Genomic DNA, 1,153,433 nt, shown 5'->3' with positions numbered 1-1,153,433 from the left:
CAGGGTCGCTGGATGGGGTGCAGCAGCTGTGCCGCTTTGGTAGGGATTCCTATTGGTCAGTCATGACCAACGTTGTAGTGACTGACCGATAGGGAACGTCTCGGTTACATATGGTAACCCTCGTTCCCTGAGGGAGGGAACGGAGACGTAGGTCCCGTCGCCACATCTGCTGCCGCCCACCGGGGCGGCCAGCTTTCTCAGGCTTGGCTCCTAAGCAAAAAAGTAGTGTGCAATCGCACCAGCTGCTTGTTAAATACCCGCACTGCGAGGCTGCACAGCTGTTGCAAATGATTGCACGCCAATGTGTATTGGCTTGTTTTAGTTTCACGCGAAGTAGATTGGCCTCTCTAGCGAGATTCCTATTGGTCAGTCATGACCCACGTCTCCGTTCCCTCCCTCAGGGAACGAGGGTTACCATATGTAACCGAGACGTTATTTAACATAATGAATGTGTTAGACTGTATTTTTTAGACTATGGAAATAAATAATTTTACCACCAGAAGCCCAACAAAAGCTAAATCATGCTTTTAGAGTAGCAAGCCGTGATGATGAAACACTTTATGAAAATGTTTGGCTTACCAGATAATATAATCAGTGGAAACATAGCTGTGAAGTAAGATATATATATATATATATATATATATATATATATATATATATATATATAATATACATATAATAGTACAAAATACGTTTTTATATGATTCCTCATGTGTATGTAGGTTTGTAAAGCATCTAGTAGATGGATACATTTAAAAGTATAATAATAATAAATATTCTTTAATATTATTTTCTATAATAATGAAATGAATTATATTTTGCCAAGATTACCTTTTGATTTTCTTGGTTTCTGTCCGTTTTCTGGCCAGATTATGTCACCGTCTTAAAAGTTATAATGGTTTGCAAAGAAGGGGCGGATCATTTATTTGAACACTCTTGACATCATGAAACTTGGATCACAAAGCTGCCATATCAAATGTACTCCATGAGAACATCGCGAGTCTACAGTAACAATGGTTAAAGAGGCTTTGTGGATGTTCCGTTCCGTTTCAAACTGGTTATATATTATACAGTAATGAAAAGGATTTCTATTTTTATCCATGCAGTTGCCTACGTCAAACTACAGTATCTCACAAAAGTGAGTACACCCCTCACATTTCAGCAAACATTTTAATATATCTTCTCAAGGGACAATACTATAAAAATGAATCTTGGATAGATTTTAGTGTAGTCAATTTGCTGCTTGTATAGCAGTATATTTACTGTCCCCTGAAAATAACTCAACATACAGCCATTATTGTCAAAATAGCTGGTGAACATGTCAAAACTGTGTCCAAAGTGTCAATATTTTGTGTGAGCACCATTGTTATTTAACACTGCCTTAATCCTCCAAGGCATGGCATTCACCAGAGCTGCACAGGTTGTTGCTGGGATCCTCTTCCACTCCTCCATAATGACATCACAGAGCTGCTGGATGTTAGACATATGGCACCTCTCCACCTTCCGCTTGAGGATGCCCCACAGGTGCTCAATAGGGTTCAGGTCTGGAGACATACTTGACCACTCCATCACCTTCAGCTTCCTCAGCAAGGCAGTTGTCATCTTGGCGGTGTGTTTGGGGTCGTTATCATGCTGTTCGACCCAGTTTCTGAAGGGATGGCATCATGTTCTGCTTCAGAATGTCACAGTACATGTTGGAATCCAAGTTTTCCTCAATGAAGCTCAGCTCCCCAGTACCAGCAGCACTCATGCAGCCCCAGACCATGATGCTACCACCAGCATGCTTGACTGTAGGAAAGACACAATTTTTTTGGTACTCCTTACCAGGGCATCACCACATATGCTGGACACCATCTGAGCCAAACAAGTTCATCTTAGTCTCATCAGACCACAGGACATGGTTCCAGTACTGCATACTCTTGGGCAGGTTCGCCAGCTTTCTTGTGAGCCAGCTTCAGAAGAGTCTTTCTTTCTGGGATGACGCCCATGCAAACCGACTTGTTGCGGTGTGTGGCGTATGGTCTGAGCACTGACAAACTGACCTTCCGCTTCTGCAACCTCTAAAGCAATGCTGGCAGCACTCATGCGTACGTTTTTTGAAGCCAGTTTCTGCACCTGACACACAACACGAGGACTCAACTTCTTTGATTGACCCTTTCGAGACTTGTTCCAAGTGGAACCCGTCTTGGAAAACCTCTGTATGACCCTGGCCTGTACTGTAACTCAGTTTCAGGGTGTTACCAATCTTCTTATAGCCTTGGTCAACTTAGTGGAGAGCAACGATTCTAATTCTCAAATCCTTAGAGAGTTCTTTGCCATGAGGTGCCATGTTGAACATCCAGTGGTCAGTATGAGAGAATTGTACTCAAACCACAAATTTTAACTGCTCTAATACAAGATACACAAATTTGTATGGTCCTGTCAAGCAGACAAAATCATGAAAATTATGAATAGGAAACGACATACAGCTATTATCACTTAGGGTGTACTCACTTTTGTTGCCAGTTATTTTGACAATAATGGCTGTATGAGGAGAGTAAAGTTTCATTTCTATATTATTGTCCCTTGAGAAGATATATTAAAATGCTTGCTGAAATGTGAGGGGTGTACTCACTTTCGTGAGATACTGTATGTGATTTACATGTATTCAGAACTTCTGCATCTGTGGTTGCACAAAATTAACCTTCTTGAATATTTGAATAGATAGCAGACAATGATTAAATAAACGGCTGACAATAGATAAGACTCCATCAGTGCTAATCAATAAAAGTTAACAGGAAGAATGCACCAAATTTTCAGCTGTAGATACTCAATACCAAACTGTTTGACAAAGATAAAGCTGCAAATACAGTATGTGTAATGATCCTGATTTAATGTGATTTAATTTCGAGCTCACCTTCATAGTGAAAACAGAACCATAATCTCCAGATCCACTGATTAACAAATGGTACTAGGGATGCACAGAAATTAAAATTCTTGGCCGAAACCGAAAATTCTGGATGCTCTTGGCCGAAAACCCAAACTGAAAATTCATCTTAAAAATTAGCATTTTTGTATAATTGTATTAATATTAGACTTTTTAATGAAATTCAATGAAATTCAGTAGTTTTAAACGTACTGCATTTAAAAAAATACAATCCAATAAAATAAAGTAACCACACTTTTAATGAAAGTAACACAATAAAATTGGACAGAAAATTCATTCATATTAAATATCGATATAGTTATAAAATTTTATGCAACAGAATCAGATTTAACAGATTTATTTTTTTACCAATTATTCAAACAATGCATAGTCATATAAAGCTAAAGCTATATGTATTATCAGAGCATGTGAGCTGAGCATAGCAAGGAGTGGATCATTCAACAAAAGGTACAGCATGGCTATACCACACCATGTAGGGCAATTGCAAACAGAAACAAGTATATTACTACACAGAAATTTCATGTTGGCACGTTGTTTGAGCGGACTTTGCTTTTCCAATGAGTATGAGCAGGTACATGAGTGGAGCGTTCGCAAGGGCCTTGAGTGAATGAGCAGAGCGTCACACCGCACATTGATTACGTCTAAAGGCCAATTTATACTTCTGCATCGAGTATACGTCATAGGCTACGTACATAGGCGACGCCGTCGTGCGCATTTATACTTCTGCGTTGTCTGCGTTGCTCTGCAGTTACAGCGCCGAAACACTAGTTGGCGGGGGAGGGTTTTAAAGGGTAACTAAACACTAAAACAACTTTTTTTAGTCAATGATCTGTAAGAATGGAGCTTCATAAATGCTGTTCTTTGATTTGAGTAAAACTTTTGACATTTGGGTTTAAAGTGTTTTAATTCTACAATATATGGAGTAAAAACGTCTGAGTGCTGCCCTCTTCAGGTTGAACGGTGGCTACTGCAGTTGAATTTTCCTATTGGAAGTCGTGGTCGTTTGGAACTCTGACGTCAGAGGGTACCAGCTAACCACGCCCTTGCCTAAAGAGAGATGCTTCTCAGGTGCACCCCCTAAATTTTTGAGGAGGTGCGCGTCAGGGTACGTTGAAGGGTACGGCGTATGGTACACGTCTGTGCGTATGCTACGCCGTACCAACTGCACACACCCGACTCAGAAGTATAAATTGGCCTTAAAGGCTGATTTATACTTCTGCGTCGGACCTACGCCGAAGCCTCTACGCTATAGACTACGCGTTGGTTTTCATTTATACTTCTGCGTTGTTGTCCACGTTGACGTGCAATTACACATGCAGAGGGAGCATGTGAAACCCGAGGAAGGGGTTCTAGCAGACCAATCACAGCGTTTGCGTCCGTGTAGAATTGACGCGTTGTTACATTTTTGAAGAGGTGCACGTCAGGGTACGCCGAAGGGTACGCCTGCTACACACAGCCTACAGCCCAATTTATACTTCTGTGTCGAACTCACGTCGTAGCTGCGTCGTAGGCTGTGTGTAGCACGCGTACCTTTTGGTGTACCCTGTCGTACCTACAGCGTGAGTTTGAAGCAGAAGTATAAATTGAGCTTAAAGCGAGAGTGAAACCTGAGCGCTCAACACTGAGGAGTGGGTGGGCATTTATTTATTATTTCGGTGCATCCGTAACATTTACAGAATAAATTCCTCAATGCACATCAAAAAAGAAATGTGACTTTGCAGTGGAACGGCATAACTGGACCAACCAGTCGCAGATCGATGTTGTTGCTCAGCATCTGAAATGCTGTTTTGGTCATTCTGAAATGCCTGAGCAAAGTGTGTTGTCAAAGTTTTTCTTTAAACTATCTCTCAGAACTGTATTATACGGCTGTGTTCCCAAACAAAGATAACAGGACCGTGCTTATTGCGTTTCGTCTGCACGCTCTGAGGAGTAATATATTATAGGTCTATAAGTTAAATTTGCAACATTGGATGGAAACATTGTGTGTCTGTATAAATACAGAAAACCACAGTGATACAAACAATGAAGAGTTATAGATTCGAGGACAGTAACTCAAGAAAGTATATAATTTACAGGAGACTTATGTAAATAAGTATAATCTTGTTTATTGTTTACATACCCTACATTTGGTTGGCCTCTGTGTAAATCACAAAATCATAATCCTGACTGATGATATTATTCTGACTGACAAGATTTTTTTTTTCTACTACAGTAAACTTTTCCTTGATCAACCCCAGTGGACTTTAGAGGTGCATAACTAAAGAAAGAAACCTTTTTTTTTGTGTGATTATTTATTGTAGTGTACGATAACCCTGTATATAGTACCATATAATATCACATTACCATGTAATCAAAAAATACATACAAAATGTTGTCACATGATGTGTAAATCACGTCAGATGTCTGTTTTCATGTCTGTCATTCCACAGTATGTTGTTGAACTGTATCATTCCATTGTACTGTATTGTGCTGACAACAAAGACAAATACAACTGTATCCCTGAGGTGACAACATTTCTTTTCATTTATCATTATGTTTGGGTGATGACTAATAAATTACCATGTAAATTTTATCAGACAGATTAACAAATTATCCAACCATCTGTTGATTGTTCTATGTAGGGTCTAGAGATGCGCGGATCGGCTATTATTTCATCCGCATCACAAAACTCATACGTTTTCCCCAACTCCGTCCGCCATCCATCCGCACCAACGTTTTTGACCAATTTTCCCGCCCGCCATCCACTGATACAAGGCGCTGCTGATGACAGCCGCGTGACTAGAAACCGCCCGCCACCCGCCCGAATTTAATTAAAATATTTTTTTTCGTAACATCATCCGCCCGATCCGCGGTTTATCCCGGCTATAACCGCCAACCGCGCATCTCTAGTAGGGTCACAGAGATGCTGAAGCCTATGCCAGTGTCTCGGGCCAAATTAACACATCATTGCAACACAAAATGTTTGATTAGTTTGATTATATAAAAAAAAAAAGTTCTGATAGTATGAGTACAAGCAACCTACTTTGTGTTAATCATTTTTTAGGAAAAAAAATACAATACAAGAAAATCATGTGACATTCAAAATTTCTATTATCAATAGGACAAAGATCATGCAAAATGCAGAAACACAAACCCTAAAACCATGTTCATGTGTGCACAAATTCTTTTGTTATCTCTCACGGTTTGATTTTAAGATAGTTTCTCAAATGCATTGTGAAGTTGCTGGGAAGTCCTCGTCTGATAAATTCTTCCTGGAGCTGAAACAGAAAATATCTCTTCTGTGAGATGTTTTTGAACTAAATATATTACAAAGATCTGTAAATAATAATAATAATAATTATTATTATTATTATTATTATTATTTCTGTCAGGACCACTATGTTCAAATACGATTGACAATTAGCATACAGTTTGGATTGGCGATATGGTTCTGTTCTGGCAAGAACTCCCTGCGCATCCATGCAGCCTAGCATGGATAAGAGCAGGGAGAGCAGCATTAACCCCCCTTAGGGTAAACAGAAAAGAACCAACATGAATGTTTTCCAGATATCATTAATTCAATATTTTAATGTACAACATAATTCGAGAATTCTGATTCAAAGGGTAATCAGAATGCCAAATCCTGACTGGACGAGAGGAGCTGGGGATGGAGGAGGGTAATTCGCTCCTGATAAAATGCGATAGCTGCTGATAATACTGAAGGAGCTTATATATGTATACAGTGATGGCATCATATTCCTATAGGTAGATGTGGATAAGCTGAGAGTAAGCTGATGCGATTTTGACTAACATGACATGCCAGAACTGATGCTACGCTTGATTATTTATTATGCTGTTGTTGTGAAGTTGTTCTAAAGTAATTTATTTATTTTGCAAGTTTTTTGTTTCTTTTTGTGCAACACAAACTAAAAGCATTTTGAGTGTTTTCAACTGTTTCTCACCTGTATAATCACAAACTCTTTAATCTGAGACTCTGACAGATTTTCCGCACTTGTAAGTTCCACTCTCAGTCCCGTCACTGATCAGTAAAAAATAACAAAAATAAAACACTGGTCAGTAGTGGATGAATACAAAACAATACAATCCAGTAATGTTGATGTATGTTGTAAAACACTCATTTTGGACTGAAAACAGCACATATTTCCACAAACATACCATATACATCTGAATTGATGGGTCAATATGATGATCATCATGTTCACCAGAAAGCAAATAGAAGAAAGAGCTAGCATTAGCATAAAAGTTTGTGAATTACACAAATAACAATGACATTAACATCAACAATTTATTGTGATAAATTTGCTTGTTTTTTTTTCCCTAATGCTTATTATTTTATTTCATTACAGAAGGTACATTTGCTTACCACTGTAACAGAAGAAAGGCAAACTGGCAAAGCAGCTCTCATCCGTCCACTGACCAAAGTATTTTAGAGACACAGCTGTGCAGTGTTGAGCTCCCTGCTGTCCTTGGACATTTGCACCATTATCTGGTTGTGCAACCTCACCTGGAGTATATGGCAGCCAATATGTGAAAGAAGAGCTGCTCTGATCTGACCACAGTCTGTTTCTGTGCAGACCAATCCACACATTATATCCATAATACAGAAAACGTGTAACATTCAGTATCTGTTGACGCTCTGTCTCATTGCTCACACTGGCCAGGTCAGTGTATTTCTCTCTGCAGTAGCTCTGAGCTCCAGTCCAGGTCCTTCCTTCATATACCACAACATACTTCTGAGAGGCGTTTTCTCTACCTAAGATTAAACAATTTGGTGGATGTAAATCAGTCAATATATTTGTTAGTTGTCAAATTTATAGCTACATAATAAAATACATTTTACCATCAAAAAACATTACTAATTTGCCTAATCAAAGAATGAAAAACAGTCTTTTCAGTTTCCTTTTTCTCTAAAGAATTTTGGGTTTAAATGTGGAAGAAAGATATTGAACACTTCAGGATCTTTCAGGAATGAAAATCAATTTTTTTGACAAATCTCAAAGCAAAATAAGTACACACACGCACGCACGCACGCACGCACGCACGCACGCACGCACACACACACACACACACACACACACACACACACACACACACACACACACACACACACACACACACACATTGTGTCTTACCATTGTAGCAAACAAATGTGTAATAACTTTCACATGATGAATCAAACCAGGTTCCATTATAATCCATGTAAACACACAGTTCATTCGCTCCATTGTTTGGTTCATGATACCAGTTCCTGAAATCTCTCTCTCCTTCCTGATAGAAATCATTGTTCTCCAATGACCATCTCCAGCTGTTCACATCATCATACAGTCCAATCCAGGCTGAACCATTGTAACTCCCATTAACTGTGTTAATCAGACTGTTCATTTCCTCCATGTTATCAATGGTGGCCAGATCAGTGTAATTCTCTCTGCAATATCTCTGAGCTTCAGTCCAGGTCTTAGACTCATTCACAAAGTGATACTCCCGGGATGATGCTAATGCTGGCAAGTTGGGGAAAAAGGGTAAGGATAAAAGTTAAAAAGTTAAGTGCATCATAGAGATTAGCCTATAAGGACATTTTGGATTTGGAATTAATGAACTTTTGTAAAATGTTTGTAGAAGAGGATCCACATATATAGTTTTTACATATTTTGGTAACTCTTTACAATCAAGTGGCATTAGTTATGTCATGTTTGCATTAACTGACATTTGTTAACATCAATGTATTGATCTTTGTTAACGTTAGTTACATATAGAACTATATGTAACTAACGTTAACATAGATCTATACATTAATGCTATGTCAGGTTCATTAAAAATATTTTTTTTTTAAATAAATGTTGAAATTAACATTAACTAAGATTAATAAATGCTTTTGAAGTATTTTTCATTGTTAGTTCATGTTAACTAATATAGTTGTTAACAAATGGAATCTTTTTGAAAAGTGTTACACATATTTTCAAAAAATATAAAAAATAAAAAACATCTGGCAATGTTTAATAACATTTCCAAATAATTTCTAAATCAATACAAGTCTGCCTGCCAGAGAGTGGTGTACACTTAAAAGTCAACCTTGTTCATTTCTTAACAGAGGTGCACGTAATACTCACCACTGTAGCAAATGAAAGATAATACAGTATTGCAGTTTTCATCTGTCCAGTTCCCAGAGTCTCCAAATGACACTGCAGTGCAGTATTCACTGTTTCCAGCATTATCTGGCTGTCCTGTCCCCCAGTTACTGAATGAAGAGTTGCTTTGATCTGACCAAGATCTGGTTCTGTATAATCCAATCCAAAAAGAGGAATAATATGGAAATAATGACTGGAGTTTGAGGTTTTCAGTCTCATTCTTGATACTGACGAGGTCTGTGTGATGTTCTCTGCAGTAATTCTGAGCTCCAGTCCAGTTTTTGTACTCGTAAACAAACACGTAACTTGTACTTGCATTCACTCTTCCTGTGGGGAATATATGTGAATGTGATATATCCATGGTATCATACATATATTGTTCTAAAAACTTTAAAAAATCAACAGGAGTTCTCACCATCATAGCAAACAAATGGAAGTGTATAATAACAAGAGATTTCACGCCATACTCCCCAATAATATGACATGTACACACACAGACTCTGTCCGTTTGAGTTTACCGGTTTCTGAACATACCAGCTTTTAAATCCTCCTTCTAAAGTTGCATTATCCAGAGACCATTTCCAGCTGTTCCTATCATCATAGAGACCAATCCAAGCTGAGCCATAGTAAGTCCTACGTACTGTTTTAAAGAGCCTGTTCATTTCCTCCATGTTATCAATGGTGGCCAGATCAGTGTAAGTCTCTCTGCAGTATCTCTGAGCTTCAGTCCAGGTCTTAGACTCATTCACAAAGTGATACTGATGGGTGCATGAAGATTGTGTACAGGTTCCTGTAAGTTTAAAATAAACAGAGAAATACATTTGATTATTTTCGACAATCACAAATATATCATGAAGCTATTCAAATGGTTTTATTGTGGAGTTTTTTCAAATGTAATTAAAAGATATATGTATATAGCCTATTATTTTAACTGGAAAAATTATGTAAAATATAATATAAATAATATGCATAAAAAAAATTAATATTCAGAGTAAATATATATGCATTGGCTTCTAATAACACTTTTTGTAATGTCTATTAAAAGTTTGGTCTGCGTAAAAAGAAGAGAAAAAAGAGAAAGAATAAACTCACTGTTGAAGCAGATGAAAGGCATGCTGAATAAACAGTTCTCATCAGTCCATCGGCCTAAATGGCTGAATGATACTGCAGTACATTGCTCATAAATCCACTGGCCATAATCATATTGACCATTATCTGGTTGCTGTGAAGAATACGGAATTTGTGGTCTCCAATCTTCATATTTGGTAATCTGACCGTTTGACCAAACCCTGTTTCTGTACAGGCCAATCCAGACTCCTCCACCTGCTGTCTCAAGGATCCTCTGGTTCTCTGTCTGATTTCTCACATTGGCGAGATCTGTGTAATGATCTCTGCAGTATCTACGAGCCTCTGACCAGGTTCTCCCATTACTGATTCTGGTGTAATTCTGTGCTGAATTTCCTCTACCTGAGATATGAACAATACAGCACATCCAGAATATATTTACAGAATTACTTACAGAAAAATCATCAACAAATAAAATAAAAATGAAACGTACTTACCATCATAGCAAACAAATGACAGAGGGTAGTCACATGACATATCATACCATTTGCCAACATAATCCATATAAACACACAGTTCGTTCCCACCATAGTTGTCCGGTTGATGATAGAAGTTCATGAAATCTCTCTCTCCATCCTGATAGAAATTATTGTTTTCCAATGACCATCTCCAGTTGTTCACATCATCATACTGTCCAATCCAGGCTGAACCATTGTAAGTCCCATTAACTGTGTTAATCAGACTGTTCATTTCCTCCATGTTATCAATGGTGGCCAGATCAGTGTAATTCTCTCTGCAGTATCTCTGAGCTTCAGTCCAGGTCTTAGACTCATTCACAAAATGATACTGACGAGAAGATACCAAATATGAAACTGTAGAGAAAATGTGAGATTTTAGCACTACATTTTTGACAGTATTGGCCATTAGGACAGACTTCTACTCACCACTGTAGCAAATGAAAGAGAATGCAGTATTGCAGTTTTCATCTGTCCAGCTCCCAGAGTCTCCAAATGACACTGCAGTGCAGTATTCACTGCTTCCAGCATTATCTGGCTGTCCTGTCCTCCAGTTACTGAATGAAGAGTTGCTCTGATCTGACCAAGATCTGGTTCTGTATAGTCCAATCCAAAAAGAGGAATAATACTGATATAAAGACTGAAGTTTGAGGTTTTCAGTCTCATTCCTGATACTGATGAGGTCTGTGTGATGTTCTCTGCAGTAACTCTGAGCTTCAGTCCAGTTTTTGTAAATGTAAACCCAAACATAACTAGCACTGGCATTCTGTCTTCCTAAAACATTTAAGTACATCAATGAGCATTAGTGAAAGCTGATTATTTCAGAATGATGAATCTTTATCACATTTTTCATTGTCCTACATATTAATGAAACTGCTCACCATCATAGCAGATAAAAGGATTTGTATTGGAGCAGCTTGTTGTATACCATATCCCACTATACATTAACACACACAGACTTTGTCCTCCATAAATGTTTGATCCTTGGTTATACCAGTTCCTGAAATCTTTCCCTCCTTCTTTGAAGAAATCACTGTCTTCTAGAGTCCAGTTCCAACTGTTCAGATCATCATAGAGTCCAATCCAGGCCAAATTAATGGAATCATCATTCACTGCATCCAATAACTGGACCGTCTGTTGTTCATTCTCAATGGTGGCCAGATCAGTGTATTTATCTTTACAGTATCTCTGAGCTTCTGCCCAAGTCTTGGATTCATTCACAAAGACATACTGAGGGACACTTAAGGTGAAGGTTATAAAACCTGTTAAAGACAAGTTTATTTTTCAAATGAGAAAACAAGGACCAAATGGGTCAGTCTACTCTATTCTGAATTGTGACTGTATTCTCTGACAGTGTACTCTAACTGTATTCTCAAAATGGTAAAAAAATAAATAAATAAATACTGCATTATCAGTGCCCAGACAAATGCTAAATCACACTCTTATACAAAAATGTCAATTTACGATTTTGATGATAAAATATTTTATGGAAATATTTGTCTTACCTGATAACAGAAGCAATGGAAACATAGCTGTGGAAACATATTAAGCACATGTAAAACCTGTGATAAATAAAACAATCAATCAAATCATTTGTTCTATTTTCACTATTTATTACTTTATTGTTTTAAATGTCGGGACGCCAGTTTACCTTTTGATTTGTAGCCTCTTATTTTGCCTTGCTCTTGCTACTTCTGTTTTAGATTACCTGACTGTCTTAATATTTATAGTGTTCCCTAAATATGGATGGATCACTTTTAGAAACTCACGTGACACAAAGAAACCTGTTGAGTCACATAGGTGTCATTATAAATGTACTTCCTTCCACATGTTGTTGTTACATGAAACTAGTGCTTTAACAACCATTGTTCCATCTTTCTGAACTTGTGAGTGCAGATGTCTTCATTGGTTTGTGGACATAATATAGTAAATGGATAATATATTTACAAAATCTGTGATTCACTGCAAGACTAAGCTATGGAAATATACACAGTGTCAAAGCGTTTCTCATTATCATTTTTAAACCATAAAGCATAAAAAATGTCTAAATAACTCAAGCCTAAATAATTTATTTCTGCAACTCATGTTTTGATCAAGGTGAAGAACGTGGGAAAAAAGTGCCTATGCCTGAATTCACAGCCTATTCATCAAACAGTAGAATGGACAACATACAACATTCACTTGACACACTTTGTCTATACTTAAAAGTTCAGTGATAGAACAAAAATAAACTAAAACAATGTGTAACAAAAACCAAACCGTCGTCCATGAAAGCTGTCCATCCCGCTTAATGGACTGGTTTTATGAAATGCATTCTAAGGTTACCGGGAAGACCTCACCTTAAAAATTAATTAAATAAATTCTTTCTGGAGATGAAATGTGATTTGTTGTCTGTTAGAAATTCTATCTTCAACTTCTTCTTTTTTTAAAGACACTGTGCAGTGTTGAGCTCCCTGCAGTCATGGGAGAGTTAAACCATTATCTGTTTGTGCAACATCACCTGAGTACTGTATATGGCAGTCAATATAACCAAAGAGCTGCTCTGTTCTGACCCCCGTCTGTATCTGTGCAGACCAATCCATACTTCATTACCATAATAATAACAATATCTGTTGACACTCACATTTCTCACACTACCCATGTCTGATCTCACTCATGATCCAGATGACTGATGTCATTCCATCTCAGTTCAAATTATTTGAATGTCACAGTATGGAAGAGCTCGAGGCTGATATGTGATCAGACTTTGGTGTAAATTAAATTAGACATTAGTGATAGCTGGACTGACTTTGCTTAATGTTTATCAAGTTTGAAACTCTGTCCGCGTATTTATTGAAAGTTTTTGTTTTACCTTTAACAATTTTCTGTATCTATATATAGTTATTAAGGGAATGGTTTATCTTAAGATACATTTTTTTTTATTAATATTATTTTACATTATGAACAGTGCTATATTTCATATGCTATCTTTTGCCTGTTTGTTGAAGTCCTGGTTGTGGAAAAAACAGTCTGAAAATAGCCAGGAACCATGCAAAAGAGTTAGGTCACACTAATAGGGCTTGGGCGTCGTGACGTCATCACTTTGCGTGGCCGCCATTTTGGCAGCTTCCTTTACTACTACTCGGACTACTGCGCACTGTTTGTAGACGTACTTCCCCTCAGTTCTGTGGCTTAATTTGATTTAAACTACGTTATTTCAACCATGGTAACCCGTTGCTGTATTGTGGGGTGTAACAGCGCAACACATAATCATCAAGGGAAAAAGATAAAAAATGGATTAACTTTCCACCGCTTTCCTGCTTGGAAGCGCACCCACGCAGTATCCCGGTGTCGATGAGAGTGTGTTCCCTGCATTTTCATTCTGGTACGTTAAAGAAGGTGTACGATTTTCTTTTTATACATTGTTTCTTTCCTTCAACCGCGACACCACATACATACACATGATGCGTGCGCACACAAACACAACACAAACATATCACAACATTATGGTTCTATATGTTTTCAACACTTCTGATAACCCGGAAAACTACACTTTTGAAACGCATAGTTAAAAGTACATGTGAATGGTTGTTAGTGTAAAGGGTTAAAAAAGTGTTCAAAGTTAGGCATAAGAGATAAAAAGGTAATTGAGTTAATACAGGTTATTGCACTACAATTTATCGCAAAAATAAACAATGTGGGAAAAATAGACACCCATATATTTTTTTTTATGAAAATGTGTACTAAATAGTTACGAAAAGAGCAATTTCATGGTATTGTACTTGTTACTATGGTGGGGCGATACTTATAGAGGTCACTAGATGGCGCTGAGCGCTGGGAGGAACTTAAAACCATTATGAGACAAGCGCTGCAGAATAAATACTGCAGTTGAGCTGAACAGAAGCTAAAGTTTTCGTCTCATTGTTTATACATACAGGTGGGTTAATGTTCCTCAAAATGGTATGCATGTATCTCAGTATAAGAGATAAGAGTGTTGTGAATCTGTAGGGAGTACGTGCAATGTTTAGAGTTGAGTAGTTTGCCGTAATGTCTGAAATAGTGATGTTCAGCTAACACTGCCATACTAAGCTAGCGAACCTGTTGCTACGAGTAACAAAGTAAACAATAGAAACGCGAATGGTCTCGTTTTATGTTAACTGATCTGGAAATGCATTTAGTGCTAATGTGTGTGTATAACACATAATGTTAAACGTTTTTCCTGTGTTTAAACAGTAGTTGACTTTAAAAGTGATGCAAATTTAGTCATTTGTGTAATATGATAGAACTAATGTTTATAACAAGAACAAATGAGAACAAGTAAAACATGTTGTTGTTCAACTGGTCAATATACAATTCATGTCAATTGAAGCACAATGAAAAGTATGGACATTAATATGTTTTATTTTACTGTGCTTCCGTTATTATTATTTCAAATATATTTTGGTCTTTTCTGAAGATATGGTGATACTGTGAAATACCTGAGGCTCCAAGCATTTTGTTTATTACCTCAAGGAGTCAAACATTATTTTTTTTCCTTTGTGGAAGCAGAATAAATACTGCAGTTGAGCTGAACAGAAGCTAAAGTTTTCGTCTCATTGTTTATACATACAGGATATAAAATCACACTCACCCCCCCCCCCCCCCCCCCAACACTCATCAGGCCAGGGGGGCAACAATTTTGGGGGCTCGTCCGGGATTAGCGCCTTTTCCTGATGGCAGCTAATCACCAATAAATGAACCTGACGTCAACTTCCTGGACCAACGTGCCACACCAGCGACTCCTGAGGTGAAGAGATGTCTGCTCTACAAGAACTGCGAAGGGGAATCCAGAGGCAGCTCCATCAGCTGATCAACTCCGCCAAGACAGATGTACTTCACAAGCTGGCAGCCTCCATCAAGGATGAGGTGAAGGAAGATCTACCAGGGGATGATGCAACGGAGGTGGAACTCTATGACTTCATCGTGGACTTTTTGAAAGGTGACGAGTTGGCAAGTCAAGAGGACCAAGGCATGACCCGCCTGCTAGTCTTCAACGACCTCATCACTGAACTGCAACAACCTCCAGCGGCTGCAGAAGAGCAACGTGAGTTACTGGCAGAGACTGAATCATTAGTGGCACCTTCAGTAGTGAATGTTAAGGCAGACAAATTATCAGTTGTAGCCAGCCAGGTAACTGATGTGATAAAGTTGACGGATGTTGCTGCTTTACTGCCTCGTAGAGAATTCAAGATACACAGTGGACAGATTTCTGACTCAGATTCTGATGTTAGCTATAGCTCACTGTGTAGGCAGATTGATGAAGGGATATCTGAGAATTTCACAGAGGCAGAAGTAATCCGTACTGTTCTAAAGATAATCAAGCCTGGTACTTTCAAAGACATGCTGATGACTAAAGATGGGTTAACTGTAGCTGAGCTTAAGCGGTTCCTCAGAGCACACTTACGAGACAAGAGTAGTGCAGAGTTATTTCAGGAGCTTAGCAATACCAAACAACAGGACAAAGAAAGCCCACAACAGTTCATGTACCGGTTAATGGGGCTTAAACAGAGAATATTGTTTGCCACTCAGCAAGGTAGCTCAGAGTTTCAATATGACGACAAACTTGTCCATGGGGTATTTCTTCACTCGCTGTATCAGGGTATAAGTGAGAAATATGCACATGTGAGGCGAGACCTTAAACCCCTCTTTACCAATCCAAGTGTAACTGATGATTTCATCTTAGAGATAATGACAAAGTCAGTTAGTGAAGAGGTTGAGAGACAGGCACGCCTAGGTCAGACACACAAAACCAAAACAGTCACAGTCAATGCCACGCAACAACGGGAGAGACAACATGCAGTCCAGCCTCCAGCTGAAGTTCAAGCCAGTGTTCTTCAAACTCAAGCTGAAGTCCAGGCGAACCGCACAGCTATACACGAACTGACAGCACATGTCTCAGCCTTAGCGAAAACTATAGAGAAGGCTCTCATCCCTACAGCCAGCACTCCAGTGCCGTCACAAGCCAACCCCATAAGTACGGTGCAGCCACCCAAGTCCGCCACAAGGGGGAAATGCAAGCCATGTTTAGCTCGAGGGACTGCAAGCTGCAACCACTGTTTCAGGTGTGGCCAGGAAGGGCACCGAGCTGTGGGCTGCCTGTCAAAGCCTAAGGCAGCGGGAAACGTGATGGGGTCACTGGGGAGGGACCACCAGTGACCAAACAAGAGCCGGAGTCCCCTGCTTCCGTAACCAGCCATGACTCCATGGCTCCCACTAATTGTCCATCACCATTGAAACACAGAGTAAGAAAAGGAAATCATTTAGCAAAGCTGATAGGCAGAAAGTGCTTGCTAACCTGTACTCTCAATGGTGTGCAGACTGACGCGCTACTAGATAGTGGAGCTCAGGTTACGATACTGGAAAAGTCCTGGCTAAAGAAACATTTACCCGACATTAAAATTCTGCCACTCACAGAACTACTACCAGATAATCCACTCAGAATCACAGCTGCTAATGGCACAGATGTACCTTTTGAAGGGTGGGCTGAAATATTGGTGGAAATTAAAAGTGCAAGACATGGTCAAGTAGCCATTAATGTACCCATGCTAGTCAGTCAGAGCTGTGTTAGTGGCCTGTTGCTAGGGTTCAATGTGATAGAGGAAATCATTTTAGAGAGCCTGGAAGAGCCAGGAAGTGTCAGTCTATGTGATTTGCTAGCAGAGGCATTAAAGCTCCATCGAGATACAGCTGAAACCATTGTCTCCGTAATTAGTGATACTCCAGCCAAAAAAAAAGCCTGCAAATGACACCATTAGAGTGGGGAAGAAAGGTCTTACAGTTCCAAGTGGCCAAATACATGAACTGAAGTGTCGTGTCAGATCATGGCCACAGGGAGGAACAATGCTTTTTGAACCCACCTTAGAATGTGTCTTACCGGAGGGTCTACAACTATTTCCTGCGTTAGTTGATGTGCCCTGTGGTGCCTCCAAAGCTGTGAAAATCTCCATCTGCAACTCCACCAAGCATGACATCTTTCTGCCACCAAGGACAGTCTTAGGCTGTATAGAAGAAATTGTTGACAGCAAACCAGTCAATCTGTGTTCCCCGGCTAAGCAGCCAGCAAAGCCGAAAACGATACATACATGTGTGTCGCACAGGTTAGCCCAAGCAGCTGTACCAGCAGCAGAACGGACAGCTCAGTAGAGTCTCACACACAAGAAAAGTGGCATCCCCCGGTCAAATTAGAACATCTTGATCAGCAACAGCAGGAGATTGTGCGCCAGATGCTTTTCGAGGAGTCTGATGTGTTTGTAAAAGGAGAAGGAGACATCGGTTGTATACCCGGCTTACAGCTGAAAATCAATGTGGTGGACAACAACCCTGTTCAAAGGTGCTATAACTCCATACCTAAGCCCTTATACAAGGAGGTGAAAGAGTATGTGCAGAATCTCCTAGACAGAGGCTGGATCCGCAAATCTGTGTCTTCATATTCGTCTCCAGTTGTTTGTGTCCGGAAGAAGGATCAGAGTCTGCGGCTGTGTGTAGACTTCAGAGGCCTGAACCAGAAGACCGTTCCAGATCGTCATCCATTGCCACGAATCCAAGACCTGCTTGACAGTTTGGGGGGCAACACATGGTTCTCCATCCTGGATCAAGGCAGCGCGTACCACCAAGGGTTCGTGAGCGAGGAATCCAGACACCTTACAGCCTTCAGTACACCCTGGGGGTTGTATGAATGGATAAGGATACCATTTGGCTTGACGAACGCACCTGCGGCTTTCCAGAGGTGTATTGAGGGTGTGTTGGAAGGTATTCGAGATGAATGCTGTGCTCCATACCTCGACGATGTGCTGTGTTACTCAATGTCCTTTGAGGATCACATACACCACCTCAGACAAGTTCTCAGTCGCATGAGAGAACACGGCATCAAACTAAGATCAACCAAGTGTGAGCTGTTTAAAAGAGAGGTTCGTTACCTTGGCCGATTGGTGTCCGGGGAAGGAGTCAAGATTGATCCACAGGATTTGGCAGCAGTGATAGCACTCAAAGAAAAAGAGCCTCGCACAGTTGGAGATGTTAAGTCCTTGCTGGGGTTTCTGGGGTACTACCGCTCCTTCATCCAAGACTTCTCTCGACTTGCTAAGCCACTGTTTGAACTGCTGCAGAAACCCACGGAAACAGACGGAAGTCACACCAAAAATCGGACGAATAAAAGTAAAGGCGGAGCTCAGAAAGCAGATACAGGACAACTCCCATCCAGAACCCCGATCACATGGAGAGCACAGCACAGGAATGTAGTAGCCAAGCTAGTTGACATGTTGACTAATCCACCTATTTTAGCTTACCCAAACTTCAACCTCCCATTTATACTGCACACTGATGCGTCCAATGAAGGATTAGGAGCAGTGCTATATCAGCGTCAGGACAACAAGTTGCGGGTCATTGGGTATGGTTCCAGAACTCTTACACCTGCCGAGAGAAATTACCACCTTCATTCCGGTAAACTTGAGTTCTTGGCTCTCAAGTGGGCCATTTGTGACAAGTTTCGTGATTACTTGTATTATGCCCCAACATTCACAGTTTTCACGGATAATAACCCTTTGACATATGTCCTTAGCACTGCCAGACTAAATGCGGTTGGACACAGATGGGTTGGTGAACTGGCCGACTTTCACTTCGATATTAAGTACAGGCCAGGGAAGATGAACACAGACGCAGATACACTGTCGAGGTATCCTGTGGAACTTCAGGACGGCATGAAAGACCACACGGAGACCATGTCACCTGAGGTTGTGTCTGCAGTATGGCAAGGCAGCAAAGCACTTCAAGAAAGTGACGTACCTTGGGTTGCAGCCTTGCAGCTGGAAGGTGGAAGTGCAGAGGTTGTCCCATCCGCAAGTATTTCCAGTGTTCCATCAGAAAACATCCGGGCAGCACAGCAAGAGGAATCTGCTATCTCAGAAGTTGTTTCCTTAAAACTTCAAAACTGGATTCCCAACAAAATGGAAAAAAGAAACATGAGGAAAGAGAAAAGGAGACTGCTGTATGAATGGAATAAGCTAGAAGTGGATGACGGAATTCTCTACAGGCGGACTGAACAACACAGGCAGCTCGTCCTCCCTGAGAAGTGGAAACCCATGGTGCTTAAGACCCTGCACAATGACATGGGCCATGTGGGTGCAGAGAAAGTATTTCATCTCGCCCGCGAGAGGTTTTATTGGCCAAATATGCAGCAGGATATAGAGGACTATGTAAACAAAAGATGCAGCTGCATTAAACAGAAACGCCCCAATCTTCCACAGAGAGCGCCCATGGGACACATATCCACAAGCAGTCCATTTGAGTTAGTGTGTATCGACCATCTCCACCTGGAGCAAAGTCAAGGCTATGAGTACATCCTGGTCCTAGTTGACCACTTCACACGCTTTGCTCAAGCATACCCAACAAGGAACAAATCGGGAAAAACAGCAGCCGATAAGATATTTCAAGACTTCATCCCTCGCTATGGTTATCCTGAGAAGCTCCACCATGATCAGGGGAAGGAGTTTGAGAACAGTTTGTTCAACAGGTTACAGCAGCTGGCTGGTATTGGTCATTCAAGAACCACACCGTACCACCCACAAGGTAATCCTGTGGAGAGATTGAACCGCACACTTCTGCAGATGATGCGTACCCTGGAAGAGGAAAAAAAGAGTCAGTGGAAAGATCACCTACCCCATGTCGTGCACGCCTACAACTGCACAAGGCATGAGGCCACCGGCTTTTCCCCATTCTTCCTCTTATATGGGCGACCTCCACGCTTACCTGTTGACTTACTGTTCCCACCAAAGACAGAGCCTGAGTCATCCGATCGACAGACATATGCACAGAAATGGGCAAAGAGGATGCGTTCTGCATATGAAATTGCTGCAAACAACAGTGAAAAATCTTCAGCCAAAGGCAAGAGTCAGTATGACAGAGCAGTCAGGGGTGTTGTTCTGCAGCCAGGCGACCGAGTGCTGGTAAAAAACCTGTCAGAGAGAGGCGGGCCTGGAAAGTTCCGGGCTTACTGGGAGCAGATAGTACACCGTGTTGTGGAGAGAGTTGATAATGGACCCGTTTACAAAGTGCAACCTGAGAAGGGACCCAAAACCCTGCGTGTGCTACACAGGAACCTACTCTTGCCGGTGAACGAACTGCCACTGGAGGAAACACTTCCTGCACCATGTCCAAAAGGAAAAACAAAGTTGAAAAAACAGAAACAAACCATTGCAGATACTCATGAAGAAAACACAGACAGCTCTGATGAGGAATACACTTACCAGCAGATCCCATGCTACAGGTTGGTGAGATCCCAACAGGCAGAGCATCATCAAGCAGTGCACCATCCTCAGACTGAGCAAAGGCTAAGGGCTGATGCTTGTGAATTTCACCCTATTGTCAGAGAGGACATAGACACCCAGGATCATGTTCAGAACACATCACACACACAGGACAGAGCTCTTGAGGATTTCACAGTGGAGGATGAACATCAAGTGGAGGAAGAGCAACAGGACAGGCCGCAAGTGGGCATAGCAGTGGAGGAGGATGAACACCAATTGGAGGTGGAGGCAGTCCGAAGATCCCAAAGGACAGCCAGGCCAAGAAAACTGTTCACCTATGGTACACTGGGACAGCCATCTTACCAGCAACAGAATGCAGGGGTAAACTCACTACTGCCAAGCTACCCTCTCCTAAGTCATCTCAATACTGTTCCTCTTCCGTACTTCACACATCCACACCCTTACTATTACTGCTTAACCCAAGCATATTGACATATCACAGACTCACGTACATGTTCAGACACACAGTCAAATGTCAGGAGACATTTAAAAAAAAAAACAGGGGAGAGTGTAAAGGGTTAAAAAAGTGTTCAAAGTTAGGCATAAGAGATAAAAAGGTAATTGAGTTAATACAGGTTATTGCACTACAATTTATCGCAAAAATAAACACCCATATATTTTTTTTTATGAAAATGTGTACTAAATAGTTACGAAAAGAGCAATTTCATGGTATTGTACTTGTTACTATGGTGGGGCGATACTTATAGAGGTCACTAGATGGCGCTGAGCGCCGGGAGGAACTTAAAACCATTATGAGACAAGCGCTGCAGAATAAATACTGCAGTTGAGCTGAACAGAAGCTAAAGTTTTCGTCTCATTGTTTATACATACAGGTGGGTTAATGTTCCTCAAAATGGTATGCATGTATCTCAGTATAAGAGATAAGAGTGTTGTGAATCTGTAGGGAGTACGTGCAATGTTTAGAGTTGAGTAGTTTGCCGTAATGTCTGAAATAGTGATGTTCAGCTAACACTGCATACTAAGCTAGCGAACCTGTTGCTACGAGTAACAAAGTAAACAATAGAAACGCGAATGGTCTCGTTTTATGTTAACTGATCTGGAAATGCATTTAGTGCTAATGTGTGTGTATAACACATAATGTTAAACGTTTTTCCTGTGTTTAAACTGTAGTTGACTTTAAAAGTGATGCAAATTTAGTCATTTGTGTAATATGATAGAACTAATGTTTATAACAAGAACAAATGAGAACAAGTAAAACATGTTGTTGTTCAACTGGTCAATATACAATTCATGTCAATTGAAGCACAATGAAAAGTATGGACATTAATATGTTTTATTTTACTGTGCTTCCGTTATTATTATTTCAAATATATTTTGGTCTTTTCTGAAGATATGGTGATACTGTGAAATACCTGAGGCTCCAAGCATTTTGTTTATTACCTCAAGGAGTCAAACATTATTTTTTTTCCTTTGTGGAAGCAGAATAAATACTGCAGTTGAGCTGAACAGAAGCTAAAGTTTTCGTCTCATTGTTTATACATACAGGATATAAAATCACACTCACCCCCCCCCAACACTCATCAGGCCAGGGGGGCAACATTAGCACTAACAGTTACTAAACTAGCAGCTAGATGGAGCGCACCTTTGTCCGGATTACTGCGTTCCCACTGTTCGTTATGATGATCTGCAGCTCCTGAACCCATCCATTAGTGAACTGAACATGCGACTCCAATTCCTTGTAGCTTCGGAACTGTTCAGAGGTGTAGGCGATCACACCACAAACAAGGTAGCTGAATATGTTGTTTATACAAAACTGCGGCGGCAAGTCCTCGTCGGTGCTCCACTCTTTATGTGAAATTTCATAAGGATCCAAACCGTTAATAATGGCGATTTTGTCCACATATCGGTCACTGGCTTCCCTAGATAACCTATCGCGGTAAATTGCACATCCTTTTAGGTGTTTTAACACATTTCTTTTCTTTCTCTCAACTCTGCTTCTCCTCGTTCGGCTTGCTGTATGTTTACATTCGTATAGCTGTCAAGATGGCCGCCACGTCCCAGAATGCAACGCGGCGCCCAAGCCCTATAAAAGAAAAGGTTTGTCATTATTTCCTTATTTTATTTGTGTGTGTTTTATGTTTGTGCATTTAATAATGAGGAACTGTATAGGAGCATCTACTAATGAGGAACTCCATAAAGGCTAAGGAGACTTCAAATAAATCATTATCTTTCATTCATTGTTCACACAGACTGACTGTGACCCAGGACTTGCATTTTGAAGGGCCTGAGCATGGTATGTGCGTGTCACTGGCCTTTAACAACCGCGGTAAAGGGTAATCCCCCAGACTCACAGACACATGAGGCTCAAAAACAGTTTACTCTTTTATTGCACAGTTACTAAAATTTACATAGAAGACTCACGGCAGCCCAACCATAAACATGCAGTCCTATCACAAGCATCCCCAACTGGTAGGCAGAACTAGATTAATAGGTGCAGGTAAATAAGTTATCTAGGTGAATACGCTATAAATATACGTGTCCACGGCACGTCACACAATGATACATTGTGATGTATCAATGATACACACAATGATACAAATACCGAAAGAGCACAGCAATTCATGATTAAACAGCACAGCAATTCATGATTAAACCCACACACAATGATCAGATTACACTACACATTATATTCAGTTCAGCTCACCCAACGTTCCTGTCCACTCTGCGTTTACAGCTGGGCCGACGAGTCACGCATCACAAATACAACACAAAGAAATAAGTCCGCTGGTCGGCTACCCGCAAGCCGACCAGAATTTAAAAAGAATAATCCAGAGGATGCCCTTCGATGTAGCCGGTAACTGCACCGTCGGCGCTGGGTAATCCGCAACAAGTCCAGATCAGGGGGGATCCTTCCCTGGAATGTACTTCGGAGGTTCAGTTGACACTGCTGTCAACGCTGCATCCGGCAGAGTTGATTAACGCTTCCAGCATTCTTCCCGATCACGTTGTTGCCGGCTGATTTAATCCTGCGCTGCAACGGACAACAAACATTCATGAGCCACCCGCCACTTCGTCTTCCCAGTCACTAACACAAAGCAAGTCAGGCTACATAAATATAACTTCCCTCAACAGGGTAGTTAGCTTGCAGTGATGGGGGGCTCTCCGCCGTTGTGCCACTTGCTGTCGCATCTCCCTCTCATAGCCCGCGCGCCCCCGGTCACCTCGTACGCTCATATGAAGGTTAATCAACCAATGTGGCGAACTCCTCCCTCTTCACAGATGCACATAATCATTGTCTATTACAACCCCATTCCTCTACAGGTGTCCATAGTCAGTCCAATAGACACAGCCACTCTAGAAGTCCATTAGCTCCATAAATGACAGCAGATAACACAGCAAAAACTGTACATACATAACATGCATACACGATGCGCACACAACAAACTGTCCATCCTCATTTCATTTCACATTGTCCATCCTCATTTCACAACAAACTGTCCATCCTTCATTTCTAAAAACAAAGGAATAGAAGACTTGGTAAAACTTTATAATAAGTGTTCATGATTAATCTTGTATCATCACCTGAATTAATCAATGTCAGAATAATCCTGTGCTATCTAGTAATGTTTATTTAAATCTGTAGTAGAGGCAAAGGCTGACCTTCAAATTGGGGATATCGTGGGACAGGTACAGCATGGAAGAGGGGGTTTTGGGCTCAGTTTAGCTCCTCCTAAATGGCACAAAGCAGGCCCAGCTCAAAGGAGGAAGCTGGTAGTCGAAGAGGTGCGAAAGCAGGAGGAGAGGATGAGATGTGTAAAGGCCATTTCCCAGGCCAAGCAGGGAGAGTGGATGAGATGGGAGAGTGTGGAACAACGCAAAATGGGCTGGCAAGACCTTTGGTCAATGGAAGAGAGTAGGATCAGTTTCCTTATTAGGTCAAAATATGATGTTCTCCCATCACCGCAGAACCTAACCCTCTGGGTAGGAGAGGATCCCTCTTGTCCTTTGTGTTCATCACCTGCCACATTAAGGCACATTTTGACAGGATGTAAGGTGGCTCTTAGCCAAGGTCGGTTTACTTGGCGCCATGAACAAGTTTGGCTTTATCATTGGAAGGCAAACGTAGTATGACCAATAAGTTGCCGCCTGTTCTAGCAAAACATTACACGCAGAAGACAATATTCCTCCGCCCAGCCGAGCAACCACCAAGAAAAGGTGCTAACACCAATTCTCGCCCAGGACAACTGGAAGCTGCTAGTGTTACGTTACGTGGTTGTGTTATGGCAGTGCTGGGGTTTTAGTGTTTGTTCTCTCTCTTTTTTTCCCTCTGATTGATTGATCGCACCTGCTGCCCGTTATACTTGAGACGCTACTCATTCAAAAGAGGCTTCGGAGGACATTCAAACTGAAGCTTGCCTTCCAGAGTGTTGTGACTGTCCCTCACTTGTTGGTTTACTTGCTGTTGTATTGTATAACTTTAAGACTGTTCTTATTGTTCACCAAGCTAGGGCTAATTGTAGCCTACTACCACTTTTATTGTTTTGTTCGTTGTTCCTACTTTATTCTTGAATACCAAATGGTCTGGAAGCTGTAGGGAGGTGGGTGCCTACTTTTATTTTTGTAATTCCTTTTCTCCTGTTTTTGGGTAGTTAGGGAGTTAGTGTAATTTTCTGTTGTTTATTTGTTTCCTTTTGGCAGATTAAGAAGTTTTACTCCCCAACTAGTCAGAGGGTACTTGTGTTTGTTATTTTGGCTTTACCCCCCTCCTGAGGTTTGCTTTGTTGTTCTTTTTGTTTTATTTTGTGAATTATAAATTTATATTTTGCTAATACATTTTTGAGCTGTAATTTGATGTGTCTGTCGTACAGAGCTGGGAACGGGCTCAGGCGCATTTATTTTCTCACATCAAACCAAACCTTATCTTTCTTTTCCTTTTCTTTCTTTTCTTTTCACTGTTTACCCCCTTAACCTAGACAACTTTACATCTGGTACGTAACACTAGGGACTGGAAGATGCTGGCTGATCTTGATCAATGGCTTATTTTTCCACCTGAGATTGCCACCACTAAAGGCAGGCATACACTGTGCGAATTTCATCCGATTTTGAGCCGAATTCTGACTCGTGCGACTCTTTTTCGGGTCGGGCCGATTTTCAGCTTTGTCGTGCGTTGTTTGTCGTGCAGTGTTCGTGCAGTATACAAGGGGAAACGAGAGGCGTTTAACCTCTCCCGATCGGCAATCGGATGGTCAGATGAATTTCTGGCATGTCAGAAATTTTGGTCGCTCCTCGTGACTATATCGCACAGTTGAAGCAGAGCTACGAACCGATTGCCCTAAACTCAGTGTTTTATCCCTCACTGCGCCTGCGCGAAAACAGATTTTAACCATTTCAATCTGCAGAAAAAAAAATACGAAAAGAGGGAACTCTTTAAGTTCTGTAGTTCAAACTAGCTACAAATTACTGTTGCTTACCTCCAGTTTTTCCAGTTATTAGGCCTACCGACGTCTTCCAAGCTGTGATGTAGCACCGTGCCTCTTTTATTAATTTGTTAAACAATGTTTTTGAAATAAACCTGTTTTTAATTTTCATTGATGACTAATTATTGCAGTGTTCAGACATATTATAGACTGTTAATATAATTATACTGTAAATATAATATAATTATGCCTATAATTCATTGTAGCCTAATGGATCTAAATGTTTTAGACAATTTTCAAAGAGGATCCTCATTGAAAATTGTCTAAAACATTTAGGTTGATTATAATGAATTATAGGCATATAATTGTATTATTATTATTCCTCGAGGAGTAAGCTTCTATGTAATATTTTTTTATCCTCACAGCGCATTGCGGCGATGTGCTGTGAAATTATTGCGTGGCAAATTAATTATAATAGCAGATCAATTTAATAATAAAATTAGCCTTCCCTAATACAATAATACTAATAATAATTTAATACATAAATTGGAAGTGCTAAATCATCTTGATATTGATAACTGATGCTTGTTTTGACAATATCTCTGGATACATGATATCATCTACCAACCCAGCACGGGGGTTTATCGCACATATTTCACACGTATAGTGTGAGCAGTCAAGTCGCAGCTCGACGTTCGGACCGTATAGTGTGAGCACATAAATCCTGAGCTTTGGCTTTATATCGCATGCGATCTTCTCGTTCAGTGTGAGTAGATACCTTGCTGAAATCACACAGACATCGCACAGTGTATGCCCGCCCCTTAACCTACGACCAGATATTGTTTTGTGGTCTGGATCAGGATGCATTGTTCAACTGATAGAGTTAACAGTGCCATGGGAGGATGCGGTAGATGAGGCATATGAGAGGAAGAAACTGCGGTATGCTCATCTGGCCACTGAAGCAGAACAGCGAGGATGGAGAGTCCAGGTTTATCCAGTGGAAGTGGGTTGTCGAGGTTTTGTGGCACACTCTACAACCCGGTTCCTCAGAGACGTCGGATTCAGTGGTCAAGAGTTGCGTCGCACAGTAAAGAACTTATCTGAAGCAGCAGAAAGGAGCAGCAACTGGCTGTGGTTGAGACGGAAAGATTCTAGCTGGCTGTGTACAGGCCGCCATGTTACGGTTTCGTAGAATTCTTGAAAACTTGAAGAGTCTGTTGGTTTATTTGTATAGGTTGTATAGTATTTACAGTCATTATTTTCCTGTGTATATTGCGTGAATGACGGGTGGTTGGGCAGATATTGTGTTTTGCGGTAGGTGGTATGCCATACGGAACCGTTGCCACTGAAACTGCATATTAACGCAACAGTGGGGCTCGACAGCCTTAGTCAAACGGGTTGGCGCGTATGGTTGGGTTGCGGAGAGATTGTGGTTAGGTCTCAGCAGCAGGAGGGATGTAGAGGTCAGTAAGCTGGGCTGAGTTGTGTGGGGGATGGAGGGGGTGACTCTGGGACGCCAGAGTCACTGTCGAGCCCTCTTGAGGTGTCGTGGGCTAGTGGACGAAACACTGAGGACGGAAGGTGCCCACTTGAAGACCATAGAGATGTCCCCTACTCTGCTCAATCCAGACGGTTGTCATGGGGTGACCGCACTGTGGTTGCAGCCATTGTGTGTGCTGACGCGTGTTAACACTACACTGTAAAAAAAATCCTAATTTTACAGAAAATAACGTCTCGGTTACGTATGTAACCCTCGTTCCCTGAGTAGGGAACAGAGACATTACGTCGGATGACGGAGAATGGGGGTTTCGCCTAGAAAGCCAATCATCTTCGTGTATTATAAAACGAGCCAATGGCGATGAAATGCCATGGGTCTGCTGAATTTACATAGCGTATCTCCGCCCCACCTCGTGGGTATAAAAGGAGGACGCCGGCAACATGCAGATAAGTCTTTGCTGAGGAGCCGAGACTGAACTCAGGCGTCTACCCAGCGGTACAGCGGAAGTGGCAGGGAGACGTAACGTCTCCGTTCCCTACTCAGGGAACGAGGGTTACATACGTAACCGAGACGTTCCCTTTCGTAGTCACTCCGAGTTACGTCGGATGACGGAGAATGGGGGTCCCCGTGTAATCACGCCACCTTCACAGCTGTCTTCCAGTGCCCTGCGAAATTCTGATCCCCCTGTCGTGATACTGGCACGGACGAAGGATTCCTACTTAGCACAGGAATACCAAGGTACACTGGGAAGCATATCTCAGAAGAAATATGCCGCAGCATGCCTACCCGTAGGGAGGACTTAAGAATACACATATGGCCGGAGGGCTACATATGGAGGAACACTGGAGTGACCAGCCTGTGGGGTGGCAACTTTCAACTCCAGGAGAGGCAAGGTGACTTGCCGAGGGAAAGACAGATGCTCAAGGAGGCTAACAGTGGAAATACACATGTGGGGGTTACTCAGGGGAGGAACCAAGCACACAGAGGCACCTAGCCGACGCACAGGCAATAGACACTGGCGCCAGTGTCAACAGTGCTGGAGGAACTCAGGGCTTCGGAGAGGAAGGCTCACCTGAGGAGAATATTGCACATATCCAGTCCGTAGAGTGGAATGGCGAGCAAGCGAAGACACCTGAGCGGGTCCAGTACTAGCTGGTTGAAGCGAGTACACGAGAGGACACAGGCTTCACTCGGAGATTCTAAAATCTGGCGAATGTGTTGGGTGTCGCCCAGCCTGCAGCTCTACAGATGTCTGCCAGCGAGGCGCCATGCGCTAGAGCCCAAGAGGAAGCCACAATCCGGGTGGAGTGGGCTGTCACACCAAGGGGGCACGGTCAGCCTTGCTGTTGGTAAGCCAAAGCAATGGCGTCCACTATCCAGTGAGACAACCTCTGCTTTGAGTGAGCCTTTCAACGGAAGGGAGTGGTGGGAACCTTGGGCACCTATCCAGGCCGGGGTCTCAGGATCATGTGAGACTGACCGGGCCCGAACTCCAGGCACGCTTCGTCAACGGAGAATGCGTGCAGGTCCCCTACCCTCTTGACAGAGGCCAAAGCAACGAGGGAACGAGAGGAGGGCGAGGAGGATTCAGTCTCCTCGCTCCTCTCAGGAACCTGACGATCAGGTCGTGCTTCCCCAGAGACTTACCTTGAACTGCTTCGTGATATGCGGCGATAGCGGCCACATACACCTTCAGGGTGGAGGGAGACAGCCTTCGCTCCAGCCCATCTTGCAGGAAGGAAAGCACGACACAGATCGAGCATCTCCTGGGGTCTTCTCGACGAGAAGAGCACCAGTTGCACAGAGGTTCCACTTCAACGCATAGACATGTCTCGTGGACAATGCTCTAGCGGAAGTGATGGTAGCCGCCACCGCAGGTGGCAGGGTACTCAAACCTGCTTCATCCCGTCCAGGAGCTACACGTGGAACCTCCAAAGATCGGGTCGAGGGTGCCATAGGGTGCCCCGTCTCTGAGAAAGGAGATCCTTCCTCAGAGGAATTGGCCAAGGAGGTGCTGTCGCGAGGAGTATCAGTTCGGAGAACCAGGTCCGGGTGGGCCAATACGGCGCAACCAGAATGACCTGGTCCTCGTCCTCCCTGATCTTGCACAAGGTCTGTGCGAGAAGGCTCACTGTGGGAAACGCATATTTGCGTAGGCCCCGCGGCCAGCTGTACGCCAGTGCATCCGTGCCGAGGGTGCCCTCGGTCAGGGAATAGAACAGGGCGCAATGGGTCGTGTCGTGAGAGGCAAACAGATCTATCTGTGCGTCCCCGAACTGGTCCCAAATCAGCTGAACCGACTGGGGATGGAGTCGCCATTCGCCGGAGATGGGCCGAAACCGTGACAGCTCGTCGGCTGCAAAGTTCCGATCTCCTGGAATGTAGTTAGCACGAAGGGACCTCAGGTGCTTCTGACTCCATAAGAGGAGGTGGCGTGCGAGTTGTGACATACGGCGGTTGCGTAGACCACCCTGACGGTTGATGTACGCTACAGTCGCGGTATTGTCTGAACGAACTAGTACGTGTTGACCCCTGAGCAACGTGAGAAAGCGGTGCAGGGCAAGGCTTCCTGCCAGCAACTCGAGGCAATTGACATGCAGAAGGCGCTGGGGTCCTGTCCAGGAGCCCGCGGCAGCATGTCCGTTGCACATGGCGCCCCAACCCGTGGAAGAGGCATCTGTGGAGACAACAACATGCCTGGAAACTCGTTCTAGGGGAACTCCGGCCCGTAGAAAACTGAGGTTCCTCCACGGAGTGAAGGTCTGACGGCAGGTCGGAGTCACTGGGACTCGGAACGTGCCATGATGTCATGCCCACCTCGGGACTCGATCGTGAAGCAACAGCTGAAGCCGTCTCATATGAAGCAATCCGAGCGGCGTTGCCGCGGCTGCAGATGCCATATGCCCCAGGGCCTCTGAAACAATTTCAGTGACCTTCAACGACCTTCCTGAAGACGCGAGGAGACAGGGCTAGCCCGAAGGGGAGAACCGCGTACTGGTATGCCTGCCCCTCGAAAGCAAACCGTAGGAACGGTCTGTGTCGAGGTAAAATGGAGACATGAAAGTAGGCATCCTTCAGGTCTATCGCTGCAAACCAATCCTGTGGCCGCACACATTCGAAAATGCGTTTGGCCGTGAGCATCTCGAACGGCAGCCTGTGAAGGGAGCGGTTCAAGACGCGCAGATCCAGGATCGGCCGTAACCCACCGGTCTTCTTGGGGACAATGAAGTACGGGCTGTAAAACCCTGACTTCATCTCGGCTGGAGGGACAGTCTCGATTGCACCCTTCGCCAGCTCTCTTGATAGGGGCATTGCCACCGACCATAGTGAAGCGAAGTCCCCTGAAGCAGGGAGGAGACCGTGCGAACTGAATCGCATAGCCGAGCCTGATAGTTCGGGCGACCCAGCGAGAAAGGCTGTGAAGCTCCAACCAAGCTGTCAGATACTGAACCAGCGGGGTCATACGAACCACAGGCGTCCCCCCGGAGGGGCAGCAAATCGGAGTGACTGGCCCAGCCGAGGGTGGCAAAGCGGCCCGGTGCGGGGGCGCGGTCATGCTCCGCGTCCTGACAGAGGAGACCAGGGAAGGACCAGCGTTCCACGGGGGTCTGCTCTGCCAGGGGTCTGGCGATAGAGGGGGACGAGAGTGGTGAGGTCCGGAGACGGCACACACTGTCTTCCGCACCCTCTGGGACAGAGGGGGACGGGAGTGGCGAGGCCCGGAGGCGGCACACACTGCGGTCCGAGAACTCTGTGACAGAGAGGGATGAGAGCGGCCGGGGGCGTTGCGCACTGTCAACCGGCTCTGTGTGCTCAGTGATGGGTGTATTGGTTCTTTCTTTGACCATAATAGGGTACTGCCCACCCGTGGGTGAGCAGCGGGAGAACAAAAGATTCTCCCCCGGCCCTCCGCCGGGGGAAGGAGGGGGCCTGCAACCACCTCCTGGGAAAAAACCGACACCATCACTGAGCAGCACGTCTCAGGAGCTTCGCTTAGCCTGGCGTTTAGCGGGGCGCGGGGCTGGAGAGGGTTGTGGCGCCTTCCTGCGGCCTCCTCCACGACGCGGCCCGGGTGAAGGCTGCTGCTGGGGCCGTGCGGGAGGGGAGTGAGCCACAGGAGGGCGCCCTCGGCGGCGAGCAGTCTGAGGTGTCTGTACCGACGGCTGGGTGGAGGCAGCAGCAGGCCGTCGGGGCAGAATATGTTTAATTGCCTCAGACTGCTTTTGTGCGGTTGAGAACTGCTGGGCAAGGTCCTCAACCGCTCCTCCGAAGAGGCCGGCCTGGGATATGGGGCCGTCGAGCAAACGGGTTCGCTCGGCGTCCCACATATCAGCCAGGTGCAGCCACAGGTGACGCTCCTGTACCACAGAGGTGGCCATCACCTGACCCAGGGAGCGTGAGGCCACTTTCGTCGCTCGGAGAGCGAGGTCAGTGGCGGCACGCAGCTCATTGAAGAGCCCTGGGTCAGTCCCCGCCTCGTGCATATCTCTGAGCAGCTGGGCCTGGTAGACCTGCAAGGTGCTCATCGCATGCAGAGCGGCAGCCGCCTGTCCTGCAGCTCTGTGAGATCTCGCCACTAGGGTGGACGAAAATCTACAGGTCTTGGACGGGTGCTTAGGATTACCACGAGATGAAGCACTCTGAGGATATAGTTGCTTGGCAACAGAGCGTTCAACCGGGGGAGTCCCAGTGTACCCATGGGCGGCCGCCCCATCGAGGGGAGGAAAGGCGGAGAAAGCTGACGAACGTACAGGGAGGGCTCAAGGGAGCCTTCCATGATTTCGTCAACTCCTCATCCACTTCCGGGAAGAATGGCATTGGGGTCGGCTGTGGCCGTGAGGCGGCATCCGCACCCAAAAACCAATCATCCAACCGCGAGAGCTCAGGGCAGGGCGGAGGGTTCCACTCAAGCCCGATGCTCGCGGCGGCCCGGGAGAGCATGGCCGTCATCTCGGGATCTGATACGGGCAACGCTGGAACTCCAGAAGGAGGCAACTCAGCCGCATCGTCACTTCCCTATGACTCTTGCCCGCCTTGTGATGCCGCGATCGAGTCTTCCTCTGGAGCGCCGAATGAAACACGCGGGGCATGAGAAGATGAACCCGGTAGAATCACCGCAGCACTCGCGGGTTGCAACACTGTAGAGGGGGGCGTGGTCCGAGGACGCATCGTCGGATTGTCCCACACCGTAACCCTCAAGTCACCCTGTCGACCAGCCAAAGTACAGCCTCTCGTGGAGGATGTAGATCGGGGTGTGGATGAGGGGACTCTCTCTCGAATGAGATCATTGAGTCTAGACCTTAGTGTTGCGATGGCCATGTTCCCACAGAAGGAACATGAGTCATCCACAAGCGCTGCTTTAGCATGTTCTAAGCCCAAACACGCAAAGCAGCGATTATGCCCATCAAAGGATGACAGGAAACGACCGCACCCAGAAGAACTCGGGCGAGACATCTTTAAAAAGACGTGCCACGTGCAGCTCTTTTAGGGAAAAACTCAGCGATGCTGAGGCAACCAGGGAGAAACACACAGACTGGCAGATCACTGCTCAGATCGCAGGCAATGTGAACTCGCTGGGTACTGCCGTCACACCAACACCGGAGAGTTCGCTCGTCTCGAAGAAGATGATGTCACAGGATTTGGCTTGTGGAGTGAAGAGAAGCTCTTGGCTCCGAAGCGAAAACATATCTGCATGTTGCCGGCGTCCTCCTTTTTATACCCACGAGGTGGGGCGGAGATACGCTATGCAAATTCCGCAGACCCATGGCATTTCATCGCCATTGGCTCGTTTTATAATACACGAAGATGATTGGCTTTCTAGGCGAAACCCCCATTCTCCGTCATCCGACGTAACTCGGAGTGACTACGAAAGGGAACTGTGATTTTTTTGATGATAATTTTCTTTCATTTTAAATTGTACTCAAAACACTGTAAAATTACAAATAATATCTGTAAAATAAAAATTCAGCTGTTATTTTAGGTATTGTGACATTAATGACATTTTACAGTAATTCACATTTTTTATACAGAAAATTGATTGTATTTTTCATACAGTATTTTTTCTGTTTTCTTAAATTACATAAAAATGTATGTAAAATTACAAATATAATCTGTAATTTAACAGTAACAAAACAGTTAAATGATAAAATGGTCAAATGACTGTCAGCTCCCCCAAAAACTGTAAAACATACTAAATTAAATAAACTGAAAAACACTGTTATTTTACAGGTATCTCCTGAATAATCACGATCATATACCTTCATTGTAAAAAAAAATCATAAAAAAATGGTCAAATGACTGCCAAACAAAAATCATAAAATTAAAGTAAAATATGCTAATTTAAATAAACCGAAAAAACACTGTTATTTCACAGGTATTTCATGCATTATTATGATCAAATACCTTCACTGTAAAAAAATCGTTTAAAAAAAAGGGTCAAATGACTGGCAGCTGCGGCTGCCAAACAAAAACCATAAAATTAATATCAGATGATCTCGATCATTAATTGATGATGTTGTACTCATCATATGAACATCTGATTCACTGATATGACAGTCAAATCTCTGAATATGATAGCTTAGATTACAGAGTATGTAGATGGAATTTAGCTTTATACAAAGTCTTTAATTATTGTCATAATTTTTCACATGACCCTTGGAATATTGTGGTATCAGTATTATAACAATCTGCATTTAAAATTATATATATATATATATATATATATATATATATATATACTATACAAAAAAGTGTTGTCTTTTTTTTAGTTGTATAGAGACATCAAGAATCAACATATGTATCTCAACAATGGTGACAACCAAAAAAGTTTTTTTTTCATTGTCACCATTGTTGTGATTCATACGCTGATTCTTGAGTGAGTGAGTCTATATGATCCTGTCAAATATTTTCTGTATAATGACTTCATAAAATCTGAGAATCACAGCACTGGAGAATGTTTTATAGAAGCTTTGTCATACAAAATGAATAACTAATATTTAATGACATAATCAGATATTATACTTCAGATGGTATCAATGGAGCCGCACTCTACATGATGACTATTCTCACTACAAAGTCACCAACATTATCTGATCTGAGTTTCTCTTAGACTCTAGAGTTGTGACGTTCGCGAACGAACCGATTCTTTTGAACGGCTCATAAACATGAACGATGGGAGCTGAGTCGCGGCTGGAGGGGAGCCGTTCTCGTTCTTTTTTCCTATGCGTGTTTCACACAGATGCACACAAATTAGCTCCTCAGTTATAGGGGAAGGGGCGCACCCAGCGCAGGGGTGCTACTGCTTAACATCATGATGATAGTAGTTGTGCACGCGCGCGAATCCTTTACGAGAGTACTCCAGTGGAAAAAAAACCCTACGTGCCTCTGTCATTGGGTAGGAGCGGAGCCAATGACTTGTGCACGCTGCCGTCAAGCTGGCTTCTTAAAACTGACTAAATATTTAAGAAGAGCCAAAAGAGCCGTTTTTTTTTAATCAAAATGTTCTTGTGTGATAACAATGTTCTTGTGCGGAAGTGTTAGTCTTTGTAGTAAAAGCTGTTTTGCACGGAATTCATTGCAGCCGGCTTTGTTTTTGATGTTTATTTGTGAGTAGGTATTGTATGAATAACATAAGTCAACATAGCTTTACACATAAACACACTTTGTACTAAAGGTAAATCCAAAATAGTGATGTCACTTTCTAAGCAGAGGGATGTTGTGTAACCCTATAGAATATAGTCCACACACGACAAATGAGGTAATAATCAATATTTCAGAATAATTCAAACTCAGATATTGGTGTGTGATATCTGAGTTTTAATTATTTGACTACAAATCTCACCTCATCATTCCTCCCAGTGATTATTTCCAGGATAAACTGAGATACCCCCAAGCTGGCTTCTTAAAACTGACTAAATATTTAAAAAGAGCCAAAAGAGACGTTCTATTGAACGGCTCTTTGAAAGGAACCGATCGCCAAGATCCGGATCACCTCAAAGAGCCATAAATCCGGTCACTATTAGACTCTTAACATAACAAATATTCATCAGAGACACACAGTTAATGCAGCCAAAGAAACATTAAAGTTCAACAATAAAAGTTCAAGAGCCCAACTAAAGCAAACACTGATCTCCATCATGGTGACATCAAACTTTATTCTTTTCAATAAAGCTTCAACTTCTAAACCTCTGTTAATTCTCAATAATAATGTTAGTATGAAAGAAATAAAGTCTGGGTTGTAATAACTGAAGATGCTTAGATCCTGAGAGATCTGGTAGTGTTTAATGTTCTGTTGGGGTTTACAGTGTTTCTGAATGGTGTGTTTCGTGTGTCACCATTGTGTTGAAGAGTAGAGCCTGAGCTTCAGTCCAGGATGAGCAAATAAACACTGACGAAATGCTGCATGTTTCTTTATTTAACTGACAGTAACTGTGTAGTTGCTGATGTAATTACGTATATAGTCAAAGCAAATCATGCATGTTATTAACTGTGTGTTTTTCAGTAAATAAATCAGAAAATAAATGTGAAGTAACTGTGTTTTAGCTGTGTGTTTCTGTTAAAAAGGATTAATGAAGATTTCTGTAAAAGTATTTTGCACTAAATTAAGATATTTTACATTAATTTTATGGTTTTTGTATGGCAGCCGTTGCTGACAGTCATTTGACAGTTTTTTTATGGGATTTTTTTACAATGAAGGTGTTTGATCGTAATAATTCAGGAAATAGTTGTAAAATAACAGTGTTTTTCTGTAAAAAAATTAAGGAAAATTTCCGGTCATTGACCGTTCCCTTTCAAGGGAACTCGAGCTGCGTTTGAGACGCGGTGGGAACGCTCTGCGTGATTACGTCGTGAAGCACGTGTAAAATCAGTCCAATGGAAGCCCACTACGACATTGGTGACGTCATAGACCAGGAAACTATAAAGCAACCCTGAAATCAGACCGCAATAGCTTCTGCACCTTCAGCAAGCGCTCTCTGTATATCTGTCCTTGTCTATTTATTGTTGTCTGTCAAGCCCCTTATATATATATATATATATATATATATATATATATATATATCACTATGGCGAGCAAGCAAAGTTATAAACCTTGTGTTGTGCCCTGCCCTCATTATATCACGGGTGGGGACACACATCCTATGTGTATTGCTTGTTTGGGAGTGGAGCATGCCCAGTCAGTCCTCGAGGGGGCTGACTGTGAGCATTGCTTGAGTTTGTCTATGAAAACTCTCCGCTCTCGCCGGGCGTTCTTTGAGGAGGACGGTTCGGTTCGCGCTCCCCGAGGTGCGGGTCCCGCTGCTGCCGAGGCACAGCGTCGAATTTCATCTTGGGGTTCGCAGATGGATCTAGTAGCGGGGTTTGAGACGGGCCCCGCCCTTTCTCAGCCCTTACCTACTGGATTCGGTGTCTTTGCCCGGGAAGGAGCCCGCTCTGCGGCTTCTCCTTCCCAGGCTGAGGCACCAATATTACGGCTATCCAGTTCTGAGGATCTGGATGTCGGTAGTATGGGGGATATTGAGTGTTCGCCAGCTCATACCCCTGCTGATGAGGAGCTTATGGAGGTTTTATCTCGTGCTGTTACTAAATTAAATATTCAGTGGCCAGCCGATGATTTCGATGTTGAATCTAGAAAAAGTCTTTTAGATGAACGTTATTTACCATCTAGATCACGACCTCCTCGTCGGGAACTCCCGTTTTTTCCCGATCTCCACGCCGAGGTTTCGAGATCGTGGATTAAACCGGCGTCTTTCAGAGTGCATAACCCACAAACTAAGAATTATAGTAAAGTTCAAGGGATTGATCATTATGGTTATTTGACTATGCCTCGTGCTGAAGACACACTAGCGAGCTATCTCTCCCCTGAGTCTTCTTCTTCTCTGAAAGCCCCGACGTTACCCACCAAACCATTAAAAAATACATCTTTGTTGGTGGGTAAAGCGTATTCGGCAGCAGGTCAGTCCGCAGCATGTTTGCACACTATGTCGATTCTCCAAGCGTACCAGGCTGACCTGCTGAGGGACATAGATGATAGTGAGGAAGTTAGTGCTGACGCAATTCGAGAATTGCGTCGCACGACAGATTTATCTCTCCGAACCACCAAGGAGACGGCCAAGTCTGTGGGCCGCTCTATGGCAGCCTTGGTGGCCACGGAACGCCATTTATGGTTAAATTTATCAGAAATAAAAGATAAAGATAGATCTGTTCTTCTGGACGCACCGCTGTCACCTACAAGTCTGTTCGGCGACGCTATAAATTGTGTCGTCGATAGGTTTCAAGAAAATAAGAAACAAGCGGCTGCGTTTCAGAGGTTTCTTCCTCGCCGGTCTATTGTCCCCGAGGCTGCTCGTAGTATAAAGTCTGAGCAGTCTCGTCCGTCTACGAGCTCCGCTCACAGAGTTCAACAAAAACAGAGCGTCGCCGCTCGGGCACCTCCTCAATCTACGGTTCCTGAGTGGCGCTCGCAGCCCAGACCTGTTAGGGGTAAACAAGATCTGAGGACTGTTATCTCTAGGAGAGCTTGGGCTAAGAAGAAGTCCTGACGCCAAGGCTATCAGGCTTCTGAGGGTGGTCCCCTCCAAGGAGGAACGGTTCCGAGGAACCACGGTAGTACTGACACGGTAGGTCTGTGGCAGGACCATCAATGTTCCTGGCACATAAATCGTTTAGAGTTGATGGCGGTATTCCGAGCACTCAAATATTTCCTGCCAGACCTGAGAGGCCATCACGTGTTGGTCCGCACAGACAACACTTCGGTGGTCTCCTATATCAACCATCAGGGGGGTCTGAGGTCACGTCACCTTTGCAAATTGGCCCATCAGATCCTCCTATGGGCCCAGGGGAAGTTACTGTCGCTCAAGGCGGCATATATTCCGGGGCGTCAGAATGTGGGAGCAGATATTCTGTCGAGACAGGGGCTGAGGCCCGGGGAGTGGACACTTCACCCAGAAGTGGTGGAGTTCCTGTGGGAAAAGTTCGGTCGTGCTCAGGTAGACCTTTTCGCATCATCAGATTCAACCCATTGTACCATGTGGTTCTCTCTAACGCACCCAGCTCCTCTCGGTCTGGATGCTATGGTGCAGGTGTGGCCGAGGCTGCACCTGTACGCCTTTCCCCCGATATCTTTGCTTCCGGGGGTTCTGGAGAGGGTTCGCCGAGAAGGGGCTCGCCTGCTACTAGTAGCCCCTTATTGGCCGACCCGAGTTTGGTTCTCGGACTTGGTGTCTCTTCTGGACGGCTCCCCCTTGGAGATCCCAATCAGGGTGGACCTCCTGTCTCAGGCCGGGGGCACGATATTTCATCCTCGGAGTTGTGGAAACTGTGGGCCTTGCCTCTGAGGGGGCCAGGCTCAGGGAGACGGGTCTTTCGACCGATGTTGTAGAAACCATTCTTCAATCCAGAGCTCCTTCCACGAGAAGGCTGTATGCGCTAAAATGGAAACTTTTCACCACGTGGTGTGTTGAACCTCAGTTAGATCCTGTTAACTGCCCTGTTGGTTCAGTTCTTGATTTTCTGCAAGACCGTTTCTCGGCCAGGTTATCTCCTTCCACCCTAAAGGTTTACGTGGCGGCTATATCTGCCTACCACACCCCTCTGGGGGGTACTTCTATTGGGAGAAACCCTCTAATTACTCGCTTTCTCCGTGGTACATTGAGGTTGAGACCTGCACTGCACTCTAGAGCACCGGCTTGGGACTTGGCCATTGTACTCGAGGGTCTGGCTTTAGCTCCCTTTGAGCCCATCGAGGAGGTTTCTCAAAAGTTCCTCACTCTAAAGACTTTATTTCTCCTTGCTATCTCATCTATCAAGAGAATTGGTGATTTACATGCTTTGTCGGTTGCTCCTTCATGTCTGGAATTTGCACCCGGTATGGTGAAGGCATTTCTCTACCCCAGGCCGGGTTATATTCCTAAGGTCCCACTGAATGTTGGGGGCCCAATAGTGCTGCAGGCCTTTTATCCTCCACCCTTTAATACCCCTGACCAGGAACAGCTTAACCTGTTATGTCCAGTCCGGGCTTTAGATGCCTACGTTCACAGAGCTGCCCTGTGGCGTAAATCTGAGCAACTATTTGTTTGTTTTGGGTCTTCAAGAGAGGATGCCCTGCATCTAAGCAGGTTATGAGTAAATGGATAGTCGAGGCTATTTCATTGGCTTATGAAGCGGCCGGACAGCCTTCACCTATGGCTGTGCGGGCCCATTCTACTCGGAGTATGGCGGCCTCTATGGCCTTAATTTCGGGAGTTTCCCTTCTTGATGTATGTAATGCGGCAGGATGGTCCTCTCCGCATACATTTGTCAGGTTTTATGACCTTGACCTCTCCACTCCTGGGGCGAGGTTGCTTGCTTCTTAGTGTGCGCAGGACCTCAAACAGAACGGGCATTTGTCATTATGGCGTAGTGGGTATAGGGTTCCCACCGCGTCTCAAACGCAGCTCGAGTTCTCTTGAAAGGGAACGTCTCAGGTTACGTATGTAACCCTGGTTCCCTGATAGGGAACGAGACGCTGCGTTTGCCTGCCATACTTCCTGCATGCCCTGATCGACTTGCTTCAGGTTTTTCAGAAGCTATTGCGGTCTGATTTCAGGGTTGCTTTATAGTTTCCTGGTCTATGACGTCACCTATGTCGTAGCGGGCTTCCATTGGACTGATTTTACACGTGCTTCACGACGTAATCACGCAGAGCGTTCCCACCGCGTCTCAAACGCAGCGTCTCGTTCCCTATCAGGGAACCAGGGTTACATACGTAACCTGAGACGTTTTTTTACGATTTTTTTTTACAGTGTAAACAGAAGGAGATTTACATCACCATATGGAAAGAAGCGTAAATGGATGGAGAAGCATAGGTTACTGTAAAGCTATGTCTTAGTTGGTGCTTATCTTGGCGAAAGCCGAGTACAAATCAGCATGAAGTTTTAACATCTACTCTCGTGTAATGGAAATCATTATGACAAAGCTGCATCTGTCAAAATTTAAAATTATGAAATATATAGGCTACATTATTTAAATTAATTTCTAAGTCAAAATATTTCTTATTCCTTTGTAGAGAGACTATTTGATTTAGTTTGCCCTTAAATGTCAATGGGGTCATAAAATGGAGAATCAAAATGTTCTTGATATTTACACATGAGGTTAATCTAAAATAAAAACATACTGCAAGTTTCAGAGCTCAAAACTAAGCCCACCCCCAGTTTAAAATATTAATAATTTTTTCCCCTTATTTTCCCAGAAATGGGCAGATTTGGAAATTGTGAATTTCACTCACTATTTTCCTCGACAACATGCTATATCGTCGTATGTAATCAATGTGATAATCTGTAATCTGAACACTTTATGTCTGTCCATCAATCACAAGATCCTGCTGTTGGATAAAGATGTCAAAGACCGTCCAACTCAGGTTTTGTTCTGTCAGTGGATGTAAAAACTGTACCTCCAGAAATATTGCATAGCCTTTCTAAAGATCTTAGCATTACAACCGTATGACTGAAGCTTATTTTAATGGGGTGCGACTGAAAGCTAAATGTTTGCTCTTCACATTTTACAAATAACTGTTTTGTGAATTATTCTCAACATGCTGCTGGTTTTTCAAAATATCTTTCTTGGAAAGATGTCACATTGCCAAGCATTTTGTCCTCAGAGTCAATGCAGGAAAGTACATTTAGTTTTAATCAGGTCTACACATAAAGATAAATAGATTAAACTCAAATATATACATATATAGGCCTATATATATATATATATATATATATATATATATATTCATAACATTTCAAGCCCTACTTAACAGTTCCCCTTCAGGGACTACCGCTGCGTGAAATCGCAGTGGGAACGCCCTCAGCGTGACGCGTCTGAAGCATGAATGAAATCAGTCAATGGAGAGAATGAGCGTACGGCGAGTGACGTCATCGACCAGGAAGCTATAAATATCCCCTGAGTACACAACACTCCAGCTTTTAGTTACTTCAGCAGCTCTGTGTGTGTCTGAATCTGTCGATTGTGTTTGTCTGTTTTGTCAGGAGTTTTCACTATATATATTTTATATAAAAAAACCAATATGAGCGAGCAGTATAAGAAGTGTGTTCCCCCCTGTACTCGGCACATCACGGGTGGGGATTCACACGAGCTAAGTGTGGCTTGTTTGGGAGTGCAGCAATGCCCTGTCGGCTCTCGAGGGAGTCGATTGTCAGCATTGCGAGCGTTTTCCCTTGAGAACTCTGCGCTCGCGGCGATCGCTCTTCGAGGAGAGTGATTTGCTGCGAGCTCCCCGAGGCTCGGGTCCCGCTTCTGTTGAGGCAGAGCGGCGGCGCTTTTCTTGGGGCTCGCAGATGGATCTCGCTGGCGACGTTGAGACGGGCTCCGCCCTATCTCAGCTATCTCCGACGAGATCTAGTGCCTCTCACCCGGCTCTGGAAGCACGCGCTGCGGCGGTTACTTCTGCCCGGGTGGAGGCACATGATGATGTTGAATTGAGATTTTCCAGTTCTGAGGAGCTGGATGTCGAAAGTTTATTATCAGAGAAAACTAGTTTATCACATTATACTGCAAATGAAGAAGGTTTGATGGATGTATTATCTCGGGCTGTTGAAAAGCTAAAAAAAAAAAAAAAAATAACAGTATCGAGTGGCCAGCTGATAGACAGGTTTCTAGAATTAAAAGCAATCTAGATGATAGATTTCTGTCTGCACGACCTCAACCTTCTAGCCGGTGCTTACCGTTCTTCCCAGATCTTCATGCTGAGGTTTCAAAGACCTGGGTTAGACCGGTTTCAAGCAGAATTTACACAAATCAGTCCAATGCTTATGGTAACATTGTTGGTGCTAAATCTGCTGGTTATGTGACGATACTGTAGGCGGAGGAGACGCTTGCGAGCTATCTCTCTCCTGCTTCATCGTCTTCACTTAAAGCACCGGCTCTTCCACCAAAAAATAAATAAATAAATATATATACCTCTGTGCTGGTGGGGAAGGCTTACTCGGTGGCTCGGCAGGCGGCTGCATGTTTGCATGCGATGACTTTTATGCAGGCTTTTCAGGCCGACCTGCTCAAAGGAAATCTGAGGGGGGTCCCCGCCGAGAGAGACTTGCGTTCACCTCCCTTAAGGGTGCCCTGTCTCTCCCGGCGCCCTCAGGGGCCCGTCCTACTAACCCTGCCGAAACAGGGCGTAGAAGGGTCTGGCGAGTGCTTTCCCGAGGGACGCTCGTCGCCTCTAAGGAGGGTTCTAGTCTGTTCAGACCAGTCGTTCCCTGCCGGTGCGCCGTTACAGGGCACTGTGTCTGTCACGCAGAATGTTCAACCAGAGCAAAGTCTTTCGTCGAGTTCGTCTTCAAAAAGAGCACAGCAGAAGCGGAGTGTCACGTCTCGTGCCCCCCTGCAGAGAAACTGGAGGGACGAGGCGGGGTGCTCTCCGGCGTTGTCGCCAGAAAGGCCGCGTCGAAAAAGTCCTGACGGGCTGAACGTCAGGACTCTGAGGGTGGTCCCCATCGGGAAAAACTTGAGTTCACCGCACAAAAACACGGTGCCCTGTCTTTCTCGATGCCCTCAGGGGTCTGTTCTACTAACCCTGCCTATACAGGGCGTAGAGAGACTCGGCGAGCGATTTCCCGAGGGACGCTCGCCCCCTCCAAGGAGGGTTGTGGAGTGCTCAGACCAGCTGTTTCCTGCCAGTATGTTACAGGGCGCTGTGTCTGTCACTCGGGATGTTCATCCGGAGGCCAGCCTCGAGAGGCTGGTTCCCTTAGTAGAGTTCCTGGCGGAATGGGTCCCCCACCCAGCAGGGAGTTAGGATACTACTTCATCGAAAAAAAAAAAAATCCTGACGTGCTGAACGTCAGGGTTCTGAGGGTGGTCCCTATCGTGAAAGACCTGAGTTCACTGCACAAGAACACGGTGCCCTGTCTTTTCCGATGCCCTCAGTGGTCTGCTCTACTAACCCTGCCTTCACAGGGCGTAGAGAGACTCGGCGAGCGATTTCCCGAGGGACGCTCGCCCCCTCCGAGGAGGGTTGTGGAGTGCCCAGACCAGCTGTTCCCTGCCAGTACGTTACAGGGCGCTGTGTCTGTCACTGGGGATGTTCAAATCAGATCCGAGGACTGGTTTGTCATGATAGATCTAAAGGACGTTTACTTCCATGTATCTATCCTCCCTCAACACAGGAAGTTCCTGAGGTTCGCTTTCGGGGGCGAAGCGTACCAATATCGGGTTCTTCCGTTCGGCCTAGCACTGTCACCCCGAACATTCACGAAGTGTACGGATGCTGCTATAGCCCCGCTGAGGTTACAGGGCATCCGCTTTCGGTACTATATAGACGATTGCTTGATTCTAGCTCAATCGGAACAACAGGCGGTTCGGCACCGAGATGTCGTTCTTGCTCATATCAAGTGACTGGGGCTGAGGCTCAACGCCAAAAAGAGTGTTCTTTCTCCATTACAGAGAACCACTTTTCTAGGTGTAGTGTGGGATTCAACGACGATGCAGGCACGATTGTCACCTGCTCGTATTGCTTTGATTCTCGCTGCAGTAGATCAGGTCAAGCTAGGCCAGTCATCCACTGTAAAACAGTTCCAGAGACTGCTAGGTCTCATGGCAGCTGCGTCTAACGTGATACCTCTTGGCCTCTTGCACATGAGACTGTTACAGTGGTGGCTCAGGACCAAGGGATTCTCCCCGAGGGGAATTCCGCTTCGCATGATCGTGAGTTTGCGACGGTGTCATCACGCCCTGATCATGTGGAAAGATCCTTGGTTTCTGTCCCAAGGCCCTGTGTTAGGAGCTCCTTGTCGTTGCGTTATGCTAATGACAGATGCCTCTCTCACGGGTGGGCTCAGGGTCTGTGGGAGGACCATCATCGTCTGTGGCACTTAAACTGCCTAGAGATGTTGGCGGTGTTTCAGGCTCTGAAACACTTCCTCCCAGACCTAAGGGGCCACCATGTTCTTGTCCAGACGGACAACACATCGGTGGTTTCTTATATCAACCATCAGGGGGGTTTGCGTTCTCGCCCGCTTTACAAACTGGCACGTCAGATCCTTCTATGGTCCCAGGGGAAAATTCTTTCTCTGAGAGCTTTTATCTCCCGGGGTATTTAAATCAGGGGGCAGACATCCTGTTAAGACAGGGGCCGAGGCCCGGGGAATGGAGTCTTCACCCCGAGGTGGTGGAACTCCTATGGAAACATTTCGGTCTTGCCGAGGTAGACCTATTTGCTTCTCGAGAAACATCACACTGCCCGCTGTGGTTCTCTCTCAGCCATCCAGCCCCGCTGGGGTTGGATGCGATGGTACATCCGTGGCCGAGGTCACGCTTGTACGCTTTTCCCCCGATCGCTCTGCTCCCAGGAGTTCTGGAGAGGGTTCGCCGGGACGGGCTCAGTCTCCTGCTAATAGCCCCGTTCTGGTCGGCCCGGGTATGGTTTGCGGACCTAGTGTCTCTCCTCAACGGCTCTCCCCTAGAGATACCGATCAGGAGAGATCTGCTCTCTCAGGCGAGTGGGTCGATCCTTCACCCCCGTCTAGAGCTATGGAGGCTGTGGGCTTGGCCTCTGAGGGGGCCCAGCTCATAGATTCTGGTCTCTCGGCTGAGGTCGTTGAGACCATCCTCCGATCCAGAGCTCCCTCCACGAGGAAGTTATATGCCGCGAGGTGGAAACTTTTCACCTCTTGGTGTGGAGAGCGCCAGCAGGACCCAGTTAACTGCCCGGTTGGTACAGTCCTGGATTTCCTGCAGGACCGTCTCTCCACAGGGTTATCCCACTCCACACTGAAGGTGTATGTGGCGGCCTTAGCTGCTTACCACACCCCTTCAAGTGGAGGTTCCCTCGGGAAACACCCGCTTATGTCTCGCTTCCTTCGTGTCACCTTGAGGCTGAGGCCTGCAGTTCGCACAAGGGTACCAGCTTGGGATCTGGCCGTCATCTTAGAAGGTCTCTCCCTTGCTCCTTTCGAGCCCATCGAGGAAGTTTCGGAAAAGTTTCTTCCTCTAAAGACTATCCTTCTTCTCGCTATCTCATCTCTAAAAAGAATTGGAGATATTCAAGCACTTTCGGTGGCTCCCTCGTGCCTGGAATTTGCTCCTGGTTGGTTAAGGCCTTTCTCTTTCCAAGACCAGGTTATGTTCCTAAGGTTCCAACTGTTTCAGTTAGACCTATAGTTCTGCAGGTTTTCTGTCCTCTGCCTTTTCTGACGTCAGACCAGGAGAAAATTAATTTGCTGTGCCCAGTTTGGGTTTTGATGCTTACGTCCACAGAGCTGCCCTGTGGAGGAGATCGGAACAAATGTTCGTCTGTTTGGGTCACCTAAGAAAGGGTGTCCTGCATCTAGAAAAAGGATGAGCAAGTGGGTGGTCGAGGCCATCCCACTTGCTTATGGTTCGGCCCATCAGCCTTCACTTTGGCTGTAAGGGCTCATTCCACCCGGAGTATGGCTGCTTCTACAGCTCTTCTTTCAGGAGCTTCTCTTCAGGACGTTTGTGATGCGGCAGGCTGGTCCTCACCGCACACTTTCGTTAGATTTTATTCCCTCGATCTTAGCTCCACTCCCGGGGCTCAGGTTCTCTCGTCGGTTTGTGTCTCCTAATGACACACGACGGGGATTTGGTCGTATGGGGATGTGGGTATTGCGTTCCCACTGCGATTTCACGCAGCGGTAGTCCCTGAAGGGGAACGTCCCGGGTTACGTATGTAACCCTAGTTCCCCGAAGGGACGGACGCTGCGTGTCCTGCCATACTCTCGGCATCCCCTTGGGTAGCTGCTTCAGTAACTTTTAAGCTGGAGTGTTGTGTACTCAGGGGATATTTATAGCTTCCTGGTCGATGACGTCACTCGCCGTACGCTCATTCTCTCCATTGACTGATTTCATTCATGCTTCAGACGCGTCACGCTGAGGGCGTTCCCACTGCGATTTCACGCAGCGTCCGTCCCTTCGGGGAACTAGGGTTACATACGTAACCCGGGACGTTTCAAGTGTATGCAACGCAAATATGTAAATTAAAAGTTGAACATGAGTGTATGCGTAAAGTAAAAGGAAAGAAAAAACGCAAATAACATAAACTAGCATTACAACTTGGTTAAAATTAAGTAAACCAAACATAAAATTTGACGTAGCCTATTTGTGAACTGCGTGATATGCAAATATTATATCCAACCAATGAGCAAAGCTGGAGCCATTTCGAAACGTGATGTGGAGAAAGCGAGAACTGTGTCAGGTAAGCTGTCTTTAAAAAAAAAAAACTAAATATAATATTAGAGTTTAGTGTTTAAACATTCAGAAACACTCCTTTATTGTGTTAGTAGGGTGTATTCCTAAACCGGAAGCACAGCACAAAGTTTTCTGAAGTTTGATGGTGAAGACGGAGACGGAAGTAATAGCTAAAGCTTAGCTTTATATTAACGAAATAAAACATTATATTTTGACTTTTTTGATATTCATTGACACTCATTGTGTTAGTGGTAGTGGTGGGCAGATCGAGGCTTTGTGAAACAGAAACAGTTGAATCAAATATGATATTGTGCCGAGGCTTCGAAACAATCCCACAATCCGGTGACCCCTAGTGGTCAGAACAGTGTAACTGCAACAAAAACCCAGGCCAAACATGCATAAAAACACCTTTTGCAATCTATTGCAAATTTTTAACTGAAAGTGAAATCTTTCAAATGCAATTATCTAATCATCTAATAAGATTATCATGTGTAAACGTGTTCTTTTATCAATTGTCAGGGTTTGTTTTGTTTGTCCTATGAATGGCTCAGCTAAACAGGCCAATAAGACTAGTAACTACCTTATTTAAATTATACTAATGTCTAATAAAATGTCTACAAATGTATAAAACTTATCAGAGATCAGGTAAAACCCACAGACACTTGTTCATTGGTTCTCAGTGACTCCTCATGATTCATGGGTTGACAGATCATCGCTCCCAGCGGTGAACTATGAAGGTATGTTTGGTGCAAAAGCAAAACGAAAAAAAAGAAAGTTTCTCATAATAATGAGATAATAAGTCATAATTATGAGAAACATTCTCGTAATAATGACTTAAGTATCTCATAATAATGAGAAACTTTCTCGAAATAATGACTTATTTTCTCGCACTTCTACGCATGCGCAAAGCAGTGGAGCAGAGGGAGTGCCACGCTAGCGACATCCGCTGGTCAAAGCCGTGTAAATGCATCACAGCAAACATGGCACGATCTGCAAACCAGTTGTTTTCATTAAAGTCAGTGTGAACTAAGTGCAATCTGTAGTATCATAAAATAACATCAATTAAAAATCATCAGTATCTTCCATACTTTTCCTTACCCACGAAAAAGTGTCAAAGTGGAAAGCAGAAGCAGGACGGTTACCATGTATCGAAGGACGCCTGCTTGTGCACACCGATGGTGTTACGTGAATTTACAAAACTATCAGATTAAAGTTGGATTATTACATTTATTCGTTAGGTTTAAGTGTAACAACTTCATAGGCGTAATTTGCGGGTGGGACGGGTGGAGCATGTCCCCACCACTTTTTGCCAGGGTGGATTGTGTCCCCACCACTTTTGAAACATCTCGCGGCACTGATGTACCAATACGAATAAATAAAACATCTCCAGTTAACTCTAGTAGAACATTCATTTCGTTTGTTTGTTAAATTAGAGGCGATCTGAAATGTGTTGAAATCAAGTGACCAAAGTGCTCGTTGCTTCTGCTATCAGTGGCGCGGATACAGTGTTCTGTTGTGACTCGCGCACAGTCTTCACGAATCATACGGACGCACGCTTCAATCCGTTGCAGAGAGACTCTTTATTCGTTACGGTGAAATCACAAAACATAATGCACAAAAAAACGTGTCCCTGCTTGATATACAACCACTAATAAACAATCGGTTTTAATGAGGGGGGGGGGGGGGGGGGGGGGGGGGAACTATACTTAGTGTGGATTAGAACCCAGAACCTCTGGCACGCTTGGCATAAGTTCTGCCACTGGACCATTGAAATACATAAAGATAATAGTCTGATCAGATCTCATTAAACGACAAATTCAACACAATGTACTATTGTATATTCCATACTATATACCATCCCCCTCCCACACACACTCACACACCTGTCCCACCCACTTTCTATAACAAAGTTACGCCACTGAACATCTTCATAAAATATATGGGTATATTTGTTAATATATCACGTATTTTGCGGATGCGTCTAGGATATTTGATGTGCAGGTTCATCTGAAGATATCAATACGATATCAATTAAGATGTTTATGACTTACAGAGCGTGCCATGTTTGCTGTGATGCATTTACACGGCTTTGACCAGCGGATGTCGCTAGCGTGGCACTCCCTTCTGCTCCACGGCTTTGCGCATGCGTAGAGGTGCGAGAAAATAAGTCATTATTTCGAGCAAGTTTCTCATTATTACGGGATGTTAAGTCATTATTACGAGAAAGTTTCTCATTATTACGAGATGCTAAGTCATTATTATGAGAAAGTTTCTTATTATTACGAGATGTTAAGTCATTATTATGAGGAAGTTTCTCATTATTATGAGCAGGGCCGGATTCAGCCAGCCCCACTAGGGGGTGCAGGAAGAATATCAGGGGGGGCAAGTCATTTAACGGAACATTTAAATTTGACAAATATAGTGATTTGATTTATATTGTGATATATATCGATATGGCCAGAAATGAAAAAATATATTGTGAAATGAAAAAATCCTACATCACCCAGCTCTAATCTATCAGCTCAAAGCTATCAGCTATCAGCATTTGATTTGTCTTATAGGTTTTATGTTGGATGCCCTTCCTGACACTACCCTCTGCATTTACCCGGGCTTGGGACCGGCACAAATAGGACACTGGCTTGTGCCCTGTTGAGGCTGCATTTATTTAGTTATTTATTTATTTATTCTGTCTGTCTGTCTTGTCTGTCCTTTCGTTTTTTATTTCAATCTTTTTTATTTTTTATTTTTTTTTATTTTTTTATTTCTTTAGCTCTGTACACAGCATGGCTTATATCAGTCATTATAGCATCAGTCGTCTGCTTTTCTGTGCAAAAGTCCTAACAAATGCGTCCATATCTAGACCTGTTGTTATGGCCTTCTTGTGAGCCAGAACAACTAAATTTCTTTTTCTCTCATGTAGCATAGTGCGGCGGAAGGGGGTAAGAACACGAGACAAAGTGGAGAAAGAGCCCTCGCATGATGCAGATAATATTCCAATCACAAGTGAGGTCACATACATGCGATGGAGCTGAGGAAAGGCATTCTTATACCCGTGTAGATATGTGCAAATGGTGGAGAGGTCTACAAACTCTACGTTCTCATCATCATTAGTCTTTTTGAATTATTTTTCCAACATAATTTTTGCGACAAGAATGTCATTGCAAAGTTTGTCACTGTCACAGTGTGTCTGCGTGCTCCGCTCTGCAGTGACTGACTGAGACGTGAAGCTCAGTAGGTTCACCACAAGCCGGAGAAGCGGCCACGCCCTCCCTATGTATCTACCAATCAGTAGCTACTTTGAATGAGGGATAGAGAGCAGAGAGCGCTCACTCTGACCATTTTTCTTGAAATATTTTTTAAATTTGGGATCTTTGCATGCCATCACGTTTGGGGGGGCAGTCACGGCATTTGGGGGGGCATTGCCCCTCCTTGCCCATGCCTATATCCGGCCCCGATTATGAGATGTTAAGTCATTATTACGAGAAAGTTTCTCATAATAATGAGATGTTAAGTCATTATTATGAGAAAATTTCTCATTATTATGAGATACTTAAGTCATTATTACGAGAACCTTTCTCATAATTATGACTTATCTCATTATTATGAGAAACTTTCTCAATTTAATGAGATACTAAGTCATAATTATGAGAAACTTTCACAATATAATGAGATACTAAGTCATAATTATGAGAAAGTTTCTCATTATTATGACTTAGATAATCTTTTTTTTACTTAACTATGGCGGAAACGGGCTTCCATACGTCTACGTTTATTCCATATGAATCAAGAAACCGGTTTGCACGCAAGTAACGTTATATTTATAAATGTGCATGCCTCCATTGAATGTATTGTTGAGTGCTTAAATGCATGGTGTTTGCACATTAATACTGCATGAAGTAAAAGTATTGAGTTTGCACTAATGCATATGCATTAAGTACATGCATTGAGTTTACACTCTGCTCCAAAAATAATATGTAATAAAAATTGATTTAGCTAGCCTAATGATTTTTTTTTATGTTGCTTCATACTGTTGTTCTCTCAATCTATCTTTCAAGTGAAAACAGTTGTGGTGAAACAATGGCAGAATAGGGTGCATCCTGTTAGATACATTTTTGGATGTAACAGTTTTTGTTAAAGGGGTCATATAATGGTACATGTACTTCTACAAGTTGATTGTACGGAAATGTGTGTTTGCAGTGCCTGTACACAACCATCATATAATGATAAAAATCCATCCAGTGTTTTTGTTTTAATCTCCTTATATGTTTTCCCAACCCAGGCTCATTGGAAATACGCTACTCTGCCTACATTTTTGCAAAACCTGAAATACGTACCTCCAGGTACGTTTCCCTGCACTTTTCGAGTGAAAAGTCCACTAGAGGCGCTAAGTGGTATAATTTTTTCTCCGTTCCAGATGGTTAAATAAAGGTTATAAAAACGACTCGGTTACTAACGTAACCTCGGTTCCCTGAGAGGAGGGAACGAGTATTGCGTATGTAGCCAACGCTATGGGAAAACTCCTTTTCTCGAGAATATTGAAGTCTTTATGTAAAACGCATTGCAGCTGCACAGCAGACAGCAATGAGCGAAGGAGCTCGGTCATTGGCTGTGCTGCGGCAACTTGCTCGAACCAATGACGGGGCGACACTGAATGCGCGACCAATGAGCGCGCCTCGCGCCCGCGCGCGTCAGAGCCCGCCAAGATGGGCATGACCAAGAGCTATATATTGGGCGCCCCGTCATGAGAGTTCTTTAGGTTAAAACGACTGAAGCAAACTAACCAAGCACAAGCACGGCAGCTTACGCAATACTCGTTCCCTCCTCTCCTCTTTCGAGAGGTCTCTCCTATTGCGTAAGTAGCTTACGCTATGGGAACACCATGCAAAATGCCGTGCGTGCTGAACTTCGCCTTATGATAGCCAGAGGCAGGTGCCTGAGCTAAAAAGCAAAGTTATCATCCAACCAGCCGGCAGAGGCGAGCTTTATAGGTGGGAAAAAAGTGAAGAGCGACTAGAAGGCGTTCAGTGTGACACAAGCACATACATAATCTAGATACGAACTCATAGTTCTACTAGCATCATGCTGATAGTACATTGGAATGCAATGTCGGGACCTGTAGGTTGTAAAACCTGATAAATGTGGACGGTGAGGCCCAGCCTGCCGTCGCACAAATATCCTCGATCGGTATCCCGCTCGAGCACGCCCAGGAAGAAGCCACACTCCTGGTGGAGTGTGCTTTGACTCCCCAGGGGCATTGAAGTCCCTTGGCTTCATAGGCAAGAGCTATAGCCTCAACTATCCAGTGAGAGATTCTCTGCTTTGAAACGGCGGAACCCTTCGTACGGCCTCCAAAGCATACAAACAGTTGTTCTGTCTGTCTGAATAGGGCAGAACGCTCCAAATACACTCTGAGAGCCCTAACGGGGCAGAGTAGGTTAGCGTCTGCTGGAGACGATAGCGCAGTTAGGCAGATAACCTGTGCTCTGAAGGGAGTGGTGGACCACCCTAAGGACCACCCTGCAGTCAATAGGTCCGAATTCCAAGCAGGCAGCGCTTGCCGAAAGCGCGTGCAGATCGCCCACTCTCTTGACCGAGGCGAGTGCAAGCAAGAGCGCAGTTTTAAGCGAGAGCTGCTTAAGGTGCACGGTTCGGAGTGGTTTGAACGGGGGCCCTTTAAGAGCGTCTAGGACAGTAGCTAGGTCCCAGATCGGCACTGAGGGGGGGCGTGTAGGGTTCATCCTCCTAGTGCCCCTTAGGAAACGAATAATTAGGTCGTTTCTTCCCAATGGACGTTCCATCACAGGGTCGTGTGACGCTGTGATGGCCGCCACATATACTTTGAGCGTGGAGGGGGAGCGGCCCGCCTCCAGAAGCCCTTGTAGAAAAGCGAGTACGTTCGTAATCTCGCATGTTTCAGGGTTCAGGCCCTCGGCGTTACGCCAGTCACTGAACACTTTCCATTTCTGGGCATATAAGCGTCTCGTGGAGGGCGCCCGCGCCTCAGCAATGGTTTTTAGCACTCCACTTGTGAGGTTCCTGGGAACCCGTTGAGGGGCCATGCATGAAGGGCCCACAGATCGGGGCGGGGATGAAATATCATCCCGCTGGCCTGACTGAGGAGGTCTGGCCTCAGTGGAATCGGCCGTGCTGCAGATTGCATTTGCATCAATTCTGGAAACCATGTTTGGTTCTTCCAGAGTGGGGCTATCAGGAGCACTGCGTTTTTCTCCTCTCTGACCCGACTGATGACCTGTGGCAGCATCGCGATCGGGGGAAAAGCATATAAGGGGCGGCTCGGCCAGCTCTGGGCGAGCGCGTCCGTGCTTTTCGTGAAGGAAAGAGAGCAGTGTGCATTCTCCTTGGAGACAAAGAGGTCGACCTCCGCCTCACCAAAGATTTTCCATAACCACTGAATCGTCAGCGGGTTGAGAGCCCATTCTCCTGGGAGAATCTTGTCTCTGGATTGCATGTCTGCCCCTTTGTTCAGCGTGCCTGGCACATGCGCTGCTCTCAGCGAGCGCAAATTGTGCTGGGACCATAAGATGAGTCTCCTGGCCATTGAATGCATGGAGCTCGACCTGAGTCCACCCTGGTGATTTATGTACGACACTACAGTCATGTTGTCCATTCGGACCAGGACGTGTTCGTTTTTTAGATGTGGAAGCAGGGCTCTGAGAGCCAAAGCGACCGCTTTCATCTCCTGACAGTTTATGTGTAGGCGCTTCTCCGGGTTTGACCAAAAGCCGGAGACAGGGCTGCCCTCGTAAAGGGCCCCCCAACCTATTTTGGAGGCATCTGTTGTGATCATCTTTCTCCTTGTGTTCACACCCAGGCTCACGCCTGACTGGTACCAGTCGGCGGCTTTCCAGTGCGTCAGGGCTTTTATACAGCCGTGGTTCGCTCTGATTAAAAGGTGGCCCGAACGCCACGCGTGAGCAGGGACGCGGCTCTTGAGCCAGCGTTGGAGAGGACGCATATGCAACAATCCTAGCTGGAGTACGGCCGATGCTGAGGCCATGAGACCCAGCATCCTCTGAAACCGCTTGACGGGGGCGTGCGCGCCCGCCCTGAATGATGTTGCAAGGCGCCGGATGGTGAGCGCGCGCTCTGATGAGAGACAAGCTGTCATTTGCATCGAGTCTAGAACTATTCCCAGGAAAGAAATCTTCTGGCTGGGAGATAGTATACTTTTTGCAAAATTAATTCTTAGACCCAGGCATTCTAGATGGCTGATAATCCAAGATCTGTGTGTTATTAACTGACTCTCTGATTGTGCTAGGACCAGCCAATCGTCGAGATAATTCAGTATTCGCACTCCCCTTCGTCTCAAGGGGGAAAGTGCTGCATCCATACATTTCGTGAATGTACAGGGAGCCAGGGACAGGCCAAACGGAAGTACTGTGTACTGGTAAGACTGTCCCTCGAAAGCGAATCTCAGAAAAGGCCTGTGATGAGTCGCTATTGGAATGTGAAAGTAAGCATCTTTCAGATCCACTGAGAGAAACCAATCTCCTGGGCGTACTTGCGCGAGGATATGTTTGGTTGTTAACATTCTGAACGAGCGAATCATTAGTGCTTTGTTCAGGTGTCTGAGATCTAGGATGGGGCGGAGACCGCCATCCTTTTTTGGGACGAGAAAATAGCGGCTGTAAAAACCTGCCCCGCTCATAGAGGGGGAAACAGTTTCCACAGCGCCCTTTTCTATTAATTTGCGCACCTCGGTGCGTAGAACATGCGAACACTCCTTTCTCACTTTCGTCTCGACCATAGTCGTAAAACGCGGTGGTCTGCGAGCGAACTGGAGCGAGTATCCGTGTTTTATTATATTCAACACCCATTTCGGCATATCTGCAATGTTTTCCCATGCCGCTGCGTGTACAGATATGGGCTGAAAACAGGCTAGGGGCGGGCCGCTGTGACGTAGGGACCCGGCCATCGAATTGCCTGAGCTCGTAACTCTCAGAGGCGCCGGCGCGCGCTGAGCAGCTGAGTGAATGGGCGCGTGTGTGATTACAACAGCGCGCGCTATGTCTGTAAGACTCGCAGCCTGAGCTGGGGTTGTGTTTGACACTGTAGGGACAGTGTTTATAAGTGGGGGTGCATAGACAGTGGTAGGCACATGCGTCACTTTTATAATGTTTCCTGCTTTTACTGGGGATGAATTCATAACTGTGTGAACAGTGCTTGTGTGTAGTGGTGCGTACATGACCGTAGGCACGTGGTCTACATTCATGGGGCGTGCAGCCTGAGCTGGGAATGAATTTGGCACTGTTTTGACAGTATCTGGGAATGCACACTTTGTGGACATGTGAACCCTTAGTATACAGGCAGAAAAAGACTCTTTTTGTGTTTTCTGTGTGTCGCCGTAAAAACGGCGTTTGTTTGCAGGTGAGCGAGCTCTGTGACTGGCCCATTGACTGCTGTATAGACATTTCCAGCCGCCTGTACGGGGACTGGGTCATGTTTGAGATTTTGCAGAGAGAGTGGTCCGGCTTTTGCGAGACACGCACTCTCTCTTCTCATTCCTGTGGCTAGGAAGGCTTTCGAGGCTCAGGGTTCAGCACGATCTTGGGCCGAGGACCCCGTCGCTCAGGAGGCGGCTTGCGGTTGTTGGAGCGCGGGCGGCGTCGAGGGTCAGTCTGAGGCGCGGGCTGAGAGGCGGTGGGGGCTGCTCTAGCCCGCTGCGGCTGTGGCGGCCTCTGTCTGCTCTGCTTTGAGCTGGAGCGTTTAGGCAGGAAATGGCGCATAGCTTGTGAAGCGTTCTGGGCCACAGTGAAGCGTTCGGCGAAACCTTTAACAGCCCGCTGGTGGAGATAGGCGCGTCGAGAAACGGGGCCTTATCAGCGTCTTTCATCTCCGTCAGAGTCAGCCACAAATGGCACTCGAGAACAGTCAAATTAGCCATGGCGCGGCCAATAGACTGGGCGGTGGCCTTCGTGGCTCGCAGGGCTATGTCAGTCGCGCTGCGTAGGTCCTTGAAGGCTTCGGGTTCGGGGCCAGACTCGTCCAGGGATTGGAGAAGCTTGGCTTGGAACACTTGAAATACCGCCATTGAGTGAAGCGCTGACGCTGCTTGGCCGGCGGCGGCGTAGGCGCGACCAGCGAGAGCCGAAGTAGTGCGGCAGGGCTTCGAGGGGTGGGAAGCCTTGGCTTTCCATCCGGTGGTGGAGGGCGGGCAGAGATGATTGGCCACGACCTCCTCGAGGGGCGGCGTTCCCTCGTAGCCTCTTTCCTTCGCGCCGTCCACAGAGGAGACTTGGTGAGTTCGTCGTGAACTTCCGGGAAGAAAGGAGAAGGCCTTTGCCGAGGGGCCTGCTGGCGCCCCTGCAGAAACCACTCGTCCAGTCGGCTTCGGGTTGGTTCTTCGGGAGAAGACCAATCGAGCCCGAGGTCTTCCACAGCCTTCGAGAGGATGCGGACAATCTCTGTATCCATAGAGGATCGCCCACTCGTGTTAGTTAGCGTCGACGGGGCGGGGTCGAAAGTGGAGCCCAGCCAGTCGTCAGATTTAGCGTCGATGGACAAAGAGTCATCTACTCCCCCATCGTCCTCGGACGCGCCGAAAGTCACAAGGCCCACCGCTCTGCTAGAGGGGTGTGGGTCCGGCTGAGTGAACTGAACCGGCGGTGGGGAAGACAAGGGCGGCGGTGAAGCACGCGGAGACTGGCTCGGCGTGACATCACTGAGCTCAGGTTCAGGAAGCCTCTGTGAGCGGCGCTTTTTCTTAACACGCGGCTCAAACAGAGGGGTGTCGGCGATGGGCTCGCTCGCGGTGAAAGCGGCGAAGCGAGCCCGCAGTGCGGAGAGACCCAGGTCGTCACATTCCGGGCATCCGCCCTTGGTCAAAGCAGCTTCTGCGTGGTCCCGGCCCAGGCAGCGAGCGCAGATGATGTGACGATCCCCGTCTGGAAGAAGGTCTCTGCACGCGCAGGAAGGCATTTGGAACAACGCCTCAGAAAATTTGCTCTTTTACAAATGTCGAGGGGCGAACAGATGTAAATACTTGCGTGTAGCGCGCCGGATGGCTCAGTAGGATGGCGTTCGAAGGCGGCTGAAGATGCCGACGTCCTTGTAGCAATCCCGCTGGTATGCTTTTCCACGGCGGCGAAGGCTTTCAATAATCCGGAGGATCCAGCGAAGAAGGTGTTCGCTGAAGGAGATTAAATCTAAAGAGCTCTCATGACGGGGCGCCCAATATATAGCTCTTGGCCACGCCCATCTTGGCGGGCTCTGACGCGCGCGGGCGCGAGGCGCGCTCATTTGTCGCGCATTCAGAGTCGCCCCGTCATTGCTTCGAGCAAGTTGCCGCAGCACAGCCAATGACCGAGCTCCTTCGCTCATTGCTGTCTGCTGTGCAGCTGCAATGCGTTTTACATAAAGACTTCAATATTCTCGAGAAAAAGAGTTTTTACTTACGCAATAGGAGAGACCTCTCGAAAGGGAACAATAATATGAGTAATGTACAGACTTCTCAGTAGCCCTATACACTCATTTTTATATAAATTAGGAATTTTTTCTACGCTTTTGAGGTGCCACACAGCCTAGTCGCATGGCAGTTTGTGATATGGTCACGTCATTTAATCTACTGGTTCGTGAGTAAACGTATTTAATCTAACGTTTATTTCGTTATTTTCGTGATATCAGCATTTTTATTTATTTATTTAGTTAATTTATTTGTTTACTAATGTAATGCACGATTCTTTCTGCCAGTCGGGCAGCTGTTTAATCGACATTTATTCACAATATCTTATCATGTTTAGGCTTATATATGTATTTATTTTAATATTATTATTTCGGTCTTATTGCCAAGGAAGCTGGACTGCTTTGCTGTTTATTGATAAAAAATAAAATAAAAAAGTATACACGACTACACGAATTTTATCAGTAGGAAATCACGTTGAAGAAGTCTCCTTCCGAACACATCGCGATATTTGGCATCAGTTCATGTGTGCCAGATGTTGGTAAGTAGCAAAATACACCGTCCTAATAATGTTTGATATAATGTCTTTTCTGATGGTCGAAATGAATCAGATTATCTCATGTTCAGTCACTGCATTATCTGTCATCTCCACGGAGGCTTTGCGTTTCATTGCTTTCTAATTCAAAACAAGGTGATTAAACACTATCTGTCACGTGACGTGCTATAGGCCTAGACCTTCTATCAGTTAATAATATTCAAATTAGGTTTAAAGTAAGTCAGTACAATTAGTTCCAAAGTGGTATTTGTAGTAGAATCACAGTAAAAACAACACTTACCTTGCTTTTACCACAGTAACCTTAGTTTTACTGTGATAGGTGTGGTACAAGGACAGTAACCACAGAACTTACCATGCTTTTACCACATTATTTGTAGTTTTAATGTGATATTTGTTGTAAATGCATATTAACCACAACATTTACCATGCTTTCACCACATTATTTGTAGTTTTAATGTGATATTTGTTCTAAATGCATATTAACCACAACACTTACCATGCTTTTACCACATTATTTGTAGTTTTAATGTGATATTTGTTGTAAATGCACAGTAACCACAACACTTACCATGCTTTTACCACAGTAACCTTAGTTTTACTGTGATAGGTGTGGTAAAAGGACAGTAACAAAACTGGCCGTGCTTTTACCTCAGTATTGGTAGTTTTAAAGTGATATTTGTTGTAAATGCATATTAATCACAACACTTATCATGCTTTTAATGGCAAATAATGTAACAAGAAATATTTGTAAGTTAAATCAGTAATTTTTCCATTAAATAATCCGATATATTTTACATAAAGATATTTTCTTTTCTCTTTTTTTCAGCTGAAAAGACCAAAAGGGCCTTTCGGACTCAGTCAGCTCATTATTGTTTGAGGAGAAGTAAATGGGAGACGAAAAGCTACAAAGGCAAATATTCGCAATGGTATGTATGTGTTGGTATTAACCCTAAATCAAACATTTTATCAAGCATTTGTTGTTTCTTAAACCTTTTCTTACAAAACCCAAAGCCCAATCAGTACAAACATAGTCTCAAAGTCTTAATAATTCACAAGATTTAACAAGTTGTCAAATTCGTACAATACTTGTACATAATAATGCAGCTTTTACTCCTAGTGCTGTCAATGGCTAGTGCCTCAATTCCTGTACATATTTATCTCCATATTTGTAAATCAGTTGCGCACCTTCTTGGAAAGTAGTCGGACGTCCCATACACTATCAGAAAAGTTTATATTAATTGCAATGTATTCATTAAAATTATTAGAATTTGGATCCTGTCTGTTGATGTTCCAATGATACATGATGTCTCTCCACAACTCATAAACTTCCTCTGTTTGCAAGAGTGGAAAAGCTAATTTGACTTGTCACATGACATCAGATACTCGATTATTTTGTCGTAATCAGATCAGTTACACTGCTGATAACTGTCCCGTTTGCATGTCAATCGTGTTATTTTTAAAAAAGTTTATATGATTATTGCTTGCTATTAAAGACATGCTTGTTTTCATAGAAATGACCACATATCAGTGAGCTTATTACATAAATGCATTTAACATTTAATTATGCAATACTCCTTGCAGAAAAATATCCCACAGTTATGGATAAACTCACAACATCATCATCAAGTCCTGTGCTGGGCACATTGGGCAACAAGTGTCCTCCAACGTATTCAATCCATGGACCAGTTCTCCTCATCTTCCCATGGGACACTGACATTCTTCAGTTGTCCGTGAAACATCTGTCTCCATGTCTTCCTTGGTCTTCCCTGTCTCCTGCATCCTCCTAGTGGTGTCCACTTCATAACTGTTTTTCTGTTGTGTAGTTTGGGCATGTGTAGGATGTGTCCAGCGAGGTGCTCCCTTTGCTCTGTCACAGTTTCTGAAAGTCTGCATGTGGAGTCCCACTCTTATGATCTCTGATATATGCAGAACCATTATTTAAAATAGTAATTTATCTTTTTCCATATTGTTAAGAATTTTGTTTTTCATCTTCATAAACTGTACTTGAGGTCTGCCTAATGCCTTTATCAAATAAGCGTCAGTGCTCTTCAGGAGTTTTGGTAAAGGACATATTCATTGACATCCATTAGTTCTAGTCATGCAGCGACTTCATGATGAAATAGTAAAATGTATATTTCTGCAAGTGTATATAGCCGGTGTTTGTCCGAACAATTGAAGATAGTGAGAGTGTCCAGGACAACCTTTTGAAACAAGCAATATTTATGGAGTTTTGTTTGGTGCTGAAAGAGTATTACAAAAAAGGACACACTTGACAACTGGACATTATTCTGTGAGTTTGTTACCTTTACATTTAGATGGACTTAATGTCTTACATGTAGCTTCATTAAACCTTTAATTACAGTGGTCACTATTTATCCACCATAACGACATCTATGTTATCATTGTATGACTACCTGGTTAATGTAATTGTAATACAGGCCTACCTTTGAATGTATTTTATAGAAGCATTTTCTTGCTGATATTTATAATAATTAACTATTTTAGATTTCCTTTCATTTAGTTACAATAAAAGTGACCAATAATCACAAGGATATAGAATTAAAGTTGAGAATGTAAAATGTTGTGCTTAAGTTTTCACCTATTTGTTCTTTAAAGGGAAGAAACAAATATATTTTCAGATAACAAAGTTGAATTTCAACTCGTGGTTTGTAAAAATATAACTTCATCAGCGATTTTTTAAAAGTAACTGTATGTGTCACCATAATAGATTGCCCATGTATCTGGATTTTATGTTTTGTTTACAATTAACTGATTTTTATTCTGTTGTGCAGTAGTTTTGGCACTACATTTGTCTTTAAACAGTTTGACATTAAATATTGGAATTTGCTTTAAAAATTGTGTGCATTCATTATGCTTTTGTTACATTTTGTTATATAATATACTTGATATACTATACATACACTGCAAATGTTAGAAGCACTTGAGTACATGCAATTATCTTTAATTTAAAAAAAAACTGCAAACTACCCTGCCATTGTGCCATTGCTTTCTCTTTCAAATGTATGCATCAGTCTAATCAAATAAGCAAATTTGTGTCATGATCATATGAATCCAACGTTTTTGGATGGTAACCACACAAAGGAGTCTTTTTGTTTTTTAAATGTGAGTTTTATAATTTAATTAGAATCAATACATATTTAACAGCCCAAATATTAAATATTTAAGGAATCTATCCCTGCAGCCGGAACCGGAAGAGATCTGTCATCATTTACCATAATTGGGCAAGTAAGTGAGACGCATCTGTTCAGCTGGGTTGTTATTGGCTGTGACTTTATCGCAGAACTCGCTGTGATTGGACTATCTTTTAACCGATATAAAACAGCGCTTCATGTTACAAAGTATGTTTTGGTGTTATTATTACGTTAGTTATACATTAAGGTAACTAGAAAGTGTCTCTATGTTGTGAGAAATTTCTCTTTTACCGAGATCCCAACCCTAACCCTAAGCATGTCTGCACATTTCAATGAACTACAGCACAATGTTTTCTGTTCCATTGATATAATGACAGAGATATGTGGGTAATGTAGTTTAAAACGTTTAGTAATGAAACAGTAAATGTTAAATAAATAATATCTTTAATGGGCAACTGGATATCTAAATTTGTTAATTGTGCAAACCTTTATGATATATATGAGGGATAGGTTGCAATTTGATATTTTACTGTGAGCACTTTTAAAATAACCTTTATGCCAGCTTGCCATATATGTCTGAAAACTGTGCCCAACATTATTTAGTAAACATAGCATAAGCAGTTGTCCTTCATATTGTCTCTTTGATACACTAACCGGACTTTGAGTTACAGCCATTTGAAATGTGCTTTCTTTTGCTCTTCTGGGGGCCATTGCTGGGCCCCTGAGGGTGGATGGGCAGTACAGTCTACACAGAATTTAGATATTGAACTATTACTATATCACAAGGATAATGCACCATTCAGTAAAACAACAAAACAGTGCCAAAATATCCTTTTCACCCCATCTGACTGCTGATTATTTGCCTGACATCAGTAATGTCTATGCTTTCATTTTAAATGCAGTAGTAGATGTACTAGAATGATCAAGATGGATCATCTTCAATTATACTTTTAAGTGTTTGTAGCAAGATAGCCCACTGCAGCCTCTTGTTATTCACACACCTTCTCTTTATTTCACTGAAAACTGGCATAAATGCAAATATGTGCAACTTTTGCTGCATTGTTGTCCCATATATCATTAACCACAACAAAATGTTTATGTCCTAAGTAAACTAATTATGGTAATTAATTATATTTAGTTGTTTTTAAATTATGAACTAAACTAAATAAATGAGAAATTCAAATTTCTCAAATAAAATTCTGTCCCAAACATCACTTTCAATACACAATATTCACCATACTTTATTACACAACACTTTATTTGAGGACACAACATAAAGTTGATAAAGTAGCATAAAGACAAATGAGATTCAAGATAAATAACAATGAGCCTTCAAAAATACATTAACATCAAATTAATCCATTCACAACTGCTGAAGCCACACAAATGAGTGCCAGAGAATCATATTCAGTCACCTATGATACAGAAAACAGATTTTATATTGTGTTGGAACAAAATAATTCCTTATCACAGCTAAACTGGTATCTTGCTCTTCCCTGTACGTCTCTATCGTGTTCGTTATCTTCTTCCTCATCTAAACAGTTTGTTGATTTGTGCACTACAGTAAAACTGATGAGCAGAAGATGTGATCACTGATGTGGTGTAGATCTTTCTCAGAGGAAGAAGTCTCAACATCTCATCGTCAGGCGTTCTCCAGTCCTGGTCTGAAAGTAAAACAAAAAACACAAACAATTCAAATTAAACTGTTTAATTGACAGTCAGGTCAGCTTATGCTCTGCGTTATTTAAAGCTACATTGTGTAAGATTTTCTCCCATATAGTGGTGAAATTGTATAAGACTACCAACTGAATATTACTTTCTAGCCCCTCCCATTCCGAGGGCGTTGTAACTCCTACTGTGGCCGTATTATTATGAGTAATCTCCCCCTCGCATTCGTCACGGTGTCACTTAGTAAAGGCGCAAAAGGCGAAGTTTGAATTTCCAGGTATGTCCCTCTTTGGCTAATGTATTTTCAGATGGAGGCGCAACATGGCTGCCACCATTCGAGCGACTCGCTCATATGTATTCTGAATGGCAGATTCTACACTTACGAGAGTACTTGATTAGTTGGTGAAAGTAATTACACATGAATGAGCACATATAATTTTGAAAGAACAAAGTGTTTTTTTTTTTGCCAAGAATCAACATAAAAAATGACACAGTGTAGCTTTATTTAAAGCAGTGATGGGCTACTCTGGCCCTCAGTGTCCACTGTCCTGCAGATTTAGCTCCAACCTCAAACCCTCCTGCCTATTGTCTACAAGTAAACCTGAAGACTTTGGTTAAAATTTTCAGATGTGCTCAATTAGGGTTGGAGGTAAACTCTCCACCTCAAAAAGGAGAACGCAAAAGGGCCAGAGTTGCCTGTTCCTTATTTAAATTTACAAAGCAGCAGTCAGTAGTACATTATATAATATACACATTGAAGTATTATTTCCCTTTCGAACGGTCACTTCGTATTGCGTAGCTATACGCAGTGGGGGAAACTCCTTTTCCTCGATTTACTGAAGCCTTTATGTAAAGCGCATTTGCAGCTGCACAGCTAGAACATGAGCGTCTGGCTCGCTCATAGGCTGCGCTGCGGCAACTGCACATCCAATGGCGCGGGCGCCTCTGACGTACGACCAATGAGAACACTCTGCGTCATACACGTCAGAGCCCGCCAAGGGGGCGTGACCTCAGTCTATAATAGCCCCCGAATTCGCCATTATAGCAGATTTTACTCCTTCAGCGACAAACTTCACGTCTCTGACCATTTATTGAGCCTTCGCCGTCGAACAAGCCTTCAGCCTGAGCCAGCTACAGTTCAGCAGACGACACATTTCACCGTGTTTCTCCTGACGCCGTCTCTCCTGTGGCTATCCGGCGATATCCTTTTCATTGCTCATTGTATATTGTGTATTATTTGTACGAGCGTTGTTCAAATGCCTCATGTTAAGACCTGCGCCACGTGCGGATGCAAGCTGCACGAGGCGGACAAACACGCTAGCTGCATTCCATGCCTGGGACTTCACCACGCGGAGAATGCACTGTCTGCCGGCGGATGTGCGGCCTGCGAGAGCATGCCTATCTCCGTGCTGCGAACTCGGCTAGCCCTCTCCCGTGACGGCGACGCCGCCTCTCCCGCGCTTCCTTTTCCGGCCCTACTTCAGCCAAGGAAGAAGAAGCGCCGCAGCCAACGGCAGCCGGAGAACATGGATGTTAGTGAACCTCGTCCCCGCGTGCCTCACTCTCTCCAACCCGTTCATCTCCGGTCCTGTTCGAGGGAGATCAGCGCCCCCCCCCACGTGGCGGGCCTTGTCTCCTTCGGCGGGCCTAGCGAGCACGACGACAGCCTGTCTATCGCTGCGTCTGAGGAAGAATGGCCGGGCTCTTTCGACCCCGTCATGGCTTCCCAGCCGACGCCCAACGCCTCAGCTACCAGGACTAACTCCGACGCGGAAATGCTTCGGATCCTGACGCAGGCCGTAGCGGACCTCGAGCTCGAGGGGGCCGCGCCCGCTGAACCCCCTCGAAGTCGGCTGGATGGCTGGTTTCTGCCAGGGCACCAACAGGCCCCTCGTCACAAGCCAGCGCCATTTTTTCCTGAGGTACACGAGGAGCTTACCAAGGCCTGGCGCACTCCTTATTCTACACGAGGCCCCGCAGTTTTCGCGACGCTCTCCTCCGTGGACGGAGCAGCGGAAAAAGGCTATGAGTCGTTGCCGCCCCTCGAAGAGGCGTTGGCCGCTCATCTCTGCCCGAACACAGCTGCTAGCTGGCGAACTAGAGCTGTGCATCCCAACAAGCCGTGCCGTAGCACTTCAGCCCTCGCCGGACGCGCGTATTCCGCCTCCGGTCAGGCTGCATCGGCCCTGCACACGATGGCCGTGCTGCAGGTTTACCAGGCCAAACTCCTCCGGTCTATGGATGAGGCTGGCCCGGACCCTGAGGCTTTTCGGGACCTTCGGAGCGCCACAGACCTGGCCCTGAGAGCTACTAAGGCCACAGCGCAGGCTATCGGGAGGAATATGGCGAGTTTGGTCGTGCTCGAGCGCCACCTCTGGCTTACCCTCACTGACATTAAGGACGCGGAGAGAACAAAGTTCCTCGACGCCCCAGTATCCAGCACCGGCCTCTTCGGCCCGGCAGTGAAGGGGTTCTCAGAAAGATACACCGAGGCACAGAAAGCGTCCCAGGCCATGCGTCACTTCCTGCCTAAGCGCTCTAGCTCGGCGTCAAGTGCTCACAAGCTAGCCCCGCCAACGCCTCGGCCAACAAAGCCCACGAAGCAGGCCTCTCAGCCCCGCCCTGCGGCTGATGCCCAGCGCCAGCCGAGAGCAACCAAGCGCTTCCCGCTTCCCCGACGCCAAGGCCCCAGACCAAGCGCCGCGCCTCACACAGCGCCGCCAAACTCGTCCTAGCATGCAGGGGAAAGAGAGAGGGCACGGGTCCCGCACTCGCCGGACCACCCTCGAAGAAGTCAACAAAACTTCCCACAGCCCCTTGTTCAGTTCAGGTGGCTGGGGATTTTATTACTGCAAACAGGCCCGCAACAGTAAGCGCGTTCTTGCAAACAAACGCCGTATTCACGGCGACCCATATAAAGCACAAAAAGAGTATGTTTCACAAACACAACACGTGGGTTCACAGTCCCCCTTCATCAGGCGGCCCCTCCCCCGTTATAATACTGCCTTCCCTACACGCAAATGCTTGTACAGTCAGTCCAATACTCAATGTGTGCACAAATCACAATATAAGGGTATCAGGTCCCCCTTCACTAGGCGGCCCCTCCCCTGTTGTAACACTGACTTCCCCACACGCGAATGCTTGTACAGTCAGTCCAATACTCAATGTATGCACAAATCACATGATAAGGGTATCCGGTCCCCCTACATTAGGCGACCAGCCCCAGTCAGTGTGTCAAGCTCTAGCCACACGTGTTCTAGCCTGGCAAGCTATCCCCGGTGTGTCGAGTTGGGTCATAAACACTATAAAGCGAGGTTACTCGCTCCAATTCGCTCACAGACCCCCGAAATTTCAGGCGGTTCTCGAGACTTCGGTGAGAAGCAACGTGGGTCACGTGCTTCGCACCGAAGTACAGAATCTATTAGCAAAAGGGGCGATAGAATTAGTCCCCCCCCCGCGCTGAAACACATGGGTTTTTACAGCCGCTATTTTCTGATTCCGAAAAAAGACGGCGGTCTCAGACCCATTCTAGATTTGAGACATTTGAACAAAGCTCTCATGAGACGGCCGTTCAAAATGTTAACTATCAAACATATCCTCGCGCAAGTGCGCACGGGGGATTGGTTTGTCACAATGGATCTGAAAGACGCTTACTTTCACATTCAGATAAACCCTCGTCACAGGCCATTCTTGAGATTCGCCTTCGAGGGCCAAGCTTATCAATACACCGTTCTGCCGTTCGGTCTATCGTTAGCACCCCGTACATTCACGAAGTGTGTGGATGCAGCGCTTTCTCCTTTGAGACATCAGGGAGTGCGTGTGTTAAATTATCTCGACGACTGGCTGGTGCTGGCACAGTCGAGAACCGAGCTATTAGCTCACAGGGATTTGATTCTCAGCCATCTAAAATGCCTGGGTTTCACAATCAATGTTTCAAAAAGCAAACTAACCCCCAGCCAGAGTGTGATCTTTCTGGGTACAGTTTTAGACTCGAGAGCGATGACAGCGCGACTCACACCAGAGCGTGCGCTCTCAGTGCGAGCGCTTACAGGCACTTTCAGAGCGCGCGAGCACGCGCCACTGAAGAAATTTCAGAAACTGCTTGGTCTCATGGCAGCAGCATCGCCAGTACTCCGCTTGGGATTACTGCGCATGCGCCCGCTGCAGCATTGGCTGAAACGACGTGTGCCAACTCACGCATGGCAGTCAGGCAACTTGCGCGTTATGGTAAATCACGGTTGTTTAAGAACCCTGATTCCCTGGCGAGCGCAGAACTGGTACCACGAGGGGGTGACAATGGGAACAATTTCCAGAAGGAAAATGGTTCTTACAGATGCGTCCAACCTGGGTTGGGGAGCGCTGCACGAGGGCATGCCTGCATCCGGCCTCTGGTCGAGCACGGAGCAGAGCTTACATATCAACTGTCTGGAGATGAAAGCAGTTGGATTGGCCCTGAAAGCATTTCTGTCGAACCTCAGGGGTCACCACGTTTTAGTCCGCACAGACAATATATCAGTGGTGGCCTACATAAATCGCCAGGGGGGCATCAGGTCAGGAAACCTGCATGCGATGGCGAGAGACCTCCTCTTATGGGCACAAACCAACCTGAGCTCTCTGAGAGCAGCGCATATACCGGGCATCCAGAATGTGGGGCGGATATGCTTTCACGGGGCAACACTCCCCTCGGCGAGTGGTCCCTGAACCCACAGACGGTCAGTCTGATATGGAAGGTGTTTGGCGAGAACGAAGTCGACCTGTTCGCCTCGAGAATCAACACCCACTGCAAATTGTTCTTCTCGAAGGACAGGGACGCGCTGGCCCATGTCTGGCCCAAACGTCCCCTTTATGCCTTTCCCCCCGTCTCGATGATTCCACAAGTCATCAAACGGGTCAGAGAGAGCGGGTGCCCAGTCCTTCTGGTGGCCCCTCTCTGGAAAACCAGACCGTGGTTCCCGGAACTGGTTCAGTTATCGGACACAATCCCATGGCCTGTCCCACTGAGGAAAGACCTCCTCACACAGGCGAACGGGACGTTGTGGCATCCGAGACCCGATTTATGGGCCCTCCATGTGTGGCCCCTCAACGGGCACCCAAAGACCTTCCTGAGAAGGTCTTAAGCACTATATCTGAAGCCAGGGCCCCGTCGACTCGGCGCCTTTACGCTTCGAAATGGTCAGGTTTTTCCAGCTGGTGCTCAAAAAATCAGGCTGACCCAGAGTCATGTGAGATATCTGTAGTTCTCTCATTCTTACAGGAGCTGCTGGATGCGGGTCGCTCCCCGTCCACGCTCAAAGTGTATGTGGCAGCCATAGCAGCACATCATGTTCTGGTGGCTGGCCAGTCACTAGGAAGAAACGACCTGGTCGTCAGATTCCTTAAAGGTGCTAGGAGAATGAACCCCTCCAGACCTCCATCTGTGCCATCTTGGGACCTCTCCACGGTCCTGGGGGCTCTGAAAGGTCCACCTTTCGAACCGCTCCAATCGGTTGATCTAAAACCCCTCTCGCTGAAGACCGCTCTCCTTATGGCTTTGGCATCTATCAAGCGAGTGGGAGATCTGCAGGCACTCTCTGTGAGCCCTGCATGTTTGGAGTGGGGTCCAGATGACTCCAGAGTTGTCCTCAAGCCCAGACATGGTTACGTTCCTAAAGTGCTCTCAACACCGTTCAGAGCACAGGTGGTGACGTTATCAGCCCTCCCTCCCTCTGCAGAGGATGGAGAGGTTAATCTTCTCTGCCCTGTCAGAGCGCTTAGAATCTATCTGGAGCGTTCTGCGTCTTTTAGACAATCAGAACAGCTTTTTGTCTGCTTTGGTGGTAGATCCAAGGGGGATCCAGTCACTAAGCAAAGACTGTCTAGATGGATAGTGGATGCTATTTCTATGGCTTATACCGCAGCGGGTCAAGTTTGCCCTATAGGCGTCAAGGCCCATTCAACCAGAGGTATGGCCTCGTCATGGGCTTGGTCATCTGGCATTCCCATTAGTGATATTTGTGATGCGGCCGGCTGGTCCTCGCCTTCCACATTTATGAGTTTTTATAATATGGAAGTGCCTTCCCTGCAGGCGAAGGTGCTTTCGGTATGATTAAGACCCGTTGGTGGCCGGTCTTGTCATATATTACTGTGCACAATCACATTCACATATATACATGAAACCCGCTGCTGGCCGGTTGTAGTTCATACATAAACCCGCTGTGGCTGGTTATATTTATATATATATAAACCCGCTTTTGGCCGGTTATATGACATATATAAAACCCGCTTTGGCCGGTTATATGACATATATAAATTCCATACATATATAAAACCCGCTTCGGCCGGTTATATTCCATAACAGATATCAACCCGCTTTAGCTGGTTAAGATTTCATATATAAACCCACTTGACTGGGTATATGTTCGTATACTAATAACCCCGACAGAGTCTGGGTTCATTGGTGTAGTATATTGGGTATTTCTACTGATGTATACTACTGAGACCTGACGGTGTCTGGTCTATTTTTACATAAATTATGCGGTTATGGCTTGTTCTGTACGCTCAGGGGTCCTGAGTTGCAGTGACAGCCAGTTACTCAGTGCGGCGTTTTGCATGGCGTCCCCACTGCGTATAGCTACGCAATACGAAGTGACCGTTCGAAAGGGAACTACTCGGTTACTCACGTAACCTCAGTTCCCTGAGTTAGGGAACGAGTATTGCGTAGCCAGCCGCACTATGGTAACATGGCAAGTTGTCGCTTCAGTCGTTAAACCTGCTATAATGGCGAATTCGGGGGCTATTATAGACTGAGGTCATGCCCCCTTGGCGGGCTCTGACGTGTATGACGCAGAGTGTTCTCATTGGTCGTACGTCAGAGGCGCCCGCGCCATTGGATGTGCAGTTGCCGCAGCGCAGCCTATGAGCGAGCCAGACGCTCATGTTCTAGCTGTGCAGCTGCAAATGCGCTTTACATAAAGGCTTCAGTAAATCGAGGAAAAGGAGTTTCCCCCACTGCGTATAGCTACGCAATACTCGTTCCCTAACTCAGGGAACTGAGGTTACGTGAGTAACCGAGTAGATATATATATATATAATATTGCAGCACATAATATAAGCTATGTACTGAAGAAAAACCCATATAAAAATCGAGTGATAATCTGTAAAATGTAAAATTGTCAAGATCAAATTATGTAATACACAGCATTGTTTAAATACAAGACATACCAATGTGTCATGAGTCTGGTAGTCTCCTGTCTCCCTCTTCTGGTCACACACACCCATTACCTCACGCACCTTCAGTACTCTCAGCTGTTTCTAGTTATACCCTCATTACACTCACTCCTTCACACCTGTTCTCTCTTCTCCCTGATTGTTTGTGCTATTTCCTGCTCTCCCTTTTCCCTGTTTCTTTGCCAGATTATTACATTCTCTACACATGCAAGAGACAACTTACTACCTGCTGCATCCATCCTGGCCGAGTCCTGTCCGAGTCTTGTTCGTGTTCTATCCGCCATCCAGCCTGGCTCAGGTCGGTCTTTATTTGTTCTCTATTAATCTCTGCTCTACACTCTGTCCAGCCCGCCTGCTGCAGACGATCGCCCAGAGCATTCATCTCTACTATCTGTAGTACGCTCATTCTCTCGAGGTGCAAAACAGGCCCGCAACAGTAAGCGCGTTCTTGCAAACAAACGCCGTATTCACGGCGACCCATATAAAGCACAAAAAGAGTATGTTTCACAAACACAACACGTGGGTTCACAGTCCCCCTTCATCAGGCGGCCCCTCCCCCGTTATAATACTGCCTTCCCTACACGCAAATGCTTGTACAGTCAGTCCAATACTCAATGTGTGCACAAATCACAATATAAGGGTATCAGGTCCCCCTTCACTAGGCGGCCCCTCCCCTGTTGTAACACTGACTTCCCCACACGCGAATGCTTGTACAGTCAGTCCAATACTCAATGTATGCACAAATCACATGATAAGGGTATCCGGTCCCCCTACATTAGGCGACCAGCCCCAGTCAGTGTGTCAAGCTCTAGCCACACGTGTTCTAGCCTGGCAAGCTATCCCCGGTGTGTCGAGTTGGGTCATAAACACTATAAAGCGAGGTTACTCGCTCCAATTCGCTCACAGACCCCCGAAATTTCAGGCGGTTCTCGAGACTTCGGTGAGAAGCAACGTGGGTCACGTGCTTCGCACCGAAGTACAGAATCTATTAGCAAAAGGGGCGATAGAATTAGTCCCCCCCCCCCGCGCTGAAACACATGGGTTTTTACAGACGCTATTTTCTGATTCCGAAAAAAGACGGCGGTCTCAGACCCATTCTAGATTTGAGACATTTGAACAAAGCTCTCATGAGACGGCCGTTCAAAATGTTAACTATCAAACATATCCTCGCGCAAGTGCGCACGGGGGATTGGTTTGTCACAATGGATCTGAAAGACGCTTACTTTCACATTCAGATAAACCCTCGTCACAGGCCATTCTTGAGATTCGCCTTCGAGGGCCAAGCTTATCAATACACCGTTCTGCCGTTCGGTCTATCGTTAGCACCCCGTACATTCACGAAGTGTGTGGATGCAGCGCTTTCTCCTTTGAGACATCAGGGAGTGCGTGTGTTAAATTATCTCGACGACTGGCTGGTGCTGGCACAGTCGAGAACCGAGCTATTAGCTCACAGGGATTTGATTCTCAGCCATCTAAAATGCCTGGGTTTCACAATCAATGTTTCAAAAAGCAAACTAACCCCCAGCCAGAGTGTGATCTTTCTGGGTACAGTTTTAGACTCGAGAGCGATGACAGCGCGACTCACACCAGAGCGTGCGCTCTCAGTGCGAGCGCTTACAGGCACTTTCAGAGCGCGCGAGCACGCGCCACTGAAGAAATTTCAGAAACTGCTTGGTCTCATGGCAGCAGCATCGCCAGTACTCCGCTTGGGATTACTGCGCATGCGCCCGCTGCAGCATTGGCTGAAACGACGTGTGCCAACTCACGCATGGCAGTCAGGCAACTTGCGCGTTATGGTAAATCACGGTTGTTTAAGAACCCTGATTCCCTGGCGAGCGCAGAACTGGTACCACGAGGGGGTGACAATGGGAACAATTTCCAGAAGGAAAATGGTTCTTACAGATGCGTCCAACCTGGGTTGGGGAGCGCTGCACGAGGGCATGCCTGCATCCGGCCTCTGGTCGAGCACGGAGCAGAGCTTACATATCAACTGTCTGGAGATGAAAGCAGTTGGATTGGCCCTGAAAGCATTTCTGTCGAACCTCAGGGGTCACCACGTTTTAGTCCGCACAGACAATATATCAGTGGTGGCCTACATAAATCGCCAGGGGGGCATCAGGTCAGGAAACCTGCATGCGATGGCGAGAGACCTCCTCTTATGGGCACAAACCAACCTGAGCTCTCTGAGAGCAGCGCATATACCGGGCATCCAGAATGTGGGCGCGGATATGCTTTCACGGGGCAACACTCCCCTCGGCGAGTGGTCCCTGAACCCACAGACGGTCAGTCTGATATGGAAGGTGTTTGGCGAGAACGAAGTCGACCTGTTCGCCTCGAGAATCAACACCCACTGCAAATTGTTCTTCTCGAAGGACAGGGACGCGCTGGCCCATGTCTGGCCCAAACGTCCCCTTTATGCCTTTCCCCCCGTCTCGATGATTCCACAAGTCATCAAACGGGTCAGAGAGAGCGGGTGCCCAGTCCTTCTGGTGGCCCCTCTCTGGAAAACCAGACCGTGGTTCCCGGAACTGGTTCAGTTATCGGACACAATCCCATGGCCTGTCCCACTGAGGAAAGACCTCCTCACACAGGCGAACGGGACGTTGTGGCATCCGAGACCCGATTTATGGGCCCTCCATGTGTGGCCCCTCAACGGGCACCCAAAGACCTTCCTGAGAAGGTCTTAAGCACTATATCTGAAGCCAGGGCCCCGTCGACTCGGCGCCTTTACGCTTCGAAATGGTCAGGTTTTTCCAGCTGGTGCTCAAAAAATCAGGCTGACCCAGAGTCATGTGAGATATCTGTAGTTCTCTCATTCTTACAGGAGCTGCTGGATGCGGGTCGCTCCCCGTCCACGCTCAAAGTGTATGTGGCAGCCATAGCAGCACATCATGTTCTGGTGGCTGGCCAGTCACTAGGAAGAAACGACCTGGTCGTCAGATTCCTTAAAGGTGCTAGGAGAATGAACCCCTCCAGACCTCCATCTGTGCCATCTTGGGACCTCTCCACGGTCCTGGGGGCTCTGAAAGGTCCACCTTTCGAACCGCTCCAATCGGTTGATCTAAAACCCCTCTCGCTGAAGACCGCTCTCCTTATGGCTTTGGCATCTATCATGCGAGTGGGAGATCTGCAGGCACTCTCTGTGAGCCCTGCATGTTTGGAGTGGGGTCCAGATGACTCCAGAGTTGTCCTCAAGCCCAGACATGGTTACGTTCCTAAAGTGCTCTCAACACCGTTCAGAGCACAGGTGGTGACGTTATCAGCCCTCCCTCCTTCTGCAGAGGATGGAGAGGTTAATCTTCTCTGCCCTGTCAGAGCGCTTAGAATCTATCTGGAGCGTTCTGCGTCTTTTAGACAATCAGAACAGCTTTTTGTCTGCTTTGGTGGTAGATCCAAGGGGGATCCAGTCACTAAGCAAAGACTGTCTAGATGGATAGTGGATGCTATTTCTATGGCTTATACCGCAGCGGGTCAAGTTTGCCCTATAGGCGTCAAGGCCCATTCAACCAGAGGTATGGCCTCGTCATGGGCTTGGTCATCTGGCATTCCCATTAGTGATATTTGTGATGCGGCCGGCTGGTCCTCGCCTTCCACATTTATGAGTTTTTATAATATGGAAGTGCCTTCCCTGCAGGCGAAGGTGCTTTCGGTATGATTAAGACCCGTTGGTGGCCGGTCTTGTCATATATTACTGTGCACAATCACATTCACATATATACATGAAACCCGCTGCTGGCCGGTTGTAGTTCATACATAAACCCGCTGTGGCTGGTTATATTTATATATATATAAACCCGCTTTTGGCCGGTTATATGACATATATAAAACCCGCTTTGGCCGGTTATATGACATATATAAATTCCATACATATATAAAACCCGCTTCGGCCGGTTATATTCCATAACAGATATCAACCCGCTTTAGCTGGTTAAGATTTCATATATAAACCCACTTGACTGGGTATATGTTCGTATACTAATAACCCCGACAGAGTCTGGGTTCATTGGTGTAGTATATTGGGTATTTCTACTGATGTATACTACTGAGACCTGACGGTGTCTGGTCTATTTTTACATAAATTATGCGGTTATGGCTTGTTCTGTACGCTCAGGGGTCCTGAGTTGCAGTGACAGCCAGTTACTCAGTGCGGCGTTTTGCATGGCGTCCCCACTGCGTATAGCTACGCAATACGAAGTGACCGTTCGAAAGGGAACTACTCGGTTACTCACGTAACCTCAGTTCCCTGAGTTAGGGAACGAGTATTGCGTAGCCAGCCGCACTATGGTAACATGGCAAGTTGTCGCTTCAGTCGTTAAACCTGCTATAATGGCGAATTCGGGGGCTATTATAGACTGAGGTCATGCCCCCTTGGCGGGCTCTGACGTGTATGACGCAGAGTGTTCTCATTGGTCGTACGTCAGAGGCGCCCGCGCCATTGGATGTGCAGTTGCCGCAGCGCAGCCTATGAGCGAGCCAGACGCTCATGTTCTAGCTGTGCAGCTGCAAATGCGCTTTACATAAAGGCTTCAGTAAATCGAGGAAAAGGAGTTTCCCCCACTGCGTATAGCTACGCAATACTCGTTCCCTAACTCAGGGAACTGAGGTTACGTGAGTAACCGAGTAGATATATATATATATAATATTGCAGCACATAATATAAGCTATGTACTGAAGAAAAACCCATATAAAAATCGAGTGATAATCTGTAAAATGTAAAATTGTCAAGATCAAATTATGTAATACACAGCATTGTTTAAATACAAGACATACCAATGTGTCATGAGTCTGGTAGTCTCCTGTCTCCCTCTTCTGGTCACACACACCCATTACCTCACGCACCTTCAGTACTCTCAGCTGTTTCTAGTTATACCCTCATTACACTCACTCCTTCACACCTGTTCTCTCTTCTCCCTGATTGTTTGTGCTATTTCCTGCTCTCCCTTTTCCCTGTTTCTTTGCCAGATTATTACATTCTCTACACATGCAAGAGACAACTTACTACCTGCTGCATCCATCCTGGCCGAGTCCTGTCCGAGTCTTGTTCGTGTTCTATCCGCCATCCAGCCTGGCTCAGGTCGGTCTTTATTTGTTCTCTATTAATCTCTGCTCTACACTCTGTCCAGCCCGCCTGCTGCAGACGATCGCCCAGAGCATTCATCTCTACTATCTGTAGTACGCTCATTCTCTCGAGGTGATCAGAGAACAGCGCCCGCCGGTTCCTGTTCACAGACTGTTTGCCGCTGTCTACTTTAAGGAGAGACTCTATTATTTTCGTTATTGGAGCGCCAGCATCTACGGCTACCTTTCTGTTGTTTATCTTGAAGGATTTTTCTGTTGGACTGAATTTATCTCTCGCTATTAAAGAGACTGTTATCTGCAAATCGCTTTTGGGTCTTACCTTTCCACATTACAGAATAATCTGGCCAAACATGGACCCAGCGAACACGAGCCCGATTCATACAGCCGTTGAACTGCAAGGAGCCATGCTTGGCAAACATGATGAGGAGATTAGCGCTGCACGTCACGCGGTTCAGACACTGACTGCCCAACTCACTGATCTGTCTCTACAGGTGCAGCAGCTCAGGTGGGATCCTCCGGTTCCTCCAAGGTCATCAGAAGCCCCAGAGCCCAGAGTAAATAACCCCCCATGTTATGCCGGTGAGCCCACTCAGTGTCGTTCGTTTCTCACGCAGTGTGAGGTTGTTTTCTCCCTTCAGCCGACTACTTACTCGAGGGAGCGAGCCCGGGTGGCTTACATCATCTCCCTCTTGACCGGACGCGCTCGTGAGTGGGGCACCGCCGCCTGGGAAGCTGAGGTAGAATTTACCACTTGTTTTGATTTATTCAAGGAAGAGATGATACGTGTGTTCGACCGTTCTGCTCATGGTGAGGAGGCGTCTCGCATCCTTTCATCTCTCCGCCAGGGAAGACGGACTGTTGTGGATTATTCTATTGAGTTCCGCACCCTGTCAGCCACCTGTGGATGGAATGAGCCAGCTCTTGTCGCACGTTTCTTAGAGGGGCTGAGTGCAAACGTCAAGGATGAGGTAATCGCCCGCGAACTCCCTACCCGTCTTAACCCTCTCATCGAGTTAGCCATCCGTGTAGAGAAGCGGTTTGATCTCCGCCGTCGCACCAGAGGATCGGATTCCTTCACTCAACCGGCTGTTTCGACTATCTCCGCTCATCTTTCCACCAACCCAGAGCCAGAACCTATGCAGCTTGGTGGTCTCCGCATTTCTGCCAAGGAAAGGGAACGCCGCGTCATCAATCGTCTTTGCATGTATTGCGGGGCGGCCAACCATTATGTTTCTACATGTCCGGTAAAAGCCAGCGCTTGCCAGTAGAGGAGGGATTACTGGCGAGCGCTACCTCTCTGATCTCTCCATCGAAGTCATGCACCATCATTCCTGTAATCCTGCACTGGTCTGACTCCTCCGTTTCTTGTAACGCTTTGATAGACTCTGGTGCTGAGGGGAACTTCCTTGACGAGACTTGGGCACTTAAACAAGGTATTCCTCTGAAGAGACGCGAGGAGGCCACTCCTCTTTTTGCCCTAGATGGTAGTTCCCTTCCTGAGGTTCATCTGCAGTCCATTCCCTTATCTCTCACTGTGTCAGGCAACCATCACGAGTCTCTTTCTTTTTTAATTTTTCACTCCCCTTATTCCCCAGTTGTACTAGGACACCCCTGGCTAGTTAAACACAACCCTCACATTGACTGGTCCAATAATAATATCCTCTCATGGAACCTGTCTTGTCATGTCGAATGTCTATTGTCTGCTAATCCTCCTGTTTCCCCCGTCTCTGTGTTTCAGGAGGAGCCGGGTGATTTGACTGGGGTTCCGGAGGAGTATCACGATTTGCGGGCGGTCTTCAGTCGTTCCAGGGCCACTTCTCTCCCTCCTCACCGTCCCTATGATTGCAGTATTGATCTTCTTCCCGATACCACGCCACCCCGCGGCAGGCTTTTTTCCTTGTCTGCTCCCGAGCGCGGCGCGCTAGAGAAATACCTTTCTGAGTCGCTTCGCGCTGGTACCATAGTTGCTTCCTCCTCCCCAGCCGGCGCAGGTTTTTTCTTTGTTAAAAAGAAAGACGGCTCTTTGCGCCCCTGTATTGACTATAGGGGTCTCAATGACATCACCGTTAAGAATCGCTATCCCTTGCCGCTGATGTCATCCGCCTTTGAGTTGTTGCAGGGGGCAAAGGTCTTCACTAAATTGGATCTGCGTAATGCATACCACCTTATTCGCATTAAACAGGGAGACGAATGGAAGACTGCGTTTAATACCCCGTTAGGTCACTTCGAATATCGGGTTCTTCCGTTCGGGCTGGTAAACGCTCCCGCTGTCTTCCAAGCCTTAATTAATGACGTCCTAAGAGATATGCTTAATGTCTTCGTCTTTGTGTATCTTGACGACATTTTGATCTTCTCCCCCTCTCTCCAGGTTCACGTACAACACGTACGCCGAGTCCTTCAGCGCCTTTTAGAGAATCGTCTTTTTGTGAAGGCGGAGAAATGTACCTTTCACGCTCGATCAGTCACCTTTCTCGGCTCCGTTATTTCGGCAGAGGGCATTGGTATGGATCCCACTAAGGTGCAGGCGGTCACCGATTGGCCAGTTCCTGATTCTCGTGTGGCGCTTCAGCGTTTTCTTGGCTTTGCGAATTTCTATCGCCGTTTCATACGTAACTTTAGTCAAGTAGCTGCGCCCCTTACTGCTCTCACTTCTGTCAAGTCGCGTTTTAAATGGTCAGAGTCTGCTCAAGAGGCTTTCGATCATTTAAAGTCACTATTTACATCCGCCCCCATTCTTGTGACACCAGAGATTACTAGACAATTTGTGGTCGAGGTCGATGCGTCTGAGGTAGGCGTCGGAGCCATTCTTTCCCAGCGCGTTGCTGCGGACGGCAAGATTCACCCTTGTGCTTTCTTTTCACACCGTCTCTCGCCCGCGGAACGCAACTATGATGTCGGTAATCGGGAACTACTCGCCATCCGTTTGGCTTTGGGAGAGTGGCGACAGTGGTTAGAGGGGTCCACCGTTCCATTTGTTGTCTGGACTGACCATAGAAACCTAGAATACATCCGCTCCGCTAAGCGTCTAAACGCCCGACAGGCGCGCTGGGCTTTGTTTTTTGGTCGTTTCGATTTCACGATTTCCTACCGCCCAGGTTCTAAGAACATAAAACCCGACTCTCTCTCTCGCCTCTTCGATTGCACAGACGTCCCCTCGACTCCCGAGGTGATCGTTTCGCCAAGTCGAGTTATTGGTGCTGCTATCTGGGGAATCGAGAGACTAGTTAAGCGCGCTCTGTCCCGCTCCGTCGCTCCGCGTAACGTTCCTAAGAATCTTCTTTTTGTGCCTGTTACTACTCGTATGGCAGTACTTCAGTGGGCTCACTCCTCTAAATTGACTGTCCACCCCGGCGTTAGGGGCACACTCTCTACCGTTCGTCAACGATTTTGGTGGCCCACTCTCGAACGAGATGCTCGACGCTTCATTGCCTCGTGCACCGTTTGCGCACAGACTAAGTCTAGTAATTCTCCACCAGCTGGTCTCCTTAGACCTCTTCCTATTCCGTCTCGTCCGTGGTATCATGTCGCTCTTGACTTTATTACTGGTCTTCCCTCGTCGGCCAATAATACCGTCATCCTGACCGTCGTGGATCGATTTTCTAAAGCCGCACACTTCATTCCTCTCGCTAAACTTCCCTCTGCCAAAGAAACAGCCCAGATAATGGTCACTCACGTGTTCAAGATTCACGGTCTCCCTTCAGACGTCGTTTCGGATAGGGGTCCTCAATTCACCTCTCAGTTCTGGAGGGAGTTTTGTCGTTTAATCGGTGCGTCCGTCAGCCTCTCTTCTGGTTTTCACCCCCAGACTAACGGTCAGGCTGAACGCACCAACCAGATCGTCGGTCGTCTTCTGCGTAGCTTAGTCTTCCGCAACCCCTCAACTTGGGCCGAGCAACTGCCCTGGGCCGAGTATGCCCATAATTCTCTGCCGACGTCCGCTACTGGCCTTTCTCCGTTCCACTGCTGCTTAGGGTATCAGCCTCCTCTGTTCTCCTCTCAGGACGCTGATTCTAATTTGCCGTCTGTAAAGGCTTTCATCCAACGTTGTAAGCGCACCTGGAGAAGGGTTAGATCAGCCCTCTGTCGTTCGAGGGTTCGCACTCAGAGAGCCGCAAACAAGCGTCGTGTCAGGAGCCCTAGATATATTTGTGGCCAGAGAGTGTGGCTTTCCACCCTCAATTTGCCTCTCCAGGCCACTTCCCGCAAGCTGGCTCCTCGTTTCATCGGACCTTATCAAATTTCTAAGGTCATCAGTCCTGTCGCCGTCAGATTGAAACTTCCCCCTAATCTTCGTCGTGTTCACCCCGTTTTTCATGTCTCTTGCATCAAACCAGTCGTGCGCGCCCCTCCTCGCACCCCCCCTCCTCTCCCGCTTCGTGTCGAAGGAGCCCCTATTTACACCGTTCGCAAGCTCCTTGATATGCGTCGTCGGGGTCGTGGACACCAATTCCTAGTGGACTGGGAGGGTATGGCCCTGAGGAGAGAAGCTGGATTCCTTCCCGGGACGTCCTGGACCGCTCGCTCATTGATGATTTCCTCCGTGCCCGCCAGGCCCCTCCCTTGGGAGCGCCAGGGGGCGCTCGTTGAGGGGGGGGTACTGTCATGAGTCTGGTAGTCTCCTGTCTCCCTCTTCTGGTCACACACACCCATTACCTCACGCACCTTCAGTACTCTCAGCTGTTTCTAGTTATACCCTCATTACACTCACTCCTTCACACCTGTTCTCTCTTCTCCCTGATTGTTTGTGCTATTTCCTGCTCTCCCTTTTCCCTGTTTCTTTGCCAGATTATTACATTCTCTACACATGCAAGAGACAACTTACTACCTGCTGCATCCATCCTGGCCGAGTCCTGTCCGAGTCTTGTTCGTGTTCTATCCGCCATCCAGCCTGGCTCAGGTCGGTCTTTATTTGTTCTCTATTAATCTCTGCTCTACACTCTGTCCAGCCCGCCTGCTGCAGACGATCGCCCAGAGCATTCATCTCTACTATCTGTAGTACGCTGATTCTCTCGAGGGGATCAGAGAACAGCGCCCGCCGGTTCCTGTTCACAGACTGTTTGCCGCTGTCTACTTTAAGGAGAGACTCTATTATTTTCGTTATTGGAACGCCAGCATCTACGGCTACCTTTCTGTTGTTTATCTTGAAGGATTTTTCTGTTGGACTGAATTTATCTCTTGCTATTAAAGAGACTGTTATCTGCAAATCGCTTTTGGGTCTTACCTTTCCACATTACACCAATGGACTTACGCACCTTTCTGATTTCTTTGGGCACCAGATGTTTCTTCCTCACCCGAAACAAAGGATTTATTAGATTAGCTTGCGTTGATATAAGGACTGGTCTTCCTTCTCTGCTGTAAAACAAGAAAGTCTCCACTTACTCTATGTGCAATTACTATTGTTCTTGAAACATACCAATTAACACAGTTATAATTAAGTTAATTTACCATACGATTCAGAGGAGAACATTTGATAAGTAAATACTGATTGAAATATTGTAGAAACTTTACCTGGGAAGGGCTGATCACGGCAAGATTTGCTGCGACTCACTAGTAGATCTTGTGAGGGTTGGTTCCTAAAAGAGCTGTTGAGTTTGATATTGTAGAGCTTTAAAAAAGATAATCCTGCAAAACAGAAAGGAAGGTCATTTTAATACATTACTTGCAAGTAGTCAGTTTATATATAACTGTAGGATTTAATTTATGTAAGGAGTGTTGCATAATTGTATATTAAAAGCATTTTTATGTAATAAGTTCACTGATATGTGAGCATTTCTATGAATAAAAGTATGTCTTTAATAGCATGCAATAATCATATAAACTTAAAAACGTGATTATGATAACATGATATAATATGTTACATGATAACATGTAAAAAAACAACAAAATGATTTACATGCAAACGGGACAGTTATCAGCAGTGTAACTGATCGGATTACAACAAAATAATCGAGTATCTGATGTCATGTGACAAGTCAAATTAGCTTTTCCACTCTTGCATACAGAGGAAGGTTATGAGTTGTGGAGAGACATCATGTATCATTGGAATATCAACAGACAGGATCCAAATTGTAATAATTTTAATGAATACAATGCAATTAGTATAAACTTTTTTGATAGTGTATGGGACGTCCGACTACTTTCCAAGAAGGCGCGGAACTGATTTACAAATATGGAGATAAATATGTACAGGAATTGAGGCACTAGCCATTGACAGTACTAGGAGTAAAAGCTGCATGATTATGTACAAGTATTGTACGAATTTGACAACTTGTTAAATCTTGTAAATTATTAAGACTTTGAGACTATGTTTGTACTGATTGGGCTTTGGGTTTTGTAAGAAGGTTTAAGAAACAACAAATGCTTGATAAAATGTTTGATTTAGGGTTAAAACCAACACATACATACCATTGCGAATATTTGCCTTTGTAGCTTTTCGTCTCCCATTTACTTCTCCTCAAACAATAATGAGCTGACTGAGTCCGAAAGGCCCTTTTGGTCTTTTCAGCTGAAAAAAAGAGAAAAGAAAATATCATTATATAAAATATATCGGATTATTTAATGGAAAAATTACTGATTTACCTTACAAATGTTTCTTGTTACATTATTAGGCATTAAAAGCATGATAAGTGTTCTGATTAATATGCATTTACAACAAATACCACTGTAAAACTACCAATACTGAGGTAAAAGCACGGACAGTTTTGTGGTTACTGTCCTTTTACCACACCTATCACAGTAAAACTAAGGTTACGGTGGTAAAAGTATGGTAAGTGTTGTGTTTACTGTGCATTTACAACAAATATCACATTAAAACTACAAATAATGTGGTAAAAGCATGGTAAGTGTTGTGGTTAATATGCATTTACAACAAATATCACATTAAAACTACAAATAATGTGGTAAAAGCATGGTAAGTGTTGTGGTTAATATGCATTTACAACAAAAATCACATTAAAACTACAAATAATGTGGTAAAAGTGTGGTAAGTGTTGTGGTTAATATGCATTTACAACAAATATCACATTAAAACTACAAATAATGTGGTAAAAGTATGGTAAGTGTTGTGGTTAATATGCATTTACAACAAATAACACATTAAAACTACAAATAATGTGGTAAAAGTATGGTAAGTGTTGTGGTTAATATGGATTTACAACAAATATCACATTAAAACTACAAATAATGTGGTAAAAGTATGGTAAGTGTTGTGGTTAATATGGATTTACAACAAATATCACATTAAAACTACAAATAATGTGGTAAAAGCATGGTAAGTTCTGTGGTTACTGTCCTTGTACCACACCTATCACAGTAAAACTAAGGTTACTGTGGTAAAAGCAAGGTAAGTGTTGTTTTTACTGTGATTCTACTACAATACCACTTTGGAACTAATTGTACTAACTTACTTTAAACCTAATTTGAATATTATTAACTAATAGAACGTCTAGGCCTGTAGCACGTCACGTGACAGATAGTGTTTAATCACCTTGTTTTGAATTAGAAAGCAATGAAACGCAAAGCCTCCGTGGAGATGACAGATAATGCAGTGACTGAACATGAGATAATCTGATTCATTTCGACCATCAGAAAAGACATTATATGACCGCGTGTCGTGGAAATACCTTATTCAGACATTAAAGAGGTTCAAATTCGGGCCCAAATTTGTAGAATGGATGCAGACACTATATTCATCTCCACAAGCGGCTGTTAGAGTCAATGGCTTCAGATCAGCAAGGTTTAAGCTGGAGCGCGGTTGTAGGCAGGGGTGTCCCCTGTCACCCCTCTTGTTTGCAATCAGCATTAAGCGATTGGCTCAACTCATCAGGGACAATGATGAAATTAAAGGGATTCTGACTGGCACAGAAGAACATAAAATATCATTATATGCGGATGATGTCTTATTGTATGTGACCGATCCTGTATCATCAATACCAAATTTGAAGGAAATGATCTCTGTTTATGGCTATTTTTCTGGCTATAAAATAAATGTTGATAAGACGGAGCCAATGGACGTCAATAGCAATATCCCAATGGAGGTTAAACAACAAAGCAGTTTTAGGTGGTCTAAAGAAGGCATTAAATATTTAGGCATTAGTATTCCCCTCGCACTGAATGATTTGTTTCACGCCAACTATGGTAAAACGCTGGATATAATTAAGAAAGACCTGGAGCGGTGGTCAGCATTGCCCCTCTCCTTCCTCGGTCGCATCGAAACCATTCGCATGAATCTGCTACCGAGATTATTGTATTTGTTCCAGATGTTACCAATAGTAGTACCAAAATCCACATTCACTGATTTGGACAAAATAATATCAAAATTCATATGGCAGAGCAAGCGCCCTCGTATAAAATATAAAACACTACAGAGAAGTAAGGGAGAAGGGGGGCTTAATCTTACAGTTCTAAAGTATTATTTCTGGGCAGCACAGTTAAAGCCTTTAATTTCTTGGATCCAAGGAGATTCTCAGACGAGGTGGCTTAGTATTGAACAAACAATGTGCTCTGAACCATTAAATGTATTGCCATTTTTAGATATCCCAATAAAAGAACTGCCGTTGTGGACTAGAACCACATTTAACATTTGGAACAAGGAACGAGTTGCATTTAAGTTGCCAAGAGGTTTGTCAATTTTGACAAGCATCGGACATATTAAGTCCTTCGCTCCCAATTCCTCTGACAAAAGTTTTTCAAAATGGGCTGAAGAACAGCGGCTTACGTTTTTACATCAGTTAATCAACAGGAACAACCTTATGTCATTTGAAGAGTTACATAGGCACTTTCATCTCAAGAAAAGAGATTTCTTTAGATACTTACAGTTGCGCTCTTTTTTGATTTCACATAAAGACTGGGGAAAAATACTAAACCCCACACCAATTGAGAACACTCTGATTCAATTCCAAAAAGGTGAAGGGGATAAGAAACTGATAACAAAGTTATATAAAGTCTTTTTGTCAATGAATATTAATGGGCCCACTCGGACAAAACAAAGATGGGAAGCAGAGACGGACAAAATTATTTCTGACGAAATGTGGGAGGGAGTGTGGACTGGGGCACATCGGGTTACAAGTTCAAACACGTGGCGGGAATATAAATGGAAAGTTATTAGTAGATATTTCAGGACCCCGGATGTTGTTGCTAAGATAGATCCCAAAATCCAAGTTTGTGCTGGAGAAACTGTGGGCCAGCAGTGCCTAATCATACACATATTTTTTGGTCATGCCCTATATTACAAAACTACTGGGACGAGGTGTACAAGGCTATAAACCAGATTTTTCAGGAGGCCATTCCGAAGGATGCAACAGTTGCATTACTTGGTATTATGCCAGCTAGTGTGCAAGGACGTGCTAAATCATATCTCTTAAATGTTCTGTTCACAGCAGCCTTGAAATGCATCACAATTAAGTGGATGCAAGTACAGCCTCCCTGTTACAACGTCTGGGTTCAAAAAGTACGGGAACTGTATCAAATGGAAAAGATAACATACTCATTACGACTTCAGAAATCTGTTTTTAGTCTACGATGGAGTCCAGCAGAAGTCTTATTCGTGTAACGGGCCAACACGTTAGGGTTCTGGTTTATGGGTCCCTACTCTACCACCAAAAGTGAATTTTGTTTTTGTTTTTGTGTGTGTATGGTGATGCTGAAACCACATGGAAATGCAAAATGTAATATTGAAATATATTATTTTTTTTCTTTTCAAGATTGTACACTAGTAACATATTTGATCATTATTGCTGATGCATGTAACTGCTCTGTCAAGAATTAATAAAAATGTAAGTTCAAAAAAAAAAAGAAAAGACATTATATCAAACATTATTAGGACAGTGTATTTTGCTACTTACCAACATTTGGCACACATGCTGATGCCAAATATCGCCATGTGTTCGGAAGGAGACTTCTTCAACGCGATTTCCTATTGATAAAATTCGCTTAGTCGTTTATACTTTTTTTTTTTTTAAATCAATAAACAGCAAAGCAGTCCAGCTTCCCTGGCAATAAGACCGAAATAATAACATTAAAAGAAATACATATATAAACATGATACGATATCGTGAATAAATGTCGATTAAACAGCTTTCTCTGCTCCAGCCCGACTGGCAGAAAGAATTGTGCATTACATTAGTAAAAAAATAAATAAAATAAATAAATAAAAATGCTGATATCACGAAAATAATGTAATAAACGTTTCAGTTATCACGAACCAGTAGATTAAATGACGTGACCATATCACAAACTGCCATGAGACTTGGCTGTGTGGCACCTCAAAAGCGTGGAAAAAATTGCTAATTTATATTAAAATGAGTGTATAGGGCTACTGAGAAGTCTGAACATTACTGGTATTGTCATTTTTATAACCTTTATTTAACCATCTGGAACGGAGAAAAAATGATACCACTTAGCGCCTCTAGTGGACTTTTCACTCGAAAAGTGCAGGGAAATGTACCTGGAGGTACGTATTTCAGGTTTTGCAAGAACGTAGGCAGAGTAACGTATTTCCAATGAGCCTGGGTTGTGTTTTCCCCTGCCTCAAATTGAGCCGTTCGATCTTGTGACGTCACTAGATCGGACACCCCTCCCACGATTGATAATTGACAGCAGTGTTTCAACACAGACCAGCCCTGAGCGAGCTGTCATCGTAGTCCGCCATTGTTGATAGATACAGTCGGCAACTAGTCATAGTCTGGGGCGTGGTCGGCGTGGGGAAAACACGTGAACGTCGTGTGTATTTGAATGACAAAAATGTCGTATTGCGAGTTATTGACGCCTGCCGACCGGCAACGGTACATTGCAAAATTAACTGCAATAGGTTATGATTGCCCTTATTTAATTAAAAACTTGTCAATTACCCAACCAAATGGCCGGAGGTGTCGTTTCCAGACATATTTTGTTATCTGGTTGAATCTCCAGGTATGACATCGTGGTAGCTGTAGCGGTAACATTAGCCTATAACTCAATCAACTTTCGTATATGTTGCATACTATAACTTCATAAAACCTTGTCACTTACCAATTATACGTATGCTTCACTCCAAACTATTAATCCTTTTGTAAAACGGTAATCAGTGGTGCGAAGTTGCCGAGGGACTGTGCTGACAGTTATCCACAGACTGCAGTCTGTATTGAGTGTAGACCGTAGCGATTGGCCTATCAAGCGAGCCTTCAGCTGATAACGCTAATGTGAATGAGACATCCCTTATGAAAAACAACTATAGAAATCTTATAGTATTTTAGGACTAAATATTATAGTAATCCTATAGGCATACTATAGTATTTTGGGACATACTATAGAACTAGAGGTATTACAGAACATCACAGAAGTATTGTACACTACTATTTATTGCTTGTAGCCATTTTGTCCTCCTTTCCGGTTCTGTGTGTTTATTAGGAAGGATGTAGAACTTCAATTCATAATTTGTTTGTTTATTGGCGGTACAGAAAATGACACAGCACCTCTTTGGCATGATTGTCGCGTGTATTTCAATGAGCGCCAAGGCAATGTTTTCCCCCATGGGCTAAATACACATCACGTGACAGGCGTTCCCGGGGGCGTTCCTAGACCAACCGTCTGTGCATATACCCTGGAGCAGAATGGCGTCTAAGCGATTGTGGTGTTCTGTTTTTGGGTGTAATGACGAACACAGCAATCATTTTGGTGTTCCTAAATACGAACCGCTGAAGACGTAGTGGCTGAGTTTTGTTTTCGAAGAGAATATTCCCCACGATCAACGTCAATGCTTTCATGTTTGCGCGAATCATTTCTGACAGTTGTAGGCTACCTAACACTGCATAGATAACGTTACACATCACTGACAAGCCTACATTTACCGAAAAAAAAAAATTTCATGACCATTAGCTGAAACATCAATCTGTCATCTCACTACTCTACCCTGCCAGTACATGCAAAGATAGATCAAAGTGACATTACGTTAACCAACCATTCAGAAACTTTCCTTTTCGAGCCTTACTTGTCGTACGACATCTTGTTCCTGGTCCGACTCTGGTTCAAATTGATACGGTTGCACAGATGTGTTCTCAGAGACTCCTGCTGCCATTCTTTCTCCAAAATATACCCTCAGCTGTTGTCAAGGCAACACTCCCACGTGTGTTGTGTAAAAACGCCCCACAGAACAGAGGGGCGGTGTGAGCAAAACTCATTATCATTTAAAGACACATGCACTTAAATGGCGTGCTGAAAACAGAGCGGTTTTTGACAAGGTAAAATGAGTGTTTTCTTACAATACTAATGAGAATTTTTAATTAAAGTATATTACAAACTTTTAATTTAGACCCTAAAGAATCATATTAACTTGTATAAAAATGGCATTATATGACCCCTTTAACATATTAATTGTTTTTGAGAAATTGGCTTTGCCAAAAAAAGTTGAACCTGGCATATTTTCTGCATTTTATTTGTCTGCTTTAAAGGCCCACTGAAGTGCCTTGAAACGCGCAGCTGTGTATGACGTGTGGACATAATTTCTATTGAAACATGAAGCTAAGGTGGGACATATTTGGCTCCTCCGTCTTTTCAAATAGCCAATAGCGTTTAGTTTCCTTCACAGACTGTGAGTAGTACTTGACAGCACCATGGAAATGAATCTGAGCGCTTATACGTTGAATTCAATAGTAACTTGAGTGTTTGAGCAACCGAACACACACCTCCAACGCATATTGCACAATGACGAGACAACGGTATAATGTCCGGTTTGTGAACATATCTTTCTTTTGAACCGTTTTTTTTTTTGAGAACCGGTCGAACCAGTTCACCAAATCGAACTGAATCGTTCAAAACAGAGTCAGCGCTGATCCAGTTTTCTAAAGTTACTCGCTTTCGGACGTGCCTGACACAGTCACTCCGACTCTAAATAAGCAATGTTCAGTATGTTACTCCTGTAACTCCGACAGTTAACTGATGGAACTGATGAGTTCGAGCAGCTGACACTGAGCATGCATTTACTGCCGAATGTACAGCCACAGTCGCTGGCCAGGTGGTATATACAGGTCCTTCTCAAAAAATTAGCATATTGTGATAAAGTTCATTATTTTCCATAATGTAATGATAAAAATTAAACTTTCATATATTTTAGATTCATTGCACACCAACTGAAATATTTCAGGTGTTTTATTGTTTTAATACTGATGATTTTGGCATACAGCTCATGAAAACCCAAAATTCCTGTCTCAAAAAATTAGCATATTTCATCCGACCAATAAAAGAAGTGTTTTTAATACAAAAAAAAAAGTCAACCTTCAAATAATTATGTTCAGTTATGCACACAATAGTCAATACTTGGTCGGGAATCCTTTTGCAGAAATGACTGCTTCAATGCGGCGTGGCATGGAGGCAATCAGCCTGTGGCACTGCTGAGGTGTTATGGAGGCCCAGGATGCTTCGATAGCGGCCTTAAGCTCATCCAGAGTGTTGGGTCTTGCGTCTCTCAACTTTCTCTTCACAATATCCCACAGATTCTCTATGGGGTTCAGGTCAGGAGAGTTGGCAGGCCAATTGAGCACAGTAATACCATGGTCAGTAAACCATTTACCAGTGGTTTTGGCACTGTGAGCAGGTGCCAGGTCGTGCTGAAAAATGAAATATTCATCTCCATAAAGCTTTCCAGCAGATGGAAGCATGAAGTGCTCCAAAATCTCCTGATAGCTATCTGCATTGACCCTGCCCTTGATAAAACACAGTGCACTAACACCAGCGGCTGACATGGCACCCCAGACCATCACTGACTGTGGGTACTTGACACTGGACTTCAGGCATTTTGGCATTTCCTTCTCCCCAGTCTTCCTCCAGACTCTGGCACCTTGATTTCCGAATGACATGCAAAACTGAGCAACAGTCCAGTGCTGCTTCTATGTAGCCCAGGTCAGGCGCTTCTGCCGCTGTTTCTGGTTCAAAAGTGGCTTGGCCTGGGGAATGCGGCACCTGTAGCCCATTTCCTGCACACGCCTGTGCACGGTGGCTCTGGATGTTTCTACTCCTGACTCAGTCCACTGCATCCGCAGGTCCCCCAAGGTCTGGAATCGGTCCTTCTCCACAATCTTCCTCAGGGTCCGGTCACCTCTTCTCGTTGTGCAGCGTTTTTTCCCACACTTTTTCCTTCCCACAGACTTCCCACTGAGGTGCCTTTATACAGCACTCTGGGAACAGCCTATTTGTTCAGAAATTTCTTTCTGTCTTACCCTCTTGCTTGAGGGTGTCAATGATGGCCTTCTGGACAGCAGTCAGGTCGGCAGTCTTACCCATGATTGCGGTTTTGAGTAATGAAACAGGCTGGGAGTTTTTAAAAGCCTCAGAAATCTTTTGCAGGTGTTTATAATTAATTAGTTGATTCAGATGATTAGGTTAATAGCTTGTTTAGAGACCCTTTTCATGATATGCTAATTTTTTGAGACAGGAATTTTGGGTTTTCATGAGCTGTATGCCAAAATCATCAGTATTAAAACAATAAAAGACCTGAAATATTTCAGTTGGTGTGCAATGAATCTAAAATATATGAAAGTTTAATTTTTATCATTACATTATGGAAAATAATGAACTTTATCACAATATGCTAATTTTTTGAGAAGGACCTGTATATCATAGGGGGCGGGACGCTTCAGCTTCTCATCACATCTTCTGTCCGATCAAATGCTCTCTAGAATCTGAAGTCCGCGCTGACGTCATAAAAGTCCATGAACCATTTTAGCGGGTCAGTAACTTTTTCTCATGGGGACATAAATTAAATTCAACATTTACAGGGGCTATAGTCTGTGATTTTCACGGTGATGCATCATTTTGAGATAAAATGCAATAAGGAAAACCATTTTAACTACAGCACATCTATCTTATTTTAAGCAGGAGATTTAAATAATCAAATAATAAATATGATATTATTACAGTATATATATTATTCTTATTATTCCAAACGACATTTCATTTACAGCAGACATTCATGCTCCCACAAAACTCGCTCCTTCACCGAGAAAAAAAATCGCCACCCGAATGCATGAGTTTTGTCACTGAAGTGCCATGCAAAACTATTTTTTTACAGACGTAATTTTAACAATTACCATCCAGGGCTATACAAAATGTTCAGAGCAGTATTTGTTCTATGGTAATTTTTTGATTTCCACCAACTTGAAAGTTGAGCTCCAAAGTAGGGATGCTATTGATTAATCAACGATCAATCAATTGATCGATTGATCAATTTATACTCTATGAGTGGGTTATTTCGACTAGCAATTATTGCATGGGAATGGATTATACCAGTACATAAGTTTTGGCATATGAGATCTGCTATGTTGCTGCTGTTACTGCGAAGTAAATACAATAATTTGTTCAGCATAGTCAAAATTAAAAACATAAAGTACAAGCTGTAGCACGAAAATGGTAGATTACCCGTAGCAGATCTCTGGGGCGGAGGAGGGATAGACAGAAATTTTCATAATCGCTTAGTAGGGTGATTGAAGGCTTGGGTACGAGACACATGTTCGTTTGTTTTTTCTTGAACAATGTCATGTACACGCATTTAAAAATGGCAACATTTATACATCATTGCAATATTACAGTAAGATCAGATGCATACTTGCATTACATGAAGAAGAATTAAAAAAATAACAATAAATAAATTAAACCAAAAGGCTAGGGTTTGTTTTTCAAATCATATTCTTCTATTATAGCAAAAAGTTGTTGTTGTTTTTTTGCATTTTTACTTTTTATAATTTTAAGGGCATTTGTATAGGAAATAAACTCATTGTGAAATCACTGTAAAAAGTAATACGCTATATCTACTCAATAAAATTGTGGCAACAGATTAAAAGCAATATTATTAATTAAATTTAACAAATTAGAATTGAGTAAGAATTAATCAAATTAATTCCTTAAAATTCAACCATTTAAAATGAGTAACACTTAAACAAAAATATCGAATAGCAGACAGACGTTAAAGATGAATTTAGAACTCTTTATTGTTTATTGCTGATAATAAGCTCATATCAAGCAGAATCACAGAAGGAAAGAGAAACACAAGAACTACAACTGACTTCAGCCACCACCTTAGATGAAATCAACTTAAAGGATATTAAATCTCTCTTATTACTAACCAGACTGACTTTATTTCTGTCATTTTCTTTTTGAGAATTAACATAAGTTTAGATGTTAATGGTTTATTGAAAATATTTGTTCACCATTATGGAGATGAGTGTTTCTTTGAGCAGTTGAGCAGTTTGACTCAGAGTGAACAAATAGCATTATTTTCAGTTGTTTCACTAGTTTGAACTATGCAGCAAGGCCCAGTGGATAACGGAACGCAAGCTCAAATGACATTCAGTGAGAAGTGTTTAAATTCGACACACATCTCTCTGTTACAAACCACAAAACTCGATGATTAAACTAGATTCAGATCAAATAGCCTCAACATTTCCAACAAGTCTGATGAGGAAACCAAGAGAAACACTGTACCATGAACGAAGTTAGAAGACTTTTAAATCCCCAATCACCACCCTTACAAGCATTTACCATGGATGTAGTGAAAGTAATGTATTACCATGGTTTAGACAGATATGTTTTATATTTTTATTTTATACCATGTTATTAATATAGTCATTTATATTGAAGGCTATTAGATTTATTAGGTGAATATGGGAATACAATATTTTTTTATAATATTAAGGCAGTTTCTTTGTGAAGGTGTTTGTAGTTTTTACCTGTGTTTTAGGCTACTGTTTTATTTATTTTTTAATAACATGGAGATTCTTAATATCATAATATAATTTGGTAGGGAGTAGCCAGCATGGCTTAACCTGTGGTTACCAAGTCAGTCTCAATGTCAGAATAATTGAATTTAAGCCTATAATAATTATAAATCATAAAATTCTTACCAATAGCTATAGAGCTTCTATAATTCATATAATGGACTGCATTTATATAGCGCTTTCACAGACCGAATGGCCACCAAAGCGCTTTACATATTTGCTTCACATTCACCCATTCATACACCGACGGCGGTGTCAGCCATGCAAGGCGCCACCCAGCTCGTCGGGAGCAGTTGGGGTTAGGTGTCTTGCTTATGGACACCTCGACACTTGGTCAGGTGGAACCGGGGATTGAACCACCAACCTTTCGGTTTGTAGACAACCTACATGAACCACTGAGCCACTGCTGCCCCTATATAATGTATAATATATAATGTATGCTATCGTGTTTCAAGTAAATAGCTACTGGTCTGACGAAGTACAGGATAAAGACCTGATGTGGTCCAGGGGAAGTAGGAATGAAGTTTAGATGAAGTCTGAGATTTGAAACGTATGCAACTAAGATGATAGAAGACTTTTATTTAATACTTTTTTGGGTAATAGACAAAATACAGTTTTATTAACTGATTTTTTTTGTATCAGACAAGACTTGCTGTTAACTGGCTTTGGGTATCAGACAAAACTGTATTGATTGTTTCGGATGCCAGACAAAACTTATGTCTTCTAACGGGATCTGGTAAAAAGACTGGATCCAATATCTCTGGTGTGGAGATTAAATCTAAAAGTGTCTTTAATTATTATTTTTTTTTTTTTAATGTTTGATTTACTATTTTTTTTTTTTATGTTAGCTGTGCATCTTTGTAAAAAGCTGTCATTTTGCGAAGAGAAGCATGGTCCAAATAATTCATATAGAATCATTAATTCCAAATCATTCATCATTCATTTACATATACAGTATACATTCATATACATCCTGCTCATTTTTTATCACTTTTGTTTACAGCTAGTGTGAGAACAAAAAAAGGGATTGACATCGGTTAATTGTTCATGCAGTTTTTAATCAAATATATGTAAAATGCTGTGCAAATGGGGTAGTTTGCGAGTCACACCTGTTATTAAATACGGTTGTATTGTGAATGTAGTCAAAAAGCAGTGTCACTTCAAATGTTTGAACTTTGCAGTATCAAAGTTGGCATGTGCAATCGGTCACAAGACACTCAAGAGCCAAAAGCATTTAATGTTGCTGAAGTCAAATATGTGGCGTAACCCTTGATGCTGATGCTTTGGTGTAGATTAAATGAGAGATTAATGACAGATAGGTGCCTAATATTTGATTATCCTGTTATGAAAAAGTGTAGGCTATTTAATTTTGAATCTGAATTCTTAGTTAGAAAATAGCTACAGTATGTGAAAAGCAGAAGAATTAGATCAAACTATTAAACTTGTGTAACAAAGTAAGAGGAAAAGTAAAAGTACACTGTGGCATACAATTGCCTCTAGGTTTTGGGACACTGATCAGTGTTGTATATTATGCTATTATGGGTGATTGCCCTCACCAGACACACTCTGTCAGTTCAAAACACATCTCTTTGACCTAGCATACACATAACACATTATAGACTTCTATAATTCAATGTTAGGCTGCATAGATTAGGTCAGCCAGCACAGGGAACACCTCCCATAAATCCAGATGTACGACAACGCAGTCCTGGAGTGTCAACTTGTCTCTGTGCCCTGTGAAGGCCTCCTTCGCTTCTCTTTACGTCTGTACAGATAAAACGTTGTTGGGATAATTCCGGTTTATACGCGGAAGCGATAAAAAATTCAGTATTATATATTTTTCAAGGCTTGTACCTTGGAACCTAGTTCATGGTTTGCGTTCTGGAGCCACCAGGCACTGTTTTGTGCAAATGAGCGTCCGGATCGGAAGTGAATCAATCAAAACTAACTTTATAGACAATAACTTTATTCTAGAGCTGCTGTAAAGCCAAAACAAACCCTGTTACTTTAATTTCCTATTATCACTATAAAGCTGCTTTGAAACAATATATGTATTGTTAAAAGCGCTATATAAATGAAGGTGACTTGACTTGACCATATTGAGCCATTGCTTTGTGTTGAGTAATGTTTGTTGAGTGTTTATTGAGTAATTTTTAGACATGTACAGCACTTTGGCCAACTTGTGTTGTTTTTAAATGTGCTTAACAAATAAATGTTGATTGATTGATTGATTGATTGAAAAAAAGTTGTCAGGATCACTGTTTTAATCATGTTTTCATTTAATCATGTTTTCAAAATCATCATCTTCCATAAATTATATTCAGATCAAAATATCACATTCATGTCAACAATATATAATGAGCAGTACATTGTACTGTACTGTGTTATAATTTTACACCTCTGACTGAAAATCAAGTATATTGTTAGTATTTTTATATAACCCCCTTCACTAATAGGTCCATTAAACAACGCATGCCAATGACATAACATTTTGGAAAAACAAAATCTGCATCATTCATTTGTAAAAGTCTTCATAGATTATAGTATAATTTCATGCTAGATTAGTATTGTATTGTATTGAGTATTGAGCCCACAACTGCATTTATTGGAAACGGCAAAGCACTGTCGTCCACTGTCAGGGATTGATTTTACGATAGTCTCTCAAATGCATGGTCACATTGTTGGGAAGTCCAAGTCTGATCAGCTCCTCTTGTAACTGAAAATATATGAGCTTTATGACAAACCTACCATGTGCTGATATATATTTCAGTCGTATTTTCATTAATTTATTACATTTTTAAAGTATTTATTGCTCTGTTGTAAGGTTATATGTGGTCAATTAATAATATATGTTATACAATGCTTATGTAAAAATCAATTTTAATTTATGTAGGTAAATGAATGGTTTGACTGTTGAGTTACTTACCTGTATAATCACCAGCTCTTCAATCTGAGACTCTGACAAATTTTCTAGACTTGTAACTTCTACTCGCATTCCCATCACTGATCAATAATAATAATAAAAAATAAGTCAGGTGTCATAATTTATACATTTATGTACTACAGTTTACAATTACTTTTTTTATTCGCTTTGGTGCTATTTTCACCAGGTGTACATTTTCAAAACTCTTAGTGTTAATATCACAACAGATCATCAAAAGTGCACTTTTGTCAAACATTTGATCGTGTTTTCAGTTGTGTTAATACAATACTCAAAATCACTAAGTATCCTTTTCACAAAACAAAATAACTGTTTCATCTATATAAATGTTTCATTCACAGTATAGCTGCCTTTCATATTGCCATTACTATCAAACATTTGATTTGCATCTCTCCTTGTTCAGTTTAATACATTTGTCTATTATTTAATCAAACTGATCTTAATCAATAAATCATTTGGTACACCTATAGACACAGAGATATAGTTTCTACTTTTTTTGCAATTTCTGATACAGATAACCAAATGTAATGAATTATTTTTACATTATATGTGATTTTTCTTAGATTATAACCACTATGTTTAAAGTATGTGTGGTCTGTGTGTCCTGGTAAACTCTACATTATTGGTATAAAATGTCTCTACAAAGATGGCGATATCCGAAATCTTTGTCCGTGTGGGGATATATACTGTAGGTCCCCATGAGGAAAACAGCTTATAAATCATACTAAGTGATGTTTGTTGAAAATGTCAAAATACAGAAAGTATTTTGACAGAGGCTATAACAATTAAAGGGCAGAGAGATTTACAATTTGTATTACATGCATACAACATAAAGCAGGATATACAACCCCAAATCAAGACAATTTGGGACATTGTGTAAAATGCAATAAAATCAATAATCTGTGATTTGTTAATTCTATTTAAACTTTTTTTAACTGACAAAAGTACAAAGAAAAGTTTTCCAAAGTTTTCACTGACCAACATAATTGTATTTTGTAAATATGAACAAATTTTGATTTTGATGGCTGCAACACCCCAAAAAAGTTGGGACAGAGACATGTTTACCACTGTGTCACTTCACCTTTCCTTTTAATTACACTTTTTAATCATTTGGGAGTTGAGGATACTAATTGTTGGAGTTTTGCTAGTGGAATATTTGCCCAATCTTGTCTGATACAAGACAGCCGCTCAACAGTCTGTGCTTCTCCATGTCAATGGTACCTTCACAATAGTGCAAGTTACTCATACCGTTTGCAATGATGCACCTCAATACCTGTACAGATGTTTGCTTTTGCACCTGTCGCTTGTGAAAGTCTGGTTGGTCCCTTTCGTCTTTGGGACTGAGAACTCGGTGTCCATTTTTTTCCAAAAACAAGCTGAAACATGGACTCATCGGACCACAGCACACATTTCCACTGTCTTCTAGACCATCTGAGATGAGCTCAGGCCCAGAGAACTCGCCGGCATCTCCACATAGAACTTATGTAAAGCTTTCTCCTTGCGTAATAGAGATTCAAGTGGCATTTCTTGATGCAGCGTCAGACTGTTTTCAGTGAAAACGGTTTTCCAAATTACTCCTGACTACATGTGGCTGTATTTAACGGATTAGCATGATGGTATCTTGTGCAATGCCATCTGAGGGCTCAAAGGTCACGCACATACAACAGAGGTCTACTGCCTTGCCCTACACAGACTGAGATTTATCTGAATTCTCTGATTCTTGTGACAATATTATGTATGGAAGATTATGAAAGACATAAATTCTTTGCAATCTTGCATTGAGAAATTTTATTTTTTTAATTGTTTGACAATTCTCTCATGATATTTGGCACAAAGTGATGAGCCATGACCCATCTTTGCTTAAAAAGACTGAGAAGCACTTTTACACCCAAACATGATACCCTCAACTATTACCAATTCACCTGCTCATTGTGGACTGTTTCAAAAGAGTTGGATAATCTAATTTGGATAATCTTTTCACTTTCATTTTGTCTCTGTGTGTTTTTTGGGGTGTGTTGCAGCCATCAAAATCAAAATTTGTTCATATTTACAAAATTCAATTATGTTGGTCAGTGAAAACATTGGAAAACTTTTCTTTGTACTTTTTTCAGTTAAAAAAAGTTTAAATAGAATTAAAAAATCACAGATTCTTGATTTTATTGCATTTTTAAAAATGTCCCAAACTTTCTTGATTTGGGGTTGTAGTACAAAGGATAGGAAACAGGCAATGACTGTATAACCATGATCAGAGATGCATCCTAAGAAGGGAGACGGATAGCATAAAATATAGTACATTACAGTATGTATGCCATGTAATACTGTAAACAGATTATCATGGTGACTGCCACATTACTGTTAGTCACCCTTCATCTGCAAAGGTCAACTACAGTATACAGTCATATGGCACAGTGACATTTACTGTATTCCCAGCAAACTCTTTTCTAGTACAAAACCTCATGGCTGTTTCATAACTTCATCACAGCTTTTGATAATACACTAAAGGGAGACTATTACAAACATTATGGATTCAATTACATAAGTTATGTAATGTAAGTGTATTTTCTAATGTGGCAACTCTAGCCTGTATTACTGTAATTATTTCAGCAACAAGGGCGAATTGAAACATGACTTTGCTGTTGAATTAATTGATTGTTAAAAGTACTAAACTGAAAAAATATCATACTGTTGTGTTTTGGTGATTAAACCAAATGTTCTCATTACATGTTACAAATAATCTTGTGTTTGAAACGATGTTTATTTGGATTGAAATGTGTTTAACTGTAATGAAAGCATGAGATCAGGTTTTGAAAGAATAGCTGTGTTACAAGTGTGATCAGTTTGGATTTTTGTACATGTACACCTTACTAGTGAAAATAGAACACTTTATTTCGATAGTCCACTTTATAGACATTCTACTAACTATAAGTAACTTTGCAGCTACATGTCAACTAACTGTCCTTAGAGGATTAGTAGACTGTCTGCTCAATATTTGCTAACACTTTATTTTGTTGGTCCCCCAACAGACATTCTACTGACTATAAGTAACTTGGCAACTACAAGTAAAATTTTTCTCCTAACCCGAACCCTAACACCGAACCCTAATCTAAAAGTCTACTGACAGACTACTACAGCCTACTAAAACTCTAATGAGAGTTAGTTGACATGTTGAAAAGTTACTTATAGTTAGTAAGTTAGTAGAATGTCTAAAGTGCACTATCAAAATAAAGTGTAACCAAAAACGGTAACAATTTACAATGTTTTAAGATTATTGATTAACAAATGGATCACATATCTACACAAACATACCATACTCATCTGAAATGGTGTGTTGATATGATGGTCATCAGGGTCACCGAAAAGCAAACAGAAAGCTTGCATTAGCAAAACTTTAGCATGTTACACTTTTGATACAATCTTTCTATATTTTACAGAATCCACATTTACATCCACATTTTCTTGTTTTCTGGTGTTATAGCCTGATTCTTTTATTTCTGTATAGAAGTTATATTTGCTCACCACTGTAACAGAAGAAAGGCAAATTGGCAAAGCAGCTCTCATCCGTCCACTGACCAAAGTATTTTAGAGACACAGCTGTGCAGTGTTGAGCTCCCTGCTGTCCTTGGACATTTGCACCATTATCTGGTTGTGAAACATCCCATGGAGTATATGGCAGCCAATATGTGAAAGAAGAGCTGCTCTGATCTGACCATAGTCTGTTTCTGTGCAGACCAATCCACATATTATATCCATAAAAATAACCATAATAATAATAATAATAGTAATGCACAATGCTCATTATCTGTTGACGCTCTGTCTCATTGCTCACACTGGCCAGGTCAGTGTATTTCTCTCTGCAGTAGCTCTGAGCTCCAGTCCAGGTCCTTCCTTCATATACCACAACATACTTCTGAGAGGCGTTTTCTCTACCTAAGATAAAAATATACATTTAAAATCAAGTCAGTTAATTTGTTAATTAGTCAAACATATTTTAAATGAATACCACACGTCTTACTACAATACTGACAGTAACATTTGTTGAGACTGACTTACTGATTAAAAAAGGAAACTAAATATGTATATATATAAAAAGAAATGTTCAATTGGTATGTCTTACCATCATAGCAGACAAATGTGTAATAATTTTCACATGATGAATCATACCAGTTTCCATTATGATCCATGTAAACACACAGTTCATTCCCAACATTGTTGTTTGGTTCATGATACCAGTTCCTGAAATCTCTCTCTCCTTCCTGATAGAAATTATTGTTTTCCAATGACCATCTCCAGCTGTTCACATCATCATACAGTCCAATCCAGGCTGAACCATTGTAACTCCCATTAACTGTGTTAATCAGACTGTTCATTTCCTCCATGTTATCAATGGTGGCCAGATCAGTGTAATTCTCTCTGCAGTATCTCTGCGCTTCAGTCCAGGTCTTAGACTCATTCACAAAGTGATACTGGTGGAATGATGCTAATGCTGACAAAGTAGGAAAATTGTAACAATACAAAACCAAAAATATTAGTCACACATTTAGAATTGATGTGTCCCTTTATTTTTTGATGTTCTAATATACTGTATCTTATTCTCATTTGTTATGTTGTTAAAAAAATAAATAAAGGTTGTCATTATTATTAGCTCCTCACCACTGTAGCAAATGAAAGATAATACAGTATTGCAGTTTTCATCTGTCCAGCTCCCAGAGTCTCCAAATGACACTGCAGTGCAGTATTCACTGCTTCCAGCATTATCCGGCTGACCTGTCATCCAGTTACTGAATGAAGAGTTGCTCTGATCTGACCAAGATCTGGTTCTGTACAGTCCAATCCAAATTGTGTAATAATTTGAAAGCAATGACTGAACCCTGTAGTTTTCAATCTCATTCCTGATACTGACGAGGTCTGTGTGATGTTCTCTGCAGTAACTTTGAGCTTCAGTCCAGGTTTTGTACTCGTAAACAAACACGTAACTTGCACTAGTATTCACTCTTCCTGTGGGGAAACATTTTAAATATGTGATGTGATCATGGAATCATCAATATTTTGTTCGAATTTCTTGTTAGAAAGTCAATCGGCAGTTCTCACAATCATAGCAAACAAAGGGAAGTCCATAGGAGCAAAATAATTCACTCCATGTTCCCCGATTTGACATGTACACACACAGACTATGTCCACCTGAGTTGACTGGTTGCTGGACATACCAGCTTTTAAATCCTCCCAATAATGTTGCATTATCCAGAGACCATTTCCAGCTGTTCAGATCATCATAGAGACCAATCCAAGCTGAGCCATAGTAAGTCCAACGTACTGTTTTAATGAGCCTCTTCATTTCCTCCATGTTATCAATGGTGGCCAGATCAGTGTATTTCTCTCTGCAGTATCTCTGAGCTTCAGTCCAGGTCTTAGACTCATTCACAAAGTGATACTCCCGGGACGATGCTAATGCTGTAAATACAGTAAACAAATGTTTCTAAAATAAAGTTTTTTTTTATGTATATGTTTTAAATGGTGGACTTTTAAGGAATTAATTTGATTAATTCTGACTCAGTTCTTTCTTTTTGAATTTAAAGGAGTAGTTCACTTTTTAAAAAACTTTTGCGGATAATTTACTCACCCGTTGAATGAACGAAATGACTCGAAAAAAGACTCGTTCAAAATTAACAAATCTTTTTTCGAGTCATTTCGTTCGTTGAATGAACGAAATGACTCCAAAAAAGGTTTGTTCATTTTGATGAACGAGTTTGAACAGGAGAGTCACGAACGTGCATCACAGAACAGAGCAAGGCGAGCATTTGTGCTTATAAAACTTAAACTTTTTTATTTATTTTTGAAATGACCAATCGTTTCACAAGATAAGACCCTTATGCATCGTCTGGTGTCATTTAAAGACATTTGAAGCTGCACTGAAACTGTATTTTGGACCTTGGACCGTTTGGTACCCAATGAAGTCCATTATATGGAGAAAAATCCTAGAATGTTTTCATCAAAACCCTTAATATCTTTTCGACTGAAGAAAGAACATGGACATCTTGGATGACATGGGGGTGAGTAAATTATCAGCGAAAGTTTTTTTTAAAAGTGAACTACTCCTTTAATTAATAATATTTTTGTAATATGTTGACACATTTTTGAGTAGATAGTGGCTAAATTTACAGTTAAACTAATTATTTTTCTGCCGAGATGTATACCAAATAGAATAGATTTCAATATGGATTATTAAAAAAAAACATCAATAACGTAAGGTTAGGTAATTTTGTATGAGCAATTTAAAAAAAAGCAACAACATACAAAGTCAAGTGTGTTGGTGGCAGGATGCTGTTTGGAGTTTGAAGAATAATAAAAAAAAAATCGCTGCTTTGACGCCCAACAGATGCTTTTTCTCTATTTGTTGTATTTGGTGATGTTTTGTTGTTTAATTATTTTTTTTTTTTTAATTATTAAAATGTTAAGGGTTTTCAGAGCTTTCAACAATAAGTTTCATATTATAATTTGAATCCACATATTTATAGGCCTGGTGCCTTTAGCCTAATTTAAAAATGTTGATCTTTCATGTTGGAGACACTGGTGCTAAAAATCTTTCTCGTTCTTGCCCAATAAAGGTATCCATCAAAGCGAGTGAACCTACTGCTGTAGCAGAAGAATTGCCTGCTGGAATCACAGACCTCGTCTGTCCATTGGCCTGAATACTGGAATGATACTGCAGTGCAGCGCTGATATCCATATTCATTTGCTTCATAATATCCATTATCTGGTTGTGCCTGTAACCCAGAAATTTGTGGCCTCCAGTTTTGATAACTGGTAATCTGATTGTTTGACCAATCCCTGTTTCTGTACAGGCCGATCCAGACTCCTCCACCTGCTGTCTCAAGGATCCTCTGGTTCTCAGTCTGATTTTTCACATTGGCGAGATCTGTGTAATGATCTCTGCAGTATCTACGAGCCTCTGACCAGGTTTTCCCGTCATAGATTCCAACGTAACTCTGTGTGGCATTCACTCTACCTGTGATTTAAAATGTACAACACATTTAATAGACGCACAGAAATACTCACAGAAAAAAAAATGTCCTTACCATCATAGCAAACGAATCGCAGTGTGTAGTCACATGATATATCAAACCATTTCCCATCATAACTCATGTAAACACACAGCTGGTTCCCCCCACTGTTGTCTGGTTCATGATACCAGTTTCTGAAATCTCTCTCTCCTTCCTGATAGAAATCATTGTTCCCTTTCGTTGTCACTCCGAGTTACGTCGGATGACGACGAATGGGGTTTCGCTTAGAACACCTATCATCTTCGAGTATTACAAAACGAGCCAATGGCAAAGAAATGCCATGGGTCTGCGGAATTTGCATGACGTAACTCCGCCCCACCTCGTGGGTATAAAAGGAGGACGCCAGCAACAGGCAGATATGTTTTCGCTTCGGAGCCAAGAGCATTTCTTCACTCCACAGTCATCTCTGACTTCGCTCTACGAGACGAGCTTCTCTCTCCGGTGTTGGTGTGACGGCGATCTGCAGCGAGCTCACAGTGCCTGCTGATCTGTGCAGTAATCTGCCAGTGTGTGTGTGTCTCCCTGTGCGCTTCAACATCGCGGAGTTTTTTCTCTCCTCTCATAAAAGAGCTCGCACGCGGCACGTCTTTTTAAAGACGGCTCGCCCGTGCATTTCTGGTTGCAGCGGACTGGTATCGGACTCTGATGGGCACGAGCGCTGTCTAGTGTGTTTGATCATGCTTGAACAGCGCTCGTGGGTGACTCATGTTCTCGCAAGGGAACGTGATCATCGCGTCATAAATAGGTCGAGACTCGGTGAACTCGCAAGAGTGAGAGTCCCCTCATCCACCCCCCGATCTCGGCGGGTGGCCAGGGTGACCTGAGGGTTACGGTCTGGAACAAGGCGCCGACTATGTGTCCGTGACCCCAGCCCCCCTCTTCAATGACGGTGCCCGCTAGTGAACTGCTGATTCCCGCGAGTCTACCCTCTGGTGGCCCGCGTGTTTCAGTTGAAGCTACAGAGGAAGATGCCATGTCTGTTGCAGCATCACTAGGTGGGCTTGAGTCTTCTGGAAGTGAGGGCTCGTCACAGCTGCCACCTTCCGGTGTGCATACGGCTGTGCCTGAGTCTGATCCGGAGATGACGGCCATGCTTTCCTGGGACGATTGGTTTTGGGTAAGGCCGCCGACCCTCGTCCGTGGCAAACCCCAATACCTCTCTTCCCGGACGTGCATGATGAGATCTCGAAGTCCTAGAAGACCCCCTTGTCTTCTCAGGACCGCTCGCTGATCTCATCCGCCTTTCCTCCCCTCGATGGGGCCGCTGCCCTTGGGTACACTGGGGTTCCCCCGGCTGAACGCTCTGTTGCGATGCTATGTGTCCTCAGAGTGCTTCTTCTCGGCGCAATCCTAAGCACCCGCCCGTGGCCTGTAGGTTTTCGTCTACGCTTGTGGCGAGATCCTATAGCGCCACGGGACTGGCAGCCGCCTCACTGCATGCCATGGTCATTCTGCTGGTCCACCTGACCCAGATGCTCATGGACCTGCACGAGGGCGGGACTGACCCAGGGCTCTTCCCTGAGCTGCGCGCCGCCACTGACCTTGCTCTCTGAGCGACGAAAGTGGCCGTACGCTCCCTGGGTCAGGTGATGCTCACCAGTCTGTGGCTGAACCTGTCTGATGTGCTGGATGTCGCGCGGACCCGTCTGTCCGACATTCCCATATCCCAGGTCGGCCTCTTCGGCGGTGCGGTTGAGGGCTTGCCCAACAGCTCTCAGCCGCCCATGAGCAGAGTGAGGTTGATTCTGTCCCGACGGCCCCGCCGTCCGCTCAGATCCCTCGTCTGCCCACCGCCGAAGGCGCCCTCCCGCGGCTCCCACCCCGCCCGTTCACGGGCCGGCTCTGGGGGCCGCGGGCGGACGCCACAGCCCTCTCCAGCCCCGCCCCCCGCTACACGCCGGGTTAAGCGGCGCTCGTGAGACGGGCACCTCGGCGATGGAGCAGACTGAGGTTGATTCTGTCCCGACGGCCCCGCCGTCCGCTCAGATCCCTCGGTCTGCCCACCGCCGAGGGCGCCCTCCCGCGGCTCCCACCCCGCCCGTTCACGGGCCGGCTCTGGGGGCCGCGGCCGGACGCCACAGTCCTCTCCAGCCCCGCACCCCGCTACACGCCGGGTTAAGCGGCGCTCTTGAGTTGGGCTCCTCAGAGATGGGACTCAGTTCTTTCCAGGAGTTGGTAGCAGGACCACTCCTTTCCCCGGGGAGGGCCGGGGAAGAATCCTTATTCTCCAAAGAGCTGATTCTCCCGTCTCTGAGCACAGAGTTCTCGGACGTCACAGAGCGCCGCCCACAAGCCGTGCTCTCCTCGTCCCCCTCTGTCCCAGAGGTGGTTGACATGGCGTGCCGTCCACGGACCGCTTCGCCCCTGTCCCCCTCTGTCGCCAGACCCCTGGCAGAGCAGGCCCCCGCGGGACGACCAGCCTGGTCCTCCCCTGGCCCCTCTGCCAGGGCGCGGTTGCTAACTGTGCCCCCACATCGGGCCGCTATGCCGTCCACGTCTGGGCCAGTTACTCCGCTTCGCTGCCCCTCCGGGGGGACGCCTGTGGTCGCATGATCCCGCTGGTTCAGTTCCTGGGAGCCTGGTTAGAGCTTCCCCGTCTGTCCCGCTGGGTCGCGCGGACCATCAGGCTCGGCTATGCGATTCAGTTCGCACGGTCTCCTCCCCACTTGGGGAGTCCGCTCCACTTTTGTTGGTGGCTATGCCCCCATCAGGAGAGCAGAGATTGCCACCCTGCTGGCGAAGGGCGCAATCGAGACTGTCCCTCCAGCCGAGATGAGGTCAGCCGGCTTCTCAGCCCCTACTTCATTGTCCCTAATAAAACCGGTGGGTTACGGCCAATCCTGGACTTGCGCGTGCTGAACCGCTCCCTTCACAGGATGCCGTTCAAGATGCTCAAACGCGTTTTCGAATGCATACGGCCTAGGATTGGTTTGCAGCGATCGACCTGAAGGACGCCTACTTCATGTCTCTATTCTCCTTGACACAGACCGTTCCTTCGGTTTTCTTTCAGGGGCAGGCATCCAGTACGCGGTTTTCCCTTTCGGGCTAGCCCTGTCTCCTCGCATCTTCACGAAGGTCGTCGAGGCTGCCCTTGTTCCCCTTCGGGAACACGGGGTTCGCATCCTGAGTTATATCGACGACTGGCTGATCATAGCTCACTCTCGAGTTCAGGTTGCGAACACAGGGACCTAGTGCTTCGGCACCTAGCTCGTCTGGGCCTTCGGGTCAACTGGGAGAAGAGCAAACTTTGCCCCGTGCAGAGGATCTCTTTTCTCGGTATGGATGCGCCATGTCCGCGCAGCTTACGAGCTAGCGCGCGCGCAGTCACTGCTGACTTGCCTGAAAGATAGAACAGTTCGAGGGCAAGAGTGCGGTTCCACTGAAACTTTTTCAGAGGCTCCTGGGCATATGGCTTCTGCAGCCGCGGCAACGCCGCTCGGATTGCTTCATATGAGACCGCTTCAGCTTTGGCTTCGCGACCGAGTCCCGAGGTGGGCATGGCAACACGGCACCCTCCGAGTAACAGTTACTCCGACCTGCCGTCAGACCTTCACCCCGTGGTCGAACCTCAGTTTTCTACGGGCCGGAGTGCCCCTGGAACGAGCTTCGCGGCATGTTGTTGTAACGACAGATGCCTCCTCCACGGGCTGGGGTGCCATGTGCAATGGACGTGCTGCCGCGGGCTCCTGGACAGGACCCCGTCGCCTCTGGCACACCAATTGCCTCGAGTTGCTGGCCGTACGTCTTGCTCTGCGCCGCTTCCGGGCCGTGCTCAAGAACCAACACGTACTAGTCCGTTCAGACAATACCGCCACTGTAGCGTACATCAACCATCAAGGTGGTCTACGCTCCCGCCGTATGTCGCAACTCGCCCGCCACCTCCTCATATGGAGTCAGAAGCATCTGAGGTCGCTTCATGCCATTTACATCCCTGGAGCCCTGAACTGTGCAGCCGACGAGCTCTCACGGCTTCAGCCCCTCCCGGGAGATTGGCGACTCCATCCCCAGTCGGTTCAGCTGATTTGGGACCAGTTCGGGGACGCACAGATAGATCTGTTTGCCTCTCACGACTCGACCCATTGCGCCCTGGGCTATTCCCTGACCGAGGGCACGCTCGGCACGGATGCACTGGCGCACAGCTAGCCGCGGGGCCGCAAATATGCGTTTCCCCCAGTGAGCCTTCTTGCGCAGACCCTGCGCAAGGTCAGGGAGGACGAGGAGCAGGTCATTGTGGTCGCGCCATACTGGCCCGCCCGGACCGGGTTCTCCGAACTAGTACTCCTCGCGACAGCACGTCCCTGGCCGATTCCCCTGAGGAAGGACCTCCTTTCTCAGGGACGGGGCACCCTATGGCACCCTCGTCCCGATCTTTGGAACCTCCACGTGTGGCTCCTGGACGGGACGAAGCAGGTTTGAGTACCCTTCCACCTACGGTGGCGGCTACCATCACTTCCGCTAGAGCGTCGTCCACGAGACACGTCTACGCGTTGAAGTGGAACCTCTTCGTCAACTGGTGCTCTTCTCTTCAAGAAGACCCCCGGAGATGTTCGATTAGTGTCGTGCTTTCCTTCCTTCAAGATAGGCTGGAGCGAAGGCTGTCTCCCTCCACCCTGAAAGTCTATGTTGCCGCTATTGCCGCACACCATGACCCAGTCGAAGGTAAGTCTGTTGGAAGGCACAACCTGATCATCAGGTTCCTGAGAGGAGCGAGGAGACTGAATCCTCCTCGTCCTCCTCTCGTTCCCTCTTGGGACCTCTCAGTGGTTCTAACTGCCCTGCGGAGTGCTCCCTTTGAGCCTTTGCAATCAGTGGAGCTTAAGTTCCTGTCTATGAAGACAGCGCTCCTGGTTGCATTGGCCTCCATCAAGAGGGTGGGGGACTTGCATGCATTCTCCGTTGACGAAGCGTGCCTGGAATTTGGGCCGGCTTACTCTCACGTGTTCCTGAGACCCCGGCCTGGATATGTGCCCAAGGTTCCTACCACTCCCTTCCGGGACCAGGTGGTGAACCTGCAAGCGCTGCCCCCGGAGGAGGCAGACCCAGCCTTGGCACTGCTCTGTCCAGTACGCGCCCTCCGCGCCTATGTAGACAGGACGCAGTGTTTCAGGACCTCAGACCAGCTCTTTGTCTGTTATGGTGGGAAGCTGAAGGGAAAGGCTCTCTCCAAGCAAAGGTTGTCTCACTGGATAGTGGACGCCATTGCCTTGGCATACCAGCAGCAAGGTCGACCGTGCCCCCTTGGTGTGACCGCCCACTCCACCCGGAGTGTGGCATCCTCTTGGGCTCTAGCGCATGGCGCCTCGCTAACAGACATCTGCAGAGCTGCAGGCTGGGCGACACCTAACACATTCGCCAGATTCTACAATCTCCGAGTGGAGCCAGTGTCCTCTCATGTACTCGCTTCAACCAGCTAGTACTGGACCCGCTCAGGTGTCTTCGCTTGCTCGCCATTCCACTCCACGGACTGGATACGTGCGATATTCTCCTCAGGTGAGCTTCCCCGAAAAGCCCTGAGTTCCTCCAGCACTCCTGACGTTGGCGCCAGTGTCTATTGCCTGTGCGTCGGCTAGGTGCCTCCCGTGTGCATGGTCCCTCCTCTGAGCGACCCCCACATGTGTATTTCCACTGTAAGCCTCTCTGAGCGTGTGTCTTTCCCTTGGCAAGCCACCTTGCCACCCCTGGGGTTGAAATATTCCACCTGCGGCTGGACACCCCAGTGTTCTCCATATGTCTCCTTCGGGTCATATGTGTATTCTCTAAGTCCCCCCCCTCTGGGTTGGCAGTAATTGCATATTTCCCCTAAACTTTGGGATATGCTCCCCAGTGTACCTTGGTATTCCTGTGCTAAATAGGAGTCCTTCGTCCGTGCCAGTCTCACGACAGGGATCTCAGATTTACGCAGGGCACTGGAAGACAGCTGAGAAGGTGGCGTGATTAGACTGGTAACCCCATTCGTCGTCATCCGACGTAACTCGGAGTGACAACGAAAGGGAACGTCTCGGTTACGTATGTAACCCTCGTTCCCTGAGTAGGGAACGGAGACGTTACGTCTGCCTGCCACTTTCCGCTGTACCGCGGGGATCGCCTGAGCTCAGTCTTGGCTCCTCAGCGAAGAAACATATCTGCCTGTTGCTGGCGTCCTCCTTTTATACCCACGAGGTGGGGCGGAGTTACGTCATGCAAATTCCGCAGACCCATGGCATTTCTTTGCCATTGGCTCGTTTTGTAATACTCGAAGTTGATAGGTGTTCTAAGCGAAACCCCATTCGTCGTCATCCGACGTAACGTCTCCGTTCCCTACTCAGGGAACGAGGGTTACATACGTAACCGAGACGTTTTCCAATGACCATCTCCAGCTGTTTACATCTTCATACTCTCCAATCCAGGCTGAACCATTGTAACTCCCACTAACTGTGTTAATCAGACTGTTCATTTCCTCCATGTTATCAATGGTGGCCAGATCAGTGTAATTCTCTCTGCAATATCTCTGAGCTTCAGTCCAGGTCTTAGACTCATTCACAAAGTGATACTCCCGGGATGATGCAAATGCTGTAAATACAGTAAACAAATGTTTCTAAAATAAAGTTTTTTTTTAATGTATATCCTAAATACTTGTGCTAAATTCAATATGGTACCTTTTTTCTCATTCAATTCAGCTTTTATGCTTATAAATTATATGATCAGCATTAAAAATTGAGTGAAAAAATGAATTGAAAATTAACATGAATTTTAGAATATCTAGTATTTGGGTTGTCTTTTTCTTTTGTCACAAATTTGCTTAGTTGATCAGTGACTTTTGAACCCAACTAAACATGTCTACTCTTTTTTGCAATCGATGTGACCAGACTGAGGCAGTATGTGATAGATTTAATGGATTATTCTCCAATATAGAAAAGATAATAAAGGATATTTCACCTAAAAAAAAAAAAAGAATATTTCTGTCATGATTTACTGACCCTCATGTCATTCCATCACATTCCTTCTCCTGCATGGAACACGAAAGAAGATGGTGCACTTACGTGTACTTGCAGTGTACTTACATAAGAAAGTACTGGGTAGTAACTACATGGGTTAAGATTAGGTTTAGGGGTAGGTGCGTACCTAGTTATTACTCAGTTATACTTATAAGTACATAGTACGTACATGGGGAACAGGACTGTAAAATAAATTGCTATCTTTTTTTCACATAACTGAAGTAATTGGGCACTAAAACTTTTTAGTTACCAATATTCTTCAAATATCTTCTTTTGTCTTCAGCAGAATAAAGAAATGCATACAGGTCTGGAATGACATGAGGGTGACAGATTATTCAGTTTTAGGAAAATTATCCCTTTAAGATCTACTCACCGGTGTAGCAAAAGAAAGGAAATACATAATTGCAGTTTTCATCTGTCCATTTCCCAGAGTCACTAAATGAGACTACAGTGCAGGATCCTGCCGTATCTGGTTGCCACAGGCTCCAGTAAGTAAATGAAGAGTTGCTCTGATCTGACCAAGATCTGGTTCTGTACAGTCCTATCCAAATAGAATAATAATAATAATTCCGAAATAAATACTGAATCTTCTGGTTTTCGATCTCATTCCTGATACTGATGAGGTCTGTGTGATGTTCTCTGCAGTAATTCTGAGCTTCAGTCCAGTTTTTGTACTGGTAAATGAAAACATAAGTATCACTGGCGTTTTCTCTTCCTGAAAGATATTAAAAATATCATATCAAGTTCAGAGAGGTTGGTTTGGTTGTTTTCAATTTTTGTTTACTGTCTTAGACATTCTATTGGAACAGCTTACCATCATAGCAGACAGTAGGATAAAGTGTATTGGAGCAGCTTGTTGTATACCATATCCCCATGTACATATACACACACAGACTTTGTCCTCCATAATTGTTTGGTCCTGCGTTATACCAGTTTCTGAAGTCTTTTTCTCCCTCCTTGAAGAAATCACTGTCTTCTAGAGTCCAGTTCCAACTGTTCAGATCATCATAGAGTCCAATCCAGGCCAAATCAATGGAATCGTCATTCACTGTATCCAATAACTGGAACGTCTGTTGTTCATTCTCAATGGAGGCCAGATCAGTGTATTTATCTTTACAGTATCTCTGAGCCTCTGCCCAAGTCTTGGATTCATTCACAAAGACATACTGAGGGACACACTGCATGAGGGCAAAGAAACCTGTTGAAAATACAAAAGGGAAGTTGAAATCACATGATACTATTTCAGTTTTTTCTGTGTTTAGACAATGTCAGATTCATAATGGGTGACTGCAGAAATTTCTACAATAGCATTGATAATTGACCTTTAATGAAGTAAACATTATACTGATAGGTGTCAAAAATGTACCATACTTATCTATAAGATATAGAGATAGGCTGAATAGTTACGCCACTGACTCTCATAATGTCCAGTACATAAAAAAAAACACATGAAAGGCCCAATACAGTGTATAGACAAATACAAAATTCAGAAAGCATCTTATCAAAGTATCCAGATATGAGGTCAAGTTTTTTATCTTTCCTTGACAGGAGATTTGTCTATAAATTTCAAATCACACATTTGCCTTATCTTATTTCATATAATTATAATACATGACAGCCATAACATGAAATATACATTTATTTCTATTTAATTATATCTTTTAGTTCACATGAATCTTCCATGCCATTTGTGTGCTAATGCACTGCTAAAGTTGATCAAATTAACTTTAAGATATACACATTTATAGAAAATATATAGTTTTATACAGTGCCTCACTCACCCGAATAAAGGTGTGTTGGATGAAAATACAATATAAACTGAAAACAATATAAACTGAATAATATAAATCGTACTCGGTTACTAACGTAACCTCGGTTCTCTCTAGAGAGGGAACGAGTACTGCGTAATATCTTACGCTATGGGGAAAACCTCTTTTCCACAAGATATTGAAGCCAAAAATTATCCTTAATTTTTTTATCAATGTAAAACGCTGTGCAGCAGCATGCAGACATGCAAGACAGCTTGCGTGCCTATTGGCTGACCTGCGGCAACAGCAGCAGCCTATCGAGGGCGGCCCTGCGTGACGCCATATCCAATGGGAGCGATTCGCGCCCATTTCGTCACGTCCCGCCAGAAAGGGCGTGGCCTCATCCTTTAAATATGCTCGACAGGCTGATACAAACTGGTTTTCATCGCCGAAGCGAACCAGAGCGTGTTGTAAGCACGGCAAGATACGCAGTACTCGTTCCCTCTCTAGAGAGAACCGAGGTTACGTTAGTAACCGAGTACGTTCTCTTACGAGAGTATCTCTCGTACTGCGTAATATCTTACGCTATGGGGAACACAATGTAGCACGCCGTGCGTACTGGGATCCGACAGTATTTCACGCAGACAGGGTGAACGTGTTCTATCGATCAGTGAGCGATGCACAAGCAAAACTCAGTATTCTGCGCCAGCGCAGCGGGGCAGATAGTACTGAATTCTAGACCGACAGCCGCTAGGCCTCTAAGACGGGAACCAGCCTTACAGATATCTTGCAAGGCCCAGCCTGCCGCCATACAGATCTTGCAAGGAAATCCCGCTAGACCACGCCCACAACGAGGCCACACCTCTCGTTGAGTGCGTTCTGACACCCAAAGGACACTGCAGGCCCTTAGAAGTGTAAGCCAGCGCTATGGCATCGACCATCCATCTGGATAGGCTCTGTTTTGATGCGGCCAGTCCCTTGGAGCGTCCGCCGAACAAAACGAAGGGCTGCTCGGTCTGTCTGAAGACAGACGAGCGGGACACATAAGCTCTCATTGCCCTTACAGGGCAAAGTAGACTCGCATCCTCCTCCTCATCATGAACCGGGAGGGCGCACAGGGAAATAACCTGGGCCCTGAACAGTGTGTTGAGGGATTTGGGCACGTACCCGTGCCTTGATTTGAGTATTACTTTTGAGTCATTAGGCCCAAACTCCATACATGAGCGCTTACTGAAAGCACTTGTAAGTCCCCTATGCGCTTCACTGAAGCGAGAGCCATAAGAAACACCGTTTTGAAAGACAGATGTTTCATGTCTGACAAATGGATTGGCTCGAATGGGGCACCTTTCATGGCTTCCAGAACCGTAGAAAGGTCCCACACCGGGACTGAAGGGGGTCTGGGAGGGTTCAGCCTCCGAGCTTCCCTGAGGAATTGCACGACCAGGTCGTTTTTCCCCAGTGACTGGCCAGACGTCGGTTTTGTAAACGCCGCTATGGCCGCCACATATACTTTGAGCGTGGATGGGGTTCTCCCCTTATCCAGCAGCTCATGAAGGAAGGAGAGTACTTCTGATGGGTGGTGATGGCGGATAAGACACATGCCTTTGGTTTGAGAGACCCGGGTTCGAATCCACTGTGAGACACCAATGTGTCCCTGAGCAAGACACTTAGCCCCTAGTTGCTCCAGAGGCGTGCGACCTCTGAAATATAGCAATTGTAAGTCGCTTTGGATAAAAGCGTCAGCTAAATGAATGAATAAATAAATAAATAAACTTCTGTAACCTCGCAGTCTACGGGCGAGAAAGCCCTGAGCTTGACACCAGGCAGAGAACACAGACCATTTCGAAGAATAGAACCGTCTAGTAGACGGGGCCCTATCCTGCGTGATCGTGTTTAACACTCCCTCCGGGAGGTTAGCGGGTACCCGTTGATGGCCCATGCATGTAGGGACCATAGATCCGGGCGAGGATGCCAAATCGAGCCTCCCTGAGAGAGGATGTCTTTCTTCAACGGTATAGGCCACGGGGCAGTGCTGGTCAGCTGCATCTGGACTGGGAACCAAGTCTGGTTTTTCCAGAGTGGAGCCACGAGCAGCACTGTGCATCTGTTTTCCCCTGATTCGTTCCAACACCTGAGGCAGGAGCGAGACGGGGGGAAAAGCATAGAGGGGGCAGCGGGGCCAGAGGTGGGCCAGCGCATCCCTGCTCTTGGAGAAAAAGTTCGGACAGTGAGCGTTTTCTTGGGACGCGAACAGGTCCACCTGCGCTCTGCCGAATGTCTCCCACAGCAGTCGGATCGTCTGCGGGTGCAGCGACCATTCTCCTGCTGGAACATTGTTTCTGGACAGTCTGTCTGGTCCCAGATTTCAGGTGACCAGGCACATGCGCTGCATTCAGTGAAAGCAGGTTGTGCTGAGCCCAGACCAGGAGGCGTTCCGTCAGCCTGTAAAGGTTTCGGGACCTGATGCCGCCCTGGTGATTTATGTATGCCACCACTGACATGTTGTCCGATCGGACCAAGACGTGGTGACCTTTTATCTGGGGACAGAAGCGCCGTAGCGCGTTGTCGACTGCCATCATTTCCAGACAGTTTATGTGTAGAAGCTTTTCCCGTTCTGACCACTGGCCAAAGAACGGTCTGCCCTCGAGCAGCACTCCCCATCCTGAGGTGGAGGCGTCCGTGGACACCACCTTCACACTCGAGGAAGTCCCCAGACTCACACCTGACTGATACCATTCAGTTATTTTCCAAGGTTCCAGAGCTGAGACATATTTTAGACCGACCTTGAGGCGAAACAGACCAGAGGTCCATGCCCGGGGTGGAACTTGCGCTCTCAACCACAACTGCAGTGGGCGCATGTGAAGCAGACCCAGCTGGAGTACCGAAGATTCTGAGGCCATGAGGCCCAGCATTTTCTGAAACCTTTTGGGCGGGACTATAGAGCCGCAGCAGAAGGATTTCGCAATGCGCTGAATGTCCAGTCCGCGCTCCGGCAACAGACATGCTGTCATGGACAGCGAGTCCAGCACCTTTCCCAGAAAAGAATTTTTCTGACTGGGAGACAGCGAACTCTTCGCCCAATTGACTGTGAGACCCAGATTCTCGAGATGCTCTAGTAATGTGGTCCTGTGTTCTATGAGCTCTGAGTGTGATCGAGCTAGAATCAGCCAATCGTCGAAGTAGTTCAAAACTCGCATGCCCTGAAATCACAGCGGGCAGCCTGGCCACTTCTCTATGACAGAAGGCAAGCGGGACGAACCCCGTGGGGTCTAGCATGTTTGTGTGGGAATGTGGGTGCGGGACAGCGGGCACACTCACTGCACTGAGAACACCGTCGGCCTGAGCTGACTGAATGTCTGCTGGTTTTGTTTTTACAGAAACCGTCGGACATGCATCGTGTAGTGTTTGTGGCACTGTGTCGTGGGCACATTCACAACATTTAATGCACAATAGACATGAGTCAATTTTATTCGTGCTAGCCCTGTACTGTGGCGGGCTGTGTCTGTGTGTGGGAATGGGCACTGAGATGTGGGCATTCTTACAACACTCATAAGACCATCGGCCGTGGCCGGAATACCAGAAAATACACTCTTTTGGGATTTATCTGGGTCGCCGTAAAAATGGCGTTTGTGTGCAGGCAAGCGGGCTTTGGTACCGGCTTGTTTACTGCAAAATACAATGGAACAGTCACATTGTTTGGAACTGAACGAGCGAGAAGTTTCGGTGGAGTCTGGCCGCGGCGAGACTTAAACACCGTCGTTTTCCTAGGAGGCTAGGAAGACTCTGAGCTGACTGTATGTGTGTTGGTTTCATTTTACAGAAACCGTGGTACATACAGTGTGTAGTGTTTTTGGGCCATGGGTTGTGGGCACATTCACTACATTTAATGCACAATTGACATGAGTTGATCTCATTTGTGCGAGCCCTGCACTGTGGCGGGCTGTGTTTGTGTGGAAATGAACACTGGGCTGTGGGCATTTTTATTACACTCATAACACCATCTGCTGTTGCCCGGAATACCAGAAAATACACTGCTTATATGATTTTTCTAGGTCGGCTTGGAAACGGCATTTGTGTGCGGTTTTGATGCTGGACCGTTTGCCTGACGACTCGCGGGCAGAAGTGGGGAGGTCCACAGAGCTCGCCCAATCCTCACTGTCCAATGCCAGGATATTCCAGCTGGCGTACTCTACAGATGCAGCTATCTCGTCGTCATAATGGCGGAGGTGGCGGCGCGCGGCGGCCGTTGTTCGTCAATGAGCGACTCGATTGAAGCTGGTGAAGATGGCGGGCGAACCGGCGAGCTTTAACGGGCTGGAGAAGGCTCTGGGACCCGCTGAGTATGGCGCTTTACGGCGTGGCACTACAGTGGGCGGGAGTGCAGACTCAGAGAAAAAATGCCAGGCGAGTCCTCAGAGTCACAATGGCAATAGCTCGCAATGATGGCAGCCGCCGTCAGCGAGCACGAGAGCTGCATAATCCTTACCCAGGCGGGAAACGCAGATGAAATGGCGGTCCCCGTCGCTGAGTGCGGCTCGGCACGAGCCACAGGAACGAAGCATCTTTAAAAAGACGCTGCTCTTTTAGATAAAGAGAGAGAGTGTGAGTCGCGACGGCAAAAACGCACTCTCAGCAGCCGGAAAGCGTAGCAGGTACGGCGACTGAAGGCGGCGAGGTGAAGGCCAGCAACTTCAGCTTCAAGGCTCGTCCCGCAGAAGGCTTGTTCTCGACGGCGCGGCTTCTCACTCTGGATCCAGCGATGCGTGAGCTTCGCTGAAGAGATGAAAATCAGTTTGTATTAGCCTATCGAGCTATATTTATAGGCCAAGGCCACGCCTATCCTGGCGGCACATGACGTAATGGGCGCGAAGCGCCCCCATTGGATATGGGGTCACGCAGGGCCTTTCTCGATAGGCTGCTGATGTTGCCTCAGGTCAGCCAATAGGCATGCGAGCCGTCTTGCCTATGTCTGCATGCTGCCGCAACGCGTTTTAGATTGATTCAAAATTAAGGATCATTTTTGGCTTCAATATCTCGTGGAAAAGAGGTTTTCCCCATAGCATAAGATATTACGCAGTACGAGAGATACTCTCGTTAGAGAACCAGCTGAGTGACATTTCCCTCCTCAAACTGAATCTTAAAGACAAATCAAACGTGCATATGTAACCTCGTATAACACTGGCTACTATAGTTAAAAGTAAAAAAAAAGGAAAGAAAAAGAGTGTTCTAGATGGAAAAGAGATTTACCTAATTACACATCGTGCTGCAGTGACTGACACATCTGTGCGCCAACAGTAGCGGCACATTCATAAAGCCAGGTCGCGGCTAACAAATTACAAAGAGAACAATTTCTTCCTTTCAATATAATCTTTTATCTGAATCAGAACAAAATTTTCGACTATTCACTTATCTGTTTCACCATTCCCTCCCTCCAGTTCTTTCCTGATGTTCCATACTTCTGATCATAGTGGCCCATACTGAACATCATTACTGGCCGTAGCACGTTAGTTACGTTCCGCGCTACACGTACAATACTTTTAATTTATAAAAATATATCTAAATATGTTCGTAACATTGTGAATTGAATGAAAGTTTCCTCTCCCCATTTCAGTTATGGATGACTTCTACATTGCCAAACGGCATAAATGTACAGTGAAATATCTTAGCTGATGCTCTGAGAAAATAAATGTGTCATCGGGTTTTTGATACACCGTCTGGTGCACCTGGACATATCATCAGTGATGTAACCTAGGATCACGGGGGGTTTCGGGTCTTTCAACAATCAGACCCCCTCCCCTAGGCGACCCAGCCGGGGTGATCAAGTCCCAGCTTATGTCCAGGTAGCGCTACTACCCTACACGCCATGCCTCTCCTCTCCTGATCCACAGCCACCTTGATGCTACTTCTGCAGCATCAGTGGCCAACTTGATGGCCCTTCGCTGACTCGCCCCTGTGATGCCAAGCATTTTGTAGGCCCTGCAAAGGGAATGGCCCACAAACCCTCGACATCCCACTTCGACAGGTTGGCATATTGCCCGCCACCCATTGCTCCGGCAACCCTCCACAAGCTGGGAATACTTTTTTCTTTCGTTGGCTTCCTCCATACGGTCCTCCCAAGGCACTGTTAACTCTAAGAAGATTACCTGCCAGATCAACTGCCAACTGCTTACTAGTCACACAACATTTTTTTTATTGTTTTATTTTATTATGTTCTTTATTAAGGCAGGAACGTTTAACCGCTTGAAAACAAGTTGAGCTACTGACAGCTTGTGGCAGTTTCGATTGTCACAGATATCTGAAAAATCTGACATGTCTCAAACAGAAGTCAAGCAATGGTAACAATGCAAATTATGCATTTGGAAGGTTTAAAAACACAAATGTGCAGGTTGTATTTTTATTAAAGCTTTCCAATTATATTATTCTTCCATTGTTTATTTGATTTGTGCAAATAATCCTTTTAGCAGCATGACAGCAACTCTCTTTGGAACTTACGTACTTGTAGGAACATGACTATATTAACTTGGCCTGAATAAAATTAGACTACCTTCTAAAAAAACATGTAAAGTATCACCATTATGGACTCTTATTTTTGATATTCTGTTTTGTTTCCCTTAGTTCCTGTATTCCTGCTCTGTTTAGTTTCGGTTTCCTTCATTTCTGATTATGTCCTTGTTTGTTCCTATGGTTATATATTATCTGCTCCTGTCTGGCATTATTTTTGCCTTGTATTTACTTCCTGTTATGTTCACTTCTTTGTCGGTCCTCTCAGATGTTTAATAAGTAAAATGACATGAAATGACATGTATAAGACAATGGGACTTTTTTTTCATTCAACAATCAATTTTTAGGTTTCAGGATTTTTAGTTTTACAGTTAGTTTTATTTAGTTTAACCAAAATTTTTATTAAGATGGTTCTCAACTATGTTATGAAAGATATAACAGAATTAATTTATACACCACCATTTTACTTTATGCAATATGTGAGTAAAATGGCCATACATGTGTTTTCCTATTCAATACCATGTATCTATAATTTGCATATTAATGTGTTCTTGGGGCAACATATAATGAAAAAAGAAGTGTAACAACGAGAGTAATAATTGGCATTGGCAACATTTTAATAATAATAATATCTAATATTTCATAGAAATATTTATGTATAATTTCTTTCCCTATTCACTTGTTGTGTCTCCCAAAATGCCTGATGAACATGATTTAAGTCCTGGTGTCCTCTGCAGTGGACATGTATGAAATCAATGCTCAGCACCAAATTAATAACAATCATTTTTAAAGACCAAGAAGTCCTGGGCCCGTATGTATAAAACTTCTAAGAAATTCTCTTAAGAATAGTCTTAAGCTTTGACTTAAGTGTCAAAAAATACTTAGTAAAAAGTAGGACTTCTCTAAGAGTAGGAGACTTTTATAAAGCAGCTAAAAGCAACTTTCAGTAAAGTATAAGACTGATTCTTAAGTGCTGACTGAAGTGGCACTTAAGTGCTGCAAACTAAGGACTACAATGTTGTTAACCCAAAATGGCCGCCCTTAATCACTAATTAAGCCAATAGTGAACCAGCAAGGGTGAGGTCACAGCAGCATGACACCAATCATTTAATGTAATTATAATAAAATAATTTAATTAAGACACTGAAACTTTAATATTTAAATGTATTTTTTTCAATTGCTTTGCATTGTGCCAAATTATCACAAATTAGTATTGAAGGAAAATTGACAGATTCACCCTTTATTCAAATAGTATTAAATATGTGTTAAATATTTTGTAAGCGTATTGTGTAGTTGTGCCTGGAGTCAATTGTTTATTTGTGATAACACAATGAAACATTCCAAATTGTACAGACATAATTTTTAGCCAGGCTGTCATACAAAGATATTATGAACACGTGAAACAACAACAAAGGACAATTAAATATGTTGCAGACAATGTATGAATTTTTTTCTCTTGTGAGCTTTTTAGTTTTTCTAAAACCTGTAGCTGTAGCTTGCCCTTTTTTGTCACTTAATGTTCAACAATATTATTGATCTCCTGCAAAGTCCCTTGTTTGCCTTTTTATCTATCCAATCGTTTTCTGATACTTTTAGTAGGTATAAAAGATCGGTATGCCTACTTACACACGTCTGAGTTTGAAGATGCTGGCGCCTATATTCCCCTGCATCCTACCCATCACCACCAGGATGGTCCCTTCCCATACTGTCCCTCCCGGGGGTCCTTCATCTGTCCATACCTCATACCTCCCGGGGGTCCTTCATCTGTCCATACCTGTGCCCCTGCCTTCATCCTCAGCCAGGAAATGCAGTTTCCGTACCCTCGGATCGCGAATTACGGACGCAACTGTATAGCACTTTATAACACAATACGTGCTTGCTGGGCTGATAATAAATGTATATACTTTGTCTACAGAAATAAAAGTGACTTGAAATAATTGTCTCAGATAAATACATTCTCTAAGTTTAGTGTATTGTTCTTCCCTCATATTTTAAAATATTGAAAAAATATAAATATAAAAATATTTTCCTCATAATTTGATGGTTTAAGCAAACTTGTAGGGTCATTTAAAAAAAAAAACTCTGCACATCACTTTTGGTCACCACTGTATATTTGGTGTGGTCAGTGTCATAATTGTGCAATTCAAGAGCCTGCTAACTGTGGACTGAAGGGCCCCGAGTCATCACAGGTGCACTGTTGCATTCCAGTCGCCAAAAAATATAATTATTACTTTAATTTCATTGCTATAAAATTTCTTAAAGGTAAGTTAAAAAAAAGAATACCTTGATGATTAAACTTTTTTAGCATTTGATCAACTCATTTAACTACAATACAACATATTTTCGTTGAAAAGCGCAATGCTGCGTCCTCTCTGCTGCCATCTTGTTACTCCTAACTAGGTTAGGAGACCTCTACAGCGCTCTTAAATAATTTAGGAGCTGAGACCAAGTCTTAACACTTAGGAACCTTCATGAATCACACTTATTCTTAAGTTTAGGAATAAGAGTAAAATTATGTAATTCTTAGAATTTTGACAGACTTGAGACTAAAATTTTACTCTGAGAAGCTTTATACATACGGGCCCTGGTGAAACCTCCAAAACGTTTGGTAGCCTATCTCTGAAAAGCCCTGAATGTGCTCTTTACAGGACATGGATATAATGAGCAACCATCCATTCAATGTAGTTTTGTTGGATGGAGAATGCTTACTGTTTCTCAGACTGTGCTTCTTTTTTGTGTGACTTTGCTTCTGTGATTAGCACAAGTTTAGCATGGGTCAAATATGCGCCTTCATTTTCACTTTAACGTTGACATTTTCGTCTTGATAGAGAATAATATCCATCTTTCCTATCTTACCGCATACCAAAAATGTTAAAATATTATAAACTACCCATATATCATATAGAAATATATTTACAAACTAAAACGGCAGAACTGCATTCGGTTTAACGAAACACAATGTAGGGAATCTGCGACTCTGAAACGCAACGTTCTAAACACGCCATATTTGTTTCAGCAGTGTGTTAATATGTGTTGTAGCAATTGCTAGCTGACATATATTATTCCACTTCTCTCACCTCTAAAGAAATGGTAATACATTTCTAAAAGTCTATCGCTAATTTAGCGTGTCTAGCAGATATTATCTGGAATGTACCGGCGCGGGGGGAGCAAGAAGGATCATAATAAAGCGGCTAAGGAGCAGAGCGACAGTAGCAAGTATGCGGAGCTGCTGGTGTTCGGCTACGCCTGCAAGCTGTTTCGGGACGATGAGAGGGCCAGCTACCACGAGCAGGGCAAACACCTTATCCCATGGATGGGGGACAAGAACATCATGATCGATAGGTCGGTTAAACAAACCTAATGGGAATCATTACTTAACCAACTTAATGTCTTCCAAAGGGACCTTGGATGTATTGTTATTTTGCAGCACAGGAGGAGCGGATGGCATTGTGTGATGTTTACATGGCCGAACGTGAATAAAAGGAACTTGACAATGACAGATCTAAGATAACTTGCTTGGATTGTGATTCTTTTTTGTAAGCTCAATGCAATGACAGAACTGTCAAATGGATCCAACAAGAACTTTAAACCAGCCTAAGATGGTTTGCTGGTCTTAGCTGGTTTAAGCTGGTCTTCCAGCATGGCCAAGATGGTCATTAGCTGGTCTTCTGGCCAAGCTGGTTCTCAGCTTGTCTCCCAGCCTGCCAGCTAAAAAAGTGCCCAGACGCCTTTAAAACCATCTGAGTGACCAGCTAACCAGCTTAGGCTGGTTTAAGATGTTGTTTTTTGTCTTCAGGGTTAGGGCAAATTTGAAATCTGAGGCAGAGTCCTTGCGCCCTCAATTATGAAATTTAAAATATAAAACACATTGACAAGCTACGTCTAAATGACTATATATTTAATCATTTGGTGGTTAGAATAATTGAATTAGAAACAAAATATGTTTTATAACAAAATAACTTTTGTAATGGTCATGTGAGGCCTCTGCTTCCTAACACTTAGTGAATTTGCTGTGGTCACATTTGTTGCATTTATAAATCACAGCAAATTTATGTTAGATAAGCCTGCTACTGTAAATTAGTCCGTGCATTAAGGTGGTTCTCACATATGATGTGATCTATGAATGGAATCCCATTATTTTAATTTTGTCTTTGTGCATAGATCCAAAGTCTAACGTTGTTCTTTTGCAGGAAGTACTTTTAACAAGTAGTCAGTCAAATATTGTGTTCTTTATCTGTTTTCTCTCTTCCTCAACACTTTTTCCAGTTCAGCTGCAGACCTTTAAAAAAAAAAACGTGAAAATTGGTAATGAGCCAGGAGTGTGTTGAAACGCAGCGGGTTGCATTGAGCCACCTTAATCTGCATGGATCTGTTTCTTGTTTCCAATGTGTATGTGTGTGTCTCTCTATCACGTAATGCAGAACTTATTTCCCCAGCAATTAAGGCTAAGGGGTCCCTCCAGGCCCCGATTGCCACCTCATCGCCCACTTCTCTCTTTTGCCGAAGAAACTGGAACTGAGAAGTGGAATACAGGAGCGAGCGCAGGAAAATTTCCTCCATATGGGTTCTTACGGATAGGTATTTATGTGCTCGGGCTTGTGTGGATGTACTTCTTTTGCAGTAAATGTAGGAATGATGATGGCAGTTGCCTCAATAAGTCTCAGTTGTCTGACAAGGGTACAAGTTGGAATGGTTTGTTGAACCATGTAAGGTAAGAAGAGAGTTGTTGTTTTGCGTTTTATTTTTTATTTATTCGCCTGTTGCGTCTTTTTATGGTTTTAGTGGAGAATTAGATGGATTTAATAAGTTTATCATGCAAGTGCACTCATCTGTTGAGCTGTATACCCTCTGGAGTGCATCATATAGGCCGTCTGCCTTTTGCTGCCCAGGCATCTCCTCATGCAAACCTTGTAAGCAAAGTAGAATTTTGAAAGAAAACCATATGTGAATATACAAACAAGAGGCTTTACTTTTAGGGTTCTCCAGTGTGGTGAGTATTTGTTGTATGTAATCCAATGTTAATTTCCTCTCACCTTTAACCACATGATTCGTATTGCAGGTACGATGGCCGTGGTCATTTACATGATCTTTCGGAATATGACGCAGGCTCGTGGAATCACGACTACCAGCTGTCTGAGGAGGAGGCCAGGATAGAGGCTCTGTGTGATGAGGAGAGGTACCTGGCCATGCACACCGATCTACTGGAAGAGGAGGCCAGGCAAGGTAAATGCACAGCGATCTATGATCTCAGTCAATTTTTATATATAATTCAAACCTGTGAAGTTCATGTCAGCTTGAGTGCAGTGTTGGTTTTTTTTACACAGCTTTATGCTTTAGTTTTATTTCTTTGTGTTTGTTTGTCAGTTTTACCTCTGACTCAGGGGCAACTGGTTTAGGATGCATTGGGGCATTGTTTACTGTGTAAACAATTTTTTTTAATTTAAACTAAAAAAAAAACATTTCCTAAAGCATTTTTAAAAAAGATTTTCATAATCATTTTAAGCTTTCTTCAAAAATATTTTTGTCAATAGTATTTTTAAATTTTGATTTATAAATCATTTATTTAACATCGTGATGCATGTTACTTTTAGTTTGTTTTGTTAATTTACATTTTTTAAATCATTATTTCAAGAAAACATGTTTCATTAAGCAAATACTATACTTATAAGAGATTCAGAAATATTTTTTATTTACTCTACCTTTTAAAACTTTGATGTCGGTAAGATTTTTTTTAAATCAAATATTACAATTTAGTGAATATAGTGACATATTACAATTTAAAATAACAGTTTTCTATTTGACTATATTTTAAAATGTAATTTATTCCTGGTGGTGGCACAGCACGATTTTCAGCATCATTACTCCAGTCTTCAGTGTCACATGATCCTTCAGAAATCATTATAATATGCTGATTTGCTGCTAAAGAAACATTTCTTTAGTACACTGTTCTACTATCTTTTTTTCGTTATAGATAAAATGCTATTTATTATGTTTTTTTGATGTGCTGAATTCAATAATGAAAATAAAAACATCTGATTGGCTACTGTTTCCAAAATATTCAAGTTTTTACATTTTACGCCTATGTATATTGTGTTATGATACTATAGTACCTGTCCTGTTTATGCAACACTTTAAAAATAAGCAAAAGGGTTATTTAAATTAATTTAATTATGAAACAAAAGGCAAAAAACTCTTATGTACTAGGCTTCCTGCTGTTAGTTGGTGTTACCGTTGTTAGACAGTGTTCAACCTCACATCGATTACATCACTTGCCCATCGCGGCACCGTCCCTCCCCACTGTCGTTTAGATTTTTTACTGCAATGCAAATAATTTAGTTCAGTTAGAGAACAAGCACAACAATTAAAAACTAAACGTATCTGCTCAATTCAGCATGAGCCTGTGCACAGATCAGCAGCAAGAGTCAGATATAATTTATCAGCATGGTGTATGCCGGGCATATTTGTTTTGTCAATAAAAGTTCTATGTATAATATAAGCACGTTTCGTTTGTCATTGTACTGTTTTGTTGTGCTTTTCATTAAGAAGAATGATGAACCCACCATTCAAGCAATTACAGCTAATCTGGAAACAAAAGTGAAATGCGCACAGCCACATGGGCATTTATAAGCGATTAAAAAGTGAGGTGGAAAAGAGAGAAATGGAACAAGCTGTGGACCAGTGTTATCAATGTTAAAAAAACAGCTGTTCCTAATATTTTTGTGTAAACCATTTTAACAGTGTAAACCATTTTTTTATGTTTAAAACAACAGTTTTGTTTTTGACAGGTATACATATTTTTATTCAGCCAGGATGCATTATATTTTTCAAAAGTGAGAATAAAGATTTCCGTTTCAAATGAATGCTGTACTTTTGAACTTTGTATTCATCAAAGGATCATGAAGTCCTGAATTGTATCAGGGTTTAAACAAAAAACATTAAGCAGCACAACTGTTTTCAACATTGATAATAAGAAATGTTTCTTGAGCAGCAAATTAGTGTATTAGTATGATTTCTGAAGGATCATGTGACATTGAAGACTGAAGTAATGATGTTGAAAATTCAGCCACCGCATGATTAAATTACATGTTAAAATATACTAAAATAGAAAACCTTTATTGTAATAATATTTCATGATATTGCGGTTTTAACTGTATTTTTGATCAAATAAATGCAGCCTTGGTGGCCATGAGAGACTTCTTTCAAAAACATAAAAAAATCGTATTGACCTCAAACTTTTGTATGGTAGTGTATATATAATTATTTTATAAATACAATAAAAATGTACTCTCATCCTTATAACGTGATGGCAAAAAAAAAAAAACCTAATCAGTTAGAAAAATACTGACAATCATTTTCACTAGCCGCTTCAGACCTTTGGACCCCACTTTTCCCTATTAAATGCATTTTTTGTACTATTTTATTAACTCATAAACTATTTTCTCTGTTACCTCTACATGTTCTGAAACCACAACATAGTTTATCTTTTTCTTGTCCCCGTGAGGTTTTTCATTGGGATGCATATATAAAAGAAAGTAGAAAAGCATGAAGAGACCATTTTATAGCAGCACTTTTTTTAAAAGAAAAAAAACAAAACAACCGATGACCTTTTCAGTTGGAAATAATTAATCTAGCTTGTTTCGTCTAAGTGGACAACCAGTGCTCTTCAGTAAATCATACTTTTCATGATTATCAACTTGTGCAGTCAGACTATAAGTGCATTTTCCCCTAATATATTTTTGATTGTATTATGTTTCAAGAACAGTGAAAGGTACATGGCTAGGATTGGTTGTGTGAAGAGCGTTAAACTGACAGGGTTTGTTTTTTAGAATGAATAAAATAAGTTTTGTTGCAGAATGTGAAAGTGTTCTTGTTGGGTTATACTAGGTCACCAGACTGGCTCCTGGTTTTGTTTTATGTGTTTGTTAAAGCTTGTTCTGGAATGTTTATGTTCCAAAATCGTTGTTCAAAATCAAGCTTGACTACACCCAGCATTTAAACTGTTAATACAATGAAGTGCATTAATGTTACACCTAGGGTTGGCTCGATACCAAAATTCTTCGCTTCGGTACGAAGCCAATCTTCTTGTTACAGATACTAAATCGATACCATAGGTAACAAATAACCAGCCTCAAAAGAGAACTGAATTGAAAATAAGAACATTGTATGACACACTTCAGTAACAAATGTAATGCTTGTTTTCAAGCATAAATATAAGAACAACATAATAGCACTTCTCATTGGTCCATAGTAAAACATGATACAATTAAAATAGTATTTGTTATTATTGAAGTACTATTATTGAATTATACAAAATGTGCAATCTTCCTACAAAAAGTAGCACATTGGATATAGAACAAGTGGCAGACCTATTAGTTTGCATATAGCTACACTCCAAGACTTGATGCACAGATCTGTATTGACGTACAGTAACAGACTTTTTCCTGTCTGTTGCTATTATCACTGTCAATCATCACAGTTTCTGATTCAAACCGCATTTAAATAAGGCTGTCATTTCAGAAACTTTGCAATGGGCAGTTAGCAGCATGATACATGCATATTGTATACAAAAAGCAAGCAAAGAGGGCTCCCACTACAATCACAGAATTTCATCGCTGCTAAACTCCTGTTTTAATCAATGAAGCTGACAGCACTGCACAATGAATCTCTTATTTACATTGTGTTTTTTTATATAATAAAATGATTCACAAACGCACTGAACTCCATGAACTCACTCTAGACAAATATACAACGTTTTTAGCTGTGATGAGCAGCTTCTGACTAAATACATACCTCTGATTGCCCAATACGTTCACTTGCTTAAAGGGGTGGTTGATTGCGATTTCACTTTTTTCATTTTAAATAGTGTGTAATGTTGCTGGTGGTGCATGAACAGTATGTGCAACGTTCCGGCGCTGAAAGTTCAACGTAAGCAGAGATATCGTCTTTTAAAAAATTAGGAAGTTTAATGTCTACAAAAACGACTCGAATGGGACTACAACGAGATATTCCCGGGTTTTATACGTAACTAACCCATAACCAACCCTCCCTCCGAAAAATAGAATAAAGTGGGCATGGCCATATTTCTGCTGCTTTGTCGAAGAGGAAGAGTTATAGTGGAGAGCAGTAGACATGCCGTCGAAAGTGTGTTATTTTCACCCAGCTGTCAGGTCTTCTGTGTTCGGGCTTCCTACGGACGCTGTAGTTCGTCAACAATAGCTACAATTTATGTTTGATTATGTTCCTGAAAATTACAATCGTAATTTAGCTCTCTGTGCTAAAAAATAGCATTTTATGGAAAACAGCTTCCAGAATCTCCACAAATTCAATGCCGGATTCAAAAACAAACTGTTACTAAAGCATGAAACAGTTCCAACTTTAAAACCAGAGGCAGCAGTTGTTGGGCCACAGCCAGTAAGTAAGACTTAATCATTTTAAATGTATTTGCATGTATAATTTTAGACGTAACGCTTTAGTTTTTATCAAGGACGTAAACAAATGCCAGTGCTGGCTTTAGTAGCCACTTAGTTATGCTATTTCGTGTCTAAATGACAAACACGTACAAACATTTTGGACCTGAATTTGTAGTTATGTACTAATTTTGTAAATGTATTTTACATGTATACTTTATGACTTAGTTTTCGACAAAACAATAACTTTAAAAAACGGTATTACTCAGTAATTTATTCAGTTATATTAAACATTTAATCAGGAGAAAACCGTATCTCAAAAGCTAACAAGCAGCAGTAGCATTTTCAAGTAACAGCATATCGAAATTCTTATATAATAATAGTAGAATAGAATAATAATAATGATTCAAAAATGTACCATTCAGAAACGTTTTGTAAGAGCCGTGTTTGGGGAGGTTCTGCTTGACTCTTCATTGCCGCTTTCTGGGTCGATTCTGGCTCAAGCTGATACGCAGTATTGACACCATTATTTACATTTGACCGGAGCACATGCAGCTTTCGCCTGTAAAGGTAATGGGTGTGAAGTTTCCGCCACGCAGTTTAGCCAATTACAACACAACGGCCCAACTAACCAATTTGAGCCCATTGCCTGTTTCTGAGGGAGTGGTTTCATAGAATCAGGAAGTCAACCGGTCGTTAAAATGACAGAGGAGAAAGCGGCTTACAACAAAGGTGAAATTTATGAAAAAAAAGGCTTCAAAGAACAACCCATGAAGACATGTTATATTGCACCCCATAAACACAGTCATGCAAAGAAAAAAACAGTCAACCACCCCTTTAACAGGTATGTCTGTAATTGGCTACAATGCTCAATGCTGCAGACTGTGCTCTTCACAGAATGTTTGCACAAATACACATGGAAGAATTAACATTATAGTGATATTCTCGAATTTTATATCATCATCACAATTATCATGAAGATTGAGATTTATTTGTTTGATCCATCTTTTTTCTTTGTCAGATTTGCCGGTTTCTCATCAGTTTGGATAACACTGTCACATAACGATGAATTTCGTAACATCAGCGTATCAAGTACCAAAATGAGCAAAGTCATGATATATTACCATTTGAAATATAATAGTATGGCAAGCCGTTTTAGCTTAAATTGTACCCAGCCTTACTCATCGTAATTGCATTTTTACTGGTAAGCATTTAATTAGAGAGCTTTACAATTCAATTCTTACTGGTAGCAATTACAATTAGAGAGCTCTTTAATGCAATTATTACTTGTAAAAACTGATTTAGAGAGCTCTCTAATTCAGTTATTACTAGTAAGAATGCAATTGCAGAGCTCTTTAATTCAATTAGAGAGCTCTTTAATGCAATTCTTACTAGTAGGAATTCAATTAGAGAGCTCTACAATTCAATACTTACTAGTAGCAATTACAATTAGAGAGCTCTCTAATTCAATTCTTACTAGTAAAAATACAATTAGAGAGCTCTCTAATTCAATTATTACTAGTAAGAATTACAATTGCAGAGCTCTCTAATTCAATTTTTACTAGTAACAATTACAATTAGAGAGCTTTACAAATTAATTTTTACTAGTCATATGTCTCCATTGACTTCCATTCGTTTTTAATTACGGAGCTCTCTAATTGAATTCTTACCAGTAAGAATTGCAATTAGAGAGCTCTACAATTGAATTGTTACTAGTAAGAATTACAATTAGAGAGCTCTACAATTGAATTGTTACTAGTAAGAATTAAATTAGAGAGCTCTCTAATCCAATTATGACTAGTAACAATTACAATTAGAGAGCTCTCTAATTCAGTTCTTACTATTACCAATTACAATTAGAGAGCTCTCGAATTGAATTTAAGAGCTCTGCAATTGCATTCTTACTAGTAAGAATTGGATTAGACAGCTCTCTGATGCAATTGTTACTAGTAAGAATTCCAATTAGAGAGCTCTCTAATTCAGTTGTTAATAGTAAGAATGCAATTGCAGAGCTCTTTAATTCAATTACAGAGCCCTGCAATTATACAAATCTTTAATTTGTTTTTTTACTAGTAACAATTCAATTAGAGAGCTCTGTAATTGCATTCTTGCCAATAATAATTGAATTAGAGAGCTCTCTAATTGTAATTGTTACTAGTCATAATTGGATTAGAGAGCTCTACAACAATTCAATTGTAGAGCTCTCTAATCCAATTATGACTAGTAACAATTACAATTAGAGAGCTCTGTAATTAAAAATGAATAGAAGTCAATGGAGACATATGACTAGTAAAAATTAATTTGTAGAGCTCTCTAATTGTAATTGCTACTTGTAAGAATTGAATTGTAGAGCTCTCTAATTGAATTCTTACTAGTAAAAATGCAATTATGACAAGTAAGGCTGGGTACAATTTAAGCTAAAACGGCTTGCCATATAATAGGCCTATAGGCTACTGATATTTTTTCAGTACCGGTAGCCCATACTGTGCAACCCTAGTAACACCTGACCTGATTATCACAGAACTGCTTAAAGGGACATTGTGTAGGAATTTCTCCCATCCAGCGGTGAAATTGTATTTTGCATTCAAACGAATAGTGTTATCCAGCGCCTCGCTTTTTCAAATGCGTGTTGCATCTACGGTAGTTGTTATGTACCAAAAAGCTATGACAGGATTAGGGCTGGACAATAATTCAATATCAATATATATCGCGATATTTTTTTTTCAATAACGGTGATATGATTTTTAAACACATTTTCGATATTTCGATATACAGCATTTGTCACTGACTGACGTTAGGCGCGCAGCCGTCAGAAAGAGCAGAACACAAATGGCTACTTTCGTGATGATGTTCACCACAGACACGCGGACGCAGCCAGTGCTCAGCACTAGTAGGCTGATCTCCAACGTGGCAAGTTTCAGCTACAGAATGAGCGCCCCTGACCGCAATACAAATGTTACTTAACAAGCTTCCACAAGTGAGGAGAAAGCAGACGAAATAGTTGATAAGAGAGGAAAGACTAATTCAGTGGTATAAATTCAGTGGTGTTTCAGCTGAGATCTCTAAACTTCAGGTTTCAGCGCGCTGCAAAATGAGACTGAGACTGGTGTCGACTCGCAGCGGGAACGCATCAAATCTGTTCCACCCGATAGAAGCAGCACAAACAACACTTTAACCGGCACCAACAAACGAGACTTTTTTGCGTTAATTTGGAGCATGTGGGGTAGGCTTGGGCGGTATCCAAATTTTGATACCGTCAAACCTCCTCCCTATTTTACCGGGGTATACGGTATTACCGTGACTAATTAAAAATTATGACATAAGGCTCAGACAGCGTCACCAAACTGTTGGCTTGTGTCTACACCGTTCAGAAACTGAATACCAGATCGGGCATAAAAACACACAAAAAAAATCAAGGCCAACCCGTGCACGTTGTGTCTGATCCCGGCTGACGGCATTAAATGTAATATGAGCCGTAGCCCTATTTAGACTAGACTATTTTTAATACGTGGGCCGTTATAATATAGTGGCGCCAAATAATTGTTTAACCCAGGTGCTGAGGGGGTGGTAGATATAAATACTATTTATAAATGAGCAAAAATGGGACAATTAAAAATATTTAATTATTTTAATTATGACAATTGTATTCATTTTATTAATTCATTTAAATTAAATTAACAAGCAACAAGAAAGAAGTGCATTTGTAAATCCGGTGACACGCGTCCATTGATTTTTATTAATACAACTTTTCTGTCAGTGCTGCAAAGAATAAGTTGACGATCGCCATCTCCTAGTGAACGCGCATATATAGAGAGAAATGCAAATCATGGATTGCATAATCAGAAGGTATAGGTATTTTCTTTTCGTTTTGAATTGTTTCGTTTAAAGAAATTGACGATTGATATCTCCGTAGTGAACGCGCCTATAGAGAGAAATGCACATCATAAATCCGAGAGTCGGCTGCCTATATTTCTTTTCCTTTTGAATTGTTTCGTTTAAAGAAATTGATGAATCGCCATCTCCATAGTGAACGAAAGAGAGAAATGCACATCATGGATTACATAATCAGAGAGTAGGCTAGCCTATTTCTTTTCGTTTGGAATAGTTTCGTTTAATTTGATGATCGCCATTTCCGTATGAACGCGCATAGAGAGAAATGCACATCATGGATTAAATAATCAGCGAGGGGCCTATTTCTTTTCGTTTTGAATTGTTTCGTTTAATGAAATTTCAAGCTTTATTTAGATATCTGTCATGTCTGTGAGACATACACTGAGGTTCGGTTAATTTATGATGAGATTTCAATGCAAGTGACAGCGGCGCGCCAGCGCACGATCATGTCATGATTATGTTGTCTGCTATATTTGATTCTTATTTATTATTGGTTGATAAAAAAAAAATATTAAAATTAGGATACAATTTATACAAAACGAAATTCACTTTAAAGAAAGGCCTTTTACAAAATGAAACTTAATTAAGTGGTCAATGTCTGACTCCCGATGCATCCCATCTTACTAGTGCTCTTCAGTTTTCATTATCAACGTAAAAAAAAATAACATTATAATATTTTAACAAATATAAACTAATGCGCTTATTTAATGAACTCGGGGCAAAATGCATCCTCGCAGCAGTGAGTGGGTGGTTGTTTCGGAGATGCGACATTAGGTTAGAGGTGTTTCCATCTCTCACCTTTTTTATTGCAACATTTACAAATTGCCTCGTCAGTATTTACCGCCTCTCCCTTCTCTCTCTCTCTTTCTCCTCCACACTGTCACTTGATGACAACTACATAAGCATTTTTAGGCATTGAATAAATTATATTTATTTATTATATGTAATGACGGTATTGAAACTGATACCGTTGCTATTTTAAGACCCCGCGGTATACGATATTACCGAAATACCGCCCAACCCTAATGTGGGGATGCTGAGTGACCTCAGAATGACCAATACATAAGATTTTAATATAGAAACCATAGATAGAAACCGAAACTTCACGCAGTGATTGACAGGACGGGAGGGGGCGGGATGTGATCGGCTCGGAATGTTTTTTCAATTTGCACATTGAATTTTGCTACATTCATTGCGGGACATTTAATGAAAATGCAATCGCAGGTGTCTAACTGTGAGTGTAATGCAATTAAGAAAAATAACATTTAAATGATCATTTTGCTATAGTTTTTGCTTGAAAATGCTAAACATATTTAATCGTATCTGTAATACATTTTAATTTTGCAACTTATAAAGCGTTAAAATATGTATTCAATTTACATATTAAAACTAGTGTTTGAAATGGCAAATGTAAATTAGATTATTGAATTTTAATTTGACACCAAACGTTGCACAAATGTAATGGCAAATGTAAATTTAAAACCAGAAATGCATTGCCATTTTACATATTGCATTGTCATTTTGCATATTACATTTCAAATTGAATATTGCTACCCAAATGCTTTCAAAGTCTTGTAGCAGGTATTGAGAAGAGAATATTATTGTTATGATGGGTTATTTCATTGGTTCATGTAGTTTGTTATGGTGCAGTACCAAAAGACTGCAGCAGGTTTCATAGACTTGGCCAATTCATTTTTCAAAAGATTGTAGAGACAGACATCTGTTGTGGGCGTTCTTGGCAGGTTTTCTGAGGATTTTATAAAATTTGGCCATATCGTCCAGCCCTAGACAGGATGTCTTCTAATAGCACTTCGTCAAGTTTTCCTTCGGGTGAACAGGTTTGTTATTTCAAAAAAACTGCAACTTGACACAACCGACAAAAGAATGTTACAGTATGAATAATGACAGTGCAATGCAGCCTTTTAAACTTGCCGGGTCAGTGACAAGCGCCTCTCACTGCGATTATCTATAAAGATTAGTGGTCGACCGATATGGGTTTTTTGATTGCCGATGCTGATATCTTAGAGAGCAGGGTGGCCGATGGCCGGTATAAAGCCGATATTTATATATATATATATATATATATATATATATATATATATATATATACACACACACACTCACTCTAGATTTATATAAATCAATATTTAATAAATTTGATAAATTTAATACATATTTAAATATCTTTAAAATAAACATGCTTAGGCCCTATATTAGATGGCAACTTCTTGAATCTGCAATCCTATTACAGAATTTTTCACAAATAAAGTAATTGTTTAAAAATATATGAATATGTGAATAAAAAGGAAGTAAAAACTAACAGGGCACTCAGTAATCTGGTAATTAATCAGTAATCACTGATAATCATATTTTTTCGAATAAAGACTTTTTTTTTACTTTTATTTTTGAAAAGGTAACGCTAATTTTACATACAGCAGACAGTGAAAACGACATGAATATGACACAGTGGGCCACTGGATATAGCACAGCATATTTTGAAATGAAGGATTTAAAGTGTTTCGATCGCGTCTCCTGTGAAGCTGATCTTATGTTCGCATTCACTCACTGCGCACGGACCGTCACTCGCAGGAACACGTTTATACAGGCTACAAATGCACACTTCACAAGATATCACAGCTGGATTCGATTAAATCTGCAAGGTTTGTGAAAATAAATGTTTATTAGATATTCAGAGATTTGTTTAAATTATGTAGATGTGCATTTGCTGAATGTTGACAGTAAATGAGAAAGTATTTTAGGCTGATTGTTTGCCTTTTCGGTTACAAATAATATAAAAGCAAACGTATAACTTTTTCAAATACCATTTACTTTCTTTGACAAGTTCTGTAGCCACCGGTTCTGTCTAACAAAATATTAGATCTGACTGACAGAGATCGTAAACTAATGAAGACGGAGAATGTGAGTGAGCGCTGTGTTCTCTTCTCAGGTGCTGGTGTTCTCAGCGCCGCCCGTCAAAATAAAAGTCCGTAGCGCCGCCAAAATAAAAGTCCCGCTTCCAACACATCGGCCAATCAGAAAAACGTATCGGCCGATGCCGATATTTAAAAAAAGCCAAATATCGGCCGATATATCGGCCGTGGCGATATATCGGTCGACCACTAATAAAGATAATAAATTCTTCGTTTACGAGGATAAGTCAGATAATTGGCAGAGGTATTTGTACACCATTGAGGACATTTTATGAATAAAAATATTGATTTTAGATAACAAAATACCTAAACAACTACACATTGTCCCTTTAAATCATCAAATATGTGTTATAAGCAATAATCTATAGGCTACAATGCTTTGGATGTACTGAAATATCATCCAGAAAATGTTATAACACTATGTATGTGTATGTAAGCTATTTTCTAAGCGCTTTTCCAAGTCACTTTTTAAAGCCGGAACGATCTGTTTTTTTATCACTTCTGTTGGAATGTTTATAAACATTTTCAGAATGTTGTTTCGTAACTAGTTAGTCTTCAGGCTATGCTGAGAAATCAAGTGGAGCTAATATTATAGCACATTATAATAATTTGATATGCACAAGGTATAAGATATATCACAAGGTTAAAAAGTGATGTTCCTTAGCTCAATTCACAGTTTAACCATCTTTAAACAGAGGTGCGCAGTAAGTGGGAGTGAATTATGGTGTTTGCCCTTCGGGGGAGACCTAACCTCATTAAACTTTTATCAATCTGTCTACATTAACATCCTGTAAACTGTAATAAAGAATTTTGATTGTTTAATATTAGACTGTCCTTTTGCTCAATTGCAGTTTTAGTAGTTGTGATTCTGTAGTGAGATCGTTAAAGATGAGAACAAACTGTGGCTTTTTGGATGTGCAGATTGATATGAATACATGTTTCTTTGTAGACTCAGGTCAGTTTGAGGTAAACTGTTTCGGTGAGTGTATGTGCTATACATTAAATGTAGCAACAGAGTTGCTTTGCCACTGTCATCAGCACAGGCCTTGTTTTCTTTAAACTTTGCACGAGAATCAATACAGTTTCTGTGCTGCATTTGCAGTATAAAGTTGGCTATATATCAGTTTTTCTCAACTAGAGGCCTGGGGACCCTCCTACCAGAATGTTTTAGATGTCTTACTAATTAAATCACCTGAATCAACTGATCAGCTTCTTTGTGTGTTGAGGGAACTTAACACGGACCAAAGACATAAAACAAACCAAAAGCGGTACATGGTGTCACAAGATGCGACCCTAAAAATGACAGTGTTTTTTCTCGTCATAGTCGTGATGATGCATCAGAACCGTGTCTATTGCAGCAGCCCTTCATTTGTGTGTGTGACAGAGGAATTCCTGTCTGAGCACATATCTGTAGTTTACAAATAAGCCTGAAGGACTTGAGCTGGATCAGATGCGTTTAATTAGGGTTGAAGCTAAACTCTGTTGGCCAGTTCCCTTCAGAAACTGAGTATTTCACCCCTGATCTACATGTAAAAAAGACAAGTCTGAGGGTATATTTACATGACAACGATGTACTAAAAATGGAAAAGTTTTCCTTTACATTTTTCTTGTACAGACAACAACTTTGTAAAAATGATTCCCGTTCATATGGATCAGCAAAAACATCTAAAAATGATGTATTATGCATGCCTGGGCAGTAGTTGGCGATGTCACTTTGTAAAGAAACGCTACGTGCCTATAGACTGAAAATGTAATACGCATGCATGTGACGACTTCGTTTTCACAAATTCACATTTTTGAAGTTTACAAAAGACAATAACAGTATTGTTTTAAAAACTTGCACTTTGAAACCAGTTTTCAAAAGTTTGCGTTTTCAGGCCCCCAAAACACTGTTGTTTTGTAAAATTATTCAGTTTTCCAGTTGAAAAAAGTCACAAGTGTAGTGTAAACGGCCCCTAAATATTATAGTGATGACATATTTTGAATAATGAACATTATAAATTTAATAGAATGGTGCAGCAAAATTAAAGAACTCATAATGCAAGTAAGTGAAAGTTTATTGCTAATTTTCTTAAAATTTTTTAATTATTTAAGTGCTTTTATTTTCTTATTTTATTCTAATTAAATCTATTCTTTATTCTATTCATCAAAAAATCCTGAAAAAAATGATCATGGTTTTCACAAAAATATTAAGTAGCACAACGGTTTTCATCATTGATAATAAATGTTTCTTGAGCAAAAAAGTTGCTTATTAGAATGATTTCTGAAAAATCATGTGACATTGAAAATGAAGTAATGGCTGCTGAAAATTTAGCATTGCCATCACATGAAATAAATTACATATTATTTTTATAGAAAACTGTTGGTTTCTAAGCTAGGTGAGCATAAAAGGCTCGTCAAATAATGATTTGTTGGATCAGTGTTTTAGCCCATTAGAATGTTAAAATTGAGGCAATGTGAATCACCTGTAAAATTTTGAAGAACATTCCAATTAATTCAGTAGTTGAGTTTTGTTCATGAGAATCTTTTGTTGTGTTTGCAGAGGAGGAGTACAAAAGGCTGAGCGAAGCTTTGGCCGATGAAGGCACCTACAGCGCAGTGGCCTTCCGTTACAGTGCGGACTACTACGACCCCTCCCAGCCCACTGAGGAAGAGGAGGCCAACAGAGAAGCAGGTGGGATCTGTACAAGTCAAGAAACCACACAACTTCAAAAACCACATACGTACTTTGAACTGCTGCTTGAGTCTCCCTGAGGATATTCGGTTTCTGTGACAAGTTTCTGTTCTTCTCAGACATACTTTAGCCTACGAACTTCAAAATGCTAAGGGATGAAATGAGGCCATTTCCCTTAGGTCAAATAAGTATGGTTTTTGAGCCTCAAGGCACTGAAAAGCTCAAAGTTTTTTAAAGAGAATGAGCGTGGCAAGCAATGGATATGCAGAGACTGTTAATGACCAGCAAGGTCCAGCGGTTCAGCACTGAAGAGTTTTAGCAAAAAACATCACACTCGATGGCTTATTGCTTTATAAACACTGAAGGCTAGAATTAGTTTGAGTCCTCAAAGCTCGCCTCGAGCAGAAATTCCGTGACAAATGAGATTCTAAAACAAACAGTAATCAACCTCAATGCTTTCGTAATCCTCATTCACACTTGCTTGCAACAGTACTCTGTAGAGAACAAAACACTTGGCCTATTGGCGCACAGTCCTTATCCATGCTCACGCACATGCACACACACGCACATGCACACACGCACACGCACACACGCACACACACACACACACACACACACACACACACACACACACACACACACACACACAGTCACGCTCGAATATACTGGCAGCTGTTTGCGCATAAAGGCTGATTTATACTTCTGCGTCGGACCTACGCTCTACACTACGCTTTGGTTTTCATTTATAATTCTGCGTCGTTCTCTGCATTGACACGCAATTACGCATGCAGAGGTAACATGTGAAACCCGAGGGAGGGGTTCTAGCTGACCAATCGCTGGGCTTGCGTCCGCATAATTGTCGCGTTGTTACATTTTTGGAAAGGTGCACGTCAGGGTACACTGAAGGGTACGCGCGCTACACACAGCCTACAGCGTGAGTTTGACGCAGAAGTATAAATTGGGCTTGACTGTTCTACTCTATTTGTTTATTTTTTTTAAACTGCAGACTTAATATTTATCCGTCTCTTGTCATGATTTGGAGACAATGAGCATATGAACCGTTTTGCCGTGCTGCTTATACAGGTCCTTCTCAAAAAATTAGCATATTGTGATAAAGTTCATTATTTTCCATAATGTAATGATAAAAATTAAACTTTCATATATTTTAGATTCATTGCACACCAACTGAAATATTTCAGGTGTTTTATTGTTTTAATACTGATGATTTTGGCATACAGCTCATGAAAACCCAAAATTCCTGTCTCAAAAAATTAGCATATTTCATCCGACCAATAAAAGAAGTGTTTTTAATACAAAAAAAAAAGTCAACCTTCAAATAATTATGTTCAGTTATGCACACAATAGTCAATACTTGGTCGGGAATCCTTTTGCAGAAATGACTGCTTCAATGCGGCGTGGCATGGAGGCAATCAGCCTGTGGCACTGCTGAGGTGTTATGGAGGCCCAGGATGCTTCGATAGCGGCCTTAAGCTCATCCAGAGTGTTGGGTCTTGCGTCTCTCAACTTTCTCTTCACAATATCCCACAGATTCTCTATGGGGTTCAGGTCAGGAGAGTTGGCAGGCCAATTGAGCACAGTAATACCATGGTCAGTAAACCATTTACCAGTGGTTTTGGCACTGTGAGCAGGTGCCAGGTCGTGCTGAAAAATGAAATATTCATCTCCATAAAGCTTTCCAGCAGATGGAAGCATGAAGTGCTCCAAAATCTCCTGATAGCTATCTGCATTGACCCTGCCCTTGATAAAACACAGTGCACTAACACCAGCGGCTGACATGGCACCCCAGACCATCACTGACTGTGGGTACTTGACACTGGACTTCAGGCATTTTGGCATTTCCTTCTCCCCAGTCTTCCTCCAGACTCTGGCACCTTGATTTCCGAATGACATGCAAAACTGAGCAACAGTCCAGTGCTGCTTCTATGTAGCCCAGGTCAGGCGCTTCTGCCGCTGTTTCTGGTTCAAAAGTGGCTTGGCCTGGGGAATGCGGCACCTGTAGCCCATTTCCTGCACACGCCTGTGCACGGTGGCTCTGGATGTTTCTACTCCTGACTCAGTCCACTGCATCCGCAGGTCCCCCAAGGTCTGGAATCGGTCCTTCTCCACAATCTTCCTCAGGGTCCGGTCACCTCTTCTCGTTGTGCAGCGTTTTTTCCCACACTTTTTCCTTCCCACAGACTTCCCACTGAGGTGCCTTTATACAGCACTCTGGGAACAGCCTATTTGTTCAGAAATTTCTTTCTGTCTTACCCTCTTGCTTGAGGGTGTCAATGATGGCCTTCTGGACAGCAGTCAGGTCGGCAGTCTTACCCATGATTGCGGTTTTGAGTAATGAAACAGGCTGGGAGTTTTTAAAAGCCTCAGAAATCTTTTGCAGGTGTTTATAATTAATTAGTTGATTCAGATGATTAGGTTAATAGCTTGTTTAGAGACCCTTTTCATGATATGCTAATTTTTTGAGACAGGAATTTTGGGTTTTCATGAGCTGTATGCCAAAATCATCAGTATTAAAACAATAAAAGACCTGAAATATTTCAGTTGGTGTGCAATGAATCTAAAATATATGAAAGTTTAATTTTTATCATTACATTATGGAAAATAATGAACTTTATCACAATATGCTAATTTTTTGAGAAGGACCTGTATTTATCACGCAGTAAAATCCCATGCCCAAAACCAGTCGTCTGTGGATGAGAGTCTGAAACAAGGACTGATGGGACATTGTCCTGCTCTACTTCACAGACACTGAGTGAAATGAGAATTTTAGAATAAAGGGACACTTATTTACATGACACTTTATTCAACAGGAAGAACAGCTCGTTCCGTGCGTCATACATCATTACGCTATTTCAACGTCATTGCACGTGCAATCTTTTCAGTTTCAGTTTTCAATCCGATCAAATGTTCTCTCGATCGGATTACAAAAGGAATGGAATAAACCACTCCTTTCAATCTGATCGAAATTCCAATCCGATCGAGCTCAATCAGATTGATTAAGGTGTTTACATGAAGGTTTTTTAGTCCGATTGAGCCGTCAATCCGATTATAAGGGTCCATGTAAACGCAGCTACTGTGACTCTGATGAAGTCATCATTTTTGTAGGCGCTGAACTGGAATCCAGACAGCATTTTTCCCCCCTCATCAGAGTAAGATTGTTTTGCGATTATCAGCCTCAGACATCGCGGCCCACAGTCCTTTACTGTCTGGATATTGCCCTAAAAATTGGAAAGTACTTTTTCAATGTCGCAAGCTGTAATCTGATCGGCTGACTTTACACAACTTCCAAAAATAAGGGCCCACAGGATTTTTTTTTTTATCAGTTCACTTGGAAATAAAGTCATGTTTACAAGATACCAGTGCCTAGTTGCAAGAAATTCCTAAGTAAAAAAACGTATTTGTTATTGTAGTGGAATATTACTAGAGGAGTTCTTAGCTTAATAAAGTTTTGAACATCTAGGGTTTGGTTTAAAGACCAAGCCCCTGTAAAGATTTGCCAGTTTAATGGCGTCTTATATTAGAAAGATATTAAAATTTTTGTTTAAGGAATTTACAAGCAAGATAACTTGATATCCATGAGCAGAGCAGCATTTTTTGTTTTGTTTTGAGTTATATCTGTGAAATTTTCAGCTAGTTCTCCAGTGTTTTCTGTTCAAAGAAATGCCTTTGTTTTAATGGCAGTCTATAATTATGGTATGATCTAAACATAAAAACAAAATAAATTGTGGCCAGTCATTTACATGTTGTTCTGATGTTCTCATTGTGCAGGTGGCTTTTGGCCAAAATAATCTGCACTGTTTACCAGACCTTATGCTGTTTACTCAAAGATCTAGCTTTGTGAGACTATGTGAGATGCTTCAATTGCTGGGTTGTCTTTTGTAATCTACAACGTAAAAAAGTTAAGCCCACATGACAACTGACTATTTGTTGGATAGGTTTTGAAGGGCTGTTTGATTTGTTAATGTGCCACTTTTAACAACTTTATTTATCTCCCACAATATCGTTGGCTCTTGCACATTATTGCACCTGCAATGTATTTCCACCTCGAGCCTCCATTTCCTTTCACACTGAATTCAGCATACATTTTTTATTTGGTCTTTACCTGTCCTCGCCAATTCATGGAGGCCGAGGGTTGAAGAGTGCACGGAGGAAGCAGCGGTAAACAGATATGACGGGGCTTGTGGTTTCTCAGAAAGTTGGAGTAACTCAAAATGAAACTTAAAGAGCCTCCGGTTCTTTTAAAGTGCCCTTACTTAAAGAAGCTTAATAGTTACATCTGTGTTTTTTTCCTACGCCTCTTGCACCTCTGATTATTTTGTGCTGCTTCTGCCTTGCCGATCTGATTTTTTCTGTTCATTCTGTTTTTCCCTTACCTTTGCCCTTCTCTCAGATCAAGAGCAGACGGAGGAAGAGAGCGAGGAGCCGTTTGTGGCGCCCCCTGGCCTCCTCATCCCTCCAGATGTAGAGCTGGTAAACAGATTATGAACCATACCTATTTTGCAAAGTTTACTTGGGGATTCAACAATATTAAAATTCTGAAACCAATAAGATAGCCTTTAATAGATAATTGGCCTATGGCTTTTCTGTACTATTATATTATAGTATTATATTATAATATTACATATAGTTAGTAAATTATATATTTTTTACATTCAAATTGGGGAAGTATCCAATAAAATATATTAAACTAAAATAATTTATTTAATTTTTAATATAATTATTTAAAAAATAATTAAATAAGGATGATGCATGCAGATAAATTAAGTAAAATAAAACTCTCTAATATTTGCAGATAATCAACATGGAACCAATAAACAGTGGATAGCATAAGTGAACACACCCATGCTAAAGTTGACTAAAAAGTGGAATAGAAAATCATCTTTTGGAAATTGATCTTAATTCCTTTGGAATTAAAATAGCCCCACATCATCACACACCCTTCAAAATACCTAGAGATTGGCATGGGGTACTTTCCATAAGATCACCTCTCAATGCTAATCAAACCAGCTGTTAGACTAACTGAAATAAAACCCTGCCAATCTCTAGGTATGGTGAAAGGTATGTGATGATGTGGGGCTATTTTAATTCCAAAGGCCAAGGGAACTTTATCAGGATGCATAGTATCCTGGATCCATGAAATAACTGGCCTTTAAAAATAAAAATCTGCCTGCCTCTATGGGAATTTAACATAGGGGTGTCCTGACTTATGCACCCTGTATTTTAAGGAAGAACATTTATTTATTTACGATATATAATTCATTCACAGAGAAAATGTGGTGTCCTTAAAGATTGGATTTGTCCAATCTAAAATTAAGGCATTAAGATGAATTTCCAAAAGATGATTTTTTATTTATTTCTCTTTTTAGTCAAATTTAGCATGGGTGTATTAATTTATGCTAACCACTGTATTGTGCATTCCTACTTATAATCACCATTACCTACTTTGATTAAATATATACTTGATTTGGTTTTCTGTTGTTGGATTTCTGTTAACTTAAACCGAAAATGTGTAGCTTTATACTCGGCAAGAGGCCATTTATGACTATATAGCCAAAAAAGACTTTATTCTCTGTTATTTTCTATTCAGAAGATTGATTTGCAGATCTGATTTGATTTGAGCTATAGAGATCTTCCTTTGTATAACCTGTGCGCATGGTGGGATGCTAACGTCAATATGGGTTTTTATCACTGCAGGATCCCTTGTTTCAGAGCCACATACAATCACTGATTATTTATTTTTACAGTCCTTGTAGCTGAAAGAAAGTTGAACCAACCAAATTAATCTTCTCTAAAAGCTCAGGAGTCTCAATGCCCCTCCTTTATCCTCTTAAACCAATGATTAGTAAGCACTTTCCCACCAAGGCCTACTGGAAACATAGCAACATAAATACTTATCCATCCAGTGAGCCACTTGTTGTGAATACAACAACCCTAACCCCTTCTTTCTTTGTTGGTGGGAGTGATATTCGTCTCAAGGTTGCAATATAAGTGGAAGCCTTCAGTTTCTTAGGCTTGAAACCCCCAATTAGTTTCAAGTCTGTGAGGTTCTTTGACAGAACCTTGTGAATTATTAATCTTCAGCTGCTCTGATTACCTTGCTTATTGTACAGCACATAGCTTGAAGCAACAAAAGAATCCGATTTTGAAAACAAACGTTGGGTTGTTTATCTTCAAATTAGCAAGTCATTATTTGACTCTCTTGGTCTCTGGGGCTTTGAAAGCAATAGATTCTCTGTTTACCTGGACATTGGAGCCAAAGTACAGCCCTTTGAAAAGTTCTCATGCAATATTCATACTTCCCTCTAATGAAGGATGTGTGTCATTTTCACAAATGTGACACTATTGGAACCATTTGTCATTTAAAATATGGCATTGCCATAAATCAGTTCAGCACATGAATATGATTTTGTCTGCAGCTTGAAAGATTTGTGACTATTTTAAATCTGTGTGTGTAGCTGGAAATGAATTAATGACGTTCCTGGTTAGATTCATGAAGCGCCGGCCCACACTCACACATCAATTGTTTGTGTGTTGAACTGCAGTATCTAGAAAATCTTGCGCCTGAAGTCATTGATGATAAATGTTTTTTACCAGTTTTTTCCTATACAAATTTTCTAATTAATCTTTATTTATATATATTTTTTTATAATGGCATATATTCTCTTATAAGCTTTTTCAGAATTTCTGTCTTGTTTAACCCATTTCTTTGCCATTTATTTCAGCCTGCAACCACCAAGACGCATGCTATTATTGAGCGCACCGCCAACTTCGTATGCAAACAGGGGGCCCAATTTGAAATTGTGCTGAAGGCAAAGCAGTCTGGGAACTCCCAGTTTGATTTCCTGCGGTTCGACCACTACCTGAACCCTTACTACAAACACATTTTACGAACTATGAAGGAGGGGAGATACACACCGGCCTCAGAGGGCAAGCAGGACCAGCAACAAGGTAAGTTTTTCATGTATTACAGTTTATTAGGTTGTCCTTTGTTTTTAAGCATTGTTTGAAGTCAGCTAGAAATTCTGACCCCTTATATTGATACACATTGTCCTTTTTTCCCCACAATTCATTGGTTCATATCATTATAACCTTAGACCTTAGTCCTACCCATGCTGTCTAGCATATAAGGCAAGCCAACCCCATACTTTTGAACGGTATATATCACCATTATACAAATGAAATGGGTTGCGAATTCAGTTTGATATTGACTTAAATTAATTAATTTAATTGCTCTGGGTGCATTTCTCTCATTTTGTATATATAAAACAAATGTGCAAGAGTCAGTCATCATTAAAATAATGAACAGATCTGAACAAATGTGACATTTATGAAGTCAGTTAACAACCCAAACAATTGGTCCTTTTTAAAACAGAATCAAAGTCAGATGATTCTGATGATGATGATGGGGATGGAAACTACCTGCACCCAAGTTTGTTTGCATCCAAGAAGTGTTCTCGTCTGGAGGAAATAATCAAGGTATGACTTCAAACATACCATATGCTGCTTAGAAATATTAATACATGCTTTTGACATTTTCAGACTGATTATGTACCTTGGACCTTGTATCAAATATTGTAAAATGCGTGTTCATAACTAAATCAGCAATGACATGCAATTTAGCCCTTTGCTATGCACACTGTGCTTAAACACATTTATTTGCACTCAGTTAACCCAGTTAAATAGGTGGCTACCATTATTTTCTAATTTAATTGATAAGCGTTGAAAACCATACATTTCAAAATTAGTGTCAGATTGCTCTTAAGTTGTATTTTTTGGCAGAACTGGGCCTGATATGAAAGCATCTGATATCAAAGTGTTCCCTTTTCATATATTTGTTCAAATAAGGATAGCTCATCAGATGGTTATAGCTTTGAGTTCTTCATCTAATATTCTGTATGTTTAATCTGAGATGCGCCGTCATTTTTAGAGAGTGGCACAGAGAGACATTGGAGATAAAAGCTTGTAAAATGAACTAATGTTGTCTGCTTTGGTTTCCTAATAGAAGTCTTCAGCTCTTGGCTTGATTGTATAAGTTGGCTTTTCAATCATGAACTTTAACTTTTGCAATACTTGTCTAATTTATTTAAATGAGCTCACTCATGGTTATTACAGTCAAATACTGCCAGACTTGTCAGAAAATATAAAACTAAGTTTCTGCTGCTAAAGGAAGAGTGACTGTTGAACATTCATCTCAGGTCTTATGCTTGAGATCCCTCTGTGTGTCATGTTTTTCTGTGGCTTAGTCAACCTGTGTGTTCTGGTTCTTCCAGAATATAGGATTAATGCCACCCACATGTTATGGTGGATTGATAACTTAATAGCAGCTCAGGTAACTAGTCATGCATTTGTTTTCAACTAAAAAATTACGCAACACCGACACCTTATTAAACTAAAAACTGAAAACGTATGTGTTTTTGCCCTTCATTTACACGACAGGGGCCTGAAAACGCAAACATTTGAATATTGGATTGAAAGTGCAAGTTTTTGAAAACGGTACCGTTATTGTCTCTGTGTTATCTACAAAATTGCTAATTTGTGAAAACTTTAACGCCATGCGCATGCATATAACATGTTCAGTCTATAATAATGTTTCTCTAAAAAGTGGCATTGTCAACTACAGTCCTCGCAGTATAATACAGCGTTTTTGCAGATTCTGCATCAACGGCTCGTTTTGTCGTCTGTATGCGAAAAATGCAAAGGAAAAACTTTTCCGTTTTAGCACATCGTTAATCACGAATGCAGCATTATTACGTTTGCAGGGTATTTGAAAATAATCGATAATAAATAATAAATTGCACACATTGCTAAATATTGCTTACTGTAATTACATTTATGCAGTGTAATTACATTTATATGAAATTACAGTTATATTGATGTCACAATGTTATATAATGTAACTCACATTAAAAGTTATAACATCTACATTTATTAGGTTTATTATGTTTTTAATTAGTAAGAGATTTTTACAGCTGTAATGAAATTCCAGGACAGCTATAAATTCAGAAACAGACTTGCTGGAAAAATTATGGCATATGGTTTGTTTATAATTTTCACCTCATTTTAAATTATGCATCCAAGACTATCACAAATCATTTTCACAATTTCCACAAAACCTCATTTATGTTAGCCAGCTAAATGACTTCCTTGATGTATTTAAATCATCAGAGTTTGCACCAGGAATGTTCAATCCATCACAGCAAACCAGATGTTTAGTTTTTGTAAGGCATAAAAACATAAGATCAACAAACTTTTTGCCTTATAGCTTTACCTTATGTGTTAATACACATAATATGTGTTATAATTGTGTCCTTTCTCTTACATTTTTTAGTCTTTATGTTTGGAAATATTATAAATGGAGGCAATTTCGTACACACAGAGTTGAACCTTTTACCCAGAGAGCTAATTTATTGGAAGCTTGAAACATGAGCCTTTGAGGAATAAATTCTGCTCATTTGATGATTATACTAGAGCTCATACTTGTAAGATAGCACCTCTAGTGTTGATAAGTAGTACTGCAGATTCATCTGGATAAGCTCATGTTGAAGGAATAGTTCAGGCAAAAAATGAAAATTCTGCCATTGTTTACTCACCCTCCTGTTGTTTCTTAAAATATATATTTGTTATTCAGTGAGCAACAGACAAGCAAACCGGATTTGCTTGGATTTGCGGTGCAGACGTGTAGAGACTAGACAGAACATGTACTGGACTGGAAGACAAAAAAGCTGTCTGCATCTGTTGAACCGTACTTAACCGGATCTACTTAAAAGGTCATCTTCTTAGAGGACAGAAGGGATTCAAGTAAAGTGCGTGTTCAGCACTTTGTCTAAAAAGAAGTGGTCTCGCAGGGTAGGGAAAGGATCCGTTCATGCAGGACTGCAACAAGCAGAAGTGATGACAGCTTTCAAAAGTCTTTAAAGCATGGAGTGACATCCAGTGGCAGGAAGTACTGAGGAGAGACGAGTGCAGACTTGAAATCTTTGGTTAATATGGACGTCCCAGTATGCTAGACATCTTTTTCCTACATTGTTAGACTGGCTACCTTATACACAATTGGAGCGGTGTCTCACATGGACAAGGAAAATAATTAAATGCAGCCAAACTCTGCAAGAAATTTGAAAGGATCTGCCACAGAGCCACTTGAAATAACTACAAAACAATGTGCTCCAGTGAACTCCTTCCAACAAGAAAACCCAAAATACTGGATAGGTTTATAACCTGATTTGTTGACTTAACTCAATTGTATGGTTACACGCAAATAAATCTTTTCTGTTTTGTTTAAACAGCTTTACACATGTTTTTTTGGGTGGGAAATATATACATATTGAGGAAAGTAGTGCACAGCCCATTGACCATGTTTTCATGTGTCATAGCCTCTGCAGGTCATTGATCCAGATCACCCTTTGGCAGCGCTCGTTCGAAAAGCCAAACAGGAGAATAATGGTGCTGTAGCGATAGCGACCAAAGCAGAGGAAGAGCATCAGCCACCGGCAGTAGCAACACAGATGGAATACAGCTCCGACCGTGAGTATGATGCCACATCAGCATCTATATGGTTAAACAAAAGGAACAGCTTTTTAGAAGTTACAACAGCTTTGGGCTTCACAATTAATGACAGTAAATACAAAATCATGATATGCATTTATTATTATTATTGTTGTTAATAATAATAATAACTGGGGGTATAACAATATATCGTGTCACAATATATCGCAATACAAAAATGCAACAATAAGTACCGTGTATGGTGACAATCTGTATTGAGTATAGTTCACCCAAAATGAGAAAAAAGTTTTAGTATCAGTATTAGATTAAACTACTATATATAATGGTATATAATGTATAATAATGCAATGAGGGAATATATGTGGGTCCTGATAATGCCAAAATGTCTTGTTACCAGTAAAAAGTGGCCTATACATTATTTTAAATATATCTAGTCAGTGACAGAGTGCAAGCATATTCGTCTAAAATAATTCTGTATTTTCAGCTTCAGAATCTTGAATATTTTTAGTCTGATGTCATCATTTTACGGATGTCATCATTTTACTAAAGCACTATATTAAAATATTTATCTGCTTCATATACTGTTAGTGATTTTGGTTGTTCTACTGAAAGAACAGGTTTGTCTTTAAACACAGGGTGAAAATAAATGGGCTTGACATTTACAGTGTGCTTTGACTTACAATGCACCATAAAGCTTAACACAAACTGAAACTGCAGCATGATAGAGTTCTTTTAGTCTTTTTTGGAAGTGGTCGGTAGTACTTGGCATGACTCATTCTGATGAAAAAGACGTATTTCCTCTTGAGATGAGCCTTTAATGGAAATGGACTACAATGCCAGCTCTTTAAAGACTGTGGCAAATCATTAACATCTTGAATTATTTTTAGGATGATCGATTTTCAGGGCATCCTTGAGTGAACATGGCAATGAAGCTGACCTTCCAATGCGAGCAAAGTTCATTAAATTAAGTACTAAAGCAGGCAGACTGCCCTCCTTATCTTCAGACAGTTCTAATTCAACAACTTTACAACTTTAAAGGCAGTTTTTCTTTCACCACTTGAATTGATTCTCACTACATCCTCAGATTTTTGCAGCTGTTGAGCACCATAATGGATCACAGACATGTCCGTTGTGCTTGTGATTTCAATGGCAAAACAAAGGCACTCACATTAGTCTATAAGTCTGTCAGCAATAATGTCTGCTCCTAATGAGTGAGTTTTTAAGCAGTCTGATCCACAGATGCGTGCTTTCTGTTTGCGCTGCCAAAATGAGTGCACCTGATGGTCAAAAAGCAACTTTAGAAGCAAAGCAAAAATTAATCAGTGGTAATTTGGAATAATATTGGATTTGCTTGATAAGTTGATATTGCAGCACTTGCTTGCAGTGTAGTACCCGATATGTGGCAATCGAGCAACGTCAAAACTATGACTTACTATTATAATAATCAACAGGGCACTGACACAAAAAAGAGATTTGTGCAATTTGGATAAGTATTGCTCATAATAGGGAAAGGAATTTTTTTGTTGCATTTGCTTTTGTGTAAATCTATTAAAAAGCAAATAACTGTTTTGTTTATGCAGCTGCCAACAGGACAGATGTGAAGTTGAAGTCTTGATTTACTGATAAAACAGCAGTGAATTCATTAAATACTGTTCTCAGCTTGTTTTGAATGTGCTCCTCACTAAATAAGTATTTTAATGTAAGTTCTAATAATAAGTGTCTAAGTATTATTCATAGTTTTTAATTTTTATAGTATTATTTTAGTACTACTACATAGTATTGTAGTGTTTATTACCATTTTAATTTAGCTTTTATTTTTAGACTTTCATTTTTAGATTTTTAGTTTTAGTAATTTTGTTATGTGCTTTTGTCATTTTTATTAATATTAAATATTATTATTGATTCTTAATTATTAGTAATTGTATAATTTTTTATATGTACATCTATTTTTATTTTATATTATTTTAAGTAATTTTAGTACTTAAACTTTTCTAATTTTCACTCAAATCTAAGTAAATGTTTTCATGTCAGCTCTATTTCAATTAAAATGAAGTTTTAGTTTTAGTTATGGGGATAGTTAATTAATTCTGTCATCATTTACTCACCTTCAAATTGTTCCAAACCTGTATGAGTTTTTTTCTTCTGAACACAAAAGAAGATATTTTGAAGAATGTCAGTAGCCAAACAGTTGATGTACCCCATTGACTTCCATAGTATTTTGTTTCCCTACTATCCAAGTCAATGGGGCCCACCAACTGTTTAGTTACCCTTATTCTTCAAACCCCTTCTTTTGTGTTCAGCAGAAGAACGAATTTTATTACGGTTTGGAAGAACTTGAGGTTGAGTAAATAATGACCGAATATTCATTTTTGGGTGAACTATTCCTTTAACAGTAGCGACATTGAATCAGGCATAATTATGCTTACAATTACTTGTGTAATACTATTTGGTAAAATTAAGCTGCTGCTTGTCTTCGTAATTTGGCTGGGCAGTTCCAAATGTTGAACTGATTAAAGTTTTTGTCCACCAGAGTCTCATGGCGTTTAATCTTCCATTCGCTGTTAGCTAGTTCTCTTGCTTTAACTCTCAATGTTTTAAGGTACTGTGGGGAACGAGCAATTCGCTTTTTTATTTGAAATAGAGAATTTAGCGCTCAGCTGGTGAAACACTCAAGCTGGGACTGCTGATTTGTCTCAATTAGCTTGACTGAAAGAGCACCACTGGCTTCTTGAGGGAAGTGCCACAGGATTACAGTGCCCGAAGGCGCTTCAGTGGGCCAGTTTCTCAAAAGAAAAGCTACTTTGACTGCAAATGTGTATTTTCTAGGATTAACAGCATTACAAAGAGGTTCTGTAGGCTTAACCACAGTCATCCTATAATCTTTGTCCAAATGTGAGGGTTATTTTTCCAAGGCTTTGGCCTGTATCGGAGGTTTGCTGTGTATTTATCTTTGAGGGATGTTTGGCACTAAATTAGAAGTTTGTTTTAAGATTGTTCCCTTTCTTCTCAAATCAAGTTGGAATTAGTTCCCCTGCTTGGTCTGTTTTAAACTGGTTGCTACCAAGTTCCAACCATGTGGTACGAGAAAAAGGAGAAAACTTTTTTTAAAAAAGGATTCCTTTGGTTAACTGGTGGTGGGATGTCACAAGACTCATGGAAGTGCACTCTCAGTGGGATTGAGAGATGTGCACGGCTGGCTGACCTCAAGCCTCCTTGGGAATCCTTATTTACGGCCAGCGGCCATAGCTTAGGCAGACTTCAGATTTATTACGTTACGCACACCGTTCTGCTCGTTTGTCCCAGAATGCTCTGCTCATTGCCTGTGAGTCACCCTGGCGCCACATCACACGCCGTGCCAGCTTCTCCCTCCCTATTACCTCAGTCATCTCTCTTCTGCTGAAAAGAGCAGGCTATTCTGTCCATTTCACACCGCTACAATTACACTCTCATTTCACTAGGGTTCAGTTGACCTTGTTGTTCCAAATCCATTCAGCTCGCATGATTAATGCAGTTTATTAGGTATGTTGACAGTAGGGAGGTATGTTGAAGGTAGGGAAGACCTTTGAACTGCTCAGTTACTGGACTAAGCGTCTGCCAAAACTGCAATCCCAGCAAATTACTTTGTCTGATATATAATGAGTTATGATGTGTTGTAAAATGAGTCTTTTTAGTGTTCAGAGTACCTTTCTTTGTGGTTTCACTGTAATAACCATTGTCATTGTGTCGGTGGTTAGAACTTGTCAGGTGGAACTGCATAATTAGGTTAATATAGTATTGGTATAGAACACAGTACTGACATTATTTCCTATACAGCAAAGGAATTGTTTTATGTGGGTTGTGATCGTACAGTCGAATGACTCTTCTGAGTCAGTTCTTTGAAATGAATTAAACCACTCACCAATGAGTCACAGATGAACTCACTGGTCTAAAACGGATTACTTTCTCATCGAATCAGTTGACATTTTTTTTAATGCACTCGCTCACTGTAATAATGTTTATATACAGTACTGTTCAAAATGTTTGGAGTCTGTAAGATTATTTTTTGAAAGATGTGTCTTATTTTATTAACAATACAGTAAAAACAGTAACGTTGTTTCCTAGATGAATTTTTTTCAAATGTAATGCAAACGCAAAATGCAAAAAATGTATTCCTGTGATGGCAAAGCTGAATTTTCAGCATCATTTCCCCAGTCTTCAGTCTCACATGATCCTTCAGACATCTTTCTAATATGCTGATTTGGTGCTCAAGAAACATTTATTGCCATTATAAAAGTTGAAAACGGTTGATGTTTATTTGAATTCACTTGTTAAAATCAAGTGTCAGAATCGGTTTATTCTTTGCAAATCCCATCTCATCCCGTCAGGACGTGTCCGTTAACCTCAGTATTACACTACATGCTCAGTTCAAGTTTTTGGATTATTCTGGGTTACAGCCTCTCTGAGGTGACTTGTGAGATTCAGAAAAGAATTAATTCGAGAGAACTCACTCAGACTTATTTGCCAGAGTAAGCATAATTTTGTTTGCGTTTGAGACGTGTTCTCTCAGGCATTGAGGATTATGTGTTGATTCTTCAGGCTAATCTTCCTCAAATAGCGCTCGAGTTCAATCCAGCAGCAGATGCCCGACTCTGGATCTTCCACAGCTCTCTACCTCTTTATCTCCACAGGGAGACGTCATAAACGATTAGATCCCATCATTGAAAATTAAATCTGTTAAGTTTGAGATGGAGGAATGACCTAAGAGTTATGAGATGTGTGAATTCTGCTGTGGTTTAATGGGGCAGTGATGTCATTCAGTTATATGGTTGTGATGTACTCTGATGGAAATAGGCCTCTTAAAATTATTATATAATCATCTGTGTATTATTATTTGATTTAAATGCCAATATTTGATCAACGCGTGACTTCCAGTTCCAAACACAAGTTACAATAAAAACTAATTTAAATGTTTATATATGTTAGTGTATTTATGGAAATATTATTGTAAATATAATTTTATTTGATTAATTTTTGCAAGCTCAAATTAAGTTACGACGATTTTGACCAGCGAATTTTGTCCATCATTAGAACGGCCACATCTGAGGTAGTAAATGCATTGTGTTACGTTTTCATCAAATTACGGGTTATGAAGTTCACTGTAGCTATGTGGGCACTCAGTTTTTTCTGTCATTTTGACAAAATCTCATGTTATTAAAGATGAAGTGCTACGCACAGGCTAATTAAATGGCTAGTTCACCCAAAAAAAAGTTCTGTCATCATTTACTCACCCTCATATCTTTCCAAACCCCTAAAACTTTTGTTCAACTTCGGGAAACAAATAAAGATCTTTTTGGTGAAATCTGAGATTTAATATCCCTCCATTGACAGCCTACGCAATTACCACTTTCAAGTCCCAGAAAGGTAGTACAGACATCATTAAAGTAATCCATGTGACTCCAGTGGTTTAAACTCAATTTTATGAAGCAACACGAGTGCTTTGTTTGCACAAAAACATAATTTTCCATTTAAAAAAAAACATTTAATCTTTAACATCTCCAACAACATCTGCTCTCGTCAACATGTATGCGTCGTGTTGCTCTCGTGAACACACGTTAAACTGTTTTGCTGACAGTTTGAGGATCCACTGGAGATACTAGATTTAGTCACAAGTTTAGTTAAGTAAAGGGTAACCAATAGTGAGGATTTATAATAATAAAAATGATGAAATATGGACATACCAGGTTTCCACCCGACAGTGATGACATATATTCGATATGTATAGTTCATTTTTTTTACCGTACTGTGTGCCCATCAAGGGGTTTATTTTGCAATAATGACTGGCTGACTTTGCATCATCCCACTTACTAGAGTCTTGCATATAAATGGAGATGAAATATGTTTTATAGTATTGTTTTGTAATATTGATCTTAAAGTTGTTCCATTCAATTTTATAAGTCACATCTCAAATAAAATGTTGGAAATACACTTGCCACACACATCTCTCGCTCTCTCCTTCGTTCTCTTTTCTTCTCCAAGATTCTCGTTTGATGCTCTTTCTTTTTTCTTTACCTTGGTCTTTCTGCTATTTTCTGTTTGACTCTTGTGCTCCTTTCTCCCCACACTCCCATGCACGTTCAAACATTCACAGTCAGTCATGAAGTAAATGTAGTTGTGTCCATATTCCCAGCGCCCCTCTCCCCTTCCTGTTTCAGCTCACTTTGATGTGTGGCTGCAGTCAGACAGAATGCTAAACTCACCCAACTGAGCAGGACTCTTGGTCTCTTCTAGGTCCTGAACAGCCCTGACTTCAAGAGTACTCAGGAGAGGGCGTTGCTTTAATTCCTTTATCTTTAAAATGTCTTTATTGTTTCTTTTTTAGAGTTTCGTCATTGTCAGAGTGCTGCAGGTTCATGTCTATACCTTTATGAAGTTGAAACACTACATGTTTTACAGTTACTTATTCTCATGTTGTTCTAAACCTGTATGAGGGTGAGTAAATGATGACAAATTTTTGTTCTTTGGTGAACTAAACCTTTAAGCCTCTAAAAAATGTGCACATAGCAGATATGTTCTGTATTTGCCAATTAGCACCGATTTGGTTGCGGTGTTAACAGAGCTTGAACTCGCGGCTCTGTTTGCATTGCGTTCTTATTAAACTGCTTTGTTTAATGGTTCTTTTTTGCCACCGTAACAGTTGACTGAAGGAAAGGAGCAGCGCTTGACTGTAATTAGGCTTTATTAAGTGTTTTTCAAGAACTGTATGTCTTTACATGCTTGCCATCTCAACATGAGGACAGTCTGATCCTAATTATTTGTGGTAGAGCAGAACAAACGCATGCGATTTTTCTCTTCCGCTCGCTTTTTATCTTCTACTTGAAAAAGAAATTTAATTATGTGGACAGTGATCCAAACGTAGATTATTTTAATACTTAATTTGCATCAGCAGTTCCCCCCGTGTACTTTCCTTGCCGTGTAACCAAAGCAGAAATACTATTAATGACTAATGTTTAATGTAGGGCTCGACAAATATCACCAAAATGAAGCTCCATCTTTTGAAGCTCCCCCAAGGTTTGGGGACACTTATTTTATGTGCATCATATTTAAGAAGTGTGTGTGTGTGTGTGTCTGTGTGTGTGTGTCTGTGTGTGTCTCGATGTGTGTGTGTGTGTTTGTGTTTCTGCATTTCACACAGCTAATGTGACAGCCATGTACTATGGCTACTGTATGTTGCCTGATGGTACATATTGCCTCGCACCACCGCCACCTGGGATTGACGCCAGTGCCTATTACACCTCGTTGCCCCCTGCCATGATGTCAGCTCCTCCTGCATCTTGTCCTCCTCCTCCCCCTGGCACCACACCTTTGTTGGATCCTGTAGCTGTAATCCCATCAGCCCCTGCTGCAGGTCCAGTCACGGTGTCAGCTCCTGCGTCTGCTCCGCTCTCCCATTCTGCTCCTGCCGTCCCTCCAACTTCCAGGTAAGCATCTGTTTTTGCGTTCTGTAGAGATTGGATTGAAGTATTTCAAAAATCCTATATGTGTCTTTATTTTTCTTTTCATCCATCAGTTCTCGAACCCCTCAAACCACAGTCGCCCCGACGGTGGTGGCCGCTGCCACCCCTGTTGCAGCCATCATCCCCCCGCCTCCTGACATCCAACCTGTCATTGACAAGCTAGCCGAATATGTGGCCAGAAACGGGGTGAAATTTGAGACCAGCGTGCGTGCCAAGAATGACCCACGGTAAGCATTATGCTCCTGCTTGTTAAAGTCATCCCTACAGAATCGATGGTCTCACTGCTCCTATTAAATTACTGTAATATGTAATAACTATAAACTACTCTCTCTGTGTGTGTCTTCTTCACCCTAAAGGTTTGACTTTCTGCAGTCCTGGCACCAGTACAACTCCTATTACGAGTTTAAAAAGCACTACTTCATGCAGAAAGAAGGCCTGAGTGTGCAGGAGGTAGTTTAATCTTTCTATTTAATTTCCTTTTCTTTTTTTGCACGCTAGTTTTTATCTCTTTTAAATTCATTTCTAATTACATGTAAATGTATTTGTGTAGCAGATACAGGTACATTTATCACAGGAACAGCTCCTCGTCCTGTGTGAACGACCTCTCAGTGTGAACAGTGCCTTGTATATTTTGATACTAGCAAACTGTTTTGCATGTATATGCGATGCTAATAGCACAATATGACATATTTAGCGTCTCAATAACTACTCATTTGGTTTCAGAAATTGATGTTTACCAACATAAATAATCATGTTTCGTAACCTTCAAGGTTTTTAATACTTGGTGGCTCTTTCCAAGGCCACTTCTGTGGATTGCTTATTCACCCACGTATATTTCTGTTCATTAATTTTGCACATTTTCAGGGAGAGAGACTTGATTTGACATTTGCTGACTTACATACATCAGTGGAAATATAAAAAAAAAAACTTCAGAATGCAAAAATGCAGTACATGGATTTGAATGAAATGTATGAAATTTCAGAGAAATGTAGTGTTTTATCAACTGTTTCAAGACGGTAACTTTTGTGAGTGATGGTTTCTTGTGTACCAGTAGGATAAAACGATTGTAATATAGATGCAAAGCCCAAAATATAATTTTTCTAGAAAAACCCCAGCTTAATGCAGATGAATTATAAGTCAGTGCAGTAGATTAGCGCCTTATGGTGGTCCTCTTTAGTAGTGTAGAAACAGTGCGATACAGTACTATAATACAATTCAGTTTAATGGTTATTCAATAAGGCAGTTCAGGACAGTGTAAAGGGTGTACTATAAGGGCAAATTTTTTATTTTTTTTATTCTTTTAGCTGACGCTTTAATCCAAAGCGACTTACAATTGCTATATATGTCAGAGGTCGCACGCCTCTGGAGCAACTAGGGGTTAAGTGTCTTGCTCAGGGACACATTGGTGTCTCACAGTGGATTTGAACCCGGGTCTCTCACACCAAAGGCATGTGTCTTATCCACTGCGCCATCACCACCCCAATTAGTAAACAATAGAGGGTTTCATGCAGTCAATAAAGAAACAGTTTACTTTGATCCTTGCTCTAGTTTAACACAGTATACTGTGGAAGGAGACAGAGCAGCTGTTTTTCAGAGCTTTTTTTTTTTGATATATTAGAGGTTGCTAATAATTCGTTGAAAAGCATTCTTTTAGCTGAATCGGTTTCATTTGACTTGATTTTCTAGAATCATTGTCAATTATCATTAAACAATAGGTAAACCTCCTACAATAGGTTTACATGCATCCAATTCCAAGGTAAAAAAACCCACACCTTACCACGAGTCTACTCTGCTCTGATTGGTCAGACGGCCCTGTCTTTTGTGATTGGTCTAGTGCATGTTGGAAACAAAATTTCAGCTTCTGAGGTTTCCTCATCGCTTGATACACCTTGATACAAACAGTGGTGTCAGTTTTTCCGTGTCAATTCCAGCGCGAGTCCTCAGCCTTTTGAAGTGCATGCAAATTAGATTCACAGTATTGAAAACAGCGTCTTCCCGACAACACGAACCAAACTCTTCCAGGCCTCAGCTACAGCAACTGTGTTTGAGGACAGGTCAAAGTAGACGTCATTCGCAAAGACCCATGTAGATCATAGGCTGGCATTATGCAAATTTGTTACATTGTTATAAAGGTATGTAAGTGGAAGTAAGACTGGAATTGTAATTCAGCAGTTCAGAATTGATTCTTTGAATTGAAGACGACAATAACTTTTTTGTCATGTGCTTTGATCTGTAAAACTTTGCCGACATTTAACCTTCACAAACAGTTATATTACACACTGCATGAAAGGTAATATTCGAAAAAGCATAATGTGGCACTTTAAATTTAATGATTAGTTGTCCATTTTAACAAGAATTTAAATAAAAATACTTAAGAATGTATTAATATTTTCCAAATATTGCATAATGTTTTCAGAAAGTGTTTTACTATGAACGTTTAATTTAATAATATTTTTTACCGTTAATAATTGTTTAAAGCTAATAAAACTTAATAAGCTTAATCAGTTAAAAATTGAATTAATAATTTATTATTCATTAAAGCTAAAGTGTGTAGTTATTTCAATATTAAAATAGTCTCTCCTATCCCTGTATCCGTGTAATTTAACTTAATTTTCAAAAATGCTAGATAAACAATGATTAGTTGTCCATTTTAAAGTAGAATTTAAACAAAAAATACTTACGAATTTATTATAATTTTCCTCATAATTCATTACTTTTTATGTTTAATTATGTTTGTCCAGTAAAACATGAAGCTTAATCAGTTAACTTATTAACATTGAAGCACTCATTGATTTATCATTAAAACTATAATGTTAATCTCTCCTATCCCTGTTTCATGTGCAGAGACTACCAACTAAACTATACTCTCAATCAGTGGTATTATTTTGGGCCAGGAGTCCAGGACTATTTGTTTGATTTTTTTTTTTTTTTTTTTTTTTACCAAATTATTTTTGCAAATCCATTTGCTGCAGAAATTACACACTTCAGCTGTGTGTCTTCAGGTAAATCCAAGATTATTAGCGAATGTTCTCAGTCTGTGAACAGCAAATGACGCCAGTTTTGACTGCTGACGGCCAGATAATGACATCTTGACATGTTTACCAGTCAATTAGTTATTCATTTTTTGGGCATATTTTGTTTTCTCTTTTATTTGTTGTCATGTGTATTTTGCCTCTTAATGGTGTGTGCGATGCTGTAAATCCATTATGCCAAGACTACTTGTTGTTTTCCCTGTCATTACTGATAATTAACTCACTGGTCATTCTTAATGCATCGAGAGGCAAGATAGACTTAACTGTGCAGCTGCGCATTATTGAATATAAAGAATGTTCCAGTGAATTGAATTAGAATAAGAGGGTTTTTATGGATACATCTGCCTGTAAGTGCTCAGAGTGGCCTTTCTGTAATTCTCCCACGCATGGCACTGACTAATACAAATTTTGAAAGCAAGTGATGGACTGGCATAATGTGTATTGTAGAAGGATGGCGGGATTCTTCATGGTTTTGAATGGAAGGCATGCATGCTTTAAGCGATTGTTGACCTCTGGTCTCCATAAATGAATCTTAGGCCAATGTTCCCATTATTCGCTTTAAATTGATATTACGTTTGTGCTGTTTAACATTGAAGTGAAATAATTTCCAATATATCTCCTAAAAATAATAGTCTGTTTTCAGTTGTATTAATAGGGATTTGTTTACAGTTTGGTTCAGAAGCGCTTGTGCTCGGTAGCTCAAACAGTAGAGCATGACTGAGGTTTTGATTCCCAGGGAATGCATGGAACTACTGAAAAGTAGACCTTGAATCCAGTGTTAGTTGCTTTAGATAAAACAATCTGCCAAATGCATAAATGTAAGGAGCACAATCAAATGTTTTAAAGACCATAATGTTAATGTGTTCATCTGAATATTAGTTACATGTTACAAACTGGCACTGAGGTTGTGTAGTTTCTGCTCCATATGTGAGTAACATTAGTTTTGCTGTTTCACAGATCCAAAATATGCTGTTGTTATAATGTAAGCTATAAAAACAGGACAGTTTTGAGTGTCATTGTTTGTCTGGAGCTGGTGTGCTGCTGGTTACAATGAATGAACTCTTGCTTGCATATACTCTTGTGTACTGTATGTTCATTTTCTGTTCTTCCTTGTCATTCATCATCTTCGTTTTATTTTTCACAAAGCATTATTTTGCTTCACTTTAGCTATGATAAAGAGATATCCACTCTTGCATTGCGAGCTCTTGCATTGCGAGCCCTTGTATTTTGTTGGTGGAACAAAGAAGGGAGGGGTGTGTTTGTTTGGGTTGATTTCAGATATCAACAGTGTTTCTTAGAATACGCTTACTGTACCTCTAAGTATGTGCTAATCATCTGGCGATTTAAGGAATCATTTTATTGCAAAGGCGTCGTGCATGAATATTTATTAAGTTACTTAACTGGACTCCCATGGATGGTTGCCAAGCAACTTCTGCATGATCTAATTAATATTCGCTATACCCTGAATTCATTGGGCGTACATGCATAACAAGGTTATTTGTTTAGAAACAGCTAGATGAAGCTTGACACAATGGATGGAATGTAAGACGTACTTGCATATACTATATATTAGCAAACTTTTACATGCTGTCTGTTTATTAGGTGGAATGTAACAAAAACAGCCAATCACATTGTGGAAGTAATTTGCATAGTTTAAGGTGTTTTTATTCTGATGGTTTTATACAAATTCATTTTAAGTATTGATTTGTTTTCATATGTCACTCACAAGTTTACACACATTGAGTTGAGTCGGTAGCTGCTGATTTTCCACAGTGTGTGATCATGACTGAAGATCCTCCTTCCCTTAATGAGACCGTCGGCTGCGAGCTTTGGCTGCGTGTCTCTGTCGGTATGCGTTTAGGTCAGAAATGTGAGGATCAGGCTCTGATGTGTGGTTTTGTGTGTGATGCACTGCTTTCATCCAAGGCTAAACAGAGACTACGGGAGCTCAGATGAAATCAAATCCTTATTCGGCTGCCATGTCATAGTCATCTCTGCTAATTTGGACTGTTTGATACAATCTGTGTTTTTGCACTTTTCATTCTTGCTAGGGATTTAAATGGAACATGATCATTTAATATGATTAATTATTAAGTAACAGATTTTAAAAAATCACTATTAATCAAACCCCCTGATCCATACTTAAATTGTGATTATTTTATTTTTTTCCACCGTTGGTGCAATTAAAGCCTGATTTAATATGATTAATTAATCAGGGGTATGTAATTAATTAAATTTTTTTTAAATTAGATTGATAGCCCTTATTCTAACCAGGTTTCAAACCAGTTTTATTGGTTGCCTATTAGGGCTGCACGATATCCACGACATAGCGATATTTAGTTTTTCTCCGATATATATATATTGCGATATGAAAACAGTTTCACCAGATGGATAGCTGTAGGAGAGTTACAAATTACAAGCATAGATGAATACAAATGAAATAAACAGTGCTTCAGTTTATGTTTATGTCTATGTTTTTTAGGTAATTCTAACAGTATTTAGGTACAGAAATGATCAAATAATATAAGTTAATAATTCATTTAATAATATAAGTTAATAATATAAATTAATAGTAATATAAAGAAAATCAAATGTAAAATAAGACTGCATAGTCTTCACCGTATTACTTAAATTTAAATTAAATTTAAGCTACAGAAGTGATTTTAAGAGCCAAAGTACGGATCCAGTATAATGATACGCATCCATTTTCTTTCTCAATTGTTCACGTTTACGTAAGCCATAAGCGACTGTTTATTACGAGGATACTCGCCGAGATTTTGACACAGCTTTGCATGTGTGTGTCTAGTCAAGCACAAATAGATGGTAAAATAATGGAATTTGGTGTTCGCGTTCTGTCTGCATGGCTCTGTGCGCACAGAAAACAGCACGCGAGTTCTGAATTGAGTTCTCTTTCGCATTTTCTTTGACTTGAATGGTTTAAAATCGCTTGGATGTTTAAACTGATTGGACCTAAACACCGGCAAATGATAGACTTTCACTCTATGATGGTTAAACCTTGCTATTAATCCGTGAATCATGTGCGTTTCAAACCTGGTGCCTTGTCCGTATGGATCGCATATCAACTACGAATCCCTATATTCGACATCACGTTCTGGGATGTCACAATCGCAGATGTGCACATCGCGATATTGATGTTAAAACGATGTATGTTTAGCCGTAGGGGCTGTTTTACATATAGTTGGAAAAAATGTTTTATATTGTCTTGAATTGTTTCCTGTAGAGTTAGCATAGCTGGTACACTCTTAAATATGAGTATTCTTTTTGTGATCAGTTCTTAATAGAACAATTTTTTTCTTAGTGTGAACAATATTGTGAATAACAAACAGAAGTTTTTTTTTTCCACTATAAATAAACTTTTATGCAATGGAAAGTTTCCATGTATGCTAAAGGTTATTTATGCCCAAAATAAGCTTTTTTTTCAAGAGTGTACTAACACTGCGTCAGAAGACATTTTAGATCTACAGCCTACATCTTTCAAATATAGATTTAGGAGGTAATAAGAAATGAAAGAAAATGGGAGCTTATAACATTGAAGACAACAGAGGAAGAAAGTGTTTTGGTGGGAAAATTAGTTGAAATGTTCCATTGTCGCAATCAACTCAACAATGCCGTGTTCACAGCAGGATCTGTTGTTATTTGCTAGCCCTGCCTGTAATATCGTCTCCAGAGACAGAGCTAGGCTACGGCTTTAGCTAATTTCCTCACTTTTTCTTCACTTTTTGTATTGTAAGCTGTGCAATTTTTTTTTTATTCATTTTGAATATCTTCCACTCTTAATTGTACTTCCAGCTGGGTGGCAATCAATCCAGCTGCCGCATGTGCTGAACGCTTCCCAAACTCTTAAAGCTTTGGCTTTGCTTTGGGTGCATAAAATTCACCATGCATTCCCCAAATTTACTGGGTAGATCAAGTTATATACAGTGGCCCCATGAAGTATTTGGACTCTTTTGGATGCTAAAATGGATATTCACTCAAAAATGAAAGTTTTGTCATCATTTAATCACTCTCATGTCGTTCCAAACCAGTATGACCTATTTCTTCTTTGGAATACAGAATATTATGAAAAATGTCGTCTTTTTTTGTCCATGCAATCAAAGTAAATGTGGCTCAGTGTTGTTTGGACCCAAACATTCTTCAAAATCTCTCCTGTCATTCACAAAAAAAGTTTTATACAAGTTTTTAACAACAAATGGGTGAGTAAATGATGACAGTTTTCTTTTTTGGCTTAACTATCCCTTTAAATCACTCTTAAAATGATCAACTAAGTATTAACTCAAGTGGCATAAGCAAACAAATAGTGCTAGAGATCTTCTGAACTACACTTTTCTTTCTCTTGACTTGATATGTTTATTTATGTAATGTAATGGCAGCAAAATACAGTTTCATGCCTCTGTAATTTTTATGGACAGTACATTTTCTCAAATCGAGGCTCTCACTGCTCTTTAATTCAAGTCAGTTTGGAGGATTTTTATTTGCACGGTCAGGATAGAAATCCGGAGGTTCAGAGGAAGGACAGAGGAACCCCCAAGCCTGTGAATATCAATTTATTCTTGTAACATTTTTGTATGAGTACCTCAAGGACACCATCCCACAACCAATTGCTTTGAGCATCACACTACACGATGGTAGTTTATTTGGAAAGTCATATTTCACTAACACCCGATGCCTCATTAAAACCCTACCAAATGCCAGAAAGCCTTTTTTCTTCTTATGGGTGAATAAAAGTTTTATCATATAAAAAAAATGGCAGAGTAGCACAAAGAATTACAAACACAAAATTGTATCCAAACGCACGCAAAGGAGAACCACAATCTGATATGTAATCTTACATTTTTTGCATTACATAAAGTTCCTTTTTTCCTTCTCACTAATTCACGATCCTCAGAGGACGTTTGGCGTGATTCGCTAAGTTCAGATTTCTTCATCTCAGCAAAGTCTGACTGTTCTAAGTTAGCTATATTTAACCACATTTCACGTGTTTTTCCCTCTTCGTTTGTTTATTATATATATATATATATATATATATATATATATATATATATGAGGGAACTTGTGCTGTATAAAGCTTTTACAAGGCAGAATTGTGTCTGGAGACTCTCAGAGACTGCTGTGGATTGAATTTGAGAGGATAATGTATTATCCTGGATGGTTCAGGTGCTTTGAATTATTTTTAAGGTCAGGTAAGAAGTTTGACCTTAAAGCTGGAAGGTTCTGAAAGTCCCTATTCTTGTAATTGCGACCCAGTCTCGTATTTAAAACCGTCTGCTTTAGCCATCATCACAATTCTTGAAGTGTTCTCTTTGAAGAACATGTATTCTTGTTTAATAATGTCTTTTAAAACATGGTAATGGTTGTCTCAGGGTCCATTGTCCTTTTTTATTTCTCCTCATCAGACCTTTCTCAGACAAGATTTACATGTCAGTTCCATTAAAACAAGTCTATATGGCAGTAAACTGTGTCTGGTGAGTTCCAGATCAATGATAGCATAAAGTTGTTGTTTTTCTAGTATAATTTAATGGTTATTAAGTTAATTTGAATGAAATCGACTAAGTTTTGTTCTTGTGTGGAATTCTAGGAACCTTATGGCTCGTTTCCACTGAGCAGTACGGTACGGTACAGTATGGTTCGGTTCGGGTCGGGTCAGTAAACCATGATCCGGCTAGTGTTTCCACCGCCAACAGTACCCTACTTGATAAGCGTGGTGTTTGCCGGAAAGAAGCGGTCAACGTCATTTTCGCGCGAAGAAGAAAGCGACAAAGTAAACACCAATGGATGGCATACAGCAGATCTTGTCCTTGCTTCTCGGCATGTTTGTCACAAGAAGACAAGCGCCGACATTAGGCATTTCTCAATACCAAGTATGTAAAGTTCTCAGCAGAAGGACTCCTGAGGACGCGAGTCCGGTAATTCTCCAAATGGAACAGCGTATTCGTGAAAGCGTCACTCAGCTCGCTCTGCATGTACATTTTAGGCAACAATAAAACGAAATATGTTATAAAACACCACTCTGCCTCTTTTCGTTTTCATTTAAATAAATTTTAAACATTATAGGCACACAAATGTGGTTCAGGCAATGTATAGACCTGATGACATTATTCACAGCATGTTTAACGGTAGCCTATAACAAAACGAAATATAAAACACAACCCCGCATTTCGTTTAAATTAAAAAAAATATTAAACATATTCCAGGCAATATGTGCATTTGTACAAATGTTGCAATAAACAACATTACAGTGATAATCTTGTAATAAAAAATGACAAAACTCAACCCTATCTCTTTTTGTTAAATTTCAGTTTTATCAATAATAGCCATTATAAAAGTATAAGTAAAAGGTAACGTTACAAGAAGCTATGCAATAAGAAATAAAGCAAACAATTCAGTCAAACATACAAATTCAGCGCTAGTCTAACGTTAACGTTACAACGGAAAAGTTATAGCCTAAATATATGAAACTTCACTTAGCCCTCAGCCAAAACGATTGGCCAGGGAATGAATTATCGATTCACGAGACCAAAGAACACCCGTTAGATATACACAAGACGAATTACCACTACAGAGTCAGCGGCAAACGTCAGAACGACTAGCCGAGGAAAGGCTGTTCCAGGCGGGGAACATGAGCGCCGGGCGCCCGGTGATCGCCTGGAATGGATCAAATTATCATAAATCCTTATAAATAAACCGCAGATTTGAGCTTTAAACAACTACATTCTCGCCTCAAAAACTCTTAAAACCGCATTTCGTGAAAGAATAACCGTAGTATTATATTCCAACTGTATATTAAAAATGGCGCTTCTTATGTTGTCATTCCCCTTATAGCACGCGCAAGTGATGATACTCTGTCAACCAATCAGCGTTCTGCAGTGAGTCTAGCTCCACCCTTTAGTACCGTTCCACTGTGCTAGGTACCCCAACGGAAGGGTACCCAAAAAGTGGTACGGTACGGTTCGGCTTTTTGGTACCATTCACAACTTTTGACAGTGGAAACGCAAATAATTGCGTACCGTACCGAACTGTACCGTACCGTACCGCTCAGTGGAAACGAGCCATTAGTGGGATTTAAATTTTTGCTTGCTTTGGTGAGGTCCTTGTTAATATTTCCCTGTGTAATAATAAGGCGTTTGGCTGGTCCCTCAACTGCATAAATCATCGATAACGTTTTTGTTCTGCAGCCTTTGAGTTTCACCATGAGACATAAATGCTGCACCGCCAGCGGTTCCAACTCTGAGGTTTTGGCACGCTCTCATGTTTAAATAAAATGGTCGGCCTTTTAGCTGCTTTTAATGAGAAGTGGAAACATTTCCCTGCAGTTCCAGACCTCTGTGTAACTGAGCTTTAATTTGTTGCATGCAATAGCAAGGTCTGGTTTGATATTTTATTTGTGTCATAAAAGTGCGTATCTATGCCATCATCAAGTATATATATAAATCCATTTTATTTTCCTTTTCCCCAAAAACATGTTATTAAAAATTTGATCAAAATGTTCTTCTTTTTTCTCCACTACACTACATTTCCACCCTCTACTCTGAGCGACTATTTTATAAATTAGAAGGATTTCTGAACTACACAGAGTTTTCTTCTGCAACAGAGCATATCTTTTTCTCATTACACTGCTCTCTAGAGCAGGGGTTCCCAATTCCAGTCCTCGCACCCGCTCTGCACAGTTTGTATTGCTGCACCCCACATCGCATACTATCTGTCCTAAATAGTATTTGCAATTAGAATTAGTTTGTCCCAAATTGTAGTATGTTGAAAGTAGTATATGAGTATTCCAAAGATACCCAGTTGGAATCCGAAGTGAAAATCTATATTTCATGTTCTTTTTATTTATTTATTTGGTTATATTATTTATTTATAATATCCATGTAATCATGAACAAGAATAATGAACTGCCATTATCACAAAATAAACTTCAGTGTCTTACTAGACCGCTCCACTCAACCCTGTTGAGGTTTGACAGCACTACTCTTAACATATAATCGTTTTAAATACTTTTTTTTTTATAAATATACAAACGTTTTTAATTTTTCCGCTCTTCTCGCTTTCTCCCAGCTCTTGCCTCTACCAATATTTCATGTTTTTTTCTTAGACTTCGAAAATGAAAGCTCTACGTTTTTAGAAGTGTTTAGTTGATCTACCCTCTGGCATGGTTTCGGCATTCCCTTTCATATCCAGCAGACCGCTTTAAAAGCATGAAAAGTGAAAGACAGGAATTATCTTTGTTGTGGCTTTTGAGAGCCATAGTAAGGGTACATATTTCAAAATATCTACCCAATATATCATGCTGAATATTGCATTAATATAAAAATCTTTTTGAATTAGACTTTTTTTAAATTTAATCAAAAGAATATATTTTGAGGTTTAGGGGTGTTACTAAGACCTGGAGGAGTTTAAAAGGTGGTGGCTGTAATAATCTTTTCATGTTTCATTTTGGCGGATGATATGTGCTACTCATGTCAGTGACTTTGAGAAGTGCCTCTGAGCACCAGTATCTCAGCTACGACAGCAACGCTTAAAGGCTGTCTGCACATTTTTAGCAGCAAGCCATGTTACAGCCCCCTCTAGGGCACTTTTTCCACGGCTAAATCATTTTTGATCCTGAGTCCCTCTCTTTTTTATGTACTTCCACGGCTACTGCTTCCCTTTGGTTTTTGGTGACTTAAATTGGAGAGACAATACTTGAAGAAGTGAATAAAATCCACAGGCTCTTGAATACAGACTACAGACGTTATGAGGAGGAGGAGGAGACTGACCGCTCGTAGAAGGATGTCGTTCTTTTTTATTTCATTTTTTTATAAAAAGGAAGGTATTCCTTCAATGAAAAAGGCCAATTAACTTAGGAATATCCTGGTCTATTTGCTTAAGAATGCAAGTGGATTAGCTAGTCTATACTCATATATTGAATTATTTTAGCTAAATAATTTAATTTTAATATCATAGTTGTCAGATTTAATTGGTTATTTGGCATGTTTTATAATATTACAATATTACAATTTAAAATAACAGTTTTCTGTTTTAATGTATTTAAAATTGTAATTTATTCCTGTGATGACAAAGATGAATTTCTGGCAGCCATTACTCCAGTGTCACATGATCCTTAAGAAATCATTTTAGTATGCACACTATAAACCGTGCATATTAAATAGACAAACACTAACACGGTAGCATAAACGAGGGTCCCTACCTTCAAACGGCGTTCATGATTCGACTGGTCAAGACAGTTTTCCAAAGATGGCTCCTGCTTGTATATGCGAAGTGTACTGTCTTTATAAAGTATCTTCTTATTAAACTGTCTGTACACCTGCAAAGTTCTCAATGCTTTGGTCTGCAGGTAGGACCCTTGTTTATGCTACCGTGTTAGTGTGGGGCTATTTTGAGCCTGGTTAGTGGTATTAACTAGCGATTTTTATTTTTACTTATTCGATGCCCCATACACTAGCGTTATAAGCTAATCTGTGGTTAAACTAAAACTAACGTTAAAACTGGGTACATTCGATTATCATGAAAACGCATCTCAGAGAACAATCAACTCGGTACCCATGTGTTATTTAGCCCTAGGTTAATTTTTGGCCGGAATTGTCCTTTAAGGACCAACCGAGGTGCCTGGGTATCTGCTCTGTCAAACCCCCAAACTCCCGTATCCTATCTCATGCCTACTTTAAAAGCACAGTCTGTAATTACAGCATCTGGTTGGCCATTAGCGACGTTGTAAGAACAAACGAACAAACAGCAGCTCTTCCTGTTCACTTTTGTGGTGATTAAGCAGGCATATTTGAAAACACAAACCTCTGTTTTAAGCATATGAGCTGAGTCTTTGACTGCCTGCTTCATCAATTATAGATGATATGTGTAATTAGAGTCTCTCCGTCAATCCTAGCATTTTGTACGCAGTAACCTCGTTTATTATGTCTCTTTTATTTGTTAAATAAACGATCCAGTGTATTTAATCAAAGTCTTGGTGATTACAGTCTTACAGTATGAACATTCCATTATTTCAAAAGAAAGTTATTTCATCTCATCTCTCAGTTTGTGAAAAAATATAAATGGGTCACAATGAACAACTAGCTTTTTAAAAACTTTATACTTATGTAAATGCTTAAATACTTTTTTACAGCATTTGTTAATCTAGGTTAATGTTAATTCTTAAACACACTATTGTTCATTATTAATCATGTTTATTCATAAAACATTGTTGAATTTTAATTTATTCAACTTGTGCTTTACATTGATATTAAAATTGGTTGAAAATGCTATAAAAATAGTTTCTTGTTAGTTTCCTTATACACAATGAATTCACTAATGTTAACAAGTTGACCCTTATTAAAGTTTTTTTTTTGTATATTTTCATTTGTAGTTATTTTTATGAGGAAAGACATTGCTAAAATGCCTGTTAAAGTACACATTGTTTCTAGTTTATCCACAGTACCTTAAATATTATGTATTAACATGAGAGCAGTGAAAGGGCTAACCTTAGCTGTGCATATCCAGTCTTTCAACTTTGTTTTGACCATCCTTATACAACTGTAGTCACTTTATCAAACTTTAATAATTGCCTTAATCTCAATCAAACTTTTTATAAAAAAATCACCTGTCAAGTTTTGTGTAGTTAATTATGCTGATTTTACGGAAGTTTATTTTGTGGCTTAAATAAATTGCATATTACTCAGAGAATGACATGTTTGGCTTGTCAAAATGTGAAATTCATTGAGATTGAGAAATTCATTGACTTTGAGAAGTGCCTCTGAGCACCAGTATCTCAGCTACGACAGCAACGCTTAAAGGCTGTCTGCACATTTTTAGCAGCAGGCCATGTTACAGCCCCCTCTAGGGCACTTTTTCCACGGCTAAATCATTTTTGATCCTGAGTCCCTCTCTTTATTATGTACATCCAAGGCTACTGCCTTTGGTTTTTGGTGACTTAAATTGGAGTATAAAAATAAAAATATTTTATTTAAACCCATGGAAATGCTGATCTTTGGTGTAAATAATAGTGAAAATCACTTTTAAAACTGTTGTTCCATTAATTACCCCTAAGCAGATTTCGACTAGAAGGGTTTTAGCAAAAATATGAGCTTAACGAGCAAAGAAAGCCCGCTTAACAGGCCAGACTGCCTACAGTCTGGCCAGTACAGCTCCATTGAAAATGCATGTAGACATGTTTTTAGTTTGTTTTTACATACAAATTGAGATATATCTTTCTCTTCCTATCTATTTCTCATTCTCTCACTTATCTCTCACTCTCTTCAGTCACTAGCCATCCTTTTAACTGTCATCCTCAACATATCAACACCCATTAGTATAGCCTAATTAGCTCTGTGCTTGCAGCTCAGAAGCCATTGGTCTTGATTTGCGTCTGTTTTTCTTTGCTCGGTCTACAGTACTTCAGCTCACCTTTGAAGAGGTGAAACACCAGTCACCCTGCTTTCTTTGTTTGCTTCCTTTCATTGTGTTTTCCTCTGGGGAAATGAACCTGGAAATGCTCCTCTCCTCCCTCAACTCACCCTGCGGGCTCTTTTTATTCCAATTTGTTTTGTGTCCTTTTTTTATCCAGTGTTGTATTAGTGCCTTGCTGTGTCATGTCGGCAGTGGATTCGTCAGATAACCCAGCCGTCCTCGGGCCACTGCATTGATGGCTTTATTAGTGGAAATAATGAAACTGTTAACAAGACCTCCAGCAGCTCATTTAGACTGATTAACTAAAGGTAGAGGGGCAGCATCTCTAAAAGAGTCACCAGTTTCTTTAAAGCAGAATATTACTGTTGATGTTCTTCTCGGTCTCTTGCTTTGTTGTCTTCCTCTATCTGGAGAGCACTTTGGTTCTACTTTTGACTTTTCAAAGAAGAAACCTACTTTTGTTGTCTAAAAACTCTGTTTTTGTTTCACTTTCTGCATTCTCTGCCACCTGAACTTTTCGTGAATCTTTACAAGTTGTTACGAAAGCAGTTTTGCCACTGCTAAGAAAAAGTCTGTAAACATTGTACTTGCAGTAAGAAATTTTGGAGTTTTCTGTCTGTTTGATGGTAAAGTTCAGTTCAGTTTGCATGAAAGTTACTTTCTGAATTAGGATGTGAGAAACCGCACTGAGAAAGTCAGAGAAAGATGCGTCTTAGAAAACATTCTGGTTTAATTTACTCAATGATGCTCATCTCTGCAGAAAATGCCTTAGGTGAGCAGCTTATATTCTTTTCAAAGGCACATTTTCTTACAACATGTAACTTTTACTTTATTGGGAAAGTTAAACAATCAAATTGCATGTCATCCTTCAACTCATTTTTTTTTTTTTTGGTTCAGATTTTTTATTCAACATAGCATATGTAGGTTTCAGTCCTGTACCAAATAGACAAAAATATATATATCCCTTTTTTTATTCCTTCTCCTCCCAAGTTGTTACTTAGCAACTGAGCTAAACAGCTGTCGCTAGTTTTCATGGTGGAACTGTGTTGATGGCACAACCGCACCGCTGTTTGGAACCAATTAATACAATGTGATGTCAGGGGATTGGGGCGGAAATGTGAACTCGGAAATCTGAAATTATTCTGAGATTTAGTACGTTGTGTGACGAGAGGAATTTTGTTAGTGAATAGTCTAAATTTACAAGATCAACTTGAGAGTGTATTTAATTGTGTATATCATATTTTCTTAGAGATGATGTCGGAGTTATATTTCATATAGCATCAGAATCTCTTTGCAATTCTTCATGAGAGACACCTGCCATTTTACTCTGAATTACAGCATTTTACTCTTCCATAGGCACATTGCTCATCCGTGGTTTACTATTGTAGAGCTACTTCCACATGCCATGGTCCATCAGCATGCATTTCTTCTGCTGACTTTACCCATAAACCGAATTAAGGGATTATTGCCTTTTTATGAGAGAATGAAGACATTCAGTAGGGCACCATCTCTACAGGGGAGGACGTGTTTAAGAAAATCTAGGAAATGTCGCTCAGAGGGGGAGACTATACAACAGCCCTTGATTTGTTATTAATGTTCATTTGATATTAATTTGGTGATGTAAGTTGATAACAGAGGTATCTACCGAAGGATTCTCTGGAAACCTCGGCACACTGAAGTTTACGTTTTTCGAGCAGATCAAACAAGCGGAAACAAATACACTGCTCAGGAGAGTGCTTGTAATTCAGAGCAGTTTTTTCCTCTAGGTAGGAGTAGTGATGGGAATTTTAAGAAATTGAATGATTTTGCTTTCAATTCCACTTAACGTTAATGGCTCCACTAACAAATCTTTTTTTGCCTTTTGAAGAACCATGTCATAATTAATTCTGAATATATTGAACCACATATAGCCCCCTCCATTTTGTATACATGTATTTGTTGTTTTTGTTGTTGTTATTGTTGTTGTTCTTGTTGTTCTTGTTCTTCTTATTATTCTTCACCACATTGCTGCTTTATTATTATAATTATTATTATTATTAATAAATTGTATATTATTATGTATTAAAAATATTATCAGTAAGCTATGAGGTTTGAGGATCATTTGTTTTCATTTTATTATTAATTAGAAAGCAGTGAGAATTGAGGCTCATTTGTTTTCATTTTCTTGTTTTTGCAATGGATTCATTAAAAAGAATTGTCTTGAAAGAGTTATTTTGTGTAATGGAGATTTTTCTTTCTTTCTTTCTTTCTTAAATGTATCTGAATAAGGTTCTTGAAACTGGTTCTTGTTTCTCAGCACTAAGTTGGAGTACAGGCTACTCTGAAACATTCTCTCTTCCCACACCGTGTCTCTCTTTCCCACACAGTGTCTCTCTTCACTTTTTTATCGAGTGTCTGGTCACAGATCCAATCTCCCACTCTAATTCCTTCATCATGTCTTTCATCTGTGGGTGAGAGATTCTTAACTGGGTTTAATGTCCCCCTGACCCTTCATCTTACCCAGGGCTACAGTGAGGATCTACACAGACATGTCTTAATAGAGCTGTAAAATATTGAAAACTTCCATTAGGGACACTAAACTTTTAGAATCTCTCTCTTTTGTCCTCTCACAGTTTTTTTCTTGTTGCATAAAAAACCCTGCAGTGAGATTACATGGGATTATCACAGGATGTGATTCTCTTGATTATTTGTGTCAATACCTATTAGCGTACAGTAGTGTAGAATATTCATTTTTTACTCTTGCGCTGACTCAAACAAAAGAATAAAACACAAAGATTTGGGTCAGGATAAGGAAAACAACATCTCATTAGTGTGTGAACACTGTATCTCATTAAAGTGTGGAGTTTTTCACCATACCGCAGTGTGGAGTCCAGACTTCCATGTGTATTGAGGTGGAATTAGACATTTTGAGCATGCAGTCTGCTGGCAGATGGTTGATAAATGAGAGCATTAGGCTTGCATTGCTCTCACGCCACACAACTGTGAAGGAGCTTGTCGTGCTTTTCCTCTGCTGCAGAACGTTGCTGAGATTATACTCGTCCATCAGCGTTGCTTTTAGAGTGATTCTCAAACCCTGAATCTCATCCTAATAGAGCTCAGGCCAAAATCCATATAGCAAGTGGGAAATACTCTTCTTTCTTCTCTTCATTGTTTAAAGGTGACGCAGTGAAATTTCTATGGATACATCATAGTTGCAAAAATAATGATTGTTGAATTGCAGGAATGAATGTTAATTGACTGGAAGCAAGGCAGCAAAGAATGTAAAAGGGTAAGGAAGGAAAGACTAAAACTAAAGCAAGGAAGGTAAATAAAGCAGGAAGGAAGGAAGGAAAGTAAAGAAAGCTAAAAGGAAGAGAAAGAAAAAACACAAAGGACTTTTACATCAACATATTACACATATACCCTTTAAAGGATGAGATGGATTCTGTCTCAGACATTTTCTGTAGCCTGAACTCTTTCTATTTCCTCCTGTTCATCCCCATCTTCACCTGTGAAACGGTACGTTTAAGGAATTACTGGCTCAGAATTACCACATGTTCGTTACAAAGAAAGTCTGTCAAGCTTTTGTGAGAGTCTTTGTCTAAAAACTGAGAGCCCAGGATTTTCATCCTTGAGCTGTGTCTGCAAAATAAAGTAACTTTGTCTCTCTTCTTTGTCTCTCTTCCTGTTGTCCTGGATACACAGGGTTCGTTGCTTTACAACAGTAGGGGGGACAGCACAGCGGACTGCTCTTCTGACAAGCAGCAGAACGATGGCAAGCTCCTTAAAGGTAAGGCAGCTCTGCGCTCCATGATCGAGCCCCACACCACCTGACCTCAGAACATCCTTGTCATCCACATTGACATTTCAGAATGTCCTCATGCAGCTACGTTACAACACCAACCCATGTCTCTCCATCTTTTAACTACTCAGGCTAGGGCTGCACGATAATCGCAATATGCAGTACGTTTGATTGCTAGTAAATGCTTCTCCATCTGAAAGCCAGAAGGCGCTTACACACAGACACGCCAAATATGCCCCGCCGCTGAAGTACAATAAAGCACATCATTCCAGGAAATCCCTATCGGGCATCATCGATGTAGCTGAATAAACAGAAGATTGAAACACTTTGATTAAACATGACTAATAAACACATATACTGTCTTATACTATGTAAGAAGCAACATCATCTCACAGAAGGATGCTTAACTGTCATTATGAAGTGAGTTTGACGTAAAAGCATTTTATTAAATGTTGTCTTTTGTTGGACAAGGTTCACAAATGCTCCTCATGTTTGGAAATATTTTTGACCTGTTGCTTTTTCAAATGCACTTTATAAGTGACTCAAACTCGCAGTGCTTTCAGAAGGAGCAGCGTTTATCAGTGACAAGCTGCGCATAAAAACCAATCGCAGGCCTTGATTACATGTGATACTTGATTACACATGTAAAAACATGTGATTACATGTAAATTGCGATTTTTTTGTGCAGCCCTATCTAAGGCTGTTTCACTTGGCGTAAAAAAAAAATACTGACCCCTCTGTCACAACTGATGTTAATTTAGATGAGCTATTGGACTCTATGATCATGTCATGTGTTTGACTGTAATGACAGTAATTGTGCAGTAGAGAATTGTGCTTAGTGAGGAAGGTTAATGACATTTACTAAATAAAACGTGTCTATTATCACCCACTGCCCAGCGTCTTTTGCACCTATCTGCTTTGCCATAAAGTCAAAAGAAAACGACCTTTTGCCTCTGGAGAAGAATCGTGTTCGGCTGGACGACGACTCAGATGAGGACGGCATGAAGGGGGAGGTGCAAGAGGGAGTAGAGTTGGCTCTAGTAGGATTAGTTGAGGCCGCCAGAGAGCCACCTCAGCCTCCACTGGCTGAGGAGAAGAAACCGGGACTGTCCTTGGAAGAGCAAGAGGCCAAACAAGGTACATCAAGATTTTTACTTTTATTTTTGTTCACCCAAAAATTAACATTCTGTCGACACATGTTGATCCAAACTCAGTGGAACTCTGAAAGGTGAAATTTGAAAGGAAGGAAGATGGAACTTAAAACGGGAAGGGGGAAGGAATGTTGGAATGAACATAGAACGTAAAACAGGATGAGGGAGGGAATGTTGGAAGGAAGTAGGGATGGGACAATCACCGGTTTCACTATAAACCACGTAGGGCTGGACAATAATTCAATATCAATATATATCGCGATATTTTTTTTTTTCGATAACGGTGATATGATTTTTAAACACATTTTCGATATTTCAATATACATAGCAGCATTTTTCACTGACTGACGTTAGGCACGCAGCCGTCAGAAAGAGCAGAACACAATTGGCTACTTTCCTGATGACGTACACCACAGACACGCAGACACTGCTCAGAGCAGCGGATCTCCAACGCGGCAAGTTTCAGCCACAGAATGAGCGCCCCTGACCGCAATGCAAATGTGACTGAACGAGCTTCCACAAGTGAGGAGAAAGCAGACGAAATAGTTGATGAGAGGAAAGACTAATTCAGTGGTATAAATTCAGTGGTGTTTCGGTGTTTCAGCGTGCTGCAAAATGTGCCGGAGTGTGACTGCCGAGTCCGACTAGCAGCGGGAACACATCAGACGAGGATCAGGAGATAGACTGTGCCGATGCGCGCGTCCGCGGCCAGGAACGTCGCGTCCACACTCTAAAAATAGCTCAACGAAAGTTCTAATGAGCAGGTGCCTGTGAATGTCCTGACGCGCGCACACACACGCACACGACGCGCAGAATCCAGTTCTCTTTCTTTAGCGCTTGAATAATAACACACACATTTATGCCAAAATGTCCGTTTTGTCAATTGTATCCTCACAAGAACAGTCTAAATGAGTTAAATCAAATCTTAAATGAAAGTTAAGAGTAGCCTAAATGAGAAAATTAAATGCGTAAGATCCTCTCATCAGCGACAGATCTTAAAGGGACAGCAGCCAATTCTGTCTGTCAGTTAAGTTAACCAAAGAACAAAGGGGAACACAGCAAATTACTCACTGATCTTGTCTAAAGAGCGTGTGTAGCTTTAATAAGGATTAATCTATATTTCATTTATAATTTTTGCAGTTCAGACTATTTGATAACCTTATTCAATTTCTGTATATTTCAGTTTTATTTACACACAAAACATTATTGGTGAACACTTTTGACTTTATAAAATGATTATCTCAAGTCTTGAAAAAAGTAAGACATATTTTTGTTATACATAGTTTAGTAGCCTACTTTTATTTTTGGCAGAATTTATCATTATAATCAACTTCATTATTTCCTGGATTTTGTAACACCATAGTCCCTACATTTATGTAAATGCAGGAAATGGGATTTAAATCGGAAAAAAATTCCCCCATTTTGTGTACCAAATGTTGCACAAATGTTATGGCAAATGTAAATTTAAAAACAGAAATGCATTGCCATTTTACATATTACATTGTCATGTTGCATATTACATTTCAAACTGAATATTGCTACCCATATGCTTTCATAGTCTTGTAGCAGGTATTGAGAAGAGAATATTATTGTTATGATGGGTTATTTCATTGCTTCATGTAGTTTGTTATGGTGCAGTAGCGAAAGACTCCAGCAGATTTCATAGACTTGGCAAATTCATTTTTCAGAAGATTGTAGGAACAGACAACTGTTATGGGCGTTCTTGGCAGTTTTTCTGAGGCTTTTATATTGTTCATATCGGAATTATATCGTATCGACCGAAATTAAGAAATATATCGTGATATAAAATTTGGCCATATCGTCCAGCCCTAAAACCACGATACAATTTACTGACGGTTGGTATTGTCGTTTAAAATTTAATTATCATTAAAACCGTGTTTGATTATCGCGATTTTAATAACTCACTATAAATCCTGTCCAGCCAGCAACAGTCTGACGCAGGAGCGTAGTGCGCCATGTTGGTTTTTTTTTTTTATTCAAGAAGGAATGGCGGAAGGCAGTGACCGTGCTCGGGAGATTTTTCAGCCTTTTAAGAGGACCAAATCTGAGGTGTGGTCTTATTTTGGCTTTTACAAAAGTCCTGAGGGAAACTTAATCGAGGATGGTCACCCTGTCTGCAGAACATGCACAAAAAAAGTCGCTGCAATAGAGGGAAAAACTTCAAATCTGCCGAGTCGTCTTGTGTGACCATCACACACTGTTGTATAGCGAACACAAAAGTTGACTTTGACCTCAATACCAAAACTACGTCTGGGAAATAATTGTACAAAAAATGTTGTTTTGAGTTGAAATATTTTATCTCACTCACTTGAAATAAACGTGAAGCTTCTGCGAAGAAAGGTTTGCTGCAAGTGGCTTTGAGCCAAAGACGAACGAACAAGTTCAAACAAGACTATTAATAGTGACATTTAAGAGATAATAATGTATATTCATTGTACACTTATTGCACTGATTTTTTTTACCACATAATTACGGGGACATAGTGAACTGAGATTAATGTTTAAAATCTTACATGTTAAATCCATTTTGTACAGCTACAAATCTCGTCCAGACAAGATGATCACAACAATATTATCAAACTCTGTAAACAATAAATCAACTCTGATTTCATTTTCAATACAATCAAAAACAGAGAAGCAAGACGGCAAGTTGTATTTGGATGAAATGAGAAGCGCGTCCGTTGTGGTACATGGATGTGCGCTGTGTTATAATGCGTTGCTATAGACGACGGTCATTAGGACTCAGCATCAGTTCTTTTTGAACACTTTTATCTTGTTTTAACAAAACCATGATAATATTGATAATCACCATAATTTTGGTCACTATAATCGTGATATGACATTTTTATACCGTCCCATCTCTAGAAGGAAGATAGAACGTAAAACAGGAAGAGGGAAGGAATGTTGGAAGGAAGATAGAAAAGATAGAACGTAAACCGGGAAGAGGGAAGGAATGTTGGATGGAAGACAGAATGTAAAACAAGAAGAGGGAAGGAATGATGAAAATAAGATGGAAAATAAAACAGGAAGAGGGAAGGAATGTTTGAAGGGAGATAGAATGTAAAACGGGAAGAGGGAAGGAATGTTGGAAAGAAGATGGGAAAGAAAGAGAAAAAGGTAAGACAGGAGGAATTGAAAGGATGGATAAATGAAGGATGGGAAAAAGGTGGTTTGGATCAAGAAACTAAGATTTAAGGAAGGAAGAAAGAATGAAGGACAGGAAGAGGGAAAGAATGTTGGAAGGAAGAAATAATTAAGGACAGGAAGGATTAGGAAAAAAAGAACAGGAAAAAGAAAAAGAGAAAAATATCAAGGAAGAAAGACAGTAAGAGGGAAGCAAAGAGAAATTGAAGGAAGAAGAAACAGAACTAGAAGAGGGAAATAAGGAAAAAGGAACAAGGAAGGAAGAAATAACTAAGAATGAAGAAGGAAGAGATAGGAAGAAATTAAGAACAGGAAGAGGGAAGGAAGGAAAGGAATAAAGGCAGGCAGGCAGGAAGAAACAAGTAAGTAAAGAAAAAATAAGGGAGGATAGTATTTTAATATTATTTATATATTATTTTAGATTAATTATATATATCAATGTTGCTCTTCTTGCCATTTTTGAGCTTGAAAGTCTTCTTTCTCTTTCGTTATATGGAAAAGAGTGGCCAGAGTATATCTCAAAATGATTAAGTCAAAGGATTTTGGAAGAACATTAAATGAATTGTTATTTTTTTTAACTTTCCTTTTAATGACACTAGAGTCTGTTCTCAACCATTGTTCATCTTTTTAAATGCCTGGCATATTAGTATATTTTAGTTTTGAATGACTGTCTAGAGCGTTCAGAAATTAAGTTTCATAAGTCAGTGAAATACGCCCTTGTTTGCTGTTTTCAAGGCTGTTCTTTTATAATGTTGATAAAAATTGTTCAAACAGAAGAGATGAGTCAGTTTGTGGAGTATTACAAAAATAACTCATGCTGATTTCCTTCACTGTAATTGTTGCAGCCTAAATGTAATTTCTCAATGGCCAGAAGCTTAGAAGCCAAACATCTTTTACTGTAACAAGATAAGAAATATTGCCAAACAAACAGTAGTTTATCATGATCACATTCAGCCAAGAGTTGCCGGATTTCGCTACACTTCTAGGACTTCTTTGTTCTTTTGACCCTCAGAGACTTCACATAGTGAGATGATCTGATCGCTGTCACATCACCATGACTGGCAGCACATTAAATTATTTTGGCGAGGGCCAGGGCTGTAATGTAATAGATCTGTCCATATGGCCCATGCTCACCAGCGACAGTAACTGTCTCCCATAATTAAGAGGGAGAGTTTCACACATGTGAAACAAGCAGGACACCTTTCAATCAAAGATACCGACAGTGTCTTCACAGGAAACTAGACATGCAGGTGTGCATGGGAGACTGAAAATGTGGTTTGGGCTAAAAACAGAATACTTCTTGTGTTTTCAGTCAAGTCTCTAATGCTCACCAAAGCTGCTGCATTTATTTGATCAAAATGCTGTAAAAACAATAATATTGTGAAATATTATTACAGTTTTAAAAAACTACTTTCTATTTTCATATACATTCATATATATATATATATATATATATATATATATATATATATATATATATATATATATATATATACACACACATATACACACACATATACACATACATACATACATACATATATGTATGTGTGTGTATATATTTAAAATGTAATTTATTCATGTGATGGCAAATCTGAATTTTCTGTTGGCATTACACCAGTCCTCAGTGTCACATGATTTCATGTTTTTTTGTAGAAAACACAATACATTTCTTAAATGAATGGAAAGTTCGAAGGAACATCATTTATTTGAATTTGTATAATACACTAAGACTATACTGTCACTATTAATCAGTTAAATAAGTCCTTGCTTTATAGTTTTAAAATCTTATCAGCTCTTGAATGTTTTTAGTTTTCATGATAAAGTGCATTTAAAGGGATAGTTCGCTTACAGATAAAGTTCTGCATCATTTTTAATCACTCTGATGCCATTCCAAACCCATTCTTCCTTGTAACACAAAAGGACAAATTTTGAATAATGAACGGGCCACTGTTTTCAATATATAATGAATGTCAATAGAGATGTCTCCAATATGACTTAAAACACATCTGATTTGAAATTATGATATAATTTGAGACTCAAATGTAAGTTAGAATTCATAGACAATCTTCCCATTTGCCATCCATATCCATTTAAACAAGTTTGAGGTCTACAGCCCCAGTACTAATTTACTCTTATTAAATGGAAAAGGGTCGAGCCAGGATATTGTTCAATATTTTATGTTCTATGGAAGACAGAAAGTCAAAGGAGTTGGAACGACATGAAGGTGAGTAAATGATGACAGATGTTCATTTTTGTGTGAACTATTCCTTTAACAAGAGATACACATTTCGTTATAACATGTAGGCTTTGCATTGGTTTTCTTGTTCCTCATTAAAAATTAATTTGTTTAAACCTTATCAATGACACCGGACTGCACATGGCAGACTCTCCGTCCAAACACTGAGCAGTAATGCTCCTGGAACGCAGTGGTAATTACAGTAATAAGACCAGATGCCCAGAGGAAGTTTACTGCGTGGGGAAGTGAAATAAATGGCACTGCAGCAAAGAAGGCCTCGCTCAGTGGCAAACTAGCTTAGATTGCATGACTATCGACCCATCCGGAGGAACATAATCTGTATTGATGAGCTGTTAAAGAATCACAGACGCACAATTCAGCACGCACTCAGTCTGTTTTCATGTGTCCGTCTATTACCTTTAGTTTATTTACTGAATGGAGTGAGTTTGTGTGATCATCAGTTTGAGTTTTATTGGGTGGACTCTCTGCTGTCTCTTGCGGTTGTGTGTTGTGAAATCTGAGAGGCAACGTATTTACACCCCTTGTGTTTCCATCAGAGCTTACCTGTTTATGTTACAAATTGTAGTTTCAAAAGGTAGCCTTATTGGATTCTGTCAATGTTATTCGCAGCCTCAATTGCTCATTGACTTCTGAAATGTGTAGATGAGAAATTATGCGAGAAAAGGGGACATTTGCAGGAAAAAGCAGACAATTACTTGAGTTGTTGCTTTGAGAAATGGCACAAGTAAATTACAGGTGTTAAGTGCTGGGGATTGCATTGAAAATGCATGTGAAATGTTATTGCAGTCCTTTATCTAGGGATGAGCACAAGCACTCAGAAAAGATAGAATGATTAGTAATATAAAAACAAATAAACTACATGGGATGATTTGTTTGCAACTTTAATGCAACTCTTGTTATAAGAACTACTGTTACAAAAACTATGTACTAAGTGTGTGTGTGTGTGTGTGTGTGTGTGTGTGTGTGTGTGTGTGTGTGTGTGTGTGTGTGTGTGTGTGTGTGTGTGTGTGTGTGTGTGTGTGTGTGTGTGTGTGTATATAGAGTGAGAGAGAGACAGAATTAAAATATAATATATATTTTTTTTTACAGATTGAAATTTGTTATTTTTCACTGAAGTGTAGAGATCTGCCCTAGATCTCATGATTGAAGTGTCAGTGTCCAATTTGTGAACGTGTCATATAAGATCTTTTCAATGAATTTGTTGGTTCTGCTAACAAAATCGATTTAAATGATTCGTTCATAAATTGGTCTGATGTGGTTCTCACTGAATCAGCTAAAGACTTATATTGTACAATTAATGTGTACAATTCATTTTCTTTCCAGAACACATCTGGAATGGTTTAAGAGTCTCTGCTAGTCATTTCATTGTGGTTTGTCTCTAAGCTCCCTCATTAAGGAGAGGGCACAGTGCCGCGCATTAATAGAAGACTATGTTAAAACATAACAGGACGTCAAGGCTGCAAGATCGTTTCAGGGCGGTGCGAATAACTTGTGATTTTGAGCTTCACTGATTCCTCGTTAGTATAGTGGACGGTATCTCCGCTTGTCACGCGGAAGACCGGGGTTCGATTCCCCGACAGGGAGGCTTCTGGCAGTCATGGCCCAATGGTAACAGAGTTGGACTGGTGACCAAAAGGTTGCTGGTTCGATTCCAGTACCGGCAGGAATATGACTGAGGTGTCCTTGAGCAAGGCACCTAACCCCCAATCGCTCCCCGGGCACCACTCAAGGCTGACGCTGCTCCGGGTGTGTGTATCCACGTTTGCAGTGTGTGTGTGTTCACTACTCAGTACTCTGCTCCTAATGTGTGTGCACTTACTTGGATGGGTTAAATGCATAGGTCAAATTCCAAGTATGGGTTACGATACTTGGCCATCACGTGTCACTTTCACTTTCCACTTTCACTTTAAGGAACATCTCTCACAAATTTCGTTCCTAACTCCATCTCTCACTGCAACACATAGTATTATTTTCTCAGAATGACGTAATGAAGGAGATGCCTCTGTTCTCTCTCCAGTTGTGTTTGTTCCGGAGTTGTATGTGATTGTTTGTGGCAGGGGACCTATTTTTAGTGCGAATGCTGACAGGGCCCTCTACTTGTTCTTGTATAATATAATGACTTGTTTTTTTCCCCTATTTTTCTTTTGTTATCGCCGTTCCCATGAACAAAACTTGAAAAATTATACATGAGTACACTGCCTACCTGAACTAGCTAAATTGAGACACTGTCGACTATTATACAACCAGTATCCAGGAAGCCTTTAACACCTAAGCAGAGAGTGAATGTTTATCGTGTTAGATTCGAAACATTAAAATGTCACGAATCGTTATCTTGTAGTTTTTTAAGCTCTATGCAGTTTTTATGAGGCTTACAAAACCAGGTCACGAGTGACCTCATCTAGAAATACTTTGCGTTATTATTACGCCCCATGTCTAGGGGAATATAGGAAACTCTAAAGAATCGTAATAAATAAAATTGGGTTGTGGTAATGGAATCCCAACAACCAATCACTCCGGTCGATAATCAAACAAATACACAAATCTAAGCAGAAAAAGTAATGTTTATTAAGAAATAACAAGTGAAATAAAGAGCATCTCTTCAGGGTGCCCCAAAGGCCAAAATAACAAGAAAAACAAATATAAAAAGAAAAGAGGAGAAAATTAATAACCTAATCCAATCACAAAAGAAAATACATTTAGCTTACCTAACTCCTTGCCAAAAACAGAGCTCAAACAAATTTCAAAACAAACAAGGCAGGACACCCCTACGCTCCACACTTTTAGGTTGTTGTTTAGACACAGGGGAATGGTTTCAGATGTTACAAAAGGATGCACGTTCACTTAAACTAAGTAACATCACTGATACACACTCATTTGATCATCGGCCGGAGGAGGGATTCCCGAGCTCTCAACGCGAGTACGACCGAACCAACAATGAGCTCACAGACGAGTGCCAGCAGCGTCCTTATAAAGACCACGCCCTGACTGGACAACCAATGACTTTCGTACACCCCATCATTGGACAACCTATTAGAAATCAGACAAAACAAGGGAGAGAAGAGGAACACAGAGCAATAGAAAAACAATAGGCTACATAAACACAGGTCGTAACAGTTTGCTTGCTTACAGGCACGTAAGCTCGCTCGCATATGCTTTTAGTTTTAAGAGCATATGGTGTGTATCAAGACAGACAAATGTGTGTGTCTGACCTCTCTTCACTTTTTTCTTCCAGCCAAACTGAAGCTGGAGGACCGGTTAGCAGCAGCAGCGAGAGAGAAACTGGCCCAGGCCTCCAAAGAGTCAAAAGAGCGGCAGCTTCAGGCTGAGCGCAAGAGGAAAGCCGCCCTCTTCCTGCAGACCCTGCGAGGGCCGGAGGCTGAACTCAAGCGTACCGAGGAAACCGCTGCTGCGTCTGAGGTTTGTTTGTGTTTGTGTTTTTCAGCATTGCCCATCTACCTCCACATATACCTAGTCAGCCATGTGTTTTATTGGTATAAATTAATGTATTTAGGTTCATTTGGGGATGCTAAATAATATTTTTTGGATGCGAATAAAACTAGTTATCTTTTTTCAGAGCAATATGCACTGAATTTGTAGTATGTAGTTGGGACTAATTTCATTAACATTTAAATGGACATGTTGTAACTGACTTGTCTAACAAACCCCAAGAACACACGGTCTGTATAAGCAATCCTTTTAAAAATAGACTACTTAATCTATGAATCAAACAGTCAAATCCCATACTGAAAAATAGGTTTTACATGCACCTGTGCTTGCCTTGCATTGTAATTGTACATTTTACGTAAGCATTCACTTAATCACTGTTAGCCAGTGTAGGCATATTTATTACAAACTCAATATCATAAACAGAATTCCTCAAATAAAAGTTAACCATATTAAGTCAGCAAGTCAAGGTATTGTTGTTTGTTACCACGGCCACCTCTTGTTGTGTTTGAATGCGCTTCTTCTGCATAAAAATAATCTGTACACATGACAGGTGTCAAAATCGCAAGAAAAGCTTGATGTGTCCCAACACATTATTTAAAGGGTTAGTTCACTTAAAAATGAAAGAATTGTCAAACCCATAAGACTTTCGTTCATCTTCGAAACACAAATGAAGAGATTTTAAAAGAAATCTGAGATATTCCTGTCCTTCCATTGACACTCTACGCAACTACCTTTTTGACGCTTCAAAAAGTTCATAAAGAGATTTTAAAACAAATCCATCGACTCGAGTGGTTTAGTCCACTTATTCTCAAGAGACTCCACTTAAGAGGATGAGGAATATGAGGAACGGATTTAATTTATATGACGAACAGATATAAAAAAATATATTTTTGGGTGAACTAACCCTTTAAGGGGTATTCTATTTGTTAGGATATTGACATGGACTCTGTTGTTGTTCAGTGAGTTTCATTCATGTTTAAAAATTGTCCCTTTAAAATTGTATAAAATGGTATTGTCCCTCATAACTGGTAGTATAACAAGCGAATAAGCAAGCTTAATTGATATATGCCAGGATCATATATTGCCTACACAAAACTTTAACCAGTATTTTCGCATTTGTTAAAAATATAAAGCAAAACATGAATGTGCAGAAATAAAAACAAATGTAAATGACTAGTCCTTCCCATGTTGACTAGCAGCAGCAGTATCGTTTAGTCCTGCGTATTCCTAATGTGTAGAACATACTACATCCACCGTGTTGGCAGTGACCTTTTACTTTTAAACAACTGCTGTTTTACCATGAAGAACGAATTTCTTGCTACCTATAGTGCTTATGCTTGAAAAGACCCGCCTACTCATCGTTTTCGCTTTCATTGCATTGCTTGACATGCTTGCCCAGACAAAAATGTCTATGTTCTTGCTCTGCGCTTCAGAATCATGCACCGTGCCATCACGGTTGAAGATCTGAGTGTTTTTATTTCATCAGTCAGCAGCACATCAGGACTTCTGCTCAATAACGCTGCTCTGGTTTCCTCACGGTTTGTTTAGTCAAGTCCCCCTGTAAAGAAAAGCAACATAGTTTATTGATCCATCAATCTTGTCTTGAAGAAATGCTCGAAATGCACAAAGATTTCTGACAACCAGTTTTTCAGCATTCTACGGGGGTCAAATGTAACTTTGCATGTTGACAGAACAAATGATATTAAATTAGAAAGTATATATGTTGTTAATTCTGTCCCAGATGTATTTTTATGGACTTGAGGAAGGAGGAGTTCCTAATAAGTTGTGCAGACAAAGCTGGTGTCTCCCAGGAAAAGCGTCTTTTTGTATGCGTGTATCTCGTGTCTGTCCCATGTAAGCTTTGACTAAAATGATCAAAATGTCCTCTTTTTACTTCACCAATTATGTAACCTGCTTTTCAAAAATGTAGGGTCAGTAAGATCTTTTTGGAAAGAAATTATTTTTTTTAATTCAGCAAAGATGCATTAAATTGCTCAAAACCAGTTTATGTTAAAAATAACATTTTACAAATTACAAATAAATGCTGTTCTTTTGAACTTTCTGTTCATCAAAGAACCCTGAAAAAAGTATCACGGTTTCCACATTTCAACATGTGTTAATGAGACCTGTTAATTGAGCTCCAAATCAGCATATTAGAATGATTTCTAAAGGATCATTTGACAATAAAGACTGAAGAAATGATGCTGAAAATTCAGCTTTGCCATCACCGGAAAGAAATTACATTTTAAAAAGTATTAAAATAGAAAATTGTTATCTAAAATTGTACAAATATTTAATAATATTACTGTTTTTACTAAATGTTTTATCAAATAAATGCAACCCCTGTGAGCTAAAGAGACTTCATTCAAAAACATTAAAACAATCTTACAGTGTCCAAACTTTTAAACGGCAGTGTACACCAAAACACATTTCATTTAATAATATAAAAAATAGGTAAAGTTCACACAAAATAGAAAATTGTCATGTACTCAACTCATATGACTTCCTTTCTTCTGTTGACCATAAAAGAAGACATTTTAAAGCTTGATACAGCTCCAAAAGCACCATAACAAAACCATAAAACATGCTGGGACGAATAATGACTTATTACAAACGCATGAGTTGCACGGCCCAATGTTACGATACTTACATTATGATGCTTTTTTGGATCTTGATAGTTACCTAGTCTCTATTTGTAGTTTGAGCATCATGAACGTTTTTTTTTTTAAATATCTCTTTTTATGCTCCACGGAAGAAAGAAAGCCATATAGGTTTGTAGAGACATAATTGACAACATTTCAATTTTTGGGTGACACATTCCTTTAAGGACACAATTAGTTGGGACTTGACGCTGTGGCTGTGTTTCTCTATGGCTGAATATTGATTACGCTGTCTGCTTAGAGTGGTTTCTCAGCAGGTGTTTTTGAGTTCGTAACCATGATCTTCCTCCAACTCTCACTATAATGGCCAACACTGCCTGTGTGCAGGTCATATTTCCCCTGATCTTCTCCGCAGGCTGCAAACACAGTTTCTCCTCCAGAAAGTTTGTGCCGTTGTGTCCACGGAGAGAGAGCGAGAAAGGCAGTGGGAGGAGACACCGTTAGGTAAAGTGAGAGAGTAGGAGTGTGGTAAAGACTAATCTCGCCGATTGTCTCCACAGGCGTGCGGTTCAGCTCCACATTAATGAGGCCAATGAAGCGTGAAATCAAAAGAAGCAGCTGGTGGATGCAGGACTGCTTCCTCTGGGCTTTTACCTGAGTCTCTCGCTCACATATACACAACACTGCTCGTACGTTCCCTACATCTAATTCATTATGAATGTCCCTTCTTCTTCTTGGACACCCAATTACTTGAGCGAGACGCCTTATTTAGTTTCCGACTTATTACTTTACTTTACCCAAGGCCTGATTTAGATGCACCTTCGAATAGCTTACAGCAGTTCTGTCATTCACCCTCAGGAAAGAAACACAGACAGTCTGGCTACTCAGGCACAATGCAAGAAAGTGACGTGCTAAAAACTTTCTCTCACTTTTTTTTGTCCTAACCAGCTGTCCACAACATCTTTTGCCTGAATCTTTTTCCTGAATCTGTGAATCTATTTAGTTTTTTTGTTTGTTTGTTTAAACAAGAAAAAAACTCATGAAATGTGTTTTATATTTAGAAAAAAAAAATCTAATATAAGGTATCTTTTGAATAATTTAATTATGCCAGTTGTTGTTGTTGTGTTTTTGTTTGCTGTTTGAACATTTGGTCCAGAAAATCAGCTTTTAAAAAAGTGTGAACAAATCCTGTCACAAAATGACGAACAAATCCTTGATCGCTTTTTTTTTTTTTTTTTTGGTAGCCATTTATCACTGTGAAATCTCATCGGTCCAAACTCCTGCTCCTCACAACTGTACATTAAACATAAAATATCTTCTGATTGGACTGATTCTGTGGTTGTCATGTCAGTAGTAGCATTTAGTGTGAATAGACGAATTGCTTGTTGCTGGAAACTTTGCTTTGTTCTTGGTTCGGACAGGGTGTGATGTTGTTCCTGTCTAAATGCCTGAAGCCCTAGAGTCGTGTTGTGTTTATTATTGTATTGTTATTGTCATAAAGGCCTGATTTATGTGCATGCAGGCTTATTTGCCAGCCTGTAAATATGGATGTGTTCTACCTTTATCTGCTGACTAGACTCTGTTGAACTGACTTTATGCCTCCAAGGATTTTTGCTGCGTCTTCAATGCAAATCTGTGCAATTGGTCCATTGGTTCATGACTGCTTTATCATCCTCAGCATTCCCTCACCGTTATCTTGTTCCAAATCTTTTTTTTCGGTGACTCAGGAGTAGTAATGATTTCAGTCGATTTAAGCTTAATACCAGATGTGATCTCTGATGGAGCCAGTTGCCAGCATTGATCTTTGCTTCCTTTACCTTTTTGGTGATAAGTAGTGATGCACCGAGGTGAAGAGTCTTGGCAGAAACGGAAAATTCGAAAATGCTTGTTTTAAATTAGCATTTGTTTGGAAAACTAATCAAATTATTGTATATTCAATTGGACTGTCAATACAATAATTTTGTATTAAATTAATAAACTTTTTTTTTTATTAAATGTATTAATTCAATTAAATTCATTTAAAACATTAAAAATGCATTTAATATTTTACAAAGTAAAAAATCTAAAAACCTTTTGCCAATTTTGTTTCATTTTCATTAATCCATGTCACTGTTGAAAATAGGGTTTTTATTTTTATGAAACATCACAATGTGAACTGGAAGCAGCGTAAGTATAATGTTTCCTTAAGACTGATTAGTTTACTTGTTGCTCAGACATTCCATTGACTAATCAATCTTGAAAATAGGTATGTTATGCAAAATAGAAACAAGTTTTGTACAACCCTAATTCCGTTCCGGCTCTTTCCGCAGGTCACTTAGATGAGAAAACAGCACAATTGAGAGACTCCACAGAGCTTCCTCTGTGCTTGCAGCTCTCACCATCTAGATATACAGCCTTCTGTGATTTACTGATTGCTATGGCAACAAAAATCAAATCTAGCCAATTCAGCATGAATCAGGTCATGTTCCCTTGCTTTTACTAAGCCAAGGAGGTGCTACAATGTCTGTATATTCTTTTAATAGCTGCATTTACAGATAACTCCACAAAGTCTAGGGTGGTCAAACATTTTTGCGTTGTTGAACCAACAGTCGTCTCGTTTCATCCCAGCTGGCCGTGACTACAGCCCTGTTTGTTCAATAAGAGTTTTAGTTTTCGGTATCTTCTGTAGATAGTGTAGAGTGCTTCTGGCAGAACTCGTATTTGTAGCAGTTCATCTCTTGTTTGCTGGAGAACATGGTCGTGCCACAAGATCACAGAAAACAGAGAAAATAAAATAGCCTTGATCTGCACTGCTGTCGCAGGGCTTAGGAGGTGAGATTTAGTGTGACTGGCAGGAGCGCTTTAAAGTGGAAATAAGACCCTGCTTATTGTTTGATGTTTAGCTACAACCTTTCATCGCAGTAAATGCTGTTTGGCAGGTCTCTATCAGAAAATGCCAAGTTAAAACAGGAAATGTGGACAGTCATCTGTGCATCCATGTGGGACACCAAAGTGAAGCCTAGCAGAGTCTCTCTGCTTCCATCAGCAGCAACTTCCAGATTTCTGCAAAGGTTTTAGATCTTTTTAAAATTATTCAGCTCATTCTGTTTTATTATATATCATTTTTGTGTTATTAATTATTTGTATAATTTTTTAATATATGTTTTATTATTTTATCCAGTTTATTTCCCATTTTTATTTTATTATTATTATTATTATTATTATTATTATTTTAACTTTCTGTGTCCTTTCCCCTCATTACTAATATATGAGACAGAATTTTGAAATGAATTTTTTTTTATGTATGTAAATCAGAAAATGAGCAAGTATCATGCATAATGGAAACTAATATTAATTAGAATTAGTTAGCTAGATAAAATAATAAAGATAAATATTATAATCACATTTTTAATTATTCTTTTTAAATAATAATAAATGACTACTCATATTTTTTTATTACCTTTTAACTAATCAAGGAAGTCACTTTCCAAGACTTTTAATTGTTCTTTCTCACACAAACTCCTGTTAAGATTGGTTTTTGAATAATAGTTTATTAATAATTGAATAAGCTTCATCAGAAAGTAAGCAAGTATAATACATAATGGAAACTAAAATTGATTAGTTAGTTGCTGAGCATAAATAATGGACAAAGAACATCTCCCAAAGTGCAGTTTATATGTTTCTCAGTCTGTCCAAAGCTTTTGCAGGAATTAGTGAAAATATGTGTATCTGAATCGATAAAAGCTGATACAGGGATATGGTTGTCCAGTTTCAGCATTTTGTGCAATTGTTCTCATGTTTACTGCTCTTAATGATTGGAATTAAAGCAGCCAAAGACATTTATTAAATTAGGATGGGAGAGTGAGAGGGAATAAGATCAGGATATTCAAACATGCATTTAGTTTGTGAGTGCCTAAAGCTCAACATGCATTGTTTTGTTTTTTGCTGTGACCACCATAATGTTGTGATGAATGTCAATATTCATGTTTGTTCATGATTATTGTGTTATTTTGTTCAAGGCTTCAGACACGCTGTGATTTGAAACCGTTTTCTCCTGATGGCGTCGGTTTTGTCAAATAGTCTGCTGTGTTGTTTGCATTTGCTTGAGTGAAGTGATTGATCATATTTTAGCTTCTGTACAGCTGAATGAAAATGACAGACTACTTTTCAAAAAAGGAAAATTCAATATTCAGGAACATTTGTTGTTGTGTCTTTTCTTTTCCCATTTGAGGTTAGCCCCTATTCAAAGTGCTATTCTTTAACCACAGAATTCAGACATATAATGTTGTCTAGACAAGCATGATTAGAACTATTATAAAATAGTGGTTTATGCATAATTTAAAAACAGGGATCTGTTAATATTCTGTCCTTAAATTTAGCCAACAAGTTTCACTTTCTGCAGTTTGCTTTGGCCTTCAGTATTGTGCTATAGTTCTGTTAAAGATTTGTTTACTGTAGCTTATTTTTTATTTAATTTTGTCCCACGTGCCTAAAAAATAAATATAAACAATTACCCAGCCTAGCTAGGTGACAACAACGACACAAGCCTAAGTGCTTGATGAAACTGTCAATAAAGTTTGATTTTGTTTGTGCACTGACAGTTGCATCTCTCGCTTGTTTGCTTGTTTACCATTTGCTATATAGTGAATTCCATGTTGTGGCTGATGATATGCTAGGGAGAGAAGGCAGTTCTCAAGGAATACTATCTCAAGTGTCGTTAGTCCACTAAACATGTTTTTTGAAACAGACAACTAGAGTTTGAGACCCCTGTTGAGTCTGGAGGCTGCCTTAAAACACTGCCTTCATGAAAGAATTATGATATTAACTTTAGCAATTCTTTGTTCAAGATCTAAAATGAGACGAAAGACCGAACCTGTGAGTCAGCTTGCGTCTTTAGGAAGCATTGTAGAAAGAACATGGCAGCCCTCAGAAGAGGACTGGTAGAAAAAAAACTAGACAAAGAAGAGCGCCTGTGTCTGCATTGCTCAGCTGCTATTTGCAGTTTTACAGAAATGCACCTTCTGTGCAAAAGAAAAGCAGGTTTTTCCTGCGTTTCTGAGAGTTGTAGCCGGAGGGTTTGAAAATCAAAACAAAGTGAGCATGTCATGTACATCAAAAGAATCCGTTTGGAAATAAAACTCAAAATAGAGTTTTTATTATTTATTTATTTCTTAGTTATTGTATTTTATTCACTTCATTCCAATTTCTTATTTTAAATCTTGCTAATTTAACCCTCTGGTACTGTTCGGCCATTTTTTAAATTCTAGATTTTATTTAATTTTTTAAAATATTTTTACTCCATCTGAATGGTACAGAACTTGCCAACTTTTGTCCCACTTGCTATGTGAACACACAACATATTTTTCAATATTGTTTAGTACCATGAAGTGCCCTCAAAATACTAAATATGAAAGAAAAAATAGTTGCATACATGGTATTTGGTGGTTTATGAACGCGAAGCCGACAAGTGTAAGCCCCAAATCAACCGAACCATTGGATGTTATGCCATTATTTTTGTAATCCTGTTGCAACAGTTTCTGTGTATAGTAGTCCAAAAAGCAGTCCATTTGGGGTTTTCCCTTCAGACAAGAACAAAATACTCCAAATTAGCACTTTGGAAAAACTGCAAAATCAGTGCAGTGCTTTTCTATGCTTCATTGCCATTGAATGTTCTGCCAATAGCAGTGCATCTTCAGGAAGGAAACATATGGTTTGGAGTGAGCATCATCTGACCACTGTTCCAGTGTCAGACATTGGCATGTTTACTGGCAAAAAAAGCATCCAATCTAGAACAAGACAAAGATTTGTGCTTATGGATCTGTGTGTCACAATGAGAGGAGTATCAGGACAGCTTATCCTGTAGTTGCTCTATTTAGTGTCAGTGTGCAACCTCGCGCCTTTGTGCTCTTTTCCTTTACACAAATATTTTGTCCGCAGTATAATCCCCCTCTTAACACCCACAGCCATGCGTTAGCTTAGCATTGATTGATGGGCTCAGACAGATTACAGTTAAAGAGACCAATATCCCGACTAGAACCGACTACCGTTCATCGCGGCTCTCTGGTTTTCTTCTGAAGTGGGCAGTTGCTATAAGGCAAACTAGTTTAAATAGCTCTGATTGCTGTTGGACCCGTGGCTTAGTGGTCCGCATATGGACCCTTTTCAAAGACTGTGATGATGCATTTAAATTGTAAATCTAGCAAGTTTATTTATATAAAAATATATATTAGTACTGTCAAATCGATTAATCGCATCTAACATAAAAGTTTGTGTTTATATAATATATGTGTGTGTACACACACAGACAGGAGATTCACAGACAGTGCGCCTGTACCGCACTTAGTTCTCTTTTGTGTCTTGTCATGCTTGAATGCTTTAAAAGCATTTGCATGAATAAGAGCGTGATCATATAATGTAACGCTTGTTAAAAGATGATGAGAAAAAAATGGATGCTGCGTTTATTAAACTGTTTAATGCATTGAACTGAAAGAAAAATAAATCGCATACATTAACAGACCTAGTAATACTCTATCACTTTGGACATTAAATTTCAGAAAACAAGTTAAAGCTTCTGTGTGTGAGTTTTTTAAGGGTGTGACATCTTTCTCTCTACTGACCACTGTAATCAATCGCTCTATTTTCTAACTTTCTTGGAAAGTCAAATAAACTCAATGGATTTTTATTTTGCTATTGGAGCAAATGGTAACACAAAAATTATATTTGTTGTAGTTTCCATTCGGCACTATAGATGTTTACCCAAGTATGACGACTCCTGCTTCTGAGAACCCTGGAGATGTGAAATGGGTCTATTATTTGTGACGCGTCGAGCTTGTGAAGCCATGTTGTTTTGAGTTGGAAATTGAATAAAAAGAATAATAAAAGAGAATAATAATAATTCTAATTGTACTGCAGCAGCATTAGAAAAATAACTACACTTTTGTTTGTTTTATTGTGTGACGACTTTTTTGAGAAGTCAAAATTTAATATAGGCCGGCGACTAATAAAAAAAAACAGTGGCGGAACTAAAAACCTACTCTGAGATGGAGGGCCTTTTTTCAGTTAAGGCAAATATTTTACTGGAGCCATCCTTTTTCCTGCTCGTAGTCACAAGACAGAATTAAAAAGGGGAATGGAATCGATAGACCCTGAGGAACTGAGGCGATCTGAAACTGTTGAGGCTCTCTGCAACTGTGCCTGTGCTTGCTCTAATTAGTTTATACATAAATCCATGGCAAAGATTTAAGAGGCCACTATAACTTTTATCCTGACCTAAATGGAGTAAATTGGCTACGGATTAGCTCTCAGCAAAAAGAAGAATTTTTTTCGTGACTAAGACCTTGTTTTCACCAGTGGACCATTTGTCACAAATCCCAAATGTCATTCAAAAGAGAGAAACTTCTTTTTAAAGGGATAGTTTACCTATAACTGAAAAGCCTTTCATCATTTACATCCCCTTGTTAAACTTGTTCGACTCAGAAAAGGAGTTATACACTCTTAAAAATAAAAGTTCTTTATTGGCATCAATGATTCCATCAAGAACCTTGTACTGTATATTCATGGAACCTTTCCATTCCACAAAAGGCTTTTTATAGTGGAAAAGGTTAGATGAAAATGTTTTTTTATATATTTAAAAAATGGAAAACAAGGTTCTGTTTCTATAGAATGAAAGTGAATGTTGACCATTGCTGCTTTTCCATGTAAGATTCTTAATGAGTAGCAACTTAAATTTTTCCATATGTAGTTTATACAAAGACTTCAGAAGATGCAGAATATAGCACATGAGTCCCATGGACTACTTCTATGATAATTTTGTGTTACTATCTTTCTGCACCTTTGGTCCACATCCACTTCCAGTGTATGGGAAAAAGCAGCTCGGGCATTCTGCTAAATACCTCTCCACTGAAGAAAGGAAGTAAAGCGGCTCTTGGAATGACAATGAGAAAATGCTAATTTTTATAGTGTTTTTACTCACTTTTTCTCTTTCTCCCTTTCTTGTATGGTTCATTGGAGGGCTCAAATTGTGCATGTGCAGATGATGTCAAAGAGAGGTTGCGTCGGTCTCTGGTGTGCTGGCATTTTAACACTGAGCTCTTAAGACTCTGACAGCAATATCAGTGTGGCTGCGTCTGTGTTTGCATGTGTCAATGCTTTTGTTTATCTGGAAAACTATATATTTGCTATGCAGACTTCAAAATTTTCACCTACTGGCTCGCTGGACAGGAAAATTTAGATGTGTCTCAGGTCTTCACTCTGTATGTTTCTGAGAATTTTTCTGGGTGCTAAATAAACAAGTGGCATGTAATCATTAAAGCCATATTTTTCACCTTGAGTGTATTCGGATTAATTAGCAAATGTTCCAGCCTGCAGAAAATCTTTGTGCCAGCCGGTCTTTCTGCTGTCTTTCTTTGACGAATGCACCATAAATTGTTCATGGTGGACTGCCAAATCTCCAGCTACCCTGTTGTCATCAGTCTTAGATTGACTGCTTTATTGCTATGGCTTTTACTTTAATCCTGTTTCTTATTATTGACCTTTCATTATTAAATGGAACACACAGGGATAGAGGTGCTTACAGGATGTGGTATCTTTCCATCGTTTTTGAAGGAGAAGAACATCAGATGTGACAATATGACCACCTTGTTGACCTTCACTTTTGATTTAGTGTATTCGTTTTTCGGCCTTTACTTGCCGTTTGAGTTAACCACAAACTGACACTGTTTAAGAAAGAACAATACCCAGAAGCCACTGCAGATCTCACAACGGCTGAAATAGAAACCAGGCCAGTTCCCACCTCCCTTATTATGTGTTTCTTGTCTTTATTTTAAGATTCCAATTGGTTTTATTTTCAGCATTGCTGGCTTTTTCCTTTGAAGACCAGGTTGTGTGAGGGTTTTCAACTTGGTGCCCCCGGTGAAAAATAGAAAACAGAAGTCAACTTGGTGTCCGTGGTGAGATATAGAAAACTGAATTTTACAGCATTTATTAATCTACGTTAATGTTAATTTTTGGGGAAAAAATACTTTTTTTCCTTTAATTAATGTCCATAATGCATACCGTAACTAATATTAATTTATACTGCTTGAAATGTGCAAAACCAATCACCCTAGATTAATAATTTGTGAAATTATTCTTTCTTGTTAGTTTGGGATATCAAATGCATGATTTAATATTAAGAAATGTACTTAAGAAAACTTTACAGATTTTCTTGCATTTAAAATACCTTTATGGGTTCTCTGAACTAATATTTAGTATTTGTTATTAAAATATCTACTTTTTTTTAGTATTTGACTCTAATCTAATAAATTACACTATCGTGCAAAAGTTTGGGATTGTTAATTTTTATATATGTATGCATGCATATATATATATATATATATATATATATATATATATATATATATACATATATACATACGTGTGTGTGTGTGTGTGTGTGTGTTTTAAAGGAAGTCTTTTATGTTCACCAAGGCTGCATATATTTGATCATAAACACAGTTAAAGCAGTAATATTGTGAAATAATATTACAATTTAAGATAACTGATCACCTTAATATATTTTAAAATATAATGTATTCCTCTGAGCTTTAATGTGCTTTAACATGGTATATTTTTCAACACTGCTTTATAATGGCATACTTTACACTCTCCAAAGTAGAGCCCGACCGGTATGGATTTGGGGACCGATCCTGATAAAAAAAAGCCAGATAACGATATATCGGCCGATATTAATTGTGTATATTATAATACAGTAGCAATATTATGTATGTGTATTATAGTACAGTACCAGTCAAAAGTTTGGACACTTTTCTATTGGTGAGTACAAACTTTTGATGGGTACTGTATATAGAATACACAGTATAAACAGAATAAATATATAAATGTTTTGCCATGATCTCTCAAATGTGGTGATCAAACACTTGTGTGACAAAGATATGTAATGGAGGCAGGGGGAATGATAGAATGAGAATGATACATTTGAGCTGTAACCAAACTAGTTTGCATTGCATGTTATATTATATTCTAAATACTTTTGCATAATCTTCACTAACGACTTTGTCTTTTAATTTAGTCACATTATATAAAACATAACTTGTATCAATAAATATATCAAAAGTGTCACTGACAACCTTATTATCTTCTACTTTTAGTCCTAATTCCTCTAATCTCTACCAGTGGAGGAAGAACTCGGATCTTTTTACTAAAGTAAAATTAATAATATCATAATGAAAACGTTTTTAATTACATATGTACAGTACTTTTATACTATTTTAAATAAGTAGTAAGCAAAATGTACTAAACGTGAAACATAAAGTGTTATAATTATATAAATGATTGAAATATTCTTTGATGTTGTAACGTAGCGTTATAGTCAGAATGAGCTTTAACACAGTCGACACCGGACGCGGCCGCTTTCGCTCGCGTCGCAACAGCTGTTTACCGGAGACGCGTTACAAAGCAGAATGGGGCATCAGTTTACTGTCGGAGATTTGTCGCTCGCGCAACGCATTTTAATCAATGTTTCATCAACCAATTGCCTGGATTTAATAAATAAGAAGTAAATACAGCCGACAAAATAATCAGGACTTCTCAGCTGCGCGCTTGCAATAGTCACAAGCTCACACAATATGTGACAGAGGCTGGCTGCGGAGAAATCAATTCTGTGAATTACACCGCGCAAATCAAAAGTAATAGGCTACTACCCACCGAATGAAAAAGGGTTGGCTCTCAACAGAACATAATATTCATTTTATTTTATTTTTCGTGTTCACATTTATGAGGAAAAAACAATGTTACGGACGTGACTAGCTCTGAAAGCGGCACCAAAGTGCTTTAAAACTTTCACACAGGCCTCGAACAGAAAGCACAAAGCCTTTCATTAAAGTGAATTTCGTTTTGTATTAATTGTATCTTAATTTTAATCAATGTTTCATCAACCAATTGCCTGGATTTAATAAATAAGAAGTAAATATAGCGGACAATAGATAACTCGACACGGAGGCGCCGGCGCATGAACTGCAACTCGTCTCATAAATGAACCGAAAATCAGCGTATAGACCTTAGAAATATATCTATATTGAAATGTCTACTTTTAAACAGAACAATTCAAAACGAAAGACAGACTGCTCTCTGCTGTAATCCTTCTGAAATGTACATTTCTCTCTGCCGTGTTCACTGAAGATCGCGAGGCAGCGTCGTCAACTTTGCAGCGACACTGACTGAAAACACTTGTTTATTAATAAACAATTAAAATGTCTCCTTGCTATATTTGATGTATTCACAATCATTACTTTTGCCAGTTCTTTGTGACAGCTTTTAGGTGCTTTATTGGCAGCGCCACCCTTACATGAATCACCGCACCTGCATTTTTTTAAATATTCATTCATCGGCCATTATAAATGCCGATACCGATAGTTAGGAATGTGCCTAATATCGGCCGATAATATCAGCCCGCCGATATATCGGTCGGGCTCTACTCCAAAGTCATGTATAGCTGGACTTAAACAACAAACCACAGTTTGGTTTGCTTTTTACATCCATTTAGGAGTGTGTTTATGTCCAAATGCCCCCCAAAATCTGTTAATATCTTTAAATGATTTGATTCCACTAACTTGGCAAGCTTTGGCAATTCCAGTGAGTATTACATCCTCACAAGCGTTTTTAGATTAGCCCAGTACCTTGTAAACATGACTTTTTCATTTTTAGGCAAACTGGTTAAAAAAAAAAAAAAACTTGTGTGCTGTTACAGTTCTTGCCAAGTCAGCCAATCAGCAATCAGATTAGATCTTGCCAGTTTGATAAAGTGCTTTCCGTTTTTAAACCTGTATTTATCAGACAGTGAGTATATGGGCAGCAGACCTCGACACTAAGACTAAGGTCCTCCCTCATGTCACATTTGCACTCTCTTTCTTGTGTGAAAGTTTTAAGCTGGATGTGAGGCTGTCAGGACCTAGTTTGATGTTCCCTTTGTGTGTCTGTGTATTTGAGCATGTTCACACTCCCAGTTGCACACACTTCTGCCCCAGGGCTGTGGCGCTTCTCTTCCTCTGATGTGTGATTTACCATTTAATTGATTGGGCTCTTTGTATCTAAACTGTTCTTTAAAAAAAAAAAAAACGCTCTCGTGGGAGAGGTGTTTCCAACAGGTACTACTTCAACAAGACACTCAAGAGGAAACTCTCTTCTGATTAGTGACAAAAGCAGGGGTGCAGAGGTGAGACTCAGTGCTGTTGCACCTCTCTTTTGTCCGTGCAAAACGAGAATGCAAGGATTGAAGATGTGTCACTGAAGTGTGTAGTGTGTATCATGGCTGATATAAAGATTTCTGAAGCTGTTGGTGTAAACTCTTTGCTTAGTTGACAATCTGAACATTTCTAGGCCGTTCCTTAGTTAGTTGTTTTCATTTTCCCCTCCTATTCCAGCTTTATATGCAGAGAAATCAATAAGCCATTCATAGAGTGCATGCTTGTGATGCTTTCAAAACATAGCTTTGTTTGTTTGAGAATCCTGACAAGTCCAACACTGCAACAGGGAGTCAACCAATGGTGTGAGTTTGGGGAGGGGCTATTTGTTTGTTCTGACCAATGGCAGAAGAGGAGTGTTTCTTTCAAAAATGAAAATTGTCTTCATTTTCTCCCTCATATCGTTCCAAGCCTGTAGGACTTGTTTTAGTCTTTGGAACACATCCTCGATGGACTGAACAGGCCAAATGAACCAGAAAAGATTTCCACGTGAAAGAAGGCGGAGCCTCAGAGCACACCTACCTATTACGAAATCACCACGGATCTATAGTAGTACAAAGGTGTTTACCAGCCATAGCTAACTTTTCCGGAAAGCTGTTTCGACCTGCCAAAACTAACTCCAAATGAAGTTAGTTTTCGCCTGATTTTGTTCAAAATTACTTCACATCAGTTCGTTCTTCAATTTAGCTTGAAGTATATCGGGCCGGCCTTTAGACTGTAAAATACACACAAAGTAATTTGAAAATGTTTATCTTTGCAAGTATTCACATAAACAACACAGTCAATTATGTTTTACCTGAACAGTTGGGAAATCTGATAAATATATTGGATCCATTCATTAGGTTTCTGTAGTATTGTAATTATTTGTCCTATTGCTTGTAGTTTATTTGTCATTATTTTATTACTTACTGTTTATTTGCCTTTAATAAGCTTGAGCATTTTTCTTATACTAGTTAGGCTAGTATTAGTGTTTGCTGGTGTTGAGAATTGTGAAATTTCAATGTAGAATTTTGTCATCGTAACAATCTTTTATCCTGCAAAAATAGTTATATTGTGGGTATATAGTTATCATAAAAATTAAATTACTCATTTCAACCCCTCTTTGGACCTCACTGACTTTCATTGTATGGACAAAAACACATATTCAAACATATTTTTTGTGTTACACAGAAGACAGTCATACAGGTTTGGAACGACATGAATGAATAAATGAGGATAGCATTTTCATTATTGTAATAACCATCCTTTTTTGTGTTAGTTTGGTTTGTTTTAGAATGGCTGATAATTTTGTATTCATCCATATAATTTCACCAGGTGGAGTTTTTCCAACAAATCAGCTTTTCAACTATGTCATTGTTAAAATAGTTACCTTCATGATTGCCTGTCAATTAAATAATCAGTGCGTCTCTTTGTTGGAACCTTCCAGAATTTGGGTAAGAACTCCTTGTGTTGCCGTTACTCTACCAGGCAGCTTCTGACAGATGTCCATTCATCATATTGGCATATTGCAGAAAAACAAGCCAATTATTTGGACTTAAAAGCGGTATTTCTAACCCTCTGAAGATAAGAGCTCCTCCAGCATTGAAACATTCATAGATTGTTCATAATGACTAGCCAGTTTTTAGATTATTCATTGTTTGCTTGATTAATGTGAACACATCCGTCATTCACTGCACATCCACCAGTATTGATCAAAGACAGGACTGAATTCAGCCATTTGTTGAAAATTGTTGAAATGCAGCCATTTCCATTTAAAGCACAGATGTTCAGTATATCCATATTTGATGGGAATTAGTAACTTGTAATCAGTCACTCTTAAAACCTTATTATTAATATTTAGGATGAAGACTTGATATCATACAGTTACTGGTAAATAGTATGTGCGCCTTTCACATTTATCTGGATTTCTGCATAAATAGGAATTATATTAGACAAACACATTCTGTTACATATAACTCACAAGCAATGATATATATTTTTGTGTCTTTATTGAGCACACTTTACAGCACAGGGTGGAAAAGGTATTCAAACCATTAGATTTAATAACATGTTGATCCTCGTTTGAAAGCAACAACCTCCTTCAACTGTTACTTGCAATTGATGATGAAATGTGCAGAAACGTCAAGAGAAATTTTGCAATTGCTTTTTACTAATCCGTTTCAGTTCAGCAGTATTCTTTTAAAGGGGTCATGACATGAGAAACCAACTTTACCTTGATCTTTTGGTATATAAGAGGTCTTTGTACCATTAAAACTTCCTGCAAGTTCTCTTACGAGAGTATCTCTCGTACTGCGTAATATCTTACGCTATGAGGAAAACCTCTTTTCCACGAGATATTGAAGCCAAAAATTATCCTTTATTTTGAATTAATGTAAAACGCTGTGCAGCAGCATGCAGACATAGGCAAGACGGCTTGCGCGCCTATTGGCTGCCCTGCGGCAACAGCAGCAGCCTATCGAGAAAGGCTCTGCGTGACGGATATCCAATGGGGGCATTTCGCGCCCATTTCGTCACGTCCCGCCAGAAAGGGCGTGGTCTCGGCCTATAAACATAGCTAGATTAGGCTGGTACAACTGATTTTCATCTCTTCTGCGAAGCATCAACGCATTGCTGGATCCGGAGTGAGAAGCCTTTACTTTTTAGCGATCGGAGCCTTTGAGTCTGAAGTCGCAGGCATCGTCGCCTTTAGCCGCCGTACCTGCTACGCTTTCTGGCGTTATATCCTCTTCTTGTCAAGTTTGTGTGTGTGTTTGCCGCTGCGACACACATTTTTTCACTGTCTCTCTCCCTCTCCTAAAAGAGCTGCGTCTTTTTCAAGATGCATAGATCCTGCGGCTCGTGCCGAGCCACACTCAGTGAAGAGGATCGCCATGTCATCTGCGTTTCCTGCCTGGGTGAGGATCATGCGGCTCTCGCTCTCGTCGACGGCGGATGCCCTCACTGTGAGCTACTGCCGATGGTGACTCTGAGGACTCGCCTGGCATCATTCTCAGAGCCTGCACTTCAGACCGCTGTAGCGCCGTGCCGTAAAAGCGCCATGCCCTGCGCGGCCCCGAGCCTTCTCCTGCCCGCCAAAGCTCGCCGGTACGCCCGCCAGCTTCGCCGGCATCGCTCAAGTCCCTCACCGACGGACAGCGGCCGCCGTCTGCTGCCGCTTCCACCATTGAGGTCGACGAAACAGCCCAGAGCCTTCTCTAGCCCGTGATAGCTCGCCGGTTCGCCCGCCAGCTTCACCAGCTTCACTCGAGTCGCTTGCTGACGGACAACGGCCGCCGCGCACCGCCGTTTCCGCCGTTAATGACGACGAGATAGCTGCATCTGTAGAGAAGGCCAGCTGCTCTATTCTGGCGTTGGACAGTGAGGACTGGGCGAGCTCTGTGGACCTCCCCCCTCTGCCCGCGAGTCGTCAGGGAAACGGGCCAGCATCAAAACCGCTGCGCGGCTAGCTTTCTTTACGTTACAAGAAAGCTACCCCACCCCCCGTGGACATGCGTCACCGGCAAAATGAGGAAAGAGTGTGTTTTGGTCCCGCCGAGGCCGGACCAATCTCCATTTCTCAAACATTTCTCAGCTCCACTTAGTTTGAGCGGCTGAAAATGTCAATATTGCAGTAATGAGCCTGTTGTATAACACGCACGCCTGCAAACAAACGCCAACACACACAAACTGTGATGACGCTCTCTTATCTGCTCGAGCTATTTTAGGCTTTTGTCGTTTCCCCCTGTGGTTCAGTGGCGAAACCCAAAGCCTTCGCACGGGAGACCCGTGTTCGATTCCAGGTCTGGCAGCAGATAAAATTTAGTCTCGGCGCGGCCAGAATTGCACCGAAACTTTTCGCTCATTCAGTTCCAAACAATGTGACTGTTCCAGTGTATTTCGCAGTAAACAAGCCGACACCACAGCCCGCTTCCCTGCACACAAATGGCATTTTTACGGCGACCCAGATAAATCCCAAAAGAGTGTATTTTCTGGTATTCCGGCCACGGGCGATGGTGTTATGAGTGTTGTAAGAATGCCCATGTCTCAGTGCCCATTCCCACACACAGACGCAGCCCGCCACAGTTCAGGGCTAGCACAAATAAAATCGACTCATGTCGATTGTGCAAAAAATTTATTGAATGTGCCCACGACACAGTGCCCACAAACACTACACGATGCATGTCCCTCGTTTTCTATAAAAACGAAACCGACACACATTCGGTCAGCACAAGCCGGCGGTGTTCTCAGTGCAGTGAATGCGCCTGCCGTCCCGCGCCCACATTCCTTCACAGACACGCTCAACCCCACGGGGTTTGTCCCGCTCGCTCTCTCTCCACAACCTGTCATAGAGAATTAAAGCGCGACCAGGCTGCCCGTCGTGATCGGCGCGCCTCCCGCCTCGCACACTATAAACACAGTGTTTATGTCTCAGCACACCGAAGCTCTGCAGCCGCCGCTATGCCGCGGCCAGAGCCCGGATTTCATTCTACCCTTAGCTATTCACGCACATGCATGGGCAAAGCTTCTTGGGGTATCAGAATGGGTGTTGAACACTATAGAAGGGGGCAACTCGCTACAGTTCGCTCGACGTCCCTGCCGTTACACGGCGCGAGTCGAAAACCACGGTAAACAACGAAGTATCTCATCTACTTCGAGCCGAAATAGCGAAACTGCTGAGCAAAGGGGCCATAGAACCTTTATCTCAGGCTCAGAGCGAAGGGGGGCTATACAGCGGATATTTTCTGGTACCGAAAAAAGACGGGGGTCTCAGACCCATTCTAGATTTGCGACAGCTGAACAGAGTGCTTATGAAGCGCCAGTTCAGAATGCTGACAACCAGGAAAATCCTCACGCAAGTGCGCCAGGGAGACTGGTTTATGTCAATAGATCTGAAAAACGCCTATTTCCAAATACAAATAGCGTCACGTCACAGTCACGCTTCGAGGGCCAGGCATATCAATACATAGTCCTACCGTTCGGCCTATCCCTAGCACCCCTAACATTTACAAAGTGCATGGACGCACCCCTCGCACCCACTTTGGGGTGCACCCCTCGCACCCCAAAGTGCATGGACGCCCTCGCACCCCTGAGACTTCAGGGCATGCGAGTTTTGAACTGCTTGGACGATTGGCAGATTCTAGCTCGATCACATTCAGAGCTCATAGAACACAGGACCACATTACTCGAGCATCTCGAGAATCTGGGTCTCACAGTCAATTGGGCGAAGAGTTCGCTGTTTCCCAGCAAGAAAACCTCTTTTCTGGGAACAGTGCGGGACTCGCTGTCTATGACAGCACGCCTGTCGCCAGAGTGAGAACTGGACATTCAGCGCGCCGCAAAATCCTTTTGCCGCGGCTCTATAGTCCCGCTCAAAAGGTTTCAGAAAATGCTGGGCCTCATGGCCTCGGCATCTTCAGTACTCCAGCTGGGCCTGCTTTGCATACGCCCACTGCAGTTATGGCTGAAAGTGCGAGTTCCACCCCGGCCATGGACCTCTGGTCTGTTTCGCCTCAAGGTCGTCATGAAATGCGTTTCGGCTCTGGAACCTTGGAAAATAGCTGACTGACATCAGTCAGGCGTGAGTCTGGGGACTTCCTCGAGTGTGACGGTGGTGTCCACGGATGCCTCCACCTCGGGATGGGGAGCGCTGCTCGAGGGCAGACCGTTCTTCGGCCAGTGGTCAGAACGGGAAAAGCTCCTATTCATAAACTGTCTAGAAATGCTGGCAGTCGACAACACGCTATGGCGCTTTTGTGCCCAGATAAAAGGCCGCCACGTCTTAGTCCGGTCGGACAACATGTCAGTTGTGGCATACATAAATCACCAGGGTGGCGTCAGGTCCCGAAACCTTTACAGGCTGACGGAACGCCTCATGGTCTGGGCTCAGCACAACCTGCTTTCACTGAAAGCAGCGCATGTGCCTGGTCGCCTGAATCTGGGACCAGACCGTCTGTCCAGAAACAATGTCCCAGCAGGGGAATGATCGCTAAACCTGCAGATGATCCAACTGCTGGGGGAGACATTCGGCAGAGTGCAGGTGGACCTGTTCGCGTCCCAAGAAAGTGCTCACTGTCCGAACTTTTTCTCCAAGAGCAGGGATGAGCTGGCCCCCTTATGGCCCCGGTACCCCCTCTATGCTTTCCCCCCCGTCTTGCTCCAGCCTCAAGTGCTGGAACGAATCAGGGAAAACGGATGCCCAGTGCTACTCGTGGCTCCGCTCTGGACAAACCAGAATTGGTTCCCAGTCCTAATGCGGCGGACCAGCACTGCCCCGTGGCTGATACCGGTGAGGAGAGACCTCCTCTCTCAGGCAAAGGGCTCGATTTGGCATCCTCGCCGGGAATTATGGTCCCTACATGCATGGGCCATCAACGGGTACCCGCTAACCTCCCAGAGGGAGTGTTAAATACAATCACGCAGACTATAGCCCCGTCTACTAGAAGGCTCTATTCCTCAAAGTGGTCAGTGTTCTCTGCCTGTCAAGCTCAGGGCTTTTCACCCGCAGACTGCGGGGTTACGGAAGTGCTCTCCTTCCTTCAGGAGCTGCTGGATAAGGGCAGAACCCCATCCACGCTCAAAGTATACGTGGCGGCCATAGCGCCGTTTGCAAAACTGACGTCTGGCCAGTCACTGGGGAAAAACGACCTGGTCGTGCGATTCCTCAGGGGAGCTCGGAGGCTGAATCCTCCCAGACCTCCCTCAGTCCCTGTGTGGGACCTTTCTACAGTTGTGGAAGCCATGAAAGGTGCCCCATTCGAGCCAATCCATTTGTCAGACATGAAACATCTGTCTCTCAAAAACGGTATTCCTTATGGCTCTCGCTTCAGTGAAGCCCGTAGGGGACTTGGAAGCGCTTTCGGTAAGCGCGTCATGCATGGAGTGTGGGCCTAATGGCTCAAAAGTCATACTCAAACCAAGGCACGGGTACGTGCCCACATCCCCCAACACACCGTTCAGGGCCCAGGTTATTTCCCTGTGGGCCCTCCTGGTTCGTGATGAGGAGAAGGATGCGAGTCTCCTCTGCCCTGTCAGGGCAATGAGAGCTTATGTGTCCCGCTCGTCGGTCTTCAGACAGACTGAGCAGCTCTTCGTTTTGTTTGGTGGACGCTCCAAGGGACTGGCCGCATCAAAACAGAGCCTATCCAGATGGATAGTCGACGCCATAGCACAAGCTTACACTTCTAAGGGCCTGCAGTGTCCTTTGGGTGTCAGAGCGCACTCCACAAGAGGTGTGGCCTCATCATGGGCGTGGTATAGTGGGGTTACCGATATCTGTACGGCCGCGGGCTGTGCCTCGCCGTCTACATTTATAAGGTTTTACAACCTAGAGGTTCCCGCCTTACAAGCCAAGCTTCTGTCGGTATAGAATTCAATGCTATCTGCCCCGCTGTGCCGGCCCAGATGCTGAGTTTCGCTTGTGCATCGCTCACTGAGCGATAAAACAGCTCCATGGGTGTTGAGTAACCCGTACTATTACCCAGTTCAGGCTGAACACGTTCACCTTGTCTGCGTGAAACACTGTTAACATAACTAGCTCCTGTAGGATGCTATTTCTTGGGGAATGATGCTTTCAGCCTCTCTTCTACGACTTTCTGTGAGTCTAAGGTGATTATGCACTATATGAGCCCCGGGCTACTGCCCTTGGGACTTTGGTGTTGGATCCCAGTACGCATGGCTTTCGCATTGTGTTCCCCATAGCGTAAGATATTACGCAGTACGAGAGATACTCTCGTAAGAGAACGTACTCGGTTACTAACGTAACCTCGGTTCTCTCTAGAGAGGGAACGAGTACTGCGTATCTTGCCATGCATACACAGCTCTGGTTTGCTTCGGCGATGAAAACCAGTTGTACCAGCCTAATCAAGCTATGTTTATAGGGCGAGACCTTTCTGGCGGGACGTGACGAAATGAGCGTGAAATGCCCCCATTGGATTTCCGTCACGCAGAGCCTTTTACGATAGGCTGCTGCTGTTGCCGCAGGGCAGCAAATAGGCGCGCAAGCCGTCTTGCCTATGTCTGCATGCTGCTGCACAGCGTTTTACATTAATTCAACATTAAGGATAATTTTTGGCTTCAATATCTCTTGGAAAAGAGGTTTTGCCCATAGCGTAAGATATTACGCAGTACTCGTTCCCTCTCTAGAGAGAACCGAGGTTACGTTAGTAACCGAGTACGTTTCATAGCTTAAGACGTCCTCCACATTATAAACTATGGAATGATATTCCGGACATTATTCAAAAGGAATTGCAAATTGTATTTGCAATTGCGTTTTCAATTTGTGGACGCATAAAATGTGACATAATCCAAACGCAATTGCAAATCGCTCATTACGGTTTGCATTTTCGTTCAAGCGAACGCACACTGACTGCCAAATTTCAAATGGAAAAGCAAAGTCCGTATGCAACTGTGTTTCCCATATCTTACGAGTTTTGGCCCCGTCATATTTAAATAGCCATTTCAATTACCACGTCTACTTTTTCACTTTCTCAGTGTCGCGTATGTAGCCAGCCAAAACTCAAATGGAATACTAATTCCCTGAGTATTTCCATTTCCGATGCCTTTAAAACCTGTCAATCAGTGTCAAGGGTGGAATTATGCTATGGGGCGTGTTTGTGTTGGGAAGTGACGTCACTCACAGTCGACAGCCAAGAGGTGTTTTATCGAATACTAAATTATACATACAACCAAGGCAAATGTATTCATCTACAGTGTCTAATAAGAACGACTAAAAGGCTCAACACAGTTTAAAGGAACATTCCACCGTTTTTTGAAATTGGGGTTATTCACTGTATCCGCTACATGTAGACAGGGGGGCAAATGCATTTTTGTCTCAGTGCATGCATTGTCTTAGTCTGGCAATGTTCTGTTCAACATAGTTTTCTATGTCAAGTGGCTGCAAAGATAAAGTTGACGATGCAGACTTGCCATCTTCGCATGTGAACGCGCCTATAGAGAGAAATGCACACTTCATATGAATTAGCCTACATAAGCAGAGAGCAGCCAATTTCTTTTAGTTTTTAGTTTTCTTCAAGCTTTCTATAGATATACTTATCAGGTATGTGAGACAAGTATCTTATAGGCCTACGCTGAGTTTTGGTTCATTTATGAGACGCACTCCAGTTCACACGCCGGCGCCTCCGTGTCCTGATTATATTGTCTACTATATTTGCTTCTTATTTATTAATCCAGGCAAATTTGTTGATGAAACAGAAAAAGGGTGGGAAAAGGTCATAAATCACTCAATTTTAAAAGGTTTTTGTCCACAAGACTATAGTAATACTATAATTGCACCTAAGGGAACATAATAAAACCAAAAAATTAAAGGGGCCAAAACCATGTCATGTTATGTATTGTATAAAATGCTCTCTTTAAGGACACATTCAAGCATCTCAATCAGGTTGAGGTCAATAATCTTCTGTTTAAGGCTTTCCGTTTTACTCCTGTGCTTTGGGCTTCAGTTGGTGGTCAGATGACCTTACATTCTCTTACAATATGTTCTGATAAACTTGGGAATTCATTTTCCCATTGATGATAGCAAGCTGTTCAGACCGTAATGCATAAAAGCAGCCCAAATCCATGATGGCCCTTCCACTGCTGTGCTGTGCCTTTTTTCTCCCCAGTGTTGTTGTATTTTATTTTATTCTAACCAACTGAATTTGAGTCTAATCTGTCCACAGAATATTTTGCACAGTTAGCGGTGGAACATCCAGGTGCTGTTTTGCAAATTTGCGGGTGTTATTTTCGAAAGACAATTTGTCTTACCCAAGACCGGTCAACAACAAGGCTTTTGGAGACGCCTTTCAGCTTTATTTAGGTCAACAGTTCTCAATCTTAATTAGGGCTTCAGCTATCGATTCTTTTTGTAATCGATTAATCTAGCACTTAATCGATCGATTAATCGGATACAATTTTTTTGTGTGTTTTTAAACAACCAAAACAAATAATGCATAAAAAAAATGATGTGGCTGTAAAATGATCAAGCATTTGGCTTTTATTTCTCACAAAAAAACAGGTATTTATTCCAACTCCAACATTTGGCTCCAAAACTAAGCCTATTTATTGCAATTTTTACCCATTTAGTGTTACTACGTGCCAGTGCCAACAATTATATAACAATACAGTTAAGTCAACTTACTGTAAAACATGTATAACATGTAAAACTATGAAAACAAACTCCCCAAAAGTACGAGTGGATTTGGAGAAGCATGCTGGGGAGTTTCATTTTTTGTTTTGTCTGTAACTATTTGGCAGACATGACATACAAACAAGGTCTCGCAAAGACTACAATACAATATTTGTTCCTCCATCACGTCCCGGTGTATACAGTGAATGCATGCTGAAATTATTGTTGCGTGGCTACATAAAAGTTTAAGCATATGTGATGCATTGCCGCAATTGGTCTGACTGGCGCGTGAGAGAGACAAGGGTGCATGTGTGCGCGCGTGTGTGTGTGTGTGTGTGAGAGAAGGGGTTCTTTTTTTAGGCTATAGCCTACTCTCTTGCAATTGAACATGAATACGCTTACTACTTAAAAACATCAAAGCTAAACATCATATCTAGTCAAACCGCATCACGACATCGCTACAAATACAGTATGGGATTAAAATCAGCAAACATCAATGTATAGGCTTAGGCTGCTACGTTACCTTGTTTCAGCGACGCTTGGTGAAACAGCATGGAGATGCTGAATCATTGAAGTCGAACTGTTGTGGTATGCCAGGTCTACTTTGCAGTAGACACATTGCACCTTGTTGTCCTTTTTAAGTTTGTAAGTTTGACATCTTTACTCTCCGCCATCGCGCCAACTAAATTCAAAATGTATCACGCACTATGGTGTGATCCCTGCACGTATAGTGCGCGTCATAGGAATTTAACGAGAATTCGAGGCAGAGTTTTTGCCTCAAGGAATTTTTGTAACCGAGTTAATCGAGTAACTCGATGAATCGTTTCAGCCCTAATCTTAATGTTCGCAGCACTCTTTTGCCTGTGGTATGGTTCACATAATGCAGTGCTTTTAGTGATTATAAAACCCAAAATTCCCTTTTAAGGACTGGGTGACTGACCTCCGATATTGACTTATTAATTGAACTCAAGGTTAGCTGACTCTTGTGAAGTCATTTGTCTACTGTAGGTGTTCACATACGTTTTTCTCCCTGCAATGTGAACTGTGTTCACAAAAATGTTCCTGTTTGTTTGTGTTATTTGTTTAAGCAGACTGTGTTTGCCCATTATTATGACTTCAAAAATCCAGTTTAATCCAAAGGGTTCACATACTTTTCCATGCATCTCTATTATTAAAGACAGGATATGCTGCATCACTCAGATGATTGAATCGAAAATTGGGACCAGCTTGCATTGTTTGCACGGACTAAGGGAATTTACTCTGAACTGGTCTCTGTCAATTTTTTTTTTCCTATAATCCCTCAATTGCCATCCAACATGATCCAATAGCTTTACCGCTTCCTTTCAATTGCTTACTACTTCTCTCCCCTTCCAACTCATAAATCTTCAAATCATCAAATCATTCTCCCAGCAGCATTTACTTAGTTTTGCATTTTCACTGTCCAGTGGATGTCAAGCGATTTGGCAGGTACTCAACCGTGTGCACGGCGGCTTTCAGAATCTTTAAAATCCCTTCATCTTTAGCTGACTTCAATCAGAGATCCCATGAGTGGAAAGTGTCCTAATGCTCCGAACGAAATTAAAGCTTTCCCATGGTCCCTAAGACCACCACAACAATCCTTTTAGTGGATTCACAGGTTATAAACAATGTTAAAAATGCTTCAAAGATTTACTACCATGGTTTAGAGATCATGCATATCAAAATGCTGAATTTGTGTTTTAGAGGAAAAACGTTTTCCTTGTCGGCAAAGAAAATTCTGGAATTAAATATGAAGACCATTCTTTCATAATTACGAAGATAATAGCTTTTTAGACTCCCATTAGATGTGACATATTGTGTGCAGAGAGAAGTCGTAAATAAACTGTACTCCCCTTACCCTGAAGTGCCTTTGGAGCAATTGTCCTAAACTCCAAACTCACCAGCTGCTCCTTAGAAAATTTGGAAAACCAATAGCCTTTCATTTAGAAAAGATAAAAAGAACCATAAATAATGGTTCGTTCCAGGAAGCCCAAGCTAATTAGCGTAGTGCCGAGTGTCAGCTCAATGTCTTTGCCAGAGTCACTGTGCCTCAGTATCCGAGGAGTCCCGGGAGAGCGAAGTAAACTGTGGCGAAGATCAAAGAGACTCATTCTAGGTGTCATTATTTGTATGAAAAGGGATGTCTGAACTTTTGCTGGCTATAGGAGAGAAGGAGAGCGAGAGGTTGACTATCCTGAGTGTTGTGCCACTGCTCATGCATTTAAATGGCTCTCATAACACACGCCAAATCTGCCTTGTGCAGTCAGTCTTTGGGGAAAATCTGTATGATTGAGGTGATCATGTCAAAAGTTGAGGAAGATGGATCGACTGACTCTCCTCTGATGATGCTTGGAGACCTGGAGTGTATGCTTACTGTGAAAAATATATACAAGAAAATGGCTGCTGGCTGTGATTGCACTCTACCACCTGAAGCACTTCCTCCATGACTTTCCTCCCAGCTGTCAGTCCAAACACTTGCTATCCAGTAGAAATGGTTTTAAAGTGCTAAAAAAAAAACTACTGTGGTCAAAACTTCGGTTTCTGGCTATGTCTCTAAAGAATGTGAACTAAATGGCGTCAATTTACCCCACTTACGTTTGTTTTTATCTGCAAGTATGAGGAACAGATGGATTAAATATGCTTCTCACTGCAGACGGAGCAGATGATTTTAGCACCGGGTTTTAATGACTCTGTATATTTGCTCTTCTTTTTTTCTAGGTACCACCTCATTCCATTTACTTGTCACAACCCCTGAGAAGCTTCCATTATGCCCTCTGTTAGAATGTCTTATTCTCTCTCTCTCTCTCTCTCTCTCTCTCTCTCTCTCTCTCTCTCTCTCTCTCTCTCTCTCTCTCTCTCTCTCTCTCTCTCTCTCTCTCTCTCTCTCTCTCTCTCTCTCTCTCTCTCTCTCTCTCTCTCTACCTACACAAACACATATATATATATATATATATATATATATATATATATATTCAGTGTATATTTATATACTGTATGTATATAAATGAGTTTGTGATTTTGCACCATGTTTGTGTGTGAAGCACCTAAATAAAAACGTTTAAGAAAGAAATGAAAGGGAGAGACCTTGCCGTTTGCCTTGCCACTCAATCTTTCTTGCTCTCTCCCTTTCACTTGGACTTCTTAATTGAGTTCCAATAGCGGAACAGCAGCTGGTTTTCTTACTTTAGGGATTTAGATGGGCACTTTCTCCTTATTAACATGTGCAATGACTAAGCTCTCTAACTTTGCTGACCTGGCATTCTCAGCTCCTCTCCCTGAGTGTGTATTAGTGGTACTTAAGGTACCGCTTAATAAGGCATCGCTATCGCTCATACCTTGAGCTATGGATTTCAACAAACCCCTAACCCTAATTGTTAAACTTCTTAAGTCATCCTATGCAACTTGTCCTATGAATTTTGTGCTCAGATCATATGGCATGTTGTGCTATTATTTTTATAAGAAATTAGAAACATTTGACAATAAAAAAGTCGAAAAATTCGACACATTTGCATTGAAGGTGGCACCCAAGCCAGTAACCTATATCATAGAGACTTGGGGCTTTCCTCCTTTGCCCTAGTAACTGCATAACAATGCTCTATCAACCAGATTTTCTTCATAAAATGTAAAAATATACACATGCCTGATTACGTGGACTCTAGCAAGCTTGATATTTCAGAGAGCACATTGTCCCTATCTCTTGAAACCAGACATGAGAGACCGGGCTCTCGTGCCACGTTCCTCTTTGGGCATTATCTAGCCAAATGTCAACCCTTGAAATCAAACCCAATCCTGCGTCCCATTATGTAACTCCAGCTAGAGAGTTATCAAACTGAATACACTTTGTAATCTCCTGTCCACACCACCTACTTCAGCACCCTTTTGCCCTGAGCAGCGCTATCTTTTACATAAGAGAACAACACTATTTCGACATTAATTGGGGCACATTTAAAAATACTTTAGGATGATATTGCGTCCTGGTTCAGTGCTCCAGAGCTGTTTTTTATGACCTGTAGCCCTTTAAATTTTGAGCCTGACTTGACTGAGCACAGCACATGCTGTCGTCTCTCGTCTTTTCTGCCTTGATAAAATAGACTTTTTATTTCCTTGCGCGTGATGAACCGAGACCCGCAGATGTGGTTTCGACAGCTTGAGCTTCAATGTTGATTGATGAATTTCCATTTCTGATGTGAATCCAACAGTAGAAGAGATTTAACCAGGCAGACACATATTGAAGTGATTACGATTGAAGAGAATGGCCAATTATGTTTTTTCAGGCCCTTATTATACCGCAAAACACCCAGTATTTTTAATTAGTGCTATTTCTGGGGTGGAAGGAGTGAAGAGGAGCTATTAGATTTAGACACTGCTCTGAGGAGCCGTCCACATACATACTAACACTGCTTCCTTTCACATGGAGACATGCACTGATGGCGAAAACCTTTCTAAATTGGATATTGGCCCCGAGACCACTCAAAGCCAGTTGTGGCTCTATTGATTGGGGCAGATGCGCAAATTTAGAAAGCCAGTGGGACCACCTTTCATCTCATACGTGCCATATTTTGTCCATAGAAAGCAGCCTGATTGGATTTTGCTCATTAAAATGTCAGTTTTCTTTCATGTGCCCGTCTCGGTTGAGCTCCAGGTCTCGTGTGTTTAATCCCTCTTCCTTTATTGTGTCTCTACAGCCATTGGTGTCGACCCTTCCCATGAGCGGTATCCCTCAACATGCTTCTCGTATACCAGGCTTTGACTATCAGCCCCTGGAAAACGCACTATCGAGGAGCGCTAACATCCCTGCTTCACATGTGACCACCTCTTCTGCCTCGTCTTCCTCTCGTGGGCTTGAAAAGGACCGGGATAGGGATAGGGATCGAGAACGGGACAAGAGGAAGAAGAAACACAAGAGAAGGTCTCGGTCCAGGTCCCGTTCACGCTCCAGATCGAAATCCAAAACCAAGCACTCTTTGCCCAGTGCCTACCGCTCCTTCAGGAAATCCAGGTATACGCTCTAGAGTTGTAACATGTTTCCAGGAACGATTTAAACTGGTAAAAAGAGCTTGCTAATTGCTATGCCTCCGGCCACATTTACTGAAATGTAATTATGTTTTTAAACTGCCTTTTCCATCTTTTTATCCTTCCAAAAATGTGTTAATCTAAGTGGCCTTTTAAATTAAATGTAAAATGTGGTTTTAGGGCTTAAAAGTTGGAATAAATTATTGAAAATTTCACTTATTAAACTTAGAAATACAGTAAAAGGTATGTGAACCCTGGTGTTTACTGGGGGTTTCTGTATAAATTGGCCCTTAAATGTGATCTGATCTTGTCACAACTATAGACAAACACAATCTGCTTAAACAAATAAAACACAAACCATGAGACATTTTTATTGAACATACCAAAAATTAAAATTCTGGGATCATTTATCCTCATGTTGTTCCAACCCTGACTTTTTTTACTTCTGAACTCAAAAGAAGATATTTTGAATAAAACTTGTAACCAAGCTGTTTTGACTTCCATTTTATGGCCATAGAGAAATTTCTCAAAATATCTTCTTTTATGTGCATCAGAAGATAAAGTCAAACTGGTTTGGAACAATATGGGGATGTGTAAATATAGTTTTGCTAAATGTACATCATTTTAAATTTTTGGGTGAATAATCACTACATCTAGGGTCTCTGTGTTCACCAAACGATTCCTGTAATTGCAGATCAGATTTTCAGATAGGAATTCAAGAAGAATTTAGGAGGGATTTTGTCTAAAAACAAATGACCAGTGTATGTAGAAATCAAAGGTAAAGCAAAGGGTTCACATACTTTTTCCTGCATCTGTAAATAATAAAAACATGTGGGGAGAGTGGCTTGTCAAAAGTTTTGTGGCCCACCTCTAAACTTTTGTTCACCCCTCAGCCGCACAAATTTTTCGGCCTCTTTATTGGAAATCAAGACTGATTTGTCATTATCCAATGCTGAAGTTCAAGTAATTACAGTCCCCTCATCACGACCGTCCTGACATGCCATAATATAATTTCTGGAGATTAAATCATATCGGCCCTAGGATTTAAATCACTTAGACTGTGTAAAAAGCGTTCTGCCTCTTTTTCCTCGGTTATATTTCCATTCAAACTTGCCAAACAAGGGTAAAAGTGTTGCTATAACTCAGATCAACCTCCTAGGTGAAATAATTGGAAGGAGAAAAACCACTTCCTCTAATACCAGATAAGGAATGGCTTCTCTCTCTCTCTCTCTCTCTCTCTCTCTCTCTCTCTCTCTCTCTCTCTCTCTCTCTCTCTCTCTCTCTCTCGTGCTCTCTCTCGCTCTCGCTCGCTCTCTCTCTCTCTCTCTCTCTCTCTCTCTCTCTCTCTCTCTATATATATATATATATATATATATATATATTTGTAGAATAAATCTTGTGTCTGTGCAAGTGAGAGATTGAGATGGTTTTTGGCAGAAGGTCTTCTTAGACTACTAATCTAGTTTGGCTGAGCCCCTGTGGGTCTCTGTAGATATCGCCATGTTCTCCAGCTAAGAACTGTATGAAAAATCTTCCTATCCCTGATGGTTTTCTTATTCCTCTGTTATTGAACTGCAGTTCATCCGCTTACTTAATAGGCTATGCACCGTTGTGCAGACTGCAGCGTCTGCATTAAGATGGCAATCCCATCTTCTAATCCAGATTGTCCCACATCCGTGTTAATTTCTCATTGGGTATGGCTCCATCATGGCTTTCTAGTGTTGCCCTTTCCCATAGTAGCAAATTAGCTCTATGAAATATTAATAACCAATCATAACTTGTTATAATTTATTATGAATATGTGGGTCAGTTAATCGAATTAACTTGATGTAGCTACATTAACATTACAACCAATTACTCAGTTCATCCTGTGAACCCTCAATATTGGTTATTAATTAATAGAAATGTGCATTTCCGGGACATGGGACATGTCTTTCTTACTAAGTACTACTAAGAGCAAGTAGTCAAGATCGATATGATTAGTGACTCCAGATATGAGCTTGAGACACGGACAACTTTACATGTGATATGAACACTAGAGCTAAGGGCTAAGAGAGCTAAGATAGGGGCTGATCTTGTGATAAGTGATTTTTAAAGATGTCACACCCTCTGGAGGTCTGTGAGCCAATAAGAAGTTGTCCCTTTGGAGGGAGATTTTACGACCCTTTGTGTTCGAGCAGGACATTTGAATCCGTAATTTCATTGGGTGTTTAAGAAAAATAATCTTCAAGATTCTTATAATACCCATGTATCACAAAGTTAGCAAAATGTAATGTAAATTAACAAATGTAAATTAACAAATTAAAAACGAAGATTTGAGTTTATAGAGACCAAACATGCCACACATATGATTTTGGTTAACCATAGTATGCAAAGTCTGAAACATTAACCCATTAGAGAAAACATAAGCCAAAACAACATAAAGGAAAATCATGAGATGGGAAAATTAGATACATGTTTATACAGTACATTTCTCAATTGGTTATATATGTGTAAGAATATATAGGATTAACGGGGTTTATTTCTCCTGCTCAGTAAGAATTAAGTGAGTGTCACATCTCTCAGGAATTCCCTTTTTGGGGTCGTAAAAATTCTTATCAATGTAACAGGACACTGAGTTCTGCCAGTGGTGTTAGCTTCATTGTGATGTTAGTTTCGGGGGAAGTTACATAGACCTTGGTTGGGAGAGTGAGTTTGCCGGACTATTCATTAAATATAATGAATAATTTGTGTATGTGATTGGTCCAGACGCTACCATTAATCCTCAGATGACCTGAGATAATGAAAGCGTCTGTAGTGGCACTACACCTTGGTCCACACTCACCCTGTCTGTCATCTCCCTCCACAACTCCCTCCACAACCATGTCATTAGCAGGCCTGGACACGTACATTTCTCAAGCCAGACACGTGACCTTGTGGTTCTGACCTTGTTCCCTGATTGCTGTCAAGTGTTGGAGGGGCTTCAGACCACGAGTGTTTGTTTTACAGCAGGTCAGCTCGTGTTTGGACTGAGTCCTGGTCAAGTGTGTCTGTGTCTGTGAGCATCGCCACTTCAGCAAAGGAAATTACTATTGAATGTGTTCAGCCGTCACCTTTTGTACTCTTCACCAGTTATTGCCATTCTTTGTGAGCTTATTTTTAGCTTGAGAGGAATTAAATAAACTATTTGTCATGTCAGCATGAGAATATTGAGGTAAAAAGATAAAGTGCTTGTCAAGTTTTCAAATGCTTGGTAGCAGTTTTTTTAGAGCGTTTTAATGGTCTAGATCTGATTTTCTTTTGATTCACTTTAAGTAATAATTTCTTCAGTCAGTTCAGGTCAAAGCACTTAATGTACAGACTCAATTCAAAATTTGTTCTATAGATTGTGAAAATCACCCTTTGACTTTTGACTTGAATTTCTAGATTTTGTTTATTAATCTAATTGATAGTGATGGCATCATTGTAATATTTACATTCTTAATTGTAATTGGGTTTAAATTGTAATTCTCTTACATAGTATTTATTTTGTAATATTGCATTTGCAATACCATTCAAAAATTTGGGGTCAGTAAGATTGAAATAGAAACATTATTAATGTCTTTACTGTCACTTTTTACATTTTAATGCATCTTTGCTGAATTAAAATATGGCTTATTTTTGGCTTACCTCAAAACTTTTAAATAAATGTCTATATAAATCTGTGTATATAAAACTGCTCAGTTTTAATTATATTTATTTTACCATATGCAAATCAAGGCAAGAGAAAAGTAACATTAACTAGATTCTTTGTAATGTACATAAATGTTTTCTGAATGCAAGCAAAACAATTTCCTAGTAAGGTTACAGTAAAATGGCTGTTTTAATCACCATTTTATCTGGTGTGATTAAACCAGTGACTACAGCAATTTTGCATCAGTTTACCTTATTTAAGTGAAGTATCTAGCCTTTATTTCATCAATAATTATAACACTACAAAGAAACCAGAAAACCACTTATTTGGATAGCTTTATACGTGTAGTGCCTGTTGTGTCTGTTAAACCTGAGCCTGTTGTGTCTGTTTTTTGTATTGTAGCTGTTATTAATAACAAGCTCATATCTCAGTCGGTGACTCTGACACTGAACATGGACAATGAATTAGTAATACTGGGGCCAGAAGTAATTATAAATCTCCTGTTTTCAGACATCAAACATGGCCAGTGTTGTGCCTCTAATTTTTGTCGCGCTAATAATAACAGTGTCAGTGTTTAAGCTACTCACTCATTTTTATTTGCTTCCTCCTGACACCTGACATTTCTTGTTTCCAGCTGGCACATCAACACCAGAGACCAGGTTAACATTTATCCTTAATGAGTATATCTGTCCAGTGTAGCGGGAAAAGAAAAGAAAAAATAAATTCATCCTGGTCTCAATTGGGTCCAGGATTGTTTCCTCTTCATCAAATAATATCTTTGACACCCCTGCAGCAGATTATTAATAATTAAATTTAATGTCTGTTTTTCTTCTTCCTGTCTGTATATAATATATATTTTTTCTGTCTGTTCTTGATTCATTGCTTTTCTACTTTTCAGTATGTTCTTAGTTTCAAGTGTGTGTGTGTGCAGTGTGCACACAAGGTATTTATTTTAATTCACATTATCCTTCTGCGTGGGTCTATACATGTATGATTACATTTCAACCCACGCACACCTGTTAATAACGGCCCATCCATTTTGTTACAGAAATGTATTCGTCAACATTAGATTGAATTTTCCAAGGTTCACTGTTCACTGAGGCTCAGTTTGTACTGTTATTGAAGGTTAAAAGTATGATGTTCTGCAGTAAGTTAAAACACATAATTCTTATTAAAAATAAATTAAATTAGCGTTTTTAATATGCAACTCTTTTTCTTATCACTAGTTTTTAGTTGCAATATGCGGTTGTGATGTATTGTCAGTAGTCGAAAACGAGCTATACAAAACAGCACACTGTTTCATGAACCGTAAACAAAGCAGCATATAACCATGTTTGATTTGGTTCTTGTTCTAAACTTTGCAAACGCTACTTTTCTGCTTCTATCCTTCTGAGCGAATGTCCTGTACATGATATGCCTCAGTGCTGCCCTCTGACATCTTGTAGAGACTAGAAAAGCATTGTACTGCTCATCATGTGTCAAACCTCATCCATTTTCTTTAAGGTCTTAATGCACTACTTGCTGTCAGTGAAATATACTATAAATGTGCCACTTGCGTCTTCTTTGTAAGCTGTAAATTGTAACTACCGTCACTCTTGGCATTTAAGATTTGCCATTTTGAGATCTGTCTCAGACGGCTTGCACTGGATATTTGCCCAAATTGTCGTGGTCCACAGCATTTCTTCAGTGTCTTGCAGTGTTTACAGTGATTACTTCTTTGTATGTCTACTGTAAGTCTATAACTGTCAAAGATAAAAGTGTGATTTATCACCACACCTATTTCACACACTTATTTTTAAGAGCTCAACTACTTTTAGGCTACTTTTTAGGTTTTGAAGAGATAACGGAGGGCAGAACCATTATCATCTGTCACTTAACTTAACAGCATCGATGAGTCTAATGTGTGGGATGATTTCTTGAGCAGAAGTCAGTTCTAACTTGACCATGTTTTTTCTTTGCCTTCTCTTTCTTTCCTTCTAATCTCTCCTCCTCTCTCAGGTCTCAGTCTCGTTCCCCCGGCCGCAGAGACCGACGAGCTCGCTCTTCGGAGAGAAAGCGTGACGAGAGGGAGAAGGAAAGCTACGGTCCAAGCACCTTCCGCCTTGGCAGCAACCCAACGCTTGGCAGGAAGCGCTCTAGATCAAGGTGAGTCTGGCACTTACACCACATCAGACCTCAAAAGGATCACCGTTTTGTTTTTTTACCTGCTCTGCCACAAAAAAAGTTATTTAAGTAATGCATTTGTTTAATGTATTTTATCAACATTTAAGCAAATATATTTTTATTTGGAAGTTTGGGGATCTGTAAAAAAAAAATTGGAAGAAAATTGTACTTTTGTTCAGCAAAGATGCATTAAATTGATCAAAAAGTGACAGTAAAGACTTTTAAATTGTTACAAAAGATTTCTGTTCAAATAAATGTTCTTTTGAACTTTCTATTCATCAAAGAATGCTGAAAAAATTGTATTGTGAAAATATTAATCAGCACAAGTTTTCAACATTGATGATAAAAGTTTCCTGAACAGCATATCAGTATGATATATGATTATATTATATAGAATGATTTCTGAAGGGTCATATGACACTGAAGACTGATGTAATGATGCTGAAAATTCAGCATTGCTGTCACAGATACAAATAACATTTATAACATTAAAATAACATTAAAATATATTAAAATAGAAAACAATTATTGTAAACAGTAATCATATTTCACAATGTTCCATGTTTTACTGTATTTTTTGATCAAATAAATGCAGCCTTGGTGCGCATAAAAGACTTATTTGAAAAACATTACAAAATCCCACCAACTCCAGGTGTGAAATAATTTGTCTGTTTTATTATTATTGTTATTATTATTTTAATACACTGGCACATGCTGTGAATACAAAATCTAATGACAGCAGGAAGAACATGTGTTTGTATTAACAGCAGCTGTGATAAGGGCTTCTTTTAAGCGCTTTAGCTGTATATCATCACAAGGAAAAGTTTGGCTGATTGTCAGCATGCGTGCAGCTGTTCACAGTTGGTAAAAAGTGCTTTCCTGGTGTTTCCCCAGAGTCTGCACCAAGCGTGATCTTTTTCATTCGTGTAATCCTTATATTGAAGAGTCCTGTGAGACTACACTCCATGACACTGCTATCATCACCCTTCCCTCTCTCTCATTTCCTCAACTTCACCATTATTTTCTTACCGACACCTATAAGGCGCTAAAGCACTGCAGAAAGAGGTGGTCATGACGACTTCTCAGATCTCAACTGGCTTTTGTGTCACTGGTCTTTATCTGGGCGGCCCACTCTCTCCAGTACTTTTATAGCTTAGCTGAGATATTCTCCATATTCTGCTGCCGTGGAGGTTGCAGAAAAGCGAGGACAAGCTTTTTAAATATTCCCTTCAAAGGGATAAAAAAGCTCAGCATCTTTCATTACACCCTTGACCCTTTTTGAGCCAAGAGAGGAATTGAGGATGAGAGATAGATGGTTAGATCACTTGCAGGGTTTCAGTAATGTTTGGATTGTTAAAGTGATGATAGAAGCATCTTGGATGTAAAACCTCACTTTACCGTACATGCAAGCAGAGGACATTTGAGTCTCTGAGTGCCTGCCTTTGGCCCAGCAGCAGCTGCTGTTGTCTTGGAAATATAACATAACAGTTGGGGAACGGACGTATAATATAATTTATTTTCTTCATAGAATCATATATTGTTAGCAAAATATGTAAACCTTTCAAGGTAGACCAAGCACAAGCTCTGAGGTTAAGCAATAGTGACTGAGATTTTAACTGCAAAAAAGAAATGTATTTATAACCATGTTCCTTGTAAAGAACTGCACTACCAATGATTTTGAAGAGAGATTCATAAGATAGAAAAATCCTAATCCTATGCATTTAATATATCTGATTATTGTACTGTAAATATACATACATAAAGTACAATGATTCGATTAAAATAATAGAATATATATAATACCATCAATTATGATTGTCATTCGCCACTGTTTATGAAATGAGTAGTTTGTTCCTTCATAAAGATGTTAAGTTCACAGTATTGTACCTTTTGTCTTTTTTATGATTTTTATTTATGGCTTAGATTGTTTTCCAGGGTTTACTGAGGCTCATTTTGTATCGTTATTGCGTTATCATAACATTAAAAATAAGTATGATATGGCTGTTCCCTGAAATTAAATCAACACATAATTCTTAGTTAGAATTAGATTAAAATTGCATGAAATTAATATTTATAAAATATGTAATCAACATCTTAGAGCTGAATGGCTTTATGTCTTAAATAATTATTTTCAAACGTTTTGGAGAACATTAATGCAGAAAAATACTTCTAGAAGTCACTGTTGTACTCCATACTGCTCCCTTGTACAATAAACTAATAGATAATCTTAACCTTGCCAATCAGATACAGTAAGTGAGAGGTATTATGTGTTTTTGTCTATTTTAGATTAACTTAGATCCGTTTTCCTGTATTGATTCAATTAGTCACAATACAGTATTGTGGAATTCTTGGCACGTCTGCAGGAGTGCATTTTTAACCTCGTGTCCACTCTCCAAACAGATCTTGTCATTTTGCAACAGTGCCACAGATAATTAGAGGTCACAGTGCCCATTAACTAAAGTCTAGTGCTCCTTTAGAAATGTATTTTTCCCACTAAAGGACATACCCAGAGTATTCAAATGAAATATTCATAAAGGACAGCCTTGGAGATAAAGGCCTTGATTTGGACTTAGGTTGCTTTTTCTCTGGAGAGAGAGTATGTGCGGATGGCCTATTTGAGTCCCCTCGCTGATGCAGTGGTGGATCAGTAGGGGTCTCTGTAAAGGGACGTGTGGATGTTTCAAGACTCCACTTGTGCCACAGTGTTACCTGCTGTCACACAGTGACTCACTTCACTGCACCGTCCCCAGAGCCACAAGAAAAAAAGTTCTATTTTATGAACTTAAAGGAATAGCTCATGAAAAGTGACACTATTTTTTATTTATTTATTTATTGTTGTTTTAAATCCATATGACTTTCTGTCCTCTGTGGGGCATGAAAAAAATAAAGCGCCATAAAAGTAGTCCATATATCTTGTGTGCAATATTCCAAATCTTCTGAAGCCATATCTTTGTGTTAGAAAGGCAAGGCAAGGTTGTTTATATAGTACGTTTCATACACAGAGGTGTAACCAAACATAATGCAACATATTTAAATGTGCATGTTTTTGGTTGATCTATTACTTCAATATATCTCGTTTACAGATCGCCTCATGAAAAGAAGAAGAGGAAGAGTTCAAAGTCATCACACCGTTTTAAGGGTTCCTCTGTTTCGCCCTCGGCATCCCCTGACCGAAGCGGAGCCGTGGCCAGAGTCTCTGCAAGCCCCTCCCCTGCCACAAGCCCCGCCTCCAGCTTGGGGAGGTCCAGGTAAAGGGCACAATCAGTCCCTATAGTGAACAATCAGTCAGCATGAACCTCGCAAGAGAGTCACCCACTCTCTGAAGCTCAGTCTGCTTCAGTCAGAATCGTAGATTTCAACCATATTTTTTCCCACTTTGTTGCAATATTAATTTAAGCTTTGCCAGGAGCACTGTGTGTGAGACACAAAGACGGCCTGCACTGTAGCTTTTTGATTTGAAAGATATTATGGTTTTAGGTATGATTTGACAACTTGACTAATTGTTGAATGAAGCATGAAAGTCGCAGACACTCAAAATCAGGCATTATGACGTTTTAATTAAATGGTTTGACAGCATAATCTGTATGAATTGCGCAAGGAACGCCATAGATTTTCTACATTATGGATCGTTTTTGATTCAAAAACCGGGGATAACACACTGCACAGGGTTATTGGATACAGGAACTGCCTTTTTTTTTCCTCACAACTTCTCAAGTTTCATCAAAAAAGTTGCTTTAAACTCCCTCGGCCTTCAGTTATTTTTTGCTGCTGCTTTTACCTCCCTCTGTGCGTCTCTCTCTAAACTTTGTTTCATTTGTGCAGTTGTTGTGTCTCTTCCGGCGTTGGGTGAATATTTTATGACCTTCTTCTGGTCGCTCATTTTCAGCCTGAGATGTGTGTGGTGGTTACATACTCGCCAGTCTTCATGAATACTGTATTGGGGTGTTTTTCACAAACCTGGCCAATTGGCAAATCCCTGTCTTTCTGTCACCGTCTCACTGTCTCCTTCTTTTTTACTTTTGTTGTAGCGTTTTTGCTGGGTTACCAAAGAGGTCTATTAAACACTTACAAAAGAATTCTGAATGCAGATACGTTGTGGAATAAATATGCTCAAGCAAAATCGCTACGAACATCCAATATTGACTAAAAATGTATGAGTCAGCCTTTAGTCATTTCGGTCCTAATGATTTCTTTTCTTTTCTTTTCTGTGAATGCACACATGTATTTCTCTTCTGTGAAACACTTTGTAAACACTTTTTAAAAGGTGATATATAAATAAAGCTTTACTTTTGTTTGTTAAACAGGGATGGCTCTCAGGAGAAAGACAAGCAAGTGTCCTCCACTATTGTCTCTGCAGTACAAACAAAAATCACTCAGGTATGTCATTAAGAAATTATACATTTTCATATAACAACAACACTTTTGTGTAAACTAGGGCTTTTAACCCTTTTTTACGGTCATGTCAAAATGTCTTGTCAAGCTTTGCTTTTCTAGTGAAAAGTTAGTTATATTAATTTCTATGAATTTCAGTTCATTTTAATTCTAATTCCTTAAATTCACATTTGAATTGGAATTCTACATCAACATAGAATTATTTATATTTTATTTATTCACTCTTTCCTTTTCATGTGCCACTCTTTGACCACAAAACTTAAACTTTTTTATTGGTTTTTCTATTTAAAATTGGCCATAATTGACCATTGTGTCTCATCTTGCTGAGCACTTTTTCAGCATCTCGCCACATTGAAATTTAAAATAAATAAGATCTTTTTAAGAATGCGTCTCAACACCCTGGATTCTTTTTCCATTCCGCAGCATCTTGGGTTTTATTGTAAAACATTCATGTATTGTAACACATTCACGCCCTCTTGGACTGATATTTTTTGACTAAAAGTTTGATTGCAATTTGTACGTTAAGCAGTTTCGGGCTGAATTAATTTGTGGGGTTGTGGATTTAGAATAAACCTCTGACCAGAATGCTTGAGGAATATAAATACAGTGTTGCCTTGCAAACACTGTAATAAACTAAAAAAAAACTAAAAACTTTCGCTACCTCTCTCAGCGCCTAAAGGGAAAACAGACTGAAATTGTGTAGCAGAGCTGATGAAACCCTTAGACGCTTAGGTAAGGCTTTAATATATGTAATTTAAAGACAGATGCTCTCAGTGGTCTGTGTTTGCTGAGCCTTACGTGCTGAAACTGAGAAATACGTTGATTTGGTTGCATGACCCTGTCGCCAGGCGTGGGTATGTAGGTGTGTGTGAGTATGTGTAGTAAAGGGAGCTTGTGACTATCGCATGCTGATTCAATGCAGCCGTCAGTCTCTGCAGCTCTGTTGTGATCTCTGGCCTTGTGCAGTAAGGATGAAACGCAGTGTGCTTGCTTTCCTTCCCTTTGCTTATTGTTATAGAGAACAGATGAAAGGTAGGTACTGTATGCATTTAAGAAAAGTCAGTTGTGTCAAAGAGAAAAGGATGTGAGAAATGCACAAGAAGATAAACAAAGTGTACTGCGTTTCACTCGCAGCCATCTGATCCTCAACAAATAGAAGTCAGCTGCATAACTGTCTTTTTATTTTAGCCCTCTCTGCTCTAAAAATGTCTACAGTCTTGACATGGTTTCAGATCTTTTGGAAACCTGATTCACTTCCCTTTTCTCCCGGTATACGAAATCAATTCTGACACCTCAGAACTGGGGCAGGACTTCCAGGGGGCAACGTCTTGCAAAAACGAGTCGGCTCTTATTAAAACCAGCAACTGCTGCTCGAATCAATAGAAGCATGGTTCACCTTGACAAATAACTACCGGAAGGAACTTCTGCAGGCCTGTGCATGCTTACATTTCAGTTGCGCGAGGAAGTCCCTCCGTCCCCAGTTGCCCCCTGTAGCCCAGGCAATGAAAGCTCCGGGCCGCACAGACCACCCGTAGATTCTGTGGTAGGGAAGCAGGTTTCAGCTCAGCTCAGCTCAGTTTGATCCCTTGCCCGCAGCTCTACCTCACGCAACTATGATCGGATCCTCCAGAGGAGAGTGTTCCAGCTCTGACATGCACATGCTGACTATTGATAGAGGAAGAAGTGCTCTCATGAGGCGCTCCGGTGGAGACTGGCGGGGATTTTTACAACCGGCAAATGAAAAGCTGTAACATTAAAGGCTGGGGAAGTGTGTTCTCGATCTTAGCACAACTCCCCTGGGATTTTTACGAACCCTCTATGTGCCTGTCAGCCGAACAACAAGGGAGGATGGTTTATGGTTCTCCCTGAGGAACAGAATAGTCTCTTTTTCTTTTCTTGTGCTCTGTGCTGTCCTCCTCATCCTTAACATTGTGGTTCTTCTTTTCTTATTTGCCACTGATTAGCATGGGTGGCATGTTAAGGGTGGCAGGTGACTGATGGTTTGATCAGGAGGTGTTTATGGTTTGCAAAATGCACCATGGCAGGTTATTGAGTGCATTACTGTTGTTGTATGCAAGATAAAACACAGAAAAAGCCTTGTGTTTCCTAAGTACTGTGACTCTGGGCGGAAAAAGACATCTTGTACTAACTGATTGAGTCAGAATGTTGAAGTGTTTTCATTCCTTTATTGAATAGGACAGTATGCAGATCAGACAGGAAAGCATGGAGACCTCAAGCCAGAAGTCGAACTCAAATCAACCGGAGGCTCAGTTGCATTATATGTCGGAGTACTGCCCACAAGGGTATTGGCTCAGACAGACCATTGTTTAAAAAAAAAAAATTTGGAGTGAGTTCAGAGTGATATTGAGTGTGAGATTTCAAAATTGCTTTTAAATGGTCTGGGCCTGTGATTGAACTGCCACCTCTTTGAACTCGAAGTGGGGCAATTCTCTGAACTCTGAAAATGCAGGTACGAATGTGGGTTATCTCTTAAATTGCTTGGCGGTCTGGACCTAAATGGCTACATAGAAACCAACCAACTGCAAAAGCAGTTCTCAGTCCCAATTACTACTAGCTCTTGTTTGGTCGTTTAAAGTCAGAAAGCAACAACGCTAATGTTTCCATTGTGCGAGAGTTGAGTTCCATATTCTCAGATATCCTTACACTTCAGCCAGCTGTGGTCTCATAATGAGGTCTAATCATACAGAAGATATCCTCCTTTCATTGCCGTAATCTGCTCGGGTCAGCTGTAGGCTCAGAGAGCCTTTTATCCCAGCTTAGTCCTATCACTCTAAAGTACTGGATCAACACACTATGAGAGAGAGAGACATATTTTTACTGGTTCTTCTTTTTTTTTTAGCATGTACATGCGTTCGAGAGATGGTATATGGTTTTTGTTGTCATACATTACATTTCATACACAATATACATTTTGGGGTGCAATTACTGCTTGCATGCTTGTCTAAATCAGTATTAAGTAAAAATAAGAATTGGCTCCCTTTATAATTATGAGTTGGAATTTGAATGAAATTAGCCATGCAATACAGGAAGTTGGTTTGGAATTTGAATTGGAATGACCAGAAAAGGAATTTTGTCTATCTATCCATTCATCTATCCATCTTTATGTTTGTCTGTTTGTCTGTCTGTCTAAATGTAGATAGATAGATAGAAATTCCTTTTTTTGTCATTAATAATCGTTACCATTGACTTAACACATTCCATGTTTCAATGGCGACTACAAACCTTGTTTTCAAACACTGTCTTTTTAACCTTTTTCCCCAAAACTTTCAAAGCAAACAGGTTTTTTTTCCAAACAAACGTGTATCCTGACAGACTTTGCTTTTCTAGGAAAGAAAAAAAAGCATTTATATGAATTTCTTTGAATTTAAAGGACTTAAGTTTTTATTTGTACTTCCTTAAATTCAAATTGTAATTCTATATCTTGTCTGCTACCTTATTTCTTATTCAATAATTAAACTGGCAAATGAAAAGGCATTTTAAATAATATTCTGAATGGCACACTATCCTGCTGTGTGGTGCACGTCTCCAACCCAAACCCTGATTTAGTCCTTTTTGATCACAGTCGTCAGCCTCTGTACACTATTTAATGCGATCCAAGTAAATTTGTTTCTTTCACTCCCCCAAAATGACTTTCATAATTATTTCACCCTGTGAAGGACAACCCTTCTCTCCAGTGGCATGGTTGGTCCTTGCCTTTGGTGTTTGTGCTTTTCTTGACCACTTGTTTGTTTAATGATTAATTCTACAGGGGCTTTATTGGAAATTCAGGGTTAATAACTTTCCTTCGACTGGATGAGGGGGTGGAAGGCGGCGGTGCCTTTAATTCTGCAAACGTCAATGAGCAAACCTTGCTCCTATGACAACCGTGCAATTCAGCCATGTGTTTCGAAAAATTATTTGACTGATTTGATATATAATGACAAGTTATGCTGAAGTAAAGAACCTTGAAGTAAATGTATACTGGCAGAGAAAGGCATCATTGCCAGAAAAAAAACGATATGTATCTGTAGCTGTAGCATATTAACTGATATGTTCTTACTCGTAATATTACATTTTATAGGAATATTCCAGGTTCAGTACAGGTGAGCTCAATCTATGACATTTGTGGCATAATGTTGATTACCACAAAAATTTATTCCCACTTGTCTCTTTTCTTTAACACAAAAAAGACATATATTTGTCTTTTATATACATAAAGACATATATACAAGACATAATACAAGAATAATTTGCTTACTAACCTATTCTGTATTCCATTTTACAATTTCATTGTCATGTCACCTAAAACCCTAACAACCGTAAAAAATAAAAACTACTTTGCAGCTCAAGTAATAATGGTTCTAACAGAAGAATTAATGTAAGTGTCTTTATAAAATCATAAGCCTCACTTACATTATTGCATTTAAACGCTCTAGAAAAAGGCCCCATTCACTTCCATTTTCAAACAAGGTATATTTTTGTGGTAACCAACATTATTGAGCTTAACTTCTATTATTCTTTGATGCAAATTCCATTTGTATGAAATCACTGACACCAGTTAATGTGCATATTCATTAAGCAAATGTTTATTCAAGTGCCAAGCCGTGCCGTCTCTGGTGTCACATTCTCCCTATGGGCTCTTAGCATGCAAGCAGCCTTGGGTAAGGTAACCTGAGCCACATTGAATGAAGAGAGGCGTTTGAAGAGCAGGAATCCAGTTTGCCAATGGCCTTCTTTTCTGTAGAACGCTACTAGACATCCATATCCATATTTAGCACGTAGGATTCTCATACATACAAAGCCAATCTGAATTTCAAATTGCGCAAAGTTGTCTGCAAGCTTATGAATTCATGTTTCAGTTTTTTTGTCCTGTGTTTATGCTATGATTAGTTTCTCTCAAAAAGTCTCCCTTGCGAATAGTGAACGTTTCTCAATTTCTCCTTTCTTGTAGGACCTCATGGCAAAAGTGCGAGCAATGCTTGCTGCTTCCAAAGGCCTTCAGCCGAACTCCTCCTGAGAGAGTTCCACAACATCCAGGCAGGATCAGTCTACATCTCGCACGGCAGCAACAGCCTTCCGGGAGACTACTGGACTGCTGTTCGCCTGATAAGCTGCACAATGCTGGGCGCTTTTATCCCTTTATGTTTGCCTGGTTTGGACCTCGCGTTAGTTAGATGTTTTTATTTCGCCTCCAGATAAGCATTAGGCATGGAGATTATCATTGTTATGAAGGTGCAGGTGGAACCCAAGCAGGTGTAGAAAAACACAATACCAGCAGCAGATGGTGGAGCATCGGTCCTGCTGTGTGTTTTAGCTGTAAGGTAACAACAAGAAAGAAGTATTAAAGGTGTACTTCCTTGGATGCAACTAAAAACAAATTTAAATTGCGTTCTGATGACTGAGCTTTTTTCCTTTGTAATATTGTGTCTTGCAGAGGGACACAGTTATATCCTTCTGTGAAGGATAATACTGTTTATTTTCTCACCTATCTCCTTTTCTCCTCAGTCTGTCTGAGCTCTTTCTGATATGAAGTCGTCGGCTTTCTTGCCTTTTTTTTTTTTTTTATGTGGCCTTCGGTTTTTCATTTCTAAGTTTGTACAGGCCTCATTTTGAAGCTACTTTGTAAAACTGTCAATAAAGTATGAGTTATCCAACGCGAGTGTGATTGCCTTACTTTCCACAAGCGGCATCTCGTCATGTTCTCGACTTCGCGTCTTCCTCCGTTTGTTTTTCATTTCCTGCACCTGCAAGCTTTGGCCTTTCGACCGTCGGCGCATGCACTGCATCCTAACATGCACTCTGCATGATAATTAGACCCCATGTTCTGCTGAAGGGTCCATATGAGTGGCACTCCCCATGAATGAGAGAGCATGAGCGAATGGAGGGAATCATGGTCTATTTTAAGTTAGCCTTTAATCTTGTGGCGGTTCAGCCCGCAGAGGTGATGCGGCGAGTCTCATTTGGTCCTGCAGGAGAGCAAATTGCATTGCTAAGAGATCCCTGCCGCAGGTCTATCCCATCCAAACCCATATTTATGCTCACTCCCTAACTCTCTTGACCTGGAGAACTCGATGCTTTCCCATGTTCGGATTATGTTGAGTTTGATTCAAGTGTCATTTTCTTGGGAAAAGCACAGTGTTTTGTGCCAAAGAATAAATGTTCTTCATCTGGAGTGCATTTTATTGATCATCTGGGATTTCATTGTTCTCTCTGTCCTGTACGTTCAGCAAACCCTGCACAGTCTAATCAGGGCACTTCATTTACTCGTCATTTTTTATACAGAGTGTCTATTTACAATACTGAATTGCAAATAGTATCTGACACTATTATAAATGGCATCTAACTACTAAAAATACTGCTATTTTTTGTGTAAATAGAATCTATCGCTATTTTCACTTAAGACTAGTGTGAATGGCATAGCGTTAAGAAAAATGCTGCCATTTTCACCTAGTGTAAATAGTAGGGGAACTACTTTTACTGTGTGAATTGAATCTAGTTGCTATTTACACTTAGCATCTATTGCTATATGCACTTAGTCGAAATAGCCACTGTCTTTTTTATTTGCATTATATAATAAAATATTCCCTTTAATATTTATGCTTAATGTTACATAATTGCACAAATCATAATAATTGTAATGCCATGTGCTTTTGAAAAGGGCAGCTATGAACTACACTTAATAGATCCTGCATTTGTATTAATCTCTCATTTGTCTTCTCATTACACAGTTGTTTGGGTATATATGCAAAACAATCACTCACTACCAGTCAGAAGTTTGGAATAATTAAGAGGTTTGGCTTATTTATTACCATGAATTTTCAGCATTGTTACACGATCCTTCAGAAATCATTCTAACATCCTCCTGATTTGGTGCTCAAGAAACATTTTTATGTTTCAAATAAAGGCTGTTCTTTTGAACTTTCTATTCCTCAAAGAATAATAGGTTAAAAAAAATTGTGTAGAGCCTGTTATAATCCGTTCACTTTAAAACAGACCTGAATTCCTGTTGGCAGTTGTCCCTTCTAGTTTTTCATTTTTCTGTTTATCCCATTTTTATTCTTTTATCGAATTCACTTGCTCTTATCACTACATACTAAGTCTTGGAAATGAAAGACTTTGCTCGACTTCCCATTTCGTTTGTCGATGTTTGCTGAAGTACAATATTTCAGTGTAATGCGGTTATTCAGGGCAATTCCAGGCCAAGTCTTTATAGGCAATTAACTAATTATAATCTTAAAATGGAACCGTATTAGCTGGATCGAAAATGAAGATGCCATCTCCGGAGGCTTGCTTTTTGCCGTCCACATCGACCTGCTGTCATTGACCTGGTAGACAGAAGATGGGTCGAGTGTGAGGCTCCTTGCAGGCTGTGGCGTCTTTTTTTCTTTCTCGCCCGAGAGCCTCTGTTCATCATTAGACAGCAGCAATCTGCTCAGTCATTGCGATTAAACGCATATCTCATTGTTGGCCAAGGCTTCACTCATTCCATGCTCATAATGGCCGCAATATTACCTCCAAGAACTGGATTGCCTCGTATAACACTAAATAATGGATTTATATGTAATTAAATGCAACCCACAAACATCATTGATTTGATTCCCAAGGGCTGCATTCAAGTTTTCGCCCATTCACGCTGTCTGAGTTTTTGTGTATCACAAATAAAATGGCTGTGTGGTATCCAAGAAGTCACTCACAGAGCGGAATAAAGCGGTCGATAAGGTGATTTGTTAACTTTGAGATATAAGAATTACTGACTTTAATCTGGTCTAGGCTAGCCAGTGACAATGAAACGCTGGAAGGAACAGCCTTAGGTAGACAGAAAGTTTGTTGGTTTGTCAATTGATCTTGGTGTGACTTTTTGTGCATTCGAAGGAAAATTCATGCAAAACTTACCATCAAAATCAAAATGACCTTTGGTTGGGTTAAGAATGAATTTCCATAGCTTGTTTTGAAGTTTTATGTCCCACCACAGTGGAAACCCCGCTATAATGAAAGGAGCCGTGTGGCGACACGTTGGAAATCCAAGCTGGACCCAATTGAGTATGTAAAATTAAAAATCCAGAAGCATGTGTTTGATTCTCTTGATGTGGTTATTCAGCAGAGGGTTGTTGTGTTTTTCAAAGTTGTGGCCTGAACTTCTTTAGCAGCTTTGCTGAATTTCCCACAAGTGAAAAAAAGTCTCAGCCAGCTGTGATATATCCTGAATATTATCAAATAGAAAGGCCCTTATTGAAAGTGCAGAGAATATTTTCGGAGCTGAAAAGAATGCGCATGAAGAACCTAATCCTCAAAGGCATCGTTTTATGTGATGTAGGTGCCGTGTTACTGTTAAAACTAAAGACTTTATGTGGTAATAATAGATATGTTTTCTCTCCCTACTGTGTATGCCTTCCTACAAAAGTGGGAGGAGGAGTTTGTGATGCGCAGAGATGGAAGTTTCTCAATTTACTACTTTTATAACCCAAATCTAATGTTTGACATTAGAAAGAGTGGAATGGATGCAATAACATGACTGACCAAATCCCTGATATTCAGTGTTCTTTCCACTGTTAGTCTTCATCAGTGTCTTCTGTTGGTTATCATATTTAAGGTGTCCCGATTAGAGTGCTACAGACTGTCGTAAGTCTCACTCTAATCCTTCAAGTATCAATTCTATCCCACACAGCCTCAGGAAATGGGTTGCAATATCTCTCCTGTGGCGATACCATGTGATCACTCTAGCTACAGATGTGAGAGGTTTGTGAGATGATATCACCGGCTTCCAGTAAGGTTACAGTTTAATGCAGTTTTGTTCACACACATACACTCAAAAATGCTGAGTTGTGCCAACCCACGGTGGGGTCAAATATGGGTAAACCCAAACATTGGTTTAAATTTGTTTAATTGATTTGTCCATATTTGACCTAAACATGGGTTGAAACAACCCAGCATTTTTTTTTTGAGTATAGCCTACTTACTGAGTGAATAAAATATAACGTTATTTGTCTTCAGTTAAAAACAATTAACTTATTGTGTTAACATAGATGCATTAACTAATTAAAAATGACGCAGAAAGCCTATATAAATGTACAGTAGCCTACTTGATTTAAAGATCAATTGTTTCCTCAGTTTCAAGTGATGGTCTGAGAGACCTCTGTCACTTTGGGTAGGCCTATTATTAGTCATGATTATTGAAATTCATAATCAGTGTATTAAGCTTTCATTTATGAATGACAAATGTCAGAATTTACGAATAATTCTCATAATATATCTATCAACACCAATGCTGAGTATTTTCAACTGAAGTGAACCAAAGACACTCTCAAAAATGCAGTTTGAAACCTCCCTTGTTCGCTACTTGACAAATATGTTGTAACCAATTACATCGACGTGCGGGCGGGTATTATATCAACTCAATAGAAGCCAGGTTAACCCGGTAGGGAGAAAAATCAGGTAGGCTACATTTAGCAATATAGAGGTTGAATGATGTTATGATGGCTATGCCTTTCTCCACTGACGTTCGTTGTTCAAAGCGTTTCTAAGGATACTGATTTTTAGAAGGCGGGGCTAATTTATCGTTTAGCTACTAGTAGCTAAACACTAAATTAGCCCCCGCCTTCACTCAATCACATGAGCTCGGAATACCTGATGGTCAACTTTACTGTAAACTCTAATGGAAAGTAGAAATACTGGTTTAATTCAGCAATATATGTTTGAACCAGAAACCGATTTCATAATCCATGTTTATATCTATGCTATGCCAGCCGCAGCTGGAACCAACTTCCAGAAGAGATCAGATGTGCTCCTAATAGTCACATTGCTTATAGTATAATGAGCCACGCCCTCTGATTTCCACAGCCAGTAAGTTTGAACTGTTCTCTCTCAGTCAATGATGAACTGACTCAGACCAGATCATTTTCGCCAAGAAGTGCCTATGAATTGAAAGGGTATATATGGGGTTAGAATTGTTGCATTATTCCAAATAAATAGATTATGTTTCACATATAAATGTAAAGAGTTTCACAAAAATTAGTAAAATTCACAAATAAATAAAATGAGATTTGCAAATAAAAAATATTTACAAATGTTTTATTATCTCTGCCTGGCATTTATTTGTGAATAGCTTCTTGTGCATTTGTAAATCCCCTCACGCTGTGGATTTTGAAACACTTCTGGCGTCGATGTACGAAGAGAGTAGGCTAATAAAATTAAATGGTAGTTTTAATATAGTATGTAGGCTATATATAATATGTAATATTTAGTATGTATAAGTATTTTATCCATAACTTTTCTGTACATAGTATGCATAGTATAGTGTTTACAATGCGTCATTACAGTCTGTAAATATTTCTTAACACAATGCAATCACTAAGACTTCCTGTTAATAAAGTATCTGGTAAGAATCTATTCTATATTAACAATGCATTAAATCACATTACACATTAATGAACCACATAAATAAAAAAATTTAAGCGATGTCTCATGTCTCAAGTCAAGTGAATTACGGGTCATTGGACAGGCGTCATATCACAACTAACTTCCGGAAAAGGGGAAGTAACCAATGAAATTTGAGGTTATTAAAACAGTAAGTCCCACCCCTCGACTGCCAAAAATAAATGTGTTCGAGTGAGCAAACGCAGCAGGCGAGAGAAGATCAAGCGCGCGCAAGGGCTTGTATACATAGACAGTAAAAGAAATGGACACAGCGACCCCATTGATTTCAACGGAGAAGACTGAAGCCCGATTATTGCACTTCCTGTCTGATGGCTGAGCGACTGCGCAGGCTCAAACTGAGCTTGACGACAGTCTGAACGTTGTACATCTTCTAGTAGCTGTGTCATGACAAATCTGGATCACCTAATTCCTCAAAAATGTTGTTGAAATATTTTGTCCCGTTATTTTTATTGACTATCTATGGGCTTCTCCCTTGACTTTATGCCTCTATGTCCCCCCCGATTGCCTCATAGACAGTAAAAGATTGCCTGCGAGCTTCTCCTCCTGTCTATACGGTAATGTCTCTATTGTGCGACATAAAGTCGCGTGGTTATGACGCAATCGGTAGCCTGTTTTTAACAAAAACAGCTTCTACGGGGCTATAACGTAAGATACAAAGTAATGGAGCCTTTTATACATTGCTGTGTTTCTTTAGAAATAAATAATGGACAAATGAAGTCTTTGGACGCCTCAGATGTAAAGTTATTCGCTGTCAAAGTGACGCCAAAATGAATGGGAGTCAATGGAAAGCTAACAGCAGGTGAAGATCTGCTACAATGGCGGCTCCTGCGAGGCTTTAGTTTCCGGCTGATGGATTACCCCCTTGCTTGAGCTAGGGATCGTTTCGTTACGTCGCGATGCATTGTGGGAATCACGGTACAGAAGTAGATGTACTGTATAGTAGGCAGTACGTAATTACGTTGTTCGTTAGATAATATTAGGTTTAATTTAGGTTATTTTTAGGAAAATGGTTCAGTATTGCTGTATTGTGAACTGCTGTAATCAGTCTCACGATCGACAGGGCAAATGCCTTATAAGTGGTGGTCTTTTTGCTTTGCTTTGTAGTCAACTCCGTTAGCGCTAACGATAACTGATATTTTTATCACATGGTCAATAGATTTTCAGCTGCCAGAGTTAATAGCTTAAATGTTCAAATTAGTGGTGGGCCGTTATCGGCGTTAACGTGCTGCGTTAACGTGAGACTCTTATCGGGCGATAAAAAAATATCGCCGTTAATCTATTCACAAAGTTGGGTGGGGATCATAAAATAGCTTGTTCGAATATCGTTATATTTTCGCGCAAATCGTGCAGCAGGGTATTGTCCTGTCAGGGACACAAGGTGTATACTTTTACATGTTACGTTGATCGTTCCTCTCGTTACTTTACATGTTGTTAAATGAGTTTATTGCGCTGTAGCCTATCTTTTTTATGGGCATGAGAGATGCTCAATTTACAATTGAATCAGAGATGGGTCGATTCTGTTCAAAGACTTCATCAAACAAGTTGGCAGATCTGTCTAAATCGGTTCGCGAATCAGTTCAGTTCCTCACGCACAATCGTCTGAACTCTGAAGCGCGTTCAATCACACTCGACACGGAGTCGTAACAGGAAGATTTAAGAACATCAAGAGCTACAGTTTAGTCTAGTGAAAGCAAATCTGCAAATGCATCATATTTTTGCCAGCGATGAAGATCTTTATTAGTTGAACATCTTCGTAAGCTGTCTGTGAATGAATGATTCCACAGGACGATACATTCGATTTCATTTCATTCAGGTAATACATTTTACAACCAAACAGATTATTACGTCGCGATAGCACTACTAAAAAGTATGACATTATCCGTTGGACATATACATTAATTTATAGGCTACAAAATAAATAAGCTACCATTGTGTACAGTTTATGAAATGAACACCCACCATCCTGCGGTAATGTGTGTGTATTGAGCAGGGGCATAGTCACACGAATGGTTTACGTTGATTGAAACTAATTTGTTTAAAAAGGATGAGGCTATTGCCGGTAAAGGCAGGTTCACATAAAATCATTATGACATATGACATTATTTTTTGATCTAACGAGCATCTGGTTTGGCGATGCAAAAACGGACTGTAGCTACGTCGTGCTTATTGTTTTTTTCTTCTTCCAATTAGCCTAGGCTACTATGTTTAAAAAAAAAAACGACGAAAACATGTTACTTGTTCAATTAATAAACAGTTTGTTTTGGTGACAAATCGCTAAAGATGAAATTGGCCTCACTTTCTGTCATTGTAATTGTGCGTTTTATTTATTTATTTTGTTTTATAAAATTTTTTGACCGATATTCGACTTTTGCTCCTCTAATGTCGAATGACATTTTTGGCACAAATTCACATCCCTACGCGAGGCGAACTATTCTCAAAGACTTACTTTTAGTCATTATTTGGGTAGCACACATATTCTGAATTCCTTCGGCAGAATTCAAATGAGCCATTTTAATCTAGATTAATCTAGATTAATTCCAAGATTCCAGTGAGATTAATCTAGATTAAAAAAATTAATCTATGCCCACCTCTAGTTAAAATGCTTTATTATTACTAATAGCTTACATATTATTCTATTGCTGGAGCTCTGTAGTTTAATTGTTATTATTACATGGCTTGGTTGAATACTAATATTGAATGCGGTCTGTTATTTCTTGATAATAGACCACTGCCAAGTATAACACACCGTTGCCACGAAAAACAGAGCATTGCCATGGACACAGTTCTGTTCATTCTGGAGCAATACAATCGTTTTTAAATCAATAAACTCCTTTATTTATCAGGAGATCGGCCGGTTACGCTATTACCTTATTCCAAACCGGCCTACGCGTGACCTCTAAAATGGCCGCCGTTACCCACAATGCACCGTTCCATGACGTCTACGCCCGAGCTCTATTGCGTGCAGAGGAGATGTCATGCTCGCGAGTTCCCTTTTCCTTACGTGTAGATATGGTATCCTCTTGCGGAAGTCATTTACCACGCGCGCCAGCATTAGTTGTGCTCTCGGTTCTTTTAGGCATTGATTTTCTGTCATATTGATACATCAGTCTCTGCCTTTAGTACCATCTCAGTTTCTTTCTTAAGGCCAATTTAAACAGGCTCCCTGTAACCTGCTAAGTCAAGCCGGCTTGTCTTTTGTGATGTTAAGACAATGGTTTGTGGGGTCGAGGGAGAATAAAGTGAATATTTTATCAAAGCCATTGACTGAAATGTTTCAGTGGACATTTGCATGTCAAATACTCTGTGGGATCAAGGGGCTTGACTAGAGTATGAATCTTGGGAAATGTTTGACGGCTTTATTCTGATGCTTTATACCTCGACCTCACATTATATCAACTACTTTGGTTTGATGCGTCAATTAGAGAGTATTTGTAAAAATCCCAAATGAAGCCTTCATTCTTACACTTGGCATTGTGTTTGAGGGTCTGTCCCCATGGTCCTTCAACTCATAAAGTGTTGATTTAAGTGGGGAGGCTTCATAAATCCTTGTAAATCCATTCCTGGCGTTGAGACTTTACTCTAATTTTTATAAACACCTGAAGCATTGTTATTTTAGTCGCTGGATGAAGCTCTCCTCTAAGTCATCCATTACTTCTCTCCTCTGTCTTGTTTATAGAAGTGCTTTTACTTCTGTTTCTAGTCCCTGTCCAGAAAGCCTAATTTGTTTAGTGCTAATCTTGAAGAGGGAGATTTTGTTGAGAATTATAGACTTGTATATGAGTCTTATCACACAGCTCAAGGTCTCTGGCTGTAAAATGTCAACAGACCTACCCAGTTGGCTGAACTACCTCACATCCATTTAAAGGACAGCTTACCCAAAAATTTAATTCTGTCATTTACTCAGCCTAGGGTCAGAAATTAATGAGGTGTTGTTTGCCCCAAAAATGCCCAACAAATTCAAGCTAAGCTGCACAATTTTGCTAAATCTATTATGGCTGTCGCATTTGAAGTCGAATGTAGGCTACAAATGAATTTAAGGTTTGACCATTATAACCAGTCACACACGTTTATGTTGAGCTAATGAATGAATGGCATAAATATGACATGCGTTTCTGCACAAAAACATTTTATGTATTATATTAATCATCATTAATAATTACGGACCCCCTAAGGGGGCATGGTGGTGGAAAAAATATAAGATGAGATGGTAGAAGAAAAAATAATAATATAAGATGGGAGGAAAATAATAAGCCAATGCTTTTGCTTCTCTTGCAAATGTTTTGCGTTCCCCCAAGAAACTTTGCGTTCTCTCACAAATGTTTGCGTTTCGTTTCCCCAAGAAACTTTGCGCACTCAAAAACGTTTGTGTTCGCTCGCAAAACACTTGTGTTCTTTGTGAGTTGAATGCAAACATTTTGTGAGTGAACGCAAAGTTTCTCAGGGGAACGAAAGCAAAACATTTGTGAGAGAACGCAACGTATCTGGGGGGGAACGCAAAACATATGCGTGAGAATGCAGTTTCTCAGGGGAACGCAAAAACCATTGCCAAATAATAAAAAATTATTACTATATAAATTGTTTTATAAACTTTACAGTATATTATGCGATTGTACTGTAAATACATGTATGCCATCTTTGAGCTGAATTAAAAATAAAATCCATTAGGCTTGGTTTTCACTAAAACCAAGAAAATGACTTGGAAAATGACATTTTGCTTATACATGTGAGTGCTTTTTTAAGTGCTAAAATCATTAATGATGCACTGGTGTTGAACTGAATTAAACTTGTTTTGGATCCACATGAGAATGAGTTAATGATGGCAGTATTTCCATTTTGTTTTTAGGTGAACTGCCCCTTTAAACATGAGTGTCTGCAAAAGTGAAGGTTAATGATGGCTGGCACTGCCCACCTCACTAAATTGAGGACTCAATCAAATGCCCCCCTCCAAACTCCATGCTCGTGAATTTTCCTACCCAGTGTGCCCAGCATGCTGCTAAATGTCATTTTAACTTATGACCTTGCGGTAGAGGATCATGTAATGTGAGAGGGGAGGATGTGAGGCTCTAGACACCTGTGGAACAAGCCGCCTGGTCACCCAGGAAAAAATATAATTCCAATCACAGAAAAATCACTTTCAGTTTGCGCCTGTCTAATTACCCTCTTATTAATACAAACAAGTGCTTCCCTCTCCGGGGTGTGCAGATTCACAGGGAGGTGGAATATCTCACTTTTCTTTTGATTTAGTTGTTTCTGTCATTAACTTCCCACCGCGTCCTAAGAGGATGTTTTCAATCTTGTACTCCTTGTTTCTTGTGCAATGAGAGAAAAGAGCATTTAACAGGGTTCGATTACATTCTTGAGCTGCTTAGCTCGAATTTCACTCCCTCTTCAGCGCTGCATGTTCAGACAGATTGAACTCAGAGAGAGTGAACGAGTTCCTCAAGCTTTGTTGCACCTTCTTTCAAAGCCCTACAGGTAGATACTCACTAGAGTAGGTGACGCATGAGATTTCGTTGGCTCTTTTCATTCTCCGTTTAATAGAACTGACTGGATGAGAAAGACTTTTTAAAAGTAATATCACTCTCCATTTCTCACATGTCTCCCACTTTGGAGTATACAGTACAGTGCATGGATAAAGGGAAGCCCTGTTCCAAATGGCATACTTAATGTAAGGTTGTTGTCTCATGGTTTTCGGTAACATTCGGTCCTGATACCAAGTTCTGAGACTTGACTTGAACTTATCCTTGAAAGACTCAAGTTTTTAGCTCTTTAGAATAATTTCTATTAGGGATGCATCAAGATCACATTTCTTGCCAAAATTGATAAGCTGACAGTTGTTTTTATGTTGGCTGATAAATGACTGCTATTACAATTCTATTTTGTCCAAACAATTAATAAATAAAACACTAAAAACTAGAATCAATTGTTCTACAAGTAAATTTAGACCATAACATTATAATGTATAGTATGAAAAACGGATATTAACCCTTACCTCTCATTTACCATTTACCATTCTTTAGTAATCCGGGACGTAATTCACTACCCTCCTCCTCATTCATTTTTTTAGTTAGTTAGACATCAACCTTCTTAGTATTCCTCAATCAATTCATAATAACAATATAACAAGAAAAAAATTATAGAAGTATGCTTTTCCCTTCATTTTTGTAAAAATTGTGTAGGGTCGCTAACGACCCGAGGTGTGTAAGAGTGTAAGTATATTTTTTCTGCACAACAATAATCAAATCTTTGAGGACTGAATAAGTACAATTCACCTTTATTCCACATGTAGGCAATCTGATACACAAAGATGAAGTGACATTTCACTAATAGGGCCCTATCATACACCCGGCACCAGGCGCGACACAAGTGTTTTTTGCTAGTTTCAGCCCAACTCAGTTATCATGTCCTGTGCCACGTTGTTTAAATAGCAAATGTATTTGCACCCATGGGAGTGCTGGTCTGAAAATAAGGTGTGTTCAGGCGCATTGTTGGCGCGTTGCTATTTTGAGGCAACTGAAATAGACTGCGCCATTGACCAACAAAAACCTGGTCTAAAGTCAATGGTGCAGTATTTTGTTTGTTATTTAAAGGGCGTGTTAGTAATAAGTACCTACAGGTATAGGTGGATCCACAACGCGTGTACACTTTGCCTGTTACACACACAGGGCAGCAGCACACAAACATTCCAAATATGAAAAATTAAAGGATTACAATGTAAATTGTAAATAGGGAATCCGCCATGGCGCGCGTGCAACTGGCTTTTAAAGGGAATGGGAGATGAGACTCAAAATTGCACGTTACGCCTAAAACATTACTCATTAAGAGAATAGGGACAACCCTTTTAGACCATGCACCAGCAAAACTTGGAATGGCTCAGTGATGCCGATCAAGTACTGAATGCAATCAAATAATGGTGGGGAAGCTGTCAGCGATCAAAATAGTGATTTTGAAAATGATTGTTTTGGGATTATGTTTGAGATCTCGAATATGAGCCAGATGCTGAATGTACTGGGAAATGAGCTCTGCCGAGGACAGTGATGATGGTATAAAACTTTTGCTCAAACTGAACCCTTCCAAGCTCCAAAAGGTCACTAAAGACCGAATATGTAATGATGATTGGCGAAACATTCATGCATTTAATTCATTTTGAGATGAATATTTCTTAAGGGTTGTTAAAGGGACACTGTGGAAATCAGGAATAACCTTGTTATTAGTGATACCGGTGGCTTTTAAGTAAACTGCAACCAGCAACTATTGCTCGTGCAGAGTCACGTAACATACAGTACATTAGGCTGAACATGATTCAAGGCCCCAATATATACTCAAAGCAAAGTTCTTTTTCCTTATTTGCATAGGAGTTAAAAGAAGTTGGAAATGTCTTTGCAGCAATATACTGCTAACGAACATAACGTAACGAACGAATACCCTTACAGGCTGCTGAGGGCAAGATGAATGTCAATATGTGCTGAGCGCTTTCCTGTTAATAATAAAATAAATGCACAACAAAAATGACAGCAGTGAGAAAGCAGCAGTTTAGTAAGCATTATCCTGAATGTTGTATAAGCATTTGTTTCATGTGTCAGAGAAAAAAAAAAACACCAGAGTCCTTCATCAGTCTGCAGGCTTTCATAGACAACCTTGGAAGTACAGTAAGAATCACACTTATTTTGCACCAAAAATGATTATGCATTTAAGTGCAACGGTAACTTGAATGTAAAATTAGAGTAAATGAGCATTCACAATTAAATCTCCATTAATGAAGGATACCATGGAATTCTTCCCTGACACCAATATGGTGTCAATGCAGTACTCTACCATTCAAAAGTTTCGGGTCAGTAAGAAGTCTCATGCTCACCAAGGCTACAAATAAAGTAAAAAAACTTAATACTGTGAGATATAAAAAAATTTAAAGACACGTTTTCTATTTTAATATGTCATTTTTTTCTGAGATTGCAAAACTGAATTTCAGCATCATTACTCCAGTCGTCAGTGTCACATGATCCTTCAGAAATCATTCTAATATGCTAAGTTGCTGCTCAAGAAAGATTTCTTATTACCACTGTTGGAAATGTCTTTTGTATAAATGTCTTTACTGTTAGTTTTGATCAATTGAATGGGTTCTTGTTGAAAAAAGCCCCAAACTCTTGAACGGTATATCATGCATAATTTATGTAGGCCTACACTGTTTACAGGTTTTTTTTTAGTTTTCTAGTTTTTTTTTTTAAACCTTGTCAAAGAGTAATCAATTTCTCTCAAACTTGGGAGTCCAATTCAGATTTGATTTATTTTTTTTATTTTTTTGTAGGAGTGCTGACGAGGCTGGAGAAAAAAAGTGCATTGTGTGGTCTTTACAATATTAAAGTGCATAAATCATTATGTGACCATGATGAATATATCATTTCTTGATTTTGTATGATCAGCTACCTGTACTGTGATTTTGTGCATGTTATTTGCAAGTAGTTTCTGTAAGAATGTAAGAAGGGACATCATTACTGCGCAGAGGCAATCATGTCAAGCTCAAAAGGCACAAAACCTTCACAAAATACAAATGCTCTTGTTTTATTTCCCAAGACAAGGAGACTATTGCATTTTATATGAGCTCAGCTGGTCTGGGTTTTGTACGTGTAGTAAAAATGAAGTAAGAGAAACGTCGTTGCTTAGGTCATGTAGGTGAATCCTTGACATTTTAACCTCAAAGAGTCTGGTTCTGATTTTGCAGTTGAAGTCCTCTGTTTTCACAAAGTCCACTCACGTAGACCACTCTTTACAAATCTTCTGATGTTAAAAGACACCAAAGCTGCTTATGAAACAAAGAAAAACTAAAGTAAACCATTTGATCAGTGGGGCAAAGTGATCTCTCAAGCGAACTGTAGTTTTTGAGACGAGACGTGATTGCAACATGATTACAATGCGGCGAGGAGCATAATTTACCTGCAGAGCGTGCATGCCATTGTGTTTGTCCTGTGGCATACACCCACCCTTTATCAGGGAGAATAATGGCCTCATCAGTTCTCGTCTTTCTTGCCTCTGCACAAGCGTAAATGTGCCTTACTCTATGGGGTGGAGACCTGGGGAAGATGCAGTATCATTTCACTCAGAGAGAGGCATTTTGTTAGGGCATGTGATGAGGCATATTCGACGTCTCGAAATCATGCATCTCCCCCATGAGATTGCATTGAGCTCACCTTCGGGCGCTGCCACTATCAGAAATAGTTTCTTCTTATCTTCCTAACATAGGGAAGCGGATGCATCCATGTTCCAAACTGAATATAACAGCCTAATTGGCTTGCGCATATACGCGGAAGAACACTTAGATACATAATCATTTTTGGTGTGAGTAATGTTTCCCGTTATGTTTTTCCTTTCATTTTCTTTTTCTCTTACAACCTGTCAGCTTTCTCTCCTGTTTCCTCTCGGTATCCTTTTCTCACTCACACACAAATAAGCACAAATGCGCGGTCGGATTTCAGATGTTCTCAGCGTCCCTAGTGGACATCAGTGTCCATATGGCTGATCCATCATCTCCGTAGACGCCTGAGAGAAAGGAAACTGGAGTGGTCAGAATCCACTTCATTTAATTGCTCATTGTGTTTTGTTTCATAGTATTTGTGTGTTTATTCGAGTGGATATTCCCTCTATGACTCAGCTGGACTCGTGGCTTTTTGTTTGAAATGTCTTATTTATTTTTTATTTTAAAGCATCGGAAGAGGAGGACCGTAGGGGCTTAGTCTGATTACGTGTTAGGGGCCATATTTGATCATGCCTTTGCAGCTGTTTGCTAGCTGTTGAGAGAAAAGTGGCTTCAAAAGACTAACTTTTCAGTGGGGAATAACATAATGCAGGTTTCTGCCTCCTGTGGCTCTGTAAACAGACACTGCTAACTACTTTGATTTTTTTATACCCCACTTTTTGTGCTTGAGACCAAGACTATGTTAAATATGTCGAATTCTCCTCATATGCATAAATGCCACTTACTTATTTCAGTGTGGATTGGTGGAAATGAAATGGGATTTGTGAAGAAAAATTTAGCTATCTGCTCTGCAAAGACAGATCAACAGAAACCAGCCACATATAAGTGGATTACTTCGGTTGAATTTAATTCTGACATTAGTGAAGAAGAGACACTATCTGATCATATAATGTTCTGTCTGAAGCTATATGGTTTAATTTGGTCTAATTATGTTGTAGCGCTGAACCTTATGGGTGTCTGGAGAGTCTGAGATCTCAATGTAATATTGATCCTTTGACCTTATTGACTTGTACTTTGCATTAATATATAAGATAGACCAGTGGTTCTCAACCTTTTTGAACAAACGCCCCCCTAACCTCTTCACGATCCTCTTAACGCAAACATTTACAACACTGATACCTGAAGCCTTAGTTTGTGATCAAAAAACAGAAACAGAAGTTGCTTATTTTATTTAACATACATGTAAAAGCCTCAAGTTGAGAAATATTGTGCTTGGAAAAAAAGCAAAAACACATGGATTGTTTGAAAGGTATTGCAAATGTATGTATTTAGAAATTTAAACAAATTAATTTACCCATTTTAATTTTTACCAATTTACCAATGATTAACCAATCACGTGAACAATAAAGTAATTTTAAAAATGATTTGAGTTTCATTTTCTATTTCGGATAACAAAAAATAAAATTACTTTAAAATCGAAACGAAAAAAGGCCCTGTCCAAGTTCTGAACGCTCGCTAATCCTCTTTAACAAACTGTAGACATTATGTAAATAAGAGATTTATTAGTCAGCTTCATTGATTAATTTAACTTTGTGAGATTGTGATGAAAGAGTGAGTTTTAGTGATTATAAAAGGAAGAGCTCTTTGCGTGCTGTCTAGGCAACAATAATTGATATAATATATTCATAACTTAATAATATAAAAACATTTGTATTCTGCCTTTCAGCTGATAAAAATTCTTTGTTCTTTAGTCCCTTCCAGAAAACACCATTACATCACAATGTAATATAACATGTCTTTATTTTACATGACATTTAAATTCAACATCACTGAGCCCAAAGGCAGCAGGCATCATGCACATAACTATTTTTGAAACAGTTCTGACCAAGTCCAACTAAAATCCAACAAAATAAATAATGAACAAATAAATATAAACCAACATGAATTTACATCATTGACAGTCTTATATATTAAGAATATATTAAACCAAAAACGTTAATATTTTTTAATATGTGAATTAAAACAACCACAGAAGGCAACAAGTTGATAAATTCTGTTAAATTTAAAATTTAATTTACCGAATTATCGTTTTGTTTTCTGACAGGGAATACCTTGAACGAATCACCGCTCCACATTTTGATCGATAGCCGTCACAACCTACTAGTGACCGCGTTTACTCCTTTCATTTCAACCATTGGATAGGATTTTAAAAACGGCTGTTGTAGGCTATTTGTAGGCCTAGGCTACTTCTGAAAAAGCACTGTTAAATATAGGTGAAAAACTACGCCGCAAAAAGAATAAATAAAATGCTTTCTTAAAAAGGCAAAAGAACGCATCCACGTTTTCCTGAATTGGACACTGGGGTCTATATGACCCCAATCGACGTTTCCTTAGTAAAAAAAAATAGTTCCCTTCATCTCAGTGGAATAAGATTTGGTAACTTTTCCTACATTATCTATCTATACACACACACAAAAACTGGGCTTGATTCGGTGGTTCTATAGGTACGTAAAAAAATGTTTTACACTTCTGGTCTTCGGGGTCAATATGACCCCACATTGAAATGAATTGGAAAATCGAAAAAAATGTGTTTTTTATTTTTCATTTGTCAAAACAAATAAATAAATCCAGAATAAATCTGATAATTTCCATACCGCAATGAAGTCCTGGTACTAGAGCACAAATGCAATGTGGAACGAACATGATCACTTGCACACACACGTGTACGCGCACACAAACACACATAAACGTATGACTCCAATAGAAAGCATTTTTATTGAAATTGGCAAATAAAATCAATAATTCCTGCATAAATTTGAAAATTCTCACACATAAATGAAGGCCTGGTACTAGATCACTAATGCAATGTGGAATGAACATTAACACACACACATGTGTGCCCACACAGACACAAATACACACACAGATAGAGAGAGGTGTGACTGCAATAGAGAGCATCTTTATAGAAATTGGGAAATAAAATCAATAATTTCTGCATAAATCTAAACATTTTCACACACAAATGAAGGTATGATATGAGAGCACAAATGTAATATGGAAAGAACGTGACTGCACACGCATAACATACACACAGAGAGACACACAAACAAACAAACAAACAGGTGTGACAGCAAAAGAGAGCATTTTTATAGAAGTTGGGAAATAAAATCAATAATTCCAGCATGAATCTAAAAATGTTCACACATAAATGAAGGCCAGGCATTAGAGAAAAAAACAATGTGGAATAAGCATGATTACACACACACACACACACGCACGTGTGCACACACAAACACATGTGTTTATTCTTCACTCCTGTTCATATCCGCCTATAGCTGTATGTTTTTTGTTTTTATTTCCTTTTGAAAATTAATTTCTGATTCTAAAGTTAATCATTTTATACATTTCGATAATTGAAATAATATGAAACTGCAATCAAGTATTTTCTTTTAGTTGTAACTTGTGGCATTATTGCAAATTTATTTGGCATTACTGCAAAATTTATATAGCATTAATTGCAATAACAAGATACTTCAAAAGACCTCAAACAACAACAAAAATAATTCTAAACTTTGACAAAATACTGATTTAATGTATTTTAAGCGTTTAAATATATATTCATAACAAAAGCTGTTATAAGAGCAGTAAGTCACATCCAGAAAAATGAATGGATCTCTATGGGGCCTCTGCTGGAAGTAGATGGTAATTACACATAAAGGCTAAAAACATATTATCTACAAAAAAACATCTAACCAGCAGTTGGCAGAATTATGCATCTAACACCTAGACCAATATCCAGAAACAATTCCCATTTAAATTTGATCATCATTAATGTGTTTTTTTCATAAAAAATGTATATTTCATACGTATGCTAATGGTGTAGTGGAGGAATTCTGCAGTAAATAGGTAAAAAAGTACTTCATATCTCCCAACACACAGCATTAATGAATAGATTAGAAGTAAACAAAAAAAATGATATATTATTTGTATGAATAAAAATTTATATTTTTTTTACAATTACTCTATCAATTTTTGGGGTCATATAGACCCCAAAGCCCTGAATTGTAAACAGGAAATGAAGACCTTTTGAATGATTCTTAAAAACAAACAGACTGATGAAAATGCGGGACATTTTCTCAATATGCAACGTGCGGGACAAGGGGTGAAAATGCTGTGCGGTACAACGCAAAGCGGGACGGGTGGTCACCCAAGCTGCAATGAACAAATGTAATTTCCACCACATCTCAATATACCGCTGTTATTTAAAAAATAAAATAACTTATGCCACTCAAGAATTGTAACTAGTTTTACCAGTTTTTCCACAATGTAGGCTACAATAATTATACATTTGTCAATGAGATAAACTAACTGCCCTAAGGACCAAATGCTGAACTGCCTACACCTGTCACACTCTGAAATTTAATATTGGTTTGGGTAAGAGCTTATTAGAAAATAAATAACTTGAATTTTGGTATTAAGTAGAGCATGATCTCATAAATTGTGGATACATTTTTAAAGTGTGATGAGAACTTTTTAAATATTGTGTGTGGTGATGGAAATGACAGGGTGTTGTGGAAATGACAATGAATTAACGTGAATGTATAGAAATAGTAGAGATATTTATTAGAAAAATTCTTAAACTCATCACACTCATTAAACTCAATTCACAAAGTCATTAAACATAACCACACCTTTTTTTAAGTGTTGTGCTGAGTTTGATGTATAAAATTGATTTGTCTCGCAGATGAACGGTTACATTGCATTCTAAAATAAAAATTGATAAAAATGAAATCAATTAATATAAAAGTAATATAATTTAGAAATAAAAACAATATCATAATCCATCCATCCATCCATCTTCCGCTTATCCGGGTCGCGGGGGTAGCAGTCTAAGCAGAGACGCCCAGACTGCCCTCTCCCCATACACTTCCTCCAGCTCTTCCGGGGGAATACCAATGCGTTCCCAGGCCAGCCGGGAGACATAATCCCTTCAGCGTGTCCTAGGTCTTCCCCGGGGTCTTCCCCAGTGGGACGTTCCGGCCCTGGGAAGGCATCCAGGAGGCATCTGAAACAGGTACCCGAGCCACCCTCAGCTGTCTCCTCTCGATGTGGAGGAGCAGCGGCTGTACTCTGATCTCCTCTCGAGTAACCAAGCTCCTCACCCTATCTCTAAGGGATCGCCCCGCTACCCTGCGGAGAAAGCTCATTGTGGCCGCCTGTATCTGGGATCTTGTCCTTTCGTCATGACCCCACAGTTCATGACCATAGGTGAGAGTAGGAACGTAGATCGACTGGTGTTAATTTTGTTAAAAACTATGACAAAAAATGGTTGTTGACAACCTTTTTTTCCCTGACTAAGTCAAGACGATGAGAGAGGACACCCAAGTCATTAAACGATACCTGTGACTATATCAACACATGCAATATCGTTGATGAAAAATGTGTAAAAAAAATGTAACTTGACCAAAACCACTTGTTTTTGAGACAATACATTACTGTTTTTTACGAGCGTTCATGCTCGCGTGATTCTTAGACTATGGGCACTTTATTTGTTCTTTGGTCATATTTTTTAAAATACATATAATTTTGGACAAATTCCTCTTTCTTTGTCAAACTAACAATAAAACCACCATAAAAACTTTTTACTCCCTTTCTATTATGATTTTTTCATACTTTTCAACCTCCTTATAGGTGTAAAAATCACTGTTTTCTCATTGTCGCACACCCAGACTTTTTTACTTCAACAATGAAATACAGTTTAAAAATATGACCTATCTGGTAACTTTTAATGTAGCTACCTGAATTAAGCACTAGTAAAATAATTAAAATACATTATAGTATTTAATGTGAAACCACCATCAATATTACTTTTTATACAAAATATAGCTGTCATACAGTATTGGTGTCATTTCCACCACAACACTGTAATGTCCCTTTAAAAAGTTTGTGTGAAAGATTGTTTAGGTGGTTTCTATGGAAATTTTCAGTGACATCAGAGCACATGTTGGACATGGAGGGAATTTAAATTTTCATTAACAACAAATGCAGAAAAATCAAGGTAAATATTGCTTGATCATTTAATATATTTATTCTACGTCATTTCCAAACATGCTGTACCTTCAAGGGTGTTTTTAAAAAGTTAATATTTTGCATACATGAAATGCTACGTATTAATGCAAAGCTAATCAGTGAAGCTTTCTTCCATTTTTTCACAAAAAAATACAGAAATGTAATTTCCACCACACTGCCCTCTGTGGTGGAAATGACAGCATGTGTTGGAAATTACATTTATGGTTACAAAGTACAATTAACATGGATTGCGAGAGTAGATTTGTGTAATACTTTTTATATTATAATGTATTACAATACTTTTTATATTTATATTTATATTATGATATTATACATAGAGGGGTTTGAGTACCCGAATGATCCTAGGAGCTATGTTGTCTGGGGTTATATGCCCCTGCTAGGAATTCGTTAAGGCCATGGAGAAGGACTATCAGTTGGCCTCCAAGAGATGGCAAACTGTCCGGCGCCTCAGGAGGGGAAGCAGTGCCCTACCAACACTGTTTACAGTGGAGTTGGGCAGCTGGAGATATCGTCGGACGGTGGAAGGAATACTTTGGGGATCTCCTAAATCCAACCGACACGACTTCCATTGAGGAAGCAGGGGCCGAGGTCTTGGAGGTGGACTCGTCCATCACCCAAGCTGAAGACACAGAGGTAGTCAAGAAGCTCCTCGGTGGCAAGGCACCGGGGGTGGATGAGATGCGTCCTGAGTACCTCAAATCTCTAGATGTTGTGGGGCTGTCTTGGCTGACATGCCTCTGCAACATCATGTGATGGTTGGGGACAGTTCCTCTGGACCGGCAGACCGGGTTGGTGGTCCCTCTTTTCAAGAAGGGGGACAGGAGTGTGTGCTCCATCTACAAGGGCTCAGCCTCCCCGGGAAAGTCTATGCCAGGGTACTGGAGAGGAGAATTCGACCGATAGTATAATCTCGGATTCAGGAGGAACAGTGCGGTTTTTGTCCCAGTCGTGGAACACTGAAAAAGCTCTATACACTCTCCAGGGTGATGGAAGGTGCATGGGAGTCTGCTCAACCAATCCACATGTGCTTTGTGGATTTGGAGAAGGCATTCGACTGTGTCCCTCACGGCGTCCTGTGAGACGCTCTGGGAGTATGGGGTCCGGGGGCCTTTGCTAAGGGCTGTCCGGTCCCTGGGGCTGGAGGGTGTCCGGTTTGGAGACCACACAATTTCGGTCACATCAGACCAGGACCTTCACCACTGACCACTGGGACGGTTTGCAGCCGAGTGTGAAGCAGCTGGGATGAGAATCAGCACCTCCAGGTCTGAGGCCATGGTTCTCAGTTGGAAAAGAGTGGTTTGAAGGCTTCAGGTTGGTGGAGAGTTCCTGCCGCAAGTGGAGGAGTTCAAGTATCTTGGGGTCTTGTTTACGAGTGTGGGAAGGATGGAACGGGAGATTGACAGACGGATTGGTGCAGCTTCTGCAGTAACACGGTAGATGTAGCGATCTGTCGTGGTGAAGAAGGAGCTGAGCTGCAAGCTCTTGATACTGATCCGTGGGAGTTGGGTTGTGGAGAAGCCCCAGAGAGGCTTCACACCCGGACTGTGGCTGCCAATGCCCATAGTGAAGCACAGTGGTGGTTCAGTGATGGTTTGGACTGCAATATCATGGCATTCCCTACTGTGCTTGATGGTCGCCTCACTGCCAAAGACTTCCAGATCAGTCTGGAGGACTCTCTGTGCACTTATTGGTTTAAACGTTGTACTCTGAATGGGGTGCCATGAATCAGCACACAGCCAGACTTGTGACAGAATGGTTTGATGAACATGCAGGGACGGATTATGACTTGTAAATGCCCTGGTGCCAGTTATCTCCAAAGCCTATGTTGGAAGATACAGTAGCCTACAACTTGCTGAAATGTATCATGTTTCGTGTAATCACTCAATCAGTGCTTCAACTACGGAAATAGGTCAATAAAACAACTGGAGAAACAATATGTCACGTAACTTAACACTTACCTCAGTAAAGCCATTTAATGACCACAGCATAGCTAGAAAAATTAACTAGGCCTATAGAGAGGAGTATTTTTGCTAAATATATGTACTATATTACATTATAATTTGACTCATAGGCTATCATTAAAAAGATCATAACACTATTATTATAAAAACCGGATTATATTTGAGTTGTTAATTTTACCCTTCAATAATAATACCAACTCCCTGTATGTGCATTAGTGAGAGATTTTTCCTTGAGAAAAATTAACATGTAAATATATACGGTACCGGATATTTACCATTTTTTATGTAAACATTGTCACTTGTTGTTACTAAATTTAATGAAATTCTGTTTGGTCACCAAATGTTTTGAGAATCACAATACACTTATTGTGATGGAAGGTTTTTTTTTTACAACCCCCAATATTTTATAATCCTTTCTAATGATTTATATTCATAGGCTTCCTGCTGATCATGGGTTTGAGCTCTTATATTTCTGAACTCTCAAAGTTCAGATTAATGCATTTAACTTTAAAATCTAGAAACCTTTCTTGCCCCTGGATCTAGAAGAACTGAGGTCCACCCCTCATCTCACCAAGTCCACTATCTGATTGGACCAGTCGTTTTGAGTGCTGTGGCTACTAAAATTTGGTTTGACCAGTAAAAAAGAAGAGCCCTCATAGTCCAAGAGCCTTGTTTAAGAGGCCCTGGGCGCTAGCCCCATAGGCCCGGTCAGTAATCCATCCCTGTGAACATGAAAGTGAATCTGAACATCTCCCATGACCTGCACAGTCACCAGATTTAAATATTTTTCTTGCCACTTTTGGGTATTTTTGAGAAGCAAGTCAGAAAATGTTTTCCTCCACCAGCATCACAGTGACTTAGCCACTGTTCTGGAAGAGGCATGGCTCAAAATCCCTATGGCCACTGTGAAGGACTTGAATCTGTCATTCATAAATTGATGCTGTATTGGCAGCAAAAGGAGGCCCTACACCAAACTAATAAATTATTGTGGTCTAAAACAGTTTTAGTTTCATTGCCCAACCCCCTGTATGTCACAGGGACTCACCAAAGGTTATATGGTTATTCATAGTTTTTACTTGCAAAAACTAAAATTAGCTTGTGACCATGTTTATTAGTCATGTAAATGTATTTATTTTAATTAAGTTAAACCAAAAGTTATCAATTTGTTTTACTTTTTAGTTTTCATTAAAAGTAACATTAATTTTTTTTACAAAAAATAGTGCGTTTTAGTTGTTGTTTTTTACTCTTCTCTTTCACAGGAGAAAGAAATCGATGGGGTTGAAACGACATGAGGGTGAGTAAACGATGACAGAATTTCCATTCTTGGTTGAACAAATCCTTTAACAGCATTTCATTCCTGTCAGGAGAATACTCCAGCATACCAAAGAAAACCTCTCCCTGAGCATACATTGACTCTAACCTTCATTTTGTTATAATATTTCCTCTCAAGCCCGAGCCTTACTTTAAATAAATAAATAAATACTAAGGGTCAGGACTTTGTGTTGACTGGCAGGGCTAATCAGCACCGCTGCCTGTCTGCCAGTCAACCCTGTATCGAATTTGTAACAGCATAATCCTTTTTACGTTAATGCAAAGGATAACAGGGGAAAATAGCTGTGACATTGAAGCCAGACAGGCTATTGTTTTCACAGTATTACTGGCACCGAGTCGAGGTTTCATTCATAATGCTTTATTGTGTGACGACAGTTTTAAAATGTGCCCTCCTAGCGACAGTTAAAACGGATAGGGCAACGAGAAACATTTCAGGAGCTGTTCATAAGTTACGGAGGGGAACCAGTGAAGCAGAGTGAAACTGAAATTAATGTTCCCCTGCAGAGGGGCTGCCAAGGCCATATCAGCGCAGGAAGGGCCTGTCGTTTAACAGGCCTCGATGTCTTTAATTAGAATCTGCCCCTCAAATGTGGCCTGTATTTATGGCTAAACATACAGCCGGTCGATTTATGCATGAAATTTTGATCCAGACTTTCCTGTGGTGCGTTTGCATTCAGAGAGAAGTTTCTCTGGCATGTGCTGTGGACATTTTTGGAGGCATGTAGATGCGTGTGAACGGGTATTGAGTGCAGCTAAGAATTTACCACGAATGAACCTTAACACCTGTCTCACAGTCCGGACAAACGAAGCCTTTGAATACAAGTGTGATGCAGTGGCATGTATATGCATCATGCATGTTCTGATTTGCGTATTTAGCTTTTTAATGAATACTAATATTATTAGATTAATATATTTATCTTTTACTATAATTAATATTAATGGATTGTTATTTACATGTTTAGCTTTAAATTTAATGAATACTAATATTATTAGATGTATATTGTTCTATTTTATTTGTTTGTATTGTCTGTCTGACTCTGTTATCAGTGATACATTTATAATTAAATATTTATAATTGTATGTTAAAATTATAATATATATATATATATATATATATATATATATATATATATATATATATATATATTTATTCATTTATAAATAATTTAAAATAAGATGTTATATAATTAAAAAAAATTATCGGCAATGTGGATAAAACATGCAAAAAAGATGATGTAGCAACATTCTGCATTTTAAACATCATTTTAATTGTCTTTCATTGTTGCAGTTACCTCAGTATCTAACTTCCTGCTCTGGATGTTTTTTCTATAAGGTGTTTTGGCATTAACTGAGCCACTTTTGTTTTTTTCTCATTTCTAAAGGTTGGCACATTTTGATGGAATGGACTACAGTAGGCAGAGAAATTGATCTGATTTTCTTTCCTCACAAAAACAGTAGCTTTGAGATGCATTGGGACTCTGGGACTGACCATTGTTTAACGCTTTTTACAGAGTATAGCTTGTGAGTGGCTTTGCTGCCCCGCCATTCAGCAAAATAAACTCTACAGCCGTCTCTCTGCGCCCGACGTCCCACAAACCAGCCCCATTGTTCACTGCATTCTAAACCTGTACATCTCCCAAAAGGAAATTGCATTTTGCTATGTGGATGAAGCATGTGAAGCCACTTGTGACTTTTTTTAAACCAGGCTTAGATGGATCAGCTCTCTCTATAAAAAGACCAGCTAACAGCATATTACTCTCCAACACACATACACATGACTCATCTGAAGAGTCTGAAATGAAAATGTTTGCAAACTCTCAAACTTGTTGTTGTACTTTTATCTTACAGAAAGTCAGTTGTCAGTGGAAAAATATAATTCCATTAAGCCAAGTTTCATTCAGCATTCAACTCAAACAACAAAAGCTCTATCTTTTCATAGCTCTCTACTGTACAATTTTTCTGTTGTTGTTTGCTGGGTCTAATTAACGTAAGAGGGCTTGTTGTTTTGTGGATTGTCTTTGGCTTTGAAATCTAACCCTTATGTTTTTGTTAGACTGAATATAAGCCTTAACATGAATGTTTAGCACCCATCTAGCAGAATAACCACACATTAAATTAAGGTGGTTTCAATCTCTCTCTTTTTTTGGCTGCAATCCCCAGATACTTAGGAACTCTCTTTAGGCCTGTTAGCCTTTGAGAGAATCGCTGTCTTCTGTCTTACACACCACACTTGAACGCATTTTGGATCTTTGCTCCCTTAAGAGGAAAGAGTAAAGGATGCAGCGATTGGGCGTGAAGACTTTTCCTCAGTGCTCAAAGAACGGCCCAGTTTAAGTGCTCTATCGTGGGACTGATGCCTTGTGCTCTACTTCCCCAATGATTCAGGTACCCGAAGGCATGAGCAGACTTCAAGGCACGAATGAGACAAATGCCTATGCAAAATGTTGCAATTGTTACATCCCATTTAATCATCAATAAGATGCTATTTCAATATTGACATAATCATAAGACAACTAGCTTTCATTACCGGTGAAAAGAGTTGACGAAAAACTGCTTGAACTGCCTGCATGTGTATCAAAGCTGTAAAACTGTGAATGACATCCTGTACCTGTCTCCAAGGACCTGTGCATTATCCTCCTTCCCTTCCCCCTTGGAAATAAAAAGACATTTATTTAAAAATAATATCATAAAGAACTTCTCATGACACTCATATGTACATTATGCACATGTAATTGAAATATGGCATTTGCTGTCATCACCTTTTCCAGTGTTAAGCAATGGACTTTTCTGTTTTTTTATTTCTATTTTAATTGTTAACGCAATCAAAACATAATGGGCAGAATGTGAGTATTGGCATGAGCTTATTTGCCTCTTTCAGTCCTGAGAGAACAGGCTATTAAACTGGTCCTGAAAGAGAGTTGATGTGCCAGTAATGCATATCATTTTTGGTAAAGGATAGATGGATATTGGCCATAAGGGAAGAGAGTTGTAGTGATTATTTGTAGTAGTATTATTGGCAATTCTCAAGTCACTCGATGTACTTCATCCATGCATTTGATTAAGTTTTTAAATGATGGCTTAAGATTCAGATGACTGACATTATAGGTTCTGCAGGAATGCAATTAGCCATTGTCAACTGGCGTATATGCATGCTGTGGTTTGATTTCATACACTTATTTTCAGGCTCAGGCAAATGTTAGCATGTTTAAGCAGAGATTCACACATTGCATTTGAAAATGAATCCCATTTATTATAAAGCAAAAGGGTACCAAGTTATCAGCTTCTTTGAATTCTTTGGAGACATTATGACAATGACAAGTAATCAATCCTCTCTTTCACACTCGGTAATGATAGTCCTCAGTTGCATTGGATTTAAGCCAGATCCTCTCATCTGATCCAATTGATTTACCAGACTGCTTTAATTGTGGAGGTAGTTTTAAAATCAGAGAGCAAATAGCTTTTATATTACATCTTATTCTTTATTTTCTTTCTTGAATTTGATGGCTAAGCTTTCTGTTCTATTTCCACCTGTGCAATGAAATTTGTAGATTCCACAAGCTAAAAAGTCAATTCAGGAATTGGAAATATGCTCTTTTGTTGTAAATCAGATTTTTGTTTACATTGATTGTAGTTATGTGATGCAGTGAAATTAGTTTTTTTTTTGTGAGTGGTTAAATATGTTCAGGTGTTTACTACAGTAGTGATTATTACTCTGAGTGCTCCTCTCTCAAGTTGATGAATGTGAAGAGCAGCGAGGCTTTTCACTGTCAGATGAAGAGCACTACACTTTGAGGACCATCGAGCTGCATTTTTAAACCTGCACAATTAGACAATATGATTTCAATTGAGAAAATTTTGGTTGCTTTGCAGATCTATGATTTAGCAATGTTATTTCCTCTTCCCCACCCAGATTATCTCTTTGAGTTTTGATCATGTTTTTGTTCAGCATGGTCAAGTCACCATCATTTTTCTGTGCTTTTTCCGCTGCGTCACTGTTCCTTAATTTGATGTATAGCTGCTCTTGACAAAGCTGCCAGCATAATCCTATTCACCGACCACATGACCCATTCTCCAAATTGTTCATCATTAATTTGCTGGATATGGCTCAATGGCCCCTTGCCTTTGGGTGCAGATTAAAAGATATCCGTCCAAGAAAATGTCAGTAGATTCCCTTTTGATTAAGGTGGGTGGTTTTCATTCACTTCAGAAGAAGTGCTCCCTGTCCTTTGTGTATGATATTAATGGGTCAATTTGGCCCCCTCTTATTACATGACTGAAATATGAAATGCTTCATGGATCAGATTTTCTGCGTGTTTTTTTCTTGTTCTCCTCAAGTTTATTTATTTTTCTTTATTATATTTTTGGGTGGAATATATTTTGTATTTGCTCATCGTATCATCATATATTAATATACAGATTTATTATGTTTTCAAATACAATTTATATGAATACATAGATTCCATTCTTTATACATTCCATTACTATTATTCAAATTGTTTTGTCAAGATTGCGAAAACAATTATAACAATAATAACTTCCATATGTTTTAAGATATGGTTCTGATCTTCTGAATTAATCAGCGCTGCACATTTATCAATATGATGTGTCAAAGCTTCCGTTTCAGTTAGTACACATGTGGTTGGACTTAATTTGAAATGCTGCCATTATTTTAGCTCTGATTCAAAAAAAGCATTTCCCCATGTTTTAATTTACATTTTCATATTTGTGCAGGGGCAACATCAGAAGTGTGCGGCCGGGCAGAGTAACATTGCTCATATTCATCACAGTGATGTTTTAAAATGGACCACTTCTCAAGAAGGCTTTCATTATGAAACCATCATTAAATATGCCACTGAAGCCATCTGTTTGCATCCCATGGCGCTCTGATGAAAATGATCAAATTAGAGCTCAGCGAGTAACAATACTTGCATGTGTGACTCTAGTGGCTGTGCCAGACGCTAACCTTCTCTTTTTGAGTGTCACGGAAGCCTGTTTAAAGAGAGTAAATGATAAAAGAAATTAACTGGCAAAATGCATAAGTCAAAGGCAGCTGTCTTGTTAGGCATCTGGCACAAGAAAACCCACTGGACACTGAGTGAACATGTGATGTCACAATGAGAATTGGAAAGAAAACCGTGTTGCAAATGAGAAGTTTGGATAACCAATCTGGATGATTGATTCACAAACATTTTTTGTTTTTGTCAGACAGATTTCTTGTCATTCTGAAGTTGTATGATGACTTCTTTGGGATGGCATTACTTAATATCCCATCTTTGTACTCTTAAAATAACATATGGGAAGGAATGCCTCATCTAAAACTAGGCACCTGGCAAGGGAATATCTGTGTGCTCTCTCTTTTCATGTGGAAAATTACATGGCATCTCAAATGGTACAGTCAGAGTCTGAGGAAAGCGCTTTCCAAGCGTTGACAGATCTTCTGCTTCTCTTCATTTCACATTGGTGTTATCTCACTACACACAAAATCTGGGGTGGAACCGAGCACCACATGTGGCATGTTTAATTCAGGAAACCATGTTTCTGTATATGTGTGGTGGGTTAAAGAAATGTGACACTGGTTCTCATTTATTAATAATTGCATACAAGTTGCATACTTTTTATGTAACTTTAGAATTAGACATATTGTTGGGTCACTTAGTTATTTTTTTTTTTTACTGATTGGACAATTAAACTGAAAACCCTGGTTTTAGGAAACAATAATTTATTAGTATGGTGTAGAGCCTCCTTTTGGTGCCAATACAGCATACATTTGTCTTGGGAATGATAGATACAAGTCCTTAACAGTGGCCAGAAGGATTTTGAGCCATTCCTCTTCCAGAACAGTGGCCAGGTCACGGTGATGCTGGTGGAGGAAAACGTTTTCTGACTTGCTCCTCCTAAATACCACAATCTGGTGATTATGCAGGCCAAGATTTGCGCTGTTAGCACCATTGAAAACAACATTTGAAATTGAAACGAGCGACCAAAGGTTTGGCTATAGCACCCCGACAATGAATATTGACTCTGTCGAATAGTTTTGGTGGAAACAGTTGAGTCAAGGTGTGCATTTAATTCTGCAGTGAGTTGTGCAGCTGTGGTTTTATGTTTTTTGGATACAATCCAGGTTAGCACCCAGACATCTCTTTCAGACAGCTTCCTCTTGCATCAACAGTCTCTCCTGTTGGATGTGGTTCATATGCTGACTTTACCCTGGATACCATAGCTCTCGATACACCACAAAGACTTGCTGTCTTGGTAACATATGAGCCAGTGAGACACGCAACAACAATTTGTCCTCTTTTGAACTCTGATATGTCTCCCATTGAGTTGTGTGGATTGCAATGTTTTATGTACAGCTGTGCTAATGCTCTGCTAATTCAACCTTCTCACTCTGCTCTTATTGATGGAATGTAAAGTCAGTGAAGATTGGCCATATATAGTGGCTTAGTTTGCTGAAGATTTCAAATTACACTTTTCATGTTTTATGTTGCTGCCTTATGTTAAACTGCTTTAAAATACTTTTTCACATTAATCTATACTCCATACACCATAATGACAAAGCATAAAAAAGATTTGTGATAACTGCAAATTCATAAAAATAAAATAAAATAAAAACTGAAATAATTACATTGCATATGTATTCATTCCCTTCTCTGGAACAATTGAAAATTAGCTCAGGGAGCATTCCAATTTATAAAGTGGAGCTAACCTGTTGCAAATTCAATTGAATGGGTATGATTTGGAAAGGCACACATCTCTCAATAAAAGGTATAACAGCTGAAAATGCATATCAGAGCAAAGACCAAGCCATGAGGTCAAAGAACTGTCTGTAGAACTCTGGTTGAGCTCCATGATCATATATGGAGATGGGAGACATTTACAGAAGGACAAACATCACTGCAACACTCCACTGATCTGAGCTTTATGGCAGAGAGGCCAGACTCAACCCTCTCCTCAGTGAAGACGCATTAAAACCAAATTTGCAAAAAATCACCCCACAATGTACTTTTTTCAGTTTTTCCTTTAATATTTTTGCACAATTGTCACAGATCTGTTTTTTTGCTTTGCCATTACGGTGTGTGGAGTGTAGATTGATGTGAAAAAGTAAATTAAAGTAGTTTAACATAAGGCAGCAACATAATAAAACAATAAAACATAATAAAAAACCATCTGGTCGTTAGCAGGTCTTAAAATTAGGTAGATAAAACCTCAGATGAATAACAACACATGACATATTACACCATGTCATTATTTATTTACCAAAAACTAGGCCAAAATGGAAAAGCCAAGGGTGACAAAATAAGTACACCCTATAATCCAATTGCTTTTAAAGCCAATTTTAGTAGCAATAAGTTGACAGAATTGTTTTCTTTGACAGCATCAGTTTCTCGCATCGTTCTGGAGGAATTTTGGCCTGTTCTTCTTTACAACGTTGCTTCAGCTCATTGAGGTTTGGGTGCATTTGTTTATGTACAACACTTTTAAGGTCCTGCCGCATCATTTCAGTTGGGTTGAGGTCTGTACTTTGACTGGGCCAGTGCAAAGCCTTGGTTCTTTTCTTTTTCAGGCATTCTGTTGTAGATTTGCTGGTGTGCTTGGGATCATTGTCCTATTGCATGGCCCAATTTCGGCCAACCTATAGCTGTCGGACAGATGGCCACACATTTGACTCTAGAATACTTTGGTATACAAGAGGGATTTCATGGTTGACTCAATGACTGCAAGGTGCCCAGCAGGTCCTGTGGCTGCAAAACAAGCCAAAAATCATCAACCCCCCATCAGCATGATGGACAGATGGTATGAGGTGTTTGTGCTGATATGCTGTGTTTAGTTTTCACCTAACTTGGCACTGTGCATTATGGCCAAACACTTTGTCTCGTCTGTCCAAAGGACTTTGCTCCAGAAGTCTTGAGGTTTGTTCAGATGCAACTTTGCAAACCTAGGCCATGCTGCCATGTTCTTTTTATAGAGAAGAAACTTTCTCCTGGCAACTCTTCCAAACATGCTATACTTATACCATATTTTTTTAATTGTACTGCCATGAACATTAACATTTAACATGTTAACTGAGGCCTGTAGGGTCTGAGGTGTAGTTCTTGGGTGTTTTGAGATTTCTCTGAGCATTGCATGGTCTGACCTTAGGGTGAATTTGCTGGAACGTCCACTCCTGGGAAGATTGGCAACTGTCTTGATTGTTTTCCCCTTGTGAATAATCTTCTTTACTGTAGAATAATGGACTTCAAATTGTTTGGAAATGGGCGTATAACCTTTCTCAGATTGATGGCAGCAACAATTGCTTCTCTAAGATCATTGCTGATGTCTTTCCTCCTTGGCATTGTGTTAACAGTCACCTGAATGCTGTGTAGATATATAAAACCATAGAATTCAATAGGGTTTCCTTTTTTTCACATGACTGTGTATATACATTACTATGTACAAGTTAAAAACTATGTACAAGGTACTTATGTGCTCAGAAAAGTCCTATTGGTGTTTTATTCCACAACATTTCTACTTCGAAGGCTAGCAGTAGTGTTTTTTCCCCCCTATAAATGACTTTATGGTTTTATAAAAATAAAACGTATGGTTTTATTCTTCACTCTAAGTTTGAACTAGTCATTGAATCATGTTTTTTGTTTCCACACAGGTTTTTTGCACAAACATGATCACATCGGCATGCCAAACAGATTGTAGAACATGGGGGCTTGCTAAAGATGAGACAGAACCAAGGCCCTTTTCCCTTCGCCTGTTTTTTAATCACTAAGGAGACAGTGACTCAGTAATCAAGGGAAAAGCACCAAGCCCCTTTCCTGCAAAGATCCAGTGGCTAATTAATGGAGTACTTTGAAAGGGTTAGCTGTTAGCCCATAGGGATCCATAAATCAGAATTCCCTCCTGCACGCTTTCCTTATAGATCCAATGTCAGTGTGGATGCAAAGAGGCTGGCGCACCCTAAACTTGTCACTCATTCACATAGAACTAAGCATGAGATGCATCTGAGCCCAAACCCATTAGCAAAATGGTTTTAGGGAGAAAACGAACGACGCCTGGACACAAGGAAAAGAAAGCCCAGAGGAGCTGAGAAGACTCCCAAGAGGACAGTTATGCTCTCTCAGGCCTATATTACTCAGGGAAGGTCAGCAAAGTGTTTCTGACACCGAAGGGGAGGGGGGAGCGGGGGGTGAAAGAAACTGAAAAAGTCCAATGTACTGTACAGTGCTGGAGTGGTGGCCTCAGCAAGTCATGGAGGCAAGAGAGATAATCCAGTTAAAATGAGAAATGTGAATGTCAATGTCTCTCCATTTGTCTACATTAATCCATCGGTAGATCCATGTGCACTAATGGTTAAAGTGATTAGGATTGATATTTTTAAAGCTCCAGTAAAGCCACCAGATGCACTTGTGATATCGACAGAATGTTTTATCTCTTTGCTTAAACCTGTAACCCTTTTGAAACCCTTTAAAAATAGGAAGGGTCATGTGCTGGCTAAGCATAGGTGCATATTTCTCATACCTAGAGTGTTATCCACTGGGTGTTGAATGGGAAAGCTCACTAATCTGCCACGGTGACTGGCCTTTGTCTAGTTTCACACAAACCAGGGCATGGCATGTTGAGAGCATCCCAGTGAGGGATCTTTCAACCTTTCAACTCTGTATACCACCCACACTGAGACTCTGTTGCCCTTTTTCCCAATAAGAGAACTGGACCATTCCATGCACTTCCATCCGGGCTGTGCATAGAACTGAACTGAAAATGCATGTTAAATAACAATTAAACTCCTGAATTTGAAGTTCAATTTTGCAGTTCAGAATTGCACATTTCAATGAGAGGAAGTAGAATTAAAACTTAAAAAAAGAAAGAAAAATCGATCAAACCATAACTAGAAAAGCCAAATACAAACACTTTATATATATATATATATATATATATATATTTTTTTTTTTTTTTTTTTTTTTTTACAGAAATGAATGCTAAGATTGCATTACATTGATCAAAAGTGATGTAAAGACATTTACATTGTTACAAAAAAATTGTTTCAATTAAATGTTCTTTTGTTCTTTCTATTCTTGAAAAAAATCCTGAAAAAAATGTATCACAGTATCCACAAAAATATTATGCAGCACAACTTAAGCAACTTTAACACTAATAATAATTAGAAATGTTTCTTGACCATATACAAATTTGTTCTTGAACAAGGTTCATGTGACACTGAAGACTGTAAAGTGTTGCTGAAAATAATGGTTGCTGAAAATTCGTCTTTGTCATCACTACATTTAAATTATATTAAAATAAAGTTGTTAAAAGTATTTTTTAATTATTTGAAATTGAATAATATTACTGATTTTACTTTATTTTTGATCAAATAAATGCAGTCTTTGTGAGCATAATATACTCTTTTTTTTAACCTTAAAAAACCCAACGCCAAACTTTTGAACAGTAGTGTGAATGAATTTGGATGTTAGAATGTGTTCTCAAAATATATATGGTATATTTATTTGTGGGCAGGTTAAATGGTAACAGTCAGCATTATGTCAGTGGTAAAACTGGCTGGTTTTGAAAACCAGCACTCTTGGAATGGAAAGGGGGTAACTGAGAGCCATATGACATATTACCAAATTGTTATGTCCCCCAGGCAGAGCTCAGCCTTCTAAATTGCAGGGCTGTATGATGCCCTCTACTATAAGAATAAGCCTCACTGAATGAAAAATAGTGACATCATCGACGCACTTGAAGTTAAAATCTCCAACTTTGATGTGTGGCTGATGTCCCTAAATTGTGGGTGTCACTTCTGGCAAAGTGTGTGATTAGAAACCTGAGATGATTTGCAGAAATATCTGTCTCTTCTCTTGCTGGTTGTGGCTCTAAAAGAGCAGGATGGAGCGTGCCGTAAATCTGCCCCTCTCACTTACCAGGCCCTCCCTGGGACATAATCTTCTTTAGAGAAGTGCACTGCTAAACACCCTTCTTAAAAGGAAATAGGCAAATCATAAAAAAATGATTCTTGTAGTCACGTGACTTTCCAAGGTTGCCTGGGATGGATTTGAACACTGCTGGAATGAAATCATCTCTGTTTCACGCTACAAGTGTTCTACTAAAACATCTTTGTCTGTATTTCTTTCTGGCTCTCTCGCTTTTGTTGTCTTTAATTTATTCTCTTTCATTTCTGCTGGTGAAAGTTGACCGTTCACATTCTCATTCATCTATGATGGTTGATCAGCTCTGGACGTTTGATTTGAGATCTGCCATCCTTTTTTCGGGAAGCGTTCCGTTCCACATCCAGGTTTGTTTTTAAGCCAAACACCTGAGCTGTAAATGCCATATGACTAATGAGTCTTGAGTTGTAGAAAATGAAAATGCAGATAAATGGCACCACAACAACACACAATCCACAATCCCTTCACTGGCATTGTAAATTTATCATACAATTTTTTTATAAAGATTTCTTTTTTGTATCTTCTGTTTTTATTTATTTGTGCGTTACAAAGAATGAAACGGGTTTTGTTCTTTGACATTTAATATTACTTTATTAAAGTAATGCGGAGTGATGAGTAAGAAAGTAGTTTGTAGCTTCTAAATGGTTGTCACACTGAGGAGAGAAAAGGTCTTGAAAGAGCATCTTTCAGCCATCTGTTGCATTGCTTTTGACATTTAAGCGCAGATTAACTTCAAATATTGTGGTTTTACTCAGTCACTGTCCCTGAAACACACTCTTATGGTGCCATTGCTTAAAGGTTGATTTGTTCGGCGAAAGGTTTTGGGGACAGGGGAATGATTTGTAATTGTTAAAAGAAATTGTGTGTCAAAATGTCCAGAAACCCAATTCCCTACAGCTGGACACCACAATGTTCCATGTCCTGTGAATAAGTGGAATGTTTTTTTTATGGGTAGAGAGCTTTAATAGGGCATTTTAAACTAGAGCTTATCTGTGCTAAACTTGCTTTCATGGTGCTAGGCTGTTTCATTTAGTTGCCAGGGCATTGCTATGTGGTTTATTAATGGATTCTGAATGGTTGTTAGTGCATGGCTGTATATTTTGTAGGGTGTTTTGAGTGGTTGCAGGAAGTTGCTTCATAGCACAAGTCAAAAGAGCCAACCCTCAAGTCGCTTTGTTAATATACAAGTTTTTTGCTTATTTAATTTTCCGCCAGATGCTAAAAACCCTAAATCCAATTACTTATAAAAGTAATAGTACAGCTTTCTTCAATAAGCAACACGATTTGAGGTATTCATGTCTCTAGCAAAAACGCAGGGCGAGTTGCATGCCAATATTTTAAACTTGTAAAAACATTGTTCGACACTTTTATATTGGTGTAATTCATTTCGGAGCAATTTTCCAGATGTGCTTTTGGACGTAATGAGGAAACACTTGTATACTGAGTCTCCGAGTGGAGCCTAAAAAAGGCACTAGTGGCCTCTGTTTGTTTATACACACTTGTCACTAATATGGAAAGTTAGCCAGAAATATGACATCATGTTAAACACAGATGATTCCAGACCCAGCTGAGTGACCCACATTTCAAGCCAATGAATTTCACTCTAATACATGAGCCAGAATTTTGTTTTTATAATGAGAATATCTCAGTTTCTCTGCGCTGCCTGATATCTCTAAGCTCCCGCTCCCTGTAATTGTTTTGTTAAACTGCAACGGGAGACTGGCACAAGTCTCCCTTGAAGAAAACCATGAAATTCAGTGTCTACGACCTGGAGCTTTGATCACCCGGCCGTTCTACCATGTCTTCAAAGCCTCAGACTTGCGAAACCTCTCTCTGCAGGAGAGTTTCTGCTATTACAAGCTCATCAGCATATTTAGTCTGGACTGAAACATATCTTCATTTGTGCCTATTTGGGATTCTGCCACCATAGATAGTGTTGGTGCTTCACTGCTTCTAATGTTTCCAGACTTTGATAGGAAGCTCTTTGGTTCCCAGGAAACATTTGTATCTAAAGTCTGTTTTGTAGTTCAGACCCTCAGGGAATGAAATCAGACAGTTTATGCATGAAGTCATTCAGTTCAAATGGTACAGGCAAATTAAGTTGAAGTCTCTTGTTGTGGTGGTTGCTTTGTGAACACAATAATTTTGTCATGGCATGCGAGGTTAGCTCACTATTACTATTTAGCTGAATATTTTATGTGCTTTTATACATTTGCATAAAAAATTTTATACATCTATCTATCTTGACCACCACTTTGTTGGGAAAGCGGGATTTGGATCATACTAATCTCAGGAATTGCATAAGATGCAATCTGAGATTGAAATAGTTTGATACTGTTTTTTAATTGAGACTCCTGGGGTTAGCGGTAATTACTGTATCTATTCAACGGGAAAAAAGTACACACTGCTCTTTTATATTCGCTATTTTCAAACGAAGCGACAGACAACACTGGTCAGGCATCTTAATTTGTGCTCTGTTCTTTATGACTTTAACTGGAAAACTTCTAATTAATTAAAACTGTTGAACACTGAAGTTTTAATTAGGGTGTCCAGTATGTGGCAGTGATATAATAAATGTAGCTCCAGCCTCTGGTTCATTATTGAAAATAATTGTATCACTTCAAGAGCACTGTGACCAGACCCAGCCAGCCTGCCTTTCTAAATGTGTAAATCGCAGGACAAAAAAGAGGTGTTAGGATGGTAACAAACGGTCCATGATGCTTTGTCTGCAGAGTGGGACAAGCACCACACCAGCACAGTATAAGATGGGGGTCGGCACACTGCCAATGATCCTGTCACCCTCACACAGCACCGGGAATAAAATAATCCGTAAGCAAGTGACAGGGCCAGTGCTGTTTTAACGAGCTTAGAGCAACCTTACAGAAGCAGGTTGATGGCTAGCTAGCATATAAACGAAATGTAAACGGCAAGGAGGGAGAAGGTAATAATGGTTTGAATTAGTAGATGTTCCTTCCTTCTTCCAGACTCTTTGCCAAAACTGATATAATTAGCCACCCCCTCACCCATCTCCTCCCAGCGCCCACCTCCCCGCTTGCTTTTTCCTCGATTTTTATGCACCTTCTTCTGATTAATGTCACACTAAGGAGGCTAATATAGCAGCAATTAGTCGAGCCGCTAAAATGCTTTTAACCCCACAAGCTTTCTCAAAGCATTAGGCCTAATATTAGATTAGGTTAATTGGTGTGCTATTAATTATTATTAATTAATGCTGTTCGCTTTGTGGCCGCATTCTAACCCCCGGGCAATTATGTTCACTGTAAAAGGAATGTGTGCGAAGCGAATGCAAATGTATTTCGTCATGTATTTATGTCTCACTCACAGGCATCGCCCCGCTGATGAGTTCTGGTAATGATGTGACATCGGGCGGCTGAGATTGCGGCATGTGTTTCGGGATGTGTAATGGTGAATGGCGAGGACTTTACTATTAATTCCCAAGACGCATTGGTTTCCCACATTCCCTGTGGCGAGCCTGTTTGTTACATCTCAGGCTTGTAACACCCTCTTGCTTCTGTAGAGCCAGAGCACAGTTAGGCACCACACATTCGGTGCACATGCATACAAATCTCACAGTATACTGAAAATGGAAACAATCTGCTTATCCCATAAGAATCCTATGAGGAATTGTAGCGTGCGCCCAGAATGCGATTACACCTCCACTCGATGACTCTGGCTGAAGTGGCAGCTAAAGATATTACACTAGACTAGATGAGAAAAGGGCCTCTTGGTTGCTTTTCTTGATGTCCCTCGGTTTTAAATATTCAAAAGCATCACACAAGCAAAATATGGACATATCTGCACCCAATTTGCATGTCTGCGATCTCAAATCACTGCAGTCGGCTTATCAGATTTCAGTATGCAAGATTGCCTCCAAAATTGCCCTGCAGTTTAATCAGATAACCAGCCGTTTTGTTTCACAAGATTGTACTGGTCAACATTTTATGAGCCACAAGTCAAAAAAAAAATGTATATAATATATATATATTAAATACATTCAGATCGAAGAGTAACTCTCTTGAACGACCCTGAGAATAATTTGTAGTTCTATAGATTAATATGAGCCTCAGGTTTTCCTCAAAAAGTGGAACTGAATCTGTGGTCATAGCACATTGCCTCTCCATTCATCATACTTAATGTTCACAATTTAACAAATATGCCTGCAGTTTAAAATGATTAATTAGATTATTAATCAACTGCAATCAGTGAGAGCTTCATTTAGTGGATTGAATTAATCTTTCAAACAATTAGCTTTTCACACAATCAATGTAAAGCTTGCTTAATGCAGGTAATATAATTTTTAATATCCTATTTTTTATATTCAAGCTGATTTTTTGGGTCTGGAGCAGATAAAGTCTGCAATAAATTGGATGTGTTATTGTGTGAGTCTGAGTCATAATTGAACTTTTTCATAATTATTAGGAATCTTTACTTTTTTCAGTTAAAATTGCTATAATAATAGCTTATGTGTCAAGGAAATATAAAGATACAAGAATTGTTTGAGAGAAAATCACTTATATCAGAGGAAGACCTGGACATCAGACAGCTGCAGTCTTGATGTTGACTTAAAAATGACACATAAGAGGGGTCAAAGCTAGCAACTTGACCCCACGTGTCCTGTTCTTCCTCTAGCGCAGATCTGAACATTTCAGTATTGATTTTATGACTTCCATGTCGTTTGCCATTTAAAAAGCTACTTACAATACACTAACCAAACAGTCTCCCTGAGCCTCTGAGGTTAATTACATTGCTTAAATATAATTGTGATGGGTTTCTTTGAATATGTCACATGCCTTTCGGCAGTTGATGCAACAACAATAGCTTTGCTGGCCCTTCACTGCTATCATGCTAGGTATCCTTCCCGCTTTGAACAATTGATCCAGATGTAATGTGCTAGCCTCTAGGCCTGTTATCAGAGGTGAGCTACAGGGTGACATATGAAGGAGAATGAAAGAGGTCCAAGCAACCATAAATCAAGAGGCTGTGTGACACCCCCTCCCCCCATCATCTCTAAGCCGGTGTTGTGAAGACAAACGTGTCTGATCGAATCTACTTCAAGCCGACATGCTCAAGCCATTTTAATTTCCTGTTTTTGATTGAAATACACAATCTCATCAAGATAGAAGGAGCATGAAAAGGGCTCATAAATGACAGCGATTAAGGTAAAACGCTCTGTATCCAAAATGACTCGGTTAAACATTGAGGTGTGGTCTGTGTTTTGTTCTTTCTGAATTGTAATCAGTTTTATAGTTACTGTTGTACTGTAAAGAAAGAAATAAGTCACTAAATTTAAAGTACAAAAAATATATATTTTTAAAAACCTATAAAAACTAACCAACCTCAATCTCGTTGTGTCAGGTCTATTGTCATGAGGTATTATCTTCCTTTACTGCCAGTATGTCTTCTCTCGCTGTTCTCTCTCTTAGTAAAATTAGAAGTGTCACTAAACTGAAAAAAGCCTTGACAGGTTGATAACAATACTTACTTTCAAACTGCTATGTGTCCAAAAAAAATCAAATTGAAAGGACAAGACCGAGGGGTTTTAAGATAAGGTGTTTAAAAAAAAAACATCTCTGGACAAAATGTGAATGGCAGAAGAGATGTTATGCGGTTGAAAAAATGGCAATCCAACCACGGCATCTTGGGGGTTTTAGTCTCAAACTTTTTAATTTGAGTCCGATGTGAGTTTACAAAGTGGAGGAGACAGCATCATCTCTTAAAAAACGGCATTTCAGTTATTCCAAGTCAACAGGAATGTTCACAGCCTGTTTCAATGCTGTAATGTGGTTTTTTTCATGAATATTTTATCCATCAGCAATCGATTAGATTGTTAAAAGTGATATGTGACTTGTTTGGAGGGGAGAAGTTAAAGGAAAAGGGATTGGTGATGTCATCCAAACAGGAAAGTCGTTTCATTTGCAGTTTGCAAAAAAATTTAATGCATAGAAAAAAGGGTACTATTTATATAACCAGTTTTTGTAGAGATTTTTTTATTTTTCTTTCATTTAGACTTCCAAACATTATTGTTATATCTAGATAAAAGTACAGTCCTATTAATGTAGATATTTATGCTCTTTAAATGTGTTTAATAGAGGTTTTGGCAAGATGGTCTCCAGATAAGGGTCGGCTGAAGTTAAAAACAGAATTAGTTCAGTACTTCAAAACCTTAATCCTTTTAAAATCTTTTTTTCTAACCCCTTGACTTTATGCAGAACATGATGAAGTATCTCCCAGTAATATAATAAAGAAGCAATTTCTTTGAATATGTGACGCTTATCTTCTGAATTATATAAAATGATGCAGTTTTCTCATTTGTTTACTTTGGCAGAGTGGATATATTATTGATCAATGAGGTAGTTGAGCTGTCTGTAAGTTTTTATTGTGGTTGTTTTTTACTTTCATAGGGCAGTTTCGATTTATTTTCTATGCCACAAAACATCCCTTTGTCCTTGAGCTGTTTGCTTTAGCACTCAATTCTCTTTTGCTTGCTCCATCTCAACGCCCATTCGGCCACAGGAAGAGATTAATTAATACCCAGCTGACATTTCTGTTTGTTTGTTTGTGTTTTTTACACTGTAATCTTAACCTGTCCAACGGGAATGCCCATTAGGCCTCTACTGCAGCTACCGTTTTGGCTCTCTGCGCTTCAGGATGATAATGCTGTGCATGGAAACTATGAAGCGAACCAAGATGAGTTTCTGAAAATATATGCGATGTGCTGCATTCAAAGCTTATATTTAGAATTGTAGGATAGATCTACATCTAATATAAGATGGATTCTAGACTGTTTCCCCAGGAGCAACGGGATTTAGATTCAAATGAATATGGCTGCTTTGTCATTGATTTGTTGCCTGGAATTTCACATTGCAGCAGAAGAATCCACACGGTGTGTCCTCCTGTTTGATGTCCTCTTTTGCTATTCGGTCTTTATGTGCAACTGTTCAGTTCCTGTAAGCTTTTGCTGTTATCTATGCAACCTTTTTGTCTTACTAAAGAACACAGATTGAACATGGTCTCTCTCTTTCCCCTTCTCTCCTCAACCAAATCAAACTCCAGCAGTGCATAACATTAAGAAACTTTCAGAAAGGTCTCTGACTATGTATTTTAAGTCCTGGGTATTGCTTGCACCAAGAACTTAATCTTTGTTTGGAATAGAAAACAGTGTTACTCTTCTTCTGTATCTTTCACTGAAGAAGTCAGATGATTGACAAGTCTGTGTTTAACTTACACCTGATTTAAATAGGCTATAGTAACAGCAATGACTGTTTGTTTATCCAAGCTATTGTTTGCATTTGTGTTTGTTTAATTATTAGCATGGACAGCCGGCAAGCAGATGGAGCAATTGCTAGTCATCTGTTGCTGTGACATTTCTCCATCGCAAGGCCTAGCCCAGCTTGTCATGAACAAATATGAACCCTTCTCATTCATTATCTTAGATTTTTGTTCCTGAGAAAGTTTAAAATACTTTTTTTTTTTTTTTTGTAGACTGTACAGCACTATCTTTCTGTGCTATATAGTCTACAAAAAATAAAGTATTTTAAACTTTAAACTAAGATTTGACTGTGGGCTTTGAAGGAGCATATATTAGTTAAAAACACAGTTTTGACATCTTGGATTGTGAACGAACTGGCGCATCTGTTTTTGAACGAGGATATGCTGACTGACAGTGACTTAAGGAAAGGGGGCATGTTGTTGAGTCAATTCCACAAGAATAGTGTAAAAATGACTGCTGACTATACACTGTCAAATGATGAATGGACATTATTGACTCAAAATGCATTTATTAAAGCTATTGTTGCATTTTTCTTTAGCTTAAATTCTCATTCCAAGAACTTGACAAAATGGAGGATAGAGATTTGTTTATTTTTTGGATGAATCGTATGGGTCAATGATTCAATGACTCACTCATAAAGACAGCAGTTTGATTTGTTCAATGAATCACTGTTTTGAGTTAATCAGTGTTTTTGAACGAATCTGTTGACTAATTGTTCCGGTGACTCACTCATAAAGCAAGTCATTTGTCGGCACCTTTGGCGTAATGATGTAACCTACGGAAAGAGTTACTATTAGTTTGTCTGGAACATGCACATATATAATATATAAAGAGAGAGAGAGAGATCTGTAGACGTGCCATTTTAATAAATAGCTCTTTTGATTGTTAATGATTCAACATTCGGGTGAGTTCTTGTTGATCTGATGATTAAAATACTCACTATAATGCAGAAAGACAACTGAAAATAACAAACTGTTATGGTTAAAAGGGTAACACTTTAGAATACGGTTCCTTCGTTAATGAATAAATACACTGGAACAAATGAGTAACACAATATTAACAATCTAGTAACTACGATTAACTAACAAGAAATTCTGATTAACGAATTAGTAAGTAATAGCACACAGATGAAAGTGGTAGTTCACTATTAACTAATCAATAACTACTATTTTTGTAATGCTTCCCAGAGAACTACTGTAAGAATCATGGTAACTAACTAGTAATGACTGAAGTGTTACTACATACTTCTAAAGGAATTGCTAATTATTTTAAGCTTTTGAGGTTTTTGGTGAAGTTTTAAATAGTAATTCCCATAGAAGTATGTAGTAACACTTTAGTCATTGCTAGTTAGTTACCATGATCTTCACTTTAAAAATACAGATCCAAATAATTAGTAATTCCTTTAGAAGTATGTAGTAACACTTCAGTCATTACTAGTTAGTTACCATCTTACAGTAGTTACTTATGAAAAGCCAATCCTAAAGTGTAGAATCTTCTATGTTCCAGTCGTCACCGTGACTCTAGTGATTCAATCCCAGCCCAGAGGAATGCTGGAAAATTGGCCACAGGACAAGTAAGGTCCTGACAACTGCATTTAAAAATCCATTTCTTTAAAATTATTCAGTTGATAAATAGTTCTCTAGGAGAGAGCATATAGGCTAATTATTTCCCAAATCATAAAGCCTGTTTTATGCTTCTGCGTCGAATCGACGGCATAACCCCACAGACCCCTCTGCGTCGCCGCAAACCTCCGCCGTAGCTTGACGTGCACCTCCAAAAAATTGTAACTACGCGTCGAGGCGACACAGACCACAAGGGCTGTGATTGGTCAGATGCACCGCGATGCAACTCAACCTGACGCAGAACCATAAAACGGCCATTACGCCATAGGAGTGACGGCGTAGCTACGCCGTGGATTTGTTGCTGAAGCGTAATAAGGCCTTAAGTCTGCTATGCTATTACATATTGATAAACCTTGTGTATTAGTTTACAGTAGCAGTTAAAATGTTAATGTAGTGCCAGTCATTTGTCCTGCATTAGTTATTGATTAGTTTTGCATGAATTATGAAACTTTTTCAGTAGTTCTCTGAGAAGCATTAAAAAAATAGTAGTTATTGATTAGTTAATAGTGAACTACCACTTTCATCTGTGTGCTATTACTTACTAATTCGTTAATCAGAATTTATTGTTAGTTAATAGTAGTTACTAGGTTGTTAATATTGTGTTACTCATTTGTTCCCGTTCTTCATTAACGAAGGAACCGTATTCTAAAGTGTTACCGTTAAAATAATTAAAAGGTTCAAGTCACTGTTATGAATCAAAATAACCACCACAAAAAGCATGCAGCGATCCACTGTTCTCATTGTAATGGAACACATTTCGTTCAGTCTTCTGCAGATTTGAATGCTACAACAAAGTAGTTTTTCATTTGCATTTTCCTCTGTGCAAAGTGTACAACAATTATACAGTATTTAAGGCGTGAGATAGACATGTTGAATTGTAAGTACTTTAGATTAGTACAGTTGTGATGATCATGCTTTTGAAACGCTGATTGTCTTATGCCGTCTTTTGAAATTTAAATATAATGAGCTTGGGTGGAAAAAAAACAGCTTATATTTTAGAGGTACAGACTTTGCAGTCCAAGGAGTTTGCTTCTAGCAAAATTATAGTCTATTTAGGATATGTTTAATAAGCTGTCAATGTGCTCCTCTGAATGAACACTAGTGCAATCTGACCCTGTTGCTCTTTAAAGACAAGGGTGATCAAATGTATTCTCGCGCTTCTCAACAAACTTATTGGTTGATTATATTGATTGGTTGGCTGATTGATTGAATTATTGATAGATAGTATATCGATTGACTGATTTTGCATGTTTAGTCAGAGTAGCAATAGCTTTTTTGCATCAACATTCTTTGATATTAAATACTTTGAAGTATAAATTCAGATCTTTGCATTCAACTTGTCGCCATCCTCAACTCACATGTATAATGAATGTTGATTAGTTTCTTTTCTCATGACAGCAGGCTAAAAGGCTCTTGTAGAATTTTAATGATCCCTTTAAGCAGTGAAGAAAGTTGCAGCCCCTCTTTAAAAAGAGAACCTTTTCTAACCCATCCATTGGCATCATGAAAAGCAAAATGTAATTTATTACATACCTCAGAAAGATAATTAGGTATTCTACATTTAAATTGTGAAAAATCAGATACGTCCAATGTGTTTCTCTCTTTTTAAGCTATATAGATGCAGGGTGCCGTTAAGACGTTTCATTAAAGCTGATGTTAACAGAATTTAGTATGCTAAGTTAACTTTTTCCTTAAACTGTTGGCTCAGCAGTCTTTTCAAAACGTCAAGTCTAAAGCTGTAATCATTGGACACCTGCATAAAGGGAAGTTATTTATCTGACTTAGAACCCTTGATAATCTTCACATTGATGCCTCTGGATTTTTCTTGACAGATGTTTCATTTGTGGCTCAACCACACATTTGATTATCCACATGCGAATGAGAAGCTGTCACGCGCTTGACAGCAATCCTCTGGCCTCTCTCTTTCTCTCTCTCTCTCTCTCTCTCTCTCTCTCTCTCTCTCTCTCTCTCTCTCTCTCTCTCTCTCTCTCTCTCTCTCTCTCACTCTCTCTCTCACTCTCTCTCTCACTCTCTCTCTCTCTCTCTCTCTCTCTCTCTCTCAGTCCTCTTTCCCCACACGATCTCCATTAAGAATATTCCGCCTTCAAACCACTGTCTCCCTTTTTGCATCACGTCCCCACATGCCAGTCTCTGTTACATGGTGTTTTTCAGTCAACAGATTTGCTCCACCGCTCCTGTCCTTCATTACCTGAGGCCAGAGCCTAATATTTCATATGTCTTTGCATTACATTTCAGGGTTGTGTCCCTTGAAATGTGAATTAAGCTTAAAGCCATAACTCTGTAATGTGCAGGCTCGTGATTAAGTGATAAGAGCTCTTACGGTCTGTCAGGTGTGCCATTCCCTATGATGCATGTTTTACCCTCAGCTCCCTTTAGATTATTTACTCATGTAGAGATTTTTGTGCAGCACTGTTCTTTGTACGCTACAAAAACTTTTGAACTTTAAACACACACATATTGTGATATTTAGAGAAGGCGCAAAAGTATTTAAGAACTGAAAAGGATTAAAGGTCACACTTGCATTACAGTATTACTGACTGCTGATTGAGTACTGCTTGTATTTTATGTTTAACTATATTTCGTTTCAGATGTTAGTGTGTTGTAGAAGGTTACCAGGGTGTTTTTTTTTTTTTTTTTAAATGAATGGGCATTGCTAGGTGGTTGCTATAGCTACTGTATGTGCTTGCTTGTTAGGTTGTTGCTTATTGGCCCTTAAACATTATTTACAATGGGAACATTAGACACGGCTAATGTTGTTTATAAAATAGCTTGGGACAGGGATGTCTCCTAAGTTCAAGCTATTTGAGGGTGTTAAAGGGACAGTTCAAAATTAGAAAGCTCTCGAATTTCATCAATAATATCTTAATTTGTGTTCCGAAGATGAACAAAGGTATTAACGGTTTGGAACGACATGAGGGTGAGTAATTAATGACAGAATTTTCCATTTTGGGTGAACTATCCCTTTAAATGCTCTGAAGTATGAATTCTAATCTTTGGATTCAACTTGTATCTATCCTTGTGTATCATGAAAGTTGATTACTTTCTTTTCTCATGACAGCAGGCTTAAAAGGCTGTTGAAGAATTTGAATTCTCTCTCTCTCTCTCTCTCTCTCTCTCTCTCTCTCTCTCTCTCTCTCTCTCTCTCTCTCTCTCTCTCACACACACACACACACACACACACACACACACACAAACACACACACAAATATCTCAACATATCTTTGTTTAATACTTAATGTGTCTGGATTGTTTGTTGTCCACTAGCCAGATACAAGTGCAATTGTGGTTTCTTCAGATAAATGGTAACAGGACATCTGACTTACAAACTGACTGTAGATGTAGAGGTTCAATATATATAGGCTACATTCTTAAAACTGCCATGGGTCACGGGTAAAAATTAAATGATCAAATTAAATCGGTCACAATTTATTTGCATCCTAAAGCATTAAAATAACATGCTATTGTCAGCATAACTTAATGAAGTAATCTTTCGCATGGGTGACGTCAAACGTCTGCGAACCATACCTGTCTCTATCTTTTTTTTAAACCAAAGTGAGTTTTTGTTTAGGACTTTTTTTATTATTGACTTTTTTATGATCATTTTGATTCTATTTAAAAGTAAACTAGTAAAGTAACCAAAATAAAAACGCAAAGGTCTCAGGACGACACTGCCCCCGCATCCCTCCACCCCCAATCCGGGTAGTATACAAGTTCTCCGCGCTTCCCGTGCATCAGTCCGCTGCGTTCAGCGCCGAGAGCGCGGCACCTCTTTTCTGACAGAACACGCACAGATCTCAAAGGACTTCGGATTAGGACTGAAAGAAGGCATTTGACTTCTGGTCTTTTGGGAGGGAATGCTTACATGGCTTCTCTTTCAGGCAGCTTGGTAAATCGTAATGACCAATGTGAATGACATTTCGCTTGGAGACAGAGCTCCCTGAGGAAATGAACTGTCCTGTACTCTGTTGTATGTGATATGTGTTTCACGTGTTTGCGCACCACAGTGGGGTAGTTTGACTGACACGCGTTCCCACGGACCGTTAAATGCGCACGGGATCCGGATTTGGGAGATCTATACGGTGGATGCGGTGGAAAGAAAGACCGTTCTGTGATCACCGGGAGCGGGGACAATATGCAGTGTCTCAGAAAGTGGAATTCCGCCTGGACCATTTGGATTATTTACACAGAGATGATTCTTTTTCCAGTTCTTTGGTTTTTATCTCAAACTCTGGCGGCCCCATCTATAACAGCCGAGCAGATGGATATGGGGGTGGTAGGTGCTCTTTCAAGCCCGTCTTCCGATAATTATCGTTTAGGTGAAAGGCGTGAGAGAAAAACCTGTAGGCATTGATAATTACACGTATTAGACAGATCTTTGAAATCGAAAATGTATTCGCACTTACATTTGTACACGTCTGAATGGACACATTTTAGCTACTTCATTAATGTCTTCACAGAAGTCAAGTTTCACCCGCGCCGATTCAGCAGAACCAAATATTACGCGAGTCTTAAAGAACTAGTTCAGGCACAATCCTGTCATCGTTTACTCACCATCATTTTGTTCCAGAGCCAGACCTGTATGACTAGACCTGTATGACTTTCTGTCACAGGAGAATGACGGCCTCGGTCACCAGTCGCTTTAATTGCATTTTTCTTTCAATTGCATTTTTCTTTCCATACAATGGTGATTATGAGACTGTCCTTTTTCTTTGTTGTACCGCTGAAGAAAAGGTCACCCTGGTTTGGAATAATACGAGGGTGAGTAAATGATGACAGAATGGATTAACTATCTCTTTAAATATCGAGCCGCACTTGTGGGTTATTTTTACAGTCGTTACTCTATTATGTGAATTATGCGTATTGTAGTGCATGTTAGACAGTATTTTTTGTGTTTGTCTTCCTAGCCATAATCGACCTCTTCTTATCTACTTTTTTCCTCAAACACACTTTCATGCTGCGGGTGGTCTCAGAAATAATGTTGATGTGCCATTTTCACGCGCACTGATCTTTGGAGAGCGCGTGAACTGCACATTTGTTCGTTTGAAAGAGAAGTTGACTAAGAATTATAGAAATGTTCGCTTATTGGATACGATTTATTGGGTGATCCACTAATTTGGCCACTTCTCAATATGTTGAACAATTTATTTACACTTTTCCTACCTGCAATTCCTTCAGATATGCAACAATGTGGTAAGGACACTGAACGGAAAAAAGAGGGAGAACAATGTTGCTCACTCAGTTTAATAGTTTAGCATTCAATTTTTCCCTGAACCTTTTTTTATCCTTTTGTATCCACACATTCATTTATGAAACAGGGGCATTCACCTATTTTTTTGAGGATGAAAACCCCCCACTGTGTAGGCCTACTATATATAAAAAAAACTAACAACTAATTAATTCTGTGTATGATGGATTATTCTACTGGTACAGTTTTCATTTTGTGTGCAGAAAGATCTGGGTTCAGATCATAATTATATATGAAGGTGTTTTCTTTTTTTTTAATAAACCAAGCAAAATTGCAACTTCGAATGTGCAATTCAGTTTGACTGGCCTAATTTAGATATGTACATAGACAGGAACATTAATAGACATGCATAATAAACTACAAGTTATTATTTTAAAGTTTCTTAAATTCCTTTGGTTCAAAAGTCCCAGGGGGTCTGTATCCCTCCCTGCATGAGGTTGTGATCTGACAATCATATGTGTGTGCATGTTGCTTAAATATTACTATTGCAGCATCTTGCTTGGATATACATTACTGTTGCAACAGATGCTTGTAATTTAATTTAGCAAGAGTACTCCAATACTTGCTTGTTAAGTTGTTCTGTCGTATTGATTTTCTTTTCAAATGAATTGATTTTTCCAATCAATATCCTTTTATCTTTTATATCCAGTAACTTTTCAAGATGTTTTTGGCATGAACATAGTGTTCATAAAGATGCTGCTAAAAGTTTATACTACAAGAGGTTATTTAAATAAAGGCAAATTTGACCACAAGTGATCAATACCCTCTTGTAGTAGAAACTTTCAGCCTTGTCCAATAAGTTTTTAATTTAAACTTGCAAATGAATGGCAGTGAGTTTAAAGGCTCTGTAAGAGCCACCTTTTTAAATGACCCTCACAAATCTAATGTGACGCTACTGAGCAGTTGGTCTGTGCATATAATGAAGCTGTTGATGTCTGCCAGTGTGTGAGACTGCATGTCATCAAACCTCTGATCATTAAATGTGGCATTGACACCCCGCAAAGGATCTCTGATGGATTACAGCTCTCTGTGACAGCAGCTGATAATAACATGACACTTACAGAAACCCTTCTTCCAAATGACATCTCCTATCCCGCTCTTTCTTGCAGTGTCCATATGATGAAACCACAACCATAGCACTGTTGTTATTAACTTGGCAACCCAGACCATTCATGCTTGAATGAAGATTTAAGGAGTCATGTCCACCTCCAGGGAGGCTGGCTATGGCTCTGTGTGCTATTGGTACAGCAACACCTGACAGCGCAGACAATGCTTTTAGAGATCTAAAAGCCATGGGTGATGGCACAGATGGCAGAGTATTATTGTGTTGGGGTGGACGGGTGTTAAGGGAGGGCGTTGTGATGGAGCAGATGGGCGTGTGGCATGATGATTGGTTTTTAAGACTGTTGCTCTGACTGTACAGAATGGGTCAATAGTGACTGCAGACCCCATGTGACATAGTGGACCTCTGTCAGCATCCCTCCCTTTGAACATTGCATCTCTTGGATAAGGTGACCGGGAGGGGACATGTTCGGTTCACTTAGTTTTGTCGTGGCCACGAGATATTAAGTCGTGGGAACGTGATATGTCGTGACCACAAGATAATAATTCTTGGGAACATCATATTAACTTGTGGGAACGTGATAATAAGTCGTGGCCACGAGATCATTTTTTCGAGGTAACGATATCTTTATGCTGTGACCTCGTGGTCATAGGCATATCCATTTCTGATAATTCCAGGTTGCTATTGCCATGAGAAATAGAAGTCGTTCCCTCAACATATAAAGTCGTGGCTCTGAGAAAAATATGCCTTTCCCTCAACATAGGATCTTGAGGTCACAACTTTACATCGTGTGGTCACGACATAAAGATGTGGTTACTTCGACAAAATGTGGCCCACAACATTTTATTACGATCCCAAGAGTTGATATGTCGTGGCCACGACAAAACTAAGTGAACTGAACGTGTCCACTCCCGGTCACTGTACTTGGAACATAAACATAATTATAAAAAAACTGTATAATGTATATGTAAATGTCCAAGTCACATTTCATCATTTTGCATGAAGAAATTGTAATCTACTAGTAGGATCTTTTAGCATATTTTTGCATGGTAACACTATATTTAATCACACTTTATCTGTCAGTTCTCATTAGTGTCTGGTATCTGGTATTATCTGTATCACAGGTTGCACATTTTCTTTTTACTTATACAGGTTAAAACAGTATCGGTAAAGTAATCGTGTTTCAAAGAGTTTTTAGAATTTTTAGAATTAAACAAAATAAATATTTTTTTAAATAATTAAAGACACTACAACAAATTATACCATGTATAAATACTTCAGCATTCATATCTTACCGGTATTAATCTTAAATTTTTTTCTTCTTTACAGTAATGGGAATTGGAGTGTAATATGCTTAAAGGGTTAGTTCACCCAAAAATGAAAATTGTGTCATTAATGACTCACCCTCATGTCGTTCCAAGCCCGTAAGACCTCCGTTCATCTTCGGAACACAGTTTAAGATATTTTAGATTCAGTCCGAGAGCTTTTTGTCCCTCCATTGAAAATCTATGTATGGTATACTGTCCTTGTCCAGAAAGGCAATAAAGACATCATCAAAGTAGTCCATGTGACCTCAGTGGGTTAGTTATAATCTTTTGAAGCTTCGAAAATACATTTTGTTCCAAAAATAACAAAAACGACGACTTTATTCAGCATTGTATTCTCTTCCGGTTCTGTTGTCAATCCGCTTTCATGAGTCCGCTGACGTAAGACGAGCTGACGTGTTATGTGGTGCACCCGAGCTTTGTTTACAGTCTGAGGGAGACGCACGCTGTAAACAAAACAATCTTTGTAAACATGTCTAAGGATTTCGACACAGGGGAAGACTTGCATTTTTTTTTAACCAGACATATTTATTTGAACCCGAATACACGGACGCACCAGATAACACGTCAGCAGCGTCTTACGTCAGCAGCGTCACTGGCCTTGTGAACGCAGATTGACAACAGAACCGGAAGAGAATACAATGCTGAATAAAGTCATCGTTTTTGTTATTTTTGGAACAAAATGTATTTTCGATCCTTCAAAAAATTCTAACTAACCCACTGAGGTCACGTGGACTACTTTGATGATGTCTTTATTGCCTTTCTGGACAAGGACAGTATACCGTACATAGATTTTCAATGGAGGGACAAAAAGCTCTCGGACTGAATCTAAAATATCTTAAACTGTGTTCCGAAGATGAACGGAGGTCTTACGGGCTTGGAACGACATGAGGGTGAGTCATTAATGACATAATTTTCATTTTTGGGTGAACTAACCCTTTAAATCTCACATTATTAAAATAATGTCATTATTGTAAAAAAAAAAAAACTTTCATTGATTGATTAATTGATGATGAAATGTTCACCTCTTTGTGAGAATCACCAAAATAGGTAAAATCAGTTATGGCTCGTTTCCACCGAGCGGTACGGTACAGTACAGTACGATTCGGGATGGTAAACCCTGATCCGGCTTGCATTTCCACCGCCAACAGTACCCTTACTTGATAGGCGTGGTGTAGCCTATAGAGAGCCTAAGTCCCTCCCCTCCGCTTCCGGCTCATGGGACCTTATTTCGGAAAGAAATATGTACCATTCACAACTTTTGACAGTGGAAACGGAAATTATTGCGTGACGTACTGTACTGTACCATACCATACCATACCATACCGCTCGGTGGAAACGAGCCATTAGATTCTATGTGGTGTGCATGAAAAATTTCCCTTCTTTTTTATAAGTTTGTGTAACATGCTGCAAAGATGTTTTTCTTGCCTTTTTATTCCGCATTACAGGTTACATTTTGTTTTGAAATCCTCTGAGTCTAACCAAAGCCACTTAAAGGAAAGCCTGCAGGGTTAGAGAAAAAAGACTGTGGTACACAACGAAAGAGACCAGAGGCCTTTTTTTAATGGATGTCCATGGAGGACGGAAAACTGCTTATCATTTAATGAATCGACAGTCCATCAGCTAATTTTAAACATGTTTTGTCTTAAATATTTGTTTTGGATTGATCTATTTTTAGAGTTTACTCCAAAAAGAAAAAGGTTTTATAATAGAAATCTTGGACAATTGTGTGACAGGTATGATTCAGTTCACGACACTTCTCATTCATTTCTGTAGTATCCACCAACAGTGATTGACTGTCGCACAACTTTAAACAAAATTCAATGACATCAAGGCTGTAATATGATTGGCTGTCTAAGAAAACGTGATTTAAGTTAGTAAGTTAGCTTTTTCTTTTTTTTTTTTGCATTGGTAGAGCCATGGACCCTTATATCTCCCAATATTAAGATCGTCTCTGGTCAAACAATGACTCTGGTCAAACTACTGGTCTTTAACAAGAGCACCAGCTGGACCCGCCAACAGATGAACGTAGCAACCCTCACCCATACCATACTCTTTATAGTACACACCACATATTAGCTCACAAGCCCTGAGTGGAAGATCCTCAACTGAGCCAAAGAGAGCCAGCCACCTCTTCTGTCATGAGCCTGTCCATTATTCACAATGTCAATTTGACCAATGTGCTCACTCACTGGCTCTCACTTCTAATTACCCAGAAAGACTTAAGAATGAGTGGGGTTGTCCAGCGATTGACATCCAATGCAAGGTGGCTTAGAGCCAACACAGGCCCACAGCAGAGTAATCAAGAGAAAGGGATGAGTATGAAAGCACGGCCTTGGAGACTAAAAAGGGCAACAGCATTTAGAGAACTGGTAAACATTAAATCAATAGCATTTCTCTTGCTCATGTCTCTCTGGAATAATGTACTGTGGACTGATTAGCAGCTTCAGTAAATCCGGTGATTTTTCTGGATAAAATCTCCTATTAATTGTACCTGTCAGTTGGAATCAGCTCCCTTGTGCATTTCCGCAAGGAAAACGTAACTTTTCGGGCCCTTTAGTTTGGTTCATGTCCTACTTTTAGCTGTCGTTCTGGATTCTCATGACCTCAAGTCCATTCCAAGGCATCTGGAGTTTGGGATTTGGGACGAGGAGTTTATTTCAGGAACGAGTCTGTGGAGAGGTGGCAGAGGTGTTGATGAGAATAGATTTGGCACAGTGAGGCTGGAGAATAAGATGTGTAGAATTAAGGGGGGGCTATAGCCATATTATTGAACGTATATTAGGCTGCCTAATTCAATTTTCTCACAACCTGGAGGTGACGGTGCACAATACAGCAGGAAATCTAGTTAAAAGTTTGGGAGTAAAGAGTAGCAGCCCAACAACAACAACACTGATGTATCTTTGTACCGAGCTATCACACTGTTTTTGATTGTGTCCAGCCCAGAGTAGAGAAAAGCACCAGGGAGGAATAGAAAACGATGGAGGCTCATCACTCTCTTCACACTCCTATATTGTAACAAATTTGAAAGAAGCCCTGGATGCTGTCTCTAGATATATAGAGTGTCAGACGGACAGACCTTTAAGGTGCTGTTCCTCATTGGCACCCAGCGCGGCTCATCTCCCTGAGACAAATACCTTGCAGGGCTTGTGCTTCATCCTGACCCTGTAGCCTATCTAAATGACACGAGCAGCAATCTGGATGCAGGGTCAGGCACATGGTTAGTAATGAGATCTGTAATGAGATCCATCCCTGGTGGCAAACGTGTAATTCTAATGGCTTTGGTAAAAGCTTGTATACATTGTACTTTCTGACTCTGGCATCTGAACAGGGGGATAGCAAACATTTAAATTAAATCATATTTTGGGAAGGAAACAAAAAGGTACACTGGCAAAACATAGCTAGTCCTCTATGCACAGTAATGATGTGTTTTTGGTATGGGCCCTCTGAACATTACATGCCAGGGTAGTGATTATACTGAAAGCCTCAATGGATAACCCTCAAGAGGAAACAGTGCCCTGTAATAAGTTAAATGCATGCAATCAAAAGAGCGGGACCTTACGCCAGCAGCTAGCTCTCAGTAGTAACAGATCAAACTGTGTGGTAAAGGAAGTAAGAAGGACAAACTGTAGCTGCCCGCAATATTATTTGCTTTCCATTGGATCACACTGATTGCAGCACTTCAGGCTTAATGCTCCAGTCCAAGTCTCTAAAGAAAACCCCAAATCATCTCCATGTGCACCCTTGGTCTTATTTTAGGCAAGGGGTACCCTATCCTACCCAGGCAGGCTGAGATCAAGGGTGTCTATGCTATGGTTGTATAAACAACCAACTGGCTCTTATAATTTTGATGGTTTGTGTTGGGTTGGCGTGCTCTAAGCAGCTCAAAGTAACCCACGAATCTATCGAGAAACAGGCAACCATAAAGCACCGTAAAAAAACAGCAACAATAGAGCTTGTCTTAAATTGCTTGCAGAATTGTTTAAACAGTTGCTGTGAAGTTTGTAAGAGAGTTGTTTTTTTTCTTTATTTAGCTCAACAGCCATCCCCACTATAAAGACATCGGCAAAAGGCCAAATGATTTTAAAAAGCACCATGTAGATTTTGGTGACAACCCCAAGCCTCTACTAAGTCAGTTCATTTTTCCAGGTAGCACTCGGCAGGTGCTCCTGTGGTTTGTCTCTCATTTGCATTTTTTCAGTTCCTAACGAGATGACAGAGCAAACTCAGAGTAGGGTGGAAGAAAGGCCTTCTTGGATGCAAGTAGTGCAGGAGAAATCATTTTGCGAGAATAAAGGCTTTTGATGTGCGGGGAAAAAAAAGATTCAAGACACTGTAAAGTTTAAATGACACGGCTCCTTCCCTGTCTTGTGCCAGTGAAAATGGCAATGAGAAAGAAAGGTGTTTAAGCCAGTAGCAAGGCGGGTTTTTTTGGGATAGGTTTAGGACATAAAACTTGAAGGTTTAAAGAGATTCAAGATGCATGAGATAAGAGAGGCAGTGTAATCAGGTATTCTCTCTGTTTCACCAAAAATTGAAGACTTGCCACAGCATTTGAATTTTTCCAGTTAAAAAAAAGAAGAAATATCAGCATTGTTAGATTTAATAAATTAAGCTTTATTGAAATTACCTCATTAATACAAAGGTTTTCATGGAGAAACTGAGTTAGGGTGCCAGCACACCTTGATTTATTGATTTCAATGAGGATTGTGTTTCACCAGAACGTAGAGGAGAAACACGGGTTTCTGAAAAGTGACGCTCTCTCATGCAACCAAAAGTTGAGAAGTTTTGCTGCAACACAATCTAGTCTATTGCCATCCCTCATAGTAATTTATTTTATTAAGTGGAGTTGGTTTTTGTATATCAATTATATTTTTGGGGCTTTTGTCTGTTTGATAGGACAATTGAAGGAGAGACAAGAAGCGATAGGGAATGGGATCAGGAAAGGAACACGGTCAGAACTCAGACTAGTTTTTCAGCAGGCCTTTCCATCTGAGAGATTAGACTTAGTTAATTAGTTACCTAGATTTGGATAAATAACTACATTACACAGCATTTATTTTATATCAGTACTGACCATTTTGTGTCGGTGCCGGTGGTGTAGGAGTGAGGCTTGTGCCTTTGAGCAAGGCTCAAGGACGATTAATAAATGTACTGTACAGTTTTTTTAGGACAAAATCTAAGTAACCACTTTACTACTCAACCTTCATTTTTTGTACACAGCCATAAATTGAATGCATCTGTGTTGTGATCAAATGATCACCTTCAAATGTCATTTATTACAACCCTTTAGTTGAATTTACTTGGATCAAGTGAGTACAATTTAATAAAAGCATGGCCATAGTTGCGGAGAACCATTTGACATGGCATTTGATGTAAATCTAACATCTAATATATTTGAGTGCAGAGTGAAGGATTAAATTGCTATAGAGCACAACAGTGACTGACCACTTTTTAAGCGGCCTTGGTTCCGGAATGTTTTTTGTCACATTTATTTTCATGAAAAAAATAAATAAAAGAGATTTTCAACAAAGCGTTTTAAGCCATGAACTGAACAAACCCACTCCCAGATGAATCACAGGAGTTCAGATTTTGTTTTACAGAAAAATATTTGAAGTGTATTGGAAAACAATTAGATATACAATAGACAAGTAATTAGAGAGTATAGGTAGACTGACATATCATTCGCAATTCAAACAGTGTTGAAAACCAATGATATATCGTATGCTGCAGTAGGAGGAAATTCATTTTAATCCCAGAGGTCATGGTAGGTGTGTCTTGAAATGTTTATATATTATTGTTAAAAATAAAATGTTCTATAAAAAATGTAATGAGTCGCCTAATATTTGTGTTCTAGTGAGATATTAGTCTTAATTATAATTCTAATATAATTTACTCACCCTCGGGTTGTTCTAAATCCGCATGTCGCACTTTATTCTGTCTGTTTTTGTCCAGACAAGTCACACAACTCTTTATGTACAATAAAAGGCACCGGCAGTATCATGGCAGAAGTGAAAGTTGTGTTGAACATTGCATTTGTGATTTTCGTGGCACAATAACTCCAGGAGAAGTGTTTTTTGTCCCTTGGCTGACCTTTCCACAGCATTTGACATGGGGAACAGGGGACTGCTGTAGGGGTTTCTGCTGAAACTTTGTTGTATCTTAGTTCAATTATGAGTCACTTCCAGATGAGTCAGGACTGCATGCTGGCATCTTTGCTATTAAGACTGTGTATTGCATAACTTGCCCCAAGGAACCTGAAGACAGTAGTGTATATGTGAACTTTAGACTGGATGAGAACATCTTTACCATCATGACATTTTCAGGTTAACGATCACTACAAAGATGAGCTGAAAAGATATATTGAATGAATCCAGCATATGTTTAAAATATGGATGACGCCCACATCATCTTGCAACAGCTTGGCTATGATGGCACACATATGGTGGAGGTAGACAAAACAGAAATGATTCAGGAGACACACATCCATGCATGTCCCCACTAGCTAAGTCAGTTGTGTTATTTGTCATGAAATTTGCATGTCTCAAAAGGAATTCAATAATCCTTACAGAGTCCACCAAAGAGGTAGAATCATTATTGGATATTATTCAGTACCACTAGTAGCCAAGGAAGTAAATTATCACATTCTTCTGTTTGTTCAGGAGCCTCTTGTGGCTGTAATGAACTTTTTGGACTACTTGTTTGTCATGTTAATGTCTTAATGTCGCTAAACGAGGGCTTTTGGGCTTTTTCTTCAGAATTTTTTTTCTCACTTGGATTGCTACGAAGAGTAGTTGGGTCAATTGGTCTGTCGGAAGAGAAAAATAGCAGTTCTAAATGTGCTTTTATGATAATTTCTGTTCTTAGCATCTCATGGAGATGAGAATACAGAACACATAAAGCACTAAATAAAAATTACAGTTCAGAGCAGCCAAATTAGGGTGAATATCTTATCTCTCAACAGTGTTGGGGAGTAAAAGCACACTAAAAGACTTCTGTGTTGGTTGATGTACTTTTTTTCTGTTCTTAAAGTTTTCCCTCCATGTTGTTTTATGATATTATAAAGAATAGCCTAGTCTCCTGTTGCTTTGTGCATCAGTTTGTGTGAGATGTTGCGGTATTGTTGGTAGTTAGGAAGAGAATGATCTTGTAATTGACGCACCTCTTGAGTCTTGCAAACAAGGTTGAAATCTGCAACTAGTGTGCACACTATAAAAGCATTGCTAATGATCCATGATCAGGTGGTATTAGGTAAAGGGTGTTGTCTTTCAATAGAGTATCTGATTGGACAAAAAGCTGTATAGTTCAACATAAGTCATCAATATTTTTTCTCAATTTTACCTTTAAAAAAAAAAAGTATATATCTGCTATAAGTTACCGTAATTCCTCAAATGAAAACCGGTAGTCAATTAAACGCCGGGCCTCTGATAGTGGCCGGGGGCGGGGTCAACACAGCCAAATAAAGGCCAGTCTCAAATTAAGGCCGGGGAAAATTTATGTTAGTGTTGATAGGTAATCTTCTGTGCCTTTCATATATTGACATAACGTAACATACTCATTTTCCACAAGATATTTTCCTCTACATCTCATCATCAATGTTGGCCCACTCTGCATCAGCTTACCACTGAGCGGATGTACAGTGACGCGACATAACTGCCAGATTCAAACTGTGCTTTCACGCTGAGCTAAAGACGGACTTTCAGGCGCTTGTCATACCGTATATCACAACTATTCAGTGTTTTTAACCACATCATGTTTATTTTAGGTTTCAGGCATTTAAATACATATAATTTATAGAAAAACAATTCATTTATAGTTTGTAAAATACACAATGGTGTCTATGGAAGCAGCAATAACAATTCATTCAAATATATTTGCTGAGGTGTTTTATTCATATCAGATACATTGTGTAAGTAACTATAAAGTTTACTCTGTTCTTCTCCCAGTTCACCGGCCACTTACTTTCATGTATTTCGGGAGAAACTGATGAATTCGCGTGCTGTAATAAATCCAATAGACAGGAATCTCTGAACTGAAGCCCAAACAAACATCTCACGTTACAGATCAAGATCATTTATAACGTTAAAGGTGTTTAAACGACAAAACAAACTCTCTTACATGTATTTGAGAATCGGAATAGAAGATAGTTGATGACATGGTAAGCACGTTTGTTAATATTTAGAAATAAAAGTGCTACATCTGTCATACAGCGCTATTTTGGCTGTGGTGAATCACGTGCGTGCCAAGCAAACGCGTCACCATGGAAACAGGGCTAGCGGGGGGGATCGCGATGCCGTCTCAACAACATAGTGATGTCTGTCAGCCATCGCGATAGATGATTGCATCGTCTATCGGCCCAATCCTATTATTTATCAAAAAGATGGAATTAGAAATAAAGTCCTGCCTCTAATAAAAGCCTGCTTCAAATAAAAGCCGGTTACCTTCTGCAGTTCAGGTAAATAAAGGCCCCGGTTTTTATTTGAGGAATTACGGTAGTTTCGGATACAAGTTGCCTCAAAGTTAAGAAATGAAATGGAAAATAATGAAGGAATGGAAGCTACATACTTTCAGTGACCAAATTCCCTTTAAAGCAAGTCATTTCACTCGGCAGCCATCTTTGAAATGCCTCTTAGGCAGCTTTTTCAGTCATGCAAGTATAGCTCCTATATATTTCAATGGGGAAACATTAAATTATCCAAAGCTCACCAAGCTTATGATTAAATGTCATTTCTGAAATCTTCAATGAAATCTGACAACAACAGTCTCATAAATGTTGTTTCTAAATGCTCAAACAAGGATAAAAAACTGAATTTTTCAGGCTGGACCAGCCAGCTTATACTTTACCAACTTTACCAATTGGCAATTGGCTCTTTTATTTAGAAGGCGGGACTTATTTCGCCATATAGCACATTGCACTTATTCCCATTCATGGTAATATGAGTGCACTGTCTTTGTATATCTAAAGTCTTTGGTAAGAACTGAAGACAGGAGAACTTAGTGCCAATGCATTACTCATCTTACAGAAATCTATTGAGTAAACTGTAAGATATAAGAGAGAGTCTGTTGTATTGATACTTTGCAAAGGCAATATCAAAGCATGACAGAAGCTGTATGTATAGTCGATGCTTCAGTATCTATTTCTATATCTAATATCTATTTTCTCTGCCTCTTTTCATTTAGAAGGGTCAGAAATCTTCTGCAAGCGATGAGTGTAGTGCTCAGTGACAGTTTTATTGCTCTTTTAGCCCATTCGGTTTCACAGATAAGTATAAAAAAAGCCTTTAGTTTGTTGATAGTTATCCTTGTAAATATTGCAAGGTAACTCAATGCCACTACAGTATATGAAATATAAACTCAATCTAAAGACAGAGGAGACCGCAACACATGGGTCAGTTGACGCAAGGGCTGTAACCAGAAGGTTTTTAATAAGACAAATATGTTTTCTCTCCATAAGTGGTTTTGTAAGTTCAAAATCCTATTATATTGGATAGGAAGTTTATTTTTCAATAAACGGAATGAGTATTCAACAAACGGAAATTATTAAATAATTTTCATAAATGTCAGCTCAAATGTTTTTAAATGTAATAAATGTTTACATTTTGTTGAAATGCCAATAATAGTTTGTTTAATGACAGGTTCCATTGTATCAACTTACCACATATAGCATGACAACATGTCTCAAAGGTCAATGCGCATTTAATGAACTGAAACTTTTTTGTTTCATGGCCAATAATGCAATGTTCAATAGCTTTTCTTTTGTAGCTAAAACTTTATGATGAAAACCATGAAACCATGTTTCCGCTGTAAAACAATAATATGGTAATTATGACTTTATTTCTTATAATTGTGACCTTTTGTCTCATAATTGTAGCTTTATATCTTACAATGGCACTTTATTATCTCACAATTGTGATTTTAGATCTCACTTTTGTTACTATTTCTCACAACTGTAACATGATTTCTCTAAACTGTGACTATATCTTTCAAAATTGCGAATTTATTTCCCCAAATTGTAACTTTATTGCTTATATGTAACTTAATAGAATGAGACTTTGTTTTATAAAGGCAGGAACAGGTTTCCATAGGTATGTGCAGAAACTGTCTTTCAAAAATGCTAGCCTACTAGATACTAGGCCCTAAAAACAATCAAATATAATTTAGCCCTTTCTCGTGTTTTGTAGATGTTGACATTTAAACATTGTAACATCTTGAATTGTAAAGTCACAGACTCTTGTTTCAGTTTTCAATTTTTCATTACCCCACAGAACCTTTGGGGGCTCTTGCTAATTTCATAAACTGATTTTACTGTAGAGATGACCTTCTCTGGTCGGCAGTGTTGGGGAGTAACGGAATACATGTACCGGCGTTACGTATTCAGAATACAAATTATGAGTAACTGTATTCCGTTACAGTTACAATTTAAATAGTTGGTATTTAGAATACAGTTACATTGTTGAGATCAATGGATTACATGACGATACTTTTCTGTTTCATGAGTTTATTCACTCTCTAAATAAATTAAGGCAACTCCATGCATTTCCCAGAAGCCCCAATATGAAAACGAAAAAATGAGCGGTTTGCGTGATCAGTCACAATGGAGTTGGAAGAGGAGAAGTGGGAGCTAGAGGTAGAGAGGGAGCCGGGACAACAGAGCCAGGGCAAGAATGCGTTTCTATCATGGAAATTCAAACAGCATTTCACATTAAAGAAAGAGAAAGGAGAACAAATGTAACTGTTTATAAGTTATTAGTTTTTAATAGTTATTAAATATAAGGTTTTTTTTTATTAGCCAGGGGTAGTCGTCTGCTGTAGTTTTACTGGTCACCTTGCTATTTTATAGTTGTATCAGGTAGGCTACTAGCTACAGGGCTGTAACGATATGCGATATGAAACCGAAATCGCGACACTCAGATCCATGAACCTGTGTCGCGTGTGAGAAGGCAGAATCGCGACCCACTCCTTCCAACTCCCAGAGTTATCCTTCCCGTCCAGATCCAATGCTAACACATCTTTAAATTACTATTAGTATTATTTGAATTTAACATTAGGCTATAAAATACGTAGACCTACACCACAAAACTAGTTGCGGAATATTTATTGAAAATTTAGCAATTGCGTTGGACGTGACATTTGCAGTCAAAACTTGAAATATAAATTCTCTGAAAATGCATTAATACGAATATATCGAAACGTCTGTTTATATATCCATACTCCCTTAGTAAAGGAGTCCAGACATTAGAAAAAATCTGTCTACACATGCGTTTTGTATTTAATATGAGGGAAATAAACATGCGTGACACAAAAAATATTTAACCTTTAGGCCAAATATTTTTTAGTAGGCTACTTCAGTGAATTAGGCTACTGCGCAAAGCAAAAGTAATACCCACCGGATGAAGAAGGGTTGGCTCTCCACAGAACATAAAATATTCATTTTATTTTATTTTTCTTGTTAGCATTTATGAGGAAAAAACAATGTTACGGACGTGACCACTCTGAAAGCGGCACTAAGAGACTGCTTTAAAACTTTCACAGAGACATCAAACAGATGCACAAAGCCTTTCTTTAAAGTGAATTTCGATTTGTATTAATTGTATGTTAATTTTAATCAATGTTTCATCAACCAATTGGCTGGAATAAATAAATAAGTTGTAAATATAGCAGACAATAGATATCACGGCACGGAGGCGCCGGTGCGTGAACTGGGGCTAGTCTCATCGATGAACCGAAACTTAGCGTATAAGGTAGGCTATAGCCTACTTGCCTCACAGACATGTCTACTTTTAAACAGAACAATTCGAAACGAAAGAAAACAGACTGCTCTCTGTTTATGTAATCCGTATGAAATGTGCATTTCTCTCCGGCGCGTTCACTAGGGTGCTGCGAAGAACGCGAGTCAGCATAGTCAACTTCATCTTTGCAGCCGACACTAACATATTCAGTCATTAGGCTATTTTTCCCGGTTCTTTGTGACAGCTTTTAGGTGCTTTATTGGCAGCGCCACCTTTACATGTTACATGAACGCGTCACCACCTCATCACCGCACCGGTGACCGCAACATACATAGTCTTTGTTCTTCTATAGCAAATTATAATATATTGCACTTTCAGGGAGCCATGGGCCTAACACATTCAGCCAGTTGGAACAGAAAAACACACCAGAATAGGTCTGTTTAGCAAGCAGGATTTGATGGCCGCATTCCTACACAACATAATAAAATGCAATTCAATGTGGAAGTAATCCAAGTATTCAGAATACGTTAATCAGATTGAGTAACGTAACGGAATACGTTACAAATTACATTTTTGGGCATGTATTCTGTATTCTGTAACGAAATACGTTTTGAAAGTATCCTTCCCAACACTGCTGGTCGGTACTCATTTGGTTGACAAAAGCGACATTAGAGAACATGTTATTTTCCAGTGTGGCCTTCTCATCAATCACCTGTGTGCTTCTGTTCTGTACATTTATCTGCTTCAAAGTGAGCATCCACGGTTCTGCTTTGTTGAAATGCCCTGAAGCGAGGCCCAATGCTTACGTCACAGGACTCATGAGTCTGGCCCCAGAAAAGATAGGAATTATGAGCTAATTAGCCGTTTGTAGCTCAGGGCCCTGGGATGATTTGGAACATGAGAATGGATAGGAATCTGTCTTTTGTTGTGGCCTCTCTAATGATATAACGGACCTTCCCTGATTGCACAGGCTCATCCGAAAAAAGAAAAAAAAAACTCACCCCCTTCTCCTGCACGATATACAGAAGTAAAGGTGAATCTAATTTCATCTGGTTCAGAGCGTCCTGCAAAAATTGATTCACCGATTCTGACAAGGACACAAAAGCTTTTTTACACCTTTCTAACAGAGTCACTTTATTCAACAGTGTATGTTTGTTTGTTTTGGGATAGGGTGAGATATTATCACAAGAACGGAAATGCAGTCAATTGTTTACTTTCAGATTGTCTCTCAATTTCCACAAGACTAATTTGGCAGTGCGAATGTTTCATACAATTCTCCCAAAATATATTTCTGTGAGTTATTCAAGTAAAAGTAAAAGCTTCCTTGGTTGATAGAGTGTAAATAAGTAACAAAACATATCTTATTACAATGTGTATTCAGTATTCATCAAACTGTGACATTTGTCAGTCTAATGCAAAAGACACTGTGTACAAAGAAAGTTAAAGTTGACTGCAACTTTTAATATTTTCCTAGGCATTTGTTCATGTCTATGAATACACATATTCTCCTGTCAACACTGAGCCCCAGTTGCCACCATTCCTCAGGTCTGTCTCAGACGGAACACTTCCAGGCACTGTGTGTGTGAGTTAATCTCCATCACAATGATGTGTCTGACCCTGACAGCTGTTCTAGAAGTGCATCGGTGTTCCACCATAGATAGAACCCATCAAAAGGCTTTTTCGTAAAGTATAAGTCAAAAGATTGGCCACATTCTTTATTATTACCAAAAGTTATGAAATGTGATCTATCTATCCATAATCCATCTATCCATCTATCTATCTATCTATCTATCTATCTATCTATCTATCTATCTATCTATCTATCTATCTATCTATCTATCTATCTATCTATCTATCTATCTATCTATCTATCTATCCATCTATCTATCGGGGATAAAAATAATTCAGTAGAGGAAGGGATATTAATAAGACCAGAGATTTTATATAGTAGTTTTATTTTTATATTTTTTTTAGCAAAAGCAGATAACTCCAACAGTCATTTTTTGGCAAAAGCAGATAAATCCACATTTCAAGTTTCAGAGTTAGACAAAAATTGGTGACAAGTAATTTCTATGATATATAATAAAACACAGTTAATGTTTGTAACGTAATCTCCTCAGCTGACACAGACGTCTGGCAAACTTTATTGTTATGATTACACGCAATACACTGAACTTTTCTCTCACCACTATAACGTGCTGTTTTAGCAAGGTTCCGTGAAAAAGTTTCAGCTTTTGTTTTCTTTTGATGCCCCAAAGAAGATATTACAGGTTCATCAAGTTTGTAGAAATTGTCCATCCTTGAACGATTTTAAGTCAAGTCACCTTTATTTATATAGCGCTTTTTACAATGCAGATTGTTTCAAAGCAGCTTTACAGAGATAACAGGAAAATAATGTTGTAATAATATTGTTAAATATAAAATTAAATGTCCCCTACTAAGCAAGTCAAAAGCCAATGGCGACAAAGGCAAAGAAAGGCGAAAAAGGCAACAGTGGCAAGCAACCAAAACTCCATCAGGTGACAGAATGGAGAAAAAAACCTTGGGAGAAACCAGGCTCAGTCGGGGGGCCAGTTCTCCTCTGGCCAGCGAATGAACAGTGTATGATTATGATTCAGGCAGCATTACAGGTCAGAAGTCAGATTGGATCGGAGCATTATATTATGCAGTTCATCTGGTTGAAGATCGGAGTCATCACGCGCGTATGGGGACGAGTTTGTTGAGGATCAGTGCTGATGGCTGTCGTGTCGATGAGGCCTTCACAGGGGAGAGTCACAAGCTCTGCTGACACTTCAGGGATGCGTTGTGGTCGTGTCTAGGCACAGGTCCACCGTCTGATCTGGATACGGCCCAGATCCGGCTGGTTTTAGTCAGCTTTGATGAAACTCCTCTCAAGTAGCACGTCTTTTCGAAGTGACTAGCAGCCTTGTCACCTGACCTGATTACTGCATAATGATTCGCTAAAACTGACTTATCAGGTTGTTCACAAACAACAAGGGTCATTGTTGGTTTCTGCTGTAAAACAGGATCTCGCTATGCCTTGACCAGAGGAAAATACTGGCTTTTGTGACAAAACGTGTTTAGGGTTCAGAACGTGCTATATGTGGAGAATAACGCACGGCAGTCAGTTTTTTTTTTTAAAACATGCCGTTTGTCGGTTTCTGCAAATTAACTCTTCATATATATATATATATATATATATATATATATATATATATATATATACACAAATACAGTACTGTCAAAAGTGGTCTGTTGCCTTGGACCAGACGGGATAGCCTTCGTTGCCAGACATTTACATCGATAGACTGACGTTATAATTTATTTGCTTTTGGTGTAGGCTGTGGAGTGGGTAAAACAGTTTTTAATGGCAGGATAGCAGATACCGTTGACTCGCGCTAGCCTAGCACCGGCGAACTATGCAACTGGAAGGACTGGATGAAATTTTTTGAAAACTGTCTCCACTGATAAATAACACCCAGGCTAACTTGGAAATGAGGTCTGATGTCCAAAATCCTGAACCACCCCTTTAATGTAGCCTACTGTGAACTAACATGAACAAAAAATTAAACTAACATTAACAAAGATGAATAAATAAAGTTACAAATGTATTGTTCATTGTTAGTTCATGTTGGTTAATAGGCTACATTAACTAAAGTTAACTAATGAACCTTATTGTAAAGTGTTACCTAAATATATAATAACAAGCAATAAGTATTTGTTCAAATAAAGTATCAAAGTAATCATATGGGTTTTATTCAACGACGGTGTTAAAATACACCATGTAAAATAAATGATATAAACTAATATAAACATAATTTAAATGTACGTAAAAACAAATGTCCACAGAGAGCGCCAATGGCTTGGTTACACATAGGGATGATCAAATCCTTGTTTAGTATTTTCCAAACAAAATTTAATTGAAATGTCAACTTAATCTTTAAAATTTGGTCACTTCTGTACGATAGAAATGCAACAGCTGCTGTAATTTCTTGAACAAGAACATGTGCACGTCCAAACATGCAAACTCAGTGCAAGGGTTAAATTTTATTTTGAAATCGCGATGAACAACAATATATTTTATATATTTCATAATATTTCAGAAAGATATTTATATATTCTCCTGTGTTGGTGTACATTTACAAATGAGTTGCGCTACGAATCTACAATCTACAATCTACAATGCCCCCCCAGGAATTGTCATTGTCGACTGACAACGCTGAACAAGAATCCGGCCGTGTTCCAATTGTTCTCATCTCAGTTCCGCCGAGACAAAATAGACATGCCATTTCAAAAATCTTTCATTTATTGTCAGAAATATGTTTCAAAAGCATCACTTTCATCAAATTTTATGTGACATAATTTCCAGTAGGCAACTGACTGCAAACAGGCACATCAGGACACAAACCAGCAGGCTTATGTGCCGGGGCTGAGCCCTGGAGAGCCCCGGCCCAATTTAACCACTGATTGTAAATGGTTTGAAATAGATAGCATAGCCTTAGAAAACGGTGCAATAATGCGGTTCATGGATTCTTGTCTGTGGAATGCACAACTTCCGGTATTTTGCCGGTTACTGGACACAGGTAAATTGCAGTCGAGGATTTTTTTTAAATCGAGTACTCGACTTTAATCGAGGAATTTAGCCCTAAAGTACAAGCATAAATAAGAAAACAAAATTAGGGTAGTACAAGTAGGACAATGGGTGGACATAACATACACTATAGATAGACCAAATAACACATCAACATATAAGACAATCAAAACTAAATATACAGAAAATATACAGAAATTATATAAATACTATACACAGTGGGTAAAGTGCATATAGTAATATATTGCACATAGGGATAGCAGCATATGTGATTCAGTCTTTCTGTGTACATATATATTGACAGTCCAACAGCCAGCATATCTGTGTATTGTTAATGTGAGTTAAGTATTCTAATGGCCTGTGGGAAGAAGCCATTACTGGCAGTCATCGCATGATAGCATTTGCCAGAAGGCAGACCATGGGTGGGGTGGGTGGAGTCTCTGATTATTTTGGTGGCTCTGTTAAGGCCGCGAGACAGATGTAATTCCTGTATAATTGGGAGGGAGGTCCTGATGATTTTTTTCCTGCTGTCTATCGTGCCTCTATAAAAAGCTGAGCCCTCTTGACCAGTGATGTGGTATTAGTAGTCCATGACCATGACAAGTCCTCAGTTATATGCACTCCCAAGAACTTGGTACTTATCACTGACTCCACAGTGCTGCCATTGATTATGAGTGGGTTATGAACCGTATGCTTCCTCCTGAAGTCAACAGTGATCTATTTAGTCTTGTTGACGGTGAATTGTAGCTTATCAATTCTGGTAACTTCTTCTCTGTAGGCCGATTCATCATTGCTGATGAGGCCCACCACTGTTGTGTCATCTGCGAACGATGTAGTTCGAGTTGCATCTGGCGCAACAGTCGTGTATCATCAGGGTGAACAACAGTGGGCACAAGACACCGCCTTGGGGGACCCCTATGTTCAGGATGATGGTTTCAGAGGTTTTGTTCCCAACTTCTGGGGTCTATCAGTGAGAAAGTCCAATATCCAGCACAGTGGAGTGGTCACACCTGTGACTGGTCATATTGTTTTGGCTCATCAAATGTGTGTGTGTGTGTATATATATATATATATATATATATATATATATATATGTGTGTGTGTGTGTATATATAATTAATATTTTTGTACATTCTACACAAAGTTTTATATACCTTTTATATATATGCATTTTATATACACACCAAAATGCAGGTGGATTTCAACAGTGGTGTGGGTACCCAGTCACTTTTACTAGCCACTTTGGGGGGTTGAATTTTATATAATATACATTTTCAATTGTAGTCTTTTAAAAAGGTATCTGAAATAATATACTAAGTGCAATCTAGTGTTGTCAAAAATTTTGATTTTTCAATACATATTGATACTGAACTATCTGAAACTCTTCCGCAGGATACACAATTCCAGGGTTCTCGCTCTCTCTCTCATCTCTTTCATCTCTCCGACAGTGAGCCTAATATACGGTTGCCAAATTATGAGATAATACTAAAAATATTATATATATATATATATATAGAGAGAGAGAGAGAGAGAGAGAGAGAGATAGAGAGAGAGAGAGAGAGAGAGAGAGAGAGAGAGAAAGAGAGAGAGAGAGATTGATTCAAGCTCACAAAAAAAATGCAGCAAATTATGTCCAAACTTTTGATTGAAACTTTAACTGATAATAATACTCTATGCTCTTGTGTTTGAAGAGCTATTTTTCCTGCTTCAATTCTCTGGAGCTTTATTAAGAGTGTATTGGAGAGTCTGTCAGAAGGCACTGTGTGTCTGTATGACTTATTTGGCCATCGTGCTCTATGTGGAACATGTATTAAATAACGCAGTCTGTGCTGTTTCAGATATATTCATTCTCCCATTTGCGGGTTTTGGCTAACTGCCATTTCTGACTGGTTACCAAAAGGGATGCCACTTCAAGTGCTTATTTCAGGGCTCACTACGGCACTTAAATTTAACTACTCTAATCGAAAATTGTTCCTGGAGTCTGGTTTGTTTATTTTAAAACCAATAGCGGCTCTTCTTTACTGTTCTCCGCTTTCCATTGGGAAAACAAGCCGGAACGTGAGCGCACATGAAAAGTGACAAGCTGCTTTGATGTGGGATTTCATCATTCCATTCTGACTAAATATTTGATTGGAAACATGTTGTTTGAAACTCTATATGCGAGTGATGGAAATACCTTCTTGGTAAATTATGCCAACAGAAGCAGACGGATCAAATGCTGCTAACTTCAGCAGAGATTTTCACACAGAAACCTTGAAAAAACGTGAGGTGCCCAAGCTTTGTTGAACAACCCACTCACTCTCTCACTTATAAAAGAGGAATAGGAATTGAGAATATGTCAAGTGACAGAAGCAGGAAAGCGTGGCGAGGAATACCAAGGAAAATAGGCCTAGCTTATTTAAATGCGCCTAGCTTGTTCCGAATGGCAGCCGCACACTATTGAATATGAATTGATTTTCAAGTCTTTCAGCAAACGTGGTTTTGTAATGGCATAGTACTTGCTGTTCTCTTTGGGGTAAATTTCATTTTTTATTTTTTTGCAGTTTAAGCCTAAGGCTTTGAAACTCGTTCATCTGAAATACAATTGGCTCCAGTGACCCATCATTCACAGCTGTTGACAGAAGATTAGAGCCTAAAATTAACTTTTTGCCACACCTGGGTGAGTTAAGAAACTATACCTGCCATATATTGGTCTTATTCTGGCCATGAAACTGTCTTTGCATTATTCTAAAAATCTATATTTGTCTTATTTTTCATGTCACTCACAGCAAGATGAGTCACTTGCTGTCTCACAGTGAAACTGCACCTTGCACAAAAACATAGACAAAAAGAGACATCATGATTTTGTTTCTCATTTATTTTAAATATATATAAAACTTTTATGCATCCTAGATATTTTTGATTGAAAACTTTCCATTGGAGTGGAGAAAATTCAGTCTGTCAAAGGAATAAACTGAATAACAATTTACAGTGTCCTTGTTACACGTTACATGTAGTTACTATAGTAATTACTATAAATTGTGCATTAGTTATTATTCTATACTCCACTTAAATGCATAATTACACTGTAACACATTGAAATAAAGGGTTACACTTTATTTTAAGGTGTCATTGTTACAGTATAATTATATATTTAAGTACTGAGTAATATTAATTAACTACATACTTATTATGGGGTTAGGTTTAGCGTTTGGTTGAGGGTAAGTTGCATGTTCATGCATAATTTACTGTTATTACTATGGTAAGTACATGTAAAATATGTAACAAGGACTCTGTAAAATAAAGTGTTACCGAGATGTTCTTCTATATCGTTATGTAACTCTCTTAATTTGTTTCAAACAATTTATTACTTTGCAGTTACATAACATTTTTTTTTACTTGCATTTGGTGATTGGCAAATGTTAATTTTGGATGATTCTGCTTCCTCAGTTGTAGCCACTCTGTCCTGTAAAACACTTGTGATGTTTTTTTCTTATACCCCTATTGAGCTGTAAGGAGATGAAATTAACCTAGACCATTGGCCTGACACAGAAGGTGGCTGTTTGAAGGATCTGACATATTGATCCCCTTCAAGGGTTTAACGAATCTGCCGGCATGTGTTCACCATTGGTTTAAACTCAAATTTAATGAGTCTGACATCCATTAGCCTCTGCTCTGTAATGTTTCAGATGAAGACAGATTTGACAAATTCTCACTCTCTCTTTCTCTCTCTCTCTCACTCTCTTATTGTCTTTTTGTTCTCGCTTCTGTGCAACTCATAATGGTAGTCTCGCTCCAGAAAATGAGATGTCTGTTACCACTGAAAATTATTTTATATTGTCCTTTTTTCCCAAGCACAAATCATGGTTACATTTAAGGCACTTAAAATTGAAGTACACATGACCAAGCGGTACATTTTAAATAAATGACATTTTTCAAATGTATGACACCTTGTCTGTTTAAAGTTATATCCAATCTTTAAAATTTATCATGACAATGCAGCTTTGGTAAACCTGGTAACTTTCTCACAATATGTGCATAGACACCAGAAAGAGGTTTGACGCATCTGTATATTAGAAGCACTGTTTACATATACCCCTTTTCCACCAAAGCGTTTTGAGAGCCGGTTCGGAGCCGGTGCCTGCGCGCGAACCAGTTCTTTGTGTTTCGACAGCCAAAGAACCGGTTCTCGGCCAGGAAAACTGGTTCCAAAGCGGCACCAACTCTTTGCTGGACTAGAACCAGAGAACCGTTCTTTTACCACGTCATGCTTACGTCGGGGGCTGGGGGCGGGTTTAGATGTGTCCTAAACATCTTTTCTGACCGCAAAGCCAGGAGAAACATTTGCAGAAACACGATGTAGTCCGCCATTGTAATTGTTATGCTTGAAGTTGGCGCAAGCGTTTCTAGCTTTTTTAAAAAATTTTTTATTGAAAACATTATGTAAGCAACTAGAAAACAGTCACAAAATAGAACAAATAAACGGAGAGAAAAAAAGACAAGACAGTGTACATAACTAATCAGAAAAGATTACATATCAAAGGAAAAGATTAAAAGACTTACATATTTCAATTGTTTTTAAAGCCTTCTTGGTTCACGAGTTAGAGATAATCCCAAAGTAATGTTGTACTTGCAAGCGTTTCTAGCTGAGACGTAAAGCAACGTACACAGTGACGTTACGACGTCGTTCGCTGGGCGCTCTAGAAGTGGAAAAACAAACAGGTTCTGAGGAGGTTCGCAAGTTGAACCAACTCCGAACCAACTTTGAACCAGCACCAGTTCCGAACCCGTTCTTTTTTGGTGGAAAAGGGGTAATAGAGTAAAACTCCACCCTCAGGAATTGCAATGGTAGTAGCGTGTTACCTCATCTATCCAGAAAAGCTGTCCCACATAAAAATTAATGATTTAGACAACTTTACAGCTCAAATAATAATGGACTTTGCCTGAATAATTCATGAAAGTGCTTTAACAAAAATACAAGCTTCACATTTGGTCTTTTAAACCTTCCAGAATGCTGCCCTGGTTTACATCAATTGTAAGTGTATTTACTGATCATGATTTATGTATGTATTTATTTATTTATTTATATATTTTTTAAAACTTTGGTTACACTTTATTTTCGATAGTCCACTTTAGACATTCTACTAAGTAACCTTTCAGCTACATGTAAGCTAACTCATTAATTTGCAACTACATGTCAACTAACTCACATTAGAGTAGTAGACTGTTAGGTAAGGGTTTAGCATTAGTAGAGTAATTTGATGTTCTTTCTTGCAAAGATACTAGACAGTCTGTTGGGGGACCACCAAAATAAAGTGCTAGTTGCAAAGTTACTTATAGTTAGTAGAATATATGAAAAGGACAATGTAAATAGTGTTACCATTTATTATTTATTTATTTATTTATTAAATGCATACCTCTGTCTTTAGTGACCCCGGACATCATTCACTGCCCTCCTCCTCATACATTTTTTTAAAGTTAGACATCAACCATCATAGTATTTCTCAATCAATTAATTATAAACAATATATCTATAAAAAAATAATAAAATGATGAAAGAATGCCTGTTTTCCCATTCATTTTTTGTAAAAAAAAAAAAAAAAAAAAAACATTTACAGAGTCGCTAATGACCCGAGGTGTGTAACAGTATAAGTATATTTTTTCTAAGCAACAATAATTGAATCTTGGATGCAAACAATTGCAATTCACCTTTATTCCACAAGGTAGCAATGTCTGATACACAATGATGAAGTGATGTTTCACTCATAGTTACCTCAGGCAGAAAACAAAAGAGTAGGAAGTATCATCAGCAAAACTTGAAATGGCTCAGCGATTTATTGCAGAACAAGTACTGATCGCAATCAAATATTAGTGTCACTGTCAGTTGATGGTGGATCTGGTGAAGAAGCAGAAATTTTCAAGATGCTGAAAATTATAGTTTTGAGAAAATATTTGAGAGTTTGTGAATATTAGCCAGATCCTGAATGTACTGAGAAATGAGCTCTGATGTGGACAGTGATTATGGTATAAAACTTCTGCTCAAACTGAACCCTTCCAAAATATGCTTTACAAACAAAATATGCTTTATTTCATTCTTCTATAATCGTTACTCTAATATCAGGAGAGTTTTATATTATCGCGACAGGTAGAGATCCATCCGTGTTATAGATCCAGGTCGCTAAAGACCCGCATATGCATATTATTAATAATAATAAAATACGATATTTGCTATATTTTTTATTAATAATATATACTTAAAAATGTATTTGTTTGTTTGTTACAAATGCTATCAGTTCTGGTTAGCTCTATGTGTCAACATTTGTCTCAACCCGGTCACACTAAATTGTGTTTATCGTGCAATTTATACGTGAAAATTAGTTTTTACGTGCATATAGGATACGCATGGATAGGTTTTGTAGTGGTGTGGGGTGCGTGTGTATTATACATTTGGTGAGGATTAATGGTGTGGGGTGCATGTGTACTACACCCAATAAAGTGCGTATCAAATGCACGCAAAATATGCACGTAAAAACTCATTTTCGCGTATACAGTCATGGTCAGAATTAATGGCACCCCTGGTAAATATAAAAATAAATGAATAAATAAATAAATCTGCATCGTTTATCATTTTGGTCTTTCATTCAAAAAATTGCCAAAAATCTAACATTTCATTGAAGTAAAAGAATTGAAAGTGGGGGGGAAATCACATTATGAAATAAATGTTTTTCTCCAAAACACATTGCCCACAATTATTGGTACCCCTAGAATATTTTACGAGTAAAATATCTCTGAAGTATATTCCCATTAATGTTTACCTTTTTTTAGCACACCAGGGTGACTAGGAACATGAAACTGTCTAGCTATGACTTCTTGTTTCACAGGAGTTTAAATATGAGGAAACACAAAGGCCAAATTCCCTTATTCATCCATCACAATGATTAAAACCAAAGAATATATTTCTGATGTGCATTAAAGATTGTTGAGCATCACAAAATAGAAAGTGGCTGTAAGAGAATATAGCTAAAGAATTGAAAATCCCCATTTTGACCATCAGGGCAATAACTAAGAAGTTACAATCAACTAAAGACGTTTTGAATCTGCCAGGAAGAGGACGTGTGTCTATATTGCCTTAATGCATGGTGAGGAGGAGAGTTTGAGTGGCCAGAGACTCTTCAACGATCACAGATGGAGAATTGCAGAGATTACTTGAGTCTTGGGGTCAGAAAGCCTATTTAAAAAAAAAAATCAAACAACCCCTACATCACCACATGTTGTTTTGGAGGGTTTCAAGAAAAATCCTCCTCGCTCGTCCAAAAAAAAAAATCCAGCATATTCAGTTGTCAGAATGACTGGAACTTTAAACGGCACAGGGTTCTGTGGTCAGATTAAACTAAAAAAAAGAGCTTTTTGGCAGAAAACACGCTAGATGGGTTTGGTGCACACAAGGATAAAAATTACCCCATGTGTACAATTTAATGTACCGTTGGATCTTTAATGTTGTGGGCATATTTTTCTGCTGGAGGTCCTGGACTTCATGTTCAGATACATGGCATCGTGGATTCTATCAAATATCAACAGATAAAAAATCAAAACCTGACGGCTTCTGCTAGAAATCTTATAATGGGCCGTGGTTGGATCTTCCATCTGGACAACGATCCAAAACAAATATCAAAATCAACACAAAAATTTGTTACAGAGCACAAAATGAAGCTTCTGCCATGACCATCCCAGTTCCCTGACCTGATGAGTTGAGTGAACTGAAGAGGAGAAGCACCAACATGGATCTGGGAATCTACAGGATCTGGAGAGATTCTGTATGGAGGAATGGTCTCTGATCTCCTGTCATGTGTTCTCCAAACTCATCAGACATTATAGGAGAAAGTTTAGAGCTGTTATCTTAAAAAAAGGAGATTGCAAAAAGTATTTAATAAAAGGGTTCCAATAATTGTGGCCAACTTGTTTTGGAGAAAAACATTTATTTCATAATGTTATTACCCCTCTACTTTCAATTCTTTTACTTCAATGAAAGGTTCGATTTTTGGCAATTTTTTGAATGAAAGATCAAAAGGATAAACGATGCAGATTTATTTTTTACAGCCAGTTTTGATCATATTTACCATGGGTGCCATTAATTCTGACCATCACTGTAAATTGGACGAAAAACATAATGCGTGCCATAGAGGTGCATTTTCATGAGATCAGGCTGTTTGTCTCATTTGTATCTATTTCTTCCAAGTCAAAGTTAACACTTTAGTAAAACATAACTGTGATCTCTATTAACCCTCTTAAGCTTTGAAAGAGTCACATCTGAGAAATACTTTTTCTCTGGAAGTTGCTTTTTTATTTCAGCAATGAAGTGGAAGGATAGAGAAGTAGCATTCTGTCTACTCAAAGTACAGCCACGAGTGGAGTGTGAGTTTTTGGTTGTGGACAGATACGCCCTGGATCTTCAGCATTGTCAAACACAGGGAATTTAACATTGAAGCTACCAGAGTGCATTCAAATCATGTGCACGTATATGTGGGAGAGATGTGGGAGATGGAGAGGTTCCTGTCTTATTTTCTAATATATATTTCTCGTACTCTCACTCCTCTCTGTGCTGCATGTAAAATATATATGAAGCTAAATAAAAAAGTGCTCATATGGAAAGACATCAACAACAGTTGCACCCTTTTGAGCAAAAACTGTGAAATAAACAAGTGGAGACACACACTCATTTGCTCTCTGGGTACCGCAGGAGATTAAAGCAGAACTTTTTGATATGTATTATTACCACACATACTCCTCTGATCCAACACCTGTGCAATATTGATCAGCTTAAACCCCTCAAGCCCCACAGAAATCATGGCCCATTTAAGTGTGTGTGTGTGTGTGTGCGTGCGTGCGTGCGTGTGTGCGTGTATGTCTGTTTTGTCGCTTTCTCTAGGTGTGTCTGACCAAGGCACTAAACTGGCTGACGGTATGTCTGGCATGTAAATAGATAAATAATGTGTTAGAGATCGGATAATGAAGATATAATGTCTGCACATGGAGAAAGCTCTCATAGGACCAGATGAAATTTGCTAGCTTTTTTTTAAACATTTTCTGTAGTAGTTTTGTTCGAAATCTGTGGAATTCAGATGAATGGAATGTGTTAAATGAGGCTGAGAATATTACCGTTCCCTAATGGAAAACATAATATAATTAGCCAAATTATTTGACAAACAAATTTGCAAGGATCATTTAAAAAAGAGATGTATTTTGCTCTAAACATCTGGAAGAAGTCGCCTTTGTTTTGTTCTGTACTTATTTAGAAGACCGTAATTGCACCCGCCCCCCGCCCCCCATATAGCAGTGAAAACATGGATTGCGGAAAATTCCGTCAATGGCGTGGAAAGAGTTAAAACCTTTTGATCTAAATATGTTATGCTTAAATGCTTGAAATTAGTGCTTGAAATTAATGTTTTAAAGACCAACTTAAAGTTTCACCTGCATATGAATTTATTTACAAAACTAATATTTTTTATTTATTTTTATTTATACATTTTATAATAAGCATCATGTAATGTATTGGCCAATATCACCTAACCCTTACCCTTAGTGGCGTGTAAGCAGATTGTGCTAAAATGTACAAATGAGATCGTACAAATAAATGTTAGTGTATACACCAGTGTTGGGCATGTTACTTAAACAAAGTAATTAGTTATTACTAGTTACTTCTCACAAATAGTTTGATAGTTACATCATTCTAAAAGTAACTATTTACCAGGGAAAGTAATTATTGAGTTACTTTTTACTTTTTATTCATACACTCTTTGTGTGTGCAAATTAAAATTATAAAACTGTCATACAACTCACAACCGGTAGACATACTGTAGCCTACTTGAAGTATTTTATTCCTCACAAAAGTAAACAGTTTAACAAGAAGTGCTCTCAATATAATACTGAACAATGCTAGGTGTGTTTGCCGCACGTGTTCACAACTGGTCAAACAAAGATGTTTTCTGGGAACATTCCCTGCAGGTTATTTGTGAGATTTACATACGTCGCTGTCGGATGGAAACCTCATATTTAATTAAACACTGTCGTCGAAATTGGTATTTTGGCTTTATATAGCTATGGTCAGACACTTGCACGCGTCATTATAATATTAAAATTTTATGAAAATCATAAAGTAAGCCTACAAGGTTTTTGACCAGCGAATGACATTGTCTTTCACGGGAACAGCCGCATCTGAGGCAGTACGTGCATCGCATTACATTTTCAACAACGTACAGGATATATAATAAGTTTATTGTAGCTATATGAGAGCTCAATTTTCTTGTTGTTGAAATCTCACAATCAAAACTTCATGATACAAAACATGAAGCGCTATGCACAAACAGTATATTGCTTCAACTACACAGCAACGACTAAGACTATTCTCCGCTCTTCAAAAACAAAAACAAAAAAAGTTAGCCTTAATAAACAGTTTTTTTAAAGTAAAGAAAACACTGTACTTACGCAAACATCAATTCTTTATTTACCCTGCATTGCAAACAAGCAGATTCCAGAACTGCGCGTGGGCACGATATCATAAATGGAGGCGGGATGGAGTTATGAGGTTTGACTGACAGTTTGAGGAGCCAATAGTTTAGTCACAACCTCTTTTAAATGCTTTTTATTGGTTAAATATTTGTAAACGAAAAAACAAAACAAAAAACACATACAGATGTAAAGGATGACCAATAGCATTAATTTGATAAAACAATGACGAAATAGAGATACGAGGTGATATATTCTTATTTGTAGCATTTATTTTTACTTATTTTTTGGAATTTGATCATTTTATACCACACATCTGACAACCTGTCACGGCACACTAGTGTGCCACGGCACAGTGGTTGGGAAACATTGCACTAACATTTAAGACTTGACATGAGGATAAATAAATAATAACAGAACTTTTATTTTTGGGTGAACTATTCTTCCTAAAATTTTGGGAAGTGTTTCCTTGTCGCTGTCACATTAGCTTGTGCGTTTTATGTGGAAATAGTCAGAGACCGTAATAAAGAGGACACATGCCACTCAATGAAAAATGAATGGAACAAAGTGAAATGCACAACATGGTAGCCGTAGGAAAGAAAGACTGTCTTTTGATTAAAAAAACTAACCATCTTATTGGTAAAAGCATCACGGTGACCAACCTCAAAAATGATGGGCTGATGTTTCTTTGCCTGATATGAATTTAAGATGCTAAATTTTGAGTTCAGTGGGGTCCAATAGTCTGAGAGCCTTTTTTTCTAATTTAATTTAGTTTTATCAATTATATTTTCAGCATTACAATTTGAGTGGAAGGTTGAATTGAAAGATTGCATGAATATCAGAAAGGCACTGTCCCAAATGGCACACTTCATGTGCACTTGCAGTCTTGTGGAATTACAATTGCCATGCGTGCACATGTTCTTTAAGTCCACAAGACCGCAGAGTGTCCCATTTCAGGTTTCAGAAGGGTGTTTGCAAGCACCCTCTTTGCGCCCAGTATACGCCCTCGATACACACTTTTGGTGAGCCCACAAGCCTGTGAGCTCCAAAGCAGACTTCTACCCGACAGTCAAAGTGGCATTACGTCACGAAAGTGTGGACTCGGAGGAAGATCGCGAGAGCTTAGGGTTTCATTTGGGACAGGGCCAAAGTCTTAGCATTTGGTTTGTCCCAATTTCCTTTAATGAAAGAAGCATTTGAGCTGCATGAACTCCACAAGTTTGTGTAAAACCTGAAAGCACCATCATTTCTTCAAAATCCTTAAACTTTCCAAATTTATTTCCAGGTTTAAATTAGATTTTAAATCCCATATTTTCAAACCTCAGCTGTTTGGATGACTCTGAAATGTAAGCTTGGCGAACAGTTCAGGAGGTTTGTCCCTTTACCTTATTTCTGCCCCCTAGCCATGGTGGATGGATTGGACTGACATGCTTAAATGGATTTTGTCATAGTTAAACCAATTTTCAATATTCTATTATACTTGTATAAATTATGCTTGAAGTGGAAAAAATAAAGTGTCTTTACTTAGGATTTTCTTATACTGAACACTTAATTTCCTGTCATTTCTTGGAATATCTGAAAGCCAGGTTTTTACTAATATCTGTCATTATTAGTGTCACGGCGCGTAGGAAGGATGACGGAGATGAAAGTAGGAATAACACTTTCTTTAATATAGCAAACTCAGGAACAGGCAAACGGGTGAGTCAGCGTGTATAACACAAATCGGAAGACGACGAAGATGCAGATGACGGGTGGGATAGGGCGGGAAAAGTTATTTCATCACTGAAGTTGATCAGCCAGTCCTCTTGTTCCGTAGACTGGGTCCCCTGCTCCGCAGATGTCGTGGGCTCACACCCCTGGTCAGACTCCTGTTGGAGCTCCTCTTCCGGGGCGAGGGTCAGCTCTGTCCTCTGCGGCGGGTGGTAGCCCTCGTCTGCTGGGGGCTCGCACGGGATCTCCGCGGTCGAGGGTGGTAATCCGGGCTCTGGGTCTGACTGTGTTCTGGATCGGGCTGCGACACTCTCCAGACACCTGATGATGGCCTCCTTCCAGTTCAGGTTCGAGGTGTCTGGGAGGTCGATCGGATGGTGGAAGTTTGCCCCGATCCAGAACAGGGTCTTCAGGCTTTTGTCGTCGAGGGGGCTGGTGACTGCAAGGTAAAAGAAGTTTGTGGTGAAAGACAAAAAATCCTGGCTACTGAGCTAGGGCAATGTACTCAAAATCCATCTTAATTTTGGTCCGGTATTCTAACGCATTCTCATCCTTTGGCGTCATATGTGACACCATATGACAAAACGGCGAAATACTACGCACATGGCACCCTTTATCGTCAATATAACACGCACTGTGATGGGTAGGTTTAGGTGTGGGGTAGGGTCTGCGTCTCATATTCACGCTAAAGGATGCCAGTCAACTTTATGACGCCTTGGGTTCGCGTGTTATATTCACGCTAAAGGGTGCCATGTGCGTAGTATTTCGCCGTTTTGTCATATGGCGTCACATATGCCGCCAAAGGATGAGAACGGGCTCGGTATTCTGTCACGGCTCGTAGGAAGGATGACGGAGATGAAAGTAGGAATAACACTTTCTTTAATATAGCAAACTCAGGAACAGGCAAACGGGTGAGACAGCGTTTATAACACAAACAATACCGGACATTGAAGTGAAGACAGGCAGGAACTTAAATACACAGTGAAAATGATTACAAAATGACAGGCAGCTGTGAGGGAGGTGATCAGTGTCCATAGATACAGATTGGTGGCGGGAAACTCAGACGGGGAACACACGTGGCAAATCAAAACAAACAGAAAGTCCAAAGAAGCCTAATGGTGACAATTAGCAGAACACATTTTACACATAGAGAAAACCAGTTGTTTAGTCAAAAGTTATTTTTTTATCCATAGCTTTTGTTATGAAAAATATCAACCTACACATTTTTATAGCTCCAACATGCCACAGTTGTAATATAAATCTTTAGTGAATAATCTATCCCCCTAATATGATTATCTATTACAAATTCTCTAACAAATTAGTCCAAATTTTCCAAAAATAAATACAATTGAACGTGAAAAATTCTAGTAAAGGTGGTCATGAGTAGTTTAAAAAGCTTTCTAATATATGTTGGTGATGTTTTCCCCTCTTTTCATGAGTCCTTTTAGTGGCTGTTTTATATTATGTGAATTTCTCCATAATGTTTTACTGCATTCCCAATAGAATTCAAATGGGTTGCACATTTTATCATCAGTGATGCGAAAGTAACAGTTTGCACAAATCTTATCACACTTTTGAAGCGTGCTGGTGAACACGCCACCCGTGATTAGCTCGCCCACATGCAAAATTAAGCAATTGGGCTTCACTCAGTCATAATGCGCAGATCATTGATCCATTCAGTTCGTACAGTTTATAGAAGCTCCGAAACGCATGATGTATACAATTAATTAATATTCTGATTCTATGTTTCGGTGTGGGTGCTCAGAGTACAGGTGTGGTGCCGAATTCTGTCACCCACCGAATTCGGTGACCCTAGTAGGCGATGTATTGAGCTGATCCGACCTACTCCTAATCCCAATCCTAATCCTAACCCTACCGTCACTACAGTGCCTACTTGGGTCACAGAATTCGGCACTTCATCGGCACCATGTGAGTGGCAAGTTCTGGTACGCAACCGATTCAAATAGAGAAGTGCTTCCCTATTTGCTTCCCTGTAGCCCACTTCGAGCACTGATTATACTGTGCTCAAAAAGTGTCAAAATGTTGCCTCCCTCTCAGCTTGAGTTACAGAAAAGTCACTAAACCCAGAGGGGAGTGCCAAGCTTGTGTACACAGCAACTGTCATCCGAAGATGCTGTACAGATGTCTTGTTTTTCTATGTTATTGATGCATTGCTGTAAATGATTGCACAGTGATGCCAAAAAACTTTGTTTGAATTTGTAAAGGACAGCGTTATTCCATCCTTGACACGCTCAATTAATATATAAGCAACATGGCAGGTTGTTAGACAAAAGACCTGCATGCTGGTTGGTGGTCTATGTCTGAGAGATGATTGATCACCGGTCTTCTGATAGTGTATTAAAGCAGTTCTGTTCTGAAAGCTTGAAGTTGTTACTGTATTGATTTAGCTGGCCTGTTTGTTTGTGTTGCCATTGCGCTGCCACTCTGAATATGGATGGTCAGGGAACTGCAGACAGCTCAGCTTTATCTCCTGCTCTTCTTTTTTTCATGCACATCTTTCACTCACTCCATCTCCCTCTCCTAATATTTCAGCTTTGTCATTGCAGCTCATGAAATTCAGCACACATTTCTACAGCAAAGTTAATTTCTTAACCCATAAGTCTTTATCCTCTTTGTGTTTACGGTGTGCTCTTGAAGTGGATAAACCCTGCTTTTTTTCATATGCATTACTTTTTTTCTCTTTCACCCTTTCCCTTCTGCTTGTTTACAATCTCCCAATCCTCTCTTGGTAGCTTGGGCTGGGCATCGTGATTGATGGATGGCTGGGTTTCCATTCTCTGCTTCAGCTGTGATGATGCCCAAATCCTTACTGTCCTCTTACTCTTTCGATTATAAACTTCCGTCAGTCCCTGTGGGACAAGGTAATAGATAATCAAGTTTACCTGGATGGAGAACAACACCAGATCTTTCATCATGCGTTTTTGCAATTTAACTAAACTAAACTTGTGTGTGATTTATTTTACATTACTTTAACTTTTATTGTATTGCATTTATTTGATTATTTAAAATACAACTAAATTTATAATTTTTTGTCATTTATTTTTTTAATATAGTTGAACTATATAGTGAAGGAAAAAGTGTCCATTATAACTCCCTCAATGCTACTGTATGCTGTGCTTCAATAAGTGTCCAAGGATGCATCTCATGAAGAGAATGTCCAAATTGTGCAGAATGGCTTAGTTAAAGTGTGAACTTTTAAGAAATATATCAGTTAAACATTGGTCACCTCAACATTACCATAATTCTATTTGGTTGTCGTAATTTTACTGATTTAACTATAATTACAAAATGTGGAAAACAAAGTCCAAACTTTTGACTGGTGTTCTTACTTGCTTTTCAGCAGATACTTTCAATTCAAAGCGAGACTGAATATACTCATTGCAGAGCCGATCACTCCTGAAGTGGAGTGAGGTCAAGTGCCTGAGTCAATTGTGATTTAACAGGAAAGTGGTATCAGAAACTTTCCATCTCTTCAAACACCCCTGTGTGGAGTTGAACCTGTAACCTTTATATTAGCAGACCCATATCATTCACTATGAGGTTGGCGTCACCTCATCAAACCCTTACAAAAATGTTACCATGCCCAAAAACCATTATATTTGATACATTTTCCTGTTGGCAGCTGAAATAATTGTTTTTAACCAGATGGTGGTACAATATGTAGTTCTCTCTTGAGTAATGTTCAATTGGGATGGGGCCTTAGATTTCTGCTCTGTATTTTCAGTAAAGCCATGACTTAGTTTCAGGAGAGGAATGGAGGTGATATTTGGATGGCCTTACCAAGGATATATTCTCACTTTCTCGTTTTGAAATCCTACATAAATCTTATACAGGATGACAGTGGGCCAAGAAAAAAAATGGAGCTTTGGCACTCTGCCTTCTCTGCATTGAAAAGCAAATTCGGTTCTGTTAAAATTCCTGTATATTCCTAGATAAACATAATTTGCCTGTATATATTTTTATTAATTGCAAATTTTTAAGAGGATTTACACATCTAAAAAGGCCCACAGGAGAGTATTTATTTATATATTTATTTATTTAGAGGATTATATGGAGACCTTTCAAATTGAATATCTTTTTAGAGATAACTTTTACTTCAAAGCTTAATAAGAAACGTAATCCTAAACCGAACTTGAAGCTTTATATATTTAGCTGTATTTGCTTGTGTCTTGTATTATTGTTTAAGTGCACTAATGACTTAATAAAACTGTCTGTAATAGACAGTTTACTGTGCTTTCGGGTCATGACTTCAGTTCATATTTAAAGCACACAAGAATCTACATATTTTATATGTTTCTTTTATATTTTATTTATACACTACTGTACAAAAGATTGGGGTCAGTAAGACTTTTGGAAAATCATTTTAATACAAATGCTGTTCTTTTCCTCAAAGAATCCTGAAAAAAAAGGTATCATGGTTTCCAAAAAAATATCAAGCAGCACAACTGTTTACAGCATTGATGATAATATTAAGAAATCTTTCTTGAGCAGCAAATCAGCATATTAGAATGATTTCTGAAGGATCATGTGACACTGAAGACTTGAGTAACGGCTGCTGAAAAATCAGCTTTGCATCAGAAAAATAAATCACATTTTAAAATATACTCAGTTATATCAGTTATTTTTTGGGGTCACGACCCCAATGTTAAGAAACATGACCTGTGTCTATGTGGTGCTGGCAGATCTGCAGAAGTCACTGTGGTTGAAATTTTGTAGATTGAATATATCGCTCATCAGCCACTTTCCCTGACATTTAGCTCTGTAAACAAGCGTTATTCACTGCAGACATGATGACAAGCCTGACAGGGATGTCAGTGTCTGGGGAGATCCCGACTAATGACTCACTTCCTCTCAGAAGGAGAGATGAAGGGGCTTTGTCAAATGAGCCGGTTGACTGGACACAGCAGACTGGATTGAGCTGCTGTGTGTTTAGATGCTGCCTATCAGTTAGAGACAATGGCACTCTTCACCAAGAGACGCAGCTGACTGACCGCTGTGACTCTCCACGGAAGCCGTGCGAAGGACAAGGGAAATGTCCTGCCATTTGACTCTCCCGCTTGACCTTTCAGAGCTCCGTATGAAAGCACCCCCTGTGGTGACAGCTCTGACCAAATTTAATTATGGACATCACATGGTAATCTGGGTATTTTAATCAGATGCTATTTAATCAGAGGATGAATGGGCAAAATGGTGGTCAAAAACAGAGTTTATTTCAGTTTCCCTCTCTTTTTATCACTCAGTTGGCAAAGCATTGAAATAATGTGAATAGAGACAAAAAAAGGCACCAGTAATGGTGGTATTAAAAAAGAAAGAAAGATGAGAAAACTTCTGAATACAAGATGACTGAAAAGTTTTGCTATATGGTTCTTAGATTGTTCTGTATGGTTTCTAGGGCATTGCTAGGTAGTTGGTAGATTACAGATTAGAGTTGGTGGTTGCAAGGGCAGTTGTTAGGACATTCAGGGTGGTTGCTAAGGCAGTTCTAACCATTTGCTAAGATGTATAATTTTTTCACGAAGTCATAATATAATTAATTAATTAACTTCAGTGACGGGGGGGGGGGGTGAGGCCCGCATTTCAATAGCGCACGCTCTCTGTAGCATGTTCACATTAGCAGATAATGAGTAAACATTTTACAGTTTATTTGTTCACATTTCTTAAGTGTGTATCACCATAAATTAAGGAGTATTTTAGGTCTATTTTGCTGCTATGTGAAAAAATCCAGCAAAACGCGTTGGCGCGTTTGTCGACCCCAGAGGGTTAACTTTAGCGTAATAGGAAGGAACATAAATTGTGATTAAAAATATATGCAGACTCACAGCAAGACGCCGCTGCGGTGGTGGAGTCCATGCAAGAGGAGCAGCGTTTGGCACTGCGTTGCTTTTCAGCACGAGCTGTTTGGAGAACACCATTTCCACCTCCATTGCATTGAAGAAGCAATCCCGCGTAAAATGCAGGTTGCACACTCCAGCTCTAGACGGGAACTCAAGGTCAGGTTCCAGGCTAAGAGCATGCAACCACTGGCGCCTAATTTCCAAGTCTGCTGGAAAGCTATGCAGTCCAACAGTGCTGTTGCAACCAGCAACACTACACCTACGTCCTATCCTAACCACTGTGCTAAATACAGATAAAGCTAATGCTAAAAATCTATACTAACTTGATGCTATCCTAACTGATGCAGTACTATGCTACTAACTAACTAACTAGCCCCTCCTTGAACTGCCACCTTAACGTGGTGGAGGGGTTTGAGTACCCGAATGACCCTAGGAGCTATGTTGTCTGGGGCTATATGCCCCTTGTAGGGTCTCCCAAGGCAAACAGGTCCTAGGCGACGAGTCTGACTAAGAGCGGTTCAAACCCCCCTTATGATGGACAAACATTCAAGGACCGTGACGTCGCCCGGTATGGCGCAGCCGGGGCCCCACCCTGGAGCCAGGCCCGGGGTTGGGGCTCGTATGCGAGCGCCTGGTGGCCGGGCCTCTCCCCATGGGGTCCGGCCGGGCTCAGCCCGAAGGAGTGACGTGGGACCGCCTTCCCGTGGGCTCACCACCTGCAGGAAGAGACGTAAGGGGCCGGTGCAGAGAGGATCGGGTGGCAGTCAAGGCGGGGACCTCGACGACCCGATCCCTGGACACGGAAACTAGCCTTAGGGACGTGGAACATCACCTCGCTGGCGGGGAAGGAGCCTGAGATGGTGCGTGAGGTTGAGAGGTTCCGACTAGAGATAGTCGGGATCACCTCTACGCATGGCTTGGGCTCTGGAACCACCCTCCTTGAGAGAGGATGGACTCTTCACCACTCTGGAGTTGCCCATGGTGAGAGGCGGCGGGCTGGTGTGGGTTTGCTTATAGCCCCCCAGCTCAGCCGCCATGTGTTGGAGTTTACCCCGGTGAACGAGAGGGTCGTTTCCCTGCGCCTACGGGTCGGGGATAGGTCTCTCACTGTCGTGTGTGCCTACGGGCCAAACGGCAGTGCAGAGTACCCGGCCTTCTTGGGGTCTCTGGGAGGAGTGCTGGAAAGTGCTCCGACTGGGGACTCCGTCGTTCTACTGGGGGACTTCAACGCTCACGTGGGCAGCGACAGTGGCACCTGGAGGGGCGTGATTGGGAGGAACGGCCCCCCCGACCTGAACCCGAGCGGTGTTCAGTTATTGGACTTCTGTGCTAGTTACAGTTTGTCCATAATGAACACCATGTTCAAGCATAAGGGTGTCCACCAGTGCACGTGGCACCAGGACACCCTAGGTCGCAGGTCGATGATCGACTTTGTGGTCGTTTCATCTGACCTGCGGCCGTATGTCTTGGACACTCGGGTGAAGAGAGGAGCGGAGCTGTCAACTGATCACCACCTGGTGGTGAGTTGGATACGATGGCGGGGGAGGAGGCTGGACAGACTCGGCAGACCCAAGCGTACTGTAAGGGTTTGCTGGGAACGTTTGACCGAGTCTCCTGTCAGAGAGATCTTCAACTCCCACCTCCGGCAGAGCCACGACCGGATCCCGAGGGAGGCTGGAGATATTGAGTCTGAGTGGACCATGTTCTCCACCTCCATTGTCGAAGCGGCTGCTCGGAGCTGTGGCCGTAAGGTCTCCGGTGCCTGTCGAGGCGGCAATCCCCGAACCCGGTGGTGGACACCGGAAGTAAAGGATGCCGTCAAGCTGAAGAAGGAGTCTTATCGGGCCTGGTTGGCTTGTGGGACTCCTGAGGCAGCTGACAGGTACCGGCAGGCCAAGCGGACTGCAACCCGGGTGGTTGTGGAGGCAAAAACTCGGGCCTGGGAGGAGTTCGGTGAGGCCATGGAGAAGGACTATCGGCTGGCCTCGAAGAGATTCTGGCAAACTGTCCGGCGCCTCAGGAGAGGGAAACAATGCCCTACCAACGCTGTTTACAGTGGAGGTGGGCAGCTGTTGACCTCAACTGGGGATGTCGTCGGACGGTGGAAGGAATACTTCGAGGATCTCCTCAATCCCGCCGTCACGTCTTCTATTGAGGAAGCAGAGGCTGAGGGCTCAGAGGTGGACTCGTCCATCACCCTAGCTGAGGTCACCGAGGTAGTCAAGAAACTCCTCGGTGGCAAGGCACCGGGGGTGGATGAGATCCGCCCTGAGTACCTCAAGTCTCTGGATGTTGTGGGGCTGTCTTGGTTGACACGCCTCTGCAGCATCGCGTGGCAGTCGGGGACAGTGCCTCTGGGATGGGGTGGTGGTCCCTCTTTTTAAGAAGGGGGACCGGAGGGTGTGTTCCAACTACAGGGGGATCACACTTTTCAGCCTCCCTGGGAAAGTCTATGCCAGGGTACTGGAGAGGAGAATACGGCCGATAGTGGAACCTCGGATTCAGGAGGAACAGTGCGGTTTTCGTCCAGGCCGTGGAACACTGGACCAGCTCTATACTCTCTACAGGGTGCTGGAGGGTTCATGGGAGTTTGCCCAACCAGTCCACATGTGCTTTGTGGATTTGGAGAAGGCATTCGACTGTGTCCCTCGCGGCGGCCTGTGGAGGGTGCTCCGGGAGTATGGGGTCCGGGGTCCTTTGCTAAGGGCTGTCCGGTCCCTGTATGACCGAAGCAGGAGCTTGGTTCGCATTGCCGGTAGTAAGTCAGACTTCTTCCCGGTGCGAGTTGGACTCCAGCAGGGCTGCCCTTTGTCGCCGGTTCTGTTCATAGTTTTTATGGACAGAATTTCTAGGCGCAGCCAGGGGCCGGAGGGTGTCAGGTTTGGGGACCACACGATTTTGTCTCTGCTTTTTGCGGATGATGTTGTCATGTTGGCCCCTTCACACCAGGACCTTCAGCATGCACTGGGACGGTTTGCAGCCGAGTGTGAAGCGGCTGGGATGAAAATCAGCACCTCCAAATCCGAGGCCATGGTCCTCAGTCGGCAAAGGGTGGCTTGCTCACTTCAGGTTGGTGGAGAGATCCTTCCTCAAGTGGAGGAGTTTAAGTATCTTGGGGTTTTGTTCACGAGTGAGGGAAGGATGGAACGGGAGATTGACAGACGGATCGGTGCAGCTTCTGCAGTAATGCGGTCGATGTACCGGTCTGTTGTGGTGAAGAAGGAGCTGAGCCGTAAGGCAAAGCTCTCGATTTACCGGTCAATCTACGTTCCTACTCTCACCTATGGTCATGAGCTTTGGGTCATGACCGAAAGGACAAGATCCCGGATACAGGCGGCCGAAATTAGCTTTCTCCGCAGGGTGGCTGGCCGATCCCTTAGAGATAGGGTGAGAAGCTCGGTCACTCGGGAGGAGCTCAGAGTAGAGCCGCTGCTCCTCCACATCGAGAGGGGTCAGCTGAGGTGGCTCGGGCATCTGTTCCGGATGCCTCCTGGACGCCTTCCCGGGGAGGTGTTCCGGGCACGTCCCACTGGGAGGAGACCCCGGGGAAGACCTAGGACACGTTGGAGAGACTATGTCTCCCGGCTGGCCTGGGAACGCCTCGGTGTCCCCCCGGAAGAGCTGGAGGAAGTGTCCAGGGAGAGGGAAGTCTGGGCTTCTCTGCTCAGACTGCTGCCCCCGCGACCCGGCCCCGGATAAGCGGAGGAAGATGGATGGATGGATGGACTAACTGGGCTTCTAACAAAACGACTGTAACAACTATGCTAATTAACTACCTAGGCTAGGCACGAAATAATCTAAATAACTATATAAATGCTATGCTAACTAGATGATAATATATGCTATCCTGATCGTTTTCGATACTCGCAATTCCAACTCCTGATTCGCTACTGTGGTGTTGACGGAACAAGATGTTTTTATACCAGGGGCTGAGCCTATGCCAAGGGCGTGGTGATCTCGTACCAAGGGCGTGGTGAGCTGGTGCCTGCTTACGTCACGCGGGGAAACAACTTCAAATAGGAAAATTCAACTGCAGTAGCCACCGTTCAACCTGAAGAGGGCAGCACTCAGACATTTTTACTCTATATATTGTAGAATTAAAATACTTTAAAAAATGTACTCGAATCAATGAACAGCACTAATAAAGCCCCAGTCTTACAGATCATTAACTAAAAAAGGTTGTTTTTTGGGTTTAGTTACCCTTTAAGGGTGTGAATTTCAAACCAATTCGAGCCTGTTTCAGACCTTGACAATGTTAACGGACAAGAGGATCGTGCAGAACGGATTTCATGAACGGACTTTGCCAGCACGGATTTCACGTTTCAGAGTGGTATGTATTTTGTAATTTTTTTTTACATTATAGATACGATGTTATCCTCCATTTAATCGTGATATTTGTCGGAACTAAGGTAATACAAAGAGTAATCAGTAACAAAATCATGGTTAATTTTCCTAAGGAGAATGAACCAACTTAAAAAAGCGAAAGCTTAACAAAAGCAAGAGAAAACAAGCTGTTCTCCATCAAATCTGCAGCGCACAGATACATTTTGGGGTTATGTTGAAGATTTTATTATTTGGAAAACAAGTAATTTTGCTATATATTTGGACACAATTATTTCTTCTGTTTGTGACTTTGGATTTCCTCTGTGTATGTGAAAGACCTTGAATGGAATGTTGTTTGCTGCAGAAAATTCTATTCTGAGAAGTCACATGGTAAAAGACCTTTACCCAAAACTATCTATAGGGTGCGTTACCTTCTTTGGAAGAAGATGTATGTATATAACTCTGAACCAAAATATACTCGGGAGCGCGCTGGAAGGCCGGAGGGCCAGAGCGTTAGAGCGCCGTTCTATGGAACGGGACGGCGTTCGAAAATAAAGTCTAATTATTTCTGGCATCAAAGATCTCTGCGAAGTTATTTTTCGGAAAGATTGAAAACCACAACGGTTACAATGTTCAGGAATGGTGCTAAAACTATATTTTTTTAAAGTTTTAAGTTTTTCCGCCTTTATAAGGCCAAACAAAGGGGTTCTGGTGGGACAAAAGTGTCTCTTCGACATAGCAGCAACACTCTTCATCTTCTCTAGCACAGCTCAGCCAGGCCTTTTCCCCTACTTTTGCGTATTCCGTGGGCGCAGATTATTTAAATGAGTAACATTGCATCTTCATAAGATCCGGAAAAATCACGTTGTATTCCAAACGAGCCGTTCGTTGTAGTTCTTGAAAAGGAGATTATTTTAAATAAAATATCTCCCTTTGGAGTGGACTTTGAGCTTTGTAACCTTGCAGATCTTTTTTATGCTCTAACAGCAACATTACAAAATAGCTTAAAGCATCAATAAAGTTGAAAAAGTGGAAAAGCATAATAGGACCCCTCTAATTACTTGTATATTAGCTTAAAAATTAGTATGCATACTATTATGTCTTCATGTCACATAGTCCACATTTGCACAGCAGTAGAATACGGTTGTCAGTTCAGCATTTAAGTCTTTAATACAGTTACGTTCTAGAGTTCAGTTATATATGGGAGTGACAACCTCATTATACTCTAACTCACACCCATAAATTTTCAGCACTCAACCGCATTCTTGGAAAACCATGCTGTGTGAATGGAACCCAACTAGACAACTATTGTCTGTCACGTCATACAGTGCGAGTCCAAGCATCCTTGGTGTATACGATTTTCGTATTTCAGCCAAACACAATCGGAGTTATATTAAAAAATATCCTGGCTCTTCTAAGCTTTATAATGGGAGTGAATACTGCTGTTTTAAGCTACAAAAAGCACATACATCCATCATAAAAGTAATCCATACGGCTCCAGGGTGTTAATAAATAAAGGCCAATGGGTTTTTGTAAGAAAAATAACCATATTTAAAACTTTATAAATTAATCACTGTCTTCCGGCAATGGTCGTTCGTGCATTCACGAGTTAAGTTCAGAACCGATGTATGCCGTAGAAAGAAGAAAGTCATATACACCTAGGATGGCTTGAGGGTGAGCATATTTTGGAATAATTAAAATTTTTGGGAGAACTATTCCTTAATGATCAAATCTGACTGTGTGCGGTTTATAAATGAGGCCCCGGGAAAGCCGATTGCTATGGTGTTCTGGGTTGTTGCTAGGGCAGTGCTTGGCAGTTGTGGGTGGTTACTAGGACATTTGGATGCTGTTGTTAGGGCAGTCTGGGTGGTTACTAGGGCATTGCTAGGGTGTTACTATATTGCTTACTAGTCAAGTCTCCTATACAATCTTTTGCTATGTTTCCTTCCTACTGTCTGTATGGTGTAGAGTTTTTTTTGTTTGTTTTTTTTGTCTGCCAGACAAACATTGTGCTGGGTGGTTAAGGTGTTTCTAATGTTACTAATTTGATTACTAGCCCAAGTCAAAAATCTCTATGCTATTATTATCCCTAGAATAAAATTAAAAATTCCCTATTTGTGTCTCCTAGGCAAACATCTTAAAGTTGTGAGCCAACATTTTGACAAGACAATATAGTTGTACATCAGAAAATAATCAGCACCACTAATAAAATAAACATCCACTTTATTCAGCAATACTTTACAGCTCCCTCTTTCTTTCACTATCGTTTTCTCTCCATCTTAGTTCTATGTGTCCAGGCATAATGAATGCTGCTGATTATTGGAGCATGCTGATTTAAATGAAATGTACAGCTGTGAAGAAGCTAAAGTCAATGGGTCTCATTGACTAATAATTGCACACACAAGTGTTCTCACTTATGTGAGCAGAAAAAATATATATCATGCACAATTCTGCAAACAAGTCCGTATGTGCATAAATTTGATCTTAGCCTCATTCTAATGTTTATTATTATAGATGAGGGAGCTCATGCTCACACTAATTAGCATAATACATGCCCAAACTATCTGCTTTATAAGGGTGTTCACAACCTGTCCTCTGCAGGTACGAATGTGGAGAAAAGAGCTGAGCTGATCCACGGATGTGGGCGTCTTAACAATGATACCTCTTAAAAACACCAAATTTAAATCCAAATTCTAATGGAGCATTACATGGATTCTTTACAGAGACTAATATTTCAGTGAAGAAAATAAATTCAAGATTGCAGACGAGGTAAGAGAAATGTTGATTGTATTAAAATACTTTTTTCATTCAATACTGACAAGCAACAACAACAACAAAAAATATATATATTTTAAAATACTTGTTTATCCTAGGTAACTTCATGCTTGTTAGAAAACCATGTGGTTAGCTTAGCCACATAATAATTTTAAACTCTATTGAAATCAATTGTGAGCTGTTCAGGAGTGTGTCAAAAGACATATTTGGCCTATTTCTGTGTGAAATGTGCGCACAGGTTTTACGCACAGATATGAAGGAGAGGTATGGAGAGAATAAACCTTTTTTCTCTGTATTGTTGTTTTCAGTGTATCATGCACATTTGCATGTTGTCTGACAATATGGATTAGTGCAGCTGGGATTGGGTTTATGAAGGAATTAGAGACCGTTTTAAAATTTAACTGAAGTTACTTACACACTGCAGAGGTGAGATTTGGCAGCCCATGAGTTTGTGACTATAGTGAGAAGAACACCAGCATAGAGATATAGGGATTACAGCATGGCTCCTTTGCTCTGCCCTCTGCTTCTATTCTGCTACAAGTCAGTGTAACTTTAGAGGTTAAGTCCCATGGAAGTTCCACCTGTCCAGCTCTAGATCAGCCCCTGACCTGTGACATTTAGGAGGTTTAATCTGCAGATCCCCAGAAAGAGGATTGTTTTTTTATTTTCTATTTCCCCCCACCCCTTTGAACTCATGTTCTCTGCTGTGAGACATGAGTAGTGTGCAGGAAGAGTTGGTCCTAACTAAAAAAGAAACTGAATTAAAACATTTTCTAAATTAGGTTGCAACTGAATTGTTAAAAAGAAATAAGAAATAGTATTTTTTATAATTATTTTAAATGAATTAAAAATGTGCAACATTATTTATTATTTGTATTATTAATAATATTTGCCTGCATTATTTTTGCACTGAATGAAAAGACTCTCTAATGATATAAACAATTATTTTGTTTCTAAATAAAATCATTTAAATGTTGGTTGTGATAAACGTCTTGGTTGCGTATTCAGGGAACGGAGGACGTAGTCGACGGTCGACTGAATGGGGATCGCGCTAGAGAGCCTATCATCTTCAATTACTATTGAACGAGCCAATGGAATTTGGCGTGAGTGATTTGCATCACACACTCCGCCCCCGCGGCGCGGGTATAAATACGGAAGTGGATGCACGCACTAGTTGCTTTTCGCTGAGGAGCCGAGAGTAACCTGGGGTCAGCGGTGGTCCAGCGGTAGTGGCAAGGGGACTACGTCCTCCGTTCCCTCCTTCAGGGAACGGTGGGTTGCATACGCAACCAGGACGTTCCCTTTCAGTCGATAACGTCAGACGTAGTCGACGGTCGACTGAATGGGGATAACCTTTGAAAACGCCACTAACGCTGCCACATTCCAGTGCCTAAACCGAAGCCTCCTGATGCCCCCGCAAATTTAGGGCGGGGAAGGACAGGGCTTAGGCCATTAAAGTCACTGCTGTTCCTACAGGACCACTGGGAAAGCGTTACCCGTACATTGGAAGGAAGGGACGCTGCGGAAGCCACATCCAACCCAGAGGGAGGTAACGTGGAGAATACACATATGAACTGGGCGGAAACCGGGCAGTCTAACATATGGAATGTCACTGGGGTGGCTCCAGCCTAAGACGGGGGGAGACACACCGGACAGTGACGGCAGAGAGACTCTGCCGTGGGAAGACACTGGCTCGCCGGAGGGAGCCGTACCGTGGAAGAATACACATATGGGGTCACCGTAGGGACCGCAACATATGGACCCAGCCTAACACAGGTTCCACACTGCTTACTAGTGGTAGGCCTAACACCAGACGTTCCGCACGTCCGACGTCGGAGGGGTGTGGAAGAACTCAACAGGGTTCAATTTTAAGGGAACTCAACTGGAGTAGAAAGGCGCACGTATCCAGTCCATAGGAGGGGAATGGCGCAGCAAGCCGACACTTGAACCGGGCTCACGGTGAAACTGGCTTCATGAGAAGGGAGCCCACGGGAAGCAGCGGTTCAACTAGGTGTCGTCCAGCCCCCAACTCTAGAATCTGTTTAGCAAAGCATATCGTCAACGCCCAGGCGGAGCACTTTACACTCATCATAGAGGAGCTCAACACCTAAGTGGACATGTTGCATCTCAGATTTTTACCGAAATGAAGGCAAGCACTAAGTGCAACTTTGCATGGAAAGAGCCTTCCCTCTCTGCTGAGTTCCAACAGATATTTGTAGAGCTGGTCTGAGGTCTATGGCTTGCATTCTGTACACGTCCAAGCGAACGGACAGAGAAGCCAGGGCATGATCTGCCTCCTCCAGGGCAGCGCTTGCAGGCTCACCACCTGCTCCTATTACGGGAGAGGTAGGAACCTTGGGCACAATCCGAGCCGGGGTCTCAGCTTGTGAGAGTTAGCCGGCCCAGACTCCAGGCACAATACGTTGACCGAAAGCGAGCAAGTCCCTACCCTCTAGTAGAGACCACGCGAGCAGGAGAACTGATATAACAGAATTTTTAACTCACTGCCTGCAGTGGCTCAGGGGCGGTTTCTGCAGTGCAGTCGCACCAGGGACAAGGCCCAAGAGGATAAAGAGGGACGCAAGGATTTACAAGACCTTGCTCCTCAGGAACCTGACGATCAGAACGTGCTTCTGCACACTTCTGCAACACGATGACCATCGTTTAAACGCCGAGGCAACATCATTTTGAGGGTGAAGGAAAACAGCCTACTCCAACCCATTTTGCAGGAAAGAGAGCACTGAAATGATCGAAAGCTTTCAGGATCTCCTCTTGAGAGAAGACGCACTCAACGACTAGGTTCCACTTCTAAAGGCGTAAGCACGCTACCCATTTCTAGGGGGTGCTCGCAGAAGTGATGGTAACTATCACATGTCCCTGTGATAGCCACCTGAACCTCCGCGTTCAGATGTATGACCGCCCGGAATCTCCGGGGGAAGAACGCGGGTGCCATCATGCCCCGTCCCTGAAAGAGTTTTCAGGGGAAGTCAGGAAGGCTGTCGATGGGAACCAGGTCTAGTTGGGCCAATAAGGGGCAACTATGAAGACCTGTTCCTCTCCTGACTTGGCACGTAGGTGCAAGCGACGGGCACAAAAAGACAGGAGCATTGCTCAACACAACATGTGAAGATCACTGGGCTTCAGGAGCATTTTCTGCTCAGCACTTTAGTGTGATAAGTTCACTGAGCTTCAGGAGCATTCCTGCTCAACACCTGAGTGTGATAAACTCACTGAGCTTCAGGAGCATTTCTGCTCAACACTTGAGTAAGAAAGAACTTCACTGAGCACCAGGAGCATTTCTGCTCAGCACTGCGTGTGATGAATTCACTGAGCTACAGGAGCATTTCTGCTCAACACCTGAGTGTGACGAACTCACTGAGCTACAGGAGCATTGCTGCTCAACACCTGAGTGCGATGAACTTCACTGAGTTTCAGGAGCATTTCTGCACAACATGAAGTGTGATGATTTCACTGACTTGAGCAGGCGCAAGGCGACCATGAGTCACAGTCGCTTTTAGAAGGCTCACTGGGGTTAAACGCATTTCTGCGGGCCCCTGGTGCAGCTGAGACCCAGTGTTTGTCCAAGGGTAGTCCGCTCGGTTTGCACAAACACTGGCAGGAAGACGAAACCGGAGGGGCAACTGAGCGGCCCCTGAATGGTCATGACCCAGCTGGACCCAGGGGATGGAGTCTCCACTTGCCCTGGCTATAACTGTCGTGAGGCTCGACGGCGGCACGATTGAGTAAAGCGGGAAGAGTGGAACAAAGCGTCCTCAGAAGCTTCTGACTCCAAGGAGGAGGTGACGGGTGAGTTGTGACATGCAAGGGTAGCTTGCGCAACGGTCGCAATGTCTAACAACTCGAGGCACGAATGCCCGTCTAGTCGAGGGTCGCCCAGGCCCCCGTTAAAACACGCACTTTGTACATGGCCCCTCTGTTGAAGAGGGTTTGGCAGCAGACCGGGATGAACTATAGTCACACAGGGTGAGCTGCTCTGCCACGGTCACCTCGGGACTCGATCATGAAGCTAGCGCTGAAGCGGTCACATATGGAGGAAGCCAAAGGCTGCAACTACCATATACCCCAGGAGCCTCTGAAAGTTCTTTCAGTGGGACCCTTTCTCACTTCAACACCAGCTGAACACAATCTCATTGGAGAGACGTGTTAGACCGAGTCCATCTCCAAAACTGAAAAAGAGATACTCAGCCCGTGGGCGAGATTACTCTCTTCCAGTTGACCTGAAGACCCAACGGGCTCTGGAGCACTCGAGGGGAAGGACACTGTACTGATACTCCACCCTTACACGCAACACACAGGATGGCCTGCGGTGCGGAAGGTAGAGATCTGAAGGACATGTCTTTCAGGTCGGAGCTGCAGACCAATCTTGGGCCAAGATGGTCACGACCCACCACCTAGTAGCACGAAGAACGAGTCTACAACTGGCCTTCGTACCGGCTGGAGGAGCGGCTATATCAAATCCTTCGCCAGCAGGATAAGATAAGCACGCACAAGTCAGGAGCAATGCTCCACACTCGGTGTGATGAATATCACTGAATTTTCAGGAGCACGTCTGCTCAACAGCTAATGTGATGATTATCACTGACTTGAGCGGGGTAGCCGAGCCTGAGGTGGGGCAGCAAAGTAGAGATAGTGGTGTTAGTGTGCAGTGCAACACTTACCTGTTTCCACTAGCGGCAGGGGGACGTGAGAAGGCGGATGACCGGGTCCTCGAACGCCCCAAGCTGCCTGCTGGCGACCAATGGAAGCTGGGGGACGTAAGGCTATTACAGGGTCACACCCGCCAGACTGGTCCACTTGGGACTCAGGAATAGAAAATTTGCTCTTTTTCTGAATATGTGGGTACCGCTGACCCCGTTTTTATAGGGGCCAGCGGCGGAACAGACACACACATAACAAAAAACTCCAGCCGGCCCTCCAACCAGCCAGAGGGAGTGGATCGACGACCACTCAACGAGCAACTCCTCCATCCCTGAGAGCCCGTCCAGGTTCAGCGTTTTCTTTTGCGCTGATGCTTACCACCTGGCTTGGCAGCTCCTGGAGCAGGCTGGGCGCCCCTTCCGCGGCCGGCTCCACGCCGGAACCTGGGTGATGGCTGCTGCGGTGGTCCGGCGGGAGCTGAGGCAGCTTCGGGCGGACGACCTCGGCGACGAACAGGCGGAGGATCTGACCTCGGCGGGCGGGTGAAGCGTCCCTCCGAGGCAGGATGTGCCGGATGGCCTCCAAAGTTCTCCACAGCGTCGCCGAATAACCCAACCTGGGAAATGGGAGAATCCAGGAACCGAACCTTGTCCGCTTCTCTCATATCGGCCAGGTTGAGCCAGAGATGGCGCTCCTGGACCACAAGTGTGGACATCGCCGAACCGACCGCGCGAGCTGCAACCTTCGTCGCCCAGAGGGCGAGGTCAGTTGCAGTGCGGAGCTCAACCATGAGCTCACGGTCCGGACTACCCTCGTGCATGTTCATGAGTGCCTGGGCCTGGTGGACCTGGAGCAACGCCATGGCATGCAGAGAGGAAGCGGCTTGCCCACAAGCTTTGTAAGCTGTAAGGAACTCAGCTTTTTGGAAATATTAATAATCAATAATATCTTGTTATTATTAATTATAAATATTTGGGTCAGTTAATTGGATCAACTTGATGTGGCTGAATTAATATTACAATCAATTAATCAGTTCTTCCAACGAACTATTTTGATTATTTATTTATTCTAATAAAGGGTATCTTCCATGGCCACCGAAGAATAATTATTTCTTCGCCTGTACAGTACTTTGAGCCAGTAGCAAAAACCGTGATCGTAAAGTGACTTGTATTGCAAACAAAACAGAACCAAATACATATTATGTACAAGTTTTATTAACTAAATATAGATATTTATATGAATATAAATAAACTAAACAACATACACACATGAATACATAAATAGGTTAGTGATAGGATGAAATTGGAAACCGGAAGAGGGTCTATGAGAAGAACCATCAGAATTTCATTTTCACATTTCATTGAATTGAATACTTGCATTTGTAATGGGAACAATTCTTGAAGTTGTTGAAAATTGGAGTCGTTGATGGTTCCGGCAGTGTCAAGTGGAAGTTGGTTGAGCGTTCTCTTTCTCCAGGAACGCATGACTGGTTTGGTGAAGGCCTGGGACTCTGTTGAGGCCACGCCGAGCACCCAGGAGAAGTGAGGAAGTCGGAAGGATGGGTGATTGGAGTCGTTGTTGGTTGGAGTCTTTGTTGGTTGGAGTCTTTGTTCCAAAACTCCTGAGATTGTCCTTGGTTCTTTGTGAGAGAGTCTTCTCTCTTTTCCATGAGGCCGGATCTGGTTGGAATCGAGGCCTGCTGGGCCCTGGGGCCCCCGTGGAGGGGGAGGGGGCTCCCCAGTCTCACCAGAACAGTGTTGCGGCTGGATGAAAAAACTAAGAGAGGGCGGTCACTGTTGCCTGCCTCTGATATACCCTGAGAAAGAACCAACCCCTAAGGTTTGAATGGACCTATGAGTAAGGTGACATGTCCGAGAGGGGAAGCGGCTCTTAGTTGATTTATGGTCTTTGTCCCCAGCATGCTTAGACTGTTCTTTCAAGCTCAAATAGACATAACAAATTCACATTGCATTCTAAGAGAAGGTGATGTACATCAAAGTGTGTGTCATTAAATGAGGATTAATTTGCTAGGAAGCATGATACAGGTGAGGTTATATTGACCGTTGGGTGGTTGTTCAACCACATACACCCCAATCAAACATACCATGTTGTTATACCTAATAGTACACGAGACAGTAAATCATCACAGTTTCTGTGAGGCATGTTCCTTCATAGATCAGAGTAACACCGCAAAGTTTATTTAATTAAAGATGGTCTCTCTCTCTTAAGCATGTGGCGCATGTGACAAAGCCTTGCCCGTAAGAGCGGACGAGAACTTACAGGCTTTAGAGGGGTGACGAGGATCACCTCTCCAGGAAGCGGCCACCGTTGGGCTTAACTGCATCGCAACGGCCCGCTCCACCGGAGGGATAGCCTCGTAACCCTTCACCGCTCACCCATCAAGGGTAGTGAGGGGGGAGGAGTCACTCAGGCGGTTTCTGGCAGAGAAAGGTGCCATCCATGCCCTCGTAAGCTCCTCATGCACTTCAGGAAAGAAAGGAACCGGGGCGGTGGACTGAGAACCAGTACGGGCCGCCCCGATATACCAATCATCCAACCGAGACGGCTCGGGGCACGGTGGAGGGTTCCACACTAGCCCTACCGCCTCGGCGGTCTTTTTCAGCATAGCTGACATTTCTGGATCTGGCTCGGGCAACACTGGTCTCCCGGAGGGAGGCAGTGCAGCCGAGTCGTCATCTCCAGAGTTCAGCTCCCCCTCCGATGCTGCGATTGACATGTTATCCCCTGGAGGGGCCCCAAATGACACGGCTGGCCTGTCCATTACAGAGAGACCAGCGGGATCAATGGGGAGCTCCACCGGTTGCGGTGCGAAAGAGGAGTGAGGGACCCAAGGGGCCTGGCGGATTACCCCTCACTGTGATCCTCAGATCACCCAGCTTGGACGGCACCGCAGTCTTTCTCTGGGAAGGTAACCCAGAGGAAGAACAAGGGCGGGGCCCAGAGGTGGGGACTGCACCAACACTTTTGACGAAGGCGAGTCTAGATCTCAACACCGAGATTGCCATGTTCCTGCTGTGAGAACATGACTCATCAGACCGCACCCAGAAACGCACGGATGGAATGGCATCTTGAAAAAGACGCACTCACACCCGTGTTGCTCTTTTAGGAAATGGAACCGCCACCAGTGCCGGAGCACACAGGGAATGACCACGGCAAACACTGAATGGTCTTTCAACCAACAGTGAAGCACTCACTTCTCGCCCTCTAACCAACCGTCAACACACAAACAAACAATAGAAATTTGATGCTGTTAAAACAGCATTTGAGAGCTGAGAAGCTCGCGATCACCGCTGCACCACGCTGTAGAACACCAACACTGGAGAGGTTTTCCCGCAAGAACACCGACACACTCGCTCGTTGAATACAACAGCACTCTTCAGAGACATCAAAGACGAACGGCTCCGAAGCGAAAGGCAACTAGTGCGTGCATCCACTTCCGTATTTATACCCGCGCCGCGGGGGCGGAGTGTGTGATGCAAATCACGCACGCCAAATTCCATTGGCTCGTTCAATAGTAATCGAAGATGATAGGCTCTCTAGCGCGATCCTCATTCAGACGACCGTCGACTACGTCTGACGTTATCGACTGAAAGGGAACTTTAGTTAGTGAGAGAGAGAAGAATGTTAGGTCACACTTTAGATTAGGGTTCAATTATCACTTTTAACTAGCTAATAACTACAACTATATTTCTCCTTACTGCTTATTAATAGCTAGTAATGTAGTTGTTAAGTTTAGGTATTAATTAGGTAGGATTAAGGAATGTAGAATATGGTCATGTAGAACAAGGCATTAATATGTGCTTTATAAGTACTAATAAACAGCCATATGCATGCTAATAAGCAACTAGTTAATTGTGAGACTTGGACCCTAAACTAAAGTGTTTCTGAATGTTATGTGTTTTTATATAATATTTAATTAACTGTGTATATTGTAAAATGTAATATATTCATTTAATAAATAATTGGCTCTATTATTTTAATTGATATATAATATTTCTTTTCTTTTTTCTTTTCTTTTTTTTTTGCCGTGCAGCTGTATCTTTACAAATGGCTCAAGAAACACCGATTTGTTCGGTTGAGCAACACTCAACACTCACTATGTTTACAGATGATGCTGTTTGGCTGTGTGGCAGTTGTGACCTAATGGTAGAGAGTCAGATTTGTTACCCGAAGGTCGCAGGTTTGAGTCTCGGTAGCGGGAGGAAATCTACTGTAGGTGGGGGGAGTGAATGAAAAGCGCTCTCTGAGCGCTGACACCTAACCTCCAATCGCACCCTGGCACTGCAGCAAAAAATGGCTGCCCACTGCTCAGGGTGTGTGTTCAGTACTCACTGCTGTAATTGGGTGAAATGCAGAGCACAAATTCCGAATATGGGACACCATACTTGGATACACGTCACGTATCTGTTTGCATACTCTCTGAACAATATAGCTCAAATCAAGCCTGCAGCTTGTCTGTTGCTTCTGCTTCTTTTCAGAAATAAAACTTTGAGGCAATTTTTTTCTGAAAAGAAGCAGAAGAAATGGACATGCTGCCGCCTTTCCTGCATCTTTCAGAAATATCCAGCAACACAGACAGATTTTGAAATGCAGGCGGATGGCGGACAATGACTGACTGCTCTACAGATAAATGCTAAACCTTGGCTTCGAGGAAAACGAAGCAGTCGGCTTTAAAGACCATGGAGGAAAAATACATTTTGGGTTTTTTTGGTTTTTTTTCTACAAGCCAAATTTTTTTGTCACTTATCCTAATGCATTTCTGAAAGATGTCAAGAAAGGAATGAAGCAAAATATTTTTTCAGAAATGCCTCAAAGGTCAGGTTTTCTGAAAAACACAAGGTTGCGAATATTTTTTAAATATTTAATTATAAATTATCTCACAATTTCTTTGTAGTTAATGCTTTAGCACATTTATTTAAAAAAAACGTAATTATTAGGTTCAGCAATTTGTGTAGGTGACACTCATAACATAAATTTATGCAACTTTTTTATATTATTCAGAAACAAACTGACTTCACTTTTGTTAAAGTCCTGTAGTAGGACTGTAGCAGTCCTGTAGATTTTCCTTCATCATTTAATGATATGAGGTGCTCTGTGCCATTTGTGTACATGTGGAGGCAATCGGTTCCAATCATCTCTGATGGATCCTGTAAGTATTTATATCTGATGAGCTTATTGAATAAATGTTAATGCTGTTAAAAAATTTGAATATTAATAATATCCATAAATATATATAATTTACCCTATGCATTAAGGAGTTAACTTAAGCCAAAACATAATGCCAAAAAAATTGCTCTTCCTGTTCCAAGACTTTAACCACTCATTGAAATCTTTCCTTGTGAAAAGACCTTTCATTCATATTGCCATTGACTGACGTCTGGGACTATTAGCCTCTCGGCGGCACAATAGTCTGTTAACCTTTCTCGGTGTGGCATAATGATCCGTGACACCTCATAGGGGATGAGGAGGAACATAGAGAATTGACTGTAGAACGCTGGGGAGAATTCTCAGAGTTCGGCACAGTTAGGTCAGGGCTATAAATCTATGCAGTAAAAGTCTTCTGTGCAACCAAGAGACTGGAACTGGCTTTGATACACGAGCTGGGACTGTATTGGTGTGTGTACGCTCTTCAAAGCATAAAAAGCTGTGCTGGAGTTTATTTTCAGGTTTAGCCTATTCAGTTTATTGATTATCTGCTCATATTCTATGAAGGTTCATATTCTCACCGCCCTATGCTAAACAATTCATAGTGACTTTTGAATTTCATGTGAAGAGAAGCCTCACCTTTCCACTAGCTTTCCACTGGTTCATAGTAAGACAGATAACATGCTTGAGGATTCTAAGCACCGCTGAACACTGACCTTCACCATTGAACACATTTTCTCATCATCACCTCCGGACCGCCAGGGTTTGTCCGTCTTTTTCAGTAATGCACTTGATCAAAGCCAGCAAGCCTGGCTGAGTTTTTTGGAAAATGTGTCTCAGTAAAGCCTTCGACGTATCTGACATCTATTTAGTTCGACCCTAACCATTAAAGGTTGTGAGATGACAGGCTCTCTAAATTTGAGAGCTCTGTCAGAAAAGTGGCCTGGCTGAGACGGACAAATCTGACCCGTGTCATGTCCTGAAAACCCCAACCACCTTTTCTCTATAGGCTCCTGTTATGTGTCCAGTAAAGGCAAAAAAGATGAATTATAAACTATACAGAGAGAGAGACAAAGAAGTGTGGCAGTATGCAAACTTCTAATATCTATTTTGTCTTTGGTTGTTGGTTGAAGATTAGCATGAATGGCATATACACTGTTATCTTGGCTGTAATGTTGTGGGCAATTGTAACACTGTTTTATGAGATAAAACAGAGTGCACTCAAAAAATGAACGAGGAAGGTTGTGCACTTTACATTATATATTTATATTTAGTTTACTTATAATAATTGTGCTTTTTTAACTTTAAATGTATTTTTCTATTAAGGTCCACGTAATTATGCTTCAACTTAACAGTACAAAATCCTAACGCGTTGTCTAAACACAAACCATTCATGTTAAGTAAAAAATTCTTACATCCAGAGGGTGGCAGTATAGTGCGACGCCAACTGCCATGTTGCCCTAACTTAATTTGATTGTGTTCAATATGCTTAAATATATGTAAAATTGAAGTTTACTTAATCCATTTGTGTTGGATTACATGATTGATTTGTGTTGCATTAACTGAAACTGGGCGATGCTTGCTAGTTCCCAGCATGCTTTGCATATGGTTGAATGAAGAGAATAAATGTTCAAATTAAGCATTATTTTATGGTTGTTGTTTTTTTGAGAAAATGAGAGAAGGGGAAGACTTGATAGTGTGTAATTGTGTTTAATATTCAATTACATTTGAATTATTAGAACCATTTAAATTACAGTGGGTTACCATTGTGGAGAAGATTGGAGTGATTTAATTATTTTCTACTGCTTTGGTTGAAGGAGCATTTAAATGTTAGCATTTAAGATACTAATATGTGCTACTGCCAGCAAATAGCTAGCTATAGTCTATCAATTTAATTATGTGTCACTAAAATAAATGAAATATTAATGGATGAATGAATATATAAAATACCTTAATCATGTCAGGAAGCCTTTAAAAATTCACTTTTGAGACTACTTAAATTGGGTCAGTTAAAATGACTTAATTCCATGATGTTGAAGTTACATGAACAAATTATGTTTGTTTAAAATAACCCAGTTATGTGGAACCTGTTGACGAAGAAAAAAAAATTAAAGCCAACATATCATTTTTTTGAGTGTGAGATAAAAATTGTATGACTGAATTGATTTGAAAGGTTGAAATGTGATGAACATTATTTCATTGTGGTATATAGCTGAAGCTATTGAAGACTGAAGTTATTCTTTAATGGTTTTATTTGTAAGGATTACACCAATATGAACATTCTGGGTGACAAAATTCTATATATAATATGTTGCTTGAGTAAACTAAAAATAAAACATTGTCATGCAACCCTTATTATTAGTATGGCACATATGACAGCAGATAGATTTTGCCACCAGTCTCGCCCTATCTGATGATTTTAGCATGAAGATAATTATAATAACAATGCTGATGTGCGCTAACCCAAGTTAGTAATATTAGGATGCCCTCTTAACAGCAAGTTGTCCTTTTCTCTGGAACAGTGGACACTTGTACTTTGAGTTTTTAGATATCTGTGCTGCTGATAACAGCGAGCGATAGTCGGTGTGAGTAATCTGTGTTGGTACTTGATACTGTGTATATACAGTATGTTTGTTTGTGTGTGTGTGTATATAGGAGATATGAGATATTGAGTACGCACAGTGGCTCGTCGAGCATCAATATTTCAGCCAGCGGGAATAGAGATCACACAAAGAGAGTTAGCATCTTCTCCACACTTTTACACAGCTGGACAGTGTGTCAACACACAAATTGTGTCAGCTGGCAGTGAGGAGGGAAGCAGTCAGTGCAGCATAGCACCACATAGCTGAAGAGGACCGTGATTTATCAACCCACGTAATGAATGACAACTTGTAATAACAATTACAAGTTGTTGTTGTTGTTGTTTTGCTTTCTTTTGTGATTTATTAGAAATCATTTACAAAATCACATTCTGTAAAATGGGGTTTCTTGTCCAAATTTCTTATAATGTTAAAAATTGTTTTGGGATTGTGCATAAGTCCCTGTTTGCTCAAATTGCAGGTAACTTTGTATTTGACCTTTTATTTTATTTTATTTTTAAAATGTATATTTAGTATATAGTGTATCTATTTTATGTTATAATATTTTGCATAAAATTTAATATTTAGTCTGTAGTGTACCTATTTTAATTTATTAAAAAAATAATTTACTAAAATATAATCCTCAGTGGAGCTATTGTATTTTAATTTTTAATTTTAGATTTTATTTTATTAAAATATTATTGGGTCTAGACTGTACCTATTGTTTTTTTATTTATTTTTTTTAAAATATTGCTCTTATAATGGGATTTTCTTTTTCTATTCTGGAATTTATTTTTTTACACATAGTTAATTAGTCATTAATTATAATTACTCTCTTTTGCTGTTCCAAACCCGTATGATTTTCTTTCTTTTATTGAACTCAGAAGTATATATTTGTCAGACTTCACACTGTTTTTTTTTTTTTGTTTTGTTTTTTTACATGCAATTAAACAATTATTGTATAACTCTCTAGCTCCAATAAACTGTCTAAAATGGTCATATGGACCAGTTTTTGTGGCGCTTTTTTTTTTTGGCAGCAAGAACACTGTTGACAGCAAAGAAAAAATCACAGTGCAAAATTTCTTCAAAACATCTTTTGTGTTCCAGAAAAGAAAGTCAAACGGTTTGGAACGAAATATAAGTAATGAAATTGAATCTTTTTTTGGGGGGGGGAGAACTATTCCTTTAAGTCAGATCTTTTGGTTAGTGCTCCATGTTGTTGACCCACTCATCTGCTTATTTTATTCTTCTGACTCATACTTTGAAGTGATTCCTAATTCTTACTCACTAGCCTTGTTACAAGGAAGCGTGCTAGAGCTAGAGTGTGGAGCTTGACAAAGGTTAGCTTCAAGAAGTGAACTTTTCAAGTTCAACTCTTTTCAGATTCAAAGACAGAGCATGAATGCAATTTTGATGGTGTTTTTAGCTCTTGTACTTGATGTTCTAGTTCTTTTGCTTGTCAGTGTTATCATTTGACACACTGAGGTGAAGTGTTTAGTGTGTGCTCTCCTGTTCTGAAAGACCTTGGTCTGTCCACACACAGCACATCCTTATTCTTTTATTGGCACTTATAGGAAAAGCCCACATCATCAATGCCTTAAGTCAACCAGCTTTGACGTTTTAAATCGCTCTCTTTTGCTCTTATAATTAATGTAGCCATATTGCTGTTTTTCTAGACAATGAAGGTGGCATGATTAATCAAGCGTGATCCCCCTTTCAGAGATCATACATTTTAATGAACCTTATTACACTGGCGTTGTGTTTTAGCACAATACTATATGAAATTAAGTCCATACCCAAACAGTTTCCCCGCAGGCCTGAACTGATGTGCAGCTGGGACGCCTCCATGCTCTGCTGAGTTTGCTGCACTGGCACAAAACAACTTTACTAATGGAATCATTTGAATTGTGAGAAGATGGTCTCAGTTATTGATCTGACTGGCAAAACAACATTAAAATTCAACATAGTCTGGCATAATGCACAATAATGGAGAACAAAAAATCAGGCTTGAGTGTGTCAGAATCTTTTAATATCGCCCTGATTTTCAACTTAAATCGATGCTTGTTAATAGTCATTCAGCACAATTGCAATAGTCATCAATGTCAAGTAGATGAGCTGCAGAGTTGAGTCAACTTAAAGTGAGTGGGTGATTGTAAGAGATGGTAATTGTCTCTTTAGAATCTGTGGTAGTGATTTCATGAGGTTTGATCAACCACTCTTGACATTGAGGGGGATGTGTATCAAACACTAAACACTAAAAAACATCCCATCACAGAATTCATCAAATCCATTGCTAATATTTACTAATGTTTGTGCTGTTTCTAGCTCACCAAAAATGGCCACTGCCTGAGGGATGATGTCATTAATGAATGGATTTTTTTTTTTTGAGTTGAAGATTTATAAACGACTAACAGGATGGAAAGTGAAATTGAGGAAATGGGAAAATATATGGCGTGGTTACCAATGAAACGGAAAGCACCTGGGATATTTCTTAATTAATTGCCAGTTTTAGAAGTTGCACCTGAAGACATGACAAAAAGTGCAACATCTGTCATCTTAAATGTCTGCTAACTTAATTATGATATTGTGATGAAAGAAACAAACTGATAGGATTGCCATCTTTAGAAATCGCAAATTTAATATTTTAGCCAATTAAACCGCGTACATGTTCATGCCCTCATCACGTCATACTATACAAAATTGATGAGAAATTCATGAAAATGAACAACTGTAAAGTACCTGCTAGTTGTCAGAATTGTATAATTTTAAAAGCATCTACTAATTTTGACAGCGCTTTTAACAACACATGTTTTCTACTACAGGATTGGCTGAGTAAGTTTGGGTATCTCCCACCCCCTGATCCTGTGAATGGACAGCTACAGACCAAGGAAGCTCTGACAAGAGCCATCAAAGCCATGCAGAGGTTTGGAGGGCTGGAGGAAACTGGAGTGCTAGGTTAGTACATGCTTTTATTTTCATAATAAAACTCTGGACCACGTTGTCCTTGGTTGTTAACCTTGCATTTTTGGATGTTTAAAGAGATAAATATTTCTCAAATTTTTTTATAGTCTCATGTCCATATGGCTTACTGCAGCTGGCAGATTTTCTTTTGAAGTCTACAGGAATAAAATCGCATCGCCTTATCTATCTGCATGCTGCACATGTGTCTGGGTCTGTATTTATGCATGTATGTGTTTCCCTGCAGACCAAGCAACCTTGGGCTTAATGAAAACCCCTCGCTGCTCGCTGCCAGATGTGTCAGAGCCAGAGATGTCAGCAGGCAGAAGAAAGCGAGCACTAGCTCCTCAGAATAAGTGGAACAAAAGGCATCTTTCCTGGAGGTACATTCACCATATTTGGGTCTGAAACTGAGTGATTGCTGTCAGACAGCTGTACATGTCAGAGATGCATTCAATACATTTGAAAATCAAAACATAGAGGAATTGTAGCCTCTTTGATTGTAAGAGCTGATGGAAAGAGTCAGAATTAGTGATGCAACGAAATGAGAGTGAAAATTCTGGACACACTTGGCTAAAAAAATATTTGTGATTTTATTACAAGACAATATCAGGTTGCATTCTGATTTTATAGTTAGAAAATACTGGCATATATTGTGATTTTTCTGAATATTCTGATTTCCTGCTAAAAATATTAATTATATTCTGATTTTATAGCTAAAAAATATTGGCTTATTTTGATTTCTTAGCTAGAAAAATATTGGCTTATTTTCTGATTTTATAGCTAGGAAATATTTGGTTATATTCCAATTTTATGTCTTGAACATATTGGCTAATACTCTGATTGATATTCTGGTTTTCTATCTAAAAATATTGGGTTGTATTTTGGTTTTATAGCTAGATAATACTGGCTATGTAAGAAATCCCTCAACATGAGCTTTTCCAATTTCCATCACAGAAACTCTCCTCAACACCAGTCTTAAGGCTGTCTGTTTTGAAGAAATATTGACAATGTGAATGTGTGTGTGTGTGTGTGTGTGTGTGTGTGTGTGTGTGTGTGTGTGTGTGTGTGCGTGCGTGCGTGCGTGCGTGCGTGTGTGTGTGTGCGCGCGCATGTTGAGGTGTAATACTGGCTTTTGTTTACAGACACTTTTCTTGGGTTTCATACCATGTTCTTTCCTGTTTCTCATTACAGAAGTCCACTGTGATCTCATATTCTTTTGTTGTCAATCACAAAGGCTTACACTCAATCCACTCTTACCTACATACCTCTGTGACTACCTGTTATTTTTTATTTGGTAAAACATCAATGTTTAGGCATGTTTGTTAGTTGTACGTAGAGTTATTTTATGACCTACAAATTAGGTTTCCGTGCACATTCTCTGTGCTGGGAAATATATTGCCAATTGCCTTGCGATCAATATAGCATTTCAATGATAAATTTATCTTCTTCGTCATCCACACACAGATAAGAACATTTAAGAATTTATTCCGGATCAGCAGGATGTGTTTTTCCCATTTATCGTCATCCGAATGGCTTCATCAGTTGTAGGCTGTTAGTAATTTCCTTTCATTCCTGAGTTCCTATTAAAACAAAGTTGTCAAATAAAATAGCCAATAGACTTTAGAGTGAGTGCAGCAGTGTTAATGAACAATATTTTTGGCCCAGATTCCCAGAAGAGAATGCATTTTATAAGCAACACATTCTCACTCCCAACTCATCACATATTGACGCTTGGTCAAGCCTCGTCGGCATCACTTGTAACGCACAGGGTAGAGGTCTGCGGGTTCTATTCCGCACCCGCCGGCTCCATCTTAAAATTCACTCTCTGTTCTCTATGTAGGCTATACAAAAATTTTATTTGTTTTCGGCTTGTCAAGATACAAAATTCTTTTAACATTTTACTCTCAAGACAGTAGAAAAACATTTAAAAAAATACATTTAATTCAACACCTGTCACTCAAAGATATCAGCAAAATATGAATATGAATAAATGAAAAGCGTTGGCTTATAGCTATTGCGCAGTGAAAATCACTCTTTGAAACTGAACTATTTAACATCCATGCAAGAAAAGAATGTCCAGACGACAGTTACAGCGTCTCTCGTTCCAAAAACCGACAATGAAGGCTGAATCTGTCACTCATCGACCACCTGCCTGCTCTGTCTGTCTGAGGGCTGAATTATGCGTGTGCTGTGCGCACAGACGCATGCTAATAAAACTTATGACACAGAAAGCACTGGTTCATGCGCACAGCACATGCATAATACAGTCCTCAGAGCAGGCTGTACAGGTGGTCGATTAGAATGAGAAAAGCACGGATATGCTGTCAAAGGATAAAGGATAATTGCCCGGCCGCTCCCGTCCAAAGTACACAAGTTACTGACCGCTACCGTCTTTTTTTCGGAAATTGAATCCTGTGCCGCAAGAATTCTTATCGGGTCCCGCTGTTCCCGCGGGTGGAATGCAGACCTCTAGCACAGGGTACCCCTTTAGTGTAATTTTCCTCGATTGCTTTCATTGAAAGACCTTTGGCATCAATACACGGACGCAATGGGCATGGGAATTTCATTGTGATTAAATTATATATTGGAGTAAATCATAATTTATTTTGCATTCATTTTATTTAATTTTTTATTTACACAATTTGGACGTTTGAGCGTGTAACCCAACCCCTACCCCTAAACCTACCCATTTGTATATAATATAATATAAGTCACTTTGGATAAAAGCATCTTCTACCAAATGAATAAATCATATACAGAAGATCCACAGAAGAAAGAAATTCTTACAGATTTGGAATAACATAAGGGAAATTTTGAGAAACTAGATTTGAACTTATGCAGTGACATTTCCGACATTCTAGAGCTGTGTTGTGAACTCCAGATGGTCCGGATTAAATAACATCTGACCTCAAAGACATGCAGTTTAATAAATGTTTGGCTTTCTGACTCAGCAGGGTCATTTGAGAGAGTGACCAGTGGCGATTGCTTTAAGGATACACAGGAAGGGGTTCCCTTAAAAATTCCTCAGAAATGCAGCACTAATGTTTTTATCAATGAATGATAATATACAGCTATTTAGCTAAATAATATGTTCAGATATTTTTTAAAAATTTATCTGGGTACATTTCATTGGTTTAGCGAATAAAAGTGTGACATATTATACAACACTATCAAGTTGGCATTTGAAAAGAATTGAATGTGACGTGTATGACTCATAGTGCTTGAAACATCATACACTTCAGAAATACATATGGAGCTAGAAATCTGTTGTAACATTTAGCTTAGCATTTATAATCTTGTTTTTGACCTATTGACATTGGAAATTACTTCTAAGCACTTCTACGTCATTCCACTCACTGTTTAGTAGAGTGGAATGAGCTTTTTGGAGGCAACATTGTGTGTCTATTCAAATGTATTTTTCTTCTCAAATTTGGAGTTAAATAGAATTAAATGTGCATATACATTTTGCTGTTTGACCCCTTTGTTTCCTCAATTTCTTCATTATGTCTCCCTCAGCATTTGGATTATTTTTGTGTGACCTTAATTTCAGCTTGAACCTTCCTTCTCTGTGTTAATAAGTTTGGGCAGACTCAGTCGAGTGACCTTCCCAGACCCGCCAAGTGCTGGCTGGGGTGAAATGACTCCTATAACTGTGCCAGGAGAACTCTATTAGTTCTTGTAAAATGTATGTCAGGAGCTTTGCACCCCTGGTTCAGTTGTAGCGACAGAGGTGTGCCTGTACACCAGCTGAGAAGCCAGTCGGTATAATAAAGCCTGTAATGGCTTGTTTTAGGAGCAGTGATAAAAAGCCTTTCCAAGCCAATTGAAAAGAGCCATACAGAAAGAGACAGAAAGTCAGGGAGGGAGAAGTGACTATGATGGATTCTGAGTGATTATTGCACTGCACTATAATACAGGTTTGTTGGAGGAGAGATCTTTTAAAATGGGCATGTGCAAGGGAAGAATTGATAACACAGCAAATGTACAGACAGTAAAAAACAGAGCTTTTGATCAGCACAGGCTGCATTAAGATTCTTAAGGAATGCAACTCTTTCCGAAGTTATATTGCAAGAAAATGTTTTTTTCTGTAAAAATATCTAAACAACCTTACATATTAATTAACTTTATTAATTAACAAGAATTTAATTAGCACATTGCAAAATGTTGTTTTGTTATAAGCATGAACCTCAATTAGAGTACATTTTGTTCAATTTAAATTTGAAACAAGACAAAAAAATTGCAGATGTAGGGATGATAATCAAAACCATATAGATGTTTTGTTAGTTTTTGGCAGAGTATCTGGACAGAGGCATGAGCTGTACAGGCTCCGCCCTCTTTTGGGAGCAGCAGCTCATTTGCATTTAAAGAATCATGCACGAAAACAGCATGTTTTTCCTTCCATTCAAAAATGCATTTACAACATGGTATAATAAAATTATCTGTGAGGTATTTTGAGCTGAAACTTCACAGACACATTCTGGGTACACCTGAGGCATATTTTGTAAAAAGGGGCATAATAGGTCCCCTTTAAATATTTTTCGCTTACCGTAATGTCTACTTGCAACATAAGGATTTTAAAATTATTTTTCATGTTGTTTTTTACCAGAGTGACAATTCATAATGACTGTAGCATTGGGATAAACTTCAGAACCGAATCAATCAAGAAATAAATAATTATTTTGAGCAGACTCAATCAGACTAAATCAGTGGTTCTCAACTCCAGTCCTCGGGACCCACTGCTCTGCACATTTTGTATGTCTCTCTTATCTGACACACTCAGTTCAGATCAAGGAGTCTCTCCTAACGAGCTGGTGATCTGAATCAGGTGTGTTAAATAAGGAGACATAAAAAAATGTGCAGAGCAGTGGGTTCCGAGGACTGGAGTTGAGAACCACTGGACTAAATGATTCATTCCTAAATCTAACTGGTTTGTTCATGAAACAGAGTTCACTCAGTGATCTGTTCTCAGGAGTTCTAGGGTTTACAGCTCCATAGAAGGAAAGATTGTCAGTAAATAATGACTAATTTTATGATGTTTTCTAAGTCACTATAAATTCGATGGAGATTAAGATACCTTAAAACATCCTTTTGTTTCACAAAAGAAAGTCATTCAAAGCAAGATTTTTTTTTTCTGAAATTTTTCAACATTTTTGGATTTTATTTTTGAAACAACATGAGGGTGAGGAAATGATGTCAGAATTAAAAGAAATTGGGTGAACTGTCACTTTAAGGTTTTAACAGGCATCCAAACATGTTTAAAAAAGTTTCTTTGCACTAAGTATTACTCTTTTTTCTATTTTTCATTTAGTTTACTGGTTCAGACAGTTGGATAAATGATTGATCAGTTAGAACAAGGTTCAGAGGTCCAGCTGTCAACATATGTATTCAGAGCACATGGACCATCAGTGTCAAGTGGAGACGGCCCCTCATCATGACTCCATCACTCCACATTAGACCCTCACCATATTCTAGGGCCCCCGCCTCCTCGTTAACACTCTTATTAATTACCCAAATAGATTAGGAGTTATTGCTTTGAAGACAATGTGTTTTTTCCCCCCAGACTCACATTGTGTGTCTTTGGGGTTGATTTCCCAAGCTGATTAGTAGGGAGCAGAGTGAAATGGCTTTATGATAAGCATTTCTTTCCTCACCACCCTCCATTACTCCAATCACATTTCTATCTATCAAACCCTCAGACGGTCCTAATCCTTTCCATGCCGAATGAAAATGGGAACAACTCTCACAATTGCTCAATACGCTCCAGGCAATACCCAATGAGAGTGTGAAGGAGCTGTTGTGTGATTTCTGTATCATGGGCATCTATGTGTTCACTTGAGCATCTAGCCCAGATCCCCGGCTTACAATGAGGGCGGAGGATGTAAATCATCATGCTGTAGTTTAGCTAGATAATCCCACCCATGTCCAAAGGACTCAAATGACGGTAATCCGTCAGGGTTGGATTTCTTTTCATCCCTCATGGCGCATGCCTGTTTGATTGGAGAAAGTAACTAAAACCATATCACTGAATAGGCTGGGGGAATCTTTAAAGGGATAGTGCACTCAAAAGTCAAGATAATGTTATCAATTATTCACCCTCATGTCATATTTCAAAACCTGCATGACTTTCTTTTGTGAAAAACAAATTCTTTTTCAGTTATAATAAATGGAGTCCAGAACTTTCAAGCTTCAAAAAGGATGCAAAAGCATCATAAAAGTGGGCCAATATGATTCATACACTATATCAAGTCTTCTGAAGTGAGTTTTCAACAACTGCATTGTCATTGAGTCAGTGAGTTGATTTCAAGAACCAAATCAGTCTGATTTGTGAAAAACAATATTTCAGACTGGTTTTGTAAAATGGATCATTAGATGAATTGAAAATAATTAACTCAAAGGAATGATTAATTCATAAATTGGATAATGATACTTCTTTTTAAAAAATCGTGTGAATGCTCCATGGTGCATGTAAAGATTTTCAGTGAAAAATTTAATTTTTCTGTTTCAGAATTTTACAAAAGCTACACTCTCGAAAAGGTTCTGTATTGAATATGTTAAATATGAACGTATTATTCAATCATTTAAGAGATTTCTCCTTATATAGAATCATCTTGGCATTATGGATTCTTCAAAATTGAGTCAAGAAGCCTAGGTTCTATACAGAACCCCATTAACCTTTATTTCTAAGAGTGAATTTGAGGAATCATTCCTTTAAAACCCATCTGGCTGCTGACTGCTTAAAATGTACTGTTATTTTTTAGTATTATTTTTCTTTATTCATTTTCATAATAATTTCATAATGTATTTTGTGAAGTCAGAGTATGTTTGTACATGTGTACAAGATACTGAGATACTGCATATATTTTGCTTAGAGGTATGTGTGCAATGCAACGTTCACTGAGCAGAGTTCCACTAATGATGATACTTCAAATTCGTACAGTTTGTATGTTCTTTACAAGGAAAGGAATGTTTCAACTGATGCAAATGTACCACAATGTATACTCTGAGGAATAGTTTCTTAATGTGGAAAGTGGATTGTACCATGTGCAAGCATGAGGTAAATGTTCCATTTTAAACATAAGCAACATGTTTTCCTACCTTACAAGGAAATTGTAAGTCCCAGAGTGGTGTATATAAGCTCAATCTTACTGTACAACTTCAGAGAAACATAAAGGCATGAGGGGGTGAGAAGAAGGAGGAACAGAGATGAGTGGGTGAGGGAGGAGGAACACAGATAAACCATTTACAGCTGGCATGATGGGGTGAGAGGATAGAGAAATGGGGAACAGAGAAATCTGGAATGAAGACCTCTCATGTAGCCTTATTCTTCTATGCCTGTTTCTCTCTGTCTGATACATGTATAATGAATAAGAAATCTCTTGGCAAAATATCTGATGTAGCTTCCGTGATTCAACAATAATGGAGGGAAGCATGATTTTCAAATCTACACTGTGCATCACTCTCAGTCCCTAGTTGTGAGTGTGGAGGATTGATTTGATGTGTGATTATCACCCTACAGTAAATGTCCTGTCTGGACCACTGATCTGCAGGGGTTAGACCCGCTGTGAGAATTACAACAGAATAGAGGAAATGAGTTCTTTTGAACTTGCTCCTCCTGATTTCTATTTGCCATTTTCTCTCTTTTTATCCATTTCCCCTCTTGTCTGTCTAATCAGTCTTGTATCACATGGAGACAAAGAAGGGGGATTGTGACTGAAAATTAAACTTCAACATTTGAGTGTTTACATGCTGCTGGGATGGACAATCTTCCCAGAGGCACTTTGTCAGGCTTTCAGGTTAGCTGCCACTGCAAGTGCCTGTATAATAACCAGACGACATGGAGAAAAAAAAAACTCCCTTGATTATTCTCCAATTTTTGCCGGCTGTCTATTGAAACCCTGCCGAGGGCACATTATTGAGAAAATAGACAGAAAATGTAACTTGAAATTCATACTCCCTCCCCTAGAACCCTAAATTTCTATGTGACCATATTAGGCTATTGTATACTAACAGGGCAGACTGAATTTATTAAATATATAAAAATGAACAGACAAAAAGACACAAAATTATGTCAAAATGTCCGTTTTTGGTGAGTGTCCTCATAAGCAGTCTTAAATTATTTGAAAAGTCTAAAATGAACATCGCGTTCAACAGATCCGCATCAAGTCTTAAAGTGACAGCAGCCTAATATTCCTGCTGCAGTCTGTCTCATAAATGTTAATCAAACAACAAAAGACAAAGAGAAAATCACTCACTGCTCTTGACTGAATAACTTTTGTAGCTTTAAAAAGGATTAATCCATATTTCCAAATATGTATATAATATACTTTATATGCTGTTTTCAATACTATATATTTTTGCCTTTTCTATTTTATACATTTTGTTTTCTAATTTTATAGGCTACACCATAAACATGAGCACAAATTGTACTGTATTTCACCTTAAATTCCCTCTCAACCTTTGATTTGCATGTGAACTTAGGGGGTTAACAGCATATCTGGCACAAGTCAAGCAGAAGAGCATTGGGGTGAGATGAATTAATGTATACACAGTGTAGCACATCACAGAGAGAATGTTAGCACACAAAGAGGTCACTTAGCTCATTGTAAATTCAGCTGGGGGCAGCGTTGACCTTGGCACAGCACTATTGTGCACTCCTGTCTTTCCATTTGAACCAACCTGACTGTAAACTCATTGTAGAACCAGCCGTTACCACCTAAACTGCCATAGAACTTGACTGAATTTACATGTTGACCTTGAGCAACCGGTGCAAATACGTTACCAGCACCCAAAGAGCCCTAATAACTGCATTGGGAGAGTCAATGTTCTGCAAATGTAATATGCCTGAACCCGGTGCTTGTGCAGAAAGGATAATTGTATTCTGTGCAGAAGGCACTCTTCTTAGTGGGCACTTACACTTCGAAATTAATTTCTCATCGATCTGTGTCTGTACTTGGAAAGAGGGCTCAAATTGTCCTTGGAAGTGATTACCATGATTGTGGGGTGTAGTGGACCTCCAAATCACACTTACTTGTTTCCTAATTACCTTGAGTGAAACAGAAAAGAGGAAGACGGGAAGAAGATGTGTTGTAACTGTTGTGTATCCTAAATGTATTACCGTGGAAGTAATTCTGAGTTAGAAAGACCCGCGAGACAGGATTTTAGAGCTGCTTTTGACAGCCTGCTGCATGCCATGTCCTATTTATGCATTCAAAAGCGGTGTGGAATTTACCTTCTTGCACTGTCAGTGGTCCTACAAAGGGATTCTTGTCTATTTCAAGCCATAGTTTCAAACACATACTCATGTTTCTGCTCTCACAGGGTGAGGACATTTCCAAAGGAGTCAGTTTTGCTAGGTCGAGACACGGTGCGGGCGCTCATGTACTACGCACTGAAAGTGTGGAGTGACATCGCGCCACTCAACTTCCATGAGGTGGCGGGGAATGAGGCAGACATTCAGATTGACTTCACCAAAGCAGACCATAATGACGGATACCCTTTTGATGGACCCGGTGGCACAGTGGCCCATGCCTTCTTTCCTGGAGAAAGATTCACAGCTGGTGACACACACTTTGATGATGATGAAGCCTGGACCTTCAGGTCGCCAGGTAAGATGTCTTTTTATACACAACATTTTATGTATTTTTGTGTACTTGTATTTTATTTTTTATATATATAATGTCAAAGATGTGAAATGTACAGGTAGAGATTGTTTCTAAATCGATCTGACAAGCTAAAAAGACTGCTGTCCACTCCCCTGACTCTTTTTCTGTCTGGGACTGTCCCAGAAGCAGGTGTAATTTCTCAGGACAACTTTTTCAGTGATGTCCGTCAGGTAATAGAGACATTTTTTGTGCGGTATTCCAAAACGGGATGCCCAGGAGGCAAGGCCTGTCTGAAAGCAACAGATGCTGTTGTCTATCTCAGTTCCTCATTCTTCTCTCTTGAGCCATAACCTGGCTCGACTATCTCCAGGATGCACCTCCTCGCAAGCCAAAGGTGGACATGTTTGCCAAGAGGCTGCACTAACCACAAGGCTGATAATTAGCATGGGGGCAGGTGGGGTTCCCATTACACAAGCCTGCCCAGTGAATGAACTCTGATAGGATTGGTTCAAACGACCCTTTGCATCCCAACTCTGCTCTCTTCTGGCTATGGTCCATATGCTCATGGACAGCAGTGGAGTCTTCCCCAATTAGCCCCCAACACCATCAGACAAGCAGCTGTTTGCTTAGGCCTTTGGCAGGTGCGGATGTAATATGAGGGACTGAATGATGAGAGAGAGAACGAGAGAGAGAATTAGGGAGGGAAAAGTCCTACTTAAAAATCACAAGTCTTTCACCACCCACTTACACCGTCTCGACATACACAGCTGAGCACTTCATCTCTCAGTACTGCTGAAGACAAACCCTCCACCTCTTTGTGTGTGTTCAACTGACCCTTCACCATAACACGGCCATTTCCATGTTTTCGCTTCATTAGCTGTCCATCTAATGAGCACCTGCACCTGGACCTCCCGTATGGTCATCAATTATTCCTGACTTGTCATTATTCATTATGGGCCATTGTAACAGGCCCAAGATTTCTACATCAGTCAAAAATGTACTGATTTACTGTGTTATTTTGGGCTTTCCATCTGCCTTCTGAGACTATCTAATGAGCAAAATAAAAAAATGTAATATGCATACACCACTGTTCAAAAGTTTGGGGTCAGCAAGATTTTTTTTTAAATAAAAAATGCAGTACAAATTTTCAGCATCATTACTCCACTCTTCAGTGTCACATGATCCTTCAGAAATCATTATAATATGCTGATTTGGTGCTCAAGAAACATTTCTTATTATTATCAATGTCGAAAACAGTTGTGCTGCTTAATATTCTTGGGGAAAGATTTTTAATGAATAGAAAGTTCAAAATAACAACATTTAATTTGAAATATAAATATTTTGTAAAATTCTACATTTCTTTTTTAAAAATTCAATGCATCCTTGCTGAATAGAAGTATTGATTTCTATAAAAAAAAAAAGAATCTTACTGACCCCAAACTTTTGAACAGTATAACAGATAAACAGTGTTTAGGCACTTTTTCAGTATCGAGTATGTATTTTATGGGGTTTGATACCTTGACTAAATCTTCAGCTACATAGATGTGAAGAAAGTTTCAACCCAAAAAAACAAAAAGTTTTTTATGAAAAACATTGCCTACCGTACCTTTAAGAGTGACGAAACATGGAGTAATGCTAAAATAAAGACTTGGATGTTTTATTTCGAAGGTGAGGATGAACCTGTTATTAAGCAGTAAGCTGAACGGGAAAGAGTTTAGTAGTTTACAGTATGGGTGCTGCTAAAGGGTGTAAATAATTTATATGATCATGTTAGAAATGCATCCACAGATAAAAACTTGCACTCTGGTTTTGAATTCGGTGTTAAATTAAAGTGCTATTAATTTAAAGAACAGTATATATTATAAACTTTAATTCAAAATAAATGTAATTTAATTAAAATTACATCTTAAATCATTATGGAGTAGAAAGAAAAATTATCATTCTCACATTAAAACTTTAAAACGGTGATGGTGCAGTGGATAAGACACATGCCTTTGGTGTGAGAGACCCGGGTTCGAATCCACTGCGAGACACCAATGTGTCCCTGAGCAAGACACTTAACCCCTAGTTGCTCCAGAGGTGTGCGACCTCTGAAATATATAGCAATTGTAAGTTGCTTTGGATAAAAGCATTAGCTAAATGTAAAATGAATTTTTTCTAAAATAAAATCCTCACGTTTATAAAGAATATAAATCTTAGAGGCTCAGCAGATTGAATTCCTTAAAAAAAGACAAGCTTTATCATGCAAACAGAGGGTGAGGAAACATACTTCCCTTTTCCCCGTTTCTCTCTCCCTCCAGCTCAGTCTGGAGAACTGTAACCATATTGTTTTTGACATAACAAGAACTTTCTCTTTGAGGGAACAGCGGAAAGAAACAGGAAAGAGGAAGTTCTGCTATGTGTTCAGATTAATTAACTCTTAACAGAATTCAAAACGCTTCTCTTGAGATTTCGGGTATTGTCGTACTTGTTGCACAGCAGCGGAGGCGTCCCATGTTCCCATGGGTCAGAATAAGAGTGGAATCACTGGAGTGTCTCTCGCTGTTGTTATGACAGCGGGCAGATTGTTTTTATTAATTATGCCTTCATTGACTGTTCACTAATGCAGACTGATTATTGTGGCCCAAACAAAAGGCTCATTAAGCAGGTGGTTTTTTGATAAACTTTTCACAATTTGGCCCAAGCCTGTGAATCACTGTTGAATTTAATGTCTGTGTGTGTCCACATGTTTTTGTGTGTATGACAAAATGAGGCAGAAGACCTGGTCCATTATCGTCCTTTTTACCGAGCCGCCAGTCATTAGCAGTGACTATCGTTGATTTCCTTTCTGCGCACACACTGCGAAAGAGAGAGAGAGTGCTCTTTTACCTTCATGAAGAAGGTTATTTTAAGAAATCATCAACTTCCTGCCTATGCTTCAGTGACTTTAAAGGATTAGTTCAACCATAAGTGAAAATAATGTCATTATTTACTCACCCTCTTGTCCTTCAAAACCAGTATGAATGTCTTTTCCTGTATAACAGAAAAGGATACATGTATATCAACTGGCTAGGCAACTCCTTTACATGCAGTTGCAATTAAAGGGAACGCTTTAAAGCTTCAAACAGGACGTAGAAGCATTATAAAATAGTCTATATAACTCTTCAGCTATATTTCAAGTCTTCTGAAAACACATGACTACATTATTCATGAACGCATCTTTCAGACGTGTTTTGTGAACTACTGTAGATTAACTAATTCAAAAGAATAATTCAATCTTACTGATTTCTTCACAATTAAAAGTCAAGAATTTCATTGAATAATGATAGGGGTGAATTTAGGTTGATTGAGTTTTCCCACACAATAGAAAAAAGTGAAAGAAGAAAGAAATGTACTCTGTTACATACGTAACCTCGGTTCTCTCTAGAAGAGGGAACGAGTATCTTTTCTCGAGATATTGAACCCAAATATTATCTTTAATTTTGCATTTATTGTCAATGCAGTGCAGCAGCCAGCAGACCTAGAGCAAGCCATCTTGCGTGCTCATTGGCTGCCGTGCGGCAACTGCTGCAGCCTACCACTGAGCCTCGCGCGTGACGTCTACTATCCACTATCCATCTGGGATATCCACATACTAGCTTCCACTATCCATCTGAGCAGGCTCTGTTTTGAGGCGGCGAGACCCTTGGTGCGCCCACCAAACGAGACAAAGAGCTGTTCCGAACGCCTGAAAGAGGCGGAGCGCGTAATGTAAGCCCTCAGCGCCCTGACGGAGCAGAGGAGATTAACATCACCCTCACTATCGGATGCTGGCAGAGCCGAAAGAGAAATGACCTGCGCTCTGAAGGGGGTGCCCAACACTTTAGGGACATAATCATGTCTTGGCTTAAGACATGGTTATGGCTGTTGGCTGTTATTAAGGATGACTTTAGAGTCATTTGGGCCGAACTCAAGACACGCAGCGCTAACAGACAGCGCGTGTAAATCCCCCACACGTTTGACTGAAGACAGAGCTGTCAGGAAAACGGTTTTGAGCGAGAGGTACTTTAGGTCCACGGAGTGTAACGGTTTAAAGAGGAAAGCTTTCAAGGCCTCCAGGACCAATGAAAGATCCCATATGGGAACCGACGGGAGTCGCGGGGGATTCATCTGTCTGGCTCCTCTAAGGAAGCTGATGAAGAGCTTGTTTCTTCCTACTGACTGACCACGCGTCGACTCAGCGAACATTGCAACAGCCTCCAAATAAACTTTAAGCGTGGATGGGGACCTGCCCTTATCCAACAGCTCTTGAAGGAAGCCAAGCATCCACAGGACCCCACACGTTCGTGGGTCTAGATCTCTATCAGCACACCATTTGCAGAACACCGACCATTTAGACGTTTAAAGCCGCCTCGTAGAGGGAGCTCTGAATTGCGTAATCGTGTTCATCACTCCTTCTGGCAGGACAACGGGTATCCATTGATTAACCATACGTGCAGAGACCGGCGCTCTGGATGGGGATGCCAGATTGAGCCGCGGGCTTGAGAGTAGAGATTTCTCCTCACCGGGAATCGGCCAAGGGGCTGTGTGAGACAGCCGCATCAGCTCCGGGAACCAGATTTGATTCTCCCAGCGCGGGGCTATAAGGAGCACCGAGTGGCGCATTTCCCTGATCCACTTGATTACCTGTGGTAACAGAGAGACCGGAGGGAAACCATAAAGTGGGAGGCTGGGCCAGACTTGGGCCAGCGCATCCTCGTTCTTTGAAAAGAACCTCAGGCAATGAACGTTGTCTTTTGATGCAAACAGGTCAACTTTCGCTTTGCCGAAAAGGCTCCACAGTAACTGGACTGTCTGGGGCTGCAGGGACCATTCCCATGCGGGAAGGTAGTTCCTGGATAGTTTGTCTGGACCGTCGTTCAAGTGGCCTGGCACATGCGCAGCTCTCAGCGAGAGCAGGAGGTACTGAGACCATACAAGAATGCGTTCTTTCAGATGGCAGAGGCTTCTGGATCTGACACCGCCCTGACATTTTATGTAGGACACCACAGACATGTTGTCCGAGCGGAATAGCACATGGTGGGCCTGTATGAATGGGAGAAAGCGCTTGAGCGCGTTCTCGACCGTTATCATTTCCAGACAGTTTATGTGGAAGCGTCTCTCTTGGTCTGACCACAGGCCAAAGACCGGTCTGCCCTCGGTCTGCCATATTCCTAGAAAGGAAACTGACTGACTGGGCACTAATGATCTCTTGGTCCAGTTGACCGTGAGGCCCAAGCTTTCCAGATGACTGAGAAGCACTGTTCTGTGAGATAACAGTTCTATCTCTGACCGGGCTAAAATCAGCCAATCGTCCAAATAGTTCAGAATTCGCAGCCCTTTCACTCTCAAGGGGGCGAGAGCCGCATCCATGACCTTCGTAAATGTACAGGGTGCCAAAGACAGGTCGAACGGGAGGACAGTGTATTGATATACCTGGCCGTCGAAGGCGAATCTCAAGAATGGCCTGTAACGGGCAGTTATCTGAATCTAAAAGTAAGCATCTTTCAGATCAAGAAATATAAACCAGTCCCTCGGGCGAATTTGCACGAGGATTTGTCTGGTCGTGAGCATTTTGAACGGTCTTTTCATGAGAGCTTTGTTCAAATGTCTCAGATCTAAGATAGGTCTTAGAGCTCCGTCCTTCTTGGGTACGAGAAAATAGCGGCTGTAAAAGCCTTACTCGCTCAAAGAAGGAGGTACTGGTTCTATAGCCCCTTTGCATTGCAGTTTGGCCATTTCTGCGCGGAGTAGATGTGTTACTTCCACTTTCACTTTCGTCTCGGTCCGTGCTCGTAAGCGAGGGGGACAGCGAGCGAACTGTAGTGAATAGCCCTGTCTTATTGTGCTTAGCAACCACTCTGATATTCCTGGAATGGCTTCCCATGTTTTTACATGTATAGCTAGGGGCAGAATGATCTCCGAGTTCCGATCACCGCTCTTCGTGGGCTCGGGGAACTGAACCGGAGGTATGGGCGCAACGCGTGCGCCCTCGGCGCTCGGACACGGAGGCTCGCTGACAGCGGTAGCTGGCTGTTTCACATGTGCCGTCCCGATTGCTTTGAATGGGGAACGTTTTGTGATAGCTTTGTGATACGTGAGCGGCGCCCGGGGCAAAAGGTTTGTTAGTAAGTGTGAGCGCTCGTGAGCGGGCACGTAACTTACATTCATATGTGACGTCCCAATTGCTTTGAATGGGGAATGTTTTGTGATCACTTTGTGATGCGCGAGCGGCGCCTAGGGCGAGGTGTTTGTTAGTAAGCGTGAGCATTCGTGAGCGGGCACATAACTTAAATTCATAACCTGACCGATATGAGGCTGCTTTGGCCGTGCAACAGAGTGGGCAGATAGTAGGCGTGGGCACGTAGTTGTGGGCAAATTTTCCTACATTTAACTCTCAAGCGGCATTCGCCAGCTTTGAGAGAATGGGCTCTGTGAGAGCGAGAGACACGGGTATAGTGCTTGTGTGTAGGGGTGAACACTGAGATGTGGGCACCTTATCTACACTATGACACCATTGGCCTGAGCCGGATAACCAGACATTATACCCTTCTTTGTGATGGGCAAGCAGCGCCGGGCGTTTATTAGTAAGCGTGAGCGCTCGTAAGCGGGCACGTGACTTACATTCATAGCCGTGGGCAGAATAGCCTCCGGGTTCCGATCGCCACACTTCGTGGGCTCGGAAAACTGAACCGGAGGTATGGACGCGTGCAATACGGCAGCTCGCTGACAGCTATGGCTGGCTGTTTCACATTTGACGTCTGTGTTGCTTTGAACGGGGAACGTCTGAGATAACTTTGTGATACGCGAGCAGTGCCGGGCGTTTATAAGTAAGCGTGAGCGCTCGTAAGCGGGCACGTAACTTACATTCATAGCCATGGGCAGAATAGCCTCCGGGTTCCGATCGCCACGCTTAGTGGGCTCGGAAAACTGAACCGGAGGTATGGGCGCGGTGTGCACGCCCTCTGTGCTTAAATACGGCGTCTTGCTGAAAGCGAAGGCTGGCTGTTTCACATGTGACATCCCGGTTGCTTTGAACGGGGAGCGTTTTGAGAGAACTTTGTGATGCGCGAGCAGTGCTGGGCGTTACTAGTAAGCGTGAGCGCTCGTAAGCGGGCACATAACTTAAATTTCGTAACCTGACCGATATGTGGCTGTTTTGGCCGTGTGACAGAGGGGGCAGAGAGTAGGCGTGAGCACAGAGTTGTGGGCACATTTCCTACATCTAGCACTCGAGCGGCATTTGCCAGCTTTATGAGAGTGGGCTCTGTGAGTGTGACAGTGGTATTGTGCTTGCGTGTAGGAGTGAACACTGAGATGTGAGCACATTTTCTACACTTAGAGCACCACGGCGAGAGCCGGATTATCAGACGTTAAACTATTGAGATTTTGCAGGCGAGCGGCTTGCATTACCGGCTTGTTGGCTGCCGAATAGATCGCTGCAGTAGCCTTTTCTAAGGGGACTGACGGGGCGAGATGTATCAATGGTGGTCCGGCTGCGGCGGGACTCAACCGTTTTTTGAGAGATTTGTCTGGGTTGCCGTAGCAACGGCGGTTGTGTGCAGGCGAGCGGGTTGCATTACCGGCTCGTTGGCTGCCGAATACACCGCTGCAGTAACTTTTGTAGCCTTCCTGGATCAAGGAGGGGGCGGAGTGATGAGAACTCGACCACTCCCTGCTGTCCGATGCCAGGATGGAACAGCTGTCACCTGGGTCTATTCCTTCAGCATCGTCCCCTGAGGTGACAGCAGTGAGGGCCGAAGCCGGCAGCTGCGCATCTTTGAGGGGCGGAGAAGGAGAGAGAGAAGCTTGCGGGATGTACTCCAGCGAGCATTCCAGTGTGACCTCAGGCTCCGGTGGTCTCTGTGAACGGCGCTTCTTCTTGCACGGTTCAGAGGGCGGAGTGACAGCTTCCACGTTGAAGGCTTCGTGTCGAGCCCGCAGGGTCGACAACGGAAGCGCTTCACAGTGCACGCAGCCTCCGAATCAATGGCTGCGTGGTCTGGGCCCAGGCCGAGAGCGCAGATCACATGGCGGTCTCCGGGGCTGAATGGGGCTCTGCGCAAGCCACAGGAAATGCGAGGCATTTTTAGAAAAACGCCTCGCGCTCTTTTAGAAAGTGAGTGTCGCAGCGGCGAACAGTCACAGAAAGCAATAGCACTAAAAGGATACTCGTTCTGAAGGCTGAAGGCGGTGAAGACGACCGGCTTCCTCAGGCGCTTTCCTCTGCGTGCTGGTCGCTGGTTTCGACGGCGGACGGCTTCTCTCAGGGAGTCCAGCGATGCGGAGAGCTTCGCTGAAGGGGATGAAGTCAGTGATGCAGCTTCCGAGCCTGTCTTTTATACCGTTCTTTTATAGAGAACCTCTCGTAAGAGAACTTGTGCAGGTTTAGAAAGACATTAGGGTGAGTAATTGATGACAGATTTGAAATTTTCAGTGATCTATTCCATTAAAGCCATTCTGATCTGATAATCCTAAACACATGTATTTGTTTACTGAACAGAATGTACTTTAATACCCAGGCCTTCACTCAAACAAGCTTTTGAAATCCAGGGCCAAATTCTTAACATGCAAAGGCTACATTTCAGTCTTAAAATAGTTTACACTCATTTATTTCAGTCATCTGTGACAGACACCTTAAGCTTACTGCTTTAGGCTGCCATGCACCAGATGTTTCCAGTGTGCAAGGTCTTAATCAGATTGCTTCAGATCCATCTGTCATCTGCTGCATCTCCTCCTTTGGACCCTGATCGGCACAAAGTTCATCTGGATGAATCGCTAGCTTGTGCTAAACAAATCAGCCTCTAGCGATTAGAAACGAGGGTTGCTAACCAGACACAAGGCAAAACTCATCAGGCATGATTCTTTCCGGATGTGTTCTCTTAAAGGGACAGTGCACCCGATTTACAAAATTCTCGATTTACAATATCGATGTTTTAATGTTTAACTAGTCAACTTAAAAACATAACTGCAATATGATTCAAGTAACATTCTCTTTATTAACCATCTGGTTAAAAAAAAGTTCTGTTCCAAGTGCACCACACCTGAAGTGATCAAAACAAATGATTTATATGTTAAATATCTTTGTAAAAATAAAGAAAATGCATGAAATGTGAAGGCAAATATTGTATAAACGTATCTCAAACATATCCTATATACTCAGAAATAATATAAAATAAGAAAAATGCTAAATATTTCTTAGCCAAAAAGTCAAGGCAATTCAAATTCAAAATTAACACCACTAATAGTCTATTAAATGCTTTGTAAAAACAGAAAATAACAGCACCTTTCAGCCTGTCATCGTCATACAAACATGAAATATCAAAAATTTAGTAGTAGTTCTTTACATTCCATTTATTTATTTTTCTATTGTGTTTAAGTTTGGCCATGAAATTAAGAGAATGGACTATTGGGAATAATTTAATACTCATTCATGGAAAAATATATTAAAGTGCAAGTCAGTGATTCTGATAGTGTTTAGGCCAGCAGAGAAGGCCTTGCTGGCCCTGACGGCCCACCACTGTGTTTGGCAGACGTGTTTTGGCTGTTGCACTCGTGTCTCATGTCTTTTTCAGCATCTCACCCATTAAAAACGACATTCTAAAAACGCGGCGCTCAAATAAAAGAAAAATTCAACTTGCATCTAATAACTTCGCTTTCTTTTACCATTCCACTGCCCACGTCTTGTTTTTTTTCAATGCTTTTTCTTTCTAAACAGCTGCTTAAAACTAACGTCTTCTACGTTCATAGTAGAGCGTAATGGTAGTGCCACACAAGAGAGGTTAATCAGGTGCGCCATCATTTGGTCTGTCAACATGTCTAATTGTAACATTTGCTAAAAATTTTATTCAAACCCGCGATTTCTCGATTTAAAAATAAAAAAATTATAGCAAAACATTACATTCGAATGAATCAAAAAAATCTGCCTTCTAGTGTTAGTCCTACTAGTAGCACAATATAAAAAAGTCAGGAAAATGAATTTAAATTTCATTCGGATTATAAGGGGTGGTTTACTGTACGTTCACACCGCCTCTGACTTGAGCTTCCAAAGCTACCGGAAGTGATCCATTTTCAATGGAAGCTGGCTTCTCTCAGCTGCAAGGAGCATTAAATCCATCAGCGTCGCATTTTGGGCGTTTTGAGTGTCAATCAGAAAGTTGAAAGTAGCTCAACTTTATGGTAATGAGCTATGCCGCGGTTCAGCGGCAACACGCAGCAACCAATCGGAATATATACGTCCTTCGCGCTGGCTGATTCTGGAGAAACACACAATGTAAACTTTGGTTCCTACCAAAACATTAGTTCTGAGAAAATGGAGGAGAAGCTAATAATCGCCGTTGCTGGGTTTCCTATCATTTATGATATGACGTTGTTTGCTTATAGGAACCAGTTAAAAAAGAATGAGGGATGGGATAAAATAGCTGGGATATTTTACATTTTTGTTCTTAAAGTTGAACTTATTTTAACTTGAATGACGCTTTTTTTAAAACGCTGTGACATGCGCAAGACGCGACAGAAGACACGAAGCATGAGCACACAGTCTAGCGCGTTTACATAGTTAAATAGAAAAGCAGTGAAGTGGAATGCAAAAACACCAATCTCATGTGACATTTCATGTTGTGACACTTCTCTTCTCCCTGCTAAGTCTGAGCGACCAAAGCGTCAACAAGCTTCCCCGTACGTTTTGACAAGCGTCCTTAACAGGGTGGCCAGAGCTTCTTTGCCTCTCAAGTCGGCAGCGGTGTGAACGTACAGTTAAACTTTTCTCATCTGTTCGACAGGACAAGTAAACACTTGATCAAATTGAAAACCGAAACTGGAAAGTTATGTGCATGTGCAAGGACATAGAAATCTACCTACACTCATCATCTGTGAAGTGGTGTAGGACAACGTCCAACCAGGACTTTGCTTTGGACTCTCATCCATAGTCAATGCCTGTTTTTTGGCACGGGAAGGGGCGTTTTTATTGCTTGATGATGAATATATAAGCCGTAGCACAAAGCTTCATGTGCTCGTTGTCTCCTAATCAGGACCTGAAATAGATCAATATTAAGTCTGTTTTTAAAACAAAGAAAAAAAGCAATGGAAGGATGATGGTTAGTATGCACCAACAGCGGGCAACTATGTATATTCATATGCAGTGTGCACATTTCAAAAGATCAATTCTGATTTGAAGCTTGTGACATAAACATGCATTAACCCGATCACTTTATTTAGGCTTCATGTAACACTACGTTCGGAATGATTCCATTTCAATTGGAACAAAAGGTGTGCAAGTAAATGTAGCAAATGACAGAATTATTTTTACGTGTACTGTTGCTTTAAAACGTGTAGACATTTTGAGATGGTCACACTTTAAGATTATGCTTGCATTGTCCTGCTGGATTCTTTGGGTGACTTTCTTCACCAAGCGGAAATACGTCAGGTCCTGGTCTCTTTTGTTTTGCGTAATCTTTAAAGTGCATTATGCTAATGCCAAAAACCGGTACCCACACGACGGTGTCGAGCCCCAGTTTGTAATACACAGCTCCTTTTGAGTCGTAATCTTAATGAGCAAGTCAATGATTTAATCCTCGGTTTTGCACAGAGAAGCTTGACTAGCTGTGTTCTGCTTATACAAACCTGCAGCATAAGACAGCTGTCGCGCTTTTTGGCATTTTCACAGTTTGTAGAGCCCAGGGCTCTGCTCACCTTTCTCTCTGTCTGTCTATCTATAAAACTCTTCTTGTCTATTTGTCTCGCTCTCTATTCAAACTAATCCAATGACACTTTCCTGGCCCTGGTTGCAATTTTTGTTGCCATCTGTAGGGGCCATTTAACAGAAAAGTGTGAATGTTATTTTATGGCTGGCTGCATCGCGCAGATCTGTCTGTGTACTAAAGTGAGATAATGAAAAAGGTGACTAACGTTTAATGGCGCAGTCCTCCCTGTCAATCACAAGCTCATTGTGTTGAAAATGATAATGTGGGTGGACATCCTGAACTATTCCCAATTTAATCACCATGATTTCCAGGACATAATTGCACTGGATGTGTTCTTCCTAATGAAACAAGGTATTTAATGTTCAATAGGACAGAAATATCGCAAAAGAAATCTGTTTCTAGTTTCAGTTCTTTCTCCTAGATTGCATGGAAAGCACATAGCTGAGGTCTTGTGCTTCTCAGATCGTTCTCCTCATCTGTTTCTTAATAATGCCTCAAACTGTGCTCATATTTGCTTTGTCAGATATCTCATCAAATTCTTCAGAGACAAAATTATGTGAGATTTGCTAACCATATAGTTTTATAGATACATTTATTATAGATAATTGTTTTTTTATAATCACCTCACTACTGTTAAATGTATAAACATGAAGATAAATTTAAAACAATGGCCATCAATAAAATAAAATAATTTGTCCATTTTAATAATGTCCAAATTCTGTCAATTTTAAGTTAAAAATAATTAAATAAAATTTTTTAATTAAAAATGTAATTATAAAATATCTAACTAAAAAAATAACTATAACAATATCTATATTAGCTCCCACACAACACACAATATTGTTCTGTTTATTCTAAGTGCATACTGCAGTTTTGTCGTCTGCCGCTTTAAATGCTCAAGCTCTTAAAGTAGAATGGATTCTGATTGGCTGTCAATGTTTTGATTGTTCATCAGTTGGAAAAAAAATTGCTCTGAAAGTGATTCCAATGATATAGTTTCTCTGTGACTTTATTGTTATAGCTGTGGTGTGGACTCTGCTATTCTTTTATTTTTAAAATGATTTTAGAACAATATTTTCATCAATGTTGTGTCATGATGAATGAGGCAGAAGCAAAAGTGCAAGTAACTCGTTTAATGAGGAATAATCATGAACAGTCTCAAGTTCGTTTGGTGACGCAGGGACAAGATGGTCAGAGTCCAAGTGCAGGGTGTAGAAGTGACGAAGAGTGAGTAATCCAAACGGGAACAGGAAACGAGACCAAGACAGGAACAACCGCAACACAGCAAGGACGACTGGAACAGGACCAAACACGAACGAGACATCAAACAACGATCTGACAATGAGAGAAGAATGCGGTGAGTATTTATGGGAGAGCAGATAGGATGCAGCTGGAGAGGAGATTGATCAGCTGATCGCTGATCAAGTGGAACGAGCCGTCACGCCCACAAAACACACGCCCACACACATAACAACAACTACACGAGACAAGAAGGAACAATGAATTTACGAACCGTGACAGTACCCCCCCTCCTAGGAACGCCTCCCGGCGTTCCCAGACTCCCTTACCTGTCGATTGTAATCATCGATAAGAGAGTGATCCAAAATGTCTCTAGCAGGAACCCAACTTCTCTCCTCCGTAACCTTCCCAGTCCACCAAATACTGGAATCCGCGTCCCCTCCGTCTCGAGTCCAGAATACGATTAACCGAATATGTGGGTTCCCCTTCTACGAGTCGCGGCGGTGGGGGAACCGGGACTGGCGGATTAATATGAGAACGAAACATGGGTTTTATTTTTGACACATGAAAGACGGAATGTATCCTCCTGTAAACTGGAGGGAGTTTGAGGCGGACTGCCACCGGGCTAATAATCTTGGTGACAGTGAACGGGCCGATAAATTTGGGAGCAAGTTTATTAGAGACGGATCGGAGAGAAATGTTCTTGGTAGAAAGCCACACTTTTTGACCAACGACGTATGCGGGAGGCCTAGACCGGTGGCGATCGGCTTTGGCCTTGGTGCGTGCTCCCACTTGGAGTAGAGTCTCTCGGGCTCTAGTCCAAGTGTGATGACACCTCTGGACGAAGGCGTGAGCGGAGGGGACCGCGACTTCGGATTCCAGACTAGGGAATATAGGTGGCTGGTAACCTACACTACACTCAAACGGAGACAGGCCCGTAGATGACACTGGTAATGAATTGTGGGCGTACTCCACCATAGACAGTTGTTGGCTCCACGAGGAAGGATTCTTAGAGACCAAACATCGTAATGTTCTCTCTAAATCTTGGTTGGCTCTCTCAGTTTGACCATTGCTCTGGGGATAAAACCCAGAGGACAGACTGACAGTCGCCCCCAATAACTTACAAAATTCTCGCCAAAATCTTGACACAAACTGGGGTCCTCTGTCGGAGACCACGTCTGTCGGGAGGCCATGTAAGCGAAAGACGTGATCCACGACGGTCAACGCTGTCTCCTTGGCTGAGGGTAATTTGGGCAAGGGAATGAAATGGGCCGCCTTCGAGAACCGGTCCACCACGGTCAAAACTACCGTGTTCCCTCGAGAGGGTGGGAGGGCGGTTACAAAATCTAGCGCAATGTGGGACCAGGGTCTCGAAGGGACTGGCAGCGGTTGAAGTAACCCATCAGGAGGACGATTGGAAGTCTTACCAATGGCACAAACTGAGCAAGCCAAAACAAAATCGTGAACATCCTGAGCCATAAGTGGCCACCAGAATCGTTGCTTGACCAAAAACTTGGTTCGACTGACTCCTGGATGACAAGCCACGTTGGAACAATGCCCCCACTGAATGACGTCAGACCGTAATCCCTCCGGTACGAACAAACGGTTCGGTGGGCAACCGGGCGGAGGCGTTACCCCTTCTAAGGCCTTCCTGACCTTCGATTCGACCTCCCATACTAGAGTGGAGACAAACAGAGTCTCAGGTAAAATACACTCGGGAGTAGACGGGCGCTCGGAATGATCAAAAATGCGTGACAAAGAATCAGGTTTAACGTTTTTGGAACCTGGGCGGTACGAGAGAGTAAAGTCAAAACGTCCGAAAAAAAGTGCCCACCGAGTCTGCCTGGAGTTCAATCTTTTGGCAGTCTTAATGTATTCCAGATTCTTGTGATCGGTCCAAACGATAAAAGGTACCCCCGACCCTTCTAACCAGTGACGCCATTCCTCCAACGCTAACTTGACTGCCACCAACTCTCTATTACCAATGTCATAGTTGCGTTCGGCAGGAGATAAACGATGGGAAAAAAACGCGCATGGATGCATTCTGTCGTCTGTGGGAGAACGTTGGGAAATCACTGCACCTACCCCCACCTCTGACGCGTCGACCTCCACCACGAACTGACGTGAAGTATCAGGGGAAACGAGAATGGGGGCTGAAATAAACCGGCCTTTGAGTTTGGCAAACGCAGCTTCCGCTGCATCTGACCACCTGAACGTCGTTCTGGGGGAGGTCAAAGCGGTCAGAGGCGAGGCTAGTTGGCTGAAGTTGCGAATAAACCGCCGGTAAAAATTGGCAAACCCCAGAAACCTCAGTAGGGCCTTACGGGAATCTGGACTTGGCCAATCCACCACAGCCTTAACCTTCTCAGGATCCATACGTATACCCTCAGTCGACACAATGTATCCTAGGAAAGGAACAGACTGTGCATGAAAATCGCATTTCTCCGCCTTGACAAAAAGCCCATTCTCTAGCAACCTCTGAAGCACTCGCCGAACGTGCTGCACGTGTTCCTGGAGAGAAGACGAAAAAATCAATATGTCATCCAAGTAAACATAAATGAACTGATCAACCATATCTCGCAGCACGTCGTTGACGAGTGCCTGGAAGACTGCTGGGGAGTTGGACAGCCCGAACGGCATAACCAAACATTCAAAATGACCCCTGGGGGTGTTAAAAGCAGTCTTCCATTCATCCCCCTCCCTGATGCGGACCAAATGATAAGCGTTACGTAAGTCCAATTTAGTAAAGGCCGACGCTCCCTGCAACCTCTCGAAAGCTGAAGACATCAACGGCAAAAGATAAGTATTCTTTACCGTGATGTTGTTCAGCCCCCGATAGTCAATACAAGGTCGCAGGGATCCATCCTTCTTCTTTACAAAAAAGAACCCCGCCCCCGCCGGAGATGAGGAAGGACGGATGAACCCCGTTGCTAGAGAATCAGAAATATATTTCTCCATAGCCTCCCTCTCTGGTACAGAGAGCGAATAAAGTTTGCCTTTAGGCGGAGACTTACCTGACAGTAAATCTATGGCACAGTCATAGGGACGATGCGGAGGAAGAGAAGCTGCACGAGACTTACTGAACACTTCCTTCAGGTCTAGATACTCCGTGGGCACGTTAGATAAATCCATTGCCTCCTCCTGAAAGACAGAAACAGAAACAGACGAACAAGCAGACACAAGACAGGACTCATGACATTTACTGCTCCACTCCAATACTGCTCTCTGCTGCCAGTCTATTTTCGGATTGTGTTTGATTAGCCATGGGTGTCCAAGTACGATGGGTGCAAGAGGGGAGTCCAATACATAAAATGAAATAGTTTCCGAGTGATTGCCAGATGTAATAAGCGTGATGGGTCCGGTGATGAGAGAAATGGTGGGTAGATCTTGGCCGTTGAGTGCGTGGACTGCTATCTTGTGTGTGAGTGGAAAAATAGGAACTTGAAACCTCTGTGCAAACGAACGGTCCATAAAATTACCTTCGGCTCCCGAGTCCACCAGTGCTTGACAATTGTGATCGTGAGTAGACCAACTTAGTCTTCCCGGGAGGAGTGTAGATGTAGATGAGGTCTTCGCAGCGGAGATCCCACCCGACAGTAGCCTCATACTTACTGCCGGGCTGTGCCTTTTACTGGGCAGTTATAGGCGAAATGGCCCGAGGCTCCACAGTACAGACAAAGCCCTTGGGATCTCCGCCTTTCCTTCTCCTCCCGAGAAAGCCGAGCTCGCCCGACCTGCATGGGTTCGTGATCGTAGACGGGGCTGACCGCGTCCCCGCCGCTGGACCGCTGACTCTCGGCACCCTCTAGAGATCGGCTGGGCAGTCTCCACCGTTCCACTCTGGTCAGGCGTGCATCAACTCGGAGGGCCAGGTCCAACAAGGCATTCAATGAAGTGGGGAGGTCCAGGGCATAAATCTCCTTCTGGACGCGGTCAGCCAACCCATGCAGGAATACGTCCCACTGCGCCTCCTCGTTCAACCGACACTCAGCCGCCAGGGTTCTAAATTCGATAGAATATTCCGATACCGATTTCTCGCCCTGCTTGAGTTCGGTGAGCATGCAAGCTGCCTCCTTTCCGGCGATGGCTCTGTCGAACACCCTCTTCATTTCGGCGGCGAGTGTCTGGAACGAGGTGCAGCAGGGATCTTGGTTCTCCCACACCGCCGTCCCCCATAACGCTGCCTTCCCCGTGAGCAGCGTGAGCACAAAGGCTACCTTAGCCTGTTCGTTGACAAAGGTCCTGGGCTGCAATGAAAAATGCATAGAACACCGATTCAAAAATGCTCTGCAAAAATTAGGCTCACCAGCATAGGACTGTGGTATAGGCAGACGGGGCTCCGCCTGTGGAACGTTCTCCGGGGGTGTGGGGGAAACGGCTGGTGTGGGCGGCGCAGTGGGAGCTCGCAGAAGTTGTAGTTGCTGGGTGAGCTCGGACACCTGCGTCACCAAAGCTTGCACGGCCCGAGTAGTGTCGTTAAGACCTCTTTCCTGGTTGTCCATGCGTCTAATGCTGGTGTTGACAAAGTCCTCCAACGCCGACGAACTACTCGCTGCTTCATTTGACGGTCAGATCGTTCTGTCATGATGAATGAGGCAGAAGCAAAAGTGCAAGTAACTCGTTTAATGAGGAATAATCATGAACAGTCTCAAGTTCGTTTGGTGACGCAGGGACAAGATGGTCAGAGTCCAAGTGCAGGGTGTAGAAGTGACGAAGAGTGAGTAATCCAAACGGGAACAGGAAACGAGACAAAGACAGGAACAACCGCAACACAGCAAGGACGACTGGAACAGGACCAAACACGAACGAGACATCAAACAACAATCTGACAATGAGAGAAGAATGCGGTGAGTATTTATGGGAGAGCAGATAGGATGCAGCTGGAGAGAAGATTGATCAGCTGATCGCTGATCAAGTGGAACGAGCCGTCACGCCCACAAAACACACGCCCACACACATAACAACAACTACACGAGACAAGAAGGAACAATGAATTTACGAACCGTGACATGTTGTCCTTGGTGTACGTCCTTGGTGTAAACGGGCCTTTACTCATGTCTGTTTGTCTGACTGTCTGTCTATCTATCTATCTATCTATCTATCTATCTATCTATCTATCTATCTATCTATCTATCTGTCTGTCTGTCTGTCTGTCTGTCTATCTATCTATCTGTCCGTCTGTCTGGCATTCATTCATTAGAATTTCATCTATCTATCTATCTATCTATCTATCTATCTATCTATCTATCTATCTATCTATCTATCTATCTATTTATCTATCTATCTATCTATCTATCTATCTATCTATCTATCTATCTATCTATCTATCTATCTATCTATCTATCTATCTATCTATCTATCTGTCTATCTATCTATCTATCTATCTATCTATCTATCTATCTATCTATCTATCTATCTATCTGTCTATCTATCTATCTATCTATCTATCTATCTATCTATCTATCTATCTACTGTGTGTATATATATATATATATATATATATATATATATATATATATATATATATATATATATATATGTATCTAACTTTTCACCCTCTTGTGGCCCCCTGGTCATATCCGGACCCCATTTCAAATAAGCATTACTATCTTGAACTGGTTTGTTATTATGAAAAAAAGACTTTTATTTCTAACATTTCTATTTTATTGTGTCTTTTTTCTTTAGATTCCCATGGCATGGACCTTTTCGCAGTGGCGGTGCATGAGTTTGGCCATGCCATAGGGCTCGCACACACCTCTGCCATTGAGTCCATCATGCGCCCTTACTACCAGGGGCCAGTAGGCGATCCGCTCAAGTACAACCTCCCGTACGAAGACAAGGTCCGTGTCTGGCAGCTTTACGGTAAGAACGTCCACGCCTTGGTCACATCTGGTTTCTTTCTTTCCTCCCGTACCTCCTCCCTCTCCATCAGTTAACTGAAAACAGGCACTGTGGCAAGCTGTGTGAGCTGAGATCCTCAATCAAACACGGACACCCTGCTATCATCTCAGATGCCTTGGCATTGTTGAAGAAGCAAAAAGTGACAAGTTGCGACAACTCGAAGACGCAGTCTCTCTGCAAGACATACAGACAGATAGATGCTGTAATCTGTCAACAGTAAACACACAAGGATGACACAAAGAATGAGTTGTGCCTAGTGATAGCGCTGTTACATGCGCTGTCTGCATTGCTTTAGCGCCCTAGTATTTACTAAAAGAACTAGAGTCGGTTAACCCTGCAAATATGCCTGCAAAATCTTCATAATGCAATTTGCACTGTCATTTCTGTTCTTGTGGGCCCATCTGAGTGCTCGAATATAAATAATGCAGCCAGTGTTCATTTGTATATATAGTTTTCTGTTTTAGTCCTAATTAAAAAATTGTGTCTATTTAGTCATGTCATATTAATTTATTGTGGTCAATTTTATGAAAATGTATTTATAATAAAACATTATTACTATTATTGTATTCTATTATTTAATTATAATACATTCATATCAGAATAATATGAATATATTATATATTCAATATTTATTTTCATTTTATTCAAATGTTAATGTTATTATTATAGTCACCTTTAATCAATACAATTTCATAAAAATAAAATTGACTACAATAAATTATTTTATTCTAGTATATAATTAATATGTTTATAAATTATATATTAATATAATTATATATAAATTATTATTATTATTATTATTATTATTATATTCATTTATACATGTCATCATTAGATGTGTTCTTGAGAAAAACATGAGTGTAGTGTACTATTCATGTTGTTAATTCTTTATGCTTTAGTTATTTAATGTCCGTGTTCAGTAATTATAGGAGTGCATTTGCAACGTGACTTACACAATCAGACATAAAAAAGTTCAACAGTTATCTGCTTTTCCTCCATCCTCCCCATTCACATTATCTTGTTTTTAGCTGAAGTGCCCATTGTAATTGTAAAAACAAAGTGATTGGCAGTGCATGTCCCCTCTGCAGTCTGCCCTTTTCTGTGATCCCACCAGGCAAATAACAGGCCCTAAACGAGGGGCGCAGAGAGCAGAAGTGATTTGGTTTGTGTAGGGGCACTATTGATTTAATTACATGGCTGTGTTAATTCGGACTTACGAGCACAGGGATTAATTGGTCGTCACCATGATTTGGACCCTGCTAATCAACATGCAGAATTCCGCACAGCGCTGCAAACAAGCATGGTGGGAAGCAAAGAGACAGAGAAACATTGAAGGAGAGGGATGGAAAGATCAGGATTGGCTCAAGCACATCATGCCAGGAGCTCTGGAACTCGAGATGATGAACACTGGCCCAAGCGTTTAATAAATGCATGTGTAGGTTCTGCAGAATAATGAGAGTGTACATACCCCCGAGTTAAATCGGTCCTTAAACCAGTCCTTTTCCCCTATGAATTAACCTTCATGTTCTGTTGAGATTTACTATTTACTGTCTTTATTTTTGAGGCCCAGAGAGGACTGTGATGTAGGCTACTCATTAAAATAATAATGATAGTATTTTGTAATTAACTTCTCATTTTATATTCATCTTCTTTTCTCTTGAGAAAAAGAACCCAGTAATCTTAGCGTCTCTTTTTTGTGTATTTTAGAAAAGATTTCAATAATGCCTTTAAAAATGAACTGATTCTCCAAAGACCAAATTATCTGAGCTATGCTATCCACATCGATTTTTGGCTCAATACTATTAACAATTGATGTACAAAAAGTCTAATTTATGTCTTCTTTTTAAAACAAAAATCTGATACCGAGATTACTCATACTTTGTTTTTATAGAACATATATTTTTTAATGTATGTTCCTCTAATTAAGTTAAAACTCTAAATTATTGAAGCTTTAACTCTCTGTTGTAAGTTAATTGCTTGTTTGTGAGATCAATTTGACCCCAGTAAAAAAAAAAAAAAAAAACATTGTACAATGTGAATAAATCCAACTAGAAATATACAGTACTAACCTTTAATGGAGGACATTGTGTTTTTAAGGCAAAATCTAATTTATAATAAGTTCTCATATGATTATAAATCCCTTTAAGTATCAACCAGACAAAGTATTATATTGCATATATTTTTTAAACTATCAAAAGGGCCTTGGTGTCCCTAAGCAGAACATGAGGATTAAAAGTTAAAGAGATAGTGTACTTTTGAAATAAATACTATTTGATTTGGAACAAAGTTGGATTGAATGTGGACTTTCTTGGTTGTTAAACATTTTGCTCATTAGATTAGTTTCATTTTTACTTATGCATTATTACTTATAAATGTTCTATGTATGCAGTAGTTTTACATAACTCTAAGACTAGTTGTTATCTCTATCTTTGAGTGATTACTTAATGGGGTTTGTCAAAAAGTCAAGAATGCACTTAGTGTGTGTTCCTCTCAGATGCGTGGCATATTTATTCTTGTGCACAATTTTAACTCATCTTGTGTTTTGTCAGGTGTTCGGGACTCCGTATCACACACGCCGCAGACAGATGACCCCTCTCAAACAGCTGAACCTCCTGTCCTGCTTGACCTCCCCACAAACAGATCTATAATACCGTAAGTCAACAAGCACACATCCACAAAACCCACATTCCTCTGTTCAGCGTGTCTTGAGTATTTCGAATTGCAGGTAGTGGTCCATCATTTGGGAGGAGAGTATGTACCTAAAGAAAATGCCAAAATGACACAAATTATAGACTCAATTCCTGACTCCTAGTAAGCAAGAATTTAGTTTCTCAGAGAGAAGCCTGCACCTCTTTATTTTCCTCTCTCTCTATCTTCACGCTCGACATGTGAGACAGGTAGATTTAGTTTGACAAAGGTCAGTAATATATTCCTCTCAGAGAGTTCAGCTAATAAGCTGTGAATGAACATCTTTGTTAATAAAGTGTCAGGCAAGTTTCCGCTCACAAAAGCAGCTCTGTCACCATAATTGCTCCATCATTAGCATCCCAGCCACGTCAAAGTGCTAAGTCAGTCATTAGCCGAGGGGATAACCCATTCAGAGATTCTGTTGCCAGCAGGTGATAACATCTTCTTTAATTTGCCCAATCTGAAACCAAACACAAACACTAAAAGGACATTTGGGACTGGTTGGCCATAGCTAGCCAAAAATATTAATATACAGACTCGCAATAAAATGTGTAAGGGCTAGCATAAAATTTTTTTTTAAAAAGCACCAGTGGCTTGTGCTGATTCTAAACTAAAAATGAAAGGTGCTCTATGTGAAAAAAAAAAATTACTGTAATAAAGCATAAAATACCATAATTTGTTTGCAGAGATGTAGGAAGTTCAAATACTTGTTTCTCTGAAAACAGCCAGTGATTCTACTTTGAAATGTGCATTCTGTGCCGGAATATCTGTTTTGTTTTGGTCTGTGTGATCCCACCCACTTCCGGTTTACCCAATAGTATTTGGACACCCCGGGTTGGCAGTTGGCGGAAAACACAGCGATAGAAGCCAACAAACGAAATGGAACAGAGATCGCGAATTCTATCCGACCTAAAATGCCTTAGAAATAAAAACATTGCAAATAAATACATTAGTTGATTAACTTGTACTATAAGGCTCGTTGCTTTCCATTTTCAATTACGCTCGTCATCAATCTGGCAACACGTGTGAGCATTGAGTCGGAGGGGGCGGGGGGAAACTCAATCCAATATTTTGAAATTTGAAGTACGCCGTTTAACTGCTAGCTATCAATATTACATAGAGTACCTTTAAATGGTGGCGTAAGAAAGTAGTGTGTTTTAGAAAACCTAAATAATGTCTTCAGATAAATATAGGTACATGTGTTAGCTGTGGTATTTTGTTTTGTTGTGTTTTTACTGAATGCATGACAACTTTTCATTGACCATAAATGGAGAAAGATTCAGCTAGATTGTGTAGTTATGACATCTACCAGTAGGGGATAACTAGCTAAACCATGGTCAGAATTATTGGCGCCCTTTGTAAATATGTAATCAAAGAAGGCTGTGAAAATAAATCTGTATTATGTATTCTTTTGATCTTTCTTTAAAAAAAACATCACTGAAATCTAAACTTTCATTGAAATAAAACTAATTAATGTGTGTGTGGGGGGGGGGGGGTCACATTATGAAATAAAAGTTTTTCTCTAATAAACATTGGCCACAATTGTTGGTACCACTAGAAACTCTTCTGTGTAAAATATCTCTGAAGTATATTCTCTTCATATTTACAGTTTTTTTTTTTTACCAGAGTGACTAGGAACATGAAATTATCCAGTCATGACTTCCTGTTTCACAAGAGTATAAATATGAGGTAACACAAAAGCCAAATTCCCTTAATCATCTATCACAATTAGATCAAACCAAAGAATATAGTTATGATGTGCAGCAAAAAATTTGCTGAGCTACTCAAAATAGAAAGTGGCTATAAGAAAATAGCTATAGCAAATAGCTATAGCAATCAACAGGAAATGTTACAAATCTGCATAGAAGGGGACGCATGTGTGTATTGTCTTAATGCACAGCAAGGAGAATAGTTTGAGTGGCCAAAGACTGTTCAAGAATCACAGATGGAGAATTGCAGAAAATAGTTGAGTCTTCACCTTAAAAAAATATATCAAACAGCATCTACATCAGTTGTTTGGGAGGGTTTAAAAAAAAATCCTCTTCTCTCATCCAAAAACAAACTCCTGCTAAATCAGTTGTCAGACACTACTGGAACTTCAAACTGGACTGGGTTCTATGGTCAGATGAAACAAAAAAAGGCGCTTTTTGGCAGCAAACCCACGGGTCTGTTGCACACAAAAAAAGTACCCCATGTGTACGATTAAATATACTACTGGATCTTAATGTTTGTGTGTCTATTGTTTTGCTGGAGGTCCTGGACATCTTGTTCAGATACATTGCAATCATGGATTCTATCACATACCAACAGATAAAAAATCTAAACTCTCTCATTCGCTCTGGACAAGAGTGTTAGTTGGCTAATCAGTTTCTTACTCTCATGACGCATAACAAAACAGCTAAAAGTGTTCCTAATATGCTGGACCTTTTATTGAAAGTAGCCTAAAAGTATTGAAAGTATTTTTGTAATTCCACTAGCTGTCACTAGTGTCTCGGAACTACAAACTTCACCTTTAAAGGGGTGGTTGATTATGATTTCACTTTTCTAATTTTAGTTAGTGTGTAATGTTGCTGTTTGAGCATAAAAAACATCATCTAAGTTGCAATGCTCAAAGTTCAAAGCAAAGGGAAATATTTTATTTTATAAAACAAACAAACAGCTGGTAGGGACTACACCACATTCCTCCAAATTTACATAAACCCCACCGCTGGAACACGATTTATGGATTATCATGACAGAATATGCTAATCAATGACCAGAAGATAACTACACATAAGCTACTTAAATTCATCAACTAACCATTCAGAAATGTCCTGTTGCATTCTACAAGTTTTTACTTCTTCTAGAGTCTCCCCATCATTGTCTGACTCCGGTTTGAACATAAAAGACTGAAAGTTTTTGAAACTTGAAAGGACACAAGCTGTTGAAGCTGCTTTGAGCCGGGAGCAGCAGCTCATTTGCATTTAAAGGGACAGACACAAAAACGGTTAAAAACACCCTCAAAAAGTGACAATTTTAACATGCAATATAAAAATATTTGTGGGGTAATTTTAGCTAACACTTCACATACACACTCTGGGGACATCAAATACTTATTTTACCTATTGTGAATAGGGCATTATACCACCCCTTTAAACGGTACAGCGCATCGGCTTAGGACAGTTGCTTTACGTAATTTTTAAATTAAGAATTAAAAATAAGTATAATATTATACATATTAGTTGCCAAGTATAATTAAAAAAATAAGTAAATTAGTTGCCAAGTATAATTAAAAAAATAAGTAAATTATAATAAATAAAAATATTAAATATATAGTGTTATTATTAATTAGCTAGTCCACAACTGGCTTGGGACCGCACGACCCTGGTTGAAACATAAATACTTCTACTAGTGAAAGTCTTGTGCTCTACCTTCACACTCCTGGTAAAGTTTATCTATTTCTTTTTTCTGCGTATTTTCTCATAGACCTGACCGTGATGCCCCTGACCGATGCACTAGCCACTTTGATGCTGTTGCCCAGATTCGAGGGGAGGCCTTCTTTTTCAAAGGCAAGAACACCCAGAAGTCCAGAGTGAAATCAATAGATACTAGCAATTGACAATGTATGAGGTTCTACATCCTTTTGTGTGTATAAATTACAAAACAACGGTATAAAAAAAAATCTTAATCTGTATTTGTGTCTTGTTTTCTAATATTTTGACATTTTTAAAATAAAATTAATTGAATTGAATGCATAATTTCCTTAGATATTATGACTAAAATTTATATTAATATATTCCGACTTGTTGTCAGGCGACATATATTTTAAGTTTAATTTTCTTACCCCATTATTTATTGAAACAAGGAAGAAAAAGTTTGCCAGTGGGGTAAGAAGATATATTATGTGATGGTATAATATTATATTATCAAGATACACTTTTTTAATTTAATATATTTGAGTAAATATGGAGTAAATATTTGCTTCTTAAGTAAATGTATCTTGAAATATTGATAAAGAGAGTAATTATGAATTTTAAACTTCAAATCGGGTTTGTTTGGTACTATTGAATTTCTTGAACTGCTGTTAAATTGTTTTGTTTTCCTGTTTAGCCATTAATGTGCTGTCTGCATTTTGATACATCATCATTTGTGAATTGTGTTTGTTTGGCTGATTCTGCAAGCTGGGTACACTCCTACCCACTGCCCCCGGGCAGGCAGCAATTCCTCGCTTTATTTAACCGATGTCCCTCATACATCACGTGATAGCACATAATTACACCATAAGCTTACATAAACAGACAAATAATCACACATTCTTACTGTCAAACCTCTCGTCAGGGAAGTATTTTTGGCGTCTGACACGTGAAAAGCACCTGGTGTCGTTAAGGCCAGCTCAGATCCATCGCTTCTGGAGAGGTCTTCCTGCCAACCTGGACAGTGTGGATGCTGTATATGAGAGACCTGGAGACCATAAGATAGTGTTCTTTAAAGGTAAATGCCAGAATTCAACCTTTTATTAAATTTTGATATAACTTCTCCCTTAAATGCATCTTTTGCATATTTGTTATTACATTATGACTGGTTTGTATCACCTTAGGTATTAAACTTTGGCACATACAGTAACTCATTCTGAACTGTTATAGACATGCTACAGACATGAATGGTACCTGAAGTCATGCACATTATCTCAGATAGTTTTCAGATGACATTTAAAAACAAATACACATTTGGATGATCTAATATCAACCGGCAAACTCTTCCATAGTTTTTGAGCCCTCACAAACGCTCTCTCCTTTAGTTTTGTATCTAGTTCTTGGAACAGCCATTAGCTTGTTAAAAGAAGATCTAAGACATCTCTCTGATTCATAAGGTCTCAGGATCTCAGTTAAATATATATATAGGTGCCAAACCATTTAAAGCTTTATAAGTCAACAATAAAATCTTAAAATCAATCCTTAAATAAACAGGTAACCAAGAAGCTAAAACAGGTGTAATAATGTGAATAAGTATACAGCACATTGACTATATGAGAAATGATATCATATTACATTAAATAAGTTGTATTTAGTATTTGCTATGCTAGCTGTTTGTTTTAACTGAAATATATAGAAAAGAATAGATAGAAATAGCAACCACTCAAAACACCTTAGCCTTGTGGCGGTGTTTTGTGCAACACATTTCCTTCAGAAAATATCCAAATCTAGTTTCACACTGTGTTTGTTGCTTTCGTGCAGTATTTCAAAAAGATTGTGTAGCTAATTCCAGACATTTTAAGCAAAATGCTCCCTAGAGCATAAACACTCACTCTTACAAAAATTCTCTAAATGATTGGAATTTAAAGCTCTCGAGTTATGTAATGTAATTTTTGATCTGTTCACAATAAAGCGAACATTGTCCTTCAAAGATATAACGCAAGAGTGTTTTGAAGGTCAAAAGCACAGAGGTAAAAAGAACATATTAAATATTTAAAGCACTAAAATGCATTTCACAGCAGGTCTGTGTTTTCTTATCTGGTCTCCTGGTAAAGAAAGCCTTTACCATTTTCACACCTCACAAGAAGTTGTTCTCACTTCTTTAGGAGGGAAATATTGGGTGTTCAAGGACAATAACGTTGAAGAGGGCTACCCACGGTCTGTCGGTGACTTTGGGCTGCCCGTGGAAGGAGTTGATGCAGTATTTGTTTGGCTGCACAACGAGAAGACGTACTTCTTCAAGGACAACCGTTACTGGCGCTACGATGACCACCTGCGTCGCATGGACCTCGGCTACCCAAAAGACACGGCGCTGTGGAAAGGGATCCCACCCCAACTGGATGATGCCATGCGGTGGTCTGACAGTAAGCACTGTGAATCGTATTAGGTCTCTTGAATTATAAGCAGCTCTCCTGGATCTTATTTTTTAGGGCCACAAGAAATGAACCTTTTCCTTTCCCTGGTGAAAAAACAGACTTGAATTTCCATGCTAGTTTATCCCGGTTAGCTGTTTAACCAGGTAGGGAAGAGCATAGCTATACAAAATGTACTCCTAAAAGTTGACAAAATCAGCTTTTAGCAGATATAAATATTTTGATTGTAGTCAATTGAAATTGTTGATGTCTCCTTCTCTACACACATATGTCCAATAAAATGATGATAAAATCTGATAAAATTAGAACATCCCCTCCACATAAATAATAATTACTGCTTATAAATGCCTCAGACTAGCTTTTTTTCCGGGCTGTGACAAGCCTAAAACTGTTGTGTATCAAAAGAGAGAACTTCCGTATCAGTGTTATTTTTGTATTATTTCTATCTATATTTATTAATATTTTGTTATTTTAGTAGTTTCAACTTTCATTTTAATTTTAGTTTAAATTTTTTTTTTAGCTTTAATTTATTTTTGTTTCAGTTTTAGTCATTTTAGTACTTCAACTTGTTTTATTTATAATCATGTTATTTATAATATGTTTTATTTCTGTTAGTTGCCAAGACAACACTTTAAGCCTTCTTTTTCAACACATCTTTTTATGTTTAAGTTTTTCATCTTATATTTGTTTTTTATTTCAGCTTTATCTCAATGAACGAAAACTATTTTTAATAGTTTTAGATAACAATAACAACAATCGAAAACACAGGAAAGAATACTGAGCTTATCAAGAAAGTAAAAAGACAGTGTCTATTTGCACTAATTTAGCCATAGATGCTAAAATAGCAGTATTTTCTTTAGTGGCAGATACTATTTGCACCTCAGTGTATTGTATTAAATTATAAAACAGTATGCAATAATAACATATTCAACTATATTTATTTAAATCATAAATGGATGCTGCTTTATTGCGACATTACTTGTACTTGACATTACCTCCCCTACACCTACCCGTTAAACACTTTATTCCCATTATTGAAAACGCACTTTAATATGATATTTAATAAATAGTATATTTTATTAATTTTTATTTAAAATAAATGCTGCTCTCAGCTGATATGCGATGGGAAAAGGAAGAAGAATGAGTTCGGGAAAAGGCGGGTTCGAACTCGGGTCAGGCATGTCAAAAGCTAACGTCACTTCTGCCACAGATGTGTTTCTTTTATCATTTTGTCTAATCAAGACAATGATTTTGTCATCAATCAGACAATGGTGGGTGGAGCTAGTGTAAATAAGGCATTCTATTTAAACTTGGTGTAAACAGACATTCTGAAATAAACATTAAATCATAAACAAATCATTAAATTAACCACTTTCCTCCTAAAATTATCTTCCATCATATGCAATACATATCTAGTAGCATCTCAGAAAAAGACTCTTTAAAGCTTTATACATCATATAAAGGGACTGTGCACAGTTGTACAACCCCAGTCCGCCTTGGAAAAAATGGTTTTACTTGGATGGAGAGGCTGTTAGCCATGCAGGTGTTTTGATTGTGTGGTTGTCATAGCAGCAGTTTTGAGGTCTGTGTGAGCAGAATGGAGAAAGGGGCATAATGTCCTGTCATGCCTAATGCACAGCATTGTGTCTAATGCACAGTGAGCTCTTCATGGTGTCCATGGTGTGGGTGGTGATGGCGCGGTGGAAGACACATGCCTTTGGTGTGAGAGACCCGGGTTCGAATCCACTGTGAGACACCAATGTGTCCCTGAGCAAGACATTTAACCCCTAGTTGCTCCAGAGGTGTGCGACCTGTGAAATATAGCAATTGTAAGTCGCTTTGGATAAAAGCGTCAGCTAAATGAATAAATGTAAATGTCCTTAAGAATGAAGACCAGGCAGCTGCAATGTTGTGGTGGATCACAAGAAGTGTTAAATAAAAGCAAAGCTTCAAAGCAAAGATTCAATTGACCATACCAATGTCAGCAAATCCAAATATGCTAAAGGTTCGACATGTAGAAAACCTATTTCTGATAGGAAGGAAGTGCAGGCCATTCCCCCCTTTTCTTTTTCTTTTCGCAGAGTTTAGGATGGTCACATAGATGAGTATGATTTATCAGGATGCATTTTTCAGTGATATATTAGGACATGTGTGGTATTCCAACAAAGTAATTACATCCAGCACCTGTAATTAGCATTGAAGCATTTTGAACATTTTTCAAATGTCACCCACGAGTGAAACATACTATAATTTGTATGAATGTGAAGGTCACATTCAAATCTTGCTTAATGTTAGCCTATTAAGACATGCAGTTGAATGTTTTTTATTGGTCATTGTGTCATCGCTTGTTTTTTTTTCTTATCGTCTCACGGCAAACTTATAAAATGGCAATTTTGCACTGTTTTAGCCCCCTAAAATAAATCTTTGCAGTTTTGCATATTGCTAATTCCCTTACAAGCACAGTTTTAATCGTCTTTAGGATAACTATAACGATAAAAATAATTTGAAATACAAAAGAATATATAGCAGAGTCCACACCATGACCAGAATGATAACAGCACTGAGAAACTATGCTGTTGGAATCCCTTTCAGAATGATTTTTTTTCCAGCGGATGAACGATAAAAACATTGACAGCCAGTCAGAATCCATTCTGCTTAAAAGAGCTCAAAATTTAAAGAGGCAGATGACAAAACTTCAGCGCTCTTAGAAAAAACACCCTGGTGTGGACGCTAATATAGTAATCATTATAGTTATCTTTACAGTTATCTTTCTTAGGCCCCGTCCACACTACTGCGTTTTCGTTTAAAAACGGAGAATTAAAACGAAAACGATCTCCGTCCACACCAGCGTTTTACCTGCGTATTAGAATTGATCTCCGTCCACATTAAAACGACTGAAAACTCGGATCACGTGACCATTCTCCAACACTGTGCATGCGCGTGCTGGTGTAAACAGGAAACGGATGGACTATTCCTCAGATTTGATGAGGAAGCAAGTAACGTTAGCTACCTCTGCAAAGATTAGAAAATGTCGAAGACCAGAGATTTCTTTTCATGGACCGCCGCTGCACACGGGAATTGTCATAGATCGCTCGAATAATAGTTTGCCTCCGGCGCATGTAGGCAGTTATAGCATTGTAAAATGCAGAATTTGCTTGCACAACAGCTGCTAACAAAGACATCAAAGTCAGTAACGCTTGTAATTCGTTATCCATGTTGCACTCACTAACATCAGCTACGTAGTCCAGGATGTTTTTGTTTGTTTTCTTCCGGTGACGGGACATGTGATGGGTGGATGACGAATCAGGGAAGGATACGTCATGGGTGATGACACCCAATCATAGAGCCGAGCGTGACCTTCTACGTCATCGTTTCTAAACTCCTCCGTTTTGTCCCGTCTACACTAAAACGCCCTCCGGAGATTCAAAACGAAAAACGGAGCTGCAGCGTTTCTAAACTTCTCCGTTTTGGGTCTTCGTTTTTCCCGTTTTAGTGTGGACGGGAGGTGCAAACGTAGCAAAAGGTCTCCGTTTTTAAACGAAAACGCAGTAGTGTGGACGGGGCCTTAGTGTGAACGGACCTTTAGTTTCCACTTGATGCATCAGATCTTCTTCCCTGCTGTGGTGACTCTGTAGGCAGAATGAGGGGAAGAGAAGTTTTCTCATCAGGTGTTGATCTCTGAAGCTTTGCTAACCCCACAGGAAGAGCTTTGAACGAGGAGTGAGGGCAGGCCACACTAAAGTGTCAATCCCCGGCCTCCACGGGAGCGAGGAACTATTAAGCCTGTGGAGGTGCTGGCAACAGTGTCCTGTTCGAATAGAGAGCGCTGACGGCCCATTTCACCTGTAGAGTGAGACAGAGAGAGATAGTAAAGCTCTGGTTCAGATTGGACAAATTCAAGCATTAGGTTGAACCAGAGGAAAAGCTTTTCATCAAGAGGCAAAATATGGAGGTCTCCATTTGTGTTTCTAGACTCTATCTGGGCTGTTGTCTCATTTTATCTCATCCCCCAAAAAACATGATTTACTGTCAGATGAGTTATGTTAAAGAAATAGGTTTTATAAATATATCATTCTGTCATCATATACTCACTCTTTTATCATTCCAAACCCATATAAGACTTTCTTCTTTGGAACACAAATGGAGATATTTAGCAGAATATCTACGATGCTCTCTTCCATAAAATGAAAGTGGACGGGGACCAGGCACTGTCAAGCTCCCAAAAAGAAAAAAAGCACCATAAAAGTAATCTGTATGAGTCTGTGATCTGATGGCTTCATGTTAGTTTATAGTACACCTATAATAGGTGTTTATATTTTATTTTAGACTGGTTTGGGGCGTACCGCTATGGAGTAACCCAGTACCTCCGTGACTCGTCAAAGACATAAACTGAGAGAAGTAGCTCCGAAACATGAAATAGAGTTGACAAAAGCCATAGAGGGAAAAGTAAAAACCATAATGATCTGTATACTAGATTAAAGCAGGTCTGAAAAGAACCATTCTACGCATGAACCTGTATTTTATTTCCCTGTATTTTCTGCTCTTTCTGCCCAGGTGCATCATATTTCTTCAAGGGAAAGGAGTACTGGCGTGTGGCGGGCAGCGATATGGAGGTTGAAGCGGGTTATCCGCGTCCCATCGGGAAGGACTGGCTGGTGTGCACGGAAATGCAGTCGGACTCCCCGGAGATGCAGAACAACTCGAACACAAGGCTTCACGGGCAGCACCACGCAGACCATGCAGAAAATGGCTACGAGGTTTGCTCCTGCACTTCGGACTCCGCCTCCCCGCTGGGGACGCGACTGACCCTCTCGCCCGCCTGGGTGTTAGCGCCACTCTGGACGCTCGCTCTCGCTCTCCCTTCTGCTCTTCTCTGATAAGGGCAGAGCCACAGGCCTGTACTCAAAAAGACTCAAGGAGCAGAGCATGCAGCAACCTGTGGGTGAAGAGAGCAATGAGAGGCTCTGAAAAAGCCTTTCGCCAGCACCGGACTGATGGAATGGACTCAACACTTCAATCAAGAAAGGGATTGGATCACTTTTTCTTTTTCTTTTTTTTTTTTGGGTTGATGCTTTTTGTTGTCGTCTTTTTCTGGAAACTGGAAATTATTTTAATATTATTATTATTAACATCATCATTATTATTAGTGATGCTTTCTAGTGCTAGACTTCAGCACATCATTTATCTCACACCGTTTGTGCTACAGACATAGTCTAAATTATATCTTAAATGGTGCCGCTCATTGAGGTGTGCTATTAATTTATCATCAACTACAACTTCGCCTGGCAGACAATAAAGCAAGCGAAAAAATATCATACGAGCCATATTTAGGACCCAAAATATCAGAGACTTGGAATACATCCATATGAAATGCTACAAATTAGTCTAAACGCCCATCGTGGCAAAGTGTTTTGCACAGGCAAGCATCACTAACAATTGAAAAATGTAATTGGTAGTAGTATTCAAAACCTGAAAATTATCATTATCAGATTTATGTAATCATTTTGTTTCAGAATATCAAGAGATATAGTAACTAGCTTTCTGAGGCATATCCAGAGCCAGTAATAATAATGATCATGATGATAATGATAATAATGATAACGATTGTAGTAATATTGCTGATATCGGGATGGCGGAAATCTCACAAATAGGGCTTCCTGCTGGCTGCAGTTCAGAGGCATCATGGGATACCTTGAGTCACAACCTTAACCTTCCTTCGCTCCAAGTGCTTTAAGAATCCAGTAACTCGTTTTTATTAGCACTTTTTTTTCTAAAAGCGTAATCCTTTACTTGTTTTATGGGTTTCTAATTGTAACCGTCTCTTCTGTCTGATCCACCTATTCCCAGTGTCTTAGCATCTTTTTCTTATTATTCTGCCTTGTTCTAAGCAATTATATTTACTCTCATCTTCAGTACTGACTGTTTTAGTAATATACATCACATCACTCTAAAGCAATGACAGTTACTGGAGCAGTCAACTGTATTTTTGTAATAAACACCACTGATGTTTAGTTCAAAGTCGTGCATGATGCTGGATTCACAATGCCTGGATCACCACAGCTAGAAACATCTCACAGCTTTGTTTATATGGTTATTTTTGTCTTCTTACTGCCTTTCCAACAGTTTTCCCAGTCAGAAGGAGCTAAGGACATTGAGAAATACTTAGACTGGGAAGATGTTTGACTCATATCCTGGGCTGCTGAGAGTGCACTCTGATCATATATGGAAAGAAATGCTACTATATATAAATACATATATATTTAAGGTAAAAACTTATATGGCAGTTGCAAAAACAATGTACATTCTGAGCTGTCTTTTATAAGGTGAAATATTTTTGTAGAAAAATAAAGTATGAGCAAGCTCACGTGATGACTGCTGTATTTCATGACACAAAATGCGAGCTCCACGCGGCTATCTCCCTGCAGACATGACAGCTGCTGTCACACGACGGCAGAAACCGCATTCGCACCACATTCACCCCGCGATGCCAAAATAACATCAAACCACCAATCAGAATTTTCTTAGCGCTCAGAACTCTGTTGGTGTAATATTCCTGTTTGTTTGTGTGGAAACATAGTACGTGTATTCTGCTGTAACTTTGGTTATTCTGTGCCTGTCTTACTGTAAATCAAGGACAGCGCATATATTTCATATTGGATATGGAAGTAACCGTCGCCTTGGTAACGAGCCCACTCTATGGAAAAAGCTGTAGACTTTGTTTGCGTGTGCCTGAATGTGTGTGGGTGCCGAAACAAAGATGTTTTAAAAAGTGCTGAAAGCAAAACCAATGACTCTGAACGATGTGTCAGTTATCTTCCGGTGGCGATAACCGAAATACTTTGAGCGGTAGAATGTTTCATCAAAGACTGCAGTGCTGCTAATTACCGGCTGCCTAGAGACCGTTTGTGTCCGCAGGTACGCAGAGTGGACATGTTCCAGCTCAGGGACTGTGCGCGGGGATCCTTTGAAGAACACCCTGAAATTCAATAAGTTTGGCTTTAACTCTTTCTTTGAAGGTTATAAACTTGTTATAACCTTGTTATAACCAATGTAAATGGTTTACCGGGTTTATCATGTCAAAATTCAAAATGCAAAACTCAAAATTGAAATAAACTGGAGAAAGTGTGAGTTTGAATCGAATTGGACCCGCCCACAAGAAGTTGAATTGGAATTAGCGGAAGTAAAATTTACTGAATTGTACAAACATTTTCAACATTGCATGCATAATTCTTCATGCAAAATAAAGTGTTTTCGACAAGTTAATCTTTTAAATATGTCAATAACTAAATACAAATATCTGTCAGATAGGCTACTATCTAGCCTATCTATATATCATAGGCCTATCTAGGCTATCACTTTCAGATGTGATTTTTCTAACTATCTATCGTTTTAGGGTATCTATCCATCTGTCTGTCTGTTACTTCAGACAGGGTCTCTATATTCATCTGTCTGTCACTCTCAGATATGATATCCATCTATTGCTGTCAGATAGGGTGTCTATCTATCATTTTTGGGTATCCATCCATCTGTCTGTCTGTCGATTTCAGATATGGTATATCTATCTATCATTTTAGGGTATCTATCTATCCATCTGTCTGTCACTTTCAGATAGGATATCTATGTATATTTCTTTTTTAGGGTATCTATCTATCCATCTGTCTGTCTCTCTTTTTTAGATAGGGCAGGGGTAGGCAAGTTCGGTTCTAGAGAGCCTCTGTCCTGCAGAGTTTGGCTCCAACACTGAAAAAAACCTCACCTGCCTATAGTCTTAGTAATCCTGAAGATATTGATTAGCTTGTTCAGGTGTGTTTGATTAGGGTTGGACCAAAATTCTACAGGACAACGGCTCTCTAGGACCGAACTTGCCTACCCCTGAGATAGGGTATTTATACATCTAGTAAAACATAAATATCTCTGCCAAAGCAGAACTGGCCCACAATATGAGCAGTAAGAGTGTCACTGTTGCTGTAGGGCTTTGGATCGAGCCACAGCAGGGGAATCCACCACATGGTTCAGGCAGAACCAGTCCATTTCCTCTAGGGCTGTTGCAATTCACAAAGCCTTCGTATGCCAAGCCAAGTGCACACAGAGCCCCAGGGTCTGAGCTGGTATTGATAGCGGTGATAGAGAGTTTTAGGGTCGGTCATGAACACCCACCTGTATGTCTCTGTACCTAACTGACAGTTTCTGATAACCTTTTGGCTCTAACTCATATGAAGAGCAGCTCAGCTCAGTGGTTGTGTGAGTGATGCTTTGTTTGGCATGAGTTAAGCTCCTCTGCAGTTACATTTGATAAGATGACCGGCGACTCATGAACACTATGTGTTTACTGCTCAAAGGTCTTTCACTTTGATCTCCAGCATACATCTGCGACATCAGAACAGCAGCTTTGTCTGCAGGCTCAATCGACACACGATCGCAAAGTCACGATCACTAAAGACCTTTGACTAGAAACAAATTTGCCTGGTATATATCCAGAGGGGAGGGGAGGGGGGGGGGGGGGGTGAAAAGAACCAGTATAAAAGAGCCATTTGAAGGCATTTACCATCATGTAGCTACTGCAAGCACCTGCCTCTCTACTCCATACAGGGCAAGAGCCAAACGTATCAGATGCAAAACATGAAAGAATTTGAAGTAAGCTCGTTAAAATGGGTCACAATGCAGGACGCTAAGTGCTATCAGGCTCAGCTGGATCTTCCAAATGACTCTTCTTCCCCAGACCGATTCCAGCTGCCAAACTACGCTCGCTCCTGCATCAATAATGCTGTTGTCCTCGAGGCTCAGACACATTTCAAAGCCTGCAGCGTCCTCTTTTGGTAGAATTTGTAACATGTTCTAATAGTGTCATGAATGGTGTCCCACCACTATGACAGTGTAAAATAATAATAATAATGTTAATTTTCCATTCCTAATACTTTTAGTTCCAAATCAGCTTTTATAAAATAATAAATAAGCTTTTATCACAAAGTAGATATGGACTTTTGAAAAAAAATAACTTTTCCTCCAATCATGTTTTCATGTCAAAACTTGTCATGTTAGCATGTGAAAATGAACTGCATTTATTCATATTTTATATCTGGGGTCTCTGAGAATGTCTCTGTGACATTTTTCATGGAGGGTGATTGAACTGTGTTATCAAGTTTATTTTAAGTTCTCATAAGATTAGGGAAAACTTATCTATCTATTCTGATAGCCATTCTTCAAATATTTTGGGTCGGTAAGATTTTTAAAAAATGTTTTTGAAGTCTCAAGTCTGCATTTATTGGATCAAAAATACACTTTAAGCTTAAAGTTGTGAAATATTATTACAATTTAAAGTAACTTTTCTATTTTTAATATATTTTTATTTTTATTTGTTATTTATTCCTGTGATGGCAAAGCTGAATTTTCAGCAGCCATTACTCCAGCCTTCATTTGCTGCTCAGGAAACATTTATTTTTATTATTATCAATGCAATATTGAACATACTTGTGCGGAGTAATTTTCTTTATGTGAAAACTAAAATATATATTTTTTGATGAATAGAAATTTAAAAAAAACAGCATTTATTTGAAAATGTTTTTTGGTTTTTTTTTTTTACCAATGTTGAAGTCTTTACTGTCACTTTTGACCAATTGAATGTGTTCATGCTGAATAAAAGTATTAAATACTTTTCAAAAAATCTTACTGACCCCACATTTTTGAATAGTATAGTATGGTACTAAATGATTGGCATATATGGTATGTCCATGGTACTCCAGGGTGCTTCAAAGAATACATGCTATGTCAAAAACAAAATCACGGTATTAACATAGAACACATGTCCAAATACATGGTACATAATACATATTACTAGTGTTTCATTTTTTTCCATTAACAACACATGGTTAAAGTTCATGTTATATTGTATACCTGCTATGAGAAGTTTTAAGTTTTGATGAAGCAAAAGCTTATCCTTGACTATGTGCTCAGTTCCCTTATCTGCATTATATTTGCAGTGAAATCACGGCTTTCGTATGCTGCAGGCTGCAGCCAAATCATTGTAAGAAAGTATTTTCTTTCAACTGCTCAATTTCCGAGGCTATCTTCTTTCTGAAAATTTCAAAAACTATTCAATAAACAGGCTGTCTGAAATACCCAGACAGTTTGACCAAATTTCAGATTCAAATAGAAACACTTCCCTCCCCCTGGGATTTTTGTGAAGATCAAAGTGGACCCTCTTATGCATGAGTGGCCTTAAAAGTTCAGTTTGTGGTTTGGAATATGTATTGTATGATGATGATTCTAAATATGGGATTTTGTAGTTCAGTTGATTGCTCAATGAGAATATGATTTCAACAAGGTAAAAAATATTGTATCCGCCTGTTTTATTTATCTTGTTTTATGGATGTGTAAACTTTTACTGCATGGAAAACTTGACAAAATAATTTATTAGCTTATAAAATATTTTTACTTTGTTTTTAAAACGTTACATTAAAAAACTCTAAATAAAGCAAAAACTTTTTTCTTTTTTTTGCAAGATTTTTTAAAGACTGCTGGTCTGCACTTTGGGGGTTTTAATTGTTGGTTATTGCCATCATGGATTCAGACAACTGAGCTCAACCAATAATATTGTTATTCCAAACTACTCCACATGATGGCACCTGAAGCAGGCTACTCCATTCTACAGAATACCTTCCTGCACTTTGAAAAAATATGTTATTTTTTAATTTCTTTTAAAAGTTTTGAATCAAGTAGCCTACTAAATTAAGTATAAAATTTAGTCTTGCCCCTGACCCTTTTGTCTCAAAATGTATTGTGCCCTTTTCTGATAATTGGAATAATAATTATTATTATTATAAATATTATAATAGATAACACACTTACACACCCATGCCACTAACAATAATAATACAAACAAATATTATATAAAAAAAAATTGGACGGAGAAGTGGTAGGCGGAGTTTCCTTTGCAGCGCCAGCGCCTCATACGCATTTAACGGTTCTTGTACCCCCTAGCAGCAGTTCGCGCAAATCTCTTCAAACGAGCAGCAGGTAACGTTTAAGCTAATACGGAAAATTACATTTATCCTACCATCACCATGCTACTCTAAAAGTTGCTGCAGCATGCGAGTTAACTACAATAAAAGTATAACTCGATTTCAGACGCATTCTGAGTGACAATGTCATTCGTTTTTATTCTAAGGAATAAAAGTGCAAGGGGAAATAACGTTACATCTAACAGTTAGTTAGATTAAATCTTAAGTCCATGTCCAACTCTAAATTGTAAGGAACCTATATCTTTGATTTCATAGTAACGCTTTACAATAAGGTTAATTTGTTCATTAGCCCACTCATGTATGAACTAACCATGACTCCATGAGCAACACATTTGTTACATAGGCTATATCTTAGTTAATACTACAACTGTTAATTGTTTATTCATGTTATGTCACAGTCAGTGCATTAACTAATGATAACAAACAACTTTTGATTTGAATGTTTTAGCAAATGCTGAAATTAATATTAACTAAGATTAATAAATGCTGTAGAAGTGCAGTTCATTATTAGCTAATTTTAACTAATGGAACCTTATTGTGAAGTGTTATGATTCATGATAGCTAACACTGTCTTTCATACATATAATACATACATTAAATTTACAACATCAAAAAACTACAAATTAATTTTCCATAATTACCTTCTTGATTCTCACTGTTTTGTTTGGTAAAGTAAATAATATTTAGTAATATTATCATAATTTCCCTATTTTCATTTGATGTGTTATGCATTCTAATAATTGTATCAACATTTTTTCTTAGAATGCCAAGGAAAGAAAGAATAAAAACAAAAGAAAAATCAAGTAATACTTTTTTTATTTAGTGCCCTTTTTGGTCCCTCCGCCCTTGCCCCTGAGGAGGTCTGTGCAGGCCACTGAGCCTACCTGTAAATGATTAAAATTGATGTAGGCTATTATGTTGCAATAAATATATATTCTACTGTTTATTTTCTACTGTCTTGCAGTCTACTTGTATTAAATTATTACAAAACTCGACATTATTTCAAAAACATTTCAGCTCATTACTTCATGTGACGATATCAATTTGTGATGTGTTTATTTTTGTCACTATGACACCGCCGTGACAGCGCTTCCCTGACGTCAACACTGAGCCTGTGTGAAATGGTTGCGCGCATGCGCAACGCTGCAGACCTCGACTAAATTGAGGTCTTTGTTGAGATCAAAAAAGACAAATCTTGCTCGAGCTTTTCAGATATCTCAGGGATATTCCGTGAAACGACAACTGTGTTGTATACAATCGCAAAGCCTGATGAAATCCAGAACACGAACTCAAGGATGTTAGCATAGCTGACAACATCGGATGTAACGTAGCCTAACATAAACAAACACATCGCTGCCGTTTTAAGGTGGTATTTTTTTTAGCGCAGCTTGATTTTATTTATTTTTACAATTACGACAAGCGGTTTGCCGAAATGGGGAACTGTCATAATTTTAAGGAGTAGATCTCCTCTTCACCTCCATGATATCATGAAAGAGGAGAGGAGTATTTGTATGGAAAGGTTGCCGATGGCACGCAGAGGTGGGATTCAACTTTCCAGCTGCCTCGTCCAGACAGAGGAGAAGAGGGACGCAGATAGAGGATATTTGTGGGCCAGCTTTATTTCACATAAATAGTAAGGCTGTAAAATTTGAGATCAGGTGGGAGATGGAGACTGTCGGGAAATTCGAGTTCAGCAGGAAGGACCTTATAGGGCACGGTGCCTTCGCAGTGGTATTCAAAGGCAGGAATCGAGAGGTGAGAAAATATAATTTGAAAATGTTTACCAAATCATTTCTATTTGCATACATTGGTGTCATTGTGTGTTGATAAGAATTCGTTTTTTGTTTACCTGCTGGTCGCAGAACTGACATACCACCTTAAAGGCCTCGAGCACAACAGATGGAGGAGAGAATAAGAGATTAAATTCCCAGTTACGTTATTATAAAACAGAGAGATGTGGAATGCTTATATACCTTTGCATATATACCCAAGCTTTAAATGTGGCATTTCCGTTTTAATAAATTACAATTATTCAGAGAGATTGAAACAAAGCATCTGAGCACTCATGCCGACCGTAGACATGCACTGACATGTTACAATATATTTAACACAATATGAACTACAAGATGAATCTGTTTAACCACTTATATCCCTGACATTTTCAGAAGCATGATTGGGAAGTTGCAGTCAAATGCATAAATAAGAAGAATTTGGCCAAATCTCAGACTCTTCTGGGGAAAGAGATCAAGATATTGAAGGTATGTTTTTGTTGTTTTGGTCAGAACACAGAATCGAGCATTTGTGTACAAATTAATTTTTCTTTGTTTTCTCTAGGAATTGAAACATGAGAACATTGTTGCATTGCACGACTTCCAGGTAGGATGATTAGTACATAGAATTACACTGCATATGTCTAGATGAACAGTTTTCGATTTAACCATCTAGAGAAATTGGTTTTGTTAACTTTGCTAGTCCAAATGGTATTATTTACAAATATTTTAATAGTTATTATGGACTAAAAAAGTGTTCTAATGTATATTTTACCACCCCAGAGTGTGTATCATGACTTCCTTTGCATTGATTGGTTAAAAGCAGTCATGTGTTCTTCTGTTGACATGACATGTGCACTTGTTTTTAATGGCTCTGCTGCAGGGCATTGTGGGTATTGAAGTCTTAGTTACACACACACACATTTTAAATACCAGGAAGAGAAATAAAGTTATGTTTACTCACTCGATTTGGCATTTAGAGTCTATTGGCACTCAGTGAATGCTTTTCTTGCAATGGTGTGAGTGAAACCTGTGTAGCTAGACTGGTGAAATGATTTCATTGAAGTCTTGACACGTTTTTCAAACGCCTGAGTTCATGCTATTTGCTCTGACCTTGGGTCATCATGAGGTTAGGCGTGTGTAAGTTAAAGCCAGCCCAGTAGGATTATAAAAAACATGCAAATTGGACCTCTATTCAGTTGTAAATGCTTTGATTTGTCTCCTTTAATGCAGTCTCTGTTACTGACTTTTGAACTAATACGCATAGTAATGTGTTTGGCTGGATAATCCCCATGTTACTTAAAAATAGGATAACAAAGAATAATTTATAAGTTTTTTAGTTGATACATAAAAATATATATATATATTATTTATACAAATTATAATTTATAAAAGAAAATTATTACTTAAGCTTTAAAAAATATTTGTACCTATATTTTTATTTCATTGTTTTTATTTAAAGTATTTTCCCTTTGTTTTTGCAATTAATTGTTAACTTGAATTTTTAATGTCTAATGCGGATAATAATATCTAAAAAACTATTTAATATATGTCAGTTAATTACAAAAAAAACTGCTATGCTACCTCATTAAGGTGTCAAATACCATTTTACCTTGATTGAAGAATTTCCACATCCATGCGGTTTACGTAGTACTTTTTGATTAGTATTTACAGTTTACACTGAGGTTTGATGCTGCTTTTGTCTCCATTCATATCAGTTTTTTTAACGAAGGCTCACACTCTGGTGTTACTTTTAAGAGCTACAGCTCAAGTGTCTCAGCATATTTCAGCCACATGCTTCTCTGATTTGACCTCTTCTCACACCTCCTGGAAAGTCACACCACTTTCTTCTGTGGGGTTGACTGTCTGTGAAGTGAATGCCATTAAAGTTTGAGTTCGTCTCCTTGCACAACCTGGAGGGAAAAGTCTGTGACCTGCTTGGCTCTTTGCCACACATGACAAACTTGACATTGTTTGTGCTGAATGAACCTGGCAAGAGTTCATTTGGTCATCTCTCCCTCGCAAACACAGAAACAAGCTAAGTTTCAGCCAGAGTTTATTTTTAGTGCATCAGAGCCATTTGGTTTTTAATATCAAAGAGAAATATAACCATTGTCTTCCTACAGTTAAATGTGTGTAAATATAGGATCTTAAGTTAACAGGTTCAGTAGCATTTCAGGTCAGCTGTAGCGTTCAAAATATAATAGTTGCTGTTTTTAACAGGATGAGCAACAAAGCAGACATGTACTAAATTACAAATGTCCTCTCCAGAAGCAGTTAAGTAGGTTCCCTGCTGCATCTGTGGTTAAATTCAACATTAGTAGATCTCACGGGCATCCTGTGTTCATAAGCAAAGCTCACTTTATCACCCACATGAACATCAGTCATTTGGGCACCAAGCAGTCTGTGGGTTATGTTGGGTTTTCCCAGCTGAATCGCCAAGCTCGTTCAAGCGCTAGTTGTCATTAAACAGTGATGTTTGGCCTAGTTTCTGTCTGACTACACAGCCAACTGAGGGCTATCTTCATTGGCAGAAAGTAAAACATAGGAAACGCCAAGTCAGCAGCATACGCCAGTCACGGATCAGCCGATCTGGCTGATTGTTTGCAGGCAGACACCAGAATGGGGGAGGTCATATGTTGCTAAGTGATAAGGTCATTCTAAGTGGGCTACCCTGTATTTTTTCGAGAGGCCTCGGCCATGGGCTCAGGAAATAACAGGATTATGGTGCTGTAAAAGCTGACCTGATAGCACAAACAACCTGTCCTGTGGGACTGATGGCAATTGTCTGGATAATGTAATATTTAGTGCTTTGAATATTTCGGAGAAGCCTATCTGACATGGTTTTAAGAAAATATTATGCATTTCTTTAGTTTTGTCTGTTCATATGTACTGAGGACAGTTCTGTTTCAATAGCTAGTCTTATTCTGTGTGTTTAAATGTTGATCAGTGTTCTAAAGCCTATAGATTGGCATTGCTGCTTTGTTGTTGTCTGAATAAGGATTACCAGGTTTAAATGCTAGGCTAGTACTTAAAGGGATAGTTCACCCAAAAATAAAACAAATTCTGTTATTTACCTATATGACTGACTTCCTTCTGTGGAACATAAAAGAGAGAAATAATGTCTTAGTGTTTGTTTGTCCATACAATGAAAGAAAATTGTCACCTAAAATGTAACCTAAAACTAAAATTGTCCAAAATATCTTATTTTGTGATGATTCGCAGAAGAAAGAAATTGCATGACATAAATATGGTATCAGTTGATACAATATAAAATATGCTATGCATTTATATACTAGAAAAATGACAACTTCAGTAATTTCTAATATTGTGCACTCTCATTTCTTTTATTTTTACATTCAGATTGCATCTGCTGTCATCTAACGCTCAATCTAGTTAATCTTTAAAAGCAGTAACAATTTAATAACACATATGTAATCTTTTGCAAATCTCAGAAAGATTGTTATGCCTAATATTCATACTGTGCATTTTTATTGTGATGACTAGATTCATTTGCAGCATTTAAAGCTATTCATTTTAGTTTTGTATTGTTTTTGTTTTAATTTTTTTTCTTTCGATCTCAAATTTTAATACGGACTATTTGGGGGAATTAACCTTATTGGTATCAGCCAGAGTTTTTATATTAGTTAACATCCACTCAACTCAATAATCAACAGTATTAAGCTTTAACAGATAACTGGTGCTGTTCTATGGACAATATATTCTTGGGGATGGGCTCTTTTGTCTTTAACCAGTAAGAAACCCCCCGGAACACCCTAGCAACCACACAGCATGGACTAAATCCACTCAGAAACCAGAGCAACTGCGTAGTAACACTTAATCACACAACACCCTAGCATCGTTCTAAGCACCACTCACATTTCACAGCATCAGCACTATCAGTACTTTCTTGTGTCTTAGTGAGCTTCAATGGTGTGTGCTGTGGCTGTGTTGAATAGAAATCTGACACACCATCACACGGTTAGCACAGTGAAAATGCACAGTGTTAACAAAGCTTATGACCTTTGCCCTCCCCTGGCCTGTACTAGCCCATTATGACCCAGTGCAGAGAAAACACGCTCACGCCATATGTGGATTAGTATTAGAACAATACCGGTCCCGTAAACATGTTCTCACACGTCTATTAAAAGTCACCATACAAACAATGTTATGCACAAATGTTGAATATATATTTTAAAGTACATTAATTTGCTTTAATGGCCACCTGTCTGTCCCAGTGTTGAATCTCATTACTCATGTCTCTTTCTAGGAAACGGCTAGCTCTGTGTACCTAGTGATGGAGGTAAGTGGGCCTGTTTTTCCCAGTGTCTTTTGTTGTTCATCTTGTCTGTCTTGTACCTGGTAATGCCTGCAATTTGCCATGCCCTGGGGCCAATAGAAGACAGCTGCAGTTGTTAATAACACAACACCCGTAGATATATAAACCTGAGTTCATGGTGTTTTGTGGAACACAGTAAGGATTTGTAAAGTTTTTAAAATCACTATGAAATTCAACTTCCTGTAAAGGCCACGCTACCGAGTCAAGAGAAAAGCTCCTTAGAAAAGCAATGTGGCCACTGGGATACCCATCATTAGTAGACAAAGGGAAATAATGGCACATCTTTTCTGAGTGGCTTGTTTTAATATGCATCTGAATCGTCTCTCTCCATGCAATGATCTAAGACCCATTTACATGCAGGTTTTGTTATACAGCATTGTTGTGTGGTGCTGTTGTTCAAAGTGAAAAGATCAATGTTCTTTCTTTAACTGCAGTACTGCAATGGGGGAGACCTGGCTGACTACTTGCACTGTAAGTGGGACATTTCATTTATCATGCTTTGAACTCATTTTCAAAGGCACCAAGTGTTTTTTTTTTTGTAAATTGTGTGTTCATTCTTAAAGGGATGGTTCACGCAAAAATGAAAATTCTGTCATCATTTACTCACCCTCATGTCGTTGCAAACCCGTAAGACTTTCGTTCATCTTCGAAACACAAATGAAGATATTTTTGATGAAATCTGAGAGTTTTCTGTCCCTCCGTTGACAGCTATGCAACTACCACTTTGATGCTTCAAAAATTCCATAAAGACATTGTAAAATTAATCTATATGAATTGAGCGATTTAGTCCAAAATTTTCTGAAGAGACACAATCAGCTTTTATTCTTTAATTCACATATAAACATTCAACACACATCAGTTGTGGTAAACGGAAGCTCAAGCATGTTTAAGCATGTTCTCCTGTTACGCAACACGTTTGAGCTTCCGCAAGAACCAGTGTGGTTTGTTCTTGCGCGTCAAGCAGGTTCGGTTGAGCTTTTGTTTATGTTCACTGATCAATGTTTTAAATGTGAATAAAAGCCTTAATTAATTCTATTCATCATATAAAGCGATCGAGTCTCTTCGGAAAATTTGGACTAAACCACTTAATTCATTTGGATTCGTTTTACAATCTCTGTATAAGCTTTTTGAAACATCACAGGGGTAGTTGCGTAGCTGTCAACAGAGGGACAGAAAGCTCTAAGATCTCATCAAAAAGATCATTATTTGTGTTCCGAAGATGAATGAAAGTCTTGCAACGACATGGGGGTGAATATTTAATGACAGAATTTTCAATTTTGGGTGAACTATCCCTTTAATACATAATTATTTGTTTTAAGATTGCAAACTTGCTCAAAGAACATCTGCTGTTTTTGAGTAGAGAGGCAAGTCCTAGCTTTAAATGCTGAAATGATTTGCTTGCGTGATGAAACAAATTATATCGGTTCATTTCAAAAGCATGCAAAGCGGAACTCAGGAAGTTAGGCCAGAAGGGTTTAGGGTGTGTGTTTGTGTTTGTATGTTTTGTTTAAAGTGGGTCTGAGGAAGCTGTAACCGTTAACTGCAGGGTGTGCGTATATTTTCAGAGGAAGTAGTTGCTTTTAATAGAAATTTTTGTTCCTTATGGAATCTGACATTTCAGTTCAGATCAGACAGAGAGGTTGAGAAGAAATATATATGTGAATCACTACAGCATATTGCATTGCTCACAGTATATATGCAGTGTGTAGTAACTCATTTCAATTTATAGACAACAGCTTTCCAGTGCTGTCTTAGTTGATACGCATTACACTGTGGAAGGATTGCATATTGAATTTGCATGTAAAAAAGTTGTTATATGGACTCTATATAGTATGAAACAAGTGGAGTTAGGGCCGGGTGATATAACAGAAAGCATTATCTCAATATTTTTTCGCCTTTTGATGGTATGCTTTTTTATATTTGTTCTGAAATGTCTTAAATGGTGATGTATTTTTGTCAATGAGATTTGCAATGTTTATTGCAAGGCATACATTCATTAACAATCTATTTAAATATCAATTTAGGGCTCAGTAAATTTTTTTTAAAAGAATTTAATACTTTTAGTCAGCAAGAATGCATCAAATTATTAAACTGATCAAAAGTGACAGTAAAGTAATTTATAATGATGCAAAAGATTTCTTTATTTCAAATAAATTCTGTCATTTTGAACTTTCTACTCATCAAAAGAATCCATGAAATAGGTTTCACAGTTGCCACAAAAAAATTTAAGCAGCACAACGTTTTTCAAAATTGGTAATATTGAGGAGCAATTCAGCATATTAGAATGATTTCTGAAGGACTTGAAAACTGGAGTAAAAATTCCAAAAAATATAGAATTTATTTATTTATTTTAAATATAAGCCTATATAGATTATAAATATAAGCCTAACCATGTCCCTTTGGGGGCTCTGTAGAATGTGTTACTCATTTTCCATGCCTTTATGAATTCGGATTTAAGCTTCTAGCACCAGCAAAATCTTCACAAATTGATTGTATTGTCAATAGGAATCGCCTAGCCCTAATGAACTCCTCTTTACTCTGATGCTCTTTCAGCTAAGGGCACTTTAAGTGAAGACACCATCCGAGTATTCCTGCAGCAGATCACAGGAGCCATGAGGGTCCTTCAGGCCAAAGGGATCATCCACAGAGACCTGAAACCCCAGAACATCCTATTGTCCCATCCTGCAGGCCGAAAGTCCCACTCCAACAACACCTGCATCAAGATAGGTGAGTGTGTGTGTGCACGCCTGATTTTATTATTTATACATTCTCAGCTTTCAGCATTAGAAACTGATGTTTGCAGATTCAGCCTTGTTTGTTTGTTTGTGTTTTGCTTGAGGATTTCAATTAAGTCTACAAACTCTATTGCAAATTGAATTGCTTTAGCCCAGTGATAGAATTATGTTCAGTTATATGGAAATATGTTACTATAATAAATAAAACAATATACTGATTTCTAAAGCCACTCTTCACAGCCTGTTCTTTTATCTAAACCCTCGCCAGCACAGTTTCTAAGATCTTATTTTGGTCTCTTTAGCTGACTTTGGGTTTGCACGGTACCTCCAGAACAACATGATGGCCGCCACACTCTGTGGGTCCCCAATGTATATGGTATGAATTGTACATTTTCTTAATTTCAGACTTTGCACACATATGCGCATCACTGAGATTATAACTCTGAAATGCTGTTCACCAGGCACCTGAGGTTATCATGTCACAGAACTATGATGCCAAGGCTGACCTGTGGAGCATAGGGACCATTGTGTTTCAGTGCCTGACTGGAAAGGCTCCATTTCAGGTACTCACCATTCTGTGAGAAGATGCACTTTGAGTTAATTGTTTAGTTGTCGTTTTCAAGTTTGTGATATGATGCATCCATTCCATGATTTGGAAAATTACTTTTAATAAGCTTGTTTTGATTGTCTGTCCTTCAGGCCAGCAGTCCACAGGACCTCCGCTTGTTTTATGAGAAAAATAAAAGTCTTAGCCCAAAGTGAGTGCTTATCTTATTGAGTTTGATTGCCAGCGACACTTTTCAGATTAGTCTTGGAGTACATATTCTGCTAAACCTTGTGTAAAAGTCAATCTCTTTCCGTCTTTCTCTACAGCATTCCCAGAGAAACTTCCAGTCATCTCAGACACCTGCTGCTTGGCCTCTTGCAAAGGAACCATAAGGACCGGATGGACTTCGGTGAGTATCCTGAGTGTATTTGCCCACTAGTTTTGATGCACCGATGTTTGTTATTTATAAGTTTAGCTTTGGCCATGGTTCTGTTATTCACCATGCTGTCTTTTTGAGGTCTTTGTGAAATATTTCTGTTTTTATAGATGAATTCTTCAGACACCCCTTCTTGGAGGCCAGCTCCTCTATGAAGAAGTGTGAGTTATTACACTTTTAAACAATGTCTTTACTCTATTTTAATAGTCAGTTAAAGGAGATGCTTAACTTTCAGAACATGTTTAGAGTCCAATTAAATATTATTATTTATGAAATTAACCAAATCACTTTTTTCTTAACCTGATTCTTTTCAATAGATATTAAATTGACCAAATGTATCAAGTTAATAAATATGATTAATATATATTAAAAAATATTTATAATAATTATGACATAATTAATTGTAACTATTAAAACACCAGAATGGACAATAGAGTAAATAATAGGATAGCAAAACTGGGATCAAATGTTGGTTTGTAGTTATTCAAAAAACATTTTTCCCACATAAAATAAAGAAAGTTGATTTTTTTTTCTTGCAGTATTTTTACTTGCATGGTTTAATGACAGATACAGTCATCATTACAATTTGTGTAAAAATTGGGAAAGTGCAATTACATCATTAGTTGTCTTCCGAGTCAAAATGGTCCAAATGATGTTTGGGTGTATTTATTTATTGGGTTACAGGATTGCAAAATATGGGACACAACTAGATATTTTGTTTTCTCCCTATGGAGTATCCCTATACCACTCTACAGATAAAGCGTTGTGGAATTTTTCAGTTCGCGTACCTACCCAAAGTGATAAGATAAAATAAAATTCTGCATCAAAATTTATAAACAAGACAAGTAGTTTGTTTAGGCATGGTTTGTAAGGAATTACAAACCTGCGCACATATATTCAAACGCACATAACTATAGAGTCAATTCTTAATGCGCATGTGAACGCCATCAGCGTCTATCACAGGTTCACGTTTAAAGTCTGTTTAGAGAGAACGGTGTCGTCTTAGCGGTCCCTAATTTAATAACAAATGATCATTTAGACGGAAGTGAAACAATCAAAACTAACTTTAGCTGGAAAAAACATTTTTCAAGAACCACTATAAAACCAAACCAATTTCTGTTACCTTAAATTATATGTTTATCTCTGTAAAGCTGCTTTGAAACAATCTACATTGTTAAAAGCGCTATATAAATGAGGATGACTTGACTTGACTTGACTTTTTGGTCATTAAAATTAGTTAAATTGACTTTTTATTACAATTATTGTATTTATTCTTTTTTTATATGAATTGTATAGGAACTGATATGAACCGAATTTATATGATTGTAATTTTCGGGTACAGTTAATAAGGTTGAGAAGTGGGCAGCTTAAAGTCATCTGACTCTGTAGTGTGCTGTATTTATGGAAAATACCAGCCGTCTTCCAGGATATTAAGTGTCTGTGTGTATCTTTACAGCTGCTCCAGTGACCGTGACTTGCTTTCCCAATTCAGCCTCTGCAAGCTCATGCAGCAGTTCATCTACTTCACACCTGGCCTCTCCTCCTGTAAGTGTGTGTGTGTGTGTGTGTGTGTGCGTGTATGCATTTATTTCATTAGAATGATCAATGTCAGGTCATTGTGTCTGTTGGACTGATAAATGTTGACGTGTCAGGAGTTTGTCACAGAAATGAAGATAAATAAGCACAGCAAGCAGCTGCCTCGTTGAACAAAGACACACTTTCTTAACTTTTTATGGTGGCTTGTAACACTAATCCGTGATAGGAGCCACATGTTAATCAGCTCTGTATTTTGTGGCATTTTATGGGTCTCATGGTGTCAGAAGGCTGTATAGAGGTCAGTGCTTCAAAAGTTAAAACAGTATTGTGAAATATTACAATTTAAAATAACAGTTTTTTATTTTGTAATGTAATTTTTTCCCTTTATTTTTGTAGATTATTTTCTGGTCTTTGAATAGAAAGTTAATTTTGAATTTGAAATAGATTTTTTTTTGTAACAATGTAAAGGTTTTTATTGTCACTTTTTTATCAGTTTAAGTATCTATTTATTTATTTCAAAAGGAATCTTTCTGACCCTGAAAATCTATATGAATGTAATATTAATATTATATAGTGTAATATTAATATTTTTGTAAAAAATTGTCTTTCAAATAGCTTTATCAAGGCAGTAAAAAAAATATTTTTATTGTTACGAACTTTTAAGATCTAGGGGAGTAGAATGTAACACTCATATGTTAAATTACTGTTGGATGTGAGTGGGACAGAAACAGAAACAGCCATGGAGCATAGGAATAAGTGCCAAAAGTCATTGGTTTTTATTTACGAATGTTCAAACCCACTAGAATGCGATGCAGTCTGAACTATTTACAGTATATTTATTAAAGACGAATAAAGAAAAGAAACAGAAAAAATCAAATAACACAGAGAAAAGGAACCTGAGTGGCACCAAATTAGTGGTCGACCGATCTGGGTTTTTTGATGGCCGATGCCGATATCTTAGAGAGCAGGGTGGCCGATGGCCGATATAAAGCCGATATTTATATATATATATATATATATATATATACACACACACATATACATATATATATATATACACACACATATACATATATATATATATACATATATATATATATATATATATACATACACACACTTTATATTTATATAAATCAATATTTAATAAATTTGATAAATTTAATAAATATTTAAATATCTTTAAAATAAACATGCTTAGGCCCTATACTTTAGATGGCAACTTCTTGAATCTGCAATCCTATTAAAGAATTTTTCACAAATAAAGTAATTGTTTAAAAATATATGAATATGTGAATAAAAAGGAAGTAAACACTGTAACATGGCACTCAGTAATCTGGTAATTAATCAGTAATCACTGATAATCATATTTTTTCAAATAAAGACTTTTTTTTACTTTGACTTTTGACAAGGTAACGCTAATTTTACATACAGCACACAGTGAAAACGACATGAATATGACACAGTGGGCCACTGGATATAGCACAGCATATTTTAAAATGAAGGGATTAAAGTTTTTCGATCGCGTCTCCTCTGAAGCTGATCTTCTGTTCCCATTCACTCACTTCACACGGACCGTCACTCGCAGGAACACGTTTATACAGGCTACAAATGCACACTTCACAAGATATCACAGCTGGATTCGATTAAATCTGCAAGGTTTGTGAAATTAAATGTTTATTAGATATTCAGAGATTTGTTTAAATTATGTAGATGTGCATTTGCTGAATGTTGACGGTAAATGAGAAAGTATTTTAGGCTGGTTGTTTGCCTTTTAATAATATAAAAGCAAACGTATTACTTTTTCGCATACCATTTACTTTCTTTGACCAGTTCTGTCTAACAAACTATTAGATCTGACTGACAGAGATCGTAAACTAATGAAGACGGAGAATGTGAGTGAGCGCTGTGTGATCATCAGGCGCTGCCGTTCTCTTATCAAGTGCTGGTGTTCTCAGCACCGCCCGTCAAAATAAAAGTCTGCAGCGCCGTCAAAATAAAAGTCCCGCTTCCAACACATCTGCCAATCAGAAAAACGTATCGGCCGATGCTGATATTTTAAAAAAGCCAAATATCGGCCGATATATCGGCCATGGCGATATATCGGTCGACCACTACACCAAATCAAAGAACAATTAAAAACCCCAAAAAATTATTCCCTAAAGCCTAATTCCTAAGCCCTCTAACCTTGTGAGAGAGAGAGAGAGAGAGAGAGAGAGAGAGAGAGAGAGAGAGAAAACAGAAAAGAAGCACCATACGCATGTGGAATGTAACATTTATGATCTCTCTTATACTTTAAAAATAATGTAAACGTATTAGCAGAGCTGTTTATTACAAATTCAAGATACAAAGGATATTTATGGTGTAACATTTGTTCTCATCCTCTTATATATTTTGTAGCAATCCCTTGCAGAGATCCAGCAGGTCCGTGCAAAGGCGTTAGCCTCCCCTACCCAGGATTCTCCAGGATACCTGCTGAAGGACTCGGGAGGTGGCGGAGGTGGCAGCAGTAGCAAGAACTCTTCCTGTGACACTGATGATTTTGTCATGGTTCCAGCTCATTTCCCCAGTAAGCCTGCAAAAACTTGATTTCATTTCTTTCTCCTCACTCACAAGAAAATTGTGTCTGTCCTTGTTAAGTGGTAATGCTGGGTATTTATCATCTTTTATTTCCCCCTCTGTCTGTCTTTGTAGGTGAGCTTACCTGTGACATGCCGACAGGAAAGGTTATTCAGGACAGTCTGATGTATAGTGGGTAAGAGCTCAATTGAACTGTGATGCTCATGCAGCTGATGAAGGTTTGAATCCAGCTTGTAACATAATCCTTCAGAAATCATTCTAAAATGCTGATTTGGTGTTCAAGAATCATATTTTATTATTATCATCAATGTTGAAAAAAGTTGTGCTGCACTGTGATACTTTTTTCAGGAATCATTAATTAATAGAAAGTTCGAACAGCATTTATTTGAAATAGAAATCTTCTAAATATCTTTACTCGCCTTTTTTATCGATTTAATGCATCCTTGTTTAATAAAAGAATGAAAGGGGTCAAATGATGGTTCTAAAAAGAACATTATTTTTTGTGTATTTAGTTTAATCCAATGTGTTTACGCGGCTTTAGCTTAAAAAAGTAATTATTTTACACATACTGTACATAGTTGTTGCTCCTCTATGCCCCACCTTTCTGAAGTGCGTAGATTTTTACAATGCTCATCGTTCTGAAAATCCCGGTGTGCTCTGATTGGCCAGCCATCCAGTGTATTGTGATTGGCCCAAAAACCTTAAGCGTGTGACGGAAATGTCACGCCCGTTACCATATTTGGAACATCAGCTCCCAAACAATAATGACAGGTGATAATTTCAGCACTACCTTAACAATTCGAGCCCGAATCTGAACCGGAAAATGCAGATCACCATGCTGATCGATCAACTTTGCCAGCGCGACTGGACCAGATCGTATCAGATTGGTAAAGTTTTATTTCATTGGGTACATTATTACTGATTATAATGACTTATACTGTCTTTTTATGTGCCACGCTACGGGTGTGTATGTAAACCTAAAACTAACATAAAACTACAAGCAAGCGATACTCTATACTGCTAAAAACTCGCGTTTGAATAGTCAGTAGCAAATTCTTAAAAGATGAAAACACACTTACAGGCTGTGTGAGTCAGAAGTTCCAGAACGTACATGCAAATATGGAATTGCTTTTTAGAATCAGCTTTGTGCACAGCCGGCCTTGTACTCTGGCAGGTTCTGGAAACAGTCCTCCGAAAAGTGCGCAGCACACAGTAGAATATGTTGGTTGTACTGTTCTGGAACAGTGTTGTAAATAAAGCTTAAGCACTGTTTTCTAATTGTGTCCTCTTTTGGAAGGCCAAACAAAGTAGTCTGGCTTTCGCAATGAAAAACACAGCGTCTCCACGACATGGCGGCGCCGGTGGCAACAATAATACAGGGAGAATAAAAGTTCCGCCTTCTTTCTTTGCATATACATTTGGGTGGTGTTATGAAACTCTGCCCTCATACACTGACGTAGATTCGTGGGGGCGTGTTTGAACGAAGTGTTTTAGGAAGGCGTGGCTGAGCCTTAAAGGGTTAGTTCACCCAAAAATGAAAATGATGTCATTAATGACTCACCCTCATGTCGCTCCAAGCCCGTAAGACCTCCGTTCATCTTCGGAACACAGTTTAAGATATTTTAGATTTAGTCCGAGAGTTTTCTGTCCCTCCATTGAAAATCTATGTACGGTATACTGTCCTTGTCCAGAAAGGAAATAAAGACATCATCAAAGTACTCCATGTGACCTCAGGGGGTTAGTTAGAATTTTTTGAAGCATCGAAAATACATTTTGTTCCAAAAATAACAAAAACTACGACTTTATTCAGCATTGTATTGTCTTCCGGTTCGGTTGGGGATCCGCGTTCACGAGTCCGCAGTGACGCTGCTGACGTAAGACGCTGCTGACGTGTTATCTGGTGCATCCGTGTATTTGGGTTCAAATAAATATGTCTGGTTAAAAAAAAATGCTTTGCAATTTGCAATGACATGTTTGCAAAGATTGTTTTGTTTACAGCGTGCGTCTCCCTCAGACTGTAAACGAAGCTCGGGCGCACCAGATAACACGTCAGCATGTCTTACGTCAGCGGACTCATGAAAGCGGATTGACAACAGAACCGGAAGAGAATACAATGCTGAATAAAGTCGTCGTTTTTGTTATTTTTGGAACAAAATGTATTTTCGATGCTTCAATAAATTCTAACTAACCCACTGAGGTCACATGGACTACTTTGATGATGTCTTTATTGCCTTTCTGGACAAGGACAGTATACCGTACATAGATTTTCAATGGAGGGACAAAAAGCTCTCGGACTGAATCTAAAATATCTTAAACTGTGTTCCGAAGATGAACGGAGGTCTTACGGGCTTGGAACGACATGAGGGTGAGTCATTAATGACATCATTTTCATTTTTGGGTGAACTAACCCTTTAACTTTTACAAAAAAAAAAAATTTCCCTGCAGATCTTATACTTGCACTAACAGCTACATAACACACTAAAGGAAAAAGGAAAACATTAAATCGCATCATATGATCCCTTTAATTTCCCAAAAAATAAAAATGACACCCAACTTTTGAATGATAGTGTATAGTTAGTTGTACAGCTTGAATAATAAGATTTTCTGTTTGATGCGCTTAAATGGAGTTAAATTCTTTCACTAATTAACCACGCTTACGTATTCTAGAGTAATCGTCTGGAATGAATCTGCTCCTTATATTCTCCATCTCTGTCCTGCTTTAGGAGTTCACTTCTGGCATCTGGAGGTCAGTGCAGTCAAGTTAAGACCCCTCCACGCTCTCCCTCCTACAGCAGCTCTCCAGGACCCAGCGGGTATGAACACGGCAGGATGAACACAAAAAAAACAGAATGATTATTTCATGTCTGGGCATTTTGCATTTGTTTTTTGTAAGCTAGTGGGGTTGACTAGTCAAAATAATTATTTATATTTGTTTTTATATATTTCTTTTTTGTGGCGGTGCTTTAAATACTTAAATAATTGAAAAATAGTTTAAAAATGTTAATTTGTATGATGTTTTTACTATTTTGAATGGAAATAAATGGTTCATAATTTGTTAAATTAAGTATAGTAAGAGCTCTATGTAAGAACATATTTTTTGTAGTCTCCTCATTGAAGCATAAAATATTGATTTTACAAAAAATGTAAAAAAAAAAAAAAAAATTGTTTAAAAAAACAAGCATATCACAAGTTATAACAAATTATTGCAAAGAATTCATGCATTCACTAATTTATTAATTATATTGCTACTCTTCAAAGGAAAGTCAAAAAGTATTGTGATTGTGTGTTAATGAGTTCAAAGGGAAATTATATAAATAACATTTTTGTATTAATCAGTGTGTTGAAAGTATTAAGATTTAGAGACAACCCACCTGTACATATTGAAAATATATAGTTTTACACATCCCTACATGCAAGTTGCATGAGTATAAACCATATGCCATTTTCAAGTTTGCACATTTCTCCATGTAGCAGCCAAGACTTAATTTCCTCCTGCCTAGCTAAGTGTAATCATTTCACTGTTTGATTTCTGGGTCATTGAAGATTGGGGCCTTTGCCACGAGGGAAATGAGTCCTAGATTGGCCTGAAGATTGCATCTTTTATGGATGCAAGATCGTCGTGTTCTCCTTCATTATTAAACGCAGTCCATGAAACCCACAGCCGCACACAATAGGCATAGGCCATAGAACTCTTCCAGCCTCTCTCGCTGACTAATTTGTAGTTCCTATCCAGAAATGTCCTGTGAGATTTTAAATGATTTTATTTTATCGATGGGAGCTGGAGGATGTGCTGATGTCAGTGGTTTTATGTTTTACCATGTTTCTCTTACTCTCTCCCTTTCTATTCAATCACTCAATTTCTTTGGCTCTCCCTCTAAGATTTTATTTCCGCCTCATTCTCAGCAGGCCGAGTGAGTTTTCTGGGAGTAACTATGGCAACTATGGGCAGTCTCTACCCATTCCAGTCCCCACTCAGATTCACAACTACCAGCGCATGGAGCAAAACCTCCAGTTCCCAGGCCAAGAGGGCTCTCCACGGTGAGAATTTCCACATTTTGGAAATTATTTGTCTATAAAATGGAAATTAATTCATTACATATAATCATTTAGATGTATATTACTGGAAACACTTTTTTGTATGATAAATCTTTAGAGGTAATTCATACAAATGAAACGTTAAAATGACCAATGCAGCTATACATGAATTTCTTTGAATATCATTTTACTAAAATTTAAATGGTTTTGTACCTACGTTTTAATTTAAATTAGCCTAAGTTCGAATGGAATTTAAAGGCATTTATTCATTACTCCCTTCTTCTTTCTTTCTTTCTTGCTTTCTTGCTTTCATTCTTTCTTTCTTACACAGATCTGCATCGGTCCAGCGATGCGGTAGCGGGAGCTTTGTGGCCTGTGGAAGGACAGGGCCTTCTCCTCCTCAGCCTGGTTCTGCGCTCACTTCTCGCAGGCTGTCCACAGGAGGCACGAAACCCTTCCAGCTCTCTCCACAGGGTGAGTGCCACTTTCTTTGGCCCAAAACCTTAGTCATGTCACTGTAGCTAAAGATGATTTAGATGTGTTTCTGAACAAATTCTCTGGCTCACTCTCTCTCCCTCTGCTCTGCTTTTGTCTCAAAAGTGGGCACCATTCCTGAGTTGCCAGGCCAAATTTGCCCAGCGAGTACAGAAATGGTTCACAGGGGCTCTCGGGGTGGAGGTAAAATCTTTTTTCCTCTGTTTGCACTCTTCTGTTGTTTTTTAAAGGAACATCAGTTTTTCATAGTCCAGTTATTTTCCATTTTGTAAATGTTGCATGTCAAGATAGTTGGAAAACAATTGCTTTCAACTCTTCCCAGAATTTAAAAGTTTATCCATTAGTTTTTCTGTTTTTGGATTTTTGGATGACGACTCTTTCACTCTTCCCGGCTGTTTAGAAACCAAGTCTCGGCCACAACAGCAGGGTCTAGGCACGCGGCTCAACAGCGCCCCCTGTTTGCTGGAGGCGACTGGCGGGTGCAGGCAGAAGATCAGGAAGCAGCATTCAGATCCAGTGGTAGCTCCTCAGGGAAACATGATGCCCTTTAGGACCCTGCACTCCTCGCCCAGGCTCAGTGAACTTATGCAACGCAACCCCCTACCAACCATCCTAGGTTCTCCTTCCAGAGTAAGATCCCCTATTTCTGTTTGTGTGGCCATGAGCTCCCAGTTTTACACTCCTGTTCAAAAGTGTGAGATTGGTTCTATATTTTTTTTAATTTTTCGAAAGTCTGTCTGTACAGAGCCCCTAAAGGGACATGGTGAAGGAAAAAAATATGAGATGGAGGAAAAATAATTTGTCAGTACTTTTGCGTTCTCTTGCAAATGTTTTCATTACTTCGAAAATTCATTTCCTCGCAAAAACGTTTGCGTTCCGCCGAGAAACGTTTTGTCCACCACCATGTCCCTTTCGGGGCTCTGTTCTTATGCTCACCAAGGATGCACGTATTTGATCAAAAAACAGCAATATTGCCAAATATTATCAAAATTTGAAATAACTTTTTTCTCTTTAAATATATTTTAAAATGTAATTTATTCCTGTGATGGCAAAGCTGAATTTTCAGCATCACTACACCAGTCTTCAGTGTCACATGATCCTTCAGAAATCATTCTAATATGCTGATTTGGTGCTCATATTTTTTATTATTATCAATGTTGAAAAAAGTTATGCTGCTTAATATTTTTGTGGAAACCATGATACTTTTTTCCCAGAAATATTCGATCAAATAGAAAGTTCAAAAGGACAACATGTATTTGAAATTGAAATCTCTTTATTTTTTATTTTGATCAAAACAAATGTGCATCCTTGCTGAATAAATGTACTTATTTCTTAAAATAAACACAAAAAAAATATTCCTGACCCCAAACTTTTGAACTATGGTGCATGTATGTACTGTGTAATAAATGCAAACAAATAATGAAAAAATGGAAAAACTTTTTCCTTTCCAGGCCATGCCCCCATTTGAGTTTCCTAAGCCCCCGAGTTCCCCAAACATGGTCACGTTTCTTACCCACCAGGGCCTCAGACCAGCTCAGGGAGAGGCTAGTTTGTCACCTATCTACCAGCCTGAGGAGATAAAAGGCTTTGGGAGGTAAGAGAAGAAGAGTTGAGTAGATTTTAGCTCCATTCCGAATCCTAATAAGCGGCCTCGCTGTCTACATAAGCAGCATTGTAAACAAATAAGGAACTCTTAAGTTACTTAGACACTCTTCAAAAAGCTAGGCAGCTCTCCTTGTTTTGGAACAGAGCTATTATTTAGGTTGGAAACCTGGACTCAAGCTGTAATTGACAAACAAAGCCCCTGTCCTTCTACCATTCCTTACTGCTTTATTTTTCCTCTTATTTTGCTTTTTTATCATCTCTGCTTCTCGGGACAGGTCTCAGAGTGCTGGTCGCCTATCTGATGTGCTGCTTATGGCGGCATTTGGGGGTCAGCGAGGAGAAAGAAGCAGCATGGAGAATCTCAATTCTGACAGAGGCATAGACATCACAGGTGAGCTCCCTGACACATTCACAATGGTCTCCCCAATTTAACTATCACGGTAAATTACCTTTTAAAAAATTTGCATTATATGTACATGGGATAAATGACATTTTAAAATATATTAAAATAAAAACATATTTTAAATGTAATTTTTTCCTGTGATGTAAAGCTAAATTTTCAGCATCATTACTCCAGTCTTCGGTGTCACATGATCCTTCAGAAATCATACTAATAAAATCTAATGAAAGAAATCTTGACCCCAAACACGGTAGTGTTAATCTGTAAAATGATTTCTCTCATTGAAAGGGAACATCAGTATGTAACTGGTCTTCATCTTGTGGTAAAATGTTATTTTAAATGTCGAGTTATATGCAGTCTTCATTTAAAGGGTCACGAAACCCCCTCTTTCAGCTCAAGTCTAGCTCACAATATTTTTGAAAAATGCAACTTAAATGGGCGTGGATGGCTGTGAGAAGAAGGGAGGGAGTGGGTGTGGCACGGCAGGGGAGAGGGGGAACTGTCATCAGCCAGTGGCCCATGCATATCTAAAAATCAGCGGTAAAACGTGAGGAAATGCTAGATTTTTTTTATAGCGGGCAAAGTTAAAGTCTAATGAAATACACTGACACTTTATTATTGTCCTTACAAAATTAACTGAATGCCCTGCTATATATATTGGCCTACAGTAATCGTAATTCTATTTAAAACATATTAATGTACATGTCTAATTATAATGTCATTGTAAAGTATATATTTGTTTATATACACACTATAAATGCATTTATTTGAAAATAATAAATTTTCCGCTTAAAAAAAACTTTCCATGCATAGCCTATAGATCTTCGCGCCCCCTGAACCCCAATGACACATATTTAATCACACGAATTAAGCATACAATTGATGTATTATCAAACTATCTAAAATTTTAATAACGAGCGCTTATTTAACAAAAGGCAAGTAAAATGACCAGGGTTACATTTTAGACACACACATACCTCTGAAGGGATAGAAGAGTCCTCAGGACTTGGTACCGCATTACTCGCAAGATGTAACTTGCATTGGTCATTGTCAAGGCCAAAGTCCACCATTCTCCAATTCTCGAAGCTCTCTCGGTAAAATGTTTGCGGCACACGTACAGATTAGATGTGTCCGTGGTTGATGGCCAACCAACCGCCCGCCGCCCGGAGCCAGAGTCTAGCCCTGGCAGCATCGCGGGGAAATATATTCAACCCACTTTGACTTTTGCACCACGAAAATATACACTTGCGTCCCATGATTGTCTCTCTCCTTTACTATGCGATATCACAGTTTGACATGTCTGAAAGATCCACGTGGTGTCATGAATAATTAAGAGACCGTGTCTTCTCATAGGATATAAAAACTCAATCTCATTAATAATTATGAGAGAGCGTTGAGTCATCAACGCACTATACAGTGCTCTGCCACGTCACAGCCTGCGATGAAGATTTTAAACCCGGAAGATGAAAATAGCGGAAAAAACTAAAATGTAACCATTTTCACCCTACTATTAAATCTAACAGATGCTAACATTGTTTTCAATGGTGTTCAACACGCATACCTCTGTTAAAATCTCAGAAAATTTGGTTTAGGGTTTCATGACCCTTTAACACACTGTTGTTTTTCTGCTCACAGCGCCACCTGGTGGTGGAGGCATCGTGGTGGGCTCAGGTAGCCCTGCTCGAGTAGTGTTCACTGTAGGTTCTCCGCCAAGTGGGGGAACACCTCCTCAGAGTTCTCGCTCAAGGAAGTTCTCCGGTAAGTTTGTTTTTCCCCTCCAATTTTGACTTCTTCATGATTTGTCTAAATTTAAAATGGTTCCTTCAGGGTAGCACTGACCTGAGTGTCTCACACCAGGCTCTTCAAGCTCCATTAGTCCAGTAGGGTCCCTCACCAGCCGCTACCCACAAACGGGCCTTCTCATGGACGGCTACGAGGGGCCCTCCAGTCCCCGCTACGGTTTCTCTGACCCCATCTCAGCCAACCTAGAAGGAGCTGTGACTTTTGAAGCCCCTGAACTACCAGAGGAGACCCTAATGGAGGTAAGCACAAAATTGACTGCATTTTGTTTTGATAGTCATGCTAACTAATGTCGGCAAATGGGTGAACAACTTAAAACTATATGCCTGTCTGTCTGTTTTTTGCTCTAACAACTTTTCGTTGTTATTCTGTAACAATGACAAAATAAATAAACTGAACTAGTTTGAGTTTGAGTCTAACACCACACTTCTCTCTCCACTGCAGCAGGAACACACAGAGACGTTGCACAGGCTCCGGTTCATGCTGGACTTTGCTCGATGTATGGTGGATGTGGCAGAAGCACGGGGTGATGAGGCTCCCCAGGCCGACCCCTCTTCCACCAGCCTGCTCCAGCAACAAAGCCTGGTGGCCGACCAGATCAGCTCTTTGAGCCGAGAGTGGAGGTGAGAAGATGTACACCATGGCTAGTCTCTTACAACTGTGAATCTCTCTAGTAATGGATCACAATTGCATTTGTTCTATACATTTTGAGAGCAGAAGGGCAGTTCTTCTGTTCACAAACTGTGTGCCAGTGTGGGGTAATGTTGTTTAAAATCCTTTAATGTGAAAATCAACTAAAATAGCAATTAAAAGTTCTGCGTAGAGCGGTGTTAAAAATGTGTATATTTGTGTCGTGTCAGTTATGCTGAACAGTTGGTGCTTTACATGAAGACTGCAGAACTTCTGTCGTCTTCAATAAACACAGCCATGGAAGGAATCAAGCAGGGAAAACTCTACCCCTCTACCACCGTCAAACAAGGTCAGCAGTTTAGACACTTTCTTCTCACCACCATCATAGTATGCACAACAATGGCCATCCACTTTTTAAGCATAGTTCCTATTCATTTGCTCAGTAGGCATTAAAAATTCATTGACTATGTTTACATGAACCCTCATAATGTAAATCTAATGAGATTTAGGCAATATTGATTAAAGAAAATGAAAAAAACTGATGACTGTAAGTCAATGAATAGAAGTACAATATATTTACAATGTGCGATTTAAGTAAAACAATACATTTGATGTTTATAGCAAAATATTTAAATATGTATACAAGTCATTTAAGGGTGTCTAATTTATTTATTTAATTTTACATTATTATGATTTACTTAACTACAAATCTCCAGTTTGGAAAACCCTGGTGTAGGGAGACTGACTCATTCGCAATTCTTTATGGGATTAAGATACATTAAAGATACATTGTCAAATACTTGAGACTGTAGTTCTAATATCAAAGTAGATATTAATATTATATTATTATTAATAATTATATTATTATTATTAATATTATTGTCCATGCAGTGGAACTGAAGATGTTTACACATTGATGTTTTTCAGTGGTTAGGAGGTTGAATGACCTGTATAAGTCCAGTGTGATGTCCTGCCGCTCTCTGAGCGCTCAGCTGGAGCGATTCTTCTCCCGTAAACACAAACTCATGGACCACATCAACAGCATCACCGCAGAGAGGCTCCTCTTCAGCCACACTGTACAGATGGTAAGAAAGGTTCCAAAGGGTGGTTTTCACAGCCATGCCACAGAAGAACCACGTGATCCCCACAAAATGTTGTAGTGACGGTTCTTAAAAGAACCATTTTTACTAAATGTGAACAACATGTAAATCTAAAGCTCCTTTTTCCTCAATAAAGAACCTTATCTGCAATTGAAAGGTTCGATGGATGTTGAAGGTTCTTCAAGGAACCATACCAATAAAGAACCTTTATTTTTAAGAGCGTGGCCTTGAAAAATCAGGGAATTTGTAAATTGTGACATCAGGGTTCTAGAACATACTTTTTTTCCTAATTATACTCAGTAGAGCTGCATGATTAATTGTTAAAAGATTGCAATCTCAATTCAAACACCCGCACGATCTTATTCCTAAATGACAATGATTCGGGTATTAAAATGATCATATTATAATGATCATAGTGGAAACATTCAAATCCTGTTGGCGATGCCACTGACCCAGTGAGAGCAGCTGTCCTGTATAAGTATGAAACAGCTGCATAAACAGGCTCTTCAACCACATATTATCTTTTTTTTTTGTAAGACAATTAAAATAAAGATTGTATTACATTGTTACGACAGTAGGTGGCGACAAGTGACCATTGAAAAAGATTCGTCGAAAAGACTGATTTATCCAGTAATTAAAACAAGTGAAGTCTTAGAAAAAGTAATTGAATCATTCATTCAACCCAATTTAAAAAAGAAAAAAAAAATACATGGACTGCAACAATTAACATTGTGTCAGAACCTCTAGTAAACTACATGTTATTTTGTTTAGTTATATATTCAAAATCATGTGAGAATCGTGATCTCTGTTTGAAACACAAAAAACATGATTCTCATTTTATCCAGAATCGTGCAGATCTAATGCTGAGCTGTAAAATAGTTGTCGCCTTGTATATCACTGTTTCTTTTTTAAATGTGTTTTATGTTGTCAGCCTTTTTTCATTTCTAATGCCTTGTGAATTTTAGCTTATAGCTACTGTTTGTCGAGTGTATTTAAGAAGTTGTCTGGTCTTACAGGTGCAGGCGGCTGCTCTGGATGAGATGTTTCATCAGGGGGAAGCATCCATTCAGCGCTACTATAAGGCTTTGCTGCTCATGGAGGGTCTGTCTCTCCTCCTCACAGAACAGACCGACATCCTCAGTGTTAGCAAGTGTGAGTAAAACTACAGATAGACTTGTGTATTAACATTCAGGATATCTTAATAAGATCATTTGCATAACCAGTGTGATGTTTCCCTACAGGTAAGCAATGCATTGAGCGCCGTCTCACCGCCTTGCAGTCGGGTCTCTGTGTGTAAAGTCTCTCCAGCACGCTGCTGTTACACTATCAAGATTACCGTTGCCTCCCTGAGCACCTCTCGAAGTGCTGTGGGGGAGATAGTGGCCCTCTGATTGGACCAAGTTAACCTGATTGACAGCTGATGTCATAATGCTGGAAAATACACAAAAGTTGCTACTTTACATCATTACAGACACGGAAGGACACCAAAAAAACCTGTGTCTGTGGTCAAGATGAAACTCGTTTCCACAACGATTCTCTCACAGAAGTGGAGAACAAGATGGTTCTTGGTGCAACTTGTTGGCTCAAATGTCCATTTTATCAATGGGTTGTGCAATCTGAGTTTTTTTAGACAAGGTTTACCCACCCCAGAACATAGTTTCTTACATGTTCCTTAGTTTGTATTTCGTTTTCTGCTCATTCCCCACGCTAACTAGCGGAGACGTTATAAGAAAACACGTTTAAGATGATTATTAGCGATTTATTACTGCATTTAGGAGTGATTTGTGTGATTGAAGTTGAAGTAATTTCGGTTGGTTGGTTGGTTGCTTGAAATCCAAGTGTCCAGTTTCAGTTGTTCTAATCGCTAGATAAATGTTGCAGACCAGCAAAATGGTGATTTTTTTTTTTTGTGCACCATGTGAATGTTATTAGAGGCCCAAATTCTCCCTCACAGGGGAGATTAATCAGAAATTCAATGACCAAATTGCAAGCCATGCATAAAACAAATTATTTTGATTCTATCGTTTCACAGAAGGAAACTGTAAAAAGCCAGCAAAATCATTTGTAGCACTTTAGTGAATGTTTACCAAGTAAGAGCATGTCAACCCCTGTTTTCATCCTTTAAATGTCTTTAGAAATTAATATTGTATGTGTTGTTTGGACATCTCTTAAGTTATGACCTGTTCAGTTTCTTCTTCTTTTTTTGAAATGGCTAATGTTGTGTTTTTATTTTGTGTTTGGCAATCATTTGTCTGAATGTAGTTCGGCTTTTTAAGTTAATGTTGCATTAGGGCTTAAACCGAGAGCAACACAAAGTTCCTGCGCCATCACAGGGGATTTTAAGTGTTATTTAGTCAGAAATATTATGCCAAAAAAATCTTTATAGTTTAGATAATGGCGGTATTAACATTGACACGCTCAATATTAGGTTGGCATCAGAATTTTTAAGGAACTCTTGATTGTACCTCTTATTTGAATCATATGTGTGCCCTGGTGATCCTGTTCCAGCCTTTAATGCCCATTTTAGGTTTTTTTTCTGAGGACAGAATGTACTTCCCTTGGGTTGTGCATGCATAGATATAACTGTTGTTGATGTGAGCTGTGTATAATCTGACAATGGACAGGTCTTAAGATAGTAGTCTATTCTAGCTTGCTGCACTGTTTGAGGGCTCTTTAGCTAGGTAAGCAGAAGACGTTCAAAAATGAGCGGACCATTTGGTGTGAACACCACATATTTTCACATTAGAGTTATTTAGTCAGTGCTTTTTAGTCTTTTTTTCAGTTTTGCTGTATATGAACAGTGTGTTTGTGTTGAAAATATTTAAAACATTTTTAAAATGTGCCTTTACAAAAAAAAAGCAAAAACTGAAACACTGAAAAAATATTTTGCTCTGTTATTTCTTTTCTTTCATTTTGTACATTGTCAATGTTTTGATTGGTTAAATTGGACTGGGTTAAGATGCTGTGGGAAGGATTTAGTTTTGGTTCACTTTTATGTGTGTATGAATGTATTTGTGTTTAAATGTCGTACATACTAGTTCGAAAAAACTGAAGTGCGTCGTCATGATAGTGAGACATAAGCTATTGTTTCTGTTTCGAGTTCCAGAGGCCATCATAGTAAAAAAAAAAAATTTTCTTTAATACATACCACTTAAATTGCAATTTTTTCAGCTTTGTTAAAAGACAAACAGCTTTTTTTTTTTCTCTGTCTGAACAATTTGAGGATTATGCTGCATTAAGGTGTTTTCACCATGCAGTGTGTTTTTGTGTGCTTTTAAAACTGCATAAAATATGTTAACCTACATGGAAATTGGATGTATCGTGACATTTTAAATCACTATGTACAGCATGAAGTGTTTGTTTCTGGGGAGTGATCTCTGATTTAAGAGTCATTTTGTCATTGAACTGCACACTAAAACTTGCAATATGTGAGCTCACCAGTTCTGCATCACTACACTGTTGTCTTCTCCAGTAATTAATAATGTACATCTGTTTTACCTTGGTCTCTCAGTATCATGTGTAAATATGGATTGTAAATTATCGCTTTAAACTTGTACATTTAGCAATCGCATGGAGATTTGCTTTCCGTCACCCTCTCCCCACCAAAGATATGAACGTTCCCAATTGTGACTGTTGATAAACATTTACAGTTGTTATGTAAAAAGACCTGTACACACTCTTTCATGTCAAATGTAAGATGTAACTCTTTGCTTTAAACAGTACAGCACCAATAAAAGAGGTAAACTGAAATAAATATTTCCTTTGTTGTTTGTTGAACTGAGAACGGCCCTATTTTTTTTCCCAGGGACGGGTTTTGGGAGTGTGTGAATGTTTTCTGAGATCTGTAGTGTGATAAATATTTGAATTAATTTGTCAATTATATGATAATTAAAAGTTTATGTATTTAAGAATTTTACAATTATATTTTAATTTAAATGTATTGTTAATGTATGCATTAAATTGCATACATTTTAATTAAACTTTTACCTAAATTTTAAATTAGATTTGAAGTTTGAGTTATTAAATTAAATGTTTAACATTTCAAAGTTTATGTATTTAAGACATTTACAATTATATTTTAATTTATATTTATTTTTAAAGTATGTATTAAATTGCATACATTTAAATTAAAGTATTGCATATAAATTAGATCAATTTATTTTATTTATTAAATTATATTTTATACATTTTAAAAGTTTATGTATTTAAGAATTTAACACTTATTTTTTATTTATTATTTATGTTTAATGTATGCTAAATTGCATACATTTTAATTAAACTATTACATATAAGAAATATAAATTTGATTTTAGATGTATTATTTATTAATTTTGTTATTAAATGTAAATGCATACATTTTAATCAAACTATAAATATTGACTACATATAATGAGTACCTATAAATACACTTGAGGGGAATTTGGGAAACTTGGCTCCCCTCTAACTTTTTTAAAAACATGGCAACCCAATTTAGTTCACGCGATATTCGCCGAGATGTGAAAGTTCAGCCACTCCACGTGGGTGCATTCATCATGGTACAGGGGAAGTAAATAAGTTGTTGCAGTGAAGATAGATGATACTGCTGTCAGATATAATTTGATTAGATCAATAGCATTTAGTGTAAATCATGCCGATTTTGTACAAAAGATAATTGTGAGATCCTCACTGGAGAGTTTGTAATGACATGCTGAGGTCCTGTCGGATCATTCATATTGTATCACGTCATTTATCCCATTTCTCAAAATCAAAGGTACGTTTCGTAATGCGTTCTGCTATAAAGTAATTGATGGATGTTCTTTTAGTGTTCACCGTAAACTGAAATGCTCCTCAGGGTGGCCAGGTCCAATATTAAAATCCCGTGTATTTTGCATGTCCTGCAAGATGACTGAGGACTCGATCAAAGCTTTGAAAAGACCAGCAGACGATACGCTCGTTGAGACTGAACATGAAGACAAGAAGCTTAAAACAGACCAAGATGAGAAGAAATACCCCAAGAAAAAAGTGGCCCTGCTAATGGCATATTCAGGCAAAGGCTATTATGGGATGCAGGTGAGTTATGATATTGCAGCACAGTGATTTATAAATCGCTGTCAGTGTGGGGTGTTACTCTAAAAAAGGTAATTTATTACTAGCTACTAATTATATCTTCAACCAGAGTGATTAAATCACTGTACTAAATACTCTCTCTAAATCACATATCAACCTCGACTAGTTATACAATACAAGGATAGATGAAACTGCTTTATTAATTCATTCAAATAAATAATATAAAACTGTATAATTGTTCTTGAACTGACCCAAGTATTTAAATGGAGAAGTTACATTAAAAACACACATTTTACATATATTAGTCGTAAAATGTTGATATGTTAAATCCACCATTGTTTTAGAATTGTTCTATAGTCTATACATTATTTAATGGAATTAAATCACAAGTAGCTAATGTAATTAATTACTTAGTTATGAATTACACTCAACACTGATTGCTGTGCTGTCAGAGTATTAATATTTATCCTGTTCATCCAGAGAAATGCAAAGAACTCTCAGTTCCGAACCATTGAGGATGAGCTGGTCACTGCTCTTGTCAGAGCAGGATGTATTCCAGAGGGCCATGGAGATGACATGAAGAAGATGTCTTTCCAGCGGTGTGCGCGAACGGATAAGGTGGACACTTTAACCTGGTGCATTTTATTATTATTATTATAGTCAGGGTTGTTATAGTTATTGCTAAAAACTATAAAAACATTTATGTTACTTGAAATCAAGTAAATGTTAATTGACATTAAAAATGAATAAAAACAATAAAACTGATTTGATACCTTTGGAAGATTATTTTTACATAATCAACAAAAATAAAAATTCACTATAATTAACATAATAAAAATGAAGTGAAATAAAATAGATAATACTATATATAATATATAAATATATATGAAATAAATATATATACATATATATATATATGTATATTATTTTAAGTATAATTGCTGATTTCTTCTCATTGCATTGACAGGGTGTTTCTGCTGCGGGTCAAGTCGTGTCTCTGAAGGTGTGGATGATTGAAAACATCCTGGATAAAATCAACGCTCATCTGCCATCTCACATAAGAATTTTAGGTCTAACCTAGAGGTTTCTTTACATACAGTATTTCCTAGAAATCTGTATTATTTTAGTAGCATTTATTTACTACTATTATTGCATTTATATATTAATAATATTGTGCTTTTATTTTATATTTTCAGTTTTCATTTTCATTTTGCTTTAGTCAATGTGCTTTTGTCATTTCATTAGTTTATATATATTTCTATTTGTTTAATATGTTTTTATCTTAGTTTTAGCCATTTTAGTACTTATTTTATTTCTAATTTTCAATAATATTCTAATATTTATATTTGATTTGATTTGAGCTTTATTTTCAATAAACGAAAACCCTTTTTAATAGTTGTAGTTAACAATATCAATACTGAAAGAAATCTGTGCATAACATTTACATCTTCTCAAATTTGCAGGATACAAGAGAGTCACGGGCGGCTTCAATTCCAAAAACAACTGCGATGCCAGAACGTATTCCTACATGCTTCCTACTGTGTCTTTCTCCCCGAAGGACTATAACCAGGAGGACACGTCATTCCGTGTGAGTTCAGAGACCCTTCAGAAGGTCAACCATTTGTGTGGCCTGTACAAAGGCACCCACAACTTCCACAGTTTCACTTCGCAAAAAGGTCCTCGGGACCCCAGTGCCAAGCGCTACATCACCCACATGTCCTGCGGAGAGCCCTTTGTGAGACAGGAAGCTGAGTTTGCTGTCATCACAGTAAGAGGCCAGAGCTTCATGATGCACCAGATCCGGAAGATGATCGGCCTTGTGATCGCTGTAGTTAAAGGATATGTGGATGAAGGGGTGATCGAGAGGAGCTGGGGAGAGGAGAAAGTTGACATTCCCAAGGCTCCTGGGCTGGGGTTAGTGCTGGAGAGAGTGCACTTTGACCGCTACAACAAACGCTTTGGAGGAGATGGCATCCATGAGACACTGGAATGGACTGATGAAGAAGAAGCCGTCACTGCTTTTAAGGACAAGCACATTTATCCGAGCATCGTGGAGACTGAGCTCCTGGAGAAGTCCATGGTAAACTGGATGGCTACGCTATATATCCATGATTTTGAAGCCACGGCCACAGGAAGCCAAGAGCACAAAGTGGGTATTGTTGAGCTGGTGTGTATATATATATATATATATATATAGATAGATAGATAGATAGATTCATATAAATTTCCTCATAGTTGGGGCAGCTGGTAAGGAAGTGTTGCTCTGTCTCTACATTTCTCTCTGAGATCATTGAAAATTAGTATGGATTATAAACACTTTGTTTTTGTTTTTTTCAGGATGATGACGAAGATGGAAACGCATCTGACTGAATCACTGAGACGAAGACATTCTTTTTGTTAAATCTTTTATTTTGGTGTGCTAACATTCAGTTCCAAAGTTTGCACTGTAATGATAATTCTGAAATAAAACATTTTTTTTAAGGCTTGAAGTTTTGGTTTGTTGAACGTTGTTAAACATGTTTAATGTGTATTTGCAACAAAAAAAATCACAGTTCAGTTATTATTAGAACTTCTGTATTATTAGTAGATTGTAAAGGTTTCGTGCGTTTTGCTTTTGTGAATTAGAAACATTTGATACCTGACCACGTGTTTTCCTCTAGGGGGCGAATGGTGTCGAAATATTAAGGCTTTTTTCCTTTGCTGAAGACATTTGTTAACTAGAACGTGTCATCTTTTAAATTTAATGCATTCAAGAATTGGCCCTTGACAGACTTACTGAATAACAGAAAATTAAATAAAATGCCTTACTTTGTAATCACAACCCATTATGATTGGTCCAGCCTTTGATGTCACGTGACAAATTTGACTTGCATACTGCTTTCGTCAACAACGTTCGAGCGAAAAGTTCAAATTAATGTATAATTATTTGGAATTAGACGTTCGTAAATAATCGCTGTTTTACCAGTTTATTAGCTTTTTCATGGTAACACCAGCTGACCACTAGGGGCGACCTCACCCTTTGACAGGAACACGACGAAACTTAATGGAGCAACAATCATGGCGCCGTCCAGGGACAGCAACGTGAAAGAAGAAAGCAGCCAGGTTTCATATAAGAAAGCTATAAATACTAAAACGGAACGTATAATTCAAAACAGGAAACATGCTAACGACATATTCGACGTCATTGAATATTTACAGGTATGTGGTTCTTATTTCATTGAGTCTCTTGAATTCGACATGTTATGTTCAGTTCTATAAATTAATTGTGTTGATCAATAAACATCTTTTTTTTTCCTACTTGCAGTCCGAAAAGGAAAATGAAATCATTTTCGCCACTAATGCTTGCAGTAAGATTTTCTGTGAGTTGTTAGACAGAGGAGATCTCTATGTTGGTGAGCTGCCTAAAGAAGAGGACCTCATGCATGGTAAACTACTATTCGGTACTATTTACCTCACAGGGATAAAGTGAACGGACATCTGACTAGTTTACCAAGAGGAAATGGTGTGTGTGTGTGTGTGTACTTGGTTGGGTCTCTTTCCAGGTGATCGCAGTGCTGAAGAGAAGTACCATATATTTATGAGACACCGTTACAACAGTTGTGTGGAACTTCTGCTGGAAAATATAGGCCATGAAGCTTTCCGAGTGAAGGTGAGTGAGTTAATTCAAGTTGCATGATGATTTAGTTTTTAAACTTGGTCTTTTAATCAAGTTTTCATGTGCATATATATACATACACAGTAAATTGGATTAGAAACAAATGTGTAATACTACAACTACTGTGTAATACAAATGTCTATGAGATATGCAATAACTAACACACTAGTGTTATTTTAGTATTATTTATTTTTTAATAATATTTTAAATTAACTTTAATTTTTGTTTTCATTTTAAGTTTAGTTTCTTTTAGTAAATTATTGTTTTAGTGTTATTTTCTTTTGTTGTTGTTGTTATTATTGTTTCTATATTGCTTTAACTATTTTTATTTTTTGTTATTTTAGTACTTTAACCTTTAACTTTCTGTATCCTGTTCAAGTTTCTCATTTTTATATTATTTAAGCTCAATTTAATTTACCGTAAACAATTTTTTAATTGTTTTAGTTAACTATAGCAACACTGTAACAGTGTGATATTGATTTCCATTATTTTCATATTTTCAGGAGATGTCCCTCTGTGCCCTGATGAAGTTTGTTGCAGCGGAAGGCAAACACCCTCTCCAGAATTTGGACTGGTGTGAACACTACAACTTTCCCAGGGAGCTTATACTGGTCAGTTTAATTTATAACAACAACTGATATTGATGCGTGTTCCTCACTGACTCCATATGGGTATAAAGTGTCTCGCTCTCATGTTCACAGGCCCTGGTGAAGCATCTTCTCTCGGAGAAAGAGGACATGTCACTGCTCATCTCCAGGTTTCAAGAGTTTATGGAGAAGGATGATGTGCGCTACTACGTCATGAGTTCAGTACGAGATAACATAACCAGAGTAATGGGGAGAAACAAAAGGGTGAGTATGGTTTAGTTAACATAGGCAGGTTGTTTTTTTTCTATAATGGTTACGTATATTTTCATATTCTATGTTCATCAGTTAAACAGGCTTATTTTATAATCTAATCTGTTTTTAGGATGTGATTCCTGTATATCAGAATAATGTGTTCACACTTCTCTCAACCATCAACATACCCAGCCAAGCATCAGAAATGACAAATTTCCTTGTCAAACAAGAGAGTAAGTTTTTGTTTACACTGGTGAAAAGGTTTGGAACAAATAAGATTTTTTTGTTTTTTAAGAAATCTCTTATTCTCATCGAGGCTGCATTTATTTGATGAGAAATACAGTTAAAACAGGAATATTGTGAAATATTACAATTTAAAATAACTTAATTTTAAAATGAGATCTATTCCTGTGGTCATTATGTCACATGATACTTCTGAAATGCTGATTTGGTGATCAGGAAACATTTCCTTTTATTTTTTAATCAAATAAATTTAGCCTTGGTGAGCATAAGAGACTTATTTCAAAAACATTACAAATATGAATTATTCCAATCTTTTGACCACCAATGTACATTGTATTGTATCTACAAAAATGGTGTCTATGATTTTATAATCATAATTTTCTATGATTTTATAAGAAAAACATGAGGACTGGAAAGCAGCCAGATTAAAGGTAAACAACCTCATATTATGTAATTAAAAATGTCTGCATGTATATTTATTCGGTCCGAAGTTCCTTCTGGCATTATAAATATCTTAATTTTTCCTACAGGAGCATAAACGAGCTTTTGAGCAAATGTGGTTGGTTTTTCTCAAGTACAAGGTAAAACAACCATATTTCTATAGATTCTCATTACATACATGTTACATACATGTGTATAAAGACCTTTCCTGAGGTTTTTTGACCGTGTTGTGGGTTTCCTATAGTTACCTAGCAGCATGTACAAGAAGATCCTGGTCATCCTTCATGAATCTATACTGCCACAGATGGGTGATCCCACAATGATGATTGACTTTCTGAGCGCTGCCTATGACATTGGTGAGTTCAGGGTGCACCAGTGGATCAATGCTTTACTTTATTTGTGCTGTGATGGCATTTACATCCATTTTCATTCATTAAAAAATCCCTTTGATTTCTTTTGGATGGTCAGTATGTTTTTTTTCCTTCCTTTAGTGTTAATTGTTTTGTTTGCATTGGTGGTTTAGTGTAACCGACCCAATAACTCGTAGCTGTAAAGTTAATCATTATTTTACTCTTTTGAGAATATATTTGCAAATTCTTAATTGATTGTAATTAATTGCTTTTTATCACATTTATCTGTTTTTGTAATACACTAATCTGTCTGTGTTTGACTTAGGTGGAGCGATCAGTTTGTTGGCTCTGAACGGCTTGTTTGTCCTCATCCATGAACATAATTTGTAAGTATAAACCCATTTCAAAAGGCAGTTCTCTGATTTATATCCACACCTTAATATTTTTTTTTAAAAGGGCATATCTGTTTTTGTTGTGTAGGGATTACCCAGATTTTTATAAAAAGCTGTACAATCTGCTGGATCCCTCTATCTTTCATGTCAAGTACAGAGCACGTTTTTTCCATCTGGCAAACATTTTCCTGTCTTCAACGTAAGTTTAATCTTAATAATTTTATTTTGACTAAAGATCGATATAAGCAGTTTATCAGTGTCATGTTTTGATCTTAAATACAGTTGTAACCTGTATGTTCTGACCTCTCTGACAGACATCTGCCAGTCTACCTTGTGGCAGCGTTTGTGAAGCGTCTCGCTCGTCTGTCTCTCACAGCGCCACCTACAGCTCTCCTCATTCTTCTGCCATTCATCTGTAATCTCATTCGACGGCACCCCTCATGCAAAGTTCTCATCCACAAACCCAGTGCTGCAGAAGGTATCTCACTGATAGAATCTTCGGATTATGTATTTTTATTTCAAATATTTATTTATTTATTTAACATTGTTATTATTTGGCTATAAATAAACATACATATGTATTTATTTCATATTTATTTAAAAGATATACATGTTTTTTATTCATCATATATATATATATATATATATATATATATATATAATATACACACATACATTTTAAATGATTTTATTTGTATTATTTACTTTATATTTACTTTATTTCCCTTTATACTGTATATATTTATATTTATGTAGATTTGTATTTTTATGTTGTTTACATAATTGAATTTTTGTTTATTTAAATTATAAATATTTTATTAACATTTATTTGTGTAAAATATATACATATTTTGTATGTATTACTATATACAGGTCCTTCTCAAAAAATTAGCATATTGTGATAAAGTTCATTATTTTCCATAATGTAATGATACAAATTAAACCTTCATATATTTTAGATTCATTGCACACCAACTGAAATATTTCAGGTCTTTTCTTGTTTTAATACTGATGATTTTGGCATACAGCTCATGAAAACCCCAAAATCCTATCTCAAAAAATTAGCATATCATGAAAAGGGTCTCTAAACGAGCTATTAACCTAATCATCTGAATCAACTAATTAACTCTAAACACCTGCAAAAGATTCCTGAGGCTTTTAAAAACTCCCAGCCTGTTTCATTACTCAAAACCGCAATCATGGGTAAGACTGCCGACCTGACTGCTGTCCAGAAGGCCATCATTGACACCCTCAAGCAAGAGGGTAAGACACAGAAAGAAATTTCTGAACAAATAGGCTGTTCCCAGAGTGCTGTATCAAGGCACCTCAGTGGGAAGTCTGTGGAAAGGAAAAAGTGTGGCAAAAAACGCTGCACAACGAGAAGAGGTGACCGGACCCTGAGGAAGATTGTGGAGAAGGACCGATTCCAGACCTTGGGGGACCTGCGGAACCAGTGGACTGAGTCTGGAGTAGAAACATCCAGAGCCACCGTGTACAGGCGTGTGCAGGAAATGGGCTACAGGTGCCGCATTCCCCAGGTCAAGCCACTTTTGAACCAGAAACAGCGGCAGAAGCGCCTGACCTGGGCTACAGAGAAGCAGCACTGGACTGTTGCTCAGTGGTCCAAAGTACTTTTTTCAGATTAAAGCAAATTTTGCATGTCATTCGGAAATCAAGGTGCCAGAGTCTGGAGGAAGACTGGGGAGAAGGAAATGCCAAAATGCCTGAAGTCCAGTGTCAAGTACCCACAGTCAGTGATGGTCTGGGTTGCCATGTCAGCTGCTGGTGTTGGTCCACTGTGTTTTATCAAGGGCAGGGTCAATGCAGCTAGCTATCAGGAGATTTTGGAGCACTTCATGCTTCCATCTGCTGAAAAGCTTTATGGAGATTAAGATTTCATTTTTCAGCACGACCTGGCACCTGCTCACAGTGAAGAGAAGAGAAAGTTGAGAGACGCAAGACCCAACACTCTGGATGAGCTTAAGGCCGCTATCGAAGCATCCTGGGCCTCCATAACACCTCAGCAGTGCCACAGGCTGATTGCCTCCATGCCATGCCGCATTGAAGCAGTCATTTCTGCAAAAGGATTCCCGACCAAGTATTGAGTGCATAACTGAACATAATTATTTTAAGGTTGACTTTTTTTTGTATTAAAAACACTTATTTTATTGGTCGGATGAAATATGCTTATTTTTTGAGATAGGAATTTTGGGTTTTCATGAGCTGTATGCCAAAATCATCAGTATTAAAACAATAAAAGACCTGAAATATTTCAGTTGGTGTGCAATGAATCTAAAATATATTAAAGTTTAATTTTTATCATTACATTATGGAAAATAATGAACTATCACAATATGCTAATATTTTTAGAAGGACCTGTGTGTGTGTATATATATATATATATATATATATGTATATATATGTACACTTGTGTATATTATTTTGTTAATTTTGTGTATTTTGTTTTTATTACATTTATTTTATTTAAATTATATAAATATGTATTTAAATTATTTATCTATTTATTTCATTTTCTTTTTTCTATTTATTTTCTATTTATATATTTGTATTAAGAATAAATACATATTAATTGTATTTATTGATTTTTATTTATTAATATTTTAATTTATTTTGTTTTAATATATTTTTTCAATTTTGTTTAAATTATATTTTATTTTTTAATTTAATTAATTCATTTATTTTTTTATTCTTAATTATTTATTCAACCAATCCTCTTCATTTTAACCAAAATTTAAAAGGTGGTATACAGGAACAATTGTCATTTTTCTTTATCATAAATAATTGTTCTTTTCAATGATTTTAATTAGAGCCTTGCGATGACCCATATGTGATGGAAGAGAAAGATCCGGCTCAGTGTCATGCTCTGGAGAGCAGCCTGTGGGAGATCAAGGTAAGACCAAATCCAAGACTATTCATATTGCTACTTGTTTGGAGCTGTCCTTTTTTATTGACATTGACAGGTTCACCATCCACAAACTCAATTAACCTTTAAATATCTAAAAATATATGCATTAAAAAGGCAAATCTTTTTTTAGACATTACAGAGGCATTACCATCCAGATGTGGCCAAGGCCGCCATGATGATTAATGAGCCACTTTCTGAACAAGAGGAGGACATCAGTGTGCTGCTGGAGCTCTCTACTTTTGAGGTAATTAGCAACATTTTATCCATAAACTACTAGAAAATGATTTGTGAATATTGATAGTGATGTTTGCCCTGTGTTGTAAGTTTAAAATTGTTCAACTAATCATTATGCCCTCCACATTGTGTATGGCAGCTAATGGAGCGAGAACTCAAGGCTGAAAGGAAGACGATACCGCTGGAGTTTGACACAGCCACAGAGCTCCTGAAGAGCCCAAGAGAGGTGCTTGGAGTGCACTTTTCTCTAGAGTAGCCTCACGTATTTGCAGATTCTCTGTCCTTCTATGTGCTTTTCAAAATCTAATCTATGCATAAAAATATTTGTGCATCAACTATGGTAGTGCTTTCCCCAGTCTGTAGAAATAAACATTTTTACAAATAAGCATGTGTTGAATGTTTTTTGGGCTTTAGTGAGTATTGCACAGACAGAATCTCTTTGTAAAACAGCAGTGCACTTAAAGAGTGCTTGGTGGTTAATTATGTAAGTTTCACAATTCATAGATTAAACCATTAAAGTGTCCGTGAATCGGAAGTTGCAAACGACTTTTCTCCATTGTTGCGACGTATTTCCGAGAGAAACGGAATACTAAATGAGGCAAAATAGTGGGCGTGGCTTTTTTTCCAACTAGCACCTGATTTGATATAGAAAAGTAGGCGTTTCATTCAAACACACAGGCAGCCTGTCTACTGTCAGTTGGAGGGGCGTCGTTACGGATGTTAAGCAGACACCCAAACCGTCAAACCTACGTCTTCAGGGAAGGTCCTCCAATGCAGAGGGGAGGGGAAATTTCAGATTTTGATTAAAGATTAAGAAGCCAAACATTTTTTTTGTGTGGATTGACTTGCATGGATGGATTGTTCACCACAAAACGATCAATTTAGGCAAACAAAGTAAGTATGGTCAATTTTGAATTCATGGGGACTTTAACCCTTGCCGATTTCTTTAATTGTAATCATAGTTATCACAACAACCAAAATAGCATAGTACAATTTGTTACTACTTAAAAAAAAAAATATATATATAAATGTATACAGTATAAAGGGAAATATATAGTAAATAATACAAATAAAATCATTTAAAATGTATATATATATATATATATATATATATGAATAAATAAATGTATATACATTAAATAAATAGGGGAAGCCTTCTGTGTTGTTTTAATATTATAATTTTGCTCCAACCCGGTAGGTGTCGCTAATATGAATGCGTTCATTCAAGTTCGCCAAAAACACAGCAGTGGTAAATGAATCGCTTTTCTGTTGCTGTAGTTCTAAACTTAGCTGTCGTGTTAGGATTTTTCAGTACCGCTCTTGCAATAATGTCTGCTGAACGTCTCGCTAAAATCCCTGAGGTTGATTTAGATCCCAATGGTGTCTTCAAATACGTCCTTATTCGGGTTCACAGCAAAGATGATGATTCATATGTTGATATTGTGAGAGGATACGCGTGGGCCGAGTATCATGGTAGGAATACAGTCATATGTTTGAATGAATGACAGGAGAGACAGGAGGAGTGTGGACATTTATTAACAACACGTGCAATAGGTTGTGGATATGTCAGAAAATACATTTTAAAATAGTAATGCTGTAGTTGAACAATAGATGACAAATGACAATTATTTTGGCTCTGTGTTTAGGGAAAATATCGAATCGCTTAGTCTTGGTAAACTTTATGCCTCTTTTTTAAAAGAAATTTAAGATTAAAGTTTGTGTAAAATAATATGTGCTATTGACTTTCATTCCTGCTGTTGCAGAATAGAATAGCCTAGTGGTGTTCAACGAATCTTTTTAGTAAACTGTTTAAAAAGATTAGCGTCACTGGAATTAATCAAAATCTCCACCAGATTGTTAATCATTTTGACTTGTGATTGGTCTCCTTTTATATATATATATATATATATATATATATATATATATATATATATATATATATATATGTATGTGTGTGTGTATGCTTTTTTGTTGTAAAAACCTAAGTAAAATACAGAGGGAAAATAGTTAAATACATTTAAGACAGAAAAGGTCAAATCACAACGTTTGTATGCAAATAGACGTACCGGTATAAAAGGCTTTTATACGTCTATATATATATGAAGCACTTGAGTTAGTTAGTATAAATACAAAATAGTTTATTACCATATAATTTTAGACATGTTACAGTTTTTAGGAACTTTCCACTGCACATTTGATAGGAGGACGTGTCTTGCTACAAACCCTTCATAAGGTTGTATCTCCTTAAGCTGATATCTATGACCGTGTGGCTGGAGAACTGGAGAAAAGTGGAGGATTGGATTGTGAGTGTCTCGGAGGTGGAAGAATCAAACATGACAAAGACGCAAAAAAGATCCACGTCTACGGTTATTCCATGGTATGCATGATGTTCCTGCGTTTAATGTTGTACGCCTTGAAGGAAAGGATCCAATAATCAGTTCTTCCTCTTTTTTTTGTTTTTTGTTCCAGGGATTTGGAAAAGCAAACCATTCTGTTTCAACAGAGAAGATAAAAACCCATTACCCAGACTATGAGGTGACCTGGGCAGATGAAGGGTATTGAGTGGGTTACATTGGATCTATGACAGCTCAGTAGGAGGAGGACTCAATATTCTAGGACTACTGATGTGCCAAGGCTGAGAAAGAACAGAACTCTTTAAAATGTTTCTGATATGGGTGGGTGTGTCTGTGTGGATAAAACGCTTACTCCATTATTTTTGATTGGTTTTTAATTTCATGTGTAGATTAACACATGGCAACAAAGAGAGAAGAATGCACTTATGTTTATCGTCATTGGTCTTTATATTGGCAAATATAGGAAATGATGAAATAAAGCACAGAACAGGTTAGAGGGAAAGGTTAAGTACTTCATCCAAACCATGAAAAGTTAAATAGTGCAACAGTGGCATCCTGAAAAGATAATAAAGTGCTCTTAGAAATTCCCAATACTGTTTTTTTTTTTGTCATGTATTTAAGTTGAAAAAATGTGGGATATAACCTGCTATATCAAAGTAAGGCAAAAGTCTTATGGGAAATTACTGTGCTTAACTACAACATATAAAATCTTAATGATTTCTAAAGCAACATGGACCCTCAAACCTGATCCAGAGGTTGTAAACCTTGCCTCATAAACTTAATCCACTTCACATCCGTTTTGTCAGCATTTTTATTAGAAGATGCCATTAGGATATGCAATGACTTTCTTGACTAGAAATATTATGACATAATGCCATCCTGAGAATGTTAACATTCTGAATTTACAACATAAAAAAACAGCGTCATTAATTTCAGGTATGAATCAAAATCTTCTTGTATCAGTTCCATTTAAATTGTTTAGTGCAAATGAACAGAAATGGATTGCACAACAACATTTAATAAATCATTTATTTTTGCCTCTAGTACTGAATCTGCTGCCTCTTTTATTGCATTTATTTTATTTCTTGTTTCTTTGCTTATCTGTCAAGGTTTACTTACAGGCCGAGCCCTAGAAATGGTTTACAATTTGCTACAGTTAATAAGACCATTTTGGCTAAATAGTAACATTGTTAGGTAAAGTATCTGGTGTTGAGGCCAAAATAAACTGAGCTGTCTGAGGTGTCCTGCATATTTTCAGAAGAGCTAGGCAGCTTTAAAGGATGGTTCTGACACTCGTCTGAGGGGTTAAAATGTAAAGTCCAGGTATTATCTCTGTGGAATCAGGAAGGAGGGACACAGGTGAAGTTCAGAACTTCGTATGTGGCAGCAGCGCAGTGCTTTTGTTCACTGTATGCTGAAGAACAGCCCTTGTTCTGACTTCTGGTGTCAAAAGCAAAGATGGCTACATGTCACTGGATTCTCCTTGTGTGTCTCATGCTGAAAGTCTGTCAGAAGGGTGAGATCTGGTGTTTTGTTCCTTTCATTGTTGTGAACGTTTTTTGGTTGATTGCTTCGAGCATTGAATGCCATTTTGCTACATGCGTGTACTATTGAACTATTGTGTTCTTATTCCTATTTTAAATTTATTTGTATTTTTAGTGCTTTCGATTGTACATTTTGATGCCAATTTTCTAATGGTATTATTAATATTACTATAAGCTCCATTAAGTTAAATCAAATCCATATTAAACCTTAATTACTGTAAGTCTGTTTTCTTCTAAACTCGTCATAGCAGAAGCATGACTAGATGCTTGCTGTCAAAAAATATGATCAATAAGTTATGACAACTTAAGTTTTTACACTGCTTTAACTCATCAAAATAAGTTCAGAAAATTTTAACTTTTTTTATAAATTGTACAAGATTCAACTCATGTTTTAAGTTAGTTTAATGTAATTTAAGTTGAAATTACTTAAACATACCTCATTGCTTTTCTACATTGTATAAGAAATGTTGTCCTTGTAAATGCAATGCAGCCTCATATCTGACACTTGTGTATCAGAGACCTGACTGCGTACTGTGTGTGATTACTAAATAGACAGACCTTTGTGACGACTTGAAGATTTATAAATTCATGTGGTGTTTATTTCTTGACCCACATGAAGCCTATCAGACTAAAATGGGCTTTCAATCACTTAGAGTGTAATGTAAATTTCTGTTAGGTTAGATCTGTGCTTGATTAATATGCATTACTGTTCAAAAGTTTGGGATTAGTAAAACATTTGTATGTTTTTTTAAAAATGGGGGGGGGGGGGGGTCATTGAGATAAATACTTTTGTTTTCTCTTGTTCACAGAATCCTGAAAAACTGTATCATGGTTTCCTACAAAAATATTAAGTAGCACAACAGTTCATTGTTAAGAATAATAATACATGTTGGTTGAGCAGCAAATCAGTATTATAATGATTTCTGAAGGATCACGTGACATTAAGACTGGAGTAATGATGCTGTAAATTCAGCTTTGCCATTACCGGAATAAATTACATTTTCAAATAGAAAACTAATATACAATTGTAATCATATTTCACAATATTACTGTTTTTATTAAATTAAACATTTAAAAAAAATCATAGGCTACCCTTAAACCTGCCTCAAACTTTAAAACATTAGGCTAATATATGATTTCTGCACTTTAATAGCTTTTTCTTTATTAGAGCAGTATACACTTCCATCAAAAACTCTTATATTTTCCTAAGATTTGCCTCTTTATATTCAATCCTTTAAATCTCATTTATAATTTATTTAAAACTACGAAGAGTTGTTTCGTTTTGTAATTGCAAAACTAAATAATATATGATAATGTGTTCAATTTGAATTACATGTATTGCTTAAAGCTTTCATAATGTCTCTAATCGTACAGTAATAGATCTGTGATGTCCATGTTTTGGATTCTATTAACACAACTGCGAAAGGCCAGTCATGTGTCTTCATCATTACTCATATTCGGCAGCTGTCGCACTGGATCGAGAAGACTGCAGCGGCTCCCCAGAAGACAGATGTGATTTTGTTTGTGACTGTAAAGACTGTAGTGATGAGCAAGACTGTGGTACTTCTGTATATTCATATACCTTCTGGAATCCAGTTAATGTATTTATATATGTCCATTGTTTCTTGACATTCATGTTCTTATTTATTGGTTGAATACCAGGCTATCGAGGACCGGAGTTTGTGTGTGATTTTGAGCACGAGGGGAAGTGTGGATGGACTGAAAAGTCAGAAGGTGTGTACATGTGGGAGAGACAGCAGAGAGGAAACACTCTCCCTGACAGTGGGCCGTCCTCCGACTACACCACTGGCACTTCCACAGGTAGACTACATGACAATTCAGCTTAGGGTACTCTCCCGGTATTTTTTATAAAGCCTTTCCAAATCCAGTGAAACATTTACTTAAATTAAACTGAAGACATTATCTGAAGACACTTATCACCATTATGGTGAATATTTTTCAATTAAATTAAACAATAATTCATCAACATCTAAACCTCTGTTAATTCTCAATACCGTCTGTTGCCAAGGCCTGTGCTCGTCCAGCCAGGTGTAGAGCCCCTTGGAAGCACGTTAGACGCGGGTCTTTTCACGTGACCAGGCAGGTTTTTGAATACCAGTGGTTTCTGCCTTTTGATTTGTGATGTGGTGTTTGAACCCCTCCCCTTCCTTATGAAACTAAACATACCAAGTAATCTCTGCTAAACTTGATTAGTGCAATGAATCTTTCAGCTAAATAGTACAAACAACTAATGTTGTTTAGTAATGATAGCAGGTTTTTACAAAACATAAAAGAATAAGTAATGATCACTCGTAAGTTTAATTAGAAACAAAATCTGGGTTTACAGTGTAGAAGAAAAAAACATTAGCCTGGTTTCACAGACAGGGCTTAGACTAAGCCAGGATTAGGCCTTAGTACAATTAGGACATTTAAGTAACTCTTATAAACATGCCTTAGAAAAAAAAATATTACTGGTGTGCATCTTGAGACAAAACAATGGCACTGACATATAGGATATATCAGCTCAAACTGCTTTCAGTTAAAACAGTTCGAACTTGTCATTTTAGTGACTATGACTATGCCTTGTCTGTGAAACCGCCCAATAGATTATTAAATGCGGTAACAGTTGTATCCATTGTTACATCATGATACCTGATACATTAACTAATGTTAACCAATTGAATCTTATTGTAAAGTATTATCAAGGTTTCTCTTCATATAATGATTCTGTGTTTCTCAGGCTGGTTCATGGCAGTAACAGCTGTGACTTCAGATGCTCCGAGAACTGCTGTGCTTGTGTCCCCTACAATAAAACATTCCTCTCCTACTTGTCGCCTTCGGCTCCGATACCTCATCTGGGACTCAGGTTCACACATATACTATCACATTCAAATTTGCATTAAATATGGACTAATTAACCTGTAGGGTAGTATTAAATGAATCTAACCCTATAGGTGTTGCTTCAACACTTGTGAATTCAGTTTGTGTGTGTGTGTGTGTGTGTGTGTGTGTGTGTGTGTGTGTGTGTGTGTGTGTGTGTGTGTGTGTGTGTGTGTGTGTGTGTGTGTGTGTGTGTGTGTGTGTGTGTGTGTGTGTGTGTGTGTGTGTGTGTGTGTGTGTGTGTTAGGTTACACAGGGCTGGGTGACAACCCTCTGTGGGGGTCAGTGTTGCAAACTGACGGCGAGGAAGCTGTGGTTTGGAGGCCAGAGAGCACCAGTGTCCGAGGCTGGAGGGAGGCCACCATCTACCTGGGCCGTATCCCGGGCCCTTTCCATATCCAGCTTCATTCCAGACGCTTTGAAGGGAAGCAGGGAGATGTGTCCGTCGATCACATGGAATTTCTAGATTGTGCCCTGCCAGGTAAGAACAAACGGAAAAAGGTCTCACATATTATTTTGTACATTTACACAAGAAAAGCTGGAACAACCAGATTTTATTTTATTTTATTAAAGCAATAAGACCCAAGAAGCCTTAGTTTACACTGAATTTAGAACAGCTAAGGGGCATTTTAGGCATGACGCTGAGTTGAAATCCATATTCCTAAATAAGTATTTCCATTTTTAAATTTATGAGAGATTGTTTTCATTTGTCTGATGCATAAAATGCAGTTTCAAAGTGACAATTTATTTTCCCCAAATTATTATTTTTTATTAAAATGTATAGAATGTATAAAGGAAAATCTACAGTACTGTTTAGTTATTTTTTAAGAAAAAAATACTTTTATCCTGCAAGGATGCATTAAATTGATCAAAAGTGACAGTAAAGACATTTAAAATGTCACAAAAGATTTCTATTTCAAATAAATGCTGTTCTTAAAACTGTCTATAAAACCAACAAAAAAAAAGAAGATTATCATGGATTCCACAAAACTGTAATCAGCAAATCTGTTTTTTGTTCATATTACTATTTATATTACTGAATTTTTGATTAAATAAATGCAGCCTGGGTGAGCATAAGAGATTTTTTTTAATCGCATTTAAAATCTGCTTGCCTTAAAAGTCTACAATTGGGCATCCGCACTTTAGATGGATAACACCATCAGTGATAAGGATGTTTGGATTCTCTCTCTCTCTTTCAGTTCCCCCTGAAAATGGAACATGCATTCCTGGTTTTGTGAAGTGTAAGCGGGAGGGATGTGTGGAGGACTATAAAGTGTGTGACGGCACGGATGACTGTGGTGATGGAACGGATGAAGAGAGCTGTGGTGAGAGACCGTGAATCTAGTGAGAGAAATCAGTGATGTGTTGATGATGAGATATGTTAATTAATTTAGTATTCACTGCATTTGATTCTTGTGATAGATCGCCTACTGCTGGTCTGGAGTCATAATCACTGATAATGTTGCTATATTGGTGTGTACTTATTATGTACAGAGCAGAACATGAGCTGTGACTTTGAGGATGATCTTTGTGGATGGGACATAAGGACATTTTCATCCTTGAAATGGACAAGGACAAATCAGATGAATATATCACTTTTTGAGCCTCGAAAAGGACCTGGTAGAGACCACTCAACTAATACGATGACGGGTATGTGCGGGCCAGTCAGAGCAGGGTTATTATAGTTTCAAAATTTTCATTTATTATTATTTATTTATCTTAGTTTTTATATATATATATATAACGTCTAGGCACATTTCAATGTTTAATGTAGGTGGGTTAGAATGGTTTTATAATATACCATGTACACTACCGTTGAAAATAAATTAATATTTTTATTTAGCAAGGTTAAATTAAGATAAATTCAAATGTGACAGTAAAGACAATTATAATGTTAAAAAAGATTTCTGTTTCCAATAAATGCTTCTCTTTTGAACTTTATACTAATCAAATATATTTCTGTATCACAGTTTACACAAAATACTAAGCAGCAAAACTAGTTTCAAAATTGATAATAATAATAAATGTTTCTTGAGCAACAAATCAGCACATTAGAATGATTTCTGAAGGAATGATGCTGATCATGATTCAGCTTTGCCGTCACAGGAATACATTTTAAATCGTAATAATATTTTTTACAATATTTTACGGTATTTTTGATTAAATAAATGCAGTCTTGGTGAGCAATAAGTTAAACATCAGACATTAAAAAATATTACCATCCCCAAACTTTTGAACAGTAGTGTATCAATAACTTTACTTAATTTGTGACCATTTTTTTTTTTTTTTTTATAGTTTTAGAGTCATGAAAATGTATTTTAGTTAGTTTTTCCTAGTTGTGTTTATTGCTGTTTTTTTGTTAAAGATAACACTGACATGTGCATTGAAGTCTCAAAATAAGTCAATAAATAATTACTCTTCAGGACATTTCTTATATGTAACCAAGCCGGACATCCTGAAGATGGATTGGACGTCTTTTCAAAGCCCTCCCCTGGCACCAACCAATGACACACATCCTTGCCGGGTATGTATAGTACCATAATGCTTATTAAATGGTGCAGTAGCATGACAATAAAGGCACAACTTTAACTAAATCTACTCGTTTTTATCAGGATTGTAACCACATACGCAGGATTAGGGGACAACTCGGTGTCTATGGGCTTACACTTTACAACTATTGTTCATAATTACAGATGATAATGTACACACATCAGTTTGGCCGAGTGTCGGGCGGACTGTCTGTGTTGGTGGCCGGGACGGAGATTTATCCTGTGTGGGAACGTGGAGGTGCTCTTGGGGACTTGTGGGTAAAGGCTGAGGTGGAGTTTGTCGTCAATAGCACGTTCCAGGTACTTGAACTCATTGCTCCTCCGTCATCATCTGTTTTCTGCTTTTTTATCACTCTGCAGTCATAAATGCTGTCTAATGCATTGAACTTTCCCCAACCAGATACTATTTGTGGCTGCCATTCGAGACCATACTTATGGAGGGATCGCTATTGATGATATTGTGTTGTCCCCGGAGTGCATCTTATCCAACGGTACTCTCTGATTTTATGGCCGTCTACGTCGGTTATACACCACAACTCTGCGTTTGCCTACATATTTTTCTGTAAATGTATAAAACAATTCAATAGAGTGTCTTTCTGTTTCATTGCCTTTTATGCAGAATCAATGCCCACTCCAGTATTTCCAAAGCCTCCCGCTAAACCTTGCATAGAGGACAGTCTGAAAATCTGTGACTTTCAAAAGGACTGTCCTGCTGGAGAAGATGAAGCTCAGTGTGGTGAGTACCACCTATACAAATATGTGTGCATGTTAAGTATATTTGCATGATTGTTTTGGTGTATACAAGTGTACACATATACATTTTAATCTCACATTGAGGGTCTATGTTAATGTTGTGTACATAGGGGACTTCTCATATGAGATGGGAAGCACTGGCTGGACAGATACTAGTATAGGGAGCCAGGCCTGGGAGCTAAAAGTGTATAATGACACCTTCATTCAAGGTAAAAACAAAAAAAAATCTGTTTTAGCATGATGGAATTAAGAAAATGCTAGATAATTTAATGTAATTTGTGTATGTGTGTGTGTCATTAGAAGAGTTCCTGTTTGTGATTAGTGCTCCTGGGCAGCAGTTAAGTGAAGCTCAAACTCGTACCCCTCTCCTGGGTCCATCAGGTCCAGCGTGCACCCTCCAGTTCTCCTACAGTCTCAGCGGCAGTAACCCACACATAGGTACAACATCAGCTGTAATACACCTGTCTCTCCTCTGTTAGTTAGCGTGATATTAGACTATAGATTATCTTCCTCTCTCTGCAGGTCATCTGGCAGTGTATGTTGTAGACAGTGTGTTTGGGACTCATCATGTGCTGTGGGAGTTTGCTGGAAGGACCAATGAGACGGCAGGGACTTGGCTAAAGGAGGAAGTCTATGTTGGAGCAAGAGATAATCGCTTTCAGGTAGACTCTATCTATCATCTATATATCTGTCTGTATCTATCTATCTGTCTGGATCTATCTATTTATCTGTATCTATCTATCTGTCTGTATCTATCTTTCTGTTTATATCTATATTTCTGCATATTTCTATCTATTTATCTGTATATATCTATCTGTCTGTATCTATATATCTATCTGTATTTATATATCTATATATCTGTCTGTATCTATCTATCTATCTGTATTTCTGTCTCTCTGTATATATCTTATCATCTACCTCTCTGTTTTTGTCTATTTGTCTTTCTCAGTTCGAGTTCATGGCCCGTTCTGAGGAGCTCTCCCCAAGTAACCAGATTGCAGTGAAGGATGTGTACTTTGCTTCCTGTTCTCCTCTGTATATCCCCTCTGGTGGTGAGTGGATACAAATAATCAACATTATTTAGCATGCTTCATATTCATTGTCTCTAAATGATTTGGTTATTTTTTTAGTTCCATCTTTGCATCATTCTCTAATGTTTTTCCTATAACAGATGTATCATGTAATTTCGAGGTAAATTTGTGTGGGTGGTACCAGGACCAAACAGATAATTATGACTGGAGGCTTCATACTGGAATGGACCACACTATCCATGTTGGTCAGGAGACTTTTAATTTTGCTTAATTTTGAGTGAATTAAATTTGAATATTATGTTTATTTTATCATTATCCTACAAAGTTACAAACATCTTTCTTCACTTATCTCTCTCCTTCTCAGGTAGGAGTCTGGTGGTGGATATGTGGGACACTTCATTGCGTGGTCTTTCTGGACGTCTCCTCTCTATTAGACAGAATAGTAACAAAGAGCACTGTCTGTCCTTCTTCTACAAACTCTATGGGCAAAACACAGGTGGATTTGAACACCTTATTCCCAGCGTCATAAAATATGATTTTCTCAGCCATTGTGCTTGTGCTGAGAAACTGACTCAAACTTTACACTTCATTATAATTCATTTGTTTCATCATTCATCTTCTCTTTCCAAGGCACTCTCAGTGTAAAGCGGTTATTTGCTGATGGCTCAGAAGAGCTGTTGTGGATGCGCAGCGGTGCCCATGGTAACATGTGGCATGAGGGCCATTGCCCTGTGCCTCCTCAGCTCTCTGCTTTCCAGGTGCACACAAAAGTTGATTAGACGCCTAACTCGTAATTGTCATCAATAGCCCCAGCAAAACACATAATTACTCTGTAAATGGCCACATATATTGGCTTAGAAGATTTTTGTCGTATAAACTGGTTCTTGTAACTGTTTTATGACTGTGAAAAGGGATGTTTAACATTTTCAGTATAAAAATTCTCTAAGAATTCCTTTAATCTTCATTTAATTTTCTTGTCATTCATTCTTCTCGCTTATGTAGCTGGTGTTTGAGGCGACTCGCTCTGGTTTTGATGGTCAGCTGGCGTTAGATGATGTGGCGTTTGTGAGTGGACCATGTTCTTTGCCCACTATGTGCTCGTTTGAGAGTCAGACTTGTGGCTATACCAGTTCTGGAAAAGCCAGGTGGATACACCAGAGCTGGGCATTACACAAAACTGGACCCGAGACCGACCACAGCCTGGAAACAAAAAATGGTAAGGGAATTTGAAAATGAAAGAAAATTGGTGAGAAGTCTGAGCTAATTCGCTAAACTGATCCAGCTCAATATATTGCTTAACCTTGTTTAAGATATAGATTACTAGCTATGTTTTCTCTTTTATTTTAGCTGGATTGGTTTAAAGGAATGATATATGGTATGTTGTGACTAGGGTTCTACATGCTGGCCCACAGCGGTGTGGATGTCCTTCCCCAGGGCAGTGTGACCACCTTGACCTCACCTGTGCGGAGAGGTTTGACTCACACCGAATGTGTTCACTTCTGGTACCATACAGGAGGAGAAAATCCAGGTAAGAGAACATGATCTTATATTTGTGTTGTGTGTGCAAGCCTATTCATTTACAAGTAAATATGTATCCCCACACACACAGGCACGCTGAATGTCTATGTGAAGCCATCTGATGGAGACATGATACAGATATTCTCCGGCAGCGTCGGGCAGGGACATGCCTGGCGTCATGGCCAAGGGAACATCAACTGGCATGGGGACTGGCAGGTAAGTGATCTGCTGCCTTAGCCCATTTGGCAATGTAAATGATCTGCCAAGGTATCGCAATTACACCTGTTTTGTTAGCTTGTTATGCTTAATAAATGGTCTGGATGTGTGTAAAGATTTGATGCATCTTTGTGACTCAGCTGCAGTTTGAGGTGAAGGGTGAAGGAGGCTTATTGAGTTTTATTGCCATTGATGACATCACCCACTCGACCCACAGCTGCCCCACACCAGGTTTGAATTAAAACCAAAGTTTAAGTCAACATGGAATCAAAATTAACCCCATTTACTTTCACAAGCACCATCTCCACCTACTTTTCATCTATAACTTGTCATATATATATATATATATATATATTGCATAAAATATTGACAATATATATTCTACAATACAAAGTTTGGGGGCTGTAAAGTCTATTTTGCTCACCAAAGCCGCATTTATTTAATCAAAAATACAGTACAAACTGTAGTGTTGTGAAATAGTATTACAATTTAAAATAACTTTTTGTCCCAATTTAAGATTAGATTATTAAAATTTAAGGATGGATTATTTTATGAATAAAAAGTTCTAAAAGTTATTAAAAATGTCTTTATGGTCACTTTTGATCAATTTAATGTATTCTTGCTGAATAAAATGTTAATTTCTTTTAAAAAATATTCTCACTGGCCCAAAAAATTTTGAACAATAGTGTCTTTTTTTTATTATTAATAATAAATAAATAAATAAATAAATGTAATTGAAGACATATATTATTGTTCATTATAATTAATATTCTTTTTATGTTTACTTATGTTTACTTATTTATATGTTGTTGTTTGTTATTACAAGATCTATAAAATAGCTTTATGTTTGTGTGTGCATTTCAGATAGCGTCTGTGATTTCGAGAAAGGTTTCTGTGGTTGGTCCAACACTCAGAAGGCATCTGTAGACTGGTTAGACTGGGACCTGACCAGTGCGCAAGCTGAAATGTTTTACAGCACACCAGCATATGACCACACACTGTACACAGAAGAAGGTGATTTATGCGCTTTACGCTCATACTAAAAAGTGTTTGTTGCTAAGTAGAGAATGTGAATACTCATTGTCACTGGCACAGCCTCATTTATTTTGAGGAAGTGGATGTAATTTAGTCTCCTTTATAACTCCAGGACACTTCCTGGTCCTTCCTAACTCCCAACGGGACACCGCTACTCGGAATGCCTGGCTCCTGAGCCCTCACCTGGCACCAACCAAAGGAACTTGCCTGAGCTTTTGGGTTTATCAGCCAACCATATGTATGCCACACATCTATATCATCAAATGATCAGTTTCAGTTGTTTATTACCTCAGTTATTTAGTTTTTGATAAGCCTAAATTAGTGTCAGTGACATCAATAGTTTGGAGTCTGTATTATTTTTTTATCAAAATAAATTATACTTATACTTATTTCAAATAAATACTATTCTTTTGACTTTCTATTCATCAAAGAATCCTGAAAAAATGCATCACAGTCTCTACAAAAATATTAAGCAGCACAACTGTTATTAACATTGATAAAAATAAGAAATGTTTCTTGAGCACCAAAATCAGCATAGAATGATTTCTGAAGGATCGTGTGACCGACAAATTGAGGAATGGATGCTGACAATTCAGCTTCATCATCACTGGAATAAATGATTCCAATAAATTATTAATACATTTTAAACTTTATTAAAATAAAAAGAGTAATATTTCACAATATTACTGTTTTTACTATATTTTGGATCAGCCTTGGTTAGCAGAAGAGACTTCTTTCCAAAACATAAACGGCAGCATAGCTACTAAAATATCTATCAAAAAATCTTCCTGGCAATTATACACCTTATTTGATCCAAACTTTTCCTTAAAACTAGCATCCAGCTATTACATATCCTGTAAAACCAAGGATAATGCATAATGCATTATCTTGCAAACTTGCAAACATAATGCAAGTTGCATTGGATTAAAACAATTATAATTATAATTTGATAATGATTATTTATATTGCTTTCTTCTGAAGATGACAGCAAACTCATAGTATGGAGACTATCTGAAGAATCCAAACAAGAGTTACTGATGCTGCATGAGGGAGGAGGAAACTGGAAATACTTTAGTGTCAATATCACCTCAGAAACCGAGTACCAGGTGACCAAACCCTACTTTATTCAATGTTCTTATTGGTTCTGCATGAATTTGAGTTTGATTATGCTGATTGTGTGTGTGATTTAATGGGAGGCAGATTGTATTAGAGGGAATTAAAGGAGAGAAGGGTTTTCTAGCCCTGGATGACATACGGTACACGGTTGGGGTGAACTGTGCTGGGCAGAATACTGACCAAAGTAAGAGTTCTTCAAATTTGTTTTCAGATTCTTTATGTATTCTTGTTACCATTATACGTATAAGTATTTGTGAATTGGAAAGCGATAGGTGTGAAAACCTTATATAGTGATGCAGGAAAATCATGACATCTTTATATTTACAGCCTCATCATCTGACAACACAGGAACCATTGTGGCCTCTGTTGTATTCGTCATTCTGCTCTTACTGATTCTCACTGCCTTGTTTGTGTTCTACCTGAAGACTAAACATAATGCCAATGCCTCAGAGACCTCAAACAGATCTCATATAAGCTGCATTGGCTTTGGCAATGAACTGTATGATTCTGGAGATACTGTAAGTTACCTGGCTGTACATGTTCTTATTTTGCGTAAAAGCTTTAACCTTAAAGGGATTGTTCAGCAAACAAAACAAAAAATTCAGACATTATTTACTATGTAAGCCATTCTGAATTTTTTCCTTGCAGGTGTGAGTTTACATCTCGCAATTCTGAGAGAAGAAGTCAGAATTGCTCGATATAAACTTGCAATTGCGGGGAAAAAAGTCAGAATGGCTTACATAGTAAAAAAAAAATTGCTATTTTATATCCTGCAAATATGACTTTTTAGATGTTGTAAACTCGAATTGTGAGATAAACAAAAAAGGTCACAATTATATTATTTTTATTTCATGGCGGTAACAAGCTTCCATAATTTACTCACCCAATCCAAAGCTTTATGACTTAAAATCTGTTATAGAACACAAAAGAATACATTTTAAATGTGTTATGTTTCACACCCAGACACTATAATACGACTTGAATGCTTAAGAAGTTATATATGGATACTTTTATGGTGATTTTGCATAATTTTCTAAGCTTGAAAGCTCCAGTCCCCCATTCATTGTAATTGCACATAAAAGAACGACCAGTAGATTTTTCAAAATGTCACGTTTTGTATCCCACAGATTAAAGAAACCCATATGGGTTTACTGTAATCTCTAATAATCTAAACTGTGCGTAATATTAAAATCTATTTTTGTGTGTTTGCTGTTTACAGGAACGTCTGGAAGAGGTGCATTAGAATACAGGGCCGTAGGAGGTTATTGTGGTGACTGCGCCACCAACTGGCAGCCTTCAAGCAAAACGGTCGACATCACAGCAGAAGAACTGCTTGTGTCGCCATGGCAGGACTAGCCCGGTCATAACACATGCAAAACCACACTAAACATGTTAACACTGATGCTAACCAAAATCTATAAAAGACTATCTATAGGGGTAAAAAAAAAATCATAAGTCTGCTACTTACAATTACTTATTTTACTCAACTGGTAATAAAGTCTATATTCCATCACAGGATAAAAATTACATTATCCAAACAAGTAATCCAATTCAATGCAATTTAATATATGATATACAATAAACAGCCTTAAAGGTTGTGGTATTTGATGTCCATATATTGTTAAAGGTTTTTGTGGTTTAAGTGGTTTGGGTTCATCATGGCTATCATCACTGAGAAAGACCTAGCCTGTGGATGGTCTTGCACTTAATGGATTCTCTCTACTGCAGAATTAACTGAGATCCAAAAGAATGCACTCAATTATTCAGTATAATGCAGTTTTTGTTATGGTAAAAATTTAATTAAATTAACTATTTGAGGTCTCTTTCTGAATGATAAGAGGGGTTTTAAAATAAAGAGACAATTAAGTATAATTTTTTTTCATATTTCGTATATTGTATTACCATTCTGCATATTTGAACGTCAAATTAAATTGAGTATTTATTTAAAAAGTGTAATATGCAATTAATAGAAATATGATTAAACAGATTCTCTCAGACAAAGGATATCTTAATTTATTAATAGTGTTGAGATATTTCAATCTCTCTCTCTCTCTCTCTCTCTGTGTGTGTGTGTGTGTGTGTGTGTGTGTGTGTGTGTGTGTGTGTGTGTGTGTGTGTGTGTGTGTGTGTGTGTGTGTGTGTGTGTGTGTGTGTGTGTGTTAAAAAAGGTTTACAGTTCCTTTATCCATAAGGTATTATTAGACTGATTGTCTTTTGCTGTCTGTCTGATTGTCTATATGTTCTGTTTAAAAAACATGAAAATTGGTTACATGATTAACCAAAATTAAGTTTCAAGATTTTTGTAGCCTTCAGAAAAGCATAACAGTTGCTGTCAGCAAAATTTCCTGTAGTGTTTTACACACGTGTGAGGGCCACAAAATTGTATTTTCTCTCTCTCTCTCGGAATGACTTGTATGCGGATATGATGGCAGCTATGTTATATTTTCTTTTTCAATCTCGGCACTACTGAAACTGAATTACGAGGTATCTTGGCAACGACGAGGTCTCCACGGCAACATCATCCTCCTAGTCCTGATCCGTCTGTCGAAAAGCTCATAGGATATATTTCAAACAACAAAATCCTCACACTACGTCAACAGTAAACGATGAAAAGCTTTGCCGTGTCACAATTAAAACTCGGATTATCAAGTCAGTGATGGGGAGTAAAATGCCGCTGTTTATTTATTATTTTTGAAGCGCGAGACACGGGAAGTGACTCGGGGAGGGATAACAAACGAGCGCGTGAGTGAGATTCAGTGACCCTGTGGCTAAATTCCGTGCAACCCGCATTGCTGTGCAAAAACCTGTCAAATAATAGCGAATACTTGCACTTACCGGCAGGATGGACCCGGGTGTGCTCATATTCTTACTTTACGTCATGATAGCTCACGAGCTGGTGTGTGGACTGATGCAGTACAGGAGACAAGCAGCCAAGCCACATAAAAGCCTCACGTGGTCCTCCGGGTAAGATGTTTAAGTGTTGTTTTTTTACCTCGCACAATTACTAAAAAATGTTCCCCGCGTGAACCTAATCTGACCAAACCTTTTTAAGAGTTATTCCGTATGCCTTAAAATGTTTGGTTTTGTTACCACATATTACCTCTAAATAAATATGCCTAAACACGACTGAAGCTACTATAACCCTTAAATGCATGAATGTTTCGCCAATCATTATCACATATGGGTATTTAGCGACCCGGATCTATAACACGGATGGATCTTTACCCAGACCCCAGACAGCTATAGACCCTATACAATTTTCACAAAAAAAATTTTTTGAATGGGAAACCAGGCATTATTTTATAATTTTTTGTTTATAATGGAGAAATACTAAGAAGAAGGTGTCTAACTTTAAAAAATGAATGAGTAGGAGGGCATTGAATGATGTCCCTGGTCACCTGAGGTATGTGTTTAAGGGTTAATATTCATTTCACACTGTTGACTACCATAAAACTCAAAACAGCCCCTATTTAGACAGCAAATTAAATATGTGCATGTGTGTATGCCTTCATAACTGTCTGTGTTGTTCTTATTCTTACCCACAGTGCCCGTGTCTGTCATGAAACATGGCGAGTCAGTAGCCAGCCGGCCCGGTCAAGGAGACGAGACTCAAAGAAAACTGGGCGTATTGTCAGGAAAGCATGACATGAGAGCTGCTGTGTGTGAACATATGATCCATACATGTGATTCTTAATCATCCATCCTGCACTGTGATCACTCACTGAAGCTATGCTGGACCGCTCACTGACATTCATGATTATGTAGTAACTGCAGCTGTGATGCTCAATACAGTTCTCCTTCTCACTGTAATTCTGAATATCCTTTCTTAAAAGGATGGTTCACTCAAAAATGAAAATTCTCTCATCATATATAGGCCTACTCATGTATGACTTTTTTCAGATAAACACAAACGAAGATTTTTAAGAAAATAATCCTCTAGATGTGTCCATATAATGCCAGTGAATGGTTGCTGCTGGTTGACGCTTGCAAAACCACACCCAGCGATCGTGACGGGTAATAATACGACCCCAGTGGATGAGTCAATGTCTTGAATTGAAATTGAAATTAATATTTTAAACTCCTTTATCTATAAACTTTCGCTGAACTGCCCTAGACTTTTTCGTAAGTTCAGCTCGACTTAAATGTAAGTACATGGTGAAGTTTGCACGAGAAGTAACTCAAGAAGGTTCGCCAGTTCTTGTGCGAGCTTTACAACGCACTTATGTCATGTGTCACAATGTCCCTCTCATGAGCGCTCATTTGACAAAAGACCATGTAGAAGCAATGAATTATAGTAAAAAAGGTACTAATAGTTTTCTTCCACGCCTATTGTTTTGCTTCAGAAAACATTGAATCATCCATTTTTGGTTGGCCAGTTCCTTTAAGAATTGTTGTGTAATTTGAAAGCTGCTATTTTATTTCTTTAAACTGAGTATATTGCCTTGAGTTGTGGTAGCCGAAAGCAAGGTTCAGTCCCAACCTGAGGTGATCTGGGAGCTCTGAACAATCACAATCTGATATCACTGTGCACTTGAGCATGGATTTTTTAATCCCGGATCACTTTTGATCAAAACCATTTGGTAAATGATGTCAAAACAAGTTTGCAAATATAATTTGCATGTTTTTCCTGTATATTGTTTATTTAAAAAAAAAAAAGCTAATTCTGTTTTTAGATGTAACAAGTGTGTTAACCATTGTGTGAAGGACTTAAATTAAACATGCACTTCATGTTAGTAGTAATGTTTTTTTTTTTTTTTTTTCACATTTGAGGCATTCACCAAGTATCTTTTATACATTTTACCATTGTTCTTTTTAGATTTGTATCACCAGAAAGGTTTGAATTGGCTCTTTAATATGTTAAGCAAGTATAATTTTAGTTGTGCCTTTATTATTTTACTATGAGTGTGAACCACCCAGGAATACTGATGTGTCAGGAAACAGGTTACATTTAATTTTAAGGTTACATCATCAAGATTATCGTGCGCCACGTCATTATTGTTTTGTCATAAAACAATGTTGTTTTTTACTTGTAAATGTTCCAAAACATCACAATGCAGGATAAACAGGTTGCAACACATTTACATTTTTTTAACATTTTACCAGAAGTAGACTATGTAGACACCCAAACATGGAATTCAAATGTACTTGAATATATAAAACATTTAATTTAAAAAACACTGACATTAATAAAAATATGGAGCTCTTTAATATCTTCTGAGAAGCTTTTCACTTTTTTGGGACATGGCTGAAGGGATTTTCTCCCATTCTTACACAAGCTGGTATAGAAGCAAATCAGTAACAACAACAATAAACATTGATAATAATGGTAAATATATAAATACAAAATATACATAAACATACTATATCTAGTCATACATATATACAGAAACACATACAAACAGTTACATATACATACATAAAAAAATAATTATTTAATATTCCAATGATTACCCAATTATTAAAAGAAATTTCATATCTGATCTTTTACATAATGTAACACACTTCTAAACTCTGTAAGCCACATCTCAAATTTAGGTACAAACACTTTGTTCCACGTCAACAAAATTGCCTTCTTTGCTATTGTCATCTCATATTGTACCGTCTGGATTTGATTGAGACTATAGGTTTCCAAAAAAGGGACCCGGCCTAATATTGCAACAGGAGGATATAGTGGAAATCAGCCTGACAGTAAAAACAATGAATACCCTTGTTGAACTTGTATTTAATACACAAAGGTGATACAGAGTGATATATAGAATGTTACTTATATGAGAGTAGTGCAATCTATTCACAACTTTATTAAATCAGCTGAAAATTAGAGCTGATGGAGCAAGACCTATAGCCTACTTTGGAGGGCCTTGGCCCAGGTATCTTCTGAAATATTACAGATACCGGAGTTTCAACTAGCGTTACATTGTTTCACCTTTTTATTTATTTTCATAAACACCTTCTTTATGTTTATAGGTAACTTGTGGGAATAAGACTTGTGATTCCCTTTAGGGAATGAAAAGCCAAAACCATTAGAAGAGGTTGTGTACTACATAAGTGTATTTAGATATTAAATCAGCTTTAGTAATCATGTTTTTTACAGCAAGTGTCTGTTCATATCAAAGTAAAAAGCTTGGTTCCTCTGTGCCTTGATTGTGCTGATGTCTCTTTGCAGTGGAAAAAGGCCTCTCATTAAGGGTAGTGTGTAATTGTGTGTGCAGGAGAGCTGAGGTGAGAAAACGGTTGAGTAGATTGTATTTGTCACTGAAAATACTGGTCATGCAGACATGCACAAGTCTTCATTGCCTCAAGAGAAATCTACTATTGTATATTCAGCTTAACTATACTTATAAAATATCTTGTAATGCATCCCAGAAAAAAATAATAATTAATGAATGAAAAAAAAAAACAAGCAGCAGTATCGTAGCAATTACAGGTAAACAGGTTTAAATGCATTGGTGTGTAATGACTCGTTTTGTTTTGTCATCACAGAATCAAATCTAAGAATGGAAATCACGCCCATCTTATGATTCATCTCTAACACTACATAATATATTAATGAAGGGCTTCTTAAACTCAATGTTTCAGCACACAGGTCATCAGTCTTCATGTGAGGAGTGGAACGATAACATCATATACACTTGTCTGAGTAAGTTATGGTACTTTAATGAGCAGTACAATTTATCTTGGCTTTTATTATTCACTGTGTAATCAAAGAAAATATAATATTTTGATAATATATATATTTATATATATATATATATATATATATATTTGTAAATAAAAGATGATTAACAGTCTAAATGCTATCATTATATTAAATTGCATTGTAAAGAAAATAGTTAACTATTTCAGAGTATTTATTTATTTTTATCCATCTAAATCTACACAAATTTGTGGAATGAGTATTGACAAACAGTAGAATTGAAAGGTTTTTAGATTGAAATTTGTCCGAATTTATCATTAATTATAATTATAATTAATATTTATGATATTTTAATAAACATCTACATTGACAGCATAGTCGATGTTCTACTTGTTTTGCTTCTCCAGATACATTATTTACTATAAATCTGGTCCAGTATGTCTTGCGTATCTGACAGCTCTAGCCTCAACAAGGCTCTGCGGCAGCAGTATCTCAGTCTGCCTCAGGGACACTTCTGTCAGGTCACTTATGTCTGGATTGATGGCTCTGGGGAGGGTCTGCGCAGCAAGACTCGATCCATGAATTCGGAGCCACAGAGCATAGCTGGTAACAAAGTTTCACTTTCTTTGTTTTTATCCTCAACATCTTGTTAAATGCTGGTTTTTCTTGTCCTTTGGCAGATCTGCCCGAATGGAACTTTGATGGTTCCAGCACAGGTCAGTCTAAAGGAAGCAACAGCGACATGCTACTGATTCCCGTCTGCATGTTCAGGGACCCCTTCATTTTGGACCCAAACAAACTGGTCCTGTGTGAAGTGCTCAAGCACACCAGGGAACCTGCAGGTATGATTGGGAAACTGTACAAAAAAAATGTCAGTAAATAATGCTAGAAATAATGCTAAAGATTTACATATTGTAGTTTTTGATTAACTTACTGTTTTGAGCCACATTCAAAAGAAGCACAAGCAATACATCTAAGTGCAGCTTTTTTTTTATTAATTAATTTTTAAAGTATAGCAGGTTAACAAAATGCATTTTACACATTATATACATATATATACATATATATATATATATATATATATATATATATATATATATATATATATATATATATATATATATATATATATATATATATATATATATATATTCAGTCTCATTCACCGGCCTCACAGCATGCACTGGTGCATTAATAATGAATAATAATGAATATGACATAATGTGTCATTTCTTATTAAAAAAATGACACATTATTAAACCACAAAGTTTTTTCAAGTTTTATTACTTCTTGTTGATAAAAGGAATATATTTGGTTAATCGAAGTTTTTAGTTGTTAAAATTAGGGCAGATTTAAGTCATGGCAACTTAACATTTTAAGTTCATTTAAGTCATGTTCATGTTAAGTCAAGTTTAAGTCATGCAAACTGTTGCCTTGTTTGTAATTTAAGTTCTACAAGCACCATATTTTTAAAACGGATTTTAAAATTCGCTGAAAAATATTTTAAGATGTTAATGGGTTAGTTGCACACATCAGGATATATATGTAATGTTTCTTGTATATAATGTTTTATGTATAACATATATAAGAAACATTTCATGTATGTGTCACACCATAAAACTAAATAGTGAAAGAGTGAAAGATGATGCTATCTTCTGAAGTTGTTTAGAACTATAGATGATTTAAACCCTGGTACCTTCATGTGTTCTCTTAGAATCGAATCATCGTAACAGCTGTAACAAGGTCATGGAGAAGGTCAAAGATCTCCACCCTTGGTTTGGTATGGAGCAGGAATATACTCTACTAGGAGTGGATGGACACCCTTATGGCTGGCCCAGACTAGGCTACCCCAAACCACAAGGTGATTTGAATGTTATCATGAGTTGTTACATCCACAGTCTAGGTTAAGGGCGCAACATAAAACGTAATGATCATTTGTAACACCTTATAATGGTATTTGGTTTTAAAAGTGCTTTGGGGGATATTTTGAATACCACACTTACAACGTCCCTATAGCAGTGCAATTTTATTATCATTGAGATCATATTATATTTAATACGATTTTAATAAGATTTTATTTTTATATTCAATCAGAAAACACACTCTGCCTGTGACTCATTTTACTGTTCATGTTCAGGTTTGCTGACATTTCTTTAGAGAGTTTTTATGTGACTGATTTTGCAATAAAATGGCATCTGTGACAATCCTATATTTTTAAGAGGACCATTTTGTGTCTCTCTTCTGTCAGGTCCGTATTACTGCAGTGTTGGTGCTGACAGAGCCTTTGGCAGAGACATTGTGGATTGTCATTATAAAGCCTGTCTTTATGCTGGCATCAAAATCTGTGGCACTAACGCAGAGGTCATGCCCTCTCAGGTAACTACCATGAAGTTATTAGGTATTAGAGATACAGTAGACACTATTTATTTACAAAAACAAAACATCTATAGATCTCTATTATGTATATCTATGTACTGGATGGCCAGTGAGGATAGTTTACTCTCTCCGCAGTGGGAGTTCCAGGTGGGTCCATGTGAAGGAATTGAGATGGGAGATCATCTGTGGATGGCACGTTTCCTGCTACACAGGGTGTGTGAAGATTTCGGAGTGGTGGCCACCCTGGATCCAAAACCCATGACAGGAGACTGGAACGGAGCCGGTTGCCACATCAATGTGAGCACAATGCAAATGAGAGAAGAAGGAGGAATTGAGTATGTACTCACTTATGCATACACACATACACAATCATAAAAGTCAGAGAGACTAAAACAGAGAGTGTGAGTTGTGTTTCAGTGTTATTGCCATGTCATCTAACTTCCATCGTCCTCCTCTCATCAGGCACATTGAGAAAGCCATCGAGAAACTCAGTAAGCGACATGCAGAGCATATTCGAGTCTACGACCCACACGGTGGAGAAGATAACAAGCGTCGCCTCACAGGTCATCACGAGACCGCCAGCATCACTGATTTCTCAGCAGGTGTTGCTAACCGCGGGGCGAGTGTCCGTATCCCTCGTCAGGTGGGTCAGGATAAATGCGGTTACTTTGAGGACCGCCGTCCTGCCGCCAACTGTGACCCATATGCCGTGACCTGCGCAATGGCCAGCACATGCATGCTGGAAGAGGGCAAAGATGTTCAAGAACTGGAATAACACACCTTTGGAAACAAATAAGTTATTGTGAATGTTTAGGCAGAGGGAACGTTATATTTGTCTGTAAATCATTGTTATTTAAATTAAATTAAAAATTTTATCTGAAAAATGTTTTTTGACACATGACTTGCAGGCAGGCTTGATATGCTGTATCAAATGATCATACACCTTAGTTTGCCTGATTCTCTGTACAACACAATCTCTTTAAAACCTGTCCAGGGTTAACAGTCATTCCATCCGGCACACAAAGAGAAGTCAAAATACTACATTCCAAGTTAACTGCCACAGCAATGCAGAGGATTTAGGTGAACAGGTTTTTATAATAGCCAAATTAACAAGGGTGTAAATACCGGTTCACAATGTACAAAAACGAAGCAACCTAATAGATACATTAACATAACACAAGCTTATCAGTAAGTGCATTCATTGACTGCAAAAAGGAGAGAATTATCAGATATCTTGAGACACCACCCAAAAAAGGAGAACAGAATTCTCCTTAGTTTTCAATCTTTCTCATAATATCAATAACTGTAATGAAATTGAGAGCATTTTACCAATCGCACCAAGATATTTAAAATTATACAAAACATGAAAAGAAAGAAAAAAAGAAAATATTCACATGATGCATCATAAGTGAGATATAGACATTCTCAGTGTACTTTCAGTGACTTGAATCAGGCAGAAAGGAAGGGAGTAGGAGGGGAAATGCATTGATAAATGAGGAGATAAGTTTGGGCAAGGCGGTGTCTTCTCTCCAGGGGTTTATTTATTTACTGCAGGGGGTTTCATCTCAGTTTAAAAGTAGGAAAAACAAGGCAAACATGTCTTCAAAGTGGCCATAAACTGTCAACCAATTTTTTTGGGGTTTTAGTGAGAAACAGCCACAGTGGATGTGAGAGAAAAGAATACACAGCAACACACACACACACACACAAAGCTTGTTTTTTATATTAATTTCTACATTGAAGAAGAGCAAAAATCAAGCAGGCAAAAAAACTTGGTTAATGTATTTATCTGGCAATATTATTTGGCACAAAAGGTAGCTAAACTACAACAGCAAAAAAATTTATAGAAAAACAAAAAGCTCACAGGAAAAGCATACATTGACAACAATATAATCAGTTATTCATATTTTGTTGTTTCTCTGTTCTTTTTACCATGCCAAAAATTATGTCTGTGTCACGGAAACTCCAGAACTCCTCACTCCTCCCACTCGTTCCGCGTCCCCTGAGTATTGATCACCCGCACCTGTCATCGTCACCTGTTACTCATCGCTCTCTCATCACTGGCATATACACCACCTTCACTTTCAGTTCTCTGTCTGGTCTCGTTGATACACCATCGACCCCCTGACTCTCCCTCGTGATTCTATCTGTACCGCTTACCTGCTATCCGTGTGAAGATTCTCATCTGTTCATTCCTCCATCCTGCAGTCAGCCTCCGGACTCCTGCCTTCATCGTTGTTTCCGTCCTGAGCCAGATAAGAGACTTTGTTCATTGCTACTCCTCTCCTGCTGTGATTGCCCGCTTTGTGTTCAATAAACTGCTGTATTAAATCCACCTGTCTGCGTCATTCAGATACTGTGACCACCAGTGCTTGAAGTGGGGGGAAAAGGTGCCGGTACTCTCTTGCACTGGCAAGTCATAATTTTTCTACTGTGAAAAACAAGACTTGGAGATATTGCTGGCACAACAACTATTTATTAACAACATAAATGTATTTAAACAAGTCGTGCGTGTGTGCGCGCGCGTGTCTATGTGTGTGCGTGTGTGTGTGAGAACGGAACTCCTCCAAGTCCAAAAATACATTTATGGTGAGATACTATACATTTTATTTAATTAAATGCATTAATGGTAAGATTATTATATTTTCATGTCAATCTGTGTTCATTTAGACCACGAACCATGCGCTGTAACTTTAATTCAGCACGTGCAGCACAGCAGAAAATAGACTCGGTGTGGAACCGATCTCTGCACTGCTGTATAGGCTACACACCGCTCCTGGAACGGATCGCCGGAGCGCATCCGCGTGCAGTGTGAACGCTCTAACCTGTTAATACGGGTGCGGAAAAAATATGCACCACATACGCACTGCAACAGTGTATATGTGAAACGGGCTTGACACTGACGCTTTTTTCTGTCAGTGGTAGAGTACCGGCTACATGCGAGAAGTAGCGGTACGAAAGAAAAAGTGCAGGTACGCTTAAGAGTAAAATGTAGAAGTGCCGGTACTGCGTACCAGTGAGTACCGCCCCACTTCGAGCACTGACTGTGACAGAAGACCAGACCGCAATGGATGAACCGAGTGGTCACAGCGAAGCAGGTGCTTCGGCTCCCAACCCTGAAGCATTGCAAGACGCCCAGCGTGTTCGGTAGAGATCAGTATGAAAAGTTTTATACCATTTAAATAGGCTATATTTACATTTATTCAAATGTTGCAAAACTACATACTGATCAAAATACCAAAGAGTCTTGTTTTTTTTCTCTCTTAGATTTGAATCACGTAACAGCTGTAAGAAGGTCAAAGATCTCCACCCTTGGTTTGGTATGGAGCAGGAATATAGCCTACTCTACTAGGAGTGGATGGACACCCTTATGGCTGGCCCAGACTAGGCTACCCCAAACCACAAGGTGATCTGAATGTTTTTATGAGTTGTTACAGTACCCACAGTCTTGGGTGAAGGTCCAACATGATCAGTAAACATTAATACTGTAATTCCTCTCTAACATAACAGTAAATGTGGTTGAGAGTTGGCCAACCATTAGTCTAAACAGTAAACAATTAAGTAAAAAATAGTATTTAATATTATATACATGGACAGATGCAAATATGCTACTTTGCGTATGTATGAAAAAATGCAATATAGATATTTTTAATATCATCTCATAATTTGGCAGAAAGTATATTAGCTTGTTCCCCGCCAGAATATTTTGTTGTACAAATATCTGAACATGCTATATATATAAAATGTTGCTTTTTTTATGAAACTTACCCATATCAAGTGTTGATTAAAAAAAGGAGCACATGAAGCTATAATAAAACGTGTTTAAAAGCAGAGGGTCTGCTCTTTTTAAAAATCGCTTTTAAGCAAAAAAAAACAAAGGTTTTACTCTGTCAAAGACTCTACTTTGTCAAAGACTACATCCAGATCAGATTCAGAGCGATGACCAAAACATATGGTGTAGACTGAGTTTGTTGTATAAATATCTGAACATGCTATATATATAACTAACCTAAAGGATTATTAGGAACACCTGTTCAATTTCTCATTAATACAATTATCTAATCGACCAATCACATGGCAGTTACTTCAATGCATTTAGGGGTGTGGTCCTGGTCAAGACAATCTCCTGAACTCCAAACTGAATATCAGAATGGGAAAGAATGGTGATTTAAGCAATTTTGAGCGTGGCATGGTTGTTGGTGCCAGACGGGCCGGTCTGAGATTTCACACTTTGCTCAGTTATTGGGATTTTCACGCACAACCATTTCTAGGGTTTACAAAGAATGAGAACCGCTTCTCTCTGTAGGCAAGGGCATGGTGATCTGCTGCCTGCTTACGTCATGCAGTACCACAACATCCAATAAGAAAATTCAACTGCAGGTATGATCATTTAAACTTTATATAAAAAAATAGAAGCGTTCGTAAAAGGCGGCAAGATGGGATGCGACAGGCGTTGCATTTATTCTAATAACTTCGTCGGTTTTTGTCATAAAACAAAACGGAGAAAAATGTGTGAATCTGCTGACTCTGCTCTCCAGGCTGCACATTTTAGGGAATGGAGGAGCCAACTGAGCAAAGAAGCGAAATTGAAAGGCAGGAGATTTACGGAGTAGACAAAGAGACATATGTACGTTATTATATAAAGAGATATTACTGCTAGTTTTTGGAAGAGTTTGAGTAGATTTTGAGAGTAGTTTAGGAGTAGTGTAGGTAGTTTAGGAGTAGTAGGTAGTTTAGGAGTAGACATAGATAAATTGTTTTGAGGAGTGGCACAGATAAAAAGAATTATAGTAAAAAACACACCTGATATTTGTTGTAAATAGTTGTATGTATAGTTTGATTTTGTTCATTTTACCTTTTGTATGGTATATTTGCACTATTTAGGAACCCCTCTTACTTAAGGAATGAAAGCCCTATAATGTAGCTATCTGTGTAATTGTACATGAAGTGTTTTGTAGAGTTCCTAAGCAAAAAAGAAAAGAAACGCCTATTGCCACGCCTGCTTTCTGCTGCATATAGTTTTATTTTATCTCAATTTGACCTTTTTTATGTTGTTTTTACACTTTTTGGGAACCCTCATACTCTGGGAATGAAAGGCCTTAAATATAGCTCTCTGTATAATTGTGCACAATTTTTTTTAAAAAGTGGCAAAGCTAAAAAGAAAAAAAAATGACCCATGGCTACACCCGCTATTTTTTTGTAAATAATATTTTTTTTGTATATAGCTTGATTATCTGAATTGTACCTATATATGTTGACATTTAAAACTTGTGTTTACATTTTAAATCTTTTAAAATGCTTCATTGAGCATGTTTGTGTTTTGTAGTAGAAAAGCTATAATTTTTCTATTCGGGTTTTGTGTGTGATTTTTGGGTCCAGTATCTTGATACAGTACATCAAAGTGAATAACTAACTGTCTGGTCATATAGGTGATGTTGTGCTGAAAAAAAGATACCAAACATTGGTATGATAAACATTTGTTTGTCGCAAAATAAAAAAGTACTCAAAAACGGCAAAAATAGCCCAAGACTCCGAAGGGTTAAGGGCCGTTCTTTGTTCTTTTCTCAAAGAAAAGCTTCACTCCAAGTCCTCCAGAGCCGATTCGAAAGACCGCTGTTCGCCAGCAGCAGTGGCCATCTTCTTTGTTTTCAAGTAGCAGGGAATTCATGCGGAACCGTCACAACTCTGTCGTCATTATGTTAAGCCTGTCCACCTACTCTATACACAATGTGATTGGCCTGACTAGAGTTTGTTTTTTCCAGCTCAGAAGCCAACGGAGAGTTGCTAGACTACCCTGGCTGCAAAATAAATTTTGCTGCCGCTAGGGTGCGTCTAGATTTCTACGCTACAATCATGGCGCATTTACATGTAAAGTCCATGCTCCCGCCGTCTCCACTACTTCACCCAAATCCTTTTCTTTCTCCTTATAACAGTGAAAACATGGAAAGCCGTAAATCTCCAAGTACTCCTCGTATCATGAAAATCTAATCAACTTTTTTCGTGTTTAAGATTTCACTCCCCTTCTGACGTAGGAAGGAGATTTTATCGTAATATTACCTCCCCTTAATCTGCACGTTTCCAACCACGGCGCCGCCATTTGGTTTTCACAAGCCACAACATGCAAACTGTTCTGGCACAGATCACTATTGGACAAAAAGTTCCCATTCAGTCGGTCAACTCGATACAACACATTACTATGGGATATCGCGCTCTAGCGCCCTCTGTTGAAGACACCTTTATTCACGCCTGAAAGGCCAATGACGCATGACTACGTGGGCGGGGCTACCTGCCCACAGCATATAAATGCAGTCGTATGCGTCATTCCCTTTGTTCTTCAGCTCTTCACCGTGCTGTTGGAACACCAACACGCCACATTTTCGCAGGAATAAAAGCCCACGGTGGTGATTCTTGTCGAAACTAAGGCAGAAAGAGAAAACTTTTAGCACAAGTACAGCTTTGCTGGCAAATGGCTCATAAGTTTTTCTCAAACAAAAATGTTCAAACATGCCACATTCACAAGAAAACCCACGATGGTTACTATTGTTGAAGGAAAAGGCATAAAAGAGAAGTTTTTAGCTCGAGTTTAGCACAACTAACACTTTTTCATGAGAAATATATAAACATAAGTTATGTGGGTGTTTATTAAGATATAATGTAACTCACACTGGTGTGTTTGGAATCTCTCCAACCCCAATCCTGTGTGCTGTGCACCACCGGCAGCTCTAACGTTGCACACTCGAGCGGCGTGTAGCACATGCTCGGCGGGACAGTGGCCAAACACGGTCTGCTCCTGTCTTCGGGGACTAATCCAGATACGGCAATCACCGTTTTTGGAGGCCACGGAAAGTCAGAAGATCGTATAGAGGCAGAGGAGTGTCGGGGTAGTGTTCATGACTAGGCTCTCTTGAGTCTGAATTCTGTCTCACTGGATGCGGGGGAGGAAAGCTCTGACTGTATATATATATATATATATATATATATATTTTAAGCAGGACAGATCACGGCTCCCCTGAGGAGGGTGGAAGTGAAGTGATGGCCCTTGCATCGATCTGTATTGGAGAGCGGCAACAAAGTTTGTCGGTCGAGTGACCTGGCCTGATACAGAGAAACAGTGGATGAGAACTCGCCTGTAGATCTATATGGGTAAAAATAAGCCTGCAAAATAGCGGGTTCATTTATTTATGTTGTCAATAAAATAAATGTGTTCAGCATACAAAGCCTCATGTGTTTGCTTGTCAAAACAATAATAATGCATTGGAATCGCTAATCTCGTAGTCTGGCCGTGTGCCGACAGAGAAGGAAAATGTAGTGATATGCAATACAGCAGAGCAAGGTTTGCAATAAGACGTGGGGTTCCCTAGGACTAGGTGTGATGCCTGGGAATCCTAGCTGTCTGCCTCGAGCTCATAGAGGCAGACAGCCCAGGTGGCGCGCGTGCACGAACACCTTGGCTTCGCACGATTCCAGTAGGGCTGTCTGCTGCGGTCTCTCTCGCGCCCGCCTCTGTTTCGGTGGAATAACTGCAACTTCGGTGTCCGAGAGGGCTTCCCCAGTACTGAGAGGGGAAATCAATGTTCTCAGCAAAAGTAAAAATAAAAGGCAACTCCGGCTTTGCCACAAGCGAAGATGGAGGAAGAGGTTTTTCAGCTGTTAATTCCTCCCCCATAAAAAAAAATGCATCCTGTCTTAGATTTACAGCAGATGAACACACTTTAATGTGTTACAAGTTTAGAAATGCTTGCAGTATATCACCTGATATGCCATCTGCATCCTCAGGTATGGCTTACATTGGTGTATTTGCTGATGCATATTACCACAATCCACCCGGAGCACAGAACATTTTCTGAGGTCTCCGTTGAGGGGATTGCCTACAAGTTTTAGGCCCCTATAGCACCGTACATATCTGGAAGATGTGCAGAAGCGGTGGTTGTACTGCTGTGCCATCAGAGTATAATATCGTTCACCTATTTGGACGAACTGCTCCTGGCTTAAGACAGCATGGAACAAGCAATGTTACAAACACGTACACTTGTTTAACATTTACAAGCTCTGGGATTCCAGATAATCTCAAAAGGGGCTATTATATCTCGGTCTGTTAAATCTCGGTCTGGAGATAGATGCAGAACCGAACAGAGGGCAGATGATTTTCGCTGTCTGGCTCAGGTTTGGCTGGGGAGGCATGCTCGTTTTCTCCTTACAGTATTAAGACTGCTGGGGCTCATGGCTTCGTACAGCTGGATTCTCCTTTTTGTATGTGCAATGCCGGTGCTGGCCACTCGGTAGTTTGCTGTAGGCTATGCGACATTTAAGCATATGTCCGTAGCGCCTTTGTGCGTTCAGGCTCCAATACCTACCAACCTGGGAAACCTGAATTTGTTGACAGAAGGAATTTCCCTGGGCAGAGTTACGTCATGTGTAGTAGTGATGACAAATGCGTCACGACACAAACAAGGAACTCTGTAAGAGAGTGGTGAGACCAGTGTCACAAACTTTTTGGAGTAGTTCCCCTGATATTGAAACGCTTGGCCCAACAGGGCAAGCTTGTTATTCGGAATGAAAAATACAACTGTGGTCGTATACAAGCAGCCAAGGGGGTACTCCCTCACTGTCCCTGCTGCAAGTGGCACGGATGCGCTTGATACGGGGCAGACCAGAGTTTCCCCTGGAGTGGCGTGTGCATGCACACTTGAATTGTGGCGCAGATCTGGGATTGGTTTTGGCAAGGCTGATGTGGATATTTTTACATTTGCAGAAAACACGGGCCGCTGTTTTCTTGATTATTGACAGAAGTGCTCCACTGGGGGTGAATGCCCTGTCACAGCATTGCCCAGGACTCTGGTGTACGCAGAAGGGTCTGTCACTGATTTTGGTGATTTCTTGCTGGCCAGCAAAGACATGGTACACAAGCATCAATAACGGTGCTGTTAAGGACACTTTGGTTTCTTTCCCTATGCAGGGACCTGCCGTCCCAGGCAGGAGGCAGATTCTGCACCCTCGGCCAGCAGGCCAGCACTGTGGTCTCTAGGGGCCAACCAGTTGAGGGAGGGAGAATCTGATTGAAGCTACAAAACAGAGTGCTTGCATTTTGAAGTGCATTGTGTGAAAGTAGCGCGTATTTGAAGCTTGGTGCAGGGGAAGACCTGTATCGCCATAACAGTGCCCCATTGAGGGGATACTGATTTCTTCTCTGAAAAAACAAAACAAAAAAAAAACATTCCACGCTGGAACTTTATTGGACGGCCGTTGCGGCTTGTCAAGAGCACATTAAGGACCCGGGTATACTACATTTTGAGAGCGTGAGCTTTTCAAAGTATACTCCTTTGGCCGCGTGGGTAGAAGAAAATTTTCTGCGGATGTGCACTATCTAGTGTATTTGGTTTCAAGTACTTTGGTAGTACTTTCAAGTACCTTCTCCCTCTCGGAAACATTTTTAAAAAACATGGTATTTCATACCATTTTTATGCGGATGACTCGCAGATATATTTACCCTTGAGACGAAACTCAAATAGTTTCGCACTTTTGCACCTGATTTGTGTTTGGTGATGCTGTGTCCGAACGCAACTTCTATGCCTAAAGTCATGTCGGGAGTGCGCTCTCGTTCGAGCTGCCTGCAATCTCTGACTCAAGAGGAAGACAGGAGACTTGCTTTGTGCCCTGTGCGAGTTATACGCATGTACATTGAGCAGATACAGGCTAAACGCTTGTCTGACCGGCCTTTTGTCATGTTTTCCAACTCAGCTAGTGAGAGGCGCTATGTAAGCGACGTCTTTCACATGGAATTGTAGAAAGCTGTCTATAGATAGAGTTGGTTCTGCCTGGAGGGGTGTGTGAGCACTCTAGGGCATGAAAATGTCATGGGTTTGGTTTAAGATTTTCATGCCGATGCCAGTTATAGGCATTACTGTGCACGTGTCTCCAGTGTACCGGCAAGATCTCACTGTGGCGATGGTAAATCAGGCCATGCTCACCGCAGGGATCCTCTAACCAGGGGCCAACACTCTTTTGAAAAAGGGTCATGTGGCGGTGCTGGTCCCTTACGTTTAGTTCAGCGACTTGGCGGGGCGTGAATATAGGTCCCATAGTAATATGTTGTACCAAGTTGACCGACTGAATGGAAACGTTGAGTTATGCATATAACTACTGTTGTTCCCAGAGGGAGGGAAACGAGGTACAACATAGGGCTGCACGATTAATCGTTAAAAGATCGCAATCTCGATTCAACCCCCCCATGCGATCTTAATCCTGCATTTCTACGATTCTGCCAATGATATTCAACGAGAACGCGCTAAGGGTGGAATGGATCGCACTTCGGTTCTGCAGTTCGGCACGCATGTGATTCGCGGATTAATTGCTAAATATAACCATCATAGAGTGAAAGTTTATCATTTGGACGTGTATCGTCTTGCCAATTTACACATTCAAACAATTTTAATCGCAGAAGAAGAGACGAAAACCGGGACTCGCGCATTATCTGTGCGCACAGCCCCCAGCCACACACACTCAAAGCGCACCGAGAGAGAGAGAGGTGTGTGTCAGACAGCGCTCGAATGCAGAATTGATTCCTCTTTCGCGTTTCCTTGCCCTTGAACGGACACAAACACAAAATTGTCAAAATACCTGTCTAAATGGACGTCTCAACAACTATTCTCTCGTTAGTTGTCATAAGTGAACAGTTGAGAAAGAAATGGATTTGTCATTTTTTTCCAGTCTGTGCAGTCGGTCTTAAAGCGACAGCACACACTTAATATATATACATGCACAGTTTTCTGTGTTATTGATATTAATAAAACAACAAAATACAGATTTAACAAAGATGAAACTATATTTAATTTATACAGTGAACAAATAGTGTTATTTTACATTTAGGCTTAATTTCTGTACCTGAATACTACTGTTAGACTTTGTAAACTTTATTTAGTATTCATCTCTGCTTGTAATTTGTGCATTTGTTCTTATTTTATTAATGAATGTTCACTTGTTTTAAATAATGAGTGAACTTTATCAGTTAGGCTATTCATTTTTAATGTAGCAATCAAAAAACTTCAAGTGAGCTTTTAAGTAATAAATGAAAAGCAAAGTTATATTATAAAACAAAGAAATAGACAAAGAAAATGTTTTGTTACTCCTGCACTTTATTAGTCGTGATACACACTCGCGCAGTCGGGATCCAGGTGAAGAGCTGGACTGAACAAAGGGAATAACGCATATGACTGCATTTATATACTGTGGGCAGGTAGCCCAGCCCACATCGTCATGCATCATTGGCCTTTCAGGTGTGAATAAAGGTGTCTTCAGCAGAGGGCGCTAGAGCACGATATCCCATAGTAATGTGTTGTACCTCTTTTCCCTCCCTCTGGGAACAGTAGTTATATGCATAACTCAACGTTTTCACAGCTGTCTTAAAAAGACCTCAGGAAACTGTGTTAACTTGTGTAAACTAAAATATAAAGTTGAACATGAAGGTATGCAAGTCAATTAGATCAATGTCAATGTGTAATGTCAGATCAGAATCAATGTAACTCCACATGAAATGTGTTATTGCTAGAGTAGCTGAAGCTCGTTTAAAGGATCGGCTCTCTTCTGAAACGGGGGCGGAGCAGCAGCTCATTTGCATCTAAAGGGACATACACAAAAACGGCGCATTTTTGCTCATGATAGCTATAATTTTATAAGCTATAATTAATGATCTGGGGGGTATTTTGAGCTGAAATTTCACAGACACATTCAGGGGACACCATAGATTTATATTACATCTCCAGTGATTGGAGGCTGGTTTGTGTGTCAACTCGCTGTGGCCATATCTTGTGTTTATTCTGCAGTAAATTATTATTGGAAGTGTTTCAGATATTTTAGTACCGATATATATTGAGAAATCGATATTGTTGACAAAATGTATATGTTATATTTTCAACCCGCCAAAGGGGCTAGTAGGAGTGGCTGCGTTTCACGCCACTGCTGAAATGTACCCGCATTTAGTGGGTTGGTGCGTTAATGTCAAGCCCTGTATTTTTGCTCCAGTCCAGTTTGTTTAATTCAGCTTTAATATTCTGTCATAAAGAATCACAAAGCAGTAGAACCTAAAATTATATGGAAGAGTTAGTTGGAATTAGGAAATGGAATGTTTGGTTTTATCATGGATCTTGTTACATGGTTTATAGGTACAACGTAACCTTTATAGGAGGGTCTACACAAGGACCACAGCAGTGTCTCCGTTGAACCCACGGCTTTATTGTTCTCCCTTCCAAACAACCACCTGCACAAGGTTCCTACCTCATTAGTTAATCTGATACTACATCCCCCTTTCTAAACAGAATAATCTTGTGCAAATGCAAGAATAAACATTAAGAGAAACTCTAAACTGTAACAGAAGGCTCTTCCGATTACTACTTATACTGCAAAATATAATCCATTCCATCATTATACACAATTATGCTTCTCAACTTTATCCATACTGTTCAGCTATGAAGCACTTTGAACATGTGCTTCTGTAAACACTTAATTGGCTGCTAATAACAAAAGTTGGCGACAATCAATTACTGATCAATTTCTGCAGTGTCTCTGACAGGAGCTCGGGATAGCACATCCGCAGTTGCAATGTCTTTGCCAGCCACATAATATGATGTAAACAAACCTCATTAGACGCATGCGCAGACGCTGTATGCGTGGAGGAAGTTCATCTAAGCTCTTTGAGTCTAGTAGAGGAAACGGGCTTGTGGTCGGTTTCAATGTTAAAACTCTTCCCAATGAGGAACTCTGCAAACCTCTCGCAGGCCCATGTTGATGCTAGCGCCTTCTCAATCTGGGCATATCGCTGCTCAGTGCTGCTGAGGGTTTTCACACTCTGTCGGTTTGACGCTGGAGAAGAACGGCGCCCATCCAATATGAGGACAAATCAGAGGAGACAAGCATTTCAGCATTAGGGTCATACAATGCAAGCCATGGGGGTGTCGTCAGTTCTTCTTTGATGCTATCGAAGGCCTGCTGTTGTTGCGGCCCCCAGGCCCACATACTGGACTTTCTAAGCAGGTCTCTGAGTGGTCGTGTTTTCTCAGCCAAGTGAGGCAGGAACTTCCCCAGGTGGTTTGTCATCCCCAGGAAGTGTCTCACCTCGCTGACGTTACTGGGTGCTGACATGGCTTTTACAGCGCTCACTTTATCAGGATCAGCGCTGACGCCTGATGCCTCAATGACCTGTCCCAGGAACTTTATCCTGTTCTTGGAAAACTCACACTTGTCGTTAAGCGTCACTCCTGCAGTTGTGACAGTACTCTCCACAGTCTCTCATCATGCTCCGTCTGTGTGGCTCCCCACGTGAGCACATCATCCATCTGACACAAAACACCCTCCAGGCCCTCCAGGATGCGTGACATGCGCTTCTGGAGTTATGAAAGGGGTTAGCAGAGATGACTCCTTGGAAAGTGTAATATGCGTTGGCGTCTAGCTTTGAAAACACTTTGGCCCCAGCAAGCTGTTCTAAGGTGTGTTCAACTGAGGGGAGGGGGTGCTTCTCACTCATAACGGATTTGTTCAGTTCTGTGAGATCGGTGGATATTCTCACCTTGCCCATTCAGTGGGCCCCTCCACCTTTGAGATCTCCCTGCTGCTCCATACGGTCCAGCTCCTCTCTGACATTTGGCAGGAGTGGGAGGGAGATGTGCCTGGGGGTTGAGAGAGAGAAAGGCTGAGCGCCTGGTTTCAGTACTATGTTGTACTCGCCCTCCATTTTACCTAATCCACAGAAAAGCTTTGGGAACTCCCTTTTTACTGTCTCTTTGGAATCCAGGCTAATGTTATTTATTCTGGCGACCAACTGCAGAGCCTCTTTAGCAAGCCCGGCTAGCAGTGGTGTGCACGGCCCCTCCATAATGTATATTTCTTCTTTAGTACTTTTACTGTTCTTTCTGAGAGTGGCTTTGAACTTGCCCTTCACATTGAGACGAGTCCCTCCTGGCCCCATCAGAACCCTCATTGGCCTCTCCAGCCTGCTTAACTGACCCTGGTTGTACAGCATTTCAGGTATTGCGGTGACATCTGCGCCAGTGTCGATTTTAAAGCGTGCATTGAGATTCTCCACATGTATGTCTGTCATCCATGGGCTGCCATTTACGTTCGCTGACAGTGAGCCCAGAAATGCAACTTCCTCATCAGTGTCCTCAATCACTGTAGCTACCTGCATTTCACACATTCTTTTGGTTTTGCACACTCTGGCGTAATGTCCCTTTTTTCTGCAGTTATTGCACACTAACTCCCTAGCTGGACATTGTTGTAGGCCTTCAATCCTGCTCCTGGAGGGCCACTGTCCTGCAGAGTTTAGTTCCAACCTGAAGAGCTTGCTGAGCTGATTCAGGTGTGTTTGATTAGGGTTGGAACTAAACTCTGCAGGACAGTGGCCCTCCAGGAGCAGAATTGAAGGCCTCTGTTGTAGGCTATGCCATCTTGAATCTTGAATCTTCTGCATTGTGTCTGTCTTTGCTGCTGTGTTTTATCTGTTTGCTTGTGTTGCGGCTTGTGTTGCTTTGAACGTGCGCTATTGCGCTGCCGCACGTGCATGCTGTCGAGCTGAGTGTTGGAGATATCGGTTTTAAAGTTAATTTTTAGCATTTCTTGTTGCTTCTTTACCTGCTCGCTTTGTTAATTGCTTTCTCTAGAGTCAGTTCAGGATCGAGTTGTAGCTGTTCTGACAAGCGTTTATCTCTCAGACCCACAACAAGTCTATCTCTCACCATCTCGTCATGCAGAGCACCGTATCCGCAGTGCTCCGTTAGGCAGTGCAGCGTTGTGTGAAAGCTGTCAGCCGACTAACCCATTTCTTGCTGCCTCTGGTTAAACTTTGCCCTCTCCAAGATCACATTTCTGCGTGTTACAAAGTGAGCATCCAACTTCCTCTTGGCCGTGTCGTACTCACTCGCTTCCTCTGGGCTGAGATGCGGGGAAACCAGTATATCCTCCGCCTCCTCCCCCATTGTGTAAATCAGTGCTTTCACTTGATTTTCATCCGCTTGTGTCTCCAATCCAGATGCGATGCGGAATCTCTCAAAGCGTTTAATCCACTTAGTCCAATCTTCGGCTTTGAATGTGAACTTCTCTGGTGGAGAAACTTGAAACTGATTCATGTTGCCGTCTGTGAGCTCGCTACATTAGCGTTAGCCCCAAACTTTCAGTGAGGCGGAGAGAGAAAAAAAACTTGCCGTCGTCCTATGTTATCTCTTACTTGTAGACGTTCGTTAAAATAAAGTTTTTACTTCTGACACCATGTTACGTGGTTTATAGGTACACCGTAACCTTTATAGGAGGCTCTACACAAGGACCACAGCAGTGTCTCCGTTGAACCCACGCCTCTATTGTTCTCCCTTCCAAACGATCACCTGCACAAGGTTCCTACCTCAGCAGATAACCTGATACTTCAGATTTCTGCATAAATTTACTGCATAAAATGTGATCTGATCATTAAATAAGTCACAAACTAGAGATGCGCGGATGGGCTATTATTTCATCCGCGACCGCATCACAAAAATCATCATCCGTCCGCCATCCATCGACACCAACGTTTTTGACCAATTTTCCTGCCCGCTATCCGCTGATACAAGGCGCTGCTGATGACAGCCGCGAGACTAGAAACCGCCCGCCACCCACCCGAATTTAATTAAAATATTTTTTTTCGTCACGCCATCCGCCCGATCCACGGTTTATCCAGGCTATAACAGCCAACCGCGCATCTCTAACACAAACAGAGTCTGCTTACAAAACAGACAAACAATGAAAATGTTGCTATTGAACACACCATTCAAAAAGCATCTTCACATACTGTATCGTTGTGTGCAAATGTTTTTTATTACTTTTAAAAATGAATTTAATTGCCAGTTTTTGCAAAAGAAAAAAAAGGGTTCGCATTTGTTTTCTCTCCATGAAATTGCATGTCTTAATGGGGTGGTTGATTATGATTTCACTTTTTCACATTAGTTAGTGTGTATTGTTGCTGTTTGAGCATAACATCTGCAAAGTTACGACGCTCAAAGTTCAAAGCAAAGGGAGATCTTTTCTTTAACAGAAACTGCTTTTTAAGGACTACAACAAACGGCTGAGCTTCTTCGCGGGTTATTGACATCACTAACCCTAAAATTTACATACACCCCGCCCCCGGGATTGTGATTTATAGATTATCATAACAGAATATGATAATCAATGACTAGAAGTTAATTTCACATCAGCTACATAAATTCATCAACTGACCATTCATGTTACATTCTACATGTTGTGACATCATCTTGAGTCTCTCCATCTTTGTCCACCTCTGGTTTAAACATAAAATGCTAAAAGTTTTTGAAATTCAGTGTGTCTGTGTAATCGAAGATGCTAACACACAAGCTCTTGAAGCCCCACCCTCTGTGCCGGGAGCAGCAGCTCATTAGCATTTATTTGAAGAATTGAAATTTGAATTTTGTCAGGTCTGTAGTACTGCAGTGTTGGTGCTAACGGAGCCTTTGGCAGAGTTTTATTTATTTATTTATTTATTTCTGGATCAAGATGATAAAAAGACAGTAATCCAAAGGATAACATGCTAAAGTAAAATACTTATTTCCAGCAGGGTCCTTGGTGTTACACATAGGAAACAATAATAATAATAATAAACTTTATTTTATATAGTGCCTTTAAAAGTAGGATCTCAAAGCACTTTACATAAAAATAATGAAATTAGAAAGATACACAACAGTCTAGGCAGTAAAAACTAAACAAGCAATAAAAATAGAAAGCCAATATAATAACAAACACAGTAATCACACGAATCACATAAAAGCCACAGTTTTAAGAGACGATTAAAAAACACTAAGGGATTCTGCATTCCTAATCTCAGAGGGCAGGGAATTCCACAATTTAGGAGCCAAAGAAGAAAAAGCCCGATCACCCATAGTTTTTAGCCGTGTTGTTTGGACAGTTAAAAGACCAGCTTCAGAAGATCGTAAAGCACGTGTAGGAGTGTAGGGGGTTAAGAGCTCGCACAAATATTGAGCACATCGGCATAAAAGTGAAAGTTAAGACCAAGTGTTCTTAAAAGTTGGCCAAAAGGAAAAATGTAAATACTAAAAAGTAACGGGCCCAAAACTGATCGCTGGGGAACCCCAGAGTGCACCACACCGACCTCAGTAACGGGCCCAAAACTGATCCCTGGGGAACCCCAGAGTGCACCACACCGACCTCAGACTTGCAATCACCCATCACACCAGCTGCTTACGACCAGAGAGGTAGGACTTAAACCACTCTAATGCAGAATCAGAAACTCCAAAGATGGTCTCTAAGCGGTTGATTAAAATGGAGTGATCTATAGTGTCAAAAGCGGCACTAAGATCAAGAAGAATCAGTATAGATAGACGGCCAGAATCAGAAGCCATTAACAAATCATTAGTCACTTTGACCAGCGCTGTCTCAGTGCTGTGTCGTTTCCGAAATCCAGACTGAAGTGGCTCAAAAAAATCATTAGAGGAAAGATGAGAAAGTAGTTGAGAAGCCACTGTTTGTTGTAAAATTTTGGCGAGGAATGGAAGATTAGAGATGGGACGAAAATTATTCAGATTATCAAAGTCCATGTTGTTAGTTTTTGGTACAGGGGTGACAGCAGCAATTTTAAGTGCTGCTGGCACAACTCCAGTGCACATAGTTATTGATAATTCTCAAAACAACAGGAGAGAGGGAATCAAAACATGATTTAAAAAGACAAGATGGTATCGGATCAACTCTAGAAGTTGAGGCTTTCAGTTTTGAAACCGTATTACACAGAAACTGGGAGTCATGAATTGCAAAGTTAGAGAGAGAGACACCAGAAAATGCAAAAGTATTTGAGGAGGAGGCAGCAATGGTATGAGTGGCAACAATGTTGTTACGTATATTGTCTATTTTGGTGGTAAAAAACTCCAAAACAATATTACAAAGGTGAGTTGAAGTAGGAACATTAGAGAGGCTGTGATTTTTAAGCAGCTTGTTGATTGAGTGAAACAGTTTTTTAGGGTTTTTCTGATTGCTGACAATTATCTGAGAAAGATAAACAGATCTAGCTGACACAATTTCGGCCTTGTATTTGAGTAAGCTGTCTTTCCAGGCCTGGTGATGTACAGTTAAACCTGATATGCGCCATCTACGCTCCATTTTGCGACAAAGTCTTCATAGCATGCAGGTCATCATTGTACCAAGGAGTGGAGCGTGCAAAAGAAACAGATCGTGATTTCAAGGGAGCCAGCGTGTCCAGGCCAGACAACAGTACAGAATTCAGTACAGAAACGTTGTCATCCAGATCATCAGATAGAGAGTCACAGTTTAAAAGAGAGTCAATAAAATCAGAAGGGCTCAATAGATCTCCAATTGCGATAATTTATGATGCGAGAAGTGTTAGTGTTCATGACAGGTAATTCCAAATTTAAAAAAGACAGCCCGGTGATCAGACAGACCAAAGTCAGAGGTTGACAACTGAGACACAAATGAACAATTAGAAATCACAAGGTCTAAAGTGTGGCCTTTGTCATGCGTAGGACAGTCCACTAGTTGGTCGAATTCAAAGCACTCCAATATGGACAAAGTCTTTTGTTATTGCGGAGTCTTTTATATCCATATGAATGTTGAAATCCCCCAGTAGAAGAATTCTTTCAAATCTGAGGAAGAGAAAAGACAACGTATCTGATAATTCAGATAGAAAGTCTTTATTTGTCTTAGGAGGCCTGTAGACTGTAGCCACTGCAGTAGAAAGGGGCGCAGAGACACTCAGAACAAGACATTCAAATGATTCAGATTTGGGAACAGCCACGGGACACAAGTTGAACTGTTGACTGTGTAACACAATGATACCCCCACCTCTACCAGAAGAACGCGGGCGATCAAATAATCCATAGCCAGCAGGAGTCAGTTCATTAAAAAGAAGACCGTCAGATTCTTTGTGCCAAGTTTCAGTTAAACAGACAAGGTCCAGCTTTTTTTCTAAAATAATGTCAGATAAAAGGACAGCTTTGTTGTTGACAAAGCGCGCATTAAACAGTGCTGATTTCAGCAGACGCGGGGGAGCAGATGAATTCGATGCAACCTCCTCACGCCTGAATGCTGATAAGTTATTGAAATTGACCCCTGTAGGTCTAAACGGCAGTCTATGGGGTTCGCGCAGAAATCTCAGATAAGCGACAGGTTTAGATGTTGAGCATAAAAAACTACGCCTTGAAGAGCGATGTATGTAACGCTTAGGTTGCAGTATTCCAACATGACTGCAGAGAGCACGTATATCATTCGCCGTATCTAAATGTCCGTTCAGGTTCAGCAACTGGCGAGCAGTGTACCTGATAGCCATTTGGGGAGGGTCCACACCAACAGCAGCCTCACAGCGGTGTAAGCAGTGTACGTCCTGGGCCAAGCAACAGAAGAGTAAATTCCAGTAAGCAGCACTCAGAGATAGAAGCAGTATTCCAGCGTGCGAAGCATAATTCCACATCACGGTAGAATAATAAAATAAAATACAAAACACAGATAGTCTTCACTGGCTCATAGCCAAATAAACTACTAAAAATAAGAATGGGAGAGAGGAGCATAATTCCACATCACGGTAGAATAATAAAATAAAATACAAAACACAGATAGTCTTCACTGGCTCATAGCCAAATAAACTACTAAAAATAAGAATGGGAGAGAGGAGCGGCAGCCAAATGCGCCAGCGTGCCCTTCAACCGGAAGTAGACAAGAAAGACAAGAAACAAGCAAACAAACCAGAATAAAAAGACATACAGTATGAGAGGGATAAAAAGAACATCACATAAAAAATAAAAAACGCTGCAAAAACTCTCCAATTTATCAATAAATATTCATCTTGTTCCATTAAGATTTCTTGACCTGTGTTTTAAAAATCCCTCGTGATGATAGTTTTATAGCAGTAGGCAAACTATTCCATGCTATGATACCAGTATGAAATAAAGATTTTTTTTATAGCATTAGTAGCTCTAGGGACTATGCAAGAGCGGATGCTGGCCCTAGTGTTATGACTATGCTGCGTATGGACCACCATGGTTAAGTTAGAGCATAAATATTTCGGGGCATGACCATGAACAATGTTAAACATATGGTTCAGCTTAAGTTGTTCTACTCTTAGATGTACATGTAGTAGACCAGCTCTTGTGAACTCCGCCCTACCTACAGGTCCTTCTCAAAAAATTAGCATATTGTGATGAAGTTCATTATTTTCCATAGCCTAATGATAAAAATTAAACTTTCATATATTTTAGATTCATTGTACACCAACTGAAACATTTCAGGTCTTTTATTGTTTTAATACCGATGATTTTGGCATACAGCTCATGAAAACCCAAAATTCCTATCTCAAAAAATTAGCATATCATGAAAAGGGTCTCTAAACGAGCTATTAACCTAATCATCTGAATCAACTAATTAACTCTAAACACCTGAAAAATAATCCTGAGGCTTTTAAAAACTCCCAGCCTGTTTCATTACTCAAAACCGCAATCATGGGTAAGACTGCCGACCTGACTGCTGTCCAGAAGGCCATCATTGATGCCCTCAAGCAAGAGGGTAAGACACAGAAAGAAATTTCTGAACAAATAGGCTGTTCCCAGAGTGCTGTATCAAGGCACCTCAGTGGGAAGTCTGTGGGAAGGAAAAGGTGTGGCAAAAAACGCTGCACAACGAGAAGAGGTGACCGGACCCTGAGGAAGATTGTGGAGAAGGACCGATTCAAGACCTTGGGGGACCTGCGGAAGCAGTGGACTGAGTCTGGAGTAGAAACATCCAGAGCCACCGTGCACAGGCGTGTGCAGGAAATTGGCTACAGGTGCCGCATTCCCCAGGTCAAGCCACTTTTGAACCAGAAACAGCGGCAGAAGCGCCTGACCTGGGCTACAGAGAAGCAGCACTGGACTGTTGCTCAGTGGTCCAAAGTACTTTTTTCGGATGAAAGCAAATTTTGTATGTCATTCGGAAATCAAGGTGCCAGAGTCTGGAGGAAGACTGTGGAGAAGGAAATGCCAAAATGCCTGAAGTCCAGTGTCAAGTACCCACAGTCAGTGATGGTCTGGGGTGCCATGTCACCTGCTGGTGTTGGTCCACTGTGTTTTATCAAGGGCAGGGTCAATGCAGCTAGCTATCAGGAAATGTTGGAGCACTTCATGCTTCCATCTGCTGAAAAGCTTTATGGAGAAGATTTCATTTTTCAGCACGACCTGGCACCTGCTCACAGTGCCAAAACCACTGGTAAATGGTTTACTGACCATGGTATTACTGTGCTCAATTGGCCTGCCAACTCTCTTGACCTGAACCCCATAGAGAATCTGTGGGATATTGTGAAGAGAAAGTTGAGAGACGCAAGACCCAACACTCTGGATGAGTTTAAGGCCGCTATCGAAGCATCCTGGGCCTCCATAACACCTCAGTAGTGCCACAGGCTGATTGCCTCCATGCCACGCCACATTGAAGCAGTCATTTCTGCAAAAGGATTCCCGACCAGGTATTGAGTGCATAACTGAACGTAATTATTTGAAGGTTGACTTTTTTTGTATTAAAACCACTTCTTTTATTGGTCGGATGAAATATGCTAATTTTTTGAGATAGGAGTTTTGGGTTTTCATGAGCTGTATGCCAAAATCATCAGTATTAAAACAATTAAGACCTGAAATATTTCAGTTGGTGTGCAATGAATCCAAAATATATGAAGGTTTAATTTTTATCATTACATTAGGGAAAATAATGAACTTTATCACAATATACAAATTTTTTGAGAAGGACCTGTATATGAGTACGGGGGGGTGCTTTTAATAAGTACTGTATAACATTGTTTTGCAGCACTTGGAATTTGTTTTTAAGTTTCACAGATAACCCTTATAGGAGGGTTAACCAAAGTTAGTACCAATAGTTTCTTTACAGAGAAATCAAAAAGCGTTGTCTTGCGATATAAAAACTTCAACTTACTGGCACATTTAGCTAAAACCTTGGCTGCAATGGATTCACCTATAAGTGATTGATCCAATGGTACACCCAAATATGTGACACTTGGTTTGGATACAATTTCAGAACCAATACACATCACCTTTAAGGTATTTAATCTTGTTAACTTCCTTTTTGTACCAAACAGGATTGATTCGGTCTTTCCCAGATGCATAGAGAGCTTATTTTCTACTAGCCACTGGTTGACAGACTCAAGCTCTATGCCAAGAGTATGTTCAATGTCTTTTACATTACACCCTGGGACAAGTAAAGCAGAATCATCAGCAGATAATAGCACCTTTCACCGTACAGCAGCTGATATATCATTTATATATACTAAAAATAATAGGGGCCCCCAGGATCAACCTTGGGGCACCCCACATGTTATACTCTGTGGATCAGAGAGGGTGCCCTCAACATCACAGACTTGAGTCCTATCTGTTAGGTAAGAAGTGAACCATATGAGTGCTGAATTACTAAAACCCATGCACTGTAATTTAGAAATCAAAATCTTGTGGTTCACAGTATCGAATGCTTTTTCCAGGTCAAGTAGTAGCATACCAACATATTTCCCTTGATAAAAGTTCTGACGCACATAAATAAAGTTTCATAAATAAAGTCGAAAAGGTGAATGAGACAGGTGTCGGTAGAATATGCAGCTCTAAAGCCAGACTGGAGCTCATATAATAGATCAAGCCTAATGAGATACTCCTCCACCTGTTCATACACAAGACGCTCAAAAATCTTTGATATAGATGACCGAATTGATACTGGCCTATAATTTCCTACATCAGCTCTGCTATTTTTCTTTAAAAGAGGAACCACCCTGGTATTCTTATCGTTTGGAAAAACACCCTGACTTATGGACAAATTTATAATATGGGTAAGAATACTATATGTAACCCCAGCACTATCCCTAAGGAACCTTGTGGGAATAAGGTCCAAGCCAGAGGCCTTATTCACGGACAGGGTGGAGAGGATCGCTCTTACTTTATCCTCTGAGACAAGACTAATGCATCTGCAGAGACATTTTTACTTCTATAAAAGGAGTTAACAAAATTTATGCCAAATTTGTCAGAAGCACCAGGCAATTTACTGACCAAACTGGCAGCAACGGTTGTAAAGTAATGGTTAAAATGGCAAGCAATCCGCCGCTTATCAAAACACATCTCATCTTCAATAATAAACCCCGCTTTACCAGACTTAGATTTTGCTTTTGCTGTTGATCCCATATCATTAATAATTTTCCATAGTTTTTAGGCTGTTTTACATTTGCAGTAATGGAATCAGTATAAAATTCAGACTTAGAGACATTGTGGATTGTCATTATAAAGCCTGTCTTTATGCTGGCATCAAAATCAGTGGCACTAACGCAGAGGTCATGCCCTCTCAGGTAACTACCATGAAGTTATTAGGTATTAGAGATACAGTAGACACTATTTATTTACAAAAACACAACATCTATAGATCTCTATTATGTACTGTATATCTATGTACTCAGGGGTTAAAGTGGGCCGGCTGGTCCGGAACTGCGTTCCGGCACCTCAGATAAATTATTAAATAAATAGATTCATTAATCTCAACGAATCTCGCTGGTCCCGAGATGGACCGACTGGCCGACCAACCTCCCTTCCTCTCCGCTGAACACGAGTGATTATAAATGCCGCAAAAATGCGTGAAATGCACTCACGGTGGTTGAGCGCGGTAAAGTTAGTTTAATGTTCGATATTTCGCCGGACATTGTTTTCCCTTGCCACTGTTCAATAGGGTCGGCAGTCTTACAAAGAGATCAATAGCAGGATTAGTTTTAACATTATGTAACCAATATCGACATTAAATATTCGTTCAAAATCACCGTGCATTAATGCTGCATATTTATACCTGAGAATGCTTTGACGCGTTCCCACAGCTTATGATGCCTAAGGGACGTCTGCCAATTCCACTAACTGCGTTAAACGTAGCCTATAATTTGTATTTAAAATTACTTTTCACATCCCAAAGCTTGTAGAAGGTTCCTATTGGCAATGCTGATCTAGTAGCCTTGAGTATATTAACTCATCTAAGAAAATGATTCATAAAACTCATCAGTTGAGCCTATGTTTAGCTACTTTCTTCACTGACACAGACGAAAATGAAAAGACTATCAGTTCAAAGTTCAGCTTTAGGAGGGGAAGAAATACGGCAGGATAAGGAGACAGAGAAAAAGAAAGATTAAGATGAGAGAGCAGGTATTGAGAAATAATCTAATGCACACTGACATGGTTTTAAAGCTATTTATTATCATTTTTTTTGGCCTTCAAAAGTCTTAAATTGCACATATGTAGGTCAGAGAAATCAATTTTCTTGGGGGACCATGCCCCCGAACCCCCCTAACTACCTAACATTTAAATGCACATGGCTGTGGGGGGTGGGGGGTAATGTGGGCTGATGTGGCTACAATGCCAGCGCTCAATTTTTGGCCCAGTGTTCAGCAATTTTACCGTAAGGAATTGAGATGGGAGATCATCTGTGGGTGGCACGTTTCCTGCTACACAGGGTGTGTGAAGATTTCGGAGTGGTGGCCACCCTGGATCCAAAACCCCATGACAGGAGACTGGAACGGAGCCGGTTGCCACATCAGTGTGAGCACAATGCAAATGAGAGAAGGAGGAATTGAGTATGTACTCACTTATGCATACACGCATACACAATCATAAAAGTCAGAGAGACTAAATACATCTGTAAAACAGAGAGTGTGAGTTGTTACAGTGTTATTGCCATGTCATCTAACCTCCATCGTCCTCCTCTCATCAGGCACATTGAGAAAGCCATCGAGAAACTCAGTAAGCGACATGCAGAGCATATTCGAGTCTACGACCCACACGGTGGAGAAGATCAGCGTCGCCTCACAGGTCATCACGAGACCGCCAGCATCACTGATTTCTCAGCAGGTGTTGCTAACCGCGGGGCGAGTGTCCGTATCCCTCGTCAGGTGGGTCAGGATAAATGCGGTTATTTTGAGGATCGCCGTCCTGCCGCCAACTGTGTCCCATATGCCGTGACCTGCGCAATGGCCCGAACATGCATGCTGGAAGAGGAGGAAGACTTGAAATAATGGAATTTTGGAAACAATAAATAATCGTTTACAATGTTAGAACGAATACTCATTTAATATTGCATATATTTACATTTAAGAATTAAAATATAAATCAACAAAATAAAGATCAATAAAATAGAACAATAAATACACCAAAACTTGGCTTGAATTCTATCACTGATGACCATATAGGCGCAATAGTTGCAATAGTTAGCTTACACTTACAAAAGTTTCATAAATTAGCTAACTACCTTAGTTTACATGAACTAACAATGAAAAATACTTCTAAAGCATTTGTTAATTTTCAACATTTACAAAAACATTTTTAAAATCAAAAGATGTATCTGTTAATATTATTTAATATAACTGGGCTAACATGAACCAACAATGAACAGTTCCAATTTTATTAACAAACGTTAACAAAGATGAATAAATACACAAAATGTATTGCTCTTTGCATTAACAAAAGTTAACTAATGGGAGATTATTGTTACCCATTATCTCAAATCTTTGTGACATGCACACAAGTGTCCCTTGGTGTTATTGCTGTTCTTTTAGCTGCCAATAAGAGGGCGTAATAGGCAAGTGTTTGTTATAACCTGTTTTGTGGAAAAGATTAACGAGCAGAAAACTTTTTTATTAAAATGTTTTAATAACACAGCTCTATTAATCAATCTCAGTTGGGTTTTTTTTCCAGTAAAAATGTCTACACATCCATTTAACAAGATAATATGTAGCGCTACCTCAGAATAAAATTGGCAAATTATAGGCCTATTAATAGGCTACTTGTTTTTTTGTAAATAAGACTATAGCTAGGCCTATACTTAATATGTTCCCTTATTCAATTTTGACGATTTGTTTGTTTAAAGGATTAACTTCTAAAACTAAAATAACAGTTTCATTTTTTTTTATGTAACTTAGGCAATAGATGTAGATGCCGATAAGGCATGTTGCTATAGGCCCTATACATCTTATCAGCGGCTGATGTGGGTTAGACTTTCTACCTTTTATCTTGTATTTCGAACAAATACCAATTTGACATAATTTGTTTTAAAACTCATGCATTCGAATGGTTTTAATAAAATTGTCATGATTCTGCCATGTCCTTGATTTTTCCTAGTCTTGTGGCAGGATCATGACAGACCCATGTTTTGTGTACAAGCACATGGTCTGTTGTTTGGGGCATGTGCTTGTGTTGTCTCGTTATGTAACTCCGCCCCTTGTTACTCCCGTCTTGTCATTATTGTCTAGTCAGTTTCACCTGTCCTCGTCGTCATTAGTGTTCCCTATTTAATCCCCTTGTGTCGGTTCATTGTGATTCTTACCTGTGTGTTACCTACCTGCATCATTCCTTGTGAGTATCCTGTCGAGTGTATTGTCTAGAGAAAGTTCTACTGTTTGTTTTTTGTCAAGTAAATCAGTCAAGTCTTAGTCAAGTCTTAGTCAAAGTTCAGTCTCTCCTAGTTTTGTCTGTTTTTCCCCCTCGTGGTTTTTTTTTCCTGTTTTTGTTCCAATAAACCTTGTGTCCATTGTACACTGTCTGCATTTGGGTTCATCTCCTTGCATCATAACAGAATTAACCGACCAGAGTCGAACCCAGCAGACAAAATGTCCTCCTATGTCAAGCATAACCCAGATGACCTTATAGATTGGTGGCATCGCTGACTCGAAGAGGGGCAAACCCCCGATCCCCTCCCAGGGAGAGCTATCAATGAGGGAGTATGCCCGCGTCGCGAACTAGAGGAGGTTTTTCCTGCCTGATGTCCTCCTAAACCGCTACCTCATTGAAGGTCTCAACTCTCCTCCACCCCTGGCTGAACGGGAGAAGCTGGTTTGCCGTTCGTTCACTGATATGGTGGATTGCATATCTTGGGGAGAGTCACAGGCACCCACGAGCTCATCATCTGCCAAGCTGCCTGTGATCCCGGAGGGTCGTGTGTTAGCTGTCACTACGCGCGGGGACCAGGCTGGTTCCACCACGACTCATAAGACACCGCCCGTATCCCCCAGCCTTTGTGGAAAACGAGGGAGACTGATTTTGTGGGAGTCTGCTTCTGAGTCCGTAGCGACGGAGTCAACCCTGCATGAGACTGTGCTTCCCCAACCAGTCACAAATCCGACTTTGGCTTCTGCTCCGCGACCTAGGAGGAGGAGGAGGGGAGTCTCTTGTCATCCCCTGTGTCTGCAAGCGCTGTCCCATGGCCTACTACGGATGGCGCTGTCCCTGAGCCCGCTGCAACTGAAAGTGCTGTCACATAGCCTACTACGGATGGCACTGTCCCTGAGCCCGCTGCAACTGAAGGCGCTGTCTCAGAGCCCGCTGCAGCCGAAGTTACTGTTCCTGAATCAGCTGCTGAGGGCGCGGCTCCAGAGTCTGCAACAATAAGGGTTGTTCCCAAAATTGCAGTCGTGAGTGCTGCAGAGAGGGAAGCGGCAGATTCAGCTGCTGAGGCTGTTTTGCGCTCAGTTTCAGCTAATCAAGAGATGCCGGTCGTCATTGCTGCAAGAACCCTGTCAGAGCACTTGTCCCGTCTTGTCAAGATCCTTGAGGTCCCTGTTTGTCCTGTCTCGTCCACAGCTCTCGAGTCAGCTAACTCAACGCCACTACAGAATCCGAGATGAGGAGTGTCGATTCCGCTTGGGAAGCGTTGATTCCGGGTCTGATTCTGAGAGCTCATTTCCTGTTCCCGTTCCTGCTTCCTTTCCGCCTGTCAATCCCCTTGTCTCCGTTCCGTTGCCTGCTGCTGCAGTCCCCACTGTCCCTGGACTTCTGTTTGTTTCCCCTGTTATGGCTAAGCCCCGGACTGTTCGCCCGATCGCCCCTGTCTCCTCTAGACCCCAGACTTTTTCTTCACCTCGCGTGTCTTCGTCCAAGCCTGCCCGGATTCCCCGTCCTCAGCCCTCATCCGGTGGACCTAAGACCCCCAGCACTCCCATCCACCCTGGACCACCCCCCATGAACTCTGTTTCTGCCACCTCCCCTTCCTTGTTTATTATTTCTGATGTTTCACCCTAAACCTGTCATAGTGTATTCTTGTATACCCTTGTTGTTATTTGTCATGTTTTGTTGGTTCATGTCTATGTCTCAGTCAGTCTTGTCATGTGTTTGTCTCCTTCAGGAGCGTCTGGAAGCCACTCCTTAAGGTGGTGGTTCTGTCATGATTCTGCCATGTCCTTGATTCTTTTTCCTAGTCTTGTGGCAGGATCATGACAGATCCATGTTTTGTGTACAAGGACATGGTCTGTTGTTTGGGGCATGTGCATGTGTTTCGTTATGTAACTCCGCCCCCTTGTTACCCTCGTCTTGTCATTATTGTCTAGTCAGTTTCACCTTTTCCTCGTCGTCATTATTGTTCCCTATTTAATCCCCTTGTGTTTGCTGTCTTGTGTCGGTTCATTGTGATTCTTACCTGTGTGTTACCTAACTGCATCATTCCTTGTGAGTATCCTGTCGAGTGTATTGTCTAGAGAAAGTTCTACGGTTTGTTTTTCAGTCAAGTCTTAGTCAAAGTTTAGTCTCTCCTAGTTTTGTCTGTTTTGCCCCCTCGTGGGTTTTGTTTTCCTATTTTTGTTCCAATAAACCTTCTTCATTGTACACTGTCTGCATTTGGGTTGCATCTCCTTGCATCATAACAAAAATTGCTATTTTTCTCCATTAGCCCTAATTGAATCTTGACTGCACAAAGCCTCTCAGAACGAGACTAAATGCTGATGTCTGCAAGCACAGTCGATGGATTTAAGTGGCTTCTATTTTCAGCAGATGAGTGATGTGTGGAGCGCAGGAGTGTGTTCAGTCCAGTCCCTGTCATTAGGTGAATTTATTATTCCCAGAAAAATGGCAGAAGGGATCTGTTTAGTTTTATAAACGCCTGTGTCGCTATGGATTTCTGTGTGTTCTGCTGATAGGCTACTTTTTGGTTATGGAGAAAGCACAGCGTGCTGGTTGCACAATTACATAACAGCAGTGGGCCAATGACGTGACACTCATTTTTTGTTTGTCAAGCTCAATTAAGTTACTCAAAAGAATTACAACAGAGATCAAATAATTTCTTGGATAAACATTTTATAATGAACATGCTTTCAATATCTGAATTATTATTATTTTTATGTCATGGTGCTTGGTGTAACTTCGGAGTGTGTAAACAAGAAAGTCTCATAAAAAGTTCTTACATTTTTTTTTTTGGAAAAATCTTGATTTTACGGAATATTATTTCTCATAAAATCTGCTTATTTTATAGTTTTGATTTAAGATATTAAATATGGGTTGTGGGAGTGTTTATATTGAGACAATCTTTTATTGACACTTAATATTGTATTTCACTTAGTTTTCACTCAGTTTTCATCCGCATTATTGGGGAAAAATACTCACACTTATGCGAGAAGTTGCTGCCTTACATTTTTAAATGAACCCAGTGTAGATGTTTAAGTCATTTCTACTTAAATTACATTAAACTGACTTTAAAAAGGCGGGCTTATGTGCACCGGACGAAGAGGATTAAGGTAGGCTAAAGACTTAATTTTTTTTTTAATCTTGTAAAACTTATTACATTTTTTAAAAAATGCTCCATTTAATTTTTGCTCAACCAAATGGTTGAGCACATTTTGAGTCACTATTTTTATTGAGAGGATTACCTAACCTAACTCAAACTGATTGAGCCATCTCTACCATCTGGTTGAGGTAGGTTATGGCAAAAAAAAATCCACTAGATGTCACAGTGTCAATCAACAGCACTTGTCACAACACTTCTAACATGGATCTCAGAAACAAATAAATCACCCCAGCCATGTGAACTGTTTTTGGTGAAATTTTGCAAGCTAATCATATATTTTTTTTACATATTACACTGTAAGAGCCCTAACTTTACAAAATGAAGTTACTTGGTGCCATGAAAAAACTTAAGTATGTTTTTAATAATTTTTCAAAAACATGCTCAACCAAACGGTTGATTTGGCACATAACGGTTAACTGTCACCCCCCTTTTTGAGAATGGACATTGCACTGCACTATTAAAACTTGGTTGTAATTCAAGAATGCTTTGAATAAAGACCTAAGTTTGGTCTTGTTGTAAAGAAAACACTCAGCAGATTATTGCTGAAGTAAAAGCACAAAATCAAATGTACTGTACTTAATATTTTTTCAAAATATTTTTTACTATAAAATTACTATAAAATCAAAGCCATATATCTAACCAAGTTGTGTTCCGAATTTGATGTTGATATCACAAAAATTGTTTAGGCGATTTTGTTTAGATTTAATACCAAAAATGACAAATTCTATTGAATTTAATTGTATGCATTCTGCTGTAACAAATTAATACATTTCTGTCCAAATATCACTCATGTCACAAAATATGGCACATTGAGACTCAGACCTTTATGTCAATGTGTTTTTTCAAGATTAGAAAAGGTTTTGATCATAAATTATGATGGGCAATGAAAAAGTATGGCAAAATATGTCTATGAATTCTGGCACCATTTATTACCATTAAGTGACATCTCACCCATTTGGTAGAGGCCGATATTTTAAAAAATTATGGGATGTGTTGAAAAAAAAATACATTGAGTGTGGTTACTAGCGACATAAGAAGATAAGAAATGCAAACAAAAAATGTTTCCATCACTTTTTTCTTGGTGCGGAGTGCGGAATTTAAAGGGTTAAAGCAATGTAAAAACATAATTTGTCATAGCTTATTGATCATATTTTTACAGTGAATGTAGCCATGTGTATTTTTTAACTTGATGCAACACTGAACATGTTTATCAATACTAGTAATTAAATAAAATATAATCCTTTTTCCCCAAAACAATTTCTGAAAACTGTCATCACAGACATTATTTTTTTTACTTGTTAAAATCTTTTGGAATGATAATGATTTGGGTTTTCGTTGCAATTTTCTAGAAAGTTCATCAGCATCCAAAATATTAAATACATTATAGGCTATTTGACGATTATTTGAAACAACCTTGAGGATCATAAAGAACAGGGGGGAGCCTGACTGACAATCCCGATGACGTCAGCGCTCGTGGATGGGCGGAGAGATGAGAGCCGCAGGTGGGACGTGAAGCTGGACGCTTTCACCCGTAGTTTTACCGACGATATCGTCCTTCGTGAGTGTGTGACTGGTGCTTCTGGAAGACATGGGGAAGCTTCAGGAATTCGAGATTACTTTCACTAATAGCAAAGTGGTCTACAACCCCGGTGAATCCATATCAGGAACTGTGAGAATTAAAACAAGCCACTCCTTACAGTTTAAAGGTAAGCGACGCTTGTAGTATACCTTAGGCTACAATGGTTACAATAGGAAATATTTAAACATTATAATCATGCAAATTTTGCATGAACAGCACAGATGGTGAGCTCCAGGGTTTCCCCCGTTCAAGTAAGAGGGTGTTAAAATAATGCATGTCAACATGGACGTGTCGCATAAACGTGTTGCATGTTTGCATGTTGACATTCAGCATCCGTTAATATACAGTGTAATACTGGTTCAGATGTGGGTTTTTATGGAAAATGGGACTTGTGATCAGAGGGCATCGACGTCTAGACTCGTGTTTTCATAAACGTCAATGGACATCCTGTTTCTGTGATGCTGGTTTCGGTCCGTTTCCACAATCACACCCAAACCGCTTCTGGGTCGATATCTTGCGTTTCAACAGGTTTGTTTTGAATTGTCATCAATTGGTTTCCATCTTTAAACTTCCACAAATACGTGCACATTTAGTGGCAGGCGAAAATATCCAAGCGTTCACCAAGGAAGCGCATTCAAAACGTCTTAAAACCACATGAACCGAAATGGTTAGCCATAAACCAAAAAAACAACAACAACGGAAGAACCCGTAAAAGACCGTTAATTATTGCAACAAAAAAATAATTGGTTAAAAAATGTAACCTCATTATACAAGTGTTTGGTCATAGGCTACTACTGTACTTCACCCATGTAAGAAAATGCACACCCATCCAACCTTTTTACAACTTATAAGCCTTAAATCGGCATGAAACGGAAGTTGAAGTTGTCTTTTTTTCTCTATTGTGACATATATCCCAGTGAAATGGCTTTTTTAACAAAAAAAGAAGCATAAACTGATTTTGTCAATCAGGAGTTGATTGGACAGTTGGAAGTTTGTAGTTTGCTATAGACCTTGTGACCTTATTCACAGCAGCGCCATCTTTGGTTTTTAACGGGAATGAAAGCGAGGTTTTGTCTGTGACACACATCTCTTTAGTGGGTTGTACAACTATAAATGTTTTTAGATTGTTCTGCTGACCAAACACTGCAAAAATATCTTTCCAATAAATAATTTCAGTTTTCAAAATGTGGAAAATTATAAGTTATCTAGGAGCTTTATTCAGTTTTTTACAGCTGTTGATATTGAAAACAAGTCTATCCTTCACAGCCTAGCTTTCATACCTGTCATGGCGCCACCTTGAACAAGTATGCCTCCATACGCCATCTTTAGAATTTAGTGTTTTAAACTTCCGTTTTTGCACTGCATATTTCTATGACATTGCTGTCGAAGCTGACACCACTTCATTAGCTGGTGAAGTGGATTTACTTGTTGTAGAGTTAATGAAAGTTATCATGAGCATGGTAATGTCTAAAGCTGATGTTTAACAAATGTAAATAGACCGGGAAGATTTTAAAACAAGCTTTGGTAACATTTTATTTTATAGTGTCCATGTTACGTTACAGCTACTTACCATAGTAATAACAGTTAATTATGCATAATTACATGCCACTAACCCTCAACCAAATCATAATCCTATCCAAACCCTATAGTAAGTACATGTTTGTAATTAATATTACACAGTACTTAAATATATAATTACGCTGTAACAATGACACCTTAAAATAAAGTGTAACCCGAGCTTTTCATTCATAAATCCGTAAAATCTTACCTTCATTCTGTAGAAATATAAACCGGAAGAAAACAACGAACGTTGCTGCAAGAGGGAGGGGAAGTTATTTTGATTGAAGATTAGGGGACATGAATTAAAAAAAAACATGATGTGAATGGATAAATAATTTATAATAAAAATTTAAATGTTCCATTAAAAAAAGCAAGAATTGTCCATTTTGATTTAATGATGACTTTAACAAGGTGGTCAAGACCCAGTGTTCACAAACCCCTTGTTCTTCACTAACCAAATTTTTGCATACTGGTCAATGGGGAAAGAGATAAGAAAGTAGGTTAGACAAGGTACTTTTCACACTGGTTGAATGCGTACAAAGAATGCATTGTAAGTGTTTTCACTGAACTGTTGGGCTTTGGTATGCAGGCGAGACTTACAGCACAGACACATGAGAGAAAGATATTCCAATGAAACCCTGTAATCTTATTTTCATTTGTGTTATTCCCCTTATTGTTTGCATCCAAACTTGAGAGTAATCTGATGCATGAAATTGTTTTGAATTTCCACTCAACTCTAGGACTCCACCCTTATTGTGACACTTAAAAAAATGATCAACACTCTGTGGTCATGTTTCTGTTCCTCTCAGTTGTTCCTGTCAACAGTGAGAAAGAGGTTTTTTTTTTTTGCGTTTGATCACACTGCGGATTGGAACAATGTTTTTGCCTGTTGTAGTGTTTATCAGTGGAATTCGCGACAGATGACAACACCACTCTGTTTTATGGGATGAGGTCATGTGACTGTTGTGATTAGTCATGCTCAGCTGGCACTTTAATTCATTTGGGCTTCCTGCAAGTCCTATGTAAGTATTTTTTGGGAATTGGCTTGGAGCGCCCTTCACCTTGACTTATAGGGGCCGTTTAAACGACACCGCTTTCAACTAAAACCGGAAAACCTTTTATGTTTTGGCTGTTCATTTGTGTTTCTTCATTTGTGACAACTGTGTTTTTGGCGCCTGAAAGCGCAAACATTTGAAAATGGGTTTCAAAGTGCAAGTTTTTGAAAACTATACCATTATCCATTCTGTGTAAACTACAAAAACGCCAACATGCGCATGTGCATTACGTGTTTGTCACATTCAGTTTAGTTTTTCATCTGTCACTCACATGTTTCTTTGTTCAGATTCCCGCCACTCTTTCATCTCCTTGGTTACCATCATTATTAGTTCATGTCCGTCAGCTGTGCTTAGTAATTATCCTCGTTGTGTTCACTACTTAAGTCTTAAGAGTTTCCTTCTCCTGCACTCCTTGTCCGGTCACCATAATACCTACACCGTGTTAATGTGAGTTTCCCTGTCTGTTACCTGATTCTTGAGTGTTGCTATTAAAGTTTTGTTTGGATTTCATCGTCTGAATCTTCAGCCTGTTTCTGAGTACACCACACTGTTACAGTGTTCAGTCTATAGGCGGGTAGTGTTTCTTTACAAAGTGACATCGCCAACTACTGGCCTGGCATCCATAATGCAGCGTTTTTAGTCAAAGAACCTCCATGGAACAAAACATTGTACAAAATATAGTTCTTTATAGTGGAAAAAGGTTCTTCAGATTATTAAAATGTTCAAATATTAATTAAAAAGTTATTTTAAGAACTGTTCACTGAAAGGTTCTTTGGGAAACCCCAAATAGTTTTTCACTATGGTTGTTCACTGGTATTACTGTGAAAACCGTTATATTGAGTGTAGCATAACAAAACTGCTAGATGATTTGAATCATGGGTATTAAAAGGAATAGCCTAGTTCATCCAAAATGTAAAGACATTGTGCCTAACTTCCCCTTTTATGTTCCATGGTAGAACATCATACAGTTTTCTAACCGTCATGAAGATAAGTACATAATGACACAATTTATTTTTTGGATACTTTAAAAAATGGCAATGTAGTTCCTGGTCCTTTAAATGTTAAAACTACCAAATCCAAATAAGCCATGCTTTTTCTGTATCTGTTAAATGTCATATTATACTGCAGTCTTAAAAATAAAGGTTCCAAAAGGGGGGTTTCACAACAATGCCATAAAATAACCATTTTGGGTTCCACAAAGAACAGTGAGGAGTCCTTAAAAGAACCATTTTTTGAACATTGGAGTAATCTAAAAAAAAAATTTCCACTATAAAGAACTGGATGTTTAAGTTTTTTTTGTAGAACCACAGATAACAATAAAGACCTTTATTTTTAAGAGTGTGCTCAGCATGGTCCTGGATACTAGTCTTGCTGCAATGTGGAAGATGTGATGTTGTTACTCAGAGAACAGCTGTCCTTTTCAATTTACATTGCCCACTATGTTTTATTAAAAAAACAGCTGACTCATGCTTTGGCTCTCTTATCTGTCTTTTCTTTTTTAGTCTGGCCGCTTTGATAAAGGGTCCTATCATGGACCTGATGAGTGTGAGAGACAGTGACATTTTTTTCAGCCTGCATGGCTCTGCATATTGTATTTAATGACAGTGAAAAGTGTGAAGTGAATATTAAAGCGTAAGTCTCTTTCAGTGCATACACATACACCCTTCCATTGAAAGAGGGTCTCTTATTTAAATCACACATGGTTTTCAGTGTATAAGGTTACTGGTCAGCAGACTGAACAGGCAAGTCTCATTTTTGGCAGAAGACAATAATCCTTCTTAACTATGACAGGGCTTTAGACTGTTTTTAATCAGTCAGTTACAGAAAACCCCAAAGAAGACATGATTGCTTGAATCTGAAATTGTTAGAAACTTGTGTTAGAAATGGTTTTAGTACTGTAGTTTAAAACTGCACAGCCTTGTATGAACACCAATGTTCATCAATTTGCACTGTGAAGCTTTTCATTCAACCCTTTGAGACATGTGTGTTGTGTGATGTGATTTGTGGAGAGAAAATATCCTTCGTGTTTTGTTTAGATATAAACATTGACTTTTGTCCCGTCATTTTAGAAATTTGGTTTATGCATAGGATACTGAAAGCCCAATGAAAACAAAATGTATATAGCACCGTTGGCAAATTTTAAACATAGATGCATTAAATACATGTTTTCTTTTTCTAGGAAATTACACCGAAAATATTGATGACTCATTTTTGAGTTTGCAATTCAATTTGCAATATTTTTTTACTAAAACAAATATCACACCATAAAATACAAAATATTTATAATATAATATTTCATTGTAAAATATATTTTCTTTACATATTTAAGAAAAAAAAGCCTTGCGTTGAGCTTTGTACATGCGTTGAGCTTTGTAGCCAATCACAATCATATATGAGCATGTGAATGCAATAACCTATCAGAGGTGTTAGTAAGTTGTTCAGAATCTGAAAACACCTCTGAACCTTTGTTTTGTTCAATCCTTTCATTATAACCAACATGTGTAAATACTATGTAAGTAAAATATTAAGTACAATTAAAATAGCTTTTTTATTATAATGTCGTGAGTTTTCGCGAGATTGCAGAATTCAGTGAGCTTGGGCTTTAGAGATTGGCAGCCTTTTGTGATTACTTCTCTTGCCTCCTGTTCATTACCCACTCCCAATATTGGTAAAGAGAGCCGTGAAGTTTTACTGGTAATGGTACTAACTAAGTTTTGGTACTGTGATGACCTTAATAGGAAATATGTCAACGAATGTTAGATATGCAAGCATTGTATCATGTTCAATTTGTATGCTTTAATACATTCAGCCTGGTATCAAATGCATATTAATGATTGTGATAAGCTTGTTTGTAATGCTCTAGAGCCTTTTGTCTCTTTGTGTCTCAAAAGACACAAGCCCCTCTATTCATTAGCAGTGACTGACTGCCCTGTAAGACAACACCACTGATACCAACATGATCCCACTCTGTCTCACGCTGTGTGTGTGTGTTTGTGAATAGATTCACTCCCTATTTCTTATTATAACTGTGCATTCACCACATTAGCAGGCAGTACGCCCTTGTTTGTGTTTAAATATTTGCCACACTATTGAACACAAATATTAAGTTCAGCCACAGCTGTTTGTCCCCTTCATAATGGGAATCGCAGGCCTCAAACGTTATTATTTATTAATGGAGCACACTTCTATTTTGAAGGAAGGTGTTTTTTGAGTATTCACCTCCTTATTGTTCCTAAGTATACAGGATGAGTTTAGAGCAGGTCAGAGCGTTTATCTGAGGTCCTTCTAAGGACAAAACCTGAAATGTTTAGCTTCAAATGGAAGTTTAGTGGACAAACTAGTTTTCATTTGTAAATTTGTAAAAGCTATTTTAGAGAAGTCAAGCTCCAAAAAGAACCATTAAAGTAATCTGATGACTTTTGCGATGTATTCCAAGCCTTCTAAAGCCATACAATTTTCGCCATTTTAATTGATAAAAATCAGGTATATAGGCTAAAATAGAGTTCACAAGAGCTCCATGACCACTTCTGCTTGCTGCAAATTGCAAATGTACTAAGTCACAGTAAGAATATGCTCAGGGGCATAACTGAGTTAGAATAACTGAGTGAGAATATCTTCCGGGGCATCAAACCCCTAATGTGTCTATTGGGGGATGTTTTTCAAATTAGAACTATGCCTTTTAATGAACACTTTGCAGTCATGGATGGGAATAATTACATTTCTCTCTTTTTTTATGGAATATTCTGGGTTCAATTGACAGCATTTGTGGCATTATGTTCTTTTAAAAAAAAACCAACAATGGTTAAAGCGAGGTGTTTACAATGGAATTTAAGACAGACAAGTGAAGCTTATAATTTTATAAACGTACCTGCATTAATTTAAATTAATTTATTAATTGATTTAAATTAATAGATTATTTGAGCTGTCAAGCTGTTAAAGTTTTTTAATGGGTTTATGGCATTGCATTGTCATGGCAGCAAAGTTGTAAAATTCGATTTTGCACAGAACTTTAGAACACAGAAAACGTTAGTAAGTAATTTTACATTAAACTCATGTGAAAATATACATTGCTTACATCTTGTGGCTATAGCCTACTATTGAAACAGTGAGAATTTGAACATTTACAGATTGGCCCCAGTCACTTTCACTGTATCACTGTATTTTTTGTTTTTTTTAGATAAAAGGAATTTACAAGTGTTAATTTTATGGTAATCAGCATTATGCCACAAATGCTCGATTGTACGGAGCCCCGTGCATGACATGCAGGAAAACATATGTATAATCGTGGCCATGAATTAACAAATTGTTGTACTAATTTGTTCCCCTGTTTAGTTAAATCAAAACTAGGGACCGAATTAATACAATGTGGCCACCATTTACTAAACCCAGGGAGTTAATTATTATATTTTGTGTGCACAATTTACTAAAACGAGGGAATAAATACAAATTCTTAATTTGTGGCCATGATATATGATTTTGTCCACCACATATCAAGTGCAAGGCTCCATACGATTGAGCTTAACTTGCACATAACCTGGAATATTCCTTTGCATCAAGTCTGTGAAGAATAAAAGCTTCTTTGTCACTAAAAATATTTCTTGTAAATGTTTAACTCCAAGGTTTGTTTGACCTTTCAGTGTTTGTTATAGTGAGATATCTATATTGGCACTTTAGTTGTCTCTCTGATGCCAACGGCATCCATGTTGGCACCTCTTACCTTGCTTTTTCCTGTTTTCGCCTTCGAGCAGTTCTACCATGCCAGCTGCCCTTGATAGGGCTCTTTTTTTTTGGTCACAGCATCACGTGCCTTCTCTCATTCTCTTTATGTGTCTCTTCCCGTTTCTTTCTCTTTCTCTCCAGGCTTTTAGAGTAAGGAAGGGTGAAGAAGATGTCTATTTCTGGGATTTCTTCAGATAAGACTGATTTGTCCACACTGTCTTGCTGAATGAGGGATGCAGCTGTAGTGTTTGAGACGAAGCTGAGGACGAGACAAATTTAATCTCTTTTATGTTTGCGACTAATGGCGCTCTCAACTCCTTTAATGACTGTTTTTAAGTGTTCGCTTTCAGCTCATTCTCAAGCAATAATGAGTAATGTTGGACACACGCACGGTACATCTGGCCTCGCTGAATATATCTGGTGAAATTTTAGAGCGCTCACATTGTCTTATTAGTCCCAAAGGGAACCAACAAAGCCTTCTGTTTCATAACGGGAATATTTCAATAAACTGATCGCATGTGAAAACAAAAGCCTACAGATCTCTCACTGTTCCTTTTTCTGTCTTAGTTCCTCCTATTCCTTAGTTCCTTATATTTTTATTTCAAAATTTAAATTCAGTCTCCAGCATTCATATTCTTTTAAAGGGACAGCTCACCCAGAAATGAAAATTGTCATCATTTACTCACCCTCAAAACCTGTATGACTTTCTTTTTTCTGTGGAACACAAAGATATTTTAAAGAATGTTTTGATTGTTTTTTTGTCTAAATAATGAAAGTCAATGGGGTCCAAATCAACTTTTTACCCCATTGATTTTCCTTGCATTGAAAAAAACGCACACAAAATATCTTCTTTTGTATTCCATTAAAGAAATTAAGTCATAGCTATATCTTTAATGTATATTATGTCTCGGTAGTGCTACAGGACAAAGGTAAAAGAGGATTACACTTCCTTTTACATTCAAACGTCTCGGAAATTTCATGCTTAATCCTAATGACCTTTCTTTGTTCTCTTTTGTTTGTCTGAATAGTCCTCAACTAGGCTAACTGTAAGTAGAAAGTGGCCACACTTGACACATTCGGATTCACAGTGGAATTGCGTGGAGACTAGAATGTAACACATTCCTCACAAACAGAGTTAAGAATTTTGAGCTTCTCAAATATTCTTGAACAGCACTCAAAAGTCCAGTCAGAGATTCCATTTACTTGGGAATCAAATGCCTTTGTGGTAGACTTTGGAATTTCCTCTGTGATTTGTTTGTTTACAAGTGTGTGTATTTGATTGAGAGTGTTTTATTGAGGCAGAGATGAGGTTAGCCTTCACCTGGCAGCAGGTTTATGGCCGTCACTGGGGATATCTTATCGGAATGTGGTTGCTAGGCCACCGGCATTCAGAACTACTGGTCCCATGAGACGTATGGGATTTCCCAGCCCAGATGTCCTTTGTGATCAGGTGCCCTCTCTCATTCACACTCTTTCAGAGGACAAAGACGCCTTTACCTTCCTAACAGAGTGAGCTGGATTGATTGTAGGGGCGCTTGAGAGGCCCATGGTCTTGAGAGGACGGCACATGTTTTAGTGTAGTTTAATTATTCAAGTTAATGATTAGATCAAGTGAGATTAGTTTAAGATCCTGTGGAAAAGTCGAGTTCAAAGTGTATTATTTGTATGTTAATTTTTAAAAGTGAGTCAAGTAAATCTCTTTCTTTTAACACAGTAAATATCATAAAACTCAATTGTTTAAAATAACATTTTACACAAAGGAATAATAATATTTTACTCGGGTAGCTGCAAGTATAGACTTCCATTTTTGGAAGCAATCAATATTAAATTGCATCAATATTAAAATTCTGTCTGATTCCAATAAGTTGATTACTATTTCAATAAATAGCCGGATAGCTATTTAAATTGTAGCTATACTGTTTTGTGTAAATAAAGTAAGGAATAATTGATGAAGGTCCATTGAATTATTAGAAAATAATGCACACCCAAGGTGGTAACACGGCCACGAGGCGAAGCGGATGGGCATTATTTAGTAAATTATTCCCCTTATTCTACGGTCACCATGTTGTATTTCAAGACATTTGTCAGGTTTTTGTCCTTAAAATGCTTTTGTGTGTAGGACTAATTTCTTACTCCTTTTATCCCACACCTTCGTTGCTAATTCCAAAACATTTAGGGCAGTAAAATAGGCTTGAGCCATTGATGGGAGAATAATGCAGTTATCAGAGAGAGAAAGAGAGATTAAGTATGTATGAATTACCTGAGTCTGTGTGTCTCTCAACAGTGTTCAGCAGCAGCATCTCTACTAATAGAGAAACTGTAAGTTTATCTGCTTCAAGAACAGCGGCATTATTACCGTGCTAGGGAGAAATGTCATGAAGCTTTGAAGTTGCTAAACTATTTTACTGATAAAATTGTCAGATTAGCGCTGACAACACGTTTATGTGCGAGTGTGTTTCCTTACTGTATGTGTGTGCACGTTTGAGTGGGAGAGAGATCGGGGGAAAGAGAATGTGTGCTTTCCGTACATAGTAAAAAGCTAAATTTGTGGCAAAAAAACATGGAAATAATTTGTTGTTTTTATCCTATTGTCTACTATATTTATTAGCTTGGTCAGTGTCATTGAAGGTTTTGGTTATTTTGCTATTGTAGTCTGTAAAGACCTTTGAAATAACAAATAATCATTTGGCGAGGTGATATGCAACTATAATGTGGTCAAGACCTGCCTGGAACGCCTATAGTGATGCGTTTCTTTGAAAATAATGGCACACCTTAGAATGTTCATCAACCAATCATATTCAAGAATTCAACAGCCCTGTAGTATAAAAAACTGAAATCAATAATTTTAGTTGCTACAAGTGAATTTTGAATCACTTGTTACAAGTGAATTGTAATAACTTACAATATGAACAATAGATTTTAAATTATTCATATTTTTAAAGATTAACTTCAAGTTAATGTTAGATGATGGAAAATGTAATCTATGAAATGAAAAAGCACAATTAAATATTCAATACTGACCAATACATACTTATCTGAAACTCACCCATCTCAACTCACCATGTTCTCCAAAACACTGTCATTAATTAAATCTGGTAGTTAAGGAATGCCTCCAGTCCTCCCAGCCCTGAGGATATTGTAAAGTAAAGAGAGTGCCCGATTCATCTGTGTCATTGAAAATTTAATTACAGATCTTCCATCACGCCTCCCGGATAGGCTCATTCTCCTCCTCTAAATGCAGGAGAACACTCAGGGTTTTCATTGTATGAGTACTTAAATATGCCTTCATTACAAGGCCTCTTATAAAAAATTTAAAGGTGTCTTGTGGTGAACAATTAATCAATGCAAGTTAATACACAGAATACACAGTTTTTTCATAATAATTTTTAAATTAAAACCTGAAATTTGGGTCCGCTCTGGAATGGCGTTCCTTCTCTGATGACATCAGTTTGACGACTTGGGTTAAATATTCTTAACTACTCCTCAACCGTCAGTTTGCTATGAGCGTTTTATTTAGAAATACGTCACAACACTTAAGTACAGTCGGTTGCAACTTCCGGTTCACGGCACTTTAAGAGCACTTCAGGACCAAATACAAGAGAAATATCTGAAATTCAGTTTTCTGCTAAAACATCCATTTTCCATTACATTCAGGAATGTATAATGTTGCAAAAATCACAGACATTGATGGTTGATATTTCAATGCATATCACAGAAAATGCTTGACACAGTAGGCCTATTTTTCTCTGTATTCATTGTAGACCATTAGAAGATCAAGGAAGGAGTGCACTTCCTCTCTTTGTATGTCTACTTGAACAGGCCGTCGTGACCTAGACGAGTGTTCCAGTAAATCACGCAAGATCAGATTCCAGACAGCATTTACTATCCGATTGAAAATCTTTTTGCTTTTTTAAATGAGAAACTGTAAATACCATGAAACTGAATATGTTAATCATTCTGTACCATGGTATATATTTCAAAGTTTGGTGCTATGGTATTACCATAGTATCTGATGCCATCATTGTACCATGGTACTGCCACAGTATTGTAAGGAAAGTGTTTGCTGCTGCTTTGCATCTTAGTTGTTGCATTGTAAGTGTTCCATATGTATATTGAATTATTTTTTTTTTTATGTGTTGATATAATTATTGACAATATTGTTTAAATTTAAATTTTAAATTTAATACATCTATAATATATATGTTTCAAATATAAGAAGATATTAATGCAATCAAAATATGAGGAAAATATTTTATATTTTAAATATAAGGGAAGAACAAAACACTACACTTGTTTAAGGTATTTGTTGGCAAAAAAATACATAGAACAGCAAAAAGCTCACAGAAAAAGCATGCATTGACTACAACATAATCAGTTATTAATATTTCATTGGTTCTGCATGTGTTCATAATGTTTTGTATGACAGCCTGGCCAGAAATTATGTCCGCACAAGTTGACATGTTTAATTGTGTTATCACCAATAAAACAATTGACTCCAAGCACAACTACACAATATGCTTAATAAAGCTTTATCAAATGTTATATAATAGTGCAGCAGATTAATGGCATATCTCAAGAGAATCGTTCAAATTGGTATAGAAGCATGAAATCTGGCACAGATACTCTCCTACGGTAATTTTTTGGGAAAAAGGCATTGGCCACCGAAAAATTCAACATGGCGGACATTTTTTCAAGATGCCCGCTATTTCTGTCAAATGCTCATTATGTCAATCGTTCAAACAGTGATATCATGTAGGCATAACATTTTGTGAAAATACTCTCTTCAGAATGTTTTTTTGGAAAACAGTGATTGTCCCTCAAATTCAAGTTGGCAACCATTTTTCAAGATGGCCGCCATTTTCTTGAATCCTTACATATTTTTTTCAAATAGTGATGCTATCATGAAATTTGGTACAAATATTCTACAAGGAACATTATCATGGAAAAAGGTGTGTGCCAATCAAAAATTCAAGATGGCGACCATTTTCAAGATGGCCATAGAATGTACATTTCCAGACGAAAATGTGAGTGGGTGCTTGCAGTGGCAAAACTCGCCACTCGGTTGCTGGGGTGTGGTACATGATTGCATACGAGCCAACAAACATGTCTGTACGATGTTCTGGTGCCGAGATATGGCTTATTCATGTGTTCAGATGGTTGCTAGGTGGTTGCTAGAGTGTTCTGGGTCGTTGCTATGGTGTTGGTAGGCGGTTGCTAGGGTATTCTGTGTGGTTGTTATGGTGTTGGTAGGTGGTTAGTAGTTGTCACAGATGGTCACTATTTGAGTTCTTAGCATTTTCTTGGCATGATTGAGCACTTACTTAATCGCTATTAGCATGTAGCTGTTCACAGCTAGCATGTGTAGCATGTTGGAACTCCTGTTTGCTAGCATGAGTCAAAAGAGCCAACCCCCATCTCTATACGATGTTCTGATGTAGAGATATGCTGCCGTGCAAAGGCAAAAGACCGTAACTTCGTTTTTGGTTGAAAATGAGTTATTGATATTTTTGGCACATTTTTGGCCTGTGTACTTACAGCTGCCATCAGTCCCTGTAACTTCTGATGTCCTCAAAGCCTTGTCCTGCACTGATGCGGTCAGATAGTATGCTCTTAACCCGCTCCATCGACAAACGTGTGATATCGATCGCGAAGGATATATGCAGAGTTGACAGAAAAGTGTTACACATGCCTTAGCAGGTGAATACAACAAAGAACTAAAGCCCCGCCTCACCCAGTTCGGGTACCGGACCTGGTTGAAACAATCATGCATCTAGCTGGCAGAGTGCCAAAACTTCGCCGGCGCCTTGTAGGGCTGTCGCGGTGAAGGAATTTCCCTTGCGGTAATTTTGAGTGGCTCAATAGAGCGATATGCGCTATTACCGCCATTTATTTATTTCTATTTATTTGTTGTTATATAAATACGTGTTATGATATGGTCAGCATTCACAAAAACAATGTAACCGAACTAAACAGCGTCTCTGCGCATTGAAAGACTGTCACTCAGCGCGCAGTTACATTGTTACGCCAACGGACTGTCGAGTGAGTCATTAAACCGTTCATTCAACGAAAACGTTCAAAAAGCTGATTCCTTAAATGATAGATGTAATGAAACAAGGTGTTAATTATTTTTTAACTTTGAGCTCCACTTTTAAAGGCTCAGCTGGCCAGCAATGCTTCACTTTTGGGCAAAGCCACTAATGCTTCACTTAATAGAGACCAATGGCATTGATTCAATGCGTGACTCGCTGCTTTCCCGCCCCACGGCTTCCTCGCGCTGTGTAATGCTGACCAGCGCTGACGCCATTCATGGTAAATACCACACGTTAAAAGGATGATACGACAAATATTTCGCTTTCCTTGGAAACGGCAAACTTTTCAAGAATATACTTGACTTCAAAGAGACACACGCAGGTAATCGCACGCGCTCAGTCAATCTCATTCACTGTCTGTTTAGGCTTAAGTCCAAATCCACAAAGCCTCTTTACAAATCACCATGATAAACAGTCTTGTTATCATTATTAACTTATTTAGCATTCAATACACATGGTACGAACTACGAAGGGTGGCCTTATGAAAAAAGAAAACGCGGTTTGCGGTTGCTGCAGTTGCTGCGGTTACTTGCATTCCTCTGCGGCTGGCCTGTCAGTAGCGCGGTACTACAATATTGCGGTTATCGCGACAGCCCTAGCCTTCAGCACCGCCCTGAACACGTCGAGCCGACGCAAGAAATATATCACAGGGAGTGATAATAATGAAGCAACAAGGGTATATTGGTGCATACAACATAATGAAACAAGTGCTGGTGCATACAACATCAGTCCAGCTCAGCTGTTACAAGCAGGTTATACAATCATAGCATCCGGAATAAATCCGCAGGACGAGCGAAGTGCACAAGCACAATAATAGGGCAGACAGGCAGCTGAAACCACTGCATACTGAAAAGACACAGAACACAGAAGGTTGTGCTATAAATGCATTAGTTGTCTAGGTAGTCCAGAACGCGCTCCCTACTGAGTCTCAAGGGGGAAAGCACTGCATAGGCTACTTTTCGTGAACGGACGAGGAGCGTGACACCTTGAACACGAATCTCGGTAAGCGTCTGTGAAAGTATGCGTCTTTCAGATCCATCTCTATAATCCAGTTTCCGGGTCGAATGTGCGCGAGGATCTGTTTTATTGTGATCATTTTGAACGCGTGTTTAGCAAGTCTTATGCCACTCAGTACTAGAGCCCGACCGATATATCGGCGGGCCGATATTATCGGCCGATTTTAGGCATTTTCCTAACTATCGGTATCGGCATTTATAATGGCCGATAAATGAATATTTTAAAAAATGCGGGTGGTGATTCATGTAAGGGTGGCGCTGCCAATAAAGCACCTAAAAGCTGTCACAAGAACTGGCAAAAATAATGATTATGAATACAACAAATATAGCAAGGAGACATTTTAATTGTTTATTAATAAACAAGTGTTTTCAGTCAGTGTCAGCCAAAGATGAAGTTGACGATGCTGACTCGCTATCTTCAGTGAGCGCGCGCCAGAGAGAAATGCACATTTCATACGATTACATGAGTCTGTCTGTCTTTCGTTTTGAATTGTTCTGTTTAAAAGTAGACATTTCAATATAGATATATTTCAATTCTCAGGTCTATACGCTGAGTTTCGGTTCATGAGACGAGCTCCAGTTCACCCGCAGGCGCCTCCGTGTCGAGATTATCTATCGTCTGCTAAATTTACTTCTTATAAATTAAATCCAGGCAAATGGCTGATGAAACATTGATTAAAATTAAGATACAATTAATACAAAACGAAATTCACTTTGAAACGAAAGGTTTTGTGCTTTCTGTTTGATGTCTATGTGAAAGTTTCAAAGCATTAGTGCCGCTTTCAGAGCGCTCACGTCCGTAGTGCTGAACTGTCGCGTCTGTAACATTGTTTTTTCCTCATAAATGCAAACACGAAAAATAAAATAAAATAAAATAAAATGAGTATTTTATGTAGCCTGTGGAGACTGAGAGCCAACCCTTCTTCATCCGGTGGGTAGTAGCCTACTTGTGATTTGCGCAGTGTAATTCACAGAATTGATTTCTCTGCTACAAGCCTCTGTCACGTATTGTGTGAGCTTGTGACTATTGCAAGCGCGCAGCTGAGAAGTCCTGATTATATTGTCTGCTATATTTAGGCCTTCTTCTTATTTATTAAGGCAATTGGTTGATGAAACATTGATTAAAATGCGTGGCGCGAGCGATCTCCGACAGTAAACTGATTCTGCTTTGTCTAGGGTAAACAGCTGTTGCGACGCGAGCAGTAACGGCCGCGTCCGGTGTAGACACAGTGTTAAAGCTCATTCTGCCTGATAACGCTACGTTACAACATCAAGCAATATTCCAAAAATGTGTATAATTATAATATTATATATAAATATTATATAGGGCCATTTTGCATTAAGAGTAGCCTAGTTTCACGTTTAGTACATTTTGCTTACTAATTATTTAAAATAGTATAAAAGTACTGTACATATGTAATTAAAAACGTTTTCATTATGATATTATTCATTTTACTTTAGTAAAAAGATCTGAGTTCTTCCTCCACTGGTAGAGATTAGAGGAATTAAGAGTAAAAATAGAAGATAATAAGGTTTTGTCAGTGACACTTTTTATATATTTATTGATACAAGTTATGACTAAATTAAAAGACAAAGTCGTCGTTAGTGAAGATTATGCAACAGTATTTAGAATATAATATAATATAATATAACATGCAATGCAAACTAGTTTGGTTACAGCTCAGCTGTATAATTCTCATTCTATCATTCCCCCTGCCTCCATTACATATCTGTGTCACACAAGTGTTTGATTACCACATTTGAGTGATCATTGCAAAACGTGTTTATAAAATATATTTATTCTGTTTATAGCTACTGTGTAAAGTAACCATCAAAAGTTTGTACACACCAATAGGAAAGTGTCCAAACTTTTGACTGGTATACTGTACTATAATACACATAAATAATATTGCTACTGTATTATAATATACACATAAATAATATCGGCCGATATATCGGTATCGGGCTTTTTTTACTCCCTAATATCGGTATCGGCATCGGCCCCCAAAAATCCATATCGGTCGGGCTCTACTCAGTACCACTTGAAGATAGCCTATACTCTTTACCGCTACGGAAGTATTTTGTCATGTTTAATGAATTAATAGGGCCACCAGAATGCAACCAAAGCACAATAAGTAGATAGCTATAAGTAATTGTAAATCATTCAAAATAAATGCCATGATCACTAGATTGTATACAGGTGTTACTATAATGATTTTGTTAATGGTGATCAGCAACCAAATATTGATAATGTGGAAGTTACTGTCTTTTGCCTTGGCATGACTTCTCACTTTTTGCTGACAATACAAAGGCAGAGTACAGTAACTTTAAAATAGTGGTCAAAAGTAAAGTTTGAGCTCAAGATTTTATTTACGTAGATCATTTTTATTACTTACACATCTAATTGCCAGATTTCCAGTGTCCTACCTATAAATAATTTGGCGGGACAACTAAAAATCTTTAAAGTCATTTTTCTTAGTTCCACACTCTAGCGAGTTAAGGTCTTTTGCCTTTGTAGAGCAGTATAGGTCTTGCAAAATGGTAGCTAGGGTACTCTCTTTGGTCGCTAGGGAGTGGCTTGGCAGCTGCCAATCATGAAACTCTAAAGGCTGCGTGTCACTATGAATGATATAAACCAACTCCCATGTCTCTGTGACATTCAGAATAGAAGATATACCTCTTTGGATTTTGGTTGCTAAGGTGCTCAACAATGGTTGCTAGGGAGGGGCTAGAAGTGTTCAGATAATTCATGATTGAATGTTTGCTGCCCCGGGTAAAACGAGACCACACTCATCTTTCTATGATACTTCTATCCAGAGATATCCCTTTTATCTCTTTCAATCGAAGTCAATGGAACTTGTTGCTAAGGTGCTGTAAATGGTTGCTAGGGCGTGGCTTAATAGCTTCACAATGATCCTGAGAGACTGATTGGTCGTCTGAGTAAAATGAGCACGTCCCCTTGTCTCTATGACACTGTGATCCAGAGCTATGTTCAATACAAAATCCCTATGCAATGTGTATGACTGCCCATTTCTGTCAGGGTTCTGTCCCTTCTGTCTGGTCTTATCTTAAGCCTGGTTCACACGGGATGATTTTAAAATTGTCGGCAGATTTTACAAACCTGAGAGACCCCACACACGGCGATAAGAAATCAACGGGTCTAACAGTTTTGGTCGTACAGTGTGTGGTGCGCAGCCACACGGCAAAATCAACACATCACACTCGAACCGATTTGACTCCCGAGCATTCCCAGGTCAGACGGATAATCTCGCAAAATCCCTCGAGATCAAACGTGACTTCAGAGTAAACAATCATGGCGGACGAGGAGGATGCAGTGGCGATAGTTTGTAGTTTGTTTTTAACCGAAAAAAAAGTTATCAAAAGAAAAGTCGATGGTCAAAGAAGTGGAGACAACGCGAGCATGGACGGCTGTTTTGATTTTGTTTCCCGGTGCTTCCTCTGCGCCTCGTCACCTCACTTTCTGATTGGCTACATGCTACAGTCCACAGGCTGCGTGCTCGTTTGTCCCCAGGGGACACCACACACGAGGAGAAATCGGGGCAAAAAAATCCAACATGTTGGATATCCCCGATTTGAGATCGGAGCGGTCCCGACGTCCTTTCGAGCAGATGTGAGCACTCTTAACACACCACACACGGCAGGAATATCTGATCAGATTATTTTACGATAATCGGAGCATACTTAAGATTGTCGGAAGGGGTAAATCGGGGCTAAAATCTGCCTAATTATCCTGCCGTGTGAACCAGGCTTAAGTGGGTGACAGAGGTCTGACATTCCTGGTTTGTCATGTTCTTGTGTTCTAGTTCTGTTTATTGTGAGCACATGGCTTGTCATGTGTTTCCTTTGTGCCATGTGCTCTCCTGTCTATTGTCAGCCCCTTCCATCTCGTTAGCTGTTAATTGTATTATCTCCCTCACCTGTCTTGCTTGTTACCTTCTGTCATTTGTTTCACTATTTAGTCTCCTTGTGTTTGCAGTCCTGTGTTGTTTCGTTATTATCCGTTTCCCTTGTGTTTCCTGTGTCTGCCTGGTAGCTCTCTGGTTTTCCCCTACGGGGCAGTTTTGGTTTTCAGTTTTCATGTTGTTTTGTAGTCGTTTAATTAAACTTACCTTCCTGCACTTGAATCCTCGTCTTCCTTATTTTCCTCATCACATGACAATTTCATGGGCCATCCTACACCATATTAAGTCAATGGGGCAACTTTGGGCAGCCAGGGGTGCAACTTTTACCCCATTGTGAGGTATGTTCTTACAGAGCCTGCCAGCCTCTTCAAATGTGGTAAACCGCACCTTTCTGCGAAATCCTCGCTCGGAGAAATGAATCGTCAAAGTTTGTCGCAATGTTAAGTCTATGGGATTTTTTTCGGCCGCTTTTTCGCCCCAGGGGCGAACATCGTACCCCTGATCACATATAAAAGTCATAGCACACCATTTCCTAATAATCCGCACTATTTGATGCCTCATTCGTGGGTCTGTGGCAAAAGCTGCGGGAGGAGATGCGGGTTGGGGACAAAAGTTGGGGCTTTGCCTTTGGCAATGGCACATTGAATTTATGAGTGGCCAACGCCTTTTTCCAAAATAGTGGCCCTTAGAGAGTATCTGTGCCAAATTTCATGCTTCTATACCAAAGTGAACGATTTTTTACTAATCTGCTGCACTATAATCATTTAAAAGGTAAAGATGTTTTTTTAGGCCGGACAACACTTTTGGACACTATTTTTAATATATATACATACATGTACATATACAGTATGTATTACATATATAGTATAATTAACATTCTTGTTCTGTGTAGCATAACCTGTAGCATAACATATGAGTTATCTATTAAGAATTATCCCTTGGATGCAGCGTTTTGAGTGATTATGATGCAAAATAGTCGCCACAAGCTTTAACCGTAATCCTAATGGTGTGATCCCACAGCAAGTAAACAAAAGAATGATAAATCATTTCTTTCTCAATATTGTACGAAAAATTAATCCACCAACAGCTCATATTTTAGTTCTGTTTGGGATGTTCTCTGAAAAACTGTTTTTTACTTAGCAAAACCATCCATAAAAATAGGGAGAAGGATGGACATCATTAAAACCAAGGTGACCTGTCTCAGTTGAAATTCTCAGTTTGCTTGCATTAATCTGCCTGTCCCCAATCAAAGCCGATGTGTTGTTACCATTCCTGGTGTAAATCTGTCCCTGAATGCGTGGCCGGCTCTCTGTGATTTAGAGCTCGCTCATAAATTCTCATGTTAATAACACATTTTCATCTATGTGGTATGCAACAAATTTCTTTTTCATGTTAGGAGAGGCTATTTCATGGACAGTCACTGCTGATGCGTCATTCTGCAATGTCTTTTCGGTCTGACATTTGCGTTTTCTGGCCAAATGGTATGTTAAATAATTTTCTTAAGCTTGGCGGCGGCTGAGCATTTACTTCTGAGGGCTCGTGGGTGAGAGACTTAACTAAATATCTTGGTCATTGAATGAGCAGCAGATGTTGTGACTTTGAGGAGTCAAAGGCTAAATGGTGACTATATTTTCTCACTCGATATCTAGGTCTGAGCCAAATGTACACCAAAATCTGAGAGACATCTTCAAGTGTATTCTTCCTTTCTCTTTCACATTGACATGGTTTCATGTGTGCCAGACTTCCATAAAAGAATCAGGATTACAGACATCTTTAGTCTTTATCTTTCCCTCTTTGTGCTTTAGACAGCCTCATTCAACATGTGGTGATTGAGAGTTTATTGGTAGAAAAAGAAAGTAAGTTAACATCCTTTTCTGTGAACGCCAATTCTCCGACTTTTTCTGTGGTGACTGCTTTTGTTTTTTTGTGGTAAATAAAGCTTGACGGAGATGCATGTCACGTGGTTGAGCAGAGGATTATGGGACTGGATGGGCCTGCGCTGTAATTGCTGGGAATGTTTGAGGGGAGTGAGATGAGGTAGCGTATGAGTAGAATAAGGCCTGAATGCTCACAGCATGTTGCGTAATATGCTTGGATAAGCTCCTTATTCATAAACTAGATAGATAGATAGATAGATAGATAGATAGATAGATAGATAGATAGATAGATAGATAGATAGATAGATAGTGTAAAATCTATGATAGTGTAATTCAGCCCTAAATTTCGCTGTATGGAAGTGAGGTTTGGGGTCCACTCAGTGATCAGAGCTACACTAGATGGGACAGACATCCAACAGAAGCCCTACACACAGAATTCTGCAAAATTATTCTAAAACTACAAAGGAAAACACCCAAAAATGCATGTCAAGAATTAGGGCGATTCCCATTGAATGTTAATATGCAAAAACTATCCCTCAAATTCTGGATGCATCTAAAATCAAGTCCCACAGATTCGTTACATTTTAAAGCATTACAAACCCAAGAACTGAACCCCGAAAAAAGTCCCCTCAGTCAGCTGGTTCTGAGACTTACTAACTTGACTAACTCTACTAACACTAACCAGTCTCAGACCAGCACTGTTTTCCCCCAAACATCAAAATAAACCAAATTATCAAACAGTATAAAAATACATATTTGGAACATTGGGATCAGGAAACTAAAACACAAAGTAAATTACAATTATATCGAACTCTGAAATCAAATTACATATAAAGATAATTTTAGGAGAAAGGACAGACAGCAGCACTGACTGCCAGATATGTGTGGATGTGCCACAGCCACAGGTGAATGTGTATGTAATGTGTGTATTGTGACTGACCTCAGTATGTTTTCCAACTGTCCACCACAGTGACCCTCAGCGCGCGTGCGCGTGCGTGCGTGTTAAAACACTGTGGTATCAAATGTTCACACATATTCTAATTTGTTACACTGTTAATTTGTACAATTAATTTAATTTGTACATTTAAATTTAAGTTATGTATAATAGTTTATTATTTTGATGTCTATATTATTCTATGTATTCCAAGCTTTGGCAATATTGTAATATGTACAGTCATGGCAATAAAGCAATTTTGAATTTGAATTTAGATAGACTAAATGAAGACAGATAGATAGATAGATAGATAGATAGATAGATAGATAGATAGATAGATAGATAGATAGATAGATAGATAGATAGATAGATAGATAGATCGATCGATCGATCGATCAATCTATCTATAGACAGATAGACAGACAGACAGACAGACTAGTTAACGTTAGATAGATTTAATTTTTGTTTAATTTCGTTTGAAATCTAACTAAAATGAAATAATATAAAACTGAAATGTAATGTAAGCAAAAGCTAATAAAACAACAACAAATAAAATTGTAAATTAAATGAAACTGAGAACAGAAAATATAATATAATATAATATATATATATATATATATATATATATATATATATATATATATATATATATATAAATATATTAACAGTATATCAACGATATAACACTTCTGTATCCATTAAATCAGGAAATATATATTAAAAAATACGTTTAAATATCATTTAGGTTTAAATAGAAATGTTTAAAAATAGAAATATATTTTAATGAATGCAAATATTTACATATTACGTCCATGAAGCAATCCTGTGGGATTCTTGTTTTGGATGAGAGTCTCTTTATAAATAAATTGTCTGCAAACCATACTGCTCTCACTTTCATTCCTTACTATGCAGCTGAAGGTCTGACCAATGATGTAAATAGCAGATGTATTATAGTCTCTTGTGCTGTGTGATCTGTGGTGCCAGTGGATTAAATGCTGTAATAGGCTCATAAAAAGTGTCGTGATGGGGTCATGATGGAGGTGACAAGGAAGAGGGAAAGCAAGAGTGTCTAATTGCTCTTGAAGTTTTAATGAGGACATGGGGAGTTGAGTTACCCCGAGCATCAAGGGTGATGGAGTTCCTTAGTCGATGATGAAATGCAAAGTGAGACTGCAGCCTCACTATTCAGTTTGTTGTATCTGCAAATTATTTAATGTTACTTTTTAGTTCAATTCAAGTGAAGTCTAATTGTATAGTGGTTTTCACAATACATATTGTTTCAAAGTTTACAGAAATTTCTTGTTTAAATGTTGCAATCAGGAATTATTCTGTTATCAGTCAGAAATGAATGTCAAATTCAAAAAAGATAATACAAGTTATGTGGTAAAAAACATTGTGTATTCAGTTAAGCCGACATAATGAACATATATTCTGTCATCGTTTATACATTCTCATGTTGTTCAAAATTGCTGATTTTCTTGAAGTATTCTCATTCTTTTCCTTCTATTATGTCTAGTGTGTTGCACTTCTATCATGATTTAGATGGGAAGAAGGCAGAAAGTTTCATCCATCTGTGGTTAGACCTTGTGTCATTGTGAGACGCATAATGTTTTCTATAAAGTCATCCATTGTTTTGTGCGGTGGTGATAGTCAGTGTGTTAGTGGCACACATTCTCTGGTGAAATAAACCAGTTCATTCCTTCCAGCTGTTGGTTGAAACCAAACAATTACGGAGTCTGATCTCAAACAGACATTTGAAGGGTTATATTATATCTTCTGTTGACCACATCAAAACGTCATAGTCACATGATGCTGTCTTCTGTTCGAATGAAACCCTTTTATTGGAATTTTCGTCGCTCAATCAGTTCTATTAATCTCATTAATGGCGCTCTTGGACATTTTAAATCGACATTGTGTTTGCTGTGATGCCATCTTCATTGTGTTTTGGCCTAGGGATCAAGGACTTCTGTATGGATTGTCAAGAGGAAAAACCTGACCTTAGTCAAACACACTGTAGCTCTTTTGTGTATCTCCACTCCAGCTGAACTGTATCCAGCTCAACAGTAAACAAGGAAATATCAGTCTCTCCCCAAACCCAGCTGTCAGTTTCAATGCCAGTGCAGGCGGCCCTTCATGCGTGCTGACTCATTGTTGCATTTCTGTTGTGTCAAAGGGCCAATTCTCTTTGACGAGTCTCAGAATTCATCACTAGTAGGGGTGGGTAATATACTGGTAGACATGATCGGTAGAATCGGTAGAAATTTGTCAACTGGTAGAGATTTTGGACTATCGCTCAACGTCACGTTGCTGTGCTATGCAGTCAAGAAAACGTATCATTTGCATGCGTTTTTAATATTGCGGTTTAAAAACGAGGGATTTTAAGCCATGGAAGTGCAGTAAGCAGCAAAAAGACTAATTTCGCTATATGCGCGCTCTGTCAGAAAGTTTCTCACACATGCACATGAAGCCGCGTGAGAACTGAACTGAGTGCTTTTTTACTTAGGTGTCAAAGTAATTTCTTTGCAAGTAAACAGTAATTTATGTCTTAAATGAACGTAAAAAGCTGAGTAAGAAAACGCACTAGAATATTGGATCCGTGTAGTCGGTCTTAAAGTGACAGCATACATACATATACAAAGAGAAAATCTCTCACTGCTGTTGACTGAATTACTTTAGTAATTTATGTATATTTAATTTGGACAGTGAAGAATATGCAGTGTTTCTTTTTGTACATTTGATTACTTCTTATTTCTTGTGCTTGAAGTTTTTCAGGTAGGTCTATTTCATTTGTCTTTATTCTATTGTAGTTTTTTCCTGTATGCGTGTGATTAGTTTCTTTGCCACAGTTTACTTGTCTTCAGTAAGCTTGAGAGGTTTTTTGCCCTTAGAAATTGTTTTTTTTTTGTGATATTGCAAAATGGTGACAATAATTATGACATTTCAATGGTATCAAACATTTTGAAATCTAAAAACCTTATTTAAAGCAAAAATAACTATATTGTGATATTTATCGTTATCGTGAAATAAAATTACTCATATCGTGATATAATATTTTTTTCATATCGCCCACCCCTATTGGATACAAAGCTGCCAGTTGCTAAAGCATTTTATTTTATTTTATTTATAAAGAACACTCAACGTTTTTACATTTCTGTAAAAAAGTTAAATATTCGTTTTATACTGAAATGTAATCAGTGTTTTAATTTAAAGTCACCATGAAATCAAAATGGACAAATCTAGATTTATTTTTAATGGAATATTGCAGTATTTATTATAAATGATTTATCTCTGCACATCATTTTTTTTTAACATTCATGTGCCTCGTAAACTTTCTTCAAAATAACTTCCCCTCCCTTTTGCAGTGCCATCTCTTCTCCTCTTGATGACATGGCGCAAGGCAGGGACAACCTGTCTCTCTCATGACATCACAGCAATATCAAACCACAATGATCCAACAATCGAATTGGACAAAATCTAGTCCCGCCCTACTTTTTTTCATGTTTGAGAAGCCATTTGGATATATATTGATGTATATATTTATTTTCTTCCCAAAAGGAAAGAAAATATATTCGCAACTTTCATGAGACTTTCATGCCAACTTTAAATTAAGGAAGCAACAATTAAACAGCTGGCTTATAGTATAAGCTTTAATATGTTTCTTAAAGGAGGTTTTATGGTCCAAAACATTGCAGATAATGGCTTTTAGAGCCAGTTACGCAATATCTAAAACTCTTAATTGTGTAATGTCACAAAGACCTCATAAATTTAAGGAAGGGACATTCTCAAGACCTCATAAATTTAAGGAAGGGACATTCTCAAAGGACATGGGCAGCACTGGACAGTATCGTATTCCAAAGAGATAAACCTTTGTGTTAGATCTAATATTTTTAGGAGAATTCTCTTTGTTGGTTTCAATCAGATTAGTGTTTAGAAAAGAGTGTTTTTGAAGAGGTTCACAAATAGGTATGTAGTATTCTTAAGATATAAACTCGCTGATAATCGGTGGGTGCGGAGTTTCTCACAGTCGTCTGCTGACTGGCAGAAGTGTTGCTTACGCTGCATGTGTTAGGAAGCAGGTTCAGCCCACGCTGTCTTCCCATGTGGAAGGGTTGCGTTAAACACAGTGCTTCTCTGACACATGCGCTGAACCATGTAAGCTGCCAAGAGGCCTGGACCAACTCCAGCGTGTCCCCCTGTAGACTCTGAGTCAGATCCCAGCACACAGTGTACAGCTTACAAGAAATATTTAATCCAGAAATGCATTTTCTGTCACCATTTACTCACCCTCATGTTTTCCCAAACTCGTATGAGCTTCTTTCCTCTGTAAAACATGAAAGGTAAAAACATTTTTTTCAATGTTGTGGCTGCTCTTTTCCATGCTGTGGCAATGAATGGGAACTGATGCTTTTTTTGAGCTTCAAAAACAATGCAAAAGCATCATAAGTACAAATATCATAAAAGTGGTCAATAAGCCTTCTTAAGTCATACAATAGATTTAGCTGAGAAGAAGACTTGAAATTTAAGTCAGTATTAACTTCTTGACATCCACTAATAAGATGAATAAAATTCAACGAAAGAATCGCTGTCTGATTCATGAAGAATCAATCAGACAGGTTTTGCTAATCAGATCAACTGATTCATTGAAAAGATCCCATTCATAAGAAAGATTAATTCACAAACTTTCATGCTTTTGCAGAGAATAACGGCTTCAGTTTTGGTTGGTTTCTCGCTTAACGCTATCATATGATAATATAGAGCATAAGTCACATGAGCTACTTTTGTTACACTTTTATAGTGCATTTACATCCTATCTGAAGCTTAAAATCTCCATTGCCAATTCATGTAATACATTCTTCAGAATTTCCCCTTTCATGTTCCACAGAAGATATAGAGGTTCGGAAGGATTTGTCATTTGTGATCATAAAATAAGACAATGTGAAACCTTGTAAAATGTCAGTTGCTGAACTGTTGAATCTAATGGAAGACTGAATACATGACAGAGATGTTGTAATAGTAACAGCACACACAAACCACACACACACACACACGCTACAGTTTCACTCTTTGGCTGTTAGGCTTATTTCCATTTCATGAAAGCTTCATTTCCATCTTGCTCTTTTGTTCGTATGAAGCCATAATGAATCCAGCTGGCCTTACTATGTTGCCAAAGAACTGTTTTCAGTTTAATGGCCATGTTTACTGTCAGCACGACCTTTAACACTTCCGAACAGAATTCAAGTGTCTTACATCCTGTGTTTGGTTGTTACTTCCTGTAATATTTGAGTGTTTCAGTCATGTCTGATACAGTAATGCTTGTTATGGAGTCAATCACTTAGTCTGTGTTTTACAGGGTTCAAAAACGTCAAAACATCTGGCAATGCAATCATATATTATATTATATTTAATTTTTTTGTATTTCCTTATTCTATAATTTCAGATATTATTTCTTTGTTTAAATATGTTAGCTAAAGGTTTTTCATGGTCATGGAACATCTGGAAATAAATTAAAAATGAAATAATATTTTCTAGGTCTGGAAAAAATGTTAAAATAAATTTCTATAATGAATATAATTTTTACATTTTATTTTCTAACATTTATTCTGCTAGAAATAAAATGTGCCATAGTGATGTGTGATTTGTGGATGAATCATTCTTTCAAATTTGTACTTTCAGTGAATCGGACTGGTTCACAAATCTGTCTGATTGAATCATTAGTGAATCAGTCTAAATTTAAATTCTTCATCCTTCACCACACTATAGTGTTTTCATTTTCATTACTGCTTTTTTTAGTATATAGTGGTAAAATATAGTCAGCAAGCATAAAGTTTCCTCATGCCAGAAAAAGTGCCCAGATGGCACACAGCAGATGGCACCAGTGCTTTAATGCCTATTTATTCGTTCATGAATCGTCTGATACTCAGAGGACCCTCTTTCCTTTGGATTTTGTCATCTTATTTGTTCTAGAGATGGAAGGGGCACTCATACCAGTGTGCCAGCAAGGGCACCTGCGCGGTCCAGTGATATGGTACCATCTGCCACCATTGTTTTATGTCTGAGGTGAACTGATGATGCTTTAGCCTGTGCCGGCCACACACAAACAGGCTTTAACATTCCCCAGCAGTGTGTTATGCCTGCCCTGATTTGAACCCCCTTCTGCCTCTGTCTGAAAATGCAAACTGATGTTTTTTCTCTGAGAAAATGAGACCCAGTTGCATTTATGTTGAGTGTAATGTGGCCTCTCTTTCCCTGAGTGGTTTATCTGTCTGTATAGAGTAGCTCTGAGCACTTTGACTTGCATACTAAAAAGTCAGACTGGTTCACAAATCTGTCTGATTGAATCATTAGTGAATCAGTCTAAATTTAAATTCTTCTTCTTCACCACCACAATATAGTGTTTTCATTTTCTTTACTTCTTTTTTTAGCATAAAAAGTAAAAAAGTTACAAAAAGTACCCCCAGATTTTAAAACACCGATATGTTTTGCTAATTTATAAAATCACTGCAAAGTCATTGTTTATATACTGTGTGTGTGTCTGTTTGACCCTATGAAATCAAAATTGGATTTTTGTGGTTTTCAGTTTATGTCCATTAGCTTTCTGGTAAACTGTATGCTAATGTATTTATAATGATTGACAAAACTAGCTTTTAGCAGATATATGCATTTAAAATTAATAATATTTGTCTTCTGGGGGAATGAACTAGATATATTGATGATGACTCTTGTACTCAACGGTGTATGCAAATATTTGTCGAATCGAATGTTGAATAGCCCCTCTAGTACTATAATCTCTCATTGGCTAGCAATAGCATACCGCAAATGGTTCACAATTGTGATGTAAACTAAAAGCTATTGGCTGTTTAATAAAAGGATGAGCCCTTTAATGTGTTCTGCCCCAACTTCATGTTTCAATAAGAAACATGGGGTGGTGATGGCACAATGGATAAGACACATGCCTTTGGTGTGAGAGACCGGGTTCGAATCCACTGTGAGACACCAATGTGTCCCTGAGCAAGACACTTAACCCCTAGTTGCTCCAGAGGCGCGCGACCTCTGACAATATAGCAATTGTAAGTCGCTTTGGATAACAGCGTCAGCTAAATGAATAAATGTAATGTAATGTAAATACACCACAAATGGGAGGAAAAATTATATATTTCAATTCTTTGGGTTCTCTCACAAAACATTTTGCTTTTCCCCCAAGAAACTTTGTGTTTGCTTGCAAAAGAATTTGTGGTCCCTCGCAAAACTTGTGTTTGCTTGCAAAATGTTGTTTCCCCAAGACATTTGCATTCGCTTGCAAAACATTTGTCATGGAAATGAAGTGAGAGAAAGAAATTCAATTTCAAAGCTTCCCCTGAAATAGTTTGTTTTCACGATACTTTTGCAAGAGAACACGATAATTAAAATATGATATTTCCTAGCATCTCATATTTTTTATCATTATCACATTAACATTACAAATTAACTCATTACCATTATCACAATATTCCTGTAGGTTTCCTGTACATGACAGATTTTTTTGCGTATTTCAAATATTGGTTTAGTATTTTCATGTTAAATGATATACAAATCTCTGTCAAGCATATTTTAATTTTTTTTATCTTATTTTTTTATCAAGGACCGTTTTTTATCAATATAAGGACCAAGAGCTATAGTTGTTCCAAAGGCGTAAATGTGGTATTGAGCCAACCCTTCTAAGAAGTGCCACTGACATCTGTTTTGTCCATCTCTCAAATTCCTCTTTATCTCTATTAGTCTTGCTTTGTCTTTTTCCACAGTGTTGCTGTATTGTTCTTTTTTTATTACGAATGCGAAATTTGATGCACCAAGACCGCAGGCTTGTGGAAAACCATGAGGGTTGTTTAAATGTTTTGTGAAGGTTTCTTACTGAGTTTTATGTTGTGACGATGGAGCTGTAATGATGGCGTTTACTCTGCCCTGCTGTTTTGATTCAATCCAATTGAGATCCCCTGGGCTTTACCCATTACATAATCAGATCAGCATGTGGTCACATGGCTTAGTCAGTTTGTCTCTCTTTTCACTCAAATTCAGATTTGAGCGGGCTGTATATTTGTGAGTTGCGTGACAGGGTCATGTAAGGTGTTTATGTTTGTCTGAGTATTCATTTTGACCTAAAAACTTCCCAAAGTCACACAAAATAAACATTAATCTCTACACCGTGTTATACAACAATGGCAAAAGCACCAACACTACAGCCATACAGATGCAAATGCTTTTGTCTGTATCTTGTGGCCTTGTCTTCTAGCCTAATTTCAACCTGAAATTTGGTCTTTAAATTGTCTGACGTTGTTCTGTCTGGGTTTTGTACGTTCAGGTGTCTTTATGTTTCTGGGTACACTGTGTTAAAGCCTGTGTGGAGAGCTTAACATCAAGCAATTATAATGCAAATAAGGATGGCTGTTTCTCCTCGACACAGACAAAGGGCCTTTTCCTTCTGAGTGAATGTTTATTTCGTATGGAATGTCTGTTCCGTGGATCAGTTAAAGTTAGACAGGTTGTTCAATTAAAAAGGAAAAGAATCGTCATTCCTATTCAACATATCTGTGTTGATCTAGCCATCAAGTACTGTAACATAACACTAGATATGTTGGGAAAATCCAAAGTGTTATACGTCATTTACGTCCTTACGTCATTTCTTTTTCTTAAATGGTTTAAAAGAAGTCTTTTTATGAGGGTGTGGAGGAAGTTTTGCCAACAGCAAACAACCTTATCAGAGGTTGAACGGGTGTAGCAAGGTGCGTTAGATATGAATCGGTTTTATGGTTTTCTTTCATAAATAATATTTCCTTAACATGAAACTATTATTTGTATTTATTGTTTGATATTTTTAGGAAAAAAAAACAGAATACTCACGCAGATCATTTAAAATAAATGTGTGCATATATACTTATAAATAAATATATAACATAATATATTAAAATAGTAAATACAATTCTGTCATAATTTATTCACCCTTATGTTGTTCCAAAACCATAAGACTTTTGTTGATAATTGGAACACAAATGAAGATATTTTAATGAAATCTGAGAGCTTTCTGTCCCTCCATTGACACTCTACGCAACAACCATCTTGGTGCTTCAACAGGTTCATAAAGAGATCGTAAAATAAATCCATATGAATTGAGCGGTTTAATCAAAATTTTCTGGAGAGACATGATCACTTTATATGATGAACAGAGGCCTTTTATTCACATATAATAAACATTCATCAACCGCACACATCAGTTGTGGTAAACGGAAGCTCAAGCATGCTTGCGCAAAGTGCGAGAACCAATGAGGTTCCTTTTCCTTTTACACAGCAAGTTTGAGCTTCCGCAAGAACCAATGAGGTTTGTTCTCGTGCTTCAAGCAGGTTCGGTTGAGCTTCTGTTTATGTTTGCTGATCAGTGCTTATACGTGAAATAAAAGCCTAAATTCAGTCTGTTCATCAAATAAAGCGATTGAGTGTTTGTCATGACAATAGCAATGTTGAGCATTGAGCACCCCCCGAAGTAAGCTTAAGTGTTTTGAATGAGATTATCAAAAGTTGAATTGTGTCTCTGGCCTCTTGCAGCAATCAAAGTCAACTGTGTGGGGTCATGTGGCATCTCGTCCAAGCTGAATGATGCATCATGGATGCTTGAGGAGAAGTACTTGAGCAGCATGTTGTCTGTGGCCGATAAAGGTAAGACGACCAACTTCCATTCATCATCTCATTTAATTTCAGCTTTCTTTTTTTCTAGAAATTCAATCATTCTTAATAGTATTAGTCAAAATATTCTTTCTGTGGCTCCAGTCTACAAAAAAACATCCTTCCTCACTTCGAAGGACTTCATTGTTTACCACTTAAATTCATATTGTTTGATCAACTGCTTGAGTCTGAAAGGTTTCCTGTTCTGAGTACGTGTCATTCTGATTGCTTCCTGTCTGTCTGAATGTGTCAAGTATCACATAACCCTTTAAGTATGTTAGATTTGAGTTATCCCTTTAAACAGGAAACCTTTTGTTTGTTTTCTTCGAACAGTCCGCATGATAATTATAACCGATCTGTTGGCATAGAGATAATGTTTAAAGAGCATGTTTAATTCTGATAAAACTGATTCTTTCAGGTGAATGTGTAGCTTTAGGAAATGTCTGTACTTAAGAGGATACATTTGCTGTTGCCAGATGAAGCCTGCGATCTAGTTTACAGCCATTTTTGGTCCCTACTACCTGAGAGATATCAGTGAAATGGATGTCTTGGAAAAAAATATGTTGTGACTGTGACAGCCTTAGGCTTGGTCAACACTCAAAAAAAATGAAACGTCTGTGTCAATCATTAAGCTTTAAGACTGCTCTCTGCTAGTGATTTAAGTTTGGGACTATCTGTGATGGGGGGACTGCATGGAAACAACACTTTATTATTGCTAAAAAGTAATGGCTGGTGTTTTCAATCTCCTGAATACAAATATTTTTGTTACAATATGTGACAAGTTCCAAGCTTTCTGTCTGCATTGAGCTTGAAATTGCTGTGCAACATGACAAGATCACTGCCAATCAGAAGATGGTTGATGCTTTGGACCAATAAGATGGGTGGGGTTACCCAGCAGAACGCCACAAAAATGCAACAGTGCCTTCCCTCTTTTACAGCTGACTTGGTTTCGAAAGTATTTTTCCCATAGGGGAAAGCAATGAACCAAACCAACCAGCTATAAGTTGAATCGCAACATTACAAACTTATAAAGCAGAAAAGTATTTAAAAATCAGGCAAAAAGACGAATTTACAAATTTAAGGAGGGAAAGAACTACAATCCTATGAAGCATTGCAAATGACAGAATCATTGGTAATGTAGTTTTTCATCAGGAATTCAGCTGGTAAACTGAAATACACACCCTGAAAAAATTTATATAGATGTATAAACGTATAGTATACACCAATAGGTCAAGTAAAGTATTGGTGAAATGTAAATAGTTTATGCAAAATATTTGTTTTTCCCTTCATTAAAATAAAATAATGATAAATGTTCCACTGCAACCAGAAATACAATTTACTCAAAGCCACAAGTCTAAAGAGCTTGTGTTTCAAGGTTGAGGATGATATAACAAAAAAATAGGTTGCTGTAAAGTTTTTTCTCTGACTAGAAAATTATTGCCCCTCCCCCCCCAAAAAAAACAATAAATATACCATTATTATATATATATTATAAATATACCATTTATAGCATATACCATTGATTTACAACATTGTTACAGCCCAGAAGTAGGTCTGTCTTTAACTGTTTATAAATTATTGTAAAAAAAAAATAATAATAATAATAATAAAAAATATATATATATTTTCCTATGGAGAACATGAATAGTATTTTTATTTCTTGAACCCGACTGTTATTCTCTCCACTTCTTTCTACAGTATCTCTCTGTCTCTCACCCCTGTGTTCAGGTCACACAGAGTCATTATGTTCTCCCGTGAGGTGAAGTGTGCTTTTGGTTTATGTGTCCTGGCAGGCCTTTTCCTATCTGAGTGCTTGTTAGTTCACATGCTTAAGCTTGTCGTACGAGTCTACGACCCTTTTCCAGGAGACCTTTTAGCAGCCCGGCTGTCTGAATCAGCAGCGAGGACAGATGTGCTGGGTAACAGTGCTCATCTTACCCCACAGACCAACAGAGATAAAAGAGATGCTGAATGTCTCTGATGCTGGCTGCCAGGAACTAATTCTGTCTGCCCATTGAGGGTTCGAATTCTTCTCTTCATTGCTCAGTAACAGAAACTCTGATGGTCAGGGCGGTGGAGGTGGATTGAGATGCTTTTACTTCTCTGAGAATTGAATATTGGGTGTTTTAATGTTGTAAATGATATAGTTGGATGAGTTTCATAGCTTTTCAGCAAAGACACAAGAGAACTGACTCATTGGCAAGGCACGGTATGATTTTGACTAAATTAAAGGGATAGTGCACCCAAAAATGAAAATTCCAAACCATTTACTCACATCCATGTCATTCCATATCTGTATGACTTTCTTTCTACTGTGAAACACAAATTTAGAAAAATAGTCAGTGTTGTTTCAAACCAAACTGACTTTCATTGTATGGATAAAAACTGTCCAAACATTCTTCAAAATTACTTTTTGTGTTCGTAAATGTCATACAGGATTAGAACGACATGAGGGTGAGTCAGTGGTTCAGAATTTTCATTTTTGGGTGCACTATCCCTTTAAATTGACCGTTGAAGGGGTTGCAATCATCTCCCGTTCCTCCTTTTCAGTGTCCCGTTCCTCCTTTTCAGCACTTTATGAAAGAGCTCCAGCGGGAACACATGTCCTTGTGTGACCTCTTGCTGCTGACAACATGTAGATCTGTATCTATGTATTTCTATTAACTATTTGAAGGAAAATGCTGAACACGTGATGGTGACGTCTCTTCACACGTTCCACTTGTCATGAACATTCTTGGCTTATTTGGGACAATTATAATGTATGTGTCATAATCATTACCCATTAATTAAATGGAATTTAAATGGAATGTCATATTGCTCATGTGATATTCTGTCGCCTGAACAGGTTTCGTTTCTAGAAATAGATGGCATTGTGTTTATCAATGCAGTACCTGTTTGACATTCACAACAGTAAACTGATAACTGTCAAACATAAACCTGACAACGCATTAAAACTGTTGTATGAACTGATTTGAAATAATTGAGGTCAAAACATAGACATGGAGTTTGCCATGTCTATGTGTGTTTTGTTCCTAATTTATATAAATTCATTTATATTTGAAATACACTGCAAGCAACTTTGGTTAAAGTGTCTGCTAAATGTCATTTTTTAGTACAGTAAATGAGGTATATAAGCTGTTAGCTTAGCTAGTGTTGCCTTTGTCAACCCTAGGTCCTGAAGTAATGCCTCTTTTGAGCACTTTCTTCCTTACAAACTCTGCAAGTATTGTTCAAACAGACAGTTGATCCTTTATGTCTGCTCTCTGAGCTGCTTGTGTCAGTGAATTTCCCATCATTTTCTCTAAGAGGCCTTTTCCTGTCGGGGACTGCGACTTATAAACAAGAACAGATTTATACAGTAATGATGGCTGGTGTAAACTTAACTCGTTTTCTCCTCACGCATTAATTCAAGTAAACTTTTTTCAAATCAGACAACACCCTTGCAATGTGATTTTACTGCCAAATATGAATGATTAGATAAACAAGCACAGGCACGCTGTAGTTCATGCACATTCACACGCAAAAAAAAAAAAAAGGTGAAGGTGTGTACATTTGCAGTGCTTTATTCAAGTTACAATTTATATATATATATATATATATATATATATATATATATATATATATATATACACACGCTGTGGATGCAAATCTTTTCAGTTCTGTGAATAATCTCTGAGGTTGTGGAAATCCCCAGGTAAAAAGCACAGAAGAAGGCATTGTTACAACTGTCAGTATGCTTATCTACCCAGATAGGCTGTCCTATTTGAGTCATTCTGACTTACAAGACCTCCACCTCCATAATACACTGTTTTCTCATGATAGTGAAGTACTTAAAGGAGAACTCCGGGCAATTTTTAAGTTAATCTTGATCGTTATACCTTTGTGAGTACTGTCTATAGAAAAAAAAAAACGAACCGGATTGGTGATTGCAACACGGAGCTGTTCCAGCAAATGCCCAGAGCTCCCACTCAGCTAAAACGGCAGTTATGGGGGCATATACATAAAGAGTGTCTTTGTGCCTCTTAACAGACACAAAATGGAATTAAAATGTCTGTCCAACATGAACAGGGCCCTTACATGTGAACAAGATGCGTTTTGCAACTTAGCCATTGTTTAAATTCACCTAAATAGTGTTTTAGACGGCTAGCTGTAGTCTCGCGCTGAAGTCCCGTGGGAACTCCTTTTAACGACATCTGCTTTGCTTATATGATTTTTAGTTGATATTATTCGAAATTAGATATACACTTTCAGTAGCACTTTCATTGATATCATTATCAAACAGTAATGCTTGATATTAACAGATAGAAAGGTCACAAAACTATATTATAATTGACATACATTTGTCTCTGCCATTACAGGTATTCTGTCAGCTGGTGAGCACAGCTTTCCTTTTCAGTTTCCCATTCCAGGTAATTCTCTTTCATTTTTTCATTTTAAAGAGCATTTTCATTCAGAGAAACTTAATGATTGCCATTAAATGAGGATAATGTGTGCAATATACGGAGAATAGTCAGGTGTGTTAAAGTTCTGAGTGCCTCTGAGGCGTGATGAGAGGCTGGAAGAAGGGTTTAATTTTAACCTTCACTGTAAAAATTCTTCCTGTTATGGGCCTGCCCCTTCCCGCACAAACACATGCCCCATAATGAGTAATTAAGGTGAGGCATGATAGCAACATTCCTGGCTTCTTAATGAGTCTGCAGCTGCGCCCTCTGCTGACAGATTGTATGAACAAGGATCTGATCAAAACAGGGGCTTTCCAACCCATTAATCAGGAATGCATTTGGTATAAAACATGCAAATACAAAAATCGATAAATAGAGATAACTCTATTTAATATCTATTATTTATTCATCTGTCAGAGCATCTGAGCCTTCAGCTTATGTTTTGCTTCTAAAACAGCTTTAGAACGACAGCACTTAGAGTTGTATTGATTAATTTTATTGATTTGTGAGCTCTAACATCATCCTGTCATTATTCAGCATTCTGGTCTTTTTGTCAGAGACATGATTATTTTATAAGGTGGCTTGAAAAGGAAAGCTTTTGACAAGTCCAAAATAACTTCGGTAACACTTACTTTTACAGTGTCCTTGTTGCACGTTACACGTTACAAAGAAATAACAGGAAATAATTACATGCTGCTAACCCAATCCTAACTCTAACCGTATAGTAGTACATGTTGTCAATTAAAGTTGCTTAGTACTTAAATGTATAATTAAGTTCTTATGTCCATTGTAGCATCCGTTCCAACCTCGTTCGAAGGCCCGTTTGGGAAGATTTTGTACAAAATTAGGGCTTTTATTGACACTCCACGTTTCTCAAAGGACTACAAGACCCAGCGACCCTTCTACCTTCTCAATGTGCTCAACCTCAATGATTTGCCAGACATAGAGGTGAGACTTCACCAACATTTATTGATTAGCTATGCCGCCAATAAAATAAGGTATTATGAAAATAATATATACACACACATATTTTACTATATAATATCACATTACCTTGGCACAAACTTTTTTTTTTTTTATCTTTTTTTTTTTTATCTTGCTTACCAATTCCTGTCTTCCCTTGTTTTCCCAGCAACCCAGCTGTGCTGTAACAACAAAAAAGTTTACCTACCTACTGGTAAAGACAGGCACGGTCATGCTGAAGGCTTGCAGTGATCTGAGAGGATACACTCCTGGACAGATTATTAAATTATCTACTGAAATCCATAACAAGTCTGGTAAAGACACCGGCTATGTGATGGCCAGCCTTATTCAGGTGAGAAAAATAATAATACAAAAATACCACATTTTCCCAGAATTGTGGTTGATGATTTAATATAATGTAAAATTGTCAGATAATGGCACTTATTATTACTGTGTATGTCTGTGCAGAGAGTTTCATATAAGACAAAGCGCCCAGTGTTTGATCTACGGCCCATAGCAGAGGTCGAGGGTGCCGGGGTAAAGGCTGGCAAACATGCAGAGTGGAGAGAACAGATCATCGTCCCTCCTCTTCCTCAATCAGGCCTTACTGGCTGCAGCCTCATTGACACGGAGTATTTTATCCAGGTATGGGACAGGACATCTTAACCTTAGCTCTACATGGAGAAAAAACCTTCATCTTCATCATTTGCTCACCTTCATGTGACTCCAAACTTTCTCCTTTTGTTGAACTGTTTGATTCCTGAATGAATCATTCAGAGCAGTTTTGTGAACCGCATTAACTGATTCATTGAAAAGTTCTGGCTTTGTGGGTTTATTTCGAAAACTGAATTAGTCTGTTTTGTGAATGAATCATTCAGAGCACTTTTGTGACCTGGAGCAACCAATTCATAGAAAAGATTTGACTCACTTAGATGATTTTTGACTAACCAAATCAGTCTGATTCATGAACTAATCATTCAGATAAATTTTGTCAGTGGATAAAAAAAAAATGTGGCTCAGCAAGCTCATTACGAGAACCCAATCAGTCTTATTCATTAAAGAATAGAGTAGTTTTGTGAACCAGATCAACTGATTAATTAAAAAGTTCTGACACAGTGAGTTGAATTCAAGAACTGAATCAGTATAATTTATGAATCTTTTATTCAGAGTTGTTTTATAGCCTGAATCAGACAAATCAGTCTGATTCATGAAGAAATCATTCAAATCAATTTTTTCATTGTAACAAATGATTCTTCATAAAGATATGACTCAAAATAAGGATTTGTGCACAAACACGACATTTATTTCTCTCGTGAATGTGTGATTTTCATTTTTGCGTGAACTATTGCTTTAGTATATTTTTAGATTGCACTGCTGTAGTCTTTCAATTTCAGATTCATCATAGCTTAATATCATGAAGTGAGTCTAAGAAATTGTCTTCTCGCAGGTTTCCTTAAAATCTCCTGAGGCTGTGGTCACGTTACCCATATACATTGGGAACATTGCTGTCAACTTGACTCCCTCCATTCCGCACCCCATTGCTCACGGCGCTCCGATGCCTGCCATGCCGAGCCTCAGGCCTGCATCCGTAGTCCCCAGCGCACCTCCTGTAGAGGACAACCTGGAGGGTGAGCTGGGTGCTGGAGGAGTAGACAGCGAGGAGATCCCCACCAAGAGTCATTCTCAGCAGGACCATTCCGGCATGCCTCTCTCCGTGTACCCCGGTGCTTTCGGTCACGCGTCTGGTCCGGTCCCGCCACAGAGCCAGCAGCACGTCCAATCATCAGACGGCTCTGCGCCTGTGTTCTGTTTGTCCACAGGGGCCACCATACCTTTCTTTACAGATGGTAATTCAACGCCAGTGCCCACTTCCTGCCCCCTCATCCTGCCCCCTGAATACAGCACCTGGGAATACCCACATGGTGAGTGATTCTTGAGAAGGTCATTACCCTCGTTCTGTAAAAAGTCTCACAGGAATCCCATTTTTTTACTAGTTGACTTGTCAAAGTTTATCTTATGTAAATGAGTAGTATTTGTTACTAACTCTATACTTAATCTAGTTGCGCAAAAGGAAAAGCTTACTGTAGCTAGTAATGTAGGTCACAAGGCCTTCGTAATGTGAAGTCGCAAAAAAATGTGGTTTTCATTGATCTAATAAGCAGCAATCAGATTTGGAAACAGGTAGCAGTGAAAAGCAGAGTATGTCAGTCTATCTGGTTACTGTTGATGTTTCAAACGTATTTTTACCCGGGTTATTATAGTTAAAAGCATAAAAAAACCTTTGTCACTTGAAATAAAATACATTTGAATCTGTATCTGCCGATAAACTTTGAAGCTGATAAAGGTAATAAACAAATACAACAAAAACAACATTCAAATATGTAAATAATACATATCTAGGAACTGTATCCAGTTATTTTTGCATTGAAACACTTGCATCCAAGTAACAGCGAGACACACATACTTTGGATCAGTTTCGTGTACAGTAAAAGTAAATCTAAAATATGAGCTAGTTGTTGTAATTCAAACGCTCTGCTGTTTTATTCCAAATGTTACTTCTAGTCGGAGCCTCGGAGGCTTCTGTTAATATTTAGTTTATATATGTGGTTTCAGTTCAACTAAGGTTAATGTTGCAACCCTCAAATATGTAAGAATGTGCAACAAGCTGTCACTTGTCTAGATGTGTAGAGCAAGCACAAGTGAAATATAAACTAGTCTACACTGGCCCAAAATATAGTTGCAGAACTGATCGGTGTTGGGTAAAGTATTCTAAAAAAATCATTAATTACTAGATACTAATTACATTTTCAACAGTGTAATTAGATTGCTGTACTAATTACTCTCTCTAAAAAGTATTGCATTGCTTATTATTAATTACTTTCTAAATCCCATACCAACCTCGACCAGTTGAACAATACAAGGATATGAAACTGCTCTTTTAATTCTTTCAAATGAATAATATAAAATTGCACAAATAATTTTTGAATTGACCAAAGTGTTTAAAGGGAGGTTACATTAAAAACATACATTTTAACATCAGACGTTAAATTCTGATGTTAAATCCACTATTGTTTTATGTACTGTAGAACTGTTCTATAGTCTATGCAGTATTTAATGCAATTACATCAGAGGTGACTGTAATTAAATTAGAAAAATTTAGAGTAATCCCTTTCTTACTTTACTTTTTCAAGGGAAAAGTAATTAAATTACAATAATTAATGACTTAGTAATGAATTACACCAAACACCGCTTGGTAGCAGCAAACATGTCTCACATTTAATGATCTAGGATCTCTATGAACTAGACATGACCCTGTCCCAGTGTGACTGTAACTGATTATGTAACCAAATTAAATATGCAGAAATATTTATTTATTTTCACTCTAATTTTCAGAGCCGCCTCCCACATATGAGGAAAGCTGCAGTAGCAACAACTCAAGCTTCAACAGCAGCATGAGGTAGACCATTTGGAGGTCTCGCTTCTTCTGGTGCCCCTTGCTGGACGGCACAGGAATTGCTGCCCTTCTCCTCCATGAACCAAATCTCTTCAAAACTCATACATTTTTAGTTAATCCCCTCAGAACATAAATTCAATGTTGAAGAAAACAGTCCTGAAACTGTGTGGGGAGAACGTTTCAGTGCCTAAGAAGATGTAGCACTCATGAGCAACCCCTATATGAGACACACTCCGAGTTCTTGTGAAATGAATACCAGCATCTATAACATTTTGAAGTGAAAGTTACACTGAGAATGAGTTTTCATTCAACCAAGGCTGGCCTTATGTACAGCTCATCACAGAACAAGTAAAATCTGAAATATTATTCTGCCAGGCTGAAAGTTTAGCTGAAGGAATAAACAATCCTTTCCTTGTGACGATCAATATGAATCATAAAGCGCTCCATGCTTGCGCCAGCAGGAATGGCTCTTGACAAAGATGTCTGGCCACAGAGAAAGTTACTCTTGAAAGAACAAGTTTTATTTATCGATGGGGATTGATGTTGGAAGTTTTCATCTGACTTCAAAATCCAACTCCTCACCAAGCAGACACTGTGTGGATACAGCTTCGGAATACCAATGTAGTCAACCATCCTGGGCACATAAGTCATTATCACTTGGCCAAAATGGTAGCCACTGTCCCTTAAGAGAACAACATTTTACATATCATTTATGAACTAGTTCACTTTTGTTTTAGTGGTTTTACAGAGATTTTTGGACTCCTGACTTTGTGTTTTTGTTACCTTATATTACACAAAACAAAGCAAAATAATCATATTTCACCCAAGAATTATTATTTCAAAGTATTTCAAAGAACAGTCATTTGAAGTGTTATTTTTGTTTTTTGTCCTTTCAGACTTTGTGTAATATCAGTGCTGTTAATATGTTAGATGTCAGAAATTTCAGATATGTATCATTTGAAATCTGATGCAAACTGTGCATGTCTTTGTATGTGACACTTGTTTGGTCTTATGCGTTGATATTTGTCAAACTAGCCCACAGCAAATAGAAATTTATGATGGATTTCCGGTGAGGCCTTAGGCTGTACTTGGATTGTTGTCTACAGTCCTTTAATATGGCAAACACTTTTTCATTATAACCTGATCAGACCCTTGAACTGTTGAAGAATTTAAAAAATTGAAGCACAAAAAGGCACTTTTTTATGTGTATGTATATATATATATGTGCGTGTGTGCGTGAATGTTTATCCACCCCAGTCTCCAAAATATAAATGATGATTTTCCATATTTAGTTCAGTATTGTGGTACGTTTAGAACTTTATTCAGTGAGCAAAGAAAGTAAGATTTAGAGCATAACTACAGAACGGACCACATTTATCATGTTCTAAATTATTTTGTATGAAGCAAAACTACAAGACCTGTTTTTGGCACTTACTTGTAACTTTATCTTTTCTCTTTGTGTTTGTTTGAAATTTACCATTTACAATGCTGACAGAGAAGAATCATTCTGATCATTCTACAAAAAGGGTGCCATTTGAGTCCTTCATATGTAATAAAAAAAAAATACTTTAACAATGAATAGCCGATGCCACTTAAAATGTTTTATGTATGTTTTTAAACAAATGAACAAAAATATGTTAACTTTTCATTGTCTTTCATCATGTGGATCCATTTTCTGGCCTGTGTACATTAGGTAAAACAGAAACAAAAAAATAGACACAATATAGACTCCTTCTATATATATATATTGTATTTCATTGCACATGACTTATATTAAAAAGGTTATGTGAGCACTGTGTTACCATCACATTTCCCCCTTTATATTAAAACAATTAATTCTGTAGCTCAGAGAAACGGTCATAATGACATTATCATACTTTCAGAATGCAATATCTTCAAGGGAAAAGTCCCTTTGTCTTCTATTTTGTAATATTTGTCAGTAGGGCAAATTGGTCAATTGGGGTAAATTGACAGTCTGATATTGTGAAAACTGTGAAAATCATATGTAGCTTGAAATTAAAAAATGCAATGAATTAATAGTTACACATTATATAACATAGAATGTTTAAGATCTTATAAAACTGTACTTTAAAGACACCTAATTTTTAGCATGACCCGTTCATATTTATATCAAGGGACCATGTCTTGCTGATTGTATCCCAGCAGGCCACTGTGACTTCCAACAGTGCAGCTAAACTTAAATTCAGATTGTTTCTTCACTGTGAGCAGCATTGTTTTGAAATTCAGCAATTGCACAAATGTTAAGAACATTCTAATAAAAAAGAGCATTGTTATGGTTTATCATCAAAATCCAGTAAAGAAACCCTGACTTGAACACCTGTTCTCTATTTTCAAGCACATTTCGTGAGCTTAGAATTATACAGTTCTATCTCCGTTTAGGGTAGTTCTGAGATATTGAGCATCAAAGTTTTTAAATCCCTGCTGTTCTGTGAGATGGAACTTTTTTATTTTATTAATAACTACTAACAAAATTAAAAAAAAACTAACAAAAATAACACCACACAGGCATTAATAAACACCTAATGGATAAAATTCTCAAACACTCAATTTCAACCAAAAGTAGAGATAGAACCATATAATTCTAAGCTCACGATTTTGCTTTAAATGTGAATCTGATGCATCCTGGTCCCATTGTAATTGTAAAGAAGACAAGTACTTTGAGATGATACTGCGTTGCTTTTACTAGTGCCTCTTTGGCATCAGAAAGAATCATAAGAGAAAGGGAAAGTAGATTGTTAGTTATTTTAGCACTGCAGGTGAAAGAAATTATTAAAATGTGCAAGTCATCCATTTCTGGAAATGTTAAATTTGCAGCATGGAGGAACACTATTTTCTGTCTTTTCCTTTCACCAAAGATTCAACAGCTTTATCAAGTTTCATTTCATCATTGCGTGGTACTTTCTTCCAGCAGGTTTTTATATAAAGTAGCATGATTGTCGATCAATGTTCAATGTAAAGTTGTGACAGAACCGAGCTTGTACAGCAAAGTAATGAAATTGCTTCAATTCTCATCCCCATCCCACACACACGCCAAGATTTTGCTTATTTAAATGTATCTTTTTAAAGTTAATCTTGCTTATTTACTTCTAAACAAGTGATTAAAGGGGCTATAAGTAGAATTCAGAAAACCTTGTTATTAGCGACACTGATGGTCGTTAAGTGAACTGCAGACAGCATCTTATTGCTCGTGCTTGCACTCGTGCACACGTAACGTACAAGAGGCCAAACGTGATTCCGATATTCTCACAGCGAAGTTGTTTTTTGTTCTTAGCTTAGAAGTAAAAATAAGTTGGAAATACCTTTGCATCAATATACTGTTAAGGAACATCCTGACACCGTACAGGCTGCTGAGAGTGACGTTTAGATGAAAATAGCCTAAGCCTATGTGCAGCGCGGTTTCCTCTCAATAACAAAACAAACGCAAAAGAAATGACAGCATGACTGAGAAAGCGGCAGTTAAGAAAACATTTAATCATAGCGATGTGGATATGTTTGCACCAGCTCTGCAATTCACCGGAAGCATCAAAACAGATGAGGTGATGCAAATTACACAGGTATGATATTATATTTAAAACTAAATACTTTACAGATCTGGCTATGTGGGACTATAGTTTGAATTAATCCCTTTTCTTTTCATGACACAGTGATATTACAGTACAGAATGGGTCTTTCAGCATGAGCCTGAACATTGTATAAGCATTAATTTCATGTGTCATTGAACGGAAGAAAGGATCTCAGGAGCGCGTGTAAACATCGCATTCTTTTCATTTTCCCGGCAAAAAACTTCCTGAGTCCTTCAGTTTACAGGCTTTCATTGACAACCTAGTTAGGGAAGGTCTCGTTTTTTAAAGTTTTGTTACAAGCAGTTCACATATTGGCAATAAATGAAGCGATTAATACATGCAGATTCTTACATAGCCCCATTTAAATGCATGAAATCCGTTTATTAGTTCAGTTTGAACTGATCCAAATTAATTCTATTTACTTTCTATATTGTTCATGAAGATAATTGATACTTTCTATATTGTTCATGAAGATAATTGATGGAGAAACCTGAGAATGTTGAAAAAATAGCCATTTCCCATGTAATAGTGATTACATTATAATAGTAACAAAAACACATTAGTAATAGTTATATAACAATTTGTTCTCCAGTATGTTGTTCAGTACCCCTAAATAGATGCACTAGATGAATATAAACAGCGCATAACTGGATTGCCAGAATTGATTGCCTGGATTTCATTTTGATTCTCATGGACAGTTTTCTGAATGGCAACAGGAAAAAGGGGTAAAAGATCAAGCGACCAGCTACACATCCAGCACTGCTGCCTCTTTCTTGTTGCCATAGAAACTGATCCCAATCCATCATTATCACAGAGCCACACAAGGACATGGACATGTGTGTTTAGCCTGCATGAATATACACACTCTAAAGGTCTTAGAAAAAGAAGATGTGGTAACAAAAAAATGTATATGGAGAATGTTGATGGGTTGTCAGATAAATTACTTTTTTGCTGAAGTAAAAGGCCTATTGCGTTGTGGTCTTGGCTGGCCTGCTGGCATGGTAAAAAAATAAAATAAATTTGAGGATCAAAACCCACTATTCTTTCCTAACAGATTGAGCAAAGGTTAGCAAGTCCGATTCAGGAAGGAATCATTCATTTGAATGCGCAGGTGACTGAGAGTGCAAGTCTATATTGCTATTGGATGACTGAGCTAATATTTGAAGTGAACTGATGATTTGGCTGATGAGGCAAAATATACTTTAAAATATAAGCTTTACAAATGAAACATACTGTAAATATGAGAGCTTCATCAACATTTTTTTCAGCGAAGTGATGTTAATGAACTTTGTATATATCATTTCATGTGAATACAAATTTTAGATTCTAAATAATTCAATGTTTTATGAATCATATCAGCAAATTGAACTCGGGCAAATAAAATGAATTATAACAACCCCTTTAAAAAAACCTAATACAAAAACCTAATACGTTTTGATTTAAATCATGTTATATGCCGATCTAGGATGCTTTATTGGTTTGAAATATTTACAAAAACCCCAAAGGGTAAACATTTATAAATAAATACAATCAAAAGATAAAACAATAAATAAATAAAACATTTTTTTATTTTATTTAAATACCTCTAATTTTTCGTTGGCTAGTCTGTTGGTTGGTTTCAGTGGGGTTTTGGGAAGTATTCAGCTTTACAAATATTAACATTATAAGCGTTTTTTTTTTCCGTTCATTTTTTTTACAGCTTTTCTATATTCCAAACCTAATTGTTTTAGGTACTGTTGACTTCGCCTTTAAAATTAGCCTGAAATCCCATAATTTCCACATATTTCACATCCAAAAGTCAGCTTTTGTCAGAAAAGTCAGAAGATTAATTAAATAGCCTACAATTATTGCCTCATGATAAGGCCAACCCGAATTAAACATTTTCAAGCTGAAAACTGGGCATACTTCATAAATAAGCAGATTACCAAATGAAATTAAAACTAAATTAAAGCATATTTTTGGCATGTATGTGGCACCCTGGTGTAAAACTATAAAGGGTTTTGAACTGGTTCTTTGAAACGGTTCAAAATAACCGATTCTCAGATAGGCCTATTAGTTGAACCTCACTACTACTTTTTTTATTATTATTATTTTATTAGACATTAAACATAAAATACAACAATAACATGACATCCTAAAAGATAACAATAAAAATGAATCAACAATAAAAGAGTAAGAAACAAAAATAAGACAGAATTGAGAAAAAATTAAATAAACGGGGATAAGGACTATCTATTATGAATAATATAATGATTTAAGATAAAGTTAGAAACCAGTGACTGGTACTGAAAGAAAGAAAACAGCATACAGTAGCCTATATTAATTCACTTTTCAATAAGCTTCAATTATTTAGCAAATACAATTGTATCACTACATTTTTTGTTATCTATACATTTGTGAGACTCAATATACAACTGAAAATCAGCCAAAAGATCCTGAAAAGATCTGTTTTTATAAAATATAATTCTAATAAATTTATTGGAGCACTTTTTACTGTTAATGTCCACATCATTTAAATAAAGAACAGGTTCAATTCTACAAATATTGGAGCACTTTTTACTGTTAATGTCCACACCATTTAAATAAAGAACAGGTTCAATTCTACAAATGTTAAGGGACAACATATGGCTTCTCATTAACATTATTAGACCTGTGGGAATGGCTTTATCACAGAATAATACTCTCTTTAGGAAATGCCCACTTATTCATGAAATTTTCATAAGAAAGAAACTGAGCTGACTGATCTAAAAGGTCAGATAAAAAGTAAATTCCTTTGTCTTTCCATCTCTGTAAATAAAGAGATTTCCGGTTTACTGTAATATAAGCATTATTCGACAAGATGGCTAGTGTACTCCACATAGCGCCAAATGAACCGGTGACGTATGCCAAGGGGGCGGGGTCTCGGGGTGAGGAGCAATGGCTTCAATGAAAATTGAGGTAAGAGCAGATCAACGATTCTACATTGTAACTTTGTTTATCTGTGTAATTATGTGGTTTTTACCAGTTTGACTCAACGACTGGCTGACAGACTGTTTGCGGCACATTGAGCAGCCGGTTGAAGCTTTTGAGCGGCTAACCCGGGCACGTTTCGTCACGAATCTTTCAAAGAGCCCACCTGACTGTCCGTTTCAGTGTGAAAACTCGGTGCTTTTGTGCGAGTGAGTGGTCGTGAAGCTTTGTGAAGGAAAATAATGGGGCGGCCTCCCTTTTTGCAGTGCGGCTGTTGTCGCCTGGAAACCTGAATACTGGTCGCATTTGCTCTTTGTTACACGGCGATGTGATTGTTGTTATGCTAGTTCCAGGGCTCTATCCGGCTTCAGATGCCGCTGTTGCAATTGTAAATACAGCGTCAGTGCATATTGTTATATTATTTGTACATCATCCATAAGCACATTCCTTCGTCCACCAGCCAAACACCCATCAGCCTATCCCTTTTGTTTTTAGGAATATTTTAGCAATACCAGTAGTTTGTAACGTCTTTCATGCAGGAAACTGTGGCTAAAGGCTACTTGGTGCTAAAGCAGTTGTCAACATTAGTGTTGTGTTGTGTTGTGAAAATACATGTACCGTTGGTTACATATAAAAGGTTTTTAGACATTGGTTTGCTCTTTGGAAAGCTGTTATGTTCCTAACGTTAGTTATAAATTCCAAGTTAATCAATTTAGAATTTCAGTAATAATTTTCATTATCCTAAAGATCCTAATGTGAATTTTTCTTTCTAAAAAATTCTACGTGAACTAGCAACCGAATAAAATACCACTTTAGGTAATTAAAATATTATTATTATTATTATTATTATTATTATTATTATTATTTTAATCTTTCAGGAGTCCTATATCAATACACAACACTATTGTTCTTGAGATATTCTTTTAACTGTCCAATAGCATAACATTAACATTCATAGCAAAACATTCAATATAGCCTACTATATGTGCTGATCAAATTTTAAGAATTTTATTTGATTGATTGATCTAGGATTTAAGGATTAGTTCCGAATTATGATAGAAATTCTGATTGAAATCCTGTACACTCCTTTAGGAATGTTTTATTTTATTTTTTTGACAGTGTGAAGTCATACACATTGGAAGAGGCATTCGGGAATTTAGTTTTATTCAGTTTATTGGATAACATTGAAGTATTGCAGTTTTATTGCTGTTGTCTGGAGGGTGTTCAGATTTTTAAATAATGCTCACTATATGTAGTACTATAAGGAAACGCATCATCATGTTTATCTACTGGAGAGAAACTGTACTTGCTCACCGACAGGGGGAGCCCTGTGATTGGGCCTTTTCTAACAGCTTCTTGTGTCTCTTGTAGGAAGGAATGAGGTAAAGTAGCCAACTTGCTGGAGAAATGTTCTGCCTGACACTTCAAACAGATGGTGCAATTAAGAGTTTCCCCTTAGATTGTTCTTGTGTTGAATATTTAAAGTCTAAAAGCAAGCAATGCTTTAGTGCTAAAGGCAAATGAGTAGATGACAGATTAATTTTTTTGGGGTGAACTATCCCTTTAAAGGAACATGCCGACTTTTTGGATCTTTAGCTTATTCACTGTATCCCCAGAGTTAGATAAGTCCATACATACCCTTTTCATCTCTGTGCGTGCTGTAACTCTGTCCGACGCACCCACCGCTAGCCTAGCTTAGCACAAAGACTGGAAGTAAATGGCTCCAGCTAGCATACTGCTCCCAATAAGTGACAAAATAACGCCAAAATTTTCCTATTTATATGTTGTGATTTGTATTCACAGTGTGTACAAATAACAGTCTCATTAAAAAAACGTTAGATTAATTAGCTGCACAGTACTTGGTTGCCTTGTCCGCCTAAATTAATTATAAATAAACATAAACTAGTAGGCTATTTGCAGTATATTAAACCGAGTTTTTGACCTAATTATTTTGCACTGAAATGTCACACAGTCTGTCGGCTCTGACAGCGTTGCATCACGTGCATCTGCGCAATATAGCCTATAATTTACAAAAAATAGTACAATGTCAACTAGTGATATCAGCACAAGAACTGTTGAGGAATATGCAACAAAATTTAGACAATTGTTTTTGTCATATGTTATAACTGACAGACACTATCATTTCAGCCGCTCTGTGCATGTCCTCGCACAGAGCTCAGCTGAACATAGGAGCTCAGCTTCGCGGCTGAGACACGAATAGACTATTAATTTAAAGCTTTTACTCTTAAACACAAAAGGCACGTCCGCTTTAATAAAAAAAAAGAATATTTATTAAACAAATCAGATCAAGACGAGAGCAGAAACGAAATAAAGTGCATAACTGAAAAATAAAGCATAGGCTCAAAACAAATACAAACTGTGGGTACAGCGCAAGTTGCGTTTGGGTGCGCCTGCAGTTATAAAACGATTATTACTAATTGGCATATTTCAATGTTTTATGCCAATTCCGATATGTTCATTCATATAGCCTACTCAAAACAGACGGGGCAACCAAACGCAGACAAGTTAGCTTACCGTTTTTAGGTGATATGCCATTTTTGTAGTCGAGCTGTGATATACTAACTGTTGCTTGCAAACTTTGCATTCAACTTTTTTTACCTTTTCTATTTTCGTAAAATGCTGCCACACTGCTGATGTCTTTGACATGGTAGAGGAGGACTGACAGTAAATTAAACGCTCACAATTAAATTATTTTTCAGCAAACAACCAAACCAATGCCTTCTAGTACTTTCTTCAATCTGTCTCCAGTGGGTTGGGATAAAACAAGGGGGGTGTTCTGAAGTAGGGCTGCAACTAACGACTATTTTAATAGTCGACTAGTCACCGACTATTGAAACGATTAGTCGACTAATCGAATAATTATTAAATTTTTCTAAAATTTAGCATGAGATTGCTTTAATTCTGTGGAAAATGATAGTAAACACAAGAAAGAAGGGGGTACTTCAATGAAAAATGCATATTTTATTGGACTTTGCTGCTGATAGGCCGATTCATACTAAAAGTAAAGAAAAATGCCCTGTCTAAAACCAATTAGGCACAGTGCTCGGTCAGTATAGACATAAATACATAGTTAAAGAAACTATCATTTTTATAAAGGACAGGGACATTTGTTCATAAGAAAAAATTTATTAAAATCAAGTAAACATTTTCTTCCTGTAAATCAGGGGCAGGCACATTAACAGCAATAAAACAGTAAACAAAAATATTAAGTGCATTTTGTGAAATGCATTCAGTGGTCAATCTGTTGCAAAAGAACTATGCTTATAAAATGTACAATGTACATCCAAAACAAAACGTATTGGCTTCCATGTTATTTAAATCTTACCAAGGCAAGTCAAACTCCGTTTCATTCAACTGTCCGACGTGCTTTCTCTTTAAATGTTCATGCATCACCGTGGTGCTGCCGTTATAAGCAAGGACTGCTTTGCAAACCATGCAGGTAATCTTTTTATTCGCCGTATCCAGGCTAAAATGTTCCCAAACTTTAGATGTTTTGGTACGCGCAGCTGCTGCGTTGGACGCCGCCATTTCTGTATGTTATCGCTCAGCAGAGAAGCTAATGCGCATGTGCGACTCTCGGCAGAGATTGTAATGAAGAGAGATGCCTCGGTCGGAAAAAACATGTCTGGCGACAACTTCGACAGTGAAATTCATTGTCGACTATTTCTATTATTGATTCTTGTCGACAACGTCGACGAATCGTTGCAGTCCTATTCTGAAGACAGACTGTTACCTGTGAAACAGGTGCTCTGAAAAAAACCCCATTAGAAATTAGTGATTTCCCCTGATGAAAGTAACATGGCAAAAAATCGACTTTTGACAGAATTTTGGTCGAGCCAGAACGTGCTCTATCGCCCCAGTAACAAATGAGCGGTGCTAAAGGTAACTCTCGGCTCCTCTTATTGCATAAGCGTAGCTTACGCTATGGGAAAACTCCTTTTCTCGAGAATATTGAAGCCAAATTTTTAAAACGCAGTGCAGCTGGAACGCGGTCATTGGCTGTGCTGCGACAACTGCACGAACCTATGGCGAGGAGGCTCAGCCGCGAGAACCAATCAGGCTGCTTCGCGGCCTGGCGCGTCAGAGCCTGCTAGAATGGGCATGGCCTAAGCTTTTATATTCAGCGAAAGGTAGTCAGATTTTGTCTCCTTCAGTGAACTCTCCACTTCGCTGATCTCTGGAAAGAAGCCTTCGTCGCCGTCGAAAAGCCTTCAGTGCAGTTTCTGAGGACGCCGGCTTCCTAGTTTTCACTGGACGCCACCTTCATCCCGCTGTTCCACTGTGCCATACGGCGCACTATATCCTTTTAAAGCATTAGTGTGTTCGTCGCTGCGTCACACTCTTTCTAAAAGAGCAAATTCCGAGGCGTTGTTTCAAATGCCTTGCACTAAATGCGCCTCGTGCAGAGGCCCTTTATAGCGGAGACCGTCACATCGCTGTGGTCGCCGCTGAATCTGCACTCGCCAGGGCGGCTGCCCTGAATGTGACGAGATGGATCTCCCCACCCTGCGGGCTCCACGTTTTCGCAGACGACGACCCAACGCTCCCGCGTCCACTCTCCGTTTGAAAGAGCCGCGCAAAAAGAAGCAACGCTCACAAGGGATGCCAGAGCGGACAGACACGAGCGAACGCACGCCGGACCAGTCCCCGCGTGTCTCGCTCTGTTTCGCGCGTCATGCAGAGCCCTCTCGAGCTCTCTGCATGACCCAGACGGGCACTTAGTGAGTTTTCGGCCTGGAAACCAACCACGCTGAAACTGCATCACTCACGACGGCTGTTCTCGGATGAGAAAATGCCGCTCTCCTCCCGTTTCACAACGGCGGGGTAAGAGGATTAATGAGCGTTCAAAAACAGGTGAACTCACATTCTACATAGAGATACATTTTCTCCTGTGCTTATGCACGAAATGGATGAGCCCACGCTGGCCCCGCTCCCGCGTGACTCTTTCTCTACTAAGTCTACAGAGGTCAATCTCTTCACCTCAGAAGACAACACTCATTGCCGAATATTTTTCTCAAAGAGCAGGTGCTCGCTTGCCCATGATTTGTCGAGCCACCCGCTGTATGCATTCAGCGCGGTTGGTTTTCGGCCTGGAAACCAACCACGCTGAAACTGCATCACTCACGACGGCTGTTCTCGGATGAGAAAATGCCGCTCTCCTATGTGTTCGCGCTAACGGTCTTGCGTCATTCCCGCCCCTGTGGCTCAGTGGTGGAATCGAAGACTTCCACGCCAGAGACCCATGTTTGAATCCCTGCTCTGACAGCAGGTGTAATGGGTAAAGCACATTTTAACGTCCGATTTCCACGTCATATATGAACTGTCTACATGACTCGGACGGACACAATGAATGCGTTTTCTTGCCTGGGATACAGCCACGTTGAAACTGCATTCACTCACAGTCACAACAGCTGTTCTCACTAGGACATGTTGTTCTCTTCACTGCGCTTGCTGCAAGCTTCCTCACGTACAAAAAGCGACCCGCCCCTCGCACCCTCCCGTTTCACAACGGCAGGGTAAGAGGATTAATGAGCGTTCAAAAACAGGTGAACTCACATTCTACATAGAGATACATTTTCTCCTGTGCTTATGCACGAAATGGATGAGCCCACGCTGGCCCCGCTTCCGCGTGACTCTTTCTCTACTAAGTCTACAGAGGTCAATCTCTTCACCTCAGAAGACAACACTCATTGCCGAATATTTTTCTCAAAGAGCAGGTGCTCGCTTGCCCACGATTGGTCGAGCTGCCCGCTGTATGCATTCCCTCCGGTCACGATGTTACCACAGGTCATCGAATGGATCGGGGGAGCAAGTGTGCAGTTCTTCTAATCGCACCTCTCTGGAAGACCCATTTATGGGTCCCCGAGCTGGTACAGCTGCTGGAAACAGCCCCATGGCCGGTTCCGCTAAGGAGAGACATCCTCACGCAGGCAAACCAACTAATCTGCCATCCCCATCCCGACTTGTGGGCCCTTCATGTATGGCCCCTCAATGGGTGAAAACGATCACTGAGGCAAGAACGCCGTCAACTAGACTCCAGAGTCGTCCTTAAGCCAAGGCATGGTTATGTTCATAAAGTGCTCTTGACTCCGTTCAGAGCCAGGGCTCGAATTTCGGCGCGGGATTGCGGGTATTGTACATCATTTTAATCATTCCCGCAGGTCTTGCGTATATAATGCAGGAAATTCCCACAAACATTAATTCAATTTAGCATTTATGTTGTATGAGTAAATTTAACCTAACAGATTATAAGATCAAATCAGTCATTTTAAAACTTTCTGCGAGACGCAATTTCACAAATTGCATGAGTGATTCAGCGTTGCCGCCAATGCCGCGTCTTCTCTGTCTCTCAAAATGGGATGCACAAGGCAAGCCAATCGCGCTGCAGCTGCAGACTCGCGTTTCAGGAGTAGGGACATTTGATGGAAATGTCACTTGCACAATCGGTCCATTGCATCGTCACTAAGGTTTATAATTTGTACGTCTTTTTAAGTCTTACCTATTTAAACATTCAAGCGATTTTTTTTCGGATTCTTTAACGGTCAAAAGCACACAACATTGTCTAAATTCCGGTCTTGGTGAGTATTCTCTCAAACACAACCAGTTATGTCTTAAATTTAAATAATAAAAAAAGAAAATGCATGTGACACTATAATGAAAAGAGTATGGGGGGGTTCACGTTACGTATTTTGCGCGCTCAAGTTCGGTATTTATCTTTGCTGAAATGTCTTCGTCTTCATGGAGAACATGGCTCATGATTGCTTAGCAACGGGGAGCCCTTTTTAAAAGAGGAGAAAGTGGCGCAGACTGCGTTTTCCACGCAACATATGAACGGCCCCTTAATGGATCCGTGCACTAGCTCTTAAAGGGAGAGTAGCCTAAAATGTGTCTGTCATTATTGTATCTAAAACAACAGAAAATAGCATTAATTGTAAGGAATTAGGATTAATAGCCTATAGCCCTATTCGCACGGGATAAGTATTACCTGGTGACCTCTAGTAATTGTAATAATTGCGTAGGTTGTCTGAGATCTTAATCCCCTGCAGATCGGCCATGTCTGTAATTTGTAAAGTAAAAATTCCCCTGCAAATTACCTACTATATTTCGCTGAACACCAAGGTCCTGTGATAATTTTAGACCTCACACGAGGTCCCCAGATAATGCTAATCCAGTGCGAATAGGGCTTTTGTTATCACATTATACAGGACTAAAAGACTATTCCGTGATATTTTAAATTTTCATTACTTTTCTCCGTTTCTGTAGTATTTCTGAATACTAGTGTTAGACCTAAACCTTTCTCTTTATTTTGTGTATGTGTTTGTGCTACTTTTTTCAATTTAATTTAAAGATTGAAATCAAAATTCCTTTTGTTGTGTAAACTAAAAAAAATTACCCCATCGTAAAAACACAAATACAATGAGTGAGCAAACATTTAGGTAAATGTAATTTTTAAAAAATTTCTAAAAAAAAGCTCCCCCCTCAAATTAAAAAATCCCCCCCATAAGATTCACCTAAAGGGGATTTCCCCCCTATTTTCCAAAATGAAATCCAGGCCCTGAGAGCGCAGGTTATTTCACTAGCAGCTCTTTCCTCGCCAGAAGATGAAAGAGACGCGAATTTACTCTGTCCCGTCAGGGTTATCAGAGTTTATTTGGAGCCTTCTGCCTCTTTCAGACAATCAGAACAGCACTTTGTATGCTTTGGCGGCCGCACCAAAGGGCTCGGTGTGACAAAGCAGAGATTATCGCGCTGGATAGTGGACACTACGCGCTGGCTTATGAGTCTAAGGGCCTGCATTGCCCCTTAGACGTCAGAGCTCATTCCATGAGAGGCATGGCCTCGTCATGGGCTTGGTCAAGTGGAATACCCATGGAAGATACTTGTGCGGCGGCCGGCTGGGCCTCGTCGTCAGCATTTATCAGATTTTATAACCTGGAAGTTCCCGCTTTGCAAGCGAGGGTTCTTTCAGTGTAAGAGCAAGCACACACCCCCTAGGCCATAGGGCCCGATGAATATCTGGTCCTGGCTAAACCCGACCTACGATTCTTATATATTTATATATACATAAATTATAAGGATCTGACCCTGTTAGGCCCATTTCCTCGCTTTCCTATGCAAGGCTCGTCAAATGACCAGTTTCTATTGGGATTCATAACTTTACTCATCTATGGGCCTCAGTCATCTTGCTTCGGGCTACAGTATGGAGCGAAGTTAAGCACGCATGGCGTTTTGAAGGGGGTTCCCATAGCTTAAGCTAGCCTTACGCAATACGAGAGACCTCTCGAAAGGGAACGTCTCGGTTACTAACGTAACCTCGGTTCCCTGAGAAGAGGGACGAGTATTGCGTAACCCGCCGTGCTATTGTGCTTTAATCAGGGGATCGCTTCTATCGACTTAACCTGACTACCTTTAGCTGAATGGGCCAATATACAGGCTTAGGCCACGTCCATTCTGGCGGGCTCTGACGCGCCAGGGCGCGAAGCAGCCTGATTGGTTCTCGCGTCTGAGCCGTTTCGTCATAGGTTTGTGCAGTTGCCGCAGCACAGCCAATGACCGCGCTAGCCGCTTATCTGTGTCTGCTGTGCAGCTGCACTGCGTTTTAAAAATTTGGCTTCAATATTCTCGAGAAAAGGAGTTTTCACATAGCGTAAGCTAGCCTTGCGCGATACTCGTTCCCTCTGCTCAGGGAACCGAGGTTACGTCAGTAACCGAGACGGACTGTAGCCTTCACCTTGCTAACGAATTGGAGGGGCAGGGGCAGCTTTCATTTTTGAGAAACAATAGCTACGTTTACATGGACACATTTTGGTTCAATCGGAATGTAGTCAATCACGGTGTTTACATGAACGATAAATAAAGTAATCGGGTTGATGTGCACGTTTATGTCACAAGATTCAAATCGTAGATTTTTTGACTTGTGCACACTGCATGAATATACTGCCGCTGTTCGTGCATAACTATTCTTCTCTATTGGTTCTTTATTTGTTTTAAGCAGCAGACTTAATATTTATCCGTCTCTGGTCATGATTTGGAGACAATATGTTTTGCCATGCTGCTTATATTTATCACGCAGTAAAACCCTGCGCCCAAAACCAGTCGCCTGTGGATGAGTCTAAAACAAGGACTGATGGGACATTGTCCTGACTGATCCACTTCACAGACGCTGAGTGAAATTAGAATTTTATGATAACGGGACACTCATTTAGATGACGCTTTATTCAACAGGAAGAACAGCTCGTTCCGTGTGTCATACGTCATTGTGCTATTTCAACGTCAATGCACATGCGCAATCCTTTCAGCTTCGGGTTTTCAATCCTTTTCACTTCTTTACAAGGGTTACGTTCAATAATGTCTAGATGCATAGAAGCCTTGTTGCCGTATTAGTGATTAACTGAGACTGAAGTTGAACTCTTTGGTCTACTCAGAATTTGATGTGTTTGGTGCAAACTTAAAAGGTGTATGTTTGACTACCGGCACTGGTATCTTGTTGTGGCCAGGATCAACCCATGTGGTAAACACAATATTTTTTGCATTTGACATTTAGCAGTGGATAAATAAAAAAATATAATACGACAATAACAGTACCTCATTTAAATGATCAAGTTATTCTGGAGTGAGTAGGAGCCACAAGGTCCCGCCCAACCAACTGCCAGCAGTGATGTCTGAGTTATAGGTCTGAGGCCATTAACTTAGTAGGAAGTTAGGCAAAGTCGGGTATAAGCCGGTGAACTTAATCACATAGCCGAGTCTGATTGTCCAAATTAGCCAGCAGGGTGAGCTGGGAAGTACTATCCAGGCTCCCAAGTTCCACGCCAGCGGCACCAAAGGAACAACAGACGTACCTGCGGAAGGGCAGCAAGGAGCGCTGGGGCCTAACCTGGGAAGCATAGCTTCCTGATGTAGAGGCAGTGACTATGGTGTGACTCTTACCTGGCTCTGTGTTTCCCTCAGAGGAACTGGCTAGGGGAGGTGTGAGGAAGCAGCATGTCCTTGAAATATGAACTCCTGGCCTGTGGTGAAAGAAGGGGTGGCTGAGAGTGAGGAGGCAGAGTGTTTCTCACTGCCAAACCATGCCCGGTATGGCCCAGAATCTGAGGAAACTTTCTTAAAGTTCTTAATCTTTCTTAAATAGACTCTCTCTGTGTGGCCTTCCTGCAAGGGGGCTGGACGGGGTGGCTGGGTTGACGTCTCCGATCGCGCCGGAGCAGGTGTAGAAGCCACAGGAGGACTCCCTTAGCGACTGGGGGCCCGCCTGCGTGGCGGCCTGGTGGCGGTGGTATCATGCCAGGATAGGATGTGCCTAATGGTGACAGTCTGCTCCTGGACTGCCGAGAACTGCTGGGCAAAGTCCTTGACAGTGTCGCCAAAGGGGCCGCACTGGAGATGGGGGCGTTAAGAAAGCAAACTTTGTCAACGTCCTTCATCTCAGCCAGGTTCAGCCGGAGATGGCTCTCCTGGACCACCAAGGTGGACCTCGTCAGGCCATAGGCCGGGCAACGCCAGTCACTGTGCGCAGTTCCTGTATCAACCCCACCTCAGAACTACCCTTGTGCAGTTCTGTAAGTGCTTTGGCCTAATGGACTTGCAGGATGGCCATTGCATGAAAGTGGAGGCGGCCTGTTCACCAGCATTGTAAGCCTTAGCAGCCAGGGCTGAATTCATCTTTCAAGCCTTGGATGGGAGACGTGGACAATTCTGCTAGGTGGCAGCACCTTGCGGCCACAAGTGGGGAATCTCCACGTAACCCTTGAAGGCCCCACTATCGAGGGTAGTGTGAGTGGCGGAGCCTTTGGGGAGTGAAACTCTACTGTAAACCACACGCCGCACCCAGGAACCTATCTTTCGATTGTGAGCACTCAAGACAAGGTGGAGGATTCCATTCAAGTCCAATGCCCGCGGCAGCCTGGGCAAGAATGGCCGTCAAGTCTGAATCTGATTCAGAATGAGCGACCAGCTCAGCCTCATTTTCTTCTCCAGAGGACAATAGCCTCTTTCCGATGCAGCTCCTCATTATGGATGCTAATGATTAATGAACGATGGATTCATTGTTGATAAGTTAATCAAAACTTTCGATGGTCGATTAAGCAAGGTCATCATTAGAGTGCGTAGTTTTGTGGTGCGTGTGGCTCGTGCAAAACAAGTGCAGCCGACACCCAAGGAAATATGAAGCAAGAGCACCATAGTTACATATTCTAAATGTGTGTTCGTCTTTAAGCGGCAATTTGCAGACCGATCGGTGTATGACATCAAAGTACAGCGAGAACGGTAATAAGCATACAGAGCCGTCTGCTCTCTAATCGGACTTGCGTTATTTTGATGACATACACAGATTGGTTAGCACAGCGCCGCGCCGCTTTAAGTCAAACAGACCTCATGTCCTCAAGCCATGCAATGGATTAGGTAGGCTAGCCGTTTATTTAGAAACATAATTAACCACAGGTCCAAAAACCCTCCAAGCAAGTGATTTTACTGAACATAACTACTTGCCACAATAAAAGTACATAGAAAAAACAATAAGTAATACGATTCTGGTGGATGAGTGACCTTCCAACGTTGTTTCAGCAGTACACTCCTATTCTATGGCACATGGTAAATCAAGACCTGTCAATCAGAGTGAACAAACCATTTCAAGCACGCTCCAGTTGTCACTTTACCACTGTACCCACCCACCACACCGGAGATCCAGTTTCCATTAGAAGAACTTTCAAAAGACATTGGAAAACACTCCATCATGATCGTGACATGATGGTATCCCGCGAGACCTATAGCTTTGGCCGAGCAGCATGTCATGTAAATGATCAGCGTTTTGACTTATGTTTGGGCTCGTTCAAGTCACCATTTCTGAACAAGCTTACGATTAGGCAATATACACAACAAGCTTACAATATATGTTAAAGTTTTCTTTTAGTTGAAAAAATTAAACAGTAGGCTTATGTGTAAACAAAAAATATAAAGTAGAAAAGCATTTAAGCTCAAGCAGCGCGAATGGGAAAAAACGCCATAAAGCAGACCTCACCAGATATCGTACAAAACTAGGGATGGTTATTTCAAGCAAAAATAATATTCGAAGATCACTGCGTATTTTTCGAAAATCGCACGCAAACATGCATGTATAGGCTAGACAATGTGTATCTTCTTCTGTTGTCTGAGAGTTGATTGACAGCTTTTAGATGCGTTATTGGCAGTGCCACCTCTGGTTACGTGAACGTGTAACCATGAACGTCTTTTTTTCATACGTGAACGTGTAACCACTGCATCAGAACCGAAAACATAGAGATTTTTTTAAAGACAATAATCGCACTAGCCTGGTCCCACCAGACTCTCGTACATTTCATTTTATTTGTACATAGACTCCGGCACCGCTGCATTGACAAGTGTTAACTTCCTTGTAGGCGGGTACTCTAGTGAAGTCTAAAACTATTGGATCTGCCCAGAGCTCTCTGGATCTGCCATAACCAATCGCTAACGTTTGGTCGTGACGTATGCCTAGCGTTCGCCTTAGCCAACTCATTCACCACTAACGGAGCAACCTGGAAAATCAAACTTTTCCCGAACCCCGTTGAGAGGTTCTTGTTCCGGCTTTAACTTCTTGATATTTGGCATCAACATCATCGTTCTCAGCCACTCCCTCTGTTCGCTGATTGGTCCGGTAAAAAATGGATCGGAGAAAACCAAAGACTACAGCACAATCCCAGATGTAGTACTGAAGGAAAAGGAAAATTGAGCGGAAGTATGTAGGAGGGCGGAGCCAGGCTATAATCGCACAACCTATTCATATTCTATAATAAAATCAACTAATCAAATATTAGAAAATCGTGACTCATCCCTATACAGAACGTACACATACACTCGAGTCAGCATATGATTATCGTGTTTATATTGTTTCACGTTTATGTTGAGAAATACAATAATATCCACATGCAGGAGCGCCACCAGCAATTTATTCTCGAGTGAGAAAACGCGCTGTGCTGATAGATGTTTCAGAGATACAAGGATAATAGTGTTCTAAGTTTCTAACAACACTTTGCGTTTTCTGTTATTAAACCCCTCAAAGTCTCCCTCAACGAAACTTAAAGGAAGTATACTGTCTCAAAATCATTTTGCTATTAGATAAGTTATCATCTCGGATCACATGGGGTCCAGCTGCGCTTACCTGCAGTCGTGAATTCAGTGATGGACAGCTGGCTTTCCTCATTCGACTGCTGTTTGGATTTCATGTGATTTCTCATTGTGGTGATGATATTATAACTCAGATTAATTAATCAATTAATTTGTCAAAAGTAATTCCATTTTGTAAGATCATTTAGTAAGATAATTTTCAAGTAATTCCAAACTTCACGAGGCAGAACATTATGTGATCAAATACACACAACTTGTTAACACGCTCCACAGCGCCAGCCAGTGCATTTAATTATAACTGCGAGTTAGTGCAAGGGATTTATCATGAATTCACTGCATTTATGGCCAGCAAAGCAACGTAGTAAAATTCGAATAGTATTTTATTTTTTTAATAATAATTACAGTTCGAATATTCGAAAATTTGTGCACACCCTTATGATCTACTATGGTTTACTAATGTTTTTTGTTTGTATGTTTTTCATACAAATACTTGCTATAGTTTGGTCTCTATTTGAAACAAATATGCTTGTTGTGTTCAGCTAGTTGAAACCTTTTCAACGATATATGAAACAAGTCTATCTGTTATGTATGATGATTTTACAGATCTCATTTTTATATAGGCTAAAGCATTTATTTTTTCACGCTATGAAAATAGAGCACATTTAATGTCATTTAAAAGCACTTGTTAACTGATAGACATATTCCCTATATTCACTGTAAAGCCAAGCTTCTAAGCTTTAAATTACTCCTATTTTGTGTTGGTTAAGCAAGTTAAGTATCATTATTAAAAACAATGTTTTGTATAGTTTTATAGTGTCACAGCAGAGCAACAGTTTTCAAACCTTTTGAATCAACCTTCTTCTCATTGTTTACTTATAGTTGTCTCTGCATATTATTAATATGGAATGTGATATATTTTTTGGATTATACACTAGGCCTACAGATTTGAGACATTTTGTATTTTCTATAGTCATGCCACTTGCTTTGCTGAAATCAAAGGGAACTACATTAGACAAGGTCTCAACCTCATTTGCCCTGTTAGAAAACAAAAATTGTGCCTGATTCTTTTTCTTTTGAGTGGTTTGATCATTTCCATTCAGATTGTGTACATTTTGATGTTTGATTTACAATTCCTGTTGACATTAAAATTCAAAACAACTAGATTTTTTTTAGATATGTTAAACCCATTTTAAGAGACAAATTATTCATATTTTTGACATTTCAAATTCAAATAAAACATTAATATGCTGATTCAAAAATTTGCTGTTTATGTATTGCTTCTCATTCTTGTTAGAAACCTTTGAAGTATCACAAGGGTAATAGATTGAGGAACAACATTAGAGACACCAAAGAGCCCATTGATTGCAGCTAGATGCCGATCCATAAAATGGCTGCAGTGTTGTTGTTTTTTCTGCTCTTCCTTCTTCGTGAAGTACAGTAGAGCTCAATCTGAGCATGCTCAGTGTGGGCTATGTCAGAGCTTTATACAGCAAGCTGGTCATGTGACCTGTGCTCAGGGACGGTGCATGTGTGGGAAGATAGCTAGTCATTTGGAGAGTGTAAATTTGTTTCCTCCTCCCCCATGAATGAAGACACTGCTTAAGGCAGGTACAACCTTTTTGCTGGAGGGTTTGCCCTCTATTGAAGCAGGATCATTTCCATCTTCATTTTTGCTTTTGTGGTCAAGGGAACAAGCATTGCCAGATAGCTGTTGCTCCCAACTGGCTTGCTGTAGGTTTTTTGAAAGGAATGGACCTGGTACTCTACAAATATATTGTTTTGGAGCTTGAGAAATTAGCGTTTCTTCTAATTAAGGATATCATCTGATTCACCTGTCATCTTTCTGTTTAACTGATTAAACTGATCCAAATCCAGGATCTGTAGAGCTTGCCTGTCTGAAGTTGGGCAGGAACTTGTTGCAATCTCAGTGCTAAGACTTTGTCCTGCGCTCAAGCAGAGATTTTTAAAAGGATCTGCTTGGATTTTTTTTTTTATGTGTAGCTGTACCCAAAACTGTATTCTAGTTGTATATGTGTCTTGAATCAATTATCTTTAAAGGTAAAAAGGTATCTCTTTTAAAACTCACTTGTCAGGTTGTCGACCATTAGAAAATCTGTAGCCTCTCAAATCTTGTTGCACAAGTTTCTGTCAAGTCTTAGACAAGAACATTATTGGCATCATTAAATGGTTTACTAAAATGTTTTTGCATGTGTCATCAGTGGCAGGAAAGAAGAGCTTGAAAGTGGGATAAAAGCCAAGCAAATCGAGCCGATTATGCAGGGAATCCTTGATACTTTTCTTGATACCCAAGTCACATCGGCTGCCTATAATCAGCAATGCAAAACATAGACTGCTGCTCCTTTTGCTGGCAATGAGCTTTGTTTTGCTGGCTGGTCCTGGTGTAGATTCCATTGAAGTGAATATACTAGGATCCCTCTGCATTTGTAAGAAGCTCGTTTGCATGCCTGAAGCAATCTGGATTTATTTTCTCAAAACACAACTCTGTGTGTGTGTGTGTGTTATTTTGCTATTTATTTTGTGATAGGGTGATTAAAATCCAAACTGTAGATTTAGGAGAAATGCAAGGAACGTATAGGCCATCCAAAAGGGTTTTGATAAATAGCCATACTGTGCTGTCTTTTCTCTTTGTTTGTATTTCTCCCTCCTTCCTTCTCATTCTTTTCCATCTTTTTGTTGTAGAAGACCAGGAAAGCATAGAACATCTTAGCTGCTTTCCAACTGGAACATAGGAAACTCTATTGTTTCTCGGTGGAAAAGATTTTCAGGGCCCTAAAATATGAAAAACATGACTTCTGGGAAAGTGGACTCTCAGTGTCGGTGGTATGAGGTCTGACTACAAAATGGCAGTGAAACTCCTAGTATGCAGGCTTCATTTGTGAAGCTCCATTCTGTGGTGGTGTCAGTAGTACAGTTATTTGGCAGAATTACGATTAAGATACTTTTCCTGCCTCTGCCAAGTTTGAAGGATGAGGCCTTGAAGCGTGTTGAGAAATGATTCTTGCATAATCAAATGGAATTTCATGAACTTTCATTCTTGTTAAGAGCTATTTCATTGCTGCAAAAGTTGAGCTATTGTGCAAAACATGCATAGTTTTCAAATCGAATGTATTCATTTCCATATATTGCATTTGTCTAGGAAAAATGTATTAGGACTGTAGAAGTTAGAGCTATGGAACATCTGTGTACCCAAAGTAAAATATTTCAGTGGTTTGTATGAGATCACTAGATTTCTTTCAAAGAGCAACATATACCGTACAGGGCTACGTTATGAACATGTTAGGCCTCCTGCTTTGAAAAATGGAGATATAGTGTGGATTTGTGTCATGAAAATTTTAGTTTTTGGTTTTGAGAATCTGTTGTTCTTGTTTACCATTTGCAAGAACAATACTACATTGTTCCTGGCAGTGTTGGAGTAAAAATACAATGCAATAAAACAATATTACTGCTGTCTACTTCCTGATGAGACTGGCCATGATAACAATTTACTTTGAGTGTGTTCACATACACTACTGTTCAAAAGTGTGGGTTCAGTAAGACTTTTTTTTATTGGCATTAATAATTTTTTTCAGCAAGGATACATTAAATTAATCAGAAGTGACAAGTTATTCTAAATTGTAATAATATTACTGTTTTTGCTGTATTTGTGGTCTTGGTGAGCATAAGAGACTTCTGCATTTTCATAGGAAAGAGCAAAATGAAATGGCGATAATTTCAAGGCTTTTGTCTTGAGCTAGTCCCGTTCCCTCATGATTTGTATACAGCTTGTTGAAATATACCAGATTGTGCTGTTGAAACTATATCCGTGTATTTGTGAAATATGCTATTCCTCAAGTGTCTTTTAAAGGAGTCGTTTTACCTTCATAGACTCAAGTACACAGCCCTTGTTAAAAGTTCAGAATGATTTCAGTTTTGGATACAGGGAAATTTAAGCTGATTCGCAAAGATTATATCCTATCTTCATTGTTTTTCATTAGCCCTTGATAGCAATTACATGCTTGACCACTAGCCCGTATATAAAGCAGCATGTTTATTTCTGTCTCTGATTGAAATACAAGTGTACCAAACAGCTTGTTTTCTGATTGATTTGATTTATACCAACATTATAAATGTTTTTTTGTCAGTAGATTCTCTGGGCCTTGTGTCCCTTGTGACATCCGTGGTTGTGCCCTACTAAGGGGCTCAGTGGAGATAAAGACCTCTTGAGAGATGACAACAGATTATGGATAACACGGTCTTGCTCCTGGTTCCTGTGGTAGACTGCAGAGCTTCATGTTTCTATTGCTTCACCATACCTTTTCTGGTCCTTTCCAGCAATGAAATGGCTGCCTGAATTCGTTGTTGCCCTGCTCTTAGGAGAATTTTTTTTGAAATTTGAACTGACTGAGCATGCTCAGTGTGAGCTTTAGCTAACTCGACCGACAGAGGGAGCCTGTAGGTCACATGATCAACAAGCCGGTTGTATGCTTGCATGCGGGAGGAGAAGAGAAAAGAGGAGCAGTCAGCTCGAAGCTCTTTCTCCCCCAACGGAGGCCATCGTTGTGAAAGCAGGTATGAAACCAATGGAGGGAACACCTTCTGTGATTCAATGCTTGGGTTCTTCATCATGCTGGTTCTGAATGTGCATCGTTTGAGACTCATCATCTTGATTCCTTGTGTTTTGCCATCACTTTCTCATCTCACCATTCACTTTCAGTCCATTGATGTCCAGAGGAGAGAAACGCTCTGAGAAATGACTGAAATATGGCACCCAGACTTCCTCTGAAGCTTTGAGCCAGTGCTGTAGTCAACGGCCCTCTAAGCTGAAACAAGAGTGTGCAGTGTCAAAATCCGTTTGAGCTTGAAGCCCTCAACAGTGGCTTTTCCTTCCTTTACAGAGGTCTGAGTCAACGTTTGAAGTCTTGGGAGAAAAAACAGGGGATTAATAGCGTCTGTGGTCAGATGTTTGTTTCTTCTGTTGGCACCGAGTAATGTAAAGCAAGAGAAAAGGAGTGGTTTATCAATACCGGGCAAGCAAACAACTGGTGGTTCAGTTTTATTTGCTCCTGTCTCATTTTGAATCATCTCTTTTGAGGTTCTGTACCTTATTTTGTATTTCTTAATTTTGCCTGTTTTGTCATCTTCATTGACATGGATCTAGATTATTTTGGATGCCTCTAAAGAGTGAGGACTGCATACTATTAATTCTTTTAAAATCTAATTTATTCTTTTGAAATCAAAATGTTTTAATTCTTTTTTTATGCAGTGTTGCTGTGTTTATTATTAATGATTTATCTGTGTGCATAATTTTTTGTTAATTCATGCACCCTCGTAATCTTTAATCAAAAGCATTAACGTCTGCTGACATCTCTTCTCTGATGGTTTGTTCACCAGTCCAGTGATGTGAACAATCTTTTCTAGATGGGCAAAATCAAGTCCTGCCCTCATTTTTATTGTCCGAGAAGCTGTTTCGCATAGAAAAGAAAAGATCAGAATTTCTGTTTTATGCCGACATTGAATAGTATTAAATATGGTTACTTTGAATCTAAATCTAAAAATGTTTTACCTTTGGCAGTCAGATCATATATTGATGTTGGAAATGGCTGATGTTACTTCTTGTTCATTTGTTACACTGGAAATGGGCAGGCCAAGTCAATTATAGGTGCATTGCATTGTGGGATACAGTATTTCTCATTGTGTGCTCTGACTCATAATTTGTACATTTTGCCAGATAGGTAATCTGGGTATTAAATGCATAATGTGTCCTGCAGAAATGGTAAGAGTAGTATTTAAACATAGACATATTGTTCAGGAAGAACAAAGTTTGCAGGCCCAGACCTGCCAGTGTGAAGAGACTAGACTACTTCTGAAAATCAAATTTTTGTATGTTTCCTGAGAGAAGCATTTAAAATAGGCCCAGTTGCAGAGAGACTAATAAGAAACAGGTTCTGTGACAAGACTGATGACAGAGTTTAGTGGTTAGTCTTTGCGGCAAGACCCAAAGAATGAGGCCTGTTGTTTTTTGCCCAACCTTCTTATTTCTTGGTCTTTTTATGTCTTCAAATGTGAATTGACTAAACACAGTGGTATAAAGTCATGTTGATTTTCATTTTGTTTGGTGCTGCATTCATTTTGGATTCATTTTGAGATGTTTGATGTAATCCTTTATAGTTTTTGTCTATCAGACTTGTTTCAGTCCTTATTTGTTGCTTTTCAGTGGGTTGGTCACATTGCCCTGTGTCTTGGCTCATATTTTGCTTTCTTCTTTGATTGCCATTCATGTTTGAGTCAAAGCCGCAGCTGACACACCGTACTGTGGCTTCGGCTCTGACGTTTGGTTGCACAATTAACCGGATATTAAACTGAAATGAAGGTGTGAATCCTTTTAGGGCTCTCATATTGCATATGTCCTCATTAAGACATTGCATTCTCGGCAGCAGTGTGTTGAAGCTATTAGGAAGGTAAGGCCATCAAAAACCTTATGGGGTTTTGTTGTTTACACTTTAATCTCTACTGCCGGATGGCATGAGACAAACCCGTTACCTCTGAATCCCCAGCTCATATTATTCAAGTCAAGTCTTAAAAATCCCACTGGGCAGCTGGTTAATTCTTAGCAGATACTAGAAAAGCTGATCATATGCATGTGGAATTGAAAAATCTGTCAATTGCTGGAGAGTTGAAAAGTAATGCTGCGTTTGCAGTGCTCTCCATGGACACTGAAATAGGTCATTAGTGGGAAAAATATTTCCCAACTAGCTTTTGGTAAACCGTAAGCTGATTTATTTTTCTGTATTGTAGCAGGTATTTATTTATAAGAAAAAAAATGACATTGTGAAGTTAAGTGGGTGATATCCAGACAATTTTCAGACAGGTTGTGTTTTTTTTTACGAACCCCAGTATAGTCTTATGTGTATGATTTTTAACAGTATAATATAGTTATTTGATATCGATTCAGTTTAATTACTTCTCAACTCTTGACCCTAAATGTGATGTTCGGCATAGATAGATGTTGTTCTCCTATCCCCAAATCCACTCAAATCCCAATCCAGTGGAAAATATCCCCTGCCTGGCTCGTCGTATCAGTAAACACTGTTACAACATGGTGGAAAGGAGCAGGAGGTTCCCTCCTCTTTCCTCTACTGAGCATGTTCCCTTTGTAGCCTGTAGGGGGAGATCAAGGGAAACAACTGGATATTCGCAGTCAAATGCTTTTCTCTCAATAAGAGGAATGTGGAAGGTGATATCTGGGGTCTGGTTCAGCTGGTCTGTTTGGAAAGTGTTTTGGTGACAAAAAGATCACTGGACTGGAGTTAATACTCAAGGTGATGGTTTACAGTATATTAATAACATAAAAGGCATGATTTTGGGAGACTCTGAATGGAAAATGATGGGAAATGCTGATTTTTTTTGGTTGTTAATTTTTGGTTTTAGTTTTGGTAGTAGTAGTGAACTTCGTGTTCTCTTAAGTTCTCTTTAACAGCTGAAGCTAGTGCACAGACTTGGGTCCTCTGTCTTGAAACTATACTGAATAGATATCTCTCGGATGTCTCACAAAAAAAAGTGTGTTTGTCATAAAATTACAGAGGTCCATTGACTGTGTGGCCATATTAATTGCTCTACTCTGACACTGTTTTATGAGAGTGATTTCAAACTATATGTTTAAAGCATTTTAATTAAATATGAAAACGAAAAAGAAAAAAAATTGGATTAGTCAACCTAGCTAATTGGCTAGTCTGTTGTTATTAGTCAACCATTGTTGATCACTAGACGACACTGTCACTCCATATGTAATGAACTCTTAATGTTGTCAGCAGAATTTGTGTTATTTTGTGCAACGGTTTCTTTTTTAGACCCTGTCATGTTTTAGGAGGAAAATTGTCTTTTCAGCTATTCTCGTTATGCCTCAAGAATGTTTTTCCAAGATAAGGAAAATAATGCTCTAAACTAATTTCTGAAGAAATCTAGACCAATGATTCCCTACCAGGGGTAGAAGGGGCCACCTGACAGGCTTTGGTTTTGTTATATAAAACCTATTAGGCCTTTTCACTTCAAATAGAAACATGACTGTCCTGTCAATTGATTTGAATTAATATGATTTATCTTCTGATATGTTTTTACTTATTAAACAAAACAATTAAGACACTCGTAGACTGTCGACTTCAGTCAGAAGCAGATTTATTTTACTGTTCTTCTCATTAACGATTGTACTAATGACTGTGATGTATAAATTGAGCTTTGGTGCTAATTACTTGCCATGCATAACAAAGTCCACAAATGACTTGATAATCTGGATTTCGTTCATGAATAAATGTGCTGTTACTCTTGATGGAGGGGTATTTGATGGGGCAGTTGAGGCACAAAAGACAAAAACAGTTGGGAAACCGCTCTAGACCAAGGATTTGCATACAATTTGTTGCATTTAAAACAGGGTACACTCAAAATGAAAGACATTTTGTAATCACCAAGGTACCTGCATCAGAGATGCAGCTGAATACTGGTGAGACAGAGCGTCTCAATGTGGCAGACCTCAGTTTAACCACAGTCTGTTGGTCTGATTTGATAAGGTGTGATGGGTTCTTTGCAGTGTCAGTGGGGCAGATCTTGCCTGGTTTGGTCAGGGAAAAGGGGGACTCTTATTATGAAGTGGCTCCCCTTGTGGTGAGAGAGAGGAACAGAAAGCCACACGACCTCCTTTGTTGCAAGAGCAGCTTCAACGAGCGGCAGACATTTTATGGCTGCGCAAAGGAAGGCAGCCGGTGCATCTGCCAATCAGATGAGGTCTGGGGATCGAGGCTGGGGTGGGGGAAAGCTTGGATTTGCTTGTAATTACTGCTCACTGTGACCTACCTCTTCCTTTTTGAGCCTGGCTGCAGAAATTCACTCCAGTAGTTTGAGGCTGGTATGTGAGTGAGACTTTATGCACCACTTCAGTTGCATGACTTTCCGTTTTTGCTTCGAGATGCAAAAATCAACAAGTCTATCTCATCACTTTATTCCTTGCTGTTTGTTTCCTATTGAGTTTTTTTAAACATTTTTTTTTCAATGACAAGCCAATTGGGTGAAGCTGGAATCCTTGATGAAGGTGATCACCTGACATTATTGCAGGTTTCTTCTGGCTACCTGGGATGTGGGGTAGTAAGTTGAGTAGTAGCTCAAAGGATTATGCCTGATCTTAGGTGACTTCCCTGGCCAAAGTGAGCTTGACTTGGATGGGAGTCCTGTAGATGTACATTGTCTTCAGGAACGAGACCTTTAGTTATTAGACACTCTTTCTTGAGTTGCGTTTTCTTGTCATCTCGTTAGATCTCAGGAAAGTTGTATATCTGAGAGAAACGGGATGATGTGAAGGTGTGTTTGGCAGAAGGGCAAATTGTTTCAGATTATTAATTTTTTGTCATATCCATCAAGGTCTGTTTTTGGGACTCTCCATGCATCATTAGAGAAGGCTTTCTTGGAAGTCTCTGCATTTTTTTTAAATGTGTCTTTGTTTTTGAAGGGAGATCAGATACTCCTTGCTAAAAAAGGATTTGTTGGCAGTGGTTTGTTTTGCTTCACTTATCGTAAGCAGGAGAGATGTCCACATGGGCTTTATTAGTCTCCGGATCAAGCCGTCTACTTCCAAAGGACCAGTTGCGAAGAACGAAAGTGAACAATTCAACCAATACATGAAAAATGAGAGGGAGAAAAAAGTGGCAATTAGGGAGCAAGAGCACGCTGAGTCTCGGCATCCACTGTATTTGTTCTTCCTATTCATATTATTATACATCATATGATGGTATTGGGCCTTGTGATGACTGGTTTATTCTCAATAAAGATGTATATTTTATTCTTGTATAGACTTTTCAGGAGTGATGAACCAGTAGGTGTTTGTTGAAACCAGTTTGTGGCTTATGGCATTGGGAGATGTTGAGTCTTGGAGATATTACCATGACTCAGGAGTGATTGACAGCTCAAAGCCCAGCCAATCAAAGTCCTTGTTATTCAGATGTTGTTTTGACTGAACCTGTGGGATAAGCCTTTCACATTTCCAAGGGATATCTCCATGCTTTTTTCTTCCTTGCCAGTATATAGTGTTTTGTTGCCAGTGGCCATAATTATCTGCTATTTTGACAAACTATTTCAATCCAAACTCTAATTTGATATGCTTTTATATTCGTGCCACTTTAATTGTTTTGACCAGTCCTGCCATCAGCTTGGCTTGGACATTTGTGAAGTTTCATTAATTGGTTTTGAGCACTCTCTCCCCATTCTTTAAAATTCTATTATTTGTTAATCCTCTGATAGTCATGGTTTGCATAAAATTTTTGCCCCATAACATTTCATATGTAATGGAAATCCAATAATTCAGCTGTGTGTTTTCAGCCCTCCAATTTGGCAAATGGGAATTCGGGCAAGAAGGAAACCATGAAGTCTGAGGGGACAAAAGAGTCTCACAGTGATCAAGAGGATGGTAAATACAAAATTTGTTTTAATACATCTGAATATTTGTGGTATAATGCTGATAGCCATGTATTGATTTGTTTGACTCTTGATAGGCGTGTCTTAACACATTTTGACTCGTTCCTTAGTGTTCAGTGAGTTATTTAAATTTTTTATTGCGAAAAAGGTGCAATATTTTTTGGTGTCAAATATTAGGCTATGTGTTAACTTCATCCACATAGAACAGGAGTCCTACCAAAAAAAAAATTATTTAGAGAACTATACAGCTCAAATAATGCCCCCCCCCCCCCAGAATAATTAATTTGCTTTAACAAAAAAATCATTTTTTATTAGCACTGTTTACTTCCATTATAAGTGGCTAACTTTTATTCAAAGCGCAAGTTTTGCTTTATTTTTCAACTCGATGTGCCAACTTGATTTAAAACCCAGAACAACAATCCCATAACTGTTAAGATCGTGAAATCAATTAATCTTTTTCTGTTATTTTTCTTGTAGGAGGAAATGAAAATCACACGAACGGGCGACCAGAACCTCTCAGAGAGGCCACTGAGCTGAATGGGACCTATGAAAACAAGGACACAAAGAGAACTGAACAGAACCTTTCTACACAAGGATCACCAGCTCGATCGTCATCCATGGAGAACGGACTGTCAGAGACTGAGCCGCCCCATGGCTCTACAGTGGGCAGTAATGGATATATTTTAAGCAAACAGCAGGAAGACACAGTGTCAGCCCCACACAGGACTAACTGGTCCCCCATAGGGGGTTCTACACTGGGGCATGGGACTCAAAGCTCGCCACCTTCAGCTTCTATGTTGCGATCCCCAGACCAGGGTTCTTCAAACAGTGCCGCAAACCTAGGACTAAGCCCAATGAAGAGGCGAGCGGAAACAGAGACTAAAATCAGCAGAGTATCGAATACACCCCCACCAACGATACATCGAGCACGCAAAACTATGTCAAGGCCAGCCTCAAACCAGACACTAAAGGTATAGATGATTTACCGCCATGAAGTTTCTTCTACCTCAGCTGCACTAGTCATGACAGCAGTGCATTCAGCACTGAACCTTCTACAATACATTGTTTTGGTTTTTTTATTTTAGTTCTGCTCATGAATCATGGTCATGGACACATATAATCACATTTCTCTTTCTCCTTCAGCTTTTGAATAGGGAAAATAAAGAGCCAGTCGTGGTGAAAGATGACCGTGTGGGCAAACCAGAAGCAGTGCAGCCACAGCCATCTCAAATCCAGAATCAGCTACCTCAAAGCCAAACTGATGCCAAACCTGTACTAAACACCACACCAGCCAAGTCACAAACAGGTTATAGACCATATTACCTTTCTTTGTGACAAAACTGGTCACTCTAATGCTCTTTTAGTGTGGCATTCCATTTTTGTTTTCTTTACATACACACATCTGTTGTAGAATTTAGAGAAGAGCGATATAGCAGTATATTGATATAACCATTTATCGGTTATCATTTGATCATTTTATTTATCTGTTTTGGCCATTATTGCACATTGTGCTAATTTCCTGGTCTATCACCAGACCAATCTCAATCTTTTAAGATTGAACATTAGTCTGGGGAGTCTGCTCTGTATTTTCTACCGCACAAGAGGCATGATCAACGGATCAACGGATCAATGACTCTGTACGCAATTGGATAGTCCTTCAACCAATCAGACCAACGATCCGGGTGACGTACTTTGTAGAGCGACGCGAAAACTCCAGGCAGGGAACATGTCAACGAATGTGTTGGTTTGTAGCATAGATCAGCGGTTTGCAGAAGCAGCAATGGCACCGAGCGATTTTTGCAGGTTGTGCAAAAAAAACATGAAAGTGAGTGGTATTTACACCCACTCGAGCGATTTGTTTGCTAAACTAAAGAAGCCATTGAGCATCGTCGAGAGGTTGAAAGGAATTGGATTGACGGTCGCTTCTCTATCGTCATCGTGTTAAACCCGCCAATAGCGCGCCAGGTGGATAAGCCAGTTTGTGATTGGTCCCCGCAGATTTGTAACGGATGTACAGGTTTTCACCCTGAGCTGCCGGCAGATCAGGCTGGGTTTAACCAGCCTATTAATTTCCCCAATTTTTATTGTCATTTAGATGATTGCATTTGCTGTCAATTAATGCTCACCTATAGTTATAATTAATATTAAATAATTTAAAAAGAAATGCATTCCTTAGCAAAAAAATGTTTTATACTGATTGAGTTTTATTTTTTATTTTTCATTACATTTAAATTAAGTAAAGAATTGAAAATTAAATATATGCATATTTTTTATTTTAGGCACAGCCAGATCAAACACAAAAGTTTGCTTTCAAATTTTTTATTTTACTGTTTTACAATGAAATAATTACTTTGCTTTTACAGAGAATAAAGTCCTTGAAAACAGCCTTGTATTACAGAATTCTCTCTTTATGCATTGACAGTTGAACACAGACCTGTCTCTCCCTCAGTAGCAGCCGTGTCAAGGAAGAAGAAAAGAAAAATGGGAACATATAGTCTTGTGCCCAAGAAGAAAAATAAAGTCTTGAAACAACGCACAGTTCTGGAGATGTTTCAGCGTATGTCCCAGTCTCAACCCAACCCTCAGGTCAGAGATTGAACCACCAGATTCAGACCTAAAGAGTGTATAACTACTTTTATGTTGTTAATAAAATTAATATTTGAATAGTTGCTTAGATTGTTAGTCTGAGTATTGACCATTATTAATCCTTTCTTAATATTTTTGCATTGCCAATTGTTTGATTTTTCCTGTAATTCTTGAGGCCAAGACATGTGAACCTTGACGTTAATGCCTGTCTTTTTATCCCTTGGCTTCACAGCAGCCAAAAGAGGTTGTACATGTGAATGGAGAGAGAATGGCGAATGAGTCTGATGAAGAAGAGTCAGAGGAAGGAGAAGACACAGAGGATGATGAGGAGCTGGTCACTGAGGACGGAGCCAAAACTTCTCAGGAGGGACCCAGGATAGCTTCAATCTCTCAGGTGGGAATTCATCAACAAAGTTGCAGGGACTCATGAGCCAATGGAAAAATGCTGTCATCCATTCTTTTCCTCCATCTTGCCAATTAGTTAAAAATTTAAAGTAGAGTGGCTTATCTAGTCATCACAGGTCCCTTAAAGGATGCTTATTCGTTTGTTTTTCATTCATAAGCCTCTTGATGAAGAACAGGAGTCTGAGGAGTCACCGGATGGTGAAGAGGAAGGAGATGAATCGGACTTGGTGAGCTCTTGAACATTCTCTAATTTTCAAGTATCAGAAGAAACAGTATAACCATTGCATTTTAGATGCAATACTTTGAGACAAAAGTCTGAATTTAGGCACCTTTGTTTCAATTTGTTGACTGTAAGTTACTTCTGTTCTCCTCAGAGTTCAGAGTCCAGTTTGAAAAAGAAATGGAAAAAGAAGGCCAAGGGAGACCACGCCTGGCTCCGACCATCAAGGAAACGCAAGAGGAAACTGAAAGTGAAAACAGAAGGACTTTCTGGTACATAAAGATTTTAAATGCCCTACAGCAGAAATTTCAAGAAAACATGCAACACATTGGCTGTTAATATATGAGGTAATTTACAAATCTCTCTGTGTCTGTCCCATCATAACTTCAGTAATGGAGTTCCAGTCTCAATCTGAGAGCCAGAGTTCCCCATCAGCCCCTCCTGACTGCAGGAAAGAGTATAAAGAAGTCCCACTAAACTCCCTCAACCTGGCAGCACAGGAAGCCTTACTGTCATCTCAGAGTTCAGGTAAAGCAAAATTCTGTGGCATATGACATTTTTGCTATTTAACTTGAAAAAATATTGAATGATCTTGTAAATGAAAACAATGGTTTGCTTTTGACTATATGAGGAAGTACAAAAGGTAGTCTATTTCTGATTGAAATTTCTAAGATATTCTAAGTTTCATATCTTAGACTTTTCCATTTGATTGATTTCAAGCTCAGCATCTTGAGAAAGATGCATTTGTGTAAAGTTCAGAGGATGAGTATTGTCAGACCTTTGTGGTGGCCTCCATCTTGGATAAAATGAGTCATCAAGTCTCAACCGATGTGGTGCCACCTGGTGGTCATGTTTATTGTCAAGCAGTCCCATCTATCTATCCAATATTCATCATTGATATAGACCTGATTATGAAGTAACATCGGCTTCCTGCAATCTGTTTGCAAAATGATGGTTTTTCAGGACTTTCATGATTATTTGAGTCTTAAAGATGGTGATTCTTAGCTGTTTCAGGGTCAGTGGAGAGCACAGACGCTGACATGGTGCAAGAACTTCCCCTTTGCAGCTGTCGTATGGAGACTCCCAAGAGCAGAGAGATCCTCACGCTCGCGGACAGAAAGTGTATGGCAACTGAGAGCATTGATGGCCAGGTGAGATGGTTGCCCTTGTGAATATGTAGAGCAATGTTGGTTGAAGTGATTGAATTTTTTGGGAATGCATTGCCTTGCTAACATGGTGGTTCTTAAGTCTGGCCCTCGAGGTACACTTTCTGATCGTTCTCACATGCTTGTAACTTTCAAGTAAATCTTGAAGACCTTGATTAGCTTGTTCAGGTGTTTGCTTAGGGTTGGAGCTAAACTCTATAAAAACCTTGGGGGCCAGAATTGAGAACACCTGCTATAGACTATCTGAATACAGTTTGGGTAAAGTTTTTGAAATGTGATGAGGTGAATAATTTACTTCAGTTCAGTACAGAAGGTCCTAGGATTCATCTAACTACTGAATACTTGGTATCTTCATTTTTATTTTTTTTGGTAACATTCTGTTTTATGTTACAATAGTTTTTTTTTTACTCTTTTTAAAAGCTGAGGTTCTAAACTCTATTCTAATTGGTTCCCTGTTGTTCTGGGGATAGCTGAGCCGTTGTCAGAGTGCAGTGCTGAAGCACGAGATGATGAGGCCTTCAAACTCTGTCCAACTGCTGGTTCTGTGTGAGGACCATCGCACAGGCATGGTCAAACATCAGTGCTGCCCAGGCTGTGGCTTCTTTTGCAGAGCCGTGAGTCTTTGGCTTTACCCAAGAGAACGTTTTAGCTTTTGATTGGGTTTCAATGACAGCATGACAAGCCAATGGCCAAGAAATTCTTGACTGAGTGCATGTGTCTGAAAAGCTCCAGTTTTTACTTCAGTTGCATTTTAGCAAACCACTCAAAGATATTTCATGTGGCCATCGTGTAGGGCACCTTCATGGAGTGTCAGCCAGAGATGAACATCTCCCACCGGTTTCATCGAGGCTGTGCCTCGGTGCTCAACGGTCAGAGCTTTTGTCCTCACTGTGGAGAGGAGGTCAGCAAGGCGAAAGAAGTCACCATCGCCAAGGCCGATACGACGTCAACTGTGCCTCTCAACCATGGCCTCTGTACGCCCAGCACCTCAGAGGGCAAAGCGGACACCACCACTGGAGGGTATGTGCCAGCTGCTTAATGATATCAAACAATTTTTGCAACATGCCGTTTCTAAAGTAATTTTGGCTGACTTTTTTTTTTTAAATTCTGGGCTGAATTCAGTGGGGTTAGCAATATTCTTGTTTGTTTGCAATGAACTTTGGTAGGACATGTTGCTGGATCAGCATCCTTGTAGGATGTTTGTTTCTCCAACTTTTGCACTTAAATTGATTTGTTGGTCATCAAAGGTCTACTCGGCTCTCTGTTCTTGGAGAGGGCAAAGCAGACAGCACTTTACCCAAACATCCAGAATCACAGGACACATCTGTGTCCCCTGTGGGATCCAAAGCTGGGTCTGTAGGATCAGGATCTACAACAGGACCTCCACTAGGACCACCTAAAGAAACTTTGGAAAGTGTCCTGCTGGCTCTAGATGCAGAGAAGTAATAAAACCAACTATTATGACCTTTTGATTTAGCCACTTTTTCTATACTAAAATAGGGTTTAATCATTATGAACTTCTGTATGACTTGCACTGATACATTCCCAACATTTCTTGTTCTCCAAGACCCAAGAAGCTTCGGTTCCACCCAAAACAGCTGTATATATCTGCCAAACAAGGAGAACTGCAGAAGGTCATACTGATGTTGGGTAAGAGTGATTAGAAAAGTTGTTTGTTTTATTTTATTCATGGTCATCTGCTTTGTGCTGGAAACCTTCTTTTTCTTGTTCTCAGTGGATGGAATCGACCCTAACTTTAAAATGGAGAGCCAGAACAAACGCACACCACTCCATGCAGCAGCTGAAGCAGGTCATCAGGAAGTCTGCCATATGCTGGTGCAGGTGAGGGTGAATGCTAGTGAACTAGTATTAACTTACCCAAAGATAAAAAGTCAACATTTACTCACTCTCGTGTTGTTCTAAACCTGGATGACTTTCTTCTGTGAAACACAAGAGAGATATCTTCTTCCTCTTTAGTAGTTGTCAGATCTCATTTGCATATACAAATGTGGCTTATCAAGATGTCACAACCCCAATGACTTTGACATTGTCATGAAAATCGTGATCCTATCTCTCAGGCTGGTGCAAACCTTGACATGTGTGATGAGGACCAGCGCACGCCCCTGATGGAAGCCTGTGAAAACAACCATCTTGACACAGTACGCTATATTCTGCGGGCTGGAGCCATCGTCTCTCAAAAGGTCAGCATCTACAAGGGAGAGGATTGATAAGGAATTCTGTAATCAAATACTTTTGGAGGAACGTTCAGTCTGTTTGAACACTGATCACATCCTGTTTCCTTTTCTTTTAAGGATGTTGAAGGTTCAACATGTCTCCATCTTGCTGCTAAGACTGGCCATTTTGCCATTGTACAACATCTGCTGTCTACAGGCCTTATAAATATTAACTGCCAGGTATTGGACCTTCTGTTGCATTTAACATTTGTAAAAATGTTTTGGGAATGTGAAAGGGTGTTTTGAGGGATTTCTACCATTTGAGTCATTAGAATCTGCCAAACATATCTGAGGAATTTCAGAAGACACCAATACTGCACCAATACTCCTCAATCCCAGTGAAAACGTCTCAACACAACCGTTTTCCCCTCCATCCTCGTAATGAGTTTCTCAAAGAGAAACTTTTTCATAAGTAATTTGAATGATACTGGAATTCAAAAGGCATTTTTAACCAAATTCGCTAAAGATCTATTTTTGTGCTGTTAAAGATAGACTTTAGTTGGGTTTTTTTTGGTCATTTTGGAAAATTCTAAAAATTCCTCTAAACATCATTGTAAATATATGGCGTTGCTTTGTGCATTAAATTTGTAAAACTGTACTTTTAATAATCACAACAAATAACTTTTAGCTTATCCATCTAAAAGGTTTTGTCTGAATCTTGAAGCATTTTGTTTTTAATTAAAGCAATCTTTAAGCAAGGGCTTTATACCAGTAGTTCTCAACTAAGGGGCCTGGTAATTTAAATGGTATTTTAAAATAATTTAAATTAATTTTAAAAGTGTGGTTTCTAGAATTGGAAAAGTAATGTAAATAAAAATAAAATCTTTAAACACAATGGTGTTTTTTATAATGAATATGCATGTTTCCAGTTATGCCAAGCTCTAAAGTAATTCATCGCAAAGAAATTGAGTAAAACATCATTATTCCTTAAAGGGATAGTTCACCCAAAAATTCTGTCAGTATTTACTCACCCTCATGTTGTTCCAACCTCGTAAGACCTTCGTTCATCTTCGGAACACGAATTATGATGTTTTTAATTAAACATCAAAAACCATAGGCTTCTTAAGGGATTGAAGCTTGCCAGCCCCTAAAAGTTATTAAAGATATCATTAAAATAGTCCAAGTGACTACAGTGACTCAATCTTAAGTTTATCAAACGACGAGAATACTTTTTGTGCGCAAAAAAAACAAGAATAACGACTTTATTTCAACTATTAGTTTCCTTCTCTGTAGGCCTCGAGTCAGTTCACTAGTGATATAGCGCAGTTCTTCTGTTGTTGTACGTCACACGCATCACACACATGACCAGCGTCGGCCAATAGTGGGCCTACGTGTGACGTAGCTCTACGCTATCACACTAAGTTAACTTAGCCCACAGAGAAGGAAATGAATAGTTGAAATAAAGTCGTTATTTTAGGTTTTTTTGCGCACAAAAAGTATTCTCGTCGCTTGATAAACTTAAGATTGAGCCACTGTAGTCACTTGGACTATTTTAACGATATCTTTAATAACTTTTCGGGACTGGCAAGTTTCAATCCCTTAGAAGCCTATGGAGGAGTGATCCAGCTCTCAGATTTCATCAAAAATAACTTAATTTGTGTTCCAAAGATGAACGAAGGTCTAACGGGGTTGGAACAACATGAGGGTGAGTAAATACTGACAGAATTTTCATTTTTTGGTGAACTAACCCTTTAAAATAAATGGTGCTTTGAATATTGTTGTGGACAATGGAAGACATTGGAGTCAATGATCCAGCAGCACTTGTGGTGAAGGGAACTTTATTGTATATCCAAATATACCAACATGTTTCTGCTTGGAAGCCTTTAAAAGGTTGAGATTTCTTACGAAGTTGCATTTCCTTTCCCAGGATGATGGAGGTTGGACAGCCATGATTTGGGCCACAGAGTACAAACATGTCGACCAAGTAAAACTCTTGCTCTCCAAAGGGGCTGATATCAACATCCGAGACAAGGTATGTGTGCCATGTTTTGTATCTGGAAACCTAAATTTAATGTAGCAAAATTACAGCTTAATCTGCCGTTTTACAGTGTATTTGTGGTTTACTTCGTCATATTTTCAGTTCTTTTATACATCTAGATGACTAAGTTTTATTTTTGTTGGAACGTCCACCTTGATTCTAGGAGGAAAATATCTGTCTGCACTGGGCAGCATTCTCTGGCTGTCTTGAGATAGCAGAGATCCTGCTGGATGCCAAGTGTGATCTCAACGCCGTCAACATCCATGGAGACTCACCACTGCACATAGCATCACGGGAGAGTCGGATTGACTGTGTAAAGTGAGTAAATCTCCACTAGGGCCTTTTTTACACCTGGTATTAAGAAAGTGTTTTGGTCAATCGGATCACAAGTGGACAACGCTAAATACAGGTGAAAACAGGGTCTAAAACGTTTTGAGCTTGTCCACTTAAGACCACTTCCAGAGGTAGTCGAAAACGCATGCGACCAGATTGCTTTCGTAGTGTAGACGCTTAAGTGGTCGAATACGTTCAAACAGCCACAAAAGACGACATACTCTTCGCCTACTGACTTGATGTGTAAACACTATGGGAAGCGTGTTTGTCAGACGGGTTTTAAACTTTGTTGGCTAAAGACCCAAGTTTGGTTTGAAGATGAAAAACATACCAAGCACAATGTTCTCTTACCATTCCTGATTTCTAACATGCACTCACAGCATTTGGCGTGGTCTTGTGGCTATCAGAGTATAAAGGAAAGCTGCTGCTCTCCGCATCTGTTTCCATCATCTTCGTGGGTGTTCATATGTAAATAGTGCAAGTTTTTTTAGATCAAATGATATACACCCATACAAACGATATACACCCATACCCATACATTTACCAGCCCTTAGACCCTCCCCTCGAAGAAATCGGGACAGAAGTGGTTGAAAGTGGACAAAAGAGATGGAATAAAACACCAGGTGTAAACGGGTATGTGTCTCCCTCGTTTATTGTGATCCGATAGACCAAAACGCATCTTAATACCAGGTGTAAACAGGGGCTAGGTGTTATTGATCCAGACTGATAATGGATTGATTGATAAACTTCCTTTCAATCTCACAGGTTTGTAGTGAGCTAGGCTTATTTACAACTTAGGGACATCTGAGCCACCCTCCTAGAAGATAAAGTTTCTGGAGGATTACATCCATATCTGATGTACTGCAGCCTTAATCTGGTGCTTGTGTAGATTTTAATCAGCTCAAAGCTGCATTTCTTTGGAGACTGGATCAATGTCATTGTAGCCTTATTGGAGCTGGACAGTAGCAATAAAGGCTTTCATCATTTCCTGGACAAATATTATTATTGATCCATTGGCAGTTAGTTACAGTGAGTGGTTGAGCCCTGAGTGTATTATTGCCACAGGAACAGATACAGGAACACATACATTCTTACATAATGTTTTTTTTTTTTTTTTTTTGCTTCAATTGCATCTCTGAATCAAAATAAAACTTACACACACAATAAAAACTTGCAATTTGTCTAACATAAAATATTTTTGTTCTTTTTTTGGAAAGTAGTAATAGACATAATAATGTATTAAAATAAAAAAAATATTATTATTGTTACTTTTTATGTTGTAGTTCTAATAACTTATCTCTCTTATCGTATTACTAGTTATTAATAATAATAAATAAAAAGAAATGAATAAATTCATACTAAATATTTTTCATTTTTGTTTGGTGAGTCTGTCCTAACCTTTAAGTTTGCCTCTTTTGTGCCTCCTGTAGCCTGTTTCTGTCACAGGGTGCTGATGTAAGGCTTAAGAACAAAGAGGGAGAGACGCCTATGGAGTGCTGTAGCCAAAACTCGAAGGTTTGGAACGCCCTTCAAGCCAGCAAAAAGCAAAGAGAAGCTAACAGCAACTTGGCTGCCCCTGCAGAGAAGCTTCTCAACAGGTAGATTCACTTAATCTCACCTCCAGCTCACAGTATTGACACGTTTATCTGTACCAGAATTACAACCTAAACTAGCCTATTAATGACAGTGTAATTGCATTTAGGGACATCGCCAGAGGCTACGAGAAAGTACCCGTCCCATGCGTGAATGCAGTGGATAGTGAACCCTGTCCTGACAACTACAAATATGTCCCTGATAGCTGTGTGACGTCCCCAATGAACATTGACAAAAATATCACTCACTTGCAGGTAAACCAGCTAAATTAATCATCTTTGCAATGTACCTGACAAATATTATTTGGCTGTTAAGCTAAGACAGAGCGCTGAATGAGTAATAAACCAATGATCAAAGGAAAAAAACAATATAAAGGTGTTATTTGACTTCACAGTACTGTGTCTGTAAAGACGATTGCTCCTCAGCTGGCTGCATGTGTGGCCAACTCAGCCTGCGCTGCTGGTATGATAAAGTAAGCAATTTCTAACCACTCCATCCATCTAACCTAAAAAGTAAGCGGTTTGTTATTGTGATGTTATATCTGTAAATTGTGAATATCTGAGTAATTTTAAAGCACAGCTACATGAATTACAAGCTAAAATTCTGTTAATGTCATTTGACTTAGCAAATATCTCCACCTAGAGGTGGAACTAATTAAGTACAAGATGGTGTGCGATGGTCTAGTCATAATTATTAGTGGTGCTAAATTATATCTCAGTTACTAATGCTCAAACTTAGAATAAGGAGCGTGTTAATTGTATTTTAAGTATTAAACTATTTAACTTTATGCAATTTTTTATATCTTTATCTATGCAATTTTTTATATCTTTATCTATGCAATGAAAAATAGTGAATCTAAACATTATGGACAATAATGTCATTGAAATTTGGGAGAAGCTCTATTAACTTAGGCCAGTAAGTATCCATGAAGAAACTACCCAGAACAGTCTTGCAAATTCAGAACAATGCCCTAAAAACCATTCACAATAACCATTCACCAAATGCACAATTGTGCAATTCACAAGCAGCACTGACATTTTGTTCAGGAAAATCTAAAAGCTGTGTTAAAATTTTGTTGCAGTGTGCTTTTTAGTGTGAGAGCTTGAATGCTTTGTGTTTGTGGTATCAGGAGAGTCGTCTGCTCCCCGAGTTCTGCAATGAGGAGCCGCCTCTTATATTTGAGTGCAACCATGCCTGCTCTTGCTGGAGAACCTGCAAAAACCGTGTGGTACAAAATGGACTGAGGTACCTCACATCCACTTACATTCTGGTTGATTACATAGTAATGATTACAATTCAATCTGTAATATTTGAAAACAGGAAATGTGCTCTCCAACAACCATACAAAATAATTTAAACATCAGTGACATATCAGTTGATTAATCACCCTTACCAACTATTTAGTATTCACATATACAGGTACTTGTTGTTCGATCTGTAGTATATGATCTGAATTAAGTGGTTTCTTCTTAAATGATTTCTTAGGATAAGACTGCAGTTGTTCAGGACGCAGATGATGGGATGGGGTGTCAAGACATTACAGGATATCCCGCAAGGAACGTTTGTTTGCGAGTGAGTTTATTTTGTTTTATTATATTTCTAAAAGTCATTGAGGGCCTGAGATATATTTTGTGAATGAGTTTAGGCTCAACTGTGTGTGTGGCTGTGCAGATGTTTGTTTAAGTGTGTCAGTATGGATATGATTGTGTGTTTAGTGTGTTTGCACCCTAATGTTTCATTTCCTTCTAACAGATACGTGGGTGAAATCATCTCTGACGCCGAAGCAGATGTCAGAGAGAATGACTCCTATCTTTTCAGTCTGGATAGCAAGGTATCATTGTCCTAGGATTCTACTAGAAAATCATATTACCTTTCCTCTCTACTCCCTTCAATTGTGGGTTATGTGTGCTCCCTCAAGCAAAGTTTGCATAAATCATTTAGCTAACCCCTGTCAGTTCAGAGGAATGTTTTATTTGGCTATACAATGATACTCTTGTATTTTAGGCCTTCTTGCATAGCTAGATGTTGGTTTGTTGGCGTAAAATCTAAACTACATGGCAGATTATTCTGGCCAAGAACCATCATCCACTTAGACAGGAAGAATCTAACCAGCAATCCCAATTTAGTTTGTGGCAATTAGAGTAAAACTGATATCAATTAATTATTCTGAGAAATGATATACAAGGTCCTTCTCAAAAAATTAGCATATTGTGATAAAGTTCATTATTTTCCATAACGTAATGTTAAAAAATTAACTTTCATATATTTTAGATTCATTGCACACCAACTGAAATATTTCAGGTCTTTTATTGTTTTAATACTCAAGATTTTGGCATACAGCTCATGAAAACCCAAAATTCCTATCTCAAAAAATTAGCATATTTCATCCGACCAATAAAAGAAGTGTTTTAATACAAAAAAAGTCAACCTTCAAATAATTATGTTCAGTTATGCACTCAATACTTGGTCGGGAATCCTTTTGCAGAAATGACTGCTTCAATGCGGCGTGGCATGGAGGCAATCAGCCTGTGGCACTGCTGAGGTGTTATGAAGGCCCAGGATGCTTCGATAGCGGCCTTAAGCTCATCCAGAGTGTTGGGTCTTGCGTCTCTCAACTTTCTCTTCACAATATCCCACAGATTCTCTATGGGGTTCAGGTCAGGAGAGTTGGCAGGCCAATTGAGCACAGTAATACCATGGTCAGTAAACCATTTACCAGTGGTTTTGGCACTGTGAGCAGGTGCCAGGTCGTGCTGAAAAATGAAATCTTCATCTCCATAAAGCTTTTCAGCAGATGGAAGCATGAAGTGCTCCAAAATCTCCTGATAGCTAGCTGCATTGACCCTGCCCTTGATAAAACACAGTGGACCAACACCAGCAGCTGACATGGCACCCCAGACCATCACTGACTGTGGGTACTTGACACTGGACTTCAGGCATTTTGGCATTTCCTTCTCCCCAGTCTTCCTCCAGACTCTGGCACCTTGATTTCCGAATGACGTGCAAAATTTGCTTTCATCCGAAAAAAGTACTTTGGACCACTGAGCAACAGTCCAGTGCTGCTTCTCTGTAGCCCAGGTCAGGCGCTTCTGCCGCTGTTTCTGGTTCAAAAGTGGCTTGACCTGGGGAATGCGGCACCTGTAGCCCATTTCCTGCAAACGCCTGTGCACGGGGGCTCTGGATGTTTCTACTCCAGACTCAGTCCACCGCTTCCGCAGCTCTCCCATGGTCTGGAATCGGTCCTTCTACACAATCTTCCTCAGGGTCCGGTCACCTCTTCTCGTTGTGCAGCGTTTTTTGCCACACTTTTTCCTTCCCACAGACTTCCCACTGAGGTGCCTTGATACAGCACTCTGGGAACAGCCTATTTGTTCAGAAATTTCTTTCTGTGTCTTAACCTCTTGCTTGAGGGTGTCAATGATGGCCTTCTGGACAGCAGTCAGGTCGGCAGTCTTACCCATGATTGCGGTTTTGAGTAATGAAACAGGCTGGGAGTTTTTAAAAGCCTCAGGATTATTTTTCAGGTGTTTAGAGTTAATTAGTTGATTCAGATGATTAGGTTAATAGCTCGTTTAGATACCCTTTTCATGATATGCTAATTTTTTGAGATAGGAATTTTGGGTTTTCATGAGCTGTATGCCAAAATCATCAGTATTAAAACAATAAAAGACCTGAAATATTTCAGTTGGTCTGCAATGAATCTAAAATATATGAAAGTTTAATTTTTATCATTACATTATGGAAAATAATGAACTTTATCACAATATGCTAATTTTTTGAGAAGGACCTGTATATACTCCTGTGTTATACTTGTATACACATATAAAACACTACTGTTCATAATTTTGGGGTCAGTACACTTTTTTTTTTAAAATAAATTAATATTTTTATTCGATAAGGATGCATTAAATTGATCAAAAGTGACTGTTAAAAATAAATGCTGTTCGTTTGAACTTTCATCAAACACATCTGTTTTCAGGACAACTGTTTTCAACACTGATAACATTAATAATAAATTTTTCTTGAGCAGTAAATCAGCATATTAGAATGATTTCTGTAGAATCATGTGATGCTGAAGACTGGAGAAATAATCCTGAAAATTCAGCATTGCAAACACAGGAATAAATTTTAAATATATTAAAATAGAAAAGTTATTCTAAATTTTAATATTTATAGTTTAATATTTATATTTATAGTAGTACTGTTTATATTGTATATTTTTCCACCACGGTTTAAAATAAATCTCATAATTCTAATTTTTTCTTACAATTATGCAATGCAATTATGCAATTACTTTACATCTTGCAATTCTTTTTTTCCTCAGAATTGTAAGATATAAACCCAGAATTGCAAGTTATAAAGTCCCGTTCTAAGGGGAAAAAACTGACTTTATTCTCAGAACCGAGTGATATAAACTCACAATTCTGACTTCATAACACGCAATTGCGAGGTTATATCACTCAGTTCTGTGAAAAAAAGTTATAATTGTGAAATAAAAAGTTGCAATTATCTTTGTTTTTTATTCAGTGATGGACACAAGCTTTCATAGATAAGTGACATTTAAAACATTTTCAAATTCTATTTTTTTATCATTTTATCTTTAAAACTTAAAAAAACAACAACAACAAGACGACCCATCTTTATTGAGCCCTGCTGAATAAATCTCAATTTTTTTTACTCTGACATCACTCTACAACAAGCATCTTCTCAATTTATTTTCTGTCACTGCTGTTGCAGGTGGGTGATATGTACTGTGTTGACGCACGTTTCTACGGCAACATCAGCCGCTTCATAAACCATCACTGTGAGCCGAATCTGTTCCCCTGTCGAGTGTTCACCTCTCACCAGGACCTCAGATTTCCTCACATCGCATTCTTCGCCTGCAAGAACATCAGTGCCGGAGACGAACTTGGGTCTGATTCACATCATTATCCATTTACTTGCTAATAGGGAATTTAGTTTGACTGGATATGTTAGTTTCCCATCATACTCTTCATTCAAATAATTTGTTTATTAGAATACATAGTTTTTGATTTCTCTCCCCTCCTCAGGTTTGATTACGGTGATCACTTCTGGGACGTAAAGGGGAAGCTTTTCAGCTGCCAGTGTGGCTCATCTAAGTGTAAGCACTCGGCAGCCGTCATAGGCCGGACACAGGCAGACAGTACGCCGGGAGACCAGCAGCCCAGCGCCCTGCCCGATACCAGCTCGTCCAGCCCCAGCTAAGCCCTCCAACAACCAACTTTCTAGCATAGAACATCTGGTTCTCCACCTTCTACCAGCCTGTCATGTCCCATCACCAGCACGGGCACACCTCTGCCATTCTCTAATCAGCTCTGGGTACCAACTCGGGCCATTTGATGCTACACCCACAGTGCCACGTTAAGCTCTGGTGGTCTGACAGCCTGATTGGTTGACACGGTTTAGGGGTTTAAGTCTTGAAGGTGAGAGGTGTACAATTGGACTGGTGTTTCAGGTGTTTACTACACACATTTTGTATGGATTTTTTATTGGCAGCCCGCCCCTCTGGACCATGATACATCCTGTTCAACCGTAAAAAGTGGAATTTTTGTTTTTCTCTCGAGAATAAGGCTTTTTTTGAGAATAAGGCTGAATAAGAGCCATTTAAGAGACACTGAGGCACATTACCGTTGAATACTACCTTATTCTTGTCGCACAATTCAGACGTCACAATATGTTCCCCTGCCCGACTCCAACTTACCGTACACATTCTCGTTCACACCTCTTTTATGAACTTTATTCTTCAGTTTTACTTTTGCAGTCCAGGTGAACGAAAACTGAGTGATTGATTCCCAAATGAATTTGAAATGATCATTTAACACTTTACCCTTGTTTGTTTTACATTATTTTCTTTTTTTTTAGTTTCTGTACATTCAAAGAATATGCAGAGAATTATGTGATGACATTTAAAGACCAATCTTGTGACGTTTTATTTTTTCCTCAGTACAGTCGTTTCCGTGTCCTTCAGTGGACTGTATTAACTTGAGCTGAGCTATAGGCTAGCAGTCATTGGACGTTAGCGCCCGTCGTGCGTGTCCTCTTCTGATTGGTTTACAGACGCAGGACGTCATTTCAGTGCTACAGAAATCATGAAAAGGCCTCTAAACGGGCCTCTTTCTCCCGGTAAAAGCCCAGTTCTTGAGTAAAAATGCGTTTTAATGGCTAATCGCCACTGGAAGTGCAAAATAATCCTGGACGAAGCTTAATCTGTGTCTAGAAACAAGCCCTATGGGTTATATCCTGCATGTTACAGGCCTGGATAGACACAGCTGTTGTTAAATGCATATTACATGCACCCCCATCAATGCTAACGAAAACTGTAAAATATTTTGAACATTTCTGTACGTACTTTCAGTCACAATGACAGAACCTATTAGCATGCTTTTGGACACGTGCTTTAGGAATAGGACTAGAACGTTCCGCTCTGGTGGAATTAAATGCGGTCAGGTGTAGGATAAACGCAAATGGTGCTGAAAAAGTTTTTGTTATGTTTATTTTTTTATTACTCACTAAGTGAATACAAGTTGTAAATTACGATGAAGAAGCAAGTGTTTATTTTTTTTTTCCTTTTTCATTTGTATTTTTAAATTGATCTGTTTTTTTCTAACTGTAGTTTGACATATTTAGCCTGTATCAATTTTGTTCCATAAGTTCATGTTGATGGTGAAACTATTACAGTCTTTTAAATGTTGATAGTGTAGTCATGTCCTTTGTGCAAATCAAGACATATAGATAAAAAAACACTGCAAAATGAGGGGGATAAAAAGAAAACTGTAACATATTTCTGGACAGTGAAACATGATGCACAATCTTACTGGTTGTGTTTTTCTTTTTCAATAAATTTACTACTAATGAAATCTAAACATCTCTGTCACTCTTATGCAAAAATAACAAAGTATGTGAATTTGAAGCTAACGATCCCTTCTATTCATCCCATTACAGTTTTCGCGAAAGCAGATAATTCATGTTTCTATCTTTGGAGTTACACTTTAAAGCCCACAAATGAGACCAAAGGAGTTTTGCGATGCAAACCAGGAAGCCTTTTGATTGTTTATTAAGTTCAGCTTTATAAACTTGATTATTCTCTTCCTGATTACTTAAGATTCTGGTTGTAATTGATCCAATGAAATGTAAGCTGGTGATTGAGGCCCTTTGACTTGCCGATAAAGGCTTTTAACTAACGAGACAGGAAACCGCCTTTCCGCATTCCACAGCTGCAAACTTTAAGTCCTGACAATGTCTCACTATTCAGTCAGCACAATTATGAGGATCACGCTTTGTGGATAAGCTACATTACGGCGGAGAAATTGGATTGTGAAAATTCATATAGCCGCACAAGGTTAACAAACATGCATGACAATGAAGAGGTCAGCTCGACGTAACTCTGATTGGGAGGAGAGAAAATCCACTGTTATCTATGGTAAGATGTTCACTGGGTTGTTTTACAAGGTTGCTGTGTCATTAACTGGGTTGTGGATTGTTATTCATATTTATTACAGTGACCTCTTATTTTAATGATGGGTGATGCTGTGAATAACTCGCTTTAGTGGCATTTAGGTTTAGTGACATTAAATGATGTGCTGAGATTGAATATTTTTGTGGGTGATTCTCACAAAAACATGTCCAGGTCACATAATATATAAACACTTAGTCCAAACTACAATTTAAACAACATTTAATATTTATTTACTTATTTATTTGCATCACAGTAATGAGAATATTTTTTGCTTTGCAGTGATAGGAAATTTCTGTAATTGTCATTAAAATTGTCACAATGCAAAAAAAACCCCCAAAAATCGTATTGGCCCAAAACACAAACTTTGTATTAATTATTACTTTATGTGGCCTAAAAATCACAGGAAATTCTTAAAGTCTACCTGTGGTGAAAATCAAGTTTTTAATGTTGTTAATATGTCTGTGGTGTATTTAATGTGCTTTAAGACAAACCATGTGCAAATTCATGTCAACACCATTGCTGAGTATTTTCTCCTTAAAAAAACTGCAGTGAAAAAAAAGACACTGGTGTTTCTGACGTCACAAACTACCTTGTAACCAACCACGTCAATGTGCCGGGAGGCTTTAGCATATCATTAACAGCAAATAGCAGGGGAGTCTCTCGAGAAATGCCAGCTATCCCGGTATATATACAGGTGCTGGTCATATAATTAGAATATCATCAAAAAAGTTGATTTATTTCAGTAATTCCATTCAAAAAGTGAAATATGGATATTATATTTATTCATTACACACTGACTGATATATTTCAAGTGTTCATTCCTTTTAATTTTGATGATCATAACTAACAACTAATGAAAGCCCCAAAATCAGTATCTCAGAAAATTAGAATATTGTGAAAAGGTTCAATATTGAAGACACCTGGGGGCTTATACCATGAAGCTGGTTTAGGTGGCTAGCCAGCTATGTTTCAGTTTAGTTTGCGTCAACCCTGCGTTTAAGGGACCATGAAAGCGGTTTGGCTTTTAGCAGTGTTCATCGCCATAGTAACTTACGCTCCACGGCTAACCTGGTCCGGGGCAGGTTATGTTGTAGGTAAGAGGTTGCAAACTGAACTTGGACCAATCAGCTGTGAGCAAAGTGACACATGTCTGATGCGATAAAGTCACTCCACCTGTTTCTACTCCAAATTAAAGGTCACTACATAGCAAATGATTTTTAAAGACAAAATCGTCTGGTTTTTAGAGATGCTTATTTAGAATAATAAATTTGTATAATTTAGATATTATTTATGTAATTATTATAGCCTTTATCAATCACACATGTACAATTTTAGTTCAGCAATTATTATTACGCAGTTTAAATGAATGAATATATAAAGGTAATATAAAAACACTTTAGCATCAATAGATGAAGCTATAAAATGACTACATGTGAGCTTAAATGTTCAATTATCTCTATACCTTTATCAGCTGTATAAAATAACTTCACAACTTTTACTTGCACTGATATACAGTAGCGAGACTTTTTCTTTTAGTTGTCCTCTATCATAGACAGCTGTTTTCTTCTTGCTGTGTAAATTTGTTTAAATTCTTACTATTTTAATACTTTTATTTAATAAGTGAATTGCGTTGCTTCTCTCGCGAGAAATTAATCTCAGTTTCACTCTTTCTCAACATGTGATTGGCTGTTTGCTACTGATGTCACACTTAAACTCCCAAACTCAGGATCAAAGCCTGAGTTGACAGAGAGAGTTGATGATCAGCATCATGATACCAACAAAGCCTGGTTGGATTGGTTTGGTTTTGTCAACTCTAAACTAATCCTGTAACCCTGAGTTTGTTCAACTACCATCATGGTACAGGCCCCTGGTGCCACACTCTATTCAGCTAATTAACTCAAAACATGTTTAAATGGTCTCTCAGTCTAGTTCTATAGGCTACACAATCATGGGGAAGACTGCTGACTTGACAGCTGTCCAAAAGACGACCATTGACATCTTGCACAAGGAGGACAAGACACAAAAGGTCATTGCTAGAGAGGCTGGCCGTTCACAGAGCTCTGTGTCCAAGCACATTAATAGAGAGGTGAAGGGAAGGAAAAGATGTGGTAGAAAAAAGTGTACAAGCAATAGGGATAACCGCACCCTGGAGAGGATTGTGAAACAAAACCCATTCAAAAATGTGGGGGAGATTCACAAAGAGTGGACTGCAGCTGGAGTCAGTGCTTCAAGAGCCACCACACACAGACGTATGCAAGACATGGGTCTCAGCTGTCGCATTCCTTGTGTCAAGCCACTCTCGAACAAGACACAGTGTCAGAAGCGTCTCGCCTGGGCTAAAGACAAAAAGGACTGGACTGCTGCTGAGTGGTCCAAAGTTATGTTCTCTGATGAAAGTAAATTTAGCATTTCCTTTTGTAATCAAGGTCCCAGAGTCTGGAGGAAGAGAGGAGAGGCACAGAATCCACGTTGCTTGAAGTCCAGTGTAAAGTTTCCACAGTCAGTGATGGTCTGGGGTGCCATGTCATCTGCTGGTGTTGGTCCACTGTCTTTTCTGAGGTCCAATGCAGCCGTCTACCAGGAAGTTTTAGAGCACTTCATGCTTCCTGCTGCTGACCAACTTTATGGAGATGCAGATTTCATTTTCCAACAGGAATTGGCACCTGCACACATTGCCAAAGCTACCAGTACTTGGTTTAAGGACCATGGTATCGCTGTTCTTAATTGGCCAGCAAACTTGCCTGACCTTAACCCTATAAAAAATCTATGGGGTATTGTGAAGAGGAAGCTGCAATACACCAGACCCAACATTGCAGAAGAGCTGAAGGCCATTATCAGAGCAACCTGGGCTCTCATAACACCTGAGCAGTGCCACAGACTGATCGACTCCATGCCACGCCGCATTGCTGCAGTAATTCAGGCAAAAGGAGCCCCAACTAAGTATTGAGTGCTTTACAAGCTCATACTTGTTCATACTTTTCAGTTGGCCAACATTTCTAAAAATCCTTTTTTTGTATTAGTCTTAAGTAATATTCGAATTCTCGGAGATACTGACTTTGGGATTTTCATTAGTTGTCAGTTTTAATCATCACAATTAAATGAAATAAACATTTGAAATATATCAGTCTGTGTGTAATGAATGAATATAATATCCAAGTTTCACTTTTTGAATGGAATTACTGAAATAATCAACTTTTGGAGGATATTCTATTTATATGACCAGCACCTGTATTTTGGATCCGCGTATAGCCTACTAAATGAAGCAAGGGTGTAGAGTTGCATTCAAGCTATTTTAAGGCATGACATTTTTTTACAGGATAAAACATTTAAATATGTCATTTTGGTGATCAAAGAGTTTCAAGGCATACAGTATATCGACTATAGGTGGACTTTAATAATTGGCAATTTATCGTTTCAAGCATGCACTTGTCTCACTCCTTTAATTTGTACAATTTATCAGTCGGTCTGTTTGTCATCTCTCATCCCATTTAAAAAAATAAAGCTGCCCGTTTGGCCACACTTGGAACTTGGCGGATGTTAACTCTGGGGGCAGAGTTCAGTTCCTGGGCTCAGACTTCTGAGCCAACAGGCAAGCAGAGGAACAGAAGAGCACCTTTCACAGAACTACCCAGCAAGGATATTCTGTATGAAGAGAGCCAAACTGCAAGAGACGACCAGAACACTGCTAAACCTAGCAAATATGACGCCATTGTCGAGCTGGAGAGGCCATGTGACCTGAGGAACACAGATATCATCAGTGCCCATGAAATGTGTCAAGAGCAGGGAACACCATGGGAGGAGAGGTGAGCAGCAGGGGATGAAAGTCATTTGTAATGTAACCCACACTTAAGGTTATTAGCTTCTTTATCATGGTCTGCTGGAAGTTTAAAGTGCAATGCTATTAAAGGTCAATACTGAGAGAACTTAACTAAGCTGAATTTCCCAGAAGTCACAGAAAGTGACAATTGACCAGTTGTAATCCATTATACTAGCCACTAGGGGTCCTAAAAGTTCAACAAAGATATACTGTATACTGTAGTAGCCTCAAAAGCACTTGTGCATACCTGAAATGAATGAATTTCATTGCACTAGATAATATAGATAGATATGGGGACAAAATGTCCCACAGAATTCAGGTACAATCTGAAATCATTGTCCTTGTGGGGACATTTTTTGGTCCTCTTGAGGAAAACAGCTTATAAGTGATGTTTTTTGAAAATGTGAAAATTTTCTGTGATGGATAGGTTTAGGAGATAGAATATACAAATCATTATGTCTATGGAATGTCCCCATGAAACATGAAAACCCAACATGCGTGTGTGTGTGTGTGTGTGTGTGTGTGTGTGTGTGTGTCTGTGTCTTGAATCCTTTCCACTGTTATGCCTAGGGTGTTGTATGGAGCTCTGGTTTTCCACACATCCAGAGATTAGCTCAACAGCCTGGAGTCTCTCGTGAGATTTTGTGCCTCTGGCTCTTGACTGCCTGCATGCACACAGAAAATCCTTCACACTCACTGATCGTAATGCCAGGAGATTCACATCTGGACATGCTGGTTACTTCTATGAATCTTTAGTTTCATAGTTTCAACAAATTCCTGTTGTTAATGTGTCCTTTTTTGAACCACACTAAATATAATGAAAAAAAATTCTGTAGTAAATATAGCTATTTAACAGCAAAAGGCCCACAAGTCTATGGTATTTACACTTTTAGATACCTAATTTTTTTCAGCCATCAAATTTGTCCTAATGGATTATTAACCACATAACAATAAACCCCACTGTTTTATGACTGTGCGTATGTTGCCAAAAAACATTAAACATAAAAATGACCAAATAATGGCACACTATACACCTTGATAATGTTCTGATTGACAACAAGGCAAGCCACAATTCGCTTGTGTGTAATTGTATCAGTGACTTTGGCCATCAGTGTGCTATTCTATTCTATTCTATTCTATTCTATTCTATTCTAAACAAAATAATCTTTTCAAATTAATTTATTCATTTATCAATAATGAAGTACTTTAACTTGGGGCTTTTATTTAATTCTCGGTCTAAGCAAACAATAATACATAAATAATTATAAATATCATTCATTGATGATCAATTAAAACACCCTCCCCCCCACGCGCTCTCCAGCAGGTGGTCCTGCCTATATAGGGCCGTTTGCGTCACGTGTGAGAGTCTCGCACACCAGCTTCCACTCACTTGGCACCATTCGTACCGTACGCGTTTCCAAGTGGAATTGTTATGTGTAAGCGGAAAGCAAATCATCGGCAAATAGAAAAAACAGCCGTAGACGTGTGCGCGTGCATATGGAATACCTTTCTTCGCGCTTTTGATTCCAACAACAGTTTTCTCCGTGTAGCATGACGCGTAAGTGATGGTGCACATTTTGGTTTCGTGACCTGTCAGCTGGATCAGGTTGTGTTGGACGGATGTGGCACGAATTGGATGGTTACAAATTTTCTATTGTTTGAAATGCTCTCAACGGGAATGACATTTCGATGACAAGTTTCCTTTTTTTGTTGCAATTGTCTGAGCAATGGAGTGAGGCGAGGGCGCACGAGGAGCTTGTCAAAAGGGACTTATATATATATATTTTTAATTTCACTTCACATAGACAGATGGAGACTCTAAGTGGTAACAGATGTCTGCACTGTAATGTGCACTATCTATCTTATATTTAATGCCAGTTTGGATTTTACCTGTTGGATATCTGCATGTCTAGGATGGCTCGCTTTGGAGACGATCTGCCCACCCGCTATGGAGGTCCAGCGGGCGCCGGGAGAGGGGGAGCCCGGGCGGGAGGTCCCTCGGGCGGTCAAAGAATGTACAAACAGTCGATGGCTCAGCGAGCCAGGACAATGGCTTTATATAATCCTAAACAAACCAAACAGAACTGTTTCACTGTCAACCGCTCTTTGTTCATCTTCAGCGAGGACAATGTCATCAGGAAATACGCCAAAAGAATAACCGAATGGCCATATCCTTATTCATCATCTATGCAAAATGGATAGGCTATAGCTTTTTTTACTCCTCCACTTCTACATTTATGTTAATTATTATTATTTTGATGCATATAATACAGGCTTTTAGATCTGGCAATGTCAAATGAACTGTTGCGTGCTGAAATGGTGATTGGCACCCTTTTGTCTTCACGTGTTCACGCACTTTAAGGCATTTGGCAGCTGGTGGTCGTTTCAGGGTGTTGGCTTATCAGCCTCTTTTATTTTCTAATTCAAGCGTAGGGAAGTAAAGCAGTCGCTCATTTATTTTTAGGCAGCGATAGAAATGGTTGGTCATGCTGCATTTAATATTTTTTTTAACCCTGTTTTAAATGCTAGTTTAACCCAGCATCAAGCACCGTTTCAAAAGGGGTTAGACATCACCAAATGGATGTATGTGTTATGAAACAGGCGGCGCTAGAACGTTACGTCGAATTGATTATCAAACAGACAAACCAATCATAAATCGGCTCAGCGCTTCCCTACTGAATATTCATATCCTTATTATAAGCTACTCTTTAGAACTTTTACGCGCTGTTTAGTTTAAGTATCTAGGGGAATAGGTTAGAATGTCGAACAGTGAAGAGGCAATTGTTTTGCTATGTGTTTCGAAGCGGTTGTACGTCGTTTACACAGACTGGCAAGCATTTATTTAAACAGGTCGCGGGTGTGTCGTATTCTTCCAAGAAATGTCTGGATAACCCGGGATAAAGTATGAACATGGGTGAAACATGGAACAAAATACCACCGGATTACGTTTACCAAGTGAGAAAAACCAGTCTCAGGGCTGTGATATAATATATTTTATTCAGTTATAAACAAAGTAAAGCTACTGTTTGAATAATATAACTGTGTAGCCTACGGTAGTTTTCCAGCGGCAACAGTAATAATGTTCAATACGTAGTTGCATTCACTACTAGAAGTAGCCTAGTAATAATGACAATGGTGATAATAATAGTTATTACTAGTAGGCCTAGTAGTAGTAGTTTCGCCAAGTAGGCTAATATAGTTCATTAGCATAACTGTAAGCTGTTAACATATGCCAGGTGGTGACGTAGCTAGTTAATGCATAATAAATTGCTGTTTGTAAATCCGTTTTACAACGGTTAATTCAATGAAAGGTTAGAGTCATTTACATTTTAAAATTCATAACTCGAAATGGAAATAAATGAGCCCAAGTTATTTTTAATTGTATAGCACAGTGGTTCTGAAGAGCTCTGGCGCTCTCCAGGGTCCTGAAATCTCGACACTGATTTTCCAGTCACCAGCAATTACTAGAATTTTTAGCACCTTACAATTAGATATTCCGTCTTTATTTTTGATGCTTCCAATTTGCAATCCATTTAAGATGCAAACAAATTCAGGAATCCAGGCACCTATTGTATTAGGTTTCCATAGCATGTAGAGATCCCTCAGGGGGGTGACAAAAATGTGATTGAAGTGGCCATTGGACATTTCCTTTCCATTCCTGGCCTACTTGAATAGCAATCCCATAAAGACTATAGCCATAGGGAACAGGCATGGAAAATGAGTTGGAAAAATGGATCCTGTCCTATGAATGGAATATAATGGCTGACCATCCATAAAGATGTTAGCAGCCTTTCAGTATTTCCTCTAAAAAGGATGAAAAAGATTTTAATAATGACAAGATTGGTGGGCTTACACAAACATTTTATAGACGCAGTAAGGTTGCACAAATGGCTGCACTGAGAGAGAAACCATCATGCCAACCTGATGGGTAATCATAATCTCTGCACTGTAATGTTTCAGTGTTGAAAGCATGTCTCATTTTTATGTCCAGACCTCTGTCATTTCCAGCATGGAGTGAAGTGGTGTAAATGTATTCAGCATTACAGCTAGCGGGTTTGAACATGGTCATCTATGCCAAGGGCACAAAGGCATGTTGGCTGTCAATTGCTTAATTGAGCTTAAATGTATGTGAGTTGAGCTCTGTTTGGCTTGTTCTGTCCTCATCTCCTAATGATTTAGTAATTGAGGGTTTAAATGACACAATTCCTTTGTCCTTGGTGTGGTATCTGGGGAAATTCACTAGTAGTTACCCTTAAGGAATGCTCTTATAGGGATAGTTCACCCCAAAAGTTCTGTCATCCTTCTCTTACCCTTGTGTCATTCCAAATTTGTATTAAGCAAAACAATTCGGAGGCACCGATTGTTTCAATGCAACTTTGAGTTGAGTGGGGGACGGAGGGGGGTGACTCTGGGACGCCAGAGTCACTGTCGAGCCCTCTTGAGGTGTCGTGGGCTAGTCGACGAAACACTGAGGACGGAAGGTGCCCACTTGAAGACCCTAGAGATGTCCCCTACTCTGCTCAATCCAGACGGTTGTCATGAGGGGACCGCACTGTGGTTGCAGCCGTTGTGTGTGCAAATACACTGCAGCTATTAACACCAGACAGAAGGAGATTCACATCACCATTTGGAAAGAAGCGTAAATGGATGGAGAAGCATAGGTTACTGTAAAGTTACATCTTAGTTGGTGCTTATCTTGGCGAAAGCCGAGTACAAATCAGCATGAAGTTTTAAAATCTACTCTCGTGTAATGGAAATAATTACAGAAAATCATGATGTTAATGTTATTATACTATCTTATTATCTTTATGCCTTAAAGTCACATTTAGCAGATTAGAGCTAGGCGATAGCATAGTTTACTTTTTGAGACTATACAAGCAACAAGCAAGTGGTTGAGATTTACTGTATACTATATATTGCCCTTCACGACGAGAGCACTGTATGAATGCGGATGAAGTTGGACATGCTTGTATATCCAACTTTATATGACTTACTTTCTTCTGACTTACTTTTCTTACTTTCTGGAACAAGTCAATGGGGTCCAAACAGCATAGGACCTGATCATTATATGAAAGAAAAAAAAGTGATTTTTTTTTTGTTTGTCCAAAAGTCATACACGTTTGGGTAAATAAATTATATACATTTTTATTTTAAAGCATACACATCAGTGCATTTTCTGTCCAGTTTACATCAGGCTATAGATATATCATGCATTTTTTAAAAATGTTTTGAATTTGTAATTTTCTTGACTTATATATCCAACTTTATATGACTTACTTTCTTCTCTGGAACACAAAAGATGATAGAAAGTTAGTGGGGTCCAATCATTCACTTTCATTGTATGGGAAAAAAAACTAAACTTTCTTTTGTGGTCCACGGAAGAAAATTAGTGCAGGTTTGGAATGACATGAGAGTGAATAAATTATATATATATATATATATATATATATATATATATATGTATATGTATGTGTGTGTGTAATATATATATATATATATATATATATATATATGTGTGTATGTATATGTGCACTGTCCTTTTAAGCCAATATTTTAAAGCAGATATCACTTTTCTTGTCCAGTATACTCAGGCTAAAGATATGCCATGCATTTTTTAAATTTTATTATAAACCTTCCTCGTCAGAATGTTTCGGATTTGTCATTGTCTTGACTTGCATTGTTTGTTGTTCCGCCATTTTTCCTTGACTTATCCACTCCATTTGAGTACCTGATCCTCTCAACCATCATCGCCAACTGCATCGTACTGGCCCTCGAACAGCATCTCCCAGCCATGGACAAGACCCCCATGTCTGAACGCTTGGTGAGCATCAGCTTTCTCTGTTTTCTTTTCATTCACTCTTGATTATTAAGGTTTCATTGCTTCAAACATGTCTATCAGAAATTAGATCATTCATTTTGTACTGAATATGACTGTAAGCTTATCTCTTAGGAGAGAGAAACAGCAATGACAATGCATTCTGCTAAAAGCAGAGCGAGTCAGAGATAACTGTGTATTTGGCTTGCTTTTCTTTCTGCCCACACACCCGACATCCCCGCTGGAGTATATTGATTGATCATTTTAGCGGTCTTGCACTGGTTGGCGTGGGTGACTGGTGAGCCTGTTGGAGCAGAGGCTGTTATCCCACTCTCAGAGCTCCCATCCAGGGCCGCTGAGAACCACCCAAGCACTCCACACAGGAGCCATGTCTCCGTCTCATTAAAACCCATCCTGCTGGGAACCATTGACAAATGTGTGCATAATGCTGCTTCTTCATGATCCGACCTTAACCCATGCAGAGCAGGCTTTGATCCACTGCCTTGCTCTTATTCCCCTGCTCGCAACAGCAGTTGTGCCTGTTGAGTCAAAGTGATATAACATAGCTGCTTCAAAGTGTGTTGTTGCACAATTAAAGCAGGGACTGGACATGTTGGCGGATTAAGTCAGTAATGGTCTCTTTGTAAAGTTGAATATGGAGGCGGTAATGTTGGATTCCATACTCCCTGGAGGAGCACTGCAATCACAGAAATGAAAACAGCATGAGCCAATAAGGTCAATGGGATCCTCTCGAATACAGCCTCCTGATGCTAGAAAATACAAAATACAACGTATTTAAAAGTTTTTTCCTGTGAAAATAATTTCTTCATGCTTGAATGTACTGTAACTCTACACCCTTGCTTAAATTACACGCGAAGCAATGAATATGCTAATTAGTTCCCCCCTTCACTCAATCACACCAGCTCAGACTTCCTGATCCACTCTGTCAACTGTAGTAAATGGCAATGGCAAAGGCAAGTGGAAATATTGGTTTAATTTAGCCATATGTGTTTGAACCAGAAACTGATTCAGAACAAGAAGAGGTAGAGCAAATTATACAGGGTTGTCTGCAAATTATACAGGGTTGTCTACAAATCTACAAGTGATACAAAAAAAAAAAATGTTTATGTATCACTCTCTACAACGTCGGACACACAACGGTAATTGATATGATTATTCTTTGGCTTGATTACTTTATCAAACAGCTAATAATGTGATGTTAATGTTACACAAACCATGTTACTGTTCACCATCTCTGAGTCAGACAGCTGCCTTCTAAAAATCAGCATCCTTTGAAACGCTTTGAACATCATAGAAAGTCAGTGGAGAAAAGCCTTGTAGATTGACAGGATTGGTTGCATTTTTGTGACGGTAGGAAACGGGCGATTTCAAACTTTGGTTCACTGCATTTTTAAGGAGGAAATACTCACCAATGGTGTTGACTGATGAATTTGCACAAGGTTTGTCTTAAAGCATATTAAAAATACCACATAAACATGTCAACAACATTACAACTTGATTTTCACCACAGGGGGTCTTCAATTCAAAAATGAATATTCTGTCATTTACTCACCTTCATATTGTTTCAAACCCAAATGACTCCTTCTTTAGTGGAACACAAAAGGTATGTTTACTCTGTTATATTTTCATATAATGAAGGATACTCTTCTTTTTTGTGAAAAATGTCGCCTTCCTTTTAAAAAAAGAGCTGCTTACTATTGTGCTTTTTTGTGTGAAAACTGTGATATGTAATATTTTTTCAGAATACTTTGATTAGAATATTCAAAAGAATTTATTTGTATTAGAAAACTTTTGTGACATTTTCTGTCACTTTTGATCAATTTAATTCAACCTTGCTGAATGAAAGTATACATTTCTTGTTTATTAATTTCTAATATACTGTATATACTAATATATATATATATATATATATATACACACAAAAATGTGATTAAGTGGAATGATATGACATTGAGAGACTATTGTGAAGGGATGATTTTCTTCAAAAAAGGAGTGCAGGTTTACAGGACTTAACTTTGGTCTATTCGTCACATAAAACTGCCTTATTACTTAAGAAGACTTAATTGAGCTTAAGAATATAGTACACAAAACATATGGACCTTGATGGTGCTTTCTGGTGCTTATTGGAACTATATGCTTTGAAAACCATCTAAGCTGTTCTTTTCCACAGAATCAAAGTCGGACAGGTTAAGAACAACATCACACGAGTGAATAAATGATGACAGAATTTTCATATTTTGGTGAACTTGTCCTTTAAAGGTATGGTTCACCCTTAATTAAAAAATTAAGTCATAATTTACTCACCCTGGTGTTGATCTTATGCAGTATATGGTTCTTTTTGTCCCATTCATGCTTGTCCATATAGTGGCAATGAATAGCAACCAGCATCAAGCTTTTAAAAAAAGACACAAAAGTATCACAGTGTCACGGGTGATCTGTGCTTCGTTTGTTTTGGGTGGGTTTTGCACATGTTTTTGTTCTGTTTAAGTTTGTGTCTATGGTTTCTCATTGATTGATTTAAGGGGCTTTCACACTGGATATGTTTGTTGCGGTCCGAGTCAGAGTGCGATGGTTCCCGGTGCCCCGCGAAGCGTTAGTCTGGTTTCACACTCAACTTGATTCTATCGAACCCTGGTGTATTTGCATTCATCTTTCGTCATCACAAACGTACACGGCGCATGATAGAAAACCGAACGCGGGTCCATATAGTGTTTTTATTTATTTGGTGCTATTATGCGCAGCTTAGTAAACGACACTTGGGTTTATCATCCCATGTGTTTTATTGAGCTAAATACAATGTAATCAGCTAAAACACATGCGCAGGTTGCTTTACTTACTGAACAAATACAAACCCGAGCTTGTGTTGCTTTCACATTCATGCGAATCGTGGCACAGTTTAAGTGCAACCGAACTCAGACCACCTCCGTCAGGTAGTCTTGGGTTCGGTACCCCAGTGTGCACCCGGATCCGCATAACAGCTTTCATATTTTAAATTTTTCATGCGAACCATGCCCCATTTCAAACTAATCTGTAAGTGTGAACAGGGCCGGCCCTGGCCAATTTGTTGCCCTAGGCAAGATTTTACCTGGTGCATAAGAGCCCATTTCGCCCTGTCATTGTGTTCATGATTATTTATCTTATATATATATATATATATATATATATATACACACACACACACATTACAGCCTAAACACAAATAACAAGAGCATTACACCTAGCATTCAAGTCAAGTCCCATTTATTTTTATAGCGCTTTTTACAATATAGATTATTTCAAGGCAGATTTACAGCTTTACAGTTTTGTTGCGTTTATAATTTTGTTCAGTGTATATATAGCCGCTCTGTGCATGAATGACATTTGGACGATGACATCACTGTTTTATCCAAACTATTCATTGAGCGCTAGCAAAAGTGTTTGTTTTGCAGTTGATGGCTGCAATCTTCCACTAAACTATGGCACGTTTCATGTTTTCACCATGAATGAAACTGCGAAATGTCTTCTTTAATGCTAATTTCACATAAAACGTTGCTACTTTTAATAAACCTGTAGCCTATATAAATATCATTAATAATTTTGGCAAATAAATTTAAAAAATGAAATATCCCCCTCAAAACTGCACAACTGTAGAGTAAAACATTAATTAATAAAAGTGATAGTGAATGCGTCTAAAAAAACTGATGTGATTGTTACAAATCACACTGTCTGGGGCCTCTGGAGAACTCAGAACAATTGTTAGCTTAAAGTTTAAGGTAAAAATAACTGCCATTAAATTATATATCTTACTACTATGCAATTAGATAAACTGTTAATTCATTACATTACCTCTGTCTTTATCCCCTTTTATCCTCTTCTCTTCCGTTTGGCACTGTATCTATTGCAAACTATAATGCTAATCTAAACATGTCATGTAAATTTGGCCATCCGTCACAATCAGGTAACTTTCACCATGTCTAGACCTGGCACGAGCTGCCAGGCCCGTTTCTACGGGGTGCTTGAGTGTGTTAAGTGCCCTCAAACGAAAGAAATGCTGTCTACATTGGATGCAGCGAGGGGCGACGCTACACAACAAATTACCAAGAGTGAACTGATCGCGCGCTCTGTTTCTGACGCACTTCAAGCACTCGCTGGGCGGGGGAAGATTGATGTGCCGGAGTCGGGGGACTTAGTTAAGTTTTTGTGGAGTTTTTTGCTTTATTTTGTAGTATTTTGAATTAATGTTTTTAAAATAGTATTAGTAAAAAAAAAAATCTAAAAAAAAAAATTCACTCGTTCACTCATTTTGGCGCCCCTATTGAGTGGCGCCCCTAGCATTTGCCTAGTCCGCCTATGCCACGGGCCGGCCCTGAGTGTGAAAGCACCCTAAGTTGTTCACCTGTTACTCGTTTCTTTGATTGTTTCAGGCTTGTATATTTTGTGTTTGTTTTCAGTCAGTCTTTGTTTGGTATTCAAAGTTGGTTGTTCTGTTCCTGTGTTGATTCTGAGATTTCTTGAGAGTTTCTGTTGCCTTTTTGAGTTTTGTTAATAAATGAACTGCTGGCCTGCGAATAGATCCAGCTCACCTTTTTCTTCCTGTATTTCAACCAGCCGTGACACACAAAATGGTTCTATGCGACACGTTTCATATATTCCAAGTGTTCTGGGGTATACGATAGGGTTTCGTGAAAAACAAAGCAGAATTTTATGTATTATTTAACAAAAATCCTGACTCCAGAACACTTGGAATGTATTACACGTGTTGCATGGGACCATTCTGTGATAATTTTGCTTTAGTTTTTTAAAAGCTTGATGCTGGTTGCTATTCACTGACATTATATGGACGAGCGTGAGAGAGGCATTAAAAAAAATTCTCCTTTTGTGGTCTAAAAAAGAAAGGAGGGCATAAGACATTAAAACAACACCAGGGTGAGTAAAAATGACTCAATTGTTATTTTAGCGTGACCTATCCCTTTAAGGACCTGTGTTTTTTGCCAGATAGTGGCAGTGCTTAACTGAAGAGTTATTTCATTCTTCATTATTCCCTGTAGTAAGGGTTCAACCTCAACCTGTCAAATTCATCAACATCTTGTTTGGTTAACACTGCAACGCAACCGATTCCCTACCTGTTGCAGAGATAAACTGGCCCCCTGATACCCAAACACTACAGACACGATGTTCATTATTAATAAACTCTTTGGATCTATACATAATAGATTGAAATATGCTGTCTGCTGCAACGCTCACTCATGTCTCCGCTTCCATAAATCATTCGTTATGCACAGCCTCACATCTGCTCCTGCAAGCACATTTTTGCCAAGTGATTTCACAGAGACAACAAGACAGGTGCTGTCTAGCACCGCAACGATAATTAGACTATTATTGAGAAAATATACACCAATAGAATGTGATTTAACTTTGGGCACCTTTAGGGACTATTCAACATGAAGTTATTTCTTGTTTGTTTAATTATTTTGTGTTTGCTAATGGAATGTTATATAATGCTTTGCCAAAGGCACATTTATTTTTACAGAGAGAAGAAAGATTTACCAGTGCAGCGTTTTCCTCGCTGTACCAAAGTATCATCACAAAATGGCATCATGCTGTTGTTATTGAAGACTATCTTAAAGAATTATATTGCTAGGATAAGGTTCCCATCAAAAAGAGCACCATAAGAAGACTTATTTGCGAGCAGGGTTGATAATTGCACTCATAAAGTGGGAGGGATTTCTGAGAGCAGAGCTCTGGAGAGGTTAGTCCAGTGTAAGTGCCTGCAGAGCCTTAGGGCTCTGGTGACATTAATGGGAATGAGTTCAAAAGCAATGCGACATGCTGTAGCCAGGACTGAATCTATTTAAGTACATTCTTCTAACAGTTTCCTTAACTTATACTTGGTATAAAAGTGGGTCGATTTAAGGGTATACCTGAACATTTACGTTTATGTGAATTCTGTGATCTCAAGGTTGTGGAAGATGAATTTCACTTTGTTTTTTATTGCCCTTTATACTATGATTTAAGGAACTATCTTTTTGAATTAGTTCAGTTAAAAAATCCTGATATATTTTGGAAATATGAAGGGGAGATTTTGTGCTGGCTGTTTGATAATCATGTTTTTGCTTTGGCAAAATTTATAGAAAAAGCCTGGTGTTTACGGCAAAGTATTCTGTATCCTGTATGATATCCCGTATGTCATCTCTATTTGTATGTGTATTTATCTTTGTGGTTTAGTTATACTATGTTGGAGATTTTGTCTTATATCACGTGGCTATTTTGGTGATATGTGTGAAGCTGTTGTGTCTAATAAGCCCATGAGGGCTGGGCACCATAAAAGGTGTTTGACACTCAAATAAACAATAACTATACTTGGTATATTTCCTTCAGTTTTATTAGGTTTCAGAATTTGGAGACCCTTTTTTTTGTAAGTTAGAATGTTCTGGTTTCAGTGGTACTAATAGCATATGAAATGTTTTAAAATTAAATGTATTATTATATAAATATTTAATTGTATTAAATTGTGTGTGTGTATATATATATATATATATATATATATATATATACACAAATTTTTTTATATTTTTAAAAATATTTATTTGATGCACCAGTGTTATTTTAGTTTTTAATGTTGTTTAATTAAGCCTTTATTTTATAATTCCAGTTTTCATGTTAATTTTAGTTTAATGTTTAGTCATTTTGTTGTGTGCTTTTGTCATTATGTTTTTTTAAAAAAAATTAAATGCTATTTGGGCTTAATTCATTAGTTTAATTTTTAATTTTTATTTATTTCTAGTTAAACCTTTTTGCAGTTTATGATTTTTTTTCTAATATTTTGAATTTTGTTTAGTTACTAGTTATTAATTACTAATATTTATATTTTATTTTAGATTTATTTCAATTAACTGAAATATTTTTGTTATAGTTGTAGTTAACAATAATAACCATGTAAAACACTTTCAATGGATTTAGATTGTCATATCTTCACCTTCCCCATCACAGTGCAAAACCATGCATCTTGACCCTGTCATGCAAAAAAAGTGAAAAGCTTCAATCTATATTCTCTATTCTGCTTTATATCTTTTATCCATGCATCAATAGACCCTCTCTTCTTTCAGGCACACAAAAAACAAGTTGTCCTTCTTTTTGCTCTCTCTTCCTACAGGACGACACAGAGCCCTACTTTATCGGAATATTCTGTTTCGAGGCCGGCATTAAGATCATCGCCCTGGGCTTTGTGTTTCACAAAGACTCTTACCTACGCAACGGCTGGAACGTAATGGACTTTGTGGTCGTTCTAACAGGGTGAGTCCACAACCCACTGCTGGGGTGGCAGAAACAGTTTCAAATGGATGTGTGTGTGTGTGTTCTATGTCTTCAGGAAAGTAAGAGATAGCTTTATTTCTTTGCAAAAGTGCCTCTTACAAAGTGTTCTAGTCTGGTCCCCTTCTGCGTTTATGTAAACATTGCCCTCTGGCCGATCCTGTACTCCTAAGAAAGTTGAGTTTTTTCAGATATTGGACTATTTAGACAGCATTCCTTTTCCAAATGACGTTTGAGTTACAATTATTGACAGGATGTCTTGTGATAACATGTTGATTTGCTGTGCCTGTTGGTTTTAGGTTGGAATAAGAGTGTCTGTCTGGAATCAAGTGTTATTGAAGGTCATCCTGAATCCTGTTAAAGTAAACAGTTTATGTAAATTATATATGTGTTATAATTACAACATTTATGTATATTAAGGGAAGGAATTCATTCATTTTACATCAGATTAAATGCCAGCAGTAATTGAACTGTTATTTTACCTAGAGTGTTAGAAAAAGGTCTAAATCTATAATGAAGGTGCACCAGGAAGCACAACTAGAAAATTTGGCTTTATTTACGGTATTTGACAAAGGTCAAAATAAATGAGGGGAGACGTTGTGAAAAATATTCTGAATTTACAGACATTCCTACCCAGACAGAATTAGATTTCTCAGAGGACCCATGGGTTAGCCGAAAAATTGGTAATTTGTTTTGTAATTTTTAGCCAGGTGGTGTGGCAGGATTACAATGAAGTTGTTCTGTTTACAATGAAATTAGCTGACCTCCTCAGGAAAAACTAGTCCTGTCGGAATAGTGCTTTTTCTGACAGTAAAGTCTGACATTTACTATTATTAAGGCCGGGACACACCTAGCCGATGGTCGGCCGTCGGGCTAGTTTTTGCATTGTGTTCCACATGTCGGCTCTCGTCAGCAGCAGTTTGCCCGATTCAGCATGTTGAATTAGCGTCGGGGACATCGGTGAGAGTGGTAACTCTGATTGGATGTTCAATTTAGAGAACAAGCCAGTGCACGAGAATTAATGTGAAAGTGAGTAAGTCAAGACAACACAGACAAAAGGCGAATCTAGCACAACTGTTTTCAACATTGATAATAATTAGACATTTTCTTGTGCACCAAAGCAGCATAAGAATGATTTCTGTGAATGTCTCACATTTTTACCTCTGGTCATGATATAGAATGTAATACTACCAGGAATGGGTGGTTTCTGTTGTTGGTAAAAGCTTGATTTTAACCAGGCACATAGTGCTGAGTTTTGTGAAAAAGGTGCAAGCTATAATGAGCCTAAATTACATGCCATATTTGTGCTATTTCAGCACATTTAAAGTCTGCATAAACTGGATTGCGATTGGTTAGTGAATAAAATGCAGGGTTTTTTTCCACTGAAATACAGCAAGAAAAAGATGCTCTATCTTGCTTTCTCACTTATTTTAAGTGGTATAAATATTCATGGTTCAGTATATCTGGGCACTTAAGGAGATCAGAGGGAGGTTCTTAACTTGCGTACCTTTGTAAAACTGTGGTATATGAACCAGCCCACTGCTGAGCTGCAATCTCTCTCCTGCTGTCTGGATTACTGATGCAGGGCTGCTATCTACGTGTTGCCCTGTGTGTTGTCATGCAGTTCAAGTCCAAGTCGAGTCTCTAGTATTGGTTCATAAAGGCCGCATTTACACTACTGGTCATGATGCCCAATTCTAGTTTTCTAGAATTCTAGCTCAAAAATGACAATCTGGGGCTCAGGTCTGGGTAAACCGACCGTCTGCTAGCTGTCTCACGTCACTGAGGTCAGATAAATCCCATCACATAGAGACTCTTTCACCTAGATATCATCATATAGAGACTGTGTCTGTTCCCCGAATTAGGACATACAAAAAACTCCTAAACCCATTTAAGGGTAAAAATTGTATTGATGTTCAACAAATAAAAAGCAGATATAATACGGATGAACAAATGATAAAGCTCGGGTTACTGAATATTCAATCCCTTACTTCAAAAGCACTTATTGTTAATGATATGATTACTGATTATAACCCTGTGCTGTGTTTGACAGAAACCTGACTAAAACCAGACGATTACATTACTTTAAGGCGAGACACTACAGGTCAATGGGGTAAAAATTTTAACTTACAGATATCACCATGAAACTTTACCAGGTGATTACTCGCATGAATAGAAGAAAGAAATGTATTGCAAGTTTTCTGTAATTTTATGTTTAAATATGGCTAATCAGGCTGTATCTAATAAAATATGCACTAATTTGCAGATATTTTGAATTGACGAATCTGACCATTTGAAAAAACAAAGTTCAAAATGATTTTTGTATTTTGTTGATGTATTCAATGAAAAGACATTACTTGAGGGGATTATGAATGTCTCCTTTTGTTACCCTGTAAATCAGAAAATACTGCCAACAGCCTTAAAAAATAGATTTCCGCCCTATTTTTAGGCATAAAATGTCATATAAATCAGGCCAAGAATGATATATCAACAAATCCCTCGTGACAAACCTTCGCAATATAGTTAGGAATACGACTGTAAAGTTTGGTGAATGTTGGTGCTACAGAAGTGGAAAATCGTCACTCGGAGTGTGAGAAAAAACTCATTTTGAGAAAACGGCCTTTAAAGATTTTTATGGCAAAATTCCACTAATTTCTATTGAAAGCCATGAATTAGACAAAATATGCTTTAGGTCCAAGTAAAATCCATGTATCACACTGTTTAAAATCCAAAACTCATTATTGCTTCTGGGGGTGTCCCCGACTAAGGATTTTCATAGTCGAATCAGAATCGTCAAGTCTTCCCTATAGTCGACTAATAGTCGAATCGTGTGTGGGGTTGTGGAGGGGGCGAGGCTTTAACATTTTAAAGCCACGATGTACATAACATCACACAAAGATAGAAGAAAATGTATAAAAACATTTCAGATCAATAAAACTAAGAAATAACATAAATAACTGCAGAAAGGCCACACTGCAGACAGGATTTGCATTTCAAATGCAAATCAAATTAAATCGGCTAAATTGCCTGTGCGCGCAGGCTCTAAGTACAGAGCGCAATATCGATGCACCGAAAAATAATCAACAACTAATTTACAGAATTAAATTAGAACAGAATATACCTTTCTAATAAATAAAAATACAAAATGAAATAAGTCAGAATCAAGTCACAAGATGCAGAACAAATATGTGCAAAGTGCCTAAAGTGCAGGGGAACATATATTCAAAACACAAGCCACAAATAGTTAAATTAGATAACCCTGAGTGATCAATAAATTAAATTGAAATAAATAAATTATTAAAATAACGAAAGTATAGCCAGAATTTTCAACTTCGTCTTTTTAACTGCAGAAACAACAATAAACACTAAACTCGCCTGACAGTTTATCTAAACATGTTCACAGCATCCAAAAATCAAATTAGAACCGGCTGAAATGTTTTGAAATCACTTGTAGCGTAACGTTACCTGATCGAGAGAGAAAAATCTAGTCTTTCACTCTGTCTGTGTCTCTGTGTCCGTTTGAATCTTTTTAAATTGTGTGCGCGGATAAAATGCTTTCTAAAACGCTTAACATGAAAAACGTTTAACGGCTTAATTTCCTAAGACAGTTATATTACTAGATAAAATTCTATACACACCTTATTTATATAGCATACTGTATAGCCTACAGAAAAGCAGATGAAACCAGAATATGAACGCAAAGCATTTAATTAAATGCTAATTTTCATCCCATTGAAAACCGTTATGACAAAAAAAAAACGCTCTACGTGACTTTTTATAGATGGAACACGTCAAATATTTTTAACGTGCGTGAATAAATCCAAACACCCCGTGACAGATTGAAGTTTCACTTTCGATCCGTGACCGAAAGAGGAGCGTTTTGGTGGCAGGGATTTAAATCTTTAAAAATGTCTGGGATAAGAAAATCTAAAGTGTGGATGCACACCATCAGAAAGGATATTCTCCCAGACTGGATTTAGGATCAGGAAAACCATGATCGCACTGCAGGCCAACGTTAACAAGTACATGAAAAAAGCTTAAATTGCACTTTTACGTGGCTCAACGCATGTACACAGTATACCTTATTAAAAAAATATATTCTGTGCAGATAAACCCATAATATGAACGCAACGTTCATATTATGGGTTTATCTGCACAGAGTATGTTTGACATACTCTGACATACTCTTAAATTATATTTAAGCTTTTTTTAACGCACGTTAAAAATATTTATTAAAAGCTTCTTCCTTTGCACATTTGTATTTACAGCGTTATCATAATAGGCTCCTATATTAACGTATTGACAGAAAACCGGTAGTTCTATGTGAAATCAGACATTGAGCACCCTCATATAACCTCTGCAAAGATTCGACCGTGAGATTTGTAGTCGAATTAGGCTCCTCCTATCGACGCATCGAATCTTCGACTATTCGGGGTCACCCCTAATTGCTTCATCCATCACTGATCATAACATCCAAAACAACACATCAAAACATCAAAACAGCACATCAACAGTCCATCACACAGGTGAATATGTATCTGCCTGAGGGACTCACAACCACTTTAGGATCCCACAATTACAGATTTGTGTTGTATTATATAGTAATTATATTATACAAAAACTGAAATGTGTTGTGTAATGTAATTGTTTTATATATAGTATATATAGTATATAGTATATATAGTGTGTAAAGTGTAGTATATATGTGATGTATGAATATAATGTCAGATCGCGTCATGTGATGATTCTGAACGAATCACGTTGCCAGAAATTGCCATCAGCCTATGAGATCGCGCATTTCGAGTTAAATTTTACTTTCATGATTGGTTGCTGATAAACAGGAAATGACCATATTTGGATCCGACAGCATTGCAAAGGAGAGAGAGAGAGAGCTTTCTAACGGTATGTGTGATGACAGGGTGCAGACAGCGATCGCGGATCAGCATGATGATTTAGAACGCCAACTTCTGAAAGAAGTCTGAAAGAAGGCATGTTATTGAAGGCAAATAGCCCAAAATCTCAAAATTGACCTGTGAAAAAAAAAAACTATGTTTTTGCTAGAGTGTCTTGCCTTAAATGAGTCCACCTCACAAGATTACTGTAATAAACATGAGCCTCGTCTGAAAGGCAAAGGGAGGTGTTGCTGTAATTTATAGAAATATCTTCAGAATTACTGAGAACTCTAGTTTTAAATATACTTCTTTTGAAGTGTTGTTGCTGGATGTAACACTATTTAGTGTAAATGATAAATCACGTTTGATATTTGTGCTGGCTACTGTATACAGGCCACCAGGGCACCATACAGACTTAATCAAAGAATTTGCTGATTTTCTATCAGAGTTAGTAGTTGCAGATAAAGTCCTAATTGTTGGTGATTTTAATATACATGTAGATAACGAAAAAGATGCATTTGGATTGGCATTTAAATACATTCTGAACTCTATTGGAGTTTGACAACACGTGTCAGGACCTACTCATTGTCGTAATCATACTCTAGATCTAATATTATTGCATGGAATCAATGTTGATGCCGTTGAAATTCTACAGCAGAGTAGTGTTGTTTTTGGCGACCTGTTTTAATTTTAGTTTTAGTCTAGTCTTTGTGTCAAGCTGTCATTTTAGTTTTTATTAGTTTTAGTCACGTTCATACTCTTTTTAGTCTTGTCAAGTTTCAGTCGACTAAAAGTCTGACCATTTTAGTCTTATTTTAGTCAGAATTATCCATGACTATTTTCGTCTAGTTTTAGTCTACGAAAACTGATGACATTTAGTCTAGTTTTAGTCAATGAAAATTGTATTTTAGTCTCTTTTTAGTAATGCAATTCTATTTAACCCAGTCAATATAGTATAAGTACCTAGTAGTAGCCTATAGACGAAACCAACAATTTTTTTAGCCAAACCCATTTCAAACAAGGTTATCTTATTCTATTATTGTTACCTTATAGACTCAAGGATACATCCATTCCAGACACGGAAGACGCTTGAATTTACATACAACATATTTATTTTACCAACCAAACATGTCACACATGATGAAATGAAAGTTTTTCCAAATGTCATTTAATTTTTTTCTCCCAAAGACGAACCCTGGCTGGCCGGCCATCGGTCCCTTTCTCTGTGTCAGACTTAACTTTGTTTGTTGTCGTTTACGCTAACGCCTGTTTCACACATACTCCGTTTGCAGTGCGTATGTGGTGCGTATTTTTTCCCATACCCATGTTAACAGACTCGAGCTTTCACACTGCACACAGATGCGGTTCGGCAATGCGTTCCAGGTGCGGTGTGTATACAGCAGTGCAGAGATCGTTTCCGCACCGAGTCTATTTTTGTTGTGCTGCACGCGCTGAATTAAAGTGACAGCGCTCGTCTCTTCGTGGAGTTGGAAAAACAAGTTCTTTGTGACCCACATTATTTCATGTAAAAATGATTTACATGCAAAAGAAAAGTTATGAGAGAGCTGTTTTTGTCAATTGTATGTTTTAATATAATTTTTAAAATTTTAACACAAGTAGGCCTACATGTTTAAATGTTTTGCCACTTGCTTTATCAACTTAATATATAATTCTATATAGAAGTAATGCATTGTATATGTTTTTTATGTGTATTGAGTTTAAACATGAATATGTCTGTAAAAGAGTGTAGACCTATAACTACTGTGTACAAATAGAATCGCAATGCTGAAACATTTTTGTATTATTTTATAAAAGTCGCTGATAATAAAAATATTGATTTGAAATAAAAAATAGAGAATAAATGTTGTGATTGTGGTACAACCGTAGATCAGTTGCGCACTGCAAACGCTGCATATGTGAAAGCACAATACCGCATACACACTAGACACGGAGTATGTGTGAAACAGCCATAACTCAGCAGCTGCATCTTCTAGATAATGCCGCGAGTGGGGCTTGAGGAAGTGACGTTGCCTTTGTCTGTGCAGTGCGATCTGATGCAGCCCCTGAAGTGAGACACAGGAAACAGAAATACTGCAAAATAATAATAATAATGCGACTAAACGAGACAAAATAACCTTATAACATTTCGTCTCGTCACGCTTTGGTCAACGAAAATGAAGAGACATTTTAGCATAGTTTTTATTTTGTAAACCACTTTTATTCTCGTTTTTATTCGTCAACATATTATACATTTAATTATAGTCATCGTAACATGACCAGCATTTACGTTGCGTCTCGTTTTTTTCAAGTGATAAAGGTTCGTTTACGACGATATTTAGTCATAATTTTCGTTGACGAAAGCAACACTACAGCAGAGCGATTACATGCCCCCCCGGGAATTTTTTTTTTTGAAAAATAAACCATTAAATAGCATTTTCTGGAGAGTTTTGTGCAAAGAAATGGAGAAATTGAGTATTACATGATCTGTGAAAAACTGCAAGGTTAAGAGCATATACTTTGCATTGTTGTAGTATCAACAGGTATAAGGACATTTAGCATTTACATTACTGTTAATCAGTCATCACTTGATTACACATTGTATTACCTTGTTATGATATATAGTGACCCATACAATGTGCCAAACATAATGTGCCACATGAAGAGACAGTGATTACAGTAGCAACAGCTGAGAAGATTTGGGTCTGTGGTGACCAGGTCCACCTCACACACACTTCCTCTCCCATTCTCTCTCTTTACTACTACAACACACACACTCATCCTACTCGGCATCATTTCTCATCAAGATATATATATACAGGTCACAAAAATAAAACCAATCTATCCTTGTGGAAAGGTTGCTTGGTAGCTAAATGTAGGTCTAGCAAGTCTTATATTTCTGTAATTCACACAGATCAAATACAAATATGCTGACTGAATATATTGCTAGTTTGTTTTGAGTAGCCAGCTAACGTTAGCAGTTCTATTGGCAGTTTGCTCATAATCCGGTGTCTTAAGTAAAATGCTCAAAACATCTCCTGAGAAAAATCACATGGTCAACCTTGTCTTGGTTATTTAATTTTGAGTTAGTCTTATTTTCCTTACCTTGTCATTCAAGGCCAGGGCACTTTTTGTACATTTCTGGAACTTTTGCGCGCTTCCATATCCCGCGCAACTACGGATCTCCCAGGAATATTCATTATATATTGCTGCGTAGATTTATCCGTGTCACCTAGATGCGCGAGCAGTGCGCGATCATGGTCGACTGACAATGAGATTAAGCAGCTGAAAAGGAATACGGCCGAGTTCCGATTGTTCTCAGCTCCGCCAAGACAAAATAGACATGCCATTTCAAAAATCTTTCATTTATTGTCATAAATATGTTTTCAAAAGCATCACTTTCATCAAAGTTTATGTGACATAATTTCCAGTAAGCAACTGACTGCAAACGAGCAGGCTTGTGTGCCAGGGCTGAGCCCCGGAGAGCCATTGCCCAATTTAACCACTGCTCACAACTATGTTCCTTTTTAGAAAGAAATGGTATCTGCGAGGATTTTCAGTCAGGATTTAGACCATACCATAGTAATGAGCTCTCATCAGAGTCACAAATGATTTGCTCTTACCATCCGATCGTGATTGTATCTCTCTATTAGTGTTACTCGATCTTAGTGCTGCATTTGATACCATTGACCACAACATTCTTTTAAATAGACCTGAAAACTAGTTGGCATTAGTGGAATTGTATTAGCATGGTTTAAATCATACTTATCTGATCGTTATCAGTTTGTAGCCGTAAATGAAGAGATGTCTTATCGATCAAAAGTTCAGTATGGCGTACCACAAGGCTCAGTACTAGGACCGTTGCTGTTCACTCTGTACATGCTACCCTTAGGAGATATCATTAGGAAGCATAGCATTAGTTTTCACCGTTATGCTGATGATACTCAGCTCTATATTTCTTCAGGCCCTGACGAAACTTACCAATTCACAAAATTAACAGAATGCATAGCTGATATAAAAAAACTGGATGACTAGTCATTTCCTACTACTTAATTCTGAAAAAACAAAGATTCTAATTATTGGGCAAAAAACTTCCTCACATACTAACCTAGAATACTGTCTAACACTTGATGTGAGATTGATACCAATCTTTAATTTGAAAGTCACGTGTCTTGTATCTGTAAAACCTAATTTTTCCATCTTAAAAATATATCTAAATTACGTCATATGCTCTCAATGACAAATACGGAACAGTTAGTCCATGCGATTATGACATCAAGGCTAGATTATTGTAATACTATTATGGGTGGTTGCCCTGCACGCTTAATAAACAAACTACAGCTGGTGCAAAACGCAGCCACTAGAGTTCTTACTGGAACCAGGAAGTATGACCATATTAGCCCAGTTCTGTCAACACTGCATTGGCTCCCTATTAAACATTGTATACATTTTAAAATATTGCTGATTACTTACAAAGCACTAAATGGTTTGGCACCCTAGTACTTGAGCGAGCTCTTAATGAATTCTAGTCCGTCACGTCTATTGCGATCTCAAAATTCCGTCCTGTTGATAATACCTGGTATATCAAAATCGACTGCTGGTGGTAGATCCTTTTCTTATTTAGCACCAAAACTTTCGAACAGTCTTCCTTATAGTGTCCAGGAAGCAGACACACTCTGTCAGTTCAAATCTAGACTAAAAACACAACTCTTTGACCTAGCATACACATAACACATTATAGACTTCTATAATTCAATGTTAGGCTGCAAAGGTTAGGTCAGCCGGGACCGTGAACACTTCCCAGAAATCCTGATGTACTTGTTACATCATAAGAAGGATGGCGTCTACGCTAATATTAGTCTATCTGTTTATCCCGAGGTTTACCGATGTCCGCCGGATCCAGTCCGTATCCGTGTCCGTAGACCTGCGCCTGAACACGACGACAATGCAGTCCTGAAGTGTCTACTAGTCTCTCCCCTGTGAAGGCCTCCTTCCCTTCCCTTTACATCTGTACAGATAAAATGTTGTCGGGAAAATTCCGGTTCACGTGGCTATGTGCAAATGAGTGGCCGGATCGAATTAAGGGTTTTCTGTTATAGCGGTGTCGTGTTAGCGGCCCCTAAGTTAATAGCTAATGATCGTTGCGATGAAAGCGAATCAATCAAAACTAACTTTAGCTAGACAATAACTTTATTGTAGCGCTGCTGTAAAGCCAAAACAATCTCTGTTACTTTAATTTCCTATTATCACTGTAAAGCAGCTTTGAAACAATCTATATTGTTAAAAGCGCTTTATAAATGAAGGTGACTTGACTTGACTTAACTTGACTAGACTAGTTTGTAGACTATTACTGACTTTTTTTTTTTGACGACCAGCTTGCATCTTTTAAAAGTGACATATATCCAATATCTGCATCTACACTATACACTTGGCGAAACAACCCTAGGTAGACGATCTGAGCCTGAAAAGGATGTAAAAACGGAATGATTTCTATGGACGCAGACAAAATGATAAAACAAGCTTTTGCTTTCCGCATCATCTTTAAAGGTCACTGTCTCTTCTCCCTAAAGGCTCAAATGACATAAAACCTTAGCATGAATCCACTGGGGTGAGCCTTTTTACTCCATTGTGCCTTTGAAAAGAGTCATGTGATCGCGGTTGATGTCCACCTGACTTGATGTCACTCGCCACCGCCGCTTTTTTAATGATGTACGACTCTCATTGACAGGGGAATATCCGATCTGTCTGCTTATCTGATATAAATAAGGTTTATTCCCACATATGAATGAGTCCGATAACCAGAGAATATCGTAATCCATGCGTTTTTTTTTCCTGCTTACACGTTTCTGGGTCATATCCAATCTGTGCCACATAGGAGGAAAGAAAATTGGAATTGGGTCACTTGAACCATGTAATGTAAATGCGGCCTTAGTCAAGCAAGTCACAAGTCCTTTGTGTTTTGGGTGAACTATCCCTTTAAGAGGGACCAGGGTTTGCTGGCTGATCTGTAACTGTAGTGCAATTGCATTTTTTATCTCCAGGTGTCTGTGTTCCCAACACCTGCTCTTTATATTGTAGTCCATTTCAGTCCACAGTTTATGTTTGTCAAGCTTCCAGTTATAATTTCAGTGACTGTGGATTTATGGAGAAGATAATTGCAATTCTGAAAATGGACTTGACAGATAAATCAAAGCTGGGCGAGGATAAAAAGCACAGAGTAAGTGGGGTATGACAGACTATGATCATTTTAAAAGAAGGAACAAGAAGAAGAGAGGAACAGTATAGAAAGAGTAAAGAAGGGTTTTGGGATCAGGATTTTATTTGAAATATCTGTCATGTATATTAATTAGGTGTTCGCCCAGTAGTCATAAATTATTTGCTGTTAGCAGGTAACTGGGCGCTAGCCAAATTGAAATGACCACTTACTAGTGCTGCATGATGCAGGCAATATAATCAGTTGGCAGAGTATTTTGCTTGGTCTTGCAGTCATTATTTTATGCAGACTAGAAAAACAAGATTAATTTTTCACAATATGTTAATTTTGGAGGGCATTACCATTTCCACGCCCAGACAGTACACTGCTATTACCATTGCCCACTGTTACCTCGACAACAGTAGTCTGGCCCATGCTGTCCTCAGGCAACCCGGTTAGGCCTTGAAACAATGGCATGCTCTGTTCTTTTATATTTTTCACTGTGATCGTCCAAGTTGACTGCCCACTGCTCCTCTGAGGTGATTCCTGCGAGACACTACGGATTTCATTCCCTGTTTTATGTGGATGCATCATAATGGCTCAAAAACCATTAGCCGTAAAACTGCATTCACATTGACAGTGATTTTAATAGCTGGAGATCACTTTATTGTTGGTAGGCTTTCGTGCCACAGGATGCACTAATGCTATTGGTAGGATACATAACTAGCTTATGAAAATTCTCACACAGATACTATAGATATACACTTTTAACCCTTAAGGCGAGACACGGTAGGCAAAAACATCGTTTTTTTTTCACTGGTCAATTTTGAGATTTTAGGATATTTGTCTTCAATAACATGTCTTCTTTCAGACTTGTGGTGAAAAAAAGTCAGAAATACACATTTAGGTCTTTATTTTACTACACTTTGCCTGTTTGCGTCTGTAGATTTCTCATAAACTCATCAAAAGTTGTCGTTATAAATCATCCTTCTGCTCCGCGATCGCGATCTGCACTCTGTCATCACACACACCGTTAGAAAGCTTGCTCTCTGCTGTACAATACTGCCGGATCCAAATATGGTCATTTCCTTTTTATCAGCAACCAATCGCGAAAGTAAAAGGGGGGATTTTACTCTAAATGCGCGATCTCATTGGCTGATGCTAATTCTTTAAAGCCCGTTTTCTCAAAATGACTTTTCTCTCTCACTCCAAGTCCGAAATCTCCACGTCAGTAGCACCTATATACACCAAACTTTCCAGTCTTGTACCTAGTTATATTATGAAGACATTTACAGAGGGATTTGTAAATATATTATTCTTAGCCTGATTTACATAACATTTTATTCCAAAAAACATGTCGAAAATCATTTTTTTAAGGCTATTGGCAGTATATTCTGATTTACAGGATAACAAAAGTAGATATCCATAAATCCCTCTGTAATTTTTTTCCCATCTAATATGTGAACACAATGAAAAAATAATTTTGAACCTGGCTTTATCCAATACTCAGATTTCGTTTTTTAAAATATATGCAGATTTGCGCATATTTAATTAGATAATGTCTAATTTGCATATTTAAACATTAAATTACAGAAAACTTGTAATACATTTTTTTCTAATCTTAATGTAGGTAATCAACTGGCAAAGTTTCATGGTGATATCTGCTAGTTAAAAAAAATACCCTATTCACCTGTAGTGTCTCGCCTTAATGCATGAATGTTTCACCAATCATTAGCTATTATATATTTGGGTCGTTAGCTACCCAGATCTATATCTAACACGGATGGATCTCTACCTGTCACGATAATATAAAACTCTCCTGATATTAGAGTAACAATTATACAAAATAAAGCAAATCTTTTTACCTTTTGGAGCTTGGAAGGGTTCAGTTTAAGCAGATTTATACCATCATCACTGTCCTTGTCAGAGCTAATTTCCCAATACATTCAGCATTTGACTCAGATTCACCATCTCAAACATATTCTCAATATGAGCGTTCAATACTTGCTCTGCAGTAAATCGCCGAGCCATTTCAAGTTTTGCTGATGACGTATGTTTTAGGCCACCCTGGAAGTTAGCATCACCATGGTTCCCATGGCAAAAAGAACCAATAGGATTTGCTCATAGGCTTTTGGATTAATGCAGAAAATAAACTCTATAGCCAACACAAGTTTATAATAATTATGTTTTGTTTTGTTGACGTTTTGTTCATGATAATCTTCACAAATAATCTCAAATTTGAATTCAAATGCATTTTGAAGCTTAAATAAAATAAAACTACACAAATGCATGACTTCAGCATCATCAAAAGCTTTTGACAACTCTTTCAGTCTTTATTTAAAAACCAGTTTGAGTAAGAATGTTTTGAATGGTTATGAACATAAAGAGACTCCAACTTAAAGCAACTAGTGAGTAGATGAGTTTACCTGTTTTACTAATGACTTTTCACCTCTGTAGTCCTTCAGCCACTTGTTAGCAACTGCCTTTTTCAAGACAAATAAAAGCTTTTAAATAATCAAAAGGGGATATTTTATGCCATAGAATAAAATATGAAAAGAACTTTCAGCCATTTAACCCAAAAAAAAAAACATTGACTTCAGGACAATGGAACCCGAAGGGCAAAAATGCTAACTTGTTTCTGAGTTTTGGACTACACAAATATGTCATCCCTGCAGCATTTTTGAAATAAAGAACCTTTTTACATTATAGAAAACCTTTTATGCTATGGAAAGGGTATGTGGATGTTAAAGTTTCTTCATGGAACTATAGATCTCAATAAAGGATCTTTATTTTTAAGAGTGTATATAATGTATATCTTCTGCTAGCCTGACTATGTCAGACTTCGTACTTTCTCTCAATTTCATTTCGCTTCTGTACTTAGTCTGAGACATCGACATATCTCTCAGTTTTCCTCCGGCCTGAAAACAGCCGGCCAATCAACGAACAGAGGGCGGGGCTGAGAGCCGTGACGTAGACGCTAAGCGCCGAGTTTAAGATTGGGGAAATCGAAAACGGCCGCGGATATGGAGACACAGGATGTAATTCGCTCTGTTGTGGAGAATATTCCCGGCATTTCCAAACTGAAGGCCGAACAAGAAGAGTGTTTGGTAAACATTTTGAATGGAGGTGATGTCGTGGCCCTACTCCCGACAAGTTTTGGTAAAAGTTTAATTTATCAAATATTACCAATCGTCAGCGAGAAACTGGGGAGGCCAAAGGCCGGCAAGGCGATAGTTGTGATTGTGTCCCCTTGGTTGCACTCATGGAGGATCAGGTTAAGGAGGCAGCAAAACTCGGTGTATCAATGTATGCCTTCAAAGACAAAGCATTGCCAGAACAGTCAAATCGTTCACAGTAACATGAACTTCAAGGATTGGTAGTCACCGAATCGCATTGCTTCTCATTTTCAATAAGTTTTAAACTTTTCTCAACTTTGTCGAGTCACTGGACTTTCAGAACTTGCTAACTTTCACTGAAAGTTAATGACTTCTGGTGTCTTTGTTGCAGTCACTGTTGATGTGAACTGGGCTTAAGGCAGCGTCCCATGATACGCTCATGCCACCAATCCTATCTTACTTTTTATTTGCCTGGTTCCTTTCTTTTTTCTTCTATCAGACTGTCTTCCCCTCATTGTATTTCCACGTGCCGTGAAGGTTGTTCAGATCACACTTTCTGGACTTTCTGAACAAACTGTTAGCTGGTTTGTTAATTACCTTACAGACAGAATTCTGTGTGTGCGGGCGGAGGGCAAAACCTCTCGCCATCTCAGAACAACAAAAGGCGTGTCTCAGGGGTCAAACTTGAAGTTGGGGCCACGGCTTTTCATACTCTATATAAATAACATTGATTGTAACGTGTCTAAAGGAAAATTTAATTTTTATGCAGATGACACTGTACTGTATCGATTAAAATCGGGACTTACAATCTTCGTTCCCATGATCTTGTCCTTCTGTCTGTTCCTAAGGTTAAAACTGAGCTGGGAAAAAAGTCGTTTAAGTTTGTTGCTCCCTCTACATGGAACAAGTTACAAAACTCCATGAAACTTAATAAACTGGTCTCATTGGTCGCTTTTAAGAGGATGTTAACTGACTTAGAGTCAGGCACATCTGGCTGTTGATGTTTTTCCTGATGTGTAAAGGATTGTAGTTGACTTTAAGGGATTTGCCATTACAATTGTTTTATGTTTTTATTATTTTTGTATATTTTATGTCTGTAAGTATGTTTGGTTGTACTGCAGCCTGTCTTGCCCAGGACACTCTTGAAAAAGAGATTTTTAATCTCAGTGAGTCTCTTCCTGGTTAAATAAAGGTAAATAAATAAAATAAATAAATGTACAGTTACAGTATGTGTTCGTTAATTTAAAGATGTCTTGGCTGAAGGTGAAATCTCAGTGGAGTGTCTGTCTTTTTTTTTTAGATTCATACTAAATGATTGTTTAGCTCCTAGAGGAATCACGCTGCCTTGGAAGAAGTGATGGAGAGGGCGTCACTGTAAAGGAGAGCTTTAAAACAAGAGACAATGAGGCAGTTTGGAGAAAGGGACAGAATGCAGATGCCAAGTTGTAGACACACATTGCAGCCAAGCAAGATAAATGAGAGAAACTGGAAAAAAGAATAGAAAGAGACACTGAAAGTCCAATCTCAGGGTTGGTGCTACAAGTTAAATGCGATTGTAAATGTACTTGGTTACTTAATAAATGGATGGTTCTCTGAGAAATTGAGACTTTTGGGATTTTATCTTTATTCTTTTAGTTAAGGCAAGACACTACATGTGAATAGGGTGAAACATTTAACTATTAGATATCGCCATACTTTCCCCTGTTGTTTTGTCAGTACATTAAGACAATTGTTTTATATTACACGTTTTCTGAATCAATCAATCCTTCCTTCCTTCCTATAAGTACTCTAGAATTTATTAAAAGTTAATAGACATGGACGTATTACATGGGTTTTAAATCTGGTCAAGCTAGTCACCTAGCTGTCCTTGGAGACAGGTCTGAGTTGAGACATAGAATGTGTTGAATTACAGAGTCGCTTCATTGGGTCTGGTAATAAGCACAGTGTTTCAGACTCAGAGCTCACTGTGAATTTGACAGACATACTGATCATATAATACAGCAGACTATAGATTTTCTAGATCAATTGGAGTGCATGGGTGTGTGAAGTGGTTTCCACATCAGAAGTAAAAGGATGTGGTGTTTACCCATGCCTTTTCTCTCCTCTCCACTCCGTTTCTCAGTAAGTGTCAGCCTGAGCTGGCCTAACCCTGGCTTAACTCAATATTCAGTTGTTTAATGAATAGGCCGGTGTAACGGTGTTGCTCTGGGCAGCAGTAGACCTTTAATCTGTATCCATCACACCACAAAAGCCTCTAATAGGAGAATAAATCTCCTCCCCTCCCCGCTCTGAGGTTCAGATCAATACTACAATGTCCAGCAGGAACAAATCGAGCAGGGAAAGGAAAGTAGGAAGATGAAGATAGAGTAGTCTACCATAAGACTATATCTGATTCTTATTTCATTTTTTTAATCTATTATTATTATTATTAATTATTTTATATTATTTTTATTCCTCTTAACTCTTTCCCCACCAGCATTTTTTTCTTCAAAGTTGCCAGCCACCATCAGCATTTTTGATAATTTTCACAAAACTTTCATGGCGCCCAGAATATTTTGCTGTATGAATATCTGAACATGCAATGTATAAAAAAGAAAGAAATAACTGAGCCTCTGCTTTTAAACAACAACAAAAAGTTAGATTCTAGCTTCATTCATTCTTTTTTCACATGACACTTGAATGCAAAAAAGTAACAATATTTTTTATTTTTATTTTTTTTATTTCAAAGACTACAACGTGCATAAGCAATGCATTTGTCACTTTTTTATGCTCCTTTTTTGCCTGTGTTTTGATCTGGAGATTCTCTACTATTTCAGAAGATGCCTAATAGCGCCCCCTACCATATAACAGTGTAAACACGGAAAGCAGAAACGTTGTTTCATAAAGGACGGTAAATGACCTCGTCAATAGCAGGGAAAGAGTTAATAACTGATTCACAGGGTCCCTATGTAGTGTCCTTACTGTCATAAATAAAGCCTAGTGGTTAGAATTGTGTTGCTCAAGTGAATATATCCTACAATATGTTCTAATTACATTTCCCACTAATTTCCTGTCCTGTCTCTAAATTATTTGTCAATAATGGTAGCAAAAAGATGATTATCATGATATCACAATAATGCAATTAGATTGCTATTAAAACGTGATAGATTCTCAGCTATATCCAATTTCTGTCTCTTTTATTTAGACAAACCACGCCTTAATTAATTAAACCGTAAGAAAAAATATAAATGTAAAAAATAAGATCAATGCAATATCATAAGAACAAAATGCCTATAAAAATGTCCATCCTTTCTGTTGATATGTACGTTAGCACTTTGATGTACCTTGGTTTAAATGGGCGGAATGTTATGCTTGATGGAATGTTACGCCTATGGCAAAAGCCTCATTGGTCAACACAAGTTCATTTGAGCCAATCCAAACGAAGCCTTGGGTGAAACAGGTTCATCTCCAGTTTAGTTTAAAAAAACTGTTACTCCGGTATTTACAGAGGATGCGTTGCCTTAGCTTGTTACCATGGTTACAAGCCCACCTCCCTCTTTCTGTGGTCACAGGCGGTTGAACATTCAGCCAATAAGTAACAACTAAAGCTGACCTGATCTGACCTTTTAACACCGCTGTGATGTCTTTGTGGAAGTAATTTAAAAATGCCATTAATCATCCTGACAGCACTCAAGGATTGAGCCGCGTGCTAGCACTATTAGCTACCTTTGCCTTAACAATTATTGTTCAGCTTCTTTAATTAGCTTGTTTTACAGCTCCAGGGCCTGGTAGAGAGGATGTTTGAATGTTATCTCTTTCTGTCTCACATCTGTCCATGTTGACGTCAGCTCCTCCCCTTAGGTTGAGGCCGAGCGGGTTGGGTTGATGCCATCGTCTGCGCTTGTTCTTGGTTGTTTATCCCACTCAGAATAAATTCAGGACTCCGATCAGTGCTGAGGCTGCTTATCCAGGAACACAAAGTACTGACTTCAAAGAGTTTTGTTCAATTCTGTTGTCTTTCATGTGTTTTGGATGCAGTGAGACAATGACTGGCTTCAAAGTGTTAGGGACCTGGCCTTGCTTTGTTTGTGCTGGAGTCAAAGAGATTTATAATGGAGTACCATTTGAATGTGTGCCAATGTTTCTTGTTGCACAGTTGACTCTATCCATCTGTCTATCTATCTATCTATCTATCTATCTATCTATCTATCTATCTATCTATCTATCTATCTATCTATCTATCTATCTATCTATCTATCTATCTATCTATCTATCTATCTATCTATCTATCTATCTATCTATATATCTGTCTGTCTGTCTGTCTGTCTGTCTGTCTGTCCGTCCGTCCTTGTCTGTCTGTCTACACACACGCATCTTGATAAACTAAGTGCTTTTCTAGTTATATTACCCCACATGTTTGACTTTACTGTGTGTTGATCAGTGATGCACAGTGTGGATTTTCAAACTGTTGTAGCAGCTTGTCCAAGTCATTTCTCTAGCAAGTGGAGGCCTCTGGGGAATGTTCTTTTCTCTCTCTCTCTCACCTGTTGAATTCTTTTATCATCGCTGCACTTCATATCTCTCACCTGATGCTTACACTTGAGACTATCATATGTTTCCAACTGTGAATCCATACAATACAATCATTTTGTCTCTTAGTAGAAAGAGCACATTGTAAAGTTCCTCTTAGTGAAAAGAGTAGTTTATTTAATAAAAGGAGAAGTACACTAAAATTGTCCTCCCCTGATATCCCTTGACATTTTTTCAGAAACACAATGCTCTCGGGTCATGAAAAAGCACTTTTGACTGGCATTTGATAAGAGGGTGGCTGCAGGCCCAGTGCACGTCCCTTTTCTTTGCCTTTCTTCGGCAGGGTACAGAAGTGATTTTGGATGCACTCAAAAGCTCTTTGTGCTGTAATCTCTGTAGTTTTTCTTCTTTGTTTTCATTGATGTCTCTTGGGTCTATTTGCATCTCTTGAAGTGTTTGTTTTTCCTCACATGCCTTTACTTAAGGATTTAGTTCAATCTCCAGTCAATATCATGTCAGATAATAGGTCCACATATGCAGGTCTGTACAGTTGTGTAGAAACATTTGCGTAGGTTCTCAGTGATGGTCTTTGCCAAACCTTTTTGCTAGATTAGTTGGCCTAAAGTGTGTATTTAATCTCACTTAGGAAGAAAGCCAAGTTGTCCTACTTTATTTTTTCTATCATTCCTGTTGCTGGACAGATGGCAAGCCCCGGAGTTCTCTAGAAGAGAAGCATGTCTCTCATTCTCTCCTTCATAATTTCAGGTGGGAAGTACGGGAGTGACCCACAACTTGATATACAGTATATTATAGGGATGTGAATCTTTTGGTACCTCACAATTCTATTAAAAATACGATTTTCGATTTTGAATCAAATTAAAAAAATTTTTTTACAGTCTATGGTTCAGTCTATATTATATTAATTATATTAACTATATTATATTACATTATAATAAATTGCTTGTGATGTTGCTAATTTGTATGTTTGGACAAAAGCTTGTGGTTATCTAAAGTTTTTAGCTATTATTATTATTATTCAGATCTACCAGATGCCATCCGCAGTGAATGCAGGAATCATATTGTATTAAAATGAAGCAATAAGCCACAGAGACCAAATTTCACAGTGATTTTACCATAATTCAGAGGGCTTGTTAAGCATGACGCAATGCAAAGCAACCCCAAGCCCTCAAGTGGTTTACTGCTTTTTTGATAGCAACAGCAAAATGATGAAATACCCCAATGTTACAAAATAATGACATTTATTAATAGTAATTATCTTAATCACCATTTTCTGCCAAGTAATAAAGTTCAGCTGTAAGCTGTTTATGGTTGTCAAGCAACTTGACACATTAATATGGAACTCATGTGGTATTCTGTTGTTTCCTTTCACAATAGGACAGAGTGAGATTCAAATACTCCGCAGGTCAACACCTGCGTTAATTTTTCTCACTCAAGTCTAAGTGAAGATTAATGCCCTTTATGTAAGCTGAGAGGGTCAATAGTCGCATCACGGCATATAACAACTGATCAAGCAACAGCTGGCACAGATGCGCTTTATTGTGTCTTTTCTCATTATGTTGATTCTGTTCTATGGAAACTTTAGAACTAGATGTCATGTTATGCACGTACACAACATTTAGTGCAATATGTATGAGAGAAAGAGAGAGGCCAGTGCTTTGTAGAAGAGATTGTGACATTTGGGTCAAGTTCTTAACAGAGCCCTGCTGTGTATCTCCCCCCCTTAGGGAGGGGGTCACCTTTCAGCTTCACCGTGCGCTTGACATGAACGTGCCCCACAACCCCCCCACCCGTTTGTCTCGGTGACCGTAAAACAGACCTTTTGAAGTTCACTTGAAGGAAGAGTTCATGCGGGGGAACCTGTAAGACAGATGACACCACACACATCAAACGCTGGCTTGTCTAGATGATCACAGTTCTTTGGACTGTTCCGTGTAGATTATAGCTATAACAAAAATTCAACACTTTATTATTTTCAGTAGACATATCTATTAAATCTAGAGACCATGCAGCGTTAGTGCCATATCAGGTTGTATGAATCTGCAAATAGACCTTATAATATTGAGTAATTAAAAGTATAATTCAAGTTTTTATCTACTTTAGTTTTATAGGAAGTGATCCCTGGCTTTTTTATGGGCTATGCAATGTGATTTCATAAAAGGCTGTGTTCGGAAATACCATACTACTCTACTTTTGCAGTATGCATACTATGCGCAGTATGTAACCTCAATGCAATGTTCTGGACCCGACCTTCCATTCCCAGTGTGACTCGTTAACTGTAAGTAATTTCAGCTTATTGACGCATTATCAGACTGCCAAAAATTAAAAAGCTTTTGAGACAAATTTTGGATCAAAAATGCAAAATGAGAGTTTTTAATTGTTAATCATGCGAAATGGAAGCTGCTCGCAGATGTATGCATATAATGAGGTTATGTGACAATGATGTAACATGCTATCATTCGAAACAGTGTTTTTTGTGTTATTTATATACTAGTTTTTTCAATTTTTAATTAGCATTTATTTTTATATTTATCACTCTTTATTTTTATTTTTATTTTAGTAATTATTTTATTATTTTTCTTACATCATTTTGGTCCCACTTTATATTAGGTGTCTTTAACTACTATGTACTTACTAACATAAAAAAATATGTACAATTTACTTATGCATAGATTACAGATTATGATTTCCATTACACGAGAGTAGATGTTAAAACTTCATGCTGATTTGTACTCGGCTTTCGCCAAGGTAAGCACCAACTAAGACGTAGCTTTACAGTAACCTATGCTTCTCCATCCATTTACGCTTCTTTCCATCTGGTGACGTGAATCTCCTTCTGTCTGGTGTTAATAGTGTATTTGCGCGTCAGCACACACAACGGCTGCAACCACAGTGCGGTCCCCCCATAACAACCCTCTGGATTGAGCGGAGTAGGGAACATCTCTAGGGTCTTCAAGTGGGCACCTTCCGTCCTCAGTGTTTCGTCGACTAGCCCATGACACCTCAAGAGGGCTCGACAGTGACTCTGGCGTCCCAGAGTCACCCCCCTCCGTCCCCCACTCAACTCAGCCCAGCTTACTGACCTCTACTTCCCTCTTGCTGCTGAGACCTAACCACAATCTCTCCGCAACCCAACCATACGCGCCAACCCGTTTGACTAAGGCTGTCGAGCCCCACTGGTGCGTTAATATGCAGTTTCAGTGGCAACGGTTCCGTATGGCATACCACCTACCGCAAAACACAATATCTGCCCAACCACCCGTCATTCACGCAATATACACAGGAACGTAATGACTGTAAATACTATACAACCTCTACAAATAAACCAACAGTGCTGCTGAGACCTAACCACAATCTCACAATCTCTCCGCAACCCAACCATACGCGCCAACCCGTTTGACTAAGGCTGTCGAGCCCCACTGGTGCGTTAATATGCAGTTTCAGTGGCAACGGTTCCGTATGGCATACCACCTACCGCAAAACACAATATCTGCCCAACATCCCGTCATTCACGCAATATACACAGGAACGTAATGACTGTAAATACTATACAACCTATACAAATAAACCAACACCCTTCAAGTTTTCAAGAATTCTACGAAACTGTAGCATGGTGGCCTGTCCTCAGCCAGCTAGAATCTTTCCGTCTCAACCACAGCCAGTTGCTGCTCCTTTCTGCTGCTTCAGATAAGTTCTTTACTGTGCGACACAAGTCTTGGCCACTGAATCCGACGTCTCTGAGGAACCGGGTTGTAGAGTGTGCCACAAAACCTCGACAACCCACTTCCACTGGATAAACCTGGACTCTCCATCCTCGCTGTTCTGCTTCAGTGGCCAGATGAGCATACCGCAGTTTCTTCCTCTCATATGCCTCATCTACCGCATCCTCCCATGGCACTGTTAACTCTATCAGTTGAACAATGCGTGCTGATCCAGACCACAAAACAATATCTGGTCGTAGGTTAGTGGTGGCAATCTCAGGTGGAAAAATAAGCCGTTGATCAAGATCAGCCAGCATCTTCCAGTCCCTAGCAGCTTCCAGTTGTCCTGGGAGAGAATTGGTGTTAGCACCTTTTTAGCACCAGCTAGTACAGCTGAAATTAATTACAGCTGTAATTGCCTGCAGTTACTTATGAATACAATGTTAATCATACAGTATATAGACAATATATTATGTGCACTGTATCAAATTATTCATTTAAATGTTTGTAAAAAGTACTGTAGTACAATAAAGTGGGACCAAAAATATTTGTATATAGCTTTAATTTTTTTTAATTTCAGTTTTAGTAATTTTAGTATTTCAACTCATTTATCTCAGTCAGCTGCCAAGGCACAATTTAATTTTTTTGATTTATCTTAATTACTAAAACATTACTATAGTTTAATTTAGTTTTTCAACTAAAAACAGGATAAAAAATGTATGCGCTTTGGCTGTTCATTTACATGACAAAGATGTTTTTGGGCCCTGAAAACGGAAACTTTTGGAAACGTGTTTTAAAGTGGAAATTTTTGAAAACGATTATCGTCTCTGCGTAAACAACAAAAAGTGACATCACCAACTACTGACCTGGCATGTATAATACAACGTTTTTAGTACATCGTTGTCGTGTAAACCTAGCATTAGTTAACTTTTAACTGTGTAGAAATGTTTATCATTGCATAATGTGCATTGTTTCACATATGCAGTATAAAATAGTACGCAATATTCACTGTATACTGTGCACTATTCTAGTATTGCATTCTGAATGTAGCCTGAGTCTCTCTGATTATTTCAAGAGCCTTGCAGTGACTTATGCAAAAGACAGGATTCTGTGAAGGTTTAGTTCTCCATGTTGTTGTAGAGCTATTCTGGTCAACTAGATGTGTTTGTCAGTCGCTTAAGAGGGGGATACATGAGAGGAGAGGAGGAAAAAAACTTCACACAGCCTTATATATTCTCTCTCTGAACTCTGTTTGTGTGAGTCTTCAAACAAACCACTCTGCCACTCTCTGCTTATCAGTCTCTGTCAAGTCACAACCAGGAAAACAATCTGCCTCCGTCTGTCTGCAAGAGCTCGCCTGGCTTCTCTTCTGCCTGCTGTTGTGGCTTTTGGCTTGCTGTTCATCCTTTTTTATAATTAGATAAACCGACTTAAGTTTAGAGATTGACAGAGCAGGCTGAATGTCAAACCAGGCAGCACTTTTCTCATTGTATGTCAGGAACGCTGTTTCTTCCCTAACATATGAAAATGGTTTTGTATAAGGAAATTAATTAGGTTTAGAGATGGGAAATTCATGAGCGAATGTTTAACAAAGAGAGTGATAGAGGTTGAAGGCACGTACTGGGTGTACACTGTAATTATACTGAATTAGAGCCCATGTTCTGTCATTTTGTGTGATTTTGGGATGCTTGCACTTTGCTAGAATCTTGGACTTATTTTTTTGGCTACCGATACCATTGTGGAAATGCTACAATGTCTGTCAGCTAAAATGTAAAATCTTAATTTACTGTGATAGTAAAGTTAGTAGTGTTTGGCAAGTCATGTAATCTCAACCGAAATAGAAATCATTAACAGTAAAATAATCTTTACTGTTGATTTGGATCAATTCAATGCATCTTTGCTGACTAAAAATATGAATTTCTTCAAAAACTTTTAAATGGTATTGTATATAAATAATATAAGGCTAACGCAATGATGTTTGTTTCTTTTTACTACCGTGCCTTCAGCAAGATGTGTCATGGTATCTGTGTCAGGTTGCAGTCGCTGCTTTACATTTGACATTGAATGAAGCGTTACAGCTCATTTCTGAGCCCTTGTGTAATGTTTAATTCAATAGCACTTTATCTTCTCTGTGCCCAAGATTGTCACAAAGCACTTTAATGTAATTTTGAGGCTGGCTGCAAGCCCTGGAGGTAGTCAGAAAGAAAGGACATTTTTATTTGTGGCCCTGGATGTTTATTAGCTGCTCAATTTGTCATTAGTTTTTTAGACATATTTGTTCAGTTGTTTGTGTGTTTGTCTGTAGAATAAAAACACTATGGCAGATACACAAGAGCACAAGCACAGCTAGCAGCACAAATAGGACTCTTGGCTGATATCCAGCTGTGACATTTATATGGTTCTGCTCACATTGTTTCCTGTCACCTTTGTTTAAATTGCCAGTCAGCATTTTTGATATCCAGCATAGTCAGAACTGTATTCATGTAGTCAGAACAGAGAATCAGTAGCAGCCTGGTTTGACTTTATTTTTTTTTTATTTTTTTTTATTTTTTTTTCACATTTGAAATATAAATCAACATTAATACAATCTGAAGTTAAAAAAAGATATACAGTCATATATATATATATATATATATATATATATATATATATATATATTAGGGCTGAACAATATTCTGTTTTAGCATCGACATCGCGATAGTCTCTTTTCATGCACGATAGTCACATCGTCGGAACATGTGATGTGAAGAAGGGCATAGATGTGTATATCAGTGATGCGCGGGTCAATGTATAAACAACCCGCACCTGACCGACGTTTTCAACTAACCCGCCCGCAACTCGGACTGCAAAAATAGAAAGAAAATATTGATATGCGCTTCCTGACCCGCATTTTTTTAAAGTAGTAAATGCTCATCGTAGCGTCATTGGTGTGCGATGTTTATGTTTCGACCCTGCTTGAAGAATTCATCAGCAGGTAAACTGAGAGAAAAGTGTGAAAGCCCTTAGGAGCGCAAACTGTTCTTTTTCTGAATGCTGTATGATATAGTCTAGTGTTATATAAAGGCTTGATTTATTCATTTATTTCATTTTATTTTCTTAACAATTAGGATGCTGCATGTGTTTATCCAGTCCAATCGAAGTGTGCGTCTCTCCCCCGACTTTCCCAACAAAAATCCCGCCCCCTCTCAGAAAATACATAAAACTCACATTACTGAGCTATATGCGTTTAAAAGTAGCCTATTAAAATTGTACAATGCATTGCTCAGTTCAACGTGTTGGGAAATCGGGCATTTTGTCCCGCGTTTAAAGGTTTAATTGGCATCTTCATTTCAAACGATCCGACCGACCGCAACCCGAATATCATAAAGAATATATTTGGATGACATCGTAACCGCGGGTAACCACGGGTGACCGCAGGCACCCGCTCATTTTGGATCAACCTGCGCATCACTCGTGTATATATATCTATGGAAGAAGGGTAGCACCCATGGATGTATTAAGAGAACGGTAGCACACAGTAAACACTAGTTTGTTGTATGGCTTGTTGCTGGGGTGACATGCACGTTCCGCATGCCTGCACAGTGATTGGTTCACTGTGCCACTGCTCACAGCCAACATTTTCTGGCAATCCTGTAGCTAAAAATCAGCGACGAAGAGGATCCGCCACAAAAGGATGATTTCGTACCAAAAAGAAAGTCAAAAGCATCATTTTGGGACTTCAAAAAGGAGGATGTTGACCATAAACAGGTACTTTGCCTGGAGTGTTATCAAGTTGTGGAGACAAAACAAGGAAACACCACCAATTTGTCTGATCACTTAAAATGACACCACAAAGCTCTTTACGACGAATTCAAATTCAAATCTGGATGTCAACCAAAACAAAAAACTATTTGCCGGTGTGAAACCTTACCAGAAAGGCTCTCAACGACATAAAGAAATAACAGCTTCATATCGCTGAAGATATGTTGCCATTAAACACAAAAGATTGTGAACCAAAATGCTTATAAGTTGTTTTATAAAAAAATATATTTATTTTTTTACTATAAATATATTTATTTTATAGTTATATTTTTGTAAACCAATCAAAGCTGTTTTGGTGTAAAGCTGCTGTTTATTTAAAAATGTGTTCTGCTTTTCTGTTTACAGAAATATGTTCTAATTTTGGAATAAAATATTAAGTGACCTTTTTGTCACTTGTAATGAAGCTTGCTTATTAGTGAACTATTAATATCATGGAATGGTAATTATTGACTTTAGCCTGGATTGATGGCTCACAATATATATCGTTGGGAAAAAATATCGCAATGTAATTTTTTGTGAGCTGTGAAAAAACTGTGAGCATTTATAGTGAAATGAGATCGGCTGCAGCTGGTGATGATATGATGATCAGCTGAAGCGAATCAAGGAATGATACTCAATCACTCAATCGGGAACCGGGACTGGCGGATTAATGTGAGCATGAAACACAGGTTTAATTTTGGAAACGTGAAAAACGGGGTGTACTCTCCTGTACACTGGAGGTAAACTAAGGCGGACTGCCACCGGACTAATGATCTTGGTGACCGAGAACGGGCCAATAAATTTGGGAGCAAGCTTATTAGAGACGGAACGGAGAGGAATGTTCTTAGTAGAAAGCCACACTTTTTGACCGACGACGTATATGGGAGGCTTTGAGTAAAGTCTCGAGGGCTCTAGTCCAAGTGCGATGACACCTCTGCATTAAGGCGTGGGTGGAGGGAACCGCGACCTCGGATTCTAGACTGGGAAAAATAGGTGGCTGGTAACCTAAACTACATTCAAATGTAGATAGGCCCGTAGCCAACACTGGTAACGTGTTGTGGGCGTACTCCACCATGGAAAGTTGTTGGCTCCATGAGGAAGGATTCTTGGAAACTAAACATTGCAACACCCTTTCCAGATCTTGGTTGGCTCTCTCGGTTTGTCCATTGCTCTGGGGATGAAACCCTGAGGATAAACTAACCGTCGCTCCCAGTAATTTACAAAATTCTTGCCAAAATTTGGACACAAACTGGGGTCCTCTGTCAGAGACCACGTCCTGGGGAGGCCATGTAAACGAAAGACGTGGTCAATGACTGTCAACGCTGTCTCCTTAGCTGAGGGTAATTTGGGTAAGGGAATAAAATGAGCCGCCTTCGAGAACCGTGTCCACCACGGTCAAAACGACTGTTACCCTGGGAGGGTGGGAGGGCGGTAATGAAATCGAGAGCGATATGGGACCAGGGTCTCGAAGGGACTGGCAGCGGTTGAAGGAGCCCATCTGGGGGTCGATAGGAAATTTTACCAGTGGCACAAACCGAGCAAGCCAAAACAAAACTGTGAATGTCACGAGCCATAAGTGGCCACCAGAATCGTTGCTTGACTAGAAATTTAGTACGATAAACTCCTGGATGACAAGCCACGTTGGAGCAATGACCCCACTGAATGACGTCAGAACTTAATCCCTCCGGCACGAATAAGCGATTCGGTGGGCAACCGTGGGGAGCCGTTACCCCTTCTAAGGCCGTCTTGACCTTCGATTCGACCTCCCATACGAGTGTGGAGACAAATAGACTCTCCGGTAAAATGCGCTCGGGAGTAGACGGGCGTTCGGAAGGATCAAAAATGCGAGATAAAGAGTCGGGTTTGATGTTTTTGGACCCCGGGCGGTACGAGAGAGAAAAATCAAAACGACCGAAAAAAAGTGCCCACCGAGCCTGCCTGGAGTTCAATCTTTTGGCAGTTCTGATGTACTCTAAATTCTTGTTATCAGTCCAGACTATAAAGGGTACCCCCGAGCCCTCTAACCAATGACGCCATTCCTCCAACGCTAGCTTGACTGCCAACAACTCCCTGTTACCAATGTCGTAATTGCGTTCGGCTGAGGACAAGCGATGAGAAAAAAACGCGCAAGGATGCGTCCTGTCGTCTTTGGGAGAACGCTGGGACAGGACTGCTCCTACCCCCACCTCTGACGCATCGACCTCCACCACAAACTGCCATGAATAATCAGGGGCAAAGAGGATGGGAGCTGAAACAAAGCGGCTCTTGAGTTTGGCAAATACAGCCTCGGCTGTATCTGACCACCTGAACGGAGTACTGGGGTAGGTCAAGGCAGTCAGAGGTGCGGCTAGTTGGCTGAAATTACGAATAATACGTCGATAGAAATTGGTGAACCCCAAAAACCTCTGTAGGGCCTTACGGGAATCTGGACTTGGCCATTCTACCACAGCCTTAACCTTCTCAGGGTCCACACGCATTCCCTCAGACGAGATGATGTATCCTAGGAAAGGAACAGACTGTGCATGAAAATCGCATTTCTCCGCCTTGACAAAAAGCCCATTCTCTAACAACCTCTGAACCACTCGTCGGACGTGTTGCACATGTTCTTGGAGAGATGAGGAAAATATCAATATGTCATCCAGGTAAACATATATGAACTGATCTATCATGTCTCGCAACACGTCATTGACCAGTGCCTGGAAGACTGCTGGGGAGTTGGACAGCCCGAAAGGCATGACCAAATATTCAAAGTGCCCCCTGGGGGTGTTAAAAGCAGTCTTCCACTCATCCCCCCTCCCTGATGCGAACCAAATGATAAGCGTTACGCAAGTCCAATTTTGTGAAGATGGACGCTCCCTGCAACCTCTCGAAAGCTGAAGACATCAACGGCAAAGGATAAGTATTCTTTACCGTGATGTTATTCAACCCCCGGTAATCAATACAAGGTCGCAGAGACCCATCCTTCTTCCCCACGAAAAAGAACCCCGCCCCCGCTGGAGAAGAGGAAGGGCGGATGAGCTTGGTTGCCAGAGAATCAGAAATATATTTCTCCAGAGCCTCCCTTTCAGGAACAGAAAGTGAGTATAACTTGCCTTTAGGCGGAGACTTACCTGGCATTAAATCTATGGCACAGTCATTGGGACGATGAGGAGGAAGAGAAGCAGCACGAGACTTACTGAACACTTCCTTCAGATCGTGGTACTCCTCGGGCACGTTAGACAAATCCCCTACTTCCTCCTGAAACACACAAACAGGCATAGACGGACAAGCAGACACGAGGCAAGACTTATGACATTCCTTGCTCCACTCCAGTATAGCTTTATGTTGCCAGTCCACTCGGGGGTTGTGACGGGTGAGCCAGGGATGTCCAAGAACAATGGGTGCCAGGGGTGAATCCAGGATGTAAAAACAAATTGTCTCGGAGTGATTGCCTGAATTGATAAGGGTGATGTCTTCAGTGGTAAATGAAATGTTCTTGTTCTTGTCAAGTGCATGTACTGCAATCCTTTGTGTGAGTGGTCTGAGGGGAATCTGAAATTTGTGTGCAAAAGTGCTGTCCATAAAGTTACCTTCAGCCCCGGAATCCAAAAGTGCTCGACCGTCGTGCTGGTGAGCTGACCATCTCAGTCTTACCGGAAGGAGAGTAGATGTGGATGAGGTCTTCTGGGCGGAGATCCCGGCCGACAGTAGCCTCATGCTTACTATCGGGCTTGGCCTTTTACCGGGCAGTTGTAAGCGTAGTGTCCCGAGCCTCCACAGTATAGGCAAAGGCCCTGGGATCTCCGCCTCTCCATCTCCTCCCGGGAAAGCTGAGCTCGACCCACCTGCATGGGTTCGTGATCGAAGACTGGGCTGACCACGTCCCTGCCGCTGGACTGTTGTTCCTCGACTCCTCCTGTAGAACGGGTGGACAAAACTCTACTCCCGACCCTAGCCAGCTGCGCGTCCACCCGTAGAGCCAGGTCGATGAGGCCATTGAGAGTCGTTGGGAGGTCCAGGGCGTAGATCTCCCTCTGGACGCGGTCAGCCAACTCATGCAGGAACATGTCCCACTGCGCCTCCTCGTTCCACTGACATTCGGCCGCCAGGGTTCGGAACTCGATCGAAAAATTCCGAGACCGACCTCTCACCTTGACGGAGGTCGGCCAGCACCCTAGCGGCCTCTCTCCCCGCGACGGCACGATCGAACACCCGTCTTATCTCCGCGGAGAGTGTCGGGAACGAGGCACAGCATGGATCTTGATTCTCCCAATCTGCAGTCCCCCATTGCGCTGCTTTACCGGTTAGTAAAGTTAACACAAACGCCACCTTAGTCTGCTCATTTTGAAATGTTCTGGGCTGTAGAGCAATATGCATGGCACATCTGGTCAGGAATGCTCTACAGTATGCAGACTCACCACGCGTAGCTCTCTGGAACAGGTAGGCGTGGTTCGACGTGAGGTGGATTCTCTGGTGGAATGAGGGGAACGGCTGGTGTGGGCCCGCGCAGCGGGAGCTCGAAGAAGTAGAATCTGCTGGGTCAGCTCGGACACCTGCGTCACCATAGCTTGTACCGCACGACCCGTGTCATTCAAATTCCTCTCCTGCGAGTCCATTCTTCTCATACTGTGTTGAACAAAGTGCTCCATACTGGTCGATGAAGTACCCGCTACTTCCATGGTAGGGTCAGATCGTTCTGTCATGACTCAACGGATCACAGGAAGCAATAGCAGGTAAATAACTCTTTATTAAATGAAGAGGAAGTCCAAACAGAAAGACACGGGCGTGGAAATGGTGACACAGGGACGTCGATGGTCAGCGTGGTGAATCCCAAGTGATGCGGTGAAGACAGACGAAGAACAATCCACAAGTGGTGATAATCCTCAACCGACGATAATCCACAATCAAGACGAACTTCACAGGAACACATGACGAGAGACTCAGGAACACAAGACTGGAACACCGACACATCCAACAACAATCTGACAATGGAGATGAGAAAACTGTGAGCATTTATAGTGAAATGAGATCGGCTGCAGCTGGTGATGATATGATGATCAGTTGGAGCGAATCAAGGAATGACACTCAATCACGCCCACAACACACGTGCTTTCATGCAACAACAACACGAGACGAGAAGGAAGCAATGAATTAGTATACCGTGACAATATCTTGCAGCCCTAATATATATATATATATATATATATATATATATATATATATATATATATATATATATATATATATATATATATGGATGTTACTTTGAAACGTGCCACCTACCTAAGTGTTGCAGATCATGTACACCCTTTCATGGAAACAGTATTCCCTGGTGGCTGTGGCCTCTTTCTGCAGGATAATGCACCCTGACACAAAGCAAAAATGGTTCAGGAATGGTTTGAGGAAGCACAAAATCGAGTTTGAGGTGTTAACTTGGCCTCCAAATTCCCCAGATCTCAATCCAATCGAGTATATGTGGGATGTGCTGAACAAACAGGTCCAATCCATGGAGGTCCCACCTCGCAACTTACAGGACTTAAAGGATCTGCTGCTAACATCTTAGTGCCAGCACACCTTCAGGGGTCTAGTGGAGTCCATGCCTCGACTGGTCTGTTTTGGCAGCAAAAGGGGGACCATCACAATATTAGGAAGGTGGTCATAATGTTGTGCCTGATCGGTATATATATGTATATATATTTATTTTTTTCAAATACTAAATCAATTTAATTTGCTGAGATAATATAAGTAAGCCACACTGTGGCCCTTTCTGTGGCCCTTGTTCTGCTTGTTTGAACATCCAAACATGTCATTTTCTGGCTTAACCAATAACGTGGGTAGACTATCTGTTTGACCAAATAATGGGGGAGGCCAGTAGGAGTGTTTGTAAATGTCATTATTTTTTTACAAGACTTTTGTTACCCTTATTTAAACAAATGTCAATGCGTATCCATGTTGGCTGAATACACTGTGTCGCCATTGACCCAGCATGTTAATAGTTAGGCTAATAGGCAAATTAGTTGTTGTTGGTCATGGTTCATTTATCGCCCACATGACATTAGTCTCACTGTAAGCATGCTCTCCCTGTTAGGTCATGTAATAATAGTAATTTATGCTTGGGTTGTGCCTCATTCTGCTCCTTAGTTTCCTGTGTTGTACCAGTATACTGTAAAAATACATTTTATTTGGTATTTAAATTGATATTTATCAGCAACATTCCTGTGTAACATGCCATAAAGAAATTCCATTGTAAGTGTTAAAAAGTATGGTGTCATTATGAAATGCGTTTAATATTTTTTTATGCAGAACAGATAACTGTATCATTGTAATTTTTTAAATGTGCATTCTGAGAATTTATAAGAAGCAATGGAATGATTTCCATTTCTAAAAATCTGTCTGACTTGTGACTAGTGAGAGAGTGGATTGAAACACAACCTTGCTTTACAGTGTGGATAGTCTCAGGTGATCAGACTTGTCTCTTCTGATGATGTGCAATGAGAGTGGTCTCGGGAGATCTGAAGGTGAGAATGGAAGTGATTCACTTTCATTCGGGCGGAAACTTGTTTTTGTCTTTTTCCCTTAAATAACTCAGAACAGGTTGATTCTGATGTTTGTGACCTGAATATTTGAAATCTTCGAATTCCAACTTTTAACTGCTTAATATAATTATCATAAAAGACATAAGTTCTCTAAATGCACTATAATCTGTACTTGTCATATATTTCACCGTCTGATCTGTCCTATAACAACTAATTGACAACTTGAACATGCGTTAAATGTAATTTCAGTTAACTAGCCCTTTAAACGCACACACTCGGGTTTGTTCTGTACAAAGAGTGACTCATATGATGAACTTCTCTCATTATCTTGCCTTTTTTTTTGTAAGACTGGGCCCGGAGCACCGGGAGGCCTTTTAGTCGTCATGGCAATTGATTTACCACTGTTCCTTCATGCTGTGTGTAGAACAGCTAAAGTGAAAAAAAAAACCGGAGGCCTGATTAATATCTGCTTGTTGTGACGATTCTTCCATGAGACATGATAATGTCCTTGATGGGTTTTAACCGTTGCTCGAGTACCTTTTTTCCAATGACATGCTGTGGTGGAACTGGTTAGGAGGAACATTTTGTTTAATCTGAAGAGTTTTTGTTTAGTCTCTTTTCTTTATTTTCTTTTGTCTCATTTTGTTTTTTTTTTTTGTTTTTGCCAAGTCAACTTTATTTGACATTTTGTTTAAACTGAATTTTTTGTTTTGTCTCTTTTCTTTGTTTTGTTTTCTCATATCTTTGTTTTGTTTTGTCTCCTTTTGCTTCTGTTTTGTCTCATTTTGTTTCTTTGTTGTTTTTTTGCCAAGTCAACTTGATTTGACATTTTGTTTCAACTCAAATGTTTTGTTTTGTCTCTTTTCTTTGTTTTGTTTTTCTTCTTTTTTTTTTTTTGCCATGTCAACTTGATTTGACGTTTTGTTTCTTGTTTTGTTTTGTCTCATTTCTTTGTTTTGTTTCTTGTTTTGTTTTGTCTCGTTTTGTTTCTTTTTTTTCCAATTCAAACCAGAAATGACACACTTGAGCATTAACCAAATCATGAATAGTACAAAAAATGCAAATGCAACTCAAATGCAAAAAATGTCTTTTTTCAAAATTGGATTCCAGACATCGGAATCTCAAATACGTTGACCCAACAGCAAAGATGCATGAGGGCACGAAAGATGTCTTAGAGGCACTGCAGTCAGAGATAAGGTGGAAATGTTCATGTAAATTTAAATTATGGCTGTTTTTGGTGTTTGGCTAACATTGTAATTGGGCCTCAGGGAAAAAGACACAAAAAAGACACAATATAACCTCTTAAGCATGTAAAGCTTTAATGAATTTGTATTGTAGGAAATATTTAGTTAAAAAAAGTGATCACTCCATCATACATCTTTGTTTTTAGAGCAAACGCCTTTGCCAATTAGTAGATTTTTTAAATGCAGTTGTTAAAGGGGAAAAAGCATAGATACTAAACGCCCACTGCCTTTTCAGATGATATTTTATAAGAACATTGAGAGCAAACTGATGGTGCTACATGACCAGTTCACACTGCCTGCACTCTCTCTCTCTCTCTCTTTCCCTCCTTTTTTTGTCTTTTAGCCTCAGGCTTTTATTCCAACAAGTCCTTCCATCTCCTTACCTGACATTTAAATGTTAGCGCCAGCTCAGATCTAAATAAAACCCCCATGATGCTCTGTGGTAGTTCTAGTGCTGTTGGCTTTGTCCTCCCATTTCCGCTCAAGGGTCTCTGAGTTTACCTGTCCCTTCAAAGCACACTTTTAGGTATCTACATCCCATTGATGTTGGGTTTAGTGTCGTACAAACTCAGCCCACAATACATGATACAACACATGAGATGCTGTTTGCTTTGTTTATCATAGCGTACATCCTGTGGTTCAGTTTTATAGTTCTGATAAGCAATAAGGTTTCTCTGTCTCATTGTCCCCCCCCCCCCCCCCCCCCTCTTTCTCTCTTGGTTGAAGTACTTTATGTACTAATACAGTCCAAGAGGTAAATTTTTGCCTTAGGGGTGGGGGAAAAGAGGCATATTTTATGTGCCATCTTTTAAATGGAAGTCAACATATGATCTGTCGCCCTTTGTCGTCTTTCTCATCCCCCCATCTCTGTACTCCTGTTTTCCTATAATCCTGATGGAGTCATTGTCATGTTGCCTTCCTGTTTCTATGGTGACAAAGAATGGGCTGTATTTAGTGGTCTTTTAAGTTTCACCACTATCTTGCTCACACATTCAAACATGCGCACATACACACTCTTGCTGTGACAAATCCCCAAAATATGATATGTGAAAATTGTGAGTGTGCCAAACGTACTGCACTAAACATTCACACAAACAAATTTGATGTAACACTCTGGCTGGGCACTTATCCCAGCAGACCTGAAACGGGAACTTCAATTTTGAACCTGACTTTAAACCGATTTCCCAAGCCATTAAAAAGCAATCTAAGCCCTTTTCCCACTTTTCCCACATCTAGACTGTCAAGCAGAAGCCAGACCTGATGGCCTGCTGTCCCAGTGCGGCCCTATCAGACCTGTTCTTCTTTGTCGCTACATCTGGCATTTGTTGATCGTGTACATTTATGGCCAGAGTTACTAAATAGATTAACTACTGACGAAGGACAAACCCTTACGAAAAATACATTTATTCAAGTGTTCGATTAGTATACTTCTTTTAAACTAAAAATAAGAAAGTATACTTTCAGTTTACATTTTATATACTTCTCAGAAATATACTTACAATTACACTTAAGTGTACTTGACTTATACTGAGAGAAAAGTCCAAGTATATTTGGCCTGTACCTGTACTCAATCTTTTGATCGAGATATACTTAAAAGTATAATTAAGTATTCAAAGTATACTTGGCTTATAGTTGTGTTTACTCTTTTGATCGAGTAGCTAATTAAAAATACTTTTTTTTTACATAGTGTTTCATACAGTCTTACGAAACTTACATTGTTTGAAAATATTGATTAAAATACTGATATAAAACAGATATATTTCTAATCCTGCGTATCTGAATTTTTGTGTAGGCTAGTCCATTGACCGAATTTGCCAGCTATTCATGTTTTCACTGTTACACTGTAGGGGGCGCTATGATGCATCTTCTAGTACAGAATCTCCGGATTAAGACGCAGGAGAAGAAGAAGCTGAAACTGAAAAGTGATAGATGATTACTCACTCAAATGTAAAATAACATGATCATAAAACATTAAACAGCGTGTGAATCAAAACTGCTTAATGTTACCAAATGAAATGAAATGAAGCGTAACCCATAAAGAGAAAACGACTGTGAAGCTTTGGGGGTGTTGGACTCGATCTACTCCATCTGTGTTTAGATCATCGTTCTGAATCTGATCAAGGCGTAGTCTTTGACAAAAATGTGATTTTCTCAACGTTTTTGTTTAAAATGAAGCCTTTCTTTATGAAACTCACTGACATTCAAGTGTTGATAACAAAACGGTGCATGAAGCTATGCAAATGTTTTAAAAATGAGTTAAGGTATTTTTCAAGTATAAAAAAATCTACATTTGAACATAGTAGTATTACTGTAAGTGCAAAAATAATATATACCTAGTAAACTATAAGTAAAATGTTATTTTCACTTAAAGAAAACTTACAAGTATACTCGCAGCATAAACTACTAAGGGAATAAGGTTAGCCGCAAAAAATAACTGTCCACGCCTTTTCAGCGTTAATTTTTCACACCGTGTCTTTAGAAAATCCTGACAATAGTTTTTCAACGCCAAAAGAGGGTTTGCGCTGATGCAAGCTATTAGTGAATCTGGCCTTTGATGTGTTTTTATTCCTGAAAACTTAGACATTTGATTTTCTGGGATGTATTGAACATTTTGTTGCCAATTCTGTTTATTCAAACTGGTCAGTAAAGTAAAATTGCTAGCTGGCTAACAGATAAAATTGCTAGCTGGCTAACAGATACACCATTTATTTAAAAAGATTTTTTGTAACAATGTAAAAGTATTTATGGTCACTTTTATAATTGTTTATATTATATGTAAAAATGTATATTTAACATATATTCATTATTATTATTATTATTATGATATGCTGGGTCTAATGTGGCCTAGTATCAGCCCAGGACTTTATAAACATGATTTTGATTTTAGGTGACCTGGATTAAAAAAAGCATTCTCTTACATAAGAAAATTTTATAAAGTCAGCCAATCAGATTAGTACCAAACCTATAAAGTAATTTCCAGTTGTGAGCACTGAGCAGTATGCATCACACGGACAGTGAAGGGATTGTGGGTGGTCCGTGGGCGCACTGACAAATTCTGAGACTAAACACAAGCTGACTAGCATCAGTGCACAACTAGAAATGGGTTTTCTGAAGGTCTGAGGGTCCAATTCATGGAAATCAGTGTTGTAACTTACGGCTTGTACTCTCATCTGTCTCTCCAAATGTGAGGATGACTGACACTCATTTTCCTTCCTTTTCCCCTAGCTTTTCCCTCGTTTCCCTGCAGCTCCACACCAGTATCTGTCAGGTTTTATTGTTGCTTTGAGACACTTTCAATGTGACTGCTCCTTCGTCGTGTTGGATATGCTCTTCTTTCTGTTCCAGGCTCTGTTTGTACTTTGTTTTATCGCCGTCCCAGAGAAGGTAACTAGAGCCTTCCATCCAACCCATGCTCTTATGTAAATAAATTAAACTCGCTCCTTTAGGTTTCATTTTTGACTCTCTGTGCTCAAATCTTTTCTCATAAACTAATCTTTCTCAAATGTAGGTTTTTATGTGTGTGTGTGGTTTCTCTGAGACTGCTTTTATTGACAGCTCAGTGGTTTCAGCTATAACATTAAAACAAATAGAGTTTCCCTCTAGCTACTTTTTGCCATAGACCGTGAACTGATGGCTAATGGTACCCTTACCGTTTTCTTCATGTATTCATAGGACAACAGGGTCTTCTGAGAGTGCAGTTGCGTTGTGACTTAAAAGGTCATGGGTCAAATTAATCAGGTTATTGTTGTGTGAGAATGTGCAAGATATTTGCATTTTTTTGTAACCGAAGTCTTCCAGTCCAGTCTAAAAAAAGTGTAATTGTAGGTTGCTTGTCAACTATAATATAGTTGCTTGCCAACTATAATATGTGTATATATATATATATATATATATATATATATATATATATATATATATATATATATATATATATATATATATATATATATACACACAGCTATTTTACAGAGGCTGCAGTGTGGCCTTTTTTTAACTACCCGATTTTCTTGCAACAAGGGAGATCTTGCGATATCGGCTGTAAGGCTGTCAAACTTTTTGTCATTTGAGTTGTATTTATGCCTGAGGAGAGAAGATATGGAGGAGTTTTGTTGGCATAACCTGAAGTTTTCCCATGCAGCAGACAGCTTTGAATAATCTCTTCAAGTGTCAAAAGTTTGGATTATAATCGGTAGAGCACATCCAAAATCAGCCTATGGGGTAAAAGTGTTACATAATTCCACATTTATACCCCAGAAATCCTTATGCATGTGTATGAGGGACATGTGTGCATGAATATGAAAGTCCCTTTCAAACAGTGGCGGGCCCTGAATTTCACACCTAGGACTTCAGTGAATTAATAACTTTTAATAGCGTGGCAGCGCACAGACTCTCTATAATTATTGTGAAATTGCTGTTTTTATTTTGCACCGGCAGTTATAGGGTTAATGCGGTGAGTTTGGAAAAGGCCGGGTAGAGAGAAACGAGCGAGTGAGTTCAGCTGGTGCGATAGTATAGGCTACAGTGGTTCTTGTGTTCCGATTATAAGTTCAGAAACAGCCTCCCTTGTCATGTTCTTTAGGGGTTACAATAGTCCCTTGTCAGATGTTACAATAGTTTTGAATGTTTGAAAAAAACATTATAAAAACATACATTTACAAGAAAAAATAAGAAGAAAATCCTATTCACCATGGAAAAAGCGGGGGCAAAAAAAGCATTACACTAACCAAAACTACTGATTATGTTTTACACAAAATCCATCCTAATTTCTTTCCTCAAAAAGACTTCAATTACTCTGGTGTACAGGTTATCTGTGCGTTTCAGTCCCAACAACGTTTTCTATCGCCATCAAGGCTAATGCTGAAAGTCAAGTCTGTCCCGTCGTATTACTGGCATAAGTTTTAATTCGCTTTAGGGCTGAGAGTGTCTGCTCGACAGAAGCAGTGGACACTGCTGCCCGATGCTCTCACACAGAGTTTTGAAGATTTTCCAGAGATCAGCTGGAATTTTGCCTTCAAAATCATTCGTGGCATACAATACATTCAGTTCTGTTTTTACCCGGACAGATCGAATAGAGTTCCGTGACTCTGCGTTAAGCTGGATAAGGCTGAATAAGGGATTTTTTCCGGTAGTATTGAACCTGCTGGGTTAGCTAGCTCAGCCTCTCACTACCAGTAATAGTACGCGCTCTGACCACCCAATCAAAGGACGTGAAAATGCCGACGTTATTGTACGCCTGCTAGATGGCCCCGGTGCAGTCAAATCGAAATCTGATTGGCTGATTAAATCTGACTGATTATCTGATTGGTTAAAGCAACGGTTTCATTTCCATTCATTTTAAGCTACAGGCGCCCGCACTGTCGATTCTGAAGGCCTCGAGGCAGATTTATTTTACCCTGGCAACACATGATGGCTGAAATATAATTGGATAAAAGCGCTAAAATAAATACACAATACCTGAAGCAGCGCAACCAAGAGAAAAGCTGTGAAATTAAGAGAATGGACTATTGGGAAAAATGTTATACTCATTCATGGAAAATATATATTAAAGTGCAAGTCAATGATTCTGATAGTGTATAGGCCAGCAGAGAAGGCCTTGCTGGCTGCTTTCAAATAAAGTCTGTTCACTCGGTAGCCATTTTTACAACGCCTCCGGGCAGCTATTTCGAGCATCCAAAACCAAATCCAAATCCTATCTACTTGAATGGGGGAATCCTGAAATATCAAAACTGCTTGGTGAACTCGCATTTAAATAACGTATTTCAAATCAGCAACATAGTCTGACATGAACTGTCCCATAAATGCTGTTTCTTATGCTCAAATAGCGTTATAAAAAGCTTATTTATATGGCTAGAACAACCATTGTGCATGTGCAATCCTAAATGTGCGTTTCAGAGCACGGACTGTTTCTAGCAAGTGGAAATTCTAACGGCAGCTGCAGTGACGTGATTGACTTTAACAATCGGCGATTGACTCTTTTATTTAGAAGGCGGGATTTATTCCTCCATATTGTGTGTTGCACTTTCTCCCATTCATATGTAATATAAGTGCAATGTCTTTGTATATCTAAAAACTTTGAAATCACTCTAAATGATGAAGATGACTGGCAGGGTAGTAGGAAAACAACTTTTTTTATTGCGCTATTATAGTGATGTGATGGTTTGCCATTAGTTTATTTCTTTAAAAAATATGGTTCTCCATCTGTGTATTGGCAGGTGGCAGAGTGTGTGTCTCTTGGTTAATTACTTGGCAACTTTGACCCTCTACATTAGGTGCCTTTGGCCAGAGATGATGAGTTCTTTCAGGTCCAGTTCCTCCAGAGAATAGAGCTATACAGAGATTAAGACTAAGAGACATCAGAAAGCTGTTCTAAAATGCCTGTGCGTGTGTGAAAAAGAACTTGGCACAAATGAAATCATACACAGTACAGGCAGAAATGTTATCTGCAATATTCCATACATGGGAAGTCTTAGCAGAAATAATAAGCAGTATAAAATTATTAAGCTGTATTAAGAAATATGTGTGTATATAAATATATTTTATTATCTATATATATCATGCCATATATGTTCTCACACAGCGAAAAATACATCGCTGAGCAAAGAGGACACTTACAATGCGCCGGCAGACAAAACTGAGCAGGTTACTTTTGGTATGAAACAAAGTCTCAGCTTTAAAATTTTCTAAGAAATTCTATAAATTTCAAATAAAAAAAATAAAAAAAACAATAAATACTGTTTTATGGTGACAGAACACTGTTGCGCCTCAGTTCAAGTGGCACTTGAACCGATCATCTCTTCCTGGTAGAGAGCATGAAATAAACATGAATGAACATCAGAAGGTATGTTTTTTCGACCGCGGAAAGACGTCAATTCACACTATTTTTCAAGTTCAAGTCCACTGACTTTAATCTACTAACTCTCCTGTCTGATTTGTTTGTTGTACAAAATGGAGGATTTGGCGATATGACTGGTCAGATCGTCTGTCAATCAAACTCCTGGCAAGCAGTGAATTGGCAATAAAATGTAGGAATTATTTATTTTTTTGTTTTGTTTTGTTTAGCAGGTTAACGTTCCCTGTTATTTCCCCTGAAAACAACATTTACAGTGCATGTCCAAATGTGTTTTCATTCATGAAAGTCGTTACTGGCAGTTGGGTTTGTTGAAAGAGGGATCTTTGTCAGTAGGGGACTAACTGACAGACAGCGGGCCAGTGGGGGAGAAGCTGCTTCTGGCAGGAGTGTGAATGAACACAGCTTTCCAGGCAGAATCTGGTGTTTTTCTACCTCATTTACTGCAGCTTTTGAGCCATTACAACTCACGTCTGCTCTGATGATTGAGGATCTGTTCATTCTACCTACATCCCACCAACAATATCTGTAACCAGGAGCAGAAAACGACTCTCTTATCTGACCATAAAAACTTCAATTCACTCTCTACGGATGAGCTTCCAGAGACAAATTGTGCTAGGATCACATTGGGACTTTGACACCTGCTAGTGTTACGGGCCAATTAGATTGTGGAATGGCCGGTGATGCCAGATCATAGCGTGAAACTCTGAATGTGGTTGACCCAGTTCAGAAGCACCAGGTGAAGTATTCCTGTCCAATCAACACTGAATTTTCTTTGTGCAATGTAATAGAGTATTTCCACTCTAATTATAGGCCTTCCTTTTGTGTTGAGGCAGGAAAATATAATGAATAATCATTTTTTAATTTTTTTATTAAAGTAATGTTCCATGTTAAAGCTACAAGATAATTGGGGCGATTTTGGACCCAATTCCCCTTCGAATGCACACGCACTTTGTAGATTGTCACGTGGAACAAAACCATACCAAATCAAAAAGCGAGCTGATGGAAAAAGCATGACATGACTTCATCCAAATCTTTTTCTTTTCTTTCCCGCTTTTATCGCCATTTCTTCTTGCCAGTCGTCCACCATGTTTGTTTACTCTGAAGTCAAATAAAACTGTTAAATTATGATTTTTTTATCGTCATGTTTGTGGTCGCTCACATTTTAAAAGTCTGATAAGATTTTAAAACTCTTTTAGCGTGGGCCAGCCTTTAAATACAAGTTGTCATTTATCACTGACATATTTTAAACATGACCTTCAGTTTGTAAAAACTATGTTTACTGTTTGCACTCTATTAAATTAAATAATAGTAATAATACATACAATATAATTTTAACTTATTTGATATAATTTTTTGTTGAGGTACTACAACTTTTGGTTTTTAATCTGAAATATTAGTTTGAAACAGACAGCGTGTACTGTGTTATCAAGGTGTTTCCTGCTATGGTGTCAGTTAATTCTGAAGATATGAATACTTAATATTCAACATTTCTGGGAATGTCCCATCTGTTGTGATGGTTTTAGAGGGGTTTTAAGCAATTTCAACTGGCTTGGCAAGACCCGTATGGTGAACCTGATTTCACCAAGTGTAACATGTTCCTGGATCAACATTCTAATCAACCAATCAGATGTGAGAGATAAGTTTACAGTTTATGTCAAGTTTAGGCTTACAATCATGGTTAGGTGCTTCTACATCAGTGCTATTCACCTGTGATTTCCCTCTGCTTTCAGGGATAAGCTATGGGTAGGCTTAGGTTTAGGGATAGGGTTGGGACTTTCAGACAAGAATGTTGTTCCTGGATCAGCAAACAATGTTTGAAAATCTCAGTGACCAGACTGGTATACCAGCTTAAACAAGCAAACCTCTTAGGCTAGTTTAAATTGGTGTGTTTCTTTCCAGCAGGGATTAAAGACTTTCCCAAAATTTCTGTTATCCAGCCTTGAAATTCTTTGGTGTATAATGAGTGACGCTTGAAATAAAGCTGAGGCTAAATGAAATGTCAACACAATTTACAGGGTCAGTCCAAAAGCTAATTACTTTATCATTAGCTATAAATTTGATGAAGAATGACCCATCTAGTTACCTTGTGAGAGTATACAATGATTAAAGTGAGTTTTCTGAGGTGAAATTTAGAGCGGCACCGCTGAGAATTGATGGCGCACTAAAGTACTAAGCCAGGCTAAGCCATCATACCCGGCTCTCCCCACGACTAAGTCTCTCAAAGCAATCGAAGTCGAATCAAACAGCGCCTAATTCTTCAACCTGTCAAAGAGCTGATGAGTAGTGGGCTCGGCTCATTGGATTACGCCTCCTCCTTCAGCGGAGAATGTCGGAGGGGTATCCATCAGCCGCTGAGACGTCTGTTCCAATCACCTCCCGCTCATTCCCTCCATCATCAGTATAAATATATAATGATCTGTCCATTGCAGAGAATAATTATTGTCATTATGCTTAAATATGTTTTCTCGAACATAGGGCCCAGGGGCCTCTCAGTGCAGTCAATGCTTCATTGACCTGAGACCTGAATGAGACGCACAGGGCCACTGAGGTGGAATGGAAATGGAAACTCAACAAAGATTAAAGCTCCCTGAGAGCAGATGGGTTTAAAATAACCCCTCTGCTGTTTCAGTCCCCTCACATTCAGAGGAGAATATGGGAAAATTGTACCCTGAAGGAGGATTTTTTTTTTACACTGTTTTACACATCGACTTAGGCGTGTTTTGTTATAAAATCAGCAGATTTGGCACATCAGCAAGTCATTATCATACAAATAAACCCTGACAGGGTGATCAGGACCACACAATATTATCCTGAAGGTATTTTTTTTTTCTGGCAATGACCGTCTGACTGTACAGTATCAAACATATTAGACTGCTACTTAGTAAATAAATACATGAACATAAAATATTTGACTGCTCAATGTTGTAACAGACCAATCAGAATCAAGAATTCCAGAGCGCATTAGTGTTTTGTCACGACTTGGCTGCATTATTAATTGCAAATTTGTGCATATTCTCGGTAATGACCTAAAGCAAAATTGTCACTATTTTGTATTATTCAATATTCCTGCATCTCATTGTTTTTCAAACTTAAGTAGCCTCACCCCTGTTAGTAATGTATTTATCTGTTGGACCATTTAGAAAATGGCCCTGAGCAGACATTTTCGTCTTCATTTTCCTTTGATTTTCTCTTCTAAAAAGGCAGTTAAACACATGAAGAAATAATGAGCTTCCATTTAAGCCGAAACACCCATAGCTAGGTCTTCCACCTGTAGTGTACATCTATGTGTTCTGTTGAGGAAGAAGATAAACATTTGACGGGAAGAAGGAATGAGTCATACATCTGCCCTCGATGTTTGTTGTGACCTGCGCCTCAGGAAATGAAATGTAGACTTTATCTCAGTAGCTACTGGAGCTTTCCAAAATGAGATTGTAGTGAGCGAACAGGAGTGGGTTTTGGAAACCATAGACCTTCGGTATTAAAGGATGGTTGTGCAGTGTTGTGTGTTGTCATCTGCATTAGGATTAAAAGTCTATTTAAATCCTCTTATACTCCCTAAAAATATAGGGAGGATTTTGCCTGTGTTTAATTTACTTTCTCAGGGAGGAACACGTTTTGATTTCTTGGAAACAGTTTATCAAGCAGTAATATACAGTGTCTTTTCTAAGTGTAAAAAAGAGACAATGACCATGCTCAATGAAATATCAAATATAAGCTAACACTTTATATTAATAAATTATTAAACATTCTAAACTGTTTCCAACATCAATGATAACAAGAAATGTTTCTTGAGAACCAAATCAGAATATTAGAATGATTTCTGAAGGATCATGTGACACTGAAGACTGGATTAATGGCAGCTGAAAATTCAGCTTTGCCTTCACAGGAATAAATTACATTTTAAAATATATTAAAATATAAAACAGTTATTTTAAACTGGAATAATGTTTCACTGTATTACTGTTTTTACTCTGTTTTCGATCAAATAAATGCAGATTTGGTTAGACTTGTTTAAAAAAAAAAGTAAAAAAAATGAACTGTAGTGTAATTGGTTTCTATGGTGTAAAAAAAAACGTGAAGAATAATGTTCTCTGTCCATTTGTTATCACTAAAATGTCCATCTGAACAGCTTGAGGAAACAGTTCTTTGTGTCTTGGTGTGTATTGCTTCTCTCAGTGGGTGTGTAGGAAGAGGACCCAGCTGCCTTGCCAGTACAAATAATGAGGTATACTTGTCTTGTTGACTGAGGGTCTGTTTGGCGACTCGTTCTTAAAGTGTCTTCTCACTCTCAGCACTGAACTTTGTCCTCATTCCATAAAGCTGCTACTTTCATGGCTACCCTCTTTATTTCATTCCTCTGTCTTTTCCTTTAAAAGTGTGCTTTAAAAAAACTACATTTCATCTGAATACTGCTTAATTACCCATTTTTAGACTTCATGAGCATCTTTTCTCTGGCCGTTTTTAAGTGCTGTGACAAATTCAGCTCAAAATGAAAACAGCTCTGAGGAGCACAGCTGGGGGAACACATCCGTCCCGGATTCTGGCGGATCAGTGGGATCTCTATTAGGCACTTTGAGGGTTGTTGTGTAATTGGACAGATGCTTCCCGGATCTGGTGTATGTTTGTGCATTTGTATGGTCTTCTGTAATGACAGAATTTCCCAGTGTAAGTGAAGAGGTTGTCTAGAAATGCTTAACTTCCATTTCTATTATTCCTTTCTCATTTCTTCAAAAAAGTAGCCTACCACTTTTTTGTTTTGCTTCATGACCCAAATTTTGCATTGGATTTATATAGTGGTGACCCAGCACACTACCAAAATTGTTAATCATACAAAAATAAACGTATATGCTAACATTAAAAACATAAAAAATGTATTACTATTATTAATGAAATAATTAAGTAAATACATACATTTTGTAAATTTTAAGCCCGGGACACATCAAGCGGACGATCAGCCGTTGGGCAACGTCAGACCGTTTTTGAGCGTCGGCCGACGTAGTTTTCCCGGTGTGTTCCGCATCGTTGTCTCTAGTCTGACGCGGGGTTTTTTTGGGCCGATTCAACACATGTTGAATTGGTGACGGCCGTCGGTGAAAGAGGGAACTCTGATTGGCTGTTTAGCTTAGTGAACGAGTCAGTGCACGAGAATAATAGCAATACAGCGAGCAAAGAAGTCAAAAAGGTACAGATAGAAGGCTGTTCTCATGTTATGTCATCTTACCTGAGTGTTCCTTGGCGAATATTTCAATATTAACATGAGCAGAGTGGAATAAAGAAAGTGTTTAGCAGGATTGATATTCAAAACGGTAAGCACACACTGCTTTGTTTATGGTTTGTGTATATGCAGCCTGCAGCGTCGGTTTCCCTTTCTGAATGACGAATACAGATGAATACATCTGCAGAAATAGACAGTTGTCTCATTAACTTACAGGCGCAGAACGCGCATTCTAGCTGACAGTCTCCTGTAGTTCTCTCGGTGTGTTCAAGTGCAGCTTTGTCCCCCGACGCAGGCGACGCAAGGCGACAACACAGTCGGCTTTCATCAGCGCTAGTTCTTTGGCGTCGGTTTGGTGTGTCCCGGGCTTTACACGTTGTGTTGTTTTGTTTCTTAACAATGAGGTTATAAATGGTAGATGCGGTAGGACGTTGTACCTCAAACTTTTAAACACATTGTCTTCACAATTTTTGAAGATAATGTGAAACCAGATTGGAGATTTGAAACAATAATGATGCCAATGGCTCCGATATCTAAACAGTCTGAAATAAAAAAATTAAAGAGAATTCCAATAGATTGGCCAAGTAGAAGTATGAGCAATTTTTTCGACTTTATTGCACATATTCAGGCTCCTTGCACTGGATCTAAAGTTAATGCCTGTTGGCAAAATCTCAGCAATGCCGTCCTCCATGTTTACAATCTCATACTTCTGTCAGAAGACTTTCTTCAAATCTTGCCACCATTAGACTTTCAGGTGTGTAAATTGTCTCTCCAAAGTACAAATTTGACTCTTTTTTTTTATCATCCTGAATGAACAATTGAAAGAACCAGAGAAGGATGAGATTCACACAACGCATGCTTTAGCTGTTAACTTCTAACTGTGCATGCACAGTCACCCATGATGCTTCACTGGCATGCCAAGCATGAAAGAGGAGTTTTTTTTTTCTTTTTTCTTTCATCCTTGGTCCCTTAATCTGTTTCTTGTTCTTCTCATTCCCCCTCCTTCCAGCAGTACTCTTCAAGAACACTATTTTGATAAAAGTGTTGAGTTAACTACACTATTTTTTTTTGGGGGGGGGGGGGTTCTTTTATTCAGGAAGGATGCTTTAAATTGATTAAAAATGGCTTTTCATTTCAAATAAATGCTATTCTTTTGAATTTTCTATTCATCACATAATCCTATCAAACTGTATCTCAGTTTTCACTACAAATATGAAGCAGAACAAGTGTTTTCAACATTGATTTTAAAGAAATGTTTTTCGAGCAGCAAATCAGTATATTAGAATGATTTCTGAAGGATCATGTGACATTGAAGACTGGAGTAATGGCTGCTGAAAATTCAACTTTGCAATCACTGGAATAAATTACATTTTATTCCATATTATTTAAATTTTGTAATTTAATATTAGGGGTGGAACGGTACATATATTCTTATTGAACCGAATCGGTACGGGCGTCACTGTTCGGTGCATGAATTAACACGGAGAATACACGGTATAAGAATAAATAAAACTCGCGTGCAAATTAATTAATGTAATGCGGAACTAACACCAAATCTGTTGCCCTGCTAGTTTTGTTTACTTTAGCCTGCCTCCGCAGCACAAGCCTCCGCTGACCGCGCGCGCGCCTTCCCAAATGGACGAGGCATTTATACTTCGCGCTCGCCGGTGTACTATTCTTTGAAACAACAGTGTGCGACTCTGTGTAATTGTCCTCTAAACCATCAGGAATCAGCGGTGAGAAGTAAGGTACACTCGTGAATGTTTATTTTAGTACTTTAGTACTCTACTAACACTTTAGGACACCCAAACCACACTACTAAAGAATCGTGTAAAGCAGTAAACCAGATTATTCCTTGTGACATTAGAAAAAAAAATTGATATGAGAATGTAACCTAAAACTAAATTAACGTTATCTTACATATTTTCTAAACATTTTTATTTAGTTGTGTGAACCTTTTTATAAAACATGGCCATTTATTTTTATTTAAAGGGCTTAGGTCTGCTATTGTTGGCACATTTTGTTAATGTAAGCAACTAATTTAGATGCAAGAACTGGGTGTAAAAAATAATAAAATAAAAATAATTGCCTTCTGCATTTTTGTTTTGCTTTTCCCTCCATTGTACCGAACTCGTACCGAACCGTGATGTCTGAACCGAGGTATGAACCGAACCGAGACTTCTGTGTACCGTTCCACCCCTATTTAATATATACAATTACATTTATATTAAAATAGAAAGTTATAATAATATTTCACAATATTAATGTTTTTACTGTACTTTAAATAAATTAAATGCAGCCCTGTTAAGCATACTTGTTTCAAAACCCCCAAAATTTTGAACAGTAGTGTTTAGTCCAAAATTGTTACCACTCCATTTTCATATAATGAATGTCTTGGTATGTTTGTTCAATTACTATAGTTGCAAATGCATTACTATGATGATATAATTGTCCAAAAGTTTGAGTAAAATGATTCCTGCCTTTAGACTTTTTTATTATGTTAAAGGAATTTCACCACTGACGTACACATCTGGGTCCTGTGCTAGTCAGCGTGTCATTGCTTTGCCATCCTGACATGGTCAGCCAGTCCTTTTAATTTGCTCTCATCCTCTCCTCCTTGTCAGAGCACTGGGGCCTGTAATGAGGTAATAACGCTCGCTACGCCTCCCTCAAGGCCAAGGTTTCTCTCCACCTAAAATGTGTTTGATATCAAAAGAGACCTGCTAGAAACAACAGACACTTTTCCAAAAGACCCACTAGTTGCCTAGCTCTGGTACCGAGCAATAAACCTTGGTTACATCTGTGAATTAATTGAGATGAGTGCTCCAACTCGCCCATTCTTTTGTGTTTCAAATCATTTCATTTGGATTTTGATGTGGCCAAAAGTGATGAGGACAGAGTGGCTGAGTTGTTTAAATGTTAAATATTACGCTTTTTCCACCAGTTTGACCTTTGTCTGTTGATTTACTAACAGGTTGCGAACAGGTTGGCATTATCACATTGACAGTAATCAGACACTGCTTTATCTCTCAGTTTTTTCCCCTATATATCACCATTACATTCACGTCATACTTTAGATGTAAATGAAAAAGAGAAAAAGAAAAAAAGAGATTTCTCTTTTATTGAGATTTCAATTTATAATTGTACTGTTTTTGAACTGTTGATCATCCATTTTTTTGAGGAAGTAATTTCGCCATTGCATCCGCAAAGAAAATGTCACTGATAGATTTAGCTGTAGATTTTAACCAGGCTGTTTCATGTTCTTGCTTAATGTTTCTTTGCATCCAAACATGTTGTTTTTCATTAGGGTAATGGTCTGGCTGATGCATAAGGTTGAGACCCAGTACCGGTCGCTTCCTGATTTGTGACATTCCTGTGTCCTCTGCGTCCAGTTTATTCCAGCATTGGCAGCCATTTTTGTCTCCTTTTATTACTGTTCCTTTCATGCATGCAAGCTGTATGTGACTAATGGATGGCGAGATAAAAGCAATGTGGAGGGGGATATATAGATGAGTCTATTTTTATAATGCAGTTATTGGAGTTGAATCAGGGGACACAATAAAGGGAACAGCATTAATTAAAGCCATTTTTAACATAAATGGAAGGTGGGAAAAATAACGTGAGGGACTGATCATGTTACACACTCTTAGTTTGCCGTTTAATCATGCTGTTTCACCACACACACGGGAGGTTTTAATGCCGGAAAGACAACTGTGCAGAGACATTGATGCGGCTTGCTGTTTTTACTGTCTTTGCTACATTGGAAGCAAACAACAGCTTAAGAGGCCTCAGAGGACAAAAACACATATTCCAACACGCCATTTACTGAAGGATGAAGGTATGGTTTTTAAAGGAATTATTTACCCAAAACAATCTGCCATTTGTGTTGTCATCCCAAACAGTCAAAAATGATATATTATCATTTTCAGTTCACCCACCATTGAAAATATTATTTCTGTTAAATAGCTTAAATAAAATAAAAACATTAGATTAAAAGCCTTGGCAACAAACTTTGATAAAATAAGTTTAAGTCCTAGAATTACTATTACTAAAGCTGAAATAAAAATAAATTAAATCTCAATTGAAATATTAAAATAGCAAATAAAAATGACAATTGTGTTACAAGATTTCAAACATTTTATTGAATTTTTACTTGCATTTGACACTTAAATTTTGTTCATACATATTTTAACTTACTATGGATTTTATTAATTGTATTTAGATTTCCAAACCTTTGTACAATTTTGTGTGTTTGTAAATATAGTGGATGAGCCATTTTTGACTTTTATAGTTATTTTTGGAGCATTCATTCTCAGTTGCTAATTCTGCAAAATGCTAATTTTTTGTTCCACTGTACAAATAGAGCCAAAGTTTGGAACAACATGATGGTGAGGTTCATTTTTTCCATTTTCTTTGGAGAACTGTCCCTTTAAGATGATTGTGCTTTTTTTAGGTTTGTGATTTGTGTGTAATCTGAAGGGTTTAGGTGATGACAGGCAGCTTTTAATGTGTGTGGACATGTGCGTAGGAGTGTGTGTGTTTGTGCCACATTAGAGTGGATAGAGTGCATCTCTATATAAGTGTAATTGTTGCAATGAGACAGGCTTCTGCTTTGGTGTAAGTATTTGTGTGTAAGTGTGTGTATCTATTAACCGCGAATCATTAAAGCTCTCTGTATGACGCTGGTGCCTTGTGGCTGGCAGGATGACTTCATTAGCGCTCCCTTCATGGGCACCATGGCAATGAACCCCCTGTTTGGCACTCTGATATGCCCGTCCTTGTTGGTCATGTGCCTCTGGACAGCTTCACGTCTAATGTCTAATGCTGTGACCTTTTGACTGTTTCTATTCTGATTGAGCATGATGTGGTGGCATGATGTGGTGAACTAATGTGAACTAAGGAAGGTAAAAGTGTAGCGAGTAATAGAGAGAGACATGACAGACGCCAACACTGATTCAGGAAATGATCTATGACTAAGTGATACCAGAAGGGCTGTGTGGCTACTCTCATTTTTCTACATTAGGGGAATCAATTGGGGTTGAAATTCCTCAAAAATAAATAAATAAATAAATAACCCTTTTTAGGGTTTTTAATCTCTCTGAAACTTGAGCAGGACATTGAACTATAGAGATTTAGTTTCATAACTTATCTTTTTATGCCATTATTAGAGGCATTTTTTCATAGCTCATTTATTATATTCCCTTTTAAAGAAGTGCAAAGTGTGTAATTTCTTTGCCACTTGCATCAACAATTGGGATTGGAAAATGAATGACTTTTCTAACATATTTCCTAGCATTTCTCAGCTATACCAATTTTCAATAATGACAGTTCCTTGGGAGAAAAAAGAAATAGACACAAATAAGACAATTATTGGCGTACGATATCTTTCAAAAGTTTATGGTCAGTTAGATTTTTTTATTATTATTTTGAAAAAAACAAATAGCAAGGATGCATTAAATTGAACAGATGTGATAGAACATTCTCTTATGTATCACGGTTTCCAACAAAAATGTTAAGCAGCACAACTATATTCAACATTGATAATAATAAGTAATGTTTCTTGCGCCCAAAATCAGCAAAGATGTCTGAAGGATCATGTGACTGAAGACTGGAGTAATGGATGCTGAAAAATCAGTTTTGACGTCATAGGAATAGATTACATTTAAAATATATCAAAATAGAAAACAGTTATTTTAAATAATATTTCACAAAATTACTTGGATCAAATAAATTTAGCTTTGGTGAGCTAAAGAGAAAAAGATTGATATTAAAATAATAAAAGAAGATTGAAAATAAAAGAAAATTGAAAACTCTGTTAAATGACTTTTGACAAATCTTTGCATAGTTTGTGACATTCTTGAGATCTATTCTGAAACTTTCACTGATCACTGAAATCTCGTTTAGTTGTCAGAAATGCACGTCACCATATTGTAAATGCTAAAGCATCCTGATGCGCCTCAGGAAACAGCGAAAGACTGCCTTCTGACCTAGCATGCAATCATTCCTCAAAAACAAGGGTTTCAACTTTGCAGATTAGTTCGGCTTCAGAAGAAAACATCTGTCTGAGTGCAACATCCGGAAAGCCCATAAATATGCACGCGCAAGGTTTCACAGGACAGCGACTCAAATCATGTGACACAACAAAAGTTCAATTAGATAAGTAAGTGTCACTCTGCTTAAAATATCAGATTAAAATTCAAACATACTCTAAAATAAAGTTGTGCTGAGATTAAAATTATGCTATATTTAGAAGCAATAAATAAAGTGGCATCTATTATGCTTTCTCTGATATTATCTTTCATGAAGTGTGTAATATAGCTGTTTGTGAATGTAAAGGGTCTGCAAAGTGTCAAAGATCAAAGTGCATGATAAACGTCTCCCAAGTTATTGTGCATAATGCCAGCTTGTGGTCTTCATTGGCTGCCTACGAACAGTATCTGCTTTGACCCGCCCTCAAACACTGTAGTTGTAGACCTAAAAGAGTTTGGTTTGTGTTGTCGACATGTCAAGAAGATGCTGTTTTCTGTGCTGCAAAAGCAACTTGCACTTGCAAAGGGTGAGGACTCTGGCTTGAATTGATACAGTAAAACCGTCGCCCATTGTTACCGTTTGAATCATAAGCTGCGTCCCTATTCAGAGGTGAAATTCAGATATGGTTATGGGCAATTTGTTTTCAACACAAGCTGTAAGCGGTTGACTGTACACCACAGACTGGGTCATCTGACCAATCAGAGCAGAATAGAGTCTCGGAAAGGAGGGGATGAGAGACTGAATGCTTTATCGAACCGTTTCAAACACTGAAAAAAGAGGTTATGCAATGTATATTGTGAGAACATTAATAGTGTTTTGTGACCTTGGATGCATGTAAACCTATTGTAGGAGACTCCAAAACAAAATTAGGAGCCTTTAAAATAGCATAATAAGGGTGCTTTAACTCTCCATTTGCTGTCCATTTAAACAATTGAGACACTAAAGATATTAATAAGATTTTTTTTTACAACAGATTGTCTTGACTCCTGTAAAATCATCATTTGTCGACAGGTGTACTGCCTGTAACATTTTGCAGGTACATTTCCCTTTGGATTCTGCTCAGACTTGTTCTCTGATCTTAGAGGTCTCAGTTGCTCTGTTGAGGTCGGGAGGTCACTGTGTGCCCGAGGCTGACTGACAGCTCTCCTCTGACATTGGATGATCATCAGCGAGGGATACGTCTCTTTCTGAGACTTGTGAAAAACTCAATTCCAGCACCATGTTCTCCGTGCAATGATAATTACATCACGGCACCCCTGCTGAGGGTGAGAAGTCTCCCTCACGCTCTCCCTTTCCACCACGGTCTTTCCCACTTCTCCCTCTCCACCCTTTCTCTCAGTTTGTAGCACTGGTGAGTGCAGAGAGAGTTTAGCAGCTCATTCAGTTGAGTGTCACAGAAGTCAGCTGTCCTTCTGCTCTGTAGCAGAGAAAATCAGGAGCTGTCAATCACGTGCGTGTTAGTTATGAACTGCAGTCACAGAGACTGCTTTCATAAACATTCAGCTCCCAACTACTTAATTCTGGTTCATCATCTTACTGCAATTCTTCGTTGAAACAGCCACATATGCTCATTCTGACTTCTATTGACCAAATCTACCAGTAACTCATTGAAATGTTGTTTTAGGTTGTGGGAATGCAAAGCAGGAGTTGATTGCCAATTTCTCTTGACAGTATCCATTTTTGTGTACTGTATGTATGTGTTATTGTGTATATGCCTTTGTGTCTTTATGTGAGGGAGTTTTTCTTTGACCAATAGCAGATATCGTTCCCAGCCATATTTCCTGTGCCCTAGCTTTCTGCCCTCATGTATTCTGTCATCGATAAGCGGGATATTAAAAATCTCCCCTTTTTGCTTGCAGCTACCCTGCTACATTCAAAATAATAATCTTTTTCTGCTAGTCTTCTCTCCATACCACAGACAATCAGAGTCATATCTTACCATGAGGGTCCTATAAGAGTCCTTATAGTGTATCTTATCAGTCATATATATCGGTCATCTTTTCCAATAGTTAACGAGTAAACATTGCCATGTATCCCATACTTACAGGTTTTATACTATGAAAATGGCCCTTTTCTTAGTATGAAATGCTATACACAAGTAAATGATGTATTAAAGGTACAATATGTAAGAATTGTTTATCAAAATATCCAAAAACCACTTGCACAGTGTTATATATTTCTTTCATTTGTGTACTTCTATTATCCTCAATGTTTCCAAGAAATTGTAAATTCAGAGAATTTCACAAATTTAAAAAGTGCCCGTCCCTGTTCACTTGTCGCCTGTCTATGACGTAATATCCGTGTTATCCCTCGTTTCTTCTTGTACTGCCATAGTAACCATGGCGACAGACGTGGACAACTGCATAATGAGTAATGTCTAGCAGCAATCTGTTGTTGTTTTATTCAAACATTATGGACCATGGCAAGCAGACTTTGGGACAAAAGGAGAACTAAAACGAGGATCAATATAAGCGTGGCGTTTGCAAGATGCCGAGAGCTCCGCGTCTGCGACTAACTTGGACTTTACAGAGCTTCACGAGTTACGACTTGACAGGGACGCCGCTTTTGCACATACTTAATTAGACAGGTGAGCAAATGAACATAACAAATCAATGTTATATAGCTCAACATGATGAAATGTTAGAATATGATCAGTATGCTATTCTAATGTTGATCTAGCTTTTTGCTAGTCTCATACAGACAAACTAACACATAGAATAACATTATAACTTTCAACACACTCAAATGCATTTTAGTATGATAGTGTTACGTTAGACCAAATGAAACAGTGCTGCGTTACCTCAAATCATTCCGCTTATTCACTGCGTCTTCAAGCTACGCCTTTGTTATTGTAAGGGGGTTAACAACCCCTAGCTGTGAATTTTTTTTACATTTGTAGCTTTAAAGTAAGCATGAAACAGAAGTTGTGATAGTCTTTTCTTCCATATTTTGGCGTTTATCTAAATGAAATGGCTTCTTGAACAAGAAAAAAGTAGGGCAGAATTGATTAATTGAATTGGAATTGATTGGATCGTTGGATTGTAGTGGTTTGCTATTGCTGTGATCTCATGTGATTGACAGGTTGTCCCGCACCAGTAAACACGAGAAGAGAAGAGATGTCAATGTAGGAGGGAGGGGAAGTTATTTTAATTAAAGATTACAAGAACACATGAATAAAAAATAAAAAAATAATGAAGTGCATGGATAAATAAATGATAATAAACACTGCAATATTCCATAAAAAATAAGAATTTTCAAATGGAATTTCATGTCAGTTTTAATCGTATTTGTGACCTGATACAGCGAATTGAGTCACAGTGACCAAAATTAAAAATTTGAGATTTTGGTATTACAGTTTTTGCCCGTTGCTTGAACACATTTTGCAAAACTTCGCTCATTGTGCCAAAACTCTACACACAAGTAAGCATGACACCACACTGGGAAATATACCATTCACATCTGTGTCAAATTGAAACTCTACTATCAAAACCTAAACTCTGCTATCAAAACCTAATATTCCTTTGTCAAAATGTAACTCTGATGACAAAATGACACATACTTGCATCATATGCATACACTTTCAGATCAGGGGGATCACACTAGTCTACTTTATATAAAACACTGCAGTCTTTGATTTTCACTGTTTATTCAGAAGGCATATTCAGTAAGCACATTTTCAAACAACCAAAAAAGCAAATAGGCCTACTCAATATTGTATATTGCAGCACTGTACATTGCAGTAGCCTAACATGAATTCAGATAAAGCAAAATAAAAATGATGATAATAGAAAAAAACACTATACTGTAAACACAGAAAATCATGGCAATTGTTCATACGTGCGCTCATGGATCCCGCCGTCTGTTGGGGTCTGGCCACAGGACCTCATCGACATCGCAAGCAATGTCTTCTCCCGCTAGGCACCGGGAAAAATATCCCCTTGCATGTCGAAACCATCCATGGATTGCTGTCTCCTGAATGTCGTCGCAGGCCTGTTCCATTGCCTGCAGAAGAGTCCAAGCCGAAAAGAATTCCTTTATAGGGTTTAAAAATGGTGAGTAAGTGGGCAAGTATACCACTTCAAATTGATTGTGGTTGGTGAACCAGGCCTGGACCAGAGCAGTCCGATGGAAACTGACATTATCCCATACCACCACAAACCTGAGCTGATCTGGTCTGTTCTGTACAACTATATTATAGAAAGCATGTAGAAATGTGATTACATGTTGGCTATTGTATGGACCTAGTTTTGCATGATAATGCAGAAGCCCTCGAAGGCTTATGGCGGCACACAATGTGATATTTCCCCCGCGCTGCCCCGGGACGTGCACAATTGCCCTTTGGCCAATTACATGACGACCCCGTCGTCTTGTTTTGCTCAGGTCGAATCCAGCTTCATCAATGAAAATGAATTCATGAGGCTGTGCTGCTCCATCCATGACCAAGATTCTCTGTAACAAAAAAAAACATATTACTGCACTACAGTGCTACACATACAGAACCCTCACCCCACCCCACAGGAATGGATCCATGTGGTACTGATATGGTACATATTCAGCTGCTACTGGATTTCACCAATACTGTATTGTAAATGTAAAGGACAGTTACACTTACCCGTACATATTCAGCTCGAAGTCCTTTGACCCTGACACTGTTCCTCTCAAATGGGACCCTGTAGAACTGCTTCATTGTGATGTTGTGTTTTCCCAAGATGTGTCTGATGGTGGTGATGCTCACATGGTTTATGTTGTTGAACACTTGCCTGTCTGCAAGTATTTTCTGTCGTAGCTGGTGGAGACGGATGGCATTGCCTGCCCTCACGAGGTCCACAACGGCAAGTTCCTGCTGTTGTGTGAACAGGCGTTGGCGTCTTCCCCCAGAAGGTCTTCTAGTCATTCTAGAGAATTACAACCAAAAATTGTCATCGGTTTGCTTCTTTTTTTACATTACTGTATATACTGTATCATCCACTGTCCTGAAACATCTCAATATACTGTAAGTAATTATGGTATGTTTCACAAAAACTACCACTTTGGCTGCAAAAGGAGCATTAGAACCCTGCAATAACCTGTACACATGATGTGGTAATGTTATAATAATGTTATACAGTGCTGTAAATACCATCTGAGTAGAGTAGAAGGTAGAGAGGTGAAGACATACCTGTTTTCTAGTCGGAATGTTCTTATTACAGATGCCTCTGTGAAGCAGCTTAGATGTGAGATGACTCTCTGCCCAGCTTCCCTCATAGTCAGGCCATGGTTGATGACATGGTCCACCAAAGTTGCTCTTATATCATCAGGAATAGGGGTCCGTGCATGGCCTCTTCGACCTTGACCTTGACCTTGTCTTCCTCCTACTCCTCTTCCTCCTCCTCCTCTTCCTCTTCCTCCTCATCCTCTACTTCAGCCTCTTGCTATCCCTCCATCCATGCTTGCAAAGTTCTTGAAATGGCTAAACTGAGGGCTTTTTGTAGATGGCTGATTGGTGTTCAGTTTTGCAATTAAGTGCTTTCAGGTGTGTATTTGAGTGGTTGCAATTACCCGATGTGTTTTGTATTTTGAAAAAATGTGTTTTCCAAATGGCACCCTGAGATTTAATTTTTGAACGAAGTGTCTTATGTATGAAATAGAGTGTAGTATGCAGGACCAAGTGTGTTGCATAAAGGAGTAAGTGTGTTGCAGAATTTCAACTAGAGTGCAAAGCAGCGCTTTTGTTTAAGGTATGGGTACATGTGTTTGAGGTATGGTAACAAAAGCTTCAAGTTGTGTTACTTTAGTCTAAGCATGGTTCTATAGTGTTCAAGCAACAGGCAAAACTATAATGGAAAGAGGAGACCATACGCTTTCAAATGATACCCTAGTCAAAGTCATACCTTGAATGGTTGTAAAGATATACACATTTGAATTATGGTCGTCTGCCCTCTTTTTCCAATTGAAAACGTGAGAAAATCGTTTTTAAAGTTTTTTGCCCGTTTTTTGTTGATATCTTTCAAAATCCATTACATTTAAAGGGATAAACTATTTATTTTAAAGCTTAATTTGACCAAAGACATTAATTAATATATATATAAATGCTATTAAACCAGGCTGAAGCTCAAATTATTTTAAAGTTTTTATTTGAATAAATAATTTAACAGTACCTTTTACAAAAATGTACTCAAATCAGAAAGATTGAACAGAGGTGCTACATTTTTGCTTGAGAGAGAGAGAGAGAGAGAGAGAGAGAGAGAGAGAGAGAGAGAGAGAGAGAGAGAGAGAGTGTGTGTGTGTGTGTGCGTGTGTGCGTGTGTGTGTGTGTGTGTGTGTGTGTGTGTGTGTGTGTGTGTGTGTGTGTGTGTGTGTGTGTGTGTGTGTGTGTGTGTGTGTGTGTGTGTGTGTGTGTGTGTGTGTGTGTAGAGAAAGTGAGAGAGACAGACAGACAAGGAAACTGAGAACAAATACTGCTAGTCTATGCAATCATATTGTGTAGGCTAGTTGACAATTACAGTGTAACAAATTCATAACGGAGATAACAACAGTTAAATATTGGGTTAATTAAACACATTGTAATGGATTCTCCTTGTGGATAAATAGCTACACTCATTCACATTTGCACTCACTCACATCCATACACAGTAAATACACTCACTCAGATTCAAATTTGACATTAAATTCACCTTTCAGCTCTTTTCTTCTAAGCTGGGCAGGGAGAGGGACAATTTACTTTCTCAACTGGCGGTTTTGGGCAAATCTCACGGAATATTTTTGTACAGATAAAGGCCATTGCACACTGAGTCTGAAATAGGATACCCGGGAAATGCTCAGAGGTGACGATAGGAGTTGAGAAAAGCAATGTTCATTTCCAGTGAATTTAGTAAAACTTTGTGAATTTTAATAGTAATTTAAATACCTTTACTCAATTATCTGGACTACGAAACTTTGGGAGATTATTTTTGAATGTCTGTTCTTCGAAATTAGCAAAAAAAATCTATTATTTCATTGTTATTCCACATAATCTGCCCATATCTTAAAATAGAACGTTGCGACTTCCGACTCATTATGCCAGATCGGGTCACATTTATTATTCTTCACTGCTGGCAAAATGGGCTTTCAATAAAACTTGCCTGCCTATACAGTATAAAGATGAACTTTTGAAATCGGTGAACCTATAGAAAACAGAGAAAATGGGCTGCTGTCTTCCCTTTTGCCAAATAGGTAGGAAAAATTCAACACCCATAATGCACTGGGCATGTTGCCATCCAAGGCCACTCCTACCAGTCTGCTATGGATATGCTTGACCAGAACCAAATACCGCCTTGCTTTAGTAGGATATACTTCTTAGCAAACTTTTAGTCATAATGGTGCCAACTTGTATTGTTCCCGGGTACAAAATTCCAAGAGAAAATGTTCAGTGGTAGTGACTTACTTTAGGTTTCCAGCGAAGGATCCAGTGTGTTGTAGGCAGCAGCTAACGGCTGCAAAGAATTGTAAATACAGAGAGTAAATCTGAAAAACCTTTTCTCAAAAGCCCTGGAGCTGTCATCAAACATGAATTTCTCTTTACAGGTAACTACAAAGAATGAGTAAACATTGGTCATTTAAATATACTCCAGACACAGTAACAATACAAATCGGGTTGAAAATCAGCGAAGTTAGGTTTTTTAATGTATTTTTTTTTTTTTTTTACTATATTTTCTCAGACACTTCAGAGAATCTACTTTGAATTAATTTTTTGTCGAATATCACCATGCATATACACATTTTAGTTATAAGGTAAGAATCTTGTTTACCTTTAATGCATACCATTTCCTGAGTGTCTGTGCAAGTGAAAATAGTCATTGTGGCATGCTGATTATGTGGCAATAATTAACTTTAACGACTTAACACATTCACTATGTCACTGTGTATTTTGAATCTTTGCATATAATGAGATTTTGGCTCTTCATAATGTGTCGGTAGCCCTTGACTTGTATCTGTGAGATGTACAGCTCAGACTCTGACTGCACAGCTCCAGCAGAGGGCGCTGTTGTCGCTACACTTGATTACGTGATCCTGAAAAGGTCCACTTTATTAAAAAAAAAGGATGTGGAAACTTTGCTAACTCTTCCTCCTTGTCTAACTTTCTTCCTCTCTTCCTCCTCCCTGTTTGTGTAGTGAGTTAGATGGATTGCGGGGGTGTTGCGGCAGCTCTATCATATTTAATGGGGCATGTCTGCTCAGCCTCACAATACTCTGCATGATCCCTCCACCCCAACCCTCTGCTGCTATCCTCTCTTCCCTTTTCAGACATCCATCTTTCTTTCAGTCTTACATCCTCCTATTCTTTCTCGTGTTATGAGCAAATCAGATCATATGTCAGTGAAGAGAGATGCTCCTCTGCCAAACATAAGGACTGTAACTTTTATATAAGCTTACTCAGTTTGCTTGCTGTGAGTTGATGATTGTGATTTAATGGGAAGATCTTATTCACGGCCACATTTGCACAAATGCAGTGTGCGGCTGGTTCCACTCCAGTGCTGCTGAGGACACACAGGCTCATGTGCGCTACGCCAGCCAGGCACATTGCCTTGGCAACATCTAATGGCTGTCATCTCGGCGGTGTCACTGTGTTGATGGGATTAGATTAGATTAGGTTATGCTGATTTTCCAGAACATAAACACACACAACACTGAAAGCTGACAGTCTGCTTCAGAGAGGTTTCTTGTGATTGCTACCTTACACGAATCACTGACCAAAAAGGTGATCCAGCCATTTAACACAGTGTGAGATGAGAATTAAAGACGTTTTTTTTTTTGCATGCTTTTTTGTGAAAAAAAGAGAATTAAATATAAAGAGTGACACCTGTGGTATCTTTGTAGATTTCTAATACGCTTGTTTTGCTTGCATTTTTGGGGACCGAAAATTATTATTATTATTAGTAGTAATTATCAATAGTATATAATGTAATGTAAATAAAAATGTATTATGTATTATATATAATATAAATAATCTTTATATAAATAATCTTTCAATTCAATATGTATTGATTAATGCATAAAATAATAAATTACAAAAAGTAAAATAGGAATACTATAAAATATAATTTTAACAGTGTCAACAACAACAATAATAATAATTATTATTATTATTATTATTATTAGTAGTAGTCGTAGTAGTATCAATTAACAAGTAAAAATAGTATATAATTTAATATAAATAATGAATTTTGTATTATATCATCTTAATAATGCTTATATAAATAATCTTTATATTCAATATTTATTGATGAATGAATGCATAAATGACAAAAAAAAATATTATAAAGTATGATAATTGACTATTGAATGAATTACAATGAACTTTAACAAAAAAATTTATTATTATTATTAATCACTAATTATAACCAAATGGAGATAGTATATACAATAATCTTTAAATTCAATGTTTAGTGATGATTAAAATAATTAATAAATTACAAAAAATTTAAATATGAACATTATAAAATATGATATTTGAATATTGAAATTAATTACAATAAATTGTTTGTAAGTATTATTATTATTATGAACATTCATTTATAAAATAAAGACAATAGATAAAAAATAATATAATATAAATATCATTATTATATATAAGATAAATAATATTATTTACAATGTCATATTGTTTATATTGAAATTGTTTTGTTTAAATGTAAGTATTTCTATAAAGGATGTAATGAAATATCCAAAATGGAAGCAGGCCAAATGGAATGATTTAAAAAAACGAACAACTCATATTGATTGTCCTCTAATCTGAACTAAAAATGTCTATGGTGGTCCCTGCATTCTGCTGAATTTCACATGTTTGTGTTTGTGACAGGATTTTAACCACAGTTGGTTCAGAGTTCGACTTAAGAACATTGCGTGCCGTCAGAGTCCTGAGACCCCTCAAACTGGTGTCAGGAATCCCAAGTAAGTGTTTGGCAGTACAGAACACTTTGATTTAACACTGTTTGTTCAGATATTCAGACATTACAAATAGGTAGTAATGATATAGTGAGACCGTTTTTCCAAATGTAACCAAATCTGGTTCTCTTTTTAGGTCTTCAAGTAGTATTAAAGTCCATAATGAAGGCCATGGTTCCCCTTCTTCAGATTGGACTGCTGCTCTTCTTTGCCATAGTTATGTTTGCCATCATCGGTGTGGAGTTCTACATGGGCAAGTTCCACCTCACCTGCTTTAGACTGGATACAGGTTAGTCTACTTCCTGGTGTTTCTTCTTTTTATTGAAAATTTCCTATCAGAGTGTGAAGCTTCTTATGAGAGGAAACCCAGGAAATAAATCATACAGCCACTGCAGTCAGAGACGTTTCAAAGCACACCATCTCAAAACGTAGCTTTGAATCACACATGAAATAACAAATTCAGGATGTCCAAGGAAAGTAACTCCTTATCAGATTATGTTGAAGAATGAAGATAATAAAGACACTTTAGCAGAAAGAAACCTGCATTGGGATCACAAAAAAACAAAATAGGAACACACTCTGTACACAGAATTATTATGGGAAAGTATTATTGAATAAAATGTGAGAAAGTCAACATACAGTACTGTTATACTACTTAAAATGTGTTCTTATTATTCTGAGCCTAAAATTTCAACCCATCGACATAACATCTTACTTTTAACAGTTATTTTGTCTGAGCAATAACACTGTCGGTATGGAATTCCAAAGCTGCCAAAACAATACATTTGCAAGATGGCCTGAGTTTGAGTCCCGGTTTATGGTTCAGGCTTTCTCAACAACTTCAAAGTTTGTTCACAACTCTTGTTCTTACTTGCAACACTAAAGCTAGACAAAACCCGTTCTGATCAGAGGTCCTCTCAGGCTCTTCTTTTGCTTATGCAAATTTCCTCCACCTGCCTTGCTCTTAACTGACTGACATTTACCCACAAAACCTTGCTGTTTTCTGTGCGGCTAGGTACTGAATGTGGGTGAGAGAGACATGACGCATCTTGAAAACATTAACTTTAGATGTTCATTAGTGTTTCATTGTGCTCTGATGTGCTTAATAATGATAGTTTTGTACATTTGTACAATTGTATCATAAACGTATCCTGTATAAAATTGCGCATAATGTTTTTCTCGAGGGCTTGGAGAGCAAATGTTTTTCTATTGTATCCACACAGCACGCCTTTTGAAGATGAGGACATAAGCTGTGTTATTGCAGCTGGAGGCTGTGTTTGTGTGTGCATGCATGCACACATGTGTATTTATGTACTATATTTTCGGTGTCCATGGTGTGAGGGATCTTGACAGGTCGTTAATGTCATATGTGTGTGTGAGTTATTTCAGTTCGACACAGTGCGTGTAATTAGCTCGTGTTGGTAATGAGGTTTCCAATAAGAAGCTGAGCTGCTAACATGTGCTCAGCTGCTGCCTGCTTCACCCCTCAATCAGCAACATCAGCAGGTGCTATGCCGCATAGAGAGAGAGAGAGAGAGTGTGTGTGTGTGTGTGTGTGTGTGTGTGTTTGCGTGCGTGCGTGCGTGCGCGCGCGCGTGCGTGTGTGTGTGTGGTTCAGGTAAACCCTACATTATGCCTCGACAAAGATGGCAATATACAAAATTCTTGTCCTTGTGGAGACATTTTTTGGTCCCCATGAGGAAAACAACTTATAAATCATACCAAGTGATGCTTTTTGAAAAGGTAAAAATGCTGAAAATCCTTACAGAGTTTAAGGGGATAGAATATACAGTTTGTACAGTATAAAAATCATATCTCTGGAAAGTCCCCAAAAAACATGAAAACACAACATAAAAGTGCTTGTGCGTGTTTGACCAGTTTGGAAAGGGTGGATGCAGTAATCTCCCCTTCATGTATGTAATGATTATTGATTTAGGCCTATGGACAGTACATGATTATTTTCTGTTTGTTTGTTTAGGAGAAAAGGTTGACGATTACCCATGTGGTATAGAGCTTCCCTCAAGACGGTGTCCCAATGGAACAGAATGTAAAGAGTACTGGAAAGGACCCAACTTCGGCATCACAAATTTCGATAATATCCTCTTCGCCATCCTCACAGTCTTCCAGTGCATCACCATGGAAGGATGGACTGATGTACTATATTATGTGAGTTGCTGTTAAAATTATTTAAAGGAAGGGTCATGCAAAGAATGGAAATTGTCATTTACTCGCTCCCACATCATTCCTAATCCTTATTATTTTCTTTCTTCTGTAATCCAAACATACATGGAGATGTGAGGCTGAATGTTTGAGCAGCTCTTTTCCATAAAACAGTAGATGGTGAATTATTAGGCCAAATGGCAAACAAAGCATCATAGAAGTATTCTGTCAAATTTGTGCACTACGTTTTAAGTTTTCTGAGTTGATATATAGGCTGAAAAAGCTTAGGCTTAATTGAGACTTGTCGCCTCACTGTCCTATAAGCCAATGGTTTCAGAGACTTCCAAACTCATTCTTCTCCCTTTTCCCACCACATACCAGCTCAAAGAGTTGATAACGTTTATTTGAAATAACAAGTTAGAAAATATTAGAAAAGTGGAAATGAAGTGCCTAACGGGTATTTAGTAGTGGGAATAAAGTACTTTAAACACATGTTTAGGAGTAAGTGTAGGGGTGGGCTTTAGGGATAGGGACAAGTAATGCCCTAATAAAGCAGCCTCGACTTATGATTTTGATAAATATAATCATACAGTATACACTGAATATGTTTTTATTGCATACTGTTTTAAAATATACTACAATACACTGAGGTTTAAATAGTATCTGCCTCTATTTGCACAGTGTAAATAGTATCTAACTACCATTTACACTTACTATGAAGAAAATACTGCTATTTTCAGGTAGTGTAAATAGCATCTCTAGCTATTTACACTTGGCGTAAATAGCATTTAGCGCTATTTGCGTTCATATGCAAAGAAAATACTTTTTGTTGTTATTTACACTTAGTGTAAATAGCATCTATCTCTTTTTGCATCTATCTCCACAGCCTAACTATACCAGAATCACATGCACATGATAGTGGGATATCATAGGCAGCGAAGAATACATCTATGCCGACTTCAAAAATCAATCATATGAAGGTATCTCACTAGACAGATGTGGCACGATCATTGCATTCGGATGTACCTTGTTGAATTATACCTCCATATGCTGAAATGAAGCCACTAATAGCTTTATGTGATGAACTAACAAAAATGTATTTCTATATACTTTCAGAAATATCAAAACACAAAAATCAACAAAAAAACTAAAAAAACAACATAAATACTGTGTGACATAAAACATATACAGACTTTACCATGTTTCAGCTTGTAAGATTATATTAATGCATCCAATTCAAATGTTATGACCTTGTTCCAAAATCTGTGATTGATTACAAGGAAGGCTACAGAGTAAGGGTGATCATAAATGCTCGAATTCAGCCTCATTCCCTTTGATAGTAGGCCTAGCTCTTAAGCCCAAAGTATATATTGGCTGTCTGCGTTCCGCTATGGTCTGCACTCTGTCTGTGTGATGTCATTTTCCTCAATAAGATGGTCCGCTTATATCCGCACACGCCGTCTGTGTGCAGCCCAATTTTTGTGTGTGTGCATACGGTGTTTGTACAACAGCGCATGTGTAACGTGAATGTTGATATAGAAGAGACTCTTCTATATCAACATTCACGTTACGCATGCGCTGTTGTACAATACAAGAGTCCACTAGGTTGCAATACGCAGTTGTGATGTATTGTCAGTAGTGGAAGAAGAATGATACAAAACAAGACCCTGTTCTAAGAACAAAGCAGTAAACAAAGCAGCATATCATTCTCTATCATTTTTGATTTGGTTCCTGTTCTAAACTTTGCATCTTCTTCTATCCTTTCAAGCGAATGTCCTGTAAATGGCACGACTCATTGCTGCCCTCTGACATCTTGTAGAGTATGCATCTTATATTTCAACATGGAAATAAGGTGTTTTCTGTGAATGTGGAAAAAAAACTTCCGATTTATAGCCGCTATAGGGAAATAACAAGAAGAATATATCAAAGTGCAGTAAACTTTAAAACTGTTTGCACTATAAACCAGCGTGTTTATAATTAAGACACTACATTAAAATAATATGGTAAGAAATACCAGTTTGCAATATCAAGAAGCATAACGAGCTGTTTTGTTCATGACACCGGAAGCCAGACACATTAAAATTACAAATGGCCTCCTCTGCTCTTACCTGAAAAATAAGGTGGACAGAAAATAAATATTACTGTGCAACTCGTCCATTCGCTCTCATCTGTAGGTTGATTATACTTTGAAGTATTGCAGACACTGTGCTCGAGAAGGAGCGGAACGTGGAAAGTGAAGTATAAACCCGGACTATACTTTAATGTTCAAAAGAAAGAGTTGTCATTGTACAAAAATGGCTTTAAACTGGACTAAAAAAGTCAAACAGATTACAGAAATGGCTAGAGGGAGGAGGAAGATCACTGAATCTGATCACTGATCTGTTGGTCACACAAAACTTTTTTCTTTTTTAGAAATTCAGAAGACATGGAATACGGTGCACAAGTCATATGCCATATTTATTGAAATCTTTATGGTCCTTTTTGGTCAATTTGGAGCTTGACATAAATCACCATAGAAAATCATACAAGTTTGGAACATGAGGGCGAGTAACCAATTTTCATTTTTAGGTGAACTCTTTAACCTCACACACACATAAACACACATGCATTTACAGACATGCACAGTGTGGAATGTTGATGTGGAATGTTGTTTGTGTAATCTCAAAGGCATTTCTTTGTTTCTGAATATTGTGTTGTGTTTTAGAACATCTGACAGCCTGTGTTCTGCTTGTCTGAGTGTTGAGCTCATGAGACTGTCTAAAGGTGTTAAAATCTGTGCGTATGTGTGTGCGCGTGTGCCTGCTGATGTGAATACAAAGTGGAAGAGTGGAAAGAAGTTTGCTTTAATTGCAGACAGTTAAACATGCAAAAGAACATAATTTATGATATGCAGGAATTTCACGGTTATAGAAAACCCTACTGTGGCCATGTTTTTTTTATCACAGGCCAGTCATTATAGAGATATCCCATTCAGGATAGATGCTGGCATGGACGGAACTGTCTCAGTAACGCTTCCAGGGAGCGTAGTATAAATCCTGCTGAGTGACAGCAAAGACAGACTGCTCTAGTTTTCACCTGCTCCCCTTCTTCTCACAGTTTACTAATGTGTACAGAGCATCAGACTGCCAGAACATGGTGTGGGGCAGCATATGCCACCCTGTTCCCACACCACTCCTCCTCCAGCCACAGACTGAGTCGAGAATTATGCTAAGCTGAACTCAAACTGTACGCTGCCAACCTGTTCCTGTCATATGTGGAGGGCTGCTGGATATGCTGATGCCCTCTCTCTTCCTCTCACTTTCACCCACCCACTTTCTAACACACAAACTCTGTTCCAAAATCTAGTGAGCCGCCTCACGGTCTACTTCATTTTAGTATCCTAACCATCATGGAACCTCTTAAATGAACAATTAGTGCTAATATTGGGTTAAACAATCCTTTTTAATTACACCAATACTTTTTTTTTTTTAGTGTTGAATAAGCTTATTTGCAGGGTTCAAAAGTAAGGATTTTTTAATGCTTGCTTAAACTAAACAATTTGATTTTTCCAACACAAAACTACATATTTTTATGTAAAAATATAAATTTTAAAGTGTTGATATAATAATGCTAATAATACTTTATTTCAATCATTTGTATTTTTTTTTTACAGATGATTAACTCTTTTTTTACCTTTTTTATATTATTATTTATTTTATTATTTATATTTTAAGTATTATACATTTTTCACACTTGTGCACCATTTTTCATAATTGTTTTCATTCAATGTTACATTTTCTTTACAAAGATTTGAAATATGTCTGTAAATTATAGGAAAATACAGAAAATACAGATTTATTTATTATTTTATTTATCCTGAAAATCCAAGGCAGAAATAAACATATAAAAATGCTTTTGCTGTAAAATGATGCCATACATGACTTATTATTATTAATTAAGTTGTAATGTTTAACCCATTCTTAATGATGCTACCCAGACTGTCACAAATCTTGGAAATTTGATAAATTTAGGCAATTTTATTTTAAATATAAAATATATTTTGCATATGTAAATTAATAATTGGTTTCATTAAATGTTAAATTTTCTTTACAAAGAAAATTTGAATAATGTCTGTAAATTAAGTAATATTATTTTAAATATTGTACATTTTCCATACATGTAAATTAGTAATTGTTTTAACTAAATGTTACTAAACTAATTTTGTTGAAAAAGTTGAAATATGTCTGTAAATTATACAGCTATTGTAATGATACAAAATTAAATGTATTAACACTTTTGCTGGAAAATGATGGCATACATGACTAATTATTACTATAATTAGATTGTAATTTTTAACCCATTCTTACTGATGCTACCAAGATTGGCACAAATATTGCAAATTTGGCAAATCCTCGGTGTCAGACAGTTACATCTTTTTACCTTGCTGACAAGCTAAAAAAAGTTGACTGCATTTATAAACCACTATTACTAAAAAACACAAAAAACATAAACAAATGCTGCCTCTGAAGACAGCTCACTATATGTTTGAGAACAGAGCACCTCTCTCCTCTCTCTACACTCATGCACTTGCTATGAGTTTTCTTATTAAGTACGATAAACCTTTTCACAAGGCAATTTTAGCACAGCCTGCGTGTACAGTATGTGTAAGTGTATCTGATTAGCATGGGCTTGAGGACCACATGACCTCTCAAACTGCATTGATGGCCCCTCAGGCATTCTGCAGAGCCTTTAAAAACAACTTTTGTTCTCAGAATACTGTAAAAACACGTCTCTGGGAGACCATACCGGCTTCATAATTTCATTGCCAATTTGTAACTACTGGAGCTTGTAGTTTAACCATTCCTTATAGCCCAGGGGCTTCAATCCTATTTCACAGAGACTGACTCGTTTATAAAGTATCTCAGTGCAGTTCTTAATCCCTCTGCATTGAAAAGCAAAGACCTATAATTGGTGACAAATAGAGAGTAAATCAATATGTATTGTTCATCATAAGCCTTAGATCTTTCCCAGAAGTCACCTTTATGATTGCTAGTTCTTAACGGTGTGCCAGAAGCAAGTTTGACGTTTTCCTCCATCTTGTAGATGGATAGAAAACATACTGTATTTTTAAAATATATATATTAAAGGCCGTGTTGCAGGGTTAATTTTTCAACGAATTTGTGCAATTTGCTGTTTGGTAATAAACATTTAAACTGTAATCCATTGTATTTTAAGTTGTTGGGTATCACAAAACGGAATATAATACGAAAAAGTAGGTACTATCTTACAGTGGTTTGAAACGATTCTCCTTTCCCCCACAATGCATTGCATTACACCACCTTGGGGAGAGAATTTACCAAAGCCCGCCTTGAGTGACTAGAGAGACGAGTAGTAGACAAGAGTATTCAGATAGCACAGATAATAGATAAATAGATAAATACATAGATATAGATAGATAGATAGATAGATAGATAGATAGATAGATAGATAGATAGATAGATAGATAGATAGAGTAGATATATAGATAGATAGATAGATAGATAGATAGATAGATAGATAGATAGATAGATAGATAGATAGATAGATAGATAGAGTAGATATATAGATACAGACAGATATATAGATATAGATAGATAGGCTAATATATCCGGCAACTGCACATCCAATGGCGCGGGCGCCTCTGACGTGCGACCAACTCTACGTTGTGAATCTACCTACTATATATTTCTATCTATTTATCTATCTAGCTGCTAGCATCTATGCTAACGTTATGCTATCTGGCTGTCTGCCTATCTCTCTCTATACCACCCACACAAGCACCTGCCAAACACAGCGACAGACACGCGGCGGCTACGTCTGCAACAACATTTTCACCGGAGGAAGAGATAAACGCTTAGAAACGCCCATATAGCTAGCATGATGCCTTCTATTTCTAGATGACAAAGACAAAGTTTACCAGTACTCTACGACACTATGACAAAGGTTACCGGTACTTATCTGAACTAACGTCATGATCACTGCCACTAGATAAAAAGGCAGATTTTTCACTCGGTGCTACTCAATGACAGTAAAAAAAAAAAGTGTCGTTATTGTGCACTGCTGCTCGTAGACTAGCTCCAGTGCTCATTGCTGCGTTGCCAAATGATAGCAACTCACCAGGACATTTCACCAACTCTCCACTCATTCTCCTCGGACCATGCATTTAATTGGCTTTGACGGCCATCAGTTCTTGGCAATTCCTCATTTGCCCTCTCACGTCTGGCAGGTTCGAAATTATACGGCTGCGGGCCATCATACATGTTGGCTCTTGGCACCGCTTCCTCACCTCAGTCAGTCGCCATAGTTCTAATACTAGGCTGAGGCGCCCTTTCCTCCGCTTCTCCCCAACGTGACGTCATCACCGAATTGCGTAAAAAAAAAACGTTAATACCAAAAACGTAAAAAAATGGACTTTAAGACCATCTTGGAGACATTTTAAAAATGATATACATATCTTGAGTGATTTATGTACCCATTAATCGACAGTGGTGGTTAACCTGCAACATGGCCTTTAATGCTAAATTGATTATATAGACATAATGCACTATGCAGTTTAGCCAAACATTCATTTCTTCCAAAAAAGTTTGATATTATTTATAAACTATTATACAGAAGCTAATATACAGTAATATAATTAAATACAATTTACTAAACAATGTTCTATATGGTAACAAGATATGGTAACACTACGGTAATGGTAACTACATATATGTAACTACCGTTACACTTTATTTTAAGGTGTCATTGTTACAGTGTAATTATATATTTAAATACTGAGTAATATTAATTAACAACATGTACTTTCTATAGGGTTAGGGTAGGATTAGGGTTTTGTTGAGGGTTAGTTGCATGTAATTATGCATAATTTACTGTTACTACTATAAGTATGTGTAACATATGTTACAAGGACACTGTAAAATAAAGTTTCACCGTAACTACATGGTACTACATAATATAGGTAACTACATAATATATGTTATGTAGTTGTATTTGTTGTATTTGTTAACATTAGTTAATGCACTGGGAAGTAACATGAACAAACAATTCAATGAACAAACAGTGTTATTTTTAGTGTTAACTGAGATTAACAAATACACCAACAAATGTATTGCTCATGGTTCATGTTAGTTAATACAACAAATGAAACCTTATTGTAAAGTGTTACCAAAGATATTTGTAAGGAGTTACATGTGTTTCCACCACAAAACAGTTAATGTATAGAAACAGCACAAGGCATGAAATCAGCCTCCGTCTTAGTAATTCAGGGAAAAAGGTGTTCTGAATACTTTCTTTAAGGTTACTGTGGAAGATGATGTGTGATATGCTGCTTTTTGAGATCATGTTTATGGTTTGAATGCAGGATGGATAACATCATGAAATAAGAATAATGACAGCACTCCTTTTTCTAGATTGCATGTCAGAGTAGCTGGAATGTGACTCCTTGGATTGATGTCTTTACTGTATATAGCTGTGATGGAGTGGAACAATGGAATGATGGGATTGTTTGTAATGGATTATACACATAAATTCTTTCTGTTATATACCAAATGTTGCCAATGCAGCAAAACCGTGACTGTGATATATAATCATATTCTAAGATTCAAATCCTAGGTAAAAACAACCGGTTGTGTGCCTTGTCGAAATGAAAAGGCATTTCTTTATTGAGCATCAGGTTGTAACTCTATAAATGACAGACAGGCAGAGGGCCAGAGGTTAGTGTAAGTTTCTCAACCTAAGGAGCTACATTATCCCCACCCATAATGAGCTGCGACCCAAGCAAGCCAGCGGGGGCGGAGTCTTCTGCTAATGACATGGCACTCCTCATTTCATGCCTGTTAGTTTTATTACCCTCTCACTGTGCTAGAGATTAATCACTTTCTGCTTAATTACCACTGCTGTGTCATGCTTGTTTGGGGACGCTAGTCAGATCCCCTGTAGTGGAACAACACTACCTGTTGGACATGATGATGTTGTTGTTGTTGTTGAGAAATATATTTATTTATTTCAAGGCACACTATGTAAGATTTTTAAATCAAAATAGCCAAAAACCACTAGAACAATGTTATATTTTTTTTGATTTGTGTACTTACACAACTTTGTGTACACAAACCAGGACACGGACCGTGTCCGTGTGTCGCCTGTCAATGACATCATACCTGTGTTACCCTGGATTTCCGGTTTTGTTTTGTAAAAACACAAAAGATGAAGAAAACCAGCAAAGAGACACCAAAGACGCTTTAAAATATTATGTGTTTTATTAAACAGGTGAGCAACTGTTTGGATACATTCATCGACAGAAAACGAATCATTGTTATACAACTCAACACATTTATACTTTTTGTGATTTACCACGAGTACCATATTTACCATGCCCAATATCACTGCAGCGTGCAACAAGTGTCTCATATAGTAGCCGCCGAGTGAACGCATAGAGTAGCATTATAACAACTTTCATTACACTCAAATGTATCTAATATGATAAAACAGCGCTGCGTAACCCCACATACGCGTGACCGGAAGAAGCGGAAGTGGTCTGCGGCATCATAAAAGCTCCACTGCTCTCAAGCTGTGTGTCGTACTTGTCTCTCATTAGCAATCGCTCCAGCTGCCTCGTTCCGCTTCGATGGCTTTCGTAACGTTAATAAATCTTTAATACATTACCGGTCATCCATGAATTTGATTTCTGCCCGAGTCCCTTCGTATTCTCCACCGGCTGTAGAGGTGAAGACAACAACTCCTATGATTCCCCGAAATCAAGACGTCATCAAGCTACGCCTTTGTTTTGAATAAATGACCTTGTAGCAATGTTTAAGATTCAGGGAAGGAGGAGACGGGAACTGGCGAACATTCAAATAAATTTTAATAATAAAATAAAATAAATACAAAAACAAAAGGATCCGCAAGCAGCCCCTCATGAACGACTGCTGGCTACACAAAAGCGAAACAAAACACAACATAAAATCAGGCCTGTTCCTTTCTCGATCTTCACTGTCGTCGCTACTCCTTTATGCTTCAGTTCAGTTCTACTTTATTTATCCTTAGAAAGGAAATTTAGTGTGCAGCAGGATCTAAAAAACAAACACAGAATAAAAGCACCACCAGATGCCAGCAGCATAATACACACAACACAAAACACACACCAACACATCAGTCAATGGAGACACTCCTTCCTCGAACCAATGACAAAAAAGCAATGCAATACACAGATCAGTATATCATAATGCATAACGACATAAATAAATAAATAAAAATCATAAGATATCACCTAAGTGAGTTCAGGTACTAATAGCCACAGGAATAAAGGAATCCCTGGCACGCCTGGTTCGTAACATGGGTAGCCTAAAACGGCGACCTGAGGGGAGCAAATTAAACTCCCCATAAAGTGGGTGATCAAAGCAATTTAAAAATTGCTTCCGCTCCTCCATGAGAGATGCGAGACCGGTGCGTCTCACAGGTGTCATTCATTAACACTCACGTTCTCTCACGTCCCTCTGCCTCGTCCTGCTCGCCACAGACCTCTTGTAACGACATTGTGTGTCTTTAAATAGAATGTATCTAAAGAGTACAGTTTATTTAAACGTATTTTTTATCATTTAGAATTTATTTACAGAGTGAAATGAATTGACAGACCTTCTCTTTATGTCACCATGGCTATATGCAGAAAACAGTCATTAGTCAGTTGTCAGACTTTCTAGTGTTATAGAAGTCAACATCTTTAGTCATTTTCAACCTTGAAAAGTGGAATAGAGTGGAATTGGAATTTGTACTCAAACTTTTGTGGCAAGGAGATTTCTATGAACATGGCCAAACCAAGGGAGATGTATTCTGTTAATGATAAACATTCAGTTGCATGCAAATAAATTCAGTTACAGAAACAGGATTGAAAAAGCAAGAACTTTCTGTTCATAATTGTACATTTGCAGAAGGAATGCTTACATTGGACAGTATCATTGGTTGCTAGAAGACCTGTTGACACTGGCATACTTTATGGTAGCATTGGCATTTTGTTTCCTTACATGCCTGTCATCTTTTGAGCATCAAGCAAGGGAACTTTTTTATTTATAAGTAGGAATTACATACGTCTTGAATCACTGATCTTGAAAATTGTTTTTTTCCAACAAAACAATGTTGAAGGTCTCGTGTAATTTCAAAAAGTATTTTAACGGACCTCTTTGGGGTGATTTTGAAATTAGTCACGTCTTGATGTTGTCGTATATACAGCATCTTTAATTAATCTAAAATCTATCTTCTGGTCAAGCATTTGTAATGTGAATATGTCTATAATAAAACAGTCAACTCCCACCGGGGCGGTAATAAGCTGTCATTTATTGACGTGTGAAAGCATGCTGCCCGAAATGAGACATCATGTGGTCAGTAGCCCCATGTGTGACAATTGTTACACTAAAATGTATAGTCAGCCCGCAGCTGTTGTGCTATTCCAGTAGCCAGTGTGTGTGTGTGTGCTTGGATTCAATCAGTGTTTTTACTCTTGTTACTGCAGGCTGAGTCACCAGGCCTCTGTGCACCTTGACCCTGTCAGCCGGTCATCCTGGGCTGTCAGACCCATCCCAGAGCTCATTAAACATCTTTAAAAATAGCCTGTTGGGAGCTGGATGGAGGACAATCATATTTGGATGCATGCAGCATTGAATCATTTAAGGCCCTTTCCCTTCTTTCCTCTCCCCCTTTTTGGATATAACTCATTACAGTGGTAGTGAAAAAATATGCGTGGATGGAAATGAATGTGTCTTATTCCCTATCGCCCTGTAATCCAGTTTAACCAGGAGCTAAGTGCACTGAAATAATGCTGCACCATATTTTAATCAAGCCGTGGGGTTTCTTGTGGGCCCAGTAAGGTGCGGCAGCAATAATCATCGAATTATGATCAAATGATGGAGAAAAGCATAATATCTGGGCATATATCCAGACCCACAGTGCAGTCGAGACACTCAGCATTTTAAAGAGCTGATTCAGGTGTATAAATCACAATATTAGACTGATACCGTACAGTCTCAGTAAAGTGCTCAACATAGTGAATCAGGTGCTAAATCATATAAATAATGCAGCTGAATTAATCCCACAGATTTTATTATTTTTATTATCTTGGCATGAGAGGGAGAGAAAGAAAACGAAATATGTTCATTATATCAGAAGAGCTTATTATATAGTTGGTGTCCCTGTAAGGACTAAATATTACACTAATATCACACGTACTTGTTCTGACACTTTATTCAGTTGACTGTGCAAAATGCTGAATAAAGCATTATGATAATCACCGTTTACAGATTAAGTAGATGTGTGTTTGCTCACAGTGTTTCAAAGGAAGTGTTACAAAAGCCTTTAAGGATGCAGTAGACCAAAGAAGATAAATTGAATGAAGTGCCATGTCACAGTGAAACAGATTAAGGGGAATATGATAAATGTCCTTTTTGGTGTACCGTAGTTGCTGCAAAATTCTCACACCTCTAATATGTAATTCCATATATTTGCCTTATTTTGGCATCTGAGTATAGTTCAAATGTTTGTGGGAAAATACCATTGTTGCTTTATGTGTGACCTTGTTGATTGTTTCTTGGCCTTATAGTCAAGTTATTTTGGGACAGTTTAAAGGCAAGCAGCCTTTACATTGTGATAAAAAAAAATCTACTAATTGAGAGACCTCTCTCTTTGTTACTTTTTGTTAAGTAGATCTGTACTTTGAACATATGGCTCAGGTATCTCAGGTATGCTTCATCTAATAGACATGATTGACTTCTATATGCAAAAGTAGCTGGAGTTTACTAAAAACGTTTTAATCCTGTGATGTCTCTTTCATAACAGGTTCATAACCATGAGGTCTTGCATGTACTGATTTCTCTGCAAAACTTTACCTTAGCCATGTTTAGACATCCGGTTAAGATGATTTCAATGTGTGGTTGCTGGGAAACATGTAACGTCCTTCCTTATAGTGAATAGTATAGTGAATAAATAAAGCAGTGCAGTACAAGTACATACTATACCTCAAAATGTAATTGCAAAATGAATGTTCTGGTTTGTTCTTGTACATAATGTATAGTACTTTCTGTTTATTTTGATTGTAGACACTGATTGTAGACACTTATATTCTATCTTCTAACACTCTACAATGATGAATTGCTTTGACATTCCAGAGAAACGCAATTCCCTAAGTAGTTCCTTCTTCGGCATAAGTGAGTATAGATGGGCTCATCTGGGCACTGAGCATTGACTGAGGGACTGTTTCACACAGGTTCCCATCATCCCTCGTGGGAGCTTATACCTCCTGCTCCTCTCGCTGTTGCTTAATTAGGAGTGAAATGACTGAGTGCAGGTCTCAGAAGCAGCAGCCTGCAGGAATACTGAGACAAGCTGATGGTGGTGGGAAAAAACTGTGTATACTGTAGCCTCAAATTACATTTTCAGTATGGTCACATTTTTTCTTTAATGTAAAAGAATGATTGATTCTCCTTCATTGTCCCTCTACCTGCTGGATGATGATGATGATGCAATTCTCATCTTTCATTTTATTTTTGTACTATAGTTATAGCAGGAATTATAACGCACATATCGTGTAGAGATATTGAAAACAAGACAGACATTTTAGATGGAAGGGAGCAAAAATAAGATGCGTACCTTTAAGAACCCTCATTTAAGCCACATTCTGTGGGAGCAACCAATTTATTCTTCGATGAGAAGTCCCAAATAAATAAATACAAGATGGCAGAAAAAGTAAAAGAAATATAGATTTTAAATCAAATTAATTCAATGAAAGAATAAAACTGATTCAATTTAATTAAATGTTTATTTAGTTATGTTTTTTAGAATACCATGTTGGTAGCTTAGTAACATACTATCATCTAACTCCATTGAAATCAATTGTGAGTGGAGTCTCCTGTATGCTTCATGTGACGAGTGTTACTGTCTATGTAGAGTTGGTTGTTATGCTACCTTTAGCCAGCTACCTATACTCAGTCAATGAGTGTGCTAGGCTTCAGAAAAGTGCTAACATGTAATCTGATCTGGACTAAAACTAATGGAAACAAAACAACTAAGAGGTGTATTTTTACAGTATGTGTGATTGACATGATCCATCACTGAGCTCATCTATACCTTGTGCTTTTTTTGGCTGAATAATTTACCTGTTCATTAATGATTTATCTTGTTTCTCACCTCCCATTTGCTTTGGCGTTTATTGAGCAGCATTAAGTCTCACTAGTGCCTCATCTCACCTATGAGGGTTGTTTTATAAGATACACAACCAATGGGATTAGCAGCAGGGCTATTATAGAGAGGGCAAAATTGATCCATGTTGCTTTGATGTCTGTGAAGTGTCCCATGGGGATGTTATTTAGGAGATTCAAAGCAGCAACAGTTATTAAAATGATTCATTGAATGATGTGGTTTGAGTAGCTGAACACTATTCAAATAATTTTAATATATTTTATTTTTTAATCTATTATAAATTATATTTTATAATCTATTATATTAATCTATTTAATCTATTTCTAATATATATATATATATATATAATATTTTATCTCTATTTCTTGCCTCCGATACAAAGGAAAGTGTTTTAAAATGTTTATAAAAAAGACATTTGCAAAAAGTTACTGGATTAAATCTTTGTTCAAATCAAATTAATTTGTTCTCAATTTTCTCAAAAAAATAAAAAAGCTTTTGAATTGAAAAACATATCACTTTTACCTCCATCTCACTTTGGAAGGGGGTATCAGAATTTTTACTCAAGGAGAGAAGTCACAAAAAGTGGGACCTCATTGACGCATAAACAGGTTATAGTAGAGGTAGTCAGTGCTAATGTTATTGCTGCAAAAATCTTTTTAATTCCAAATGGCTTCAGCCATATTTTCTCAGTGGTGGCTTGTGGGAGTCGATTTGTAATTACTTAATTCATTTAGCATTAGATTCTCAAACCATGAGAATGATTAAAGTAATTATTCTCAAAATGCTTTGCATAGTTGTAGTCTTAGATGTGTTTTCATTCACAAGAGCGTGTACAAATTATTGTACATGGATACTGCACACAATGTTGATATAACCTTTATTTGTAATGAGCTTGGTAATCTCTTAATTTTCTGTGTGAATGTGTTGTGTAAGGGCTTTACTGTAACATGCTTTATTTGTTTATGCACAGGCCAATGATGCCTCTGGGAACACCTGGAACTGGCTGTACTTCATCCCTCTCATCATCATTGGCTCCTTCTTCATGCTTAACCTGGTCCTCGGTGTCTTATCAGGGTAAGTTGTACATCACAGTTGATGCTCTTTCTCCCTCTGTCTCCCTATTTCATTCTCTTTCTAACAACTTGTCCTAGTCCATGGTGAAATTAGACACATGGTTAAGCTGATTTTTAGCTCAATCATGGATGATTTAACCACTGTCATGTACTGTATATGCATGTATTCTACAGTGTTGATGAAGAGTATTGTGAAATATTTAAAGCTGATTTGATTCATTAGCATAAGACTTTTCTTCTCTGCAAGATGTGCATTTTGATAAAAGTGAGAAAAGGTGACTAGTAAATCTATGTGCAGTATTATATAGAAATGATGCTGCTTCTGAAATGACAACTGAAATAAAAAAGAAGGTTCATTCAGTTTGGCTGTTCCCAATATTCACTCCACTTGCTTTAAAAATATTTATATTTTTAATATAGGTTGTTCATGCCTGCATATTATGGTGGTCACAAAAACTGTTGCAAGGTAGTTCTAAAGTTCAAGTTTTTTGATCACATGCTCTGTGGACTGAAAGTGAAATTCATATATTTGAAATCTATTCTTGCATACTCTCATTATGGACAAAACTGTACAGTAATTCTATAGTTAATGTACAGTAGGGCTGTCAAAATGGCTGAAAAACTAAATTTGATTGTTATAATTAATTACTACTAATATTCAATTTATTTGATCATGTAAAAGGCATATTTTCAGTAAAAAGCTTTTGGCTTGTCTCCTGAGACCACAACAGGGTGCAATGAGCAAAATATTAAAGCATAGCATTAAATTGTTCATTCAAAGCAATGAAATAACATGTCTGTACAAAAAAGTGCATAGCGTTTAAACTAACGTTTATAAATAAAATATAACTTTGGAAATTGCATGAAACAATTATGAACAAAACAGCATTGTGTATTTATACATAGTTTAATACAAAGAGTCAAAGCACCGATCATACAGAGTACTTTCTTGCGTTTAAAAACATGCAGTGAAATGGAAAGCCTTCCCCACAAAGTCTCAATACTTGTTTTTTAAAGTTGAACTTTTAATTTTTTAATGGGTTTCTAAACATGCGGCTCTCTTGTGCGAGACACGAGTGCAACGGTCAAAGATGTCCGTCTAGTGCATGTTTACATAGAAAATAATGTAAAGCAGCACTGAAAGTTGATTCTGTGTGAACGGCTTGGCTTTCTCGTTCACTTTATCTAGTGCATTCAACTATATGAATTGCAATTAATTAAATGTCATCATGTATTAATCCCTTAACATATAGTATTAAATAATAGTGTAAATGAATGTGTTAATTACCACAATGGGTTGAAGATATACAGTACATTTGAATTTCTGCTTTAAGTAATCATTAGCTAACAATTTGCAAAGATAGTTATGTTATGACTTTACTTGTTTAGGCACATAACATGCCTTGTAAAGTGTTACCGTTCAAATTAAAGTGGACTCAGATTGTCGTACACGTTGTCTTTTCCCTTACTTTGAACATAAAATAGGTAACATAACATTTTTATATTTTCACATACATCAACAGCCCACAATGGCTTCTTTTCAATGTGAAATAGAAAATGGGAGCAATACACTATAAACTATGTTATGTAGACAAAGTCATTGTCAGATTACATTATATACTGTATGTGCATAGTTTGGGTTGTAGAGAACCTTGACTCTACATTGAAAATGATCTAGCACGTTTTTCTTCTCTCATATTCCTTGCATATTTTGGAGTGTCCATGTCACTAGGATGGTTTTGGACCATTGGAATATTATCTATGATTCTTTCCATTTTTGAATGCTGAGAACTTGATGTAATGCTCATAGTATCATATCCAGATGATGGTGCATTATTTCTTGGATGCCAGAGCCATTGAGATACTTTGTCAGCAGGGTTCAGAGTATTAGCTCCAACTGAACTGGTGGTATCTGACAATGAATCTCCACTCACTGAAAATACAATGAATGTTAAGGTTCGGTTCATTTTCTTTTTTGCTGGATATTTGTTTTACATGCATCTCTCTCATAGTAGTATATCTGATATTTGCTTAATACAAATTAAGATAATTCAAGACATTTGTTGACAGGCTTAAAAATATAAGAGACCTTTTTAAAAAAAAAACATTAAAACAATCTTAATTATTCCAAACCTTTGGTTAGGGTGGTTTTAATGGCACCTGAACAGTAGCATTAAACTTATTTGATTACATAAGTTAAAGCCTCATACATTTTGACAGGCCTACAATTTATTACACAGATGTATAATCTTTTACTCTAACACAGTAAAATTCTAGCGGGACTAGTTATAGATAAACAGAAACTTACTACTAGGGATCGGTTTGTCAAAGCTTTGCCTTCGTCTGCCAGATGGTTGTTTGGATTCTGCACCAAGGTCTACAACTGCTGCTTCTAGCATCCTCACGATGAGTTCATCCTCACGTTTATTCCACTCTTCTTCAGTCAGTACTTTCCCAGTAAACCATTGGATCACTGATGTTGTCGCCTTTTTTTCTCTCTTTTGTTGAGTAAAGTATTGCCCTCTGTTTCTTGCCACCAGCTCTTCAATCATCTTAAGAAGATTTTTGATGTTATGACTGTTATCAGCTAGTACATGATATCTGTACTCACACTTTCTTATCAAAGTCTGCAGGGCTTCTCCTTCACATGCAATGAAATGCTCAACTGTTGTGTCCTTCAGCCAGTGTCCAGAGAATATAATTATAGTATATCTCCAGACGTGCTCCCCAAAAAGGCTCATTAACTCCATGATTGTTTTTTCATCTTTTTTTGTAAAAGTCTTATCTACTGGTAGCACTAGCAGGAATGCATGCGGACCTGGCGAACAAACGGTCACACTGCGTAAAATTTCTTTCGCGTCTTCCAGATTTGATGTTGACCAGCCTGGTGTGTCAACCACTGAGATTTGACATCCTGCAACTTTCCTTTGTTTTATCATACATTGCTTTGCCCTTGGATGGGGTTTAAATCCCTAGAATATAAATAATGTAACAATGATATTCTGCAGGTGTACAAGAATTACACAATTATAATAATTGAATATAGAATATAGAATAGAATAATTTGGTATTAAAGGTGAGAAATGTCAAGTACATGTAGTGTAATGTCAAAAAAATCTTCTTGCAAAATCTTGTTTCCTGATGTACTTTTTCCAACTTCTTCTCCTCCAAGAAGGACAATCCTAACTTCTGAGAGTTTTCTTTTTCTTTCTGTTAATGAGAATGAAATGCTATGTGTTTTTGTCTACAAATAATGTCTTGCATTGTTACAATGTGCAACTTTTTGTAAATATAACTTGTACCTTTAAGTAGCTCTTGTAGCATGTATTTTTGTCTACGCCCTTTCTCCATGTCTGTTTTGCCTTTCTTCAGCTTCAGCTCAAGCTCGTTGAATGGATTGCTCTTCTCATCTGGCACATAGTGACAACTATTGTTTTCCATCACCATTTCCTCGATCTTCGTAAGGAGTTCTGTGACCTGTGTGCTGTCAGTGTGATTCTTACAGTTAACAACATGATATCTGTACCCACATTGTTCCATTAGCCACTCAAGATGCTCTCCTTCCTCTTCAATACGTTCCTCAATGGTTGTATCCCCAAGCCAGTCTCCTCTGGTGAACAGCACGATTGTATGGCTCCACACCTCCTTCCCTAAAAGACCCATGTGTTCCTCCACAGCTGTTCGATAAGATTTATTAAATGCTATGGCAATGGGAACAGTTAACAGAATAGCATGTGGGCCAGGAGGACATAGATGCACACTACGTCTAATCTCCAGTTTATCAATCTCTGATGTCTTTTTGAGAGGATATTGGCAGAACCAGCCTGGAGTATCGACTATAGTCAACTGCTTTCTGTGCACTTCAGCATGCCTAACCTCGCAGAATACTGTTGTTCTTGATTCATCAACTTGAAAAGCTTCTTCTCCCAGAATGAGGTTGCCTGCAGAACTCCTTGCAGCCCACGATGCTCCAAGAATTACTATCTTTATATCAGTAAGATATTGTTCCTCAGCTGAAAAAGAGGCCAAATTTATAGCTGACTCCATGTTATATAAATTCGCTACAATTTATAAAAAATATTTTTAATTCAGGACTAAAATTGCATCAGAATGTTTTTTTCTTTCATATACATGTACTATGTTAGAGAATGACTGATTTTGCTTTTCTTATGACTGATACAGATACTGATTTTTTCAATGCAGTGGCTATGGTGTAATAAATGGTAGATTATTTTTACACTGAGTAATTTACAATAAATAACTGTAGATACTGTTTGCCGTTTGTTATTTTTACTAAAGGTAAAATATTTGAGCAATGGTTGGCAGAGTTTCCCACTTATCTAGCATTACTTTCTATAAAATGTAACAATGTAATGTAATCATGTTTTTAAAGTTATAACTCAGTGTAACGCATTACTTCTAAAGGCAACAATCCCAAACTCTGAAATCAGTTTTGGGTCTATCTTTAGTATGTTATATTTTCTTACCGTTTATGCATGCTTGGAGTTCAGTCCTTTGACTCTTGACTGCAATAATTCTCTGTTTGACTTTTTCCTTTCTTATTTTCTCTCTCTCATCCTCTATTGACATACTTTTGCTGAATTTAAAGTAATTGTTTTGGGCTACCATTTCCTCAATTTGTTCCAGCAGTGTGATCACTTGAGAGCTGTCATTCCTGTCTTTAATATTGAGGACATGATACTTATTCTGACACCTTCTTAGAAGTAATTGGAGGTCTGGACAGATTCTAAGATTATTTTTGAAAGATCTATCATCATATTGAGCAATGCAGCTGAACAGCACAATAATATTTCTCCAGACATCCTCTGACAAAAACTCCAGATGTTCATCCAAAGCTATTCTATAGACTTTTGGAAAAATATTATCTACAGGAATGACCAGAAGGAAGGCGTGAGGTCCAGGGGGACACAGTGTTGTGCACCTTATAATTTCCAATATGTCAAACTTTGGAGTATCTTCTACAGCATAATGCCACCACCAGCCTGGGGTGTCGACCACAGTCACATGTCTTCCATGTACTTCTCCCTCTGCTTTAACAGATCGAGCAGTTCTTCTTCCAACTACAAAAGCATTTCTTCCCAGAATGGTGTTTCCTACTGAACTTTTTCCACTTGATTCTATTCCCCCCAGTTGTCGACCCCCAATCAGTATAATTCTAATTTCAGGGAATCCTTTGCCTTTAAAAAAATAGTTTAAAATAATTATAAATTGGAACTGTCAAAAAGGTGTATTAAAATATAATTTGTTAAAGGGGTGGTAAAACACAATTTCACTTTTCTAACTTTAGCTAGTGTGTAATGTTGCTGTTTGACCATAAACAACATCTGCAAAGTTACAGCGCTCAAAGTTCAAAGCAAAGGGAGATATTTGCTTTTATAAAAAAAACAAATGTCTAAGGACTACAGCAAACAGCCGGTTTTGGACTACGCAACATTCCTCCGGGTTTGCTGATGTCAGCAAATCCCATTATTTACATAAACCCCTCCTCCGAGAATACTTAATAAGCGAGCCCATTTTATATTGCTGTTTTAGGAGATGAGTTGTCGCAATGCCGTCGAAACGCTGCTGTTATTTTCATCCCGGTTGCAGGTCCACTTTGTTCAGCCTTCCTAGGGACGAGGGAGTTAGGTATCAATGGTTAAAATTTATTCATAATTATAATTATAATTATGACCCAAATCTCGCTCTCTGTGCTGCACATGTTACGGAGGAAAGCTTTCACAATCTTCGAGAGCTCAATGCAGGATTCGCACATCGGCTTGTCCTGAAAGATGGAGCAGTTCCAACTTTAAAAACAGAAGCTGTTGTTTACAGGCCACAACCTGTAAGTATGATTTATTTTTCGTCTATGTGTTTTCCTGTAATAGTTCCTATTGTTAATTGTACGTTGTAGCAAGGAAGTAAACAAATGAAAATGCTGTTTGGCTCTGCTGGTTTGTTAAATGCTCATTCATACTTAACGTTATCCGACAAACACCTAACGTTACAAACTATTTTTTAATCTCAACAGCGAACTTGGAATTAGTGTAAATTATTCTTTGATTAGAGCTTTTATGTTTATCTACATGCTTGTTTATCTACAGGCATGCTAAACATGGTTCTGTGTTTGATTTGGCAGCTGATGTTTAGTGTTCGTTTTTGGTTAAAAGTTCTGTCGACAGATGGCTACAATCGTTCTAAAAATACAAAAGTAACGGTGGCATACAGTCAGAAACGATCACTATAGATCCGCAGTCTTTACTCAAAAAAATCCCTTTGAGGACTGTAGTATAATTTGTTAGAACGATTATATGAAATTCTTGTTTATGAAGCTTATTTTTTTGTAATTCTATAATAATTAGTACAATTAAATAACAGCGTATCTAAAAAGTAATGAGAGAACAACAAAAAACAAACCTTTCTGAAACGTCGTTTAACAGCCGTTCTTGAACAGGTTCTGCTCGATCATCTTCACTAACGTTTCCCCGGGTCCGATTGGTTTTATTGACGCCATTGTTTATAATACACCAAAGCACAAAGTAGCGGTAAAGGTACGGGGCGTGACGTTTCCGGAAAACATGCACTAGACGGTTAGCGAATCACAACACACTGGGCCAGCTAACCAATCTGAGCCCCTTCCCTGGTTTTGAGGGACTGGCTTCATAGAACCAGGAAACCATCAGACTGTTTTTACAAGGAGGGGAAGAGCAGTATAGAATAAAGGTAAAATATATGAAAAATAATGCAAATTTTAAAAAACGAAGCATGAGCACATGTTACAGTGCACCCCACAAACACAATCAAGCCTTCGAAAAAATGTGTTTTACCACCCCTTTAAAGTTAATTGTAGGCATGACATAAGAGAAGGATAACTTACTGCTTGAGAGACTGTTTGAGACTGTGGACAGACTTTCCTGTGTCCTTTGTTCTGACATCTTTCATTTCCTGATTGCTAAAAAATGGCATTGATTATTTACATATAATTTATTCAAACCATCATGTTCGCTGTTTTATGTATGTTAATGGTCATTGATGTTAATGTCAATGATGTTAATGTCAATTTTCTCACTAACTATTGTCCATAAGAAGTTGTGTAGATATTTTACATGGAAACTCAAACATCATAGGAATAAGTTTTTAGCTGAATGTTTCTTTAACTACATGATTTAAGTTCTAAGAGACTTGTATATAAGTTTTGTTTCGAGTCAAATGCAAATATGTCTTACCTTCTGCGTGTACCATAGCAGCTTAAAATGAAAGTGAAATGCTTTATTACTACTTCATATTTCTTGTCAACAGTATGTAGGTTGCCAGGTTTTTTTAAAAAACTGCTTCAGTGCTAGGGGAAATAAAAAGTGGAAGTTTTTCAGTGGAAACTGATTTTAGTCCCTTCATTTTACAGTAGATACAAATATACTACTTAAACCAGATAATATTTAAAGTGTGTACAGTACATGTTTTACCAATGCCTGATTATTTACTTACTTTAAAAAAAAATACTTTTTTTTTTTGTGTGTGTTCATTTTGATCATTACTTGAGGGTTCTTAAAAGTGTGAAATGGTATATTTTCTCTGTCTGCTTTCTTTGACTTTACAGCTCAGGATAGTCACTAGTGGGTTGTTTGATACTGCGGGTGCTTTTACAATACCATCTGTCTATCAGTAGGCCTATTTGCATGACATCATTGTCTTGTATTGAGTTAGTTACATGGCATTTACGGCTTAGTTGATTGGCTCAACATTTTCATGTAAAAAGAGGGCAGATTTCAGATTGCTTGCTCCTTGGATGTCCTGTGCTAGACAAATACCTGCCCCTGTAAGATGAATAGGAACACTAATGGTTAACTTTATTCAGGATATAACTACCTTTTTGTGTGTGTCAGGATAGTGAGACAATCAAGTAAGACCACTTGGAACAGTTGAGAAACACAAAACAAAATTAGTTGAGAACTGTTTCCTAAAATAAGATGGGCTTTCCAACACAACGCACTCAGACAATTGTCTTTGAAAGCATTCAGAATTTAGATAATTTATGTGCATTCTTTTTATTATGTGTGTTTGGTTTTAGGGAGTTTGCCAAAGAAAGAGAGCGAGTGGAGAAGAGGCAGGAGTTCTTGAAGCTCCGCAGACAGCAGCAGATTGAAAGAGAGCTCACTGGATACCTGGAGTGGATCTGCAAGGCAGGTTGGTATAAACGTGACCTCTCACTGCTGGGTCAAAGGATTCTGTTGAACACTTCACCACGATGCATAGAAATAGAGCTTGAGTGATCGAATGGAATTCAAGCGTAGTTCAGGCAGACCACTGATCGCTTAACAATATCAGCTGACGCTCAGCTGATTTGTTACTCCACCTATTCTAATCAACTATAGTATTTATCACTGACATTGCCACACAGACATTTACACCCGCCTCCACCCCTTCACCTCCTAGCATAATAGAGCAGTGGATTCTCCAAAGAAACTCTATGTACGTAATCCTTGTTTCTCCTTCTGTAAACATACTGTATGCTAAGAAACATTTGGTTGTTAAAAGGCTTGGGGGATTTGTGTCTCAAGGATGTATCTCAAGGTGTCTAGTATGGCAGCTTTAGCACCTTAGAGCCTAAGCCTCTCGCCAAATCCAAAGATTGTCAATTAATTTCAATCTCAAAGTGGTCCTGACTAAAATATGTAATTATAAATACAACCCTATTCATATCAAGCCTGAATTTTTCAAAGCTAATAGACAAGATATTGAAATTAAATAATAGATAAAGTCCAATATATTATTATATATTTAAAAGAAAGTATGGTATCTAAATAGTTTTAGTGCAAATGTTGGTATCGTTTAGTCATCTGTACAGTACTTGTGGAAATGGACCTTAATTCTTTATAGAGTGTATTTCATATAATGGTTTCACAATTTTCTTACTCATTCCAGAGGAGGTGTTGCTGGCGGAGGAGGATCAGAATGCTGAGGAGAAATCCCCTTTGGATGGTGCGTGGTACAGGAGGAAGCAAAACAACCCAGGTGAAAAGAGGGCAAGGGCAGTGCTTAATTTGTAAATAAATAATTGCCGGATCAAAAACAGCAATTAAAAGGCACTGTGACCGACACTGACCATACAACTTAAGTTTCCCCTGAACATACAATGACTTAACTAAACAATGACGGCACAACTGTAACAGCATCATTCACAAGTTTCTGCACAGCCTAGTGTATTATTCTATCACATATATAGCTACGTTGAGACCAAAAATCATTCAGCTGATCAGTTATATTCTCTCACGGACAACGTCGTTGCCTTTTCCATTACATCGATTTCTGATTCTGACTGATATAACTACCGTTGCTCATGTTTCCCGCTATCCTGATTATTATTAGCAGTTCTATCTTCGGGATCTCTATTGATCAGTAACACTACCAGCTTTACTCGTGGATATGGAAAATGAAAATATGCTTGACTGTCTTTTTGACATTTTGTGCGATATGAACTTATTTATATTCAAATAATTCATCAGGTATATACACTCTCCAAACTTCATGCTACTCTCCAAAAGTTACGCTTTACTGCATGCAAAACATTAAGCAGTAAGCACCAACCATGGTGATTTTGAACTTAAGAAAGCTGATCAAAAATATATATGCTGAGGCCCAATAGCAAAACATAACCTCCAAATACATTTGCGTGAAGCTCAACTTCCATAGAAATGATCTGACAACGGTTCCCAGCTAGAAATTTTTTGTTCTAAAAATGTTCTGAGAACATTACCATGCAGTGTTCTAATAATGTTTTCAGCGGGTAGTTTTATTTTGATTCCCAGAATGTTCTCCTAAAAGCTAGGATAACATTCTCTAAAAACATTCTAAATATGTTTAATGCTAACATTGTTAGAACATTATTCGCTAATGTTCTTATAACATTTTCAGCGGGTAGGTTTCTTTTTGTTCCCAGAATGTTCTCTTAAAAGTTCTAATAACATTCTTTAAAAACATTCTAAATATGTTTAATGCTAACATTGTTGGAATATTATTCCCTAATGTTCTTATAACATTTTCAGCGGGTAGTTTTCTTTTTGTTCCAAGCATGTTCTTAAAAGATCGGCTAACATTCTCTAAAAACATTCTAAAAATGTTTAATGCTAACATTGTTAGAACATTATTCCCTAATGTTCTTATAACATTTTTAGCGGGTAGTTTTATTTTTGTTCCCAGAATGTTCTCTTAAAAGATGGCATAACATTCTCTAAGAACACTCTAAAAATGTTTTGTGATGACCTTCTATAAAGGTTTAATCATAACATTTTTAGAACATTACATCCCCTAACATTCTTATAAAGTTTTTAGCGGGAAGTTTTATTTTTGTTCCCAAAATGTTCTCTTAAACAAAAAAAATGCTTAGCTATAACATTGTTAAAACATACAATTTTATTAATCTCAAAACTAAAACATCAGAATCTAACAGGTTTATAAATGGCATCCACATAAATTATTAGAAGTTCTGCGTACAGTAAATGCCCAACATTAAATGAAGAAATCAGTAAAGTCCAATGTGCAATCATGCGTCTTGACTGCAGTGTTTGCTCAGAGTGCTCATCATCAGTCTTTGCTAGTCTTTGTTCTTGCAGAAGAATAATACAGTCATCTGTATTAATATGTGTTCTAGTGTTCTCTCTTCTAGTTGTCCAGCTGCTCTCCCAGTTAGCAGCAGTGAACTCTATTCTCTGTTTGCATGGTAGGGTTTTACCTCATAGCCTATAAAAGAAGATCATGCAACAGTGTAAACAGAAAGAATACAAATACATACATATTAAGATCACAAGCAATATTGACATTGAAAACTTTCAAAATTAGCCAGCCTAATTAGTAATCAGAAATTATGTAAGGACTAATTTATTGAAAGTATAAATATGATACCTTATGAGTATCTTTTTTGTTTCTGTAATTTAAAACATATACTTAATCCATATTAATAACACAACTAGAGGCTAAATTATGTGAACAAACGTTGATGTTGGCTTGAGAAGCCTGAACCTCGAACCAGGACTGGAACTCAGGTCGCCGTGAGCACAGCTCCAGCATGGCACAGCGCTGCCCACGAGGCTATTGCTCTGACTTAACAGCGCTTATATTGTCTATGGATCGTTACATTTCTTACAGATTTCTGCTTGTTTTAAATCAGATACAGATAAAGTAACACTGCATTTGAATGTATTGGCGATAGAACTATTTCTAGAGTGAATTAATCATACCTGTAAGTGCAGCATCTCTTTGCTATTAGTGAAGCTGTACGTTTTAGTTACTTCAAAAGCAGAAAGAAATATATGCTAAGCTAGTTATTTTAAAGCTAGTTATTTTAGTCAATAAAGTTTTAAATATGGATATTTTTCTTACACAAACGCATCGCTTCGCTTTAGTGCTGGGCGGTTTGACCAAAAATTTATATCACGTTTTTTTTTCAAAATGATGCCGGTTTTCCGGTTTATGACGTTTTTTTTTTCTCATGCATAATCAGGTGTTCAAAGCATTTTCTACTGGTTGAGAGAGGAATTACTGCAGTAAATTGACTTAGGATGGTCTATTTTACTGTCATTAGTGAATATTGTAGAATAGAATAGCGCCCAGTATAACCTAAAATTGTTATTTCTTAACGTTCTAACAACGTTCTTGTAACCAGGAAATAACGTTAATACAACGTTTATATAACGGGAGAATTGAACGTTCTTATAATGTTTTGAATAAAGTTCTTATAATAACCAAGAAATAACGTTAATACAACGTCTAAAAAACTGGACGTTTTGAATGTTCCTATAACATTCAGAAATAACGTTTTTATAACTTAATGGGAACGTTATGAAAACGTTCTTATAACCTAAAATTGTCAGCTGGGGAAGAGGAGAGATTCGCAATTGCACTGAACACGTTTTAAGTGCAGGATTCTCTGAGCGAGTCCAGAGAAAATAGACCTATTCTAAAGCCTCGTACACACCGGGACGAATATCGGCTCGCGTTATTCGTCAGCGTTTTTCAACGCGTTTTTTGTGTTCACACCCAAGCGATTTTCGCTGACGATGAGCCGAGTGAACATGCAAATTTATTCCCTGACATTAGATGGCGCTTAATGTAAAACAGAAATACCCCGGTCCACAAAGTGCTTCTGACACTCGCTTGTCACTCAGAAGAAGAGAGCAAGTTTGTCGCGTTTGTCATATAGTTCTTTATTCTCGTTGGTGTCTCTTTGTAAAGACACCAACAAGACCAGCAGCTCTACATTCATCTGGCCTTGCATCTTCCTCGTCTTATTTCTTCCCGGCAGAGTGTAGTCAGAGAATGTCTAATAAGTCTAATAATAATAATGTCTAATAAGAGAATGTCCGTAGACGGGCTTTGGTCATTAGACATTCTCTGCTTTGGTGTAGTAGACGCTGTATATCTTCTTCGCCATTACGTATGTGTGCTCGGCAAGACCGTTTTGTGTTTGAGCGCCCCCAAGTTGTGTTTTACTGTAACTTCAGAAGCTCCAGACACGTGAGCAAAAGCGCCAATCTCATTGGTCGGATAGTTTTTGACGCGGCGCGTCAAACCAAAAAAACGAACCCGAGGCGTTTTAAAAAAAATGACGCTTTTACGCGTGGCGTAACTCACATTGGCGCCCATTGTTTAGTCACGAGGCGTTAAACGCTGCCGAATATCGCACGCGAAATTCGTCCCAGTGTGAACAGGCCTTTACGTGAGCAGCGTGTATCTGAGAGCGCGGCACATTATATTCCGCGCGTGAGCAGAGAGATTCGCGCTCGCGCATTATATTAATGTACTTTCGCGCTACAATAATGCGCTCTCGACATTTGACAGGAAAATAACGCCATAGTTCTGCAGCATCCATCTTCCCTGTAACGTAACACCAGAGCACTGCTGTTTATTCTCGCCTCGCAGTCGCTGCTTAGAAGTGCAACATTGTAAAGGGTCCGTCTGAAACGTTCATCTAAATGTCACTAAATGTTAGCATCACAACGTCGTTCCGAACGTTGTGTAATTAAATACATCGGTATGGCGGTATATTAAAAATTAATATCATAACAAAAATATACACCGGTTTTCGGTATGAACCGGTATACCGCCCAGCACTACTTCGCTTCAAAAGGCCTTTATAACCCCGCCAGAGCCGTGTGGATTACTTTTATCATGGATGGATGCACTTTTATAGACTTAAAACAGAAACGGCCATTCACTGCCATTATAAAGCTCGGAAGAGCCAGGACATTTTTTAATATAACTCCGATTGTATTCGTCTGAAAGAAGAATGTCATATGCACCAAGGATGACTTGAGGGTGAGTAAATCATGGGCTAATTCTCATTTTTGGATGTCTTTTGGATGAGATCATTTATGGTCTGTGTTAGGTGCTTTTAGCACTAAAGCTCTAGGAGTTAAGAGTTGAAAATTTTTGTCTCAGAAAAATAATAATAATAATAATATTTAGTTCAAATAGGTTAACAATATGTTGGCTTTCTTAAACCAACATAATTATTTCCTAACATTTGAACAAGATTACTATAATCTGTATTATAATATAAAGGTAATTCTGTGAAGATTTACAACAAGTTACAAAACCACCTACCAGTTACAAGTCTCTTTAGCTCCCATATCCATTCACCTCTGCAGGTTTATGTTTGACAGATTGTGTCCTTTACATTGACCATCAGCCCCAGAGTAATTACCTGAAATATTTTAAAACATGGTCTGTCAACATACAACGATATTACAAGCACATACAATATTTGCTAGAAACACAAAAGACTGAAAACGTTTTAGACTGAATGCTTTTTCCAATTTTCCCATTACCTCTTTATGAATTACTGAAATATTATTAACGTTTACTTTCAAAAGACAATAAGATTAACACTTTTAAGTTGCAAAAATAGAGTATTCATATACACAGAACACAATATTATAGTAGGCTACCTTTGTTGTAAATGGAGACTTTATTGCGTCATCGGTTTTATATTCATCTTCAAACAGGCAGTTTGGAGTCTGGATTAAAACATATCTAGCTGTTATTCAAAAGTAACATATACTCAGATTTAATGCGACTGTCATACAATTCTAAGAAAGTAAAATCTAACGCTGAAAGACATATATCAAGGATAAGAGAAAGCTATATGTAAACTGAAAAATACACACAAAAAAAAACTTACAGTTGTGAAAGAGCTCTTCCGTTGACCAGGAGTTCTGTTGTTTGGCAATTTGTCAATTTAGACAACGGGCATTTTGCGCCGATTTCTTCAACAAAAACTTTACTTTCTTTGCGCTGTTTGTCGATTTCAAATGTTCTTACGTCATGAGAAAATCCCGCTGTGATTGGTAGTTTTAAACGTCGATCCACAGTGACCCCCAATCAGCTTCTCGTCTCTTCTAAACACATTTCGCGCAACAGTTCAAACAGTTCAGAGTAATATCCTCAAAACACTTTACAAATGCTGTTTTGATAATCTCCTCTTTTAATATGGAACATTATGCCAATATTTTATTGGTTAAAATAATTCTACAATCTGTTACCTAAACAGCTTCCCTAAAATATCCTTAAAATGTTATGAGCTTTTGTTACTCATCATATTATGAGATTTTGTCATCTCAGGCCAATAATGTCCTCAAAACATTTGATGAATGTTGCTTTGATAATGTTCCTCCTTTGTTATTGTGCTAATGATTTATAAAAGATAACAACATCCCTAAAAAAATCCTCAAAATGTTTCATGCAAAATGTTAAAAAGTAAATTGAAAGGAATGTTTTATTAAAAACATTTTATCATCTCAGGACTAAATAATATCCTCAAAACATTTTACGAACGTTGATTTGATAATGTTCCTCTGTCATTATGGAACATTTTACCAATGTTTTATTGAGAACATTGTCTTATCTGTTATCTCAACAACATTCCCAAAACATCCTCAAAATGTTACAGTTATAATGTTCTTGCTTTGTTAACACTTCACATTACAATAACGTTTTATAAAAAACACTCCGTCATCTCAGGCCTCAATGATATCCTCAAAACATTTTGCGAACGTTGATATGATAATGTTCCTCCTCTGTTATTATGGAACATTGTACCAATGTTTTATTGAGAACATTGTATTATCTGTTATCTCAACAACATTCCCAAAACATCCTCAAAATGTTACAGTTATAATGTTCTTGCTTTGTTAACACTTCAAATTACAAGAACGTTTTATAAAAAAACACTCCGTCATCTCAGGCCTCAATGATATCCTCAAAACATTTTACGAACGTTAATTTGATAATGTTCCTCCTCTGTTATTATGGGACATTGTGTCAATGTTTTATAAAAGATGATTCTACAAACTTTTACCTCAACAACATCCTGAAAATGTTACATATAAAATGTTCTTGCTTTGTTAACACGTCACATTACAAGAACGTTTTATAAAAAACACTCCGTCATCTCAGGCCTCAATGATATCCTCAAAACATTTTGCGAACGTTGATATGATAATGTTCCTCCTCTGTTATTATGGAACATTGTGCCAATGTTTTATTTTGAACATTGTATTATCTGTTATCTCAAAAACATTCCCAAAACATCCTCAAAATTTTACATTTAAAATGTTCTTGCTTTGCTAACACGTCACATTACAAGAACGTTTTATAAAAAACACTGTCATCTCAGGCCTCAATGATATCCTCAAAACATTTTGCGAACGTTGATATAATAATGTTCCTCTCCTATTATTATGGAACATTGTGCCAATGTTTTATTGAGAACATTGTCTTATCTGTTATCTCAACAACATTCCCAAAACATCCTGAAAATGTTACAGTTATAATGTTCTTGCTTTGTTAACACTTCACATTACAAGAACGTTTTATAAAAACACTCCGTCATCTCAGGCCTCAATGATATCCTCAAAACATTTTACGAACGTTGATATGATAATGTTCCTCTCCTGTTATTATGGAACATTGTGCCAATGTTTTATTTTGAACATTGTATTATCTGTTATCTCAACAACATTCCCAAAACATCCTCAAAATGTTACATTTAAAACGTTCTTGCTTTGCTAACACATCACATTACAAGAACGTTTTATAAAAAACACTGTCATCTCAGGCCTCAATGATATCCTCAAAACATTTTGCGAACGTTGATATGATAATGTTCCTCTCCTATTATTATGGAACATTGTGCCAATGTTTTATTGAGAACATTGTCTTATCTGTTATCTCAACAACATTCCCAAAACATCCTCAAAATGTTACAGTTAAAACGTTATATCTTAGTTTACATTTAACCTTATAGGAACATTATTTGAAATGATAAAACATCCATAAAACATTCTTAGAACATTACATTCAAATGTTTTCTTTAAAACATTAACCAAACTTGTAGGGAATGTTAGCCAAAGTTCTGAGAACGTTCCCTGCTAGCTGGGTTGTTTCATGCCAGTGTGCCCGCACTGTCACCATGTAATGCGCTTGTTTATGCCGGATCATTTAAAAACTATGACAGAATGCAAAAAATCCATTTTCCAGAACAGGAACCGGCTCAAATTAAGCACTGGACAAGGCTCAATGGGGCTGGTTTACCGTAGTATCCTATTATAAAGCAGGCCAGTGGAAGGTATGCTTTCTTGTTACATGAGCCATCTAATGTGACCATGCTTTTGCACTGCTATGGGCCAAAATGGCTTTTTGGAATCTGAGTTTAGATTTCGATCTTTTCACCTGGGCACAGTTGCTGGATAAGTGAATTAATCACATTTTGTGCAGAGCCATCTCAAAATACAATTTTTCCCAAAGATGTAAGAATAAATGTAAATAAAAGTCCATGTGTATTGTATTTATATGCTAAAATACTCTTAAAACCAGTTAAACGTCCAATTTCAGTAAAAAATATGTGAAGACAGGAAAGAAAATATTTCTTTTATTTATCCTTAATGCCATATTGCCTATTCGCACTGCGAGCTATTTGCTTTTTTACTCGCAGACTGTTTTATCAAGGCCCATAATCTCTGTCAATTTGGGCTGTTTTGGAAGCCAGGAGTAATTACAGGGATTAAGACGACTGTGATAATTGGATTATACGCATGCACATTCTCACCCGCGTGCCACACAATGTTGGCACTGACTAGCTAAGTAGTGATGCAACTAACCTAAGTTCATTTTCTGCAACATGACATTAGTTCAACTATTTTTAAAATGCAGGTAATGCTGTTTTTTTCTAGTTACCAACAGGCTGCAGTTGTGGTGTATTTTATAATATACATTTACCTGCGTTTAACTCATTAATGTTTATTCAAAAACTTGGACAATAGCAAATTCTATTTTGATGTGGTTTGCTTTAAGGCAGGTTTTTGTTTTTTAAACCAGTCTATAAATCAATGTTTTTGTTATTTAGTGGCCTGCTAACCTACTGTAATTAATGAGCTGACTATCAATATTAATCATTAAGTAAATCAGGTAAAGTTGTGATTGTATATATAGCTTTGCTCTTCTTACAACATAATCTCATTACATCTGTTAGTTTTCTATCTTCACTGTTTTCACTATCAGGCAGAGGGCAGATGATTAAAGCTATGGTTCCTTCTTGAGCTTTAATTAGTGGTGTCGACTGGATCTATGCATTTAGAGAAGAGGGGATAGATAGAGAGAAAGTGAAAGTGTGAGACTGGCGGGAACCCAGGATTGTGCTTTCTCATGACTAATGAGTCACTGCACAATCAGGCCTGTAATGTGCACACATTTCTTACTGTAGCTAGACAGTAGATTGGACATTACATTGTTTTGACAGACAAGTAAAATTATTGTTTAGATGTAATATTGTTAACCACTTGTTCCTCATTTGATAAAAATCATATACTAGTAAAAACGTTTTTTGGTTTTATTTACATAACTTGTGCTTAACTGTGCTAAGAATTTTTCCCCATCTGATTAGGAATTTAATGTTTCTTTAAACTCTATCATAATGTTTGTGTATATGTATTTGCATGCTTATGCATTTTTTGTGATCAGTCCTGAAAAGAACAAAGACCAGAAAGGGTAGAAACGACCTCATCAGTGCTGAGGAAGGAGAGGAACATTTCACAGACATCTCTTCTGTCGGTAAGCTTTGACCTTTAACCTTAAGAAACTCTCATTGTCAATTACTGTGATGCATGACCCTTTTTGTCTAAGCCAAATGCTACTTCTTTTTACATAGCCTGCATCAAATTTTTCTCCAAAATAGCATTAGAATAGAATTTGTTCAATTGATTTTATTTTATTTTAAATATCTAGTATAGAATGATATTAATAGTCTGCAAAAAGCAAAGAAATCACTTCCCTTGGTAAATAGTAAACTGAAACCTCTACAGAGTTTCTCAGATTAGCTTGAATGTGCCTATTAGCTGAAGAGAGTAAAATGGAGAAGGGAAAGCAGGATCAGGTGACTTCTGCTGTGTGCAGTAGTACTGCTGTTATAAGGCTTAAAATCTTTCAAGCTTGAGTAGATGTTCTCTTTTGTTCTTAGAATTAAAACGCTGATAGAATGATTTATAATCTCAAACACTCAAGTATCTCAGCCTAACACTAAAATGAATAAAAAATCCAATGCCACTTATCTCAACAAAATGACATTTATATTCTTGGATGTATTATTCAGTTACATTAAAGATGAATTTACAGTAGTAGCTCTGTGATCAGAGTTTAAGTATCTTCCCTTAATTTGTTTTTGAATGTTTTTTTCTCTCTAGCGCCACCTGGATCACCTTTCGCCCGAGCTAGCCTGAAGAGCAGTAAGAACGATAGCTCCTCGTACTTCCGTCGAAAGGAAAAGAGGATACGCTTTTTCATCCGGCGGATGGTGAAGGCACAAAGTTTCTACTGGATCGTTCTCTGCTTGGTGGGATTGAACACGATGTGCGTGGCTATGGTCCATTACGACCAGCCTGAGGGGCTCACCAAGGCCCTGTGTAAGAGCGCTTGCTTTCTGTTCACTAGCAAATACAATTGAACTGTGTCAAAACACATTAATTATTTACATTTTTGGGCTATTTAGCTTCCTAAACTGCATGTCATTATACTAGTTTTGCAATCTCTCCTTACTTCGTGAGTCATGACTCATGAACGTGAAAGATTTGAGACCGACGTTTTTATGGCATCTTTTACAGTAATAGCATCTCATTTCAGTTTCTCAAGCAAAAAATGACTTGATAAATTTCATTCATTTCTATAAAGCAGCTTGTTTTAATGAATCAATTCAAAGCTAGGATTCAGATTAATCACTTAATACCTGTGGCATTTTTCATATATTCAGTGTTATTAATATATTATTATTATTATTATTTTGAATTAGCGTATATTTCTGTATTGTCATTTTCATTTTAGTTTGTTTTATTTATTTTGTTATGCGCTTTTGTAAATTTTATATATATTTTTTTGAAATATTTCCATTTACTTTTATTTTTTTCAGTTTTATTTTTTGTAATTTTATTACGAATGTAATTGTATTATTGTATTAAACTTATTGATTTCAGTTAGTTTCCAAAGCAACATTTCTAATTTTAGTTTTTCATGTAATATGTATACTTTTTTTTTATTTCAGCCTCAATTAAGTAAAGTTAAGTAAATACAATAATACAATTACATTCGTAATAAAATTACAAAAAATAAAACTGAATTTTTAACGCTTAATTATATTTAATGGTTTTAGTTGTAGCTAACAATAACAACACTGTGATTATTGTGTATTGTTAAATTATAATATAATAAAATAGTTATAATAAAATAAAAACAACTTGAGATAAATATTGAGATATAAATACATTTAAATACATATATTTAATTTATTTAATAAATCTTTTTTTAAAAAAAAGTATATATTGAAGTTAGTCGAAATGCTGAAAAATATTGGTGTTTTATTTATTTGAGCTTTGTTGCCCAGCTCTACCTTATAATAGCATTAGTTTTGAAGGTTTGTGTGGGAAAAGCTTGGGTGTTGATGGATAACCTAATCTCTCCTTTCATTTCTATGGGCTGTTAGACCTGGCAGAGTTTGTATTCCTGGGTCTGTTTCTGACAGAGATGAGTCTGAAGATGTACGGCCTGGGGCCCAGAAACTACTTTCACTCCTCGTTCAACTGTTTTGACTTTGGGGTGAGTCACAGCACACATGATTCAGACGAGCCTGTGAGGCTGCATCCAGTCAGTCATTATCAGCCACTGTGATACTTGTGTCCACGCTGGATCGCCACATGCATGTTCTGAGCCATTTTACTCACATTCACTCCAATGGATATTTTACCATTACATTTTATTTGTTTTCTAGTTAATCTAGACTATTTTAATAATTGCCATCTGCTCACTTAAATGAGATGCTACAAAAAATAAACCCATATAACTGAAAGAGTCTTCATTTATATTCTCAGGTAATTGTGGGCAGTATATTTGAGGTGGTGTGGGCAGCAATCCAGCCTGGTGCATCTTTTGGGATCAGTGTTCTGAGAGCCCTGCGTCTGCTCCGTATCTTTAAAGTAACCAAGTAAGTAGATGTGTGTTTATATGTAATTTAACACTCTTTGACACTCTATCACAATCTAACAAACCCCTTACAGAATCATAGGATGATTATTTTTAATTATTTATTTATTTAAATCTTTTACACTCTGAAACCAACATGCCTTAAAGTGATCAGAGACACTTCTATATGTTGTGATATGTTAATTCTCACTCGTTCTCTCTCTTTGCAGGTATTGGAACTCTTTGCGGAATCTGGTGGTTTCACTGTTAAACTCCATGAAGTCCATCATAAGCTTGCTCTTCCTCCTCTTCCTCTTCATTGTGGTGTTTGCTCTGCTGGGCATGCAGCTCTTCGGGGGCCAGTGAGTGATATCTGAAATGATCCTCCCATCATTCTAGCCATTTCTGTCCAATTTCACCCCTTTGATTTATCCAAGAAAGAATATTTATTTATGTTTTTTAACTTTTTTCAATTTGCAAATTGAAAGATATAGACAACCCTCATGCTCCTTTTTTATTAATTAATAGGCACAACCGTTTTAAACATAACTACAATCAAAAAGTAACTGTGTCAGGCTGGAGCAGTCTGAATGCAACCTTATGACCACAACAGGCCTACCATGAAGCTCTAATAGAAGTTTCCGTAATATTCCTGTGGCATCTGCTTCAGATCAGTTTTCTGGAGCTGATCTAAAGCCTGACTGCATTTTTGCTGTGTCTTCTGTCAGACTAAGATCAGCCCAAGGCTCCATCTGCCTTATCCATGAACAAAACTGGTCACAACATGTGCTCAATTGTGCAATCTCATTTATGTAATGGGTTTGTAAAATGTGCCCTGCTGTCAAGTACAGTTTCATAATATGTTGTAATTGTCAGTCTCAAGTTTGAGCTGTTAGCTCTGGCTAAATTTGAATTTTCTTCCTGGACACTGTCTGCAATCTAATTTGCATACCCTCTACTACTTTTGTACAAGTACTTATTTCTCAAAAAAAGTATGTTCTATATAGTGTGAATGTGTGCAGAATGTAATCCCAATGTTCTACATCATGTTGTTATTGTAATGTGATCGACCAGCGTCAGTTGCGTTACTTCACCACTATTCACATATCCTCTCCCATGGCCTCATGGCACAGCCTTGCAAAGTATACTTCCTTTGATTCATACACGTACTCAGGCGTTCAACGCATGAGCAGTTTAGAGCAAATCTCTCGCCATGAGTTACAACCCATGTAAATACTGCCAAATAATTAAATGCACATGTGAGTACACACGTACTCTTCTGATGACGAAATTCAGGTTTGTACATGCACTGTACGCTGAACCTCACGTTCGCGTAAGAATCTACTGGATGCGCACTTACCTACCTACCTTCTTTCAATATTAATTAGATAATTAATTTTCTTCTGTTGCCATCTCGCATCAATTAAATTTTACAAATGTATTTTCTGTCAGATTTTCAGTCCATCCATCATCCGCTCCCTTCTTTTCTATAATTCCTTTGCCCTCGTACCAACTCTTGTGAGTAAAGGGAGTGATACGGCATGCCAACAAGGATTTAGATCTCTACGCTCAAAGAATTACTGAGCTGATGACTTAAACGAAAGACTCCTCGCTGACAACAAGCTTGATGAATGAAAGCTTTAGTCATGCCCTTCCACTTTCTCTCCCTCTTTTGTTGCATTGGGCTGCTTTATTTTATTTTATTTTATTTTAATTTATAAACCAGCCAAACCTTGACCTCTTGTGCACAATGGGTCATTGTCAGTTTTTAAACAATGATCCAATCACAGAAATCTGAACATCTCCAGTTTAGTGATTAGTGTTTATTATTTTTTGCAATAGATTATAAACATGGCTTCTTTTTAGTACAGTTGCGCACCGTCTAGCTATTTTTAATGCAAGAATGCATCCTATGTGAATGCCTTTTAGTCATCACAGCCAGACTTTGTCTAAAGGAAGAAATGCATATTCAAGATTCAGATGGGAAATCCACTCACTCTGCCCTTCCAAGTAAAGCTCACATGCACTGGTAGACCTATTTTTAATTTGACACGTACAGCATTTATGATCTTTATTCATGATGATGTGTTCTGATAGGTGGTTGTCCCGTGCGTGTTGTGACGTCAGTATACATGCACATCTCCTATTGGCTGTGATGTAATCAGGGTTTAATGCCTGCAGGGTCTGATCGTATTAACTCACCTGGCTGTGTTTGTCGACTGTGTTTTTGAGGTCCTGTCAAATGCCCCTAGAGTTTGTTAAATTGCTGTCATACAGATTACCAGTGAAAGCGCTGGAGTTTTGGAAGCGATTGCAGAGTGCAAGCATTAACATTTGAGTGGTTTGAAGAGACTTTCTAATTTAGTCTTTGCCATTGAGTTTCTTGACCCTGTCTGTGCTCGCTAAAACGCTCTGAGTGAAGTGGTTGTTTTATTCCTTGTGTTTCAGAGAAATATGTCTGCGGATGATATAACCGACTTTTATGTTTAGTTTTCAGTTGCTTATGCAAATCAGACTGCGATGAAGTATTTGAGATTTTCCCTCCAGCAGAACATTGTGTCAAATGAGCCTCTGTCAACGTTTTCATCCTGTTTTTGTCGTCGTTAGTTGTGAGCCCCCTGAGGGCCCTGAAACACAAGCTCACTCAGGTTTGGTCTATGAAGAAAGTAAGTGTTTGCATGTGTAGGCATGAAGTACAAAACCCTTCGATGCTTCCCCACCAATTACAAAATCCCTTTTGCATTTACAAAATTCTGTGTAATCAAGCATATTCTAAGCTTCTTATTCAAGTGAACAAAGAATGCAATAATGCATCTACTGCAGCTTCTGTTGGAAACCTCTTTGTGTTTACAATGTAAAGCTAATGCACACATCCCACGACAAGCCAGGACTGAATTATATATCCCTTCCGCAGTAATTCTCTGTTGTGAAAGCAAGCGTGCTCTGAATCTTCTTTATGAATGGATGAGTCACCACTGTGATCTTGAGTTTCCCTTGAAGGCCAGACTCTGAAAGGCGATTTGAAGGGAGGGCTGAAAAAAGAACTTTAAAATCTAAAAATAAAATGTTAGAAAGAGGAAGAGAATGGCAGAGATAAATGACAAAAGCGGAAAACTGATCCTCCAGTTGATTTCATCTGAGACGGGGACAAATATTCCTTGCCTTACATGCAAGAGGTGGTGAATCTGAATCTTGCTTGACAGACAGTTTTTTAAACATTAGAAGTGCATGTGTTTGTTAGCATTTCAGAAATGGTGGCATATTTGGCTGAATTTGATTTGACTTCGCCAGAATGTTGGGAGTGTTTTACTGGGGTCAAAATGAAAGACTAGGGTCTCTGTGGGGATAGTTTTAGGGTTTGGAAAATCTCTCTGTGTTTTCATTCAGAGGGTGAATAAAACAATTAAAATAAAGCTAAAAACAAGCCATGTCTCATTCGAGTACAACTTATTCTGATTGTTCCTCAGATTCAAGTCGACACATTACTGATAAGTGCCATGCTTAAGGGTACAAATGATAAAACAGAATTTTGATCCTAGTAACTCAGTATGCTTGCTTTGACAGGCCTGCATCGCAAAACCAAATTAAAGCAAACCAGAACTGACATCAAAATCTTCAGTGTACCTCTGAAGCCTTTTTACACCAAGTGCACTGAAGCTCTCTCTCTCTTCCCAACTAGGTTTAATTTTGAAGACGAAACACCCACTACAAACTTTGACAGCTTCCCTGCAGCCATAATGACAGTCTTCCAGGTATACTTTATTTTATTTTGGCCTTATGAATGTTTAATGTGTTAAACTATAAGACTGTTTGGTGTGCTTGACCTATTTATGCCTCTTGCAGATTTTGACAGGAGAGGATTGGAATGCTGTGATGTATCATGGCATCGAGTCCCAGGGTGGCGTCCGGAGTGGAATGTTCTCCTCGGTCTACTTCATTGTTCTTACGCTTTTTGGAAACTGTATCCTGTCCTACATATGTTCAGATGTTTGAATATTCAGCATCACAGTGTGTCCTAACCAGACACGATGCAATAAGTTCTCTTTCATCATCTCGTGTTCGAGATCCACCTATGGGAAGGGCATCCGTACCTGACCTCTGCAGAAGCATCCAATTGCACCAAGTCTGGCTAGACAGACAGAAGCGCGCAGCCAATGCCAGGTGAGGCCACACCCCCTCACCTAAGGGCATATAACATCTGGGCGCGCTGCTATTCCTCAGTTGACATTCGCTTCTCGCGATCTCTGCATCTCACAGCTCGGTTGGATTTTTACACTGCTCACCTCGTGTCTTCAGGAGGACATATCGACCAGATCAGCCTCCGCCGGACGTGACAGTTGTTTATTTTTCAACTACTGCTGCTTTGCATTCGGAGCCGCCCACGCTCTCGCTATTTTCACCGTTTCTCCTCACGGCTGCCCGCCACGGATTTCTCCGTTTTCTTCGCTGGTATGTCACTGTCTAAGCCTGCAGCCTCTCCAGGGGATAGCATGTCACGGGCCTGCCCGGCCGCGTGTGGTGCCCTCATCGCAGCTAAGGATCTTCATCAGCTTTGCGTGGTCTGTTTGGGTCTTAAGCACGCTCGGGAAGCCCTTGAAAACCCGGAGAATTGCAGTTTCTGCCTCTTGCTGCCTAGGAAGCTGCTAAAACGCCGTCTTAAGGTGGCAGTGACACAGTGCACCGGGCTCAGCCCTTCTGACTCGGACGGGGGACACGGTGATGACGACGCGCTACCGGGGGCCTCCCGGGGCGCAACGTCTCTCGTCTGGGCTGACCAGCCCAATCCCGCCTTCCCCGAGGAGGACATCTTCGGGGACAACCTCACTCTCGTCCACGACCTGCCCGGTTCTGGCGAAGAGGAGGATGCGGCCATTCTTGGGGTTTCAGAGGACGAGGAGGCCATCCCGCCCTCTGGTGTTCCCCAGGCTACGGCCCACGCGGTTCTGCCTCAAGCCATCCTCCTGGAAGTGTGTGAGCGAGCGGCCGCTCGTCTCAACATCGAATGGCCGGCACCGCAGAGCGCCACCGACCAGGAGAGGGATATTTATGATGGGAAAGTGCTGGGACCCCCTCCCGGCCCGAGGAAACAACTCTTCCCCATCCTCCCGGCGTGCGCGAAGCACATGAGAAATTATTGGAGCGACCCGCTCGACTTCAAACACGGTCTCACGGGACTCGAGGTTAAGGACATGGCGGCGCACGGTATGGGCGAACCTCCCACCGTCGAACCTTCCATCGCCAGGCACCTTAACCCCGCTCAGGGCGGGCTGCTCGCTCCCCCCAAGCCGGTCTTGCCCAACAAGATGGACCGTTTTGCTGCCTCCGTTCACCAGGCAGCTTATAAGTCCTCGGCCGTGGCTGTCAGGGCCCTTAACGTTTCTTCGCTCCTCTCCGCCTACCAGGCGGAGATCCTTGAAGAGTTAGGGCAACAATTGGAAAAGGGAAATCCTTCTGAAACCCTGTGGAAGGAGATCCTAACGGTGAACGACCTCGTCCTCCGTAACGCTCGGCAGGCCGTCCAAGCTTGCGGGCGCTCCATGGCGCTTTCCGTGGTCGGAGAGCGCGCGCTCTGGCTGAACCTGTCGGGACTCCCTGACAGTGAGAAACGGCGCATCGCGGGCGCGCCGGTGGAGCCCGGCCGGGCTCTCTTCGGCCCCGCCGTCGCACTGATGCAACAACGGTGTGACGATAAGAAAAAGGAGGATGAGGCCTTCAAACTTTGCCTTCCTAGGAAGTCAGTCCCACGCCAGGCGCCCCCTGTGCGTTTGCCTAACCCACCGGCCACGGGACGACAGTTTCATCAGGGCAGAGAAAAGCCCCGCAACAAACCACCCCCTCGGCAACATAACCCAGCACCTACACACAAGCACTGGGGTAAGCCCGCTCCCGCCGCGGCCGCGGCCGGGAGACCTGCGAATTCCAACCCCACCGACTCGAAACGCAAGCGGCCTGCCTGATGTTCAGCCGATGGGGGCTTCGAGTCCATGTTCACGGGCCGCAAGCCCTTCGGACTCCCCTCCTCTTCTAGGACCCCCGTCCAAAAAACCCAGGGGGTCCCGCGGATGGGTCAGCTCTCCGTGTGTAAACGAGACTGCCCAGCTCGTGTGTTCGAGAGATGTGTGTTTTCCCCCCACGTTCAGGGGGCCCTTTGTAAGGGAAAGTTTAAGCTCAGTGACACCACACTGCCCACACTCTGTTCCCCTCACTCTCTCAATAAAGGCTTCGGCCCCAGTGTTTGCCCAACACAAAACACACAAAACACAAAAAAATACGAATCAAATGAATTCGTTTCGGCGGGAAAACCTCTCTCCGCAGAGAGAATTCATCTCACTGCAGAGAGAGGAAATCCCTCCGAACCCCTGCATGTCGCCTCTAGTGTACCCACTAGATGGCGCCATTGCATCACAAATAAACCTGTCGGTCTCACACAGCTCCGCTCTGGCCCGAGCGGGAGCTCTCGCGAGTCACGAAGCGGCTTGGCGAACCGTTTCAGCTCCCGAGTGGGTGATGCGTACAGTAATGCAGGGTTACAGATTGCAATTCGCAGTAAAACCCCCGCATTTCAACGGCATTCTCTTTTCTCACACGGAAGAGAACGCCTCTCACATTCTGAAAGAGGAAATTTCATCTCTCTTAAACAAGGGAGCGATTCAGGTGGTACCTCCCAATCTGATGAACCAGGGTTTTTATTCCCGTTATTTTCTGGTCCCGAAAAAAGGCGGCTCTCTCCGCCCTATCTTGGACCTTCGAGTGTTGAACAAACATTTGAGGAAATACAATTTCAGAATGCTGACACAAGGCGCACTCGCCCGTGCCATAAAACAGAACGACTGGTTCACATCAGTCGATCTGAAAGATGCTTTCTTTCACATAAGCATCTATCCTCCGCACAGGAAGTTTCTTCGTTTCGCCTACCAGGGCATATGTTACGAATTCACAGTTCTTCCGTTTGGACTCAGTTTGAGTCCCCGGTCTTTCTGTCTGTGCGCGGAGGCGGGCTTAGCACCTCTGAGAATATCAGGTCTGAGAATCCTGACTTATATAGACGATTGGCTCATCATAGCCGAATCAAAGGAGAAGGTGTTGCAGGACACCGACCGTGTGCTCGCGCACATCACATCGCTCGGGTTTCAAGTGAATGTGAGCAAGAGCAATTTCACGCCCAGTCAGAATGTCATTTTCTTGGGCTTGGAGTTGAATTCGGTCTCCATGCGAGCGCGCCTCTCTCAAGAGCGCGTTCGCTCTCTGATGAACTGTCTGACGCAGTTCAGAGAAGGGGCGAAAGTGCAATATCGCACATGTCTCAGGCTACAGGGTCTCATGGCTTCATCCACCCAAGTTGTGCCATTGGGACTTCTGAGGATGAGGGCGTTCATGAAATGGGTCTTGTCACTACATTTCAGCCCGATTCGCGACCTTTGCCGCTCGGTAACAGTGACACGCGCCTGCTCGGCGACCTTGCGCCACTGGGAGAGCGAGAACTTTTACGCACGGGGAACCCCTCTGGGGGCGGTTACGATGCGGAAAGTTGTGACGACAGATGCGTCCTTGACAGGCTGGGGTGCCACCCAGGAGGGCAGAACGGTGAACGGTCTGTGGCCAAACAGACTACGTTCAGCGCACATAAACTATTTAGAGCTTTTAACCATTTGGAAAGCTCTGAATCATTTTCTGCCTCGCCTGCAGGGACATCACGTTCTAGTACGGTGCGACAATACCACGGCTGTGGCTTATATCAACCGTCAGGGCGGCATGCGCTCGTCGAAACTCCACGCTCTAGCTTACAAGCTTTTGGTGTGGAGCAGACGGGTTTTCCTGTCGTTACGCGCAACTCACGTTCCGGGCATTCTGAACAGAGGTGCGGATCTGCTATCAAGGGGAAACCCAATCTACGGAGATTGGCGTCTTCACCCTCAGATAGTGGAAATGCTATGGATGAGATTCGGACGGGCGAGCGTAGATCTATTCGCCTCGCGCGAAAACTACCATTGTCCTATGTTCTTCTCTCTAAGGGACATGGACGCGCCCCTCGGGGTAGACGCACTGGCCCACCCATGGCCCAGAGTGCTCCTGTATGCTTTTCCTCCCCTGTGCCTGATAATTCCCTCATTGGCCAGGGTGAGAGAGCAGGGCCTGTCTCTCATTCTGATAGCACCCAGGTGGCCCAAGGCACCATGGCTGGCGGAGATAATTCCTCTGTTATACGCCGAGCCGTGGCGCCTTCCCGTTCGCACGGATCTATTGTCCCAAGCCAACGGGGAGATTTACCACCCCCACCCGGACAGGGTGGCTCTCTGGGCCTGGCCCGTGAGAGGACGAACCTGAACGCACTTGGGCTTTCGCCGCGTGTGGTCGCCACTATTCAGAATGCCAGGGCCGTCTCTACACGGTCCTTATATGGCTGTAAGTGGCACGTGTTCGAAGGGTGGTGCGATGGGCGCGGTCTCACATCTTATCAGTGCTCAGTTCCTGATATTTTGTGTTTCCTTCAGGACCTCATGGAAAAAGGGAGGTCTTTTTCCACCATTAAGGTCTATTTGGCTGCGATTTCAGCCTGTCATGTGGGTTTTGAGGGCTCTACTGTCGGGCAGCACCCTCTAATCCGCAGATTCATGAAGGGTGCACGCCGCTCGTTGCCAGTCATCAGGAGAACTGTTCCGGAATGGGACCTCTCCATGGTGCTGGAAGCACTGTCTCAACATCCTTTTGAGCCCCTGGGGAGTATTTCCCTTAAGCTGCTGTCCTTCAAGACAGCTTTGCTCTTGGCCTTGGCATCTGCCAAACGTGTCAGTGAGCTACATGCACTCTCGGTTCACCCCTCGTGCACTAAGTTCTCCCTCAGTGGAGATAAGGTTTCCCTTAAGCCTAACCCGGCCTTCATGCCGAAGTGCTTCCCTGCGTTCACTTCGGAGGTGTTGGAGCTGTCCGCTTTTCACCCTCCACCTTTTACCTCTCTGGAGGATCAGAGGCTGAATGCTCTGTGTCCAGTCCGTGCTTTACAGGCTTATATGACCAGGACCAGCGCTTTCCGGAAGAGCGACCAGCTCTTTGTTTCATGGGCCCCTCCGCACAGAGGGAGTCCCATATCGAAGCAACGCCTCTCACATTGGGTTGTGGGCGCTATAACTATGGCTTATGAAGCAAAGGGAGTGCAGCCCCCAAGGGGCATCAGAGCTCATTCCACAAGGGGCTTAGCCGCCTCTTGGGCTTTGTTTAGGGGAGTGTCACTGCAGGACATCTGCTCCGCTGCCAGTTGGGCTTCTCCTCATACCTTTGTGCGTTACTACCGGCTGGATGTCACCAGAACCTCGGTAGCACATTCGGTTTTAGGGGTTGGGTCTTCTTAGCTCTTCCCTGTACCCTGTTGAAACCAATAAGAGTGAATGGCCCGGCTGGTCATGTTCATTCTTGCCACCAAACATTTACTTCCCGTTATGGGTTTAGTTTATGTGCCTTGGTGGGTTGGGGGTACTTTCATGTATGTGTCTCATGCATGCTTCATGTCCTGCGTGTCCACAGCAGTCGGTGTGGCGTCACCTTTGCAGGTTCATGATTAATGGACGTGTCAGGCACCGCCTCCCCGGGGTGACCGTCTTTCTCTGGCTTTCAGAACCTCACTGTGAGTGTATTGGGCAATCGGGGAGCTGTCCATGTCTCTCCCATAGGTGGATCTCGAACACGAGATGATGAAAGAGAACAATAGGTTACTATCGTAACCCCGGTTCTCTGAAACATCGAGTGGAGAGATCCACCAGCTTTGCCCCGCTTGCTGCACGAGAAGCGAATATACTTACTGAGGAATAGCAGCGCGCCCAGATGTTATATGCCCTTAGGTGAGGGGGTGTGGCCTCACCTGGCATTGGCTGCGCGCTTCTGTCTGTCTAGCCAGACTTGGTGCAATTGGATGCTTCTGCAGAGGTCAGGTACGGATGCCCTTCCCATAGGTGGATCTCTCCACTCGATGTTTCAGAGAACCGGGGTTACGATAGTAACCTATTGATTTCAGCGACAAGCAATTTGTCCGTCCACAACAGAAGCAACTCAACTTTGAGACATGACAAATCAATCACAGCCAATCAGAAGAGGGTATGAGTAGAGCTCTCTTTGCAAGCGAACTGCACTCGCAATGAAATGGATAAGTACAGAATCAAATTTATAGATATTACACCATTTGAACATTATTAAAAAGACATACTGAGTGACTGAAACAAATTTTGTCATAGGATACACTTGTTTGTTCATTTTGAGTTCACAATTTGTATGTTTTTTTTTAAATCTGAGGTGATTTATCCATCGTTGCATTCATAAAGGCGACACAAAATGACATTCAAACTCATAATAATTTATTTTAACATTAATTAAAGCACATAAACAGTACCTGAGATTATTATTCTTTGTATGTTGGTGTTCCAGCCGCGACGTCACATGAATAGAAACTGTTTCTAAAATAGAATCCCCTGTTGCTCTTCATGTATCACTATCGCAGCTGGTTAGGATGAAAGGTCTGATACCTTTTATCACACGTCACAGAGTTGCGTCTGGTTAGGACAAAAAGATTTTTAATGCATCTACAGTACATTAAAAGGTTCTGCAAATGGAAAACCTTACTGTGAATATTCTAAGAGGCAAATAACATGTTGAAATAAATAAATATACATTTTTATTTTGTTATTTGAGAAATTTTTATATTTTTATGTTTTATACTTTTTCATGAAAAAAAAGATTTTATTAACTCAAATTCATTACAATTAATTTCTTGAAATTATTGATAAAATGTGAAAATATAATCTGTCTCAATGCAAATCTAAATTATGTTAAAGGGATAGTTGACCCAAAAATAAAAATTGTGCCATTGTTTACTCACTTATAAATTGTTCCAAACCTGTATGCATTTCTTTGTTCTGGTGAACACAAAGGAAGATTTTTGGAAGAATGTTTGTAACCAAGCAGATCTCGGGCCCCATTGACATTAACATTCTTCAAAATATCTTCCTTTGTGTTCAGCAGAACAAAGAAATGTATACAGGTTTGGAACAACTTGAGGGGGAGTAAATGATGACAGAACTTTCATTTTCGGGTGAACTATCCCTTTAATTGAAATGCGATATGAAATACAGACAATTCTCTAACCTGATAACAACCAGACACGCTTCTCAATGTATTCTTGGCCATTGCCGTGGATAACCTCGCCAACGCACAGGAGCTGACAAAGGTAATCTGACCGTAATAAGGCTCCCTATATCTGCATGTCACCTGATTTACTGTCTGACAATATTATGCTTTGTTTTTGCTATTACACATTTAAAAAACACACTGAGGCAGATGAGGCAGTATGTTTCCTTTTTCCTGACCTTTTATTTCTGCAATGTCCTTGAATTTAGGATGAAGAACAACAAGAGGAGGCAGCGAAGAAGAGCTTGGCTCTTCAGAAGGCCATGGAGGTGAAGGAGGTCAGCCCCATGTCTGCTGCCAACATCTCAATAGCAGCGTAAGTGTCTGTGTTACTTTCCCTTTGGTTTTTTATTTGTTTTGTATCCAACTTTGCTCTATGGAACTTTTCCTATAATGTGCACTGTAGCTGTTGTTTGTTACTTCTCTGTTAAGTTTTTTGTGATTGCTTGATTGTTTGTATAGTCAATGTCAGTGTGATCCTGGCCTCCCCTTTAAACCTGCTCTGTGTAGTCTGCTCTTCATAATTGTGTTTATGGTGTTTCAAAGCTACAGTATATTATTATATTTTAATTATATGACATCTGCAGAGTTTTTTACATATGCACATTTTTGCCTGAAAGCTTCTACGAGGTAAATAAATCTAAAACGTTTTGTAGTTTAAGGAAATTAGGTGTGAAATTAGAGTGTTTCTTCAACTATGAGCACTTTTGGCCCCTTCACACTCTCATTAGTTTATTTACAGTAATTTGTAAACATCAAACAGAAAGTGACGGAAATTACATTTAAAAGGTCGACTCATTTGTCTTGCTACACTAACAGTTGATAACCGTATCGATCATGGTGGAAACGAATCCACAACATGATTTATGTAAAAGTTTATAATTTTCTAGAATATAATTTCAAGTGGTTTGCTTATTTCACTTTTTAATTGGATTATCATAGAAATTATTATTTAAAAAATATATTGTATAATTATATAATTTAATAACTCTAAAAATTATACAATATGATTTATATTATTTAGTATATTCCTTTGTTAAACGTTTCTAAGACAGTTTTAACTATAAGAGAAACTATTTTTTTTTACAAATCTACACAAATCATCCTCTTCTATACAAGTGACTTTATTTGAAGAAACACTGAGTAATGCCAATCTGCAGTAGGTTTTAAAAAAACAAAAACAATCTGAATGGTTGTCTTGTGCTACTTTAATTTATATTTGTTTTCATATGTGTAACCATTTTTTTTCTGTTCACAGAGCACATGATGTTAGTACTTTACAATTGTCACCTCAATATTTCTTAACAAAACTAATTATAATCCACATTTCATTTGATCACATCAAATCAAAATCACAAAACTGCCAACTGTACATTTCTATAATGCAGCTTGTTTAAATATCTTTAATTTCGTCTGAGTTGTTTTAAACACATGTATTATTAGCTTTATATTTTGGTGACACTGAAGTGGAGGGCCAGAATTTCAAACTGTGATTTATTTTTAAAATAATTTCATAATAACTGTTTCATGCATTTTTAAAGTCTTGAGACATTCTCCATGGCCACAGTCTGTACAGTGTTTAAAGTGTCCTTTACTGAAGTGTTACCAATGTTTGTGTCTTGTATTTGAAACACACAGGGGCAGGTTGGCAGACAGAGTGACATCACCCTGACTGCCATCTGCTCCCTCGGCACTTTTTTCAGTTGAGTTTGTGTCTCATTCTTTTGTTTTGTTTTTGTTTCGCATGTGCAGTTTTGTAAAGCAAAATCGAGATGCAATCTCTCGCAGGTCTTCAGTCTGCAGCGTTCACTCACCGTGAGTTGTGCTCTCACTTACAATACTCCTCCTCTCCTCTCCTCTCCTCTCCTCTCCTCTCCTCTCCTCTCCTCTCCTCTCCTCTCCTCTCCTCTCCTCTCCTCTCCTCTCCTCTCCTCTCCTCTCCTCTCCTCTCCTCTCCACTCCTCTCCTCTCCTCTCCTCTCCTCTCCTCTCCACTCCACTCCACTCCACTCCTCTCCTCTTCCTATCTCTTCAATGCTTTAATTCTCTCATTGTTTCCCCTCTCTGTCTTTTTATTCATAGCTCATCTCATTGATTTTGGGGTTGATCACAGCATTACTTTTTAGTAGTAAACAAATGCTTTCATACAGATTCCAGTTAATCAACACTTTAATCAACACAACCTTGAATGTTGGCTTCACAGAATGTTGTCTGAAATTAAGAAACAAACAGAAAGAAAAAAAAATGGGTACGAAAAGATTTCGGCTTTATGTATGTTTGAATATTTGCTAGCCTGTTGCAAAAAAGTTACTTAGATAGATGGATGTATATATATATATATATATAGATAGATAGATAGATAGATAGATAGATAGATAGATAGATAGATAGATTGATAGATTGATAGATTAATAGATAGATAATTTAGAGATAGATAGATAGATAGATAGATAGATAGATAGATAGATAGATAGATAGATAGATAGATAGATTGATAGATTGATAGATTAATAGATAGATAATTTAGAGATAAGGTCATAACAATTTAAAGACTTTTATTATGCAAATTTGAATAAGACATTATACGTATTGTTCAGAGACATTATACATTCCCTCTTAATTAGTACACAAATATTTTTTTTTTTTTTTTTTTACACTATTTGTGCTTGGTACTTGGAGGTTGTTATTCCTCCTCTACATGGTCTCCTTTTGTCCTTAGATAGATGTATTATAGATGTGAAGGCTCAGAGGCCTGCAGCACTTTGATTTTTATCCTTTTGATAGCGGATAACTTTTCCAATATGAATGAAGGCCAGAGCAGTCTGGGTGTGCTGTCTGCAAGCTTCACTGACTATTTGGATCAACGGGCTTTGTAGTGTGTGGGTTCGGGATTTGTGTGTGTATGTTTCTGCATGCAAGGGATAGAATGGGACTTTTCATCAGAAAACATCATTTGGTGCATTGAAATTATACTGACATCTAAAGGTTTTGTGTTGTTTGTGTGTCAAAATTCCCATTTCTTGTTGCATTTGTCTATTTCTGTGTTTTTCTTTCTCACTAGTTGTTCTTCCTTTCTCTCTTGACCTCTTTCATATAATGTGATTGTTTGTCTTAAACATGTCTGTCATTTTTCTGTGTTGTGCTACCCTGAATGTGTCTCAAAGGAGTTATGTCTACACTCCATGTCGTCGCTGTGTGAGGTATAGTGACAGCTCAGGATGCTATTATTATTTTTGTTCAAATTCAGTGATTTTATCATTAGCACATGCTATTAGCACATCATTAGGGCTTCTGAGTCCCTGTAGTCTCTGTCTCTTCTTAACAATGCATTTGGTGTTGGACGTAAGTGAAATGCATGAGTCAAAGAGCATGAGGTACAGATTATACTGAAACTGTATACTGTATAGAAAAACATCTATGCCAACCACTGTTCCACTCGGATGCTTGAGAGCCTCATATTCTTAAAGGGGTAGCTCACCCAAAAGTGACTTTAAAAGTAGGGGAGAGCAGGACACAACCTAACATTTTTTGACTTTCTCAGTTTGTGTAAATTCACTTTGGGTTCAGAGTATTTATTTTTCCCCACATTAATTTCTCACGTCTATTACAAATATGTGGGTTTGTTTCATTAATAGAGTGTATACATTTTTCTTGATTTATCCCGAAAGAATGGAAGTGAAGCGTGACAACATGCCCCATAGGTGGGGCACATTGTAACATGTGAGGGGCACATTGTAACATGGCCATATGACAGCTTTAAAATGCTATCTGATCTAATCAACAACAAAAAAATAACAAACTAAAACATTTTGTCAATAAAATGCAATTATTAACTTTTTCATATAAAAGAATGGCATTTTTTAATAATTAAAAATAAATTATTTTTGAGTTTGACAATGAACACACCACAAAACAGATATACAGCATAGTTAAAAACATAATAATAATTAATAATTTCTGAACATCGACTGGATCGTGGATCTTTTTTTTTCACCTTTTTCTCATGGTTTCTCAATAGAATTCATAAAAGTATAGAATAGAATAGCATAGTTCTAATAGGGGCACATTGTAACGCAGTGTCACAACATGCCCCACTTGTGCAACCAGGATTTAAACCTGGCTAGGATCTTCTGCTATTTCGATCAGCATTAAAGAACTAGCTCAATTGCCAAAAAAATTACTTATGTAAGAAATTTACTTTTGCTATGGTTAAATAAATGTTCAGTGATATCTTCCAAATATTTTTTTTATTTTTTTTATTTGGCAACTAGTAAATACATTAAGTTTCGTCATGCTGGCATGTGTGGAAAGTTTTAAACCATGTGTGTTACAACTAGCCCTGCGTTAGGTTGTGCCCCGCTCACCCCTACCTTTAAGAATGAATGAACTGTATGCAAATGACCTCTGTTTTGATAAATACTTTTATTGTATTTGTTAATATTTTAAGTTCACTTTTATTTTTTTGTACTTTATTTAGTTAGTAAAGTAAAGTTACCTATTTTAGGTTTCAGTAATTTTGTTGTACATTTGTTGTACATTACATTTGTTGTACATTTCATTTTTTTTGTTTATACATGTATATTTTCTATATAACTGTATTTTTATTTCACTTTTAGTTTTAATTTTAATACTTTACTTACTTTTTTTAAGAGCTTCCTGTACCTTCAAGATTTTAAATTAGGCCTACCTCTGTTTTGATTGGCTAATTTCTTTGCAGAATTATATACTCTTGTTTAGTCTTAAAAAACAAAACAAAGAATTCAAAACAAAGAAAGACATTCATGCTGTATTGTTTGCAAACAACATTACTGTTGATCATGTCATCTTATGTCAAACTCATGCCATATGATATCATGAAAACTTACTGTGATTGTGGTGATTTTGAGTGGTCGACAGTGGTAGGCTCATGGATGTGGGTGTTATCGGAGTAGGTACATATTGATGTGTGTAATTCAGGCGAATGTTCTCCCGTCCCTCAGTAAAGAGCAGCAGAGGTCACTGCAGAAGATGTCCATATGGGAGCAGCGCACCAACCAGCTGCGCAGACACAATCTGCGCAACAGCAGCGAGGCCCTTTTCAACGAACTAGAGCCCGAAGAGCGTCTGCACATGTCTTCTGCGCTGCATCTGCGGCCCGACATGAAGACCCACCACGATCGGCCTCTGGTGGTGGAACATCGAGATGGCACTGTGGACAATTCCAGGACTGATGGAGATGGGGACAGTCGAGAGAGTCAACCGACAAAGAAGCCCCATCGATTTCGAGGAGAGAATGGAGATGCCGGAGAAGGGCGGCAGCATAGACACCACAGCCGAAACAGAGAGCACCAGGGTGGCCTGGAGCGCAGCAGCAGTCAGGATGGGGGACACATGAACCACATGGCTGGCTCTCCTGAGGAGGGCATAGGGATGGAGGAGAGAGAACACAGACACCATCATTCTCGCCGTTCAAGAGAGCTCAACGGGAACGGAAACGGCCCGATCGGTAATGGAGGCAGGGGTGAGAGTAGGGTTCGAGGTCAAAAAGAGGGCGAAGGAGGGAATGGAGAGAGGAGGAGACACCGGCCCCGTGTTAAAGCCCAGTCCACACTGGATGGAGAAGAATGCAGGGAGAATGGTGGAAAACGCAGGTAAGTTCTCAGACTGTATGTCGACTGTATGTTCTTCTGAAGAGCACAGACACAAAAAAAATATTTTGAATATTGCTGGTAACCAATTATTTTCAGTTCCCCTTGACTTCCATTGTATTTTTTTTGTCCGTATAATGAAAGTCAATGGGAACCAAAACTGTTTTGTTATCAACATTCTTCAAAATATCTTCTTTAATGTTCCAAAGAACAAAGAAACCAGTGCCCTAATGAATAAGGCATCAGCCTTCGGAGCTAAGTGTTGTGGGTTCGAGTCCCATCTTTTTCGTCTGAGACGGCACAGAAAACCAGTGCCCATTGTAAAATCTTTCACTTTCTTTGGGGGGAAAAAAAAAGTTGTGGCCTAATGGTTAGAGAGTCGGACTTGTAACCCGAAGGTCGCAGGTTTGAGTCTCAGTACCGGCAGGAAATGTAGGTGGGGGGAGTGAATGAACAGCGCTCTCTTCCACTCTCATTACCCACAACTGAGGTGCTCTTGAGCAAGCAAATATTGCTGCCCACTGCTCCTGGTGTGTGTTCACGGAGTGTGTGCGTTCAATACTCACTGCTGTGTGTGTGCACTTGGATGGGTGAAATGCAGAGCTCAAATTCCGAATATGGGACACCATACTTGAAAACACACATCACATCACTTTCTTTTCTTTCTTAGAAAGTCATACAGGTTTGGAATGACACAAGGGTGAGTAAATGATGACAGAATTTCCATTTTTGGGTGAACTATCCCTTTAAGCCATACATTTAAAAAAAACATTACATTTAGATAACAAAATACTAAAAGTGGAAGTTGCAGAGTAAAAACTACTAGAGCTTTTCTCAAAACTAGACATTGGTGCGCAATTTTTACAATATCTTTTGACCAGCTTGTTTCAAGGTGATTTTTAGTGCACATATGGAGTCAGTTCTCATCAGATTCACACAGGTGTAGCAGAGCAGCCAACATTTTAGTTTACATGAATTTTGAATTTGTTCCACTAATGATAACCACAAAGAGTCCAATTAATTTTTTCTTTCAAAAGTTTTTCTTGAGAAGTATGCAGGTTTTTTTTATAAATGAAATTACTTTGATATTTTGTTATACAACACAGTGTCATTCATCATTTTATGTGAGGCATTTTGAAGCCGTGTATATTCTGAATAGACTGACATTGAGTATATGATCAGACATGGCATTTGTTGCTACAATTTTATTGTTGCTTTGATGTGCACATATTTTGCAAAGCATTAGGGAGCACTTTGAGTTATATTGTGTATTTTGTATATTATTTTGTTCAGATGTATAGCTTTCCAACTATTACAGGGGCAGACCGACAGAAACAGGCAGCCTAGCCACCAGCCCTCTCCAGTCTCCTACTGATGAGAAGCCAGAAGTCACAGATAATCTAAAAAACAGCACCAGAGCAGGCCCAACCGGAATCAACATCCCCGTCACCATAACTGCCCCGCCAGGAGAGACCATAATCATCCCCAGTACGTATTATTTTACATTTATCTTTGGATTTAAATAAGCACATGCTTAAGTCTATGATTGGATTATTACTGCGGTAATTATTATGTTTCTAGCATATGTTTGGCAACTGTTCTTCTGACCCTAATTGATGGAGTGTGTAGCTTTTCATTTAGGAAAAAAAATCATGGCCATATTCCAGGATGACAATGTCAAGATTCATCAGGCTCAAATTGTGAAAGAATGGTTGGGAGGGAGCATGAAGAATAATTTTCACACATGAATTGGCACCTCTGAGGCCAGACCTTAAATTCATTGAAAGGCTTTGAGATGTGCTGGAGGAGACTTTACAGAGTGCTTGACTCTTGCATAGTCAATACAAGATCTTGACCAAAAATGTAGCTAAAAGCTAATATTATGATGTTATTTCCATCAAGAGGTGAATCAGTTTTTGGTCAAGATCTTGTATAACAGCAGCTTAGACATTATGCTAAATTACTACTTTGCTAAAAAGAAGGCAGGTTTGAATGTTTATTTGCCACTTGTGACGTTCCCTCCTCATCTTTGCTCTAATAATTATCTGTTTGACAGTGAACAACATTGATGGTGACAGTCTACTGCTGAACGAGGAAAAGAAGGATCTTGATGAGCTAAATCAGAATGCGCCCAAACACATTCTGCCATACAGCTCAATGTTTGTGTTTGGTCCAACTAACCCGTGAGTTAAATCCCAAACACTATATGTTCTAGCACAGTCTTCAGGAGAGACATGAAATGTGTATCACATATATTACCTGCATAGAGCTGCTGTGAATAAACATTTAGATTCAATGTACCTACTGAATAGTGTAAATAAGTGTTGTGTTTTCATGTTGCCTCTGTAGAGTGAGACGGCTGTGTCATTATGTGGTGAACCTGAGGTATTTTGAGATGTGTATCCTCACAGTCATCACCATGAGCAGCATCGCTCTCGCTGCTGAAGACCCTGTGCAGGCCAATGCCCCCCGCAATGATGTAAGACACACAGACCCACCCACTTGCAAATGTCAAGAAATGTAACTTTTCTTTATTTCCAGACCTGAAAAAGTCTATGGGCCCTATTTTAACGATCTGAAACGCAAGTGTCAAAGCGCAAGTAACTTTGCAGGCGGATCCCGGCGCTGTTGCTATTTTCCCGGCGGGATAAATGCCTCTTGCGCCTGGCGCAAATCTAAAAGGGGTTGGTCTGAAGTAGCTTCATTATTCATAGGTGTGGTTTGGGCGTAACGGGAAACAAACCAATAAGAGCTTTATATCACATTCCCTTTAAGAGCATGATGAACGAGGTGCGCTTGTTCCATGGCGCAATACTATTATAATGGCGCATTTACCAGGCGCGCTTCAGAATCGGTTCTCAGCCGAGGAGATCGATGTTCTCGCCAGGGCCGTAAAAGAAAGAGAAGTGACATTGGGGTTGGGACAAACCCACCCAAATTAGGTGGGTCACCAATTAGCTTCGGTTAGACATGCATATAATAATTTGGGTAAATGTGTAAGCTTTATGCCTATTTTCCCCATCGTCATGGACACAACAATGATTTCCCTCGTGTTTTAATATTTTTCCTTATAATAATGTATCATTTGAAAAAAGTTAAATGCATATGTGTAGATGAGAGAATCATCTACAGTGTTTGCGCGTTGTTCACACTCTGTATTATGGCCAAGCATGCGCGCTTAAAGCAGCAGTAGGGAGTTTTGAGAAAATGTTGACTTAGCCTGAAAATTTCAACAAGCACAAATTACAGGTCCAACCCCCTTTCTCTCTGCTGCGCTACAGCCCTCCCTCCACAGCTCCTCCCCCACAGCGGAGCCTGCCGTGAACGCACAGGCTAGTAAGCAGGACCACCGATGAGGGCGGATTATAAACAGTTATGGAAAATTCACTAATAGGGACGAAACATCAACAATATGCTTTACATTGACTATGGCCTGCCCATACTTTGACTACAAACTTGGTCCTCAAATCATTATGTATTTTGCAATACATTTAACTTTATAAGGTTGCACTCTTTCTATAAGTTATAGCTACTAAGATAATGTTAAAGGATTAGTTCACTTTAAAAAAAAAGTTTATTTTGCTGATAATTTACTCACCCCCATGTCATCCAAGACGTCCATGTCTTTCTTTCTTCTGTCGAAAAGAAATTAAGTTTTTTGATGAAAACATTCCACGCTTTTTCTCCATATAATGGACTTCAATAGGACACAAACGTTTCGAGGACCAAATGACAGTTTAAGCGCAGCTTCAAAGGGTTTTAAACGATACCAGACGATGAATAAGGGTCTTATCTAGTGAAACGATCGGTCATTTCAAAAATAAATAAAAAACTTGTTCAAAAAAGATTTGTTCATTTGGATGAACGAGTTTGAACAGAAGAGTCACGAACGACGGTACGCGCTCGCGCTGTGCAAGAGAGGGGTGATCAGCGCGTACACGAGTGTGATTGACACTGCTAAGACATTCCTCCTGGCTCTGATTGGTTGTTTCTGACCGGGAGCAGTGTAATTATGCAAATGGCAGTAGGACCACAGGGAGGAGCCAGAGGAGCTTGATTTTTTTCACAGATTATCTGTCTCATATTCTACTTTCAGGACATAATGACAGTTTTAACAAATATTTGTTTACAAAAGCTACCTACTGGAGCTTTAAAATAGCATCTGAATGTACGCACAACGCGCCATTGACTTTAGACTAGTTTTTTTCTGGTCAGTGGCGCAATTGTTTTATAGAACAGCAAAATAGCATGAGGGAAAGTTTGCGCCGGAAAACGCCTCCTCTTTGCGCTGAACCGCCCCAGGGAGCGCAAGTGTATTTCTTAGTTAACCGACGTGTGTCTGTGGAGGGAAAAGTCCGCTTTGCGCAGGTGCAAAATAGGAATGATACATGCGTCAGTGTACAAAGTCATTTGCGCCGGGTGCAAGATAGGGCCCTATATAGTGAATTGTCTTGCCATATCTGTTTTTAAATATATATATATATATTTTTTTTTAAAGTGTTATCTTATAAATCTATAAAATGCAACACACATTGATCTCATTGTCACCGTCTTCGTCGTGGCTGGAGTTATGATATCAGTGGTGTTTACATAACTCAAGACTAGTCCTGTAGGACAGTATGGCAGCCCTTGTCTGAAATGTCATGCTGAGCATTGTCACTAGCCCATCTGACTGGCTTTTGCTGAATTTTTTCCCCCCGGGAAAGCCTGTGAGAAGACTTAAGCGCCCAGTGTGTCTGCATTAGCCCATAAATGTACAGTAGCACTGCACTCTCAATAACAGAGAATTACATGTATACACGTCTTCAAGAATCCCAGTGTCCACTGTTTTCTTTCTAATTGATTCATCGAGCATGATCGGCTTGTCTGATGAATCTCTGCTTTCACACAATATTCCCCAACTGCTTATGTGGGAAGAATGAAAGGCTGGAAAAACTTGTGTTCATTCTAAACATCTATTTTTGTCTCTCAGAAAAATACATTGTACATCATGTCTGTTCTGTTTTGAAGATTATTGAATTACTCGCTGAATCATAGCTGCAGTGGGGCCGAACACTATGGTTTACACAGATTTTCTTTCAGTTTTTATGGCATCATATGCTTTCCATTGCTCAAACGGTCTGTGGGACTGCAGAAATAGGAAGAAAATTACTTTTTATATCTAGCACTCACACTGTTTTGTGGTTCCCTCAGGTGCTGAAATATCTAGATTACGTCTTCACTGGTGTGTTCACATTTGAGATGGTTATAAAGGTAAATAAAACCTCCTTGTCACTGTGTCATTGACGCAAAATTGTATTTTTATTTTTCGCTGTGTTAAATTATATATATATTATTTTAAATCATTTATATTTGATTTACACTACCCTACCCTGTTAGGGATTGGCACGATTTATTCCTGTTTATTTTTTTAAAGAAGCCTCTTAGGCTCAAAAAAGCTGCATTTAATTGATCAAAAAACTGTAAAAACAGAAATATTGTTAAAATTTGAAAGAACAGATTTCTATTTTAACATATTTTAAAATGTAATTTATTCATGTGATGGCAAAGCTGAATTTTCAGCATTATTACTCCAGTCTTCAGTGTCACATGATCCTTCAGAAATAATTCTAATATGCTGATTTGCTGCTCAAGAAACATTTCTTATTATTATCAATTTAGAAAACCGTTGTACTGCTTAATATTTTTGTTGAAACCCTGATACTTTTTCTTCAGGATTCTTTGATGAATAGAAAGTTCAAAAGAACAGCATTTATTTGGTAACATTATACGTAAATGTCTTTACTGTCACTTCTGATCAATTTAAATGCATCTTTGCTTGAATATAAGTATTCATTTCTTTTTTGTTCACCTCCTTCCTTCTAGATGATTGATCTTGGGCTGCTGTTGCATCCTGGGTCTTACTTCAGGGACCTGTGGAACATACTGGACTTCATCGTAGTCAGCGGCGCTCTGGTGGCCTTCGCCTGCTCGTGAGTTGCTTTTTTTGTAATTCTGTCAGAGCGGAGCAGAGGCGAGGAGACTGTCAGTTCAAATCCAGCAAGAGAGCATTCAGTCGAAAATGACAGAAACAGGATGTGACTGCTCGCTGTTTAGTTTCTGGTGTGAGATGAAGCTTTGTGATGAGGGGAAGTGTGGCATCTGTGTGCAGTTTGGTCTTAAGAACTGATCGGTTTAACGTGCATCTGTTTTTTTTAGCTCATAATGGGATCGTGTGCAGCGCGCACACCTGTGCTAATGGTTCAGATTTAGCATTTCCCACAGGATCTGAGCCAGACAGTTGCAGAGAGGACACATTTCCCACCGGTTTTCCTTTAAGGCTACATTCAACCGGATACATTTGAAAAACGTTTTCGTTTCAAAACACTTCGTCCACACTTGCGTTTTCCAAAAGTTTTTCATCTACACTGAAACCACGTCGGAAAAGGCTAAATTCACTTTACTACACATGCGTAAACCCTCAGAAAAGCTCACTGAGATGACACAGACAGAACATATCTCAGTATTTACTGATGCGTTCAGGTCGCTCTCAATCACCATTATATGTTTGGTCTAAAACGCAACTGTTATATGAAGAGTGTGCAAAGTAATATATCTTTAGCAACAGTGTGAAAGTGAATAGCACATAACAGGTGCTCAATGTGCATCACATGACAAAGCGTGTCATCCATTCTCACAGTCCACACTACATTGTGAAAACTTTATTTTCAAATTTATCCACTTGGGAAAGTTTTCAAACAGCTCAGTTTTTGCAGGACAAAATGCTGTCTCAGTGTGGACGGAAGGTCAAAACAGGGAGAGAAAGATGCGTTTTTAAACTAAAAAGTATTAGTGTGGACAAGGCCTTATTCTTATTTTTCCTGAGCCACCCATGATTATTAGTAATGATTTCCTTAGTGTGCTATTACTCTTCTAACTGATTGAATTTTAAATATTTATTTGATGGATGATAAAGCAGCAATAAAATCCCCTAGACTCACAATGATGTAGGTGCCTAGCAACCACCTAAGCCACAAGCTACCCTAGTAACCACATTGCAACACGCTAACAACCAGTCAGAAAATTTAGCAACCATATAGCCATGGCAACCACCGTGACATCACGACGGCATGAGTTTTTCATTGCCGAGAGCCAACATAATGTAGTTTATGAACCCAGTCGGGTACAGATTTCTCTGCAAGGCAAACATAAACGCACACACACACACATTTGGTTTGACAGCGCGTGTGTGATTTGTGTAATGAATCCAAGGTCTAGTGTGGCTGTATCTTCTTAGTCGTCATGTGCAGATGCTCAGCTGTCTCTCGATCTCCACCTCTGCATTTGACAGAGAGACCCTGGGGTGCTTAATAGCTGAAAAAGAGGTGAGAGAAAACTGCTCCGCTTTTGAGACCAGACATTTTGTGTGAGTTTGCAGTTGTATTATTTAGTAGTGCAGAAATTCTCCACCAGCTCCGACTGGCACCTGTGCTTCTGATGGTGGTACTACAGCATAATCACCGTGATTTTGCCAAGAAAGACATGTTCCTGGATCCTAAATATACTTATAACCATATCCCCACCCCTAAACCTAACCCTATCAATAACTTATCCCTAAAATCAGAGGAAATAATATGTGAATATCACTGATGTAAAAGCACTTTAACCTGGTTTCAAGCCTAAACCTGACATAAACTGTAAACTTGTCCCTCAAATCTAATTGGTTGATTGGAATGTTGTTCAATGATAAACAAAGATGTTGATCCAGGAACATGTTGTACTTGGATAAATCACGTTCACCAAGAGTTTATTTAGCTATGGAGACTTTTGCCCCTTTGGATTTACAAAACACACACTATTTTTTATTATTCTACTTTATTTACATTGTTAGTAAAAAATTAAAAAAAACTAATGTCCAGCAGTAGTTTCGCTTGCACCATAAAATAATGCTACTGTTTTTGTCATTTATTTCTGGAAATCATACGCATTTCTACAACAGTGTCATTTCCAACAAATCTAAAAATGTTTTAAATGTAATTTACACCATATAATGCTAATAAAACCAATACATGGTTTTATTAGCATTATATGGTGGAAATTACATTTAAAACATTTTTGCAATAAAATAACCGACTGCTTTGTCTTGCTAAAGCAAATTTATCTATTTTGATACACAAATGTAAATAATATTTGGTTACACTTTATTTTAAGGTGACATTACATTGTACTTACTCAAATAAGTACTGAGTAATATTAATTAACAACATGTACTTATTATAGAGTTACGGTTAGGGTTTGTTTTATGATTATTTACTTAGTAATTAGTAATTATGCTCAATTTACTGTTATAGTAAGAACATGTAGTAACGTGTAACTACATCACCTTAAAATAAAGTGTTACCTTGTATTTTCACATTTTCTGCATAATTTGACAAAATCCAATTAGATCAGAAAGGGCACATAATTAAAATAGTATAAACCCTAAAACTAAAAACATTATTAGGTTGGTCATGTGAAATGGCACCAGAACTGAGGGATGATTAGATTTCAATTAATAAAATATTTTCAAATATATAATTTTTACACAAATTATTATACAAAGGTGGTGGTCCCTCTTTTCAAGTAGAGGGACAGGAGGGTTAGTTCCAACTACAAAGGGAACACACTTCTCAGCCTCCCCGGGAAAAACTATGCCAGGGTACTGGAGAGGAGAATTCGGCCGATAGTAGAATCTCGGATTCAGGAGGAACAGTGTGGTTTTCGTCCCGGTCATGGAACACTGGACCGCCTCTATACCCTCTCCAGGGTGCTGGAGGGTTCATGGGATTTGCCCAACCAATCCACATGTGCTTGTGGATTTGGAGAAGACATTCGACTGTGTCCCTCGTGGCATCCTGTGGAGGGTGCTCTAGGAATATGGGGTCCGGGGCCCTTTGCTATATGCTGTCCGGTCCTTGTGCGACCGGAGCAGGAGCTTGGTTCGCATTGCCGGGCAGTAAGTCAGACTTGTTCCAAGTGCATGTTGGATTCCGGCAGGGCTGCTCTTTGTCTCCGGTTCTGTTCATAATTTTTATGGACTGACTTTCTAGACACAGCCAGGGGCCGGAGGGTTTCTGGTTTGGGGACCACACGATTCCGTCTCTGCTTTTTGTGGAAGATGTTATCGTGCTGGCCCCATCAGACCACAACCTTCAGCAGGCACTGGGACGGTTTGCAGCCGAGTGTGAAGCGGCTAGGATAAGAATCAGCACCTCCAAATCCGAGGCCTTGGTTTTCAGTCGGAAAAGGGTGGCTTGCCCACTTCAGGTTGGTGGAGAGTTCCTGCCTCAAGTGGAGGAGTTTAAGTGTCTTGTGGTCTTGTTTACGAGTGAGGGAAGGATGGAACGGGAGATTGACAGATGGATTGGTGCAGCTTCTGCAGTAATGCAGTCGATGTACCAGTCTGTCGTGATGAAGAAGGAGCTGAGCTGCAAGGCGAAGCTCTCGATTTACCGGTCAATCTACGTTCCTACTCTCACCTATGGTCATGAGCTGTGGGTCATGACCGAAAGGACAAGATCCCAGATACAGGCGGCCGAAATGAGCTTTCTCCGCAGGGTGGCTGGGCAATCCCTTAGAGATAGAGTGAGGAGCTCAGTCACTCGGGAGGAGCTCAGAGCCGCTGCTCCTCCACATCGAGAAGAGCCAGCTGAGGTGGCTCGGGCATCTGTTCCGGATGCCTCCTGGATGCCTTCCCGGGAAGGTGTTCCAGGCGCATTCCACCGGGAGGAGACCCCGGGGAAGACCTAGGACACGCTGGAGAGATTATGTCTCCCGGCTGGCCTGGGAGGGCCTCGGTGTCCCCCCATAAGAGCTGGCGGAAGTGTCTGGGGAGAGGGAAGTCTGGGCATCTCTGCTTAGACTGCTGCCCCCGCGACCCGGATAAGTGGAAGAAGATAATGATGATGATGATGATGATGATGATGAATATATAATTCATTTGATGATGGATTTTTATATTTTAATCATTTTAATCATATTTTATATTTTTATCAGTGATTGTGGGTGACGTCACTTCTGTTTTTGTTTGAAGCGAGATCCCACACAATCCAAGTTAGACAGAGACACGTTTTTTTGACAGCCTGCTTATGGGGCGGGCAGCTAGCGGATCGTTAGGAAAGATTAGATGAATGTGATCATTTTTGTTTGGGCCTTTTTTGGGCCTGAAATCGCTGATACAACCTTTAAGAGGGTAAAACAATAAATTCTGTACATAAAAGGTATTTGAAAGTGAGAAATGATGAAGGACTGATAAAACCATGTGGTTATAGTGTGACCCTCATTCATATTATATATATAAAAAAAAAATACTACTTGTTAGTTTTAATAAAAAAACAACTCCTAGGACATAAAAGTGCCTGTAGTTGAAGAAAGACTAATTTAGGTCAGTATTAGCTCTGGTTTCAGTGCACTGTTGTACAGTGAATATAAATGTATCTCATATACTGTGTTTTGATCTTTCTGATACTCCTGTGCTTGTTTCTCTTAAACTGTGCTGTAATCTTCTTTCCTCTCCTGTGCTGTTCTTCAGTGGTTTGTGTCCTGTGGGTTTTAATGTTTCTTATTCAGCTCCTTCTTTCTCCATCCATCTTTCTTTCTCTTTCTGTCTCTCTCTCTTTCTTGCTTTCTTTATCTGCCCTGTCTTTCCTTTTCGCTTGCGTTGCTTTCAGGAGCTTCATGGGGTACGCATTTGTTATTACCTGCTTCATGCTAATTTGCCTGAGTATTAGTGTGTTTGTGTGGATAAGGAATCGGTAGTCCAGTGCAAGACATTCACAATTGGACATAACTGGACAATTCTAAAATGAATTCTTAAACTCAAAAACTGAGTTACTCACAGTTTGGTAAATGTAAGGTAAGGAAGCCCAACATAATACATTTTTAAATAGAATTTTAAGAAAGACAGAATGATACTTGCTGCTATACAGTAAGTGATGTGAGAAAATCAGATTGAAGACATTACAACCATCTACTAAAGAAAACATCTGTTTATTTTTATTTTAAATTAAATGTTTATGCCATTTATTTATTTATCCCTTCCTTATTAAGCCACCATAAAGAAAATATAGAGAAATAAAAATTGTTTCTTTTTTTTATGAAAAGTACCTCATCTTATATTTGATACAATGCAAAGAAAAGAAAAAAAAGATAAATGATGATTCCCTGTTACTGGCAGCAGTCGGTGATGAGAACTAGGATTGGTTTTGAATTAATTAAAAAAGACTAAAAGTGTTTACACACAGTGCAGTAAAATGATCCATTTTGCTTTTACTTTCTGTACACAATCAACATCCATTACCAGGAGTTGCATGAACCTCTAGCTCATGCATGCATTTTCTTATAGTGTGTGTGGGTGTGTAATGTATATGATATATATGGAGGTCTGTGACCTTTTCACATTTGTGATTTTTTTCCATGTTTCGATGCCTCTATATTTACTGCTGAGTGTGATTTATCTTGCAGAGATGTTACAAACAAACAGTAACTAATAATCCCCCATTGCATCATGTCTTTGATTAATGTAATGTTTTATTGTGCACTAGAGTTGCTTCGATGCTTTTTTAAATCTTTCTTTGCTGTTCGTCCTTCCACAGTGTTTCCGTTCAGTGACAGCTCTCTTCCGTTCTGATCTCATTTAATCTCTTCATGCTGATCTGCATTTACTGCTTCTTCTGTGTCTGCGACGCGCCTTATTGTGTGTGTGTTTCTGTGTTTGTGCACATGTGCATGGTTTTTCATCGGTTTCCCTCGTCAGATCACAGCAAAGCGTGACCAGGTGGGGACAGTCTATATATCTATAAAAACATACCCTTTACCCCCCAACCTTCCCACGGACCACTCCAAACTCACCACCCTTCGACTCTTCCTCTCATTCAGCCTTTGTGGAAGGGGATGTAACAACTCTTTCCCAATTACATGACCTTCGACCTTTGCAAGGGCTTATAGAAACTACTACTCCTACTGTTTCCTGAGGACAGCTAACCCTCATGATAATGGTCAAACAGAAGCTGAATTAATTCTGATTATAAATTGTTAAATTATTGCATAAACTGAACATCTGCTACATACACATCAAAAGAAGTTCTATAACCAACTTGTTTTGAATATGGATAAGCAGTGAAAACAGCAGATGGATGTTTTTACTGTCTTTGTATTTTAGAAGCTAGTTGATGGCATATCGTTCTAAAATGAGCTTCATATTGCTCATATTCCTTCACTAAACATTTGTGGATAAAACTCACAAGCTGTCAATAAATATCTGGATAATATTTAACCCCCAAATCAAATGCAAAAATATATATGTTTGCATCTAATTTTATATAACACAAATATCAAAAATAATATGAAAAATATAACATTTTGCATACAAATTAAGCCCATTATTCAAGACACACACACTATATATATATATATATATATATATATATATATATACACTCACCTAAAGGATTATTAGGAACACCTGTTCAATTTCTCATTAATGCAATTATCTAATCAACCAATCACATGGCAGTTGCTTCAATGCATTTAGGGGTGTGGTCCTGGTCAAGACAATCTCCTGAACTCCAAACTAAATGTCAGAATGGGAAAGAAAGGTGATTTAAGCAATTTTGAGCGTGGCATGGTTGTTAGTGCCAGACGGGCCGGTCCGAGTATTTCACAATCTGCTCAGTTACTGGGATTTTCACGCACAACCATTTCTAGGGTTTACAAAGAATGGTGTGAAAAGGGAAAAACATCCAGTACGTGGCAGTCCTGTGGGCGAAAATGCCTTGTTGATGCTAGAGGTCAGAGGAGAATGGGCCAACTGATTCAAGCCGATAGAAGAGCAACTTTGACTGAAATAACCACTCGTTACAACTGAGGTATGCAGCAAAGCATTTGTGAAGCCACAACACGCACAACCTTGAGGCGGATGGGCTACAACAGCAGAGGACCCCACCGGGTACCACTCATCTCTACTACAAATAGGAAAAAGAGGCTACAATTTGCAAGAGCTCACCAAAATTGGACAGTTGAAGACTGGAAAAATGTTGCCTGGTCTGATGAGTCTCGATTTCTGTTGAGACATTCAGATGGTAGAGTCAGAATTTGGCGTAAACAGAATGAGAACATGGATCCATCATGCCTTGTTACCACTGTGCAGGCTGGTGGTGATGGTGTAATGGTGTGGGGGATGTTTTCTTGGTACACTTTAGGCCCCTTAGTGCCAATTGGGCATCGTTTAAATGCCACGGTCTACCTGAGCATTGTTTCTGACCATGTCCATCCCTTTATGGCCACCATGTACCCATCCTCTGATGGCTACTTCCAGCAGGATAATGCACCATGTCACAAAGCTCGAATCATTTCAAATTGGTTTCTTGAACATGACCATGAGTTCACTGTACTAAAATGGCCCCCACAGTCACCAGATCTCAACCCAACAGAGCATCTTTGGGATGCGGTGGAACGGGAGCTTCGTGCCCTGGATGTGCATCCCACAAATCTCCATCAACTGCAAGATGCTATCCTATCAATATGGGCCAACATTTCTAAAGAATGCTTTCAGCACCTTGTTGAATCAATGCCACGTAGAATTAAGGCAGTTCTGAAGGCGAAAGGGGGTCAAACCCAGTATTAGTATTGTGTTCCTAATAATCCTTTAGGTGAGTGTATATATGTATGTGTGTATATAATTGTAAAAATAAGCATTTGTTGTATTATAATTTTAATATTATAATTAACCCCCCAAACAATTACATGGTGAAATGGTGAAAATGTATGTTGTCACAAATTTTTTTATCTTACTTTCAATATAATTTCTTTATAATTTGTAACTTTATAACTTTCTTAAATATGACCCTGATTTGTGATTTACTCTTGTATCATGGTGCATCAGGTAGTTTTATCCGGTCACATACATTATGCAGAATCAGTTCAGCACTGGACCTCTTGTGTGATGGGTGGTTGGAGACAGATAGTCCTCTGAAATCTATGGGAGTATAGTTGACCGCAGAGATCCACATGCACCCATGGTGTGTGTGTGTGTGTGTGTGTGTGTGTGTGTGTGTGTGTGTGTGTGTGTGTGTGTGTGTGTGTGTGTGTGTGTGTGTGTGTGTGTGTGTGTGTGTGTGTGTGTGTGTGTGTGTGTGTGTGTGTGTGTGTGTGTGTGTGTGTGTGTGTGTGTGTGTGTGTGTGTGTGTGTGTGTGTGTGTGTGTGTGTGTGTCTGTGAGACATTGCATGGACATTGCATGCCAGTGTGATAGAGACCCAACTCCTCATGGGAGAGAAAAAGTAAGCTGAACAATCACAGAGCTAAGCTATGACTCCCTAAATCCACTCTTTTTAATATCAGGAAGCATAGGCTTATTTGCAATGCAGAGCATTTGAAGTTTTTATTTTTAATGATGTAAAGAAAATTATGAAAAGCTCATCTTAGTGAACTTTCAGCTGTCAAGGAAACATCTCACCGGTCAGAAAGGACTCAGCCTTTTTGTTTTAAACAAGATTCAAATTGAGGTCATTCTGCTGATGTTTAGAGTAAGAGAGTTTTTAAATAGCCTTTTCTTATCTTTTCAGGTGAGTTCCCTTCTGTTGAACTGTGTAATTTCACCTGTCATTCAATGTGAATCTACCAGCTGTAACATTCAGAGAATTAATTGTTCAGTGTGGAATTGATGTTGACAGTCTTCTGTGACTTCATTTAACTTCAAGTAAATCCTGAAAACAGTTAAACTGAATGGAACTCAAACATTAAAGCGACATTCATTATTAATACTTTAAAAGGGTTCATTTTCTGTTCGATACATTTCATTAGTGTTTGGTTCATCACTGTTATGATTTCTCAAATTTAAAAAAAAAAAAAAAAAAAAAAAGGTATTAAACTTCATTGTAGCTTTAGAATTCATGACTTTTGCCTGGTGGATTATAAAAAAATAATTTAAAAAACCCTTAAACTTTCCTTAAACTTGAGGTAAATAATGCACCTGAACCATATTTAGAGACCGCAGGGGCCATTTGCTAATAACACATCCACGATGGTAAAACTTTGTCTTAAGAATTAGTCTGTCTTATATTTCAGATTCGAATTAGGCCAGTCTTAAAGAAAAAAATTAGATGTCTTGTATGATGAATTCTGTGTATACTACTGGCCACAGAACATCATAGAAATTCGGGTGTCTTTTGGCCTAGGCCAGTAAATAACCACTAGCAATCTAATAGTAACTCCCACAACATCCTAGCAACATGGAGGCAACGTTAACTTTATTAGCTTTTTAGCATCAGAATATGACTTGGCCAACTGTGGTTTTTACAAAGAGACCATTCCTGCTGAATGGATTGTTTCTTTGTATCTTTTTCTGGTAAATGAGTGTTATTTTACAGAAATGTTAAATTATATTTATTGTCATGCTCAGAGGTAGGTTTGTTTCTGTAGAATAACCTCCCCTTAAAGGCATGCTTTCTACTAACCAAATGACCTCTAGCTAATGTAATTCTGAATTACATGATGGGCTGGAGGAAGTGATTAGCTCATGAAAATGTAATTGAATTAAGGCTTTGTGCATGTGCTGGCAGATGAACTCAAAATGCATCAAGTGTATGTTACAATGTGTGAATGCAAGCTTGTTCAAATGTCTCTAAGTCATTGCTTTTGCCTTACAGAGGAACTAAAGGCAAGGACATCAACACCATCAAGTCCCTAAGGGTCCTTCGAGTCCTGAGGCCCTTGAAGACCATCAAACGTTTGCCCAAACTCAAGGTAATGTCCCTGCTTGGCTCTTATCTTACCCCCCTGAGAGCATGCAAGTAAAATATTGGGGTTTTAGTTTTAAAATGACATGATCAGATCCACCAGTGAAAGATTATAATTTGTTAAAACTCATAGAGGGTCTATCAGTTGAGGTGTATACAGTCTTATTGAGAGGCATTGATAAAAAAGATCCTAACAATAGTGTTTTCCATGCTATTGTTGTTATTTTTCAGTAAAACTAAAATTATATTGGTATATTTTGGTATTTGAAATAAAGCTTAAATAATTAATTATTTAAAATAAAAAGTGAAAGCGAATTTGAAATATTTGTAATTAATATAACAGTATGTATAATAATACTAAAATAATGCTCGCAGAATAAACTGTTTTTCATTCAAAGAGTTGATAAGACATTAATAAAGATTTTCAGCGAAATTGATAACACGTGCTTAATAACTTTGCACACTTTATAATGTGACCTTGTAAATGTGTAGTTTTACTGTTAAATGGACAATTAAATAAAATGCAATAAAAACAGTTAATAATGCACTTAAAAAAAAATCTTAGCACCCCATCTGAACTGTTAGGCATGTAAAAAAAAATTCTGAACCTGCCACTGAGTGATATTGTGCTTCTTTGTGTGAATATTTTGCAGGCAGGGATGCCCCTTGTCTAGACCTCGACATTAACAGCATCTTTCTCTCTAATCAAATCACACACTTAGGCACACAAACAAATCGTTTCAGAGACACTTACTGTTATCTCATTACATGGCTAAATTATACATTTAAACTAACATTTCACACCATCATTTATTCATTTGGCTGAAGATTCATCACCGGTGGCATTAAAATAAATAATAGACTAACAAATAAAACTGCAGTTTAGGTTAGTTGCAATACTAATGCACAGATAAAGCCTCACAGGGCCACAGCTACATTTATCCTGCATACAGAGATCTTATTAGCATTAATGGTGAAAAATATATACTACTCAGTGCTAATAATGATACCCTGAGGAAATTAAACAAGCAGAAATGACAGAAAAATGAGTTGATTTACACATCCCCCCACTCTCATTTTATCCTCAGCCTTAGTGCAATCGTATGATTATCTAGAGCAAGAGGAGCAGTACTCAATTAAGTCACAGCCTACAGTTAGCAAAGTTGTGTGCTACTTGGCCTTGTGACTTTAACACACAACGACACATTCGACACAGATGGATTTAATGAAAGTGTGCATTATGGTCTGCATGTGGCAGTGAGGCTGTCCACTGTTTGCAGGAGATTTGATTTGTGCCGTTTGTGTGTCCCCAGGCCGTGTTTGACTGCGTAGTGAACTCTCTGAAGAATGTGCTCAACATCCTCATCGTTTACATCCTCTTCATGTTCATCTTCGCCGTCATTGCTGTGCAGCTTTTCAAGGGGAAGTTTTTTCACTGCACCGATGAGTCCAAAGCCCTGGAGAAGGACTGCAGGTACGGCTGTGCTCTGGCTGGACTGTCTGGATATATTCTACATGGATGGATAGATGGATGGAGGGAAGAGAAAGAGTGGATGGAGAGAGGAGGATGAAAGTGAAAGTAGATAAGATGGAAAAGATCAGGGAAGGAAGGTTGTCAGGCAGAAAGGAAAATCTAAAGGTAAAAAGAAAAGTAAGTGTGAAGTAGTGTTATTTTAGTATGTTTTATATACTAGTATAGTTATTTGAATTATATTATCATCTTTATTTAAATACAATTTTTAGTAATTGTGTTGAGAAGAGAAAGAGTGGACGAAGAGAGGAAGATGAAAGTGACGTAAAAAAGATGGAGAGGGAGGAAATGGAAGGAAGGTTGTCAGGCAGAAAGGAAAGTGTGAAGTAGTGTTATATACTAGTATAGTTATTTGAATTAATTTAAATCTTTTTAGTAATTGTGTTGATCTTAAATATTACTGTTTAAGTTTATTTTTTTTTATATTTCAGTTTTAGTTCAGTATTAGTTTGTATTTATTTTTAAGCTTGAAATTTTAGTGGTTCAACTCAAACTTATTTCAGTTTCTCGCCAATGACACATTTCAAAATATTCATCAAATATTTATATTAGATTTTTTTTTCAGCCTTATTTCAATGAACTAAAACGTTTTAATAGTTTTAGTTAACAAATAATAACCCTGGCACAAAGTAACTAGAGCGAACGAAAGAGGAAAAGGAAAGGGAAGGAAGAGCAAAGGAAGGAAGGAAAGACGAAGGGTAAAAAGGAAATGAAATGAAGAGCGATTAATAGGAAGGATAGGAAGGATGGAAGGACAAAAAGACAAAATGGATGAAATTGAGGGGGAAAAAAGGATATGGGACACAAGGTAGAAGTAAAGAAATTAGGAAGGAAGAATATAAAAAGAGGAAGAAGCAGAGGAAGTGGGAAAAATGAAAGGAAAGATTCAAAGCAGGAAGGAAAAGGAAGTAAATAAAGACAAAGGAAGAGTTTGTGGTGGATTGTGTTGTGTCTGCACTCAGGGGTCAGTTCCTGGAGTACGGCAGTGATGGAGTGGCCTTGACACAGCCGCGCGAGTGGAAGAAGTATGATTTCCATTACGACAACGTCCTGTGGGCCTTTCTGACCCTGTTCACTGTCTCTACAGGAGAGGGCTGGCCAACGTGAGTCCTCCTCATCACCCACTCACACAAACACATCATACTGAGACACTTAATGTTGCTTTTCTTACCCTAATCTCTTTCTCCTTTCATCTATTCTGATCAAGTGTCTCTTCTTGCTCAACTTTCTCTGGTGTAATCTGTGTTTTTACTTTTAATTCCATAGAAAAACACATACTTGGTTAAGAGAAAGAAACTTAAGTGCTGCATCAAGAAAATCCAGAAAGTTTTTTTTATAATAACTTAATTCCTTCTTTAACATTCAAGAGTTGCCTCTAGTACTTTGAGTTTTAATGGACATGGACATGTTATCTTAACCACTGTATGGGACTGTATTTAAACACTTTTTCCCTCTCTGCTGCTTTAAGCTGATATTTTCGGTCTGTTCTACTTTGTAAAAAGTTTTTAAATCAATACTTAAACGCTTTTAAATGTGTTCATGTGGTTTTTGTTTGACTGTTTGCCTTTTTATAGAGGGACAATCGGAAAAATCCGGTTCTGTAATAATCTTAACTATTTGATGCATGAATTATTACATATTTTAAGGAAAAAATCTTAAAAGTCATCGACAAATCTTATTTTTAATGGAATTTTGATGAGTAGACTTTTCCATGCACATCATTATAAAAAAAAAGATCTATTCGCCATCTATATCGCCACCCCGATATACGTCCCAATAGGGAAGAAAAGACGACCGCAATTCCCATTTTCTGCCGACTTTGTTTCTTTTACTTTAAAACAAATCGTTTCATTATTGTAATGTATATGTTCCCTCATTTTAACCTTTTGATGTTTTATGTGATCATCTTGCTGACATTCTCCCTGTGGTTCTGTAGAGTGCTGAAACATTCTGTAGATGCTACATATGAAGACCAAGGTCCCAGTCCGGGTTATCGCATGGAAACATCCATCTTCTACGTGGTCTACTTTATCGTCTTCCCCTTCTTCTTTGTCAACATCTTTGTGGCTTTGATCATAATCACGTTCCAGGAGCAGGGAGATAAAGCCATGTCAGAGTGCAGCTTGGAAAAGAACGAGGTAGGACGGGGCAGTTGGAAGCCTGCATAGTCAGTTACAATCAACTGTGAATGGATGAGTAGATTGGGGGGGGGGGGGTAAACTGTAGACACAAATCAGTGTTGCTTAAAATGGAGTTTCAGTGTATATGCAAATAAGGGCAAAGTCTTGTTTTATAAATGCACGGACAGTTTTGAGATGCCTGGAGGAGAAGCACTCTTAAGAGAATTCCTCTCACCTGTGTGAGGCCAGCGCACCTGTCCGTCTACATCTCTACTACCTTGAGTCGTAGCTCCTTTGACAAACACATGCTCACACACACAAAGCACAGAACTAAACCCCAGGAGGAACTACTCGACCAGTCAGGCAGAACTCTTTCAACGGAGTTGAAAACTCTGGCTCTGTTTTAAAACGTATTAAGCTGAATTGTTGGCTGCTGTCTACTAAGGCAGCATTCAAACAGTTATGAGTCCACCTAAATAACTGTTCTAAAGTACTCGATATAAGAATAGTTGCTACCTTGCTGTGGAAAAAAATACTCTGATCAGGCATTTAGCTGGGCATCCAGATATTCCCCTAGCCCGATTAGCTGAAAAGTGTCCAACACCTCTTAAAACCAGCCAACAGTCCAGTCTATTCAGCCTAGGAGACCAGCTAAGACCAGGCTGGTTTAACATGTTTTTTAGCAGTTGTAATTACTGTGTATATATATTTTAGCAGTTTGTGGAAAATATTAAAATTACAATTAGAAAATGTTAAGATAAATTGTAAAATAGTTTTATTTATCATGTTTAATATTGTGTTTTATTTTTGTAATGTGTTTTTGTAAAGTCCTAATTTTGTTATAATATAATACTGTTTTGATCTGTTTGCCATTTGGAGTGGTTACTAGTACTTACTTTTTTCATAGTGTGATTTTTAGTGAATTGTATTAAAAAATATATTAGGGTCAGATTGACCGGCAAACAGCATAATTATTAATTATAATAACAGTATATGAAACCCGCAACATTTAAAAAACATACTAAATATATTGTCCCAGTTTTTTAATTAATAGATAATTTTGACCACTGAAGTAGGAATTGACCCCTATTTCAGAAATCTGGTGAATTCAGAATTCAGAAATCAGAATTCTGTGAATGTGTCATTTGAATTTGAGCAAAAATCTTAAAAGGCATCATGACTATGCATCACTAGGTTTTGGAATGGAGCAATAATCTATTTCTTCTTTTTCTCTTTTTCTCTTTTTCTGGTTTCTTTATACAGTATTTGTCTCTGATCTGTATATGATGAATTATTAGCCTGTGTTTAAATATTCAACTGAGCACTGTTCAGATTTGTGAAGCTGGTTTGATGTTTGTCTACAAGTACTCATTAGTTCTTTCATTCGCTTGATTTAGAGAGCTCCGTGAATACCAATGCTGTTCTAATAATCAAACATGGAAAGATCAGCGTGATGAGTAGTTTTAAGCTTGTAGATATTCACATCAACATTTTGCTGAGGAACTCTTGATGAGATCAGTGCGCTTTCATCAACAGCGAGCTTGTATCGACTTTGCCATCAACGCCAAACCTCTGACCCGCTACATGCCGCAGGACAAGCAGTCTTACCAGTACAAGATGTGGAAGTTTGTGGTGTCCACTCCGTTTGAGTACTCCATCCTGACCATGATCGCCATCAACACAGTGGTCCTCATGATGAAGGTAAAACTGTTGTCATTTTCAGGCTATATTAGTTAGTCTCTCCCTAGTGTCCTACTTGGTGTACTTTTATTTATTATCCTTTTTTTCCCAAATAAATATTTAGTAATCATCATAAATTAGGTGTCATTCGAAAGCTTAAAAACTCAAAATCCATCCTGTGAAAACCGTTTTGAGATCAGACATTGAGATACCATGGAAATAGTACTTTAAATCCTTTTTAGCAGATTCCTCCCCCTATAGGCGGCGTTGTTTCACATTTTACAAAATGTTCTGCACTATTTTTTGATCAAATGTTTTTCTAATTTTAACAATACACATATCGTTGGAAAGGTCTGAACCTCAAGGTTTCACATTCGGCCACCGTTTTGTGATAGAGGTGATATTGTGACAGAAATGTATTAATTTATGTTAGTAGAGCACATCAAACAATTTCAGTGGACTGTTAGTTTCATCATGTTTTTGACAGAAATGTATTAATGTATGTCAGTAGAGCACATCAAACAATTTCAGTGGAGTGTTAGTTTCATCCTGTTTTTGGTATAGTGCCTAAACAAATTCTTATAGAGCCTACATTTTTGTGATATCAACTTCAAAATTGGAGCACAACTTGTTTAGACATATGGCCTAGGTTTGGTTTCTAGCAAGTCCAAATTATTTAGTAAAATATATATTTTGTTTAATATATAAAATGTTTAGTGAAGTATATTTACTTTACTGTAAACATAAACTTCCTCTTTGCCCTAGGGCTGTATTCCAAAGCATTCATGAATTACAACCATTTTCAGAATGCATTTTCACCTCTTTACTCAAAGAGTTAACAGGTTAAAGGGAAATTTACTATCTGGGTTTATCTAGGATGCTTTTTTTCTCCATAATAACTCCCTGTGGCCTGTAAGTCATACAGAAGACTTTCTAATTAAATTGAACAAAAAGAGGCTATTTAGATTAAATCAGTGCATCCAAACAACCAGGCATAATGTTTTTTTCCTTTAGTTCCCACTCAGTTCCCCGGTCTAGTTCCCACTCAGAGTTCATCAGTCAATTGTACGTCTGGAAAGCTGCCAACAGAAAGTGCCCTCTTGTGCTTTATCTGTAAGTTAGTGTGTAAAGGCATTGCCAAGGTTGATTGAGGTTCAGCAATGCTAATTATTACATATGAAATGATGTGTGTGAATATTCAGTTATGAATAGAAGCCTATTTTACAGGTCCTTTGAATATTTGAGTGTGCAGAGTGAGTCACTATCGCTGCGTGTTTTTTCTTCCTATGCAGTTCCATGATGCTCCTAAACCGTATGAGGACATGTTAAAGTGGCTGAACATCATCTTCACGGCTCTCTTCACACTGGAGTGCATTCTCAAGGTCATTGCCTTCGGCCCTCTGGTGAGAGTGGAGAGACTCTGATAACACTTATCTTTTATCATTACAGTCAGTGTTTGATACTAAACTAGTTTCCCAATACACATGTAACACAATTATGCACAGCATAGTCAGTTTACAAAAATGTCTGGATCCGTTCACACAGCGCGGTTTTCCGTGAATGCGGTTGTGATTCCTGAAAATATACAGGTGCGAGTTCGGTGATATAATGCATTTTTCACTCCCGCAAATAATGACCTAGTACTGGCATGAAACTCAATATGAGGTAGGCTGATAGGTTCTTACGGAATAAGAAAATTCTGTCATCATTTACTCACACTCAAGTTGTTACAAACCTGTATGCCTTTATTTCTTCTGCTGAACACAAAAGAAGATATTTTGAAGAATGTCAATAACCAAACAGTAAATGGACCCCATTGACTTCCATATTATTTTTTTCCTACTGAGCATTTATATTAGGCGGATAGGGCAACTCTTGGGCAGAATAAACTGGTAGGCTAGTTTGACCCAAAGTTGAGAGGATCTGAAAAAAGTGAGAGTATGAATGACTGATTTGAGTGAAAAAGCGGGGTTCTGCTGGTTGATTGACCAGCCTACAGGGCCGTCAGTAGCGTAAGAACTGTGAAATCAGTGAGAGGCTAATGACGGCCCTGTGGGTGAGACGAATGTGTAAGTATGAGTGTGGTTGTGTGTACGGTATGAGCAATGCATCATAAATCTCTCTTCAGTGCCGGATGGTCTGACCTGCAGCAGAAGGTCTCATCTCAAGCTCCATTTCCATTTATGAGGCTCATTTATTAAGAAGCTTTTCTGGTGCGTGACGTTTACGTTTACCTCCACCTGTTTGGAGCCCAGGGTTGATGAATGGGTCTCGCTCATGTTGTTCTGTCCGCGATCAATGTCTAGCAGCAGTCGACTAATCTTTGGAGCGTTCATGAGAGACATGGACCCAAGGCTAAGACACCTGACAGATCGTCCTGCCATGAAAGATCTATTACATGACTCACCAATGTCTGCATTTTAGGCTGCCTGTTTTTGTGTGCCACATTGTCCTCACTAGAAGAATAGTAAAAGCTTTTAAAACTGACTAGTTTTCACAGGGAAAATCAGTCCATACTTAGCCTAAATCAATCTTAAAAATGCCCAAATATGTCTCTAAGGATTAGGAATAAGTGTAGATTTAAAGTGGGGTCATTATAAATGATCAATTCACAAAATGTGGCTCTGCTGAAAATCTACTACCTACTGTACATCAACACATGCCTTTTAACCCAGCATTATAACCGAAATCAAATCTCAAAAGGGACTCATTTTGAATGGCAGAAACTCCACATGGCACATAAATAACACTCTTTATGGGAGATTTGTCTAATTCAACTAATTTCATCAGAGTTGCATATTTTTCTCAATGTGTGCAGAATTACCTGAAGGAGGCATGGAACATTTTTGACTTTGTTACTGTTCTGGGGAGCATCACAGACATTCTGGTTACTGAGATCAAGGTGAGTCATCAAAGAAACACATCAAAGTTTTTGAGAACCAAAATTCAAAGGTATTTAAAAGTAAAATCATTTTATATGTCAACACATATATGATAGATGTTATAAATTATGTAGCTATCTTACTGCAGTGGATGTCACAGATGAGAAATTCTTGAAGCTTAACTTTGTCTCTTTGTGAGCTTTCTGCGTTTATTTTTTGTGTCGCATTTGTGTTGCACTTTTAGTCTGCTTTCAGTTTGTCTTTGGTTAAAATCGTGGGGACAGGGTTCCATTGAAAACCTGGAACTATTTGGAACAATTTTAAATAGTCAAAAGTCATGTTTTTTTCCCTTAATATCTATAGTCCTAAATTAACATAAAAATATTTAGGACTGAGCATAATGAGAAAACATTTTTTAAAAGATATTAAGGAAAGAATCCATGACTTTTGACCATTTAAAATACATATATACTCTAAATTGGACTGTATTTACATTTAAATATAGTATATTTCATGAATCAAAAATGGGCTCATTCAAAACTGATTCGCCCCTTGCAACATTTGCACTAGATGATTTCAAATGAATTTGGTTTAGACCTTGATTATCATTAGACCTGTTGTAAGACCAAATCATCTGCTGAAGATGACAATCCGGAGATCTCCCCCAATGACTTTTGACAGCCGCGTCTCTGCGTGTAGGAGACGGACTCCGGCCTCTCCTAACGATTTCACTGTGACTCTTATTTTCATGCTAAATCTCTGTTGGCACCTGTCCCCTTCCTTTCCCCAACGGACTGCACAGACGGTAAGTGGCTTCATCGCTCCTGCACTGTTTGTCTTCATCCAAACCTCTCCTCCTGTCAAACATCTTTATGCTAATTTTGAATGCTCACCTTTTTACCTGCTGAGATCAGGCTCGACTATTTTCGAACTTGTTCAATCTAGCACCAGGCTGGGATGTGAAGGGTGGGGGGGATTTGTAAGGTCTTTTCCCTGTAGCCAAGTTTCCATCCACATATTTTTATGCAAATTTTGGGATATCACATAAAAGACTGTATGGAAACGCCAATATGTGCATAAATTCTAAATATGCACTTAAAAAACTGAAAAGACATGCACATAAACTATGCTGGAAACACATTTACTGAATAAATCTCTTGATGCGCTACACCCCAAAAATAAAACTCACGTGCTTAAAAACTAACTTGCTTAACCAGCAGATCAGTTTCATTGCACAGCATCTCAAATGTTATTTAAGTCATTTAGAAAGGCCTGAGTCAAAGTCTGTCATCAAAATGACTCGGTTTAATGACCTCCCAAAACTCTCACATGAGTTACATTCACAAACACATCTGAACGCAAGATAACATGACAATGTTAATTGTCATTTATAATGTAGGATTGTGAAGTGATGATTTTGTTCTCTTGAACAGGGCTTTATTTGCAGATGTTTTTTGCTATATTTCAATTTTGTGCACACTCTAAGTTAAATTTGCAAAGGTGGATGGAAACATAGCTAATGACGAATAAATGTTCCCTATATTTACCCCCTTTTCCAGTATTGAAAGAGTAGGGATGGGTGGTATGTATATGGGCAATATATACTGTGAAGTCTCGGGTCAATTGTTATGAATAAGTTTCCATTGGTTTGCGTCCATCAAGTTCCAAATAATAAACTGAAAATCTAAAATATACTAAATTATATCTTTCATTTGTGAAGTATTGTTACATTTATTTTGTTACTGTGATACAATTATAATATATTATCAAATTTTGGTCATGTCGCCCATCCCTAATAGATAAAAGCATGTTCATGCAAGACTATTCATGCATCATAACCAGACTATCAACAACATTGTCCTGCATGAGACTAAGTAGCTTTAATACCTTATCAATAACAGATGCTGACACTTCGACTGACTGAGGATGCGTCCTCGTCTCGGGTTCAGGTACAGCAACAGTGATGCGGCTCTGATCTTTCTTTCTTCCTTTCTTGTATCCAGGATAAGAGGATTAATCTGAGTTTCCTGAGACTCTTCCGGGCCGCTCGTCTCATTAAACTCCTCCGGCAGGGCTACACCATTCGCATCCTCCTCTGGACCTTCGTTCAGTCATTTAAGGTCAGACCCTAACCTTGGCTTTGACTTTACTCTGACAACTTAGACAACATTAAATGTAAACAATAATTACCATGTTCAAGCTTGATTTTATTATTTTATATTACACATATACTATATATATATTTATATATTATTTCTTATATCATTATTATACATTCAAAAAATATGCCTTTTTAAAACCATTATCTTACAACACTTAATATATAATATAAGTAATACATAATAACATACTATAATAAATTATGATTATCTTTTCCTGAGTAGATCAGATGCATCAGAAGGTTAATCAGTCTAATGTTGCTGTAAGTTTTCTGTTTGTCTCTGAAACAACTGTATTTTGTCCTCAGGCTCTGCCGTATGTGTGTCTCCTCATTGCAATGCTATTCTTCATTTACGCCATCATCGGGATGCAGGTGAGGTCCAGGGAGCTTTAAAAGCCTCTGTTGCTTTCTCATAAACATTACCCTCCATGCTACCTTTCTATCTGAGCCTGTTACACCAGTGGATCTCATCACCAGAGCTTCTACACGTGACACGCTTCACGTTTAACAGCTTCAACGAGATAAACAGAGTATTGATCTTGGGTTTATTGAGAATGAACCCGGTAAGCAAAGTGATACGTGTAACCATAAGTGTTTTGCATGAGCAGATGGTGTTTTTCCATATGAAAGCTTCTTTATGAAAAAGAGGCCATTGTTCTAATGTAACGAACTGATCTCTCCTTTAAGTTTGATTGCTCGTTTAAGGACGCACAGGCAATCTCCCAGATTGTGTTGGGAATTATGGCGCCTGCCATCTAGTAGATTAGGACTGCATTGTAAATCAATGCTGATTGTATCCTGTAAGACTGAGGAAATAACATAATCAGTAAGCCGTGTAATCAACTGTACGTTGGAACTCCTACCACCAACTGTGTGTTCACTATTTCATTCAGCATAAAACGTGCCTTTGAACCAGTTTTTTGCAGCTTTTCTAGTATTTTTATAGGAGGATTTGAATAATAATCTTATTAGATTCATGGTTCAAGTTTAAGCTTTATTTACACCATGTGACGTGCTGTTGATTAGCACAGAATATTTCACATCCTTCATTCTGTGCTTATCTTGTAATGAAAATATTTGGTTTAAGACTGTTCAGAGTGTTTTAAATCATAATGAAGCTTATATTTTTGCTAAATTAAACCAAATCTTTTTGTTAATCCACTAACACTACTGTTAAAACGTTAATATGTTATTTTAAAAATAAATCAATACTTTTATTCAACAAGTATGTATTAAATTGATTAAAAAAGTGACAGTAAAGACATCATGATGTTACAACAGATTTCAATTTCAAATAAATACTGTTCTTTCTATTCGTCAAAGATTCTTGAAAAAGTATCACAGTTTCCAGAAACAATATTAAGCAGTATAACAGTAGTGGCTGCTGAAAATTCAGTTTTACCATCACAAGTATAAATTATATTATATATATATAATGGAAAACAGTGATTTTAAATTGTAATATTATTTCACAATATTACTGTTTTGACAGGAAAGTTTTGAACAGTTATGTGCATTAATACTTGAACATAAATGTGTTATTTTAGTTGTCAATTTATAGTTCCAATTTTTGCACTAGGTGTGTGAACGTATTTCCTGTGTAAATTCTCCCTCTGTGCTATCCTTGCACATATAGTGCAAAAATATACAGGGTTTACTGACTTTACATGGTCATAAAAAGACATTTGGACATAACTTAGCACAAAATGTTTCAGACAAGTCAGTTATTTCAGAAATAATCAAAAGCACACTCTTAGCAGTGGGTTTGATATGCATTCTTGATGGCAGACATGTGTATAAATATATTACTTTTATTATACAATTTTGTGCATATCCCACGCTAAAAGATGATCTAACCTTAGTCACTGGATGTACTTTCATAATGTATGCGGATGGCAGATTATTGTGATTTGTTTGACTGTCTGTCAGTGCATTACAACTCTGTAGATTTGAGTGAGTCAGTGTGTTTATTTACGTGTCTGCTGTCTGACATAAAGTCATAAATTTATAAGCATGAGTCACAGTTTGTGCAATATGTGTATGTGGCCTTGTTAATACTGCAGATGCTTACTGTAACATACCCTCCAGGCAGTCTGAATTATTGACACACTCCCTGCAGGTATTTTCATGAAGCTCCAATAGGAAAGTGCACACATTGTGTTTTGTTTTTTGTAATTCATCCAAAATTAGAATGCTGATGTGCTTTTCTCTCTGTGTCAGGTGTTTGGTAACATCAAACTGACTGAAGAGTCGGCCATCAATCATCATAATAACTTCCAAACCTTTTTTCAGGCCCTCATGTTGTTGTTCAGGTAAAGCGATTGTTTGATCTCTTTTCAGTCTTCCTAAAATATCAACTCTCACAGCTTTTGTAATGTAGTGCAAGTGAAGCCAAAGTTTCTGACTTTTTGTTGTGTTTGTGTGCATGTTTGTTACAGGAGTGCTACAGGGGAAGGTTGGCATGATATCATGCTGGCTTGTTTGAGTGAAAGGCCATGTGAAGATGGGTCTGGCTACAGTGGAAAAGAGTGTGGCAGTGATTTCGCTTACTTCTACTTTGTCTCTTTCATCTTCCTTTGTTCTTTCCTGGTTAGTGGAGCACATCTCACATTCAAACAGATGTACATGAAAATAAAATTTATGTCTTTATTGTTCAAAACCTGTATGATTTTCTTCTTCTTTGAAATAAAGTGCAAAAGTAATGTTGACAAATTCAATTATGCTTTTGAGGTTCTTTTTTGGAACTTGACAACCCCTGGAATCAATCCAATTTCATTGTATAAAAAAGAGCAGCTCGGACATTTTGCTAAACTTCTCCTTTAGTGTTCCACAGGGAAATAATGTCATGAGTTTGGAATGACATTTTGTTTTTAGGTAAACTGTTCTTAAGCAGCAAATCAGCATATTATAATTCAGTTTTGCTATCACATGAATAAATTACATTTTAAAGTGTAATAAAATAGAAATCAGGTATTTGTAACAATATTTCACAATATATTGTTTAAAAAAATAATGTATTTTTAAACAAATAAGCAGCCTTGGTGAGCATAAATGACTTCTTTCAAAAACAAAAATCTAACCAACCCTAACCTTTTGATCAGTAATGTTTATGCACAAACAAAACACTTACAGTACTCAAAACATAAAATCAGTGCAAACTGCCAAACTTTAATCAGTGCAAACTTCCTTTAAGTCTAGCCAACACTTGTAACATAAAAAAAAAAAAAATCTGTTGTCTTGTTTTGCATAATTTTGAGATTTCACCTTCTATTTTTCATAATCCTCCCTCTATCCCACAACCACCAGATGCTGAATCTGTTTGTTGCTGTCATCATGGATAACTTTGAGTACCTGACACGTGACGCTTCTATTCTCGGGCCTCATCATCTCGACGAGTTCATCCGTGTCTGGGCTGAGTACGACCCTGCCGCCTGGTGCGTATCTCTCCTCCACTGTGACACCTCAGTTAGTGCCACTTTAAAAGAATGTGACAGCTAAAGTCTAAGTGATTGAAATATTCTGGTTTAAGAGGGTCTGCCACAGGCACTGTGTCTGATTTACTCATGGCCTCAAGTCACATGAATCCCATTTTACTGTGCGACCATGGCTAACATCAAATCCTCAAGCTTTGTCTATGCTGAGGAATGCAAATCTTTACACGCCATCCACTTTTTAGTCTATCTTGAGCAGAACGGATTTGAATCCTATCCTCTCTGTCAGTGTAATCCATTCTAACTGAGCTGAGCATAGTTATCTCAATAAGTATTACGTCTTTGGATACTTGTATTGACGGAATTTGGAAAAAGAATGTATTAAAATGTGTCTTTTTAATCCATATCTGTTTTTTGCAGTGGAAGGATACGCTATATGGATATGTACAATTTGTTGCGCGTAATCTCACCCCCCCTCGGCTTAGGAAAGAAGTGCCCTAATAGGGTGGCATACAAGGTTTGAAAACCTACACACCTTCCCTTTAGAGGGCGGTGCTGTAAAAACAAATGCCTGTAAAATGCCTGATGTCTGATGGGATTATACTCCCCCCTCTTTCCTTACTAATTTTAATATGGGTAACCATGGTAACCAGGAAACAAAGCCAAATGCTAAATCCCTCATCCCAAACTAATCCCATATGTTCACAATGCACATTTCTATCTGGCTTGTTGTAAATATTGATTATTATTTGCTCGGTTAATACTGTGCTTAAAATTAGGCCAAATATTAGCTTTGTTCCTGAGTATCTGATTGGTTATCCGTGGTTGCATCCTAGCATGCAAGGACAGAAGCTCCAGACTGAAGCCCTTCAGCCCAAACCCATCATGCCATGTTCTTCATCCCTGGATCACTGACAGCCTGTAGCTACAAAAGCAGCTGTAGCTACGTGATCCATCTGTCCTTCTGAGACAGGATGGCATCGGATACCCTTGGCCTTCCTTCAGAATTCTTAATAACGATGCGTTTTTTCCCCTTTCTTTCTTTCACTCACATCACATTTCCTTCATGTACTTCACTACCTCTTCCCTCTCCTTTTCTTGTCTGTGTGACCTTTGAACTCTGGGTGTCGCCCCTGTGAAGTGGACGCATGTCCTACCTCGATATGTACGAGATGCTTCGCCACATGTCCCCTCCGCTAGGTTTGGGAAAGAAATGTCCTCCACGAATCGCCTACAAGGTAGATCCCGTCCCCTTGAACTTTCCTTGGCTCCTCCTCTGTCCTCTCATTGGCTGATGTGGCTGTCAGTCAGTGTTCTAATTGTGGAAGTGTTTTCTCGTGTGTGTTTCGTGTTGTGCTTTTCTGTGTCTTTTGATCTTACTGATGTTCTCTAGATTTACGGGCTGTTTATACGACACCGTTTTCAACTAAAAACTTAAAACTTATTATGCATTTTGGTCGTTCATTTACACGACAACTGCGTTTTGGGTGCCTGAAAATGCAAACTTTTGAAAACGGGTTTCGAAGTGCAAGTTTTTGAAAACGGTCTCCGTGTAAAGAGCAAATACGCGAATCTCTGAAGACGATGACGTCATGCACATGCGTATTACGTGTTCAGTCTATAGTGTTTCATCGCCATCTAGCGGCCTGGCAGCAGAATACAGGCTTTTTAGCGCGGAATAATGGCTCAATTTTTAGCATATCGTTTTCGTGCAAAAGTTCTGTCCCATAACCTTGTGAAAGAAGTCTCTGATACTCACTAAGGTTGTAACGTTTCTTAGAAGGCAGAATACTGATAGGCAGCGTGTGTGTCTTGAGCATGCCCTTGAAATGCTGTCCTGATAGGCAGCTTAATAGATTTTGAAACAGAACAAATGTAGACAGAAGAATAAATACACAGTAAGCACTGAATTTCCTGAGGCATTTGCAGCTATACTAAAATTGTTGTATCGTGTTACAGAAAGTAAAGAATAGTGGGGGTGATGGGGGCTGGGATGGGGGTTGGGGCTAGGGGGTAGGGGTAGAGGGGATTAGAAAATCTGAAAAACAAAATGTCACTGGTACAGGGCTGCCTGTTTTGGTCGCAGGCCGTTCTGCCACTTTGAGAGTTGCCTCCGAGTCAATAAGTTTACACACCCTGTTCCAGCTGTCTGAATGGGTAACGTTCAAGAGACGCATCCGTGGCTGTCTGCTGAGCTGCTCTCTGAGGCCACACAGTCTGCGTGATGTTGAGACGGTCTCAAGCGAGCTCTAAATAGAACAAGCCCCCCCCAACCCCCAACATCAGAGCACTGAATCAACAGGGAGGAAAGAGCAGAGCTTTCCGTAAATGTGTGCTCGGTGGAGCGTCCTTTCCTGCTTTCTCTTTATTTTTATTGGTAGTTGTTGTTGAAACATGTCTTCACTGGCCTACGGTCTCTAATGAAGGCAGAGTGTTGTCCCTGTGCATGATTTTACGCTCTTACACACTACACAACAGAAACGATTCTTTGTTTATTTTGCATCAGTTTTCTTTTCACCTCCGTTTTCAATTACCACTGGGTGTGTTAATGTGTGAAGCGTTTGCTCTGATATCAGCTTGAGTGGTGTGTTTGTGTGATGGGTGCTGTTCGTGGCTCTTGGTTTTGGTTGGTCAGCATGCATCTTTTTTCTGGTCATCATCCTCTCTGAAGGTCATCTGTGACTCTGAAAACACAAGAAAAGCAGCCCATTAACGCCTCATGTTTCAGTGCACATTAACAAATGCATTCTCGACGTGGACAGTAGTCGAAGCTGCCCACATACAGAGACCTCAGACACAAAGGACTAAAATAGTTTGATTTTTAAAAAATCTGTCAGGAAGAAATTCAGGTCATGTTTTACCCCAAAATCAAAAGAAAAAGTAAATAATCATTTGAGAAGCTGAAGTGCATTATGTCTTTATTTTCATGACAATCAAGCACAAACCCGTTCCTTTGATATATATTACAAAAATTATATTGATATTCTAAAGTTTGGATACATCTTGTTACTGTTTGTCGTAGCTGAATTGAATCACATTTTGTGGTTCTAGTTTAAAAATAAATATTGTGTATTGGCAGGATGAGTTATTGAGTCTTAAAACACAGTGTGTTTATTTGAACAAAAAGCTGATGACTATCAAACATCTGCTGATTCTAAAATCTTAACAGTGATTTTAAAATCGTCCAGGTTTTTTTTCTTCATTTCTCTGATTTTGAAGTCCAAATACCATTAAAGGTGTTCAATTACAAAGTGTAAAATCTACATGTGCAATTTTTGCTTAAACCTGAAAAAAACCCACATAGCTCAAGGTGTTAACATGATATTACAGATCAACAGTGTATGGTCATGCATGTAATCACACTTGCCGATAAACCTGTAAACCTCCACAGTGAAACAGCTTTACTCTCTGCTACCTGGAGAAATGCAGCAAAACATCTTCCATCTCCAACATCACTCATTCTCTCCACAGCACCTGCATGAAATATATACACTCTCTTCTTCCTCTCATCATTTTAATGTCCTGAGGAGACAATTTGTGTGCTGAGATGAGCATTCGAAAATGACAATTGACTAAAGAGAAATTAAATAGCCCAAGTCGTTACTCTCCCTCAGCATGCAAACTCCTCCTGGCGTGTGTTATTTCTGTATCCTCCAGTCATGTGTCATATTAATCACACACTATCTGTGTTTGGAACCCACAGCGGTTGGTGAGGATGAACATGCCCATAGCTGAAGACAACACTGTTCACTTTACCTCCACTTTAATGGCTCTCATTCGGACCGCCCTGGAGATTAAACTGGCATCAGGTGAGTGTCCGGCAGGGCACTGCAATATGTCAAAAGCTCTTTTAACTGTCCATCTACTCCAGCAGGCTTTTCACCAGTCACTGCTTTGTTTCATCAGCCTAATTAAAGTGTAACACTCCACCGTCTTTAAAAACATTACAAGTTAATTGAATGATGCTTTCCCCTCTGACTTTGGCTTTTATTCAGGCTTTTATTTGGTGCAAAATATAATTCAAAAATAAGATAACACCCATTAACAGCCCAACAAAAGAAGTCTCACTGGGGATATTAAGGTCTGCAGGAATAAGTAGTGTTAAGAACAACTCTGTTTGATTCTGTTAACATTATTGCATCTCCCAGACTTGCTTTCTTATTGTTTTTCCAGGAGTTCTGGCTCAGAGACTTTGTGATGCTGAGTTAAGGAAGGAAATAAATAAAATTTGGCCTAACTTGTCTTCAAAAACAGTGGATTTGCTGGTGACACCTCACAAACGTAAGCCCTGCATTCAGGAAAAATGACGATTTCTGTTTAAAAAGCAATTAGCATTTATATGGAATCTTAATTAACTGCTTATGCTTCATTTTGAAATAATATTAATGCCATTTTCCACCTGAGTGATTCAGCCTGGTTTTGCCTGTGACTTCTGAGTTATTGGTGCCACCTAGTGGACATAATTTTCCCCCCTGCACTTCTGTCCAGATGATACCTCATGTCCATTTCACTCTCTCTTAGATAATGAATTGACCGTAGGGAAGGTCTATGCGGCTCTGATGATTTTCGACTACTATAAGCAGAACCGAGCCAAGAGACTCCAACAGCAGCAGGCTGCACCAGGCACACAGGTAGAGCATCTTCATGAGGGATCTACAAACAACTGAATATACTACTACAGTCTTGTGTAGCCAGACCTTCAGACTGACAACAGAAGGGCTGGACTCCATAGCAGCTTTCATTGGCCAAGGACATGTAAAGCAACCAATCACAGTTCGTTTTGTTCAGCCTAATGTTTAGGAGCGTGAAAATGTAACGTCAATGTCCCTGCAATAACAGACCGAAGTGTAAAACACTTGGACGTATTTACTTTCATCTTCCACGAGGGGGTTGGCATGGCAGAACTTTAATGAACGTGATCCGTCTCCCAGAAATCCTGTATAATTCAACCAATCAGATGGTGACCTGCAGAATTATTATTAATATTAGAAAAAGTATGTTAGATGTAGATCAAAGCCACACTTTATTATTAATTTGATTATTAGTATTCATAGTTTCTCAAAGAGTTCTTAATAATTGATTAACGTGGTCCTTATTAAACTCATTTTTGTGTATATTGTGTTTTCTCCTCAGAGTAAAGTCGGAGTTCTCTTCAGACCAATGCTTCCTCTCACACACTTACATGATCAGGAGCCAGTGCTGCCAAAATCCCCAACCCCATCTCAATTAGATATCACACCACAGCCAGAGGCCCCGCCCACATCCTTTCACCTGACCAATGGGGATGCCGTGTGAGTGTTCTACCATTCTGGTCTTCATAGCATTATACTTTCCTTTTGGGAATGTGTTTTGTCTTTATTATTTTTGAGTTGATCTTTTTTGTGAGTCGCAGACAAAGCCAGAGCAGTGGCATGAAAAAGTTTCCTTCGGGGGGTATACCTCAGGAAGTCGCACAGGAAGCAAACAGAAGGCCTGTCCAACGTGGCCAATCAGAAGACGTGCCAAACACATACAGATCTCAGGTGATTTATTGCAGAATAATCAGTCCTATTTAGGTTAAGTGTGTCAGACATTTACAGCCAGTCAGTTAAACCCTAGTTTCTGTGGCCTTCTTTAAATTAAATGAGTTCAAACTGCCACATCCACCAGAAAATTTTCAAAACACAATGTACCATTTGTACCATTAGTAACTGCTGTAACTTCTTTTCACTGTTCAATCCTTTGTCAAAAAGAAGTGTGCTTAATTGCATTGAATGTACACTTGTAGTGTACTTCAAATCTATTATATATTATAGTATAGTAGTTTATACGCATACTATATAAGTGTATATTTTTAAAAAACTGTACCTGCAGATAATATAATATTACTGAAATAAAAGGCAACTTAAGTGTACTTAAAGAGAGTATACTTTTATGACTGTTTCTAAGTACACTTTGTAGTGCACTTTGTAATATCAAATTAAAAAGTTTTACCATAAAGTACATTTTAAATCATTATGTTTTAATAATCTTTTGTCCTGCTTTAAAGAAGTACACTTTTTGTGCTGACTAACATACTAAAGCACATTTAAAGTACTTGATTATAAATGTAACTGTTTTCAAAATTACATTAAAAGCTAATATATTTTAAATGTACTAAATTGCACTAAAAACTTCACCATTACAAATGTGTAATTAAGTATATTTAAATACATGGCATACAATAGAAAGTGCATTCAAGTATATCTTAGGTTCCATAAATGCTTGTCAGTATATTCGGCAGACAGCAGTACAATAACCATACTTCAAAGGAAGTAATACATACAATGGAAGTAATTATGAAATTAGATATAAAGATGTATTAAAGCCCTATTTAAGTGGGTCAAAGCTCAATTACATTTAATGTGAATTTAAATGATGTAAATTGAAAATATATACTTGTGTGCAAAACATACATTTTGCACTTAAGTATATTATTTAAATATGTACACTTTTTATGTGTATACTAAAGTGTACTTCTTTTTCACATAGGTTTTTTATTAATGCATTTGTTTTTATCTGGTTCTACGTATGTTGCAGGAATTAGTTGAGATGAGTGACTTGGAGAATGACTCTGATGTGGGCGGGTATCCTGTGCTGGAGGGTCACGGCAGAGCTGCCTCCATGCCCAGACTCAACGCTGGCTTTCAGGTGAACATCTCCCATCTAGTGGCCATATGAGGTCATTCTGGTGTGAGTTGGGAGTTGAATATAGATGCCGTACAGCCTTTGTTTCTTATTCTCACAAAATTAATTCCTTCAAAGAAAGAGGCAGCTGGAGGATGACTGCAGGAAGATGGAGGAAAGAGGAGTGAATGGGCAGCTGTATGAAAGAATGGATGAATGGAGGTAATGGGGAGAGTGTATTAATAAATGCAGAGGGGAGGTGAAGAATTCAAGCAAATGAATTGGTGGAAGTCAGAAGAGGTTAATTTATACACCACTCTCCACTGAGAGACACATTTATTATCTTCAGTTCAGTTCAGTTGAGTGCGTGTGTGTGTGTGTGTGTGTGTGTGTGTGTGTGTGTGTGTGTGTGTGTGTGTGTGTGTGTGTGTGTGTGTGTGTGTGTGTGTGTGTGTGTGTAGGGCTGAAACGATTCCTCGAGTTACTCAAATAACTCGATTACAAAAATTCCTCGAGGCAAAAACTCTGCTTCGAAGCCTCGTTAAATTCCTATGCACTATACGCGCGGCGCAGGGATTTGATTGTTTCACACAGACTGTTTATTCACAAGGACCTGTTCAGGAACATATTGAATTTAGTTAACGCGATGGCGGAGAATAAATATGTAAATAAACGGCAAAAATGTTTTTGTAGTAAACGTAACTATCACGTTCAATTGCTAGAGAGTATAGCCTAAAAAAGAACCCCTTCACACACACAGACGCCAGTCAGACCAATTGCAGCAATGCATCACATATGCTTAAACTTTTATGTAGCCACGCAACAATAATTTCAGCATGCATTCACTGTACACACCGGGACGTGTTGGAGGAAGTCTTTGCGAGACCTTGTTTGTATTTCACGTCTGCCAAATAGTTACGGACAACAACAAAAAATTAAAGTCCCCAGCCTGTTGGTTTTTAATAAAGATTCAGAGTACTCATTTTTCAGTTAAAACGCACGGAACAAAAAGTGCGTTAGCTTTTACTGCATGTTCAACAACAAGTCATGTTACAGCTCTTCTTCAGCGTTAACTACCAGAATACACAAATATGCTTAGAGTGGTTGTATTACAACATCTTCAAGGAAAATTCACATATGAGATAGCTTTATAACTTGCATACTATATAACTTATAGTATATAACTTATAACAGCTTTAACTGAAATAGACACAAGTTTAATATAACTATTCTGTTAATAAAACACACACACACAAAAAATCCGATTAATCGATCGATAAAGTGCTAGATTAATCGATTACAAAAAGAATCGATAGCTGCAGCCCTGTGTGTGTGTGTGTGTGTGTGTGTGTGTGTGTGTGTGTGTGTGTGTGTGTGTGTGTGTGTGTGTGTGTGTGTGTGTGTGTGTGTGTTAGAGAGAGAGGAGAGGAAGAGGGACTTATTTATTTACTTATATATTTATTTACCAAACTATATTGGAATATTTAGATTTGTATCTTATATCTGTTGTATTTTAATCTTTGAATTTATTTTAAATTATATTTATATCAAAGATTTCTAGGATTCTTATTTAGTATTGTAGTATTTATTAATATTTTAAATCTGAATACATTTGAAATATAAGTTTTTAATATTTTTTTATGTTTTTATTTGTAATTTTAGTATGTTTTAGTAAAAAAAAAAATTTTTTTTTACATTTTTATTAGTTGGTGTTATTTAAAATTGTATCTTTCTATTTAGCTTTTTTTAGTACTTCAGCTGCAACTAGTTAGTTGCCAAGGCAAAATTTCTAATTTAAGTTTTTCCATCTAATATGTGTAATGTATTGTATGCCCGTTTTATTCAAATTAATGAAAACAGTTTGATAGTTTTAGTCATCAGGAATAACACATATGTAATTTTGTTTTACATGTTTCATATTCATTTTTTTCCTCATTAACTACTGTAGTGTAATTATTTTATGTTGCTTTTTAACTGTAATGTATTTGTGTACATACTTGTTTTTTAAAATATTTTTGTTATTTTTGCCACATCGCTAAATAACTCAAACAGTGTCAAGCATCCTTGTAATAATGTCTTGTCTTCAGTCTTGTCCTGTCTTGTCTTGTCCTGTCTTGTCTATCTCTTCTTTCTCTCCACCATCCCTATTTTCTGACCATACTGGACCTTGATATCTAAACTTTTCATAAACATCATCCAGTCTTCTTTACTCTGTCCCTCTCTTCTGATCTCTTTCCTCCTGTCTCACTCTGTTGCTGTGTCCATGAGTGCCACAGCTGTGTACCCTGCTCTCCTCACCTTTGTGTCCTCTTCCTCTTCCCGTCCAACAGCGGAGCCACTTACGCCACACCGCCGGAACGTATCTAGCAGTATGTACAAGTGTTCCACCTGCAATCGCTCTCTCTTTCTTTCTCTCTCTCTGCCAGCCACTCCATTTCTATGTTGGCTTGTGTGTGCTTTGTCCATTCCAGCTCTTTTAGAGTCTACACTCTTTTAGCAAGCCAATAAACTTGTATAGGCTCACTTCATATTAGCCTGGTGAGGTAAATGCAAAACTAGCATGCACTACAAAATATTTATAAATATATTTATATATATATATTAGTTAATCACTGTGGGCAACTAATTTACAAGTAATGGATTAGATTAGTTTTGTTACAGCAATATGAAAAGCAAAGAATAAAATGCAGTGCTTATTTTATCTTGGATGTTGTGAGGTGCTAACTGTAAGTATGTGTGTGTTTCATTTAGTGGGTTGTGTATCATTTTTAGTTTGTATTAGTGCAGTCATCTCTTCACATATCTTTCAGCTGTATAAATCACATACACTACTGTTCAAAATGTTGGGGTCGGTAAGATTTTATGTTTATGTTTTTGAAAGAACTCTCAGCTCACCAAGGCTGCATTTTTTTGATAAAAAAACAGTAATATTGTGGATTAATACCATTTAAAATAAATGTTTTAATTTGAATATATTTAAAAATGTAATTTATTCCTGTAATTCTGAATTTTTAGCAGCCTTTAGCATCAGTGTCACATTATCCTTCGTTCTAATATGCTGATTTGGTGCTCAAGAAACATTACTTGTTATTAACAATGCTGCTTTTTTGTTGTTGGTGGAAAACATATAGGATTTTTGATCAATTTAATTTGTCCTTGCAAAATAATAGTATTAATTTCTAAAAAAAAAAAAAAAAATATATATATATATATATATACTGAGCTCAAGCTTTTGAACGGTAGTTGGATTGGGAGGGACTAAATGCTTTTACTGTGAAAACCTTAAAAATCTCCATGCTAGCTAATTCGAACCAATTATTCAGGTATTTTCAAGCTGTTTCAAGCTATGTGGAGAGGAGATGCACTGCTTCTTGGAGTTTCTAAAATCTTATGCCACTGGGCGGCACTAGTGAGTGTTTTTAGAAGACTCTCTACTACTAAAGTAGAAATTCCAGTCATCAAGCAGTGGTCATGAATTCTCCAAAGAGTCTGTCAATTTTACATTTAATTTACATTTTTTTGAGACTGTATATACACATGTACACTGTATACATAGATTATGTAGAGATTAACAGCAACAGTTATCCAAGAAAAAGCACCAGTGACTCTTCATTGATCAGTGACCGCTGCTTGGCTGTGGATAGTTCACGCAGCAACTATTCCAGCCGTCAAGTCCGTGTGTATAAGAGACGACTCGATGACAGCATTCAAACAGCCGAGTGTTTGCATCGAACGTGATGGTGTTCCACTGCTCTCCGATGCGTGCGTGGGTCCGCAGGAGCGGGCTCTTCAGTGGAAGTGTGTTTTCATGCTCAGCTGGTGTTGTGCGTCTGTTGTGACAGGTCTAGTGGTCTGAAACTCTTGTCATTCTAGTACTGTGCTAGATATGTGTCCTCTCCTTTATCTCCTTTCTTCGTCATTCGCATGTTAACTCACTTCATTTCTGCTACACAGCCTATCGCAGACGTGAGTCCCATGCGGCGGTCTACGTCCTCGTTGACTCCTCAGAGAGGGGTGCGAGAGGTCAGTCTGAGTGAATATGACCTGGAGAGGCCACAGATTGTCTCAGGCCAGACCCTCGCTCAGGAGAGAGAGAGGGAGCGAGCCCATCATCATCATCACCATCATCATCACCGCTGCCAACGGCGCAGAGACAAGAAGCACAAATCACTGGATCGAGCCATTAGCGAGGAGCAGTCACCGCCTACAGGTGGGCTTCATTTTCCTCTCATTCTTTTATGCTCTTCGGCATATCCATGTGAAAGAAAATTGTGAATATCATACAACACAAAAATCTCATAGAGACTTGATATGGCCTCTTTTGATTTCAGCCAGTAAGCAACCACCTAGAACAGTGGATCTTAACCTTTTTGACTCGAAGGCCCCTCACTGTCGAACACGATATTCTCCAAAAAGTCACTGTTTGGATTTAAATAGGCAAATGCGTAAGAGTCTATGACTGGATCATAATTGCTGTGATTATTATGTTTATAGCATGTTATATGTTTGGGAAGACTTTAAAATATGTTTTGAGTAGACTTTACAAAGTGCTCGACTCTTGACGGCACCAATACAGGATCTTGACCAAGAATTGATGCACCTCTTGAAAAAAATAACATCACAACATTTATTTCCATCAAGAGGTGCATCAATTTTTGGTCAAGATCTTGTATTGACAATGCAAGAGTCAAGCACTCTGTAAATTCTATTCCAGCACATCCCGAAGACTTTCTATGAATTTAAAGGAACATTCCACTTTTTTTGGAAATAGACTAATTTTCCAACTCCCCTAGAGTTAAAAAGTTGATCTTAGAGAGATCTCGCCTTAGAGATTCAGACGATCTCCGGGTCTGGCGGTAGCACTTTCCAAGTCAAGGTTTAAATAGGAGAAATATTGAAACTCTTTGGTCATTTTTTTTGAGAGAGATGCTAACGGTCTAATCAGATTCAATGATCTATGCTAAGCTATGCTAAAAGTTCTATGGCCAGACCCGGAGATCGGCTGAATGGATTCGAAAACGGTAAAAATCAACAGTTTAACCCAAGGGAGTTGGAAAATTAGCCTATTTCCAAAAAAAAGTGGAGTGTTCCTTTAAGGTCCGGACTCAGAGGTGCCAATTCATGTGTGGAAATTACCCGTTTAATCTTTGAAGGTTTAAATGCAGCAAATTTCGCCTTGCACTTGTACCCAAAGCTGAATGTCTTTTCATATGTAACGCATCAGCCATGGTCTCACAGCAGCTAAACACCCTCTGACTCAGCCTACTATAGAAGGTACGCCCCAAACTCACGCTATTGGTTCAGCTGGTAAGAGATGGACAGATCTGAGCGGACCACTCTCAATGTTTAATGGTCCCTGGGAGGCTCAATGTTTACACTTTTGTGGGAGATAAACCCATGAATGGCACACTATTAGTAGTCAATGAAAAATAAACTTTTAAAGGGGTGGTAAAATGGCATTTTCACAAGATAAATCTCTGATGCCCACAGAGTGTGTGTGTGTGAAGTTTTAGCACAAAATACCCCACAGATATTTTTATATAGCATGTTAAAGTTGTCACATTTTGAGGGTTTGCAAAAACGCACCGTTTTGTGCCAGGCCCTTTAAATGCAAATGAGGTACGTCAGAGGGCGGGGTTTCAAGAGCTCTTGTGTGTTAGCAGAGCGATTAACCTACACAGACACACTAAAATAACAGAAACTGTTCTGCCTTTAATGTTAAAACGGAGTCAGAAAAAGATGGAGAGACTCAAGAAGAAGTGACAACATGTAGAATGAAACAGGACATCTCTGAATGGTTAGTTGATGAATTTATGTTGCTGATGTGGAGTTAGCTATCTTCAATTAGGATATTCTGTCATGTTAATCTATAAATCGCTTGTATAGGAACTGTTGTGAGATGCACACAGAGTGACTTTCTATTGCATGTGAAAAGAAGGATGCTAAAGTTTGAGCTGACTCACAAATACACTCTTATACAACAACTTTTCCTCTTCTCAACATGGACTGCGTGCTCCCGGGGGCGGGGTTTATGTATATTTTAGGGTTTCTGATGTTACTAAACCCGGGAGGAATGTCGTGTAGTCCCTACCAGCCGTTTTTTGTAGTCCTTTTCTTTAAAAGCAAATATCTCCCTTTGCTTTGAGCTTTGTGCGTTGTAACTTTGCAGATGTTGTTTATGCTCAAACAGCCACATTTCACACTAGCTAAAGTTAGAAAAGTGAAATCATACTTTACCACCCCCAACATAAAAGTTTTACATACTTCACCTTTAAATACGTCACTAACAGACACATAGCATTGCGTTAAAATCTGCTCAGCACTGTTTTGTTGCTATGCTATGCAGTTTTATGTTATTCTTTTAATTAGATTTGACATTTACGATATAGAGGTCTGTAAAATCTTAAAGGATTATGAAGAAAAATGCAGTACTAGTTGAAAATCCCAGCTTCTTTTGCTTAGCACAGTGATGTAAATTCTTTTAAGGATTATAGTGATCAGGTTATCGAGGAAAAGACTCTTTATTGCTCTCCAAAGCGCTTTGGTCTGGGATTTACTTCAAGTCAATTTGTGGCACAACTGGGAAAGTCAGTCATCAAGAGAAAGCAGCTTTTAGTTCCTCAAGAGAAGAGCATCTCAGGATGACAAAATTAACCTCTTCTTATTTATTTACTACAAGACTCCTACTCTTTCTTTCTCTGCTCCTCTTATTCTGTTCTTGGAAACACTGGAACGTAAACATGTTTCTCAGCTGGAGTCTGGCTCTGCTCTTAATAGATCAGATCAGTTGAAACAGGGCAATACATCAGTCCACTGAAAGCTCATTTTACTTGGGTGTGTTTTTACTCAGATTTCAAACACATACAGACACCCACATACATCTTCCTCTACATGTTTTTGTTCCTCTGTAGTCAAAGATGACAACAGCACCAAACAGCGCACACGCACACACGCACGCACGCATGCACGCACGCACGCACGCACGCACGCACGCACGCACGCACACACACATACGCACACGCACGCATTTGTAAACCATGTCTGGTTTACTATCTTTGTGAGGACTCTCCATAGACGTAATGGTTTTTATACTGTCCAAACTGTGTATTCTATCCCCACTAACCCCACCCCTAAACCTACCCATCACAGAAAACTTTCTGCATTTTAACATTTTCAAAAAAAATAATTCTGTATGATTTATAAGCTTGTTTCCTCATGGGGACCTCAATTTAATTCCCCACTGTAACACGAGTCCCCATGAGTCAGTGTGCATTCAGGTTGAAGTCCCCACCGCGATAGAAAAACGTGGACACACACACACCATATTATTGTGAAATGTAAATGCCCTCTGGTGTTTTGAATTCAAAGTGGTTTCGATTAGTGTTGGGCAGTGTCTGGTGTGTGTGGCTCATGGATAAACTTATTTATTGACACACTTGGGGAGAATATAAGCAGAGAAAATGAGAAATTAATAATTAATAATTTAATTTAATTTGAAATTACACAATAATTTTAAGTAAACAGCCCAGCCCACATTCAAATTATTTTACACTTCCTTATTCAGTACGTTTCCACAGAATATCTTATTTTAACATTTTAAAATAAATACACCATTCTGCTTGAAATAGGACATGGCTGGTTAATAAATGTGATGTTTTTCTGTACATCAGCAGATCCAAACACAGAGTCATTGCCTAGGGAACGAGCACGGGAGCGTGACCGTGGCCGCTCCCACGAGAGGAAGCATCATTCATCCTCAGCGGCAGAAAGACAGCAACGATACTACTCATGCGACCGCTACGGCAGCCATGAACTCGGCCACAGTGTGTCTGCCGGGCCCAGCCGGTCCACATCACCAGGAGAACCACATGACCCAAACAGGCTTAAACAGGTCAGCTGGTTTCTCTCAGTCACACTAGCTTCTACACGTGCTGTTTTGACGGGGCTCACTCTTTCGCTTCTCTCTGTTGTGTTTCAGGGAATCAACACAACTAAAGGAAATTCAGTCACTCATACCTCAGGCACCAGCACTCCCTGCCGCGGGCGTAGACAGCTCCCTCAGACGCCCCTTACCCCTCGGCCGGCTGTTACCTACAAGACTGCCAACTCCTCCCCAGTCCAGCTCAACACTGCCCAGTCTACAGGGCCCTGCCCCACTCGCCTTAGTCGTGGCCTGTCAGAGCATGATGCCCTACTCAGTGGTAACGCCCACCGCCAATCTCCCGTGCCTGTCACTCGTATCTGCTCTGACCCCAACTTAGGTCCCCTCCAGCAAGACTCGAACTTGTCTGAAGCGGACGACTTCCACGATGCCTTGAGCACGTACGGTGCGGGCCGCTCCCCCAGGACTGCACTCTCCGTCACCCACACGTCATCAGGTGCGACCCCCACTTCCACACTGCTCTCGCGCAGCCAGAGTGGAGTCCCCAATGACTATCACTACTCCCTCGGAGTGAACTCGACACCCGGTTCGAGCGGCAGAACATCTGGAAGCTACCAGGAGACTGAGAGAGATGACTGGTGTTAGCATGATTCAATCTAGCATGTGTTTTATCGTCTTTGCCCTGAGAAAAGGAGCCTATTTTTGGAGGGAAACAAGAGTTATGTCCACAGTTTATACTGTTTTCTGCCTGTTTGCCATCAGATTGAGCACATAAGGTTTTTTAAAGGTGTACTTCTCTTGTTTAGAAAGAAGCAGACACCCCTTCACTGTTCACAAAAGTAGCGGCAAGATGGAAAGCGTTTGGAGGTCTTGATAGGTTTAAAACAGAACAGTTTAGCCTCGAATGACACTCCCTACTGCTTTTAATTTTTAATTAGGGCTGATTCCAGAAGGGTCACAAGGAAGATGATCACATCAACTGTGCCTGTGATCAAGACCTCAGACCTCAGAAAGGAAGATGCCCAAAAATACAAGCTATGATTGAAACACTCTTGATCAGTTGTGTGGAAAAAGTGAGATGTTTAGTTGTTGTGGTTTAAGAGATTGTTTAGACTCTGCACAGGACGCAATGACTGAAAAGTTATTTCTAGGGATATTGGCTCTGTGTCCACCAAAACGTTTGCCATTTTTGTTCAGTTGTTTGCAATGGAAGCTCCATCAAGCGTTTATTTCACACTGAGTGTTGCACGCTTGATGTTGATGTTCAAGTTCAACTTTGGATAAAACGCAGTGCTTATCAATTACTTCTTACCCAGTCGTCTAATCGCAGTGGAAGAGAGGTGGGACAAATGCCACACCGACTAACTGTCACAATCTGCTTGTACAACTAATGATCAACAACAGTCTCAGAGTTTCCATGACCATACCAGATGACATCGATATCCCTGGACTACCACATTTCTAATATAAAAAAAACAATGCTTGGAGGGACATTTTTTTCGCAATGGGTCTACCAGATGAACAGCTAAACACTGCACCTCCAAAAGCGTTCTCAAGCGCCCACAACTGGGCATTTTCAGAAAAGCGCTCTTTGGTGGACACACAGCCTTAAGGTTCTTGCTGCTGTAATTCTACGTCCTTCTCTAGCGTGAGTGGAATAGACGGTCTGCTCCCACCTACTAAAAAAGGCCAAATTGAACTCACTTTTCTATCAGACTGCAGTAGATTGAATACCTTTCCACAGTGTTCCATTTTGTACCTTGTAAATGATCCGAGTGTAGCTGGACATTACATAAGGTCTAATCCTTTTCTTACTCTTGAGAGGTAAGATACCAAGTGCCTAAATTTTACGATTTTATTGCCACATTGGTGTGCAATGCATCACAAAGTATTTTGGCCTGAAAGAGGCATTGAACAGATGCTGTTTGGTGTAGGTTAAATGTCATGGATATTTGTTTCTTAAATGTAATTTAGCGTGTATTTGAGGAAAGATATTGCACATAACAAAGACTGTAGCGTTATAAAGATAGTTTAGGTGGATGTTGATGATGTTGGTCTTTTCAGAGTGTATTAAAACAATTCAGGGGAAAATAGATGATATGTGAAAAATGCTAAAGCAGGTGATTTATAGAGGACTGAAAGGATGGTAGAAGGTTGTATTTGTTGGTTGCTGTTGGTGTTAGTGTTGTTTCCAGAGGGTGTATTGTGAGCTCACGCCTTTCTCTTCCAGGATTTAATTAGAAGAGGAAGGTGAGGGAATTGAAGCGCTTTATTGACTTCCACTTGTATCTATTATTCACCACGCAAAATGCTTCAGTGCCACCTATTTGAAATAAAGAGTATGTTGTATTCTCTCAGATATTGTAATGTTTTTTGATGATAGTTAATAAAACAAGGTTAATTTATTCAGAGAAGATTCAGATTTTAATCTGATCCTGCCCATGTTTTCTGTTTGTCGTTTCCAACCGTGTCTTTTCTATGTAAGGGGTTTATTAGATGGTGGTATTCTTAGCGTGAGCCTGCAATAGAGCGCAACAGTTGCTGTCCACTTTTTCAGCTGTTTTGGTTCTGGAAATGTTTTACTATACATTGTCTCCACAGGATTTCCAAGCAAAAAAGTAATTGAATTAGTATCACAATTTTGCAATTGTGAATGAAATTTGGGCAAAAAGTAAAATACAATGAAGGAATGAACTCATCCCATGAAGCTCTAACTTATGACTTACAGTATAGACCTTATGTAGAGCCGCCCATTTTCAGTGCTGCACTCGTTTCGTTCTGTCTTTCTGTTTGTATTTCCACGGCATTAAGTTATGAATTTATGAATGAACTGCTCTTTTTAAAATGTCCCCGGTCTGCTGGCATTTGTTATGACACCTTCTTGCCATTTCAATGTTTCAACATTGAATGTCAACAAATGTTTCAACATTTCAATGCTCATAATAACTTTCATTAACTCTACAATAATTAAATCCACTTCACTAGCTAATTACTCCTCGACAGCAATGCCATAGAAATATACAGAGGCACTGCAAAAACGAAAGTTCAAACACAAAATTCTAAAGATGGCTGCATCATTGTTTCTCTGGTGAATAAGGTCTATAAAGTTACTGGAAATGTAAATTGAAAGATTTCTATATTGATTTAAAAAAAGAAGTATTCTACTGGAAAAAATAAATTAAAACATATTTTGATGGGATTTTCTTGATTGGCGAATCTGTTAATGAGTGGTGAACAGTAGTTCTTTACAGGGAATTTCATTTTTAAACATCCATGTATAGGCTAGATTATGCGCTAACCACCCCTTAAGAATCTCAACATTCATGATAATATGATAATTTAAAGGTTTATACATTTTTGTATAAACTATTGAGTTCTCTATGGAGAAAATGAATAGAATCTTTAGCTGTGGAACCTGACTGTTGCACTCTATTCCATAAGTGCAGGGAAATGTTGACTGTTGAAGTACAGTAGGGCTATGCAACAAAATGACACTTTAGGACAGCTCCTCATCCTGTTGCTTTACCTTCACTTAACACACTCTAGCTTTAGCACCAGCGAGACCAATTCACCGCTTCACAGAGATCTTGATATACAGGCTGTGTAGCTCACCTAAAAATGCATTGCTGATTATACTTGATGTTGATCTGCCCTCTGAAAGAATATGAAATAATATAGTGGTATTTTTACTGGTTGCACTAGGAGGTGAACCAATGTAGTTTTACGCAATGTCACTTAAAAGGATGGTTAATGTTAAGACATTTGATTTCTTTATTTTTTACAGTACGTGATATCCTAGTGAACTGCCTTTGGCCACCATTTCCTTGTTTTGGGATGAGATTCGTGGAGTGTTGTGATTTACCCATTACCCAGTAGATCTTTGATTTCCCCTTAATTTAAAAATCACCTTTCCTCTTTAAAAAAAAAAAATTCTCTCTCTCTCTCTCTCTCTCTCTCTCTCTCTCTCTCTCTCTCTCTCTCTCTCTCTCTCTCTCTCTCTCTCTCTCTCTCTCTCTCTCTATATATATATATATATATATATATATATATATATACCAGGTGCCAAATTTATTACAGCACTAGTTTGTCTCTGTGTGCTGTATAGGCTACTCTGTCCACCTAACCTGTGGCTAATCTCTTTGGATGATGTCATGTTTGCATGTTATGATGCCATATGTGCATGTAGGAAATTGTATATCTTCATTCATGTTTTTCTATGAGGTGGTAAATGGCTGCTGTTTTTTTTTTTTTTTTAAAGAAACAATCTTTGATACACTTACCCCTGGATTTCTGGGAGAAAATTAAAAGACCCTTCATTTCTAAGTTTGTTGTAAAAAGGTTGTTGAACAGTGGAGCGATGCACAGAGAGACTGCCTCACTCCTGTGATCTGATGATTGATGATGCCATATATTTCTGGTCATTGACTCTTATCAATCTTATCATTTCTACCATTTACATTTTGTATGAAAAAAACATCATTGAACTGAGAGATATATGGAAATAAATCTTGGGGGGAGGGGATGCCTTTCTTTAATCTTTTCTAATCAATTTTAATTTGAGATGTTTGTGTCATGGAAAAAGCTGAACCTATGAAATGCAAATGTCAAATGTATTTAAGAATTGAAAAAAAATGTATATGTAAAATAATTAAATATTACATATTTAATACATTTCTTTCATGTTTTACATTATATAATATGAAATGACCACAGTACGCCTCTGCCATTCTCATGTCCTGAGATGTTAATGTTTGTTGGGGATGCTGCTTCTCATTGGCCAGTGGCGTGAGTGTGGGCGGAGCCCCTTGAGCAAATACTGTCTGTCCAGATTAAGGTGTCTGGCGGCAAGCGCGAGGCATGCTCAAGGTGTTCACAGTGACGCTGAGGCGCCTTGGTAAAGTGACCAAACTTAAACGGTAGACACGTAACGTTACCACTCCAGTATTAACGACCTCAGAAAGATTTAATTTACTTCTAAACTATATAAAATGCGATGAATAATTACAGTGCTTGTTTCGCGGCTCTATAAATCAGGTAAAAATGATGCTCGCGCCTGTGGTGTGGACAGCTGTTTTATTTAGTTCTGTAAAAGCCACTATCCCGGACACCGATCTAACTGATACATCAGACATGGAGAGCGGTTCGGGTATATTCCTGACAGGTAAGTCGTCAAGATTTAATTAAATACTGTATTGTGTAGCTTATAGTCTAGAGTCTAGTACTCAGAGTATTTGTTCGTTTGTTTATATCTGTTGAGAATAGCGTATGATAAGGTTCCTGACTGACCACTAATGTCGCTAATTTGCATGTTTAGATAACTGATAAATTAATTAAAAGTATCACTTTTGAATTCAAATAAATTCTAAATTTAAAATGTATGCTCGGAATAAATGAAGGGAATGCACATATTCTCATACATATCAACCATCTCGATGATGAAAGTTCTTTCATGTTGTTACCTCTATTTTTCATGTCCAATGTTTCCCTCTGGGAGTCGCTGTTGTTTAAAACGTTACTGTACATTAAAGCAGGTGCAGGTACTTCAGCAATGATCTTTTTTGACACCCCGCCTATTTAAATCACACTACTGCTGGTTTTCCAAACATGAGGGCTTTATTCATACATGTTAAACACTGGACAGTGTAGTGCATGCTGCATGCAGCACCTCACCCATTTTCACTGTTTTTGTCCAAAACACGTTTAACAGATTTGTGGCAGATGTGAGGGCAATTAGTTCCAGCAATCTTGGGAGAAGGTATAGGATGCCATCATCATCAAATAGGCCATAGTGCCCAGAATTCTTATCTGAATTCATTAAATCACCAAGAAGGCTCTTTTGAGTTTATTATGCACAAGCAGATGCATTTGAAAAATGATACTTTGGTTTAACCTGATGTTCTTTTACTTCAATGGATTTCTGCAATTAAATTGTGTTTTTGCATCATTTGTAGATTATGTGTCAAAGTTAAATTTTCGCAATGTGTATTAGATTTAGGCTATTGTTAGTAGGCTACTGATAATTCAGAATATTAGTGTGGCAAAAGCAAATATAAAAAAATTAAACATATGTTCTCTATATCTCTTATTATGAAAACAACCTAAGTTCTCTTACAGTTTTTCTTAAAAAAAATGTTAAACTGCACTGACTGCCTGGGCTCATTAAGAGACTTTATTAGTTTTAGCTCATTCTTCTTTTCAATTGTTTTAATCAACCTGATCTCAGCAACAGGGTTGGATTGGCTTAATAAACTCAGATTTTACGGTCAGGCTGACATATGAACAGGTTTATTAAATCCAGACGCCAGCTGAGGAGTGTATGCAATCACTGCGATGACTTGTTAGAGTCAATGTGCTATAGCGTGCCATGAAAAGCCCATTCAAGCTCAACAGGTTCCGACCGTAAGGCCTGTAGTTATGTTAAGCACATGGCATTCAGCCTTCTCCAGGTAGCTTTATAACCAGCACTTGACTTTGTGAGGTGGACGCCAAGTTGTTTAAAATTTTATAGCCGTCATGTCCATGCAGTAAAACCGGTCGCGCTCGTTGGGGCTGTGTTGTTTTTGCGAAATCAAAACCCACTGGGAAATGTGATGAAAATATGATCACCAATGATTCTGACAAATTACATCATGTGAATGCCACCCACCATGGAGGTGTGTGAAAAGTGTGTCTAAACATACTGAGATGACAAACATGTTTGCTTGATGCTGTGATGTCATGCTTTTGAAAGTAGATCGTATCTTGTTCATCAAAGCTGCTTTTACTGTACTTGAGTTGCTTTGGATCTTTTGACAGCTTTGATGAATTACGTTCTTTTGTTTGGTGTCCTTTTTTCAACTAGATTGATTTTGTTTGACTTGGACACAAATGCGAGTTTCTTTAAACTTTTTATTTTTTTTGTCCAACCTAAAACAAAAGATTCACGTAATAAAACCTCTTTATTTGGCATGAGGTTATTTTACTTCATGCAGAGCACCCACTCACAAAAAAACTATTTTTATACGATTTGACCTTCATTTTTATTTTTATTTTAACAATTTAGTCCTGTAGGAGATCATAATTGGCCAATGCTGTTGTTTTCCATAAAACCCAAGATTATCACATGCTGGATAACAAAAAAAAAATTTCCATTGTATTTCTTATTAAATGCCTTTGAATTCAGGATTGTTTTGACTGTGGATAAAGGAAAATAGAACCATATGTTAATATAATATATGATTTCAGTGATGTCATATGAGCCTGTTTTTAAATGGGCCAAAATGGAAATTCTGTCATCGTTTATCCAAACCTGTTTGTCTTGGTTTCTTCCGTGTAACATTTTTTTTCTGCCCATATGATATAAGTCAGTGGGCTTCAACATAGAGGTAAATTTGTGCCAAATTTGTCCAGCAGCTGTGCGACATGGAAAAAAAAAATACTATCAATACTATCAAATATAATATTGCCATTTCGATTTTATTTTAAAACAATATTTCCTTACACATATACTTGTGTATTTTTTTTGTTAGCCACTCAAGCCTTAACTCTTTTCGTATTTTGTGCATTTCGCAAATGCCTGTATTATTGATTTTTTTAATCTTTTTCGCATTTCGCACATGACAACGTACTATGCAGCGCTCATAGTAAAAGAAGTTCAACTTTTAAAAAACGCATCTCTAGACCGGCGTCTCATTTTTTAAGCACAAAAACACATTCTGTGTCTAAACAGCAGACCTGAAGTTTTTTTCCAGCAGTGATAGGTTGACAGGTCTTTCAAATTACCTGGTTCTGGTACATCATCTCTCCTGCATCCATAATATTCCCAAACCACATATTTAGTTTTTTTTTTTTGGTCCATATGCTGTCCTGAATTCACCTTCCTTGTTTCTGTGCTTTCTTTCATGTCATAATGGTAAACCCATTCTGTTCTGTTCTTGCGGCATTCAGATTGAACACTTAGAGGCCTGGTGGAAAAATCATGCTTTCTGCGGTTTAGAAATCGCGCATGCTCACATCCCTATTGTATTATGATTTCGATCGCACAGGCCTAGTCTAGCATCCTTTTGGACCCCATTGACTTGCATTGTTTGAACATTCTTCAAATTATCTTGGGTTCCACAGAACAATTCTTGGATAAAATGTCACTTTTGACATTCTCCATCTTGTGTGTCATATTGAAGCCTTGTATTATCCAGATTACATGCTTTGCATTCCTAAAAAGCACAGTGCTCTCCCGTTAAACAATACTTACAATACATGACTACGTTGGTTTGTTTTGATTGTGTTAAACTGGAACTTGCCAGGTTTTGTCCTTGTCATCTTGATAGGGGTTGATTGTAATGTTGGCACCATTTACATTTGAGGCCCTCATAGTGCCTCTGGGTCAGTCAGATTTGTAATGTATTACCACTTACGTTACACTCAATCACCGCTGTAATGTAATCTGCAACGTCTGTGTCAGGCAGACAGACAGCTGGGGGGGAAATCCATAAATCAGAAAATAGCCTAATCATCAAATCTGGTTCTTTGGTGTTTTTTTATATCCAAAGAGCTTTTCAATGGTCATGAGATTCAGATGGGATGTCTAGATATAAACATGCCACAAATATGACCATTTTTCTTGTTGGTTTGACACTTGTTGAGGCCGGTTGAGATTGTAAACAGCGCACAGCTGCCTGTAATGACACATTACGGGGTCTCTTCAAATGGCTGTTGATCCAAACAGTGAAGCAGAAACCATGGTAATATCATGTTAGCAAGAAAGAAAGAAAAACGAGAACACCTGGCATCAATATGATTTTATACATCTCTAATAATTAAAAAGAGAAAGTTGAAAGAACTGCACTCGCTCTCTATTGTTGTCTCTTATTTTCCAGTAACATTCTGTTTTATTAAACAGATTTGAAAGCTTCAGTGGCTTCCCGCATCCAGGTGGGTAAAGAAAAATAAGCATCCGAGGAAAAACACCCGGTGTGGGTTAGGAGTAGTGCCTGTCTGCTGGCTGGCTGACAAGAGCAGGCCTGCTGTAGATTTGGACCTAATGGTGCTCTTGGCACAGTTTTGCCTTTAGCCAAACTTTAAAACTATCACAATATTCTAATATATCTTAAAAAAAACATCTAACTAGAATAGCAGCCCCGACATCCCTGCATGTATTCTGCACTGAAATGTATGCCAGATGATGTCATGCTGTCCATGAGCACTTAAACACGCACTCATGTATTAGACTATTCAACCGACAATACAACCTTTTTCTACTGGCACACACTGGGGCCCATTGACCTGTGGGCACTATGAATGACATCACCACAAACCAATTTGGGAAAATAAATATTCTGTTAGAACATATGGGCCAAATATGGTGCGCACATTGCTGTGTAGAAAAGACCCTCTGATTTTAATATCGGTGGTGTATAACCAACGGTGTGTTTAATAATTAGCAAGCATTATAAGGTAAACCTGTTAATGCGCACAACAATCTGTAGCCATGACTGTATCCTTTCATACTTAATTGCTAAACTGTTGTTTATTGCTATTTGTTTTTGTAGAGATTATGTTAGAGTGGTTTAGCATCTTTTTGAGAATCATGGCCAATGACTGCTGTTTGAATTATGACAAGCAAGATAAATGCCGTCATAACAAATGGTTGTCAGCATTATTTTTCTATTTCTTTTTTGGTCTCTACTTATTTGTGACTTGTCAAATCTCTCAAATCTCTCTGCTTGACTAATCTTGAATAATGACAGGCTTTCAGGTGGAATCTGAGGTCAGCTACTTCTCAAGTCAAATCGGCAGGTTCTGAAGCTCTGACACATTTGTACATAGTTTTCTTTCTTTCTTTCTTTCTTTCTTTCTTTCTTTCTTTCTTTCTTTCTTTCTTTCTTTCTTTCTTTCTTTCTTTCTTTCTTTCTTTCTTTCTTTCTTTCTTTCTTTCTTTCTTTCTTTCTTTCTTTCTTTCTTTCAAATGGTATAATCTGAATAAGAGATTCAACTCCTTATATGTAACAACCTTATATGATATTAGGAATAGACCTTTGAGTCAATATGTCTGCATTAGGTAAAATAGGATAGCTAGATAAACTGTGTGTTTTAGTATGTGCATTTAAGCTTGATCACAATTAGATTATATGTGGTTCTTTTGTCTTCCTCATAAAATATAATACCTTTCAAACACACTTTAAAGACATAAAAGTATTTATTAAGCGCAATCTACTAAAGGAAAACATTAACTAAACACATTCAGCCCTTCAGTTCTCTTAAACAGTCTCATCAAGCAGACAGGCAAGGTGTGATTATTCAAGTATACAAGCCATTGTAAATCTGAATATTTACGCAACAAGCTGTTTGTTGTGACGACAAGTAGGACCTCATCTCCTTTAAATTGGGAAGTGTGGACTTTACTTAACGTCGATGCCATATTTAATTTGATACAAATGAAAGGAGTAAGCACGATTTCTATGTGTCTTAAAGAGTATCTAGGCCTATAACTCTTTTATTAATGAACACTGCCAATGATTAGCCTTCGTTATGTGTATAGCCATGTCATACTTAAAAATTTGATGAGGGCATGTTTTGTTTCAGTCATAACATCATATTTCACTCTGTGAACAATTTACCATGACATAAGTGTCTTCAGATGGCGAGTGGGTTGTGGTCTTATATCAGGTTGTGTGTTATTGTTTTTGACCAGTGTAAAACCTGTCAATGTACAGATGCTGTGGTCAAGAGAGATGTTTGCCTCCCAGCTGGTCCAGATTCTTGCTTTTGTTTGGTCTCTGAAGGTCTAGCCTGAAGCCTGGCTTTGGTGGGGGCAGTCTTAGCCCAGCCTCTAGGGTGCACGGTAAAACCCAGTAAAAAAAATTACAAGAGCTTTTTACAAGATACTAAAAAGCCATGTTGGAGCAATTTCTGGTGTTGTCTTGCCCCTTTAGTGGCCTTTTATAAGGTCGACCCCTATGTCACGGAAACGCAACATTTCTTAAGAACAAAGTGGGTTGTGGATTCATTGGGGTTGTTAGTGTTATCTCCAACAATGAAGTTTAGTCAGATTCAGAGAGCCGCTAGACTTTGACAGTGAATTTGAGGTTTCCTTTGTAACTTAATCTTTACAGTCTGGCTGGAATGTGATTACATATGATATAAAATAAAACAATATAGGGATGTGCTGGAATGATATATAATATTTCTGTATTCGTAGCAGAGTTTCCGCTAGAAAAAAATGGAGGTTTCGTTTTACGGACATTTTGATGATGCAGTAATTTAGTGATATCCAAATATCGCCTCTTAATTAGTCAAGTTGAGGAAAACTGGAGGCAGGCAATGTAACTTAAAAAATGACATAATCAGGCCGTATAGAATGCAACATGTTTATTAGCAGTGGCGGCTGGTAATAATTATTTTTGAGGGGGCGGTGCGATAACAAATACAAATAAATTTCAGATAGCTGTTTGAGGTCTCTTAACCCCGTTATTGTCCACAAAGCTTCAACTTTGAAGCTCCGGGTGAAGCTCGTCCTCTGTCACTGGCTGCTGCCGGATTTGTAAATCGGGTTGGTCCGGTCCGAGATCCTTTATCCTTTTTTTTTTTTTTTTTTCTTCCAGCGAATGCCTTGTGAAAGGTTTTTTTTTTTGTAAATCAATGACGGGTTAAATTTGGTTTAACTGCTGCCATTATCTCTACGAAAGTGATCAGCCTAGCAAGGTTTTGTTGAAGTCGCCTGCGCACTCGCAGTAGTTGTAAAAGGTCGGTGTATTTTTGCTTTATACATTTTAGGCTTATTCTCAAATTCAGATTGTGTTAGGGGGCGGGATTATTAGGCAATTTTAATATGACAATTTGACAGGAGAGATTTAATTTTGTCGGACGTTTCATTTTTTTCCCGGCCAATGTCCGGTAATTACCGGACAACGGAAACCCTGATTCGTAGATCTCCATATTCTCCCTTGATGGGCCACAAGATGGAGTTGAACATTATATAAGTCATCCCCCAAAGGTCTCCTTTTTGGCTGTTTTTCTAATGTTTTTTAGAATGTAACACTATCATTTTGTGCCTTTTTCATCAATTCACCCTGCCTTGGTTTATGCATGTTCACACAAATACCCCGTCGCCAGATGTTTACCTTGCACCTTCCAACATCTTGTAATTATGCATTCTATGTAATTGATGACATAATCTATGTAATTATGTCATTATTAACATAAAATAATTTTCACTTCAAAATATTGATGAGTTATGTCTGCAGCTGTATATTTTTCCATGTTAAAATTAATCTTTTCTTTTTTATCAAAAATAAGCATCTCAAACAATTTTCCTAGTCTGCCCCGCCAAACCTCAACAAAGGTCTTATGCTGAGTTACGCAACATAGTTCGTGTTAGGATCTGTACTGTTTTCCAAAGCGTCATATAGATGTAGACGATGAGCTACATAAATATTCCTCAAATTGCTTTCTAGGGGGGGAAATTATTAGTTGGCTCATGTTCAAAATAGAGGCATGGGCTTGTCCTAAAATGATGGATCTCCTTAAATGATTCCCAAAGTAGCTGTCTGTCTGTTTGTTTTAGTTTAGGTTGATAAAGTAGTTCATGTAAGATCACAAACCCAATCACATCTTTAGGTCTGTTAATATGAAAAAAATATGCTGCTAATGACCATTTATTCTGGAAAATTCCTACAAATAAAACTAAATATATAAAAACAAAATTGCAAAGTACGGATCTGAAAACCTAGCCATCTGATGAATGTAATGTAATGTTTTCTGTGCAGTGTTTGTGCTGGAATTGTTCACTCTCTTTCAGACGTTCTCAAAGTTGCTGCTCAGCTTGTAACAGGCGTCTGTAGCATCAGGGGGTCTGCGGGCTTGTGTTCTCTGTTTTTCTCATCTGGTGCAGAACACAGGTTACAAGCAGTCACCCCTTGACCTACAAAACACGCTCCCCTCATGGGCTTTTACACTTTCTTTCTTTCTCACTCACTCACTCACTCACTCACTCACTCACTCACTCACTCACTCACTCACTCACTCTCTCACTCTCACACACACACACACACACACACACACACACACACACACACACACACACACACACACACACACACACACACACACACACACACTTCAATTTCCATACCCAAACTTCACCACAAAACATCAATTTGCATTGGTACTTATTTAGTTATTATAAAAAAGTATTTATGATCAGTCCTTGAATTTAAGTTCAAAATGGCACTATATTTGTTGTTGTTTTTGGCACTATGAGAGTAATTTTTGTTTTTGTAGACTTCGAAGTGAACATTTCTCCATCTTTCTTCCTGTACATTATACAAGTTGCCTAGATTCACTTGTATAATAAAATAATATACATTTACAAATTTGACACCCACTCTAGATTAAATCTCTTTGTTTTTTTTCTAACTACAGACTTAACAGGAGATTTTGGTGAGTACATAAACGCAGACGATTGTAGCTTCACAAGTGCATTGTAATTCCCCCCCCTAAAACGTGTCATAGTACAATAATAATACCGCAAGTACATCTTGCATGCCAGCAGGGGTTGCTATAGCAGAAATTAGTGTAAATTGTCAATTTCCAGTTAGATTTTTCTTTTAGGTCAACTACTGTTAGAGCAACTGTTCCTTGGTCAACCAGCTTCACCACAAAGACCTCCTTGGTAAACCAACTTTTCTTTTGCTGGTGAATGGGCTGTACTTGTACACTAGGTTTAAACCAGAATGGAAATTCATGGTCTTTACAGCAGCATAGATTATGTTTCTAGTCTTTGACTTTTTTGAGATAACAGTAGACATTGACAAGTTGACAACTAATTGTTATGGTTGGATAGCTGCTACAAAGACCATGTTTGACTTGAATATTTGACAACCGGCTAAAACGCATTATAGACAGATGTCTGACCTCAATCATAATGCATATTAACTTGTGATTACCTCTATTCAGGTTTACAAAAAAACATGGAGATTTTGATCAGGACCAGGAATCTCCTGTTAATGTCTGCAGATGAGTATTCACAAGTGTCCATTTTGAGACAGACGTGTATTGACTGGCTCTACATACATCTTTTTTTCTGACGCGATGCTGTTGTGCCTCTTATGGTTTTGGGCATTATATTTTAGACAGCTTAAGTGGAGGGATCAACTCAAGCCAGGGTTATATTGTGAACATATCTGTGAAAGATGAAAAATGTTTAAAAAATTTTTTTTTTTAAAAAGCACATTTGATACTACTAAAGATTCATTAAGTTGAATTGCATTGTAGTTGTAAAGTGCACAAAATTTGACAAATGTAGTAGGTCAGGCATACATTTAAAAAAATATCCAATGTCTTTCCAAGAGGAAAAGATATACCTCATTAGCACGGTCTCATTTGTGCAACTGTAGTTATCACACTACTAGAGAATTGCTTCTGATCACTTTTAAACAGCTGACAATCTTGAGTACTTCTTCTCAGTTCAGATACTCTGAGTTTACTATCTCTCACATTTTAGGGCAAGAAAGCTGATACTACTTAATGATCATTTTAAGCTCTTGGCAGATGAACCACTGCACAGCTATTACAAGTAAAGTCTCCTTTCTTACAGTGAGTCTTTTGAGCCTTTGCTCCAGGGTATTCCCTAAGGAACTTGCCTTTTTCTCTGTAGTCAAAAGCTGCCAAGTGCTGTCAATTCGAACCTCTCTGAGAAGGTTAAACAGAATTCTAGACATGCCTGGCTTAACTCCTGAAGACTTAACAAGTCTCTCTGTGTTTTGAAAAGGCTTGCCCCAAAGAAATGCCATCACCACATAGCAGTAAAGTTGTTGCGTGACTCCCTCAAATACTTACCAGTTATCTTTGAATGCACTTGCTTACTTATTTACTATACTTCTTGCTTCAGCAAGTAAGTGGACGATCTGATTTTTTCTTTACTGGATGTTTCTTTCCTTTTCCTCTCCCATGAGTTTGAGTTCCCACTGGCACCCAGTAGACACTTTGCCCCCCTATATCCGGGCAGTTACTTACAGCCTGTATCTTTCATTCATTTTCCAGATGAGCGGCAGAGTGAAGAAGATAATAAATAATTCTGTTAAGGCACGTGTTCTTGTTTAGACAGTCCTAAAGAGTCCAGCAGGGTCCTCATATATCCTGTATAAAGTGAATGTCCCTGGCCCTGCAGAAGGTTAAAGCCATAAAATAACAGATTCACTGTGAGATGGCATTCAAGCCATTGGAAATTCAATCTGATTACATGTTCTTATTACATTTGATTTATTAATGTTCAAGCACGGGTGATTAGAACCTTCACCTGCTCTGCGGAAGCCTAATTTTGGACTGAAAGAAATGTATCGAAGTGACAACATCTTGGGTTGTTATGATGCAGTGGTCTAGGGGAAGTCTTTAATCGCTGATTATTAGTGCCATCCAACCTCAATCTCTTCAGGCTGCCCTACATAATTGGGGTACAGTAATTGAGCCATCCTCTGGCCCTTCCTGTACCATTAGTGTAATGCGATCCTGGAGGGATGACGCTGTGGCAGGCGACTCTACTTCCTCCGATTATGGAGCTTCACAGGATCCAGGCGAAAGGGGCCCAGGGTGGAAATCAGCTGATAGCCCAGCATTACTCTTGGAAATTAGCCATTTGGTTCTGGTAGGGCATTTTCACCAAGGACAGAGCCTGATATGACCGCACATGGGGTGGTTAAATGGCTAAATAATCCATTACCGTGGGGTACAGGGTGACGACAGTTTCCATATGGAAGAAGAGTTCTCCAGGAAATGTAGTTGTGACTTGGGAAATAGGTTAAGCATATGTCTTTTTACAAAGGCTGATTTTGTTGCATTTAAAATTCCATTTTATTTTAAATTGTTGTTGTCTTTTCTGCTGCTTTTTTGCTAGACAGTTACTTTTTGAGGCACTAACAAGCTCCAGATCAATAATCTCTATCTGTAGAAGACATTCGTGCATGCTATAGAAACTGTTTTGGTTTTGTGTTTCAATATAAGGTAGAGAGCCTTTAAATAATTTATAAAAAACAGCTCTACTAAAATCACTCAAGGGACTCAGGAAAAATCCAATTGATTTAGTTGATTTGCTTTATGGTAATGCCTTTAATAATCGAAAGCATGAATGTCCTTTTATGATCTTTAAAGAAACATGAATGACATAAGGTTTTCATAGGCAAGTCAATGGAGAGTTTTCATGATTGGGGTGTGATGTCCCTCTTGATCTTTAGGATTGTATAATATTCTGCATTCAAGTAAAATGGAACAAAAAAATACCCTGTAAAGCAGCTGTTTTTCTCATTTGATGAAACGTGTGAACCCCATCTCGTAACTTTATGAGAGCAGAACATTTTGGGAATTTTCAACTGGCTTCTATCAGTCATCACAGCAAAGCATCGTTGTGTCACATGGGATCAATATGACCTCTGAGCTCTCACCTGCCTTTCAGTACATGAGCTCTATGTCTGGTTTCTCATCTCCATATTTCCTCTGAGTATTTTCATGGAGTCTGCATCACAGCTCATCAATCCAGTCTTTTTGAGGCAGTTGTAACCCTTTTTCAGCGACCTGGTTGGTCCAGGTGAGATGACTTCTGGACCTCAACATCTGCTTGGATGTTTCAACAAGCAGAACCTTCTCACAGAACACCCAAAACTACTATCTAAAGAAAATTGATTATTCAAAGGGTTGTCTAAACAGCTAGTTTTTTCACAATTTCTTACTTTTATAGCCTGTCACTTTATTTTCCTTAATTTGTTAGTTGCTTTGGATCAAACTAAATTTCAATGTACAATTGTTCTATCTATTTGTAAGGGTTGATAAACCTGCACACTTTTTTAATTTTTAAACACTGCTTTACAAAGCGGACATTCTAAGATTGTCTTCATTGTAATCATATTTCCTCAATTTCAAATTGCAATTCTTTGTTTCAAAGTCAGGAATTGAACTGGAATTTAAAAGGCATTTTCATTATAAATTCACAAGACGGAAGCACAGCACATTGTCAGCATGCTGTAATTTCTGTTTTGTCACTAAATGAATCCCCTTTAAAACAGCACTGCTAAAACTGTTAAAGCTAATAACAAAATAACAAACAATTTATCCTTCTTTGCTGAATTCTAAAAGCTTGACATAAGCTGCACTGATAGCTGTACTGATTCTATATTAGAGCATCACATCTTGCTTTTATCAGTTAGAGAAGCCCAGACTCCGGTGAATGATAAAGAACATTGTTTTAAGATACTGTAGTGGCTCTGTATCTAGTTTTTGTGATCAATGGTTGTGCCTCATGCATTCAGCATGTGACATGATGTGACTTGTGGCTTATTCTGGATTTTATTTATTGTCTGCACATGTGATCCATCAACACAATCCCTGAGTGCCAGTGTTATGCAGTGTCTGAACGCTCCTCCCACGTGATACAGACATCGACATCTGGAGCCGTGTATTGAGCTCTTAGGAACAAAACTAACCGGCTTTCACAGGATATGCTTAAGGAGATGCTTTACTTCAGTTGTTTTGCACCATATGCTACTTTATTAATTTACAGGCATCTCTTATTTGCACTTTTATGCTTTTCTGCAGAAATATGCCATTTGTGGGTTTTTCTGTTTGTTTTTCTTGTAGCATATATATTTGAGTTCTAGACAATGAATAACAGTCCTTTTCATCCTTCTGGTATTTTACTCATTTGAATTTAAATGGTTGAAATGGGGTATTATTTATTTCACCTTTTCATGTAAAGGGTAATCGTTTTGCATCAGTCTTGTCAATCCTCCTGCTTTTAAACTCTAAGCTGTCTGTGGCCAATGTATTTATGGCTTGACCGTAAGGGTTTTGCTTTTATTCTTTAGGTCACTCCTCGTGCAGCATCCCGTTTCAAATGAGCATACTGAAGGATTCTTCTACCCACTACAAACCATTATGGAAGAGTTATGAGAGAAGAACAGACTTTACTACCAGGGCAGGGCAACTCATTCGTCTGCCTTCAAATTATCTTTCCATCAGGCACATTCTTTCCACACTTTTTTGTGTCATTCACCCGTGGCCTCTCTAAGTGGTCTGTCCACCTCTGTATTTTGGAAAAGAGCTTGCTCATTTCACCACAAATGTTGTTTGTCTCTAAAGAAAGATTCCAACCAGCATGTGTGAATAATCATGAGGGTCTTGTCTTCGCAGAAGGGCATGGGCATAGATGAAGGGTCTTTCATTAGATACAGTTGTGGCTTTTGATGCATTTCTTGTAGAACAATACGGTACTGTGTTATGGCTGTTGAGACACTACAGACAAGTTATTACAGAATGCAAAACATTCCTTATTCTAGTTCTCTTACGTTTGATCAATTATTCTGATTATGCATCACATAAAGGTACAGGCAGGAAACAGTGGTTGCATAATTAGTACTTTTATAGTTACTTTTAATTGACTGAAACCTTTTGACTACTAAAGCCGGGCATATGATTTTTGCTGTCGTATGAGCTTCAACCCCTCTCGGAAGAAATCATTGATGCTTGTATGGTCAAGGCTCACAATGTGTGAGAGGAATTCCAAGCCAAGCCGAGTATGTTACAACCACCTCCCGACCTCTCGATCATTTTTAAACATGTTTAAAAAATTCAGGGAGTCTGCCCGATTTTAACAGCATATAGGCTTTCCCCTTTTGCCAAAACACAACCACATCCCATAGGCTATAGATCTATAAATATTATTATAGCTCCAACCCTACAGCGTGATACACTGACACATACACACTCACACAAATACACTATAGTTGTTTTTGTTGAAAGGAATGGCTATGCCTTTCTCTGCTTTTCAGCAAATCATTTGCTCACTCATCTTTTTATTTTCTTTCTTTTTTCTATCTGAAGCTATAGCAGCTACATTCAAAGCTCCAGTCTCTGCATAGCACAAAAGCTCGCCGCCAGCTCGCCATGCAGTATAGTTGTGCCATGTACCAGCTGCTTTGATACGATTATCTGGTTATCTGACTTGTAACTTGTGCAATGGCTCACACTCCTGAAATTTAAATTAGATTAATTAATAAGATTATACTTAACTATTATCATTTCAAATTTAAATTTTATTTAAATAACAAGATAATTTTGATCAAACTCTTCTGTGTACTAATTTTTTTTTTTTACAAATGTATTATTTTATTTTAATCTGCTATGAATGATAATAGCCGTAGTTTCAAAGCACACTTTCCACACTAGCTCTAATAGCTTGTAATTGAAGAAGTTTGTATTTTCTCGGAGTTGGTTTATATGCCCTATTATCCACTCTGTTGCACATCCATGTGGCAGTCGTACGGCTTGCAGACATGATGTGTCCTAGAGGAATGTTCTCCTTGGCGAAGTCCATGCTCTCCCAAACACAGGAAGTACTGTAGGACCGAGCCTATGGAAAATGCTTGACTGATGAGAATGCATCGCTCACAGTCCTCGCAGAAAGTTTTCAGACTGTATGCATTGTGTGACCCCCAAATCAATCTTCCCTGTCATAAACACAGCTTTGATCACTAGCCTTGTTTTGAAACACGGACACTATGCTGCCCTCGGGATAAGTTTCAAGTAAGAACAATTTCAGGCAGCTGGTTTGTTTTTTTGTGTGTTTTTTTTTTGCGTGTGTTGTCATTTCTGTGTCGTCTGAAACATAGGTAAAATGCATCAGTCATTTTGCTATAGAGAACTTGGGTAAGAATCGTTTAACCTTAACCTTTCCTAAAAGTGCGGAGTGTATCCTTTCTCTAGTTCCCTTTGTTCGCTCTTCTCCTCCTTCCTGTCTTTCTTTCTTTTCTTGAGTTTTTTGATAAATAATACCATGTTGCCATGAGGCTTCACAGGCAAATTCCTCCAACTAACTCTCTATAGATTATAATCAAAATAAGTAGAATATCCTTGGCTTGTTGGGATGACAGCATCTCAACATCTGGACTTAAGTCATCTGAGCTTTGATGTGAGTGTGATGTCATATCCTCAGTATTTATGGATCTTTTTGTTAGTCTAAAGCAGGTCTTAACCTGAAAATCACTTCTTTTGTTTTCAGACTTTCAACCAGCAGGCTCGGTTTGTTGATATATCATTGTAAGGACAAGAAGTGAGCCAAATTCTCTCAGAATATCAGTGAAGTTTCCATTGGATATCTTGCTAATATTGTTGGCTAGTGGTTCAGAAACAATCATAGTTTTGAAAGGTGGATTTTAGTCTGTCACCAGATAGGGGTCTGCATATCTTGTTTCCAACGTAAATCTGTGTGACCAATACAGCCTGACTAATTACCATGAATAATGTGACAACCACTGTGGAATTGACTGGAGTGCAGCATAGAATCTAGCTGTCAATTTAGAACTGTTATATTAGAGCTTAAATAGTATGAGAAAATGTAATTAAGGAATTGCTGAAATTTCTAAAATCCAAAAATCTGGTGAAAGTTTGGTGCATGTTCCTCTTCGCAGTGTGTTTACTATGTGACTGGGGGTGAGTAAGGGAAGAGGGGGATGTGTAATCCTGTTGAAGTAATTACATGTTCCTGGAAAAAGGCTTGCAGTCTTGGTGCAGCTTGTTACACAGTGTGTAAATCTGCTGTGGTCAGTGTGCAGGTTCAGTCATCAGAATCCTCGCTTAACCTGTTGATTCACTCTTCTCCTTGTTAACAGTGTTGGCAGAGGCAGCCTTTTTTAAGTTTTCTTGATGTCAGTGTCGTCATGTATAATTTAGCATGCTCATTTGACCTATTTTTACATCTAACACTCACTTAGGTCATCTTTAAAAACACTAATAATTTAATTATTTTGCAGATCTCAAAATGAATATCCATTTTTCATTCTATAGTGTTAGTATTTTATTCTTTTGAAAGAAATCAATAGCCTATGTGCTTGCTGAATATAAGTATTCAATTGATCAAAAATGACAGTGAAGAAATTTCATATTGTTATAAAAGAATAATAAATGCAGTTTATTTTACTTTTTAACTTTGTTCATCAAAGAATCCTGAAAAAATGTATCATGGTTTCCGTGTTATTTTGTTATTGATAATAACAAGAAATGTTTTATGAGCACCAGTTCAGCCTATTAGAATGATTTCTTAATGATCTTCTGACAATGAAAACTGGAGTAAAGGCTTAAAATGTATTAAAATAGTAAACAGTTTGTTGTAAATTGTAACAATACTTCACATTATTATTGTTTTTACTGTATTTTTCATCAAATAAATGCAGCCTTGGTGAGCATAAGATTTTCTCAACACATTGAAAAATCTTACAGACCTCAAACTTTTGAACGGTAGTATAAATTAATATTTTCTATTTATTGGCTATCAGCCATAACACGTATAATATGCAGTACAGTCCGAGTATTCTGCATGAAATACTGTATCCCAATGCACTGCTCATCTTGATCTTTCATTTCAAGTGTCAAGTCAAGTCACATTTATTTATAAAGCGCTTTTTACAGTACTGATTGTTTCAAAGCAGCTTTACAGAGATAACAGGAAAATAATGCAAAAAAGTTTGTTTCCAGAAGAAAATGGTGTCACAGTCCAGCTTAAGTAAGTTCAGTGATGTTTAATTTTTTTTTATTTTTTTTTTAAAGTTATTAATTTAGTTCATTTATATATAGCCGCTCTGGAGTAAACCGTGATGTCATCATCCAGCTCAGTTCAGTTCTTGTATAATAGTGTCAATGTCAATACAGGCAGATCAATATTATATTTTATTATATTAAATTAAATGTTAAATTTGAACTAAGCAAGCCAAGCCAATGGCAACAAAGGTGGAAAAAAGGTGACAGTGGCAAGTAACCAAAAGTCCATCAGGTGGGAGAATTCCAGCCATTCTTCTTATGATGTAACGAGTACTATAATCCTTTAACTGATTTGAATAATAGGAATGTATAATTTTCTATGTGTATGCCAGGTTAAAGAGAAGTGTTTTTAGTCTAGATTTAAACTGACAGTATGTGTCTGCTTCCCGGACAATTTTAGGAAGACTGTTCCAGAGTTTAGGTGATTAATAGAAAAAGGATCTATCTTTGATATTCTAGGTATTATCAACTGGCGAGAGTTTTGAGATCGCAATAGACGTGAAGGACTATAATGCGTTAAGAGCTCGCTCAAGTACTGCAGGGTTAAACCATTTTGTACTTTGTAAGTAATCAGCAATATTTTAAAATGTATACAATGTTTAATAGGGAGCCAATGTAGTGTTGACAGAACCGGGTTAATATGGTCATACTTCCTGGTTCCAGTAAGAACTCTAGCGGCTGCGTTTTGGATCAGCTTTAGTTTGTTCATTATGCGTGCAGAGCAACCCCCCATATGAGCATTACAACAATCTAGCCTTGAGGTCATGAACGCATGAACTAACTGTTACGCATTTTTTATTGAAACCATATGTCGTAATTTAGATGTTTTTTTAAGATGGAAGAATGTGGTTTTACAGACGCTAGAAACGTCGCTTCCAAATGAAAGATTGGTATCAAAGAGCACAACCAGGCTCCTAATCGACGACGAAGACTTGACCGAGCAGCCATCAAGTGTTAGACAGTATTCTAGATTAGTACGTGGTTTTTGGTCCAATCATTAGAAACTACGTTTTTTTTTTTCAGAATTAAATAATAGGAATTAAATACTAGTCATCCAAATTTTTATATCCGCTATGCATTCCGTTAATTTCTTGAATTGGCAAGTTTCGTCGGTGCGCGAAGAGATATAGAGCTGAGTATAATCTGCATAACAATGAAAACTAATCCCATGCTTCCTAATGATATCTCCCAAGGGTAGCATGTACAGAGTATACCGCAAGGGTCCTAGTACTGAGCCTTGTGGTACTCCATACCAAACTTGTGATTGATAAGACATTTCCTCATTTACTGCTACAAGCTGATAACGGTTAGATCAGTATGATTTGAACCATGCTAATGCAATTCCACTAATGCCAACATAATTTTCTAGTCTATATAAAAGAATGTTCTGATCAATAGTATCAAATGCAGCACTAAGATCAATTAACACTAATAGAGAGATACAACCACAATCGGATGACAAGAGCAAATCATTTGTAACTCTCATACCTGCAAACTAGTCGCTTTTCTGCGAAATTCGCCATTTTGAAACAAAATATGTCATCTATGTGAATTGTGTAGATCCGATGAATTTTTTCGGGATGTTTTTTTTTTTTTGTGTGACTAAGGGAGCTGTTCTATAATATCGTGATTGCAAATGTTACATTGAATTTATAGTTTAATAAACAAGTACCCTAGTTAATATGTAGTCACTTACAATTTAGACGCAATATTGACTGGTTTTGTTCTATTTCACAGACAAAAATAGTTACAAAAGAAAAGCAACAATAATAGCTGTTTTGTAATTGAATGATTCAGCATTTTGAACAAATCGTTTTAATGAATGACTCGATTCATTTATTAAGACAGTCACTTGCAGCCACCTATTGGTTTATTGTTTGAAGGTATCATTGATTTTATTTTTTATTTTATTATTTGTTTAAACCTCAATCTCATAAAATTATTTATTACAGCTGTAATTTTGCAGTGTAAGTTAATTAATTTGATTGATAACAGCCCTTATTAATAAAACTGAATTTGATCAAATGTAAGAATTTGACATGAAAGATAACGCATATATTTAGTAAGGTTTAAAAATTGTCCTTTATAAAGGTAACGCCCTGGTGTAAAAATCACATATACGCAGATTTAAGTAGCCCATGTAAAAGCTGATGAGAATATTGCTTCAAAATAAATTATATTTACTTATGACAGACAGAAGTAAAAAGTAGAAACATAATTATGTCATTAAAAATGTATTATAACATTATTATAAAAACTTCCTTATGTGTGATTTAAATGGAAGTAGCTTACAAATAAATCATTTTTAAACTTTAATATTAGAATGATGTACCAACTGGGGTTCCTTATGGTTTACTTTACAGCATTAGTTGAGAGATATTTTTCTTGCTATGTACTGTACCTGATAGGCCCCAACTTAATCAATATGGAATAAAATTGTGTCAATAAATGTTTCTTTTATTTTTTTTTTACTTGAATCAAATGTCTTTAAGCAAAATGTTTTCTTGTCAGAATGCTCCAGAATGCTTCATTTACATGTTAAAATCACAAAAATGTTCTCATGGGGGATGATGCCCCAGCAAATTGCTTCGTAAACATTTCACCCTTTTCACCACTGGTGAGTTTGCAGGTCTGAACTCTAATGAGAGCTGTCTTAGTACAACAGTACGGTCTAAATCCTGACTGAAAATCCTCGCAGATACCATTTCTTTCTAAAAAGAAACATAGTTGTGAGGACAGCTTTTTCTAGTATCTTTGACAAAAAGGGTAGATTTGAGATTGGCCTGTAATTGACTAATTCTCTAGGATAAAGAAGCGTTTTTTTTTAATAAGAAGTTTAATAATAGCCAGCTTCAAAATTTTCGGTATAGAGTCTAACATACATGTTGTTGATTTAGATGATTTAACGAGTTTAGACTATTCTTCCTCTCCTATTGCAACGAATGAATGGAATCTTTCCTCAGGTAGACTACAATGCACTGCCTAATGCGCCACTGTAGTATATGGTTGCATGGTTATCATTTTCTCTCTAATATTATCAATCTTGTAAGTAAAGAAGTTCATGAAGTCATTACTGTTATGCTCTTTGGAGACTTTGGAAATACAAGCTTTATTTCTTGTTAATTTAGCCACTGTGTCAAATAAATACCTAGGGTTGTGTTTGTTTTCTTCTCAGAGAGTCGAAAAATAAGCAGATCTCATTCTGATCTCGTCAGGCACTCTGGAACCGAACAATGTACAGAGTTCACTAAGCTAATCGCATCCAAAGCAGTATCTAGAGCCCTTGCATTCTTACTATCTTCGATTAAAGTTTGGATGCGTGTCTCTAGTTCTGTAATCTTCTCCGTCAGCCTGACTATCTCCCTGCATTTATCACATGTGTAGTCCTCACCGTGGCAGAGAAGGCTATACTATACATGTGACACAAAGTGGAAGTGACAATAACAGGAGACGGCATCACTGTGTCTGTTGATTGATTCTACTCACCACATTTGTTTGATGGACTTGTAAAAGGCGCGAGCGCGCTTGAGATGGCAAGCACGGATGGCAGGTTAACAGGCTGGCAAGATACTAGCGTGTTGTGCTAGCGATAACGATTTAGATAAAAGCTAGCAATGTCAGATTAAGAATGATAATCACCAATAGTAAAGTGCCCCTATAATGCTTTTTCAATTATTACCTTTTACGCAATGTGTAATATAGCTAGCTGGTTGTGAAGGTAAATGGTCTGCAAAGTTTCAAAGATTAAAGTGCACAAAAAAAAAGTTTTTGTCTCCTAAAGAAAGAATAAATTCTGAACTGCTGAAACGAGTTGTCAGCAGTTATATTCTCACTTCCTGTCCTGTTATATACCTGCATAACAATGTAATACATTTGCATAATGCCAGCCTATGGCTGCGTGTGAACGACAACTACTGTGACCCGCCCGAGAAAATGTAAGTGTTTTTTGACCTTGGATGCATGTAGACCTATCCAAATCCAAAACAAAATTAGGGGCACTTTAACTACAATCTCTTTTACTCAGAATTGGCTAAAACATATCTGTTTTATATTGTTTTATTTATATATAACAATTTAACCCATCCATGTTAAGTGGGTGTTTAAATTTAATTCTAGGCCTTCACTTTCAACTTTGTCTTGTAAATGAAGATTTGCACTCCAATACAAAGTCTGTTGATGTATCAGTTCTCACAGAGTCAGCTGGCTTCCCCGCCAGGTGTGTTTCAGACCTGCTCATAGCGAGCTGTGCTTTCTGAGTCACTTACTCTCATTTGATCAAATTCAGCATTCAGCAAGATTTATTTCTCTCATTTTGTACAATACTACACACTAAAACACAAGCCTCCAACCTGGAGGTATGAGATATTGACACACATAAACATGAGCAAGCACACAGTATACTCTGTAAATTAATACCTTCAGCACCCGCAGGAAATGAGCATGTTAAAGAGGGAACACAATGGTGGGCACTATGGGGTATGACTGCTCCATTTAGGACCAGCTGACTTGTTATGACCCTCTAAACATTTAATGAAATGACTGAACAGGTCTGTTTCTTTGTATGGTGAGCTGATTTCCTGAGTGACTCTTCTCACACACAGAGTTACCTCAAAGTTGCTAAGACTTCAACAGAGCTAATGATTAATATTGGAAAAATGCACCTACACAACAGAGCCTTTTGTTTACAGGCTCGGTTCTCATCTATACCTGCTGCGTTATCTAAAACAGATGTTTCTGGGATCCATTATGCAATTTAGGGTTAGACCTAGTCACCCTGTGACTTCCCCACCCTCGTATGTTTCAGCAAAAATGCTGAAGTTTTGTTGAAAATGTGCTTAAATGGACCTAACATTTTTTTCCATTTGCTTTTAATTATTTGTCAGAAGCAGTAGACCTTCTTGATCATCTATGGCAGGTGGCTAATCGCAGCAACGCATCAGCAACGCATGAAAATCTAAGATGTCCTGTCCTGCATGTAGGCCAGTACTCCACCCTCTCTGTACCACTACAGCAGGTGTTTGGACACAGGTGTGTACACTCACCAGCTACTGACATTAAAAAAAGTATTTTTATTTTGTTCTTCAGTTTAGACACTCCAAACTTGTGTTAATGCGTTATGATTGAAACATGTACAAATGCAATATAACAATTTTGGGTCTTTGCAAGACTATATACTTGGGTTTTTCGTTTTTTAACTTTATATATGATATTCTTTCTTAAAACTAGTTTAAGCATGTAATATCAAGTTTTCTCTTTTATTTCTTTCTCAGGTTTGGTGATGAGTTTAGTTTGCTGTTGCGTCTGCGTAGCTCCCAGTCTGAAGACCGCAGTGTGCTGACCTTCCTCTGTCCAGACGGACACATTCTCCTGCAGATTCGCATTAGTGCCTACACCTTCACCTTCATCAGCACCCAACAACGACACTACGAGTGAGTCTTCACTTCAGTGGCAGACAGGGAGTGTTAAGGAAACCTGTTTTAAAAATTGTACAGTTTAATTTTATCTCTTGTATTTGCCATGTAGGAGATATCTAAGAGTCCCTAAGAAAGATCAGTCCCTGATCTCTGTTCTTTATTTATTTATTTATTTATTTATTTATCAAGCAGTTAAAGCATCTGATCTGAACAATTAATCACAGAAAAAAAATCTTGAAAAGAATGCTTGGAAAGGAGACAAGACTATCTAATTGCCAATGTTGAATCATTCTTAAATGTGGATTAACGGGGAACCAGCAAAAAACTCAATGACTTGGTGGTCTATTTTGTGGTTCATACTTTGGTCCCAAAGCCGTCATCTTGGCAGGAAAAAGATCATTAAAAAGGCACATCTAAGTGAATCCTCTTATGTAACCACAGTCTGTTTATTCTGCTTCTCTTATCTTATTTTCTGTTGCTTGCTTTTTAATGTCATTGACCTTCTTTGTTCCTCTTCTATGAAACAAAACCATCCTCATCATCTCCTCATTCTTCAAGTCTGTAGAGTATTAGTTTTGGCTAATGGTTCATCTTAAACACAAGCACAGACCCCACCGATTTGTGAAGCTCTGTGATATATTAAGTCTAGATTTCTGTGACTTAAAGCAAGCCTTACGAGACGTATAAATGAGGCATGAGATTTAACTTGTGGCCTCTCAAAACTAATATTTGGACCTGTCGCCTAATTACCCACAATAACAATAACACCCAAATTACAAAATAAATGGAATGCATTTTACCTGTTTGTGCTTCTCATTCATCATAAGGTGACATAACAATGCCATAATGTTCTTACTGTGTTCTCATATGGTTTTCTGTGTAGTTTAAGCTTGCATATGCAAAAAAAAAAAAAAAGTCGGTAACACTTTACGGTAAGGGTACATGAATTATCATGAATTCTGAAATCATGATTATCACTGTGATTCATGCATTAATTCTGCATTCATTCATGCATTAATATCTCATGAATCATCAGGAACTAACACGAGTTCAACGTTTTTCATTCATGACTTCATGGATGAACAACGCCTTAATTAAAACATTAACTAAGATGAGCACATCATCATGAATTATGATTTATTACGCATGATCATTATGTTTTCTTTGTTCTTTGTCTAGGTCAGTGACCTAGTCACCACTTTAGTTGAGGGGCCACACACATGATGAAGTCATTGGTAGATAATGCTTAGTTAATGATGACTACTGTATTGGACAGACCCCAAAATAGACCAATCGCAACTCATAGCACAAATTCTGTTGACATTCAAATACAGTAGTCATCATTAACTAAGCATTATCTATCAATGACTTCATCATGTGTGTGGCCCCTCAACTAAAGTGGTGACTAGTCCTTTGAAACACTGATGAACAATGTGCTATTAATGGTGGCATAACTGTGAACAAAGAAAACATCATGATCATGTGTAATAAATCATAACTCATGATGATGTGCTCATCTTAGTTAATGTTTTAATTAAGGTGTTGTTCGTCCATGAAGTCATGAATGAAAAATGTTGAACTTGTGTTAGTTCCTGATGATTCATGAGATATTAATGCATGAATGAATGCAGAATTCATGCATGAATTTATGATAATTCATGTACCCTTACCTTAAAGTGTTACCGAAAAGTCATATATCACTACACAGACAGAAAGTGTTGTGTCTCTGAATGTTTTGCCAGGAATTTTAATGTCTTCTACTTTTCTTGGGTTCTCCCAACTCTCCCTGTTCTCTGGTACTTTAACATGCGATTTTTTTTTAGCTCACCTTGTCAAGAAAACTAAATAAAGTAGTTTGTTTTTCAAAACCTGTCCTGTCGTTCCCAGATTCCCCGTGGCAGTGCTGTCCGATGGAGATTGGCACCACATGGCCATCAGCGTGTCCTCTGGCCGTTTGGCATTGTATGTGGATTGCTCCATAGTTGAGAGTGTGGACTGGGCCTATAAGGATGGTCTGGGAATATCCACTGATGGCCTGGTAATGGTGGGAGGAATCATTGAGGGGTTTGAGACCCCTTTTGAGGTCAGTTTTCAAACATAATTTTTTTGTGTGTGGTCCAAACATGCAAGGATGTAGTATCTACTTTGTATAGGATGAGAATATCCTTCATTTCACCAGCTCTCAGCACATGACACGTACTGTAAATACATCTCCAGAACGCTCCCAGTCGGCATTTAAACCCATAGTCAGGTTTATGGAGGATGAGGGTCTCTTGTATAGGAGTTACTATACCCAAAGCCGAACATCTGCGTTTATACTCATCCAAGATTCCAGATGGATTGGCCATTTTGTTGCTGACATGCAGATTGAGATTTTGTATTTTTTATGTGCAACTATCTGTTACAATTTACCAGCACGATTTCTTACATAAATAATATCTGATGAAAAATTTGAACAAGTATGATTTGTTGGTTTTCAAAAATAGCATGACTTAACATTTCTTTTGCTGGCACTGCCATGTAGCACTCATTTAATGAATGCTTTTATTACATAAAATTATTATAAACTTGAACTTTTGCCTATAGTGCAGTATCCTAGTCTTAAATCTGAAGTTCCCAATTCCATTCATGCATTGTTCTTAATGAGTGCCATATTTATTTGCTGTTGAATATTGTGTATGGAGTAAAGGAGTCGCTTCTAGTACCCTAAGTGTGATTGTTGACCATTAACATTTTGGTGTCTCCGCTGTAAACAAGAAACGTATCTGCCTTCTTAGATACCAGTCTAATCTGTTTTGCATTAGCTGTAATTGAGCAAAGCAAAGTTAGTGACAGTAGATGTAAAATGTATTTAGCTGGAGTGTGTACATGGCCATAGATTATAAATTATTATGTTGCAGAACAAGAGACCCATGTCAGGTTAAGGGGGAAAAAGGCATTTTAGCAGATTTTTTTGGCCTTTTGAAATGGATTTACTGTATGTTATGTTGTGTTTTGAAGAACATGCATTTTAATGGGGCTAGGACTCAGGAGTATAGTTTAGACAGCTGTGCACAAGTTAAATGCCCTTTTTTAGTTGTGTTAGACAGGAAAAGTAAATACAGCTTACAGCGTGAAGTTTAGGCTGAGTCTCAGAGAATTACATCATAGAGTCCAAACATCCCATTTACATACTTACACACTGAACTCAGTCATAGGGTAACATGGTGAGAGCTAGCATTTTAGCAAATTTCTTGACTTCTATGGCAACACTTCATGATCATCATATTATTTGACGTTAACCGATTGCTAGGCTGTCATCTGAACTCATATCTGTTGTATTCATATCTGACATGAACTCATAATTGACAAATAATTTACTCTGTTTTATGTAATGGTTGCTAATAAAAACTGTTAATAAGTGTTCATTCTTATGTGTTTGTGTGTCTAAGCATGCATGCATTGAATGTATGTGCCTTGTGACCATATGGGTTGTATGTGTGAATCTTTATAGGTGTAATATTTTCATTTGCCTCGTTTCTTCAGGGTGATCTGATGCAGATGGCATTTCTGATGGGAGAACCAGATGCAGCTCGAGATCAGTGTGCTGTTTTCCAGCCCCAGTGTGGCGGAATCGGACAAAAACCACCTCACTCTCCTCGCATAGACACTGAAGAGGTGAGCGAGCCATACTGTTCAGGGAATGTTATATAACCTGCCTTCCAAATCAGGCTAGTTTCTACTTAGTAAGAGATAAATTTGGGCCAAAATATCACAGTATTTGTAATTGTGTGGCACTGCAATTCATTTCCATTTTGTATTTCAATATTCATCTTTTCTGTCTTCCTGTCTATATTCCATCTTTTTTCTTACGCTGTCCAGGAACTTTTGCTGTCCTCAAATGACCTGGAAGACTTATTAGTGTCAGCAAAGGACAATGACTCTATTCGTGCAAAACTGACTGTAAGTATCAATACTGTTATTTTTCATCTTTACTGTATATGTAGTAAATTAGTTCTCCCCAAAGTGAAAATTCTATCTTTAACTCACCCTTATGTCATTACAAACCCATATGACCTTCTGTGAAACACGAAAGAGAATGTATTGCACAATTTTGTAGTATGTTACAAGTCTTTTGAAGCCATACAATTGTTAGTATTATCATACAGCTTCAGAACACAATGTAGAAATAGGAATATACTGTAGTAGACAAGCCATATAAACCACTTTTATTCTACATTTATGTTTTTTCATTTCCCATTATGAACGAGAGCACTTTGAACAATCCGCAGTATGCCGTCTTGTGTGTTCCATGGATGAAAGAAAAACGGCTTTGGAGCAATATGAGTGAATTTTGATGACAGGATTTTGGGTGAAAGAACCTGTATCTGTCTAAACCAGCTTTTAAATTATCTAGCAAAAGATCAAACAACCTGAAAATATTATTTAATATGTTGATATTGGTATTCTCCTGCAGTTTTATAAATTAAGGAATTGCTCAGTCCTATCTGCATTGGCCACATCATGACTTGCTTTCTTGTAATTTAAACCGTATGCACATCTCGGCAAGAGTTGATTTCCATAGTTACCTCCATAGGGTTGTTTTTACTCACAAGAAGTGCTGAAGAGCATTTAGTTTTGTGAATCATTTTTTGTGGATATAACTGCTTGAAATTGTAGCCTAGAGTGTTTTTGTAATGACATGTGAATTGTCAATTTATATTTCCATTAATATTATCATACCTTTTAAGAAGCTCTATTTAAATACCATTCCTTTCAGACTGATACTCATTTAATATTTTGTTATCCAGTTTTTTTGTGTACAAAATGTGTACAAAACCAAAAAAACATTCCTGATGAAAACAAATGACATTATTCTAACATACTGTGAACCTGTAGTCACAAACCCAAAAAGGCTTTTCAAATCTCCTCTGTCTTCTCTGAAGCCAAAGAAAGATGGTGTGGGGTGCAGTTGAGCTACAACAGCCAAGCCCGTGTGTGTTTGGCTGCTGTGAGCTGTTTGGCCCATGGATTCATGGTCATTGTGGGCTTTGAATTAAGTTTAGAAATTGCAGATATGAATATTGATGGACTCTATATTCCTTCTGATTCAAAACAAAATCTTTATTTCAGTTAGACCCTAGCATGGCATGTTTAAAACATCTATAGTGCCTCAATCAATTGTCTGGAATCCATCATGTTATGTCATAAAGGTGGAGGATTTCAAAGACTACAGAATACCACTTTTTTTTTTTTTTTAATAACCTGTTTTATTTCTCCAGTTCTCTCTTGTGGTGTAACCTCTTGACTGTGAACTTTTTGTTGTGGTGTTTCGCTTTGATGCCTCCGCTGTTTTTGGTTTGCCAGTTTCCTGGATGGATTAATGGGAAACGTATGGTTTTCTTTGATCTCTTTAACCCAACAGGAGGTCAGGGGTTAAAGGTAATCACTAAATTAGCTTGTCACTCATTTCCAATGGCACAGCTTTGAGGCCAAAGTCATGAATGTTTAGTGTGATATGTGTATGTACAGTATGCATTTTTTTGGTTCAGATGACTAATTGAGAGACTTGATGTATTTTATGTATATCTCTATGTATGTGTGTGGTATATATGTGTATACCTTGTCCACTGACCATTACTGCTATATGAATGAGACCTCAAACCATTAATATTATGATTATTATTATGATTAAGGCTTTTTGCCAATTTAAGGGATAGAATAGAGGGAATGCAACCCACTTCTAAATAAGCACAATGGCTCAAGGTCTGGAGCAGAGGCCCTGTCGAGAAATTAGGTTTTATGTGTAAATGTTAAAGTGCATGTTTTATTGACCTATTTGGCGACGTGTTATTGCCAGGGTTTATAATGATTTATAATGCATATGTGTTTGTGTCTGTCTGATTCTGTTTATTTATTTTGGATTGTTCTGTTCAGTCTACAGAGGCAGTGTGTATGTTTAAAAGTGGTGTTAGCGTGTTTAGAAATAGCCTTGTTCTTTCTGTGGGTTTCGTTTGGCAGGGGTTGGCACAAGCCTGTAATTGATTTGCTCGGCACTAAAATTAGGTTTGAGTTGGACGGAGTACTCCTTTAGGGAATTGTAAGAATTACTCAGACAGGCTGTAAAGGATTCAACAGCTCCATACGTGTCTTTGAACTCGCTCTGTCTTAGAGTTTAGAGTAATAAATGTATCTGTTTTTAAAGGTAGTTTACTTGTTCATGGATAAAATGTGGACATGCATGAGACAGTGCCAGCTATCCTTAAACTAAACACTATGGAAGTATTGTGTATATAAGATCTTCGTTTACAAAGAACCTGAGCTGCTAATTTCCTCACCTCTTCTTCCTGATATCAGGGAATAAGGTCAAATGTTAGGTTGAGTGCATTTTGTCCATTCTGTCATCTGTCATTCTCTGCCCAAAGGGTTAATATTAATGGTTCTTGAGAATGCCTGGATTTGAACAAAATGCTAATTTGTCATATCAGTTAGTTGAGTCGTTTAGACACTTTACCTTTTATTTTTATTTCTCAATGTGGTGATAACTCCTCAAAAGGTACTAATCCACAAAGGTTTGGGGTTAGAAAGATATTTGCTTATAGAAATAAATACTTTTAGTTTAGCAAAAGTGCATTAAATATAGTCAAAAGTGACCGTAAAGAAATTTATAATGTTACAAAAACAATTAAGTAGCACTTTACTTTACAGTCCTGTTCCCCATGTACATTCTGTGTACTTATAGTAATTGTAATAACTTGGTAATTAACTATGTACTAACCCTGAATCTACCCCTAAACCTTACCTTAACCCATGTATTTACCTTATATTACACAGTACTTTCTTAGGTAAGTTCACTGTAAGTGCACATACTGTTAAGTAAAGTGCAACCAAAAATTATATTTCAAATAAATGCTGTTCTTTTAAACATTCTTTTCATCAAAGATTCTGGAAAAAGGTGTTTAATGGCCACCACAAAAATATTAAACAAATATTAAACTTTTTGGGTTTTCAACATTGATAATAAGAAGTGTTTCTTGACTACCAAATCTTCATATTAGACTGATTTCTGATTTCTCAATGTGAAATTGATTTCAACTTTGTCATCACAAGATTTTTTTACTGTATTTTTGATCAAATTAAGGCAGCCTTGCTGTAAGAGACTTCTTGAAAAACATTAATAAATATTACTGACCCCAGAATTTTTAACAGTGTTCCTATTTTTCTGTCATTCCAAGCCACTTTCCTGACTTTTTGATTAGCAGAACTCTACAAAGATGTTTACACACACACATATTGGCGCACATGCTGAGGTAAGGTGAGCTCATAGATCAGTCGCCATGCAACCTTAGATATAAAAAAAAATCTATTTTAGAGTTATGAGCCTATGAACACATGTTATCTCAGTAGTAATTGAAGCAATAAGTTGTTTTCTTGTCTCTTTTCTTTATGTAAATTGCACACGCCATTTCCATGTCTCAAGCTTAAAAAATCCCTCTCAGCAGGTTACATTAGATGCTACATCAACAATGCACTGACACATTGAACTGAGAAGTGTCTCTTTCAGACATGTCCGATTAGAGAAGGTAAGATCATTTGAGTGTATCTAGGATTTTCACTCATGGGATGAAAAGTAATTTACTTCAAAATCTGAATAGCATGCATAAAGTTATGACTGTATCAGGCTTTATCAATGCCTATATGAGACAAAGTTGGTTTTAGTGTATATATATTTAAACTTTTTCATCCAAGAGATGTAAATTAATTTATTATAAATACAAATTACATTTAAATTCTAAAAAGTTTTTACAAGCTGAGTAATGGGTTTTGGTCAAGACAGCTGCTGAGAGTTCCATCCATAAAACAGGCTGTTTCCAGTTGTCAGTTGTTTAGTACAACAAATATGAATGTTTTTGTAATTAATTTAATATCTATTTATAAAATGTGCGAAGACTTGTTTCCCATTTGGATGTCACAATGACAATAAACAAGTGTAGCAGCGCCATGTGGGTATGCGACAGTCTGCCCTTTTAGAGCTCAGATTTGCAAACTGTTACATAAATTAAGGCATTTTTTCCCTTTTTGTTGTGTATGATGGTTTACTGAAAACTCCATAATTATATGTCATTGTGCAGGCGTCTATAATACGCCTGCTCTCCTCTTCACTGTGTCTCTATCCTCGGGCATTCACAGACCTCAACTCCACAGGCTATAATTATCAGTTCTGAGACAGTAATTTAGTACCGTCCATCCCCAAACCCACAATAAATCACATGCAGTTAATGCAAAGTGGCCTAATCATGCAGAAATATTAGATGGATGGATGGATGGATGGATGGATGGTTGGTTGGTTGGTTGGTTGGTTGGATGGGTGGATGAATAGATCAATCATATATGCTGGATTGACAGATATATAGGTGTCAGCATGGGTTGCAACAAAGATGAGTTGAGGCAGGATCTAGGTGCTGCAGTATCTTTTAATAACAATAAAAAAAACACTCAGGAGCAAGAGGAAAATGCTGTAGATGAAGCAAAACACAATATTACCAATGAGAATGGACAAAGAACAATTAAAACAGAATGTGCGATTTTGGCAATCCTATAAGATCATTACAAATCACACTGTACGACTTGGATCTAATAAACTTGGTTACGACATGTAAGTAGACTGTTTGATGATGACACCTATTGAATCGTAGGCTACGACGCAAGTTAGTGTAGAAGAATAAAACATCATCATGTGCTGGTGGTATACAAATGCTGTTGTTATTGAAATGATTTAACCCCCATTATTGGGGGTTAAAGGTTTAGGGTTTATTGCCAAAGTGTATAAATCAGGTTTATTGCCAAAGTGTACAGACTTTCAGCTGTTTACAATGAACTACTCCTATCTAATAATGACACGTGTTTGGTGGTGTGCACTAATCCAATACTTTATGATGCTCCTCTTTAATAAAAAAATGTATGGGTTTTACAGGTCCTTCTCAAAAAATTAGCATATTGTGATAAAGTTCATTATTTTCCATAATGTAATGATAAAAATTAAACTTTCATATATTTTAGATTCATTGCACACCAACTGAAATATTTCAGGTCTTTTATTGTTTTAATACTGATGATTTTGGCATACAGCTCATGAAAACCCAAAATTCCTATCTCAAAAAATTAGCATATTTCATCCGACCAATAAAAGAAGTGTTTTTAATAAATAAAAAAAAGTCAACCTTCAAATGATTATGTTCAGTTATGCACTCAATACTTGGTCGGGAATCCTTTTGCAGAAATGACTGCTTCAATGCGGCGTGGCATGGAGGCAATCAGCCTGTGGCACTGCTGAGGTGTTATGGGGGCCCAGGATGCTTCGATAGCGGCCTTAAGCTCATCCAGAGTGTTGGGTCTTGCGTCTCTCAACTTTCTCTTCACAACATCCCACAGATTCTCTATGGGGTTCAGGTCAGGAGAGTTGGCAGGCCAATTGAGCACAGTAATACCATGGTCAGTAAACCATTTACCAGTGGTTTTGGCACTGTGAGCAGGTGCCAGGTCATGCTGAAAAATGAAATCTTCATCTCCATAAAGCTTTTCAGCAGATGGAAGCATGAAGTACTCCAAAATCTCCTGATAGCTAGCTGCATTGACCCTGCCCTTGATAAAACACAGCGGACCAACACCAGCAGCTGACATGGCACCCCAGACCATCACTGACTGTGGGTACTTGACACTGGACTTCAGGCATTTTGGCATTTCCTTCTCCCCAGTCTTCCTCCAGACTCTGGCACCTTGATTTCCGAATGACATGCAAAATTTGCTTTCATCCGAAAGCAGTCCAGGTCAGGCGCTTCTGCCGCTGTTTCTGGTTCAAAAGTGGCTTGACCTGGGGAATGCGGCACCTGTAGCCCATTTCCTGCACACGCCTGTACACGGTGGCTCTGGATGTTTCTACTCCAGACTCAGTCCACTGGTTCCGCAGGTCACCCAAGGTCTGGAATCGGTCCTTCTCCACAATCTTCCTCAGGGTCCGGTCACCTCTTCTCGTTGTGCAGCGTTTTTAGCCACACTTTTTCCTTCCCACAGACTTCCCACTGAGGTGCCTTGATACAGCACTCTGGGAACAGCCTATTTGTTCAGAAATTTCTTTCTGTGTCTTACCCTCTTGCTTGAGGGTGTCAATGATGGCCTTCTGGACAGCAGTCAGGTCGTCAGTCTTACCCATGATTGCGGTTTTGAGAAATGAAACAGGCTGGGAGTTTTTAAAACCCTCAGGAATCTTTTTCAGGTGTTTAGAGTTAATTAGTTGATTCAGATGATTAGGTTAATAGCTCGTTTAGAGACCCTTTTCATGATATGCTAATTTTTTGAGATAGGAATTTTGGGTTTTCATGAGCTGTATGCCAAAATCATCAGTATTAAAACAAGAAAAGACCTGAAATATTTCAGTTGGTGTGCATTGAATCTAAAATATATGAAAGTTTAATTTTTATCATTACATTATGGAAAATAATGAACTTTATCACAATATGCTATTTTTTTGAGAAGGACCTATAAATATTTGTTAAAAAATAAGTCATATGTGTGTAGTATAGTAGTGGCCAAAAGTGATGTCCGGAGGGGATATTTTTTCTTATGGCCCTACAAGTTCGATTAAGCGATCAAAATATGAGGAAAATATTTTTATATATTTTTTTCAATATTTCAAATATCAAGGAAAAACAAAACCCCAAACTTGGCTAAGGTATTTATCTGACAAAATTATTTGGCAAGCTACAGCTAAAGGTTTTATTTTACAGTGCAAAAAAAAATTAATTAAAAAGCCCATAGGAAAAGGCATACATTGACAACAATATAATCAGTTATTAATATTTTGTTGATTCTCTCATGTGTTCATACTTTTTTGAATGAGGGACTGTCCAAAAATCATATCTGCACAATTAAATGTTTCAAAGCTGAACATCTCTTTTGGTCACTCCTGTAAATAGATCCAGGTAGATACAGTAGATGCTGTATAGAAAGATGGACAGACAGACTTGTCAAAACTTGTCAGGATTCTATAAATCAGAACTGACTGAAATTTTCTGGAAGCAATTATCTGCTATTTGGGAAGGACCCTTGTGACAGATCTCTGTGGATTGTCTCCGTGAAGACTTCACATTGCTTTCTGCTTTGTGAGTGAAGAGTGTGGATAGTCTCCTCTTTGATTTAGGGTCTTGATAGTCACTTTTTCTTCTCTACTTGCCAATAATTCACATCAGCAGAAACTCAACAAGCTGTCAAGCTTGTCATTCCGTCTGATGATGCCATAATGTGGTTGCATGTGGGCAGTGTATGAATTTCCCATTGGTCCATTTGTCCCTATTAGCAGAAAGTTATTGTATAAACCATATTGTTTCTGTCAGTTAATTCTTATCCACCTCAGCAAGCATGTAAGTACTTGTATCTGGACACTACAAGAGTTATACACATAACCACTTACAAAGACAAGAGCGCACTCTCGCACATACACACGCTCAATTTGCCCTGAGGCCACAGCCAAACAGGTGTCTCATTGTGTGAAGTAGCTGATATGTGTGTGTCTGCATGTAATCTGCGAGAATGTGGGTGGAATGAGAGTTTGTGGGTGTGCTAGCGTGTTTTGCACATTATTGACTAGTCTTGATTCTGAGTTTCACTGCATTTTTGTTGTTGGTGATGTATGTGTGAGTGAGTGCATGTGTGTGTGTATGTGTGTGTGCCACCATGAGGATCTGGATGTGTTTGCTAGGATGGTTTCTGTTGGATTTAATGAGATTCGGAGCGCAAGGTCAGAGAAATCACATTCCAAAGGTATGGCTTCATTCTGGAAACCTTTCCGAAATGTGTTTGTTTGGGAAAATTGTTCTTACAAATCATGTATGAACTACTCCTATCGACTAATGAAACGTGGATTTGGTGGTGAGCGGTAATCCAACACTTTATGAATCTCCACTTTGATAAAAATTTTTGTGGTTTTTAGAATGTGTATAAATATTGGTGTGGAAAAATAAGACATATGCGTGTAATTAAGTGTTAGTCCGTTTCTCCTGAAGGCTGACAGTGGTTTGGCTGCAGATGTGAGAGGTTACAGTGGTTTTGGTTTATATGAGCGAAATAGTTTTCACTGAGCTATAGTTCGACCCAGATTACCACAAACGCTGAGTTCATGTCCAGTGCCAGGGTGCAGGTTTTGACTGTAATTGACATTTATTGGTTTTGCAGTATTTTACAATATTGCAATTGATTTTTTGCACTTCTCTCATTTTTTTGTTTTCTTTTTTGTGCTGTTTATTATAGCTTAGTGAATGATAACCACTGCTCTTTATAGGATTTGTATTTATAATATTTTATTATTATGCATAGAGCTAAATTGAATTCTCAGCCTGACAAACTCTCGGTGGCAGAAAAACAACAGCTGTGGCAACAGATTTATGACAAGACCAATATAACATTGGTTGAGATTGAGAATGAATTCAGTTCTTCAGATGTAATTGGTGTTTTCTTACTTAATTTTCTTTTTGGGCCAAACCATCTTTTCTCCATATTAAATTTAGTTTCCAATGCCCACTTTCTCCGGAAATGTAGGACATTGCTTTATGGGAAATATTTTATGGGGTGCTGCAGTTAAATCAGTCAAAATGCAAGATACGGCTGGTTTGACATTGCCCATAAATACCTGCGTCTCTGTGATAGATTTACAGATAGTCTTTCAAGTCCTCTTTTGTGCTTACTTTTGCGTGATTGTATGTACAAGACCCTTTTTTGTAGGCTTTTCCACTTATATATTTACAGACCAAGGCATTAGATGTAAATTTGTAACTTTCAGAACTGAAGTATGATAATAGGCAAATTTCTTTTGCCCACATGCTTGCTTTGGTTAGCTGGCATGTAGACGTGTTTTTAAAAAATGTATCTGAAGCCTAAAGGCATATCCCTTTTATTTTTTAGGGAAACTCTTTCCTCTCCTACAGACTTGTCATCTGGCTTTTCACTGATCTGTCTAAACTGTGTTCGGTCAGGAAAGGTTTCTGTAACAGACCTTTAAATAGCAGCAGTGTTGTACATCATGTGCACATCACAGCAACAGCACTGGGAACATTCATTCTAGAAGTTATCGTTGATCTGGATTATGTCACAATAGCCTTTCTCCTGTAAACGGATCTTTGCTTAATCTTGTCACATCTTCTGTATTTCCCCCACTTGCCATGACAGTCAATGTGAGTAAGGGTTTCTTGTGTAAAAGTCACCACCACAATCCCGAGTTGTTGCTATATGGTTGCTAGGTGGCTCTGTTATTCTGATCCCTAGATATTACTTGAATGTCAAAGTTTCTGGTGTTTTTTGCCCAATAGGAGAAAATCACTTTAGTGACTTTGCTTTTTTAAGTGATCAAATTCAGCCTCTATTTCCAAACTCTGCAAGAGAAAAGGACTCTGGTTATTAATTAAGGACAAAGCACTGTAGCAGTGAGGTTACAAGTATGTGTTCATGCTGGTCCTAGTCACAGGAAGCCCCCTAGTGGCCCAATGCTATCATAGCCAGAGCTGGAGAAGAAGTTGCTCTTTTCTGGGTGACTGGACACTTAATGTGAGTCAGTGTGTTCAGACCCTCTTTGGCAGGCTATTAGAGGGATATCAGACCAACAGCAGGAAGATAAGCTGGACGACGGCCCTTCGTAGCCAGGTGGAGATCAAGTGTCGGTTTATCAGGCTTTGGCCACAGAAAGAGCCATTGTTACTCATAGTATTAGACCATAGGGTCTGATTTAACCCACAGTTCCGTCGTATAAAGGCTCTTCCATCTCACCTTTACAGGCTACAGTCAAATCTCATCTTGCTGACTGACATATTATTCATTGAATATATATTAATATAAAAAAATATAAGATATAATGTGTAAGATTTGTGTTACATTTGACCCTATCAATCTGGCAACACAAAATAGCATGGTTAAAACCGTGCAACATATAAATAGCTTCATATACAACCTTTCATGTCTCTCAACTCTCTTTTTGAGTCTCTCTTTTTTGTATACATTGCAGATGCCACCAAGATAACTGAAGCACTCGTTTGTCCTACAAAAGTCACATTACTAAACCACTTGGCCTAAACTCCATGCAAATAAAGCAACTAGACAGAATCACAGCAGGCTTTAAAGAGACACATGTTTCAATTTTGTACGATGTCATTTTGATATACAGCAACAATCCCCTGCCTTTGACACCGTGATGTGGGTGTTTCTTTGCAGAGAGAGGCTGTTTTTCATTTCTCTTTTCATCATTCAGAATCAAGACAGATCATATGGAATCCAGACCTTGATTCTGTTGTTTTTTCCTTTTTATTTTTTGTCTCTTTATCTTCTTGGAATTATTGTGTATTTACCTGTGCATCTGTTAACAGCAGCAACTTCACAACCATATGTTAAAATGGATTACAGCTTTAATCAAATCACATAAACATTCTCATGGTAAAAAGACCGTATGAAGAAATACAAGTGATTACATCTACATTAAACATGTTATACTAAAAATAAAGCTCCCAGATGAAATTGAATAATAGCTTACACACAATTCTTGGCACACATTAAGTAAATTCTTTATGTTTATAGGGTGTCCGTAGACGTGGGATTATACGTGGTGATGGTACTCTTCCCACTGGATCCAAACGTCCTGTCTTTGTGGGGCGAGGTGATGTGTTTGAGGTGGATGAGGATACAGACCTTGTGGACCAAAACATCTTGTCCAAAAATGGTGGTAAACCTTCCAAATCCTTCCCAACTGACACTACAGAAAGTCGTGACGGAAAACCAGAATCCACATCTAAACGTTTAGATGAAAACATCACCACTGACAAGCACAAACCTGGCAAACCTTCTCCAAAGAAACCAGTTGATGCCACAATTATCAACCTGGATGTTCAGGTACCCGAGAAACCTACCGGAAGTACTGTATCTAGCGGAGAAACTCACCTAGAATCCACCTCCAATCCTGAGGATCGAGAATCCAACTTGTTAAAAGAAGATCTGGGGGCCACCACACAGGCTCCTGATAGTACAACTTATTGGGAAGGCATCTCAAAAGGCAGTGTAAGAACAGCTTCCAGGACTCCAGATATCCCTGCTGGGTCTGGTTGGGGATCTGAGGAGCACCCAGGTACAGTTATACTCACAGGCAGGCATGGAGACCTTGTGCGTGGCTCTGATGGGAATATGTATCGCATCCAACGGGGACCCATGGGGCCAGTGGGGCCCCGAGGTGAGCCTGTGAGTATAAATTCAGTATCGGTGTTGCTGTTGTTGTAAACTATTAAATATAATTTTTGCTAACTGAAATTAGTTAAATTTAAGTTATTAAGCTAATTAGAAATAAGAAAAGTTTTTTTAAAAAACAATACAAATTACTAAATTACTAAAAGTTCAATTAGAATGAGTACTGCTAATTTGAAAAATTAACGAAAAAGCTGATTCAAAATATCAATAAATACTATCATAGTGTATAAATAATACTAAATAACACTGGTATATATCTAGCAGAAATTGTCGGTCTCATGTCACATTCTGTTAACACTAAAGAATTATGTGAAACCAGTCTGTGTCTAAGAAGGAAATGGACACAATAGCTGAAATCAATTAGCAAATATGTCAGACAAGGCATGTGCAGGTTTTTACTCGATAAATAAAATAGGAAACGTCTGCCACAATCTGCAAAAGCAGTAGAACCAAGTCTGATGCAGAAAGCACAAGAGAGAAAAATTAAAGAAGGGAATTATTAGGACTTTGATTTTGTACAGTATATGTATATTTCAGCTTTTCTCACTGGCTACCTTAGATTCATCCGGCTCTCTAAAATTGGCTGTAGGAGGAACAACCCATCTGCATCACACAATCAAAATGCAACGTTCACCAGGCTTTACAAGTGACCGGGCATAACAGGAGTAAACCCAGACATGCTGTCATCTGGAGGCTTCTGTCTGAGCTCCAGTGGCCCAGGCACTGTAAAAGGCCATTAGTTCATGAAGGCTTGATTTATACCAGTTGGCTGATAGCATTAAGGACACACTTCACTGCTTGAGAGTAAAATGCAGTAATTAGTACCCCCTCTTTTTCACATCTTTATTACTATCATACCCTGCATTTCTGTGGGGGTCAAGCTTTTAGTCATATGTTAAACTAAGTGTTTATGAACCGCTTCACTTGATAATCTGTCTAAAATATTGTACTGCAATGCAGTATTGATATTGTTTGCTAAAGCTATTAAAATGTAAATGTTAGATGAAAAACTGAAATCAGAATGCCTTGGAAACTAGCTGAAATAAAATAAGGTTAATTTGAAGAACTAAAAATAATAAAAAATTAAAAAAGCAAAAAATAATAAAATGTCAAAAGCATAACAAAATTACTAAAACTTACACTAAAATGAAAATGAGAACTGGAGATATAAGAATAAAATGACAAAAGCATAACAACATTACTAAACTTACACTAAAATTAAAATGAGAACTGGAGATATAAGAATAAAAGCTAATTTCACATTTTAATAAATATTATAATAGTATATTACTTTTGATCCAGTAACAATGGTCCAGTATTTTATTTATTTATTTATTTATTTATTTTTGAGGCTAGATCAATTGCTTTTATTGTTCAGATAATAATAAACTCAAAAACGGTTTAGTGCCATTCAGTGATAAAAGTTTGTACTTTATGTGAATGTTTTTGTTGCAAGAAACTTGCAAACCAGATGTCATGTTACAGGAAGTCAGCTTTTAGACTGGCTTTGTGATGGTTTAAAAGGTTACAGTAGGTTTAAGTTTAACAATGTGCCTTTATTACCCTGGTCAGAGTGGCACTAAAGTTAATGGATTTTATTAACTTGTCTGACCTCTGAACTCTGAATGTTTGTTTTTTGTTTGTTCGGATCAAGACAACTAGGAAATTGATTGTCAGTTTGTTATTGCTTATTTATTTCCACTAGCTATAAACCTTTTATTTAAACAAGCTTGCTTGCCGTAAAAAATAAAAGTTGCATGTTTTATTTTGTTCACACTGTGGCTTTGTATATTTACAAATATTTCGTTCTTTCCTCCTCAGGGATGTCCTGGCAGTGTTGGCTATCCAGGAGCCAAAGGTGATAAGGTATGATAATCAGAGTGTTTACTATTGAGAAATGAGTCAAAGACTTCAGGATGAATGAAGGCACGCTGAGGTCATAGTGCTTCACCACTGAAGTTCATGGAAAGTTCACTTGCCTTTGGTCATGAACGGCTGACCCTTCGTGTCCTTTTATGACCTTTGTCACTTCAAAAGACTACTTATATGTTTAGTCTATCCAAACAGAAGGAATGTTAATCAATTCAGTATTCAAAACCGAACCAACAGTAATGAAATCATTGTAATATTTAGTATTTCGCATATCTATAGTCATCTTTACACTGTAAACAAGTGTCATAACCATGGGTTCAAAAACAAAAAGGGTTCTATTTGCACCATTTTGTTTATGCAAAACCAAAAAGATAAGTTTATCAAAAATTGTAACACTACATACACTACCATAAGTTTGGGTTCTGTAAGAAGTCATGTATGCCCATCAAGGCTGCATTTACAGTAATATTACTGCAAATAAAGTAAATACAATCTGTAATATTGTAAAGTATTTATAACTGTTTTCTATTTTAATATATTTTAAACATTCCCGTTATTGCAAAGCTGAATTTTCAGCAGCCATTATAACTCTAGTCTTTAGTGTCACATGACCCTTTTAAATCATTCTAATATGCTGATTTGGTGCTGGAGTAACATTTCTTATTATTATCAATGTTTAAAAAAAGTTGCTTAATATTTTTGTGGACATCATGATCCTATTTTTTTCAAGATTCTTAATTGTTTTAATAATAAATAGAAATCCTATGTAACATTATAAGTGTCTTTACTGTTACTTTTGATCATCTTTTTGCATCCTCCCTGAATAAAGTATTAATTTCTTTCAAAATAAAAAATCTTATTGACCTCTTATTGACCCTAAACTTTTGCCCCCAATTTCACAGACAAGGCTTAAGCCTTTAAAATGCCTGTTCGAGCTGTTTTAACTGAAAGCAGCTTGTACTGACATATCTTAAAATATGTCGGTGCCATTGTTTTGTCTCAAGATGCACATCAGTAATGTTTTTTTCTAAGGCATGTTTATAAAGGCTACAATTTAATTGCAGGCACATGTATTTACGTCTGGAAAAGAAAATTTTATTATAACTTGAGAGACAAATGTAATAATTTATCAGATATCTGGTGGTGTCTTTTCTGGGCTGTGTTCTGAGGAACTATTCAGTCTTCCTTATTCTTGTGATGTTTTCTAGGGTGCCATTGGGCTTAGGGGCCGTCCAGGTCGCCGTGGATTCCTAGGACCTCCTGGGCCACCTGGGCTGCCCACATTCTACCTGTGGAGAAACACACCTGAAGAATGGGCTGCATTTCAGGTGAGTTTTCTCTTCTTTCTTTTTCTCGGTTTCTTTTTTTACAGGTTTTCCTGATTGAACGCTCTGTCCCTTTCTTGGGTCTCCCTTTCTTCATTCCTCATCCCTTTAAAGTGGCTGTCAGCGCACAGCTGTATCTTGTGTAATAGCTCAGAGGAGCACCACAGCCGTGATTGAATAAAGATGCCCTCAGAGAAAGAGAGAGAAAGAGGAAGGAATTCTCTCTTGTTGCTGTAATGGGGTATTTGTTTCCTACAGCCTTTGAACTGTCCCGCACTGTACATCCAGCAATCCAGCTGAGGGCAAGGGCTTTTTTTTCTCTTACTGGCGCATGAGGTCATAAGTTGTTTCTGTAACTGAAGGGAAAAGCAGGAGGGTTATCCCCTTTGCTCAAGCCCAGAACAAGGTTACCTCAACACTATCAATCAGTCTCACCCTTTATGTCAGTTTCCAGCTCGGTATCTCCGAACGCATCTCCTTTGTGATAACCGAAACCTCTGCCAAGCGTGGTCTAATTAAAAGCAGCCTGTGACTTTGTAGCTTATTTTGCTATCCGTGTCCTGTGTGCAAGATGCTGCCTTTGTGATCGCCTTTGTAGTTTACAGGGCAGCTTTTAAGTCTAGAGTCTGGTTGGATGAGAATGGATCCTTAAAGCTTTCGTAAGACCAGAATAGCATGGTTATGGCCTTTGCCTTCATTAAAATGACTCAGAGTAATGAAGAGGAAATCTCCAAGAATAGACTAGGAATGAGAAAAAATCATATTTTGAAAATTGGCTAATTTGTGGGTTGTCTCAATGACTAACCAATTCATCTGCCCAAGGAAGCTCAGTATAATTAGGCTGGTTTTGAATTCTCGTGACCTCAATTAGTAGGGCTGCACAAAACATTGAAATAGAATCAATGCTAATGTCATATCTTGATTGATTTTCAATATAGTATTTGCATTTCGATTTGCAATAGTCAATGCGTGAAGGTTGTCAAAAACAGTGGGAATATTGGAAACCTCAAGTGGAAATCAAGTCCTAAGTCTGTTTACTTAAAGAGGCTTGAGTTGGTTCATGTAAAGAGTATACCCAGGTGTGAACACACATTGTTTTCACATTTTTCCATATTGTTCTAACCTAAAAGGATTTTTCATGCTTAAAAGAAGGTTTTTTTTATCTATGCAGATGCACTCCCCTTCTATAATAATTAGTTATTTCCAACTATAGCTATTCAAGTCATCCGGTGAGTTTCATGAATTACATATATTTTTTTATATTGCAATATAGGCTATACCGCATTGCAGAAAAAAATTATATTCCAATGTCATTGTTTCCTAATATTGTGCAGCCCTACCAATCAGACACATTTCTTAGGAGGTTTAGCTTTACAGATTATAACAGGGTGTCCGCCGGTCCTTAAAAAGTCTTAAGTCTTAAATTAGATTTTAAAAATTTAAGGCCATAAAAAGTCTTAAAGTCTTATTTTTACTTATGAAAGGTCTTAAATTGTCGATGGCAATTTGACTTAGACATATCTAAATGTTTTCCTAATTAAAACTATCTAATTAGCGTCCTTGTTTATTTATTATTCTTTCTTTGTGGATTTGCTCGTTCACGTGACATTTCGGTCACATTCGCGCCAGCATTACGTCCGTCTCCCTCACGCGAAACAGCAGGAGAGGAGAAGAAAGCCGGTTAATTTTTGTTCATTTGTAAGTTCATTCTTTATGTGCGTAGTGTTGTGCGATGTGTATTGTCTATTATGGTATTGTAATCATTGTTTCACTTTAACTATGTACGAGGGCGCACTGCGAGCTGATGCATTTGTCTCCCATGCTTGTCAGTGCAGTTATATTCCTAAGTTTTTGTATTTTATATATCATATGTTGTTATCATACAATATTACATCAGCAAGAGGGCTGTTTTCCCGTGCACAATAGCAAATATTATATTTATTTTATTTAGCAGTTAAATGAACATTGTGAGTTACTTTTTATAAACAATATTGTCAATATTGTTTGTTTTCCCATTATTTTGCTGACGAGAATTTTAAAATGAAACCGTTGCAGAGTCTCAATGCAACAACAGCGATGATTTCTGGACTGAAATCCGCGTTTTGAGCGAATCATTTTAACGATTCGATAAACAATCACGTGCACTTCCTGAATGAATCAGCCGTTTGAACAAATCGGTTGAATGAGTGACTCCCTGAGACAGTGACTTGCCGCCGCCTACTGGCGGGTTTAGTTTCATATTTAAAGTACCCTGTAATTAAAATGTTACAATTAGAAATCAGTTCATATTTAAATATTGAATTAAGAATTAAAGAATTGAATATCTCATAGCTTTATTTATGCAATTATAAATGGTGTGTAAATATATTAATGCCAGTTCTGATGCTTCTGTGTCTCCTCTGCACTGCAAAGATGGATTTTAATTTAATGATTTAATTTAACTGGTAATAGTGGTATTGTGTTATTATTGTAATATAATCTAATTTGAATGTTAGAATTTGACATAAAAGGTGATGCATAACCCGAAGTAAAAAAAAAAAGTCAGTATATGGGTGAAAATGCGCCTGGAACTCAATTTAAGGTTGCAAATATTCCCCTTTAATAAAAAATGTTAAGTTCTTTCACTGCTGTGAACTGACCACTGCATAGAATATGAAAAATATGAATATCTTCGTGAGTCAGCTGTCAACAACAGGCCTAAACCAGCCATGGTACCAGTACACAAACACAATCAGTAAAATATCATCTTATTATCATCAACAAAACTTTTTTTGTCAAGACGTATTTTTGTCAATATTGCGCACCCCTAATGTAAGGTATTAATTTTGATTTCTTCAGGTCTTAAAAAGGTCTTAAAAAGCCTTCAATTTGACTTTAAAAAGTGTGCAGGTTACCCTGTATAAGATAATGTTTTAATATCAGCAGTGATTTTGAAGATGTGATTAACATGGATAGTCATGTGATGACTCAATCAATGAAATATTTTTCACTCACTCTCTCCTCCAGCAAACATCGTTCTTCCAGCTTCTCCTTGCAGGCTGGCCTGTAAGTATACAGCACATGTATGTGTGATTAATGTTTCTGAACATGGAATATCCCTGACACCGTTCTGTTTCCTGTGAGCTTGTAGAGAGTGCAAGGTCTGCCTGGTCCAGAAGGAGAGATGGGAAAACCTGGGCGGCAGGTGAGGCAAATCCTGTCTTACTTTGATGAGGCTTAGTGACACCTTTGTTATGTAGCTCAGTACTTCCTGATCTCAGATGACAACACCTGCTCTGCTAAATCATTCTCTCTCTCTCTCTCTCTCTCTCTCTCTCTCTCTCTCTCTCTCTCTCTCTCTCTCTCTCTCTCTCTCTCTCTCTCTCTCTCTCTCTCTCTCTCTCTCTCTCTCTCTCTCTCTCTCCTCTACTAGGGGCCACCTGGGGAGCCAGGTGAAGGAGGCCGTCCTGGACGTATGGGAGACATGGTAATATCCTATAGTGCAATCATTCTCATTTTTAGTGGTCCTTACTAAGGCAAGCATAATTTTTATCAGTGGTGCTTGTCATGGCAAGCATCCCTACTGCTATAATAAAACTATTAACCTACTAATTGTCTACCATTTGTGCACTAAAATGTTTTTTTACCTGGGTTTACCTGGGTCGTCTCCTAATCAACTCCCCTAAACGTCTCCTGATCGACGTTCAAAAATATTTATCCTCTAGCGCGTCTCCTAATCGACGTCGGCTGAGTCGGTCAATGTCTTGACCCCTATGAACACTATCACTTGGGAAATAAGATCTCTAGTGCTCCACTAACTTGCTGCACAGCAATAACTAAACAGACTCCAGAGAGAATCCCACCAGCAAAAATAATACAACAGTTTTTATAGAATAGGAGCATGGCAAAGGTAACATGATTCATTACATAATTTTTCTCCAATATGATTGGTTCTTCATATTCATAATTCAGCAAACCGTTCTGTTCTCTTACGAGAGGTTCTCTCGTATTGCGTAAGTTTAGCTTACGCTACGGGAAAGATTCATCTTCTCGAGATACTGAAGCCAAAAATTATCCTTAATTTTGTATAACTTGTCAACGCAGTGCAGCAGCTAGCAGACCTAGAGCAGGCCATCTCGCGTGCTCATTGGCTGCCCTGCGGGCAACTGCTGCAGCCTACCAGTGCGCCCGGCGTGACGTCACGCCCAATGAGGGGCGCCCGCGCCTTTATAGCGTCACAGCCCGCCAGATAGGCGTGGCTTAGCATATAAAATAGTGGCTGTAGGCTGAATTCTCTGATTTTTCGACTCTTCAGCGAGCTCTTCGCATCGCTGGATTTGAGAGAAGCCACCGCCGCCGTCGAACAGCGAACAGCCAGCCTAGGACAGCGCTGAGGAAGCCGGCCGTCTTCGCCACCTTCAGCCATCCGTGCGAGCTACGCTATCCGGCGACGTATCCTTTTTTGCTATTATTCTAAAAGAGCAGCGAGCGTCTTTTTAAAGATGCCTCGCACTTCCTGCGGCTCGTGTAAAGCCCCGCTCAGCGCCGGAGACCGCCACCTGATCTGCGCTCTCTGCCTGGGCCTGGAACACGCAGAGCTCGCCCTCGCGTCCGGGCGCTGCAAGCTCTGTGAGGAGCTTCCGCTGTCGACCCTGCGGGCTCGACTCGAAGCATTCAACACCACAGCGGTCACTCCGCCTCCTGTGGGACCGCGCAGAAAGAAGCGCCGTTCCCTGAGACAGCCGGAACCTGTGGCCACAGCGACGCGCTCGCCGAAGAACCTCCCTCGAGCCTCGCTCTCGCCTTCCCCACCTCTCCTCACCGACGCGCAGCTGCCGCTTACGAGCCTCACTGCCGTCACTTCGGAGGATGAGTCCGTGGGACATGTCACAAAAGACTGCTGCTCTATCCTGGCATCAGACAGCGAGGAATGGTCGCTTCTTTCCGCCTCCTCGTCAATCCAGGAATCCGCCCGTACCCGCGCTGGAGCTGACGCGGAACTTATGCGCCTGCTGACGCAAGCGGTTGACCGTCTCGGGCTCGAGTGGTCGCTGCCGAAGGAACCCGCGCCGAACAGGCTCGACGGCTGCTTCCTTCAAAGTCGCCGCCGCGCAGTTTCAGAAACCAGGCCCGCTCCATTCCTGCCGGAACTTCATGCGGAGCTGATGAAGTCGTGGAATTCACCGTTTTCTGCTAGACTTCAGTCACAGGCCTCCGCGTCGCTCTCCCGAGTGGACGGCGCCGCCGAGAAAGGGTACACAGCGATTCCCCCTGTGGAAGAGGCGGTCGCAGCGCACCTTTGCCCGCCCTCCGCGAGATGGCGATCACGGTCAGCCCTCCCGTCTAAAGCCTGCAGAGCCACTTCCGCCTTGGTCGGCCCCGCTTATGCCGCCTCCGGCCAGGCCGCGTCTGCTCTACACTCGATGGCTGTGCTTCAGATCCTGCAAGCCGACCTCCTCCGTGAATGGGATGAGAAGGGCCGGGACCCAGCTGCGGTTACGGATTTGAGAAGCGCTACGGATCTCTCTCTCCGCGCCACCAAAGCCGCAGCCCAAGCCATCGGACGAGCCATGACCGCGTTGACCGTGACGGAGAGGCACCTCTGGTTAACGCTCGCGGATATGAGGGAAACTGAGCGAGCCACCTTTCTAAACGCGCCGCTTTCCCCCACTGGTCTCTTCGGCCCAGCGGTGAACGGGATCGTTGACTGCTTCTCTATGGTGCAAAAGACCACGCAGGCCATGAACCTCTTCCTGCAGCGACGCTCGAGTTCCGCCACAGGCCGCTCTCGTGAGAGACAAAGCCAGCCTCCTTTGCGAACCAGCACCCAGCGTCCAGCACAGCCTCAGCATCAGCCTTCGCAGCGACGTCAGGGCGGCCGCCCTAGATCGCGCTCAGACAGCCGTCGCAGACCGCCGCCCCCCAGAGGGCCTCGGCAGAGACTCACGCTGAAGTCTGAGCACGCGAAGCCCTCCTAACAGCGAGAGAGAAAAGACGCGCGTGTCCCGCTGCGGCCGGACCGCCGTCAAAGTTCATTTCCCTGTCAGTCCCCTTCGAACAGGCTACTGCAGTGGTTCGACTAGCAGCCAACGAGCCGGTTTATTCACCCTCTCGCCTGCACACAAACGCCGTTTTCACGGCGACCCAGGGAATTCTCAAAAAGAGTATAATGTCTGGTCCGGCTCACGCCGTCAGTGTTTTAAGTGTAGTGAATGTGCCCACGCCCCAGTGTTCACCCCTACACATAAGCACTCCAAACCCTGTGTCACTCACAGAGCACACTCTCATAAAGCGCAGAAAAGCCGCTCGAGTGTTGAATGTAAGAAATGTGTCCACAGGTCTGTGCCCACTATCTGCCCGCTCTGTTACACGATCAAAGAAGCAGGTTATGAACGTAAGTCTCGTGCCCGCCAGAGAGCGCTCACGCTTGCTAACACAAACCTCCCCCCGGGCCCCGCCTGTGCGTTTAAGTGTTATCACAAAACACAGGGCGTTGATAAAGCGCTCCCCATCTACTATGATCGGGGCGTCAGATACAGTTGTAAGTCTCGTGCCCGCGTGCGCGCGCTCACGCTTACAGAGAGCTCTCCCGCCCAGAGCGCTGCTCGCGCGTCAAAGTGTGGTAAAAGTATGTTCCCCATCCCTTATGATCGGGACATCTCACATAAGTCAGCCGGTCTCGGCGGTCAGCGAGCGCCCATTGCCCAGAACCGAGAGCGCGGCGCAAATGGCGGCGGTCTGAACCCGGAGGTTCACGTTTGCCCGAGGGACTGGTTTATCTCTCTAGATCTGAAGGATGCCTATTTTCAGATTCAGATAGTACCCCGTCACAGGCAATTTTTGAGATTCGCCTTCGACGGTCAGGCATATCAATACACCGTCCTGCCGTTCGGCCTGTCCCTGGCACCCCGTACATTTACAAAGTGCATGGACGCGGCGCTCGCCCCCCTGAGAAGTCAGGGGCTGCGCGTAATGAACTATCTGGACGATTGGCTGATATTGGCACAATCAGAGACAGAACTACTATCTCACAGAACAGTGCTTCTCAGTCATCTGGAAAGCTTGGGTCTCACGGTCAACTGGACCAAGAGCTCATTACTGCCCAGCCAGTCAATTTCCTTTTTAGGAATAGAACTGGACTCTGTGACCATGACGGCTCGTTTATCGACACAGCGCGCGCGCCGTGTTCGCCACATAGCCGCATCTTTCCAGAAGGGCAGCTTTCTCCCTTTGAAAACATTTCAAAGGATGTTGGGCTGTATGGCATCAGCTGCAGTGGTGCTCCAGCTGGGCCTACTGCGTATGCGCCCGCTCCAACGCTGGTTGAACGCTCGCGCGCCTCGCCGAGCCTGGGTGTCTGGCGGCCAGAAAACCAGAGTGACTCAGACCTGCATAACAGCTCTGCAGCCCTGGTTAGTGGCCGACTGGTACCAGCAGGGAGTAATGATGGGAACCATCTCTTATCGGAAGGTCATCTCGACAGACGCGTCCAACTCGGGTTGGGGCGCGTTGTTCGAGGGCAGACCGGCCTTTGGCCAGTGGTCAGACCAGGAGAAGGGTTTTCACATAAACTGTCTGGAAATGATAGCGGTCGAGAACGCGCTGAAGTGCTTCCTCCCGTTCATACAGGGCCAGCATGTTCTTGTCCGCTCGGACAACACATCTGTGGTATCCTATGTAAACCGTCAGGGCGGTGTCAGATCCAGAAATCTCTGCAATCTGGCGGAACGCCTCCTTATTTGGTCACAGACGAACCTGCGCTCGCTGAGGGCGGCGCATGTGCCTGGCCATTTGAACGACGGCCCAGACAGACTGTCCAGGGACAATGTTCCCCCAGGGGAATGGTCCCTGCACCCCCAAACGGTCCAGAAACTGTGGCGCCTATTCGGCAGAGCGGAAGTCGACCTGTTTGCGTCAAAAGACAACGCTCAGTGCCCGACGTTCTTCTCGAAGGACGAGGACGCGCTGGCCCAGGTTTGGCCCAGCCTCCCGCTATATGCTTTCCCTCCGGTTTCTCTGTTGCCACAGGTGATCAAGAGGATCAGGGAAACGCTCCACTCGGTGCTCCTCATAGCCCCGCGTTGGGAGAATCAGACTTGGTTCCCGGAACTGGCACGGCTGTCACATACAGCTCCGTGGCCGATTCCGGTGAGGGCAGATCTCCTCTCTCAAGCTCGCGGCACGATCTGGCATCCCCATCCAGAGCGCTGGTCTCTGCATGCATGGTTGATCAACGGGTACTCGTTGCACTGCCAGAAGGAGTGATGAACACGATCACGCAGTCTAGAGCCCCTTCCACGAGAAGGCTCTACGCGTCTAAATGGTCGGTGTTCTCTGGATGGTGCACCGACAGAGGTCTGGACCCGCGGACATGCGGGGTGGCGCATCTGCTCACCTTCCTACAAGAGCTGTTGGATAAGGGAAGATCCTCATCCACGCTCAAAGTATACGTGGCGGCCGTAGCAGCATTCGCGGAATCGACGCACGGCCAGTCACTGGGAAGACATGAGTTCGTCATCCGCTTCCTTAGAGGAGCTAGAAGGATGAATCCGCCGCGCCCCCCGTCGGTTCCCATGTGGGATCTTTCACTGGTCCTCGAGGCCCTGAAAGCTTTTCCATTTGAACCACTAGACTCCGTGGAGTTGAAATATCTATCACTAAAGACCGTTTTTCTGACTGCACTGTCGTCAGTAAAACGTGTAGGGGACAGCGCGTTGTGTCTTGAGTTCTGACCAAATGACTCTAAAGTCATCCTCAGACCTAGACATGGTTATGTCCCTAAAGTGATGGGCACTCCATTCAGAGCGCAAGTTATTTCGCTGTCAGCTCTCCCAGCATCTGACAGCGGAAGTGATGTGAATCTCCTCTGCCCTGTCAGAGCGCTGAGGTTTTACATTACGCGCTCCGCCTCCTTCAGGCGTTCGGAACAGCTTTTCGTTTCGTTTGGTGGGCGCGCCAAGGGGCTTGCCTCCTCGAAACAGAGCCTGTCCAGATGGATAGTCGACGCTATAGCGGCAGCTTACGCGTCGAAAGGTCTGCAATGCCCTCTGGGCATCAGGGCTCATTCCACGAGAGGTGTGGCCTCGTCGTGGGCATGGTCCAGTGGAATTTCTATCCATGACATATGTGTAGCGGCGGGCTGGGGCTCCCCGTCTACCTTTGTCAGGTTTTATAACCTAGAAGTTCCTGCCTTGCAGGCTAAACTATTGTCAGTTTGAAAAAGAGGTGTATTCTGCCCAGATCTCCTGCTCAGATCACGTTCATGACTCAGCTCTCCTGGTTGAGCTGCACTAGTAGGGTATGTGCCATATGACTATACAGACCGGCGCGCTGCTCTGTATTCCCTATGTGTGCTTATGTACAAGTGATGGCCCGCGTGGCTGGCCACCTTATTTTTTCCACTTATGGGGTTCCCCTCAAGCTCGGGGTTCTCATGTGGATGCTTGGCGCGCACGGCGTTGACAAAGTGTTCCCGTAGCGTAAGCTAAACTTACGCAATACGAGAGAACCTCTCGTAAGAGAACGATACTCGGTTACTAACGTAACCTCGGTTCTCTCTAGAGAGGGAACGAGTATTGCGTAACCGGCCGTGCTCGCGCCACGAGCGACTTCGCTTCAGTCGTCGAAAAACCAGAGAATTCAGCCTACAGCCCCTATTTTATATGCTAAGCCACGCCTATCTGGCGGGCTGTGACGCTATAAAGGCGCGGGCGCCCCTCATTGGGCGTGACGTCACGCCGGGCGCACTGGTAGGCTGCAGCAGTTGCCCGCAGGGCAGCCAATGAGCACGCGAGATGGCCTGCTCTAGGTCTGCTAGCTGCTGCACTGCGTTGACAAGTTATACAAAATTAAGGATAATTTTTGGCTTCAGTATCTCGAGAAGATGAGAGATCTAGAGAGAACCGAGGTTACGTTAGTAACCGAGTATCGTTTTCTTGATTTACTTCACTTTGTTACTCAAAGTCGTGAGTTTATATATTTAAGTCTAGTTTCATTTCCTCTTTTGTTATATTCGGAGATGATTCACTAACACACACTGACTGAGTGACTTTGACCGAAGTGTTTGGAAACATTAAGGCATAAAATTGTTAATCCTGCAAGAAAAGTCAATGTTAGTAATGAATTATTATAAAATCCATCACATGATCTTATCGTATTCGCGATAAGAAAATACGACAGTCTGTCAAGAGTGCTGAATTTGTAAATAGACTAATATTTGCTTTTTTTGTCAGAGCAAGACATCATGTCATCTCAAATTAGTGGCAATTAATTAGCTGCCTTTTTATTGAACTGTGTGGGAGTTATTACACACACTACCCCACCCAATCATTGCTAGGATTTAACCAGAGATGTAAACATAGGACCTTGTATCTGCATTCCCCATTGCGGTTTGTGACTGACATGTCACTTCCCAAAGCCCATGCATGAATCACTGCTAAACTGAGCTTCTGGTAGCATTTAATGATGTAGAGTGCACTGCTATGGATGGAGTTGATGGATAGATAGATATACCCCTTTTCCACCAAAAAAGAACTGGTTCCGAACTGGTGCTGGTCCAAAGTTAGTTCGGAGTTGGTTCAACTTGCGAACCTTCTCAGAACCGGTTTGTTTTCCCACTGACTAGAGCGCCCAGCGAACGACGTCGTTACGTCACTGTGTACGTCGCCATACAGAAACGCTAGCAAGTACATTATTTTGGGATTATCTATAACTTGTGTACCATGAAGGCTTTAAAAACAATTGAAATAAGTAAGTCTTTTAATCTTTTCCTTTGATATGTAATCATTTCTGATTAGTTATGTACCTCTGTCTTGTGTCTTTTTTTCTTTCCGTTTATTTGTTCTATATTTTGACTGTTTTCTTCTTTGCTTACATAATGTTTTCAATAAAAAAATAAAATTTAAAAAAAGCTAGAAACGCTTGCGCCAACTTCAAGCATAATAATTACAATGGTGGACTACATCGTGTTTCTGCAAATGTTTCTCCTGGCTTTGCGGTCATAAAATATGTTTAGGACACATCTAAACCCGCCTCCAGTCCCGCCGTAAGCATGACACGGTGGTAAAAGAACGGTTCTCTGGTTCTAGTCCAGCAAAGGGTTGGTGCCGCTTTGGAACCAGTTTTCCTGGCCGAGAACCGGTTATTTGCCTGTCGAAACACAAAGAACCGGTTCGCGAGTAGGCACCGGCTCCGAACCGGCTCTCAAAATGCTTTGGTGGAAAAGGGGTAATAGACAGACAGACAGACAGACAGACAGAAGGAACAGACAGAAGGAACAGACGGACAAGCTTGCACAACCGCTTCTCACCACAGAGGATCTGATGAATGCCTCCAGGTGGTGTTCCTGCTTCTTAAGGGCTAGCTGAATAAAATATCATATTAATAAAATCCATCAGCTAAGGTCAGGAAATCAATCCCAGGTTTCTTTGGATGCTTTTACATTGCAAGACCTAATGCACAGACTAGATATTTTGACTTCTGCCTGATTTAAGTCCTGTCTATTTGTATTTACAAGACACTAGCAACTATGTTCACATTAACAAGAAAATCACTTTAAATTACTTTTTAATCACTTCAGCATTTTTATATATTTAGATGAAATTTAACTGTAGGTCAGAAAACCAACATGTATAGCATTCCTCTGCACATTCTCCAAGAGTAAATTTAGTACCTGTAGATCTACTGTAAGCAACCAGCACTGAAAGTTTTAGACATTACATAATATAGCTACAGTTACAGTATTAGTTAATGCAGTAATGATTCACATATACTTTTCCTTCTTTTATAATGTTTCAATCTGTGCTATTCTGAAGGGTGACCGTGGACCTAATGGTGTGGTTGGAAGAGCAGGAGTCAATGGAAAGGATGGAGGAAACGGACTGGACGGGCCTCAGGGGTCTCCAGGAATTCCAGGACCAAAGGTCAAGTAACCATCTTACATTTTACACCATATACAAATGACTTTTGTAACAGACTCTGATCCAGACTGCTTCATTTTGGCAGAAATAAGCAATTTATTTTAGTATCCTGACATATAAGTGTTTGATTTTGTGTGATGTTTCCTGATTCCTGTTAACACAACAGTTTTAAAATTCAGTTTTAAATTCTAAAACACAGGGTCCTCTAGGCTATAAAGGTGAATCAGGCTCACCTGGAGAAAAAGGAGAGGAGGTGAGACAAAATTGAAGCTGGTCACTAAAATGTTGTAGGTTCAAATCCCATCATTTATACCCTTTAATACGGCACCATTAATTTTTTTGCAGGGCATTATTGGACCAGAGGGTCCATGTGGAGATATGGGAAAAGCCGGTGAGAAAGTAAGCCATCATTAAACCAATAGTCAATATAAATTCAAGCACCCTATTTTATACGGTGCATTGTTTGTATATACCTCCATCTAGTGGTCAAGCAAAGAACTATTAAACTGGAACTTAATTTATTATGTATTTTTATAATCTACAGTTGCATCATTCTGGAAACAGTGCTTGGTAATTTTAAGTGTTTATGAGCATATTTAACCTGTGGTTCACATTTACAGGGCTCAAAAGGAGTACCTGGCTCTCCTGGTCCTGTCGGCCCTCCTGTAAGTCATCTAATTTTGACTGCAGCATCATTCACTGTAGCTATGAATGAACAGAATAATCAAGACTGATTCTTTAATTACATCTGGCTTTGACATTTAAATGTGCATAGTTATAATAACAATATTAACCCTGTATTCCTTTTTAGTATCTTGCCTCATTGTATTTTAATTATTCTTTAGGGTCTACAAGGCATGAGAGGGATGGAGGGCCCTGAAGGGCATCCAGGGCCAGATGTAAGTGAAGACAAAATGACAATAATGCGCTAAATACTCAACATTTGGTTATCAAATGCACAAGTGTATATATAACATGAGGATTGAGGACTTAGTCTAGTTAATCTTAATCTAGTGATAGTTATCTGTTAATGTTACCGTTTACAGGGGGATGATGGGATGGGTGGACCACCAGGTCTTCCAGGTGCACCTGTGAGTAATACAGAATATCACAAACTGATGGTGTGACTCAGTATGTATTGACTTAACCACCATTGCATTAACATTTCATTACATGCTTCCTGTATAAAATAAATTAGTTTCTTTTTCATTACACTGTATTTTATCTTACTTTCCATGTATTATTTGTCTATTTTCTTTCAATCTCAGTTTATTTAAATGTTTGCAGGGAGCCCCTGGTTGGACAGGTGTGGTTGGTGCCCAGGGACCTAATGGGTCGCGTGTAAGTTTTAGGCTGTTTTATACTGTTCCACTCAATTGTGTCAATCCGTGACATGCTTACAATTTCTGTTATATTTTCTAGGGGGAGCCTGGACCTCCAGGAGCCGTTGGTCTTCCGGGGCCACAGGTATTCTATTTATTATTTGGGACAGTGTAATGTTGCTGATAAATGACCTCTACATAACATATATGTCATTTCTTAGGGTCCCCAAGGATTAGAGGGACAGATCGGGCCTCCAGGGCCCAGGGGTCCACAGGTGAATGACTTATATAAATTGTCTACTATAATGAATCTAATTGATTGAATTAAGAGATGGTAGTCTTGGAGGTTATTTTAGGTATCTGCATGCTAATATATGAATACTAAGTGACTAGCCTGTGGCAGGCTCTGTCAAACTTTATTTCACATGAACGTGATCCATATTATTTGCATTCATATGTTTCTTCACCAGGGGCTGTCAGGCCGGGAGGGTTTTCCTGGTCCTAAAGGAGAGCCTGTAAGAACTTTTTTCTCACAGAGTGAAATATCTTTCTTTAAATTTCTTTAATATTCCTAACTCGATAATGATCAGGCCTTCATGCTGTTGAAGGTTCTACCAAGATATTCAATCTGAACACATCCACTACCGTTCAAAATTTGAGGTCGATAAGATTTATCTTATGCTCACCAAAACTGCATTTATTTGATAAAAAATACAGTAAAAACTGAATATTGTGAAATATTATTTCACTCTAAAAAATTACTTTTAATTTATTTAATTTATTCCTGTGATGGCAAAGCTGCATTTTCAGCATCATTACGCCAGTTTTCAGTGTCACATGATCCTTTAGAAATCATTATAATATGCTGATTTGCTGCTCAAGAAACATTTCCTATTATTTTCAACGTTGAAAACAGGGAACCATGATGAATTGAAAGTCAAATGAACAGCATTTATTTAAAATATATATATATTTCGTAACATTATAAATGTATTCACTGTCACTTTTGTTCAATTTAATGCATCCTTGCTAAATAAAAGTATTAATTTATTTTAAAAATAAACTTTTGAATGATAGTATACCTTCTTATCCTTGTTCATTTACAGGGACCTGCAGGGCCAATGGGCCTCAGAGGGGAGCCAGGGTTTGAAGGAATAATGGTAAAACCCACTCATCCCATATACAAAAATACACATATAAAACATATATACGCATATAAAATATATCCCAATGTATTTTTTGTAATTGTGTCATTCAAATGTAACCAAGGTAATGTCCTATTTCTTACATGTACTGGTTAATCTTTCTTGTGTTTTCTTCATTTAAGGGTGTACTAGGAACACAAGGACCAAAAGGCTTTACTGGTACCAAAGTAAGCTCATGCCATCTCTATTTTAACCTGTCTCTACTCTGAGTTTTATATTGGCTCTAATAGTTTTACTGTCTTTAAGGGTAACAGAGGACCTGATGGAGACCAGGGAGACTTTGGACCTAAAGGAAACAAAGTAAACTTTAAATATGAATTAAATTATATATACAGTCTACATTGCACATTGTTTTAGGTTGTTACCCTCATGATAATAGTTGTCACTTGTTGAAAATTGTATTTTCCTCCCAGGGTGCTAGAGGAGCCCCAGGGGTTCCAGGCATTCATGGTGAGCAGGGACCAATGGGTTTTCCTGGTTTCCCAGGCATCAGAGGTCTGCCAGGACCACTGGGTATTCAGGTATGAGTTACAATATTATTGCTTCACTTATATCACATTTGCTTTTAGTTTGTTTGCCAGTCCACGGTTAGTCTTTAGAGTCATAACTCAATTTCCTCTCACACATAGGGAGAGGATGGAGAGGCTGGTCCGCATGGCAAAGTGGGCCAGGAGGGGTCAAAGGTCAGAGTTGCTCTGTACTATAGGCAATAGGATTTACAGTCTAATATTCTTCATTACTAATGTGAAATGTTCATTTTATTGAAGGGGAGCAGAGGTCCTGAAGGCGTCCCTGGAAAGCCTGGTCCTAGAGGCCTGAAGGTAATACACTTTATATTTTCATACACACTGCCATGTAAGGTTGAGATCAGTAAGATTTTTTAAATGTATTTATTTATTTATTTTTCTAAGGATCATGTGACTCTGAAGACTGAAGTAATTACGCTGAAAATTTAGCTGTATTATAGTAGTTAATTAGATTTTAAAATACATTAAAATAGAAAACTGTTCTTTTAAATTGTAATAATATTTCACAATATTAAATTTTTTACTGTATTTTGTTGTCAAATAAATGCAGTGAGCATAAGAATCCTACTGACCCCAAATATTTGAATGGTAGTGTATTATGGTCATAAGTTTTAAAGTATTGCAAATAGTGAAAAAAAAGCTGTTTGATATTGTATTTAATGAAGTCTTTAATGAACATTTTCAGGGACGAACAGGGCAGAGGGGTCACAATGGCATGCCTGGACTTCCTGTAAGTGTCCATACACAAAAGCTGAGAGTAATGGAAATCCTTACCTCCCCATTATCAATCTTCTGTGTAGACTGTTGATGATGTCAGTGTTGGTGGTGTTTATTGCAGGGTTTACCTGGCCCACCTGGACCTTTTGGAGCTGAAGGAAAGCCTGGTACACAGGTTCCCATTCTATATTCTAATACCATGATAACTGTAAAAAAATATCATTGATGCATTTTTACTTCAATTAAAAATATTTAAAAGCAAGAAGGCTACATTATATTATGAAAACATTATATTATGGTTTCTAATTTTAGATTTTAAATGGGTCCTATTATGCTTTTTCAACTTTAGATAGTGTGTAATGTTGCTGTTTGAGCATAAAAAAGATCTGCAAGGTTACAATGCTCAAAGTCCACTCCAAAGGGAGATATTTTGATATTTAACAGAATCCCCTTTTCAAGAACCACAACAAACTTTTTTGTACTAGTTTGTACTACAATGCAATTTTTCTGGATCTTATGAAGTCATAATGTTCCTCATTTAAATAATCTCTGCCCAAGGAATACGCAAAACAGGGAATGAGGCCTGGTTAAGCTGCATTAGAGAAGACAGTGTTGTCGCTACGTCAAAGAGAAGCTGTTTTTTTCCACAACATTTCCAAAGCTTTGACTTTTCTAAGGCTGACGAACTTAGAGTGGTCAACTTATTTTTAACACTGTTCCTGAACATTAAAACCCAAACGTTTATCTGTGCTCTGCACATTTTATGGAGAACAGCTTGTTTACTGTAGCTTTTATAAGACGGTTTACTGCTCCTTAGAAAAAATTAACCATAGTTTAGTGATCGATTACTGTTTGATTTATCTTAGTTTTCCGACAAATGTCACGATTAAATGGTGGATAACATCGTATCTATAATGTATTTTTGAAAATTACAAAAACATACCACTCTGAAACATAAAATCTATGCTTGCAAAGTCTGTGCATGAAATACGTTCTGCACGATCCTCTTGTTCATTAACATTGTCAGGGTCTGAATTGGGCTCAGATTGATTTGAAGTTCACAACATCATTAATATTTACACTACAGAAGAACTCGCAGTTATGTAGGGGCAGGACATTTCCCGAACATGTGCTAAGCTCTGCCAAGCGACACACTGGGCCATCTAACTAATCACAGCACATTTTGTTATTTCGGAAGGAGGGTACTAGAATTTAGTAGTAGAATAGTATTATAATATTATTTAGTATTATAAGTATTATAATAAATACAGATACATTTGTATATTATTACAATTACTATAAATAGCTCAATAAAGGTTATAGAAAGAATAAACAGGTACTTCAACAGAGATTGTAAAAAAATTCAAATTCATTCTCATTGTTCTTTCTTGTGCTCCAGGGACTTCAAGGCCTTGTTGCTAATGCAGGAAGTAAAGGACCAACGGTGAGTTCAGAACTCTTTATGTAATATCCCACTTACAAATGGTTTTAAAGTCTATATTGGCATTTATAAAGTCATTAATGTAGTCTTTAGCTACTGGACAGAAACTGTTTATTTAGTTAACATTGCTAAGCGTTCATATTGAGCTCCTCTAACAGACTTTATTTACCATTAATGAGCCGTTTTTGGCAGTGAATGGAGCTCTATAATGCAGATTGTTGTCATGAATCCAGCAGACTGAGCTCCCAGTTCAGATCAAATAAAAAAGCGATGATCACATTTTATAGAGGATGGGCTATGCCTTTTATGAATCATAAAGAGGCTATTCAAACAAAGACAGCCTTTACAGGAATTTAGTGGGCACCAGTGTTATGTGCAGCTTGTCAAAGTTTAATTTGCACCCTACCAGCTATAAATGACTCCAGTAAAATGCAGTAGGCAAGAAGAGTGATGGTCAGTAGTGGTAGCAGAAACACTGGTACACACATGAACACACAGGCTTTTAAGTTCTTGGTTGGTTTCTCAAACCTTAGGGATTGCAAGGTATTCTCGGAGAACCTGGTCAGGATGGACCCCCAGGATCTATGGTGAGTTTTCTTCTCTATTCTCTGTCATTTCCACACACGTCTTTAAATCACTTCAGAGTTTACTAGTCTGCTGTGCCTGAAGCTGAATAGCTTATTTGTAAGCACAAGAATGATGACAAAATGTCAGCTTAATAGAAAAAAATAATCCCCTGCTTGCAAGACACACACCCTCCTGACCCCTATTTGACTTGCCAATTTTATTTTATGACTTGCCTACAGTATGTTTAGAAAACGTAATAAACTGAATCCATATTACATATTATTTTTCATAATATTGAATTTTTTACTCCGTGTACTCAGATCAGGGGAAGTGCTGTTACATTTTCTATAATTTTTGGCACGTCTGCCTTTCAATATCTAAAAAAAGTTGAGGTGGTAGTCTTATAGTTATATGCGTTCTGTTTTTTAGCTTTGCATTTCTATACATAATGCAGGGCTCGCAAAATTGCTAGCCCGACGCCCCGGGACTATTGTGTTTTCCAGTCGGGCTACCAAAATGCATAACCGGCCTGCCCGATGGGCTATCTGAAATGGTGTAATCAAATTGCAAAAAAAAATATGACCGCATTTTTGATCATGCTGATTTATCCGCAGTGCAATTTCTCATGAATCTCCGTGCCTGTTTTAAGAGAAACACATGATCAGTGGCGTGGGTGGGTCAGGTGTGTGTGAGGCGATGTCTGGAAATCAAATTCAATAGTAACGTTGCATTGGGTTTAATTAGTCTTTTAATGAGATCTACTAATATCTTTACTGTATCTCTACTAAAAGATAAGCGATTTTGCTTGTGTACCTTAATGGTCTTGTGGTTAAAACTTTTGCCATGCGTGTCAGAGGTTCTGGGTTCTAATCCGCACACGTATATATATATTTTTTTCTCAGCAAAACCGAATATGTTCATCAGTGGTTACAGTATATATCAAGCAGGGACACGTTTGTGTGCATTTTGTTTTGTGATTTCACCGGAACGAATAGAGAGTCTCTGCAACAGCAATAGATTGAAGCGCACGTCCGAGTGAAGACTGCAAGAGCCACAAGAGAACACTGTATCCATGCAACTGATAGCCGCGGCAACGAGCGCTCAGCTTGATTTCAAACACAACAAATTATAGCGCTAGATTGTCTCTTATTTAATAACGAACTAAATGAATGCTCTGCTAGTTAACTGGAGATGTTTTATTTATTTGTATTGGGTACGTCCGTGCCTCGAAATGTTTCACAAAGTGGTGGAGGACAATATCGACCCTGAGAAAAAGTGGTGGCCCACTGTCCCACCAATAAATTATGCCTATGCACAATAAAAATTAAAGCCCCACTTTGACATGAATTCTTTACTTTGCGTGTCAGAATGTTTGAATCCATGTGCTAACACTGTAAAGCTGCTTTGAATCAAACAAATGATTGATCATGTGACACTGAAAATTGAAGTTATGGCTGCTGAAAATTCAGCTTTGTCTTCACAGGAATTAGTTAAATAAATGCAGCCTTGGTGAGCATAAGTAAACTTATGAATTCACTTCACCCACTTCTCCCCACATTCAAACATATATAGTTTTGCCTTTCCAACACAAATGGATATTATTGCAAAAATGGTTTTATAGCAAACCCTTTTACATTGTATTATCATTCAGTTGCATGCTGGTAATTAATTTAGCCTATTCAATATGCTTGTTATGAATAGAGAGAAGGTTGAGAAACATAATTAGATTAATTGACCTTAGTCAGGTAACAGTAGATGCTACGTTGAATTTAACAGATGAAAACGAGACTGTGAGGGATAGACGTACAGTCTTTACAATGGCACACACTGTATAAAGGTCTAATCATCATGTAATTTTTATGTTGTTAAACAACAGTACGATACATTGAACACACTGTATTCTATTCCTCACAACCTCATTTTGATTCCTGTCAAAAATCGAATATGGCGCTACCCTGAGTAAGGTCTATAAGATCACTTCAGCAACTTAATACAAAAATAAAAATTCTGTTTGTGGATTGTTAAATCTGTACTGATTATGTGTTTCAATGACAGGGTCTGCATGGACAAGAGGGACCCATGGGCAATCCAGGACCACCAGGAGAGAGGGTATGTTACGACTTATTTCTTTGCTCTCATATAACTCAAATAACCAAGCTGCTGATTCTTCATGATGTTTCGATATGTATTTTTTCTCAGGGTTTCTCTGGAAAGACAGGAGTGGAGGGACCGCAGGGCCCTGTTGGCATGTATGTAAGTGACCCCTCTACAGGGCTTTATAGAGGAAAAAGGGATCAGGATGAAGAGTATTGTATTTGAGGTTGATGTTTTGACATAGCCACCTAACTCTGTCATGTTCTTTTAAGGGTTTTCCAGGAAACGTGGGTATGAGAGGAAGAGCAGGCCACGCTGGAGACAGAGTAAAGACAAATTGCACTTTAACCATCCTGCATTAACCACAATGTCATTATATTATGCTATTGTACATTACAGTTATAATGTCAAAGCATATTACCTACAGATAAAGGCTCTGTTCTTATCTTAGTGAACCTGCCTCGAAGTCTGCATAATAAGCTGACCTATAAGGCAACATCCTAACCTAAATGGAACCTATAAATGACTGGAAACACTCAGCTGTTCAATTATCAGTTTTGAAGAGAAGAGATTTGACTAACCTCAAAGTTGACTTTGAACAAAGTTTGCATGTTGCTAAGCTAACATGATAAACATATAAAAGAAAAGGACAGTACACACATATATTGGGCGAATATTTATTTAGGTAGGTCAGTAATTTTTTTTAAATTATTTTTTTTTTTTAATTAATACTTCTATTCAGCGTGGACACATTAAAGGGATTCACCCAAAAATATAAATGTTGTCATCATTTACTCACTCATGTTGTTCCAAACATGCATGAGTTTCTTTCTTCTGTTAAACTCAAAAGAATATATTTTAAAGAATGTTGGTAACCAGACAGTTGATTGTAGCCTTTGACTTTTAGTATTTTTTTCCCTGCTATGGAAGTTAAAGGCTACCATCAGCTGTTTAATTACCAACATTCTTTAAAATATCTTCTTTTGTGTTATACATGTTTAGAACAACATACGGGTTAGTGATGACACAATTTTCTTTTTTATCACTTTAAATTGATCGAAAGTTTAAATAAGATTTTTATTTGAAATAATTGCTGTTCTAATCTTTCTGTTCATCAAATAATGCTGAAAAAAGGTTTTCCACAATAATATGCTGCACAGCCGTTTTCAACATTATTAGTAAGAAATGTTTCTTAAACACTACATAAGCATATTAGAATGGAATGATTTATGAATGATCATGTGACCCTAAAGACTGGAGTAGAGGCTGCTGAAATTCAACCTAAATTGTAATATTTCACAATGTTACAGTTTTTACTGTATTTTTTAATAAAATAATTGCGGCCTTGGTGAGCATAAGAGACTTCTTTCCAAAACGTAAAAAAAATCTTACTGTCCACAATTTGAACAGCTGTGTATTTAAAGTCAATATTTCTCAGTCCTGTAACTGAATATAATTTTTGTAATATTTTGTTAAATAATGTTTCAAAATACCCTAAATTGTTATATAAAGTATTTCATTGATCAACATATCACTTTCTGAGTTTGTCACTATGCATTCTGGGATTTTCCTATCCATTATAAGCTTGGAACAACCTTCCTATTATGATGATGACTAAAAATGTTGACTGCTAAACTTGGGTTTAGAGCAAAGCCGCACTGTTTTTAGTCTTCTTAATAGTAACTTTATCTAAAAAAAAAAAAGACATTTGTTTTGTCATAGGGAGAGCCAGGTCTAAGAGGGCCACCTGGACCACTTGGAAAGCCTGGACCACCAGTAAGTGTGTGATGGATCTAGTACAAACACTGAGATCCTAAATCGAGCAGATCATTTTTATTTTATACTTCAGTTGCTGTACCTTCATTTCTTTCATTCTATGGACAAATGTGTATCAGTTTCCACTGCTGTAACACTGCCATTTGCATGTTGTGGTGGCTAATACTGTTAACCTTTATGTGTTTTTTTTTAGGGTCCCCCTGGTCCAGTAGGAGAAAAAGGCCTGCCAGGACCCCAGGTATATACCACTTCTCGAAGAAAATAAAAGATCCTGACCTAACTCATTCAGTGAAGTTTGATTTCTTATAAAGCAGTGCTGAAATATAAAAGGTTTCATTTACTTCCTTTGTAAAATAAATGGGTTACCTCTCTGCAGGGCCGTCAGGGAGATCCCGGGCATCAGGGAACAGATGGGCCATGTGTGAGCACACAATCAGCTCTTTCATTTACATTATATCTCAGTTTGGCTGTTAATTTTCGAACGCTGATTATGATGGATTGTCTATATAGGGTCCTCCAGGACTTCAGGGAGTCAGTGGGGTCATTGGAAAACCAGGACCCAGTGGAAGTAAAGGGCTCTCAGGGGAACCTGGGCAAAATGGGCCCCCAGGTATTCCAGTAAGTGAAAATTCTCCCTACCATACATGACTATGGATTTTAAAAGCTTTGCTATATGAAAGACGTTGATGGACATCAAGTTAAAATTGTTGCAAATCTTTCTTCAGGGTTTACAGGGGGAAAATGGAGTGCCAGGTGTAGACGGGATGAAAGGAGAAAAGGTGATTTAAGGGATTTAAGAGATTTACAGTATCTCAAATTATGTTTCCTTATGAAATCACTAAAAGTTGCTATAAATGCACAGGGAATGATGGGCCCTCCTGGTGACAACGGGCCTCTCGGACTGGAAGGGCCACAGGTTGGATTGGCACTGCAAAATTATTTGATCTTTATGTTCAGTACAGAATAGCTAAAACTAAAAACATTATGCCATGCGTTGTTTTAATGAACCAAAGTAAAATCACGGTGACACGGACTCAAATGGTTATAGCTTTAATAAATTGGTGGCAATTGAGATATGATGAAAGCTTTCTGACCTCTGTAGGGTCCAACTGGTCCGACAGGTTTAGAGGGGCCTCCTGGGAGCAAAGGTGATAAGGTCAGGTGACAATAGAAATGATATGCACTATCATAAAATTATAGTCAAAAATAACATTAATGTAGTTTTTTTTTTTTCTTGTATCTTTTAACATTTATTTTCTACTGGCAGGGGGACAGAGGTCCCTTTGGAAAGCTTGGTCTTGAAGGACCTAAAGGAAACATTGGCCCTCCAGGTGCTAAAGGTCCAATGGGTTCACCAGGCCCAGCAGGCAATGAGGTGTGGAGATTAATTTCTTAGTGTCGGCACAACTGTGCAATTTACCCCTAAAGTCATCTGTCTCAAATACGATCAGTCTCACTGTCTTTTAAAAGAGTAATATTGGTGTTTTTCTCCTGATGAAGGGTGATGCTGGTCCAGTTGGCGTTGCTGGAGACCCCGGCCCTAAAGGAGAAAAGGTCATTCATCTTTTACAGCTATAGTGTCATTTCACAAGGGAAAATGCTGTTGTACTATATTTCTTTTTTTCCCCTCAGGGTAATATTGGGCCGCGAGGATTTACTGGTTTAGATGGGCCGTGGGGAGACGTGGGGGAGCAGGGAGAGAAGGGACTCAAGGGAGCCAAGGGCCAAATTGGACTGCTGGTGAGTGAAAATTAGCATTTCATATTATGCACTTGTTTGCATAACATTGTATTTACCCTGACATGTTTTTATTAAGTATCTTTTTATCGTATCTGTTTATCGTATAATTTGATGTACACTACTGTTGGAAAGAAATCAGTATTTTTTTTTCAGCAAAGATTCATTAATTAAGACATTTATAATTTATAAGTAAATGCAAAAATATTAATCGGCACAAACTGTTTTCAACATTTAATAATAAGTGTTTCTTGAGCACCAAATCTGTATATTTTAATACTTTTTTAAGGATCATGTGAAACTGGAGTAATGGCTGCTCAAAATTCAGCCTGACCATCACAGAAAGAAATTACATTTTAAAATATATTAAAGTAGATGAAATAATATTTCACAATATTAGTGTTGTAATTTACTGTACATTTTATCAAATAAATGTCTTGGTAAGCAAGAGACATCTTTCAGAAGCTTTAAAAGGTATTTTTCTTAAATGGAAAACACTTAAATATATGTCATGTTCTTTTACCATGTAAAATGCATGGTATCTTGACTTTTTGTTGTCAAATTTTATTGCATTTTTGTTGATCGTTTGCTGTTTTTATGTCAGGGTGAGTCAGGCCTCATGGGCGGGAATGGACCTGCTGGCCTGAAAGGTGTAGAGGTGTGTAGTATCCTTTTTTTTACTAAGTTAATCATACTCTATGATCTGTTTCACCTGAGAATTATTGACTCCTATATTCCTGTTTGATATGGTTGTTATTGATAAACAGTTCCTGTTTTCTTGTGTTTCAGGGTGGACCAGGCCATCCAGGGCTGGTGGGGCCAGATGGACCTCCAGGAATCAAGGTACCACATTTGATTGTTCACTTAGAGCATCTTTGGATTATTTAATTTCTTTTTATGGTCTAAATCTAAATGTCTCTTTTAGGGAGAATTTGGGCTGAATGGTTTACTTGGTGAGCCAGGAGATGCTGGACTTGAGGTTCTGATCCACTTGAAATGAAAATACATTACTATATTTATATATTCTGCAAAGCTCATAACATGGAACATCTTATCTGCATTTCTTTGAATTTTGAAAAAAATAGCTGTTTTATTTATGTTCTCGTTATTCATATCTTTGCTTTGTGCCTCAGGGAATTGCAGGTCGCAAAGGCGTGCGAGGTGACTCAGGAAAAGCCGGCACACATGTAAAGATAATTTGTTCATGTTTGTATTCATCTCCTAGATGATAGCCTATTCTTAGGAACAACAGGGGACAATCAATGTGTTTTACCTCAGAGTAACTGATTCATGATCATACCTTGACCTACAGGGTGGTGTTGGATCAGTTGGCCCCCAAGGTCATTTGGGCCCTAAAGGTCTCCCTGGGCCTGAAGCGGAGAAAGGAGACCCAGGAGATAAAGGAGAACCAGGGGTGGAGGTGAGCTTGTGATGAACTCCACTGAGATGGAAACTCGTGATTGCTTCTTTAAATTGATGGGTTAGATTGACATGTTCAAATTGACATGTTCAAAATGAACCCATCTCTTCCCTTTAGGGGCCAGACGGCCTTCAAGGCATACAAGGGCCACCAGGACTGCTTGGTTTGGAGGTACAGGCATTAAAATCAGTTGGTGTGGCATTTTGTGCTTGGCTGTATAGAGAAATACAGTACATGTTTTTGATTAACCCAGTTATATAAATTCAAATCTACTACCTTAGGGTCCACAAGGTGAAGAAGGGGCAATTGGCTCGCCAGGCCTACCAGGAACTCAGGTCAGTGCCCAGTGAGACAAAAGTGTACATTTACAGAAAAGAGACAACAAATAGATACACCTTAATTTAATTATACCTTTGTTTCAACTCTGCTTGCTTAATCATCAGGCCTTAAATGAGTTTTGGTTGTTGCAGGGCCGTTTGGGTAACCCAGGGCCTGAAGGAAAAGAAGGCATGAAAGGAGAGAAGGTAAGGTCACAATGTTCTTTTCTCTGTCTTAATCCCTGTCTGCTATCTAAAATAAAAGTTCTTCCTCTATGCCTTTGTCCTTGCTGTCAGATATGAGAGCTGTGTTTAAGCATACATATTTCCCAGGACTCTTATCTGCAAATTCATTTTAAATTTGAATTTGGTGATTGATGCATTTTTAGGGAGCTCAGGGCAAAGATGGAGCACCTGGAAAAATGGGTCACATCGGAAGGAGGGTAGGTGTGATATGCCCTCAAAAGTGCCTTTTGTGTTCTATTAAATGTTTCCTAATCTCTAAGTAAAAGACAACTAAATTTAGTGACTTTAAATTGTCATGAATATACTTAGGTTATTTTAGACTCTGATGTAATTTATGTCATAATGCAGGACAAACATTTGTAAAATTGTGGGGATTATGATTTTTGTTTGTTGTTTGACATCTAAAGGGTAAAAGAGGCAAGGCAGGGTTGAGGGGGACCAGAGGACCAAGAGGAGAAAAGGTCAGAGTTCAGAGATTATATCAACATGACATTTAAACACGACAAGCTTAATTTTTGAAACCGGTGGCTTGAATTGGAAAAGTTAGGTATTTCCTTCTTGCCTTCTCCTTGTCCAATAGGGAGAGAGAGGAGATGTAGGAGAGAAAGGACTTCCTGGATGGGGGGGAAGTATGGTAAGATTGATATTCCTGGTCAGAACAGTCCATTTCAAAATTGTCACATCTTTTGGATTAAATGACATTGTGGTAATGAATAAAATAGGATAATATTAAGATGCTTGATGCTTGACAGGGAATCCAAGGGGTGAAAGGAGAGCCTGGGGAGCAAGGTGTCAAAGGAGCAGAGGTGCTTTTAAAAATGTACTCTGACATGATTCTTGTTGTGCCTTAAAAATACATTCTTAATGTCAATTCCTTAATATGTCCATAATAGGGTGAGAAAGGGGATCAGGGACCTCTTGGTCCACCAGGGAGAGATGGCTTGAAGGTATGGTGTATCACAAGCACATCCAATGATTCTGCAGTAGAACCTATTCAGTTCTCTTATAAGAGTATTTATTTATCCTCTTTAGGGGAGTTTGGGGCCTCTTGGTCCTCCAGGACCCCGAGGACCAAAGGGGGATCAGGTAAAAGTCAAAACATCTTGAGAACACGTATTCTTTTGTTTTTCTTAGTTTTTAATATAATACATGGTACAATTCATTAATCTTAGATAAATCTCAATTATTTCTCCTTCATTTTTAAGTTGCTTTGGTTAAAAGCATCTATTACATAACTAATTATGAAATGCATATACTTTTCCTAAAGGGCAATACTGGTCCAACTGGGCCTAGAGGGACACCTGGAATACCTGGACTACCGGTAAATATGTCTTTTTTTTTTATGTTCCAGCATTTAAACTAATAGCGAGCTGTGCCTTTTCAACCTTCTGCAGATGCATTTACATGTGCTCTGTCCTTTCAAAATATAAAAGCATGGTTAATTCATTTTTAATGACATAAGCAAGGACAGTGAAGTGCTTTACTGCAGCCACAGATATTTTTTTTTTTTTTCCGGATGAGCATGGAGATCATTTATAATTTATTTCTCTTTTATCTCCTCCACCCTGCAGGGCTTGTTTGGAGACAAGGTATGAAATGTAATTTGCAAAGCTTTCTTTAGTCAGCATCTATCAGGTTAAAAGGCAATGTTCCAGATAAAACAACATAAAAATACATAAATAAAATATTTTTACAGTTACTTTTAAATTTATATAATATATTTATTTTTTATTTATTTTTTATTTACAGTATATGGTAAATTGACCGTGTTCGTTTTGTACATCAGTTAAATATCTCTTGTCATTTTAATTTTAGGGACTCAAGGGATTTCAGGGGCCTCCTGGCCCCATTGGAAGAAGGGGCTTTCCTGTAAGTTGCCTGATACACTTTACAGTGTTTTTAACAATATGAAACAGAAAAACAGAAACAAAAATAATTATTTCTGTGTTTGTTTGATTATTTTAGGGTCCACCGGGGCCACCAGGACCTGCTGGTAATACTGTGAACCTGACCATGACTCAGATCAAGGCAAGTTGTTTAAAAACGTAATGGCCCTTTTCTCTTAAATACATTGCTGATAATTTAATGCCATTCATCACGTTGTTAAAGGATTGTTCACACGGCACAAGCAAATGCCACATAGTTCACTGTATGCACTAAGATTAGCATATTTTGCATGATGTTACATAAATCCTGAACGACGGAAATAGTATTTAATTTAAGTATCCAGTCTCAGACTCATTTACTATCAAGATATTCCAACCCACCTAGAAATTAGGATTAGTCAGAACCTGATTTCAAGGTTTTTGGGATTTTCTGTCTTTTTTTTTGTAAGAACAAGTCCCATTTTACATTCTTTTTTGCTTTCAGTCATTTATCTTTTTTATTTTCACGATTCAGACATTTATCGAAGTAAAGAATGTTTTTATTTTAAATTTGAATGAGGTAATCTTGTATTTTGTACTGATATCATTGAATAAAATGCATAGTAAATCTCTTTGTCTTACTTTTTCATCTCCAATAGGACCTGATGTACAGTTCAGACAAGCCCAATTACCCTCTGATTCAGACACTGCTGGACTCTCTGTACCATGACCTCCGGCTGCTGGTGGACCCTCCGGACGGCAGCAAGCAGCGCCCAGCCTCTACCTGTCTGGAGCTGTGGCTTTGCCATCCCAACTACACCAGTGGTCAGAGCCCACATCTATCTTTCATATTTTTCTATCTTTCAATCATTTATTTGTTTGTTCATGTTCTCATTTGTGCTGTCTTTTAGAAATCTCTGCATAACAATTGTATTTTTTGGTTGTGGTTGGGTTTATGGAGTTTTAAAAACTTTGGAAACGCATGCACTCAGGTGATATAACAAGTGGACAGTGTCGTGCAGAAAAGTATTTTCAATCTTGCAAAAGTAATGCACAAAAGTCAAAATTAGACTTCATTAGACAAAGCAACATAGCCGAGATTCCTGCAGAACAACTGACTATCTCACTCGTGACACTTTTATACAGTTTTAACTAATGATCGCAATTGCAGGTGCTCTCCTCCCTTTTCTCTTCCTGGAATCTCCCCAGCACTCTCCACAGTTACTTCATTAATTGGCTATCCTGTTTTCTTTGTAAGGGTGGCCGAATGCCAACTAGTCAAAAACATATTTTGATTGTCCCACAAAGTGATTATTCAGTGTTTTTGCCTCATTATTTTTTATCAAGAGAACATGTTGAAGGCCATGTGAACCAAAAGAGCAACTTAGTATCAGTGCAGATGCCAACCGCAAGCAACTTCAGCTAAAGTCTTTCTTTCCCGTGTGACTTCTCTCAAAGTCATGTAGTAGGCCATGAGGCCTTCAAAACACGTTTTTTTTTTTTCAAATTCAAACTACTTCTACAATTGTTTTCTATAGGATAAATAAAATATTTCATAAACATCACTATAAAGAGGTGTAAACGAGGAGCTATTTAGCACATCCTATGTTCAGTTAATTCAGCTGCATTACTAAAGAAAGAAGTGTCTGTGTTCTATGAAGCATGCTGTAAGTTGTTTTGGATAGAGCAGTCTGGTAAATACCTATTTTTGTAACTGTTTCAGGTTTCTACTACATTGACCCAAACCAAGGCAGTTCTTTAGATGCTCTTTTGGCCTACTGTAACTTCTCAGATTCAGGAGCAGAGACCTGCCTTCACCCCAGAGATGCACATGTAATGTTCTACCTAACACCTCACAACTGTGTCTCTGTGTCAAAAAACATCAAAATCTTATTTTGCTCTTTCAATTTCCACAGCTGCCCATAAAGACTTGGCTGAATGACGTAGAGAATAACAGCAAGTTCTACTGGTTAAGTTTACTGGAGGGGGGTTTTAAAGTAAGTAGTACTATTGGTCTGTGGAAATGTTTACTTCCTCAAGGTTTGTGTTATCGGCAAGAAGGGAGTCTGACTGTGAGATAGTTCACCTAAAATGAAAATTCACAGAGCTTGTAAACTTAAAGACTCTCGATAGGTTACTTTTATGGTACTTTTTGTGTTTTTTGGACCCAGTTACCTTCCCTTTTTGTTGTAGATTTACAGACTCTCGATAGTTTACTTTTATGGTACTTTAATTTGTTTTTTACATTCCCTTTTTGTTGTTTGGAAAATAAAATCCTGGAAATTCAATTCAATTAAATTTTAAATAAATAAAATAAACTGTGTTTTGAGTAACATGATGCTGACTAAATGAAGACAGTTTTTTTTGTTTTTTTTATTGAGCTGTCCTTTTAGCGCTTTAATTTATTGTCCAGGTTAATAGCTTCTAATAATGTTGTTTTTATTACCCATAAGGTTCTTGCTCTTACTATGTTCAGTTTTAAGCCCTGTTGTTGCATACAGTAAACTGTGTTCTCAATTTTATCATCAAATCCCAACTGTCCATCTTTGGTCAGCTTGAGTATCCAGGCCTCAGTGTGGTTCAGCTGCGGTTCTTACGACTCCAGAGCAACAGAGCAGAGCAGAGAGTGACGTACTCCTGTTACCCTGGACACCGACTGGGCCAGACACAGCGACAGGTCCAGTTTCTCACAGATGCCGTGAAGCAGAGCTATTTAGGAGCATTACAGGATTGCGTGGTACGTGGTGTCTAATGGCACTAGTTGTAAAAAAAAAAAAAGTGAATTTTTTAATAAATCACTTTCACGCAGGTGAATATTTTGTCCACGATTTATTCATTGCAGTAGTGAATCCATTTATTTTGCTATACTGTACACTAATATTCAGAAGTTTGGGGTCTATATACATTTTTTTAATGTTTTTGAAAGAAGTCACTCATCAAGTCACCAAGGCTGCATTTATTTGATCAAAAATACAGTAAAAACAGTAATATTGTGAAATATTATTACAATTTAAAATAATAATATCAATTTATAATTCAAACAATAATAATTTAAATATATTTAAAAATGTAATTTATGCCTAAGATGATAAAGCTGCATGTTCAGTATCATTACTCTATTCTTCAGTGTCACATGATCCTTGAATGTAAAGTTTGCTCAAATAAAACCTAAATCGCTATTTGGCTATTGGTTTACATTAGGGATTTTTGTCAGCTGATCCCCTTTGACCTACAATATTTATTTATTTTTTATTTATTTTATTTTAAGATTATTTGAATAGGGACAAGTATGTTACATAAGCTCATGTTCCATACTACAACATTTTAGCCGAGGCTAATTCTCAATGTTAGTCCATAGTGGGCCTTTACATAAAATTAAATAATACATAGTTAAAATAAACATAATAATACAGTATAACACAATATAAACACAGCGGACAGTCAGTGGTCACATTTCTGACCTCTGATTAAAGAGTCTTTAAGTTTGTATTTGAAAAGCACCCAGTTTGACTCTCCTTTCAGTTCAGTGGGTAAACAATTCCAGGCTTTAGTGCCTTGTACAGAGAAAGCTGATTGTCCAAATGAAGTATTACATTTCGGGATCTGACAGTTCCCGTTCTGAGCTCCTCTAGTCCTTGAACCCACAGCCCTGAGAGCAACTATGCACTCACTCAAGACCTGTGGGGCTTGCTGATTTAAACATTTATGCATCAGCTTCAACAGAGAAAATTTAGTGAAATTTGCAAAAGATAACATATTTAAATTCCTCAGACTAACACAATGATGTGACCTAATGGGCTTCCTATCTAGGATTTTAACCGCTTGAAGTTTTTAATTTACTTGAAGTCCCCCTGAGGTTTTAAGTTAATATTTAAATAATTTAATAATTTATTTGCATATGCAAGACTCTGTCATGTCTGGTAATGTACACATAACATGCAGGTAAACGAATATTGTTTTTATATAAAATATATTTTTTTATTAAGAGATTTAATTTTAAGTCAAGTCACATTTGTTTATATAGCACTTTTTACAATACAGATTGTTTCAAAGCAGCTTTACAGAGATAACAGTAAAATCATGCAAAAAAGTTTGTTTTCGTAACATTTTTAATAATTTTATTTAATTATATTAAATTGTATAATTTTTCAAATTAATTATTAGCTTTTCATAAACTCAGATTCTGTCTTAATATCCAATAACAGCTAAGTGGAAAAGTTGGGACTCTTTGTTTGACTGACCAATGGAAACAGTGTTCATTTTGTGGAGGAATTTACACTCACAACCATTTTTAAACCCTTTATGTTTATGTTTTGTGTACCAGTCTGCAAAGGAAGTGGATCCCGGACCGCGTGAGTCTGTGTTTCAGTTTGAGGACATGGACCTGCTTCCTCTACATGACGTAGGAATCTTTGGCAACAGCAGTCACGAGTTTGGCTTCACCATCGGCCCTGTGTGCTTCAGCTAGAGACATACTGAATGATAACGGTACATTCTGTGTGTTTAAATACAAGCAACAAAGAGAACTAAACAGAGCATTCTGAAGAAGCATGTGGCATCTATGGCTTGTGGTAAAGGAAATACTCTACAAAGTCCTTCAGACAGTGACTCTACACAAGGGTCCTGTCTTTCACCGGTGCTGCCAGAAAAATGGACAATATCCTTTTTTTGTTTACAGGGACTTAAGGTTTTGTAATTGATGTACTGTTTTATAACTAATTTTATTTGAGTTAGCAATGTTTTTAATCACTAGCTGGTCTTGTAATAACGTTGTAGAGGATGCTTGGATCGCATCAAGTGGTAATGATAGGGTTCTGACGTGACCACTATGTGGTTGCATGGTCCAAGTTTCAGCTGTATACTACTTTAACCATGTGCATCATGTTAAGACTTTGCATTATAAGGCAATATAAGTGCATACTTGGAGTTTATAAATGACACTTTTTTCCCCCCTCTCATCTATGTGTCAAACTTGAATTTTAGGACTGATACAAACAAAGCGTCCCAGTGAGGACACCGCTAACCTTCCCATGAGGTTTAAATATCAGGAAGTCTGTGCTACCTTTCTGTTTTCTCTGTTCATGTCATAGTTTAATTTCAAAAAGTGTCATATTGACTAAATATTGTTCAAATATGTGGTTAGATGAATTATGGGTGCTAAGATTTACGATACAGCAGTAATAGTTGTTTCAAAAAGAGAATAATAATGCTAACCGCAGCAAATAATTGTGTAAGCAGTGATCTAATGTGCATTATGGGTACGAGACTGAAATTCAATGCACATGCAAAAAGTCATAGAGACAGTGTTCTTTAGTTCACATTTACTGTATGTAGGTCTCAGGGAGCACTTATGACATAAATGTAAGAAAATGCACAAATTAATATTGGATAATGTTGAGAATAATCAGACAAAGCCAAATTTAATCATTCAGCATTGCTTTAAAGCAGTTATCACTAATAACATTTTAAACCACAGTGAATTTAGGGACAGGTGCTTTATTTTGTTCAATTAGCCTATATTTTGTAATGTATATTGTGTTCTCTATGTATTTTTGGTGTTATCGGAAATCACATGCTGGTCATCTGTTTAAGTATCAGCTATAAAAAAATGCATTAATAATGTATCATTTAAATCGTGTCGAACTGTTTTGTATCATTGTTTGAAACACGACCGTTTCTTAAAAAATGTTTTGTGAAGTTGTATTTTTCCCTATTCAAACCAAAAAGCATGCTAATGAGCTGAACTGCAGCTGCCCAGTTATACCCCAGGAGGATCCGTGAGCAGGTACAATTTGCTTAGCATAGCACAAGGCACCCTAGCTGTGTCGCCTTTTGTCTGTATTTCTTTTCTGAATGTAGTACTCCACTGTGTGGAATGGGATGAAGTGGGAAATCACTGCATACCTGAACTTGCCATATAAGTTTAAAAGCATTGGAAAGTGTCGGAATTCATCTCGCTAAAAAACACACACACAAACTTTTGAATTTGCAGTGTGTGTATGAGTGGTGGAGGAAGTAGTGTTATCAGTTCCACAAAACAGGTCAGCAAAGTGATCCTTTAATTTCACTCCACCACCATCTCCCTTGTCTTAGTCATCAATGTACTTATTTATATGCTTATTTACAGTACTTATGTCAATTCAATTATTATATGTAAGTGTATCAAATGACTTAATTTATAATTTTACTGTACTATATACTATTCAATATATTACTGCATTTCTATTTATATGCTAACGTATGGAATAATTAATACACTATTAGGATAATTCCAATTTCCAAATGTAGGCCTATTGTATTTATTCGTGTTAACATTTTTACAATTCAATTAATCAAGCAACATTTTTCATTTTCAATCTTTCTTTTTTTAAGTAAAAAAATCAGGTCACAAACAACTTTATCATAAATATAAAAATGATTCCTTCATTGTTGAAGTGAAAAGGGAGATTGTTGTAAGGTCATGAACGTGTTAATAAAACAGGGAGGAGCCCGAGCGAATGACGCGTGTGCACGAGGATCACGTGATACAGTAGGAGCTGTCACATAAACATTGTACTGAACACAGCTTTCTGCTGATTAACAGCGATAATGCTTCTATTTATACAGATTGATACATTACGATTAGACTGTCTATCAGCATGCGTTTTGTGCGAGTAATACGCGGTTTGTACGAGAGCAGCGTGATGGAGGAGAGATAGAGATCTGATAGCCACTCCTGCTGTCACCTACACTCTGAGTTCACTAATAATACTACACGCACAGTGGATGGGATGCCTTGGCTGTGACCTCCTCCTCTTCATGCATATAGATCCTCTTTCTTACCAGGATCAGCAAGTTTTCCAGAGAAAGGTAAAACAAGGATACGTTTGGAGGCCAGTTAGTCCCTTACCTGAGCATGGTTTAAAAAAGGTTGATAAAAAATGAATGTATTTCTCTTTCATTTCAGTCAGTGTGCTTTAATGGTAAAGTTGTAAGAAACACTGCATTTGTTTAGCCAAATTTGCAACATAGATGTGTACAATGGAAAATCGGTCAATGGAAAATAAATATAAGTAGCCTACAGACACAGTGTGGCAACATTTTTTCAAGTATTTTTAATTTGACTGATGATGATTTTAAGAAAAGTGATTTAAAAGTCATAAGTAAAATTACTTGTCATAGGTCCTTAATATGGGCGCTGGCACCAAATTGATATGGTATTGAAAAGCTATTTAATTAAAAAATCGGGTATATCAATGTATTACAGATGACCCAAACCCCCAGGTACCCTCAAAACAGGCTGTCAAGTTAATTCAAAATTACTGCATTTTACGTCAAAATTCAATATGGCTGGCCTATGAACACGTATTCAGTGGTTCAAAAAAGTAAAACAATATCAAGGAAGGACATAAAACTATGGCTGCATCCGAAATCATATATTCTCTACGTATATAATAAATAATTACTTCACAACTGCTAAAAAACTGCTGAGTCCGGTTTTCCTTGCTCAAAAACATAGTGATGTGTGATATCATGTGAGCGAATCAGTCGACCAGTTCACAAATAATTTTAAATCATTCGTCAGCAAATCAATTTCAATTTGCATGCTATTTAAAAGGGAACATTCATATCCAGTAATCAAAAACAACAGGAAATGTAATGAAATGGTTAAAAAGTGTGGGAACGTTGTCTCAAAACAGAACTGAACTTTCGTGTTCACCTTCACACTTGACACACTCAAACAGATGATTTTACTTGTAATTTGCATTTGGGACACAGTCTGCATTCAGCCTTCCCCCGTCCTGCAGCATATGTGTGTCATCTCAGCAGGCCAGTGTTTTAAATCTATTCTATCCAATAAACTGGGTTTGGTATGATAGAAACCAGATGGACTTAGGCTAATGTTCCTAATCCCCTCTTACATGGCTCTCATGGCCCTGGGACAGCGAGGTGAACAGCCTTGTCCCATGGTGTTGTTCTCAGATCAGATGTGCCACCCCTTGCCCCATTTTACTTCAGATTTAGTCTGGTATCAAGTAATCTTTTGTGAAGAGATCTGTGTTTTACACCTCAATTCTCATCAGGGAGCTGTGAAGATCAGCATGGCAGGAGCCACAGACCTTCATGTGCTCAGCTCATGTAACAAATGGTGATTTGTGGGAAAATCACTTGATATCTGTGTCATTCTTGTCTTTTTTTCCCTCTCTCGCCTATTTGATTCAGTGTGTTTTTGTGGTGGGCTGTGTTAGAGATGTACTCGCCACAGAGGAAGGACTTTGTCTCTCTGACGCTGGGAGACCAACACAACCGCAGCTACACCAACGGCAAGCACCGGAGACAGTCTTGCTGGAGGGTTAGTGTTTGCCTATTTTATTCCTAAGATGCCTTCTCAACCCTTGTTCTGCAGGACATAAATACAGAGCATTATATATTTTTCATTCACTATCTGTGATGTCCGACGACTGATGGCTTCTGCGTCTTTATTTGTTTGTGTATATGATTAAAATGAGTGCCATTTTCCTGTCTGCGCGGCATCTTGACATCTATTTTATATTCGAAGAAAATGCTGGCACTGTAGTCGTTGTGTTCAGTCCTAGCCAGACCGGGGATGTCAAAACCCTTGTTTTTTTTTCTTTCTCACATTTAATCTACTAATATACTTAATTATCGCCGGAAAGCAGACACGCACTCCCTGCTAAGCCGAAAACACAATTGTGTGGCTTGAAAAAAACAAAACTTTTAATTTAAAAATGTAGCTTAAAGGAACAGTTCATCAAACAATAAAAAAACTGTTCTTTTAGGATTTACTCACCGTCATGTCTTTCTAAAAAACTATATTTTTTTCATGGGAACCCAAATTGGGGCTCTTGTTCATACAACACTATTTTAATGTAAAAACAACAACATAAGAACACCAAAAAAAGCAAGAAATATCACTAAGTCAGTAAGTTCAACTCAAGAACTCAAAGAGTTAGTGAATGACTTGTCCTCAATCAGCTCACTGACTATAACAACTGTTTTTATTTTAAGAAATGAATACTTTTATTCAGCAAGGATGCATTCAATTGATCAAAAGTGACAATAAAGACAAACAATATTTAAAATAAATGCTGTTTAAACTTTCTATTCAGCAAAAAATTGTGAATAAAATGTATCACAAATATTAAAAAGCAAAACTGTTTTCAACATTGACAATAATAAGAAATGTTTATTGAGCAGCAAATAAAGAACGAATAGAATAAAGAAAAAGAATAATTTCTGAAGGATCATGTGACGCTGGAGTAATGACGTTGAATATTCAGCTCTATCATCTCAGAAATAAATTACTTTTTACAATATATAAAATAGAAAACAGTTACTATATTTGAAATCAAATCAATGCAGCTTTTATGAGCATAAGAGACTTCTTTCAAAAACATTAAAAAGTCTAAGTGACCGGAAACTTTTCAAAGGTAGTGTATCACTGGCGTTTCACAGAAAAAGAAAATCATGCAGGTTTGAACAACACGTGGGTGAGGAAATTTAGGATTTTTTGTGTGAACTATCCCTTTAATGCCTTCCATTATCTGAAATTCATGTTGATTGAATTAGGTTGATTAAACTATAGTGACGTTTGTATGGAGAGAAAAGTTCTTTTAGATTTGATTTGTGAGTGCAGAGTAAATCATAATATAGTTTTTTCCCTGTACTGTAGCTTTACTTTTGTAGCACTATATTTGGCAGTCATTGCAGTTGCCACGTCAATCCATCCAATATAAAATTGCTGCACTTTCCTCCGATTGTCCATGTATTGTTTGCATTTGTTTTGGCAGAAATGGAAGCAGCTGTCTCGGCTTCAGCGCAGTCTGATTCTTTTCCTGCTGGCCTTCCTCTTCATCTGTGGGATTCTTTCCTTTTCCAGTCTGTCGGAGCAGTGGAGAGGTACTTTATTCAGCCCCCTTTAATGACATCTCACAGGATATGAAAGGTGAAATGACAAAAGATAGATGATTGGTACAGCCTCTGCCCGTTTATATTAGCTGCTGGGGTAAACGTTTTATTAAACATCACATTGTTTGCTTTTAATAAATTCACATGAGATTTTTTTCTGTCTGTTTATTGTCTAGGGTTCTCTGACAGATCGTTGAAAGAGGACTGGGTAGAAATGGAAAACAGAGGTCACAGGCCCATTCCTCCTGGCCTCATCCCAAAGCTCCCACCAGGAGTTGTCCCAGGGGTCCAGGACGTCCCACCAGAAGTGCTGCCGGAGCTTCAAAGACCAAGCATTCCAATACTTCCCAAACCTCCAGCTATGGTTAGTAGGAATATTTCTCAGTTATTTGGTATATTTATTATATTGTTTAATTTATCATTTTTAAGGGTTTTTCCAGCCCCTTTTAAAACAACAACAAAACAACTTGAATCTTAAACCAAAATTAATAATTGTTTCGAAATTCTAAATATTTTTTTACAAATACATTTGATCAATTATAGCATTATTAAATGGATAAAGTAAATTTAAAAATATTAAAATAATTACAATTGTTACTAAATAAAAAAACATTACAAATAATATGAATTAAAATATAGAAAATATTTTGATTGTTTCCAAATACAAAATAAATCAAATTAAAAATACATAAATAATATTTTAATATTATGTTAATAATTCATGACATACAAAAATATGAATTTGTAAAAACGGTGACATTATGCAAATGCTTATTATGTGTTCAGTCTATAGGCGCGTAGTGTTTCTTCACAAAGTGACATTGCCAACTACTGTCCTGGGATGCATAATACAGCGTTTTTAGTCTATTTCGCGAATCCACGTGATGGGGATCGTTTTTCTGTATGCGAAAAATGCAAAGAAAAAAGGTTTCCGTTTTTAGTACATCGTTGTCGTGTAAATGTATCCTAAGATTCTTTATCTACTCTTGTCTTTTTATGTTGGCCGGTTTGAATCAGCAGAGGAAGCCCCCTAGCAAGCGTGGTCCTCCAACTCTACAGAAGCGAGGGAATGTGTCAGATTGGCAGGTGAAAGATAGAGAAGAACCCGAACCCGAGATCAAGAGAGAAGACGACGAAGGGAAAGAAGCAAAAACAGTCATTAGGTTTGGACATTTTAGATTCAAGCATTGAAGACATTTTTATATGAGACTTTTAATTATGATAATTAATTAAGGATTAGTCATTGACATTTATTTGTATTTAGTATTTACTGTACTTAGTATTTAACCTTTTGAGTAAGTAGAGGTATTAAAACTGACAGTAATTATGAGTTTTTTTGCCAATTATTTGTTATTAGTCTCACTCACATGCTTGGAGCTACTAAGAATTTTATCCCCTCCACTAAATGAAACACATTTTCACATTGATGCTTGTCAGGTTCATCCGTCACTGTATGTGGGTACATATTTATGACAAATTCCTTTAAGAAATAGTTAATTGTGCGTTAATTTACTCACCGTCATGCCATTCGAAACCTATACACTGCTAATTGGATATTTTCAAACTTTTTTGCCACAGACCTGCAATATAATGATCCCCTTGCAAATGATCTCCCCTCCTTAAATATAAAGGTGGATAAATATATGTAAAAAAAAGTACACTACCTCTCTGAAGTTCAGGGTCGATAATATTTTTTTAAAACAGTTAATACTTTTATTTAGTAAGCACGCATAAAAATGATAAAAGTAACAGTAAAAACACCTAAAATCCTAAAAACCCTGGAAGAAAAAAAACATTTACAGTTATTATTAAGGACTGTTTTCAACATGGATAATAATAGTAAGCATAATATCAAAATCTGAAAATTTTAACATTTAACAATATTTATTTTTTGTGCACCTCTTGTGGCCCACAGTTTGAAAACTCCTGAATTTGGAACACAATTTAGAATTTTCCTATAATTACAATGACATTTAGTGTGTGTTCACACATATTTGGTTAGATTTAAATTGTCTCTTGTGCGATGGCTCTTTTAATGTGGTTCATTTGAATAAGTTTAACACTGCAATCCGAACCTTGTTGTGCACCAAACAAGTGGACCGCTTCCAAAACGCACTCTGGTGCAGTTTGACTGAAATATTAACGTAACACGGACCAAAGACATCTAAGCGAACCAAAAACAGGATGTGATGTCACAGAACTTTCTTTGTGTGTAACAGAGGAATTGCTTGTGGTGTTTTACACATTTTATCTTTCACACAACTCCTTTACACATTCTATAAGCTCTTCATGTGTTCTCAGCTGGTAAAAATACCATCATATTTACGCTCTTACAACGAGCACATTTAGCCCAGCACACAGCATTGTTTTGGATGTTTGCTTAGTTCCGTCACAAAATAAACGTCATTAAAAAATACATCTTCATTTTTTGTTTTGTATGTTTAGGTTTGGTTTTAAAAACGACATGTATCATTTTCATTTTTGTCCAGACAAGAACCAAGAGAACCGAAGTACAAGTGTGAACACCTTATAGTGCTCACGGCTGCTCTAAAATGTACACCCACACAAAAAAAAATGATATAAAATTGATAACAGATTTTCATTTTTGTATGAATTATCACTTTTAAGGCACCGAACGTCATTGAGCGTTGACCAGTCCAGTTTTTGCGGTGTGTTCTGCACCGTCTGCAATCGGCATCGGTGAGAGAGAGAACTCTAAATGGATGTTCGGCTTAGCGAACGAGTGTACGAAAATAAAAGCGAAAGTGATGAAAGCGACCAAAGAGGTCAAGACGCCACAGACAGAAGGCTGTTCTAATTTAACGTCATCTTACCTGAGCATGATTGATATTCAAAATGGTTAGCAAGTGCTGCTTTGTTTACGGTTTGTATATCTGCAGTCTTGGTTTCGGTTTCCCTTTTTAAATGACGAATATAGATTAGGCCTATACCTTCTGATATAGTACAGTTATTTCCTTACACGCAGGCTCAGAACGCATGTGCTCGACGACAGTCTCCCCCGTAGTCCCTTTGGTGTGTTCAAGCACAGGTTTTTGGCCGAGACGCAGGCGACGTGAGGTGACAACACAGTCAGCTTTTATTGTCACCAGTTCTTTATCGTTGGCTTGGTGTGTCACTGCCTTTAGAAAGAGCAGAGAATACATAACAGGAGCAGAAGACAAACGCTCCTGTGTGCTTATAGTGCCTTAGGGAACAGTTTATTAACAGTTGAGCTGGTAATGCTGCGTTTTTGAAGTGAGTTGCGATGAGCTTTCATTTCCTCCAGCTGTGTCCTGTTGTGGGACTCCTGCTCATGTGTAATTGCAGTAGTAATCATGGGTCATGTGGAAGGAAACAGTGCTATTATGGGTGTTGAATCTCTGGATTGGTTGTTACAATTGATGCCAGTGTTGTTTTTGGACTCCTAGCTGGCGCGGGGCAATGATCGAGGCGGAGCAGGGGACGGAGCTTCAGTCCACCGCCCATGGGAAAGAAGGAACAGTGGCTGATGCCGAGGGAGCTACCAACTTAGAACCAGGTATCAATATTCATCCCACAATTAGCCTATTGGTTATGCCTGTAGCACAAAGGCCAAACGTCTTAGACATGTGATCATCTTAATGTCTTTCTGTGATTAATTGTTGTACACAGTCACAGTGAAGCCCGTGGATCATGTAGAGGCGGTGCGGGAGGCTTTCAGGCACGCGTGGAAGGGCTACAAGGCTTTTGCGTGGGGTCATGATGAACTGAAGCCCATATCTAAGACTCATGGAGAGTGGTTCGGTCTGGGCCTCACACTTATAGATGCATTAGACACCATGTGGATCCTTGGCCTGAAAGACGGTGAATCTTATAACTGCAGCTTTTGTTTTTCGACCACTGTATGCACATTGCAAATCTTTTGCTTGTTTTCAACATTGATTGACACACAAAAGTGACAGCATTAAATGGATTAAAAGCGACAGTAAAGACTTTTACATTGTTACCAAAAAAATATGTTAAATAAATACTGTTCTTTTGAACTTTCCATTAATCAAAGAATCCTGCAAAAAAGGATCAAAAATGTATCATTTCCACAAAAATATTAAGCAGCACAACTGTTTTCCTCATTGATAATAATAAAAAATGTTTCTTCAGCAGCCAATCAGCATATTAACATGATTTATGAAGGTTTTAATGTAAAACATTACATTTTAAAGTACGGTATGTGTTTTACAGTATTTTTATCAAATAAATGCAGCTTTGGTGAGCATAAAAAAACATTCAAATATCATTTTGACCCAAAACCTTTGAACAGTTGTGCATATCCACAGTTGGACGTTGCTAGCATACAAATTGAATAAACTAGAGAGTGTGTCAAAAGTGTGTTTTAAGAAAGAAAGTCCACAGGGCCTAAAGTTCCCATATTTGAAGATAACCCATTAATTAAAAATATATTGAGTGAAAAAGACTATATAAATATGAATAATGATGGATAAATTGTACTTTGCACCCATTTTCTCTCTCTCTCTCTCTCTCTCTCTCTCTCTCTCTCTCTCTCTCTCTCTCTCTCTCTCTCTTTCAAATCTATACAAATCTTTGTATATCAGAGTTTGCAGAGGCGAGGAAGTGGGTCGAGACAGAATTATCTTTTTCCAAGAATGTGGATGTGAATCTTTTTGAGAGTACCATCCGTATTTTGGGGGGTCTCTTGAGCACATACCACTTGTCCGGGGACACACTCTTCCTGGAAAAAGCTGTAAGTACTTCATATCTTTATTTAATTTAGTATCATCCTCATTATCCTATAAATCCTTCATTATACTTCATTGTCCTAGTAAAGGACAAAGTATAGCTTTAAGGGTTTATAGCTTTTGGCTTACACAGGTGAGGTCAACTATTTTAATAGACAGATAAAACAGTTGTTGTGTCTCTGTTTTTGTAGAAAGACATTGGCTCCAGATTAATGCCTGCTTTCAAAACGCCATCTAAAATCCCCTACTCTGACGTGAACATCGGTAAAGGAACCGCTCACCCTCCACGCTGGACCACAGACAGCACAGTCGCAGAGGTGACCAGCATTCAGCTGGAGTTCAGAGAGCTCAGCCGACTCACACAGGACCCGCAGTACCAGGTACATTATTTGTACCATTTATTTCAATTTTTTTTCTATTTGCATTATTTTATTATTGTAATAAAAAAAAACAAGTTAAGATTTTTTTTTTTTTTTTCTTTGTTCTCAGAATGCAGTGGAGGAGGTGACCAGACAGGTCCATAGATTGGAGGGAAAGCGTGATGGTCTGGTGCCCATGTTCATCAACACAAACAGTGGTAAATTCACTCGGCGAGGGGCCTTCACGCTGGGGGCCCGTGCGGACAGCTACTACGAGTACCTGCTCAAACAGTGGCTACAGGGTGGCAAGAAGGAGACTGAGTGAGTTACACTAACAGCAGATACTAATGCAGCTTTGGCTGACGGTTCATAAATTTACTGCTTAGACCGGGTGTCAATAGCCCACTGGTGCTTTTAGCTAATGGGTTCCAGAGAATTGGCGATGCTCACTGAGTCTAATGTACTGAGGTTATGGTTCTGGTCACAGATGGGGTGGTATGATTGATTCACATTGTCAGTTACTGATAGAGTTAATTGCACTGGGACAAAAAAAAACTGAGCATGGTTTAATTGTTGTAATGACATGCTACTTACCCTTGACAGAGATAAAAATACAGGGCACTTGTGTTGCTCTTGAAGACCTGGAGGTGACTTCGGTGCATTTAGATTATTTTATTATGATGTCATCATTTATTGATGGAATTGGTTTCAAGGGGTCTCAAATTATGTAAGTGTAAATGCTTCTGTTTGAATGTCAAATTTAGGACTCAAGCACTTAAAAACATTGTGCTATGAAGTATAAAACAAAGAGTGGTGTTAAGTGTGTAATTTGTGTGCTGCCAGGATCACCAAAAATAAGTCACTAAAATAAAGCCCGTTTTCAAATAGGCTTCTTGAACACTCATCCTGTCAGCTATTGGATGGTCAATAACATACTATTGATGGAGACAATGTTGCTCAATGTATTTTACATTAAACAAATAGTAAATTGGTATAATAATTTAATATTCTTTTAGCTGTAATTCCAGCAAATATCACTATTGCTCATATTTAAGTAGGATTGCACAATATTATTATTATTGTTTTTTTTAGTTTAACAAAATTGTATATTGTATAAAAATAAAGGAAATGAGCATGCACAATGAAATATATTTAATTTTCCTTTGCTAAAATGTACCTTATCTGTTTATATATATATTACATTTAGATTACCCCTTCTGTTAATTAACTCTTACTAAATCTAAGCAATCGAATGATTCAATAACACTGTCAATGTAATTTTTAGCAAATTCGTGATGCCTACTAAATTCACTTGTTACATTTAAGATGATTGATTTCATGTGTTGTAATGTTTATATTTGTAAGTGTTTTATTTCATTTATTTAGACAAATTAGTATTGAATTGTAATATCAGCCGTTTTCAGTTATCAACCATTACATTGAAATAATTATTAACTTTTTGTATTGGCACATTAAATCATCTCAGACATAAATGATACCTCAAATGGTGTAGCTTTTTTGAGGAGAGGTGTGCTGTTACGTTTCTAACTAGTTGAACTTAAACTTTTTGTCTGACGGACAATAAAATGTGTAAAAAAAAGCCCTCACAAGACCGTATCACCATGGTGACTGATATAGACATACACATGTTTCGCACATGTCCACCACCATTAGGGACAGTGCCAAGGTGTCATTGCTCCTGGCGAAATGCGACATCAGCCATTTTGTGCACTTGACAAGATGTTATTCTGTCTTCCTGTTCTCTCTGCTGGTGCGATTCAGTCTCTGTTGAGCTTGACGGATCATTGTCATGCACTGCTCACACCTGAGTCTCGTTAGACTCCCGCTGTGTTGACATCACACGCACTTGCTCCTCGCTGATAGTGTTTTTTTTTCATTGGGTTCGGTTTTGAATAATTCAATAAAAAGGTGTTCAGTAGACACTGGCTGTTAATGAGTTTTGATAAATGTCTGGTGTGGAGTATCTAATCCACACAAGACCAGGTTGGTGATGGATATGCTAGTCAATGAAGGGGAATGTGGTCTATTTAAATGACCTCTGAATCCTGTCTGTTATCTCGCTTAGACACTGATGGGGTTGGATCGGAGCCCTCACTATCTATGTTTGATTTTATTCATCACAGAGACACGTATGAGGATCGACTGAAGTCTGGGACGCTCTCAATGTACACAAAGATGCAGTATCTTATTTTTGTCTCTAGAGGGCGAACTTAATCACGTCAAATGCATAGTGTGATGTTTGCATATTGTTTTAGGTTGCTGGAGGACTATCTTCAGGCTGTAGAAGGAGTCAAAAAGAATCTCTTGAGACAGAGTTCTCCTAGTAAACTGACCTTCGTTGGGGAGCTGTCCAACGGCCGTCTCAATCCCAAAATGGTGAGAAAGTCATAACTTGACCTTGACTTGGCCGCCAAGTGTCATTCTTAAAGGGATAGTTCACCCAAAAAATGAAATGTTATGTTGTTCCAAACATGTATGCTGTTATTTTTTGTCTGTGGACCACAAAATTGGAAATAGCAAAAAAATTCTACTTTAATGTTTCACAGAAAAAAATAACAGCGTACAGATTTGAAACAACATGAGAGTGAGTACATAATGACATAATTTTTATTCTTTATTCCTTTGACCATCCTTATGTGTTTACTCTATAAATATATTTAATCTATACCACACATTATCTTTTACTATAATCTCCAGACTTAAATCTAGTGGGTTTTAATGAAATTGGCTTTCTCATGAGTATGGAAATAAACCAGCATAATGGAGATTTAAGACCTTTGTGACACGTACACCTTTTTAACCCTATAAAGCCTGGCATATGAAATATATTCAGTAAAATCCTTTTTTTTTTTTTTAATGGAACAGTTAACTGAAAGTTTAGACAAAATCTTTAAAAAGAGAAAGAGAGAGAAAATTTGCATATGTTTTTTGCTAAGTATCATATTTGATAAATCAGTTTTTGTGAATATGGAGCTCATTGGAGATGGAGGAAACAAACTATATGCAATTTGGTGCAGTTGCTGATGTTTACATGAAATGCAATGCAATACAATGATGATTGAAAGATGTACAAATAAACTTTCCTCAAAAGCAGTGTATAATATTTGATGCATTTAATCATGCTTTTTCTAAAAGAAAATTGTATAGATAATCAAGTAAAAAATCTTAAAATATCACTAACAATATAAAAGTTACTTTTATGTTTACTTTATAAAAATAAGTAAAAATTTCACAGCAAAAAGACACATGTATCACGACTCGAAGGATAAGGTTTTTAAAATGTTAAACTTACTAATAAGAACTGAATATGAACTATCAATCAGAGAGCAGAAGGTATGTACTGTAGCAAGGTTTTTCAGCCAACTTTTGATCATGTTGGTAATTTAGAGGCTTTTCATTTTGTGTATCAGATATGATATAGTAGGCTTTATAGGGTGAATCTCTTTCTCCATAACAACACTCTCTCTGTCTCATCCAGGATCATTTGGTGTGTTTTCTTCCTGGCACGCTGGCTCTGGGCGCTCACAACGGCCTGCCCGCTGATCACATGGACCTGGCTCTGCAGTTGATGGAGACGTGCCATCAGATGTATGCGCAGATGGAGACGGGCCTGAGCCCAGAGATCGCTCACTTTAACCTGCAGTACCAAAGCGGACGGGACATCGATGTGAAGGTTCATTTACCTGTACAGTCACCATTCATTTTTGACAATAAACTCCCTGGGTGGTTGGAGACAAGGCCTTAAACTGCTGATGCAGGGTTTGGAACAAACCCATAATGCCTTTTTTCTCCTTTGTCTAGAAATAAAATGGTAATAGATCCCCAAACAGTGCAGAGGCTGTGTTGGGTTCACATTGTCTAATCAAGGGTCTTTGTTTATCCTTCTTTTCTGAAGAACAAAACCGTTTCTGCGCTCAGCACTGATGAGATGACCTTCATAATAGTTGGTGCCCTTTTACATTAACAGACTTTATTTTCTCTCTTCAATATGTATGTGTAGCCTGCTGACAGACACAACTTGCTGAGACCTGAGACCGTAGAGAGCCTGTTCTACATGTACAGATTCACTAATGACAGCAAATACAGGGACTGGGGCTGGGACATACTGCAAAATTTCAACAAGCACACCAGAGTGAGTGAGACCTGCAAGGATTTTCTCTGAATTTTACATGACAAGAGGTCATACATTTTTTCCATCATTTTGTAAATAGCACATTTGATCGTTTTTCTTACATTACAAGAAAGATTATATACTGTAGGGTCCAAAATCTGAGACTTAAAAAAATAACACAGGTTTAATTAAAAAAAAAATAATAATAAAGGAGAATATATAACTTCTCTTATTATAATTTTTAAAAAATGATTTTTATATATATATATATATATATATATATATATATATATATATATATATATATATATACTGTACACTGACAAAAAAATCTCTGTTTGGATTTAAATAGGCAAATGCTTAAGATTTTTTTAATCTGATTATTATTGCAGTGATTATTATGTTTCTATCATGTTATATGTTTGGCAACAGTTCTTCTAACCCTAATTGATGGAGTGTGTAACTTTTCATTTCTAAAACATCCATGTAGGAAAACACATCATGGCCATATTCCAGCATGATAGTGTCAAGATTTATCAGGTTCAAATTGTGAAAGAACGGTTGGGAGGGAGCATGAAGAATCATTTTATCATATGAATTGGCACCAATGAGTTCAGACAGAGTACTTGACTCTTGCATAGTCAAAACAAGATCTTGACCAAAAATGTATATCACAAAATTTATTTCCATCAAGAGGTGCATACATTTTTGGTCAAGATCTTATATTGACAATGCAAGAGTCCAGCACTGTGTAAAGTCTATTCCAGCACATCCCGAAGACTTTCAATGAATTTAACGTCAGAAGTGCCAATTCATGTGTGAAAATCATTCTTCATGCTCCGTCACAACCATTCTTTCACAATTTATTAAATCAGCCAATGTTAAAAAAAAAAGTTTAATCAGAATCAGTCCATATTAGAGAAAATCCAAGATTGTACTAAATATTTCTCTTTTCACATTAAATTACCTTTGCCATCATCTAATGTTCACTTAAAGACTTAACGTTAATCTCTAAAATGGCTAAATAAATTAATAACACTGTTATTTAATCTTGAGCAAATCTCAAAATGATTTCCCTCCACATGTTATGCCAAAATTCACTTGTAGCTTTTAAGATGCTTGATTCTATCTTTTAGTGGGTGTGGGTGTTTTTTTTAAAGACAAAATAATATAGAATTTTAATATATTTCATTTATCGGTCTCAGCTGGAAGCATTTTCACTGCCCGTTGAACAGTGTGCTAGTTGTGGCAATAATAAATAAAGAAACTTGACTTCTTTACTCAATTTCTGTCTCAGGTCCCCAGCGGGGGCTACACCTCCATAGGTAACGTCCGTGACCCGTTGAACCCCGCACCCAGAGATAAGATGGAGAGCTTCTTCCTGGGCGAGACGCTGAAGTACCTCTTTCTCCTGTTCTCTGACGACACTGAGCTGCTCAGTCTGGATAAGTACGTGTTCAACACTGAGGCCCATCCACTGCCCATATGGCCCTCTGCCTCGTGAGGGGGGAGACGGAATCATGCCAGTCCTCACTTGCAGAGGCGTTTGGGTTTCAACAGGAAATGATGCAGGCTTCACAGGAAGTGACCCCTCAGAGCTGCTCTGCAGGAATGTTTCTGCTTTAAACTGAGGTTGCAGGTTATGCATTGACCTTTGTACACTTGAGCTTTATTCAAATGTGGTGAGACTATTTCCTCACCAAGAAAAACAGTTTTGGGGGAGGTATTACTCATTATGGGTGGTGAAACATCTCAAATATTGTTTCCTCCTTTACAATACTTCACTTACCTTTGAGCTCATGGGACAACTGCAAAGTGTTGGACAAGCCCATGCAGCGGCCACTTATTTTAGATGTCTCATCTTCCATATTGGGGACAGAAACATTAGTGTCAGAGCTCCGTAAATCACACCGCAGACTGCTGAAATCACACACTGTGAAAAATGCCAAGCACTTTGTAAAATGAAGACTTCTTTTTTTGTTAACGTTGTTATTTCTATGTCTATAGAAGGATGCTCTTGATGGGAGTGCCTCGCCTTGATTTTTGCAAGCTGTTATAGAAGGAAACTGCGTGTCAATGTGATGAGAAACATTAGGGAACATACTGAGTACTTTACAGATCATCTTGAGATTTATTTGGGAGCCCTGTGGGATTGTGTGTTTTGTTTTGTGTTATTTATGTTGACTTAAGTGAGCGTACTTCAGTAAACGCTAATGATTTGATGTAGTGGATTTCGCCCGGAGCCCTGTTTGTGTTATACACCGTAGATTTACGTTATTATCTACAAATTTTAGAAGCTGTTGCACAGCATTGGATGCTGTGATGCTACATTTTGCTGAACTGCGATCAAAAGTGTGTATATAATAATGTATTAATTCGGTAACACTTTACAATAAGTTTTCAAATGTTTACTGTACATTATTTAATGCATTAGTTCACATAACCAAACAATGAACAATACTTATGCAGCAATTATTACTCTTTAATGTTAGTTTCTACATTTACTAAAACGCTTTTAAAATCAAAAGTTGTATCTGTTAACATTGTATTTTTACTAGCATTTATAAAGGTTAATAAATGTAATAATATATTGTTCATATTTAGTTAATCACTAATGCATTAACTAATGTAAACAAATGAGACCTTATTGTAAAGTGTTACCATTAATTCAAATTTGACAGCACAACTAATTTAAAACATTGCTTGAAGGATAAACTGATTCTCATCAACAGTCAAGATTACTTCTGATATTAAAGCTACAAAATTGTCCTTGTCATATTAGAGTGCAGTCATAATCTCTATCGGCACTCTGCCATCTGTTTCAATATGTTAGATTATTGTAGACAGGTTTGAAACAGTTGAATGAATCACTTACCCAACGATGAAATGAAAACGTCATCATTTATTCACCCTCATGTCGTTCCAAACCCGAATTACATTCTTTCTTCCTGGTCAATTCTGAATTAATTCCTCCTTTTGTGGTCCAAGAAAGAAGGTTGTACAGGTTTGGAATGACATGAGGCTGACTAAACCATCACAGAACTTTCATTTTTTGGTGAGCATTTTTTTATGATGAATCCTTAATTTAGGTCCTTTATATTTTCTGATATTTATGTAAGGTTGTTTCCGCCACTGGATAACAAGGATGATAATATTGAAGGTAATTGAGACTTTTTATCTCACAATTGAGACTTTTTTTCTCGCAATTGTTAATTTATATCTCTCAATTTTTTTCCTCAGAATTGGACTTTATAACTGAATTCTTAGAAAGAAAAAAGTCAGGACTGCATTATATATAATTGCAATTGCGAGAAAATGTCAAAATTGTGAGCTGACTTTTTTTCAGCTCACAAGTTAATTCTAAATTCTAAAGTTAATTCTAAATCCTAAAACTTAATTTTTAGGGCGAAAAATCTGAATAGCGAGTCTCCCAACTGCAAGTTTATATCTTGCAGTTCTTACAACATAAACAAAAATTGGCAATTGCAACTGTATTTCTTATGGAAGATTGTTTCCACACCAGAATAAAAATGTAAAAGAAAATAGCAACTTTTTATTTCAATTCAGACTTTATTTTCCTCACAGGTAGGCCTCCCAAGTTTACATCTTGCAATTCAGACTTTGTTTCTCAGAATTGCATGATATAAACTCGCAAATCTGAGATTCAAACTCGCAATTGCGAGAAAAAAGTCAGAACTATAAGATAAAAAGTCGCAATTATATTTATTCAGTTGTGGGAAAAAGCTTCCATAATTTCTCTTGCGTATCACTTGTTGAGTTTATTTGCGCCGTCAAGTGTTTGTTTCTCTTATCATCTCGTGTCTTTGGTCAAACAGCAGTCATCCAATCGAAACATTCAGGCCTTCAGAAGCTGTCAAATAATCCTTCTTCTGAAACAATCCATCTTCAGAGTGATTGACATTTGCATTACAATATGTCTGTTCCGTGTCACAATCCTCTTGCTGCTTCTAATACGACGTACAAATCTGCATCGCTTGTGCCTTTGGATTTACAGAATACAGAGTGATCGCATGATAATGAGAGATTTCTCCCTGATTGCTTCTCCCGTCTCTTTGCTGCAATCAGCGGTTTGTGATTACCGTTTGTGCTCGCCAGCCAATGTTAAATGAAGGACCCCGGAGTGGACACGGATCTGATGAGGGTTTGTGAAGGTCAGGTTGTGTTAGATGTATTAATATCCAGCACCAGCTGAGCTGTATTTCATAATGGTGAAGTTGTGATTATATGTATGTTGTAAGATACAAGCAGGTCTCTGGGGTTGTTGACATTTGTATAGTGTAAAAATGTAATGGATAAAAAAAAAAGTAGACTATAGGTAAATTATTATTTTGTTGTAAATTTGTTGTTCACTTGTTTGAGATTCATCTAGGCTTTACTTTCTTTAATTATTCAAATTATTCATTTGGATTGAATTTTTTTTTTTCTTTTGGTATGTAGCCAAATGAAAAGTCGCCGATTTATCACATGCAATTGCAAAGTGCCACCTTTGAGATTTATTATTATAGAATGTATATTTATACAATTTCCTAACAAAAAGGAATTCTACCTAGCCTAGTGTGATTATGCATTTTGTTCATGTTATTAATTATATGCATACTTTTTCATGCTAATCAAATTATGCTTCTTACATATTCATAATTTAAAATCTATGGACAAAATGATATCCTGTAAAATGGCCCCCTCTGGAAGTGGAAATTAAATGAATATTGTAAAAGTTGTTCTTGTAAATACTGTTTGAAAAACGTGCTTTGCTACATTACACAAATCATTTTCTTAATCTAGTATTTTGTCTTGTGTTCCAGTGAAAATATTTAAACATCCTTAAAACAAGTTAAATGTACATGATAAGCAAACGATAAGACATTCATTTCTTGCGGTAAGTTTATTTTTCTTACCCTTTTAAATCTAACAAAATTTAGTGAAGTTTATGCTTAAAACAGGCAAAACACACAATTTGTCAAAATTGTTTATTCAAAATATATTCTTGTAAAACAAGTCAACATAATTTTGCTTCTCGTGTGAGTTTATGTTTGTGTAAGGATGATTAGATATTTTAGTTTTACTGGAAAATAAGATAAAATTACGGTTTAAGAAAGTCAACTTTTCTGTGTATAGTCTTGTAACTGTTCCTACATTAAAAACACAACCAAATAAAACCATCCAGCAGAAGTTATCTGTGTTCTTTTTAACAAATGCAGAGGTCCGTTAGTACACATAAAATCAGTGCAACCAATACAGCGCCTGACATCCACTCAGATATGTAGTTCAGCCAAGCACACTTTATCTCTGATCCCACTCGGATGCCCGTCTCAACCAAGGCAGAAACCGCACTGTCAGAATTTCCAATTTCCGCTGTGAATATTTTTTGTTGCTGACCTGTATGAGGGTTTTCAGTCATGCACTTTCTTGGTTGCAGATGTGAGAGAGTCCTGCGCCTCTGACCTGACTGCAGAATGTTAATGTCGTGTTTGGTCATGCATTTATAATAAGCCTCGAACACACTACTGCCCAGAACTTTCTGCCATCTGAGAGCTTTAGCATATGGAGAACAATAGGTAATGTCTTTGTGTCCAGTTCTTAATCAGTATTTTTGTCTTTTTTGCATAATTATCCTTTCTTTTGTGCGTAATGTTGCTTTTTGAGCATGAAAAGGTCTGCAAATCACATAGTCCACTCCAAAGATACTCTCTCTATATCAGTAAGCACCGTTTCTGAACTCCCTGAATTGCCTTGATTGTAGTTGATATCCCTCATTTAAATAATCCTCATCCAAGGTATAAGCAAAAAAAAAAAGGGGGGGGGGGGGGGCAAGGCCTGGTTGAGTTACATTAGTTGCCATGTCCCAATTGGATCCCTAAACCCTCGCGATCTTCCTCTGAGTCTGCACTTTTATGACGTACTGCCGCTTTGACTGTCGGGTAGAAGTTGTAGGATTGAAAATAATCCAAGAAATTTGAAATGAACAGAGACATTTGCTTTACAGTTTTCCACCCCCTCTTTCCCCAATGACCATTTGGAGTTGAGGGGACGATAGTGATCAGGCCTGTAGGCCAAGATGTGTGCACTCCGGGGGTCTATGCATTGTCACACCTTTAGTGCAATGGGTGAAGTTGTAATTAGGGCTGCAACTAACGATTATTTTGATAATCGATTAATCGGACGATTATTTTTTCGATTAATCGATTAATCGGATAGAAATTAAATTAGATTTTTTTTTTTTATTATAACTAAATAAAACCGTAAATCAGGGTATTTATGTGTAAAAGTGTACTTTAAAAAGTGCAAAAGCCACACATTGAGTTTTACTAAAATCAATATTTGCATTGTTTTTAATGATAATTGCTGATGGCAAGTTGACAAACATGATTATTGTTAAAAAAATGATATCCAACATATTATGTTTTAACACAATTTTTGTTAAAACAAATTTACACAGACATGTTGTTCAGATGTGATTATCTGAACTAAAAACAAACTAAAAACATCTAAAATATATAATTCATTTAATTTTTATTTAAAATTAATTACATATAAGGAATATAAGGATAAAGAATATAATATATATAATATATAAAAGAATATAATATAAGGATAAATTGATTAAATAAATATAGAAAGACTGAAAACAATTGTGTGAATGTAGAGCCGCAGTAGATCGCGTTTGAAAAAAAATTAAAACTTAGTAGACAAATGCTATAAAAAGAGAACGGAATGGAGGTAACGTTACCCAGCAAGCTAACAGGCTTGAGTAAAGGACAGGAGAAATTATGCATTAGTGCACAAGCATTCGCTGAAAACCACTGAGTACAGTGACTAAAAAACAATATTTTACTGCTGCTGTTATTAACTGCCTTTGTATTTAATGCTTCACTTTGTAAACACCGTTTTAATTTAACCTATTTCTGCGGTAGCGCTATTTTAATCCATCACTTACGTTGCGAGCGAACTGATTGCGCAACCTGATGCTCGAGACAAAATACAGACATCCCGGAAGTCCCGGGAGTCTCCCGCATATTGATTGCGGCTCCCTGATGCCCGCGAATTAGTTCAAACTCCCGAAATCTAGAGCGCGCAAGCAAGAGCGCGCATGCGAGACAGAAGAGACTGCTCCAAACCGTGTAGCGCGCGCTCGGCAGAGCCCCTGAGGGAGAGAGACCTTGAGTGTGTGTGCGTACCAGTAAACGCTCCCCGTGACGTAAGCAGACCAACTAATCGATAATGACATTCGTTGACAACGATTTTCATAATCGATTATAATCGATTTTATCGATTAGTTGTTGCAGCCCTAGTTGTAATTATCTGATAGGTCAGTTTGAATGTCTCACATTTGGGTTAAGGTCACATGGTCAGGGGAAGGATAAAAGACGATTGTAACTGTTGCTCTGTCTCTTTTGTACAAGTACATGTACTTGCTAAAGTTGCTATAGGGTTAGGGTAGGATTAGGATTTGGTTGAGGGTTAATTGCATGTAATTAGGCATAATTTACTGTTATAACTATGGTAATTACATGTAACATTATGTAACAAGGACACTGTAAAATAAAGTGTTACCAAAAACTATTTACCACTAAAATATTAATCTCCAATGCGCATTCACGAAACTAAAATATTCTCTCGTCTCAATGTATTTTGTGTAAATAAAGTGGTAAATTGTGTTTTTTGTTTTGTTTTGTTTTTTGTGCAAACAAAACACTCACATCGCTTCAATAAATTGATGTAAAACCCCTGGAGTCACATGGATTACTTTTATGATGTCTTTACTACCTTTCTGGGACTTGAAAGTGATTGTTGCGTAGGCTGTTAATGGAGGGATTGAAACCTCTCAGATTTCATTCAAATAAAAAGGTCCCACTTTATATTAAGTGGGTTTAAGTACTATGTTGAAACTAATAATTTGATATAATGGACTTATTGTGTACATAGGCCTACATGTTTTTACATTGTAGGCTAGGCTACTTATATTCAGTGGCGGCCACCCCTGAAGGCTCATTGGCCACCCGTGTGGTCAAGTTCCTCACAAGAAACAAGAGAAATGCTGTCAGTCAATGATGACAGCTGATCAACTGATTTAGGGCCAATTTTACATTTTTAACTAACACTGGTCGTACTGAGGCTTTGAGAGCTGATTTCTGCTCAGCGGAGTTTGGCCATGCAGGTCAGGTGACCCATGAGACGGTCACAGTTACAACAGCAACAATACAACAACAATAAAAAATCTGTCGATTGAGAGGTTTGGTAATTTATGCCCCGTTTACACAAAGGGAAGACGTAGATATTTCCCTGCGCTTTGGCCTCTCATTTACACGAAAACCCAGTTTTTATCACAGAAGACGATTATTTCTAAAAACTCCGGCCAAAGAGGAGATTTCTGATAACACAGGTTATGCGTTGGCGTGTCAACTGGGAGAAACGGGGTTTTATGTCACATTATGCGCCAGAAAATGCTTAACGTCATGTGAGTGCCCAGTTATATATCCCAGGTTACTGGATATACATATTCCTCTGTAGTTATTTGTGTCATATTTATCTCTGGATTTATGAATTGGGGTTATTAAACCTTTGTTCCAGATATCTGGAAAAGTTCCAGTTGATAGAATAGTATTGAATAGTTTTAGTATAGCCAATCTGATTTTATGATCTGAGTATTCGATCGTTTCGTTGAGGATTCCATCTACAACACAAGCCTTTTTCCTTTCAGGGACTGAATGACTTCTGTTAATTCTTGTTCTGTTACAGGGTAATCTAGAGGGTTTTGGTTGTTTTTTATCACCGCCTCCAGAGTTTTCCATTTTGTGAGTATCTTGTACAGATCATCATTTTTGTAATATTACTGTATAATTCACTAAAGTAACTATAACTTTAACTATAACTGATGTGGATAAGGGACATGACTGTGATAATTAACTTGTCTAGTTGATCAGCCTGGCCAGGCTCCTAGTGTCTGGAAGCCCTATATCAAGAATCTAGGGACTGAATTGTCAACTATTTTGCAGAAGGGTTTTCACATTCATGTGCCTCAAGTACATAATAGTTTTGCACTTGCAGTTCAATGTTTTGTGTTTTTATTTCATTATTTTTACTTGATTACCTTATATTAAAACGTTTTCATCATTTTAAGTGGCCTATGATAAATGTGCTCATTATCACTTCTGCCAGGGTTTTTGTTTTTCTTAATTGTGTTTGAAATTTTTGTTGTGCTTTCTGCTAAAGTTTGGAAAAACATTTGGTTGAGAGAGCCTGTGGCCTGTGTTCTATCCCAGAGCAAAGCTCGAAAACTACAACTCAAGCTTATCCCCTTGTTTGGCCATAGAATAGCTGGACCACACCTGAGGAATACCTGACCTGATACAGTTAAATTAGTTCTCAGAGTTTACAGCTTGAGCATGGCCAATTTTCTGCATGACGGTGAAGTGTGACAGGCCCGCGGCCGCTACCTCTCGAGCGTTGAGAAAGCGCTGTATAATTGCTTCTCGTCTCATCAGGACTGTTCCTGCCTCTTCAAACATCATGGCCTTGTTGGCTCCACCGAGAAAAGGGCACCAAATTAAAGGAATATGACATTTGTTTTAGATTGAATGCTGGAACTAATTGGTTCTTTTCTTCTTTTTTTCTAACACAGTTGACGTGTTTGTTGCTTGCTTTAACGTGAGAATTTTGCACATTTTATACAATATTTTCACTGGTTTTAAACCAGCTTGATTTGATCTTGTTTGTTTGAAATTGCAGTTAATGTCATTGAATTGATCACAAACAAAAATAAAGCTTGATAAATTATGCAATCAAATCATAAAGGTAAATTTTAAAAGTATTGAATCATTGTCCCTAATTCTAAGCATTGTATTACAAAAACATATACAAATAGTTATTGAAATTAATTTTCAATAACTATTTGTATTAATTTTAATTTGTTAATGTTTTAAATAATATTTTTATATATATAATTACAATTAATTTTACAACAATAACATGTAAACAATATGATATATATTAGTATAATTCATTTGTTTTGCACCTTTATTATATGATTACATAATTTATCATGAATAATTTTTGTTTAATCGCAAATCAAATCAACAGAGGTTTATTGATTTGATAATCAATTTCTCTATGGAGACATGAATGGGATTTATTTAAAAAAAATCTGAATCTGACTGTTGCATTCTGTCATCTGAGAAGTGGAACACAGGCACTTCACTGGGAAAGAGAATTCTTTGGCATTTTAAATATCTGTTCCTTAATAGGGACAGCTAAATGTACTCATTAAAGTGATAAATGCTCACTTTCAGCCATAGTTTTAAAGCTGTTTGGGTCTAATAAGAGGGTGTTAAACAGACCCTAGGGCGTGGTTAGGGGGTAAACACAAAATTCCGCCAGTATTCCAGCTGGCTTGTGTATTGGGAAATCCGTGTGGAGCTGAGGGTGAAAACTAGGGATGCATTAGTGAGAGCTTGCAAAACTGCCTGAAAGCCCTGGGCTAAAGAGCTGAACTTTGAAGGATCCTTTTTGGACGTCAGGGGAGGAGTAGATGGATTGGTAGCCTGGAAGTAAAGTTCACAGCGTATTTAAGTTGTTCTATGTGGTCTGTGGTTTGCAGAGTCTGCATGATTGATAAATGGAATCAGGTGTGACAGTTTGATTCTAAAGGTTGCAGACAGGTAATATATATATCATCTGTCATTTGCCTCTGGCAAAAAAAAAAAAAAAAAAAAAGCAATAACAAAAAAACAGTAACTTATAACAGATGAAATCCAGTGCCTTTGTTGCCTATGATATCCTAAAATCCGTTGTTATTCAGAAGTATGTGAAATAATTAAAATGCCGGTTACGTTTAGAAAGCTAACCTGAATTTGCTCTGGATCATTACACATGATGTTATGGTTCTTCTGAAGTCTGACCCAGTTTCCTTTGGAGGTACATTATTCAAAAACAGTTAAGTTTCTTTGATTTCATAGCCACTTTTTTTTCTACATTATGACTCAAAATACATTACCATGAGTACAGACGTACTTTCCGTGCTCTACTAAACTGTCAGGAACGATTAAACAGAAGGATAAAGATTATCAATTTTGGTGTCCTTCTGGGAGTGAGCATTAATGGGAACTAGGACTCATAACATGAGACTAAAAGTGTTTTGGATACTAAAATGTAAATCTTCCAGGTAGAGGGATGAGGGGCTTTCAGATTTCAAGGTAAACGGAAGGCAGGGCAGAATGAGAATCGCAGACTGACAGTAAAGACAGAGAGAGATGTTCCTTCCATATAAGGAGGTGGAATTTATTTTAAAATCAGTTCATTCATGTCGTGAAGCTCCGACTGCCTCCTCCTGGTGCAGGTACAGTTAGATTAACTAGGTTTGTCTGAAGAGGGCCTTTAGCGCGTGGGCTGTATGCGTCACACACGGTCCCCGGTGGTCTGACAGCAGCTCCGCAGGGACGGCCTGTCGGACTGACAATTATAAGCTAAGGATAAACACAGCAGCTCTCAGTCGAGCTGGAAAACGCGCGCTGCACACTAAAATGAGCTGACAGGTGTGTGGTATGCCCACGCCATTCTCTCTTTGAGAGAGCTCCAGCCAGACCCATAAAACAAAGGCAGGTGATGCGGAATGACATCCATAATAAAAGGGAAGTTCAGAATCAGATTAGAGCGGCTCAGACAATACAAAGAGCAGCATCAGTATGCTCAGTGCAATTTGTTTGGCTATAACACTGTCGTGCTGATAAAAAAAATAAGCCATTTGGACTACATAAATTCAGCAGTTGATTAAATGTTTGGGCTGGGAAAGATATTTGAAACATGTTTTTCACTTCTGCTCCAAATATCAAGAATTTTGCGTATACTGTGTTTGCAAAATTGTCACACACTCTGTCTGGAGCAGTGAGAACATTTTCTGGGGAGGCGAAGGGTGATGTGTAAATTAATATTGATCAACCCACACCTTGTCAAAATAAAAGATTTTATCTTTTTTCTGATGATTTTATTCTTACACACAGGTTATCTCCGATTATCAAGGTTCCTGGCTGTCCTGGAAGGAGTTATGGATGATGAAAATAGCTGAATGGAGAAGTTGTGATGAAGTGTTGGGTTGGCCGAGATCACAAGCACTCATAAGGTTGAGTTATAGGTGGTGGTACTTCATCCTGTCTAAAATTTGTCTGGGCACACTGATACGAGCAGCTACCGTCGGATCATCTGGCTGGAATGAGAGGTAGAGTTGTGTGTAATCAGCATAGCAATGACAGGAAATGACATGTTTCTGAATGATAGAGCCTAGTGATTTCATGTAGATGGAGAAAAGAAGTGGTCCAAGCACTGAGCCCTGAGGCACTCCAGTAGCTCTCCCCTCCAAGACACACTGAAGGACCCTGAAAACTTGAACCACTGGAGTGCAGTTCCTGTGATGCCCGCATTGTCATGAGGGTTGACAGGAGAAACTGGTGGTTAACCCTGTCAAAAGCAGCAGACTGATCCAGCAAGATGAGCACCGATGATTTGGAAGCTACTCTTGCCAGTCTCAGAGCTTCAATAATCGAGAGCAAAGCAGTCTCGGTTGAGTGGCCTCATTTTAAAGCCAGACTGGTTGTTTTCTAGGTCAGGAGGTTGTTCTGTGAGAAAGGTAGACTTGGTTGAACACTACTCGTCTTAGCAATGAATGGAATAAGGGATAAGCGGTATGTAGTTTTAGTAGTAAAAGTGCTGGATTTGGAGTGGGTTTCTAAAGCAGTGGGGTTATCCGAGCCTGCTTAAATGCTGTGGTAAAGGTACCAGCTGAAGAAGAAATGGCTTGAAGGGGATGAGCGGGGATAGGATCAAGTGGACTGTTAGTAGGGTGATAGGAAAGAATGAGTTTGGAGACTTCTCTTAGAGTGGAGAGAAGGAGGGGAAAATGTGTCTGATTGCTGTTAAGATGCTTTGGCAGTTTGTGATGTAGAGAATAGGCCACTGATGGTTGTTGTTTTATTTATGAAGCATCTGGCAAAGTTGTCAGCTGTTAGAGTTCAAGAAGGAGGGAGAGGAGAAGGATTTCATTTTATTAATCTTTGCAGGTACCACATATGAAAGAAAAAATATATGCATATGAGTTATGCACATTAATTCAAATTGATTGATAATAATATAATTTTTATTGTATATAATAATTTTTTTATTGTTTTAGTTGTTACATTTCCAGTCCCTCTAGTAGAGCCTGATTAGCATAAGTATGTTGAAAGCATGTTTTTTCATGATGTAAAAAATAATATTACATGCATTTATGATTATGAATGTGCCACATTCACACATATTCAGTTATTTTTTCAAGGGGCCTTTGACTCATACCTCCACAGACAGAGTATTCCCTTGCTAAAGGTGCATATGGAGCTTTGAATGCATGCTTGCCTGATTGCAAACTGAACTAATTTCCACACGGGACTCATTATTTGTTGCCTTCTGCATAACAGAAAGCCTTAATATCTGCTGTTACTGCATTCCAACAAGTTGTTTCCTTGTCCCTATTAATTTCATGCCATGAGGCAAGTTCCAAATTAAGCATCTTGTCTATTTACTATTTCAGTGACTGCTTTTTAAAAGGGGTCAAAGCAAAGGTCACTTAAAAACCAAAAGGAAGAGGTTGAGTACAGCTGAAAGCTGTTTGCCTGAGAGCCGGCGGCTGGGACGGTAAAGATTCATAAGTGCAGGCAGCGGCCCTGCAGCTTTAAATAACACTGTTCATGTATAAATACTCTCACGGGCTCTTGACATATGTATATGTACGAAAGTCCAACCCACGCTAATGGAGCACCACTGAAGAACTTAAAGGTTCTGGTCCTTGCTGACATTTCCATATGATACGCACTGGAAACATAGAGACAGAGGAAATGGCTGGGTATGTGCTACCTCTTAACATGCACCCACAAAATAAAATAAAAAGATATGGCTGATCTGGGTAAATTCAAATGAAATTTAAAGCAATGCAGATGGATTGTTCCATACTCATCAGAGATATTGTCATTGGACGTTTGATGCCGCAGACCTGGATTTGTGAGGATTTGACTTACTGTAACTTGATGTTTAAAAGCCTTAATGCCCTTTGGGAGATGTGCCAAAAAAACTTAAAAAACTGGTTAAAAATAGTATTTTTGTGGACGCACTGCACAATGCACTCTTGTCTTTGAAAAGGGGTTTGAACTACTCCTCTCACCTCTCAAATTAATTGTACTGTACTCTATACTGACTGATGCAGTATATTAAGATATTGACTTTTAACACTTTATATCAAAAAGCACCCATTTATCCTAAACTGCCAAGAGGACAAATATATTATAGTTGAAAATGAAAGACTGTGCCAAAGAAATAGATCAGTTAATTGAACCCATCCATCTCCATATTAGGCCAAGGAATGCAGACTAATTTACGTTAGCAATAAAAGCAGGGACTTTCAAGTTCCTTCTCCGACCCCACCGGTTTCCAAGATCTGCCACTGGAGCCAAATTGCTCCTTTAATTCAATGACATTACCTGAGCTGCTTGAGCAAGTGAGGGACCGGCAGACAAATAAGATCCATATGGAGAACCAGCAAACAATGGCTGTCATGTCACGGTCTAGGTTTACTAAAGACCCGATATAGTCCAGCTATGAGTAACACACTTCTAGCCAAAATAATCTTCAATTTGGTTACATGTTGTTATTGCCAAAGTAACTTGCGAGATGTATGATCATCCATCATGTAAGCAAAGTCATCAGTGATTACAAGGTTTTTGGTTTCATTTCTTTGACATGTTCATGTTCTAGAATCTAGATGACTAGTCTATTCTTGGAATATGGTTAAACATCTATAAAATTTTCACTGACAGCCAAAATTTTGCCTTGTTTTAGCCTAGACGTCAGGTCTGTGTTTGGACAGCTATTAGACATCTTTTAAATCCAAAAATACTTGCTGGGAAGTCTCATATCACAGATACATATTTACAGCAAATTTATCTCAAAGTCCTTAACTCAAACGCTTCCCTATTTTTAGACCTGCCATTTAAATTCTTAGAATTTAACAGTTTGTATTATGAACTTTTGTTTGCATTTCTTTTAGCAGAATGTAAAGTTCCAATATCTACAAGCAGGGTCTGACAGTAACCAGCCAAACTCGGACATCTTGGTTCCAAATCCAATGGATCCTGTTGGCCTATAATGGGTTATCAACTAAGGGGCTGTTTACACAACACTGTTTTCAACTAAAACAGAACACTTGTATGTGTGTTGGCCGTTCATTTACACGACAACAGCGTTTTAGGGGTCTGAAAATTCAAACTGTTGAAAACGGGTTTCAAAGTGCAAGTTGTTGACAACGATTATTGTCTCTCTGTAAACTACAAAAAACACAAATTTGTGAAAACGATGATGTCATGCGCATGCCTATTAGGTGTTCAATCTGCAGGGGCAAAGAGTTACTTTACAAAGTAATATCGCCAGCTACTGGCCTGGCATTAATAATACAACATTTTTAGTCATTTTCACAGATCCATGTGAATGTGAATTTCAGGTGAGTATAAAGCAAGTAGTATACTGTGGCAACGGATGCGGTAGCCCTTGTGTGAAGCCCTCATCATGTGAAGACTGAAGAGTGTAAAGACCAGCGACTCTACCTACGGGACTCCACCGAGCAATTTATTTTCTTGTTGTTTCCTTTCTCTTCTACAAAACTTTTCTTCCCATATTTCTGTTTGTGAGCTCTCTTATTCTATGTGTTTTATAAGTCCTACTATTACAAACACATGTAAATCAAATGTCACACGTAGGAGGCAGCACAATCCTAGCAACCTGCGTAACTTTCCAGTGTCTTCTAGTGGCTTATTCTCTTTTCCTATTGGTCTCTGGAATTGCCAGTCCGCTTTAAACGAAGCTGATTTCATTATATATATTTCTAGTTATTCAGGTCTCAGCCTATTGGTCCTGACAGAGACTTGAATCAGAACAGAGGACACTGCAACATCTGCTGCCCTCTCCACTAACTTCACATTCTGACACACCCCTCTGACCGGACGGTGTGGAGGTACTAGTCTTCTCATCTCAAACGATTGGAAATGTTATCCTTTACCACCTTGGTGTGATAACAGCTAAATTACCATCACTAGGCCTATTAAAATTCATTTTGTAATTGTTTATCATCCACCAGATCAACTTGGCAGTTTCTTGGAGGAGCTTGATGTGCTACTCTCATCCTTTCCTGAGCATGGTGATCCTCTTGTAGTTCTTGGAGACTTCAACATCCACCTAGAAAAGCCTCAGGCTGCTGATTTCCACACTCTGCTTGCCTCATTCTACCTCAAACAAGTATCTACTGCGATTACTCACAAATCAGGTAACAAACTAGACATTATTTACACACGCTACTGCTCCACTGACCATAAGCTGATCACTCCCCTGCACACCTCAGATCACTTCCTCCTCCCTCTCAACCTCAATCTGCCTCAGAACGCATCACAAACTCCTCCACAGGTCACCTTTCGGCGAAACCTACGCTCACTCTCACCCTCTCGTCTATCCTCATTGGTCTCATTCACACTTCCTCCACCTGATCAGCTCTCAACATTAGATACTAACAGTGCAACTGATACTCTTTTCTCCACTTTAACATCCTGCTTGGACAACCTCTGCCCCCTTTCCTCCAGGCCAGCCCTTGCACACCCTCTGCCCCCTGGTTATCTGCGAACATCGTTCTAAACTCAGGGATGCAGAGAGGAAGTGGCGCAAAACGAAAGATCCTACTGACCTTGGTCTTTATCAATCCCTCCTCTCTTCATTCTCTGCTAGTATCTCTACTGTTAAAATTACTTACTAAAAATAAAACAACCACCATCAGCGACCAATCTACCAAACCACAAACTGACACACATATTTTACCAGCTAACACACACATTCTACCCTCCTTCTCTCTGCTTTCAGAGGCATAAGTCTCCATACTGCTCCTTTCCAATCGCCCTTCTACCTGTACTATCCTACTATCCTATTCCCACTAATCTACTTCAAGCCATTTCTTCCTCAGTCGTGCCCGCACTCACGCACAACCCCATTGCTTAAGAAACCCACTCTAAATTCAACAGATCTAGAACATTACAGACTGGTATTCCTTCTTCTATTCGTTGCGAAGACACTTGAGCGAGTTGTTTTCAACCAGGTCTCTTCCTTTCTCACACAGAACAACCTCCTGGACAACAACCAGTCTGGTTTCAAAAGCGGACACTCAACTGAGACTGCCCTGCTCTCGGTAATTGAAGCTCTGAGACTGGCAAGAGCAGCTTCCAAATCCTCAGTTCTCATCCTGCTGGATCTGTCTGCTGTCTTTGACACAGTTAACCACCAGATCCTCCTGTCAATTCTAAAGATGAAGGACATCTTGGGGACCGCACTCCAATGGTTCAAGTCTTACCTCTTAGGTAGGTCATTCAGGGTGTCGTGGAGGGGTGTGGTGTCTAAGACCCAACATCTAGCTACTGGGGTGCCTCAGGGCTCAGTGCTTGGACCACTCCTCTTCTCCATCTACATGACATCACTAGGTTCTGTGATTCAGAAACATGGCTTTTCCTATCACTGCTATGCTGATGACACACAACTCTACCTCTCATTCCAGCCTGATGATCCGACAGTAGCTGCTTGCATCACAGCCTGCCTGACAGACATTTCTGGCTGGATGAAGGACCACCACCTTCAACTAAACCTCGCAAAAACAGAGTTGCTTGTGGTCCTGGTCAACCCAACACTACACCAAAACTTTCCATTCAGCTAGGTTTGTCATCCATAACTCCATCAAGGTCAGCCAGGAACCTTGGAGTTGTGAATGATGATCAATTGAACTTTACAGACCACATTGCTAGAACTGCCCGGTCCTGCAGATTTGCCTTATACAACATCAGGAGAATCAGGACCTTCCTATCAGAGCATGCTACACAACTCCTTGTCCAAGCACTTGTTCTATCCAGACCGGACTATTGTAATGCTCTCCTGGCAGGTCTTTCACCTTGCACTTTTAAACCTCTGCAACTGATCAAAAATTCTGCAGCTAGAGGGGTCTTTAATGAGCCGAAGAGAGCACACGTCACTCCTCTCCTCACAAAATTGCACTGGTTGCCTGTTGTTGCTTGCATCAAATTCAAGTCACTGACTTTTGCCTACAGAGCAACCACTGGCTCTGCTCCCTTTTACCTAAACTCGTTACTTTAGACTTACGTCCCATCAAGAAACTTGCACTCTACAAGTGAACGCCGTCTTGTGGTACCATCTCAAAGAGGTACTAAAATTCTTTCTCTGACCTTTCACTGGTCTGTTCATGCTGGTGAAATGATCTGCCTAACTCAACCAGAGCGGCTGAGTCCAAGTCCATTTTCAAGAAACGGCTGAAGACGCATCTTTTTCGGCAACACTTAATCTATTAATACTAACACTCTATCTTCTATTCTATATCTATTATCTTTTTTTTTTTTTTAAATACAGGTACTGCATTAAATTAAACTGGGAAGGGTCATAGCACTTGCATATTGTTGTCCTACTGTTAATTTAACTGCTTCTATTGTTCCCATTTGTATGTCGCTTTGCCTAAAAGCGTCTGCTAAATTAATAAATGTAAATAAATGTAAATGTAGACAAAATTTTCGTCTGTAGGAAAACTGTTTCATTTTTAGTACGTCGTTGTCGTGCAAACGCACACTAAGTTAACATAGTTTTATGGCTAAGTGGCTGATAAATTAATAAATAAATTAGGTTTAGTAGAGAAAATGGTGACGGGAAATTCCCTTTATCCACTTGATCAAGAACTACATAAAACATGTAGTTGTTTATTAGGCATGAACACATTAAAAAAAATCTGACTCTCTGGGATCTTGAATAGTGTCTGTGTCAGAGCAGTTGAAAGGCCGAATCCATTCACGCTCTTCACCAGTACCTCCAGGTTGCTCTGAGTCACTCTTTCCAAAGCCTATTACATAAAGTACTTAGCTGCTTTTTCTCAAAACAGAGATTAATACAGTCAGCCTGTGCAGAGACAAAACTCCCTAGTTCGACTATATAAAAAAATTCACATCATCCCACTGCATTTTCTTGTGCACTTTATTATTATTTATTTCTTGTGCACCTTATTAGTTCCCTGTCAAACTGACTACAGAGTTTATTGTATTGTGCTTTATTCCTCAGGACATTTTTCAGCTTTGGCATGTGCAATAAGGTGCTATAGTCAGCACTATAAATTGAAAATCAAACAGATAGACAAAGTCATTAGCACTGCTGATGCAGGAAGGAGGATAGGGAGAGTTAATTAGATCTTTCTTCCCGTGCCTACCAGGCTGGAATTCAGCTCATTGTTACTCTGTCTATGTCCATATCGGAGGCACGGCAGAATAATCGTGTTTACCTTGCCATCTTGCCGCTTATACTCAGTAACTGCATTAATTGCGCCCATCAATCACTCACTGTCACTCCGTCACTCCCTCTCTGACCTGTGTGTGTTGCTAAGCTCTGAGAAAATGACTAGACACCTCATTATCCAATACAGGTGGATTGAACTGATTAGAGCGATTCTTTGAGAATCGTGTGACCAAAGCTCAGGTGGGTTGAAATTCTGACAGGGTATATCCAGCTGTCATCTCTTGACGTGCCTCTACATTGACACATGTGCCAGTACCGGACAGAAACCCATTCGGCTTTATATGTGTGAAATGCTGACTCAGATTTATGGCAGGATTTCAGCATTCTGCTTTATGGGATCAGTTCTGAAATGCTGTAAAAGGTTTTGATTTAAAGGCTTTCTATCGTGTACTCCCGTAATGTGAACCGTTCTAATGTGGTCAGAGCTGTAAATGTTTATAGAGGGGTAAAACATGATTGAGAGATGTATCTAAAACCCTTGAGGGCCATATACACTTTAGAGTATTAACCTGGTTTCTTGATTAACTAGTAGGTTATGTGTTTCTGCTTTAACTTAAAATGTTTCACTGGTTGAATTGATAGGTTAATCACATCATCAAATCCTAATCAAAAATCACAGCAAATTTGAAATCAGATTGTTATAGATGTTATAGATTTAAAAAATAATTGTTTTGCATCAACTTTTGTATTTCTAATTGAGTTACAGCAATGCTATTTATTGTCTATTTCATGATCTTTGAGTAAAAAGCTATTTATGTTTATGCTGTCCAAGATTAATGATAGTTTGCTTTCAAAGGACTCTTAAACAGGATTATTATAGTTAACTAAAACTAAAACCATAAAAAGTATTAACAAACTTAGCCTATTTTATTTCAGCTATCTGCCAAGGCAAACTTTTTCATTTAATTAAACTTGATGTACTAAAATAAAGTGAAACAAAAATAAATAGACATTTTATCAGCTAGACATAAAACCAAATAAAACCAAATAAAATAAAAAAAACTAGTCCAAATGAATAATGAATAAAAATAAATGTGCACAACAAAATTACTAAAATTAAAATAAGATCAAAATATTAATAAAAAAATGTCTCAATGATAATATATAGACCTTGTTCACAGTAGCTATATCATATTTTAGGAATGAAAGCGAGGCTCTGGGGATAGACAGGCTACATCTCTTCAGTACTGTTATTTAATGTGTTTTGGGATTTTTCTGCTGACGAAACACTGCAAAAATATCTTTCTAAGAAATTTCAGTAGACAAACAAACAAACAAACAAAAAAAGACAGTATTAGCTGTGGAAAATTATACTTTAAATGATTACAGTTTTTGTTGCTGTTGCTGTTGTTGTTGTTTTTTACAGCGGATGCCATTGAAAACACAGCAAGTCTATCCCTCACAGCCCCGCTTTTATACATGTCATGGCGCTGCTCTGAATAAGGTCTATAACACGGCTCTTTAAATAAGCAATTTGTCATTTGCAAGTCCTGCGCGCACCCGGCATGACTCGTGTGTTGTTGGTTACTAAGCAACTTAAGCGCGCCACATAAGCTGCGTCATTTCCTGTGTAGGGACTCGTTGAAGCGAGCCAGTTCAGTCGATCCCCTCCGACAGCTGAAGGCTAGACGTAGACACAGTCGAGTCCGTGCCGTTTTACTTTCTTTCTTTGCGCACTAACGCAACAAATAACTTTCCAACCTGTTTAATTTATTTGTCTGTGGAATTCATCCAGCGCACTTTCCAAGGGACTAAAGCGCGTTTCAACTTTCTGATTTGAGCGTGCCAAAGGAAAACAACTTTGCATCTTAGTTTGGGTGCCATATCCTCCAAATACAGGGACGAGTGGATTAGAACTGAACGCTGATCCGGTGCTCTACTTTAAAAACTAATCAACGGGAACGCATTCGTATGATTGTGGTCGTTGTAAAGCTTTGGATTTCTGGGCAAAGATCCTGAACTCCTTCATGAGGGATTCGCTGTTGACGACAGATATTGGAGAAGACGCACTGGCCACTTGACCCCTTTTCACGAGCACAAGACGCACCGGAGCGCGCAGCTTTCTGCCACCGATATTGGGAAGGTGCACTTTGAGCTCGAATATAGTTTTTTTTAAAATTTTACTTTTAAGTTCTGTTTTTACCGTGAAATCTGAATTTCATTATTTTTTTATGGATATGAAATGTTGTGATGATGGGAATGAATTTTGATGACCATGTTTTAAAATTCATAATCGTAAACTGTATGTCATTATTTCAGTAGGGCTATTAGGCTAATATTCCAAAATAGACTATCGTGAGTTATTTAATTTGTTTGGCATTGTAAAATAAATGTTCCAATAATATACCGGGTACTGTTGAATGCCACAAGTTGATATAAGTAAAAAAAGGATCTCTCCAGCAGCTGTGATTAATAACAATGACAGATCACAGTGCTACACCTTTCAAGTAACACATGGCATTAAATGAATGAAGCAAACATTAGCTAAATAAAACAACACAACATGTAATGTAAAACAATCCAATGTACATCTGAGGACAAAAAAGATTTGATTTGATTTTCCTCATAAATGTATTAGCCTATGTAACTAAGTTCAGTCATACTCTACGTTGTATTAACCTTTTCAATAATTGAAAGTGTTTTTTGTTTTATTCCAAACTCCCCCCCGCTAATTAGATTTATGTGTTTGGTTTTGTAGGTCCTGTGTGACTCGTTTGATACAATATTGAGTATGACCGAGACCGTGAACATCAAGGCATCGCAGTGCCATGCGCCGCTCCGCAGGCTCCTGTAGACTCGGTTCCGGTGCTACTGCAATGCTCGCCGGACCCCTCCGCTTCCGCGTGGCTCTGTGAGGCAAAGGGCGCGAGGATGAGCACAGACCTGGAGCGCCTGTCGCTCAACTCTTCCTCGGGCAACTCCGTGGCTTCCAGCGCGCGTTCTCTGTCCGCAAACGTGAAGAAGCTTCACAACGCTCTCAACCTGCTGCTCAGCGACCTCGAGAGAGAGCAGTTCATCCACTGCCTCAACGTGTACCACTCCAAGCGCAATGTGTACGATCTGGTCCAGACGCTTAAGGTTATACTGAATGTCCCGAGCAAGCGTCAGCTCCTGCCCATGCTGCGGCTGGTCATTCCGCGCTCGGATCAGCTTCTGTTCGATCAGTACACATCCGAGGGGCTCTACTTGAAATCGGATGTTCTTGCGCGCAATGGTGACCCGGACGGCTCCCTCGAGGCTGCTAATTCCAGTCCAACACACGGGGCTCATTTCTCGCCTGCTTCCGCGCCTCAAGCCGCTCTGCGCGGATCTCCTGACAGTATCAGCACCAGCAGCGATGGGACAGCGACACTTATTCCTTTACTTGGCAGAAATTTCTTACCGGAGCCCCCTGGAGAGATCCGACAGGTGATCCTGAAGCGTCACAAGAGCAACGAGGGTTTGGGATTTAGCATCCGCGGAGGTTCCGAGCATGGAGTTGGGATCTATGTGTCACTGGTGGAACCGGGTTCACTGGCAGAAAAGGAGGGTTTGAGAATAGGAGACCAGATAATGAAAGTTAACGACAAAGTGTTCGACCGGGTCACGCACGCAGAGGCAGTTAAGGTAAGGTATATTTATTTTATTTTATTAATATTTTGTGTAATGTTTAAGTGAATTAGATTAAATATCCCTTAAATATGTGATTAAATATTATGTTAAATTAAATTGTTGATTCAATTATGCTGTTGTTGTTGTTGGTATAATGCGTGAGCTATTTTTCGTTCTTTCCTCAATATTACCCATGGACATGCACAGATATCATAACTGTGTTGAGATCACCAGCTTCTGGCAAGTCATTAGACCACAGGGAAACAGACTGCAACTCCTTCTCCTTGATTGATTATTAATGCAAGACAAGCAGCTGAAAGTGTCCCTTGAAGGACCAGTATGATAAATGCTGGCTTTTATTGAGATGTGTCTACCAGGAAGGCCTGTACAAATGTTGATGTTATTGATCAGTGCGTATGGATTAGATGTAGTTGAATGATTAGACGTGGCTTGTCGATTTTGTATCAGTAATACTTGCTGTCATACGCAGGTTTCAGTGTAGAAGCATTTCCTTGCAGGTCTATAGTTGTCATTCAGAAGAAGAGCTGATTTTGCCTGACCCTTAACATACTAGCTGTGATAGAACTGTAATCATAATTAATTGGAAGTAATCCTGCATGTTGGACTTCACTTGTATTGTTACAGAGAGTGTGTGCGCTGTCCATGGTGCTGAATCCAGCTATTCATTATAGATTGCATTTTGTCAAAAGTTGTACAAACATACTGTTTGTGGCAAGATCACTAGTTTTCACATGCCACAGACACTGGTGTGGTGAAACCTCCTGGAGAACCTCTAGGCACACTTTTAAAAGAGCAGTTCTCTGAGGAACCTATTAGTTTACTCAAGAAACTAAACATTTGCCATCATAACAAGGAAAAGGCTTTGATGCACTTGCATATCGAAGTTCCTTTTGTACACTTTGAGTCATCATCAAAAAAATCTTAAGACTTAGTTTCTCCAAAGGCTTCCACCAGCGTGGAACCTCAAAAGATTTCTTTATTACAGTGATAATATTTGTAACTAAATTGCAAAACATGGAAGCATCTGACAGTGGAGATCCCGAGCGGAGCATATTTCAAAGTTGGCATATGACTAGGAACTCCATTCCACTGATACTTTCCTGTTTGACTCTTCCATATTCCCATGATTGCGAATCTCTGTAGAGTTGTGTGTGCCAAGAGAAAGAGAAACTGAACATGAACAGTTTGGCTCTTTTCTGTGTCATTGTTTCCCTTCGCCGGGGGAAAACTGGCACAGTTGAACAGCAGGGTATAAATTCTTTCCACGGTGCCATTCTTAAACAGAAGCTGGCAGTGGGGGAAGGCTGCTTCCTCACAGTTAATCATATTGATCTGCATGAGTAAATGAACGAGCCTCTCCCCAGGCTGAACATGACCTTCCGCTTGTCTTGATGCTCTTGTTCTCATGTAATGCAGACATAGCCTGGGTGAAGACACAAACTGTATAAGCGATTTGACTGGGTTTTTGCTAGGTGCAGATAAATTCAGCACAGTATACTTTTGATCGGTGCCTATCCCTCAGTTATCCCTAATTTTTCTAGCAGAATGAAGAACATCTTTTTTTTAGGTACAGTTAGGATTTCCTCAGACTCTGTTGACCTTTGTAAATGAACATTATCCGTTTTGTTCTTCTTTTTCTTTCTTGGATTATTTTGTTGTTTCTTTAAGTTTTCAGACATAAACACTAAAATAATAATTTTCAGTTTGCATGTTACAATGCTTGTTGGTAAAACTCATGGAAAGAGTAACACAGTGGCTCCATCTAAAACTGAATACTCTTTGAGTAGGTACTTTTTTTGAGTAAGTACTTGCTTTGTGACCATGAAAAAGTATGTTCTATATAGTTTGACATGTCACTGTCACTGTGTACGTCATGTGACGTACAGCGTCATTTGAGTATTGCGACAATATCTTTCCTGCATAGTTCACCCAAAATAAAAGTTTAGACAGATTTAATTTAGCATTAGAAATGGCAATGGTGCATCAAATATGGTAAATATGGTCAATGTTGACTAATTATTATTCATAAATTAGGGCTGCACGATTATGACAAAAATCGTAAATGTTATATTACCTAGAAATTGTAATTGCGATTATTAATTACGAAAATCACAATTTACATTGAATGATGTTTTAAACAGCTTTTTACCATTGTTTGAATCGAATGCATGCATGTTGTTACAAGCTGAAAACACTCTTCCTGAAAAACTTATTGCTTTTCTATAGCATTAAGCCTCAAATGTCAAATATCCATATTTTTTTATTTAAAGAAACCAAACCAAAGTAAAATATGCATTCTATTATAATGTTATAAAAAAACGTCTTAAGCACACAGAATAATGTAAGTGGACTTTTTTTGTAATTGCTCCTTTGAACGATAACATGATTGTGGCATCCGTAATTGTAATCGTGATTGCAATTCGATTAATTGTGCAGCCCTATTACTTAATAAAATAAGATGTTTAAAATTTCTTTAATGTATGCATTCATGAATATGTATCTAACATAATTCTGTATTTCGAGATAAGCAGAATGCTGAATATTTCTAACTTAACATTTCTATTCTGGTGTCACCATTATCCTGTGCAAAATTTGTTGTAATGCCAAATTTAGAATTTGAATAGTACTTTTTGTTGTTTACCACATTTTTTTCGAAGTAAAAAAATAAATATATATTTTTTAAAGTTCAATTTTAACTCTATTTTGGCTTTGTTCAAAGTAAGTGAGAGTATCGTATGGGGAGGTCAGTATCTTGTATCAAACCGAATCGTTTATATTCATAATGTTTTTGGTTTTTGTTATGAGGTCGATGGAGGAATCACTCCAGTTGGACTGACATCATTATTTCTCTTCCTATATGTCCAGATGTCTGATCTGTCTCCATCTCTCTCTCTGCGTCTACAGGCTCAATGATGAGGATGGATTGTACAGTACATGCTCTAGGTGACCTGTCCGCACATGATTGGTTGGGCTATATTGAATGCACGTGATGCCCTTTGGCATCTCATGATTTGTTGGTCTATCCGCATGGCCTTCAGTGTTTGTTCACTGTGCTGCTATGATAGCCCATATGATCAATGATCTTTCCACATCTCCTGCTTCAAGGGTGACCGCATAAGAGCACCTGTTAGTCGAGTTGATTTGAATTTTAATGCTTTTCTGACTCCCATGCAAGCTGCCATGGCTCAAACTTAGAGGAGGTTGCCTCTTGCCTTTGTCCTGACACCGAACGATGATTAAGACTGTGTTTACCAGCTGACTGTCAAACGCTGCTTTGTAATCTCAGTTAGAGCCAATCGAGAAGATTAATAACCAGTGCCTCTAACCGTATACCTGTCCACTTGTGCTTAGCTGAGCTGAGTGAGCGTGTTCAACTTACTCACGGTAGCTGAGCAGAAGGTTCGTTTGGGGCATTGTGGTATTGACAGCAGAGATGTGCATGCAGTGAGAGAGTGCATCAAAAAGTTTAAAATGCTGAACTTAATGCAAATGAGAGGCAAAAAGTGAGGTGATGTGACATTGTATACTTTGTCAAGTCAAAATAAACTGTAATTGTGCATCCAATTGCACAATTGATGCCAACATGATGACTTAACAGTACATTGTGAAAAATGTTTGTAAGTTTAATTTTTCTAAAAAAATAAAATAAAATAAAAAATCTGTTTATTCTAAGTTACCTTGTATTGTGAATGGTTTAACGCATATGTAATTTTATTGAAAATTCTGTCAAATTTATCTTTTTGCAAGTAAAAGCTATGATTTTCATAGTTCGAGTAGCTTAGTATTAAAATTATATTACTTAATAAAATATACTTTTCTATCTATCTATCAATTACCATTTCAGTCGTATCTGACTCTTTTTCTGGGGTAGGTTGCTTGCCACATCTTTCCCCAACCCTTCCCTTGACACACACGGACACACACACGGACACACACACATGCACACACGGACGGACGGACGGACAGACACAAAACGGAGGAAAAACGGAGCACCCGGAGGAAACCCATGCAGACACAGGGAAACCATGCAAACTGAGCCACTGTGCCGCACCAAAATATACAGTTATAAGCTGTAAAATATACAGGCACCAATATGCCATCCATGAAACATTGTCACAGAATGTTTTTATGGTGAATTTCTGGCACCGACAGCTGACATTTTTTTTCTGTAAATTTAGCAGGATTTTTTTTATAGCTGTTGAAATTAACATGTTAGCATATGAATAAGATTTCATTATTTAAATAAGTAATTTAATATAATATAGCTATTTGTGTGAACACTATTATTTATCTAGCTGTGTGGTGTCTGTGTGCTGGGAATGAAATGTGAACAGAGGCCTGGTATATGTTTACAGCAAGACATTCTACTTTAGTGTGTCACATGGTAAAAAAACCTTTGCCTAAGGGTGTGTGAAGGATGTATAGGTATATATTGAGAACGGGGCAGAAATCTGGAGCCCCAAGAAAGCTCGCTCGGCTTTGTTACTTTGAATAATAAAGTCTAAATCTGACATCAAAAATCCACGACTTTGAGAAGCGATTTTTCACAAAGAGACACCACAACAGTTTCTTACGCACAAGTAGAAACCTAAGACAAGAGATTCCTGCCCATTCTCCAAATGAAGGAAAAACAAGATAATGAGAGAATGGAGGAAGGGAGGGAGAGCCTTTCCTCTATCCCTCCATGATCTTATTCACTGGATTTTCTTCATTAAATAGAATTTAAGGCTGCATATCAGCTTTATTTCATTTCTCAGCCACTCTGCTAATTGTCTCTGACTAAGTAGGCGGCACAAATGTTTTGGCCCCTGTTCCAATAATCTCTTGTTCATTACATGGGCTTAGAGCAGGTGACTGACTGTTCGTTGTATTCTTCATCTTGATTTAGCTCCACCATAAAACGGAGAATACACACTGCCTTTCTCTGACAGACCTCATCAATTTGAGATAGGGCAGGATTGATGCTCAGTCATTACACTGTTGGAGACCTGTTGATATATGACTGACTGACTGTGGATCATTGGTCCACATGTCTGTGATTTTAAGACCTCCCCCTCTTAGCACATGATATCTTTGTGATATACTGATCCCAGCTCTGTCGCTTTTGTGTTTGTGAAAAGAAATCACATGCCTGTAGCGTCATGGTTTTAAGGGCCTGGGTATTTTATCAGTATGTCAAATGGATTTGACCTTTTTTTTAATGAAAGTTAGAAGCTGCAGAATTTCTGATATATGTATTTGCATTCAGTATGAGTATTCTGGCATATTGTAGCATGTGAAAGAACAGTGCAGTATAATTTTAGTTATTCACCTGCTAAAATACTTTTTAGACATTTTATGGCTCCTAAGACATTTATGCTTTTGAAATAACTACACATATAAAGCAATTTTAGGAGAATGAACCTCTTGCTCACATTCTCTTTCTCATTCATTCACACACACACACACACACACACACACACACACACACACACACACACACACACACACACACACACACACACACACACACACACAGAGTCTGGTTTTCTATCTCTGTGAGGACTCTCCATAGACTTAATGGTTTTTATACTGTACAAACTGTATATTCTATCCCCTTACACTAACCCCACCCCTAATCCTACCCATCACACACAACTGTCTGCATTTTTACTTGCAAAAAAAATAATTATGCATGATTTATAAGCTTGTTTACCCATGGGGACCTCTATTTAGGTCCCCACTGTGACACAAGTCCCTATAAGTCTGTGTGCATTCAGGTTGAAGTCCCCTCCGGGATAGAAAGACACACACACACACACACACACACACACACACACAACACACACACACACACACACACACACACACACACACACACACACACACACACAAGCACTGCTTATTCTGTGAGGGGAAAGAGCAACGCTCTTACTTGATGTGGCAGTGTCTCTTCCATGATGCACAGAACTCTTGGCGGTTTTTAATTTTGTTTAAATATTTGTTTAAATATTTTTTTAGACTAACACAGTGAGAAACATACAGCATACCATCCTCCACAAACAATAGAAATGAGCTTGAGCTTTAGTCTGGTTACACAATCCATGTATAATGTAGATTGAAACAATCGGTTGTTCTTGACAACAGGATTTTTTAAGATCCCAAGAAAGTCTGGATACAAAACAGGAACATATTGAGAATTTAGACCCATTTCCCTTACCAAGATATCGGAACTGGATCACAGTAATATTTATGTATGCTTTTATCCATAGTAACATTGCTTTCAAAGAAAATATACAGTATTTTATGTATATATATATATATACAGTCAAACCAAAAATTATTCAGACACCAGATATCATTTTTTATATTTTTTTCCTGGTTGGTGAAGGACACTATTGTTCATTTATGAGGATAGCAAAATAAAGTAAACTGTGACATTATACCCAAAAGTTTCTTCATACAGTAGACCACTAATAAGTTTAAGAAGTGCCAGCTGAATTAATAAATTGTACATACTGAGGGGACCACTCTTAACCTGTTTATTGTAACAGATATAACATAAGGGTACAAAGTGTTTACAACTAACATCTGCTCACAAGTGACTTGTTCGTCTGTGTTTTGTTTGTGGTTGCAATATAATTAGCGATTTTGAGCAGTAGAAGCTTGTAGATAATTAATAGGACTCTCCACCCTGTTTTTGTCTTTTATCTCCTCTGCCTTCTTTTTAGCCTTAAAGTATGTCATTTAATACAGTTGAGCCTGGCCCCTCCCCCGCCTCCCATACCCTGTGTCCCATTGTCCTGTCTGGACCCAGACCATCTGTTGCACAAGCTCTTGTATCTACAGCATGACTCGCCACTCATAGTCTTATGGCAGAGAATATTCAGTTTGTCCACATCTTCTCTAATAAGGCAGTGCAGTATTGATGATACACGTGATCCTTTCCCATTGGCCGGTCTCTTGACTTTGGCCTCTGATTGGCTGACACCTCTTTCATGGACTCCTGTTAGTAAATAATTGAAGAAGCTCCACCTTGTCTCAACACTAATGTCAGTCAGACGGAGAGAGAGGAAAAGAGAAGAGTGTGGGATGTACTGTTGCAGGGATAAATGGATTTTTTTTTAATGATGTATTATTGTATTCATTGAATCCTATAAAGCCTGCTGTATCATATTTGATGCACACATTTCTAAGGCCTCTAATTTATCAGCTTGATCAGCTGCTGAAAAACCTATGCTCGCTCGCTTTTCACTTTTAAATTCAAGTGCTCTGTGTGTGTGTGTGTGTGTAGGCATGACATTTTCGGGCATCAGGGAGCCGCTATCAGTATGCGGGGCGCTTGCGGTTATGCCGCGGTGGAATAGTTATGTAATCTGTGTACAGTGTAACACGGTGTAACCAAGTTAAAGGTGTAAGGCTAGTTAAAACGTGAGCATACAATATGATATACTTTTGAGGAATGTTCACTCGTTCATCTCTCCATCATTATTGCATTGCAAATGTTTTAGCCCCACAATAAAAACTACAGAGTTTTGATCATAAAACTAAGCATTTAACTACATCAAACTACCCCCTCCATGTTCTCCTATATAATCCTGTATTATACGTTCAAATGTGCAGGTTTAAAATAAAATATAAATTAAAAAAAATTAATGAACAATAGAATTGTTATATAATATATATTTAATCTATTAAAAAAGTATTTCTACACACAATATAATCCAAAAGAATAACGTGTATTGGATAATTTCCCCAGCCCTCTCCCTCTCCTCTTTCAATTTTTTTTTTCATTTGATTTGACTGTTTTACCAGCACACATGCCTTGAATGCAAAATCATTTTTTCCCAGCATTATACACCCTGTTCATCTTAAAATGCATGGTTGGACACACATGGATACACCATATATGCAGACATCCCCACACTCAAACGCACACACAGTAATGCACACATAGGCATAAACTCGGGTGCATCCATCTAAGTACATAGTTTTTATAGAAGGTTTTTATTGATCCGAATGACATTTGTTAGGACGCATACACAGCGCCCAGGGCAAAACTACATCATGTGTGAGATGAACACGGCCTGAATTGTACTCTGCGAGTGTACTTGCTTATGTCTGCATGATCGCTGGCAAGAGCACAGGAAATTAGCAAGCACAACATGAATCGTCACTATGTGGGTTTGTTTTGTTTGTTCCATCTGGTTTGTATTGTCATGTGACTCTCTAATGACTGGTCTTTAGTGTTTGTTGAATATAGCTGCAAAAGTAACAGTATGAGCTTTTCCTGCTGAGACTGTCTGCTGGGTAAAACCCATTAAATGACTAAATGGCCATCGCTCTCTGAGTGAACTTCACACTGAGCCTTAGTCGATGTGCATGTGACTCCTCTACGAACTTGAACCACTCTTACCCAGAGTGCCTACACTTGGCAATTTTCACCGCTGCATGTGAGGGATGGACGTAATTGACCTACAAAGGTTAGCCTACTTTCATGTAGTTTTTCTCTTTTATCTTTGTGCCCTCCAGCCTCTGTCACTGTCATCTGTCCCAGTTGTTTGTCTGTATGTATTCCGCATCCAGATTAATCATCAGCTCTCGGCCTATCGATCTGGAGTTTATTGGCAGCGGACATCGTTTCTGATTTGCTCGACGGGTTTATAGCTGGCACTGTTCACCAGATGCATCTGCTAATTGACACTCTCTTTCTATGGTTTGTTTTCATGCTAGGTTGGGTGACTGGGCCCATGGGCTCCAGCTCCGTGACCAGTTTGTCAACAAACAGCAATGAAATATCACAACACACCACTATTGTGTGTTTTGTGTAATGCAAAGTGTTTTAATATAAATTTTAATTTATACATTTTAATACTGTATTTCTAATGCACATTTTAATTTAAGTAAATTATGTATGTATGTAAATATAGAATTGAATGTACTACTTTTTACATTTAAATTCAGTATTAAAATAATTGTATTGTTTTGTTATAAATTTTAATTGTACATTTAAAAACTGTAATTATAATGCACATTTTCACCAAAATGTAAAACTAAAATGTAATGTACTACTTTTTAAAATTAAAACTATTTTTTTTAAATCTATCTTTATCTTTTCTCTATTTGTACATTTAATTAACTTGATGTCATGAAGTATCTCTAGAACACTATGAATTTAATGTTAAATGTCATCTTTAGCAAATCTCAAAATGAATATTTTTATATTATATTGTGATGAACAAATTCAGCTGTGCCATTCATTTTGATTTATTTTAAATTTATTTCGAATTTTTTAATAGTGGCTCAACTCCATTTGAAGACCTCTACAATAGCTAAAAATCACATTGTGATTGCTGGCTAGAATTGTAACTATTAAACATTTAAAATTACTGTTGAATATTGATGAATTTGATTATAACTGTGATGGCTTGAATGTTCAGTCAGATTTAAGGAATATATTCTTTTAATCTGTTGACGTACTGGGACTCTGTTATAGAATAGTGCTTGAAAGTACTTAAAGATGTCCTCCTCCCAGAAGGATCAGGTCTGTTATCTTATTAAAAGGAAATTGGCAGATTTGAAAGCATGCATATATTCAGATATAGAGGGATGACACATTGTTTGGTCACCGAGGATTTAGATTTAGAGAGATAATTAAGATGTTTCGGGCAGATTAGTGAGGATGTGCCTTCAAAAGGACTCAATTTAATCCCCCACTGACTGTTTTCCTCTCTCACATGAAGAAAATGAATAATAGGTAAGGGGTCAGAGCCATATGGAGATATTAATTCTGCAACGATGTGTGCAGGGTCATGAAAGAGCGCTATGTTTTATTATAACTCCCCTGGATTATAACGGAGCGGCAGAAGCCGCCGTACCGAAGGACTTAAGCCTGCTCCGGGTCCAGATAATTGATTCCGATCTGAGATTTATGTTTCTGCGAATGTCCAAAAAAATGAGTTCTGTTCGTGGCTATGAAGTTTAGCCTTCAGATCAGTGTCAGATGTAGAAATCTTTCATCCCATCCTGGAGAAGTTCAGACCTTGTTGTCCCCACAAAACGCTGCATCCTGAACCACGGACACAGGCTGATGAGTTTTTCCCTGTGGACCGCTGCCAGTGGATGCTGCCAAGAACACTCATCTCCACGGGCTGGCTGTACCTTAAAGGCCTTGCATCAGGGAAAATAACAGCATCTGGGGAATTTTCTGGCTAGAGGAGGATGGGGGTGGCAGGCTGTTGAGATTTATGATTGAACGGCGCTATAATGAGAGAGCATGGATATGATAGGTGATATAATTGTTCTGCCACTCAGGATCAGTAGACAACATGCTCATATGTTCCTCATGAGCGGTGTGGGTTACTGACAGATACAGACTCCTCACAGCTGATAATACAGTGATCCAGTCAAAATGACATGTTTCATATCTGGTGGTTATAAAGAGGTTTTGTAGTTTCAGACAATGATTTATTTATTTATTTATTTCCATCGTTACATCATATGACACTCTTCTCTCCCAATGGTGGTGTGGTGGAGAGGTTAAAGCTGTGGATCTGTAATCAAACTGTAGTTGGTTTGATTACGGCAAGAGGTGAAGTGAGCCATAAGATTTCACTATTGTGCACTTGAGCAAGAAACTTTGCTTGAAGTTGCTTCAAGGGAAATTATTCCCACAAATGGATTTTAGAGTGTTGTCTATATGTATAGAAGCCACTGCAATGAAAGGATACGATAATGTGAGGGCTCAAAAGTAAGATGTTTTTATTTTGGTAGAAATAATTTATACAAAATATTATATAGCCTAAAGCTAATATTTTGTATTAAAAGTTTTCTTACTTTTTTGTTAATTCAAATTTTTTTTTTACAAAAAGAAAATGTGCTAAAGTTGGAAATTTTATATAAATTTTTTATACATTCATTAAAAACTATGACATAGCCTAGTGCATAACATTAAAGATTTGTTTGTCATTTTATTATTAATATCATTATTATAGATTTATTATTAATGATACTCTTGGAATTGCTCCATTTATTATCATTATTATTGACTATCTGAAACAGTCCAGTTGCAATTAGTAACTTTTTTAGGTTTCTGCGAATTAGTGGCTAATTTGAATATATTTAATTAATTTTAATTATTATTATTTTTAAAATCAGTTTTAATTAGTGATTCAATAACTTACTCATAAAGACTTCACTTAGTTTGTTTCATTACTGGTTGAATCAGCGTTTTTGAACAAATCTTTTGAATTAATGAATAACACTCAATTGCCGCCACCTACTGGTGTAACGGTGTAATTGATACAATATTTGAAGCATAAAGTTACTTTCAAAAGGCGATTTACTTTGTGATTTTGATCGCTACCGTAGACATCAGTGTTTATATCCTATATGTAAACTTTTATCTCAGTAAGCCTACTTCTGTGATAATTTGAATTATTGTAAGACAGAAGTAATGATACTTCTGAAGTAATGAAATGACTGTTTGTGAGGCTGTTTCATACCTATACATGACAGCTGCTCTCTTTAGCTCAGTGACAGTGCCGCCAACACTGTTCTCTTTCATCATCTCGAATTGGAGATCCACCTATGGGAAAGGCATCCGTACCTGACCTCTGCAGAAGCATCCAATTGCAAGTCTGGCTAGACAGACAAAAGCACACAGCCAATGCCAGGTAAGGCCCCACCCCCTTACTTGAGGGCATATAACGCCTGCAAGCGCTGCTGTTCTCCAGTTGACATTCGCTTTCTGCGATCTCTGCACTTACACAGTTCGGTTGGTTTTACGCTGCTCACTTTACGTGTGTGCAGGAGGACAAATCGCAAGATCAGCCTCTGCTAGGCGTAACGGTGTATTTCTACCAGTTAGCTGTGTTTGCTTTTGAGCCGCCCACGCTCTCGCATCTTCTGATCTGTTTCCCTTTCCACGGCTGCCCGCCACAGATTTTTCTGAGTTTTTTTCCGATATGTTGCTCTTTAAATCTGCGGCTTCTCCCGGGAACAGCCTTTCACGGGCCTGCCCGACCGCGTGTGGTGCGCTGATTGCTGTGAAGGACCTCCACCCGTTCTGCGTGGTCTGCTTGGGCATTAAGAAGGCGGAAGAGGCTTTGGAGAACACTGTGAACTGCATTCTGAGAACTGATACTACCGAAAAAACTCTGGCGACGCCGCCCTAAAGTGGTCGCAGCCCAGTGTGTCGAGCTCGGCCTTTCGGACTTAGATGAGGGACACGGTGACGATGACGCGCTACCGGGGACCTCCTTGGGCATGACTGGGGTTGACCAGTCTAATCCTGCGTTCCCCGAAGAGGACATCTTCGCGGGCAACCTCCCGCTCGTCGACGAACTGGCCGATTCTGGTAATGACAACAACGCAAGCCTTCTCCGGGTCTCAGAGGATGAGGTGGCCATCCAACCCTCTGGCGTTCGCCAGGCCAACGCCCCTGTGACCTTGTCTCAGTCCATCCTCCTGGAAGTGTGTCAACATTGAGTGGCCGGCTCCACTGAGTGCCACCAACCAGGAGAGGGACATTTATGACGGGAAAGTGCTGGGACCCCCTCCCGGTCTGAGGAAACAACTCTTCCCCGTACACAAAGCACATGAGCCACTACTGGAGAGACCCGCTCGATCTCAAACACGGTCTTGCGGGTCTAGAGGTGAGGGATATAGCGGCTCTCGGCATTGGTGATCCCCCCGCTATCGAGCCATCCATCGCCAGGCACCTCAACCCAGTCTAGGGCGGGCTACTCGCTCCCCCTAAGCTGGTCTTGCCTAACAAAATGGACCGTTTTTCTGCCTCGGTGCACCTGACCGCGTATAGATCCTCGGCCTGGCTGTCAGGGCCCTGAATGTGTCCTCTAACTCTCCGCTTATCAGGCGGAGATTTTGGATGACTTAGGCCAACAGCTGGACAAGGGATCCCCCTCATCCACGCTGTGGAAGGAGATCAGTACTGTTAATGACCTCGTCCTCCGTAACACTCGTCAGGCCATCCAAACCTGCAGGCGCTCCATTGTGCTTTCTGTGGTGCCAGAGCACGCGCTCTGGCTGAACCTGTCGGGCCTTTCTGACATTGAGAAGAGGCGCATCGCGGGCGCCCCGGTAGAGGCCGGCCCGGCTCTCTTTGGCCCCGCCGTTGCATCAATGCAGCACCGATTGCAGCAGCGACCACAAGAAGGAAGACAAGGCCTTCAAGCTATGCCTTCCCAGGAAGGTGGCCCCACACCCCACGCCTGCGAGTTTGCCTAACCCCCCTGTCTCGTAACGTAATTTCCATCAGTGTCGCAGTTTTCCTGTCTGTCGCAGTTCAGAGAAAGTACAATATCGTACATGCCTCAGGCTGCGGGGTCTTATTGCTTCATCTATCCAGGTTTTGCCTCTGGGACTCCAGAGAATGAGAGGGTTCAGAAATGGGTTTTCAATTCAATTCAATTCAATTCAAATTTATTTGTATAGCGCTTTTCACAATACACATTGTCTCAAAGCAGCTTTACAGAAAGTGCATTTCGGAAATGTACATAGAAAAATACAGTTAGTTAATCATGTATTAATTTATGGCATAACATATGGCTGGCTTTGAGTCGTCTCTTCACAGGCGTCGAGTCGTCTCTTCACAGGCGTTGGGGCATCTAAAGTCTCCGTGAGAGGCTGGATACAAACTGGAGCTGACGAACGCTATTTACCTCGGGACTAGCGTCCCGAGATAACAGCAGAAAGGCAGATGGGAAATAATTAGCATAGCTGATGTTCATAATGTTAATGCATTCGAACTGATTCAGCAGTAGTATTAAAGGTTAAGCATTAAGTGAATGCTTGGTTAAAGAGATGCGTCTTTAATCTAGTTTTAAACTGGGACAGCGAGTCTGAGTCTCGAACAATATCAGGAAGGCTATTCCAGAGTTTAGGAGCTAAATGCGAGAACGCCCTCCCTCCTTTAGTGGACTTAGATATCCTAGGAATGACCAGAAGCCTCGAATTTAGTGATCTTAAAGAGCGCGATGGATTGTATGGCGATAGAAGGTCTGTTAAATACACAGGAGCTAAACCATTTAGGGCTTTATAGGTCAGTAGGAATACTTTGTAATTGATACGTAACTTAATAGGTAACCAGTGTAGAGATGATAAAATAGGTGTTATATGATCATATTTTCTTGATCTAGTAAGAACTCTAGCGGCTGCATTTTGCACTAACTGTAGCTTGTTTATTGAGGATGCAGGACAACCAGCTAATAAAGCATTACAGTAATCTATTCTCGATGTCATGAATGCATGAACTAGCTTTTCTGGATCAGAAACAGATAGCATGTTACGTAGCTTAGCAATGTTTCTAAGGTGGAAAAAGGCTGTTCTTGTAATATATGAAATATGATTTTCGAAAGTCAAGTTGCGGTCTAGTATAACACCCAGGTCTTTTACTGTAGTGGATAAAGTAACAGGACATCCTTCTGAATTAAAGTTGTATTGTAAGGGATTTTGTGGGTAGTTTTTTGGACCAATAAGTAGTACCTCCGTTTTATCTGAATTTAATAGCAGGAAATTACACGTCATCCAGCATTTTATATCATTTAGACACTCTGTCAATTTAGATAGGTTAGTGTTTTCATCTGGTCGTGATGAGATATATAATTGAGTGTCATCAGCATAACAGTGGAAATTAATTCCATGTTTTCTTATAATATTACCAAGTGGCAGCATGAATATTGAGAATAGCAGAGGGCCTAACACCGATCCTTGCGGCACTCCATAGTCTACTGGCGTTATCTTTGATTTTTCCCCATTTAAACAGACAAAATGGTAACGGTCTGATAAGTACGATCTAAACCAGCTTAATGCCTGTCCCTGAACACCAGTGTAGTTTTGTAGTCGATCCAAGAGTATTTTATGATCGATAGTGTCGAACGCAGCGCTAAGATCGAGTAGAACTAGTATTGAGATACAGCCTTGGTCAGAAGCTAAAAGTAAATCATTTGTTATTTTAACTAGCGCAGTTTCTGTGCTATGATGCGGTCTGAATCCCGAATGGAATTTTTCATAGATATCATTTTCTTGCAAGAAAGAGCACAATTGAGCGGACACAACTTTTTCTAGTATTTTAGACATAAATGGAAGATTTGAGATGGGTCTGTAATTTGCTAAGTTATTTGGATCTAATTGCGGTTTCTTAATGAGAGGTTTTATTACTGCCAGCTTGAATATTTTTGGAATATGACCTAAAGATAAAGACGAGTTAATAATATTAAGAAGAGGCTCTTCCACTACAGGTAACACTTCTTTCAGTAGTTTAGTGGGTATTGGATCTAATAAACATGTTGTTGGTTTAGATGCAATGATAAGTTTATTTAGCTCTTCCTGTCCTATAGTTGTAAAGCGGTGTAGTTGTTCTAGAGGGGCCATAATTGAGGCTGAATCATAAGACATCATAGAGGATTGTATATTTACAATTGTGTTTCGGATGCTTTCTATTTTCTCATTGAAGTAATTCATAAAATCATTACTACTATATTGTAACGGAATATTTTGCTCTGGTGATGTTTGTTTATTTGTTAGTCTAGCCACGGTGTTGAATAAAAACCTTGGATTATTTTTGTTATTTTCTATTAGTTTGCGGAGATGCTCAGCCCTGGCTGCTTTTAGAGCCTTTTTATAACGTGACATACTGTCTTTCCACGCGATTCTAAAGACCTCTAAATTAGTTTGTTTCCATTTACGCTCTAAGTTACGAGTTTCTCTCTTGATTGCATGCGTAGCACTGTTGTACCATGGTGCTTTAGTTTTCTCTCTAACCTTTTTTAATCTAATTGGTGCAACAATATCTAATGTACTAGAGAACATGGTGCTCAAACTGCTAGTCATTTCCTCTAGTTCATCTGTTTGTTTGGGTGCACTGCGCAGCTGAGATAGATCAGGTAAGCTATTTGAGAATCTATCTATAGTGGTTGGAAGGATTGTTCTGCCTGGTCGATAACGTGGCGCAACTTGACAAATTTCAGCAGTACGTATTACGCAAGATACCATGTAATGATCAGTGAGATCATCACTTTGCGGTATAATATTTATATCAGTTGGATTGGTTCCATATGATAAAATTAAATCTAGTGTAGGTTTTGTCCCTACATTTTAGCCCAATACACGATCTTTGCCGCTCTGTAACAGTGACGCATGCCTACTCAGAAGCTTTGCGCCACTGGAAGAGCACAGACGCAGAGTCACCAGCTTTCCCCACGCTTGCCGCACGAGAACTGAATATACTTACTGGAGAACAGCAGCACTTGCAGGCGTTATATGCCCTCAGGTAAGGGGGTGGAGCCTTACCTGGCACTAGCTGCGCGCTTCTGTCTGTCTAGCCAGACTTGGTGCAGTTGGATGCTTCTGCAGAGGTCAGGTACGGATGTCCTTCCCATAGGTTGATCTCTCCACTCTGTTTCAGAGAACCGGGGTTATGACAGTAACCTATTGATTTGAATATTTGCTGTGATCGTTCTTGTCAAAGTTTTAACAGACATAGCTGAATCAATGTCATTTAGGATCATGGGTGTTTGAATCAAGATTGCAACAATTAACAATTAATCATGCAGCTCTAATCTGCTTACACCCCTCTTATGTTTAGTGTTAAGAGTTAGGTGTCAACCTTTGTGCTTTCTTACTGTAAGATGCTTTAAATAACTTATTAAATAATAATAAGGCCCAGTAATGTTAATGTAGATCTCACCCTTGGTTCTGACCCACATTAACCCACCTGCATAGGTGCTGTTGAGTAAGCAAAATCTCCTTTCTTGCACTTACTGAAAAAGTAAAAGAATCAGGGACTGAAGCATTAGCACAGCAGTTAGCCATCTGTTTTTAACATCTCTGCATTATCTACTTTAGCAAAGAATTGCACTTTGAGGAATGCTAGCGAGACACCAGATCGTATTTGCCCCTCTCAATTTCCATGTATATTATTCCTCCCTCCCCTGCTGTTTACAGATCCAAGGCACATACATGCAGTAATAAAGTCATGCAGAAGGAATGTGAACCTTGCTTTATTGAGTTTTTTTTTTTTTTTTTTTTTGTGGCAGCAGATATTATCTAATGCCAATCATGCTTGTCTCATGCTTTTGCCATTTGGCTCGAGAGGTCTTTTACCCAAGCTAAGCTTGTAGGCCGTGTGTCCACCAAAGCATTTTTAGCCAGCTGAAAACATCAGCGCTCATCTGAAAACGCATCTGCATTTTTTTTTTCCAGTTGAGACACTATGTGCTATGATATGGAATATCCGCGGAACTGTTACTAGTATCTGATTTCGCAAGTAGTTAATTTCACAATATAAAAATGTCGACAGAAGGTAACGTACTTGCTCTGTCACTAGTTTTGAATGAAGTGATGTGCTTGTTGATGTCGTTTGTTATCGTTGTACAAGCAGAATGTGTCGGTGACGGTGTGGTATTTGTCCCGCCTCTCCTGCACTGTGATGGCTGGGTAAAAGGTGACAGTCAGTGATGAGCGCTGCTTTTTACTCAAAGTTGAACATTCTTTAACTCTCTGCGAGCGGTAAAATCACAGAACACTCAGCATGAAATAGACCCTCAGCGCCTAGTCACGCTGCTGGTGTTTTAAAAAACGCGACTGATAAATAGCCTAAGCTAGCCTGTGGAAAAACCTCTTTGGTGGACACGGCCTTAGGCCGTATTTGGTACGTTTTTCAGGTTTAAGTTCCAGCTGGTAAGCAATTTTAATATAGGCTTAATTTTTAGGCTATATATAAATAAAAAATATTTTAATGTAAATATAATTTTAAATACTATTTAAATATTAGGCTATTTAATTTGATAAAATAAATAATTTGTTTTTGAATGCAACATCCCAAATGGTCTTTTGATCATTATTGTAGAAAAAAAAAACATATTATCATGTCAAAGCTGATTTTTCCATATAATTAAAATACATGGTGTGACATGTCTGTTGTCAAGCTGGCTGGCTGTCAAGTTCAGTTGCAATTTTTCTTGGTATCTTAAAAAAATATTAGGTCAGGATAGAACATTAAATTACATAAAGAACTACTGCGTTGTTTTGTTTATTGGCTTATTTCACTTTTTTGGCTTGTTTTATGGTGCTCCTAGTCAGGTCTCAACTCAAGGTCTTATTCTTAATAGTGATTTTGGCTTTAACTTGCATGCTGATGATTTAGGCTGTGTCTACATTATGTTTTCTCTAACATGACATCCCTCACTACTGTTTTTCCTTCTGATTTGAGCCTTCATGTCAAGAAGGGTTGTGTTGTTGTAAACACTCTTTGAACGTACAGAGAGCACTTACATGTTAGGTGAAGGATATGGTTAGCTTGTCCCTGATGGCCATCATGTTGTTTGTCAGTGTTTCTGTGTGACAGGATGTTTCCCAGGAGAGATGGGAACAGCTGTGTGGCAGGACTCAGGTGGACGGCCCTTAACACAACTCCACCAGTGTAAATGATGCTTTAGAGAACAGAATGGGAAAATACTTGAACACAAACATCAAAGCAGTAAGTTGAGCTCTGTAAAAATGTAAAATAGTGACACACTGAAATTGAAATCTTGGCAACCGAAAATGTTGCAAATAATTTTTTGTTTTGGCTGAAACAGTTTTGGAGGGGCAAAATCATTGACCGAAACGGTGATGTTTAATTAGCATTTCCCAAAAGGGGCATTTTGACTGTTTCGTGCATAGAACATGGATAAGCTTCAACAGGTAAACATGTCTATGGTGTTTTCAGTTGATGTGTGACAAAGCTTCACTAAACATTATTTCTAGCGCACCTACCATACACTAATCGCAATTAGCTTTACTTTTGATATGAAACAAAGTCTAAGCTTTCAAACTGTCAATTTTTATACTGAAATTTGAACAATTAAAGGTACACAGTGTGATTTATTTTGTTCAAAATCAACAAAATGTATAGTATTATTTAAGTCAATACATCATCAATCCTTCTTCCAAAAAGTGTTTTTGTCTTACCCTAATTCACTATAGTAAGCCTATTATAAGTGTTTATGTTTTAGACCTGTCGGGAAATTGCGTAGGCACGCACAGTCCTGTCATATGCGTAAATAGAGAAAAGTTGCTCTGGTTACTTTGACGCGTGTATGGTGTGGAAACAGAGGTCGCGTTAACTGAAAATTTTCCACCATTGATTGCTTGTCTCTCGCTCTCTCTGTCTTGCGCGCGCTACACGGTTTGGAGCTCTAGATGACGGGAGATTTGAACTAATTTGCGGCCATCAGGGAGCGGCTATCAATATAAGGGAGACTTGGGATGTCTGTAAACGTTCGCCAGGCGCTGTGTCCAATGGCCAAAGAAGATCGCCTGATTGGGCCTCATGTTATTTTAGACCAAATATATATTTTTAAATTATTATTATAAAAATTACAGACATTTCTTGGGGGTGCTGGGCGGGTGCTATGGCTATTATAGGGGGAGCTACAGCACCACCTAGCTCCCCCCTGGCGCCGCCACTGGTTTTATTGACATCTTTCTGAGGTTGAAACACTGATTGAGCGATAACATGAGACATGATACAGATTTCGGTAAGGATTGTATCTTTTAACATATTTTCTGATGTTCATTCATGTTTATTTTGTTCTATAACGTAGTGAGGAAGGGATGACTGCGTTCACTCGTGCTCTGCTTCGCTTGAACTTACATGCTATAGTGATCTCTTGCGCTACATTGAGCAAGAGTGCCAAAATGCTATTTATTGTTTGAATTTTGTGATATAATGGACAGAATTTGAAAGCTGAGACTTTGTTTCATTTCAAAAGTAACAAAATGATTGTAACGTGACAGTTGTCACAACAAGCGAGAAAGGTTGACATGGAGCACACTAAATTTTAAACCTCCAGAGAATCACACGTTTAAACAGAGGAGAGTATGCTGGCAAAAAGAGAACGCAAGGGGCCCGTAATAAATCAACATGGAGAAACTGTTATTTAAAGAGCACATAACTTCCTCTGCGTATAATATTCTCTTGGCTTTTTGGAGATGGCAAATCGGTTTGGCCATTATCTGGCATTATTTTAAAGGCAATATCTCTTGAAGAACACTTTTAACAAGTGCATGATACAGGTATGGATAGAGCTTCCCCAGAAAAAAAATCCCTTGTGGATTGCAACTGCTTTCTTTCTTGGTCCTTCTTGCTTTCCTGGCCCCCTAACTCTCAACCTCAAGGCCAATGGGAACATTATAAGAGGTTGTGATGGATGAGACAATTGGAAAATGGAGGGAGAGATGGATATGAGGAGGATCACAAGCTCCTCTAACAAAGAAAATTGGTGCATGAATCAGATGGAAATAAAGGGGGAGTGAGATGGACTGCAGATTAGAGAGAGGGATAAATGAGAGGGAACATGGAGATATGGAGACCAGAGATTTGCTAGCGTTTTCTAGTGTTCAAAACAGCTAAATGGAGTGTAGCAGAATTGAACATAACATGATACACAGGATTTTTTAAAAGTCTGTTACTTGTTACAGCATAAAGTGTGTTAGCTAAAAATTGTAGCACAAAAATGTTACAGTTGCTACTCTCATTCACCAATAATTGTGTACAAGTTGCATTTTGAGATAAATTTCAGCCAGTTTATGTTTTTAACACATTTCTGATATTTAAAACATAGTGGGATGCAGTGCACTGATCAGTCCATCTGACTCGCCTGTACTTGAAATGCATCTCTAGACCACTTCATGCTGTTCTCTCACAATTTTCAACATTCTAGTTGAGAAGGAAGACCGTTGATGTTAAAGTAGATCTCGCCCTTGGTTCTGACCTGCATTAACCCACCCACATGGGCCTGAAGTAGGAGATGTGCTGAGTAAGCATAACCTTCTCTTTCTCTATTGCTGAAAACTTGAGAATAAAACAGTGGCACTCCACAAGAGAGGGAATTGTTTGCACCGCAGTAAGGCTTCTTTGTAGATTACAAGGCTGTCAAACGCAGCCTCTAATAGTTCATTGTGGCTTGTTAGATGACTTGAGGAAAAAAATTGCAATTAAAGTGTACAGTACTCTATATATACACCACCATTCAAGAGTTTGGGATCGGTAAGATTTTTCATGTCTTTAAAAGAAGTCTCAACAAGGCTGCATTTATTCAATCCAAAATACAGTGTAATAATATTTCACAATAATATTGTTTTTAATTTAAAAGAACTATTTTTCTATTTGAATGTGTTTTAAAATGTCATTTATTCCTGTGATGGCAAAGCTGAATTTTCAGCTTTCAGTGTCTTCAGTGTCACATGATCCTTCAGAAATCATTCTAATATACTGATTTACTGCCCAAGACACATTTATTATTATTATCAATGTTGAAAACAGTTGTGTACATTTTTTTCAGGAATCTTTGATGAATAGAAAATTCAAAAGAACAGCATTTATCTGAAATATAAAGATTTTGTAACATTATACACTACCGTTCAAAAGTTTGGAGTAATTTTTTTTATTTTTAAGAAATGAATACTTTTATTCAGGAAGGATCCATTAAATTGATTGAAAGTGAGAGTGAAGACATTTATAATGTTACAAAAGCTTTCTATTTCAGACACATGCTGTTCTTTTAAAGTTTCTATTCATGAAAGAATCCTAAAAAGAAAATTCAGCTTTCCATCACAGGACTAAATACCTTTTTAAAATATGGAAAATAGTTATTTAAAATAATAATGATATTTCACGATATTACTGTTTTTACTGTGTTTTTTTAATAAAATAAATACAGCCTTGGTGAAAGTTTTAAAAAACATTTAAGAAATCTCACCAATACCAAACATTTGAAAGTGAAGTATTTTTTACTTTGTTGAGAATTGTATTATAACTCGTATCTTAAAGTGGCAGAACCTTCGTATTCAGCATTCATGAAACACTTTCCACTTTGAAGTTGTTGTTTTTTGAGTTGCTCACAACATTAATATCAATAAAATGTAATAAATAATTGATTTTCTTTATGGTTTCATTAATGTTTTATTAATAAGCTTGTAATTTAGATTAATATTTTTTTCAACTTAACTCTGGTAATGTTAATTTTGTATTTTATAGTTATTGATTGGTGAGCATTTTTTTCATGTCAATATTATTGATTAGATTAATATTCTTTTTCAGATTACATACACAATTTCATGTGACTTCCCTTTGCTTCACCCCAATTTTGGTTGAGTCAGCAAAATACTGATTCTATGTTGACTTTCTTAGCTCCAAAAAAGCATACATTCTGCATGCACTCTCCACTGCTTAACAAAATTCCCCCCACATAAAATGATGTTTTAGAGCCTGACACTCATACATTTAGAACAACAACTTAAAAATATCACAAATGGATTGCACGATGTATTCGCCCCCATTACAGTTGCCAAACCGGCATTTTTATATGTACATTGGTGTGGTTATAAATTTAAATTTCATGAAGCTATTTCTGTATTCTATAGCCTAGTTTTTATTTCAGAGAGGGCGAGACACTAACACATTATCTTCTCTCTGTAAAGAACATTCAGTGCTGCTCAGTCCCTGCTCATTCCTGCGCTGCGGAGCCCATGTGTGCTGATACTCTGAACACCGCTCTTGTTGTCACATGGGCAGAGTGGAGCATGCTGGGAAGACAGGTGCAGCGGAGGGGTTAAGAGGCACTTTGAGACACATGACTGGCTGCGTGAAGAGCTCTGAGCTACAATAGAAATACTCACAGCAGGTGGACTCTCCAAACCAGAGGAGAACACGGAGGAAAGTAAAGGAGAGCGTAGACGGAGCTTTTAAAACGACATACCACATGATTTGTCATTCCTCCTCCTTTTCTGGCTGGCTTTGATGAAATGCTAGAGGATTTTTAGTTAATTAAACAGGATTAGGTGTAACCTAGGGATCAGGCTGTTCAATTATCCTTTTTTTCTTTTTCCCGCTCTTCCGCTCCCACTCATTGCCTTTGTAGGAAAAGATGTGTTGGCTTTTAAGTAGAACTAATGGCTTTGCTGCATTTCAACTTAAAGCCCAGAAGTGCTGCTCTGGACAGCAGGAACACACGACATGCACAGGAAGAACAATGTCCCATGCGGTAATAAGCTTAACCCTGCTCACACGCTCTGTAACAATGCTCATTAGTAACTATTAACTTCAATTAAGTAACTTGCATACAGTAACTAATTAAAAGCTGTAATACTGCTGACAGCAGCAACAGTGTAGCTTTTCCAGCGCTCTTTCAACAACAGTCATTGTGCAGGGCTCTCAAGTCAAGAGACACACGCATTTCAACCCGTTCACACGCCACAACTTGTATTTCTCACGCTGAGGAGTAAGGGAACTTGTCCCGCTATACAATTAATGGACGAGGCGCAGGCAAACGGAGGTAAGTTTCTGCCGAGTTCATAGCATCTGTCTCGAGTTATACTGAGTTAAATGCTAGCTACAAGCCAATCAGAAATTAGAATTAGTTGTTTCCGGGTAAATTATGTGTTCCCGCTGCAAGCACGTTCGTTACTAGACAACACGCGCACACACGGAGTGGAAGTTGAAAGAGCACGATCTTATGAACGCGGTTTGCGGACATCTTCATTTATTTTTTATTTTTTTTAGCATTTTGATTTTACGATTCCTGGAAGATATCTCTTGCCTGTGATCAAAGACAGTGAGAGCTGATGTTGAGGAGTATAGCCAAATTCGTGTTAAATTATTTTTGATGCATTCAAAAACTCTCCAACTGCTTTTAAAGGTGTCATTGGATGCAAAATACACTTTTATATGGTATTTACAAATAAATGTGTCTTTGCAGTGTGTGGACACAATCACCATGCAATGAAAAAAATCCATTCACTTTTTTTAATCATCAAAAAGCCAAAAAGTTGTTGCTCATTATCATTTAAAGAGACATGCACCGAAACGGGTCACTGTGATCAGAGCTGTTTTTGAAGAGGTAAAAAGGGTGTTGTTTTACACAACCATTGAGAAATTTTAACCAAAGTATGTTACAAACTTTACATGAAGACCTAAAAGAATCATACCAACTTGTGGAAAATGGGCATCCGATGACCCATGTAAAGGTGACCGGTTTGGGTCTTGACATACATGCTCAGGGTAAGTTGTTATGACACAATGTTATGTACATTGAGCACTGATGTTCGGTTGGCTTGTTTGGGGTCAAATTTATTTTTATTTTTCAATAAATTTGTATTTTTTAAATATAACTGTGCTAATTGTGCTGGTCAATTATGAACAATAGGCAAAATTGAACTGCTAGCAAAAATTGAAGCGAATTTGGTTGGGTCGAGGGACCGCTTCTGCAAATATTTGGGGGCTCCTCCCCTAAATCTCACTCTAAACTTTTGATAAAACTTGAGAGCCCTGCATTGTGTGTAGCAAGAAGTATACATTCTACAAGCATTAATTTCTTCTGCAATATTTACAAATATTTCAAAAGTTTTAGTCCATACAATGAAATCTATCTATCTATCTATCTAGTCACCTTTATCTATCTTTACACCTTTACAGATTGTATCAAAGCAGCTTCACAGTGATAACTAGGAAAATAATACAACAAAGTTTGTTACCTTAAATAAAGCAGATGAATAATATTGTTGAATAAGCCAAAAGCCAAGGCAACAGTGGCAAGGAACCAAAACTCCATCATGTGACAGAATGGAGAAAAAAACAATGGAAGAACCCAGGCTCAGTCGGCGGGCCAGTTCTCCTCTGCCATAGACTCTCTAACAGCGCGCCGCACTTGGACTCAACAAAGCCAACACATATGTTGTCACTGCCCACGAGTGTAAAATATTTCCATACCTCCGACTTTCCTTCATACTAGCTCAAAGTTAATTCTCCTGTTTTAATTTTTTTCTTTACTTCTTCAAGCTCCATGTTGCTCTTAAGCTACACAATACAGCACAGCGTGCGAGTGGAGGAGACGCTGCGCGTGACACGTGACGTGCTTGATCAAGGGCCCGACCCGACCCGACCCGAGCATAGTGGCGGGAAATATCGGCCCGGCCCGCGGGTCGGGTCGGGTCGGGCTCGGGCTCGGGCAGAGAATCTAAGCTCTAATAGGAAGCCTAATAATCATTTAACTGATTTGAATAATAGAAATGTATAATGTTCTATATGAATGCCAGGTTAAAGAGATGTGTTTTTAGTCTAGATTTCAACTGACAGAGTGCGTCTGCTTCCCAGACAATGTTAGGAAGACTGTTCTAAAGTTTAGACATCCATCCATCCATTCGTCCGTCCATCCGTCTGTCATTCTACCTATATCTTTCTATCCATTGTTATATCTATGGTTCTTTCTTTCTATATATGCGCACTATCTTTCTATCATTTTATCATTCTTCATAATCAGTCTATAATTCTGTCTGTCTGTCTGTCATTCTATCTGTTTGTCTCATTCTTTCAGTTGTTTTTTTCAATCTACAGTTTTATCTTGCATTCTACCAATAACTTTTATCTATCTATCTATCTATCTATCTATCTATCTATCTATCTATCTATCTATCTATCTATCTATCTATCTATCTATCTATCTATCTGTCTATCTGTCTATCTGTCTGTCTGTCTGTCTGTCTGTATTTCATTCTATCGATCTGTCTGTTGTTTTATCTATCTCACTTCTACATACATCCATTCCTCCTTCTGTCAATCTATCCATCCACCCACCCACATTCCTGTCTGTCAATCCAGGAGTGCTTATTTTATGCCATTGCTCCTTTGTAATTATGCACTCTCAGTCTCTCTATAGGATGGAGTGGGCGAGTACAGTGCAGGGTGGAAGTGATTTCTAATATCATGCATTAGCAAAAGCATCCTCCTTTAATGGAATACAGCAGACATCGTTCTTGCATGCAGCACTCCAAAATGTTTTTTTACACTGTAATCAAGCTGTAAACCAGGCGGTGACATTCAAAGTTACATATAACTAGCATGGCTTCTAAAATTCCATTTTAGATCGGAGAAATGAAAATAAACATTGCTGTTACACGGTTGGTAGAAATGCCTTGAATCAAAAGGTTGATTCTCTTAGGATTTCACGGTATTGCAGAACAAGAAATTATTTATTTTTTCTTTTAGCAGTAGTTATGAGCAGCTAGAAAAAAGTTCCATGTACATTTTTTTTTTTGTATTATAGAAAATTCACTTGTAACACAATTTTTCCTATTAGATTACAGGACCAAAACTCACTGTTGTATAAGCTTTATTATACTGTATAGTGAAATCTGACCCTCAATTTTGTATCACTAATACTTGATAGAGTGTGAAAGAACACTTTCCTTTTTTTCTCTCCTCTTGTGTGTGTTGCAAGCCACCAGTGTATTTAGTAATGGATTAAGCTGAAAGAATGGATGCTATAAAAAGATTATCGGTCTCTTGATGTCCTCAACATAAATTGCTGTTAAGTCCCTCTCTACAGGGGCCTATTGTACAAGCCTTGTTTATTGGTCTCTCATAGTCCAGTCATTACCTAATGACTTCCTCATTGGCTTTATGCCTAATGAACAAGTCTGCCGAATGGAGAGAAACAAAACTCGTCATGTCACTTCTAGGTGCAGTTATGATTTTAATCAATGCTGCTGTGTTTTTGGTTGCATTATTTGTAAACAGGAATTAGGAAATCAGCCTTTGCTGGGAATTTCCTGTTTCTTTTTTTTTCTTTGGGCAAGTGAAATCGTGGGGTTGGAAATATTGACCCATCCTTCATCCTTAGAAAGTGGCTTGCATTAGCGAAGACGAAACAAGAACAAAAAAATGCCCGTAAATGGTTATTGATTAATTTTGTTGTAGAGGCCAGTGGCTGCTCTTCTGCGATTATGATATTGCTTGCTTCATAGCAGAGTTGTGTTTTTATTAGAGTGCTTTTTCACTACAGTGACTACAGTCATTTCTGTGCAATGTGACCAATCGTGCTGCCGATCTTCTATTGGCATATTGTTTGAATTTTGAGATGAAACCTTTTTTTATTATTTCATTTCATTGTGCGATGTGGTCCCAACCACCATGATATCTCATTGGTCCACATCCAGCTAAGCATAACCGTGGATTAAACATCAAATATGTTGATTCAGTGTGAATTTTCTTTTTAAATATTTCCTCTGATTTTATAGATTTTTTCCAATGAGCTCTAATGTGGGGAAAAAACTGCATTGCTGTTTTTAATGCTACTTTATGTTGCTCACACAGCTTTACAGCACAGCAGATGTATGTGTTACGTTCCAGAGCTTATTTTTGTAAATGTTTTGTGCATGTTTGCTTGTGTGTTTTACTCTCTGCTCTGCTAGCATGAGAAGTAGCACCTGTTGCTAATCAACGCTTGAGCGTCTCCCTCCTTCAGATTAGCGCCCGTGGCTATGTGCTCTGATATAAAAACTGTCCAGTTTGGAGTTACAGCATGAGGCGTGAGGCTGGAGTTTCCCCTGACGTCTCTCTTACTATTCCAAGGCATTTGACAAATGATCTTTGTGTTTGTGTACTGTGTAAGGTATTTTAGTGTGTGATACTATTGCAAGGAAGATTTGTAGCACTGATTGTAAATTGATATTTATTTAATGCAGTGAGTGCAGGGCGTGTTGCAGTTTCTTGTGTTTCTTTCTTTATGTAACGATTTAAATTTAAAGGTGCTCTAAGCGATGTCGGGTGACATCACTTCTTGTTGACGTTCGAAGTATTGTCAAACAAAACGAAGGCTAGCTAGACTCTCCCTCCTCCTCATCCCCGCACTAACCCCCTAAACCCCACCCCCAAATCCTTCTAGTTGGTTATTGGCTGGAACAGTTTGTTATGTTTTGTGGTGCGGGTTAGCCCAGTTTGTTTTTGTTGCCGTTTGTGGAGCCTGGGGTGTCTTTCTGCAGAGACCGCGTTTTTTTACAGTGTGTTCAGGGGACAGGCAGCTAACGCATAGTGAGGAGATGTTTGCTGTATGTGACAAGAAAATGTTTTGGCCTAAAAAACGCGTGACATCGCTTAGAGCACCTTTAAGGAAGCTTTAGGGAGGAGGCGACAATTATTTTGTGTGTATTTTTTCTCCTGTTTATATTTAGAGAGGGAGTCCGTTTTAGTAGATTTAGTTGACTAAAACAAGTAGGTATAACAGGTGTTGTTTATTGAAAACTGCTGGAACGGTTGACAGGGGCTCTGCAATGTTCATTTGTTTAATTTATTTCATTTTCTTCATTTTCATTTTCATTTTATTTTATAACTGTTCCCCTTCCTCTACCCCATACACAGGAGGATGTAACAAATGGGTTACACTTTATTTTAAGATGTCCTTGTTACAGTGTAATTTTAAGTACTGAGTAATATTAATAAATAACCTGCAATTACTATAGGGTTAGGTTTAGGATTAGAGTTTGGGGTTGCTCTTTATTTTACAGTACGTGGACATACATGCCATAAGAAAATACTGGGTAATAAGGTAACTACGGGGGTTAGGTTTATGTGTAGGTTCATGGTTAGTACCTAGTTATTACCCAGCTATTGTAATTACTGTAATAAATACATTGTATATGTACACTATAAAATAAAGTGCTACCTGGTTTAGGGTTAGATGCATGTAATTATGCATTAGTAAGTGCATGTAACATGGTTAACAGACAAAGGAAAATAAAAGTGTTACCGATGGATGCAACAATCGAGCACACTCCTAAACTATCGTTTTCATATAGTGCAATTAAATTTACAGAATTGGTGTGTTGTGAGATCACTCACAATCTTGTGAGGATGCCATCTCTCACGTTCTATACTCCTCCCTTGCCCACATCGACAGTAAAAATGGGAACTATGTAAGGCTGCTTTTCATCGACTACAGCCCAGCCTTCAACACTATAATTCCCAGCAAATTAATTTCCAAACTTCTAAATCTTGTTCTGAATTCTTCACTCTGCAATTGGATTCAGGACTTTCTTTACACAGACCCCAGGTAGTGAAAGTAGGCCGGTTCACCTCCAACTCCATCACCCTGAGCGTAGGAGCGCCACAGGGCTGTGTTCTGAGTCCCCTACTTTACTCTCTCTACACACATGATTGCGTGGCTTCTCACAGCTCCACCTCTATTGTCAAATTCGCTGACGATACAGTGGTCCTGGGCCTTATCTCCAACAACAATGAGACCTCATACATGGAAGAGGTTGAGAAACTAACATCTTGGTGCCAGGACAACTGTCTCTCTCTGAATGTGACCAAAACCAAAGAGTTGATTGTGGACTTCAGAAAGAGACAGCAGGCCTTCACTCCTCTTATGATCAGTGGGACCCCTATGGAGAAGATGAGGACATCTCTGAAGAACTTACCTGGGCCTCTCACATACACACACAGGTGAATAAAGCCAGGCAAAGACTATACCATCTAAAACAGCTGAGGAAATTCAGGGTCTCACCAACGATCTTACAAACTTTCTATTCAGGGGCCATAGAAAGTGTTTTAACTCAGTGTATCACAGTGTGGTTTGGGAATAGCTCTAGTCACAACTGCAAAGCCCTTCAGAGAGTCGTACGCTTAGCTGAGCAGTTTAGACTATATTACAGATTTATATTACTAGGAATTTTATCTTATTTATCTAAATTGTTAATTTATGTCTAATATTTTATAATATTGCACCCTCTTGGAGTGGACCCTATTTTACATTTCACTACAGGTTGTATATTCTGTATAACTGTGTATGTGACAAATAAAATCTTGAATCTTGTTTGGAAATGTCAATGAACCCAAGCAAAATTATATTGTTCCGTTAAATGCTGATGTTTAAAGCTGTTTTCCACTCTGTGTTGGCACTTTTCCTCTGCATGGTACGGCTTGATACAGCTCACTTTTGTACAGTTTGCACTGTGTACAGTTCTCCAGTAGCAGTATTACCTTTATTTATATTTATATAGCGCTTTTTATATAGCATTTCACTTATTAACATTAAGTGACATGGCATCTAACGGGCACGTCACTATGCGTATTGGCACATCCGGTCTTGATTGGCATCCGACATGTTCTGCGACTCTGTCAGTGTGTTGCGGTAATGTCAGTGACACATGCCGCTATCCACTGGCACATGCCAATAATGTCAGAGACACACATGCCACTATCCACTGGCACATGCCAATGAAGACCGAATGTGCCTCCGGATGTGCCAATACGCATAGACATGTGCCATTGGCTTCTGTGCATCAGATGCCATGTCACTTAATGTTAATACCGCCTGCAGTACCTAGTACCTGGGACGTTTTTAGTACTACCTTGGTTTAGGTTTCAAGCAAGCCGTACTGATACTAAAATGTGATGTAAACACTCCAGATCACTGATTGGTCAGAGAGAATCGTCACTACCAACGTCATTGGATTTGTGACTTGAGACACCAAACTCCATAGATTTATATATTCAGCAACAGCCACCGCAGTATCCTTTGTTCGCACATGACTTGCTTTAAACGACCGTCATACGCAACTTGAAAAAATAAATGGCTGTATCGTGGTCAGTAGACGAATTGCAGACGTTCCGCTCGTTGCTGATGAGGAGCGGATCCAGCATTTACGATTATGTCACGTCAGTAGAGGCGGCACAACTATAACGATCAGTCTGTAATCCCACCCACTTTGAAGCAGCACTAAATTGCAGTGGAAAAGCAAACCAAGCCAAAGTAAAGCAAGCCGAGTCATGCCGAGTCGTACCACGCAGTGGAAAGTGCCTTGACGGTGCTCTAAGCAATGACACGTGTTTTTTAGGCCAAAACATTTTTTGTCACATACAGCAAACATCTCCTCACTATCCGTTATCTGCCTGTCCCCTGAACACACTGTGAAAAAAATACGGTCTCTGCAGACAGACACCCCAGGCTCCACAAACGGCAACAAAAACAAACTGGGCTAACCCGCACCACAAAACATAACAAACTGTTCCAGCCAATAACCGACAAGAGGATTTGGGGATGGGGTTTGTGAGGTTAGTGCGCGGATGAGGAGGATGGAGGGTCTACCTAGCCTTCGTTTTGTTTGACAATACTTCGAACTTCAAAAAGAAGTGATGTCACCCGACATTGCTTAGAGGACCTTTAAATGTAACAAATTTAAATGAACCATTTTGGTGAACGGAATCAAAAGATAACTCTTTTAAACAAGTCACTCTGGCCATCTTTGCATGGCTCACAGGCAGCTACAGTATTTTATATGTGTAGCTCCTATCTACTTGAAAAAGAAATGATCAAATCTATGTAAATATGGTGTCATAAATTTCGCTTAATTTGGTTTTAATTAGCCTACTTTTTAAAACATGCATTTTTTTTCAGGTGGTCCAGCTGGTGTATATTCTAGAATAAAAGTTGATAAATAAAATAAAATTGTCTGTTTTAACTTTTTAATTGGTCAAACTTAATTTCTTGCAGCTTCTGTTTTGAGTTTTTTATATGAGTCTTTGTCATGCCGTTTCTAGATTAGCCTAATGCAGGCTCTCATTATTTAACGTCTATTGACCAAATAGAAACCCACTATATCCTTCTATACAGTCTTTATCAGATTGTTGAGTACTAGTCACAACCCTGAGGGTGAGGGTTAAGATAAGGTAAACAGAGAATTAAGGAGTAAGTGGAGGGTGTAAATTATCCAGTAAAACCTGCTGTATCTCTGTTTGAGGAGAGCTTAAGCTTTTGGCAGTGAATTCAGTGAGGTTGATTGGATGAGGCTTTTGTGTGTGTGTGTGTGTGTGTGCGTGCGTGCGTGCGTGCGTGCGTGTGTGTGATGGCTAAAGTGATAAGCGGGATTCTGTCTTATAACCCAGACCTGATGGGACGTGCAGTGCAACGCCACAGGATTGAACGTAAAATTAAAGCACCACTGGGGAAGGGAGCATGTAATTTGAGAGCTGAGTCAACAAGCTACTCCATCTCTTTCCCTTTTTTGTCTTTGTTTTTCTTTTTCTTTCACTCATTTTCTTTTTCATCTTTGCGAGGAGCTTGATGTGAAGGAAATTGATCGGTGGACGGTCAGTCCAGCCCACAGCTGTTTTGGAAATATTTTTGCTTTAGTTTGTGTTGCTGGGTGAGATTGCAGTGTTAGCTAGATTATGTGGAAGATATCTCACCTCGATTTTTCTGTTACCTTGGCGTTGTAGGATGTTTTTAAGTGTGTGTTACACAGGATTATGTTCCATTGAAAATAACAAATTAGCAACTCTTACTGTACTCCCACATACTTTTGCATATATTGCTGCAAGATTAAATTGTTCAGCTGTATATTGTAATCTATAATGTATATTAAACAGCCATTACTACATACTTACAGTCTTCAGTGTCACATGATCCTTCAGAAATCATTCTCATATGCTGTTCTGGTGCTCAAGAAACTTTCTTATTATTATCAATGTTGAAAACATTGCGCTGCTTAATATTTTTGTAGAAACTGTGATAGTATATTCAAGTAAAATATACACACACACATAATCCTGGTCAGAATTATTGGCACCCCTGTTAAAAATGAACAAAGAAGCCTATGGAAAAAAATCAGCATTGTTAATCCTTTTGATCTTTTATTTTAACCTTTCATTGAAGTAAAAGAATTGAAGATGGAGGGAAATCTCATTATGAAATATAAATGTTTTTCTCTAATCCACATTGGCCACAATTAATGGCCCCCTTTTATTCAATATTTCTTGCTGCCTCGTATTGCCAAGATAACAGCTCTGAGTCTCCTATAATGCCTGATGAATTTGAAGAACAACTGACAAGAGCTCAGAGACCATTCCTCCATACAGAATCTCCCCAGATCCTTTACATTCCCAAGTCCATGTTGATACACTCTCCTCTTCAGTTATCTATAGGGTTCAGGTCATGGGACTGGGGTGGTCATGGCAGAAGCTTCATTTTGTGCTCAGTGACCCATTTTTGTGTTGATTTTGATGTTTGTTTTGTATTATTTTCCTGATGGAAGATCAAACCACGGCTCATTATAAGATTTCTAGCAGAGGCGTTCAGGTTTAAATTTTTTATCTGTTGATATTTTATAGAATCCTTGATGCCATATATCTGAACAAGATGTCCATGATCTCCAGCAGAAAAATAGGCCCACAATATTAAAGATCCAGCAGTATATTTAATCATACTCATGGGGTACTTTTTTAACCTTGTCTGCACCAGACCCATTTCAGGGGTTTGCTGCCAAAATGTTTTTTTGTTTCTTTGTTTGTTTCTTTTATCTGACCATAGAACCCAGTCTAGTTTGAAGTTCTAGTCGTGTCTGACAACTGAATATGCTGAGGTTTTTTTAGGCTATCTGACCGTAAGACTGAAACTAATTTCTGCAATTCTTCTTGTTAACTTATTAACTATTAGAACTTATTAACTATTGCCCTGTGTGACGATCTGTGGCTGGAGTGCCCGCTTGAGCCTCTGGAGGGCACTCCTTCCTAGTTTATTGTTTCCATTATGTTTCACCCTGGACTGATTATGGTTTATTTGTTGCACCTGTTTTAGATTGAGCGTCCCTGATTTAAGCCTGAGTTTTCCCTTTGTTCAGGGCTCAGTATTGTAAGTGTTTGTATGTGTCTGACTGCATTACCTAGCCTTGTTCCAGTTTCCTTGTGTTCTAGTGTTTCGGTTCCTTGATTATCTGCCTGTTCCCGGTTTCCCGTTTGCCTTATCCCTGCACGGATTTGATGTTTGTTTGGACTGCTTACCTGGTTTTGACCCCTGCCTGTTTCCTTGTACCTGTCTCTGGATTCTCCTCTTAATAAAGCCTGCGTTTGGATCACCTCTGTCCATGTTCCATGTGCAGTTTCATGACAGAATACTGAGCCACAACTGATCCAGCGGCTGAGAGGAACACGGACCTCGATATGGATCCCACAGCGCAGATCGTAAGCCTCCGTCAAGGAGAACGTCCTCTCAAGGTTTTTGTGACAGATTTTTTGAAGCTTTCTCGTCAGTCCTACTTGAATGATTTCTGTTTGATGATATTCTTTCGGGGAGGACTGTCTGAACCGCTCGGCTCTGCTATACCATTTCCGTGTTCAAGCTGGACTCTAACCCAATATATTGACCTGGCCCTTTCCATGAGCGGTTCGGCTTTTACTGTGGATTTTTTGAAACTTTTGCTTCACAAAGGACCCGACGATTCGCCACTTTACAAGGTACCCACTGAATCCACGCATCAATTGTCTCCCGGTGAACCAGCGCATCACACGTGCTCCGCCGAGTTTGCGCTACATGAAAGCCCAGTTGAACCAGCGCTTCGTAAAGGGTCCGCCGTATCCACGCAACATGTGAATCCCGACGTTCTAACACTTCACGTAAGCTCCGTTATATTCCTGCCTCAAGAGTTTTCTACTGAGTCTGAGCGCGTGCCAGCTGAATCAAGTGAGTCAAGTGCCGAGTCAAGTGAGTCAAGTGCCGCCGAGTCAAGTGCCGCCGAGTCAAGTGCCGCCGAGTCAAGTGCCGCCGAGTCAAGTGCCGCCGAGTCAAGTGCCGCCGAGTCAAGTGCCGCCGAGTCAAGTGCCGCCGAGTCAAGTGCCGCCGAGTCAAGTGCCGCCGAGTCAAGTGCCGCCGAGTCAAGTGAGTCAAGTGCCGCCGAGTCAAGTGAGTCAAGTGCCGCCGAGTCAAGTGAGTCAAGTGCCGCCGAGTCAAGTGAGTCAAGTGCCGCCGAGTCAAGTGACGAGTCAAGTGCCGCCGAGTCAAGTGACGAGTCAAGTGCCGCCGAGTCAAGTGACGAGTCAAGTGCCGCCGAGTCAAGTGACGAGTCAAGTGACTCACTTGACTCACTTGACTCACTGGCGGCACTTGACTCACTTGACTCACTGGCGGCACTTGACTCACTTGACTCACTGGCGGCACTTGACTCACTTGACTCACTGGCGGCACTTGACTCACTTGACTCACTGGCGGCACTTGACTCACTGGCGGCACTTGACTCACTGGCGGCACTTGACTCACTTGACTCGGCGGCACTTGACTCACTTGACTCGGCGCCGAGTCAAGTGAGTCAAGTGCCGCCGAGTCAAGTGAGTCAAGTGCCGCCGAGTCAAGTGAGTCAAGTGCCGCCGAGTCAAGTGAGTCAAGTGCCGCCGAGTCAAGTCCCGAGTCAAGTGAATCTAGTGCCGTGTCAAGTGAATCTAGTACCAAGTCGAGTGAATCAAATGAGTCGAGCCAAATGAGTGAATCCAGTCAAGTCAGTGTATCAAGCCCAGTGACTCGCCGTCGCAGGAGGAGAAGGAGGACTCGTTTGGTTCGCCAGGCTCCAGTGGGTGTTCCCAGACTCCTCGCCCTGCCGGCCCCGCCTCCGCGCCTCGCCTTACCTGCGCCTCTCAAGCTTCGGGAGCCTTTTCCAGTAGCGGTTTCCAGCCCGGAGGCTTTAGCTTTCAATTTCCCCATGAACTTTTGGGGGGGGGGGCAATAGGTACCCTAAGAGGGCCATGGAGGTGGCATCTACGTGGACCCTTGCACTACCACCTACACCTGAGAGGGTCATGGAGGTGGTGCCTACATGGACCTTTGCACAACCACCTTCGCCTGAGCTTACCATGTCACTGGTCCTGTCCAGCCCTGTGCTCCCCACGTCTTGGTCCCCTGTTAAGTGTACTCTGCACTGGTCCTGTGTTATGTGTACGCTGTCCTGTTCTCCTGTCACTTATGCTCCAGCCTGTCTTCCTGCCAAGCATGCTCCGCCCTGGCTACTTGCGGAGCGTGCCTCCCCGTGGTCTCTTGCCCTGCTCTGGTCTCCAGGCCCCAGGTCTCTCCATGGGCCTGGCCCCCTGGGTCTCCACGGGCCTGGCCCTCCATCCCATCCCCCGTCGACCTCCCTCCGGAGCTCTTAGGAGCGTCTGGAAGCCGCTCCTTAGAGGGGGGGTTATGTGACGATCTGTGGCTGGAGTGCCCGCTTGAGCCTCTGGAGGGCACTCCTTCCTAGTTTATTGTTTCCATTATGTTTCACCCTGGACTGATTATGGTTTATTTGTTGCACCTGTTTTAGATTGAGCGTCCCTGATTTAAGCCTGAGTTTTCCCTTTGGCCAGGGCTCAGTATTGTAAGTGTTTGTATGTGTCTGACTGCATTACCTAGCCTTGTTCCAGTTTCCTTGTATTCTAGTGTTTCGGTTCCTTGATTATCTGCCTGTTCCCGGTTTCCTGTTTGCCTTATCCCTGCACGGATTTGATGTTTGTTTGGACTGCTTACCTGGTTTTGACCCCTGCCTGTTTCCTTGTACCTGTCTCTGGATTCTCCTCTTAATAAAGCCTGCGTTTGGATCACCTCTGTCCATGTTCCATGTGCAGTTTCATGACACCCTGATGGTGGACATTGTAATTTTTAGTGCTTTAGCTATTTTCTTATAGCCATTTTTTTTCTTCTTCGTGAAGCCCAACAATCTTTTGATGCACATCAGAACTATATGCTTTGGTTTTACTCATTGTGATGGATGATTAAGGATATTGGCCTTTGTGTTTCCTCATATTTATACTCAGGAAGTCAAGGCTGGATAATTTCATGATCCTAGTTGGTGTGCTAAAAACTGTAAATATGAATAAGAATATACTTTAAATATATTTTTACTTATAAGAATTTCTATGGGTATAAATAATTGTGGACAATGTGTATTAGAGAAAAACATTTATTTCATAATGTGAACCCCCCCACATTCATTATTTTCACTTCAATGAAAGGTTAGATTTTTGTAAAATTTTTGAAGGAAGGATCAAAAGGATAATCAATGCATATTTATTTTCACAGCCTTCTTTGATCATATTTACCAAGGTTCTGACCATGACTGTATATAGCCTAAGATTAATTGTATATTCTCTGAAAGTCTTAATATCTTATACAGATTTGCTTGTCACTAAAGCTGTATTTTAAGGATATTTAAAGATTTTTAGTGGAGAAGATAAAAGTACAGATTAAGAAAATGATTTTCACTGATGTGTATTTGGATTAAACTTGACTAAATTGCCTCTTACACAGTTGAATTAGTCCACTTTAGTTTTGCATAAGGATTGTTGCATCCTGTCTGCACCTGTACAGTAGGTGGACACATGTATCGAAGTGTGTCTGAACGGTGGGCAGATATCTAGCAGATTATCTCTTGTGTAATTAAATTAGGCTGCCATTTGCCGTATGTGATTTGATTCCCTGCGCTTACGCGGCCGCACATGACTCAAGCATGGCTGCTCCTTCCTCCCTCTTGAGCTGGTGGGTGGACCATAATTGGACCCGGTTGAAAAGGCCACAAGTGACACTGACAAGCCACTAATGAAGTGATTCGGACAGTCAGCCCATCTTTATGTGCTCAACCTAACTGGCTGAACCCACAGAAAAGGAAATAACACTCCAGGAGACAGAAATCAGGGCTAGAAACACAATTACAGCCTGATTTCTCACATAAACACATCCCACAAAGCACAATGTGTTCAAAAATGAAATAAGGGTTTCGGAGAAGTCAATGCTGCTGGATTCCACACACGCACCTCATGGAGTGCTAGTCTTTTCTAGGAAGTCATTGGAAAAAGCTACTTTCATTCAGTACGGCTTCTTTTTGACATTAAGGCTGTTTTTGTTCACCATAATACTAATAGATCCATATAGATATTCAAGGAAACAACAGGCTTGTCCACCAAGGTCCAACAATGCAAAATGATGTTCATTCTTCTCCTTTTTTGTTTCTCATATATATATATATATATATATATATATATATATATATATATAAGGTATGAATTTACCAAAGAGGTCTACAATATTTGGACAAAACTGATTGACACCAGATTAGGCACAAAAGTCTGTTTCACGCCTTTGAGAGTGTCTAAAAAGAATCAGTCTTTGGTAAAACATCTGTTATAAAACGGATAGTTCCGGTCCTTGGTTATTGGTTGAGCCACGTTCGAAGCCATTGTAAATTACTCTTCAAAGTTCAAACATACACATGTGACCGAATTACATGAGTATTTCTGTGCCACTGCGTCTGTGTGTTGCTTGGCAGCCATTCCTCTTCTGATGAACTACATTGTTTGTAATAATAATTTTAAAAAGGTGACATATTGTGCACATTTTCACAAGATGTATTATAAACATATGGTATCCCCAGAATGTGTCTGAAATTTCAGCTAAAAATACCCCCAGATCATTTATTATAGACCTTTTTGGGTGTGACCAAAATCGCGCCGTTTCTGTGTGTGTCCCTTTAAATGCAAATGAGCTGCTGCTCCACCCCCGTTCAGAAGTCGGCCGATCTTTTACACGAGTTTCGGATACTCCAACAATAACAAACGCGAATTTCAATCAAATCTCAGAAATAACCCGCGGCGGCTGCGGAGTGCTGCCTTACAGAGAGACTTAGGAAGAGAATGTAAATTTTAGACTGCACTTGGACGTTTCTGAATGGTAAGTGGATACATTTAGTTGTTGTGGAGTTACATTGATTCTTCTAATCGACTTGGATGTACCGTCATGCTTAACTTTTACACAAGTTGACAGTTCCCTGAGGTCTAAGAAAGCTGTGACACTTGTTGGTCAAATAGTGTTATGTGCACATCTGTAGAGCAACAATAGAACAGTTTGCATTCTTTGCTCAAACTTTTGCCATTGCGTTAGAACTGGTTACACTGTTGTCGCTTGCGAAAACCAAATGGCGGCGCGTGGGTGGAAACATGCAGATTAAGGGGCGGTAATTTTATAATAATAATTTTATTCAAAAACATTTGAAAATATATTTTGTCAGAATACACAACTAATTCTGAATGGCTGTCAATGGAGAAAGATGCCAGATGTATATAGTAATGGCTTTAAACAGAAGGGGCTAACTAGACTAACCCCCATCTGAGAATTTAATCAAACTGTACTGAGTATGCTGAAATCTCACCATAGAGACCAAAAAACAAAATAGACTTTATTCACAGCAGTGCCATGATTTTTTTTTTTTATGTTTTGCTAATGAAAAACTGGAAAAATATCTTTCCAAGAAATTTCAAAAGACAAAAACCAGACAACTATGAGCTGTGGAAAAAAAGTTATCTAGGAGCTTTATACTGCTTTTACAGCGGATGCCGTTGAAAACACGGTCTATTCCTCACAGCCTCACTTTCATACCGTCATGGCGCTGCTCTACATAAGGTCTAAATATGGTCTTTTCATCTCTCGTGTTGTATGTAATTCAGTCAGGAATTGCAGTTATAGTTGCAAAAATACTTTGCTGTTTCTTTTTCAGAAGCTCAAGCATCAGTTATATACTTTACATCTGAGGTTTTGTGGCTGGTTGTAATCTGAAATTGTATCATTATTATTAGTAATAATACAAAAGTTTTGGTCCCACTTTATATTAAGTGGCTCTAAGTACTATGTACTTACATCGAAAAATAAGTACTATGTATTTATTGTGTTCAGGTTGTATTGTAAAACACTTTTGCTGCTAATAAGATGTGATACTGGTAAGGTTAGGGTCAGGTGTGGTGGTATGGGTCGGTTTGAGGGTAGTTTAAAGTGTAAGGGAAGGGTCAACTGTGCAATTACAAATGTAATTACATAAATTAATTACAGCTGTAATTACATGCAGGTATTTTTAAAATATAAGTACAATGTAAAAACATGTATGTACACAATAAGTCCATTGTATCAAATTATTAATTTAAGTGTAAGTACATAGTAGCATACTTAAAGGTACTTAATATAAAGTGGGACCAAAGATTTTAATGCAAAACTTTGACTGAACTTAACAGGCGGTGAGCAGCTTTTTGTTCCATAGGAAAAAGTCAGAAGGGGTGTGACCCCGTTGGACTGATCAAATTTAGACATGAATGGGTGTTTTTTTTTTTATGCTACAGCATTTTAGAAAACTTCCTTTTTTATCGCTATCATGCAATATTTCAAAAATACTCCTTGATGTTTGTTAAAACCAACTAATATTAATTATACAAATGTTACATTGTTGACTCCACTGCAAGACCACTGTTTGCATCGTGTCAGGTCATGTTACTTTATGTGTGTATTTTGTAGGTAAGCATCCCTTCTGGTGGAGACCCAGGAGGTGGAGTTAATTTTACGCACAGGTGACCACTGAACATACCAGAGAAAGCAGCCTCTGACAGTGTAGATCTAGAGCAATTTCATCTCTGTCCTGATACATAAACACACTCTGAATTCATACATTCCTCCCTCAGAAGATGCTGAAAATCAGATCACCGTTCAATGCATTAAAGAACAGCATCACAATTCAACAAATATAAGAAAAGAAAAAGAAAGAGAAGTTGACAGCAGTCAGTATAACAGAACAGTATGTTGCGTTATATGTATATATTTAAAAAAAAATCTATATACACAGTATATACATCATATTCTATGATGCATCGCGATGCGGATGTGGACGATACTGCATCGATGCAGTAATAGACCATAATCGATTACAGCCTACTGACGTTTCTCTGACGTCATTCGTCGCATACGCGGCAAAACACAAAAGCATGTAAAAAAAAATGCACCCACTATTTTAACATTTACAGCGTGTAAGCGTGTGCATGCGAAGGTGTGTGCACCCCTACACACCCCTAATATCACACAGTAGTTTATATTATTAATAATTAATAATAGTAGTTTTTATTATTGTTTAGTCAAACTGAGTTAATAATAGTAATTATCACTTCTTGTTCTTGTTGTTCTTGTCCTTCTTTATCTTCTCCTTCTACTACTACTTTTTCTTGTCCTTCTACTACTTCTTGTCCTCCTCATTTACTTGTCCTGCTTCTTGTTCTTCTTCTCAGGGATGCAAACAGCACACTTTTCGGCGCCTCACGCTTTTTTTACGTCAGTTTGGGTGACTTGGATCTGAGACTGAGAGGGTCTTATTATAATTTCACAAAGTCATCTGAAGCCATTCCATAGCTTAATGTGAGGGACAGAAGTCTACTTACATCATTAAATTAAAGTTTATGGAAACTCGTTTTCCCTCCTCTGCGGCTGTCAATCATTCTCCATTCAGTATTCAAACAGCACGCGCGCCTCGTCCGGTTACAGCAGGATGCACGGTAAAACTCTCTCCAATATGATATATTCACATTATAGTGCTTGATCTGTAGATAAAAGGCTGTGGATTTGCATAAAATTGTCTATTTGTATATTATGTTTCTTGCTGTTTTTAAACGACTCGCTACCGTGCCTGTTAGCACAAGGACTAAATCGGCATCAAACGCACAATAACTGCAATTTAAAACTGTGAAGAAAAAAATGATCAATAAACTGTTGGACCATAGCTGTCAACCCTCCCGTTTTTTCCGGGTTTCTCACGTATTTTAGCTCTTTTCCCGCTGTCTTCCCGTTTTAGTATTTTCCCGTAAAATATCCCGTATTTTTACGCTCTGATTGTGTGAGACGTACAAGCTCGGGCAGATTCGGCTTGAAGTTGTTCATCCTCGGATGCGGCGCCGCAATCGCTGTTACAAAAAAAGCCGTGCACACAGCAAAGCGAAATGTGGTCTTGCGCACCCAACTGGTCATTTTTGCCGCGCGCACCTTCGCGCTCATGCGGACGCGTCGAGTATAAACCATGGTATAAACAAAGCTTAACCCTAACTCCGTGTCAGCGTGCGCTCTGCTCTGTAAAGGGGCACAGACATCTACCAAATCATCTCCTGCAGCATCCTCCGAACTTCCGAAGCACCACTAACTCCGCCTCCGTTTCCCTCGTAAGCTGATATTAGTAGGCCTATTTAAACATTCTCTATGATAAAAAATGTAACAAATATTTTAATAACACGATTTTGGCGGTTATAGAGTTCTAATGACGGTGTTCAACAATAACCGTCGGTCTCACGGTTACGGTCACACCCCTAACACACACACACACACACACACTGTCTCTCTCTCTCTCTCTCTCTCTCTCTCTCACACACACCCACTGTCTCTTTCTCTCTCTCTCTCATACACACACACACACTGTCTCTTTCTCTCTCTCACATATGTAGGCCTATATAAACTCTTTAGATTGTTAATGATTAGTGCTTTTTTTTTTAAAGTTTGTGGGTAAGAATCGTGTAAAAAAATCCCTTATTTTGGGGATGGATTCCGGGAAATCTCCCTTATTTTCAATGTTCAATGTTGACAGCTATGTGTTGGACAGATATACACTAGGATTTGTGCGATCGACATTTCTTCGCTTTGTGCCGTGAACTTTTAAATGCGTACTTGTGCAGCGCAGCGCTGCACACTGTGACTCCATGTTGCTTTGAGCACATCATTCTGCACCCGCGATGCGCATACGCACTTTGTGCGCTCTGTTGTGAAGCGTTCATGGTTTTGCGCACTGAAAGATTATTAATATATATATTTTTTTAATACCTTTCCTGCACAATAAATTTAAAATAAGTATAGTTTAATTGTATATTATTTCTGTGTAGTGTAGGCTATATAAATATATTCACTTCTGAATTCTTGACATTCATATATAAATATAAAATTGTGATATGTATGATTGCATGATTGAATTTTATAAAAGTACTAATAGTAATTTGTTTTTATTAACATGTTTAGTTTTATAAAATTAGTGTGCAGATTTTTTCAAGAATTACTTTTTGCTGCTGATTTAAACACTCATTAAGTTTTTATCATAATTTTTTTTTTAAGTTTCTCATAAAAATACATAATACATTTATGTAATATTTAAAGGTGTTAACTGTAATCTTACACTGCAAAATCATAACTTACAAAGGATTAAATTCATCACAATTATGGATATTTGCCGCGGGACGAGGGCTTCGATAACCTCTCTCTTTTTTGACCATACATGTGTTTGCATCCCTGTCTTCTTGTCCTTGTTCTTTTTCTTGTCCTTCTTCTCATACTCTTTCTTCTACTTCTGGTCCTCCTTCTTTTCCTTCTTATTATTCTTCATCTTGTCCTTCTTGTCTTCTTTCTTGTTTTGGTCAGTTGTAATCAGACGCTACGTCTGAAATCAAATACTTCCCTACTATATAGTAAAAAAACATGCGAAAAAGGCAACTGAGTAGTATGTATGGATTCTCCTCTGAGAGCAGTTTGGGCCCTTGAGAAGCTTCTTTTTTTTTACTTTCAGCTGTGTTTGGCTGCTCAAGGCAGCGATCTTAAACAAAAGCAGTCTGATTCGTGCTATTGCTGTGATTTAAGCGTTATCAAAATCACTGCTGTTCCACTCTCTTCTCCTCCGCTCCTCATCTTATTAGGAGAAAGAGTGATTAACTACACTTTTTAAGTAATAAAGAAAGAGTTTCATGCCTCTGTGTTCCCTCTCCAGTCCCGGTAGAGGAGATGGATGGTTTTGAGCTCAGGGTCAACAGCTCTTCCCAGCTAGCCATTTACACAAACTTGCGGTATAGTCCTTGGGTCACTCTATCTTGCCAGCACAAGCAGAGCACAAATAATGAACTGAGGTAGCCTGTGCAGTGGGAGCTGGGGAACAGAGAGGTGAACTGAACTGTGGAAAGCTGTCAAGCTGTTGTTGACTTGAAAGTGCGGTATCTTCTATTTATATTTATATTAGTTATATTTTTTTTAGTATTATTTTTTTGTGAGATATATAGGATTGTCATAAATAATAATGATTAAACATTGTCCCGACAAAAATTCACACCATTGGTTAAGCCGCTAAACAAAACCAAATGTTTTGATAGAACCACATAATAACAGTGTTTCCCTTTTCAGTGAAATTGGCCTACAAATGGCTTACTTATAGTCTCTACACCAGTGACTTTCAACCAGGGGCCTCAAGACGACTTCAAATTTTTTAAAATGATACAAAACAAGCATTAAAATAAACTAAAACTACTAAAAGTCAAGATATTTCTCATTTTAAATGACCACCTTAAAGACCATTGCACACTGAGTCCGAAATTTGCATCCAAAATTATCACACGTTAAAAAAAAAATTCGACCTCACGTTATGTCAATCACGCTTGCACACTGCCTCCGAAACTTTCGTCCGTCATAAACAAATTCGGATCGGGTTCGATTTCTCTGCATTTTTTGCATCCGTAGCAAGCAGTTTGAATGCTGTTTGAATGGTGTTTTGACAATTCAGAGCCACAGAATCACAAATACGAAAAACGCATACGAAAATTTCGGACTCAGTGTGCAATGGCCTTAACTGTTTTTTTTTCTCATTGAAGTACTAGTGGTGGTTGTCTTGGAAAACTTGGATATAAGAGGTAGCATGATTTTAAAATTTAAAAAGTGTGATTTACTATATAAAATCCTTTTATTATTATTATTTTTGGTTACACTTTATTTTAAGGTGTCATTGTTACAGTGTAATTAAATATTTAAGTACCATGTGATATTAATTAACTACATGTACGACTTACTACAGGGTTAGGGTAAGATTAGGATTTGGTTGAGGGTTAATTGCATGTAATTAGGCATAATTTACTTTTATTACCATGGTAATAACATGTAGCATATGTAACAAGGACACTGTAAAATAAACTGTTACCTTATTTTTTATTTATTAAATTGATATGGTTAAAATTTACGCCATTGTTACTGTCAGTGTTGTACTTGTACAGTTTGTACAATTGCTGAGTTTTTAGGAAGCCTCCGGAGCTGAAATTCAGTTATGGTATGGGGCGTTTCGTTTCCGGCAGGTGCTTTAAGCGGTCGACCAATCACAACAGACTGAGCAATTTGACCAGAGTAGCTCTCGGAAATGCAAGGGTTAGAGAGACTTAATCTTCGAATGAATCGTTTTTAGACTTCACTGTTAAAGGCATAATTTATCCAAAAATGAAAATTTTGTAATTTTTCTATTCTGACACCATTCACCTCAGCAAAGCAAATACAAACCGGGAGGTCTGGGAGCAAATGGAGAACAGATCATGGACATGGATATTTTTTCTATTTCTTTCTTTCTCAATTTCTTCATCTTTCCCTCACTTCCAGGCAGAGAGAAAATCAGATATCATTCCATAGCCACATGTATAATACAGCACTGGCGAGCGCTGCTGGTGGCACCGTTTGCCAACACAATAATAAGATCTCAGAGACTAAATCTTATTTGAGTTTGCCCAACAGGACTACATCCCCCTGTTGTAATTACTGTCTTTTCTTGTTATGCATTTTTGATCTGAAACCGAGCTAGTGGGAAGGATGACTGCGTATCTTGCACAAAACAAATGTTCATATGAATGCATGGGGTTTTATGTGCTTTGATAATGTCTTATAAAGGTTATACGTATATGTATTCTTTTACATGTGTTGGTTTGTGGGTCTCTAAATCATTTGCTCTGATATGTAGGAACAAGTAACCATGCTACGGTCTGTTGGGGAGAGCAAATCACCTTTAGTGTGACAGCACTAGTGGTGGCTGGGTGAAGTTGATTACAGGAGATGGTGCAACAGTAACATACAGCACAGAAAGTCACCTGGACCAAGTATGGATCTCTCTAGGGATGCTACATTCAACTGGTTCTTCAGCATATAAAGTAGTACTCCGATCTCATTTCTCAAGACATTACAGTCATCAGGTTTGTCAAGTCTTTATATATTTTGCAGTTTTGCTTCCCCAATACACTGATCTTGTTTTAAGGATATTTAGATGGTTTTCAAAGGAAAAACGAAACAAAAATACTGATTAAGAATTTTTTTTTTGCAGTGTTGTGCTTTGACAGGCTTTGTTCGGTATTTGCATGCATTTGAGAGTCTGATTCAAGCTGTTTTTGCATTTTGAGGAGAGCATTAGTATGTTTATCCGGTCTCCTGTCAGCTTTGATTTAACTGAAACAATTCTCCCTGACATAGATGCCTTCAACAAGCCCGGAGAGATGATATTGTTGTTTGTCGGTACTATATTTGTATGTCCCACCATGCTTTGTCTGTTTTTGTTGTTCGCAAAACCTCTTAAAGTATTCTCTCATGTTTCAGTCAAAGAGTGAAAAATCTCCCTTAATCTCCCCCCTTATTCAAGCACAAAATCTGCCCTTAAGTCAAGCGCTCTCTCTCTCACTCCTCCTCTCTTTCCTTTTACACCCCTCTTCATCCCATGTGGTGGCAACCCCAGCTATATAACTCATAAATAAGAATGAGAGATGAGACATGTTGGAAAGCTGATAAATGGAAAAAAGTGTAGAGAGAGCGAGAAATGTTTGTTGTAGCTGCTTGTTGTAGTCCGATCGATCCCTTCAGCAGAAGATGCCACAGCTCTGGACAGAACTGTTGAAAGATGTCAGTGCTGTCCAGAGCTGTCAAACTATATCAGACCTCACTGCCTTAAAAGCATGTCTTTCTCCAGCTGACATTTCTGACAAAAGTTCAATATCCTTCAGTGACAAACTTTCATTAAAATTTCACTTTGTTTTGTTTGGTCTCAGGGTCTCTCATTAAAGGGACTAAATGAGAATTTGTTTTGTTATTTCTTTGACAGATGAGATTTTGCTTATGCAGTAACGCCTAAGGGGAACATGAGTCATGGCAGTCACATGTGGATGGTCAGTGAAGAGGCACAAATAGAGAGAATCAGGTGCATTCTGTGACCACTGACCAGTTAGTGCTCTGTATCTTACTTTATTATTTCCCATCGAAAATGAGACCTCTTTAGTATCAATATTTCTGCCTAGACATCATCTTCTTTTATGGTATTGTCTACTTGTGATAGCACGCACTTCCAATGTAAATACTCCCTGCAATTTGAGCATAGCGCTTTAATAAAGGAACACAAAGGTAATTTGGCATATTACTTTTTTTTTTGCGCTGTAATTAGTTAAAATTAGTTCGAATTACAGTATTTAAACATGTTACTTTGAAAATGTACTTAGTTGAATATTTACAAAGCTTATAAGATTAGGCTGAAGTACAGCGTGCAGCAATCATGTAACCTGTTTAGATGCTCCAGTTAATATGTTTGTCATCATTTTTTAACATTTTTAATGGCTTCCACTCAGACACTACAATGTGAAAGTTTCTGCGGCTGTAGAAAGTGCTTGAATATCTAACGAGGTTGCATTGTTTTGTTTATAATTTATTGTCTGTTGCTGGCAGAAACATTAACCCTCTGTAGGGCTTTTCACACTCTAAATAGTTTAAGGTGCTGTATGTAAATTTTTTTTGGACTGAGCTAAAGCATAAAAATACCATAATATGTTTGCAGATATTTATGAAACATGCTATGTTCACATACTTGTTTCTTCGAAAAACATTGCTACAGCGAGTTATTTGCAAAATGTGCGTTGCGTTCAGTGTTGGAATGTTTGTTTTTGTTTTGGTCTGCGAGATTTCACCCACGGCCTTGTACATTAGTATTTCAACATCCCTGGGTTGCCAGTTGGAGTTAAACACAGCTTATTTCATCCATCGCCGCAACAAACTGGGTCAGAAATGGCGGATTCTACCCAACCTAAAAAGCCTCAGCATCCATCTGTCCAGTTTGTCCAAATACATATTAAACACGGATAAATAAACTCGTCAAATTACAATGTAAGGCTCGTCGCCTACCATTGTCAACTGTGCTTGTTCCTGCTTCATGTCCGCAATTTGGCAACTGCGTGAGCGCTGAGTCTGAGGAGGAGGGGGTGGGGGTAACAACTTTGCAGTATTTTGAATTTGGACTGCAGTAGGGCTGGTATAAACGATTATTTTTTAAACGATTAATCTAGCGATTATTTTTTCGATGCATCGATTAATCTAACGATTCATTTTTTCAGTCCGATTCGATTTCGATTCGATTATCTCCCCATTACCTGACTAATAGCAATTTATACATGTTGATTTACATATCTGAATGAAAACAACATGAATTTCTTAACATTGCAATATATGTTTATTGCTCTTAAAATTCAAAAATAAAAGACTATACAAGTGCAAAGTAATGCATTCGTTGTCAGAGGTAGCATTCAATAAAACCTTGAAGCCTTGAAAACACATATAGGCCCAGCTTACTGAAAAAAGTGCAATCTGTCACGGCACATTAAAGAGCCAGAAAATAGTAGGCCTATTTATGGTTTAATTTTCTTTGACTGACCAAATTTGAAAGTTGAGACTTTATTAAATGTTACCTTCTTGGTCCTATCTGTCAGCGCGTTGTCAGTGTCCTCTATGTATTTTTCACAACATTAATAGCTATAAGCGCATTCTTGCAGCAGTCTCGCACGCGCTTAGAGCTTGTGTGAATTGCACGTATAAAATGAAGAACAACCTCGATCTATCAGGAAACGCCACATAGGTCGCTGCATTTCACTGCGCTTCGTGAGATTTTTTCCTTTCGCGTGAAGAAGCCATTCGCCGGAGATGTGTTAAAAGATAGTGGAGTGCATCCATACATTCATGATAATCATCCTGGCGCCGGGTCTGAGTGAGTAATTTACTCTTTGAAATAAAATACTTTATTTTACTCATTTAAGACTGCTCTTATGAGGACACTCGACAAAACGAACAGTTTGGCATAATTTGTGTGTGTTATGGTTCGTTCAAGCCGAGAACTCGATTCTGACGAATATTTTTCTGTGGGTTGTGTGTGTGTGTGTGTGTACTTTAGAGGAACGAGTGCATCCCGCCTTGCGCATCTGATAGTCTGAGGAGCCACTCGTGTTGCTACCACTCTCCGGCGCCGCAATCTTTGTTTTGGGTCTGACGAATCGACACACATATTTTGCGTCGACGTGTTTTTTGCGTCGACGTAATCGGTGACGTCGACGCAAATGGAGGTCTGCGCACCTAAGTGGAAAGAGATACAGAAGGCTGTGAGAAAGGCAAGGGCTTCATCATTTCCAGGGCCTAATGGAGTTCCGTACAGAGTGTACAAGAGTGCTACAGGAGTTCTACGAATTCTGTAGAAATTGATAAGTGGCATGGGAAAAGCAGGTTGTACCTAGAGCATGGCGCCGAGCAGGTGGAGTCTTTATACCTAAAGAAAAAGATGCTACAAGCATCAGTCAGTTTCGTCCTATTTCACTATTAAACGTCGAAGGTTAGATTTTCTTCAGCATTGTTGCTTAGAGATTGTCAACCTACCTATTAAAGAATGGCTTCATTGACACTTCAGTTCAAAAAGCGGGCATTCCAGGGTTCTCAGGATGCTTAGAACACATCAATGTTATCTGGCAACGAATTCAATCAGCTAAAAAGGAGAGGAAGGAGCTTCATGTGACATTCCTGGATTTGGCTAATGCAAATGGTTCAGTGCCACATGAGCTTCTTTGGGCAGCATTTGATTTTTTTTCAGGGTACTGTTGTCGATTACAAATTTAGTGAAAGCCTATTTTGGAGATTTGCAATTTAGTTTCACAACTCCAGAATTCAGCACTACATGGCAATGCTTAGAGGTTGGAATAATGGCAGGATGCACAATTTCTCCACTGGCTTTTACCATGGCAATTGAAGTAATCATAAGGGCATCAAAATGGGTAGAAGGAGGAGAGCGCTTGGCTTCTGGGATGCGACTACCACCAATCAGAGCATACATGGATGACATGACAACCATGACTACAACAGTAGCCTGCATTAATCGGTTATTGGGTAAGTTAACCGATAGCACTGAATGGGCACTAATGCAATTTAAGCCCTCTAAATCAAGGAGCATCTTGATAATTAAAGGCAAGGTGGTAGATAAAACATTATCTACCAACTTGTGAGGCAATACCAACCGTTTCTGAGAAGCCATCGAAGAGTCTTAGGAGATGGTACGATGGGGATCTAAAGGACACAGTTCGAGTGGGAGAAGTTAGATGACAAGCAGCGGAAGGGTTGAAGAGCATAAACAGCTGCGCTCTACCAGGGAAACTAAAACTCTGGTGCTTACAGTTTGGTCTACTGCCGAGGTTGCTGTGGCCACTGACTGTGTACGAGGTTTCTTTGACAACAGTGGATAGGCTGGAAGCGTTAATAAGTTCATATATCAGGAAATGGTTGGGAGTTCCACGCTGCCTCAGCAGAGTGGGACTTTATAGTAAAGGAATATTGCAGCTACCATTCTCTGCTTTAACCGAGGAGTTTAAGTGTGCCAAGGTCAGACTGGAAATGACCTTTGTAGAGTCACGCGACAAACGTGTAAGGGAGGCAGCACCTGTGTTAAAAACTGGTAGAAAGTGGTCAGCAAAGAAATCTGTGGAAGAGGCAAAGGCTGCCCTTCAAATTGGTGATATCGTGGGGCAGGTACAGCATGGAAGAGGGGGTTTTGGGCTCAGTTTAGCTCCTAAATGGCACAAGGCAGCCCCAGCTCAAAGGAGGAAGCTCATAGTCAACGAGGTGCGAAAGCAGGAGGAGAGGATGGGGTGTATAAAGGCCATTTCCGGGGTTAAGCATGGAGAGTGGATGAGATGGGGTAGTGTGGAACAACGCAAGATGGGCTGGCAAGACCTTTGGTCAATGGAAGAGAGTAGGATCAGTTTCCTTATCAGGTCAACATGATGTTCTCCCATCACCACAGAACCTAAACCTCTGGGTAGGAGAGAATCCCTCTTGTCCTTTGTGTTCATCACCTGCCACATTAAGGCACATTTTGACAGGATGTAAGGTGGCTCTTAGCCAAGGTCGGTTTACTTGGCGCCATGACCAAGTACTCCGATGTTTGGCTTTAGCATTGGAAGACAAGCGTAACATGACCAATAAATTGCCACCTGTTCTAGCCAAACATTACACACAGAAGACAATATTCCTCCGCCCAGGCGAGCAACCACCAAGAAAAGGTGTTGAAACCAATTCTCGCTCAGGACAACTGGAAGCTGCTAGGGACTGGAATTGCTGGCTGATCTTGATCAACGACTTATTTTTCCACCTGAGATTGCCACCACTAACTTCCGACCAGATATTGTTTTGTGGTCTGGATCAGCACGCATTGTTCAACTGATAGAGTTAACAGTGCCATGGGAGGATGCTGTAGATGAGGCATATGAGAGGAAGAAACTGCGGTATGCTCAGCTGGCCACTGAAGCAGAACAGCGAGGATGGAGAGTCCGGGTTTATCCAGTGGAAGTGGGTTGTCGAGGATTTGTGGCACACTCCACAACCCGGTTCCTCAGAGACGTCGGATTCAGTGGCCAAGACTTGTGTCGCACAGTAAAGAACTTATCTGAAGCAGCAGAGAGGAGCAGCAACTGGCTGTGGTTGAGACGGAAAGAGTCTGGCTGGCTGTTTACAGGCTACGGTTTCGAAAAATTCTTGAAAATTTGATGAGTCTGCTGGTTTATTTGTATAGTTTGCATAGTAGTTACAGTTATTACGTTCCTGTGTATTTTGCGTGAATGAGGATTGGTGTTTGGACAGATATTGTGTTTTGCGGTAGTATGCCATACGGAACCGTTGCCACTGACTACTTTAACGTCCGCAGTGGGGCTCGACAGCCTTTGTCAAACGGGTTGGCGTGTATGGTCGGGTTGTGGAGAGGTTGTGAGAGATTGTGGTTAGGTCAAAGGAGCAGCCTCAGCAGCAGGAGGGATGTAAAGGTCAGTAAGCTGGGCTGAGTTGAGTGGGGGACGGAGGGGGATGACTCTGGGACGCCAGAGCCACTGTCGAGCCCTCTTGAGGTGTCGTGGACTAGTCGACGAAACACTGAGGACAGAAGGTGCCCACTTGAAGACCCTAGAGATGTCCCCTACTCTGCTCAATCCAGACGGTTGTCAAGAGGGGACCGCACTGTGGTTGCAGCCGTTGTGTGTGCAAATACACTGCAGCTATTAACACCAGACAGAAGGAGATTCACATCACCATTTGGAAAGAAGCGTAAATGGATGGAGAAGCATAGGTTACTGTAAAGCTACGTCCTAGTTGGTGCTTATCTTGGCGAAAGCCGAGTACAAATCAGCATGAAGTTTTAACATCTACTCTCGTGTAATGGAAATCAACTGCTAGCTGTCAATATCACTTACTCCACCTTTAACCCTGGGCTATTCTAAACCACAGGTAATTGGAATCATGGGTTATCACATTTCACACTGCAATTAATCGTGGATATTCATAAGGTGACGTGTTATAATGTACACCCTGGGTTAATGTTAATGTCAGCTCTGATTGGACGAATGCAGCATGCAACCTGTTTACATTTAAGGCTCTAGCATTGTGCATCCTTGTATTATATATTGCCGACTGTACTATCAAATTTTTCCTAAATTGACTTTTTCAGATATAATGGTTTTAAACAGTTAGAATTAAAGAATTAAACAGTCTCTTCTTCACTCCAATTGATGTTTTTATCACCATTTGACATTTTTCTCTTCAAATGCTGAAACGACCACTGCACGCCATGTGTCATTTCAGAGTTTGTTAAATTTTGTCTGTGACTGTCCAAATGAGGTGCGCTGTTGGTAACTATGGTGTACATTTTAGGACATCCTCAGACCTCAGACATATGAAGACAAGGCATCATGCCTCAGACTAAAAGGCTTCAGTCATTGGACAAAACATTGCGAACCTCTAAACTCCACCTGAGTCCATTTTGCCTGATGCCTTTATGTCTGATGCCTTTTTGTCTGAGGCTGTTTCGTCTGATGCCTAATTGTACGAGCCTGACACCTGACATTGTTTTTCCTGAGACCTGATGCCGTTTTGTCCAATGACTGAAGCCTTTTAGTCTGAGGCATGATGCCTTGTCTTCATATGTCTGAGGTCTGAGGATGTCCTAAAATGTACACCGTACCGCAGACATTTCACACTACTCAAGATTAGCACTGCAATGTGGGGTAAACACAGCAAAAGTGGTTCTAAACCCTGCTTTGGAGCAGTATTTTATAACCCCGGGTAAAAAGGGTGCTACTGTAGCTCCGCTTCTAAATTTCAATTGTGAAATGTTCCTCTACCCGGGGTTAAAATCGTGATTTAGAATAATGATAACCCGGGGTTAAGCGCAGTGTGAAAACCCTGTTTCACAGACAAGGCTCAAGTGTACTTGAGACAAGACTAAAATGCATGTTTGAGCTGTCTTAACTAAAAGCAACTTGCACTTACATATCTTAAAATATGTCAGTGCCATTCCGAGAGCTTTCTGACCCCACCATAGACTGAAACGTAATTTCCACCTTCAAAATCCAGAAAGGTAGTAAAGATGTCATTAAAATAGTCCATGTGACTACAGTGGTTCAACCTTAATGTTATGAAGCAACAAGACTAACAAGTTTATTCAACTATTTCTTCTCTTCTGTGTCAGTCTCTGACGCTGTTCACGTGAGCACCAAGAATTATACGTGTGATGCTGACGCAGGAATCGGACAATACTGAGTCGGCGTTCTGATGTAGAACTCGTAAGCGCTGCGCTGTGTTTACAATTAGCGCTGCAATGTGAGTAATTACATTACAGAATTTTCATTTTTAGGTGAACTAACCAAATCTACCTTTTTTTTTCTTTTAGGAGAAACTGACAGAGTAACTTGAAATGAATCTTCAAGATACACTATATCTTTCAAAAGTTTGGGTTAAAAAAAATTCGGGTGTGGGGTGTGTGAAGAATACAATATGGTTTATTGCATTAAAATTATCAAAAGTGACAGTAAAATACAAAATATTGTTACAAAATATTAAAGAAAATGATTATGGTTTGCACAAAATTATTAAGCTGCAGAACTGTTTTCAATGTTGATTAGCATATTATAATGATTTTCATGTGACACTGAAGAAGACTGGTGTAATGGTTGCTAAAAATTCAGCTTTGTCATCACAAAAATAAATTACATTTTAAAACATATTCTAATTGAAAACAGTTGTTTTAAAATGTAATAATATTTCACAATATTACTACTTTTTTTTTTACTATGTTTGATCAAATAATTGCAGCCTTGATGAGTATTCTTTTTAAAACATTAAAAATCTTACCAATGTGAATGGTAGTGTAAATTGTTCAAAGATCATAATAACTCAGTACTGTATGAAAGAGCTATATATTTGTTGGAATGACATTCAGAATACTCATGTTCACAAATGAACACCTACACATACTAGGTACTTTAAAAAAAATAATAAACACACCTACGCATAATCCGCTATATATGAGCACAAGAACTGACTCAGATCCATCTAATTGTACTACAGCGATTCTTAAATCTCTTAGATTCATTGTCCTCCTGGTTTTCATCCAGAAACGCTCAATCACATGCAAATGTCTCCTGCGTCCCTTCCGAGCTCGTCTGCGTAATCTCATAAACGCATTCTGAGCACACGGCACTGCTAACCAGACCCAATTACCCTTTGTGATCATCTAATTGGCCCCTTTTTGTAATGCTAATTCAAAGCAACAATCGCAGATTGTCTGTTTATGTATGCGTTTTCTGTTTGCTTCAGTATCAATGCCAGCTGGTCAGTGAACACTGAGCTTCACATGCTCAAACATTCGGCATTTATGACTTGATTTCTCATTCTGCTCGCGGATGCTTTATCGGTCCCATTGGAAATGACAGTAAATAAACAGAATGCCAGGCAGCTCAGTGTGTGTGCGCGTGCTGGGTTTCATGTGAATTGGTGGGCCATCAGGCTCAGATGTGAAATTACTTGGAGCAATTAGCTTTAAGTGTTCATGGCCTTTAAAGTCAACATGAAATCGTAATGGAAAATTTGCATGTTTTTTTATGCAGTATTTATTATAAATGATTTATCTGAAGAAATAGCAAACCACAATGATCCAAACAAATCCCAATGGACAAAATAAAGTCTCGACCTACATTTGTTCAAGCCGTTTCAATCGGATATTTGTCACAATAGGGATGAAAAGACTTCCATTTCATGCCGACAACATGAATTCTTAATGCAAGTGCCTTGTTGTATTGTGTTGCTCCACCTTCTGAAACATCACATTATGGAAGTCAAATGGCTTCCAAATGGTTTATGTTGAGTTTAAGTCTTCTAAATGATAAGTCCAACATTTCGCTTCTCTCTCAGCAGCATGAAACTTTCTTTAATTATGTCCTTCTGCTCTTGCTTGGGGCTATTAATGCATTTTTCCACATTATTGGCATTATTGGCTTTCCTAAGGTGACATTGTAGCATATCATATAAGATGCCTGCTTTCTGTCTTTCTCCATCCCTCCATCTCTCTCTCTCTCTCTCTCATCCAACAGTATTCTGTTACTCCACTCATTTGTTGACACACTCCATCAGACAGTGTCACAGTCAGCACTTTAGAGCAGCGATGGTGCATTAAGAATCTCACTGCCAGGCGCTCTTTTATTGTTAGTATTCACAGCAGGGACAAAGCTGTTTTTTTATCTTCTCCTGTAGTCTCTTAAAGGAGTAGTTCACCCAAAAAGGAAAATCATTTACTCACCCTCATGTTGTTCCATACCCGTATCTCATTATTTCTTCTGTGGAACATAAAAGGAAGCATTTTAAAGAATGTACTAGTTGTTACATCTCAAAGAGGCAACCTGACCTTCACCGACCTTCACCTTGACTGTTCCCTGCTGGTGAAATGATCTGCCTAACTCAACCAGAGCTGCTGAGTCCGTAGCCATTTTCAAGAAACGGCTGAAGACGCATCTTTTTCGGCAACACTTGATCCATTAATACTACCACTTTCTTTTCTTTCTATTCTATATCTATTAAATACAATTGTGTGTACTGCGTTAGACTGAACTGGGAAGGGTCACAGCACTTGCATATTGTTGTCCTATTGTTAGTTTAATTGCTTCTATTGCTCTCTTCATTTTTAAGTTGCTTTGGATAAAAGTGTCTGCTAAATCAGTGGTTCCCAACCTTTTTTTTGTCTGAGACCCCCTTTTTCACAAGAAAATATTTTAGGACCCCCCTTCACATTTAATGAGGGGGAACCCCTCATCAGCGTCAGTGTAGGAAAAGGTCTAACGGAAATAAAATCACCATAAATCGTCATGAATGCAATTTTCTAGTTGTTTTGGTTCGTTCCAACGGTCAGACATGTATTTATTATAGAGTCCAGAGAAATTAAAAAAAAATTACAAAATTTCACAATCTTGTGAAATGTAATCCCTTGCTGTCTGGTTTTTAGATTTCGTTCGTGTAAACATCCATACGCAGCACAAAAGTCCCGCATCATCCATGAATTCAGCGTTACCTAGCTACTTCCTATGACAAGACCCCTGTTCCAAGATGGCGGCTGTTTTGACGCATGTTTAGAACCCCAAGGCGACATCTAGTGTTTATATCTATGGTGGGCCGAGACCCCCCTGTTGGGAACCGATGTGCTAAATAATTAAATGTAAATGTATGTAATGTTTTTTTCATGAATTACAATTAATTAAGGATTTCAAGCTTCAAGAAGTAAACAAAAGCATCAAATTATAATATAGGCTAATATTGATGCACCTTAATGGAAATACTGTAAATGTTGTGATGTTATTTCCATGAAGAGGTGCATACATTTTTGGTCAAGATCTTTTATTGACAATGCAAGAGTCCAGCACACTGTAAAGTCTCCTCCAGCACATCCCAAAGACTTTCAATGAATTTAAGGTTTGGCCTCAAAGGTGCCAATTCATGTGTGAAAATGATTCTTCATGCTCCCTCCCAACCATTCTTTCACAATTTGAGCCTGATGAATCTTGACATTGTCATCCTGGAATATGGCCATGATTTGTTTCCTACATGGTTGTTTAAGAAATGAAAAGCCAAACACTCCATCAGTTAGGGTTAGAAGAACTGTTGCCAAACATATAACATGCTATAAACATAATAATCACTGCAATAATGATCCAGTCATAGACTCTTAAGCATTTGCTGGGCAGTGTATTATGATACTTGTATGAAAAGTTGATGTTGGCCCTGTCCCAAATGGCACACTTCATATGCATTTGCGGTCTTGTGGACTTACAATGGCCCCCTAGTGCACGTGTCCCTTAAGTAAAGTTACACAAGACTATAGGGTGTTCCATTTGCCATTTGTCCATTTGGTGCTCACGAGTGCCCCCTTTGCGGCCAATATGCACACTTTTGCCGAGCCCTCACTGAAGTGAGCCCCGCAGGAGACTTCCACCCGACTGTCAAAGCGGCATTACATCAAGAAAGTGTGGACTCAAAGGAAGACCGCAAGGGTATAGGGTTCCATTTGGGACAGGGCCTTTGAGTTCATGTCCTTTTCAAACTTGAAAGTGTTACTCTGGATTCATTATGATTTCATGGAAAAGAGAATCCTGGGAAGTTTTTTAAAATGTCCGCTTTTTGTGTTCCACATTAGAAAGGCTTGGTCATACTGGAACAACATGAGGTTGAGAAAACAGAGTTTTAAATTTTGGGTGAATTACTCTATCCCTTCAAGTAATTTGTATTCTGTCTTTCATCTCTTCACTTTCTCTTATTTTGTATTTTCTGTTCATTCCAATGTGTCTTCATTTTATTAGTCTTTGCTCTGCATTCCTCTACCCCAAAAAACAACTTGTCACTCGTTTGAAAAAAACCAGGCAAATACTGGCCCAGGAAAGAAGGGAAACCAGATGCTTACGGACCAGATTAACTTCTAAATAAATCCAAACTTTGGGCTTTGAAACATTTCTGGGGATTCACGAAGCACCATTGGTGTTTATTTTCAACAGAGGGAGTGACTCACGAAATAAGCAGTTTTATTTTGTTACACTTAAAATCTGGACTACTGTATTTTGCAACTCAATAAACATTCCGCAGAACTAGGTCAGAGATACGCAACAGAGCACGCCTGCGGACGCAAACTCCCTAACCGTTTCTGAAGTGCATTGCGAGGGAGTCTGAGATGCATGGGAAGTAGATACTGCGAGGCCACCCTGAGAACAGGCAGTTTTTTGAGTTCAGCCCAATTATAAGCTGTTGCATTGGAATCTGTGTGTTTAATGCCGACTTGGTGTATGTTTGTGTGTGTGTGTGTGTGTGTGTGTGTGTGTGTGTGTGTGTGTGTGTGTGTGTTTGGTAGGAGATAATGGTGTCATTTCACACTCAGCTGAATTTGTGGCATCCCGCAGTGCCAGTTGCACTAGACTTGATCTGTGGAGTGATGGTGAGCATAGCAGACCATCAGAGACCAATGAGGCAAACACCACAAATAGGACTTTCATCTCCGCACCACGTTCCTCTGTATTGTATGTCTCTGAAAAGAGATTTGCCTTTGCCTTTTAGAAGTGTTAGGGACTAGCCTAGTTAAAGGAGTATCACTGCTATCTTAGCTATGTTATTTAAAAAGAGCTGAAATACTGAAAAATATAGTTATTTCTAAGTTTTATTTCTTAGTTCATTCAAATGATTTATAAGAGTGAACTGCTTCTAAAATTATTCACCAATTCATCAATTGCCTGCATCGCATTTTATGAAATATTTAGTTCATTATTCATCACTATGTTTTAGATTAATTAGGGTGTTTCAAGTTATTAGTTGCATTTAGTGTATATTATTCAAGGAATCTGAACTGAACCCTATTTGTGACCCTGGACACAAAACCAGTCCCAAGTCGCACGGGTATATTTGTGGCAATAGCCAACAATACATTGTATGGGTCAAAATTATCGATTTTTTTTTATGCTAAACATCATTAGGATATTATTTAGTAAAGATCATGTTCCATGAAGATATTTAGTAAATTTCCTACCGTTAATATATAAAACATTTATTTTTGTGAGTGAATGCAGCAAATCACGAACATAAATGGAAAACATGGAAAGCGATTTTCTCAATGTTTCGATTTTTTTGCATAGTTAGATTCCAGTTTTTCAAATGGTTGTATCTCGGCCAAATATTGTCCTAACTTAACAAACCATACATCAATGGAAAGCTTATTTATTCAACTTTCGGACTATGTATAAATCTCAATTTCTAAAAATTGACCCATCTGACTGGTTATGAGGTCCATGGTCACATTTGAATCGGAGTCATTTGCTGAACTGAATCAAAAGATTCAATTTACTGGGATGAATCAAAATCTGCTTACGTTTGCAAGTTAAGTCTTAAAGATCCTTATTGTTTGTTTTGTGCCAGATAAATACTGCTCTCATTCATATATCATCATCTTAAATAGCTTCAATGTATTTATTTAGCCGGTTTTAGCTGGTAACTTGCAGTGTTTACTGCTTTAAAATGTTGTGTAGTTTGGTAAGCGTCAGTTTCCAGGTAGCTTCTTGTGTTTGTTGTTTGCAGCTCGAGTATTGATGGAGCTCCTTATCATATGGAGTGGAGATGTTAGCATTTTCACATGAATATCTTTACATTCCCATAACTGCTTCTGCCTTTTATCGCATAGCAGACACGCTAGACTGATTGTACCTCTTCATCTCTCTGTCACTGTCTCTTTCTCTTTCACAGGTGTTGAAGGGCAGCAAAAAGCTCTCCATGTCGGTGCGTTCTGTGGGCCGTATCCCAGGTGGTTATGTCACAAATCATGTCTACACCTGGGTTGATCCACAGGGGCGCAGTGTGTCCCCACCCCCTGACCTGCTGGCTGAGCATCGCAGTGCCACTCTGCGCAGGTCTAACAGTCAGGGCCGCAGCCACATGCAGCTTCTGCAGGACGGAGATGAGAAGAAGGTGAAGATTCACATTTACAGCAGTCCTTAATTGAGTTTTTAATTGTGTTTACATTATACTTATGTAATGGGGATATGACCCAATTCCGATTAAGATAATATATGCTACTGTTTAAAAGTTTGGGATCTTTATGATAATTTCATGTTTTTTAAAGAAGTCAGGGCTCAACACTAAGGATTATTTTCCGGGCCAGTTGTAATTTTTTTTAACCTGCCCCACCACAAAAAAAGTAATAAATAAATAAAATAAAATAGACCTAGTTATTGTTTTCTGTGTTTTTGATTCATGTAACCTCATATAAATTTCAAATATTGTTAAAGACATATAAACAGTCAGTAAAAAAATTATAGAAAACAAATAATCAAACTACGAGCAATAGCACAAATAGAACAAAATAAATAAATAAATACAGAAACTGAGTAATAAAATGTGAAACAACTGCATAGTATTCACTGTATAAATTAAATTTAAAGAATGAGTCTCTAGACCTTGTGTTGTATTCGTTCCACTGAACTGCATCTCACGCTTTTAACAGCAAAAACATGTTCTGTGTGCACCGGTCCTTACACATGCGCTTTCTTTCTCAACTGTTTACGTTCACTTAAGACATAACTGGCTGTGTTTACTAGGATACCCACCAATATGGCCATTTTTGTCATAATTGTGTGTGAATATGTCCGTTCAAGCGCAAGAACACGTGGAAGAGAACTTAATTCAGTATTTGCACGCTGTCTGAGACGTGCCTTTCTGGGCAATCGGTTCTAATGCATCTTCTTGCACAAAATTAAATATTTTAATTAGTGAAGCTTGAAAACACATGCAAATGACCACCCCACCCAAGAAAAACTTACTGACCCCAAACTTTTGAGCAGTAGTGTATTTGTCCATGTAAACAGTTTGTTAGGTGAAAGTTTCTTGTTCATAAAGTAATGTTGTCAGTCAAGAAGTAAAAACAGATTTTAAAAAAGGTGTGGGCGACAGTTACATAGTTATTCAAATACAGTATGGATGGAGAACTTCTGATCATTTGCATGTGCAAGAGCCTTCAAAAACTCAATGCTAAAGCTACGTTGTTTACAGCTCACCAGCTTCAATAAATGGATGTCATTTTAAGTGCTCTGCTCCTGCATAGGTTGAGTGCAGAAATGAGTTTTCACTGGTGTGCAAGAGAGGAGCGAATGAAGAATTTGCCTCGTCTTTCATGAAATGCTGTTTATGCTATTATTTCTGCAAACCAAAGCTCTTTATCTTATTTGTGCCAGCCGATGACAACCCCAATGATGCTGAAGTGCCATTGGACCGCTGCCCTTTTCTATAAGTCATAATTTATCCGCTGTCACGCATGCCTATCTCTGGGCTGAACTATCTGTGATCATCTCCCATAGCTAATGGGCAGTAGCACTTTAAGAAGGGGATTTATAAACTAGCCCTGATTTAGTTCAGTTTGGTTTTTTTGTACTTCTGATAAGCGTTTTGTGCTACTTTGATTTGATTGATTTAAAAAAAAAAACAGGAGCAACAAGATGTGTGTGCGGCTGTGTGTTCGATTTGCATTTTACAGAAGTCTTTCTGGTAAACATACACAATGTGTACTCTGCTGATAAACCCTTAACGCCGATGCATTTCCATTTAGAACAATACCGTGTATTGGGGCAAATCCAAACCGGTGGATTAGTGTTTTGGGCTAGGTGTCTTTTTATCAGACAATTATTGAATATGTATGAAACATTAAGTGGCAGCAAATACAAGAGAGTCTGTTCCACAGTTACTCAGCGTCCATCAGACCTGAACAAAACCAAGACGTCTGCAGTTGTATGCAGGTGCCCTGTTATGAATTTTAAACTCTGAATTAAATATATAAATCAATGAAGGGTGAGGGAAAAAAATAGTTTGTTTTCACATCATTATTTGCCTAAGGAACTGTGAACACACACTGTTAGTCGGATAAATTAAGCTATCAATCACTGAACATTGTCCATTTTGGCTCATTTTTAAATGAGAACCTTTTTCTGTCTGCAGCCCAAATTTACCCTATCACTATTCCTCACCCCTGTATTTTCTTATACTCTCAGCTGTGTGCCAGAATTTGTTAAATGTGATTATAGGGAGAATTTTATGAGCTGTTCATCCAGGTGTAAATTCTTCCAAGGATATTGGAAAGCGAATGCTCTTTCTCGGGCCCTGCGGCCATTGGAAGCGAGAGCACTAGCGTGGCGCACGGTTTCATCAGTACTGCACAGCGCAGCAGAAATCTCCATCGGTCCACCCTGATTTACTACCCTGGTTGCTTTGGTCTCACATCACGGTGAAGCAATTTGCAGAATAATTCTGACAAATTCCAATTGTACTGATACAAAAGTTGCGTCGAAAGCCCTGTTGGAAGCCAAAATCTATTTAGCCTCTAGCACGCTTCTAAAGAAGAATAAATATAAATATAAGGAGCCATTCATGGGAGAGACATTTATAAATGTGTGGCATTATGAACAATGACACAGTATGGCCCTACGCCACCTTGACCTTTCAGGGATTGCTAGTACTAACCTTTAAACAGCGTGCTAGTGAGCGACAGATGCTTTTGGTGGGTTCTGATGTTTGGAAGAGATGAAGCGCTGCTGCATCGATCTCCCAGAGCGCACAGGCGCTCCGGTGACCCCGTTTGATTGGTTCTGCTGGGATTCTATGATGCATTCTAATCACAGCACTATTGTTGCTTTTGTTAAGAGGTTGTGGGAGTCACATTAGTCCTTCTGCTGGTTCAGCAGATCTGCCATTCGCTATGGTGCATGGGTTGTTATAGTCGAGAATTATAGTTGTAAGGCACAGTAATGGCTGCTCTAGGTTTGAGAGGTGAATTGTAACAACACATTGTGTTTGGGAAATATATTAATTTCCTTGTCACACCTCAATGTCAATGCCACATTTCAGAGATTTGTTTGGGAGTGTAAAGCAGCCTGTGTAATGTGTTTGGTAACTTATGGCACTCTTCAAAATGTCTGATTGTTATTGCATTAGATACAATGTCAAACATGTGCATTCGTTTTAAAGAAATAGCCCACAAACTGTAACATTTCAGGCTGAAGATGAGATGGGTGAAGCGGATCTAAATGCAGCAGTTACTTTATTAAATAAATCAAAAAAGCGAAATCCACAAATGAAGGTAAACGAAACCGTGTGCATAAGCACATAAGCACATAAATGACCATGATAACCAATGATAAACCTGCTAGAAACCTTGACAACAGAAAGGAATCACAGGAAATAATGGCAAACGATTGCCAAATGGCAAAGCTGATTTTTCAGCAGTCATTACTTCAGCCTTCAGTGTCACATGATCTTTCAAAAATCGGTCTAATATGCTAATTTTGGTGCTCAAGAAACGTTTTGCATACTTATCAATTTTTTTAACAATTGTACTGTTTAATATTTTTGTGGAATCTGTGATGCATATACAGGTATTTATGGAAATATTCTGAAACATAATAATTGACACTTTTGATCAATTTATTGCATCTTTGCTGAATAAAAGTTATAAAAAAAAATCTTACTGACTCTTTGGAACAGTAGTTTATATTGTTCAAAATATATTTTAAGTGTGAAATGTATTAATTGGATTTAGCTTTCAATCAGACAATGCCTTCCTCTTCACAGGTAAATTTGGTGCTGGATGATGGCCGTTCTCTGGGTCTCATGATCCGTGGAGGGGCTGAATACTCTCTGGGTATCTACATTACAGGTGTAGACAGAGGGTCTGCAGCGGAGTGTGGAGGACTGAAGGTAAAATTTATGCCTATTTTACCCACATCCATTCATTTGATCTATTTTAATAGCATTTTTTTCCTTAATTTGTTTTACCGTGACCACTAACTGTCTCACTGTTGAGAGTATTTCACACTCCCGTAGTCTATCTTTCTCTCTCATTTCATGCATTAATTAATCCACAACTCTGACATGTTAATTATCAATTTGATTTTCTCTGTCCAAATTTTTTAGTCTTTTATCAGGGTTTACCTACATTTGTTAGCAGCAGCCACTGGGGCCCATAAGGAAAGCAGCTTAAACAGACTTCACAATGTACTAGAATATATCGTTAGCTCAGTGTAAAAACAATAGAAGTCAGTGAAAAGTCACAACCAAGATGTATCCTTCTTCCTTTGCCCACTATCCAACAGGCACCCCACAAACCCGACAGTTTCTGGATTGATAAAACATGTTTGTTTATTTCATCTGAAGTGTCCTGCTGGTTTTACCTTACCTGCTTTCAGTTGAGCAATTCCGTCAAGTGTCTTTGTGCATGAAAGATGAAAAAAGAATTATCAGAGAGTTCACTGTGAACTGCGTGTGATTTTTCTCCAGCTATTCTCCTGTTTAATAATAGGCCCAGACATCCTGCGTTTATTCCCTTTTAATCATTTTTGCCACAATTTTAGGTGAATATCATTATTATGTGGTGTTAGAAGAAGTTTTAAGCTCTTTTCAAGCTGACAGTTCGCTTTGTGCCCGGCCTTTAGATTCATGATGGGATTGAGAGGAGAAGGCAGTTTAAAGGGAGGGTGATCCAGATACACTCAGAGAGAGAGAGAGAGAGAGAGGGAGAGAGGGAGAGATGGAGAGAGAGAGTTGGAGAGAGTGTTGGATGTTTTATCTTCAGGCCATATGTTCAGAAGAGAGATGTGAGATGGATTTCTGGGCGGCAGCAGACACAAACATGAAAGCAGCAGCATTTATCATGGCACATATATACAAAAAAACATGGCATATTTATGATAAACATACAGTAGTACTGTTCAAATGTTTGGGGTCAGTAAGATTTGAAAGAAAGTAATTATTTTATTCTGCAGCAGAGGCATTATTTTGATCAAAAGTTTTAAAATTTTGTTAAAATAAGTTTTAAATTTAAACAATTAATATTTCGTTTGTACTTTCTATTCATCAAAGAATCCTGAAAAAATGTATTACAGTTTACATTAACAGAATAAATTACACTTTAAAATATATTAAAATGGAAAACTGTAATTTTAAATTGTAATAATATAAGAGACTTCTATCAAAACATTAAAAAAAATCATACCAACCCCAGACTTTTGAATGCCAATTAAATAGTTTACCCAAAAATTAAGATTCTGTGATCATTTATTCTCCCTAAACCTGTAGACTGTTATTCTTTTCTTTGAAACACAAAAGGAGAACTTTTCAAGAATCTTTACACAGCTAAAGACTATTTTTAGTGGGTTTTTTTTTTTGGTGTTATTTTGTCCTTTTTGTAGCTTTACAGCTGTGATCGCTATGAACTTTCACTGTAAAATTGGCAGGTAAGCCCTCGAGTTTGAGCTACCACTCCAGAGTGAGAAAATAGCTTTCATCCAAAGAGCCCGACACTCAGAGTGATTGTGTTATTATAGTGTTAGCTGCAGATGAACCCCTGACCCGACACCCCAATATAGACACACACAAACAGAAAAACACAAATGCACAGATAAATGGAACCAGGTGGATGAGCCATCTATTTCCCAACAGGTCCCATGGATGGATGTAAGGCCAGGAGGTCTGTAGAGAGGTTGCTTTTAATATGTGCAGCTCCATATACAGGTCCTTCTCAAAAATATTAGCATATTGTGATAAAGTTCATTATTTTCCATAATGTAATGATAAAAATTAAACTTTCATTTATTTTAGATTCATTGCACACCAACTGAAATATTTCAGGTCTTTTATTGTTTTAATACTGATGATTTTGGCATACAGCTCATGAAAACCCAAAATTCCTATCTCAAAAAATTAGCATATCATGAAAAGGGTCTCTAAACGAGCTATTAACCTAATCATCTGAATCAACTAATTAACTCTAAACACCTGCAAAAGATTCCTGAGGCTTTTAAAAACTCCCAGCCTGTTTCATTTCTCAAAACCGCAATCATGGGTAAGACTGCCGACCTGACTGCTGTCCAGAAGGCCATCATTGACACCCTCAAGCAAGAGGTTAAGACACAGAAAGAAATTTCTGAACAAATAGGCTGTTCCCAGAGTGCTGTATCAAGGCACCTCAGTGGGAAGTCTGTGGGAAGGAAAAAGTGTGGCAAAAAACGCTGCACAACGAGAAGAGGTGACCGGACCCTGAGGAAGATTGTGGAGAAGGACCGATTCCAGACCTTGGGGGACCTGCGGAAGCAGTGGACTGAGCCTGGAGTAGAAACATCCAGAGCCCCCGTGTACAGGCGTGTGCAGGAAATGGGCTACAGGTGCCGCATTCCCCAGGTCAAGCCACTTTTGAACCAGAAACAGCGGCAGAAGCGCCTGACCTGGACTACAGAGAAGCAGCACTGGACTGTTGCTCAGTGGTCAAAAGTACTTTTTTCAGATGAAAGCAAATTTTGCATGTCATTCAGAAATCAAGGTGCTAGAGTCTGGAGGAAGACTGGGGAGAAGGAAATGCCAAAATGCCTGAAGTCCAGTGTCAAGTACCCACAGTCAGTGATGGTCTGGGGTGTCATGTCAGCTGCTGGTGTTGGTCCACTGTGTTTTATCAAGGGCAGGGTCAATGCAGCTAGCTATCAGGAGATTTTGGAGCACTTCATGCTTCCATCTGCTGAAAAGCTTTATGGAGATATGGCTTTACCTGCTCACAGTGCCAAAACCACTGGTAAATGGTTTACTGACCATGGTATTACTGTGCTCAATTGGCCTGCCAACTCTCCTGACCTGAACCCCATTGAGAATCTGTGGGATATTGTGAAGAGAAAGTTGAGAGACGCAAGACCCAACACTCTGGATGAGCTTAAGGCCGCTATCGAAGCATCCTAGGCCTCCATAACACCTCAGCAGTGCCACAGGCTGATTGCCTCCATGCCACACCGCATTGAAGCAGTCATTTCTGCAAAAGGATTCCCGGCCAAGTATTGAGTGCATAACTGAACATAATTATTTGAAGGTTGACATTTTTTTGTTGTATTAAAACCACTTCTTTTATTGGTCGGATGAAATATGCAAATTTTTTGAGATAGGAATTTTGGGTTTTCATGAGCTGTATGCCAAAATCATCAGTATTAAAACAATAAAAGACATGAAATGTTTCAGTTGGTGTGCAATGAATCTAAAATATATGAAAGTTAAATTTTTATCATTACATTATGGAAAATAATGAACTTTATCACAATATGCAAATTTTTTGAGAAGGACCTGTATACTATCCTGCAAGAAAAGAAATTTAAATTGGTATTGGCAACAAATCCCTATTTGTTCAAAGCAGGAGGAGGAGTAAGTGATCCATTTTGGAATTACTGGACTTCATAAATATTAATGCTGTATTCCGTTCTATTGAGAGAACTAGAATTTCCGACCTGGATCAAAATTCCAGTTTTGAGACTTTCAAATCCGAAATCACAATTTGACTTTGCCAATATGTGTTGTTTGATGGGATGTTGCATAGCAGAGACAGATTTTGATGTTAAAATGCTTTCTGTTATCCAGTGTTGGGGAAACTACTCAATATTTAACTACAGTCAATCTCAAATTCTTTTGAATGTAGTTAGCTACAAAACAAAACTACACCGAAGCTTCATTGGGACAGTGTCTTTATAAATATACTGTATATCAGAATAATTATCAGATGATATAATTTATTATTACAATAAGTGTTTATTTTATGGTTTTGATTTTAGGCAGTGACTTAAATCTTTTGATTCAGTTTACTAAAAAGTCCTAAATTATTTTGCTAATTATAATAGAAACACCCTCATTTATAAAAACACAGGGTAACATTTTACAATAAAGTTCCATTTGATAACATTAGTTAAAGGCACAATTTGTAAGATTTTTGCATTAAAATATCCATTAGCACAGTTTTATATATTTTGTTGACTTATGTACTTATATTATCCCAAATGTTTCCAAATCCAGAGAAATTTGCAATTTTAACTGTTCATTCATGAACATGATTGTGAGTCCCGTCGGATTGATTTCCAACTGCTGTGGAAGTGAAGACAACAACTCCCATCATTCCATGCTCTTTCTCAGCATCATCGAGCTACATCTTTATTGTTGTTTTTAAAATGCAAAAATGACATACTGTGCCTTTAACTACATTATAGTTAACATGGACTAACGAGTTCATTAAGAGTTTATTAATCTTAGATCATGTTAATTCCAACATTAACTAATGTATTATTAAAATCAAAAGTTTGTTAATTAAATTATTATTTAATAGACACAAGTTAACATGAACTAACAATGAACAGCTGTCTTTTTATTAACTAACTTTAAAGCAGCAGTAGGGAGTTTTGAGAAAATGTTGACTTAGCCCGAAAATTTGAACAAGCACAAATTACAGGTCCAACCCCCTTGCTCTCTGCTGCGCTACAGCCCTCCCTCCACAGCTCCTCCCCCACAGCGAGCCTGCCGTGAACGCACAGGCTAGTAAGCAGGACCACCGATGAGGGCGGATTATAAACAGTTATGGAACATTCACTAATAGGGACGAAACATCAACAATATGCTTTACATTGACTATGGCCTGCCCATACTTTGACTACAAACTTGGTCCTCAAATCATTATGTATTTTGCAATACATGTAGCAGCTAACTTTCTAACGTTGCACTCTTTCTATAAGTTATAAATAGCTACTAAGATAACGTTAAAGGATTGGTTAACTTTAAAAAAAAACTTTTTCTGATAATTTACTCACCCCCATGTCACCCAAGATGTCCATGTCTTTCTTTCTTCAGTCGAAAAGAAATTAAGGTTTTTTTTAAAAACATTCCAGGCTTTTTCTCTATATAATGGACTTCAATAGGACACAAACGTTTCAAGGACCAAATGACAGTTTCAGTGCAGCTTCAAAGGGCTTTAAACGATACCAGACGATGAATAAGGGTCTTATCTAGCGAAACGATCGGTCATTTCAAAAATAAATAAAAAACTTTAAGTTTTATAAGCACAAATGCTCGCCTTGCTCTGTTCTGTGATGCACGTTCGTGATCCTGTTCGAACTCGTTCATCAAAATGAACAAATCTTTTTTCGAGTCATTTCGTTCGTTGAATGAATGAAATGACTCGAAAAAAGATTTGTTCATTTGGATGATCGAGTTCGAACAGAAGAGTCACGAACGACGGTACGCGCTCGCGCTGTGCAAGAGAGGGGTGATCAGCGCGTACACGAGCGTGATTGACACTGCTAAGACATTCCTCCTGGCTCTGATTGGTTGTTTCTGACCGGAAGCGGTGTATTTCTGCAAATGGCTATAGGACCACAGGGAGGAGCCAGAGGAGCTTGATTTTTTCACAGATTATCTGTCTGATATTCTACTGTCAGGACATAATGACAGTTTTGACAAATATTTGTTTACAAAAGCTACCTACTAGAGCTTTAACAAAGATTAATAAATACTGTAACAAATGTATTGCTCATTATTAGTTATTGTTAATTAATGCATCAAACAATGTTAAGTTTTTTATGTTAAAATACATTCTCTTTACCCAGTTTATTGTTCAAAGATTACTAGTATGTCATTCATGGGTTTATCTCCCCCAAAAGTGTAAACATTGAGCCTCCCAGGCACCATTAAAACATTAAGAGTGGTCCGCTCAGATCTGTCCATGTCTTACAAGCTCAGCCGATAGCGTGAGTTTGGGGCGTAGCTACTGTAGCAGTGTGTTTCACTGTACTGTAGCCAGAGGGTGTTTAGCCAGTGTCAGACCATGGCTGATGCATTAGGCCTACACATGAAAAAACATTCAGCTTCGAGTAGAGGAGTGCAAGCCAAAATTAGCTGCATTTAGACCTTCAAAGGATAAACAGGTCATTAACATGTCAAAGCCAACGGGGCATTGCGATGCAACGTGCTACAGTAGACACTTCATGCACCCTTTCAGAAAGACAAATGTTCCAGTTTATAATGTTTACTTTGATGTGTCCACTGTAAACTGTCTCAAACAGTTGTGGTGCATCATGTCGAAAATGTTCCCGGTGCAGATATGTTGGATGGGTTTACAATAAGCAAGACGCTGGCGTTCACTCTAGACAGAGTGTCAAGGTGATGATACACAGGGCAACTTTTTGAGCAATGTTGCTGGGCAATCTTGCCGAGCGATTGTTGCTTGGGCACTTTCCCATTGAAAATGGGCAGTACATTTCTATCTGGATAATTTAGATCCGTCGTGGGCCCTGTGTCTCATCTGGTTGCCCGTTGACGTCAACATTGCCCAGCAACATTGCTCAAAAAGTTGCCCAGTGTATCATCCCCTTTAGTTTAGTCTACTCAGTTGCTTACTCATAACACAGCAACCAAGTTCAAAAAACACTTTGATTTTCTCATAATATACATCCCACATCACCTTATTCCTTATTTCACTGAATATATGGCAATAAAAATAAAAAAATCCGTGAATTGTTTTCTTGAACAGGCTCATGTCCAAATGAACTGATTCACTGAAAATGAAACACTCCCCACTGTACCATATCAGACAGAGGAATAGTCAATGAGAGCGTTTGGTTATTACTTTAGCTCACTGTGTTTACAATATAGTGTGACATTAACAACAGCAACATAGCCTTTTGTGACACCCGTACTTGTTGGAAGATGTAGCTTGTTAAATTTTGAAAAGAGCTACTGAAAATGTCCAACCTGCATGCATTTCTATATTCTGTGGAACTCAAAATAAGATATTTTGAAAAATGTCTCAATGGTAATTTGTCTGATACCGTACAATGAAAGACAATGAGATCCAATGGTGTTTATTCCACACTGCCATAGAGGAATGTGCTTATCATACACTCAGGATAGTGGTGATGGATGAATTTAGTCTTATCTCTGAAATGATTATGACCGCAGTAGCACATTCTTCCACAGGCAACATCAGCTCTTGTTTGCAAACAACATCTGTTGTCCTATATCACTCCTTGCGTTTATCTTTATCTCAAACCCTGGGATTAAAGAAGTTGAACCAAAGATGTAAAATTTTAGAGGTCTTTGAGGCAGATACAGCTCATTGAGTTTTAATTGGATGAAATAATGGGCTTGCGCACTGAGCGGTCTCTGGTCCTCAGTGTTTCAGAGCATAAAACCCCTACTGACCTCAGAAGAGCTGGAGTTAATCAGTGCGCACTCACTGAAGCCTTAGCATCTATTTCTGTTTTTCTCTTCCTCCTATCTTGGATGTGCTTTTCTGTGGTGGTGTTATTATTTTATGTGTACGTATATGTCTTACTGTCTGTGCCTACTTTATAGTCTCACTGTGGGCTGCTTCTATAAATGTACTAAATGGATAATGAGCAATGCAATTAAGGCACTTCTGGGCTGCAGGATGATACAATACTTTATTATGGGAGCAGTGTTGTAGTTTGTAATGGTCATATTACTAAAACCCATAAAAAGGATAAAGGCTTTTTAGGACTTCATTTAACACAGTCTTTAGTGAAACTCCGCATTTTGAAGCGCCACTGCTCCATTAGCTGATATTGTCAACCTGAAGCCTATGAGATTCAGGCACAGTTACTAATTATTTTTCATTCAATAAATCTGACCCTGTTTCTTTCTCTGTTTTCTCATATCTTTCAATCTCTCATAGGTTTTATTTTTTAAAGGTTTATATTTCCTTCAAATCCATCATTCCCTTCTAGATAAATTGCATTTTAATTATTTATTTATTTATTTTACTGTCAAGTAAATTCTTTGACAAGATTTTTTTAAAAAATTATGGTAAATTCTGAAAAGTCTGAAGCTGATCTTTAAGTTAAAATCATATAACATTGCCCTGCCAGTTTCCTTGAAAATAATCGCAGGACCTCAGAGGCTTTTATACTGTGCTGTCTTGTACTTGCAAATTGCATGAATATCTATGATCTGCAGTTAGATGTCCCCTCACCTTTGCCCGACGCGCTTTTCACCTTAATAATATTTTATAGCCCATACTTTTTAAAGCTGTCAAGATTCTTATCAGTCATATTGAGCGGCCGGTTCCTTCTCTATTCAGCTATCCTCCCTGCATCACATAAAGCCAATTCACTTTGGTCCTTGAGGAGTTTTAGAAGAAATGTGCCGTGGAAACTTTCGCCCAGGGGAGTCGTACACTTTTACCGTGATATTTGGGGACTTTTTGAGTTTTCAAGTTTTCAACTCTTGAAGCACAAAGCCACATCCACAGACTGATACCCATAGGCTGTCTTTCAGAAAGCGTAGGCTGTTCATCATAAGAAAAGTCCCTCTGGACTAAAAAAAGCCTTTTAGACTGTGAACGTGACTACTTTTGCACATTTGTAATCCACTTTGAAATGGTCACGCCTCTGTGTGATTGACAAATATGGTAGTTTTAATGAAGAAGCATCTGCACTGTGGGCAGATCTGTCTGTATTGCTGCTCCTGCCACTGTGAGTGAGTATTACTCAAACTTTAAGTACTCTTGGTGTTGCCGTAAGTCTAAAAAGCTCATTAAGTACAATGATGAATGAATGAACGGATGGGCTAAGCACCACTATGTCCGTATTCGGAGCATGACAGTTCATCAGAGAATGGCAGAAAGAAAGATGGAGAGTGAGAAGGACAGACAGTGATTAAAATGGATATAAAAGAATGATGACATGACAGATTGAAAGACAAAAGAGATAAAAAAAAATCTAATTTTAGTGTCCATATCTCTGAATACCTAAACTAAGACAAAAAATAGATTTGAAAAAGTTTTTAGAACCTTATGTGAAAAAACCTAAACTTAAAACAGTATTTGAAAAACTAAAATAACATAAAGAACAAAAATGCAGAATAGTTGTCTATATAAAAAAACTGAAGAATAATACATATATATAGAATTTATAAAGGATAGTGTGAATCTGATGATTGAAAAAAATCAAACATCTTCATATTACTGTTATTAAACTGTATTCTGCAGTCAATTTTGTCAAGCTTTTTAGGAGAACTAATTTTATTGGAGGGCTCTTAAAAGACACTGATTGACATGACATTTTTTAAAAGTACACATTATTTTATGACAGTTATTTTTTTAACAGTACAGAGTATTTTAAAACCGTTTTTACAGTTAGCCTATATTTTTACCTGTCTGCTGCATTTGATGTAATAATTCCGACAAAAGCTAGTGAAGAACTTGGGACTTTTTTATGTATTCTGTTAGTGTTCATTTCGTTAACAAAATCTATAATGAAAACTAGAGCCCGACCGATATGGATTTTTGGGGGCCGATGCCGATACCGATATTAGGGAGTAAAAAAAGCCTGATACCGATATATCGGCCGATATTATTTATGTGTATATTATAATACAGTAGCAATATTATTTATGTGTATTATAGTACAGTATACCAGTCAAAAGTTTGGACACTTTCCTATTGGTGTGTACAAACTTTTGATGGGTACTTTACACAGTAGCTATAAACAGAATAAATATATTTTATAAACACGTTTTGCAATGATCACTCAAATGTGGTAATCAAACACTTGTGTGACACAGATATGTAATGGAGGCAGGGGGAATGATAGAATGAGAATTATACAGCTGAGCTGTAACCAAACTAGTTTGCATTGCATGTTATATTATATTATATTATATTCTAAATACTGTTGCATAATCTTCACTAACGACGACTTTGTCTTTTAATTTAGTCATAACTTGTATCAATAAATATATAAAAAGTGTCACTGACAAAACCTTATTATCTTCTATTTTTACTCTTAATTCCTCTAATCTCTACCAGTGGAGGAAGAACTCAGATCTTTTTACTAAAGTAAAATGAATAATATCATAATGAAAACGTTTTTAATTACATATGTACAGTACTTTTATACTATTTTAAATAATTAGTAAGCAAAATGTACTAAACGTGAAACTAGGCTACTCTTAATGCAAAATGGCCCTATATAAAGTGTTATAATTATATACATTTTTGGAATATTGCTTGATGTTGTAACGTAGCGGTAGCGTTATCAGGCAGAATGAGCTTTAACACTGTGTCTACACCGGACGCGGCCGTTACTGCTCGCGTCGCAACAGCTGTTTACCCTAGACAAAGCAGAATCAGTTTACTGTCGGAGATCGCTCGCGCCACGCATTTTAATCAATGTTTCATCAACCAATTGCCTTAATAAATAAGAAGAAGGCCTAAATATAGCAGACAATATAATCAGGACTTCTCAGCTGCGCGCTTGCAATAGTCACAAGCTCACACAATACGTGACAGAGGCTTGGAGCAGAGAAATCAATTCTGTGAATTACACTGCGCAAATCACAAGTAGGCTACTACCCACCGGATGAAGAAGGGTTGGCTCTCAGTCTCCACAGGCTACATAAAATATTCATTTTATTTTATTTTATTTTATTTTTCGTGTTTGCATTTATGAGGAAAAAACAATGTTACAGACGCGACAGTTCAGCACTACGGACGTGAGCGCTCTGAAAGCGGCACTAATGCTTTGAAACTTTCACATAGACATCAAACAGAAAGCACAAAACAATAGGTTACTATCGTAACCCCGGTTCTCTGAAACATCGAGTGGAGAGATCCACCTATGGGAAGGGCATCCGTACCTGACCTCTGCAGAAGCATCCAATTGCACCAAGTCTGGCTAGACAGACAGAAGCGCGCAGCCAATGCCAGGTGAGGCCACACCCCCTCACCTAAGGGCATATAACATCTGGGCGCGCTGCTATTCCTCAGTAAGTATATTCGCTTCTCGTGCAGCAAGCGGGGCAAAGCTGGTGGATCTCTCCACTCGATGTTTCAGAGAACCGGGGTTACGATAGTAACCTATTGTTCTCTTTCATCATCTCGTGTTCGAGATCCACCTATGGGAGAGACATGGACAGCTCCCCGATTGCCCAATACACTCACAGTGAGGTTCTGAAAGCCAGAGAAAGACGGTCACCCCGGGGAGGCGGTGCCTGACACGTCCATTAATCATGAACCTGCAAAGGTGACGCCACACCGACTGCTGTGGACACGCAGGACATGAAGCATGCATGAGACACATACATGAAAGTACCCCCAACCCACCAAGGCACATAAACTAAACCCATAACGGGAAGTAAATGTTTGGTGGCAAGAATGAACATGACCAGCCGGGCCATTCACTCTTATTGGTTTCAACAGGGTACAGGGAAGAGCTAAGAAGACCCAACCCCTAAAACCGAATGTGCTACCGAGGTTCTGGTGACATCCAGCCGGTAGTAACGCACAAAGGTATGAGGAGAAGCCCAACTGGCAGCGGAGCAGATGTCCTGCAGTGACACTCCCCTAAACAAAGCCCAAGAGGCGGCTAAGCCCCTTGTGGAATGAGCTCTGATGCCCCTTGGGGGCTGCACTCCCTTTGCTTCATAAGCCATAGTTATAGCGCCCACAACCCAATGTGAGAGGCGTTGCTTCGATATGGGACTCCCTCTGTGCGGAGGGGCCCATGAAACAAAGAGCTGGTCGCTCTTCCGGAAAGCGCTGGTCCTGGTCATATAAGCCTGTAAAGCACGGACTGGACACAGAGCATTCAGCCTCTGATCCTCCAGAGAGGTAAAAGGTGGAGGGTGAAAAGCGGACAGCTCCAACACCTCCGAAGTGAACGCAGGGAAGCACTTCGGCATGAAGGCCGGGTTAGGCTTAAGGGAAACCTTATCTCCACTGAGGGAGAACTTAGTGCACGAGGGGTGAACCGAGAGTGCATGTAGCTCACTGACACGTTTGGCAGATGCCAAGGCCAAGAGCAAAGCTGTCTTGAAGGACAGCAGCTTAAGGGAAATACTCCCCAGGGGCTCAAAAGGATGTTGAGACAGTGCTTCCAGCACCATGGAGAGGTCCCATTCCGGAACAGTTCTCCTGATGACTGGCAACGAGCGGCGTGCACCCTTCATGAATCTGCGGATTAGAGGGTGCTGCCCGACAGTAGAGCCCTCAAAACCCACATGACAGGCTGAAATCGCAGCCAAATAGACCTTAATGGTGGAAAAAGACCTCCCTTTTTCCATGAGGTCCTGAAGGAAACACAAAATATCAGGAACTGAGCACTGATAAGATGTGAGACCGCGCCCATCGCACCACCCTTCGAACACGTGCCACTTACAGCCATATAAGGACCGTGTAGAGACGGCCCTGGCATTCTGAATAGTGGCGACCACACGCGGCGAAAGCCCAAGTGCGTTCAGGTTCGTCCTCTCACGGGCCAGGCCCAGAGAGCCACCCTGTCCGGGTGGGGGTGGTAAATCTCCCCGTTGGCTTGGGACAATAGATCCGTGCGAACGGGAAGGCGCCACGGCTCGGCGTATAACAGAGGAATTATCTCCGCCAGCCATGGTGCCTTGGGCCACCTGGGTGCTATCAGAATGAGAGACAGGCCCTGCTCTCTCACCCTGGCCAATGAGGGAATTATCAGGCACAGGGGAGGAAAAGCATACAGGAGCACTCTGGGCCATGGGTGGGCCAGTGCGTCTACCCCGAGGGGCGCGTCCATGTCCCTTAGAGAGAAGAACATAGGACAATGGTAGTTTTCGCGCGAGGCGAATAGATCTACGCTCGCCCGTCCGAATCTCATCCATAGCATTTCCACTATCTGAGGGTGAAGACGCCAATCTCCGTAGATTGGGTTTCCCCTTGATAGCAGATCCGCACCTCTGTTCAGAATGCCCGGAACGTGAGTTGCGCGTAACGACAGGAAAACCCGTCTGCTCCACACCAAAAGCTTGTAAGCTAGAGCGTGGAGTTTCGACGAGCGCATGCCGCCCTGACGGTTGATATAAGCCACAGCCGTGGTATTGTCGCACCGTACTAGAACGTGATGTCCCTGCAGGCGAGGCAGAAAATGATTCAGAGCTTTCCAAATGGTTAAAAGCTCTAAATAGTTTATGTGCGCTGAACGTAGTCTGTTTGGCCACAGACCGTTCACCGTTCTGCCCTCCTGGGTGGCACCCCAGCCTGTCAAGGACGCATCTGTCGTCACAACTTTCCGCATCGTAACCGCCCCCAGAGGGGTTCCCCGTGCGTAAAAGTTCTCGCTCTCCCAGTGGCGCAAGGTCGCCGAGCAGGCGCGTGTCACTGTTACCGAGCGGCAAAGGTCGCGAATCGGGCTGAAATGTAGTGACAAGACCCATTTCATGAACGCCCTCATCCTCAGAAGTCCCAATGGCACAACTTGGGTGGATGAAGCCATGAGACCCTGTAGCCTGAGACATGTGCGATATTGCACTTTCGCCCCTTCTCTGAACTGCGTCAGACAGTTCATCAGAGAGCGAACGCGCTCTTGAGAGAGGCGCGCTCGCATGGAGACCGAATTCAACTCCAAGCCCAAGAAAATGACATTCTGACTGGGCGTGAAATTGCTCTTGCTCACATTCACTTGAAACCCGAGCGATGTGATGTGCGCGAGCACACGGTCGGTGTCCTGCAACACCTTCTCCTTTGATTCGGCTATGATGAGCCAATCGTCTATATAAGTCAGGATTCTCAGACCTGATATTCTCAGAGGTGCTAAGCCCGCCTCCGCGCACAGACAGAAAGACCGGGGACTCAAACTGAGTCCAAACGGAAGAACTGTGAATTCGTAACATATGCCCTGGTAGGCGAAACGAAGAAACTTCCTGTGCGGAGGATAGATGCTTATGTGAAAGAAAGCATCTTTCAGATCGACTGATGTGAACCAGTCGTTCTGTTTTATGGCACGGGCGAGTGCGCCTTGTGTCAGCATTCTGAAATTGTATTTCCTCAAATGTTTGTTCAACACTCGAAGGTCCAAGATAGGGCGGAGAGAGCCGCCTTTTTTCGGGACCAGAAAATAACGGGAATAAAAACCCTGGTTCATCAGATTGGGAGGTACCACCTGAATCGCTCCCTTGTTTAAGAGAGATGAAATTTCCTCTTTCAGAATGTGAGAGGCGTTCTCTTCCGTGTGAGAAAAGAGAATGCCGTTGAAATGCGGGGGTTTTACTGCGAATTGCAATCTGTAACCCTGCATTACTGTACGCATCACCCACTCGGGAGCTGAAACGGTTCGCCAAGCCGCTTCGTGACTCGCGAGAGCTCCCGCTCGGGCCAGAGCGGAGCTGTGTGAGACCGACAGGTTTATTTGTGATGCAATGGCGCCATCTAGTGGGTACACTAGAGGCGACATGCAGGGGTTCGGAGGGATTTCCTCTCTCTGCAGTGAGATGAATTCTCTCTGCGGAGAGAGGTTTTCCCGCCGAAACGAATTCATTTGATTCGTATTTTTTTGTGTTTTGTGTGTTATGTGTTGGGCAAACACTGGGGCCGAAGCCTTTATTGAGAGAGTGAGGGGAACAGAGTGTGGGCAGTGTGGTGTCACTGAGCTTAAACTTTCCCTTACAAAGGGCCCCCTGAACGTGGGGGGAAAACACACATCTCTCGAACACACGAGCTGGGCAGTCTCGTTTACACACGGAGAGCTGACCCATCCGCGGGACCCCCTGGGTTTTTTGGACGGGGGTCCTAGAAGAGGAGGGGAGTCCGAAGGGCTTGCGGCCCGTGAACATGGACTCGAAGCCCCCATCGGCTGAACATCAGGCAGGCCGCTTGCGTTTCGAGTCGGTGGGGTTGGAATTCGCAGGTCTCCCGGCCGCGGCCGCGGCGGGAGCGGGCTTACCCCAGTGCTTGTGTGTAGGTGCTGGGTTATGTTGCCGAGGGGGTGGTTTGTTGCGGGGCTTTTCTCTGCCCTGATGAAACTGTCGTCCCGTGGCCGGTGGGTTAGGCAAACGCACAGGGGGCGCCTGGCGTGGGACTGACTTCCTAGGAAGGCAAAGTTTGAAGGCCTCATCCTCCTTTTTCTTATCGTCACACCGTTGTTGCATCAGTGCGACGGCGGGGCCGAAGAGAGCCCGGCCGGGCTCCACCGGCGCGCCCGCGATGCGCCGTTTCTCACTGTCAGGGAGTCCCGACAGGTTCAGCCAGAGCGCGCGCTCTCCGACCACGGAAAGCGCCATGGAGCGCCCGCAAGCTTGGACGGCCTGCCGAGCGTTACGGAGGACGAGGTCGTTCACCGTTAGGATCTCCTTCCACAGGGTTTCAGAAGGATTTCCCTTTTCCAATTGTTGCCCTAACTCTTCAAGGATCTCCGCCTGGTAGGCGGAGAGGAGCGAAGAAACGTTAAGGGCCCTGACAGCCACGGCCGAGGACTTATAAGCTGCCTGGTGAACGGAGGCAGCAAAACGGTCCATCTTGTTGGGCAAGACCGGCTTGGGGGGAGCGAGCAGCCCGCCCTGAGCGGGGTTAAGGTGCCTGGCGATGGAAGGTTCGACGGTGGGAGGTTCGCCCATACCGTGCGCCGCCATGTCCTTAACCTCGAGTCCCGTGAGACCGTGTTTGAAGTCGAGCGGGTCGCTCCAATAATTTCTCATGTGCTTCGCGCACGCCGGGAGGATGGGGAAGAGTTGTTTCCTCGGGCCGGGAGGGGGTCCCAGCACTTTCCCATCATAAATATCCCTCTCCTGGTCGGTGGCGCTCTGCGGTGCCGGCCATTCGATGTTGAGACGAGCGGCCGCTCCCTCACACACTTCCAGGAGGATGGCTTGAGGCAGAACCGCGTGGGCCGTAGCCTGGGGAACACCAGAGGGCGGGATGGCCTCCTCGTCCTCTGAAACCCCAAGAATGGCCGCATCCTCCTCTTCGCCAGAACCGGGCAGGTCGTGGACGAGAGTGAGGTTGTCCCCGAAGATGTCCTCCTCGGGGAAGGCGGGATTGGGCTGGTCAGCCCAGACGAGAGACGTTGCGCCCCGGGAGGCCCCCGGTAGCGCGTCGTCATCACCGTGTCCCCCGTCCGAGTCAGAAGGGCTGAGCCCGGTGCACTGTGTCACTGCCACCTTAAGACGGCGTTTTAGCAGCTTCCTAGGCAGCAAGAGGCAGAAACTGCAATTCTCCGGGTTTTCAAGGGCTTCCCGAGCGTGCTTAAGACCCAAACAGACCACGCAAAGCTGATGAAGATCCTTAGCTGCGATGAGGGCACCACACGCGGCCGGGCAGGCCCGTGACATGCTATCCCCTGGAGAGGCTGCAGGCTTAGACAGTGACATACCAGCGAAGAAAACGGAGAAATCCGTGGCGGGCAGCCGTGAGGAGAAACGGTGAAAATAGCGAGAGCGTGGGCGGCTCCGAATGCAAAGCAGCAGTAGTTGAAAAATAAACAACTGTCACGTCCGGCGGAGGCTGATCTGGTCGATATGTCCTCCTGAAGACACGAGGTGAGCAGTGTAAAAATCCAACCGAGCTGTGAGATGCAGAGATCGCGAGAAGCGAATGTCAACTGAGGAATAGCAGCGCGCCCAGATGTTATATGCCCTTAGGTGAGGGGGTGTGGCCTCACCTGGCATTGGCTGCGCGCTTCTGTCTGTCTAGCCAGACTTGGTGCAATTGGATGCTTCTGCAGAGGTCAGGTACGGATGCCCTTCCCATAGGTGGATCTCGAACACGAGATGATGAAAGAGAACCTTTCGTTTCAAAGTGAATTTCGTTTTGTATTAATTGTATCTTAATTTTAATCAATGTTTCATCAGCCATTTGCCTGGATTTAATTTATAAGAAGTAAATTTAGCAGACGATAGATAATCTCGACACGGAGGCGCCTGCGGGTGAACTGGAGCTCGTCTCATGAACCGAAACTCAGCGTATAGACCTGAGAATTGAAATATATCTATATTGAAATGTCTACTTTTAAACAGAACAATTCAAAACGAAAGACAGACAGACTCATGTAATCGTATGAAATGTGCATTTCTCTCTGGCACGCGCTCACTGAAGATCGCGAGTCAGCATCGTCAACTTCATCTTTGGCTGACACTGACTGAAAACACTTGTTTATTAATAAACAATTAAAATGTCTCCTTGCTATATTTGTTGTATTCATAATCATTATTTTTGCCAGTTCTTGTGACAGCTTTTAGGTGCTTTATTGGCAGCGCCACCCTTACATGAATCACCGTACCCGCATTTTTTTAAAATATTCATTTATCGGCCATTATAAATGCCGATACCGATAGTTAGGAAAATGCCTAAAATCGGCCGATAATATCGCCCGCCGATATATCGGTCGGGCTCTAATGAAAACAACCTTTTTTTCATGACTAAAATGAGACGAGATACTGAACAATATCTGTGACTATATCAACATGCAGTACCGTTGATGAAAAAAGATGAGACAAAATTTTTACTTTACTAAAACCTCTCTTTGTTTTTGTTGACTTAAAAGAGGCGGCAAAATATTACAGACTGTTTTTAAACTTTCATCCTTGCGGTTGACAGATTTAAAGATTTTTAATCCCCCAATCAGAGCTTTTCTGTTAAAATGATACATTTTCTGCCCGGTGTTTTACTTAATATTTGCAATCTGGCAACCATGCGCACGCGCTGTCTCTACACTGTGGAAGTTCCGCCAATGATCTGAAAACATAGAAAACATTTAGCCCCAGTTTCAAAGACAAGGCTTTTCTTTTAACTGAAAGTAACTTCTTTTGATATCTTAAAATGTCAGTGCCATTGTTTTGTCTCAAGATGCACACCAGTAATGTTTTTTTTCTAAGGCACATTTAAAAAAGCTACTTAAATTCCCTAATTGAACTAAGGCTTAATCTAAGCCCTGTCTGTGAAACCAGGCCTAAAACGACAAAGGGGATAAAGTGAATATGTATAAAGATAGATATTTATATTCTTGTATTTGGCTTACAGCAGTAGCCTCTAAATTACTTTGCTAAATGAAGAATGAGTGATGCACTGTGTTCTGACGTTTGACGTAGAGCAGATGTTATTCCTCTCACAGACCTGAATTTGTAACAGAGTGTGATTGCTGTGTACATTAGCCCACTGTTCCTGATTGCTGTACGAATATTGGAGTCATTTGGGGAAAACAAACAGCCAAGCCGATTTCTCATCCTTCTTCTCTTTCATCATCTCCTTCATCCTCCATCACTATAGAGAAGCGGGAAGGAGAGAAATGTCACGGATGCCGTGGTCGGGGCAGGCATTTTTCCAAATGCCAAGCATTTTTCTCATCACTCTCAAGGGCGTTCGCACTGACAGCGATGAAATCTCTGGAGGCCATTCGAGTCTTTGCTGTTGGTTTCTTGTTGACTGCTCAACTTTCTAGTTGACTGCATGCTTTCCCATTGGTAGTCACAGCATCACCCGCTGCTCATTTGCATGAAGTTGTCTCTCATGTTGTTGGAAATCGATATCTCTCGTTGAAAATGAATGACTGCAGGTTGCTTTGAGGCAACAAATCGCTGTCATTCCTTCAGGGCAAGAAGTGCAAAATGCAATGAAAGGAAAAGAGATGGAGGATTTTTTTTAAAAGAAAGAGAGAGATTATAGAGTGGTGCAGGAATGACGGATTTTTGTGGGCCAACCCGGAAGTTAGCATCACCATGGTTCCCTCGACAAAAATCCAATATGATTTTATTTTGGATTATTGCAGAAAATAAGGTCTTTTGACTAACAAAAGCTTATGATTCTTCAGCATTTTGTTCATCATGATAATCTGAAATCAAAAATGAACAACTTTTATGTTATGTTGTGTATATACAGTCGTCAGAAGTCAAAAGCTAAATGTAAGTTATAAACAAACTACACCACTGTTGCATGACTTCAGCATCACCATCACTAAGCTACCAGCAACTCTTTCAGTCTTTATTTAAAAGCATCTTCCCTGAAAGTTTGAGTTATAATAGTTTGCAAGAGCACGATTACAAACACAACGACGCTGTGAATGTGGAATAGTGAGTAGGGCTGGGTATCGATACAGGTGTCCAGATTCGATTTCGATTCACAAGGTCTCAATTCGATTTGATTCTTGATTCAATTTTCGATTCAATGAATTTAATGATAACATTTTTATTGGCCATCACAAAAAAGTAATAAATTAATAAAATAGTTATTGTTTTCGAACCATGTCTCCTTGTATTATAAAAAAATAAGGTTATGACACCCACAATTTTAAATACCAGTGCATTTAACAATTCTCGATTCCTAATTCTCCAATTTCGATAATACACCTAAAACTACAAATATAAATTTCAAAAGATTATTACACACAAGTAAACGGTCATCAATGAAAAACGTAGCAATAGCACATATAAATAAATAGAATAGAACATATAGATAGAATCTATAAATAGATTCTATTTCTATAAATCTATAAATAGAATAGATTTCATCTATTTAATACAAAGTTTGAAAGTTTTAGATTTAGTCATTTTAGTACTTCAACTTCATTTATTAGTTCAGTTTAAAGTTCAGTTCTAATGTTTAGTTTAGTTTAATTTTTAATTACATCTAATTTTATTTCATTTCAGATTTATTTATTTTTGTTTTGCGAGAGGAACAGACTGAAGTCAAGTTTGAATATATGCGATTCCAATTCATTTAAGGTTTTTTTTGTTGTTGTCCTTTTTGGAGTTTTATAGCTGTTTAGCACTGTTTTTTTGTAATAAAATAATAATAATAATAATGCGTGGACATTCTTGAGATTCTCTCTTTTTTTGTTTCATAGAAGAAAGAAAGGCAAACCAGTTTGGAACAACTTTAATTTTTGGGGTCTTTTTTTCACTTACTCAGTCCTCACTCACATTCCTCAGTGGTTTGATGTGTTTCCTGTAATAACCGTATCTGGTATCCCATGGTGTTTGAACACTCTGCAGTGATACGGAGATAAACCTGAGGCTAATGATCAGATATTTTGCTATGATCAGTATCTTTGCTATAGATACGAGCAAGAGCTTGTATCTGTCACATTGATTTAAAATACCTTTCTTGTGTTCTTTGGGAAAACAAAGCTGCACAACACCATAATTTATTAATGTCATAATTACTCCAAAGCCTCTTTAATTACCCTCAAGCATCTTTGGGCGGGCAGAGGGGCAGTACAGATATTGATCTATAAAGAGACCTGGAATGAAACTGAGAGAAGATATTGATGAAAACCGAAAGGGAGTGAGACTGAGAGAAATGGAGCCAGTTTGCTGTTGTGACGAGTTAATCCCACAGTAAGAGCTTCACAAATAGAAATATTTTACTCAGAGTCAGACTGGCAAAAGAAGAAACAATGAGTGAGATAAATGAGTGACAAGCAGAGGGAGCATGGGAACAAGATAAAGAGCAGATCAACGAGTGGGAAGATGAATGGATGAGATGAGATAAGATGAGGAGATTGGCTTTGTAGACTGTCAAAACGATGCAGAAGAAATGTCACACATTTGTAGCTCAGGACTGAACTTAAGTTGCAGCATGTCTCTACTTTTTGGCAACAATTCAGTTTCTCATCCAATACCGAGAAATGAAGTGATTGATGTATCAAATATACAGTAAAAGCAGGACTACATGCCTTGCCATCTAAATTGAATATTTTGATTTCAGTGCCATGTGGTGGACTGAAATAAGGAGGCAAAATCCTCTCCCTCTCTTTTTATCCTGTGTTTTTAAATCCAGTTTCTAGGTTAAAGGCTTTTGGAATGCAATGTATTTTGTGCATTTACATTTAACACGCAATTTGGGATATATATATATATATATATATATATATATATATATATATATATATATATATATATATATATATACACTCACCTAAAGGATTATTAGGAAAACCATACTAATTCTGGGTTTGACCCCCTTTCGTCTTCAGAACTGCCTTAATTCTACGTGGCATTGATTCAACAAGGTGCTAAAAGCATTCTTTAGAAATGTTGGCCCTTATTGATAGGATAGCATCTTGCAGTTGATGGAAATTTGTGTGATGCACATCCAGGGCACGAAGCTCCCATTCACCACATCCCAAAGATGCTCTATTGGGTTGAGATCTGGTGACTGTGGGGGCCATTTTAGTACAGTGAACTCATTGTCATGTTCAAGAAAGCAATTTTAAATGATTCAAGCTTTGTGACATGGTGCATTATCCTGCTGGAAGTAGCCATCAGAGGATGGGTACATGGTGGCCACAAAGGGATGGACATGGTCATAAACAATGCTCAGGTAGGCCGTGGCATTTAAACGATGCCAAATTGGCACTAAGGGGCCTAAAGTGTGCCAAGAAAACATCCCCCACACCATTACACCACCACCAGCCTGCACAGTGGTAACAAGGCATGATGGATCCATGTTCTCGTTCTGTTTACGCCAAATTCTGACTCTACCATCTGAATGTCTCAACAGAAATCGAGACTCATCAGACCAGGCAACATTTTTCCAGTCTTCAACTGTCCAATTTTGGTGAGCTCTTGCAAATTGTAGCCTCTTTTTTCTATTTGTAGTGGAGATGAGTGGTACCCGGTGGGGTCTTCTGCTGTTGTAGCCCATCCGTCTCAAGGTTGTGCGTGTTGTGGCTTCACAAATGCTTTGCTGCATACCTCGGTTGTAACGAGTGGTTATTTCAGTCAAAGTTGCTCTTCTATCAGCTTGAATCAGTCGGCCCATTCTCCTCTGACCTCTAGCATCAACAAGGCATTTTCGCCCACAGGACTGCCACATACTGGATGTTTTTCCCTTTTCACACCATTCTTTGTAAACCCTAGAAATGGTTGTGCGTGAAAATCCCAGTAACTGAGCAGATTGTGAAATACTCAGACCGGCCCGTCTGGCACCAACAACCATGCCACGCTCAAAATTGCTTAAATCACCTTTCTTTCCCATTCTGACATTTAGTTTGGAGTTCAGGAGATTGTCTTGACCAGGACCACACCCCTAAATGCATTGAAGCAACTGCCATGTGATTGGTTGATTAGATAATTATATATATATATATATATATATATATATATATATATATATACTTTTTTTTTTTTTTTTACAAAGTGTGTTTAAGTATAGTATATTTTAACATTAACACATTAAGATATTGATTTAATATGCTTAATGCCATAAGACATTTACAATATTAGAGTTTTCACTGTACTTTAAGGCTGGTTGGAAATCATGAGATAATTTTTAATTCACTATTTATATTTTCAAAACAACATATTACCTTTAATATCATGTTTTTTACATTTAAATATTTAGTGGCTTTATATTTTTGGAAAGGGAACCTTGCAAGGAAATCATCATATTTGGGGGTCCTTGGAAAATCGTTATTATTATTTAAATATAATTTATATACTAATACAGAATTTATTAATATTTTGAAAAAAAATATTATTATTCTTTGTCAGTTTTAATTTTAGTTGAAGTAGTATAGTTTTTATGTGCATTTGTCATTAGTATTATTATATATACTTTTTAGTTTAGTAATTTTAGTACTCCAACATATATATTTCATGCAGTTGCCAAGGAAACATTTGTATTTTCCTATAAAATTATTTTTAAGTTGAATAAGAGCATATAGCTAGCCTCATGATTTTTAAAAGTTTTAGTTGTATTAAACAATAACAACAATGCTTGAAAAAACCCTAGTCTTTAGGCTTTTTAAGGTCTTTATTTTTGTATTTAGAAATTTAGGCTATACAGCTATTATTTTGGAGAAGGCATATTTTGTGCAATTTCTTTAACTTGTGCTCTTTTTGTATTCTCTTTTTAAAGTGGGCATGAATAATTAAAATGTGTTTGTCTATTAATGTGTTCTTTGTAGTCAGTCACCATAATGGACTTTCTATTTATCTCACCAAAACCTTCTCTATTGTTCCACAAATTTGGCCTGACCACACCACTGTACCATATTCGATATCCAGACCGCCCCGTCCCCGGCCTCATCACGACTCCCTTTCACTTCCCGGCCTGCTCTGCCACCACCGGCCCACCCACCTTCTCCTGTCTCTGCCCCGTCTTTTCCACAGGTGGGAGATCAGATCCTTGAGGTGAACGGACGGAGTTTCCTCGGCATCCCACACGATGAAGCCGTACGAGTGCTGAAGTCTTCACACCATCTGATGATGACGGTGAAGGATGTCGGGCGACTGCCTCATGCCCGCACCGTAGTGGGCGAGACCAAGTGGATCGCAAGCTCGCAGATCACAGAGAGTTCTGCCAGCAGCAGTGTCACAGGGTGAGTGTGAAGGGGTGATGGGAATGTGAGGAAATAAGGAGAGAGAGAGAGAGAGAGAGAGAGAGAGAGAAGGGAGTCATGTGAATAGATAAGAAAGCTATGCTTATAAGCTTATTAGTATCCAATTCAGATAATCAAAGGTCAGCAGCAAAGATATCCGTTAATAAAGCGAGATTAAATGCATAAAGTATATTTGTGTTGTTTAACATATTTAATTATTGTGTAATATTCTAAAGTAATCTCATTATGCAACTCACGTTACTTACAATGCGTTAACCCCAACACAGGTGATATTTCTGTCTGTCAATAAAAATCAGCTCTCTCTGTTTGAATGAGAGCTGTCAGTTTATTTTTGGTGCAATCATTTTCACAATAAGTAAGAAAATTACTAGTTAAAACATTTGTTATCAATTAGAGCTGCCCCCAAGTAAAGATTTTCTAGTCGACTGGTCATTCATTTAAGCCATTAGTTGACTAATTGCACGTTTATATTAATCTAATAACTTAAATATATACTGGGGTTAATACTAAACCATAACGAACCTTTAATATATATAGGTGTAATATATAGCCTATTCGGCGCTCAAGCGTATGCATACTTGCCGCAAAACAAACCTTTCATTTGGATTTTATAATCAGAGTATTTGTTTTCTATATGGCTATTTCTCTTGTCTGTGAGGCAGTATCCTATATGCTGACTTTTGGTTCATTTGTTACGTGATCCAGTTTTTCTTGCAGTCGAAGACGGAGCAACTTTCTGCTCGTAAGTTTATTCAGTGCACTGTCAAGTGCTTCATCAGATTTGTTGTGTTGCCGGTCTTGGCAGCAATTATCTTGTTGCAAATAGCTAGCCAAAGAATGTGGGGGGACATTAGAGAAAAAACGGATTCTGCATTCATTGCTAAACAGAAAATATTAGCGTCTTATTTTTGGCATATGTATGGCTTTAAACAGTTTGGTTGGAACATTTTATTTTATCACCCTAGTCATTTCAATAAATAAATAGGTTAGATATATTGAATTATAATCATAAAAAATATTGAAAAATTTGGGCTTCGCTAAATCTAGTTTGTCCGACTGCACTGCTGGTCTCTTGGTGTGTTATCTGGCTAGTGTTAACGGAGCAGTGAAAAGAAAAATATCCAAGGTCTCTAACTAGATTCATAAGGTCTTGGCGTGTCATTTATTGACAGACTTGATGGTTTCCAACATCCTCCATGCAGGGAAGAAGTGCGAAGCCACCAAAAGTAGCAGTACCATAACTGAAAAGCCTGAGGAAATCATATTTTTTTAATACAGACTTATGAGTAAGCTTTGGCCTATAATATATTTCTAGACGTGTTTCCATGTCCCTGTATTGTAAATTAAGCAATATGCAAACTAATACTGACAAATAGTTGCTGATTTATTCATTTGTTTTTAGATATAGCCCCAATAACATCTTGGTGGTGTGACTTAACATTCTTGTTTAATAAATTAAAAATTTACTGTACATTTCAGTCAAAGTAATTTAATTAGGACTGAAGTGAAGCTTCCTGGCTTAGTTCAATTTATTGTTTTAAGAACAAATTATACAATAGCTGGGCTTTAATTATTTTGTTCTGAATATTAGAATCTTTCCACTTGCTCTTGGTGGACTGTAAACTGTAAGGAGTCTGTTCATGGTATTATTCCAGACACTGCTGGTCTTTTACGGCCTGTTTGGAGATTATGAACCTGTTGTGTGTGTGTGTGTGTGTGTGTGTGTGTGTGTGTGTGTGTGTGTGTGTGTGTGTGTGTGTGTGTGTGTGTGTGTGTGTGTGTGTGTGTGTGTGTGTGTGTGTGTGTGTGTACGCGCAGCACACTAACAGGATCATAAAGCAGCTCAGGTGTGTCTTGTGCCAGCTCTCTGGACCTTCTCTTTAATGGAGGTTAGCTGATGAAGTGAGCCGGTTGCTCTGCTCTCATGCCAGGGGAAAAATGCAAGGTGTCATTTTATAAAAAGGCTTATTATCAAGCTTCTGATGGTCTGGGGTACGGACTCAAGTTAAAGCCAAGGGCAGAACTGGCACAGGGAAGTGTTTGCACCTATCATTGTTACAGACCAGATTGACTTTTTGATAAATTGCTATTCTTGATTTGATTGCAAAAGGCTACAGAGTGAATGTGAAACTAGCACAGCTATGTTGGAAATCGGTTGTCTGGCACAATGGTCATTTGAAGTTTAGTGGTCATTTATACAACCATGACCTGGCAATACAGCAATTGACCATTCAGCTTTGTTGATAATATAATATAATAATACATGGGATTGGTAAAAAAATTCTCTTGCTCACCAAGGATGCATTTATTTAATCAAAAATACAGTAAAAACATAAATATTGTGAAATATTATTACAATTTAAATGAGCTGTTTTCTATTTTAATATACTTAAAATGTAATTTATTCCTGTGATTGCAAAGCTACGTTTTCAGCATCATTACTCCAGTCTTCAGTGTCACATGATCTGTCAGAAATCATTATAATATGCTGATACTCTGCTCAAGAAACATTTCTTATTATTATTTTCAATGCTGAAAACTGTTGTGCTGCTTAATATTTTTTGGAAACCATGATACAATTTTTGTTCAGAATTCTTTGATGAATATTCCATCTCACTTAGATCTAAAACCACAAACTAGATTAGTTTCATACATGGCAGGTGTGTCAGAGTCTCTGTATGATTCTGTATCTCTTTGTGGATTCTTGAAGAGGCTGTAGAGCATGTATCTGGTATTGATTTCTCCATATTTACTTCTCTCTCACAGCCTCTCTATGGACCAGGGAGCATCAGCTTCAGGAAAGGTGAGTACTTTGTTTCTATATTTGAACAGGATGTTCTCAACCGTTTGGTTTCAGCAGTGTTAAAAGAGTGAGCTAAATCGTGAAGGTGATTTTTGAAGTAATCTTGGCAAATCCTGGTGGTCTTCAGACTGTACCCATTTTATTGTCATTATAGAGCTGTCTTGCTCACGAAAACCCATAAGGATAATTTCTACTATGCCGTACATTTTCATATCCATATCATATTTAGGCCTGTCAAATGATTTTAAATTTTAAACGAAAGTATTTAATAATTTGACGAGTTCAACTCAACTCAATTCAGTTCACATTTATTTGTATAGCACTTTTCACAATACATATTGTTTCAAAGCAGCTTTACAGAAATATAAATAATAAATTACTTGATATATTAAATATTAATTAATATTTAAATATGTTAATAATACATTACATGTAATGCATCATATTTCATATGAAAGGCATGGACTTTTATTTTGCATATCTCCTGAGAAAAAATTTGAAATTATTGTCACTATATGTTATTTATAACAAAACAGAGGTCAGAAAGACTTTGACCTTTCTAATGATGTAGTTTGTCGAAATTAAATAAAGACCACTTTATTTTATATATAAATAGTTTAATATAAAAAATATAGAAATCAGTCACTGGTGCTCAACTGCATAAAAAAATATTCAATTAAAATGTATTAATTATATTACATTTATTAAAATTTTAATTATTTGCAGAGCCATTAAATAAAGGAAATTCAAAGGCAATACATTATTAATTATAGACATTGGAACAGTGCCTTCAGGATTGCCGCACTCACACTAAGACACTTGGTAAGTGCCATAGCTTGACCAAAACATATTTCTGAAAGTATGGGGTACTCTTTGAACACTTCCCTACGTTATATAAAAGAAATTCAAATGAGTTCAAAAAGTAGTGCATAACAGGAATTCACACAGGAAGTGCATAACTTTTCTGCAGGTCCATTTATGTTCAAAGAGCCTCCCTTTTGTCCTCAATAGTGAATATATATATATATATATATATATATATATATATATATATATATATATATATATATATATATATATATATATATTGTCGTTATGCAAATGAGTCAGCCAGCATTTAAGCTGCATAATAGTTCAGACTCATGTATTTGCATTACTTTGATAATCTAAAGAACCAGTCCTTGTGTGATTTTGTCTATCGTAGCCAGACTAATAAAAAAAAGAAAAAAGAAAAAAGAGTCTGATTCACAGATCATATCATATTTGGACAGAGTCGCTATCATTATTTCTGAACCACAAGGTTGATATGGGAACAGGGCGATTGTGGCTCTGACTCTTGCTAGGCAATCGTGCACTTGTTCCCGTACTGCGGCCACAAGGAAAGAGGACGAGGGATGCGCGTACGTAATGAGGAGAGCAGGAGAACTGAAAGACACAGGAAGGGCAAGAGATGGAAGAGAATGGGATGAAAGAGGAAGGTGGTATCGCTGTAAATTTTCGTCTTGGTCTGAGTAAAGAGTGTGTCAGGTAGATGCTGCCAGAAGAGCTTTGATCCCCTGGGCATATGGTATCCACGCTGATCTGTATTCAGACTGGTTTCCTCAAAAGTTTCATGCACTTAACATTCTTACCATCCCCGTGTGTGTGTGTGTGTGTGTGTGTGTGTGTGTGTGTGTGTGTGTGTGTGTGTGTGTGTGTGTGTGTGTGTGTGTGTGTGTGTGTGTGTGTGTGTGTGTGTGTGTGTGTGTGTGTTTGTGTGTGTGTGTGTGTGTGTGACTGGCGTAGAGCTAAATTATAATATATATGAGTGAACAGGAAAAAATAGAGGGGGCATTTCTGTAATGCAATACCTTTTGAACTATGACTTGATGAAAATGAATATGCTTGTCTAATATAAGAAAGTAGTTCCAGAAAAGCATGTACCACACTTTCAGATACGTGTTATCTTAAACTGTATTATTAATTATACCTTGATTAAATAAAGCACTAAACTTAGCCATTGCAAGTGACAGATTGAGAATACGTTTTTTTTTAAATTTTGACATTTAACCATCTTTTTAAATATTTATATTATCATATTGATTTCTATCATTGTGCTGTTGTTTTTAGACCGGAAATAAAGTCACTTCCCAGAGGATGATGTGAAATGAGTTGGCTTTTGTTAAAGATATTTTTTTTTAAATAATAATAATAATTAAAGCTGCAAGCAGCATTTAGCGGTGTTCAAGCAGTTAAGGCCTTTAAGGCCGTTAAGCACAAAAGCATCAAAAGACATTAAGTTTTATGTAGCAAGCATTTAACCACTGACATCATAGATGAAATAGACCATGTTTTAGCATGATTTACCATGATATACCACATTTCAGTTTGATTTTTCTTGATTTACCATGTTCCAGTATGATTTACCATGTTCCAGTATGATTTACCATGTTCCAGTATGATTTACCATAGTTAACCATGATATACCAAGTTCTAGTATGATTGACCATGATTTACCCTGTTCTAACATGGTTTACCAGAATTGAACACATTCTAGTATGATTTAATATGATTATAACATTGTTTACCATGGTTTATCTTAGTTTACCTTGATTTACCATGTTATAGGATGATTTACCATGATATAGCACATTCTAGAATGATTTACCAGGATTCTAGCATGATTTACCTTATTTACTATGATTTACCATGTTTCTGGCGTTATTTACCATGATTTACCACGTTGATAGACATTATGTGAAGCATCAGAACAATTGAAGTGATAAACTCTGACAAAATATGATTGTGTTATAATAGTAAATGTTATATAAGTGATTTATTATTGTCTATATATATGAATGCAAAAGCACATGTGAAAAGACTATTAATAAGTAGAGAGGGCAATAGAAGACCACTTACTGACTCACTTTCATTTTGAACACACTTGATTTCACCAGTATTCTGCACTAAAACAAACCAGTTGTTAACTATATTATGCATGCTTACACACACACACACACACACACACACACACACACACACACACACACACACACACACACACACACACACACACGGGATATGTTATTGTGAAAATCTCTTTTAATGGTATATAAGCATTTTGACAGTTATAGCGCCACCTATGGTCCGATCTCCATGAAACTCTGCATGCTTCTTCACCATGTCATGACACATGTGCTCATCAGTTTTTGTGAAGTTCTGAGTTTTTATTTATGATTTATAGGCTTTTGAGTGTATTTTGACACGCCCCCTTTTCTAAACGACCCTGTTACAGTGAACCAAAGGGCAAAGTTCAACTTTTTTTTGATAATTATTGATCTAGAAAGTCCAGAGAATTGTCCTAGACTGGTCTGGTTCCGATCAGGCTAAAAACCAGGGACTAGTTCGCAAAAGTAGGTTTTGGACTAAATTGGCCATAACAAATTTTTTGTTGCTCAAATCGAGAAACACAGTGGTGCAAAAAGCTTGATTCCAAGTCAAACGGTCTAGGAGTTATGAGCAATTTAGTACTTTTGGTTGCTGTAGCGCCACCTATGGGCCAATCGGGGTCATACTCTGATAGGTTCTCCCCAAACTGAGGCCCTACCACCTGGCCAGGTTTCAAGTCTCTAGGCCTTACGGTTTGGGCTGCACGATGCGTTTTAGGTTGTTTTTTTTTCAAATAGCAATTACAATAGGTTTTCAGCACTTCGTGCTTGAACACCTAATAAAGTGATTTGCAAAAGATTTACAGAATGTAAAGAGATATTGGAGACATGTATAAATTGTTTATCAATTAAAAAATGCTTTGTTTTGTTTGAAACCTTCATTTGGAGAAAGAAAAAATATGAAGAAACACCTTTTATTAAATTGTCAGTTTATTAGTATAGCACCTGGGAACATGGCAGAAATATAAGTGAATTTAATTGTATGGAAACAAACCAATGTGATTTCCATCTTTAAAAATTGTTAGTATACTATTTTAACAAGTATATTAAAAGGATATTTCACCCAAATATGAAAATTCTGTCGTCATTCACCCTTCAAGTTGTTCCAAAACCTGTATTATTTTCTTTATTCTGTGGAACATAAAAGAAGATAATTTGAGAAATGTCTCAGTGGTTTTTCTTTTTTCTTTTGTCCATACAATGGAAGTCAATGGTAACCAAAACGGCTTGGTGAGAATATGATGACAGAATTTTCTTTTTTGACTGAACTTTCCCATGAAAATGGTCTGCATAACAGGAATTAATAATAGGAGAATGAAAAAATATGGACAGAAGAGAGTGCAAGAATGGAAGACAAAATAAAAAGACAGGATAAGAAATAGGCGGTGAGAGTGTGGAGAGAAATAAAAACAGCAAGGTGACCCACCCGATGAACGGGGTTTTACAAGGTCCTCCTCTATAAGCCGAGGTTTATGCACAAAACAACAGATTCCTATAAAGCGCGAGCAGTGCATGAACTGATTATTGCATACAGTGGGAATGACAGGCTAAAGGACACAGTTAGATGAAGTGTCTGGGCTCATGTCTGTGGGCTATGAGCTTTTGCTGTAAACTACTCACTTTGTATTCCAAAGACTCACAGCTCTTCGATGCTTCAGAGGACATTGATAAGTTACATACATCAGTTTTTGCGAGAAGGCACAGTCAGCCATAAATCACTCCTGATCTGTAGAAATAAGTGTGTAATTGTACATGGACACTCCTGAGTTATCATATTTCCTATGAAATAACATTAAAATTACAGTTATTATTATAATTACTTGAGTTTTTCTTAGTAGCTGCAGTAAAAAAGCACATGTTGCATCACACATGCATTGCTTAAAAGGAATATTTATATATATTAATGATATTTTCGTGGTTACACATCAAATCGTTTTTTAGTCTTTCAGTTCCCTAAGAAGATTTCCCAGTGTTTGTCTGCGGAACGATCCAAGCATATAAATTAATAATCACATAAATGCTTCATTATGTTTTCGTCAGTGTACATTTAAAGCTCCCTGTAAACACGTAATAATTGGGAAAGTAATTGCTCGTAGCTCAATGCGGGGTCGATGGGGGTTGATTAGCCTAATTGTAGGTCACATAGGAGCAAGTTAAGCATAACTGTGGCAAACACAGAAAATTACGATGTTTGTTTTGGTTAGTTATTTTTCAGAAACTGTAGTAACTAATTTCTGGTTCAGTTATTTGAGAGTGAGTTCATGTCTGGTTGTAATTGACACTTTCTGCCTAATTTAACACTCACAACGCTCACAAACTAGAAACAAATCAAACTGCGGTCTGTCCTGGTTATATGAGAGAACTTGGCAAAGTCTTCAAATAGTATAATTATTCTGCCTCAGAAGTTTTCTGCTGTTGTGTGCTGAAGTTTTTTAGCTTATTTTAAGGCCAACATTCCTTGCTGTGTGACCTTGTCGAATCTTCGCTGAGTAAGGCACTTATTTCCCTTGCCTGATGTGAAATCTCTATATATCCCAAGCGAGACTTACGTTGTTTGACGCTAGCCCCGTCCTTGCCAACTCATTGCCGCTCATTGCCGCAACTCATTAAACCCATTTCAGCGGCCCTCATTTTGAAGCTGATTGAATTCTCCAAATTGACATTGGCCATTTAAGACCAGAACTAGGCCCTTAGGGGGCTCAGTACAACGGCATTAGCCAAGTAAACAAAGCACAGAAAAAAAGTTTTAACATTTCCAAAAATATTTCAGGATATTGGTGACTAAAGGGTCTCTTGGGGAATTCTGTCACCTAAAGGTGAAAGGTAACATTTATGATTTATATTCCACTACTGACACCAAGTGTAGTATAGTTCAGCCAAATCAAAAGTCCTGCTCCATACTTGATTTTATAACTGCCCAACCAAATGCTTACGAGTCTATGATTGGATCATTATTGCAGTGATGATTATGTTTCTATCATGTTACATGTTTGGCAACAGTTCTTCTAACCCTAACTGATTGAGTGTGTAGCCTTTCATTTCTTAAACATCCATGTAGGAAAACACATCATGGCCATATTCCAGCATGACAATGGTCAAGATTCATCAGGCTCAAATTGTGATAGAACGGTTGGGAGGGAGCATGAAGAATCATTTTCACACATGAATTGGCACCTCTGAGTCCAGATATTAAATTCATTGAAAGTCTTTGGGATGTGCTGGAATTAGGGCTCCACATAATCGCAATTTTCATGAAATCGCGATTTTGAAATTGCAAAGGCTGTGATTTATTTTTTATGCGCAGCTTGTCACTGATGTATGGCTCTGTAAACGCTGCTTCATCTGAAAGCACTGCGAGTTTGAGTCACTTATAATGTGCATTTGAAAAAGCAACATGCGTCAAACATCTTTCCATACCTGAGAAGCATTTATGAACCTCTTGTCCGACAAACGACAACATTTAATAACATGCTTTTACTCCAAACCCACTTCGTAATGACTGTGAGAGGATGTGGCTTCTTACACAGAATAAGGCAGTTGTGTGTTTATTATTCATGTTTAAACAATCAAAGTGTTGCAATCTTCTGATTATTCTGCTAGTTTATTCGGCATATTTGGCGTGTCTGCGCGAGAGCGCCCTCTGGCTTTCAGATGGAGCAGCATTTACTACCAATCAGCCGTTCTGTACTGACAAACTGCGCATAAAATAATTGCAGCCTTTGCCAAGTCGCGTGCGGTTTCATTTTGATTATTCGTGCATCCCTAGCTGGAATAGACTTTACAGAAAGCTTGACTCTTGAATTGACAATACAAGATCTTGACCAAAAATGAATGCACCTTTTGATGGAAATAAATGTTGTGTTGTTGTTGTGATGCACCCTGTAAAGTCTACTCCAGCACAACCCAAAGACTTTCCAAACGAAAACAAAACAAAACTAAAGCCCCTCACGGACGACTGCCGCATAAACTAAAACAAAATGCCAACATAAAGTCCAGGCCTGGTCCTCTCTTGTCCTTCACTGTTGTCACTTCTACTTTTATCCTTCCGGAACTCCTCAGTGGGACTCGAGACCAGTGTGGCACGCAGTTGACACTCATTAGCACTCGGCCCAGCTGTCCTTGCCACAATTATATTCCTTATTCCTATATTATAATTATAATATAAATATGTTTTAACCTAAACAAGAATGATTGTAAATAGCTGTAAAGCTGTAATGGCTGTAAAGTGCATTTTCCCTCCATCCAAACTGTCGTCTTCAACATTGTCACCATTTTGAGATTTGTTTGAAAACTTCTACTGACACCTGCACTCACAGGTTGTTTTTATGTTTGGTTTGGTCTGTATATAAGAATGATTGCTTATCTCAGAGAGCTTATCTCCGGTGAGCCTTTAGGACATCTATTGACTGCACCGCTCTGCCACTGTTCTAAAAAGAGCTGTAAAAATCTATCATCTCTTCGGGAGAGACGTGCTCTTCCAAGCGCAGGACTTAATGTAGCTCAGGAGGGAGGAAATGAAGCTCCAATTTCGACATGGGCCATAGTCAGGCTGGGACGGTGATATAGTCTGAGAACTGGGATCTTCCCCATGTTGTCGGTTAGCATATTAAAACTCTGATAATGAGACAGATAGAGCTGTAACCGACAGCAGCTCCCGAACCCAAACATTTGTCATTTTAATTAACGTCTAACCAAGGTGACACTCATCTTGATCATCTAATTATTTAATTTATTGCTCAATGGCCTTATGTTTTAAGTAGTTAGAGGTAATGTGACAGGAGTAGTGAAATTAATTTGTTTTTGCTTCATTTTGATGGAGCAGTATGACTTTAAAACACAACGCTAATGTTTTTCTGACCTACCTGAGCTACCATTTGTGCACCAATTTTTGGCATGCTTTCATTTCATTTTAATATGGATGATATCTGACGAATATAAAATTCGAAAGAAATAAAATTATAAAATTAATATATAGAGATAAACATTTGTATTTATTAAAAAAATAAGGTTTTAATAATACATTCAATTTATATCAGCAAGTAATTAATTAAAAAACATGTCATATGGGATGCTATCTATCTATCATCTCATTCTATCTGTCTATCTCATTCTATCATTCTGTCTGTTTGTCTCTCTATTTATCTGTCTATCTCGTTCTATCGTTTCTACTATCATTCTGTCTGTCTGTATATCTTTAATTCTATCTATCTATCTCATTTTATTTATCTATATCGTTCTATCTATCATTCTATCTATATATCTATCTTGTTCTATCGTTCTAACGATCGTTCTGTCTGTCTATCTCTCTATCTATATTGTTCTATCCATCTTTCATTCTATCTTTGATTCTTTCTATCTATCTATCTATCTATCTATCTATCTATCTATCTATCTATCTATCTATCTATATCTATCTATTTAATCATCTGTCTGTGTCTGTCTGTCTGTCTGTCTGTCTAACTAAGTGAAATTTTTGGTTGTATCGATTATTATACCTTATTGACACAATTTCTTCCTGGCCCAACCCTTTACTGCACTTCCCTGACCTTCATGTTGCTCAATCACTGCAAGGACAAGCCTCCTTTCAGTCCAGAAGCATATCCCCTATGACACTTTATTTTCTCATTTTTATATTTGTGGTCTATTTGATTTAAGAGAAAGTGCCTTTCTGCCCTTTTTTAGAGCTGATTTATCTCCAGTTCATTTAAGATAAAGCTCAATCTGGGGCTAAATGATCTCATTCAGGCCCTATTCAAATTCACTGGGGTGTGATGTGTGGGGACACGGCTGGAGTTTCTGTCACACAATGCTGCAAAGTTCCGGCAGATAATACTCTTGTCCTGATTGTGCTGTCTTAAAGTTATGATTTTGATCAGCAATTATGTGTTCGCGTGATTAAAGATGCTGTCAGTCGAGTGATGTCATAACGGGTATTCATGGAGGTTGTAACACCAGAGATGCCGCATGATCGAATCCCGTCTTGGTCGCTATCATTCTTAAAGAATTATAAAGACACATTTTTCTCTCGCTAGTTTTATTGATCATCTTTTGTTAGCGACATTCTGCACAACTTTTTCTTTTTTGTAATTGAGCAGTGATGCTAATATCCCAGAGTGCTCTGGAGGCAAGAGCTTTATAACCTCTCATCAAACTAGACACAGACACTTGTGTGAGGAAGTGTTATAGATATATAAACTATACTGTTCAAAAGTTGTTGTTTTTTTAAAGAAATTGCTCAAAATTGACAGTAAAGTATTTACACACATTTCTTTTGAACTTTGTATTCAACAAATAACTTTGAAAAAACGCATTACAGTTCAATGTTCAATGTAGCAGGACAAATGTTTTCAACATACAAAATATAATTCAACTATTATAAGAAACGTCTCTTGAATACAAAATCAGCATATTAGAATAATTCTAATTATGAAATGATTATGTGTAATTGTGTAATGATGCTGACATTCATCACAGGAATTAGTTACATTTTAAAATATATTAAAATGTTATTTTAAATTGTAATAATATTTTACAGTTTTTACAAAATAAATGCAGCCATGGTGAACATAAGATAATTATTTTAAAAACATAAAAAATCGTATCGTCCTTAATATTTATCTATAATATTATATATATATATATAATAATATATATTATATTATATAATATATTATATAGTATATAATATGAAAAAATAAAGATTTAGTAAAGTTAGTTGCATCGCTTCAAGTTAGGAGCGTATCAGAAACATTTTGTACTCCAGGTGAGGATGAATATAAGTTAAAATGTAAAGCAACCTCAAGAGTTTCTAACCGATGGAATCTATGTGAAATCCATGAATTTTCAGACTAAAAGGAAGAGAAAAGGGAAATAAAGGAAATGGATCACATACATCATCTTAAGTTACTCTCTTGGACTCTGGCCCTGGTGACGGTAATATATTAGATCACGACAGGAATTATTTTTTGCACCGTGCATTGTGGAACTTTCTAAAAAAACAAATTATATTTAATAATTTTCTATCTATTTGTTCACTTTTCCAATTTTGTTTTTAATCTCATTCTTTTTCTGTCTAGACTAGCTATTCCTCAATGTCCAGTATAGGACATTAGCCTTATGGTCAAACCGGTCGGGGAGTTTTCATCAGAAATACTGTGAAAATAAATGGTCTGTCGTGTGATGCAACCAAAATGCATTGGTTCCTTATGGAGTGCTCTACAAAAGAGCTCATCTAAGCTCTCATCGAGCTCACACATTGTTCTAAAGAGAAAGAAAAGAATAAGGGCAAGAATAGTTCAGGCATGATCAGCATTCACTCACCTCACCCACTGTTTCTGTCTGTATTGATCCAGCTGAGTTTAAATCCTTGTGGCTTTAGACGGTTTGATAACATAGACACTAGTGCTGCTCGACCGCATCTGCAAACCAGACAGCCAACAAACATATATCTCCACCCAACAAGACCGTCAATAGACTGTTCAAGCTGACATAACTAGATCAAATGAATTTAAGCCATGTGATATTTCTCTAATTGACCCAAAATTAACATAAAACTGATCAACTGGTCTGTGCAATACTGAGTAGGTAAGTATTTAGTGAGTAAGTTAGTTTAGTTCGCTAGTTTTTTCAGATTGGTTTGCAAAAGTGTTGTGGAGAGTGTTCATCCTTTGGCTGGAGAGCATGCCACTTCTAAGCTGAGCGTAACACAGATCGATGATCATGTTGACTCTGGAGCAGTGCTTTTTGATTAGGAGAATAATTAAAGGGAAAGCTGCTCTCGAGAAGAGAGGCTGAAACCTGAGAGAGAGAGAGAGAGAGAGAGAGAGAGAGAGAGAGAGAGAAGGGAGGAGGGTTAAAGACTGCACTAGTCATAATCCTTTATGGAGATGTGAGTTATGGTAGTAGCAATGAAGCCATGTTTTCATTTAAAAAAAAATAAAGATGGAAGATTTAAAGTGTGTGCTTTGAGACTCAGTGAGGCACCGACAGGTGTCTGAAATTTAATATTAATATTAATATGAGTCTGCTCTTAAAATATTTGCATTTCTTCTTTTCACACTTTTCACTTTCCCTCTCCTCAGGGTGGCTTTTATAAAGGTGTGGCGGGATCTCAGGTGACTCTGTCCAGTTTGGTGAACCAGAGCAGGGCTATGCTGGAGGAACAGGCGAGACATGTACTTACCGAACCAGAGAGGCAGACCATGGGTTACTACATCCAAGAGTACCGTGATGGACACATCGGTGTTGAGCAGCTCGTCATGGCCCTCTTTGAGCTCTTCAATACACATGCCAAGGTGGAGACATTTATTTTTACTTTTACATTTATGCATTTGGCAGACAATTTCATCCAAAACAACTTGCATAGTATTTAAGGTATACTGTATATTTGTATCGGTTAATGCATCCAATGGGAATCGAGCACTTGGCACCATGCTCATCAAAAAACATGAATGTGATCTTGTTCGGACTTAACATATTCAAAATAATTAATAATAATATGCCACCAATAGTTTTGCTCTTGACTTAATTTTTAGAACCATGTTCACATTTCACAAAAAATAATAATTAAATAATGGTCATAGTTTTTACCAAAATCATTATAATAAATTATTATTAAAATGTATTTTAGCATATTTAAACATTTTAACTTTATTTACTTTTGTTTTAATTATTTTTAAAGACAATTTTACAATAATATGGTATTGTTATATGGTATGATAAAACTATACGTTTTATGAATCTTTGCCAGTTTTATTTATCTTTTTAGTTTGTTTTATGCTGATAATGCTAGATAATACCATATTATTATAGTTATATTGTAACAAAATTTATACTATTATTTTGTAGAAATGATGGCAGTAAAAATTTTTTAAATAAGTAGGCCTATGTGATAAAGTTACTCTACACTTTGAAATGTTTGGAATTTTCAGTATTTATTTTTTATTAATACCTTGTTTTAGCAAGGGTGCATTACTGTAAATTGATCAAAAGTGAAAGTAAAGACTTTTATAATGGTAAAAATGATCTCTACTTTAAGTAAATTATTTTCTTTTGAACTTTCTATTCATCAGAATAAGAATAATATTTTTTTTATCATTTTAGAATTGGTAATGATAATAATAATTGTTTCATGAGCACTAAATCTTACAATCTTAGAATTATTTGATCTTGTGGCAGAAGACTGGAGTAACGATGCTGAAAATTCAGCTTTTCCATCACATGAATAAATTACATACATTCAAATATATTATAACAGAAAATAGTTATGTTAAATTGTAATAATATATTACAATACTTATGTCTTTTCCATATTTTTGATCAAATAAAAGACCCCAAATTTTGAACGATGCGCAATCTTTTTTATTAAAGACTTTTACTGGCTGAATGAATTATTTTTAATAAAACACATAATACTGACATTATCAGTATTATGGGCCATCATTGTCTGGTGATTTACAGCAAGTATAACCTCATATTACATTCACATTTATGAATATAGTAAAACCCCTGTGATTAAAGCAATCAACACGAGCCCGGTCACATTCACAGCTCTGTACGTGTGTGTATTTGCAGTTCTCTCTGCTGTCAGAGGTGAGGGGGCTCGTGACCCCTCAGGATGTGGAGAGATTTGACGGCCTGGTTCTAAAACGAGAGATCGAAGCCCTAAAGGCAAGGCAAGGGGGTGGAGCTGGATTTCAGGACTCCTTCTCCATGGTCTCGTACCCTGATACGCTGGCCTCCTCCTCAGCCAGCTTCATGACCAACACCACTCTCAGCTCTGCACGGGTAAGAGCAGGCATCCACATTTACAATGAGATTAACAACTTTCTTTGCACATAAGCAGGAACACTTGTGCCGCAATTATTATTGAATAAGACCCAGTGTCTGTAGGCCTATCCATAATCTATAATCAGTTAGTGCTTAGGGCTCTGCGTCTGTATTTGTGTGGGATGAGTGGAAGGCATTGTTGTTGTGTGTGTTTGTCTGGGTATGTGTGTGACATAGACATAAAAAGCTGTTCACAAAATTGCTGGCCAATTTGGACACAAAGAAGGTGTGTGCAGATTACAAGGATACAAGATGAAGGGCTCTAAAGTTGCTGTGGGAATTGGGAAACATTTTTTGTCCTTTCTGTTGGAGGCTTTTATGTCCATCACTCGAAACCTGTCTGTCCTCCTGTCTCACTCTGTCTAGGCATGTCTCACCTCAACTCATCTACGTGTCGTCGTGAAAGTGCAGCTGTTTAGATTTGTACTTGTCTCAGGGGTGTTGGTGTGACAGATGGAGAAGTGTTTTGTGACGGATTTTTAAGCCTGCTGACTCCCAGTGTAAATTGCAGGAACAGTTTAACACCAATTCCCTATCCCTCTCAATAAAACAGGAAAGACTGCTCTGGCTGATAGATATGATGGAGGTAGGTTAAACAATCTCTCACTTAAATTTACAAAATGTACCATAGTAACCATCGTTTCCACTGTAATACCATACAAAATACCACTAGTATCCCCATAATTAAATACCGTAGTAATATTCAGCACAGTTTGTCCTGCATCATTTGTTTGACAAATATGAATGTTACAGAATACTGTGAAGTGTGCTATTACATTTCAAAGCGATTAGTCTTATTATTTTTGCCCGTTAAGTAAAAAAATTGTTGAAAAAATCACTTATATTATTTACATTGAAGGAGGTACTTGAACAATATCTTTAGGGACCAGAATATCATAGAGCCTTATGATGGGGATAATTTTTGTCAAGTAACCAACCACCCAGAACAATATAGGAACACAAAAAATATATACTTAGAGCTTGTTAGCAACAGCTTTGAACGCAAAAAAAAAAAGAATACTATCAGACCACCTTATTAACTCCCTTGCAACGACCCACAACACCCTAGAATTGATTCATCGACACTCAAATTATAGTTTCTTTTTTAATACCTATGATATCTTAGTGGAAAATATGGTTACTATGGTAAAATTTTGTAAGGGTATGTAAACATGCATGATCACAAACGTACATGCATATAGTATATATAGTACGTGTGTTTTGGGGTTGGATTTATCTCTTTTGCATACACACACACATATTAAAGAATGAGTTTGCTTTTTATATCTTTGGTTTCTTTTGAATACTCACGCACACATACAAGAAGAACATTCTTCATTCTCTGCATGGATTGATCCCTCTGAAAATCCCTCACATCTGATGTCTGTCTGTGTGTGTATGTGTGGGTTGCAGTGATCAGACATACAGTAAGTGCATGCATGTAGCAATGTGCAGAAATGTGCCCGCTGTGACTTTGTACCTCTTCATCATGGGTCATTTGTCTGTATGTATGAGTGTGTGCACTTTGGAAATGAGCGAACATATTTGTATGCAAGCTTTGTTCGTGGCCCTCCTCTGTGGATCGGTGTTGTTGTAAGCTTGCCAGTTCTGGCTCCAGTAATTACAAGAAGCAGCGGCGGCCCACACCGTAGCCCTGCGGAGCACCGCAGACGTAACGTTCGCTCTGGGAGTCTCATCCTGATACCGCATCTCATCAGCCATATGCAGAGCTGTCACCGCAGATAAGCCCCCCCAGACAAAAAAAAAAAAAAAGAAGTCTTGCAGAGAGCATCCTGATTTATGCTCCAGTGGAGCACAGTAGGGGATTGTGGGAAGGTGAAGGACCTGAGCCAGCACACTACAATGTCTGTGCTTTCTGAGTCTGCTCTTCTGTCTGTTTTAGTTTGAAGAAGAAATGAATGACTGCGTCCATCCAGATTTGTCATATGGGTCAAAAGTGATTTGATGTCATTGGCTAATTGTTGCACAGGTCACTTGGGATTTTTAAGTTATTTAATTTATTTATTTAGAAATTGATTATTTTATATTCATTAAATGAGTTGCTTATTCACTAAATCCTGTAATGGATTAATTTCATTAAGGATTCATCAGACTGATTTAAAATGGTAAGAGCCGGTTCACGCAGAACATGTTATTGACGGTAAAATCTAGTGGTTGACCGATGTTGATTTTTTGAAGGCCAATACTGGTATCTTAGAGAGCAGGATGGCCGATATAAAGCCAATATATTCATAATTTATATTTATTTTACTTCATATTTAATAAATTAGATATAAATAATTTGAAATGGATTTAAAAATAAATCTGTAAAATAAACATACTTTAAATGGCAACTTCTTGATTCTGAGATCCTATTACAGTATTTTTCACAAATAAAGAAATTGTTGAAAAAATATATGAATCAAAAGGAAGTAAACACTGTAACTAAGACACTCGGTAATCTGGTAAGTTTGTGCACATTGGGAATCTTTTTTTTTTTAAATAAAGATTTGGTGACAATTTTCACAAAGATCACAGTAAAAATGACATCAATATGACAGAGTGGGCAACTGAATATAATGCAGCATAGTTTGAAATCAAGGGTTTAAAGTTTGTCGATCGTGCATCTCAAGTGAAAATGAACTCTCCTGTATGCATTCGGTTCACACGGACTGACCGTCATGCACAGAGTAACACGCATTTGTATGCGGTCACAAATGCATGCTTCAGAAGGTCTGAAAATAAAATGTTTATTAAATATTCCAAGATTTGTTTAAATTACATAAAAGCGTATTTTCCGAATGCTGACGGTAAATAAAGTATTTTAATGTTTGCCTTTTTATTACTAATAATATAAAAGCAAATACTACAATACTTTTTTTTCGTATACTGGTTATTTTCTTTGTTTAACACTATTAAAAAGGCAAGACTCAAGAGTAACGAGAATAACTTCAGGTTGAATTTCTTTTAACTTGAGTACCGCATTTTGCACAGTGAAATGGAAAAACATGTTTTGTGTGAATTGGCCTTAACTTTTTTGAACAACTCACAACTCTTAACTACCGACTCATAACAAGAGTCATTTGTTTGCATTTTATGTTGATTATTTTCCATGCAGCTCATGAAGAATCAATAGACTCCGCAACTCAATAGTAAGACGTGTCTTGCTATTATTTTACAATACAAGGCCTATAAATGTGAAAATAATTCTGGTCTAATATTTCTAATATCGTTTTTACAAATAGTTTCAGCCGTTTTCAAATATTAAATACAGAGGTGTTATATGTGAATTATGAAATATACAAATACACAGCAAAGAAAAAAGCAAAAAAATCGCAAGAATGACAACCAAAACACATTCAAAGTTTAGCTGATCAAGTAGCAAACAAATTAGCCTTGTAAGTGGTGTGCAAGTAAATAAAGTGAATTGATGAGGCTTTTGTTTTGGTCGAGGGCAGTTTTAATGAGGTGAATCACAGGTCTGAATGTATTGAACTACCAAAGTCATGAAATCACATCTATCTTATTGCAACTGAGCACATGCTAAATCAGGACTTTTCTTGCTCTCTGTGCGATATGTGTTTGTTCATGAGAGACGAGTGTTGGACTGAAAATGAGGCTGGATGTGAGATTGAAATGTAGGACTGTAAATGCTATTGTTTTGATGCCGCTCTGTTGAATGGGTGCTCAACAAAATGCAATTTGAATTGAACATTTGTTTAAGGGATAAACACACAGCTGTGTTTTTCATTTGTTTATAGTCTCTTGTTCTTGTTTTCTCTCTTTTGTTTTTCTCTCTCCCAGAACGACGGTGTGGCAGAGAACAACGGGGAACAGTCTTTCGAGCGTAGCAATGCCCTGCCAGACATCTCTCTGGTAAGCCCCTCAGTTTGAGGAGAACAGGAAAGATAATAGAGGGAGAACAGAGAAAAAGGAGAGTGTTATAGGTGTGCATGGATGACATTGCGATTTTCGAGAACTGGCATTGAACACCTTGAAAAATTACCATGGGCAGATTTTGACCAGTGTGACGATGGCTTTCGTATGAACCTGTCAACATACTGTAGCGGTGGGTGGTATGACCAATGATATGACACGGTAGAGTAATTCAAGTAATTTTGGGTGTGTGTATACTGTAATATATACAAAAATACAAAATTATACAAAAGTTCTGACCACAGCGTCAGAATTTTTGGCACCCTTGGTAAATAGGATCAAAGAAGACTGTGAAAATAAATCTGCATTGTTTATCCCTTTGTTCTTTCATTAAGAAAAAATAACAAAAATCTAACCTTCCATTGAAGTAAAACTAATCAATGTGGTGCGGAAATAGCATTATGAAATAAATGTTTTTCTGTAATACACATTGGCCCCAATTGTTGGTACTCCTATAATTATTATGAGTGAAATATATCTGAAGTTTTTTCCTCTTCATATTTACTTAAATGTATAAATATGAGTTTAACACAAACGCCAAATTCCCTTAATCATTCATCACAATGGGTAAAACCAAAGCATACAGTTTTAATGTGCAGCAAAAAATTGTTGAGCTTCACAAAAAAGAAAGTAGCTGTAAGAAAATAGGACACGTGTCTATAATAAAGCAAAGCGTCAGTTCTGGCAGGTCATGTCAGTCAAGCACGCATCAGCTGACTCTCAGCAGGAATACGACGCCTATCACTGTATACATATATAAGCTCCTTCAGTATCATCAGCAGCAATTGCATTTCTCAGGAGCGAATTACACCCCTCAATCCCCAGCTCCTCCTCTCGTCAGTCAGGATTTGGCATTCTGATTCCCCTTTGAATCAAGACTAAATTCTCGATTATGTTGTACATTCAAATATTGAATTAATGATATCTACAATACATTCATGTTGGTTCTGTTTACCCTAAGGGGGTTTATTGCTGTTCTCCCTGCTCATTCATGCTAGGCTGTATGGGAGGTCTTGCCCAGAACAGAGTCATACCGCCAGCCCAAACTGTATGCTAATTGTCTGTATGCTAATTGACGATTGTGGTCCTGACAGTATTGTCTTAATGCATGGCGAGGAGAATAGTGGCCAAAGACTGTTCAAGGATCATAGATGGAGAATTGCAGAAAATAGTTAAGGCTTCGGAATCAGGAAGCCTAAAAAAAAAAAATTTAACTGCACCTACAGTACATCACCGCAAGTTGTATGGGAGGATTTCATAAAAAAATCATCTGCTCTCATCCAAAAACAAACTCCAGTTCTGCTGTATCCATCCTAATCCCCTGACCTGAACCCTATAGATAACTGAAGAGGAGAATGTATCAACATGTACTTGGGAATATAAAGGATCTGGAGAGATTCTGTATGGAGGAATGGTCTCTGAGCTCTTGTCAGTTGTTCTCCAAACTCATCAGGCATTATAGGAGACTCAGAGCTGTTATCTTGGCCAAAGCAGGTAGCAAGAAATATTGAATAAAAGGGGGTCATTAATTGTGGCCAATGTGTATTGTAGAAAATAATTAATTTCATAATGAGCCACACCCCCACCCATTTTCTATTGTTTTACTTCAATGAAAGGTTAGATTTTTGTGATTTTTTTTTTTTTAAATAAAAGGTCAAAATGATTGTCTTTTATATTTTCACAGGTTTCTTTGTTCATATTTTCCAAGGGTGCCAATAATTCTGACCAGGACTATATAAACTAAACTAACTAAACTGTGCTTTGCATGCGCCAGAATGATTAATCCTTCAATCCTAGTCCTTATTTTCACATTACTTCATGTTTGTTGTCACTGTGAAGATAACTTACATTAAGCTGTCCTGCATATCTACAGTGCCACAGTATAGCTAAATCTCTACCGGTTGACACATTTTATACTGTCATGCCGCCCATCCCTATCTCAAACGGTTCTAAAGACTTGGCTACTCAGACAGTTGATGGTTGTTTGAAGGAAAGAGTGAAGGAGAGAAATAGAGGAGATGATGACACTGTCGCTGATGGCTGCTCGTTGTGAGAGAGATGGCTGAGGAAGATTAGAGTCTTTCTCTGAGAGTTTGCTGTTGATAAACTGATGAAGCACCAGCACAGCTCAATCAGGCGGAGACGCCAACAAGTCAGAAGTGCGTGAAAGTAACATTTCCAAAGAAGGTTCAGGCCTAGATAAAAAACCACACAGACGGATCACATCTTGGTTTGATTACTTTCTGATGGCACTGACACCTCATTCATCTGGCTTCTGCTCACCCTGTTCAGCCTTAGTTTGTTCATTTTCTTTACTTTTTTGTTTTGTTTTGTTTCTTGCTTTGCCTCTTGATCTGAATGAACCGATTGTTCCGAGAGAAATTGTTCTTGTCCTCAAATCAATGGCTTGTGCATAATTGTCGTATGTTTTATATGTATGTGTGTGTATGAAGTATACGAATATGGTGCATTGTAAGTTGCGATGATTGTTATTGAATGCGGTATGTTTTCTTGATCTCCTTTGAAATATAACCTGAAATATGTCATCACTAATGCTCTCCTCTTTCATCCTAGGATGAGGTTCATTCCACCTCAGATTCCCCTCCTTCCTTTAAACCTCCTCCTCCCCCAGGGCTTCAGCACCGCCCCAGTCGAAAATCCACACTTAGTAAACGTCACTCTTCCAGCTCCTCCCAATCGGGCTTGTATTTCACCGCCCCTTCTCGTTCCCATACCAAAGAACCCAAACACCCAAAAACTCCCAAACCTCGCACATGTCCTCCTGACACCCTCAAGATCATGAGCCAGCACCCTATTGGCCCGTTCCCTCGGGTCCAGTCTCCTAGTAAGGGGAAGCCTGATGTCCAGTCCTCGTCTCCGAATCCTCCACCCGCCCCTAATGTTTCTGCACCACCTGGGCCGCCTCCTCCTCCGCCCCCCTGCCCAGATAAGCCCGCCCCTTCGTCCCCAGCATCCAAACAGCATTTTGTCATGGTGGAGGTGCACAGGCCCAACGCAGAACCTGATGTGAACGAGGTGCGCCCGCTGCCACAGGCACGAGGTGAGACTGCACAGATTTGATGCATTGTGGGGCAGCTGCGAATATTTAATATGTCATTAACCAACTGCCGATTTCTATTCAATTTGGTTATTTTTACTCATTTAATGGCTAAACAGTCATTATCCGCAATGTTAAAGGAAACAGTTCAGACAGCAGAGGTGTAAAGTCCAGGTTCAGAAAGTAAAAGTCCTCCTCAGTATTTTGTTCCAATCATCCGGATTTGCTAATTAGTACAGTTTTTCAGCCAGGAGATAGAGCTAATTAGGGAAATCAGCTGGCTGAGTTCATGGGTGGAATAATCATATGGCAGGACCTTTACTTTCTGACCCCTGGACTTTACACCTCTGTCAGCCAGATATCAAAATTCAATAATTTAATCACTTTCCCTATGTTTTACATGGATAAAATAACCACATGGGTTTTTTGGAGAACTGCTACACTTGCGGTCATAAATGCATTATGCATATTGCATAAAATTCAATAATTTAATCACTTTCCTTATGTTTTACATGTATAAAATAACCACATGGGTTTTTTGGAGAACTGCTACAGTTGTGGTCATAAATGTAAATACACCTTGCAGAATCTGCAATGTTAAATTTCACAAAATAAGAGGGATTGTAAAAAAAAAAAACTTACTTGTGTTTTATGTTGTGCTGTCCTGAATAAGGGAGCAATCACACTGCACTTCCATTGGCTTTCATTCATACGCATACAATTGCGGGAAAGGAAACACAATTACAAGCTGCAAGATTGCAGTAAAGTGGAGTAGATTGCATATTTTTGTTTTGAATGTATAATGTTTAATTATGTTTTTTTTTAAAAGACAGCAGTGTTGCAGTATTATGAATGTTGCAGTGTCCATAGAGATTTTGCATGCTCAAAGTCTAATGTGACCCTTGCTTAAGCTCTTTCACATAACAGATTTACATAGTAGACAATCCTAAATAATAGCTGCATTTATAAAAACGACCCTGTTCAAAAATGCACATACACTTGGTTCTTAAAAAGAATAAATGTTATGATTGTTAACATTTTTATTGTTAAAATTGTTAAAAAGTTTATGCATTTATTAACTTATGAATTATCTGTCTTTACGTGCAGTTTAAAAGTTCAATTTCAGTCTAACCAAAGCAACAATTTTTCTTTTTAAAATGTCATGCAAAGCACTTTAGTCCAACTGAAATCATATAATGGCTGGAATACACTACACTTTTAAAATTTGAACAAATTACACCATCTTACATCTTCCACTTGCTGACTTTAGAAATGGAATTTACAAAGTGGAGTTTCCCTAACACAGCAAACTAATGCAGAATCATGTGCTTCGTTGCTAGGCGATGCATGTCCAAAATCGAATACTTCCCCACTATATGGTATGCAAAAAACAGTACACTAAAACAGTAGTACCGTATGCCTTAATACATATGCTGCGTCCCAATTTGCATACTATCCGTTCTAAATAGTATTCAAAATTAGAATAAGTGTGTCCCAAATTGTAGTATGCCTTAAAATAGCTTGAACCATGAATATGCAAATTAGCCCCACCTCCATTCACCCAAGATCACAGACCCACTCGGCCAACTTTTACTCAAGTTACTGTAGTAAACTCTACACAAAGGTATCGCTCTTTAAAATGTCGTACACATAACTGTAGTTAATATGATTAGGCTTTTGCATGACTACGTTATCAAATAGCTATCAATTTGTTGCTAATGGTACACAAACCATGTTCCCGTTCGCCATCTCAATCTGCCTTCTGAAAATCAGCATCCTTAGAAACGCTTTGAACATTATAGATCGTCAGTGGAGAAAGGCATATAGTTCATGACATAACATCATAATATACATGATTCACCTGCTATATTGCTGAATGTGCATGATTTTTCATATAAAAAAAAAATACCGGTATGGCTACCCTGTTTCACAGCAGTTAAATGCTAAAGCCCGCCCACACATGATTGGCTACAGGGTAGTTTGTGACGTCAGAAACACCAGCAAAATGCGTTTTTGAGACTGTCTTTGGTTCACTGCAGTTTTGAGGAGAAAATACTCAGCAAAGCTGTTGACTTATGAATTTGCACATGGTTTGTCTGATAGCATATTAAAAATACCACATAGACATAAACAACATTAAAAGCTTGATTTTCACCACAGGGTTTAAACTTTAAACAAAACTAGTTTGATGGTCAAGTAAAGAGATTTAGATAAAAGGGTTTAAGTGATTAATAATCAGAAAATATTTTTATTCAGTGTTATCCACATTATATTTCATCTGCAACAGTATTGTAAACTTTTATAAAGATACGTTTGGTCATTAACTTGTCATTAAATGCATCATTATGCAAATTGCAAACACACATGAGGAGAGTCTCTGCATGAAAGACCCACGACTGGCCGATTAATGTGCTACTACATTTCTGTCCGAAACTGTAGGAAATTAAATTCAATTGAATGTGGAGGATTTTAACTGTGACAAGATGGGCAGTTTAAATGGTGACAGAATGAGCGTAACTAAACGACAGAGCATAAGTAAAGATGCAATTATGACAAAGTATGTTCCAAAGCTGCTACACACTCAAAAAGTATGTTCTTTTTTTCACAAAAACAGTACATACTTTTAGGGCAAAGTATAAGTAGGCAAATTAGGACGCAGCAATAGTATTTGAGAAACATTAGGTGAAAAGTCCCTGGGTGACTTATTAGCTACTTCCACCGAAATTCTGAGGTGCGTATTCGATGGACACTTTACTATCCCATGAGGCCACGAAAGAGGATTTAGGAATGGAAGTGATGAAGCGATGGAACTGATGCTGGTAGGTCACATAACAGTAACAACATGGCGGTTGCCGGATGTAGTACGTCCGAATTTCATTTATACTACCCATATTCATACTATACAGTATCTAACGCACTGTTTTAACGAATAGTCCCTACTCAGACTACCCAGATTTTGGATGCTTCTAAAATCAGCTCAAAATATAAAACATGTTTAATATCCTCTAACTGGATGGAATCATAGCCTGAAGCTAAAAACCCGAGTCCGTGCCCATCATATACTAATAATTTTCTGTGAAATCTCCAGACTGCAAATCAGGACCAAAAATCCTGGCAAATGTGTAGTGTATTCATACATAAATCTGTTTTTTGCAATGTTGGACTAACAGACCTAGATAATGTGATTGTAGCTCAGCTTCATCCAGCATGTATAAGTTAATCAGGCCTTGACGCTGTGCACATGCTCCAAAAGGCAGAGGTGATACACAATGCTTGTATATATATATATATATATATATATATATATATATATATATATATATATTCCATTACGTGTTGTCATGCATTTTTGGACAAACAGATGGAGACTGCAGCTCGACTACACAAAAACCTCCTGTAGCTCGATTCTAACTGCATCTAAACTTGCTTATTGTCTTCTTTCAGGAGGGACGTTGTCCCAGCTCTCAGACAGCGGACAGACCCTCAGCGAAGACAGCGGTGTGGATATTGCTGAATCTGGACGTCTAAGTAAGGAAAGCAGCCCACGTCCCGCCCGGACCAGAGCCCCACGGGATGGGCACGGAGGAGGAGAAACATCTGCCAAACCGGTGAGACCGAGAGTGAGAGAGAGAGAGAGATGGGTGTGTGAGAGTTAATGACAGTGACAGAGGGATGGTTTTAAAAGTGTGAATGAGAGTAAAAGAGTGTTGACAGAAGAGTGCAGTCACGTAAATCTGTCCCCTCCCTCTCCCTGTGACTGAGAGTGCTTGACTTTTAACGATTAATTTTCACTTTTCTTCTTTTCGTACATATATTTCCTTTAGTTTTTTCTGTTCTTTCTTTGTTGACTCATCCACTTCATCTCATCTCATATCACTGATCCAACAGCTCTCTGAAAAACCAATCTCAGTGTGCTGAGTCAAGACGCGTCCGTCTTCCTTCTGGCCGTCCTTTAGCTATATGCTTCTCGGCTTTCCTTATACGCATGAGCTGTGTTGTTGTTCTCGTAGATCGAACTAATAGTGCCATCTGAGGACAGTGCGGTTGGGCACAAGCCACTTCCTGTGGCCTTATTTTAGGCTGTCAGACACAAAGCAATGTCTATCATCAAAGCCAAATGTGTCTTTCTATCTCTGTTCTCTTTCATTCTCTCTCCCTCTCCTTGATTTGCTACTTTACTGTCTCTCTTCTCTCTCTCTCTCTCACTCTCTCCTCATCTTTCCTGTCCTGTCTCTAATTTGTCTCTAAATCTACCTTGCAGCCGGGTCTGTTGGAGCCGACCTCCTCTCTAGTGAGGGTGGCAAAAAGTGCCAGCACTCTGGGCATTGCAATAGAAGGCGGGGCAAACACACGGCAGCCCCTCCCACGCATCGTTACCATACAAGTGAGTGGCCCATACAGTGTTCTAGTATATACAGGGTTATATTATATTAAATAATATAATTTTGGGGTTGATAAGATCATGAGCCCCCTCACATCTGACAGCAGAGAGAACTACAAATTTACACACCTATAGAGCTGTGAATGTGAACGGAATGTTGATTGTTTTAATCTCAGGCATTTTAATATGTTCATAAATGTGAATGTTATATGAGGTTATACTTGTTAAATGTATAGGCCTACAATCTTTTTTTTGTTTATTCTTTTTGCTTCGTCTTGGATTTATACTGACACGTAATGACATGGATGGATGTAGCATTGTGCTGAAATGTACAGATGATACCAGTGGCATTAAAGAAATTCACTTTTTTGTCAGCTATGTTCAGTTTATTCCACGAGCAAAAGTGTCATTATAGAAGGGGTTACTGGGGTAAAGTAGGTAATATTCAGCTGGTCATGTTATCTCAACATGGTAGCTCTCATGAGAAGGCCCACTGCATGTGAAATAAAACAGCTTTTATTAGGTTATTCATATGTGAGTGAACATGATCTTTTATATGCATTTGTTTAGACATAAATCTTAAAAAATTGCTGGATGTACTTTTAAGTATTATAATTAACTAATCCCGCACCGTTTGTGCTACAAACATGAACGACACCTCAAATTGTGAAGCTTGAGGAGAGATATGTCCTCTTACTTTCTGTTTCATTGTCACCTGGTAAAATGGGAGCAAGAATATATAGGGACCAGAATATCATAGAAACTTGTTGGTGGGCATTTCTTACTGGGGTTAGAAAACAACCACCCAGAAAACCCTAGCAACTACATAGCGATTTAAATGTCACTTAGCAACAGGATAGCACCTTGGCAAACATCCTACCAACATGGCAATAGTTTTTGTATGGATAAGCGCCACACATTTTCAATACTGAATCTGATGAATCACAATAGTACCCTGTGGTTCTTCATATTGGGCGGCTGCCAGGTTTTACAGTTGATTGTACAATTTGAAAACCTTCAGGTCTGAAGCCGGTACGGAGCCTGAGACTATGACAGAAACAAAATGAGTCCCGATCATGAGCTTACTGCCATCAGTCATATAAAGGTCTTAAAGTGAATTAAATAATTAGCACAGAAGCACAGCAGTACATGGACCTCCAGTTGTGGGCCAGTGTAGAGCAGGAAGTTGGTGTAGATGTTTGACGCCAGTGTGGCAGCAGATTTTTCCTGATTCTGTATTTTCTTTTACTAAAAATCTCAAGCACTCTGTTGAACAGTCTTATGGGAATGCATGCAGTTAGGTGTGCAATTTGTAGACCGAGTTGATGATATGTGAAAGGCTCTCAGTGTTTCTGTGTCCACCCGTGCTGGAGAGGAAATGAAGTGTGTTCTAAGGAAGGGAAGGCTGAAATAACAGTGCAACTGATTGCCTTTGATTTAGCAGCAAATCAGCTCCTTCTTAATAAAAGATTGAGATACGAAGAGCAGGGGCAGGGGAACAGGAGAGACTGAGCAAAAAAAGGAATATAAGAGAAATGAATGGGTTTTGATTCCACAGCTGCAGGCGGTTCATCAGCGTCATAATGAAAATCCAACAACAAAAGCAGCAGTGGATTAGATAATGTGTGGTGCTCTTTTGTTTCGATCAATATCAGGCATTGAATGAAAGAAGACGGGGTGCTGCTGAGATCTAAGTGGGTGACATTTTAAGCCTCCATTAGTTTACTACTTCCTGTTGCGTACGTGATGTCATGCTCTGACCCTCAAGTTCGTTTTATTAAAGTCCCCCTGTGGTGAAATTCAAGCTTTTAATGTTGTTTATTTGTCTATGTGGTGTTTTTAATATGCTTTCAGACAAACCATGTGCAAATTCATGTGCAAATTCATAAGTCAACACCATTGCTGAATATTTTCTCTTTAAAACTGCAGTGAACCAAAGACGGTCTCAAAAACGTGGTTTGAAATCTCAGGTGTTTCTGATGTCACAAACTAACCAATCACGTCAACGTACCGGCGGGCTTTAGCATATCATTAACAGCAAACTAGCAGGAGAGTCTCTCTCTGCCAGATGCCAGGTGCCAGATTATCCCGGGTATGTTTCTGTTGATAAGAAAAATCAGGTAGATTTAGCAATTTAGCGGCCGGGTGTATGATGTGTATTACGATGTTATGATAAACTATATGCCTTTCTCCACTGACGTTCTCTGAGTTGCACAAAGTGTTTCTGATTTTTCTTAGAAGGCAGCTGTCTGAGAGATGGCGAACGGGAACATAGTTTGCGTAACATTAGCAACACAATATTAGCTGTTTGATAACATAGTCAAGCAAAAGCCTAATCATATTAATTACCGCTATGTGCCCGACGTTGTAAAGAGCAATACCATTGTGCAGCGTTTATCTCAGTAAATTGACCGAGTGAATCTGAGCTGGAGTGAGTGGAGGCTGGACTAATCAGCATATTCATGGATACGCGTATACTAATTGAAGCAAGGGTGTAGAGTTTCATTTAAGCTATTATAAGGCATGAGGATTTTTTTTCACAGGAGAAAAACTTTTAAATATGTAATTTTTGGTGATCAAAGATGTGTTTTAAGGGATAAAACTATTGACTACAGGGGGGCTTTAAGTCAAGTTGTACTTATTATAGGCATTGCTACTTATAGTGTAACAATATTAAACTTTGAGTACACAGCTAGTTTACAACAGTGAACTTGTAGGTATACTACTTACAAATGAGAACAATAGAAGCAGTTAAACTAACAGTCAGACAACAATATGCAAATGCTATGTATGTGTATGTGTAATTTTTTTTTTTTTAATAATAAAAAATAGAATAGAAGAGAAAGTGTTAGTATTATTGGATCAAGTGCTGCCGAAAAAGATGCGTCTTCAGCCGTTTCTTTAAAGTGGCTACAGACTCAGCTGCTCTGGTTGAGTTAGGCAGATCATTTCACCAGCATGAACAGACCAGGAAAAGGTCCACGAAAGAGATTTTGTGCCTCTTTGAGATGGTACCACAATATGTCGTTCACTTGTAGAGCACAAGTTTCTGGATGGGACGTAAGTCTGAAGTAATGAGTTTAGGTAAAAGGGAGCAGAGCCAGTGATTGTTCTGTAGGCAAACGTCAGTGACTTCAATTTAATGCGAGCGGCAACTGGTAACCAGTGCAACTTTGTGAGGAGAGGAGTGACGTGTGCTCTCTTTGGCTCGTTAAAGACCACTCTAGCTGCAGCATTCTGGATCAGTTGCAGAGGTTTGATACTGCAAGCTGAAAGACCTGCCAGAAGAGCATTACAATAGTCCGGTCTGGATAGAACAAGCGTTTGGACAAGGAGTTGTGTAGCATGCTCTGATAGGAAGGTCCTGATTCTCCTGATGTTGTGCAAGGCAGGGCAGTTCTAGCAATGGGGTCTGTGAAGTTCAATTGATCATCAATTACAACTCCAAGGTTCCTGGCTGACCTTGATGGAGTTATGGATGACGAACCTAGCTGAATGGAGAAGAGGAGTGGTCCAAGTACTGAGCCCGGAGGCACCCCAGTAGCTAGATGTTGGGTGCTCCATGACACCCTAAAGGACCTACCTGAGAGTTAAGACTTGAACCATTGGAGTGCGTTTCCCGAGATGCCCTTCATATTTAGGATTGACAGGAGGATCTGGTGGTTAACGGTGTCAAAGGCAGCATAAAGATCCAGCAGGATAGGATATACTTAGAATACTTAATAATACTTTTAAGTAGCCTATATCTCGATCAAAATATTACAAGCGTACAAGTATAGGGCAAATATACTTAGTTCATCTTTTACAATGTAATCAAATGAAATTTGAACAACAACTGGCAAGCAAAGCTCTTCTCAATAGAAGTTCAGTTTAAAATAAAACTAAAATTGCGTGATAGTTTTCCTTAAAAAAACATGATGTAATAAACTATTACTATTATTAGTGTTACTACTTTAAAAAAGTACATTGTACTGTACAATACTAATATATTTCTGTCACAATTCCCTCAAGTTAAACCAAACTTCTGAAAATAGTTTTTTCAAATGAAATGGTTAAATGCTTAATTTTTAAGTTTTAGTTAACAATAACACCACTGATCCCTTTAAAAGTCACAATAAGTGATTTGTGGTTGTGCAGTTTATTTAGGTTGTTCTTGACCAGATCGAAGTGACGAGAGAGCAGCGATCTACGACTGAATTTATGCCACACAATCAGTACCCCCTAATGTTTACTTATAGATGAACAAGTTAATTTCAGAGTTGAACAGTGTCCCAAATCTCTTTAATGTTTAAAACTGGGTTTTCAGCAAATGATCAATCAGTTCTCCACCTGGGATCACTCAGTGATGAATTGATATTCTAGTTTAATTTTCAACTCCGCTGATTACATCCTTCTGTGATTTCCCATCTGAAATGCATTTTTTACTTTCTCTTCAGTGCTAAATCTAATCTAACTACCAACCACACCAAACTGTGTGTGACTGTAACCATATTTAGAACTAAAATAGACTGACTGACAACCGACTTTCGCATCTGTAATCTCTGCCAGTCTGTCACATTGTGTTAAATGAAAGTTTCTCAAACTATCTCTCATTCTCTTTCCCACAGAGAGGTGGTTCGGCTCATAACTGTGGACAGCTAAAGGTGGGTCAGGTAATCCTAGAGGTGAACGGAGTGTCTCTCAGAGGAAAGGAACATCGGGAAGCTGCACGTCTCATAGCGGAGGCCTTTAAAACCAAAGAGAAGGACTACATTGACTTCTTGATCACAGAGTTCAACGTGGCTCTATAGGACCGTTCGAGTCCCATGATGCTGACTGCGGAAATTGAATAAAAAGCACTGGGACATACCACGACATGTCTTGCCATGATTAACCCCCAGAATCCTGTTACGTTTCATACACTTCAGCTCATCCTCTTCTGTGATGTTTTAAAACCAGTCACTGATTGAAAGGCAATCCTGTGTGGACCAACCCCATGTTGACCTTTCCAGTGGCAAATGCCAGGATAGAGCAAAAGTTCAGTCTGTTCTGGCCGGTTTGTTTTAGATGATTGGACCATCATTTCAGTTGGCTTATTCCTTGAGCTTCTAATATACTGAGATTTGGTCACCTGACCGCAATATGGCAAGAGACTCTTCATTAGACATGGATCTGTGTAGTGTTTTTGATACACGATATGACTTAATGTCCTGGTGTGCGAGTCTGCGTGAATGTGTCATGGAAATCATCGTGTTTTTTTTAAAAGTCATAGCTATTTTATAAGAAATATGTGCAAATGGATAAAATGTGTTTAAAATATATGTGTAAAGTTTATGAGGTGGACATAACTACTGATTCTAGTAAATAGTGACTAACTAGAAATTTGAACTAAAGTGCTTCTCACTACAATTTGCTGTGAGCAGAACTGCTGAAACATCTGTCATCTGCTTTTTTTAACTAGTCAGCCAGTTTCAATATTTTATTATTGTTTGTGCTGTTTTGGTTGTTGTTTTTTTTTTTTTTTTGCGTCATGCAGTAATTACTAAACCATGGCAATCAGTCATTAGGACAGAAATGCTGGAGTCCTCAGAGATTGCTACTCTGTTCAAATACCTAGTGAGCTGCCTACGTAGACAGCATTTTATGACAGCAGGCACTTCTGATGTGAAGAGAAGAGCTTGTTTTGGCCAAATTTTAAGGCAGTGCATCACGGCTCAACAATAAGGATTCATCACTGTCCCATTCCATTCAAAAAATGTGGCGTCATATTTTTTAAAAGTCTCTTATGCTCACTAAGCCTGCATTTATTTGATCAAAATACAGTAAAAACTGTAAGATTGTGAAATATCATTACAATTTAAAATAACTGTTTTCTTATTTAATACATTTTAAAATGTAATTTATTCCTGTGATGGTAAAGCTGAATTTTCAGTCTTCAGTGTCACAAGATCCTTCAGAAATCATTCTGATATGCTTTACTGCTCAAGAAACATTTTGATTTATATCAATGTTAAAAACAGTTGTGCTGCTTAATAGTTTTATGAAAAGCGTTTTTTTCTGGATGCTTTGATGAATAGAAAGTTAAAAAGAACAGCATTTATTTGAAATCAATTTTTTTGTAACAATACAAAAATCTTTATTGTACCTTCTGATCAATTTAAGGCATCCTTGCTGAATAAAAGTGTTATTTCTTTAAAAAAAAAAAAAAAAATCTTACTGACACCAAACTTTTGAATAGTAGGGTATATCATTATTTTCCGGTAAATTGTATTTGAATTTATGGTTTTCTTAGCATTTCCTGTATAATTATATTTATTATAAAGATGTTATATTAACTCTATTTTTTTGTGTTTGGGCCAGTGAAAGCATTAGCAGGGCAATTAAAAATCTGAACTACTGACCTGGACAGCAGAACAAAACCTTACTGTTGAGCTCTGATTTATCCTTCATGTAGAAGCCAATCTCAGAATTCACTGAGATGTACAAAGCAGGAAAAATGTTGGACAAAGCAATAAATGTTTGATATTTTAAATCTAATTAATTCAGTATTGCTTAAAACCATTTACTGTAGCATAGCAGCATACTAATGAAATCAACTGCAAGTCGAGTCTCTCACTGTGTGCTATTTGAGTTTGTGCCACTCCAAATCATTAAAACGGATAGTTCACTTAAAAATATGGGTAACCAAACAGTTGATGGACCCCATTGACTTCCATAGCATATGGAGAAAAAAGATACTATGGAAGTCAATGGGGTCCATCAACTGTTTGGTTACCCACATTCTTCAAAATATATTATTTTATGTTCAGCAGAATAAAGGAACTCATACCGGTTTGAATCAACTTGAGGGTGAGTAAATGATGACAAAATTTTCATTTTTGAATGAACTGTCCCTTTATGTTTCAGTAAGGATCTGTTTTATATAGGCCATAGACAGCAAGGCTGCTCACTAGGTTTTGAGAAGAGCCTTTGACAGCATGCCAGCATTGTGAAGAGTCTCAGAAAGAAATATCCTTTCAGATTTATTTAAATGGAGCGAGAAAATGAGGAGACCCTTTATCCAGTTATGAGAGGCGAAGCAGGAACATGACATTGCAATCAGAGACAAGCAGCCATCGAAACTAATGAAAAGTTTAGATCTTCCGTGAGGGATCTGATTGATGCATTGAGGGGGAAAAAAAAGATCAGACTGGGAAGAGGTGGTGACAAAGCAACAATGTGTCAGTCATATTATATAAGGGGGAACGAGTGGGAGAGGAAATGGTGTTATTGTAATGTGTGTGCAAGTGTCTGGCTTTGAATGCAGAGGCAGTGTCTGAAACAGTCCCACAGAGCCAAGGTGTGTGTGTGTGTGTGTGTGTGTGTGTGTGTGTGTGTGTGTGTGTGTGTGTGTGTGTGTGTGTGTGTGTGTGTGTGTGTGTGTGTGTGTGTGTGTGTGTGTGTGTGTGTGTGTGTCTGTGTGTCTGTGTGTGTGTGTGTGTGTGTGTGTGTGTGTGTGTGTGTGTGTGATCTACTTGAAGCTTTGAAATATTGACTAGTGCAAGCACAGCATTCCCACCTGCCCACTTTCTCTAATATGACAGCCCACCTAGATCACATACGCCACCATTTTACTCCTCTACAAACCCACACAGTGTGTTGCTTGTTAGACTCCGACATTTGAACAGTGTATATATGGTATATCTATATATTTTAGGTAAATTGTTTATTAAAAATATATATATATATATATATATATCATCTTGAAATGTTTGCTGCTCCGATTTGATCTCTTTTTTATTTTACTTATTGCATATTTGTTTTATCCTCATCTCTTTTACTTCCCGTAGTTGGTTATATGTGCACTTAAATAAGTGATAAGAAAGCAGTAAAGAATTTATCCAGTGAAATCTTCTTCCGTGAAGTCTCAGTTCTGCACACACCCGTCTGCAGCATTAGGAATGACATGTGCTCTTTTGTCAAAGCATTGCTTCAGTGCTCATCCCACGGAGAACGTTCACGGCAAAGTCCTGAGTGCTCAAAGGTATCAGTATGAAAGGCAGCTGTGGAGAGAGAGTGAGAGAGAGAGAGAGGGGGGTCTTTGCACCAGCATCTCATCTCACCGAAGCAGCTCTTCAAATGGAAAACACTCCTGTGTAGCGCATATGTGGAGCTGCTGTAGGTGGATGGGAACACAGATCAAAGAACATAGATGTATTCTGACCGTAGGCCTACTGACCTTCAGATACATATAAACATATATTCACAAGTCCCCAAATAGATTTACAGAATCAAGATCGCATGTTCTGGATTCGGCCTCAAAGTTTTAATTTTTTTTAAATGAATCTTATTTGTTGATGGCCAACTTCAGTCAAACTAGCTTTTTTTATTTGCTGTCCATTTTCAATGAGGTTTGCCGTTTTTGTAACCTTGTAAACAAAATTTGGTTACTGTAAAAGTACAGTTCAGTGTTATCAGTAACTAAGACTTCAAATCATTAAGAGTAATTGAAATAAAATAATCGAAAGTATTCGATGAAAAACTATAGCTTAACTAAGTTAAGTACAAAAATTATCAAAACAAATTAAAGCGAAAAAACTAATGAAAAATGACGAAAGCACATAAAATGTGATATCCAAATAAAAGCTAATTCTAAATAATATAATAGTATATAATAATAAGAAAATAACACTGGTATAGTTTTTCAACCTTGATTTCATGATTTTCCACCAACATTAAATAAACAGAAAATTTAATTAAAAAAATAAAACAAATACACCAGAATTATTAACAGCAGATTTACCCTTAAATTAAAAGGTTATGGTAGTTTGGAACAAAATGGTATTAATTAAACTATATTAACTATGGTAACAGGGTTAAAGGTTGAGCTTGATGAATACAGTCAACTCAACATATTTATAAAAATGTAGATTGAGATTTGTATGAGATTATAAATTTGAAGAGATTACATGGACGTCAAATTGTTAAAGAATGTACGTTTTGTAATGGCAGAAATATCTAGATTTGTGAGCAAGATAAACAGCTAAATATTATGTTTTTTGTCATTAAAATGTGTTAATAATTTAAATATCTTTAGTACAATGAATGTAATTGATTGAACATGCTAAAGTTATGATTTATGTTTTTATTCTTGGATACCATTAATAAGGTCATGACCTCTGAGGTGTTGGACAGGCCAAATTAACATTTGGTGCGAAGAGGTAATGCTTTAAAAGAAAAGAAAACTCAAAGTGAAGTGTATTTGTGGAGAGTGCCAAATGCAGGTTTAGATGACTTTTCAAAACTACATTTATAACTTCATTAGTGACATGTCTTGGCAGTCGTAAGTGAAGAAAATAAAGTTTGAGACCCTTCATCTTGCTGATATCTGCTGGTGTTGTAAGTGACTGACAGCATTTGAGAGAAATTTCTGCTTGAGCTCCATTCAAAATAATTCCCTCAGCATCACTCGTGTTTTAACTTAAACACTATGCTGAAACCTCTTTTCCCCAGAATCATGTGTTTAGTCATTTTATTATTTTATTATTTTAAAAGTTGTTTTACCTGAACAAACTGCTGCCTTTGTTCCTCTGTCTCTTGTACAGTTTAAAGAAAAGACTACACACACAGCCATGGTATTTATACAGAAAGTGTGTTTTATTTTCCAATAAAGATAAAGTACAGAAAAAAAGAAAGAAAAAGAACCACGTTGTCTTTCTATTCTTCATCTCCCCACAATTTCTGGTGCTTTGTGGCAGGTACAAATCTCATTAACTATAATCAGTGAGATAATGTAAAATTAATAGGCCCTTGCTTCTCACTAAAATATGAAGTAATTCCCTAGTAGCGTGCCTGAAAACCCATATGATCAAACCACTTCATACACACAAACACATTATTATCTGGACTGGTTAGTTATCTGCAAACAGGAGGCATCTTGTGGTTTCTCATTCATTAGGTGTCAAAGCACAGAGAAAAACCATTAGAGGTGTACTATGCAGAAAGTCTCATTAACCATATAAGAGTATGGCTGAATGAATAAATCATGAGGAAATAATTTATTAGTGGCTTCATTTTGCATATTGGTCTGTATTTGTTTGTGTTTAAAATAATTTAAAATAATTAAAAAGTAAAACATCAGAGTGAGATTTTTAAGAATGTATCAATACATAAAAACACTTGGCTATTATTGCCATAAGAAATAAAAAAGTTTTTTTTTTACTGTGGATGGTAATAATAGTAATTTGATGTATAGATCTACCATCTATGTTTATCATATTCTTTCACAATGGTATTTACTGGTGCTCCAAGAATACTGTAATCATGATACATATTAAGAATTAGTAGTAATATTTCCACTACAGATCTACATAGTTTAAAAAGGCGTTATATGGCTCCATCATGTGGCTGATAATGGTATCACAACAACCGTTTTGCAGTGCGATGATTTATGACTATAAAAATTAGCTTGGTGCTCTGTCGGTATTATTCGGTTACATGATTACATCCCAAAGAGAGATTATCTAATATTTTCAGCAGGGTAACTTTATTTAACAGCCCAGGGTAAAGTTAAAGAGAAAGATGCTGTTAAGTGAATCGCCTTGGTCTTTTTAACCCCGCCCTGTTGTTGAGCCAATCAAAATTCCTAATCCAGAGTTCTGTTGATTTTGACAACGAAGCCCCGCCCTCAAATCAACGTCTCGCTCTTCTTAACTGTATTACTTAATTAATCCTGCGTCTTTGTTGTAGCTTTCGGGGATTTTCTCTGAAAGTAAAGATAAAGTTGTCCACTCCAGAATACAAAAACCTTGGACTTTTCGCTTTGTACTTGAACTTTTAGGTATGAAGTGAAATAAAACTAGTCGCGTGGAGGAGTGAATAGAAATTTTGGCTCGCGCGAGCAACGCAACGCAACGCAACGCAACACGCGAGACCCGCTCGAGTTGAAGAGCTGAAGAGCTGAACCAAAAACAAAAGTAAAAGGGACCTGGAAGCTTGAGTTACATTTGTCAAGAAGCAGGTGAGAAGTCCATGTTTGCCCCGTCGCTTGGTGATGGAGGGACGGGCTGGGGGTGTTAGTTTGTGTGCTGCTCTCATGGAAACAGTCTGAAGTTCATGTATTCACATGAAGTGAGCTGTTTTTAGATGTCCAAGGTAAGGAATCCTACAATACTACAGTCAGTGGAACTTTGCTTGTTAATTAAAGTCCACAATAACAAATTTCATGTCTCAAAATACAGTGTTTGAATTTAGAGAATTCGCAACTTTCCAAAAGGGCTTTTGCTCTTGATCAACAGGTTAAACCACCTTCTGCTCACTAGTCAAGGTGTAAAAATGTATATTAACTAGACAGAAACAAGAACTTCACACACACACAGACAAATATATATATATATATACTCCTAGATTTTCTTTTCCATAGAAGCTGGATTATGTTTATTCAATTAGCTAGATACTAGACCGACAGAATTGTGCAATATAGCCTACATTGGACATGCTATTAACTTTTTGTCGTAACTAATAGGCAAAGTAAAGCAGGGTAATTAAGAAAAAATTAACTTTTAAGAAAAAAGTTATGAAACAGTAAATGGTAACGTTAGTTAACATGACATGACATGACATGAAGTCGTGACAATAGTTACATGTGTGACATGATATAGCCTACCTTATATAAAACTATTAGAAACCACATTTTTGATTATTGTTTAATTATTTTTTTTAGCATTCAATGTAGCCTTATGTTACAATTCAACATTTATTATGTGATGTGATATATGATGCTATGGTTATTGTTTTATTTAATGTAGCCTAATATTATATTTATATTTTATTTATAATATAATAATAATATATTATATTAAAAAAATGTGATTACAGATCTGAAGTGTAAAAAACGGAAGATAGGGCCTAATACTTTCTATGCTGGTCAGGTGTTTCTGTGCTAGAAATGTCTTTTAAGAGAACCTTTTTCAAATGATGGTCAAATAATCCCAATCCTTCCAAGTCAACCCAAAAGAGTTGCTCATTGTTTGAAAGTGACACATTAATTTCATTACAGACATTGCAGTCGATCTTGTGGCCTGTCTGATCACAACAGAAATATTCTTCCTCAGACACTGTGGATCTTCTTGGCCCATAAGGAGCTTTAGAGCTCACTGTTGGTCTTATTAATCCTGTTCAACGCTGTGTGTGTGGCCACTGTCATGTAGCCTATTAAGTGCCATAACAGTAAATGATCTATATATAGGATACGTGTTGCTTTTGGCTGAGCTCACCACAGGCTTGCTGAATGGATGGCAGAGATCTAGACAAGCGGTTAATTAACGTATGCTGCAGAATGCACTGCACTCAGGAGATTAGCAGACTCCCTCGGCGAGTACGTTTGTGTGCATGCTGGCGGAGGATGCTGCTCACAGATTGCTATGGTTTGTGAGTCTTTATGGAATAGTTGCTTGCTACAAACAAACGGTTCACCCACACAAATAGGTCTGGTACACACAGGACATGACGACATGTCATCCTTACTTGTAGTTTATGAAAAAACTGCATGAATGTGTCTCTTGCTGGGGTCACTTTGCCATTTCTAAGATTATGATTAGTCTGTATCTTTGACCTAATGCCCTGTTTTGATTTTTAAAATGACAAGTGTTCACAACTATTCTCTGAATGTGGCAGGCAGCGTCACAATTTAAAAAGGATTGTAAACCAAATTTCGTCTAGAAAAATTAAACGTTGCTTTTCTTTTTAAAGCAGCTTTTCTTATAGATCAGAAGGAAAGTTCTTTCCCAGCTATTCATCTTTGCTATGAAGCAGTGTTCTGAATGCTGATTGGCTGTTCTTAGAATGATGCTTTGATGCCTGTGGCCGGCAGTGCATGGCAGAGGTTGTTGTGTGGTCACCATGGCAACAAAGGGCCCTGTGAAGGTCCACCATAACACCATACACATCCCAGACTGTTGTTTGCTTAATGTTTAACCTAAGCAATAATATGCATCAATAAAACGAAAGTGAAGCTCTCGTTTTGATTATGCAATTATTAATGACCTTCAGGTCAAACACAAATGTTTTCTATTTTCACATTTTACTACTTCGACACTGCTTTGCTGCTCAAAAAACATTTCTTATTAGTATCATGTTGTTTATGGTGTTGCTGCATGCTTAATATTTTTGTGGAAATATGTGAAGTAAGTGCAGAGGCGTTGTGTGTGCTGTGTGAACATGGTGGTTTTGTAAATCTAGACTAAATGTGAACATGCATTTGATCACATCACTTGCACCAAAACAGTAGGCCTATTTAGTACTCCGTATTCCTAAAAGCAAAGTGAACAGTGAATTGCAAACTCAGAATATTATGCAAGCCTGTAATAATTAAATATGTTAATTACATAGATGGGTCAATGACGTGGTGTGTCAATTCCGGTGTCCAAAGCATATTAATTACATTTAAAATGTATACATTTTTAAATGCACTTCATTAAATGAATCAACTTCCCCCTCTTTAATTACTTATGTGAGAATTCAATACAAATAATTAATCTTGAAGGAACTATTGAGCTCAAAAGTCCCAAAATGCCATTCCAGATAACTGCCCCGGCTTAAAATCTGAATACAAAAATACGACAAAAATTTAAAAAATATAAATAAAAGTATTTATAATCTACTTGGGCATAATTGTATTAATGTTTTCAACGATGCCTACAAATATAGTGATAATACTAAGTTTATTTAGATTTTTATGACAAAGACTTTGGTCTCCAAATTGTGATTTCTCTAATGTCATTCCTGGATAACAGACATAAATTACCATTTTCGACCATAATGCATTTTGGTATGTCATGTGACATAATATTGTATCAAAAAGAAGACCCTGAAGGAGCACCAGAACATGTGCAAATGTGAGTAAGCTTCTCTTAAAATGTTTATATTTTGACCTTTTCGGTCACTGGTGCACTTTGTAGCAATATCATGTGTCCTTTTGGATAAAAATAATAAAACATTTATAATGTTTTTATATTAAAAAACTATCTATATGATCTAAAAGATTACCTCATAGCGATGATAGCTAAGTTGTAGTTTTCCATGGTGGTTAAGTTAGTGCCTGATTATAAAGAAAAAATATTTGTTTTGTCATTCCTGGATAACAACATGTCATTCTTGGATAACAAAAAACCTCTGTTAGCCAGGACATGTCATCCGTTATCCAGAATGACATATGCGTAACAATCTAGTTTTTAATTAACATTTGTAAACTTTTAGGCATAGTTATTTTAGATATATTATTAACATTAACAATATTTACATAAATGTATGTTTTTTGCCATATTTTTGCTGTCATTCATCTTGATTTCATATGATTCAATGAGTCACATTCAATTATCTTTGAATTGAATTTTGTAATGTTAATAATAATGTAATCACGAATGATGTAGTCATATTTATTAATTATACCCCATTTTGGTAACACTTTATAATAACTGCATGCTATTAATCATTAGTTAAGCATTAGTAAACAGTTAATTCATAAAGCATTAATAGACATTAATAATCAGCTTATAAATACAGCTATAAATGCTTTATTCTTGATTTATAAGCATATCTATAATGTGTTTAATAATTGTATTTGTTAATGATCAATTTATAATTTCTAAATGAAGTATTGCATAATTTACAAACCAGTTATTTGGGAGTTGATAAGTGATTCATAAGATCACTTAGAAAGTTGAGTAAATATAGTAAATTCAGGTAGTTATAAAGAGATCTTATAAAAACATTATTTAGACATATAGTAATAGTTACTTAGTGTGTTAGTAAATGCTTTATTAACATGTATTTATACTGTAATTCAGGGTTAATTCAAGTAGTTATAAAGCATTTAGTAGTGGTCAGTTAACTGTTTTTGTGAGTTCATCTAAAGTGAGAGCTAGTTATGCCTTGTAAAGCATTTATAAAGGAGATTTAAAGGCTCAGTTAAATATTTCTATGTTCTGAATCACTTTTATGCTGTGTTTGTTTCCTTTTTCTGTTTAGAAGATAACTGAGTCTTTAAATCACCTTTATAAATGCTTTACGAAGCATAACTAGTCCTCACTTTAGATGGGCTCACAAAATAGTTAACTGACCACTACTAAATGCTTTATAACTACCTGAATTACTGTAGAAATACATGTAAATAAAGTATTTACTAACAGACTAAGTAACTATTACTATATGTCTAAATAATCATATGTATGTACATTTTAATAATTTATTAATCATGTACATACACTTTCTAAGTGATATTATGAACCACTGACCGTTCCTACATAACTGGTTTGTAAATAATGCAATACTTCATTTAGAAATGATAAATTGATAAATAATAAATTATGAAAATACAATTATTAAACATTATAGATTTTATAAGCTAGCTTCTAGCTTCTAGTATAGCTTTTAAATCAAGAATAAAGCATTTATAGCTGTATTTATAAAATATGTAAATCATTTATCACAAAATGTATGAAATGCTGTTGCATTTAAGTGCTCGCTGAATTAACCAATTTACATAAAAAAATGTTGATTGACACGTTTTTAACGATTTAAAAAAAGTTTTAGTGTTTCTTACTTTGTTTCAAGTTTGAGTGTTGGAAGGAAAAATGATACCGAGGATAGTTTTCATGGTAATCCTGAAAAATATTGCTGAAAGTCCTTGCGTCTAACAGTATGTCATTCCGGCTAACAATGACACAGGGATTTAATTTAACCCGTATTTGTGTGTTAGATTACACAAATCTGTTTTTTTGTTGAGTTAAGGATAAAACAATTCTAATTTACTTTATTGGAAAACATTTTTAAACATTTCCCAGCTTTTTTTATTTATAAAAAAATAAATTTATTTTATTTATTTGGTCCTGAATTTTGAGTTACCAGCAGCCAAAAATGAGCCCATGTCTATATGAAATCCCAAATTGATTATATTAATTATTATTAAAATGTAGTTTTCCGAGCACTAATTGTTTGTTGAACTCCAATTATGAATATCACTACATTTGTATATGCCAACAATGGTAGAAATGTAATCAATTTAAAAATTCATTACGTTACCCAGGAATGACATTTTCATGGGGAAAAAGATCTGATTCACCAAAAAAAAATGTTAATTACATTCTTGAAATGTGTAAATGTCATTGCATTACATACACAACACTCTAATAAGTATAGAAAGTCCTAAAATTTGAATTTTTTGCCAGTTTTATTTTTTTTCACATTTTAAATCCTTATCCGACATTCACCAAGATATACTTACGGGTCCAATGTCTTCGCTGCTGACATTCGATGATCCAATTTAACCTTACTAAAGCAATAATGACTTTAAATAAACCCTATACTTGTGTTTATGTATTTATTTATTTATTGCAGAAGTAAGAGTGTTGAACTTTCTTTATCTGCATCCCATTCTTCTGCAATGCAGAATGGCAGCACAGCTCACAGGTTTGTTTGAGCTGCGCCCTCTACTGTACAGGTGTTAATTTCCATTTCCTTTTTGCATTGCTTATTCATTTCACTTTTGGTCTCAACATTTGCCAATTATAGGTCTTTTTTTGTTGCTATTAATAAACAATAAACCAACCTTGGCCTAGTTGAGAAAAGGCAAAGCAAAATTAACATAACATTACTTTACATAAAAAGTACAGTGGAGAAAATAATTATTTGATGCCCTGCTGATTTTGTAAGTTTGCCCACTTACAAAGAAATTAAGGGTCAATAATTGTTATGGTAGGCTTATTGTAGTGGATAGAGACAGAATATCAACTAAAAAAATCCCCAAGCAAAACATCATTTAGTACTTGGTGGAGAAACCCTTGTTGGCAAGCACAGAGGTAAGATGTTTCTTGTAGTTGGTCACCAGGTTTGCACACATCTCAGGAGGGATTTTGGTCCACTCCTCTTTATAGATCCTCTTTAAATCCTTAAGGTTTCTTGGCTATCGCTTTGCAACTCGAAGTTTCAACTCCCTCTACAGATTTTTTTTTATAGTATTAAGGTCTGGAGACTGGGTAGGCCACTCCAAGACCTTAATGTGCACCTTGGCAGTATGTTTTGGGTCATTGTCATGCTGGAAGACCCATCCACGACCCATCTTTAATGGGAAGGAGGTTCTTGTCCAAGATTTTATGGCACATTGCCCCGTCCATCAGCCCCTCAATACTGTGAAGTCATCCTGTACCCTTAGCAGAGAAACGGCCCCAAAACATAATGTTTCCTCCACTGTGCTTGACTGTAGAGATGGTGCTCTTGGGGTCATAGTCAGCATTTCTCTTCCTCCAAACATGACGAGTTAAATTGATGCCAAAGAGCTAAATTTTGGTCTCATCTGACCACAGCACTTTCTCCCAAGCCTTCTCTGAGTCATTAGATGTTCATTGGCAAACTTCAGAGGGCTTGCACATGTGCAGGGGGACCTTGCGGGTGCTGCAGGATTTTAATCCATTGCGGCGTAGTGTGTTACCAATGGTTTGCTTGGTGACTGTGGTCCCAACTGCCTTTAGATCATTAACAAGCTCCTCTCATGTAGTTCTGGGGTGATCCCTCACCTTTCTCATGATTATCTTTACCCCATGAAGTGAGATCTTGCATGAAGCTCCAGACCGAGGGCGATTGATGGATATTTTGTATTTCTTCTATTTCCGAATAGTTGTCTCCTTCTCACCAAGCTTCTTGCTGATGGTCTTGTAGCCAATTCCAGCCTTGTGCAGGTCTACAATCTTGTCCCTGGTGTCCTTTGACAGCTCTTTGGTCTTGCCCATGGTGGTGGAGAGGATGGAATGGAAGATAAAGATTCTGTGGCCAGGTGTCTTTTATACACATAAAGAGCTGACATTAGTAGTACTTTCTTAAAGTGACAGGACTAATCTGAGTTTCACATGGGCACATAACCAATCTTTGAGAGGCAGAATTCTTGCTGGTTGGCAGGGGATCAAATACTTATTTCACTCGATCAGATGCTAATCAATTAATTTTTTAGTTGATATTCTTTCACTATCCGTTAAAACAAACCTACCATAAAAATGATAGATCTTTTACATTTTTTTTGTAAGTTGGCAAACTTACAAAATCATCAGGGATCAATTAATTATATTCTCCACTGTAACAAAGTAATGCAATTAGTTACTTTTAAAGTAAATAAGTAATTAAAAAATTAAGTAACTTTTTTCCCTCTGCCTTGACATCAAAATGTAGTGTACACATTAAATAAGCTGATAGGGCAATTGCAAAGGCATTTACATGCAACTTCAGATGGAATACTACTTTAGCATTTTAGTGGATAAGTATTTGAGCATTAAAAATAGACATTCAATATCCAGTTTTACATTTATGCTCTGTTGCTCTGTTTCAGGGCATATGAAGCAGGTGAAGAGCTACATTATTTATTCAGATGTTTTGTGGTTCCACTTGAGAGCAGCTGTTTACAGACTTTGCGTAGCCTTTCATCATGCTCAATTAGAACTGAGCTACAGTACATGAATGACGGAATTAATTAGACTATTGTAAGGAGTTACACAGATGCTTAAGGGTGTGTTCGCTTAGAACGGTTTGAGTTTCTGTTGAACACAAAATATATATTTTCTGGTTCCTATTGACTTCCATTAATATTTTTTTTATATTATGGAAGTCAATAGGGACCAGCAACTGTTTGGTCACCAACATTCTTCGAAATATCTTCTTTTGTATTTAACGGAACAAAGAAATTATAACAACTTAAAGGTGAGTAAATTATGACAATTGAATTTTTCGGGCGAACAATTCCTTTAACACCTTTTTATGTCTCAGAAAAATCATGAAAAGTAACTACTCTATTGTTCAATGAAAATAAAAAATAAAAACATACTATTTTTGTGGTTTTCAGTTTGTTCAATCACCTTGATGACCTATAAGTGGACATTACACCTGTTCATAAAAACATTCGCAATTGGTGAACCATGAGAGAAGACCTCAGTGTCAGCGTGGAGGAGGTGTGGGTGGTACAGGATCTCAAGGTGGAATAAAAGAGAGAGATAAAGAGCAAGGTAATGGAGCGGAGCAGAGGTGGTACCACTGCAGGAGTTCTGGTGTGGACACCAGCCCCAGCATACCCCTCTCCCTCGAGCCCAGAGGGGTCGGACTTCAGCTGGGATGAAGAACTGGATGAGGACTTCCAAAGCCAGATGGATGAGAATGGCATCATCGGTCTGGCAGAGAGTCAAGGACAGCAGGAGGTGAGGACAGCAGAGATGTTTGACTGATATCTGCCCATTTATTGGTCATTTAGAGCAGGCTCAAGTGTCTCATTACTCTTAAAAACGCTTGTCAGTGGACAAATGCATTTAATTAGAAACATTTCTTATCCAATGTATGCCCTATTTCTTAAATAATGGTACTTTTTTTAAACTCTTTAATAAACATATCATGATTCTCTGAATCAGGGAGGAGAGGAGGAGATTGCGGAGGACCTGTTGTGGGACGTGAAGACCCCCGAGCCTGAGTATGGGCCTCCACCTGCACTAGAGGTGATAAGTTATCACCTGAGTGAGCTGCTGGACTCTGAGCCACTCTCTCAGGCCACTGGAGACGAATGCCGCTCTGCATTTCTACGTAAGGACTGTTCATTTAAACATTCGCAGCTGAGTTTAATAGCATGAAACTATAGTAATCGTGTAGTGAAATGGTTTTAATTTTGTGAACAGGGATAATTAGTTCATAGGTACACTATCTATTCATCAAATAATCCTGGATAAAAAATGTATCGCAGTTTTCACAGAAATATTAAGCAGCAACTGTTTCCAACAGTGACAAAATGTGTCTTGAGAACCAAATTGGCATATTAGAATGATTTCTGAAGGATCATGTGACACTGATGCTAACGCTGAAATTTCAGAATTTACTCCGGTATTCAGAATTACATTTTCAATTTAAATTGTAATAATAATTCACAATACTGTTTTTATTGTATTGCCTTGGTGAGCATAAGAGACTTCTTTCAAAAACATTTAAAAAACTTGCAGACGCCAAACGTTTTATTAGTAATGTAAGTATAATAAAAAATGATCATATGGTCTAAACAGTCTTCATTCACATTCTGTCTTTTTTAGAGGAAGAACACGGAGCAGATGAAGACCAGAGTGCTTTGTTGGAAGATTGGACTGATGATGAGGATGGTACAGGAAGCCCAACAATCCAAAGGCACAAATTAAACTCTTTCCCAGAGAGAGAGACATCGTTAGACATGACTGATGAGGACACATGTGAAGATACTCAGAGATTCATGGACCAAACATTTCCTGTCACAGAAGAGATGGTATCTATGTTTGGGATGGTGAAGAGCCTTGATTTCAGACACGAAATGACTGAGATGCCCCAAAACATTCCAATTTCAGGAGTCCCAGAGCGATCTGAGCAAAGTGATAGTGAGGAGCTCAAGGAAACCGATGAGCAATTTCTCCAAGTCTCACATCGTTCCTTTAGAAACACTTCTGATCCTATCAGTTTTCCCCATTTGTCCTCAGAGGAAATGATGAATAACTGTGATATTGAAGCAGAGACATTTCCAGAGCTAGAAATTAGGGCAGAGTCATCTCTTAGCACTTACCAGAGTCCTGCTCCTAAAACATACCACACTGTTAGATCAAAGGGGGAGGAGATTAAACACAAGATCACACCTCAAGCTTCACCAAGAAGCTCTGTGATGAAAATCAGACAGGGAAAAATGCACCAAGATTGTACGAGTGGAGAAAAATTAGAAAGAAGGTTACACAATCCTAACCACAACCTGCAGCCTCCAACGGCCTTTCCCAGAAAAACAATCCCTGCTTCCTGTGACGACCAGGTTTCCATTCCAGCACAGTGTATTTCTAAAGCAAGCGTCTCCCTCTCAGAGCACACGCCACCACCTACACCTCACCGATCTTCAGCAATGAAGAACCACAGAACCTCCAAAACCTCTCACACGGATCCAGATGACATCAGGTGAAAAATGGACGAGCACAAATTCATGTGATTTTTGACCCAGTAATTTGACCCATGATTTGTTGGCCCATAAATAAAATAAATGTATATAATGTACGTTTCTCTGCAAATAATATAAAAAAAATATAAAAATATATATATAAATAATAGTCAATAAAAATATGTACATGTATGAAATGTGCATTTATTTATTTAAAATAAACTTTAAAAAAGTAATTTGTTGTATTGTTGTAAAGTATAATTTTTTCTAGAATTTAAAATAACATTTTTGTACTATAATGTGATCAGTCCATACTATACATTTAGTCCAACTTAGCTTCTTTTTTTTATCAATTATTACTGTGTATGTATTCTTAGGAAAGGACAGCTGAGTCACCCCTTACCTGATTTCTCCAAAGTGCAGCCGAGGGTTCGATTCCCGAAAAACAGTGGATACAAACCTCCTAAAAGCAGTAGACCCCCTCATGATAGAACTTCACACCCAGATTTTCCTGTAGTGTTCAAATCCCCTGCTGAGATTGTGAGAGAGGTCCTGTTGAGCAGCTCTGATGGGTCTCCAGGAAGTCCCTCCAACAGTGGGACCCTCAAGCGCCTGCACAGTACAGTACCAGAGGAGTTCCGCTGCCCCCAGCAGGCCAGCACACTGGTGCAGCAGCTGCAGGTACGTAAAGAGGAGTGAACTCACTGTTCAGAATGAAATTCTAGTACACCATTTACTGCACACTGCATAGTGTACAGTACTGATTCTTTTTTAAAGGGGTCATGACATGAGAAATAAAATTTGCCTTTTGCCATATAAGAGGTCTTTGTACCATTAAAACAAGTTTCCAGAAAACATTATACTCTTGAGTATCTGTACTTTACTTATTATGTACAACAGGACAAATTGAAGAGTGAAAGAATGTTCACTTTGACGCGTCCAGTTTAAACAGCTTGCTTGAGTCTCTGGACAGACTTTAGAAGGATACCAGTGTCAGGAACAAGTCAATGTTTTATTTTAATGGCATCCCGGATCACGTCGGAGGATTATACAGTATGTTTGTTCAGAGCATTTCATTTTATAAGCGAGGCACAGTGTAATGGAGAGTTTGCAAAGAAACCTTTGTTGAAAGATTAAGCAGTCAGCTGTATTGGATCTGGCAGCAGCTGCATCACAACCCGTAAGTAAATTATTTCATAATGCTTTGTCTGTAAATTACGGTTTTATATGGATTTATGAGTGGGCATTGATACTGTTTCCTATGCTATGACACTGGTAAATCACAACAGTGGCCGTTTACTGACAAGCCTTGAAAGAGCTACCCTTTAAAAACATAATTTCAGACAGAGGACGAGGCTTTATTTATTAATTTATATTATAAAAAATACAGTCAAATAGTAATATTGTGAAATATTATTACAATTTTTGTTTTCTATTTAAAAAAAATGTTTTTTAAACTAAATAACTTACTGAACCTAAGCTTTTGAACGGTAGTGTATTCTGTTTATTTATATGCAACAGAATACCACAATAAACATTTTAAGCTATTCTACATTGACGTCACATGGTCTCGCTATATTGATGTTTGATCATCTTGGAAATACATTTCTTGCTTTTTTTATTTTAAAAGTATCTTAACTCTTTGTAGTCTGATATGTTAAAATCCTGGTTGATATTCATATAGTTTATTGTTCACATTAAATAGGGAAGTATAAGTGAATTGTATTGTGGGAAACATTTTCCCTAGCAGTGTATACTACATCTGCACTATGTTTTGACAAAAGTAGTAGGTTATAGCTGTAGTATACATACAAAAAAAAATGGGTAGCATAGCATTCTGAACACACTGACACACTTGAAATTATGCTGATTTATTTTCATTTAGGCTTAAATGAAAGATCAAGCATTAAGTCTCTTATTTTTCCCCTCACTTATTCTTACAGGAGGACTATAACAGGCTGCTTACCAAGTATGCAGAAGCTGAAAATACTATCGATCGACTTCGCCTTAAAGCAAAGGTTGGCTTCACATACTGTATTTATGGTTATGTGCTTTTTCTCCCTTCATTTGAAGGCTGACAAGAATTCAGTGCCATGCTCTCCCTCATATCAGCAGGCCTGTCTCCTTTCTCCGTCTGCGAGAGCTATTTTTAGACTCCTCAGGCTGAGTCAACACAATATAAATTCAGAATCTCTTTTGTGACGGCCATAATCACAGCCATCCGTTTAGCAGCACTGCCATACAGAAGCAAAGGCTCATTTTCAAACTGAGGGCTCTCTCTGATTGTCAAGTTTTTCCGGAAATAAAAAGGCCTGCCAAGAAAGGTTTACCTCAGAGGACAAACACTTTCAGAGAAAAGCAAACTAGCAGACAAACAAACTAAGGCAATAAGCAGTGTACAATTGTTGCACAAATACAGCAATTACACGTCTTAGTAGTTTATTTCCTTCCCAATTTACAACCTAAATGGCATTATCATTATTATCGTTCTCATGAAATTAGCTGTATTTTATGTGTCTGATAAGATCATACATTGCATCAGTGTTGAAAACGGTTAATAAACACAAAACACCGTCACCGAAACAAGTGACAAAGTGACCTGGAACAAATCTGGTCCTGAGCCAAAATTAAAACAGGATGTGATGTCACGTACCTTCGCTGTTACATAAGAGGTCAGTGTTACATGTCAAGACCTCATCTGAACTTATTTCAGCAGTACCGTAACCTTTTACAGAGCAATGTTGGTTATTATTTAGGCCAATAATTGTAGGCCATTTCTCTGTTTGGTTTTGCATCTCCTGCTGCATTTGCTCTAAAGCTCATTAAGTTCTTCCCTCACATGACCTGACCATCTGCTTCTGCTTTAACAGAAACAACAGCTTGAGAAAGACGGATTTCATTCACTTCAATGATAACCCTTATTGACTTAGTTGTGGTTTCTTAGATGTAGAAATAGGGGTGGGTCATAAATAATAAAACTCTAGAAATGGCATCATTAAGAAATGGCCTTTCCAAATTCAGACAGAAAATTAAGAGTTTATTTAAAAGAAAGTTAAATATTATATATATATATATATACTGTGTATATTTGCTTCTATCGCCAACCTTTATGTAAAAATGAAGGCATAGGCTTGTAACACTGTTAATTGACATCTGATGATCTGATTCTGGTAATGATCGATTTATAATAAAGGTTGTGGTCGAAAATGGGTGCTATTTTATTGGAAACACTCAGGGGTCATGTTGAGGTTATGTTTAGTGTGATTTAGTGTCTCGGGGGCTTATCAAGTGGGGACAGTCATTTGGCCTCCATTATACCCTTTTCTTCATTGTGTGTGTGTGCGTGCGTGCGTGGGTGCGTGCGCGTGTGTGTGTGTGTGTGTTGCAGGAATATCAGCCTACTTACACTGTGTTTTCGTTGTATTTCTCTATCCAGTGTCTTATCAGCAAGTGCAGCAGTGGGATAACACTCATTAAATGGCCTGTTTTATGAGCCCTTTATTGTATGCGAGTCTCCTCCATTCTCCTTTGTGGTTCAGCCACTAGTCTGCGGTAAATCTGAGGGGTCTGTTATGCGTGCAGGCAAGTCAGGGCTGTATTTCTCTGTTGGTCTCAGCATCAACACAGTTGGTGGGGACAGTCCTTGTTGTGTTCTTCCCACTGTGTATCGTCCCACAGATCCAGACCCAAATTTGCTTCCACCTGAACCAGAAATAAATATAATATAAACATACTCATTTTATTTCTGGATTTTATAGTACAACACATAGGGGACATGAATGTGTTTACACAGGACTCATTACAAGGCATTATGTATAGAAATGGGCTCATGGTCAATGTAGCCATTTACTTGTCAACTCATGATTGTTTTCTATGTGCTGTTTGTTTTTTAGGTTGGTCTCTGTTCTGAACCCCAAAAGCCCAGTACAGCTATCCTGTCAGGTGTTATTCAGGAAGGGTCAAAGGTCATAACCCTCAGTTTTCCTCAAGCACAGAGGGCAGAGTTCAGCGCAGGATCTGCTAACCTGCCCCAGCAGAAGAATGGCCCCGGTACACCACACTGACAATACCACTTTGAAACTTGAATAGTGTACATAAAATCACACTAATCACAATCAAACAGAAGTACACATTTTCTGTAATATATCATATATCTGTAATGGTTAAGAAAACAGCAGAATTTTTATTTTTGGGTCATCTTTTTTTTTTCTAGTGATGCACTGAAATGATTTTTATTTGATCAAAATTAAAGTTATTATTTGGCCAAAAACCAAAACCAAAAATAAAGTTTATTTAATAATAAATTAATTCATGAAATTAATTTAAAATTAAAAAACTGTAACAAATTAAGGCAGTTTTTATATAAACTTTTTAATGATATCGTTTTTAATGTTTCGACTCTAATTCGTTGTTTAAATATAAACATTTAATGTATGTTTGTTATTACAGTCACTGTTTAAAAAAGACATAAATAAGTAAGATTATAATGATTGTAAAATTATAATGAATATGAGTGCATATATTTAGCAAAATGCTCCTCTAGAGTTATTTTTTTCTAGCTGACTTATGAGCTATGGACATGTGGACTCTTCTAAACTGGTTTTGAAGTGAAACTGAATAAGATTGTTCAATCATCCCAAAATTGTTTTGTTCGCATTGCAGAAAATTTCAGAAAAACAGTACCTCGCCCTTCTTCTGTGAGCTCAATCAGCTCTGGCTCTCTCACAGCAGACCATCTAACTGAGACTCTGACCAAACAGACTCATAGATTCCAGCTACAGGTAACTAACTTTAAAAGAACCTGTTTGGATCTTTTAGAGGTGTCTGTAACAATGACCATCATTGTCAAACTCAAGATAAAATAATTCAGATAAGCTGGAACCTTGTTATTTTAACAGCAGTGCACTGAATCCTAAATCAACTTTTTTTTTCTTTTCTCTTTTTTCTTGTTTAGGTTGATGCTTTCGAGGCAATTCTAAAGAATGGGAAACTCAAGCCCTGTGAACAGATAAAGGTATGATGATGCTTGTTTAAAAAAAAACTTGAATTTTTAAAGACATGAAGTCAGATTGACTCAGTCTGAATCCTCTACAGGGTATCTCCACACTGGCACAGGGGCAAGAGTCTCTTGAGAGGGCTTACCTAGATGCACGAGCCAAGTATCAGATGCTGCAGCAGCAACAAGGCGGGCATGTCACCTTTGACCCAGACAGGTAGCATATGTTTTAAATATATATATATAAATATATATATATAAATATATATATATATATATATATATATATATATATATATATGAATCACATGAATAAATTGCTTTTGAAAGTATATAAAACAAAATTTTATTTTAAATTGCAATAATATTTCACAATATTACTGTTTTAATTGATTTTTGATCAAATTAATGCCGCCTTGGTGAGCATACGAGACTTCTTTCAAAACATTAAAAAACAAACCTATTTTTTAATTAATATTTTATTTATTTGTTCACAGATAAACGTCATTGTTGTTTGATGCCGATGCAAATATTGACAAAGCTGTGCTTCCTGTTTACTTCCTCTGTCACTGGTTTGTAATATGTATGGAATATGCATACTGTGTGACACAGGGACCTAGAAGGTCAGATCTTCAGGTCAGGGATGCGATTGGATGAGATGAAGGAGTGGCTGGAGCAAGCAGAACAGAACCAACCCATTTCTGAGTCTACTTTAACCCCGCTCCCTCCTTCAGATGTGCTCTTTGTGTCCATGCTGGAAACTGAACCTCTACCTGAGGTGCCTCAAACTTAACTTCGACACCTCACTAACCTCTGACCTCATGAGTTTACAGATATGAAGGACAGAAAATTACTGATTTTCTCCTCCATTCTTTCTCAGTGCCCACTGTCAGCAGTCCATCCTGAGGCTTGTGTTGGTGTGGAGGTCAGTTCAGTTAGCGGAGAGAGTAATGCAGAGAGAGAGGAGGAAGAGATCCTCCCATTTGTTCTTCATCCGCTCTATGACAAACACAAGCATGTGGAGAAAGACTTCAGTAACCTCATGGGCTGGTGAGTGACCTTTGAACCTCACACACAGACAGACACACACACACACACACACATATATATATATATATATATACTGTATATAAACACCTTTAAATGTCAGACTTATATCTCTTACTGTCTTCTTACCCAGCTATCAGAGTTTTAAAGAGCTCCCTGGGATGCTGGACCAAGCTGTGACTTTAAAGAGCCGTGACTTGCTAGATTTTGGACACTGTGTTCCCTCTGGGAAAAAAAGCGTAATGGTCAGACAACGACACAGGACTATTAATGAGAGTGAGATGACAAAATCTGCTCAGCAGTGAGTCCTGAGCCTATTTCAAATAATATTTCAGTACATAAGCTTCACAGATGCACTGCAATGTTTTTCTTACTCTGTATTGTTGTTTTCCAGTACTATATCTCTACATTCTTAAATCAAGATACATTAATTTGAAAGGCAAAATGGTAATTTTTGGCTGCTGGTGGATTTTAAAATGGGAATTATTTTTTTATTTTATTATTTTGATTAGTCGATTGCTATATCCAACTTCTGTGTGGGGTCTTCCTTCATTTTTAATCTTGTTAAATTTGTTGGTGATCAAATATTCAATATCTTTACTCTCCATAATTAAGCTGGTTGCTAGATTATCAGCGGGAGCATATATTCTAACTAATATTACGCAATTTATGTCTCTAGGAAAAGGAGCAGTGGTTCCAACTTCAATAATATTTTATGCTGTTACAATGGTGAAATTACAAACAAGAAATTCACATTCTGAGACATGAAATTAAATGATTAACTGGGAATTTGATTAAAATTAGATCGTCCTTTCGCTTTTTCCACCCCAAAATGTTGATGAGCCACCTCTGCAGAAACCCACACTTAATATTTTATTAAAATTCAGTGACTTCATGCTTAAAACAAGAAAAATATCTTCTAGTGGTGTAAGAAAAATTAACTTCCCTTTGAATTACGTTTATTACCTCACTAGCAGGTATTTTGTCGTTTTAAGTATAAACTCAAGTTAATTTTGATGTTTTAAAAAAAACATGACAATTTTGCTTCACAAGAAAATGTATTGTGATTTTAAGAATGTTTAGATATTTTTACTGAAAATGATTTTTTGCTGTGTTTAGAAGATCTGTGGGATCAGCAACTTTAGACAGTAAAGAATGTTATATTATTATATTTCATCATCCAGACATCACTGTGTTTGGGCCATGCTAACCGATTTGACAGGTGTACCATGGATTAGAACCAATCTTAGCTGATAAGCCCCATCCATTTTAGAAACCCTGAGATTCTATCAGTTTATTCTAATCCAATTATATAAATTAAGGTAATTGACACAGATCTAATATAAGAATACTTCTGCGTTTGTGATCTAAACATCAGCTGTATGTTGTTATCAGATTTTGAAAGATGACTAAGGGTAGCAGCAGTTCAATCCACACTGCACTATTATCAACACCTGGCTGTTTGCTCTGTCATTCACCTCTCCATTCTATCTTTCTTTAGTCATCCAGCAGCAGATTGTGTCCCTCGCTCCAGCCCATCTGTTAGGTCACAGGTGTGTGACTCTATGGAAACTCACCCGGAGGCTCTTTACCACTCCTCTGTGTTGCCAGGGCAACAGGGCAGGGAGAAGAAAATGTCAGGAAGCAGGAAAACTCAAAGCAATAGCCTAACCAGCCTGGCAGAGAGTACAGAGCCCAAAACTATGGGCTTGAAAGCAAAGGCCAAGACTGTCAGATCGCCCCTTCTGGTCAGTGACTACTTTATTTGTGATGAACAACTCTATATAGTTGAAGGATTCTTTATGTGCATGAATAAGATATCATTTGAATAGAGTTCTTGCATGTATTTCTGACACTGCAGGATGGGGTCATGTCTCCAGAGACAGACAGTGGCTTTTTGGGCTCTGAGAGCAGTCAGCTCACTCCTGCAGTACACAGTCCTCTACAACAGAGGGCAGTGGTGAGGTATGAAGCGCCTTCACTGTCTAGAGGACTTCCACGTTGATCCTATTACCCTTTATTAGACAAGAAACCTGTGAACTGTTATGCGTTAGTGGTGCTTAGTAAATTAAGCATCACTTTAACTTGCTCATACTTAGGGTTAGAGACTCATCCTGCACTATTTGTGCTACAGACATGAGGAGAGGTGTGCTTTTACTTTTTAAGTGACTAGACATATTTTCCACCCGATTGAAAATGGGTGAAAAAGTCTGGGGGAAAAAACTCTAATTTATTTTGAAATTCTAGTTAAATGTTTTTGCCATCCTAGGGAATATATACGCCATTATATTTTTCTGAAATCTCCTCCAGTTCCACACCGTCTGGCTCGTACATGAAGAACGCTGAAAACCCAGAGTCTGCTCTTCCTCCTGGGCAGCCTTTTGCCGTCTCCAACTCTCGCTCACAACCCTCTCCAAATACCCTAGGAGAACACCTCCGCATGTCTGGAGGATGCACAGCTCCAGTTAGGGAGAGAGGACGGGAGGAAAGGCATTCCTCTTTCAGCCTTTCTCCATCAATCTCCCCCCTTCATTGGCCTAATAGCACCATCCCCCCCTGGCCAAGCAGTCTGACCAGCCAATCAGATCATGGCAGTGATCATGGTGGGTGTCAGCATTAGAATAGGTTTGACATTTTGTACCAAAGTCATTTAAAAATATTTTTTCTCATTTCTAAGAGTTTAAGTGTCCATTTGTATTAATATGGTTGTCTTATGTTTCTCTTTATGAAATCATAATAAATGGTTACACTAAATGCATCAAGTGAATACTTCTACAGCGTTTATGAAGATAGGTTAAGGTTAATGTCAATTTCCACATATACTAATATGTTTTGAGCATTGATTGTTTAATGTAAATTAACAATAGTATATAATTTATTTAACCTTAACCTAAAAAACATTAACCTGGTATAATATATGCTATTATATATGTATACTGTATATATGATTTTTACAGCATTATCATTAAAACATTTATTTTGTCTTGAATAATGCTGATATTTGAACACGTCATTAATACTTATCCTGCATTTCTCTTTTCATCCTTTTTCTCTCTCTGCATCCTGCTTTTATCCATAATTTTTCGGTCCATTTCTTAGCAGGGGAGGAAAAAACACAGGATAGCCAATACCAAAAACCAGCCAATCTGCTGCTCCGCTCTCACAGAAGCCCCTCCTTCCATGTGCCTTATCACCACGAAGACCATCTCGAAGCCCAAACTTCCGTTCAGCTAACAAATCACCAGTGAGTTTCCTAAAGGCTGACATGGTCACTTCGGCGCAAACAAGCAGAGATTTATGGCTGCTCTTTTGAGCCAGGGCTCTACTTTAAGGGTGTTCTGGGGAAAAATCCAGTGGTATTAAGTGGTCTCTATAAAATCATTTTTAACTTCGTAGCAGCCAGAGTTCCATCTGGATAATTAGATTTAATTTTCATTCTTTCCTTTCTTTGATTCAGCAGGAGTTTGACTCTCAAATAGACTAGCTGAAAATAGTGCTGGTATGTATTCTGCTCCACATCAAGATACCAGCATTAATCACCATTAGCTATTAATAAAATCCCTTGTGTGTTTTTGATGGTTGAAATATTCACCTACCCACATCCACACACCCACCACTTCTGGCAGTGCCTGTAATGCTTCTAACTGCAATGGTTATTTCTAAACCCTGTGTTGATCTGAACTCTAACAGACTCAAACTATCTTTAGAGCCAATATGAACAGTTTCATCTAAACACCATAAGACTAATTGTGACGTTTAACAGTCAGTATAAAATCTGGTTCACACTAAAACTTATAATGACTTATTGACGTCATCTGACCCAACATGACTTTTGAAGAGAACACTTGGCCTGCTACTATAACTTCAAATTGTTCATGAAGGGAAATTTTTGACATGCTCTGTCATCTTTTACACTTTTAATGTACACTACTGTTCAAAAGTTTGCGTTTGGTATATTTTTTAGCTGCATTTATTTGATCAAAAGTAGTGTAAAAACAGTAATATTGGGAAATACTATCACAATTCAAATGAACTCTTTTCTATTATAATATATATTAAAATGTAATTTATTCCTGTGATGCAAAGCTGAATGAGCGTCCATTACTCCAGTCTTCAGTGTCACATGATCTTTCAGAAATCATTCTAATATGCTGCTCAAGAAACATTTCTTCTTATAATCAATGTTTAAAACCGTTGTGTTGCTTAATATTTTTTTGGAAACCATGTTACTTTTTTAAGATTTTTTGATGGACAGAAGGTCAAAGCAGCATTAATTTGACGCATCGAAATTGGAACTCCAGATAGTGACTGATTTTAATTGAATTTAATGTTTTGATCCCTCTTTAAACTACAAAAACTGCCTTTTATGCATTGTGTATGTTTCAGAGAGGCTTTTAAATCTCTACAGCAAGAAGTGAATCGACTAAAGGAAAGACTAGAGGGAAATCTGACACTCTCCAAACCTGCTAGTCCCGTTAGAGCGCCCCCTTCTGCCACAGAAAACACCACAAATCACGCACACCCACAGACCACAACACCGCAGTGGGTTCATTTAAGGTTTATTAGACTATCAAAATATTATGTATGTTGCCTTGAACTTGTAGTTAATAATCGGATGTGTTACAACTTCAGTAAGATTGGACCATATTTATTTATTATCAGGTCAGAGAGGAGGAGAAGGCAGACAGAGCGAGAGAGGAATGGAGAAAAAGAGAAAGGATACTCACCAAGACCCATCCTGAGGGAGAGATCAGCATCTTTACCTCGACATCGACCTGAAACTGACCTGAGTATGTTTAACTACTTGCAAGTCTTTCCAAATCAGTGTAGGATAAATATGGCACGTGGCTTTGTGGTAAGAGAGGGATCCAAAAAGATTTTCTCAACGGCCCTGAATAACGAAACACTTGGATGCCAAGTTGAATCAGTTAGATTATATTATTTTTCACCATTTTCCTTATTAACCCTGCTGCAGCAACTGATTCTGAGCAAATCCAGTCTGAGCCAAGACCATCAACATTAAGACATGTCCCTATGTCCCCTATGACATCAAGAGGGAGAAGACAAACCAGAAGATTTGAACGTCACAAAGAGGACAGTACCTGTAAGAACAGATCTTTGTTATAATTTAACATGACCAGGTTTTTATATGGTAGTCAAGAACAATTTGTGGTAATTTTAATTAAACATCAGCAGGCAGATCCGATAATAGCGATGAAATGGAACCGAGCCGTGGACCGGAACCTACCTGTTTACACTGCATATCAGATCGCACTGGTGCCTCGACACGTAAGCATCCTCCAGCTATCATGATAATGGGATCTGAAACTTTCTGTGATTAACATTTCATGAACTGTCCTCCTGTCCTTTACACTATTAATTAAAGGCCCAATGAGGAGCAGGAGCTCTCCACGTCTCACGCAACCTTCCTGTAGCCAATGCCCATTCTGTGGTGCATTAAGAGCCTCTCAAACAGGTTTGCTCTTCATTATCTATAAACTAATGAAGATGTGAAATATTTTGCTGATATATTCACCTAATATGACTTGTATATCACCAAGAATCATGTTGACTCTCATGTGTGGTTATTTAGCCAATCAGGTGCCAGTTTCCACCCCCAGAAGGAGTGAGCCAATGAGATCCTTACAGAGGGATAGAGGAGGGATAAATGTGGCAGTGGCTCCTCGCCCCACATTGCAAGGAGCTGTTCCAGTTATCCCATATGTGCCCGTCTATCCTTCAGCTCTGTGAGTACTTTTTCCTCTGCTGCTGCCTGGACAATGAATCAGACTCTAGAAAAATGTATGAGAACACTCAACAATCTCAACTTCCTGTCAATGGACAAAATGAGTTTTGCAAGCTTGATTCAAACTTGTCTGAGATACTGTGGAACTTTGAAGCACAAAATTATCCAAATAATTCTACACCTTTTAATTGACTTTACTCAAATTGTTGTGTTGTTAATATAATTTGTAGTGGGGGAAAAAAGTGGCCTCTGAGTTTTGCACTTTACTTTGTTTTTTTATGGTTTTTATATTGTTTTTTATTTGTTCCATTAGAACAAGCAGTTGTTCTATGATGATTTGATTTATATTATGCGGATATACACTACCGTTGAAAAGTTTGATATTGGTAAGATTATTTAATGTTTTTGAAAGACATCTCTTATGCTCACCAAGGCTGCATTTATTTGATAAAAAAAAAAATACGATAAAACAGAAATAGTGTGTAATATTATAATTTAAAAGTACTGTCTTCTATTGTAGTATATTTTCAAATGGAATTTATTTATGCGATGGCAAACCTGAATTTTCAGCTGCCATTTTTTCCAGGATTCTTTGATGAAATGTATATAATATATTTATCTAACATTTATATTATACAATTAATCCCCCACTCTGTGTCATTTTCTTGCAGTTACTTCTCCAGCCCAGTGACGACACAGGCCTACTCACAACCCTTTAACATCACAGCAAGTCCCAGCAGAGATGGGGTCAGAGGTCATCGCAGACGCTCTCTCTCTCTGGACCATCAGCAGCTCTCTCTGAACAGCTCTCTGACCCGCGCCCTCACAGCGGCTAGAAACATGAAAGAGGTCTCACATCGCATGGCTCACTCTCTGTCCTCAGGTCCGCACTGCAGCAGCTTCCTCACCACATCCTGCACCTACTGACACAAGCATTTGTTCATTCAGCTGATGCTTTTATCCAAAGTGACTTCAAATGAGGAATAATACATTTGTGCTGCTCAGCTGTTTCACATAAAGAAAGTGATGTTTGTTCTTTTTTATTAGTTTACATAAAACAACTTTTTCTCATAGCAGTGTGACTGATGACATGCAGACATGCAACGCTGCAGTAGAAAATGCTGGGAAATGTCTCAGGTGACTTCGAGATTGATAACTGCATTATGGTAGCTTAAACAATACAGATTTGTATATACAGTGACCTCAAAAATATTTGGAAACTTAATCCACACTTAAAGATGCATGCATATCATTGAATTAGAAAGCAAAAAATGCAAGAAATATTGCTTTTTTTAACTAAAAAGTTTGAAAAGTTAGGTTTTAAATGGAAAAAACCCTAATAAATATACTGTTATAAGTGAAGATAAAGACGTGGATACATTGTGGTTTCCAAACATTAGTAGAACTTGAGGATATCCACTATTTTACGAATTTCACAGATACCAGTTGGATTTATATTTTGTTAAATAATGAAAAGATGTGTATGCATGTTTAAGTGTGGTTTAGATGTCCAAAGGCTTTTTGGCTCCACTGTACTAGACCTTTTTTTCTGGCAAGTCCAGATAATGTCATTGTCTTTTCAAATATCCAAAGTGTGGTAGATTTATATTTGTTTTAACAAATAAGAAAAGTTACTTTCACAGTATGAATGTGAAACAGATTTGTTTTTCATAACTGTCAGTGACAGGTTTTTAAATCTGTATCTTTTCTAAAAGGGGGGAATAAGTACAGTGCTGTTCTTGAAGTTGTTGGGTGATTGTGTTTGTATTTATATTACAGTACTTTTGTGCTGTGTTTGTTTACCTGGAATTTCCCAATTTGAAATTGGATAACCATTTGTAACTTGTCAGAAGTTGCTGTTCTTTAGCAGTTTCTTTTTTCAGAACAACTCGTCAGTTTCTTTTATGTTTTTTTTTATTTATAGAGCTGTACTTTTATTTACTTCTATAAATGATTCTATATTTGACCTGTGTCATACTACTGTTTTTCCTTACAGCTAGGTAACGAACTGGACCTTTCACTTCTCCATTTCTTTTGATATGCTACAGGTGTTTGTATGGAGAGAAATCTGAGTTGAAAGTCAGCTAGTGTACAGTATCATTCAGAATCCAGTGATCAAGGTTGGTGGCTAATCAAATGGTCCATCCTCCAACATTTTGTTCAATGTAACATGGTTCCCACAGTCATGGAAAACCTGGAAATAACAGGTAGCCATTACCAGACCTGTAATTAATAAAATAAAATGAGTAATTTTTATTAATAATAAAATATATACTTTTTATATACAGGGGTTAGAGAATGAAACTGAAACACTGGGTTTAGACCCCAATAATTTATTAGTATGTTGTAGGGCCTCCTTTTGTGGCCAATACAGCATACATTTGTCTTGGGAATGACAGATTCAAGTCCTTCACCGTGGCCATAGGGATTTTGAGCCATTCCTCTTCCAGAACAGTGGCCAGGTCACGGTGATGCTGGTGGAGGTTTTCAAACGTTTTCTGACTTGCTCCCCCTAAATACTGTATCAATGGTCAACTTTACTTTCATGTTCATCAAACCATTCTGTCTGGCTGTGTGTTGGTGCTGATACACGTTACCCACTTCAGGGTACAATGTTTGAACCATTCGGTGCACCTGATCCTCCAGAATGATTCGGTAGTCTTTGGCAGTGACGCAACCATCAAGCACAGTAGGGAATGCCATGATATTGCAGTCGAAACCATCAATGATCCCCCTCTGTGCTTCACTGGGAAGCTTCTTTCAGTCAGAGAACAATATCTTTGGCATTGGCACGAGTGACCAAAGGTTTGGCTATAGCAACCCGACCTTGAATATTGACTCTGTGGTGCTCCGGGCGAACAGTTTTAGTGGAAACAGTTGAGTGAAGGTGTGCATTTAATTCTACAGTGAGTTGTGCAGCTGTGTGTTTTTGTTTTTTGGATACAATCCAGGTTCGTACCCAGACATCCCTTTCAGACAGCTTCCTTTTGCATCAACAGTCTCTCCTGTTGGATGATGTTCATTCTACGTGTTGGTATGCTGACTTTACCCTGGTTAGCCTACTATAGGTCTCGATACACCAAAGACTTGTTGTCCTGGTCACAGATGAGCCAGCAAGACATGTACCAATAGTTTGTCCTATTGTTGACTCTGATATGTCTCCCATTAAGTTGTGTGGATTGCAGCTGTGCTATCGCTCTGCTAATTCACACTCTGCTCATACTGATGGAAAATAAAATCAGATTGCAACCAAGGCCGCACATAAGGCATAAAACCTCCGACACTATATTAGCCAATGAGTCAGTTTTTATTGTCCAGCCCCTGTGCGTTTTATATCAGCTAGAAACTTTAGTATAATCTGCACAGAACAAAAAAGTGATGAAAATGGTCTAAATATTAAAATGTTTTGGGAACCCCGTTATAAATCATACATTTCCATATACCGTAAATCAACGTCATTTTTTTCATATAAGTAAATCTTAGGTTATCATAGTCTAGAGGTGTGATCGGAGGTATAGAGGAAGTCACGTGTAGATACGTCACAAAAATGTACTGATTCTGTATTTGTAATGGAAGCCAATTTATTAGACAGCCTTACTAATTCGGTACACATGAAGTATACTTTAGTTTGTGCTTCAACACTCGCAAACATATAATCCCAGTAAGATCAACAGGTTTAAGACAGACTACGTTCTTATTTATTGATAGTCTCTGAAAAATAAATATAATAGAAATCAATCTAGTCGACACAGCTATACAACAGTAAACACAAAATAGGGGAATCATTTAAAAAATAATAAATAAATAAAAAGAGACCATAGAAGTGTTTGTATCACAGAAAACGCGTAGTGCAATATACAACCTTTCTGCCAAAACAGAGTAAAGAAACCAAAACGTTAAAAAGGGGGATTGCTTTTTGTTGCGAAGCCGTTCACCAGTGGAAGATAAAACATTGCATCAGAAATAAACTACAAGACAGTCAAACAAAAGCTAGATATAACCTATTTTTTGTCCCTGTTTAACTACAGCTACAGCTAATACATCACAAACACAGTGGCTTCACATTGGCAAAGGAAAGTTTTACAACTTCACAGTCAGAAATTTTCACCAGTCAACAGTGAGACGGAAAAACAGAAACATATGGCATACAACAACACGTTACTCAGTGCATGTCCCGGTTAAACATTGTTTACTAACCAATGAGGAGACTTAATTGGACGAGATACAATACTGAAATACAACTGGCCCTTTTTTTGAATTTCTTAAACATCTGCAAGCAACGGCCTTCTTCACACTAAATCATGAGGTCTCTGTAGAAGGAGACGTGAAAAGAAAAGGATATGGAGAGTAAATGCTCCCGGAATCTCGACTGAAGGAGGGATGGCGTTTGCCATCTATGTACAGTGTCTCTTTCACTTTTACAGCTTGAGGCTTTGATCTGTTACTCCTTTGGCCTCCTTCCTCTTCATCACTGGAGTCCCAAAAGATGCTCAATGTTATATTTTTACACATCTTAACATGTTTTAATCCTTATTTTTCAATTTTTTCACACATCAAAAGGGCCACATGGGCCACGTCCATGGCATGCACATCTAAAATGAGACAACAATTAAACCCAAGCATCTAAACCGGGCGTCAGTTCAGCCTTCAGCGTAGGAGGTGATATGCATCATTTTGCCTCACTGGTCTATTTGCATAAAAACCAGTCCCTCCCCCAACCACTTTAAGCCATTAAAAAAAAAACAGTTAAATAAGGAACGAAAGCCAAAAGTGATCTACCTTTTACATATTCTAGCAGGTTCCATAACATACAATATTACATTTGGTACTTTCAGGTTTTTAAATTGCAATTAATAATGAAAAGTCTATCATTTGCATTTTGCATCCATTTTAAAACAGAATACTTGCAGTGATTATTTTATTTCAACATTATTTATACACACACACATATATATATATATATATATATATATATATATATGTATGTGTGTATGTATATGTATATATATATATATATTTATTTATAGAATATTCTTTTTAACTTTAACCGATCATCTATTTTTTTTTTCTTTTTCTCTCAAACAAGATGCATACACAATTTATATAGGAGCGGGTGAGATTTACAGGGACAGATGAAGGGAGGGAGAGGGTAACTGGGCGATGGGGTTTGGGGGGAGGAAGTTATGATTTTAGCTTGTCTGCTCCTCGTCGGGTTTGTTCATAGCCTTGAGAGCGTCCAGAAGCTGGGTGGGGGCGACAACATGGGTTGAACCTGCATAAATGAGCACCGAGGAGAAAAACAAAAAGAAAAAATTAAATATTTGTACATATACTTTAGATTAGTTGTAAAAATGTGTTTTCAGCTATCTATGTACACGCACACATAATATACACTACCGTTACAAAGTTTGGTGTCAGAAAGATTTTTTTAAAACATTTTTTTTAAAGAAATTAATATTCTTATTCAGCAAGGATGCATCAAATTAATCAAAAGGGACAGTAAAGACTTAACTTTGTTACCAAAAAAATTTTTTTTTTTTAAATAGGCAGTACTATTTCGATTATCCACTAACTTGCAACTACATGTCAACTAACTCTTAGAGTATTAGACTATCTGCTTAATATCTAATATCAATGCAGCCTTGGTGAGCATTAGAGACTTCTTTCAAAAACAGTGTGTATATATTGCTTTGAATCTAAAAATATTATTATTACATAAAGATATTTAGCTGAAGACACATTTCTAACACATTACAGATACTGTAAGTTCAAACTATCCAAAAACATTTGTGCACAGGGCGCTAAACCCACTGAAATAATTTCTGATTTGTTGTGCCCTGTGGAACAAATGTTTATTCTACTCCCTGTTAAACTACTTTTTTTTTTTTTAGCAGAGCTGCATGTTTACACTGCAATGCAATAAAAAGATAAATTGATTAAAAACAGTTGATAATGAGAGTAACATTATACCTTTACATTCAGCAACGGTTGCCTGCATTGAATAAGCAGAACTGAATGTGTAGTTGCATGCTTAATTAATAACGCTCAACTAAATGCAAACATGCAGCTTTGCTAATCGCTTATTTAGATACACAATGTGATTTGTAGCTCTTCAACTAGATGAACGGGTCTAAACTAAAGATCCATGAAAACAAACCATATTATTGTTCGATAATGGCTGGAACAGTCAAGAAGTGTTTCATGTTGCAGTATGGGTTAGGACTGGCATACTGCATATGGTGTGATCATTTACAAACACGAAAAACCAACAGAAAAAGGGGGAAATTAAAAGGGATATAGCTTTAGCAGGCTGACACTTGAATGATGGATACTTGCTAGGGTCGATCAATGATCATTCTCGTACTATGGTTTAGTCAGTAAAGGTATATAGAAGGACACTTTGTATTACAGGACCATACTCTTTGCAATTCTTCAGAATAGATCAGTGTTGGGTTAAAGGAATATGCCGGGTTTAATACAAGCATCTGTGTACCACAGATAACAATTTGACTCCATTTGTTTGTAAAAACAGACTATTTGAAAGCAATGCCCTTACAATGAACTCTATGGGGCAAGGTATTCCAAAAGGTTTAAATTAAAAACTAAAATATTGTATATAAACTTGTATGGAAAGGTACACGTATAAAGTTCAAGTCTTACGGCTATACTTTCATGACTGTGTGTATTTGAACATTGTTATGATGCAGTGCCCTATAGACTTCCATTGCAAACATTGTTAAGCTAGTTCTTACAAACAAGTCGCAAGAGCCAGACATAAACTTGTATTTAACCCAAAAAATTATTATAAGAGTGAAGACGACTAGGTTTTATACCAGTACCAGTTACTAATGAGTAATTTATAACCACAAGCCTGCACAGGAATTACAGTGCTGTAATATAAAGTGTTGCTAAACTTGTTTAAAACATCAATTTTAAAGTATCAGTCATAAACCAATAGTCAAATTGACTAATTATGATATATGACTTGGTCAGCTTTATAATTAACTATTTACTATAGTATTTCTTTAATGCAGAAAACAGTACCTGCGGCATAACATGAAATGACATAGTCAGGGCCCAAACGTACCAATAACGTTAAAAGTTTTAAAAGGTTAGTGTTTGGGGGAAGCGTTAGTGCTAAAGCATATCTGAAGAGCACAGCTACATTTCAAGCTTTGGCATCTGCAGAAGAATTATACAGAAAGAAAAGAGCCAGTCGCTCTCCGGCGGAAGTCATTTTAACATATATTCTTTGCAGACGGCCACTTGGTCATGTAGACGTGATGTGAGGTAGTTTGAGGAACTAGATTAAAAACAAAAACAAATTATCCTGCAATTGGCATCCAACAATTACCTCTCCATGGTTAAAAAAAAAAAAAAAAAAGTTAATATGAGTGATTGCCTTGGATTGTTATTCAGAAATAATCGTAATATGGTGAGTTTTGAGGGTAGATTAAATCTGCGGGAAAATGAAGCTTTAAAATTTGGGAGGGCAAATGGAGGAAGCCCTTCCTCTTCGGAAGAGGAGGCTCCATTGAATTAAATGGCGCGTAGTGAGGAGAACGCAGTTTAATCCACCCAACTGAGAGGATGGGGTCAACAGGAATGGGGTCAGGACCCCTACTGCATCTGTCACTCAAAAAGGCTCCGCCCACTGCAGTTCTGAATGGGGCATTCAGCCAGCCAATCAAGACAGATTAATATTAGCTGGTCCCAATAGAAGGCGGAGCCTGGATGAGACTTGCAGGTCAGCTTTTCAGTGAGGCAGGGGCCGGACACCCATCCCTGAGGCGTGGTGGCGTTATAAAACGGTAGAGTGTGGTAAAAGGAGCAAGAAAAGAAAGCCCTTGTGCTGTGGGGGTTCAGAAAGGGTTTCTTTGTTCGGCTGCCTTTACTTTGTCAGAGTGTGATTTCTCTCTCCCACCCTTCCCTCTTTCTCTCTCTCACTCTTCTGAGGGGTCAGGGTCCTCAAAGGACACCTTAGTGGATTCTCGGAAGTCGGGGTGCCGCAGGTCCATTAGAAAATTGGTTGGGGTGAGCAAGTGAGTAGAACCTGCGGAGGAACAAAGGTGGCTTCACGCTCAGAATTAATCTCACACCGCACCTCACGTTCTTTCACCACCGCTAATCTTTATGGGGACAAAAGAGGGTTAAAATCTGTAGATCCTGATGTTTCAGAAATATTAACTTAGAAACCTGACAAAAATGATTTTTGGAAGCTCTGGGTGGATGCATCGTTGAAGGAAGCCTCTGCAACTTGTAGGCCTCATTGTATCAACTAAATGTATCAGGGCTGCCAACTTTTGAGTTTAGCTTGGCGTGAGACTACTCCAACGGGGGGGGGGGGGGTTGGGGGGGGTGGTCTGCACACGCAAGGTCTCTCGCTCGCTTACCTCTGCCGTGCGCGCGGTTTGGAGCACAATATCTTTACTCTAGATTACGGGATATTTAACTAATTTGCGGTATAACTAGTCGATCGCGAGTGGCTCAACAGGTAGATATATAGATAAACTCATCTTTCAGGCATTTTACCTACCGGGTTGACACTTAAGCGTGAGAAATCGGGGGTGTGGCGTGAGAGCGTGAGAATTGGGTCAATTGCGTGTGTCTCACGCTCAATGCGTGAGAGTTGGCAGCCCTGATGTATAGTAACTTTTTCCACAAAGATTCATAATTAGTAGCCAATTGTCTCACTGAGGTCTTTCAACTGCACTGTTCATTTCAGATACTGATAAAGGCCTCTTGCTTGGACAAAATTGTATAACTCGTACAATACCAACAAATAGAAATTCAATGCGAGTTTTCTTCTGGAAAACAACAGACGGACACAGTTTTTTGTTTTTGTTTTTTTGACGTACTTCAGAATTAACCTTTAAAGGGGCGTTCACACTGACAGTAATTTTCAGCGACAGAGTGACCAAAAGCCGATCCTTTTAATGTAGCGAGCATTTGAGAATTTATATGCAAATGTATAGCAATGTAATGCGGCAACTACCAACAGGAGAGCAGACGGTGGAGCTCAAAGTCAGGTAGAAACACCAATTAGCGACTGAATCGATCTCAACGTGAACATCCACAAATATTTGTATTGGCTGCCATAATCCTTAAATGTACGATAAAAAGACGATTCTAAACACAACTGCACATCTTAAGCATAAACCCTATCACACGCACACAAAACAGACACACAGAAGAACTTACGAACATAGACTTATGAACACAGCAGAGGCTCACGACTGCAATTTAAAAGCAGTTAAAACATGACAAGCACAAAATACAAGACAAGAGCACAGGAAAAATAAACAAGACAGATTTGCCAGTCTGATTACACATGTATAGTTAGAGCTAAAGGTATCAATCTAAGGCATTAAAGGGTGGTTGCTTAATAACTCTTGAATTTACAGCGATTTTTAGCAGTATCCTCTGCAGACTCACCAACGATGGCTTCCCATTTGCCATTGGCCTGTGTGACCTCATAAGCACAGCGCATCTCGCTAAAGGACGCGCCCCCGATGACGAAGACCATGATGCGAGGGCCTGTGCGGTACTCTCCAGGGGTTTTATTCTTGTGCCAGTGGCCATATCGGGCACTGCCATGGGAAAAACACATTCAAGCATGTCAACTTCAAGGTACATGTCAACTTTCTTTTTTCAAACAAAAAGATGGAATCAACATTGCTTTTGCATTGTCATTTGAAGGTTTCTGTTGTTGCAGTACCATTTATGACTGCTCTACCTGTTTTACACAATGTTTCGTCTTCGCCACACTTGCCCACTGAATTATGGCATATATCAAAGTATGTACAGCAAGTGTGCCGCACACGTCCTGAAAAGGGAAGCAAAAACATTTTGATCGCCCCCTGGTGGCTGGCTGCAGTCTAGGTTATAAACCCCGCCCTCTCCATATAATCGAATGGGTTGCTAGCCAAACTAAAAAATCCAATTACATTTCAAATATTTTTTCCAAAGAGGGTTTCTGTCATTTTAGGTAGTTCTTATCACGCAGACATATGTTCAAGTGTTCGCTTTAAGTTTGGTTTTAGTTAGTTATTTGCTATAAATGCTATAAACATGTCATGATTGAAAGCTGTGTTTGCGATTGCAAATGTGGGTGGGACCTTGATACAGCGACCATTTCTGGGATATTTTGCCTTTATTTTTCAACAGTGGAAGGAAGTGGAGGCGCTTCGTCATTTGCAAACATAATGAGAGGGGAAATTGTGTAGTGAACACTGGTGATCTCAAGTCCAATCAATAGCTTCACAATGGGACCCAGCTCTCCCTCTGTGGGAGTCGGGGATTTTCTGCTGTGTCTCTGCTACTGTTTACAGGAGCTGTGGTGGTTTGTTTGTCCTGAAACCAGAACGGTATTCCGGGATCATTACTGCTGACCCTGAGGAAATATCCCAGTCTCCACTGCTTTTAATAAGCGACTTGATGTTCACCCCCACCACATATCGCACCATCCACCAATCACGGTAATGATCTTAATGCTCTCCCCACCCCTCTGCACAAATGATTATTGATCTGGGTTACTTCTATCTTAGGACTTGTGCAATACAAAAATGCATGTATTCACCTGTGTATTGGGGTTTGTGTGTGTGTGTGTGTGTGTGTGTGTGTGTGTGTGTGTGTGTGTGTGTGTGTGTGTGTGTGTGTGTGTGTGTGTGTGTGTGTGTGTGTGTGTGTGTGTGTGTGTGTGTGTGTGTGTGTGTGTGTGTGTGTGTGTGTGTGTGAAAAATGCATGTATTCACCTGTGTATTGGGGTTTGTGTGTGTGTGTGTGTGTGTGTGTGTGTGTGTGTGTGTGTGTGTGTGTGTGTGTGTGTGTGTGTGTGTGTGTGTGTGTGTGTGTGTGTGTGTGTGTGTGTGTGTGTGTGTGTGTGTGTGTGTGTGTGTGTGAATTGGAATTAGAATTGCCTTGTTTGTAAAGTGTTTAAAATATTGGTTCAATTAAAGGAATTACTTTAACTTCTGTAAGTATAGTTTTTTATTCATTTGAAAATTATTAAATTATTTTGGAAACACTTTATTTTAAGGGGACATAGTTACACATTACTACATGCACTTACTATAGTAAAAACAGTAAATTATGCATAATTACACATAACTAAACAAAACCTTAACTGTAACTATATAGTAAGTATATGTAGTTATTAATATTACTCAGTACTTATCTGCGTAAGTACAATGCAACTATGTCACCTTAAAATAAAGAGTAAACTTTTTTTTTTAATGATTGATCATGATATGGTAAAATAATAAAATGGTAACAGTTAACAATAAGGGCTCATTTGTTAACGCTAGTTAATGCTTTAACTAACAATAACTAACAATGACAACTAACTTTATTCATCTTTGTTTATTTTAGTTAGTAAAAATACAACTATTAATGTAAGTTGATGTTTGCTCTGGTACATTCAATAATATTGAAATTTTGTATTTTTAATTATTTAAGTAACTGTTGAAATTAAGATTAATAAATGCGTACAAACTATTTTTATAGTTAGTTCATGTTAACTAATGTAATTAATCTTATTGTAAAGCGTTACCAATAAAATAAAAATTCCATTTTAGTTATCAGTAAATTATCTATAAACAAAATATACATCATATACAAAATATAAGGTTTTCTCAGAAACATAAGATGTTTTAAAAAAAAAATCATCTGTTCTTACTCATTTTGTTCAATGAACAAAACTAGCTGAATGTATTTTATTTGGAGTTTAGTAAATTCCTCTTTCTGTCATTCCATTCGAACTTCCTGTGTATTGTGGCCAATTCAAATTCCAACTTATTATTTAAAGGGAGCCTTAAATTCTGAAGTTTGGTGAGTGTGCGTACCTGACTGCAGAAGTGCTGAAGGAAGAGGATGAGCGTGTGGAGATGTACGGGTAATGTTTGGTGTCCAGCTTCTCCTCAATAGCATCCTGCAAGATTCACAATCAAAGTAAGCTCACATTTTTACACACAGATTTTTGTTTTCTTCAAATTCTATAGATCAGGATACCTCCATGATATCCTTGATCAGAGGGGTCCAGCGAGAGAGTTGATATGTCTGCTCGCTCACACGCTCCTTACGATCGAGCTTCTTGCCTCTGCGGAGAGTAGACTGCAGCATACAGAAAAAAAGCATAAAAATGTCAATGGCAGGTCAGATAAACTGTAAAATGCGTTAACAGGCAATGAGATTTAATCGTTGCTTAAGACAGGAAGCGGATAGCGTACATCTGTGACGATTGGGACGCCCAGGTGAGCCATATTGGTGATGATCTCACTGTCCTCAGGAGGGATCTGGGCATGTTGGATCAGCTTGTTAAGGTTCTCCTCTGTGATCCCTGTTTTGCCATACATTCACACACAAGTCACGTTACAAAATGGCTGACCAAGGCAATAAAATGCAAACTGAGGTATAAAATGGCTGCCAAAGACTCCCTAACCATTCTTCAGGAAAATGTAGAGCAGGATGATGCGGATCTTGTCATAGGTGGTGACGTTGGCATCCAGCAAGATTGGCACGATGGCCCTCATGGGGTCTTTAATCTTTTCACCCTCTGCGTCTGTTCCCATAGCGAGATCCTGCCAGGTGATAGAGCGCAGTTAATAAATTATGCTCAAAGGATGGTAATAAAAACAGAAATTACCTTGATGCCTTCAAGTCCTTTTAGTATCAATAGCAATAAATGTAGTACCATGTAGTAAATATACGCTATTCGCATTACATAATTAAATCTATAAATTCTAGATAGCAGATACTTATACTTTCCCTTGCAATAAATTTCCCATAGTTCTTAAATAGTAACCCTAGTTTAACCAGATAACTACAGGTAAATCCATGGTTTGCACCTCATTATCTTAGTTAGATCATTTTAAGCAGTGGCGGATCCTGGTAAAGGTGATATAGTCAAGTTGGCACACAGCATTAGACACGCACTTCATACTCTATCGCTCATTGTGGCAGTTTGATTGCTTCGCAATTCGCTCTGCTTGAAAATGAATCGTGAAGTAGTGGGTAACTTTTCCGAGCAGCTCTTGTGTTATATGTCTTCCCTCCCTGCCACCTCCTCTCACTTTGGCTGCTTTCAGCCTACACCATAGAAATACAATAAACAGCCCATGAAATATAAACGGAGAAGGCATAGATGATTATAGCACTATACAGTCCTATGTTAATCAATCAAATTACTAAATAAAATTTGACCCCGCTCCTAAAATATATTCACCAATATACAGTTGCAATTTTAGCTGGTTTATTAGGCAATTTCAAATCAGGATCTTTGTCACTTATGGCAACAATCATCAATATTATGTCTAAATATATATAATATTATTTCACGTACCAGACTTTGCAGCAAACAGGCAAACCAAATACAAATAGTAACAAACTAACTAGTAACAGGCCCGTATATTTACAAAAGTAAATTGTATTAGCCCAATTAAGTATTACTATTTGTAATAATGCATGTGGATAATGCACATTTTCTGTTTTCAAATAATTCCTATATTGCAGTGTGTGTGTGTGTATGTATGTATATATATATATATATATATATATATATATATATATATATATATATATATATTCTTTTTTTAATATGGCAAAAATCAACAATAATAAATGTAATATTATAAAGGCAACAAAATTAAACAATTGTTTATACATTTATAGATTTTTTTATTCTTACATTTGACAGCACTAGTTTTGAATTAAATAAATAATAAATACATATTATTGCAATTAATCTCAGAATGAAATGGTAACAATATTATCACATTTGGTGAATGTGAATATTTAAATAATTTTGTAAAAACACATTTGATTCATTTCTGAAGTGCAAACACTGACTGTTTTTCTCTCAAATCTTTCACAGACCCCCCTATTCTGTGGGAGTGATGTCTGGGGGTGAAATTGTACCTGCTCTACACGGCACAGCTTGTCCACGGTTCCCTGGTAGTGTTTCATGCAGTCCTCGGCCAACTGCAGATGGGTTGAATACTAAAAGGACACATTTTAAGTGGTCAATAAGGTAAATATTGGAACTGCAATTCCCATGAGGTGTCTCCTGTTTGGATGAATGCGCATCTCCTGTGACTTCTCTCACCTTGCTGAGCTCTTTCTGATACTGCGGCATCTTCTTCAGCATTTGAGACAAATCCCTCATGGTGGTCTGAAAGAAACAAAAGACTTTCTCAGAATGGACAGCTAAGCAGAGGTCAGATGTGATTCAGATACAGTGCAATATAAAAGCTGTTATGCTATATTAGATTAGGGTGACAAGACGTTCTGTTTTTCCAATACAGTCCCGTATTTCCAAGTAGGTATAGCTGCAGATCTCCAAAATGGGGCGTGAACTCCAAAAGTGAGTAGAACCTCCAAAAGGGGGCGGGTCTCCACACGCAAAGACTTGAACCATTGGTTCTGGCTTCAGCCAATTGTCATTGACTTACATTTCAAAATAAAAATTTGTAAATTACAACATTTCTAGTTGATCTAAAATAGTTATTTTTACATGTGGAAAAGTTTTAATTTGGTCAGGGGCATTCCAGGGTTCGAGATTCACAGGGTATAAGGGGGCAGTGATGCTGGGTGCAGCTAAAAAGGCCCACTGTCAGGTGAGGTCTCGGCGATTTCATCTCGTATGATCATCTTAACAGCTTATCTCCTGAACTGCCATTTTCTTTAGCATGCTATTCAGCGCAAATCCCACCCTGTCAATTTCATTGGTTTAGATTAGGGTGTAGGCTAGGTTTAGGGGTTAGCATTTCTTGTAGCATGTGTAGGAAATCAGCACTTATCAGCAATAGATACTTTTATGTTTGCATGCGTGTGTTGTGGTTCCTGTCCATCCCATCCCGTATCCAGAAATCTGATCACCCTAATTATACACTATAATTCCAGATAGTACGTCACAGCAGAAATGTGTATGTTCATGTCTGTTTGCTTGTGCTGTGTCAGTAAGTCAATCAATACTAATCCTGCTGTAGTGCTTTCACATGAGTCAGCCATCACGCTTTAGATTCGGCTGCCAACGCAATCTCATCCGCCAGGCTATCCTTCCTCGCCCACACTACACTATTCTCTCTTTTCTACTCCTCATTTTTTTCTCTCTCTTCCAGGCCCCTCCCCCCTCAGCCAGACTCCAGCGTACCTTCTCTCCAGTGGTCATCCGCTTACTGGCAGAAAATTCCTTCAGGGAGCGTGTCACCTCCCTGCCAGTGAGGGAAATGAGAAAAGGAGGGGGAGAACATTTACAGACCAAGAATATTACAAGAAAACCAGAGCTTACGGTCGAAAATGTAAGGTTTCACTCACTGAGAGACCTCTGCAATATGTTTGTGCCGTAGATTCACCCAAAGGTCGTCATCTTCATGCAGTAGCACTTCCTTCTCTTTTGAGTCACCTATCCCACTGGTGTCATACCTACCAGATACAAATCAAACAAATATTTATATATTATATATTAGGTATTTATAGATGATCTATACATATATTGGATATTTATACATTTATACAGTGTATTCTCTTGTTAATCGACCAAGGATTGGTTATATAAAGTATTTGTTAATAATTATCCTATGATAATAATACATTTGCACAATGTATAATTTCCTTTAATATATATGAATGATTTATATTATATAATTATTTTATATTGTATTATATGTATTATAAGGAATGTATAATAATAATATAACACGTTCATGTTTTAGTAAATATTATTTGAAAATACATGTTAATATATATAATTTAATATTTTAATTTTATATCAAATTTTTTTCTTTTCCTTTTTTTTTTCTTTTTACTTACTTGTAAACATCATTCTCGATGGGCAGCAGGTCATAGGCCATAGCCTGGAAGGTGAGCTCGTGCAGGACGGGAGAGACAGGGTCGAAAGCCCGGTCCAGAATAATGAGCTGAGAGCGAGCCTTGTCTGGTCCCTGCAGAGAGAATATGTCTAAAAATCTACTCTTGTTTCATGTTTTCAAGACGCTTTTAGATTACCAAACCCACCCACAAACATTATTACAGTATGTGGGCAAGAATGAAGCTGACATAAGCAGCTAAAATTTCTCAATATGGAAGATGTGAAGGTGCTTCAGAGGAAGAATTACATTTTGGTACATATTATGCAAAGGAAGATTTTTTTTCTTTGGCATTACATGATTCCCATCCAAATCAATGGCCAGCATCTAAATTCGGTTGTCAGTTCACATTTTAGTGGCTAATGTAAAGCACTTTGGTGGCCACGGGTCTGTTAAAGCACTATATAAATGCAGTCCATTAACCATTTACCATTTAATCCTTTTCTGTACACACACAGTTCAGCAAATTACAGGAGTGACATACACATTCTAAAAATCCAGGTAGTGACAAACATTCTATGAAGTGTGCGGAACTGAACTGAACAAAGTTCTTAATGATGTATTATAATGTGCATCAGAAATGTTTCTCTCTTCTGTATGTGCGGTGCGAGAAATCACAGGGAAAGCAATATGAGCCTAGACTCATTCTTGTTGCCAGATCTTGCTAGAAAAACAGCCAAACAAATGCTTTATGCTGAAAATAAGACCAAAATATCGCAATCCGTACCTGCTAACTTTAATAAATCCATTAACTCGATCGTTTTATGAGCCAAGTTTAAACAAGCCCAAAAAGGCTCATAATTAGTGAACATGGCAACACTGCAAGAGCGCGTTCCGTGAAGCAGCCTCTCCAAGCATAAGCAAAACACGACGCCTCTGGCGACTATGCTTTACTTAAAATTGCTGAACATAACAAGTTTTTTGTCACTGTATGGTCAGAATAGCGGATACCAAACACACGAAACACCAGAAGGTTGATATGGTTTTCCATGGTGTCAATCATCGCAGTTTCGAGAGTAAGTCTTGATCTATACACACACGATAACTTAGGGGATTCACTCCCACATTTAAATGTGGTTGTCACTTCTGAAACTTCACAGTGTGTACGTGGCCATACGTTCACAGCAAGACCAGGGCATTCAAGGGTTAATATTGGTAAATTTTGTGCGTGCTGTCAAAGTTTCATCTTTAACAGCCCTTATATTTGTAAATCATCATTTCTTCTTTTGTGGGTTTAACAAAATCAAATTTTTTCCAGGATGTACCCCGTGTATTAGCATATTAATTGGTGCATGTATTATCTCCTGCAGTGTAGTAACTCAGATGTGCCGCTCACCTCCCCCATTGTGGGATCATCTGCCTTGTAGGCGTCCAGTTTGTCTTGAAGCAACTGAGCCAGAGTGGCGTTATCTTTATACTCCCTGTGCACAGAGAATCAGAGCATTAGAGCAGATAGACAGACCGAACTTTAGACAGCTCTGTTGATCCTGACAAGCAGCCACTTCCTGGAATCCGATCCAGAGATGACTGCTATCGGTCTTGTCCACTAGTTCCTGTTGTAACTGTATATATGTTGGATAAATATGGTTGCATATGTGAAGAGCAGAAACATCAGGTCAGATAGGAACAAGTCAGATATAAAGAGCCTTAGTTCAAGACTCGGGACCAACGCAGCCCCTCAGGCCTTACCCTCGGTATCGGACGGCAGGGTATTCCTTCAGCGTGGCACACAGTGTTGCCAGCTGTTCGGCCAACCGTTCCATCACAGGGTTCTTCAGCTGTGTCTTATGAGGGCTGTAGAAGCTCTGGAAGGCATCAGGGTTGTCCAAGGAGAACACCTAAACACACACACACACACACACACACACACACACACACACACACATTCATACTCATTACTGATAGAGCAGTATTGTGGACAAGCAAATTGGTCAGCTGACATTTTGTCATTTTGGATGTTTTCAGTTTCTTTTTGCTTTTTTTATGTGCCATTTAGGGGCACATAAAACAATTCCATTTTAATTACATTAATTAATTAAAGTAATTTTAAAACAACTGTTTTCTGATTTAATACATTTTAAAATGTAATTTATTACTGGGATGGCAAAGCTGAATTTTTAGCATCATTACTCCAGTCTTTAGTGTCATATTCTGATTTGCTGCACAAGAAACATTTCTTATTATTATATTTGTTGAAAACCATTGTGCTACTGAATATTTTTGTGGAAACTGGTATCTATCTATCTATCTATCTATCTATCTATCTATCTATCTATCTATCTATCTATCTATCTATCTATCTATCTATCTATATATATATATTTTTTTTTTCAGGATTATTTGATGAACAGAGAGTTCAAAATAACGGCATTTATTAGAAATAGAATATTTTTGTAACATTATAAATGTCTTTACTGTAATTTTTGATCAATTCAATGCATCCTTGCTGAATAAAAGTATTAATTTCTTTAAAAAATATATTTGAAACAGTAGAGTATATGTTTTTCCCCCATTTTCTTAGTATATTTCTAAATAATTGAATTGATGACAGTGTGATTTTGTATGCATGTCACATGCTGAAGACCTGTGACAGATATGCCACAAAATTTACTTCTCTGTACTTAATGTTACCAAACTGGTATGAGGGATGAACTTCAGTCCAGTCTTTCCTCGGGCCGAATCTGTGCTATCTCTCTGACTGTGCCAGACAGTTTATCTGTATAGATCTTCACAACCACCCCTCCCCACCCCCTGTCGGCACACACAAGGTCACATGACGATCCTTCTGTTCAGCAGATGGGTTCCCCTTCATGCTTGTTTCCTCTCATAACCTCCTCTGATTGGCCAAGGCTCTCTATGGATGCTGCATCGGCCAATTACATGCTGCTGAACGAGGCGTGTGTCAGGAAGCATTGAGCTGCAGCATCACGCACTGCTCCTCTGACTCCACTGAATTAATCATAGCAGACAGTCTCAGCAGCAAAGCATTGTGGGCCAGACTGCATCCCCCAAGCCTCAGAGCTGTTCTGGAACACTCTATTTCTACATTCACTGAGTTGCTTCTGGAGTCTCTATATGGACTGTCATTATTCCCCTTGATGTTTTCTCTCTCTTCCTCTTCACTCCCGAAATTGCTCACCTGGGACTCATAGGGCAGGAAGGCGATGTTGATCTCAGTTAGGGTTTTAATTGTTTTGGAGGCACGGCTCTTCACCACATCATTAAACAGGGGGTCTGGGCAAGCTGTAAGAAACACATATAGTTGACATATCGTTTTGAGCCGTGAAAGCTGTGTATTGGAATTCTGACAATAATTGTTATACATTATGCAATTTTTGTTATACATTACCTAATAGTATTTACCTAATAACCTAATAAACTATAAAATATTTTTTTCCCAGTAAACCTGATTTGCAATGGGGGTTTAATAATTTTTATTACAACTTTATACACTATATATATATATATATATATATATATATATATATATATATATGTGTGTGTGTGTGTGTACTGTGTGTGTGTTTCAGCCAAATATATGTAATTTTAGATATACAGTAAATATTTTTTTTAAACAAATGTATGATCTAAGCTGTTTTTATTTTTTATTTATTAAGTTGAGTATATATGTGTTATTGAGAAAACCTAACTTTATGATTTTATCTCATATCATCTTTATTTTATTTTTTAACAAAGTCAGAAATTAACTCAGAACTTGTGAGACTATACACATTGCACACATCTGTTGTTTAATCCATATGATCACAAAACAAATAATTTCAGCTGAGTCACATTTATATCTGATGTTACATAACATTGCTTTCATTAAGATTCATTATGAAAGCTTCTGGCTGAGTGCTTGTGTGGTAGTCTAGATTTGAGCGTGGTCCCATTAATACTGTAGTGTACATTATGCCTCCAGGGCCCTTGATGTACAGTGGAGTACCCTCAAATACTCACAGTCAGTGAAGAATACATGAGCCCCTTTATATTTCGCTGAATGGGGATCTTTGAAGTCATTTACGAGAGTCTGCACAGACTGGTAAGAGAAATACAATAAGCTTTAGATAAGAGTGTGTGTATGTGTGTGTCTTGTTATAGCAACCACAATGGCCAATAAAAATGACACGATTTTCAGCTGTTTGTGTAGGCTGTGTCAATAGTACTGCATTGTGTGTGTATGTGTAAGAGAGTGACATATGTTTAGTGTGGACAGTGTGAAGGTTCCGCCTCCACACTGCGAGACAAACGTCTACGCTGGAGCTGTCATTTTGCTTTATTAGTATCTTCTGAAATCATCATGTTTGCGTACCTTCTCAGTTGGGGTGATCAGATAAATGGCCTCCAAAGAGGGGAGAGGCTCTCTTCGCTTATTGATGTCTTCGACAACTGCAGAGATAAAGAGAAAAACTGTAAGTCAGACACAGAAGCAGCTTCTCTGATAAAGGATTATTATAATTATCCTTTTTTGTTAATTGAAATAAAGCAGAAATAAAAGAAAATATAAATATTAGATGAAAAACTTAAACTAAACAAAAATGTTGCCTTGGCAACTTTCAGTTGAAGCACTTAAATAAAGTGAATAAATAAATAAATAAAAATGAATTTGACTTAAATAATAACAAAATGATTTAAATGTTATACTAAAATTAAAATGAAATTAAAATTAAACGATGTAAGAACTATGTAATAAAATTAAACTGAAATACAAATTATAATATTAATAACAGTACTATTAACTAGTAATAACAGTAATATTATTAACCTTCTGGTGCTGTTTTATATTATGTTTAGTTTTTTTAGAATCTTTTACTTTATCTTAATGGTACCAAACTTGGTAAAGGTTTTGGTAATTGCTATGTGAACACCAGAAAAAAAATAATTATTGACATGATTCGAAAAGGTAAAATGGTCCTTAAAAAAAAAGTCACACTTGTACTGTTCGTGGTCAAAAATGTCTGCATTGGAAATGGGAAGCTCATTTCATCTAGTGGAAACGTTTGGTACTGCACCTGTCACACTTTGGCTGAGTGTGGTGTAGGTATGACGCAAAGACAAAGACAAAAGTGAACAGACTTTATTAATCGAAAGGGAACTACACCAAGCTGAACATAAGCATTAACAAGAACTGACAAATGAGAATTAAAGCAAAGGCATATATATATATATATATATATATATATATATATATATATATATATATATATATATATATATATATATATATATATACTAAGTGAAAGTGTCTGCGCTCTAAAGCATTTCCGACTGTTTAAAGTGTAACTAAACCCTAAAAACAACTTTTTTTTAGATAATGATCTGTAAGACTGGGGCTTGCTGTTCATTGATTCGGGTACATTTCTTGACATTTGGGTATAAAGTGTTTTAATTCTACAATATATGGTGTAAAAACGTCTGAGTGCTGCTCTCTTCAGGATGAATGGTGGCTACTGTTGAATTTTCCTATTAGATGTTGTGGTACTGCGTGACATAAGCAGGTACTAGCTCACCATGCCCTTGCCTACAGAGAGACGCGGGTCTCAGGTGCACACCCCCAAACCCCCCCACCCCCCTCCTCCAGTTTTCCAACATTTTTCAAATATTGCCAGTGGGTGGAGTCAGGCTCTGACCAGGGGTTGAGTTACCCTTTAAGTTGGAAATTTCATTTTCAAGCTCAAAAAGTAATTAACAGGTAATAAATGGATAATAACTATTCCATAAATGTAATTTAGCACCATAAACCCCCCTAAAAACACAAAATATATTAAAAAAATATTATCAAACTAAAATATAGTACAATCATTTAATTGAATTTAAAAAATCTGTCATTTTTGCCTGCCACACAAGCAGCACCAGAGGGTTAACAATATTAATAAAAACAATTATAGTTTATAAATAATAATAAATAACACTGCTTTGATAGCATATGTACAAAATGTCTGCTCAGTTTCTTTAATCCAAAACCGAGTAATATAAACTCACAATTCTGACTTTATAAAAAAAAGTTAGAATTGTGAGATATAAACTTGAAATTGTTAGCAAAAAAGTAAGAATTGTGAGATACAAACTCACAATTAAAAAAGATAATTGAGACTTTTTACTCATAATTCTGACTTTTTTCTCAAAATTGTGGGATATTAACTCGAAATTGTGTGAAAAAAAGTCAGAATTCCGAGATACAAACTCGCAATTAAAAAAGATAATTGATTTTTTTTTTCTCTCTCACAATTCTGACTTTTTTCCCTCACAATTGCAAGTTTATATCTTCTCAAGTCAGAATTGTGCGATTCAACGTCCTAATTACCTTTTTACATTTTTATTCCGTGGCGGAAGAAAGTTTCCATACATTTCCACACCTCATTTTAGCCAAATTATTGAAATCGAGTCTCCCTCATACGTCGAGTCACATATGATGCTTAGCTAAGCTGCTTCCTTTCAGAACACTGTTTAACAGATGTTAGAAAGGTTTATGATTTAGAATGTAATCCTGTTTCTGCTCAGATGTTTGTACAACTACTATAAATATATTCAGAGCTGAGGGGGGTTACAACTGTGTGCCATGCCTAACAACTCCCTTTAGCTAGGACTTATACATAATATAGCACAACAACTTGTAACCTTAAATTGAATGTGATGCATTCCAGATCCGTTCTTTTGAAGAGATATTCAGTGACATATGAGTGCTTAGCTGGGTTTTTGATATGAAAGGTTGGGTTTATTTGCATCTGGCCGTCATTTCCCAGCGTTTATATGAAAGGTTTCAGGTTTAGAATTGAGTTTTTTCAGAATCTTTTTGTGTAGGCTAGTTGCTCTTCGTTTGTAAGAAAACAATTCAAAAAGTGACTTACTAGTGATGCCCTCTGTCATAATATCAGTCATTTTGCAGCAAGAGGACAGCATCCTCATGCTGAGCTGGTCCACTATCAAAGCCTACAGACAAAAATAGAGAGCAGAAATAATGAGTCTCAGAAACAGTAGTGCCCGTTTCACCTGCAACACCATCTATGCAGTATACCACGCTGCTGATGCAGGCAGTGAAAAGCATGCATAAAATGCATGTGGTGTGATACAGGCATAACACGATGGATAAAATTGTTTGAGCTTAATTATTCACACTGAATTCCTGGTCTGCGGCTCAGGGACTCAATGAATGATTAAAACTGTGATGCCGTTGCAAAAAGAGAGAAGAAAAAGCAAAAAGGCGAATGAGTTTGTCTTACCTTCCATTCTCCCTTCTTCTTCACCTTCTTGATGACATCATTCATAATCTCTGCAGAAGAAGAGAAAAGTTCAGATATTAGCGTTTCATACACATCTTAAATTTTAGTAATTATCACATCTGTCTTTATTCATTTACACTAAGTGCAAATATGTGCAATTAAACAATAACTTCAATTTTTTATTTTATGTGAATAGTATCTATCACTATTCACATCTTTTTACTCAAAAGAAATTAGTGTAATAGCATCTACTTACTGGTTGGTAAGAATTTTTAATGTTTTTGAAAGGAGACTAATGCACACCAAAGTTGCTTTATTTGATCAAAAATACTGTCAAAAGAGTGAAATGTTTTTTTTTTAATATAAAAAAAAATTTCCCAATATATTTTACATTTTTATTTATTCCTCTGATGACAAAGCTGATTTTTTGGCAGCCATTACAGTCTTCAGTGTCACATGATACTTCAGAAATCATTCTAAAATGATGATTCGCAGTTGACAAAAGTTGTGCAGCTTAATATTTTTTTGTGGAAACTGTGTTGTGTGATTTTTTTTTAAAAAATTTGATGAACATAACAGCACTTATTTGAAACAGAAATCTTTTGTAACATTATAAATGTCTTTGCTGTGACTATTGATCAGTTTAATGCATCCTTGTTGAAATAAAAGTGTAGACATTTCTTTCTAAACAAATCTTACTGACCCCAAACTTATGAACTTATTACTTAATTGAATTGAATAGTTCTTTGGTAGTTTAGGACCGCTCTAGATTCATCATAGGACATTAAATCATGAGGCAGTTAAAGGCAGCATACTTGTGGTGGTGTCTGCATCATACAAAACACACTGTTAAATTTGACAGGAAGTAGCTTGCGTGTTCGTGTTGCTTATTGAATGTTGATGTGTTGGGAGATGGAGTAAATAAATATCTTACACAATCAAAAAATGAAGGTATTGGTGATGACACAATGTGTATACAGGGTACATTACTCTATCACTCCATACATCCTCTTATCACCTGCTCTGTTGCCCTGCAAAGCCACTAGCTCTGTCGTGTACTGTAGGCTATGTGTGTGCCCTGTCACACCTGAGCCTGACTGTGTGTGCCCTCTACTAAATTGGATTATCTCAGTCTCCTCCTTTTACTTGCTTTCTCTCTCTCTCTTTCTTTCATCAGAGCTTTTTGGCATCCGTTACATTAAAGTTCACAGGCATGTCTCTCAATAAAAAGACTCCAATCTCATCTGCTCATGAAATCCAGCTCATCTGGTCATGCGGGTAAAATTAACATTGTGATCAGGAATGTAACTCTGGGTGGGCGGGACTGGATGGCTCTTATGAAACATTGCCCACACCAATTACAGAAATAAGGTTATTATTAGATGAAGTTGCAATTACAAGAGAAAAGTCAGGTTCTCAGATATAAAGTCCAGAGATTATAAGAAAAAATAATGTCCCAAATGGCACCCTAAGCACTCGCGGTCTTCCCACGAGTCCGCACTTTCATGACTTAACGCCGCTTTGACTGTCGGGAAGAAGTTTGCTGCGGAGATCGCTTCAGTGCAGGATCGGCAAAAGTGCACATTGAGGGCGCATATCGACCGCAAAGGGGGCGCACGTGAGCAACCTTCTAAATCCATAATGACAAATGGGACACCTACAGTCTTGTAGGGACCGAAAGTGCATATGAAGTGTGCCATTTGGGACAGGGCCAATGTCATACTGTGAGATATAGGCCTGGTTTCACAGACAGGGTTTAGATTAAGCCTTATAAATAGCTATATAAGTAGATTTTATACATTTTATAAATATAAGTAGCTTTTATAAATGTGACTTAGAAAAAAACATTACTGGTGTGCATCATGAGACAAAACAATGGCACTGAGATATTTTAAGATGCGTATGTCAGTGCAAGTTGCTTTCATTTAAAACAGCTCAAACATGCATTTTAATCTGGGACTAGGTTCAAGCCTTGTCTGTGAAACCGTGGGATAAAGTCACAATTATGAGAAATAAAGTCAATTGTGAGATATAGTCAAATTGTGAGCTATAATCACAAAGCCAAAAAAAACGGCAATTCCTGGCAAATTCAAAAAAAATTCTCATAATTGTGTGTTTATTGTGAATACGCAATTGTGAATTTATATCACGCAGCTCTGAGAAAAGACGTCAGAATTGAGACATCAACTCAGTTGTGTGCAAAAAAAAGTCAGAATTGTGAAATAAAAAAATAATTAAAAAAATCGGTGGCGGAAACAAGCTTCCATACCATTCCCTCTAAAGTGCATTAGTTGCAGACTGGGTAGCTGGGGCGGTATCAAATGTGGCAGAGACAGCGTTTGCTAGGGCATCTAATTGAATCTGTATAGTATCTTCAGAATCTCTCTCTGTTCAGATGCCAAGATTGTGCTGCTTACAGACAATGTTAAATGAACACAGCAAATCATTGAGAATCAAATCTACAGTATGTAAAATCTCTTTCTGTGTAACTGTTTCTGCTCAGTAGCTGATCTTATTCACTATGATATAAGTAATCCCATCATGCAGCGATTGGGCGGAGGCAACCATGTTTGTGTGTTGGGGCCAATATTAGCATGATTGCACTGCTAGCCATCTGGTTGTAGTATCAGAATAAAGGCGCTCAGGGTGATTTTGTGGTTTTCACATTTGTGCCAGTGCAGTGATACAGTTAAGCTCCTCTGTGGATGAAAACAGTCTGGATTATGGGTGTTTAAACACAGGGCATGTTTTAGTAAATGTGAAGAGATTAGCGGGCAGATTTAGATTCCAATAATAATTTATGTGAATGAGGACCAAAGCTAATCAAACTTTCATTGTGCCAATAAAAACATATTTGTTAAATTTCTGACCTGTTCGAAAGGAGAAAGTTTTTTTTCATTAAAGACAAATAAATAAAGTATGACTAGAAACCCTCATACAAGTAAATCCGATTTAAAAAAGTGCGTGTTTCTCTTTGTAGCCAGCAGAACTCAGAGTAGCTTATGTAATTCAAAACCTCAGAAGAGCTTCGTTAATATATCACTTGAATGCTTATTTCTTGCTCTCTTTGTAGTTTTCACCTAAACATGATGCTTTGTGCTGAGAAAATCCTGTCTAGAATAGTTATGGTACTGTAAGTACCGTCTAGAGGTTGACCGATTTGGGTTTGTCGATAGCTGTTGCCAAAGCCAATATCTAAAGAGAATTTAAAGTACAGTTTAATATCAAACACAATTTAGCAAATAATTGGATTTTAAATAAATAACATGTTTTTCTGCACAATATTACTACTCAGAAATACTCCATGTGACCAGTGTTGTTGTTGTTGTTAACTAAAACTATTAAAAATATATATTTTTGTTCACAGAAATAAAACTGAAATAAATAAAATATAAATATTGGATACAAAAACTTCAACTTAACTATATAAATAGAAATAGTTAATAATTATATAGTTAAAAAAAACTATATAAATAGAAATAAAATAATTTTAGGTTGAAGTACTAATACAAATAAATTAAAGCTAAATAGAAATATTTAATAAATAACAAGGACACATGAAAAAATTACTACAACTTAAACTAAAATGAAAATTGAAAATATAAAAATAAAAGCTAATTCAAAATTTACTATAATATAATAATATATACTATCTATCTATCTATCTATCTATCTATCTATCTATCTATCTATCTATATATATATATCTATATATATATATACTAAATCAAAGCCACTGACAAGGCTGTCAGCAGATTTTAAAAATGACACTAGGAGGAGGTTGTACTGTACATTTATTTTGCATTTAATTTATGCTGATTTATGAAGATTAAATACATTTGAATAAAGATTTACATATTTAATAGACTATCTATTACATTCCAATCTATTCTCACTTTACAATATTTTACACTGAATATGTTTAATAAATGTATATGCTTTTTGTTTCAACTATTACTGAAAATAACAGCAAGCGCACACCCTTTAAGAGGTATACCCTAGGTCATGTCGTTCTCAACAGTCTCCAGAGGACACTTCATCCAGTCATGTGACATCAGCACAACCCCCATTGGCCTCACTTCACTTCAGCCAATGAGGTAAAAACCATTTTACTGTACAAATAGGGGTTACTGAGCTACTGAAGGGGAAAAATACAGAGGACAAAAAGAATTGCAAACAACCTCATCCAAGACTTCTGCAATATGCTCAAAATCCTAATCATTATGCATATAAAGCATTAGAAAAAAATCCCATTTTCTTGCATTTTATACGTTCTTTTACAGAGAGACTTCTCAACGCATTGATTTTGCTTCCTCGATGATCTGTAGCCTTTTCAAGAGATGCATTTTTGCAGTGCAGCAGAACTATACTGGATTAAATCATGCTGAACTGTACAGACTGCAGGCCGGGTCTGAGTTAATGAACTCCGTTTTTTTTTTGTCCTCCTCATATTGGGTAATAAAATGTACCGCAGTCTATCAGCTGCTATTTGTCACCGCAGGCTAGATCGCTCTAGCACTATTTGACTGAGTTTGAGTTTGACTGCTTTATCAGATCAGCAGAATTGGAAAGTGACACAAATGCAAGATAATTATAATTCAATCAAAGAGTAAATTCCATTTAAGTGCATTAAATTAAAAGTAGAAAAGGACACTGCAGTTATATGCAGTCAAACATTTAAGGGTGTGTGAATGGGTGTCAAACAAAAGAAAGCAAAGGACAGCATGAGACCATTTCCCCTTCCGGGTTCATATAACTAAGTGATTTACTGCGATCTAAAGTAGAACCGTGAATGTGCAATAAGCAATCTAGGCCGACAGCATGATCATTTACCTGTATCATATGTGTTGATGATAAACATTTCAGTTCAGATTCCACTCGGAAATAAAGTAAACATGAAATTCTAATTGACTACGGAATAGTGCAGTATTTATTCTAAATAATTTATCCGAGCAAACCACAACGATCCAATCAATTCCCAATAGACAATATCAAGTCCCACCCTACTTTAGTTCTTGTTCAAAGCCGTCTCACTTAAATATAAATCACAAAAGGGAAGAAAAGACTATCACAATTTCGGTTTCATGCTGATATGAAAACTGAACCAGGATTTGCAGATAAACATGTTCTCTTGGTTCACGTCAGGCTGATCTCTGCATCACAAAATGGTAAAAGACAGAGATGACCTCATAAAAGAGCTGACAATATGCGACGCGCTGTTTCTGTCTCACGCTCCTTCACTTAAACACTGAACCTCTCTCCTTAGTAAACCAACGTCTCATTTCACTTCAGCTCTTCACTCTTCATACATTTAACCATAAAGCTGCAGTCCGTAGTTTTTCCTCTTTGTCGCCATCTCTGTTCGAAATCTGCAATTGCAGTTATTCACGGATTTATCAACTTTCCGTGGGTTGTGCCTCGGCACGGCACAGCGAGGATGAATCCAATGTTTTGAGGAGAATGTGCGGCTGTTAGTCACCGTGCCGGTGTGGATACTGTCATTCAGAATCACAGATTCTATTATTTGGAAGTATGACCAACATAAGATTTTTCACTGGAAAATGTCATCTGAACAAGTAAGTAACATCCACTTTTGTTCTGACCAACTAAGGGAAAAAAGCGTTGCAGTAAATTACACTGATTAAATCTAACAATCGCTTATCAAATCACGTCAAACCGTGCAAATTATACTTCGTTCTCAAATTGTTAATGTTAATAACATCAACATTGCGTGACTACATTTAATACCCTTCCGATATTATCCTTGTTTTGACATGAGCCTGGTTGCAGTCTCTTTTTTTCTGTAGCCAATCCGAAATCCGAAGTCTTTTGCATTTTACAACGGGTGAATCTCCAGTTGTCACTGGTGATTGTTGTTTGAACCTTTCTGGATCCGCCATCAAATTGATGAGTTTAATTATATCAAGTGCTGTGAGAAAAGGTTATAAATCTCCACCTCCAACATCCTCACACGCAATATAGCCATCTAGCCGAGACACCTTCTTTATGTGTACAGATGTGAGGTAATGATGCAAAGACATGCTCGAATTTCCCGTGGAAATCCACCAGTACCACTGGAATTAAAAACATTATTACCGTTTTGAATCGAGCTAAGGCAAGCAGATAGTTTTGAACACTGCCTGGTTATGTACTTGCTCAAAAATTTCTTTAGGATCATTTTTAACCCAAAAAAGTTATGGACTGAAGCTTTAATGTAGATGTCTTAAGCACAAGCTAGTTTTTGATAAAAGTAGATGTTTGGTTAAATTAAGCTATTTCTACAGCTGTAATCTAAAACGGCTTAAGTAAGGATGTTTGGATATGATGCAATCGCTGCCTGGTTTAGTGTGATTGAATGTTTTGTTGGTTCTCTCTTGTTTTTGCATGTGTTCATAATTCCTTTGTACAACAGCCTAGTCAAAAATTATGTCTGCACAATTGGGCATGTTTCATTGCGTTATCATAAATAAATCAATTGCCTGTATGCAAAACGGTGCAATATAGAAAATATAACTTTTTCATTTACTTTTACTGGCTGTATGTTCAAAATGATGGTTCCTCTACTATACATGTGTTAACGGTAGTTAACTGCGTTAGTTAGCGTGAACAAATGATACATAATAATTCTACAAAATTTAAAAATCTTATGTTAATGTTAATTTCTACATTTTTCTAATACATTTTTAAAAACAAAACTTATATTTGTGAAAGTCAGTTAGTGCACTGTAAACTAACATGAACAAACAATGAACAATTGTATTTTTATTAACTAACATTAACAGATCTACTTAATAAAAAATACATTGCTTGCTCATTGTCAACAAATTAGACCTTTTTTTACAGTGTTACCAATCTGCAAAAACATATTGCGATAAATATTAAATATCGTTAAAAGGCAATTCACCCAGCTGTACTACTGGTCAGTGCAACTGTATAACGGCTGCAGATTTAACTCTCTATGTTCCCAGGCTCCCTCAGGGTACTCTCATTTCATGACCCACTTTTATGCTCAGTCTCTCTGGAATTTTACGGCCATTTACCTTAAAGAGACAGTCTGTGGTTTTCCTTATCCTGGTGGGTCTGATTTGATTTGTATGAAAACTAAACCTAGAAACCTTTTATTTTCAAGTTTCATGTTTTGTATTGATGCTTGATTGCATCAGTGACTGTTTTTTTTCTCTTATTATTGAGCCATTGTTTACTATTAATATCTGTTCAGTTGGAGTGTAAAAAGGCACCTGAATCATTTATTTCTTCTTGAGGAGTTCTATAGAGAGCAATTGATTTTGTCAGAGCATCTCGTTCACACTACAATAGTCTATGCGCAAAGTGTCATATAATGACTATCCAATATTGTCCTTGTATAACAGACAGAAGATGCTCTGCTAACCCCCAACCAACGTCACAGAGTCCAAGGACAGAGCATCCACCTACACACACGCACACACACACATTGACTCGGATGCTGTCCTCCTGGTATAGAATTTCAGCATGCTGAGTCATTACCCATTCAATGAATGTGCAGAAGAGCTTCTTGAGGAAGAAAGCCACTAGTTATATGTAAATATTATTCATGTTATGGCTAATAAAGAATAAACCGACTAAAACTCTAGTCTATACTATTTTTTCTAAATTAAAAAATAAATTCATTTTGAGATTTGCTGCAGATTACATTTGTTATGATAAAAAATTATCAAAAAATGCTGTTTCTTTTATTTTTGTGTTTATTTATATGGTGTTATTATTGAATATTAATTAATGTTCACTGTATAGGTGTCATTAATCACTTTTTAGATGATGGCAAATGTAATCTATCTGTCAATATAGGGGAAATGAGTAGTCACATATCCAATATCAACCGATACCAATAAATGCGAAAATCTCTAATATGCATGCATTGATATTCGATATGGTACTGATATGTTGTGCATCCCTTACCATAAGTATTTTGATACAACAGGATATATTGTCCAGAAATATGTGTGTGTGATCTCAAAAATCCACACTGTGCGGGATCCACGCTGTTTTTGGAAATTTAAAAATGTTTCAATTTCAAAATAAAAAGAATGTTTTCATTTCAAAATCTCAGATTTTAATTCCTTACCTCATAGATTTCAGTGCGTTTTGTAATCTTAGTGTGTTTTGTAATCTTACTGTACACTCTTAAAAATAAGAGTGAGTGCCATTGATGGTTCCATGAAAAACCTTTAACATTCAATGAATTTTTACATTATGCAAAATATTCTTCATGCTAGAAATTGTTATTTTAAGAACTCTTCACTGAAAGGTTCTTTGTGCAACCAAAAAAATAGATATTCTATGGCATAGCTATAGAAAAGAAAAAAAAAACGTTTGGAACCTATTATTAAGAACTTATGTTTTTTACTATTCTGTGGTTCATTTTAGCACTGTGTCTGTCTCAGTGAGACGACATATTTTATCCTCAGGTCTGATTTATATTTTTCCCCAGAGGTCTCCACCCGGAATCTTTTTCATAGGAAAGCCATAAACCAATTCTGGATTCTGGATAATGTATTCCGGGAGAGTCGGCAGAGAGCTTGAACAAAACATCTTAAGTCTTAATATTAACTTGAATATATTGTAATTTAAAAGCATCCCGAATCAGATCATGCCATTGGTAACACCCAAGGACAAACTATAAAACTGTATGACTGATTGCAAGCTCATGGCTGATCTTAATAGAAATCTATAATTCATTTCGACTGTTAGTACATTTTGCATTTGCCTGCAGAGATTGGAAAATGTTACACTGGTCTGTGCACCCTGAACAAAGCTGAATGTCAGGGCGAGAGCAATAATGGATAATGACAGGCTAGTGGTGCATTTCAGACTTGGAGAAATACAGTAGACTAATACACAGTGATTTATTTAGCAACCTCTTTAATGCATTTCATGGCTTTCCAAATGGACTTTGGGATTGCAAAATATGAGGTCAAACATCTAAAATATCTAGAAGACTACAGAAGCCTGTTTTTCTTTTCATATAATTTAGTCTTGTTTTAAGTCTCTCTGGTTGGTTTGGTTTGTACAACTGCTTAAATGGAAATGGATTTGAAGACTTTTCTAACAGATAAGACCATTTTTGGTCAGATGATTAAATGGGTAAAAAATATTTGATTGTCATTCTGATATTGTCATTCTGTCATTTACCTCAGTTAAAATAGTAAAATCCCCCTCAGGACTGTGAAAATGTATTTTGGACAGATAAGGACCCTGAAAACCCAGTTTAAACCAACCTAAGATGCTTGTCTGGTCTTAGCCGGTGGTCTTCTTGACCTGAAAAGTGCTCAAAACCCTTATAAAACCAACGTCAGGCTGGTTTAAGCTTTAGTGCCGATCACACTATTCTCAGAATATGTAAGATCTTTGTATGGCTACTGCCTTCTTAATTTCCACTCTGCTCTTCATTTAACCCCTCATTATTTTTTCATTCACACTAGAATTAATCATCATAAACTGGCTGCTATTTTTATCATCGTGTGTCTGTTCCATGGGTTCTTTAAATATGGTGGAGGTTTCCCTGTGTGTTGAATTGGAGGAGAAAGCAAAAGCTAACCTTGATCAGTAGCTACTGAAGCCAATTCTGAAACAAACAGCCACATACTGGATCAGTGCTCTCCATGCAGCGCTCATTCATACTCTCATATATTAAAACTTGTCCATTGTCACAAATGGTTCTGAATACATGAGGAATACTTGAAAGGCACAGGGCTCTCTCTTTGAGTGTTAAGGGAGTTATAAATGTCCTCCGTTCAAGTCAAGCATGAATCACACGCTTGCAATTTGCTGCAAGGCACATTGACTGTCCTCTCTTCGCTTGCCATACACAAGTATACACACTATGATCAAGGACTTTCATCTTAAAGGTGCAGTAAGGAATTTCTGAGAAACACTGTTGATATTTGAAATGAACCCAACCAAACACTCTCCTCCCTTCATGGCTCCACCCTTACAAGAATGGATATCTCTTTATCATAGCTGAAGCGAAGCAATATAATGCTTTGTGAAAAATAAAGCGAAGATGAGGATGAGAAGGAATGAGAATAAGAAGGAAGAACAAATAATAAACATACAATACAAAAGAGTATATAAAAGCAAGAGTTCATTGTTTGTGACCAGCAGCACACCAGTTCCCACTGCTATAGCTAACATTACAACAACAGCATATCCTGGTTCTGTGAGACATAGCAAATCCAATCTCACTCACGTATGGAGCAGAAACAATGCGACCTCCATTTTCAGGCATTCCCCTCTTTCAGCTCTGGATAGCTTTTCTAATATTAACGTGGGTCCAAATGCTCTTGCCTGATCATAACCCTTCTATTTCCAGTGATATTCTGAGAGGCCGCTCACCGCAGAGCAAATGGGAGGAGCTTACGTCTAGCAAATGTAATATGCGCCTAGTGGGTGGAGCTATAATATCAGACCACACCCTAACCCTACCCACTACTCTATCCCTCCACCCAATTCAACGTCCAGAGAGGAAGAGCTGAACATCATTTATTTCTGCAGTGAGTTACACTTAGATATTCCTCTGGGCTGAGTTTCCCGAAACCTTCTTAACGCTACGTCGTTCTTAAGTTACACCTTAAGCTGTACCTTATCGTTAATACGTGTTTCCCGAAACGTTCTTAGTTAAGTATACCTTCTGTAAGTCATACGTTCGGAAGGTTGGTCTCCAGAGCACTCTTAGCTATACCTTATCACTGTTGGCAGTTCACTCCGCTAGTGGGCACCACTGCAAAAAGCTTCTTTACATCTTAGTCTATACGAATATTATTTTAATTTGAATACACCCAGTGTTCAATTAGGCTAATTCAAGTGTTTTCGTGCAAATAATAAAATTGTCATCACACTAATTGGTGTTAGCTTTTTAATTATATTATCCAAAGGTACATCAGCTGGCAAATAGTTTGGAATTTGGTCAAACTATGGCAGCGATACAGAGAATAGTTGTGCTAAATCAAAGACGGCGCCGTCCGCGAAGCCATTTAGTGTATGTGCACTATTATATTCGCGAAAACTTTAGTCCCCTGGCTACCATGTCAGAAGATACAATTCAAAAGAAATTTTGCCTGCCACGACAGCAAATTCAGCAGCTTTTAGATCTTATTAGTCCAGATGTGTCAAGACAAACTCGACGGAACCTCCCCCTCAGCCCTTTGTGGAGTGCCATTATGTGGCAGTGTGGAGTGTGGAGAGATTATGATAATATAAGTGCCCCTTTCTAATGCAATGAAAGCATACGGACAGTTACTGTAGTGGGTTAGACGCATGACACGTTTGAGCACGAGGTTGTGCGTTTGCGCACTCTTTCCGAAATTATATAAAATGTCCAGGGTTTAATTTAGTTTAAAATTTGTAATTTTTTATTTTTTATAATATCCCATGAGTCCAAATAAATGCAATTTCCACTATTTCTGAAGTGCTTCTTTTAAAAAGAACACCGCTTTCTCACATAACGCAGTGAAGCAGCCCCTGCACGAGGGAATAATTGATTCTCAAGCCATCAATATCAACAAATTCAGCACCATCGCCACGGACAGCACCGGGTAACGTCGCACGTAATCTTAAGCGGCTTCCTAAGGCATGGTTCGAGGAACACACCTAAAAATGGTATACCTTCAGTTAAGTTATACCTTAAGAGTCTTCGTAGCGCGCTAAGAGACAACGTAATCGGGAAAGTAATCTCAGCCCTAGCCTTATCTCTTTTGTAATGTCTCTCAGCCATGTCTCTTTCTACAGTCTTTCTTTAAATCTCCCTCTTGCTCACTCTCTCCTCCCCATCATGAGTGTATATGCCCCCTACTGCTGATTGGCTGCTTGGTCCGATCCCACTTCAACCGCGTTTCTCAGAAATCACTTACTGCACCTTTAATTCAACTTCAAGTTAAGAGAACAGAGAAGCTTTGTCATCTAAGGGGTTGTCATATACCCGTCAGGTTTTGTTTGTGGATGTATATCTGAGAATCCCTCCAGATGTTCTTTATGACGCATTGTACTTGCAATATTAGCTTGGCAGATATATGTGTGTGTGTGTGTGTGTGTGTGTGTGTGTGTGTGTGTGTGTGTGTGTGTGTGTGTGTGTGTGTGTGTGTGTGTGTGTGTGTGTGTGTGTGTGTGCGCGCATTATATATACAATTATATATAATATATCAATATATTTCATTTTATAATAAATATGTAATTATCAAACATGGTAAAGAAGAGTATATCAGTTAGCCTAATGTGTTTGCAGTATGCAGAATCAAAATCTTACTATAAAAAGATTTGTGGAGAAATTAAAGGAAATATGTTTCCCTGAATACTGAATGTAATGTAAGGCTGAATCTGGTAAGTAGGGCATAGTATAAGCTCAATTCATGAAAATGGATCAACAAATAGGCAGGCTAACAAAAGAACTGGTTCATTCAGAACTCGACTAATGCCTATGAAAGACCCTTTAAACAAATACTTTGAGTAATTTACGCATGCTTTCCATCTACTCCTGTTTCCTTACATTACAACCTACATTTCCCTGTGAATATTGCATCTTTTAAACATAAAAACAAAACTATGACAATCTAAGCAAGGATGTACGTGCATTAGGCCAGCCCCCTCTCATCTCTTTGCTCTCTATCTGACCCTGCGTCTGATGATGTGTATCTAATGTCCCACGAGAAGACAGTGAAACCAACACACACGCATACACCCATGCCACATCAGAGACCACAGGAAAACCAATCCATCATCCTGCGTGTGAGGATTGGAAGACAGGATCCAGCGCAGGTGTTCTGAGCACTAATGATCAGGTTTCAGTCAATATTGATTATATGTGTCCCTTTCATTTGGACTGGACAATGCAACAGCATTTTTACTATTATGTAATATTTTCCATTCTTTCAGTTTTTTAGCAGGTGTTTAAACAACATTAACTGATATATTACAAATGAAACAAACTCAAAATGTTTAATATGATTCTGTTGAATGATGAGTGCATAATACATGGGTCAATGACAAATAATTACTGTATATATAGGAAATATTTTTGGAAATATTAAAATTTTGCTTTAATATGTCCCTCAATCAAATTTAGACAAAATAATCATAATTTAAAATAAAAAAATTAAACATATTTTTCAAGGTAAAAATATTTTCATTAAAGGTTTTTTAGATGACCTCAAGGGGTTCTCTTTGAAATCCATGTTTTATCAGTTTTTATCACGTAACTACAAAAAATGTAGTTACAACAAAACTGATTTAAATGTGTTGGACTGAAGTTTTTCATATATTAATACTTTATTTGCTTCACTGGTTTTATATATATATATATATATATATATATATATATATATATATATATATATATATATATATCGAAATTTGAGCTATATTATTAAAAATAATATAAACACATTCAAATGCAAGTTAAAATAAATTTTGGGGCATTTGTGGAGAAAACAAAAGGCTGGAAAAAGTAGATTGGCATATATATATATATATATATATATATATATATATATACACACACACACACAAAAGCCCCATGATATTTATTAACTATTATTTTTAATAAATGAACAGATGCTTTTGATCATGGCAAAGCTCAAATTTCGATTCCCAATCCCTATTATAAGCAAGCAAGCCCTGAGATCTCTAAAAGAGAGAATGAGAGTCGAAATAATAATTGATTTCGTCAACCTTTCAAACAGGCCATTTGAAAACAATTGTCTTCTTATCCTGCTTGCTGCATAAGCAAAATTTCTCTAAAAAACGAAAGCACCAACAACCGCCATCAATATGTCTGCACTAAACGCCATTCTCTTGCGCTACACATGACAGATACAGCTCCACGTCTGAGGGATGCGCATTTGGTGCTCTCATTTTCCACTACTCAACCGAACACGAACAACTCCGCCATTTAACGATCATCCAGCTGGAGATGCGAGCCAGCTGCATTCATGTTAAAAGCACGGGCACTTCCTGGGCAGAGCAGTTCACCAGCTGGAGCTTTACGCAATGGAATATAATGCACTGGTGATCAATCACAGGGGTGAGGCAGTGCCAAAACGCATTAATTATCGGAAGTAGCAGGTAGAGTTATGCAAAGATTGTTTCAATTGTATTTTCATTAGTTATATAGATAATAATAGAAGTAGAATCAAATAATATCGCAGTGATCTTTCGACACAATTCCCTGCGAAATTCTTCAAACGTCCGTGCAGAACAAGGGCGTTCCTGTTCTGGACCATCTTTATCAAGCTATTTTCCTGTTAGTCTGGTTCTCGTGCCACATATTTATATTTTAAACAACATGCAATGGGAATAAAGCCTATTAATGTCATGCTCCACTGATGCACAATGCGTATCCGCAACACCCCTAGAGTAATGTCCTCCCCGTTCAGCATTATGGCAGGGAAACAACCATCCGCATCCAGGGGAACAGAACGCCGACGAACACCAATGACATGCAACGGGAAGGTACCATAAAATAGCACGTTCACATGGTTAAACATTAAACCTCAGTAGCCGAGGAGAATTAACATTATGATCTTACTTTCGCCAACGACCGCCTTTAATCCAATTGGTGCCATGATGCTCGTGAGTGTTCGCCCGTGTGCAGTGTGTTCTCCTCCCTCTCCTCCTATTGCTGTCTCAGGTTGAGAGATGCTGCGCACTCCTCACGGCTTCTGACTGCGGAGATCCGTCACTGCGCATGCGCCCCTCTCTCCCACACATGAGCTCATGCTACAGACCGACAGAGACAAACACTGAAGGCGCAGACACAGAATCAAAAGTGAATCCTTTCTTGATTTCTTACAGATTTTTCTCTCTTTTTTTCCTCCATGTCATGATCAATGGAGGTTTTAAAATATAATTGCACCTGTTTATATGGCGTTCATTGGCTGCCACTAAAGGTTTAATATTTTACATTGACTTTGAATTTCTTTAGCAAACAAAGCATTTTAAGTTTACTTCATTCATTTAAAAACATACACTACCAATCACGTTTTTTAATGTTTTTTTTAAAGTCTCTTCTGCTCACCAAGGCTGCATTTATTTGATTAAAAATACAACAACAAAAAAACAGTAATATTGTGAAATATTATTATAATTTAAAACAGCTGTTTTCTATGTGAATAGAAGCTGAATTTTCAGCATCATTACTCCAGTCTTCAGTGTCACATGGTTCTTCAGAAATCATATATGATGATCTGATGCTCAAGAAAGATTTATGATTATTATCAATGTTGAAAACAGTTATTTACATTTTTACTTCAGGATTATTTGATTAATATAAAGTTAAAAAGAACAGCATTTATCTAAAATAGAAAGCTTTTTTAACATTAAACACTACAGTTCAAAAGTTTGGAGTCAGTAAGAATTTTTATTTTATTTTTATTTTATTTAAAATCAATACTTTTATTCATGAAGGAATGATTAATTAAATTGATGTTACATTAAAGACATTTATAATGTTACAAAAGGTTTTATTTCAAATAAATGCTGTTCTTTTGAACTTTAAAACTGTTTTCAACATTGATAATAATAATTCATGTTTTTTAGCACCGCATATTAGAATGATTTCTGAAGAGATTTAAAACAAAATAAAAAGAAAACATTAAAAATCTTACTGATCCAAAACTTTTGACTGGTAGTGTACATTGTGAATGTGAAGTTATTAATTAAAGACAGGCTATTATTAATGACCAATGAAAATAAAAATGATTTAATAAAATAGACAAACCGTAACAATATTTCACATTTTACTGCTGTCATGTACAGTGGCTATCAAACGTGATCATCATGAAATTTTGACCACATGAGGGCGTTAAAACTCTACTAAACATGAACCCTTTATCCTAACGCCAGTTTCGATTATATAAAAAAAGACAGTGTTTTTTGGGGATCTTTTTTTTATTTCATATTTATGACTATTTTCTAATCAAAATAATTATTGTAATATATAATTATTTAAACAGTCTTTTTTGCCATGCTAAAATAATATTATATTACAATTACATTTTTATACATTTTTAATTATTTTATAAATTAAATTATTTCATCAATATTATTTTGTTTTTATAAAATATAATTATATTAAAATTATCATCTTTTCATTATCATTATTATCAAATACCATGAAAAACTATAAAATAATATTTTATGCCAATATATTTAATCAAAATTCCAATATTTTATATAAAATATATTTTTTATAATGATATTTAAACTGTGGTATTCAGGAAATTATCTTATTTTATCAAACTTCTGTGCCAAACAAAGCAATATGTTATTTTTGTTTATTTATTTGTAATTATTTGTGTGTATATATTATTATTATTAACAATTATTGAAAGAAATATTTTGTATAAAATACAATTTTGCCATTTCCTCCCTTTCCCTTGACTTCAAGAGGAAGCAGAGCAAGCCTCAGTGGCTCCATTCAGATTCCTTAAAAGTATTTTTCATTTACTGGAGACAATATCAGTTTGGGAATGAAGTTTTAAAGATGTTTGTGGAAAAAATTCAATGTGGAAAAGAATTGTGGGAAAAAAATAATTTAATTAATTATTGGCGAGCTTTATTACCAGATTCAGAAGTCATTTCAAAACCAAGCCAGGTTCCAGTCTTATTTAATAAATAAATAAATAAATCAAGCAAATCCCATCATATAACAAAAGCTGTATGCGATTCCATGATCATATCAGACGCTCGATCTATAATCAGCCGTGATTAAAAATACAACACGGTTTGTTGTGAAGATGGGTGTGTCAGTGTGTGTAAACCACACCCTCTGAATGGCACTCATTTGACTGAACAAGTTTAAATGAGTCTCACACAGAGAGGGCGGCGCACAGTCACGTCAACGCAAAATGAACGCAACGCTCTGACTGAGTGACCACTGGGATGGTTCATTTGAAAGACACATTTCTCTAGTGTTTCCTAAGTTTCGGATACAAAGTAACTTTCTTCAATATCCGTGATTGTCATTTAAATCGCCATCATGGGTGATGTGATTTCTTCCAACCTGGACGAAGGCAAGCGGGAGATGATTACAGGTAAAACGCGTTTGTGTTACTTTACGAAGGGAAAGCCATTCTCGGTACAACAAAGGTACAATAGCCTACTTAAAACTTAAATACTTATAGTGAACGTGGACACAACCACAATCGTTTAAGAGAGCTTAATTAAACAGAAGCGTGTGCAACAAAGAAAACCTGGACTCCTTCGTGAGACGCATTTTTTCACTTAGAAATCACAGTCTTGTCATCATTAACTGTGACTAAGTTCATAACTTTCTGCCTAACTCATTTTATGTTCCACGGAAAGAATAGAGAAAGTCATACAAGATTGTGCAAGAACATGAAGGTGAGTAAATGATGACCGAATTGAATTTAAAGCGATATGTCTTAAAAACACGACGGAATGTAACAACGCGTTGTGTGTAAACGCCCCTTAATGCCTCAAGTATAGGCTACACATACTGGTTTTAATTACCTTTTGAGGCATTATTGAGTAATAATGTTTGTATTAAAAACACTTGATATTGCTCATCCTTTTTCGAATCGGTTTCCCACGCCATACACGTATATTAACGTTTAACCCTTTGGCAAAAACAGTTTTTCCTCTAGGTCAACTTCACTCAGTTTTTCTATGAGTGATTTTAATATTATCTTCAAACCCTGTAATAGTAGTTTTGTGTCCACATATGATCTTTTTTGCTATATCTCTTATAATAATAAAATAGCTAAAAAATAAAGTATTTTTGTCTGCATTATGGTTCCTCTAGTTGGTTTAGAGAACTAGTAAATATCCTCTACCTGTAGAGAAATGCTCCACTACAACCATATTTTAGTTCCTCTCCCAACTATGATGGGAAATAATTACTTTCTTTAAAAGAAATATGCTTTTCTCATTAAAGGTTTTTATCCAAAGAGATTTGGAATACCGCAATTGTTTACAACATTTGATTTTGTTTAACAAGACTTTTTTTTTTAGAGATTTTCTACAAACTTCCATGAACATTTCATAGATATCCTGTGCTACCAAACTGACATGTGGGAAAGGAAATGTTACCAGTCCATAATTTGTGACGTATGTGGTGGTTTGGAGCTGCGTCTTGTCCCCCCCCCCCCCCCCCCCCCCCCCCCCCCCAAGTATTCTTTTAGAACAAGATATATTTTAGTTGTGGAAAGCTGCCAAAAAAAAGTGAAACAGAATAATATCTTAAAGATAGGCTATGTTCCCATAATAACTTTCGGATATTATAACAAAAGCTCTTTTGCCTGTGTCTGGAAATATTGGATCACTACAACCTTGTATGTACACACATACTCTTAGAACAAGTCAGGACTGGTTAACAAGTATAGGTTTCATTGTGTGCGTTTGAAGTACCAGTCTGGATCTTTCATTGACGATGACAGGCTTGAGTCACTTGAGGAGTTGCCACTTTATGAAATAATTATCTTGTTCTAAGCTCATTTCTGAGAAATATTTACGTGTGATCAATGCAGGTGGATCTCATGCAGACACTTTTGCTGATGACATAAAAAGCCATCTGCTGACTCAGCCCTCCTAAAATTGTGGGAAGATGTTTGCTCTTCAGATGACAAAAAAGCCACCCTCATAGACTCCCTTAATGAGGCCCTGAGCTGTTATGAAGATGTTTGTTGTGGTAGATGGACAGGAGGTCAGCTGGTTGACAGGAGGTTTGAAAACAGGAAATTCTTCTTTAGACCTCCCTTGTGAACTATTTGACTAATAGGGCTGGATGGATGTCTCCTTCGAGAGTGAGATCAAGTATGAACATGTCTTGGGAGTAAAAGGGATGATCTTCTCAAGGTGTCCTCATGTCCTCATACATCTGTCTCCCCCTTGTCTTTCACTCCCTTTATCAATTTCATGGACCGTGCAGGGTTCATCTGCTGACTGTGCATGCGGGAGGGGATGTTTGTCATTTTTTGGTCTTTATGTTCGCTATGGATGGATTGATTGATTATTGGACTTGTAGAAGCCAGCAGTGAGATCCAATTATCTAACTGGCAAACGGATGAAGTTTTGGCGAAAAAAATGCCTTATGGTATTCTAGGTAGCCTCAATAAGAATGGGTTGAAAATTATAATCCGATCAATAATATGTTTCTATGCTATTGTTTTTCAGCAAAACTGTCTGAATTGTACAGTTGTCTTGGTGTTACCTGCATAAATAACTATCCCTGCATCTCTATGTGCATACTATCCATCCTAAATAGTATGTGAGATTAGAATAAGTGTGTCCCAAAGCATAGGATGTTGAAAAGAGTATGGCAGAAGTCCCTGGATGGTCTTGTATTTCCGGTAGATTCTCGAAGTGTAGATCCGTGCACACTATAACGGTTAATATCTATGGAAGCTCGTTTCCGCCACTAAATAAAAAAAATATAAAAGTTAACTTTTTATCTCACAATTCAGACTTTCTCAGATTCGGGATATAAACTTTCAGTTGTGAGTTAAGTCAGAATTGCGTGATTTATAAACTCACAATTGTGAATTATTGCGAGATTCTGCCTTTTTTCCCCCCGCAATTCTGACTTTTCAGAAAAGAGAAAAAAATTTATTCAGTGGGCTAAACAAGATTCCATAAAAACACAACCAATTACTTTGAAGGAGGATTTGTTTCAGGAACACGGATAACAATTGTTTAAAAAAAAAAAACTACAAACATGTCGGATATTTGCAACCAACAGTTTAATAGAGTGGTTTAGGTAAAGGGGGTTGAGTGACTAATAAACATTTAACCTGATAACATTTATTTATTTAATGTTATCTATGTTAAATTTCATCTGCAAAAACAATGTGGACTTTTACAAAGATCCACAAACACATGAGGAGAGTTGAAAGGCACACAACTGGCACATCAACGTGCTGCTACTTAGTTAAAATCCTTCACATTTAATTTAATACTAATTTTAATAGTGACAAGATGATTAACAGTTTACAGTGACAGGATGTGTGTACATGTGAGAAAGTGTCCATTAAAGATGCAATTTAATGATGTGATAGTATGTTCCAAAGCTTGTCTACTCTTTTGATACACACTCAAAAGTATGTACTTTTTCTTCTGAAAAAGAGTGCATACTTTCAAGCCGTAGTATAAGTAGGCATATTATTATATAATGAGTTTTATTATTATTATTATAAATGTTCTTTGTAAAGAACTTAACCTAAAATGTAAAATTACATTTTTATGTGTAAAAATTAATGAAAAATAATATTTTTAATAATTTAAAGGAACAAGTCAAATGTAACATTTCTTTAAAGAAAAAAAATTTATGTAAATATAAAATCATACATTTTATTTGAAACAGTGAAAATATTTTTATGACAAGCAGAAATCTGACCTACTAACCTCACTTGACCAGGTTCTTTTTTTCTATAAGATTGCAAAATGGCCACTAGTCTCAACTGTATGTGTGTTTATTTTAGTCTCTCTTTTTTTTGCCTTCTACAGGTAGTTGCTCTATTGCAGGGTTTTAATCTTTAAAAATCGTGTATGTGATCTTAGAAAAAAAAAGTATTTTTTTTTCCTCTAGCATTCCCTTGCAGCAAGGCAAGGTTCCCCCCCAGGTTTGAAAACCACTGCTCTAATGTCCACACTCCGAGTGGAACCCATCTTAAGATGATGTGCTGTGTTCGCAATGGCATTCCATTTCAGCATTTCTGAAGATAACGTGGTTTTCCTGCGAATCGACGCCGTTTCCTGTTCCGATTGAACGTCTAGAAACGCTCTCTGCAAATATACATGTGAATGAATACTGTGGAATAGTCAACACTGAGCCAAAGCAAACTGAGTCTACAAGTTATTCTGGTTTAATACAATAGTGGGTCTGCTAGAGAAAGGTATACCCGCAGACGCGTCGGCTCCTGAATTCATACAAACTAAACATCCATTTCATGTTTAAATTTCCTGTAACAAGAAGCGCCTAATCAGATGGATTTCTTAAGAAAAAAGGTGTAAGTAAGTGGAGAGATTCTTTCCTGTGGAGACCTAGGCCATGGTACAGTAAATGGAAATACCCAGAAGGCCATGTGTACTTGGAGCGCTGTACTATAAATTTACTTTGACATCAGATGTGGCCTTCTTCCTTTTCCGTCCTTGTCAGGTTTTTCCTTCCTGTTCTTATGGAAACATCTCCTTTCACATGCATGCGAACACGTGCTAACTTTCATCCCAATACAGTGCCTCAAGAGATTGTTTAATATGTTAATTTTAAATACCAAGGATATCGTTTGCTGTAAAACTAGACCAAGATACTTTGAATATGGCATTCAAATGAGATCACCTCCAATCATGCGTCACTTTTTCCATTTATTGCCCCCTTTATATAAGCAAATTATTCTTAATAGCACCATCTTCTTTTCATAAAGCTTCGATAAGCCTGCAGGCTCAGGTCTTTTCATTTTTAATGTGTATTTTCATACTGTGTCCATGTGTTGTGTATTTCCACACTTGACTGTTTTTGCAACTGTTTCTCTCTTTATCAAGAACGCCCTTTAATTATTGACCTCCTTTTGTGTTCTACCCTATTGAATTTCTGGAAAGCTTGGATCAGCACACACACACACACACACACACACACACACACACACACACATATATATATGGGTGATTCTGCAACTACGGGCACTTTTAAGTCCCAGCAGTGAAATTTTAGATTTATGTTAAAATTTGTCATTTGATGTTTCATAAATCTATTCACAGTGCCATTACACACATTGACAAAAAATATAATTACTGATTAATGTGATTAAATATAATATTATGAAGCATTTATAGCTCAAAACACCATTTTTGTTAATGTCCCACACCTGTGGTCTCAATGTTGAGATGCATAAAATAAGCTAATTTAATTACAATTTGACATTATTTCAAATGGAATTGTTTAATATACAGATTCATTTACAGTATCTTAAAATTTGTTGTATTATTAATTGATAATTTTTATGATTTTTTTAACTAAATGTGCCTGTCCCACACTTTTGAGTCCTTACCGCAACAATGGAAAAAAAGCTTTTGTTATGAAATTTTATCGAACACAAACAAGTCTAGTTTCTATTGAAACCGAAATTATCACTTGAGCACATTGCTGACAGACTGGGCCACCACACTACCTCACTCACAAGATACCAAAAAATAAGGTAAACATCATCTTTTCTGCTCTAGTATTTATTGTGCGTCCTTACCATTCAGCTTAATTATTGTGTATTTTTAACTACATTTTAAAAATAAATGTATATTACTGTTAAATTCATGTATATTAAGATGCTAAGAGTCAAAACTAATGTGGTAGGCCTTGCTAGCTGCCAATTAGCTAAAATATTAGGAAAAATGTCATTTCCGCAACATGTCTTTACCGCAGCAAATGTAGGTGTTGCGGTAAAGACCTTGTGTTGCGGTAGAGACAAATTCAAGGTTTACTGTATATTAAATTACAAATATTCTGTATATTATTAGTACTGAAGTATATATTAGTATATATATAAACATGCCATTTTTTAACCCTAGATTTTAACATCGTGTCCTTACCGACACAAGATGTCATTACCGCAGCACTGCTCTATTTTACATTTTTTCACATTTTCATTTGCAAAAAAGTATTTTCACACTTAAGCTGAGATGATTAACACATTGAAATTGCAACATCTGTCATAAAAAGTTAAATATTTTATCTTTTGTGTGTATGGAAACAATTGACATCTAAGGTTACTGTACATTTTTTACATGGCATAGAAAAAAACATGAAATTCCCTATTTTGTATATATTTTTTTTATATCAGTATTTACAAAATTGCATCAAATTTGAAAAAGCTATTTAAATGTATCATTTTTTTTATAGAAATTACTAAAGAAAAATTTAAAAAATTAACGTTATTGTAACGTTGCGGTAAGGACACTTTTTAAGAAGATGACCCGAAAAACATAAAAAATAAACCTGTTCCAGATTAAAATCTTAACGACTACATTCTATTTTGTGTAAGTTTTTATATGTATTACAGACTGTGATGGTTAAAATTTAAATTCATGGAGGTTGATTTTTTTTAAAATTGCGATAGTCAAAAGTGTCCGTAGTTGCAGAATCACCCATATACAGTATATTTCCACATAACTGTTGTGATGTCTCAACAGAATACATGGTGAGGGTTGCACAGTTTGTCCCAAAAATCATGTTGTGTTTATTTTGGTTAATGTTTTTATTTGTCATTTGAACCGTGATATTATAATCCCTTACATCTCATATGGAAGTGTATTTTATGAATTTATTTTTGTTAATTTATTATCTAATTTTTTTAAAAATAGAATAAAGCCCTAAATGAATGTATTATTAAGAACAAGTAGTTTTCTTAGTAGTACAATTTTAGACTTTGAAGCATGCACTATACCAGGGGTCTGCAACCTATTTGTCATAAAGTGCCATTTTTAAGTTTCCGAGTTCATCACTGTGCCATAACCCGCCCCCAACCCCCCCCCCCCCCCCCCCCCCCAACAGAAATAGTACAGAAATTAAAATGTTTTCCATGAAATTTGTTTTAGATTTCATCTTTGTTTTAAGGCATAAATTAGACTTTGAAGAACAGATTGGACCTGGTCATTCGTGTTTTCACTGACTTCTTTCAGTTTTGTTAAAAGTGTTACACTTCCACTTGGCAACATAACTGCATCTCACTACTTTTAATGAAGACAACTGTGTGTTAAGCTTCAGAATGTAGGCTAAACTTTCAGTTTCATTTGCGCAGTTTGCACGTCGGCTTGCTGAAGAGATGCGTGTTGCAGCAGCGCTGTCATATCTATAAACCGGGAGCCATTATAACACTCGCTTGTTTTTTTTTTACCAATTTGGGAGGAGTAAAATTTACATTTGTGACTTCAACAAGCATATATAATGCATGTATGCATTTTGTTCATTTTCATCTGGAATATGTAAAAGTGTGCTCTCAATCAGAGGGCATTTGTCTCACGATTGGATAGCTTTCCAATCAGAGAGAAAACATGAAGTGATCAGGTACGCATGAACGGAGTTTCCACATGCATCGCAGTCATTTTAACATGTATGGAATGTTTAATAAGGACTCTTTACACTTGGTTGAAATTTATAGCATTAACTATTTACAGCGGAACGAGCTTTAAGGTGTCAGTTGCATAACTTGTTTGCGCTGATGCGCAGTGGTCAGCGCGACCACTCTGACCAATGGTTTGTTAGAGCTGCACGCTTTCATTGACTTGTGCAGTTTAATACTCACACTTTAATAATATTAATAACTCCTAACTTAAGTTAATAAAACAAGCTGTTACTACAAGGAATTATTACATCAATATGTAGATCTGTATATGTGGGAGGTAGGCTACTTTATCTGAATGAAATACATACACCCCTCTCGCGCTTGCTTGCGTGCCAGCGATTAACCCTCCGCGTGCCTTAGGTTGCCGACTAGAGCCCGACCGATTTATCGGCGGGCCGATATTATCGGCCGATTTTAGCCATTTTCCTAACTATCGGTATCGGCATTTATAATGGCCGATAAATGAATATTTTAAAAAATGCGGGTAGGGTGATTCATGTAAGGGTGGCGCTGCCAATAAAGCACCTAAAAGCTGTCACAAGAACTGGCAAAAATAATGATTATGAATACAACAAATATAGCAAGGAGACATTTTAATTGTTTATTAATAAACAAGTGTTTTCAGTCAGTGTCAGCCAAAGATGAAGTTGACGATGCTGACTCGCGATCTTCAGTGAGCGCGCGCCAGAGAGAAATGCACATTTCATACGATTACATGAGTCTGTCTGTCTTTCGTTTTGAATTGTTCTGTTTAAAAGCAGACATTTCAATATAGATATATTTCAATTCTCAGGTCTATACGCTGAGTTTCGGTTCATGAGACGAGCTCCAGTTCACCCGCAGGCGCCTCCGTGTCGAGATTATCTATCGTCTGTTAAATTTACTTCTTATAAATTAAATCCAGGCAAATGGCTGATGAAACATTGATTAAAATTAAGATACAATTAATACAAAACGAAATTCACTTTGAAACGAAAGGTTTTGTGCTTTCTGTTTGATGTCTATGTGAAAGTTTCAAAGCATTAGCGCCGCTTTCAGAGCGCTCACGTCCGTAGTGCTGAACTGTTGCGTCTGTAACATTGTTTTTTCCTCATAAATGCAAACACGAAAAATAAAATAAAATGAATATTTTATGTAGCCTGTGGAGACTGAGAGCCAACCCTTCTTCATCCAGTGGGTAGTAGCCTACTTGTGATTTGCGCAGTGTAATTCACAGAATTGATTTCTCTGCTCCAAGCCTCTGTCACGTATTGTGTGAGCATGTGACTATTGCAAGCGCGCAGCTGAGAAGTCCTGATTATATTGTCTGCTATATTTAGGCCTTCTTATTTATTAAGGCAATTGGTTGATGAAACATTGATTAAAATGCGTGGCGCGAGCGATCTCCGACAGTAAACTGATTCTGCTTTGTCTAGGGTAAACAGCTGTTGCGACGCGAGCAGTAACGGCCGCGTCCGGTGTAGACACAGTGTTAAAGCTCATTCTGCCTGATAACGCTACGTTACAACATCAAGCAATATTCCAAAAATGTATATAATTATAACACTTTATATAGGGCAATTTTGCATTAAGAGTAGCCTAGTTTCACGTTTAGTACATTTTGCTTACTAATTATTTAAAATAGTATAAAAGTACTGTACATATGTAATTAAAAACGTTTTCATTATGATATTATTCATTTTACTTTAGTAAAAAGATCTGAGTTCTTCCTCCACTGGTAGAGATTAGAGGAATTAAGAGTAAAAATAGAAGATAATAAGGTTTTGTCAGTGACACTTTTTATATATTTATTGATACAAGTTATGACTAAATTAAAAGACAAAGTCGTCGTTAGTGAAGATTATGCAACAGTATTTAGAATATAATATAATATAATATAACATGCAATGCAAACTAGTTTGGTTACAGCTCAGCTGTATAATTCTCATTCTATCATTCCCCCTGCCTCCATTACATATCTGTGTCACACAAGTGTTTGATTACCACATTTGAGTGATCATTGCAAAACGTGTTTATAAAATATATTTATTCTGTTTATAGCTACTGTGTAAAGTACCCATCAAAAGTTTGTACACACCAATAGGAAAGTGTCCAAACTTTTGACTGGTATACTGTACTATAATACACATAAATAATATTGCTACTGTATTATAATATACACATAAATAATATCGGCCGATATATCGGTATCGGGCTTTTTTTACTCCCTAATATCGGTATCGGCATCGGCCCCCAAAAATCCATATCGGTCGGGCTCTATTGCCGACCCCTGCACTATACAGTATATTTATTCAAAGGGGTCATATAATGCCATTTTTGTACAAGTTAATATGAATCTTTAGGGTCTAAATGAAAACTTTGTAATATACTTTTATTATAAATTATCATTAGTATTATAAGAGAACACAAATTTTACCTGGTCAAAAACAGCACTGTTTTCAGCACGCCGTTTCAGTGCATATGCCTTTAAATGATAATGAGCTTTGCTCCTCCGCCCCTCTGTTCTGTGAGGCGTTTTGACACGTGTTGCCTTGACAACAGTTGAGCGTATATTTTGGAACAAGAATGTCAGCGGGAGTCTCTGAGGACACATCTGTGCAACCATACCAATTTGAACCAGAGTCGGACGGAGGTTAATTCTTCTGGAGGTTCAGCAGTAACACAAATAGTTGGTACCGATTCTTTTTTCAGGACCAGCTTCTTAGCAAAACCAGATTTACACTGACCCTCGTTTAGAAAGCAGTCTGGTGAGAAATGATTAGCGCAAACATAAAAGCGTTTACATAGATCGTTGGGAATATTCCCTTCAAAAATAAAACTCTGCCACTGCGTCTTCAACGGTTCGAATTTAGGAACCCCAAAATGACTGCTGTGTTCCTTATTACAGCCAAGAACAGAACACCACAATTGCTTAGACGCCATTCTGCTCCAGCGTATCAACAATGGCGGACTACGATGACCGCTCGAGATCGCTCAGGGGGGGGGGTCTGTGTTGAAACGCTGCTGGCAATTAACAATCGTGGGAGGGGCGTCCGATTTAGTGACGTCACAAAATCGAACAGCTCAATTTGAGGCAGGGTAAAACCAGTGGCGGCTGGTGAAATATCTGAGGTAGGGCTGTGTCATATTCTGTCGATTTCAATAGTCTGGAAACATGGGAGTCTTTTAGTGTAGTGGCTTCGAGGTTGTGGAATGCTCTTCCTCAAGACATCCGTCCAACATCCACCCTTCTCTCCTTCAAAAACACATTTGATCTGATTCAGTATATTACTCTTCAGCTCACAGTCTGTAAATTAAACATTGTTATTGATATGCTGTTTGTTTGAATCCCCTTTTGTTTGTATCTTTAACCTAACTTTGTAAGTGACCTCTGTATATTAGGCGCGCGCAGTTTGGGGCGCTAAAAGAATCGCCCATAGCTGACCTGATTGGAGCTCGCTGATTGGCTACAGATTATGTCAAACATTTATATCTTAAATCAGCAATTGGCTAAACTGCTCCAGAGACCCGCCTTTCTGGGGCGATTTCTCCAGAGCTGATCACGTACACAGAGCTGGAGGGGATGTGTAGAAAAAACAGACGTTTTGAATTTCTATCATATTTTTCACATATACTGGGTGCATTTAATATCTCAAACACACAAATATCGACAATTTGTATATATTATTTATTTATGTATTTACATGTATTTTATTTCTGTATGTGGCTCATAAACTGTGGTCTGGCGCATTGGGGGGGGGCGGTGCCCTAGCGCCCTCTATTGGCCAGCCGCCCCTGTGGAAAACGTATAAGGAGATTAAAACAAAAACACTGGATGGATTTTTATCATTATATGATGGTTGTGTACGGGCACTGCCAACACACATTTCAGTACAATCAACTTTTAAAAGTGCATGTACCATTATATGACCCCTTTAAATAAATTGCAGTCTTTTGTGGTTTAATAATAGCATATGGCGATAATATAATTTCTATTTGAACACCCACTCGCTCTACTCACTCACTCACACTGTTGGCTAATGATGTGTGGTTCTAGTTCTAGTCTATCAAGAATCTTTGGATCAAGTTACACTCTGTGTGTGTTTGCCTCTTTGTTGTTATCTTGCCTAATTGCTATTGGGAACAATTCAAAACTAAAAGACTAAACTAACTCAACAGGTTTATAACATTTTGTGATTTGATTTTTAAATGTTTATACCATTTCACTCAAAGTAACCTCCAACAAATGTAACATGCAATGCAGTAAACTTTGGAGTTGTAAGGTGATCATTTCTTTCCTCTGCTGCGGTCCTGCTTAAAATTTAACGTTCCTGTGTGTCTGTTCCAACCTAGCCCGCACCAGTGACGTGATGAGAGAGTTTGGGAGGTTTTACGAGCAGCAGTACGCAGTGGCTTTGTTCAACAGTGTGCGCTTTGAGATTGAAGGAGGAGGGAATATCCAGACACAACTACTACATAGAAAGGTAAAGCTCCTCATATTTCCATGAATTTCACCTTTACATCCCAGAACGAAAATGAAATGGCAAAGAAATGCCCACCCCAGGCAAGAAATAAGCCTCCTTGCTTTTTCTTCCTTTTTTGTTGTTGTGCCATTTCCCTCCTAATTTGGAAGGTTCTCTGTGGTCTTTCTTATTGACATGGAGTCGGTAAAGAGGAAGTGGAACAAATTTCACACAAGTTAAATAACTTTAACAAAGACCTGAATAGCACACGCACAAAAAGCACATAAAGACTTCAGTCGCCATTCCACCAACTGATGAATCGTAGGATCTTGGTTAGTTCTGATTTTCTCATGCTCCTTTTCAATCACATTTGTACTGGTGCTGGTGCCAACCCACATTTCCACTGACTTGAGTGATGAATAATAAATATTGGCATAACTAATAACATAACCGGCTCACAAATGAACTTTGGGCATTACTGTCTTTGTTTCTGAGTTTTAATTTTGGGAAAAAGGAATGAATTGTTGATGCAACTGTCAAGAGCATATCAATCAGTTCTAATAAGTAGTAATATTAGTAATTATATATTTTATTAAGATAGACAGGAGAAACATAAATGTGGCTGGAGCTTTTGTCCAACACATGGGAATGAGGTGTCCATAAATGATTATGTATTGCCCACTTGGGCATTCCCAGTGTAGACTATTTAGTTATTGTTTTGAAAACTTTACTTGTTTTGGATGTTATCCCTCTCTCCTGGCCTCAGACCTGCTGATCTCAAACCAGAAACAATTAGCATCAAAGGAGCCTAAACCAGCTTTTCTTCAGTGGAAAAATGCATCCAATAGTTTCTGATCAGACACTGGCTACTTTAACAAGCAATCAAATAATCCATTAGTAATCGGATTGACATCTCAGTCGGACTGAAAAGCCTTCATGTAAACCTCTTAATTGATCCAATTGAGCTCGATCTGAATTAAATTTCTTTCAGATTGAAAGGGGTGATTTATTCCTTTTCTAATCCGATCGAGAGATTGCGCGTGTGCAATGACTTAGAAATGGGATAATGAGGTATGATGTGCGGAACGAGCTGCAGTTGTTCAATAAAAGAAATGTCAAATGACTTTTTGACTGTTGTTCTAGAATTCTCCTACCCCTTGATCGCCTGTGAAGTGAAGTCCCATCAGTCCTCACTTCATACTCTCATCCACAGACACTTTGTTTGGGTGCAGGAAGGGGCGTTTTTACTGTTTGATAAATAGAAGCAGCATGGCATAACGGTTCATGTGCTCGTCGTTACCTAATCAGGACCCGAAATGGATAAATATTAAGTCTGCTCTTCAAAACAAAGAAAAAAGCAATGTAGGAGAATAGCACAAACAGCGGGAAACTCTGACATGCACACACACTGCACGAATGTACAAATATTCTTATTAGAAAATTGTGGCATATTAACACATCATTCATGTAAACACTACATGTAAACAGCCATTGTCAGTTTGAATTGGGCTTGAGAGATGATCTTGCGAAGAAAATGAGCCCCCCGGTTATCTTTACTAATCTGGAGACCACAAAGAAAGGAAAATGTTCACAATTGAAGTCCCCTACCTCTCCAAATATCAATTGTCCATGATGTCATTTAATCTCAACGCAACACAGAAATCGAGACTACAGCCAAGAAAAAAACTTCTCAGGAACGGTGCACAATAATTTTTGAAGTCCGTCAATTGTTATGAGCCAAGACAGCTGGACTTGAAAATATTTGTCTGTATTTTTGGGGATTTTGTTTCAGATTAACCATGTTTCGAAGGCATGTTCACTCCAGTGGTAAATTCGGCATCCATTAGCAGAAAGCTGTGGTTTTGATTGTAGACATAACACAACCTTGAATGCCTTTTATGTACCAATTGCTCTGCCCATTTCTTATTTTAGGCTGAATCACTGAGATCAATGTTATATAAACACATCTTAAGCTGGCCTTTTTGTTATTCCAGACTGTTGGGAGTGTTTCATGTTGGTCTTCTAAACATCATTCATTGTATTGTTTAGTCATGCTTTCATCTAGTACAATGATTTTGATTCACATTCAGTAAAAATGTGTTTGTTCCCACCACAGGACCCTCTGAAGAACAAGTCCATCTTCTCCGGAGGTCTGTTTCAGTATCTGGAAGAAAGCAAGAAATGGAGGAGTCGCTTTTTGTACGTGGGCGACTCTTACAACATCGGCTTGTATGAGAGCAAAGTGGTGAGTGGAAACCGCTGATTGTGGTTGTTTTTTTTGTTTTTTTATATTCACCACAAACACACCCAGCTCAGATAATTAAACGTAAACAAAAGAAAAATGACCTGAATGTTAATCTTGCATTATTGGACCTCACTTAAATTGCATTGCTGTTAGTGGACATCAGGTACTGTATGTCATTTCCCCAGTTGCAGATGGATTCTGAAAAGTCTGTTTTCTCTACAGGCACATGATCGAGGTCTACACTCCAAAGGGGTCATTAACTGTGCCGGGTACAGAGCCCTAACCTCTATGGAGGAGTACCTGGGGCTTCTCAACAATAGCCTGAGTGGTGAGAAATGAATTATTATGATAAATAAATAACATGATACAAAAAAAAAATTGTTTAGAAAATCCTATTGGAATCCTAAAAGATTCTTATTGGAATATAGTAAAAAATTATTTTAAATAAGTCCAAGTAGGGTCTAAAAATTAAATTATATACATTAGGAGGAAAAAAAAAGTAATTACAAAATTTTATCTAGAATTTTTTTTACCACATTACTTATGCATAATGCATATAAAGGTATTAATAATGTGTTACAATGCAATGTTTCATATCTAGATAATTCTATAATAAGAATTCTAAGATAATTTTAGATAATGCATTAAGATTTGCACATTCCTTGTTACATCTGAAATAGTTTGTCATGTTTTCATGTAAAGGTTTAACAAGAATTAGATAAATTAAGCATAGCGTCAGTTCTGGCAGTTCATGTTAGTCAAGCTCGTATCAGCTGACACTCTACTGATCCACGTCTACCTATAGGAATACGACGCCTATCACTGTATACATAAGCTCCTTCAGTATTATCAGTAGCTATCGTGTTTTATCATGAGCGAATTACCACCCTCCTCTCGCCAGTCAGTATGGCATTCTGATTCCCCTTGAATCAGAATAAATTCTTGAATTATGTTGTACTTTAAAATCTTGAATTAATGATATCTACAATACATTCATGTTGGTTCTGTTTACCCTAAGGGAGGTTATTGCTGTTCTCCCTGCTCTTATTCATGCTAGGCTGTATGGGAGTTCTTGCCCAGAACATAACCATACCGCCAGTCCAAACTGTATCCAATTGTGAATCGTATTTGACGATAGTGGTCTTGACAGAAGTAATATAACTGTGGTTACAGATATTCATGAGACCATAAAATGCTTCATAAGGTGCATAAGGCATAATTAAATGCATTCATTTTTTATATGCATTAATAATTTTAGAATGCAGTAAATGTAAAGGCTTTAGGTGAAGTGTTACAGAAAGTTCTTATTTGATCTCATAATATAATATGCATCATAATATGAATCATTTTATTTATGTATGGACAAGTTAAATTGCAGAATGAGTTTTCTGATTAGACTATACTTCTCTATACAGAGTATTCAGTGTAATTTGTGTTCATCTTCTTGTATTGTGTCTGTTGTTTTAGATACAAAGGCCAAAGTGGCAAGTGCCCCATTTCTGAAGTGCCCCACACAGTTTCCCCTCATCCTGTGGCATCCATATGCCCGCCATCACTACTTCTGCGTGATGACAGAGAAAGAACAGAAGAAGTGGCATGCCGTCTTCCAGGACTGTGTGAGACACACCAACAACGGTGAGTCACTATCACAAACAATGACAAAACAAAGAAGTCCTGCTGTTTTATAAAATTTTAAATGCGTGTTTCTGTCAGTGTATCTGCTTTGCTGAGTTTAAAAAGATTTATCTTATCTACTTTACTCATATCACATTTACAGGAACTGATGGTTCTTGTGGTGTTTTGTGTGCATTAAAATGCACATTGTTATGAGAATGTTTCTGTAGTTTGACGGGGAGGAAATTAAAAATGCTGTGTAGTCGGTTGTTTCTGATTTACTTTACTACAACAAGATTTGACTGTCTTTCCTTCCTGTTAATCAAACGTAATCTATAGAGTTTCTAGATAAATATTTAAAGAAATCCCTGAATGCATTTTGTAATAATTCATAGTATTATATTTCCTTCAGCTCCACCCTCACAAAACTTCTGGCTCATTGTCATATTTTAAATCACACAACAGGGTGTGTGTCTGTGTTTGTGCGGGGAGGGGGGGGGGAGGTTGTCACAGGTTGAAATGTTGAATGCCTTTGGAATTACTTTAAGGTGTGGAGGATGTTCCTGTTGTAATTAACTGATGTTAAATATCCCATGAAGAACTTTGAATAATAATAATAATTATTATTATTTTTACTTATTTTTTTATTCATCAATGATCTGATATTAGCCCCATTCACACATATAGTCTTTACTGGTAAGAGATCATGTGTGAACAGGACCTTTTCAAATATACCGGTAAATTGGTTCAGGCAATTTATCAGTGAGCGAAGTTGTAAATTACAGGTATATGTGTGAATGCGGAATGACGATTACCAGTATTTTGCACGTACCAGGTCAGAACGCGCTAATTTAAGTGATTTAGGCCAATCAGAAGCCGTTGAAAGAGCAATTGCTCTGGGCCATTCATAAAATAACGCAGATGACACATTTACTCAGCACTGTTTACAAACGTCTTCAAATTGGAGTGATCACGAAAACTAAAGCTCTTCTGCTCATCAGGGTGGATGAAGAGATTTATCAACAACAGTTAGTTCACGCATATGATAAAATAACTAGCCTTCTTGAGGAATAAGGCTTAAACTTCCGGTTAATTACATCACAGAGTTTAACAGTATTTTGGAACTAATGTGTGAATGGTCTGCTACCGGTTAAAAGCCAGAACGCTGTTGCTTGTGGGAACGACACATTTTTTTAATTTTCCCGTTAGTGTCGTTCTGGCAATTTTATGGTAACTTACTGGGATTGCTGTGTGGAAGGGGAATTTCTAGAATTATTTTTTAGAAATTCAGTAACTAAACGGTTTAACCAAGTCAACTTAAATAGAAGGTAGGACTTTGTTTTTATGACTAACATTCCAAAGTTTGGGTTCAGTAAGATGTATTTTTTTAAACATAATATTTTTATTCAGCAGGATGCATTAAATTGATCAGAAATGACAGTTAAGATATTAGTAATGTTTCAAAAGTTTACTCTTTCAAATAAATGCTGTTCTTTTAAACATTCTATTCATCAAAGAATACTGAAAAAAAATGTATCCATATTTCCACAAAATAAAATGAGGAGAATGATAATGAGGAGAAGAAATTTTTCTTGAGAACCAAATCAGCATATTAGAATTATTTCAGAAGGATCATGTGACACTGAAGACTGGAGTAAATTTAGCTTTTAGCAATTTAGCTTTGTCATCACAGCAATAAATGACCATTTAAAATGTATTAGAATATAAAACAGAATATAATTTCACAATATTATGGTCTGTTTTTACTGTATATTTGATTTTATAAATGCAGCCTTGCTGAGCTAAAGAGACTTCTTTTAAAAAAAACATTTTTAAATGTAGTAATTAATAATTTGTTACTTTTTATATAGCGCTTTTCTGAGTACTCAAGCGCTTTTCATATGGAAGGGGGAATCTCCTCAACCACCACCAAGGTTATTTAGATTATTTAAAAAAAATTCCTACAGCTGCATAATTTTTAAATCAAAAATGTTAAGTATCTAAAGAATCTCACACTGTAGACGGTGCAAAACTAATAAAATTGTGCAATTTAAGATAACGGCCAATAAACAAAAGTTGCTGAGCAGCATAGCTCCAACATGTTGCCAGTCATTGACTTCTAACTGAATATCCTCTGACCAAATGTCAACACCTTCCCATAAAGCCCTGAGGTAGATCAGAGGCACTCTCAGTTGGGCTTGTCTAGACATGGCAGCAAATTACTAGCTTTGTGGATTACAAATGATTCAAAACCAGATACCATACAATTTACGCAGATCTATAACATCAGATACCTCTTGGTATCTCACTGGGATGTGACGAGAGACTGCTGAATATGATTTAGTGGTGTGTCTAATAAACCGTAAATGTGCATTGCTCATGGCCTGACCTGAAGAGGCATATTCGAATCACAAAAGTTTTCTTGCATTCCTTCACACTTGTCTGTCCACTTTGAGGAAACCCAGGCCTTCCTGCTCTCCTCAGTCAGAGATTGATCTTGTTAACTTGATTTTTGAATAATGAGTTTCAAGTTATTAATTTGCCAGGGGCAGCGACCTTCCTGCTGCATTACCTGCAGAAATAATGCAAACCATTTACTTCCATATGGTAAAAATTTTCAAGTTTGTGACAAACGGGAGATTTTCTTTTTTTGTTGTTGTTGATTTGAGCTGATTCTGAAAAGTAGTTTGTTTTAAATTAAAAAGCTAGTTTAACCTTGGTTTTTAAAATGGTAATGCTTCTATTATTATTTTTATGCATTTCAATTAAACTGTACTATTGGCTTTAGATAACTGAATTGTGTAAATGTATAATAGCCTAAAACAATAGCCGTTTTGATGGTCTGCACAGCTTACATCTATCAAAATCAAATAACTTGCTTCACCTATGCTTTTGATTTATGCTGCCCTTATTTTCCTATACTTTTTTAATGAAATGAGGAATGTTGACTCATCTTCAAGAGGAAGTTTTGTTCCTCAGCCTGTTTCACATATTGATTTAAAACTAACATGTAACTAGGGACTTCATCCCAGATCAATATGTGTGGCAAACATATGAGATCTCTAGCTTGCCTCCAGGCTTTTTAAAATCTTAAGGTGAGGTACAGCGCCTGACTCGGTATCAGGCCAAAACAGACCGTCATTAGTGCTAGAAGTTACACAGTGACATAATTTGCATTTAAGGCAGCAAGGGAAGGGCTCTGCAAAATCGCTGAGGCCTGCCTGAAGCCGAGGGCAAAGATGACTTGAGGTAGTTGCTCTGCAAATGTGAGAATGCTGCTCTGTTTTGTCTGAGGGGTTACCAGAGGGCAGAGATCAACCACATGCAAAGCTGTGGTGTTACAGCAGGTGCTCAATATGCTTGGGTTTTATTGCAGCAATTGACAAAATCCAGGTGAATTATACTCTATCTCGCATACACCAAGGCCTTTCATAGAGCTAAGATAAAGTAAACTACAGATGCACACTATTTTAGCTATCAGAATTTGAACTAGGGCGGTTTATGATCCCAATACATGTTTAAGTTGATCTGTCTAACCTTCTGAAATGGGACAAAAAATAATGGAAAGCTTACACCATTGGTGATTCAGTGCAAAATTTGCATTCTGAACATTTTTGTTTATCTAGTAGTTGTATTCTAGTCATTGTTCTGACAGTCTGTGGTGGTTGTTAGTCACTTGTTTTGTTGTAGTCATACTTGTCTCATTGGCAACTTGGACAGTTGGTAATCCATCATATCATCACACCCATTATGACATCATAGTATGGAGACCCATGACAGAAAGAAAACAAACAGGTTTTTAAAATTGAAGTAGAAGAGAATTTCGGTTTCATATAAGGAGTTGTTGACACTGTTGACAGTGCAAAGGACAGTTATTAAATTTTAGCTGAATTCAAAGTGTGCCGTTTGATTGTGTATTGCATCTAAGTAATAGGCACCCTTTGACCATCTGTTTTGTTAATGCCCACATGTGAACCTGAAGAGCAGTGACTTGGATATGATGCTTCCAATATATGCGAAGCTAATTCTGGCATTTCTGCTGTAATTATGACAATGCTGCTTATTTTCTGACTGTGAAGTAATATTATTTTAGTTTGTGTATTGTTTTTTTTAGTATTTTTATTTAAATAATGTATTATAAAGTTTGCTGATGAACCACTGTCCTAAGGTGATGTACTCTTGTGCAAAAAACAATGGTAATTTAGTTTTGCATGAACGTTTTCTACTCTCACTTTCATTCTACTCTCACTTTCATTTAATTAAAAAAAACTATGCACATCCGTGTAGAGAAATGTTTTTTTCTCTTATTTCTATCTATAACCTCACTGTACAGAAACTTGTCCTGCCCAGTAAAGGTGAGTAGGTGTCCTGGTGTAAAAATGTGGGCAATCATACACTCACCTAAAGGATTATAAGGAACACCTGTTCAATTTCTCATTAATGCAATTATCTAATCAACCAATCACATGGCAGTCGCTTCAATGCATTTAGGGGTGTGGTCCTGGTCAAGACAATCTCCTGAACTCCAAACTGAATGTCAGAATGGGAAAGAAAGGTGATTAAGCAATTTTGAGCGTGGCATGGTTGTTGGTGCCAGACGGGCCGGTCTGAGTATTTCACAATCTACTCAGTTACTGGGATTTTCACGCACAACCATTTCTAGGGTTTACAAAGAATGGTGTGAAAAGGGAAAAACATCCAGTATGTGGCAGTCCTGTGGGCGAAAATGCCTTGTTGATGCTAGAGGTCAGAGGAGAATGGGCCGACTGATTCAAGCTGATAGAAGAGCAACTTTGACTGAAATAACCACTCGTTACAACCGAGGTATGCAGCAAAGCATTTGTGAAGCCACAACACACACAACCTTGAGGCGGATAGGCTACAACAGCAGAAAACCCCACCGGGTAACACTCATCTCCACTACAAATAGGAAAAAGAGGCTAAAATTTGCAAGAGCTCACCAAAATTGGACAGTTGAAGACTGGAAAAATGTTGCCTGGTCTGATGAGTCTCTACCATCTGAATGTCTCAACAGAAATAGTCAGAATTTGGCGTAAACAGAATGAGAACATGGATCCATCATGCCTTGTTACCACTGTGCAGGCTGGTGGTGATGGTGTAATGGTGTGGGGGATGTTTTCTTGGCACACTTTAAGCCCCTTAGTGCCAATTGGGCATCGTTTAAATGCCACAGCCTACCTGAGCATTGTTTCTGACCATGTCCATCCCTTTATGGCCACCATATACCAATCCTCTGATGGCTACTTCCAGCAGGATAATGCACCATGTCACAAAGCTTGAATCATTTCAAATTGGTTTCTTGAACATGACAATGAGTTCACTGTACTAAAATGGCCCCCACAGTCACCAGATCTCAACCCAATAGAGCATCTTTGGGATGTGGTGGAACGGGAGCTTCGTGCACTGGTTGTGCATCCCATAAATCTCCATCAACTGCAAGATGATATCCTATCAATATGGGCCAACATTTCTAAAGAATGCTTTCAGCACCTTGTTGAATCAATGCCACGTAGAATTAAGGCAGTTCTGAACGCGAAGGGGGTCAAACACAGTATTAGTATGGTGTTCTTAATAATCCTTTAGGTGAGTGTATATTAATCACAACTATTTTTTATTTTTTTTGCTTGGTTTCAATGGGCTTTTTTTCCTGGGGTGGAAGTTTTACATTCTGAAAGTTAGTTTTTCATAGTACTTTTTTTTTTTTATGTTTTACTAGTACATTAGTTTATTTTTATTTTAAGATTTAGAAAATTTGATGTACACATTGTATGGCCCCTTTAAACTGATTTAGTTATAAATATAGATGTATGCATCTATGAGCTTATACTGAAACCAAAAGTGTGTGTATGTATGTGTGTATATATATATATATATATATATATATATATATATATATATATATATAGGGAATTTTAATATAATAGTAGTCAATATTTATATTTTGTAAAAAACAATCTATGGTGGGATTATTTCTTTTTGCTTCCTAAAGATTTAGAAATAAATGTGATTTAAAAGCTAATGTTGTCGTTGGGTTTTCATTATTGATTCAGAGAAGAAACATTTCTTTTGAAACTTGTGTAGTTCTTGTGCTTTTGACCCAAATAAGAAATGCTCCAGTGAACGAAACCATAATGGTTAGCGCGCGCTCATGCAACCCTGGGAACCAGCCATCCCAGGAGTCTCGGCTAACCACTGTGCAGTCCCGTGCCAGAGGAAGCCCATGCTAACCTCTACCATATGTACTATTTTTGCTCAAGACTCTTGCATTGAGTTTCTCAGGCCTGCCAGCTCACTGGAGAAAATGAGAGCTGGCAGCTCTTTTTACTCTCTCACTCACACACACACACTGACACTCTCACACTGACACTCTCACACACACTGACACTCTCACACACACTGACACTCTCACACACACTGACACTCTCACACACACTGACACTCTCACACACACTGACACTCTCACACACACTGACACTCTCACACACAACTCTCACACACACTGACACTCTCACACACACTGACACTCTCACACACACTGACACTCTCACACACTGACACTCTCACACACACTGACACTCTCACACACACCGACACTCTCACACACACCGACACTCTCACACACACCGACACTCTCACACACACCGACACTCTCACACACACCGACACTCTCACACACACCGACACTCTCACACACACCGACACTCTCACACACACCGACACTCTCACACACACACACCGACACACTCACACACACACACCGACACACTCACACACACACACCGACACACTCACACACACACACCGACACACTCACTCACACACACCGACACACTCACTCACACACACCGACACACTCACTCACACACACCGACACACTCACTCACACACACCGACACACTCACTCACACACACCGACACACTCACTCACACACACCGACACACTCACTCACACACACCGACACACTCACTCACACACACCGACACACTCACTCACACACACCGACACACTCACTCACACACACCGACACACTCACTCACACACACCGACACACTCACTCACACACACCGACACACTCACTCACACACACCGACACACACTCACTCACACACACCGACACACACTCACTCACACACACCGACACACACTCACTCACACACACCGACACACACTCACTCACACACACCGACACACACTCACTCACACACACCGACACACACTCACTCACACACACCGACACACACTCACTCACACACACCGACACACACTCACTCACACACACCGACACACACTCACTCACACACACCGACACACACTCACTCACACACACCGACACACACTCACTCACACACACCGACACACACTCACTCACACACACCGACACACACTCACTCACACACACCGACACACACTCACTCACACACACCGACACACACTCACTCACACACACCGACACACACTCACTCACACACACCGACACACACTCACTCACACACACCGACACACACTCACTCACACACACCGACACACACTCACTCACACACACCGACACACACTCACTCACACACACCGACACACACTCACTCACACACACCGACACACACTCACTCACACACACCGACACACACTCTCAAATCACTGTTGGTAATATTACCAGTGGATGTTCGGGGACGAGGGTGCTTGATACAGATTTTGGGGTTATTTTGTTTTATCGAGCCCAGAACTCTAGATGAGTTTGTCAGCAGTCTGTTAGGAGAAAGTCCCTAGTGTTTTCACATGGGGCTTATGCCAAGAACAGCTAGTTATTTTCTACTTTCCTCCATTTTGTGTCTGTCTCTGTGAAAAAGAACGCTGAGTGGATTTCCTGTTCCTGATAAACTGTTACACTCCTTCCCTCCATCTCTCACTGCTGACTTCCTGTCTTTGTGTCGGCCAATTTGAATCTCACTGCAGCACACACACATTTCACATCATCAGCTCCTGTCTTGTGAGTGTTTGTGCAGCTTGACATTGCTTATGTCCATCTGTGTTTGTCTTTCCTTGTGTAACTTTATTGATCACACACACTTCCTGCTGGCATCAGGAAAGAAACTCTAAAAGGTTATCAATGTCCCAAAAGACTCAAATCTCCCCAAATAACAGCTGTTCAGATTGACTTTTAGTATCAGCGAGAGAGCGTGACTGGCGCTGTTTGATTGTTATCTACATGGCAAATTGGGTTCCTTTCAGCAGCTCTGATGCACAGCGTTTACGTAAATGTTCCTACATGGAGCAGTCCATGTATTCACTTCAGTACCATATAATTATATCATCATATAAGTGTTTTTTCAAAAAGCCTTGTCACGTTAGGTCTTTGTGGGGTTCTCTGCTTAAGTAGTGATAGCTGTAGTTTCCAGACTCTTATTAAATGTCGAGGTCTTCCAAGTAAAGATGAGGTCTTTTTAGTGGAGGTCCTTTCCTTGAGCACAACTCATTCTTAATATAGTAATTCATTCCTCTTCATTGCTGTACCCACTTAATGGTGTATTTGGAGTGATTTATTGCTGGTCCAAGTTGGTCTACCATTTTTCACCAGCTTGGACCAGCAAAAAAACTCAAAAGCCGGTTGATTTTACCATATGCTTGTTTTATTGGTGCAAATGGTCCCCTGTAAAAACACTTTAATAATACTGCACAATTTTATTATTGACCTTTATCTCTCCCCTGCCCCCCCCCCCCCCCCCCCCCCTTAAATTAGCTATTTTTATTAGGTTATTACAATCAAAAATAATGTAAAATACCAGTACAAACAATGTTTACAAACATAATAATAATAATGCTAGTTCACCTTGCAGTAGCCTAATTTAACGGTTGCCTTTTTAGGGACAAAAAGGCCTATAAAATAAACAAATTATAGTGGCATTCATTACAAAGAACATTTGTTTTAAAGCCTAATCAAATTTATTTAAAGTGTAACTGAATCTGGCATTGGGCTCCTCTCTCATTCGGCACAAATCCAAATATTTCCATATTCGCATGTATTTTGATACTAAACTATTATTTATTATATAAACAAGGCTTTGTACTTTTCTTTGTGGCCCAATATCCACGTAAAACCGCATACTTCACTCGCACAAAAAAATGTTTTTGGAATAACACCAGTGTGACGATAAGGCGGTGGTCACGCTGATCTGTGCGGCCTACATATTAAACAATAGACAATTTAAATCGAGCTGAATACTTTTTTCGATGTTTGGTTGACTTTTCTTAATAGCAGAAACAACTTAAAATACCCTGACATTTATGGTCATACAGACAAGAGTAAGACATCATTAGTAACTGCGTCTCTTTTTTTTTTTAGTACATTCAAAAATGACAAAACGTTTTTCATTTGTAAAAAAAGAAAACAGAGACTGAGACGGAAGAAGCTCATCCTGATTGTGAACTGGAGCGCATCACAAAAATGAACCGAAACTCCGCGTAAAGCCTATTTGTAGCACGAACATGAGAAATATGTCTTCAAAAACAGTCTGAAAAAAAATATGGTAGCCAAGCAAATTTTTACATGGACCCCCCTGGATATTGGTCATGGACCCCACTTTGAGAAACGCTGGCATAAACCATGTGAATTTAACAGGGAGTTGATCTGTAACATGTCATGTTTCTTGACCTCTCTAGGACTGTCAGAAGAGTCCAAGGTATCGACACCGGCTTTCACGGATGCCCTACGGCTCTACAGACAGGCCAAGGGTCACTACGGCACCTGGGACTTGATGTGTGGAAACCAAGCACAGGTTAGTGAAGGTCATTTATGTTTGGAGCATCTGACAGCTGTCACAAGTAAACATCCTTCATAGAAAAAGAGAATACTTTCCCTATAAAAGGCATTGTTCTAATGATGGTTTCATTTCATACTGCAACTTGTCTGGCTTTATTGGCCAGGTTTGTGCAAACAAGGAATTTTACTCTGGTAATCTTTGCTCTCAAAGTACAACACTCACTTAACATATAAAGAATAAAAACATAAAGGACAAAAAGAATATAAACATAAAGGGCAGAAAGAAATATAAGACGTGTTCATCTCGCTATTATCAAAACTTAGTTAGCTAGTCGGTACGTTGGAAAAACAATAAACAAGGCTGCTACCACCTATACACGTCACTACCGAGAATGCATTGAGACGTAAATAACTATGGCGGCCTACGAGTGTATTTCTGCTTTTTTTTATTTTTATAAAAACAAACATTTGGAGTGTTGGAGTGTTTGTATCACCTTTTTATAGATGACGCCCACGTTAATCTTATAAGGCCAACATGCCACACTAGTTGGGGTTCCCTTTAAGGTGCTGTGTAGTGGACCTCAGACACTCTCTTTGACTCATGGGAATAAGAATGGACGAGAAATCAGATCCTCCCTGGAAAAGAACGACAGAGCAGAGGAAAGAGGAGACAGAGTTTATCCCTGAGCACTTCTGTTTTTCTTGGATCATTGGGATTGAGTTCCCTCTGAATGTCCTCAATCTTGGCTTTATGTGTCCCAGACAGGTGGGAGGGCACCCAAACTTGTGTGGCTGACACTCTCAAAGTAACTATATTTCACAGAACTTTGGCAATGAAGAATCTAGGTCAAAAAACATGTCTACCTGCTAAAGGTGGTCATTGTATTTCAAAGTCGTCTACTAGTCCTAACCAGCCATGTCTACCAGGTTAAACTTGTAATGAAGCTCTAGACCAACTAATTACCATAAATGATCAACCTAGACCTGATGGAAGTTGGTTTGAAGTGGTTTCTAGCTGATGTTCGTTTGAGCTGAGCTTTTTTTTTAAAAGTAAATTTACAAGTGGATTTTATATATATATATATATATATATATATATATATATATATATATATATATATATATATATATATATATATATATATATATATATATATATATATATATATATATATATATATATTAGACCTAACCTCCATGTACTTAATACGTTCGTTAATGTGAGCGGACCAAGTTTTTGAATAAGTATTGAATGTTACTGATCATATGTTAATGTGCTAATATTTGTGACATCATAACATCTTTCTGAATTACCCATCTCTCCCTGCCAAACTGTTTATATTTTGGCATGTATTTGTATAAATGTTTTCCATCTTTCTGTCTGACCCGAAGGCCAATTTTAAAAGACTGACTTGTCATGATATAGCTTAAAAAGAGCTAGACTGATCACTCTGTATTTAAGATCGCTTAAAAAGAGCTAGACTGATCACTCTGTATTTAAGATCGCTACTGTTTTGGAGCAGCACAAACCCTCAATGTCTAAACCACAGAGCAGAGAGACAGCTGAGAATGTGTCATTAGAGGGGTGAGTTATGATCAGGTCTGTGTGGTTTATCCTGCTGTCTCATTTTAGTCATAATATGCTGGAAATAACATTTAGTTTCTAATAGATTGACATTCCTAAATCTAACTCTTTCTTACTTGCGTGCACAGATTTAAATGAAATGCAAACAGGCAGTCATTAAAATTATTGGGTTCGGGTTGCCCTTACTCTCTCACTCTCTCGCACACATGCACCTTCCTAAGAAATTGTTTGTTTTGGACTTTAAATGTTATGTTTTGCTCCCTGCCAGAACACACCCAGGAAATGTTTCCTATGAATGAGCTGTTTGTGTGTATAAACTCAATTAATGCCTCTGTTCTTACACTTTTAACCAGGGAAAAGTGCTATGAGTTCCAAATAAAGAAGGTATTGACATTTGGTGTGTGCCAGAGACATGGTCAATCCTCCTCATCCCGCCCTCAACAGTGATACAGGGCGTCACGGTCAGCTTTGACGTGACTCCATGCTGGAAACGGCTGCGTGGTCTGTTATTACTGCTGGGTGTGGGCTGTCTATTTTTTTGTTTTTCTGTGAGGGGTCTGCAGGGTGTTACTGCCCACCTGGCCCCTGCGTTACCATGGAAACAGGGCAAGTCGAGGGGGTGAAAGCCATTCTGTACTATTTACCATTGGATGAAATTCTAAGATCATGGATCTAAGAAGGACCTGAAATGCCATTCACATAAACCTCAAACACTTAAAGTTATTGATACCAGTTTGTTCAGCCAAGTCTTAAATTAGCCAATTATATTGTTGCAGCTAATGCTTAAGTTAAATTACTCTCATATAGCGATTACTCGCATATAAAATTGCACATCTCTAGGTCACATTAATGTGTATGGTGTGGGCGGATGCTTCACAGGTGACCAGCTAATAAATGCCAGTCATTTGCTTCACACCATCACCAACAAGTCAGAAAGAAGCCCCTTTCTACTGACCACTTGACCCCTTCCTCTCTCTCTCTCTCTCTCTCTCATTATCAAACACATTGGTTGATATCAGGCAACATGAAGGTGTGAGCTAATCCTAATATTTACAGTAAACGTGTCAGTTTTATCATAAATAATATGCCACAAACATATCTCATCCCTAAAAACACACATGAAAAGACTCATACACACAGACACGTTTCCCCACATCAAAGGTTGTTCCTGTTCTGTCAGTCATTGCATGCACTGCATTGAGCATAAACAAAGCAGCCATCTGTGATGGGCGTCTATGTTATGGGTATGAACCTTTAAGAATTATTCACTTGACATTGTAGCCTTCAGTCTGCAGTCTGTGATGGCATGGTTACCGAATATATGCATGCAAAACTACAAAGCTGTTGGTATAAAGTTAATGATGCCCTCGTAGCTGTCTGATTGGTTTCTAAAGCAGTATTCAAATTTTGTCATGCCATCATTAAGTAAACGGTAGTTCCAGTTGCTGTGTAACCACTAGTTTTCAAAGGCTTTTTCTCATTCACATCTGTTTGTGTTTCTAGATTCTTGCTAACCTGGTGATGGAGACTTTGCACCCTGAACTGAGGAATTTGATCGTACCTCGGCTAAAAGGAAAACTACAACAGAGACAGAAGGACTGGATGCTGGTCGGTTCTCATATGTAAATTGTAAAGCTGTAAAAAATGAATCTTATCATTTACACAAATATATGCAAAGCAATTTCATAATTGTATCATACTTTCTTGGCAATCGATAATGCATATATTAGTTTATAATGGATATAAAAAAATAATGCCATTTCAGGCTATAGAGAAGTATAAATTGGTGTTAGGGTTCACATTGAGGCTCAACAGTTAAAAAAGGCCCCAAAAAAGTTATTAGTGTTTAAATAAATCTAATATGCGCCAAACATGTAAGACCTAAAAATAAATACTTGTGATCATGTATGAATGTATGTTTAAAAAAAAGACAACGGCACTTTTGTCACTGTATTAAGAAAACTTAAGGAATGATTGTATGGATGTGTATATTTACTGCAGTTTGATTGAGGTTTGTTTATCATCTGTTTGTTTATCATCTGTTTGTTTACCCTGTCAGATCTCAGATGCAGTATACAGGCAGGTGTTGTCACAGACACAAACTCAACACGAAGCTCTGGTTCAGGTTTGTGAGGTGGAGCACCCCCGTCTGGACGCTGCTCTACGCACGGATATGGACCAAATCATCACGTCCAAAGAGCATGTTTCCGGAAAGATCCGCGGTAAGAGCTGAACCAAGCTGCCTAATATGTGGAAATCAGTAGCGTTCCCGCTAGGGGACACTCACTCATTCACTGGCTCGCTCGCTCGCAAAAATGAGAGGGAGCATATTGCCTGATGCATGACAAATAATATCTTTTTTTTTAAAAAGCTCAATAGGACCCTCTTTTTTACATTTTCAACATCTTTAGTGTGTAATATTGCTTTTTAAGCATAAAATTGGTCTGCAAAGTTACAAAGCATAAATTCTTCTCTAAGGGGAGTTATTCTCTATATCAGTACTGTTTCTGAACTCTCTGAAACTCCTCAATTGTAGTCTTGAGTTTTTTTCCAGGAACATGCACATCACAAAATTTGTCATTAAAAAATTCCCACCCAAGACATGGGTAAAAAAAAAAAGAAAAAAAGAAGAAACAAGGCCTGGTTGTTAGTTTTGTGTGTGAACTCATGGTTATGGTAAAGGGTGTTACATTTTCTGCTCGAAGTGGTTGACCAATGTGTTGGGGGTAACTCATTACAAGTAACTTGAGTTACGTAATCAGATTACTTTTTCAAGTAACTTAAGGAACGCATTACTTTTTAAATTTACAACAAAATATTTAAGCTACTTTTTTAAATAAGTAACGCTAGTTACTTTTTCACATTTATTGACTGTCAGACTCCTGTCCCCATGTTGAGAGCGCACAAAACACCTTCTCACTTCATCATGTTCACACAGAAATAGTTATTTTAGTTCGACTAAATGTGAACATGCATTTACTCATCTCACTTGCACGAAAACATTCAGTAATCCTCAAAATGAATAAAAAAATGCAATCTCAAAATGTTATGCTAAACTTTTATAATTAAAGTATATTTGTGTAATTTAATATAGGTATGCATTTAATCTCACTTTATTAACCAATGTCTTTGCTGCTGACCCCCATTTAATGATCTAATTCAACCATACTAATAAGCAAAAATTTCTTTAGATTAGATTTAGAAATACGAGTGTTGAACTTCCTTCTGTATCCTATTGTTCTTAAACCTTTCAGCTATACTGCCATTCTGGATTAGTTTGAGCTTCGTCCTCTACTGTACAGGTGTAAATATGCATTCCTTCAGCCTGAGGCTTATTCATTTCACTTTTGGTGTGAAAAAGTAAAATGTAACGCATTACTTTTCATAAAAAGCAATTAACCCAATTTGTTACTTTTTGGGGGAGTAACGCAATATTGTAATGCATTTTAAAAGGTAATTTCCCCCAACACTGTTCTAGCCGACCAATTCGAGCATATTGTACTTTTCGGAAGGAAGGGCTTCTTAGAGACAGGAACTAAACGGTGTTACTGGCAGAGTGGGAAGAGAGCTGTGAATATGTAGGTTTACTATAGGAAAGCTAAAATGTGATTTAAAATGGTGATTGATCACGGCGAATGGCTCTGTGTGACCCCCGAAGTTTAGATGTCAAGTTGGTTACCCGTCATAAAACTTCTCAACATGCAGCCTGCCTCAGATTGCTTTTGATCAATGCACAAACTATAAGAACAGTTTAACGCTATTTTTACCTAAATTTGGATTAGGTGGGCAAGACTAATGTCCTATGTCATTTTGCCTATGTCAAAATCCGGCCTTGTGCTGCAATAATGTTTTTGAACATGGAAGAATCTGAGACTTTCACGCTCGAATATGATCCCTCTGTCATTGGAATTCCGTTTCACACAGCTTAGTTCAACTATAACCTAAAACCGTCCTGCCATAATGTAGGTTTGGCAAGAGTACAACATTTTTCTTGTCATTTGTGGCTGGGACTGTGTTCCACCGAAAACACCCGTAGCACATTTCAAATAACATAAAAACATGCTATCGAGATCATTTTGCTTGAGTTTCTCATAATCTAAATGATTATAAACACGGTCCATCTGTGTGTTTGTGGTGCCACCTTTATTCTTACTGAATAATAGAGGTTGTTTTGACATTCAGGACAGGTGCTTTCCCACAATCACCTGTTCACAGATACCAGGGCCCTTTATGTGGCCTAGAGTCATCGTCTTCAGCTTTTATAATTGAGCTTTTTCTATAGTGTTCTTTGTTTTGGCACATCATTTGCAAAGTGAGACATACCATAATTAAGCATAAAAGTTCCTTGTAGATCAGTATGTCTCTCAAACAAGCACGTGAATTTCACATGTGCACCGAATATTTCACATGCAAATTTAAAGCTTATTAAACTAGTAGTTAAACTAAAATGCACAAATTTAACATGCACGCATGAATTTTGTTTCATGTGATTTTTACCACTTAAGGGAAGTTCTAGTGTGCTAATATTTGTCTCTTTTATTTTAAAGCATCGGTGTCACCCCGTGTTGAACAGCTAGTGAGGAGCAAGGTTCAGCCCTACATCCACTCCATCCTAGAGGCCCTCATGGAGCCCACAAGCAGAGGATTCTCAGAAGTGAGGGACATCCTGTTCCGTGAGCTGGTGGAGATCAGCAAGAACTCAATGAACGATGGCAGCAGCGAGAAACTGGGAGAGGTGAGACAAGACATTGATTAACAACATTAGCCTATGCACTTTAAGGATTAGTTAACCCCAAAACCTCTCTCCATGCTCATTGCCTAGCATATGGACAAGATCTCCATGTTGGCCTTCCATCCGGTGAAGATGCAGAGTTGCTATGAGAAGATGGAGACTTTGAACCTGGAAGGCCTCCAGCAGAGATGTGACGTGTCCAGCCCTTCTGTGTTCATTCAGAGAGCTCAGATCCTCATGAGACAGGTCTCTTTCCTTAGACCCACACTGTTCATTGTCATTGTCAAATTACTCTTGAATATCCTTAATCCATTTAAGATGCAGTTTATTGTTGATGAGCTCCACCCTGAGGTCAAATCTGTTATTGCAGGTCTATTGGCGATTGAGACTTTACTGACATTCAAATGAAAGTATACAATAGATCAAATAGGTATATGATAAAACGGCATATTTCTTTGGTATGATCAATGTCAATGATCTTACCATGTTCCATCCCAATCCGTCCTTCCCTCTATCCCAATCAAATCTTGGTATAGTATCCCATGGCCATCTGGGTATTATATGCATGCAGAAAATATTCTTACTGTACTTGGTACTTTGACTACATTTAGAATAACAACTTACATGCAGTGGAAATGGCAATTGTCCATGATAATTAGATTATCATAAACTTTGGTGGTTTATTTGTAAAATGATGTCACCCCTCCTTCCTAAAATTCCTCTATTTGTGGATGTAGCAAATGGATGATGCAGTGCACACATTTGAGCAGTTGGTCCATCAGAGTCTCGAGGGCAACAGCAGGGAGGACCTCTGCAAGACAGTCCAGCGCTGCCAGGACCGAGTACTCAAAGTAAGTGCAATGGTTGGGTCTCTAAAGCTAAAACGGGTTTTGTTTGCACAGCTCCTGGATTCTTGCTGTTATTAGACATCCTTTTTTTTTTTTTTAAAGACCTGCTTCATTTTAATTCTGTTTGTTCATGACCCGCAGAAATATGACTATGACAGCAGCACAGTGAGGAAGAAGTTCTTCAGAGAGGCTTTGCTTCAAATCATCATACCATACATGCTGAAACAGCTCTCCCCGTCCTGTTCGACGGTTGGTTCAATGAAATGGCCTGTTAACATACACACATGAAATTAGTCTCATGTGATTTGTTTCAACTGTGCCAGTTGGGAGTGCCATTGTTCTGTATCTTTTTTTTATGGATTTTAATGCTTACAAACAAGTTTTTTTTTTTGTCCTACTATTCCAGTTTTTTTATATTTCTTAGTGGCCATTAGCCCACCTAGAGTCAGATGTTAATATGGGCTCAGGTAAAAAATGTCACTAAAAAATAAATGTAATTTCTTTTCAGATATTAAAAATGTGGGGACAAATAAATTTATTAATATTTGTTACCAGTTAATTTATTCATTTGGATTTTTTTTACTATAATGTATTAATTAGGATTTTTTTTTACTATAATTTATTAATTTATCTTGTTACTACTGCTAGCAGTAGTATTTGTAACCAGGTTATTATTATTATTCAGTAAAATTAGTTGATTGTTGCTCTATAGGTTTTATAGGTAATAACCTAATAATTTAGAATTTATTGAAATGAATTGATAAATAGTATTTTTTTCCCATATAAAGCACATCAAAACATATTTTTCCTGATTTTATGTGAAATATTCATGTTTTTTTTCTCTTTCTTTGACATCTAGGAATTGCCTAAGTTCAAGGAGCTCATCTTTGAGGACTTTTCTAGATTCATCCTAGTAGAGAACATTTTTGAGGAATTGGTCCTGCAGTCAGTCTCCAAGGACATCATGATGGGTGAGTGTCATTATTAGTTTTCTTTGCGTTTGAGAGTTCATTTACATCAGGTGACAATAGCAGGTGCACAAAGTTCAAAATTACGCTTTTTCAAGAAATCACGGCCTACTTCACCTTTCCACAAGGAGGCACCTGAGGCTTCCCATTTCCAGGACACACCTGTTTGCATCACTAGACTCTAGTAGTGAGACTTCCACGACACAAATTGACACCATCCCAAATGATTTTATCTCATAACAGCAGAACAACTTAACCATAAATAATTTTTACCATACTCAGCTATCTATGGTCATACAGATAAGAGTAAGACATTGTTCGAAAGGATATTTTTATTTGTGTAGACTCACAATAAAAAACAAAACATTGTGCTTTTGTAAAATAAAGAAAACAAACAGAATGCTGCTTTCTGCCATCCTGGTTTCTTTTCCGTGAAGTTAGTGGAGCTCGTCACAAAAATGAATCGAAACCCGCCGTATAGGCGATTAGCAAGCTCTTGTGTGCCATCTGAACTCTTGTTTTTGGTTGGTGCTTAGATCCTCTCTTTTTTTCTGTTGTGGTGGTTTGCAAACACCTTTGCGTTACCGTGTGCGCCCCCTTCTGGATTGGAGTGTGGATCGCCTGTGACTGACTGTATTCGTCGTCTAATTGTATGCACCAGCCGTGATGTCCGTACCATGATGGTTCTGGATGAAAACATGCACCTAATATTTACATTTAATCATTTAGCAGACGCTTTTATCCAAAGCGGCTTGCATATTGTTGCCCTATTGTGGGTTTGATTTGCTTCTATTGCTCTCCTAATTTGTAAGTCTTGTGAGTAGTCCCAGTTAGTCCAGTACATGTACCAAGGTTTGTTTTATTTTTTTATAAATAGATATAATAGTAAATGTTCGTATTAATGAGTCAATATACAGCACAACTTCCGTACCTTACTGCTTAAAAATAGTTTTAATGTGTTTTCATTCATTCCTTTTAATTTTGCAGCTGTGAAAGAAGCTGCGGTCCAGCGAAGGCACAACCTATACAGAGACAGCATGGTACTGACCAACAGTGACCTCAACCTGCACCTGCTAGGAGAGAACACCATCGACTGGGCTGGCCATTTCGAAGGCGCAAAAGGGGAGAGGCAAGGAGGCGAAGTGGCCAACAGGAAACGCAAACAAATAGTCTCCATGATCCAACTGGACGGCATGCCTTTTCTTTATGAGTCCTGCCAGGAAGTACCGGGAGTGGACGGCATCCCAGAGGAGAACGAAGGGCAGGTGGGACAAGATCTTGCAACAGAAAAGTCTTTGAGCCCAGTGGAGCACGTGCCCATCGAGAAAGGACCAGATTCTCCAGACAGCATCAATCAGATCCGAGACCTCATAAACCCTGTGCTGGAATTTGTCAACCCTGCCGAAAAAGATGACTCTCAATTGACCAACGGGATGTTTCCTTTGGAAGAGGGTGATGAGGTGAAGCACATCACCTCAGTAATGGAGACCGTGCCAAGAGAGTCGCCAAAAAAAGTTGACAAATTAGATACGACGAGCAGTGAACAGACTTTAGAAGAGCAGCAGCGTTCATCCGCAATTGAGAGCGCCATTCATCAGATCGAGATCGCCATCCAGGATGAACCCAGCGATCACCTGAGCGAAGGCGCCATTGACTCTGATGGGGAATTCGCTCAAACCTCTACCAACTGTAGCCCTCATCGCCATGATGACAGTGGGTTTCAGTCTCCAGCCAATGAGAATGTAGAAGAAGTAGAGCCACAGCCAGTCACTGATGACGAGGTGGTGGACACAGAGCTGGTGATGTTAACTCTGGTGGAGGGAGTGAAAACTTGCATTGATTTAGATATCAAAGCATCAGAAAAGATACCGGAAATTGAAACCACAGCAGATAGAGGCTTGCTTTGAGTGAGATTTACATGAAAACATTTTTTTTTATAAACAACGTGTTTGCTTGTTTTCCATCAGCAACACTTATGGTTGATATTTCAGCCTAGTTGGCGTTAATTTTATTTAGTTTTATTTTAAATTCGTTATTTTATTTTCTAATCTTGCAGTTAAATTTAGACATTTTGGGGATGTTTATCTACGTGATGTGTGTGTATATATACATATATTGAATATTCTCATATACACAGATTTATGACCTAGTGTGCCTTTTATTTTATGTAACTCATGACTCCCACACAAATTATGTGGCAGAGGTTTAAAAAAACGGACCGTCATTATCTCGAATAGTTCCATTTCATGTACCTGTGCTCACTTAGACTGTGGTTTGATTGTGGGTGACGTAAACCAGCATACGTTCACCCCTTGACATCTGGGGGGTTTATATTATCCCAAATGTAGACTTCACCCAACTGTACTTCTATGTACAGCTGAGTGATCTGGCAAATTAGACGTGTTGAAAACTACAGTAATATTTTAAAGGGGCCATCTGAAGTTGTTTTGTTTTTTTCTGTTGACTGTGGAATATATTCAAACACTAATAAATGTATGAATGCAGCATAATTAAGCACTTATGCAATAACTATGCAAATGAATTCAAATAAATTAAAGCTTGCTTTTTAATGCTTCTAGTGATTACTTTGTGGTTTAGAACCTATTCAAAGGTTTATTAACATTGAGACGTGCCTATATATTGTGCTCACAGACATGCTGTGACCCAGATTCATAGTCCAGCACATCCTCCACCTGTTTACGCATGTTATGGAGGACGGAAACACCATTACTGAGTTGCAGATAGAGCTCTGAGCTTCATGTCAATGAAATGAATCTTTTGCAATGACTTCAATCCTAAGGATTGAAGTAAGTTTAGAACAAAAGTCAGTTCACATCTTAGGTTTAGTTCACTAGGGTTTTTCCCCCGATAGTTTCCACAAAGCTATTATATGATATAACATTTTACAGTCATTTAAAACCTTGAAATGTCTTCGGGAAGGAGTGGAACCCCCAGTGCAGTTGTTGAAATGCATGTATGTGAGGAATTCTGTAATGGGATGTCAATGGGACGGCTGGGCAAAGGTCTATTCTGACTCTGGGATTTTCTTGTTTTTACTGGAATCACAAAATGGTTAATCATTCTTTACTTGACATATTTATGTTTTCTGTCTATTTATCTAAACGAAGCAACATTTTAGCACCACACAAATATTTCACTAGTTATCTTCTGTTATTTATTTTAAAAGTGCGCTCATTGTGATGTTTTCTACGCCTTCCATTCCTTGGATAAATAAGTGGATAAATAAATTACTATTATTTTGAAATGCCGTCCATGTTGTGAAAATTGATTTATCATATAATGTACACTACAATTCAAAAGTTTGGTCATTTTTTTGTGTGTGAAAATTAATACTTTTAGCAAGGATGCATGAAATAGTTGAAACGTGACACTTTTACATTATCAAAAAACCTTTCTATTTCAAATAAAAAGTGTATATATATACACAAGTCTTTCTATATATTAATTTAATTTTGAACTACCTTCACCTTCTATATGAAAATATTTTGTGATAATCTAAAAAATAAATTGTTCTATTTAGGGCTGTGCAACAATTAATTGCATCCAAAATTAAAGTTTGTTTACATAATATATTTGTGTGTACTGTATATTTATTGTATATATTATGGTATAATGTATAACAATATATATTGTATATATATATATATATTTAAATGCACACACATGCATGTATATATTTAAGAAATATTTGTAAATTTACATATCAAATATAAATTTTATATATAATTTATAACTTTTTTTTGTTTTAAAGCCTTAGGGAAAATCTAAAATTCAAAACTGTGCTGCAACTTGCTATTTTCCTTATTTCCATAGAAAAAGAATTTAGACTAGGTGTAGACTTAAACACTTTTAATACTTTGTTCAATAAAACACAAATTAAAAAAAAAAAAATTAAAAAATTGGAGAAAAAAAGAGAACAGCTGGAGGAATATTATTAATAGTGCGTTGAAATCATTGCGGTGAGGATTGTAGGTCTCCAATTTCTGCTCTAAGTCCATCAATCAGTTTCAGTGTCCTGTATTGCTGGTGAACATTAACTAAGGCCACATGATTTGCATTTCTCTTTTCAACCAATGGTTTTGTTCCCCATTCAGCAATAATTCCCAGCATGACAAGAACCCCTGATCTTGGCTCATGTAGGAAGTTTATTTTACACATCACAAGGTTTAAAACTAGTGGGATTTCCCAAAATAACAGAAACCAACTGCTACATTAAAGCAAATCTCACAGAAAAGAATTTAAACATTCATTTGTGTAACAGAAAATTTGCTTATTCATTACATCAGTAATTGTAGAAAGTTTAAAACCGGACAGAGGCACATCAACGTTCTCAAACGGGTCGCATGTAAAATCCCATGCGTTTAACACCGTTCTTAACGCAAGATATTGTGTTTCCAATGAGGTTTAAAATCAAACCTCTAAACAAGATGTTTTTTTTGTGCCAAACTGAAGTTAAATCTTCATGCATCTTTAAAATCCAACATTAAAAATTATGAGAATCATCCTTGTTCCATCTACACATCTCAACGCCTCCTGCACATCTTCTCATTGAAAGTGTGCGACATTGATAATGAGCACACCTGGCATTCATAAAATCTAACAGGTTTCCCGTTGCTCTTCATCTAGAGTCCTCAGTGAATTAAGATGAACATTTCATGTTTTCCATTCCTTCATCTCTTCTCAAAAGTGTTTCAGGAGAGGAAAAGCCAGAAAGTAGCCCAAGGCGGATCCCATGATGACCCCCAGGAAGATCCACACGTTGTAGGACATGACGCAGAGCATTAGCATGTAGCCTAGCGTCACCTGCAGGATGTGTATGGCGGTCTGGAGGCAGTGCAGAAGCCAGCTGAAAAAGACAAACAGCAAATTTTCAATAAGAGTTACAGTGCTAAAAGTATAACCCATCGAGTTATCGTTTATCTGACAGCTTTCGGTATGATTGAGATCATAAGTGGTGATAATAAGTCACCTCTTCTTCGTGGTGGTGTCAGCAGTGGTGATAGACTGGGTGGGAGATAATGAGATCTCAGAGGGGCTGCTGGCTAGAGCAGAGCTTCCCCCTCGACACTTCGTGACAGGGGCGAAACACGACTGTTCAGGAGAGAATGACACTGGAGCGGATGGATGTGGAACGGGAGAGTGCTTCTGTTTTCCGACAGTGATCTTCCACACTTTCAGAAGCTCGTACATCACCGTGAGCAGTAGAACTACAAAGACCGACAACACCATCCCTGGAGAGAGAGAGAGAGAAGTAGTGAATGTTCGTTCAACATTGAAAATAAGCAGAAATGTTTCTTGAGCAGCAAATCAGCATATTAGAATGATTTCTGAAGGATCATGTGACACTGAAGACTGGAAAATTCATCTTTGTCATTACAGGAATAAATTACATTTTAAAATATATTCAAATAGAAAACTTGTTCGTAAAACTATTTCCTAATATTGCTGTTTTTCAAAAACATTTTAAAAAAATCATACCAGCCCTGATATATAATATCATGATTACAAGTTATCCGTTTGCCTCGCTATGAAGTGAAACCGATACAGAACAAACCAAATCAGGACAATGTTGTTTTGGATTCTCAAAGCATGACTGAATACACACACGATTACAGAACATTTACTGTACACTCTACACTGCACGCTCTTGTCTATGATGATGGAGCATTTCTACAACAAAGAGTCTGATGTCAAAATTGTAAACTGAGAACTGCATTGAGCTGGACGATGACATCACGGTTTTCTCCAGAGCTTCTGTATAGATAAATTAACTAAATTAATAACTAATGATTTTTTACAACCGCACTGAATCAACAGTGAACTTACTTAAGCTGGACAGTGACACTATTTTCTTCTAGATCTGCTGTACAGCCGAAACAAAATATGTTGCATTATTTTCTTGTATTCTGCCTTTTAAAACTTCTACTTAACTAAAACTTAAAACCTTCAAACTTCAATTATAAAACTACTTCAAACTTAAAAATGTCAGACTTAAAGCTATCAAGTCTACTTCAAACTCGTTGGCTTTCTCAACCCAACTTAGAGTTTGTCTCAAAAAACTTTTTTTTTAGTTTTCTTGTTATAACTGGAAAGCTGCTTTGAAACAATCTGTATTGTAAAAAGTGCTATATAAATGAAGGTGACAACTTGACTTGACTTAAACTGAATGGTCCACCAGTTAAAGTGCATCTTTAAAATACAATTAAATGTGTATCCCCCAGTTTCACAGACAAGGCTTAAGCTAGTTCCAGACTAAAGTGCATGTTTGAGCTGTTTTAAATTAAAGTTGCTTGAACTGACATATCTTAAAATGTCAGTCCCATTGTTTTGTCTCAAGATGGCACACCAGCAATGTTGTGATTTGAATTGTATAGTGATTTGGTTATAGGCATAAGGCCGAGTGCTGCAGGGAAATCACACACATCCATGATGATTTGTTTTGAGATTTAAATATAGTGTCATAATATTAAACCAATGTAAAAACAAACTTAAAGATTGTAATAATTATTAACGTTGCCTCGGCAACTAACCAAAGTTAATTTGGAGTCCTATAATTACTCAAAATAAAAAAATAAATCAAAGCTTAATAGAACAAAATATACAAAAAGGCACATAAATTACTAAACCTTAAATGAAAATAGAAAAATAAAAGCAAATTCAAAATAGTACTAAATTTTATAATTTTAAATTAATAACACTAAAATAAGAATGAAGTTAATGAGATTAGATAATGTGTAATGTGTAGAAACATGTACAACAAGAAGAAGTAGTTAAACAACATTTTTTTAATCCAACTGGTAAAAGACAATCAAGATGCAGTGGTGGGAAATAAACTGTCATTCTGTAAATGTATGCATTTCGTTTTTTGTATGATCATGTTGGGTCTTGTTTGTAAATCCCCTGTACCTGCAGGCCCACGCACATCCCAGAAATCAAACAACAGCGTGACGTTGCTTGATCCTTCAAAGTGCATCTGTAAAAAGCAGAAGACAAAGACATAATAAGCTAGGCTTGTAATCAGTGACATGTTTCCATTGAGGGCTGACTTTCAACCCATCCCGTGGGAAGAGTCTATAAACAGAAGTTAATAACGCTTCCATTACCTTGTTGAAACGGCTGATATAATCCTGCAAGTCTACGATGTTCAATCCTAGATGTCTTATTTACTACTAAAATGATCCACATCACAAGAATTCAATGCCATCAAGCTTTAATGACAAAAATTCTGTCATTAATTACTCACCCTCATGTTGTGCCAAACCCGTAAGACTTTTGTTCATCTTCGGAACACAAATGGAGGTATTTTCGGTTAAATCTGAGAACTTTCTGTCCCTTCACTGACAGTCCACGCAACTACCATTGTGACGCATCAATAAGTTCATGGAGATCATATAACTAATCCATACGAATTGAGTGGTTTAGCCCAAATTTTCCGAAGAGACTATCGCTTTGTATGATGAACAGATTTAATTTAGGCTTTTATTCAAATATAAACATTGATCAGCAAACATAAACAGAAGCTCAACCGAACTTGCTTGACGCACGAGAACAAACCTCATTGGTTCTTGCAGAAGCTCAAAAGTGCTGTGTCAGTGGAGGGACAGAAATCTCTGAGATTTCATCCAAAAAAATCTTCATTTTCTTCATACGGATTTGGAAAACAACATGAGGGTGAATAATTAATGACAGAATTTTCCTTTTTGGATGGACTATCCCTTTATATTACCCTAGTGACTCAAGACACAATATCTAAGAACTAGATAGGCATCAGAGTGGAATGAAATCAGAATTTGTGGCCTTGGCTTTTTTTTCCTCTGTGCTTCTGCAGGTGTTAAGAAATGTAATAAAAGTGTAGGAGAGGAAGCCTCTACACTCGTGACAGTCACATTACGGGAAACAGCACCTTGATGACTGACACATTAAGACAAAAAAGAGAGTAATAAGTGTGCTGCAAGAATTATCGAACAAAAGTAGACAAGGAGGTCCCTGTTTCCCTCTAGAAATCAACAGCATTCCACATCCTGCAATAATCATGAGTAAATCTGCTGTCCTGTCCTCAGAAGCAAAATTTGAGAATTCCATCCAATCCATTCCAAGCACTGGAGAATTCCACTGAGTACTTTAGACATTGAGTCCTGTACAGCGTATCTTCTGTTCTCTTAATTGTTTTGCATGGGCCAAACGGAGACAAGTGGCTTTTGATCCATTCGTGCCTTATCAAGAAATTCTCAGTGTTATCTCGGAGCAGCTGTGAAAGCTCTTGCATGAATACATCTTTTATTTGCTTTGTAAAATGCTGTGGCTTGGTGCGCTTCAGAAAAACATAAAACAGCCCCAGTTACCTTTGCATTTAAAAAATATGCAATTCGTGTGAATGAGGCTGTCAGTCCCTAACAGCAGGCATAAATGTAATTTACATATTTTGAAGTAACTCATTTTATGTAACAATTAATATTAAACACCTCTTAGTATATTAAAATGAATGAGTCATGTCCATAGAGTAAACAGCAATAATGTTTTGCATACAAATGCATATGTGAGAGACAGCATAAAATACAAAAACAACGAAATTAAAAACGATATTAATTAACTAAAAAACTTTAATTAAAAAGACAAAAACATTATTCTGAAGTGCAATGCTATAACTAACTATAATTTACATGCGTATTCAATTCAATGAACTTATATTAATGGCCACAAGGAGTCCAACTTACATTCATGATGATCGCGTGCAGTCCTCTAAAAATGAGTGCAGGAGAATTTGAATTTTAGACAGATGAAACGCCCCTTACGACAAAGATACGACTTTACCACTTGCACATCAACAGCCAAATTCGTCACATTTTTGTGGGTCTTTATAGCCCAAGCCCAGCAGCTGAGAAGCACTGAACCCAAACGAAAAGAGTACCATTGCATCACGAGGCTTTATTTATATATGCCGCAGAGGATTCTGGGAGTTGAAGTCATCTCATCCCCCTGCTCTGCGATGCGGAAATGACCAAAAATCTCGATTAGAACTACATATCACTTTAAATTTACTTTTTAAAATGCACTTTAAGATGTATGAGGCCATATAAAACACGAGGTTTACAAATACAAATTGTTTGTGTATTTATATATTTTGTTGTAGGTAACGTTACATGTAACGTTATTTGTAAAAAAAAAATCCATATAAGATAAAATAATCCGAGGCAATCTTTATAACAACTTCGATACAACGATGAAGTTTTTAAATACAATTGTGAAAATAATAAATATCCGCTTTTACTGTGTTCGTAGGCTCTTGGTGATGAAATCATCAGCTCGCGCCCCGATGAGGCTTGTTATCAGTCGCCTAGTTCAAACTTAGATAAATGAGGGGCCAAATCTAGATGGGATGGAGATTATTAGGAGTTGGACCCAGTCAATTCGACAGGATATATATCCAGAAATATCAAGAGGTACGAAAGAAATCAAAAGTAGTGGTGGTGAATACATTTGTGGGGAAGTTTGCTAGTTAGCCGTCGTTAGCTCGACAGGTAACGTTAGACAATCTGTTTTAAGTCAATGTAATAATCAAATAAATTGTCAGACACTTTTATCCAAATTACTTATTTCGGTCGGGTATTAAATACGGTCATTAAGGCAGGTATGTTAAATCAACTAATGTTAACGAACTGCATAGGACAAGATAAAAAGTGATTAAAGATTGACAGGCCTCTAAGTTAGAGTCAGGCAGTTGTTACTGTACTTGAGGGGTTAGATACATTTCAAAGCGGCTTGAAAAGCATATCATCAAGAAAATACCTCTTAAAATGGGGGTAAACTGGATCAGAAGAGAAACACACAGTTGTGGTGGGCTTGTCATTGCTCTGATAGCTGTGATCTTCTCCTGCCTTGTGACTGGAGTCACTGGTCAAGATGGACAGGCCATGACAGCAGAGGAAAAGTCTAAAATCAGGTGAGTTCAACTGCATGTGCTGGTATGACATGCTTTTGGTTATTTTATGATTGATGGGAGGTCATATGATAATGATGTTAATTGGTATGTTGTGTGTACTATTGGGTATGTATACATTAATATTGTATATTTTATATTTAACTTCCAACCCATTAGGCAAATATTGTTATTGCTGTATACTCATTGTGAATGCCTAAGGGTGATGACATGCTGTAATGTGGTGGTAAACATTACCATCTGTATACTTTAATTCCATGTCATTTTGGTTTTGTCTGACACTAATAATGTTAGTATACCAATTACTTGTTCTTGTAAAACATGACCTCATTGTTTTACTGGTTGTGTATTGTGCTCTGGCTGAACTGGAGAGGATTGCCACAAAGATGTCAACAAAAACGATTACACTTAAGGGATTGTTCACCTAAAAATAAAAATTCTGCATCATTTACTCACCCTCAGTTAGTCACCCTCAGTTGAGGAACTTAAACAGTTATTGGAGCCAATGGGAAAAAAATACTATGGAAGTTTATGAGGCATGTCAACTGTTATCCACAGTTTTATATTATTTTGTGTTAGAAGAAACACAGAACAGAAGAAAGAAATTCATACAGGTTGAAACAACTTGAGGGTAAGTAAATGAAAAAACATTGGGTGAACATCAACCCTCTTAACCCTCCTGTAATGTCTTGGGTCAAATTGGCTCCCCCGAAGCAACTTTGACATCTCTGAAAAAAATGCTAATTGTATTTATTAGAAAAAATCATAAACATGCACATCTTGTGTTACTTGAGTTTTCAAAATGACTATTTTTACCCAATCTGTGATGTCTGGGGACAGTTGTCATGCTAATTCTTGTTTTCAACCACTGAAGTGTGGACTGTCTCTAACCAAGATATCATACCTTTTCCCAGAGGAAGGGTGTGGACAGTCAGTAGAGGACATTTGATATGGTTATTAATGACATTAGATCTTTGGGCCCACCATTTACTTGTATGTATATTTGATATAGTTTTGGGTCTATAGGATTTTGTAAATCTTTTTTAAAAAGCAGTCTCTTGCTCTCCAAGGCTGCATTTATTTGCTAAAAAATAGAGTAAAAACAGCAATATTGTAAAATATTATGACAATTTACAAAAACTGTTTTCAAGTTGAAAATGTTTTAAATTGTCATTTTATTCCTGTGATGGCAAAGCTGAATTTTCAGCATCAGTACTCCAGTCTTCAGTGTCACACGATCCTTCAGAAATCATTCTAATATACTGATTTGCTGCTTGAGAATATTTCTTATTATTAATGTTGAAAACAGTGGCTGCTTAATATTTTTGTGGATACTCATTGTGTCCACAAAAATTGTCACATTGTCAAAGAATCACATTGTGTCCACATTGGGATTCTTTCAATAGAAGGTTCAAATGTATACCCAAACTATTAAGCTATATATGCACATACATTTATACACACACACACAAACGCATCACATAAAGCAGTGAGTTAATGGGTTAATGAGTTAATGAATGACTTCTGCAACAGTTAACATAGCAGTTGAACGGAGGTTCTATATTTTTTGTTTCAGTGTAATTAAAAGAAGACCTGTTGCTTACTCAAAAAAATGTTTATTTGTTTAGGGACCAAATTCTAGAGATGTTTGATCACGCCTATAACAGTTACATGGTGAGTAAATACCCAGATCCCATTGTCAATAATTCAGTTCTGTTGGACCTAAATAATGGCATTAGAAGTAATTGTTGTACCATCTCAATTCTAATATACCTTTATTCCTTTTGTTTGTTATGAAAATGGATGCATCTGTTATTGTTTTAGACTATGTATAATTCCATTTCTATTCTCTTTCAGGACTATGCCTACCCAGCAGATGAGTTGATGCCTCTCAGTTGTAGAGGGAGGGTAAGAGGGCTGGAACCCAATCGAGGGGACATTGATGACTCTCTGGGAAAGTGAGTCAAGCTCATGATGATTCTGTCAAAGTGACAAATTTACCTATTAAAATTACCTGACATTTACCTATTGCAGGTCTTGTGCACACAAACATTTAGTAGCGCTGAAATCTTTTGTCAAAACTGTTCTTTGATTAATCAATAGCTTAGAAACTGAAAAGTTCTATCATAAATGTATTAATTACAAAAAGCCACAGCTTCACTATTAGTGAGATCACTGTCAGGTAGAATTAATTCTCATGCAATCGCTCTCTCATTAATGCTTTCATATTACTGTGCTACTTTTTCTGTATCTGATTTAGAACGAGTAGAAATATGTGAGAAATATAGCTGTATAATATAAGCTGTTATGTAGTAGTAATAGCCTTGTGGGTTGCTCTGTGTCATGCCATATTTGTGCACAAGGCAACCCGTGTTCGAGTTTCAGCTTGAGGTTCAGGCTTATTTTCTGATTTATGACGTCATCAGCGACTAGTCAACATCGACTGGACTTTAATCACATAAAAGTCGTTGAACGCCTAATGTGCATGGATAAATCATTTATGATAAATTCTGAAATATTCAACAACAAAAAAAAATTTCCATTTTGATTTAATGGTGACTTTAATAACTTTTCTTTCTCTCTTTCCAGGTTCTCTCTAACATTAATAGATAGTTTAGATACCCTTGTGGTGAGTTAAATCTTATCTAATCTGATATGATGGACTGAATTAAATGAATAAATGAAACAAAATTAATTGAATGAAAAACACTAATGCTGTTTATTAATGGCTGCTTCTAAATTGTTGTTTCGTGTGTTTTGCGCAGTTGTTAAACAAACTGGATGAGTTTGAGGATGCTGTGATGAAGACATTGAGAGATGTCAGACTGGACAATGACATAGTTGTCTCTGTCTTTGAAACCAATATCCGTGTGCTGGGGTATGGATCATGATGGTTCTCTAGCTTTGAATACGTTTATCTCTTTAAAAAATAAATATATATATATATATATATATATATATATTATATATATATATATACCGTACATAATATAATATTTTCAGACCATATTCTCATGTTCTCATATAGACTTGGCATCTTGAAGTGAATTATTGTCAAATCCTCTCCCTGTTCTTCCAGTGGCTTGTTGGGTGCACATGTGATGGCAGATGTTCTAAAGCAGCGTGGAGAGAGGATGCAGTGGTACAGAGATGAACTGCTACACATGGCCAAAGAACTGGGTTACCGCCTACTGCCTGCTTTTAACACCACCAGTGGCCTTCCTTATCCTCGGGTAACTTCACTGCTGTTGACTGATGGTTGAATAATTTAAACTCTCTTTATTTTGCAACAGAGTGACTTAAAGGTGTAAAACTTGGCTGTCTATCGATCTTAGTCTGGGTAGTGCCATATTTTATTTTTGACAGGAATGTAAACAAAGCTGTGAGGATTAGAATTCAGTGTGCTCAATGGATTACACTGTTGTTTAACCACAGTCCGATTGTTCAACTGAAGAAAAGTCTTTCAGAAAGACAGAAAAAAATGTATTAACTCCATAAAACAGTTATTAAATTTGTGAAAATTTCATGATCTAGGACCTTTATACATTGTAAATACTGTATGTCTAACCCTCACAGCCTTGTTTTCATCTGCATTAAATTCAACATGGCGTCTAACCTGACTAAGATCTACTGTAGAAAAGAAAAAATATTTTTGAAATCGGTGCTACATGACTAGAGAAAAAGGGCAGTGGTGTTCCCTTTTGTCAAAAACTTCAATGCCCATAATGCACCTTTGATTTTGGCGCTGTCCCTTTGTCGATTTAACTGTCCATTGCAAAAATGCTGTAGCCCTGAAGCTGTCAAGTCACATTGTTCATTTACGTATACTACTGACATTGTAACAATATAAAGCTCAAAGCTGGTTGAAAATTAGAAAACTTATCCTTTAATTTGGGTCAAATGCATTGCTTGCATATTGCAAAATATATAAACTAACTAATAGCAATATAATATATTTATGCTTTTTTTAAAATGACAAATCTACATCTAGACCGTATTTTGGTGGAATATATGTTTGATCACTTTGCAATTTATAAATAAATAAATATATATATATATATATATATATATATATATATATATATATATATATATATATATATTAATTTTGGGGTGAAATGTGACTGATCCAATTACACTATTAACTTCTTTGCCTTTTTTATTTCCTGAAAACAGTTTGTTGATATTGATATGCATAAGCTACATGATAATGATTCCATATTATTTTATAGCCTGACCTGAAATTTAATGTATTTGCTTCATTTAAATTTAAACTTTTTCAGGTAAACTTGCGCTATGGAGTCGTCAACCCCCTTTCTCGTACAGGCACTGAGTCGGACACTTGCACTGCGTGCGCAGGGACCATGATTTTGGAGTTTGCAGCTCTCAGCCGATTATCCGGGGACACAATATTTGAGGTAAAAATCCTGCATGTTTTTTTATTTATTTTATTTTTACCAATAACCGCTCAAGACCAGACAGTGAGAAATGTGAGCTAAAAAGTTGTTCAACCTGCATCTATGAAGGAACATGCTAGGAAAGCTATGGATGTCCTCTGGGAAAAGAGGCAAAGAGGAAGTGACCTTGTCGGCACTGTGATCAACATCCACAATGGAGACTGGGTTCGCAGGGGTAAGGCCCCTTCTTTTGTTGTCACTTCATTTACACAATAAAATCACCCCACAAAGCCAATTTAACCCATCTTATCCTACTGTGACTCTTAAAGAGAAGATATTCACATTTGTAACTTCTCTGCTTCTCATGACAGATAGCGGTGTTGGCGCTGGAATCGACTCTTATTATGAATACTTGATGAAAGCTTATATTCTTCTCGGGGACAAGGTGTACCTTAAGAGATTCAACACTGTAAGGGCTCTTTATTCTCTTGAAATAATCAAACCTCTATTAGTCAAACAGAGCTTGTTTTATTACATCTATTATCTTCACATGTGATTTTGTCTTTGTCTATTGTGACAGCATTACAGTGCCATTATGAAGTACATCAGCCAGCCTCCTCTGCTGCTCAATGTGCACATGCACAACCCCACCGTAAATGTGCGCAGCTGGATGGATTCCTTGCTTGCCTTCTTCCCTGGACTACAGGTTCACTTTTTCATCCTCTTATTTCATGTTTTCTGAGAAAATAGAGATTTTTGAAATTACAGGATCGGTCCAATCCAATAGACTTCATAGATTGTACCCTCCCTCCAACTAAAACCAAAATTAATGTTTACAGAGTAAAAACTTTGATTTTACTGGCTTTAAGTTTTTTTTTTTAGGAATTAGATCATTGAAATTGTAATGCAAGAAAGACAGTCACCTATTTTGGCTCTTCTGTGACATAATCAAATATACAACCGCTCTATTAAAAAAAAAAACCTCATTGATCAAATGTTGTCAAATATCCTCTAACAACTTTTTCCTCAGTGGAAGACCAGATGTGTAGCTAGGAAGCTAAATGTTGTGTTGTTTACTTGTTTTTCCTTCTTTTAATTAAGTCTCCAAGATGATATGAAGATAAATAATGTTAGGTCACAACCGATGTTGTTACTTTTAAATAAAATGTTAATAGTTTGTTAACAGTAACAACATCGGTTGTGACCTAACATTATTTATCTTATTAACATTATTTATTTACAAATATTAGATGAAAAACTTAAAGGCAACATGCTAATTTTTATTTAATTTCTTAAGTAAAAGTACTAAAATAATAATAAATTAAAGCTAAACGGGAAAAATTTTAAAAAAGCATTTAAATGACAAAAATACATTAAAAATGACTAAAACTTAAACCACAATTAAAATGAATACCGAAAATGTAAAAATAAAAGCTAATTAAAATATTAATAAATACTATAACAGTTAATACCATAAATAATGAATAAATAATACCAAAAGGGTTTCTCATTTACCAAGAGTTTGAATGGCATATGATTCTTACAATGACACGATGTCAAATATTTAATGCAAAATAGTAAAATAATTCCATTGTCAAATGTAAAAATATTTTAATGAAACGAGGTTTCATTGTCGTTAATGAATATTTTGGCTCAGTAAATGTTCTCTGAATAAAGCCATTAAAGCCATTAAATAAAGCCAATCTGTCATGTGGACTTCAAAAGGAAAAGCACAAATAGCTCATTTAAAAATTAAATTTTTTATCAAATTTACCAAAAATACCTTTCAGGTTCTGAGAGGAGACTTGAAACCTGCCATAGAGACACATGAGATGCTTTACCAAGTGACTAAACAGCACAATTTTCTTCCTGAGGTAATTAATGAACGACTGCATTTACACAAGTCATGTAAACCTGAAAAATCCTCAATCTGAAGAGATCACAGCCTAATTTATTGTATTTTAATACTAATCCTCCATATGGTTTTGCCTACAAATGATCTGTTGTCTAACAGGCCTTTACCACTGAGTTCAGAGTTCACTGGGGGCAGCACCCATTGAGACCGGAGTTTGCTGAGAGCACATATTTCCTTTACAAAGTAAGTATGCCAACTGATACAGTTGAATACAGCAGTTGAATAAGAATGCCTTCTAGCAACCTACAGTGACAAGATTTATTCACTGTCAATGTGAACGTAGCTTAAGGGTCACTTCTTCAGTGTTATAAAATAACATTTTCCATCTAATTTCTAGGCTACAGGTGATCCGTACTACTTAAAAGTGGGCCAGTCTATAGTGGAGAAGCTGAATGCTCATGCTCGGGTCCCCTGTGGCTTCGCTGCCGTACAGGATGTTAGGACAGGGACGCACGAGGACAGGTAGGAGCCCTATAAATTAGTAGTTAAGTTATTCAGTAGTAGTAAAATTATTTATTGGTTTGTTTACTTCAAGGATGGATTCCTTCTTCCTGGCTGAGATGTTTAAGTATCTCTACCTGCTCTTCTCAGAAAAGAGTCAGTTGCCTATAGACATTGATGACTATATTTTTACTACTGAGGCTCATTTGCTCCCAGTATCTCTATCAACGACCCAGCCCTCCTGCCATACTAACAACACGGTAAGAGCTTAACTTTTACGAACTGCACTGCAAATTGATGTTCAGTCTAGAACATAATTTGGAGGTCAGTCATAGGAAGAAGAGTTCTTATGGACCCAAAAAATCCCATAAAAACTCTAGTTGTTTCATAGGGTCTATTTACTCTTGGTTACTTCATGTTTTCTCTGATCGGATATCTATCCAATTGAAAATGGGCCAGGGGCCCGATTTACTAATAGCTTGCACCAGTACTACTGTCTTGATTTATTAAAGACACGCAGGGAAAAAATAGCGCTGAAAAGGTGTGGACACCGTTATTTTTGAGGCTGACATTATTGCATATGCATTTGTAGGAGTTTCCCTTTCAGACGCTAAATTTATGGGAAGAGAATTAATTTGCCCTGTTTAGTAAATCTGGGCCCAGTTGTAAATGCCATCCGAAAACGCTTTCAGGAGGGGTTTAAATCTGATTGCTCAAACCAGTTCAGGAGGTGGTCTGAGACACATTCCAAAATACTCCAAAATATCCAAAATTACTCCACCAAAATATAAAAAAAATAATATTTGAGTGCATGTTATAGGCTATATGAAATGTTATAGCCAGATATGACAGTGCTACTGCAACACACATCACCAGAGATGAGTAGCTGTGTATCTTTTTAGCAAGCTGACTACAAACTGCCGCAACTTAATGAAGATGATTGTACTGTGACTTACTTTCAAAGTATTGAGACTAAGGCCCTGTTTATACCTGGTATTAAGAAAGTGTTTTGGTCAATCGGATCACAAGTGTACGATGCTAAATACAGGTGTAAATGGGGTCTAAAATGTTTTCAGCTTGTCCACTCGACCACTTCCAGAGGTAGTCGAAAACGCATTGCTTTCGTAATTCGTAGTGTAGGGCTCATGTGGTCGAATGCGTTCAAACAGCCACAAAAGACCTCGTTCGGTGTGGTCTTGTCACTGTCAGAACAGAAACGAAAGCTGCTGCTCCCTGTGCAAAAGCCCATGCATTTACCCACCCATAGAGCCTTGAAGAAATCAGGACAGGAGTGGACAAAAGACGTATTAAAACCCCCAGGCATATATGTATGCATATATGTAAATCTTTTATTTAATAATTTAATTTCTTTTTTTTTCTTCAGATGTCCTGTTGTTCAGATTGGGGATTGCTTTGTTGGGGCTGGGTAGGGTTGTTTATGGTGGGTGGGGTGGTATAAAATGTAAAAATGCAGTTTGCAACAATAAAAATTCTATGATAAAAAAAAAACATCAGGCGTTAACGTGAATGTGTCCCTCGTCTACTTGTTGTCCGATCGACCAAAACGCATCATAATACCAGGTGTAAACGGGGCCTAAATGATTTTACCAGTGTAGATGCTGCTATTTCTCTTTGATCTTGAAGTTATCTGATGATAGATGAAATGCAGCTCATATCTGTTGCTTTCATTGACGTGATCTCCGTAAAATTTTCATATAGTTCGGGAATTGAAGATCGGATTTATATTAGTTTTCCAGAGACACATTTAGTGTAAATGGAACCTTTTTTACAAATCCGATAGCTATCCGATCAGTAAAAACATTATTTTGTATACAATAGCCATGTTTCCATCTAAATTTAATTTATAAGAAAAATTCAAATGTTTCATAAAACACTTGTGAATATAGCACTGTTTTCTTCCCATGTGTTCAAGAAAGCAAAAATAGGAAACTGGCGCAAAATATCAGTAATAAAAATGGAAGTTGTTGCAACCGGGTAAGCCACTGTGCCACTTTTTTCCCTACATAATACAATTACTAAAAAATGAAACTCAAAAACAAATGCTGTCATGTTATCTTGCGTTCTGATGCCTAATGTTTAGGAATGCAAACGTGTGAGACAGGTCTGGGAGGTAATTATATAAAAACATTTTAATGACAGACTTTAAACATGTCACATGCAGTGACTAAAACCACATTTGAGGTTGATCAATCATACAATCACATGATCTGTTGAGGCAAAGTCACATACGTTTTTGTTGCACATCAAGGAATTTATTCACTGTGTGTTTCCATCGTAGTTTGTAACTCAATGCTTTTTTTATTCCACATTTTAAGATTTTTATGTGTATCTTGGCATTTCCCTCCATTTTTGTTTTTTTTGATGCAATACCCCAAAAGTTGCATAAAAATATGTCGATGGAAACATATCTAAAGTCACAACATCATTGTGTATCTTTCAGGAACCTCAAGCTCACGAAGACGATTTGTTTTCATACTCTTGCCCCAGTGCTCAAACCCTGTTCCCTAACAACCCCACCTTCGCCAAAACTATCAGGGACAGCTATAAATACCTCACTGGTGTGGGAAGAGCCCAGCAGGCATCACCTGTCAGGTGAGTCATATGCTACAGGTTGATCGTAGAGCAGCATGTACGAGAGAAAGGGCCTAACTCCTATTTTTCTTCAACACAGGGGGATTGAACTGCCTCTTCATGACACTGGCCTGGAGCCAGTCGAGTTTCTGAAAAGCATGGGCATCTCTCTAACGCCTCTCACTGAGCTGATCTCCGCAAGCCAAGGCTCAGCTTCTCAGGTGAATCTGCAAGAATTATTCATTTCAGTAGACAACCAGTTATTTTAGAATTATTTATTATATATATATATATATATCTCGTCAAACAACAAAACAAAATTAAAGCGGCAGCCACTCACTGACGACTGTTGCTTATACTAAAACAAAACACTAACATAAAGTCCAGGCCTGGTCCTCTCTTGTCCTTTACGGTCGTCCCTCCTCCTTTTATCCTTCCGGAACTCCTCTCCCACGGCTCTCGGCCCGGCCCTGTATGCCACAATTTACTATTGTAGTATTTATTAATGTTTTATCTAATATCATCTAAAAATTTATATTTTATTTTACTCCAGCATTATCTCAATTAAATAAAATTATTTTTAATCGTTTTAATTAAAGGGGTTGATTTATGATTTCAATTTTCTAACTCTAGTTAGAGTGTAATGTTGCTGTTTAAGCATAAACAACATCTACCAAGTTTCAATGTTCAAAGTTCAAAGAAAAGGAAGATATTTGCTTTTAAAGAAATCGTTTTTTAAGGACTACAACAAACGGCTGGTAGGGACTACACAACATTCCTCCCCAGTTAGTAACATCACTAACCCTAAAATGTACATAAACCCGCCCCTGGGAACACGCAGTCCATGTTCAGAAGAGGAAGAGTTGTTGTAGTCGAGAATTAATTCATTTATATCCGTGTTTTTTCCATAGGCCTCTCATAAGGGTGTGTTCAAGTTCAAGCTGGTTGCTGAGGTGAGCCAAACCCCTGAGCAAGAGGAAGTGGTGCCACTGATTGTGCAGCTCATTTCCCCTCCATTTTTGGGTCGAACAGTCCTTACGGCCGGTCCTGCAAAGTTTGGAATGGATCTTACCAAACAAGAGCATGGGGTGAGCAACTGTATGGAAATTTCTCGACCTCATTGCAGGCACGTCATTCATTTAACACATTTAATTATTGTTTCCTCTGACTTTCTCAAAGGTGAAAGGTAGTATTGTGAAGAGTGTTCCTTACACGGCGTGTGGTTACATTGAGAATGCAGTAGAGCTGCAGGGACACATAGCGCTGGCATTGAGAGGAGACTGCATGTTTGCTGCTAAAGCTCGCCGCCTGCAGGAAGCAGGAGCCGTCGGAGTCATCTTCATTGGTGAGGTCTAGTGTAGTATTACCTGCCGCTCGTGATTTTTCTCTGCACTTTCTTAGAATCTGGACTCTTAGGCCCCATCCACACTACTGCGTTTTCGTTTAAAAACGGAGACCTTTTGCTACGTTTGCACCTCCCGTCCACACTAAAACGGGAAAAACGAAGACCCAAAACGGAGAAGTTTAGAAACCGTTTTTCGTTTTGAATCTCCGGAGGGCGTTTTAGTGTAGACGGGACAAAACGGAGGAGTTTAGAAACGATGACGTAGAAGGTCACGCTCGGCTCTATGATTGGGTGTCATCACCCATGACGTATCCTTCCCTGATTCGTGAACCACCCATCACATGTCCCGTCACCGGAAGAAAACAAACAAAAACATCCTGGATTACGTAGCTGATGTTAGTGAGTGCAACATGGATAACGAATTACAAGCGTTACTGACTTTGATGTCTTTGTTAGCAGCTGTTGTGCAAGCAAATTCTGCATTTTACAATGCTATAACTGCCTACATGCGCCGGAGGCAAACTGTTATTCGAGCGATCTATGACAATTCCCGTGTGCAGCGGCGGTCCATGAAAAGAAATCTCTGGTCTTCGACATTTTCTAATCTTTGCAGAGGTAGCTAACGTTACTTGCTTCCTCATCAAATCTGAGGAATAGTCCATCCGTTTCCTGTTTACACCGGCACGCGCATGCACAGTGTTGGAGAATGGTCACGTGATCCGAGTTTTCAGTCGTTTTAATGTGGACGGAGATCAATTCTAATACGCAGCTAAAACGCTGGTGTGGACGGAGATCGTTTTCGTTTTAATTCTCCGTTTTTAAACGAAAACGCAGTAGTGTGGACGGGGCCTTAGGTTTCGAATGTTCTCACAGATCACAGAGAGGGTAGTAGCAGTGCTGAGACGCCACTGTTCCAGATGGTTGGAGATGGAGAACCTACAGATGACATCACAGTTCCCCTGGTGTTCCTCTTCAGCAAAGAGGGAGCTACACTCACTGCTGCTCTGCAAGAACATCACAATGTGGACATTCTCCTGCTCCCCAAAGAGAAACAACTGGGAAAAGGTATTTGATCTGACTAAAACTACTGAATGTGGATTACACATACTCTTATTTTGTTGACTCCCTGTCACAGCAAATAAACTGTGAGTGATACATTTGCTGGTTGGATTTTATTTATGTATTTATTTGCCTGTAGATTTAAAAAACAGAAATATTGTGAAATATTATTCAATTTAAATAATTGTTTTTTATTTTAATATAATATTTGGCAAAGCTGGATTTTCAACAGCTGATCCTTCAAAAATCATACTAATATGCTGTTTTGCTGCTCAGTTGTTATTATTGGGGCTCATCCTCTCAATGATTGATAATGGTTCTTAATATATAAATAACTTCTGTAACTTTATAAATGTCTTTAATTTCACTTTTGATCAATTGAATGTATCCTTGCTGAATAAAAGTATTGATTTAAATGATTAAATGTAAATTAATGATTCAACTATTTAAATTGGAATTTAATTCTACATATATTGTAGAATTAAAACACTTTATACCCAAATGTCAAAAAATGTATTTGAATTAATGAACAGCATTAATAAAGCCACAGTCTCACAGATCATTAACTAAAAAAAGTTATTTTAGGGTTTAGTTACCCTTTAATAATAAAAATGTTGAATAATAAATTAAATGTTTCTTGAGCAGCAAATCAGCATACTAGAATTTATATGGTCTATATTGTAGTGTGGCCCCATAAGGGTTGAAAAGGCCACAAAAGGATGGATATATATATATATATATATATACATTTTTTTCATTTATATTAATCCATCATTATTCACAAACCATTTGCTAAATAACATGAGTATTTGTCTTGTACAATTTATAGAGTATTTATTTTATATTACTTGTAATTAGTTTGTGGACTCTTTTCAAGTTTGTTTGATTTCTTTTTTATTTCCTTGTAGAAAAACCTGAGAAGTTAAATATTAAGTTCCGTCTTGCTAAGGAAGGAGAGCTTGTTGAGGGTGAGAGAGAAAGCACTACCTTCCAGCTGGTTCTGGAGCAAAGCGAGATGGACACTGAGGCTGCGTCGTTGACTGGGGACAACCAGAAGACTTGCACCTTTCCACAGAAAGACCCTGAGAACAGCCCCTGACAGTTGGATCATCCGTGACCACAGTCCCCTTTGCAGAACGCAGGGCTGTTGCTCCCTGTCACTGACCTCAGATCAGAAAATGCAGGCTATGGTGAATGTTTCTGCTACGCCTGGACTGTAAAATCTGATCTCCTTGCGGGAGGATCAGAAGTCTTATCTTGCAAAGTTGGAACTATATTGATCTGCACAGAGTGAGATGGTGCGAAGCTTCTGTCTCTCTGATATAGTGGTATTTGCAATTGAGTCTTCTCAATTGTCTACATTTGAAAGGCAATCAGTTTTGGAATTAAAGCGATGTACTATATGTTCTCTCTCACACCAATTTATGTGGATCAGACCTTATTTGAATGTTTTTCTTTGTCTTTTTCTTTCACAGCAGATCAGGTTCACTGTCCTGTGATTTTTTTTAATTCATCCTCAAAATTGAAGTTGCTTGAAGTCTTCAGGACATTCTTAACACAGGGCTTCTATGACCAAACCCCCAAAATACAGTGTTCTAGTCAATACATAAGATGTTTATATGAGGGAGAATGAATCAGTATAACATAGTTTCAATACAGAAACATCAGGGAAATCCATGACTTTAACATGACTTTGCGTGCGTGCGTGCGTGTGTGTGTGTGTGTGAGTGTGTGTGTGAAAGGCATGTACAGTGCCTTTATCATTACGTCACAGATTGTATGCATTTCATCATGTGCCAATACTAAATCTGTGTGTTTGTGTGTGTGTGTGTGTGTGTGTGCATATTTAAAGCCAACACATTCGTCCTGATTACATGCAGTGACTGGTCAAGGAAGATTTTTGAGAGAGCTGGCCTTTCCTCTACCGCAATACAGGCGCCATAACCCATCTGTCATAAAAGCCCAGGACATAGACCGATTTTTATAGTGATCAAAGAGAAAGAAATTTCATGGGTATAGTCTCTTAACCGGGTGATAATTACAATTAGTCCTATATATATATATATATATATATGACAACCTGCAGCTTCACCATCAAATTGAAGGTGTTGCTTATACCAGATTAACTGCTTTCTACACATCACTTTTTTGAAATGCATTATAATGATTAGAATACCTTTTGCATTGAATGTTCAATACAAGTTTGTCTCACACAGCCATAATGTAGCGCAGACTCTATAGTCAATTAAAATAAGAGTATTAAACGTTAAGAGTTTAATACAATTTTTCACTTTATAGCATGTGGAGAACGGTTATATCAGCCCAAAAACTTTCCATTAAGTCTTAATTACAACATATGCCTTGTATTATGTTGCTGATGGCTGTTTTCAAAAGGATGTCGACCTGGCTGTGTACCTCTTGTTTAATTTCACAAAGGGCTTATGACTGATTTACTTCATTGTGTGGGCATAATACAGATAAGATGGGAATGGATTATATTTATTTCTGAAGATATTTTCTATACAATAGTTGAGATTAAGATGTTTGTTATCGAGGGCCAAAGTGATAAATATATTCTGTTGCAGTGACAGAACAAGATTTTTATGGTGTCTTTTTAATAGCTGTTTTGTATTGACTGATGAAATGTTATTACTTGACATTAAAATCAAGTTATGACCCTACTGTGTGTGTGTCTCTTTTTTGCTGCAATGTCATTTTAAATAATAGTATTATTACTATTATTATTTCTTTCCTCAGGGTTTTACCTAGTGTTTTCGAATAGATTTTTTTTTTTTCCACTGAGGTGCACATTCTATTATGGCGTCATACAGAACTCATTTGCAGAGAGTGCCTTGGTTGCAGTTTATCTGAAGATTTTGTCTAATAGGCTACGCTTAACCATTGAACAAGTCTCGTATATCTTTTTAGGTGAATTAGCGTTCAAACGTCGAGAAATGATGAGTCTTACAAAAAAGTACGTCAGATAGAGTAGCCTAGTGTCATCTCTCTACACACCTTCAGTACAAACTATATCAAAATGGTTTTGAATTTTTACTTTCTTACTCCTGTTTTTTAAGAACCAAATGTTACCTTTTAAACTTTTATCATTATTATTATTATTGATTTAGCTCACAAAGGGCCTAATATGGAGAACAGAAATCCCAAGGAAACGGTAAGAAAATGTTTGTGTATTTGAAAAAGACTACAAATCTCTATCACATTAGCCAAGGTCAGGGGCTAACGTTAATTAATTGTTTAAAGATTTTTTTATGCTGGTATGCTAAAAGTTGGACTTCTAAAATCATTTGATAAAATCGCAGATAAAATGTAGCTATATCGTTGTTAAAACTGAAATATGCTTTTTCAGTTGGCAGTGGCACTACCACAGACTATCAGCAGAGGGCGCCCTTTAGCAAAGCCTCAGACCTCTACTGGGCCCTCTCTACAAAGTCTGTATCCACATTTCTCTTTCGATATATTTCAGCACTATAACATTCAATTGTAACCTCACTCAGTTAGATATCATAGCATGTTCATGGAAATTGTACATTTGTATGCCTCCTTACAATTTGGAGCTGCTCTTGGTCAAATCAAGCAATTTGTTTAGTTTTTGTCTTGAATCTCTTTGGTTTGCAGTGGCTCTTCCTCTTTTGGGCAAATTCCCACCATCCAGAATGCTAACATCTTTCTCAAGCAAAACTGAGGTATCTACTTTTTGAAAACCTTTACTGCTTAATCAGTGAGAGTTACAATCGTTCATACCTGTTTGTCTAGTGTTGAGGCACTTATTTTGTTTCTGGAATCATGCTTTTGCAGTCGACACTACCAAAACAGACCAGAGGAAGCCATGTAGAAAAGCCTCAGGCCTCCCCTGGACTGCCTACATGGCCTTCTCTCCCAAGACCGGATACATCCAAATGTAAGCGCCACTTAACCTCTCAGCACTATAACCTACGGTTTGATCCTCACTCTGCTAGATATCATTGCATTGCCTCCTTCATGTCTTGGTTTCCAGCGGCTCTCCCTCTTCTGGATAAATTTCCGCAGTCCCGCAGACCATGTACCTTTAACCCAAGCAATCTGAACAGGACCCTCAAAACTGAGGTATATACTTTTCAAACCACAAAAAAGTCTTACGATCGGTGTTGCATTTGATTTCACCTTTGTCTTGGTTTCGGATCTCTGATTATGATGGTGATTAAAATGTTTACAGTGTTTAATACTTGTTTATTATCTCTGTCAGTACTCAGGCAAGGACCTTGAGCTATTTGTCAGCAACAGCCCTGGATACCCCAGAAAGGAAGCCAGAAAATAATGCATCCGCCTTCAGTTTTGATCATTACTATGTGCAGTTGACAAGATTTGCGTTGTGATAAAAACATTAATGTGCCTTTGTGTCTATTTCCCTGTAAAAAAAAAAAAAAGATTTTAGTCTAGTCTAGTCTAGTCTAATTAGTCTAATTTTTTTTTCTCTTTAAAAGGATTATTAGGAACACCAGTTCAATTTCTCATTAATGCAATTATCTAATCAACCAATCACATGGCAGTTGCTTCAATGCATTTAGGGGTCCTGGTCAAGGTAATTTCCTGAACTCCAAACTGAATGTCAGAATGGGAAAGAAAGGTGATTTAAGCAATTTTGAGCGTGGCATGGTTTGTTGGTGCCAGATGGGCCGGTCTGAGTATTTCACAATCTGCTCAGTTACTGGGATTTCCACACACTACCATTTCTAGGGTTTACAAAGAATGGTGTGAAAAGGGAAAAACATCCAGTATGTGGCAGTCCTGTGGGCGAAAATGCCTTTGTTGATGCTAGAGGTCAGAGGAGAATGGGCCGACTGATTCAAGCTGATAGAAGAGCATCTTTGACTGAAATAACCACTCGTTACAACCGAGGTATGCAGCAAAGCATTTGTGAAGCCACAACACGCACAACCTTGAGGCGGATAGGCTACAACAGCAGAAGACCCCACCGGGTACAACTCATCTCCACTACAAATAGGAAAAAGAAGCTACAATTTGCAAGAGCTCACCAAAATTGGACAGTTGAAGACTGGAAAAATGTTGCCTGGTCTGATGAGTCTCGATTTCTGTTGAGACATTCAGATGGTAGAGTCAGAATTTGGCGTAAACAGTATGAGAACATGGATCCATCATGCCTTGTTACCACTGTGCAGGCTGGTGGTGATGGTGTAATGGTGTGGGGGATGTTTTCTTGGCACACTTTAGGCCCCTTAGTGCCAATTGGGCATCGTTTAAATGCCACGGCCTACCTGAGCATTGTTTCTGACCATGTCCATCCCTTTATGGCCACCATATACCAATCCTCTGATGGCTACTTCCAGCAGGATAATGCACCATGTCACAAAGCTCGAATCATTTCAAATTGGTTTCTTGAACATGACAATGAGTTCACTGTACTAAAATGGCCCCCACAGTCACCAGATCTCAACCCAATAGAGCATCTTTGGGATGTGGTGGAACGGGAGTTTTGTGTCCTGGATGTACATCCCACAAATCTCCATCAACTGCAAGATGCTATCCTATCAATATGGGCCAACATTTCTAAAGAATGCTTTCAGCACCTTGTTGAATCAATGCCACGTAGAATTAAGGCAGTTCTGAGGCGAAGGGGGGTCAAACACAGTATTAGTATGGTGTTCCTAATAATCCTTTAGGTGAGTGTACATATATATATATATTTATAAAGGTATAATTATAAATGTATATATATATATATATATATATATATATATATATATAAAGGTATAATTATATATGTATATATACAGGTCCTTCTCGAAAAAAAAGCATATTGTGATAAAGTTCATTATTTTACATAATGTAATGATAAAAATTAAACTTTCATATATTTTAGATTCATTGCACACCAACTGAAATATTTCAGGTCTTTTATTGTTTTAATACTGATGCTTTTGGCATACAGCTCATGAAAACCCAAAATTCCTATCTCAAAAAATTTGCATATCATGAAAATGGTCTCTAAACGAGCTATTAACCTAATCATCTGACTCAACTAATTAACTCTAAACACCTGCAAAAGATTCCTGAGGCTTTTAAAAACTCCCAGCCTGTTTCATTACTCAAAACCGCAATCATGGTTAAGACTGCCGACCTGACTGCTGTCCAGAAGGCCATCATTGACACCCTCAAGCAAGAGGGTAAGACACAGAAAGAAATTTCTGAACAAATAGGCTGTTCCCAGAGTGCTGTATCAAAGCACCTCAGTGGGAAGTCTGTGGGAAGGAAAAGGTGTGGCAAAAAACGCTGCACAACGAGAAGAGGTGACCGGACCCTGAGGAAGATTGTGGAGAAGGACCGATTCCAGACCTTGAGGGACCTGCGGAAGCAGTGGACTGAGCCTGGAGTAGAAACATCCAGAGCCACCGTGTACAGGCGTGTGCAGGAAATGGGCTACAGGTTCCGCATTCCCCAGGTCAAGCCACGTTTGAACCAGAAACCGCGGCAGAAGCGCCTGACCTGGGCTACAGAGAAGCAGCACTGGACTGTTGCTCAGTGGTCCAAAGTACTTTTATCGGATGAAAGCAAATTTTGCATGTCATTCGGAAATCAAGGTGCCAGAGTCTGGAGGAAGACTGGGGAGAAGGAAATGCCAAAATGCCTGAAGTCCAGTGTCAAGTACCCACAGTCAGTGATTGTCACAAACACACACGAGGGACAGAAGATCCAAAAGCAGCAGTCTTTTATTTAAAGGGCAATCCAAACTCGTAGTCATCCAGTCCATGCAAGGTTCAATATCCACAAAGGCAGTCCAAAACATAAAATGCAAACAAGACTTAGGCAAAGGAAGGACACAGAAGTGTGAGGACATAAAGTAACGACTCCGTACACATACTAACACAGACAGGGTTCTTCCAAACCTAACGAAACTCACCAATTCACAAAATTATCGGAATGCATAGTTGATATAAAAAATTGGATGACTAGTAATTTCCTACTACTAAATTCTGAAAAAACAGAGATTCTAATTATTGGAAAAAAAACTTCCACACGTAATAACCTAGAATACCGTCTAACACTTGATGGCTGCTCTGTTAAGTCTTCGCCGTCAGTTAGGAACCTGGGTGTGCTCTTTGATACCAATCTTTCATTTGAAAGTCATGTGTCTAGTGTCTGTAAAACCGCATTTTTCCATCTTAAAAATATATCTAAATTACGTCATATGCTCTCATTGACAAATGCGGAACAACTAGTTCATGCGTTCATGACATCAAGGCTAGATTATTGTAATGCTCTACTGGGTGGTTGCCCTGCACGCTTAATAAACAAACTACAGCTAGTCCAAAACGCAGCCGCTAGAGTTCTTACCAGAACCAGGAAGTACGACCATATTAGCCCGGTTCTGTCAACACTGCATTGGCTCCCTATTAAACATCGTATAAATTTTAAAATATTGCTGATTACTTACAAAGCACTAAATGGTTTAGCTCCGCAGTACTTGAGCGAGCTCTTAACGCATTATAGTCCTTCACGTCTATTGCGATCTCAAAACTCCGGCCAGTTGATAATACCTAGAATATCTAAATCGACTGCTGGCGGTAGATCCTTTTCCTATTTAGCACCAAAACTTTGGAACAATCTTCCTAACATTGTCCGGGAAGCAGACACAGTCTGTCAGTTCAAAGCTAGACTAAAAACACATCTCTTTGACCTAGCATTCACATAACACTCTATAGACTTCTATAATTTAATATTAGGCTGCTTAGATTAGGTCAGCCGGAACTGGGAACACTTCCCTCAAATCCTGATGTACTCGTTACATCATAAGAAGAATGGCATCTACGCTAATTTTAGTGTCTTTGTTTATCCCGAGGTTTTCCCGCAGCCTGCCGGATCCAGGCCGTTTCCAGATCTGACGAAGGACTTTCGCCTGGACCCGATGACAATGCAGTGCTGAAGTGCCAACTAGCCTCTCCCTATGGAGGATCCCTATACCACTCTACAGATAAAGAGTTGTGGAATTTTTCGGTTCGCGTACCTACCCAAAGTGATAAGATAAAATAAAAATTCTGCATCAATTTATAGACAAGTAGTTTGTTTAGGCATGGTTTGTAAGGAATTATAAACCTGCGCACATATATTCAAACGCACATAACTATAGAATCAATTCTTAATGCGCATGTGAACGCCATCAGCGTCTATCACAGGTTCACGTTTAAAGTCTGTTTAGAGAGAACGGTGTCGTCTTAGCGGCCCCTAATTTAATAACAAACTATCATTTAGATTGAAGTGAATCAATCAAAACTAACTTTAGCTGGAAAAAACATTTTTCAAGAGCCACTATAAAACCAAACCAATCTCTGTTACCTTAAATTATATCTTTATCTCTGTAAAGCTGCTTTGAAACAATCTACATTGTTAAAAGCGCTATATAAATGAGGATGACTTGACTTGACTTGACAGGGAATATATACACATATCCAACAAGACTAACACAGAACAGCTGGGAACAATGATTACGAGGAACAGCTAAGTGCAATGAACTGATGAGTGACAGTGACAGACAGAATGCTGGGAATTGAAGTCAAAAGTGAAGGACACCGTGAGAACGAGGACCTCTAGTGATAAACAAGGGAACACAACCAAACACTGTGACAGTGATGGTCTGGGGTGCCATGTCAGCTGCTGGTGTTGGTCCACTGTGTTTTGTCAAGGGCAGGGTCAATGCAGCTAGCTATCAGGAGATTTTGGAGCACTTCATGCTTCCATCTGCTGAAAAGCTTTATGGAGATGAAGATTTCATTTTTCAGCACGACCTGGCACCTACTCACAGGGCCAAAACCACTGGTAAATGGTTTACTGACCATGGTATTACTTTGCTCAATTGGCCTGCCCACTCTCCTGACCTGAACCCCATAGAGAAACTGTGGGATATTGTGAAGAGAAAGTTGAGAGGCGCAAGACCCAACACTCTGGATGAGCTTAAGGCCGCTATCGAAGCATCCTGGGCCTCCATAACACCTCAGCAGTGCCACAGGCTGATTGCCTCCATGCCACACCGCATTGAAGCAGTCATTTCTGCAAAAGGATTCCCGACCAAGTATTGAGTGCATAACTGAACATAATTATTTGAAGGTTGACCTTTTTTGTATTAAAAACACTTCTTTTATTGGTCGGATGAAATATGCTAATTTTTTGAGATAGGAATTTTGGGTTTTCATGAGCTGTATGCCAAAATCATCAGTATTAAAACAATAAAAGACCTGACATATTTCAGTTGCTGTGTAATGAATCTAAAATATATGAAAGTTTAATTTTTATCATTACATTATGGAAAATAATGAACTTTATCACAATATGCTAATTTTTTTAGAAGGACCTGTATATATATATATATATATATATATACACACACACACACACACACACACACACACATATATATATATATATATATATATATAGCGCTGTATACATATGTATATAGGCCTAATATAGGCAACACATGAGAAAGAAATTGATTGCTCCCTAACAATTTGCATGTGCCAACTTTTATACAAAAAATTGTATACTAAAAACCTCTGTTCTTTTGTTATTAATAGAATGTGTTCCCTCACCTGAGAGAAGAAGCACCGACGTCAGAGCAGCGTCATTGCGTCACGAGCTCATTCATACTCCTCGCGCTGCTGCATGTAGCTGTTGTAATCTCTCGTGTAGCGTGTCTATCAGCGGAGGTCCTCCTTCATCTACTCCTCCTCCCTCCTCAATCTCTCTCTATCTTTAGCTCTGTACCACACGGGCAGCGGCTTAACGCTCTTAACTTGAGTTGACATTTTCAGTCGGGCCGGTTTGTCTCTCTCAATCGTGTACGTCCAACTGACCCACACAGATAAAGGAATGACACTCTGGAGCCTTTATCTGCTGTCCTGGGCTTGAGAACAGCAGTGAAGGATGTTGTTTTACCCGAGTCGGAGCGCACGGCGAGCCCGGGCCTCCCTCCTCTTACCCGGGGTCTTGATCTGCGCAATCCTTGCCAACGTCGGTGCGAGAATGCAGGGTAAGTGTCTGCCTGTATGGTGGTAGCTCTTATTTAGTGTGTGTGTATATATATATATATATATATATATATATATATATATATATATATATATATATATATATATATACAAATAGTATTAATAATAGCCTATATAATAATCAACTTAATATGTAATTTATAATATGTGATAGGCCAATGAAAATTGTATTTAAAGTGGTTAAAATGCTATTTTAATTTAATGTTATCCTACATCATTGATTTCCAAAGCTGATTGTGAATTTAAGTATTTTTATACTTGTGAATTGCTTTAGTTTAGACGTGCGGGTTATTCTTTATTACACTTTTGTAGTTGTAGATACAGTATGCTAATTGGAATAAACGGGGTTCAGACTGTCTCCTAATCCGGTTGAACAAGTGGAGAAACAACGAGAAATTAGTTGATATTGACTTAACATTTAATGTAGGTCTTTAATGTAGGGCTATTTGAATGCTTCTAACATGATGTTTAAATTGCAATGCCAAAGCCAACATATTCATTATTGATGTACAGAGTACTGATTATACTTGTACATTACATTTTAGTTTTACTTAATTAAATGTGATGTGGGAGAGACAGTTGCTTTTAGTTGAACTTAAACATTTTAATTTTAGCTTTGGTGGAAGTTAACTTAATATTGCATTTTTGTTAAAAAAAATGTCTTCGCTAAAATTAGTATTAGATCTTGCAATAATTGGCAAACCTGGTACCATAGTTAAAAAAAAATCAGCTGCTTTTGTCGTAATACATTCTTTATTAAATTTTATTCATCTTATGCATTTATGTAGTAAATACTTTCATCCAAAGCGCTCTTATTCAGCATCTGCTGTTCCATTTGCAATACTGTAAATATGTTATAAGGAAGTCCATATATTTTCGCTCCTTTGTTCTATGCTCATCGAGCCCGTGTCTGATTGATTTCTCGAATGTTCATTGTAATAGTCTAAGAGGTTCATTGTGGACTGTGTGAGCTGGAATGTGGGATGTGAGTGCAGCAATTATGGAGAACATGAGCAGAGATTATCAAGTTTCTTTTTCAGACCCCTTTGGGAATTACAACAGCTGGACTCTGGCACAATACTCTCTCACAATCGCACAATCATTGACACACATCTGCACGCTGAGCACCCCTGAGACTTATTTCGTGTTATCCAGCAACTGAATATCAAATAAAAGATCAAAATAATTCTTTATATTTATATATGCACTTATTTTATCCAACCTAGAATTTTACCAAAACATGCCCAAAAGGCTAACAATGGAGATTTTGCTCCCTTCTTTTTCTCTTTCTCTCTCTTATCTCATCTCCTATTGCCGTTAATGTGTGCTTATGTATGTTTTCCATTGTAGATTGTTTGTTTTTCACTATAGCGTGTGACTTCTGAAAAGAGCTGCCACGTTTAGTGTGAATCCCCCCCCTCAGGCTGTTTTTATCTGTCATTATCTGATCGACACAGAACAGTATGTCAAATTTCACAGAGAAAGACAGATCTGTGGATAGAGCCGCTAGCCATGCAGTAATTTCACAGATGGTGACCAGAGCGTGTGAGGATAATATAATCAGGCCTGTTTCGTGCAGGTGAATAAAGCAACCACTTGGTCTGCTTGTTTGAGGAGCACTTTTATGAATATCATTAGTTAATCTCAGTGGCGTAGTGGACTTCTGAAACTAGTAGTAATGGAAAGTAGTCCTATAAGTCCTCATTCTAAGTAGGATTTTTCTTGTTCAAAGCAAATTCAAGTTCCTTTTCCATAGTTTTCCACAGTGTACGAAACCTATGAAACACCATTTGGTTAGACCTGGGACAATCAACAAGCAGCTACAATTATCATATTTTATGTTTATGTTAACATTCTATTCACAGACATAGTCACATTGGAAGTCTCATCAGTTTTATTTATATTTATATTATATTTATTTTATTTAATGTTATACATTTTATCAGTATTATTTATGTACTTGTGTAGTATTATTCATATTTTGGATCAACCTTTATTTTTATATTTTCAGTTGTATTTTTGTTAAATTTTTTGTAATTCTTTTGACAGTTGTATTTTTTTTAAAATATATTTCTGTTTATCTTTATTTTTATTTCAGTTGTAGTTTTAGTAATTTAAGTAACTTCAACTTACTTTTTTTTAGTTAGGGTTAGGTAACTTTTAATTAGTTGCCTAGGCAACACTTTTTAAAATAGTTTTAGTTGAATTAACAGTAACTGATCACATTGACGTGGAAATCAGGCAATCATTGTGCTGTAGAGAACATTTTCTTGAAGAAAATGGCCCCGGTTAATCAATACCCAATTTCATTTGATAATTCAAACTTGTACTATAGTCATACAACTTGCTCAAAACACGGAAATGTTTAACGTTTTTGAGTCAGGTTTGAGGTACAACACGGCTATGTCCTGAGCCCTTATTATTTTCACTTGTTAACGGTTAATTACTCTCTTTTAAACCTGCTTTGGTAGAATTAAGTGGTAGCCTGGAAAATAGGCCTTTTAGTCTGCACAATAGCGTATCTGAAGAACACTTTAAGTGCTTTGTTAGACGCTCAAACTTGAAATCTGAACCTTAAAATGCCCCCTTCAACCTGCTCCACATAGAGCTCAGGATAAAAGAGATATAAGAAAGAGAACTTGCTGTTCCACATAGTGGGAAAAATCTCTTTCTGTTACACTGCAGTTCTCGTCACATCTCGCTTCGTAATGCACTTACATAAAATGGTTTTGGGTGGTTTTAGGTGTCTGAGTGCTTCATTGCTCTCTTCTGAGTTGATGGAGTGGATTGAGAAAAGGTTAGCTGCGTTGCTGTAGTAACTGCCGAATTGGATCCTGCTCTTGCTGTCTCAGGGGAATATGAGGATCTAAGACTCTACAGAGATCTTGAAACAGCCTGTTGTTGCCACAATGATGATTTGCAGAGCGCACATTGAGAGCAGCGGCTTATCTCTGCAGCAGTTCCCTGAACAAGGCCACATGCTCTTTACAAACCTCGCCGTGTGAGAACGAAGCAGCTGCGCCCATATTATCTGTATTCTGATGGGTGAGACTCAAAATTTGTACTTCTTATGCATTTAAGGCAGAAACAAACATGATGTACGTGTTTAAATATGCACTAGAATATCCAAACAAACCCTTGAGTGTTCATTAACATACTGCAAACATTCACCCTTAAGTCTTCCCACAGTGAGTACACACAGGTTGCCGAATTGGTTTGCGGAAGGCACATTTAGATCAGCTGAGACTTACACTTTGTTCTGTACTGTACGGAAACTTTGTGGGCCACAAGGGTGGTTTGTGATTGTGTCTTAATGTGGCTATTGAAAGATGTGGGCGTAAATTTGCGTTCTCATTTCCTGTGGTCCACTACATTTCTCTCACTAATGAGGGTGTGTGTCATTGTTCAGTTTTTTTAATGATAATTAGGATCTGAGCCAGGCAGACTATAAAAGAGACCCTCAGACTCTTGAAGCGCAGTCTGATGTAACACAAACTATTTTTGTGCTTAATCCTTGAGAATTTTCCACACACATTTGTTGACTTCTATTTTGGTTTTATAACTGTTTACATTTAGATAGTAAGTAATAATGAGGATTTGTAAAACAGTATATTTATCAAAACTGAATAAGCTGGTTTCAGGTTCCACAACCAAATGTTTGTCTGCTTTTGAATGGCTGTTAAATTGTAGTCATTTGTTGGATGATCCCTTGTAAGTGTCCATCTGTATTCACGTTTCTTTTTCTGTACAAGTCTTCCCTGTGGAATGTGTTATAGCCTACCTAGAAATTCCCACAATCAAACATTGTATTGCTCTAGAATGTAACTATTCAAATGATTCTTCAATCAACCGCTATCAGTTACTCAAATGTGCAAATGAAGTGTGGAAACCTGGATACTCTACTACACTTTTCTACTGGCATTTATTCACATGATTAATTAAACAAAATGTATTGGGATATATATACATATATACCAATTATATATATAATCTATATTAGTGTTGTCACGATACTAGAATTTCTAACTTCGATACGATACCTTGAAAAATATCGATATTCGATACCATTTTCGATACCACAGAGAAAAAAACTGCCACAATATAAAGGGGGTCTTTTTTTATTTAAAGCTAAATATAACAAGTCTAGAACATGACAATGAGGTATATTTTACATGAACAAAAATGTCCTGAGTTTTATCTGTTAATATTTTTTCATTGGACCAGAGCTAACATGATCTGTTGTGTTTTTATTACCTACTGTTATCAAAGATTAAAATATACTGTAACAAATGCATTGTTCATTGGTCATAAATGCTGGTTAATACATTAACATAATTTGATGAACAGTTTTAAACGCAAACGTGTGTGCATCACACAATGCTCACTGGATCGGCATGAAGTCAAGACACCTTTATTTATATATTGCTTTTAACAATACAGATTGTGTCAAAACACTTAACAGTATCAAATTGGAGGATAGAGTGTCAGTAATGTATAATAAGATTAAACATTCAATTTTCAGTTAAAGGCATTTCATTATTGAATTCAGAGATGCCATTGTCTAGCTCAGTTTAGTTTAATTAGTATCTGTGTAATCAAATTGATGATAATCGCTAATGAAGGCAAATTGCAGAATAAAATAATAATTTTTGAATAAAGTTAAATAGACACAAGTTAATTTACATTTGACCACAGTTACAATATTTACTTGTCTATGATTCCTGAGTAAGATTATGTTAACTTTAAGAGTTACGGTGAAAAAACGAGACAACACAGACTCATATCAACAACAATACTAGGCCATCTTGGTTAATGTTTCAGAAAAGTTAAAATGGGATTTCATCTTTTAGGATTTTTTTTAGCAGTGGGGGCAGGTCTGTCCAAACAACAAACACCCCTGATGCTGAGCATATATGCTGCTAAATGGTACGCTACCCCTGGAGCTGTTCCTTAAGTCTGTTTTCACCTATAAAATATTTTTTAAAAATTTGTGATGTGAGGGATATTGATAGTCAAACAATCTTTTGGGTGCCCGCAGCCCTCTCGCAGTGTGAAGCGCGTGTCCGCGCTATTCTCCGACATGCCTTCCGAGGTGTTCTTGTCGATCAACCAAAGCCGGTCGCGGGGGCGCCGCACTCGCCATCTTTCCATTCACTTTTGCTATTTAACCAGAGCGAATGAGACGTGCGCGTGTGGCGTTTGTCAACGCGCCTTTGGAGAGTGACGCTCGGCTAGTATCGATTCTTCGGGAAATTAGTATTGGTAGGGCTACCGTTCAGATATTTCAGTATCGATATTTATCGAAATATCGATATTTTTAACAACACTAATCTGTATATATAAAATACATGTTTATTCAAATATATTTAAATACAAGTTTATTTAAATATATTACACATATTTTTATATACAATAAATATTAAATATTTATCAAAGTATTCTGAAAGAAAATATGTTTCCACAAAAATATTAAGCAGCACAACTGCTTTCAAGATTTATAATAATAGTTGATAATAAGAAAGTTTCTTGAGCAGCAAATCAGCATATTAGAATGATTTTTGAAGGACCACGTGACACTGAAGACTGTAATCTTCAATGCTGATAATTCAGCTTTGCATCACACAAATATATTATTATACCATTGTATTATCACATTCTTACTATGATATTCACGTTTGGCATTTGAGAGTCCCAGCTTGTTTGTGCAAAATGTTACCTAGTCATGATTACCGACCCGTTCATGTGCCCCGCAACGTGGTGGGTGTTAGCCGGACAGTTTCCATAGCAGCAGAAATAGTAGTCCATTCCCATGAAGTTAATAAGTAAAGAGAGTGAGAAAGAGACAAATGGATGGAAGCAGGTGAGCACATAGGAGTGTCTCACAGAAATGACTCTGAAGGTCTATTTTCAGATCAAGGATATTTTATTGAGATTGAAGGCATATTTGTTTACGCACAATGCATCGGACATTAATGATACATCAAATTGTGTGGTATTGCTGTTTAAATTGATGAAAACAGGTGAAAGAATCCCTTAGATTTACATGGAAGGTGATACCCAAGCCGCATCTAAAGCCCAGAATATTATCGAAACTTGGCGGTGAGTTTGTTTTACTTGGACCAGGAAGCAAACACCCAGAACACCTAACCTGTGAACACCTTGACTAGTGGTGCCTAAACACACAGCGAATTTTGCATTTACAGGCATTTCATCAGGAAATGTAAAGTCTAGGTTAATAATATGACTTTATGAGATTAAGATCTGAAGCATGTGAATCTGCAGGCATGGAAGAGAGCCAGTTTAAACAGGGAAAAGAACTGGCACTTAGCTTGACTTTAGGTAGAGCAACAGGATGTCCACACAATGGTAGTTCTCCCTTATCCATCCACTTTCCTGTTCATGGCTCTCCTATCACAACTGCAAGTTTATTCTTAAAGGGATAGTTCACCCAAAAATTTCTTTCTTCTGCTAAACACAAAAGATATTTTGAAGAATATGGGTGAGCAAACGGTTTATGGACCCCAGTGATTTCTATAGTATATCTTTCCCCCGATACCTTGGAAGTAATTTAAGCCCAACTGTTTGGTTACCCATATTCTTCAAAATATCTTCTCTTGTGTTCAGCAGAAGAAAGAAAATAATTCAGGTTTGGATCAACTTAAGGGTGAGTAAATGATGACCAAATTTTCATTTTTGGGTGAACTATCCCTTTAACAGTTTTTTTTTTTTTAAACATTTGTGGCCGCTTATGATGCACATCCTACCTCACGAAGTAAGTGGAATCTGTCAAGATTGCCACGTAAGTGTGTCTCTGTTCTCGTGCTGCAGTTCTGTGCTGATGTTGGCTTCCTTCCAGCTCAGAGCTCGGTTAATGATTTCTGAGCCAGCAGCAGATGGTTAGAAATATTCATTTTTAATCCAGCTTTATGCTGGTCTTTCTTATGTAATCGTGTGCACTTTTCCTTGGCACCGCAAATGACCAGAGATGTTTAGAAAAAATCTGATTCTCCAACAGCTTCCTGGGAGGATCACATCTATTGGAGGTTTTGACATTTTTTATATATGTTTTTTTAGGAATATTACAGATGAGTTCGTAAAAAAAAGGACACGGAACAAGGTCCATCTAACTCAGCCTGTAAAGAGCTACATTTAGCCTTAGATGTTATATGAATATGGTCCCTGAAGCACAGGTTTTATCAGCTGACAATTTAAAAAGAAAAGTAAAACATTATAAGCACAAATACAAATTTACTTTTTAAACTGGTGTTTTTGAAAAAATGTTTATTCACTGTTTAAATTAAAACATGTATGAAAACGTGTATGATATTCCTTTTAAAATTATGTTTTAATAGATTTGATTATTATGATTTTAAAAAGTACATCTTACTACAATTTCTTTCATAATTTCTTCGGGTTACTTTCTCTCTACAAACTTTTATTTTGGTGGGTTGTAATAAAGACATTTGAGTTTCTGTGTGTTTTTATAAACTATTATTATTATTATTAGGCCTTCTTTATATTTTCTTCAAGTTATACCAAACTTTTATGTTGACAGGTTGTCATGAAGACTTTAAAGTTTGTGAGTGTATATGATACGACTGAATGAAGATAGTTTTATCAAATGAAATGGTAAAATTCTTGTGAAGTGACTCTCATAAAAGCTCTGCGATGATGTTCAAATGTCTGCATGTCCTCCTCATAGACGCTGAAAACACCACAAGTGTGTCACGCGCGCTTCAGTGTGTAGTAGAGAACACATTGAGCGCTCATTCACAGAGACACGCAGAACATGCAGTTTATTTCAATAGCAGTCTTTTTGAGCTTTAATATTCATAGACACTAGTACATATCGAGATTTGATTCATTGTACACGCCTACTTTTTTAATTCCAAAATGGCCAAATTCTGTGACCAAAGCGGAACGCTTTGCTAAGTTACATTTGTGACTGGATTCGGCGATTCGATACGTGTCGCTGTGCAAACACAGACGGGGTGAATTTATGAATGAAAGTTCTGTAACAAAACGATGTTGTTACGAATCCTCACGCTTTTTTAAGTGGGTATACGGAAATCCTTGACCTTTCCTAGTGGGTTTACGGCGTATACCTGCGTATCACGTATAGAATACACCACTGACTTTAAGTTTGTTTCAGAACAATGATATCCACTGCTTCCACTCTTGCCTTCCTTTTCAAGGTTTACATGTGTCATGCAGGATTGTAAACACAAAGGGCCATCTCACTTCTATTAGTGGGTCCTTCAGAGAATCCAAATCTAATTATAAGTGGTCTGTCAGGATTGAGTTCGATCAGTGTTATGTCGTTGATATTTTGATGAGCGGAGATGGACTGACTGATCTGGGCGATTAAAGTCTCTCGTCCATCCAGAAACTCTACAGCTTCAGATAAATAGTCAGTGAGGCCTGTTAGCTAAAACAATAGGGTCCTACACAAAAGCAGATATTTTGAAAGAGGTCTCACTGTTTTTTTGTCCATGCAATAAAAGTCAATTGGGTCCAGAGTTGTTTTTAAAACCCCACTGACGTTCATTGTATGACAAAGTTCTTCAAAATATCTTCTTTTTGTGTTTCACAGGGGGGAATGCCATACAGGTTTGGAACGACATGTGGGTGATGAAATCATGACAGAATGTTTCTTTTTTTGGGTGAACTACCCCTTTAAGATCAGTTTACTGATGTTGTGTAAGTGTACTGCAAGGGTAAAAGATTCAGCTTAATGACACTGAAGTCAAGTAGTTACTGGGATCGAATTATATTCAATGCGGTGTAGTTTAAAAAAAACCTGTTGCTTCCAAATTCCATCCTTATTTTCAAGCACAGCTTGAGCTTGTGGTTGGTTGTGTAAATGAATGTCCATGACCGGCTGGAGGTGGGCGGCCCAGCAGGGTGTTTAGAAGAATATGCATCTCTCACATGCACACGTACAGTTGCACCTCATTAGTCAGTTAATCTCAGTTCTCGTGACTCCTCGTCCAGATTTAAAAGCAATCTGGTGGTGTTTTATGAATACTAATGAGGGATGATGATGATGACTAGTGATAAGCAGAAATCAATACATATTTAGCAGCTGGAGGGTAAGCAACACCTAATAAAGATTACAGTCATGATATCGTCAAAGCTTATAAACCTTACAGGGATCGATCCAGGCATCTTCCAGTTAGTTAAACCGTGCGCCACACCACCAGCACACATTTGAAGAGAAAGATATTGATTTTTATTTGCAGATCAATGTATAAACACGCATAGTGAGAAAGAAAAACTTTCCCTTTTTTTTTTTTACTCTATTGTATTTTTGGTGTAAAATCAGTCAGTAAGATCCAAACCAGGCAGATGCCAGCATATTGTGTGACAGATCTTGATTATGTTGAGCCTGTACAGTTCATAATAATATTATACATATGGACATACTGTAGTGTTAAAAATTTTGGTATCAGGCTGGTTTTTCTGTAAAGAAATTACTACTTTTATTTAGCAAAGATACATTAAATTGATAAAGAAAAATTACATTAAAGACATTTATAATGTTACAACAGATTTCTGTTTCAAATAATGTTGTTCTTTTGAAATTTCTTTTCATGAAGGAATCCTACTTCCAAAACAGTTTCCAAAAATATTAAGCAGCTCAACTGTTTACGTTTTTAATTAGGAATATTTCCTATATTCCCCCATCTAAACTTCTCATGGAAAGTTTCCGGAAATTTTCCACCCATTTGCACTAATTAGAACATAGACACACATGTATTCTATGTAGATTACTGCTGTGGCGTATGCAAGCATTTGCCTTGACAGGGCACTTCTACCCTTTTATAACAGCTCCTTTTTTGTTGCCTGGAAACACACAGGAGATCTGTCAATATAAAAATGTGACTGTAAAAGCAAAGAAAAGCTTTCAGTATTTAGTTGTATGTGCACTTGAACAAATTACTTAAGTCTGTCTTACAAGATACACACAATTAGTTGTTTCACAGTTCAGCTGAGCTCCAGTCTCCATTAAGAATGAGCCGTTAGAACAGAGAGTGAATGATTGTTTGATGATGCTTCACGCTCATTTAAATTATTCAGGATGGAATGCGTCAGGTTGATACTCAGCGTTGAGTTCCCAGTACTGACGTCCGCCAGATGATGTCAGAGTGACAGATAGCGATCCACTCATCATAGAACATTGAAGCGCTTATTCATGGCAGCTGAAAATGAACAGACATTTTGCTTGGAGTGTCTGTTTGGGCTCTGGAAGTAGAAATCCTGGTCATTTTCTCTATACAGAAATGGCTTTTTATCATATTTCATTTTAAGGAACATCATCGCATGAGTTCAGGTTGTTAAGTAAATGTCAGTGCTTGGTAGTAACTGATTACATGTAATCTGGATTAAGTAATTAGATTCTAAAAATTAGTACTTGTTGGATAAATTAGATGAATTATATTTTAAACCGCTCATATCATAATCAGACTGCAGTTATTTTGATTGATTACATTACATATTATTCACACAATGGCACAATGGTTATATTCATTGATAATAATTATAGATTCTCCCTAAGTCTTTGTCATGTTTTAATTTCTCCTATCCAAAAAAAAAAGCATATAATTAATTTATCTACATTCAGAAAGTCTTTTAGTTTTGTGGAATTGCACACACACAGACGAGTCACTAGTCAGGTGGTTATAATTACATGGAAAATTGGGCGGCCACAAAGCATTTGATCACAGGATTTCCAGAAATCATTTCACTTTTGGTTTCTCAACATTGCATATCGAATCAACTTCCGGAGAACATTTTTAATTAATATATTATTTGAAGGAATTATCAGTCAAGTCATTTAACCATGCATTGCTATGTCTTTTGAAGCTAATGTCTTTTAACATTGTTTTTTTTATTTTATATACATTTTTATGATTTATTTAATTATTAGATTTTCATAAAACTCAAAAAACCCTTGCAGTTCTTTCATGAACTCCAGTCTGGGAAACCATGACATTATTTAATGTTTAATGCACTTCATTATTGATAACGAATAATGGAATATATTTTCTTTCTCTTTGTATTTGTATATCAATAATAAGCTACAATATTAACATGTTGCTGGGTCAAAAGTAATCAAAAGGTTTTTGGATTATATTACATAAAATGTGTAATATAATAGATTAGGGTACTTGCTAAATATTTTGTCATGTAATTTGGAGCAATGGTGTATGCTTCTGCAGAACCCATAAGTATAAGATTTTAAAAATAGATTTCCTGGTGAAGTAATAAGGGTTATTAATGACTCAATTTCATTATTGGTTTCTATAAAGCAAATTGGCTGATTCCCAATGTAATGGAGAAATACAATACATTTTAATTACAGCAAATGAGATGTGTATTAAATGAATTAAATGAATTTATTTTATAATATTTACTCAGAATTCAAAAAAGAATTATAATAATTGAAAACAGAAGATGTGCACCATCTTGTGACCTAAGATGCCTTCATCTACAGCATGGTTATAATTTACTAAAACTATATTTAAAAAAAACATACTTGAAATAAAATATTAAAAATGTATATTTTAGCTAGTTTCCAAGACAACATTTCTAATTTTTTTAAGCACTATAATAACTAATCCTAAATAAAATGAAAATAAATAACGATATATACATACTTTTAAGCAATAAAGTACAAGAGGCCATGCTGTATTGTATCTGTATTCACATGCTGCATTCACGACATGTCGTAATTGCCATAATTTCGAGATGACAACATATGACGTTCAGCTGTTATATGCTGGAATAATGCGTTTATATGGCAAAACTATCAATTTCTAAATAAGTCTGCAGCTTGGTACAAGCTATTGTCTATGGTACAATAGAGCTCCCTGAAAACTCTTGTTCTTATGGTAATCATCACATGACGTGAACGCACCTACAGTCACGGATGAAAGGGCATTGTTAGTGCCTGCAACCTCTTCAGCCTTGACTGTTAACAATACGGCACACCTCGAGTACCTTATTGCTTTTACAAAACAGATAAATGTGTTAATATGTTACTTTTTTAAGTAAAGGTGCGTTCACGGCTTGCCGGAACTTGTAAAAAAGCATTAGGCCTACTTGGCATGAACGCATCATAAATCATTATATTCTTCTGAAAAATAGTCCCTGAATGTGAGACAAAACAGCAAGAGGATGTTGCTAGATGTAACGACTCATCTGATGTAGCTCAAATAAAACTGGGAACTGGTCTCACACTCTAATATTTTCTCACACACGTACAAATGGAAACAAGTGATATCAAATGTAATCATATGCATATGTAAAATAACGTGATCATCAACATTAAACACCATATAAGCCAAAACTGCCTAATGTTACTGAATGAAATGTCGACCCAGGAAGAGTAGTAGGCTACTGTGAAGCTCCTGGGGTGTTGATTGTTTTTGCCCAAAATGCTGCTTTATTTATGTTGCATATTCAAGGGTTGATTAAAAAAAAAGAATGCATGAAGCTAGAATAAAATGTTACATTACAACAAAAAATGGCCATCAAATTTTTGTGAAAATAAAAAACGCTGGCGCTGACTGGCAGTTTTTTTGAGAACGCTGTGCTGGGAAAGAGTTAAAGAGTTATAAACCGTGAACTAAGTCAATCAGCTATGAGGTGAATCACAACACTTCAAACTTTGATTTGAAGCAAAAACGTTTTTGTAAATCGGACAAAAAGACAGTTTTAGTGAGGGAAAGAACTACCATGAAGCATTTAAAAACGATAGAGAAATAAACTACTCATTGATTATATGTATAAGACATATATATGTATATAAAAACAAACATGTAAGTATTTTGAAAGCGTAGGTTGATCGACTTGATTATGTAATTCGCAGTGCTTCATGGTAGTAGCGGGGCTAAAAAGTTATTAAGGAGCGTGTCACTTTTTTAACTCTGATTGGTGTAATTTTCTCTACAGCACTATGTGTAATTAAGTTTTTTTGCCAGGAATTCCACAGTTAAACACGATTATTCTAAAAATCAGCTGGACTAATGTGGTCTGACGGCTTTGGCAGAAGCAAATACCATCATTTATCAACGTAATAGCTCACTGTAGGTCTGAGCTATGTTTAAAGGTTTATAAGTTATCGTTCAAAATCAATTTCCTTTTGGAGAAAAAGAAATTAAGTTTTTACCTCCGGAACTGAACAGTTGCACTATATAGCCTTTCTTTATCAGAAAATAAAACACAGCTACTGGCCAATCAGCATCAAAGACCAGAGCTATCAGTTTTATATATATAAAAATGACACAAACACAACAAAATTAACAGAAACTATAATAGTACATCAATGATTCTAAAACAACACTGATCCAGAAGGAAATCCACAAGCACGATCACAGCACACACACCTGCTGCTGACCCAGTTTTCTTCTGTAGCCTCCACTGAGAGCAGAGCACCCCCACTGAGAGAATTAGACAGAAAATTGAGGGATTTATAGAGAATAGGAGCACATGGAGAAAAGTATCATTGAAGAGAGGGAGCTGAGATTATGATTGCGACCGATTTGAGTCATTCAAGCGCATTTGTGTCTCTGACTTCTAATCGTTAGAGAATCAGAGTCAGTCAAGGGTATGAGACGCATTGAATTCAATAGCATTGATGTCATTGGGTACTTTATTCACCATTACCATTGAATGTTTTTCAGGCTTCAAGGAATTTTCAGTTACAATGCAAGTTAAGCTCTATCGACAGACACCTACGTCAAACCCTAATTTTCTGTCCTTGCATGTATCATGCAAAAGTTACCAGTTGTAAGTGGTTTGCTGGCTTTACATGATCATGACAAGTTGAAATATATGTACATACATACATACAGTATACGTGTGTGTGTGTGTGTGTGTGTGTGTGTGTGTGTGTGTGTGTGTGTGTGTGTGTGTGTGTGTGTGTATGCACATACAGTGCCTAGCATAAGTGAACACACCCATGCTAAAGTTGACTGAAAAGAGGAATAAAAAATCATCTTTTGGAAATTGATCTTAATGCCTTAATTTAAAAAATGAGGAAAAATCCAACCTTTATGGACACCAATTTTCTTTGTGAACTAATAATGTATCGTAAATAAAAAAATGTTCTTCCTTAAAATTAGAGCCCGACTGATATGGATTTTTGGGGGCAGATGACGATACCGATAAAAAAAGCCTGATACAGATATATCGGCTGATATTATTTGTGTACATTCTTGATGGCAGAATGAGCTTTAACACTGTCTACACCGGACGCGGCCGTTATTGCTCATGTTGCAACATGTGTTTACCATAGACGCGAGAAAGCGCCCGTTACAAAGCAGAACGAGGCATCAGTTTACTGTCAATGTTTCATCAATATATTGCCTGGATTTAATAAATAAAAAATAAATATAGCAGACAATATAATCAGGACTTCTCAGCTGTAGGCCTACGCTTGTAATAGTCACAAGCTCACACAATACGTGACAGAGGCTGGTAGCAGAGAAATCAATTCTGTGAATTACACGGCGCAAATCAAAAGTAATGGGCTACTACCCACCGGATGAAGAAGCGTTGGCTCTCAACAGAACATAAAATATTCATTTTATTTTTCGAGTTCGCATTTATGAGGAAAAAACAATGTTATGGACATGACCGCTCTGAAAGCGGCACTAAAGTGCTTTAAAACTTTCACAGAGACCTCGAACAGAAAGCACAAAGCCTTTCATTAAAGTAAATTTCGTTTTGTATTAATTGTATCTTAATTTTAATCAATGTTTCATCAACCAATTGCCTGGATTTAATAAATAAGAAGTAAATATAGTGGACAATAGAACAATTCAAAACGACAGACTGCTCTCTGCTTATATAATCCGTATGAAATGTGCATTTCTCTCTGGCGCATTCAAAGATCGCTAGTCTGCATCGTCAACTTCATCTTTGCAGCCCACAATGACTGAAAACACTTAATTAAAATGTCTCCTTGCTATATTTGATGTATTCATATAATTGCTTTTGCCAGTTCTTTGTGACAGCTGTTAGGTGCTTTATTGTCAGCGCCACCCTTACATGTATCACCGTACGCCGCATTTTTTTAAATATTAATTTATCGGCCATTTTAAATGCGATGCCGATAGTTATGAAAATGCCTAATATCGGCCGATAATATCGGCTCGCCGATATATCGGTCGGCCCCTACTTAAAATACAGGGTGCATAAGTCAGGACACCCCTATGTTAATTCCTATAGAGGCAGGCAGATTTTTATTTTTAAAGGCCAATTGTTTCATGGATCCAGGATACTATGCATCCTGATAAAGTTCCCTTGGCCTTTGGAATTAAAATATCCCCACATCATCACATTCCCTTCACCATACCTAGAGATTGGCATGGTTGTATTTCAGTTAGTCTAATAGCTGGTTTGATTTGCGTTGAGAGATGATCTCATGGAAAGTGCCCCATGCCAATCTCTAGTAGGTGAAGGGTGTGTGATGATGTGGGGCTATTTTAATTCCAAAGGCCAAGGGAACTTTATCAGGATGCATATTATCCTGGATCCATGAAATAACTGGCCTTTAAAAATCAAAATCTGAATTCTATTAAAAATTCATAGATCAAGATCAGTTTCCAAAAGATGATTTTTTTATTCCTCTTTTTAGTCAACTTTAGTATGGGTGTGTTCACTTATGCGAGGCACTTTATATAATTATATATATATACACACACACACACACTTTGAAAGAAGTTTCTTATGCTCATCAAGAATGCATTTATTTGATCAGAAAGTGAAAAGGGTAATATTGTGAAATATTTTTTCAATTTGAATTAACTGCTTTCTATGTCACATGATCCTTCAGATTTGGTGCTCAAGAAACATTTTTATTGTTAATTTTAAAAATAGTTTTGCTGCTCAATATTTTTGTGGGAATCATGGTATATTTTTTTCAGGATTCTTTGATTAGAAAATTCACAGTAGCAGCATTTATTTGAAATATATATATATATATATTTTTTTTTTACAATGTAAATGTCTTAACTGTCACATTTGATCAATTGTGTGCATCCTTGCTAAATAAAATGTAATAAATCTTAAACAAAATAATTTTCTGAGGTAAACAACAGATGTCAAGAGCTTTTATTATGAATTTCAAAGCATTATTATGTTTGTTTAAAGGGACATAGTGATATTTTCTACCTGCAAAAACAACAATACCAGTAAAAAACATGACAGGTGACTAAATCCATGTGTGGCTTCAGAGGGAATTATGACTTTTAATGATACCCGTAGGAACAACATTACCTTCACTTGCTGTTAACACCTGGTGCACTAATTCATAAAGATTTGAGGGCGCATTGATATTCAAATACATGACATGTGATGTTTACTGCTTAGGGTGTAATAATATAATTTGAGTATATCTAATTCTTTTTTTTTATCCTTTTAACATGGTTTTTTTTTTTTTTCAGCAAACAAGTGCCCAGATCACATAGACTGTGCCATAATGGGGCGGCACTTCTGTAAGCCTGGCTCCTCCCACTGTGGCTCCTGCCTCACCCCATTGGAGGAAGATAAAGACGGACATTGTGTTGCTCCCAGTAGGCACAATCACGGTACGAAGGCGTTCACACACCCATCATTACCCACCTTCTGGCTAGTACTATGTCACAATTTATTTAGCACCTATTTTCTGATCTGGCTTGTGCTTTAGTGCTTGTGCATCAACAAACTCAAACTGCGAGTCAGGCAACACACAATCGTTTTCTCAAGCCGAATGCTGTGCATTTATTAACCAAACCCTCGGGCTGTGACTAATGTCGTCCTGAAAGAGGAGATGATGTTGATGGTTTTGACCTCAGATCCTCTCATCATCTGGCCTGTGCTTTTGCTCTAGTTTCTCTCCTCTCTCACTGTTTCTATTGGTTTTGTGGTTATGCTTAATCTCTCTCTCTCTCTCTCTCTCTCTCTCTCTCTCTCTCTCTCTCTCTCTCTCTCTCTCTCATGGGGCAGATTGTAAGCGTGCACGTGTATGTCTGTGTGTGGCCTTGGTTTTAATGTAATTCCATGTGAGCACTGCTCTAGCAGAAAGAAAAAGCACTATTTTTATCTTTTACAACACTGCAGTCATAGATTTTTGCTTTTGTGCTAAATATTTTTGAAATGTCATCTTTTAAGTAAGTGTCAAGTAGCTACTTTAGCAACATATGCTTTCAGATAGATGTATAATAGTATTTATTAATACATATTTTTAGTATATTAATAGTATATGTTTTAATATTTGTATATTTATTTAAAATTTGTAATGGTTTTTGTTAAATATTTATTAGGTTTTTAATTAGCTGAAAATTAGCGGCTATTATAATGGCGTTTTAAGCCATTTCCCAGGATTTGACACATTTTCATTTGTCAGGTTACCAAAAAAAAAAAAAAAACTTAAGAACTTTTTACCCTTAATCAAGCTTCAAATATTTTTCGTGAATATTTTACTTAAATATTTTAAAAATTTCAAGTCAAAATACTGTCTACCAAAATTTTACAAAAAGTAAGGGTTACTCACACTGAAGTCATGTGATACATTATAAATATTCAAAATACACATATATTAATATACAAAATATCACTCTTAAGATCCAGAAAAATATTATAAAACTCTTCGTTATAAATGGCTCTCACAACTATAATGAAGTTCCATAATATTAAAGCAGAAGGGATTAGTGTATATATGTGTGTGTGTGTGTGTGTGTGTGTGTGTGTGTGTGTGTGTGTGTGTGTGTGTGTGTGTGTGTGTGTGTGTGTGTGTGTGTGTGTGTCTGTGTGTGTGTCTGTGTGTGTGTATATATATTTATATATATATATATATATATGTGTGTGTGTGTGTGTGTGTGTGTATATGTATGTGTATATATATATATATATATGTATATATATATATATAAAATTTATTATTATTATTATATTTATTTATTTATTTATTTTAATCCCTACTACTTTAATATATACATTATTTTATTTGAAGTTATATAATTATAATAAGAATTTTAAAATGTAATATATATATAAAATTGTGAAATAAAAAAATATATTTTGATTTAATATTTTATTTTTTAAATAATTATTTTTATAATTATTACTTATATATATATACACTATGAATAATAAATATATTCAATATTCTATATTTATAAAATATAATTATTTTATATTTATATATATATATATATATATATATATATATACATATGACTTATATACATCCTGATTTACGCACCCTGTATTTTAAGGAAGAACATTTATTTATTTACGATACATTATTCATTCACAAAGAAAATTGGTGTACTTAAAGGTTGGATTTTTCCTCATTCTTTAAATTAAGGCATTAAGATCAATTTCCAAAAGATGATTTTTTTATTCCTCTTTTTAGTCAACTTTAGCATGGGTGTGTTCACTTACTATCCACTGTATGTATGTATATATATATATGTGTATATATATGTATGTATGTATGTATGTATGTATGTATGTATGTATGTATGTATGTATGTATGTATGTATGTATGTATGTATGTATGTATGTATGTATGTATGTATGTATGTATGTATGTATGTATGTATGTATGTATGTATGTATGTATGTATGTATGTATGTATGTATGTATGTATGTATGTATGTATGTATGTATGTATGTATGTATGTATGTATGTATGTATGTATGTATGTATGTATGTATGTATGTATATATATATATACACTCACCTAATTAATGCAATTATCTAATCAACCAATCACATGGCAGTTGCTTCAATGCATTTAGGGGTGTGGTCCTGGTCAAGGTAATTTCCTGAATTCCAAACTGAATGTCAGAATGAAAGGTGATTTAAGCAATTTTGAGCGTGGCATGGTTGTTGGTGCCAGACGGGCCGGTCTGAGTATTTCACAATCTGCTCAGTTACTGGGATTTAAACGCACAACCATTTCTAGGGTTTACAAAGAAGGGTGTGAAAAGGGAAAAACATCCAGTATGCGGCAGTCCTGTTGGCGAAAATGACTTGTTGATGCTAGAGGTCAGAGGAGAATGGGCCGACTGATTTAAGCTGATAGAAGAGCAACTTTGATTGAAATAACCACTCGTTACAACCGAGGTATGCAGCAAAGCATTTGTGAAGCCACAACACGCACAACCTTGAGGAGGATAGGCTACAACAACAGAAGACCCCACCGGGTACCACTCATCTCCACTACAAATAGGAAAAAGAGGCTACAATTTGCAAGAGCTCACCAAAATTGGACAGTTGAAGACTGGAAAATGTTGCCTGGTCTGATGAGTCTCGATTTCTGTTGAGACATTCAGATGGTAAAGTCAGAATTTTGCGTAAAAAGAATGAGAACGTGGATCCATCATGCCTTGTTACCACTGTGCAGGCTGGTGGTGATGGTGTAATGGTGTGGGGGTAGGGCTGAGCGATATGGAGCAAAAAATATATCTCGATATATTTTGCTAGATCTCGATATACGATATATATCTCGATATCTTTACAGGAAAAATAACCCCAAAAAAATACTACTGCAAAAACAAATATGCCAAATACCACAGTCTTTTTTTTATTGAAGTGCAAAGAGGTAGGCAGTTCATGTAGGAATAAAGTACTTCTGCGACATACAAAAATAATAATTTAACTGTGAAATAAAAGAAGAAAAAATACATATTGCCTTCTTTTCATTCAAAAATGAAACAACTCAACTCAAGGTAGGCAGTGCATATAGGAACAAAGTGCTTCTGCCTGCCTAATGTGTTTTCTCTCTAAATTCATGCTCACATTCTGTATTTTAATATAATATAATATAGCCGTCGCCGAATGTCCAATAAAGCTGTTCTCATTTCCTATATTATTTTTGTCAGACAATAGAACAAGTAGCTATGATATAGTGAATGACTACATTTTTTTATATGTGTAAAATTAACTGAATTGAGAGAGTTTGGGAACTGGGTGAAAGCAATGTGATAGTGAGTATTACAAGTAATAAGCAAAAGAAAGGAAATTAAAATGGTCAAACAAAACTTTAAATATAAAACAAAAGAGAAGCAGATAAGTGACAAGTCCGTGGAAAAACAAAAAAACTGGCGCGCGCTCAACACATGAATGTGCTGCTGCTCGTCTCAGCCATTCACTGAACAAGGTAGATGCAGTTAGAGAGAGTGACGGCAGGGAGAAAGCAAGAGCTTGCGCTCGCAGAACAGTACTAGTGGCAACATCTGGAGGTTACTGAGGTTTGTCTAAAAAGTCGCTAGATTTGTCACTAGTCGCTTTTTTGAAAAAAAAATTCGCTAAAGGGGTCTGAAAAGTCGCTAAAGTAGCGAAAAAGGTGCTAAGTTGGCAACACTACACGCGAGGGGAGGGGGAACAAAAACAAGGAGGCGGGGGCGAGCACAGCACAGAGAAGGCAAACAAGCAAAGTGGCGAAATCAGAATTAAATATGAACAATATATCGATATATACGATATGTCAAAATCCATATCATGTTTAAAAAATATCTCGATATATTTTAAATATCGAGATATCGCCCACCCCTATGTGGGGGATGTTTTCTTGGCACACTTTAGGCCCCTTAGTGCCAATTGGGCATCGTTTAAATGCCACTGCCTACCTGAGCATTGTTTCTGACCATGTCCCTTTATGGCCACCATGTACCCATCCTCTGATGGCTACTTCCAGCAGGATAATGCACCATGTCACAAAGCTCGAATCATTTCAAATTGGTTTCTTGAACATGACAATGAGTTCACTGTACTAAAATGGCCCCCACAGTCACCAGATCTCAACCCAATAGAGCATCTTTGGGATGTGGTGGAACGGGAGCTTCGTGCCCTGGATGTGCATCCCATAAATCTCCATCAACTGCAAGATGATATCCTATCAATATGGGCCAACATTTCTAAAGAATGCTTTCAGCACTTTGTTGAATCAATGCCACGTAGAATTAAGGCAGTTCTGAACGCGAAAGGGGGTCAAACCCAGTATTAGGGTTTGTCTTCTCCCAAAATTCTCATGCTAATAGACCTTCTTTCTACCTCACCTACTCTCTTTCTCATACTCTGCCATACTTTTCCTGTAATTCAGCTCTGCAAACACAGGCCTGGCTCACTGAATGATGAAGAGCCTGATAAAGGGCTGAAGAGGACAGCTGACAACTTTCATTTTGAGCATTTCATTTGTGCAGCCAGAGTCTATGTGTTTCTGTTACTAAGAATATCTTCAAAAATAAGAGCATGTTTTGCTGTGCATTTTACATCATTATTGATAAACAGAGATCTATTAATGAATGTTTGCTGAATTGTATTCTCAAATAGGATAGGTTATCCTGCTTTTTAGAGCAGTTTTGTCTCTTATACCTTTACCTCTGTCCTTTACAGGAAAGTCTTAAAGATTTAAAGATAGTGATGTTAGACCAAGGTGGAACCTGCTGTTAAAGAGTTTACTGATCAAACAGTCATGCGTCATATTTGCTTTAATATTGCCATGAGCGAACAACACTGGGTCTTCGGTTTTAAAGCACATTTAATTTGGGTTTTTATTCCACCATGTATTTAAAATCCAGATTTTTCCAGCTGAATCGAAGTTTCTGCCACTAACCATCATCTGCCTATGTAGGTCAGCAGTCTCATTTTAACGTCACTGATTTAAAATGAATCCAGAGAGAGAGTTTATTTAGACAGACCCTGATCACTTGATTTTGACTGAAGGAGCGAGTCTTCTCAACATGTACACTTCAGGCAGATCCATAGACCACAATGCACCATGATTGTGACGTCACGGCTGATCTCGCTTAATTTACCCCCACACAACTCTAGTGTATGATATTGGAGTCATTTTGACATTTAACCCCATATTTCTTGTAGCTACCTTAAGCTGACTGTTATTACACCGTTATAGTTCATTGTATTATCATTTTCGTTTGTGTAATATTTTATATTTTCTCCAACAGCCCAAGCATACATACAGATTCATACAAATTCGTAAGGAAAAACTGTAAATAATAAATCGGCTCCATTGAGGATTCCAAGTGGGCTTAGTGTGTTCCATTTAAACACATTCCAAGGGTTCCGCCAGTAGTGGGCACTTGTGCAACGTAAGCAGTGATGTACATCCAAGTGAGCGAGACGAAGTTAAGTTATCAGGGGACATCAGTCAATAAACACCTGCCTGATTAAACACTTACATGACTCAGTTAATTATCACATTGAAATAGCCTGGCTGGAAGTTGTATTTTAGTGTTGTCCAAAGTTGGTTGACGTCAGTGAATCACATATAATAATTGTATTTTTTTTTTTTTTTTAGATTTGATGTGTCATTGCAAAGTTAAGTTATCAGGGGACATCAGTCAATAAACACCTGCCTGATTAAACACTTACATGACTCAGTTAATTATCACATTGAAATAGCCTGGCTGGAAGTTGTATTTTAGTGTTGTCCAAAGTTGGTTGACGTCAGTGAATCACATATAATAATTGTATTTTTTTTTTTTTTTTTAGATTTGATGTGTCATTGCTTTGCATCGATTCAGATTTATGTCGTCATTGTCCGTCAAAAACACCTGAATGTTGATATCCCTTTTGAGCAGTGCGCTTAGTGAAGTCACCGCTAGATGGCAGCATAATCGTGTAAAAACTCGTTTCAAAAATAGCCTATAGCCTATACTGCCTATTGATTTTAGATGCCTGTCAGTCAGCGCTGTTGTGTCCGACTAGTTATAGAAAGCTGCATGATATACTTGCACAGGTCAGAGAAATTAGTGTATCCCAAATCATATGCCCTAAGACAGTCAGCCAAAGGTGCAAACGATGGTATGCTTTTTAGGTGGGTTTTTTGAAGTATGCGTCCATGCATTCTCTTTTTTGGTTATGGTTAATTTGCTAATTTTACATGCAAATGCAAACAGCAAGGGATCTGTGGTATCAAGGCACAGTTTTGTAATGGCATAATAATATGTCTCAGTACTGCTGTTCTGTCTCAATGCACACTCAAGTACGGTCTTCCCCACCCACAGTCAAGTGCATAGTAATATAATATTAATCTTTCTTTTTACACTTCACAAATGTGTATTATTATTTTTTAAATCAATCATTTTATTTCATAATATTTTGAAAAATTTCTGTTTATATTGTTTAAAGATAAGATTGTCTGATCCAGTGTGTTATTTTTACTATCATTGCGATACTATTATAGATTTCAATAATATTTGGGATTAGTTTTTATTTTAATTATTTTCATTTTCCTTTTAGTCAGAGTTGCAGTAATTGTAATTTGTCATTTGTATGTTTTTTTTAATGTCAATGCAGTTTTTATTCATTTTTTATTTCAGTTTTAGTTATTTTAGTACATCAAGTTAAACTATTTGAAAATGAGAAATAAGTATGTTTTTATATATTTTACTTTAAGATTATGTTTATTATATTTCAAGCAACAATTTTTTTTCTGGTTTTAGTTAACTATAATAACCCTGGTCTGATCTTGTACATGTAGCACCCACTGTATCAAAACTTGATTCGTTTAGTTGATTCCTCTTGTTGGTCATCAGACTTTAGTCAGGATGTAGTGTTTCTTCGTGTGTAAAGCACAGATTTTCAGGTCCACTTGTACAGATGGTTTGTCCCGCCTCCTTTGACACCTGCTGTGGAGGACAGACACACAGCCTGGACTGTGGGGGTGTTGAGACAGCGATATGTGTTGCTGTATCACATCAGTCTTGTTCCAGGAGGCAGATGGCCAGTCTTCTGTAGACTAAACACACACTTTCATGACAATAAACATTCCCCTTTCCAGTAGTTCCAGTCTGTCAGCACTTTCTGGTACAGTGCTGAATAAAGACTTCATTTATGTCTATGTGCAACGTAAAGCGATGATTACGATAAAGTTTGCTATATATGACTTTTTTTCTACACAAACTCTGTACCATATGCAACATCTCACCTCTCAACGACATAGCAGTTAGATCATAGATCAGCTTATCTAGATGATCGCTCTCAACGTGTCAAACAGAACCAGGGCTGGGCGATATATTAAATAGTTATTAAATATTATTCAATATTATTTCGTTTGTGATGCAAAGGGATGAGAGATATAATAAATATTTTTGATATAGTCTATATTATGTTGTTGCCTATATACAATTAGCCGCCCAGGGCTGGATGATATAAGGAATATTTATAGTATATTTCATTTTGATTATTTTATCAAATTAACCAGCTAGTACTGGATAATGTAATGAATATATACATATAGATATATATAGATAGATATTTGCAATATAGTCTATACTATTTTGATTATATAAAATTAGCCAACTAGGACCGGAGGATATGATTATTATTTATAGTATAATAAAATTTATTTAGTTTATTTTATAAAATTATAGAACTAGGACCAGATAATGTGTTATACACACACACACACACACACATATTCTGTTGTTGTTTTTTTGTTGTTTTTTGCCATTATACAATTATACATTATGCAACCACCAACTAGAGCTGGACAATATATATATATTTTTTTTAAATCATGTATTTAATCTTTATAATAAATAAATACATAAAAAAAAAATATGTATATATATATATATATTATTTTATTTTTTTGTTGTTAACATTTAAAGTAAATAACATTCTGTTGTGTATTGGAGTGCTAAGACAGACTTATTTTAACAGTGTCTTTTATTTTAAATGGATTTATTTAAGATAAATGACAATAGAGTTTTGCTTCTTTTCTGTGAATAAGTTCTTTCAAATCAGTTTCTGTGTGGTAAGAGGTAATGAGTGATCACACACCCCCTCTCACTGGCCACACACACACACACACACACACACACACACACACACACACACACACACACACACACACACACACACACACACACACACACACACACACACACACACACACACACACACACACAAACACTCACACTCACACTCACACACTCAGGCTGGTTGCCGGGAGGGACGATCTTCCATAGTCTTGGAATGCAGCTTACTGTCTGGCCAAACGTACCATTAAACCATGTGCTGCTTTTGTTTTCCGTTTAGAGCGTGTCAAACAAACAACTCCCTGGCACACTCTCACTCAGGACACGCACAGCCCCGTCATCAGACTTCTGCTCTCATACATCATTTATGAAAGATTATGCATTTTCAGAATATACTCCCAGTGCAATTGAGCTAAAGTTTGACTTTGAATTACAAGAAAAATGTGTGGTATGTTGTTTGTAAGACATGGTGCCATGATTTTTGTGCACATTGCATGGCCGAACCATGTTTGTATGGCAATCCCATGGTATTTTTAAATTACCAAAAATTATTTTTATCAAATGAAATTCTGTCCTTGTTTTCGCAGATACAATGCCCATTTATCCTTCTATTGATGAAGAAATCGACCATCTGTCTGTCATTGGCAAGCAGCAAATGCCAGAAGTCCAGCAGCCAGGTTTGAACTCTCTGCTCTTAAAATCTGTGTGGTTATGGTTATTGAGGTAGTATAGCGGTTATAGTGGTCATGATTCATAGCAAACCCTTCTGAATTTCCACCTCGCTTGCTCTTCGCTATCTATGCAGTTTCAGTTTCAGTGTGGTGTGACATGACAAATAACGGCTGCAGGTTTGGATTGCTGATGCCGTTGCTGCTTAGTTACCAGTGGAAAAACACTGTAGTAATTAGGGACATTAGATCAAAATAATGCTTTTAATGTTTCTTTCTCTTCTTTTCTCTCTCTCTTCATCCTCTCTTTAGACTCTCACTTACAGTCTCCTCCACAATCCAATTCAGAATTGAAGCAGAAGAGTCTGCATAAACCCACAACTGTAGAACCAACAACAGGCAGCCTGTCGACACCACAGTACCGCAACACCCCTAAATCTCTCCAGCCAAACACAAACTCGTCCAACCGCCATGGGCCGATGGTGTCCCCCCACCCTTCCAGAGACAACCTGCTTGTCTGTATGTGTCTTTTGATATTGTTTTTTTTTTATTAAGTTCTAATTATGATTAATGTGTTGATGTGAGTTTTTTTTATTTATTATTATTTTATCATGCTTTGACCCGGTTTCCACAGAAATTGACTCCAAAATGCACTCATTTTAATGTAATTTTACCGGATTTACTGTGGTTTGGCTGGCCTACATCCCTGACAAAGATGACATTTTAACAGCAGGCCCATCCCATGATGTTTTGTATTTATCAATTTACTCACTGTGCTCTCATTAAAGTAGCATTGAGTCCCATTTTAATGAAGCAAAATCTCCTGTTTATGACAGTCCTCCTCAAATTTTCTTGTCTGTCTCTGTTTCTCTCTTTTATAATTGTGTTTGTATGAGAGCAGTGATGATATCTTTATGCATTGTTGTGGGGGCCGTGGCACTCGTTGTTGCTGCCGTCTGCTGGCTCAGGTAAATTGAATCTTTTTATCATCGTTATTATTTATTATCAGTTATACAGTTTGTTTTGTCAGCCAAAACCATGATCATGTCACCGTAGTGTGTTCAAAACAATCCTCCGGTTCAAACTAATGAAGATAGCCTTTCTCAATAAAATACTCCAGTATTTATCCAAGGAAAGGACAATGAAAAATATTACCAGATCTTAATTTTAATTATTTTATTGCATATTATAAATAATTTGTATTATAAATAAATAATGTATTATAAAATAATGCAGGAGTTAAATACAAGTACACATACATGTGTTGTATGTGTGTATATAAATATATTTATATAGTATTTTTCAGTGTTATGTATCGTAGATTTTTTCCTAAACTTAACTACGTCCTATAATATGTATATTCTAGCGCGTCTACACGTTGACTGCGGCTGAGCCTAATAACCGTAACTTGACTTCAGACTTCAGACAATGCCTTCGAACATGCTTTAATCACGGCCGGAGGATCTCAGACAAATCTCAGAGAGAATCCCACCAGTAAACACGAATACAACAGTTTTTATAGAATAGGGGTATGGCAAAATTACATGATACATTACATAGTTTCCCCACAATTTGATTGGTTCTTCATAGACAAGCCCTCTTGCTACTATGTAACCAAAAGGTTTCAAGATTAGACATCTGTCTAGTTTCATTTCTAGTGAACATTTGGAACAGAATCAGTTCTGTTCAATGTGATCCATCCTGACATCCTGTAAAAGGAAAAAGTGAATGTGGGGTGGACAGGGCAGCTGTCCGTAATCTTGAACACTCAAACTCTCTTGAAGACGCAAAACTCAAATTAAACTTACAGAAAGCCTCAGATTTGGTTGACAACAACAGCAGTTCCTCATTTTATTAAAAATCTTAGTCCTTCATTGCGGCAAAAAAGCAAGCATTTTTTCTTTGCAAAAACGCAGGAAAAAGAAAAAAACTCTAATTGTACGTCTTTAAGACAATATAAATGTCAGTGTAAATTTTAGTGTTTTCTATTCCAAGCCTTATTTTTAATTTTTTTACAGGTTTCAGAGAGAATCTCAACTGGCTCAGAAGGTCGATTACCCTGCGTTTCATGCAGCGGGCTCTGACCATAACCATACTTCTGTAAGAGAATTCACATTTATACCAGTTCATCTGAAAATACAATATACACTTCAGAACTACTTCCTGAATGTTTAAGTGTTTACGAGCATTCTCTTTCCATGTTTTAGTCTGGGGATAAAACACTGGCTCACAGTGCTCAGATGTATCACTACCAGCATCAGAAACAACAGATGCTCTCTATGGAGAAGTAAGCACAAACATGATCTGTTGATTAGTTTTAGGCACTTTAGCATGCCTTGTCTTTTCTCAGCTCTCATTATTTGTGCATTTATATCATTTTAAGTTGCTTTAGGAGACTGCTGACTAAAAACACACATTTTTAAAAACAAGAATGTTCCTTACTCATTTCCTTCCTTCTAATTTGGTTCAATTTTCATGTAATATATATATATATATATATATCATATTAAGACTACTGAGTGAAGTTAAGTAGCATTTGTGACAATGTTTATTTACTACCAAAACTTATTTTGTCTCCCCTTTTGTTAAATACTCATGTTTATAGTAATGCATTTACAATGGATGTCATTTTACAAAGGATTTACATTGTTGTCATTGCGGCTATTGTGCGAAAGTTATGAAATCATGATAACGAAGTTGAAGCACCTATTGCTCTGTGAGAGATTAATTTACTAAACTCTGCATGAAAGTATCATAAAATGTGGTCCATATTATATCAGTTATAATAAATATTCATGTATTTTTTTGAACACAGACATAAAGCAGAACCTAAAGTGTCAGAGTCTGGGGCCACGTCAGACGAGGAGAACGAAGAGGGAGATTTCACTGTGTATGAGTGCCCTGGACTGGCACCGGTGTGTATGCTTTTATCATCATCTCCATCTCTCACTTATCTTTTCTAACTTCCTATATATATATATACACACACAGTACTGTGTCTTAGGCACGTTAGTATTTTCACCCCCTAAAAATGGTTTTAAGCCAGCTTAACCCTATTCCCTAGCACGTCTACACATCGACGGCGGCTGAATCTAATCCTATGCTCCAGCGTGTCTACACATCAACGTCGGCTGACCTTAATAACCCTAACTTGCTGCGCAGCTATAATAACCGTAACTTGACTTCAGACAATGCCTTCGAACATGCTTTAATCACGGCCAGAGGATCTCAGACTAATTCCATTGAGAATCCCACCAGTAAACACGACTACTACAGTTTTTATAGAATAGGGGTATGGCAAAATGACATGGTACATTACATCATTTTCCCACAATTTGATTGGTTTTTCATAGACAAGCCCTCTTGTTACTAGGTAACCAAAAGATTTCAAGTTCAAGTCATAATATTAGACCCAAAGTGGAAGTCGGGTAAAAGTTTATCATAAGGTTAGATAATCTAAAGGTCAGATTTTTAGAGTCAGAAACATGATTAGTTCCAAAAGACAGTTTATTATCTATCTATTTTATCTATTAAAAATCCATCACAGCAGTTATTTATATCTTTTGCTGTAGTGTGTCAGTAGGAAATATCAGTTTACATTTCCAAACATTCAGTTTGGAATTTTACATTACAATTCAGTTTACAGTACATTTTCCAAACATTGAGACATTGCCACAGTTCTACTGGATTTAGTCTCAGTGTGTTTTTTTTGTTTGTTTCTTCATGTAATCCCAGATGGACTCGATGATGGTGACATCAGATCTCCGTGTGGAGCTGTTGTCAGACTCCTTGTGCATACAAAATCTCACTGGATTATTACAATTAATGGCTAAATTAATATTTGGAAATGTAAACTGATATTTCCAACTGAAACACTACAGCAAAGATATAAATATCTGGTGTGTGTGTGTATATGTATGTATATATATATATATATATATATATATATATATATATATATATATATATACATATATATACATATATATACATATATGTATGTATGTCACATATAAATATACACACACTTTAGGAGCCACATCTATGTGGTACAGAGGTGCTTTCCTGGTTCAGTCTTAAGACAAAAATACTTCTGTAAAAGATGCACAGCTAATCATGCAGTTCTGACCAGAAATGAGTATGATCACTGTGGTTTTTTTCTCTGCAGACTGGAGAGATGGAGGTGAAAAACCCACTGTTTGACGACTCCACCTTACACTCTCAGAGAAATCATAAGTGACCTGGACACACACACACACACACATACACACACACACACACACACACAACCACAACCCTGAATACTTTTACAATAGGCTTAACACCTAAAAGCTCTCAGCCATTGGGTGAAGTTGCACCACACACAAATGATGACACATGGAAAGAAAAAAACTATGACTCTGTTTTTCCTGGAACATCTGAGCTGACACCCAGCCCCCTCAGAACAAAGTCCAAAAATACTCAAACTCTAAAGATGCTGAAGAAGGGATAATATGTAGATGAATGATGAGGTAAATAAAGTAAAAGGCAGCAGTGGTTAAGAAGTTTTTCTTGTACTCAAATGCACATATTGAATCTGAAAGAATTCTTGCAGCGCAAACTCTGTGGAAACTCAAAGCGGTTTCTTTATGCCACATCTTTATTCTTAAAGTCTGGAGTTTGTTTTCTCTCGCTAGCTTTTTATGTCGTCTCCCTTTTAAAATCATTCTTCTTTAGGGTTATGTTAGGAAGATTTATAAGCATCTCTTTTGGTTAGATGTAATTTTTTTTAAGCTGTGTTCATCTTTTTGGGCAAAGCTGCCTCCAGAATCACCTCTTATCATTGTGTATAAGAAGTACACAGTGGTCTCTCAAACATTGTTATTTGTCTCTCCATATCTGAATATTGTTTTCTTGTTGTCAACATTTGGTTGTCATTATCAGTGCTGATTTAAAACAGTATAATATATTCGTTCTTTCTTTTTTTAAATTAAGAATAGTTTAATTTTTGTTACTTTAGTCATGTTTCCACTGTACCTTTCTTCAATTAAGTATGAAGCATCTCTTATATCTTTATTTGTTTGTTTGTTTTATTTGTATCCCTCAGTAAAAATCAAATCCATAATGATTGTGTCTGGGAATTAAATATTAGTCAGACTGAAACAGAGTTTTTGAGGTTCCTGTGCTCAAGTCACTTTAGTGTAAATAAATAAATAAACTTAAATAAATGTATTATATGTATTTCCTTGAAGCTTATGGGTAATAATGACATGACAATCACAATCTGGCATATCATCACATCTGTGATGAATGTTATAATTCAAGAATATGTTATGATTCTATTAATACTGTCTTGTTTGGACTAGAATTGAATTAAATAAAAATGCATACATTGAATTACTAATTTTTACTAAATATAATGCATACGCACTACCGTTTATAAGTTTTGGGTCGGTAAGTTTTTTTTTTTTTTTAATGTTTATGAAAAGTCTTTTGCTCATCAAGGTTGATCAAAAACACAGTAAAAAATTATGTGAAATATTATTACTATTTAAAATAACTGTTTTCTAGTTTAATATATATATATTTTTTTAAATAACTTGTTCCTGTGATGACAAAGCTGAATTTTCAGCATCATTACTCCAGTCTTCAGTGTCACATGATCCTTCAGAAATCACTCTAATATGCTGATTTGCTGCTTGAGAAACATTTATTATCAATGTCGAAAAACAGTTGTGCTACTTAATGTTTGTGTGGAAAACTGTGAAACAGGACTCTTTGAATAAGACATTATTTACATTATACATGTTTTACTCTCACTTTTGATCAGTTTAATGCATCCTTACTGAATATAAGTTTTAATTTCTTCCCAAAAAAAAATCGCACCGACCCCAAACTTTTGAATGACATTATTTGATGACATTACGATTAAGATGGTATATAGCACAGAAAGTAAATATATTTCAAGAGGGTATTTAGACCACATAGTTATTAAAGAATGAATACATTTAATACTCAGATGACTTTTTATTGTGTATTATACATTTACATAAAGCTTCTCATCATACTTTATTGTATTATGTCACATTACAGTAAATAACATCATATTTGTGCATTAAATGCACTGTTCCAAAAATCAAGAAGGATTTTATGGATAGTGTTGCATATGTGAATATCATTGTCAAAAGTGTATGTTTGACTTTAAATCTTTGATTGTTATGAAAAGTATGTCAGTGTTTCATTTCTATTCATATTTGTTATAGGCTGGAGCTGAAAGACGCTTGTTCTCTGAAAGTAAGTGTAGCATAAATGTTTGTCCTCCAGCTCAAGCATCCAAACAGAACGTGGCGAGAGCAGACACAACCTCCCCCAATACAGGCTCTTTTCTGCGATGGGCCACTTATCTGTCCCATAAGGTGTGGTTCGAAGGAGCCCATCACAGATCCAGCCTCATTGAGGTGTCTATGGGGGAGAGCCATTAAAGGCTATTGTAACTGTGAATGGTGAGGAAGGCAGCCATAGGCCACCTGATCAAGATATGTGGGGAGAGAGGCAGTAGTCGTCAGCAGGGTGTCAAAAACAATCAAAAGGCCATCGGACAGGTTGTATAAGTCAATGGGGCAGAAGGGGAGAGAGGTCACATACCTGTTTATCAGATACTAAAACTTCAGGGTCCAGTTTTTATCTGTTAGAAAATATTTCAGTTTAAAAAAACATGTTCACTGATTACCAGACCATATTTGTAGCTCCTTTTTTCAGACATAAAGTCAGATTAATAGGGAACTATTAAAAAAGACCTTCAATATAACATAAATGGTTTCTAGAGTATGAATTGGCATGTACACAGTATTTTATATTCGTTTAAAATATTTTATATTGTATAAAATGGTATATCCACATTTCTCTAGATATCGCTGCTGTCGTCATTATTCAAAAGAATACCGTCCACAACTGAAAATCAATTTCCATTTATGTTGATAGATATTAATCATCAGTTATTTTAGTATCAGTAAGATACTATTATTTTTTATAATTTGAATTAATTTTATATTCAGTTTCCTTTTTTGAGTTTGTCTAAAGTTAAAATTCTATTTTCTTTGTCATTTTATTAATTGTTATTTTTTAATATATCTATATAGTTTTTTATTTCAAAATGCTGGTTTTGGCAAGTAGCTGAAATAAAATAAGTGTTAAAAAAATTCAGTTAATGTTTATTTTATTGCAAGTAATTTTTTTTGTTTGTTTTTTTAGTTTCACTATAATAACCTTATTTCATAATAGATAATACTTTAGATGCAATTTTATAACAAAGTGAGATCAGAAAGCAACTGGGATGTTTAAAACGGAAATTGTATTAGTATCTTTGTATGCTTGTTTGATTTTCTGTTGCAGATTGCAACATTCAAACCATTTCGTCTCAACCAGCACTTTACCACAGTATGTACGCCCTTTGATTAGCTCCAATATCTCATGGTTTCCACACCTCTATGTGTGATTAAAAACAAGCTGGTGCAGACTCATTCTAAAAAAGTGCATCAAATGTTAACAAGGGCGGGGTGATGATTTTGCTCAATATTAATACCAACCGCAAACTGCTAGGTGCAATGAAACGCCTGTCGTTAGAACGAGTTAATGTTTACTCTGAAGTTATCTCAAGAAAAGATTTGCCGAGTACAAATTTCACAGTACACAAAAATAGACACGGCCTGCCAAAAGGAGCCACCTGGGAGTGTTTTGTGGCCTAATCCTGGTCCTGCCGTCCCTCGCTGCACACCCCACCGGCCTGTGTCATCTCTTCCCACTTTCTCCTCCTCTGTCTGCACTTTACATAACAATCCCCACCAAGTCCATGGGCCAGCACAATGCCTGCAGCAGTGGTTTGATGTCTTTTAAAAGCTTTGACTGGCCCCGGAGTCCTCCTGTGTGTCCTTTCCTCGGCTTTGTGACCAAGAGAGATGGACAGCTCAGCTTGTGACCTATAACTCCTGGTCTGCAAGAGTGTGTTTGGAGGCAGGGGGTTGATTGTTGTAGATTTGTGTTGGCCGTGTGTGTGTGTGTGTGTGTGTGTGTGTGTGTGTGTGTGTGTGTGTGTGTGTGTGTGTGTGTGTGTGTGTGTGTGTGTGTGTGTGTGTGTGTGTGTGTGTGTGTGTGTGTGTGTGTGTGAGAGAGAGAGAGAGAGAGAGGATGCTCTGGGTGGGTGGTGATGAAGCATCATAGGGATTAGCAGGGAATCAAAGCAGATTGCAGAGTTATGTGTGCATGATCATTTTATGCCTTAACATATAGGTCTACTTAGCAATCAGACTCCAGAATAGACGTGCATGTTTATGCTGGAGAGAGACTTTAGACTAGTGCATCGGTGAAATTTTGACGACTTTGAAACTGTGTTTGTTTCGGAGTAGAGGAGGGGGTAGGGGAGGAATCAAAGGGTTGAGACTTATTGTTCAGTGCTGAAAGGCAGCTAATGGCCGGCCATCGCAACTGTGGCTCTGGAAGCGGCGGGGGGCCTCGGGCTCTTGTGACACAATGCCTCCCCCATCCACTTTCCTGCGGCGCGTCTTCCTGCCGCAATCTGCACCGATCGGCTCGGTCGGGGGTGCACAGCTGTATCGATTGCGGCTCTAGAGCTTTTACAAACTGTAAACAACTTTAATGAAACAAAAAGCAAGCTCTCTATTATGCCTTAAATTGCGTGGACGAAGCTTGCACTGTTGTTAGGCCTAGCATACAAAAATATTTAAAATATGAATAATGCAAAAAAGCTAGCCTATACAATGTATAGACTTATACAGGCTAATATTAACAAAACAATCACGTTTTAGGCTGTTTATTACAATATCTTGAAACTGTTTTACCGTGACGTTTTAATCAATGTTTCTATTTTTTATGTTTGTCGCCCACCCAGACTTTCTCCTATAGGCTATAATAAATGTATAAGTAAAATAAAATCAGATAAATTCGACTTTGACTGAATCTAATATATAAGCTTTTTCTATCTCCCCCTTGGCCTAGCTATAGCCTATAATAGGAAACTTTTTTTAAAGCAAGTAGAAAACAGGTTTTAAATGTATTTGAAATGTAGACATTTCTATTTGAAGGGAGTAATGATGAAAACGAGAAGTGATATGGGAGCACACTTCTGCTATTCTGAACATAAGAGCATCATACATTTTTGATTTCGCACCATGTTTTGAGACAAAACTTTTTTTGTGTGTGTATTTTTGCACTATGGACTGCTGTTTTAATTTTGTTAACTTGTTACACACTCGCACTCTCTCTCTCTCTCTAACCTCTCTCTCGTTTAAAATACATAGCCTAATTGTTCTAAGCAATCTTAAACATTAATTTCTTATGGGAAAAATAAAATGAATCAGCTAAAAATATGTTATTCCGCATCACAGTAATAGGCTATTATTACCTTCTTCTTTTTAAAATACCCTCGTATAAACGGCTCCTAAACTGGTTCAACAAGCAGCGTGAAGGTGGGAGATGTGACGCTTGTAATCCAATTGCTTATCAGCAACAGACAAACAAAACAATTCACCTTTTATTTCCATGTCTTGACCAAATAGAACAGTGAATGCATTTTTATCGATTATACCGTTTCATGATCAATTTTGTTTACAATAGGCCTATAATAAACTAAATATAGCCTACATGAAATCTGGTAAACGAAGTTAGAAAAATAGACTATAAAAACTTTTGCACAATAAAGTGGATTTCCCACGGATGTTAAGACTTTAGAGCAACTCATTAAGTGCATATTACTGAAACAAAGTTTACTTAATGTGGCATGAATATAAAACATGAATATGTAGTCCTATTTTGCATTGTAAATACTCAACACGCATTATAGCTAATGTTACTGGATGTTACTTCTAAACAAAATTAAGAATTATTATGCATCTCATTTTATACATTTTTTAAAGGTTTAATTGAAGTTAAAAGTATTAATTAAGATTTTATTTGAAGTTTGTGCACCTTTGGAAAATGCATAGGCCTACATCTCACATTCCCAAACGTGCCCTCGCCCAATGAGAAAACCAAGTTCATTCACAAAGTCAGCTGTGGCTTATTGTCTCAGGTGACCAATAGGAGAGGAGATGGTTAAGACCCCAGCCTCCAACTCCGATTGATTAGGAAAACCTGTGTGGGACAGGATCAGAGTTGAGATTGGAAAGATTTGGGGAGATTCTAGTTCATTCTAAAGGCCTAATTGATGGCAATCACACAAGAACTGCGCGCATTTCAGCACAGGCTGATGCTGGGACACACAATCTGAGGCTTAGAGGTCTGTTTTGGTTCGCTCATTTTTAAAAGAACACCCTGGCATGGAGCCACTGATCGCCGATTATTGATTATCAAACTAGCATTCTCAACGCTTTCTTGTTTGAAATCGAAATAACTTTTTGTGGGAAGATGACTGAGAGACCGCAGACCCCGACAGGAGCAGACTGCAGACCTTACGAGGTCAACAGGGCCATGTATCATCAAGCCCCGGGCCTGGATGGACTTGGCGGTGCGTCCTTGCAGTTCGCGCACGGCATGCTTCAGGATCCAAGCCTGCTCCTCAACAAAGCCCATTTCAACGGAATCAGCTCTGCGACACACCAAAACTTCTTCCCATTTTCTGGCGATTTTAAAACGAACGATTTGCAAGGTAGTGATTTTGTGCAACCCAAACACTGGTACCCGTTTGCTGCCCCCGAGTTCACCGGGCAGGTGGCGGGGGCGACGGCAGCCACCCAACCAGCAAACATAAGCCCGCCTATAGCTGAAACCAGGGAACAAATCAAGATGCCATCTGAAGTAAAAACCGAGAAAGATGTTGATGAATACGCAAGTGAAGATAACAAGCCGCCGTCACAATATCATCTCACTCCCGGTACATCATCCGTGCCCACGGGGGTAAATTATTACGCACCCTGGAACCCTTCGTTTTGGCCTGGACTGGCTCATATCGCGGCCCCCGCTAATATTTCTCAAGCTCCCCCGACTCCCTCGGCATCATCTCCCTCTATGTCTCCATCTCCACCCGGAAATGGGTTCGGTAGCCCGGGGTTTTTCAACGGAGGATCTGCGCCAAACATCTCCGGCCAGGCGCAGGGCGCAGCCAGGAGCAGCGGGTCCTCCAGTGGTGGCTGCAGTGATTCTGAGGAGGAGGTGAGGTTTTTGAAATGTAGTTTGATTTAGATATAGCATTGTTTGAGTATAACTTAATTGTTTTGCTTCTTAAAAAAAATAATAGGAGAATTTGACCACAGAAGACTTGGAGCAGTTTGCTAAAGAGCTCAAACACAAACGCATCACTCTTGGCTTCACGCAGGCAGACGTGGGACTCGCGCTTGGAAACTTGTATGGTGAGTTTGAGATCTCTAACCATTATATATAAATGTATATGTGTGAAATGGTGGATTTATTTAACAGTTGTACTTTTGTCTAGGCAAAATGTTCAGTCAGACGACTATCTGCCGCTTTGAGGCTCTCCAACTTAGTTTCAAGAACATGTGTAAACTGAAGCCACTGCTACAGAGGTGGTTGAATGAGGCCGAGAATTCCGAAAACCCTCAGGATGTAAGTACACTACATTGCACTAGGGGCGCTCAACCGACTACCTGTCACTGAACTTGAGTTGAGGATAGTTTACTTGAGTCACCCGTTTACAGCTATGTGTGGAATAGAATATTAGCAACAATTTTCTTCTACGCAAAACAATACGTAGTTTATAATGAAACGACATTTTCCTGGCGTGCTACATTGTCGCAAGACTTTCTTTAAAGTGCATTTGTGATTTTTAGAAAAATTACTTGCAGAGTTTTGTGTTTTCAGTCTGTTTTCTAAATTGACCTTAGCTATACTTTAAAGTTGGCCTGAAATGTAAATTCAATTGATCTCTTTTCTAAATGTAGCTGTTAGTTATCCTTTATTCATAACTCGATTGACAGACATATCTGGTGATGCATAATGAATTTATACAGAAGAAATGATTGGATTAATCCCGCGTCTTTCTTGTAATTCGCTGAAAGCTTGCATTTAAGATCAGCCTTATCCAATCAACGGATGAATTGAGTCCTGTCCTATTTTTATTTTCTCTCGATAATCCTCTTGCTCAAAGATCACAATACAGATTATCGGTTTATACTCTGGTTATGTTACAACTACAAGGTTTTGCAACAGCAATGTATTAAGCAGGCTGACATATACGAAGTTAAAGTCTTGGCCAAAATACAATGTTGACTAGTCAGTTTTCTCACATGTAGATTGACTGACAGGTTCTGCTAAGAAAAATAGTCCAGTACACTTGATCTTTCAATGCAGTGGTCGTTTTAAATGTTGAACAAGTTTGTCTCATGGCCCATCTTCAATATTTTTCAGATGTATAAAATTGAGCGGGTGTTTGTTGACACAAGAAAAAGAAAGCGGAGGACCAGTTTGGAAGGCACGGTCCGTTCTGCTCTTGAGTCGTATTTTGTGAAGTGTCCCAAACCCAACACTCTAGAGATCACACACATATCTGACGACCTAGGCCTGGAGAGAGATGTGAGCATGCCTCAAAGTCTGTGGACCCTTCGTAATTAGTCGGTGCTTTTAAAACCCATTTGACTTAATTTTTTTTTTCTGTAGGTAGTACGTGTGTGGTTCTGCAATCGTAGACAAAAGGGAAAGCGCCTAGCATTGCCCTTTGATGACGAATGTTCCGAAGTGCAGTATTATGAGCAGAGTCCACCACCTCTGCATCACATGGGTGGCACATCCCTCCCAGGGCAAGGCTATCCAGGACCAGCCCATCCCGGAGGAGCCCCTGCCCTGTACATGCCATCCCTCCACCGACAGGAGGTCTTTAAAAACGCCCTGCATCCCGGACTGATGGGTCACCTCACCAGCTAACCGGCTACAGATGCCCGCTAAAAGTTTCTAGAAAAGCTCCGAGCCAAGCTATGGATCAAATCAGTCATAAGATTTATTTCTATGTAACCATTGCATCTGTTTATTTGGTTCTTTCCGTTCATGCCTTTGGACACTCTTAATTGTATAGTGTCTGGTTTAGACTTTACCATGCACACTAGCAGCCTGATGGATCTTTGTATAATGGGTGCTTTGAATGCGTTTGCACATGAAGTCATGGGTTCAGATGATTTTATAGTTGTTTTTATGACTTTTTACTCATGTATCAATTTTTATGTACTTATGTTTGTCTTTTATTGTTCAATATTTTTTTTTTTCAAAAGTATATTTCCATACGTCTCCATACTTTGTTTTACTCATCACCTTTCTTTGTGAACGGGCAGCAAATTCAAGACTTCATGAACTTTGACTAATTGCTGAATTTGTAAAGAGATGGATTTTTTTTTGATTTTTTTTTATTACAATTTGGAGGAGACCTTTTCAGATGGTACACAAAGAACATCAGTCACTGTTCTTTTTCTCTAAATATTTGCACTCTCCCATCTCCAGTTGAAAATAATTCTGTGTAATATCTTATCAGGGTAATTATAGAAGAAATTTGCTGCCAGTTTAAAAAGCCTCTGTGTGGAGGTCGTGTGCCTTAACTTTTGGTGTTTGTATCATGCATGCTCATCCCTGTGCAATGTAAATGAAAGCCATATCTGATAATTTATTGAAATTCTGCTCTTTAGTCAACACAATATCTTCTGGGTAACAATTAAACCATTTCCATTGACAGTCATTTCAAGTTTCTTTTGGGAATATTTGCCTTTTTTGTATCTTATTGTCTTCCAAAGAACAGGTTTTGCTTCTAGACCCAACTGTTTTTCTATCAAGTGCCAATCCAGCACAAAACCCTTTTTTATCTTTTGTCTTTAAACCAAAATATACCAATTTAAACCAATAATTCACTGCAAACAAAAATTATGGTCTGTAAAACAAGTTTATTCTCATTACAAGAGGGCCCATATCTATTTGTTAATTTATCTTTTTGCAATCTAGAATGTAACCAATGATTTTTTTTTTCTCAAACACTGGATAGGCTAGAGCTTGAATGCACACAGCTTCTGTCAACAACAAAAGATATTGCAAGTATGTTTTAAGGTTAATGTAGGCTAAAATGTGACTATATGGGTATTTGCATTTAGGACTCCCCACCCCCAAAACCGATCTGACCGAGTTTTTTCAAGAATCCGTTTACAGAGGATATATGTTGAATGACGGGAGAGGAAGCAGGGTTTGTACATTGCGGTTTCAGTTTGGCACCTTGGCCTCAGCAGCGTATAGATCTCAACAGAACTTTTTTTTGTATGCAGGTGCACGCCAACACTGTGCTTTATTTATATAAATGTTGCTGTCTACCACTGTGACTTCAAATAAACGAGCATGTAACGATAAATGTGAACGATAATGTAGCCTTACAGACTAAGGGCCTATTCACACAGAACATGGTTTTGCATTCCCGCTGTTTTTTTGTATAGGCTTAATATGCATTAGATAGATGTGATACGCCATTTCGCTCGCATCTTATAGGCGTCTCGTGCATGATACAGCGTTTAAAAATGAGGGAAAGTTGGGAGAAAAAAAGGGAGTTGGGAGAAAGGGAGAAAGTGCTGCTCTAAAAATAAACTGGATGACTCTTAGAATAGAATCGTTTACCCAGAACGCGTTTTTGCATTCCACTGCTTTGCATTCTAAAAATGGTCTTTGACCTTATGTATTAATTTCCCTTAGCACTACTCTGTCTCGTGCATTCCACTGTGCTGTTTTTACATATTTTTTCTATTTAAAAGTGCTAGACAACATCTTTGATCATTGCGCTAACATCTTTTTCAGCGTTTGATTTTTCATGACACGGCTTTCTAAAAAACGATGCTCTAAAGTAGGTCTATATCTTTCTTATTTTCCACTTCCCTATTCCAATTTTTTTTATTTTATGTAAACGTGCTAGACAGATTGCATTCGAGACGCTGCAGCCTGAAGTGCAATGGCATACCCTGCATCAAATCCAATACATAATGGATGCATTTTTTTCTTCAAAACATGTTAAGGTGAGGGTAAACATTAGGGTTAGTGTAACGGTTGTAGGATTATCTTCAGTGATCAGCACTATGATTGACTGAGTAGCCTAATGAAATCTTTAGAATAGACTGAGGGGCGGAGTTCGCGCTAAACAGGTTTGGGAAATAAAAAGCACGCTTCCACTAAGTATTGTAATTAACCTTCATCCTTCATCCGTCCCTCGCACTCTGTAACAAATCAGTCCCGTCAAAATGACCCAAAACCTTAAAATCATAGCCTACTTTTTTTCTTTTTTATAATATTTTTTCTCTTTTTTAATGCATTTTCTTTGGAGATTTGTTGTATTATGTTTCCTTTGATTTACCTTTAAATTAGGCCTACTATATATTATCAATACATACTAAAGTAAGCACATTCTTCACATTCTTTCAATTTAAATTCAAAATAACTTTTAATTCAGCTCAGAATAACCTACCACACCCAGAGCCGTTAAATATGATATGTGTTTCAACTGCTCTGACCACACCGACCTCTTGTGGGAAAAAATTATAATATAACATAATAGGTCATGACTCTTGCCACTAGATTGCCTTATGGGTCTATGTGGAGCAAACAAGCTGTTCCGCTGGGTCCTAAAGTCAGTCTTGAGTTTATCAATTCAGTATGCATTCAGATACACATGTAGAAATTATCAGTTTTTGGGTAAAGTTTAGTTTTAATTTAGAGCATTTTCTATGTATACTGAAGCATTCATCGCATTCCAATAATTCCTAGGTGGGTCAAATTGACCCGCGAGGGACCAATTTGTTACTTTTTATTATTATTTTTTTAACCACATTAACTCCCCTTTTTTGTGTATTCGCGGTTCAAGTGTGTCAAAAGTCTCAAGGTCTTGGACCACTCTGATGAACATTCAATTTTTGTTATTTTTTATTTTTTCAAAGATTTATTTCGAGTCAAAATGACTTAAGGGACGGGCGTGGGTTAATGCAGTAGCCTATCATCGCGCTACAGGCTGCAGCGATTTGGAGAGTTCACGTCTTGCATATTTTGCAGCGTGTCGCCATAAAAAAAAACGCTTTTTTTGCTTTAAAAACGCAGATAAAAGACTTAAAAGGAGTACAACTTTTAAAAATGTGTCTCAAGAGTCTAGACTTGAACGTTTTTATTTAATTTTTTATTAAACTCCCCTGAGTTTTTGTGCATTTTTTGCTTTCTGGTTCGCTACTTTTCAATTGTCTTTCTGTTAAACATTTGCTGTATTGACGTTTTTGACCTTTGTGTTTACGTCTTTGAGCGTGTTGCTAACAACACAGTGTTCTAAAATCGCAGGGCTCAAGTTAAAAGAAGTTTAACTTTTAAAAAAATATACATGTAGACCATGCATTCCTGCGTCTTGCATTTTTGCTATGTAACGTTAAACATAAGACGAAGTCTTTGACCATTCCGCTCGCTTGTTTCGAACAAGTGGTCTGAAAATGCAAACCTAAAAAAAATACATAGGCCTACGGGTTTTTTATTGTTCTGCCCTGCCTCTTGCATTTTTAAATGCAAAAACATGCTCTATGTCCTGTTACGTTACCATTTTGTCAAAGCTTTCAGATCCTCATAAACCTTTTGAGTTGGCAATTGTCCGAAGATGGGGCAGATATTGCACAATCTCTCTCTCCAGTCTGTATATAGTTTGACTGTATAGTTATGTCGCCAGGTAAAATATGACCTATACTTCTTTGGATCTTTAGTTAGGCCTCTCAGGTACTCAGCCAGGGCCTTAATAGATTTAAAATCATCCACATGGATGAAGGATTTCGAAGGCGCCACGGCTTCATAGTCTCTGCGTGGCGGCCCCAGCACCACAGGTACGGTCCCGGCCTGGAAGGCGTTTCTCCACAGCTTCTCTGTGATATAGTGCGGAGACTGTGTGTTTTCAAAGGCTAGATAGAAATAACAGTTAGAAATCGTTGGGAGCAGGGCCTCCTTTGGTAGTGTTTTTTTGGCGAAAAGGCCATACAGTTGCACGTCGAGGTATTTGTTCAGCTCCTGGAAAACCGCATTCCTCTTGTGCCATTTTTGGTAGTTACTAACCACCCAACAGGCTTCATAACTCTTGTTTTTTGGGATAACAAAGTCTAGACCTGGTTTCTTCCTATGTAACAGCTTCCCATAGGGCACAGTGATGTCAGCATGAGGGTGATATGACATGGTGAGGTTGAAAAGGTTGTTGTAGTGTGACAAGTCTCCATTGTTTTGTAATGCTTCTAATGAAAGCCATACCCACCTCTGTTTGGGGGGCCGGTGGAGATGCACTGGAAGGTGTACTCTATGCAGCTTCAGCTCGAAGTTATGAAAGACTACCAGATCGGCGCTCTCGCTGAGAGTGCGATTGTCCACTAGCACACATCCAGAGATGCCGTAGTCCCTCAGACACACGTTCCCCGTGAGGCTGTACCGGGTACCGTACGGCCAGTGCCACAACAGGATGGTGATATTGTTTGTGACTGAGTCCTTGCTGCCTTTGAGATGTTGTTTATCAAACATTAACAACCAACTGTAGATGAAGCTGATGGTCAGGAATAAAATAATGAGAGTCTTGGGGGGTCGAAGATGCTTCTTTATCCATCTCCACCTCCATATTATGCTGGAGCCCATAAGTATGCTGTAGAAGTAGCAGAACTGGGCATTAGTTTGTTGTTTTGTTATGTTTTTGTTGGACGTTATGCAGGAACTTGACAGGATCCGACAGGATCCATGACATATTTTTTCTGATGATGATGACAAGCAGAGTGACCAGTAGAGAGAGTGTCTCTTCACTCAAGCTAATCCCTGGATCTTTGTTGTGCTTTCTCTGTCTTTTATTGAAGAAATTGTAATGCAAGTGCTGTTAAAGTTAAGACTTGCACTTCAGGACATAACACATTATCTATTTGCTAAAAGTGGCATCTGTGGGAGGAAATGCACTCATTAAAAAATAGGCAGCAGATATATACACTCAGTGGTAAAAAGTTATGCTATTTACACAGAGTTTAAATAGTGGTAGACACTGTTTGCACCAGGTAGCATTAATAGCAAAATAGTGATATTTGTAATGAAGCTAAAATATCAAAGCCGTGAGCCGCTTTCATACTATACTTCCCCACTATTAAGTAGGCAAAAACAGAAGGCCTATGTGACAAAAGAAATATATCAGAATTAACAGTACTCATAAATGAATAGGCAAAAAGTATCCGGATGACCAATTACTTCTGGCGAGATTTTGAAGTGTACTATCCCAGGAGGCCATGGGATGCTGGTATGTCACATGATAATGACAGCATGAATAGTATGTCCGGATTAAATTCATACTACACATCCATACTATATAGAAGATATAAAAATACTTTTTAAGAGTTGTGAAGTAATTACTTATTCAAAATAATACCTATTAAAGAGAGTATGTGATTTCGTTCTTAATTTTAATGACCAAAAAAGGTTTTAAATATTTTGTTTTAGAATTATTTAACAAAAGTCTATTCTGAAATATGTTTTAAATCATTCACATAAAGATAAATGCTCCTGTCATGTTATTAACATTAACATTAATGCTGTTTAATTTTTGTCAAGCAGGTTGCCTCATATGGGCCGCTGTTATAGGTCACATAACCAGCCCAAAATACTTTCTGTTTTATCTTGATCCTCACATTTCAGCAAAGAAGAACAAAAGATTGTGCTGATGCTTTTCAGTAATGTAAGAAAAATTATAAAAAGAATGTAAAAGACAAACACTTATGTGTAAAAATGCAGATGATCTAAAGAAAAACATAAGCGTGTTAAAGATCAAAGGATCTGCAGAATTCTTACCCGTGTCTTTGAGGAACGTGTCTTGTGAGGAAGACCGCAGCTGTCATGTCCCTCGAGAAAGAAAGTGATGTGGAGGTTTGGTGGAGGCCTGTGCTGTAATTTAATGATGGAGAGATTTGCGAAATGACTTATAGGAAACTATGAAGAGCTTCCTGTTGAGAGCACTCCTGTTATATCTTCTTCCACCATTTCACACGTCTTCCCCTCTCATTTTGCATGGCTCCTTGATAATTAAAGCATCTAACTTTAACATGCCACATCTGATTATTTACAAGTCAAGTCTGTAGAATGTGATGTATTGCCTTCTAATAATTGGCTGCTAAGTTCTTCTTCATTTTTTCTTTTTTAAATGTGATGAGCTTTGCTTTCACCATAAAGTGTGCTATAAGTGTGTTACAAGAGCAAGACGAATAAGAAATTTGTTGCATTAGCTTTTTCGCAATTCCGCATGTATCAGTGCATGTATCAGTGCCAGTTGTGTGGTTGTGGCTCCGGAATTGTATTGAAGGCACTAAACACACACTACAGGAAAAGGAAGTGAGTGCTTTTGAAACTTCTCTCTCACACCTTCCTCTCTTGGTTGCCACTTGTGCCTTTTTTTAAATAGAGAAGTGAAAAGTGATATATAGACTTGCAAAAACTGTTTGTCTAACGTCCCCCAAGAAAAGAAATGTTGAAATATATTCTTAAGTAAGAAATATGAATAAAAAAAATGCAAGTGATATCACTCATGATATAGGCTATGATACTGTATATATACAATAATACATTTAACATTTTTGTAAACTCATATAATGTTGGCTAAAAGAGTCTTGCTAGAACATGAAAAGAGAGAGAGAGAGACAAAGTAAAGGGAAGAAAACAGTAGATAAAACACTTTCAACTTTCATGTCATTCGGATTAAATAGTGTTTTCACAATCTATAATCACTTAACCAAGCATTGCATCATAGACCTGCTGAAAGTATTAGCTTGAGCCCAGCATGTCTTTAACAAACTGCGGATGTTGGTTGACCAACATGTTCCTTTTGGTGAACGTTGCAATATTGTAGTCCACACAAAATATCTGTCGCCATTTACTCATCCTCATTCATTGGATTGCAAACCTCTGTGAAATTATTTCTTCTGTGGAACACAAAAGTGTATTTTGTCCATCAATTAGAGTCAAATGTTACTTTAGACTCGGCTGACTTTAATTACATGTCAAAAACAGCTGAAAAATTATTCAAAATGTCTTATTTTTTACTCCACAGGAGAAAGAAGATCATACAGGTCTGGAACGACGTGCGTTTTCATTTTGGTTTTGCTGTTGTCTGTCTCCGAAATTTATAGTCTACTTTCGGTCCCTCAGAGTTACATAACCCAAACTTAACCCTAGATGGCAGTGGTGCTTTTTCAAAGAAAGCGTGCACAAATTGACCCTTGAACTCTCATTATTTGATTGAGGTATATTAATTCTCATCAATTAAAGGTATTGTGTGTTGTTTAAATGTCCTCTCATAATATGCAGATACAGCTATAATTAAGTCATTGTAGGTTGATTCCAGTTGATTTCTCAAAAATTGATTAGTTTAACAGATTCGTTTTGTGTGTGTGTGTGTGTGTGTGTGTGTGTGTGTGTGTGTGTGTGTGTGTGTGTGTGTGTGTGTGTGTGTGTGTGTGTGTGTGTGTGTGTGTGTGTGTGTGTGTGTGTGTGTGTGTTTTTTTACACTATAGAGTGACAGAACAGAATGTAGAATGAAGTTAGCCTATCACTGAACATAGATCTAAAAGCAGTTCTTATTAACTAACTGATACTAAATGATGATACATTATAATTGTGACAATATGATTATAATGTTTGGGCATCTATAATTACCCTGGTAATTGCAAGGGGTGATACCCTATTTTTCCAGATTAAAACTGGTTC

The 1,153,433-nt window shown here is 38.8% G+C and overlaps 27 protein-coding genes, 5 long non-coding RNA genes and 1 pseudogene across 73 annotated transcripts; 24 read left to right on the top strand and 9 right to left on the bottom strand.

Annotated features, from left to right (window-relative positions):
* Nucleotides 1–5,198: 5,198 nt before the first annotated feature.
* Nucleotides 5,199–12,379, bottom strand: LOC143740759 (macrophage mannose receptor 1-like). Of its 2 annotated transcripts, XM_077232780.1 has the most exons (12): nt 12,283–12,379; nt 12,137–12,163; nt 11,513–11,893; nt 11,061–11,405; nt 10,614–10,988; nt 10,144–10,518; nt 9,467–9,841; nt 9,034–9,378; nt 8,059–8,424; nt 7,280–7,679; nt 6,868–6,944; nt 5,199–6,183 (listed from the first exon to the last, which is right to left on the bottom strand). In XM_077232780.1, exons 2-11 carry the CDS (start codon nt 12,159–12,161, stop codon nt 6,887–6,889), a joined length of 3,045 nt encoding a protein of 1,014 aa, XP_077088895.1. In that variant the 5' UTR covers nt 12,162–12,163; nt 12,283–12,379; the 3' UTR covers nt 5,199–6,183; nt 6,868–6,886. The 2 variants fall into 2 exon arrangements, with proteins under 2 accessions (XP_077088895.1, XP_077088896.1); XM_077232781.1 differs by lacking the exon at nt 12,283–12,379 and having other exon boundaries at nt 12,137–12,193.
* A 45,530-nt stretch (nt 12,380–57,909) lies between these two features.
* Nucleotides 57,910–59,670, top strand: LOC143740679 (uncharacterized). Its single transcript, XR_013204868.1, has 3 exons — nt 57,910–57,975; nt 58,817–58,916; nt 59,572–59,670. It is a non-coding gene; the product is annotated as an uncharacterized LOC143740679 (long non-coding RNA).
* Nucleotides 59,671–80,401: 20,731 nt separating this feature from the next.
* On the bottom strand, nt 80,402–81,615 carry LOC143740678 (uncharacterized). Of its 2 annotated transcripts, none has more exons than XR_013204866.1 (3): nt 81,501–81,615; nt 80,604–80,717; nt 80,402–80,447 (listed from the first exon to the last, which is right to left on the bottom strand). It is a non-coding gene; the product is annotated as an uncharacterized LOC143740678 (long non-coding RNA). The 2 variants fall into 2 exon arrangements; XR_013204867.1 differs by having other exon boundaries at nt 80,412–80,444.
* Nucleotides 81,616–96,542: 14,927 nt separating this feature from the next.
* LOC143740760 (macrophage mannose receptor 1-like) lies at nt 96,543–99,691 on the bottom strand. The gene is made up of 4 exons (XM_077232782.1): nt 99,429–99,691; nt 98,893–99,255; nt 98,295–98,705; nt 96,543–98,093 (listed from the first exon to the last, which is right to left on the bottom strand). The coding sequence occupies exons 1-4, from the start codon at nt 99,547–99,549 to the stop codon at nt 98,071–98,073; spliced, it is 918 nt and encodes a 305-aa protein (XP_077088897.1). The 5' UTR covers nt 99,550–99,691; the 3' UTR covers nt 96,543–98,070.
* A 20,353-nt stretch (nt 99,692–120,044) lies between these two features.
* Nucleotides 120,045–228,037, top strand: sfswap (splicing factor SWAP). 5 transcript variants are annotated; one of them, XM_077232811.1, is made up of 18 exons: nt 120,045–120,401; nt 122,119–122,282; nt 135,830–135,961; nt 140,370–140,449; nt 142,702–142,927; nt 143,352–143,455; nt 146,350–146,500; nt 153,654–153,939; nt 154,029–154,202; nt 154,332–154,425; nt 172,107–172,191; nt 173,101–173,340; nt 182,011–182,195; nt 211,849–212,162; nt 217,827–217,973; nt 221,075–221,239; nt 222,296–222,368; nt 227,335–228,037. In XM_077232811.1, exons 1-18 carry the CDS (start codon nt 120,208–120,210, stop codon nt 227,398–227,400), a joined length of 2,880 nt encoding a protein of 959 aa, XP_077088926.1. In that variant the 5' UTR covers nt 120,045–120,207; the 3' UTR covers nt 227,401–228,037. The 5 variants fall into 5 exon arrangements, with proteins under 5 accessions (XP_077088926.1, XP_077088927.1, XP_077088929.1 ...); XM_077232812.1 differs by having other exon boundaries at nt 120,049–120,401; nt 153,666–153,939; XM_077232814.1 differs by having other exon boundaries at nt 120,063–121,637; nt 153,666–153,939.
* Nucleotides 176,242–176,471, top strand: LOC143740794 (uncharacterized). Its single transcript, XR_013204899.1, has 2 exons — nt 176,242–176,329; nt 176,428–176,471. It is a non-coding gene; the product is annotated as an uncharacterized LOC143740794 (long non-coding RNA).
* A 46,945-nt stretch (nt 228,038–274,982) lies between the features above and the next one.
* On the top strand, nt 274,983–379,029 carry mmp17a (matrix metallopeptidase 17a). Of its 2 annotated transcripts, none has more exons than XM_077232818.1 (10): nt 274,983–275,522; nt 335,574–335,706; nt 335,957–336,092; nt 345,031–345,317; nt 363,938–364,114; nt 366,703–366,805; nt 370,307–370,389; nt 371,159–371,311; nt 372,399–372,656; nt 377,220–379,029. In XM_077232818.1, the coding sequence occupies exons 1-10, from the start codon at nt 275,382–275,384 to the stop codon at nt 377,540–377,542; spliced, it is 1,794 nt and encodes a 597-aa protein (XP_077088933.1). In that variant the 5' UTR covers nt 274,983–275,381; the 3' UTR covers nt 377,543–379,029. The 2 variants fall into 2 exon arrangements, with proteins under 2 accessions (XP_077088933.1, XP_077088932.1); XM_077232817.1 differs by lacking the exon at nt 274,983–275,522 and adding an exon at nt 275,795–276,007.
* A 5,739-nt stretch (nt 379,030–384,768) lies between these two features.
* ulk1b (unc-51 like autophagy activating kinase 1) lies at nt 384,769–411,444 on the top strand. Of its 2 annotated transcripts, none has more exons than XM_077232779.1 (28): nt 384,769–385,438; nt 385,849–385,941; nt 386,018–386,059; nt 389,723–389,755; nt 390,226–390,262; nt 392,345–392,518; nt 392,829–392,902; nt 392,988–393,089; nt 393,226–393,284; nt 393,400–393,482; nt 393,620–393,670; nt 394,966–395,054; nt 397,446–397,614; nt 397,740–397,800; nt 400,349–400,438; nt 401,532–401,663; nt 401,992–402,134; nt 402,261–402,338; nt 402,556–402,785; nt 403,607–403,749; nt 404,036–404,151; nt 405,796–405,918; nt 406,018–406,202; nt 406,405–406,583; nt 406,821–406,939; nt 407,518–407,675; nt 408,707–408,842; nt 408,932–411,444. In XM_077232779.1, exons 1-28 carry the CDS (start codon nt 385,349–385,351, stop codon nt 408,985–408,987), a joined length of 3,045 nt encoding a protein of 1,014 aa, XP_077088894.1. In that variant the 5' UTR covers nt 384,769–385,348; the 3' UTR covers nt 408,988–411,444. The 2 variants fall into 2 exon arrangements, with proteins under 2 accessions (XP_077088894.1, XP_077088893.1); XM_077232778.1 differs by having other exon boundaries at nt 384,792–385,438; nt 401,529–401,663.
* On the top strand, nt 395,899–397,265 carry LOC143740758 (uncharacterized). Its single transcript, XR_013204892.1, has 2 exons — nt 395,899–395,962; nt 397,176–397,265. It is a non-coding gene; the product is annotated as an uncharacterized LOC143740758 (long non-coding RNA).
* Nucleotides 411,445–412,186: 742 nt separating the features above from the next.
* On the top strand, nt 412,187–415,225 carry pus1 (pseudouridine synthase 1). Of its 3 annotated transcripts, none has more exons than XM_077232774.1 (6): nt 412,187–412,440; nt 412,572–412,739; nt 413,217–413,354; nt 413,704–413,806; nt 414,200–414,885; nt 415,074–415,225. In XM_077232774.1, exons 1-6 carry the CDS (start codon nt 412,375–412,377, stop codon nt 415,104–415,106), a joined length of 1,194 nt encoding a protein of 397 aa, XP_077088889.1. In that variant the 5' UTR covers nt 412,187–412,374; the 3' UTR covers nt 415,107–415,225. The 3 variants fall into 3 exon arrangements, with proteins under 3 accessions (XP_077088889.1, XP_077088890.1, XP_077088892.1); XM_077232775.1 differs by having other exon boundaries at nt 412,201–412,440; nt 412,522–412,739; XM_077232777.1 differs by having other exon boundaries at nt 412,231–412,444; nt 412,531–412,739.
* Nucleotides 415,226–415,570: 345 nt separating this feature from the next.
* noc4l (nucleolar complex associated 4 homolog) lies at nt 415,571–422,201 on the top strand. Its single transcript, XM_077232773.1, has 15 exons — nt 415,571–415,934; nt 416,041–416,161; nt 416,279–416,385; nt 416,895–417,002; nt 417,093–417,242; nt 417,361–417,463; nt 417,870–417,904; nt 418,004–418,054; nt 418,159–418,270; nt 418,590–418,650; nt 418,745–418,855; nt 418,971–419,134; nt 421,485–421,567; nt 421,713–421,826; nt 421,956–422,201. Exons 1-15 carry the CDS (start codon nt 415,794–415,796, stop codon nt 422,070–422,072), a joined length of 1,578 nt encoding a protein of 525 aa, XP_077088888.1. The 5' UTR covers nt 415,571–415,793; the 3' UTR covers nt 422,073–422,201.
* An 818-nt stretch (nt 422,202–423,019) lies between these two features.
* On the top strand, nt 423,020–425,213 carry phpt1 (phosphohistidine phosphatase 1). Its single transcript, XM_077232772.1, has 3 exons — nt 423,020–423,289; nt 424,066–424,193; nt 424,286–425,213. Exons 1-3 carry the CDS (start codon nt 423,070–423,072, stop codon nt 424,376–424,378), a joined length of 441 nt encoding a protein of 146 aa, XP_077088887.1. The 5' UTR covers nt 423,020–423,069; the 3' UTR covers nt 424,379–425,213.
* Nucleotides 425,214–425,377: 164 nt separating this feature from the next.
* Nucleotides 425,378–438,813, top strand: mamdc4 (MAM domain containing 4). Its single transcript, XM_077232771.1, has 28 exons — nt 425,378–425,686; nt 427,179–427,274; nt 427,377–427,535; nt 428,455–428,580; nt 428,842–429,075; nt 429,794–429,919; nt 430,089–430,244; nt 431,018–431,118; nt 431,288–431,443; nt 431,544–431,634; nt 431,763–431,879; nt 432,007–432,105; nt 432,197–432,334; nt 432,419–432,558; nt 432,846–432,948; nt 433,068–433,172; nt 433,292–433,423; nt 433,558–433,685; nt 433,930–434,143; nt 434,318–434,455; nt 434,537–434,661; nt 434,802–434,892; nt 435,526–435,675; nt 435,809–435,934; nt 436,678–436,802; nt 436,897–436,996; nt 437,140–437,330; nt 438,032–438,813. Exons 1-28 carry the CDS (start codon nt 425,629–425,631, stop codon nt 438,053–438,055), a joined length of 3,549 nt encoding a protein of 1,182 aa, XP_077088886.1. The 5' UTR covers nt 425,378–425,628; the 3' UTR covers nt 438,056–438,813.
* Nucleotides 438,814–443,384: 4,571 nt separating this feature from the next.
* Nucleotides 443,385–446,706, top strand: LOC143740749 (glutamine synthetase-like). Of its 2 annotated transcripts, none has more exons than XM_077232769.1 (7): nt 443,385–443,449; nt 443,854–444,052; nt 444,127–444,288; nt 445,161–445,307; nt 445,695–445,822; nt 445,958–446,157; nt 446,285–446,706. In XM_077232769.1, the coding sequence occupies exons 2-7, from the start codon at nt 443,884–443,886 to the stop codon at nt 446,595–446,597; spliced, it is 1,119 nt and encodes a 372-aa protein (XP_077088884.1). In that variant the 5' UTR covers nt 443,385–443,449; nt 443,854–443,883; the 3' UTR covers nt 446,598–446,706. The 2 variants fall into 2 exon arrangements, with proteins under 2 accessions (XP_077088884.1, XP_077088885.1); XM_077232770.1 differs by having other exon boundaries at nt 443,402–443,449; nt 443,883–444,052.
* Nucleotides 446,707–470,268: 23,562 nt separating this feature from the next.
* On the top strand, nt 470,269–470,901 carry LOC143740751 (glutamine synthetase-like; annotated as a pseudogene). Its single transcript, XR_013204891.1, has 2 exons — nt 470,269–470,435; nt 470,573–470,901. The product of XR_013204891.1 is annotated as a glutamine synthetase-like (transcript).
* A 5,961-nt stretch (nt 470,902–476,862) lies between these two features.
* arrdc1b (arrestin domain containing 1b) lies at nt 476,863–519,041 on the top strand. Of its 2 annotated transcripts, none has more exons than XM_077232767.1 (8): nt 476,863–477,111; nt 507,731–507,841; nt 512,206–512,256; nt 513,083–513,237; nt 513,422–513,604; nt 513,721–513,897; nt 514,700–515,174; nt 516,646–519,041. In XM_077232767.1, exons 1-8 carry the CDS (start codon nt 476,994–476,996, stop codon nt 516,711–516,713), a joined length of 1,338 nt encoding a protein of 445 aa, XP_077088882.1. In that variant the 5' UTR covers nt 476,863–476,993; the 3' UTR covers nt 516,714–519,041. The 2 variants fall into 2 exon arrangements, with proteins under 2 accessions (XP_077088882.1, XP_077088883.1); XM_077232768.1 differs by lacking the exon at nt 476,863–477,111 and adding an exon at nt 479,302–479,566.
* Nucleotides 519,042–523,136: 4,095 nt separating this feature from the next.
* ehmt1b (euchromatic histone-lysine N-methyltransferase 1b) lies at nt 523,137–564,227 on the top strand. 18 transcript variants are annotated; one of them, XM_077232749.1, is made up of 28 exons: nt 540,846–540,948; nt 541,094–541,276; nt 546,739–546,826; nt 547,312–547,805; nt 547,978–548,140; nt 549,257–549,420; nt 549,653–549,814; nt 549,984–550,052; nt 550,200–550,317; nt 550,436–550,573; nt 551,051–551,196; nt 551,682–551,825; nt 552,005–552,231; nt 552,459–552,653; nt 552,779–552,861; nt 552,947–553,053; nt 553,290–553,412; nt 553,524–553,625; nt 555,313–555,417; nt 555,587–555,741; nt 557,187–557,354; nt 557,459–557,603; nt 557,744–557,821; nt 558,479–558,594; nt 558,835–558,921; nt 559,102–559,180; nt 562,087–562,262; nt 562,401–564,227. In XM_077232749.1, exons 3-28 carry the CDS (start codon nt 546,781–546,783, stop codon nt 562,573–562,575), a joined length of 3,765 nt encoding a protein of 1,254 aa, XP_077088864.1. In that variant the 5' UTR covers nt 540,846–540,948; nt 541,094–541,276; nt 546,739–546,780; the 3' UTR covers nt 562,576–564,227. The 18 variants fall into 18 exon arrangements, with proteins under 18 accessions (XP_077088861.1, XP_077088859.1, XP_077088860.1 ...); XM_077232746.1 differs by lacking the exons at nt 540,846–540,948; nt 541,094–541,276 and adding an exon at nt 523,137–523,227 and having other exon boundaries at nt 549,287–549,420; nt 549,656–549,814; XM_077232744.1 differs by lacking the exons at nt 540,846–540,948; nt 541,094–541,276 and adding an exon at nt 523,137–523,227 and having other exon boundaries at nt 549,287–549,420.
* Nucleotides 564,228–564,321: 94 nt separating this feature from the next.
* Nucleotides 564,322–743,953, top strand: cacna1bb (calcium channel, voltage-dependent, N type, alpha 1B subunit, b). The gene is made up of 50 exons (XM_077232765.1): nt 564,322–564,790; nt 568,329–568,629; nt 570,557–570,811; nt 574,359–574,464; nt 581,612–581,751; nt 643,647–643,738; nt 643,869–644,021; nt 645,711–645,898; nt 660,060–660,163; nt 668,231–668,346; nt 669,085–669,174; nt 678,175–678,264; nt 678,894–679,112; nt 680,183–680,295; nt 680,568–680,680; nt 680,889–681,020; nt 684,338–684,410; nt 684,502–684,619; nt 691,803–691,870; nt 692,040–692,146; nt 693,583–693,645; nt 696,809–697,459; nt 698,775–698,944; nt 699,513–699,639; nt 699,806–699,935; nt 702,650–702,709; nt 703,322–703,428; nt 713,121–713,217; nt 714,524–714,684; nt 715,704–715,844; nt 716,678–716,879; nt 718,398–718,562; nt 719,834–719,944; nt 721,360–721,443; nt 723,427–723,543; nt 723,891–723,956; nt 725,805–725,896; nt 726,023–726,173; nt 726,891–727,018; nt 728,157–728,253; nt 730,719–730,824; nt 731,189–731,296; nt 731,537–731,646; nt 732,149–732,306; nt 732,408–732,537; nt 733,574–733,684; nt 735,991–736,029; nt 737,615–737,870; nt 741,331–741,551; nt 741,639–743,953. Exons 1-50 carry the CDS (start codon nt 564,724–564,726, stop codon nt 742,185–742,187), a joined length of 7,353 nt encoding a protein of 2,450 aa, XP_077088880.1. The 5' UTR covers nt 564,322–564,723; the 3' UTR covers nt 742,188–743,953.
* On the bottom strand, nt 637,673–639,146 carry LOC143741212 (uncharacterized). Its single transcript, XM_077233655.1, has 3 exons — nt 638,988–639,146; nt 638,442–638,724; nt 637,673–638,278 (listed from the first exon to the last, which is right to left on the bottom strand). Exons 1-3 carry the CDS (start codon nt 639,071–639,073, stop codon nt 637,673–637,675), a joined length of 975 nt encoding a protein of 324 aa, XP_077089770.1. The 5' UTR covers nt 639,074–639,146.
* LOC143740745 (GTPase IMAP family member 8) lies at nt 661,054–667,464 on the bottom strand. The gene is made up of 7 exons (XM_077232764.1): nt 667,389–667,464; nt 667,040–667,114; nt 664,650–665,360; nt 663,465–664,175; nt 663,257–663,372; nt 662,471–663,134; nt 661,054–662,095 (listed from the first exon to the last, which is right to left on the bottom strand). Exons 2-7 carry the CDS (start codon nt 667,095–667,097, stop codon nt 661,821–661,823), a joined length of 2,535 nt encoding a protein of 844 aa, XP_077088879.1. The 5' UTR covers nt 667,098–667,114; nt 667,389–667,464; the 3' UTR covers nt 661,054–661,820.
* Nucleotides 673,780–674,434, bottom strand: LOC143740747 (uncharacterized). The gene is made up of 3 exons (XR_013204890.1): nt 674,339–674,434; nt 674,106–674,174; nt 673,780–673,861 (listed from the first exon to the last, which is right to left on the bottom strand). It is a non-coding gene; the product is annotated as an uncharacterized LOC143740747 (long non-coding RNA).
* A 2,441-nt stretch (nt 743,954–746,394) lies between the features above and the next one.
* On the top strand, nt 746,395–819,777 carry LOC143740740 (uncharacterized). 4 transcript variants are annotated; one of them, XM_077232738.1, is made up of 69 exons: nt 746,395–746,458; nt 746,577–746,703; nt 767,981–768,125; nt 768,368–768,526; nt 770,399–770,594; nt 772,037–772,168; nt 772,373–772,453; nt 783,104–783,757; nt 785,585–785,629; nt 786,844–786,963; nt 789,967–790,005; nt 790,091–790,144; nt 790,373–790,426; nt 798,753–798,860; nt 799,057–799,110; nt 799,203–799,256; nt 799,478–799,522; nt 799,703–799,756; nt 799,904–799,948; nt 800,145–800,198; nt 800,280–800,324; nt 800,401–800,454; nt 800,650–800,694; nt 801,286–801,339; nt 801,507–801,551; nt 801,631–801,684; nt 801,798–801,905; nt 802,014–802,067; nt 802,152–802,205; nt 802,597–802,641; nt 802,750–802,803; nt 804,028–804,072; nt 804,603–804,656; nt 806,692–806,745; nt 806,836–806,889; nt 807,003–807,056; nt 808,453–808,506; nt 808,700–808,744; nt 808,883–808,927; nt 809,017–809,124; nt 809,232–809,285; nt 809,369–809,422; nt 809,609–809,662; nt 809,774–809,881; nt 810,007–810,060; nt 810,139–810,246; nt 810,848–810,901; nt 811,033–811,086; nt 811,169–811,222; nt 811,377–811,430; nt 811,556–811,663; nt 811,781–811,834; nt 811,945–811,998; nt 812,134–812,187; nt 812,370–812,423; nt 812,634–812,687; nt 812,807–812,860; nt 812,979–813,032; nt 813,120–813,173; nt 813,259–813,312; nt 813,494–813,547; nt 813,798–813,815; nt 814,042–814,095; nt 814,192–814,254; nt 814,751–814,916; nt 815,815–815,924; nt 816,008–816,088; nt 816,646–816,828; nt 818,416–819,777. In XM_077232738.1, exons 2-69 carry the CDS (start codon nt 746,583–746,585, stop codon nt 818,557–818,559), a joined length of 5,454 nt encoding a protein of 1,817 aa, XP_077088853.1. In that variant the 5' UTR covers nt 746,395–746,458; nt 746,577–746,582; the 3' UTR covers nt 818,560–819,777. The 4 variants fall into 4 exon arrangements, with proteins under 4 accessions (XP_077088853.1, XP_077088854.1, XP_077088852.1 ...); XM_077232739.1 differs by having other exon boundaries at nt 746,404–746,703; nt 767,984–768,125; XM_077232737.1 differs by having other exon boundaries at nt 746,404–746,703.
* Nucleotides 819,778–820,590: 813 nt separating this feature from the next.
* Nucleotides 820,591–838,414, top strand: man1b1a (mannosidase, alpha, class 1B, member 1a). 3 transcript variants are annotated; one of them, XM_077232735.1, is made up of 14 exons: nt 820,591–820,940; nt 822,294–822,423; nt 823,883–823,991; nt 824,177–824,364; nt 825,021–825,163; nt 827,429–827,538; nt 827,652–827,843; nt 828,590–828,738; nt 828,925–829,113; nt 829,223–829,413; nt 831,369–831,489; nt 832,592–832,786; nt 833,114–833,245; nt 834,522–838,414. In XM_077232735.1, exons 2-14 carry the CDS (start codon nt 822,322–822,324, stop codon nt 834,726–834,728), a joined length of 2,028 nt encoding a protein of 675 aa, XP_077088850.1. In that variant the 5' UTR covers nt 820,591–820,940; nt 822,294–822,321; the 3' UTR covers nt 834,729–838,414. The 3 variants fall into 3 exon arrangements, with proteins under 3 accessions (XP_077088850.1, XP_077088848.1, XP_077088849.1); XM_077232733.1 differs by having other exon boundaries at nt 820,604–820,940; nt 825,018–825,163; XM_077232734.1 differs by lacking the exon at nt 820,591–820,940 and having other exon boundaries at nt 822,192–822,423; nt 825,018–825,163.
* A 15,823-nt stretch (nt 838,415–854,237) lies between these two features.
* Nucleotides 854,238–974,788, top strand: whrna (whirlin a). Of its 4 annotated transcripts, none has more exons than XM_077232762.1 (13): nt 854,238–854,714; nt 855,330–856,237; nt 915,304–915,525; nt 919,174–919,299; nt 942,259–942,467; nt 945,255–945,291; nt 956,300–956,512; nt 957,792–958,004; nt 961,851–961,922; nt 964,557–965,043; nt 968,485–968,648; nt 969,302–969,424; nt 974,029–974,788. In XM_077232762.1, exons 2-13 carry the CDS (start codon nt 855,503–855,505, stop codon nt 974,209–974,211), a joined length of 2,784 nt encoding a protein of 927 aa, XP_077088877.1. In that variant the 5' UTR covers nt 854,238–854,714; nt 855,330–855,502; the 3' UTR covers nt 974,212–974,788. The 4 variants fall into 4 exon arrangements, with proteins under 4 accessions (XP_077088877.1, XP_077088875.1, XP_077088878.1 ...); XM_077232760.1 differs by having other exon boundaries at nt 942,154–942,467; XM_077232763.1 differs by lacking the exon at nt 969,302–969,424 and having other exon boundaries at nt 942,154–942,467.
* A 5,293-nt stretch (nt 974,789–980,081) lies between these two features.
* akna (AT-hook transcription factor) lies at nt 980,082–1,004,093 on the top strand. Of its 3 annotated transcripts, none has more exons than XM_077232732.1 (24): nt 980,082–980,399; nt 988,263–988,611; nt 988,819–988,987; nt 989,485–990,358; nt 990,716–991,019; nt 992,282–992,356; nt 994,232–994,388; nt 995,001–995,119; nt 995,293–995,352; nt 995,433–995,551; nt 995,947–996,112; nt 996,215–996,384; nt 996,515–996,682; nt 997,883–998,129; nt 998,243–998,346; nt 998,692–998,984; nt 999,481–999,625; nt 1,000,768–1,000,923; nt 1,001,044–1,001,171; nt 1,001,357–1,001,485; nt 1,001,578–1,001,670; nt 1,001,768–1,001,857; nt 1,001,975–1,002,128; nt 1,002,799–1,004,093. In XM_077232732.1, the coding sequence occupies exons 2-24, from the start codon at nt 988,426–988,428 to the stop codon at nt 1,003,052–1,003,054; spliced, it is 4,362 nt and encodes a 1,453-aa protein (XP_077088847.1). In that variant the 5' UTR covers nt 980,082–980,399; nt 988,263–988,425; the 3' UTR covers nt 1,003,055–1,004,093. The 3 variants fall into 3 exon arrangements, with proteins under 3 accessions (XP_077088847.1, XP_077088846.1, XP_077088845.1); XM_077232731.1 differs by having other exon boundaries at nt 980,274–980,399; nt 1,001,575–1,001,670; XM_077232730.1 differs by lacking the exon at nt 980,082–980,399 and having other exon boundaries at nt 988,282–988,611; nt 1,000,768–1,000,938; nt 1,001,575–1,001,670.
* Nucleotides 1,004,094–1,005,690: 1,597 nt separating this feature from the next.
* stxbp1a (syntaxin binding protein 1a) lies at nt 1,005,691–1,039,922 on the bottom strand. 2 transcript variants are annotated; one of them, XM_077232728.1, is made up of 20 exons: nt 1,039,768–1,039,908; nt 1,025,211–1,025,260; nt 1,024,839–1,024,920; nt 1,022,303–1,022,379; nt 1,021,951–1,022,029; nt 1,021,130–1,021,233; nt 1,019,680–1,019,828; nt 1,019,327–1,019,411; nt 1,017,935–1,018,065; nt 1,017,440–1,017,547; nt 1,017,276–1,017,336; nt 1,016,229–1,016,294; nt 1,016,042–1,016,122; nt 1,014,567–1,014,705; nt 1,014,355–1,014,464; nt 1,014,137–1,014,238; nt 1,013,971–1,014,056; nt 1,011,563–1,011,717; nt 1,010,023–1,010,180; nt 1,007,186–1,007,399 (listed from the first exon to the last, which is right to left on the bottom strand). In XM_077232728.1, the coding sequence occupies exons 1-19, from the start codon at nt 1,039,802–1,039,804 to the stop codon at nt 1,010,071–1,010,073; spliced, it is 1,812 nt and encodes a 603-aa protein (XP_077088843.1). In that variant the 5' UTR covers nt 1,039,805–1,039,908; the 3' UTR covers nt 1,007,186–1,007,399; nt 1,010,023–1,010,070. The 2 variants fall into 2 exon arrangements, with proteins under 2 accessions (XP_077088844.1, XP_077088843.1); XM_077232729.1 differs by lacking the exon at nt 1,010,023–1,010,180 and having other exon boundaries at nt 1,005,691–1,007,399; nt 1,039,768–1,039,922.
* A 2,103-nt stretch (nt 1,039,923–1,042,025) lies between these two features.
* niban2a (niban apoptosis regulator 2a) lies at nt 1,042,026–1,078,786 on the top strand. The gene is made up of 14 exons (XM_077232727.1): nt 1,042,026–1,042,273; nt 1,053,644–1,053,774; nt 1,055,870–1,055,998; nt 1,056,221–1,056,326; nt 1,057,466–1,057,633; nt 1,067,289–1,067,404; nt 1,070,477–1,070,581; nt 1,071,033–1,071,195; nt 1,073,521–1,073,708; nt 1,073,796–1,073,951; nt 1,074,443–1,074,556; nt 1,074,695–1,074,802; nt 1,075,413–1,075,524; nt 1,076,509–1,078,786. Exons 1-14 carry the CDS (start codon nt 1,042,219–1,042,221, stop codon nt 1,077,426–1,077,428), a joined length of 2,571 nt encoding a protein of 856 aa, XP_077088842.1. The 5' UTR covers nt 1,042,026–1,042,218; the 3' UTR covers nt 1,077,429–1,078,786.
* Nucleotides 1,078,787–1,079,669: 883 nt separating this feature from the next.
* Nucleotides 1,079,670–1,084,561, bottom strand: slc31a2 (solute carrier family 31 member 2). Its single transcript, XM_077232726.1, has 4 exons — nt 1,084,257–1,084,561; nt 1,082,449–1,082,515; nt 1,080,512–1,080,773; nt 1,079,670–1,080,388 (listed from the first exon to the last, which is right to left on the bottom strand). The coding sequence occupies exons 1-4, from the start codon at nt 1,084,260–1,084,262 to the stop codon at nt 1,080,223–1,080,225; spliced, it is 501 nt and encodes a 166-aa protein (XP_077088841.1). The 5' UTR covers nt 1,084,263–1,084,561; the 3' UTR covers nt 1,079,670–1,080,222.
* Nucleotides 1,084,562–1,084,830: 269 nt separating this feature from the next.
* Nucleotides 1,084,831–1,099,909, top strand: LOC143740733 (ER degradation-enhancing alpha-mannosidase-like protein 3). The gene is made up of 20 exons (XM_077232725.1): nt 1,084,831–1,085,482; nt 1,087,108–1,087,153; nt 1,087,337–1,087,437; nt 1,088,069–1,088,108; nt 1,088,245–1,088,357; nt 1,088,559–1,088,712; nt 1,089,763–1,089,897; nt 1,090,006–1,090,111; nt 1,090,248–1,090,345; nt 1,090,457–1,090,582; nt 1,091,667–1,091,750; nt 1,091,891–1,091,974; nt 1,092,129–1,092,253; nt 1,092,327–1,092,492; nt 1,094,694–1,094,845; nt 1,094,925–1,095,045; nt 1,095,736–1,095,912; nt 1,096,004–1,096,169; nt 1,097,043–1,097,234; nt 1,098,137–1,099,909. Exons 1-20 carry the CDS (start codon nt 1,085,337–1,085,339, stop codon nt 1,098,325–1,098,327), a joined length of 2,523 nt encoding a protein of 840 aa, XP_077088840.1. The 5' UTR covers nt 1,084,831–1,085,336; the 3' UTR covers nt 1,098,328–1,099,909.
* Nucleotides 1,099,910–1,100,373: 464 nt separating this feature from the next.
* On the top strand, nt 1,100,374–1,101,604 carry LOC143740677 (uncharacterized). The gene is made up of 6 exons (XM_077232682.1): nt 1,100,374–1,100,400; nt 1,100,596–1,100,677; nt 1,100,865–1,100,932; nt 1,101,045–1,101,147; nt 1,101,244–1,101,332; nt 1,101,472–1,101,604. The coding sequence occupies exons 1-6, from the start codon at nt 1,100,374–1,100,376 to the stop codon at nt 1,101,541–1,101,543; spliced, it is 441 nt and encodes a 146-aa protein (XP_077088797.1). The 3' UTR covers nt 1,101,544–1,101,604.
* A 5,303-nt stretch (nt 1,101,605–1,106,907) lies between these two features.
* npdc1a (neural proliferation, differentiation and control, 1a) lies at nt 1,106,908–1,137,951 on the top strand. Its single transcript, XM_077232724.1, has 9 exons — nt 1,106,908–1,107,267; nt 1,123,741–1,123,884; nt 1,132,662–1,132,751; nt 1,133,055–1,133,261; nt 1,133,644–1,133,710; nt 1,134,761–1,134,842; nt 1,134,950–1,135,029; nt 1,135,558–1,135,657; nt 1,136,911–1,137,951. Exons 1-9 carry the CDS (start codon nt 1,107,162–1,107,164, stop codon nt 1,136,980–1,136,982), a joined length of 948 nt encoding a protein of 315 aa, XP_077088839.1. The 5' UTR covers nt 1,106,908–1,107,161; the 3' UTR covers nt 1,136,983–1,137,951.
* A 5,090-nt stretch (nt 1,137,952–1,143,041) lies between these two features.
* On the top strand, nt 1,143,042–1,145,724 carry pou5f3 (POU domain, class 5, transcription factor 3). The gene is made up of 5 exons (XM_077232721.1): nt 1,143,042–1,143,884; nt 1,143,970–1,144,081; nt 1,144,165–1,144,295; nt 1,145,097–1,145,261; nt 1,145,346–1,145,724. Exons 1-5 carry the CDS (start codon nt 1,143,141–1,143,143, stop codon nt 1,145,607–1,145,609), a joined length of 1,416 nt encoding a protein of 471 aa, XP_077088836.1. The 5' UTR covers nt 1,143,042–1,143,140; the 3' UTR covers nt 1,145,610–1,145,724.
* A 2,829-nt stretch (nt 1,145,725–1,148,553) lies between these two features.
* On the bottom strand, nt 1,148,554–1,151,709 carry fut7 (fucosyltransferase 7 (alpha (1,3) fucosyltransferase)). The gene is made up of 2 exons (XM_077232722.1): nt 1,151,526–1,151,709; nt 1,148,554–1,150,344 (listed from the first exon to the last, which is right to left on the bottom strand). The coding sequence occupies exons 1-2, from the start codon at nt 1,151,570–1,151,572 to the stop codon at nt 1,149,267–1,149,269; spliced, it is 1,125 nt and encodes a 374-aa protein (XP_077088837.1). The 5' UTR covers nt 1,151,573–1,151,709; the 3' UTR covers nt 1,148,554–1,149,266.
* Nucleotides 1,151,710–1,153,433: the final 1,724 nt, after the last annotated feature.

Source organism: Siphateles boraxobius, unplaced genomic scaffold (genome assembly GCF_051911475.1).
Source record: "Siphateles boraxobius isolate OS27281-9 unplaced genomic scaffold, OSU_SipBor_1 18, whole genome shotgun sequence".
NCBI classification, from domain to species: Eukaryota; Metazoa; Chordata; class Actinopteri; order Cypriniformes; family Leuciscidae; genus Siphateles; species Siphateles boraxobius.
The sequence above is the reverse complement of the archived record's forward strand: the minus strand, read 5'-3'. Positions and strand labels throughout refer to the sequence as shown.

What these genes read in the sequence shown, in the direction of transcription:
- niban2a (XM_077232727.1), top strand. Translation starts at nt 1,042,219, where the DNA reads ATGGGTGATGTGATTTCTTCCAACCTGGACGAAGGCAAGCGGGAGATG. An exon ending in GACAGAAGGACTGGATGCTG is followed by an intron (nt 1,070,582 to 1,071,032) that starts GTCGGTTCTCAT and finishes TTACCCTGTCAG; the next exon opens with ATCTCAGATGCAGTATACAG. An exon ending in CTCCAAGGACATCATGATGG is followed by an intron (nt 1,075,525 to 1,076,508) that starts GTGAGTGTCATT and finishes TTAATTTTGCAG; the next exon opens with CTGTGAAAGAAGCTGCGGTC.
- LOC143740760 (XM_077232782.1), bottom strand. Translation starts at nt 99,549, where the DNA reads ATGACAGGTCAGCCGGATAATGCTGGAAGCAGTGAATACTGCACTGCA. An exon ending in ATCTTTCATTTGCTACAGTG is followed by an intron (nt 99,256 to 99,428) that starts GTGAGGAGCTAA and finishes TGTCAGCATTAG; the next exon opens with CATCATTCCACCAGTATCAC. An exon ending in CACATTTGTCTGCTATGATG is followed by an intron (nt 98,706 to 98,892) that starts GTAAGACATACC and finishes TTTTTATCTTAG; the next exon opens with GTAGAGAAAACGCCTCTCAG.
- LOC143740759 (XM_077232780.1), bottom strand. Translation starts at nt 12,161, where the DNA reads ATGTTTCCATTGCTTCTGTTATCAG. An exon ending in TCCATTGCTTCTGTTATCAG is followed by an intron (nt 11,894 to 12,136) that starts GTAAGACAAATA and finishes TGTCTTTAACAG; the next exon opens with GTTTTATAACCTTCACCTTA. An exon ending in TCCTTTTATCTGCTATGATG is followed by an intron (nt 11,406 to 11,512) that starts GTGAGCAGTTTC and finishes TAAATGTTTTAG; the next exon opens with GAAGACAGAATGCCAGTGCT.
- LOC143740740 (XM_077232738.1), top strand. Translation starts at nt 746,583, where the DNA reads ATGATGCTCGCGCCTGTGGTGTGGACAGCTGTTTTATTTAGTTCTGTA. An exon ending in AGGGACCTAATGGGTCGCGT is followed by an intron (nt 800,199 to 800,279) that starts GTAAGTTTTAGG and finishes TATATTTTCTAG; the next exon opens with GGGGAGCCTGGACCTCCAGG. An exon ending in AAGGAAAGCCTGGTACACAG is followed by an intron (nt 802,804 to 804,027) that starts GTTCCCATTCTA and finishes CTTGTGCTCCAG; the next exon opens with GGACTTCAAGGCCTTGTTGC.
- noc4l (XM_077232773.1), top strand. Translation starts at nt 415,794, where the DNA reads ATGGCGCCGTCCAGGGACAGCAACGTGAAAGAAGAAAGCAGCCAGGTT. An exon ending in TGGTTTTTCTCAAGTACAAG is followed by an intron (nt 418,055 to 418,158) that starts GTAAAACAACCA and finishes GGTTTCCTATAG; the next exon opens with TTACCTAGCAGCATGTACAA. An exon ending in GCAGCCTGTGGGAGATCAAG is followed by an intron (nt 421,568 to 421,712) that starts GTAAGACCAAAT and finishes ATCTTTTTTTAG; the next exon opens with ACATTACAGAGGCATTACCA.
- pou5f3 (XM_077232721.1), top strand. Translation starts at nt 1,143,141, where the DNA reads ATGACTGAGAGACCGCAGACCCCGACAGGAGCAGACTGCAGACCTTAC. An exon ending in GCAGTGATTCTGAGGAGGAG is followed by an intron (nt 1,143,885 to 1,143,969) that starts GTGAGGTTTTTG and finishes AAAAAATAATAG; the next exon opens with GAGAATTTGACCACAGAAGA. An exon ending in CGCGCTTGGAAACTTGTATG is followed by an intron (nt 1,144,082 to 1,144,164) that starts GTGAGTTTGAGA and finishes ACTTTTGTCTAG; the next exon opens with GCAAAATGTTCAGTCAGACG.
- ulk1b (XM_077232778.1), top strand. Translation starts at nt 385,349, where the DNA reads ATGGAGACTGTCGGGAAATTCGAGTTCAGCAGGAAGGACCTTATAGGG. An exon ending in CTGGAAAGGCTCCATTTCAG is followed by an intron (nt 393,090 to 393,225) that starts GTACTCACCATT and finishes TCTGTCCTTCAG; the next exon opens with GCCAGCAGTCCACAGGACCT. An exon ending in GGTTCCAGCTCATTTCCCCA is followed by an intron (nt 397,615 to 397,739) that starts GTAAGCCTGCAA and finishes CTGTCTTTGTAG; the next exon opens with GTGAGCTTACCTGTGACATG.
- slc31a2 (XM_077232726.1), bottom strand. An exon ending in GGATGTGCGTGGGCCTGCAG is followed by an intron (nt 1,080,774 to 1,082,448) that starts GTACAGGGGATT and finishes CTCTCTCTCCAG; the next exon opens with GGATGGTGTTGTCGGTCTTT. An exon ending in GACACCACCACGAAGAAGAG is followed by an intron (nt 1,080,389 to 1,080,511) that starts GTGACTTATTAT and finishes TGTCTTTTTCAG; the next exon opens with CTGGCTTCTGCACTGCCTCC.
- LOC143740749 (XM_077232769.1), top strand. Translation starts at nt 443,884, where the DNA reads ATGTCTTGCGTATCTGACAGCTCTAGCCTCAACAAGGCTCTGCGGCAG. An exon ending in CAGAGGTCATGCCCTCTCAG is followed by an intron (nt 445,823 to 445,957) that starts GTAACTACCATG and finishes CTCTCTCCGCAG; the next exon opens with TGGGAGTTCCAGGTGGGTCC. An exon ending in AGAGAAGAAGGAGGAATTGA is followed by an intron (nt 446,158 to 446,284) that starts GTATGTACTCAC and finishes TCCTCTCATCAG; the next exon opens with GCACATTGAGAAAGCCATCG.
- phpt1 (XM_077232772.1), top strand. Translation starts at nt 423,070, where the DNA reads ATGAATCGCTTTTCTGTTGCTGTAGTTCTAAACTTAGCTGTCGTGTTA. An exon ending in CGCGTGGGCCGAGTATCATG is followed by an intron (nt 423,290 to 424,065) that starts GTAGGAATACAG and finishes TATCTCCTTAAG; the next exon opens with CTGATATCTATGACCGTGTG. An exon ending in ACGTCTACGGTTATTCCATG is followed by an intron (nt 424,194 to 424,285) that starts GTATGCATGATG and finishes TTTTTGTTCCAG; the next exon opens with GGATTTGGAAAAGCAAACCA.
- ehmt1b (XM_077232741.1), top strand. Translation starts at nt 523,207, where the DNA reads ATGGCTTCAATGAAAATTGAG. An exon ending in AAGGAGATGAATCGGACTTG is followed by an intron (nt 550,053 to 550,199) that starts GTGAGCTCTTGA and finishes TGTTCTCCTCAG; the next exon opens with AGTTCAGAGTCCAGTTTGAA. An exon ending in CAAGGAACGTTTGTTTGCGA is followed by an intron (nt 558,922 to 559,101) that starts GTGAGTTTATTT and finishes TCCTTCTAACAG; the next exon opens with ATACGTGGGTGAAATCATCT.
- mamdc4 (XM_077232771.1), top strand. Translation starts at nt 425,629, where the DNA reads ATGGCTACATGTCACTGGATTCTCCTTGTGTGTCTCATGCTGAAAGTC. An exon ending in GGACCACACTATCCATGTTG is followed by an intron (nt 433,173 to 433,291) that starts GTCAGGAGACTT and finishes TCTCCTTCTCAG; the next exon opens with GTAGGAGTCTGGTGGTGGAT. An exon ending in CAGCCTGGAAACAAAAAATG is followed by an intron (nt 434,144 to 434,317) that starts GTAAGGGAATTT and finishes TGTTGTGACTAG; the next exon opens with GGTTCTACATGCTGGCCCAC.
- arrdc1b (XM_077232767.1), top strand. Translation starts at nt 476,994, where the DNA reads ATGGGGAAGCTTCAGGAATTCGAGATTACTTTCACTAATAGCAAAGTG. An exon ending in CCACTCCTTACAGTTTAAAG is followed by an intron (nt 477,112 to 507,730) that starts GTAAGCGACGCT and finishes GGCCTCTTGCAG; the next exon opens with CAATCAAAGTCAACTGTGTG. An exon ending in GTTGTCTGTGGCCGATAAAG is followed by an intron (nt 507,842 to 512,205) that starts GTAAGACGACCA and finishes CTGCCATTACAG; the next exon opens with GTATTCTGTCAGCTGGTGAG.
- whrna (XM_077232760.1), top strand. Translation starts at nt 855,503, where the DNA reads ATGAGCACAGACCTGGAGCGCCTGTCGCTCAACTCTTCCTCGGGCAAC. An exon ending in GAGCATCAGCTTCAGGAAAG is followed by an intron (nt 945,292 to 956,299) that starts GTGAGTACTTTG and finishes CCCTCTCCTCAG; the next exon opens with GGTGGCTTTTATAAAGGTGT. An exon ending in GAGAAACATCTGCCAAACCG is followed by an intron (nt 968,649 to 969,301) that starts GTGAGACCGAGA and finishes TCTACCTTGCAG; the next exon opens with CCGGGTCTGTTGGAGCCGAC.
- npdc1a (XM_077232724.1), top strand. Translation starts at nt 1,107,162, where the DNA reads ATGTTGTTTTACCCGAGTCGGAGCGCACGGCGAGCCCGGGCCTCCCTC. An exon ending in CGTCGGTGCGAGAATGCAGG is followed by an intron (nt 1,107,268 to 1,123,740) that starts GTAAGTGTCTGC and finishes TTTTTTTTTCAG; the next exon opens with CAAACAAGTGCCCAGATCAC. An exon ending in GCTGCCGTCTGCTGGCTCAG is followed by an intron (nt 1,133,711 to 1,134,760) that starts GTAAATTGAATC and finishes ATTTTTTTACAG; the next exon opens with GTTTCAGAGAGAATCTCAAC.
- sfswap (XM_077232811.1), top strand. Translation starts at nt 120,208, where the DNA reads ATGTACCGGCGCGGGGGGAGCAAGAAGGATCATAATAAAGCGGCTAAG. An exon ending in CAAGCAGGACCAGCAACAAG is followed by an intron (nt 142,928 to 143,351) that starts GTAAGTTTTTCA and finishes TTTTTAAAACAG; the next exon opens with AATCAAAGTCAGATGATTCT. An exon ending in GCCGTCCCTCCAACTTCCAG is followed by an intron (nt 153,940 to 154,028) that starts GTAAGCATCTGT and finishes TTCATCCATCAG; the next exon opens with TTCTCGAACCCCTCAAACCA.
- LOC143740677 (XM_077232682.1), top strand. Translation starts at nt 1,100,374, where the DNA reads ATGGAGAACAGAAATCCCAAGGAAACG. An exon ending in ACAGAAATCCCAAGGAAACG is followed by an intron (nt 1,100,401 to 1,100,595) that starts GTAAGAAAATGT and finishes ATGCTTTTTCAG; the next exon opens with TTGGCAGTGGCACTACCACA. An exon ending in CTTTCTCAAGCAAAACTGAG is followed by an intron (nt 1,100,933 to 1,101,044) that starts GTATCTACTTTT and finishes ATGCTTTTGCAG; the next exon opens with TCGACACTACCAAAACAGAC.
- man1b1a (XM_077232733.1), top strand. Translation starts at nt 822,322, where the DNA reads ATGTACTCGCCACAGAGGAAGGACTTTGTCTCTCTGACGCTGGGAGAC. An exon ending in TCTGTCGGAGCAGTGGAGAG is followed by an intron (nt 823,992 to 824,176) that starts GTACTTTATTCA and finishes TTTATTGTCTAG; the next exon opens with GGTTCTCTGACAGATCGTTG. An exon ending in ATTTCAACAAGCACACCAGA is followed by an intron (nt 833,246 to 834,521) that starts GTGAGTGAGACC and finishes TTTCTGTCTCAG; the next exon opens with GTCCCCAGCGGGGGCTACAC.
- mmp17a (XM_077232817.1), top strand. Translation starts at nt 275,843, where the DNA reads ATGACTTTCTGTCACAGGAGAATGACGGCCTCGGTCACCAGTCGCTTT. An exon ending in TGGTTTGGAATAATACGAGG is followed by an intron (nt 276,008 to 335,573) that starts GTGAGTAAATGA and finishes TTTCTACTACAG; the next exon opens with GATTGGCTGAGTAAGTTTGG. An exon ending in GGAGGAAACTGGAGTGCTAG is followed by an intron (nt 335,707 to 335,956) that starts GTTAGTACATGC and finishes GTTTCCCTGCAG; the next exon opens with ACCAAGCAACCTTGGGCTTA.
- cacna1bb (XM_077232765.1), top strand. Translation starts at nt 564,724, where the DNA reads ATGACAATGAAGAGGTCAGCTCGACGTAACTCTGATTGGGAGGAGAGA. An exon ending in TTTGTGGTCGTTCTAACAGG is followed by an intron (nt 581,752 to 643,646) that starts GTGAGTCCACAA and finishes TGTTTGTGACAG; the next exon opens with GATTTTAACCACAGTTGGTT. An exon ending in GGACTGATGTACTATATTAT is followed by an intron (nt 645,899 to 660,059) that starts GTGAGTTGCTGT and finishes GTTTATGCACAG; the next exon opens with GCCAATGATGCCTCTGGGAA.
- stxbp1a (XM_077232728.1), bottom strand. Translation starts at nt 1,039,804, where the DNA reads ATGGCACCAATTGGATTAAAGGCGGTCGTTGGCGAAA. An exon ending in GCGTCCCAATCGTCACAGAT is followed by an intron (nt 1,014,239 to 1,014,354) that starts GTACGCTATCCG and finishes TGTATGCTGCAG; the next exon opens with TCTACTCTCCGCAGAGGCAA. An exon ending in TGATCAAGGATATCATGGAG is followed by an intron (nt 1,014,057 to 1,014,136) that starts GTATCCTGATCT and finishes TGAATCTTGCAG; the next exon opens with GATGCTATTGAGGAGAAGCT.
- fut7 (XM_077232722.1), bottom strand. Translation starts at nt 1,151,572, where the DNA reads ATGACAGCTGCGGTCTTCCTCACAAGACACGTTCCTCAAAGACACGG. An exon ending in CACGTTCCTCAAAGACACGG is followed by an intron (nt 1,150,345 to 1,151,525) that starts GTAAGAATTCTG and finishes CTACTTCTACAG; the next exon opens with CATACTTATGGGCTCCAGCA.
- LOC143740733 (XM_077232725.1), top strand. Translation starts at nt 1,085,337, where the DNA reads ATGGGGGTAAACTGGATCAGAAGAGAAACACACAGTTGTGGTGGGCTT. An exon ending in GCCAAGGCTCAGCTTCTCAG is followed by an intron (nt 1,095,046 to 1,095,735) that starts GTGAATCTGCAA and finishes TTTTTTCCATAG; the next exon opens with GCCTCTCATAAGGGTGTGTT. An exon ending in AGAGAAACAACTGGGAAAAG is followed by an intron (nt 1,097,235 to 1,098,136) that starts GTATTTGATCTG and finishes ATTTCCTTGTAG; the next exon opens with AAAAACCTGAGAAGTTAAAT.
- pus1 (XM_077232777.1), top strand. Translation starts at nt 412,375, where the DNA reads ATGCTGAGGTCCTGTCGGATCATTCATATTGTATCACGTCATTTATCC. An exon ending in ATCTCACATAAGAATTTTAG is followed by an intron (nt 413,807 to 414,199) that starts GTCTAACCTAGA and finishes TCAAATTTGCAG; the next exon opens with GATACAAGAGAGTCACGGGC. An exon ending in CAGGAAGCCAAGAGCACAAA is followed by an intron (nt 414,886 to 415,073) that starts GTGGGTATTGTT and finishes TGTTTTTTTCAG; the next exon opens with GATGATGACGAAGATGGAAA.
- LOC143741212 (XM_077233655.1), bottom strand. Translation starts at nt 639,073, where the DNA reads ATGAGGGAAGCTGGGCAGAGAGTCATCTCACATCTAAGCTGCTTCACA. An exon ending in ACATTCCGACTAGAAAACAG is followed by an intron (nt 638,725 to 638,987) that starts GTATGTCTTCAC and finishes GTAATTCTCTAG; the next exon opens with AATGACTAGAAGACCTTCTG. An exon ending in TTCGAGCTGAATATGTACGG is followed by an intron (nt 638,279 to 638,441) that starts GTAAGTGTAACT and finishes TTTTTGTTACAG; the next exon opens with AGAATCTTGGTCATGGATGG.
- LOC143740745 (XM_077232764.1), bottom strand. Translation starts at nt 667,097, where the DNA reads ATGTCAGAACAAAGGACACAGGAAAGTCTGTCCACAGTCTCAAACAGT. An exon ending in ACTCCAAGCATGCATAAACG is followed by an intron (nt 664,176 to 664,649) that starts GTAAGAAAATAT and finishes CCTCTTTTTCAG; the next exon opens with CTGAGGAACAATATCTTACT. An exon ending in TGACAAACCGATCCCTAGTA is followed by an intron (nt 662,096 to 662,470) that starts GTAAGTTTCTGT and finishes TTGTATTTTCAG; the next exon opens with TGAGTGGAGATTCATTGTCA.
- akna (XM_077232730.1), top strand. Translation starts at nt 988,426, where the DNA reads ATGGAGCGGAGCAGAGGTGGTACCACTGCAGGAGTTCTGGTGTGGACA. An exon ending in AGAGTCAAGGACAGCAGGAG is followed by an intron (nt 988,612 to 988,818) that starts GTGAGGACAGCA and finishes TCTCTGAATCAG; the next exon opens with GGAGGAGAGGAGGAGATTGC. An exon ending in CCGCAGTGGGTTCATTTAAG is followed by an intron (nt 1,000,939 to 1,001,043) that starts GTTTATTAGACT and finishes ATTTATTATCAG; the next exon opens with GTCAGAGAGGAGGAGAAGGC.